Source organism: Wyeomyia smithii, chromosome 3, assembly GCF_029784165.1.
Source record: "Wyeomyia smithii strain HCP4-BCI-WySm-NY-G18 chromosome 3, ASM2978416v1, whole genome shotgun sequence".
Classification (NCBI taxonomy): Eukaryota; Metazoa; Arthropoda; class Insecta; order Diptera; family Culicidae; genus Wyeomyia; species Wyeomyia smithii.
The window spans coordinates 243,756,078-244,874,970 of NC_073696.1; the positions used below are offsets into that span (position 1 = coordinate 243,756,078).

Genomic DNA, 1,118,893 nt, shown 5'->3' on the forward strand with positions numbered 1-1,118,893 from the left:
AGTGGGGTGATGAACAATGTGACAGAAAAGGATGTATCCTGGTGGATCTAATAAACAGCTACAACTTCCTGATTTTCAACGACGGGTCGTGCACTTACATTCCAGTTCACTTGGGCAGAAGAACTGCCGCAATAGACATATCTTTGTGCTCACCAGAGTTATACGGAAATGTACAATGGAACGTTCTTAATTTCGGAATAGGGAGCCAGCATTTGGGAATTCAAATGAAACTAGAGGAAACATCGAAGCAACGAACTCGACGCTGGATCTACAGTAAAAAACAAGTCAACGAACACTTGGCAAAGCTGGAGGAGACACAGGTAGGAAACCTAAGTGAACTCATATCACAAGTCAGGAGAGCCTGTAAAGAAAGCGGAAAACGTGACAACTATACCCCGAAATATTGGTGGTCTACTGAGGTAGAAGAGGCCTGGAAACAGAAATGCGAAGCAAGAGCTAAGTTTAATAGAGTGTCTAGCATCGAAAACTTAATACAGTTCAAAAAAGAATCTGCGATTTTTCTACGTCTGAAGAAAAAAGAAAAAGAACGAAAACTAGAGGAGTTCGTACATCAAATTAATCCACATACTAGCTCACACGAGTTGTGGCAATTAGTAGGTAGACTTACTGGCAAAAGATTCAACAAAAAGGAGAATAATGTACTGTTAGATGATGTAGAAATGGCCGAGAGTTTTTTGGACACACACTTTGGGCCAAGTACTGTAACCAATGAAACGACATCTGAAAGAATGATTGCTGGATATGAGATTTTGGACAAAGCCAAATAGATTGAGATACTAGCTTCAAAAAAAGTAGATCAACACCAGGACATGACAGAATTAGTTACGAGATGCTCCGACAGCTAAAACCGGCCGTGGTCAACAACTTACTAGTCGATCTGAACAATCAATGGATGCGTGGCTTTCCGGACGAAAAACTTAAATACATGAAAGTGGTAGCAATACCAAAAGCAGGAAAAGATCGGACGCAAATAGCAGGAAAACGACCTATATCACTGGTACCAACATGTACAAAAGTGGTAAACACAGCGGTACTCGAAAAACTAAAATAACACCTAGAGAACGACAGTATTCTCCCAGAAAAGTCGTTCGGATTTAGGTCAGGGTTGTCCACCAATACATGTGTCTCATATTTGGTGAACAAGATCAAAACTAACAAGAGAGAAGGAAAGCTAACCGCAGCTATATTTATAGATTTAAGTAACGCCTTCAGTAATGTGAAAGTACCGATTTTGGAAAACATAATGAGGAACAAAAACGTTCCGCCGGAAATAATTGCTTGGATAGGAGCATTTCTAAAAAATCGCAAGGTGATTTTCGAAACGAATGATAGAACACTAACAAGAACAGTAAGCACCGGGCTACCAGAGTCTATGGTATATAGAGTCGCGCGAAGAGAAAATCTATCGTTTCGGCAACACAGTTTTTTTTTGCCGTTTGTTGCCAAGAACTATACAGTTCTGTTATTCACCATGCATAAGCGAATATCATTTTTTGAAATTCTTCACAAGGTGCACAGTTTTGAAAGATTACACCGGTGATGTTTTGTTAAATTTAAGTGAACCAGTGTACAGGTTTAATGTTGGATTAAAATGTGTAAGTAAAACTTCGGAAAAACACATATTCTTTATTACGCTCAATTACAACACTTTTCATCCACTCCTAACATTATCACCTTGTTTATTTACATTGCTCGATTGGTACCCTCGTTTGACACTGATTTGGTTCCTCTGGTTTCATCTTTGCGGGACTCTTAAACATAGACTCTGCGGGCTACCACAAGGGGATGTAATGTCTCCAACTCTTTTTAACATCTACACCCTTGAACTACACGATATACAAATAGATGGGGTAGAACTAGTCCAGTTCGCCGATGATTTCGGTGTTATTGTGACGGGCAAAAACCTATAAGAACTCAAAGAGAAAGGGCAAACATTTTTAGAAGAGTTTGAACAACTAGGACTGGAAATCAACCCGCTAAAAACTAATTTCTGCTATTCCAGCTGAGTGATAAACTTCTGGAATTTACCATTGGAGGAGTTTTGATAGAAACGGTAAGATCGCATAAATACCTTGGAGTCACAATGGATAGAACTTTATCCTTTGGTGGGCACATCAGGGAACTCAGAGGCAAACTTAACGATCGGCTGAATATGATTAAAGTGATAAGCGCACTCAAAAGCGGAGGTCACCCGCAGGCAATGCTAAGCATACACAAGGCTCTGATACGAGGTACCATCGAATATGTTTCAACTATTCACAATAATGCTTCTAAAACGAACCAGAACATTCTAACAGTAATAATAAATCAAAGCCTGAGAAAGGCGACAGGTTGTACCAAAACAACACCACTTAATACCTTGTTGGCAATTGCTGGTCTAGAGCCATTGTCTATAAGACAGGAGTTCATAACTGGCAAAGAAATTGCACGGAATATAGCACAACAAACGGCGGTTGGGAAACAGCTGACCGAAGCTTACAGCAACTGCGCAGAAGAATCTAAATATTCGTATATGGAGAAGGTTTTTAGAAATCACTTCCAATTATTTGATAATATCGAACCAATTTCCAAAAATTGTAATACGAAACTCAACGTTCAGATCAACAGTTCACTGGATGGGTTGCTAACATCCAAAGAAAACACGCCCAAGGTGAAAATAAAACAGCTTGTTTTGTTTGCCATCAACCATACGTATAAAGGTAAAGGACGAATATATACGGACGCCTCCAAAAAAGACACCAACTGTGGAATAGGGATATATGTGTAAAGCACGGGAAGAAGGTACTCCTTTCACTTAGCCAACGAAGTAAGCATTACCGGAGCGGAAATAATAGCTATCAGAACAGCATTGATTGTGGTTCAAGAGGAGCAGTTGGAAGATCAAGTCATTTTCACAGACTCACAATCGGCCTGCGAGATACTAAATAACGCCAAAGAACACTCGAAAAGAAAGCAAACACTCAACGACATACTAAAGCTAGCAGCACACTGGAGGGTATCCTTTCAGTGGATACCAAGCCATGTGGGCGAAAAAGGTAACGAAGTAGCAGATGCTCTGGCTAACATCGGATTGCACAGAAAAAAAGCGAAGAAATAGAAAACATGATTTCATATAAGGATGCGTACTGGATTTTAAAAAATCGAAAACTGCTACAAGCAAATAAGTGGTATAAAGATTACGCGGTAGAAAAAGGAAAAACCTTCTATGAAATTCAAAGTGAATTCTTAGAAAAACCATGGTTCACCAATCTGGAGCTTAACGGACAACAAGTTAGACAGCTGAATCGACTCATGGCTGGCCATGACTGGTCAAAATTCTGGTTATCAAAAATGAAACTGGTAGAGTGCCCGAATTGCGACCTATGCGGTGAAGTGGAGACCGCAGAACATCTAATTTTCAGATGCAAAATATATAAGAGCATACGAAACAAGTACGAAGCTGCCAAAAAATACTCCAACCTAGTAGAATTATTTAAATCTGAAAAACTAGAAGAATACAAAAAGATCTGTGCATTTATTAAAGAAACAAAGTTAGACATATGAAAAGCTGCAAAAATAGTTACGTGATATTCCAACGATTCACAAAAGTGATAACAGGGCATATAGTCGCTGCAACTGGCCCTCCACCCATCGAGCTGACAGTGACGCAGGGATACCAAATGTGCAGATTTGTCTGCAAAACGCAGATTTTTGGAGTCCGTGTGCAGATTTTTGTTGATTTGCAGATATTTGCAGTTTTTCCACGGTTTCTGCAGATTTTTGTCAGAGTCTCCTTATATTTGCGCAGATTTTCTTAAAATGTTTGCAGATTTTTACAGACTTTTGCCTGCGCGAGCGAATTTTTTTCGAGATTTTTAGGAGATTTCGAGCACATCTTTCCGGTTTTTCGAGCAGTTGCAGACATTTTTCAAAAACATCTGGCATCTCTGCAGTGATGGCTTAGGCTCGAAAACAGAAGAAAGAAAGATGCTCGACTGGCTTCTTGTGTTTTCATGTTATTTTCCATTGTTAATTTAAAGCTCGCAGCTTAAAAACATGTTAATATGTGGTTTTTAAAAAGTCTCAACAGTGGTGAGTTAAAAAATTAAACATACATTCATTGTGATTACATTTAATTCAAAAAAAAAAATGGTCAATATCACTTCCAGCTACCGTTTATTATATTCGGCCGGAAAAGGCCAAACACGTCGTAAGCCGTTCAGTAGGTGAACTGATTATTCGTGACGATCCCTCGATCAGTCGCAATCATGCGTTTCTTTATCCGGAACCAAACTCGCTTAAGATCATCGACGCCGGTTCCCGGTATGGAACATTTCTCAACGAACAAATCGAATCGAGCCGGGAACCCATTACCAAAGATGTTCCGATCAAGCTGAAGCTGGGCGATCGGATTCGTTTTGGCAAGTGCAAAAGTAGTTGGTGCGTATGTCGGGTCGATTTTAACTGCATCACTTCAACGATTAGCGTGACGGAACCATTGCAAGAGGCGCTCCAAAAACTGGGCGGACGTGTTGATGGTAACTTTCAGCCCGGTATGACGCGGTTTCTGATAATGAATTCGATAACCACTACCACTAAACTGCTGCTGTGTCTGATCGAACAAATTCCGGTGGTTCGTCCGGAATACTTTCAGGAATGTGTTAAGGCAGTAGAGGACAACTTACCGTTGCCGGATGTTGATTGTTTTATTCCGGAGTTTACCGAATCGTACGTGCGTAGCGATGGCATCAATTTTAAAGCAACTCTGGCGAGAAAAACGTTATTCAAAGATAAAGTGTTTGTATTTCTTAAGGTGAAGCATATGAGTCAATACGAAAAAATAATTACATCTGCGGGAGGAAGTTGTATTTGCGCTCAAAAACGCAAGATTGCCAAGTCTTTTTTCATCGAGCCTCACGTAATCGTGATGCAAAACATGACGGATTCGCTCTCGCAAGGCTCTTCCCAGGCTGTTCATGGTTTGCAACAGCTTGTTACAGACGCTGGTCGTAGAATGATTCCAGAAGCGGATATTGGTCTGGCTATTCTATACTGTTCCTTGGAAAAATATTGTAATCCATTATACAAGTTTTCTAATTTGCTGGATCTGGAAACGGTGCGTTTTAGCCAAGGAGCAGTATTGGCGAAAAATAGTGAAGAATTATCGAAAGAAAACTGCACGAAACAAATTATCTCAATTCCAGAAACGGAATCCCGAGATAGTACCGAAAGTTTCGATATTCACGGAAGTTCGAGTGTAAACTCGTTGGTATTAAAAGCTTCCGATGCTACTTCGGAGTTTGTCAAACCTGCCGCAGCTGCAACGAAGGCAGTGCGTGGCAAACGCAAACGAGAACGAGAAAATGAAATGCCTCCAGCTGAAGTAAAAAATAATCCTACAAAAGTGAGCTCTACCGAAAGTCAAGAATTGGTTATACCCGAAACACCTTCGGAACAGCAATCGTCTTCACAGTCATCACAGTTGTCGGGATTTCTGTCGGTGCATCACGATGAGCCTGTGTCTTCGACCCAAACAGAGCCAATCAATCGACAACAAAAGAAACGATTGTTGAACCTTGATGATAACGACGACGACTTGTTCAATTTTGGCGATAGTCATTTACCAAAACGAGCGAAACGCCAAACTGCGCTAGCAGAATCTTTCAGCGGTTCGCAGTCACAGAAAAGAACCCGTTCCAAGGACCAAGACAGTGACGATGATTTATTCTCCTTTGGAGCTGGTCGATCGAAGCGTGTAAAGAATAGCTCAACTAGCGAATCTGCTGCAGTTTCATCGGAAAGCTCAACACCGGTTCCGAAGAGTACGACAACTACCAACTCCTCTTCGATTTCTTCGTACAAGCAGTTTATCAAGCCAATAAAAGTTCCAGTTGATAATTGGCTGTCATCTACGTTCTGTGGACTGAATGTCAAATCACAGGATAACGGTTCCGATATGTTGAACGGATCTGAGGAACATTCAACCGAGAAGATAAAGACCGACCCAGACGAGCCAGATGAAAAGACGCGAGTCTGGATCGATGGCATGGAGGCGATGTTTCAGGTGCGCGTTAAATGTATGAACCTGACATCGCATCGGCCTGCACCGCAACTGAACGAGGACAGTTTTTCATCGTCACGAAATGGCCTCTCCGGGTCAACAGTCAACCGTGGCTTCAAAGCATTCGTAAAGGTAAGTCAAAGGTATTTACAGTAACACCATCCCAAAAATCAATTCACACTGTCTTATAAAACTGTCCTTAGACTCGGTTTCGATTATTCTCTTCTAGAAACACAACTACAAACCGCAGCAAACGATAGTCAAAACTAAACCAGTTTGCGTGTTGGATAACACCCAAGACGATCACTTTTAGGATGGGAAATTTCGTTAACTACGAAACAAACCAATGCTGAAGATTTTCGAATAAAAAGCAACCTTTAAACATGTATAAACGTTCCTTATTTTTTACCATAAACAAGTGGTTTTAATTCTTCCTTAAACATAGTCACATAATCCTTCGTTGACATTCTACTGATTTCCCGTTTCATTTTGGTGGCGAAACTATTGAAAGTCTGTGCCTTAGCTTTTCGAGTTAGCGCAAGTGGCAGGTTTTCTTTGCGATTGAGTTTCTCTTGGTCCAGGAATTGTTTGCAATCAAATTTCGACTTAAGTTGCGTCACGGCACTCCAGTCGGGCTTCGTTTCTTTCTTAGGCTTCTTGGGTTGACGCTGCACGGTTTCTCCGGTGTCGGATTTGAGTCGATCCATTAGCAAAGTTTTTGGAATTGATCGGTTAACCGTAGATTCTTTTGTGTTTGCTTTTTTGCTTACTTGATCATCCACTTTTTGATTGGATGATAAATCTTCAGTTTCGCCTGTCAATAAAACAAACAGATCCATGTCCGGTTGTAAACTTAACATATCTATTTCACATTCTTTCGCAAGAACCTCCTCGGTCCAATCATCTCCCAGCCATAAGGCAAATTTTTCGGGAAGCAAAACACCGCTTTCCGAAGGCCATTCTTTGCCGTCATCCACGAGCAGCGATCTCATCGGAACTAACTCGTCGTAGAAATGTGCGATCCGCTGGCATATGTCCCTAGACTTAAACCAAATCTCCGCCAGCAGACAGAGGAACATCGAGCTCAGATTGAAAAAGTTTCCGGTTGAAATGTATCTGATGTAATAGCGCGCGGCTTCTTTGGCTACAACTATGATACGGCAGAACAATTTACCCAATCCTTGCATTCGTATTAGCAGATACTCCAAAACGGCCCTATTCGGCAACTCTACCGTTTTGTCCAGATAGCTGCTTGGCAGCGTCGACATAATGTTAGTGAGCATTCGCACGATATCTATACTGCGTACGCGAAGCAGAGCTTGATTCAACTTTCTCAGCAGTCGAAAGCCATGCATATTGTAGAAACGATTTCGCCATCGAGTGATGAAGCGCGACAGATACGCACCGGCCTTCTCGAAAGATTGTTGCGACTGGAAGTACTGGAGGGCGGATGAAACACATGATGTTAAAGCTAGGATTTCTGTTGAAGGAAGCATCTTTATTTATTATTGTCATAAAACTGCCTTTGTGATCGAAACCTACCTTCTTTTCGTTTCTTAGTTTTACACTTGAAGGTGACCATTACTGGCGGAGCTAAGTCTCGTTTGTTCCAGAGTTCCATGTTGAAAACTGTAGATTGGCTAAAAAACTAACAGCTGCGATTTGCTAGGCGTGAAGGTTTGTTGAAGAATGAGGAATCAAAACAAAAACGAAAGCGCACGTGTTATTAAAGCGGCGGGCAACGAGAGGCTGTACACGCAAAATTAAAGTTACTCAACAATTTTCTCTTGAACCTCTTTGTTATACAGTTGCTTATTCTTTACTCGTTATTAATTCAAATTTAAATTCGAAGTTTTTTGCTTCGCTAGTGAAAAACAATTGCTTTACATACAGAACAACAACTGATGACTTGAACCCAAACAAATGACATCGTAGCAAGTTGACATTTTTTGTACAATTTAAAGCATAGTTTACAGTCCCAAGCGAAGTGAAAAATTTGACAAGTGAAAAAGCGTAAATTTTCGCAAGCGAAATCTGTCGTGAAAACCCGTTTGTTAGGGATACCATCTGGTCAGAGGTACAAATCAGGACATCTATTTTTTTGGCACAAATTTGATCCAAATTATTTTTATTCTGGTTTAAACTAGTGGTATGTGATTTGTACTTCAAAATGCTATTCGGTTGTTATTTTTTTAACATATATCTCGAACGATACAATTTTATCAAGCAACTTTGAAGTTTAAGGAATTTGTTTTCGCCAAAGAATTCAGCACACGTAAACTGTTTAAAATTAAATATAGAAATTGTCAAATGTTTAACACTATTCACTTTACTCAGGCTTAACCAAAGAAATAATTTACGCAGTGAGCGTTGTGTGGTCAGGTATCGAGATTTATCTGAATTATCCACATTATTGAACATGTATCAAGATAGACAGGTTTAATGTCTAATCTCCCTGATATTTCAAAAATAATGCAGATTTTTCCTGATTTTGGGACCGATTACAGGAAACAAGGCGAGCAATTTGCCTCGCCTAGAGTCACTGACGAGCAAAATGTTGTATTAAATAGGAAACGCGAGTGAAACTTGGCTGGTGACAGCTGAGTGGAGCAGTTTTGCAGACGAGCTACTCCTCCGAGATCCAGCCGACTCACCATCTGTTATATCTAAATTGGTTAGGCGAGTAACTCGCTGCTCACTTCGTTGACTGTAATAGAGGCCCCTTTATTTCCTTTAGCCCACAAAACGGTCATCACTTCAAATTTTACAATTTTGCCTCATAAAATGCTACTTCAAGAATTTTATCGGAGAAAAATGTCCTTTTGTTTCTATTTTTACCAGCGACTACAATACTAAATACAATCTCCTACAATTTTTAATATCAGGTAACATTCACGTTTCTGTCAAAAACTTACCGACTTGTGCCTTGCAATATGAGCCTGGTGATTGAAGGTAATTGCCTGTCTTATAAAAATCAGGACAAATGCTACAATATCAAAAATAAATCAGGACGTCCAAATATGATCTCAAAATCAGGACATGTCCTGCTAAATCAGGACGGATGGTATCCCCACCGTTTGTGGAACATGCAGGTATTTCACCAGCCTGCAGTTTACAGTTTAAGTGAAGCGAAATTCACGAGTCTACACTCCGAGCGAAGTGAAAATTGACTGCAACTGACAGAATATAAACGCACTTAAAATTTTTGGCTTGCTGCTGCTTTTTTCACTAGCGTTTGCATGCGTGGAAAAAGTAAACCCAAGTGAAAAAGATAAGATCCAAAACCTTCGATTTCGCTGGATCGAATTTGTTTACAATTCCAAGCGAAGTGAAATTTTTGCAAGTTGCATTTTTCACGGACGTGAAAAAAAGAACATTTTGTGTGAGATTTTCACTTCACTTGGAACTCTAAATAGGGCTTAACATAAGATAATCCACGAGACAGTTATTTCAGTCTGTTTTCAACTTTTGACAGCTATATGCTTGTTCGATCGGTAGCAACTTGGATGCAATTCGGATTGAAAAGCGTGAAAAACGAGTGTAATCCGATCGGTAGTTCTAGTATCGCGAGTGCCAATTCTGCATACAACCATAAGAAAATACTTTTGATATTATTATCGACATTAACAGAGTTCGTTTTTTGGTTATGTTTTGGCTTTTCAGCTTGAAAATCAACAACAATAATAAACGTACAAGCGTTGAAACGTCAAAATCGTGATTAGAAGGTGGTTATTTATTAAGGCTAGAAAACAGACAGACGTTCAAGCAAGAACAACATTGATCGAAAATTTTTGGTAAATTTTCAGTGAGAAATGCGTTATCAATCATTTGGTGACCTTTTGACGTAGAACTACGTCTCTCAGGAAGTTCGGCTACATACTGGGCTACATAGGGATGTAAAATGAAAATCTGAAACCGGAAAAAGTGAAAAGTATGTCCAATTTCAAATGCTAATAAATCGCTTAGTTTTCGATGGATTTGCATGTTCTTGCAGCAATAGATTGGAAGATTCTCTATGATTCTTTCAAAATGCAGAAAATTTTAATTTTATTATTCAAACTGTTGTACTATTGAAAATTGTCAAGCCTTGTCAAAACGAAAAATTCTACCTCTGATTGGTCGTTATATGATTGCTTCCCAAGCACGGTCGACAGAATCATAGACCTTGCAATTTGAAATGTGCTATTTGACCTATATAAGAAGCCGCTCATGATCCTGTGAAGCACAGTCAACCAAACAAATGAATTGACGATTTAACTTTTTCTCGTTCTGCGCTAAAACCAATTTAATTCGCATGCACATGCACACTAGGGTGTCCCAAAAATCGATGTTGAAAAAGTCAAGGTGCTCGGCCCTTGGCGTTTTTACATGTGATGGAAAACTATGCATTTTGTCAAAAATGCCACTTAAGCTCAATATCTCCATTGCACAGTGTGTAATTTTACCGTTTGTGCGTAAAATTTCCTAAATAGTGACTCAAATGTTGAATATAGCTATGTTCGGAGAAGTTTCAGGATATTCAAAAATGCATCTTTTAATGTAGAAAGATGGGTCAATCCACTACTGAGTGCGATGAAAAAATTACTTTTTAATCAGAATGAGATAGACGCAAGGTGTCTTCAACAGAGTTTTAGGTTATCTTAAAACAAGAAACTTTACCGAAGACATCATGTTTCTATCTCTTACATATTACGAGCAACATTGAGTTTTCTATTAATAGGCACTAAAAATCGCAATTTTCGTTTTAACTTTTTTCGCGGATTTTTCCGAATTTTTAAACCTTCTACTAGGTTATCAGCAATCTAAATACGCATTTGTTTTCTGAACATTGTTATTTTGTATCTCCCAAAATAAAACAGTTATTTAACATATTTGTTAAAATGCATGGTTTTCCATCATATACAAAAATGCCAATATCTCAGCTCCCCAATAAGATATCAAGTATCGTTTTACATGTAAATTTTCGTTGTAAATCCCACTTAACAATGAAAATTCCAGTTCTTGATCAAAAATTTTTTTCATTTGTGTTTTGAAGGGTTTTATCTGAAAATTATTAGAAAAATTAATTTTTCTGTGATGTTTAATGGGCTCTTAGAGTCAAAAAACCAGGGCTATGCTATAAACGTCAAATCCGATATAAAAGTCGCGTTACCAAATTTTATAGCGGTACCACTGACAGTGTGGTACCACTGACGTTGCGGTTCCACTGACACAGCAAGAAACAACAAGATTTGCCAGTAATGACAATCATCATTGTGATAATTTTGGTTACACCATTTACACGGTAATATATCTTCATGTTAGAACTGCACTGTGGTCGAGAATAATCATGGTTTTTAAGTAGTTTACTGAACAAATGACGCCATATTGCATTAAGATTTTATTTACGGGATACTCATTAAACGTCAGACCCCTGCAAAAAACTAAATGCAATGCTGAACTGAACCATGCAAAATATTCAAAAACAACCCCACAAAAATAAAAAAATATATGAAAAAATTTAGGAATCGAACAGAATTGAAAAAAGTGCAAAAGAGTGGGTTTGTAGCTTGAAAAAGTCATGTTTTCATAAATCACGTTTGGGCAACCTGAAAACAATTTTTTAGAAAGTCGAAATTTTCTACAAAAATGCTATAATAACATTATATTTCAATTTAGGGCTGAGCACCTTGACTTTTTCAACATCGATTTTTTTGGGACACCCTAATGACTGTAACACTCTGACTGTTGAAACTTGTTTGCGCCGCAAAGTGTTTGTTCTTTTCCTGATCAGTGGGATCGTATTTATATGTGCAAACTGAAATTCGGTAGTGCTTTAACTTCTCATTTGCACAGAATTTAAAAAATATTTAATACAAATAACATATCAAAAAACCTTATGTAGTTCTACGTCCACCCTGCGGTCTTGGTTTTGCATACAACCCTTGTGATTTATGCAACACGATTGAAATTTATTGACGGGTCTCAGTAATTTTTGCCGAGAACGGCACCACTGAGTTTTCGGTTAAAAAAAGATGACAGCTGTCACATTTTTTCGTAAATCTCGGTTCACCTTACTGAAAGTTCGGCACAAAATATCCGTAATCTCGGTAGTGAAAGCTCGGTAAAGTTTCATGCCGAAATCACAGTTAGGTGAAAACGAGATTTACCAGAAAATGTGACAGCTGTCATCACTCACTGATGCGAGTAAAACTTGGCTGTATCCATCTATCCAGTTGAGTCAAGCACTTTTGCAGTCGAGCTGTTCGTCAAAAAAACAGTCGACTCGCCATCTCTAATACCAAAATTAGTATGGCTTATGAATTTTTGTTCGCCTCGTCTTCTGTATTGGGTCCCTTAGTGTTAAGGCCCAAACACAATGGATACGTTTGCGTTGCGTCGGCGTTAAATCGACAGAAACTGTTATCAGCGAGTCGAAAATACCAAAAATGTATGCTGAGGACTTTCATCAAAATGTTCATTTACCAGGGAATTAAATCAATTTTTCCCAAGTGCCTCGAGTTATAACAAATTGAAACATAAATACCAGAAAAAAAATAGTTGAAGAGGTTGTTTATAAGACACGAACGGATTTTTTTTGCAATAGGTTTGGAAATACACTCGATTGGGGTTAATCAATTTAATGGTGTGAAGCGGTATATTTTTTCGCATATTTTTTTCGTATATTATTTTTGCTTCAAAAATGAACGAAATCCGTTGAAAACTGGTTGAGTTTAAAACATTGGAAAGTGGACCATTTTCGTTACGCTGTCGATGTTTTTGGTTTTACAATTTGTACCCCTATATATGTTGCCGTAAGACATAATTCTACGTCAAAAGCGCACTAATCGATGTGCTTAAGTTAACTCTGTTGAAAGAGAAATGAAAAATGGAAAGATATTGTATTAATTAATTCATAAATGCTTCATGATCGCGTGCGATATCCGCTCTGACATAATAAATCTCATTGGACCGATAGAGCTCTCATAAAGGCAATAAAATAACATGTATCGTGTCATGTTGCGGCTTTAAAGCAGACAATGTTCCCGTCCCCGTATCGAATGGAAGCAGATTGTTGCCTGTTTGATATTGCCAATGGTAGATATGAATATGAAGGTCGAAGTTTTGCTGTGATGTCAAACTATAACCGTCTTCTTCAAGACGTTACATTCTTGTTAATGAAGTGTTGTGAATTCTTTAAAACGGACTCAGCACCGTGAGCAGAACGTGTCGAACTTTTCTGTTTGAAATCGGATTTGTTTCGTTTATAGCGCCGATTATGCACAGTATCAACGAATCGTAATAAACATCACACTGCTGTACATTAGCAGCAGCATCAAACCTAAGTTGCATTTTAATAATAACCATTCATTATGCTCTTTTAAATACATGCAATTGCAATTTTCATTAAATTATTGCATAAATGCTTCATAATCAGATCTCGTGCGATATCCGCTCTGACATATTTTTTTCGAACGTTGGAGAATGATATAACTGGAAATGAAGGCGTGACTTCATTATTTCCAGTTATATCTTCCGCACTGGCATAATAAATAAGTCACCCCTTATCTCCAGTTATACCATTCTCCAACGTTCGAAAAAATTTATTTCGTATGTCGCAATACTAATGTACGAAAAATGAATCTTATTTATTCTGGTTTAGAGCTATCTTCTGAATAGCCCCACCTTAATTTCAAGTTCCCACAATTTGTCTCAGTTTCGTAATACGGATGCACAAAAAATGATTTCTTGTGGACATTCTTTCGAGCCGGACCGATAGAGCTCTCAAAATAACATTGTTTCGTGTCGTGTTGCGGCTTGAAAGGAGACAATGTTCCCGTTCCCGTGTCGAATGGAAGCAGGTTGTTGCGTGATTGGTATTGCCGATGGTAGACATGAGTATGAAGGTCAAACTATAACCGTTTTGTTTTAAGACGCAATAGCGTAAGTGTTGTATTTCTGTTGTCTGCTGCCATCTAGCACGAAAACAAGTATAAATTACAACCGGCCCTTCTCAGGGTCACCAACACGTTTTCGAGGCAATGTTGAATTTTTCTTGCCTTGCAAATGCTGAAATTTTCAGTTTTACGTTTGTTACATATCGTCAGTTGAATTCAAAACTGGCACAACTCAAAATTTTGCAGTTTTGAGTTATTGATGGCAAACGATGCCAAATACTATAAAGTTTCATCTCACAAAGACCCGTTTCAAAATTCACAATATTTCCAGAAATATAAGTAGATGTGCCTTTATTGCACAAATCTAAAATATCGCTAAAAAGACAGAAAAATGAGGTTACAATTATTATAACTTGCTTATTGCATGCACCTGATAGACCCAAACAAGTTCAGCAAATATGGGAAATCTTAAAATTGGATTTTTTCACGAAAATGAAAAAAGAAATTTTTGACGCAAATTTTCAAGCGCGTTTTTCTCGAAACTATGAATTTTGAGTTGTGCCAGTATTGAACTCAACTGACGATAGATGAAAAAATCTTAACTACTTCAATCCCATAATTGTGGATCACCGAAAGGTGCTATTATATTTCACAACAGTAACAACACTGGCAAGTTTGTTTGATTATCATCATTTCGGATAACTATTCGCCGATGATTCTAGTACTCCCGTTTTCTCTAGTAGAATTTCCTACCATTTCCAATAATTCTACATTTGGACGGGTGCTTGCAAAAATTATGGAAATCGGTTCCAGTGCGTCTTGAACTGTCCTACAGGTCAGACGTTTTTTCGGTTGCTTGTGGACTGGTCTTTGACTGCCTATAGCTTCAAAGTTTGTGTTTTGTCAGTGTGTCTTTTAAAGACTACCTGAAAGTTATTTCCCATCAGTCTTTCTCAAGACTACCTACTTTTGAATTTAACATTTGTTTTAACTTTTTTCGTATCACCTGAGGAGGAAAGAGAGGCATCTCTTTCTGACACTTCGAGTGTCTGTAGTGACAATCCTTTTGATATTTTGCCTGAGCAAGAAGCTGGTGAAATGGAAGTTGTTAATAATGAAACTATACAAAATATAAAATCTTTAAAAAAGGAGAAAGTTCCACCTATTGTGGTAACTATTTCTTCTGAATTTAATATATTCAAAAAGGAACTTTCAACGTTTGTTTCTGACGTTAAAGTTACCTATCAAATTGGCCGTAGAGGTGAATGCCGCTTATTAGCCGACTCAGTAAAGGGTCGTGATCGTCTTGTTCAGTATTTAACTGACAAGATGTACAAATTTTTTACATATGACACCAAGAACGCCAAGCCGTTCAAGGTTGTCTTGAAAGGTCTCACCAACGATCAAACCGTTGATGAGATCAAACTTACTTTAACAGAATTACTTGGCATAGCCCCTACCCAAGTAATTCTAATGAAACAAAAATCACGAGGCGAAAACAGTCAGAGAACTGGAATTTCCCTTGTTAATTATTTAATTCATTTTAACCGCAATGAGGTTAACAACTTAAAATTTTTTGAAAAAGCACATGCATTGTATAATGTGCGTGTAAAGTGGGAAATTTATAGGAAGTATGGCGGAGGTGAAAAGCATATCACCCAATGCCGTACTTGCCAACGTTATGGCCATGGTTCCAAATTCTGTAACATGGACCAAAAATGTCTTAATTGTGGAGACTCTTCTCACAAAAAGGACACATGTCCTGTGAAAGAGAGTAAAAATTTTCGCTGTGCGAATTGTAACGGCAACCATATGTCAAATTTTTATCAATGCCCAGTCCGGTTAGCAATTGTTAAGGCAAGGCAAGGTAAACAAAATTCAATTTCACAATTAAAACCAACTTCAAAACAAAATTCTCCAAGCGTACCAGTGACGCATAGTTTACCTACTCCTTTGCATACCCGTTTAACTTATGCACAGGTTACAGGTAGTTCGAACATTATACCGCCTATTTTTGGTAGTTCGAAAATGACCGTTAATATGGGTAAGCAAAACACGCTAGAAAATAATTGTACACCTATCACTCCAGCTAATATTGCTACCGAAAATATTTTTTCTAATGTCAACTGCCTGGGGCCTATTACGGCAGGTAAACTTTCTTTTTTGCAACAGGCAATGTTCGATCTTATGAACGCCATGTTGCAGGCAAAATCAATGTTTGAAGCCATTCAAATAGGCACAAATTTTACTATTAAAATTGTTTCTAATTTAAAATTTAGCAATGATTTTAAATAAAACAATTAAAATATTAAATTGGAATGCTCGCTCATTGAAGGCCAATGAGAATGAGCTTTTTAATTTTTTAACAGTAAATAATGTGCATATTGCAATTATTACTGAAACATTTTTGAAACCTAACATAAAATTAAAATATGATCCCAATTACGTGGTTCATAGATATGATAGGATTCAGGGTTCCGGCGGTGGAGTTGCAATTTTTATTCATCGCCGAATCAAACATCGTGCTCTTCCCCATCTTGAGACGAAAGTTATTGAAACTTTGGGAATTGAAGTTCAAACTGAACTTGGGATTTTATTTATTGCCGCAGCATATTTACCATTTCAATGCACACGCGAGCTCAAAAATTATTTTAAAGGTGATTTACAAAAACTCACCAGAAATCGTTCGAAATTTTTCATAATCGGCGATTTTAACGCTAAACATCGTTCATGGAATAATTCTCAAAGTAATTCCAATGGAAAAAATTTTATTCAATGATTGTTCTTCAGGATACTATTCTATTTTGTCTCCGAATAGTCCTACATGCTTTTCTTCTGTAAGAAACCCTTCAACAATTGATTTGGTGCTAACAGATCAAAGTCATGTGTGTAGTGATTTGATCACACATGCTGACTTTGATTCTGACCATCTTCCAATAACTTTTTCTTTATCACATGAATCAGTTTTAAACCCTATGAGCTCTGTTTTTAATTATAACAAGGCTAATTGGGAAAGATACAAAACTCATATTGAGAGAAATTTCAATAATGAGCTTGATTTGCAAAACGAAGTGAATATTGATTCCGCTTTGGAAGCATTAAAATGTGCAATTGTTGATGCCAGGAATTATTCTGTTCCAAAGGCTCAAGTGAAATTTGATTCATCAATAATTGACGAAAATCTTCAACTTCTAATTCGTTTGAAAAATGTCCGCAGACGTCAATATCAACGTTCTCGCGACCCTGTTTTTAAAACTATTTATAAAGATTTACAGAAAGAGATTAAACATAGATTTACTCTTCTAAGAAATCAAAATTTTGAGACTAAAGTTGAAAAATTGAAACCATATTCAAAACCATTTTGGAAGCTGTCGAAGATTCTTAAGAAACCTTCAAAGCCTATTCCAGTTTTAAAAGATGGTGAACGTTTTCTTGTATCCAATGAACAAAAGGCTCAAAGACTTGCTCAGCAGTTTGAGAGTGTTCATAACTCAAATTTGAATTTTGTGAGTCCAATTGAAAATGAAGTCACACGTCAATTTGATTTAATTTCTTCCCAGAATTTTTTACCTGCAGAAATAATTGAAACTAACTTGAATGAGATTAAATCAATTATTAAAAATTTCAAAAATATGAAAGCACCTGGTGACGATGGAATCTTTAATATACTAATCAAACATCTCCCTGAGAGCACAATGGAATTTTTAGTGAAAATTTTCAATTGCTGCTTCAAAATTGCATATTTTCCCAAATTATGGAAAAATGCAAAAATTACTCCAATTTTAAAGCCGGATAAGAATCCAGCTGAAGTTTCAAGTTACCGACCAATCAGTTTGCTTTCTTCAATAAGTAAACTGTTTGAGAGAATTATTCTTAACAGAATGATGTCACACATCAACGAAAATTCAATTTTTGCAAATGAACAGTTTGGATTTCGCCATGGGCATTCCACTACTCATCAATTGCTCAGAGTTACTAATAGGATACGAGCTAACAAATCTGAAGGTTATTCCACTGGAGCTGCTCTTTTAGACATAGAAAAAGCATTCGACAGTGTTTGGCATAAAGGTTTGATTGCGAAATTGCAAACTTTTAATTTTCCGATTTTCCTTATCAAAATTTTAAAAAATTATCTTACTGATCGAACTCTGCAGGTTGTCTATCAGAATTCAAAATCTGATAGATTTCCTGTCAGAGCAGGTGTACCTCAAGGTTCAGTCTTGGGGCCAGTCCTGTACAACATATTCACTTCAGATCTTCCTGATTTGCCTCCAGGATGCACAAAGTCATTGTTCTGCGATGACACAAGCATTTCCGTAAAAGGAAAAAGCCTTCGTGTCATATGCAGTCGATTGCAGAAAAGTTTAGATATTTTTTCTTCCTACTTGCAAAAGTGGAAAATCTCTCCCAATGCTTCTAAAACTCAAATGATAATTTTTCCGCATAAGCCTAGGGCGTCTTTCCTCAAGCCAAACAATAATCACGTTGTCAAGATGAATGGGGTTATTTTAAGTTGGTCCGACAAGGTTAAGTACTTGGGACTAATTTATGATAAAAAACTTATTTTCAAAGAGCACATTGAGAGTATACAAGCCAAGTGCATCAAATATACGAGATGTTTATATCCTCTCATTAACAGGAATTCTAAACTTTGTTTAAAGAACAAACTTTTGATTTACAAAAAAATTTTTAGACCAGCAATGCTTTATGCTGTACCGATCTGGTCAAGTTGCTGTTCAACAAGGAAGAAAACGCTCCAAAGGATTCAGAATAAAATTCTGAAAATGATTTTGAAGCGTCCTCCTTGGTTTGGTACACTCGAATTACATAGACTTACTGGTGTTGAACCATTAGAAGCTATGTCAAATAAAATTATTAACAATTTTCGACAAAAATCGTTGCAATCCTCAATTGCTACGATAAGCTCTCTTTATAGCCAATAAGTTAGCAATTAAGTTAGTTGTAAGTTTACTTCCCCTCTTCTGACAAGTAGGTTTAAATCCCTACGAATGATAAGTCCTTATTGCGAAAGCAAACAAATCCTAACAATTAAAATTTCAAATTTCTAACAGTGTTGAGAAATCACCATTTGTGATTGGACACACATACTCATTATTTACTAATATTTATCATAAATACTTAAGCTACTAACAAATCCCCCCTTAAAAAAAAAAAAAAAAAAAAAAAAATGGAAATCGGTTGGAAACTGACTGAATTTAAAACGTTTGAAAGTGGGCAATTTTTGTAACGCTCTCGATGTTTTCGGTTTTTGAAACTGGTTCCCTGTATTGAAATCGGACCCCTGTATATGTTGCCGGAAGACGTAAATCTACGTGAAAAATCGTAAGGGTTGTGTGCAGAGTTGAAAGCAAGGTTGATATAGAACTACTTATTAAAATTAGAACCAGTAGAGCAAAAAGTTTAATCTTCAATCATTCATTTCTAACAGTTATCGTGACCGAAGTTTTTACAAAGGAGTCACCTGAGGTACAGTTATTTCAATGTTGATAAACTTTTTAAAAAATCAAATGTAGCGAGACACGCAATAATTATCTATTACGGTCATATCTCCTAAACAATTGATCGAGAACAGCTATGACAAATCTCGTACGACAACGAATTCCCGGATAAACTTACGCGATTAATCAAGGCCACCATGGCACAACCCAACAATTTATTTTGTTAGATAGCTGCTTGCTAAGCTTCTGTTCAACCGAAATCCGCCTAATAGCAGTCTCTGTTGTGAATCACAGTTTTTTTAATCGACTGGACATATTCGGATTGTTTCAGACCACCAAACTCAGGCACCCGGTTCAATTCTCTGGATTTTAAGCCATTATCCATCTAGTTCTCTTCTTCGAATAAATGTACAAACAACGCTACCCTCTCTTCATTATCTAATTGCTCCTAACTGTTACGAAGATGCGCTCAGAGCCTTAATCCTGCTTTAATCAAATACATACTTAGTACACAACTGGTTCAACATTGCTAGTTTTCCAACGAATAAAACCTTTCCTTTGAATTGCTTTTGCCCGGCAAAATAGATTTAATGTCTACTTCGCTACCGTGTAGACACCGCTTTTCGGTTCCTGTCTTCCTCTCTTCTCCTTCTCCTGCTGCTTACAAATCAATCAATAATGTATACGTATAGGCTTACTTTCGGTTTAAAATACGAAGATTTCACGCCCAAACCTCAAATCACTACAACTTAACTACTAACACAAATGGAACCGAAGAAAAGCTGCGACGGCGAATTCTCCTATTCCAGCTATGCATGCGCGGTTGAACATCTTCTAAAGTCGGATGGTCATGCTCTCTAAAAAGGTAAATTTTGCAAGATGCACTATTTATTGCAGGAACATCGAAAAGGAGTGTTCTTTATTCTCGTGTTTATCGGTTTGCTGTTCGCTTAAATGAGGGGATTTTTTTCCTGTCTAACGTTTTTGTCTTCTTTAAGTGGCAATCTTAATGGTGTATCAGGTTTATTAAAAAGTTTTAATGTGTTTTTGTTTTATCTCTTGAGATTATATAGAGTAAAAAGTTGGTTATGTTTTACGTTTTTCGGTCGCATTTCTCTACGTGGGTAGCTTAAATGTGGAAAGTTAGTTTCTTCGTTTTTTCTTTCTTGTTTTATAATGATAGTGTGTGGTTTTGCGATCTTCACAGAGGAAATCTATCAGTCTTTGCATACGTTTTTTTTTTTCTTACACTGTAGTCGAAATAGGTCAATTTAATTCGTAAATAACAACATCTACTTTCTCTCGATTTTATGGTGATACTTTTGGGTTTTTGTTTTACATCGGGGGATGGGATTGTTCAACGACTAACGATCACGCTCGAAATTTCTGATGTTTTTTTTTGTCTATCTTTTACTATCGTAGTAAAAATTGGGACTATTTAGTATGCCATTTTCTTGTGGTCGGAAAAATTTTACGCTTCGCGGGAAAGTCTTAACAGTAACGAACGAACAGTGATTTGCTAGCGTGATATTTTATGCCACACTCGATAGTGTGAAACGCGAATTACCAGCGCATGTACATAATAATGAATTGAATTATGGAGATCGTCTTTGACTACGTAGCTTGCACTCGGTTGTTACCGTAGCGTGTTTCGAGTAACGTCTAAAGTGCCGTCCGTTCGTCGTAAATTACGACAGCGTCCTGATCGGCCATCGGAAGTGAGGAAAGATTTTGAGAACGCGACCGGCAGAGTGCAATAATGGCCGCTTCGTCGTTACGCATCCGGTTACGACGCTTTTTGCTGAAATTCACCTGAAAAACAAAGAAATTTTCAGTGATATTTGGTGATAACAACTTATGCACAGCTATTGATAAATCGCTTTTGATGACAGAGTTGACAATTATCCTACCAACCTGTATTCAAAAGATCATCATTACGATACAGAGTTTTTGGTAAAGTTTCATTGTGTACATAAATGTTTTACTGTCTAGCTTTTCCAAGCAATGCACACTGGGAAAAAATGGACCCATATTCCCACTAATTAGAAGCCGCTGGGCTGGAAACCTGAAATGTAGCATTTCTTATGTAAAATTGGTCAACAAATCGATTGGTGATATTTTCATTCTGTGCAGGGCACGGGAAAGGGTCTATATTTCCAAAAATACACAAAAATAGGGTGAAAATCGTGTTTCTTCCACGTTCGTAAATACTTGTTGATCTAAGTTTTTGGACGAGAAGCTTTCTAATTTTTCAGTTTTTTCGTTTCTTTAATTTTTCAGACGACAGACCAAGGTACTTCTTTTAATTCGGCAGGTATCAGAAGCGTATCTAAAAGACATTGTTCCGTTAGAAACTCTTCCCAGCTCATCTTCGTTCATGCTTGCTCTATCGGGTTTCCTTTTGTAGTTCCGAACCATTTTTAGGACTGAGAATCAGTCTCAATCGAAATTTGTCAATAAACAACAATCAAACACAAATTAAGTAAGTGTCCGAATGTGCCCCATGAACGATGTCCGAATGTGCCCCACCACCATCCAAAGACAAATCTTAATTTTATCTAATAAATAAGATCTTTGTTTCCCCGTTGTTATCACGTTTTTTCATTGCATATTAGTTACGAACTAAGGTGGTATACTTAAATTTTTAAATCGTTCACAAAGAAATTATAGAAACACTTACAACTTTAAGCTCAAACGGTTGAAAACATGAATGAAAAAGGCACTGTGTTGTTTTCGTAAGTAATAAACAACCAAGAGCTATCAAACTACATGGTAGATGTTGGTGGAAGGACTGCCAACTCACTTATATTTTTAGTTTAGTTGAAAATTGCACCATTTGTTTTTTTAAGCTCTGTCCGAAACTGCCCCTCTTTCCCCTACACAGCATGCACTGCATACCAGATCAATGCTTGAACACAGTGGAGCAGAAAATCGTGAATCTTACTACACTAAATGAAGGTGCAACGAATTACTTTTAAAGTTACGTAGCAGTTAAACTAAAAGAGTTAGATGCTTGGTGAATAACTTATAGAGACTTCAATGTTTAATTTATTTAACGACAAAACCCAAATGAATGAGTTTAGTTTTCACAATTGTTTTTTTTTTCTTTTTCTAAATGCTTCTTATTCTCTCTAATTCGGCGTTTTTGAGATACTGTTGATTACAAATTTTTTTTCAGCTTTCCAACGAAACTAACAGAATTGAGCTAACTATCACACTTCTTGTGCTAGACCTCATTAAAGGCAAATATAACCGAAAACTTTTTGTTTTCATCAAATAGGTTCATTCCGCGTCGAACACTCGACAGAAACGGACGTGCAAAGTGATTACAATCCGGTCCGTGTGTACGAATAGCCAAACAAAAGAGTGTATTATTCAAGGCCATCAGTTGACAGTCGAGTCCGTGTCGCTGTGCTGAGTGATCTCACACCCGGCTCACTGCTGGTGGCTGTATTGGTGCTGCTGTCCTGGTGCTGCTGGCTGCTTTGGGTGCAGCTTCGAACGATCGGACAACCACTGCTGGAAGGAAGAAGTAAAGAGGTACGTGTTCTTGTCGGCGCTAGTTCGCTAGTGCGCTACATTTAGCGCGATGGATATAGATCCCTCGCCTCCCGTGCCACCATCCCCGAACCCCCCTGACCCTGACCCTTCTGTTACCCCCTCCCCTGTTCATTCTCCAGTCCCCCCTCGCCCCAGGCTTTACCCGGACGGATCTCAACAGGGCAGCTATACTGTTTATTTTCGTCCAAAGGCAGGAGTGAATTCAAAGCGTTTAAACATACTGCAAATTTCAAAAGACCTGACGAAGGGGTACAAGGCCGTGACCGAAATTTCCAAGGTCCGACCTAACAAGCTCCGTGTCGTGGTCAGTGATCTGGCACAGGCCAATGCTATCGCTTGCTCTGAGCTCTTCACACGCGAGTATCGCGTCTACATACCCGCACGAGACGTGGAGATCGACGGTGTCATAACCGATTCGAGTCTGTCTGTCGAGTGTATCCTAAAAAGCGCAACCGGTTGCTTCAAAAATACCGAAACACAGGCGAAGATTTTGGATTGTAAGCAATTGCGGTCCATGTCTCTCGTCGGCGGTAAAAAAGTTTACACTCCGTCAGACTCGTTTCGCGTTACGTTTGCCGGATCTGCACTCCCTAGCCACGTCTTGATCGACCGGGTTCGTCTGCCTGTGCGATTGTATGTACCCCGTGTTATGAATTGCAACAATTGCAAGCAGTTAGGCCACACAGCCGCCTACTGCTGCAATAAGGCACGATGTAGCAAGTGTGGGGAGACTCATGCGGACAATTCTTGCAGTGTAAATGCTGAAAAATGTATTCACTGCGGGGAAAATCAGCATGAGCTCTCCACATGCCCGGTGTACATGCAGCGCAGAGATAAAATCAAGCGGTCACTTAAGGAGCGTTCAAAGCGTTCTTACGCTGAGATGCTGAAGAAGACCGTTACCACTTCTACCATAACATCGAACCCCTTTGATCTGTTGCCCTCCGATGAAACCGATTCTGACGATTCATCAGCGGGAACATCTTATGCCAATCCTGGGGAGTCTAGGAAGAGGAAAAATGTTTCTTCTCCTAAACTTCCCCGTAAAGGTCCTAAGATTTCCCAAAGTGTAATGAAAAGTACGAACAAACCAAACAGTGCTGCGGAAAAACCGAAGCAAACTCCTCCTGGGCTTGCAAATGTAAAGTTCCAGAAGGAGTTCCCAGCACTGCCAGGAACATCTAAAACCCCAGTTGTTCCTTTTGCACATCCAGTTGATGAAACAAACTCTGGATTAGTGAAATTTTCTGACATTGTGGACTGGATTTTTGAAAATTTCAATGTACCCGATCCAATTAAAATTTTTCTTACAGCATTCCTCCCAACAGTTAGATCATTTTTGAAGCAGTTGACTGCCCAATGGCCCCTCCTTGCAGCGATTGTATCCTTCGATGCCTAATTCAACTGCGTATATGAAGGATTCTATCTCTGTCTTACAGTGGAATTGTAGAAGTATTTTACCAAAAATTGATTCGTTTAAAGTTTTGATAAATAAAAACAAATGCGATGCATTTTCCCTTTGTGAAACTTCGCTTACTTCAAATATTGATCTCAACTTCCATGATTTTAATATTATTCGCCTTGATCGAGACACCCCATATGGAAGAGTACTTTTAGGGATTAAAAAGTGCTATTCTTTCTATCGTATTAACCTCCCCTCGATTCCAGGCATCGAAGTTGTCGCATGTCAAATGACAATACAAGATAAAGAGCTTTGTATTGCCTCAATATATATTCCTCCCAGAGCACAGGTTGGGCAACGGCTGCTCTTTGATTTAATAGAACTTCTTCCCTCGCCACGTTTGATTTTGGGAGACTTCAACTCTCATGGCGTGGCTTGGGGTTCCCCATACAATGATAACCGCTCCTCTTTAATCTATAACCTTTGCGATGACTTCGACATGACTATTTTAAACAACGGTGAAATGACACGTATCCCGAAACCTCCAGCGCGCCCAAGCGCTTTGGATCTATCCTTATGTTCGACGTCGCTACGGTTGGATTGCACATGGAAGGTAATCCTCGATCCTCACGGTAGCGACCATTTGCCTATTCTTATTACAATTAATAACGGGTCAACTCGCATGCGACCAATTGACATTCCGTATGACCTCACACGGAATGTCGATTGGAAGTTATACGAGGAAATGATTTCAAAAGCGGTCGAGTCGATTCAACATCATCCACCACTTGAAGAATACAACCTCCTCGCGGGTTTGATTCTCGACGCCGCGTTGCAAGCCCAAACGAAGAAATATCCCGGCGTAACGATCAAAGAACGGCCTCCCACTCCGTGGTGGGACCAAGAGTGCTCCGATGTCTACACGCAAAGATCCGACGCGTTTAAGGCCTACCAGAAGGGAGGTATACCTGGCGACTATTTACGGTATTCGGAGCTTAATACCAAGCTTAAAAGTTTGGCTAAAGCAAAGAAACGCGGATATTGGCGTCGGTTCGTGAACGAGACGTCGAGGGAGACATCGATGAGCACTCTTTGGAACACAGCCCGAAGAATGCGGAATCGCGTAACGGTCAACGAAAGCGAGGAGTCTTCAAGTCGGTGGATATTTGATTTTGCCAGGAAAGTATGTCCGGACTCTGTTCCTGAGCAAAACTTTGTTCGCGATACGTCTCCGGGTCACGACGCGATAGAATCACCTTTTATGGCAGAATTTTCAGTTGCCCTCCTGTCCTGTAACAATAAGGCGCCTGGGTTAGATAGAATCAAATTCAACTTGTTGAATAATCTACCCGGCAATGCCAAGAGGCGCTTGTTGAACTTGTTCAATAAGTTCCTGGAGCAAAACATTGTAGCGCAGGATTGGAGGCAAGTTCAGGTGATCGCGATCCAAAAACCAGGGAAACCAGCTTCTGATCACAACTCTTATAGGCCGATTGCAATGCTATCCTGTATCCGGAAATTGATGGAAAAAATGATACTCCGTCGTTTAGACCATTGGGTCGAATCAAATGGTCTACTATCAGATACTCAATTTGGCTTCCGCCGTGCCAAAGGGACGAATGATTGTCTTGCATTGCTTTCAACAGATATTCAGCTGGCGTATGCTCGCAATGAACAAATGGCGTCTGCGTTCTTGGACATTAAGGGGGCTTTTGATTCCGTTTCTGTTGACATTCTTTCGGGTAAACTTCACCGACAAGGATTTTCTCCAATTTTGAACAATTTTTTGCACAATTTGTTGTCCGAAAAGCACATGCATTTTACGCACGGCGATTTGGCAACTTTTCGCATTAGCTACATGGGTCTTCCCCAGGGCTCATGTTTAAGCCCCCTTCTTTACAACTTTTATGTAAATGACATCGACGAATGTCTGGCAAATTCATGCACGATAAGACAACTTGCAGACGACAGTGTAATCTCTGTTACAGGAGCCAAAGCTGCCGATTTGCAAGGTCCATTGCAAGATACCTTGGACAATTTGTCTGCTTGGGCTTTACAGCTAGGTATCGAATTCTCTCCGGAGAAGACATGAACCTGCTCAGCTTCAAACACAATTAATGGGTAAAACGATTTCTCAGGTTTTGGTACACAAATATCTTGGTGTCTGGTTCGACTCTAAAGGCACCTGGGGTTGTCACGTGAGGTATCTGATGAAAAAATGTCAACAAAGAGTGAATTTTCTTCGTACAATAACCGGACAATGGTGGGGAGCCCATCCAGGAGACCTTTTAAGGCTTTACCAAACAACGATATTGTCTGTTATTGAATACGGGTGTTTCTGCTTCCGCTCCGCAGCAAACACACATCTGATCAAACTGGAGCGAATACAATATCGTTGTTTGCGTATCGCCTTAGGTTGCATGCAGTCGACCCATACGATGAGTTTGGAGGTCTTAGCTGGAGTACTACCATTGAAAAACCGCTTCTGGAGCCTGTCTTCTCGTATTCTAATCAAATGTGAGGTCTTGAACCGTCCCGTGATTGAAAATTTTGAAAGGTTAATCGAACTTAATTCTCAAACCCGTTTTATGACATTGTATTTCAATCACATGTCCCAAAATATTAACCCTTCTTCGAATATTCCAAATCGTGTCGACTTATTAAATACTTCTGATTCTACGGTGTTTTTCGATACATCCATGATAGAAGAAACTCGTGGAATCCCGGATCATTTACGCGTGCAGCAGATCCCTAAAAAATTTTCCAATAAATATCGAAACATCAACTGCGACAATATGTACTACACTGACGGATCACTTCTTGATGGGTCCACTGGCTTCGGTATCTTCAATAACAATTTAACCGTCTCCCATAAGCTCGATAATCCTGCTTCTGTTTACGTCGCAGAATTAGCTGAAATTCAGTACACCCTAGGGATTATCGAAAAAATGCCCACGGACCATTATTTCATCTTTACGGACAGTCTCAGTTCCATTGAGGCTCTCCGATCGATGAAAGATGTTAAGCACTCTCCGTATTTCCTGGGGAAAATACGGGAACATCTGAGTGCTTTATCCGAAAAATCTACTCAGATAACCTTAGCGTGGGTCCCTTCTCACTGCTCGATACCGGGTAATGAGAAAGCGGACTCTTTGGCTAAGGTGGGCGCAACAAACGGTGATATTTATGAAAGACCAATTGCCTTTAATGAATTTTTCGCATTTGTACGTCAGAATACGATCATCAGTTGGCAAAATTCTTGGACCAAGGGGGAACTGGGAAGGTGGTTACATTCCATAATCCCCAAGGTATCGACGAACCCGTGGTTCAAGGGGTTGGATGTAGGTCGGGATTTCATTTGCGTGATGTCCCGGCTTATGTCCAATCACTATAGATTTGACGCGCATCTCCGTCGTGTTGGGCTCGGGGAGAGTGGTATCTGTGCCTGTGGTGAAGGTTATCACGACATAGAGCACGTTGTTTGGTCATGCCCTGTACACCGTGACGCCAGGTCTAGATTAATAGCTTCCCTGCAGGCCGAAGGTAGGCAGCCGGCTGTTCCTGTTCGTGATGTCTTGGCGAGCCGTGACCTATCCTACATGTCCCTTATATACGTTTTCCTGAAATCCATCCACGCCCCAGTTTAGTCCTATCCCCTTCCGCCTACATCCAACCAAACGACAAGAACACGTTAAGACCCCGGATCCGGAAACAGCAATCAGACCCGCACGATACTCTCAAGGCCCGATGGAAACAACCCAATATGCCAGTCCGTAATATCTTGGCCCAGCAGCGGAACAAAATTAATATGCTGCTTACCTATGGCAATGAAAACCATCAAACAGCAAACCTGTGCTTTTAATAGTTTCAGCTCGTAGTCGGCAGCGAGGATAAAAAATTTGCTTTTAGTTATTAAGATACTTTAGAAAGTAAGCTACCAGATATAATTGGCGCCGTTAAACATTGAATTGTATTTGTGCCGTGTCAAATAAACTATAGATGAAGAAAAAAAAAATCAAATAGGTTCCTCTTTCACCACTTAAAAGATTTTAAGTGAGCACTCTAACACCCATCTTGGTGAACTTAAAAAAACATAGTTATTCGTCTTCTCCTTGTGAATGATCGTAATCATCGCCTCCATCTTGGTGAACTTAAAAAAACGTAGTTATTCGTCTTCTTCTTGTGAATGATCATAAATTATTTCTAGATTCTTTTAAAGAACACTTGATGCGGGGACTGTTGTGAGACAATACAATCGAACGTTAGTTTGAGGGTATATGTGATTTTAATAAATTGAACTAAAGTTTTCTTTGTTACTTGATAGGGGTAATTTCTAAAATTCCATATTTTTTTAAAACAGTTGGGGGACGTGGGGTGCGAATTGGGGAAGGTCATGTAGAGATGTTACGGTAAAAAAAATAGTCAAACAAAAATGTGTGTAAATTTGCGATCTTTTTTAAATGAAATCATGTTTCTTTGTCAATTTCAGTTCGTACAGAATACAGGAAAAATATTGACTAAAGCTTCCTTTCTAGCAAATGCGAATTATAAACACTATATATATAGACCTGCGGAGTGGAAGGCAGCAACCCTAGCAACGCTGATTTTCTATATTTTTGTTGTTTGTTTGATACACATTTTTCATTATGTTCATTTTGGCCCGCTCGTTTGACAGTTGTTTTGGCTCGCTGCTATTCAGTCCGCAGGTCTATATATATAGTGTCTATAATGCGAATTGCCGGACGTTTCTTTTGACTCCTTCCATCAAGTTTTGTACAGCCTACTTGGTCACGTTGTTCGCCGCAAAACGTCAGTTAGCCTTGAACTGCATCGCGTTGATAATTGTCTTTCGTGTCTTCTTGAGGTTCCAGCGGCAATTGTGCCGAGCATTTTCTATAGGGCGGAGCTTAGGTGTGTTGGGAGAGTTACTGTCCTTTGGCCCCACCTGGACATTGTTCGTGATACACTACTTATTCAATTTACACAATTTGGACTCACCAGTTTTTAGCCCGGCTCGTTTTTTAGCTCTATTCACAGTTGTAGACGACACTCCTAACTTGTTTGCGACATCTCGGATGGAAAAGTTGGAGTTCGCTTGAAACTGCTGGCCACTCTCTGGTCGTTTTTGCGGCCTTCGGATTTCGATTCCCCCCGATCTTGTCTTCCTGGCAGTCGACAAACGTTCTACAAACATTCTTATTACGCTGGTTATGGTTGATTTGGCCACATTCAACAATGTTGCCAACTTATCGTGCGAGTAGTTCGTTTTGAGCCATTTTCACAACTGAAGAGCAAATGTCAAAATCAAGCATAGACCATTTTACGAACTGACAGGTGTCACGGATCCTGCTGATGTTGATGATGCTTTTACGTGCGTTATGTCAGCGGTTCCGTGCTTCCTGTCAAAATTTCTTTCATGAATTCAGTTCAGAAACGTCTTGTAAAATGGTCTATAAGGCATGATACACATCTTTAAAATGAGGGGTGTTCAGATTATTTTTTGTTACACGATAAAAAGGCAGATTCAAGTTAACCCTTTCTGAATTTCAATTTTCAATTGCAGTAACGGAGTGGAAAACATTAAAACGTTAGCAAAAACCGTTTCGTAAAATCACCGTTTTGATCTCAGTTTTTGTCCGATTTAAGATCTGTTTCAAAATGGGTAAGAATATGCTAATATGTGGACAAACTCTTAGAGTTTTGATATTTGGCTTTAAAACAAAATGGCGTCGAAAAAACATTGAAGTTTCCGCCCACAACATTGAATTCTCAAAAAATTCAAAATGGCGCCATTGTTGCCCCTTAAGGTGAAATGGGTTCAAACTCGGGGAAATTTTTTTTGCATCAAAACACATCAAAAAATAATATATAGAAGCCAAGGCAAAAAAAGTCATTTTTTGCACTGTGTAATCATCGCAATCATGATTATTTTTCGCAAAAAATTGGTCCAAACGGGTTGAAACTTGTCTGATAAATGAAGCAAGTCCCTAAATCATGGGTTTTCCTTTTCTCTGGTTCCTATTCAACTGCTTGTGTTACGCTGTCCTTCAGTAGCAACGTTCGTAAGCATGCACAGCAGATGATTTGAGTTAGATTATGTGATTTTAGTTGTAATTGTAATGCTTTTATGGTTCCATTATGTTGCGTTTATTATGCAGCGACTTCTCGCGACAATTGAAATATCCAGTTTTTCATCAGTATTATTCAGCGCAATCCATCTTTCCACGAGTGGTAATGGCGGACAGTGCACGCAGCTCATTTTGACTTCTTCTGGAGGTCAGTTAGTTTCCGATCGCAGCAACGGAGTAGAAAATATAAAAACGTCGTTACGTGGCATAGCAACTTCAATAAACAATGGGCGTTCGGTATTCAAATTTCATCGTGCGCATGCGCGGATTAAAATGAACAAAACTGTCTATTAAAGTTTCTATGCTAAGTTGCGACGTTTTTATGTTTTCCACTCCATTACTGCAATTGAAAATTGAATTTCAAAAATTGGTCAACTTCAATCTGCCTTTTTTTATCGTGTAACAAAAAAACTGAACATTCCTTATTTTATGTTGTTTTCGTTTTCGCGGTGTAGCTACACTCAAACGACACTTTTGACACCGTAAATGTTTTATTTGATTTTATCTGACTACACTTTTTCTGTCCCTGGCGACACCCGAAAAAAGCAGAGTGTACTGTAGGAAGTTACCAACACATTCACACGTATGTGTCAAAACTGGTTTGTTTTGGTTCTCGTTCCACGTGGTAAAGTGTCAGGTTTTTTTTTTTCAGCACATTTGCGAGATGGACATATGAAATGGAAACGAGACAAAATGACGAATGCGATAATAACCAAAACAAAACGAATTGACAGCTATCCCATTATTACGCATACCAATGCAACGACACAGAAAATGTTTTATTTGAAGCTGCAAAGTATAATCCGGAAAAAGTTTAGCTACACCGCGAAAACGAGAACGACATTAAAGATGTGTATCATGGCTTATGCTTGATTTTGACATTTTCTCTTCAGTTGTTAAAACGGCGTCAGACCAAGAGAAGCAACATATCCCGAAAATTCAAACTACTCGCACGTCAAGTTGCCAACATTGTTGAATGTGGCCAAATCAACTGTAACCAGCGTAATAAAAATGTTTGGAGAACGTTTGTCGACTGCCAGGAAGACAAGATCGGGGGGAATCGGAATCCGAAGGCCGCAAAAACGACCAGAGAGTGGCCAGCAGTTTCAAGCGAAATCCAACCACTGCAACATAAAAATCTCGCTTCAGTTATGAAACAGAACCATCCAAAAACCATGCCAAAATCGTTTTCGTAGAATCTCCGTTTTGAGCTGTTTTATCCGATTTAAGATCTGTTTTTTTGAAGATGGGTAAGTAGATGCTAATATGTGGACAAACTCTTAGAATTTTTATATTTGGTTTTGTTTTAAAGCGCGTTTTAGAAGGCGTCGAAAAAACATAGAAAATTTCCGATTTTTTTCAAAAATTCTAAATGATGCCATTGAGGTGAAACGTTTGCTTACGGGAAAACCTATTTAAATCTCTGAAAAATTTATCTTTGCTAGGAGCACCAAAATTTAGAAAAAATCGTAAAAAAGCTATAAATTGTTTCTAATTTTAGATCTACGGTAAAACCTGTGTTAACCAGTGTATTCAGCAGTTGCACTGATGTCTACTAGAGATGGTCGGGTTTGATGTTTTTCAAACCCGTACCCGACCCGAACCCGAATTTTTTTTTCGGTCGAAACCCGAGCCCGACCCGAACCCGAAACTTTTTTTTTCGTTCAAACCCGAACCCGACCCGAACCCGAATTTGTGAAACCCGAACCCGTGATTTCATAGGTTTTATAGTCGGGTTTCGGGTTTTCATACCCAAACCCGACCTGAACCCGACATTTTCAAACCCGAACGCGACCCGAACCCGAAAATATTTTTTTCACAAAACCCGAACCCGACCCGTACCCGACATTTTCAAATATTTTCAAACCCGAACCCGATCCGAACCCGTCGGGTACGGGTCGGGCTCGGGTTTCGGGTTTGAAAACCCGAAACCCGACCATCTCTAATGTCTACCTTTATTCCCCGAGAGGGTTAAAAGCTGGAAACAGTAAAATAATATAAACAATCCGATCTACCTAGATGCGAAGTTTCATTCACAATAACGATGTCGACGGTTCATGAAGATCGCTTTTTGGACTTAGATTTTTTTTTTGATGGAGCCTAAACTAGATTATGTTTTCTAACACTTGTTGGAGTTGGAATCGAGCTACTGCAATGAAAATGTGTTCATTATTGCTGGTTTTTCATGCGCTTTCTGATGGAATAGGTCACAATTTTATAAATAACTTTCCTGAACCGTCAAAATAAGTGAGGTTGGGTCGTCTCATGCAATGATCTATTAACGTTTTCGTTCTGTAATATAATTTATAATTTGGGAATCGACCGTAATGTTGATATCGGGGGATTTCGGCTAAGCAGTCTTTTCATTTGGAACAAATTATTTGATTCTGCCCAACGTTTCAACACCGGTTGGTGTCTTCATCAGGAAAAGAATGATGGGGTTCCACGTCCTATGGCTTTTTAAAACTTATCACTGTGTGTTTAGTGCAGTTGTGTGGTGGTGACATTGATAGTTTTAGCTAAAGCTATTCTGTTTTGATATTTAAAAATCTGTGGTTGTTCTAACTGGCTACGTTCACTTTTGGCTATTGGGATTTAATGATTTTTAAATATCAAAACAGAATAGTATTAGCCAAAACTATCAATGTCACCACCACACAACTGAACCAAACACACAGTTATAAGCTTTAAAAAGCCATAGAACGAGGAACCTTATCATTCTTTCCCTGATGAAGACACCACCCGGTGTTGAAACGTTGGACAGTTTTATATATAACAAACTTTTAGCTCAAGCACACAGATACTTAAAAAAACAACAGTGTCCTGACAGCAAGACACTTTGAAGTCATATTAAACTACTGAATATATTGAAAATTCACTTGGACACCAACAAATTGAAACATAACAAATTAGAACATATTTATGTTTGTTAAGCAGGTATTAGACGACGCAAATATTTGCTATTTTTGGTACGATTTTTATTTGCACAAAATAAAATCTGTATTAAAAAATAACAAATATTTGCTTCGTCTAATACTTGCTTTAGTTTGAAAATATCAATATTCAATACCAGGGCTTACCAAACATAAAAGTTCACCCGGCGCCAACATTTGAAAACATACTCTCCCACTATTATGTTGATAGTACTGTTAATTTCATGTGACGTGACACATTTCACATCGTAAAATTCAAGTATCTGAATTACGTTTAAAACATAAAAAAGAGGATTTTTCGATTTTTACAATGTCTGATTAAACTTTGTATACGAAAATGTTCAGAATGTTACAAAAGGTCGTTTGAGGAGATCCTAACAGAATAGAAAAAGGCTCTGAAGCCTATTTAGAAAAAAAAAACTGTTTGGCATGCTTCGAAAGCAAGTACATTGCATCCAGTACTTCAGAAGCGATCAAATTGATTAAGAAGGTCAAATAAATATTTATCATCGTTTGACAACAGTTTTTATCTTAATAGTAATGTTTATAAAGAGGAAGAAGACTATCGGTAGCTACATGGCTACCTTAGGGGACTTGTGATGGAAATAGTGTAAGTGGTCAGTAGGTTTTTTGCTAAAGGGAATTTGCAGTTGCTCGATATCTGCTCGCAGTCAGCCTCAATCTCGAAAATTACTTAAAACTTCGCTAATCTCCTCTTACAGGAAAGTTCCTTTTGATGGATGCATTTTTCCCTCCAACAGGGAACCATCACTCACCTTTGCATACAGTTCCTCCAAGTCGTCCGCATTAGACAGCGGTCGCTGTTTGTTTTTGCCCCACGATGGCAACGATCGGGTCCGGTACGAGGTGCTACCGACCGCATCGTCATCATTGTCGTGGCGTCCGCTCCCACCGCCCGTGCCACTTCTTCCGACACCGGTACCGCCATCGTTGATTACTGTTATGAAATGTTATGGTTATGTTATGGTAGAATAAAAATAAAGGAATCAAATCATTTATAACGCAAGGATAAAACATTGGCGGGTCGCATTATTATTCATTAGTAATTATTGTGTAACGGGTCGGTCGGTCAGTCGGTACGTACCCCCACTAGATGCATATAGTGGATTAATGGCCCACATGGATTTGTGATGCACCAATTGGTTCGGCTGGTGATGATGCTGTTGGTGATAGTGATGCTGTTGCTGCTGCATTTGATGCTCTCTGGTAATGATTAAAAATAGGATAGGATAATTTCGCTTAATAATTTCGATGTTATAAATAATAATTAATAACTGTTTATTTCCAACATACCTCTGTTGCTGCTGCTGCTGTTGAAGGGCTTGCTGTTGAGCAGGATGCATATATTGAGTCATTTGTGAATGCTGATGTTGCATTTGCTGTTGCTGTTGCTGCTGCTGTTGATGTTGCTGCTGTTGTTGATTGTAATACTGCTGATAGGTTTGTTGTTGAGGCTGCTGATATTGAATACACTGTTGCTGTTGTTGTTGCTGTTGTTGCAGGTGTGCATAATGTGCATGATATTGTTGCTGTTGTTGTTGTTGCCGCTGCTGCTGTTGCTGTTGATGATGGATGCATTGATGATGATGTTGAAACTGCTGTTGCTGTTGATGGTACTGATGGGCGTACTGAGGTGAGCTGCTGTATTTGCTGTGATGTCCGGCTGTTGATGGGTTGGAGCCGCCCTTAACGCCACCGGCTGGATGACATGGAATTCCGCTAGATGAGGCCTGGCAACCTTGCGAGTTCGTGTGACTGGTTTCGCTGCTACTGCTGGTCGGGGGAGGAGGCGCACTGTACTGTGGTGGACATATTCCAATGGATAAGGGCATTACTAGCTGGTTGGAGTCACTGGTTTGCGATTTCGGCACAACTGAATTGTGAGAAACTGCAGAAAGTAGAAAAAAAAATTAAGATTCTCATACAGTTTCAACTAAATCATGTAACAATTTACCACTGCTTCCGGTGTAATAGGTGGATCCGAGCAGTTTTCGTGTTCGCGGCTGAAGCCAACAGCAGAAAAAGAGTGTCGCTAGGATCACGATCAGTATCACAATGGTCCCGATCAGGATAGCCCAGATCAGCGTCGGTAAGCCCCAGATTGACTTCGCCGCCGTGGCCTCAATCGGATACATCCGGGCGGTTAGCGTCACCGACTGCTGGTAGAGACCATTGGTACTGTTGAATAGCAACACGTCCTCTGGCCCTGAATTGGGGTAGAGATAAAAATATAATAATATTAGAAGTTTTAAGGTGCAATAATCAAGTGGATAGGTTGTTTGCGACTGTGGGGTAAAAATCTAAACGATTTAAAAATATTGCCTTCTACGCTTCAAACGTTATGTTCAAGTATGGCTATTTAAAATGAGCAGAGGTAGCCCTGAAAGACATGTTTCTGACTCATAGTTTTAAAGACGCTCCGATGTTTCGTATATTTGATGATATAGCCCATATGGAATAACAAATAGCCCTTTGGTAACACGTTTGCCAACAATTACTCAGTATAAATTTATATTGAACGTCACAGAAAAAAGTGTATCGAGCCATAATGGTACTGAAAAATAAATAGGAAAGAGACTCCCACCCTGAATTCACAGCTGAATAATGACACCAAATTTTCATTAAACAATAATAGGTATCCATTGACGTCATTTTCCGTCATTCTTAATCCGAATCTGCTCATGTATTAACGAGTTTCAGAGCTGGAAATCGCCGTCCACGTATAGAGTTAAATTTCAATTGAATGTTAGTTTCAAAAATATGAATATAATCGCGAGATGCGCTGCAATGAGTTTTCACTGAGAATGTAGGAAACGAGTTTCAAGAAACTAGTTTCCATTCCATTTACCAAGATCACCCTAGAGAACATCGGTTGAAAACTGAATTCGTACCACCCACTCGCAGAATTACCACCCAACTGCGAGATTCCTGTTGCCCGATGTTTACATTGTGATTCCTTTGGATAGGGAATTCTCTGCAATTGTATCTACTGTTTGATTTCTGATGAAATGATTCTTTTTTTTCTCTACTAAAAAGTAATTTATGAAGGGTGTGTATTCCAGTAAGAATATTAGGTAAAACATTGTAGCTCGGAGCGTTCGTTTGTGGAGAAAAACTATCTAGAAAATAAATGAAAATCCCGGTAACCAACTTATAATATAACGTTTTTTGAACACGGTTGTCACACTCTTCACGGCCAAGTTGAACTGCACTTATATTCTCCAAGTCTAGGAAACGACTGTAATCTAAAATAAAAGAATAGTGGATGATTTGGGGACCATCCAATAATAATTACACGGAAAATTTGTAAAAAAATAACCCCCCCTCCCGCTTGCCATAACATCCTTGACCCCTCTCCTTAAATATGTCACGTTTTCGTCAATTGCTTGGTTATAATTGACTAAAAATAAAAAATATGTAAAAGATGCAATTTTATTTTAATTTAGAACAATTTTACTGAGCGAAAAAACGTTATAGAAGAATACTGGAAAAACAGTTCAATCCTTAGTCCCAAAAGGAAAAGCATCCATGTATAGTTCCTCTCCTTCAGTCCACTCGCAATCCAAATATTCTCCGCATGTTAGAAAAGTCCTGCATTCTTGTTCACATTTTGCCACAATTTTTGTAGGGCTGAAGCCCACGATCTCCCAAAGGACTTTAAAAGGTTATCAGATTTGCAAATCGGCCACTTATTTGAAATTGGTACCACACCGATATAATGCGAAGGAAGAAAAACGGCACGTTTCGACAGTTTCTTCTTCTTCGGGCGCCAGCGATCAATATTTGAAACATCAAAATGGCGAATTTTGTAAATTCGAATATTGGAAGAGATTGCGGCTTTTGTAAGTAAGGACGAAAAAGCGAGAATGGTAATCAATCAATTAGTCAATTAGATGCAGTTAGATAATCGGGTAAGTTTTTTTTAGTTTTCAACGTATCAATTAATTCATATTCAGGAAAACACACATAATCTACAGCCTACTCTCATGGTCTAGGTTATGAAAAGTTACTAGACCCTCTAAAGTATGCTGATAGCGTGCATTTGCAAAGCAATGCAGAACCACTTCAAGTGGTAATTGTAGATGGGGGTAAAAAGTGATCAAAACATGACCACGTGGTTTAGGAATGGCCGCGGCCCCATTATGATTTTGTTGTATTTTGATGCAAAAACTATTTTCCCTGAGATTGAAGACATTTCACTTTAAGAGCCCATTTAATCCATTAATACGGCGCCAGTAATCGAAAATTTTCAATGTTTTTTTGACGCCATTTCGTTTTAAAGGCAAACGTTGAGAATCCGAGTGAATTTATGAGGAGATTTTACATTCTGTAGACAGTGTTTTGTGTTTTGGGGAGAGAGAGCTTCTCTGTAAACAATCCTCAATGAGTCGTAAACCAGGACTGCTCAACGTACGGCCCGCGGGCCACATCCGCCCTCGGCTTCTTTTCTCGCGGCCCGCATTAAGTTTTGAAAGACGTTTCACATTTGGCCCACATGTTGATGTATTCGGATTGGAATTTGTTATGATACAAAACATCTTTGTATAATTTAAACTTATTTAACGAATAATGACATCCTGTTTTTAGTGTGTTGAAACTTTCAATCCGTATCGACATTTCAAAAATGAAGAACGACTTCAAAAGAATGGAGACAGTAAAAAAATAGTTGTCGTTCATCTTTATCAGACGAGAATTTAGTATCATGTTTGCGGATTTCGGTATCAGATTTTCAAAATCAATATGGCACGTGTTTTGGAAAAAAGGGGTTTCAAGTTTCTCATTGATTCTCAAAGCTCATGTAATTTTAAAATCTTACAACAATTAGTAGTCTACTCTTTAATTCAAACTGTTCACAGAGTCTCATAAAATACTACGTGCAGTCATTGTAACACATTAGGCATGTATACCTTAATTTCGTAATTTGAAACATCGGCAGCTTGGAACACACAACTTTGATGATGAAACCACATTGATAAATTGACTTCCTTCAAAAATGGCTCGTAGGATAATTGCGATTATTGACTAATCAAATTTCAAAGGCTAATACATTTCAAATGAATCAACTTTATCGCAAACGCGATGATACTATCTAATAGCTGAAACGAGATTTTTATGTTTTGGTTGGCCTCGGCCAACGAAGCGACCCGCTCCACAGTGGGGAATCGCTGGCCATCAGCCAAAAAACTTTTTTTTCGTTAGCTGTTTCATAATATTTTTCCTTTATTGCTATAACATTCAAGTGTCTAAATCCAAAATGAGGGCGCAATATCATGAAATCTGAATTTTTTATGACTTTTCAAAGCTTGGCATACTGACGTTTTTTGATCAAAAGACCGCGAAAGACCACGCACGGGGGTGGAGGGGGTAACGAAATGACCACGTGGTCTTTTTTCCTGATAGTTTATTGCTGCCACACCAAGTCAAGATGAAGCTTTTGCATTTTAGAAATTAAAGTATGTACTGAAAGTTTTATAATAAAATTGTAAAAAATAAGCGAATTTTTGGCACATGACAAATGAAAAAACCATGTGGTTAAAGTCGCTAGGAGTGGGGGGGGGGGGGGGGGAATTGGCCCAAAGACCACGAAAGACCACGAGAGGTGCGAGGGGTATAAAAAGTGATGAAAATATGACCACGTGGTTTAGGAACGGCCCCTTATTGTATCTTTGAGTATCGCTTACATTCAGCTGGCCTAACAAGCCAGTCGTCATAGGTTCGAGTCTCATTCCGCGTCGAACACCCGATAGAAACGGACGTGCAAAGTGGTCGTTCTATTACAATCCGGTCCGTATGTACGAATAGCCAAACAAAAGAGTGTATTATTCGCGCTAAAGGCCAACTAGATTGTGAGTTGTGTCGATACGTTCTGTACCCGGCTACCAGCTGCAGTTTTGATCTGTGCATCGTGAATAGATCTTTTTAATCCAAGCCCATCAGTTGACAGTCGAGTCCGTGTCGCTGTGCTGAGTGATCTCACACCCGGCTCACTGCTGGTGGCTGTATTGGTGCTGCTGTACTGGTGCTGCTGGCTGCTTTGGGTGCAGCTTCGAACGATCGGACAACCACTGCTGGAAGGAAGAAGTAAAGAGGTACGTGTTCTTGTCGGCGCTAGTGCGCTAGTGCGCTACATTTAGCGCAATGGATATAGATCCCTCGCCTCCCGTGCCACCATCCCCGAACCCCCCTGACCCTGACCCTTCTGTTACCCCCTCCCCTGTTCATTCTCCAGTCCCCCCTCGCCCCAGGCTTTACCCGGACGGATCTCAACAGGGCAGCTATACTGTTTATTTTCGTCCAAAGGCAGGAGTGAATTCAAAGCGATTAAACATACTGCAAATTTCAAAAGACCTGACGAAGGGGTACAAGGCCGTGACCGAAATTTCCAAGGTCCGACCTAACAAGCTCCGTGTCGTGGTCACTGATCTGGCACAGGCCAATGCTATCGCTTGCTCTGAGCTCTTCACACGCGAGTATCGCGTCTACATACCCGCACGAGACGTGGAGATCGACGGTGTCATAACCGATTCGAGTCTGTCTGTCGAGTGTATCCTAAAAAGCGCAACCGGTTGCTTCAAAAATACCGAAACACAGGCGAAGATTTTGGATTGTAAGCAATTGCGGTCCATGTCTCTCGTCGGCGGTAAAAAAGTTTACACTCCGTCAGACTCGTTTCGCGTTACGTTTGCCGGATCTGCACTCCCTAGCCACGTCTCGATCGACCGGGTTCGTCTGCCTGTGCGATTGTATGTACCCCGTGTTATGAATTGCACCAATTGCAAGCAGTTAGGCCACACAGCCGCCTACTGCTGCAATAAGGCACGATGTAGCAAGTGTGGGGAGACTCATGCGGAAGATTCTTGCAGTGTTAATGCTGAAAAATGTATTCACTGCGGGGAAAATCAGCATGAGCTCTCCACATGCCCGGTGTACATGCAGCGCAGAGATAAAATCAAGCGGTCACTTAAGGAGCGTTCAAAGCGTTCTTACGCTGAGATGCTGAAGAAGACCGTGACCACTTCTACCATAACATCGAACCCCTTTGATCTGTTGCCCTCTGATGAAACCGATTCTGACGATTCATCAGCGGGAACATCTTATGCCAATCCTGGGGAGTCTAGGAAGAGGAAAAATGTTTCTTCTCCTAAACTTCCCCGTAAAGGTCCTAAGATTTCCCAAAGTGTAATGAAAAGTACGAACAAACCAAACAGTGCTGCGGAAAAACCGAAGCAAACTCCTCCTGGGCTTGCAAATTTAAAGTCCCAGAAGGAGTTCCCAGCACTGCCAGGAACATCTAAAACCCCAGTTGTTCCTTTTGCACATCCAGTTGATGAAACAAACTCTGGATTAGTGAAATTTTCTGACATTGTGGACTGGATTTTTGAAAATTTCAATGTACCCGATCCAATTAAAATTTTTCTTACAGCATTCCTCCCAACAGTTAGATCATTTTTGAAGCAGTTGACTGCCCAATGGCCCCTCCTTGCAGCGATTGTATCCTTCGATGCCTAATTCAACTGCGTATATGAAGGATTCTATCTCTGTCTTACAGTGGAATTGTAGAAGTATTTTACCAAAAATTGATTCGTTTAAAGTTTTGATAAATAAAAACAAATGCGATGCATTTTCCCTTTGTGAAACTTGGCTTACTTCAAATATTGATCTCAACTTCCATGATTTTAATATTATTCGCCTTGATCGAGACACCCCATATGGAGAAGTACTTTTAGGGATTAAAAAGTGCTATTCTTTCTATCGTATTAACCTCCCCTCGATTCCAGGCATCGAAGTTGTCGCATGTCAAATGACAATACAAGGTAAAGAGCTTTGTATTGCCTCAATATATATTCCTCCCAGAGCACAGGTTGGGCAACGGTTGCTCTTTGATTTAATAGAACTTCTTCCCTCGCCACGTTTGATTTTGGGAGACTTCAACTCTCATGGCGTGGCTTGGGGTTCCCCATACAATGATAACCGCTCCTCTTTAATCTATAACTTTGCGATGACTTCGACATGACTATTTTAAACAACGGCGAAATGACACGTATCCCGAAACCTCCAGCGCGCCCAAGCGCTTTGGATCTATCCTTATGTTCGACGTCGCTACGGTTGAATTGCACATGGAAGGTAATCCTTGATCCTCACGGTAGCGACCATTTGCCTATTCTTATTTCAATTAATAACGGGTCAACTCGCATGCGACCAATTGACATTCCGTATGACCTCACACGGAATGTCGATTGGAAGTTATACGAGGAAATGATTTCAAAAGCGGTCGAGTCGATTCAACATCATCCACCACTTGAAGAATACAACCTCCTCGCGGGCTTGATTCTCGACTCCGCGTTGCAAGCCCAAACGAAGAAATATCCCGGCGTAACGATCAAAGAACGGCCTCCCACTCCGTGGTGGGACCAAGAGTGCTCCGATGTCTACACGCAAAGATCCGACGTGTATCTGACCTTCCGGGATACAGACGATGCCGACGACTTTAAACGTTATTCGGAGCTTGATACCAAGTTTAAAAGCTTGACTAAGGCAAAGAAACGCGGATATTGGCGTCGGTTCGTAAACGAGACGTCGAGGGAGACATCAATGAGCACTCTTTGGAACACAGCCCGAAGAATGCGGAATCGCGTAACGGTCAACGAAAGCGAGGAGTCTTCAAGTAGGTGGATATTTGATTTTGCCAGGAAAGTATGTCCGGACTCTGTTCCTGAGCAAAACATTGTTCGCGATGCGTCTCCGGGCCACGACGCGATTGAATCACCTTTTACGATGGCAGAATTTTCAGTTGCCCTCCTGTCCTGTAACAATAACGCGCCTGGGTTAGATAGAATCAAATTCAACTTGTTGAAGAATCTACCCGGCAATGCCAAGAGGCGCTTGTTGAACTTGTTCAATAAGTTCCTGGAGAAAAATATTGTACCGCAGGATTGGAGGCAAGTGAAGGTGATCGCCATCCAAAAACCAGGGAAACCAGCTTCTGATCACAACTCTTATAGGCCGATTGCAATGCTATCCTGTATCCGGAAATTGATGGAAAAAATGATACTCCGTCGTTTAGACCATTGGGTCGAATCAAATGGTCTACTATCAGATACTCAATTTGGCTTCCGCCGTGCCAAAGGGACGAATGATTGTCTTGCGTTGCTTTCAACAGATATTCAGCTGGCGTATGCTCGCAAAGAACAAATGGCGTCTGCGTTCTTGGACATTAAGGGGGCTTTTGATTCCGTTTCTATTGACATTCTTTCGGGTAAACTTCACCGACAAGGATTTTCTCCAATTTTGAACAATTTTTTGCACAATTTTTGGTCCGAAAACCACATGCATTTTACGCACGGCGATTTGGCAACTTTTCGCATTAGCTACATGGGTCTTCCCCAGGGCTCATGTTTAAGCCCCCTTCTTTACAACTTTTATGTAAATGACATCGACGAATGTCTGGCAAACTCATGCACGATAAGACAACTTGCAGACGACAGTGTAATCTCTGTTACAGGAGCCAAAGCTGCCGATTTGCAAGGACCATTGCAAGATACCTTGGACAATTTGTCTGCTTGGGCTTTACAGCTAGGTATCGAATTCTCTCCGGAGAAGACATGAACCTGCTCAGCTTCAAACACAATTAATGGGTAAAACGATTTCTCAGGTTTTGGTACACAAATATCTTGGTGTCTGGTTCGACTCTAAAGGCACCTGGGGTTGTCACGTGAGGTATCTGATGAAAAAATGTCAACAAAGAGTGAATTTTCTTCGTACAATAACCGGACAATGGTGGGGAGCCCACCCAGGAGACCTTATAAGGCTTTACCAAACAACGATATTGTCTGTTATTGAATACGGGTGTTTCTGCTTCCGCTCCGCAGCAAACACACATTTGATCAAACTGGAGCGAATACAATATCGTTGTTTGCGTATCGCCTTGGGTTGCATGCAGTCGACCCATACGATGAGTTTGGAGGTCTTAGCTGGAGTACTACCATTGAAAAACCGCTTCTGGAGACTGTCTTCTCGTATTCTTATCAAATGTGAGGTCTTGAACCGTCCCGTGATTGAAAATTTTGAAAGGTTAATCGAACTTAATTCTCAAACCCGTTTTATGACATTGTATTTCAATCACATGTCCCAAAATATTAACCCTTCATCGAATATTCCAAATCGTGTCGACTTATCAAATACTTCTTATTCTACTGTGTTTTTCGATACATCCATGATAGAAGAAACTCGTGGAATCCCGGATCATTTACGCGTGCAGCAGATCCCCAAAATTTTTTCCAATAAATATCGAAACATCAACTGCGACAATATGTACTACACTGACGGATCACTTCTTGATGGGTCCACTGGCTTCGGTATCTTCAATAACAATTTAACCGTCTCCCATAAGCTCGATAATCCTGCTTCTGTTTACGTCGCAGAATTAGCTGCAATTCAGTACACCCTAGGGATTATCGAAAAAATGCCCACGGACCATTATTTCATCTTTACGGACAGTCTCAGTTCCATTGAGGCTCTCCGATCGATGAAAGATGTTAAGCACTCTCCGTATTTCCTGGGGAAAATACGGGAACATCTGAGTGCTTTATCCGAAAAATCTACTCAGATTACCTTAGCGTGGGTCCCTTCTCACTGCTCGATACCGGGTAATGAGAAAGCGGACTTTTTGGCTAAGGTGGGCGCAACAAACGGTGATATTTATGAAAGACCAATTGCCTTTAATGAATTTTTCGCATTTGTACGTCAGAATACGATCATCAGTTGGCAAACTTCTTGGACCAAGGGGGAACTGGGAAGGTGGTTACATTCCATAATCCCCAAGGTATCGACGAACCCGTGGTTCAAGGGGTTGGATGTAGGTCGGGATTTCATTTGCGTGATGTCCCGGCTTATGTCCAATCACTATAGATTTGACGCGCATCTCCGTCGTGTTGGGCTCGGGGAGAGTGGTATCTGTGCCTGTGGTGAAGGTTATCACGACATAGAGCACGTTGTTTGGTCATGCCCTGTACACCGTGACGCCAGGTCTAGATTAGTAGCTTCCCTGCAGGCCGAAGGTAGGCAGCCGGCTGTTCCTGTTCGTGATGTCTTGGCGAGCCGTGACCTATCCTACATGTCCCTTATATACGTTTTCCTGAAATCCATCCACGCCCCAGTTTAGTTCTATCCCCTTCCGCCTACATCCAACCAAACGACAAGAACACGTTAAGACCCCGGATCCGGAAACAGCAACTAGACCCGCACGATACTCTCAGGCCCCGAGGGAGACAACCCAATATGCCAGTCCGTAATATCTTGGCCCAGCAGCGGAACATATTCAATATGCTGCTTACCTATGGCGATGGAAAACCATCAAACAACAAATCAGTGCTTTTCATGCAAAACATTCTAGCTTAAGTTAGATTTAGTTTCAGCTCGTAGTCGGCAGCGAGGATAAGAAATTTGCTTTTAGTTATTAAGATACTTTATAAAGCAAGCTACCAGATATAATTGGCGCCGTTAAACATTGAATTGTATTTGTGCCGTGTCAAATAAACTATAGATGAGGAAAAAAAATAGGTTCGAGTCTCGACTCGGGAGAGATTGTTAGTGCCAGTAGGATCGTAGCGCTAGCTCCGAAATTGTCCTGTACATTAACCAGTAGGCTGTGAAGTCTGTGTATAATAAACAGAAGGTCATGTTCCGAATCGGAATGTAGCACCAAGGCTTTGCTCAAGTCGAGATAAACATATTTCAGTATTACAAGGGAGTTGGGGCAAAATTGACATGTTGTTCACATTTTACGTGGATCAGATTCTTACCAATCGATTTCTGAGACTTTTCCTCAATGCAAGACATAATTTGATTACTACACTTAGATATTAGAGGACCCATTGATGTTTTACATACTTTATATTATTTTGTTTTGTGAAATTTATTAAAACTATCTCAAACTGTTTTCGTAGAATCGCCGTTTTCAGGTCAGTTTTTTGTCCGAAACAAGATCTGGTTTTTAAAAGATGGGTAAGAAAATGCTATTTATAATGTGGACAAACTCTTGATTTTTGCGTTACGTAATTTTCGGATGTCGCCTCAGGTCATTTATTTTATCTTTAGCAATAAAGTGACTGTACAATAGGGTGTCACAAAAAAAATCGATGTTAAAAAAGTCAAGGTGCTCAGCCCTAAATTGAAAGATAATGTTATTTATAGCATTTTTGTAGTAAATTTCGACTTTCTAAAAAAATTGTTTTCAGGTTGCCCAAACGTGATTTATGAAAAAATGACATTTTTCAGCTACAAACCCACTCTTTTGCACTTTTTTTCAATTCTGTTAGATTCCACTGAGTGTACAAGCACAGACAAACAAACATGCAACTCAATAACGATTTCATCGTCCAGAAAAATAACGATTATTTTGAAATTTTGTTTAGCCAGTAATGCCGCTGGTTTCGCTATAAGTAAGCGTGTACGCTCATGCGCAAAGGCAAAAACCGTTGGTAATCCCGTTGATGTCGCTACAAGTAAAGGTAAAAACCGCTTTTAGGAAAATTTGTTAGTAGGCAGTAAGCCCACATGGTGGCACATAAGAGTAACGTTTTCGAAGAGGTTGGTACAAAAGTGAATAAATGATGCAATTATTATTTTAAATTTTAAGTTGAACTCTGTGGTATAGGTATGTGTCTTTTATATTTTTTTTCGAGTACAAATGTGATGTCACACGCAACACAACAGGAAAAAATATACACCGTAAAAATTTCGTTTTAAATAACGTACTGCCACTTCCTGGCAGTCCACGTTTTGGCTCCTTGAGTAAGCGGTCGAATTTTTATCACATTTTTGTACTACTATTATTTTTTCATTTCATTAAGAAAAGTTACGAAAAACTTTTGATTGATTATTGAGTCAATTGCGAAATTGCACTTTGACAGTCTTTTCGTTGACCTGTTTGCGTTTTGGACATCATTCGATTCTTTTCGTCAATACCAAAGCAAAGATAGCTTGAAAAACAATCGTTTTTGGCCTAATTTTTGCTATCCGTACTCCACCGCCGTTCAAAGTTTAAGTGGAACATTGACGCCATCAATTTCGCGTGTTTCAAAGCATATTAATACTAGTGATGTCATTGTTGTAGGTGTGTAAGATGCGTCTTTGTATACACAATTGTCGAGGGTTTGAAACATGTTGTCGTGTACTGTACGATAACAAAGGGGATAGATAATTTTGCACATCAACAGTGCTTCCAGAATCTGCCGCAAAATATTTTCCAACTCTAAATCTGATTATCATATATATCTGAAACGTGATCTTTTTGTGCTATATTAGTTTTTGCGATCCAAGAAACATCGAAATATGGTTTCGCATATCATGATCTCTAATAAATAAAGAATATAGCGTGTTTTGCCGTGCCCGGGTTCTGTGGTTAGCGATGTCGGTCGGCTAGCTCTCCCACACACGGTTGTGATGTTGTGTTCAATTTCATCCCAAGTCCTTATAGTGCCCAAGACTTTGAACAATGCCACTAAGATGGTCCTCCTGCAACAAATTGGGGTTGGTCGCTGGCCTGCATCGTCGAAAACAACAGCAACGAACGCAATAACGGTAATTACGGACCGGAACGGAGAATGTGGAGTGACGGATTGACGGATGATCGTAAGGTGATCGAAAGGTGGAAGCAGCACTACGATGAACACCTAAACGGCGTGCAAGAAGCAGACCACAACAGAAGCGAAGGAGACGTGGTCGGTGCAACGAACAACGAAGATGTGCCACCCCCAACAATGAGTGAAATTAAGGATGTGATCCAGCAGCTCGAGAACAATAATTCTACCGGAAAAGACGGCATCGGAGCGGACTTTATAACAATCGACTCCGACAAATTGGCCAGCTCAATGCATCGGCTGATCGTCAAAATCTGGGAGACAGAACAGCTACCGGAGAAGTGGAAAGAAGAGGTCATCTGCCTTATCTGCGAGAAGGGCGACAAACAAAACTGCGTGAACTATCGAGCGATCACAGTCCTGAATGCTGTGTTTTCCCAGGTCATTTTCCAATGCCTGTCACCATTAGCCAGCAGATTTGTAGGAAGTTCATGGAAAGATGGTCTACGAGACCAAATCTTTACTCTGCGGCAGATCCTCCAAAAGTGCCACGAGTTTAGAGTAGGGATGTAACGGATATCCGCACCCGCATCCGCAAATGCGGAACATCCGCATGAAAATTGACATCCGCATCAACATCTGCATCCGTAATCACATATCCGCATCCGCATCCGCATCCGCATAATACCATGCGGATATTGAAAAAAAAATATCGCTTCATAAAATATTGCAGAAAATTTTTCCTTGGTGTATTTACTGCTCGCCCAAATAACTTTTGCACTGGTGAGGGGCATGGTTATATGAAAAAAGCAAAATATAACACAAGGGATGCTACGGATACCCGCATCCGCATCCGCAAATGCGGAACATCCGCATCCGCATCCGCATGAAAATTAACATCCGCATCAACATCTGCATCCGTAATCACATATCCGCATCCGCATCCGCATCTGCAGATGTCTGATGAATCACATCCGTAACATCCCTGGTTTAGAGTCCCTACACACCATCTTTTTGTCGCATACGACACAATAAACCAACAAGAGCTATGGAAAATTCTTGACGAAAACGGTTTTCCAGGGAAGCTGACAAGACTGATATGGAGTGTTGTGTGAGGATTTCGGAACGTCGGACTTCTTCGAGTCTCACAGTGGGCTTCGACAAGGTGACGGTCTTTCCTGCCTAATGTTTAACGTTGCGCGGGATGATGTTATGAGACGGGTGGGGTTTCATATGTAGGGCACGATTTTCAATCAGGTCAATTTGGGACTCTGAAAAATTGGCAACACAAATGTTACCAGATATATTTTTCTTTTGATATAATATATGCAAACTTCACACTGACGTAAGCAGAGTTGTCAAAAGGGTGGGTAATTTATTACGAAATTTGCATTATAGCGTCCGCCATTATTGCACGTAAAAAGCTGGATACCCGACTGAACCGAGAAGCAGATAGGATCGGATTGAAGATTAATACGTCTAAAACGAAGTATACGTTTGTGAGCAGGTCTGAGCAGGACAGGACACGACTAGTCAATACCGTAACAATCGACGGGGATGAGTTCGAGGTAGTCGACGAGTTTGTGTACCTCGCCTCTCTGGTAACTGAGAACCACGATACGTGCCGGGAAATTGAGAAGCGTATTATCGGAGAAAGTCGTGCCTACTATGGGCTCCATAAACACTACGGTCGCAAAACCTGAGTCTCGAAGTGTATTCTGTACAAAACGCTAATAAGACCAGTCATTCTCTACAGGCATGAGACATGGACAATGTTCTAGGGGGATTTACGAGCGCTCGGAGTTTTTGAGCGTCGGGTGTTAATAACCTTCTTGGGCGGTGTGCTGTGCAGGAGAAGGTAGTCTGGAGTCGTAGGATGAACCACGAGCTTGTGCGCCTCCTCGACGAACTCAGTATTCGTAAAGTGGCTAAAGCTGGAAAAATACGCTGGGCAGATTATATAGCTAGAATATCGAATAACTACCCTGCAAAACTGGTGCTTCAGATCCGGTAGAAAAAAGAACAAGAGGGACGCAAATAGCGGGATAGATTAAAAAAAAAATAAAAATTTGCGGAACTACGTTATGCAGGCCATGTTTTAGAACGTACGGATATTTAACTAAGAGAAAGAGAAATCAGATTTAACCACGAAAAAATGACCTTCAAACTTGTATTACTCAGCAACTAAAGAACTTCATGATTTGAAATTACTATTCAAATCATATTGCAACATCGGAATTTTATTAGTCTTTCAAATGTTGATATTTAAAAACGAACAATAAATTTCAAGGATTTTTTGTATTGAAAAAAAAATTTAGTATCAATTTTCCAACTATCTAAAATCAAATTTGAAATAATTCAACAGATGGATGTAGAAAGTTAATAAGCATTTTGATTAGAACTATTTATTCAGATCTTTTAAAATCATTTGCATACAATTATTTTAAAAAATATTAGAATTGATTTTTTTTCAAACTTCAGATATGTGAAAAACAAATGAAAATTAAAATTATAATTGAGTATTTGTTTATTATTTATTTTGGTCAAAACAAAATTCAGACAGTTTACAGGATGATATTTGACGAAAATATAAAAAAAAATTTTTTTTTGAAGAACAAAATTGTTTTTTACAGTTTTGCCGGATACACTATACAGATCAAATAGTTTCAAATTGTTTTGGCATTGAGAATTATTTTTATCATCAATTTACAATTACATTTGTATTTTTTTGGGTCAAATTGGTTTATTTAATCAGTATTTTCGGCATAGCTGTAGATATTAATTACTTCTGAAAAAATACATTTTTTTAGATTTTTTTTTCAATTTGTTCTCATTTTCGACATTTTAGAAGTTTGATAATTTTCACAATTTTTGTCATTTTTGATATTATAATTATTTTTCACATTTAAAAGACTTAGCTTAGAGCTTTAGATTTACACTAACTTCATGAAAAATCTTTTACATGGGATGGCTTTATGTCGATCCTCAATTGACGATCCGTATTCAACCCAACTAATAGATAATTGCAACTATTTACGCCTCTCAGCGATGACTCGAAGCCGTATTCTTGTGGACGATCAATGCCACCATAATTAGTGATGATCACGGTCGATCCATTTGCTAGCGACAATTTTTTTTTAGTTCGCTTCCACTATACCTGACAACTCGCAATTACCTGGCAGTACGACGAATTCTTCTGCTGCCTCCGTGCCATCCATAACTGCAGGCGTTACCACAATCGGCGCTTGGCTGGGTGACGCAATTGCCACCGTAGATGAGGTGACATTCAGCACGTCTAGCAACAACCCCGGCGGGGATGACGGTAACAGCAGTGGGGTCAGGGGTGAACTGGGAAGTTTATCGAGCGTGTTCAATGCGTTCGCACTGGTCACATAGCCGGAGGACGTCATGATTTTCGACCGGCTGCCACGTGGTCGGCGCCGTAAACAACCCTGGCAAATAAATTGGCGCCGGTCGCCTCCCCCCGCCCGATCGACACACAAATAAATGCACACTTGTTGCTCTAAAGTGATTATCGCATACACACACACGCGCGCGCGGGCAATATTTACTTGTAGAAATGATTTATCCTATTTCTGTTTCACATTTTCACTGATTTCGCACTGGCGGGTGGGTGGCAAAGTACCGAACGTAACGTCCGATTAGTTCTGGTATTATTAGATTACTGAAGCGGAGAATGTTTCCTGCGTTGAATATTATAGATTCACATACGTCAGTCAAGTGGGGCGGTTGCCTTGCTGGAGGCGGCGCGTTGGCTGAAGTGTGACTTTCGGCGAAACGGTTTAACGTGTGATAAAATATAATGTGTCTCCATCGAAACTGTTATTTTCGTCTACATTTAGTATCATTTTCCAACCGTAAATATAGCTTAAGTTGAATTATGTTATGTTGATATGCAAGCCAGGTTTTCTTTTTTTAACTTGGTAAGCCTTGTAAGTGTGAAGTAGGTCCCAAATTATTCAAAACCAATCAGCCAACAACAGCACAAAAATGTCGAAAATACCATGTTGTACCCACGCGTTATCGTTGTTATTTTCGAGCTATTAGTAATCGGATTAGTGCAATCATTCCGCCTGACCGACCGAGAACGGCACCTATTCACCGGGAGCCTTAGCAGCAAGAATCCCACTCATTGCTTGTATGCTAATGTTCGCCATACCCATAACCGTGCATCAAGTGTTTTCCCGAATTGGGGAACCACCCTCTGCCCAGTCCACTCAAACCCCGAACTATGATAGCGTGCACAAATAGTGATTTCATTTTCATTTTCCTGTTGTAGTTCCGCACCGGCGCACAGTGGGACCGATTCGAGAAAAGGAGTACATCAGTCCATAAAGTTTAACGAAAGCTGTTAGCCTTTTTTTCCACTGTGCGACTCGGCGTGACGAATAAAACACCGACTGGCAGGACAGGATGAAAGAACCAAGCGCATACTACCAAAGCAATCATGCGATTGTACCGAAGGGGTGCGATGGGACGTGACTACAGCATATTCTGTATTTGCCGCCAACTGTGGCCAACAGGTTGTTGTCACCCGAAGCACAATATATGTATTTATGGTGCCGTTCGATGGCACTCGATCGATGACCAAATTCGATAAACGCAGTTCAGCTAAATTAAGGCTTCTTATATGGTGTCTCCGATGGGGGAGCCGATTTCAATGTCAACCGAGTACCAAACAGTTCCGCTTACTATCGAACTGGATTTGTTCATCAAACATTTGCCTAATCCCAGCTTGACACACGTAACAGGGTTTAACTTTTTCTTTAATTATATATTCAACCATAAATAAATTTCCAGTACCAAATGTTTATCGATCTTATAACGAAACGGAGAGCCTGTAGTAGGTTTTTGTATGCCTATCAATTTATCAATCCAAATACTCGACCAAAAACGACTGGAAACTTTGATTCCAAGTATGAAAAAGAGCTTAAAAAACAAAAGTTAACAGATTGAGAGCAGCAACTCCCCGATAAGCCCCCCAAACCGAGAAACGTTACTGTGGGTGGGTGAAAAACAAAACAGTCGTACCAATCGCCCCGAAGAAAGTCCCTTCGTGGCTGGGGTTGTTGTGAAAGGAAATCCGAACTCTGTAGAGATTTGTTCGAACAAGAACGGATTTAATGAATCAGGTGAATTGTTACCACTGCTGTGCCGGATGCGGCCGCTTTGGTTTTATCTGTAAACCGCCGCCTAGTTTCCACAGTTTAAGGTATTGAACTAGCAAAAAGTTCAACAATCTTCAGGTTGACTTTACGTGCGAGTTTTTTTTCTGTTAATAGTGCTTGTTTCCCGGTAGTCCGTGTGTGCGTAGAGAAAAGTTATGCTTCTTTTCTCTTTCGACGAAAAGATACATTGTATACAGAAATATTACTGGGTTCGTGCTTTGTTGCAAATACAAAAGGTGCCCTAGTATTTTTCCTACCAGCGACACAAATGTTCTATTATTGTCGTGCCCAATGCTGGGGTTTAACTATTCTTTCTGTTGAATCTTTTAGCCCACTTGGAGTGATAAGACTTGTCAATACTAATCACATTTTTATTTCTCGGGAACAATTTTTGAACACAATTTTTTGGGATTTGATGTAATAACCCAAGGTTTAATAAAAAAATCATAGAATGCGGCTCTAAAAATTAAAGATGAAGCGGTAAAAATATACTTTGAACCGGTATCCATTAAACAAAACTTACGCATTTTTTATACAAAGCAAGAAAATAGGTGGTAAGCATTAGGTACGGTAACTTTTTGAATGAAATCGATGATTATGGAGTGCTTTCAGGCCCTCAGTCATGTTTGGAGGCCATAAGTTGCTGTCCGACCAAAAGACTGGAACAGAATACTCGACGCCATTTTCTCAGCCCATTCTTAAATTCAGGAGGGCATCTTAAGGTTTTTGGAACAACGTTCAGAGACGACATATTAATACTCGACGTCATTTATTTTAATCCAGAATTGTGACTTCCGGATTATGAAATTGTTTGAATACTCTCCAACATTGATATTTCCAGAACCGACATTACGCCAAAAAACCGAAAATTGATGTTTGACGTTATTGGAAATGTTTGGTTTCTGCAAAACTTTGTAAAACTTTGAAGAGATATTTATAGATCCAGAGCTTTGTCTATAAACTGAAAATTGATGATTCCCGATTTCTAGGAAGTTATGAAAAGCTGAAAAAATATTCAAATATTTCCCGTTTACAGTATTTCCAGAATCGGTATGAAGCCTTGAAATATATATTTGACACCAAGAATTGATGTCTGATGCCATTTCGAACCCCAAGATGATAATTTTAAATTTCTAGAAAGCGAAAAATAACGGTACTTTCGTGAGCAGAGTATGATTTGCAGTAACGGATCTGCAGATGTCTTATATTACAATATCTGCATTTACAAATAAGGATGTAAATTATCACTCAAGCTCATTTTTTCGCAGGCCAAGAGCACATAAACACAATTTTGAACGATTCTGTATGACAAACTTGAAGTCCACAAGTAGTACCACAACTTTGTCGAATAGAAATTTGCTTGTACTTAAACACCGGAGCTGTGAGAGTACATTCTTTTACCGCGATAATTATCACGATCAGAACGTGACAAAGTCATTTTCAATTGACAATTATCAGGTTATAGTGACGCTTTGACCTGTCGCTTTCAATTGAAAAGCTTATGTATCATTTCCGAGCACTTTAATTTCAATTGAAAGCGGACTCTCACATGACGATTCTCAATTGGGAATGACAATGAGCGCTGATGGAGACAGGAGGCTTCCATACAGTACTTCACGCATATATAGGAAAGAGGGAGGCAATATTGATCGGAACTTGCGTGACGTATTTATTGGATGCCATTACCGTTCTAACTACGGCTTGCGGTGTTGAAAATATATCACCAAACGACGCGATGCGGTGCTAATTTCAATTGAGACGCTGAAGGAAAGGATAGAGTCTCTCTCTCCGTCACTCTCTCTGTCAATTGAAATAGTCATCAGTTTCATTTGAAATGATCCGATGAACAACGGACGGGAAAGAGAGAAAGAAATGATTAGATGACTGTAGCCGAAAGGAATCAAGTAAAAATGAAACTGTTCGAATCGAAATGACAGCGCGAGATATTCAGTTTCATTGTTTTGTTTCGAAAATGTAGAGCCCTGATCACGATCACGGTAATTATCGCGATAATTTTCTTAAACGTGCCTTCACGGCTCCGTTGTTTGAGTACAAGTAATACTCTCATTGACAAAGTTGTAGTACTACTTGAGGACTTTAAGTTTGTCATACAAAGTTGTTCAAAAATATCAAAAAAATGAGCGAGCTATTGGTTGGCAAAAAATGAGCGTGAGTGATAATTTACATCCTTGTTTGCAGATGTATAAAAAATTAAATCCATAACATTCCTGAGGGTGGAGAATGATGTTTCAGAGATTGTAGTGTAGGAGTAATGAAGGCACATTCCAGCCACAATTTATCATATACGATTACATTTTAATTAAATTGTCTTCTGTTTTGAAATTTTTAACTATCATTGCTTGAAATAATCGACGGAAAATATATTCTAACATTTGAAGCAAAAGCAAACAAGCCCATGCTAATTATAACCGCTTCCCGAGGATTCATAGGGTTTCGTCGATGAGATGATCGATGGATGCTTAATCAAAACATCAAGAAACCATCAGAAATTGCTTTGCCAGCGAAACCCGATTATTTCGGTATATTCCCAAATGTATCGCAGCAAGCCTTTGATTTTCGCTGTCAAATGTTTTATTGGGCATCACAGGGAAGTTTAACACTAACTGTTTATATCGACGGTGTGAACATGTGGTCGGTGTTAAGTCAGACCGGACCAAGTCGCAAAATTGGAAAAAAAACGAGGTTAATGATAGCATTTAATCAAGATTTACTTAAGCTACATCACACAACAACCAGAGTTGATTTATTTTTCAAATAGCGAAACTTATGGCATATTTTTTTCTGAATGATCAAAGAAAAGCAATCATAGTGTGCAGTCAGAACAAACCAAGTGTTAAACAGGTATTAGACGAAGCGAATATTTGCTATTTTTCAATACAGATTTTATTTTGTGCAAATAAAAATCGTACCAAAAAGAGCAAATATTTGCGTCGTCTAATACCTGCTTTAGGTTATTGGCAAATACAACCCAATCACATGTTGGTTAAAATCAGCAAGTAGATAAATATTCTAGCGATTTTTCGGATTTCTCTTTATTAGAGGATACTTTCTTCATCAATCATCGGAGTCATGTATCTTTTACACACAGCAATGTACTTGAATGTATTTTTTTGACGAATTTTGCTATCGCTACGCTGACCATATATCACGCTTTATAGTATTCAGACAGAGTGGACCATGTGCCAAGCAGAAAAAAGTCGTAATTACCGGAATTATTTGCATTGGTTTGAAGTCAGCATAAGTCGATTTCAAAGCTGCCAGGTACCTTATAAAAAAATTCCAGAGCCCGTTAGCCAGTAAAAGAAAAAAGTGTAAATGGCCCACTATGATTGAACATATAACTAGAAAATGTTAGTCTTTAGTGTAAGTAACTCAAAAATTTTCATTTATGAAAACAAGTTCCGATTGAAATAGTGATTCTGACCTCAAGAATAATGATTCTACCAAGGAATCATATCCTAATAATGTTGATAAAAATGATAATAAAGTGAGATAGGATGATTGCGAAAACATTCATTGAGTTTGTTCAATTACATTTTAAGTATTATATTGTATTATTTTTAGTGCTGAAGAAGCGAAAAAAAAAATTTAAAACTTTTGACTTTTTGAATATATTTCAATTGATCAGTCACAATGAACCAACTCATTACATATCATTCTTTTGTTCTTCATAATTTCGCTGTTTTTCTTAATTGACACTTTACATGATACATTTACATGATCACTGTATTAGTAGCGAAAAATAGGTAAAAAACCGTGTTTTTGGGTTGTGACTCAGATCTCCATCAACGAGTAAATGCCATTTGAAATGGTACTTCGCAGATGGCAGGAATGGATTTCAGTTGAAAAATCTTAAAATCTACCGAACCGAACATGGTTATTTTCATACTGCCTTAGGAGTTCTACCTCATTCCAGTGGTGTAAGCTGACTTTGATTAGTTTGTTACTCCGCTGAGTATTTTTTTCAAATAGGTTGAATACTGGTTTAAAGCTTGATCGAAAACAACCCAACAAACGTGACGTCAAAACCATACAACGGTTCGAACGGTTCACATGAGCAAAAGTGCTCATGCACCATCAATTATAGTAACCTATAAGTCAGCAGAAAAAAAAGCTCTATCAGTCAAACTCTAGCTGTGATGGCAAAAACAGCGGAACTACTGCGTTCGGGAGTGTTCGCGTTCAAAGAACGGTACCTCGCCGCGTCGAAAACGGACATTGTGCGGTACTTTGTGGACGCCGTATACGCCCGTTCCGGCATTTACAACACCTTGGCACTGTTGGACAACAATCAGAGCATCGAAAGAAAGCCCGGTTTCGAACGGTTGACGGCCCTGAGCGACGAGAAGCTCCAAAGGATACTGAAAAGAAGGACCGAGGTAAAAGTGACTACATTGCTGCGTCCGCGCGCCGGAAGGTCGGTGCAACCGGCCAAACAGTGAAAGAGTACTTGGTGAATGGGACATATATCTCAGGGAGCGGCAGTCCCGTCCACTGGTCTCGGAGCTGCAGACAATGACGCATCGGCAGCGGCTGAATGAGATGGTCTAGTAGGTGATGGATTACGGGACCTATCTCACCCTGGATGGTAACGACTGGCAGGGCACTTCGTATTTTACTTCCCCCACGAAGGAAGTGAGCTCCTAGGTGGAGTTCAATTCACCCATCAAGTTCCCCAAGGAGTTGCCGAGAATGGGATTTCGAAGCCGCTCTTTTTTCGCACGGAAGTGCGAATCGTTGCATCGTTCATCAAGAAATACGGAAGTTGCATCGTTCATCAAGAAATACCATAAAAGTGGAAGACGTGGTGTTCTGACCAGATTTGGTGTCGGCCTAGTAGTCGAGGCGATCGTTGGAGAGATGAAGTGGCTGAATATCGATGTGGTACCCAATCAGTGTTGCCGCTAGGTTTAAAATGAAACCTGGCAAAACGAGAATAAAAAGTCTGGCAAAAATCTCAAACTCATTTTGGGATGAAATAACGAAAAAAATCTGAAGTGATGACCTATTTTTTTGCACTCACCGGGTAGGCAAAGGCCGGTCGCGACCCATTTCGGCATGATAACCTTTTCGCGAGACGACGCGAATGAAATCTGGTGAAAATCTGGCTCGTTGTCAAATATCTGGCAGATTCTAAGGTTTATTTGTTTTTTTTTTTATTCTCGCTTATTTTCCGTCGGTCTAGTTCCGCCACTGTTGTGCCAATCACCGACGCCCAGGGAGGTGACTCCACCCCCAGGACCCTAACTCACGACCCGTTTATTAACGGACCGGCGCCAACGGCTTTACTTCCTCATGCGATGGAAGGCGTGCTCCCAGAGATTTTTCGCCTCAGAAAATCTCCCGGTGTGGGCTAGGATTGAATCTAGACCAGCAGGGTTGGTTGTGAGTGGATCACGCCTCCTCCCAGGCGTCGAGCGTGGTTGGCGGAGACGTTACCAACCACGCTAGGCCCCCGCCCAGGTTTATTTGTTTGTCAGGCGCGCAATCAGGTTTCTGGCAAAATCCAGATTTATCTGGTATACTGGCAACGTTGTACCCAATAGAGATGGTCGGGTTTGAAGTTTTTAAAATCCGTACCCGACCCGGATCCGAACTCGACCCAAACTCGAAAATTTTATTTTTGTGAAACCCGAGACCGAGAGTTTTTTTGGGATCGATTTTTTATACCAATTTAAGCCTGCCTTAGAGCTTACTAGAATTCACAGCAACGGCTTAATGCTATAATCTCTTTTTTCCAGTTTAAGCTCTAGGGCTGACCTGCGTTTTCCAGTGAAATTATACAAATGAAAATTTAAATAGCGCAGTTAAAGATCCAAGTACAATGGATACGTTTGCATTCATTTTACATTGTAAAATTAACGTTAAATGAAAGACGAACTGACAAATTGCCGCAAACGCAGCCGCAACGTATCAATTGTGCTTGGGCCTTAAGATTCGAAAATAATAAAATATTTCGGGGTGCTAACTGTTGATTTTCTGGTTGAGTTTTTTTTTTTTTTGAATAATATCCTAACAGTTATCTACAGATCGAACTTCATTTTATCAATGCTGTCAAAATAGTCTTCTCCTGCCTGCAGCGAGTATGAAAATTCAAAAATAATAAATAATTTCGGGGTGCTAACTGTTGATTTTCTGGTTGAGTTTTTTTTTTTTGAATAATATCCTAACAGTTATCTACAGATCGAACTTCATTTTATCAATGCTGTCAAAATAGTCTTCTCCTGCCTGCAGCGAGTATGAAAATTCAAAAATAATAAATACAAAACTTTCCAGTTTAAACTGATACATAAAATTGAAGTTTTAGACTTTGAATAAAATCCATTGTTTTAAAAATACCTACATTAAAACATAAGGAACTCTCTCTGTGCAGAACAATATGAAAACAATTTTAAAATATTTGGTGTCACGAAGAATTTTGTAATGAAGTAGAATTACATTTTTTCACACGTCACATGGCAAGAGCCCATGAAATAGAGTCATTGACAATATACAGTCATACCTCGATATAAGGCAACTTTATTTTTATTTTCGTTACGTTATATCGAGTTACGTTATATCGAAGCAAAAACTTTTGTTTTTAAATTATGCAAGAATGTTAATGGTTACTCAAAGATGCGCGAAAACCTATAACCTATCAGTATTTTAAAATCTTTTTTATGCCCATTCAGAAATGTTTTCAGAAGCAAAACAAAATATTTATTTCAATTGATACAAGAGGTTACTCAAAGATTCGTGAAAACCTATTGCCCATCACCTATCAGTATTTTTAAACAATTCTCATGCCCATTTAGGACAATTTTCAACAAGCAAAAAAAATTTGTTTAACTGATGCAAGACTGTTGGTGGTTACTCACAGATGCGCGAAAACCTATTTCCTTTCACCTATCAGTATTTTGAAACCTTTCTTATGCCCATTTAGAGAAAATTTCAACAAGCATACAAAAATTTTTTTAATTGATGCAAGACTTTGAATTGTTACTGAAGGATGCGTGAAAACCTATTTCCCATCACCTATTAGTATTTTCAAACCTTCCTTATGCCCATTTTGGACAATTTTCACATTGGTTTCATTGGTTTTAAAACTTACTACAAACATATTTTTGAAGCAATTTATAGCCCAAAAACAGTTGCTGTATCATTTATTTTCGAGTTCAATACATTTTAAAAAGTTACGTTATATCGAGGTAAAAGTTACGTTATTTCGAGTTACATTATATCGAGGTTGCCTTATATCGAGGAATGACTGTACTCACACTTAGGCAACATTGCAGATATAAATAGTTACAAATAATTCTTTGACAAAGGATTAAGGGGTTAAATACCTTTTTAATCGAGAAAAATAAGAAAAGGTTAGTTTGTTTATATGTGAGCAGCAATTTTGTTTATAACATTGGCGTTATAATTTTCTGATCATGCAAAGACTCGGCAGGTCTACTAAAAGCATTTAATCCATATTATTACATTAGTTTTATTTTTATTGCAAACGGAAACTGTTTCGCCCGAAAAATCTAGTTTTTGATGTCTGAAAATTGTATTTTTTTTGCGAAGTAAAACTTTGTGTATCAAAAAATGATCGTGCAAGGACTGGCAACGTTAATCACGAACATTCAAAACGTTAACACGGCAAAGTCTTTTTTTCCAAAATACCATTCTGATATAGTCGTTTCCAGGGCCAGGGCGTCTAAATGGCGACAATTTAGGTTGTTTTTATTTTATTGATAAACATCAAAGCTTTTTCGGTGATTAGCGGTATTCTAGATATAAGTAAAACATTTGATAATTAGAGTTTTTGTTTCCGTCTTTGGAATTGTTGATGTTGATTAAAATTTCAAAAGTTTGAAGCCCGTTTTCTTCGACTGATTAAAACAGACGGCACTGATTAGGCCACATGATTTGTCGACTGTTGATGTAATAAGGAAAGTTTATTATCTTCAGAGCTACTAATAACAAGATTCACTTTTTTGTACAAGTTGTCCATGGTAATGTAATGCGGTTTCTATCAACTTCGATATAACATAACTTTTTTAGCCCCTAAAATTATAGTTCAGCAATCGTTTTTGGGGAGTAATATGTTCTGAAAAAATGTTTTAGGAAGTTTTAAAACCAATAAGTACCGTAAACTGTGGTAACATTGATCTTTTTTTTAATGTTTTGTGACTGGTTATGTTTGTCCACGAAAATCGGCTTAAAGGGGCATAAAAAAAGGTTTAAATATTTTGCTAGGTGATAGAAAGTAAAATTGAGCAACCATCAACAACTTTACATCATTGAACAAAAATTATGCTTTAATTTAATGTAACTAGCTATAACGTAACACAAAAAAAGTTGCCTTATATCGAGGTATGACTGAATTCACTTTCACATAACTGCAAAAGTGCCAAGAGTAAACTCTCATATATGGAAATCTTGTGGCAGAGACAAAATCACATTTTGAAATCGATATTCTTTTGTTGTCGTCACAGTTAACACACTTTTAAGAACCTGAAAATTGAATTGCTTGTGATTGTTTCACATGAATTCGTTATTTCGTTATTCGTTGTTTCACATGTTCGTTAAAATTGTAATCAATTTCAAAGTCTAAATAATAAAGTGTTTCACTACTCGGCAAACGAGAAAATGGAAGACTTTCAGAGAAATAAACCCCTACCGAACTTTTCCGTTAAAAAAAAAAAAAAAAAAAAAAAAAAACAGTTGTATTGAAACCGATCAAAATGAGCAATCAGCTCTTCGATTTTATTAAAAGTCACTTAGGAACTTGAACCAATTAATGTCAAATCTGCTTATGACCTGATTAACCTGAGCCAGGGAAACTAAACGAAGCTTAAAATTCATCTCTAAATTTAAAACGCTGTCCTAATTTGAGGGCTCAATGCAAACGCGTCAACAATATTAGACAAACAGCGACAGCTGAGTGTAGTTGCAATTTAGTGAATTTAATTCTCACTCTTTATTAAAAAACGCACAAAACTCGTACGTGTACTTATACTGCTCGTCTACGTATCATTCGGGCACTCGCTAGACATACAGAAAAAAAGCACAACACATAAAATGGGACGAATTGTTTCCCTTTGAATGTAGATTTTTTGCAGTCACTGAAACCTTTTATTCGTGTTGTAATGCGTTTTAAAATGTAAAATAAATCCGTACAAGGATTGCGTGTAGGAAACTCCACTTTCAAGTAGAAAACATCATTCGAAATACCATTTATTAAAATCACCATCAAGATGTGGAGTCTAAAGCTTTGAAACATTGTGCACTTTACTTTGATGATGACGGTGGCGTTCAGAGAGCGATTCATCAGTACTCAATTGCTCATAGAATTTGTTAAAAAACTCCGTTTTTTACGCGAAGCAAATAGAGCAACGTGTATTTAATTTTTAACCCGTATAATGAGCTCAGGTGATTGCATCCCAACCACCGGTATTAGCCTGCGTCTAAGACACACATGCTAATTAACAATTAGAATGATAACAGGCAATCGTGTTCCACTAAGCCATCACCGATCAATACATTTACGAGCGCACAGATCGAGTCGGGCTTAGTATGCTAAGCTAACAAAACCTTAGCTCCCCGCTCGGGGCTGCCGTGCATGTATTCAACTCTTCCAGGCAAGCTGTAAGCAAACACGATGACGAAGCACTCGTAAAATATTCTGTCACAAAGCAAAACAATACGGCTTTGAGGATGGCTATTCGAACGAACGAATTGTTTGCTTCTGCCTCACAAGCACGGCACAGCAACGGCGGCGCTCAAGTAACAACAATTCCAGAGATGTGCCCATCGGCGGCAGTGTCCGCACTCGGACCGAACTCGGCACTAGGTTAAGCGGCGATATAGTGACGCGAGCTCCCAAATGGTTATTCATTATAAATGACCATGCAGCATCAAACCGCATCACCGCATCACTAGGATACTGATGCACCTTTCGTGACACAATAATCGCCGAGAAATAATTACTCCAAAGAGTTACAAACACACTTCAGCCGCCAGCGGCGCCGTTGACGCATAGCACTAAATTTCCATCGCGAAAACGCGTACTTATTCTCACGCAAATCTATCTATAAGAGCGATTAACTTTCCGCTACGAAGCACAAAATCTGGATCACTTCGCACTAGTCACCGAAAACAAAATAAATACCACTAGTCCAAGTCCTTCCGTGCGGTTCGAAGTAGCACACCGCCAAATTGTACGATTAGTATCCTATCAGTCACCGGCTCTGAGGACCGCACTAGTCGAGACCGTTTGCTAAACTGAGAGTTCCGTCAGCCAGCAACGTTCACGTTCAGTTTACCTTTTTGCCCACTCGCCGCCACGCCACTCTGTTGCTCGTCGAATATGTTTCCTTCGGTCGGTCGGTTGCATTCGTATAGGCAGGCACACACGATGAGCGAAATGATTCATTTCGCCTCACAGTCACACTGACTGTTCACACAGCAGAACGTTCTTGCTGCTAGGTCACAGCCGTGCGCGGGGGGTGGTTTTTGATGACACAGGTTGAAAAAAATTTAAGCAGAAGATAATTAAAAAATATGTATAATCCAATACGGGTAGACCATTGTACCATTTTTTATCAGAGCTGAAGGCGAAAATTTTTCTGTCAGAAATTTAATAAATTTATGAAAAAGCTGTGAAATTATGAAGCAGTTGCGTTGCCAAAAAAGAGATAGTTGTTGTTTTAATAAGTTTATTAGGATTTCTAGTTTGCTGCAAGAGGTAGAAAAATTTAAAGTTTAAAGAGTGCTTCAAACATGAATCAAACCATCCTTTATCGAAAGCTTACAATCTAAAACGTCAAAAATATCAGAAAGTTTCAAAGAATATAAAGATAAACTGGAAATGAAGTTGAGAGGCCTTTCAAAAACTCCATGAAGACACTTCGTATAACAATAATAAAAAAGTTCGCTCGGAAGTACTTTCTATGGTTTCCCGATAACCGGAAATTACTATCTCGAACTTCAAAATACCGAATGGAGTCGATTTCTGGCCTCTAGATATCACCCCGGTTCTGATGATATTCAGCCTTGGTTCCAGCTCGGCATTTCGTTGGATGCTTGGCGAAATGCAAGTATGCAAGAATTGCAAGAATTTGGACAATTTTCATGACGCGTCGTTATTTTCGGTATTTCAATTTTCTACCCTATTCCAGAGTTAAGACGTAGCACTACGTCAAAAAATGGCTGATTCGATTTTGGAAAATTTTTGGTTCCGATAATGATTCACACTGTTTCGATTATGATACAAATTCTGTGATCAGATAAACCGAAATATTTGAATGCATTCACGTCGGATTTACTATAAATTATTGTTATAACTAGACTGATGGATGGTGAAATCGTGACATGAAAATCAATGTACCATGTAAATAGTCTAAACTATTCTAATCATGATACATTACCTTGCTACGAAGACTGTACACATACGTACGGGCCAACAGAAAGACGCAAATAACGACACTCGTACTGCGATAGTAAAGTATAATTTTTACAGAATTTACCCCAGTGGCAGATGGAAAAAATCGGGAGTCAAAAAATTTCGCCCTTTTCACCAAACGGAATTTTGACCGCTGAGAATGCTTAACAGTAAGGTTATCTGCCGTCAATCAGAGCCTGTTCTGTACTGCTCATTATAAAATAAGGTTAAAAAGTGATATTTGGTTTAAATACAGTATTCAAATCAAGTAAACTTTGTTGTCACTTTTCGTTCATGATATTTTTTTAACTGCGTCAGAAAATTTCATTGCCTGATTCAGTGCCTGAATATCACAAGGGATCAGAAAATAAAAGAAGTTCTTTTTCAACTGCGCACCACGCTATGAAGAAAAAAAATATTACCCTGCATAAAAAAAAAAAAAAAAACAGATAACACAACAATTTTTTCAATTCTCCAAGGCCTTTAGAGACAGAAATTCAAAATAAAAATAGTAAGGCACTACCACAAAAAAAAACAAAATAATGGTCGCAGTGGTCCAAATCTTACAAAAAGGCGCTTCCTTAATGGTTGGTTTCCATCTAGAAATATCAGAACATCGCATTAAAAGACACAATAATCCAGAAACCGAATATAGGGGGAAATTTGAATCTACAGCAATAGTAATTTGATAGTTATATTCTAGAAAAAAAATTTCTTCTAGAATGTTGTATCGATAGAACGCTTATTTTTATGTTACTAAAAATTGGGGTGACCAGAATTTTCGATATAAACAAAACTCTAACTCTTTGTAGATAGAGAAAAAAGTTGTCCTACAATGTTTAAGCAACTTTCATGTTATTTTCAAGCAACTTCGTGAAAAATATTTTTTAATCTTTGAAATTAATACTGGTAAACACAAGTTTTGCACTCGAGTTTAAACTAGAAAAAACGAAAGATTATAGCTTTTCAACAACTCCTGTAAATGCCCCTTGCAATGATAACTTTTTCAGAGACTTAAATGAGTTTTCAGAGGTACTAAAATCACATGAATGGTGGGCTTCGTTGAAACGTTAGATTTCGATCTCTAACTGGTCGTTTAACGCTTGCTTTCCCTAACACGTATGACAAAATAAGATACAAAGTTACCGGATATGCACTCTTCGAGCTAAAAGAGCGGGCTGCTGCTCAAACCAATCATTTTACTAACGGATGATGGGAAGGACGGTCCCAACTTTTTTGTGAGATTTGGACCACTGCGACCATTTTTTTTTTGTGGTAGCGCCTCACTATTTTTGTTTTGAATTTCTGTCTTTGCCGAGTCTGTTTCCGGTCAAACAAATCATTATACTAATTATACAGATGGTTGGATACAGACGGTCATTTCCTTCAGTGAACCTGTTTCATTTTGATAACCAAACAAGCTTTCTGGATCCTGGCAATCATAATCTGCTGGCCTTGTCTAGTTTTAAGGGCGAAAACAGCTTTTCACTGTGTTGTAAGAGTGCTGTTGGCGCCGCAACGTCGAACCACCCTACAACCTTCGATTGAACTTCTGTTATTTTTTGACGTAGAACTACGTCTCTCAGGAAGTTCGGCTACATAGGGATGTAAAATGGAAATCGAAAACCGGACAATGTGAAAAATATGTCCAATTTCAAGTGCTAATAAGTCGGTTGGTTTTCGATGGATTACCATCGTTCTTGTAGCTTCTCCTGTAGATTCCTCCCAAATGCACAAAATTTTAATTTTATTAATCGAGCTATTGTAATATTGAAAATTGTCAAAACGAAAAATTCGACCTCTTATTGGTTGTTATATGATTGCTTCCCAAGCATGGTCGATAGAATTATAGACCTAGTAATTTGCAATGGACTATTTGGCCTATATAAGTGCCTGTTTCAGCCGAAACTGCTCATATTAGTTCTAGACAGGGACAATAGTAGTCCTCCCTTAGCAGCAGCAGCAGCAGTGCAGCGGATACCAATGGCAGCGGATAGCGGCCAGAGCTGTGGCATGGTAACGGATAGCGGCCGCAGCGGGTCTCAGCAACGATAGTAACAGGGCAAGCTGATGCAGCGGGACACTTCACCGCTGACTCTGTGCATAGTGGGCACTAGTAAATGCACCCATTGAAAAGTTACCTCATTTTGACAACATACCAACATTCTGTAATGCTGGTGTTCAAAATACATGAGCCGTCTAGTTTTGAGTGTTAGAACAGCTTTCCACTGTGTTATCTATCAAAAGGAATACCTTATTCGCATTGTCAGTGATAATGCAAAGATGTGGTTAGCATCTTATCCGAAATAGAATTACACAGCAAATTGTCCTTTTCAGGGTAGAAAAGGTCTAATTGAAGAATTAAAATTTTCTCTCAAATTCATTTGCACCTGTAAATACTGGAATAGTTGTAAATTTGACTTCATCTCCATGTCTTAAAACGTACCGAATTATTTTTTACTTCAGTAATAAGCACAACAGCCGAACAGCTATTATTATCTGCATTGAATTTAACATTTTTACGAAAAATAAATTAAGAAATTTAAAACTATTTTCGTAAAAATGCTATATCTCGAGATTGGCTCATATTACCTCGGGGTGATAAGTGTTTCTTACATAAAAATTTTCGAGAAATACGATGAAACCATAAAATTTAGAAAAAAAATCTGCATTTGCCGAAAAAGGCAAATTTAGTTTCAAAATATGAAAAAAAATCCATCTGGATCCATCTGGCAACACTCCGGTCAAAAATAATATTTTTTATGGATTCCTTGGTTTATTTTCTTCAAAATTCACCTATTACTATTTTTCGGGTGCCTTACGTCTTAAAATTGTAAAAAAAATAATTACGAAATTTACAACTATTTTCGTAAAAATGCTATATCTCGAGATTAGTTGATAGTTGTTTCTTACGTAAAATTTTCCAAGAACACGATGAAATTATCAAATTCAAAATAAAAATAGCTGCATTTGCCAAAAATTTTGTAAATTTAGTTTTCAAATACAAAAATAATTTATCTGGCAACACTTCCGGTCAAAAGTTATATTTTTTTCTGGTTTCCTTGGTTTATTTGCTTCAAAAATAATCCATCAGTATTTTTCGCACTTTTTACGTCTTTGAATTGTAAGAAAAAGAAAAATAGATTTTCAACAAAAATTGCGTGACTTTGCAATAAAGAGGGGGGTCCTACAGAGCTGGGGGAATTCCAATTGACACCAACATTGGGATTTCTCCAAAGAGACAGAAGATGAATAATTCCCCCACCTTTGAGCAAAATCTGTGATGGTCGTGTCCAAGTTTGTGCTTTTTCGTGGTCACTTCGTATGGAATGACCCATATATCGAATAACCTGTTTTTTTCTGGCCGCCCTGTTTCGGAGCTGGCCACTTTAACAAGCCAACAGCAAAAACACGGGGGTCTGATTATTTTCGGTGAATTGAATCAATCCTGCAATTTTAAGCACAAATTGGAACACAAAAAAATACAACCACTTATTCCGCGGTTAGTCTATAAGAAATGACGTGGTTCAGATCTACGATGAGATAAAGATGATGAGACGACATGAAGGAGGCTGAGACGGTTACAGTCGACAGGAACCTCAGTATATCGAAAAGAAGAAGGAGCTAATTGCTGTGGATTTGGACGGTCGAGTGTCAATGGTCAAAAGAGGTTGCAAGCAGTAATCAAGAAAGGTATGATCAGTTCTGAACAAAAAAATTTGACAACGAAAAAATTACAAAGAAGGCGAATCAAAGCAGGTCCAGGCAAACACACGTGACTATAAGGCAAAAGAGATTGCGCTATAACCATTCCATAAGCGTGAAATGAATTGCGCCAGAGATATATTAGGATACTGAACAGAACTATTAACTGTATCAGCAATAGAGGAAAATGAAAACTTTAATGGTAAGTAAAGCTTCAAAGAAACGCGCAAAATGAATTAAAGGCGCGCAAACATCAACGCGGCTAATTGGAAACCCTGTATAATCGATCAAGGGTGGTGACCCGATTATCTACCGAAACCACTGGCATTTACAGTACTCTTTGCAAAGATAGTCTATGTAACACGCGTTGTTACAGAACAGTTGACATTACCTACTCCATGACATCTCTATCACCAGAAAAGCGCAAAAATAGACCATCGCACGGTTAGTTCACGCACCTGAGTTTGACAGCTACTGCTAACTTCGTTTACCCTTGGATGATGCAGTTTTGTGTTCAATTATAGCAGGTCATTTCAATTGTGACCAAAATTCCCTTTAAATGCTGTGCGTGAGGTGCCAGTATACTAAGAACAATTATAAATTGAGCAGCATTTCCGCTACGCACACGATTGCTCCATCAGAAAAAAGCACAAAATCCAAGATGTAAATAAAGTTACCACTAGCTGTCAGAAAAGTGAGGTTATAGAAATTCGGTGAGATAGTCTATTGAAGGCTACTTGATGACAACTGTTAAACAGCGCATACACAAATATGTTGTTATGCGCAGTGCAACTAGATTGACAATCGTTTTTATCAGTGGCAGTTTTTATTGATTTTAAATTGATGATAGAAAATAGTAGTAGTAGTACACTTATTTTCTAACATGTTTTGTGGGTTACTTGGGTAACTAGAAGCGCAGTAGTACTTGAATCAAAATCAAATACTGTAATACTATCCACATCAGCTAAGGAGGACTTCACATGGCCTGACACGCTCCACCCGTTAGATTTTTTCGTCACTCGACTCACAACGTTTGAAGCATCAAAAATCGGCATTAATAGGGCACTCACTGCTAAAAAACTTCCTAAACCTCGCATTGATTGGGCTATTGTGTGAATTTGCAGAGCTCTGATTACACAGTTATGAGCTCAGAGTGTCATGATAAGAATGACACCCGGAAAATAAGCATTTTAAAAAGTCGAATATTTTGTAACTCTTTTTTAGGGTACTCATGTTAAAAAAGCAATGTAAATGTTTTTAATTATCTTTGGGGCTTACATCAGAAATGTATCGTGCTTAACATTTAGACAATCTGGACTCATCTACAATCCCAAATAACGTTGCTAACACTCCTTGGCAAAATGTTTAAAGAAAGATTTTTTCAGGATGGTTTAGGGAATTACACTCAGAACATTTAGGACTCATCAAATTATTGTTGAAGCAATAAAAAATTTTTTTTAGCACTTAACCCTCCTCCCCAGGCAACTCCTGCGCTACGACTATGGTTAGCACCGCTCGGTGGTTCGGTGAAGCGACCATTTCTAACTCACTGCCAGCGCAACGGCCAGCAACCAAGCACTTGTAGCGATTTACGAGATACTCCATACTGGGCCGCGGTACGGCAAAGGAATCCTTTGCAAGTACACACTGCGCGCTGCCACTATGTGACTTGTTCTACCTCTTCAGTGGGCAGCCAGCCGGGTACAGACTCGGGTATTTACGTATTACACATGGTCGAAGGAATTGCATGAATAGCCGCCCGTCTACAGCAGGAGACTTACAATACTCGCAACCGGAAACAGTGCAATGCACCGTGGGTTTACGTTAGGGGGTTTTGGTTTCGATTTGTGCACCTGCTGGGGTTAAGATACTTTTCCAATTTACATAGACGTAACGTAATAATAAGCTGGTAATAATTATAAGATGGTTGAAAGTAACTCAGCACAAAAAGCGTCTGATGGAGTAGTCTTATTGAACTATCCTCAACATTTACCTAGGAACTTGCTTAGTGCTTTATACAAATTCAAAGAATTCAGTCTTGCATGAATTCATAAAATCACAAAAAATATATTACCACATTATTTGCTCTCAGATTAATTCAAAGATAATTATAAGTATTTTATTAGTACAGCTCTATTTGATAATGCAAAAAAAAACTGACTAAATTCAAGTGGTTCTGAATTTGTGATCCTTAAAGCCATCATTCTAAACAGACAGTTGCAAATGACAGAAAGCAAAATATTGCTTCTATCTAGTCAAAATTCTCCAGAATGTAACAAGCGATAAAGACTTAGAGAGACAGAGAGAAATTGTCTGAATTGATTGTTTAGCTTTTGACGAAACGGAAAATTGCTAACTTCTTTATTCAAGTGGAAAAGTCTGTACAAATTCTGTTACAGAGAAATGGTGACAGTGAGCAGTAAAAAGCACAATCCGCACAGTTACCCAATTAAATTGTCTATCGCGATGGAATAATGGGAATTCGAGGACGCGAAATTTCAAACAGTTACCTACTTCCAAAAATTTGTTGGGAAACTCAAACATGGATTGATTCAAAAGGCACCAACTGAGTGTTATCGCTAGCACCATTTCAATTATCCCACATACGTGAATTTGAATACTTTCCTCCAACGAGTGGCATTCGAGTTGAAAATGCATTGAAATTTAAATAATTACATAAATGGCAAAAATGTTCATTCTGATTATGAGAAATTTTAATTGAAATTATATAGAAAGTTTAACGAATTTCCCTACCGACAGACTCAACTTGCTCTTGTTGCAAATTATGTGTATAGGTATATAAAAACAAACATTTTAATGCCAACGAACAAACTGCCAGTGCTGGTGTAGGAAGCGAAGAAAAATTCCACTTTCGCTTAGAATCGTCCACTTTCGCTTGGCTTCCCATAAACGCCCGCTCGCTTGATGCGCAAGTCATGTCTCAATCTAGATTCCGGAGTAGGTACCTACATATTTGCCTGCCTGTGCGCTATCTAGGAACGTTTGTAAGTTGTGATTTTTGCTTCACACCCCGTTTCAGCTTCAGTTTAGAGTGAAAATTAGGTCTCTCTCACCTGCTGTGGCAGCAACCTTTCACACCTGCTTCCAACGCGGCCGCGGAGCTGCAAATTTACGCAAGAATTGTAGAACAAATTAACCCGGATTCTGAGGATTCGCCCATTCGTGACCGAATTACCTGTTCACGTTTCGTGTGGAAAGGCTATTTGTTTAAAAGCCTCTAGGGTGATGAGAGGAATGATAAAACTATATTTGTGGTCAGTCAGTAAAAGTCAGATCAGATTGCAATGAGACTGCCAGCTGATTGGAGACCGCACTAAGGAAACCAGCCCCAGAGTTTGGTTTCTCCCGTTGCGTTGGTGGCTTGCTCATCTTGGCAGATTGTGGCAGCTAAGGATAATGATAGTTGGGTTCTCCTGTTGCGACACAGAGTTACGAACGTTTGCCTGCTGCAGCGCACATGGAAGACATGTCGACAATGATGACAATACCTACAGAAAAAAAAACCTGAACCTAGCAGAGCAGGTTGAATTCAGACTAATGGTTCCGTTGTTTAGGTCAGTGGGTAGTAGGTAACTCTGATATTCTCGACTGAAACAGGGTTGGGAGGAGAGCGAGGGACCAGAAAGTTTGCATATGTATAGCTAAAATGAGGATTACTGTACTTGAAAACAATGGAAACGGGACCGTGCCACTGAAAATGAACGAGTAGAAATTATTTTTCCTTGACTAGCACTTTTGTGGAAGTTGGCATGTCCGCTAAGGATAGTTGGAAAAACCTCAATAGAACATATAATCAATTCAATGGATAACTTGTTATTTAAACCAAATAAACAAAATGAATAACATGCACTATTTACAAAGAACAAAATCATTTATTGGCAACGCGCTCTCAGAAATTAAAGCTGATCACGATTACAGTTACAGTTTCAGTTGTTGTAGGTTGCAAGTCGTGCATGCTTTCTTTCCTTCATTCATCGTATCGTTTAGATCCTAGATCCGCTCTACCAATCTAATAGTTAATTTTAAATTGAACACCGCGACCGCAATTTCCCCCCATCCTTAATCATTATCAATGTATGCGTCAAAATCAGTTCGCTAGCGGTAATGTTTATTCAACTGGGTTCTATTTAATGATGAAAATGATACCGGAAAGGGTATGTTATTGTTCCAGCCCGAAAGCAATTGAGTCAGCAGTGAATCAAACTAAGTATAGGTAAGGTTCGAAAACAGCAAACATTGAATCGGTAACGAAACCTCGCAGAGTGAGTACACCCGCTGGCAGTGGAAACGCACGGTACTTCACACAGTGAGCCCCGTTGGCACAAAGGATATTGTTTCCTGCGCGATCTGGTATTTGTTGTTTCAGCAAACATACGCACACTTTAATTAATGGCTTGCGGCATTGCTATCGTTACACCTAGCAACTAGCAGGAATAACACCAAACTGCATGTTCTAGTTTTTGCCTCTGCATTTTCAACACACGCTATCAGGTCAAAGCTGCTCCTCTTCTGGCTGACCGGTTGCACCCCGTGACGCAGGATCGCGGGAAGATATTTCTTCTAAAAAGACAACAACAGAAGCAACAGTATGCGAGAAATTTTGACAATCTTTCTCACGTAGTCGTAGTCAGTTTTGAAATAATTCCTTACTTCGGGTGTTAATATTTTTTAACAGTTATGTATTACTAAGAATTCCATTTTACCATATCCTATAAAACGAAAACGGTAGCCTTGCTCAACTGGAACTTTACAGGTGTACCTCGGGTATATTATTTGCATGCAGCATTTCCGGCAGGTATTTTATCATTTTTGGTTTGTTCTACTACTTCCATCTGCGCTCCTGCATGACCCGCATGAGAGTAAATTTTCTTTATATTTCTGACAAACTACTAAATCCTTTGTTACAAACCAGTATGTATGGTACAAACCATTATGTATTAAACCAGTATGTCTACTAATAATACATTAGATACATTAGAAAACGTTTACTAGAGGGCGTATACATGTTATAATTAAATTGCAATGAGTTTCATCAAGGTGACACCAATAACTGAGGTCTAGAGTCACAATTGAATCCAACCTACAATTACGACAAAAATAGATCACATATTTTCCTGTCAAAAGATAGGTAACCACAAGCCACACTTCCGTGTTCTGACGTTAGTTTTAATCAAAAGGGGAAGTTTGCTGGTGGAAACCCCGTTTGGGAAACGTGTCACCATTGTCAACCGATTTCGAAACGGAGGTACAGTGAGCGTGTATACACTTACAGATAAGTCATTCCTTCCTTGCCTGAGCCACCTGATCAATATTTTATTAGATAATATCTTGCTGGCGTGATGAGCGGACGTTATGCCGGGAGTGCACTTTGGCTGGCGAAGTTTTCGGGGAATAATTTTTGCTAGTGGCTTGTGTCCCTATTGGGATCATCAGGTTTTTTTTTTCAATTGGCTGCAAACTTTCTTTCCCGCTAATAAAGTACGTTCGTGACATGATCGCAAAGTAGGTTTTTTAATTTATCAGTATTCAACTCTTTTTCAATTAATTGATTTAGCATTCGTTTGTATGATGGTTTGTTACCCCTTCTTCCTCTATAAGTGTGATGGGGTTTTATAGAAATAAAATTTCTAAAATTTTTTGGAAAATAGCCAAATATCACCGAAAGAGAAACTCACTGACTGTCCAGAATCGAGTGCACGTGCAATCCGGGTGGCAAAAAAATGTCGACGTTTTGAATTTTATCTTATCATTCAAAACTAAATTCTTGGCAATTGATAAATTGTATGAATAATCACGAAGTTCACCTATATAACGGTTCATGCTTAGAATCCTCAACCAACCAAATTTATGTAATAGGTTTTGACTGGTCGTAAAACATCTAAAAACCAGCGTGTAATACAAGCAACGACACGATAAGGCAGCGGTAAGGGCTAGGATGCTCTCATTCCGATAAAATCAATCATATCGACCGATTTGACTTTTGAGTTCAAATGTATCCAATATCCGATTAACCATGCATTTGCAATGATTTTGGAACTACATTTTTGTAATCTTTGTAAATAAAATGTTGAATTCCCATGCCTTTATTTGAACAATTATTTGAACAAGGAAAAAAGGAGGAGGTTGTCTACTATTGCTTGCTCAAATCAAGAAACGCTTCATTCAATCAACGCTGGGAGCCAATTGTACGAGAATAATACTTCAGAGTAACACAGTGCAGTTTCGATTTTATCACGGCCACAAAAACACTTTCAGATAAATCTAGCAAGGCTGTAGTTTCGAGGAAATGGTGGCAGGTATTTTTTTTTTGAATAGCATTAAAATCTAACAAATAATACTGATTTTTATCATGTCAAAAAGTCCAGAGTTTTGCTGGATTAACGGGAAGATGTTTTTTGACCGTGATAAAATCGAAACAGCACTGTACTGCACTACTTGGTTTATCCTTAATTACTTGTTTAGTTGCCCTAAGAAGGGTAGTTTAAAATGTGATATGCTGCTGATCGCATCCTTCGTGCTGCCCCGGTAAAGAGAGAATAAGGCGCTTTGACAACACACCTGAAAAATATCGCGCTGTTTCTGAGGTATGTGACCAACCAGCAAGTGATTTGTTTGAGCCGAAACTAAATTCGGAAAGCCAGCTGATACTGCCACAACGCGCTGCTACTACTGTCGCAATCCACTACGCTACTGCTAATATGGGACCGTACATCCGACCCACCATCTACCAAAAGAATTCATGTGCAGACTCTTTCATAGCCCAAAGAGTGCATTCCCGGCTATTTAGGTATACTATTCTGTCAACTTTTTTTAGGGAAAGCCAGCAAGCGACCAATCAAAGGACGTAGTTTTCGTTTCAACAAGTCTTAACAATTTTCAATAGTACAATGGATCGCATAATTAGACAACATTTTTCTGCATTCGGGCGAATGCGACTTATAAGCTTTTAAAAAGGTGAGCATTTCCCGCGGAGACCGGCCCACTATTTACATGATGGTATTGAAAACGATTCAAGTAATGTTTTTTTTGTTGAACAAGTAAAGAAACTGCATTTGGTTGATCAAATTGTTGAGCTGAAAAATTCCGTTGGAAAATGGATTGCCTCATCAGCATCTTCGACGGTATCAATTAACTTACAATAAACTCAAATTACACTGAAATCACATAATCAATAGCCTAAGCTCACCTCTGATAGTTAAAATTATTGTTTGCTTTGTCTTCTCGTTTTACTTTTTTTGTGTAAACAATATCAACATCATCCTATAACAGCGGTTCTCAACCTTTTTTTGTCCGCGTACCCCTTGGCAATATTTTTCGTATCGATTGTACCCCCTAGCTTGGAATGTTTTCGCAAAGTGGAAAAGAGTAGTGGTAGATCATATTGTGGAAGTCTAGTTAAGGTTTCAAATTGAACTATGGTCAAACAATGATTCCTACAGTCTTGTTTTAAGAGCAAGATTGAACAACAAAGTATTATAAAGAAGAAATTCTTTGTCCGCCATTACTGATTTTTCTTCCGCGTACCCCCTGAAGGCTTTCAAGTACCCCCAGGGGTACGCGTACCCCAGGTTGAGAACCGCTGTCCTATAACATCAGTCTTCATGAACATCACTGCTCATAATCGCATATTTGTAACATTTGCAAAATTGGTTGTTCGAGCAAATGACACTTTTATATTTTGACCTCAAATGCTTTGTTCCCAATATATTGTTGCAAATAAACAATTCAACTCAACTTAGTATCATGAAGAAAGCACTACTTTACACTACGTATGCATTGAACATTACTTTTGAAGTCAAATTGGATGAAATTTTTGCAATGATACTTTTATGCCGTCACTTTCAAGCTACTTTTGGAATACACTGAATTCTATTTTTACACGACTTTTTTTACGTAATTTTATTTTACGCGATTTTTTTTGCGTGATTTTCTCGAAATTACGCGATTTTTTTTACGCGATTTTCTTGAAATTACGCGATGTGTGACATGGAAAACATTGTTTATGAGCCAATATGTTACACACACACAAACATACACATACATAGACATACATACACACATACACACACACACTTACCACATAGCGAACGATTTTGTAACGACGCGATATTGTTTTACGCGATTTGCTCCAAGTTACGCGATTTGTTCGAAATTACGCGATTTTTTTTACGCGATTCTTTTTTTGCGCGCACGTATCAATCGCGTAAAAAGAGAATCCAGTGTATATCACAGTGGAAATGAAGTTTTTCTTGTAATGAACGACCATGAGCGGAACATTAGAAACAGATCACCGTTAGTTGGTTACCGGACCAGAATAACTTCCGAGTTCAAAAGGATGCAGATGTGGATTTGGAAGGAAGCTTTTTTGACAAAAAAAAGTTGAAAAAGTTAAAAGTGTAACAATTATGCGGTTGTTTACGCTATGTGACAAAATATATATTGATATCGAAAATATACATATTGCAGAGCATAAATTCGTTTTTCATGAAATTCTGATACCGGAAGTTGCCATATTGAATTTAAAAAACTCGCCATCTTGGATTGAAAATGGCATCATGTTTCGGTCTGTGGACATCAACTTCCGGCCTCCAAATATGACCAAGAACCCGAAAATCATCAAATTTCAATGAAAGGTTTCCATTATGTATGAAAATTTATTAGTTTTGACCCCCTCCTTCTTAAAGGGTGACCCCTCCCCCTATCCAATATTTTTATGACCACTTCCTTTGTACAAAGAGCACGTATGCCAAGTTTGGTTGAAATCGGTTCAGGCCTTCGAGAGTTATGGTGGAACATACATACATACATACATACTAGGGTGGGGAAAAGTGATCGATTTTCCAGAACCAAGTTTGTTTGGTTCCTTTTGGGGTCCCAAACAACCCTAAACTTACCGGAAGTCGATTGGTTTTGTCTCCGCTTGGCGCATTGCATTTCAAATTTGTATGAAAATTTATATGGAAAAACCAACTTTTTTGCATTCACCTTTCTAGAAAGCTCAATAATGATCAAAAAATGCACTACATTATGTAAAAGTATAGTATTTTAGATACAGAAAATCTTGTTTTCTGCCAACATTACCAATGACCGGCATCAGTAGGATTCCCATCAGAAGTAACCTGTCGTAACGAATTTAAACACTCAGCTGGATCAAACAAACAAATTTAGGTCAATATTCTAGGTGTTGGTAGAATCAACAACGTGTTTAAGAGGTTACTTCTGATGGAAATCTGACTGACGCCGGTACACTGGCAGTGTTGGCAGAAAAAATGATTTGCAACATAAATTTCGACATACTCAACTTTAAACAGCTCCTGTATTTTTTTGGGACACCCTAGCTCTTTGATGTCTTCGGCCAAGTTGTTAGGCTTAAAAAAACCAACCATTTGAAGTCATGAAACCTGAACTCTTTAGAATGGAAAATGCAAAAAAGTTGGTTTTTCCATACAAATCTCCATATGAATTTGGAATGCAATGCGCCAAGCGGAGACAAAACGAATCGACTTCCGATAAATTTAGGATTGTTAGAGGCCCCAAAAAGAACAAAAAAACCTAAATAAATCCACCTAGCGGTCAGACCCAGCCTTTCTCATTCAAACTTATTATTTGTAAAAATAGATTAACATGAACGCTTCAATCCAATAAATGTGTATTCACTTCTTGGGTTCTAAAATAATGATGTTGTACTAGAAGTACAAAATATGAAATTTGACGTAATGTAAATGCTCAAGAAACAGCGAAATAAACGAAATGACTTTTAATTTCGAACAATTCAGTCACGAGCGATACCGGGAACATTCAAATGGTACGATACCACATTTGAATTATATTGTGGCCACATATATTGATCAAAGCAGGTATAGTTTAAAATAGTCTTTGAATTTCTTTTCTTTCCATAACTTTTGAACCACATATCAAATTGTTATGAAGTTTGTTATTTGTAAGTTTGAGAGATGACTCGTTCGTATGACACTAGTTATGTTCAAATAAGTCGTATAATCTTTGAGATAATAGAATTTCTTTTTTTTATCAACAATTCAATACATAACGGTTGCTTAGTTCGATTATATTCAAATGAAATGGGAACGTATAGGGCAGCCAATCATAATTCATCAATTAACCCTTAACTTTCTTAGATAATGAAGTTTCGTGATTTTCACAATTCGGTACATTATAGACGAAGTTACAGTTCGATTACAGTAAAATTCAGTAGGGTGTTATGAGTCAGCTAGACCTTTCATTTGACACTTGTTTCGTGAAAATCGGTTCAGCCATCTCTGAGAAAAGTGAATGAGTTTATGTATTCTTCGGAATATGTTTCTTTTCATAGCTAGATTTCACATTTTTAAACATAACAGCAAAGTAATAGTCCGATTGCAAAAAAATCAATAGGGTCTTATGGGGTAACTAGACCTTTCATATGACACTGGTTTTGTGGAAATCGGTCCAGCCATCTCTGAGAAACATAAGTGAATTTAAACAGTCTACAGAACACGTTTCTTTTCATAACTTTTGAACCACATGTTCAATCTATATAAAATTCAAAAGTTAAGGGTTTTTTATTGAAATCGGTTGTGTGGTTTCTGAGATATTGATGTTTCGTGATTTTTACATTTTTAAACATAACCTCTAAAATAAAAGTCCAATTACAATGAAATTTAATAGGGTCTCATGGGGCAACCAGAACTTTCATTTGCATATAATTTCATTAAAATCGGTCCTGCCATCTCTGAGAAAATAAAAATCTGCACATACACACACAAACACACACACACACACACACACACACATACACACACACATACATACATACAGAAAATGCTCAGCTCGTGATTGCTAGTGATTGCTATACCTTTCTAGGAGAAAGGCAAAAAGTTTAAAAAAATTATTAATTAGGAGTAAAATATTCGTGCTGAAGTAATAGCGAAATAAAAGAAATGACCGTGAATTTCGTACACTTCAATCACGAGCAATACCGGGAACGTACGAATAGCAAAATACCAAATTTAAATTTTGTTGAGGCCATATGTTTTGATCAATGCAGTTACAATTGCAAATAGTCTTTGAATTTCGTTTCTTTTCATAACTTGTGAATCACATATCAAATTGCTATGAAATCCCTTACTTGTGAGTTTGAGAGACAACCCGTTCAAATGACACTAGATATGTTCAAATAAGTCGTGTGATCTTTGAGATAATAGACTTTCGTTGTTTTTATAATTTAATACATAACGGTTGGAATAAAAATATGATTATAGTCAAATAAAACGGGAACCTATAGGAAAGCCAAACTTTTCATTTGACACTAAGATTGTTGAATTTAGTCAAGCCATTTTTCGGAAAACGAGTGAATTTGAAAAGTCACCGGAACATGTTTCTTTTCACAATTTTTGAACCACGTGTTTAAACACTACAAAATTCATCAATTAACCTTTAACTAGCCCGTTCATTTGATACCAATATTGTTCAAATCGGTTGTGTACTCTCTGAGATAAAAAAGGTTCGTGATTTTCATATTTTGATACATTACAGACAAAGTAACAGACCGATTACATTGAAATTCAATAGGGTGTTATGAGGTAGCTAGACCTTTCATTTGACACTAATTTCGTGGAAATCGGTTCAGCCATCTCTGAGAAAAGTGAGTGAGTTTGAGTAGTCTTCGGAATATGTTCCTTTTCATAACTGGATTTCACATTTTTAAACATAACAGGCAAAGTAATAGTCCGATTGCAAAACAAATCAATAGGGTCTTATGGGGCAACTAGACCATCCATTTGACACTGATTTTGTGAAAATCGGTCCAGCCATCTCTGAGAAACATGAGTGAGATTAAACACGCTCCAGAACACGTTTCTTTAAATAACTTCTGAACCGCTCGTTCAATCCTCATGAAACTCAAAAGTCAAGAGTTTTTTAAGTAGCTCGTTCATTCAAAACTAGTTTTGTTAAAATCGGTTGAGTAGTTTCTGAGATAATGATGTTTCGTGATTTTCACATTTTTGAACATAACCTCTAAACTAAAAATCCGATTGCAATGAAATTCAATTGGGTCTTATGGGGCAACTAGACCTCTCATTTTCAATTAATTTCATGAAGATTGGTCCAGCCATCTCTGAGAAAATCGAGTGAGATTGGGAGAGCGTTACACACACACACATAAGCACACACACACACACACATACAGAAAATGCTCAGCTCGTCAAACTAAGTCGATTGATATATGAGATTCGACACTTTGGAGCACTTTTATACCTTTGGTTTTTCCAGTGATTGCTATACCTTTCTAGGAGAAAGGCAAAACTTGGTTCTGGCCTTCTGCTATCAAGTTTCGTTTTTTCCATATAACGATTCCCCACCCTAATAAATATATATGTCTCTGTGTCTACATGCAAAAGACCTTTTTATCTCCTTTCTAATGGTGGGTTGATTGGAAATATTCTGAGAAGAATATAATGTGTTACAGCATTTTCAGCGAGGTAAGATTCAACGAAAAACCAAATGGTCAAGTCGAACATGTTTTGGTAATTTTAATATAATTTTTATTTTAGACAACATACATCTCTAATTTTAACATATTTTATGTAAAAAAGCACGATCTTTCGAATGGAATAATACAATTTGAGGTAGGTGGGTGGGCAGCTATGCGAAAATCAATTTTTCTGGAAGAAAACAATATGGCGGCTAAATCCAATATGGCAACTACCCACTTTGATGTTTGCAAAAGAAGGCCCCATCTTTTTCCTTTCTCTTGATATGTTAGTTTAGGTAATTTCATAGAGAAGTTCAAGAGTTAGAGCAATTTTGGTGAACCAAGGTTTGAAGAAAGCCAAAAAATTTTAAAAAATAATGATTTCCTGTTGACGGGGGAACTATCAATTTGATCAACTAAATGCAGTTCTTTTACTTGTTCAGCAGGCTTCCATAAAAACATTACTTGAATCGTTTTCGATACCATCATGAAAATAGTGAGCCCGTCTCAGCGGGAATTGCTCAGTTACTAATCACGCTCTTTTACTTTGAAGTATTATACAGTCAGGTTTTTTTAACGCGGTTTTTTTTATACGCGGATTTTTTTTTACGAGGTTTTCTTGCACGGATTTTTGAATTAACGCGTTTTTTTCTTACGCGGATTTTTTAATTACCGCGGTTTTTTACGCGATACCGCGCTAATTAAAAAAAAAATCGCGTGGGTTTGGAACCAAAAACGTCTAAGTGTTTATTTGGTTAAAGACTAAGTCAAAGAAAAAACTCTCCGCCCACCGAAAAATCCGGAATGACCGTCAAAGAGGAAAATTTTAAATATTGGTTCTAGAGGATCTCGGGTTTTTTCTAAAGCCCTTTTTGCTGGTTTCCTTTTCGCGGATTTTTTGACTAACGCGGTTTTTAACGCGGATTTTTTAATTAACGCGGATTTTTGAATTAACGCGTTTTTTTACGCGGATTTTCAAATTAACGCGGTTTTTTTCACGAGGTACGTACTGCCGGTAACCGCAAGTCAGTCCCATCTGTAATTTTGTCGATTTTGAGTTGGCATCGGATTTTGGCCTATCTTTGAGTGTATTTCTAGATGTACCGATAAAAAATAGTGGTTTGTTCAACAAAAGTGAAAATCAATACCAAGTCGAACTGTCCCATTATGAAAAGTAACCGCCAGTCAGTCCCAGAGGTAAAATAACCGAAAGTCAGTCCAATTAAAAAAAAAAACATGCATAATACGTACAATCAAATGGATGGGGAGTGGAGGAGAGAAGTTTGATAAGACCGTTTATTAAAAAATTGAGTTATCTAGTAACAGTTATCAATTTTTTAGTTTGAATTGGTGATGAATTTCTATGCAGCAATTTCTTGCTAATACGAGTTCATGTCCATTTTTTCATGGTTCGCTTCTTCGTGAATCTATCAGGAAAATCTTCAGTACTGAAAAAACTTCCATCAGAATCCAGGGAATCGTTCCAAGATATCTCCAAAGGCGATTCTCGAACCTCAAACGGACATCGGTTCCGTACATCTCGAGATTTTCCAACGCCAACATTTTTTAACTGTTCTCTTGGACATACACTTCCTAACTGCGAAGGATTGATGGCTTTTCACGGCAACGAATAACAACACGTCAACACGCACTATAGCATCAACATGGCAATGTGACTGACTTGCGGTTACTTTTCTCTTCGGCGTAGAATGTAACGGCAAGTCAGTCACACTCAATGTTTTTATCATGAAATCAATAATTTAAGTGATTTTTACAACCTAATTAGTGCAGGCTAGTATGCAAACTATATTTTAGCATGAATATTGTTAAAATAATTCATCTCGAATCAGTTGGGGCTAATGCGGTCTCGATCAACTAGATTAGTTGAGAGAATTCGTTATTGATATTGTTTTTGGCACATTTTGTATGTGTAAGATAAGTACAACGATACACCGTACCCCAGTGCTGAGTCGAGAAAACTTCCAGCTCAAAAAGATCCTCGACTCGATTGGGAATCGAACCCGATATCACAACCGTGTGGGAGAGCTAGCCGACCGACATCGCTAACCACAGAGCCACGGGGGCCACTATGAATCAGTGATAACTGAGCGTAAATAAAATATCTTTCGAAGCTGTTTTCTCGATTTTATATTTTTACAGATGGGACTGACTTGCGGTTACCAGCAGCGTATCCCCCGTGTAAAAAAACCCGACTATATTAATATATTTTTGATGTTTCACATATGTTTAGTTTCAGAATCTCCATACGTTCTAGCAGCATTGTAAAATGATATTCACATTAACGTTTCGGTAACATGTCGAGTGCCAACGACACGTCAGTATGCCGAAATTTGGTCTTAATTGTCTATCCGAGCGCAGTAGGCTGCGATTTCGAATGTAACGCAGCCTTCTAAGCGGATGGACTAACAGAAGAGACTGGTATATAAGTGAGTGGAGAACCTGTTAACAAGCTTTGCAACCATAACTTCAAAAACAGATTTGTGGTCTTGAGAAAGGCCGATTGTAATTGGTACTTGGCAGGAGGGACGAAACGAATCACTTTGAGCTAATATATTTCGTGATAACTTCAGCTTCGACCCAGCGTACTTAGCTGCTCTGCTGCTAGTCCGTGCCTCATTTGTCCTGCTAACAGCAATAGTACTGGAGGCTCAGCTGCTCTGCCGCTTGTCTGTGCTCCGCTTGTATGCCAGAGTTGCCGTTTCGAAATCTGTGTTTTGACGACAAAAATCTGTGAAAATCTGTGACCAGAGAAAAAAAATCCGTGATCATATCTGGGATATGATCATTTGATTAAAAACAAAACGAGATTGATTGAATTGCTTCATATTAACAATAAATTTTCCTCCACTCGATTCAATTAACTCAGGGGCCTGAAGACAAGTGATTCTATCGTAAGGGGCCATTCACATACCAGGTGGACAGATTTCCAACGACTTTGACCCCCCCCCCTCCCCCTCCGTGGACAACGGCTCATATAAATTCTAAAAAAACTGCATGGACCGTGGACATTAGCCAACCCCCCCCCCCAAAGCTGTCCACGTGGTATGTGGATGGCCACTAACACAATATGGCGTCTTTTGTTTACATTAATTAGGGGAGATTGACCCTCTATTGGGGTGTTGGAAATTCTAGAATATTATTAAATTGAATTAACTTTAAATTAACCCTCTAGTGCCCAAATTATTTTTAGACGGACTTCGAAAAAATCACTATGAAGCTTTATAAACATTTTTTAAGTTCTTATTGAAGCTTTTTAGAGGATCAACTGAAGGCCGTCTAGAGACGGCACTGGGCACTAGAGGGTTAAGATTTGGATACGGTAATAAAAAAATTATTACCGGTATTCGAACCGGTGATGTCTTCGTCGTCGAGCACATCCAACTCGGTGATGCCTGCAATCATCAAAGTGGGAACTGCACTTGGCAATAACTTACGCTTGCCGTTCATTAAATAAAAATCTTGTTCGCAGAAGTGGTGAGAACAAATCCTTGTGCTTGTTTTGCTACCAGCAGCAGGCAGATTTGACAGTCCGGAAATGGAAAGAATTCGACACCAACGACGGTTTCTTTTGTGATCAGAAGGCTTACATGTGATACAAGCTGTACTATTCACCTGTGTGTTCAAACTTCACCTTTACTCCATGCAAAATGCACACACAGGACGGAATAATGCACTTCTTCTTTCACAACATCACACGATAAGCGTTACAGTAACGGTATATTCGATAAAAAATCGCAACAAGATTAGCGAAAGAACCCGAAACATAAATAAACAAACTCGGAAATATGAAAATGTAACCACGGTTATTAGTCTCACCTACTCGTGATTGCGCGTGGAAATAAACGTCAAGGAACCATTATTGGTTGGTTCAGCATGGCGGCGGTTCGTGTTACGCTTACGTGGCTATGATTTAGTCAGAAGAAACTCATCCATACGTTGGATACGGTAAACGTCAAAATATCGTAAATTCAATCATAATGAGGTGGTTCAATCAGGTCACCTCTCTGCACACTTCATTGAGTTAACTAAGCAGTATATAGCGCAAAAAAACTAGCATTCCTAGATGAAATCGATAAAAAGGCAAATGTCGGAATAGTAAACGTATTCGAAATCTGCGAAAAGAATAACTCCGGATAGTCGAACTATTTTCTACGGATGATTATTCGAGCTTCCGGAAAATCGTTATTTCGAATTAATGAGTTTTTTTTTTTATTCTCGCTTATTTTCCGTCGGTCTAGTTCCGCCACTGTTGTGGCCAATCACCGACGCCCAGGGAGGCGACTCCACACCCAGGACCCTAACTCACGACCCGTTTATTAACGGACCGGCGCCAACGGCTTTACTTCCTCATGCGATGGAAGGCGTGATCCCAGAGATTTTTCGCCTCAGAAAATCTCCCGGTGTCGGCTAGGATTGAATCTAGACCAGTTGGGTTGGTTGTGAGTGGATCACGCCACCTCACAACCATCGACATCAAAGTCGGCGGTGGGATTCGAACCCAGGCGTCGATCGTGGTTGGCGGAGACGTTACCAACCACACTAGGCCCCCGCTCAATTAATGAGTTCGATTTGTAGTAAAAGTATAGGTAGGGTAATCGCTCCATTATTCATCTCAACTTCTAGATGCATCTATATTCATCTTATTTCTCTCGTTTGTCCAATTTACCGTCAAATTTCTACAAATTTTTGAAAGTAAATCTATTTGCTTTGCTTTTGTCTAGTGGTTGAAAGTTTTACGTTGAAAATATGGTAAAATTTGACGATAAATTGATCAAAAAGGCGTGATGAGACGAATATAGGTACTGAGATGAATATAGGAGCGATTACCCTAATTTGTTATTTCCGGCATTTATGGGAAAAATCTGTGAAAATCTGTGATTTTCCAAAAATATCTGTCATCTGTGATCACAGATTCTGTGATTTGAAAAAGGAAAAAAATCTGTGATTTTACAGAAAAATCTGTGAAAATGGCAACTCTGCTTGTATTCTCCATCCTAATCAGGGATGCCACATATAAAAAATTTTCTGTATTTTACAGACTTTTTAACTGAAAGAGCAATACGAATCTGTGTTACAGAATATTGCCAGAAATACAGAATTTACAGATTTTTTTGCTGTCCGTTGACTTGCGGCCTCGTATGCAGCTTCAAATCCAGATTGATAACATAATATTTAATGTTTTTTTTTTCTTCATCTATAATTTATTTGACACGGCACAAATACAATTTAATGTTTAACGGCGTCAATTATATCTGGTAGCTTACTTTCTCAAGTATCTTAATAACTAAAAGCAAATTTTTTATCCTCGCTGCCGAAATATTTAATGTTGTACATATTTCTTTTATTTCACAGTGCGTAACCATTATCACCGATCATAGCGTAGAAAGTCAACTTTACCATTGCTGTTTATCAACAATTCCGAAAACGGAACATTTCTAGCGGAAAGGCAGCTGTTTTCAGTTTCCTTTTTTCGAATACAGCTCAGACTCGATTATCCGTAGGCTCCGTAGCCGTTAAGTTACAGAGTCTGCTTTGGTAAGCGAGTGGTCGCAGGTTCGAATCTTAGTAGAATCAGGCCATTTTGGTTGTTAAAGGACTTTAGCATGGGTTTATTGTCAGGCTCCCCACCACGTACCCTTCCTTCAATCTGAATTCTACTGTTCTCCTGTTGCCACTCCTTCTAACAAAAATGAGTCCCTATTATAATAAAACTGGTGTGAGTAACGTTTGAAAGTTCTCTCCAGGTAATTGTAATTAGGTGATATTGTTAGGATGAAGGCTCGGTATAGTAGAGCAGTAAGCTTGAAACGGAAAGGTAAAACTTACAGACAAGCACGGATATGAATGATAAGCGTATCCACTTACTTCAATAGTGATTTTGCCATTAAATATGAAGTGCGGAGTACGGAAAGCACCTGGGCGATATCACAATATATCTAATCTCTGGTCGTAGTGATGAGTCCACACAGGAGAAAAAAATTTCAAAAAGGTCAGATTTATAACAAATCTTGATGTTTTATTACGAACTTTTTGTATCAACTTGTGTTCTAAACTTGGTTTCGTTAATAAATAAAATATCAAAATTCCCATCAAAATTACTTACTGATTATTAAAAATTATAGCAAGTTTCGTAAGGTCTTTGGCAGAAAAAGATCAGAATGAGTTGGAATGTACAATATTTTGTTATTTGAATAACAAATTTTGTTCTGAATATGATTTAAAAACGCACTTTGAATATTCATAACAGAATAACAGAATTTGATATAATTCTGTGCTTTTTATCATTCTGGCATATCAAGAATATTACAGGATTTGTTATTTTTATCAAGCTCAGATATATTTGTGTTACCTGTTTGTAATAATTGTTTGATCGGGAAGCACGTGGCATTGAGCGCTGGTTTGGCTAAATTGATTTGGCAAGCCGGTCTTCAACGTTATCTTGGTATTGAGATTACGCGATCGGTGACGATCTATGAGGACCGTGGTTGCATGGGAATGGCCTAGAGTATGAACGAACAAAACATATTGAAGCAGTTGGTGGACGAAGGTGCTGAACGTTGAATGATTCGAAAATCCACGATAAGTAGTTGGGCGTTAACTTGGAAGTACATATTTTTTCTTCCAAGTTCAAATCCAATATTATCCTACAATTTTGTATTTACTCGGGAAGAAAGTTTTTTTAATCTGGTAAATATAGACGGTGGGGAGTCAATTCGTAGCCTAATTCGTCTTGATGAGAAAGTTTTTTTTCTTCGTTGTATTGCGGAAGTCTGCAAGACCCGATGCGAGTCACTATTTCACAGAGAAGGTAACAAAGTAATCGAAATTTTGATAAGTACTGCCCACGAATCAGAACATGCGCGAAATGATAGCGGAATTGAAATCTAAATGTATCATTATCACAATTAGAAATCACATATCGAAGATTAGGAAAATGACAGGATTTCAGTTTTTAAATTTTCAGGAAACATTGATTTAATGAATAAAAGGAAGAACGATCCGTCAACGATATCATCAATCCATCAAAGATTTAACTTGTGATTAAATAGAAAACAGATTGCAAAACATTTAAATATTCTTTCGTTGAAAAGCAATATAAAACTCCAAAAACTAAGAAGGACTAGTACTTTCAAACCATAACATATTATCGCCAGAAAGTTGACCGGGATTTGTTCCAATTTAGTCCAGAAACCCTTATAATTAATTGAATAATTAAAATTTAACTTTTCATAATTATGTACCTACTTTCTGCAACCTCAGATTCGGTGTTGTGAAAGCATTCACAGATTAGAAGAAGCCCACAAGCTTGTTTTTGCATCACACCCGCGAAAACTCTTAAAGCTGGCGAAAATAAAAGCCTGCGAAAAGTGCTTTTTCCCCTGGAGCGGAGACGGTCCCGAAAAGGCACACAAACATGTCAACGGTGCAGAACATGTGTCCCGCTTATGACTGGAAAGATTTCAGCGAAGATGCCGTCAGAAGTTTACCCAAGCCAGAAAAAAAAACCCGCTCGAGTTAAGGATGCACCAGCGATGCGACCAAGACGGGTGGAAACGAAAGCGCAAACTGACGGCTGTGTGAGACTCAAAACAATGCACGGTTATGAATTATGAGCGCTTTCGGTCGCGTTTCTAGTTTACTCGGACGGTTTTGACTTTGTGGCTTTGTTTAATTTTTACTTTTGTTTCGTGTTTCTGGTGAAGTAATCAAGATAAGGACATTCCCCGTACCGTTGAGTGATTGTTGGTCAGTTATGTTATCTTTTCGGGCTCTTTTTTTAGTGGCAATAATCGATATGGAACTCGCAGTCTTACTAGAGTACTACTTAAATTTACGTAACGATTTGGGAAGTATACTCTTATACATTACGAAATGCCGCTGTTACGACTCCCCATTGGTTTTTGTGACATATTTTATGGCTATTTCTCCTTCTTAAATGCCTTGTAAAACGCACATCATCGTCTGCTTCCGAGTGTTTGTTTAACTCCTATTTCGATGTGGCCTTGCAGGAAGCTATTCACCCAAGTTCCAATATGTACCGATCAGGAATTCCCTCCCCCGGTGGGCAGAGTTAAGCTCTCTCTCTCTCTGTGTCTCTCTGTCAACTGGATAGGCAATAATTTCGACTTAAACCCGAACGTTGACTTGTTCGGTTTCGCCTGTTCGAAATCGTCGGTTGAGGACGGTGTAGCGTACAGGTGTGGAAAGGACAGTCAAATTATTAAGGATTTGCCTCGTTTAAATCCCGAAAGACAACATTAGCTGAAGCGCGCATATGGTTGTATCATTAGGTACCGGTTCCATATGCTTTGAGTGCTTTTTGGATGCTTCTGGGGATTTCACTGTGATAAAGCAGACGGTGATTGCCTAAAAATCGATCGGAAGTGGGAATCGGGCTTTTGGCTGTGTAAATTGTGATTCGTCGAACGATTACTTCCTTTTCATCAGTTAATGATGTGTGGTGCTACTACAAAGCACCTTTCAGAAATGGTTTTGATTATTTCTCTTTGTATATTGAATTACCATAGTTTGATAGCTATTAGTAAATTTGAATTTTATATTCTGCTGACCCACATGCTATTTTTCGATGTGGTTTCAAATTTCCTTAAACTTGTAATCTTCTTTGTGGATAAGTTTTGTGCAATTTGACGTCAAAATTGCGTGTCAAAATGCAATAAATTTCGTGTTCCGGTTAACACAAAGCTCGCCAACCACTGTCGAAAGTACAACTTGTTGCTTCCATTAACAGCAGTGTGGCTGATAATGACTATAAAACGTATTATTTAAAATTCATGAAGACGTTGATGTAATAAAATGCTGAATCTGAGAGAGAGAGTATGATATTTCGAAGCAGGAAACGAAAGATACAACAAAAAACTCAATACAGAAAACGTCCTGAAAAAAAATGGAAGAAGTTGTTTATAAGACATGTCCGCAAGGTTAACGTAAAGTTACCTCAGCCTGTCTTATGCCAATGTATTTCTAGCAACACTCGATTTAGGGTTAATCAATTAGCAGCACAAAATTTCAATCATACGCACTTTGATGAACGCATAGCTAATTTCTCAATTGCTGTAATAATGAAAGAAATCTGTTGGAAACTGACTGAGTTTTGAGCATTTGAGAGTGGACTATTTTTGTGTTGGTCTAGATGTTTTCGGTTTTTCAATATGTTGCCGTAAGACGTGAATTTACGTCAAAAATTTGAGATAGTTGAGCTGATAACCAACCAGTTACAGACGGAAATTTTCTAAAAATCAGAAGGTTGGAATAAAGAAATTGAGCCGGAAAAATTAGAACAAAATTGCGTAAAGTTGGGGTTTAGCTTGTTGACTGCATTTACTCGTCCCAACAGGTTAGCTAATCTTTGCTTTGACGAGCCTAGACCTGGCTCTGTGTCTACGTCTGGGGGGAATTATCTTGGTCCTTGATGTTCCCCAAAAAACATATTAGAGCTTCTTATGTTTATTATGTACATAAACGACATGCGACGGAAGTTACGGATTTGTGATAATAATGAATCTTCGCACCGATGACACTGTTTCATTTACTGCAAAAAATGTAGCAGAAGCAGTTTCACATTTGAATGCAGATTTACGTTCTCTAAACTGATGGTAACAAAATAAGCAATTGAAATAGAATATTGATTAAACTCAATTTATGATTTTTTTTTGCGCACCGTTGTAAATGACAATGTCTTTGTTGCTATTGATGATGAAGCGACTGGTTGCGACAAAACAGAGGTGATAAAAAAAAATGATTGACAATTCGACAGAAATAATAACGAAACCGTTAAATAGGTTGTAATTTCTTATTAGTTATAACCCTGCATCACTTCATCGAAATTAATGTCTTTCGGCGTTTGATCTTGTCACTCGAGGGGTATTGTCAATACCCCTCCATGTTGTAGCTGATTATAATCCATTTACCATTTTTCCACAAGTTTAAGGTAAACGACATAGCCGGGTTTGGACGGGTTGTCTGTCGCACGCACTCAGACCTAGTCAGACATCGAACGAGGCACCTTCCGAGTCTTGGCAGGGGGGGTCTGTTAATTATTATATACACACACACAGAGCCCAGCATTACTTTGGCTGCGTTATCCCCTGCGTTGTCCTGTGCTACCCCGTTAAAACATCAGGAGCAAATTGGTGGCAATAAAAGTAAAGTTTTTGTTTTGATGTTACTCTTTCTTGGAGCCGTTGTTTAGCTAATCGATATGGGTGATGTATATAAAGGGAGGCAGCACTTCTACGAAAGCGTTAATTCTTGCTGAAACGTCTTGCTTGGGGTACGTCTGGTAATTTTAAGAAACCAGAAGAAAAAGCCTCCCATCAGTCAACCACACATTGTTTGGCTTGTTTTGAAAGTGAAATCAATCACACCAATCTCACCACAGTGAAGTGAAAACCCCGAATTTTACTTTGATCCAGTTAGAGTAGGCGTGTTTTAGTGAATTGTTTTGTGTTTTCGCCACCAAAAAAAAATAACAAAATGTCCACCGATGAGCAGGATTTGGCCGCATTGCAGCTGCCGGACGACACCGGATTAACTAAGTCGCAGAAGGTGGCCGTAGTGGCAGCTTGGAGCATTGTGAAAAAGGATATGATAACACATGGGCGGAACATATTTATACGGTAAGAGATTGTGATCAAATACTTCTAGCTGGCCACTAAAGCACGCTTCTTTCGGTTCTAGTTTCTTCGAAGAAAATCCCAAGTATGTGACGTATTTTGATTTCTCGCAGGATACTGAAGCGACGGAGCTGAAGGACAACAAATCCTTGCATGCGCACGCTCTGAACGTAATGCAACTGATCGGTAAATCAATTTAAACAGAAGAAAGAACTTACTTTACTACCGGTTAACTTTCCTAGGAGCATTGATCGACTATGGGTTAGATAATCCAGTGATGCTGAAATGCAGCTTGGCTAAAATGTCGCGGAATCATAAAATGCGCGGCATTTTGAAAAAAGACGTTGTGGTATTTAATAACCTTCTTTTCTGTGTAACAAAATTAACAATTTATAATTTTGATTGATTTGTCTCAACAGATTGTCTGCGAAGTTATTAAAAACTACTGCCTGGAAGCGTTGGAAAGTCACCGCTCGAAAACTTTAGATGAAGGATTGACCGCTTTCCTGGAGAGTATTGTGAATGCTTTCGATTGAACATCCCAGCATAATTATTGTTTAAATATAAGGTGTTTGACTAATATAAAGATCCTTGTAATAGCAGTCTATGTTGTATTAGTATATATTGCATAGCCACGCACACAGGGTTTAAACCCCTCGTAAAGGCGGAACAAACTAAGCAGGGGCGAAATAAATTTTACAATGCAATGTCTTGAATTAAGGCAATGCCAGTAAATTTATAACAGTGCTTTCGAGTAAAAAATTAGGTTAACACAGTGTTAGTCATTAGTAATATAGTGAATAACAAAACTGTTAAAGTCGAAAATTGAAACAAAAACGTAACAATTCAATTTTTAAAACAATATCAGGGAACCTAAACCAGATAATTATTAATTTTAAATTGAGGCTTTGGAATACAGTCATACTTCGATATGAGACAACTTAATTTTTGTTTTCGTTACGTTATATCGAAGTGAAAATTTTTTTTTTCAATTTATGCAAGAATATTAATGGCTACTCAAAGATGCGCGAAAACCTATTTTCCATAACCTATCAGTATTTTTAAACTTTTTTTATGCCCATTTAGAAATATTTCCAGAAGCAAAAAAAATATTTTTTTCAATTGATACAAGAGGTTACTCAAAGATGCATGAAAACCTATTTCCCATCACCTATCAGTATTTTTTGAACTTTTCTTATGCCCATTTAGAGAAAATTTCAACAAGCAAGATTTTTTTTTCCAATTGATGCAAGACTGTGAATTGCTACTGAAGGATACGTCAAAACCTATTTCCCATTACCTGTTAGCATTTGAAGAATGCTGTAACTGGAGTTTTTCCCATAATATCTCGACATAATAGGTGTTTTACCTTTGTTATACTATTACCTTTGTTATACTAAACAAAGGTTATAAAATCGGTCCAAAAACGCAAAATAGATCCAAGATCCGGAGGGCCGAATCGTATATACCATTCGACTCAGCTCGCTACACCTTTTTACAGTACGCATATTCCGATTTTGATGTTCGCATGCTCAAATGAAAGCCCCGGAGCTCTAGCACTAAGTGCGATTTTTTATTGGTTGCTTGTACTGTAGAGTTTTGACCAAAGTATATTTTAGACATGGGATATTTTACTTTCTGGATAATTTATCTCTCTCTCCATGCTTTTCCTTCTTCTCTATCCCTCTTTTTTCGTATCGCTATTTATTTCTCAAAGGAAAGCAACAATCATCGAAAACTTTGCATAATTTTTACACTTTTCGTAGTGCGTCTTAACTGGTGTAAATAAATTAATTTCAGAGCAAATTGCAATGCCTACTTAGCTTCTTTTATTGCTTGCGAAGCTTCCGTCCACACTTTCTTTAAAATATATAATCAATTGTACGTTGAACCCAGATTTGCGAAAAATAAGAAGCTTTTACAGTTTTCGGGGAGCATTGAAGCAAAACCTGACCCCACAGTGTGCGAATGTAACACAATTAGCGATGCAGACCCGAATAAAGTAAGATAACAGCCCTCAGGGCATCTGAATAACAAATCATGGCATTTTTGGATTCATTTTGCTGTTCTCTGTTATCTAAATATAGAATATCATGTTATGGGCGTCATTCTGGTTGAAGAAACACTCATATTGGGTGGTATTTTGTCATATTCGGCTGTTTTCCAGACACCGGAAGTCGCCATTTTACAATTCGAAATGTTGTATGAGGTCGACAGGTCGATTTGTGGCTTCAGTGCATCATAAAAATTCTGTAAATACGCATATTTGGTGGTATCTGGTCATATGCCGCTGTTTTTCGGAAACCGGAAGTCGCCATCTTGAATTTCAAAATGGCATTTGAAGACAATTGCTGGCCCCTGTGCGTCATTCTGGTTGAAGAAACACCCATATTGGGTGTTATTTGGTCATTTTCGGCTGTTTTCCAGACACCGGAAGTCGCCATCTTACAATTCGAAATGTTGTCTGAGGCCGATTTATGGCTTCAGTGCATCATAACAATTCTGGAAATACCCATATTGGGTGGTATTTGGTCATTTGCCGCTGTTTTTCAGAAACCGGAAGTGGCCATCTTAGATTTCGAAATGGTATTTGGAGATATGTCAGAAGAAGGAAGGGTGTCGAAACATTATGGACATGTTTGTTACAGCTAAAAACATTCACTCGCCAAATTTGGTTACATTTGCTTGATTGGTTCTCTAGCTATGGGGAATTTGAGTTTCATTTGTATGGGACCCCTCCCTTATAGAAGAGGGAAGGGTGTCAAACCATTATGGATATATTTTTTACCCCAAACACATTCACCTGCCAAATTTGGTTCCATTTAGTTGGTTAGTTCTCGAGATAAGCAGAAATTTGTGTTTCATTTGTATGGAACCCCTCTCTCACAGAAGAGGAAGGGGAGTCAAACCATTATGGACATATTTGTTACCTCTTAAAACATTAACATACCAAATTTGGTTGTATTTGGTTTATTGGTTCTCGAGCTGTGCGAAATTCGTGTTTCATTTGTATGGGACCCCATAGTTCGTCAACCAGTCGACCAAGCTGACCGCTCAGGTCAGGTCGCAACCAAGCGACAGCGGTCGACTGAGACAGCGTCGCCAAACACAAGCGCTAAGGGCCCGAGCAGCAAAAAGCCCCGGGACTTGGCTTGCGCGGAGCTCCCTGCACCGCGACAAACGTCAGGGGTAACATATAGGGAGATGCTGGAGGCCACGAGCCTGTCTATCACAACGATAGACTATCCAGCCTCCCTACTTACCCCTGAACAGTTAAAAACTGTTCGAGATGCCATTCTGGACTGCATTGCGGACCAGGAGTCACCGGCCATCAGGCCCAAGTTTAGGAGCTGCCGCCTAAAAAACGGTACCCTACAACTTGACTGTGCCGACAACGACACAGTTAGATGGCTGGAGACCACGGCGTCTTCTCTCATACCGTGGGAGGGAGCACACCTTAGTGTCTTTCGCACGAAGGACCTGCCGAAGGCCCTAAAATTTGTAGGGTACTTCCAGGACAGTGTGGACACCACAAATGAGAGAATTCTCCGTCTTCTCCAAAATCAGAACGACGGTTTCTCCACACGTGCATGGCGAGTATGTCATCGCAACGTTACTGGAAAGACTGTCGAATTGATGGTGGAGCTGGACCAACAGTCTGCTAACCTCATAGCGGCACAGAGCTTCCTGCTGAACTACAAGTACGGCAAAGCACGCATGCGGCAGGTTGGCAGAAAGTCCTCAAACACAGGCGCGAAAGGTTCTGGTGCGAAGGCAGGAACGGTACGTTCGGAGACTCCCTCAGGGAGTGTACCGCTACCACCTGCTCGACGCACTCCCGCGATAGCGAAGAAGGTTCCGCCCAAAAATTCGAAAGAGGAGTAAGCGTGAGCATCTGAACAGTCGCGACCCTCAGAGCCAAATTCCGCCGCCTAAACGTGAGAGTAGCACTTCTGCCGCCTACTGTCTGCTGCAACGGGAGCCTGTTGCTGCGAATCTGCAGACTACCCATCCCAGCGTCACCGCTGATGGCAACCGTCCGCCAATCGGATCTCAACTAGATCCGACGAAGGACGCGCTGCCAACAAAATGAGCAGCATACGCTGCGTTCAGGTGAACCTCCATCACGCAAAGGGCGCCTCTGGTGTTCTTTGCCGGAGGTTCACCAAGGATCAGCTATCCGTGGCGCTGATCCAGGAACCGTGGGTCCACGACACCAGGATCCTTGGCTTAGCCAACACAAACAGTAAGCTGGTCTATTGTAATCAACAGTCAAATCCCAGGACTGCAATTCTGCTGAACAGAAACATTAAATTTGTTCCCATTACAGAGTTCATCCAACGGGATTTGGTTGCCATTGCGGTGGAAGTCCCGACAACCAACGGCACTCAAGAAGTGGTTGTTGCCTCCGCTTACTTCCCGGGGGACGAGGACGATATACCGCCATCCGAAGTCGCAGCACTTGTGCGATACTGCCGAAACATCAACAAGCCACTCATCGTCGGCTGCGATGCCAACGCGCATCACACAGTCTGGGGCAGCTCGGATGTCAACACTCGAGGTGAGTACCTACTTGAATACCTCACTTCTAACAATGTTAATGTATGCAATGTGGAAAACGAGCCAACTTTCAGTAATGCTATTAGACAAGAGGTCCTAGATCTCACTCTATGTAGCGCCTCGATAACGGAGAAAGTCAAGAACTGGCATGTCTCTGATGAACCCAGTTTATCAGACCATAGACACATCAGATTTGACGTCGAGGCTACTCCTCTGAGAAGAGAACATTTCAGGAATCCTAAGAAAACCAACTGGAACTCTTTTAAGGAACATTTGGTCAATTCGAGAACATCCTGCCACCAAAATATTCGAACTCCAGGTGAACTGGACATCGCAGCAAGTGACCTACAGCACAGGATCACGGAAGCTTTTATGTCAAACTGTCCGTTAACAAATCGAACAGTCTGCCGTGATGTGCCCTGGTGGAATGAAACTCTCAGCAACCTTCGTCGGGAAGCTAGACGCTTGTTTAACAGGGCTAAAATCACGTCCAACTGGGAAGCCTATAGAGCATCCCTTACAAAATACAACGCTGAGCTACGCAAAGCCAAAAGGAGGTCTAGAATTCGATTCTGTGAAGACATTCAGACTCTACCTGAGCCAACGCGACTGCAAAAAGCGATGTCCAAAGTACACACGAATGGTCTTGGGCAGTTGAAAAAGGAAGATGATAGTCTGACTGTCACCACCAAGGAAACGCTGGATGTTCTTATGAACATTCACTTTCCTGGATCGACAGCAATCTCCGGTTCGAACGTCGAAGAGTTTCAGAGCCTCGAATCCAGACGCATAACGTCACGTGACTCCGCAGCGCTCGCTCGTAGAATTTTCACGGAGACTTCTATCAACTGGGCACTAAGCTCTTTTGAGCCTATGAAGTCACCAGGACCGGATGGCATTCTACCAATCTTTCTACGAAAATCGGACGGAGTCGTTATATCCGAACTCATCAGCCTCTTTCGAGCCAGCTTTACTATGGGACATATCCCGGTCAACTGGCGGAACGTTAAGGTGGTGTTTATACCAAAGCCGGGCAAAAAAGACAAAACATTGCCCAAAGCTTTCAGACCTATAAGTCTGACGTCAACTCTTCTCAAGTTGATGGAGAAAATTACGGACAACTACATCCGCAGTGAGTTTCTGAAGGAGTTACCCTTACATAAGCATCAATATGCTTATCAACAGGGTAAATCTACTGAAACCGCTTTGCATTGCCTAGTGACGAAGATCGAGAAGTCCTTGAAATATAAAGAGACAGCGGTCTGCGCTTTTCTTGATATTGAGGGAGCTTTCGATAACACGTCCTTTGCATCAATTTACACGGCTCTACAAAATAAAAGAGTCGACGATACTACAATGAGCTGGATCCAAGCAATGCTTTCGAGCAGGAAGATCACAGCTGCATTGGGGGATACGTCTGTCACAGTAGGGGCAGTGAAAGGGTGTCCTCAAGGAGGAGTTCTCTCTCCTCTGCTATGGTCACTGGTGGTAGACGTTCTCCTAACCAAGCTATCACAGCTGGGCTCGAAGTCATTGGATATGCTGATGATATAGTCCTTATTGTTCGGGGAAAATGTGATGCAACTCTATCTAGTCGCATGCAAACGGCACTTAACACCACCTCTCAGTGGTGCTCAGGAGAAGGGCTGAACATTAACCCCGCTAAAACGGTCATTATACCATTTACCAAGCGAAGAATGCACACAATCATTCCTCCGCTACTGAATGGGGTAAGACTATGTTTCAGTAATGAGACCAAATATCTTGGAATCATTCTGGATAAGAAGCTGAACTGGACTGCTCACCTAGACTACGCTATCAAGAAGGCAACTTCAGCTATCTGGACTTGCAGTACACTGTTTGGCAAGACCTGGGGGCTAAAACCACAATTAGCGCTCTGGTCTTACATCACCATTGCTCGGCCACGTATAACCTACGCAGCCCTCGCATGGTGGCCTAAAGTAAATGAAAAGACAGCTCAGGCGAAACTTACCAAATTCCAACGATTGGCCTGTCTCTCAGTTACCAGTGCCCTGCGCACAACACCGACAGCAGCCTTGGAGGCCTTGCTTTGCTTACTTCCTCTACATCTCCATGTGAAGAAGGAAGCAGAGCTTGGCGCACTAAGGCTGCAAAGAAATACAACGATGCTCGAAGGTGACCTAACGGGTCACCTAAGCATCCTAAAGGAGTTTAAGCTGACACCTTTAGTAACAACAGTCTCGGACTGGATGGAAGCGAAGCCAAACATGGACGTTCCATATATAGTGATCGACACAGATCGCTCCATGTGGAACAATGGAGGGCCGAGTCTTCCAACCGTCTTTCAGGCGGAGGTATACGCAATATATATCTGTGCTATAACATGTCTACATCGCGAATATAGACATGCGAAAATCGGAATCTTTTCGGACAGTCAGGCGGCACTAAAGGCATTAAAGTCTGCTACATGTGTCTCCAGACTAGTCTGGGAGTGCATCGCAACACTCAGGGAACTCTCCCGCCTCAACAAAGTTATGCTACTTTGGGTACCCGGTCACTGCGGAATCGAGGGAAATGAACATGCCGACAGCCTCGCAAGACAAGGATCTGCTCAGCAATTCATTGGACCGGAACCGTTTTTGGGTACTTCCACATCCGCCATTAAAGGCGAACTAAGTACATGGGAAAAGCTAAAGATAGCATCTCAATGGCAACATGCGCAGGGTTGCAGGCAAGCTAAACAGTTTATCTACCCTAACCCTACGGTTACCAAACGGCTACTTAGTTTAACTCGTAGTGAACTACGCATCATCACGGGACTTCTCACTGGACACTGTCCTGCTCTTTATCATTTAAAGAAAATCGGCAAAGTCCTAACCGACTATTGTCGCTTTTGCAACGCTGAACCTGAGAGCTCAGCGCATTTGCTTTGCTTTTGCGGGGCTCTTGCTTCATCGAGGTTTAACTTCTTTGGAAGTTACCTCTCAACTCCATACCAGGTATGGAGCACCAATCCCAAAACGGTCACAGGTTTCATCAACCATGTAGTTCCGGATTGGGGCACAGGCTTACAACCAACTAGCTCAACTCCATCAATGAGTTCGAGCATCTTGTAATCTGTGTAAAGCAATCGGGACCAGCCACAAAAGACAAACATTCCTGTCGCAGTGGCGCTTTCTACCCAATGCCCTTCAGGCATACAAAAAAAAATGGGACCCCTCCCTTGTAGAAGAGGGAGGGGTGTCAAACTATTATGGATATATTTGTTATCCCTAAAAACATTCACCAACCAAATTTGGTTCTATTAGTTCTCGAGATGTGGAGAAATTTGTGTTTCATTTGTATGGAACCCCTCCCTCCCAGAAGAGGGGGGGTGTCGAACCAATATGTACATATCTGTTACTCCTAAAAACATCCACATATCAAATTTGGTTCCATTTGCTTGGTTAGTTTGTGAGATGTGCAGAAATTTGTATTTCGTTTGTATGGGAGGGGTCTTCCAGAAGAGGGAGGGGTCTCAAACCATCATGGGACCTTTCTCGGCCCCTAAAACCCCTACATACAAATTTTCACGTCGATCGGTTCGGTAGTTTTCGAGCCTATATGGACAGACAGACAGACAGACCGGACTGCATTTTCTGCTATTGCCTATAATCGCATACCAGTCCCACGTGCATTCTTGTCGTTCTTATGGAGAAGTTAGGTAAATGTCTATCTCATTATATCATGTCGAAAATATGGGAATAAACCATGCTCAACAGTTGAAATAACATAAGCACGAAAAATACCTTTACGTGCTGTTTTCTCAACTTGATGAAAATGAAGATGGTACTGATATGCGATTATAGGCAGCCTAATAAGTATACAATTATAGTTAGTATAACAAAGGTTTCTGCACCACTAGGTGGATTAATTTAGGTTTTTTGTGTAAAATTTTCTCAGCAATTGTCAAATTTGAAATCAATTTATATTTATTGGACAAAAAATGCAATTTGATTTTTCAACTGTAAAAATAACATATTAGGCAACGCTACCAGTCAAAATTGTTATTTTTTGGATTTCTTGAATAATTTTCTTCAAATCGCATTATTCAGTCCATAAGCAAGCCAGTTGCAGATATATTAGCAGAATAATAATAAGAAATTCTATAACTAGAGTTTTGTTCCTAATACCGCGGGGTGACAAGTGTTTTTTATGTAAAATTTTTTCAGGAACACGATGGGATTATTTGATTTGAAATCAAAATATACTCATTTGCCAAAAAATACATTATAATTTTTCATATTAAAAAACAATACGGCAACACTGTCGCTCAAAATATATATTTTTTGAATCCTCACTTACCTTACCAATCAGACGAGAGCCGTGGTGGCTCGTGATGTATCAAGAATTTGTCGCCATGTTGCTCGGTTTTGGGCTGTGTTTCTCCTTCGACCTGATCGAGCCATCGTGCACGCTGCGCCCCTCTATTTCTGGTGCCGGTAGGGTTGCTGAAGAGAAGTGATTCCACAGGGTTGTCGTCCGGCATCCTTACGACGTGACCGGCCCACCGCAACCTATTAACTTTCGCCAGGTGTGCAATGGGATTCTCTCCAAGCGGCGCGTGCAGTTTGTGGTTCATGCGCCGTCTCCGTTCTCCGTCGTCCGTCTGTACTCCACCGTAGATAGTCCGTAGCACCTTCCGTTGGGGTTTTGTACAGTGTGAACTTTGTGCGTCGTCGCACTCGATTCGATCGAAGTGTCTTCCGAAGTGAAAAGTAGGCACGATTTCCTGCCTGGATGCGTCTCTGGATCTCTTTGCTGGTGTTATTGTCAGCGGTCACCAGTGACCCCAAATACACGAACTCATCGACCACCTCAAGCTCATCACCGTCTACAAAGACTTGAGTTGGGAGGCTGATGTTGTTTTCCTTGGAGCCTCTCGCTCGCATGTATTTTGTTTTTGACGCATTTATCCGCAGTCCGATCCGTCCAGCTTCGGCTTTCAGTCGGGTGTAAGTTTCCTCCGCCGTCGCAAAGTTACGTGATATGATGTCGAAGTCATCCGCGAAGCCCAGAAGCTGAACAGACCTTGTGAAAATTGTGCCCCTCTGGTCGATGCTCGCCCTCCGGATCACACCCTCAAGGGCGATGTTAAACAGCAAACAGGAAAGTCCATCACCTTGTCTCAACCCTCTGCGCGATTCAAAGGGACTCGAGAGTATCCCCGAAACACGCACGTAGCACATCACTTGCGCCATGGTGGCTCTGATCAATCGAGTCAGTTTATCCGAAAATCCGTTGTCAGGCATGATCTGCCATAGCTGTTCTCGATCGACTGAATCATAGGCCACCGTGAAGTCAATGAAGATGTGATGTGTGGGCACGTTGTACTCGCGACATTTCTGTAAGATCTGCCGGATTGAGAAGATCTGGTCCGTGGTGGCACGGGCTCCCATGAAACCCGCTTGGTACTGACCCACGAACCTCCTGGTTAAAGGTGATAGACGATGGAACAGGATCTGTGAGAGTATTTTGTAGGCGGCATTGATAAGTGAGATATCACGGTAGTTGCGGCACTCCAGCTTGTCCCCCTTCTTGTAGATGGGACAGACGACTCCCTCCATCCACTCGTCTGGCAGTTTTTCCTTCTCCCGAATCCTGGAAATGACCCAGTGCAGCGCTCTAGCCAGCGCCTCTCTTCCATGTTTCAAGAGCTCGCTCGGCAGTCCGTCTTTGCCTGCGGCTTTATTGTTTTTCAGCTTCCCGATCTCACAAAGAACTTCATGAATATCGGGGGCTGGTACTCGGTCATCCGCTGCTGATGCTCCTAGGTCAGTTCCTGCTCCGCTTCTTTTTTGCTGTTTCGCCTTTCAGGTGTCCATCGAAGTACTCCTTCCACCTGTCGACCACCTCGCTGGCATCCGTGAGAAGGTTCCCATCCGCGTCGTTGCACATGTCGGCTTGCGGCACATGGCCTCTGCGGGACTGGTTTACCTTCTCATAGAATTTCCGCGTTTTACTGGCACGGTACAGCTGCTCCACCTCCTCATGTTCACGATCCTCTTGCTGGCGCTTCTTCCGTCTGAGAATCGTGGTCCTGTCGTTCCGTGCCCGTTTGTAATTGGCCTTGTTCTCTCTCGTTGACCTGCCCAGATATATCGCCCAAGTCCGGTTCTTCTCATTCACCGCTGCCTCGCACTCCCCGTCATACCAGTCGTTTCTGCTACTCGGTGCTTTCACTCCTAGTGTCACTATAGCTGTGCGAATGCTGCACCAGCCGTCTTCGAGAGGCAATGCGCCCAGCCTCTCCGCCGTGGGTAGCACCGCTTCAAGCTGTTGCGCGTATTCCTCCGCAGCCTGGACGTTCCGGAGCTGCTTAATGTTGAGCCGCGGGGTTCGACGATGTCGGGCGTGGTATAGGGTTGACAGTTTTGAGCGCAATGATACCGCAACTAGGTAGTGGTCCGAGCCAATATGCGCACCGCGATAGGTACGTACGTTTGTAATGTCTGAGAAGAACCGGCCGTCGATGAGAACATGGTCGATTTGATTTGCTATACGTTGGTCAGGTGATCTCCAGGTGGTTTTGTGGATGTCCTTACGGGTAAAGAAGGTACTTCGGACTGTCAGTCCTCGGGAAGCTGCGAAGTTGACGCATCTCTGGCCGTTGTCGTTCGTCACGGTGTGCAGGCTATGCGGGCCGATCACCGGGTTGTACATTTTTCCCTACCGATCTGCGCGTTCATGTCCCCGATGACGATCTTGATGTCTCTACGCGAGCAGCTATCGTATAGTTTCTCCAACTGTGCGTAGAACTCTTCTACATCGGGTCTTCCTTCGTGAGGGCAGTGCACATTGAGGATAGTGTAGTTGTAGAACCGGCCTTTTATTCGCAACAAACACAACCTGTCGCTGATCGCCTGCCATTTGATCACACGACTATGCATCCTGCCCAGCACTATAAAACCGGTACCCAGCTCATTGGTTGTCCCGCCGCTCTGGTAGTACTGTGCCCTGCGGCCACAAATCCTTCGTACCTTTTCTCCTTTCCGGCAAAGCTCCTGGAACGCAACGATGTCGGAGTGGCGGGGTTCTAGCTGATCCAGCAGAATCCGGTCGCCACCCGGGGCGTTCAGCGATCTACAGTTTCATGTACCGAGCTTCCAATCGTCGTCCTTATTTCGTCGTCTAGGTCGTTGCCAATTGTTCCGGTCCGTATTCAATTCTTGATTGTTCGTAGTATTTTAATGTTTCGGCATGCTGCCTTACTAGGGCTGCGGATGCCTAGTCTCGCGACGGGGCTGCCGTCTTGGGTGTAGCTGGCGAGACGCCGCATTTTATAATTCAGTCGTCCGCTCCGGATCAGACGCTGTTTGAGCCGCCCCTAACATGGGAACAGACGCTCGGACAAGCTGCCCTCCTAGGAGAGCAGCTCCCCCTTCCCTGTCAGCATACGACCAAGTTCCCACCGGTTCACCGATTTTCCTATGGTTGCTCGCATCCCAGTCGGTACCACGTGGAGGTAGGGATAGGAGTTATAGGATAGGAGGAGTGAGATGAGACCCCATTGATCTGTTTTGCAATCGGATTTTTGCTTTGCCTGTTATGTTCAAAAATGTAAAATCCAGCTTTGAAAAGAAACATATTCCGAAGACTACCTAAACTCACCCACTTCTCTGAGAGATAGGTGAAACCGATTTCCACAAAATTAGTGTAGTGAGCTTGCGCAGGCGACGATTTCGAATATCATGCTGCCTTCCATAGCGGACAGAGTTATAGAGTAAACAGCACCTTCCACAGCACTTGATTCTGGATCTCCCTTTTGAATGAGGAGCAAAGTCGACATACAGGCATGTGTTTTATTAAAACTAAAATCAAACGTTCTTTCTTTTTCTAGATCCAACTGTTTGGTGGTGATATTGAGCTTGAGCTTAATGACCCCAAATTTCGTAGTTGCTCCTCCGAGATGGATATGAAGGAAGCAAGTGTTACAATCGTTGTTGCCAGAGACCGAGTTTACCTCTGCATTTCTAACGACCGTGACGGGAAGGACAGTACTTTATCACCATGGTAAATGACGTATTTTAGACTATTACTCTTCTCTAACTCTACTGTTTTTTTTTACCGAATCTCGTTAGTTACTCCTGCAATTAAGACTGTCTAGAGAGGTGTATTTTTATTCATGTGTGTGGACTCGGTAACCTTGATGCCACGAGCCACCCTCCTACTGTCTGGCAGTGATATTATGAAAAGGAGACAGATGCAGCTTTTATTTCTGGAATCATCTTACTTTTGGGATCTAGAAGATGTAAACTCTACCGATCTTCCAAAAACCCTTTACACTGAGTACTTGCAGTATTGGCAAGAGCCTGCTTCTGCTCAAATCAATTAGTTTACTAGTGTATGGCCACTAGCACTGTTCTAATTGAGTAGCAGCGAGTGGTAGCAATAGCGTTAGCTGCAGCAACTACTTAAGATAGCGGATATATCCGATCACTGTTGGAAGAGATTGATTTACTGCGAACTGGATCGACCAGCAGCAGGAGCAGAGCTGCAGAGGCGGCGATTTCGAATAACATGCTACCTTCCAGAGCGCTAGATTTTGGATCTCCCTTATGAATGGGGAGCGAAATCGACACACGGGCATGTCCCCAGTTTTTTTTTAAACTAAAATCAAACGTCCGTTCTCAAATTAGTTTTATTTAAGAGTACTAAAATAAGTTTTATTTACGAGCCGAAGAAGAATTGATTGTGCACTTCGAAAGGCAGTGTTACCGATCACAGTTCTTTTAAAAATTTACTCTTGAATTCAAAATTTACTGAGTCAAACACGCTGTAAAATCTATATCGAAATGAGAAAAAAGTTTATGTACGATAAGGTGTAGTACACGAATTACGTAATCATCCCTCCTATGTTACAAAAAGTAACGTTAGAACCCAAATAATATTCCAGGCTTTAAAGTATATTACGAGTACAAAATATGTTTTAGGAGAGTCTCCAAAAAGATAATGAAACATAAATTGTCACTAATTTGGATAGGACTCCTTAACAAATCCTTTAAAATACGTTCAGGAGGATTCAAATAGTCTTTCTCTGTCGGAAACTTTAATTGGTTATTGTGAAAGTTTGCCAAATCAGTTTTATAATCTGAAGATAAGTGCTAACAAAGGCAGCATAAGCTGCTAAAAATTGGTTCCTTATTCCATAATGCAAAAAAACATACCATAACTGTGCAAAATATGGTTGAAAATTAAAAAAATAAAACTAAGACGTTAGCAGAACCATATAAACGAAACCCCTCCGCACTCCTACCTCACGTCACGAAAATCCAGTTCACGACTGATATGTTCTTATAGGTGAGATGTAGAAGAAGTGAAAAGCAGGGAAAAATAATCAACAAAAGCAATTTCAGCACAGCCGCAAATATTACTATACACCGTTGTAGAATAAAGTTAATTAAATCAATGCAAAGCAATAAAACGCGGCTGCATATCATAACTCCAGCCTTCGTGTTTCAACAACAACATCGCTGCTAGGACGATCACAGTGAAGATAACCTCTTTTCGCCATTTCGCTGACCTACAAATAACAAACGAAGTGCAGCGAAGGAAGGATCTGCTGCTGCTAGTGTGATTGTGTGCCCCCTGCAAGTGCGAGTGGGTGACAAAGCAACAGCCAGGAGCGGTGTGACCCACACTCGACCAGCAAAACCCGCTTCGAAAGCGCGAAAATCGATTTTTTATCATTTTGCATCTTTTTTGCGCGTCTGGCACTAAACCTGCTACCCCCGCTCGTCCATCACCCCAGCGGCGGTTCTAGTTGGAAAAGGCATTCTTGGGGCAGAGCTCAAGCGGAAAAGGCCGCTGCGGTTGGATGACAAACGACGTCGCGGAAATTCCAAACAAAGAAGTCCTACAACTGGGTAGTTCGAGGAACAAATTGCTGATTGTGCGTTCCTTTTTACTTTTTTTTCGTACATCCCACACAGTCGGAAAGTCATTGGCTTGGACCTGCTGATAATGGGGACAATAGTGGCGGATACTTACATTACTGGTTGCAGTTGAATTCTTACATAATCTTGCAAACGAGAAAATATCAATCAACAAACACAATGCCTGGCGAATGCAAAACTATGTGGCTCTATGCTGCTGAGGTCAGCTTATCCTGGTTTTCGCACTCCACTGAGAAAACACGGCACGGTCCTGCACCTTTTCACTCGGATCGTGTGCCAATTGGCAGCTTCACTACACTGCACTGGGAAAATAACCGTCCATTTACAGACACGTAGGGGAAGACGAAATTTCCGCTTCTCGTTAACAAAATTTCAATTAACTACAGAAACCGAAAAAATCAGAGCTGAATTTTCAAACCAAACTGCACAATCTATTTTCAAGTACCTGTGCCTCTCCGTACCCCGACGCGATAGTGGGAAAGGTTCGCACAAACAACAACACAGGATGTGCGCTCTCTTGGTCTCTTTTTCCATTCGCTCTCTGTTAGTTGGGAAAACCTGTAAGCTCTCGCGAACTTGGGGGTGACAGCTTTTCCAGTGCTCATTTTACCCACACACACTAGCTGTGTAGAATCCTACCACCACATAGTTGTCACATTTGCCAACAGGCTGTGGGATGGTTCAATGAATTCTTTAGCTGTCTCTTATAGGAAAGAAATTCTTCGTTCAAAACCTCAATGAACAACACTAACGGCCGATTCGTGCAAAAATCTCACCTCTCTCAACTTGATTAGAAAATCTTTGTGTATAGGTGCGCGTGTCGGAAAAGCTGTTTTCACTTTTTCGCCGCCGAGAATCCTTCGGGCCGCTTTTCTGCCAGCATTGATTGTTGGCGGAGGGGGAGATTTCCCTATATGCCTACCGACTTCTCCACCGTTTGTTTCGTTTGCCGCTCGGGTCAAAGTGATTACATTGCCGGCTGGACAGACGGAAATCAATCTGGAAAGCAAAACTGTCGTCTTTCAACGTGAACTAGAAGACTGCCAATGAAAATTGTATTCGTCTACATATGGCATATGGAGGCAGACATATCGTTGTATAAAAGGAATGACATTACGTTTTGTGCTAGGCCGGGTCGAGTTTCCTTAGTTCAACTGTACGGTTTTTGCCGCTCACAACATGTGACAGCATAGAAAACAGCCAACTGAATTTCTATACATATATAAGGTACTTTTAACTAACTAAGGTTAGGATTCAACTAAAAAACAATTTAGTAGAATGGATCGAAATAGCTTTGCTATTGTTAAAATGTTCTTCTAACTTGTGACTTGATAATTGGTACATTTTTTCAGTTGAATTGGAACTTGAACAAGTTGAGCAAAATTCAGCCAATTGCAAACTTGCTTTGTTTAACTCACTTTTGGTAGCCTACTGGTACACTATCCATAAATAATGCGTGCATTTACTTTTGGCAGCCAGAAGGTTATGATGCTGTTTTGGAGTCTGAAAATAATTAGTCGTTCTCAAGACTATTAAATTTGTAGTTTGAATAAGTTAAATGATTTTGCTCATACGAATGCTGCATTTCCAAACGACGATCATAGTTTGTTAGTTCGTTGAGCAATAGAATAATGCGTCATGATTAGACCGCGTACGGTATTCTAATATAAGTATCATTGGGCCGTTGGGGAGCTCCGTAGCCGCAAGGTTACAGAGTCCGCTCTGGTAAGCGGGTGGTCGTGGGTTCGAATCTTAGTAAAATCAAGCCATTTGGTTGTCAAAGGACTTTAAAAATGGGTTTATTCTCAGGCTCCCCACCACGTACCCTTCCTTCAATCTGGATTCTACAGTACCCTTGTTGACTCTCCTTCTAACAAAAATAAGTCCCTATCCTAATGAAACTGGTGTGAGTAACATATGAAAGTTCTCTCCAGGGAATTGTAACTAGGCGATATTGTTAGGATGGACTGAGGCTCGGTATAGTAGAGCAGTAAGGTTGAAACGGAAAGCACTGATATGAATGATAAGCATATCACTTACTTCAATAGTGTTACTGATAATAATATGAAGTGCGGAGTACAGAAAACATCTGGGCAATATCACAATAGATCTAAGCACTGGTAGCAGTGATGAGTCCACACAGAAAAAAATAAATGATTAGGCCGTTCGATGTCGAAGGTTTTCTTAACTATGGGTTTTTTTTCAGGTTCCCCACCCATTTCCACTGTGAAAATGTCTGGGAAACACAGTTAAATGAACACCTATTGGCAGAAATACCTATCTAGGCTCGATAAAGAATTACTGCATTTCGTAGAGGAAAGTGTAAAAAAAGCAAAGCAAAGCCTTGTTGCTACATTCCGATTCGGAACTCGACCTTCTGTCTATTATACATAGACTTCGCGGCCAACTGTTTAGTGTACAGGACAATTGCGGGGCTATTGCTACAATCCTACTGACACTAACAGTTGCTCCTGAGCCGAGACTCGAATCAACGACGACTGGCTTGTTAGGCCAGCATCGTACCTCGAGACCATCTGGGATATCATGGGAGAAAAGTGTAAAAAGTATAAAAAGAAATCCCAGGAGGGTTGTGTGCAAAGCCACGACCGCAAGGTTGAAGTAGAATACTTTTACAAGAGAGATAACCCGGCTGCTTGCGTGTCAGTCATTTCGAAATCGGATTTGTTTCGTATATACCGCTTGTTAGGCACAGTATCAACAAATCGTAATAATACATTGATTTGTATTGTGCCGTGTCAAATAAATGTTGTGTGAAAAACAAATCGTAATAAACATCACACTACTGTGCATTTGCAGCAGCATCAAACCTCAGTTGCAGTTTTATAATAACCATTCATTATGCTCTTCCAAAAACATTTAGTAGCCTTGAAAAAGGCCGATTGCTGCAATTGCAGTTTTCATCAATTATTGCATAAATGCTTCATGGTCAGTAATACCCGCTGCAACTATCACGCTATTTGTAGTCATGCCACAGTTGTGGCCGCTATACGCTGCATTGGTAACGCTGCCCCTGAATCAGCTGGCCCAGCTGCTTTCGATGTTGACACTCTCGCTGCAACTGCTACGTTAACCGTAGCCATGCCACAGTTGTGGCCGCTACACGCTGCCATTGGTATCCGCTGTCCCTGCATCAGCTGGCCCAGCTGCTATCGATGCTGAGATCCGCTGCAACTGGTGCACTACCTATTGCTACGCCACAGCTGTGGCCGCTATCCGCTATCGCTGGTATCCACTGTTCTGCTACTGCTGCTGCTAAGGGATGATTGCTGTTGTCGCTGTCTAGAACTATTATGAGCGGCTTCGGCTGAAACAGGCTCTTATAAAGGCCAAATAGCATATTTTCAATTGCAAGGTATATCGTCAGTTGAATTCAATACTGGCACAACTCAAAATTCATAGTTTCGAGGAAAACGCGTTTGAAAATTTGCGTCAAAAATTTCTGTTTTTATTTTTGTGGAAAATTTCAATTTTAAGACTTCCCATTTTTATTGAACTTGTTTGGGTCTATCATGTGCATGTAATGAACAAGTTATAATAATTGTAACCTCATTTTGCTGTCTTTTTAGGTATATTTTAGATTTGTGCAATAAAGGCACATCTACTTATATTTCTGGTAATATTGTGAATTTTGAAACGAGTCTTTGTGAGATAAAACTTTATAGTATTTGGCATCGTTTGCCAAATCAGAAGTCGAATTTTTCGTTTTGACAAGGCTTGACTATTTTCAATAGTACAATAGTTTGAATAATAAAATTACAATTATCTTCATTTGGGAAGAATCTTAGAAGATTTTCCAATCTATTGCTGCAAGAACGAAGGAAATCTATCGAATACTAGCCGATTTATTAGCATTTGAAATTGGACATATTTTTCACTTTTTTCGGTTATAGATTTTCATTTCACATCCCTATGTAGCCGAACTTCCTGAGAGAAGTAATCTACTTCAAAACCGCGCTGCTCCTGAGACGTGGTGACCAACCACAGGGCTAGTGCTGCTGCTAAGGAAGGACGACTGCTGTTGTCGCTGTCTGATGCTACGCTATGCATAGCCATGCCACAGTTGTGGCCGCTATACGCTGGCCTAACTGCTGAGCAACTGCAACGCTATCCGTAGCCATGCCACAGTTGTGGCCGCCATTGGTATCCGCTGTACCTGCATCTGCTGGCCCTGCTGCTATCGATGGTGAGATCCGCTGAAACTGCTACGCTTATACACAGCCATGCCACAGTTGTGGCCGCTATCCGCTATCGATGGTACCCACTGCTCGCTCCCGCTGCTGCTAAGGGAGGACTGCTGTCGTCACTGTTCAGAACTATTATGAGCGGCTCCGGCTGAAACAGGCTTTTATATAGGGATGAAAATAGGAATGTATTATTTTTCGTAAGTGGTGGAATGACATAACTTGAAAAATATGTGTGACTTCATTCCGGCTCAGAGCGATCATTTGATAAGCTCCACCTCTTTTTTAAGTTTCTAAAGTTTTTCCTCAGTTTCGTAGCACGGATGCACAAAAATGATTTCTTGTCGAGCCGGACCGATAGCACTCTCATTGAAGCAACAAAATAACATGTTTTGTGTCGTGTTGCGCAGCTTCGTTGAAGAAAATGTTCCCGTCCCCGTGTCGCATGTAAGCAGATTATTGCGTTCAGTAGACAGTAGATAGTGTATCCAGCGAATAAACACCGATGGTGCTCTCACACACGCAACGGTTTTAACCCGTATCTTATTGCGGTTTGTAACATCAAGCGATTTCGTTTGCTCGCTGTTGCGTGTTGCATCAAGTTGCAACTTGGCAGCTGGGAGTCGACGAAATTCTGTTTATGCTGATTGATTGAATCGACTTCATATTAGCTCTGCATAGTCGAACTAACTGCTTTTGTGGATGCATTCTAACAGGGCAATTTATTATACAATGTCGGTTATGCTGATCGCAGCCTTTGCGCTGCCCCTACAGTGGGGAGTTTACTAAATAAAGTAAAAATTAGACAACTACAACAAAATTTGATTGCATCCCGCACAGAATGTCTGCTTGTGTTGATGCCAGAAAATTATTAACCTTCAATTATTTTTTTAATTGCCTTGAAAAAAGCATGTTGCGGTTCAAAATCGGTTTCTAATTACAACCTTTGAGCTGCCCTAACATTGGTGGAATTAAGATACACGGACAACATGCACTGTGGAAGCTATTTCACATTCAGTAAATTAGACGGGTGCGACAAATTTAAATTGCTAGGATGCAACACAGAATACTTGCTTGCGTTGACAAAAATTATTAACTTTCAATGACTTGTTTATTTGCCTTCAAAAAGGCATTTTGATTTCCGAAACTGGATTTCCTGATGGCAATCATCATGCTGCCCCAACACGGGGGGAATAATGGCTGTCTGGCGACACACGCTGAGAAAAACCGCGCTGCTCCTGAGACGTGGTGACCAACCACAGGGCTAGTGCTGCTGCTAAGGGAGGACGACTGCTGTTGTCGCTGTCTGGAACTATTATGAGCGGCTTCGGCTGAAACAGGCTCTTATATAGGCCAAATAGAATGTTTTGAATTGCAAGGTATATGATCCTGTCGACCGTGCTTGGGAAGCAAGCATATAACGACCAATCAGAGGTCGAATTTTTCGTTTTGACAAGGCTTGACTATCTTCAATAGTACAATAGTGTGAATAATAAAATTTCAATTATCATATTTTGGGAAGAATCTTAGAAGATTTTCCAATCTATTGCTGCAAGAACGAAGGAAATCCATCGAATACTAACCGATTTATTAGCATTTGAAATTGGACATATTTTTCACTTTTTTCGGTTTTAGATTTTCATTTCACATCCCTATGTAGCCGAACTTCCTGGGAGAAGTATTCTACTTCAAAATCTGTCACTACCACGGTGATAGATAACACTAACCTTCCCTTTCCGTCACAGTCGTTGGAGATGCAGAGATAAACTCGGTTTCCGATAATAACGATTGTTACACATCTCTTGTTTCTTTTTCTAACTGACTGATGCCGTTATCGATCTATACAAAAGCAGAACCAGAAACTACTGAATTGTTGTACATTGAAGATGCCGAATTAATCTCAAATAGCCATCTGCGTGGTTCTTTGTGAAATTTTACTAACTCAAATCCGTCGCGAAGGTATAATTACGAAATATGAGGTCGTTAAGCTCAAGCTTAAGCTTAACTATCTCATTCCATTAGTTTCGTGTCATAACATAGTGAAATTTCTTTCACAATGTAACTAGATTGATTGGAATCTCTCATTTTCCTGTTGGCAGTCGTGAGATGCTGAGATGCAGACAGTCAAAGCGAAGAGCTCGCAATGCTGCTTTGGATTCTACATTCAAACCGTGTTTGTCAAGATCATTAATTTGTTGAATGAAGTTGATTGCAAATTGAGCATCCTTAAGCTGACCAACTTCTAAATGAAAAAAAACCGGACCCTTTTGTCAATACTCAACTTCATTGGGGACCCGAAAAAAAACTTAAAAAAACCTTTAAAGTTGCTGGAATTGCCACCACAGACTAACAGACACAACACTGTGAACAAATTTTCAATAAAATCATCGTTCGGCTTATATCGGTACTCTACGTTAGTAACACTAGCACTAGCCACCATCAGCAGCCGTGTTCGCGCTCCGTCTTGAGTTTCGACATCAGCGCTAGCGTACGTGCATGTGTCAAATTGGAAATCACAGGATATGTATCAGATTACATAGCAGCGCTCCAGACAGTGTTGTCGCGCGATGACTGTTATGCGATTGAAAATTTGAAATGATCGTTTTTTGTGGCGATGAAGCTAGGTTCCAGTGTTACGTCTGTTAGAGACCGTCCAATGATGTCACGCATTTAGGAGGAGGGGGAGGGGGCTGTTTCGAATATTGTGGCGTTTTGTGATAGAGGAGGAGGGGGGTTAACTTGAGTGTGACATTACATTTCAACTAAAAAAGAAAAGAAGACACATAGCTATACCACAGAGCTCACCCCAAAACTTGATATGATCTTGGATCATTCATTAATAATTATACAATCACTTTTTTTGCTTAAGATTTACCTGAGATAAAATGAATGACGAAATTTCTTTTTGCCTTTCTCCTAGAAAGGTACAGCAATCACTGAAAAAACCAAAGGTATAAAAGTGCTCCAAAGGGTCGAATCTCGTATATCAATCGACTTAGTTTTTTAGGTTTAAAAAGTACAATGTTCGTTAGTTATACCCTACCGTGTTTTTCTATGATTGAAAGTGCGTGAGTCATTTTTTCCAAATTTTGCGTGACATTTTTAATGGATGGTCTCTTAGTCCATAGGCGTAGCCAGAGAGGGACAGGGGGGCCGCTGCCCCCCCCCCCTAATTGTTGACATTGATGCAGAATTTTATTTCCAATAACTCTAATAGCACAAAACGACATCTTTAGCCCATAGAAACATCGGTGTAAAGCAGCGGTTCTCAACCTTTTTTAGTCCGCGTACCCCTTGGCGATATTTTTCATATCGATTGTACCCCCTGGCTTGAAATATTCTCGGAGAGTGGGAAAGTGTATTGTTAGATCATGCCGTGGTAGTCTAGTTCAGGTTTAAAATTCAACTATCGTCGTTTGTTTGATGCTACAGTCATGTTCTAAGAGCAAGATTGAACAACAAATGAAGTATTACAAAAAAATTGCTTTATCCGCCATTGCTGGTTTTTCTTTCGCGTACCTCCAGGGGTACGCGTACCCTAGGTTGAGAACCGCTGGTGTAAAATACGAGCCAGATTAAAAATAATTGATTGAAATGCTTACCCTATGTTGCGTGGAATTGCACAGGTTTTTCAGTTGATCCACCAAGGACATTGCAGCGGCAAAAATACCGGGCAAATCCGCCTGAATCAACTAGCTTGGAGCATTGGAATCGAGCTGTGACAATTCCTGTGTAACCTCACTGGAAACACGGTTTGGTGAAGATAGTGCACCTGCCTACGCGTTGTCCTTACTACATCCCGCTAACGTAATACGCATGTCGTTCGTAGAGTTCAAGCGCAAAACCGAAAGTTTCGTAATTTTTTACGAAGTTGACAATTTTGTTGGAGAGGTGGAAGTTTGGTATCAACGTTGCAGCAGCATGAGAGCAGACCGTAAGAACTTGGAAGAGCTGGATCTTATAGATCTGCTAGCCGAGAGCCCGTTCAGCACATTACGTCGGGTGAAAACCTGGCTGAGGTCAACAATGGTTGAACAGCGGTTGAGTGCTCTCTGCTTGCTAAGCGTTCATCGGCAGATGGTTAACAACAATCGTGAAAAGACACATGAACCGCTTCCGGAACTTTGACGTTTGATGCCCGAAGATTTAATTGAGAATCTTGACTGTGTCTTCAAACTTCACGTCCTTGGGAAGCTTTGCCTGGATGTAGTTGAGATAGCGGCTGTGCGAATGGGTGTCCAGAATCCGGAGAAGTAGACGTACCTTCGCCGCATCATTCAGCTGGCCTGCATAGTTCTCGAAGAGGTCCTGGTAGCTGTTAAACCAACGTCCGATCGTAACTCCGTTTTCTTAGTCGAAGACAAACTCGGTGATATTCGATGAGAGGGACTCCAAAATCTGCTCCAGGGTTTGATAAAGAGGCTGCTGCTGCTGGGTCGCCATCTGCTGTAAAAGTTAGGCCATCTTGAGAATCATATCTTAAATTCCCGGTTGCGGCTGCTGATCAACTTTATCTTCTGCCATGTTCGTGAATTCTTGAGATCCTCGTCGCCAAAATGGTATGTCCAAAGGTTTAAATGAACTTAAGAGTTTTTATTAAAGTACATCTATTTCTATTCGAGGTTGGACAAAGAATAATCAAATTTTCCATTCTGATGTCAAGGACAACTTTTTACTGGTTGCCTTTATGTAACAATCAGTAAACACAAGTATTTATTTCTATTTTTCAAAATACTATTATTTTACTTCTAAAATTTTAAAGAACTTAACTCCCCCCATGTCTTAGTCTGTGGTTATACCATAAATTAATTATGTTTTTCACTGTACTCAGTAAAAATACCATGTTCTGTTGGTTAAAATAAAAAACATTGTCTATCCACTGTTCTCACCGTAACGTACTTCGTACTTTTTTTGGGGTAGTCAGTTAATAAATCCCGGGCTTGTGTCAAACGTCACATCTTTAATTAAAATAAATTTTTTAAACACCTTCGGAAAAATAATCCGTACGGTTGATCAGCTTAAGCATCCTCAACGAAATATAGCCAACCTCAACCGGAATCAGATTTAAATTGCAATGAAAACGGTCCCTTTCAGGGCAACTGTAGATATCACAGTTCGATGAATAACAATTTGCATAGTCCTAAGTCAATAACGTGTTTCAAATATAATCCTCTCCTGTTTTCTCTAGACATATAAAAATGCAGTCCTGCCTATCTGTCAATCTATTCCATATATACCGGAAACTACTGAACTGATCGACGTGAAAATTTGTATGTAAGGGGTTTTGAGACCGGGAAAGGTTCCTATGATAATTTGAGGCCCCTCCCTCCTTTGAAAGAGAGAGGTCCCATACAAGTGAAACATAAATTTCTACATAACACAAGAACTAATCAAGCAAATTTGGTTGACACCCTTCTTTCTCCTTCTTCTGGAATACAGGGTTCCTATACAAATGAAGCACTTGGGAACTAATCAAGTAGATGGAACCAAATTTGACATGTGGAAGTATTTGAGGGCAAGCAACGTTTCTATGAAGGACACCCCTCCACAGTCTGGAAGTGTAGGGTGATCTCACATGCAAATAGAACAGATATTCCAACCATTTTTTTCTGGAAACAGCCTAAAACGATCGACACAGCAACCAAATATAGACTACAGACACTATTTTTGAACTCAAGATGGAAACAGCCGAAAATGGCCGTATACTACCCAATATAGGAATTTCTGGGACCAGAATAATGCCCAGGTGCCAAAAACGGACTCCACATGTCATTTTGAAATCCTAGATGATTTAAATTCCACCCAATATGGGTATTTCCGGAATCGGGATGATGTACATGTGTGTGTGGGAACCTATTTCTAGATCCCACTATCTAGCAGTGGATCTAGAAGGTGTTAACTCTACCGACCTTCCAAAGACCCTTTACAGAATAACTGAATACTTGCAGTACATTCCGGAGTCTTTTTCCATTCGGTAATCCTCAAAATAATATTAGATTCTTATAGATTCATTTATTATTTCCAGACTTTCAATTCATTTGATTCATCTATATCAAAAAAATTGACCCGTATTAAATGATCAAATTATGTTTTATTTATTGAATAGAAGAGTTGCAATACGAAAATAAAGCCATGAATAAATAAATAAATTAACAAATCTTACCATATACATGTGTATCAAAATATAATTTAAATTCTGCTGACCATCTCGCCAAACTAGTCATAATCAGTTACGATCCCAATCAATAAAAATGTCCATACGAAACATTTGCTCAAAAGCTAGAAAAATAGAAAAAGGTAACAGCGCAATACGTTTTTGTTCTCTAGCTTGTAATGCACTTATTTAAGCAATAATTCAGATCTAAAGCTCGTCAATGCATGCTTAAATGTTAAGTTAACAACTACCACAAATATGGTTAAGTTACAATAATATATGATTTTGCCAAAAATACATGAACATTGGCTCAACCTTACCCCTTCTATGGGGTGACATTGTGCCAAAAGCAAAAAGGTTAGTTTAATACCGGAAAAACGAACAGTGGTGTATCTACGAACAATACACATGAATAACATTATAAAATAGTAAGAGTATAGGGTCGACCATAAACCACGTGTACTATTAAGAGGCTCAAGGGGTCGACTAGAAACTACGTTTCATACAAATTTAAAAAAAGGTAAGACTAAAACAATCCGAAGGGCAGGGAGATATCTGGAATAACCAGTAATGAGAACGTGGTTGATAGACAGCCTCTATACACATAGTGGCGTTTCCAGGTTTCTCAGAAAGGAAAAACATTGGGGTATGAAGCCTCAGAAAACTGTTTTTTTTTTTTCAATTATGATGTGTCATTCACCATTGTATATTCCATTAGAGATACCAAAGCCACTCGAGACGTACCCACAACCTTCCATTCTTCTTCTGAAAGTCATCAGTTTATATAGGATAGGTGTACCTTTTTTGTTACATTCCATAAGCAATGACAGTCATTGTAATTTTCCATCTAAAAACTTTTTTGTTTCAAAGGGGGGGTTTGTTAGTAGCTTAAGTATTTATGATTAATATTAGTAAATTATGAGTGTGTGTCCAATCACAAATGGTGACTTCTCAACACTGTTAGAAAAATTGTGATTTTAATTGTTAGAATTTGTTTGCCTTCGCAATTAGGACTTATCGTTCGTAGGGATCTAAACCTACTTGTCAAAAAAGGGGAAGTAAACTTACAACTAACTTAATTGCTAACTTATTGGCTATAAAGAGAGCTTATCGTAGCAATTGAGGATTGCAACGATTTTTGTCGAAAATTGTTAAGTCTATGTAATTCGAGTGTACTAAACCAAGGAAGACGTTTCAAAATCATTTTCAGAATTTAATTCTGAGTCCTTTGAAGCGTTTTCTTCCTTGTTAAACAACAACTTGACCAGATCGGTACAGCATAAAACGTTGCTGGTCTAAAAATTTGTTTGTAAATCAAAAGTTTATTATAAACATCTCGTATATTTGATGCACTTTGCTTGTATACTCTCAATGTGCTCTTTGAAAATAATTTTTTTTATCGTAAATTAGTCCCAAATACTTAACCTTGTCAGATCAACTTAAAATAACCCCATTCATCTTGACAACGTGATTATTGTTTGACTTGAGAAAAGAAACCCTATTTTAATGGGGCAAAATTATCAAATGAGTTTTAGAAGCATTGGGCGAGATTTTCAACTTTTGCAAGTAGGAAGAAAAAATAGCTAAACGTTTCGACTGCACATGACACGAAGACTTTTTCCGTTTACGGAAAAGCTTGTGTCATCGCAGAACAACGACTTTGTGCATCCTGGAGATAAATCAGAAAGATCTAAAGTAGGTATGTTGTACAGGACTGGACCCAAGACTGAACCTTGAGGCACACCTGCTCTGACAGGAAATCTATCAGATTTTGAATTTTGGTAGACAACCTGTAGAGTTCGATCAGTTAGATTTTGGTTTCAAAATTTTGATTATAAAAATTGGAAAATTAAAAGTTGACAATTTTGCAATCCAACCTTTATGCCAAACACTGTCGAATGCTCTTTCTATGTCTAAAAAGCAGCTCCAGTGGAATAACCTTCTGATTTGTTAGCTCGTATTATATTAGTAACTCTGAGCAATTGATGAGTCCATAGCGAATTCCAAACTGTTCATTTGCAAAAATTGAATTTTCGTTGATGTGTGACATCATTCTGTTAAGAATTATTCTCTCAGACAGTTATTTATTGAAGAAAGCAAACTGAATGGTCGATAACTTGAAACCTCAGCTGGATTCTTATCCGGCTTTGAAATTGGAGTAATTTTTACATTTTTCTATAATTTGGGAAAATATGCAATTTTGAAGCAGCAATTGAAAATTTTTTACTAAAGATTCTATTGTGCTTTCAGGAAGATGTTTGATACATATGTTAAAGATTCCATCGTCACCTAGTATCACCTGAAGAAAAAAATTATGATTTTGGTGATTTTTCGAATATCTCAAGGTCAAACTTCAATCGCTTTACGCCACTCCATTTTAAGACCGATCGAGCAAAAATTTTGCACAGGGTGTTTTGTCAGGTCGGTGAACACTTTGTGTAGGGGTTTTTTCAATTTTCTGGTTCTTTTTTCCCATTTAAGTGATTGACACCCTAATATTGATATTACATGGTTATAACATGCGCATTAACTTGGTTCCAGCATATGGCTACTACGTTGATTGCGCGGAACGCATTGAATGTTTTGAAATATCATTCGGAAAATTGGTTCAATTGGTTAACACTAATGCTCACCCTAACTTTGCAATTGCATCTAAAGCATTTTTTCTCAGCTTTTCAATGCTTGTCTCAGATCGAAAATCAGTAGTTGTGAACAGGGTCACAATCGCATTTTTTTATATAATCCATATATATAATATATATAATTTTATATATAATTCGAGATGGCGGCCAAAATTTGATCACCCCATATGAAAGCCCTTTCATTTTTCTTCACAAAAAAGTGCTACTTGTAGTAGGTTCTATAACGACCTTCAGAGATATAGCTTGATGTTTTATCAAGAATTACTAAAATTTCAACTTTCCTATAAGCTATTTGAGCCCTCAAAGAACAAGGGATCCACAAACTTGATTAAACGAGAATGGTATTATCAATTTTTCTCTATTTCTAACAACTATGTGCATTTACATAAAATTCGAAAGACCTCTTGCACCTAGTGGCTTGGTTTCAGTGAGAACTGCTCATGACGTGTACACCACAAATTACCATTGCGATAATAACTTGACGCAGTTATAAAGAAAAAATGAAAATTGATGCTGTATGTATAATGGAAATCGGAGGTGGAATTAGAGGTGAAAATAAACAGCTCCGTAAAAAAAACATTAGGTTTTAATTTTTTTTCAACCTGAAAAAAAAACTCTGGCACTTTTTATTCCATAAATGGATAGACAGCATTACCACAAAACTGCATAATTCTTTCACTTTGGAAGTTAGTACCTATGTAGAAGTGAATAGAACACAGATTCTCTAAAACTTTCCGCAGATTTCTCGTGGTTCACGCAGTTTGTATTAATATTTCCAGCAGAGTTGATGAAATGTATAATATATCAGTTTTCGATGGATGCCAAATAACTGTTTCAAAGTTTCTGACATCAAATGCATTTTTGGTCAATTGTCAGGTATTTGTTTTTTCTTTTGTTTCTATTTCTCTACATCTCTTTTTTCTTCGATCTTTTAAGAGTTTTCTGTGTTTGTTTTTTGACTTCACTGCTTGGTTTTATTAATTGTGTTTCTTTGGCATTACTTTCTGCTAATTTTGATTTTTTCATCTTCTCTGAATTTTTCTGTTAGTACCTTTTTTTTGTTTTAGAGTATATTTCAAATTTTTCTTTCTGTGCTTTTTTTTTTGATTTCTCAGTTTCTTTTGTTGTTTATTCTTTTTCTGTACACTTTACTCTTCTTCTAAAAGAAAGAAAAAGGAATAATTTTATTTTCGATACACGTTGTTATTAGAAAACGAAGAAGCTTCGGTGGCATCCAAAGTGGGTATCCGGAATCCGAGGAACAGTAAAATTATCATTTTTGTATCGAGGTAATGGATAACTGATAATTTCTTTTTGATATTTCAAACTGGGTTATGTAATTACAAGCAAATTTTCAAAAGTCTCAAAAGTGGAAAATGTAATACCGGTGTTTTATTTCAAGTATTTCCGTTCTTTGAAGTTCTATCATTTCCCGTAGCACAAAAAAGCCATCCTATTTCACTAGGTTTATCTATATGCGAATAATATTAAACTTTATTTTCATCTTCTTATATCAACATACTTTTCTTGTAATGAATCGATTTTTCGTAAAATCTATTTGCACCATTTTTTTAATTTCTTTACTTTAATTTATAGTTAATATATATTAAAATATATTTATCATTTAATAAGTTACTGAGTCCTACAATTTGCTTAAAACTTCATAGTACTGTTTTTTTTTTCTGAAATTAGAAAATTCCTAAGTCTCAAGCTTTCTACAGGGTCGCAGAAAGCAAATCCTACCAGTAAAGTTAATAAAAATAATAAATGTGATGAGGACAGGAATACCGTAAATGTTTGATTTTGCGTGTTTTTTCTGTTGTTTGTTTCTCGGTTTTTGCTTTGATCTGCAGTTGTTTCTTTTTTTACATCGGTGTGTCAAGCATTTCGATGATGAAATTATCCAAATGCTTGTCGCTGAGCAACCGTATAAAGTTAAGATGATCGAGACACTTGAGGCTGATTGAGCGCAAGGCCGGCAGCCTGAGGAGCAGTTGCGCGAATCGCCCATCCTCCGCGGGATGTTGCTGTTTGCAGTACTCATCCAGACAGGAGTAGATTTTTTCCCGCATCTGGTCGATCTCTTTCTGGCTCTTCAGTCCCCGAATGTCTGTTACGAGGCAGTCGTTACAAGATTAGATGCTAGTTGTAAGTTAAGACAAACCTAGCAAAAAGGATACTTACCGGGATTGAAGAGAATGATAGCCTTCAGAACTCCCAGTTCGGCTCGAGTAACGTCAAGTCTTTTCATTTTAATGCCGAGCTCACAGAGAATCCGGTCGAACAGTGTATCAACCCCAGCCTGCAGGGCACTGTTTCGGTGCAGTGTAAAGCCCGGTCCCAAGCACAGCTGCTGCGGTTGCCGTATCATGACCCGGGTTCCATCGGGCGAGCGTTCCGTTTCAATGTACTAAAATTGTAGAATTGTTTACTTTAGAGTAAATCGTGTAGTTTTGACTAATGTGTATCATAGTTTACCTCCATACTCCGCCAGGCTACCGAAGCGATGAGCATTTCGTTCCAGCCACATCGCAACAGCATCACCTGGTCGTCCCGATGCAGGTTGGTGAAGTTGGGCATCCGCCGGGCGTAGTCTATTAATTGGTAGATCTGTTTGTTCACCATCTGGCAGAGGTGAGAGACGGGTATCTAAAAGAAATTGAAGTTCAAAACGGATTGTTAACGATATTCAGTTTTTCCTTAAATTGCGAATAAAATATTTGAATTAAAAATTATAAATGGATGATAGTGGATAACCCTGCTTCTTTTTTTGTCGGTTTGAAAATGCTTGACTGATTGATTGACTTTTGCTTCCGATAAACTTACAAAAACAAGAGGGAATAATTATCCCAGATTTATTTTTCCCGCAGGTTTTTTCCGAGCCCTAGACACCTTGTATCTTCTGATAACATCAACCTATTTTAATATATCGTAAAGCAAAATGACGAAACGTTTAACTCAGCGTTATGGACTGCATCCTGCTGATCTAAAAACAGGGGTCCATAGCAACGTACATCTTTATTTTTATTTTATTTTTAGACATTAAACTCTGCTCTTTGGCTTTTAAGTGGTTTGAACCAGGAGTATTTTTTTCGATAGATCTACAGCTATAAGTTAAACGTATGTATTCATCAAGATTTTGTTAGCCTTCAGCCTATAAAATGCAATTAAACAGATTAAACTAGGCGACTGCAAACAAAAAAAAGGTTGTCGAAAGCAGAAGAACCTGCTGAATCGGCGAAAATTCTTATACAACGGACTAAACAGATTGAATGAGAAATTCTAGGTCGTGGAGGCATTGCCATTTGAAGCATAGTGAAACTGGTGAACCGAATACGCACTAGGAGGCCGTTTTAGCAACTTGCATATATAAAAGCTTTGGAAATATGCTGTCGGTTCGAAAAAGTCAGCTAATTCTGGGATTTTATTCCGATCTATTTATACATTGAATAAATATAAATATCTAAGCTTAGCGTTAGGAATAGATGTTTTTTTAAGGATGATTAGGTAGACGTTTTTTTAAGGATGATTAGGTAGACGCTTATTATAGAACTTATGAATAGGTAAAGACATATCGAGAACGTTGAACGTCGTTCAAGTTTTCGTTATATTAACAATTTAACGATAAGATTTTAATCAGATCCATGAAAGCGTTACTGATTGTATAAATATTCCGAATTCATGGCTAGGCAAAGTTAAGGTCGACAGTTGCAACATTCGATTTCTCTGAGCAACACTAAACAGATTAAATAAAGTCGTATAATCATTTTACAATTAACGAGCTGAGATCTTATTCAGCACGATTAGCTTCAGAGATGCACTAAGATTGAAGTTGCGTTTATCTCAAATGATTCAGTTTATTAAAAATGTTGCTCGTGCTTTTGCAGCCGTCGAGTGTTCGGAGATTGGAAACTACGTACCTTACAATTCATGATTCTTAAGAGTATGTTTCCACTCAGACTCAAATAAGCCACTGCAGCAGTCTAATGATGTTTTATTCATGTTCGCGAAAATTTATTCCACCCCATCCGGCGCTGACGCAAATTATCACTTACCTTGAATTCTGGCGGTATCATCGAATTGGACCCGACCCGCAGGTATGGAATCGCGTTGTCACCACTCTTCTGTTCGCTCAGTAACTCAGCCTCGTGGATTCGTTCGATCGTAACGTCACGCACCGAACTGGTCGAGTTGATTTCTTCGTTCTAAAACAACAAGCAAACAATTAGTTGTACGGAGATACCCAGTAGGAAAAAGTCAATTATACCTTTATGGAAAACTTGGAACTTCGCTGCCGCTCCTCCTGGACGGCTTCCCGTTTCATACCGCAGGCCAGGCACTTCTGGTAGCGACAGTACTGGCAGCGGTTTCTTTGGCGTTTGTCTATCGTGCAGTTCTTGTCCTCCCGGCAGGCATAGGAAAGATCTTTCCGCACCGTCCGTTTGAAAAATCCTTTGCATCCTTCACAGCTGCAGGGGGCAGAGAGAAGTGGAAGAAACGGATCAAGTCGCCGTTTAAATAATGCAGGAAAACGATCGAATGGGTGCAGCAGAAGACTCACACTGCCGTTGCAGCGACAAGGCGAGAAATATGCTAATGAATGATGATTAATTTCTATAAATTTTCAATGCAAATCGTGCATAATTCACCTAGCGCAACGATTAAGTGGAATGATTTTAAATGTCAAGCTGGGCCATGCTGAGTGTGGTAATTAATGACGGCTAGCTCATTGCGCTTTGTGATAGTTTCGAGATAGGCGTCCAATAATGATAAAACTTTATGAGCCATTCAGAAATTCTTCGCTCGTCAAAGAGTAAAGTTCAGCACGGAAACACGACAAACTGTTTTCCACGTTGCTGTACTAGCGTCACCTTAAATTATTTACAGAGTAAATTTTGCAGTAAACGAAAAATTTCGTTCGAGCTAAATAAAAAGCCACAGCCATTAAATTAATCGATAAATGCTTCACACGAGTTCTAGACCGGGCGCTGATCATCGTAAGTCAGTTCAAATCAATCCAGCATCAGGCTAAAGCGTGAAGATCAAATGTCGAGGTCAGTGGAATAATTTTAACGTTTTCTTCCCTGGAAGCCTGCGGTGTTACCGCATGACATCTCGCTATCGTCAACCGAAACCACACGTCGCCGAAAGGGGTCGGCCCGGCAAAATCACAGTTTGCATCTAATTATATAGCTTCGGCCAGCGAGCAAAACTAACCTATAAACTCCGTAATGCTTTCCGCTGGCCCGGTCGCCGCAAATCGAACACAGATGCTTGGAGCCACTGAGCGGATGATTTGGTGGATAGTGCTGTGTGGATCCACCGCCACCTCCGCCGCCATTTCCCCCACCGCCGGAGTTCTGCTGCTGCGCTTGACTGTTGAGACTGTTCTGACTGTTGATATTTTGCTGATGCTGGGGCGTCAGGACCGCTGCGACCTGCTGGTTGAATGCACCGGGACTCGCTGGGCCGCAATTGTTGCCGGGCGAGAACGGTCCCACGCTTCCGTTCAGCAGCGAGATGTCCGGCTTGAGATCCGGTTTCATGTCCTGCGGAGAGAGCGGTCCCATGTGGCCAACGAGGGCTGCATCGAATCCTGCATAGAAAAAAAAGAAGAACTCAGTGAATAATTAGGTTGTGACATGTTAGGGGCTATTATGTGGAAGCTACATATATTTTTTGTTCGAACTTTTGCTTCACTCAAGGATTACCCAATCTAAAAGAAACAAAATATTTGAGTGAGTTATCTAATCATTTGATAAAAATTGGAACATCTTTGGCATTCCCAAAAAAATCAAATCTCTGCATTCTAACTTAAAAAACGACCGTGCGTCTGCTTTTACCTTGAATTCAATGGAGGGACTTTATTCATAACACTGGTAAACAGGTTTCGCCCTGGAACTCAAACTAAAAAAATTAAAGTTAATGGGTTTTCAAGCATGCCTCTAATAATTTTGGTGCCCCTAGAACAAACAACCTTTCAGAGACTTAAATGTGTTTTCTCGTTAACATAACGTTGAAACGACGAACCCGGCGAGCATTTACTATGCGACACTCTGACGCACTTTTTGCATACACTAGGGGCTCCAAAACTCACATAAATAGTTTAAAAGCTATAATCTTTCTAGGGCAACTACCGTGACGTCGGGTTATTCAGCGCAGCACATTTTTTTGTGCAGTCATCTTGAAACAACTGTTTTCCAAGAGCAAATTTTACTAAAACATACCTAATTTTTGTACTAGCAAAGCAGGCTATGCTATGCACGTGGTAAAGCACACAAATAAATTGTATTTTAGTCAAATTTACTGTTGAAAAACAGTTTTTAAGATGAGTGCGCGGAAAAATTTTCTGCGCGGAGTTACCTGCAGTCACGGTACATTGAGCTTTAGGGCCGCATATTTTTTCTCTTCTGTCGATCAGTGTAATGGTTAAATTATTGAACATGTTCGATTCGTAATTCACTTTGTCCCTACAAATTAAAAAACTGATATAAACGAGAAAAACAGAAATTGAAAATTAATTATAACTTGTATTATTATTGTTTTTTATTTCAAAGACTAGAACAAGTCTCAATGATAACTATTAATCCGTGCTAGCAATTGAATCAATTTAGACACGAGAATGAAGTTTGAAAAGTTAATCTAGGTAATTGTTATTTTTAAACGTTGTGATGATTTTTATTCTGATGCGATTTTTTGGGATGTGATTCTGCCAGAATACTTTATTTTGGTGACAGCGGCGGGATTAGCTCGTTCAGAAGAACATCGGAGTACTATTTAGTACTTGTGAACTTGTGAACTGTGTACAAGAATCACATATTTATTCTATTGTTCAGAAAATTCAAATTGTACATAGGTGGTATTTCTACTAAGCAATTTTGCAACACCTGAGGAAGCGTTCCAAAAGAGTCCGCTCCCTGGTGCAACTCTAGTAACGCTAAACAGACTCAACAATCGCTTGCTTGATGGGAATCGAATTTAATCCCCCAATTCTGTAGTACTAACTGGAGTGTCGCTGAGTCGGTGGCCTTTTATTAGATAAGTACCACATCATAAATATCCTTTCTAATATCCCCAACCTACGGTTAAGATATGCGTAGCTAGCAATATATCTGTCAGGCCTACTTCAGCTTAGAGCAAATGCTACTCCCTAACATTGTTCCTCAAACAATCTGCAAAGCAAGTTTTCAGTGTGTTTTCAATGTTTACAAAATTTGTTCGTACCGTTCTTCTCTTATTATTTCATAATTTCGTTTCATTTTTTTTCGTATTATCTTTTCGTCTGAGTTTACACTTTGAGAATTTAATTCAGTTTCTGCGTATTTGCATGTTCTCTGCAATTTCTAGCTTATCATTTTCTCAACATTATTTAATTTTATTAAATTTAATTCTCTATATTAAGCAATTTTGACCAAAACTTATCATTACGTGAAAACTTCACCATATTTTAAATTTTGTTATATTTTTTTTGGTTTTTTATTTTATATATTTTTCTGCAAGTTTTGGACTATACTTCGATTTATTTACATGTTTGTTTCTGTTTCCGTCGCACGTTATTTTTTCGTAAAAGTCAGACATGCCATAATTCATATTTTTCTTTTTTTTCTAATTGATTTATTATGCATTTGATGTTCACCTGTCTGCCATTTTTTTTTTTCAGACCTAAATATTTTTTTATTATTTAGATTTTTTATACAGAAGCTTGGATGTAAGTTTAAAAAACAACGCATTTGTTTCACAAAATTCAGCAATTTACACAATTTCAACATTTTCTAAAGTGGAACATTCTTTCATGTTATGGTAAAATTCTAGAGAAATTCGTCTTAATCTTATTTCTCGTCAACAGCATAAGTCGACGAAAGCGAAAATCCTTACACCAGAACTCAAACTGACAAAAAGAAAGATTATAGCTTTAAAATCGTTTCTGTAAATCGTTTCTGATGGGTTCGTCGTTTTTCCGTATGTCTATGGCGAGATTTCTTTGAAGCTTCTTTCATTTTATTCCAGTATAAGCTCAAGGGTAAAACATGTGTTAAGCAGTGCATTGTGTTTTATTTTACTGATTTCGTACTCTAAATTGATAAATAACGCCCTCAATTTGATTTTAGTGATACACTTTACTTGAAAAAGTTTTTATGTATTTTTTGCGCTTCTTTTATAATTGACGATTTAGTGATTATTTCACCTTAAAGTAATATGAAGAATTCAATTTTTAGGACAGTGTCTTTGAAAAAGTTGTAACGGATACTTTTGCTAACAACCTTGTCGAAGATGTCTAATTTAAATCTTTTAAATTCAAAAAGATATAAATTAGAATTCACTCCACTTCTTTCCATTGTTTTCTATATACTTTACATATTTCACAAAGTTGGTAGCCATATAGAAATATACATTTTTGCTGAACATTATTATTTTTTGCGTGTCTTCTCACACTAATGAGTAATTTCTAGTTCTAATTGACTCTTGGAAAACCGACGATCACATTGCTCCCACAGACCATTATCATAAAAAATGCACCAATAGGTCTGAGTACCCCATTCGATTTGTTATCTCGTACAAAATCATTGTTCAAAATTTCGGAATCATCGTACGGTACATTTTTGAGTAATGGCTTTTTGAAAGTTGTGGAGTACAAAAAGTTGTAGAGCATGTTTTTCAGCCACCATTTCATGGAATAACTTCCAAAATGTCTTCTATACTTCTCAAGTATTTTATTTCATGATGCTAACAATCGGTAGCACCATATATTTCACAATTAAACAGCAAATGGTAATTTAGAGAGTATCCCGGTCAGTCAAAAATATCAGGATTATAACAAATCTTGATATTTTGTTACTTTTTGTGTCAACTTGTGTTCTGAGCTTAGTCTCGTTAATAGTTTTTCCTATCAAAATTACTTACTGATTATTACGAATTATAGCGAGTTTTGTAAGGTTTTTGGCAGAAAAAGATCAGAATTAATTAGAATGTACTATATTTTGTCAATTGAATAACAAATTTTGTTAAAAATATGCTTTAAAAACACATTTTTGAACATTGAAGTGTATGATAACAGAATTTGATATAATTCTGTACTTTTTATCAATCTGGCATATCAAGAATATTACAGGCTTTGTTATTTCTATCAAGTTCAGATATATTTGTGTTTGTAATAATCGTTTGATCGGGATTAACGAGTAAGTAACCTAAATCAATTACTATCATGTAGCAAAACGGAATTAGAAGACAGCGGTTTGGCCGCTCACATCACTCATTCTCAGTACGTGTTGCGTTATAGTGGAGATATGAGTGCGTGAGAATATTGAAGAGAGAGAATAGGAGAGAACTACGTAAAAGGAGTGTGTGAAAGAGAAGTGTTTTCTTGCTATTTATAGCGATACCGCTTACCGTGCAACGCGCGTGGTTTTTGAATAAACTATTGCGTAGTTCAGTAAATGGTCAACTTGAAATATTCAGTTTGTTGTTTATCGCATGAGCAGGGTGCCAATCGGAATCGACTTTTCGAATTTCGTTTAGCGGTAGGTATCAAAAGTTTTGTCTACCCGAAAATAAGTCCCTACAAAAATTCCAACTCAATCGTGCGACATGAAGGCCCAGAAGAAAATTTCATTCCCACAGGCAGACTGACATTTGAAGCAGCCTTCTGTTGCGTAGTCTAAAAAAGGATGTTGTTTCTTCGCCGGGTTAAACTGCTGGTACTAGACACCTTGTTTCCCGTGGGAGAAACAACGACGTCCGCATTGCGAAATAAGCAAGCGACAAAAAGAGTAGCGATAAAATTTTCTTTCTTGGTAACGAAGCCAAGATTAAAAACCTGAATTAATCCACCTAGCGGTCAGACCCAGCCTTTCTCAAACTTTTTTTTGTAAAAATAGATTTACATGAACGCTTCAATCCAATAAATGTATATTCACTCTTTAGGTTCTAAAATATTGATGTTGTAATCTATACATCTAAAAATGTAGTCCGGTCTGTCTGTCTGTTTGATCCATATAGGCTCAAAAACTACTGAACCGATCGACGTGAAAATTTGTATGCAGGGGTTTTTGGTACCGATAAAGGTTCCTTTGATAGTTTGAGACCCCTCCCTCTTCTGGAAAGGAGGGGTCCAATACAAACGAAACATACATTTCTGCACAACTCAACAACAAACCAAGCAAATGAAACCGAATTTGGTATGTGGATGTTTTAAAGGATAATAAATATGTCCATAGTGGTTCGACGACCCTCCCTCTTATGAAAGCACATCTTTCTGCACAAATTTTCAACTAAATGGAACCTTATTTGGCAGGTGAATGTTTTTAGTGGTAACAAAAAGGTTCCATAATCGACCTTAGGCAACATTTTGGATTGTAAGATGGCAACTTCCGGCTTCTGTAAAACAGCCCAAAATGGACGATTTCCACCCAATATAATAATATCCGGATAGAGAAAGATACACAGGAGCTAAATTCGACCACAGATACCATTTTGAATTCTAAGATGGCGACTTCCGGTTTCGGAAAAACAGCGGCAAACGACCAAACCCAATATGGGACCAAACCCAATATGGGTATTTTCGGAATCGTAATAATGTACTGGAGCCACAAATCGACTTCAGACACCATTATGAATTGTAGGATGGCAACTTGTGGTTTATGGAAAACAGCCAACTATGGCCGATTTCCGTCTAACATGAGTATCTCCGGATCTAGAATTATACGCAGCAGCTGAAATCGACCACAGACCCCATTTTGGATTCTAGGTTGGCGACTCCCGGTTCCTGGAAAACAGCGGAAAATTATCGAATTACACGAATTTCTTCAACCAGAATGACGCTCAGCGACCAGAAATTATTTTAAATGCCATTTTGAAATCCAAGGCACCATTTTGAATCGCTAAATTGCAACTTCTAGGAAACAGTCGAAAATGACCGAATAATACTCAATATGGATATTTCCGTAATCGAGATGATGCATAGAAACCAAACATTGACCCTAGACACCATTTTGAATTTAAAGACGACCACTTTTACTTTCTGGAAAACAACCAAAATAACTAAATACCTCCCAATGTGAGTATTTCCGGTGTCAGATACGTACCAGAAAATCTGCTGAAAATTGCCGAATACCACCCAACATAATTATATTCAGAATTAAAGCGATGTACAGAAGCCAAAAGTCGAGGTTAGTGTCATTTCGATAAAACCAATCATTTCAAACGATTTGTCTTTTGACTTTGATCATATCCAATGGCCGATTCGTCGTGCATTTGCAGACTTTAAATACATCGCAAGGAATCAATGAATTTGGAACGTTTAAATAGTACGATACCACATTAGAATTATGCTGAGGCCACATATATCGATCAAAGCAGGTATAGTTTTAAATAGTCTTGGAATTTATTTTCTTTCCATAACTTTTGAGCCACAAATCAAATTGTTATAAAATTTGTTATTTGTAAGTTTGAGAGATGACTCGTTCGTATGACACTAGTTAAGTTCAAAAGTCATGTGATCTTTGAGATAATAGACTTTCGTTGTTTTATTAACAATTTAATACATAACGCTTGCTTAAGTTTGATTATCATGAAATGAAATGAGAACGTATAGGGCAGCCAAATTGTGAAAGCACGTGTTCAATCATGATGCATCAGTTAACCCTTAAATAGCCCGCTCATCTGATAATAATATTGATCAAATCGGTTGTGTAGTTTCTGAGATAATGAAGTTCCATGATTTTCACATTTCGGTACATTACAGACGAAGTTACAGTTCGATTACAGTAAAATTCAATAGGGTGTTATGCGGCAGCCAGACTTTTCATTTGACCCTTATTTTGTGGAAATCGGATCAGCCATCTCTGAGAAAAGTGAGTGAGTCCAAGTAGTCTCCGGAATATGTTCCTTTTCATAGCTGGATTTCACATTTTTGAACATTACAGGCAAAGTGATAGTCCGATTGCAAAACAAATCAATAGGGTCTTAAAGGGCAACTAGACCTTCCATTTGACACCGATTTTATGAAAATCGGTCCAGCCATCTCTGAGAAACATGAGTGAGATTAAACAGTCTTCAGAACACGTTTCTTTTCATAACTTCTGAACCACATGTCCAATCTTTATAAAATTCAAAAGTTGAAGGTATTTCAGGTAGCCCGTTTATTTGAAACCAATTTTGTTCAAATCCGTTTGTGTAGTTTTTGAGATAATGATGTTTCATGACTTTTACATTTTGATACATAACCTCTAAACTAAAAATCCGATTACAATGAAATTTAATAGAATCTTATGGGACAACGAGACCTTTCATTTGCAATTAATTTCATGAAAATCGGTACAGCCATCTCTGAGAAAAGTGAGTGAGAATAAAAATCTGCACATACACACACACATACAAACAGAAAATGCTCAGCTCGTCGAGCTGAGTCAAGTGATATATGCCATTCGGCCCTTTGGAGCACTTTTATACTTTCGGTTTTGCAAGTGATTGCTATACCTTTCAAGGAGAAAGGCAAAAAGCTAGAGAATGATAGGAAGAAAAGCTGAAAATAGCATTGTTATTGACTTAAACCTAATGAGTAGAATTTGTTTTATGGAATCAATCTAGCAACCGACTTGATTCCGGGCGATCGTTATTTTCTCCGCACGTACGAGAACTTATGTATGAAAAGTCTCTGGAGAAAATCTTGAAGATTTCATTCCGACTTTCGGAATTCGGGATTCAACGGCGTCAGAGTTTCACTTTTTGAACGATGAAGAGGAGGCACGCAATTTCCGATATCGATTTTATTTATGCCAAATTACTTGGAAATGCAGGAATCGTCGAGACTTTGTGCAGTCTCTAGAAATTTTCTTTGAAGAATCGACTTATTAGAAATTATTAGAAACTTTTCAAATTGAAAGATTCTCCCAGGAATTTTTTTTAAGTTTTTTTTTTTTGAGACAACACCAGACCTCAAAGTTGTGTGCATTTCTGAGACACTTGGTTTGAAAAAACCATTTTTGGCAATTTCTTATCGACAATTTCTGTGTATTTTTTCATAGATCAAAAAAGTGAAACTTTGTCGCTTTGAGGCTCCACAACCCGAAGTGCGATTTACCTGAAATTTAGCATGACGACTTTTTTCGAGAAGACGCAGCTTTTGAACCATACTTTCAACCGGAATCCGAAGGTTAAATTTTTCCAATCCATTTTATTGACATCCTAATAAACAGTAATACACTCTTATGCCTAAAAAAATTGATTTCCTCACTGCTACAGCATTTAATATAGGTAATATTAGTGAATCTTAAAACTATCAGGTGCACAACCAAGTTCTCGAAATTTTGCAATAGAGGACACCGTCAGTGCCTGGTCGATTTTGACATATCTTAAAAATGGTTCACTATAGAAAGCGGATCAGAGCGGATCAGAGTAAGATGAACTATTTCATTTAAACAGCTCTTTCCGTTCTACATATTTTTTTCGATTAGTGTTAGCAGAAGTGGAACGAAAAGAGCGAAAGTACTGGTTCACTGATCTTCTGAATCTATATAGATGCAGGCAACCCACTCGCACGTTGATCAGAAGAGTCAGTTCATTGAAAGAATCGCTTGATCGCTCTCAAAAGAACTGGTTTTTCCAATAAACTGGCCCTTTTGATTAGCTTGCAGGCAATCCGCTCGGCGTTAGCCAGCCCGTGTGCCTGTGTGTGAGCTGTGGCAAGCTAATTTTTGCATGCTCTCGCGAATGGTAGGTGGATTATTCATGGCAAAGCAGACTGCCGGTGGCGGCTGGTTGCTGGGAGTTCTATTGCAGTTTTGCGCTCGGTATAAGGGGTGAAGAGCTTTCACATGGTTCTTGCTTGCGGTGCCTGATTATCAAAATTAACCATCATCTTTTTGCTTGAAATAAGTGGGTGAGTTAGTCTGAGTTTTTAAAAAAGAGCGGTATATTACTCACTCACTTTGAAGAACCAGCTCTTTAGATCACTTCGTGAGCGGATTGCCCACCTCTAGTGAAGAACCAACCACCTCTATCGAGTAACCCAAGCGATTGCATGCTTTGGGAATGATTTACAAACAAGACTTGGGTTCCTTGGGATTCATCATTTCGTCAGTGAACAACTGCTTCAGCGGCAAAAAAGAATGTTTTTCTTCAGCGCATCATGATGAGTCATGAAAAATGTATTCTTTAGATTAACCCAAAGAGTAATGTCATGAGGACTGCCCGATTGAATATTCAGTTTGCGAAGGTTATGCTGTGTATTATAAGCTTTTGAAACCGATCGCAATCATCACTGGGGAACGGTATCGACTTCAGTTGATGCGATCAAGCCGAGCACTGCGCGAAAAATGACCACAATATGAGCAGATGCAAGAAAAGGTGATTCTACTGCATGACAACGCTTCGTCACATGATGCCAAAGTCGTTAAACCTCAAATAGAAACGCTCAAATGGGAAGTCCTACTTCATCCGCCGTTTATCATAACGGTATTCGAGCTCTGCCAGGAATATGGGACAAAGTTTGAAAGATTTATAGAAAACTGTTCTGATTTGAAAGGTAAACTTTTAATAACTTTAAAAAGTAAACTTGTAATACCATCACCCCTTCTATAACATTGACTAAAAATTACACAACAGGTACGCTAGTGAATTCCCCGCTGCCATTCAGTGCAATCCGTATAATAGTTTCCTGTTAGCTACAGCTGAGCCAAATTTACAAATTCTCTCACCGAGCAAAACCGACCGCAAGAACCAGCCTCCGGCGATCGCTGCTGTTGTGTCATGCTGGAAGTGGCCAATTGAATACAAATAAATTTAATTAAATCGCATATACGATTAGTGTCATTATCCGCTGCTGATTCAATTTTGCCAATATAATTGTTTTGTTTCCAGCTCCAACAGTCGCCGGTCGGTCGGTCGGTCGTACGGCCTGCCTGCCGGTCACCAGTTCACTGCCATGTGTTGATTGCTACAGTGGGTGGGCCTATTCTCGGTCAAAGCACGGCACCTCGCGTGTAGATTAAACCGTTCGCCACTACGTAGGGTACTGTAGCTTCGCCCCGTACTGCGACGTTCGTTTATCGTGATATTTCGCTTTTATCGTGATATTTCATCTCAGCGGGTTTGGTAGTGAAACTTCGCCGCCTCTATCGGAAGTAAATTTGCATTACAAATGAGACATCAATAAATTATTTTTGATCTAGGGAGAAACAAAAGAAAACAACCCGAAAGAAATCCTCTTAATCCAACTTCACACGCGATGACAGAATCTCGTAATACTGGCGGATGAAAGGCTTAATTCCATAGCGAGCGGTAGCTGACGTGTTAGGGTGACGTCTGCTAATGATAGAGTCTGTCAGTTCGTAGATGCCAAGGCGCCCGTCGGATGGCAGCAGAGAGCACAACCCACGGATATATAGTTCAAGGTAGCGCCGAAATTCATAGAGCCTATTTAAATTGCAAATCTGTGGCGGAGCCGCATGTTCAGAATTGTAAAATTGGATAAATTGTTTACGCATCGCATTCGCCAAACCGGCATGTTTGAATTTCAATTATATATTCGGTAACGTAGCTTTAAAAGGTGGGTTTTCGGCGAGCTTTCAAGGTCGACGGTAGTGATCGAGAAATTAAGTTCGTTTTCACTTTGGTCCGTTTCGATGCCATTCAGAAGCGCTATTTTTGTGGATGATCCGATAACATAGTCCTTTAATGGGTGTCAAATTTCAAATTATTTTCTCATACTGGGGAAACTGGACATAAAAAGCGACACACAACGCTGATGTCATACGAGCATTTTGAGCAACCCATCATAATTTGAAAAATAGTGGATGCATTTCGCATTCAAACATAACAAAATAATTAAGACTAAAGCCGTTGCAGAGTGCAATCGCCTCCGGACACACTGTCAGGTTTCAGTGATTTCACGTAATCACAATAGACGAAGGAGCTCTAATTTCCAGCAACTGGAAACGCCATATCACACAATGTAATCCAATGTACAAAGCCAAGCAAACAACATTCCATTGGTGAAAAGAAGAGGCACAGAAAGAAAAAATATATATAAATGAAAGACCTTCACGAGCTGGCAAACATCTTCCACAACAAAATAGCATTGTTTGTGCAAAGGAGGGCTGCATCCAGCGCAATGGATAAAAAGTGAAAACTGCAGTCAGAAAAGAAAAAAACATAATCAGACTGTTTGCGCGAGTGGCAGCTACGGATACCTACACCGTTGTATCGATGCAGAAAATATAAACATGTGCAGTATCGTTGGTTGGTAAGTAGCTATCCTACAACCGCCGGCAGCAGCAAGTGAATCAGAACTTCAGATCGTATAACGGGCATATTGCTGTTGCTGAAGGTGATGGCAATTGAAAAATCCTTGATATTGGTCATGGCTATGGGAGTGGTAGAGCAGCGGAGGGCAGCAAGTACCACCCACTCTCGGTGTATGTGCTTTTACAGGAAGAATAGTGTTGTCTTGCCCTAGGCTGAACAACACCGCACCCGGTACGTGCATGTAGTGCTCCGGAGCGACGACGCTGCTGGTGTGCCGATGCCGACAGTGATGTGATTCGAAATGCTAAGGTTAACCATATGATTGGTCCTGCCTTGCGCTGCGGATTATTTTCCAAACATAACTCCACTTTAAGATGATCGTCAGGCGTCACTGTATATGCGCATTGCAAGCGTTGAAAGCAGATCGAAAGAGAAAAGCCGAATGCACGGAATGACGTGTCAACGCGAGCAAACATGCGGCAGATTAATTGCGGCACAGTGCACGCGTCATTGCTTATTATCTTTATGCGTCATGCTGCATTGCGGCTAGGTTTAGGAAGAGATGCCGGCTTGCAGAACATGGTAAAGGTAGTAACCAAATAACTTACACGAACGTTTGCGTTTTCACTTGTATGGAGTTTTCTGCACAACCATAAAGTCATTGTACCGAGAGTAGCTTGACGATGATTGTGCAGAAAAATTAGTCGAAATAAATAAACACACGAAGGCTTTAAATTTTAAATTTTAGTGCAACGTAAGAACTCGCGAATAAATTTTAAACGGGACACAAACACTTATGGTTCTTACAATGTAAATTTTTTTTTTTACCTTTTTACCGACCGGTTTCGGGTAAGCTGTTACCCATCTACGGGGCGATGTCCAACTCAATTTATTTACACAATGGCTTGTCTCATAATGGCTTGGGATATCACCATGAGTAACGTGAGATCGCACCCTGAGTAACAATCCATAATTAATTGTACTTTTTCTTCACTGATTATTATAGTTTAACAAAATTGCTAATAACACTCGGAATACTACCACGAAAAAAAAAACACTGCATGAGACGTTCGATACCCTAGTATATTTGACCGTAGGAATCTTCGTCAGAATAAAGTTCTGATACTAGACAACTTGTTACCCGTGGGAGAAACAACGACGCATGGCAGCGATGAACAGGCAACAAAAAAGACTAGCAATAAAGTTTTCGCTTTCTTGGTAACTATAATAGGTGACAAAAACTGACAAATGTTTGTTCGTAAATGTCCGGTTTCATAATATAGAAAAAAGTTTTTCTGTTTGTCTCTGTTTGCGTATTTGAAATGTGCATTAGTTTTTTTTTTGTTATACAATGCCTTTTCGATTTTATCGCAGTCAAAAAAGCATATTCCGGTGAATCTAGCGACATTGTAGATTCGACGAAACAATGGAGGTTAGTATTTTTTCTTGAATAGCATAAAAATCTAACGAAAAATACTGTTTTTTATCATTTCACCGAGTCTAAGTTTCGCTTGATTCAAGGGAGGATGTTTTTTTACCGTGATAAAATCGAAACAGCGCTCTAGTTGTATTGAATTCAAAATCATGATCATAAGAATATGTTACTCTATCAGCTAATCACGACCTGACCGAGTGAGAAAGTCGCAATCAAGTTAAATTTGTTGAATCAAAAATAGATTGGTTCACGTGATAGAATTCCATTCACATCGCATTATTTTGCTTACCATGCCTGTTGAACCGTGGTGTTTTTTTATTCACTCGGAAAATTCCAGCACATTTTTAATTAAATGACAAAATGTTGTGCAATCAAGTCATTCTCGTAAGGCGTCTCATTCATAGCGTAGCAAAAAAATAAGACAATTCAGCAAAAATTAGTATACTGCCAGTGGTGTACCAATTGAGTAGCGTCATAATAATGGATACGGTTTACGTTGTCATCAAAATTCCACCATTGCTTCACCTTTTCTGCAAAACGACACTTTCCGTGACCTAGAATCCACAGCTAATCCTGAGGGGTGAAAAAATTTCAAACCACTAAAATAGATTCAAACGACGCTTTTGACAAACCCCAACTATTATGCCATTCCCGGCGCTGTAATCGTAAAATCTGCAACGCAATACTCATCCGTGCTGGGAGGAAAAAGGTGGGGCAAATCAGCCACCCACAAACTTCAAAACCATCTTCTTACATGTAAATGCAAATGGTACACCAACCAGTTGCGTCAATTCTACCGCTCTGCTACCATATTGTTTGCGCTTGGTATATAAAGCATGCATGAATAGGTGGAGGCCACAGGAGTCCTTGGGAAAATTGGCGTGCAGGCGCTGCTCAATCGAGAAAAAATTGACTAAGGTCATGAAGGTTACGCGGGATCGATAAAAGAGTACTATATACAGCAACACCACCACGACATGCAGACCGAACCGTCGCTCTCTGTGTATTTGTGCGCTTCGGTTTGCATCCTTGTGGCTGTAAGATTTTCACATGCGAAAGTGGTGCGGCAGCCGAAGAAAGTTCTTTCTCCGTCCGGTTTGTTTCTCGCGCCTGCTCGATTCTCCGCGGGGTTATGTATAAGCTGTAGGTATGTCAGTTTCGTTCGCCAAACGAACGCACATTTGACATACTGAAAAAGCTGGAAACGGGGAGAATGAGGATGATGTTGCTGCTGCTGTTGCTGTTAGGTGCACGCAAAATCCTTCGTTGAGTGTGCAGTTAACATTATTTGGTTGGCCAAATTACTGTTGTGATGGCATTATCATCGTGAGTTTTATTTTGCCAGATGAACGTGCATCTAACCTAAATAATTAGTATACTCCAGTTTTGTTACATATGTTATGTAAAGTGTTTTGTTTTTCATTCACTTCTATGTTCTAAAAAATTAACATTTATAAATAAACAAACTTTTCTCGATAAACCAAATCCCTAAAATAAACAATAAAACAAACCAGATAATCAACTGTATTGTAATTCATATTCATCATGATAACAATGAAAATGATGTTCAGCTGTCCCATTTTTTTGTCCAAGAATGTCAAATTTACGAAAAAACAGCAGTTCAATTTATTAATATATTTCTTTCTTTTTGAGTGCTTTGAGTACAAAACCTATTGCAATTTCGCAGTGATGATGATTATTTTCGGTATTGAGCCTAATCTTGATATATTTAGTGGCCTTGAAAATTAAAAATGTTTCTGCAGCCGAAACGGTTCGAATGATTGGCATAGTGTCTTCGACAAACTTGAAGATAAAAATTTTGTCCTTCGAGATAAATATGCCCCCTGAAAAAAAATTTTTTTTTTCAAAATATATTTTTTCACTAGATTTCACCATGATAGATCGGTTGCATTGTTTAGGTAATCTTTTGTAGTTTAAAAAATAGATTTTTTTAAAAAGAGCTTTTTCAGATAATTTATTTTAAATTTTTCTTTTAACTTTTTTCCAAAAAATAAATTTTTTGTATATTTTTTTTTTTTTTTTTTTTGAAAGACAACTTTACTATCTACAATTTCGCCGAAGACGTCACACCGATCAAACAAACCGTTTTGGCCCTAAAAATATCTGTAGTACCTTTCCAAAACAGCATTTTCTTAATAGCTTCTCGAAAATGAGTCGTGTTCCAAAAAATTAAACCAATAGCACAAAATGGCATATTTGCCTATAAAAACGACTATGCAAAATTTCAGCCAAATCAAAAATGGTCGATTAAATTGGTTGCCCGTTTTTTGTGGAATTACTCATTTGTGATTTCCAGCAACTTTTAAGTTTCTGAGTTTCGATACATTGAATAAAATCCAATGTAAAAAACATACACCCTTCCAGAAAATTTCGCAAAAGGTTCCGAAGTTGGGAGAGACAATCAAAAGGGAATACAGCTCCTAACATATCTCCAACACAAAAGACTCCAGAATCCACTCTAAAATTACCTCTAACCAAACAAAATTGGAGACTAAACAGAAAATTATCAAATTCAAGCAAAACAAAAAATCTGAAAAGATACACCTTCCTAAGGGGCCATCCACATACCACTTGGACAGATTTTTAACGATTATGACCCCCCCCCTGGACAAATGCCCATATAAATTTTTTTTTTTTTTTGTAAGGACCGTGGACATTCCACAACCCCCCCCCTCCTCCCTTAAGGTATGTGGATAGCCCCTAATATAGATGATATAGATGTAAACCGCTCAAAGGAACCAAATCAAGAGGCCAAAACCAAAAAACATTCAAAAGTTAGCTCGATGATAATATGACTGCATGCTCCGTATAATTGTTTTTTACAAATTAAAAAAGATTAAAAAAAACAAAGACACCAAATTAACCTCAAAATGCATAAAAATGCTTTAAGAAAGAAACTGACCGACAACATTTTAAACAGAAAGTAGAAAAAATATAATTTCAACAGCTCAACAAGTTCTCGAATTCGAAAAGTAAAGCATAAATTTACCTTACGTCAGAAAAAAGCCGAAAGCTTCTATCAAATACTATACTACCTTGTACACTGCCCTAGGGGTTGTATGACATGGTGACGTAGGATAAATATAAATATTGATTTTAACTCTCGTTTAACATATTTCATTATGCCGGTTATACACCGTGTATCTCACACAGGGATAAGGGCTCCACTTGCTATCGTGTTAAGAAAAAGAATGAAGTTGATTTTTCTACACGCAGTCTTTTGTATCGAATTGAGCATAGATTTTTGCATTGAAGACGTGACCACGCAGTTTCGAGAAAGAGAAACGAAACAAAACACCTTTGATACTACTGAGTGATTTTCATAAGCACCAAAGAAAGTTTGTGCTTTCCCGATGCGAAAATTACTCTGGTTCTTAGATAAACTATTTTGCGTTATTATTATTTGACCGATAACGGTGTTCGAGTGGGCACAAAGGCACAATTGAACCGGAAAATCACTCAATTTAGCAGTGAAATTTCTTGAAATGGGGGTTATATCTTGCGATGAATTGTTGATAGGCAACACTACCAGTTATCTTTGATGCCCAAGTCGTTACTGTAAAAATGATTATTGAGAAATACATGAAAATTTCACACTAGTAGTAGTTGTGAAAATTCTCATCACTCTTATCTTGAAGCATTTATAGTTCTAAAAAGAACGCTTCCATAATCTTTAGCTATAAATGTGTGCTACAAATGCTAATTGAGTATTTTGCTTGGCCGCGCATAATAAAATTTGCTCTCTCGTATGTACTCGTATTCAGCTCTCGCTTCCTAATGTCGCGTACCTCTAACAACTATACTCCACTCGCTAATGTGTGACAAACTAGAATGAGGCTGAATTTTCTACACGCAGTCTTTTGTAAAGAGTTGAGCGTAGGTTTTTGCCATGAAGGCGTGGCCACGCAGTCTTGAGAAAGAGAAACGAAAAAAAAAACTTTGTTGAGTCAAATTATGTAGGCAGTGGAATTTTTCCGTCCATGTTATTGTTATCCGTGCTCGGGAAGCAAGACAATAGCGAGGAAAATGTATGGGAAAACTTGACCTCAGAACTTTCTACCTTTTTTCACCATTAAGCAGTAAAGCAACAATGTTTAACATTATATATGAAATCTGACGAACATTTGCCAGTTTCATTTTCAGTTTTACAAAATGTAATCTCGTATAGAAAACAAAGACGTAGTCCTACGTCAAAATTTTATTTCATTTTAATTGAACCTAAAAAGTACAAAATACAAAAGTTTATGCTGAACAAACATATCTAAAATGCAGAATCGAAATCGAAAGTTTATTTAACTTCAATTTGAATAACGTTCGCGCCTCGCGGCAGCGAGGATAAAAAATTTGCTTTTAGTTTTTAAGATACTTTAGAGAGTAAGTCACCAGGTATAATTGGCTCCGTGAACATTAAATTGTATTTGTGCCATGTCAAATAAATGATATGTGAAGAAAAAAGAGCATTTGAAGAAAGCCCGATTCCGGACGGCTGACGACCCTGAGTGAAAAGAAACTCCAAAAGATACTGAAGGGGAAGACCGAAGGAAAAATGGCTACATCGTTGCGTGCACTTGGTCGGGAGGTCGGTGCAACCGGCCAAATAGTGAAAAAGCACCTGGAGTCCGGGAGCGGCAGTCTCGTCCACTGGTCTCTGGCTGCAATCAATGAAATACCTGGGTAGAGGCTGATTAAGATGGTCAAGTCAAGTTTCCCGGCGAATCGCGACGTGGCGGTGGTGATGGACGACGAGACCTATTTTACCCTGGATGGTAACGACTGGCAGGGAACATCGTATTTTACTTGCCCCAGGAAGGAAATGAACTCCGAGATAAAGTTCAATTTACCCACCAAGTTCCCAAAGGAGTTGCTACTGTGGCTACTGTGGATGTCAAAGCTGCTCTTTTTTCGCTCCGGACTGGCCGTGAACGGGAAAATTTGTAGTACGAAGTGCCTGCCAGAAGTTGCGTCGTTCACAAGAAATACCGTAAGGGTGAAGAAGTGGTGTTCTGGATAGATCTGGTGTCGGCTCACTACTCGGAGCGATCGTTGGAGGAGATGGAGCGGCTAAATGTCGATGTGGTACCCAAGTTAGCGAACCCGCCCAACGTCCCCAAGTTGCGGCTCATCGAGGATTTCTGGGCAAACCTAAAGCGTAACGGGCCATCCACATACCACGTGAACAGCTTTGGGGGGGGGGGGGGTTTGGCTAATATCCACGGTCCATACAATTTTTTTAGAATTTATATGGACAGTTGTCCATGGAGGGGGAAAATCGTTAAAAATCTGTCCACGTGGTATGTGGATGGCCCCTAAGATCTATTCCAACAATTTTGTAGCGAAAATTAAGAAGGAATGATGAATAAAACGAAGAAAGAACTCAAAAACATGCATATTTTCGTCCGCCATGGTTAATGTTCCGGTTAACTGCCGGAAGGCCGCACGCAAGAGCGTAGAATTTTTCGAGCAAGCTAACATAATTACCTTCCATGTAAAATTTATCAAACTCAATTATCTGTCTTAGTTATTTTTTAACCACCATCCGAAAAATGTCCATATTTTTAACGCATACGTTACGTTGAGGGGGAAAAACAAAAAATCTTAAAACGCATTCAAAAGTACAATTAGTCGAAAATAAAAACAAATTTTGAATTTTCCTCGAACCAATTCGAATCTTTTATAAATAAAAAAAAATAAATTTAGTCCGGAAAATGAAAACTACTCCTAAAGTAAAAAACAGTTTGGAGCCAAAAACGAAAACAATAACAAAATAATTAAGTTTACCTGTAATTCAAAAATAGAAGTCGATTGTCCGTTTTTATACATACATACACGCATTTTGACTTCTAACTCAAAAAAAAAATGCAATTACACCGAATTCAGTTGGAAGCCTTTACGAGAATATAAGTTGATATCAAGTTCAATTGAAAATGACCAAAAAACAGAACAAACAAAACTGTCATCATTCAGTCTAAAAGTACTGCTAAAAGAAAAAATAAACCAAAGTAGAAATAGACTACCGAAAGGTTCAAAAACAGAAGTAACCGAACAAAGCGATAAAAATTGTTCTATAGTGGGCAAAAGTAAATTAATGATTGATTTTTAATAATCCTTAAAAAATTCTCAAAAAGGGAATCCCTTTTTGATAAAAGAAAGTGAAATTTGAGAATTTTGAAGAAAGGGGCAGATAGAGATATGAGTGCGGCAGAACATAGAAGAGAGATAACAGGAAAGACGTAAAACGTAAAAGATAAACTGTTTTCTTGCTATCATTAGCGATGCCTCGCTTACCGTGAAACGCACGTGCTTTTTAAATAAACCGTTGCATAGTTTAGTAAATGGTTAATTCGAGAACAACACTCGAACTGTTGTTTATCACAAAACATAAACAGTAACGGTGCCAATAGAAATCGACTTTTTAAATTTCCTTTAGCGGTAGGGCTCAGAAGTTTTGTATTTTCGAAAATAGTCCCCACGCAAAATTTCAGCATGAACGTGCAGCAGCCCAGAACCAGGTATTGTCAGAAAATTGCATTCTCACAGACAGACAGACATTCGATGCAACTTTCCCGTTAATAAGTCTGGAATGCTTATTACGGGCGTCACTTCACGGTGAAATCAGAGTGAAGTGAATACAACCCTATTACGTGACTCACATAAATGAGAAACACGTCGCAAAGTGGCATCTGCCATGAAACTTGGGTTATTATGAGTGTCATACCACTGAAGTGAAAACGGAAAACGAAACCAAAAGGGACGTTTCGCGTGAAATTCTTTCAAAGTGAAATTCACGAAGATAGGAAAAGTTAAAAAAGAGGTTGATTTGTGATCTAATGATAATACAGGTAATATTGACGATGACGATGCCAATGAAAATCGATTTTTCGAATTTCTAAAAAAGTCCCAATGCAAAATTTCAGCTCAATCCAACTAAAGTAAGTAATAGCTCAAAGGGGTCAAAGTTTCACTTTTTCGACTGATTACGAAAAGCACACGTAATTAATATTTCAAGCAATTGTCTATACCGGTTTTTTATGCCAAATATCTTAGAAAAGCATAAAACGTCGAAATCTAGTGACTTTCGGATAATTTCAAGCTGGGAAACTTAAGTGGAGTGACTCCCGTAATAAGTACCAGTATATTTTCACAAAATTCTTTCACCGGAACAAAGTGCTGATACTAGACACCTTGTTGCCTGTGGGAAGAACAACAACTTCCGCACGACTGCGAAACAAGTAGACAGCAACAAAAAAAAGAAGCGATAAAGTTTTCTTTTCTTGATGACCATAGGAGACAGGGACAAAACCAATAATTAAAAAGCTAGAAAAGGAAATAAAAAAATAAGGAAAAGACATTTTTTGAACTGACTCTCTTGGAGTTTTCGAACTGAAAAACTTTTCCTGAAAATTGTTTTTTTTCATTTTTTTTTCTCGAGACAACATCAAAACCCGAAATTTTATGCACTTTTAAGAGTTGAAAAATCGATTTCGACAGTTTTATGAACCACTGTCTGTGCATCTAGATATAATTGGCTCGGTAAAATATTATTTTGTATAGTGCCATGTTAAAAAAATGTTGTTGGACTTTTTTTAGAGCTGTTGAGCTCTACGAAACGCGAAGGTAAACTTTTTTTTCATACATTTCATACATTGACATCATCTTGAACAAGTCCTAGAAAGTCATTTTTTCTTAAAAAAAAACATTTCTTTTAAGATAACCAGATCTCAACGTTTCATGCATACACGATTTTTTTTGCATTTTCGATATCTAAAACTTCATTAACTACCTGTGCTTTTTTCATCGGCCAAAAAAGTAACACTTTGGCCGCTTTGAGGCCCGACTTTTCAAAGTTCGATTGAGCTGGGACTTTTTTCGAGAAGACGAATCTTTTAGCCCTATCGTTAAATAAAATTCGATGTTAATTTTTTTCCATGCATTCCACTGACACCCTAATAAACATTAACACAATTAAAACAAATTGGAAATCAAAAGCTCTGAGGGAGAAGGGTTGAATACCTTCCCTTGGCCATGTCACTGTAACATCTATATTAACAAGTCCACTGAATTTAGCTGAAGTGCTTCTAAAAACTAGAAAAACCAGAAGCAAAATTATGGAAAATGCACCCCGAAATAACTGAAAGCACTTGAAACATTTATATTCTTATATATTTTCTAACAGATTTCCATTTTCTTAGAAAAAATATTGTACTCACGTGGTCATGAGCGCCTCCCTCTTCATGTAGACGAGCGAGGATATTTGCGTTCCTTCTATTCCCTCAAGTCTGTAAGTTATGGCAATTCGAAGCAATTTTCGATCGAAATATGTTTTTGGGATTTTTTATTTGAATAAATTTCAGTGGCGAACCAGCCTACACTGTTTCCAAAGCTGCAAAAACGTGATCTAAATTATTTTGACCCTAAAACATTGATTTTAGAGCCGTAACGTCTTCAGCAAAGTTGTTCCATGAATTATTCTCCATGTTATAGAAGTTGCAATTCCATGATTAATTTACTTAACAGTAAGAAACGAGTTTTACTTTTCTCATTTTGGAATATAAAAATCCACTTTGTTCAGCAAAGTTGGAGTAAATTTTAAAAGAAACAACCTTATCGAAAACATCATACTTCTATCTATTTATTTAAATGGACTTTTGTGGAGTTCTCTATAGGTTGCTATTGAAATTTTTTTTTGCTATTTAACTTTTTATAGTGATTTTCTACAATTTTCAAATGTTCTACAAAATTATTTGCTACAAAGAAACAAACAATATCTCCGAAGAAAGTTTATTTTCATCTCACATATATTTTTGATTGTTGACGATTTATACTAGAATAATGCGCTTATGTACACTAATTACTCTTAATTTAAAAAGTAATGATTTTGGAGTAATAGCTTCAGAAAAGTTATTCTCATAATTATTCTCCATTTTGCAGAAGTTAGAATTTTGTGATTAATCTACCTAAAAGTGAGAAATTTTCTCATTTTTACATATAGTAATCCACTTTGCTTAGTAAAGTTTTAGCACATTTCGTGAGAAACAACTTTGTCGAAGACACTATACTTGTATCTGGTCATTTAAATGAACTATTGTGAAGGTTTCTCTAGAATGCCCCTTGAATTCATTTTTTAAATATAACTATTTATAGTGATTTTTTTAAGTTTTTAAATGTTCTACAATGTTGTTAACTACAATAAAACACACAAGTTCACCGAAGCAAGTTTATTTTTATCTCTCAAGTTGATTTAGTTTTTAATGATTTTTATAAAAATAATGCACTTATTTACTTACAAATATCTCTGCACATGAGACAGCGAGAGACAAATGCCTTTATCTGGACTGAATGACGATTTACTCATACTTAAATATAGAAAAGGTTTAGGCAGATATTTGCAGATTTTAAAGATATCGGTTAGTAAATTAGTGCATTGTTTCAATAAAAATCGTTAATAACCGATGAAATATGAGAGATGAAAATAAACTTTATTGGATGAAATTGTGTGTTTTGTGATAGTAAACAACAATGTAGAACATTGGAAAATTGTAGAAAATCACCACTAAATGTTATATTAAAAAAATTATTTTTAGTGCCCATCTGTAGAAACCTCGACAAAAGTCCATTTAAAAAGGCAGATGGAAGTATGATACCTTTGAAAAAGTTGTTGTATATAAAATGTGCAACAACTTTACCAAACAGAGTGAATTTTTGAATGCAAAAATTAAAAAGTTAAAATTCGCTTCTCACTGTTAGGTGGACTAATCACAAAATTGCAACTTCTATACAATGGAGAATAATTAATGGATTAACTTTCCTATGGCTCTATGGCTCTAAAATCTAGTTTTTTAGGTTAAATTAATTTCGATCACGTTTATGCAGGTTTGGAAACAGAGTGCAGCCTGTGGATAAAAACCACTTCGATAAAAAAAAATAAAGAAATAAATAAATAAATCAATGTAAACTTTGTCTAAACTCTGTGTCGAAACTCTGGGTTGGAACGGTGACTTCGATTCGACTAGCTCTGATTGATAAACACAAAGCATGTAAGTCTCAGTTTAGACAATTTACAGAAAGCAAGCAAAAATCACCAGCTGCCGCTTTTCCCCCTAGACATCAGGGCAGTTGAATCATACACAAACTCACGATAAAAACGTGAGTAGACAAACCAAAGCAGATGTTACATGCAATTGGCGTTCAATTCACACTTCTTTTTTTCTGTTGAAACCATCTTCCAGACGCACCATGGGTAGTGCAAAACAAAAATAATAAAGCAGGAAAATAAACTGCGCTTTGTACATGCTACTGCACCCGAGTAAATATAAATATTATACGTAACTTGTTGTACGTTCAATACAAGATACCAGCTGTCTAGTAACAACAACGGTGCATCGGATGCCCCAGGATCAGACAACCGTCTGCCGATATGCAGTAAAAGCCGAATTTGTTTCCTGCCCTGAGATCACACGTCTCCAGACGGTTCGCGCACTGCAGCCAGTGCAAGTAATCCTACTGCTGTACTCACGGCTATTACCTTCCGATTCGATCGGCAGACAAGCATCCCCGCCCCTTTCAGGTTTCCTCAAACTCGATCGCACCGAGCTCCAGACTACGTGGATCCGGATGATTGAACAGTTTGATAAAATATACTCCTGCAAGGATTTTTGGTTTCCCACCCTAGCCCCAAGCGAAATTATTGGCACTCACTTCAAAAGCCCCTGCTGAGAACTTTGCAGTTCCTCCCTCCCAATGCAGATGAGACAGTCAGACAGCGAGATAATCTAACGCGAAAGTTTCAAGGCCACAGCCTTTTCGACTAACAAAACAAAACATTACATTCACAATATGCTAATGGTCATCATGAGAGGATGCTAGCTCTAAGTGGCCGCCTGCTGCTGCATTTGCGGTTTGAAACTTTTGCAACAGTCCACTGCTTGCAGCTCTGCACCACTCAGTTCGTGTTTCTTCTCCCTTAGAATATGTGAAAGAAAAACTACACTTTGATGCAGTGTCTTTTTTTAGCGAATCTTCCATCTTCTCCTGTCCTCTCTGTCACAATAGAGGATAATTTTTGTTTATGAATATGCACCAAACGAGATCGGTTTCGTATTTCTACCCACGGTACAACTGCCGCCGCCGCCACCGCCGCCGACGTTTGATGAAACACGGCGGACACAGTTTTGAGAAATTCGCCACTCGGTACCTAGGTATCCTCTTACGTGTTGCACCGTCTCGTCGCGTTGCCGTTGCGTCGCCGCTGCGCTGGCTGGATGCAGCTCGGGCGTGTGAAATATGACTTCGGAAGGCGACGTCGTTTTTCGTTTCATCGCCGCTGCACACCGGGGAAGAATGAAAAGGGCATTGGCCACGAAGATGATATTCACAACACAACACAACAAGACGGTCTTTGAAATATGATAGCCACGACACGTTTACTGATTTTGCTGGAATCAGCTGAGCTCCCGTGCAGGGCGCGTTTTTCCGTGAAAGCAGCCGTTTGAGCTGGTTTGTGCACATTTGTAGGCATACTGCTGGCTACATTGTCCGTTTTTATTACGAACTGTCGGAAAAAGTATTGGCCAATCTCAGTTTGTAATTGAAATGAAATAACGAACATTTTGAACAAAGAAATAATAATTTTTTTCACTTCGATTACTTATGATATGAAGATTTTAATAGATTTTCTTTTCTTGAATCTGCATTTTTTATATATCATTACCTGTTCATTTTTTTATGATTTGTTTGAAATCATGACTCAGTTTTTTTAAGAAACTTTATTGGCCGTGAGCACTCATACCAATTTTGCACAATGTTGAAATTATTTTTATAAACTCTCTAATATTTTGTTTGTACTCTGAAAAACTTCACAGTCTGTTGATTATTGACAGTTGTCTGTAGTTATTCTTCCAAATTTCAAATATAATATCAAATTTCGTCAAGATAGTACCCTATCAATACGATTAATTTTTTAATCTCTAGCGCACCAAAAACTCGGCAAATGGCCGAGTTGAGTGCCTCAGAAATATCTAATAATCTATTAGCGCTTTTGAAAACCCGTTTCTAAAAATGTCTAAAAATCAATCAGCCTGCAGAACAACTTAATCGTACTACCAGAAATCGCTCACCGAAATTACTTGCCAGCCCGGCCAGGGGCAGCGTCCGATCCCATCGTCCCTGCGCCTGAATGATCGCCGCCACCGACAGCATTGGTTTCTCCTTTTTCAGCATCGTTTCGGAATCTCGGAATTTCAGCGCAACGATAGCGGACAGACAGCGCCCTATAGCGCAAAAGTCGTGTTTTCACACAACCGCACACTACCACTGCTCCGAGGTCTTTTGCGATGATTCAGCAGCATTCAAAGACGAACGCGATCTATGACGTCGTTTTGATGCTCGTTTTTCTTTTTCAGCCTACAAATTTCTGGTTTCCAGGAATTGTTTACGCGCGTGTGTGTGGATGACTTTGCACAAGTTTGTTCACTCAATTAACACATTTACTCATACCGAACGAGAGCACGTTGACGCTCCGTGGTTGACCTTTTTCATTGGTTGCCAGTTAGAAGCCATTATCACATCTTCTTCAGTTTCTACAAAGTGGATCGTCCATGAAAACTACAGCTGGAATCGATTACTGTTCTTTTTTCTCTCGTTTCCTCAAGCAATTATTTTAAGCACCCACTTGACTGTGAAGTAGTTCTTAACTAAAACCAACCGAAACGGATGAATAGAGGTTCTGCTGATGTGCCCTTCGTTCTGTTATCAAAAGTACCCACTCGGGAAGCAACCGGTTCCCAGACCGCAGCTACACATTCGCATTCGGGTGCGATCCAGCCACAACAGACTAAACTAACGTTCAATTGCATAAAATTGCATGATTTATTATCATCGCACCCGGTCTGTCTGCCCAGTGCGATGGTAACCGAATAAGTAAACCGATAGCGCAATGAGCAGAGAGTCGAACAAAGACAAAGTCACTGGGAGTCGGACGGGTGCACCATGCACTGATTGCAGGATGCAAGCGTGGAGGAAGCAGACAACCTTCGGGAGAACGTTCCAACCGCGCAAAGTGCATTTTCACAGCACAGCACACACACACGCTCAACACACATACGCAACCGCTAGTATAGCAGGACCCCGACGGGAATTGGGTTAACTGACGGTGTGACCCTGAGACACACCGCAGATGGCGATGACGATGATGCCGCCGATGGCGACGGTAGTGCCATGAAGGGTGCTCTACTGATGAACTAATTAGTATTACATAGACAATGCACGGCTCTAGTGATGAGTAGAGGAGCGGTTCGCTTCTACCAACGCTACAAAGCCGAGACCCAATTAACATTGTTTGATTAGCCTAGAAAGTCAATTTCTTATCACTACGGAAGTGCGCTGGAAAGCTGGGAACAAAGCCTGTTAATATGAGTTTTTTTACGTTGTCTGATAGTGTCGTAGGTAAATAGGGGGCCTCGGTAGCACGCGACTGAGGGTGTTTCCCGGAATGTGGTGCAATCACGGTGAGTACGTTGCTCTCGTTCAAGGTTAAACGAAACTGGTGCGAGCGGTTTAACGAGTGGCACTTACGTGAATCTAACCGGTGTGGTTTGGATTATTGACAAACAAGGAGACAACAACAGTGGCGCTTGTTGCACTTTGCTGCTATTATTTAAATAACTTCTGTACACCCAACGCAAACGGGGAATATTTTATTACTTTTGGGCAATTTTTTATTACTTTTTGTGTCTTATGAGTGCGCATTATACACAAAAAGTAACAAACAAAAAGTAATAAAAATTATGACGGCCACACGCTTTTAGGTGTTTCTGCAGGAGAACATACAGCCAAGCACCGCAATGCATGTGTTGGCAAGACTTCACTCGCTGCATTGGTAATGATGCAACGATCTGGTTCATTTTTGTCTCCCTTCATCCACACATAATCAGAATCTCAACCGTCAACCTCAAATGTCCAATTAGAAACACTTTTGTTTCGTCCCCCAGTGTTTACTTGAAATGGAAATATGTAATACTGTCTGACCAGAGTTGCCGAAGTTGCGAATATTGTTCTGGATGGGCACGAGTTTTGTAAATTCAAACAGGTCCAAATGAGTTTCCATGAACCAATGATTATGTGCTGTAAATAGCTTGCAAGAAAGCGAATGTTTTTATTTTTCTCTAACGCAGTTTACAGATCGTGATGTCTTTTTAAGGCGCAGTTCAAGTCTTTGAAATCATCAACGTTTGCATACTCTATGACGGGTAAAATGTTGCTTGGCAGCTCTTGTCATATTTTTTCGCTACTCCGTATGCATACAACGAGCGATCTAATACACGCCCACCGGATGAATTGGAGATTGAAAAAACTTGTAACATGTGCAACTAATGCGACGGTGTGTGATTTTTTTTGACTTGAGGTGGAAAGGGAGCATTTTTCGACAGAAAAAACGTTGCATGTGGTTGAAACGACCATTATTAGATAGTCGTACTCTCATAACACGTGCTAAATATATGACAGTATGTGTTGTTACTTAACTGGGGAAGAATTTTATTGCTTTTTAAGTAATGGATTTGTTACCTAAAAGGTAATTTTGCGCTATTGCTTTTAAATTAATAAGGAAAAGTTTTGCGTGTACCTCAATACAAACAATGTAACAAGCTGTTTTGTTTTGTTTCAACTACAAAAGAGAACTTTTCAGAGTTTGATCAAAATTTAAAAAAAAAACAAATCCCTAAAATAAAGAGTGGAATTTGATTTTTTTATTCTTACATTTATAATTTATTAATTTATTAACATTAATTTATTTATTCAGTGACATAATTTTTAGGATAGATTTTTTGACCTGAAAAACTAAACATGTTCGTACGCAAACTATGAAAATTATCGTCTCCTTGTTCGTTATGAGTACAGCACATCAAAAAAAAAACGTAACGTTGAACAAGCAAATGAAGAAAAGCTGCAATGTAAATTTTGAATTGCAATTTTCCGGGCTCCAGAAGCGTAACACGGTTCGGAAAGCTCAACTCGACCCGGCCCGAAATATGATTAAAATTAGAGATGCACCGGATAATAGTGCTGGGAAAAAGTTATTTTTGAAAATAAGCGAAAATTCGGATGATCGAATAATGATTTGAACTCGATCTTGTCTAGGGTAATTCACTTTAATTCAAGATTTGGGTTTCAATTTTTCTCATTTAAAATCATCATGTTCTGTTGAATATTTGGCCGTCTGTTAGGCCGAATATTCGGCTGAACAGACGGTCGAATATTCAACGAAACATGATAATAAACGGAGAAATATTAAAAACCAAATTATTCTTGACTTACAGTGGCTTACCCTCGACAAGCTCAAGTTAAAACCATTATTCTGTAAACTAAAAATTCGGTTCTTCCCACAAAAAAACTTTTTCCCAGCCCTATTATTCGGTGCAACGCTAATTAAAATAATAAAACCATGATTCGGAGTTGCCAATCCACTTCAAAATATGCCACATGAATTGAAATAATGTACTTTTGTAATAATGAAAATAAAAGAAGGTGCGAAGTAAATCTATTAATTTAATTTTATCAGTCTATTGAAAAAAATATTACCAATATATTGAGTGCTGCTTTCGAAATTTTCACGTTGGAGTCGCGGGTTAAGGCTAGTGTAACATACAATACAGCACATAATAGATGACCATGAACTCCTAATTGATTGAAATTTCAGTTAACTGAAAGCGATGCGAATCTGACGCCAAGAACGCTGAAAATGAAGTTGACATCCCTGCCCGGTCAGTCTGCTTACGTGGAGGGCAGATTGGTCGTTTCTTCTCACTGCGGAGACGACTGCTCTTAACCCATTCCCGGCGAGGAGAAATCAGTTTTTACCAAAATAAAAATAATTTCAACTTCTTATTACTAATCAACTGTATGCACAATTGACACAAACTGTATTGCATATTAAAGATCAATCTGTTCTCCAACGATACTGAATAGTTTCATCGTGCAAATTTTCAAGTATTATCGTTTACTTAAATCGAGGTTTGAATGTCAGGTGATGTCATTAGGCATCACCCGCCGGAAATGGGTTAAGCTGGTGAGTAAATCGACGTACTTGCTCAAAAAAAAAAACAAAAAAAAAAGAAAAAAAACGGCGAAGAAACTGTGACCAAGAACGGCTGAGAAAAAGTTTAGTGTCTTTATTTTCGCGTTTTCCCGATTTTGTTTTGTACATAAGCCGGCATTTATCGTTTTAATTGGAATTATTGCCTATCTTGACTGTCCGGATAGCGGAGCGCACTGTGCGAGGCTCACAATCCTTTTCCAAGATCCAAGCTCTTAGTAGGACCGACATTTAGATCATGAAGCAGGATCATCGTTCTTGCTGTGCTGTTTCTTCGGTTAAATTCGGCTGTGCGACGTGGGTCTCGGTGCTATCAATAGATAAGTACAGTTTCTGTTGTTCCCCTATAGAAGTGCTAGTGATTTTTCAAACTCTGGAGAACGACGATGAACGAGATTACACCTGTCCAAATCTAACAACAAGCCGTCCATCTGTCTAATATTCCTAGTCAATTTGAGAATAGCTCAAACAGTACAGCATGGTTTGATAGATATTATCATCCCGTTGAATTTGATATGTTAATTAATTAAATAATTAATAATAATTAACATTTTTATCATTACATATCTTGAAAATCCTTATTGAATTTGATTACTTCAGGGAATAAATTTTATTATTAACTAACTTTTAAATAAATATTGTTATGTCATTTAATTTCATATATTTCTCCGATTTTGAATGCCAAAAAGTTAGACAGATTGGATATTAATAGAAGACCTAACATAATAAACTCGACCGTTACTGTTAGGATAACCCGCGAGATTAGGATATATCCAAACGCATTGCTAACCACGGTTATTCCTGATCAGACTATTAGGCTTTGTAACTATGGTAACTTGAGTTTCTCTCAAGTGAACACCACGAATTTGTAAGTGGTCGAACGGCCTTGGTATAAATCAGAACACATCTTGTAGCATAGTATTCATTAGATCACTGAAATATATCACTCACTGGGCGTTTGTTTGTTGGTTGGAATTAGTCTAAAATCGGGAAGTTGAGCAGTCTTGTGCTCTAGTGAATTAAACCACATACACTCGCACTTGGTCCCTACAACATTACTAATGTCTGCTAGTTTAAACCGATGCCAAATATGAACAAACCAAATGTGCAGCTCTAATCAGCCGACTGAACGGAGAATAAACAGGTAATAGTCTAATAGCGACGAGTATAGAGTACATGTATGATCGCATCACTTATCAAGGTGACTCCTGATCCAATTTATCCTTCCCAATTAACAAAACCTCCTTCCTGTGATCTTTGTGGAGATCCAGAGGTTAACACGGTCTCTGAATAGCAAAGCCTACATCCTTTCCCTCTTCCCACCTGATTGCAAGGACGTGGCCGGCGTCATTATTGAACCTTCAAAGTATTGAGTCACTAAAACTTGTACAATGAGAATGGTCAGTCACTCCCAGCACCATTCAGTTGATTCACTGTGCAATTTTACTGATTCGGATCAATCACGGAGTGCAACCATTGATATGTACAGTCAGTCAAGTTAAGCTAAGCTAAGATATTTCGCCGCTTAAAAAAGCGGCGAAATATCTATCCTGAGTAATTTTAAAATGGGAGAGCTTTCTCACACGAAAGGATATTACGCACAATAACTACACAACAGAGCTCACTGCAGTGCTTTAAAGTGAGTCTCTTGGGCATATATTGAATGAGAGAAGCATCTGGGTAGGAATGTAGATTGCCTTTTTGTTGAGTTCGCTCTGTATCTCGAAACTGAGAAAAAATACTACCAGGCGCCGCTCCGCTTCACATTTTTCTCCGAGAAAACTCAAGTTGTCTCTGCTGTAGTATCTCAGCAGTGCACACAACTTTTATAAAAACGAATTTCGCGCAACTCGACTAGACTTTTGCGAAATTTCGAGGTTTCCAAAACTGATCCAATTTTTTCTTGAAATGATTGATATTTAAACGGGAAAAAGATATTTAGAGTTTACTTAAGTGAAAAATATTCAAGAAAATTCCGGAAATTAGGAAAAATATAGTAAAGTCCTAAAACTTTGAAGTAACACCGGACCTAAATTAGAGTACACTAAAGTCGCTTTTTACGCGAGGGATACATGCCGCGTAAAAAACCGCGTAAAAAACCGCGTAAATTTCAGAATCCGCGTAAAAAAACCGCGTAAATTCCGGAATCCGCGTAAAAAGAAACCCGCGTAAAAAAAACCGCGTAAAAAGCGACCTTGGTGTATTAGAGTTAGACTCGCGACTGCTGCTTCAAAAGGGCCTATTCAAAATGGTGACTCATAGATAAAAATATAGATATCAGAAAAACGTCTTGTTTGATTGAAATGGTGTTTTCAGCAACGTTGAAGATAATAAATTGCCGTTAGTAGAAAAAAATTATACAGATAAAAAAAATTTTTTCTATGCCAAATCTACCAAATTGTCACAAAAGAATAAATTTCTCAAAGAGTACCTTTTTTTAAATTTTAACATAAATTTTCGAAGTAGCGTGGACTGTCTCAGACGCAAGACTAATAGCGAAACCTGTCTCCGCGCAATCTGTCAGCTTCCGGTTCCGGGACAGATAGTAGTACACAGTGTCTCTGGTAGAAGAAACTTATCATTCGAAAGTTCAAGGTGTCCCCTTTAATATGCTACTAAAATTGAAATGTTCTATCGGCGGGTCCAGAACAATTTTTTTTCAGATATTTTTTGTAATTGAAAAGCTGGTAGAATGGGAACTATGTATACTTATCAAGGGATTTAGGTGCTGGGGGCCCGATCAGATAGTGTTGAAACCTTCAAGTTTTGTTTTTTTCATATAATGAAACAATATTTGGCATGATCTTAGATTTTTCGAAAAGGGTAAAGTGGGGGTAAAAAAGACTTGAAAATTTTGAGTCCAAAAACTGCTGAAAAGACAAAAAAAGCTATAACTTTTTGTCCGCTTAATCGATTTGCCTGAAAATTGATATGGTAATTCTATCTTATAAAAATATACAATGTCGGTTATTGAAAGTTGCTGTCGAGGTTACATAATTAAATATTTACATTTTTCTTCAAAAAACATGGTGATTTTTGGATTTTTTTTCTTTTGTCATCAGAACTAGGTTTTATTTAAACAATACGTTTATAAATCAACGTCTATAAATCAACTCAAGAGCTTTTATTGGACGTATTAAGAAAGTGCACCGTTAAAAAAAAAATCGATTTTTTCATAATATGGTTTAGGCCTGTTGCACAAAGAGCACAACTCTATTTTGTACCTACATTTTAAATGCTGGCTATAGCAGGCTATAGCTTTATAACATCCCAGCTGGTTTTGAGGTACGATGCTTGTCTTACAAGTCAGTCCTCGTTTGTTCCAATTTCGGTTGGACAATTTTCGGGTTCGGGTTTGATCGGAATAAAAGTTTCGGGTTCGGGTTTCAACCGAAAACAAATTCGGGTACGGGTCGGGTACGGGTTTGAAAAAAGCCAAACCCGACCATCTCTAGTAGCCAGTACTTCAAACATTCCTAATGGTACAATAAGCATACCGAATTGCAGAAAAATCGATGCATTTTACTCAAAGTTACAGTAACATTCCGATTTTAGCAGCACCTAGACATTAGAGTTTGGAATGCCATTCCACCAGACCCGGATTGAAGGGGGGCAAATGCCCCTGGCCTTTCGACACGAGGGGCCTCCCTGGTCTTAGGCCAGACGTAAATACAGGTTGGAGACCTTTTTTTGTTTTGCTCGTCACCTTCCAGCGAAGCGTTAAATCATTTCAATTTTTTTTTTTGAGAAAAGAGGCCCTCAACACCTGAATCCCGCACTGCATTTCACCCCACTAACTCCTTTCCCAAAAAACTTATATGTACAAATTATTTCATGGATGAACAAACCCTGGAAATTTGAGCAAGATTGGGGGACATCGATACAAAACGGAATTGCGCTCCTGGCACAAAGGGTTTAAATAATGATTAAAAACATGTATGAATAATGAATATTTCTCAGTCGTTACTAAAACGGCGCATTTTCTAATAACATCAAATGAAAGCTCTTGAGTTACTCTATAAAACGTATAGCTTAGATACAGGGTCCAGTTTTGTTGACAAGCAAAAAAGAGCTGTAATAATCACCATTTTTTGAAGAAAATGCAAATATCCACGACAGCAACTCTAAACATATCTCTCTGAAACATATTATTTATTTCCATTTCACTAGCTTTTTAATTACAAATATATGTTCGAAAACAAATTGTTCTAGACCCCCCGATAGAACATTTAAATTTTGGTAGGATATTGAAGGGGACAGCTCAAGCTTTCGAATGACGAGTATTAGAGCGATACTAATTTTTTTTGGATAAGTTCTTCAACCAGAGACACCGTGTACATATTGTCATCTTCAATGTGTAAAAAAATAGATTTTTGAAAAAGGCACTTTTTGAGATATTGAATTTTTTGTGACAATTTGGAAAATTTGGAAAATCTTTACAGTAAATATATTTTTTCTAGAACTGCAATTTTATTACCTACAACTTTGCTGGAGACACCATTTCAAACAAACAAGACGTTTTTCTGATATAGAAATTTTTATCTATCAGCCGCCCTCTTGAAGCAGCAGTTGCGAATCAACATGATCAACGGATATCATAAAATGACCTTATCATCAAAGAAGAACAACTGTGAAAAGTTTCAGCGAAATCGGAAATGGTCGATCAGAATCAATGTTCAAAGTAGCATGGAATGACTCAGTTGTTAATATTTTATCAAAAAATGTGTGCTCAATTTCGTTTAATTTCGAGAAACTCGAGATTTCACGAAATTTTGCACACCCTTAGGGAAGACCCTTTTACAATGCAATCAAACTTTCAGGTGTGTAGATTAAGATTAAGGGGGGGGGGGGGCTGAAGTTTTAACCCTTTTTATAAATCGATATACAGTAAAGTATTTTTTACACGATGGATAGGCACCGTGCAGTAAAAACGTGTAAAAAAATCGCGTTATTTGAAGAACGGCGTTTTTTCGTAATTTGGTAAAAAATGTTTTTTGAAGGTGTCTCTTTTGAAATGGTCAAACGAGTTTTGGGCAGCTGAATTGTCTATCTGTTTTGTTCAATGTAGGTTCTCAAATTAATTTTTTTCAATATTTGCATATTAAAATTTACACAATTGCTTGAAAGTTATCTCTTAAGAAGTTATTTGTATCTCTCATCACGAAAATGAAGGTTCAAATAGCTCAGACGTTTTCAAATGTTAGTCTAGATAAATTTTCGAAAAAAATGTGAAGTTTCTCATAGTGAGTTTTTCTATTTTACAGGATCAGTGCAAATCTACACAGGAGTGAAGAAACAGCATCGCCATATACGACGCAAGTAAGATAGAGATGCCAGATAATTGTTGACGACAAGGGCGACTCGTCCATAGGTGCAACCTGTGCATTGCACACGGGGACGCCAGGCAAAAATATATTTCAAACGCAAACTTTTATTTGTATACGGTTGATTTTTAGTTTCACTTTTAAATAGTAACAAAAAAACCTAAATTAATCCACCTAGCGGTCAGACCCAGCCTTTCTCATTCAAACTTTTATTTGTTAAAATAGATTTACATGAACGCTTCAATACAATAAATGTATATTCACTCTTAAGGTTCTAAAACAGGGGGACGGGACACGAGGCATATGGACGCTAGGCATATGGATGTTAGGCATAGTATGCTAGGCATACAGACGCGAGCCATAATGGATGTGAGGCATAATGGATACGAGGCATACTGCCAAAAGGCATAACGGACGCGAGGCCGAATGGACGCGAGGCCGAATGGACGCAAGGCCGAATGGACGCGAGGCCGAATGCGATGTTGTACGATCGCATGAGATCCAATAATGTAGTTCAGGTGTTATTATATTCCTAAAGAGTTTAAGTTGGGTATAATACCTTTCTTGAAATCATGCGGCGAAGACGCATAATCGAGGGCAAGGAAACGAGGCGGCACTAAGCCGCCGTGGTTTCCGCAGTCCGAGCCGGCCGCCGACCCGCCGTCGGAAGCGGCGGCCTCTTGCACCCAAACGACTGATCTACTGGTTTGCTAGGTCTACTCAAACAGAGTTTTTTTCCCTTAGTTAAGTCCGAACGAGCGGTAGCGAGTAAGGACAGCATTCGCTCGAACAGCGAGTCGACCGAAGGCCACGAGTGTATTGCTTTCCAAATGACACTTTGAAGCGAAATACATGCTGTGTAGATGATGACGAAAATAACATATTCCACATCACTTCCCCCTGGCCTTGTATCCATTCGGCCTTGTATCCATTCGGCCTCGCGTCCATTCGGCCTCGCGTCCATTCGGCCTTGCGTCCATTCGGCCTCGCGTCCATTCGGCCTCGCGTCCATTCGGCCTCGCGTCCATTCGGCCTCGCGTCCATTCGGCCTCGCGTCCATTCGGCCTCGCGTCCATTCGGCCTCGCGTCCATTCGGCCTCGCGTCCATTCGGCCTCGCGTCCATTCGGCCTCGCGTCCATATGCCTCGTGTCCGTATGCCTGCCGTCCATTATGCCTAGCGTACTATGCCTCGCGTCTGTATGCCTAACGGGGTGTCATCCTAAAACAGGACTGTCCAACGTACGGCCCGCGGGCCATATCCGGCCCTCGGCTTCTTTTCTCGCGGCCCGCGTTATGTTTTGAAACACGTTTCACATTTGGCCCAGCTGTTGATGTATTCGGGTTGGAATTTGTTATGATACAAAACATCTTTAAACATAATAATTAACATAACATAACATAATTTAAACTTATTTGACGAGTAATGACGTCCTGTTTTTAGTTTGTTGAAACTTTCAATCCGTATCGACATTTCAGAAATGAAGAACGAGTTGAAAAAATAGAGGCAGTAAAAACATAGTTGTCGTTCGTCTTTATCAGACGAGAATTTAGTATCATGTTTGCGGATTTCGGTATCAAATTTTGATATCAATGTGCCATATTGATTCTAAAAAAAAGCCAATAATTTTAAATTCCTCATTGATTCTCGAAACTCATTCAATTTTAAAATCTTACAATAAATTACATAAATCCTGTTTTACCATGAGAAAAATTTCAAAAAGTCATTGTTTGTTTTCCATATTTGTGGCTTGGCTTGTAAGTTTACTTCTATCATGATACGCTTCAACTGATATCACCTTTGACTTTTCAATCTAAAACGGACTGCTTTTAAATCAAATTTAAAGTTACCAGTATGATATTTTAACACATATTTGTACAAAATCTAAAAACTAGCTGATATTTGAAAGTTTTCAACCCGACAGCTGTTGTGGATTGTGAAATTTGGCCCGCGTATCAAAAAGGTTGGCCTGTTCTAAAATATTAATGCTGTAATTTATACATATAAAAATGCAGTCCGGTCTGTCCGTCTGTCTGTCTGATCCATATAGGCTCGAAAACTACCAAACCGATCGACGTTAAAATTTGTATGTAGGGTTTTTGGTACCGATAAAGGTTCATATGATAGTTTGAAACCCCTCCCTCTTCTGGAAGGGAGGGGTCCCATACAAATGAAACACAAATTTCTGCACATCTCGAGAGCTAAACATCTAAATGGAACCATATTTGGCAGGTGAATGTTTTTAGTGGTAACAAATTTGTTCCATAATCGACCTCAGGCAACATTTTGGATTGTAAGATGGCAACTTCCGGTTTCTGGAAAACAACCAAAATGGCCGATTTCCACCCAATATAATAATATCCGGATCTAGAATGATACTCAGGAGCTAAAATCGATCGGAATTGTCGTCAAATGTCATTATGAAATCCAAATTGGCGACTTCCGGTTTCGGAAAAACAGCGGCAAACGAGCAAATACCACCCAATATGGGTATTTCCGGAACCGTAATGATGCACTGGAGCCACAAATCGACTTCAGACAACATTTTGAATTGTAAGATGGCAACTTCCGGTTTCTGGAAAACGGTCTGAAATGGACGATTCCCATTAAATATGAGTATCTCCGGAACCAGGAAGATGAACAGAAGATGAAAATTCTGCCTAACATGAGTATCTCCGAATAGAATGATACACAGCAGCTGAAATCGACCACAGACCCCATTTTGGATTCTAGGTTGGCGACTTCCGCTTTCTGGGAAACAGACGAAAATGATCGAATAACACCCAAAATGCCAGAAATTATCTTAAATACCATTTTGAAATCCAAGATGGCGACTACCGGTTTGGGAAAAACAGCCTAAAATAAACAAATACTATCCAATATGAGTATCTCTGGAACCAGAAGGATGCATGTAGCTAACAATTGACCTCAGGCACCATTTTAAATTGCTCAATTGCAACTTCTAGGAAACAGTCGAAAATGACCGTATAATGCTCAATATGGATATTTCCGTAATCGAGATAATGCATAAACACCAAACATTGACCTTGGACACCATTTTGAATTTAAAGACGACCACATTGAGTTTCTGCAAAACAACCAAAATAACTAAATACCTCCCAATATGGGTATTTCAGGTGTCAGATTGATGCTAGAAAATCTGCTGAAAATGACCGAATACCACCCAATATGAATATATTCAGAATTAAGGCGATGTACAGAAGCCAAAAGTCGAGAATGTTGTCATTTCGATAAAACCAATCATTTCAAACGATTTGTCTTTTGACTTTGATCATATCCTATGGCCGATTCGTCGTGCATTTGCAGACTTTAAACACATCGTAAGGAATCAATGAATTTGAAAAGTTCAAATAGTACGACACCACATTTAAATTATGTTGAGGCCACATATATCGATCAAAGCAGGTACAGTTTTGAATAGTTTTTGCATTTCTTTTCTTTCCATAACTTTTGAGCCACATATCAAATTGTTATGAAGTTTGTTATTTGTAAGTTTGAGAGATGACTCGTTCGTATGACACTAGTTATGTTCAAATAAGTCATGTAATCTTTGAGATAATAGACTTTCGTTGTTTTATCAACAATTTAGTACATAACGATGGCTTAAGTTCGATTAAAATCAAATAAAATGTGAACGTATAGGGCAGCCAAAATTTGAAACCACGTGTTCAATCATGATGCATCAGTTAACCCTTAACTGGCCCGCTCATCTGATAATAATATTGATCAAATCGATTTTGTAGTTTCTGAGAAAATGAAGTTTCGGGATTTTCACACTTCGGTACATTACAGACGAAGTTACAGTCCGATTGCATTAAAAAATAGGGTGTTATGAGGCAGCTAGACTTTTTATTTGTCAATAATTTTGTCTCTGAGAAAAGTGAGTGAGTCCAAGTAGTCTTCGGAATATGTTCCTTTTCATAGCTGGATTTCACATTTTTGAACATAACAGGAAAAGTAATAGTCCGGTTGCAAAACAAATCAATAGGGTCTTATGGGGTAACTAGACCTTGCATTTGACACTAATTTTATGAAAATCGGTCCAGCCATCTCTGAGAAACATGAGTGAGATTAAACAGTCTTCAGAACACGTTTCTTTTCATAACGTTTGAAACACAAGTTCAATCTTCATAAAATTCAGAAGTTAAGGGTTTTTCGGGAAGCCCGTTCATTTGAAATTTTGTTCAAATCGGTTGTGTGGTTTGTGAGATCATGATGTTTTATGATTTTCACATTCTGATACATAACCTCTAAACTAAAAATCCGATTACAATTAAATTTAATAGGGTCTTATGGGGCAACTAGACCTATCATTTGCAATTAATTTCAAGAAAATCGGTCCAGCCATCTCTGAGAAAAGTGAGTGAGAATAAAAATCTGCACATACACACACACATACACACACATACACACACGTGTATACACACACATACATACAGAAAATGCTCAGCTCGTCGAGCTGAGTCGAGTGATATTTGCCATTCGGCCCTTTGGAGCACTTTTATACTTTCGGTTTTGCAAGTGATTGCTATACCTTTCTAGGAGAAAGGCAAAAATGATTTGCGGGATTACGCGGACATGAGTGTGATTACTTCTCCAAACTGCGATTCTCAGAATTTGTAGTTGAACAGGCTGGTTCGAAAGCCACGAGTCGCCTCTGGTTGACGAAATAAGCACGTGTGGTGGTGGGATGAAACTGACAAATATTGCGGTGCGCTTCGGGTAGTTTGGTTAGTTTCAATAAAGAAATTCGCTATTAGTTCAGTAAGGACAACACGCCGAAACACTTTTATTAAATTCTGAGAAGGGCTGCAAGCAGTCGGGTTGGCGCGAAATCCAAAAAATCTTTAGAAAAAAATTAGAAACCAAATCAGGAAACATTGACAATAAACCTATTTTTTGGTCATAGAAAGTTTTCTTTGAAAAAAAAAAAAAGGTTTATTTTACGCGGATTTCCCAGGAAACTAATAGTTTTAAGGTAAGGAGTCCGTTTTGGCCATGAGCTCAAATCCCGATAAATCAAAAACCTTTACGCATGAGTTTATTATCAAGTTCCCATCATCTCCCTACTTTGATCCTTCTCTAACGCTGAATTCAAAAAAAGTTAGATCTCACCGACCCGATAACTTGAATAAATACCACACCTCTTCAGGCAATTATAATGGCTGATAATTGGCAGGAGTAACTAACAAGGCTCGATGAAGGGAGCAGTAAGCGTAGAGTATGAAAATCCGTCACTTATCACGGTGACGAAAAGTTCCTTTCCGCCACAGTCGTTAGAGACGCAGAGAAGGATTCGGTCTCTGAAAACAACGATAGTAAAACTTTTTTCCTTTCTTCCCTAACCGACCGGAAGGACGTAGCCGGTGCCGTTATCAATTTTTATAAGAAAGCAGAAGCTACCGAACTTTTGTGCATTGAAGATGGTAAATTAATCCCAAATCTACGTGTTAAAATCCATCCAGTAAAATTAGGTACGCTTGCAGCGCCGACGCCGTTTACTGGCGGATAGACGAATTAGGCAATAAAGCCGCCCGTGAAAAATGGGCCGATTCGAATTTGTCTACGATTGATTGACGAATATTTGCGAAGACTTTGAATAAGAATGGATGTGGGAGAGTTGACCATTCAAAATATTCATGCAGATGGGTTCAGAAAATTCATGGAGGTTATACATATCTGAATATTCTCTAATATATTTCTTTGAACTACATTACTCTATTGTGTTAAAAACGAGATGTTTTGCATATTACGATTTTACTAACACAGTAGGCGGATCACATGATCTGGAGGAAAGATACTAGTCCCAAGTTTTTTCTTGTGACAACAAATGATGTGTTTGTTAAATTATTATCGTATTTTTCCTTTTATAGATTTCCTGCGATAGCCATCCTACGATGGGTACAATCCTATATGGTATGTTATGCTTATAACGACGGAATCCAAATTCTAAGAAAGTTTGTAAGCCAAACGTTGCACGTTTGAGGTAAACTCTGAAGAACAGCAGAATACATAATAAGTTAAATGCACATTAGCTCGAATTAGATTCAATACAATGTACGATTTAGTCAGATGAAATTAATCAATCCAATCATGATTGTTCAACATTTAGCATCAGAATAACGGATCAGGATATTTATCAGATTTAATCAGAAGTAGGCGAAAGTCGAAAAGATAATGTCAGACAATTGCACTCGTCACCCTAGCTAATAGCTGGATTTCTAGAAAAGCTACATTGAACGGTAAATATTTGCAAAGTGACATCAGTTTGGTTTCATCTGCGGCGCAGAATTAATCCTCCGGAATAGCGCATCGCTGTCACCCAGTATCACTGGATGATACCGTACACACATGTGACAGTCCACGTAACGACCGGCGGCTGGGGCACCTAATTTGTATGCAAGGCATTTGTGATTCGGTTTTCCATTGCGATTACCGCTGCCGTACCGCCCCGTTGACGGGAACAACGCGAATCATCAACAAGTAAAAGAAGGAGAAGAAAAAAAAACAACCAACAAAAGAAGGCAAAACTGCAACTGAAATGAACCAAAACTGGGCAATAAAAATAAAATTAAAAAAAAAACCAGCAATAAAACATGCAGAATTGCCAGTGTGAATAAAGAGAATGTGACACATTTACCCGACAAAACACGCACACCGAAGGAGACGAATGCGCCGACACGACGAGAATAAGTGCACGCGAATGAAACTAGAATAAGGTGTAGTAAAATCCTGCGCGCTCGGCGACGACGTTGACCGTTCATCAAACAAACCACTGCAGCAGTCCCCGTCCAGTGGTGCGAAAAAAAAAGTGCTGATGTTTGAATTTTGCGTTTGCGGTGTCACTGCTGCTCCGTTTTGTATGCGAAATTCCGTGGAATTGATAGAAATCAGAACACAAAAGGAGGTCTCTACACTAGCGGCATCAGCAAACAGAATGGACATTTAGGCACCACAAGCAAGCGCATTTAGTCGCCACGATCGGGATGATGCGCGCGTGCGCCTCTGTGTTTGAATATGACACGATCCGAAATTTGATGCTAAATAAAGACGAGATCCCGCTTCGCGAGTCGGCTGATCTGCTGCATAACTGGAAGAGTAGATTGCCAGAGTCACGTGAGCTTGTTCGATCTTTTTCCGATGTGTCTAGCTGATGACAAATTGCGCAGGTATGCAAAATAAGTATTAGAGAATTTGGTTAAATAAAATAAATAAATGAATCAGGTCATTCCTGAATACCTGTGCATTTGATCAAGGATTTCAAAATTTACAGTTTATTTTGCACTCGATAAGCTCATCAGTCAATAAAAACTAAAGCGTACCCGGGTGGAAAATATCCCACAGCTATCACGTACAGTTCACCGGTTCGGCCAAGGACGCGCGTAGTGAATGTCGCTTCGGAATGAATAATTAAGTATATTTTATTATTCTGTATTGGATGCCGCAAACCCGGTACAATACACTTTTAATCCGGAGTAGGATTTAACGCGTGACTGACATGTCCTGGAAGCGAGCGACTGGAAAGTGACGACAATCGACGGTGTGTGAAAATGTCAACCCCAGAGATTCAACAGATTTACGACCTAATAACTAACTATTCACCCAAGCTCGAACGGAACCGACCGCGGACGTCAATTCGCACTAGATGTGAAGATACTTTGCAAACCATTCAAGCATCCCATATTGTTGGCAAGTCCTCTAAAACACGCGGAAAGTCTCTAAACAGTAGGTAGTATATCACCCTCACACGTTCGGGTTCGTCTTTAAACTATGTGCAGTGGCGGGGTTTACCACCTTTAGCAGTGTTGTTTTTATTACTATTTTCTTACGTTTCGCGATTCACCTTCTCGCCATCGATCGCCAGCGAGCGAGCGATCGGTGTTTAAGTGACCTTGAAAATCGCAAGCTCTCGTGGTTTTGTTGTTTTATTTCTTTTTACACCGTGCCACAGCCACACAGAGTCGAGTGCCATGGTACAAAATTCGGGTTTTCACTGGCGGATGACTCCAGTGTCATCGATAATTGTGAGTGTTCAGTGTTTGAGAAAACTATCTGATGATTCAATTTTATTGAAAATCAATTAGTATATCATTCCGAGGGGACTATTTTAATGCACTAATTTACTAACAGATATCTACAATAGTTGCAGACAGAACCATACATACACAGCAAACAGCAAACTCCACAGAAGTCCATTCGAATAGGCAAATAGAAGAATGGTGTCTTCGGTAAAGTAGTTTCTTACAAAATGTGCCACAACTTTGCGGAGCAGAGTAAATTTTCAAATAAATTCGTTTCTCACTTTTGGGTGGATTGATTACAGAATAGAAACTTTCACAAAATGCAGAATAGCAACTTTGCTGAAGACACTACGGTTCTAAAATCTTTTTCTTTTGGGTCAAAATAGTTTCGATCACGTTTTTGCAGCTTTGAAAAAGGTATAACTTTTTCCCGTTGCAGACTGTGTTATTAAGGATGAGCGAGTGGCACATTAGCCCAAAATATCACGTTTTTTGTGTATATGATATACAGGTCGGACTCGATTAGCCGGAACATCGAAAAAAACTCATTCCTTTTAATCGAATCACAGAAAAAGTATTGAAATTTGCGATTACCAAAATATTCTTCTTGTATGATGCAGTTGCGTAACTAGAAATTATTTCTGAGGCGAAAAGGAATAAATCATGGGAAGCAAAAAAAATTTTGAACATTGATTATTTTCACTTAATTCGAACATGTCGAAAACATGCCGGAAATGACATAAATGATAACAAATATGCCAGAAAGGATGGTAAAGGCCAAATTTCGGAATAAAATATAAACGAAAACCAAAAAAAAATAAATTCTAGATTTCGAATTTCGGATAATCGAGTCTCCGGATAATCGAGTCCGACCTGTATATTCTGATTTCGATCTGTGCTATTGTATTTTTTGTACAAATCTTACGTAATGCATTTCACACAACTGTTGTGCGAAATCAGAACAAAATTTGTACGAAATGAAGTGACACATCGATTGATTAAGGCTTGAAATTTTGCGTGTATGTTAAAGTACAATATTTTCCTGAACTATCACAGAAATTTAAGCAATAAGGTAAAAGTTAAAGCGCTTTAAAGTGCGCCTCGTTACCGACTATGTGAATTAGTTTATAATCTTTAATGTTCAACAATTCAGTAGCTTCCGCATTCTATAGACCGATAACGGCTCCGGTTACGTTCTTACGGTCGTTACCGTAAGAAAGGGGGGTTTTAAAGGAGGAGGTGTAACAGTCGTTGTTTTCGAAGACCAAGTTTACCTCTGCATCTCCACGACTGTGACGGAAAGGAAAGATCGTGTCACCGTTCTAAGTGACGCAGTCGGACAGTGTTGCGCGTGAAGTTAGCTCATTATGAAGACGAACGATGGGTATCTTTCCTGTCAAATGTCGCAAATCTATGTGAGCGGCGCTAGCGAAAACCATCCACCACCTGAATAAACGTGAAATTTATCGACCTGACCAAACCTACTCATGAATAGAAATATTTCTGTTATGTCACCTTGATAAGCGACGAAATCGAAAAATGTTGAACGCGAGTCTCGCAGTATTTGCCATGAGTACAATTAGCCAAAAACTTGAGCGTTTTGCCTCGAATTTTATATTATTTTTCGAATATTTGTTACAGATTATTGGTTTCAGATGAAAACCCGGTCTCATACTCTACGAAAATCAGGATTTGTATGTATATTTACGCTTTTATACATGGAGTATACACATATTTTTTTAAAGATGGTCAGAAGTAATCATTAGCCGAGATTTCAAACCCTCCGTATTTGAGGATTGAAAGAAAAATTTCATGGATGTACATCTCAAGAATTGTTGGCGCTATTGGAGCAAAATTAGCGGAAATATGAAACTTTAAGCTGATACCCATGCTAAAGTATCGTCTCAAAACTTCAAAGCAGTTTACTCCACTTGATGCTTTAATGACTGTGATGACTATAATTTGGAAAATATTCCATCGATCTATTCACTTAAGCTTGGCACACTCTTTCTTTGGACATTTCCAGAAAGTATGCCGTAATTTTTTTTATTAGGTTATTTTTTATTTGATTTGATTTGATAAAAAAAAACAATAAAAAAAATAAGACAGCGTTATTCAGAAAAGCCTGATTTATTGATCAAATTGAAACAGGTTTTCTATCATTTAAAGAGCATTTCAATAATTTTGACCACTGAACAAGAACTTTTTGGCTGAAAATGTTGCTCAAGAACATTACTAAGTTAACTTTTTCTTGAGGTAATGTAATAATTTTTTCTAATACTGGTCGGACTCGATTATCCGGAGACTCGGATTATCCGGGGGCTCGATTATCCGGAGAAAATGGTTCGATTATCCGGAGTTTTATTTTGTTTTTGTATTTCTATGACATACTTTTGTCTTCTTGGGAGGTTCGGGGTTGTTCAAATTGGTAACGGTACAAGCCCCGTTCTGTTTAGGCAGTTCGTTTTTGACAGTTTTCTCGTCGTTACTTCAACCAATTCTTACTCATTAACCTCCAAAAGTGAGGTATTATGGTTTTTTGTTTCCGATGAGGACAACCGCTATAAGTCAACCGGTTTCAGATTTATGGCGGGAACATCCTGTAATGTAATGGCCATGATCAATGCAGTACTTAGAACCGCAAGCAGGCCTGTCCCGGATGTGTTCCAGATACTCCCGGATTATTGAACCAAAACTCATCAAGCGAAATCAATAACGACTTGAAATACGCAAAGTAGGCCATTAGTGACCATATCGAGCGTCAATATAGATCATTGCACGGACAGACCTAACCTCACTTTTTTAACAGTTCAGGAAGCTTTTTTGCAGGGTGCAAGAATTTGAAGCAATAATAATATCATAATAGCATCGTGCAATGGTCTAAACACTAATAATATAGTTAACCGAATAAAGCATGGAAAGAGGTAGCACGATCCATTCATCTCATTAGGATTGACTTTGTTTATTGAATTTGTGGGCTTAATTTCGTTTTTACATCTTCGGGATAATCAATATAACATAATTTTTTATTACGTATATGTATATGCATAACAAACGCCAACAAGCAGTATAAAGACAATTTTGAATTTTGTCCGTCGGCAAATGTGTTGTGTACAATATATTATAATAGAAAACTCACTGTTCTAGATGAGAGATATTAAAAATTAAAAAACAAAAAATGGCCGGAGCGAAATGTTTTCAAAACAGGGTAAGTTCCTCCTGCACATCGGGTTTACAATCAGGAAAAACGGAATGGTGAGATGCAATCAGTGAATACTTGTAAATTTTACTTTATAAATTTACCCGCTACTTGAAAAAAGCGACTTGAGAAGAAAAGATAATAACGAAATCCTAAATTCGTCTAAAAACGTATAAATCCGTGAATTAGGTACAAAAGTTTCGCACATCGAGTATCTTTTGCGTCGGCATTCCGGCTACAATTATTTTCTTATTTAGTAAGCAAATTTTTTTTATGTTTTTAGGTCCAATGACATGAAAATTAATTCAACTGTACATTAATGATCTATGAAAGGTCTTTGTTTCGCCATTTTAACGACAACTAAAGTATTCAATATATTCTTATAAACAAACACTATGCACATTTTTCAACACAATTCATACTCAGTTCTAGTTTTTGTTTTCAGATCTAGAAGGTATTTATTCCTAAAACACATATATGACAAACGAGGAATTATTAATTCGAATTCTATTTTCCCTAATATTGCATACAAATAAAAAACACAATTTCTGCATAGATGAAAATCACAGCCTTTTCCTGAATGTGGCTTTTGAAACCAAGCGTATAATTCTCGCAATATTCGGGTAAACCATACGAAATTTAAAATCTAAACCTTTTTGACCACTGTTGTTCTGTGGTAAAAATAGAATTATTCCTATTCAGTTTAGTTATTCAGTGGATCGGAAATCAGATTACCAATTCAATTCTTCAAGAGCAACTCAAGAAATATTTCCAGTTAGGAAAAAATAAAATGTTGGATAACATCAATCAAATTGAATGTAAGATATTTTTGGAAAATCATCCATTCACTATTGCTCAAAGTAATGATATCAACATTACACTGATTACTATAATCATCAAGTCCAGTTCTATTCCCTAAGAACAACACTTCCGTAAAATGTTTCCAACCCAGTGTAAGTAAATCGCGATCCACAAATGTCGCGAAAGATCACAGAAATCACAGAAATCACCACACCAGCAGAACCATTCACGACCAAACGGCAAATGCACACACAACAAAGGCGAACACGAATGGCCCCGAATTGTGCTCGCGGCCTACCAGATGAAAGGGAAACTCAGTGTAGTACACACAACAGGCAGGCCAGTCTAAAACGGCAACGCCGATATCATCGCACTCCGAAAACTGCACTATTTTCCCCTCGCACATCTGATCTGTTTTCTTCTGCTTCTTTTTGTTGCGTCTTCTCACCAAATGCAGCCCGCACCGTGCGATAGTGAAACTAGTTTCAAACCGAGATTTCAATTTTCCATTTTTCCTCGCGGCATTCCTGCCTCCTTCGCGGTAAACGGATCTACACTTCTTCTTTCTTCGCCCTTGTGATCAAGACCGTTCCGAGATTCCGCGTGATTCTGCACCCTAGGCTCGCACCGATTTTAGGCGCGCGCTAGAAAGCCTCAAACGTTCCGTTCCTGTCGGTCGTGTGGGACACGGATTTGACTGATCCATCCGCGATCGATCGCCTAAAGAACTTGAAACGCGCGCGCGGGCGTTTTGCCGAGCACTCGCGAACACGTCGACCGTTTAGCGAACCGGCTGGAAGTGAACTGTGAAGCCTGAAGTCGAGCAAAGCTGACTTTGAGCAAGGTAGACCAGAATTGCAAATTGCTTCTCCTGTCTCTGCTGCTCGCGCCCGTCAACACCGGTGCCGCCGGATCGACGGGCTGTTGCTGCTGCTGCTGCTGATGCTATTGTTGTTGCTATTGCACCCAAACACTCAAAGTGGTTTGTGCTGACTGTCGCCGCGTGCGCTTCGGCACAGTGAAGCCGTTTTCTCTCTGTCTCACGGCCCGCTGCGCTACCGATGGAGAAAAACTAACCATATATGAAGTCTATACTGAAGAGAAAGAGACTGTCGGTATCACATACGGATCTACGACCACCACTACAAGCACAGTGCAGGCGATTATGTGCAGTTTTACATATGTGGTACATTAGTAACAGTACTACTAACACACAAAAAAAACGTTTCAAATATAGTGTACTGGTGCTGCCATGCCATCAGTCAGCGGGAGAGATCCACCGGCAAGCACTTACCGGTTAGTACCACAAATAACAACGCTTTGAAAAGTGCAAAGTATCATCATAAAGCAACACTAACCTAAAATAGGATCTGGTACTCTACAACAGACCGCCGCTCGCTGCTCTTCGAATCACTCAGCTGGAGCGATTCTGTTGCACTGGAACTTGCTGCACTCTATATGTGGTGGTATTTTGCGCGCTTGCTGGCGTAAATAAATTTACATTTTTCGATTTACCATACGACAGGACAAAAGCGAGAGAGACCGAATCATTTACTTGCTAATGCGAGAGAAGCTCGTTTTAAGTGAATTGTATATAAATACGAGAGGTATCCGTATCTATCTATATTAATTTCACTTGTACTTTTATTTTGTCGCTCGTCGACTAATAGATTTTTTATCGTCAACGTGGGAGCTTATGTTCTTTTGTTGTTGTTAGCTGTGCTGCCCAGGATAAGAGGGGTGATACTTTGCACGGATGCGTTTGCTTACTTTTTTTCTCTCGAGGTACAATAGAAGTTGCTCTTTGGTGATGCATTGCTGAATAAATACACTGAGTTACGTTCGAATAAGTATTTATGGATACTTAATCGAAAGTTATTTGATATGTATTTAATACGCAAACCAATGTTAATAAATAGATTTCAAAAAAAGTTAAAAAATTAAGCTATGGAATATAAATAAACGAAACGAGGATCCATACTCACAATTACATAATTTCATTGGCTTTCGTTTACTAACCTGAAAAGAAAAAAAAAACAAATGCATTACTAATGCGCGTTCAAATTAATACTTGAAATTAAATTTTAAAAATTCATCTTCTGGCTGATTTGCGAATCAGTGTAGCAAACATTAAACATTTTTTGGCTGATATTTTTTGGTATCATCAGGTAATATTATCTCCCTCAATCGTGCTGACCGATTTTGTATCGCTTTAGCAAATTTGAAAAATGGGTAGTGTGAAAATTTTGAAGTAGAATACTTCTCTCAGGAAGTTCGGCTACATAGGGATGTGAAATGAAAATCTAAAACCGAAAAAAGTGAAAAATATGTCCAATTTCAAATGCTAACAAATCGGTTAGTATTCGATGGATTTCCTTCGTTCTGGCAGAAATAGATTGGAAAATCTTCTAAGATTCTTCCTAAAAGAAGATGATTGTAATTTTATAATTCCGCTGTTGTACTATTGAAAATAGTCAAGCCTTGTCAAAACGAAAAATTCGACCTCTGATTGGTCGTTATATGATTGCTTCCCAAGCACGGTCGACAGAATCATATACCTTGCAATTTATAACATGCTATTTGGCCTATATAAGAGCCTGTTTCAGCCGAAGCCACTCATAATAGTTCTAGACAGCGACAACAGCAGTCGTCCTCCCTTAGCAGCAGCACTAGCAGTGCAGTGGATACCAGCGATGGCGGAAAGCGGCCACAGTTGTGACGTAGCAATGGATAGCGCTCTAGTTGCATAATGTTTTCCGGAAAGGCCCCGGGTAAAATGGCGATTTTTGCATTTTACCCGGAGTTATTTAATCCGAACAATTTTCTGATGGTCTCAATACAGCTCAAATCTTCCAGAAAGGCCGTCAATGGTACTATGATTTATGTTCGTTTTGGAATGGTTGTTTAAGTACATTTATATGAGAAATCCTCCATAAAACTTTAAAAGGGCGTAACTCAAAAATTAGTCCAACGATGATTTTCAAATTTGCCCAGAAGTGCAGGACAGTAACACAGTTTTTTCAAACGTGCTCGCAAAGAAAAGATAAAATTCGACAAGATTACCTCGATCAACCTCTCTTACCGATTGTTCTCTTTCTTTATTGTTTATTTTCTCTTTCACCTCTTTTCATAACGTTCTCTGTAATTCTTCTTTATTCTTTTTCTTTCTAACCATTCTTATTTATTCTCAATATAGTGTTCTTTTGTCCTGAGCATTTATTTATTCCTATCCACTTTTCGATTACCTTTTTGTCTTTCTTGTTTCCCTTCTCTCTACTTTTTTTATTTCTTTACTTTCTCCTTTATTTTATGTGCAGTTTTCTCTTTCTAACTTTTTTCTGCTTCTCTCTTTTAAATTCACTTTTCTTTCATTCTGTGTTCACACTTTAACTCTCCTCTTTTTTCTTTCTTCTTTGTCACACTCCTGTCTTGCTTTTGCAGAGTTTTTTTTTGCTTTTCATTGTATTCGTCTCTCCTCTCTTTCTCTTCTGACTCCCCCTCTCTCTCTGTTTCCCTCTCTCTCTCTCTCTATCTCTCTCTTCTCTCTCTCGTCTTTCTCTCTCTTTCTCGTCTTTCTCTCTCTTTCTCGTCTTTATCTCTCTTTCTCGTCTTTATCTCTCTTTCTTGTCTTTCTCTCTCTTTCTCGCCCTTTTCTCTCTATCTCTCTCTCTCTCTTTCCATCCTTTATCATTTTTGCTTTTATTTTCATTCTAGATTATGAAAGCGAATAGGAATGAAAAAAATATAATGAAAAAGAAAGAGATTCTACTACTTCATGCTATTTTTATTCAATCATTTTTTTCCGTCTTTCTTTTTCATTCTTAATCTCTTTTTTAACCTTAATTCCATACTTTAATCAGTTTTTTTTGTTATCTTTCTCTTTTCCATTATCTATTTCTTTTCAATTGCTCTTCTAAATTGCTCTGTTTTCCGTTTTGTGTTTTCCAATCTCGCTCTCCCTTTCCTTTCTCTCTCTCTCTCTCTCCTTTCTTTCTCTTCTTTTTCTCTCTCTTTTATTTTTCTCTTTCCTTTCTCTCTTGCCACTCTCACTGTCCTCTCTTTTTCTTCTATTTATTTTGCTCTTTCTCTCTCTCTTTCCATCTCTTTCTGTCCTTTTTTGTTCCTTCTCTTTTCTCTCTTTTTCTATTCCTTTTTTTCTCTTTCTCTCTCCTTCTTTATTCCTTTTTTTTCTCCTCTTCTTTCACTCCCTCTTTTTATATTTCTTTTCTAAATTTCTCTACATTTCCCCTTTAGCTCTCTTCCCTTTCCCCTCTCTGTCTTATTTTCTCTTTCTCTTTTACTTTCTCTCTCTCTCTCTCTCTCTTTTCTTCCCTTTTTCTTTCGCTTATTCTCTCTTTTTTTTCTCTCTCTTCCCTTTTTCTCTAGGTTTTTTCTCTATTTATTTTCCTTTTTTTCTTCTCCTCTTTTTCATTTCTTTTCTTTTGTTTTTATCTTTTTCTTTTTTTTTTCTTTTTTTCTTTCTTCCTGTTTCTTCATTTTATTTTTACTTTCGTTTCCATTCTCTCTGCTGCGTCATTCTTCTTCGTTTTACATCCCTCTTTCCTATTCATTCTATTTTTCAATTCATGTTTTTTTACATTCCCTTTTTCTTTTCACTTTCTTACTCAGCCTTCCTGTTTTTTATAATCTTACTCTTCTTTTTTCTGTTCCATGTTTATTTTTCAATCTCCCTCTTTCTCTCTCTCTCTCTCTCTCTCTCTCTCTCGCTTTCTTTTCGTCTTTTTTCTTAGACATTTTTTCGTTTCTTAGTCAATTTTTCTCTCGTGTTCATTCTCACTCTCCTAAATTCTTTCTAACTCACTCTTTTAATTTTCAATCAAATTTCAAATTTCACCTTATTTTAATTTATTTTTGTTACGCACGATTTCTTTATCTATCGTCGCAAACTCTTTAACTATTGATGTCAGTTTTCTATTTTTTAACTTTTTTGCCTTTTTATTATTTATCCTATTCTTTTTTTCCATTCTTACTTTTTTTAATAATATGATAATAACAACGTCTAAAACAGTGTTTAAATGTAAAACATGATCCAAAGTAAATTCAATGACCTGGAAAAAAATCCAACTATAACATCAAACAAGCGATCGATCCCGAATTTTACTTTTTTAAACAACGAGCAGAGTCGAGCAGAATCGATAAAAATTAAGCCAACCAATTTTGCTATAAAAATATTTTAAAAAAAGTTTCTCATTAAAAAATTCAAAATTAAAAAGCGATTATCATAATTTATAAATGATACAACCTGTTGATGGTGTGGCATATTCTGAATGACAATTACAAAAAAAATTCGAAAAAGCCACCAGAATAATGAACAATTTTCCAAAAAAAAATATTTTTCACGTACATAGATATTTATATTTTTCTAGTGTTATTATTTTTCAATTCCAAATTACTTCTTTTTATGATCGTGCGTTCTAAGGACATGCTACTTTATTATTGTAGGTTGTGGTCACATTGATACGAGAAACTGGAATATATTTATTAGGTATACTTTAAAATTTACTTGTCTTTCGATCAAAATTATTTAAAATAATAAGAAACTCATTAAACTCTGCATTTTCTCGAAATAACTTCAATGCCTTTTGCTTCTATTTGCGCAGTAGATTTCAATACTAAATTAGTTAGTGTAGACAAAATATTGTTGACTTTATCGCAATAAGCAAACAATGTTTAATAAGAAAAAAGTTCAATCCCAAAAGGAGAATTTCTTTTTCAATTTGAATCTAATTTCACTCTACTATGGCAAACCAATCAATGTTCGTTCAATTGCAACCACACCGCGTCAGTGTCAATAACCACCGGCCAGCCAACAACCGGACCTACCTTTAGCGGGAGGTCATTCTCCGAACACCGATTGTGCTAATTGGAAAACCTTCGCACCTCATATAACATCGACCAAGGGACGCTACCTGAGGGTGGATGGGGTAGCAGGACAGACTGCATATAACAGATTCCAAAACAAACAGTCGATTGCATGCCATTCTATCGAAGACCGTGATCGGGATCAATCGCTAGGACATCGGAGTCCGCATAGCGGGAGTAAGCGGGGGAGAAGAGCACACTGCCATTAAAATCAACCGCACTCGCTTACGTCACCTAACCGAGGCGACAAACAAACACAACCAGCTGAAGGTCTATCGCTGACGGGTTGCATTTTCATTGGACCACACCGCCGACAAGTGCCATGACCTAGCGTAAGCCGTTTTTCGGTACAGTGAAAGCAGCTGATGACGGTGAGGAAGCGTGAGAAGCGCACCGAAGGATCTGCCCGAAGACGGACCGGACAGCTTGTTTGCCCAATTTGAAAGAATTTATTGCATCACATCGTCTGACGCGAGGCTGCCATCTCGCTTTCTCTTTCGTTACGTACCGTGGGTGGATGTGACTTTGTTCAGAGTGACGATTTTGACATTGGAGATTGAATCCTTCAACAGATGGTTGAGAATTTGATATTTACAAAAAGAATCCAAATAATCCAAACTTAACGGTTCTTCCATATCCACTTTCCGCACATTAGACACCCTGTTCTGGGGAGCACTTTCAATATGTAGCTCAGGAGTGGCTGTAAATATCAGAAGAAAAACAAGATTATATTGCTAGCTGGATGTAGGTTTCGCCGTCATTCATGCACACCCGTCGCCTCCAAAGATCACAAGGATCTGTACTGGCTGCGGAATAGCTACGAGGTAAATAGAAATTGAATAAATTTTTGATGTTGTGTGTACATATTAACGGCGTAAGCGCCACAGATGAGGGAACTCATGCTGGAAGTGGCATACATAGCGGAGCGAAACGCTGACGGGGCCCGAGCGGGCACGGTGAGGCTTACCGGCAGGACATTTGCCCCGTTTTTGTACCGTAACCGAGGGGTAGCTGAACGCACCGAGAGGTTCTTGCGCTATTGTGCCCAAAAAGCGCCCGGTTCTACGAACTCTCCTTTCAATGCCAACGACTTTCGTCCATCGAGGCACTGGCAATCGGGAGGAGGAGGACATGATGGGCTTCGGTACCGAGTTATATGTTCATCTCACTTTCCTGCGACGGAGTAGGATCTAAGGAGAAGCATTATATTGTGTGAGAATAGAAATAAATAGACATCGGAGCGATAGACATAAATCAGGCAAAGTTTCAACGCTGACTGCACATCCTTCGGAGCAGAGCACGAACCAGGACCTAGTCAATAAAAAACTCATTGAGGAAAATTACTCGCAACTACAAGTGGGCGATGAAGAGCGCAGCAATGAAGTTCCAGTGGGTTTTATGTTCACTTTATTATATCTGTACACATCGAGATTGAGTCACTGATGAGTAGCAAAAAGTTGCACAAACAAGTGAAGTTACACCTTTATTTAATCGCGGATTATGAACTTTTAAAAAGTGCAAACGGCGACAGCCGTCATAGTTTATGTAGAATGAATTATTGAATTTGAATTAATATATTGACGGATACCAGACAACTTTGGTTGTCCCATTAGCTAAAGGGCATTCCGTTCGAAGATAGTTTACATATTCATCTTAACCCATTAACACAGCAGACTGCATTCTCAGATGCTGAAAAAAAACAGATTATTGAATGCTCAACCAACACTCCAGACAGAGGCTTCGTTTTCGTATTTTCTATTTTTTAGAAAAAAGTTAAAAGTCATCGCGGGTAAGCCGCAATCGACATATTCTAAATGGAAATCGAGGTTGGTGGATTTTTTGTTCAGAGATATTCAAATTTCCAGCAACCCCAACTTTCTGCTCTAAAAACCACCTTCTTTCAAAGTTGATAGCAATGCATTTATGGATTATCTCAAAATTTTCAGAATATTTTTTCACAAATTTTGGATTTAATTCAAAATGGCTGATTCTGAGTTTCGGACACGCCAATTCTTTAGAATTATTTTCTAACATTATCCTAAGAAATTTTCTTAAGCAATTCTGATTTAAGTTACGGTGGTTTCACTAGTCTAGTTCTGCCTCTGTTGTGTCACTCACCGACCACCGGAACTCACATTTCCACTAAATAACCGCCGCTGGGCTAACAACCTGAAATAAAGCATTTCTTATGTAAAATTAGTCAACAAATCGATTGGTGATGGTTTCATTTTGGGCAGGTCACAGGAAATGGTCTTTTTTGCCCCTTTTCACCCTATTTTTGCGTAGTTTTGGAAATATACACACTAAAGTCTGAAAAGAATTTTCAGCAAAAAATAATACCTACTAAAAAAAATCAGTAAAAATATTCTTGCTGATTATCAGCATTCAGAATTCTGTTTGCCGGAAATCAGCAAATTGCTGGTAATTGCTGAATTTCTGGCAACTCCATCCGTCAAACTGTCAGAATAATCGCCATTTTGTGCGTAAAAAGTTAACAAAACTATAGAGAAATAAAAATGAGCTTATAAGCGTATGTACCATGGATGCGGAATTTGAAAAAGCATTGCATGCGCTTAAGTAGAATAATTGTGATATAAAGAAAATGTGTGATAAGTTAATTTTCAGTCTTTTCTAGGAATTTGGGAATATGGGCAATATAGGTTATGATTATGTCGATGGGCTACAAAGCCATTTAAAAGTTCATACTGATAATTCAGATTTAAAGTCAGATAACTTTAAAATAAATATTCGCAATGTAAAACATTTGTTTTAATAAAATAACAAAAAACAAAAGAACATTCTGTGTGTTGTCTAACTTTCGCTGAGATACATCAGCAAATTCATGTCAAATGCTCAAATGCTGAACAGGCAGCAATCTATTCAAACAATTGATTTTCAGCAAAATGGTGTCAAAAATTTAACGTTTCGATTTGCTGATCGTTTCAGCGAGAAGGTTTACTAATATCATAGCTGATTTTCCAACATGTAGAATATCAGCAAAATTTTGCTGGTTTCCAGCAATAAAAATTTAGTGTGTAGACCCTTTCCCGTTCCCTGCACAGAATGAAAATATCACCAATTGATTTATTGACCAATTTTACATAAGAAATGCTATATTTAAAAATAAAGATTTTACTTTTTACTTGAAAAAAAAATTACCAAATAGTGACCAAAAAGGCACCAAAAGTTGGTCAAAAAGATACTAAATAAGTTACGAAATAATAGAAAACGAAACGAAACGAACGAAACGGAATGAAATTTTGATTTTGAATTTGCAGTCTTATTTTAGTATGATTAAACTTCCAGTATAAAACTATTATTTCACTAGGAGCCTGAAGAAAACTAATCTACAATAAACTACCGTGAAACAAATATCAATTCCATCTTTGCTTCATTTTAAATGCATATGCGCAATTCGAAAAAATAACGGGTATCCATTTTAATCGACCACTTTTGATCTGGCATTTTGTGCTGAAAAACTTTTTTGAGCAAAAGAATAAAATAAAAGTTATCATAAAAAGTTTTTTCTTTAATTTTATTTTTTTCATAAAAACCACATAAGAGAGAAAAAAGTTCAAGCTTTGCAAAAAATTTGAAGAATTTGAAGCCAGAACGGTTTGTTTGATTAGTCCAATATCTTCGGCAAAATTATAGACAATAATTCAGTAGTAGACAGTAATTCTGTTCTCCAGAATCAATATACACCGTTAAAAAAATCTCATAAAAAAAAAAAACAAAAATATATTTGGGAAATTTTGAACAAGCCCGCTTTCTAAAAATCTGATTTTTTTTTCTCTACGAAAGCTACACACTATTAGCAGTGATAGTTGACTGGCCTTGAAGAAATAAAAAACATGTCACACACAACATTTTTTTTTACAATGTACCATATTTTTTTTCGGAAAGGCAAAATTATCATCTTCAACTTTGCCGGAGACACTATAGCAATAAAACGAACCATTTTGGCTCTTAAAAGTTTAACTCCCGACTACCTAATAATGATAATAATATTTTGAAGCCAGAACGGTTTGTTCGTTCGGTATAGTGTATTTGGGAAAGTTGTAGATAGTAACTTAGACATAGATAGACAATTTTTTTTTTCTTCCAAGCTCAGATAACTATCATTGGTTAGCTTACAGTGTGTAGTTTTGGTAAAAAAAAAACAAAGTCTTAAAATAGGACTTTTTTAGATTTTTAATTTATAATTATATTTTGGTGTTTTTTCCTGTAAATTTTTTGTCTTGCGCCATATTTTTTTATGGAAAGACAAAATTACTATTTACAACTTTGCCGAAAATATTATACAGGTCGGACTCGAATCCGAAATATCAAAAAAAAAATTCATTCCGGATAATCGAGTCTTCCGGAAAATCGAATCACAGAAAAAATATTCAAATTTGCGATTTACGAACATAAAATAAATATTTGATTTTTTTTATTTTACTTGTATGTTGCATAACCAGAAATTCTTTCTGAGGCGAAAAGGGGTAAATTCTTAAGAAGCAAAAAAAAAAATTGTGCATTGAATATTTTTATCCAATTCGACCATGTCCCAAACATGCCGGAAGTGACATAAATGGTAACAAATATGCCAAAAGGGATGGCAAAAGGTGAAATATAGGAACAAAAATTAAAAACGAACAGCAAAAAATAAAATTCCGGATAATCGAGTTTCTGGATAATCGAGTCCGACCTGTACTAATCTGGTTAAACAAAATATTTTGGTTCATTTTTACGTAAAATAATAAATATCATATTCTTTCAGTAATAATACCGCCAGCATATTTCGATTATGAAATTTGCGTTTTCTGGATTTACGGTCCAAGCTGGCTTTCTTTTGAAATTTGAGGAATTGCTTAACCAACTTTTGTTTTATGTAGCGACAATTTTGTAGTTGCACCGGTAACGTCATCAGTGACTTCTGTGGAAGAATGTTCTTGACCGTGAATTTATTCGAAAATTCTGATTGTGATAACATCCATACACGCAATAAAATTAACAATACTTTCTGAAACATAATATTTCTGTCCTTTGGTAAGCTTCGAGTTTTGAAAGTTTGCTTATTTTTTAAAGGCATTTTTGTTGTTTAAACGTGTAAGTAAAATTTGCAAATAAACTTTTTTCGGAATACCTCCTACGTAAGTATTACTCGGGTATCAAAAAAAATCATTTGGTAACAATTTCGAACTAAATACTTCATCACGGTTGAATGTTGATTTTCGTTTCACAAAATAGTAAGGAATAAAATTGTAAAATTATTGCAACTCTGCGTGTATATATTAACTTAAAAATCTAAAGAAACTGACTCGAAAAATCTGTGTTTTACAGACAAATTTACACATTTAATATTCTTGATGCTACTGAAAACTTAGTTCGAGTCATGTTCGGGTTACAGTAGGAAAATAGTTGTACGCTATCAAAAAGCGACGAATGTGAATTTCATCTGTTTCGATCGATTTTTAGTGTAGTACTCGTTTCTCCCTCCCAGGTCTTGGTTTGTACTGTGATCAGGGATGCCGCATGTACAGAAATATCTGTGTTATACCGAATTTTAGATTCCAGGTTGCTACGATGTGCACAGTAAACTCGTCGTTTATTTTAAACTCTACCAGACATGCATTTTTAACCATTCTCCGTGTTGTTCTAGTAGGGTAAATCAACATATAGTGGACCCCTTCCCTATAGTGGACCACTACCACCCTCCAGATTAATTCATTTTATGTGAAAACTCGAGTGATTTTCAGAAAACTTTCATTGGGAAACGTCTTGTTCAACCAGTCTGCATCACCATCATAGGCTTATAAAATAAAGGGGTCCACTATAGGTTAATTTACCCTATTCTTCTTGTTGTTTTGATCTGGTTCATTATAAAGTTATTATGAATTATTCAAAAAAATATTATTTAATTTTTAATAATCTCTCGAAAACAAAATAAAAATTTTCAGCGGTTTATATGAATCATACGTATGCATACAAAATGAATAATTGAAATCCCTGATCAATTTTAATATGAGGTAACTAACACGATAAATGGAACCCAACATATTTTGCTGCGTAATAAAAATGGTCAAATTTGTCAACATCAGACGAGCGGACGTTCTCAGTGACACTGGATTCTAGAAGAAACCAATACATCGCCTGGAACTCTGGGTTCATTACCTTTCGTTCACATGAACACTCGGTTCTAGTCTAGCTCCGGCCATCATCTCGAGAAACTACATATGACAATCAGTGAAAAAAACGTGCGAGGTAACCAGGTATTTTGGATAAAAAAATAAAATTAAATAAAAACAGGTACCAGCAATATCGGGGTATTTTTCTTTCAAGTACGGGTCGGATACGGGTAGTTGGAAAAAAAAAATTCGGGTTCGGGTCGGGTACGGGCTTGAAAATTCTCGATGAGTCGGGTACGGGTAAAAAATTTCCCATACCCGACCATCTCTAGTGAGTAGCAATATCAACAATGGAAAAATATATGAAACCGCTTTTAGTATAATATCAGCCTAAGGTCGATGACATAGTAAACGCGAATAGCGCCATGAAGTGTTTTGCCTTACCGTAGGTTAATGTGCAGTCCTAAGTAGAGTTGTACATTTAACCACAGCAAAGCGATGCGCTTCGCGATGCTATTCGCATTTACTATGTAACAATTTCTAAAAATAAATCAGGTGTTCGAAGACAATATCTTTATAAATAAATTTGATTATTTATATGACATTTTCAAAACCACACAAGAAAAATAAATTGGACTAATTCACCAGAGATAAATGCAAAAATGTGTTTTATTTTGCACATTTCAGGCTACGGCCGCTGGGTAGGGGGAGGGTGTTTGTATGGAATAGCTTGCATGTATAGTTAATATTCAAACCCATGAGACACCATTGGTCGTGATTCAAAAAAAAAACAGAAAATAACATCTTAAGTCCATAAGAACATCTGTCCAAAGTTTAAGCCAAATCAAAAATGACAAATAAAAAGTTATATCAAATTGGCACTTATTTGTATGGAATTGCTTATATTAGACTGATGTGTTCAGAGACATTAAAATTTTTTTGAGAATAAATCAGCTTAAAAGGAAATAATAACAATAAAAAAGGAGTTATTTATCATCTGAGTCTCCAAGGTGCGGTGTCATTTGGTCTTAATCGTGTACTACAAATTCTTAAATGAAGCACACTGTTTTTAAAATGTAAACATGAGCATATTAAAAAACGGAAAAAAATCAAATCATGATTTGATTTTAACTCAAAATGTTTTTAGTGACCGAGTCAAAAAATTACTTTGCCCTGGAAATGTCACAACATTTTTTTCTTGAAGGGTATTTATATTTTTGAAAGGTTTTTATTTTTAACAACACCCAGCACAGGAAAAGTGCAACGTACTTGAACGCAACTCGAAAGTTCCAGTTAAAAAGTACTCGATCGGATATAAAACTAAATAGTTAGAGGTCCCGCATTAGCCTTTTATGCTTAATAGAATTCATTTTAGTGCTGAAGAGCCGTTAAAACGAGAATCGCGTCTCGGTTAAAAATATTTCCCTTATTGTTTTTCAGTTTCCCCTGATATTCCCTTTCCGAAAAATGAATTCCCTGACATTCCCTGCTGTTCCAGGTTTTCCAGGTTTTCACCACCCTGACTGTGGGTATTATCGAAGCTTTTTGTCCACATGAATGATACAGTCTGTTGGAGACTCAACATGTATATGGTTTTTCAACCAAAAATGCAAAGATGCCCTGATTCTTTTACCTCATTGTATGATACCGAAGAAAATCTAAAATGTGTGTTAAGTCTGTTGCGTTCATCAAATCTCCTTAATCCTTTATTTTTGAATAACGCTAGCTGAAGCAAGGAATTTTAGTACTCTGTAAACCCAACAAATGTGACAACCTATTACAATTGAATTTAATAGCTCATTTTAACTCTTCGTAGCCTCTCTCGACAAAATAAATTTGAGATTGATTTAAAAAACATAAAGTGATTTAAAATCACGCCCACCTTTGACTTATTTTAACTTTAGATTCATAAACAGGAATTTTAAAATGGGCACTTTTAAGAAATAAAAGATTTTTACGATTTGATTTGACGATTTGACAAAAAAATCATTTAACGATTGAAATCATCCCAAATTTAAGGTGTTCCTGATAATTGAAGGAAATACAAACTCGGAAAGTATATAGTGTATGGTTTTGAAGATCAATTTTAATCAAGAGATTTACCAAATGTTAAAACTTATGTGGCCTTGAAGGCATATTCGACATTGCGTTGCTCTACTTTTTTCATAGTAAAAAAAATGAAAAAATGCGATAAGACCGCAGATAATGGAACTATTTCAACCGCAGTGTCACTTAATACCTCAGCTTCTAAATGATGCGGTCAAGCTCAACTAGCTAACCATCCAAAAGAAAAAAAAACTAACCGACAATTCTCCAACACCTGACGAATCCGGTGCAGGACTACCGTGAACGGTGTCGTGATAGTTGTACGAAAGCTAACTGCAACAGGATTTCAAGGTCAACCGGCTGACGATTGTAAATTTCCTTTCGACATACGACGAGAGCACACCGTGCCCACCCTTCACCGCATCCGCGTCTCCGGCGAAGGAGATTGATCTTAACCGAGCGGCGGCATTCTGCGTAACAACAGCAGGAAAACAGGAAAAATGGACCAAAGCGGGTAGGTCAGCGGCTGGGACGACTTGCTAAAGCATCAGCACAGTTGCATCTTCTTGTAGTACAACAGTGTGTCTCGAGTTACAAACCAATCCAGAACGGGTTCCGCTGGTTTCTGTGCGCTGGCAGTATTCTTTTCCGCATCTTCTCATACTACCAGCAAACCCGTTCGCACACTGGACTGGGTCATGTATTGAAATTTGCTATGAGCTGGATTTACATTTGCTTTAAAAGTGCTGCAAACTTCAAGTCAAACCTGAAAGTGCGCTTTCGGAATGTGTTCTATTTCTAGCTAGAAGTGAAAAATTATCCATCACATCACAGAACCCGTCAAAAGGCTTGCGTAATTTTCAGGTTCGAACCGATTATTTTCCGCTGTCTAGATCCACGGACTTTCCTTTTTACCATCGAAACAGACGAGAACAGCAATTTTTAAAATAAGGTAGAATATCAGAGGCTATTTAATTCAATTTTATAATTAAATGGTACGCGCTTTCAAGCGGTAAACTTCTTACGTGCCAGCGTAGACAACTTCAATTGGTCCACAACTGGTTAGAACAAGCTTGGCATTAGTAATTTGCATTTCAATCCGCTGCATAAATTTGCAACCTCACCTATCGGAGTGCTGCCTTTTCATCGAGGCGCAACAATTAGTGAAGCGGAGAAAATCATCTTCAAAGAGCAGATTGACCTTTCCTGCGAATGTAAATTAGCTTGAATCGTGATAAATAGTCGGGAAGTGTTTTCACCTGCACCGCCGTTCTAATCTCTCGTCGCGCGGCCGCAGTTCTTTTCGAGGTTCGTGCGATTGCTGCTCACTTGGTATAGTGGCTCTGGTGCACTTTTAGAATTTCAGCTGTCACGCTATCCGGGAGAATGCTTGGCGGTGTACGGTTGAAGCAAGCGAAAGCAGCTGTTAGATTCCTGTCCATGCACTCGGTGGAACTTGCCCTGCACTTGGATTTGACAGTCGACGCTTCGTTTTTACGCTGTTATCATGCCCCAAAAGCGGCCATTAGTGGCGTTGGTAGTATGCAATGAAACATTGACATGCGATGCAATGGAATTCGAAGCGTTTTTATCGATTTTTTTATCGGTGGTCGGGAGGAAAATAATGAGCTAAACCAGCAACTGGAGCTAGTTAGAAGTGAAATTTAAAGAATTCATGAAGAATGTCACTTTTTGCTGTATAAATTGAAATGATGACAAGTATTATTTAGTTATTATTTTAGAAAGCAGATTGTTTATATTATATTAGATGCACATAGGGGAACTGCTCCATTATTCATCTCAGCCCATATATTCATCTCATACAACATGAAAACACAATTGAAAACAGGAAAAAAAACATATTTTCTAACTAAACCAATCTGCTAATCCATGAAATGGATTCTTCTTAGTTCACTTTAGATTTCTCATAAAGTACAATCCTCAAAAACTCACTTAAAAGCTCTAAATTTGATATTATAGTCGGGTATCTGCACTCGAAAACTCATTTATTTCAATCACCTTCCTCAGAAAACGAAATCTGCGCATTGTTTTATACGGCTACAACGGGACTCGTTGAGCAGCCAACCAAAGTTTCTTTCATCACTAGGGGAGCACTTTTTATTTTCATCACTAAACAAAATCACTCACTACACTAAGAATACTTTGATCTTTGAAATATTCACCTAAAATTTCCTAAAACAAGCTTGAATAAGCAGAAATATATGAGATGAATTTCTACAATTCCTAAATTTCAACTGTATGTATTTTCATCTGTTTTCACTGCGTTGAAGCAAATCAAAAGTTGCCAAATCAATTTCTGTTAATATGAAAAAAATCATACTGAAAATGTTGAATCATTCCGACATAATTTACATAAAACTGCAGCACTGTAGTGGTTACCTAGGTTACCAATTTTGCACATAAACAACTACAGCGGATATCTAGGTAACCTTCTACGACGGGCTGCGGCTATGTGATGAATATAGGAGCGTCGTGAATTCAACAAAAAAAAAAAAAAAATTCAGGATGAATCTAGCTAAGTCTACTAAATATACAATGCTGAACGATTCCATAAGAGCACGTAAGCGTATTTTGTTTATTTGTTCAATTATTTTGTGAAAATTTGATGTTTAATCCGTGCATTCTTCGTGAATATCGGCTTAATGAGATGAAAAATGGAGCAGTTCCCCTCTAGTGCCCAGTGCCACCTTTAGACGGTCTTCAGTGAAACCTCCAAAAAGCTTCAATCAATACTTGAAAAATGTTTTTGAAGTTCCATAATGATTTTTTCAAAGTCCGTCTGAAAATTTACTTGGGCACTAGAAGTTAATCTATTTACAAATCGGAATTAACAAAATTAATTCAAGGAAACATAATTTTGTCCTTCAATCAACTATAATTATCGTATTTCTAACTGAACAACCCATCTCATTTTGAAGGGCATACTTGATAAAGGAATTTTTAAAAATATGTTATTTTTTAAATTTGAGTACACTCAATTTATTTAAAAACATGACAAAAACTTCAATAACTTTATATATTACGCATATAAAAGCACGCAGATTTATTTTTCTGGTATTTTTACTTGTAACTAGAAATGATTACCTTCCATTTGATCCAAAAAGATTGCAGATCGATCAACTGGTTCAAAAGTTATGGTTTTTTTTAAATTAAATACAATTAACACAGGCTCATTTCAAGATGGCTTGACAAAGTATTTTTTTTAATTGTTCTAGCACCAATATTTAGTGGTTAATTTGTGGTTTCTAAATCCAATTTGTGGTAACTTGTGGTTGAGTAATTTCTGAGAAATTTTCAGAAAACTGAGTCAAGCCATCTCTGAAAATGATTTCGCATCAAATGAATCGGACAACGATGATATATACATCAATCGAAAGCTCTTAATTTGTGGTTCACGAAAATGTAGTTTTTGTAGGCATACTTCATAATAAAATAATTAAAAAACTATTATTTAAATTTTTGAACATTGTTTACCTCTTGTTGTCAACACCGACCGTACGCGGCGCTGGTAGACCATCAAGATGATTTTTTCTCAGAAAGCTGTCGTGTAGCGATGAGTATGGTGAAACTAGAGATACTCAGGGGGAGAGATATGCGGTGAGCCAAACGAACCGTCAAAATCGGAGCCAAACGAACAAGAAAGGTAACACCTCATTGAGAGGTATTGCAATCAGGTACAAAAAAGAACGTGTTCATTTCTATAAGGTTTTTTGTTCTATTGCCAATGAATGAGTGATTTTTACCCGGAGTTCAACAAACCTTGTGTATAGGTAAGTGGTCCCCGTGGTTCTGTGGTTAGCGATGTCGGTCGGCTAGCTCTCCCACACGGTTGTGATATCGGGTTCGATTCCCGATCGAGTCGAGGATCTTTTCGAGCTGGAAATTTTCTCGACTCAGCACTGGGGCACGGTGTATCGTTGTACTTATCCTACACATGCAAAATGTGCCAAAAACAATATCGATAACGAATTCTCTCGACTAATCTAGTTGATCGAGACCGCTATTAGCCCCAAGGCTAAGCGTGCGATATTGTGTGTGTTGTGTATAGGTAACAAAATAAGTGAAGGTGTATAAAATTAAACATAAGCATAAAATATATCACCTTAACAGTTTTTGCGAAGCACTTCACTATTCTCAAGTACTTTCACCGTCACCACCGATTATACAAGTCGAATGTTAGTCAACATTGCGCTTTGAGAAGAGATCTGGCACCTCTGACATATGAGAACCAGTTGCCGAATTGGCGATTTTTTTCACCGCGAATCTCTTCCTCTGAATATTTCTAGGTTAAACAGTATGTAAACACCAGGGATACTATATGTGCAGATTTGCTGCGAAATGCAAATGTTGATCAATTAGCAGATATTTGTAGGTGACAAGCCTCCGTGTGTTTTACTTAAACTTCCTCAAAATAAGTGAAGTTTTACGTAGACATGCGAGCGTAATTTTCTCGATCTTCGGTCGAATCATTTCCGGAAATGTAGTTTTGCCGTTTACCGATTGTTTGAAAAAAAACCTAAATTAATACACCTAGGGGTGTGATCTGGTCTCTCTCATACAAAATCTATTATATGTTAAAATCTATTAGCACATACGTGTTAACTCTTGGAATAAATTACAGCCTGATAATAATAAAGAACAATTTTTTGTTTCGATAAATATAATAATATTTTGGTAACCAACTACGCAACTGTATTCGACTGTTGGGTATTTTAGAAACCGGAATGATGCCTGAAGATCGGGAATGGGCCTTAGAACTGTAGGGAACGGTTGAAACGCATGGTAAATGCCCAAAGGTGTGAGTCCTGACTAGAATTAAAATTCGATATTTTCTCGTCTCAGGAATATGCTACTACAACTACCCCCTGAATAATAAAACAAAAAAGCTTTCAACGGAGCGACAACTGTATGTCGTATACAGTAAGGTCGCTTTTTACGCGGGTTGCTTTCCTCCATTACTCAAAAACGGTACAAGATATCGACCTCATTTCAATCACGTTTTCCGTTTTAGGCCACGAGTGATCATATACCAGTTTTTAAAAAAAATCACAATTTTTGGTGTAAATACTCAAAATTTAAGATATTGAATTTTGGTCTCTAGATTGGCCACTATCATATTCAAACGAGGTTTTAACGTTTTAGGACGGTTTTCTTTGTAATATTTGCAACTCAAAAAAGTCGTTTTTTACGCGGACCCATACAAATTTGGAACGCATCCCCCGCGTAAAAAACGACCTTAGTGTATATGAACGACTGTCGATATGTTCTAGATAACCCACTAGCACTAACATCGGCAGGTGCCAGTACTATGCTCATCCAACGCCGCGTACGGTCGGTGTTGACAACAAGAGGTAAACAATGTTCAGAAATTTAAATAATAGTTTTTTAATTATTTTAATATGAACTATGCCTACAAAAACTACATTTTCGTGAACCACAAATTAAGAGCTTTCGATTGATGTATATATCATCGTTGTCCGATTCATTTGAAGCGAAATCATTTTCAGAGATGGCTTGACTCAGTTTTCTGAAAATTTCTCAGAACTTACTCAACCACAAATTACCACAAATTGGATTTCGAAACCACAAATTAACCACTTAATATTGGTGCTAAAAGAATTAAAAAAAAATACTTTGTCAAGCCATCTTGAAATGAGCTTAACACAGTCGTTTTTTTATGGTCACCCTATTTTGAAGTTGGTCCCCTAAAGTGCTTCAATTGTGCTCAAAATCTCAGGGATGAATCTATGTTGAAAATAATTAAACCCGTATTATTTCGTTGAGTTTTTAGGGGGACTAGCTCCGAAATAGGGTGACCATAAAGAACGGCTATACTCGATGTATTTTATTTCAAAAAATTCATAACTTTTGAACCAGTTGATCAATTTTTGATCTTTTCGAATCAAATTAAAGATGATTACTTCTAAGAAAAAATACCGTGCGTGCTTTTCTATGCGTAATATATAAAATTATTGAAATTTGTGTCATGTTTTTAAATTGAATTTACTCAAATTTAAAATTTAAATATATTTTTAAAAATTCCTACATTTATAGAGTCAAGTACGCCCTAGAGATTTATAGAGTCAAGTATGCCCTAGAGGTAAGACCAAGAGATATTTTTTATGTTTGCCCCAAAAAGAATGACAAACAAATGAAAAACGCATGTTTTTTTATGAAAAACATTAATAACTTTGAGTGGAATTGAGATATTCACGATATCAGAATTGCAAATTTTTTCTCTTAAAAAGCTCTCAAAGTCGTTCAAGGTGTTTTAAGGTGAAACTTGAAATAAAGAAGTTAGAGTACGAAATGTGTTTTTTCAATATAAATAGGTTGTTTTCAAAGATAGAGAAAAACTTTTTTTTACAAAGTTACTTGAAATTATTGGAGCTATAACAGGTTTTTCTTCTATCTACAAAGATAAAAAAGTTAGATACTTGATTGCACCGAAAATTTTGATCACCCTAGTTTTTAATAATTTTTTAATGAGCGCTTTATCATATGTAACAACTTTATAGAAGAAAGTTTTTCTCTAAAACATTGCTATAGAGCGCTAGACCCATATTTCCCCCTAAATTTGGTTTCTGGACCATTGTGCATTGGTATATGCTTTGGCCGGATAAAGCATTATTGCATTAAGCCAAAAAACTCGAACGTCTCTGAACAAGCACTGACCTCATTTGTACCCACAATACGCAATCAAATGATTTTACGAATGTTAATACCATTTCCAGCCTGGATGCGTTGCTAGATGTCTTTGCTGGTGTTATTGTCGGGGGACACCGGCGACCGCAAATACCCGAGCTCGTCGACCACCTCACCAAGTTCTTCGCCGTCTGCAGAGCCTTGAGTTGGGAGGCTGATGTTGTTTCCCTTGAAGCCTCTCGCTCGCATGAACTTCTTTTCCGACACGTTAATTCGCAGTCCGAATCATCTGGCTTTGGCTATCAGTTGGGGGTAGGTCTCCTCCGCCGTCGCAAAGTTACGTTTTATTATGTCAAGATTAGCCGCGCAGCCCAGAACCGACCTTGTGAAAATCGTGTCAATTTTCACCCCCCCCCCCCCCCCCAACACTCAGAAAGCAAGAAAGTCCATCACCTTGTCTTAACCCTCTGCGTGATTCAAAGGGATTCGAGAGTATCCCCGAAACACGCACGTAGCACATCACTTCGCCATGGTGGCGTTCATCAATCGCGGCAGTTTAGTCGGGAATCCGCTGTCGTGCACAGGCTTCGGAAAAAGACTGCGGTGTGACACTTTACTAACGACCGTTCTCTCTTTCTACTCTAACAGCCTCATGAATAAGCTATTTATGAGAGCTCACATACAGCTAAAGCTTACGCAGGCAACGAAGCTGTCTTTTGTTCATTTTGAGGATGTCCCGTTGGTTCGGCCTGCGCTGTTTACAGCCTACTGATGGGCTGCGGCTGTCATCCAAGATATTGAACTCACACTCCTTCGTTTCTTCTTTTTCTTAGACCGATGCCATGACGAACATGAAGCAAACCATTTCATATATTTTCCCATTGTTGATATTATTCCTCATACGAGAAAAAAAGTGTTCGCTTGCATTATAGCATCATTCACCTGACCACCTGACAGCCCGCTCGGCTTTGTGCCGAAGGATTTCGCGCTGTAAAGGCTGTCATTTGTGACAACTTGAAAGAACAAACAGACACAAGCATATAAAAAATGACAGCCGGTTTGGCATAGCATATGCATTGGCTTGCCAGATCTACGGATTTATCCGTAATCTACAGATTTGTTTCACTTCTACGGATGTACAAATATATGGGAAATCCGTAGGAAAGTGGGAGAAATCAGGGGAAATTCGTAGAAATCCATAAAAACCGTAGAATTTACGGATTTTGTTGAAATAGTTCTGGTTGAAACAGTGGCTGGCGAACTGTTTACCGAACGTATGGGAAGCAGCGAAAGCTGTAAAGTACAATGAGAGCCGGATTAGTTTGAAAAAAATCTCTTTGAAGGGAGTGTTAGTATCAGCTGGTGGTTGTAACTAAATTCATCTTAGGTTTCAACGTTTAATTATCAGACAAACTGTTCGATTTTTGATCGAAGGTAACCTTTGACGCTGTTTTTGAAACTTTTGGATATTTCGCTCCGCTTTTATGGTTGCTGGCAAGGCATTGTATTTTATATTACCGTAGTAACAAAAGGACTGCTTCATCAGCTCAGAATTCGGCCTTCTAAACACTGAATTGGTTTGATTTCTCGTTTCATACCGGTGGGATGGATGTTCAAGCCGCAAGTTATGGTGTGCGATTGGGTTGTGCAATAAATTCTGCATCTGCACAACACACTGAAGTTCTCGCAGTGCGGCAACTGGTAGAATGGAATGGTCTGCTTCGCAATATAGTCTTACAGTGGAAAAGAGCCGGGGTTTCTTGTAGACTGCTTTGAGGCAACGATTTTGTAGTCGTTGGAGTGACTTAAGCTTCGTATTGCTGGCCACCTCCCACACAGAAATGAGATACTGCAGTTTGGAATGCACGAACGCGTGGTACAAAGAAAGCATCTGTTTGCGTGGCAAGAATTTTGAAGTTTTCCATAAGAGTTCACAGATAGAGCTTAGATCGGATAAGGCATGAATGTGGTCGCTCCATCTCCAAGAAGGATCCAGGATAAGCCCTAAGTATTTGAATTTGAATACTCTTTCGATCCCGGTGGAACCAATCTGAAGTTGAGCACTCACAGATGTTGAACGAACTGAGTGGAAGATCATGTATTTGGTCTTGTCCAAGTTAAGAGACAGAAGGTTTTCGCAGAAATATTCTTAAAGTATTGCCATATAATCAGACATTCGCCAAGTTATGTCGTTTAAATTTGCTCCAGGATACGAGAGAGAAGTGTCATCAGCGAACAGGCGAGGCTTTCCATTCAGCCTGAGATTGGCTATGTCATTTATGTATATCAGGAATAACAGTGGGCCAAGGTTGCTTCCTTGTGGGACACCTACTCTTAACTGGCGATAGGTACTTTTTGCTCCGTTAGCTTCGACGTACTGGGTCCGGTTCGAGAGATAATTCCTTAGCAGTTGATTAGGAATTCCTCTAATCCCATAGTATTCCAGTTTCTGAAGTAAAATTTCGTGATCAATGGTATCGAACGCCTTCTTTAGATCCAAAAATAGAACGCCCATCAGCCTCCCCGTATCTAAAGATTCAACAATGCCATCAACAAGCTCACAGGTTGCAATTTGAGTACTGGACCCGGCACGAAACCCATATTGACAGTTATACAGAAGTTTGTGCTGCTGGAGAAAGTTCACGATTCTCTTGACTAGCATTCGCTCCAAGATCTTGTTGATCACAGATAGAACGGAGATCGGTCTGTAGTTGCTCACGTCTATTTTACATCCTCTTTTGTAGATCAGAACTAAACGCGCGGTTTTGAGGAATTCTGGATAAATACCTGATTCGATGTTGTCATTGAATACTTCTTTCAGCAGTTCCGAAAAAAATACGTGATGCGTTTTGAGGAGTGATACCTGCCTCACTTCCGTCTGGTCCGCTGCTTTTTGATCCATTTAAGTCTTTAATCATTAAAATTACTTCTTGCTTAATGGTAGGTGCTATAAATAACGAATTGCTTTGGTAGTTCAGAGAGCCAAAGCGATTGAAGTCTCGATTGCTGTGTATGGTTGCGGCAAGCTGGGGTCCGATTGAGCTGAAGAATTTGTTAAAGGTATCAGCAACCAATGGTCCATGAGATGAGATACTGCCATCCACTTCGAGTTTGATCTGGTTCGTTCCAACATTTTGACGACCCATCATTGAGGTTCTTCCACATTCACTTCTGGCCTTTCGTCTCAGAAAGCCTACTGTAGTACTCTTTTTTAGCTCGATCCTTCTCATGCTGAACTTTTTTACAGATGTGAGTAAGCAATTCCTTCAAATGAGTATCGCTTGGTCTTCTCCGGCTTCTTATAAGAACGTTTTCCTTAATACGCAAAAGTTTCCACAAATCAAAGGAAATCTATGAACAGAACCCTTTGACCTTAGCTTCTAATGAAACTTTCCTAGTAAAGTGTGGCTTTAGCTGGTTATACACATCCAGTACAAGTTGCAAACGGTTTGCTGGTGGTCCGTCGGGAATATTGGTTACGGCAACTCTGAAAGCTTCATCTAATTTGTTATGCCTGATGATCGTCTTCCCAAGCATCCGTTTCTCCACAGGTTTACTAAACATTAACGTCGATAAGACTAAGCTGTGATCACTAATATCTGTGTCAATAGTTTCATTTATAACACTGCATCGCAGGGTATCTGAGCAGATGACGTGATCCAACAGGTTGCCACTGGCAGGCCGAGTCGGAAATGTTTTAGTACCTAACAGAGAAATTGTAGCTATTTAGAAAATTCAGATAATCCATCGTAGCTGGACTTCCTGACAGATTTACAGGAATATTGACATCTCCCACTATTACGCTAGGGATACCCGGTTGTGTTGATACTGCAATTGCATCCAATTTTTCTATAAAAGACAGATAGTTGAATGAAGGTGGTCTATACACAGCATGTACATGAAGCGGCAGTTGCTCTTGTTTTATCCGAATGTGTATGTGATGAAATCCATCATCATGAATACTCTGGATTTCATCGAATTCGACATCTTGTCTTACATAAACAGCCAATCCACCTCCTTGCACATCGGATCGACAGGAAAAAAACACTGCGGTAACGTGGAATATTGTAAAAGAGTTTCCTACTTTCTTTAATCCATGTTCCTCCTATGACAAGTACATCAATGTGACCAGCGTATAACTCCAGGATTTCTTTTAATTTATCAAATTTGTCTGGATTGTTCATGCCGCGAATGTTGAACTGAAAAATTTTAAATGAGAAACGACATTGATTTTGAGTCATACTTTTATTCAGATCACATACAGACATATATTTAAAGTTTTTAATTTGATTATTAGGAGCTTGGTTCATTATATAGAGTACATTATTACAGATGCATTGCGGTAACTAATTTCTATACACATTTTGCTTTTTAGCTTGGGGTTTTACGGGTGAGGAAATCGAATCGGCACTGGAAGAGGACATGTTAAGGGCGTTTTTGCGCGGTTTTCGCCAAATCCTGCAACTGCACACGACTACGAATGGATTCGATTTTCGCTCCATCATTACGCTTGAGTAGAATGCAACCGTTCCTTCCAGGCCATACGTATTTTATCCCTAGATCCTGCTGTATCTTCTTCACTCACTTCTTCACATCTAGCAATCCTCTTCCAAAAGCCGTCAGCTCGTCTCTGTGATTTTGTTCATCGATTCGCCGAACGGTGGATCTACCTTGGATACTAACAGCAGACCATGTTTGCGTTTACATTAAAAAAGAAGTTCTTTAATTTCACTTGTCCTGAAAGTGGCTAGAAGCGGTGACGGTGGTACAGAAGGGCCAGAATTTCTAACAGTGATTCGACCAGCAACTATATCGTCTTCAGTAGAAATTGGGCATTCAACAGCTACTCCAACTTTACATACCAGGCTTTTCACGTCCTCTTTCTCCACTGTAGGAAGGCCAAGAATGACCACATTTTTCGATAACGACTCACGGCGTATTTTATCCAACTCCATCTCAAGATCATCTACTTTCACAGTTAGTTGTTGGTGTTGGCGGTAGTTTTCTCCAATCTCGTTCCGAATACTTTTATTATCCGCCGCTAAATTTGATTGCTTCGCTTGGAGAGTTACGAAATCAGCATGAAGATTATCGAACTTTCCAGCCAGAAATGATTGCGACTCCTCAATGTTTCTGTTGGTTTTAACAATTGCCTGCACCTGACTCCGCGTTTCCTCAAGGATGGCTCGGGTTTGTGTTGACTCCAATTTCACTTCGCGTATTGAAGCAGTTAGAATTCTAAGCTCCTTAATGAATTCATCGTATCCGTTTTGTTTACTGGTGGTCTTCGCATGTATCTCGGCACACACAGCGGTACAGAAGAGGGGTTTTTTCTTCGCTTTATTCACAGCATTTCCAACGATCTTAAGACACTTAAAGTGCGCATCTGATGATGAACTTCATGAACATCGGGGGTTGGTACTCGGTCATCTGCTTTTACTTATTGTATCGCCATTCAGGTGTCTATTGAAGTACTCCTTCCACCTGTCAACTACCTCACTGGTATCCATGCGAGGATTCTCATCCGTCGTTGCAGAACTTCCGCGTATCGCTAGCACGGGACAGCTGCTAGAGTTTGTCATGCCCAGGATTCTTCTTAAACCTGAGAATTGCGGTTATGGTGTTCCGTGCCCGTTTGATCTTGGCCTTCTCGTTCACCACTGCCTCGCACTCCCCGTCATACTAATCTGCCAGTTTCTGCCTATTATCGTCGTTGCGGTCTCCCTGGTAACTATGCGAATCCTACACCAGCCCTTCTCAAGAGGCGGTGCGCCGTCAAGCCGTAATACCACTTCGAGTTTTTTGTGCGTATTTCTCCGCAGCCAAGGAGTCCCGACGTTGTTGTAATGTCTGAGAAGAACCGAAATTAAACTGAAGAAGAAGAAATTATACTGGAGTACTGTGAAATCGAAGTAAATGAGAAGTCTGACTCACTAGCCAGGCAAGGGTCATCCACTAACTTTGTTGGTCCAGCGTTTTAAAAGCTCGGTGAACTCGGCGAATGGGAGAAAGCAACCATTAAAGCAAACTGGGTTCGCTTAAGCGGGTTACGACAACCAAAAAAACAATCTTGATGATGATAAATGTAACCTTTGTGGCATCGAAAATGAAACATCGAAATACCTACTCTGGGAATGTTGAGTATTAATACAACGCAGATTGCGTATCTTTGTTAAAGGACACGTAGAACTCGCCGATATTTGGAGGGAAAGTCCCGGGGATGTAATATACTTCATGCGGAGTGCGTCACCTAACTGGGATAAATGAGCAATGTAGCAGGGACATTAACTCGCTGAATAGTGATGAACCTGCTCTTACGCACTAAGAGTAAGTTGGGGCATACCACAATAGATCAAATAATGGTCGCAGTGGTTCAGTCTCCTACAAGAGAAAAAAGTGAGAACATGGTTAATCTGGTTTACTGTACGTTGGTCAGGTGATCTCCAAGTGATTTTGTGGAAATCTTTGTGGGGAAAGAAGATACTTCGGATTGCTAGTCGTCGGGGAGCTGCAAAGTTAACGCATCGCTTGTCGAAGGCATGTAACTTTTTGCAACAAAATATGCCATTTGAACTAGCTTTAACTCAGAAAACATCCTTTTTATCCTGAGAATGATGCGCTTTTTTATGGGCGTATAGTGTTTTCATCGAGTATCTATCAAAATATCTGATATTTTACCCGATCAGTGTAAATAGCTCATTCCTCACTCAAAAGGTTTCTATGTAATATAATCGCTAATTTTCGTATGAAAAATGGCTTGTACACAAAGATCAAACTCGGTCATTGTCAAGGTGCTCCATGATAAGGACATGGACAGGGTAGTTTTTCACAATTATGGATAACTTCGATTGAAATGTGATTTTGTCAAAGTTAGACACCTTATCAATCTCTTCTGAGAGAGATAGCACTATTCTATCAAATTTCCTATCTTTTAACGTTATTGAACCTAAGCATCCACCAAAGAATGGTGGGGATGTGAAAATTTTTCGCTGACATGTTTTGCAAAAATTAAGATTTTTTTCCTGTGTGGACTCATCACTACGACCAGAGATTAGATCTATTGTGATATTGCCCAAATGTTTTCTATACTCCGCACTTCATATTATTGGCAGTATCACTATTGAAGTAAGTGGATACGCTTATCATTCATATCCGTGCTTGTGTGTAAGTTTTAGCTTTTCGTTTCAAGCTTACTACTCTACTATACCGAGCCTCTGTCCATCCTAACAATATCGCCTAGTTACAATTCCCTGGAGAGAACTTTTATACGTTACTCACACCAGTTTTATTATGATAGGGACTTATTTTTGTTTGAAGTTTGAAGAGTCAGCAGAGGTACTATAAAATTCAGATTGAAGGAAGGGTACTTGGTGGGAAGCCTGAGAATAAACCTATGCTAAAGTCCATTGACAACAAATGACTAAGATTCGAACCCACGACCACCCGCTTACCAAGGCGGACGCTGTAACCTTGCGGCTACGGAGCTCCCAAGAAAAAAGAATTGCGTTTACACTAGCGCCGCATAGCAAGGGAATTCCACACTGAACTATCTACCGTTCAGAAGCTCTTGACTTTCTAAGCAAGTTTGTTGAAGACCGAAACTTTCTAGATGGTAGGAATTACGAGATATCTGCCTATTGGTGATGGTGGTGATTGGTGATGTTAAAATGATATTTTAACAGAGAATAGCAACAGTTTTTACCATTATTGCTAAAATAAATTTTGAAACTGAACTCTTTATGCTATTTTTTACTAAAGAAAAACATTCTTCGCAGAGTTTATTTTCTTCCAGAACTGCTACCTTTCCAATCAAGCCAATGTTTGGCAACACATTTTATTTCATGTATTAGTGGCATTTCGAAAAACTCTTTTATTGGGATCCAAAAAAATCACGAAGAATAAGATTGGGGATTACCAAAAAAACAAGTTAATAGAATTCAAAAAGTTACCAATACCAAATGTAAATCTTTAGAAACGTTCACTAGCAAATCAGTGAGCACGGTGGTAATATTCTGTTAAACAAAAATTATATAAACCTGCATTAATTCATCCGCCACCCCGTATTTTTTCATCCAAGTTCCGATGGCTGTTAGTTATCATGGAAGTGTAACGTCGCACAATTGAACAAGACAAACACCGGTACCAAACCGTGAGGGCATCATTTACATTCGCAGTGCCACGCAAGCCCCGCCGCGTCCGAACGCAACCAGATTTGTGTTTAACCTTGAAAAAATCCAGTTTCCTACGCTGCTGCTGCTTTTGCTGCTGAGAGAAGAGCATCGCGCAAAGAAATGCTGCCCGCGTGCATCCGCAGTAAGTCGACTATTCGCACACTATCGCAGCTGGGCTCTTGCTTGACTCAGGTCCAATTATAATTCGGTTCGTGATGGTGTTGTAGTAGTACCGGCACTAGAAGCTAGTGTCGAAAGGAACGCTGAAAAGAAAATCACAGGCCGTAAAGAACCCCCCAACCTAAACACAGAGAAGCTGAAGCACTATCCTGCTTCGCCGATCCGAGGCGCGGTAGGGAAGACAGGGAGGCCTGAATCCGCATATGGAATTGCCCGGTGTTTATAATATGGTATCTCTCACTTATACCAGTTTCCTCCCGGTTTGTTGATTGTTGACGAACACTGTTGAGAAACGGGCACAGCCAACATTTGGTGGAAACTTCGAAGCTGTGCTTTTATTCATGAGGTCTCTTTGGCGAAACCTCACTGTATTCTTGTTCAATGCGTTCCTTTTGTGTGGAATGAGCCGAAACAATATTATTACTGCTGGCAATCTTCGTACGGCTCCGGGGTTGCTCCAAACGAACTGGAGCTGCTCCACCTTTTCTCTTAGCCTCACCACGCCCGCCCAGCACAGGTAAACTCCGGTTCGTGTTATTATTATTGCTTCCTCATTCCTGATAAATTCTCTTTTATTGCGTTCGGTTCTGCGCGATTCAATTGACGCATCAGCATACCATGATCCTCCTAACCGGAACTGCTAGGTGCGTCGATAATGATTGGAGTTTTTTCCCTTCTTCTAATTTGGCGCATTATTTTGAAATTCATTTTCGCTAACTGTAAACTGAGTTGAAGGTATGATGGAAACTTGGTAATATTTTTGAGTGCTGCGTATGCAAAGCACGTAACCTAGGACAAAATGCCATTCAAAGTTAAATATAAAAGCTTCTTGGGACCCTAACTTGATGCATTGAGCCGAGAACAGTCCCGTAATCAGAGGTGATTATGAGGGGCCTTGTCATAGTAAAACAATTGCAGCACGACCAGCTTGATAAAATGTATTTAAGAAACATAACATTCAATTTTCATTTTGTCTTTTCATTACAGCCTCCTCCCCCTGTGCCACACGCATGACCCACCGGAACGCCCTCAACCTTGCACGTAGCAGCCGGGCACCGTACGTGTGACTGCATTTGCATTAGTGTAAGTGCCTCCAAGTTCACCACGGAGGGAGTCCACTTTCTTTCGTGCTGCTGGCACATGACTGACAGTGAATCATTGATAAAGAGTGACGGCGAGCGTAGCAAAAATGGGTCAAGGATTCGTGCAATCGCAGCAGAGAGATGCCAATTACAACGATTGCTGTTACGAAACCGTTCCAACAGCAGCAGTGGTGTCTTTTTCAGGCTTTCGGACGTAATTGACCCAACCCCTTTTTCCGCAGTTACCTCGTACATTAAGGTACCAATGCAATCGAATGTGAGGCGATTTCACACGGTTGACGTCAACGGTAACAGATTCGAGCAAATTAGGCTAAGTGAGAGAAACATGACGTTTGTTGTGCACAGGAAACTTTCCCACTAATTACCTGTCGAATTGTAGCTTTTCCGATAATTTCGCGGCATGTTTTGCGCGTTTATCGTGTTTCGAGACACTTTCGGTTTTCGAAACAGCTTAAAGAAATTGAAAACAATAACAAAAACAAAATGATTTGGCCCGTTTGACATGATGCTGCAGCAGGTTGCCCTAGCTTTCCTGCTGGCAATTCCTGATGATATAGGATTAACATGTTTTGGATTTGGTCCAAACATGTTTTTGTTGGATTAGTTTCTACCAATCAATTTCAATTATAATACGTATTTGTCGAAATTGTCAATTGCTACCGTTCACAGGTTCTAACTTAAAAAGGTAGATACTAGAGTTAAACGGTCCTATTTTGACAAAAGTGGGAAAGTTCTTTATAATCACAATAAAATAAATACGTTCTAGAAAAATTGGAAAAAAATCTCCCAGAGAAAAGTACCAAAATTAAAAACGACATAAAAATAAGACCAATTCTTATTTTCTTAAGCAAACTTTTCTTTTAGCTTCAACGAATAATATTTGATAGTATAGGTACTTATTCATTCGGATAACTCACTCAACAAGGCTTCAACATGTGCTGAGAGAAAAAATTTCTGCATTTTGACCCACAAATCCTTTTTGTTTTTCAATGTTACATGATGCACGGACTGTTTTTTAATGACCCGGAATAATGCAAAAGACTAGACGGACTATTGTTGGGTTGGAACAGACGCGTTTGCTCGTGATATAACAATTAGAGACATACTTGAAATAGAACTATTTTGTTCTGTGGTTGAATCGATTATTCTAATCGATGAAAATTATATCCTAACTTGGTTTCTAATGTAAATACATAGTTACAATGAGCAATAGATTCAAAAATAACTATCGTAGCGATGTTTTGTATCATCATCTCCATCACTCTCCCTCACCACAAGCTCGTAATTCTTTATTCTTTATTTGTTAAAAATTCATCTGACGGAAATAGTCCTAATGAATGTACACTTGTCAATTTAACTAAAAACTACGACGAACTCTAATTGCGAAATTGTGTGATGGTGTGCCAAAATCAAAAAGGTCTTCCACTCCAGTAGAGCGAAGAGGACGCAGTGAAGACCGTAAATTCAATTTGGAAAGGATTTTGGTGAATCGATTCTAGAGTTTAGAACGGTTGCTACGAACACCGCTTGTTGAGCTTCTCTGCGCCCCGTTGCAATGTGTCAATCCCAAGTAGACGACAACGGTCAGGATATGGAGGCAGGTTAATCGGATCACGCCACGGAAGATTTCTTAACGTAACTCGCACGAATCTTTTCTGCACTCGCTCAAGTCGCAAATTCCAGACTAGTTGTTGAGGACACTAAACCAAGCTAGCATTTTCGAGGAGTGGCCGAAAGACAGCACAATACAACGCCATCATGCAATGGGGGTCCCTGAAGTCGCGAGCAATTTTCGAAACGAAACCAAGTTGTCTTGTGGCTTTAGCGATTATGTTAGTGCGACGCAGATTAAATGTAAGATTCGTATCCATCACAACTCCAAGGTCACTAACGTTGTCAATAGCCTGGGACACGATTATAAGGGAAAAAAGCGATGGTGCTATTTTTTCGCTCCCATGCACTTTCCGTGTTCCTTATGGGTCCTGTAACAATCGTGTAATTTTTTAGAACGATCGGTGGAACTATATTTTTGCGCCCGGTTAAAAGTTTTCATACGATTTTATATGGGAAAATTCACTTTTTAAAACTTATTCTCTAGAGATGTCCAGTTTGCTCCCAAAAATATATCGATACATGATCCAAGATAAATTTTACACGATATCATGTCTTATCACATGATTGAATTTGCAACAGCAGCATGATGCAGTAGTATTGCTAGTAAAATTCAATAGTGAGCCGTTCGTCAGATATTCAATCAGTTTGGGGTGAATAGCTTTCTCTACAAGCATCGTAGCGCCTTACGGTCTTCAGAAGAGTTTTTCCCAGGAAAATTTTCTACAAATATCATGTATCGATATATTTTTAGGAGCCAACTGGACAACTCTAGAGAATAAGTTTTGAACAAGTGGATTTTCCCATTTAAAATCGTATGGAAACTTTAAAAATCGGGCGCAAAAATTTAGTTCCACCAATCTATCTGAAAAGTTACACGGTTGTTATAGGACCCATAAGGAACACGAAAAGTGCATGGTAACTTGAATTTATTTTTTGTCCCACCCTAGTGGTCAACTCTTCTTAGATTTTGATTATCAATTTGATAGTTGTATACAATTGGATTCATTTAGCGGTGAAAGGTCATCACTTGACACTTACTAATACTAATTGTCAGCCAGTTTTTGCGGCACCAATAAACAAACTTGTCCAAAAGCCATTGTAGCCGCCGACAGTCGTTGATGGAGCGTATTATCAAATACAGCTTAATATCGTCTGTGTATACTAGTGTACAACCAACATCCAATAGTAAGGAAACGTCATTGAAGAACAGCGAAAACAGCAATGGACCTAAGTTGCTACCTTGTGTAACGCCGGAGCGGAGGTGTTTGAAAACTGTGACGAAAAAAAAAACAATATCGCACGCTTAGCCTTGGAGCTAATAGAGGTATCGATCAGCTAGATTAGCTGAGAGAGTTTGTTATCAATATTGTTTTCGACACATTTTGCATGTGTAGGATAAGTACAACGATACACCGTGCCCCAGTGCTGAGTCGAGAAAATTTCCAGCTCGAAAAGATCCTCGACTCGATCGGGGATCGAGCCCGATATCACAACCGCGTGGGAGAGCTAGCCGACCGACATCGCTAAACACAGAGCCACGGGGACCACTGTCAAGCAATTTCGTACTTACTGAGCGACCAGGCATAAAACCGTGTTTGTCACTAGAAATGTAACTCCTTGTGCGTAAGAGCATAAACGTACTCACGATTATTTCGAACAATTTAGATGCAGCAGAAAGACTAGTGATGCCACGGTAGTTCCTAGTAGGGGTTTCGCCAGTAGATCAGCTTGCATTTCTTCTGAAGGACAAAATGTAACAGCAACTCTCTCTGAAGTAACCAAATCCTTTACAAAATGATATTTTGTGTCAATATGCTTTGACCTTTTTGTTTCAGCATCTTGTTTCAACTGTTTAAATAGTAACTGGTTCATTAATGTCTTCTCCAAGATCGGTCATAAATTTGATCAACCATAGCAACTCCTGGATGATAGTAAAAAAAAATCAGCTTCTGTTGAAGAAAGAGCTAAACACGATTGCTTGCGAGCACATCTCCTCCTGAACGAAAAACATATCCAGAATTTCAAAGAAATGGCTTCTACTGAATCAGCACATGTTGGTTGACTAACACGACGACTGAAAATTGATGCAGTAATAGAAATACCCGGTCAAGGTTGCGAAATATTTTTTAAAATCCAATTCCCTGATTTTCCCTTAAATATAAAGTTAATTTCCCCAAAAAAGTACAACGTAAATGAACGCAACTCTGAAATCCCATCGGAAAAAGTATTTAATTGGATATGAAACCGAACCGCAGAGGTCCCGAATAAGCCTTTAATGCTACAAAAATCGGTTTTTGCGCCAAAGAGTCGTTTCAGTTTTCCCTGATATTCCCTGATTTCCAGGTTTTCGCCTGCCGATCTCGAACTTTGATACTCCTCCACTGTCTGCAGTATCTCTACCTCCTCCTTTTGCTATAGATAGCCAAGATCCATTGGTATACGGGATCGTTTGGCATGTTCCAATCCAAAACGTTTAGCTAATTTGTGTGTATAAAATTTCTGATTATGACTGTAGCCTTGAACATTCTTCTTCACTTGAATTCATAGGAAATGTTGATAACATTGCCAAGTTCAGCCATTTTCTTCCCCAGGTCATGCAATATATGGCCTTCTTTTTCTTCTGGGTAAACAATTAGCATATGGTCAGTGTTAAGTCAGACCGGACCAAGTGACATTTTGATCATTTCGAGAAAAACGAGTTTGAAGTTTACTACCCTGTGAATTTTGAAGATTTCCATATTTCCGCGTAATTTTGGTATTATGAGCTAGAGTTACTCTTAGACTGTATATTGTAAAATGACAATTAAGAAAAACAGCGTTATGAATTCGACAATGACCGGTAACATGACTAACTAGCTGAAGTTGGTCCACTCTGACTGAACAAAAGAATGATATGTAATGAGTTGGTTCATTGGGACTGATCAATTGAAAAAATATTTATAGCCAATCAATCGAACAGTTAACAAGTTTTAAAATTTCATGTTTTGCTTCTTCAGCACCAAAAATAATAAAAGTTACATAAAATGTAATTGAACAAACTCACTGAATGTTTTCGCAACCATCCTCTCTCACTTTATTATCTTTTTTATCAAACTTTTTAGGATATGATTCCTTGGTAGAATCATTATTCTTGAGGTCAGAATCACTATTAGGGTTGGGAACATATTCTAAGCAGCTTTAGGAACCGCCTGTGTATTCAGACAAAACACTCGAAATGTGTTGGGTGAAATTCAAATAGTAGTATATTAATCTGTTCTTTACCTTTTCCTCTGTCAGAATCTGTTTTCAGATTGTAAAACTAAGTTAGCAAACTTTAACAATAATCAATTAAAGTTACCAATCGAGGGACACTATTCCAATCACCCCGAACCTATTTTAAGCAGTTTCCATTTGTTTTGCAGGCGTTTTTTCAGCAACCGAAGTGGCTCCTGAATGGCTGCAATATAGGTCGATTTGATTCGAATGTTAATTTCTGGGTGATTTCTTTGTGATTAACGGTATTTCTTATATTCGTAGGACAGCTAGACAATCAAAGTTTTCGTTTCCATCATTGAAATTGTCGATAATGATCAAAAAGCAGGAGTTTGAGGCCTGTTTTCTGCGACTGATTAAAATAGGCGCTACTGTTTAAGCCGTTCCTTACCCTATAATCGGAATTTGTTTTCAAAAATGAAAATTGTTGTGTTACTCACACTAAAGACACTAAGCATTTTCTAGTTATATGTTCAATCATAGTGGACCATTTACACTTTTTTCTTTTACTGGTAAAGTATACTCGTTTGGCTAAGGGGCCATCCACATACCACGTGGACAGCTTTGGGGGGGGGGGGGGTGGCTAATGTCCACGGTCCATACAATTTTTTTAGAATTTATATGGGCAGTTGTCCACGGAGGGGGAGGGGGGGGGGTCAAAATCGTTAAAAATCTGTCCACGTGGTATGTGGATGGCCCCTAACGGGCTCTGGAGCTTTTTTATAAGGTGCCAGGCAGCTTTGAAATCAACTTATGCTGACTTCAAACCAATGCAAATAATTCCAGTAATTACAACTTCTTTGTGCTTGGCACATGGTCCACTTTGTCTGAATACTATAAAGCGTGGTATATGGTCAGCGTAGCTATAGCAAAATTCGTCAAAAAATACATTCAAGTACGTTTCTGTGTGTAAAGCTTCCTCTATCCTCTAATAAATAATCTTAAAAATCGCTTGAATATTCGTCTATTTGCTGATTTTTACCAACATGTGACTGGGTTGTAGTTGCCAATAACCTAACATTTGGTTCGTTCTGACTGCACACTATGATTGCTTTTCTTTGATCATTCAGAAAAAAATGCCATAAGTTTTGCTATTTGAGAGATAAATCAACTCTGGTTGATGTGTGATGTAGCCTAAGTGAATCTTGATTCAATGCTATTATTAACTCGTTTTTTCCAATTTTGCGACTTGGTCCGGTCTGACATAACACCGACCATATCTTCAACGTATAAAAGTATAGACACGGATCTGCTTTACCTTGTTGGAATCCCATGCTTCTAAGCACACTATCAATTTTCCGATTCCACATTCTAGCTGACTGTTCTAATTCATACAAGCTTTTCTTTAACAGGCACACGTTGTTTTCCTTAGCTGCAAAAACTCCTTCCGGTTACTTCGTGAATATTGTTTCATTCAAATCACCATGAATATATGCAGTTTTGATGTCAACATGTTTCACGTTCAATTACTTCCGTGCAGTATTCGAAATCTCTGTTGTTTTGCGACTGGAACAAATATTTCATCATAATCTGTCCCATAAACTTGAGTGCAACTAAACGTGCTTTATATCTGGTAACTTAACCTTTCATATCTTGCTTTTTTTTTTGAAAATCCATCGACAACCTACAGCTCGTTTTCCAGGTGGTTACACAGTTTGTATCCAAGTTTGATTTTATTCGTGAGATTTTAGTTCGTCCGCTATAGCTTCTCTCCAAAAAACACTTTCCGGACCGATTAACACTTCCTCAAAAAATTGTGGTTTATCATCCATAAGCTTTGCTAACGCACTTGTTTCCAGAAAACGTTTTGGCAATATACCTTTCGTAATACTCGTTGATCGTCGAACAGAACCAAGCTCATTTTGGTCAAAACGTTCTATGCTATCTTCAATGACATTTACATTATCTGATTCAACAGCACTTTCAAACTCACTTCCGGATTGGTCTTCTTTAACAGCATCACGTTTTCGAATTCTGGACTATTACAATTCAGCGGATACTCAACCATGCTATCTTGGTTTTCCTTGATGTCTTAAATTTTTCTGGGTTGCATAAAAACCACATCTCGGGTTAATGATGTTTTTTTCAATTCTGATCGATGAAACGAAATCCTTTATGCTGGTCAAAGTATCTCAAAAAAATCATTTTCTTTGCCTTTACGTCTAGTTTATCACGTTTCTCCTTTGGTGTGAATACAAACGCTTGTGATCCGAACGCGTGTAGATCCTCCATGTGGGGTTTGATACCGTTCCAAATTTCAAAGAGTGTTTTCTTTACTGCTCACGTTGGCAAAATATTTTGTGAATGTTTGGCTGTATTTACATATTCAGTAGCGTTTGTGCATTCCAGCGTCGATTAACATGTATCGTGCCATTTCCACAAGTGATCGATTTTTTCTCTCGGCGACACCATTTTGTTGCAGACTGTATGTTACAGAAAACTGTTGCTTAATACCCTTAATCTGGTTGCAAAAACGGTCCAATTCACTGCTTTGGTGTTCTGCTTTTTTATCCGACCTTATTGATTTTGGAATTTTTCCCTTGGAGATTTTCATGAAATCCACAAAATTCTTGATGCACTCTGTTGTTTTGGACTTTCAAGGTAGAAAGTAAACCCACGAGTAATGACTACAGTCGTCAATTATTGTGAGAAAAATATCTAGCTTCTCCTGGGGATACCGTTTTCATTAGTCCGCAAAGATCACTATGTACAAGATCCAGTATGTCTTTTGATTGCTTTTCCGCTTTCTTGGGAAATGGTTACCTTGCCATCTTCCCTTGTATACAATATTCACACTTTACACGTATCCCGCAATCTCGTATCTTAATGCCATTCGCCAGATTTTTACGTCCTAATGCACGAATAGTTCCTGAATTTCGGTGGCCAAGTTTTCTATGCCACTCATTCAAACAAACAGGATTATGATTACTATCCAATACTGCGAACTAAATTTCTGTTTTTAACAACGGCTTTTACCCGTTAACATTCAAGTTCATCAAGCAGACAATGTAAGCAGCAGGGAACAGCGAAAAATAAGCGAACTGGAAATATGATACAGATTTGAAAAAATATACCGTATCCCGACGACAATAGAATAAGTCGGCAGTGGAATGTAATACGCATATAGATTGTGTAATATTACCACCGTCCCCCGTAGTTTATTTGGTCAAAACACCATGCCGGAGACAGGGAGATTGCGGGTTCAAGTCTCTTCGGGATGCGGTATATTTTTCCGAATCTGCATCATATTTCCAGTTCGCTTATTTTTCGCTTTTCCCTGCTGCATACATAGTCTGCTTATCCAATACTGCTTGCGCCTTCTCAACGCTCTTCAGATTGTAAAGCCCTTTGAAGAAAATAGCCTGTACAACTGTTTTCTGTTCACATACGATGCTGCATCCTCTGTGATCGAAAAATCTTCTCTACAGCACTTTTGACAGTATTATTCTGTTGACAGCATCATTTTCTCCGATACAACTAATACTACGTGATCCGAATTCAGCTACCTTAACTTTTCTGCCTTCTGCCAAAAAAACGAATGACGGAGTGTCAGCATCCGGGTCCAGTATTTCTTTGAAAAATCCTTTATTTGCACTCATATGTGAGCTAGCACCAGAATCAAGTGGGCTTCTGAACCTTCCACTGCTACTTTGGCTTTCGCACCTGTTCTGGGCCTCAGCGAATTTCTTCTATCAGCTTCCACGACTCAGGAAGACTTTTCAGTACAAGAATAACCTGCAACATCCGGTTTAATTCCACTCCTGACAATGTAAGTCTATCGAACATGTCCTCCATATTATAAAGTGGTCGTCTTCTTCGTCTCCTTCTTCAAATTTCCGGTCAACAATACTTGTGAGTAGGCTCACCTGGGATTCTAACGACGATTTTTCATGGTGGTTTTTCAACAGCTCCCATGCTTGTTTCGCCGTCTCTGCATTCCGAATTATGTTGATCTGATTCGCTTCAATCAGCAATCCGATTGTCGCTTCTACTCGCTGGTCTTCTTCTTGCCAATTTCTGAGCTTAGTTTGAGATCATTTTGAATTTTAGCTTTTTCAGATCTTTAGAAGCGCTTTTCGACGATTCTGAGCTCAATTTGAGATCATTTTCTATTTTGGCTTCATTGGCCTGTAGAAGCGATTTCGACGATTCTGAGTTTAATTTGGAGTCACTTTCTATTTTGACTTTTTTGGCGATTCTGAGTTCAACTCACGATCACTTTCTATTTTTTATTTTGATGGAATGCAGCACCTTTTATGTTGTAGTTAACGTTACCAAAATCTTCAACAAATTCTCCTATTGAACAAATCTACTTATTGGCAGTGTATATCTTGGAGTAGACTTTGTCTCCATCTTGAAACGAACGGGATAACTGTTCCATGTTTCCTGTAATTGCTCATTTTGTTGCTAATTTACGGTAGCTCAAGACTGTGCTCATCTTTTGACCGAATCTTTCTGCTCGGTCGTTAAGGGCTATTCCCACTGCTTCCGTTCCGGGACCGGGCCGTGGCTGTTCCGTGTGTCGTCCGGGCTCGTTTGAGATTGATTGCATGCGTTCTTATGAACGCATTCACACCGACGCGCCGTGCCCAGACCGGGGCAGCGTTGAGTTGCCGTCGTGCTGCCGCAGTGCGAGAGAAAAATTATCGCTGCCGACGATACTTTGTGTTGGCCGGAGAGTGCACGGAAGGCACTCGGGTGGATGCGTGTATGTTGTAGTGACATATTTCGCGCGGAGTGAGCTGCGGTATGAAAAAAAGAGAAAGACGTTCTTTCACATACACACATCAACATTTCTCAGCCAGAGCGCAGCGCAGGCACGGTTCAAGCACGGCGCAGTGTGAATGCATGAAAAGTCCCGGACGAGCCCGGTCCCGGTCCGGTCCCGGAACGGAAGCAGTGGGAATAGCCCTTTAGACTGTGGATGATACGGCGCTGATCATGCTACCTACAGAACGCGTCAAAGTGATTCAAGGTGAACAATAACTGCTGGAGTGGTAGGAGATTGAACGGCCATTTTGAATGCGTATCGACAACAACCAGGAAATATTGGTCGAAGAACGGTCCAGCGAAATCAATATGAATTCGATCCCACGGTTTGATTGCTTGCGTTTCTTGACAAAATCTTCAATAGTGTTCGATTTTTGGCCAGAATACGTAACTGCGAGTGACATCTTGCATTCTCTCTATTCAGGGATGACCTCTATGCACCAAAATACAATGGCGACAGTTAGTCAGAATCACCAACCGATTCGACATCATCAGACATTCTCTCACGACAGCAAGGTCTTCACGGTAAGGATAGAATAACCGTACTGAATAGTCTTCCATGCTGCTTGTGGAGGCAGGCTATCCTTTCTAGTTGTACTGGCTGTAGAACTGGGCGCTTGAGCGAAGCTTTCTGAACCATGTTGAAAATGACTGGATTGACAGCTTCATTCATCGGAACTCCGTTGTCTCCCTCAGAAATGATGCAATCCTTATCCGGTTTCGTATGACTGTCGATCAAGCGTGATAGTACATCCGCATAACCAAACTGGGTAGTGCAAATGTATTCGATTTCAAAGTCGTATCACAGGAGAGCTAGCGCCTAGATCAAATTGGGATGTATACGGTGAAATATATTTTTTCGAGCCAAAAATTCTAATCCAGAGTTGGTTGTCGGTTTGCAGCGTGAATTTCCTTTGCGATTCCAAACGCCAGCGCCAAACCAATTGCAGCTTGAGTCAGTAAATGGGAAGCATGAGCTATTGCCTTCATGGAATCATCAGGAAACCGATGTAAAGCGACTGCACCAATACCGGCCTTCGATGCTTCTGCCGCGATGATGATTTCCAGATTCGGGTTATAGTGCGTGAGCAGCAAGTCTGACTGTAACTGTTGGCTGGTTGAGGACCAATGAAAATAGCGCATCTAGTGAATGTCGAAGCTGATTCATTTGCAGTGCATAAAAAGCAAAACAAAGCCTTGGCGCTATATTCCGTATTGGAACTCGATCTTCTGTTTCACTATACACAGACTTCGCAGCCGACTGTTAAGTGTACAGGACAATTGCGGGGCTAGCGCTACGATCCTACTGACACTAACAGTCTCTCCCGAGCCGGGACTCGAACCTACGAAGCTTGTTAGGCTAGCATCGTACCCCGAGACCAGCTGGAAGTGTCGGAGCGTACTTTAAGTAAAAATTGACAGCACCCAGATAGGAACGAAGGCAGATGACATCGGTTGGTGCTGGCATCTTAGAAATTGCTCCAACTTTTGCTGGATCTGGGCGCATGCCACTGTCGTCGACGGTATGCCCAGATATTTGATGTGCCGTTGGAGAATGCTGCATTTCTCTTCTCGAAGATAGAATCTGGACTCTGTTAGCCTCTTGGAAAGTGCCGTAAGACGTCGATGATGCTCCAACTCGACTTGCTGAATACTATGTCATCTAAAAACGGTTCTACGCCGTCGAAGTCAGCTATCATGTCGTTCATCAGCTGTTGAAAATTTCCATTAGCAGACTTTACACTTGGTGCCAATCTGTTGAAGCGGCAGAGCCTTCGATGGGCCTTGATTGTTAACAGCTGCTTCGACTCTTCATCTACTTCAACTTAAAGGTACGCATCTAAGTCAATGATGCTGAAGAACAGGCAATCGTTGAGCTTGGTGAGAATGTCATCCGGAACTGGTATAGGCTAGTTGTTTGGCTCCATAGCAGCGTCCTGTTTCCTGTTTATTTTGTATAAAGCCATTTTTAGCGAAAGCCGTCTGAATAAAACAGGACGACGAGAAAAATTTAAAAATTAAATTCACTGATTTTTCCTTAGACATAACAATAATTTCCCTGATATTTTCAGCACTCAACACAAACAAGCGTAACATAGATGAACGCACCTCTAAAATTCCAGTAAAAAAGCATTCGATCGGATATGAAATTAAACATAAGTTGCCTCGTATTAGCCTCTTATGCTAGAAAAAATGGATTAAGCAACGTAGCCGTTGTAAAAACAATCGCGTCTCAGTTAAAAAATTTTCGCTGATTGTTTTTCAGTTATCCCTAATATTTCCTGATGAAAAAAATAATTTACACATGTATTTAATATGATTTAAAATACCTTTAAAGCGTATCTTGACTTTTGTCCCAAATAAATAAAGCACAACTTTAAAGTTTTTGGTAGTTGCTGGAAACTGAAGCTTATATAATACTTCTATTGCATTAATTAACCATAACAAGTTTTGTTTCAACTAAATCAATAAATGAAAAGTTTCCAAACTTGCAATCTGCAGTGTATCACAATTGCCTTCCCGGCTAAAGCTTCAAAAGGCTTCTGTTATTATTACAGCGTCAGCCTTGATTTTGCAAAGCTTGTCTGCAGTAGAAACTGAAGCGTTCAATATTACCGCATTTGCCTTATCGTACTCAACACGCAAGAACAAACAGTATCGATAATCTGCTAAACTGTTCAATGAGGTCAACCCGGTTTTCTTCGCAGCGGCAGCAGCAGAAACAGTCTTACGTCCTCCATACGATGCACGACGTAAACGATGATAGTAAACTCCGAAAATTGGTGTCATCCGCTCACCGCCAGTGTGCTAAAGGCCAACGATGGATTGGTTGTCCGGTCCTTTAAAAATAGAATCATGCTCCTACGAAGGGGACCTACCTCGATCGCCGGTATCCATCGTGTCGAGGCACGGGTTGCGCAAAACCGCTGCTGGCCCTGCTCCAACTGGAATATCAATTTCGGTGCGGTTGCTAGCTGGCTCCTATATAACCCACCAGCGAAAACTAACGGGAAACAAACTCTTTATCGAACTGGTTACCACTCGCACTTATGACCGATTATTAGCTCTTATCACAGTAAAGACACTTTCCGTACACTTTCGCCAGGTAAACAATTCGAATCACCAGATTAGTAAATAGTAGCTAGATTCACAATCGGACTGCAAACGGAGAAGAAAATTTGACACCACGACCTCGTTTTCCTTTGCGTGGTTCTCGCTCGGCTCGTGCAGCACTATTCAGCATAAATAGCCACCAGAGAAAGAGCGAAATCGAACATGGCGGCGTCCGGATTTTTATGCTCACAAGACGGGATTTGACGTTCCGTGGCACCGACGGCTGTCAAAATTGCAACACATCCAGCAGCACAACCAGTGAGTGAGCAAGCAAATGTCTGGCTGCCTAGAGAGCGTCGTCGACGATTTGGGTCGATGAACTGCTCCTGACTTGAAGCAGGAAATGATAATCCTCGCGTTTGGTTGTTCCCACTGGAGCAACAAATAATTCAATGCTTACAATTTGCTACGCGGACGTTTGGCTGTACAAGGCACGCAAAATTAAGCAATTCAGCCACTTTTTTCTAGAAGAATACTTTCACACAAAATTGAACCATTCACAACACAACACAGAACCGAACGAACTGTTGTGTTTCTTTCGTGCACCGACAGGGCAAACCGAGAGCCGGTAGCAAATTCAAGTCTAAGAGTGCTCGACTAGAAAGTGCTCGATTGTTAATAATGAAACACCACGGCGTAATTATTTTGCGCAACCGGAAGAAAAAGGGCTACAAGGTATTTTTATTTAAATTGTGAATGTGACAAGGTGCTTCAAGTTATTCTTCTTTTCATTTGAAACTGCCCTCATGCAACATTTTAACTTTCGGCACGATGCTTGCCAGTGTTTCCAAAAATATTTAATAAAAATAATATCAATATCTTGGGTTTTTCATTTTCTGGTTTTCAATTATTATTAATTCATTCGATAATGGTTGCTCATTGGATTGAATTGGGTTGTTTAACTATATTAGTTTTCTATTCAGATCTGAAAGATCTGCATTTTCTAGGTAAAACGTGATTTAAAATTCTATCGTTTTTCTTCGCTTTTTTAATTACGATTTAAAACTGCTCGAAATCTGCGGAAATCGCTACAATGACAGTTCGCCCACATACTTAGACTTAGCAATACTCAGAGGGAGAGATATGCGAAGAAAGTGTTGTGAGCCAAACGAACATGTCAAAATTCGAGCCAAACGAACAAGACAGGTAACACCACATACATAAGAGTATGTATAAGTATGTGGTAACACATTGAAAGGTATTGCAATAAGGTTCAATGAAGAATATATTTATTTTTACACGTTTTTCATGTTTTATTGCTAAAACGTGAATTGAGAATGCTCCAAAGTGCCTTCATCACAGTGATTTTTACCTGGTGGTTCACAAACCCTTTGTATAATCTACAGATTAATGATGAAAGTATAGAAAATCAAACATAAACATAAAATTTAACACCTTCACGGTTTCAGTGATGCACTTTATTATTCCCCAGGACTTCCACCGTCACCATCAGTTATACGACCGAATAAAAAAGTTAGTGAACATTGCGCTGTGAGAAGAGATCTGATACCTCTGATGTGTGAAACCTAGTTGCCAAATCAGCGGTTTTTTCATCGCTTATCTCTCCCTCTGAGGGTCTCTACCAGGGGGAATCTATCTGTCAAATATCGTGTAACCGTGACCAGCATATTTGGCAACAAGGCGTCTTGTTGTTTGGGTTTTTGTCGTTTTGATTGGAGTAAAATTCAGTAGAATTGTAACGTTCTTTTTAAACAAAACTCTAGAAATCGCGGAAAACTTTTATTAATACTGCCTTGCGTAGTGAAATTTGGTGGCAGCAGCCTGCAATTAGCTGAAAATCATGAACTTTCCTCGCCACACAGGAAATCTTTTAAACGTCATGGACCAACAAACTTCATGGACCAGAGTTGATCTGCGATAACGCACATATATATGAATTTTGACAGCAGTAAATCCCCCCTGGTCTCTACTTAGACTAGAGTGCCTACACATACATAAGACATACGTAACACTGGCGTTTTTTTCTGGTACACGTTGCCCCATAGTACTCCGTACCTCGCCCTGTCAAACTGCTCGATATATAATGAACCAAATGAATTTATCTTTTTCTCGGCCTTATCGAGCCCCAAAGAAAATCCCATAAGGAACTGTCAAAAAGTTATTTACAAAATCAATGCAGCATTTTTCGAGTTGGAACGAGACAAATGCAGGGCTGCGCAGGTACACTGCCTTCAAAAACAGCTCAAACAGAGGTTTTTTTACAGGGGTTGGTACTTTCGAGTAGTTCATTTTGTACCAACTTTTTTGGAAGATTTCTTCCTGAGTGTTACGTATGTCTTATGTATGTGGTGCCTATATAAAACTAGAGTTTCGCCATGTCATCCAAAGTAACGCTGGTAACACTGAACATCCTTTCTCTTTTCATCACACGTGTTTAATAGGTTGCTTGCACAATTGGAATGACACTGACACTGGCGATTTTTTTTTGGTACTCTTTGCCCCACATCACCCGGTACCAACACCAGTTTGAACTGCTCGACGAAAATGAACGGAATGAATTTTCTTCATAGCGGCTCTACTCGAGCCCTCAACAAAATCCCTTACGAAACTGTCAAAAAGTTGTTTACAAAATCAATGCTGCATGTTTCGAGTGGGAACGAGACAAATGCAGGGCTGCGCAGGTACACAATCTCCATGAACTACTCAAACAGAGGTTTTTTTTACAGAGGTTGGTACTTTCGAGTAGTTCATTTTGTACCAACCTTTTTGGAAGATTTCTTCCTAAGTGTTACGTATGTCTTATGTATCTGGTAATGATAAAATGGGTTTTTTAGCTATTTACGTATTTCTGATATTTTCGAATTTTGTAACATCTTTAAAAACCCGAAGGACAACGAAATAAAATTTTTGAAAATCAAGTTTTGCTTAGATAATGCAGTTCTATCAGATGATACTAAAGAGTGATACCACATACATAAGACATACGTAACACTCAGGAATAAATCTTCCAAAAAAGTTGGTACAAAATGAACTACTCGAAAGTACCAACCCCTGTAAAAAAACCTCTGTTTGAGTTGTTTTTGAAGGCAGTGTACCTGCGCAGCCCTGCATTTGTCCCGTTCCTACTCGAAAAATGCTGCATTGATTTTGTAAATAACTTTTTGACAGTTCCTTATGGGATTTTCTTTGGGGTTCGATAAGGCCGAGAAAGGATAAATTCATTTGGTTCATTATATATCGAGCAGTTTGACAGGGCGAGGTACGGAGTACTATGGGGCAACGTGCACCAGAAAAAAACGCCAGTGTTACGTATGTCTTATGTATGTGCAGCTACCCAATTAACATTGTTTGGTATACTTATCTCGATTTGCTTACATTTGTTATTTACAACCTTTAGACATGTTGCTCGTGAATAGATTCAAAAATATGAGTTGGTTTTGTTCTGATTCATTTCCTGTATTTTCCACGTTTTCGCTTCGTTTTTCGTTAGAGTACAGTGAATGAATTTATGCTACCTGTCCTGTTGCTGCTGTCGTCTGTTTTTTTTCTTATCAGAAAGCATAAACGTCAAAGTATGTGTTTGTGTACAGGAATTCTTTTGAACGATTTCTTATAAATTATCTATAGTTATTTGATTCCACCTGAATTGACGTGAAAATCCACCTTCAGTTAAACATTTGTTTTTGCTAACACTATGACTACAAATGCATGTGAATTTCATCGTGAAGTTTGTGCAACTAATTAAATTAATCGATTATGTAAGCTGATAGCGCTGTACACGGCTATACACAAAAGATAAAGGACAGCTGGCCGCACCCGGGCTACACAGGTATTTACCTTAAACAAAAAAAAATATATGTGAATTATTATGGGGAACTTTTCTGTCATTACTTAGCCCACCAAACGAAAAATGTTGCCGCGAATTTGCATCAAGTTCAAATTGAAATATATTGTCTCGGTGGCACTGGCGGTTCTAATGCTGGAGTACTTTGGTGCGTTCACCCACATGTTCGAGGCTGATTTTGAACGAACCTTCAGCTACCCTATGGAGGGTGACATTCTGTCCAATGTGTACCAACTGCGGCATCGGCAGCGCCCAGCCGTGGACCCAATCAATACATATAACTATAGCTTCATCAGCGATTGCCAGCACAAGTGCAAGGAGGACGATCGGATGATTGCTCCGCGGTTGGTGCTAATTATTAAATCCGCTATGGAAAATTTTGACCGCCGGGTGGCAATCCGTAAGAGCTGGGGATGGGAGAAGCGTTTCTCGGATGTGAAGATTAGGACAGTTTTTCTGCTGGGGCGTCCGGCGGAACCTAATCGGCAACTGCAATCGTTGATTGATTTGGAGTACGCAAACTACCGAGATCTGGTACAGGCGGATTTCGTCGATGCTTATTTCAATAATACTATTAAAACAATGATGGGCTTCCGATGGGCTGTTGCCCACTGTCCCCGTGCCAAGTTCTACATGTTCGCCGATGATGATTTTTATATTTCAACGAAAAATTTGCTCAAATACGTCCGGAATCCGGTCAACTATCCGGAGTATCTGGAGGAAACGGATGAGGCCCTGCGCAAATTGGCACGCCGTTTGAGTCAAACAACGAGTAACAACAACAGTTCACAAATACAGGAAGCAGCAGGAAATTCTTCGGAAAAAGTACCGCCGCATGGACGACGCTCGAAGCGACAGATTTTGAACATGGACATGGAACTACCCAATGATGTCAAATTGTTTTCGGGTTTTGTGTTCCGATCGGCGCCTCATCGGCATCGCAGCAGTAAGTGGTACGTGTCCCTAAAAGAGTATCCGTGGGATATGTGGCCTACATACGTGACTGCTGGAGCGTTTCTCTTGTCCCATGAAGCGCTGTTTGAGATGTATTATGTCAGCATGTACACGAGGCACTTTAGGTATGATTTATCTGCGTCTGTATGTAACGAACGTAAAATTTCCACCTCTTCTCCAAACAGATTCGACGATATCTATTTGGGAATCGTGGCTCTCAAGGCCGGAATAGAACCGTTACACTCGGAGGAGTTCTATTTCCACAAGGCACCTTTCTTGGGTCCACAAAGTTATAAGTATGTTCTGGCCAGCCACGGATACGACGATCCGGAGGAGTTGGTGAAAATTTGGAACGAAGTCCGGGCAGCCGGTTATGCCTGAACGAAATTACATATACCAAATCAATGAGCTGTGAATCACAACCCCACAAGTGGTAGCAAATTGACACTAACCGTACGAACCGCGACAGTCGCGTTACCCCTGTTACAGGCAGAGTCCAACGAACATCAGATCAATTTTGCATTGATATAAAACTTTTTTGATAGCGTTTTCTTTGCATTTATGATAGTATAACTGCATCGTAGAGTTCATCATAGAAGTCAAATTCTGTTGTGATTAGATCTTCGAAAGTCGGCTAAAGACTTTAATTAGACTGATGCGTGATAAGCGGATAAAACAACGGAGACATTTATAAAGTTCCACTAGAATAGTAGATCTTATGTAAATTTACCAAAAACTACCTAAAAGTTACATTTATTCGTGCCTATTTTTTCACTTATCAGGTAGTTTACTTACAATTAATTTATCAGACCATAAAACGAATCATTTCAAACGTAAAGCAAAACAATCAGTGTTCTTTCTTCTGCTCACTTTTAGCATCGGCTTGCACTGACATCAGCAAAACGGACATCGTGTCCACTATTTTGTTGTATCCGCTCTCGGCTTCGCCTAGTTTACTTTCCTGTTCGTGTAGTTCCTGTCGGTTAGTTTCCAGCTGCTGATCGAGGACGACTAGCTGCTTTCGGAGCCGCTCTATTTCTTTCTCCAGCGTTTTTCGTTCCTGCATTTGAAGCGCTATCTTGTCCGTCAGCTTCTGGCGCTTCTCGCGCAGACAACCGATCCATTTTACCATTTCCTGGTTTTGGGTTTGCAATCGTGCAGCCGCCTCGAACATGCTGGCAGGTTATTCCGTTATTTGTATAAAAATAAAAGTGGAATTACCAAATTCACTGAATGTTGTTAACGATCAGGCAAAATTTTTGTTCATTTGTAATAAAAATTAGGCGCATAAACAAAACACAGTTAATTTCGACACTGAAAAAACTGCGCACGCTCGATCCAAGTGTTTCATCAATTGAATATGAAAATGACTCCGCATTGTTCTTTGAAGAATTTTTTTATCGAATTCAATCATTTTTCACTTTCGTTTCAAGTTGTCGCACACATCAACTTACATCCATGAGCCGCACTTCATTTACGTATGATTCCAGCATCCCTTTCAAGTGAATTGCACTTGAATCTGCCCCACTGTTCCATCACAGTCATTATCATGTGCGAAACACTTTCGGTTGATTTGTTTTGTTTTTATGTGTCAAATGAAGTGCCGTTTGTGCTGAAAAGTAGAAAAATGGCGACAGATGAAAGGTCAGCGATTGTCATACAGCTTAGAAGCTCGACGATTTTCCGGACTAAATTTGTAAATGTTTGCAAGGTAAGTTATTTATGTCACGTAAAAGAATCCAATTCTAATCTTATTTCGTTCTTCTAGCACAAGATCACAGAGATTCTGATGAAAGCATCTTTACGCTAGAGGCAAGTATTTGTTTACTTGAACATTAATTAATACAATTGAATTTATTAAATTTTTTGTTTGCTTTACAGGCTTCTTCAACAGAGAAGTAAAGTTTATATTTGATGATGAATTATTATAGATTAAATTAAATTTTAAGTTTTATAAATAAAACAAAGGTTGTATTATATGCAAAAATTTCCATGTAAAAGTGTTTTCATTTTGAAACCGAATAAAAATCATTCGAAGCTCGGTAAACATTCATTTGAGATTCAAAATCCAAACACTTTATGTCTATATGTCATAACACGAGAATTGAAAGTGTTTTCCTTTTGGAAATGAGGTGTTGCACAATAAATAATTCTAGTGTTTCGCATATGAATTCTATGTGTTTTGACCAGTAGGGCGAAATCAAGTGCAAAACACTTTATAATGTCGTGTCGATTTCTTTGAGAGTAACACGAGAATTGAAAGTGTTTTCCTTTTGGAAATGAGGTGTTGCACAATAAATAATTCTAAAGTGTTTCGCATATGAATTCTATGTGTTTTGACCAGTAGGGCGAAATCAAGTGCAAAACACTTTATAATGTCGTGTCGATTTCTTTGAGAGTAAATCTAGGGATGGGAAACCTATCGATAATTATCGATAATATCGATAGTTGCCGGCTATCGATAGAATCGTTAAGCTTTCAGCGTTATCGATAGTTATTGATAATTCTCTCGCGGTGGCATCAGCTAGCTAGGCATCTCTATTTTATTTGCTTTGCTCCGTTAGGAGCTAACATCACTGCGGATCCGCAATTTGCGGGCCCCATTGACAGATGCTATGTTATGCGTATGAAAAGTTGCGGTGATATGCTATATCGTTTACACACACGCTGAGATGTTAGTCCTCGAAACATGGCGGGATGCCAGCTAGCTGGGTGGCATGCATACTCCACAATGATGCCAGAACTGAAAACAATAAATTGACCTTGCTAGTGTTGAAAGACACTTTGATGCTTGTTCGCTCTCACACGAAATCCTCTTTAAAATTGTTAGAAAATTGGAAGATAATCATTTTCGCTTACTTTAACTCATACGGACAACGGCGAAATTTCGCATAAGTGTGAACGATGTGTGCGAATAAACTATCAAATATTGTTCCTGTCCACAACGGAAGCAACATTTTGTTGTTTTTCTGCATCTGCTTCTAGCTGTCAAACTATCGATAATTATCGGTAGTTATCGATAGAATTGGGAAATTATCGATAATTATCGATAGCGGTTTTAGTCGATATTTCTCATCCCTAAGTAAATCGACGAAAGGGTCAATTTTCTGTACCCCTTTGGCATCACGCCATGTTTCAAGGGCTAATATCTCAACATATGTAAAAACGAGATAGCATATCACCGCTTCTTTTTATACATCTTCATCTTACTGATGACAGCGGGCACAAATTAATTTGAGCCCAGGACATGAGTTCATTGTCATTCACTGTTACTCGGTATAGGGATGCCAATGGCTCGATTTTCTGTAACCGTTTACCTTTCTCTGAGAAAAGTTCAGCATTTACTATGAAAATCATGAAAATCGAAACTCTTAATGAAACCCAACGACTGACATTAAATTCACTTTTTTCAGAGATTACAGAATCGATTCTAATGTCAAATGCAAAGTCTAGGTTTTCCATAAATCCAATTCATACAGCGGTTAGTCAGAATAAAAACTTTGAATTACTGTAACTTTGCCAAACATTGCTCGATTTCAATAATTTGTCCTCCACATTTGTGGCCAGAAAATGAGATTTTTAAAGTTTCCCAACTAATGGTGTTCCAATTGGCTTTAGCTATATCAGTTTTCATCTGTAAGAGTTGCATTTTCTAAGCAAAACTGATTTTCAAAAATTTTCTATCGCTGTTCTTCAATTTTTAAATCACGAATTAAAACTGCTCGAATTCGCTACAATGACAGTGCCCACACATACATAAGACATACGTAACACTGGCGTTTTTTTTTCTGGTACACGTTGCCCCATAGTACTCCGCACCTCGCCCTGTCAAACTTCTCGATAAATAATGAACCAAATGAATTTTCTTTTTCTCGGCCTTATCCAGCCCTAAAGAAAATCCCATAAGTAACTGTCAAAAAGTTATTTACAGAATCAATGCAGCATTTTTCGAGTAGGAACGGGACAAATGCAGGGCTGCGCAGGTACACTGCTTCCAAAAACAACTCAAACTGTGATTTTATTCAGGGTGTGGTACCATTCGAGTAGTTCATTTTGTACCAACTTTCTTTCTTTCTGAGTGTTACGTATGTCTTATGTACAGTCGTCGTTCGCTAACTGCAACATGTTTACATTGCAGTTATCGAATGCCGTTCGATAACTGCCAGGGGGGATCTATCTGTCAAAAATCGTGTAACCAACATATTCGGCAACATGGTGTTTGTTTTGGTTTTTGTTCCTTTTGGTCATGAAGTTGATCGATGTGAAATATTATAGAATTGGAATGTTTTTCATCAAAACTCGAGAAACCGCGGAAAACTTTCATGAATGTTGTTTAGCTATTCACATTTTTCCCCCATTATTGTTCATAGTTACAAACATCATGGACCAACAAACGTCATGGACCAGAGTTGATCTGCGATAACACACACATACATGAAATTTGACAGCAGTGAATCCCCTCTGATAACTGCAACCTTTGACACATGCCAAAATTTAGAGGGGGGTCCGTCACTACCATTTCTGTTTTGATGATGTCGAAATGTATTTTGAAGTAGAATACTTCTCTCAGGAAGTTCGGCTACATAGGGATGTGAAATGAAAATCTAAAACCGAAAAAAGTGAAAAATATGTCCAATTTCAAATGCTAATAAATCGGTTAGAATTCGATGGATTTCCTTCGTTCTTGCAGCAATAGATTGGAAAATCTTCTAAGATTCTTCCCAAAATAAGATAATTGTAATTTTATTATTCACACTATTGTAACATTGAAAATAGTCAAGCCTTGTCAAAACGAAAAATTCGACCTCTGATTGGTCGTTATATGCTTGCTTCCCAAGCACGGTCGACAGAATCATATACCTTGCAATTGAAAACATGCTATTTGGCCTATATGAGAGCCTGTTTCAGCCGGAGCCGCTCATAATAGTTCTAGACAGCGACAACAGCAGTCGTCCTTCCTTAGCAGCAGCACTAGCCCTGTGGTTGGTCACCACGTCTCAGGAGCAGCGCGGTTTTTCTCAGCGTGTGCCGCCAGACAGCCATTATTCCCCCCGTGTTGGGGCAGCATGATAATTGCCATCAGGAAATCCAATTTCGGAAATCAAAATGCCTTTTTTAAGGCAAATAAACAAGTCATTGAAAGTTAATAATTTTTGTCAACGTAAGCAAGCATTCTGTGTTGCATCCTAGCAATTCAAATTTGTCGCACCCGTCTAATTTACTGAATGTAAAATAGCTTCCACAGTGCATGTTGTCCGTGTATCTTTTTGTGGCGCAAGCACTAAATTAAAGTTCGGAAGTCGGACTTCCGACTTCCGAACTTTCTTCCGACTTTACAAACACATAGAATAAATGCGTGTTCACGGTGTTCACACAACATGAACTGTGGGAATGATTTCAATGTATTTGTTTTTGTAAGCCGTAGTGACAGCGCAGTGGCGGCTGAGATGGTTGCAGTGTTGCGAGAACAACAAAAATAAACATCGGAAGTGAGCCTGACTGCCAGATCATCAGCGACGATTTGATCATTTTTATTTAAATGCACAATATTTCCACCAATGTTAGGGCAGCTCAAAGGTTGTAATTAGCAACCGATTTTGAGCCGCAAAATGCTTTTTTCAAGGCAAATAAAAGAATAATTGAAGGTTGATAATTTTCTGGCATCAACACAAGCAAACATTCTGTGCGGGATGCAATCAAATTCTGTTGTAGTTGTCTAATTTTCACTTTATTCAGTGAACCCCCCACTGTAGGGGCAGCGCAAAGGCGCGATCAGCATAACCGACATTGAATATTTAACTGCCCTGTTAGTACGCATTCACAAAAGCAGTTAGTTCAACTATGCAGAGCTAATATGAAGTCGATTCAATCAATCAGTATAAACAGAATTTCGTCGTCTCCCAGCTGCCAAGTTGCAACATGATGCAATACGCAACAGCGAGCAAACGAAATCGCTTGATGTTACAAACCGCAATAAGATACGGGTTAAAACCGTTGCGTGTGTGACTGACACGCAAGCAGCCGAGTTATCTTTCTTGTGAAAGTATTCTACTTCAACCTTGCGGTCGTGGCTTTGCATACAACCTTCTTGTGATTTTTGTAATGGAATAGTGGCAAATAATAGCAGAAAACTAAAATAGGCAAGCTTTTTGATTAATCAATTTGATAGCCATATTTCCGTATCATAATTTATTGCGTTTTAGTAACTACTTTACATAACCAATATGTAGGCGAAGATAAAGTTCATCACTACAGTAGATCATTTTACGAGACGTTTCGAGGCGAATGACCAACATATGGTTAAAACCTCGTTAATTTAATAAATAAATAAATTAATAAATTACGAGACGTTTCTGAACTCAATTCACGAATGGAATTTTGACAGAAAGCTCGGAACCGGTGACATAACGCAAGTAAATGCAACATCAATGTCAGCAGGATCCGTGACACCTGTCAGTTCCTAAAATGTTCTATTTAATGCTAGGCCACAAAATATTGTTTGTGATCTACTATGCACTGCCTCACTGAGTAGGGAAAGCTAGCCAAACAATGCGCAAGGATTTTTTTTTCTCTTATAATAATTATCTATAATCTCCCATTTAGAATGAGGAGACAACAAGTAAACGAAATCGAAAAAAATCGAGAAAAATGAAAAAGTCCTTTTGAAATGTTACTAGAGATTCAACAATTTTTATTTTCGAATGCATTTATTATTCCCCCGCGAGATTTGTCACTTCAATGTCAAATATGACTTTGACTTCAGATTTGACGGATTGCGGTCCGATAACTGCAAAGTTGTTGCAGTTATCGGTCTTGCAGTTAAAAAGCGTTGCAGTTAAAAGACTTGCAGTTATCGAACGGCGACTGTACCTTAAGCAAATAATAAAGTTTATATGAAAAAGGCTAAATCACACTATTAGGTATTGTATTTTCTTATTGGAATGGAATAGAAATGTCACAATGTTACAGACGGTGTTATGAACAGATACGCAAAGAGTGAGGTCGAAAACTTCAAGTGAACCGTCAAATCGAGGCTCCAAGTGTGCAATGTAAACAACTCATGCGTGTTCCTTTTCGTACAGAATATGTGTTGCGATCAGTTTAAATTCTGTGAATCACGTGCAATTATGGTTCCAACGAAAAATGTGTTCGTCATGCTCATGTTATGAGTGATGCATTGGAAATTATTAAAATTGTATAAACAAGCACTGAAACTCAGTAATATATCCTTACAAAGTTTCGAAATTTCATTACACTTTCTAGTTCGTATGAAAAGTCATGCGAAAATAAATGTGGTTGCCAGAATTCGGGTTATTCGCGTTGAAAAAGATTTTTAAGGCTGTTCGCACCTACGTGAAAACTCATATGTAATTGTCAAAATGTGCGTGATGACAAAAGCAAAAATATTTCCTTCCTTCTTTTTCGCATGCAAAAACCAAACAAATATCAGCAACACCGTCAACGCGAATTGTTTAAAATAAAATATTAGCAAAGGGTTGCCATATTTACTGCTTTTCTCTTTGCGTATCTCTTTATAACACAGTCTCTAACAATATGGATCATAAACAAACAGCAGGGCTGCCATGTATGAGGGATTTAAAGCAATATCTTCTTGATTCTTTGAGTTGCTGTATTAATTTCAGGCCTTAGACGCGCCTATGCTTTTGCACTGGGTTGTATGTGACTTTTTTTGTGGCTCCATTTCCATTTCGAACCCACTGTGGTTCCAATATTTTGCTTGTTATATTTCGGTCATAGAAAAATGGCGTCTTTTCATAGGCCTGATTAATTTGTTTCCCTTTCCAAAATTAAGTTATAAAGTATTATATAATATATATAAATTCTCAGTTCAGATATAGTAATCCTTTGCTTTTTCAAAATACTTGGATGACAATCCAATTTATGGACGTAGCTGGATTCTTAATTTTTTTTGCAACACTGCTTAACACATTTCACGGCTGCTTCAGTATTTTTGTGCCGCTAATATCCCATGCAGAGGAATCTAGTTTAAAATGAGGTAAATTTCATTATTTTGTCCTACCAAACTGTAAGTTAAGTTGTGTACGGTGATTTCAATAAACGCAGGATCAGCGTGGATGGTTTGCTGGTGTACTTCCCGTACGAGTACATCTACCCGGAGCAGTATGCGTACATGTTGGAGCTGAAGCGGACTTTCGATGCCAAAGGCCACTGTCTGCTGGAGATGCCTTCGGGGACCGGTAAGACCACTACGCTGCTATCGCTAATCGTGGCCTACATCATGGAATATCCACATATCGTGCGAAAGTTGATTTACTGCTCGCGTACCGTGCCGGAGATTGAGAAGGTCATCGCCGAGTTGAAACACCTGATGAACTATTACGAAAAGCAAACGGGAGAGATGCCCAACATTACGGGGTTGGTGTTAAGTTCACGGAAAAACATGTGTATCCATTCGGAGGTCAGCCGCGAGCGGGACGGTAAGATCGTCGACGCCAAATGCTACGGCCTGACGGCTAGCTATGTGCGGGACAGGGCCGCCTCGGACGACTCGGTGAGTGTGTGCCAGTACTTTGAGGGCTTCCAGGCGGAAGGGAAGGAGACGACTTTACCCCCGGGTATTTATTCAATCGATGACCTCAAGGATTTTGGTCGGCAGCGCAACTGGTGTCCGTATTTTATGTCTCGCTTCGCGGTAGGATGCTTTCAAGTTTATTCTTGGTGTTGTTACAACACTGTTAACTTTCTTTTAGATCAATCAAGCTCAGGTAGTTGTCTACAGTTATCATTACCTGTTGGATCCCAAGATTGCTGAAGTTGTTTCGAAGGAGCTTGCGAGAGAATCGGTCGTGGTGTGTGATGAAGCTCATAATATCGGTAGCTATGCGAAGCTTGAGTTAAAGCACATCTCTCTAATTTTTTTAAAATCTTTTAGACAACGTATGCGTAGATTCTATGAGTGTAAAAATAAATCGACGTTTGATCGAGAAAAGTACCACAGGTGTTCACACGTTGGAGAAATACGTTGCAGAGTAAGAGTTTTGATGATGTTTATAACGCTATCTGATAGTTTCCTATCCACAGAATAAAGGATGATGATCGGCATCGGCTGAATGAGGAATATCTACGCTTAGTTCAAGGTTTAAAAGATGCTTCGTATGCACGGGAAACGGATATGGTGTTAGCTAATCCGGTCTTACCATCGGAGATACTGAAAGAGGTAGTGCCGGGAAATATCCGAAATGCGGATCATTTTCTGAGCTTTCTGAAGCGTTTCATTGAATACATCAAATCTCGGCTCCGAGTGCAACATGTCGTGCAGGAGAGTCCCGCTGGCTTTCTAAAAGATATCCAGCAGAAGGTTTGCATCGAACGAAAACCACTGCGCTTTTGCGCCGAACGTCTTTCGTCGTTGCTGCGAACACTCGAAATCACCGATCTGACCGAATTCGGAGCGCTGACCGTTATAACGTCGTTCGCAACACTGGTGTCGTCTTACACGAAGGGTTTTACGATTATCATCGAACCGTTCGACGACAAAACGCCAACGGTTTCGAATCCCATTCTGCATTTAAGCTGTATGGACTCATCGATTGCGATGAAACCGATTTTCCAACGTTTTCAGAGTGTGGTTATTACATCCGGTACACTTTCACCAATGGATATGTATCCGAAAATTTTGGATTTTGAACCGGTGGTTATGAGTTCCTTTACGATGACACTGGCCAGACCGTGTTTACTACCGATGGTATGTATATAAAGAGTTTTTTCGGTCATCAGATGTCAGTGCTAAAATTTATTTGTAGATCGTGTCGCGTGGCAATGATCAGGTGGCCATTTCATCAAAATTCGAAACACGCGAAGATACAGCCGTCACCCGCAACTATGGGCAGTTGTTGGTGGAGACAGCTAAAACCGTTCCGGATGGCATCGTGTGCTTTTTCACGTCCTATCTCTATCTGGAGTCGGTGGTTGCTTCCTGGTACGATCAGGGTATTATCGACACTCTGCTGCGGTACAAGTTACTCTTTATAGAGACGCAAGACAGCGCAGAAACGTCGTACGCACTGATGAACTACGTTAAGGCATGCGAATGTGGTCGAGGTGCGGTGCTGCTCGCGGTAGCGCGCGGGCGCGTTTCCGAGGGTGTAGATTTTGATCATCACCTGGGTAGAGCAGTGTTGATGTTCGGTATTCCGTACGTTTACACCCAGTCCCGGATACTGAAGGCACGATTAGACTACTTGCGTGATCAGTTCCAGATAAGGGAGAACGATTTCCTCACCTTCGATGCGCTACGGCATGCGGCCCAGTGTGTTGGCCGTGCCATCCGGTAAGTAGACACTGCTGTTCACTGTTTTTTCTTCCTTCTACTAAAAGTGTTTTTTTTTATAATTTGCAGTGGTAAAACCGATTACGGTATTATGATTTTCGCGGACAAACGTTTCTCCCGACAGGACAAGCGAGGTAAATTGCCCAAATGGATCCAGGAGCATCTAACGGATAACTACTGTAATCTGAGCACCGAGGAAGCAATGCAGGTTCGCTGAGATCTAGTAATTATTATTAAGGGATACTCACTAATATTTTCCGTTTAAAACTAGTTGGCAAAGCGGTGGCTCCGTCAAATGGCACAACCCTTCACCCGGGAAGACCAGTTGGGTGTTTCACTGCTTACGCTGGAGCAGCTGCAGTCTACCGAGAAGGAAAAACTGGAAAAACAGGCTCAGGGCAAGAAGTAATTCACAATCGCATTAAGAATTAAATAAACTTTGACTTTCTGTCCAGTTTACAATTGGTTTATTATTCTCGCTAGTCTTACTGATTTCTATGTCACATTCAGATTTGTCGGAGAAGTAAATATCAGCGTCTGACGCACTATTCTTTACATATTGAAGTGTTCTTATAGCGGTTGCGTTTCGTTTGTAGTAAAATCTGTGATTTTTTTGGTAAATATTTTAAAATAGTTTTTTGTCTCTTCTACTGGTATATTTGTGTTTGGTTTCAATTAATTTGCCAGACTAAATTAATCTTAAGAAATCAGCACGTTTGCATTCGATAAATACTGCCTATTTAAGTTTTGTGGAAATTTATGTTTCAAACTGAAGTAAAAAAAAACTAAATTCCGGAATAACACAAATATGTAATCTAAAAATATCATTAGCTTGAAGAATCAGTCTCGAACTTTTCTAAGGGGTGTTTTTTGCCTGTTGTCACCATCTGCTCTACTGTGATTGCCTAAAAAGAACACAATTGCTGAAAAAATAATTTCCCTCAAACAATTCTATTACCTCTAATTAATTTGAGCTTTTCTTCTTCCTACTTTATGAGATCAATCGAAACCAGCACTAAACAGGCAGCGGTCCAGCTAAGGATCAACAACAGCCAGACGTTACCCTTGAATGGGCTTCGGAATTCGTTAACGATACCCCGGCCTATCATACTTTCGCAGGTTCGTCGCGCATGGTAAACCAAAAACGCCGGTATCACGTACTGAATGCCCGTTCCGGCATAGCATCCGGTGAAGCCAACAAGCGAGATGACACTCTCGGTGAAGAAGCACACCACAACCGACGGCACGATTGCAAGCAGAGGAAAGAAAACTCGTCGCAGGAAGAAGTTGTACGAATCCAACTGATTCGTATCCAGAAACAGCGTCTGCAGGTTGCTGCGCAAAGTGATGGCAATAATCGGGAAGCTTGTGGACAGAGTAAACACGGGGAACAGTGCCAGAAAGTATTCGATGGCTTTCAGGAAGGTGCTGTCCTGGTCCGAATTTGGGACAAAGTTCAGTGTATACAAATCCTTGATGTCACTGAAGGCGAAAATTCCCGTCAAAGCTAGTGATAAATAAAACGCACAAATCAAAAAATAATCCATTGAGATCAGCGTTTTGACACGTTGTTTGTTGGAGATTGGAGTCAGCAGACTGGGCAGTGAATGGTGGCACATAAAGGAATAGATACAGGTGCCTATTAGATAGGGAATCCCGTTGATATCGGCTTTTGGTGGTGTGATTGGAACATCGGGCTTTTGCACAAATAATCGATGAACAGCAATGCTGATCATTACGGAAAATGCAAGCCACCGAAATAGAACAGTAACCAGCTGAAGATATTTTGTTTTCTGAACATTGAAAAACACGAAAGGTCCTAAAACACCAACGAAAACAACCAAGCAAAGCCGGTAGATATCGAATCGAGACAGTACACTATCTTCCCAGCATCGTATTGTAATGTCGTCATTATCTGTCGCATTCGTCGAGTGATTGTGTGAACTAAAAAGAGGAACCAATTAATTCAAACGTTCTTTCGCTTGGATCAGGTTATCATCTTACCAGATCACGTCCCTTAAACTTTTCGAAACAGCAGCTGCATAGATGCTCAAATCCCCGTACAGATAAACCGCCAAGCAAAAGTAGAACAAAAACCGTCCAATCCTCCCAAAAAACAAGTTGGCCATCTCACCCAGTTCAATCTTGGACGAGAGGCTATAGTATTGATTTCGGCAGTACATAATATTCAGCGGAGTCTGCTCGATGCTGGCATCCGTCAGCTGATCGTCCCCATCGACGGTCGCTATTAGTGGTTCAGTGATCATCTCCACGTTGCTGTCCTCGTCGTGTTCAACGACACGATCCCGCTTGATGAACTGTAGCCGTTTCCAGTTCTGAATGGCACTCGCGCAGGCCATCGTTTCGATAACGAACGTTACGGTTACGTAGCTTGCAAATGCCAAAACTACAATCAGAACTGACCCCAGAAGCCATCCTGCGTGACTGAACGCCGACGGAAGCGTTAGCGCTCCCGTTCCAACGATTAGGTTAAAGATAAAAACAAACCCGATCTGCAAGGAAAGTCAGCACAGAATGAATCACCATTTGGATATTGTTTCGCAAGTGGTTCTTTGTTTAATGAGTAGACCCATAACTTACCCATGTTGGATATTCTTCTTGTGCGTTTCTCGTAGGCATATCACATAAATTTTTAAGTTACCGGAACATTAGTTTTTCTCGATAAATTCACGGAAAAAAGTATTACTAATGAAAGCTCTAATTTCTGTTCAATGTCACGCAGTAATCAATTAAAGAAAAAGCATAACAAAAGCATATGTGGGTGGTTTGTTCCGTTTTTGTTCGACTATCAACAGTAAAGTATAGAAAAAAAACGATACCGCAAAGAACTTTGTTGTCTATTTTTACACGTCAACGATTGTCGGAGTTCGTGAAAAATAATAATTTACACTCTTATTTATTAACTCACTTTACTTCGAAATGCAGTTTAAAATAAAAAAAATGTTTTTAATATTTTGATGTTAACCAGAGAAATAAAGGGGTAAAGTTAAGAATTTGAATCCTCCAAGCAATTTTCAGGCAAATAATGTAAATGAAGCTAAAACAATAGGCAAAATCATAAATTGTAAGCATGTTTTATATATTTGGCACATTGAGCGGATGTTCTAGAAAACGTAGAAGTGGTTTAATATTATCTGCAGAAATTACTCAGATTTTTTTGAGCTGTCCGCTGTCTTGCCAATCATTCTTCTTCATTCTTTTTTCAATTGTCTACATCACGAAAAACATTATCGTATATAAGTCTTTTTTACGGATTTAAAAACTTACGCGATTTCGGACTTTGCGCGAATTTTTCAGAAAAGTCGTATGTTTGTCTGTGGTTTGAGTATTATGGCTGCTAATATTTTAGTGAATATGTAGTGAAAAATGCAGATTTAAATGAAACTTGTTCCAAAACACCAGACGTTTCATGCATACATTTAGTATCAAACAAGTTTTCTGATATCGACGATTGGGTCTATACCGGTTTTTATATATCATTTGAAAAAGCCGCGTTTTCTGAGCAAAACGTGATTTTCAAAAAATGTTTATCGTTTTCCTCCGATTTTTAAATGAAGAATAAAAAAAAACGCTCGAAAGGTCTTAGATGACGTTTCGCCCATGTACACGCTCGTAAATAATAACTCATGAACTGAACAACTCTGACTCAGTTTAGAACGATGTTCGTAGACGTCAAAAAATAAGTTGAAGTCCTTTTTGATTTTGAGTAACTTTGACTCACTTTTTGGGTTCCCTTCATATAACTTCTTTCTTTCTGAGTAACGTCGCATATAACGACGTCCATTTTGAAAGATGATTACGATGTGCTTCAGTTTGTGACATATGTTTTTTAATTGTGTGCGCCTCAGAAGGCATTATAACTGTCTACTTTTATTACAAGGTAATTATTGATGGACATGTGGTGTCGTTTATTGGCCGTGGCGGATTTCTAGCCAGTAACGAAACTGAACTGTACCCAAAAAATGAGTAATGTCGTACTCCAATTTTGAGTAATAATGACTCATTTTGAAGACGCCTAGTGTTACTCAGTTCTGAGTATTTGTTGAGTTACTCAATTTAAGAGTTTTTCCACTTTTTACGAAAATGCGTCAAATGTTACGCATTTTAGAGTTATTATTTACGAGCGTGTACGGTATATGAGAAAACTGTCATTTAAGGCATTTCGAGCAGATTTTTATCCTTTACTTAAAAATCAAAGAAAAATAATAATTTTTTTTTTAAAATCACGTTTTGCTCAGAAAATTGCACTCTTCCAGCTAATATATAAAAATCAGAAAACCGTTTAAAACTACACCTGTGCATTTTTTCATCGGTCAAAAAGTTGTAAATTTGATCGCTTTGAGACCACATCCCTGTCACGAACGTCATTTCCATACATTTTGCTTGAAGCAGAGATGCCAGATGAAAAATGTCTGCAACTGCTCGAAAAACCGGAAAAATGTGCTCGAAATCTGAAAAAATGTATCCGTCTTCCGAAAAAATTTTACTCGCGCAAGCAAAAGTCTGTAAAAATCTTCACACATTTTAAGAAAATCTGCGCAAATATAAGGAGACTCTGACAAAAATCTGCAGAAACCGTGGAAAAACTGCAAATATCTGCAAATCAATAAATATATGCACACCGACTCCAAAAATCTGCGTTTTACAAACAAATCTGCACATTTGGTATCCCTGGCTTGAAGCCGTTTTCCTCTGGCTCGATTATGCGTCAAAAGGCTGTCAATGCTTGCGAAACTAGGGAACCTGTATATTAGAGAAATGACAAGACACTCACTGTTAAGGCATCTGTCAACATCAAAACGGATAACGGCAATACAAAATTATACAGCTCGCCCGTTTTGATGTTGACAGTTACCTTAACGGTGAGTGTCTCGGCGTCTCTCTGGTGTATAGGCTGACTATGCGAAACAGCCGATAAAGCTCCGTCCATGCGGGATCATCTGTTGCTGCAAGTGGTGTGTAGAAATGCAAATAGCGAAAAACGTTTATTCTGCTTAGAACTTTGTACGCATTTTGTGCATTTTGTTTCAACACGTTACGGATAACCCTACATTCGATATAGTTAAAAGCACACAAAACATTCGTGCAGTAACACATGCGGCACAATGAACGGAGCTTGAGACCATATTTTTAACACTAGCGCCATCATCATCGGTGGCGGCTTCAGAAAATAGTTGCCATGGCATGGGTCTGTTTGAGACACGTGTTCTCGAAGTACGATTGAGCTGAAATTTCACATTGCGACTTTTTTTGAGAAGACGAAACTTTTCCTCGCGTCAGTAAATACCTATGTTAAGCATAGTTCACAGTTTCAAGCGAAGTGAAAAGTTTAACAAGTAAAATAGCGTTAATTTTCGCTAGCAAAATCTGTCGTGAAAACATTGTTGTGGAACACAGAGGTATTTCACCAGCCTGCAGTTGATGCAAAGTTCATGCAAAGCGAAATTCACAAGTTTACACTTCGAGCGAAGTGAAAATTGGCCGGTGCTGACAGAATAAGAACGCGCTGCAATGTCAAGTTTTCGCTAGCTGCTTCTTTTTCACCGAGTGTGTGGATGCGTGAAAAAATCAGCCCAAGTGAAAAAGATGTGATCCACATCCTTCAATTTCGCTGGATTGAATTTGTTCACAGTTCTAAGCGCAGTGAAATGTCGACAATTGGGTTGTTCAGCTATTCACGGATGTCTAATTTTTATATATCAACTAAAAAGTGTAATTTTCTGAGCAAAACGTGATTTAAAAAAAAATTATCATTGTCCTTCGATTTTTAAATGATTAAAAAAACACTCTAAATCGCTAAATGACAGTTTACCCACATACATAAGACATACGTAACACTCAGGAAGAAATCTTACAAAAAAGTTGGTACAAAATGAACTACTCGAAAGTACCAACCCCTGTAAAAAAAACCTCTGTTTGAGTTGTTTTTGAAGGCAGTGTACCTGCGCAGCCCTGCATTTGTCTCGTTCCTACTCGAAAAATGCTGCATTGATTTTGTAAATAACTTTTTGACAGTTCCTTATGGGATTTTCTTTGGGGCTCGATAAGGCCGAGAAAAAGATAAATTCATTTGGTTCATTATATATCGAGCAGTTTGACAGGGCGAGGTACGGAGTACTATGGGGCAACGTGTACCAGAAAAAAAACGCCAGTGTTACGTATGTCTTATGTATGTGGTTTACCCATATACCAACTGTCATTGTAGCGATTTCGAGCACATTTCGAGCAGTTTTAATTCGTGATTTAAAAATTGAAGAACGATAGAAAATTTTTGAAAATCACTGCAGCTAACTAGTTATACTATTCTGTTGACCTTTTTAAGGAAAGGTGGCGAGTGACCAATCAGAGGACGTAATTTTCGTTTAAACAAGGCTTGACAATTATCAATAGTACAATAGTTTGCATAATTAATCAACAATTTTCTACATTTGGGTGGATGCGTGTATAATTTTCCAAACAATTGCTGCAAAAATGAAGGAAATCGGTTGAAAAAAACCGATTTATAAGCATTTAAAAATGGACATATTTCGTCCCCTTTTCATTAATAGTTTTCCTATTTACATCCCTATGTGGTAGGCTAAAGAAAAACGTAGTTCTACGTCAAAAGAATTTGAATGAAGTGCCAAGTGTTTGGTTGTAAAAACTACTGTGGTTCCGGCCTGGGCATTGAAATTTATCGATTTCACACTGTTATCGACAGTGGCTAAGAATATGCGTGGAATCTGAAAAATATATTCCAAATTTGACAATCTCACGGAATAGTCGAATATTCAGTGTAGGTATTTCTTTCCATTATTATGTTGTTTATTCAGTTGTTCGTTGTAACGTGAAATCAAGGTTTTCTTCACAAACAAACAACTTACCCTTGCTTTTGCATCAGGAATTGAGTTTTTTTGCCGAGTATTTTCCATTGTGTTCTTTTATTTTGTTTCGATTAAAGTCCGGAAAAGTGAGAAAAACAAGAAAAAAAAGTTTGACAGTAGAAGTATGATGATATAAATATAGACGAAATTGGGTTGTATCACATACATAAGACATACGTAACACTCAGGAAGAAATCTTCCATAAAAGTTGGTACAAAATGAACTACTCGAAAGTACCAACCTCTGTCTCGTTCCCACTCGAAAAATGCAGCATTGATTTTGTAAACAACTTTTTGACAGTTTCGTAAGGGATTTTGTTGAGGGCTCGAGTAGAGCCGCTATGAAGAAAATTCATTCCGTTCATTTTCGTCGAGCAGTTCATACTGGTGTTGGTACCGGGTGATGTGGGGCAAAGAGTACCAAAAAAATCGCCAGTGTTACGTATGTCTAAGTATGTGGTTGTATTGTTTTATATGTTGTTTGTAATCTGATTTTCAATGTAGTTTTTTTTTATTAAAAATATCAAATAAATAAATTTTTCTGGTTGAGTGGATTTTGCGTAGGGCAGACAAAAATAATGTTCAACCGGGGGTTTGTTTTATAGCAAAGAAGAACAGAAAGAAGCCACTTAGCCAATCTCTCTTAGAATTGATGCTTCCTGTAGAAATTTCATTCATGAATTGAGTTTTGTAACGTTTCGTAAAATGGTCCATTGCTTCCAGTTGCCGGGCACACCTTCACTCTTACACATGGACCCAATATCGGTATCAACTCCGACACATCTACTTTGATGCTTCACTCCCTGTTCGGTTGTCAATGATGACAAGACTGATGAACTATGCACTTCTTTGCGTTGTACACAAAGCACCGCTATATGTTTACATGGTTTGGTAATTGCCGTTAAAAACACAAGCACGTGAAAGTGGCTAGCTGCTGGCTGGCAAGGTTGGCGAGCAGCAGTTGCCATAGTAACCATAATAATCAGTCGATCGGTGTTGATTAGGAAAAAAAAACTTTCTACTTCGATTGAAATAGTGAGTGAAAATGGATGAAAATGAGTGGAAAATGTTGGTTGTGACTTTCTGTAATAACGTGCAAAATCCCGAACGGATGGTCCGTCAACGTTCCCTGAAGGAGCTACTCGAGTTAATCCATCGGGAGCTGTTACCCTCGCAAGCTCCAGCAGTATTCGAAGGTGTATATCTCCACGTTTTACGATGCTATGCAGATCGTTTCGAAATGATTCGAAACCTCGCGATAACCTTGATCGGGGAGCTGATGGACAAACTACCGACCAATGACTTTTATTTAAGTTATATCGTACCAGCAATTGCCCGTCGCCTTGGTCAGTCGGAAATCATCGAAGAGAGTGAGGAAGTTCGATTGCTGCTGTTGGAACAATTGCAAGCTCTCGTCAGGAAGTATGCAGATCCGGATGGTAGCAGTGGAGATCCGCTGCTGAAATCATATGATAATATAGTTGACATTCTTATCAAAACTCTGAGGGATCCATATCCTGCTGCCCAGAAGCAGAGTTGCGAGGTAATAAAACTGCTGGCCGATTCGACACCGAGTTTGCATTACCGAGCGGAAGCCCTGGTTGGTCCGGCTAGCAGCATTCTCAAACATCGACATTTCGCAAATCGTGTTGCCTCGATTGAAGCATTAGGCATTTTGGCACTGAACATTCATTCCAACGGGGATTGCGTAACGAAGATAATAGTTGACATTTCACCGTTGCTGATGGATAGCGTTCCGATAGTACGGATGGCATGTGGTCGAGTGGGCTGCATGATGCTGCTAAAGCTGCGAGATCGATATTCGTTGTTTCATAGGATCTTACCTTTAGTTTTAAATTGGTAAGAGTCAAATTATTCATATCTGCTAGGTTTGGATTCAATTTTCAATTTTATTTTAGTTTGACGGATGACACTGCAGAAGTTCGCGAGGATGTTTTAGCCCGATGGAAAGAAGCAGGAGAATTATACTATAAAGAAAACGAAAGTGAACTTTCGAAAATGAAGTTAATTGATAAGATGCCTTCCAATTATCCAGAGGGGAAATATGAGAGACCTTCGCTTCCTTGTAGAGCAATTGTACAAAGAAGTCTTAGAATAGTCAATCTTGTTCTCTATGAAATGGAAGAATGGAAAGAGGACATAAGGTTGCACGCAACCAAACTACTAAAGTTAATAATCCTTCATGCTGAAAAAGCGTTCTCGACTATGTTTATGGAAGTGAATCCCGTACTTTGTAAAGCTTGCATGGATATGGATAAGCAGGTGGCAGAAGAAGCTCTGGAGGTCGCCAGGTTGTGCGGAATTCTTCTAGACTACGATACATGGAGTAAGCATGCCCTCTCTGAATTTCAAAAGTTTCCTACTTTGGGTCATCTGAAATGTCTGAGTGCAATGTATCAGTCATCTGGAGTAGAAAGACTCAAAGATCTGCAAAAAAATGTACTTATTCTAACTGATCCGGAAATTTGCCATCAAACAAAACTTGTTTATCAATTGGAACTTCTCAACTTCTGTAATACACTATCTGAGGATTACCATCGTGTGTACACTGCCAACGAGATTGACGGCCTAGCGAATGAGGCAGACCGAAAACAGGCGGAAAAACTGTTATATACAATTGTGATAAAAGTGGCTGCATTTTCCTTCGAAGACGCAGAGCTGGCTCGAGAACGTGCCTTAGAAATCCTGTCCAAATTGCATTCCGGCGAAATCGAACAGCTGCACGATCGTCATTTGACGGATGTTTGCGACTCCTTGGAGAATTTGGAATCATCAAATTCTGATGCTGCCGAAAGTATTATGCTGCTGGCTGGACTGCTGTCTGTGTGTGGCTTCCGACTGGCATATCACGGCGCTCTCAAGACGGCCCTCGCAACTGCACTCAAGCACGCGATTCCGCAAGGGAAAATCAAACTTTTCAGTTCGATATCTATCGTGAGTGAAATGCTTCCTGTCTTTTATTCACTGTTTCCCGCAAAACACGTTCGTTGAGTCACGAGTGATGCGATATCAATCGCGCGGGCATGTTCTCTTGTAAGATAAAACAAAAAGATAAATTGTGCTCTTTTTTCGTTCTTCTTCCCTTTGCATGTTGACTGGTAACCACTGGGACTGGGATTGGCAGGCGATGCTTCGGTGGAATAAAACAATGATGGCTTCCGTTGAGGAGCAGAAGCTGCTGTTGCAAGGTTTTACTGAAGGTCGGTTTCACGGAAATATGGAATCAAAATGTTCCTACATTTTGTGGTATTCTTTTTTCTTGTCAGATATTATTGCACCGCATTTGGTGTGGGCCGCCGGAAGAAGTGCAGAGTCTATTCGTTCGATGGCAACAGCTTGCCTATGTTCTATATCACAGGGCGCCGATAGTTCGATTGTGAGTACACTTTTCTAATGAATTATTTATTTGCTGCTGTAGGAATCGAGTTAGTTAGGTAAGATCACATGTAGAAATTGTAAAAGAAATTTCATAACTTTGTCTGGTCCACGTTGCTGTTTGAGAGCGAACAATTGTTTTTGTTTAATTTTGTGTTTTAACATCTCTGAAATTGTTAGAAATGTTAATATTTGTGTCATTTTCAACAATTTTTAACGTTTTCAACATTCTTCGCGTTTTAAATCTTTCAACCGTTTTCCTAGAACCAACTTTACTATGTTTACACGCAGGAAAAAAATTAAAATTCCTGACCTATGTCTCAGTGGAACAAAATTAGAACTTTCTCAAGAAGTCGACTAATAACTTTAGACAGCAAATTAAATTGGAGTTCACATATGGCAAAAGTTATAAGTTAGGCTACAAGTGGATCAGTAAAAAAACTATGGTAACGGTGGGATTGAAGCCAAAATGATCTATTGGGTCTATATAATGTCTCGTATGTTCAGAAGGAGCTGGAAAAGTTGCAAAGACTTGCAACAATTTTCATTGCGGGAGCAATTCGAAGTACCCACCCCTTCAAAGTCATTAGTTGCTATGTGAAGCTTACTTCCATTGCATTTTTTTACAATTGGAAGCGGAAAAACGCACTAAGGCTACAAAGAACAAAACAATTTTTTGAAGGAGACCTTAGAGGACACCGTTTAACAATTTTAAAACTATACTTAACAACTTCAAAATCAATAAGCTGTTAACTCAAGAAGACTGGATGGACAGGTAGTACAACTTCAAACGACTATTCCAAGTGGCTGAGCCAAGTCGCACTGAATGGAAATCAGAAAGGGCCTAGCATCCAACCAGGCTCAATAGTTTTCTACACGGATGGCTCCAGGTAAACAACAGGGTGGTGAGTCACCACTGGTGACAGACCCTGGAGTCAATCTATCAATACCGATGGGAGTGTGACCAACGGTATTATAAGCGAAGATACAAGCAATTATAGAACGCGCTACAATTTGTTCGCGACGCAACTATGGACATGCAAATATAAGCATTTTTTCGGATAGTCAAGCTGCACTAAAAGCACTGAAATCCGTTTCCTGTTCTCCGATTTTGCTTTGGTATTGCATTTAACTGCAGCAGGTGGCTAGAAATAGTGAAGTGATCTTATTCTGGGTACGCGGGCAATGCTTAAAAATAATTAATTTTTAATTTTTTTCCAAAAAATAAACAGTTATTTTTTTGAGTGTATATTTTTTTGGAAAGACAAAATTATTTTCTACAACTTTGCCCAAGACGTCACACCGATCAAACAACTCGTTTTGGCCCTAAACATATTTGTAATCATCAATACCTTCCCAAAATAGCATTTTTCAATAGCTTTAAAAAAATGTGTCGTGTTCAAAAAAATTAAACCAATAGCACAAAATGGCATCTTTTGCCTATAGAAACGTCTATGCAAAGTTTCAGCCAAATCAAAGTGTCAATTTAAAAAATATATTGAAACTGGGACATTTTTTGTGGAACTGCTCTGTTTCATCATCTAACCGACCAAATTGACCAAATTGAAAACATAACCTGAAAGGTTTTTCTATAAGTGACCTAAAAAAAAAGCTTCTGTTACGTTTCTGTTTTGTACTCGGAAAATGCTTTAAGTCTTATTTCAAAAGCATGGTCCGAAGATGTTACGCCGAACACCATTGGAAACTACTTCCGAATGGTAATGAGCGACCTTCTGGGAAAAAATCGATTCGCCTCAATCGATTAATCGAGATCCAAAAAAAAAAATAGTTCGCAAAAAAATCGAGCTTGAAAAATCGATTTAACAAAAAATCGATTTTTGTTCGGCACAAACTTTTTAAGCCGTTTCTTTGCTATATTTATGGAGATTTTGTTTGGTTGCGTTTGCGTTCCCCTTTATAAAACCTCCTCTCCTTATTTGTAAAAACCTCAGACAGCCAGTTTTCGCAAGCCTCTTTTGAGGCCAACTTAGTATCACCAAGAGCGTTTTGCATGGACCGGAAGAGATGGTAATGACTCGATGCCAGGTCCGGACTATACGGTGGGTACGGTATGACATCCCACCGAGCTCCCGTAGCTTCTGGCGGGTCATCGAAGATGTGTGAGGCCGAGCGTTGTCCTGGTGGGAAACAACACCATTCCTTTTGACCAATTCTGGCCGCTTATGGTCAATCGCCTGCTTCAAACGGTCGAGCTGCTCACAATAGAGGACTTAATTAAGGGTCTGGCCATAGTTGAGCAGCTCATAGCGAATGATTCCCTTCCAACCCCACAAAACAATAGCAAAATCTTCCTGGCCGTCATTCCGGATTTGTCAATCCGGTTTATTGGTCTATACCCAGTTCCTGGCCAATCGAGCGAATGCTCACATGCCGGTCTACTTGGATGATTTCCACGATTGTATGGATTTCTATGACGATTGGCCTACCAGTACGTTATCTTCGACAGCCACTACACCAGAACGAAATCAATCAAACCAACGCTGTGCTGTGCGAATGGTTACAATATAGGGCCCATAAACTTCACAAATTTTTTTGGCCGCCTTCTTTGCATTTTTACCTCTCAGTTAGTAACAACGTAAAACATGACGAATTTTTTACTTGGTGGACTCCATCTTTGGCGCGCTATAACTTGAGACTGCGACGTACGATTACAACACTGTTGAAACGTCACTTGTAGCACAGATTGTCGTCCCTAAATAACCGTATAGTATGACCCGACGCGATAAGTATAACACAAGATATGTTTAAGTGTTGCCATCTATTGACAAAATACGACATTTCTTTATCCCCAACCCAATACTAACGATACGGCTTTTTTAGTTTCTAGCCATCTTCTTTTACCGCGTGCACCCTTCTGGCGGTTTTTTTATCGGTGAGTGAGCCAACTTCAACAAGACAAATAGATATAGAAAGAAGTTTAATTTCTACTAAATTGTACTCAATTAAATATTTTTTAGAAGGTTGCCTTTTCGCGTATTAAAGAAAATTCGCTGTATTAGAATGAAAGGTATTTACAATGGTCCAGAAACCAAATTTAGGGGGAAATTTAGGTCTAGAGCTCTATAGTAACATTTTAGAGAAAAACTTTCTTCTACAAAGTTGTTACATATGATAAAGCGCTTATTGAAAAATTATCAAAAATTAGGGTAACCAACATTTTCGATGCAATCAAGTATCTAACTTTTTTATCTTCGTAGATAGAAGAAAAATTTGTTCTACAATATTATAGCTCCATTAATTTTAAGTAACTTTGTAAAACAAAGTTTTTCTCTATCTTTGAAAACAACCGATTTATATTGAAAAAAAAAACACATTGTGCACTCTAACTTTTTTAGTTCAAGTTTGATCTCAAAACTGTCTTTGAACGACTTTTAGAGCTTTTCAAGAGAAACAATTTGCAATGCTGACATTGTAAACATCTCAATTTTACTCAAAGTTATTGATATTTTTCATCAAAAAACATGCGTTTTTCATTTGTATGTCATTTTTTTTGGGGCAAACATAAAAAAAAATCTCTTGGTCTCATTTTGAAGGGCATATTTGACTCTATAAATGGAGGAATTTTTAAAAATATGTTATTTTTTAAATTTGAATAAATTCAATTAAAAAAAAAGACAAAAATTTCAATAATTTTATACATTATGCATATAAAACACCCAGATTTATTTTTTGGTATTTTTTCTCATAACTAGGAATAATTGCCTTGAATTTGATCCAAAAAGATTGAAAACCGATCAACTGGTTCAAAAGTTATGAATTTATTAAAAGTAAATTACATCGAACACAGTCGTTTTTTTATGGTTACCCTATTTCGAAGTTGGTCACGCAAAGTGCTTCAATTGTGCTCAGAATCGCAGGGATGCATCTGTGTTGAAAATAATCAAAACCGTATTGTTTCGTTGGGTTGTTAAGGGGACTAGCTCCGGAATAGGGTGACCATAAAAAACGGCTATATTCGATGTATTTTATTTCAAAAAATTCATAACTTTTGAACCAGTTGATCAATTTTTGATCTTTTCGAATCAAATTAAAGATGATTACTTCTAAGAAAAGTAAGAAAAAATACCGTGCGTGCTTTTCTATACGTAATATATAAAATTATTGAAATTTGTGTCATGTTTTTAAATTGAATTTACTCAAATTTAAAATTTAAATATATTTTCAAAAATTTCTTCATTTATAGAGTCAAGTACGCCCTAGAGATTTATAGAGTCAAGTATGCCCTAGAGGTAAGACCAAGAGATATTTTTTATGTTTGCCCCAAAAAGAATGACAAACAAATGAAAAACGCATGTTTTTTTATGGAAAACATTAATAACTTTGAATGGAATTGAGATATTCACGATATCAGAATTGCAAATTGTTTCTCTTAAAAAGCTCTCAAAGTGGTTCAAAGACAGTTTTAAGGTGAAACTTGAAATAAAGAAGTTAGAGTGCAAAATGTGTTTTGAAGTAGAATACTTCTCTCAGGAAGTTCGGCTACATAGGGATGTGAAATGAAAATCTAAAACCGAAAAAAGTGAAAATATGTCCAATTTCAAATGCTAATAAATCGGTTAGTATTCGATGGATTTCCTTCGTTCTTGCAGCAATAGATTGGGAAATCTTCTAAGATTCTTCCCAAAATAAGATAATTGTAATTTTATTATTCATACTTAAAATATTCAAGCCTTGTCAAAACGAAAAATTCGACCTCTGATTGGTCGTTATATGCTTGCTTCCCAAGCACGGTCGACAGGATCATATACCTTGCAATTGAAAACATGCTATTTGGCCTATATAAGAGCCTGTTTCAGCCGGAGCCGCTCATAATAGTTCTAGACAGCGACAACAGCAGTCGTCCTTCCTTTGCAGCAGCACTAGCCCTGTGGTTGGTCACCACGTCTCAGGAGCAGCGCGGTTTTTCTCAGCGTGTGTCGCCAGACAGCCATTATTCCCCCCGTGTTGGGGCAGCATGAAGATTGCCATCAGGAAATCCAATTTTGGGAATCAAAATGCCTTTTTGAAGGCAAATAAACAAGTCATTGGAAGTTAATAATTTTTGTCAACGCAAGCAAGTATTCTGTGTTGCATCCTAGCAATTTAAATTTGTCGCACCCGTCTAATTTACTGAATGTGAAATAGCTTCCACAGTGCATGTTGTCCGTGTATCTTAATTCCCCCAATGTTAGGGCAGCTCAAAGGTTGTAATTAGCAACCGATTTTGAACCGCAACATGCTTTTTTGAAGGCAAATAAAAAAATAATTGAAGGTTAATAATTTTCTGGCATCAACACAAGCAGACATTCTGTGCGGGATGCAATCAAATTCTGTTGTAGTTGTCTAATTTTCACTTTATTTAGTAAACCCCCCACTGTAGGGGCAGCGCAAAGGCTGCGATCAGCATAACCGACATTGAATAATAAACTGCCTTGTTAGTACGCATTCACAAAAGCAGTTAGTTCGACTATGCAGAGCTAATATGAAGTCGATTCAATCAATCAGCATAAACAGAATTTCGTCGTTTCCCAGCTGCCAAGTTGCAACATGATGCAACACGCAACAGCGAGCAAACGAAATCGCTTGATGTTACAAACCGCAATAAGATACGGGTTAAAACCGTTGCGTGTGTGAGAGCACCATCGGTGTTTATTCGCTGGATACACTATCTACTGTCTACTGAACGCAGTAATCTGCTTACATGCGACATGGGGACGGGAACATTTTCTTCAACCAAGCTGCGCAACACGACACAAAACATGTTAATTTGTTGCTTCAATGAGAGTGCTATCGGTCCGGCTCGACAGAATGTTCACAAGAAATCATTTTTGTGCATCCGTGCTACGAAACTGAGGAAAAACTTTAGAAACTGAAAAAAGAGGTGGAGCTTATCAAATGATCGCTCTGAACCAGAATGAAGTCACACATATTTTTCAAGTTATATCATTCCACCACGTACGTAAAATAATTCATTCCTATTTTCATCCCTATATAAGAGCTTGTTTTAGTCGAAGCCGCTCATAGTAGTTCTGAACAGCGACGACAGCAGTCCTCCCTTAGCAGCAGCGCGAGCGAGCGGTGGGTACCATCGATAGCGGATAGCGGCCACAACTGTGGCGTGGCTGCGAATAAGTGTAGCAGTTTCAGCGGATCTCACCATCGATAGCAGCACGGCCAGCAGATGCAGGTACAGCGGATACCAATGGCGGCCACAACTGTGGCATGGCTACGGAGAGCGTTGCAGGTGCTCAGCAGTGGGCCAGCGTATAGCGGCCTCAACTGTGGCATGGCTATGCATGGCGTCGCTGTTGCAGCGGGTATATCAGCATCGATAGTAGCAGGGTCAGCTAATGCAACGACACTCCCTTCACTAAAATGCTGTTTCAGTGTGGTAGCGGGAAGCATCAGCAGCAGGCTTGCATGAAGTGAATACATCAGCCAGCAACTTTCTCTAAGGTCTCTGCCATAGTAGACGCGAAAAGCGGCGCGAACCGATTCGCTCGGCCGTAGGTTGATGTACAGCTCTACTGATGGCTGTACATTAACCTACAGCTGAGCGAATCGGTTCGCGTCGCTTTTCGCGTCTATTATGGCAGAGGCCTAATGGGAAAGTTGTATCAGTTTGTTCAGAAGAATATTATTGTCGGTAATATTACAGAGATGCGATTGCGTAAATCCGATTTTGAATTGAACAATTGTTCTTTTGAGAACAAATAACACACTTATTTGAAGAGTTAATAGCTTTTGGTACCAACAGCAGTATAGTGACAGCCTCAGCGGTAGATGCAGATGCAGCCGGTACTTCCCTGAGGCCGATGTAAAGCTAAATGGGAGCAGCACGGCGAAACAGTTCGGGTTATGCTTAGACGCGCGTCTTTTTTCGTTGTTGATATTCCCCACATGAAACGACGCGCTTTCGTATGATAGCGGTGGTATTAGCGGTAGATGCATTTGCCAACACTTCCTCCAGTAAAGCCGTGTCTAGTTTTCAATGTGAATGAAAAGGGGGGATTTGTTAGTAGCTTAAGTATTTATGATAAATATTAGTAAATAATGAGTATGTGTGTCCAATCACAAATGGTGACTTCTCAACACTGTTAGAAATTTGTAATTTTAATTGTTAGGATTTGTTTGCTTTCGCAATTAGGACTTATCATTCGTAGGGATTTAAACCTACTTGTCAGAAAATGGGAAGTAAACTTACAACTAACTTAATTGCTAACTTATTGGCTATAAAGAGAGCTTATCGTAGCAATTGAGGATTGCAACGATTTTTGTCGAAAATTGTTAATAATTTTATTTGACATAGCTTCTAATGGTTCAACACCAGTAAGTCTATGTAATTCGAGTGTACCAAACCAAGGAGGACGCTTCAAAATCATTTTCAGAATTTTATTCTGAATCCTTTGGAGCGTTTTCTTCCTTGTTGAACAGCAACTTGACCAGATCGGTACAGCATAAAGCATTGCTGGTCTAAAAATTTGTTTGTAAATCGAAAGTTTGTTCTTTAAACAAAGTTTAGAATTCCTGTTAATGAGAGGATATAAACATCTCGTATATTTGATGCACTTGGCTTGTATACTCTCAATGTGCTCTTTGAAAATAAGTTTTTTATCATAAATTAGTCCCAAGTACTTAACCTTGTCGGACCAACTTAAAATAACCCCATGCATCTTGACAACGTGATTATTGTTTGGCTTGAGGAAAGAAGCCCTAGGCTTATGCGGAAAAATTATCATTTGAGTTTTAGAAGCATTGGGAGAGATTTTCCACTTTTGCAAGTAGGAAGAAAAAATATCTAAACTTTTCTGCAATCGACTGCATATGACACGAAGACTTTTTCCTTTTACGGAAATGCTTGTGTCATCGCAGAACAATGACTTTGTGCATCCTGGAGGCAAATCAGGAAGATCTGAAGTGAATATGTTGTACAGGACTGGACCCAAGACTGAACCTTGAGGTACACCTGCTCTGACAGGAAATCTATCAGATTTTGAATTCTGATAGACAACCTGCAGAGTTCGATCAGTGAGATAATTTTTTAAAATTTTGATTAGGAAAATTGGAAAATTAAAAGTTTGCAATTTCGCAATCAAACCTTTATGCCAAACACTGTCGAATGCTTTTTCTATGTCTAAAAGAGCAGCTCCAGTGGAATAACCTTCAGATTTGTTAGCTCGTATCATATTAGTAACTCTGAGCAATTGATGAGTTGTGGAATGCCCATGGCGAAATCCAAACTGTTCATTTGCAAAAATTGAATTTTCGTTGATGTGTGACATCATTCTGTTAAGAATAATTCTCTCAAACAGTTTACTTATTGAAGAAAGCAAACTGATTGGTCGATAACTTGAAACTTCAGCTGGGTTCTTATCCGGTTTTAAAATGGGAGTAATTTTTGCATTTTTCCATAATTTGGGAAAATATGCAATTTTGAAGCAGCAATTGAAAATTTTCACTAAAAATTCCATTGTGCTCTCAGGGAGATGTTTGATTAGTATATTAAAGATTCCATCGTCACCAGGTGCTTTCATATTTTTGAAATTTTCAATAATTGATTTAATCTCATTCAAGTTAGTTTCAATTATTTCTGCAGGTAAAAAATTCTGGGAAGAAATTAAATCAAATTGACGTGTGACTTCATTTTCAATTGGACTCACAAAATTCAAATTTGAGTTATGAACACTCTCAAACTGCTGAGCAAGTCTTTGAGCCTTTTGTTCATTGGATACAAGAAAACGTTCACCATCTTTTAAAACTGGAATAGGCTTTGAAGGTTTCTTAAGAATCTTCGACAGCTTCCAAAATGGTTTTGAATATGGTTTCAATTTTTCAACTTTAGTCTCAAAATTTTGATTTCTCAGAAGAGTAAATCTATGTTTAATCTCTTTCTGTAAATCTTTATAAATAGTTTTAAAAACAGGGTCACGAGAACGTTGATATTGACGTCTGCGGACATTTTTCAAACGAATTAGAAGTTGAAGATTTTCGTCAATTATTGGTGAATCAAATTTCATTTGAGCCTTTGGAACAGAATAATTCCTGGCATCAACAATTGCACATTTTAATGCTTCCAAAGCGGAATCAATATTCACTTCGTTTTGCAAATCAAGCTCATTATTGAAATTTCTCTCAATATGAGTTTTGTATCTTTCCCAATTAGCCTTGTTATAATTAAAAACAGAGCTCATAGGGTTTAAAACTGATTCATGTGATAAAGAAAAAGTTATTGGAAGATGGTCAGAATCAAAGTCAGCATGTGTGATCAAATCACTACATACATGACTTTGATCTGTTAGCACCAAATCAATTGTTGAAGGGTTTCTTACAGAAGAAAAGCATGTAGGACTATTCGGAGACAAAATAGAATAGTATCCTGAAGAACAATCATTGAATAAAATTTTGCCATTGGAATTACTTTGAGAATTATTCCATGAACGATGTTTAGCGTTAAAATCGCCGATTATGAAAAATTTCGAACGATTTCTGGTGAGTTTTTGTAGATCACCTTTAAAATAATTTTTGAGCTCGCGTGTGCATTGAAATGGTAAATATGCTGCGGCAATAAATAAAATCCCAAGTTCAGTTTGAACTTCAATTCCCAAAGTTTCAATAACTTTTGTTTCAAGATGGGGAAGAGCACGATGTTTGATTCGGCGATGAATAACAATTGCAACTCCACCGCCGGAACCCTGAATCCTATCATATCTATGAACCACGTAATTGGGATCATATTTTAATTTTATGTTAGGTTTCAAAAATGTTTCAGTAATAATTGCAATATGCACATTATTTACTGTTAAAAAATTAAAAAGCTCATTCTCATTGGCCTTCAATGAGCGAGCATTCCAATTTAATATTTTAATTGTCTTATTTAAAATCATTGCTAAATTTTAAATTAGAAACAATTTTAATAGTAAAATTTGTGCCTATTTGAATGGTTTCAAACATAGATTTTGCCTGCAACATGGCGTTCATAAGATCGAACATTGCCTGTTGCAAAAAACAAAGTTTACCTGCCGTAATAGGCCCCAGGCAGTTGACATTAGAAAAAATATTTTCGGCAGCAATATTAGCTGGAGTAATAGGTGTACAATTATTTTCTAGCGTGTTTTGTTTACCCATATTAACGGTCATTTTCGAACTACCAACACTAGGCGGTATAATGTTCGAACTACCTGTAACCTGTGCATAAGTTAAACGGGTATGCAAAGGAGTAGGTAAACTATGCGTCACTGGTACGCTTGGAGAATTTTGTTTTGAAGTTGGTTTTAATTGAGAAATTGAATTTTGTTTACCTTGCCTTGCCTTAACAATTGCTAAACGGACTGGGCATTGATAAAAATTTGACATATGGTTGCCGTTACAATTCGCACAGCGAAAATTTTTACTCTCTCTCACAGGACATGTGTCCTTTTTGTGAGAAGAGTCTCCACAATTAAGACATTTTTGGTCCATGTTACAGAATTTGGAACCATGGCCATAACGTTGGCAAGTACGGCATTGGGTGATATGCTTTTCACCTCCGCCATACTTCCTATAAATTTCCCATTTTACACGCACATTATGCAAAGCATGTGCTTTTTCAAAAAATTTTAAGTTGTTAACCTCATTGCGGTTAAAATGAATTAAATAATTAACAAGGGAAATTCCAGTTCTCTGACTGTTTTCGCCTCGTGATTTTTGTTTCATTAGAATTACTTGGGTAGGGGCTATGCCAAGTAATTCTGTTAAAGTAAGTTTGATCTCATCAACGGTTTGATCGTTGGTGAGACCTTTCAAGACAACCTTGAACGGCTTGGCGTTCTTGGTGTCATATGTAAAAAATTTGTACATCTTGTCAGTTAAATACTGAACAAGACGATCACGACCCTTTACTGAGTCGGCTAATAAGCGGCATTCACCTCTACGGCCAATTTGATAGGTAACTTTAACGTCAGAAACAAACGTTGAAAGTTCCTTTTTGAATATATTAAATTCAGAAGAAATAGTTACCACAATAGGTGGAACTTTCTCCTTTTTTAAAGATTTTATATTTTGTATAGTTTCATTATTGGTAACTTCCATTTCACCAGCTTCTTGCTCAGGCAAAATATCAAAAGGATTGTCACTACAGACACTCGAAGTGTCAGAAAGAGATGCCTCTCTTTTCCTCCCCGCAGCGATGCGAGGTTTCTTTTTCCGTCCAGCCATTTCAGGTGATACGAAAAAAGTTAAAACAAATGTTAAATTCAAAAGTAAGTAGTCTTGAGAAAGACTGATGGGAAATAACTTTCAGGTAGTCTTTAAAAGACACACTGACAAAACACAAACTTTGAAGCTATAGGCAGTAAAGACCAGTCCACAAGCAACCGAAAAAACGTCTGATCTGTAGGACAGTTCAAGACGCACTGGATAGTTTTCAATGTGAAAACACCTTTCTCATTGTGTTGACCGTGCGCCTTAGTCCTCACTATCAAGGTAACACAGAGATGTAAGATAAACACTACATCCTATGATAAATTGAACAATTGTCCTTATAAGGACAACAAATGAATTAATGAAGATTTAATTTTGAATTAGAATACTTCTCTCAGGAAGTTCGGCTACATAGGGATGTAAAATGAAAATCTAAAACTGAAAAAAGTGAGAAAAATTTCAAATGCTAATAAATCGGTTAGTTTTCGATGGATTTCCTTCGTTTTTGCAGCAATCGATTAGAAAATCTTCTAAGATTCCTACCAAATGCATGAAATTGCAATTTTATCATTCGAACTATTGTACTATTGAAAACTCTTAAGCCTTGTCAAAACACAAAATTCGACCTCTGATTGGTCGTTATACCGCGCTTTCCCAAGCACGGTCAGCAGAGTTATGGACCTAGTAAATTGGGAATGCATCATTTGGCCTATATAAGAGCTTCATCAGATAATAAACAAACATTTCATCGGATATTAAATTGAACAACTGAAATTGGAAGAACACAAATGATTATTTGAAGAGTTAATATTTTCTCGTTTTGCGCTATAATTCAAAGTTAATTATCTTCATCTACATGCATACTCTGACTATTATCACGTGTTTGCGTCGCTTAGTGTTTGGCTACGGTCATGCAGAACGCAAATAACGGCGCGATGCGATTCGGCAAGACGAAATCTGTTGAAATGTATAGCTCTACTTCGCCTTAAAAAGAGCTGTACATTTCACCACGGTAAGGCGAATCGCATCGCGCCGGCATTCGCGTTTTGCATAACCGTAGCCTTTGTTCCGTTCCCGTTTAATGATGTCGTATTAAATGTGCATATTACAATTCGGCAGCACTTCAACTTCTCATTTGCACAAAATTTAAAAATATCCAATGAACTTCATTCAAAATATCAGACAAAAAGAAATTACAATACTGCCAATGAACGGTTAACATTTATTTACTAGAAAAAATGACTGACACGCAAGCAGCCAGGTTATCTTTCTTGTAAAAGTATTCTACTTCAACCTTGCGGTCGTGGCTTTGCATACAACCTTCTTGTGATTTTTTTTCAATATAAATAGATTGTTTTCAAAGATAGAGAAAAACTTTTTTTTGCAAAGTTACTTAACATTATTGGAGCTATAACAGGTTTTTCTTCTATCTACAAAGATAAAAAAGTTAGATACTTGATTGCACCGAAAATTTTGATCACCCTAGTTTTTAATATTTTTTTAGAGTGGCAGAAAGGAGAATTCAGGGCTTTAAGTGCTGCCTGACTATCACAGAAAATGCATCTCTGTGGGTTAGTTAGGGTTTGCTGCTTGAACAAATTTGAGCAGCCCAGAACGAATTAAATGAGTTTATGAATATGAGAAGCAATTTGGGGGCCGAAAGTCCGGAAGTCCAAGATTCATACAAATTGTTTATGAACGACTGTCCATGGAAGGGAGTCATAAATCTCTAAAAAAATAGTCCATGTGGAATATGGCTTATCCAATAGTCCAAAGTTTCAAGTTACGTGACGTCTTGGGCTGTTGTTAATAAGAAATCATGCAATAGACTGTTGAGATTATTGAGACTCAATGCTGCTTTTAAGGAGAAAAAAAAAGGTAGAATAATTATGAAAATCGTTGTATTATGAATATTTGTTTGTTTCTTAAGAACTAATCTGGGAAGGTCTTTGATGTCAAAGAAAGAATTGTGTTATATTAATCATATATTTCAATAAATCTATGTTAGTTGCTGGAGAATGTTAAAAGGTTTGCTATGTTTGTTGCTAGTTAAATATTATAAGCTTCCCAATTTGAGTTGACCTTTTAAACTGTTTAAATTTATTGATTATATAGATTTTGAAAAATGTCGAAATTTAATATATTTAAAAAATATCAACTTTCCGTAAAAATGTAATTTTTTATTTCTTCATCCAGGACTTTTTATCAAAAGCTTCGTTATAACTTTAAGTTAAACAAATAAATTGAAAGAAAAACCCCTCTTTTGTAAATTGAAATTAAGTGTTCATTTTCTTTTTTTTGTCAAAATGAAATATTTTTTACGGTGTACAATTTTTTAGAAAGCACTTTTAATTCTCTATCACTTATTCTAAGAAATTTTTTTTGTACAACAAAAAAAAAACTCAGCTTACTGAGCAAAGTTGCAAAGTTCGTGCAAAGCTTTATTAAAATCAGAAATGGTCTCTCAAATTTTTTCGTATTTCCAGATCATTCGGTGTTATTTTGCTTTTCTATATTTTTGATATTTTCGTCAAGTTTGACATTATTGATATTTTTGACGTTATTAATATGTTCGACATGTCTGATATTTTCAACTTTTTAACAATTTTTGTTAATATTATTTTTTTTATTATTTATGTCGAGTAATAATAGATATTTTGATTTATTTTACAATTGTTAGGCAATAGGGCAGATTTTTTTTCTTTTACCAAGGAGACAAGGAGACAAAAAAAAAAACTAGAATAACGGAGACTCGTTTCCGGATATGATGATGATGATGATGGTGCTTTACATCCGTTTTTCGTGCTTCGTATATTGTTCTGTTTCGTAGAAGCTATAATCGTTTCTGATACGGTGGGAATTGTTTCTGTTGGTTAAACAATTTTCTGTACATCGTTAGGATGTTGATTAAAATTGCAACTGCTTGCGGTGTTGTCTGTGGTAGTTTCAAGTGGATGATATAGAAATAATCAATCTTTTCGTGTAAACGTTGCGGGAATTCGTTATTCTCACAATGCTTTTTTCAACGTTCCATGTATGTAGATCTGTTTAATTGATATATTGATAAGTTGTTATAAAATTTACAAGATCATAAACCTGGAATCATTTCATGTATTGTCTTTATGCTACTACAATTTGTGCCTTGAGTGATTTGAAATGGTATTTTTCTTTTCATTTACAGTTTGCAACCATACTGCCGAGTCAACTGCCAATCCTGGTTGGCCTAATCGAGGATAACAGCATTTCGACACGTGCCTACTCCTTAAGAACATTGCTCGCGATGGGGCCGCTAGAGGGGGATAATTTAAAATTAATCGCTTTTGCCATTGTCGCCCGGTTGGACGATCCGAGCGGGGATGTGCGTGAACTGGCTGCCAAATGTTTGGGCTGTTTGCAGCTGGCCGTGGGAGCCGACAACGAGGACGACAGCTCGGAGCGGGAGCGCTTCGAGGGAACCATCCTGAGGCCAATCCTATCGACTATGTTCTTGCATTTGGAAAATCCGGAACTAAAACTGAGGAAAGCCATTCTAGGTAAGCAATCATGTGAAAACAATCCCATTGTGTAGTTTCGCCTAATGATTGATGTGCATCAGACAGCATGGCTGAAAAACTTGATTGCGATTATACTCAAAAGCTGTTTTTTGCATTTCCTCTCAGTTGTTTTTGATCTTTCCTTTGTGAATCGACAACAGTGCAATAGTGAAAAAAATCCCTCCACATTTGTAGCTGAGCGAAGTTTAATTTTGCAAAGTTCTCTACACAGTACCAAAACTGCATTACCCGAATCCCCATATGTAGTAATGTTTCCATACAATTAGTAGTGCAATCCTTCTGAAGCAATAGTTCCGTCAGAGAATCCCTGTAGGAAGATTTCTAAATCGTTTTTTTTTGTTTCGTTCTCCCACAATGTACTCAACAGATTCGCTAGCACGTTTACTCATTCATCATCGCGCACTAATCAAAGGCCTGGCTAATGAAGTTGCTCCCGGATGCCCATACAAGAAGGATCTGGATAATATCCTCGCTCATCAATAAACGCCTCGGCCGGTCGGCGGTAGTCGGCGCGGTGTCTATTGCTTTTGGAAAAGCTAGAGCATCAACATCATCATTATCATCATCATCACCGGCAATCGTGGTACGTAGCGTGGAGAATCGTGCACTGGTCGAATACAAAGTGGCGACCGACAGCCATCAGGATAATTGATTCAAATCTTATTTGAGTAGAGTGAATACGTAGTATTGCGCCGTTTTTGGTAGATGATCGCTGTAAAGGGATTCGTGTTTTTGCGAGCGTGTGTTTGATTTCAGGCAGTTTTAGTTTTTTGCAGCGTTTTTTTCTGTTGATCACCGTCAAAGACGAAGACCGATGAAGCGGTCGGGACGATATCAAAGATTTGGATTGCAAGAGCATTGGCTGGAAAATTGGTCTGCGATTGGTTGAGATTTCCGGCGCTTTTTTTGATGCACTTTCTATGCACCCATCAGAAACGAACCGATTTGATGCCTCGACGATTCCTTTCGCCTCGTAATTGCAATTATGAATTTTCTTTCTTTTATCTCCGCCGTTCGCTGGCTGCCCGGTCGGAATCGAAACTGCGGCTGCTATCCATTCGATGCACTCCCGCTGGTTTCCTATCCATTTTCGCCTTTGGGTGGCTTCGAATCGCGCTTTGTTCCCGTGTTAATTTCAGCTATGTAATGCATCAATAAATATAATTTATTATTGGCCCATCTTCAATTTATCCATCTGGGTGAGCTTTTCGCGATTTTCCCCGCTATCAAGCTTGCTTTCCTTTGATCAATCAATTTTTTTTTCTGGATAGATTGTGGAAGTCCGTTTCGATAGATTTTTTTTCCATTTTCAGTGATGTCGCATAATTTCATACTCTTTGTGTGCGCTTTTTTTTCGCTCTCTCTCTATTATCTCTGCACACAATGTAGGAAGGAAAAAAGCCAAAAAGCTTTTAGCGATTTTTTATGCTGCTCATTCCTTCCTTTTGTGATGTGATGGAATTGTGTTTGGTGCGTGCAGGCGGATGTGATTTTTGCATTGATATCGCCGCCGTTTTGCAACATGTTGTCCGTCCGCCCCGAGAGAGTGTCGGCCTAATTGAGTTATCTATCAATTGTGTTCTCCTTCATTATGGAGTGAAACAGTGTGCCTTTAGGAGCTGTACCCGGATCCCGAACCAATCCAGATTCAATTTTTCTTGCGCTGGTTTAGTGATAGTTATTTTTGGTTTTTTGTTTTTTTTCTGTTTTAGCTTTGGTGGGGTAAAATATGTGATAGATAATGTATAACGTAATAAATCGAACGAGAAGTGAATTGAAGCTGTTCGTTATCATTATAGTGTTGAAGAATACCCTGTTGTGAACTTGTTGACTTTTCTGCAATTAGTTTTTCATTGATTCTTTTCAATCTTTCCTACGTTCTTTATAATAAATTATGTATCTTAAAACTAATGAAGTTGATTATAATTCTCTTCTTGATGCTCTGGGTGAAATTATTGGTGCTCATGCGAAATTCGTCAAGCACAATATCGGAAAGTGCAGATGAACTTCATTCGGGTGTTGTAGAAAATAGATGGATTTATGGGAAACCTGAGCTTAAGTTACTACACAGATTCTGTCAAGATTCGAACCTACGATTACACGCTTTCAAAGTGGATTTTCTAATCTTGTAACTATGAAGCCCTTTAAGTCCTATGTCACACAACATCGATTACAAAAAAAAAAAGAAAAAAAAACCTTTCGACACATTTTGTAAGGTATTACCCTTCCTTAAAATAAAACATCAGTTTTGGAAGAAAAGGCAAAACCATTATATTGATCATTAAGAGTATTTCAGCTTATAAGTCAAATCGACTAAAAAACCAATTCTCCGAATAAGTGGATCGTGCAGGGGCCGCAAAAGGGGGCGGTAATTGTATAACAAACGATAATATTGAAACTGATAAAGAAAGTTAACAATGACCAAAGTAACCATGAAAACAATATTCCCTATCCGGTTAGCATCCGAGCGCAGGGCGCTTGGTAGCCGCATCCGATAGCTATATATGAAGCAAGGGGAAACAGCAACGCTGCTTGCCGTCCTTGTGTGGAAGCATATTGCGGATCCGGTGCTTTCGGGCGTGGAGATGCAGCGGGTGCTCTAAATTGATTCGATTCAAAGTTTCATCACCGGAACTCAATAGCGCACTATGCTTGTGCCAAGTGCAGAAAGTTGATACCTATTGCCGAACTGGGTCATATCTATCGCTCTGACCGAACGCTTTTGTGTACCTCAATGATGAAGTTGCTAATGATATGATGCAATTTGAGATGTATTTTGTGTGCATAATGTCGAAAAATAGTGAGGGAAGCTCGTTCCAGTCCAGCCTGGAAAAGGCCGAGGTTGAATGATGTGTACTTTGGATGCCGGAGCATCGATCCACTTTTGCGTTTCGGAGGAGGGTACATATAATACTCCTATTGGTCTGAGTAAAGCTGGTCGTCACAGCCGCGCATCCATCATCGTTAACTTTGTCAATGTCGTCCGTGGTGTCATTATCGGACATCGGGGGGGCAGCCGTCCGGTCCGAGTGCAGTCGCTTTCCCTCGAATATGGTGTGACCGTTGTTAGCCACACAGTCGATACAAAAGGGTAATTATATGCAGCAGAGGCAGCGTGTTCTTGCAGCTAAAGTGCACGGTCACCTCCGGGATGGACGTCACAAGTTGAATCTAATTGATTTAGTTTAATTAGTTAACAGTATTCGAACCGGAGAGTACAAATTTCGTCCAGTTTCGTACCCCGAGGAACGAACGAACGCTAGCTGGGAGGCTGCCTCTGCTGTTGCTTCAACTGCTCAGGATCGTAGCCAGTTTTGAACATGAGCACGGATATTGAAAAAAAAAAAAAAACAAATAAAGGTATTACACTGAGTCAGCCACTTTCAATTTTACAATTAATTACACCGAAAAATGTTTTTTTTGTTAGGGAATTAGAATTACGTTATTTTCATAAAAATAGTACATGTTTCGGTTATTACAAAAGTTCACATCAATGGACATGATGTGAACTTTTGTAATAACCGAAACATGTACTATTTTTATGAAAATAAAAACGAAATTCACTATTTCTTAGTACTTCATAGCAATTGCACTATCTACTAAAAAGTAGTAGTTAACTTGTATACCCACGGATTCTGACCCGTGCACACTGTTTCCAAAGCTGCAAGAACGTGATCGAAATTATTTTGACCCAAAAAAATAGATCTTAGAGCCATAGTGCCTTCAGGAAAGTTGATTCATTAATTATTCTCCATTTTATAGAAGTTGAAATTTCGTGATTAATCCACTCAACAGTGAGAAGCGAATATTACTTTTTTCATTTTCGCATATAAAAATTCACTTTGTTCGGCAAAATTGTTGCCCATTTTATAAGCAACAACTTTGTCAAAGGTATCATACTTCTATCTGCCATTTTAATTGGACTTTTGTGAAGTTTTCTACAAATTACCACTAAAAATCATTTTTTTAAATATAACATTTAGTGGTGATTTTCTACAATTTTTTATGGTTCTACATTGTTGTTTGCTATCACAAAACAAACAATTTCATCGAAGAAAGTTTATTTTTATCTTTCATATTTCATTGGTTATTGACGATTTTTATTGAAACAATGCACTAATTTACTAACAGATATCTTCTAATTAAATTTGAATAAAACATCATTTAGTCCAGATATAGGCATTTGTCTCTTGCTGTCTCTTGTGCAGATATTTGTAAATAAATAGGTGCATTATTTCAGTAAAAATCTTTAATAACTAAAGAAACTTAAGTGATACAAATAAGCTTTCTTCGGTGAACTTGTGTGTTTTACAATATTTAACAACATTGTAGAACATCGAAAAATTTTAGAAAATCACTATAAAAAGTTATATTAAAAAAGTATTTTGAAGGGAATTTCAGATAAAACTTCACAATAGTTCATTTAAATTAGCAGATACAAGTATAGTGTCTTCGACGCAGTTGTTTCTTATAAAATGTGCTAAAACTTTACTCAGCAAAGTGGATTTTTATATGCAAAAATGGGAGAAAAAAATCATTTCTCGCTTTTAGGTAGATTAATCACAAAACTCTTACTTCTACAAATTAAGAGTAATTAATAGAACAACTTTACTAAAGACCCTATGTATCCAAAATCATTATTTTTTGAGTTAAGAGTAATGAGTGTAAATTAGCGCATTACTCTAGAAAAATCGTCAACAATCAAAAATATATGTGAGATAAAAATAATCTTTCTTTGGAGATATTGTTTGTTTCGTTGTAGCAAACAATTTTGTAGAACATGCAAAAATTATAGAAAATCACTATAAAAAGTTAAATAGCAAAAAAAGATTTTTAGTTGTAATCTACAGAAAACTCCACAAAAGTCCATTCAAATAGATAGATAGAAATATGATGACTTGCAAAAGGTTGGTCCTTTTGAAACTTGCTACAACTTTGCTGAACAAAGAGAATTTTTATATTCCAAAATGAGAAATGTAAAATTCGTTTCTCAGTGTTGAGTGGATCAATCATGGTATTGCAACTTCTATAACATGGAGAATAATCAATGGAACAACTTTGCTGAAGATGTCACGGCCTTAAAATCAATGTTTTGGAAACAGTGTGCCGTGGCGAAGTCTCGATTAGCATTGGTTTGTGTATAAATTTATTTTTAGGATGATTTTTGAGTACCTTGCGCGATGTTTACAAACTTAAATAATGATGTTGAGCTGTGCAACACACTAAGAAAATTTCGGATGTCGTAGAGGTTTGAGGGTTACAGATGCACCTTACTTGAAGCTCAAATTATTTTTGTAAAATGAATAATTGTTTTTTAGCATATAACATACGAATATTTTACGATTTATTAAATTTTTAGCGAAATTAATTGGCGTAGAGGTTATTAGTAGGCCATGCACAATTTCACTGCCATCGATGAGATTCGCCATACTGTGGTGTCAGAAAATGAGAAGCAATTACCGTGCTGGATCGAAACCCGTACAGTATCGAAATCCGTACACCTTGACGTTTTTCTTCAATTTTAAGCATTATAAAAATAAAAATTCATATGATAGTTACATGTACATGTCCGTTGAGCTGTTGGCCTTCTGTTAAATTAAACTATGCGTCAGTAGGCCATGAAATAAAAATAATAAAAATAAAAAATCAATCGTGTATCGGTTTCAGTTGTCATTCCGTTCTATCGTTAGACAATTTACTAAGAAAACGTTCTTCAGATTAAAACGTTTTTCAAGTGGGATATACGTGTTTTACTCTATGAGTCTTCTTGAAATTGATGGAAAAGGTAAGTCTTCGTCATTTTCGAGCTGTATATTGTCTGGTGAATAGTGTAAATTGTACTTATTCAACAAAAACTGTGCCGTACGGATTTTGATTCTTGTTAATTGCTTGAATCGAAATCCGTACAGCGTGTGTATCATGCATACGCAACAAGTATAAATATACGGCAAACAATTTCGAAGGAGCTGTGACTGAGGTGCGCTAGGGAAAGTCGTACCGGAAAGCATCGAAAGGTTCCGGCGTTCCGGTTGCTACAATAAGGGGTGCCGCAACGAAACGCTACGAAAAATTGCACTATTTCAGCTGATATAAAAAATTAAGAAAACCGTGTGAAACTTTAGGAACAAATTGATCCTCAAAATATATTTATTCGTAAATTTAAAGATAAATTATAAATAAAAGATGTTCATTTATGTACTTCTATATCTATACGGATTTTGATTTATTTCTGTATGGACTCTAATCCAATCTATATCGCATGTGTGCGGATTTCGATTCAAAAGTGTACGGGTTTTGATTCAGACAAAAAAAACTGTGTACGGATTTCGATTCAAAACATGTTCTATTAAAACATGATACTTTCGAGTTTCAGAGTGATTTTAATCATTTTGCTTGAAAATAGTGATAAAATATAAGTAGACTTATGAGTAAACATGTCAGTTTAAAGCAATATGTGATTTCTTGATTTTATACTGAGCGTCGAAGATTATCATGTGCTTAGGTGTACGGATTTCGGTCCAGCACGGTAGCATCAGTTTTTTTTCTGTTCTGTTTGCCAGTACCGGTCAAAACATAAAAATCTTGCTCCAGCTATGAGACAGAATTATCGCGTCTTCGATAAAGTTAGATGCGACCCCCTCCTCGCATAAGGGGGAGGATCACGTAAAGACAAATTGTTATTGTATCTTTGAGTATCGCTTACATAATTGATATAACATTAGACAGATTCCAAATAAATTAATCTAACGTCTAAATAAACCTATTTTAATATTGTAAGGGAATTGGGGCAAAATTGACATGTTGCTGACATTTTACGTGGATCAGACACTTACCAATCGATTCCTGAGACTTTTCACTCAATAGAAAACAGATTTTAACTGCCACTTTCAGATATTAGCACATTACCATAATGCTCTGCTCATATATACTCGATATTATTTACTTCTGTGAAATATACTGAAACTATGCCAACACCGTTGTCGTAGAATCACCGTTTTGAGTCCAGTTTTTGTCCGATTCAAGAACTGTTTTTTTAAGATGGAAAAGAAAATGCTAATATATAGACAAACTCTTAGAACTTCGATATTTGGCTTTGAAACCAAATGGCGTCGAAAAAACATCGAACATTTTCGATTTCCTAAAAATCAAAAATGGCGCCACTGTTGCCCTTTAAGGTGAGATGTGTTGAAACTCGGGGGAATTTGTTTTTGATTCAAAATGAAAAAAGTCACACATAGAAGCCAAAGCACAAAAATTGTTGCACTCTGTTATTCTCAAATGAAAGGTCTAGTTGCTTTATTGCACCCTATTAAATTTTATTGTAATCGGATTTTTAATTTGCATGTTTTCTATCAAAATGGGAAAATCACGAAAGTTCATTGTCTCAGAAACTACACAACCGATTTGAACAAAATTCTTTATGTTTTTCACTCCGTTACTGCTTTCTATTTATTTTTTTACTGCAATTGAAAATTACCCGACCTACAGAATACGTCAAAATGGGCTGCGTGCACTATTCGCCATTGCCCAAGGGGATGACATCATGCTATCTCTTTCTTGAGAGTGAAGAGTTATTTCTGCAACCATTTCAAGTTGGATGGATTTTGAAGTAGAATACTTCTCTCAGGAAGTTCGGCTACATAGGGATGTGAAATGAAAATCTAAAACCGAAAAAAGTGAAAAATATGTCCAATTTCGAATGCTAATAAATCGGTTAGTATTCGATGGATTTCCTTCGTTCTTGCAGCAATAGATTGGAAAATCTTCTAAGATTCTTCCCAAAATAAGATAATTGTAATTTTATTATTCACACTATTGTACTATTGAAAATAGTCAAGCCTTGTCAAAACGAAAAATTCGACCTCTGATTGGTTGTTATATGCTTGCTTCCCAAGCACGGTCGACAGGATCATATACCTTGCAATTGAAAACATGCTATTTGGCCTATATAAGAGCCTGTTTCAGCCGGAGCCGCTCATAATAGTTCTAGACAGCGACAACAGCAGTCGTCCTTTCTTAGCAGCAGCACTAGCCCTGTGGTTGGTCACCACGTCTCAGGAGCAGCGCGGTTTTTCTCAGCGTGTGTACAGCGACAACAGCAGTCGTCCTTCCTTAGCAGCAGCACTAGCCCTGTGGTTGGTCACCACGTCTCAGGAGCAGCGCGGTTTTTCTCAGCGTGTGTCGCCAGACAGCCATTATTCCCCCCGTGTTGGGGCAGCATGAAGATTGCCATCAGGAAATCCAATTTTGGAAATCAAAATGCCTTTTTGAAGGCAAATAAACAAGTCATTGAAAGTTAATAATTTTTGACAACGCAAGCAAGCATTCTGGGTTGCATCCTAACAATTTGAATTTGTCGCACCCGTCTAATTTACTGAATGTGAAATAGCTTCCACAGTGCATGTTGTCCGTGTATCTTAATTCCCCCAATGTTAGGGCAGCTTAAAGGTTGTAATTAGCAACCGATTTTGAACCGCAACATACTTTTTTCAAGGCAAATAAAAAAATAATTGAAGGTTGATAATTTTCTGGCATCAACACAAGCAGACATTCTGTGCGGGATGCAATCAAATTCTGTTGTAGTTGTCTAATTTTTACTTTTACTTTATTTAGTAAACCCCCCACTGTAGGGGCAGCGCAAAGGCTGCGATCAGCATAACCGACATTGAATAATAAACTGCCCTGTTAGTACGCATTCACAAAAGCAGTTAGTTCGACTATGCAGAGCTAATATGAAGTCGATTCAATCAATCAGCATAAACATAATTTCGTCGTCTCCCAGCTGCCAAGTTGCAACATGATGCAACACGCAACAGCGAGCAAACGAAATCGCTTGATGTTACAAACCGCAATAAGATACGGGTTAAAACCGTTGCGTGTGTGAGAGCACCATCGGTGTTTATTCGCTGGATACACTATCTACTGTCTACTGAACGCAATAATCTGCTTACATGCGACATGGGGACGGGAACATTTTCTTCAACTAAGCTGCACAACACGACACAAAACATGTTATTTTGTTGCTTCAATGAGAGTGCTATCGGTCCGGCTCGACAAGAAATCATTTTTGTGCATCCGTGCTACGAAACTGAGGAAAAACTTTAGAAACTGAAAAAAGAGGTGGAGCTTATCAAATGATCGCTCTGAACCAGAATGAAGTCACACATATTTTTCAAGTTATATCATTCCAACACGTACGTAAAATAATTCATTCCTATTTTCATCCCTATATAAGAGCCTGTTCTAGTCGAAGCCGCTCATAGTAGATCTGAACAGCGACGACAGCAGTCCTCCCTTAGCAGCAGCGGGAGCGAGCAGTGGGTACCATCGATAGCGGATAGCGGCCACAACTGTGGCATGGCTGCGAATAAGCGTAGCAGTTTCAGCGGATCTCACCATCGATAGCAGCAGGGCCAGCAGATGCAGGTACAGCGGATACCAATGGCGGCCACAACTGTGGCATGGCTACGGATAGCGTTGCAGTTGCTCAGCAGTTGGGCCAGCGTATAGCGGCCACAACTGTGGCATGGCTATGCATAGCGTAGCTGTTGCAGCGGGTATATCAGCTTCGATAGTAGCAGGGTCAGCTGATGCAACGACACTCCCTTCACTAAAATGCTGTTTCAGTGTGGTAGCGGGAAGCATCAGCAGCAGGCTTGCATGAAGTGAATACATCAGCCAGCAACTTCCTTTAAGGCCTCTGCCATAGTAGACGCGAAAAGCGGCGCGAACCGATTCGCTCGGTTGTAGGTTGATGTACAGCTCTACTGATGGCTGTACATTAACCTACAGCTGAGCGAATCGGTTCGTGTCGCTTTTCGCGTCTATTATGGCAGAGGCCTAATGGAAAAGTTGTATCAGTTTGTTCAGAAGAATATTATTGTCGGTGATATTACAGAGATGCGATTGCGTAAATCCGATTTTGAATTGAACAATTGTTCTTTTGAGAACAAATAACACACTTATTTGAAGAGTTAATAGCTTTTGGTACCAATAGCAGTATAGTGACAGCCTCAGCGGTAGATGCAGATGTAGCCGGTACTTCCCTGAGGCCGATGTAAAGGTAAATGGGAGCAGCACGACGAAACAGTTCGGGTTATGCTTAGACGCGCGTCATTTTTCGTTGTTGATATTCCCCACATGAAACGACGCGCTTTCGTATGATAGCGGTGGTATTAGTGGTAGATGCATTTGCCAACACTTCCTCCAGTAAAGCCGTGTCTAGTTTTCAATGTGAAAACACCTTTCTCATTGTGTTGACCGTGCGCCTTAGTCCTCACTATCAAGGTAACACAGAGATGTGAGATAAACACTACATCCTATGATAAATTGAACAATTGTTCTTATAAGGACAACAAATGAATTAATGAAGATTTAATTTTGAATTAGAATACTTCTCTCAGGAAGTTCGGCTACATAGGGATGTAAAATGTTAATCTAAAACTGAAAAAAGTGAGAAAAATTCCAAATGCTAATAAATCGGTTAGTTTTCGATGGATTTCCTTCGTTTTTGCAGCAATCGATTAGAAAATCTTCTAAGATTCCTACCAAATGCATGAAATTGCAATTTTATCATTCGAACTATTGTACTATTGAAAACTCTTAAGCCTTGTCAAAACACAAAATTCGACCTCTGATTGGTCGTTATACCGCGCTTTCCCAAGCACGGTCGGCAGAGTTATGGACCTAGTAAATTGGGAATGCATCATTTGGCCTATATAAGAGCTTCATCAGATAATAAACAAACATTTCAATGGATATTAAATTGAACAACTGAAATTTGAAGAACACAAATGATTATTTGAAGAGTTAATATTTTCTCGTTTTGCGCTATAATCCAAAGTTAATTATCTTCATCTACATGCATACTCTGACTATTATTACGTGTTTGCGTCGCTTAGTGTTTGGCTACGGTCATGCAGAACGCAAATAACGGCGCGATGCGATTCGGCAAGACGAAATCTGTTGAAATGTATAGCTCTACTTCGCCTCAAAAAGAGCTGTACATTTCACCACGGTAAGGCGAATCGCATCGCGCCGGCATTCGCGTTCTGCATAACCGTAGCCTTTGTTCCGTTCCCGTTTAATGATGTCGTATTAAATGTGCATATTACAATTCGGCAGCACTTCAACTTCTCATTTGCACAAAATTTAAAAATATCCAATGAACTTCATTCAAAATATCAGACAAAAAGAAATTACAATACTGCCAATGAACGGTCAACGTTTATTTACTAGAAAAAATGACTGACACGCAAGCAGCCAGGTTATCTTTCTTGTAAAAGTATTCTACTTCAACCTTGCGGTCGTGGCTTTGCATACAACCTTCTTGTGATTTTTTATTACGCTCTAACGGCAGATTTGGAAATTGACCTATTGGGGGCCGTTCAATAATTACGTAAGCATATTTTTCCACTTCTCGATACCCCCTCCCCCCTTGTAAGACATCGTAAGATTTTTTGATACCCCCCCACCCCCATAATAAGATCTTACTATATATACTATATATAGATTTTTATTATAGTTTCATCATTCTGAAGCAAGCACAAAACTTCGTTTCCTCTTCTGTCCTTAATTCGAGTTAATCGTCTTTCCGTAATTTTCTTTGTATGAATTTTACCGTCCACACTTTCATGGACATGATTTTTTGAACTGCTCCATTAACAATGTTTTTCTTACGTAAGATATTCAATTCACCCCCTTCCTCCCCTGTAAGATAGCGTAAGAAAATTGACACCCTCCTCCCCTCATATTTGCTTACGTAATTATTGAACGGCCCCCTTGGGACGGGGTGACTCTGTCACTTTTTTTTTTGAAATTGATACAGAGAATATCACAGGGAATTATTGGTGTCTATTTTTGTCGTCTGTGCTAGGAATACTCGCAAATGATTGGATCATTGTTCGCGTAAATTTGTTCTTGAAACTTTTTTTTCAATTTTCAGCGCTAAGCAATGGAATATTAGTATTAACAAGCGTATTACAAAATTGTCCAACATTGTATCTATCCAGCAACATATTGGTTATTGTTATCCTTCATGTTGTTACGCTGTTATTATCGTTTAAAATCTGACGCAACAATTGCCAGTTGAATTTCTCTTTTTTACAGAATGCATCTCAGTATAGAAAACAAAGACTTAGTCCCACGTCGAAAAAATTAAAATGAATTTGAAAACATTAAAAAAAACAAAAATAAGTAAAATCAATTAAAAAAAATCTAGTTTACGTCTAGGGTTTAAAGTAAACAAATAAATATTCACTGATCAAAATATTTCTTTTCGTTTGACTGCATTTGCAAAAAAAATCACAGGAGGGTTGTGTGCAAAGCCACGACCGCAAGGATGAAGTAGAATACTTTTACAAGAAACCCGGCTGCTTGCGTGTCAGTCATTTTTTAATTTGTTTTTCAATTCAATATCGGATAAGATACCGATCAAATCTTGGCGTTATCACTGACAGTGCGAATAAAGTATTTCCTGTGATAAAATAAACAGTGAAAAGCTGATTTAACACTCTAAACTAGACGGCTCACGTGTTGTCAAAATGAGTCAACTTTTCATTGAATGCCCACCACGCACAGAGAGTGCATTTCACTAAAGTGCCTCACTGCATCAGCCGCCATCGATGCTGAGATCCGCTGCAACTAGTTCGCTATCCATAGCCATGCCACAGTTGTGGCCGCTATACGCTGCTATTGGTATCCACTGTCCCTGCATCAGCTGGCCCAGCTGCTATCGTTGCTGGAATCCGCTGCAACTAGTGCGCTATCCATTGCTACGCCACAGCTGTGGTCGCTTTCCGCCATCGCTGGTATCCACTGCACTGCTAGTGCTGCTGCTAAGGGAGGACGAGTGCTGTTTTCGCTGTCTAGAACTATTATGAGCGGCTTCGGCTGAAACAGGCTCTTATATAGGCCAAATAGCATATTTTCAATTGCAAGGTATATGATTCTGTCGACCGTGCTTGGGACGCAATCATATAACGACCAATCAGAGGTCGAATTTTTCGTTTTGACAAGGCTTGACTATTTTCAATAGTACAATAGTGTGAATAATAAAATTACAATTATCTTCAATTGGGAAGAATCTTAGAAGATTTTTCAATCTATTGCTGCAAGAACGAAGGAAATCCATCGAATACTAACCGATTTATTAGCATTTGAAATTGGACATATTTTTCACTTTTTTCGGTTTCAGATTTTTATTTCACATCCCTATGTAGCCTTCCTATGTAGAACTTCCTGAAAGAAGTATTCTACTTCAAAAATAACTACTCGACATAATTATTTTTTTTATGAAAAATGTCTTTCCTAACTTTCCTCATAGGTTTCTTAAAACGATCTTGTATATAAATATGCAATTCCCCAACGCAGTTGCTTTCATTGATATTATTCCCTTCCTTTCTGAGGTGCATCTGTGCACCATTCAATATGGGTTTTCTAAAACCGGAATGTTACCCAGAGACCAGTGTCCGATCTCAAATACCATTCTAAATCCAGATGACTAATTCTGGTTGCTTGAATACATCCTAAAGTAGTCAGTTATTGCCTAATCTCAGCATTTCGATGGCGATATTCTGTTTCTTAACAATAGCCAAAAGACTAAATATCATCCGATATGAGTATTTGTGAAAGAGTATGATACCAAGAGGCCGAAAATCAACTTCAGGCACCTTTTTAAATTTTTAAGCGCAGTATGCAGTTCAAAAAAGAATTCATTTTCCTATCTCAATCCCATGTAAAATTCAGGCACTGAATCAGGCAATGAAATTTCTTCTGGTAGCTAGTACGCAGCTAAAAAGAAATCATAAACCGAAATGGAAAACAAAGTTCACTTGCTGTGAACACTGCTGTGAAGCAAAATGTCACTTTTTCTTGCACGGAATAATTAGCACTGACATTATTCAGGTACTGAAAGTGTCAGGCAGTTGGTTGGTCGTCTCACACCCAGCGATGCCAGATTGGAACACATTAGCCTACATTCAAAATATTTTTCACGTTATAGTTACCGGAAAAGTTACGTGAATATTTTCCACTATCGTTTTCTAGTAGATTCTACGTGATTGTCATTTGAGTTCATGAAATCAAAAGAAATAATTATCGGTTTCCGTTAGACTCTACTAGAAATTTGGGAAATAAATATTGAAATTCAGTCCGCGCCCAAATTTGAAATCATCATGACCTGGTGAGATGAATTATCCTTTGAAACTTTCAGTAGGTCCATGCATTTCATGTGAGTTTCACGTAGAACTCATCTACTGGTAAACGACGAATTTGCATACCTGATTTATTACGCAACATATTTTGATAATTTCTAAGACCCGTTTCCTACCTCATAAAAATTAGAGAAATAAATGAAAATTGTACATTTCGTAAAACGTAATTGCTGTCAGACACTCAGGTATGCAAATTCGTGAATGAATAAAACAACAAAAAAACTGATAAATATTACGACATTCCCGGGGATTGTTATTATCCGCTGCAGCTGTTTTCGTTCAGGTAACTCTTCTACCTTTGAACTGAATCTGTGTGAAACCTTTAAGCTCAAGTCTCGAGTTTAGTAGGATTTTTCCAAAATTCACTTATTTGCAAGCCATCCAGAAAATCTGTTTTATGTTCAGAGTCAGACAACAGCTTCGCCATTTTAATTTCTGGTTCTTTTCGCACTGAGAATTCACGTGATACATCCTGTTTGACGTTGTCAAGTTCACGTAGATGCATGTATGCATGGGATTTTCACGTAGATGATATGTTTGTCACATAAATCATGCAAAATGACAGGAAATGAACAAGTATAGGAACTTTCACGTAACAATCACGTGAAAAATATTTTCAGTGTACGATGAAGACATCCATTTTTGTGACGACAACGTGAAGACATTGGAGAAAACATGTGAAGACATTAAAAAATATGTGAACGAACCGAATTTTGCATTAGTGCATTAGTGGTGACCTGTATTTTTTTTGCTCGACAGTTTTCGATTTGCCGGAAAGTTTTTTCAGCGTTCGGGCTTCGGGTAGAAAGACATTTTTTCGCGGACCATGCTTTTGAAAAAATTACCTGGCATCTCTGCTCCCACATCAGATCGCGGTAAACAAGTGTGTTCGAGTGTTCTAGAAAAAAAGGAAAAATCATGCGCTCACTCACGTCAGATATCGTTACTGTGAAGCATTCTCAGCTGTCAAAATTCCGTTTGGTAAAAAGGGCAAAATTTCGTGAACCTCTTTTCTTTTCAACTGCGTACCACGCTTTAGATAGTAGCTTCCGGTTTCTGGAAGACATCCTTAAATTGCCAAATACAATCCAATAAAGGTATACTCACTTTTTTAATTCTAGATATTGATGTTGTGTTTGAAGTAAAAATTAAAGTATAAAATGTGCAATTTGACGCAATATTTGTGCTGAAGAAAAAACGAAACAAATTGACACCTAATTTCGAATACTTTAATCACGAGCGATACCGAGTACGTTCAAATAATACAAAATAAAATCTGAAATATGTTGAGGCCATATATTTCGATCAACTAATTTCGCTTCTTTCTTTAACTTTTGGACCACATATCAATTTGTTATGAAACTTGTTGCTTGCAAGTTTTAGAGACGACCCGTAGTTATGTTCAAGCTAGTCGTGCAATCTTTGGGTTAATAAACTTTCGTTGATTTTACAATTTAATACACAACGGTTCAAATAAAAGTTCGATTACACAGTGGAACATTTTATTTGCCTTTTTTATGTATTCTGACGCAAAAATAAATTTCCCCAAGTTTGAACACATTTCACCTTAAGGGGCAACAGTGGCGCCATTTGAAGTGAAGTTGAGTAGGAACTTTGGAGGTGGAAGTCTCATGATGTGGGATGCGTTTTCAAGTAAAGGGAAGACTCCTATCACCACTATTTCGACAAGGATGAACTCCGACAGTTTATTTAGAGCTCCTGGACAGTGTTTTGGTGCCTTTTACGGAAGATATCATGGACGAAAATTTCATCTTCCAGCAGGATAATGCTGCCATTCACGTAAGTAAAAAATCATTGTCATAGTTTTTCGAAAGAAACATTCAGGTTATGGACTGGCCATCCTGATAAAGCGAGTCTACAGTGGTGGGCGGCAGTTTGGAACGGTTCGTGAGTTGGAGAGGTGTGTAAGGGACGAGTGGAATAAAATTCCATAAGAAATGTTGAATAATTCGATTGACTCGATGCCAAACCGTATTTATAAAACTATTTTAAAGAATGGTAAACCAATCAAACATTAAATGCTGTCATTTTTATGTAGAAATCGTTCTTTGACAATAAAACTGATGTGCACTTATAAGAATTTCTGCTTTATAAAAATGTTTTTTTTTTATTTCAAGGAACTGTTGAGAATAGAATTGGGACTCTTCTTGGTAAGGTAAACTTGATTTTCAAAGCTAATTTAAATCCCATGAAAATATTTTGAAAATATGTATCCAGTTGACTTAACAACCAAATTATAAATATATTAGGGCATCTTCAGCGGTGGTCCAAATCGTTGTTTTGTTCTATTTTTTTGGAACAAACTCAAATTCACTGCTGCACCGGGGGTGTAAATTTTGTTTTATACCAGATCTAAATTAAAAAAAAATTTGAAACTGGTATACGTTTTGGTCTATTTTTGTCACTTTTTGGAACAAGAAATAGATCGTTCTAAAACCCTTTGTACGCTGCCAATAGGTGGGTAAAATGTCATATTTTCAATTGAATACCTCATTTTTGGCTATTTCCATATAAGCGTTTTGCGAGTGTTGGGGAATAAACAAAACAAAGATTTTTAATGACAACTCACAATTCGTTTTTGTGGCTTTTCTGAAGCAGAATATGAACAGGTTTGTCGTTTTTGACATCAAGGAAACCGACCAGCAAAAGGGGGAATTCTGAAAGACCATAACCGTCGCCCTAATTGTATTGGGACTAGAGGAGAACTTAAGAGGCCAGAAAAATGTTCCTAGAAGACACGGAACTGAAAACGTTCAAAATGCTGGGGTGACATTGCGCATTTTGTTTCGAGCAACTCGAACAAAACTAAATGATCGCTGGGGAGCGTTATGTTTCGTTTTTCGTATTTTTCGACTTTGCGGGTTAGATGAGCCGCAGGACAAATGACAACGACTGCTCCTTTTAAGCTTGAAGCATAACTGGCAGTATGTGACCTACGCGATCAAATATTTTACGCTATTCTCCGAAACCCTATTTGTAGCAGAAATATTAGATCATACCAATCCATCCTGAGAAATGTCATTGACGCTCGGGTCAAACCGTCAAATCCACAAAGTCTTGTGGATATTAAGTGTCTTTCCAAAGTAATCGTTTAATGTGCGTAAAAATTATCGAATTTCCGTTTGTTAAATATTGAGTGTTTTTTATTATAACAAGTCTCATTAACTGATAGCATGGGGTATTGAATTGTTGACAGTGTGACAGATGTCAGCGGTTTAAAACAACAAGACATACAACACCGGTGCGGAGAACGAAAAGTTGGTCTATATTAGCTGGTTCTATTTAGGTTTCGTTGGTGTAAATCTAGTATAAAGTTGTTTCAAAAATAGACCACCGCTGAAGATGCCCTTAACAACCAAATTATAAATATTGTTTTGTTCTATTTTTTTGGAACAAACTCAAATTCACTGCTGCACCGGTGGTGTAAATTTTGTTTTATACCAGATATAAATTGAAAAAATTTGAAACTGGTATACGTTTTGGTCTATTTTTGTCACTTTTTGGAACAAGAAATAGATCGTTCTAAAACCCTTTGTACGCTGCCAATAGGTGGGTAAAATGTCATATTTCAATTGAACACCTCATTTTTGGCTATTTCCATATAAGCGTTTGCGAGTGTTGGGGAATAAACAAAACAAAGATTTTTTATGACAACTCACAATTCGTTTTTGTGGCTTTTCTGAAGCAGAATATGAACAGGTCGTTTTTGACATCAAGGAAACCGACCAGCAAAAGGGGGAATTCTGAAAGACCATAACCGTCGCCCTAATTGTATTGGGACTAGAGGAGAACTTAAGAGGCCAGAAAAATGTTCCTAAAAGACACGGAACTGAAAACGTTAAAAATGCTGGGGTGACATTGTGCATTTCGTTTCGAGCAACTCGAACAAAACTAAATGATCGCTGGGGAGCGTTATGTTTCGTTTTTCGTATTTTTCGACTTTGCGGGTTAGATGAGCCGCAGGACAAATGACAATGACTGCTCCTTTTAAGCTTGAAGCATAACTGGCAGTATGTGACCTACACGATCAAATATTTTACGCTATTCTCCGAAACCCTATTTGTAGCAGAAATATTAGATCATACCAATCCATCCCGAGAAATGTCATTGACGCTCGGGTCAAACCGTCAAATCCATAAAGTCTTGTGGATATAAAGTGTCTTGCCAAAGTAATCGTTTAATGTGCGTTAGAATTATCGAATTTCCGTTTGTTAAATATTGAGTGTTTTATATTATAACAAGTCTCATTAACTGATAGCATGGGGTATTGAATTGTTAACAGTGTGACAGATGTCAGCGGTTTAAAACAACAAGATATACAACACCGGTGCGGAGAACGAAAAGTTGGTCTATATTAGCTGGTTCTATTTAGGTTTCGCTGGTGTAAATCTAGTATGAAGTTGTTTCAAAAATAGACCACCGCTGAAGATGCCCTCATATTATTATATTATAGGAATTTGTCGCACTGTGTACTTGGTTTATGATTTACGAGCTTTCGAAGGTTTGTGGGGATGGGGCAAACAGAAAAATTTAAAAACGGATACAATTCCAGTAATTTTTTCTCCACACAATTTCTAAATTTTGAATTCGACACCCTAAACTTTTTCAACGGGACAACGAAAACATTTTCATCAAGGGAAGAGTGACAAAAAAGTTTCATTGTTATTTCAGAAATATGTATACCCCTCAAGGGCCTGCAAATATCGTTGAAATATAGAATGGGTATACTGCCCTTCCAAGCATAGTTGTCCCAGGGTGCATAAGGTTTGTGTAGAACATGGGACTACTATGATTGGAACGGTAGTATACTAAGGTAAGAACGATTTCATGATGACGACTCGTCAATCAGTTTGTACGCTTATTTTCACTTTTGATGCAGTTTAAGAGTTCTGCATAAAATACAGGCAGAACTATTTTCAATAAAAATTTTGATAAAAAATGTGTGGCAGCATTTTTTTAATGTACTGATTTAAAGGGTTATATACCTTTTTGCTCGAGAAAAAAGAGCATAGTTTGGAATTTAGGCATTAAAAGCGTGTAGCACCTTTTCTATTGTATACACGTAGCAATTTTCTGAAAGTTTGGTTATTCAACAGCAATGAAACACGTTTGTTCATAAGAAATGCTAACTATTTGGCGAGTGATGGCCGTTTCCCCGAAACGCTTTTTTTGCAGAGAATTAAGCAAAGGTAAGCTTCGTGTATCAAAAATCGATCGTTAAACGACCGGGGAATTCAATAACGAAAATTAAAAAAAAAAAAGATGATGAAAATCAGTTCAGTAGTTTCGCCGCAATCGTAAACACGACAAAGCCATTTTTTGAGAAACACCATTCCGAGATAAACGCGTAAGTTTCAAGTTTAGCCTATGCGGCCGTGGCGAGGCGCGCTGCAAATCGCTCTAACTTTCTCCCTTTTGCTCAGATCTTAATGAAAATTTGTAGAAATGCTCTCAAGATGTTGTACTTTAAGATAATGCAATAAAAAGAATTCGATTTTTTGAAAACTAAAAAGCTATATAACCCTTTGAATATATACTAAAGTCGCTTTTACGCGGGGTATACGTGCCGCGTATAAAACCGCGTAAATTCCGGAATCCGTGAAAAAAAACCGCGCAAATTCCGGAATCCGCGTAAAAAAACCCGCTTAAACTCTGCAATCCGAGTGAAGTGAAACCAAAATCCACACAAAAAAAAATACCGCGTAAATTCCGGAATCTGCGTAAAAAAACCGCGTAAATTCCGGATTCCGCATAAAAAAGGTCGCGTAAAAAGCGACCTTTGTGTATTTTGAAATTTTTAGTCGAGTTGAAAGAGTTCTGTTTCTATAGACAATTTTTTATATTTTTTTAAATTAAAATGCGAAATAATTTCCATTTTTATTATATTCTATGTTGCAGTATCATGCCAACCTTCGTACCGTGTGTTGTGCTGTATCAATGTTGTGTGAACAAAAATGTATAGAGATAAGTGACTTTTCACCCTCGCACACCATCAAACAGGTACTTGTAAAGTTGCTTTGGTTTCTTCACAACTATAAATATCGCTTCTCGTTGCTCCGACTTTTTAATACTTTTTGTCATATTTATCGTTTACGTCCAGCAGCTTCTCTCGTTTCCTGGTCAAGGATAAAAAATATATTCAAAACCGAGTCTAAAACATACAATAAATAAGTGTTCAACTTAACATTTGCCCAGCTGCTCAAAACGTAGCCTTACAAACAGAACAGCGATAGTTTCATGTTTTACTTAACTTTCGGCACTAACAAATTCGTACGTAAATAGCTCTACACCGTCAGAGTCAAGGAATAAAGAAGTCACGCGCATTTCATTGCCTGCATTGCACCCGAAGTTGAAGCTTTCACTAAGAAAACGTTTTGAGACCTAAGGATTGGTTTGAACCGATAGAAATAATTGGCGCGTTTTCTAGCCGCGACTTCAGGTCACACAACAGTGTAACGCCTGATACATGCGGTGTTGAAATAAATCCTTCCACTGTGCATTGTGATTGAAAAGTTCTAAATGATACTACCTTAGATAGCACCCGTCCGAATAGTGGAACAAATGATTTAGTAAGGGTGTAAATTCTTTGAAAATCGTCATCATATGACCAAAGGTCGCATGAGTCGTTCAAAGACTCTTGTGAAAGCCTTTGAAGTCATGCAAAATTTTTGAAAAATTCGTTGCAAATCGTCATCATATGACCAAAGGTCGCATGAGTCGTGTAAGATTTTAGTGGAATTCTTTAAAAATCGTCATCATATGACCAAAGGTCGCATGAGTCGTACAAACTTGTTTTAAAAGTTCGTTGAAAATCGTCATCATATGACCAATGGTCGCATGAGTAGTAGAGAACTTTTGTAGAATTCTTTGAAAGTCGTCATCATATGACCAAAGGTCGCATGAGTCATGCAAGATTTTCATATAATTTTTTGAAAATCGTCATCATATGACCAAAGGTCGCATGAATCGTATAAGTTTTTGTAGAATTTGTTGAAAATCGTCATCATATGACCAATGGTCGCATGGGCGTATAGAATTTTTGTAGAATTCTCTGAAAATCGTCATCGTATGACCAAAGGTCGCATGACTCGTACAAGATTTTTGTAAAATTCGTTGGAAACTGTCATCATGTGACCAAAGGTCGCATGAGTCATGCAAGTATTTTGTTAAATTCGAAACTAAAACTAGCCAAGTTAGCATTTTACCGTCCATCCTTGGCTACGGCTATGCTCAGTTCCCGTTGGTAGCCTTGTATCCTCCTGCTCGGCTGTTAGCGGAACGTTGAGAACAGTGTATGCTCCAAGTTTAATTATAAGCGTAATTGTGACCTTAACATCTGTTGCTGTAATTGGGTGGACATCGTCGTTGCGAGGATGACGATCGTATATCATCAAACAAAAATGTCTCGTTGATTTATTGGTAATGCGTTACAAAAGAATAGCCTAGCACTTACAATTTTCCTAGGAATTTTATAGGAATTATTTCAACTGTGAGAGCTTGAATATGTGCGATGGAAACAGAAAAATAAGCCACCTTGAAACAAATTTAAAACATTTCCCGCCTCTGAGGACAATTGAACAACTATTATTCATGTCTGCATGCGTTAAAGTTAAAATATCTATCCACGAAACTGGTGTGTAATACTACGTATAATACTGTATAATCCTTGGCGACAAACTAAGTCAAGATGATTATCAAGCACTAAGCTATCATGAAGCAGCTCGGGCGTGGTGAGAATGCATTACCTTGTGTCACTAATAGAGTGGAGATGGGTAATACTGTGTTCTAGGATAAAAGTTTTAAACTTCAATGTAAATTCATTATGCTGAAGCGCTTGCATCGGACTAATTGCTTCGTGCTGCTGTTGCTGGTGAAGCTAATGGCATTGCTTTTGGTTCACAAAAATTAAGTTGCGCTCAAGGAAATGCCGGAGCTGTCAAGGAAGCTTTTCTTGGGTTGAATAGAGACGCTTCAGCGCAAATCGGAGGGATATTAGTGTTGATTTCATTTTCAGCCAGCTTTGAGTGAATGCGAAATCAGTTGAACGATTTTGCTGCGAAATGATTAATCCACAATCTGGGCCGTCGCAAGCATTCTAACGAAATGAGAAAAGTTAAGGTTTAGTACGCTGTTCTTATTTTTTTATTGAATCTAATACAATTTTTTTCTAATTAGCATGGAACAAAGTTAACATTGAGAGACAAATTTACACAGTCTAATTTTGTCTTTAAAAATCTTGAGCAGATAAAATATTCCATAACAGAAAAACGGTTTGTTTGAATGAAATAGTGTCTTCGACAAAATTGTAGGTAGAAAAAATACGGTTCTAGTAAAAATGTATACACTGTAGAAAGTTTTTTCTGTGTCAAACTTTACAAGTTGTCACAAACTATTAAATATCTCAAAAAGTACCTTTTCAAAAAAAGTATTTTTTTCATACAATGACGATAACAATGTTTACTACAATCTGTCAAACTTTGATAGTGGTAAAATAAGAAAACAAAAAGTCAAAATTTTCGAAAATAAAACCAAATGTGAAACGAAATATTTTTTTTTTTATTTATTTATTTATTATTCATTTTTTATGGAATGCCTCTGTGGTAAAAAATACATACAGTTTCAAAACAAAATAGAAGCATACATCAAACAAAACCCGGCGATAATACACGCGACCTGCAAAATCGAATTTTCTAAATCACAGCCGATTAAGCAGTAAAACATGCTTACATATGAGCTTTATTTCAATCAGTTCCAATAAATCGCCAGCTGAAGCACGTATAAATATGTAATATTGACACACCGACAGAGTCCAAGGTAGACCCAAACGCAACATGCACAGCCATATGGGCACCCGAGGCGGTAAATTGTTACGACCGTTCAAATGGAACCGAAGTGCCATCAACCAAACATCCCAGAGCTACCATAAAACCTCGGGCATTGCCATCAACACCGTCGTAGCAACGCACATAAAATGCCTATTTTGGAGCGCCGTAATGTTGCTTCCGAGAGTCAATCTTGTAACACATAAATCGCCAATATCGTTCGTTTTTCAAAAGTGTATGTGTGTGCGAATTTTGCTGCATTACATGAGGGATTTAACGGAAAAATCGTAATTTTAAGCAAACCCCTTCGATCGGGTGTACGCGACCGCCACCACCACTACCACCTAATCGCTAATCGAATTCAATTCTATTCCACTGCCGGAAACGGGAAAGCCTCTCTAACGCCACTCCACTAATCCTGTTTGACATGATGTGACCAGATTGCAGCGTTAGTCGTCCTTCTTGCCATACCGGTCCTGGCTCGGTTTGCCATAAAGTGCCAATATAAATTCCAATTATTTTTTATTTGCCATTCAATACATTCGCAGTTAGCCTCGACATTTCGACATAAATAAGGAGATATTTATTGTCTACGCCAATAGTCATGGCTTGTGGGACCTCCAGGAGCGCATTTCAGGCCGATCTCTAGTGTATTTACTTTTAGAATTTATTGTAACATTTATTTTCAATACTGTATTTTGTGAATAAACTATCAACTTAGTTAAAAGTTAACTGGATTTGAACCCCAAAAACTTCCCCGTTCACATTGCACTGTCTAGAGAAAAATATACTAAAACCAAACTTTCGATCACCTAAACTGCCGTTCAAAACATAGGAGTTGTTCCAGCGTGCATCAAATTTGTGTAGAACGTGGGACTACTATAATTTGAACGGTAGTAAACCTCTTCAAACTCCAAGCCTAAAAAGAGTGATGCCTGCATGCGTTCCGCCGGATGCAGACACAGTGCGCTCTTTCGTTATCAATTTAGATGTAATTTATCATTTTCAGCAGGCAGGTTTTCCCAACTTTGAACATACACGTCCTTTCGGAAGGAATTAATTTATACATGGTATAAGCCGGGACCCGGGAATGGTGAGTGAGAAAATTAGTGCAAATGGACAGACACTATCAGAAACAGAAGCCAGTCTGCAGCAGCACAATCGCCGTCTATCTGTGCTGAATGGTACCGAAAGAAAATGGAGAAAACAAAAAAAAAACTTTCATAATTATTCGGCGAGTAAAATACCATAAGCCAGTCGGAGAAAAGCTATAAGAATCAGCCTGGAGGAGATGAGCGCTAAGCCGTGGCAAAGGTACGGCAGCGGATGCGGTTCTGCAGGGGTATCACGAAGAGCAAAAAAAAAATCTCATTTTCTCTGATTTTTCCTTCATCCATCCGGGCTGTTCGGTTTGTGTGTTTTATGTGATATCCGACTTTGGCGCTGCCACGCCGGCTGTCGTAAAGCGCCAGAAACAGAACCATTGGCATCAGCATTCTTCTCTCTTCATCAGCAGCGCACCATTCATCATCGATATCGTTATCATCGTCGCCTAGGGAACCTGGAAGGCGAGTGTGATTGTAATCTGAATTTCAATAAAACTTAAAACGTTTTGCCAAGCTCTAAACTGAAGAAACGCTGCGAGCTTGTCGCGAGGGAATGGGACTTCGCAGGCTAGCTTGTCGCGATGTGTCGGAGATCATTTGACACGGATAGAAGAGAGGGTGAGAAAAACTGCTCGAAATACCTCAAATGTCAATTCTCCCATATACCGTACGTTTGCGAAATGTCATTTAAGACATTGAAAGCAGTTTTCTATTCTTCATTTTAAAATCGAAGGAAAACGATAAACATTTTTTTTAAAAATCACGTTTTGCTCAGAAAACGCGGCATTTTCAAATGATATATAAAAACTGATATCCAGCTTGCTTTTTACGCGCCATAATGGCGGAAGCTAAAATGCAAAGTTCGTATTAAATCATCCGCTCTTTTGACAACTCTGCTCATGTCAATTTGAAGTCTCCACGTATTTTATCAAAAGAGAAATAAATCTGGCAACATTTGTGTTACCAATTCCTCAGAAATCCCCAAAACTGACGTAAGCAGAGAGGTTCGCATATTACGAACACGCATCATAGCGACCGCCATTATGGTGCGAGAAAAGCTGGATAGCTTTAGGACCCAAAAGTCAGATAGTTGAGGGTTGCATGAACTAGACAATTTCTCTCGACAAAATTCAACCAAAGTAAAAAAAATCGTTCAAAATGAGTCCGTTTCGTTCCGGAGTCAAAGTAAAAGTACTGAACAATCTTCAACATTTCTGAACATTCGGCATCATCCAGAAAAATCAGGACAAATGCTAAAATATGAAAAATAAATCAGGACGCTCTAAACATATCTCAAATTCAGGACATGTCCTGCTAGGGATGGTATCCCTAGCTGAATTGCAGTTGAACAAGAAAAAAGCACAGTTGCATACAATTGCCTTACCGATGGCTTTCTTTTCAGTACACATTCTTCATGAAAGAAATTACCTAAAAAGCTTTAATTTTTAGTTTCAAAGCGCTTCGATGCTTAATATATGTTACCACATGAATTTTCTTCACTTGAAATGGTGGGAAAAAAACCCAAATTAATCCACCTAGCAGTGAAAGCCAGCCTTTCTCATTCGAGCTTATTATTTGTTGATATAGATCTACACGAACATTTAAATTTTCAGTAAAAATACACCTAAATAATATTTGCTGGATTTGTTTTTTACTCTAAATAACAAATTTTTGACCAACAGTGCCAACAGTGAAATATGTTTCAAATATATGACGCCAATATTTTTTTTGATCATGGTATAATCGAAACAACTTTTGAACCACGTGTTCAATCATTATAATTTATCAGTTAACCCTAGGGCTAGGTTCATCTGATATCAATATTGTTCAAATCGGTTGTGTAGCTTCTGAGATAATGAAGTTTCGTGATTTTCACATTTTGATACATTACCGCTCATAGCAAGTCCGTCCCATTTGCGTTTTCGTGCTGATGAGAAAACAGCAATTAAAAATCGTAACGTCTTAGGATAAATTTTGCACTCCTATGCTTTTTTAATTAAGACTGTCAACAGAATTTGTTACTGCAATGGCAAACAAATACTTTTGGGTCAAAAAACGTGCATAAACATCAAATCTTGATTAAATTATGTTGAAAATTATAAGCTGGGACTCATATGCGATTACTTTTACGATACCTAGCCAGAATGATAGCAAATCAGTCACATAGCCACCTGCGACCGGTGAGAAAAAACAAACTACTGCAAATCGATTTCAATGCTAGGCTTGCCTTTGGAACAAATCCGTCGCTAGTCGAACTACAAATGGCCTTCTCTTGTGCTTCTACAGATTGAATGATTTTGTACCGTAGCGAGAACCACACTGTGATTGAATAACTGCGCCATCCACTTGTTTCGCTATCTGTACCAAAGTATTCGATTCGCGGTCTTCAAAACGAAACTCACCGTTTCTCAATATGTGTTGAATAATTGTTACCCACGGCCCACATTGATAAAATACGAAGAGTAGTATTTATTTAAGCATGCTTTGACTTACCTTACCTGAATTAGTAACATATCTAATGATGATGACCAAATGAAATTCTCTTCACCGTTAACCCTGGAAAAATAGTTTGCGCCAATTTGACTCCTCGCTTATAGTGACACTGCCCTCTTCTTTTTGAAATAGTGCGAATCCGTGCTCGTTTTTCAAAAAACTGAACTATGGTATTTATTATACATGGATGTGTTAGCACCGTAACGATCACTTATTAATAAATTTCAAACTTGCATTTTAAATGATTTTAAATTCATGCATCAATTTAACGCCAGTATAAGATTATCTTTGCAGGGTTAATGAAAAACTTCTCCTCTAAGAAAACATTGTAGTATCTGCGAGACAAAAACAGTCGCGGTTGTAAACAGGCGCTACTGAACGCAATCATTTCAGTTGTAAACGACGAGAAAAAGTAGTTTTAGAATAATTTTCGAGTAAAATAGTTTCAACTCTTGAAATAATAATAACGAATATTTCCGAACAACTGCCAAGCAATAAGGTTGGAATTTTTGTCCTATCCTCAAATACACAAACACATGTGAATAGCTTTGTTTTATTGCAATTTACTAGTACAAAGTATTGGCACAACAAATAGCGATTTCAAAAGTTTTTAAAAATCAATTTTCGCTAATAAAAAGCGCATCTTTTATTTTTTCCGTTTTAAATGCTTAAGTATAGTAAAATTCAATCAAAACACTCATCATATATCACTAGGTCAACTGGTACATCAGATGCTAAACCTTAAGACCATAAACTATTGTAAAAATCATATATTTCATAATTATTATTGGCTGTGGGACCCACTCTCAATGATTTTTTTCTATGGGACCGACTTGCGATCATTTTTGCTATGGGACAAACTGACTTGCTATTTTTTTCATAGTTTCTCAGAACAAAGTATTCAAAATCATGTGTTTTTTCAAAAGTACATATAAAAAGATGATGATTCCATCAATAAAGTCAAAATTGATAAAAATGCAATTGGGACGGACTTGTCATGAGCGGCAGTACAGATGAAGTAACAGTCCGATTACAATGAAATTCAATAGGGTGTTATGATGCAGCTGGACGTTTCATTTGACACAGATGTTGTGGAAATCGGTTTAGCCATCTCTGAGAAAAGTGAGTGAGTATGTAGTATTCGGAATATGTTTCTTTTCTAAGCTGGTTTTCACATTTTTAAACATAACAGGCAAAGTAATAGTCCGATTGCAAAACAAATCAATAGGGTCTTATGGGACAACTAGACCTTCCATATGACACTGATTTTATGGAAATCGGTCCAGTTATCTCTGAGAAACATGAGTGAGATAAAAAAAAGTCTCCAGAACGCGTTTCTTCCCATAACTTTTGAACCACATGTCAAATCTTTATAAAATTCGAAAGGTAAGGGTTTTTTAGGTAGCCCGTTCATCTGAAACTAATTTTGCTAAAATCGGTTGTGTATTTTCTGAGATAATGAACCTTCGTGATTCTCACAGTTTGTTGAATAACATACAAACTAAAAATCCGATTACAATAAAATTTAATAGGGTCTTATGGGGCAACTAGACCTTTCACTTGCAATAAACTCCATGTAAATTGGTCCAGCCATCTCTGAGAAAATCGAGTGAGATTGAAAAGTTGCACATACACACACATACACACACACATGCACACACACACACGTACACACATACAGAAAATGTTCAGCTCGTCGAATTGAATCGAGTGATATATGCCATTCGGGCCTTTAGAGCATTTTTATTTCTTCGGTTTTGCCAGTGATTGCTATACCTTTCTAGGAGAAAGGCAAAAATACACAGAAAGATAATGGCTGATGAGTATTATTTCTAAAAGTGTTGCACATCTCATACTGGCTTGAAATTTGACATCGAACAGGCTTTGTGCATGTGGTACACTTCAAAAATAGGGTCGTGAAAATGTGTTCAGCGAGTGTTTGGCGATGGTTCACCGCGAAAGAGTCGAATTTTTGCATCGGACCTCGACCAATGCAAAATATTTCTCATTCGATACAGAAAAGTAACCGATATAACGAGGATAGTTTCGTTCGCTGGTATAGATGACATCAGCTTGTTGGGATGTGCGTGACGTAATTTTCAATAATTATCTTAAAAGTGGTAAAACGTATTATTTTCTGTTTTCAAACTTGAAACAATGGGAACCTAGTAAAAAAATTGCTAACAATGAACAGATAGAGCCTGCTAATAATGACTATTTTGTGGAGCTCGAAGATTTCCACTATAAACATATCATTGAAGCTCAAATGATACTATGTAGAGACATAAATACATTGCTTGCATAATTTACTTTCATTTTGTGGCGACAGCCCGAATGTCGATCTAATACCGAACCCAGAATATGTCGCCATGTCACTCGGTCTTCACCGACAGCGTACATCCAATGAGTGGCGAGTCTACCCTGAAGTCGACGGCAGGAATCCCGCTAAATGTAGGCTTTGCTGGTCTTTCATCCGGCATTCTAGAAACATCCTCTGCCCACTGGAGCCTCCCTTGTTATATTAGCTTCATTTTCCAATTTGCCGCCAAAGATTGAACGCAGGATCATACTCTCTAAAACACCAATAGGACTACCGGGAAAATTGGTGTCTTAAAAAGTGCAAGTTTTGTACAGGTTCGCAGGCTGCGGGACCTTAACTGGTAATGCAATATGTGGAAGGCCTTGTTTGTCGCCGATATCCACTTTTAATAATTTATCCACGTCAAAAAGACCGTCGACTACCTCAAATGATTCCTCATCTGTTACCACCACAGCACTAACATCCGCCAGGCTGCCACCATGTACTTCGTTTAGCAGAGCTTATGACAAGCCTTATTTTTGCAGCTTGAACCACTTGAGAGGTTCAATGGCCTTTTCCACCGCCCACGGTTAAAACCAATGGTGTAAATATCGTCCGCAAAACCTAGGAGCATGTGAGAAAGATGGTACGTATCAGTATTCAGTTTTGTTGGAAAACCCTGTTCGAGCATTATCCGCCATGAATCATTTCTCTTAACTGAATCGGATGCTGCCCGGAAATCTATGAACAGATGGTGATTCTGCAAGTTTAATTCTGGAAGTCAATCGAAGATTTGTCGCAGGATAAACATTTGGTCTGTAGTTGAGCATCCCCCAGGAACCACATTGGTATTAGCCAACAAACGTTGGCAACAGTTTCAGTCTGTGGAACGGGAAGAGTTATGCCACGGTAGTTACTACAGCTCAGACAATGGCCTATTTTGTGGATCGGGCATATGACACCTTTCAACCAGCTTTCAACACTCTCAGCAAGATCCGATGGATCCGATACAGCTGTTCGCTCCCGACTTTGAAGAGTTCTGCAGGAATGCCGGCCTTTGCAGTTTCTCAGCACTTTGCCTGCTTTCTTTATCTTGTCGGTGGATGGTGAATCCAGAGTTTGTCCGTCACATTCAACATTCATTCTGCTCTTATTGACGTTTCTTTTTTCCTTACCGTTAAACACATGACAGGGGCAGACATGTTTCGGTTCATGATTCTGTTAATCTTTTTGTAAAAGCTCCTCGTATCGTGCCTGGAGAAGCTGCCCTTTGCTTCCGCAAGAACACGCTCCCAATGCTGACGTTTCTTCCGTTGATGTAGGCACTTTTCAACGGCTTTAGCTCTGACGAGTCACAGCCATAGCCAACATGTGACTTTTGGCGCGATTCTTCTCATCCGTCGCTTGCTGGCACTCAGCGTCAAACCACTTATTGGCAGTGGTGGGCACCGCTAACAGAAAATTCAGCGGCGATAAACGCTAAGCCGCTAACCGGAAAATTTAGCTCTATAATCGCTAAACGCTAAACCCACATTAGCAAAACTTTCGCTAATTGCTAATCGCTAACTTATTAATATGTATTAATATTATATTGTATTAATAGTCATATCGCTATATTTATTTCTCTTGTTTTGTAAGATTTGGACCACTTTGATCTTTTGTGGTAGAACAAAAGAAAACAATTACTTTTTAGAGCTATTTACAATAAGAGGTTCACAAAACGGTGTTCATACTTGATTTTGTAAAAACAAGGAGTAACAAAAGTATTCGGCTTGCAATAACAATAGATACTTTTAGGAATGTTTTCATAAAAATGCAATTCTTATCTGGATCGAAAAAGTAGAATCAAAGTTATTATAATTTCAAGCGCATTGCAATTTACAAAAGTTCTTGGTGTGCCGAAAATTCAATCTAGACCTTGAGCTTGTTCTTAAAAATGCTCCTGTGGCTTAGACGTTAAAAGGAACTCCATTCTAGGTTAAAAAGACTGACTGCGAAAGTGTAAAGTATGTTCATTTTTCGAAGCAAGCGTACGCCATCAGCAATTCACAGTTTTTCTGAATAGTTCTATTGTCGCTTCTCTACAAAATTTAGCGAATTAGCGATTAGCGTTTCGAAGGCCAAAATTTTAGCGCTAACCAGCTCAAAAGGTTGAGAACCGCTGTTCTATATTATTATCTGAATTGTTCGTAGTAATGCATCTTCGGTATACTTCCTTTGCTGCGATACCTAGTCTCGTGACGGGTGCGTCGTCTAAGATGTAGCTGATGAGGTACCGCACTTCATGATTAAGCCGTCCGCTCCGGGTCGGAAGCTGTTGTACGTCGCCGCTAACATTAGCATATAACCAAAATTTCCACTGGGTGTTGGTTATCCGGTCTCCGCTAAGTTTTCTCCTAGCCGTGTTGACACCTCGTGAAGACTGGAATATAATTTCTATTATCATTTGTTTTAAGAACCTTTCAAATAATCGTCATTCGGGTTCGTAGAGTGTGATAGGGGTTACTGAATAGAGGTAGATGACAACAATAGGGCCTAAAGTGACACGAGTCCAGCCCAAGCTTAGGAAAAAGACTGGAGAGCGACACTATACTGACGACTTTTCTCTCTTTCCACTCTAACAGTCTAATGAATAAGCTTTTCGTGAGAGCTCCCATACAGCTACAACTTACACAAGGCAACGAAACTGTCTTGTGTTGCATACGATGGCTCGTTCTTGCGCATGTATTTTGTTCGTTCGGACATGACAGCCTGGTTTGATCATTTTGGAGACCACGTTATGGCTCGAAGTCGGTTATTTGTGGCTTCTACACAGTTTCACCTCACTAACTTACCCTACCAAACAGACGAGAGCCGTGGTGGCTCGTGCTGTATCAAGAAGTTGTCGTCATGTTGCTCGGTTTTGGGCTGCGTTTCGCCAGTTCCCTAGGTGATTTCACAGGGTTGTCGTCCGACATCCTTACGACGTGGCCGGCCCACCACAACCTATTAACTTTCGCCAGGTGTGCAATGGGGTTCTCTTTAATTAGCGCGTGCAGCTCGTGGTACTTGCGCCGTCGCCATTCTCCGGACGTTAAGGTCCTCCGTGAGGAGCGTTGTTGTATCGGTTTCGTAGAGGACTACTGGTCTTATCAGGGTTTTCTACAGCGTCAACTTATTGCGTTGTCGCACTCGACTCGATCGAAGTGTCCTCCGAAGTAGAAATTAGGCATGATTTCCAGCCTGGATGCCTCTCTTGAACTCTTTGCTGATGTTATTGTCGGCGGTCAACAGTAGGGGAAAGTAGGTAAAGACGGACACTGCGGGTAAGATGGACACTTTTAATATTTCACAAACTAGAATGTATTATGATATTTGAGTGATGCGAATACCTTCTTTATAGTGTGTTAATGCTTTTGAGTTGCATTATCGGTTTTCAGCAAGCAAACTGTCAAATTTTGTAAGTAAAACAATGAATATTTTCGTGAACGCGCAATTTGATGTAATTTTTGTTCCACGGAAATTAGTGAAAAACTCGTGAAACTTACGTGTTTTCATTTGTTCACAATTGTAAAGTGATTAATTAGTCTTTCCTCGGTTTTCTAGTGAAAATCCAGCAGATTCTCGATGTTCCGATGAAGAGCTACGATCGTTTGAAAAATTTACAACCAGGTCGGGCAAGACGGACACATTAAGGTAGGGAAAGATGGACACACGGATTTTCCAAGAATTTTCACATGTAGCATCCGTTGTGTACTAAAGATATTCACAAAGTACACCCGCGAGAGAAGCCAGCAGATATTAATCACTTAGCAGTTAGAACAGGCCATATAGGCAGAGAATTTTCGCCTCCATCGAAACCCATCCTCTTATACTGTTCACGTGATGTATAGATGGACTCTAATAACGTAGAGTAATGTATGGCCATCACTTAACACATAAATCAAAAGAATACTTAACGTACTACATCTTTTTTGTGAGTGTCCACCTTTACCTTCGTAGTGTCCATCTTACCCACCCCAAGTGTCCGTCTTTCCCAACCTTGTCAAAAAACAGCAATTTGTAGTCTTTTTTTTAAAGACCCAAAACACATAAAACTTGGAGGAAGTTCACTAATATCAAAAATGATTATGAAAACAAATGACCTTAAGTTTCAATTTGTATGACTACTGCGATCTAAATAGCAATACCTAAGTAATTATTTAGAATAACCCTTAGGGTGTCCGTCTTTACCTACTTTCCCCTAATCCCAAATACACGAACTAGTCGGCCACCTCAACTTCATCGCCATTTACAGAGACTTGAATTGGGATTTGAGACTTATGTTTTTCTCCTTGGAGCCTCTCACTCGCATGTATTTCGTTTTCGACGCATTTATTCGCAGTCCGATTCGTCCGGCTTCGGCTTTCAGTCGGGCGTAAGTTTCCTCCGCCGTCGCAAAGTTACGTGTTATGATGTCAAAGTCATCCGCAAAACTCAGAAGCTGAACAGACCTTGTAAAAATCGTGCCCCTCGTGTCGATACCCGCCCTTCGGATCCCACCCTCAAGGGCTAAACAGCAAGGGTTAAACAGCTAACAGGAAAATCCATCATTTTGTCTTAACCCTCTGCGCGATTCAAAAAAGCTCGAGAGTATCCCGGAAACACGCACGTAGCACATCACTTGCGCACATGATGGCCTTGATTAGTCGAGTCAGTTAATCTGGGAATCCGTTGTCGTGCATGATCTGCCATTGCTGTTTTACACAGTTTTACCCTAAAAAGTAAACCAGATCTGACATAGGAGTACTAATGTAAAAACATTAGAAAAAATGTCAAACCAAATTATTGTTACCACGATTAGCTCACTTTATAGTCAGTAAGATAGGTGTAAGTTAAGTTTTCAGTTTATTTTAATTTATTTTTGTTTTGCTTGCCTCCAGGTTTACAATTTTAACTTCATATATAACTTTAGATATCTTAGAAAAAAGTTGAAGAGGTTGTTTATAAGACACGACCGCAGAGGTAACGTAGAATACGACAGCCTGTCTTATGCCAATGTATTTCTTGGAATAGGTTTGGGAATACACTGAATTGGGGTTAATTCTTCAGATAAACTTTGAGGTTGTGTTTGTCAATGCCATTTATTGATAAGTGAATATTTTTTCAACGTGGCAAATTTTTTATTTAGTTTTGAATGATTCACAGTGATAATCAAATTCTACATGAGGTAATTCGTTAGCAATTACACTACCCGTCATAAGTTTGGAATCGCTTTACTGAGTATTGCAACACCCAGTTTGAATATTGCAAAGCCTCCCAAAAAGTTCAGCATCACCTGGAATAGGCAGATATCTCGTGTTTTTGCAACCTAGAAAGTTGCGGTTTTTAGCAAACTTGTTCCGAAGGTCAAAGGCTACTGTATGGTGGCCAATTCAGTAAAATTTTACCGCTATGTGGTGCTAGTGGGCACACAATGAGTCGTATTTTGAACTTAACTAATCTCACGATTCCGACCTGTCAGAAAGTTGCGGTGTTCAGCAAACTTGTTCAGAAGGCTAAAGGCTTCTACATGGTGGACAATTTAATACTGAATTACCCCGCTATGCGGCGCTAGGGTGCATGAAGTTTTTCATATTTAGACTTCAACTTATCGCATGATGATCACTACCCACAAAGTTGCGGTGTTCGGCTTGTGCCACCAGTTCTGGTCAAGCATATTACAGTTACAGTTACAGAAATTTGCCCATTTTGAGTGATGCTAAACTTTCCGGGGTGTTGCAACATTCAAACTGGGTGTTGCAACTCTCAGTAAAGCGATTCCAAACTTATGACGGGCAGTGTATATATGAAAATTTCAACCGCTATACTGCTAGCCACGCACGCTATATAGCAAGCCACGCACTCGAGCCACACGCTCTATAGACATGCACAGACACGCTAGACATTCACACGCTATATAGCAAACCACGCACGCTATATAGCAAGCCACACGCGCTATAAACATGCACACACGCGCTACAGGCATGCATACACGCCATAAACATACACAAACGCTTCAAAGCAAGCCACACACCTTATATATTAGGGACACACGCTTCAAATATTCACACACGTTATGTGCATACACCCTGTATATACATACGCTGGATGATGGTGGCTTTTCAATCCATCTGGCGGTGCGAGTCTCTTTCAGTTTCGGGTTGTTTTTTGCCCAACGATATCTGAATCGGATTACCGCTGGTGGGATCCAACTCAGATCGAAGGGGAGCCGAACTGAAAGAGGTAAGAACTGCAGCTAACCACTACCACCGCCGCTGTTGCCCGCTTCTGATCCACTTCGCCTACTGCCATCGGTGTTGATGTTCTTATATATTAGGGACACATGCTTCAAATATTCACACACGTTATGTGCATACACCCTGTATATACATACGCTGGATGATTGTGCGAGTCTCTTTCAGTTTAGGGTTGTATTTGCCCAACGATATCTGAATCGGATTACCGCTGGTGGGGTCCAATTCAGATCGAAGGGGCCGATCTGAAAGAGGTAGGACTGCAGCTAACCACTACCACCGCCGCTGTTGCTCGCTGCTGATCCACGCTGCCTTCGCCTACTGCCATCGGTGTTGTTGTCCGATGCTGCTGCCTGCTGCTAGTAAACTGATTTGCTTGAGGAGAAACAGTCTCTTAAATAGCCCAAAGAGTGCATTCTCGGCTAACTAGGTACTCCATTCTGTCGTCCTATTTAGGGAAAGGCAGCAAGCGACCAATCAAAAATCAACATTTGCGTTTCGACATTGTTCAACAATTTTCAATATTACAATAGTTTGAACAATCAGATTACAATTTTCTGCATTTGGGCGGGTGCTTAAATGATTTTCCAATCGATTGCTGCAAAAATGACAGAAATCGGTTGGAAACTGACTGGGTTTAAAACGTTTGAAATTGGACAATTTTTGTGACGCTCTCGATGTTTTCGGTTTTGAAATTGGATCCCTGTATTGAAATTGGGTCCCTGTAATTGTTGCCGTAAGACGTATTCTACGTCAAAAAATTCAACTCTTTTTCGTATATTTAGTTCTTCTTTCTCGAACAATTTCATGATTTTTGTAGGAAATAATCTAAACTGATGTCTTGGAAGAAAGCCAATTATAAGTCATTGAAGTTGGGGAGCTCTGTAGCCGCAAAGTTACAGAGTCCGCTTTGATAAGCGAGTGGTCGTGGGTTCGAATCTTAGTAGAATCAGGCCAATCGGTTGTCAAAGGACTTTAACATGGGTTTATTCTCAGGCTCTCCACTACACACCCTTCTTTCAAGCTGAATTATAGTACCCTTGCTGACTTTTATCCTTACGAAAAAGTCCCTCTTATAATAAAACTGTTCTGAGTAACGTATAATAGTTCTCTTCAGGGAATTGTAATTTTGGCGCGGTCTTGGCTGGAGGAACGAGGATTCGATAAGACTTCTTCCTCTTGACAAAATAAGTCCTTCTTATAATAAAACTGATCTCAAGAATATTTATCCTCTACAGGGAATTGTAATTGGCGATATTGGCACGAGGAACGAGGTTTCGATAAGACTCCTTCCTCTTGACATAATAAGTCCCTCTTCGAATAAACCTGGCCAGAGAGGAACGTTAGGTGTAGCCTCAGGTCAGGAAATTGTAATTTGGCGATATTGGTAGGGTAGAAAGAGGCTCGGTATAGTAGAGCAGTAAGCTTGAAACGAAAGGGTAAACTTTCACACACAAGCACGTATATAAAAAAATGAAAAAGCGTATTATTCACTTCAAAGGGGAGCTCCGTAGCCGCAAGGTTACAGAGTCCGCTTGGGTGAGCCGGTTGCCGTGGGTTCGAATCTTAGTAGAATCAGGCCATTTTGGTTGCCAGAGGACTTTAGCATGGGTTTATTCTCAGGCTTCCCACCAAGTACTTTTCCTTTAATCTGAATTCTACAGTATCTCTGTTGACTCTCCTTTTAACAAAAATAAGTCCCTGTTATAATAAAACTGGCGTGAGTAATGTATGAAAGTTCTCTCCAGGGAATTGTAATTAGGCGATATTGTTAGGAGGGACAGAGGCTCGGTAAAGTAGAGTAGTAAGCTTGAATCGGAAAGGTAAAACTTATACACAAGCACGGATATGAATGATAAGCGTATCACTTACTTCAACAGTGATACTGCCAATTATAGGAAGTGCGGAGTACAGAAAACACCTGGGCAATATCACAATAGATCTAATCTCTGGTCGTAGTGATGAGTCCACACAGAAAAAAAAGTCATTGAAGTTTCGCTTGCGAAAGAAAAAAAAATTAACTTCGAGGTGATGGTACCAAAATGTAATAAATTTTAAAGCAGCTGAAAATAAGAGTTGGGATGTTTTTTTTAAATACGCTAATAGCTAATCCGCTAACTGAAAAATTTAGCTCGATAATCGCTAAACGCTAAACGCTAAATCCATATTAGCGGAACTTTCGCTAATCGCTAATCGCTAACTTAATAATACGTAGATTGTCATATAGTTATGTTTATTGCTGATAAAAACAAACGAAAATGCTTACTTTTGAGTGATATTTACAATAAGAGGTTCAAAATACAAGAAACGGTGTTCGTACTTGAGAATTTTATGAAAACAAGGATCAACAAAAGTGGTTCTGCCTTTATGTGAAATGAATATTATTTATTTATTTAAATCAAAAAAGTAGAACCGAAGTTGTCATAATTTCAGGTGTATTGCAATTGCAGCGTGTTCTTTAGAATTTTCCTTTGACTTGTGCGATAATTGAAAGCCCATTCTAGGGTAAAAAGACTGACATGCACTTGTGTCGTGAAGAGAGGAATTCTAGACAAATAAGTCAATTGAATGTTGTGTATTTGAAACATATGTTCCAAAAGTAACTTTCACAGTAAAGTATGTCCATCATTCGGAGCAATTTATGTACGCCATCAGCGACTAACCGTTTTTGTAAATAGTTTGTCGCTTCACTACAAAATTAGTGAATTAGCGATTAGCGCTTCGAAGGCCAAAATTTTAGCGACGCTAACAGTTCGCTAACCAGCTCAGAAATTAGCGAAATCGCTAAATCGCTAACCAAATTTTAGCGTCGCTAATAAGCGATTAGCGAATTAGCGGAACGGTGCCCACCACTGACGATTACATTATTTGTAGGGTGGTCGGTATTACCGACTTTTTGAAAAACCGGTATTTCGGTATTCATAAAAATTAAAACCGGTAAAACCGGTGAAAAATCGGTATTTTTTTCGGATTAATACAAACCAGGGGTGACTCGTGGACTTTGAACCAACTTTTCCCACTACAAAATTCTCAAAATCATAGTTTGGGGAAGCAATGATGATTGTCCGCGAAAAAACGCAAGTCATTCTCTCTGTACTATTTAAAAATAAAACTGAAAAATAAAGATACAGTGCTTTTTCGCTTTTATCAACAGTCGTTTTTATCACTACTCGCCAAATTCGCGCTCGATTTTCTCACGTTTTTTTTTTCGTTTTTATCACGCTTTTTAAAAACAAATTTCAAATCAAGAATAATGTACTTCCAGTTGCAAAATTTCATTTGTGCCTTGTGTCCTTGTATGTGTATAGTTTTATGAACTGAATCTATTTGATCAATTTTCTGAGGCAACCAAGTGTCATATCTGTGACAAATAATTTGTGTCATAATTTTGAGAAAAATGAACCGTGAAATACGTATTTCATTGACTTGCAGAAAGCAGATCTGTGAACAAGTTAAAAATCCCTACAGTTTGGTCCTCATAGAGCTTGGTTTTAAAAATTATTAAATCTAGCGGTTCCACAATTTCACATAAACAAGCATTAGACTCTGCTAGCTATGCTAAAGAATGAGCAGTACAAGTTATATTGATATTGCATGTATAACAGCCCTGAGAAAGTCCGCGAAAATTCAATGGAGAAAAATATCAAAGAATAACCTTTTCTTGTTTATTCATTAGTATCTTGAACTTATATTCCATTCAACTATTCAAGTGCATCATTTTACTCAAAATATCATAAATTTCAATTAAATCCAACACAAAAAAAAATTTTTTATCATTTCGCTAAATTCACGGTTAATTTTTTTTGACCGTGATAAAATCGAAAAAGCACTGTATAGGGCGTCGAACGTCTCCGGTAGTTTTTTTTTCGGCCGGTTTTCTGCCGCAGTCTTATGCAAAAAAACCTGCCGAAGTAAACCACTGCCGAAGACGTTACCTACTCAAATTTGAATTTGAAGTTTATTTTTTGCTTAGCGTCTCAGGTTGCATCTATGTGTGGACGTGTTGCTGCATAATCTTGTTTTTGCATTTTTGAGTACCTATGCTTTATTACGGTTCAGTTTTTTTTGTAAGATTTTGACCTCTGCGACCATTGTTTTGATCTCTTGTGGTATATGTTCCACATACAACACTGGATAAATATAACTGTGTTTGAAAAACTTTAATGAATGAATCTAGTGATATGATTATGGAGAACATAATTCCAAAACTCATGTTAACATAATGAAAACATGCAGATTTTACTTGAATTTTCTATTACATCGCAAAACTTAATTTCAAATTAGTGAATAACTTTAGTTGAGAAGAGAGAATGAAAAAGAAATAAAAAAAATGACGATCAGATCAGAATTTACTTTTTACGAATCCGAAGGAATCGAAGGTTGATACTTATTTATTTTGTTCGATGCTCTTTAAACAGTTCGTCCAAATTGTTTGTTATCATAATTGTTTTATTAATTTTAGCTCCTGATGGGAAACGAAAAGTGTGGCATATGATGGCATATGAACAAGTTTGTAACTGAAATAGAAATAAATATTTGAAATGAGGGGTTGGTCAAAAATCTATAAAAATATCAAAAATTGTAGAAAAAGCAGAAATTTTAACACGAGCAAACCCGGGAACATTCAGCTAGTTACTAATAAAAGCCCGCTGCGGTATGGGTGACGAAGCTTCAAAGAAACAGTAATTTTTAGGATGAAATATTGGCTGATTATTTCATCCTGTAAACACTTTGTATCAACAAAAAATAAATTCTTAATCCAAATTTATATGTATGCATTATTTCTTTAGTTTTACTTTTGAAAGGCACAAAATGAATAATGACTTGCGTTTTTTCGCTGACATGATTGTGATTACTGACTAGTTTGATTTTCATAATTTGTAGTTGAACTGGTAGGTTCAAAACCCACGAGTTGCCTCTGTGAGTAGGAGTGTGTGAAGAGATTAGCTGTTCTACTTAAAAAATAAATGTTTAGCTTTATTGATATGAAGCTTTTGACATATTATCGATACACATAAACACATCTTCTGAATCCATGCAATACAAGCAAAAAGATAACAAAAATTGATAAATAGGTAAGGGTAAATCAATATTCAATGTTGCTTCTGTCTAAATGTATTTATTATATACATCGTCATGTGATTTTTAACGCCTACCTCAGTGGGTAGCATTCATTAGCCTTACAATGATTTATAAGTATTGTGACAAGTTTTTTTTTATTTAAAGAAAAATACCGAAAATATCGGTTTTTTCGCTTTTCACATACCGGTATTTCGGTTTTGAAAAAAATATCGGTTTTACCGGTTTTACCGGTTTTTGTTTTACCGGTAAAACACCCTAATTATTTGTTACAGAAGCTTCAACGAGTAACTAGTCTCATTTTAAAATACATAGGCGAGTCGAGTCGGTAAATAAATACCAAACTAAAATACATTGCAGATTGTTTCGTATTTACATATCCGTCTTCTAAAAGACAATTCCTAAACGTCAGATAAAAACGATTTGGTTTCTGCTAATGAATTTTCACAAAGACGAACCTGTAAGTTTGGATATGAACGAACTTTGAAAAACTATTTCTCACTTTTACCGGTTGAAATCTGCACCATCAAAGTGGTAGGAACATTCTGCTATCTTTTCACTCTTCAGTCTTCGCCCATTCGCGTCATCCATCGCTCGGCTCATATCGACAGACACGGAAGGATATTCCCACGCTCTGTAAGCTCGCGGGTGCAATCGTCGGCCGGGCCGTATTTTCCCTGCCAAACCGCACAAAGTGGATAAGTCAATAGTAGCGAGCGAGAAAAGTAATCATCGACAGAAATTTTCCATTATTAAAATCAACAAAGAAAATTAACGAAATTGATTTTATTCAAAATAAAATATATTTTTTATTACATTTAAACTGGTGATGTCGACCGCCAAGGATGGTGAAAATTCCATTTGGGACTGTTGCGAGCGCATCGGTCGGACGTCATTCATGTAGCGCAGCAGTGCCATGCCGTGTCGAACCGCGGTGTACATAAGGAGGAAATTTACCTTTTGAGGAAATGAGCACAGGAGATGATGAATTTTGGTTGGCACGGAATTTTCCGCTGCAAGAAGGCACGATTTTTTGGCTTCTTTCATTTTGGTTGACTTTACGTCGAGTTGAAAGCTCTACAATGAGCGATTTTGTTGCTGTATTTTTTTTGGAATATTGTTTTTCGTTCGTTTCTGAAACAAATTTTCGGATTTAGTGTCATTGAAATGAACAATAACATTTATGAAATAATGACGAACCGCAATCAAGGTTATGGCATCTGCATTTTGGGATGTACACGGATTAAAATTTCTACGAAAGGGAAAGCAGTCAACAAGATGAAATGAAATCAAAAGATGTCGAAGAAAAAAATGTGACAAAAATTCATCAGGACAGTTCCAAAACGTAATGAAAAAAAAAGGCTCAATTGCATGAATTGTGATTCGATTTGCTTTCCCATCATCAAATAATATTCTCTTATTTTTGGCTTCAGGGAATTTGACCTGTTGATTGATTTTTCATGAGTGACGAACCCGCTAACTAATTTCCTACTCACAAAACAACAATGTAAGCCAAATTTGACCCTCTTTCTTCTTTGTTAACGGAGACTTTAAATTTTATAATTCATTCGTCTCCAGTTGACCCTCAACCTACAATCTCTTTGAGAGAATCGTTGTGCAACTTACAGACAAAGGTTTTCCCTTCCGAAGTTGACTGCAATCTAGAGTCAAGGCTCTCTCTCTCTGGACCATTTACTTACATTATTTTACTAGAAAATTTTCAAACACAATGTGATTGATTCGATCTGCAAAACTTTGCTAGGATAGAACAGTAAATATACATATGTCTGCCAGAGTTTGCTCGTCTGCAAAGTTCATGCAGTAACGATTTCTTGTTAAGATCCCGTGCACGAAAAACAAAAAAACTTCTCATCCATCTTCGTTCACCATCAGAAGATTCTCAAACAGTGAGCTTCACAATTTTGACAAACATATCTCAAGTTATATTAAATTTCCTCAACAGTTCTTCATATTAATTGAGCTCTACTAGGTTATTGTAGTTGCGATTGGAAATAGAATGATTCTTCGACATCTTCCCAATATCTTTCGTGTCCGATTGTCTAGGGCCACCGCACCCATCGATGTCCCGGTGCCATCGGGCGTATTATAGGGAACGATGGCATGCAAATAGCACATCCACCTCACCGCAAACCGGCAGCTCTACACAGTGACTGAGCTGCGAGTGATAGTATAATGTAGCTTTTATCGTTTGTCTTTTCGACTTCGCCCTCCGCGCTTCTGGGTTCGTCCTTGTGGTGGCACCCGACCGAAGGGCTTCTAAATTGCATCTGAAAGCTTTATACTTTATGATAATCAAACAAACAAATACACTTACAGGCAGCATTAGCCCATCGGAGGGTAAGTGGGTACTTCATCCGCAGTTTCAAGTGGTGAATTTACGCTCGCTTCTTTACGATTCATTCATTCAATTTTTGGTGTGCTAAAACGGCGGATATTAGTTTGGCTTCTTCGGAGATGTTTGAACATCCGGCGGGAATTGCTTGTTTGTTTATGTAACTGGGCTACTGTAGATGAAGAGGTTGAAATATGAATAAGGGTAATAAAAATCAGTGGGAGAAAAATCTGGGTGAAATATGTTGCATAAGTTAAAACAATGTAAACTCTGTTTTTTTTGAAAGGGTACACAAGTTTTCAACCTGCTAGGCGTACGACTATGCCTACGAAAAAAATCGGGTTCATATTTCTAAGCTTATAAGCTTGTATATGGTGATGATGATGGTGGCACCCCCAAAAAAGGACGAAAAAAATGCTTTTGATCACAGAGTTGGAGAATAACTTCGCAGCTAGCGTAAAAGTGACTGGAAACGAATCTAATTAAATTAAATTAAATGGCAAAGCGAATGTCAGGAAATGTGACCATACTTGGGTGATATTGTGATATCTCGCTGCATAGCGCTCACAGTCAGGAATTTGAACAACTCATCAAACGTAAACAAAATTATTTAAAAAAAAAACTGAAGTAAACACAGCGCTAATATTACCCAATTTATCGCTATGAAACATAAAACTTGGCTTAATTTGGGCGACTTTGACAAAATTTTCAATTCGCTCAAACAGATGAAAGAAAGATAGTTTGAATTGCAAACAGACGTAAGTTTTCAATATTGAACAGCCAGAAATTGAAATAAATATTAAAACTTTCAGAATACAAATAAATGAATATAGGATCAGCTCCATCAACAGCCAAAAATTTTAAATACAGCAACTAAAGCACTGCTAACACTTGGAATAAAAACGGAAATTTGAAAAAAAAAATATATTTTAGCAATTTAAAAAATATTTTAGATTTGCGCAAACTCGATTGGGAACATTCAGTCGAAAATTATATAAATAGGTGAAGTTTCATAACGCAGTTGATCTTGTAGATATTTTTTCCTTCGCTTCTGAAGTGTATTCGACTTTAGAATGGCCAATTAGGGTATCGAACGTTTTCGTCAGTGGTTTTCTTCGGCCCCCTTTTGCATAAGATTGCTGCAGAAAAAGCCGAAGAAAACGAACTTTCGGACGACATTACGAAGCAGAGCTGCGGAAAGTCAATATCATACTACTGACAATACGCCAAAATGATGCAACACCAGAATCAGCCAACTACGATGCATGGTTCATTACAAAAGAGTTTGCGATGTTACAATGATTCTCTTAGCGTCAACTCTCACTCTCATTTTTTTCTTGGCATCTTTCTCGATCATTCGGGTATGGCTGTACTGAGATTGAACTAGCAGAAATATCAAGTTCATTTTGACAGCATGATGTTATGAGGATAGCAAACATAAAATCAATGATTTTCCTTCAATTGATATGTATGATATTGATATATGGTCGGCGTGCGATCAGACCGAACTAAGCGCCGTTTTCTCAGATTGAGTTATTGACACCCAGTGGATATGAGAAGTAATAATCTATCTATTATGAAGTAACGAATCGTTTGAGCATTTGATAATGATATTATAACAAAAAATTCTCTGTAACAGCTTGTACACAGCAATTGCGGCGGTAAATGTTTTTCAACGCTTGGTTCGGTTTGGCTGCACGCCGACTAGAAGCATTGTCAATAAACAACTATTACTTCGTTTTGTAACTGAGCGTATTTTAGATTGGTACATTTTGAATCTGTTTATCATTTATTTTTATTCTTAGTAGAGAATATGCTTCTTCATAACACCAATTGTAATAAAAAGAATTCTATTAATATTTTTCAAATGATCTCATATCTGAAAAATAATATTGCCTTTTTATTTGTTTTTTGACAGTATGAGTTTATTAATTTAATTCTTGAATATTGTGCTTGTTGTAGGTTAAACAAAAGACAGTGTCAGTTTGCGGCAAACAATGAATCGCGGTTGGCAAAACAGGAAACTTTTAAAAATGTATGGGTATGTATATTTATATACAGATCCTGTTAAATTTTGGCACGGTTCAACTTTGAAACTGTTCAATTTCGGTTCGGAACGGTTTTGCTTCTCCTAGTTTTCATTCATATTTTCTTTTAACGAAGAGGATGGCCGGAGTTAATCGACTGGTTTCGGATATTTGGCCGGAATATGTTTCAGTAACATGGTAACGATGATTAAAGCAGTGCTTAGAAGTGCTTAAAATCCCACCATGCCTCTCATTGAAAAATGTAAAAATGCGGACCTGTTCCGGTTGTGTTCCGAATACTCGGGGTTGTTGTGCCAGCCCACCAAGCGACACCTATAACCACTGGTTTGAAATTATAAACCTAGTTCATTGTGGCCATATCTTGAGTTGGGATCTCACGGACCGCAAAGCAGATCAAATTTAAAAAATCCTGATAGCAACAAACTTCAAGCTGGCACTGACATAATCACGCTACTAAAACGATTTTTGATATTCCAAAAATCACCTTGATTTGCATTGCAGTGATATTTCCCAGTGAACTCTGTATATTCACAACGATTGACAATGCGAACCCGAAAATGGCAACAAAAGAGACAAGATATTGAATCACTTGTCGGATCTCCACGCTTACTGTGATGGTTGCTGGCTATTCATGACAGAAAGAAACGAGTGCGATGATATTTTCTCCCTCGTCATAGTCAGCATGTTGCTTGGATTAATCGCAGCTCTGTTACGAAGATGTTGCAGTTCCGCCATGGATTCGGCGGTAAAGCCCTTAACACAATGGGTACGTTGCGGCTGCGTTTGCGGCAATTTGACAGTTAGCCCATACATTTTCTGTCAAATTAACGACAACGCTACGCAAACGAATCCGTAGTTCATGTTAACAAATCGGAAATATATACAAAACCTTCAAGCTCTTCTCAATGTTTGCCAACACCCATTTTTAACAATAAACCTAACATGTTTATATTGTTTTTCATTTGAAAAAAATTAGGACCACATGGTTAACTCTATGAACAACCTTCTTCAATTCCCCTACCTGGTCTTTTGACAAACTCTGGCGTCTCCCACCAAACGACGCAATAGTTCACGAAAGTCCCCAAATAATGCAAGTTCAAAGACCATAATAGAAATCATCGCTTGTAGAGTGGAATGTTAAACTCGATTCAACAAGGGTCAATGATGCTGATTTGACAAATAAGCATTTCGTACCGTACCCAGTTTACTCACTTTTGTGAGGTAGCAACGTAAATAACAAAATCTTCAACATCAATTTACAATAACTTTGTTTCAACGAATCACTGAAGGTTTTGACTCCTAGGATGAAATGGAATTAATTACCATGTCAGAAAAGGTAGTAATCAATCAGCAATACATCCCACCTTGCTGGTGTCGTATAAATAGAAAGCGTCTCGCCTTTGCTCAAGCGACAATAGCAGGATATGAAATCTTCTTTGATGTACCTAAACCACAACACAACTGCCACTCAACAAAGTAGGGAAATAGATCACCCAGTCCTATTAGTTTCGTTGCTATTGACAGTTGACAACATAGTAAATATGTTTTCTGTTTTCTATTGCTCTGCCCCCCTCTATATAGGTACATACGTAATTAATTTGTTCAACAATATTGTTCGTAACAATATTGTTCGGAGAATTTATTACCTCCTACTGCGATGATAAAAGTTAGTCTTCTGTAGGCCGTAAGCCAGTCAACAGTACTTTTATTGTCCTCCGTATATTTTTCTAACATTCTTATGATCTTTCTTCGACTAACAGGATTAAAGTCCCATTAGTTTGAGTTGTACTCATCTTCATACAGCATCCAGAATTCATTTTGGATGGATCAATCGACGAGAGGTTGGATGATCAAGTTTCACACACTCGTTGTGCATGTTTTTGCGTAGGCACTTGACAACCTTTTGCTAATTAAACAACCAGTCACAGTTGGAGAGAAAATCCATGCCACAATTTGGACTGATAGCATTCCATCATACGTAAATTCATCAGATAGAGAAAAATCCGTTAAAAAACTCAGACACCACACTCGAAAACAAAATCCTTTTCAAGTGTCCACCACTTGCGGGGGGCGGCACGATGGGAAACACGCTGCGATGACATGCCGCAACGTTAAGTGTGAGTGACTCATGGCTTTGTGGCAACCCCGTTTGGCGCGCTAGAGGCAAAACTGGCCGGTGGTTTCCAGCAGAAACCAACAAGGGGTCTCGGATCACAGAGCACCACCGAATGTGCGCCGGGTCGGTAGGTGGGCTGGGCTCCGTTCGGCTGGAAGCAGTAACATTCACCACACGGACACGAGGCAGTGCATTCGGGAAGTGCCACCAAAAAGGGCGAACGAATTTATTCAAATTGAAAAACGGTAATTTGATTTTCCACTTGCTTTTCTCACCCTTCATTGCGCTGAAGTTTTGCGCACAATGGCTTGCAAGTGATGGTTAAGAGCGGTCGGTGCAAATTAGTACTTACTGGACCATGGAGGAAAAATACTAATCGTAGACCAGGCATGCTGAAGCATTCAATTATCAAAATCTTTAAACTTAAAGAACAACGTTGTCAAGTGAAAATAAAATGGATATTTTCCCAATGTGTTTCTTCATCAAATGTCATATCAAAGGTGAATGTTTTTTTGTCGATTCAATTATAGTACGAGTGGAATTGATATGAGAGATGGATTAATTTGTTTGTTGTGTCAGTTTTTTGCAACATATTAACTTTCATAAACGATATAAAGGTAGATTAAAAATTTAGAAATTTTTTTTCTTAGACGAAAATATATTATTTTTTACATCTCTCAGTAAGCTTTTAAATTATTAAAATGCTCATAATAATTCTTATTTGCCTATCATGGCAATTCACTCCTTACTATAAATTTTTAAATTTTGTTTTCCCTCTATTCTCATTTTTTTTGTCCCAAGAATTAATTTTTCATTTTTGAAATGAAAACATAAATGCACAAACAAGTTTATGTTGTATAATGTTTTATTTATTTATATAAAAAAACCTAATTTATAATGACGTTTGCGACAAAAAACTAGACTTTTTCCAGATGGTGATAAAAAAGTAACTAAGGCATATATTTGAGTTTGATAAATTTCACATGGAAGATAACTATGTTAGCTTACTTGCGCAAAAAATCTACGCCCTTGTGAGCGACCTTCCAGCAGTTAACTGAAACATTCGCCATGACGGACGAAAACATGCATGTAGAGTTGTTTTAGAGTTCTTTCTTCGTTTCATTTATCAATTCCTCCTCAGTTTTCGCGACAAAATTGTTGGAGTAGAGCTTACGCTCCAGGTTTGCCCAGAAATCCTCGATGGGACGCAACTTGGGTACTTTGGACGGGTTTACCAACTTGGATACCCTATCATCTCCTCCAACGATCGCTTCGAGTAATGGATCGACGCCAGATCCGACCAAAACAAAGCGTCTTCAGCCTTATGGTATTTATTGATAAACGACGCAACTTTCGGCAGGCGCTTCGTATTATAAATTTCCCCGTTCACGGCCAGTCCGGAGAAGGCGGCTTTGACATCTCCTATTTGCTAATCGTCAGCCACAGCAGCACCATATTGGGGACCTTGGTGTGCGAAATGAACTTCACCTCGGTGCTCACTTCCTTCGTGGGGGAAGTAAAATACGAAGTGCCCTGCCAGTTGTTACCATCCAAGGTGAGACAGGCTTCATCGTCCAAAATCACCGCCATGTCGCGATTTGCCGGGAAAATCGACTTGACCATGTTATTCAGGCGCTGTCGCTATGTAAGTTCATGCAAATCCGAGACCAGCCGACAGGACTGCCGCTTACTGATATGTATGTCCATGTCCGGTTGCACTGACCTCGGTCTCCTTCTTCAGCACCCTTTGAGCTTCTTGTTCTTTTTTTTCGATGGTGTGATCCTTGTCCAATAGTGCCAAGATGTTGTAGATGCCGGAACGGGCGTATCCGGTGTCCACGAACTACCGCACGATGTCCGTTTTCTACGTGACGGGGTACCCTTCTTGGAACGCACACACTTCTGAGCAAAGTAGCTTAAAGTCAGTGAGTGTGAAGGTAAAAATAAAAAAAAGCATCCAAGTATCTACATCAATTTCTGTTGCCAATCCCGAATACCTACGAGAAAGCAAACGCACTTTTGTAAACGCGGTTCTTGGAAAGATGGCAAAATAGACGTACACAAACTGACAAGAATCCATGCATTCATAGCTAGAAAACTCATAAAATTGCGAATATGCATATTGTCCAACAGAACAGAATTCTAAGTTTATTTATGAAATGCCAAAACAATCGCAATCAAAATTTAATTGTTATGGTCTTTTGTCACGCTAACCGACAAGGTTTCAACATGAATATATAAAAATGTTTATATGTATCAATATTTGTCGATAAGCTAGGAAAAACATAAACAAGAGCACATAACTGGGTAAAAATGTCCGTAACCGTCCGGTCAGGACTCACTAATGAAGGCGATAAGATACAATCAGATATTTGTCGCGCGCCTATGATAATTTTTCAGCTATATTGTAAAAGTGCTAATTCTACGGTCAACTGACAACGTTGGGTATATCGTCAGTTGAACTCAATACTGGCACAACTCAAAATTTATAGTTTCGAGAAAAACGCGTTTAAAAATTTGCGTCGAAAATTGCTTTTTTCATTTTCGTGAAAAATTCGAATTGGAAAACTTTCCCTCTTTATTGAACTTGTTTGGGTCTATTATGTGCATGAAATAAGCAAGTAATGAGAGTTGTAACCTCATCTTTTCGTGCTTCTAGGGATATCTTAGATTTGTGCAATAGAGGCACATCTACTTATGTTTCTGGAATTATTGTGAATTTTGAAACGGGTCTTTGTGAGATGAAACTTTATAGTATTTGGCATCGTTTGCTGCCAAAATTTTGAGTTGTGCCAGTATTGATTTCAACTGACGATATGAAGTATATAACACACTCCAATCTATTCGCTAAACACACATTCTCCTACCGATGTCCTCCCATTGTGCACACGAGACAGTGGTCCAGCGAGAGAATCTTGAAATTGGCCTCTCCAAACCCAAAAAACAAAATTTCGCTCGTTCGACCACTTCCGTTCAAATCGAAAGAAAGAAAAGGAGTGTGTGGGTATTACCACAGTCACAATCATACTTCGACTCCATTTTAAACCCCACTTCGTACCTTATGTAAAATATCATCAACACAAATACCAACACTTATCTCCTGTGGACCATGGTATTATTGCGAGCAGCGTCGCATGGACAACAACAGGAAACACACAAAGCTCAATGAAAGAAAAAACAAACACAAGCTCAATCCATGTCAACCTGCACAGTGGTCTAAACTCGAAAAATCGTGATCGTTTTAGATTTGACTGTGGAATATTGATTTTATGTACCCAGTGTCTCCAGCAAGTTTATTCCATATAACAAGGCCTTTCTTTTGGCGTTTTCGGTTTTTTTGGTCAATCCCCCTAGTAGTTGGATATAAAAACAATTTTTTGTAATTTTCAAAATACCAGATTGCTTTCTTCAGCAAAGTTGTAGGAAAATCTATAAGAAAAAGAATTGCTGAACACTGTAATCTTCTATCTGTACATCCGATATGACGCAATAGAGTTTTACACGGAACACTCCTCAAAATTAGTTTCTCGTCCATAACTTTTTCTGTAATCGTCGAAACAGTGAAAGACATTTTAAGATTTTGTTCATTCTGCTAAATTTCGCATTTTTGTAGAATATATTGGTTTGATATTTTTATTTGTTATAAAGATATTTCTATTTTTCTTTTGCTGAAAATAGCCATATTTTGAGTCCATATTTCTCCGAAGATTGCAGATTATTTGCTTGCATTTATAATGCGGTATTTTTTCCACAGGACTTGATTTAAATGTACTGAAGCGTTGTGGAGCCATCCTTCAAGCTGTTGCTTCTGGTAGAAAGTTGAACATAGAAAAATTCGAAAGATATTGCATCGACACGGCGCCAAAATTACTGGAGTTATATCCATGGTACTATCTACCTACGTCAGTACACAAAATACTAATTCACGGTGCACAGACTGCTGACCTCTTTTTGGTTCTGATAGGACAGCTCTCGGAAGAAGCACAGAAAGCATTGAACAAAATTATACGGGAAACACGTGAACATCAAAATATAGCTATTTTCAGCAGAATAACTAGAAATATCTTTACAACAAATGAAAATATCAAACCAATACATTCTACAAAAATGTAAAGTTTAGCAAAATGAACAAAATTTTAGAACATCTTGAAATGTTTCGACGATTACAGAAAAAGTTATGGACGAAAAATTAATTTTGAGGAGTGTTCCTCGTAAAGCTCTATTTCGTCATATCAGACGTACAAATAGAAGATTACAGTGTTCAGAAATTCTTTTTCTTATAGATTTTCCTACAACTTTGCTGAAAAAAGCAATCTGGTATTTTGAAAATTATAAAAAATAGTTTTTATATCTAACTAAACCGAAAACGCCAAAAGAAAGGCCTTGTTATATGGAATAAACTTGCTGAAGACACTGGGTACATAAAATCAATATTTCACAGTCAAATCTAAAACGATCACGATTTTTCGAGCATAGACCACTGCACAGTGGTCCAACGAAGCAAACAGTGGAACTTAATTCCATAGCGCCTTTCACCTTCATTTTAGCTTGAAAGTGTCTTCGGAAAAATTGTTTGCATTAATAACCCACATAATCGCAAATTTAGGTTCCATTTGTCCCAATTCACCCATATAAGTGTACGGCGAGCATATGTTACAGTAGAATTTCATATATCAAAAATACTAACTTTTTTGTGTTAAGAGATAGAGGAATGATTTATTCGGCAATGTTTTAGAACGTGAAAAAATATGGAACTTTTCTGAACTAATGAAAATCCTATCTTTTTTCAGTACAGAGTTACAAAGTATTTTCTGTGAAAGTTACTTAAGAGTTAATTTTTTGCACTTAACTTTTGTTAGTTACATTTTATAAGAAAACGTTATACTAGAGAAGCATTTGGACATACAAAACACACGTTTTTGTTGAAGGCCACACATCTCCAGGACTTTTCCTCACAAAGTTATAGCATGTTTAAGCTTATTTTTTCGATAACTTTAAGAACGTATAAAGTGAAAAGGGGCAAGCAGAATCATGATGTCAATACTTTTTCTCGAAGTTTAGCTCGAGTGCTCAAAACTGTTATAAGTTCCATCCATCCCAATCCACCTAATCTTTATTTTATACGTTGTTAAAGTTATCAAAAAAACATGTTGAAATGTGCTACAACTTTGTAGGGATAAGTTCTGGAGATGTGTGGCCTTCAACAAAAACGTGTGTTTTGTATGCCCAAATGCTTCTTTAAAACAACGTTTTCTTGTAAAATGTAACTTACAAAAGTTAAGTACAAAAAACTAACTTTTAAGTAACTTTTATAAAATATACTCTGTAACTCTGTACCCAATGAAGATAGGAATTTTATTTGTTCAGCAAAGTTTCATATTTTTCCATGCTCTAAAATTTTGCCAAATAAACTATTCCTCTATCTCTTAACACAAAAAAGTTAGTATTTTTGATATATGAAAACCTACTGTAACATATGCTATGGGTGAATTGGGACAAATGGAACCTAAAGGAGTTTATAGCACTTCAGCTTAGATTTAAGGAAAATTATTGTCATCATGATTCTACTTGTCCCTTTTGTAACCTATACGTTCTTGAAATTATCGAAAAAATAAGCTAAAATATGATATAACTTTATGAGGAAAAGTCCTGGAGATATATAATCTTTGATGAAAATGTGTGTTTTGTGTGCCCTAACAATTCCTCCGAACAACACTTTCGTGTAAAATGCAACTAACAAAATTAAGTAGAAAAAACTAGATTTTAAGTTAGTCCCATGTAATACACTTTGTAATTTTGTACCGAAAAAAGATAGGATTTTCATTTGTTCAATAAAGTTTCATATTTTTGAATTTCATACAACTTTGCTGAATAAACTATTTTTCTATCTCTTAACACAAAAAAGTTAAGTTTTTTATTTTTAGTATAGTAAACTTTTCATATTTTTTGACAATTTGCGATTATGCTGGTTATCCATACAAACAATTGTTCCGAAGACACTTTTGAGCTATAATGAATGTGAAAGGCGCTATGGAATTAAGTTCCACTTTTTGCCTTATTGGACCACTGTGCACTGTGCCATGGTATCGTAATCCTATCACCTATAGTTTGACAACACCGTTATGACGAACCCCTCGATGCTGAGCCCCATATAAAAATGGCCGCAATCGTACCTCACCGCTAGCCGTCTAACTGTAGATATTGCTAATCCTCTTATTTTGACGCTACATCTGGAACAGGCTTGTTAACGATAGATTATCGTCGATAATCGTCATCGCCGATACCGATAACATCTGCTATCGTTATCGACGATGACGATTGCGTCTTCAAACATTAACGTTATCGCCATAACGATATTTACCTGACGTTATCAGCTCACTAACGTCTATCAGAGCAAGTGCACTAGTGCTTATATTTTGGTTGCTAAAGCTGGCTTGATAATCAACAAAATAACCGCACCTAGCGTTGCTATTTACTTTTGGAAAATAACAACTCAAGGAAGGAAAAATTCTCGAGTAACAACGAATTCATAAGTTTGGCAATGCAATAGCAACGAACCCATCCGTTGCTATTGGACCAAATGCAGCTTTGTTTGTGTTGCTATCCAAGACAGCAGCCAAAGTGAAAACAAACTGCGAATTCGTTTTTCAGACGTTATTGATTCGATACCGTCCAGTAGCTATCGTCCTTGGAAATGACGATAATGTCTGAAGACGTTAGCGTCATCGTCGATAACGATAGCAGACAGTTATCGGCGTTTACTATAAGTTATCGATTAACAACCTTGGTCTGGAATACCACAGGGAAGTCACTTAGGACCGCACATCTTTCTACTCTATCTTATTGACGTGATTAAAGGAGCACGGTTATCTTACGCTGATGACCTCAAACTCTATCTTCAAGTTCACACAATTGAAGACTGTCACTTCCTCCAACGTCAGTTAGATATTTTTGGCGATTGGTGCCATCAGAACCGTATGGACGTTAATCCATCTCAATGCTTGATTATATCATTTCCGCGGAAAAAACAGACCTTACATTACAAATCCGCTTTGCTAGGAACTGAAATCGAGAGCGTAAACCAAGTTAAAGACTTAGGGGTAATTTTGGATTCCCAGCTCACATTCAAGCGATGTGATCGGTTACCGTCGACGAAGCTTCTAGAGTTCTGGGATTCATCTTTAGGATCGCTAAAGAATTTACGGACATTTGCTGTCTCAAATCGTTGTATTGGTACGTCACAACCCAAAAGCATGTGGTTTATGTTTTTTTTTTGGCTATCTTCTTCCTCATTTATATATACATCATCGGCTCAATATTAGAGTACTACTCGGTTGTCTGGACCCCTCATCACAACAATGCAATGGCGTGGAAAGAATAGAATCAGTTCAACGGCGCTTTTTGAGATTTACTCATCGTAAACTGCCAAGGACGGATCGCTTCCGTCTACCAAGCTATGAAAGTCGCTGTTTACCAATACGTTTGGAGCCTCTGTCTGTCCGTAGAGACACGGCCAGGGCATTGTTTACAACAGACCTTTTGCAAGGCCGCATAGACTGCCCCGTTTTACTTTTTAGGATGTTATATCAGATTTCAAACGGTAATATCTATTTTACCACATGATGGATCGCCATCATCTATAATGCATTAGATGGATGGAATGTGCAACAATTTTGTGATATGTTTTTTACTTCACTGCTCAGCGACGTCAACCGGGTACTTACCGTGACACCCTCTATTTTTGTATCAGTGAAAAAGTAGACAGAACGTCTTCATCCCACCAGGTCAAGTTGTTTGTATCTGTAGAAACCAGAAACCTTCCATGAATTGGAGTTGTTTGCAGAATTATGTTCAAAGCTTGGGATGCGGTGTCAAAGTATTAATTTTGATCTCAATCCATTATAAATATTGGGAGTGGTTATTTTTTTCCACAATTCTGGTTCTCTTACAGTAAAAATAAAAAAGGAGGAAACAAGCTTCCAGTGCTCAATTCACTTTATTTCGTGCTTCGTTTAACCTGTTGTGCTCGACGATGCAATCGGCGAAATTAAAAAAGTTCCACAATCTAGGGACTAACCGGGCGCATAAATCACAAAAGCATCAGTCACATACATTGCGATAATGAACCATAGCGAAGACCGAGTGCCACTAAACAATAAAATAAAATAAAAAATCTTCGCAATACACTTTATCGTCACTCGAGAGCAGAGTCGCAGGTCTTTGTCGGAATGTCAGGCTATCAATGGCAAAAGGCACTGGCAAATATTCACAATCGCTGGCTGCTGCTGCGCTGGTAGAAATAGTGCGATCATATTATTTTCAAAATGTCATGTGTCGCAACGGATTGAATAGGGTTGAAGGATAGAGGGGAAGGTGTAGCAGCGCTCTCATTAATTTCCCCAGCCAGGAACTAAAAGTCCCTCCCAGAACATGGCACGGAATTGGCATGAACTATAGCCGCAGCATTTGAACTCGAACAATAAAAGATGCGTGCAAATGATGAAGTGCGGTACGCTTTATTCAGCCCGAAAATAGCTCGGAGCTTGCCCGAGCAGAGAAAATCAAAATAGTGACGCTGTGTGCTGTTTTTTGGAGGTTCTGTCAAATGCATTCGTTTGCATTCGCAGTGGTAAACAAAACGATAACAATAGAAGCATCAAAAAGAAAAATCAAATATGTTGTTTTTGTTAAACGGAAGATTATATGCATCGTGCGTTATCAAGTTATTCAAATAAATGATGTCAAATCGAAATGTCATACACAATGTTGCAGCTGTGCATTAGTGGAAAGCAAATTTTCCACATTGCTTGGTTCACTATTTTTTGTTTCTACATTACACGCCAAGAATATGCCATTTGACAACGGCGCAGCTATGCACGAACCACGAAATTGATGGTTTCCTTCAGTGCACCAAAAACTGGATGGAAGGACAAAAAAACTAGCGAACAGAAAATAAGAACAACGAACATATAAAACAATTCACCACCAATTTTTCCTCGGTTAACTCGACGCCGGCCGGAGCCACTTGTGTTGTTCATAATGGAGTGTTCGAGGATGTGCTTGTATGTGTGTGTACGTGCGCGTGTCTGATGGGTGTATCGGCACACACTTCAGTAGGATCCCGGAGGTGAACTCTAGCATTTCCCTACCCTTCCCATACGCAGGGGGTGCCAAACAAAGAGCACATCCATCATTGCAAAATTAATAAAACACAAAAGAATGCAGCAGCCATTTAAAGTGGTGCATGGAAAAATAAAATCTAGCAATTGATTGCAACGTTTTCCAGATTGGTGCACTCTAGAGGGTAGCAATGAGCAGAACAACAAAAAAATCACCCGTCTAGGCAGCCGCTTCGATCTCATGGCGTTTGTCGTTGATGCATGTGCGAAAGTCTGCACGAGAGATGCGTAATCAGAGAGGCAAGCTTTTTATTAACAATCGACAATAAATCAGCGGGACGCAGAAAGGCGAAAGCCGCACGGTGTGAGTGAATTTTAACAATAAATTCGAACGCTATATTATTATGTGCCAAGTGAAACACTTAACGAACTAATTGGCATAGGATATACGGAAAAAATATACCATCAAATTGTGATTGGAATAAATTGAGAAAGCATTCATGTGATCTCAAGATGATTGGCAATCGGGATTTTGGATGCGAACTCCACCTGCAACATACATTGATGGAAAGAGTAATGTAAAAAAATATTGTGTTTAATTAACCCACTCTTTCGTTTATTTTCTCGATTTTTTATACCTAATCTGTTCGATTTCGAATTGCAACAATTCCACAATTGCGATTCTCCCATGTATGATTTTAAGAGTATAATTTTTTTTTGCATATTATATGCCCGAAATAATTAGGAGGGATTGGGTTCCTGAAAAAAATATCAAAAATTGGAAAAAATTTAAAAAATATCTAAACATGTAAAAAATAAAAAATGTTATTTTCTGTTTTCTTCCACCAACGATAGCTTTGCGCCAGTTGATGCTGTACTGTAGCATACAATCTACGATCACTCACATCAGCGGTGAGTACCGATTTGTTTATTTGCACTCCAACTGAGAGGGGAATTGGCCGCTAACAAGCATACTTCCATTGCGCTTGCCCAGAGCACAGGAACCGGTTGTGGAAAACCTCAGTAACGCTGGCCAGTTCGAGTGTTTGCATGAAGAATAGTGCGTCATTTGGAAACAGCTGTTTCACGAGACGATAGCGTAAAGTATAGAAGCAACATATGTACCTACATATGGCATCCTGTTTAGTTGGGTGTGCTAAAGTAATAACATAAGCTTTGGATTATCATTATTATCAAATTCTAGGTTTTAATATCCACTCCTTTCTGTAGCAGCTTGCAATAAAAGCTGTTTGACAAAAGCTATTTTAAACCTTTCGGATAGAATAGCGCGCAGTGAAGTGACTAATGCAGCCACTCCTTATTTTTATTTACACTGCTTCAACACCATTATCATTTAGTTTTGCACCAGATTTAACGCTCAGTAAAAGCATGTATAGTTCGGAAGAGACGACGTTAATTGGAACTTTTTCATATCATGTACTGCTGAAGTGTGCATGTAAAGCGCTTATTGTATTCCTGTACTTAATAGGATACAAGGAGGTATGCCATGTGCCGCTTTTGTTTTCAAGCAAGGGACGCGAACCCTTCCCCCCATAACTTTCAACTTGACGCGTCAATCGGGATGAATTAGATGCATTGTGAAAAGTAATGAAAATGGAACTTTAAGGTGCAGAGAAATAGAAGAACATGGCTATTGTTCGATAGAAATCTTTTCTTGTGGCCAAGGATTTAAAAAATTGCATCGCATCACAATCTAGTGGGGAATCATTTCTGAAGGTGTTGTCCATAAACTTTCGATCCCAGCGAATCATCGTTATGGAGAATTACACATTCCTACGCATGCAAGAGACAAACTGGAGCAAATAAATATATTTTGATGATTTAAATGATTGTACTCACGTGATCGCAAAGATTTTTTGTTTTTACTAACCTGATGTAGCCTGATGATTCCTGTTGCTTTGAAGTATCACATATTGGATCAAAATGCCTCAGTTTCTGTAAGCTTTGGCGAAACCCATTTGTTTCGATGAGTTATAAGGTAAATGTAATCTCACGCAGGCATTTCAATGGTACAATCTTACTGTTTCCTAGGGATATGTTTTCTGTTGCTGTTTGTTCGTGATACCTATCCGCGCTAGTAGTCCGGTGGTTACATCAAAAACGAATTGGCAACAGAGCATCACAGATGGAAACAAAAAATGTACTCCGTGTGTCGATTCGGCGTCAGTTGGAGGATGTCTTCGGGATTGCAAATGTTGAGAAGAAGCTATTTTACCTTTGTTATACTAAACAAAGGTTATAAAATCGGTCAAAAAACGCAAAATAGATCCAAGGCCCGGGGGGGCGAACCGTATATACTATTCGACTCAGCTCGACGAACTGAGCAATGTCTGTTCGTGTGTATGTGTGTGTATGTATGTTGTCTGTATGTATGTGCCGCAAAATACTAACGCACCTTTTTTATAGAACGCAATATCCGATTTTGATGATCTTATACGCAAACGAAAGCTACTGTGGTCCCCCAGAGTGCTACCGAATGGATTTTTGATTAGTGGCTTAGATTTCGATATATTGATCAAAGAGTATTTTTTACATAAGATATTCAACTTTTAAGGCAAAATGAATGGCATGGAGAGCCATGTGTTATACACCAATCGACTCAAATCGACGAACTGAACAATTTCTGTATGTATGTGTATGTGAGCTTGTATGTATGTATGTGTAAATATGTTGTTTATATGTATAGTATACCAGAATCGAAACAAAACCACTACCATCATGTCGCTCCGCGCATGCACAAAACGAGGGCACACGAAGAAGACATGCTCAGCAGTCTCTTCCACATCCGCGCACTCGGGACACATGGGGGACCCCGCATGCCCGAATCTGTGTAGATACTGCCTGAAGCAACCATGACCTGACAGAATCTGTGTCAAGTGGAAGTGAACTTCTCCATGGCGCCTCCCGACCCATCCGGATACGTCCGGAATCGATGCGTCCATCTACCCTTTACGGAACTGGACCATTCCTGCTGCCATCTGATCATCGAGAATGACCTTCTGGTGCCTCGTATACCCCTTGTGTCACGTTGATCGAAGCATTCTACGTCCTCCTTAATGGCTATGCTGATAGGCATCATGCCGGACAGGACGCAGATTGCGTCGTATGACACTGTACGGTACGCGCTCACAACCCTCAGGCACATGAGCCTGTAGGTACTTTCCAGTTTACGACGATGACTGTTGGTACCTAACGCTTTGGACCACGCTGGCCCACCATACCTAAGTATGGACGAAACCACGCTGGCAAGAAGTTTACGCTTGCTGCCATATACCGCTGAGCTATTCGACATCATTCGAGATAGTCCTGCAGCGGCCGTTGAAGCCCTCTTACAGGCATAGTCGACGTGACTCATAAATGTGAGCTTATCGTCAACCATAACCCCTAAGAGCTTCAAGGAACGCCTTGAGGTAATGGTGCAGTCACCGACTCTGACCACCGCCTGTTGCTCTAATTTGCAGTTGTTCACAACCGTAACCTCCGTTTTATGGTGCGCTAACTCCAGTTTCCTAGAGTGCATCCAGTCTTCGACCTTGCGTATGCAGTGCGCGGCCGTCAACTCGACCTCTTCGATCGACTCGCCGTAGACCTCTAGCGTGATGTCGTCTGCGAAACCGACGATCACAACCCCTACAGGGAACTTTAGTTTCAACACCCCGTCATACATGACATTCCACAACACCGGGCCCAGGATGGAGCCTTGCGGTACCCCTGCGGTGATTGGGACGCACTTCTGACCCTCCTCCGTGTTGTAAACTAGTACCCGATTCTGGAAATAATTTTCCAAAATCATGTACAACGACACCGGTACGTGGATGCTCCTAAGCGCAAGCGCTATGGAGTCCCAACTGGCGCTATTGAATGCATTCTTCACGTCAAGCGTGACGATTGCGCAATAGCGAATGCCCCAACTCTTACGCTGGAGTGCTACCTCTGCCGTCTTGGTGACAGAGAGAATAGCATCCAGCGTGGATCTACCTTTCCGGAAGCCGAACTGGTTACTTGCCAGACCGTTTACACCCTCTGTGTACTTCACCAGTCTGTTGAGGATAATCCTCTCAAGCACCTTGCCCGTAGTGTCCAGCAGACAGATAGGTCTGTATGCCGATGGGTCCCCTGGCGGTTTCCCAGCCTTCGGCAACAGCACCAATCTCTGTCGCTTCCACCTGTCCGGAAAGAGGCAGTCATCCAGGCACTTCTGCATGACTGCTCGAAATAGATCGGGGGCCACTTTCATGGCCGTCCTGATGGCCAAGTTCGGGATTCCATCCGGTCCCGGTGCCTTCCTCACCTTTAGGGAGTTGGCGATCACGATGAGTTCCTCATTCGTAACCCTTACCTCCTCCACAACCTCGGCACGGCTGCCGTCTCTCACGGATTGGATGCCCGGCAGGTTGGCCGACCATCCCTGGTCTGTGTCTGAGATACTGGAACGTCGGACGTGAGACTCAGCAACCGGAGGCCAAGGATTTGGCTCGTGTCGTGGAAAGAGTCCCTCGATGATACGCTCCAGCATCGCTGGTGATCGCTCTGCAGGCGCCAACACGCCTTTGGTCTTCGCCATTACGACTCTGTAGGCGTTGCCTCACGGATTCGTATTGGCACTCGCGCATAGCCTATCGAAGCAGGCCCTTTTGCTCGCCTTTATCGCACTTTTAAGCGCCGATCTTGCAGATCCGAATACTACACGGCGCTCTACCCTCTGTGCATCGGTACGTGCACGTTGCAACATCCGTCTTGCACGGAGGCACGCGCTACGGAGGTCCGCTATCGCGTCGGTCCACCAGTATACCGGTGACTTACCATTCCTAGGTCGGCGGGTCCAGGCATGGTGGCGTCGCACGCCCGCGATAAGGTGGCAACTAATTGGTCAGCACTCGGGCGGAGCCAACTGCCCCCCTCGCGCTCTCTTCTCATTGCTTCTGCAAATACCTCGGCATCGAAATGCGATGTCTTCCACCCGCGGACGGTCGGAGTATTGGCTCTTATGGACTACGCTATAGCAGACCGACTGGTGGTCACTAGTAGCCATCGTCTACCCTCCAGTTCACGATCAGTCCTCGGCTGGAGAACGTCACGTCGATGATCGACTCCGCACCATTTCTGCTGAATGTACACTTGGTTCCAACGTTGGCCAGATCTAGGTTGAGCTTTGCCAAAGCTTCCAACAAGATCTGACCCCTCCGGTTCGTGCGGCGGCTTTCCCACTCAACAGCCCAAGCGTTGAAGTCGCCCGCCTCTACTAAGGGTGCTAGTCCCGTCAGCTCCATAGATAACAAATCGACCATCTGGGTGAACCTTTCGATAGACCAACGCGGCGGAGCATAACAACTGCAGTAGAACACTTCGTCCACCTTGGCAACCGCGTATCCTTCATTTGAGGTTGACACAACCTCCTGAACCGGGAACTTGCTGGTCGTGCATATGGCCGCCGTACTGGACTTATCTGCAACCCAATTACCGTTTCCGGGAGGAATGCAGTAGGGGTCCGATTCGATTGCGATGTCCGACCGCGACTCAGACGCTGCTTGGTATAGCAGCTGCTGTGCCGCATAGCAATGGTTCAGGTTCAATTGAGTCACCCTCACGCCCGTGGTTTCGTGACCGCCTTACCGGCTGGGCACCGTGGGCCTCCCATATAGTGCTTGGCGTCCGTTTTCCAGTACATACCAAGCACTTGGGAGGCTCCCCGCAGTCTTTAGCTTTATGGCCAGCACCACCACAACGCCTACATAACTGGCTCCTATAGGGCCCCTTGCAGGTCCAGGACTTGTGTCCTCCCTCGAAACACCTGAAGCAAACGTCCGGCTGCTGGAGTATGCTCAGGGGACATACTGACCAACCTTAAGTTTGGCTGTCTTCAGGGCCAGAGTTGCATCGGCCGATGCAAGCCGGAAAGTGGCCACCTGGGTCCCCGCTGGACCCTTTCGGAGGCGAATTACCTCAGTGGCTACTTCCACTCCGCACTTCTCCTTGAGGGCCTGTGCAATATCGCACCTCTCGGTGATTTCATCCAGGTTTTTGAGCTGGAGAGTCACCTCTAAGGTGAGTGCCCGAATTTGCACATCTTTCCCGAGGACCTGCTTGGCTACCGTCTTGTAGGCAGCGCCCTTGTTTTTAGCATCCTTACGGAGCTCAAGGATCATCTCGCCGGTGCGAGAACGACGGATGGTCCGCACATCCGCTCCCAGATCCTTGAGCTGGGTTTCGCCTCTCATTTTCTTCAAGACTTCGGAGGACTTGGACCCCTCCGTCTTGAGTATGAGGGCGTCGCCCCTGCTTCGCGCCTTCTTTCCCGTTTTTGGACGATTTGTCGCCTTCTTGTCGTTGCGCTTGCTGTCTTTTTGGCGCTTCCTTCCTCCCACGGTAACCCAAGGGTTTCCCGTAGTAGTCCCGCATGTAGAGAGCCTGCTTCAGGTACTTCGTCGTGTTGGTGCGACTTTTCGCAAACTCGATTATGGCATCGAGCTGCTCCGACAGCGCTACTACCTTCGGTAGCGTGTCTCGCTGTCTTCCGACCGCCTTTATCAACAGTGGACCAGCCACTGCGATGTCTTGCGTCGATCCGGTAGGCGTACTGCCTTTGCCGTCTTCGCAGGCGTCCTTTACTGCATCCATCTCCGCCTTTCTCGGCGGAGACCTCTGGATGCCTCCTCGTGCAAACGGGTTTTTCAACCCATCTGCGCCCATTTGTTGATTATTTTGAGTTGAATCCATTTTTGTTTAGTGGGTCCCCCTTCCAGCCGCTATCCTTATCCATACTGGAGTGGTCGCCTATCTGGTCCCATTGTAGTCTATGCCGAAGCAGTGAGGCCATGGCTAGGGGCGGCTGCCATAGCGCCTTATGAGCAACTATGACACCCCCGACCGGCGCAAGTCAGGAAAGGACATCTGATCCCACTCCTACCCGGTTCCCACCGGGCAATGAATTTGGAACGTACTGGAAGGCCTGCCAGGCTTTACGGGACGGAGACCCCTGCACCGGTTGTTGTCTCGCCGTTTCAAGCCGTTGTCACACGACCTTACAAAGGGAGCTCGGCGCAGGTGCCAGCCCAGAATCGTAGTACGAAAACAAAATCCGACTCTTATCATATGACGTTGCGACCAGTTGCCGTAATTGGGAACTTACTGGCATCAATCCCAATGGGCGAATTAGTGCATTTGGGCACTATTCGCTCCGTCAGAGCTGCTTCCGGATAATGTGGCTTTTGCGAGAATTCGGCGGCCCAATGCCTGAGTCTCACCACAACCTAGGCTAGTTCTCGCTGATGGTCCGGGACTTGCAGTTGCTTGCAGTGAGCACTTCCGTGGCCTACGGTAATCGCCAAATACCGACCCGTGGTACAGCTCTGCCAAATATATATATATATATATATATATATATATATATATATATATATATATATATATATATATATATATATATATTTATTTGTACATATATATATATATATATATATATATATATATATATATATATATATATATATATATATATATATATATATATATATATGTGTTCGTTGAACCCAGATTTGCGATGAATGCGAATCTTCTACAGCTTTCGGGAGCCAAACATTGTATCAAAATATGATCTCACAATGTTCAAATGTTTGTAACACAATTAGCAATGCAGATATTTTAAAAAGTTTAACCAAAGATGTATAGACCTATTTACGTACGAACATGTTAGTGCCACCCGTTTGCAATGCTACATTTTGAACAGCTGGAAAACTTTTCAGTTGAACACTTATTCTATGTTTTAAATTCAGTTCTAAATATATTTTTCACTCGTGACCAGGAATCTACAGTTGATGGTGAACGTAATTGGCAAAATAAGGAAAAGGGTTGAGAAATTGTGAACATCGAGATGCGATGATTTACAGTTTGGATGAAACTGAAACAACTTTACATGGCTATACACGTTTACTAAAGTGCGCAGCTGAAAAAGCACTTAACTTTATGATATGATACACTTCTCATTATCGCAGCAAGTTTTATAAAGTCTTTATTTCGGATTTTAACATACAGCCTAGAACTTTGAAAAGAATAATGTTCTCGACTACACTCTGAAAATCCACAGTTAACAAATGTCGTGAAAAACGATCATTTTCAGATAATGCATTTGAGATAGAATTAAATTGACAACTTTCATTAATAATTTTTCTCCTGTATAATTCTGAACTATAATTTTTCGAGAACAGGTTTGTAGATTTTTTCTCAATTTGTAAAAAATATAAGATGCTGATTTATAATTCTAGATCCTGCGATTTCTAAAAATAAAGCAAAAGTGATATTCAAACCTGGATTATTGAATTATAATTATAATTATAATTATAATTATAATTATAATTATAATTATAATTATAATCATTTCCTCACGTTCAATTATTTCAAGAAAAAATTTGAGTTGCTTCTAGCTAGCTTTTAAAAATTGGTTTGTGATCGATAAAATAACACTCATATACTCCAGTTACAACATCCATAATATTTGTAAAACCCACGTCAAAGCTTTAATTCAATTATTGTATTTGGTTTACCCTCTGAAAACTATCTTTTAAATTCGTTTCATTCATTATTGGAGTTAGACTTACGTTGATATACGATTCGTGGTTTACTGGTCTAATAAGTATAAAGTAATAGGTAGTTAGTATAACAAAGGTTTCTGCACCACTAGGTGGATAAATTCAGGTTTTTATACAGACTTCGTGTCCGCACAACACAAACAGCATAACAGCCCGAATCGACTGGAGACATTTTCCCTCCCTTTTTTCATTTCCCTATAATGGATGTCGTGTGACGGCTGTTGAAAAAGGCTGTGGGAAGAAGAAGCGTAAGGACTGCTCGACAGCCTTCGTGCAAACAAAAGTAAACTCGGCAATAGAGCGGCTGTGCACTGAAGGATGTGTGGCATACAGAATGTTATATCCAATTATACATGCTATCGTCGACATTGGAATAGGGTGAACAGCAAAGAAAAAAAAAACATTTTTGTATGGGGAACTAGACGGAAACGTTATAGTCGCAATTAATTTAATCTGTCGGCTGTCTTTATTTTGCCAATACCATTACTGTCATAGACGGACGCTTTCGGATGTCATCAAAAACTGTCATCGCTTAGTACATTTTTTCCCCTGATCTAACGTTTATTTAGATTCATAATTTTGTAGCAGTGTCGCTCTTTTTTAAACAATCGAATAATTCTATTGAATGCAAGTGTGTTGGGATAAAACGGATATTTGAACTGTTCAATCTCCTTAATTAGTTTTCGGGAACAATCAGGAATAAGAACAACCAGCAGAGTTTCTATGGAGAACTTGCACGCAAGCGAAAAAGACTGAATGCAGCATAGAGAATCGAAGAAGACATTTGCAACAATTAATGTGGTTGAGTGAAAGTGTTCATTGCTTATGGCCAACAATTTCAAACAATTGTCCTTCCCCTAAGAAGTCAAATAAATCACAAATAGTTGAAGAGGTTGTTTATAAGACACTAAAGCAAGGTTAAAGTTGATTTATGACAGCCTTATGTCAATGTATTTCTTGCAATACACTCGGTTGAGGTTAATCAACTCTCTTTTTAATCAAATAATTGTTCACCTCGAAGCGAAGCGATATTCGATTGACTTGAAGTCTTTCAAAACTAATGTTAAAGCTTACTGGAACACAGTTGTAGGTAGAGTACCCCTTCACCGTCAAAACAAAACAGCGTAGAGGAAACTGTATGTTGCTCGATGAATTTCAAATTTTAATTGAAGGCTGAAACTCATTTTACTTACCCTACTTTAGTAGGGTGGCATGCCAAAAAAAATCGAGGATGGAGTAAAACAGCAGAATGAAAGATTTCAAATGCTTAAATATTTATTTCAACTGACCGGTCATCTCGATGGATAGAGAACAAATTACTCTATTTATGAGACCATTTTTTGAAACATTAGGTGGTTAATGTGCGTTGTATTTTCGGCTGAACAGTAGACCGACTTATTCTATTCCGGTTTGTAGTTTGCAGCTTATAAATATCAACTTGATTCACAAAAAGATTTGGTCTAGCTGATTGTTTGTGGAATTGTCTGTCTGTGACTTTCATATATCTTGTTTCTTCCTTGTAAAGACAACCTTTTAACCGTTACGGGGAATTTTGGTGTCCCACAGGCAGCCTACGGAAAAGTACTGCTTTTTTCCTACTGTCGCGTTAAACAAGTATTAACTGCTGGTGACAAAACTCTACATCCATCAAAGTTAGCTGTTACGAAACGGTGCAAAGCATATTGGCATAGGAGAAGCTGATAAACATACTGACACTGTTCAACGCCTCCTTATTCGATATTTAATTATAAGCGTTTCTGTACACCGATCGTTGTAAACCCTTTGCTACTGTTACGCTCTGAATTCTGTATGTCTTCTTCCATAATCAGTATGTAGCGGTAACAGCCGTTTTGCTATGATAACATCCTTCGATTTGTCGATAGACGACTGTCATGAGCGGCTGTTATGAACTGTCATGTGTTCAATTTATATCGATTGAATAGGTGAAAATTGTGGATTCTTGATCATAAAACAAGCTGACAAATCCTCTAAACCAAGGTATAAGGAAATTATCGTAATTATTGTTGTTTCATTTTCATTTTCTCGCCGTTTCAAATTGTAATTGGAAGCTACGGTGGCCACTTTACAAGGATATCTTGCCCAGAGATTGTCAAGAGTAGATAGCGGGAAGACTTGCATTGACTTGCAAAATATGAAATATACTAATGAGTTGAAATATTTATCAAACATCACTTACACTTCAGCTAACATAATATAGAAATCACCCAAAAAAGCTAGTACATTTCTTCATCGTAACCACAAAAAAAAAAACATGAAGTTGTTCCATAACATTTCAATGATTTATTTATTTTGTTTGTTGCAATTCACAGCATCCGATCGAGTTCACGGATTCTTGTGACAATATCAACGAATTAGTGCTTTTCAAATTTATAAGTTGTACAGAATTGCTCTCAACCCAAAAGCCTTAAAATCTTCCTAGACAAAAAAAATTAAAAATGACCGCCAAAAACTTTTACTAAGCTGTTACGCTAAATTTCTAAATTATGAGAATCTAGAAAATTAGGGTTGTAGGAATTGGAAACGAATCGTCCAAATAGGTTGCTGTTTTTCGTTCACGTTTTGGTTTATGCCGTTTCCAGGTTGCAGGTTGAAAATAATTTCGTTGGTGTGGAGAAAATTCGCTTCCCCCCGAAACCCCGGAGACTACCTTCCAGACTCGGAAACTTCAGGGGAAACCCGGAGAAATGGCGCACCTCGAATTCTTCTATATGCTCTTGCGAATAAACACACAGCCGCTTGCAATTGATTCATTTTACCCATCGCTAGCATAAGCTTTTACAACGCTTAATGATAACGACCGGCATGCTATGATGAAAAGAAAAATCATTGACAAATTCGCTGTATTACGATGCATGTATCTAAGTTCAAATGAAATACTACAAAAAGGCATGCTTTGCATCGCGCACAGGCAAGAAGCATAACAGCAGTATAATCACTGAAGTCCATGGCGAACGCAACGGCAACGCTGCAAGTCTCACAATTTTGTTTCCATGGACTGTTACGTTTTTGCTGGTGTTACTACTGTTGCTCAGGAAGAAGCCCTCCTGTCGTCTAACGGCTGTTGTAGTACTGTACATTTTCTAAGGCTGCCCACAGGTATGCATCATAGAGCCCAAACCGAACAAAAATAACCCCAAAATTCACAAAAACGGAAAAAATATATAATCTTACATATTTTTTCAGTTTAAGCTCTAGAGAAAAACCAAGACAAGATTGCGCAAAAGAGAGATGAAAGAGAATTACTATTAAAATTTACCGCTTCACATTGATTAACCCCAATCACGTGTACACGCAAAAGTTGAACTGTGTGTAACCACATCAATAATGTGTCTTTTCAGAGCATGTTTGTACTGTTTCGGAACTAGTATAACGAATGTGTGTTGTTCAAAATGCATTCTTCCACCGCGCATATCCACCGCGTGCGAGGCCTACCACGGAGCCGACGGCCTCTTCCTGGTTTTTTGCTGAAAATAGTTTTGGCGGCTCTATCGTCAAGCATTCCGGCAGCTACATGTCCAGCCCACTGACGCCTGCCCCGCTGTATTACCTTCACTATATCAGCATGTTTTTATACCTGGTACAACTCGTGATTCATGCGTCTGCGCCACACTCCATCTTCCAGTTTACCGCCAAGCATCGATCGCAGAGCTTTACGCTCCTTCAGCGTCCATGCTTCATGTCCGTAAAGGGCCACCGGGAGTATCAGCGTCCTATACAGCGCTAGTTTTGTGCGAGTTTGCAAACTACGGGACCTTAGCTTGTTACGTAGTCCGTAGAGGGCCCTGTTCGCAGCTGCAACTCGTTGTTTCACTTCACGGCTCATATCGTTGCCACATGTCACAAGTGTACCAATGTCTTTTAATACGAATTCGTTAACCACTTCAAATCGTTCCCCTTCTATCTCCACCTCAGGACCACCACCACGGGGACTCCCACGCTCTCTGCCAGCTACCATGTACTTCGTTTTGGCAGAGTTAATGACAAGCCTCAATCCCGCTGCTTCCCTCTTAAAAGGTACGAAGGCCTCCTCCACGGCCTTACGGTTGATACCGATGATATCGATGTCGTACGCAAAACCAAGAGCATGTGTGATTTCGTGATGATCGTACCGTTTCTTTCCACGTTTGCTCTTCGTACTGCACCCTCAAGAGCGATGTTGAACAGTAAGTTGGAGAGCGCATCCCCCTGCTTCAGTCCATCCAACGTTACGAATGCGGCTGATGTTTCGCCAGCTATCCGCACGCACGATTTTGATCCCTCCAGCGTCATACTACTCAGCTTAACTAGTTTCGTAGGGAAACCGTGTTCCAGCATGGTCTTCCCCCCCCCCCCTTACTTTTTACTGAGTCGTATGCCGCCCTGAAGTCCACAAACAGATGGTGAGTCGGTAAGTTGTACTCTCGGAACTTATCGAGGATCTGTTGCAGGGTGAAGATTTGATCCGTCGGATTGAATTCGTTGTTCGTGGTTGAAGAAAGGTTTCGGTATGTTTCCTTACCAGGGTCGCGATACATACATCCTGCTGATGGGGCTGCCATCTTAGGTGTAGCTGGCGAGATACAGCATTCCATAATTCAGCCGCCCGCTCCGGGTCAGACGCTGTTGTACGCCGCCCCTAAAGCCGCGTACGACCCCCTTCTCAGTCAGCATACGACCATAGTTTCCACCGGGTTATGGTTACCCGATCTCCGCTAAGGTTACTCGTATCCCGGTCGGCACCACGTGGAGGTTGGGATAGGAGTTGCTGGACAGAGGTCAATGGCCGCATTAGGGTCTCAAGTTACACGTGTCCAGCCATTTGCCAACCGATTTGTACTGGTATTGGTAATATTATGATTTTTACTGGTATTGGTAATATTTTTCAGAATGCTGCTATCGTTAAAGCAGTGCAAGCAGTAATCAATACTGATGATCTTGGTACTGACTAGGTTAATGCAAATATGAACTGATCAATTCACTATCAGAATAGACGTAAATTTTTGACGTGGTTTTAATTTCACTATAAAAATTCGCAAATTGTGTTCTTCGTGGTACATTTTCTTTATTACGAGTAGTGCAATGGTGTTTAATTGTTACATGCTTGAAGTGTTGTCATTAGAGTGTTTCAGGAATAAAAAAATGCCATCCCAGATCGATCTGGCTTAATAGTAGAAACGGGCATTCGTGGTAGCATCAGAGCCCCACGTTTGGTAGTATTTCTAGATCGGAGTCGAAATGCTCAAATATATTTCCTAATTCTTATTCCTTTTAGAGAGCGAGTAATGGCGCTATAACCGTAAGCTAAAAATGCTAGGACTAAAGTTAGTACTCAAGTTCCAACCGTAACAGTTGAAGCGAGTAGAGGCGCTATATCCTTGGTTTCTAAACCCGGACATGAGGAGGAAAAACCTATGTTCAATCCCAGGCGATTGGTCAACAAAGGAGTGTACTTTCTTAGCTTTGTCACTCCTAACGAATTATACTACTTCTTACATACGGATCGGTTGGTACGGATTGTCCCCGTTCTTAGATTATATTGCATTAAGGTAGATCTGCCTAATATAGACCACTTCCTTTAGTGACCACCTGAACTTCTTACACCAAATGACACATTATAAATATACTTATTTTGATTTGTGCTTTGACAATTTCAATAACGTTCTTCATTATAAATGTTGCAACAGACGTTTACTATAATATTCTTCATTAAAGCTGCAAAAAATGTCTTTTAATAACAGCTACCTGATTTGCCATGGTGCGTTAACGTTTTCATAGGAAATGGCTTTACCAAAAACTGTACTAACATCACACTTTTCGAGCGAAAATAATCAGATTTTCGATGAACGAGTAGGATAATAGTGTCTTTAAAAGATAAGCAATAAATTTTGCTAGAAAAACCCTTAAAGTATTGAAAAAAATAGTGGCCCAATTAAGGGTGGAAATAATACTGTTTTCCTTATTCCGGCATGCTTCATTGCGAACAAGAGCTATCATCGAAATAACGCCGCGAATCATAGTTACCATAGTTACCATAAATATGTTATGATGGTGTTATTGTACAAAATTGTTGCTAAACTGGGAAAAACGCCGGGAATCGGCAAAAAATATACTGAAGCAACTATTACTTAGTTTTTTAAAGCAATAAAAAGTGATATTTTGACTAGAGAATGTTCCACGATCCACCGTAACGTTCCGTGCAAGCAGCAAGTGGTCAGGAAAACCACGAAGAGGTAAACCAACTGCATTGACTGCCGCGGAAGAGGATTCAATTGTTCGCTGGATAACTTGGATGGCACATAAAGGATTCCCTATTACGAAAGAACGGCTGCAGTCTACAGTTGATCCAGATCCAGAACTCTCAGTGCGTAAACCAGAGTTAGTTTCATCAGCGGCAGCTACGGTTGAAGAGATGTAGGTATTATTTAGACCTGGCCCGAATTAGGAAATTGTTGTGGTCAAAATAAGGAAATGGTGGCTCATTAAAGGAAACTGAAACGATGATTTATTTCTTAAATTATAAGAAAATAGAGGTATTATCTTGTTGTTTTTCATGCAGAAAAGATGATAAACATGTTACTTCATGTTTATACATTTACACTTTTTCTTGCAAAATTTGCAGTTACGCTACTAAGTGGTCCATTAAAGGCAGTTATACCCTATATTGCGCTACACAGTAGGCCTGGCCGTTGACAAGAAAAATGTATGGAAACCATTTTTTTAAATGGTGTATAACATTTTCCAGGATCCTTTCAAGTACTGGCTGTGTTAGTGTAGACTAGACTAGACTAGACTAGACTAGATATGAACTGATCAATTCACCATCATGAATCCGGTCATTCAAGAACATCATCGAATCAGTAACAATTAAAAAGACACTGGATTTGTTTAAAACAATAATATGCAAAAAACAGCAATATGCGTTTTACTTCAAATGAGCCTGATATCGAAAAGCGATACCTTGCAGCATCAATACATTTTTCCGCGATGATATCGGAGCATCAGCACGTGCTTTCGATACCAGTATCGATTTAATCGTATCGATGCTTAGTGATATCACAACGTCCCTTCCTAAGGAGAAGACTGAAGCAAAAAGCAAGCGGGGTGGCGTATGTGATAAAATATGAGAAATCAAAAAAGAGAACGGACTGCCCTGCAAACTGTTTGTAGAAATACAGACGAAAGTTGTGGGTGGAGTAAATTAGTTTTTCGTCAATTATCGTATCGTATCGTGAAAATGAAATTTGGCATCAAAACCAAATTTTTCGATATCGACAATTTCGTGTACCTACCGGTGGTATTCTTCATTAGTCGTAATAGTGAAACTCTAGCCGCTTTGAGGCACGTGTTCCCGAAGTGCGATTAAGCTGAAATTTTGGATAAGTACCCTTTTCGAGAAGACGTAACTATTGAGCCCTACTTCTCAGCGAACGTCTAGTTTTTCCCATACTTTCCATTGGCACTAAGCCCAACATTTTTCAAAATCCCAGAAAGTCGATTTTTTCGAAAAAAAAAGGAAATTACATTAGATCTCGACGTGCCATGCACGCCCCGAAATCATTATTTGAAGTTGTAAAACAGCATAGATGGGACTGAATACTGGGTTAAAAAGGAAAATTGTTCCAAGAATAACTCTTTTTTATCAAGCAGCAACGTTTTGATGAGTGACAGGAAAATAGTAACTACTTTAATATAATAATTTTGAGGGACTAAAAAGTGCCGGTGGTGTATCACAATCAGACTTCCTGAAATCTCGCTCGCACAAAGAAGAGACAGTGTGTTTTGCGCTACAAGTCTCGTTTCTCATTCAGTCGCTTCGTGCTGTGTGCAGCGTGCGAGCGAGAAAACTTACCATTCGTACGAGCCACGTCTCGTCGCATGGGAATTTTTATTGCGACGTACACGAAGATATCTCGTCTCTCAACTTAACGAGTGCGGTGCATGGGCGTCGCGTACTTGAGACAACTTGCGTGCAAATTCTCGTGAGCTCGTCTCGCGAGCTTGCCTCGCATGTTGCTTTGCGCTAATGGTGCGAGAAGGAATTTGATTTTGCGCAGAAGGAAACAGGCAGGGGATTTTATGTTTTTTTCATTCACCGTGTTATAGCAGCATGCATCAAAACACCGTTAGAATTATCAATGATATAACCTAGTTCATTTATTTATCAATTCAAAATTCTATGATTAATTCATCCGACTTTTGTTAACATGAATTAAGAACGTTTTGTTACTATACTTATTATGCTAACGGTACGAAAATGCACCGGATGCAGAGTGTTACGTTGGTTAACAGAAGTGTTCCTTTCGTCGGTTTAGATGTCATTGACTATCTTATGATAGAACTCTGTTTTGTAGTTCTAAGGATAAAAAATGTGGTTTGAAATTACAACATAAGTTTTTCGGAAGTTAAAAATAGTAAAACCATTGAAATTGTTTATATTTTCTAGTACATGTTGATGTTGGATAGAATTTACGAATTGAGTACACTAAAGTCGCTTTTTATGTGGGGGATACATGCCGCGTAAAAAACCGCGTAAATTCCGGAATCCGCGTAAAAAAAACCGCGTAAATTCTGCAATCCGAGTGAAGAGGAACCGAAATCCGCAAGAAAAAAAAAATACCGCGTAAATTCCGGAATCCACGTAAAAAAACCGCGTAAAAGCGACCTTAGTGTATAGATATTGCAAATCAGGTTCTGAAGGTTCGTGATAATCTGATCGTAGTAATATAGTTTTGTGAATTCTTCCGATTAATACACCTTCAGAAGGGTCTGACGGCATATATCGTATGTAGGTACGGTAGGCAGCCTATACACCAGAGAAGCGAACCTATACATTAGAGAAATGACAAGACACTCACCGTTAAGACAACTGTCAACATCAAAACGGGCGAGCTGTATAAATTTGCATTGCCGTTATCCGTTTTGATGTTGACAGTTGCCTTAACGGTGAGTGTCTTGTCATTTCTCTAATGTATAGGTTCGCTACACCAGAGAGACGCAGAGACACCCACCGTTAAGGCAACTGTCAACATCAAAACGGATAACGGCAATGCAAAATTATACAGCTCGCCCGTTTTGATGTTGACAGTTTCCTCAACGGTGAGTGCTTCGTCATTTCTCTAATATACAGTTTCACTAAGGTACAGTACGGGCGTCTCGCTCAGTTCGTAAAGCGATAAGACAACGTGTGGTGCGCCGCAGTCTCTTACCGGAGAAAAAAAGAAAAGAAACCTCTCGTCGTTTCAGCGCTTGTACAGGAAGTCTGTGCACACGAGAAAGTCTCACGAGCTGTACCGCACGAGCTGTATCAAGTATGTACAGTACGGGCGTCTCGCTCAGTTCGTAGTGCGATGAAACATCGCCTTGCGCATCGCAATCCGAACCGAAAGAGAAGCGAAAGAGCAACCTGCAAATTGCATGTGACGTGTCTCGTCTCGTCGCACATGCATGGAAATTCTACGAGCGAGAGAAAGATTTCTCTCGTCGCTTGAAAAATAAGCGCGTGCACGGGAAGTCTATTCACAATAGTGATACCGTCATTACTGATTGTCATTTGCCAATGTAACAGGTAATAGATCTAAAATCGAGAGCTGTGGAAGGTGATCTCCACTGTTTTTTTTCTACTGGTCTGTCAGGTATGGAAGACTGCAATGGATTGAGCGGATGTTGCAGCAAAAGCCATACATACATACAATATTATATTTGAAATCACTGCCTGCTGCGCTGCGACTTGCCGCAGCTTTGCTTACTGCTGATTGATTCACTTACCAGCAAATCATCCTCTTACAACAGTGATCTGGTAGACGAGGAAGACTATTTTTCCTGTATGGTCTCATCATTGCGACCACAAACATTGATCTTTTGTGACAATGCCTGAGTGTTTGCTGTATTTTGCACCTTTAGCAAAGCAAAGCAAAGTAAAGCCTTGGTGCTACATTCCGATTCGGAACTCGACCTTCTGTTTATTATACACAGACTTTGCAGCCACCTGTTAAGTATACAAGACAATTGCGGGGTTAGCGCTACGATCCTACTGACACTAGCAGTCGAGTTTCAAACCTACGATGACTGGCTTGTTAGGCCAGCATTGTACCTCGAGACCTGCTTGGAGGACTCCGCACCTTTATTGAGAGTAAGTGACATGATTACTATAATTCGTGCTTGTGTGTATGCTTTTTCACCCTTCCTTTTCATACTAACTACTTCGAGCCACGCTATATCCGGCTAAAACTATCGCTAATTACAATTTCTTGGAGCAGTCTCAACTGAATGTCCCTCTGGCTAGTTTTATTGTAAGACGGACCCATTTTTGTCAAGAGGTATTTGTCGAGGATTGCTGAACTCAACGTTAAGAAAGGGTTGGTGAAGACTAAATTTGTGCATGCCAGCTTTTATACGTGACTACCGAGAGTTACTCTGGGGCCTTTTGACGCACTTTTGCGCACACTAGGGGCACCAAAATTCACAAGAATGGTTAAAAAGTTATAATCTTTCTGAAGAAACTATTTTGAGCTTTAGGGCAACCTTTTTTATTCCTTTTGTCGATCAGTGTTATCATTGATGACACTTTTTCAGCATGACCGTAAATTGAATCTTACGACATTAACACAACGATTCCATTCAAAAAAGACCTATCCAAAATGTTTGCTCCGTTCATACTGAAAATCATTGACAGTTGTGACATTTTCTGTCATATGGTTATCCAAAAAATCGTAAAAAATAATAATGTTAGAGTTGTTTAACCGATTTCAAATATTTTGGCATAAAATTGAAGGTAAAATCAAACTGTACTTTAAACGACGAGAAAAATGTGAAAACTATGATATGAACCGTTTTTGCTGTTTGAGATCTAGGAAAAATCTTATCGTTTGTATTTTTTTGATTTCCCAGGAAATTTTTCATACAACTTCAAGTATTCATGGTTTATTTTGGAGAGATTTTTGATTATTTGTTGTGTCCCTTAATCACCATGCGTCTCCATTGAAAAACGATGCTACCCACGGCGGAGGAGCTTGGAAATATCAGGAACGATATACCTGGGCAACTCGACGATAAGGATCAAAACCAAGTACAAACAGGTACAGATCTACATGACCACGATTCTTAGATAAAAGAAGCGCCAGCAAGAAGATCATGAACATGAGAAGCTCTAACAGACGCCCCGTGCCAGAGATACGCGGAAGATCTATTAAAAAGGTGAACCAGTCCCACCGAGGCAATGTACCGCAAGCCGACATGTGCAACGAACTGTGAAGCTTCTAATGAATGCCAGCGAGGTGATCGACAGGTTGAAGCGATGGACACCTAAATGACGATACAGTAATTAGTAGCGGAACAGGCATTGACCGAGGAGTACCAACAGCAGATGATGGAGTAGCAGTCTCCAGTATTCGTGAAGTTCGTTGTGAACCGCCTTGTGCTAGTGCTAGCTAGTGCCAAGCTGGCTTTATGGGAGCTCGCACCACAAGGTACCAGATCTTTTTTCAATCCGACAGCTCTTACAGAAATGTCGCGAATACAATGTGCTAACACATCACATCTTCATTGACTTTACGGCAGCCTACGATACAGTCGATCGAGAACGTCTATGAGAGATCATCTCTGACACATAGGGGAACTGCTCCATTATTTCTCTCATACAACATGAAAACACAATTGAAAACAGGAAAAAAACGCATATTTTCTTCTCAAACCAATCTGCTAATCCATGGAATGGATGCTTCTTAGTTCACTTTAGAATTCCCACAAAGTATAATCCTCAAAAGCTCACTTAAAAGCACTAAATTTGATATTATAGTCGAACATCTTCACTCGAAAACTCATTTAATTCAATCACCTACCTCAGGAAACAAAATCCGCGCATTGTTCTATACGGCTACAACGGGACTCGTTCAGCAGCCAACCCATTTTTTTTTATCACTAGCGGACCACTTTTTATTTTAATAACTAAATCACTCACTACACTAAGAATACTTTGATCTTTGAAATGTTCACCTCAAATTTCCTAAAACAGCAGAAATATATGAGACGAATTTCTAAATTTCAAATGTATGTATTTTCATCTGTTTTCACTGCGTTGAAGAAAATCAAGAGTTGCCAAATCAATTCCTGTTAATACGAAAAAATCATACTGAAAATATTGAATTATTCCGACATGATTGACATAAACCGACAGCACCGTAGTGGTTACCTAGGTTACCAATTTTGCAAGTTAACAACTACAGCGGATATCTAGGTAACCTACTACGACGGGCTACGGCTATGTTCATTCATGATAATTTGATTCATTCATGATTAACAGTGTGATGAACATGGGGGCGTCGTGAGATGAATAATTGAGCAGTGATTCAAGTTTTGAGATGGATAAGGAAGCGTTTTGAAAAATGGTTTGTTTTACAAATTTCAGGATAAATCTAGCTAAGTTTAATTAAATATACAACTGAACGATTTCATAAAAGTACGTAAGGGTATTTAGTTTATTTGTTCAATGATTTCGTGAAAGTTTGGTGTTTAATCCGTGCATTCTTATCGGTTATATCGGTAATATCGGTTTAATGAGATGAATAATGGAGCAGTTCCCCTATTTTTTGTAAAAAAGTGTGCAAGAAGTTTTAAAATAGATGGCTAGAGTGCGCTTATTTCTCAAAATGTTTGAGGGCCCTGTTTTCCAATGCAAAAAGAGCTCCATTTCATTAAGTTTTAGACATTACATTCCATTAAGGTTTAGAGGTGGCGTGAAGGAAAACGCGTCTGATCTATTTATTTGAGCGTCTATGTGAAACGCTCCAGCCGGGAATAGTAAAAATATTCAGAGGAAGAGATGAGCGGTGTGAATATCATGATCCAAACAAGCATTGACGGGTATTGTAATCAAGTACCTAGGGTTAAAAAAAAATGTTTTCATTTTGATGCGATTTTTTTCTATTGCTGAATAATGATTAAGGGTGCTTCATGGTTAACAAAATAATGCCAGATTTTTGTTGTTGATATGTACCACAGACAGGTCTATCAGAACGAGCGTTTTCTGAAGCCCCCGATGATAATACAGACAGACTGTACGCCAACTCGATTATGGGACAGGAAGGAACCTCCCAGAACTTGATAAAACTTGTGTATGCATCTTTCCATTCTTTGCTTCTCCAGCCTAACCTTCGAAAAAGTTTGATGTTTTTAAACCTGTTTGAATCAATATCTCTAAAAAAGGCACAAGCTAGAGATAATTTGTCAAGGTTTTATGCAAGTTGCTTGAATTTTCATTAATATTATTGAACAAATTAAATATGAAATCCTACACGGGAATTTTGAATACATGAATTGAGGTCACAACAGGCGGTTATTTAAAATCTCTTTAAACTCTGTTTTTCATAGACAATATAGTTGCCTAAGCTCTTCAGAACATTGCAAAATAAGCACCATTGAGGAAAAATATTTTTCTTACAAAAACTGTCAAGTCCAACAATGATAGGCGTATTAGCTTCTAAACGACCATGCGTCTTCACTACATTATTACATGAAATTCACTCTCTACAATCTACTTCACTAAGCCAAAGGAAAACCAGAAAATCGGCCAGAAAATCATCAAAGCACCAACAAATGTTCAGCATCAAACCTTTCCTAATATTGGAGAACCTATAGAGAACAAAACGTAATCTAGAGCATTCCTCAACGGTATGCTCGGTATTAGGATATAAAATAAAGAAAAAAGACCGCGAGTGGGATGGGAAGTTGCAGCCGAGTTATACACATTTTATTTGCGGTGGATCTCTCCCTAGCAGAATTCAAGAAGTAGAGTCGGAGGAATCTTGTTATCCTTATAATCATGTTATCTTTATTAGGTTAAAAGAACTAATCATTATAGACTAATTAACAGAACTAATTATTCCAGAAGAATTAGGAGAAGAAAAGTGGTTTGGAGAAAAAAATCGCTGTTAGAATTCGGATCTAATTTTCTCAGGCGCTTGTTTTGTTACTTTGACTGGATACCTAGCAGAGCAGTAAAAATACTTTCCTCCATTGACGTGTAATAGAAGATACACGAATCTCGGCCGGGTTAGGGACACCTAGTAGCGCTGATACGTTCACTAACGGGTCGTGTATTATTAGAGTTTTAGTTCAATTCACCTTTCTGAGTGTATTCTCCGTGAGACTCATACGCGAATGTGATGTTAAAATCAAAACGTAATATAAATTATCTTCATATTAATTTTTGCCCCAGTTTTTTATTAGATCGAAATAAAATAGAATATCAGGAAGCAATATCGATCTAGTTGGTTGATATTATTTTATTTTAACGGCGCTTAACAGAGGATCAAACTGAACGCACATTGTGGCTGTGGCATTGTGGCATTGTGGCACATTGCCGAAGCGAGACAAGACTTACGATTTGATTATATTTAATTAATTTTGTTCAGCTGAATTGTTAACGTAAGGTTAAACGTACATAAACTTTCTACCATATTTAAAAGCAAAATTATCGCTCAGAAAATTATTTACCTTAGCTGAATCCGAACAAAACGTTCATTTGCTTGCACCCTCCCCCACCGACACTATCCGGCTCTTTTGTTAGACCACGATACACCATTGTGAGCATGTGAGCGTTCACAGTGCGTACTCAAACGCCATCACACCCTGCACTGCTGGGCGAGGCAATCTCTTGGCCTGTCACGAGTCAACAATACACAGTGCCATGCTCGATTGGTCTTCAATTGACCGGAAGTTATGCTTCCGGGTGTGATGTGTTAAGTCCTGGTAGTACCCACTGTAGTGAATGGGTAGAGTCGGACCGGGACGACAAGTTGGCTACACACACGGCAGCGCCATCCAATGCATTGCGCGCGGCATCAACTGCACGCTTTCGCACGTCCGCTTCCGGAATGTTGTTCCCGGGGTTGAGCCGTATATGCAGACACACATCGGCACGAGCGTCCTTGCCTCGAACAGCAACAATGAAGCCGCCCTGGGGTCACTGCTTACAGAAGGATGCCGTTACCCTCATGCTCTGTTTGCAGATTCGTAAAAGGTTTAAGGCGCGAAAAATCGAATTTCACGATATAGCGGGCACATCGGACCTAATGATGGTACTGCTGGCTGACGACGGACAGACGCCTCTCGTTTTTATCGGCCAACCCACTCTAAAACATATTAGCCCGTACGGGGAATCAATTTCCAAACAAAACAATTTGATTGGCTAATAAATTAAGCTTTTACTTGTCAACATTACCCCCGAATGTTGCAACGGGGTCATCAATTGGGGGCACTCTGTTTGCGAACGAAATGGCGATGATGGGGCACAGATCGTTGGGGAGGAGCGCGGGGCAGTGCTGTTGAACATTGATGCCTTGTCATCATGACGACAAGCGTCAGTCATAACGAGGCGTGCACTCGTAAAAGTGAATGCTAATGGAAATCAATATGAAACGATGGCGCTGGAATCTGCCAGTCGTTTCACAGTGTTTCGGGCGGTACGGGAGGCAGATCTATTGGTGCCAATTATTTTGGCAGTATGGTGTTTTTTCGATTTTGTCTAATATTAGAACATTCGAATTAATGAATAATTGACATTAGCATTCGAAAAACAAACATGGGTTCGCATTCTCTTGATATGAACTGTGTTTATTTCATTTGATTTTATAGATGTTTTGGGGAAAATACTATACTTTTTTGATGAAGCTATTCGCTATGAAAGTGAAAATTCGCACGAATTATTTTGGTTAAGAAATAGAGAATAATACTATTCAAATGCCTTATATGTTCGTATAATACTTGCAGTTCCTTTTTGAAGATAATCGATGAAAACTATCCCGCGTACATCCTAGAAAACTGATGTCATACCTATAGCACATGTATATAAAATAAAGCTGATAAAATAAATAGCGTTTATATTGGTGTACGCGGTACTAGTAAAGACAGAATTACGTGTTCCGAAATCCATAGCATGCGAAAGAAAAGTAATACGATTTGAGGCCATTTCTGAGCAAATTTTGTCTATGGCGTATTTGTAAAGCGGTAGGCTGATGTAAGGAAAAATACTCTGTACTTTTGAGTTATTAACATCACTGTTGCTGAAGCAACAATCAAAACCAAATGGAGCTAAAGGAATTTCAGTAAGAAACTAAAATGAGAGTAAAGCAACTAAGAAAAGGCAAAGAACTTACAAAAAAATTTAAAAAAGTTGACCAATTTTTCTACTTTGAAAAACAAATTTCGGCAACAGGACACGTTTGTTCGTTGGTGTTCGCTGCAACGTTTTGACATAAACTTTGACAGTGAAGCAACAGATCACTCAATGAGGTTTTTTCTATTGTTGCAAAGAAAAGTTCTCACGTCGCCGGACTTAACCAGCAAGTTTTTATGCAGAGGATACAACTAAGGACGTTGTTTTTTTTTGTTTTTCGATTTTGCATTAACAATTCGATGATGTATGTAATGTTTCTGTCTTGTAACCGGGAGTACAAAATAAAAAAAATTATGTGTTATTATACTACCTATTTTGCCTATCTTCCTTAGTTTTGGCAAGGAATTTTCGATATAAATGCCGCAACGATGAAGTCAAATCTTTCTGGCATAGGCATTCTTCGGAACTGGGTAAAAATGAATATCCGGTGGATGTTTGTTTACCCGTTTGCAGCATGCTACAGCACCGGCTATTATTCGACTTTAAAAACTTTTCTATCAGCGAAGTTTGTTGAGTTAACGTAAACATAAGCAATTTCGACAACGTACACATAAACAAAAACATTCATTGTTAACATTGCGTTGGTGTTCCTTCGAATAATACTAATATTAATTTAAAAAATCAACTGATTCCTGAGATATAGAAGTTGGCTATTTTTGGCTGTTTTTAGGACACCGGAAGACTCCGCTAGAAATTTCAAATGGCATCTAGAGTGAAGCTCCGCTTTCTGGGCATCATCTCGATTCCGAAGAAACATAACGTTTGCATTGAAAAAATGGACAATCATTGTCGGTTTTTCACGGGTTTACCTTTACACGTACTAAGAAACTACCCATGCAGCATCAATCATAGTAACCCATGAGTCGGCTGAAAAGTTGAAGAGGTTTTTTATAAGACACGATCGCAGAGTTAACGTAGAATATGACAGCTTGTCATAAGTCAATGTATTTTTTGCAATAGGTTTGGGAATACACTAAGGTCGCTTTTTACGCGGTTTCTTTTTACGCGGCTTTTTACGCGGATTCCGGAATTTACGCGGTTTTTTTACGCGGATTCCGGAATTCACGCGGTTTTTTTTACGCGTTTTCCGGGATATACGCGGTTTTTTTACGCGGATTACGGAATTTACGCGGTGTTTTTTTTACGCGGCACGTATCCCCCGCGTAAAAAGCGACTTTAGTGTACACTCAATGGAGCTAATCAATTTAATGGTCTCTCTGCTCCAGATGACGCTTGCCTCTACAGTCGGCACCGGTAACGACAATGAACAACAGCAAAAGCTATGTGCAGTTTCACTGATATTGAATTGTTTTGAGGCTGTCTTTTGTATCAAGTTGCACTGAGTTCAATTTAGGCAGTGGCTACGAAGAGGTTTACGGTACCGTAGATAATTTTTCAACTGATTGATGCAAATAATAAAATTTGAGCGAAAAATTATGTGATTCAGGCTCACTGTCACGAACATTCTTCAAATAAATGTTAAGATACACTAAACTTTTAGGCTTAGCTGGAGTCCAAAGAGGCTAATGATGTCTGTCAATGTCATTTATTGGCAACTGAATATGATTTTTCAATATGGAAATTTTTTTTAATTAGTTCTGAATGATTTTCTGTGATATTTAAAATCAACAAGAGGTGATTTATTTGCAACTATATACACTCAAAATATTTTTCACATTATTGTTACATGAAATTTCCTGTACTTCTTCATTTTATGTCATTTTGCATGATTTATGTGACAAACATAACATCTACGGGAAAATCACATGCATACTATGTTTTATCACGTAGCATCTACGTCAACTTTGCAACATCAAATAGAAGGAAGTACCGCGTGCACTCTACGTGCGAAAATACACAGAAATCAATATGGCGAAGCTGTTGTGTAATTCAGTCTCTGAACACAAAAAGGAATTTCTCGATGACTTGCCAATAGGTGAGCTTAGAATAACCATAAGAATCCGACATCGAGTTTTGAGCTTACAGATTTCACACAGATTCAGTTAAAATAACGAGGAATTACCTGAATATAAACAGTTGCAGCTAACAGTAATTATCGCCGGCAAATGTCGCAATATCATTTTGTCATTTTGCATGTCGTTTAATTCATTTATGAATTGGCGATTTTGCTTCCCCGTGCGACTTATCACGCAACATGTTTGGATAATTTCTGAAAACTATTTGCAGTCCATCAAGAATTTGGGAAACCACAATTGAAAATTAAATGTTGCATAAAAGCTAGTAGCTATCAGACAATCAAATGCTGTTCCCTTTACCGGTAGTTGAATTCTACGTGAAACTCACATAAATCATCTTACTAGTTCATGATTAACTCAAAAGACAATCACGTAAAATCTACGTGAAAATGACAGTGGAAAATATTCACATAACTTTTCCGGTAATTACAACGTGAAATATATTTTGAGTGTATGATAATTTTAATCGCTATACTGCTAGCCACACACGCTATATAGCTAGCCAAGCATGCTGAAGATATGCACACACGCTATATAGCTAGCCAAACACGCTATAGACCCGCTATAGCTAGCCACACACGCTATAGCAGCACACGTAATAGAGCTAACCACACACATTATATAGCAAGCCACGCACGTTATATAGCGACCCACGCACGCTATATAGCAAGCCACACACGCTATATACATGCACAGACATGCTATAGACATGCACACGTAAGCCACGCACGCTATATAGCAAGTCACACACACTAGAGACAAGCACAGACACGCTATAGGCATGCACAAACAGGTTATAGACATGCACGCGCTATATAGCTAGCCACGCACGCTATATAGCAAGCCACGCACGCTATAGACATGCACAGACACGCTATAACCATGCACACGAAAGCCACGCACGCTATAAACATGCGCGCTATATAGCTAGCCACGCATGCTAGCGCTATGGATATTCACACACGTTATATATGTGCACACACCCTATATATACATATACGCTGGATGATGATGGCTTCTCAAACCACCTGGCGGTGTGAATCTCATTCAGTTTCTAGCTGTATTCACCCAACAATATCTGAATTGGATTTCCGCTGGTGGGGTCCAACTCAGATCGTAGGGGAGCCGAACTGAAAAAGGTAGGAACTGCAGCTAACCACTACCGCCGCCGCTGTTGCCCGCTGCTGCTCCACGCCGCCTTTTCCCACTGCCATCGCTGCTATTGTCCGCCGCTGCTGCCCGCTAGGGTTGCTGATATTTTATCGATATTTGATATCACCGATATTTTTCCGTCGCAATATCGATACGTTTGACCGATACTGTTGCGCTTAATATTATCAATATTCCGATATTGCGACTCGATATTGCTGTCTGATATTCTCGGTTGCCATCAGGGAAGTGCTGCCCTCGAAATTTTGTCTACCAATCCAATAAATTTAATAATAATACCAATAAAATCATCATTTTCATTGACAGCATGTATAGAGCGAATTTCTGGAACGCGTGAAACTTCTCGGGGCAATAACCACCACATTAAACCGATCAAATGCGGTGCCTTGGTGTTGCATTGGGATAACAGAATCAATGAACTTCAGTAGAAGAATCGTTATTACATAAGCGGTAACAGAAATGTTCAGGTAGGATGCTTCAATAACTGGCTGGTGATTAGTCAATGGATCAGTGACGATTAGGAGACGCGGCTCACGAAACGTCGGTTCAGTCTGATTGGAAAATGCACCTGGCGTAAAGTGATCTACAATTGGCCGCTATCCTAACGGACGAGATGGAATAGCAAACGCTTCACCGGAATATACAATACTAAGGCTTGAAACATGCTGAACGCCAACGCTATCGATCGGACGAGATTCTTGCCGTAGATCAACGAACAGCTCTACTCAAGGCTGTTCATTAATCCACGGCAAGAATCTCGCCCGATCGCTCACGTTGGCGTTCAGCATGTTTCAGGCCTAACTGAAAGCTAAGCAAAAGAAATTATAGGCAAATATCGATTAAATATCGATACCGGCTAACAATATCGACCTGCTGATAAAAATCGATGTTGTTTTGAATATCGATAAAGCAAATATCGATATTCTAACGAGTGCATTCCCGGCTAACTAGGTTCTCCATTCTTTCGTCCTTTTATGTTGCCGTAAGACGTATTATACGTCAAAAAATCAGCCGAACTCTAGCCATGATGGCGAAAACAGTGAAGCTACTCCGTTCAAGAGTGTGCGCTTTCAAAGATTTGCACCCCGCCACGTCGAAAACGGACATCGTGCGGCACTTTGTGAACCGTTGATACGTCCGTTCCAGCATCTACAACATCTTGGCACTATTGGACAATCAAAGCATCAAAAAAAGTCCGATTCCGGACGGCCGACGACCATGAGCTTGTCGCTCCAAAGGGTGCTAAAGATGAAGGCCGAAGAAAAAGTGGCTACACCGCTGCGTGGGCTTTCCCGGGTGGTCGGTGCAACCGACCAAACAGTGAAAAAGTACCTGGAGAACATGGACATACATGTCAGGAAGTGGCAGTTCTGTTCGCTGGTCTCGGAGTTGCAGGCAATGACGCAGCGGCAGCGGCTGAATAAGCTTGTCAAGTCGTTTTCTAAAATAACGACGTGGCGGTGGTGATGAACGGCGAGACCTATCTCATCCTGGATGGCGACGATTGGCAGGGCGCTTCGTATTTCACTTCCCCCACGAAGAAAGTATGCTCCTAGGTGAAGTTTATTTCCCAAACGAACTTCCCCAAGAAAGTACTGTTGTGGTTGACAATCAGCAAGAAGGGGATGTCAAAGCTTCTTTTGCTCCAGACTGGCCGTGAACGGGGAAATTAATAGTACGAAGTGCCATCCGGAAGTTGGGTGTTTCTGCCAGAAATACTATAATGACACAGTGTTTTAGCTGGATCTGGAGTCTGCCCACTACAGGGCGAATGTACCGGTTAACTATCGGAAGGCCGCTCGCAAGAGCGTAGAATTTTTTTTTGCAAGTAAGCTAATATACCTTCCATGGAAAATTTATCAAAACTCAATTGTTTGTCTCAGTTTTTGTTATCTCCATCCGAGAAATAGTCATTCTGAACACAACAATATCGCACGCTTAGCCTTGGGGCTAATAGCGGTCTCGATCAACTAGTTTAGTTGAGAGAATTCGTTATCGATATTGTTTTTTTGGCACATTTTGCATGTGTAGGATAAGTACAACGTTACACCGTGCCCCAGTGCTGAGTCGAGAAAATTTACAGCTCGAAAAGATCCTCGACTCGATCGGGAATTGAACCCGATATCACAACCGTGTGGGAGAGCTAGCCGACCGACATCGCTAATCACAGAGCCACGGGGATCACAAAAGTCATTCTGAAAGCAAACGTTATATTAATTGATATTTGGCCATTTTAGACAGCTTTCGAAAAAACGGAAATCGCAATTAAAAGTTTAAAATGGCGGCTAGATTTGATTTCCGGTCTCTAGATATTACCTCGGTTACCAAAATATCGTTGTATTTAGTCATTTTTGGCTGTTTCCCGGAAACCGGAGCACAGTGCGGAAAAGGCAATTTGACGAACTTAATTTATTTGTGCTTAACCGGTTGATGTAAGCCAAAGACAATGTTCAAAAGAATTGTTCACAAAAATATAACGGAGATGTTGATAAGAAAATTGGCCTGGCCTACTATCATAGAAATAAAAAATCTAACTTCTGATACAGCCAAGATACATGAAAAGTGTCTTTAGCAAAGTTGTAGAACTTTTTAAAATGTGAAACTTTGTAGGAGATAGTAAATTTCTAACAAAAACAATATCGCACGCTAGCCTGCGGTCTCGATCAACTAGATTAGTTGAGAGAATTCGTTATCGATATTGTTTTCGGCACATTTTGCATGTTGTAGGATAAGTACAACGATACACCGTGCCCCAGTGCTGAGTCGAGAAAATTTCCAGCTCGACAAGTTCCTCGACCTTATCGGGAATCGAACCCGATATCACAACCGTGTGGGAGAGCTAGCCGACCGACATCGCTAACCACAGAACCACGGGGACCACTAATAAATTTCTATGACATCTATTATTATTGAGATACATTTTCGCTGTCAAATTTAGTTTTTCTAGCATAACTTTTTTAATACTTTTTTTCATGAACATAATGTTCTTGAAGAATATGACTAACATAAGAATACAGGTTTCTTTCGAAGACAGCAACAGTAGCAACAATCGCTCTATACTAAGTTAGAGCGTTTTTTCAATTAATTATTTCGCAGACTTAAATGCATATAGGAGAGAAAGAGGCAAACCGGAGCACATTATCGAATACTTTTTTAGAATCTATAAGCTATAAGCTAGTTAAACTTTGATACCTGACAATCCATAAATGAATGAGTAGAGTGATGTTTGATGTATGTTCATTTCTGGGATTTTCTATACAAAAACTCACCAACTACCTGATTAATGAACGATGATTTGTGAATTTATGAAACAGATAACTCGCAATACTTTCAAAATTTGTGAAGATACTGTTTGGAGGAGGTAATATTCAAACAGGGAGATGTGAGTAGCTGTACACGGTAAGAGTGGAAAACCCATTAATGGATAATTTTGTACACATTTTTTACTGTCATATGCGGCTGTCAAAAAATGAGTTGATTCAAAAATGTGAGATGGGTAAAATTGTACGCATTAGAACGACATATTATTAGAAAAAAGGATCATTGATTTACCCATTAAAGCGTGGTACGCAGTTGAAAAGAAAAGAGGTTCACGAAATTTTGCTCTTTTTACCAAACGGAATTTTGACAGCTGAGAATGCTTCACAGTAACGATACCGGACGTCAGTGAGCGCATGATTTTTGCTTTTTTTATCGTGAAGCACTTGAATCAAACACTTTTATCAAACACGATCTGATGTGAGACGACCAACTAACTACCTGACTCTTTCAGTACCATTATTCCGCGTGACAAGTGACATTTCACTTCACAGCAGTGTTCACACCAAGTGAATTTCGGTTTATGATTTCTTTTTAGCTGCGTACTGTCCATGAGAAAAAAATTTGATTGCCTGATACAGTGCCTGAATTTTACATGGGATTGAGATAGGAAAATGCATTTCTTTTTGAACTGCTTAATGCGCTTAATGGCTGAAAAAATACTTGAAGTGTCTTTTATTAGTTTTTTCTTAGATTGTGCTGTCAATTTGTTAGCACGCGTAACTTTTACGATCTGTTTTGTTCACTATTGGTCAATAACTGCCATAAGAGAATTTAAAAAAAAAACTCGAAGCTGCGTTGTTTGAAAAGTTGCAAGGTAAACAGTATGTAATATTTAGTATTGAATTTTACAATGTGAGAGTTTCTTATATTAGATCTAGAAAGCCCACTATCTGGCTGCAATGCCATTGTTGCAGAGAATTGCGATTCTAACAATTGATGATAGTAGATAAAAAGCTCCTGTATTCGTAAATAAGAGTCAAACCGCAAAAGAAGCATCAAGAATTTTCAAAAGATGCTAAGTTTATATTAGATTTCAATTACAGCCTCTGCCGAAAGGCGAAGCTCTAGGTCAAAAAAATCTGTGCCTAGGTGACCCTAGGTGTGCCTAAAGTCATTGATCATAGATTGGAATGACGATTTGCTTTCACTATGAATCTTTTAAATTACGAAACTCTGAACTCTTCCATTCACAGAGAGACAAAAAATGCAACGTAAATCGTACAGCACGACAGCTGTCAGTGTTAGCACAACACAAAGCCGGTGTAAACTAATGCCTTGTTCAGACTACGTCGCACCTGATATCGCTAGATGATATCGGATATCACTTCGGGTGTTCACAGTTTAATATTTGCTTTGGTTATTGAAAAGAGAAGAAAACAAAAACAGGTCAAAGCAAAAACAAGACAACACAACAAGAGCAATGCAATTAGGATAGAGATGTCAGCTAGTTGGGTCGCACTAACGCGAACTCTCATATGCAATTCTCAAAATGGGCGGGATGACAAAATCAAAAATATTTCCTTCCTTTTTTGTAGTGTTGCGTCTAATGTGCCGTGTTGCCAACTGCTGCAAATCTGGTTTTTATTGGATTTCGAACATTATATCCGCGACATCATGTAGCCGATGTGATATCCGATGACAGCTCGATTGTACGGGATATCAGGCGATATGGATGGTGATATGGACTCGATAGCACAAATCGCCTGATATCAGGGCATATGTGGTGTAGTGCAGCTAGCTGGCATCACGCCATGTTTCGAGGACTAACATCTCAGCGTGTGTGTATACGAGATGGCATATCACCGCAACTTTTCATACGCATAACATAGCATCTGTCAATGGGGCCCGCAAATTGCGGATCCGCAGTGATGTTAGCTCCTAACGGAGCAAAGCAAATAAGATAGAGATGTCAGCTAGCTGGTGTAGTGTGAACGGGGTATAAAGGTCGTACACGACTGTATGGCTTGATGCTGCCTGTGTGGTTTCAGTTTGCGCACCACGAGGGTTCTTCAGTATACGGCAGCGAAGGTTGTACACATCCGTATGGGTCGGCAGAGAGCACACACTTGAAAAAAATAATGACAACTGTCACATTTTTTCGTAAATCTTGGTTCAACAAACTGAAATTTCGGCTCAAAATATCTGAAATCTGAGAAATTTAGTTAGGTTGAACCGAGATTTACGTAAAAAATGTGACAGATGCCATTAATCTTTTCAACCGAGAACACAATAGTGCCGTTCTCGGCAATAAATTACCGAGACCGACAAAAAAAATTATGCTTTTGCTGGACAATGACTATACACTTGAAACCTTTCCGTCTATCTTTTTGATGTCTTCCTAAGAGAAATTAGTATGACGTATGGAAAAAGTACAGAAACCTTGGACCGCTGTGATCCATTTTTCCAATCAAAATAATAGAAATTTACTGTTTTTGTGTTAATTCACGTTTAAAGGTTATATACATATGTGCCAGATATTATACACATAAAAATTTAAATTTGGGTCTACAAGTTACTGAACTAGTTTTGAGTTTGTTACACAAAACGAGGATTAAAATTATTCAACACACACCCAAAGCACGAACCAAGGTCAAACAGTTGCCATCTGCTGCGTTGAGTATGCGATATGTGTGTGTTGTGTTTTTCGCGTTCCGCCATAGGGAAAGCAAACAAGAAACGCCCGGAAGATGGTTTCCCTTCCTTCTCCACTCCCCAGTCGTCACCAGTCATCGGCGTGGAAAATGCAACATCTCATGCTGCAAGCAGTCTCTAGCGAACGAAATTGCTCCAATTGCTTGTTCAATTCTCTAACAGTAAGCACATTTGTTTTTACTTCCACTCATTTGGACTTCACCCTTTCCAGTTTACATTTCTCGCAATAACACGGTATAAATATGAAAACGCGGGTGGAAAACTTAGAACAAACACGACTTTCAGCTCTGGCGGGAATTTAAATTCGACCCACACGCTGCTGGTTGCTAGTGTTTACACGAATTCGGGAACGCAGCCACATTGTTAGCAGCCCGAGTCTCCGAATCTCGTAAGGATCTGTACCGGTAAAGTGCACAGGGTGTACGGAATGGGAAAACGGCACCCGGCACGCACGTGGTACGGAGAAAAGAAGTTTAATACGCGCTTAATGTGCCCTTCGAGACAGGACTTTCTTGTTTCACTCGTACGATGATGACGATAATAACCCGGGCGGAGGGTTTCCTTTTGCGCGACATTCACCGAAATGTTACCGTGTAAGCTTCGTCTCCGGGGGCAGGCTCTAGGTACGGAGGCCTTCTACGGACGCGATGTACCGTGTTGGAGGTGAGACAACGGCAGAACGGTGCGGTACTCAGCGTGTGATTTGCGGAACCAGTGCTAAATGATTGATTTTGATTAGAGAAGTATAGTGCCAGTGAACTTTAGAGGCTTCCGTGAGCCAATTACCATAGGGACAAATTTGAAACCGCCGCGTGCCAATTATTGCGCGCGGGGAATTTTCACGCTTTTGTTTACGGTTGCTACGAGCTGCGGAGTTTGGGGGTCACTGGGAGGAAAATAGGCCAACGATGTTTGGCTGAAAAGTTGAATTGAAAGTGGCAATCAAAGTTTTCAAATTTCGAGATTCATGGGCTGGTCCCCGGTAGAGTCGATAAGTGTCAAGGTTTAGGGAACGTTCCAATTGAACGCACAAACATATTCGAGGGAACTACAGTCTACGAACAACACTTTACAGAAGTAAGACGTCAAAAAATGCTGTTACTCCGGTTCGATTTTTCTATTATTCCGATGTTAAAATGTTTAAGCAAAAGCTATACGGACAATTTTCTGATACAATGATGAAGGCGAACTCGCATTTCTAGCTGATTGTTACTGGACATAAATGGGGATGAAAAACATCACCATGGGCAAAGAAAAACACAATCTTCGCCGCGCGTTGGCCGGCCCGGGTAGAAGTGGATATTTTGATTAAAGAAATAAATGCTTTTATTTCTCATACAAGCTCCGTCCGTCCCAGCTGATTCGTACGACTCGCTGCGGATTGAAACTGCCCCATGTGTGGGCGGCAACAGCTTGCGGAAGTCGTTCAGGATGTCATTGGAAATCAGAAACGATTCTATTTAAGAACAAAAAATCAATGATTGAGAAGTATTGATTGTTCGTGGTCATTTTCGTGGAAAAGGAACCATGCTTGTACTACAGACTTTGATGAATAAATACACAAAAGAATATAGCCCAAAAGATAATTAGCCTTACCAAACAATGTACTCGGGATATAATTCCTAATTAGGCGTTAATCAAATTCCAAATCAACGTTCTACCCGAGGGAGTCCATTTCCAGCATATGAGATACGAACGAGCTCCTGCTTGTCCTCTTCTTTACCACCCACGCGCGCGCCTGTTTTACCGGCGAGTTTCAACAATTCATCGCACATAAGCGTTCCTACTGGAGTAGGTACGTATCCAAGCGACAAGGACTATGATTCGGTTAGTCTGTCTGTAGTGATGCTGTGCTATGTGTGGTGACGAGGCATCAATTTTATGCTGATTCGTAATGAAATTATCATACCACTAATACGCTGTGGCGACGAATAAGGCAGGCTGCCGGTCGCCTAGAAGAAGATGATCGTTGTTCAAACAACGTCGTAATTTCGACAAATATTCGTCATCTCCCTCGGTTCCAGCTCTAGTGAAATTGACAATTTGTGAGGCGGTCGTTGTAGTATGCTTCAAGTCGAATTGTTAGTTTTGTCAGAATGTGTTTTTTTTTGTTCACACAACATTTATTTGACACGGCACAATACAAATTAATGTTTTACGGAGCCAATTAAATCTAATGCATTATGGTCTAAAATATCCTATAAGCTAAAGGCAAATTCTTTACCCTCGCTGCCGACTACGAGCTGAAACTAAATCTAATACTAAAACTAACATGGTTTTTTTTTTGTTTCGCTGTTAAATTGGCACCTTGATGCTCTTCAAGTAGCTATAAACATGTAGCATGTATGGCAAGTTTCGCTGAGCGAGAATATCACGAACTGGCACATAGGGCTGTATTCCTCGGGCCCTGAGGGTATCCAAAAGTAGAGATCTGGCGCCGCAGAATTCAGCACACACCCAAACCACGTGTTCAATGTTTTGATACCCCAATCCACAAACGCAATGATTACTGCTCGCCAGCCCAATACGCATGAGATGTGCATCTAGCCCGTAGTGGTTGGACATAATCCGAGACATCATGCGAATGAAATCTCGTCTTACATCCAACCCACGAAACCAAGGTTTGGTGGAAACCTTGGAGATGATGCTGTGTAGCCACCTCCCCAGTTCTCCCTTATCCCACGAGGCCTGCCAGTTGATAAGTGTATTCTGTCAGAATGTGTTGTAATTGTTTCAAATTTGTTCGAACTTCAAAGACTCATCCTAATTTGAACCAAAATTGCCTTTCTACTTTTATAATGTTACGAAAGTTAAGAAATAATTAAACTTTTTATAGTAAGAAATAAACCTTAGATCCCAAATTTTTAATTGCCAGGGATCATAGATTTTTCATTCAAGCTTCGCTTTGAAAATTGTTTAGCCACAAGTTATTTTGTTTGACTTAAATGTTTGTGATTTTCTTATATCGAATGTCGTTTCACTTAAACAAAATTCTCAGAAAAAACGAACAAGACCCGGTAACTTTTAAAATGAACATTTTAAAAAAAGTTCCGCTCCCCTTTTTAACGCCAGAAATATTTGCTCAGTCCATCCCAAACATGTGTACATACATCATTAGATTTCCAGGAATGCAACATTGATACAACAACAAATCTTCCACCAAGTGAAACTTTCCCGCCAGAAACATCTAATCTAAATCATTTTACCCGGCCCCGGCCTGCATTTGTATAGTGGAACCGCGATTCCAAGAAACGCTCGTACCATCCGTAAATCTCACGGTGATAATTTATTCATATCTGATTCGTCCTTTTACAGCTCGTTCCGCTCGCGCGCTCTCTGCAGAATAGTGCCAAAACTGCTGCCCGGACCGTGTAGAAGAAAGCGGTGGCTGTGCTGTGGGGCCCCGGACTGAACGGGGATGAAAGGGCTGTAAAACAAGCGCCAAAGAAAGTATGTTTTCTTTATTGCATGAATCCCCCGTTTCCCCATTATGAATATGAGTTTTGTAAAATTTCCCTCGTTTACGATTTCAACCGAATTGGCGACACAAGAAGACACACGTGGTGGGTCCGGATGCGAGTGTATTCGTAGGTACCACTCTGGAGCGATAAACAGCGAATTCCGAGCGAAAGGGACCAGTTTTCCACAATCAAGTGGACGGTAACTGTGCTGTTGGGGAGCGGTGAAGAAGCTTCCTAAATACCGATGAAAACTAAATTAAACAACAGCCGGGATCTTCCATGGTTTGTATCGCAAGCTAAATATCCACGTATAATCGCACAGTAAAAGCCGAAGGCGACCCCAACCCATATTCAAGTGGCAAGATAGCGAATCCTTTCGGCCGGGGAAGTTCGCTTGCGGAAATGTTGTATTGTTGGCAGGATTGTTTATTTTAACTATTAAAATTATGCTAAATAAACAGTGTCTGACGTTGGCTGGACGAAAATTGTTTTGCATCGGCTGGCCGTTACGCCATCGCAGGTCTGATGAACAACTGTTTGATTAGTTTTTTTTTCTTTCTCTCTTTCTCTTTCTGTCTGTGTGTAAACATCGTGGAAGTTTTTAATTAGTGGAAACTTTCGACCCGAGAAGTCTCGGTCAACGTTCGGCAGCATTTAATTAACAGAATGAATAACAACCGGAGAATATTAGCATAAAGCTCCAATCATGTGTGCATTTGAATTAATTCGTTTTGGCGTGAAAATGTGTTTGCGGTTTGCTGGCTGAAATAGAAATGAATTAACTTCTGACCGGTACATCATTCAGAGGTTCCAGAAGTTCGAGAAAACAGATGAACGTCTGTTCATCTGTTCAGTCCGATGGAACAGACAGACAGACTGTTCGAACAGTTACTCAGTGTTGAGTCTCTTCAGGCGTCTGACTAGGTTTTGTACATGAACTTGGCTTTCATGTATCAGCCGAGCCTGTAGTTTGGTACTGGTCAGAAGTAACTTTTTCTCATTCTGTCTTTAAACAGGATTTACAGTTTATCAAGAATACTGCGTCATCTCAAAAGGTTTTATTGGTAAAATGCTGACTTATGGCCTGAATTTCCGTGAAGATTTTCACTAAAATGCAAATATTTGCAGTTTTCCCACATTTTGTGCTAATTTATACCCGAATCACTTTTTATTTGCGCAAAATCTGAAAAAAGTGTGCCGTTTTCTGCAACTTTTCACCTGATTTTTCCCTGATTTTTTGACCTTTTCACCTGGGTTTGAAAACCCGAAACCCGACCAGTTCTAGTAAGATGGCGACTTCCGGTGACTGGAAAACAGCCGAAAATGATCAAATACCACCCAATCTGGGTGTTTCTTTAACAAGAATGACGCCAGAAATTGTCTCCAGATGCTATTTTTAATTTCCAAGATGGCGACTTCCGGTTTCTGAAAAACAGCGGAATATGACCAAATACCACCTAATAAGGGTATTTCCGGAATCGCAATGATGCACTGAAGTCACAAATCGACCTAAGAAAACATTTTGATTTGTAAATTGGCAAATTTCGGTTTCTAGAAAAAGCCAAAAATGGCCGATTTCCATCCAATATGAGTTTCTCAGCAACCAGAATGATGCACTGAAGCTAAAAATCGATCACAGACACCATTTTGAATTGTAAGATGGCGACTTCAGGTCTGAAAAACAGTCAAAAATGGCCGTTTTCCATCCAATATCGACCACAGACACCATTTTGAATTCTAAGATGGTGACTCCCGGTTTCTGGGAATCAGCCAAATATGACCAAATAACACCGAACATGGGTGTTTCTTAAACCAGAATGACGCTCAGGGGCCAGAAATTATCTCAAAATGTCATTTAAAAATTCAAGATGGTGACTTCCGGTTTCTGAAAAATAGCCTAAAGTGACCAAATACCACTTAATATGAGTGTTTCTTTAACCAGAATGATGCAAGGTGCTAAAAATTGGCCTCAGACACCATTTTGAATGGTAAGATGGCAACTTCTGGGAAATAACCGAAAATAACCGAATTCTACTACATATGGATATTTTCGTAATCGAAACGATGAATAGAAGCCAAGCATTGACCTGGACACCATTTTGAATTCGAAAATGATCACTTTCAGTTGCTGGGAAACAACGAAAATAACTGAATACCACGTAATCTGAGTACCGTGCTTTTTCGATTTTATCACGGTCAAAAAAAACTTTTACCGTGAATATAGGCTAAGGTTTAGCGCTTGAGTTATTTATCCAATCGTTTGGTTGTCAAAGAATGAACTGTATATTTTTCATCAAGCATTCCAATGAACGTATGGTTTTTGCTGGAGAACCATGGACAAATTAAGAAAAACGTGTATTTTCCTAAATAATTATAATTTTTCGAGCTTAAATTAAAAATAACTCGAAAACCAATGCCTTTAGAATGTTTACTACCAAGAGCATTTTGATTTAAAATGACTCTCTGCATCTTTTAAAATCATCAGAATACAAATATTTTGAAAAACGTTTGAATTAGAATTTTTATAAAAAAATTAATCTACCATAAAAAAATATTTTTCATTTCTCCATCCTGGACTTTTTTTTAAAAGTTGTTTTTTAATTCCCTACAACTCTTTCTCAGACAGTTTTTCTATACAACCAACGGTTTCTGGGCTACAATGCTTCGAATTAAACCTATACCAAAAGGCATACGCCCTTTTAGAATGTAACTCATGGGTGTAAAAAATCTCTCCACCTGTGAAAAATGCTCAGTTTGCTAAGCCAAATACGTGTGCAAAGTTTCGTTCAAATCAAAAATGGTCGATTAAATTTTCGCGTATTTCCAGGCGATTTGAAATGATTCTGCTCAGTTGCGTCGTAAATTGCGATGTCGTTTCTTTATTCCTCGGCAGATTTGCCCGAACACAGTGGAATACAGAAATTCGCTATTAGTTTGGATTCCGCCGTGTGCGCTTGGTGTTGCTACTTAGTCATTTTTCTCTCATTGCACCACCATCCCAGTTGCCAATACATCCTTTATTCTTGCAGTAATAAATTGAAAAATTATTGTTGAAACGAAGTTTTTTACCTCTAATTGGTCGCTAAATGCTTGCTTCCCCACACACGGTCGACAGACTATTATACCTATGCTTCTTTGGGTTATATAAGAGTCTGGTTCTGCTAAAAAAATCATTTAACTGTCGGATGGTGCGACCGTTTGACGTACTTCAGCAGAAGTGGTAGCAACAGCGGCAGCGGCATTTCCACCTGTGAAGCTCCGCCTTGTTTTAACAACAACGCTTTGGTTTATTTTCAATCTAATTTAGTTGTAAATGTGCTAACTTTTTTGCTTTGGTGATTTAAGCGTTTTTACGAAAGCTCTCACTTTATCAAAGCCTGCATATCAAAAATTTAACCAACGACGCTTAACCATGAATTTAGAATTAAAATACTGCATAGTTTATTTTTAATTTACAAGTGAATATGAACTATCACTATGTAATCAATATTTACTAGATTTCCGTTTATTATTTGAAATATCACATATACTGTAAAATATGTTGTATTTTTTCAGTAAAATAATATATAACCATCTCCTAACATGATGTAGAAATAGTAAGCTTAAAGTAAGAACAATAAAAATAATGACACCCACAGTATCCAGCTTTTTACGCACCACCTTGAAGGCACCTTGAAGGCACTGCTTAAAAGCACATGTATCAACCACTCAAAAACACTAAAACAATGCTGATGCCTGTCACTGTAAAATTGAAATTGTTTTGAATTCGTAACATTTATTTGTAAGTCTGTAAGTTATTATTTTGAGCTGGTTAATATACGGTATGCACCTTTAATGCATCTGTCCGTTTACAACCGCCTCTCACGTCACTGAATACTATCGCCATCGCCATCACGCAATAGACAAAAAAAACTGATTTTAAGGAGGGGTGCTCAACAAAAAACTCTATTTGGTCGTGTCCAACGTACAGATAAGATTTCGCAGTATTCAGCAATTGTTTTTCTTTTAAAATTTTCTACAACATTGCTGAAGGAAGCAATCTGGTATATTAAAAATTAGAAAAAATATTTTTTTTATCTAACTGTCAGGTGGATTGATAGAAAAACTAAAAACGCCAAAAGTATGTCCTTGTTCTATGAAATAGCTTTGCTGAAGACATTGAGTACATAAAATCAACTTTTCACTGTCAAATCTAGAACGATCACGATTTTTCTAGTTTAGACCACTGTGCATAAATCTTTCCACCAATTGTCAGTGTCTTGAAATAAAAACTTTGGAATGTGTAGAAACTATTTTGGAAGTTATTTCATAAAATGGTAGTAGAAATACGTGCTTTACAATAAGTATTTCGTCGTTTTTATATCATTTTTTTGTACTTTACGACCTTCAAAAGGTGAGTGAAAATGTACCGTACGATGATTTTGGAATTTTGACCAGAGATTCTGGACGTCATAACGAATTGAATGGTGTACTTAGATTCTTTGGTGCATTTATTTTTATAATAACGGTCTGTGGGAGCACCGTGCGCCGTGGTTGTAACTGAGGCTTATTTCTTAATTGCACGGACGGAAACTGGATCAATGAAACTGCTTTCGCTACTTAAAAAATATACTATAATATTCAACCGATATGACAATGATCAAGTTTAAACATATTTTACAATAATATCATCATCAAATCGAGTGACAGATGCGCAAATTGAACTGTCATTGAGCTGGCGCCTCTCTCTTAGGTACCAACTGTCAGCGGATTTCGAGCAATTTTTATTCTTCATTTAAAAATCGAATTGTTGCCTCTTGTATAAATTATTGGGGAGGGTAGGGGGGTTGCTTTGCCCGCCTAAAGTTGGCGCCTATGCATATTTCCCAATGAGCATAAAAGAGAAGTAAGGAGGAAACTTACTAAAGCCTGTAGTACACTCTTTGACCGAGCGTCAAATATTTGTCACTTTTTGACAGATAAAAATTTGGTCAAAGATAATTATTTTTTACTCTCCAATTTTAACATGGGGCAAACACGGGCAAACAACAACCATGATGTCAAATGAATTTGACCATGATGTCAGAAGGTCAAATATTTGACCATTAGACAAAGAGTGTACTACAGGCTTAACACTTGCACGCGCCCATCCGCTCGCCCCCTCTGCCCATTGTTGATGCCAAATAGTGACGTAGCTATTTGGGTTTCCCATTGAATTCGTCTAGTTGTTTACATTTGAAGCATTTACTAATACTAGAAAAAATCACTCTCCTCTTCACCTCTCTTTTATGCTCATTGCATATTTCCCAATGTCTTCACAAACAAGGATGTCTTTGAGCAGGTTAAATGTCTTCAAATTGAAGACATGTCTTCCAATCTGGTATTGTTAGTTAAGGTACCAAGCCTATGGTAAATGTTGGATTGTGCTTCAAAATAGTGATTGAATTTAACAAAATTGCAGTAAAGTATAGGCCCACAACAGGAAAAATGAGTCGAAATTAGCGTGACGTGATTGTGCTTTCACGGGAACACTACGTAGAGCCGGCAAAAATAGTAGGTAGAGAAAATATCTAGATTAAATAATACATGTTCGCTGAATAAACCTGCTGATGTTTGCTAATTTTGGTAAAATATTTTGCAGATAGTGTGGAATGATCTTGAATTTCAAGAAAAAAAAACATGATAAATACGCCGTGTGTGTATTTGGGTCTTTACTTTCTCATAAAATTGTTTTCATTTTGCTAAAAGCGCGAGAAGTGATAATGTTTGTTATTGCGACTTTTACGCCAAATTGGACTACCCCGAAATACACGATTATCACAGTCGAATCTCGTACACGATTTCGGAGTTTTGGTGATAGCGATATCGAAATGCTGGACAGAAATATTTTATTATATAGACAAAGATACTCTATCATGACTGCTACCTTGGTAGGTTAATAAGAAATCACTCCAGCAATGGTCAGTGCTTGATACCTATATACAGTCGTCGTTCGCTAACTGCAACATGTTTACATTGCAGTTATCGCAGAAGGGAATCTATCTGTCAAATATCGTGTAACCGTGACCAGCATATTTGGCAACAAGGCGTCCGGTTGTTTTGGTTTTTGTCGTTTTGGTTGGAGTAAAATTCAGTAGAATTGTAACGTTCTTTTTTACCTAAACTCTAGAAATCGCGGAAAACTTTTATTCATACTGCGTTGCGTAGTGAAATTTGGTGGCAGCAGCCTGCAATTAGCTGAAAATCATGAACTTTCCTCGCCACACAGGAAATCTTTTAAACGTCATGGACCAACAAACTTCATGGACCAGAGTTGATCTGCGATAACGCACACATATATGAATTTTGACAGCAGTAAATCCCCCCTGAGTTATCGAATGCCGTTCGATAACTGCAACACTTGACACATGCCAAAATTTAGAGGGGGGTCCGTCAATACCATTTTTGTTTTCAATGATGTCGAAATGTATTTTTTTAATGAAGTACAGTCGCCGTTCGATAACTGCAAGTCTTTTAACTGCAACGCTTTTTAACTGCAAGACCGATAACTGCAACAACTTTGCAGTTATCGGACCGCAATCCGTCAAATCTGAAGTCAAAGTCGTATTTGACATTGAAGTGACAAATCTCGCGGGGGGATTCTAAATGCATTCGAAAATAAAAATTGTTGAATTTCTAGAAACATTTCAAAAGGACTGTTCATTTTTCTCGATTTTTTTTCGATTCCGTTTACTTGTTGTCTCTTCATTCTAGATGGGAGATTATAGATCTCCACTATTAATCAATGAAGCCAAATCACCATGTTATGTGGTTCACTTTCCGTAATTATTATAAGAGAAAAAAAAATTCCTTGTGCATTGTTTGGCTAGCTTTCACGTCACGAATCCTGCTGACATTGATGTTGCTTTTACTTGCGTTATGTCAGCGGTTCCGAGCTTTCTGTCAAAATTTCATTCATGAATTGAGTTCAGAAACGTCTCGTAAAATGGTCTTCTGTAGTGATAAACTTTATCTTCGCCTACATATTGGTTATGTAAAGTAGTTACGAAAACGCAATAAATTATGATGCGGAAATACGACTATCAAATTGATTAATCAAAAAACTTACCTATTTTAGTTTTTGGTGATTTGGCTTCATTGATTAATAGTGGAGATCTATAATCTCCCATCTAGAATGAAGAGACAACAAGTAAACGGAATCGAAAAAAATCGAGAGAAATGAAAAGTCCTTTTGAAATGTTTCTAGAAATTCAACAATTTTTATTTTCGAATGCATTTAGAATCCCCCCGCGAGATTTGTCACTTCAATGTCAAATATGACTTTGACTTCAGATTTGACGGATTGCGGTCCGATAACTGCAAAGTTGTTGCAGTTATCGGTCTTGCAGTTAAAAAGCGTTGCAGTTAAAAGACTTGCACTTATCGAACGGCGACTGTATATTAATCTAGTATAGTTGAAACAGTGAGGTCTAGTATCGATACAATGACAATAGAGCTTTCTAAGCCAGATCTTACCAATACAGGCTTATTCGAGTATCCTTTAAAAATCGATTTGTTTTCAACCAAAAAATCAGCTGATATTCAATTTCGAAAAATATTGCACTCATGAATCCTAGTTTATTAGTGTTACCTGTTTTAACAATCTTTGTTTTAGTGGTAAAAAAGATGAAATAAAACTAAAAATCGGTTTACAACTTGAATACAAGTTCGGGCCAGGAGGAATTTTTTTGTTACCACCAGCGTGTTGATTATTTGCTACCAAAAATAAACCTTGTATTGTTGAAATCGACCACTAACACTAGCGCAGATAGAAAGGTCTATTGAGAAAGTATCGATACTCAGTATCACCCAATCAATCATGTAACACTTAGTTTTGTTTTGATAATTCAACCTAATTTTCAACTAAAGCTACTCAAAAATATATACTTCTCGCGTAATTTTTCAAAAGGACCTAAGTAACAATGACAGATCCTCTTCTTTCCCACTTTGTTTCGTTAATTACGTCGTCATTATACATATTTTCCAAGGTTTCCTTCCCTTAATCGAGAGATTATAATTCTGTCTTGCTTACTATGCATTGAGTGTTATGAAATATGGAAAATATAACATAGTTATTGATCAAAGAGAAAGTAAACAAAGAGAGTCTCTCAATGTTAGATAGGTCCTTTTGAAAAATTACGCGAGACTTAATGTTGCAAATGAACAACAAAACCAACAATGAACCCAAAAAAACTGCCACTGCGCTACTGAGGTGTCAATTTGATAGAGCGAAATAAGAAGTTGGGCAATGAATGATTATCACAGAAGTCTGAATGCGAAATAGTCATGCAAGGGGCAATATAATTTCATATTGCACCTGAAACAAATCTAATTTGTACACATTTGGCATGCCCATGCAGAAAGTAACCTCGGCTACCTTTACTTTGAACTGTTAGTGCTGAGCTGTCAGTTTCGCCGCATGCAGCCAGAGCTGCCAAGTATACAGATTTTTCTGTATTATACAGATTTTTTGACCACGATACAGAAATAATACAGAATACAGAATTCATACAGAATTTTGATTTTCTATGCAGATTTGTACAGAATTTAAGCAATTGAAACTTTTTTAGTTTTGGTGTGAAACTGTGATGTTTCACAAAATGTTCGTACTAAAGCACTGGTAGCTCTACCTCACAAATATTTCATCCGAACATCAGTTTTCAGTTTTTCAAATGCGTTTCCCGCATAACCGCCAAACTGGCCGATTCGGTTTTCACAAGCAATTCCCAATGGAAATTTGTATAGGTGCGAGTAGGCTTTAAAATCTGTTTCTTCGTCCAACGTGGAATATTTGCGCCTGATTGTAATTATGTTGTATTTGCGTTGACGATGACCAACGCTGTTCTTTTGTTCTTTTATTACTTCTGTTCGTTTTCTGCTGGGCGTCGGGCATTCAACTAAGCGGGAACTTGCTTTTCTTTGATTTTTTCTGGCCATCCGTCATTTGGCTAGGCGGAATTCGAGACTACTTGGGAAAAAACACGGTTATAGACCTGAGTTTTCTTCCAGAAATTTTTCCCAACCTTTTAAGGGTTTTAGGCGGGATTTAAGGTCGGATTCCAAGCCTAACTTCCACAACCCCAAGCACTTGTAGGCACCTAAGAGGTAGGCACACGAATAAAATACAGAAAAATACAATTTTTTTTTTCGAGTGCATACAGAGTTTTAAAAATAAAATCTGGCAGCTCTGCATGCAGCAAGGCATGCAATTTTCCTTCCACCTTTCTTTTCAACGTGAACAATTGTGACGAAATGTGCTGATGAAATTGTTTCATTCTTTTCGGTATAATTCAAGTAATTGTTCATACGCAAGGTGGTCGAATTTGTGGTGATTTAGTGCTGGAGTAAGCGTTCAACTGGACTGCGGTGTCAAATTGAATCGATTGAAATGGACACTGTGAGTATGAGTGATTTGCATCGGCTGCCGGAGACTATCAATTTCCCGGCAGAAGAGGAAAAAGTTTTACGCTACTGGCGGGATGAAAAGGTTTTTGAAACGTGCTTAAAACAATCCCAGGGAAAACCACGGTACAGCGCGTGTGGACAATCTTACTGATAAGGATTTAATCAGACAATGCATTTCTAGATATACGTTTTACGATGGACCCCCTTTTGCCACCGGCTTGCCCCACTATGGGCATATTCTGGCGGGTACGGTTAAAGACATTGTGACTCGGTACGCCCACCAGCAGGGATACCATGTGGAACGACGGTTTGGCTGGGATTGTCACGGTCTGCCGGTGGAGTACGAAATCGATAAGGCGCTGAATATCCGCGGGCCGGACGATGTGGCTAAAATGGGAATTAAGGCGTACAACACCGAGTGCCGCAAGATTGTCATGCGGTACGCTAAGGAATGGGAAGAGATTGTCGGTCGAATGGGTCGCTGGATTGACTTTAAGCATGACTACAAGACACTGTATCCGTGGTACATGGAGTCTATTTGGTGGGTGTTTAAGCAGCTTTATGTAAAAGGAATGGTCTACCAGGGGGTAAAGGTGATGCCTTACTCGACGGCTTGCACAACTGCGTTGTCTAATTTCGAGTCTGGACAGAACTACAAGGAGGTTACGGATCCGGCCGTGTTTGTTACGTTTCCGATAGTGGGTGATAAAGATGGGGTAAGAGTTTTTGATAAGCATGAGCGTTCATGAGATTATGTAGTTTATTTACCCGTAGGCTGCCCTTGTTGGTTGGACAACGACACCCTGGACTTTGCCTTCTAATATGTCCTGCTGCGTTAATCCAGATTTGATCTACGCTAGAGTGAAAGATGTTAAGACTGGTAAAATATACGTGCTGATGGAGTGTCGAGTCGAAACTCTTTTTAAAGGACCGGAATGTTATGAGGTGCTGGAACGTTTTCCAGGAAACAAACTGGTTGGTTTGAAGTACGAACCGTTGTTCGATTATTTCCGGAAATATGAAACAGTTGCGTTCCGAGTGCTGGTGGATGGCTATGTTACGGAAGATTCTGGTACTGGCGTGGTTCATCAGGCGCCTTACTTTGGTGAAGATGATTTCCGAGTATGTCTGGCTAATGGAGTCATTACGCGGGATCAGGAAATTGTTTGCCCGGTAGATCCAAGCGGTAGATTTGTGGATCCTGTTAAGGATTTTGAAGGACAGTACGTTAAGGATGCGGATAAGAATATCATCAAAATGTTGAAAGAGAAAGGTCGGCTGCTTTTGGCTACACAAACAAAGCACAATTATCCGTTCTGTTGGCGATCAGATACACCTTTAATTTATAAGGCCGTCCCGTCTTGGTTTGTTCGGGTGGAACACATGACAAAGCAGTTGGTCAGTTGCAGTTCTCAGACATATTGGGTACCGGAGTACGTCAAGGAAAAACGTTTTGGAAACTGGCTGCGTGATGCCCGGGATTGGGCTATCAGCAGAAATCGCTATTGGGGAACTCCCATTCCTTTGTGGATGTCTCCCGATGGGAAAGAAATTGTTTGCATTGGCAGTATCGAAGAACTGGAGAAATATTCCGGAGTGAAGGTGGACGATTTGCACCGGGAGACTATTGATCCCATTGAGATTCCATCCGCCGTTCCGGGGAATCCACCGCTCAGACGTATTCCAGAGGTATTTGATTGCTGGTTTGAGTCCGGATCTATGCCTTTCGCCCAGAACCATTATCCGTTCGAGAATGCTTCTGATTTCTTAACCAACAACTTTCCGGCCGATTTCATCGCCGAAGGAATCGATCAGACTCGGGGCTGGTTTTACACTCTTTTGGTCATTTCGACGGCGTTGTTTAATAAACCACCGTTCAAGAATTTAAACTGTACCGGACTCGTGCTGGCTGCCGATGGGCAGAAGATGAGCAAACGCAAGAAGAATTATCCGGATCCGATGGAGGTAGTGAATAAGTACGGGGCGGATGCACTTCGGCTGTATTTGATCAACTCACCGGTCGTTCGCGCTGAAAATCTCAGGTACATTCCAAAGCTTTTTACGTTACAAAATGTGAAAATAAATTCGATTTTCTTTTTGTAGATTCAAAGAGGAGGGTGTTAAAGACATCATCAAGGATGTGTTCTTACCGTGGTTCAACGCATTCCGCTTCCTGCTGCAGAACATCGACCGGTTCGAGAAGGAGGAGAAGCAGGTTTATCGCTACGATGCGATGCGTCATGCCGAAAAGCGTTCCAACAATGTGATGGACGTTTGGATTATTTCGTTCAAAGAATCATTGCTTCAATTTTTCGCCAAGGAAATGAAAGCCTATCATCTGTATACTGTTGTTCCTCGGTTGACCAAATTTATCGATCAGCTAACCAATTGGTATGTACGCATGAACCGGAAACGCATCAAGGGGGAGTTCGGGGCCGAGGATTGCTATCACGCGTTGGATACGCTGTACGATGTTTTGCTAGCGATGGTAAAGATGATGGCTCCGTTCACTCCCTATTTGACTGAATTCATGTTTCAACGGCTACGATTGTTGAATAAGGATCCCGTCGAAGGAAGCGTGCATTACCAGATGATGCCTACCGCCGTAAATAAATACATAAACTTACCGATCGAGAGAGCAGTGTCTCGGATGCAAGCGGTTGTTGAACTGGGAAGAATTATGCGCGATCGAAGAACCGTTCCGATCAAGTACCCTCTGACGGAGGTTATCATTATTCACCAAACAGCGGAGTACTTAGATGATGTAAAGTCCTTGGAATATTTCATTCTGGATGAGTTGAACGTGCGAAAGATTACATACAGTTCGGATAAACAGAAATATGGTGTGAAGCTAAGAGCTGAGCCTGACCATAAATCGTTAGGAATTCGGCTAAAGAATGATTTTAAGCAGGTTCTGCTCGCAATTAAGGCACTAACGGATGAACAGATCAGCGAACAGCTTAAGGTTGGCTATTTTACCGTGCTTGGACATCGCATTGAATTGGAAGAACTTAGATTGATGTATCAGTTTGATGAATCGCAAGCTGGAGGTCATAACTACGAAGCGCACAGCGATAACGATGTTTTGGTTTTATTGGATATGACTCCCAATGAAGAACTCATGAAGGAAGGAGTCGCTCGGGAAATCATCAATCGCATTCAAAAATTAAAGAAAAAAGCCAAACTTATTCCGACCGATCCGGTTTTGATCTACTACACTGTCAGTAAAGAAGGCGAGATAAAGAGCGTTGCTGAAAGCCATCAAGAATATATTGTGAATACTGTTAAATCTCCGTTTGTGCCGTACGGACCGGAAGCCAGCTCGAAAGAAGTTTTAATAGAAGAATGTCAAGGACTCAAAGGAGTTCAGCTAAATATAGTAATCTGTTCACCTAAGGAACGTCCGGTACCAGTCAGTCCTTGGGTAAATCTAGTACTGGATGAAAACATAGTGCCACGGTATCAACAAAAACTGTCCAGATCGGCTACGGTTCTGCTGGTGGATGCTAAGGGCAACCAACTAACCTTCGACCAGTTAAACGCCGAAATTCATTGCTTATTTGGATTGAATGACCAGTCCTACAATATACTGACATCGGAGGGACAAACGCTGACTTCGGTGGATAACAAATTGAACCAGCAGACGTTATATATTACTCGCGGCTCGGCTATACCTCAGGGCTGGAAACCGGCAAAGGTACCGTGCTGTGCATTTCGAAACGTGGACTACAAGGACAAGCAAACAACGGTGCTTGAGGAAAACCCCGCTGGAGTGAAACTAAACACCGAACAGGTGTTGAAGGAAGTATTTACTAATTGAATATCGACGCGAGCGGACTTGCAGGTCAATGGACGATCTTTTTTTTTGCTAGATTTAAGTCGTTATGAATCAAAATAGCACACATTTAATTACATCCCTATCTTTCCTAAGCATTATTGTGCGATTGTTTTCTGTTATTGATCCGAAATTCAAAGGTCATCTGCAATTCATCTACTCCCAGGTTTCGTTTTCCAGCAAAAGTAAAAATAGGAGATGATCCCAAAATAAGCTCAGAATCGCTGAAAAGTGCCTCTGAAGGCCCGAAAAAGCCAGAATAGAAAATGATCCCAAATTAAGCCAATAACCGATGAAAAATGCTCAGGAGGCCATTAAAAGCCAAAATAGAAAATGATCCCAAATTAAGCTCGGAATCGACGAAGAGTGCTTCAAAAGGCCAGAAAAAGCAAAACTAGAAAGTGATCCCAAACTGAGCTCAGAATCGTCGAAAAGTGCTTCTAAAAGCCAGAAAAAGCCAAAATAGAAAATGATCCCAAATTGAGCTTAGAATCGTCGAAAAGTGCTTCTAAATGCCAGAAAAAGCCAAAATAGAAAATGATCCCAAATTGAGCTCAGAATCGCCGAAAAGTACTTCTAAAGGCCAGAAAAAGTCAAAATGGAAAATGATCCCAAATTGAGCTTAGTATCGTCGAAAAGTGCTTCTAAATGTCAGAAAAAGCCAATGTAGAAAATGATCCCAAATTGAGCTTAGGATCGTCGAAAAGTGCTTCTAAAGGCCAGGAAAAGCAAAAATAGAATAGAAAAATAGAATAGAAAAATAGAAATCTCAAATTGCGCTCAGAATCGCCTAAAAGTGCTTCTAAAAGCCAGAAAAAGCAAAAATAGAAAATGATCCCAAATTGAGCTCAAAATTGCCGAAAAGTGCTTCTTAAAGTTAGAAAAAGGCAAAATAGAAAATGATCTCAAATTGAGCTCAAAATTGCCGAAAAGTGCTTCTAAAGGCCAGAAAAAGCCAAAATAGAAAATGATCTCAAATTGAGCTCAAAATTGCCAAAAAGTGCTTCTAAAGGCCAGAAAAAGCCAAAATAGAAAATGATCCCAAATTGAGCTCAAATCGCTAAAAAGTGCTTCTAAAGGCCAGAAAAAGCCAAAATAGAAAATGATCCCAAATTGAGCTCAAAATTGCCGAAAAGTGCTTCTAAAGGCCAGAAAAAGCCAAAATAGAAAATGATCTCAAATTGAGCTCAAAATTGCCAAAAAGTGCTTCTAAAGGCCAGAAAAAGCCAAAATAGAAAATGATCCCAAATTGAGCTCAAATCGCTAAAAAGTGCTTCTAAAGGCCAGAAAAAGCCAAAATAGAAAATGATCCCAAATTGAGCTCAGAATTGCCGAAAAGTGCTTCTGAAGGCAAAAAAAGCCAGAATGAAAATGATTTCAAATTGAGCTCAGAATCGTTGAAAAGTGCTTCTATAGGCCAGTGAAAGCCAAAATAGAAAATGATCCCAAATTGAGCTCAGAATTGCCGGAAAGTGCTCCTGAACGCCAGAAAAAGCCAAAATAGAAAATGATCCCAAATTGAGCTCAGAATTGCCGAAAAGTGTTTCTGAAGGCCAGAAAAAGCCAAAATAGAAAATGATCCCAAATTGAGCTCAGAATTGCCGAAAAGTGCTTCTAAAGGCCAGAAAAAGCCATAATAGAAAATTATCCCAAATTGAGCTCAGAATCGCTGAAAAGTGCTTCTTAAGGCCAGAAAAAGCCAAAATAGAAAATGATCCCAAATTGAGCTCAGAATTGCCGAAAAGTGCTCCTGAAGGCCAAAAAAGCCAGAATAGAAAACGATCCCAAATTGAGCTCAGAATCGTTGAAAAGTGCTTCTATAGGCCAGTGAGAGCCAAAATAGAAAATGATCCCAAATTGAGCTCAGAATCGCTGAAAAGTGGTTCTAAAGGCCAGAAAAAGCCAAAATAGAAAATGATCCCAAATTGAGCTCAGAATTGCCGAAAAGTGCTTCTGAAGGCCAAAAAAGCCAGAATAGAAAATGATCCCAAATTTAGCTCAGAATCGTTGAAAAGTGCTTTTAAGAGCTAGAAAAAGCCAAAATAGAAAATGATACCAAATTTAGCTCAGAATCGCTGAAAAGTGCTTCTAAAGGCCAGAAAAAGCCAGAATAGAAAATGATCCTAAATTGAGCTCAGAATCGCTGAAAAGTATTTTTAAAGGCTAGAAAAAGCCAAATAGAAAATGATCCCAAATTGAGCTCAGAATCGCTGAAAAGTGCTTCTAAAGGCTAGAAAAAGCCAAAATAGAAAATGATCCCAAATTGAGCTCAAAATCGCTGAAAAGTGCTTCTGAAAGCCAGGAAAAACCAAAATAGAAACTGTTTCCATATTGGACCCTAAAGTTTTACTCGGTTTTCTGATTTTTATGTATCAACCGGAAGAGTGTAATTTTCTGAGCAAAACGTGATTTTCAAAAACTGTTTATCGTTGTCCTTCGATTTTTAAATGAAGAATAAAAAACATGACAGTTTGCACATATACATTCCGACATTCCGAGCGGTTTTTTATTCTTCATTTAAAAATCGAAGGATAATCATAAACATTTTTTATAAATTACATTTTTGCTCAGAACACTCAAAAATTAAATGATATTTAAAAACTTGTATAGCTTCAGGACCCAATTGAGTTTAGAACCGTCGAAAAGTTTAAATGAAAAAATCGAAAATGTGTCAACCAGCTGCCAATGAAAGCTTTAGAATTTCATTTGTGAAATGTTTAAAAATTTATTTCTGTGCGATAAAAGATTTCATATCATGTTAAATTATGTGTAGGTTATATTAAGCTCGTTGATATCCAGAGCTTAATTACGGAGTACTGCGGGCTTCCGTTTGGGATGTCTATGGAGAAGCACAATGCCACTCTCTCCTGCCAATCTATAAGTTCTTGGGTTAATCCGAGAACTACAGGAAATAAATTTTTTAGATAATCTCTGACAAAAAAAAAATATTTCATTGTTCAACTTACCGATCCGCGGTGCGCACCTGCAGCGAAGAAGTCACCACCTGCAAATGGCGTGGAAGTTTTCCGAAAACGCTAGGCAAATTGATACGCTGTGGTTGTTTGGCAAAGTTCAGGACCACAACTACGAATCCAACGTTCTTCAGGTTCCGTTGGTATGCCACCAGCTGTTTGTTGACTAGACGCATATCGAAATCACCGAGAGAAAGAATTGGACCCTTGCGGAACTTGGTGAGTTGTTTGAATATTTTCAGATGACTCTTTCTGGCGCGACTTTGCTGATAAACGTTAAGATGTCGGTAGTTGTCAGACGCTGGCAGCCAAGTTTGATTCGCCAGAGAGAATCCGGCATTTCGCTTGCTGTTCCACTGCATAGGAGTACGAACGGGATCCCGGGAGTACTGCGTGAAGGTTTCCGGTGATGTTCGGCATCCAGCCGGGTCAATCGTTTTTTCCCAAGGAATATACTGATCCAGCATACCGATCTCCTCACCGTAATAGGTAACGGCAATATCTGGCAGAGTCTGCAGTGCTATATTGTACAAATCGATTTTGTTTTTCCCGAGACGAGTCCCGATACGGGGGTTGTCATGATTTCCGAGAACCCAATTCGAACGTCTACCAGCCGGTAATGCGTTCAGCCAAATGTTCACGGCCCTAGCGAAATCGGCTGCAGTGCTATTTTTGTTAAGGATACTCATCAGTTGGAAGTTGAACGGAATGTTTGACCCATTAACGGTGCTGTTCCCAAATAATTCGACAACTTTATCAACAGTTGAGTAACCTTCGGTCATCATGATGCGTGTATTGTTGTCCCTGACACTGTATTCATCGAGCACGGCACGCCATTGGTAGGCCATGTCAAATGTTTCCGGTTGATCGAAAGTTTGAGTATGAACTAGATAGGCAGGGTTTTCTGGGTCATCTGTAGCCCTGCTTAGCGGTTCATCCCGATAGCGACCGCTAACTTCAGCACTTTCGAACAGGTAGGGAACAGCATCAATTCTGAAACCTCCAACTCCTCTGTCCAGCCAGAAACGGAGAACATTTTTCATTTCTTCTACCACCGCTGGATTGCGGTAGTTCAAATCGGGTTGTTCCTTCAAGAACTGGTGCAGGTAGAATTCTTTACGAATGTCGTTCCATTCCCAGGCGGAGCCACGAAACACGCTAATCCAGTTTGAAGGCGGAACGCGAGTACCGTTCGGTCCCTCTACACCCGGGTGCCAGACGTAGTAATTCGTGTACGGTTCAACCCGGTGTACCGACAGATTGAAGAACTCGTGCTTGTCACTGGTGTGGTTCGGTACGAAATCGAGAATCAGACGCAGGCCGAGCTCTTTGGTTTTGTTCACCAGCCGTCCGAAGGCACTCAAATCGCCATACTCTGGTTGTATCCTGTAGAAGCTAGAGATATCGTATCCGAAGTCTCGCATCGGGGATTCGAAGATCGGCGAAAGCCAAACGCCGTCCATTCCAAGTTCCTTGAGGTAAGCGAGATTCTGGGTGATACCTGTGTAATGACGAACGACAATTTGTGGTTCATTTAGTGGGGGGCAAATTTTACCACTACTTACCGTCGAGATCTCCAATGCCATCGCCGTCAGAATCCTTGAACGAACGAGGGTATATTTGGTAGAAGTTACCATGTTCCCACCAATCGAGGGTGGCACCGGATCCGACCAGTGCCATTGCCAATAAAAGGCCCAACGTTTTCATATTATCTTTCTACTTTCAACTAGCAGTTGAATGATGATGGCTGTACAACTTTTCCCGTGTTTTATAGTATCAGAAAGTTTTAATTTGAAATTATAATTTGCTCCTAATGTTGATAGTTGGCAAATAAAGTGTTTCGTTTGAATAATTTAACGTGACAGATTGCAACGTGAACGGATACCAGCAAGGAATTTTTATTCATAACGCTTTCGAAATATTGGCAAACAGTTGAGCAGAATTGGGGGCAGGAAGATTGATGGAAACATTTGTTGATACAAATACTTGTTGTTTAGCTTAGCTAAAAGCGATTGCTGGCGAGTAAATAAACAACTGAATTTTGAATTAGCATCTGTTGCAACCAATTTGCCGATGCAACATTCGTTTTCGTATGATGAAATATGAATTCATCTATTCATACATTCTGTTGTTATTTGTAGTAGAATAATATTAATTTTAAAATCCGGCAGTGAAAATGATTCTTATCACCATTACTTCTTATATCACTTGACGACATCAGCTAACCGTTGTTGAGGAGGGAAAACAAGAGTCCAGAGGAATGATAAAGTGCATCGCAAAACTTTAAACACTTCCACCACGATTTTTTTTTTATTTACACATGAGAAGGTACATGAATTCCCGAATTAACATAATTGGAACAAGGCAATTCTGGAGTATTCCAATATTTCTTATTTAGTAATAGAAGAAGAAAAATGAAATTTTCCACGCGCCTAATAAACAAACCATCTGGATCAGAACGCTGTCTAATTTATTTATTTATTTATTTACAGATTACCAACAGCCATCTGGAACCCCTGTGTGCAGCTATGAAGACCTCCGTGATGCTCTCGAGGGTGCTTGACTTCGTCTTGCCCATTTTTCTGTATTTGAAATGTTTGAAATTATACATTTTTAATTGATGCTACATACATCCAAAGACTAATCTTGCGATATGTTTATAGTCTACGAATGACGAATCAGTTACTGGATACGTCCAAACACAAAAGACGAATCGTTTGCAAGATTGGTTTTATCGGAATGATGACATTCTTCAAAAGGCATACATCATGTTGTTTCTGGAAATACCCATATTGGGTGGTATTCGGGTATTTTTTCATTTCGAATATATTCATATTGGGTGGTATTTAGTTATTTTAAGTTGTTTCCCAGAAACCGGAAGTTGCCACTTCAGAGTTCAAAATGGTGTCCACAATCGATTCTTGGCTTCTTTGCATCATCCCGATCACGGAAATACCCATAATGGGTGCTATTCGATCATTTTCGGCTGTTTTGCAGAAACCAGAAGTCGCCATGATGGATTTCAAAATGGCATGTGGAGTCCATTTCTGGCATCTTCTGACTCCGGAAATACCGATATTGGGTGGTATTGGGCCATTTTCAACCGTTTTTCAAAAACCAGAAGTTTCCAGCTTGGATTCAAACATAGCGTCTGTAGCCGATATTTGACTGCTGTACATCATTCCGATTATTTTACACTGTTTTCCGGAAAAATTGGTTGGAATATCTGTTTCATTTGCATGGGTGACCCCTCTCGAACTATAGCGGAGTGTCGAGCCGTCATAGGAATATTTTTGCCCTTAAAAATTTCCACATGTCAAATTTGATTCCATTTGCTTCATTAGTTCCCAAGTTATGCAGCAATTTGTGTTTGATTTGTACAGGAGCCCTCTTTTCCAGAAGAGAGAGGGGTGTCAAGCCTTCATGAGATCGTTTTTTGCCCCTAAAACCTCCATATGATCAATTTGACTCTATTGGCTCGATCATTTCTCGAGTTATTTTTCCGTGTTGGGTATTTTATCACTGCGACCAATTTTTTGATCTTTTGTGACATATGCCCTTTTTTAATTTTGCTAAGTCAGGATAACGTACCACTATTGGAAGTGGCCGTCATGATATGACCAATAGCATTAGCCCAGTCTGGTATTACACTTCGCATGAAGCGAATAACCGTACTGGGAGTTGTTCTCCAGATTTCAGAGGGTTCTAATAGCCCCCTATTGAAGAACTTATGTCTTTTATTAATATTTGCCGGACATCGGCATAACAGGTGTTCCGAGTCTTCTTTTTCCATGCCACATAAGCGACACGTATCATCTTGAAGTTTTTTCATAAGCTTCAAGTGATAACGGCTCGGACAACGCCCTGTTATTAGACCAGTATATGTGCTTAGATCTTTCTTTGAAAGCTCCAGTATTTTGAGAGTCATAGGACCGTTCGGTGTTATAAACCTCTTTGACTGCCTACCAATGAAAGTATTTGTCCAGTTGGACTCCACCTTCGAAATTGCCCATGCTTTCAGCTCCATTTTAGGTGAAGAAGCGGATAAGCCACAGAAAGGTTCTGGTCCTGTGAACTGATGAGACGATCCAAGTCTTGCAAGTTCATCGGCTTTTTCGTTCCCATCGATTCCACGGTGACCAAGAACCCAATATAAATTTACTTAATTATTGCATTTGCAACCCAGTGTTTGAAGTGATTGAGAACACTCCCAAACAAGTTTTGATGTGCATGTTGCAGACTTCAGAGCATTTAAAGCTGCTTGACTGTCGGACATGATGCAAATGTTTGAGTGTCTGTATTTCCTGCGTAGGCATATAACAGAACATTCTAGTATAGCTTGGACTTCGGCTTGGAAAACGCTTGGCCATCGACCCAGCGGAATTGATAGATCTACTCCTGGGCCTGTTACTCCTGCTCCCACTCGATCGTTCATTTTTGAACCATCTGTGTAAAAAACAATTGATCCCGGACGGATATCAGGACCCCCACGTTGCCAAACATCGCGCTCAGGTTTAACTATTTGATATCTTCTTTCAAAGTTGTATCGTTTCTCCATCCAGTCTCCATTGTTGGTTACTAGGGGATTGATACGAGTAGTTTTTAGAATATTTAGATGACCTGTTAGGTCACCTTCAAAGAGTTTTAAGAGTCTTTTAATCCTTAAAGCACTCTTCTCTGCTTCTAATTGTGTAAACTGATGCAGTGGAAGCATAAAGAGTAAAGCTTCCAATGCCTTGGTTGGTGTACTTCTCCTTGCACCCGTTATTGAGAGAGTAGCTAGCCGTTGAAGTTTTTCCAACTTATCTTGAGCACCTCTTTCTTTTGTTTTTGGCCACCAGACCAGTGAAGCGTAGGTAATTCTGGGTCTCACAATAGCCGAATAAATCCAATGGATCATTATCGGTTTTAGTCCCCATTGTTTACCAAAAGTTTTATTACATATCCATAGAGTATTTGTGGCTTTGCTTATTACTTGCTCTAGATGAGTATTCCAGTTAAGTTTTTTGTCAAGGAGTACCCCAAGATATTTGACGTTGTCTGAGAGTTTCAAGAGCTCACCTTTCAAGCTTATATTATTTAGCATAACTTTTCTCCTTCGAGTAAATGGAACGATAGTAGTTTTTGAAGGATTAACATTTAGACCTTCCCTATCGCACCACGAGGAAACAATGTTTAGGGCAGTTTGCATTCGGTTAGCGATGATATCGTCATGCTTGCCACGAACAATTATGACTATATCATCAGCGAACCCAACTATTTCAAACTCTTCATCTTATTTTTTCCATCATTTTGAGAAGGACTGACGATAAGCTTATAGGCCTGAAGGATTTTGGTGATGTTTTGTTCCTTTTATTGACCTTGGGGATAAAAATAACCCGAACTTGTCGCCACGCTTTCGGAATATAGCCTAGAATTAGGCTTGACTTGAAGAGTAGTGTTAGAATAGGTAATAAAACTACTTTACCCCTCTGTAGTAGTACTGGATAAATCCTCACCCAATTTCTCGAGTTGTGCAGAGAGTTTTGAATGGACCCCTCCCTTCCAGAAGAGGGAGGGTCGTAAAATTACCACAGATATATTTTTTGCTCTCCAAAACCTCAACTTTCCAAATTAGGTTCCATATGTTTGATTAGCTCTCGAGTTATGCAGATATTTGTGTTTCGTTTCTATGAGACTCCTTTCTTCCAGACTACATTTATATATGTTCACAGGGTGGAAAAAAATTATCCGTGTTCAATGTTTTAGTCATAACTTTATTTTTTTTCAATAATAAACAACAACATGTTTATACAAAATGTAGATACATTAGCATGGTTTGTAATATTTACATCACGGACTCGAAATTTCCACCCTTGGTTTCAACGTACACCTTCAATCGTTCAGGGAATTTATTTGTATTTGTATTTGAATAATCCATCTGACAATAAATAGTCTTAATGAATAAATAAACTAGCTAATCACATTTCTAAGTCTATTCACAAAATATCGGGTTGGTTCGTCAAATTCAAAGTGCTCTTTAACATCAGTAAAGCTACGAACACACGCTGTGAACGGTTCATTATTTCCAAACAAGGTACGGTGATAAATTGGTTGCAAAAACGTCGTGTTTCGAAGAGATCTGTTTGGGATACGAAAGTTCAACATTTGGAGTAGTCCAGGAGCATCAATTTCGCCATTTAAGAGCTTAGCGATAAACAATGATTGCTGTAACTTCCTTCGACGTACAAGAGTATCTAATCCCAGTAGCCGGCACCTATCATAATATGAAGGTAAACTGTCGGGGTTACGCCAGGGTAAGTTCCTTAGGGCCAAGCGAATAAACCGTTTTTGAGCCCGTTCAATCCTAAGTCTTCAAGTAATCTGGTAAGGATGCCATATGATGACTACATATTCTAAAATTGGACGTACAAGTGCGCAGTACAAAGAGCAGTAACTTTCGATATCAATCCAGAACGGTGCAGATCAGAGGTCATTTTTGAGTCCAATAAAATTCCCAAATCAGTCACTTTACTAACTCTAGTAAGGGGGGTAAGGGGAGCTCCGTAGCTGCAAGGTTACAGAGTCCGCTTTGGTAAGCAGGTGGTCGTGGGTTCGAAACTTAGTAGAATCAGGCCATTTGGTTGTCAAAAGACTTTAGCATGGGTTTATTCTCAGGCTCCCCACCACGTACCCTTCCTTCAATCTGAATTCTACAGTACCCTTGTTGACTCTCCTTCTAACAAAAATAAGTCCCTATTATAATAAAACTGGTGTGAGTAACATATGAAAGTTCTCTACAGGGAATTGTAAATAGGCGATATTGTTAGGATGGACAGAGGCTCGGTATAGTAGAGCAGTAAGCTTGGAACGGAAAGGTACATCTTACACACAAGCACGAAATGAAAAGCGTATCACTTACTTCAATAGTGATACTGCCAATAATATGAAGTCCGGAGTACAGAAAACACCTGGGCAATATCACAACAGATCTAAGCTTTGGTCGCAGTGCTGAGTCCATACAGAAAAAAAACTCTAGTAAGTAATTTGCCGTCAATATGGTAATCGAACACTGTTGGTTGTAATTTACGATGAAATGAGATAACCTGGCATTTTTCATCACTAATAATCAGTTTGTTTCTGTGGCACCAGTCAGCAAACAAACTTAAACAGGTTTGTAAACTCCAACAATCCTCCTGCGTTTGTACTATAGCATACAACTTTAGGTCGTCAGCATACACGTTTGTCCAGTATCAAAGCAGCGTCATTGAAATACAAAATAAATAGAAGCGGTCCGAGATTGCTGCCTTGTGGGACACCAGACTTATTTGAAAAAGGCCGTGATACACAACCATCAATCATCACTCGAAGCTCACGATCAGTTAGATAGGATTCCAACCAGGTCACCAGTTGAGTAGAAATCCCAAGCCGAGACATCTTGTGTAACAATATGAGAACACCGAAAAAAAATGCTCGGCGAACAGCTGGCAAGAATCAACAATAGCGTCTGATGTAGTCTCATTCAGATAGACATTTTTTGGTATCGCAGAACAATTCATTTGTACCCGTAATACGTACGATTTGTAGAGACAGGAATTCAAAAACCTATATGCCTTACTAGCTTGCTGAAACCTAGTTTGGTTACCAGAAGTTCTACGTCGTCGTAGGCTCCGTTGACAAGCGTTGCGCACACGTTTCAATTCTCGTAAGCGATAAGTGCTCCAGGCGGGTGAAACAGGGGGTCGAATCCGCGGAACATTCGCAACTAGTCAATTGCTCAAAATATAACAAAACGTTTTTACCATTTCGTCAACATCGTTCGTAAAAATCGTACTCCAGTCAACCGTAGTCAAATACTGCGAAAGGGCCTCGAAATCGATCATACGAAAGTTCAAAGGCCGTTCATTTCGCCTATCAGCTGATCCTTCACACACAACTTGCACGGGAAGCGACATTTCAAGCGGGGGGTGGTGCGAGTCAACGGGTAGAAACGTAGTCGAGCAGATATGCACAGCAGCCTCACATTTTGGCGAACAAAAAACTAAGTCAAGTATCCGATTGAGAGCGTTGCATATAAGGTTCCTTTGGTGAAGGCACAAATAATTCATACCATCCAAAAGAGTGCTGCTAGCCGCCGGTAACTGAGAAGAATCGCATTCAATACTATTATCTATCGAATTCCATCGCATACGTGCTTGGTTAAAATCTCCGCATACCAAGGCAGCGTCATTAGGAAGACATTTCTCGCTCAGCTCATTCATCGACAAAATATGATCGTTGATTACTCTTACGTCGTGGCTTTTGTCCGGTGGGATGTAGATAGCACACATATAAATTTTTTTCCCTTTGATAGTCGCAGAAACACATATTTGTTCCAGACTTTGACCATACGATAATTGCACCACACGACTGGCATATCGTTGCGAAACAGCGATCAAAACGCCACCAAAACGAACTTTGTTGCTGTTATCTGGACTCCGATCACAACGAAATACATTGAAGCCTGCACCAAATAGTTGCTGCGAAGTAATACAGTTGTCAAGTCTTGTCTCGGTCATGATGATCACGTCATAGTTGCAGTCGGTTGCTGCTAGAAGCAGGTCGTTAATTTTGGTCCTCAAGCCACGTACATTTCTGTAGAAGGTCCAGATGTACTCGTCCGCACAATCGCCGTTGCGCTGCAAGGTACAGTCATTGAGAGCGGGGGGAATTAAAAATTGATAAAATACTCGCCTTTGGCAGGAACCAGATGGTTCCTGCCGTCCATATTACATCGCATTTCAATTGAATCGTCGTTGTTGAGGTATACGGCAGGGGTTTCAGTACAGATTACTCCCTGGTCGCAATGTAAAGCGGCCGTGTCAGGTTTTTTGGCTGTTCCAAAAATTCTCTAAATATTAAACCAGTTGGCCAAATCTCCGCATTAAGAGCATGTTTTTTCAACGAAGGGTCGAGACCAATTTTAAAGGACAGGAAAGTCATTTGAGAGACATCCTTCCCTTTCGGCACAAGACGAATCACGTTTATAGGATCATTTGTTTCTAAACAACAAGAAACGATTTTTTCCACATCATTATCAGTGATCAATGATTGGAAACCAGACAGATAAAACCAGAATACTGGTTTCGGAGCGGCAGGCGTGATGAAAGGAACAGAAAGATTTTCAAAATCAATCGACTTTGTACCTTTGTTTGAAGCTGGACAAGTGGTTTGGTCTAAATTACCACGACGACGTTTTGCATTCAAACGTGGCCAAACTGGTGTTCCACACTCAGTTGACACAGCAGACAGCATAGGCGAAGCAGCAGAGCGTTTGTTTTGTGTCGATGTAGAAGAAATATTGTCTACTCTTTTGCTCAACACCTCAACCAAGCCGGATAATTGTTGTAATTGCGAGGCAAGGCAGTCAGTGCTCTTTGGATGGGAAGAATCCAAACCGGCCAAGTAGGCACGGATGCTTCTTCCGTTTAGCAAACTTCTACATTCAGGGCAGATAAATAGAACTTTTCCAAGACCAAAAATATCCCTGCACGCTCGAAGGTTGATGCCACAACATTTCTGGCTGATGTGGAACAATGTTTCGCAAAAACCGCAACGCAAAGGCTCCAAATCATTTATCTCCAATTCACAGGCACCGCCCTGTTTTTTACTCTCCATTGCTAACGTTTGGAATCTCTTTCGTAGCGTTGGATGTGCTAATAGTTTCAGCCTACACTGAAAAAACTGCGCACGCTTCACCCAAGTGTTTCATCAAATGGATATGAAAATGACTCTGCATTGTTATTTGAAGAATTTTTTGACGTAGGACTACGTCTAACCGCACTATATCGAGATACATTCCGCGAAAACTAAGGCCAAGATGTAACGTCGGAATGAAAGATTTCAAACGGTTATACTGATGTAACCACATGATGAATCACAATAATCAATATGTCGTTGAATTGATAAAATAATGAACAATTTCGTGATTCTTCAATTTTCATTATCACTTCATTGTTAAATAGTGAAAATTGAATAAAAGTTTCGAGGTCGAATTTTCACCAACAATTTACCAATCATATGCGAGCACGCCTGGCACAGACTTCATGAACAGGCACCAACTGCCTGCTGTGATATCCTGTATAGCAGTGGCAAAAAAAAAAAAATTGACAGAATCTCCCCGTCCCAATAGGTCAACTAATGTTAGCTTCCATGAGCCTAGACTATTTTGATGTCTTGAAGGTGAAGCTTTTTCGGAAAGTTCGTAACCACCTCCACTATCAGACAGTATTACGTTCTGCTGTTAACAAATATGTTAATGTTAATAAAACTGATGTCTTGAAGGAGAATATGATGGCAGATGGCAGAGCGCGGGTCACTCGTCATCTATCAGTGCAAAAAAACTCGATATTCATTTTTGTGCAGTCAAGCCAAGTGAAAACTACATTACCGCTGTTGACGCACAGTGGGGCGTGGAACACAATCGAATTGCCGTTTGAATTGTCTTCTTCTTCTTCTTCTTGTTTCGTATAGCAGCAAATATCAGAATTCAATCTGATTTTTCGGGTGCCGCAAAAACGCTGCGCCGCCGGGGACAACAAAATGCGTTGTTTATTTTTGAACTCTACACTCTGCTTTTTTCAGATTTATTTAAATATCTGAATATAGGGTATTTAAAAGACAATAGAAAACCAAAATGCTCCGTACAGATCTTTGAATTGGTAGTTAAACGAGTTGTACTAATGGTTATATTTTACTAGCTAAATGAATTTAGTCCAATATGACAATACTAGTTGCATCGCGCGGTGGCGGTATAGAGGAAAACCGAATTCATTTCATCTTGATATTAGAGCTCCGACATTAGTATTTGTATTTTTCAATTGAAAATTTTTTTGAATTAGCATTTGCAAGAAAATATTACTTTCCATAACCTTACTTGTAATTGAACAACGCTATGCAAACATTAATTGCTTAGGCTAATATTGTGCATCACTCTAGCCCAGTTTATTTTCGAAGATAACAGACACATAACTTTCAAATATGGTATCTTCGTTGTTCTTTGGTATTTTGAAACTGATCAATTTTTTTCTGATTGATTCTGTGTACTTATAAAATGTTTAAATTGATCTGAATTGAATGTTAACATGTTCATAAAATTCTATGTCAAATTCGAATTTTCTGTGAATATACATTTTCTACTAAAACTGTGATTCGTTATCGATATTTTTTCCACGAGCTTGTAACTGCAAGAAAAAAATGTGACATCTTTGCCGCTTTGTGATCGGTGAGTGAGCCAACTTCAACAAGACAAAGAGATATAGAAGGAAGCTTAATTTCTACTAAATCGTACTCAATTCATTATTTTATAGAAGGTTGCCGTTTCGCGGATTAAAGAAAATTCGCTGTATTAGAATGAAAGTTATTCATCAATGGTCCAGAAACCAAATTTAGGGGGAAATGTGGGTCTAGAGCTTTATAGCAATATTTTAGAGAAATACTTTCTTCTACAAAGTTATAATAATGAAGCGCTTATTGAAAAAGTATCAAAAATAAGGGTGACCAAAATTTTCGATGGTATCAAGTATCTGACTTTTTTATTTTTGTAGATAGAAAACCTTGTTCTACAATTTTTTAACTCCAATAATTTTAAGCAACTTTGTAAAAAAAAGTTTTTCTCTGAAACATTGCTATAGAGCTCTAGACCCAAATTGCCCCCTGATTTTGGTTTACTGGACCATTGTGGATGTTAAAGTGAATATTTTTTCTTCTAAGATAGAGTGCTGAGCAAGATCGCGCCAAATGACCTATGGTCGAATATCGACCATTTTTGATTCGAATGAAACTTTGCACACGTATTTGGCCTAGCAAACTGAGCATTTTTCACAGATGGAGAGATTTTTTACACCCATGAGTTACATTCTAAAAGGGCGTATGCCTTTTGGCATAAGTTTTATTCGAAGCATTGTAGCCCAGAAACCGTTGGTTGTATAGAAAAACTGTCTGAAAATGAGTTGTAGGGAATTGAAAATGCACGATAAAGAAAATATACACTGTACAAAAAAATTTGTTTGACAAAAAAAAATTAAAAATAAACATTAAATTTCAATGAAAAAAAAAGAGTTGAATTTTTTTTTATTTTTTTTTTAAGAAACTTGACGCAACTTTTAAAAAAGTCCAGTATGGAGTGATGAAAAATAATTTTTATATAGTAGATTAATTTTTTTATAAAAATTCTAATTTAAACATGTTTCAAAATATTTGTATTCTGATGATTTTAAAAGATGCAGAAAGTCATTCTGAATCAAAAAGCTCTTGGTAGTAAACATTCTAAAGGCATCAGTTTTCGAGTTATTTTAAATTTAAGCGCGAAAAATTATAATTATTTAGGAAAATACACGTTTTTCTTAATTTGTCCAGCAAAAACCATATGTTCATTGGAATGCTTGATAAAAAGTATACAATTCATTCTTTGACAACAAAACGATCGGATTTATAATAAAGCGCTGTACCTTAGCCTACCTACACGTTCTCCCTTGCCGAATGTTTTATAAAAAATATGTTTGTCGTGCAACACTACCTACTTGTTCACTAATAATAACTGTTTGTAAAGTACGCAACCAATAACTACTGGGTACCTGTTTCAACTGGGCTACTGCTGGGCTACTACTGGGCTATCTGTTTTCGTATATAAATACGTTTGCACTACTCCAAATGTGTTAGTAACAGTTTGCATTTTGTGAAGATGAATAAAGTGAAAATGGAATACACCAAGCCCAAATGCTGTAAACCCTTTCCTGATCAACGGTGCTCATCAAGCTTACGCAAATTAAACGAAAACGTTATTGCAAAATTAAAAATATTGAACAGTCAAGCTCATTTTAATACGTCTTTATCAATTTGTGATTCGTGTAGTTATTGGAATGATAGTCAAGCCACCATTCATCCCTTCGTTGTTTACTATTCAGAATCTGGAACACTTAAGAATATCAGCTTCATCATAATATCGGAAGTACTCCATCATGATACTGTTGCAGTTCAGGTGTTTATTGCCAAATGAGTTTTTTGAAAACAACAATAGAGTTGAAAAAAGCGATATTAATGTCTGATGGAGCTGCCTCACAATATAGAAATAGAAAAAACTGTGCAAGTCTTTGCAAGTTCAAAATAAAATATAACGTCGATGCAGAGTGGCATTTTTTTGCGACTTCTCATGGTAAAGGCCCATGCGATGCAATTGGTGGCATATTAAAACGAATGGCAGGAAATGCAAGTTTAGCTAAAGAACATGAACATCCCATTACAAGCGCAAAAGAATTGTATGATTGGTCTAATCAGAAAAGTAATAAAAATTCATCAAAAATGTCATTTAGTTGGGTATCATATGAAGAATATGAACAAGGAGTAACAGAATGGAGCAATATTTTCAAAAAATCTATAATAATAGCTGCCACACAAAAGTATTACTCTTTCGTTCCAATTTCAGAAAATAAGATACAAACGAAGCTGTTTTCAAAAGATGACCAATCATTTACTTATGATGTATATAAAATATAAGGTGAAACTAGTTCTGTAAAGTATCTATGTCATAAAAAAATATGTTCCCAAGATAATAAAACTCGAAAATAAATATTTGATTCTTATATATATTTATATCACTCAGAACATTTAACTCTTTTCTTGAGAACCGTTCGCCCAATCGTTTTGTTGTCAAAGAATGAATTGTATATTTTTGATCAAGCATTCCAATGAACGTATGGTTTTTGCTGGAGAAGCATGGGCAAATTGAGAAAAACGCGTATTTTCCTAAATAATTATAATTTTTCGAGCTTAAATTAAAAATAACTCGAAAACCAATGCCTTTAGAATGGTTACTACTAAGAGCTTTTTGATGCATTGCATCTTTTGAAATCATCAGAATACGAATATTTTGAAGAATGTTTGAATTAGAATTTTCATAAAAAATGATTCTACCATAAAATATTATTATTTACTGTTTCAAAGGAGTTCGCCTGGCGCGTTGGTATTAGTGCGATGCATTCGATTTTGTTTGTTAGCTGTAAGAATTTCTTGTCACCTGTGAGAACTGTTATCTAAAAGAAAGGATAAAAAACTACCGTCTGCCGGGGTGAGATTAAGCCACGGGGGTGAGATTGAGCCAAAACAGGAAATGTTTGTATGTTAAATTACTCAAATTCAATACTTTATGGAACGTGACATATTTATTCACAACTTCAAATGGAATATAGATAATATCAGTGAATTGTTTCACTTAAATCATGTTTCAAAAAAACATGCGCAAATAACGTTACCAAAAAATAGTCCATGCAAACCAACCCGATCAAGAAATTACATCAAGTTACTGCTCAGATGGTACGTTAGGATGTCGTCTCCAACGTGTTGAGGAAAGATTATGCATTGAACCCGTGTTGACTCAGAAAATAATGTTTTTCCAAAATGTACACTTTTCGAGCCCTTTTGGGGTGAGATTGTGCCAAGCTATAATGAACGGTACAGTGTGCGGAATTCACATTCACGACAAAATTATATCAGTATACACCAAAACACTTGCATTGTTTACATAGGGTATGTTGTCTAGCTATGGTATTATTTGAAACAATGACTAAATGCTTGAGAACCGTAAGCTAACAACTGTTAAATGGAAATTTACAATGACTGAAATTACTTATGGAATGTAACAAAATTTTGTACACCTATTCTATATAAACTGATGACTTTTAAAACAAGGAAGGAAGTCTTCTCAGGCTTTATGTCCTAACGTTTTCCCTTTCTAAGCTACCTGGAGACGCCACTATGTGTTTATAGACTGTCTATGAGCCACGTTCTCATAACTGGTTACTCAATATATTGATTTGATCCAGTCATACATTTTTCTATAATTCATATGAAACGTAATTTTTGGTCAACCCCCTACAGCCCCTTAATAGTCCACGTTGTTTATGGTCGTCCCTATACTTACTGTTTTATCATATTATTCATGTCAATTATTCGTAGATACACTACTGTTCATCAAACAGGTATTAAATTCAAAATTTTTTTTTGGCACAAAAGTTCATTCAATTTTAGCAAAATTATAGTTTATTGTAACTTGACCATATTTGCGGCAGTCGTTAACTTAACATTTGACATTGACGTGCATTGACGTGATTTGGATCAAACTCATTACCTAAATGTGTGCATTACAAGCTAAGGAACAAAAACGTGTCCTTTTTGGCACAATCTCACCTCGGCAGACGGTAATTAAGATTTCATGAATATTTGTTTACTGTTGTCTTTTTCAACACGTATTTTTATAACTTTTTATTGGAAAATTTGTGACTTTTGCCCAAATTTACATTTTATCCTTACGGATTGAGTTCGATATAATAAATTTTCATTAATGGGGTCATAACCTCATAGGGTTATGATTAAAATTAATCCTGGATGAAATTTCTATTTCAATAAAAATAAATAAAAAATCTGCTATCGCTTTTTTCACTAAAGGGACAATTTGCGCAGTTTTGCGGTACAGCGGGCAGTACGCATTCGAAAGCTTTATTTTTCACCTAAATTTTGAATGTAGTCACAACCGTGGCAATCTGCGGCAACTAAACTTTTAAGCTACTTTTCCACAAAAAAACACGCTTTTTTTCAGTGTCAGGCCTACTATGACCAAATTTTACAATTTCTAATGAAAGAGATTTATTTTGCACAATATTTACAAAAACTTTTCCTTTTACGTCAAAACAATCCAAGCCTTCATTAAAGCTACAGAGCGTTGCAAAGTAATTTACTTTTTTTCAGAAAAATGTCAAAAAACGTCAGTACGCCAAGCTTTGAAAAGTCATAAAAAAATCAGATTTCATGGTATTGCGCCCAAATTTTGGATTTAGACACTTGAATGTTATAGCAATAAAGGAATTTTTTTTTTGGCTGATGGCCAGCAATTCCCCACTGTGCACTATAGTCCATACGGCTAAAATCTGAAGACTACGGTAGGCTGGGCATGTAGTAAGGATGTCGGACGAAAGCCCAGTCGAAATAATTGCGCAACGATATATTTATATGATTTTGTTGCAGCACCCGTTCATTCGACTGTAGCCTTCCATAGTGGACAGACTAGCAGAAGAAACTTACATACTGCACTGGTTTTTGGGGGTCACCTTCCACAGCGTTAGATATTGGATTTCCGTCTGTGTGGGAAGCACAGTCATACAGACATGTCTGTAGTACTGTTGATTTTGTTCGGATTTGGTTCGTTCGTTTCGCTTCCAGCCGTTTGGGCACTGCCAACAGTTAATTTGTGTGTGTTCGCTAGTTATATGTATTGTTCTGCTTGCTTGCCTGCAGTGAGCGAAGAAATAAAAAGAGAATTTAAATGACTATATTGAACTCGAATGTAACGGGATGATTATCCCGTGTCTTCGGAACACAGCGATCCGCAATGACGGGAATTTAAAGAAATTTTCTAGTGATAATATTCAGTTCCACCTACTCTTATTCACAACTTCGAATAAACTATTTCGGAGCGCTAAGAAGTACCAATGGTGTTGTCACCAGGGTTCTACATTTTCGAAATAAAACAATGAAACTGAATATTTCGCGCTGTCATTTCGTTTCAAACCGTTTCATTTTCACTTGATTCCTTTCGGCTACTGTCAATCCCTTCTTTCTCTCTTTCTCGTCTATTGTTCATCGGATCATTTCAAATGAAATTGATGACTACTTCAATTGACGGAGAGAGTGACGGAGAGAGAGACTCTTTACTTTCCTTCAGCGTCTCAATTGAAACTCCCTCTTCCCTATACAAGCGTGGATTACTGTATGGAAACACCCTGTCTCTAACAGCGCTCATTGTCATTTTCAATTGAGAATCCTCATGTGCGAGTGACGCTGATAATCTTCGCTTTCAATTGAAAAGCATTTGCATCATTTTCAAGCAGTTGTCAAAATCAAAGCAAGAGCTTTCGAGTAGTTTTCATGTGACTCACGAAATGCTTGAGAATGATACAAAAGCTTTTCAATTGGAAGCGACGGGTCAAAGTGTCACTATAACGTGATAATTGTCAATTGACTAAAATATGATCGCATTTAGTGGAGAGCAACTATATTTCAAGAACTTCTAGCACCACTTTTAATCGCGGCCACATATTTTATAATTTGCAAAGTAAGAAAATTCAGCATTGCTTCAAGAACGTGTCTGTGGCTCTGAAAAGGGCCGATTGTAATTCTTTTTTTTTTTTTGCAGGTAGAATGTAACAATTTGCTTCGAGCCAGTATATTTTCCAACAGCTTTAGTTTAGCTTGAGTTGCGGACCTGGCGGCAAGTTGCCCTGGTAACAACAAACGTACGAAAGTCTGAACTTGGCTACATTACTGCTTCTCTTCGGGTTCATCTGCATACTTAGAAACAGTGTGCAGCGCAATCCGTCCTCTTTTAAGAATTCCTTTATTCTATCACCTAGGCCGCGCTGGCTGCTTGTTGCGTTAGTCCTCTTCGTAGGTATTTAAGACAATCACACAGGTTTTTTTTTGCGTAGCAGATTCGGACATCGTCGATAGTATCTTGCTGCAGTTGGAGTTCACGGGCAACGCAGCTAGAAGCAATAAATGTGTCTCGTTTTATCGTGTCATCTGTAATTCGCAAAGTTGAGGAGTTGAACCAGCTTTCATCCCAGTCACTTTTGTCCAGGAAGTTCAACATAAAGCTGTTTTCCTCCCTAAGAAAACGAAAAAGAAAACATAATTCGACTTTCCCACGAAGAAGTGATACTCTACCTGCAACTGTGTTCCAGCAACCTTCAACATTGTTTTCGAAACACTTTAAGTTAATTGTACAACGCTTTTCTTCAAGGTTACCTATTTTTCAATGAAAAAGAGAGTCTAAAGGGACTCATTAAATTCACCGCTTCTTTCAGTAAACCTGATTAACGTCAATCAAATGTATTTCCAATCGTATTGCAGGAAATATATTGACATAAGATGGGCCTTGTGGTCGTTTCTTATAAACAACCTATTTAATTATTTTGTTCAAGAAGATTCAAACCCGTTCGGGGACAATTTATCATTGCGTTTATTTTCAATCTTTTCTTACCTTCAGATACTTTTTTAGAATTTTTGGAGTAGAATACTTCTCTCAGGAAGTTCGGCTACATAGGGATGTGAAATGAAAATCTAAAACCGAAAAAGTGAAAAATATGTCCAATTTCAAATGCTAATAAATCGGTTAGTATTCGATGGATTTCCTTCCTTCTTGCAGCAATAGATTGGAAAATCTTCTAAGATTCTTCCCAAAATAATATGATTGTAATTTTATTATTCACACTATTGTACTATTGAAAATAGTCAAGCCTTTTCAAAACGAAAAATTCGACCTCTGATTGGTCGTTACATGATTGCTTCCCAAGCACGGTCGACAGAATCATATACCTTGCAATTAAAAACATGCTATTTGGCCTATATAAGAGCCTGTTTCAGCCGAAGCCGCTCGTAATAGTTCTAGACAGCGACAACAGCAGTCGTCGATCCTTAGCAGCAGCACTAGCCCTGTGGTTGGTCACCACGTCTCAGGAGCAGCGCGGTCCTTCTCAGCGTGTGTCGCCAGACTGCCATTATTCCCCCCGTGTTGGGGCAGAAGGAAGATTGCCATCAGGAAATCCAATTTTGAAAATCAAAATGCCTGCTTCAAGGTAAATAAACAAGTTATTGAAAGTTAATAATTTTTGACAACGCAAGCAAGCATTCTGTGTTGGATACTAGCAATTTCAATCTGTCGCACCCGTCTAATTTACTGAATGTGAAATAGCTTCCACAGTGCATGTTGTCCGTGATTCTTAATTCCCCCAATGTTAGGGCAGCTCAAAGGTTGTAATTAGCAACCGATTTTGAACCGCAACATGCTTTTTTGAAGGCAAATAAAAAAATAATTGAAGGTTAATAATTTTCTGGCATCAACACAAGCAGACATTCTGTGCGGGATGCAATCAAATTCTGTTGTAGTTGTCTAATTTTTACTTTATTGGGTTAACCCCCCACTGTAGGGGCAGCGCAAAGGCTGTGATCAGCATAACCGACTTTGAATAACAAACTGCCCTGTTAGAACGCATTCACAAAGACAGTTAGTTCGACTATGCAGAGCTAATATAAAGTCGATTCAATCAATCAGCATGAACAGAATTTCGTCGTCTCCCAGCTGCCAAGCTGCAACATGATGCAACACGTAACAGCGAGCAAACGAAATCGCTTGATGTTACAAACCGCAATAAGATACGGGTTAAAACCGTTGCATGTGTGAGAGCATCATCGGTGTTTATTCGCTGGGTACAAAAATCAAACGCGAATTGTGGAATACTTCGTCTAAAGAACATTAGGAAATGGTAAAATTGAACTGAAAGGCGTGGCCTATTACGTAGCACCCTTCGGCTATAAAAAAGAGTTTCTGGGAAAACTAGCTACATTAGTGCTGGGACTATCCGGATTAAAATATCCGGATATCCGACCTCGGATATCGGACAAATATCCAAAATCCGGATCAATCGGATATCCGGACATTATCCGACAGGATATCCGGATTTTCGGATAGTCGGATATCCGGATATCCGGATATTGTATCCGAACATAGTTTAATGAGAATTATGTAATAAATACTTACGAGGGGATGGGGGATTGTGGAAAAAGCCATTTTTCGCGTTACATTTCATTCGAATGGGCCCAAAAGCTAGAAAAAAATCCGGATATCCGGATAGTATATCCGGATATCCGACTATTCGATTATCCGTATCCGGATATCCGGACATCCGAATAGTATTCGTTTACACATTCGTGATCCGAACTTCGGATAACCGGATCACGAATATATCCGGTTAAAAGTCCCAGAACTAAGCTACATTCAGTAGTCGGAAGGTGAACTGGATGGACCGTCCACTGCCAATGAGCGGTCAACATTTATTTGCTAGGAAGAATGACTGACACGCAAGCAGCCGGGTTATCTTTCTTGTAAAAGTATTCTACTTTATCCTTACGGTCGTGGCTTTGCACACAACCCTTCTGTGATTTTTTTATTTTTCCCCTAACGTATTGTTAGTCACTTAAAGTTACATTCAGGATTATTTTCTTCTCAACTTATACTGGTTTTTAGGGAGACGTTTTAAAGTTTTTTTTGGGTTAATTTGGGATTAAGTTTTGTTAATAGCATTCGGCCTTTTTTTTAATTCAAACCTAATTTTTAAGATTTTCCTGTTTTCCTGAGAACTTGTTAACCTGTAATTTGATTTTTTTACTTTCTCAGCGCGTGTTCATTCATTTTAAGTTAAATTTGGTTTATATGTTTCCATTTTCTAATCTTTTTGCCTTTCTCCTAGAAAGGTATAGCAATCACTGGAAAAACCAAAGGTATAAAAGTGGTCCCAATGGCCGAATGTCATATACCACTCGACCCCTTTCGACGTACTGAGCATTTTCTGTATGTATGTATGTATGTGTGTATGTGTGTGTGTGTGTGTGTGTGTGTGTGTGTGTGTGTGTGTGTGTGTGTGTGTGTGTGTGTGTGTGTGTGTATGTATGTGCAACTTTTTTTTCTCAGTCACTTTTCTCAGAGATGGCTGGACCGATTTTCATGAAATTAATTGCAAATGAGAGGTCTAGTTGCGCCATAGGTTGCTATTGAATTTCATTGTAATCGGATTTTTAGTTTAGAGGTTATGTATCAAAATGTAAAAATCACGAAACATCAATATCTCAGAAACCACACAACCGATTTCAATGAAACTGGTTTCAAATGATCGGGCTGTCTCCAGAATCCTTAACTTTCAAATTTCGTTATGGTTGAGCATATGGTTCAAAAGTTATGTAAAGAAAAGTTATCCTAAGGTTGTTTAAACTCACTCATTTTTCTCAGAGATAGTTGAACCGATTTTCACAAAATTAGTGTCAAATGAAAGGTCTAGTTGCCCCATAGGTTGCTATTGAATTTTATTGCAACCGGATAGTAACTTTGTCCGTTGTTCATAAAAATGTGAAATCACATAATGAAAGTAAACATATTGACTTTCTCCTAACGATCACTGGAAACTTTTTTCTCACTCACTTTTCTCAGCGATGGCTGAACCGATTTCAATGAAATTAATTGCAAATGAAAGGTCTAGTTGCCCTATAAGATCGATATAAGATTGAATTTTATTGTAATCAGATTTCTAGTTTAGAGGTTATGTATCAAAATGTAAAAATCACGAAACATCAATATCTCAGAAACTGCACAACCGATTTGAACAAAATTGGTTTCAAATGAACGGGCTACCTAAAAACCCTTAACTTTTGAATTTTGTGGTTCAGAAGGTATGGAAAGAAACGTGTTCTGGATACTATTTAATCTCACTCATGTTTCTCAGAGATGGCTGGACAGATTTGCATAAAATCAGTGTCATATGGAAGGTCTTGTTGCCCCATAAGACCCTAATGATTTTTTTTTGCAAACGGATTATTACTTTGCCTGTTATGTTTAAAAATGTGAAATCTAGCTATTGAAAGAAACATATTCCGAAGACTACCTGGACTCACTCACTTTTCTCAGAGATGGTTGACCCGATTCCCACAGAATTAGTATCAAATGAAAGGTCTAGCTGCCTCAAACACCCTATTGTATTTTGCTGTAATCGGATTGTAACTTCGTCTGTAATGTATCGAAATGTGAAAATCACGAAACTTCATAATCTTAGAAACTACACAACCGATTTGAACAATAGTGATATCAGATGAACGGGCTAGTTAAGGGTTAACTGATGAATTATGATTGAACACGTGGTTTCAAAGTTTGGCTGCTTTATACGTTCCCTTTTCATTTGATTATAATCGAACTTAAGCAACCGTTATGTATTAAATTGTTAATAAAACAACGAAAGTCTATTATCTCAAAGATTACATGAATTATTGGAACATAACTTGTGTCATACGAACGAGTCATCTCTCAAACTTACAAATGATAAACTTCATAACAATTTGATATGTGGTTCAGAAGTTATGAAAAGTAAAGAAATTAAGAGACTATTCAAAACTATACCTGCTATGATCAATATATGTGACCTCAACATAATTTAAATATGTTATCGTTCAATTTAAACGTTTCTGATATTGCTGATGATTGAATTTAATTCAAATTTCAAATTTTATACTTTAGTTACAACATCAATATTTTAGTACCCAAAGAGTGAATATTCCTTTATTGGATTGCAGCGTTCATGTAAATCTATTTTTACAAATAATAAGTTTAAATGAGAAAGGCTGGGTCTGACCGCTAGGTGGATTAATTAAGGTTTTTCACTGTGCTTCAAAGCACAGATTTTATCTCTTCAGTTTCAACAGAAGCATTTAGTAAATTGAATGCTTTTTGTTTTTGATTTCTTGTATAGTTTATTCGACATTTCTGTATTTTAGAAACTCTTTTCAAGAGTTTTGAAATAATTGATGGTTATTTACAGTTTGGCAATAAATTTTGTTTCGCTAGAAGTCATTTTAGAGTTGATTTTGGAGTCTATTGTGTTGTTTTTCTGGCGTTTGAAAATGTTTTCAGTCATTCAGAGCATGATTCGTGATTATATTTCTTTCGGTTTTCTCTGACTATAAAGGCGTTTGCGAGTATTTGGATTTCTTTGCTGGTTTGAAGAGAAGATAATAATTTGTTTGCATAAATAATTTTTTTGCAAACATTTTTAACAGAAAATTACAGCACCACAAAAATTATTTTTGTTTCTAGTCTCTTTCAACTTAGGAACCATTCACAGCAATATTTGAAATCAATTTCTGCTTCACCTTTTCCTTTTTTTGGGTTCTTGGTGCTGATTAACCTGATACAAACTGGAACATGATACCTTGTTGTAAATAAAATCTATTTTTGGTATCATGTTTATTTTATTCGAAAATAATTTTCAAAACGTCTATGGAAAATCGAGAGTAATAATGTTTGAAATAACAGGCATTTCACACTATTTTTTTTGTTTAACAAAACATATTTCTATCAAACTTTCGATACTTTGAACGAGTTTATGTGAAAAAAAAAACTCAAAACAAAATCTAGAAACTGTTATTTAATACAGAAACAACAGCTTTTGTTTTTGAATTATATTTCCTCATGAAGAAAAAATTCAGTCAGATAATGCTGTCATAAATATATCAAGGATCAAGCACCAACTCCAGCAGAAGTAGAAAAAGATTCGCAAGCACATTTCACGCGACTGTACAGTCTGCCTGTCCGATTCTACGACCAAATTTAAATTACCTAAATGGGTGGTGAATATTACGATGCAGTACAAATAGCCGCGTTACAACATTACAACACCGGATCCGCAAAAGTATAGCGCCCAGTCGAAATGTTCTAATTGCGTAATGCTCGAACGTGATAAATCAACTATTTCTGCAACACTAAATTTTCGAATTTGAGATAGTCGCTCGTAAATTGCGTCAATACTGCAACATTACATATTACATCCTGTAATATACACAGAGACGCGTTTCCACTTAGGCGTATTCCATCCGTTTCATTGTGGAACAACTGAGATAAACGTGAAAAATTATTCCATATCCAGTAACAAATGAGTGAAATATGTCCGTTCTAGATGTGGCTGGGGCGAAATGAAAAAAATAAACAACAGGAAAATACGCGGATATATCAAATTAACAGTCAAGCGTCGGCAATAAATAGAGTAATTTTTTGGTCCCTGAGCGTTCATTTTATTGTTGCTGGTGGAACGGGGCGGCCGGATTGGAAAGGGAAGAATCGGGGCCGTACCGCTGGAGCAGACTGAAAACGGAAAGTGCTGAACAGATACAGATGATGATGATGATGATACTACAAATAAGTACCCGACCCAGCAGTGACCGCTCTCTTGCCGCACACCGCCAGCTATGCTACTAATAATCGTAATGACGATGAATAAATTCATTAATTATACTTTTTCCTCTGGCCTTCCGGTTGGTGTTGGATCTGGCGACAGAACCGCCGAGGGGAAGAAGATAGTAGCTACATATTTTCGTATCATTAGTCAGAAGCGCTAATGAACCAAACTAGACGAGAGCCAACCGCGCGGTTCAACCGGGCAAAGCGATTCAATTACCACTCGACTCCGTTGCATAGTTTTAGTTCAGTCGGATAGCCTTTCAACTCGCTAGCGCTACAATCAATGGAACACTTTTTTTTTTGTTTCGCCGTCCTCGATTGTCATGTGGGTGCGATGCGTTAAAGAAAGCAATGAACGTCAAGATAGGATTAATAAACGCTATATTTAAATGCATAATAACAAATTCAACGCGTTTGACTGGGTCAACCATTCCCAAGATTTTGCAACTATTGAGTTTGCTATGAACACGTTCGAACAATTATGCTTTTTGCTTTTTTATTGTTTTGGCTGAATATTAAATTGGACATGTTTTTGTGGAGTTCTCCAGGAGAAGATTCTAATCTACCTTTGCATTTGATTCGAGACACCTTTTCTCAAAAATTTACATATATGTATACAATTTACCCCAACTTAGGGTATTATCAAGCTTTGACAATTGATGTTTGCAAACTTACACTTTATAGATGTTGGTTTTCAGTTAGATTTTTTATAAAATATTGTCCAAATATATTCGTAATGCTATGTAAAATCTATTCTGAATCACAAAGAATCCTAAAACCATGCAGAGATTTGTGTAAATTAGTAGTAATACGAACTATTTTGAGGGCTTCAACAGAAAATTATTTCTCATAGCTCATCACTAAGCACAAAAAAAAAAAACAAAAAAATCGTGACAGCAATGCATATATTACCGTCATGAGGTTTGTTTACAATATGTTTTGGTTACCAATACAAATTTTGTTGGTGCGAGAAACAGTTATTTTACTTCTGGGAAAAGTTTTTTAGTATTTAAATAAACAACGAGACAACCTTCTATATGCTTTCTTAATTTTATTTTTTTGTGTGACATTTTTTTTTTCCTGTGTGGACTCATTACTGCGACCAGAGCTTAGATCTATTGTGATATTGCCCAGGTGTTTTCTGTACTCCGCACTTCATATTATTGGCAGTATCACTATAGAAGTAAGTGATAAGCTAGGAAGAGCTTCGTAGCCGCAAGGTTACAGAGTCCGCTTTAATAAGCGAGTGGTCGTGGGTTCGAATCTTAGTAGAATCAGGCCATTTGGTTGTCAAAGGACTTTAACATGGGTTCATTCTCAGGCTCCCCACTACATACCCTTCCTTCAAGCTGAATTCTATAGTACCCTTGCAGACTTTCATCCTAACGAAAAAGCCCCTTCTATAATAAAACTGTTCTGAGTAACGTATAATAGTTCTCTTCAGAGAATTGTAATTATGACGCGGTCTTGGTTGGAGAAACGAGGTTTCGATAAGACTCCTTCCTCTTGACAAAAATATAAGTCCTTCTTGTAATAAACCTGAACAGAGGTGAAGCATTGAGCGCCTCTTCAGGGAATTGTGATTGTGACGCGGTGTTTGGTAGGAGGAACGAGGTTCGATAAGACTCCTTCCTCTTGACAAAATAAGTCCTTCTTATAATAAAACTGATCTCAGAAATATTTACCCTCTACAGGGAATTGTAATTGGCGACATTTGCACGAGGAACGAGGTTTCGATAAGACTCCTTCCTCTTGACATAACAAGTCCCTCTAAGAATAAACCTGGCCAGAGAGGAACGTTAGGTGTAGCCTCAGATCAGGGAATTGTAATTTGGCGATATTGGTAGGATAGAAAAGAGGCTCGGTATAGTAGAGCAGTAAGCTTGAAATGAAAGGGTAAACTCTCACACACAAGCACGGATATAAATGAAAAAGAGTATCATTCACTTCAATATTGATACTGCCAATAATATGAAGTGCGGAGTACAGAAAACACCTGGGCAATATCACAATAGATCAAAACGTCTCTGGTCGCAGTGATGAGTCCACACAGAGGAAAAAAAAGTGATAAGCTAATCATTCATATCCGTGCTTGTGTGTAAGTTTTACCTTTCCGTTTCAAGCTTACTACTCTACTATACCGAGCCTCTGTCCCTCCCAACTATATCGCCTAATTACAATTCCCTGGAGAGAACTTTCATACGTTACTCACACCAGTTTTATTATAACAGGGACTTGATTTGGTTAGAAGGAGAGTCAACAGAGGTACTGTATAATTCAGATTGAAGGAAAGGTACTTGGTGGGAAGCCTGAGAATAAACCGATGCTATAGTCCTTTGGCAACCAAATGGCCTGATTCTACTAAGATTCGAACCCACGACCACCCGCTTACCAAGGCGGACTCTCTAACCTTGTGGCTACGGAGCTCCCCTTGTGTGAAATATTCTTTTATTGAAATTTCGACAAATGAAGCAGCGGCCTCCGTGATTAAAAATCTGGCCCTGATCTGAACACAAATATTTTTGACAGGTTCTTGGCAGTTCAGTCTAAAATATTGAAGCCGAAAATTGCAAATCCATCCCTTGTCAAAATTTACTTGTACTCGTAGTCGGGAAGGTTAGTGAAAAAATACTTCAATTGAAAATAAAAAGTGAAGATTTTTGATTGAGATACGAACGTATTTTCGACGCAGGACTACCCGTATTGTTATATAACAATTTTATTTTTTTTTATTTAGTAATATTTTGCATCCATTCGTATAAAATAAACTTGTGCAAAAAAGGTTGCGTGAAGGATATTAAAAATATTCGAGAAAATGTTGTGTGTTCCATTTTTTGCTGAGACTAGAGTAGAAGCACCGGTTTTGGCCATGATAGAATAAAATTGATAATTGTGCAAAAGTATCTTAGATTACTCTTATTTGGAAATCTGCTTTTGAAACTACTGTTGATATTTGACTGAATTATCACGAATTGTAGCAAATAAATATGCGTATTTTACTTTTAATAAAGGAACTATTTATACTTTCCCCCATTTTTCTATACAGTCTAATGTTTATTCAATTTGCAAGCTATTTTTCATGCAGCATAACTTTATTTAAGTTTGTCCATTTCTATTACAAATTTAGTTATCAGTATCAGGCACAACTTACTACAGCACTTGGATAGAAAAATAGACATTTTGGTATGATATTTCTCAATCTGCAATATCAAAGTTACCAACAGCTTGCAAAAACGTTTACTGATCCATTCTTGGCCACATATCAACGCAATGTCGTGATTAAGAATCCTGAAATTGGTCATATGTTAACAAAACCATGGTAACGTATTAACATTTATGCAACACATGAAATGTACGGAATTTTTCGGGCTGTTATTACTCATTCAAAAAAAAAAAAACCGTTCTCTATTTGTTAAGATTATTCAAAATTATAACTTCCGTTGTAGGGTAATCGCTCCATTATTCATCTCAACAGCTATTCATCTTTTCCCTCATTTGTCCAATTTCCCGTCAATTTTCTACAATTTTTTTAAAGTTAATCTATTTGCTTCTCAATTTTGGCAAGTGGTTGAAAGTTGGTGTTCTTAAATATTCTTCTTAATTTGGTTAGTTCTATAACGAGGACTTTCTGCTGATATAGTATATCTAGATGGTAAAGTCAAATTATAAAATGAATTCGTGTGACTTAAAATTTGGCGCGAGTTGACCAAAGAAGGAGTCCCAAGTTGCCAAATTTTTTTCTATTTAAGCAAAAAAAATATTAATTTAAATTTCATAAAAAAATTATGAAATAGAATAAAGAATAGGAGCCTAGAGATTTTTTTTGGTTGGAAAATATGCAAACAAAATAAAATAATTTAATTATTTAAACTCTATGTTAGTGCAGACTATAGGCGAATGCATCCGCGTTGAACTGATTCATTTACATATTTTTCGTAGGAAGAAGGACAAATATTGTAGTGTACTATTTAAAGTTTGCTTCTAGTCTTCACAACAGCATTTTTACGAGTGCTCCGCTCTATTCGTCTACATTCACATGCAAAAATGGTTTTGGGTTTCTCACTCCCTTCTTCATATAGTTAACGGAATGTCATTACGTTACGCTACGAAGCAGATAAACTGATAATCCGATAATGGACGAGATCTCTCCTGTGTAATATCATTTCAGTTCTACTATTGTGCCTGGTTTAAACATGACGCGTTCATGCGTTGAGAGCTTGTTGTTGGGATTTAGCTTTTCGATGTGCATCTCCAATAACCCCTGCATGCTGATCAGTACCGACGCCTGCCGGTCCAGAACGTAGATCAAAGGAAGGAAGGAAAGGGGTGTTAGTTCGATACTTGTTGTCACAAGCACCACGGGTATAGGAATTTTTTGTTAGTTGTTTGTCGCGTTTCTTCTCTACATACGATAAAACTCTTGGCGGTATTTATGGGCCCTCGTCCACTAAGATATTTTTCGCGAACCTATCTTCTATGTATCTAAGACGTTTTGTTTCATTGATTTTAGGAGTACGACGGGAATAGCGAGCTTTGTACTAATAGAGGAACTGACCGACCCTTCCAATTTTGAACCCGACGTGCACGCACTTTCCCGAGGTTAGTGGTGCGATCTTCGATATATGAACTCACGAAAGCGCGCCAGGTGCCAACATGTTTGAAACCTCATCATATTTGCAGTGACGGGATACAAGCGAATCGTGGAGGTTAAGTAATTTCGGTTACCTTACGTACCGTACGACTCTACGCGTTTCTGCTCATGAACAATGAGTAGCTTTATTTCGTAAGACGTTAAACTTTATTCGGAAACTGTAAGCCGACCGCAATTTTAGAGGATATAAGATCTACAACGCGTTTTCCTCTTGTAATATAATTTGGAATGAGCTAAGTATCCTAATGAATTCAAAAACTGGCAAATTTACATGCATCCAAAGCCCTTAAAATTCAAAAACAAAAAATTGCATCCGACAAGATTTAAACATTATTGAATAAAAAAAAAATTCAAGTGTATCAACATTTGTTCAAAAGCTAGGAAAATCATAAAAATAATAGGGTTAAATATGGTTAAATGACCGTAACCGATTTGCACTTCGCTGCACGCAAAGCTCAGCGGAAGATAAAAAAAAACACACACTAACCCAATCGATGTCAGTGGAGAGGACGTGTTGAACCTCATTCCTTCTTTACGGTTTCCACTCTCTTTTCACTAACACTACCGTTCACTTGGTAAAAATCAAAACGTACACGAATGGCGAACTATATCTTCTGTGCCAATTTACACTGCATAACCACTTCCATTTTTGATCTACTAATTTTCACTCCACTCTAACTAATTTGTATCTTACACACGCGACACCCGATATACTTGAAAATTTACAACTTTTCATGACCTCTAGTGCGAAAATACACGTGAATTTTATTAGAAATTTACGGACCGACTCAATGTACGTTTGTTTTATTGGCCATGTTGCCAGTCCTCGAGGGTTTTTTCAGAAAATTTTCTATATCAAAAATAAACTATACACAAAAAAGATTTTTGCAGTCCAACATTCGAATTCTGTAGGAGGGGTCAAACAACAATCTTTTCAACTTTTCAGGACAATATTTTTTTTAAACTTTTTATAATAGCGTATTCTACGCTGCTGAGTAGAAAATTTTGAAAACTTTCTTTTTTGAGAAAATGGCGCACTTTTGATTATTTTCCGTGACAGGTTATTCGACTTGAATAATATGTTACACTTGCGCACTTAACTTTGTTGGCCAACGGATCGCTTACCGGTCTTAAGCCGAACAAATTAGAGGTGTCCAGCATTTTCTGCCTTGGGCAGCCGTTTCCCAGTTACCTTGTACATCAGCAGATTGTGCATCTTCTCCCACCGAGCACATCCTACCGAGTGCGAGGCCTAACACGGAGTCGAAGGCCTTTTCCTGGTTCTCTACTAAAGATTGTTTAGGCGGCTCTCTCGTCAGGCATTCTGACTACATGTCCAGCCCACTAAGCCTTGCCACGCTGTATTACCTTCACTATATCACCATGATTATATACCTTGTACAACTCGTAATTCATGCGTGTGTTCCACACTCCATCTTCAAATTTACTAGAGATGCACCGAATAGTACTATTCGGCCTTTGGCGAATATTCAGCCGAATATTCGGCCGTACATTCGGCTGAACACAACGTTGATCGTATGATCACAAAATAACGAAATGGTTATTGTTTGAAGTTTAATTTGTTTCTTTCACTTTGCAACTGTTCATGTTTAAAAAATCATTAAAAATTGTCCGAACTATTACACAAGAAATAATTAATTTTGCGCCTATGGAATGAGGTACGCTTATCCGTGGTGCATCTACTCTTGTTCTTATTTGAGTTGTCGTTTAAAAACCATGTTTTCGAGGATTATGGTTAACACAATTTAAAAGTTTGTGTTACACCTATTTTTAGAATTGCATTGCATGCAATTCCATAAAATGCGAAAAATGAACGTGAACTGAGGATGTGACTTTAGCTTAAAGAAAATATACCTCATCCAGACGAGTCATGAACTGGAGTGGAGTGTGGAAATTGCGGTTCGTGTTCCGTCTCAATAAGATATTTTCCTTTCTAAGCCTAAGTTACATCCTCAGTTTTCGTTTACCCCCGTTCATAAAACTTTGCACTGTACTTTTATAATATTTCCTGATAATCATTGGCCACTATTCGGCTTATTCGGCCTATTCGGCCGAATAATAAACCTACTATTCGGCGAACCGAATATTCGGCAGAATCCTATTTTTGCTGATATTCGGCCCGAATATTCGGCTGGCCGAATATTCGGTGCACCTCTACAATTTACCGCCAAGTATCTATTGCAGAACTTAACGATAAAAAACTCCAAGCATTCGTTGATCAGTTTCATGTCTGTAAAGGGCCACCGGGAGGACCAGCGTCCTATAAAGCGCAAGTTTTGTGCGAATTTGTAAACTAACGTTGGTGATGATTAAACTCTTAAAATTTTGCTTTGTTACTTTAAAAGCAATAACTAAAAATTATGCTTTCGGTAACAAATTCGTTACTTGCAAAGCATTAATTTTTAATAACTCAAAATATACAGGAAATAAAAATAAACATTCTTTAGTGAAATCATGAATTTTGTTTTAGCAAACAACATTGTAAAGCTTTGGAGAATTGTGAAATACCTACCCAAAATACCTACCCAAAAAAAAAAAAAAAAAACAAACCAATAGCATAAAAGGACACCTTTTGCCTATAAAAACGTCTATCACTTATCACTTTGAATGCCACACAGTAGTCTCTCGATTTTATCATCCCCCAGCATCAGTGGGTTGATGAAATCGATTGAATCCCCGTGTTGCTGGGGGAAGATTCAGAGAATTCAAAGTGATAATTTAAGACAACTTCTGTAATAAATAAAACGGAAAACAAACGGGTAGAGATAAGGAAAGTGATAGAATCGGATTTTTTTATTACCATTTTTCATTGAAGATGTTAAACCAATAACTTAATAACATCGTGACATCCGTAATTTAAATAAATACAAAGCAACGTTCTGGGTGATCTCAAAAAACAAACTTTGCAGGAGACATTATGTTTCTATTTGTTACGTATTACGAGCGTATGAAAAGGTACTTAAAATCACAATTTTGCGAATTTTTAAACTTTCAGACTATTATAGACAAAAGTTTGTACCTTCAATTGAATGTCTAAAGATGGTTAAGCAGGAAGTACACCCGAAAACATCAAAATATGTTTAATAACTATTTTATTTTAAGAGAAAAGAGATAATGCTGATGATGGTTGATAGTTTTGTGAAAAGGTGAAAAATCGGGAAATAAAGTTAAAACAAAATTTGTGATGTGATTTGGTGCTTTATACTAGATAACTTTAAGTGGCTCGTAATATGTAAGGGATAGAAACACGATGTCTTCGGCAGAATTGCATATGGGTCATTCCATAGTGTACATGCGATTTTAATTACGAAATTTAAAACTATTTTCGTAAAAATGCTATATCTCGAGATTGGCTCATATTACTACGGGGCGATAAGTGTTTCTTACGTAAAATTTTACACGGAACACGATGAAGTTATCAAATTCAAAATAACAATGGCTGCATTTGCCGAAAATGTAAATTTACCTTTAAAATACAAAAATAATTTATCTGGCAACACTCCCGGTCAAAAGTTATATTTTTCCTTGGTTTATTCTGTACAAGAATCATCTATCAGTATTTTTCGGACATCTTACGTCTAGGAATTGTAAGAAAAAGAATAAACAGATTTTTAACGAAAATTGTGTGACTTTGCAATAAAGAGGGGGTCCTACAGAGCACACACTGTTTCCAAAGCTGCAAAAACGTAATCGAAATTGTTTTGACTCAAAAAACTTGATTTTAGAGCCACAGTGCCTGATTAATCCACTTAACAGTGAAAAGCGAATTTCACATTTTTAATTTTTGCCTATAAAACTTAATCGCGTTCGGTAAAGTTGTGGCACATTTCATAAGAAACAACTTTGTCAAAGTTACCATACTTCTATCTGTCTATTTAAATGGGCTTATGAGGAGTTTTCTACAAATTGCCACTAAAAATCAGTTTTTTCAACATAACTTTTAGTAGTGATTTTCTACAAATTTTCAATGTTCTATAATGTTGTTTGCTATAACAAAACAAACAATGTCTGCGAAGAAAGTTTATTTTTATCTCACATATTTCTTTGGTTATTGGAGGTTTTTATTTAAATAATACATTAATTTACTAACAGATATCTTCAAAATCTGCAAATATCTGCAGACTAAACCATTTCTATATAAAAGTATAACTAAAACATCATTCAATCCAGATATAGGCATTTGCCTCTCGCTGTCTCCTGTGTTTATATTTGTAAGTAAATTGGTGCACTATTTTAATAGAAATCTTTAATAACTGGATAAGTATAAGAGATTATTGTACTGAAAAACATTGTAGAACATGGAAAAATTTTAGAAAATCACTATAAAAAGTTATATCAAAAAAATGATGAAATGATGAAAAATGTTTCAATTGACAGATATGGTGTTTTCGACAAAGTTGTTTCTTATTAAATATGCTAAAACTTTACTCAGAAAAGTGGATTTTTATATGCAAAAATGAGAAAAATAAAATTCGTTTCTCTCTTTTGGGTAGATTAATCACACAATTCTAACTTTCATAATATGAAGAATAATTAACAAACAACTTTGCTAAAGACACTATGGCTCCAAAATTTTTTTTTAGTAGAAAGTAATTAGTGTGAATAAGTGCATTATTTAGGTAGAAATCTTTAATAACTACAAAAATATGTAAGATAAACATGAACTTCCTTTAAAGAAATTGTTTGTTTTGTTATAGGAAACAATATTATAGAACATTGAAAAATAATAGAAAATCAGTAATAAAAGTTATATCGAAAGAACTGATTTTTAGTGGCAATCTGAAGAAAACTCCACATAAGTCTATTAAAATCAGCAAATATACGCAAAAGTTGGATGGTGCGAAACCAGTACAAAATTGTGCGTTTTTAGCGCAATTGTTGATGTAATTCGGAACCAGTACAATGATTGCGTGTTGGGCATAACGCAATTAATGCTCTAGCGTTTCTCCAATGTATTTGGCAGCTCCAAACTACTACACCTAAACAGTTTCAACTGGTATCAAGCAAAGCGAGCGAGAAGCGAAACCATCCTCCTCCTTTCTGCTTGAGGACGAGACATATGATATGCTTGAGGACGAGACATATGCTACGCTTCAAGTCTTTTGCACACACGCTTTCGAGATACTTTTCCTTCTTTATGCATTCCTCTGAATAGCAGCAAGCACGTACCGACAGTATGAGTGAGACTAACAACACTGGTATCAAGTATGTACAGCATACAGTATGTACAGCTCATTTCGTGAAGCAACGAGATATCGCCTTGCGCATCGCAATCCGAACCGAAAGGTAAGCGAAAGAGCAACCTGCAAATTGTATGTGATGTGTCTAGTCTCGTCGCACCTACATGGAAATTTTACGAGCGAGAGAGAAATTTCTCTCGTTATAGCAGTCACTAATACACTCGACGTGAGAAATAAAGTGTCGGTTTATGATACATATTCTGATTTCATTCTATGTCAATGTATTCGCGGTACAACTGTTGCGTTATGCGTTTAACACATTTATTGTGCGATTTCTGTGCAACATTTGTGGGAATCGGGAAGACACAATGATTGTAAAAGACTTCAACTTTTGCGTGAGAAGTATGGTTTTCACTGTTGAATGGATTGATCACTAAACTGGCTAAATTGGGATTTTCCCAAAGAGACAGTAGATGAATAATTCCCCCAACTTTGAGCGAAATCTGTGATGGTCGTGTCCAAGTTTGTGCTCTTTCGTGGTCACTTCGTATGGAGTGACCCATATGGACTAAATTTGGGTTTGGTTGTGGATTATTTTGAATAGGATGATTAGACAATTTCCCAGATCTCCCAGATGGTCTTGAGGTACGATGCTGGCCCAACAAGCCAGTCGTCGTGGGTTCGAGTCTCAGCTCGGGAGAGACTCTTAGTGTCAGTAGGATCGTAGCGCTAGCCCCGCAATTGTCCTGTACACTAAGCAGTCGGCTGCGAAGTCTGTGTATAACAAACAGAAGGTCATGTTCCGAATCGGAATGTAGCACCAAGTCTTTGCTTTGCTTTGATTAGACAGTTTGGATTGGATTAGGAGAGAAAGAGATTTGAATTGGATTGAAACTGCATTAGAATTGGATGCGGACTGTATATGGATTTTTTGATTTGGACTCAATTTGGATAGAATTTAGGTGAGACTGAATTTGGTGTGAATAAATATTAAGTTTGGATTAGGTTTAGACTGAATTTTGATAGGACTCAACATGGATTTGGAGTGAATTTGAAATGGAATTCGATTGGATTTGGATAAGATTTGAATTGGATTTAGATGCAATTTGAATTTGACCTTAATTTTGATTGGAATGATTGAATTGAATGATTGGATTGAACTTTTCAAAAGTTTAAGATTGGATTTGGTGCGAGTGTGTGAGTGTGATTTGGATTGGATGTGTGTTGGATTCGTGTTCGATTGGAGTAGAGTTGGGTTTTGAATTGCAGTAGATTGGATGTGATTTGTCTTTTGTATTGAGTTATGATTCGATTTGGGTTCAATAGGATTTAAATTGAATTTGTATTGGGTTAATATTTCGTGCGAATTATATTTAGAGTTGGATTGCATTTAATTTGTAATGGATTCGGCTGAATTGAACTTGGGTTAGATTTGGATCAAATTTGGAGTGGAATTGAATTTTATTAGGATTTAATTCAAAGTGGTTTTAATTTTTTTTGTATGCCTGAAGGGAATTGAACTCATAGATGGAGTTAAGCTAGATGGTTGTAAGTCTGTGCTCTAATTCGGAACTACATGGTTGATGGTTTTAAATTGGATTATTAGAAGTTTTTAGGAGGAATTTCTACCCTCCAAGCTGGTCTCGAGGTATGTTGCTGGCCTAACAAGTCAGTCGTCATAAATTCGAGTCTCGGCTCGGAAGAGACAGTTAGTGGCAGTAGGATCGTAACGTTAGCCCCGCAATTGTCCTGTACACTCAACAGGATGCGAAAAATGAACAAGGGCTGAGAGTGTGACTTAGACATAGTACAAAGTCATTCACATACATTGCCTACTTCACAACATCATGGGTCATGGGTCATAAGACAAAAAATATTATCAGTTCATAAAGATTTCGATGTATGTATTTACGAGATTTGTGAGCTAGAAATTATATAAGGTTAAGTTTAAGTAAGCCTGGTATTTAGGTTTTTTTTCTGTTCTGTGCTGGCACATTATTCTTACTTCGTACATATTAAGTAGTGGTACAATTAGGCATAAAAACCCGTATTTATTTTTATTATATTTTATTATATCTTATTTTATCATATTTTATTTTATCTTATGCAGAAACGTGCCGAAGCTGTTCGCTACCCTACTTGAGGGTAGTCTATGCTTGAATGTCTAATTCACAATCTATGTTTCAATACCAAAACTGTGTACAAGTCGTTGCGCTAACGGCACTCGTCGTCAATAAAACATTGAAACACAACAAAACGGTTTCCCCTCCTGCGAACTAACGGAATGAGACCGCTGCAGGTTTCCCGACTGAGTCCCACCCAGCGGAGGGGAAAACTCACCCACAGCCGTGGTGCGTCGTAGAACCGTTTGGTTTACAACGTCGCCAACCGGTTCACGGCGGGATGCTGTGGAATGCCGAATCTCTTATCAGCTAGCCCTTACAATTCTCTCTTTCTTCCATTCTACTACGGCACAACTTTTATACTGATAGCGCTCTTTTGCTCCAAACTTTCCGCCATTTCTCTTGCTTCCCACCAGAGCGAGAATCACCCGAGAGCATACCCGCAAAGGATCATCAGGATAATGCTTTGTTTATTTTCCTCGTTTATTTACCGTGTCGAGTCTGCTGCTGCTGAGACTGCTGACTGTCTGCCTGTAAGCAAAAGAATGACTTTTCCTCGCTGCTCGGTTGTGCGTTCTCTCTCTCTCTCTTTCGCTGTCTTTCTCTCACAATGTTTCCTCACTTCTGACTTCCGACCGAGCCACAGCAGGAAGACGGTGGAGAACGCTGGATGCTGTTTATCTCAATCTCTGGTGGCGTTTCGTGCCATGCTGTGCCGGAGTTGGTTTGCTGGTTGATGATGCTGGCGACTGCTGATGGCTAAGCTTCGGATGCGAGAGAGCGCCCTTGCGATCGGGGCGGGCGAAAAAGAGCGTGTGACATCCCGACAGGGAAAGCGCTTTTCGGCGATACATTACATCACACATTTCTGCACAAATCTGCACCAAATTAGTGAGAGTTTTACTTTTAAACCGTGCGGTCACGTTCCGGAGCGGATGTCGAACTCGAGCGCGGTTGACTGCGTTTACTGGTGGATTGCGGATGATTGAACCATTATTGACCGAATTGGTCGGGAACGGGGCGTTGATTGCATCTGGCTCGTAGCCAAGCAGAGCTGCGTCCTAGAGACCTTTGATCTTCGAGCGTGTTTCCAATTACTGGGCACGAGGAAGAAGCAGAAGCGAAAAGTGTTTCCAATATCGAGCGAAAAGGATTTCACGCCCAGCCGCACAAAAATAATAAGGATTACTGTCTTCACGGTGGTCGGATTTGGTAAAGTGAGAAAAGCGTAATGAAAGTGCTTTCTACGACCACACGTAGCGGAGGTCGAATGCGTGGGATCGGTAGATAAAATCTTTCAGCTGGCTCGAGGCAGCATCCTGTCGTGGTGGTTTCCGGCCGTGTTTGTCCGGCAGGTTGGGCGAGCAAATGTTCCGGTAGCAAGCAGAGGACAACAGACAAGCGTTTTGTCCCAGGGGGTACGATAGTCGTAGGTTCTAAGCGTGTCCGGGAAATCGATTACGTCTTGCGGTGCGTTTGACCATCCTTTTTCTGCTCGCGTCCAGTGGAAGTGTTGTCGAGTTTTCGTCTAGTGAGTGGCTTGCAGCGTTTAGTGGAGGAGGTGAACTCTGTTTTTGCCCCCGTCCCCTCTCAGCCAAAACATGGCTTGATTACACTTGATAACGGTGGCTTGCTCTGCGGTTTTCGTTTCACTTTTGTTCTGCCAACACGCGCATTTCAACGGAATACATAAAGTAGATAGACTATTCGCCACCATCTCCGCGGTCGGTTTCCTGCGGTCTGATATGAAACTCTGTAGAAGCAAGAGCATGGTGGGGGAATTGGGAAAACCAATGCAATCTCGCTAGCCAGCGCGCGACTGCTGTGGGTATGAAGTGATAAATTAATTAATTTTCTCTTCTCCGGAAGCAATCGGGAAAAATCATTGCGGTTCGCCTGGGCAGTGCGACGATGCCGACGAAATCCTCTTAGACAAGAAGAATACAAAAGTTTTCTCGTTGTGTGTTTGCCCCTCCGGTGGATTGCCGTGTGAGAAGAATGTGTAATTAGAAAGCAGAAGTTGGTAGCTAGAGTAAAAGTTACGGGTGGCGTAGCGTCCGGCGATCAGCGAGGGTAAAGGTTTCGCACCCTGGGTGTTCTAAGTGTAGAAAGTTTAAAGTGATTTTCTTTAGCCAAACAATTTGCCAGGGCAGTGCCGAATGTGCTGGAAAGGAGTCGGACGAGGCGACCGGTTACACCTGGCAATGGCCGCGCTGCTGCGATTGCTGCTGATCCTGCAAGGATTACTGCTGACGCCAATTGATGCCTCGATCATCGTCAAGGATAGTGAATATGAAAACAGTAAGCTCACCCCAATTTCCTAGCCTGTCGAATGACTATTCATCAGCTTGCTTATTGCATCCAAATTGGAGCTGAAGGACGTAAGGATCAGTGTCACAAGATTTTCGGAGGGGATTTGAATTTATAATGATGCTGTTCATTCAACCGCTCGGGCCCGGTATCCCTTTGGGATACCGGATGAAAGGATTGCTCGCTTTTTGACAAGTTATGGCACGACAATGGGTTATCTTTTCGGGCCTACATAACATGGTGTGGTCTCGCCGGTAGCACTGGGACTCCGAGGCCCGGTCGAACGATGGGAGATGCGATGAAAGGTCCTTTAAATATGCATGAACGGTTGAGGGTTTTCATGCCCAGTTGAAGCTGGCAGTTGGAATTGAACGGGGCGTGTCGTTGATATGCGGATTTCCGCTTAAATACGTTTGCGTTTAGTTTTCATTTTTTTTTGCAACTGAGGTTGTTGTCGTATGCCTAGCCAGGGTATTGCAAACGGATTTCTCCGAAGGTGTGTTTGTGTGATGGTGATTGAGTTACTGCTAAAGTCGTTGAGGCCGTTATTTCAATCATCGGATATCTAACGAGGGGAAAATGATTTAATTGATTCAGTTTGAAAACGCTGCTGGCTGTACACTTACTCCATCATCTATTCAGCTCATATAGAGAAGTCAAAGCAATGGGGTTGAGTTTCGTGTTTGAGAAGGGATTAAATTCCTAATTTACTCTATATCTGTAAGGTAGCTTGAAGTTAAAGCTATTTTGTTTTTTGAAATCTTCAGATTTTTAGGGAAATAAATAAAATATATTTTTCCATTAAAGACAGCTCTACATCGTTCAATTGTAAAGCTTGTGGAGAATTAACTAGTTAACTAAGATTTCAAGTCATAATTGTGCGCAAGGGAGGGAAAATGGAAGAGTTAACTCGCAAAAGTAATAATTTCAAAAATTTGGAATTCACTAAATATTTCGGGTTTGGCTACAGTTAGAGCTACTGGTTGTTTGATTTGGAATCATTTCGTATTTTTAGACGAAGAGGCGAACCAGTCCGAAGACTGCAAGTCTCTATAGTATAGAAATATTTCAAACTACTTGGTCTTTAGAAGTTTTTTAATGATTTTGGGATTTATTTGAGATAATTTTGTACTTTGACCTTTTGTCCATTCCAAGTATTTTTTATTGTAGAAGCTTCTGAGCACTGCTACCATTGGTTAGATATATTGTGATGTAATTCTAAGCATAATTTGAGATTTTTTTTGTTTAGAATTTTTAACTTTAAAGGTGTTTTACAGTGATATTGGTTTAAAATTGAGATATTTTTTTCCATTTTTTCTGGTAAAAGCGCTTAGATCATTTAGTCTGAATTTTTTAAGGCGGTTTTTGGTGATTCCAAGATGAAACTTAACTCATTTGGCCTTCTAAGCGTTACTAGCAGCTTTGAAAATGGGACTCCAGCTTTTAACATTGATTCCAGAATTGAACATTGATTTTTGAAACCGGTTTTTAACCTCGAGCTCCGGTTTTGGATTCAAAGCTCATCATTCAGATTGAGGAGCTTTGGATTGGAATTCTGATTTTAAACTTGATCTTCTGATTTGGAGTCCAGATTAAGAATCCTAATATTAAATTTCTATTTTATATTCTGGACTTAGATTCTGAATTTGAGCTCCATTTCTGACTTTGGATTAAAGATTCGATTTGAAACCTAATGGTAAATATTGGATTCAATTGCATATTCGGCATACGAACTTTGGATTTTCGACATTTATTTTTATCCCGAATTTCAAACCTATAGGACTTGCGGTTGCATTATGTGAATTGAACCTTGATATTAAATTTGGATTTTCTTCCAAAGTTTCTAACTTTTGTGTTAAAATTATTAATGGACATATAGATACGCATTTTTTCCACAAATTTAAAAAAAAAACTCTTTCTTAGACCACAATTTCTTGGGAACGATTTTCATAGAAATTTGATAGAAATAAAATAATAGCGTTCTTCATTTTTTTTTTTGAAACGCGTTTGAATGATTACTTTTTCGTGCATACATTTTTATTATGATGAAAAAATTGGTTTAAATTTGAGATATTTTTTTACATTTTTTCTTGTAGCAGCGCTTATATCATTTAGTCTGATTTTTTCGAGGCGTTTTTGGTGATTCTAAGTTGAACCTTAATGCATTTGGTCATCTAAGCGTTTCCAGCAACTTTGAAAATGGGACTCCAGCTTTTAACATTGATTCCAGAATTGAACCTTCATTTTTGAAACCGGTTTTCGACTTCGAGTTCCGGTTTTGGATTTAAAGCTTCAAAAGCTTCGGATTTGAATTCTGTTTCTTTGAATTTGGAGTTCAGATTCAGAACCTTATATTAAAATTCTATTTTCTATGCTGCATTTAGAAACTGGATTTGAGTTCCATATTTTGAGTTTGGATTTAAGGTTCGATTTGAACTCTGAAGTTAAATATTGGATTTCAATTGCATGTTCGGCATACGAACTTTGGATTTTTGACATTCATTTTAATCCCGAATTTCTAACCTAGGATTCGAGCTTGCAATATGCAAATTGAACCTTGATATTTGATTAGGATTTTCTTCCAAAATTTTTAGCTTTAATGGATGGAAGTATACATTTTTTTCACAAATTTGAAAAAGTTTACTTTTTCTTAAAGCACAATTTCTTGGGAACAATTTTCATAAAAATTTATTAGAAATAAAACTACAGCGTTTTTCATATTTTTTTCAAACGCGTTTGAATAATTACGTTTTTCGTGCATACATTTTTATTATGATGAAAAAATGTTCAATACAATGTTTAGTGCTGAAAGAATTTAATTTTTGCCAAAAAGGTTCCCGTACGCAGAAAAATTAAATCTAAAGTAATTACTTTTTTAGATGGCTTCTAATGCAGTTTCACAAGCCACTGAAAAGGTGTTTCGAAGCAAAGGCCATAACCTGTCCAATAATAAATATTTCTTATAAGCAAATATAATAAGAAATATTCATTATTTTTGAAAACCTAGTACTAAATCACTACACATCTATAACAAAATCCAAACCGAGTTCGAACCAAAAAGAATAAAATCCATGATTTTTTTTCAGGCTGGCCATGCGATGTGTTTCATATCGTATCTGAATAAAAATCGATGTCATTTTCAGTTTTGACCTTTCCTACCTTCCTGATTGATCAAGTGAAAGTTTTTTTCCCTTGTAGAAGACTGAACCACTGCGACTATTTTTTGATCTATTGTGGTATGCTTCAACTTACTCTAAGTGCGTACGAGCTGGTTCATCACTGTTTGGCGAGTTGATGTCCTTGCTACATTGCACATTTATCCCAGTTGAGCCACGCACTTCGTATGATGTTTATTACCTTACTGGGACTTTCCCTCCAAATTTCGGTAGGTTCTATGTGTCCCTTAGTGAAGATACGCAATCTGCGTTGTATTAATACTCGACATTCGCAGAGTAGATGTTCTGATGTTTCGCTTTCGATGCCACAAAGGCGACATTCAACATCATCAAGTTTGTCTATCTTCTTGAGATGATACTTACTCGAAGAGTGCCCTGTAATTAGACCTGTGAATGTCCTCAGGTCTTTCTTTTTTATTCTGAGCAGCACGAGGCTCTTCTCGTGATTTGGCTTTATGAATTGTTTCGATTGTCGTAATCCGCTTATGACATCCCAGTTTGCTTTGATGGTCGCTTTCTTCCATTCACCGAGTTCAGCTTTTAGAGTGCCCGGGAGTTTCCACAAAAAGGTTCTGGGCCAACAAAGTTAGTGGATGACCCTTGTCTGGCTAGTAAGTCAGCCTTCTCGTTTCCGTCGATTCCACAATGACCAGGAACCCAGTATAAGTTAACCTGGTTTTTCATAGCTAACTGTCGGAGCGACAGGGTGCATTCCCACACTAGTTAAGAGTGGCAGAAAGGAGAATTCAGGGCTTCAAATGCTGACTGATTATCACAGAAAATGCAAATATTGCGTGTCGATAATTTCTTTCCAGACACGTATTCGTGCATTCTATTATCGCGTATATTTCCGCCAGTTTCCCATGGGAAAAAATTATTATTTCCTGGTCCTGTGAATCCCGCATCCGCGGAACCATTCATTTTAGAACCGTCTGTGTAGAAGCAAAGTGAGCCGTTCCGAATTGCGGGTCCACCTTGTTGCCAACTTTCTCGTTGTATCTTTAATGTTCTGTAGGGAATTACGAAATTTGGTTTCCTCTCCACCCAATCCTCCTTACTTTTTATAGGATTATTCATTTGGAAATCTTCCAGTATTCTTAGGTGTCCTGTTAGATCTTCTTCTTTTAAGTTGTTCTGTCGATTTAGCCTTAGAGCAGGGAGGGAAAGTTAGTTTAAGTGGACGATTTACAATTACCTTTCTCTGGCCTTTCGAATAATTTTCAGCGATTATTTTAACGCTGGTGTACCGCGAGGAAGTATCTTGGGCCCAATTTTTTAGAATATATTTTTAATTCTGATCTTCGTGATTTACCATTGAGATGTGAGCAATCTCTGTTTTATGACAATATTAGCATTTATGTAAAAAGAAGTCGGCTGCAAAAAAGTTTAGAAATATTTTCTTCATATTTGTAAAACTGGAAGATTTCTTTTAATGTTGACACAGAGAATTGTAAATATATTGAAAATATACTAATATAATGGTGATTTTTTAAATTAAACTGTTTTTCATAAATGTTACAGCTTGTGTTCTTGTATGTTTTTCTTAGACCGAGAAGGAAATATAATTTTCTTTTTTGAGGAGGAGTTGAGATTTTGTGACTAAATGCTACGAAGAGGAAGGAGGGGGTTGTAGAAATTCTGCGAAAATGCAAAGTAATTTAAGTCATTGCCTTTTTCGTTGGTATTTGCAAGACAAAATTGAAAACTTTTTACAGGTAATTTATTTTTTACGGAGTTCATGATTTACGCGATATTTCAAGTAAATTTCGGGATTTCCGTGTAGAGTTTTTGGCGTTTTTCAAAAACTTGATTTTGAACACAAAATCATCAATTTTCAATAATCCATGTCTTCTCGAAAAAAGTCCCCAGGCAAAATTTCAGCTCTATCGATTCGAGCAGTCGTGTTTCAAAGCGGTCAAAATTTCACTTTTTCGACCGATAAAAATGTTCGATATTGAAATTTTTGCTTCGATGTCAAATATAATGTCACATGGAATAATTATTTTTAATCAACTCTTTTGGTCTTTGAAAATTTCATAAAATGAATATCTGGGAAAAATTGGATCTCGAAAAAAATCCTCATGTAAAATTTGAACTCAATCGGAATTCTACTTTCTGGGATTTAGAAAATTGTTTAGTAGAGATTACCAGCACAAAAATTGATGGCATAAATGAGCTCAAGTAATGTGAGAATTCGGCAATTTTTTATGTGTGGTTAAGTCTATATTTTCTTTACTGGGATGCATTCTGTAAAATTGGAAATGAAACTAGCAATGTTCCGTCACATTTTAAACGAAAGTAACAATTTAAACAAAATTGTCTGTTGAATGTCAAGTCTGAGACACGAGAGAAGAACAGAAATAACAGATGCTTCGACTGATCCTGTAGCCGTCCGTGGGCAGTGTTAAAGCTGCTGAAAATGCATAAACAATTTGTTGTTGGAAAGATAAAATATTGAACAATTGTGTAATACGCCAGTCATCATTATTATTTCATTGTTCAGCGGTAGAAAAATTGACAAAAGTTTCAAGGATAAATTTACGCGAACAATGAACCAATCACATGAAAGCGTGCCTAGCACAGACGACATGAATAGACACCAACCATTTACTGTAACATTCTCTATATCAGTATCAAAATGAAAAATGATAGAGCCTTTCCGTCCCAACAGGTGCTTGCTTGCTTTCACGCACCTAAACTAATTTGAAGGCTCGTAGGTAAAGGCTTTCCAAAAAGTTGCATTGTTTAGGTAATCTTTTGTAGTTTTTATATAAAAAAATAGATTTTTAAAAAATGAGCTTTTTAGATAATCAATTTTAAATTTTTATTTTAACTTTTTTTCACAAAAAACATAATTTTTTTTAGAGTGTATGTTTTTCTAGGAAAGACAAAATTATTATCTACAACTTTGCCGAAGACGTCATAACGATCAAACAAACAGTTCTAGTCTTAAAAACATTTTTTTTTTAAGGGGGGATTTGTTAGTAGCTTAAGTATTTATGATAAATATTAGTAAATAATGAGTATGTGTGTCCAATCACAAATGGTGACTTCTCAACACTGTTAGAAATTTGTAATTTTAATTGTTAGGATTTGTTTGCTTTCGCAATTAGGACTTATCATTCGTAGGGATTTAAACCTACTTGTCAAGAAAGGGAAGTAAACTTACAACTAACTTAATTGCTAACTTATTGGCTATAAAGAGAGCTTATCGTAGCAATTGAGGATTGCAACGATTTTTGTCGAAAATTGTTAATAATTTTATTTGACATAGCTTCTAATGGTTCAACACCAGTAAGTCTATGTAATTCGAGTGTACCAAACCAAGGAGGACGCTTCGAAATCATTTTCAGAATTTTATTCTGAATCCTTTGGAGCGTTTTCTTCCTTGTTGAACAGCAACTTGACCAGATCGGTACAGCATAAAGCATTGCTGGTCTAAAAATTTGTTTGTAAATCAAAAGTTTGTTCTTTAAACAAAGTTTAGAATTCCTGTTAATGAGAGGATATAAACATCTCGTATATTTGATGCACTTGGCTTGTATACTCTCAATGTGCTCTTTGAAAATAAGTTTTTTATCATAAATTAGTCCCAAGTACTTAACCTTGTCGGATCAACTTAAAATAACCCCATTCATCTTGACAACGTGATTATTGTTTGGCTTGAGGAAAGAAGCCCTAGGCTTATGCGGAAAAATTATCATTTGAGTTTTAGAAGCATTGGGAGAGATTTTCCACTTTTGCAAGTAGGAAGAAAAAATATCTAAACTTTTCTGCAATCGACTGCATATGACACGAAGACTTTTTCCTTTTACGGAAATGCTTGTGTCATCGCAGAACAATGACTTTGTGCATCCTGGAGGCAAATCAGGAAGATCTGAAGTGAATATGTTGTACAGGACTGGACCCAAGACTGAACCTTGAGGTACACCTGCTCTGACAGGAAATCTATCAGATTTTGAATTCTGATAGACAACCTGCAGAGTTCGATCAGTAAGATGATTTTTTAAAATTTTGATTAGGAAAATTGGAAAATCAAAAGTTTGCAATTTCGCAATCAAACCTTTATGCCAAACACTGTCAAATGCTTTTTCTATGTCTAAAAGAGCAGCTCCAGTGGAATAACCTTCAGATTTGTTAGCTCGTATCATATTAGTAACTCTGAGCAATTGATGAGTTGTGGAATGCCCATGGCGAAATCCAAACTGTTCATCTGCAAAAATTGAATTTTCGTTGATGTGTGACATCATTCTGTTAAGAATAATTCTCTCAAACAGTTTACTTATTGAAGAAAGCAAACTGATTGGTCGATAACTTGAAACCTTGGCTGGGTTCTTATCCGGTTTTGATATGGGAGTAATTTTTGCATTTTTCCATAATTTGGGAAAATATGCAATTTTGAAGCAGCAATTGAAAATTTTCACTAAAAAATCCATTGTGCTCTCAGGGAGATGTTTGATTAGTATATTAAAGATTCCATCGTCACCAGGTGCTTCCATATTTTTGAAATTTTTAATAATTGATTTAATCTCATTCAAGTTAGTTTCAATTATTTCTGCAGGTAAAAAATTCTGGGAAGAAATTAAATCAAATTGACGTGTGACTTCATTTTCAATTGGACTCACAAAATTCAAATTTGAGTTATGAACACTCTCAAACTGCTGAGCAAGTCTTTGAGCCTTTTGTTCATTGGATACAAGAAAACGTTCACCATCTTTTAAAACTGGAATAGGCTTTGAAGGTTTCTTAAGAATCTTCGACAGCTTCCAAAATGGTTTTGAATATGGTTTCAATTTTTCAACTTTAGTCTCAAAATTTTGATTTCTCAGAAGAGTAAATCTATGCTTAATCTCTTTCTGTAAATCTTTATAAATAGTTTTAAAAACAGGGTCACGAGAACGTTGATATTGACGTCTGCGGACATTTTTCAAACGAATTAGAAGTTGAAGATTTTCGTCAATTATTGATGAATCAAATTTCACTTGAGCCTTTGGAACAGAATAATTCCTGGCATCAACAATTGCACATTTTAATGCTTCCAAAGCGGAATCAATATTCACTTCGTTTTGCAAATCAAGCTCATTATTGAAATTTCTCTCAATATGAGTTTTGTATCTTTCCCAATTAGCCTTGTTATAATTAAAAACAGAGCTCATAGGGTTTAAAACTGATTCATGGGATAAAGAAAAAGTTATTGGAAGATGGTCAGAATCAAAGTCAGCATGTGTGATCAAATCACTACATACATGACTTTGATCTGTTAGCACCAAATCAATTGTTGAAGGGTTTCTTACAGAAGAAAAGCATGTAGGACTATTCGGAGACAAAATAGAATAGTATCCTGACGAACAATCATTGAATAAAATTTTGCCATTGGAATTACTTTGAGAATTATTCCATGAACGATGTTTAGCGTTAAAATCGCCGATTATGAAAAATTTCGAACGATTTCTGGTGAGTTTTTGTAAATCACCTTTAAAATAATTTTTGTGCTCGCGTGTGCATTGAAATGGTAAATATGCTGCGGCAATAAATAAAATCCCAAGTTCAGTTTGAACTTCAATTCCCAAAGTTTCAATAACTTTCGTCTCAAGATGGGGAAGAGCACGATGTTTGATTCGGCGATGAATAACAATTGCAACTCCACCGCCGGAACCCTGAATCCTATCATATCTATGAACCACGTAATTGGGATCATATTTTAATTTTATGTTAGGTTTCAAAAATGTTTCAGTACTAATTGCAATATGCACATTATTTACTGTTAAAAAATTAAAAAGCTCATTCTCATGGGCCTTCAATGAGCGAGCATTCCAATTTAATATTTTAATTGTTTTATTTAAAATCATTGCTAAATTTTAAATTAGAAACAGTTTTAATAGTAAAATTTGTGCCTATTTGAATGGTTTCAAACATTGATTTTGCCTGCAACATGGCGTTCATAAGATCGAACATTGCCTGTTGCAAAAAAGAAAGTTTACGTGCCGTAATAGGCCCCAGGCAGTTGACATTAGAAAAAATATTTTCGGCAGCAATATTAGCTGGAGTAACAGGTGTACAATTATTTTCTAGCGTGTTTGGATTACCCATATTAACGGTCATTTTCGAACTACCAACACTAGGCGGTATAATGTTTGAACTACCTGTAACCTGTGCATAAGTTAAACGGGTATGCAAAGGAGTAGGTAAACTATGCGTCACTGGTACGCTTGGAGAATTTTGTTTTGAAGTTGGTTTTAATTGAGAAATTGAATTTTGTTTACCTTGCCTTGCCTTAACAATTGCTAAACGGACTGGACATTGATAAAAATTTGACATATGGTTGCCGTTACAATTCGCACAGCGAAAATTTTTACTCTCTTTCACAGGACATGTGTCCTTTTTGTGAGAAGAGTCTCCACAGTTAAGACATTTTTGGTCCATGTTACAGAATTTGGAACCATGGCCATAACGTTGGCAAGTACGGCATTGGGTGATATGCTTTTCACCTCCGCCATACTTCCTATAAATTTCCCACTTTACACGCACATTATACAAAGCATGTGCCTTTTCAAAAAATTTCAAGTTGTTAACCTCATTGCGGTTAAAATGAATTAAATAATTAACAAGGGAAATTCCAGTTCTCTGACTGTTATCGCCTCGTGATTTTTGTTTCATTAGAATTACTTGGGTAGGGGCTATGTCAAGTAATTCTGTTAAAGTAAGTTTGATCTCATCAACGGTTTGATCGTTGGTGAAACCTTTCAATACGACCTTGAACGGCTTGGCGTTCTTGGTGTCATATGTAAAAAATTTGTGCATCTTGTCAGTTAAATACTGAACAAGACGATCACGACCCTTTACTGAGTCGGCTAATAAGCGGCATTCACCTCTACGGCCAATTTGATAGGTAACTTTAGCGTCAGAAACAAACGTTGAAAGTTCCTTTTTGAATATATTAAATTCAGAAGAAATAGTTACCACAATAGGTGGAACTTTCTCCTTTTTTAAAGATTTTATATTTTGTATAGTTTCATTATTAATAACTTCCATTTCACCAGCTTCTTGCTCAGGCAAAATATCAAAAGGATTGTCACTACAGACACTCGATGTGCCAGAAAGAGATGCCTCTCTTTTCCTCCCCGCAGCGATGCGAGGTTTCTTTTTCCGTCCAGCCATTTCAGGTGATACGAAAAAAGTTAAAACAAATGTTAAATTCAAAAGTAGGTAGTCTTGAGAAAGACTGATGTGAAATAACTTCCAGGTAATCTTTAAAAGACACACTGACAAAACACAAACTTTGAAGCTATAGGCAGTCAAAGACCAGTCCACAAGCAACCGAAAAAACGTCTGATCTGTAGGACAGTTCAAGACGCACTGTCTTAAAAACATTTGTAATTATCAATACCTTCCCGAAATAGCATTTTTCAGTAGCTTCTCAAAAATGAGTCGAGTTTCATAAAATTAAAGAAAAAGCACAAAATGGCATCTCTTACCTATAGAAACATCTATGCAAAGTTTCAGCCTTATCAAAAATGGTCGATTAAATTGGCTGCCCGTTTTTTTGTGGAGTTGCTCAAATCGTTAACCTGCTGTTAGGACCCAACGAAAACCGATGTCTTGGAAGAAAACACCGTAAAGTACAGGTAGAGCAGAGCGCCGCTGGTCTTTTATTGCAGTGTTACACGATTTCTATTCATGTGCAATCAAGCAAAAACTGCAATGCTGCTGCTGGTGGAGATAAACAGTTTATCTTACGAATTTGGTTACCATAAAAACCAAAAAAATATTCGATAAGAATTAGGTATTTTTGCAACGGTTATGAGTAATTTTAAAATAATTTTTTTTCGATGTTCACTGAATAATCGTGGCCAGCAAACTTTCGTAAGAGTGAATGTCTAAAAATACACATTTCTGGGAGAGTAAGAGCTGGCGAATGCTTGTGATTTTTTTGTTCATTTCCAAGATTTATTCATAAATTTTTCTTACATTACAACATTGTTAGATAACACAGGAGGGATCATGTAAAGACAAATTTTTATTGCATCTTTGAGTATCGCCTACACTCTTGATATTACATTAAACAGAATAAGTTAATCTAACGTCGAGAAGAACCTATTTTAGTATTGTAGGGGAATTAGGGCAAAATTGATATGTTGCTGACATTTTACGTGGATCAGACAACCTACCAATCAATTTTTGAGACTATTTTACTCAATAAAAGACAAAAATTGATTGCCCTTTTTAGATATCAGCGCATTACCATTAAAGCTCAGACATACTCGATAGGGTTTGCAATATTCCCGGAAATTGATTTCCCGGGAAACGGGAATAAAAAATCTCATTTCCCGGGAACCGGGAATGGAAGAAAATTCTTAGCAAAAATGATATTTCAATAAAAGTTGAATCATAAAAAGTCTCTGAAAATCGTTTAAAATTTCATTATCAATTCGAATGAAAAGCGAATTACAAAACAAAACTTTTTCTAGTTTATATCAGAGCCTCTTCGCTAATTTTCATCAAATATATTTACTGTTCCATTACACGATGCGAATTATTTTTAAAAAATAAACTGCATAATCAATCTAGTTTTCATTGGCGTAACAAACCCTTTTGTAATTGGTATCACCATTGATTAGAGAGTAGGAATTCATGTAAGAGTTTTGATTGTTCAACTAGAACGTTATTTAGCCTCTCGGTAGTTTTCTTTGAAAGACCGAGACAAACGGGAAGGAAATGATAGAATAATTAACAATCTGTTCTATATGACTCTAAATAAGTTAGTTTCAGAGCATTTGAATGTATACGTGATTAATCTCAAAGATGATTTTTCGTGTAAAATCGCGGCCACGACCCAAATTACGCTGACTGAGTTATTATTAAATTTTTTTTTCTGGTCGCATTGATTCACGACCGTCATTTCAAAGAAATATTTACTTCGTATAATGCCCCTTTTAAAGCTGCTATACACATTAACGACCTTAGTTCCGTGTTTTGATAGTATATAAAATTTTATTGCAAAATTGTATGGAAAATTATATTGAATCTTGCGAAATTTTTTGAGGAGCTCGGGAATCCCGGGATCCCGGGAATCATTATTTATGTTCCCGGGAACCGGGAATCCCGGGAAAAAGTAATTCCCGGCAAATCGTTCCCGGGATTGCAAACCCTAATACTCGATATTATTTTGCTTTTTGAAGTATACTAAAACCATGCCAAATTCGTTTTCGTAGAATCACCGTTTTGAGCTTAGTTTTGGTCCTATTTGTGATCTGTTTTATTAAAAGATGGATAAAAAGATGCTTATATGTGGAGAAACTCTCGGAATTTTGATATTTGGTCTTGAAAAGATGGCGTCGAAAAAACATCGAAAATCTCCGATTTCTCAAAAATTCAAAATGGCGCCATTGTTGCCCCTTAAGTTGAAATATAAACTTGGTTTGTATCAAAATACTCAATAAAATTATGTTTAGAAACCAAGGCAGAAAAAAAGTCAATTTTTGTTAGACTGTGTATTTATTTTTATTTTTAAACTAACAAATAATATACGTATATGAGCTGTCTTCGTAATGCAGTGAATGTGATTGTTGGCAAATGACAAAAAATATGAGTTGGATGGATGGATTGCAGAGTTTTGGTTTTTGAAGGAAAGAATCGATTTTGATTTATGTAGACGCATTAGGGGAAATTACTGGTGCTCATTCAACAGTAACAATATGCTTGTGTCGTGTCAAATTAATTTGAACAAAAACTCGCCAAGTGTAAACAAAATTCCTCCGAGCGTTGTTAAATACATTTCTAAAATAAAATTTAAAAGGAGGCTGAGAATAAATTTATGTAAGTCACTGAACAAACGAATTGATCCTGTCTGCGTACTCTGTAATCTTTGTAACTAAAAATTCTTCTAATTACAAGGTAAAGTCCCACGTCACCATTTCATACAAACTCTAGGCCAGTATACCTTGTAGTATTTTTTGTTTGTTTTCGCTCATATAAACCCTTCGTATAAAATATCGATGATTCCCAAATTGCTTTTTATATTCAGTAACTTTTATATGGGTCATTCCATACGAAGTGTACATGCCACTTGGACACGACCATCACAGATTTTGCCCAAAGTTGAGGGAATTGTTCATCTACTGTCTCTTTGAAAAAATCTCTTTGAAATGTAAGAAAAATTTTTTCTTACAATTCATAGACGTAAGATGTCCGAAAAATACTGAGTGATGAATTTTGAAGAAAATAAACCAAGGAGTCCAGAAAAAATATCGTTTTTTACCGGAAGTGTTGCCAGATAGATTATTTTTGTGTTTTAAAATTAAATTTGCATTTTATTTCAAATTTGATGGTTTCATCGTATTTCTCGGAAAGTTTTACGTAAGAAACACTTACCACTCCGAGATAATATGAGCCGATCTTGAGATATAACATTTTTACGAAAAGTTAATAACGAAATTCAGAACTATTTCCGTAAAAATCCTATATCTCGAGATTGGTCAGCATTTTGTTTGTTGATGTGTGATGTTACTTATAACAATTGAAATTCTATGATAAGTACCGTTGGTACAAGCACATGAAAAGACTTGCTGAACGTACGAAATAGTTAATAATTACATTTTGAATAACGATACACATAAATACCAGCATTATATGTTTCTGGGTTTCAACCGTTTTATGGTCAGTGGTATTTTTTTGAATAAGCTAAGAGTAGTCATGGAATTTATGCTTTTGGTTGTGGATTAGAGGGAAATAAAAAAGCCAATTATCGCACACGGTTATTTATAGATTTTCGCACATTGGACATTAGTACTTTATTTGACGAGCGTTTTTTGTGCATTGTTCAGTCTGTTTCCCAACTAATTAAATTTGAAATCGATTCTTATCTACCAGATAATGTTTTGTGTTTAATATGCCGTTTGATTAAATGAATAATACATATTACTCATATGTTAAACGAATGAAGTGAATTATTTTTGATCAATTGAATTTTTAATGAGACGAGTAAAAAAACCAAGAAATTAAGTTCACTAATTTAAAAAAAAAACTTTATTACGAGATTAACAACCTCTGAAGACCATTTTCATTTCATTATAGTTTTTTGCTTGTTTTTAATCTAATTAAAAAATTGAAGTTTTAATCTATAGGTTGGGTTCTGATGTACAAACAGAATTTCAGTAAGATAAAAATGCCTTATCATTGTGAAGACATAGGAAAACTTTGAAAATACAACGGACGCTAACCGAGAAACGAAAAAAGTAGGGATCAGAAAAAAACCTGAGAAGGAGGCTACATAGAAAATGTAAAAGCTCATTTGTGCACTAACGATCTAAAAAATGACAGTTCGATTGATTCACAAAAATACAATTTAATGTTATAATGTGTTGCATATGAAAAAAGGAAGTACAAATTACAAAACCCAAGTAAGAGATTAAAAGTATTTAAGAAATCATAAGGATGTAATCCAAAGAGGTCTTGAGTTCTTTATAAGCATTTTGCTTCTAGAACATATGCGTTGTGGAACTAAATCATTAACGAGGGTGACCAAAGTATTTATATTCAATGTTTTGATAATAATTTTGATAATCATGTTGTAAAGATCAATAGATGTTCACTCAGAAAATTCAGAATCCATAATCACTCCTAAACCTCTTATTTGATTACACTTTTCTACAGTATCTTGCTTTTTTGGATACTATAGAATTTCCATTCTTTTTTTCAATGTTAAAATCATAAAGACTTTTTGGAACAAATTGAAGGAAACGTCAATAACTAACCGAAATCGTTAAAAGTCTGATTTGATTCCTATTTCCAACTTCCATTCCATGTCATCAGCAACCCTTAAAACGATCCAACAAAATGGTAACATTATTCACGAATAAAATGAAAAACAAAGGACCTAAATGACAGCCTTGCGGAACTGCAGTTGTCAATATATTGGTATAGAGAGGTGTCCCCTAAACCTCACCTTCTGTCTGTAGGGAGTTACGCAGCGTACCCGTCGTGGATTTAAATCTTAGTCGAATCAGGTTACTTAATCATGGCTATCTTGTTCTCAGGTTCTCCTCACTTACACAGTATATCGCTCATTCTCAATAGTGGTATCGCTAAATAATAGAAGTGCAGAATATAACAGATACCTGTGAAATATCACAACAGATCAACGATTTTGGTTTCAGTGTTATGTCTATTTGGAAAAAAACGGTCTGTGTTCTATTTCAATCAATTTGAGTAGTTCTATCTCAGATCCTAGCTTTTTAAGGTGGTAGTGTGTAGAAGCCACCACGTGGTCACCACGTGGTCGACTACGAATTTTCAGCACCACAAGACTCGGGAACAGTTAATGTGTTATCTATGAAAACACTATCGTATGTTCTCATCACCATAACAAACATGATGGTATTTTTTTTCACAAGTGATGCATTAACTATTACCGAGTGGTAACCATTTGAAAATTCGGAGTCGACCACGCTATGGCTTGAAGTCGGCCATTTAAGGCTTCAACACACTTCCACCTTAAGGCCAAACAGTATTGAAGCCACAAATGGCCGATTTCGAGCCACCACTTCGAATTTTTAACAGGCTCAAAACTCGGTAACAGTTAATGCGTCACCTGCGAAAACGCTATTTTATGTTTGCTGCAGTGAAGCAAACACAAAATAGCGGTTTCACAGGGAATGCCTCATCTATTTCCGCGTCTCGAAGCCGGCCGTTTGTGGCTTCAATAGTTACAGTTTCACCTTAACCGTTCAATTTCGTAATTTTTGGGCTGTTATCTGAAGTAAAAATCGGAATAAGAAATATTTTTTTTTCAGACTGATGGGAACTGTTTGGACTAAAGATGGAAAAAAAAAATTTCATCGTGCAAGGGTTAGATTCCGTTTGGATCTTTTAAGGCTTCCAGTTTTTCCACTGCTGGGAGGATTTCTTGAACAGTATTTGTTTTACAGATACTTAAAAGAAATAGACAGTCTTGCTTTAAGTCTTCACAATGTAGGTGAAATGCGATGTTACTAACATCTGTGTTTTTATTCACTAGTTTGACAAACTGTATGAGAACAAATATAATATTATTTTCTATTTTTGTATATTTCGTACGTACGTAAATATTACGATGTAAAGCTCCAAAATATACCAAACGTAACGGAGCAAGCAACGCCAATAAAGCGAAACTCCAGCAGATGTCTGTTATCTCAGAAAGGTGCTAAGGTCCTTACGAATATGCTGATGAAGCAACCTGTTGGCCAAAAAAAAGAGATGGTTGATTGGATATTGTACACTACTTTCGCGCTCTCTCTCTTGTTACGTGCTGGTTGAAGGAGATAAGAAATTCAATTTATAAGAATGAGAGTTGTTGAATAAAGTTAAGTCATATTTCATTTCATTTTTGAATTCGCAATCATTGAGGTGTTACTTCACAGCCAGCTTGAGAGTGACCATTGGATTGTTCGAATTTTTCCACTCTTGTAGCTAAGAACTGTTCTTGCGAAGAGTTTTGAATTGTTTGATATACGCGTTTGTTAGCCTAATAGCTGGAGCCTGTAATATTTATGAGCTGAAAAAACCGAATCAATGAGTGTCCTAAGCTTGGGGCAACACTTATATTATATATTTTATAACATGTTTGTATTCATTATATTCAAATTCTTTACAAACCTGTATAAACTCTTTTGAGTTTTTTTTTGCATGAGTTGTGACATGAAAACCGTGTTCTTTCAGTTTCTTTCCAGTTTTTTGTGCATTGAAAGCCAAAATTTCTGTTTTTATAGAAATAATATATGATTCAGCCAAATGTCAGTCGATTTACATAAAGCTATTTCTATTCTATTCGCAATTGAATGTAGTTTTCAAAATACTAGTGTGTTTGTTGTACTTTTCTTTCGAAAATTTCAAGTGAAATTGATAAATTGCGTGAAAAAGTATAAAAAATAGATTTAAGCTCAAATTATTATTATACATATTCAGGTGAGGTTAGTGCAAACCTGTATATATTTTGAAAACTATATTCTTCCCCTTTCCAAAACGACTAAAATATTCGAACCTGGTAAAGAAATGATTCAGTTAAAAAATATTGCATGCGCTAAGGTTCAAAAAACGATATTTTGACCATAACATCAAATTTTAGATGCGTGATTTTTAGAAATGTTTATCGTTGTCTTTCGATGTTTAAACGAAAATCTGCTCGAAATCTGTTGGATGACAGTTGGCACACTGGCGAACTGTCATTCAATGAATTTCGAGTAATTTTTCATTCTTCGTTTAAAAATCGAAGGACAATGGCAAACATTTTTTTTAATGTTTTGCTTAGAAAACGCATGAATAAATGATATTAAATCTGGTATAACTTCACAACCCAACTGAAAATCATTTGTTTCCTTTTCGGGTAGTTGCGAGCAGCGTTGTTAGTCTCCCTCATAAACAACATGCAACACCTCAAGTGAGGTACTCGTAGCTGCTGATATCACACACTGGAGTATTCTCCATTCCAGCTATTTCTCGTTCTTTCTCGCTGTCTTCTTTGCCCGCATTAGCTCCCGAGATCCGCGCCTACTCTTTTACTCGCATATAGTCCCCTTCTCGCGAGCATAACCAGCCGAGTACAATTGTTTCAAGATGCATTACGATAGTTGCGGAGGAACAAAAAAATCGAATAAGGTAACGAACTACTTCGGTAGCGGTTTTCTTCGGCTGATTTTGCATTAGACTGCGATAAAAAACTTACTTAAGCAGTCCGATACCCTACACGTTCCAGTATGCGATACTTTACAGATTCTTCCCCTACGTTCGACTGTCGGTGCACGATGCAAAACCGGGTAGATGAAGAAAGCATTTACGTTTTCGAGCACAGTTTTTTAACCACTCCTCCTAGTCGAGCAATTTTAGTCGAGTACTTCTACTCGCTAGCAGGAACTCGCGTACTCTTTTTCAGTCGCTGAGTAGCAATACAAAAGAGTTTTTGCGTGTCGGTGCGTGCTTGCTGCTACTTAAGGGAATGCATGATTTTGACTGTTGAAAAGCTCGAATAATATATTCCCCATTCAAAGCGAAGATTGACAGCGTGACTCTTGCCTGACGATTTTTAATTGAAAATGACTGGGCGCTGAAGGAGACAGGGATTTAAAAATCAGGACAGTTTTTTTTCGGCACAAATTTGTTCCAGGTTATTTCTATACTTTGAGATATTAATAAATATAGCATGCGTTATACTAGTTTATTTATTCAACGCATTTCTGAAAAAAATAGGAGGGGGGGGGTAGGTTCGAATTTCGGTCAGCAGCTTCGTCTACTCGAAAAAAGTTCTCATAAAAACTTTCAAATCAATCGGACTCCGATATCGAATTATTTTAAGCCAAGTGTCTTAGAAATGCATGAATCTTCGCGGTCTGGTGTTGTCTCGAAAAAAATTTCTCAAAAAAAAAAAACTTTCTAGGAAAGTCTTTCAGCTCGAAAATCCTAAGACATTTTAACTTTAAGACATTTGGGATAAAAATCGATACCGGAAATTTCACCTTTTTTAAAGAAGTGAAACTTTGACAATTTTGAGGCACGACTCTCGGAATACTAATTCAAAAACTATGTTAATGTACAAGACTTTTGCCAGAGACTTGTAATACAAAAGTCCCCGCTCGTGCAGAGAAAATAACGATCGCTCGGAATCAAGTTCGCTGTTAGATGGATTTTATTAATCAAAATTTTAGTTGAACTTCCTCAAACTTCGGAGAGACACTATTTTCTATCCAATTTTTCTCACTGTCATTCTCTAGCTTTTTATTTATTGGCTTTGTTTTTGTAACTTAGTGGTCCTCGTGGTTCTGTGGTAGGCGATGTCGGTCGGCTAGCTCTCCCACACGGTTGTGATATCGGGTTCGATTCCCGATCAGGTCGAGGATCTTTTCGAGCTGGAAATTTTCTCGACTCAGCACTGGGGCACGGTGTATCGTTGTGCTTATCCTACAACATGCAAAATGTGCCGAAAACAATATCGATAACGAATTCTCTCAACTAATCTAGTTGATCGAGACCGCATTAGCCCCCCAGGCTAGCGTGCGGTATTGTTGTTTGTCACTTAGTGTTACCAAAAAAGGAAACTTTATTGCTACTGCGGCCGTATTTGTTTCTACCACGTGAAAAAAAGGTGTCAGCAGTTTATTCTGGCGCGAGAATATCGAGAAAATTTTCGAGAAAACCGCGTAAGTTCCGGAATCCGCGTAAAAAAATCGCGTAAACTCCGGAATCCACGTAAAAAAAACAGCGTTAATTCTGCATTCCGAGTGAAGGGAATCCGAAATCCGCGCAAAAAAAAAAAACGCGTAAATTCCGGAATCCGCGTAAAAACGCGTAAATTACGGAATCCGCGTAAAAAACCGCGTAAATTACGGAATCCGCGTAAAAAGAACCGCGTAAAATGACCCGCATAAAAACCGCGTAAAAAGCGACTTTAGTGTATACCATTTCAGACTACGCAATTCGAAAGTCTACTGTTGTTGTCTGCCTGTTATAGGAATGGAATTTTGTGTTCTGGGAAAAGACTGCTGCACGGTTGAGCTAGAATTTTCATTCACTTTCTTTTCGAGGAGACAAAACTTTTGATACTTACCGCTCAACCAAATTTATAAAGTCGATTTCTATTGGCACCCTATTGCTTATGTTATGCGATAAACAACAATTCGATTGTTGTTCTCGAATTGACCATTCACTGAGTTACACAATGATTTAATTGAACAGCACCCGCGTTGTACGGTAAGCGGTATCGCTAAAGATAGCAAGAAAACATTTCATATTTTACGATGTTCTCTCCTATTCTTTCTCTTTAATATTCTTCCGCGTTATATTTCTATTACATCGCAACCCGTATCGAGAGTGAGTGATGTGAGCGCGCCAAACCAAACGTTTTGCTGCTGTTACTTATTGCTACATAGGGGGAAGGGAGTTCGAAACCTAGATTTCGAGTGGATTCGAGTTCGCTGTTTTGTGGAGAGCTTGCTAGTCAAGAGGCGGTTATTCAGGTTTGGATCCCAAACTGTTTTTTTTTCACATATGTGAAAAAAGGCAATGTCCCTAAAGTCACCCACTGTTTAAATTTTTCTTTCGTCTCATAATTTACTAGGTGTATTGTTTTAGGATAGGAGGGGTAAATTTGACCTGACAAATTACCCAGACTAACTTTTGAGTATCAATAATTAGTGAGTTTATACATCAGCCTAACACTAACTTAAGTTTTTATTAGAGGGTGGTAAAGATAACAACAGTATAGTATTAGCGGTGGATGTCTATGGCTGCTTCTTCCTCTGGGATGATACATTTATTAAATATTGGAAGTATACTGCAGTTGCACTGTTGCACGAGAAAAGTATAAATATTTGTCACCATTTTGTTCATTTTAATTTTTTTATTTTTCATTTATAAATCGAAGGAAAACAATAAAGGTTTTTTTTTTAAAATCACGTTTTGCTCAAAAAAACGCTTTTTCATATGATATATAAAAACTGGTATAACTTTAGGACCCGATTATATCAAGCTTTCACGTTTCAAAACTAGAGCGAATGGCTGGATCCTAAAAAATACAAAACTGTTGAAATCCGCAACAAAAAAATTGCTGTAAATCAACAAAATTATTAGTTGAAATGTGTGTCACTCCAAGAAAATCCAAGATAAACCAACTCTCATAAATGAAGTTGTAATATTGGCGCTAGTATGAAGTTACCCTGGAAGAAAGTTTCAGATTTCAACATAATGACGATGCTCCCGGGACTTCCCCGTAAATCCAGCTGGGGGAAAAACATACTAGCATAATTTGCTATTTGAGCTCTCTCAACTTGTGTACTCATTCATCATTGCGATGTTTCGCTTGAATAAATTCACACAAATAGTTCCCCAGACGGGAGGCAGGAAGATGTTACCAGCTGAAGGTGAAGTCATTAAACCAACACTTTGCCATCCAATGAATCTAATTAAGGCAGACTAATTGTATTGACTTTAGATTCAATCCGTTCGAATCAAGCCTAACAAAACAATCGGTCCATTGAAGCCAGCACATAACATAATTGATACTGTCCCACAAAAGGTTACGGAGGCAAATCCCGCTTAAACCGTGTAAACATTGAGATCCCTTTTTTTCTCTTCTTTGATACTGCGGAAAAGCACATCCTAGCTAGAACCCCTTTTCCCTTCTCCGTCCTCTTGGACGGCTCGGAACCAGGACCCGTGTCACATTAGCTAATTTGACCACACTCGGGGTTGTCTAGTGCGATACTGTGCGCACTGTCTCTGCTTTCAAGCGCGTTGCTGAAAGGGAAGTATTCGCACGCATTAAAATTAAATGAGCCTCCAGTTTAAAAGCTTTTTAACCGTGGCCGCCACCGCTCGGTTCATATATAGGATAGGCTAAACACAAAAGTTCTGAAGAATTTAAAATACTTTACGGTACCGGGTTTGCTGCTTCTAGGGCTGTGTTTACAATGGCTCAGCAAACCACTTGACGAGAAGTACGTGCGGTTAGGTTTGCTGGCAGTGGAAAGTGCATAACTACATATATACAAAGTGGGTACCGCAAAGCAATGGGGTTCTCTGTTTCGAGTTGGAAAATTCACTAAACCAGCCCGGGGTGTGTCTCTCGACGCGCGTTTGTGGTGTGTTGGGCACGTGTATGTGTGTGTCTGTTTGTGTATTTGTGCTTGTATTGGCATGTGCAATCCTGGTAACCAGCCAGGCTGGAATCCAGCAGACCATGAATTATACTTACTCCAGGGTGCAGCAGACCTTGCGGTTGACGGTCGAGATGACAAAGAGTGAGTTCTGAAGTGTAACTTACAAGGACATTTATTATACGACTGATAGCAATTGGCTGGGCTGCATTGCATGACCGAGAAAAGTTGTTGGCTAACTTTTTTATTGCAACTTACTTGTTCCGATCGTTTTATTGTTTGAGGGTTGTTGTGGCTGTTGCTGCAGGGGAATCTTCCCCGGGTATAGCCGAGCGCTGGATTTTCGATTGTTAGAGAAGGCGAGTTGACCCAAATGAATTTTTAAATATCTCGAATAAGCTGATAAATGCATATAAATTGTTTTATGACACTTTTACGTTTACGATACTGCATCGGTTGATTAGAAAAATAATATTTTGTTCTATTTACCATGATTACCGATTTCTCATATATTCAGTGGTATTTAGCAAAAAAAACCAAGAAAGTGTATTGTTTTTACTAGCACTTCAGCAGTGATTAAAATTCCTAGCGTTTTGAACCTTAAGAACCACTCCTGTGTGCACGGATATGTATCACCAGAGCTTCACATTTTCACAGAATTTTGTACATTAGATTTAGATTGGGCAAGTTGCTATTCAATTGTAATTGGTTTCATGCACGAACTCAAATTATTGAGTGGAAAAAATAGAGCTAAAATTTTCGACTCATCTTTTCCTTTATAATTTTGCAACTGTTTTTCCTCTTAACCGCACACGTCCAGTGTGGATGAAAAGTCCTGTTTTGCACTTTGTCGTCAAATTAAACACGTTACCTAAATGCGCGGAAATAAAGCTGAATACGTTCGTTTTACTTCTCGCTCACGTTCTCTTCTGCTGGGTGTGATTGTTAGAAAGCATTCCGCTGTCAGCCACCGCCTCGACGGATCCCTTCGAGCGGAAGGAGTAAAAAGCCATTCTCCTTCCGGTGCTAATGTACGCATGCAAACAAAAACCCTGTGCGCACTAATCCCTTAGTTCCTAGGAAAGCGGTTTCACTATTTGCGCTAGTGGTAAGCGCCCTTATTGCAGATTGTACGAGGCGCTAGAGGCAAGGATGCTGGCGCCGTTCTATTGTTTGGTAGCCACTAGATGTAAAACACCAAAATTTATATGCATAAATTTCCAACTCTGCTGTCGTCGTCTTTCTTTCGAAAAATGAAAGCTTAGACCCGCCGCCGGGTGCCGGCGACTTGCTGTCGTTTCGCATTGGCTGTGTGGCGCTCCCCACATTGTGCTATTTATTCAGAGCCATACTACAGAGAAACATTTCCACATACGCTGCCGGCTTCACGAACTCAAACTTCACCGCCATACATCACGTTCATTACAGCAGTAACGGTTTCCACCCTCCGGATTTTATTTGCTAATCTGAGGATGAAATTATCAAACATTAGTAGTGCCGCCTGGGTGTGACGACGACGGCGGCGGCGGCGGCAGCATGGCCGTTGGCGGGAAGCGCATCGCCGCTTCGGCTGGGCGGTTTGACAGTATTTGCAGTGGCACTTGTCCTCAAACCAGTTGGTAACCAGTCGGAAAGTACCGGGATTCGACAAGATATGTTTACCTATCCTCGGTTTGGCCGGAATGCGGTGCTGGATGGCACTGAAGGTCATCCGAGCGGCTTTTGATTTGTGGACTTTAGGAAACATGGTAATGCAGCGTGGAAATTAGCTTTTGATGAAAGTTGATTGAACTAATCAACATTATTATTAATTTCGAGGAAAATTATCGAGCGTTTGAGGGACAATTGCTGAATCAATTGATTGTCTTCAATTCAGCAAGGTTGAATTTATTAATTTATGTTCGTTTCTGTTTATAAGGTAAAAATTATTTAGAGGTCCACTATTTTCATCCAGACCTCCCAGCTGGTCTCGAAGTACGACGCTATTTTAATAAAGCAGTCGTAGTAGGTTCGAGTACCGGCTGGAGAGAATACTGTTAGTGTCGGTACGATCTAGCCCCGCAATTGTCCTATACATTAAACAGTTAGCAAGGGGCTAGTGTGTAGGGATACCATCTGGTCGAAGGTAGAAATCAGGACATTCTTTTTCGGCACAAATTTGATCTAAGCCTAAGATCTCCTAGCATGTCACGAGGTACGATACTGGCCTAACAAGCAGGTTGTCAAAGCTTCAAAACCCAACCTGGAACAGACTGTTAGTATTAATAGAATCACAGCGTTAGCCCTGCAAATGTCCTGCATACTAATAGTTAAAGATTTGAAAAGGCAGATGAATGAACAGTATAATTGTTAGAGAGGCACACTGTCGCAGTGGAAAATATGACATCGGGAGGGTCAATTTCATTGAAACCGCGGGGCATATGAGAGTTTCGCGGGACGTATTTTGTTAAAATGCGGGTCTGTCTCGTCATTTCACAATTACTAGATGTTTGACGATTTTAAAACCTAGAAGATTTCTCTCGTCACTTCGCTGAGATTGTATCCCGAAATCGTAAGAGATACGCTACGAAATTGACTATTTCTAGTAAATCAGGACAAATGGTAGAATATAAAAAATAAATCAGGACGCTCAAATAGAATCACAAAATCAGGACATGTCCTACTAAATCAGGACGGATGGTATCTCTACTCGTGTGGTTGTCAAACTCCATACATTTTCCATCTACCACTCATTGATTCTTGTACCCACATTTTGGTTGGTTTGCCCTAAAACAAATGAAATAGAGTCCCATAATTGTAGGTCCCATTACTGTCGGTAGATTTATTCTCGAATAAATATCGTTTTAGATGGAAAAACAAGAACTCAACGATTGTTTTCAGTACAATGTTCACTTTTAATGAATAATATAGGTTTTGTAAGCATTTGAAATGAAATTTTGACGCCGTGATCAGTTTATGATTGGTAGGCAAAATGTTGACGTTTATAGTCCCCTGTTAGTTAGCTACGAAGTCTGACTCAAATAAACAGTACAGCACGAGCCACCTCGGCTCTTATAGGCGATTAAGATGACTGTTCGACTGACAGCTGGCGCTGCAGTAAAAATGATGATGATGATTTGTAGGCAGTATTTTAGCTATCAAGGTTCAATTTGCAGTGAGTCATCACGAGTTTACGTAGCGGAAAACTTTAAATATTAAGTTTTTTTTCTCTAAACGGTAGATTTAAACTAAGAAAATGCAATTCCAACACGCTATGCACCTACCAACTCCTGTAAAATCATAACCTCAAATTAGAAACGAAACCATATCTCGTATATTTGCAAATTTCATATGTATTTTCTTGACAGTAATCAGTCTACTTGATGCTGCATAAAATTTTCAACCAGCTGCTTTGTTATTGACGTCCAGAACATCCATTTTACGCAAATATCGCATGGAAAACAGTTTCTGTGTATATCAGCCTTGGCTAAAAATTATGTTTATCATCATTTTCCTAGCTCTGAAGTTCAAATTTAGAAGTCGTTTTTAGTTTTGTGTTAAATCGTCAATTCTAGATAAGATAAAGAAGTCTATTTTCTTCAGTCGTACAAAACGGCCCCCACACTCATAAATTTTGATCAATATCCCAATTTTGAGGTAACATAATGAAAATTTAGTTAATTTTTGTTAATTCAATTCAAAATAATTAAAGTTGTGCAAATTTCGCATAATTTCTAATATTTATTTTTCAACCTTCCCCTTTTTTCACATTTATTCGTTTCATTTTAATGTAAGATTCGCAAATTCTGTATCAGCATTTTATTTAACTTATTGTAGACTCTTCATTTCGGCGATTGTTATAACGGATTTTATGCAATTCACCGAATGAATTGCGTTATGTTATGTATGTTTTAGGTTTTCTTTGTAAAATTTGAACTTAAATTTTCGAAATTTTTTGTTTGTTTCTTTTTTTTGTTTTTTGGGTCTTTGCCTACTTTGGCTTTCGCCTCTGTCTGTTTCTTCTGTACATACATTTTAATGCTATTGTTCAATGTGTTTTTAACAAGGATGTATTACAATAATTCGCATCGATGAACAATGTAACGAGTGAATGTTTTTGTTTTCTTCTTTGCAGTTTATTTTTGTTGTTTTTCGTATATTATTACCAGTCATATAAAATTTCCATTGATTAAAATGCAACATTCGTTATGATGGTTTTATTTGATTTATTGTTCTAACTTCTACTTAATCATGAGTTTTCGCTGTTCAGTGATACCTTTTTCAACTTTCTTGTAAATGTTGACTAACTTTGACTAACGTCTATACCGAAGTTAGGCACCTGAATTTGAAAATCTAGTAATTCAACCAGGGAAAAACCAGGGAAAGTGGTCAGGTTTTGAGCGCTTATTTTGCAGTCATCTATAATCAGGTTTTCGAGGGCATCAGTCGATCAGAAATTCTTTTACGGTTAAATTTATGTAACAAAAACAAACTATTGTTTGAGATACACTATTGAAAAATTGGTAATTAATATCGATTGTCTAAATCATACCGCGCAGCCAATCACTACCTCTCTTTCCAAGCACAGTCGACACTAACGGATACAATCGATCTGACTTTGTTGTTATTGTTGTTGTCACTTTCTGTTTCCGCTGTTTATTTGCGTTCCTTGTCAATCCATTCTCTACTTAGCCCCTCCTTCTTTCTAACTAACTGACGAAGCCTTGGTACAAAACGTACCGTTCGAACATTTCACCCCATCAGTTTCATTACTGAACTGTACCGATTACATACGGACGCTAGGTGTTAGCAGCTGATAGGAGGTAAGACAAAAGAGTACCGGTCATCTCGTGCCGGTTTCACCCGTAATGCTGGTGGCTGTTAGTAATACATGGCTACTGCAAAATACTAAAATGGCTGGAATTCTGGACGGACTAACCAGAAAACAATAATATAATCGGCAACTGGCACCTTTTGGTGCCTCTAAATTGTGTAATAGAAGCGGCTCATTGAATTTTCTGTTCTACAAAATGCTGCTGCTAGCGGAAAAAACCTTGCAAATATGCATCTTTTTGTTGGTGTTAATTTAACAACAGCGGCCGACGCAGCTTTCAAGAAACATTTTTTCCTTGCCATTTCATCATCTATGTAGCCCCTCCTTCTTTCTAACTGACGAAGCCTTGATATAAAATGTACCGTTCGAGCATTTCACCCCATCAGTTTCATTATTAAACCGTACCGGTTACATACGGACGCTAGGTGTCAGCAGCTGAAAGGTGGAAAAACAAAATAGTACCGGTCATCTCGTGCGGTTTCACCCGTAATGCTGGTGATAGTTAGTAGTACATGGCTACTGCAAAATACTAAAATGACTGGATGTCTGGACGTACTAACCAGTAAACAAGAATAATCGGCAACTGGTACCTTTTGGTGCCTCGAAGTTTTGTAAAAGAAGCGTTGCAATTTTCTCTACTATTTGTTTTCTATGTAATATAAGAATACAGTAGTCAACGTCATGCGGTCGTGTCTTGAATACCACCCTCCTACTATTTTCCATTTTGTCATTTTTGTTTTTTAACTCTATCAGCGTTTTATTCCTAATTAAATTTAGATTGAGATTTATTTTCTAGTTATTCATTACTTCATTTATGTTTTGACAATTTCTGATTTTATTTCTGCAATCGATATTGTTATTTGTGAAGAAAGCGATATATAGAGATAATCTCTTTGCAGTTTTGTTATAATCATGCACACCAATTTCGTACACCTCTTTGCTTAATTTAACTACCGTTTTTGCCTCTCTGTTTTCTGTTTTTGACTTCTCACAATACGTTCCAGGTGGCTGGTTTCTGTTGTTGGGCTTTCGGTTTCTTCATTTTGAATTTAAACTTCTGAATATCTTGGTTTCGTCTGACGTAGGATTACGTCTTTGTTTTCTATACCAGATTACATTTTGTAAAATTGAAAGTGAAACTGGCAAATGTTGCGTCAGATTTCAAACGATTATAGCAAGCGAACGACTCAATGCATTCAGTCATTTATGTGTCGGTGGATAGATAAAATGTGTGACAATTGTTCGATATTATGTTTAACATTGTTGCTTTACTGCTTAATGGTGAAAAAAGGTGAAAAGTCCCAAGGTCAAACTTACATTTCTTCGCTATTGCCTCGCTTCCCGAGCACGAATAACAATAACATGGACGGAATGAATTCCACTGCCTACATTTTCTGACTCAACATAGTGTTTTGTTTCGTTTATCTTTCTCGAGACTGCCTGGCCACTCCTTCATGGCAAAAATCTACGCTCAACTCGATACAAAAAATTGCGTGTGTAGAAAATTCAGCTTCAGTCTAGTTTGTCACTCGGAGCGAGTGAGGTATAGCTGTTAGAGGTACGTGACATTAGGAAACGAGAGCTGTATACGAGTCAACTTCCAGGCACTGCGGAACACTCTACCCTTATTTTGCATACGGCAGCAACAGCCACCATCGTATGCTGCAGGATCACAGCAAGATATAACCCTCATTTCAAGAATTTTCACTGCTAAATTGAGTGATTCTTCGGTGCAATTGTTCCTTTGTGCCCATTCGAACACCGTTATCGGTCGAATATTAATAACTTATTTAGTTAATCTAAGAACCAGAATAATTTTCGCATCGTGAAAGCAAAAAATTTCTTTTGGTGCCTATGAAAATCACTCAGTAGTATCGAAGGTATTTTGTTTCGTTTCTCTTTCTCGTAACTGCGTGGCCACGCTTTCAATGCAAAAATCTACGCTCAACTCGATACAAAAGACATGTAGTAAATTCCACTCCACTCTTTCTCCTAACACGACAGCAAGTGGAGCCCTTATACCTGTGTGAGATACACGGTGTATCACAGGCGTAGTAAAATATGTTAAACGAGAGTTAAAATCAATATTTATATTTGTCCTACGTCAACAATTCATACAACCCCTAGGGCTGTATACCTTGTAGTATTTTGGGTTTATTTTGTATGTGGACTCTGGGTTTTGGTTCTTGCGTACCTTTTGGCTTCTGGCCTCTGATTTAATACTTTTATCTTTTGGGTCGTGGGAGTTCCGCAGCCGCAAGGTTACAGAGTCCGCTTGGACAAGGTGGCCGTGGGTTCGGATCTTAGTAGAATCAGGCCATTTGGTTATCAAAGGACTTTTAACAAGGGTTTATTCTCAGTTTTCTCACCCTTCTTTCAAGATGAAGTCTACAGTACCCCTGTTAAGTCTCCTCCTAACAAAACTAAGTACCTATTATAAGGAAACTGGTATAACGTATGATGGTAGAAGAGTACCTGCTTGAATACCTAACGACTAACAACGTTAATGTATGCAATGTAGGTAACGAACCAACTTTTAGTAATGCTATTAGACAAGAGGTCTTAGATCCAACCTGCTAAACCTAGTTTATCTGACCATAGACATATCAGATTTGACATCAAGGCTACTCCTCTCAGAGAAGAACACTTTAGAAATCCTAAAGAAACCAATTGGAACTTTTCCAAGGAACATCTGGTTAGCTCAAGGACATCCTGCCACATAAATATTCGAACTCCAGTTGAACTGGATATCGCAGCGAGTGACCTACAGCATAGGATCACGGAAGTTTTAAATTCAAACTGTCAAACTGTCCTGAGTCCGATTCTGTGAGGACATTCGGACTCTGCCTGAGGCTACGCGACTGCAAAAAGCGATGCCCAAAGATCACAGGAATGGTCTCGGGCAATTAAAAAGGGAAGACGAAAGTACGACTGTCACTACCAAAGAAACACTAGATGTTCTTATGAACATTCCCTTTCCCGCCTCGACAGTGACCAGCGGGTCGAACGTTGATGAGCAATAAAGCCTAGGTTCAAGACGCCTAACGTCACGTGACTCCGCAGTGTTTGCTCGTCGACTGTTCACGGAGACTCCTATCAACTGGGCACTAAGCTCTCTTGAGCCTATGGAGTCACCAGTACCGGATGGCATTCTAACAATCTTCTTCGCTCGGTGCGGTTATTTTGCTGGTTGTCAAGCGAGCTTTAGCAACCGGAATATAGATCAATCAAAGAAATAGTTATCGGTTTCCGTTATACTCTACTAAATTTTTTGGAAATAAATATTGAAATTCAGTCCGCAAATATATATTTCGACTGTGACGTACAGTCTTCCTCAGTGCTTATGTGGACTGGTCACCAGTCCACATAAGCACTGAGGAAGACTGTACGTCACAGTCGAAATATATATTTGCGGACTGAATTTCAATATTTATTTCCAAAAAATTTAGTAGAGTATAACGGAAACCGATAACTATTTCTTTGATTGATCTCAATCACTCTGCTAAGACGCTCGTTATAGATTTTCTAGATTTGAACCGGAATATAGTCACTGGTGCAATTGCTCTGACATAAGAAAAGACGTTAGTGAGCTGATAACGTCAGGTAAATATCGTTATCGTCGATAACGTTAATGTTTCAAGACGCAATCGTCATCGTCAATAACGATAGCAGACGTTATCAGTATCGGCGATGACGATTATCGACAATAATCTATCGTATTAACAAACCTGGTCGAGAAGACACTAAAATATAAAGAAACAGCGATCGGCGCTTTTCTTGATATTGAGGGAGCTTACGATAACACACGGCTCTACAAAATAAAGCAGTCGATAATACTACAATGAGCTGGATTCAAGCAATGCTTTCAAACAGGAAGATCGTAGCTGCATTGGGAGATACGTCTGTGACAATCAGACTTCCCGTGCACGCGCTTTTTTTTCAAGCGACGAGAGAAATCTTTCTCTCGCTCGTAGAATTTCCATGCATGTGCGACGAGACGAGACACGTCACATGCAATTTGCAGGTTGCTCTTTCGGTTCTCTTTCGGTTCGGATTGCGATGCACAAGGCGATGTTTCATCGCACTACGAACTGAGCGAGACGCCCGTACTGTACCTACTTGATACAGCTCGTGCGCTGCAGCTCGTGAGACTTTCTCGTGTACACAGACTTCCTGTACACGCGCTGAAACGACGAGAGGTTTCTTTTCTTTTTTTTTCTTCGGTAAGAGACTGCGGCGCACCACACGTTGTCTTATCGCTTTACGAACTGAGCGAGACGCCCGTACTGTACCTTAGTGAAACTGTATATTAGAGAAATGACAAAGCACTCACCGTTGAGGAAACTGTCAACATCAAAACGGGCGAGCTGTATAATTTTGCATTGCCGTTATCCGTTTTGATGTTGACAGTTGCCTTAACGGTGAGTGTCTCTGCGTCTCTCTGGTGTATAGGCTGCCTACCGTACCTACATACGATATATGCCGTCAGACTCTTCTGAAGGTGTATTAATCGGAAGAATTCACAAAACTATATTACTACGATCGGATTATCGCGAACCTTCAGAACCTGATTTGCAATATCTATACACTAAGGTCGCTTTTACGCGGTTTTTTTACGTGGATTCCGGAATTTACGCGGTATTTTTTTTTCTTGCGGATTTCGGTTCCTTTTCACTCGGATTGCAGAACTTTCGCGGGTTTTTTTTTACGCGGATTCCGGAATTTACGCGGTTTTTACGCGGCATGTATCTCCCGCATAAAAAGCGACTTTAGTGTACTCAATTCGAAAATTCTATCCAACATCAACATGTACTAGAAAATATAAACAATTTCAATGGTTTTACTATTTTTAACTCCCGAAAAACTTATGTTGTAATTTCAAACCACATTTTTTATCCTTAGAACTACAAAACAGAGTTCTATCATAAGATAGTCAATGACATCTAAACCGACGAAAGGAACACTTCTGTTAACCAACGTAACACTCTGCATCCGGTGCATTTTCGTACCGTTAGCATAATAAGTATAGTAACAAAACGTTCTTAATTCATGTTAACAAAAGTCGGATGAATTAATCATAGAATTTTGAATTGATAAATAAATGAACTAGGTTATATCATTGATAATTCTAACGGTGTTTTGATGCATGCTGCTATAACACCGTAAATGAAAAAAACATAAAATCCCCTGCCTGTTTCCTTCTGCGCAAAATCAATTTCCTTCTCGCACCATTAGCGCAAAGCAACATGCGTGGCAAGCTCGCGAGACGAGCTCACGAGAATTTGCACGCAAGCTGTCTCAAGTACGCGACGCCCATGGATGCATGCACCGCACTCGTGAGGTTGAGAGACGAGATATCTTCGTGTACGTCGCAATAAAAATTCCCATGCGACGAGACATGGCTCGTACGAATGGTAAGTTTTCTCTCTCGCACGCTGCACACAGCACGAAGCGACTGAATGAGAAACGAGACTTGTAGCGCAAAGCACACTGTCTCTTCTTTGTGCGAGCGAGATTTCAGGAAGTCTGGTCACAACTAAGGCAGTGAAAGGGTGTCCTCAGGGAGGAGTTCTCTCTCTACTGCTATGGTAACTAGTGGTAGACGCTCTTCTCACTAAGCTATCGCAGCTAGACTACGAAGTCATTGATTATGCCGATGACGTAGTCCTTATTGTTATGGGCAAAAGTGATGCAACTCTTTTTAGTCGAATACGAACGGCTCTTAACACCACCTCTCAGTGGTGCTTTGAAGAAGGGTTGAACATTAACCCCACTAAAACAGTAATTACAGCCTTTACATTAAATCACTCCTACACTACTGAATGCGGTAAGACTGATTTTCAGCAATGAGACCAAATACATTGGAATCATTCTGGATTAAAAGCTGAATTGGACTGCACAACTAGATTACGTCATCAAGAAGGCACCTTCAGCGATCCGGGTTTGCAGTATACTGTTCGGCAAGCCCTGAGGACCCACAATTAGCACTCTGGTCTTACATCACCATTGCTCGACCACGTATAGTTGTTACAAGATTAGTCACATTTTTCTTATGCACAGTGGCCAATGTGTGCAAGCGTGCAGGGTTGTTTTTGTTTCCCTCCGATTGTGTCGCATCTAATTTTGCCTTTTGCTATTTTTTACAGTACAAGCCAAACTCAAATGCCAGTGTTCCTGGATGACGTTAGACTTATGGAAGCTTATCAAAATTAAGAAAAAGTAAAGCAAAGCCTTGGTGTTACATTCCAATTCGGAACTTGACCTTCTGTCTTTTTATACACAGACTTCGTAGCCAACTGTTTAGTGTACAGGACAATTGCGGGGCTAGCGCTACGATCCTACTGACACCGACAGTTTCTCCCGAGTCGAGACTCGAACCTATGACGACTGGCTTGTTAGGCCTGCGTCGTACCTCGAGACCAACTGGGAGAAATTAAAGAGAACATGTTGGAAAAAATGAGACAAAACGAATGGCGATACATTTCTCTAAGGTACTGAATAAGAAAAAAGCACAATGTAAAAGAAAATAATAGATTCTCGAAGTGGCAATTTATGACTGATGAACGAAAAATAGTATGTTCGTTGATTAAAAAAAGCCTGTAACAGATTTCCTCAACCAATAACCGTCAGAGTACCGCAAGGAAGTAGTTTAGGGTCCGTACTCCCTAGTAACAATATTGGTTTAATTTAGTTTTATAGCACTTAATACAGCCAAAACAGCGCTGAAAAACTTTGATAAAACAAGTGGCTGTTCTTGCTTTTCATAAACGATATTTGTCAATTGAATCCAAAAAAAAAAATTAAAATTGCAATTTATAATCATATTATAGAGAGTTAAACAGTTCACATTTTAGGGATTAACACTTGATAGTACAATGAGACGGTCTGCACCAGACATCTCAAAAGAACAACCTTTTTTACTGTTTTCTCAGAATTTCTTCTCTGTTGCTGTTTATTCGTGATACCTACCCACGTTAGCAGTCGGATAATCACATCGAGAACATATATCTGCGCGCTCTCTCTCGCACTCTCTTTCTTTCTCTCCTTTTTGAAATTTTTGTTTTGTTTCAAACTGGCGTCGAAATAAGAAGCCTTGTGCAAATGCATTGTAAAGTTCTAACTGAACTACACACACATTTAAGCAAAAAAGTTCATGGTAAACCACAAAAAAAGATAACTTGGTGATTTCTGGCTTCTGGTTTTCAGTTATGGTTGATTGTAGAAGAAATCTATAATTTCCTGGCTGCTAGTTGATGGTTCCTGAGCCTCTTATGGCAATCTGCTGGTTCTGGTTTTTTGGCTTAAGACTTCTGATTTCAAGCTTTCAGTTTCTTGCTGATAGCTTCTGCTTTCTGTCTTCTGATTTCTAATTTCTTGTTAATGCCTTCGACCTTATAATTTTTTCATTTTAGTTTTTGACTTAACTCTAAGTTGTTGGTTTACGGTCTCCTTCCATGTTTGTAAATTTTAGCTAAGCTTTGGCTTCTGCTTCTGTATTTTGGTTTTTGGGTCCGGATTCTGTCTCTGCTTCCACTTTTCAGCTATATAAATTCTGGTTACTGGCTTTCAACTTTTAATCTTCGTCTTCAAACATCAATCTTTCAGGTTCAGGTAGTTGAATTACCTTTAGTTTGGCTCACATTTTGCATACTAGTTTAATGTAAATATCAGTAACACTATGGACTATTAGTAACTGTTGAAAACACAGTTCAATGGAAACATAGATTTAATGGTTTAGTCATCTTATTATTCAGTGACTTCACTAACTATTCAACGATTTAATGATTTAATGATCTAATCATAAGACTCACGTGAGCTCTTTTCGGCATTTTGCATTCGAGTATCATTGAAAATGCAACAATTTACCCTTCGCTGCCAATAACTTCAGCAGCAGTACAGTGGGCATGCATATGTATCATACTCTTTCCCCTAATTCCCACTGAGCCACAGTTTCCACCCCCTCCCACAAGGATATCGAAGCAGTGCAATCGAATTGGGAATTATACTCGATTATCTGCTCTGTTGACAGCATCGTACACTGCTGCAGCAGTCAGTTATAACATCGATTTCACCTGTGCATAAGAAATAAGATTGGGTTCACCGTAATCGGTGCTGCTCTCCGGTCGTCGGAACAGCAAACTCCTGCACACTTCCGGCAAGACGACGGTTTGGCTCTTTGATCTGCGTCCTCAAATATTGGTTGTGAATTTTGCATCATAGCGCAGGCAGGATGCACCTTCGGTGTGGTGCATGAATATTTTAGGAAAATTGAATCGGTTTCAGTCGGCAAGCAAACGGAAAGCTTGTACCTGGAGACTCGAGGTCGAGCTTGTGCTTTTCTAAGCAATTGAGGGGATCAGAACATGTCACACCATTATTGTGGAGTCATTTTTCGTTGCAATAATCGTCACTCAGTGGAAAGTTTAATCCGTTCTGACGGTGGAGATATCGGATGCTCTCAATTGAAATCATCAAGATTAATGTTTACGAAGGTCAGCAAAAAATCGACTGTTTAAGTTTTTTTAAGGGGGAGAAAATGAAATATGTTATATTTATAGCCGGTATGCTGTTTATTTTCATTATTTTGTGTTACCAGAGGGTACGAAAAGGACCGGGTTTGTTTCTTTTTTATTAGCATTACAACCCGTTTATGTGCTGATATTAACACTCCCGACATCCCGACGATGCTGAGTCAACAAAAACCCGCTTTCACACAGTAAAAATCTTGCCAGTCAAGATAAAACAAATCCCTCTTGGTAGACTAGACCAGAGGTTGAGCTTCCAGTCAGGTGTATTGTTCCGAGATGAAAATGTAGTCGTAAGAGGTGAGAATTGTTGCCACAACGGAGGATGCAACCCGGGCAGCAGCCTTGCGGTGTGTTTATTCATCATTATCACCCGGAAGGCGGATCCTCAGATCAACTCCTTAGGGTCTAGTTAACATTGTCGGCCATCATAAGCGCTATGTTAAGGTCATTTTTGGCCTTCTTACTTTCCTCAGGTTAGCCAATTTTCGCACGAATTTGAACGTTGGGAAATATAATCTTCCACATTTCCGGAAATCCAGCCTCCAGGAAGCTATTAACTATTAGGCGAAAAATGGGGGATGAAAAAAACTTCCGGTCGACGGTACGCTCTGGTTGGTTTGGATTTTCCTGTTCTGTTCGGTCAATTGCGGTCGCTCGTTTTCCGTCGGTGGGCGTACAATTCAAACCAGAAAAGTCTGCGACTGATTGCGAGCGGAAAATGCTGGATGTTTTGAATAATTCATTCACACTTTTCCACTGTAATCTGGTGTCCTTTCTTTATTGTCCTGTATTTATGTGCGAAAGCTGAGATTATTTTCCGCTGTGACGGATGCGAACGGTGACTGGCTGGTGGCGTGGTAGCGATGTTGTCTCGAGGGGGAACTGAAATTGTGTTTTTTTTTGGAAAATAATCGATATCAACCATTTTTTAAGCAGCGTCACATGTTTTTGTACCATGTGAAGTTAAAAAAAAGATTTAGTATGGAAATGATATCAAAACGTTTTTGGAACCTCAAATAGAAAGATCTAAGTACGCTCTTGTATCCGTCAAAACAGTAAACAGCAGTAAAATCCGTAGAAAAAGAAACCTATTTTCACTGAACCGACGTTGATGTGCCTGGATATCCCAACTGCTGTATTTTCACTTACATTGCACAAAAACACATACACGAACACACACAGCTACTCGTCCCCTTCATACCTGGCTCTGACAGTAAGCCAACGCATTTGTCGTGTGCATCCTTAGTTCCGCTACGAATGGACACCTCCTCGTAAGTTTTCAGCTGGCAGGAATAGGAACACCGAGTGAGTGAGCGCCAGAGGATGCTCGGTGCGGTGCTGTAAAACATTGCGACAGCAGCCTTCAACCAACCGGAAGATTTCTCCTTACGAAACTTTTGCTCGTTTGCCTTGCTGAAGACGATGACGTTCGCTGTTGGCCAGACGCGCAGCGTTTGACGCTAGTGTGAAACTATTTCCTTTTGCTTCCCCCTTTTCCCATTCCTCTTGCAACCAGGACTCACCGCTTGTTATCTTGGCATGGTGATTTAGATAAATAAACAAAATTAAAGTTTTGCATAAATTAGCCTTCGTTTGCAAGTTGTGGCTTAGTTGCACTAGGAGTTTGCCCATGGATTGAGTAGAGTTTAATTTTCTAATTTATTTTCGGTTTTCTCGAATCTTCTGCATGATTCGAATGTTTAACTGTTGGATTAGTTGTGCAGCTTGGAAGGAAACCAAGTGCATAAGCAAAATTCTATTTCTCCCAATTTTGTGTAATATTGGAATTTTTCATCCTTAGTCCAGTCATCAGTACTCTGACAAACCTCATATTGCAGATCGCATTATATTTTTTCAAGTTGCTGTAATTAATTTTGACTATAAAGCAAACCATGCTATTTTGACATAGAACTACATCTTTCAGGTAGCTCTGCTACCTCGAGATGTGAAATGAGAATCTAAAAACGGAATAGGTAGGGGAAAAAATATGTCCAATTTCAAATGCTTTCTAGTCGGTTAGTTTTGAGCCGATTTTTTTCGTTCTTACAGCAATCGATTGGAAAATCAAATATGCATCCGCCCTATTTTTATATTTATTGTAGTAGTATCAAAAATTGTCACGCCTTGTTGAAATGCAGACTTCGGCCTCTGACTGGTCGCCTAATGATTGCTTTTCCTAACACGGTCGACAGAATTTTTACCTAGTGAACCGGTAATGCACTCTGTCGGCTATCTAAAAGCCAGGTTCTGCTCAAACCAATAATTTTACTAGTAAATGGTGGGAAGGACTTCTCCAACTTTGTAACAGCGAGTAGCAGCAGCGTCAGTTTTATGTGTGCAAAATGAAATCCGGTAGTACTACAACTCCAAATTTTTAAAATACTAAATACACTTCATTTGAAATATTGGAATGCCTTAACAAAGACAGTAGTAAATTCGACAAGGCAGCAATTCGAATATCATTCTTATGTCTGTCAGCAACACGCAACAATCTAATCAAATGTTGCGTAACTGAGAGTGTGCTGCATCTTTTGCTATTTACTTCTAACGGACAGGATCAGAAAAAAAGAAAACACTTGTCGTTCCAAGCCGCAAAACAAAATTGAGTGAAGACAGAACCTAACAAAAGAGGGGAGCTAGTTACAAAACGGAGGTTGCATCTCACAACATCAACATGGCCTGCATAAGCGTCTACTTTTACTCAAACAAATCATTTTACTTTTGGATGGGGCGTGCATCAGACATAATTCAGCATCAGTGAGTAGCAGTAACGGGTAACAGTAGTGGAAGTCAGCAGAGGCATTAGTGGCGGCAACGGCATTTCCTCCGCTGAAACTTTGACTTGTTTTGGCAGCACCACAAGCATTCTGATTGCGGGAAATCATAAAATGCCGGCAGTGTTAAGTTTTTAGTCTAAAAACAGCTTTCTCTTAAGAGTGCAAATTCCAACTGTCGGGGTAGTGATCAGCATCATATCCGATTTTAAATTGAACAACAACTGTTCTTTTGAGAACAAAACGATGGAATTAAAAATTAAACTTTTCTGCATGCAATCTGAATGTTAAGAATTGTTTGCGCCGCATAGTCATTGTTCCGTGATGGTTCTGTGATATTGTATTTATATGCGTGAACTAAAATACGGTACAAAATTTCAAAAACATTCAATACACTTCATCCAAAATGTCAATCGAGAAGAATAACTATATTGCCAATGCACGGTCAACGTTCTTTTGCTGAAAAAATCCCTCATCTCAAAACAGGTTTGTTGTACCTTACGGTCGTGGCTTTGCATAGAACCCTTCTGTTATTTTTTTATGTTCTATTTTAAGCAGTAAATGTAGGCATAATAATCAAAACAATAAATTAAATGGAAATAGGGCAGTAGAAACTACTAATAAAAAATGTGCGAATGAAAATTTGCGAGAATCATTCTTTTATTTCGTGTTGGCAGCCGAAAAGTGAAAACGGCCAAAATGAAAAACATAAAACATTTGATTTTTTTCGGAAAAAATGAATCATTTTTAGTCAAAAAAAATTCTGCACTCACGGCAGACATTCACAGTTTCACGCAAGTTACAGATTGTGAGTGATGCTGCTTTGGAGTCTACAATTAAACCGTCTTTCCTAAAACCATTAATTTTTTTGATTTTTTTTAACCAAATCTGCATTGACAGCAAAATACAGGGTATCGAACGTCTTCGTCAGTGGTTTTCTTCGGCCCCCTTTTGCATAAGATTGCTGCTGAAAAACTGCCGAAGAAAACCACTGACGAAGACGTTCGATACCCTAGCTTTTTTGAGTCGTACACGAATTTAAATTTCTGTTGTAATTTTTTCACTCTTATTCACATTTAAACGGTCCTTTTCAGGGCATTGCAAATATAACTGATGAGATTGATGAATATCAAATCCCAAAATACTGCATCGATGATTCGGTTGAGTCTCAGATACGGTCTTCTTGTTTTGATAACCCACAGATAAAACTTAGTCTTTAGCTCACTTATATCATTACCTTTTGCGCTCGAACAAACTACAAACCCAGAAGAATAATTTCTAACGTGAGTGTTTTATTAAGTCCTATTCTATAATTATGTTTCAAATATTCAATAATTTCGATGAATTTTACCTGCTTACGTTTGAACAAATATTGTAAAATAAGAACTTTTTAACACTTCTGTATCATCATGGAGACGTACGAAATGACGCTATACATTTATCAATAGTCTTAAAAATTATTAATCCACAAGTAAAATTTGCAACCGAATTATGAATAGTCAAACTGCGAAATAGAAATCAACATGATAAAAAATAGGGACAATTTGAAGGAGCTGCGTAGCCGCAAGGTTATAGAGTCCGCTATGTCAAGCGAAGCTTTGTGGGTTCGAATCTTAAGGGAATCAAGCCATTCGATGTCAAAACTGGACTTTAAGCACAGACTAACAGACATAACACGTTGAACAAATTTTCAATAAAATCATCGTTCGGATGATTCCAGTACTTTACGTTTGTAACACTAGCACCATCTGCTGTCGTGTTCGCGCTACGTAATGTATTTCGACATCAGCGCTAGCGTTACTGCATGTGTCAAATGGGGAACTACAAAATATGTATGAGATTGCATGACAGCGCCCCACACGACGTTTTCGCGCGATGACTGTTATTCGATTGAAAATTTGAAATGAACGTTTTTTGTGGCGATGGAGCCAGGTTCCAGTGTTACGTCTGTTAGTCTGTGCTTTAAGTATGGGTTCATTCTCAGGCTCCCCACTTTACGCTGAAATCTATAACACCTTTGCGTGATTTTTTCTCAACAAAAACATAAGTCCCTCTTATTAATTAAACTGACCAGAAGCAAATATCTTAAAATGACAATATAGTTCACTCTCGAATTTCCCATATATTTCCGTGAAGACAGACAGGGAACACCCCCTCTTGTGGTGAGAAAGGTAACTAAACTCATTGCACAGTGGTACAGTAAGGCAATTCAGGCGGACATGAGCTTTTCGTTGCGATTTTGGTTTGCAGTTTAAAGCCATAGTTTTTGTAAAAAGTTGTTTCTTATAAATAGTCCTCTATTTATGTGCAAATAAAACTTAGGGTGGTCCTAAAATCAACGAAATAAAAACAAACTAACTTGTTTTTATTTGCATAAATAATTGTAAACATTCTTTGGCAAACTTGTAGATCAACTAATTCTAAGTAACTTTGTAAAAAAAACTTTTTTGTAGACATTAAATTTGGTTTCCAAAAACAGTCTTTTCGCTCTATTTTTTCAATTCAAATTAATAAACAAAATTTTCTTCGGTAACTTTAATCAAAAATGCGCCAATTTTGACGAAAAAACATTGTCGATATATTGTACAGATGAAAAGTTTTCACTATTTCTATTTTAAAAATAGGCCCTTTTAAAAAACTGATGTCTCCGTTCAGGGCAAATAAAATAATATAAATAGGTATCATTTGAAAGAACAAATATTTTATAAATATTTTGAAGAAATACCAAAAGTTGCTTAAAATTAGTTGATCTACAACTGTGCCGATGAATGCATACATTTATTTCTGCAAATAAAAAAGTTAGTTTTTTTATTTAGTCGATTTCAGGACCACCCTAATTTTAATTTGCACATAAAAAATAGACTAAATATAAGAAACAAGTTCTTAGAAAAAAAATTTACTCTAACACCACAAAATCGCATCGAAAAACTTATGTCCGCCTACATTGCCTCACTGTACCACTGTGCATTGTTGTTGAATTTCTGTGAGCGTGTGACCGACAATTTTACACACGAAACTGAATTTACTGAAATTTAAATTTAGTTGACTCAATTTCATACTTTCACAGAAAATACCTCAAATCATGTGAAAAAAATTACTTGTTGCAGATTTCGTACGTATATTGTTTGTTTGTAAAAAAAAAGCTGCAGATTTCGTGCGTATATTGTTTGTATGTAAAACTAACGCCATTCCAGGTAAATATTGATAATATAATAGATGTAGCTTATCGAGGCACGAAGAAGAAATATTCAAATAATCAGGCCACGACGTGTAAATGGTAAACTAATCCCAAGTTGCTGTATACGTGGTTCCCTGTGTAACTTCACTAGCTCAGATCCATCACGGGAAGCAACTACGAAATGTGCGGCCGTCAAGCTCAAGCTCAATAATCAGGCCACAAATGAATGTTTCAATTACCTCGTGGAAAAGATAAAAGGAGAAACCGCACAATGGTTGTCAATAGTCGTATATGGTTGTTGTGCAACTTTTAGCTTAGATAACACTTGAATGTTCTATCAATTTAACAATTTAAGTATGGATACATGTAATGTTGTAATTGGTTTAAAAGCTTTATTTTATTATATATAAAAGATATTTAACAAAACAAACATAATTAGTGCTAACAACTGTTATGCAAGAACTATTATTCAATGTTTAGTTTTCTTCATTTTGAAAGTATTTTTTTGTTTTTTTCATCCCTCCGAATTTTTTGCTCTCGAGTTCTAATCTTCGTATTCATCACTTGGAGCTTTGCTTTAACCAGCATATTTATGTATTTACTAGCTGACCCGGCAAACTTCGTCCCGCCTATTTTTGTGTTCAATTTAATAATTTTCAACATTCCAAATTCATTGATTTCTTGCTATTTGTTTATATCGTTTGAAATTATTGGTTTTATCGGAATGACAGGATACTCGACTTTTGTCTTTAGTACATCACCTCTATTCCGGAAACACTCATATTGGGTGGTATTCAGTTATTTTCGTTGTTTCCCAGAAACTGAAAGTGGTCATCTTCGAATTCAAAATGGTGTCCAGGGTCAATGCTCGGCTTCGTTACATCATTTCGATTACGGACATATCCATATGTAGTAGTATTCGGTTATTTCCCAGAAGTTGCCATTTCACAATTCAAACTGGTGTCTGAGTTAAATTTTTAGCTTCTTGTATCATTCTGGATCCGGTGATTCTCATATTGGGTGGTATTTGGTCAATTCAGGCTATTTTTCAGAAACCGTAAGTCGCCATCTTGGATTTTAAAATGGCATTTGGAGACAATTTCTGGCCTCTGAGCGTCATTCTGGTTAAAGAAACAACCATATTTGGTGGTATTTGGTAATTTTCGGCAGTTTTCCAGTCATCGGAAGTCGCCATTTTACAACTCAAAATGTTGTGGGAGGTCGACAAACGTACAAACCGTGGAACACCACCCATGGATTGCCTCATACATAGGCGAACTTTATTATTATAAAATATTCGGCCGAATCCACTTCACAATAATATGTGCATTTTTTTCAGTGTACCCATTAGGGTAATATTATTGTCGCATGTCGTGTAGAACAAAATCAGAAGTGGCGCACCTAGCGGTCGAAAAGGTGACTAACGCTTCTATCATTTTCAATTTGTCTTCATAATTTCACCTAAGTGAACTATATTGGTATTGAAGATATTTGCCAGAAGGGCGCACTACGAAACTTCTCCAGGGAATTATAATTGGTGATATTTGACAAGAGGAACGAGCATCGGTATAGTAGAACAGTAAGCAGGTAAAAGGAAGAGTATCACATTACACACAAGCATTGATAAACAATAATAATAAGCATGCCACCTCTCAATAGCGGTATTGCTAATAATATAAGTGCGGGTTACAGCAGATACCCGGGCATATCTCACAATAGATCTACGATTCTGGTCGCAGTGAGGAAGTCCATACAGAAGGAAGAAGGGACAATAAACAATAAAATATAGTTTGCCGCGTTTATTCACAGTTGTACGAATTCGTACGTAAGAGTCTTTCAACTTTATTTGAAAAATTTAAGTGTTTTAAAAAAGACGGTTTATTGGTAGTGCAACTTCCACGTAACATACTTACTCACTTACTTCAGCAGCCTAGAGCTGTGGTGGCTCGTGCCGTATCAAGAATGTTCCTCCAGTCTTCTCGGTTATGAGCTACTCGTCGCCAATTTACTAGGCTTCCCCATAACGTTTGCGGTAACAAAATGGACAAATATTGGCGATTTTTCATGAGTTTACCTTTAATCCCACTGACGAAACTACTCATGTATCATCAATCATAGAAACCCATGAGTTAGCAAAAACAAAATTGACAGCTCTACCAGTCAAACTTCAACTGTGATGGTGGAAAAAGTGAAGCTACTCCGTTCAGAAGTGTGCGCGTTCAAAGAACGGTAACCCACCGCGTCAAAAACGGACATTGTGTGGCATTTTGTGGATGCCGGGTATGCCCGTTCCGGCATCTACAACATCTTGACACTATTGGACAACGATCAGAGCATCGAAGGAAAGTGATCAGAACCTTCAAAGGATCCTGAAGAGGAAGACCGAGGGAAAAGTGGCTTAATCGCTGCGTGCACTTGGCCGGGAGGCCGGGGGAAAAAGTATCTGGAGAACATGGACATGCATGTCAGGAAGCGGCAGTCCCGTCCACTGGTCTCGGAGCTGCAGACAATGACGCAGAGACAGTGGTTGAATAAGATGGTCAAGTCGATTTTCCCGTCGCGGAATCGCGGCAGTGGTGATGGACGACGAGACCTATCTCACCCTGGATGGCAACGGCTGGCAGGGCGCTTCGTATTTCACTTCTCCCACGAAGGAAGTGAGCTCCGAGGTGAAATTTATTTCACACACCAAGTTCTCCGAGAAGGTGCTGCTGTGGCTGACAATCAGCGAGAAGGGGTTGTCAAAGCCGCTCTTCTTTCGCTCCGGGTTGGCCGTGAACGGGGAAATTTATACTATGAAGTGCCTGCCAGAAGTTGCGTCGTTTATCAAGAAATACCATAAGGGCGAAGACACAGTGTTCTGACCAGATCTGGCGTCGGCCCACTACTCGAAGCGATCTTTGGAGGAGATGGAGCGGCTGAATATCGATGTGGTACCGAAGTCGGCGAATCCGCCCAACGTTTCCCAACTGCTTCCCATCGATAATTTCTGGGTAAACTTGAAGCGCATAATCTATTCCAACAATTTTGTCGCGAAAACGGAGGAGGAATAAATAAAAAAACGAAGAAAGAGCTTGAAAACATGCCAACACGCATGTTTTCGTCCGCCATGGCGAATGTTCCGGTTAACTTCCGCACGTAAGGACGTAGAATTCTTTTTGCAAATAAGATAATATAATTACCATTAATAGGAAATTTATCCAACTCAATTATCTGTCTTACTTTTTTTTCATCAACTTCTGAAAAAAAAAAACCATTTTTTTACCGCAAACGTTATTGTGTCGACTCGGGATGGCGACTATCTTTTCACTTGTCGAGATGACGTTGACGGCCCCATCAAGCTCCTGGATGTAGCGCTCATGAGCCATGAATATCTCCATGAGGGTACGGTTGCCCGCTGTACGCAGGTTATACAACTTGCACCGGATGGAGAAACGCGCAAGTCGCTCATGACAGAGATAGACGGAATATTAGAACGTGTGTCATGACATCGTTATCTAACGACAGCCGAAATACGTTGACGACCTTGTCATCTTCTTTAAACCGCAGTTGATACTTGGCCGCATTGAGGGCAGCCTGCTCTCGTGTGGCGCCTCCACGCGTATCGTCGCAGTCCTCTATTGACAAGATCCTCTCCAGGAGGTGTAGTAGGCCCCGCTGCTTTAGGAAGTGGGTTACCCGCACCTTCTAGAAGAGATTATCGTTCCCGACCGCTCCCTTGTCCAGATTTTCATTTACCTTCAGTACCTTTTTGTGCCTTAAGGTGAAGACCTGTTTCTAGGTCCCCACCAAGACCAATAAAAAACACAAGTTCAAGTAGTGCAAGTACTGCCTCGATCTGCACACAGTGATGCATATTATCTCCTGAGTAACAAAAAAGACTATGTGCCCCGAACTTTACGAAACTATGTTCCTGGGCCCATAACCTATTGAGTCAACATCTGTGATGTATATGAGACTAATATGACACATTTTTCGTTCTATCTTCATCTGTATAACTCATGAGTTGAACAGATTGCGAGTAAACCTAAATCTTCTCTCAATCTGTAATGGAATACTGGCTTGATGCATCCGATTTTGGGAGAGAACAGTGCACAGTGGTCCAATAAGGCAAAAAGTGGAATTTAATTCCATAGCGCCTTTTACCTTCATCCTAGCCTAAAAGTGTCTTCGGACAATTGTTTGTATGAATGGCCCGCATGATCGCAAATTGTCGAGAAAAATGAAAAGTTTACTATACTAAAAATAAAAAAATTAACTTTTTTGTGTTAAAGGATAGAAGAATAGTTTATTCAGAAAAGTTGTAGAAGATTCAAAAATATGAAACTTTGTTGAACAGATAAAAATCCTATCTTCTTTCGATACAAAGTTGTAAAGTAAACTACATGGAACTTACTCAAAAGTTAGTTTTTTGTACTTATCTTTTGGTAGTTGCATTTTACACGAAAGTATTGTTAGGAGGAATTGTTAGGGCATACAAAACACACATTTTTGTCAAAGGTTATATATCTCCAGGACTTTTCCTTATAAAGTTATATCATATTTTAACTTATTTTTTCGATAACTTAAACAACGTATAGGGTTAAAAGGGGCAAGTGGAGTCATGATGTAAATACTTTTCCTTGAAGTTAGGCTGAAGTACTATAAACTCCTGTAGGTTACATTTGTCCCAATCCACCCATATGAGAGTACGGCGAGCATATGTTACAGTAGGTTTTCATATATCCAAAATACTAACTTTTTTGTGTCAAGAGATAGAGGAATAGTTTATTCGGCAAAGTTTTAGAACGTGCCAAAATATGAAACTTTGCTGAACAAATAAAATTACTATCTTCATTGGATACAGAGTTACAGCGTATACTCTATGAAAGTTACTTAAAAGTTAGTTTTTTGTACTTAACTTTTCTTATTCTATATTAGCCATTTACGGAGCAAGCTGGACTTTGCGAGCGTTGTTTGGCGCCCCCAATATGTAACACATATTCAACGAATTGAAGGAATTCAAAAAAAGTTCGTGCGTTTTGCCTTACGGAACCTTAGATGCAATGGTGATCAACTACCTGCCTATCAAGACTTGTGTGCATTAGTTAATATTGACACAGTACATTGCCGACATAGGAATGCTGACATAGTATTTTTCACCAATGTATTAGCAGGAAGGACTGATAGTCGAACCCTTTCAGCCCGATTACATCGTTATAGCAATACGGTTGCGCTAAGGAATCCAAGAGTGTTTAACCCTCCGCAACGAGCTCGGAATTATTCACAACATGAGCCTACATGCCGTTTCATGAGATCATTTAATGAACTACAGCATATTGTTAACATCGACATGTCGCCTGCAATCTTAAAAAGCAGACTAAGTTTATATTTAAGAGGACAACTTCATGAGTGTTAATTGATTGTATTTTTGTCTTTAATTTAATGTATTTTAATATTAGGTGTGGATAACGGGCCTAAAGCCTATATATATTCCATAAGAAATAAATAAATAAATGACTGTAATATAGTAATTTTCGAAGTTTTCTTGAGTTTTTTTAAAAGAGTTTTTTGGGGGTAAAATGGACACGTGTGGGTAAAATGAGCATAGAGAGGTGGTAATATAAACACCTTCGACGTGAACGTTAATTATCGCTTTACTGCTAGCAAAATGTTGTTCGATTACAGCTGACACAGTTATGCATTCACCTACATTTTCACCAGTTGTCGTAGAATTGATAACAATATATGATCTTATCCGCAAGAAACTGGTGGAAGCTTGTTTCATGGACATGCCGCATTCAACGGCACGCTTAGCCGCTGCCATCTATCAATCGGCCCAGGTTAAATTTTGCGTTTTCCGATACAAACACAAAGCATCTATAATTTTAAATGGAAATTTGTACATTTTTTCTACCATCACTATGGGCTGTCCATTTCACCCGCACAGTACGTGTTATTAAAAATACTCTAAAATATTGGAAAAATCATTCAAACAATTACTAATCTTCAATCATTTCTGGTCGTTATTAGTCTGAGTACAGATATATGCACAGAAGTCCTTACGAAAAACTGTTCAACACTAAAAAAAGGTTATTTCATGTGAGCCAAAATAACATCACTACCACGAATGTGCACGTGTCTTTTGTTTTTGTTGATTAGTTTGTCTTAAACAGCTTCTGGTGCATCTAAGACAAGGTGCTAATAGAGTTTGTACTGTTGTTTTCAACGTTATAGTCAAGATTTAAGCAGGTGTCCATTTTATCACCCCTGTTCATTTTACCCACAATTCCCCTACAATTTGTCATTCTATTGTTGAATCTTTCCAGCTTTGTTGGGGCGGTTCATCATTATTAGGGTGGTGCAAAAATTGATATTTACTACTAAACCCTTCTGTACCATCATGGAGACGCAACAAGTGGGGCTATACTTTTTTTCACCAACTTGAAAATTATGAATCCACAAATAAAATTTCCAACCGAATCATAAATAGTGTGGAACAAAAATCAACACGATTAAAAGAACAGTCAGTTAACAATAATATATAGTTTACCGCGTTTATTTAAAATTTTACGAATTCGTACAAAAAAAAGTTTATTTGACATTAAAAAACGGTTCATGAGTAGTGCTGCAGTTCATACAATATAGGGCTGCCTGGCTAAAACTTTGCACATATGTTCCTATAGTTTAAAGTGGTCATTTTGTGCTACTAATTTTTTTTTTGATTTACGATTAATTTCAAAATGGTCCTATATCGTACAGAAATAACGTAACATCAACATGGTTGCAATTCAACACAACTTTTCGTTAGTTTATTACCACGAAAACTATACCCACGGGGCCATTCTCAAAGTACATAAGGGTTTAGGGAGAGAAAAGAGTTGTCAAAATTTAATATGCATGATTATGTAAAGGGGGGAAGGTGTACTCGACAAAATCTCACGTTAAATGTAAAAGTTAAAAAAAAACCTTTGAAATTTGTTTATAAGTATCTCGTTGAGATTTGAATTGTAAGCAGATCTTCATAACGCCTGGCGTCTTGAAATACTGAATAAATTTTTAACAGAAATAACACTATGTGAATTAATTTCTGTAAGCACTGTTATGAATTTTGCAATGTTAGGTCACACTCCCGAACTTTTTTTTCCTCCCGTCTTTTCGATATGATTGCTATTTTTTAGGACCAATTTTTAATCTCCCATCTTAATCATATATTGACAGTGTACCGAGTAAACACCGGTACTCTAACAGATGACTTGTTTACGAGTTTCGTCGTCGGAGCAGACTGGTGTAGGAATCACAAGCTCATCTGCCCTTGCTACCAGAGCATGGATGTAAAATTACTGAACGGAATCTATTAGCCTGCGGCGGACATACGCGCGGGTACTCTGTTCTGGCTGTTGGTTATTGAATATTTGCTTCCATGCTTATGACGAGACGGCTCCACGGCTTGATCCCAGTTTCGCCTGCCCGTTCACAACAAAGGTACAGCCGGCGCCATCGGGGGTAGGTAAATTTAATAATGCACATTTAATGGTTTCCGAAAAACCCGACTATGTATGCCTTGGAATGCCGACGAAGTTTCTACTGTCCGGCTGAAAAGTTTCCAGCTCGCTGCTAAACAGGGGTCAGCTGGATTAGTTGGATTCGTTTGACCTTTTCCGAGAGAGAGAGAGAGATAGAGAGTAAAAAAGGTATAGGCAAATATGTTTGCTGTTGCGTTGTTTGGCCGTATGAAATTATGATGAACTGTTGTGAGCTTAGCAGTTTTAACTGTTTCCCACTCAGACCTGGGAAAAGTTTTAAGGATGTGTTGGCATGTGAGCTGCGTTATTGGTAAAATTATCCAGGAAGTGAGATTGTTTGAATATAACTTTTCGTTCCGGTAGTTATTGCTCCATAGCGGAAACTTCCGAATGAGTTTACTTATTAAAAAAGAAAGTGATTTAGTTGTTTCGTTAAAATAGCAACTAGTTTGTCGTTGTTGTCGTTGCAAATCGTCTACGTTTGTTAGTTTTAGTGAAACAAATAATCACTGAAAACATATATAGGCAGATTTTTTTTAAACTGATGTAAAGCTTCGAATTCGTTTTGCTATTTCAAACATCGAAACGCGCAACCACAGCATCACAAAAAATTACAGCCATCAAAACCCCGCCAGCGTACAACCAGATTGATTACAATTCTAGATAGAGTAGAGAAGATAAATTAGGTACACTTCCGTATTTACCACCATAGGCGAACCAAAGCCCGAAAGTCGCTGCATAAAGTTTTTTCATTTTCTTTCTGCAACGACGACAAAAATCGGGGCACCCGAGTCGCGCGAAGCATAAAAATTGTAATCCAAAAAACACAAACCTTCCATCACCGGTTTTCCACCTTTTTCCAAACCTCTCCCACCCCCTCCCCAAAAGTTGTAACCTATTTGCATCAATACCCTCGCTGCGTCGGGCCGCTCACGAGAACCTAACTGCCGTGACAACTGCGACGTAAAAATAAGGAGCATAAAATGTTCGCACTACGCGTATCGAATCCGAGAAACTGGTGGTTGGGCCGAATTCCACCACACCCGGGCGCACAGACCTCGGTAGGTGGGAGACGGAAAAAGATTCTTAGCTATCGCAACGATCCAGGCCGGTATGAGAATGCAGATCATAGTCTGGTGCGCTACAATTGAACTGGAAGATGGCTATGCAGCGCCAGCACCCGTGTAGATACGCAACAGACAACATCCGCTTTGTTAACGGCAAGGACGACGACGACGGTGTCGGAAACGGCTGCGACCGGATGCTCGTAACACTGCTGCCTAGCGTCGTCGTCGGCGTTATGACGGTCGGTAGTCTATCCTGTTGCCATCGCAGGAATGCTGAAAACAGCAGCAGGTGCTCACACAGCTTCAACCGGAGGAAGATTACTCGTTGTCTAGCCGGTTGATTGGCTCGCGCTGGGGCGTCGGAAAAATCGATAAATTTCCACACAAATTCGTCTGCTCGTTACTTATGTTGACAATGAATGAATGTGAAGTGTTGAATGAAAGCGGCTTCACGTTTATTTTTTCTCTGTGCTCTTCTTTTCGAGGGCCGTTCATTACGTGCTTCCGCGTGAACACAAGGACAGTGCCGCCTTTCCGGTGGGAAAATTGGCCTTGGTAGAAAGACAGAGAAAACAAGAGCGAGATAGATTTATTTCGCGAAATGAATTGGAGGCAAAAAGTATGAGCTCTGCGTTTGCAGCGGATCAATCCTGAATATGACGGATGATTCCAATTTGTTATTGTCTTAACACCTAATGGATGATACTGGTTTTATCTTTGCACGTGTGCGTGACTTTTGTTTCGCTTCCGGTTCACTTTTGACGATACGGTGGCTGAGTGGGAACGCGACCCGAAACGAATTGAGGTCGACGAGCTGGCGGAGAAAAATGTCAGAACATCTGTTGGTATTATGCTTCGGAGTGTATTTATTTGTTACGCTTAATCAGCTCGTGGAAGAAGTGAATTTAAAACCTGAAAACCTTTTTATGAGCTTTTGGCACGGATGAATGTGCAGTTATTTTAACCATATTTTTTCGGTTTAGGCGTTTTTTTACAAGGACTGATTATTTGGATAGAGAGGTTTGTGACAATGCTTTTGCAGCGAACGGTTTTCACTATTGTGAGGTAAAGTTGGAGAGAGTTTGAGTCGTATGACTTACCAAAAATATTTATTCTTCCTGATATTTTCGTATGGTAGTAAATTCAGCTACATATTTGATACCAAAATGAATTTGTATTTCATGTTTGTTTCGTTTAACTGGTAAACTATAATTAATCGGCCAATCAATTATGACTATCTTGTTTAATTTCAACTTCCAATTGTTTTAATTTCAACTCCCAATTCACTGCAACATCATGTAAATAAGGGTTTTTCCATTTAATTTAACATCCTGGTTACGGAAAGTCTGTTCGCAGCTCGTGCTCGTAGCACAATTCCTTCAAAGTATCCGTCGAGCAGAATGAGCAGCAGCGTTATCTTGGTGAAAGAGCGCTGTTTTTTTGGAGGCCGCTTGGACTCAATTCTTGAGTTCAATCGATCCGTAATGCACAATAATATTGTTTATGGATTGTTTTTACCATGTTCAAGGTGATCGGAGAATATTATGTCTTGCAAACAGACTTCCCGTGCACGCGCTTTTTTTTCAGGCGACGAGAGAAATCTTTCTCTCGCTCGTAGAATTTCCATGCATGTGCGACGAGACGAGACACGTCACATGCAATTTGCAGGTTGCTCTTTCGCTTCTCTTTCGGTTCGGATTGCGATGCGCAAGGCGATGTTTCATCGCACTACGAACTGAGCGAGACGCCCGTACTGTACATACTTGATACAGCTCGTGCGCTACAGCTCGTGAGACTTTCTCGTGTACACAGACTTCCTGTACACGCGCTGAAACGACGAGAGGTTTCTTTTCTTTTTTTTTCATCGGTAAGAGACTGCGGCGCACCACACGTTGTCTTATCGCTTTACGAACTGAGCGAGACGCCCGTACTGTACCTTAGTGAAACTGTATATTAGAGAAATGACAAAGCACTCACCGTTGAGGAAACTGTCAACATCAAAACGGGCGAGCTGTATAATTTTGCATTGCCGTTATCCGTTTTGATGTTGACAGTTGCCTTAACGGTGAGTGTCTCTGCGTCTCTCTGGTGTATAGGCTGCCTACCGTACCTACATACGATATATGCCGTCAGACCCTTCTGAAGGTGTATTAATCGGAAGAATTCATTAAACTATATTACTACGATCAGATTATCACGAACCTTCAGAACCTGATTTGCAATAGCTATACACTAAGGTCGCTTTTACGCGGTTTTTTTTACGTGGATTCCGGAATTTACGCGGTATTTTTTTTCTTGCGGATTTCGGTTCCTCTTCACTCGGATTGCAGAATTTACGCGGGTTTTTTTTACGCGGATTCCGGAATTTACGCGGTTTTTTACGCGGCATGTATCCCCCGCATAAAAAGCGACTTTAGTGTACTCAATTCGAAAATTCTATCCAACATCAACATGTACTAGAAAATATGAACAATTTCAATGGTTTTACTATTTTTAACTCCCGAAAAACTTATGTTGTAATTTCAAACCACATTTTTTATCCTTAGAACTACAAAACAGAGTTCTATCATAATATAGTCAATGACATCTAAACCGACGAAAGGAACACTTCTGTTAACCAACGTAACACTCTGCATCCGGTGCATTTTCGTACCGTTAGCATAATAAGTATAGTAACAAAACGTTCTTATTTCATGTTAACAAAAGTCGGATGAATTAATCATAGAATTTTGAATTGATAAATGAATGAACTAGGTTATATCATTGATAATTCTAACGGTGTTTTGATGCATGCTGCTATAACACCGTAAATGAAAAAAACATAAAATGCCCTGCCTGTTTCCTTCTGCGCAAAATCAATTTCCTTCTCGCACCATTAGCACAAAGCAACATGCGAGGCAAGCTCGCGAGACGAGCTCACGAGAATTTGCACGCAAGCTGTCTCAAGTACGCGACGCCCATGCACCGCACTCGTTAAGTTGAGAGATGAGATATCTTCGTGTACGTCGCAATAAAAATTCCCATGCGACGAGACATGGCTCGTACGAATGGTAAGTTTTCTCGCTCGCACGCTGCACACAGCACGAAGCGACTGAATGAGAAACGAGACTTGTAGCGCAAAGCACACTGTCTCTTCTTTGTGCGAGCGAGATTTCAGGAAGTCTGCTTGCAAATCCCAAAAAGTTTTGTTGTATTTCTTGACGCTTTGGACGAATCTCAGCTCTCTGTTGACCACCACACAGCGTTTTCTTGTGTAAATATCATGAATGATATGACAAGCGCATTTCTTTCGTTTTTTAACATATTTTTCGGGTTGACAGCCTTTCTGAGCGTGGGTTGTAGAAGTACTGTCATGACGGAATTGAGCGAATCAACACTTTGCGATTGCATTAGCTGGAGCAGATGTTCCGCAACACTCATCAAGTCATTGCTTCACTTGAAAAGCATTTTTTCAGATCAGAAAGTAAACCCGAGAAAGAATTAATGAAAGTTAGCATTCTTGTTGATGATTATTTTGACTGGTATAAAATCCACCATAAATTTTGACAAAAATTGACGGAATCCTTGTGTTAATATTCCTATTGAATGCAAACTCGGCACAATTTTACCAAACACATGATTTGCCTATAATTTTCTGCAAATTTTTCCATAAACAAATGATATAGGATTATGGATTTTTGCGGAAAATTGCTTCTATAATTGTTTCTATAATAAAGTAGTATATATACCATCGTTCAAAGATCTTTTGCAGTTGTCCATTTCTTATAATTTTTATATTCTTTCCATTATTTTCCGAACATTCTCGAATTGGAAATACCTTCGCAAAAGAAAATATGACAAACATATAAATACAACTCAGAAAAAAATTATTTGAAGAAGTAGTGTTTGAGACATGACCATAAGGTTAAGTGTTAACATAGAATTTCGACAGCCTGTCTATGTATTTCTTCCTATAGGTTTGGGAACACACTCGATTGGGATTAATCCCTCTGATGATGTGAAGCGGAAAATAGTATAGAGCACCGCTTCACTGTGAAAAATAAAGTACTTCTTCACCGTAAATAGAAGGAGGGTGGTATTGAAGACATGGCCGCTTAGTTGACGTAGGTCTACGATAGTTTTATACTTCATCAGAAAAATTATCAGACGGGCACAGAACAGATATGCAGCTAAAGAACCGGTATTGACATCTTGCGGTGGAAGGGACACATTTTACACTCGAAAACATTACACTTGTACCATTCATACCTGCTTGTGGTGAAGAATTATTTCGGTCTCTCTTGTACTCATACAAAACCAAAAAGCTAAAAGACTGTGCGAGCTCTCTCCGCTCTTTCGTCGAGAGAGTTCCCTGTCCCTTCCGGTACTGGTATAACGAGAGTGATGTTTCATGATAATCGTACAGTACCACTCGCATACGTGCAAGATTTTGTATGTACATATTTTTTTCAATGATTTCCTTTGTTGCCCGAGTTGGAAACCGAATATCTTGACTATCGACAATCGACTTTTTACAAGGCACCTAATGTCGCAAGTAGTACCGGGTATAGCGCGACTGATACGCTCTACTCGCGACGTTAGCTTAGGAATAAGCGGCATAAAAAAAAATATTGTCGAGAAATTTAGTGTCCAGTTCTAACGAAAATATTCAAGTAGCAAAATGAAATGGTTAAAATGGTTTCAATAGTCACAGGGTGTACTATCCAAGATAATTTGTTAAGCAAAGTTTGAGAAATTTTTTGTTTGATTTTTTCTATTGATATTGATTGTGAATTTCCTCTTAAAAGATCTCCCTGAATGAGGTAATGAAGAAAAAAGAAAAGGAAAGAAAAAGCAGTTCAAACTATTGGGACCAAACAATGCACTGTAAAATCAATGCAGGATAGAACAGCGAAAAAGGAATGCGAAAGCACCGATTTGCTGAATCGTTTTGTTCGAAGTTCTGTTCTGTGAGACGGGGTTATAGTGATGTTTTTTTCACAATCTTATAAATATGTTCATGAAATAAATTTTTTAAAACTATATTTATTAGGTTACTACTCATATTGACGCTTTCAATTGGTAGATATTTAAATTTGAACAGCTTCTGATCGTAGCATGTACTGATAAGCCAAATATTTAAGCCTTCTTCTTGGTATTCTTGGGTAATGTGACAAATTGAATACGTGGCACTTTGGGCTGGCGAATCGAACAGATAGGAATTAAGCTAGATTAGATGCAGTAATTTCACAAATTTGAAAAACGAGATTATGTGAAATATAACTCTTTTTACAACTATATGCAACGATTTGCCGAGTGGCAGAAAAATATTAACTACTTGAATTAAATGACTGCTGGTCATTTAATTCAAGTAGTAAAAAAAAATTGCCGCTGGTGTGCAACACAAACGATTGTTTAATTTCTCGTCTCTAGAATGTAACCTGGAACGATTCTCGTTCTCTTGTCAATGAATTTCGTCTATCGGGAGAGTTGGAGTTCGGCACGAGATGAACGTGAGATTATCTTTTCCTTCTTAGACCATACCATCCGTAGTTTGCCGTCTTTGGAATGGAAAAAAAGCAAAGCCTTGGTGCTACATTCCGATTCGAAACTTGACCTTCTGTTTATTTATACACAGACTCCGCAGCAAATATCTCCCAGATGGTCTCGAGGTACGATACTTGCCTAACAAGCAAGTCGTCGTAGGTTCGAGTCTGTTAGTGTCAGTAGGAACGTAGCGCTAGCCCCGCAATTGTCCTGTACACTAAACAGTCGACTGCGAAGTCTGTGTATAAATAAACAGAAGGTCAAGTTCCGAATCCGGAATGTAGCACCAAGGCTTGGCTTGGCTTGGCTTCGCAGCCAACTGTTTAGTGTACAGGACAATTGCGGGGCTAGCGCTACGATCCTACTGACACTAACAGTGTCTCCCGAGACGAGACTCGATTCGAACCTTTGGAATGGAAATGAAAGTGAAATTTCTGTTTGCTATCTTTTATACCAGTCTTTTTTAGGAAACTTCAAGTGAAGGAGGAGCCTCGTAGACCAGGATGTGATATAACAAATTTGCGACAAGTTCAAAAGTAGTCAAATTATTTGTATTCCTTAGTGTCGGATGTGCTGGGAAAGACCGTGATTGGTTGTTTATTTCGATTTGGATTGAGACTGGAAATTTTTTGCCTGATATTTACACATGTTTCCAGCTCCGATTGGTCAATATATGTGTCAACATGGCTTTAGACTTATCAATAATCACAAAATCTAATATTTCTGCATTTTACAGGGCACATATTTGAGATTTTTAAATTTATTGCTGAAAGAATGTAGAAAATCCATCAAAAACTGTCTGAGATATAAGCATTTGAAAGTCGATATTTTCGGTTTATCAGACGTAGTTCTACGCCAAAATAATAATTCAAACTCTTAACTCTTTGTTTCAACTCAAAATTCTTCATATCGAATACTGTATCAAATATTCAAAACTGATTGTAACTCACACTTATCATGATCATAGGGTTTCCGATAATTCTAGAATCAGGACAAAGTCCAGCATGCACAAACGACAAAAGTGACGGCGGCAAGTTGACCATTTTAAACGATCTGTAACCTCAAATAAAATGCTTCGAATTAAGAATGAAATTCACTTGAAACTAGAATATGATTTGGATTGGAATTTGGCAGAAATCGGATTTGGATTGGATATGGATTTTGTTTGGAATGGATTTGAATAGGATTTGGATAGGATTTGGAACGGATTTTATTTGGATTTTGATTGGATTTTGATTGGATTTGGATTGGATTTGGATTGGATTTGGATTAGATTCGGATTGGATTTGGATTGGGTTTGGACTTAGAGTGGATTTGGACTTAGAGTGGATTTGGACTTAGAGTGGATTTGGACTTAGAGTGGATTCGGATTATACTTGGATTTGATTTGGATTGAATTTTGATTGGATTTGGTTGGATTTGGATTTGGAATATATTTGGGTTAAGATTAAACTTAGATTGGGTTTGTATTTAAATTGGATTGGATTTGGATTTGAGTTTGTTTAGATTGGGTTCGGAGTAGATTTGGATTTGATTTGGATTGGATTTGGATTAGATTTGGACTAGATTTGGATCGAATTTGGATTGGATTTGGATTGGATTTGGATAGGATTTGGATTGGATTTGGATTGGATTTGAATTGGATTTGGATTGGATTTGGATTGGATTTGGATTGGATTTGGATTGGATTTGGATTGGATTTGGATTGGATTTGGATTGGATTTGGATTGGATTTGGATTGGATTTGGATTGGATTGGATTTGGATTGGATTTGGATTGGATTTGGATTGGATTTGGATTGGATTTGGATTGCATTTGGATTGGATTTGGATTGCATTTGGATTGGATTTGGATTGTATTTAGATTGGATTTGGATTGGATTTAAATTGGATTTGGATGGATTTTTGATTAGATCTGGATTTGAGTTGGATTTAAATTGGATTTGGAGTAAATTTTATTTGATTTCGATTTGGATTGGCCTTAGATTGGTTTTGGATAAGATTTGGATAGGATTTGGACTTAGAGTGGATTTGGATTATACTTGGATTTGATTTGGATTGAAATTTGATCTGATTTGGAATGGATTTGGATCGAATGTAAATTTAGATTGGATTTGTATTGAATTTGAATGGGATTTAGATTGAACTTAGATTGGGTTTGGATTGAAATTGCATTGGATTTGGATTGGATTTGGATTTGAATTGGTTTAGATTGGATTTAAAGTAGATTTGGATAGGATTTGGATGAATTTGGATTGAATTTGGAATGGATTTGGATTGAATTTGGATTGATTTTGGATTGGATTTGGATTGGATTGGACTAGATTTGGACTAGATTTGGATTGGATCTGGATTTGAGTGGGACTTAAATTGGATTTGGTGTAAATTTGAATTAGATTTTATTTGGATTTGGAATGGCTTTATATTGGTTTTGGATGAGATTTGGATGGATTTGGATTTGATTTGGACTTAAAGTGGTTTTGGTTTATATTTGGATTTGACTTGAATTGAATTTTGATTGGGTTTCGATGGATTTGGATTGGATTTGGATTGAATTTGGAATGGATTTGGATCGAATGTAAATTTAGATTGGATTTGTATTGAATTTGAATCGGATTTAGATGGAACTTAGATTGGGTTTGGATTGGATTTGGATTGCTTTCGGATTGGATCTGGATTTGAGTTGGATTTAAGGGGTTATATACCTTTTTAGTTTTCAAAAAACCGAGAGAAATTTTATTGTATTATCTTCAAATACAACATCTTGAGAACATTTTCACAAATTTTCATAAAGATCTGAGCAATAGGGAGATAGTTAGAGCGATTTGCAGCGCGCCTCGACACGGCCGCATAAGCTAAACTTGAAACTTTACACGCGATTATCTCGGAATAGTGTTTTCCGAAAAATGACTTTGCCGTGATTCTGATTGTGGAAAAACTACTGAACTGATTTCCTTCATCTTTTTTTTTTAATTTTCGTTATTAAATTCGCCGGTCCTTGAACGATCGCTTTTTGAAACATACAGTTACATTATGCCGCAAAAAAATTTTTAATGCAATTTGGTGCTCAAAACGTGCATTTTTTGGGAAAAACGTTCCCATTTGCACTGAAAACAAAATTCTCATAAATGCGATCGTTCAAGGACCAGGCACACTTCTAAACTATTGAAATAATATGAGTTTTTAAATTTCGGTTGACACGCTGAGTCTCTATCAGGATCACCGCAAGCCTCTGCAAAAAATAGCGTTTCGGGGAAACGGCCATTACTCCAGTAATAATTGGTATATCTCAAAATCAAACATATTTTTTTGTTGTTGATAAACTGTACTTTCAGAAAAATACCCCTTTGATGCAATGAAAATGGTGCTGTGCACTTAAATATAGTTTCAAACTTCCCTCATTTTTCTCGACCAAAAAGGTATATAACCCCTTAATTTGGATTTGGAGTAAATTTGAATTTGATTTTATTTGGATATGGATTGGCTTTAAATTAGCTTTGGATGAGATTTGGGTGGATTTATATTATACTTGGATTCGATTTGAATTGAAATTTTATTGGATTTGGAATGGATTTGGATTGAATTCAAATTCAGATTGGATTTGTATTGAATTTGAAGAGGATTTAGATTGAACTTAGATATGGTTTGGATTGAAATTGCATTGGATTTGGATTGGATTTGAAGTAGATTTGGATTTGATTTGGATTGGATTTGGATAGGATTTAGATGAATTTGGATTGAATTTGGATTGGATTTGGATTGAATTTGGATTGAATTTGTATTGAATTTGGATTGAATTTGGATTGGATTTGGATTGAATTTGGACTAGATTTGGATTGGATTTAGATCGAACTTAGCTTGAATTTGGATTAAATTGGAATTGAATTTGGGTTGTAATTGGATTGGACTTGGATTGGATTTGAATTGGATTTGGATTGCTTTCGGATTGGATCTGGATTTGAATTGGTTTAGATTGGGTTTGAAGTAGATTTGGATTTGATTTGGATTGGATTTGGATAGGATTTAGATGAATTTGGATTGAATTTAGATTGGATTTGGATTGAATTTGGATTGAATTTGTATTGAATTTGGATTGAATTTGGATTGGATTTGGATTGAATTTGGACTAGATTTGGATTGGATTTAGATCGAACTTAGCTTGAATTTGGATTAAATTGGAATTGAATTTGGATTGTAATTGGATTGGACTTGGATTGGATTTGAATTGGATTTGGATTACTTTCGGATTGGATCTGGATTTGAGTTGGATTTAATTTTGATTTGGAATAAATTAGAATTAGATTTTATTTGGAATTGGATTGGCCTTTGATTGGTTTTGTATAAGACATGGATGGATTTGGAGTGGATTTGGACTTGAAGTGGATTTGGATTATATTTAGATTTGACTTGAATTGAATTTCGATTGGATTTGGATGGATTTGGATTGGATTTGAATTGAATTTGGAATGGATTTGGATCGAATGTAAATTTAGATTGGATTTGTATTGAATTTGAATCGGATTTAAATTGAACTTAGATTGGGTTTGGATTGGATTTGTATTGGATTTGGATTTGATTTGGTTTAGATTGGGTTTGGAGTAGATTTGGATTTGATTTTAATTGGATTTGGATGAATTTGGATTGAATTTGGATTGGATATCAATTGGATTTGATTGAATATAAATTAGATTTTGATTTTATTTGGATTCCGATTGGATTTGGAGTAGACTTTGTTTGGATTTGGATCAGTTTGGATTGAATTTGGATTTGATCCCAATTTGATTTAGTTAGAATATATTTTGGATTTTGATTTTATTTGGATTTAGATTGGATTTGGATTGGATTTGAATTGGATTTGGATTGGATTTGGATTGGATTTGGATTGGATTTGGATTGGATTTGGATTGGATTTGGATTAGAGTTAGATTGGATTAGGATTTGGTGTGAATTTGGATTGGATTTGAATTGGATTTGGATTGGATTTGGATTAGAGTTAGATTGGATTTGGATTTGGAGTGAATTTGGATTAGATTTGGATTGATTTTGTGTTCGATATAGATTGGGTTTCGATTGTACTTTGTTTGGATTTTTATTGTATTTTAATTGGTTTTGGGATGTTCTGAATCGGATTTGGATCGGATTTGGTTTGGATCTGGATAGTTTTGGATTGTATTTAAATTAGTTTCATTGCGATTTGAGTTGTATTCCTTTTAGATTTGAAAGGGGGTTTGATTTTGATTCGAAATTTATTTGAAATGAACTTGTTTTAAATTTGGATTGGATTCTGTTCAAGAGAAGCATAAACATTGGCCTATTTTATATAGGCTCTTCGAAGGCAAACAGTAAAACATCAGCAATAATAACGTTGCCAGAATTCGAGTGACAGTAAAATCCGTTGCAAGTCGATCATTTATTTAGTTGTAAAATTGTTCAGTGGAGTACTTATTTCAAGGAACTTGTCAATGTCAACAAACAATAATCCCAGTTGTAGTGCCACTAGCTTTCAATGGGTTCACGTTTGTTTCCTTTTTTTGAATTTTTCCACCATGATCCGACTGTTGGTATCTTCACACAATATCGAAACTAGGGTATCCATATACATGAAACGAAAGCTTCGAAGGAAGTCGAGTAGATAATTTGGTGCTTGTGGTTTGAGTTACGTTTAGTTTAAAATTGTAGCCAAACTTTTTCGAACCTCAAAAGCATTACCGGGGAATGGGGTTAAATTGACCAGTGGGGTGAAGTTGATCAACTGAAAGTTAACCCTTGCATGCCCGGTGCAATTTTACATTTTTTTCGAAAAACTCGGTAAAACTTCAATAAAATTTCTTTAAACAAGTTTCAGAATTACAAGTTTTAATTCCTGAGCTAGTTTCTGACATTTTGCAATAAACCGAATTGAAATCGGTCTAACGATGTTCAAATGAAAGAAAATTTAGTAAACTGCATCTCGTGAACCGAAATGACGAAATATTGTTATTTTTGTTCCCAAACTATCTGTGATTGATATATTTTAATGCAGAAATTATCATTTATCATGAACATATCACATAATGTTACATTTCCAATTGAATGTATAGATTTCAAGGTTGATAAATTTCACCCCAATTTATCTCATAGTACATTGTAGAATTCTCGAATACATTTCATAAAGTAAACGATAGAAATTTCACCAATAGCCATAAAGGCTTTCTGAGCACATACCAGCACTTGTTTCAAATTTATACTATTTCGGGAAAAATGTACATGTGGCGGGTTAGTTGGAAAATATTATAAAATTTGATCAATATCACCCCGTTACATCTCAACAGCTATCCTTACCTATATTCATCCTATTTCTCTCATTTGTCCAATTTACCGTCAAATTTCTACAAACTTTTGGAAGTAAATCTATTTGCTTCTCGATTTTGTCAAATGGTTGAAAGTTTTACGTTGAAAACATGGTAAAATTTGCCGATAAATTGATCAAAAAGGCGTGATGACTATTATAGGAGGCGTGAGACTATTATAGGAGCGTTTACCATATATCTAAATAACGAGGGTTACCATCTAGTTTCTAAGAACAAATCTAAAAACGAATTATGTTGTTCTCAAAACTGCAACCTGATTTCTTCTTAAGAATCTCATGAATAAAAAAGCGTTCCTTCTTCAGAATAATTAATTAAACATTACCCGAACAACAAACTAAATTAAATATTCAAAACCAAATAATTTACATAATCATAGAACAAATTTTCCCCTACCAGAGAAAATATAATACCTGCGCTGATCAAATAAGATGTTTTCCCCCAACCTAATCCAATTATAGTTGAGCAACTTTAATCCCACCAAAAAGTGAACAATTACTGAGAGCAGCCCCGTCAATCGATTTTTACAGAATTCACCGTGACCGCTACCGAAGGCTTCGTTTTGCGACCCCTGCCAAACTCGATTCCTGTCCGTAAGCGCTGCACGAAAACCCGAGCCCGGTGTCTGCCTGCGGACAGCCTCAGCATACAAATCGCTTCATTCATCATGTAATACGCGTATACATATTTTTATGATGGAAATCGCGTTGCCGGTGCTGCGCCGTCGCTCGATGCCTTACGTTCGGTCTCGCGCCGCGTCATTCGCCGACAATGATGATTTATGTAATTTGTGTCTTCAATTTGCAAATGACTCACTCCACTTAGTCAAGCTGAGACCGCTAGCGGAGGCGGTCGGGGGTATGGGTAATTAGAGCCGCAGCACAAAACGGTCGGACAGTCGAAATTGATGACGGATGAAATGCATACTACCATACTCCGCGCCACTGATAAACTTTCCGGGGTCACAGTGGCATGCGGGAGAGGCGGTTGGGTTAGAAGCCGAAGGAATGAGAAACATGATGCTAGTCATTAGGCTCAAGTGGACTGAAGAACCAATTGTTACACCCGGTGGGTTCGTGTTTTAGTGGATGTTTAGGTCCAGCAGCTGTGTGCAGAGAGGGCGTGTGTAGTACATAATGAACAGCTTTTGAGGGGTTTCTCTGTTGATCTTGTTGATTATTACAAGCACTATAAAAATCGCTGGAGGTGATGCTTTTTATGTATTCTGACACGGACAGTAGACGACAGTTGTCCGTTAGTGTAGCGAAAGATTTATTTTCTTGAATAACTATTAATTTTTAATCTACTGACACCACTTTCTCAAAGTCTATTCAAATATAACTGCAGGTGAATTAATAATACTTTATTTAAGAACATCGTTCAACGATTCTCACAACAATTTCCCGGAGAAATTTTTATTTATTGCTTCAACAGACGAATTTTACCTTCCCCGCAGAGCTGTCCTTGTTTGTCCCGGCGAGGACCTTTATGTTATGAGCCATTAAATGCCATATTTACAACTCAACATGCTCGTTTCGGTGGGATGATTCATTGTTCGATATTCATAGGGAGTGTTAAAAATTTCATTCCACCTCGTATCACTAGCTTCTCGGTTTTACTGTCGGAACAAAATTTGCAAACTGGGAGCCATCAATTAAATTGTTCTGCTTACTTCGACTACTGCAACGGTTTCGAATAATCCTAATACAAATTTTATCTGAATCTATATCTTGTAATCTCGTCCAAAGAATGCAGTGGAATACTATAGAAAGGTAAATCTTGATTTCTACCAATCTGTAATAAAGGAATGCAAAATAACATCCCCTACCGACAACCCATACTTCCCTATGTAGATAAAGATCTCAGATCTTCATTATCCCCCGGGAAATTTTCAACGCTCACGTAACCGCCGACAAAATATTATGACCAAATCACTGCTTATGGATGAAGGAATTACTTCAAAATTAAAATTACATCAATCAAAGCAGCTTCACGGGATCACACCGCAGTCATACCGATTCTTCCCGGCGTTTGATTAACTCTCCGCGGATGTGGGTGGTAGAATGAGTCGGGCTATAAAGCGCGTTCCAGTCACCCCGAAACGTGCTGTTTATGATGATGACTCTCTCAGTACGCCCTCCGTTATTCCTAAATCCCACTTCACATCATTCCGGCACCGGCAGATGGCTGATGAGACAAGCACCGACTGCTGGCACCTACGGTGCTTGAATGCCATCCGAGCCACTTCATATTTTTTTTACTCCTTTCGAACATAAAAGTCGCTACACGATTGTCATCAGTTAAAAAGCGACAGGAAAAAGTGGAACCTGAAGCCTGGAGTCATCCCGCACGCTCCGCTCTGACTGGCATGGGACCAGCTGCGACGGATGTTTGGATGTATGTAGAAAGGTATCCAGAGACAAAAGTACAACTGCTGCTACAAAGAAGAGCAAGAAAAACGTCCCTTCAAATAAAGTGACACGCAGAATACGTGATGCTCTTGCGGGCTCTCAAGAACTTCGTGCGCGCCACTCCCAGCCCTGTACGTACTTCAACCGAGTTTCGGATGAAAATCATATCATGGCCGCACTTGCTCACGTCGTAGAAGCCGCTTTCCTGTCTGTCAGCTCTTTCGTTCTGTATATATTTTTTTTAATTACTGCAGCGGATGTCGTGTCGGGTAGGCCTAATGAGCGACTGGAACGATGGGGGGTACTATGTAGGACCGGTAGCATTAACATAGGGACGGCGGATAGGAAGACGGTTCGCTCGAACGTGGTTTGTGTTACATACGAAGAAGCTCTAAGACACAGACCGGTGCTGGAGCGCAGTTCGATCGAATGTTGGGATTAGTTTTTCCGATTATCGCTCAGATGGAATCGGTTAATTTTGGCCCTTTAGGCTGTTTAATTATTCTTTCGTATCTTAATTGCGTACTCAGCCTCCGGGGTTGTCGCTGTGTTTGTTTATTAAGATCATGTTATGTCATGCGAACGCTTTTGTGTGCTGTGTCACTTCTTTGCGGCTGAAGATTTTCGTGGTGTTACACCTAATTTGTTTTTGTTTTGTTTTTGGTTCTTAGTAATTGTAATTAGGACTTACGGTACTACTTGTCAAGAATACTATTATTATTTGAAAAAAATTTCCACGGTACTCCACAGTTTCTGTAGAAAATCTGAAAACCTACAATAAGATATAGAGAAAGTGAGAAACTGAGAAAATTAAGCAAAGAATCTGGGTATCTGAAAGACTGAGAACATACGACTTTTTTTTTTGTTAGGGAATTAGGATTACGTTGTCCATTGATGTGAACTTTTGTAATATATCCCAGTCAATTGCTATACGTGTCCCTATGCAAAATACAATGACCACTACTGTTGTGAGTGATCAGATACCTGCACCGACACGCTCCCAGTCAGGTAAAATATGGTTTATGAAGCCAATCACCTTTCCAGGATTCAAAGACCAAATCTCTTTGGGCTGTAAGAAGCCACTGCCAAGAAGCCTTGATCTGCGTTTAAATAATGCACCACAACTGCAAAGCAGATGTTCCGATGTCTCGCGTTCCGTATTACAAAAGCGACAGATATCATCCTGAACCCGGCCAATGTTCTTTAAATGATATCTACTCGGACCCACTTTGCGACATATGTACAAAGAGCTCTTTTGTAGAGCTCTAGGAGCTTTTTTGAATGGTTTTCGTTTGGTGTTATAAATCTTTTAGATTGGGAACACTTTTTGACATCCAACCAATTGGTTGTCACTTTTTGTTTCTCCCAGCGTTTAAGCTCCATTTTCACTGCACAGTTTGATATACCACAGAAAGGTTCTGGGCCGCTAAACTGTGAGTTAGATCCTTGTTTTGCAAGTTCGTCTGCCCTTTCATTCCCACCAATGCCACAATGTCCTGGAACCCAATACAAATTTACTGAGTTTGTTTGACACAGCTGTCGCAATGTGAGAATACATTCCCAGACAATCTTGGATGTGCATTTATAAGCATCAAGTGCTTTCAGCGCTGCTTGACTGTCAGAGAAAATACAAATATTTGCATGTTTGTATTTTCTAGTCAGACAAACATACGCACATTCAAGGATTGCAAAAATCTCTGCTTGAAACACTGTTGGCCAGTGTCCCATTGCCACTGAAATATTAATTCCAGGGCCAAAGATTCCTGCACCAGTTTCTGTACCTATTTTTGAGCCATCTGTGAAAAATATCGTTGAACCGGGACGGACATCAGGAACTCCGACTTCCCAGTCTGTACGCGACGTTTCGCATACCTTGTAGGGAATATCATGGTTATCCTGAGGTGCCATCCAGTCTCCATTCATACTCATCACTGGCCCTCTTTTGAAAAAGTCCAGTATAGTCAGGTGCCCACAAGATCACCTGACAAGATAGTTTTTGTTCGTTTGAGCCTCAATGCACTCTTTTCTGCTTCTAGTTGCACGTATTCGTACAATGGCAACAGATGAAGAATTGCATCCAGAGCTTTTGATGGGGTGCTGCTCATTGCTCCTGTTATAGCAATGCACGCAAGTCGTTGAACTTTATCTAGCTTTGTTCTGGCGGTGGATTCTTTGGTTTTCAGCCACCATACTAACGAAGCGTAGGTCACCATTTTTGGTCTCAAGCCCCACTTTCTTCCAACGGTTTTGGAGCACAACCATAACGCACTGACCGCCTTGTTTATTGCATAGTCAAGATGTGCATTCCAGTTTAGCTTGGTATCAAGGATAACACCTAAGTATTTAACCTGTTCACTGAATGAAATTTCTACTCCTCCAAGCTTTAGAGTTTTTAGATTGAATTTCCTCTTTCTAGTGAAAGGTACGATTACAGCTTTTGACGGATTAATGCTGAGACCCTTCTTTATACACCAAGACTGGGTATACTCCAGAGCTTCCTGCATTCTTTCCGAAACTATGTTGTCAAACTTTCCTCTTACCAAGATGACTATGTCATCTGCAAAGCCCACAACTTCGAAACCTTTTGCTTTTGAGAAGATCGGCCACCACTAAAGACCACATAAGTGGCGAAAGAACTCCTCCTTGCGGACATCCTTTCGTCGCCTTTATTGTGATAGACGAACCTCCCAACTCAGAAGTGATTTCTCTTTTTGCAAGCATGGTATGAATCCAGTCAACAATACTCGTGTGAAATCCTTTTTTCCTCATTGCACTAGACATTGAAGAATAGGACGCACAGAGCAATTTTTATAGCTGAAAGTGACTTTTCAATTTTCGAATGACTTTAAGTCATTCGATAATAATATCGAAGTTTGTTAGAACACAGTTGTAGGTAGAATGCCAACCTCATTGTCCAAACAAAATTGAAAATATATGGTTGTCCTCAAAAGTACGGTTGGTTTTCGTTTCTACAAAGCTTAGACTTAATCGAATAATGTCTTCTTTCTGTGGGATCACAACAGCTTCACTATTTGTCAGAACACGTCCCTGGATAATACCAACCATTACCCAGCTGACAAGGAACTCGACCATCTGGGTATTGAAGCCCAGCACGAGATGAACACGCTTTGTCTTTTCCTTGAATTTTCCACGACGAGACATTCTAACTTGCGAGTGAGTCATCATCATAAATCTGAATTCTATTGAACAGAATAGCGAAGTCGATTATGATTACAGCCTTATCTGATTACCTTGAATACCTTAAGAGGATTTAAGCAACAACCAGGCGGCGCACGTAGGTGATGGAATGCAGGAATGTAAAAAAAAAAGGATGGACTGCGTTGCACTCTTGTACACACCGTTTGTAGTTTTGTACGCAAAATATATGAGGTTTTCGTCTAGGAAGACAAACAGCAATGCAGTCAAGTCCAGACTTTCGTACGTTTGCTGTTACCAGGAGAGATAGCCAAACACGTTGTGTCTGAAGGAACTGAAGCTGTTACGAAACAGAATAGCTCCAGATAAATTGCTTCATTCCTCCAGCCAAAAAACCAATCGACCCTTGTCATGGCCACGAACACGTTCTATGCAAAATTTTCATACCATGTAAATTTTGAAATGCTCAGTTCTACATTTACACCAAGCGAGTAGAAAGTGACGTTAACAATCCATAATAAATAATTGGAAGAAATGTTCAGCAGTGCTACAGTCATGTCTGTACGACGATGCTTCCCACACAGACGGAAGATTCCAAATTTAGACAATGAAGACAGAATTTCTGCATGCTAGCTTTTTTAGGTGACTACTGAGAGTTATACATCCGGTGGGCTTTCCGTTATGCATTCCGACGTGTAGAACAACAATAACAACAACAAATCGTTTACAAATTCAAATCGTTTAAATACTTAGGTGTCGACTGTGCAGGGGAAGAGAGGTAGTGATATGTTGTTTAGGTTGTTTAGACGGGAACTCACAGTTTTGTCTGATATTTGGTTCTGATTGGTCGAAATTTACTTTTAGGAATAGTTATAGTTAGCGTAACATAATTACAGTTTTCCGCATTTTGGTGGACGCATACTTAATTCTCTACTCTATTACTGTGGGAATTGAGGGAATCCGTTAGAAACTGATTGAGTTTTAAATGTATAATTTCGTTACGCTCTCTTCAGTTTTTCAATTGGAACCCTTGTGTTGCCACAAGACGTAAATTAACGTCAAAAAGAAAATAAACTTCGAATATAAATTGAAAGCTGTAGAAATAAAAATAAATAAACCGTGAAACGGGGGAAATCAAATAGGAAAAAGAATAGAGAAATGGAACATTGAAAAAAATAAGATCTTGAAACAGAGAAAATATGATTCTCAAAAATCGATATAATAAAAATTTGAAAAAGTGCGAAGCTTACGTCTAGAAAAAGGACACATAAAAAATGAAGAAGCCAAGTAAATTCATAAGGAAGAGAAACAAAAAATTGAAACTGCAAAATTCAAAAACTATTATAAGAGAGAGGAAAACTGATTGATTGAGGTGATGAACAACAATAAAATAATATCTGAGATACTGGAACGATGAAAGATGAGAAAATTAGCAATTCGTAAAACGAAAACTAAAAAACTAGCAAAAAATCACAAAATGGTAAAACCGAGAACAAATATTAATAAATAAAGGCAGACATTTGGGGAATGAAAAAGTAAGTAAATGGGATAATGACAAAATTTTGTTAAGAAAATCTCTAATTAATAAACATACACTACTGAAAGAATGAGAAACTGGAAAACCAGAAAACTAAAAAATGCAAAGAAAAAGATTGATGAATTGAGATATTTGGAAAATGGAAAATTATAAATAAGAGTTAAACAAACCGAGAATCCAGCGATAATAAATTGTAAGAAACTGGGAAAATTGAAAAATAAGAAACTAAAATGGGGAAACTGGAAGAAAAAAAAATGAAAATAGATTCTGAGAAATAAAAGAACTGAAAATCAATAACGCATGCGTTAAGAAATGGACTTTTTTCGAATGGCGGTACAAAAACAACTAAGACAGATAATTGAGTTTGATAAATTTTCCATGGAAGGTAATTATGTTAGCTATACTCGCAAAAAAAATCTTCGCCCTTGCGTGCTGCCTTCCGGTAGTTAACCGGAACATTCGCCATGGCGGGCGAAAACATGCGTGTAGGCATGTTTTTAAGCTCTTTCTTCGTTTTTTTTTTATTAATTCCTCCTCCGTTTTCGCGACAAAATTGTTGGAATGGATTTTGCATTTCAAGTTTGCCCAGAAATTCTCGATGGGACGCAGCTGGGGGACGTTGGGCGGATTCTCCGACTTCGGTACCACATCGATATTCAGCCGCTCCATCTCCTCCAAAGATCGCTTCGAGTAGTGGGCCGACGCCAGATCTGGCCAAAACACTGTGTCTTCGCCCTTATGGTATATCTTGATGAACGACGCAACTTCTGGCAGGCACTTCGTACTGTAAATTTCCTCGTTCACGGCCAGCCCGGAGCGAAAGAAGAGCAGCTTTGACATTCCTTTCTCGCAGATTGTCAGCCACAGCTGACGGGGAACATAGTGTGTGAAATAAACTTCCCATCTGTACCTACTGCCTTTGTAGGTGAAGTAAAATATGAATTGCCCTGCCAGTCGTTGCCATCCAGGGTGCGATAGGTTTCATCACCATCACCACTTCAAGCGCTGTCGCTGCATCATTGCCTGCTGCTCCGAGACTAGTGGACAGGATTGCCGCTTCCTGACATGTATGTCCATGTTCGCCAGGTCCTGTTTCACTGTTTGGTCGGTTGCACCAACCTTCCGGCAGAGCACACGCAGCGTTGTAGCCACTTTTCCCTCGGTATTCCTCTTCAGCATCCTTCAAAGCTTCTTGGCTTTTTTTTTAATGCTCTGATTGTTGTCCGAAAGTGGCAAGATGTTTTAGATACAGGAACGGGCATATCCAGTGTCCACGAACTGCCGCGCGGTGTCCATTTCCGACGCTACGTGGTACCGTTCATTGACCGCGCACACCTCTGACGGAGAAACTTCACTGTTTCCACCATCAGGTTAGAGCTGGAGTTATCCTTTTTTTGTTGACTCAGGGGTCAATATAACTGGTACTGCTTGCGTAGTTTCGTCAGTACGTGTAATGGTAAACTGATGAAAAATCGGCAACTTTTGTCTGTTTGTTTTTAGCGCGAACGTTAATATGAAATCAAGGAAAACAGCAAAATTCAAAATCTGAAGGAAGTAAAAAGAATTTTAACAGCTGAATAAAATTGGAGAAAAGAAATCAGAAATATAAGCTACAAAACTGAAAAACCAGAGAAACTGAGATATTGAGCAACACAGATATTGAGATACTGCGCAATATAAAAATTTAGAACGAAAGTACCTCAGTAGAAGAATGATAAAATGAGCAACAGAGATAAAATGAAGAGATACAAAATGAGTAAACTTAAAATTGTGAGTTAACCGTTATGTGAAAATGAGATAAATAGTGACGAGGAAACGAGAAAAAAGTTGAAAAAAATGTAAAACTAAGAAAATGAGAAAATAAATAATTGAAAAAGTGAGAAAAATACTACAAGGTATACAGCCCTAGGGTTGTATGAAATGGTGACGTGGGACTAAACACTGTAATTAGGGGAGTTTTTTTTACAAAATATACAGGGCCTGTTACAAAATATACAGGGCCTGGACCTTTTGCTTGACAATTTTTTTCATATACCTACAACTACATCCGCTGTATTACGAAGACTGCTAATATACATACGTTTATTATGGCAAAGCTCTGAATAATAATATATCTTCTAACAATTTTGAAATGTAAAAAGAGGTTCTAATGAAAAAAATGGAATTTACTCTTTCGATACTATCCGGTCACGATTATTTAGTGAATATCGAAGATAAAATTAAATAGATATCCGTTGCAAAAGTTTACTATTCTTGTTGAATAATTTATGGTAATCATATTTATGAGATTACTTTCAATCACCATCAACAGCATTGCAGTTTTTCCTCGATTGCACACGAATAGAAATGTACGATCAAAAGTGTACCACTGCAATACGAATAGTACCGCTGCAGTATGAATTGAAGTGTACCACTGAAATGTACGAATAGAAGAGTACCGCTGCAATCATAGACGACGAGAGACGGTTCTTTACTCCACTGGTACTAGTACTGCTTTTACCGGCATGTTTTCTTTTAAGACATCAGTTTTTATTAGGTTTTGAAAGCAGGTTTAGAAATTGTTCAAGAATGGGGATTGTTTCAAACCTTTCGGAAAACTTTTACCTTCGAGACATCACTTTAGTCTATGTTCATGAAAGCTAAAATAAATCGACCTATTGGGACGGGGAGACTCTGTCAATTTTTATATCGATATTGATACAGAGAATATCACGGGGAACGGATGGTGTCCATTCACGTCGTCTGTGCTAGGAATGCTCGCATGTAATTGGTACATTGTTTGCGTAAGTTTCCCTGTAACTTTTTATCAATTTTCACCGTTGAGCAGTGAAATAATAATGATAACTTGCGTGTTATAAAATTGTTACACATTTTATCTATCCAACAACATATTGGTTATTGTTATCCATCATGTGGTTATGCTGTTATTAACGTTTGAAATCTGACGCAACTTTTACCAGTTTCATTTCCAATTTTACAGAATGCATCCCAGTATAGTAAACAAGGACGTAGTCCCACGTCAATAGAAGAAAGATAGAATTTGGGGAAATAACAAAATGTGAAAATAATGATATAAAATAAGTAAATGAGACGATAGAAATTCAAGAAATGCTAAAAAATTGTGAAAATAATGAATTAAAAAAATGCGAAAAGGAGTGTATGAAAACATGGTAAACTAGAACAATCAGAAATCGTGTAAATGAGAAGTGGGAGAATTGAAAAGTAAAAACAACAAACTAAAATGGAAATACAGTCAAACCTGTTTTTGTGCGAGGGATAGGAACCGCACAAAATAAATCTCATAAAAAAACTTATTTGAAACTTCACGTGCAGCTACAAAACAATATTTCCACAGCATTATTTAAAAGGAACTTTTTTTATGCGGTGGGTAGGACCGGGAAAATCCAGTTAAAAATAACTCGAAATTTGTTGATTCTGATTTAGAATACCTATGAAAACAATTTTGAAACATCGGATTGATAAACGAAACTTTTTGAAACATACTAATCCTTTCAACCGCTTTTCTTCGTAGGCAAGCAATTCGTGACTTTTTCTACGTAAAACTGGCTCAAATAGTAATTTTTGGACGCAACACTTCTGTAATGCGTTAGAATTCATTCCGAGAATCGGAAAAATTAAATGGCTGAAAATGTTGTCGGAAGCGGTCCTTTTTCATATACCGCACAAAAAATTCGCACAAAAAAAAATAATTGCATAAAAAAGTCGCACAAAATAAATTTCGCACAAAAAAGAGTCGCACAAAAACAAAACCAAACAAAAGTATAACAGAACGGTGGTATGAGTATTTTCTTTTAGTAAGAGATAAAGGAAAACTTCTAATAACCTAAGAAACTGAAGCAAAGTAATAACTGAAACTGCAAAATTTAAAAACTTATGTAAAAGAGAAGATAAATATGCGGTAGAGATATTGAGAAACAATTAAATCACAGCTGAGATACTAAGAAACATAAAAAATGAACAAATAAATAAATAAAAATATGGTTTCAGTATTTTGCTCAAATTCTTATTTACATATTTGCTTTTTTTCATGACATACATTTGTACATACTTATAAGTTGAGAAAATAAGAAAATAGAAGTTAAAGTAATAAAACAATCAGAAAATATGAAAGTGAGTATAAAAAAACTTTAAAAAAAGAGAAACTGTTTAACTGAGAGAATGAAGAAATAGAAAATTGGGAAAAAATGAAAAAGTGATAAAGAGGAAGTAGGAAAATACGTAAATGTGAAAATGAGGAAATGTAAAAAAGAATATGAGAACGTGAGAAATTGAAAAACCTAAATTAATCCACCCATCGGTCGGACCCAGCCTTTCTCATTCAAACTTATTATATGTAAAAATAGATTTACATGAACGCTTCAATCCAATAAATGTGTATTCACTTTTTGGGTTCTAAAATAATGATGTTGTAATATAAGTATAAAATTTGAAATTTGACGTAATGTAAATGATCAATAAATAGCGAAATAAAAGTAATGAGCGATACCGGGAACATTCAAATACGATAGCAGGTACGATAGCACATTTAAATTATATTGTGGCCATATATATTGATCAAAGCAGGTATAGTTTTAAATAGCCTTTGAATTTTTTTTTCTTTCCATAACTTTTGAACCACATATCAAATTGTTATGAAGTTTGTTATTTGTAAGTTTGAGAGATGACTCGTTCGTATGACACTAGTAATGTTCAAATAAGTCTTGTAATCTTTGAGATAATAGAATTTCGTTGTTTTTTTAACAACTTAATACATAACGGTTGCTTAGTTCGATTATAATCAAATGAAATGGGAACGTATAGGGCAGCCAAACTTTGAAACCACGTGTTAAATCATAATTCATCAGTTAACCCTTAACTAGCCTGTTCATCTGATAATACAATTGATCAAATCGGTTGTGTAGTTTCTGAGATAATGAAGTTTCGTGATTTTTACAATTCGGTACATTACAGACGAAATTACAGTTCGATTACAGTAAAATTCAATAGGGTGTTATGAGTCAGCTAGACCTATCATTTGACACTTGTTTCGTGAAAATCGGTTCAGCCATCTGTGAGAAAAGTGAGTGAGTTTATGTATTGTTCGGAATATGTTTCTTTTCATAGCTAGATTTCACATTTTTACCACATGTTCAATGATTGATTGTTCAATGTTCAATGTTCAATTGTTCAATGACCACATTGTTCAATGATGACCACATGATTGAACCACATGTTCAATCTATATAAAATTCAAAAGTTAAGGGTTTTTAAAATAGCCCGTTCATTTGATACCAATTTTATTGTAATCGGTTGTGTGGTTTCTGAGATATTGATGTTTCGTGATTTTTACATTTTTAAACAAAACCTCTAAAATAAAAATCCAATTACAATGGCAACTAGAACTTTCATTTGCATATAATTTCATTGAAGTCGGTCCAGCCATCTCTGAGAAAAGTGAGTGAAAATAAAAATCTGCACATACACACACACATACACACACACACACACATACAGAAAATGCTCAGCTCGTCGAACTGAGTCGAGTGATATATGCCATTCGGACCTTTGGAGTACTTTCATATCTTCGGTTTTGCAAGTGTTTGCTATATCTTTCTAAGAGAAAGGCAAAAAGTTAAAAAAATTATTAATTAGGAGTAAAATATCCGTGCTGAAGAAATAGCGAAATAGAAGAAATGACTTTGAATTTCGTACACTTCAACCACGAGCAGTACCGGGAACGTACGAATAGCACAATACCAAATTTAAATTTTGTTGAGGCCATATGTTTTGATCAAAGTAGTTACAGTTTTAAATAGTCTTTGAATTTCGTTTCTTTTCATTACTATTGAACCACATATCAAATTGCTATGAAATTTCTTACTTGTGAGTTTGAGAGACATCCTGTTCAAATGACGCTAGATACATATGTTCAAATAAGTCGTGTGATCTTTGAGATAATAGACTTCCGTTGTTTTTATAATTTAATACATCACGGTTGGAATAAAAATACGATTATAGTCAAATAAAATGGGAACCTACTGGAAAGCCAAACTTTTCATTTGACACTCAGATTGTTGAATTTAGTCCAGCCATTTTCGGGAAAACGAGTGAATTTGAAAAGTCACCGGAACATGTTTCTTTTCACAATTTTTGAACCACGTGTTTGATCACTTTAAAATTCATCAATTAACCTTTAACTAGCCCGTTCATTTGATACCAATATTGTTCAAATCGGTTGTGTACTTTCTGAGATAATGAAGTTTCGTTATTTTCACATTCTGGTACTTTACAGACGAAGTCACAGTCCGATTACATTAAAATTCAATAGGGTGTTATGAAGCAGCTAGACCTTTCATTTGACACTAATTTCGTGGAAATCGGTTCAGCCATCTCTGAGAAAAGTGAGTGAGTTTGAGTAGTCTTCGGAATATGTTCCTTTTCATAGCTGGATTTCACATTTTTAAACATAACAGGCAAAGTAATAGTCCGATTGCAAAACAAATCAATAGGGTCTTATGGGGTAACTAGACCTTCCATTTGACACTGATTTTATGAAAATCGGTCCAGCCATCTCTGAGAAACATGAGTGAGATTAAACACTCTCCAGAACACGTTTCTTTAAATAACTTCTGAACCGCACGTTCAATCTTCATGAACCTCATAAGTTAAAGGTTTTTTAAGTAGCTCGTTCATTTAAAATCAATTTTGTTAAAATCGGTTGAGTAGTTTCTGAGATAATGATGTTTCGTGATTTTCACATTTTTGAACATAACCTCTAAACTAAAAATACGATTGCAATGAAATCCAATAGGGTCTTATGGGACAACTAGACCTCTCATTTGCAATTAATTTCATGAAGATCGGTCCAGCCATCTCTGAGAAAATCGAGTGAGATTGGGAGAGCGTAACACACACACACACATACATACACACACACATACGCACACACACACATACAGAAAATGCTCAGCTCGTCGAACTAGATCGATTGATATACGAGATTCGACACTTTGGAGCACTTTTATACCTTTGGATTTTCCAGTGATTGCTATACCTTTCTAGGAGGAAGGCAAAAAGGAATTCGGAAAGTTGAATAAAATGAATGAGTAGGAAAATAAGAAATTCAAACTACAATATCCAAAGGTAGGTTCAAAGGTTCAAAGGTTCAAAAAAGAGGTATAATAGGGGGAGTTGGAGATATTGAGCAACGATTGAGTGACATCTGAGATATCGCGAAATATAGATACTGAGAAAATTAGTACCTAAATAAGAAAATAAAAAATGAGCAACAGATAGTAAAAGATAGTGAGTTTGACGTTGTGAGAAAATGAGAAAATGAATATTGAGAAAATGAATCAACGAGAAAGGTAGAAAAAGTGACGAAACTAAAAAGTAAGAACATAGAAAAAGAAAATGTGATAACAAAACATTTGGAAAATACAAAAATGAGAAATTGGTGATTCAAAATGTGAAAATCAAAAAGTAAGAAATTTAGAAAACGCTTGAATGGAAATAAAAAAAAATGAAAGAAAACTACTGAAAACTGGGAAAATTTGAAGAGAGTTGGAAATTAGGAAAAAGATAGATTAAAAAAAAGAAATCAGAAGTATAGCCGAAAACTTTATTCGTTAGCCAGAATAACTCAAATACTGAGATGATGAGAAATTTAGGTCAAAAAACTAAAAAATATGTATTTAAAAATGGAAAGAAACGCATTTAAAATATACCGAGGAGTCAAGTAGCTGATCAACTAAAATATTTAAAGTAAAATAACACAAAAAGTATGGAAACCTAGAACTGAGACTGTAAAATTTAAAACCGATGTAATTGAGAGGAAAACTGTGCGGATGAGATAATGAGCAGCAATAAAATGTCATATGAGACATATGTTTTCATAAGTAAAATAATGAAGCAATGTGAGCAGAAAATAAAAAAAAAAATAAAAAAGTGAGGCAAAAAATGAATTGGATAGTGAGAAAACTGAATCGTTAGAAAGAGAAGAAGTGATAACAAAAAAATAAGGAAAATTAGGAAATGAGGAAAAATCAGAACATTAGAACGGGAGAAATTCAGAAAACGCTATAAGAAGCAACTGCAAAAATGATAAATTCGAAATATGCTAAAATGAGAGTATGGAAACATGGTAAACTAGAAAAATCAAGGAAACAAGAATTGGGAAAATAAAAAGTAGAAGAATTAACAACAAAACAACAATTCACAAACAAATGAAATGCGGAAAACATGATAAGTAACCGAACGAAGATATAGGAAAACGATGGAATGAGTATGTTGTTTCAGTAAGAAAAAAATGAGAAACTGTTAAATCAAGAACCAAGAAAATTAGAACAGTGTTAGAAACAAGGCAATTGGAAGAGCCAGAGCGGGTCAAATGTTGGGAGGAGGAGAAATTGTAAAGCCGACAAATTAAAAAACGAGCAATATTGAAAAATAAAAAAAAAAAAACATTTACAGAACAACTCAGATAGTATAACTCAAAGAATGACACTGAAACTGCAGATTCAAAAACTAATGTAATACAGAGGAAAACTGTGAGTTTGAGTTAATTAGAAAATGAAAAAAAAAAAAACAAGAAACCAGGAAAATACGAAAATGTGAAAATGAGAAAATGCAAAAATGCGAAAGTAACAAATTCGAAAAATGCTTTCCAGGGACATGAAAACATAGTAAGTTGGAAGAATCAGGAATCGAGGAAACGAGAATAACAAAAATGAAAAACGAAGAGTTGAAAAGAAGAAATAACAAGTCAAAACGAAACACTGATAAGTAATCAAAAAAATACTTAAGAAAACGCTTGAATAAGTGTTCACTTCTCGTGTAAAGTAAAGTAAATCATTCAGTTGGTCTCAAGGTACGATACTGGCCTAGCAAACCAGTTGTTGTACGTTCGAGTCACGGCTCGGGAGACTGTTAGTTTCAATAGGATCGTAGCGCTAGCTCCGCAATTGTCGTGTCCATTAAACAGAAGGTCAAGTTCTGAATCGGGATGTAGCACTAAGGCTTTGCTTTGAGAAGTAAAGTAGAAACTGTTGAATTGAGATGCTAGCAAACTGAGGAAATTAGGAGAAAGTTAGAAATTAGAATAATGTAGAAGTGGAAGAGGGAAACTGAAAAACTAAAAAATGTCTTTTTTCCCTAAAGAAACACTACCGTCTAGGAGATTTTCTTTCACTACGAATGAAATTGCTCTCACACTGAGTAAAGCTTAAAGAGAGCCGCAAATTGTGTGTATCTGAGGAGCTTGCAAAAAACACCGCGGTGGAATCTGAAATATCTCTCCAGAGAGATAACAAACTGGTGTGAGCTTTCTCACATGAAAGGACATTACGCTCAATAACTACACAACAGAGTTCACTGAAGTGCATTTACTGTGTGTCTCATAAGCAGATATTAAATAAGGAGAGCATCCAGGAAGAAAAGCAAATTGCGTTGTGTGCTTTGCATCTCGAAACTAAAAACAAATAAATCCAGCCGCTCGTCACGCATTTTTGCGTGCTATCACCTCAGCAGTGCATACTGCGGCGTACTTTTGTGTAATCTTCGGTCAGCTGTGGTGTAATTAGCAAATGTGTTAGTTTTTCTGCGAGCAACAGAAACACGGCACAAACGTGGAAGAAAAGTTTAGTGCAAAATATTGCTACACGCAGCGCTCATGTTAGATAAAAAGTGAACGGTGAATATTCACTCTGCGCTTCTCTTATGTTGATAAGAATACGAAGCCTGCTGAGGAGTCAAGAACCTGAGCAACCAAAATAGTATAAAGCTGAGAAAAAAAATCAACAAACAGAAAAAATAAAAAAAAAATTCAGAAAATTAGGAACAAGAGAAACTCGAAATTGCGTTGCTAACTATAAGGATACAGATAACTGATAAAATGAGATACAAGAAAACGGGGATACCACGAAACTAAATATCCAGAATATGTAAAAGCAAAGCAAAGCCTTGGTGCTACATTCCGATTCGGAACTCGACCTTCTATTTACTATACACAGACTTCGCAGCCAACTGTTAAGTGTACAGGACAATTGCGGGGCCAGCGCTACGATCCTACTAACACTAAGAGTCTCTCTCGAGCCAAGACTCGAACCTACGACAACTGGCATGTTAGGCCAGCATCGTATCTCGAGACCAGCTGGGGTACAGAAAATGTAAATCAGCAGGTCGCTACAAGCAGAATAAATTCAAATATAAAAAAAAAATACTGAAAATAGAAAACTTTATTACTGGTAGATGCAAAAAAGAGCAAATTGAGATTTTGAGCAACAAAAATGACAAATTGAGATAAAATAAACATTGAAAAAGGGAGTAGATGATAGGATGACAAAATGAGAAAAAAGAGAAAATGAGTAAACAAGAAATTGAGAATACGAAAATATTAGGAAGTGATAAAATGAAGGGATGAAAAAATGGGAGGATGACAAAGGGAAAGAATGAGACAATTAAAAAGTAAATGAAAAAGTCAAAGTTCGAAAATAAAAATATTAGAACGTACGAAATTCCGAAAACACCAAACTGGAGAAATGAGTTTATGAGAAATTGAAAAAAAAAAGAACACGAAGAAATAGAAATAGAAGAAGTAATATTTTAAGAACATACCAAATAGAAAGATGTCTTAACGATAAAATGAGTGATTGGTGAGAATTGAATGACAAACTGGTGAACTGAGACATTTGAAAACTGACTATATAAGGAAATACGAAACTGGAGAACTAAGATACCGAAGGCTGAAAAATAATAGTAATTATAATTTTAGAAAGATAAGAAAATTTGGTTATCAGGTTGTAATGAGATACTGAAAGTATGCGAAACCGAGAAAATATTTTAATGAAACGTATACAATCTGAAAACACAAAACCTAACTTGCAAATACAAATGGCCAGAGAAATTATAATTTCCTCACTTGAAAAACTTGGAAACTGAGAATTTTCGAAAAGGTAGATTGAGAAAACGCAAAACTGAGGTTGGATACCGTAACACTCAGGAATGTAGAATAATAAAATTAGGCAGCTTAGAAGTTGAAAAACTGAGATTCTGGAAAACAACAACTAAAAGAACCCACAGGCTGTTAATCAGAATGTAGCAAATAAGAGCCTGAAAATGCAAAATTAAGAGACTATTTTATTGAGCCGCTGCTGAAACGAAATGCTGAGAAACCAAGAATGAAGAAACTGAAAAGTTAAGAATTTGCAAAACTGAACTGAAAACAATGAATGACATCTTTTAATTTGGGAAGACTGGAAGTAATAATTAGCTTACTGTTTCTTTCTCATAATTATAACCAATTATTAAAAAATAACCAACAACTTGTTTACTCCTTCCAAGTTTGGGAACAAAGCACGTTTTTGCCGGTACACCAGCAGTGTCGATAACATCGAACCGTTATTGAAGCTATCGGAAATGGCTTTGCTACGAGCAGGTCATAACGAACGTCAATAAGCCCCCAGACACTCGCCGCTGGCTGCCTTCTCGCTCTCCTCGGTCGATGAGCAGGAAAATAGGATAAAGAGCTAACTTTGTCACCCCGAAGAAAGCACCACATCTTGCGATTGTCGAGCTGTTCGAGTTTGTCCGCCCGTAGAGTCCCAGTGGCCCCTCTGTGGAGCCAGCCGGAAAAGACCCTCGTTACACATTGTCCCCAACTGTTACAAGTGCAGGGTAGCAAAAAAAAGTTTTCTGTGCCCGTTTCCTCGAGTGCCGTAGTCAGTTTGTTTTTATCGCGTGCCAGCGAAAAAATAAGTAAGGCAGGCAGAAGTTTTCCTTACACCTTTTTCCGAGAAAGCAGCCCTAGAGAGTGCGCTGCTTCACTTCGGTCGCTACCTGAAAAATGAAACAATTATTATGGTGAGCTTTTTGCTTCCTTTTGCGAAGTAACGACCATCAGGTTGTCCGAGAGTGCGGCAGCGGATTTCGAAGACGGTGGGGACTAAAAATGGTCATTGTGTGGATGAAAATATCAAACACCAATAAGCGAATGGGAATAGGCAGAAAAAAAAGAATATTGAAAACAGACCAGCTGTTGTAAGTCTCGACCACTGTTCAGAGGCCGAGCTCCGCTGGAAGGGCACTATTCTCCCGGTCGGATTCCGTACAATGCTTCCAGAACTGAGCGTCGTTCGGCAAAGAGGATGCCTTGATCAAGCGGAAAAGGTAGGCAAGACAAATGGAGGAAAGAACTTTTTTCCAACAAGCCAACGTCATCGTTTTATTACCTCCCACTTCCCTTCCCATTAACCTCGCATTCACCTTCCGAGTTCTTTCCGGTCCGCCGTTGCTGGTTTGGAAAAAGTCTATAATTGAAACGTTTTGCGAGTGGATTCAAGATTAATAATTGGATTATGCGACTGGAAAATGGAGTGGAAGAAAGTTTCCGTGCGAAAGTGGACAAGTGTGAGCCTCTCGTACCGCCAAAGTCGCAAATGGAGAGCTTGTGCTTGGAGCAATTCAACCTATTTTGCGATCTCATGGTTTCCGGAACGGCGGCGGAAGGACGCCTCACCGATCGGAAGTAAATTATTGACTCTCAGACTTCTGGTGGATTATTATAATTTGCTGAAAGTTTTTCCGCGTGATGCACTTCAGACGAGTGTTCTCTGCAGTAACTTGGGCCTTTGGGCTGACGAGAGCCGCCTGTCGAACTTTGGAGCAAAATTGATGGCGGTACGGTTTACTGTCCACCGTGACATCGGGAAGCCAGCGAGGAAACTTTTCCTCTTCTCCGTTCAATATGTTTTTTCTTCGAATTATTTGTTTTCCCTCGCCGAGAAGTATCGAGGAAGTGTTTCGGAAAGATTGAATCTCTGGGATAAAGCAAATTTCTTTCCCATTGTAGCAAACAACTTGCTGCCTTCTTTGTGTGTTTGCCTTCGCTTTTTTGTGTTCGATTGTTTGTACCTCTTTCCCCCTTCCGCTTTCGGTTGATTGCTTGTGCCCAAAACTAGTCAGTGTACAAAGAGCGAAAGCTTGAGAAAAAGAAAAAAAAAGAAACTCTGCAAGGAATAACGTTAAACTTTCCTATTAGGTTGTCGTAAGGATCTTCAGCGACGAAAAATCCAAATCGACAAGAACATAAACGACGACAGCTGAGAGCGGGTGCGGTGAAAAACTTATGGCCACCGGAATTGTAGCCGGGAGCAGCTTATGTGGTAAAGAATTGAGCTGAAGCGGGGATGGAGGGGTAAGGTTACTTACTATTTTATTTCTGCTGCTCGGAGTACGATATAATCAGGTTTCTGTTGTGGCTTAAGTGTGGGTGTCCGCGTGGGAAGATGTCAAGTTTGCATCAGTTGAGAGGAAAAACATGACCAAACTGAAGTAGATCACGGGGAAAAACGAGCATTCTGACGAGGGCGCAGAACGCTGCAGAGTGAGAGGAATTAAGAAAGTTTCCTTTTCCCAGTGTATCGGTTTTTCCCTCACTGAAGTTCATTGTTGTGCTTTTTTTTCTGCTGGATTTCGAATCCACAGCTGAGACGGATTTGAGCAGCTTATTTCTTGCGAGTAGGAAACTGTAACTGACTGAACTGGACCCGGAAAATCGTGTGTGAGCGGCTGAGCTGGGATGGTTGTGGCTTGTTCGGTTTGAGTGCCTTGCGAGTAACTTTTAGGACTGTTTTAAATCAAAGTTTTTCCGATGTTGCTTTATTTTTCTATGTTATTTAGCACAGGAGTTTCGTGAACTGAATTTTGCCCCTTTGCCATTTAACGAAATGGAAGTGAGCAGCCTGAGTTATTTTGGACGTAGGAAAAAAAATTGTTTATGACTTGAAGTGAAGAAATGGTTTTCTTAGGAGTGTTATATTTTTACTGGGAAGGTATTTTTAGCTAAAATCTTTGGTGATCACGAGTCACTCTCTTGTTTTGGGAGCTAAACGCGCTTCTTTGGAGATGTATAGTATTGGTTGGAAGTCTGAAGAATATTTGCAATTCTTCTGCCAGCCTAGAGCCTTTGCTTTTAACTACGCAACACATGACTGAATGTTCCTGTTTAGTTGTAATTGCATGCCAAAATTTTTAAGCCTTGATAATCCAGCAGGTTAACCGGAGCTTTGGACAGACAAACACTAGAAGTCTACTTTAAAATTACACACACTAATAAAATATTTGTAGTTGCCTTTAGAAGTATTTTATGGCAATTTAGAGATTCGTAATCAGTTTTGAAGATTTTTGAGTTGAATTTGAATCTAATTGCCCGTCTTCTAGAGTTGTTATTGCACACACTAGATATAACTTGCGATTAAATTCAACTCTTTCTGTCCTATCAAAGTGACAATGTTAAACTTTGGGCTAGATTCTGTTAGTTCTGTGACACCCTGAATAATCGGGTCTTGATGTTTCCGAGCTTCGGTTGAATTACTTTCTATTTTGTACTTTAATGGCTTTCCTGTGCGGTTTCAGCAATTGCGCTCACTCTGAGGCCATTTTCCGGAGTATTTTAAAGCCTCGAATTTTTTACCATAGTAGACCATAATTGACCATGACCATGACCATGACCATAATAGAATCAATTCTCACTTAGATTTACTTCTTTTTTCCTTTTTATTACCGTAGATATATTTTTAGATATTCTTTAAGAGCATTCTTTTTAAGATTTTCAGTTTATTTTAATCTTTCCTTTCAGCCGTTAGAAATGTGTAGCCACTATGTCTATTATAGATTTTTAATGCTAACTTTGGAATTTAGATGGGTTTACACGCAACGTGTATCTCTCACGCAAAAAGTGATTCTATTACACTGGTCAATGCAGGTGTGGTATTAAAACTCAAATTGCAAAAAAAATGAAAGATTACAGTTTTTAAACCTTTCCTGTGAATTTTGGTGCCCTTAGCGACCAACATTTTTTACAGAGATTTAAATGAGTTTTCTCGTAAACATAACGTTGAAGCGACGAGTATCTACTATGCGACACTTCGACGTAAGTTGGCGCACTTCTACACTGGCTAGAAGCACCAAATTTCACAGAGATGGTTAAAAAGCTATAATTGGCATTTTTTCACATTCGTCGACCAGACTTTGGAATCCTCGTCTTTTCAGGTTGAGGAGGCCTGCGTTTTTGTTTTTATGTTCTTGAAGCAACTTCTTAAACTTGAATTGAGTTCAATTTTCATCTACTTCAATTCAATGAAGTTATTTTCGGCGATTTTAAACTACAAGTTTTATTGCTTTTATTCTATTCTTTAGAAACGGCCTTGTTAGTCTTTAGATGCTGCTTTTGGCTAAAAAAATAAAAAAATGATCACCAAAAATTTATTTTAAGTTGGGTATTTTGAAACTCTCAGACAATAAATGAATACATATTACATATTATAACATATTATAACATATTATAACATGTTTTTGAAAAGTTGGTTTATTCCACCTCTTCTCTTAGGCTAAATGATCATACCTTGGACTTCACTTCACCACTCACATCCTGTATAACACTTGCACCATCCTTTTTACACACCTTCATCCACTCTTTCTTTTAATTTCGGTCGTTGATAAAGACCTTCCTTGGTATTCTGCGAAATTTTCGAATTTGATTCCTTCGGCGCAAGAACAATATGGTTGGTTTCGTACCACTCCATCACCTGTTTCGCGTAATGGCATGATGTCAGATTCGGCCTAACAGGGCGTCTCCGTCGTTCAACCGGAGAAATAGCAGCGGGAGCTTTTGTTTTTGGCATTCTTCTTTATATATATATGGCCGTTAATGGCGCCGGTTGTTATGTACGACTGACTAAAGTTGCCGCACCTAAATTCTTGACAAGCTGTCGATATTCTCCGAACAAACTTTTTGGGAGCGTCCAACGAAAAAGTCCAGGCCGAGAAAATATGAAGTCCGCTTTGTTGTTTGCTAGACAACCTAGATGGAAGAATTGACCTTCTTAGCCTCAGATCGAAAGGTTCGGCTTGAAATAATCAGCGTCGGTCATTTTCGCCGTTCTTACATTACCAACCCACCGCTGTGTCGTCTGGTTCTCCTTGAACGATTTTATCACGTAGGACACAATCGATTAACCGACTTCTAACTATTTCACGACCCACCAGAGGGACTAACCTGGATTTTTCACGACCGAACTCATTATATTTTCTTACTTTGAAGTCATTTCGGTAACCACTTGACAGATTATGACGAAATTTGGTACACTCTAAACTGCCCATAAAAGCATAAGAGTCCCATATGGAGATGCTCACAATTGAGAAAATTGCAACTGAAGTTCTAATCTTGAATTTGATGCAAATACCTATGATTTGACAAAAAGTATGTTTTATTCGACTGTATGTTTATGAGGCGGAACATTATATATTTCCATGAGTTCTAAGAACTTTTGCATAAATTCCAGGGTTGGAAATAAATGATGGGACTCGTTTACTTTTATCTTCTCTCTATATAAAGAATAAAAGCATATCTCTCCACGCATTCTGAGACGCCCAAGGCATTTATCAAAATTCTTTATTTTGTATGTCATGTGAACAGTTTATTCAATCCAATTTTTTTTTAAAATGGCCATATTGGATCATATGAATTGCAATATGATGATTTGGTTTTAACAGATTGCAACATGGACCGGTGCATGTTACTTACCAAAAAGCAACTAAAACTGATAGATGAAACCTCGTTCGACATAGAGTCTACAATCATCATAATTATCAAACAGTTCACGAGAAATCGATACAGACCGTAAGGCCACACTACTGAACACTTGAATTCCACTCATTCCAGATGCTTGAAGGATATACTTAAGATGGGACTCGTATGCCTTTACTTTCAATATGGGACAGACAAGGTTTGGTATTTTTCCAGTATTTTTCAGAACAAACTTCCAAATTTTTTTAAGGCATACGAAAATTTGAATAAAATTAGATACATTGACAGTATAAACTAAAATTTTCCTAAAAGTCATATGTGACTCTTATGCTTTTATGGGCAGTAAACTAGTTCATCAATTTTAATGTTATAAAAAGTCATAAATAAAAAAATGTTGCATTTTTGGAGTACAATTTCTATTTTCAGCTCAAATTCGGCTCATTTTTTGCTACTAACAGGATGATGTTTAGAAGCCAGAATCCGAGTTCAGAAACCATTATAAACTCCCACATGGTGACTTCCGGTTTGTAGAAACAGCTTTAAATGGCTAAAAACCATCCAATATGGTTTTTTCCGATACCAACAAGCCAAAAATCGACCTCTGATAGTGTTTCGTAATCCAAGATGCTGACTTGTTGTGTTTGAAAACCAACGCGGAGTTGTTGAAAAGTATGTATTTTCGGAACCGAGATGATATCTAACTGTCGACGGCTTTTTAAAATCCAAAATGGCCATCAGTCAATCAGCCCTAAATGGCTAAATACCATCGTATATCAATATTTCGAGCTTCGAGATGATGCTCTGATCCCAAAATTAAATCTGAGTCGCCATTTTGAAATCTAAAGGTGTGACTTTTAGTTTCTGGAAAACATTGTGATATGGTTATTGGATCCCACCGCTGTCACCAGGATGTAGTGGGTACCGTATCCACTGCCAGGTTTAGTTTCAACTTTGCAACCATACTCCGCCGAAATCTAATTTTGGTTTCCCGGAAGCTACTGAAAGCACCATAATGTAGCGTCTCCCAACTGCTAATTGGCATAGTTTACGGTTAGAACTAGGGCGGTATCTAATCGCCTTCGATCTTCTATCTTTTGTTCTTGATTGATGAAAGCATCCATGGCAAATGCATTCGCTCTAGTTAGTCTTACGACGGTCTACGAAATTCTCGCGCCGTAATACTAATGCCCCCGTAATACTAATAACAAAATAACGCGACTTCACAAATTCCGTATGAACGGTCTTTCGGCCGGAATTCGATGCGAAATGCTTGGTGAGTTGAGGTTAAATTCATTAATTATAATGGACTTACATAGGACCCATACTTAAAAGCGCCAGGCACTCCTGGGGGATAGATTCAGAGGTAGTTTCCAAAATAGTCCTACCGTTGACGGTAGACTTCTACCTGCTCGTGAGCAACTGAACTTTTTGATGAAGGTGAAATGTATCACTTGGTAGTGTCTTACCAAAAACAACCTTTGTTAATCAGAATGAACTGATCTATTTCTGCACTTTGGATGTGTGATATCAAGCCCTTTACAATCTGAATGTTTGTTTCTATGATGTATCGAGGAATGTTTGTTCTAATGTAGGTCAAGTTGTAACGTAAAATGTTCAATATATTGTAGGCCCTGATGATGGTCCCATAGAAGGACCGAAACGTCGGTGATGAGCGAATACCAATCAACGAATTTCTTCAGACTGCAAGCCGAAATACCAAAATCACTTGTATTAAATATCAATCCCAGTATAAAATAACTTCAGTTGCAATAACAATGGCGGAATTGCGACAAACATCATTTTTCGTGCAGATTGGTCAGAATTATGGACAGGAAACCCTATAAATATTTAAAGTTTAAGCTTTGAATTGGTTCCGCCACATATAGTACATTCCTTAATATGTGTAGACGATCTGTAGACTACCATATACCCGACACCTGACATCCCAAATCGCAAGGTTTCAGAAATCTCTACTGAACACAGAGATTCAGGATGCTTTTTACAACGTCAAGACGATACAGCAGAGTATGTCTTGTCTACGAAATCGGATCGTTAAAACCACGAACCCGGACTTGTATCGACAGTATCTAAGAAGTCAGTAATTTGCATTTCAAAAGCACCTCAGTTAAAATACCGAGCAAACAAACCAGAAATTACGTCGATTGCTTTCGAGAACGGCAGATGATCATCGTTCGTACGAGCCTACTGTCAATGAAACCACTATTTGAACACTACTACATAATGAACTTAAATTCTAACTGCAGTACAATCGGCTAGAGACAAAATCCTCTCGCAACTCTACTACCAACCTTCTCTTTCTATCTAATGGCATTCTTCTAACGGTACCGTTCCTTTAGAACAAATGTCTACTTTGTTCAATTAATTAAGAGAGCGACTATTCTGCTCTCTTCGAGTTCCCCGAGCCACTCGAATACGAAGGTTCTGTGAGATTCCGTGCTACGTATCTTAACATTTTGTTTTATTTTGTTTCAACTTACAAGAAAGCGCAACTTAGCTTTACCCAGTTCAGCACAGCAAAAAGTTGTGTACACTGAGGTCTTTTTACGTGAGGGATGCGTTCCAAATTTGTATAGAACCGCCGTAAAAAACCTAAATGCGATATTTCGTTTTTTTTATGTATTTACACTAAAATTGTGATTTATTTTTGAAAACGGATATACGATTACTTTTGTTTGCAAACGCAAGTCGTGATTAAAATGAGGTTGATATCATGTATCATATTGGAGTAATGGATAAAAGCGACCCGCGAAAAATAGGACCTTACTATGCTAATACCATATAACTCTGTTAAAGACCAGCTCGTTTCTGGGTTTTTACTACGTCAAACTAAGTAATGGAGCCCTGTAAATACCGTTACATCCGCCCCACTTCAGTAAAATGCTAGTCTTCTTGAAGAGAAAGACTTACATCAGTTTCTCATACAGGGCTCCAAAATATAACAAGGTGATTTGATAAATTTTTAAGACATTGCACCATGGCCCAGAATCCAAATTTTGGGCGAAATTTAGGTCTAGAGCTCTATAGCAACATTTTAGAGAAAACTTTTTTCTACAAAGTTGTTACATATGATAAAGCGCTTATTGAAAAATTATCAAAAATTAGGGTGACTAACATTTTCAATGCAAGAGTATCTAACTTTTTTATCTTCGTAGATAGAAGAAAAATTTGTTTTACAATGTTATAGCTCCATTAATTTTAAGTAACTTCGTAAAAAAAAGTTTTTCTCTATCTTTGAAAACAACTGATTTATTTTGAAAAAACACATTTTGCGCTTTAATTTTTTTATTTCAAGATTCATCTTTTTTTTTTTTTTTTAAGGGGGGATTTGTTAGTAGCTTAAGTATTTATGATAAATATTAGTAAATAATGAGTATGTGTGTCCAATCACAAATGGTGACTTCTCAACACTGTTAGAAATTTGTAATTTTAATTGTTAGGATTTGTTTGCTTTCGCAATTAGGACTTATCATTCGTAGGGATTTAAACCTACTTGTCAGAAAAGGGGAAGTAAACTTACAACTAACTTAATTGCTAACTTATTGGCTATAAAGAGAGCTTATCGTAGCAATTGAGGATTGCAACGATTTTTGTCGGAAATTGTTAATAATTTTATTTGACATAGCTTCTAATGGTTCAACACCAGTAAGTCTATGTAATTCGAGTGTACCAAACCAAGGAGGACGCTTCAAAATCATTTTCAGAATTTTATTCTGAATCCTTTGGAGCGTTTTCTTCCTTGTTGAACAGCAACTTGACCAGATCGGTACAGCATAAAGCATTGCTGGTCTAAAAATTTGTTTGTAAATCAAAAGTTTGTTCTTTAAACAAAGTTTAGAATTCCTGTTAATGAGAGGATATAAACATCTCGTATATTTGATGCACTTGGCTTGTATACTCTCAATGTGCTCTTTGAAAATAAGTTTTTTTATCATAAATTAGTCCCAAGTACTTAACCTTGTCGGACCAACTTAAAATAACCCCATTCATCTTGACAACGTGATTATTGTTTGGCTTGAGGAAAGAAGCCCTAGGCTTATGCGGAAAAATTATCATTTGAGTTTTAGAAGCATTGGGAGAGATTTTCCACTTTTGCAAGTAGGAAGAAAAAATATCTAAACTTTTCTGCAATCGACTGCATATGACACGAAGACTTTTTCCTTTTACGGAAATGCTTGTGTCATCGCAGAACAATGACTTTGTGCATCCTGGAGGCAAATCAGGAAGATCTGAAGTGAATATGTTGTACAGGACTGGACCCAAGACTGAACCTTGAGGCACACCTGCTCTGACAGGAAATCTATCAGATTTTGAATTCTGATAGACAACCTGCAGAGTTCGATCAGTAAGATAATTTTTTAAAATTTTGATTAGGAAAATTGGAAAATTAAAAGTTTGCAATTTCGCAATCAAACCTTTATGCCAAACACTGTCGAATGCTTTTTCTATGTCTAAAAGAGCAGCTCCAGTGGAATAACCTTCAGATTTGTTAGCTCGTATCATATTAGTAACTCTGAGCAATTGATGAGTTGTGGAATGCCCATGGCGAAATCCAAACTGTTCATTTGCAAAAATTGAATTTTCGTTGATGTGTGACATCATTCTGTTAAGAATAACTCTCTCAAACAGTTTACTTATTGAAGAAAGCAAACTGATTGGTCGATAACTTGAAACTTCAGCTGGGTTCTTATCCGGTTTTAAAATGGGAGTAATTTTTGCATTTTTCCATAATTTGGGAAAATATGCAATTTTGAAGCAGCAATTGAAAATTTTCACTAAAAAATCCATTGTGCTCTCAGGGAGATGTTTGATTAGTATATTAAAGATTCCATCGTCACCAGGTGCTTTCATATTTTTGAAATTTTTAATAATTGATTTAATCTCATTCAAGTTAGTTTCAATTATTTCTGCAGGTAAAAAATTCTGGGAAGAAATTAAATCAAATTGACGTGTGACTTCATTTTCAATTGGACTCACAAAATTCAAATTTGAGTTATGAACACTCTCAAACTGCTGAGCAAGTCTTTGAGCCTTTTGTTCATTGGATACAAGAAAACGTTCACCATCTTTTAAAACTGGAATAGGCTTTGAAGGTTTCTTAAGAATCTTCGACAGCTTCCAAAATGGTTTTGAATATGGTTTCAATTTTTCAACTTTAGTCTCAAAATTTTGATTTCTCAGAAGAGTAAATCTATGTTTAATCTCTTTCTGTAAATCTTTATAAATAGTTTTAAAAACAGGGTCACGAGAACGTTGATATTGACGTCTGCGGACATTTTTCAAACGAATTAGAAGTTGAAGATTTTCGTCAATTATTGGTGAATCAAATTTCACTTGAGCCTTTGGAACAGAATAATTCCTGGCATCAACAATTGCACATTTTAATGCTTCCAAAGCGGAATCAATATTCACTTCGTTTTGCAAATCAAGCTCATTATTGAAATTTCTCTCAATATAATTTTTGTATCTTTCCCAATTAGCTTTGTTATAATTAAAAACAGAGCTCATAGGGTTTAAAACTGATTCATGTGATAAAGAAAAAGTTATTGGAAGATGGTCAGAATCAAAGTCAGCATGTGTGATCAAATCACTACATACATGACTTTGATCTGTCAGCACCAAATCAATTGTTGAAGGGTTTCTTACAGAAGAAGAGCATGTAGGACTATTCGGAGACAAAATAGAATAGTATCCTGAAGAACAATCATTGAATAAAATTTTGCCATTGGAATTACTTTGAGAATTATTCCATGAACGATGTTTAGCGTTAAAACGCCGATTATGAAAAATTTCGAACGATTTCTGGTGAGTTTTTGTAAATCACCTTTAAAATAATTTTTGAGCTCGCGTGTGCATTGAAATGGTAAATATGCTGCGGCAATAAATAAAATCCCAAGTTCAGTTTGAACTTCAATTCCCAAAGTTTCAATAACTTTAGTCTCAAGATGGGGAAGAGCACGATGTTTGATTCGGCGATGAATAACAATTGCAACTCCACCGCCGGAACCCTGAATCCTATCATATCTATGAACCACGTAATTGGGATCATATTTTAATTTTATGTTAGGTTTCAAAAATGTTTCAGTAATAATTGCAATATGCACATTATTTACTGTTAAAAAATTAAAAAGCTCATTCTCATTGGCCTTCAATGAGCGAGCATTCCAATTTAATATTTTAATTGTTTTATTTAAAATCATTGCTAAATTTTAAATTAGAAACAATTTTAATAGTAAAATTTGTGCCTATTTGAATGGCTTCAAACATTGATTTTGCCTGCAACATGGCGTTCATAAGATCGAACATTGCCTGTTGCAAAAAAGAAAGTTTACCTGCCGTAATAGGCCCCAGGCAGTTGACATTAGAAAAAATATTTTCGGTAGCAATATTAGCTGGAGTGATAGGTGTACAATTATTTTCTAGCGTGTTTTGCTTACCCATATTAACGGTCATTTTCGAACTACCAACACTAGGCGGTATAATGTTCGAACTACCTGTAACCTGTGCATAAGTTAAACGGGTATGCAAAGGAGTAGGTAAACTATGCGTCACTGGTACGCTTGGAGAATTTTGTTTTGAAGTTGGTTTTAATTGAGAAATTGAATTTTGTTTACCTTGCCTTGCCTTAACAATTGCTAAACGGACTGGGCATTGATAAAAATTTGACATATGGTTGCCGTTACAATTCGCACAGCGAAAATTTTTACTCTCTTTCACAGGACATGTGTCCTTTTTGTGAGAAGAGTCTCCACAATTAAGACATTTTTGGTCCATGTTACAGAATTTGGAACCATGGCCATAACGTTGGCAAGTACGGCATTGGGTGATATGCTTTTCACCTCCGCCATACTTCCTATAAGTTTCCCACTTTACACGCACATTATACAAAGCATGTGCTTTTTCAAAAAATTTTAAGTTGTTAACCTCATTGCGGTTAAAATGAATTAAATAATTAACAAGGGAAATTCCAGTTCTCTGACTGTTTTCGCCTCGTGATTTTTGTTTCATTAGAATTACTTGGGTAGGGGCTATGCCAAGTAATTCTGTTAAAGTAAGTTTGATCTCATCAACGGTTTGATCGTTGGTGAGACCTTTCAAGACAACCTTGAACGGCTTGGCGTTCTTGGTGTCATATGTAAAAAATTTGTAAATCTTGTCAGTTAAATACCGAACAAGACGATCACGACCCTTTACTGAGTCGGCTAATAAGCGGCATTCACCTCTACGGCCAATTTGATAGGTAACTTTAACGTCAGAAACAAACGTTGAAAGTTCCTTTTTGAATATATTAAATTCAGAAGAAATAGTTACCACAATAGGTGGAACTTTCTCCTTTTTTAAAGATTTTATATTTTGTATAGTTTCATTATTGGTAACTTCCATTTCACCAGCTTCTTGCTCAGGCAAAATATCAAAAGGATTGTCACTACAGACACTCGATGTGTCAGAAAGAGATGCCTCTCTTTTCCTCCCCGCAGCGATGCGAGGTTTCTTTTTCCGTCCAGCCATTTCAGGTGATACGAAAAAAGTTAAAACAAATGTTAAATTCAAAAGTAGGTAGTCTTGAGAAAGACTGATGGGAAATTCAAGATTCATCTCAAAAATGTCTTTGAACGGCTTTTAGAGCTTTTTAGAAGAAAGAATTTGCAATATCTCAATTTAACTCAAAATCAAAATCAAATCTACTATCAAAAAATATGCGTTTTTCATTTGTATGTCATTCTTTTTGGGGCAAACATAAAAAATATCTCTTGGTTTCATTTTGAAGGGCATACTTGACTCTATAAATGGAGGAATTTTTAAAAATATGTAATTTTTTAAATTTGAGTAAATTCAATTTCAGTAAATTCAAATTTATTATTTGGTATTTTTTCTTATAACTAGACGTAATTACCTTTAATTTGACCCAAAAGGATCGAAAATCGATCAACTGGCTCAAAAGTTATGATTTTCTTCAAATAAAATACATCGAATATACCCAGACAACCAATTTACGCGTATAATGCAAACAGTCATCGCATTGTACGTGCATTTAAACGTGATCGTTACATCGCACAAGATGCTGCTAATGTTGCTTATACGCGCAAAAGTGGAGGCGATATGCGTGCATTTCCAAAATATCAAAAAACTTTCACGATGAAAAAAGTTCATATATGCGACTTTAACTGTTAAAGCTTGATAACTTATACGAGCTGTTCCATTATCTAATGTCACTCTACCACCTCATATTTGCGATTTGAAACGAAACTATAAGCGATATATGAATATACACTACGGGTTCTTTTATTACTTTATGCGACTTCACAAGTCAACATTAGCAAATTATTTCAGATATTTATGCGATGTTCGCTATGCATTCCTTCGCATTTGTTTATTAAAACGTGCGATTAAATCACTTTCAAATAAAAAAAAAATACAGCGAACAGAGTAGCAATTATTATGCATTATTTATCCCTTGCTATTCACATTACAAGGAATAGCAAATTACAAATGTCAGTGTTTAATTTTTACAATTATTTTATTTTTCCTTTGGGCACACACGCTGTAATATTTGGGTATCCATCCGGACTCGAACCTCGGACTCTTAGATTGTCAAGCATCATTCTTTCCTCTTCTCCGTGGTGTCGCTGTCGGAAATCTCTGAGTTTTGGTAATAACTTTCTAGTTTCATCGTATAAATGACCAAAAGACATCGTAAAGCATGAATCTAATAAGATCTCGTATTGCGAGTTAGTTTGTAAATTTCTGCGGGAACGTTCGTTGTTTACTTTTCGGTTGAATTGTCATGGCCGCTCGATGAGCTGTGTCATTTGTTTAAACAAAATTGAGTGATTTTACCGCCTTCAACAACAATTAAAGGCAAGTTTCCAACAAAGATATTATGCTAAGTAGTGCATCATTGATCCGAGTTGTCCGCAGATGTTTTCTGTGGCTAATTTTTTGAAGAGCAGCAGCGGCGGGAAGTGACTAAATTTATACATATGTGATACGCTGTAATGCGGATGGTTTTTCGATTTTCGCGCATATTCGTCAGTGTGTGGATTTACTGCGAGTTTAACCAAGCATTGGAAAAGTTAATTGGTTTTTGAATCCGGGTTTATTACCTATTTGTCGTAAAGATTCCGCAAAACAACGTTATATGCGATGAAACATTCACATTTCTCATACAAGCTAATGATCTATCATAATATCTTGTGCGATGTAAGCTGTGCAAACATTAGCGGCATCTAGTTATCATAAATTCAGTTGTTTACGGTGTTACAAAATGATGCCTTTTGCGACTAAACATGAGACTTTTGGTTTTCGCTTATATTCATCACTTCGTGGAATTAATAAAAGTTTGAATATACATTATATGAGTATATCTGTATTGCTGTGTGAGTATGTTACACTCATCGCAAGAAGTTCGCAAAATAACACCATATGCGATGAAACACTTGGTTGCTCAATTAGCTATACGATAGTGATGTACCATAGAACTTTATACGAGGTAACCCGTGCAATCATATGCGATTTTTAGTTTTATAGGCTTGTTTTCATGAATTTAGTCATTAACGGTGATACAAAATGATAGCTTTTGCGACTAAATTTATATGCAATACGACGTGATACTGGAGATTTTTGCTTTATACGTATAATCATCACTTTGTGAGTTTACTACGAGTTTGGACAGGCATGATATGAGTTTATGTGTATTACTATGCGAGTATGTTACACTCGTCGCAAGAAGTTCGCAAAATAACACCATATGCGATTAAACACATACGTTGTTCATACAGCAATACGATACTGATGTGCCATAGAACTTTATACGAGGTAATCCGTGCAATCTTATGCGACTTCTGGTTGTCTGGGTAGCCGCCTTTATTAACGGACCGGCGCCAACGGCTTTACTTCCTCATGCGATGGAAGGCGTGATCCCAGAGATTTTTCGCCTCAGAAAATCTCCCGGTGTCGGCTAGGATTGAATCTAGACCAGTTGGGTTGGTTGTGAGTGGATCACGCCACCTCACAACCATCGACACCTATGTCGTGGGATTCGAACCCAGGCGTCGAGCGTGGTTGGCGGAGACGTTACCAACCACACTAGGCCCCCGCTCTACGCGGTTCATTTTTATGCGTTTTACTAAACGCGATTTTTTTACAATAACGCGGATTATTCTTATGTGATTTAGAAGACTATTTGTACGCGGTATCAAATAAGTTTAGTATAAGTACATCTAATCTAACCTTTGAAAAGCGATATGATCAACCGCGTAAGAAAAGACCCCAGTGTAATAGAGTCAGCTGCCTTGATGCCCTTGACCGGATCTGAACATCCCTCCTTGGAGTACTGCACTCAACCTCTTTTGACCGTCGACACCCGACAACTCTCCGCAATATCCTCCTTCTTTGTAATATACTTTGACTCTATGGTGTAACCCTCCCAGCTTTTTTTAGTCGCCGCGTTGATGTATTCCGGATAGCGCCGTTTCTTAAAGTTGACTCTACTGAGTTTTTTCCTTTGATTATATCGGAGGCTGTCGATAATCTAATGTTTACGTCAATCAACTACTCAAGGAATTTGCTTTCCAATTATTCTTTTCTTGATTTCGATCAGATTTACAAAAGAAATCTCTTTCTCAACACCCGTGAGGAGTATAAACTTTATTTTTCGACGTTATTGGCAATTTTTTTTATTTAAACATATTTTTTCCCCAATGCGACTTTAACTTGATTCACAATTATTCTATCCGATATAAAAAAACTTTAGGCCACTTCACTATAATTTGCAAAAATATCATTTGCAATGTGGAAAATCTTAAGTTATACTGCTGGTCCGTGTTTTTGCCCTACATACATACGTATGTTATTTTACTTACGTATGTATTTTACTTACACATCTTTTGGACTGCAGTTGCCTACATAAGGTGGAATATTATGTGAGCAATTCTCGCTGAGATCGGCCCACTATTTACATGATGGCATTGGAAACGATTCAAGTTTCTTTTCTTAAATCCCATGTTGAATTAGTAAAAAAACTGCATCTGTTTGATTAAATTGATGAGCCCCTCGTTAACTGGAAATCGATATTGTTTGGGGACTTTTCGTTTTTCGTCAAAGCTCGGCTCACCAAAATTGCTCTAGCTCTTGAAATACTCTGTAGAATTACTAACTACAAACTACAAACTAACATATCATTGAAAAGGGGAATATCGAATTGAGTGGTGGCCATATTAAATTAAGCCGCCATATTGTTTTTCTTTCAATAAAATTGATTTTTAATTAGGTGCTCACCCACTTCCATTCGAAAGATTATGCTTTTTAGAGATGTATGTTACCTAAAACAAAAGTTATATAAAAAATTACCAAAACATGTTCGATTCGACCGTTTGGGTTTTCGCTGAATATTACATCACTAAAGTTGCAGTGAAGTGAAATAAAAAAATTAAAGTCTGGGTTCGCACCTATTCATAAATCAGTTTTTCGAAAAAAAATCGATATAGCAAATAAATTAATATGACGACCACCCACTACGAGACTTGCAAAAGAAGGCCCTATCTTCTCCCTTTTGAATGATATGTTGGTTCGAGTATTTCTATAGAGAATTTCAAGAGCTACAGCAATTTTGGTGAGCAAAGTATTGACGAAACACGAAAACTCAAAATTAAGTATTGATTTCCAGTTAACGAGGGGTTCATCAATTCAATCAACCAAACGAGTGTTTTGAGCCTGATTTGAAAATTTTTGTTCTTTTCACATATGGTGACTCCGGAGATGAGCAATTGTCGTTTGGAGCGGCCTGTTATTTACATGGAGTTGTTAAAAACAATTCAAGTTATGTTTGTTTGAAAGCTCATGTTGATTAAGTGAAGAAAATGCTTTTGGGTAATCAAGTAGAGGAACCTCTCGTTAACTGGGAATTTCGTTTTTTTGGGGACCTTTCGTTTTTTGTTAAACACTTACTGACCAAAATTGCTCTAACTCTTGAATTTCTTTATAGGATTAGCTAAACCAACACACCATTGTTAAGAGTAAAGGTTGAGCCTTCTTTTGCAAACATCAAAGTTAATAGTCGCTATAATAAATTTGGCCGTCATATTGGATAAAAAAAAATCGAACAAGTTCCCGTTCACCTACCTTAAAAACTCTCACGACTTTCGAAAGCCAATTATTGTTTACATGGAATGTGTTAAAATCAGATATGTATGTCGTCTAAAATCACTTTAGAAATATCGATGCTTCTGACCTACTTTGATATCATTTTCTGCTTTGGTATTCGGTACTTCTGAATAACTTTGAAAAAAATTCTTCTTCAAGTTTCTTATGTTTACCTTGTGAATTAAGCAGGTGAAAGAAATATGATATGACAAGAGTCTTCATCAAAAACTTTATGATATGGTAGTTCAATAGTTGCAAAAAACGAAAGAAGTTGTGGGAAAAATGAGATATTAGTTCGGACTAAAACTTGATCAATTTTTGCCATATTTTTGTTCAATTTAGCGAGTAACAAAACCTTTCTTTAGTTTTACCACTCAAATTTTTTCTGCTTCTTCTTGTTCATAGTATTTTTTTATCTAATGTTTTCCAAAAGGTTCAATATTTTCATAGTATAACTTTTATTCTACATATCATTTTCGGGCAGAGTTGCTCGAATGCATACACAGTTTCTCTTAAAAGTTCAACGATTTGGTTAAAAATTATATTAATTGATACAGAAAGCTACACGTTTTGATTCAAAAGAAAAAATCCTCATTTTTCAGAAATTAGATTTGCACTTGCCTTCCAATTTATACGAGAGTCAAAATTTTGGTTCAAGTGTTGATAACCATTCAAGAAATTTCAAATAGTATTTACTTGCAACAAACAACGTTGCAATGTTCCAATTTCTCGCTGTAAACTTGACATGCCAACATTTACAGCAAATGTTGCCAGCAGCTAAATACCCCGCAACCGCCCTTCGAGGCTAGAACCGGGTTCTGGCGGACACGAAACCTAATTAAAATCCACATACGCCTTGCAACAACAATTAACATGCCGACGAGGTTCTACTGCTCGGAATCGAATCGCAAATTCGGGTTGAATTTCAAGCGCATAGACAATAACAACAGCAGCGGCCACAGGAAAACAGATCCAAAAATTTGCATTTGGTCTTCGTGTCCGGTGAGCGGTCGTTCGACCGAAATATCCTGCGAAACGGTACAAGCCGGGACTGTGGCTGGCTGGCATGCTGGCTGTTTGCCATGTGTATGTGTGCATTTGCGCAACTAAACACGCATACATATTCATAGCCAAGTCGCTAAGAAGAAATGGGTTTCGAACAACGAAATTTCATCCACACTACCGTTGCAGTATGTGATCCTTTGGGTTGACTCGGTTGGAATCCGTTTTTTTTTGCGTCGAACTGAACTCGCCCATAAACAAGTGAACGTACATAAAATATGCTTATACTTGCCAGCGCAATGCATCCGTTCATCTGTTCACTGTTTTCCTTTGGCGAACAAGCAAGACTCCCTGCGTCTCAGAGCCTATTCTCAAAAGGGATCTTTACCGGGCAACACCTCGTGTGTGTGTGTTTTCCTAGTAGAACACACTTCCCTGTACAAGCGATCCGTTTACCGCATTCAACTGAACTTCGAGAAATATGCTCCGAGGGGTACTGCTTCCTATTGTTCTACTCGAATTTTGTGGACATATATATGAAAACATGCATAAATGCTTCGAAAAGTTTTCATCCGGAAATTGCTGACTTTCGGGTCCCCAGCGTGTTGCTGGTTGGCTTGCTATTTGTCTATAGTACAAGGCTCCTTCTTTGGTTCTTCTGTTCAGCGCAAGGAAAGCACGATTTTGCAGTAGAAATAATGATTTTAGTGCTGTTATTACTGGTTTCGAGATGGAACAAACAGACAGAGTCTTCCGTTGCGTGGTTCGAAGATTTCTAGCTCTGCTTGGCTTGCACCGGACGCGGTGGGTTCGAGGTTCATATTTTTATTATTCAATAACAGTTTGATAAAAAAAAAACATATTTGTAGTTTAAATCACAAAACTCTAACTAATATTTTTCGTTTTTTTTCCCTTCCAGGTACGTATTGTCACTTTCAGTCGTCATAAAACCCACTGCGGTGTGAAAACTGTGAAGGTGGTCTAGCTGCTGATCGTCACAGTCAGGATATGTAGATTTCTCCACTTACCGGTAGAACCTCTACCGGAGACTCAAACTCATCCGTGGCTGTCGACGGGTTAAAGGGAAGACGCATTAATACATACTGAATTTTCCGTCTATTTTTTTTGGCTGAAACGACTTTAGAGCGACCGAATTTCGGAAGCAAGGATCGCTGCTCGAGGGCAGAACACATCAACAGCCAGCAACAGTGGTGACAAAAGCCAACAAACTTCCCGTATTTAATGTATGTAGACTTGTAGAGGTACTTGATATACGACGGTGAACGGGAAGTCAGTGTGCGAAGGTTATAAATATTTTATGATAAATCTAAATCCGCAACAGCAAGTGTGTTGTCTTCAGCTTTTTTTTTTCGAAAGCTGGTTCGCTTTTGAAAGGGTTTTTTTATTGCATTTTTGCTCAGCTTGCATTTGGATATTGAAGAAGGAAATAACATCGAATAGACTTCCCAAGCGACTATAGCAAGAACACGATTTGTGGGGAAAAAGACGATGCACAATGTGCTGATCCTTGATTGCTGAAAATTAATGGAGCTCAATTGATCACTGTCTTGCAGAAAGACCAAACTGACGTCGCACAGTATTTGTGAGAAATCGCTGTATATTCGCTAGAAGCAATTGCATGTCTTTTAAAAGGTTCTGGAGAATTTCTCTGTGATCAACTCGGCTTCGAAAGAGGGCACTTCTATGCGATGTTGCGATTTCAACACTTGAATTATCAAGTCTACCAAAATAGAAAGTACACTAAATCTAAAATCTTACTCTACAACATAAAATTTGATACCCAAATTCAAAATGCTAATTTTAAATTGCAAAATACAAAACTGAATTAGAAAATCAAAAAACAGATTGAGCTCATAATCTTTGAAATGCGCATTTGAACGACAGAAACTGAACCCAGAATCTCTGAAAAACGTGTCTAGTAGCCAGAAAAGAACACACTAAAAATCACCCGAAAACGCTTCTCAAAGCCAGACAAAGTCGAACTAGAAAATGATTTTGCGTTGAACTTGAAAAACGCTTCTAAAACCAAAGAAGGACAAAACAGTAAAGAAACCCGCACAGGGTTAGAAAGGTTAAACAGGCAATTATCACAAATCGTGTCAAGAATTGCCAAAAAATCTTAAATGTTAAAATAAAAACTAACCCTAAATTGAGTTCAGAAAATGGTTATACGCTGGAAAAACTTTAAATTCTTATTCCTCATACGAGTTAGAATTGAAATCCCAAATCGAGATATGGAGGCCGAAATAAGCCTAAATAAAACCATCAAATTTGCTCATAGTTGTCAACGTTAGAAGAGTATAAAATAAAAAAAAACGAAAGGATTGTGTATTGTTAACGTCTGGAATTAGTAATACTGATGGGATTATTCTGTATTTTTTTGTTTTTTCAAAAGATATTATACGACAACCTCAGTAAATTGCCCCACGTTTCGACCGTTTCTGGCGGTTTTTTTCAAGGGCAATTTAGATATGTCGTATTTGCCTGGATGGTTGTTAAAGTTAAAAGTAAATCAAAGCATACCTTGGTGCTACATTTCGTATCAGAACTCGACCTTCTGTTTTTTTTTTACATAGACTTCGCAGCCAACTGTTTTAGTGTACAGGACAAGAGACACTAACAGTCTCTCCTGAACCGGGACTCGAACATACGACCACTGGCTTGTTAGGCCAGCATCGTACCTCGAGACCAGCTGAGAGATAAAAAGTTGTTAAAGTTAGTAACAACGATTTGAGAAAGTCTAGTTATCGCAATCTTTGCGTCTTTCATTCAAAGAATTCGCGATGACTACCGAATGCAATAATGCAAGTATGGTAACTAACAGCTTTATGTAGTTGTATATCAATTTGCGGTCGTCACTTTGCACAAAACCCTATTTACTAAAGGAAGTACGCTGCACCTACCTAACGCTGCCATCACCACTACCGCTTCTGACACTCGAATATGTTACCTTCTCAATTAAGTATTTATTTTGTGCTCAATAGGAAAATTTGTTATATAATTTGAAATCGGATATGATGCTGATCGCATTCTTGTGCTATCCCCGAGAGTGGAAATAAGGCATTCTTTTGGTAACACAGTGGAAAGCTATTTTCACACTGAAAAATCTACGGCCGATAGGATTGGGATGGAACCCAAAAAACGTTTGTGTGTTTCCAAAATACGCTAGAGCTTTTCACTGGAGGATGTGTTGGCCAATGCACCTACCGCTGATGCTGCCGCTACCGTACAAAGGCAACTTTTTACTAGAGGAAAGAATAGTACCGCTGACACTGCTGGAACGCGCTGCTGCTGCTGCCGCTACTTAGTTAGGAACATTATAGTTGCCATCTATTAGTAAAATGATTGATTTGAGCAAAGACAGGCTCTCATTTAGCCTAGAGTAGCATTGGCCGATACCGTATCGATACTGTCGGTATCAATACCCGGAGGCTTGCATAGCGTTATTTTTTATCGATATAAGTGACATCGATATCAAGCTGGATCGATACTTTCGTGTCGATATTTTTTTGATACTCAAGGGAAATTATAAAATCGGAAAATATACGGATTACGTTGAAGTAGAAATATAAGTGCTGGAGAATATTAAATAAAGAGAATAGGAGAACGTGAAAGATATAGTGTTTTCTTGTTATTTTTAGTGATACCGCTTACCGTGCAACGCACGTGCTGTTCGAGCGGGGGCCTAGTGTGGTTGGTAACGTCTCCGCCAACCACGCTCGACGCCTGGGTTCGAATCCCACCGCCGATATAGGTGTCGATGGTTGTGAGGTGGCGTGATCCACTCGCAACCAACCCAACTGGTCTAGATTCAATCCTAGCCGACACCGGGAGATTTTCTGAGGCGAAAAATCTCTGGGATCACGCCTTCCATCGCATGAGGAAGTAAAGCCGTTGGCGCCGGTTCGTTAATAAACGGGTCGTGAGTTAGGGTCCTGGGTGTGGAGTCGTCTCCCTGGGCGTCGGTGATTGGCCACAACAGTGGCGGAACTAGACCGACGGAAAATAAGCGAGAATAAAAAAAAAACGCACGTGCTGTTCAAATGAATCGTTCAATCAATGGTCAATTCGAAAACAACATTCGAATAGTCGTTTATCACATGACATAAACAGTAGGGTGCCGATGGAAATCGAGTTTTCGAATATCGTTGGCGGAAGGTATCAAAAGTTTTGTCTTCTCGAAAAAATTCCAGCTCAATCGAGCAGCAGCCTATCCCTCAAAGCCAGATATAGACACAAAATCTCATTTCCACAGACAGTCAGATATTTGAAGCAGCCTTCTGTTGCGTAGTTAAAAAAAAATATTTTCTCGATCTTCCTTCTTCGAAAAAAATGCTGATAATAGACACGTTGTTTCTCGAGGGAGAAACAACGACATTCGCGATAAAAGTTTCTTTGTTGGTAACCATAGGTTACAGAAACAAAACCAAGAATAAAAAAGCTAGAGAATAACAGGGAGAAAAATCGATAAAGAAAATTGTTTGACTTCGTGGTTTAAAAAGATTAGGTTCTAGCAAAATTTGTTGTGTTCTGGCAGAAGCCTTTTTTTAAAAAACAGTAGATCTTGAAATTTTATCTTTTCTAATACCTTTAGATTAAAATTAAAATTGATCTCGACAATTTAAAATCGCCAATTTCTGTGCGTTTTTTCATCGGTCAAAAAAGTAAAACTTTGACCGTTTCACAGCCAGACCTTCTCTGGACTTTACTCTTTTTTCCCGCAGGAATAAGTTTTGACTACGCCACTTTATCACACAAAAGAAAATAGTTAGTTATGGGAAAGTTATCGATATTTATCGTGATTATCGACGATTGCTGCATATCGATAATATCGGTTAATTTCAGCGCTGACGATAATTATCGATAAGTCGCAAACGGCAGTTCAGGTGGCACAAAGTATGCGACCCCTCCAAAGTTCTCGATAATCTGTCGATAATATCGATAAAAGCTTGGAAACTATAGATGTTATAGTTAACGATTTTGCTTGATATTTCCCATCACTGAAATAGTTATTTGACGTTTCTTTAATGCAAATTTTAATATTTTTCTGTGAATTCGAGTTTTCGAGAATTTGTCTTTCCGTTCGTTTCATACACACCAAGTTTTTGCTTGTTACTCTGAAATAAATAACGAAAAATTCTGCATTTGGCAACGTATTTGTTACTTGAAAAGCAATAAAATTCTTCTCCGGTCGAGTAACAACACATACTGTCATATATTTTGCACATATTACGAGAGAACGACTATGATCTCCAGTCAAGAATCAACACATACTGTCGCATACTTTGCATATGTTACTGCTAGCTGCTTGCATCTTCAAATCATCCGATGTGCGTACAGAGTAGAGAGGGTAGAAAAGAAATATGACAAGAGATGCCAGGTAGCAGTTTCTTCTCCGTCATACAGTATGCTTACGTTGTGTTGCGGGCTTGAAACGCCACACTCTCAAATTCGCGGTCCCGTTCCTCGTATCTTCCAGAAAGTGCCTTAAGCTGGACCAATTCTGAACGACCAGACTGCTGTCCAGCTTACAGAAACCAGAACAGAATGTGGGGACGGTATTCCCAAGCCATCCACTTGGAGTAACAACCAAAACACTACAAGACGAACGCGGAACGTGAGATACCTTACTACCTAATTTATATCACACATCACTTCAACAACAGGGAAACGCACTATATTACTTTAACATTTATATATACACAAATGCTTTAACTAACTAATTTGGCCATCTATCTTATATTACTACCCTATATTGTGCGGGGTTGGAGAACTAATGGCTACGGCATAAAACGTTTCTAAGGGTGCGAGTCTTGGCTTAATCCGGCGCAGGGATATTATATTTGTACTCACGCGTCCGGTGGCTACTCAACCTTTCCTTTTCGTACTTATTGGCGATTTGGATCAATTCAGGAACTTCGGAATTCACCGCACCATCCAGGTACGGCAGGTTGTCGAATCAGCAATGGCGAAAACTATTGAACAGCATGCGCCGATCAGTCTAATGAGCGGATTCGATTCGTCCGGCAAAATCACACGGCGGCTGGCGGGACGGGGCCTTGTCCTGGCTGACGCACAGTGGTCGGAGGCCGGAAAAACTTCGATTTTTCATATCAATATTTTTGACGTTTTGCATTTCTACGAAGATTCTCAAACTGTAAATGACCTTTACCCAAAGTTTTATGACAATCGGTTGAGATATCGATTTTTAATCGCACTTTGAATGTTGATGTATCAGGTAATTTCGATGATTTTCATGTTTGAAATCACAATTTTAAGCTTAACTTCAAGCACCTGTAACCCCCTCAGTCTTGATCCGATTTTGATTCAACAAGTTGAATTTTGAAGAGGAACTCATGTACTTTTTGATTGATTTTCAAGACTTGCCCAAAATAAAACCAATTCCTCAATCTAGGTGTAAAACATTGCAGGGAAGCCAAAAAACATGTATTTCTAATTTATTTCTATCGCACAATTTTGTGAAATAGTTCGAAACGATCGGATAAGCAACAGCCTACTGAAAATATATTGTACTTTTCAGTTTTTTGGGTCCCGTTTTGCACATCGTTGCTCATTGGGAGGAATTTTGAAAATAAAACTATGGAGACGTATGGTGGTCAGTTGTAAAATATTCTGTTTCGTATATTTAAACAACATGATTGACTGGGAAGTATACATGAAGTTTTTACCAGTAATCTCAAGCATTTTTATAGAAACTTGTAAACCGTTTTCAGTACTTCAAGATGTATATATTAATATTTCCAATTACGTTAAAATAAACTACCATACGATCTCATAATTTTCCTTGAAAGACCTCAAACTTGTCACAGAAAGATCTTAAATTGGTCAAACGGCTTGAAAGCTGAAAAAAAAAATTCAAAATTCAATAAATTGAATCATGACGATTCTTGCACCACCCTAATTCTAAAAGGAGTACCCTAAGAACCAAACAAAACAAATGCAATTTTAAAATTTTTTGATGAAGAACATGTTTGGGAACCACCCCAATATTCATCTTAGCACCTATATTCTTCCCGTCGCTTTTATTTCGCTCTACTCATCGCTCTTAACTTTCGACTACTCGACTGAATCAAGAGGTAAAATAAAACTACTTTTACTTTAGAAACCTAAATTAATCCACTTAGCGATCAGACCCAGTCTTTCTCAATCCAACTTAATATTTTTTAAAATATATTTACATGAACGCTTAAATCCAATTAAGGTACATGCACTCTTTGGGTTCCAAAATATTGATGTTGTAATTGAAATATAAAATATGAAATTTAACGTAATGTTAGTGCTTAAGAAATAGGGAAATAAAAGAAATGACTCTCAATTTTGAACAATTTAATCATGAGCGATAACGGGAACGTTCAAATAGTACGATACCACATTTAAATTATGTCGAGGTTGAGTTATGTTATGAGATCAGAGCAGGTATAGTTTTAAATAGTCTTTGAAATGTTTTCCTTTCCATAACTTTTGAACCACACATTTAATTATTATGAAGTTTGTTATTTGTAAGTTTGAGAGATGACTCGTTTGTTTGACACTAGCTATGTTCAAATAAGTCAAGTAATCTTTGAGATAATAGGCTTTAGTTGTTTTAAAAATTCAATACATAACGGTTGCTTAAGTTCGATTATAATCAAATGAAATGGGAACGTATAGGGCAGCCAAACTTTGAAACCAAGAGTCCAATTTTAATTCATCAGTTAACGCTTAGCTAGCCCGTCATTTGATATAAAAATTGTTCGAATCGGTTGTGTAGTTTCTGAGATAATGAATGTTATTTTCACATTTTGATACATTACAGACAAAGTTACAGCCCGATTACAATTATATTCAATAGGGTGTCATGAAGCAACTAGACCTTCTATTTGACACTAATTTTGTGAGAATCGGTTCAGCCATCTCTGAGAAAAGTGAGTGTGTTCAAGCATTCTTCGGAATATGTTTCTTTCCATAGCTAGATTTCACATTTTTAAACATAACAGGCAAAGTGAGCGTCCGATTGCAAAACAAATCAATAGGGTTCTATGAGGTAACTAGACCTTCCGTTTGACACTGATTCTATGAAAATCGGTTCAGCCACCTCTGAGAAACATGAGTGAGATTAAACAGTCTCCAGAACGAAGTTTCTTTCCATAACTTTTGAACCACATGTTCAATCTTTATAAGATTCAAAAGTTAAGGGTTCATTTAAAATTAATTTTTTTCAAATCGGTTGCGTTGCTTCTGAGATAATAATGTTTTGTGATTTATACATTTTGATACATACCCTCTAAACTAAAAATCCGATTACAATGAAATTTGCTAGGGTTTTATGGGGCAATTAGACCTTTCATTTGCAATGAATTTCATGAGAATCGGTCCAGCCATCTCTGAGAAAAGTGAGTGAGAGTTAAAATCTGCTCATACACACACACACGCACACACACATACAGAAAATGCTCAGCTCGTTGAACTGAGTCGAGTGATATACACTACCCGTCATAAGTTTGGAATCGCTTTACTGAGTATTGCAACACCCAGTTTGAATATTGCAACACTTCCCGAAAAGTTTAGCATCACCTGGGATAGGCGGATATCTCGTGTTTTTGACAACCTAGAAAGTTGCGGTTTTCAGCAAACTTGTTCAGAAGGTCAAAGGCTACTGTATGGTGGCCAATTCAGTGTGAAATTTTACCGCTATGTGGCTATGTGGCTAGTGGGCACACAATTTATTGTATTTGAAATTAAACTAATCTCTCGATTCCGACCTGCTAGAAAGTTACGGTGTTCAGCAAACTTGTTCAGGATGATAAAGGCTTCTACATGGTAGATAATTTAGTACTGAATTACCCCACTATGCGGCGTTATGGTACATGTAGTTCTTCGTATTCAAACTTCAACTTATCGCGCGAATATTACTACCCAGAAAATTGCGGTCTTCGGCTAGTGCCACCAGTTGTGGTCAAACGCGTCGAAACACAATATAACGCCGCATGTGTGTTCCGAACTATTCCATTAAGGCTATTTTCATTACAATTCAGTGTCAACACAAATCAAAAACACCCAGTGTCCTAATTGAAATACGACTTCGACGACTTCGACAACTTCGACAACCTCCAATGCTCATTTGGTGGAGCTTACACGCGCTTTCTCGAACGCATAATGTACTGAAGTCAGAACCACTCGGCTCGCATGTGAGCCGACGGCGCACAGTGTGTCCAAATCGAGAAACGGACGGCAAAACTATTTTTCCAAGTCTTATGTTATCCATATATTCTAGAAAGTTGCTTCGTTTACTGCTGTCCTTAATATGCTTTAATGGAATCAGTTACAAAATTCGCTGTATAGAGGGCGCCATACCTAACTTTTAAACGTGACTTGCTAGACGAATAGTTTCTTCTGCAAAGTTGTGTAGAATTTTATTACAAAACTGTTTGCTGCATACCTCAAACCTCTAGAAATTGAGATTTCAGAGCTACAAGACGTTTTCTAAAAAGGCTTTTTAAAAGCAGTTTTTCATCCATATGTTGAACTTTAAGGCCTAAAACATGACTGTATAAAATTGAGAGTGACGTGGTGAATCAAGATGAACAATTTCTAGTGATATATTGGTTATTATATACAGTATTCATGAATAAAAACTGGAAAAAAGTGTTTTCAAAGGCTTTTTTTATTTGAGTTGAAACTCGAAAAAGCGCAAACGAGTCCAAGCTTCTATGAAGCCATTCGATAGAGTACCTTTCTGACTAACAGAAAAACACAAAACTACAGTGGGTTATTTGCAGTATTGAATATATGGCCAACTGAAGTTACCGATTTTTACATGCATTTATGCGCTCTTTATAGCACAAAGGCCGGCGCGTACACTACGTTTCCGTTTCTATGCCCAACGAACAGACACCACAATGGGGCTAAATCTAGAAACGGACGGAAATAGGAAATTTTGAAGTCCAATGTTATCAGTATCTTCTAGAAAGTTGTCTCGTTTACTATTGTCCTTTATATGCTTCAATGCAACCTGCTTCAATTTTCACCACATAGAGGGCGCCACACCTAACTTTTGAACGTGATTTGCTAGACGAATAGTTCCTTCTGCAAAGTTGTGCAGAATTTTATTACAAAACTGTTTGCCAAGTAACTTGAATCTTGGCTTGGCTTGGATTTGTTTGCGCCTTTTTCGGGTTTCAACTCAAATAAAAAAAGCCTTTAGAAACACTTTTTACCCGTTTTTATTCATGAATACTGTATATAATAACCAATATATCACTAGAAACTGTTTATCTTGATTAACCACGTCACTCTCGATTTTATACAGTCATGTTTTAGGCTTAGAGTTGAACATATAGATGAAAATCTCAATTTCTAGAGGTTTGAGGTATGCAGCAAACAGTTTTGTAATAAAATTCTACATAACTTCGCAGAAGAAACTATTCGTCTAGCAAGTCACGTTTAAAAGTTAGGTATGGCGCCCTCTATATGGCGAACTGATTCCATTCAAGCATATGAAGGACAGCAGTAAACGAGACAACTTTCTAGAATATATGGATAACATAAGACTTGAAAAAAAAGTTTTGCCGTCCGTTTCTCGATTTGGACACACTGTGCGGCGTTGCGTGTTCTGTCTCCAGCTTGCAGCGAAAAGTAATACGAAATGCCCCCTGTGGTAGTCAAATCCTTCAATATCGGATTAGAGGTAAGTCTATTGCAACTCTTTGCAGCCGTGGTAATCAATTTAGTCGCGATATCGTCAATTTTCCGCATAGTAAAACGGGTTGTGTATGCTGCAAACTGTCAACATACCAAAACAGTCCCATGCTATATGTTATCACCTCCACAAATAAAAGCACTACTTCAGAATAAACTAATTGCAAAACAGCTGTGCGGCGTGTAACGGAACTTACTCGCTCGGTTCAATACTTTCAAATAATTGTTTGTTTATGTTATACAGTGTCGTATGGAAGAGTTTGTACCGGTTCGATGATACAAAACTCGTTGCTATCTAGAAAACTCACATTCATATCTTTGGCAGCTCTGGTCACATGGTGTTAGATGGTGAGTGGTGTTTTTGATTAGACATTTCAGGTTGACCGGTGAGAATCTGCTAGTGTGTGAATGAAGAGGACAGAAATGAACTTGATCGTTGCATCGAGTGAAGTCTCGCTAACACATGCATTGCGATTCCTGGCCGTAAGTTCCTTCGCAGAAACACGTCATATATTTTGTTACTTTGTGTCTAATGCGCGGTCATAAATTACAAAAAGTAATAAAATGTAGCTCAAAAGTAACAAAATCTTTTCCGTTTGTTTTGGGTGTACCGTTCTCACTAAATGTATGAATTCGCATTATACATAAAAAATGTTTAAATAACTTAGTTATCAATCCCAGAGAAAGTTAACAAAGAGAGTCACTCAATGTTACTTAGATCCTTTTGAAAAGTTATACGATAGTTGTGTTTTGTTTTTGATGCGCGAAAAAGCAATTTCGGGAAGTAGTAGTCAAGCGGTTTTTGACCAGTGACCGCTCTTGCACAATATTCAAACATTTGAAATCGTGTGGGTTTTTTTCTGTATGGACTTCCTCACTGCGACCAGAATTGTTGATCAATTGTGAGATATGCCCGGGTGTCCCGCACTTCTATTATTAGCAATACCGCTATTGAGAAGTGGCTTTTTTATTTTATTTTTTTTTATCAGTGCTTGTGTGTAATGTGCTACCCTTCCTTTTACACACTAATGGTTCTCCTATATCGAGCCTCGTTCCTTCTACCAAATATCACCGATTAAAATTCCCTGGAGAAGTTTCGTCGTGCGTCCTTCTGGCCAGTTTTATTGATAAGCGGGATTTATTAATTTGGTTTAGAGGAAGTCACGCAAAGGTATTGTAGATTACAGCGTGAAGGAAGGGTAACTGGTTGGGAGCCTGAGAATAAACTCATGCTTAAGGTCATTTTTAATATCGAATGGCCTGATTCTACTAAGATTCGAACCCACGACCATCCGCTTGTCAAAGCGGACTCTGTAAGCTTACGGCCACGCAGCTCCCCCGTATGTGGTTAAGCAATATCTTGTTTATAAAACCATTAAAAGACACCGGAATACAAGCTTTTTGGAGGACCGTAGAAGATCCGATCGCCCACGATCTGCAAGAAAACCGCAAATCGTTAAAGTTCTAAAGGAGTCCGTTTCGTTCCGGAGAAGTTCCGTCGAAAAAGGCAACGTTCAGTTCGAAAACTTGCCATCAACCTGAATATATCTTTTGGATCTGGCCTGTAAGGCCTATAAGAATTGTAAAGCTCACAGGGTTTTCGAGTTCACTCAGAAAAGGAGGCTCTAAAAATGCACGGAATATTTCGGTGTCGCAAAGAAATGTTCTTTGATTCCAGAGTGCAGACTCAGTGATAAGTTGGGGGGTACAGTTTGCATGTAACAAAAGCGTCTAAGTCAATGCAGTTTATTATAAAACTGAAGTTTTGGAAAAAATTGTTGCCCGAGTTTTCGAAATATCTTCGATGATGACCACTATGGGTTCCAGTGAGACCAAAAAACCCCAAAAAAATGCAGATTAGAAAAATAGGGTGAATTAAAAGTGATTGAATGGTTTTATAATGGCATCACATATTTCCTATTTGCCATTGACGTGAAACTTTGAGTCCAGTTCGACACATTCGAGCGCGGGGATTGAACTCCCACGGAGGTTCGTCATGTGACCACAAGAGTGAGCAAAAGAGGAAGAAAATTAAAAACAGAAGAATTTAATCTTCAACGATAACATCCAAAGCAAATAAACAGCTGGAAATGAGCCGTCCGTTTCGTTTCTCGTTTCCAGTTTAGGTATCCTGTTTGTGCTGCCGCTCTAGGACCAGCAGTCACACGACGACGACGATGTAAGAAAATTGCTTGTGTACTTGTATGAAGCTGAAGTTCTCGAGCTCGTTTTCAAAAATCCTCTAATTAATTTCGGCTTCCTTCATTATATCCGTGCACTCCTTGTCGAGCAGCGCAAGTTCTACGAAACGATGTTTTCGTTTTGTGAAACCCTGCCGAAGCGGGGTACGTTATCTTTTCTAAGAAGATATAGAAGTCCAGGATAGGGCGAAACGACACGACTCTGCTCGTTTTCAACATTAAATGGCCTATTTTTTCTCCTGTTGTGCCATTCCTGTGGCTCAATTTTTTGGCTCACCAAGTGCGGCCAGCTTTGGCAGCTGGAAGTTAAGATCTACACTCTTCACCTAGTGGGTATGAGCATCGGGTGAAAACTTTTACAATTTTAATCTTGCTTATGTTAGGGATTATTGCCATCGCTGCTGGCAAGAGAATAACTGCGTGCTGTTAGGTCGGTACAAGTACTTGGAAATGATAATTAAATTTAGACTTACTGTTGGAATGGGAATATGGTAGGCTAGGCTAGGAAGCTAAACTCGTTAGTCTAATGGCAGTATTCATGATGTTTGTAACCGTGTAGTTTCCAACGTTGAAAAATCGAAATACGAGACAAAAACAGCGGAGTGAAATATGAGAATGTTGATCTTGCGAGCAGTCAACAAAATTGTTTTTTTTTTTAAATCTTGTCCCACTGATTAATCAATCAGCATAAACAACGGATTGTTACTGATGACTTCGGTATCCACCCACTCATCAATCCGGCTACCGTAAAGCAAAAGTTTTCATTTGGTCATGCAGTGTCACTCCAACACCGGAACATTGTCCAGGATTGAAATGCACCAAGCGCATCCGGTCCGAGGGCTGGTCGGGTCATCAGCTGGTGCGTCGACGGGTCCGATCCGCCGATGGGCGCCGACATTGCGGTTGTTTGTTATTCCGGGCGGATGCAGTAAAACTTAATGCCCTCCGTATTTGCATAAAAGCTTTTCGAAAACAAACAATCAACAAACCAAGCAACGCCACCGTGGGACTTTTATACCCCCGCTGCTTTTCCGCCAATAATAGTGGAAACGAAAATACCGCACCGGCAGGCGCGAGAAGCGGACGAAATTGCTGCTCAAAGTAGCAACCGCGTTGTCGCTGGTATGAGGGACACAAAACTCGGGCCAGATCGAGGTTCACATTCCTGCTTATTCTGGCATTACTGGCAGATTTAGTCGGGGTGCTGCTTTTTTGGCCCAGATTTCCACCCGATTCCAATGACGCTTTTTGCGCCACTCACGATTTTTTTCCATCCTATTTGGGAGCTCTCTCGATTGTTTCCAACGTTTTTCCGGTTTGTTGTTACGAGTGTGCTGGTGTGTGTGTGTGAATGTACGAGCTAGATTTTTTGCCACTCTGTCTCGTATTTAAAATTGCTTCTCTATTCAAAAAGAGCTTGATTTGATTCAACAATACGAACCGAAAAATAATATTCCCGCTCGTTTTTGTGTCAAGTGGAGAAGACGATTGCTCGCGCGCCGGATTTACTGCTCGGGATGAGAGGCAGTAGAGTGGAAGATGGAATAATAGGATAAATATTTTTGTCTATGCATGGATGCTGCGGGCGAGTTAAGCTGAGGCTCCTGCGGGCACAAAGCTGAGTACAGCCGTTTTGAAGTGAAAACGAAACGGATCGGGTGGGGCTTTCGATACTTCCCCTGCCACTGTTGCGAGCTGGAGACGATTTTTCTCGTATTCGATCGGGGTTGTTCAGTTTATTTATGAAACTTGTGAAGCTTCTTCAAAGCGTCCACACTCTTTTTGTAGTCCTCTTTGCCCCCCAACAACTTTGGAATGTAAACGAGGCATTGCTGCGTCAGAACGGGATGGTATGATCAACGTGTCCCAAAGCTGCTCGAAAAACTGTGCTGCGATGAATACGAGATATACTTTTAGCAATATTATCACGTTTGTTACTTTGATGTGGAATCAGATTTTACAAGAAGACTAACGAAATGGGATAAGAACTAGTTCGCGACTGAAAGTAAATTTTTCTTTAAAGAGCAAAAATGGCAAAAACTGGTTTCGGCTGAATATTTTTGTAAATTGAAATACATTAGGAGACTATTAAAATCCTCCCAGGTTGGTTCGATTTATTGGCTACCTTCATTTAATTCCGTTCCGCCATTCGTTCCAGATTCAAACTGGTTCACGTACATCACGTACGTGAAAGCCTGGCCACGGCGCGACTTATTCTCAAAAGGCCGTAAGCCGACCGGCGCTCAGACACTCAAACGGCCCGCAATCTGACTCTCAAATTATACGCCTATATGCAGCATGAGCAGGAGCAGAAAGGACGTGACGAGCGGCACAAATTTCATTTATTCTGGGGATCTTTATTTAAAAGTGATTGGATATGAAATCCAATGTATTCCATTTGTTTTCTGGAGTTCCGCACACAAACTGGGACGGAGTTGAATATTTATACGTGGCTTAGAGACGGCTAAGTTGAATGGGATAAATGAATCGGTTCCTCGTTTTGGTCGAGGCCAAAACGAAAAGTGGCTCCACGGTTAGCGGAATGTGAGCTTCCTTCAACAGTCAGTTTCCGTTCAGTCGGGTGTCTCTTTTATCGTAAATTCAACATCGATAACCGAGCGAATAGAGGCTGAATATTGCTTCCACGTATGAGTTCATTGCTCATTGATGGAATTAGGATTCCATTCGGAAAATCCAACAAAAACTGCGTTCATGTGCTCGAAATTGTTTAGATCAATCTGCTTTCTGTGCATCAAAAATTCATGTTGGTTTGTTGGGTTGGCTCAGTGTCCGGAGAATTTTGTGAACAAACCTAGTCAAGCAACAATGGAGGCGGCAGGTTGCATGATTGATTGTTGCAACCAAAAAACCCAACTGAAAGCTTGTTCATTTCAACGCCTCTGGCAAGCGAGCAATCACAAAATGATTCATCAATTTTCCAGAAAATTTTTCACCCAAAAACTCGTCCGAACGCTTCAGGACAAGTAACCATGTTTATGATCTTTTTGCTTAGGACTCGCTCATCGGCCCATCTCGAAACAATAGCGCACCAAAATGGAGATATTGTTTGCAGAGCGAATAAATATCCACGAGGGTTTGCGTTCCGAAGTAATTGGCCTCCGCAGGGGGTTTTGGTTGCAACCGAAAGAGAGAGAGAGACAGAGGGAGTAACACCATCACCACTCAGCCAGTAGGTGAACTTGACAGTGATTGAATGCACACATGATGTATGTTTATGCGCGAGCTGTACCGAAGCTGTCTGCTATCAACACATGGCCAGGGCAACGAAAAGGCACATCGCTTACAATGCAGCAAGTAAATTTATGGTCCACCTATGGCCTGAGCTTCACAACCCAGCGGATGTGTTGTTTCGTTGATAAGAGCTGGAACAGCGAGACCAATCCCACGTTACCGACAAAATGGAATTCACATTATTTGAAACGGGAAACGTTCGGGGGCTAATTTTCGTTACCTTTCACAGATTTTTATCATGCCACGAGTATTATGAATTTTTCTGATTTTAAAAGCTGTTTAACAACTGGTTGTCCATTTTTCATATTCAAAAGAAAGAAAATATTTTAATTCATGAATCGCAACAAGTTACAAGTTGCTAAATTTTTGGTGTATTTTTGAATTTTAGAAGTTGTGGAAAAAAATTATTAAGTGTTGAGAAGGAACAAATTGAAGATCATGATGGAACAAACAAACTAACCTTAAGGCAAGATTTTTATTTTACCTCGAGAAGAAATAGACTTGACGGAATTGAAGCAGAAAACACGAAAAATAATCCCGGATTTTCGTGGTAAACATTTTGAGACCAGCATGGGCTACAAAGCTTACTTCAGATTTGGTTGCGATGTGTCAACGGGATATTTGGAAGTCAAAAAGTAGGAAAAATTAAGAAGAATACAACGTTGTTGACTGAACAAAGATCAGCTTAGGAAGAGTATAATATTGATAATTTCACAAACACATGATTTGTTGTCACAAGAAAGAAACTTGGAAGTAGTATCGTGTTTCCAGATAATGTGATCTTCAAATAAGGCCTTCCCTTGACTACATTCTTGCAATCGCCAGCGAAAGTGTTGTTGCAATATAAGTTCCACATTTACTTGAGAAGTTGTAGAGAACCCATACTACCTTCATGGAGGGATGACACCTCGTTTAGCATACAGACGCGAGGCATAGTACTCTAGGCATAGAGGACGGTAGGCATTCGGACGCGAAGTCGAATGGACGTGAGGCCGAATTGCCGCAAGGCCGAATGAACACAAGCCGAATTATCATCATCATCATCACAGCCCTCTTTCAATAACCTGTATTTCGTTTCAAAATGTCATTTAGAAGGCAATGCAGTCGCGGCTTTCGGCCGACTCGCTGTTTGAGCGAATGCTGTTCTTACTCGCTACCGCTCGTTCGGACCTAACTGAGGGAGAGAAACACTATTTGAGTAGACCTAGCAAATCAGTAGATCAGTCGTTTGTGTTCAAGAGGCCGCCGCTTCCGACGGCAGGTCGGCGGCCGTCTCGAACTGCAGAAACCACGGCGGCTTAGTGCCGCCTCGGTTCCTCGCTTTCGATTATGTGTCTTCGCCGCATGATTTAAAAAGAAAATATTACGCTCATCCTACACTTTATAGGAATATATTTGCACTCGAACTGTATATACAGAGTAAATAATAAAGGGTGAGCGGGGGCCTAGTGTGGTTGGTAACGTCTCCGCCAACCACGCTCGACGCCTGGGTTCGAATCCCACCGCCGACATAGGTGTCGATGGTTGTGAGGTGGCGTGATCCACTCACAACCAACCCAACTGGTCTAGATTCAATCCTAGCCGACATCGGGAGATTTTCTGAGGCGAAAAATCTCTGGGATCACGCCTTCCATCGCATGAGGAAGTAAAGCCGTTGGCGCCGGTCCGTTAATAAACGGGTCGTGAGTTAGGGTCCTGGGTGTGGAGTCGCCTCCCTGGGCGTCGGTGATTGGCCACAACAGTGGCGGAACTAGACCGACGGAAAATAAGCGAGAATAAAAAAAAAAATAATAATAAAGGGTGATTTTTTAAGAATTTGGTTTTTCTTTTAAAAAAACGCATAAAAATTACAAAACTGTATGAAATCTTTATTTGAGCCGATAAATTGGTTCATGCCATTTACTTTTCAATGATAATTTCATTCAAATGTTGGCCACGGCTACGTTTTAAATGGTCCTTATGACAAATCCAATTTTGGGTCACTTTTTCGAGCATTTCGGCTGGTATCTCGCGAATAACGCGTGTAATGTTGTCTTCCAAGGCTGGAATTGTTGTTGGCTTATCCGCATAGACGAGAGAATTAACGTAGCCCCACAAACAATAATCTAGCGGTGTTAAATCGCATGTTCTAGGCGGCCAATTCACCGGTCCATTTCTTGAGATGAATTGCTCACCGAACTCATTCCGCAATAAGTCCATTGATTCGCGCGATGTGTGGCACGTTGCCGCATCTTGCTGAAACCACATGTCAACAAGACCCAGCTCTTCCATTTCCGGCAAAAAAATCAGGAATCATCGCGTGATAGTGAGCGTCATTGACCGTAAAGTTCCGATTTTGATCATCTTTGAAGAAGTACGGACCAATGATGCCTCCAGCGTGTAAACCGCACCAAACCGTGCATTTTTCTGGGTGCATTGGCGATTCTTGTATTGCCTCTGGTTGCTCTTCGATCGAAATGCGGCAATTTTGCTAATTAACATACCCATTTAACCAGAAAAGAGTTTCGTCACTGATCACAAATTTTCGGAAAAAAGTGGATTTTCGGCAAGTTGTTTACCAAAAATTTGACGCTGCGGCAAGTCTTTCGACTTCAATTCTTGTACGAGCTGTATTTTGTAAGGCTTTACACCAAGATCCTTTCGTAAGATCTTCCATGTAGTCGAATAACACTAGCCCAATTGCTGCGAACGGCGTCGAATTGACATTTCACGGTCTTTCACTACACTGGCTGATACGGCAGCAATATTTTCTTCTGTACGCACTCTATGTATACGTATTGGTGGGTTTATGTCCAACAGAGTAAAACTGGTTTGAAATTTCGTCACAATAGCTTAAATAGCTTGCTCAGTAGGTCGATTATGACGACCTTAACATGGTCGTAATGCGTGAAAAACATTTTGCACAGAGGACGAATTTTGGTGATAAAATTTGATTATTTGTATGCGTTGTTCATGGTGAAATGGCAAACCAAACTGAGTACATTAGACTTTGACAGCTGTTAGAATTCCTGCGTGAACTGTCAAATCTGAATACACGAAAAACCAAATAGCAAAAAATCACCCTTTATCTTAGTTTAATATATAATTCACTGAATGGCGCTTTTTGTTAATCATCAAACGTGCGACATATTTTAATTTTCAATTGACATTCTGATTTATTTATTTATTTATTTGATATATTCACCAACAGGCAAGCAGGTGCCCAAATGGTGTAACTTAAAGCATTTGAACTAGTCATATCTTGAAAAAAATAAACGATATCGCCGACGAAGAAGCGTTCGAGGTAAATTAAAGTCGAACAGAGCAGATACTCTGTTGAACTACCTTTGGAGACCAACCATTGCGCCATAAATGCCGTAGTTAGTTCGTTGAGCTGGCAGTTGTAGCATCGAATGATTTAAGGCAGTAGATATTCGTGAAGTCTTCAGCGATCCAGAAGATGAATCCCAGAACTCTAGAGGCTTTGTCGACAGTGAACGAAATGTGAGGCTTGAAAGTGAGCTGGGAATCCAAAATTACCCCCAAGTCTTTAACTTGGTTTACGCGCTCGATCTCAGTTCCTAGCAAAGCGTATTTGTAATGTATAGTCTGTTTTTTTTTCGCGAAAATGATATAATCGAGCACTTGGATTGATTAACGTCCATACGGTTCAGATGGCACCAATCGGCAAAAACATCTAGCTGACGTTGAAGAAAGTGACAGTCTTCAATTGTGTGAACTTGAAGAAAGAGTTCGAGGTCATCCGCGTAAGACAACCGTGGTCCTTTAATAACTAGGTTCACGTCATTAAAATAGAGCAGGAAGATTAGCGGTCCTAAGTGACTCCCCTGCGGTATTCCAGACGTAGCGTCAAAATAAGAGGATTGGCAATCCCTAAAAGCAACGGTTAGACGGCGACCGGTAAGGTACGATTGAAACCATAGTAAAAGATTCCCCTTGATTCCAAGATTGTCAAGTTTTGCAACGGCTATGCGATGATTCAGTTTATCGAAGGCAGCTGTCAAGTCAGTGTAAATGATATCCGTCTGAGCACGTTTCACCATACTGTCACTGATGTACGAGGTAAGGCAAAGTAAATTAGTGGCGGTGGAGCGACCGGCTGTGAAGCCATGATGGTCAGTGCTTATGAAAGTTTTGCAGTGAGCGAGCAAAGGCTCCATGATGACAAGCTCGAACAGTTTGGCAACAGCACAGAGCGATGTGATGCCACGAGAATTGCTCACATCGTTTTTGTTTCCCTTCTTGTGTACTGGAAATTCGTATTCGACCTTGCGTCCATTCAGCTTCGCGTCCATTCGGCCTCGCGTACGTTATGCCTTGTGGCAGTATACCTCGTATCCATTATGCCTCGCGTCTGTATGCCTAGCATACTATGCCCAACATCTATATGCCTAGCGTCCATATGCCTCGTTTCCCGTCCCCCATGGATATTACAGGATTAAGGGTATTCTATTAGTAGGAAAGATTATATACAAAGGATCTCTATTTTTACACAATAGAGTAATAATATTCAAAGAAGTATATTCTCTATTCTAGAATATTTAGATATACCTCCATAGACCTTTCTTTCTCCACTAGTATATGTGAGCGTTTTCACAAACACATGCAGGTTTTTGGTTGCAAATAATAAACCGGACCGGTTTTTGAAAAATGGTACGAAAACGAATTTACATTTTCGCTGTAGGGTAGGGAACGGCTTAAGCAGCAGCGCCTATTTAATCAATCGAAGAAAACAGGCCTCAAACTCCTGCATTTTGATCAATATCGACAATTTCAATGATGGAAACGAAAACTTAGATTGTGTAGCTGTCTTAGGGGCCATCCACATACCACGTAGTCAGATTGTTAACGATTTTGACCCCCCCCCTCCCCCTCCGTGGACAACTGTCCATATAAATTCTGAAAAAAATTGTATGGACCGTGGACATTAGCCAACACCCCCCCCCCTCCCCCAAAGCTGTCTACTGGTATGTGGATGGCCCCTTACGAATATAAGAAATGCTGTTAATCACAAAGAAATCACACAGAAATCACCATTCGGAACAAATTGACCTATATTGCAGCCATTCAGGAGCCACTTCGGGTGCTGAAAAATAAAACGCCTGCAAAACAGATGGAAACTGCTTAAAATAGGTTCGGTGTGATTGGAATTGTGTCCCCCGATTGGTAACTTTGATTGATGATTGTTAAAGTTTGATAACCTAGTTTTACAATCTAAAAACAAGTTCTGACAGAGAAAACGATAGAGAACAGATTGATATACTACTGTTTGAGTTTCACTCAACACATTTCGAGTATTTCGTCTGAATACACAGGCGGTTCCTAAAGCTGCTTAGAATATGTTCCCTACCCCTTTTTGCGCTAACTTATAACTTCAATTTTAGGATTGTGAAACTGCAGTACAAAGGTATCGCGAAAAAGTGAAAATATGTTATGGTTATGTCTAAGTGTCTGCCGCAAATTCTGTGATGAGCAGCAGAAAAAGTTTTTCACCGACGTGCTTCAATCCAAATCGCAAGCCGCTTTTCGGCTAAATTATATGTCTTAACGCTTGCATAGACGTAACACGAACTAATAACACACTTTAGAACCATTTTCAAAAACAAATAAAATTTTTCGTTTGAACTGCTCACTGCTGATTTTTTGGTTGGCCTGTATTGGTGAGATCTGGAGTAGAAAGCTCTACGCTCATTTTGAATGGCCTACTCTCACCCATCAATCCATACTCTCAGCTCCCACATTGATTGCGAATGCAGAATGAAAGCTTCTTAAATTCAAACGCTACCAAATTTTCGTCAACAAAGCGCTCACAAATTAGAATCTGCTTATCTTTTTGAATGGCAGCTTTATAGGCTAATTCGTCTACCCGCCAGCGATCGACTGCGGCGCTGTGAGTGCGTCTAATCTCACTTCTAGGTCGGTAGTTTTTGTACCTGGTCAAAACCAAACAAAAGTCACCGAAATCAAAACTATACTTATTCTGCCCAAAGTGGTCCGTTGATTCTTTTCTCCGCTATTCTAGATAACAGGGGGCCCGAACTTCGCGTTATCGCTAATTACCCAGCTATTATTTCGCGGGAAACAACCTTTATTACTGAAATTCAGCATGGAGGCAGGACGCGCTCATCATTTAGTCGGTTTTATTGCCAGCCCTCGAAAAAATATTATTATGGTCAAATTAATAAGATAACGAATTGAGTCTAAATTGTTAAAAAGTAGGAGAACTGCTGCATTATTCATTTCAGCCCATATATTCATCTCATACACAAATGAAAACCAGGAAAAAACGCACATTTTCTAACTGAACTATTCTGCTAATCTATGGAATGGATTCTTAGTTCACTTTACATTTCTCATAAAGTAGGATTTTCAAAAACCCAGTTAAAAGCTCTAAATTTGATATTACAGTCGGGCATCCTCACTCTAAAACACATTAAATTCAATCACCTACCTCGGAAAACAAAATCCGCGTATCGGTCTATACGGCTACAACGGTACTCGTTCAGCAGCCAACCAAAGTTTTTTCATCACTAGCGGACCACTTTTTACTTTAATCACTAAACAAAATCACTCACTACACTAAGAATACTCCAATCTTTGAAATGTTCACCTCAAATTTCCAGAAACAAGCCTTAATTAGCAGAAATATATGACATGAATTCCTGCAATTCCTAAATTTCAACTGTACTGTTATGCATGTTGTGTAGGGTATCGAACGTCTTCGTCAGTAGTTTTCTTCGGCCCCCTTTTGCATAAGATTGCTGCAGAAAAACTGCCGAAGAAAACCACTGACGAAGATGTTCGATACCCTATTTCATCTCTTTTCACTGCGCTGAAGAAAATCAAAAGTTGCCAAATCAGTTTCTGGTAATACGAAAAAATCATACTGAAAATGTTAAATTATTCCGACATAATTGACATAAATTGACAGCACTGCACACTGCAGTGGTTACCTAGGTTACCAATTTTGCACGTAAACAACTACGGCGGATATCCAGGTAACCTACTATGACGGGCTGCGGCTACGTTCATTCATGATTAACAGTGTGATGAATATAGAGGCGTCGTTAGATAAATAATTGAGCAGTGATTCAAGTTTTGAGATGGATATGGAAGCGTTGTGAAAAATGGTTTGTTTAAATTCAGGATAAATCTAGCTAAGTTTACTAACTATACAATGTTGAACGATATCATACGGCTTAATGAGATGAATAATGGAACAGTTCCCCTATTCAATTTGGCGTGGACTTAAAATAAAGGGTACGGTGTAAATCGGGCATATTTTGGATTGAAAAATTAAACCATGTTTCTTTGTCAAGTTGAATTCATACAAAATAGAGAAAAACAATTGACTCAAGACTCCTTTTTAGTGAATGCAAATTGCCGGACCTTTCTCTTGACTTCTTCCATCAGGTTTTGTATAGCCTTGCTGGTCACTTTGTTCGCCGCAGAACGCCAGTTAGCCTTGAACTGCGTCTCGCTGAAAACTGTCATTCGTGTTTTCTTCCGATTGATCATAACCCAGTATTTTTCCACATGGCGGAGCTTTACTGTGTTGGGAGGGTTCATGTCTTTTAGCACACACCTGGACGTTGTTCGCGGCATACCACTCCATGGACTTTTTTCCCGCAATGGCAAGATGCCAAATCCGGCCAACATAGAACGGAATAACTATGTTGCTTGAGGAAAGGCAACAGTCGTTTTTTTCAAGCACATGAATTTCCTGGTAACGAAACCTCCCGTGATGAAAATGTTGCTCTTCAATCCACAGGAACAGATAACCTGCCACACGAGATATTTTTTGCAAACTTCGACAGCTTAATGTGTTGAAAAAGCTCTGCCACCTTAACTCATCCAGTTGAGCTGTTTGAAGTCTGCCTTGTCGTAAATTTCAACAACCTGTACCACCCACTTCAACTTCGTCAGCATCTTCACGTGCACCTTTCGCGATCGTTGGTCGACTTATTTTGCTTATCATCAAGATTTGGAGTCAACATCTTTTTGTAAGTCGACAGTCAAGGTCGCTTTTTAGCTTGATTCACAGTTGTAGAAGACACTCCCAGCTTGCTTGCGACATCTCGGACGGTTGGGTTGGTATTTCGTTGCTGGCCACTCTTTCCGTTGTTTTTGCGGTTTTCGGATTTCGATTTCTCCCCGATCCTGTCTTCCTGGCAGTCGACAAACGTTCTCCAAACACTTACGTTAGTGACGGTTGATTTGGACACATTCAACAATTCTGTCAACTTGGCGTGCGAGTAGTTCGGATTTTCATCAACCAGAGAAAATCACCGGAAAACGTTTCATAAGAGAATAAAACTAGAACTGATCCCAGCTTCAACCGAAAACTTGTGTGGGAAGTAAAACAAAAATAACAAATAATTATAAGCTTATTGTGCTGTTTATTGCCAACCAATCTTGTGAAAATTGCGAAAAAGAACTATGTTGTATCACCATTTTTAGAAATTCTTGAACCGGCGTAGGTTAGGGTGACAGCAAAAAAGGTCATGTCAAATTTCGAAAACCCACCATGTTCATTTTGTTCATTGACCCCAAAAAATGGCCTGTATAAAATTTCTGCTCAATCGTGTATGATTAACGGGTTCCTCAATGTATTCGAAGTAGTGTTTTATTGACCCTCGAATATCTGCTAGGAAGGAGTGCATGAAATTAGGAAAATCGAAATTTTCTTTTCCCTAAGCATATAACATGCACATAAAAGTTTTTATAACCTAAGCCTTCCTGTATGGCTGAGAAGGTGAAAAATTCGGGAAAAATGTAATTTAATATACGTAGTAAAAATTGAATCGATATGGGTCGTTTCATCTCAAGGGTGCAAAAAAAGTACAAACGTTTACGTAAAGCAACTATGCACAAATTCCTTTGGTGCCGAATGGAACACTCCTCGCTGCATGGAACCTTTCCAGTTTTTAATTACAATGCCGTTTCTCGCCGAAATCACTTATTTTTTTTGAATTATGGTTAGGATTATTTAAATTATGGTTAGGATTATTTGCGCGAAAAAGACGTATTGTGAGTGAGACTCGAGTTACAGCATTTTAGAGAAATAATGTCATTTTTTTCTAGTTTCAATTTTTTTTTTAGTTCTATTTCAAGCAGTAAATGTGGAGTTGACGATTGAAAAATGTACTAACTGGGGAAATAGTTAATTAGTAATAACAGTTATTTAGTAATTAGTAATTTACGAAAAATATAGTCCAGCAGGTGGGAGTTTTTCAATAACTAGGCATTTTAAAAATTTCAAGTTTAGTAAAGAAAAGCAATGTATGCAATTTCACGAGAAGAATAAAAATGCACTAAGAACCAGAACTGAAGGTATGATTTAGGGTGGAACGGTATTGAAACCACAAATGGTCGATTTCGAAGGAAAAATTGTGACAATTTATGCATTAATTTTATATTCAAAATATTGTAATTTAAAATTTAGTCTAACGTACATTTTTTTTACTTTTTTGATTTGTTTCAACTTTGTAACAATGAAAGAAAATTCACCCCAACTTTTGATGAGCAATGTATTTTGGGAGTGTAAATAGATTTTAATCTCAAGAAGCTTAACACTTAATATTCTTTTCCCTTTTTCAAGTGATATTACTATATCCTACTGCAGTCTTGTCCACTTACTCATCTTTGTGCATTTTCCAACGCATAAATTGCATCACATCAGTTTTTTAGTAGGCATTGTGATGAGCAAGAAAAAAAGCACAACCTTATTGAGCGATGCCTTTGCGCGTAGGGAGTGTGGAATATAACTTCACACATGAGTAGGCGAGCCAAAGCTGCGTGCTGTTGAGTAAATTTACTGTGTCTGGGCTAAACTTATCATAGACCTGCACCGTGATAGTAAAAAAACTCAGTGAGCATAACACAGTGAGTATAGCACAGAGCCCTACGTATACGCTACAGAACAGGTTATTAAGGAAACAGTCAGAAAAATTTCCCCAGCTAGAATTTTCATCATAGTGCCTTTCTCAATGAGTAATATATGTGTATGAAAGTCTCTCTGCGGGAGCTTTATGCGCTTACTCTTTACAATACAAGCTTTCTGATGTTGCGTATTTTGCTTCCTTCACACAGTGTGCATTTGCTTTTAGCGCGCGAAAAAAATAATCAACTCATCCGTTTTTTTAACATGCTTCAGTGTTCTGTGCAAATTATATGAGCCTCTTTGTTACACACGATGAGTATGCCAAGACTGTCCTACTGTTTATAAAAGATTTTTTCGTAGTCTTGTTCTTGCAAATATTTGAATTGGGAATAATTAGTAATAGTCATTTATTGCTTTTATTGAATAGATATTTTTAGTACTATATCAAGAAAATTGATATTTTTTTCTTTCAAATAAAACATTTATTTGCTACATTGTTTCAAACGCTTTACGCACCGGTGCCTAATTACGCTAAAAAATATTCTACATTGCCTATCCAAACAAAAATGCAGTTTTATATTTTTTGCATATGATAATTAATTGTGAATGTTGCGTGAAGTCCATTTTTGCATTTTAAATATCGTAACTACTACTATCAAAATAAACTACTACTATCAAAATAAATAACTACTACTATCAAAATAAAAATTTAATAGATCAGTGAGGAAAAAAAGGTATGAAATTGTTGCAGTTTTGACAATCGCAGGTGGAAGTTTTGGAAAAAATAATTGAAATCTAGCATGAAAAAAATGAATAAAAAGAAGGAAATTCGCCTAGCGAAACAATGTAATATTTTATTAAAAGATATTTTCAATTGTAAAATTGAAAAATAATTCGTATAGCAACCTTTTGAGAAACTCACCTGATTCCAATCTAAAGTAAGATACGTTTTTCCTATGCGAATAGCCTTACATCATACGAAAAAGGGTTGCCTATTGAAATTGTAGCATTGGTTATTTTATTTTTTCAACTCTTTGCCACTGTATCAAGTCAGACTAAAAATTGCAGCGATCCAATTATCGAGCCCCAGCTGAAGTACCTCTGCGTTGACCCAGAACCCTCGTCCACTCGAATGAGTTTCCAATGAATGTAAGAAATTTCCTTTGTTGACCAAAAATTTCAATCACTCGACTTCGTGTACGCCCGGCAATCACGACTTTCCCTCCCGCCGCAGCTAGGACTGCGTAATGGCATGCAGCAAATCGTTTCGTCCAGTATTGGAACGGGGGAAAAAAAGTTCTCCATTTCACGGAATCAAAACGCAAAAATTATTCAACAGCAAAATTGGAAATCGGCCAATCTAAGCGAGCGGCCTCTGCCGGGAACTCTCGGGGTTTGTTTGATTTCCACCCTCATCCGAGAAATGTTTATCGCGCGATACGCCACATCCGGTACCGTCCCAGAAGCAATTTCAATTTATTTCTGCGTTTGATTTTTATAGCTGGCACGAGAAGTTCTTTAGCGAGTAAGCGCGACTGTGCCGAGGCGGACTAGGAGCCCATTTCAATCGAATTCATGGGAATATAACAAGGAAAATTACAATTTACTCCTCTCAGAATTTCGGTCCGTCCGGGAGGGGCATCGCTATATAGAAAAGGATTAGTAAAGAGTCCTACACGCTGGCACGCAACATTCAACCGCAACACCAGAGTGACAGCTTGAGGCGACAACGATGATGACGGCCACGGCTGGCGGGCTGAACTGGACGGTCACAAGAATAAGACCGAATCGAATAGCCCGAGAAAACAACAATGGCTCTCCTATCGCGCTGGAAAATTTTCAATTTTCCTTCCAATTTACTTCACTTCAATGGCAGTTTTTACGTCCTTTTATGGTGGTTCTTCGAAGTTATTTTTTATAGTGAACCATTCGATTGTATTGAATTGAATTACCCTTGTTGGCTATGAGTTGATGCTGGGCGCCAATGTGCGCAGGGTTCAGCTTTAGATTCAACGAAAGAAAAAAAATTAAAAACGTAATCCATTACTAGGACACAGGTAGTTCCGAAAAGCTGCTCGAAATTGCCACGCTCAAAGGGGGTAATTTGAAATGTTCAAAGCCTCCCGCCGGGATCCCAATACATGAATAAATCATTTCCATTCGATTCGAAACACATGCACTGCTGCTGAATCCCTATTTCTCGCAATGCACTAACTGACTGATCCGTCATATCGGCACCAAATCCGTGTGTAGAGGTGTGTAGAGGTGTGTAGAGGTGTGTAGAGGCGCGTGTGGGTGTTTGTGTGTGCATGTGCGCTGCATATTGCAGCTTGGCATCGACCGGCAGCTGTAGTGGCAGGCAGGGATTCCGGGGATTTCCGTTGATGCAAATTTGATCACATGTAGTCGGTTGTAAAACCTTTGCCAATACGAGCTCGTGTACATTCCAGCGTTTGCCTACCCCGTCCAATTAGGCACTCTGTGTGAATCCACAATGACGGACTGTAACGGCAGCTCGACAGGAAATGTGACACTCTTTCCACCGGCAGCCCGGCTGCAGTGTCGAGTGTCGAGCCCTGCCAACTATGGGCATGTAATCCCTTCTGACATTGCGAGCTCTGTCCAGGCAGGCTCTCGGAGAGAAAGGATGAGATCTAAAAAAAAAAAAAAAAAAAAACACAGAGCTGGAATGGAATTTATCACCGGAACGGAACATGATCATTTCGGTTATGCAGTCCCTGCTGGGCGAGTCGGACCAAATCCGTGCACCAATTACGGATTGGCTTCTTTAATTTGGGCAAACGTTGATTTTTTTTTCTTCCGTTGCTACGAATAGCGAGCAGCTGTATGTGTGTGAGAGAAACAAAACAAGAAGTTGTTTTCGCCCGGTGGTTTGTACAACTGCGCGAGGGTCTATTTTGTCCAAAACAATTACTACACCCGCAATCAACCCAATTGTGCGCAGAATCAAACAAAAAATAATTAAAATAATAACACTCAAGGGTAGTAAAGTGCAGGAAGAAACGCTGTAACAATATTGTTGTTTTGTTGCTTTTACAGGGTATTCAATTGAGAACAGTAAAATCGCAATAATAAAATGAGATGAGACAGTCACCAAATAAATACTGATTGTAAAGTACATGAATCTACATTTTTTTATTTGCATGTAATGACGTAGAACTACGACTAACCGTAAAGGTGCAAATTTGTATTACGCGTGTATCAAAACGTTTTCTATGTAAGGTTTTATTCATCTATAGGTATGCAAAAAATCGACACACATGTCCATGGTTTATGCATCAATCGATGCCTGTATTTTATACGATTTGCTATTAGTATCAACAGTACGTCATAACATGTCACGATAATAATAATTTTTAGAAAGCAATAAAAAAGTGCAAATTTGTTCATTAATCGAAGGTCATAAACTCAGATGGAAATTTCATAATGCGATGCTCAACTCGAAACACCGAAGCAAGCTGTTCCTGCGATTGGCATGAATCCTCATCAAACGAATCCTCCAGACTGAGTGATTCTTCCAAGTTTCTTTACGTTTGACGTGGGACTACGTCTTTGTTTACTATACTGGGATGCATTCTGCACAATTGGAAATGAAACTGGCAAATGTTGCATCAGATTTCAAACGTTAATAACAGCATAACCACATAAAGGATAACAATAACCAATATGTTGTTGGATAGATAAAATGGAGAACAATTTTGTAATATGCCAGTCATCAAGCTAATTTCATTGCTAAGCGGTTTGAATGATAAAAGTTTCAATGACAAATTTACGCGAATAATGAACCAATTATATGCGAGCATTCCTAGCACCGACGACGTGAATGGACACCATCCGTTCCCTGTGATATATTCTCTGTATCAATATCGAAATAAAAATTGACAGAATCTCCCCGTCCCAATAGGTCAATTTATTTAGACTAATATGATGTCTCGAAGGTAAAAGTTTTCCGAAAAGCTTGAAACAATCCCCATTCTTGAACAATTCGAGGAAACACCTGCAATGCTGCAATCGAGGAAAACCTGCAATGCTGCTGTTGATGGTGATTGAAAGTTCATCTCATAAATATGATTATCATAAATTACTCAACAAGAATTGTAAATTTTTGCAACGGATATTTATTTAATTTTATCTTCGATATTCACTGAATAATCGTGACTGGATGGTATCGAAAGAGTAAATTCCGAAATATACACATTTATAGAAGAGTAAGAGCCTGCGAACGCTCGTGACTTTTTGGTTTATTTACTAAGATTCATTCAGAATCTCTTTTTACATTTTTAAATTGCTAGATGATATATTATTATTTTAAGCTTTACCATAATTAACGTATATTAGCTGTCTTCGTAATACAGCGAATGTAGTTGTAGGCAAATGAAAAAAATTGTCAAGCAAAAAATAAAAATGGAACTGTTGATTGCTACAATTTTTTGCTGGAGCTTTTAATAATTTTGTTAGACATGTCTTCTTATGTTTGCCAATCAATGAACCTTTGTAAGGGCTACCATATTATTTTGAAAGTAAGATCCATATTAAAGATTTGATTTTATCAGAGCTAAAAAAGACAAAACCATTCATTATCATAACGTAAATATTATTAAATTTGATTTCTGAGGATATAGAGTTAATTTTGACTTTGACGCATTACGAACAATTCTTGGCGCTTCTTCAACAAGCACGATATGCTTATGTCTTATCAAATACATGTTGTTTGCACAAAAATATACTACAGGTATAATATCGCCAAATTTAAACGATATTCTTTCGAGTGTTGTTGAATATATCGAAAATTGATTTCCAGGGGAGGCTGAAAATAAAAATACGTACAGTCGCTGAGCAAACACATTGATTCTGTCAGCAGACTCTGTATATTTTGTAACAAATAAACCCTTAATTACAATGTTTAGTCCCACGTCACCATTTCATACAACCATAGGGCTGTATACCTTGTAGTATTTTTCCAACGGAGCGGCAATGTATGCTCCTTAATAGAGACAAAACAAATTGTCGAAACCCACATTTTTCTGTTTGACCCTTAGGATGACACTTTTTGTCATACAGTTGCCAAAAAACCGCCTCTATTCAAAATCTTCAATTTAAAAAAAAAAATTTATCTTTTGGACCTTTCAATAAAAAATATAAAGCTGCACTTCAAATAACAACAACCATGCGAAAATTATAAATAAATCCGGTTCTTTACCATTTTGTTTTGATACCCAGATGATAACGTAATGTCTCTCACACAGTCCAACCCTTAAAACATTGTTTATGATCTTTCATTTGAAATTTTTGTTATTGAATAGTTTTAGGCCCAATTTTTTTGTTTGGCCCTTAGGGTGACACTTTCTGTTACAGGGTTGTCCAAGGAGCGATTTTTTCGAAATTTCTACTGTCAAAAAATTGTAACTGTTGAGCCGCGTAAACGATGTTAAATCTCTTGACATCAAATTGAAGGCAATCGATGTACATTTTAAGAAAAAACATCACTTTGAAAAACAATAACCATGCAAAAAAATTAATGCACACCGTTTTCTGCCATGTTGGAGGATTCAAGACCTAAGAGACCCTTTCGTTTGATTTTTTTTGTATTCTTTAGAAAATATTACATAAAATATCAAATTCTCACGGGCATTTTTTCGTAGTTTGGGGATAGATTTTCTTAAATTTCTAACGTCCACTACAACCAACATGTGTCTTCATTGGAAAAACCTACTTCAATGCAACCTTTCCTACTGCAATGCAATGTGAACCTTTCAAACGGTAAAACCTTTCAAAACGGTAAAACGGTTTTGATGGAGGAGGGCAGTTATGATGTTTTACGTAATTGGTGGATAATCTTATAAGTAAATTTACAATTTTTTTTTTCGATATGTTATTATTAATTTGAAATGAACATTACTAAGACTATTTCTGCGTAAATTTGGGAACTAACTAAATTTTTACAAGAGTTTTAAAAATTACGTGCTTACTTAGCTTTATTAATTGCAAAATTACGGAATTTATCAAGATTTTTCCACTTGAATTTTGGAGTTAAGTAGACTTTTGATTGAACAAAGTTTAACTTTTAGCTTTTTTTTGCGAGATTTTTTTACGCTAAAGTTGCTATTCACGCAGTTTTACTAATCTTTTTTACGATAATTTAAAATGTACGTACTTTTCGGAATTTATACACACTTTGATATGAGCGAGTTTTTCAATTTTCGATATTTTTCCACGCGGGTTTTTCAGCAAAGTCGCAGTATATTTTTGATGATTGCTTTTCCAAATCATATAAAAGGGTCAAAATTCAAAAATAACACCACCGCGGGTGGTTTCGAAATTTCGTCAAAAATACTTGTGATTTTTTTCAGATTTTTCAGTGCCCCAGAACACAGATTTTTAACATATTGTTTTAAATAGTTACTAGTGAAAAAATATTTTTTTCTTCAAAAAAATATTTTCGTAAACTAAAACTTAGAATGCATCTGCTGTGAAAATTTCATCAAATTCGATGTAATATTTTCAAAGCTATGTCTATTCAAACACAAATTCGACCTAAATTTCAAATGACAATAACAACTTGAAAACTTAGTCAAATTCAATTAGAATTGGAGAACCAACCTCCCGAGTGAAACACTTGAAGTTTTTAATACTTATTTGAAAAAATTAAACATCGCGATTTTTAGTGATCCGTTTCACGGATACTGACCCAAAACTTATAAAACTTCTTACACGTGTAGTTTTTATGCGAGTTGTGCAGTTATCGCGATTATTTTCTACGCACCACATGCATATCCCTCGCGTATCACACACGCTCATTTTTTGTTACTCTAAAGTGAGTTAGATATCACCTACTTTTGAAAAAAGTGGAGGTACCCTAATTAGGGTACTTTTACGGTTACTCACTTCTGAGTAAGGGCGTCATACGTCAAAAACTGAGTGGAATCTACTCTTTTCATGCAAACCAGAAATTAACGAAAATGAGTACAAGTTACCCAGTTTGCCTAAATACGGAAATTTATTGATTTCTGGTTTTTGTAAATCTGACTAAATAAATAAAATAAAATCAGAACAATCAAAAACACAGAGTTATTTTTCATCGAAACATTAGAAAATTTACTAAATCATTCCCGTGTCTTCATTGAATGCGGCACCCAACCGGATGACAGTTGCCCGTGAACTGTGATTTACATTTTTGTGCCGGAAAATCCGTCATCATTCGTCACCTAATACTGCGAATGATTTAAATTGCATCGATTGTTGAGCACTGTACATCAATACAAATGTTTCCGTTTGTTATCACGAATAAAAGTCCGGCTTCAAACGGCATCGTAGAACATACAACATGCGGTTGTTCATTTTGAAGAGATCTTTTAGGTGTTTTCAAATCCTCTGCAATACTGATGTTGGGCTGAAATTATTAATTGATTAAGAAATTATTGATTTGATGACAGATCAGATACTTACTGCTAGCCAACGAATAAAAAGAGACACCAATTGTTCTTCGGAAACCGATAATATTGCTGTTGAAAACTTTTGACATATACATATACTCAGGGTGAGTAAACATCATGGATAATAACTCAAAACTGAGTAAACATGGTAATTATGAAAATTTGGGTTCATGTTACTCAATTGTCCAGTACTCGATTACTCACTTTTTGACATTTTGCATAAGAATACCAAACTGAGTAGATCCTAATCAGATTAGAGTTAAAATAAAGCAGCGTGTAGGTTTGTCGTTGTGTTCGGCCCACAAATTCAATTGCCTTGTTTTGGTTAGGCATGTTTTGAAATTCATGTAATATAATAAAAATGCGACTTGATTTTGAAAAAAAAGTCACCTGCAAATCGTTCAAAGTATTGTGTATCGCTTGTTACAACTTTGTATGTTAGTCAGGGCCGGATTTAAGAGCTGGGGGGCCCGGGCAGATATTTCTGTGGGGCCCCTTTCTCTAAGAAATTAAGAGGTAAGAAAATTTCAAATTGTGAAATGACTTTAAACGATGACGAGCAAGAAAGAGGTCTTCACTCTGTTTTCACGTCTGCCCCAGGACTAGGGGAATTCCTACATCCGGGAGGCCCGGGGCATTCCCCCTCTTTGCCCCCCCTCAAATCCGGGCCTGATGTTAGTTTAAACGACTTGGGCAGTATGAGGCCTAGTGTTGTCATGTAGTAGACTCACCTTTCTATGCCTTATATTTGGGCCATTATTCATTCAGTGCTTAGCTTAATCGCATCAATTATACTCGATACCGTTCCCCAGGGTAAGTTGTTGAGTTGTACAACTTACCGACTCACCATCTGTTTGTGGACTTCAGGGCGGCATACGACTCAGTGAAAAGAAACGAGCTGTGGCAGATCATGCTGGAAAATAATAAAGCTGAGTCGTATGACACTGGAGGGATCAAAATCGTGCGTGCGGATAGCTGGCGAGACATCAGCCGCGTTCGTAACGTTGGATGGACTGAAGGAGGGGGATGCGCTCTCCAACCTACTGTTTAACATCGCTCTTGAGGGTGCAGTACGAAGAGCAAACGTGGAAAGAAACGGCACGATCATCACGAAATCTCACATGCTTCTTGGTTTTGCGGACGACATCGATATCATCGGTATCAACCGTAAGGCCGTGGAGGAGGCCTTCGTATCTTTTAAGAGAGAAGCAGTGAGATTGGGACTTGTCATTAACTCTGCCAAAACGAAGTACATGGTAGCTGGCAGAGAGCATGGGAGTCCCCGTGGTGTTGGTGCTGAGGTGGAGATAGATGGGGAACGATTTGAAGTGGTTGACGAATTCGTTTATCTTGGCGCGCTTGTGACATGTGACAACGATATGAGCCGTGAAGTGAAACGACGAGTTGCAGCTGCGAACAGGGCCTTCTACGGACTACGTAACCAGCTAAGGTCCCGTAGTTTGCAAACTCGCACAAAACTAGCGCTGTATAGAACGCTGATGCTCCCGGTGGCCCTTTACGGACATGAAGCATGGACGCTGAAGGAAGCTGATCGACGAGTGCTCGGAGTTTTCGAGCGTAAAGTTCTGCGATCGATACTCGGCGATAAACTGGAAGATGGAGTGTGGCGCAGACGCATGATTCACGAGTTGTACCAGGTATACAAACATGCAGTGAAGGTAATACAGCGGGGCAGGCTTCAGTGGGCTGGACATGTAGCCAGGACGCCTGACGAGAGAGCCGCCAAAACTATCCTCAGTAGAGAACCAGGAAGAGGCCGTCGACTCCGTGGCACGCGGTGGATGTGCGCGGTGGAAGAAGATGCACGATCTGCTGGTGTACAGGGAGACTGGAGAACGGCTGCCCAAGACAGAAGAAGCTGGACATCTCTAATTCGTTCGGCCCTAGACCGGTGAACGGTCCGTTAGCCAACAAAGTAAAGTAAGTAAGTAAAGTAAGTACCGTTCCCCAGGGATTGTTCCGTTCGGTTTCAACAGTCTAAAATAAAAAAAATACCGCCTTAGATCTGGCCGACAACATAGAGCATGACCGGGCGGTTCCCATGACTTTCTTTTTTTTTGAGATGCTCTTATGAACCATTTTTCATCACCCTTTATGATATGATGAAGAAAACTCTACCTTTTTTGTTACTGGATTAGTTGCTTACAGGCGACAAAACGACACTCAACAGTTCTTGGCTTCAAATTATGAGAAACCTAATTATTCCCAATCGCTGTGAAAATGCACAGCGGGTATCTCATAATGCCGAAGCAAGCTGTTTCCGCGTTTCCAATTCAGCGTCTTCGAAAGTTGTGGCCTTCCTTTACACGAACAGTCGTAAATATCAAAATTACCGTCTTTAAAACGAGGGAACCAATCATGGAACGCTCTCGATGCACTCCAGCCGCCGTTTTCCTAGAATTAAAAATGCAAAGTAACACTTCTGGTAAATGATAATTCTTTGGCACAAAAACAAATATTTTCACCCAACTAAAAGTATATGACGCCACAATTGGGTCGCTAACGAGTCAAAGCGGTTTGTTCGCCATGTATCTCAGTCTGCTTCATCACGGTTCAGATATATCAAACCAGCTGCTGGCGCCGTCTATTGGCGAATAGCGAGAACCTAATATTTATACACATCAATTCCACGCGAAAAAGTCATACCCGATTTTTTTTTACTTTGATTATACTCAAAATCGGTACAGTTGTTCGGGATCGATAAATTTTGGATCCATATTTTTTTAGCCCTTGGACTGGCACTTTTTGTTAGAAGGTTGCCTAAAAAATTGACAGTTTTTCAAAATTTTGGGCTTCCAAAGTTTGTTACTTATTTAAAAGACCGATAGCGAAAAAATGACAAACTTTACTACTTACTTTACTTTTAAGGCGACAGACCGATTTTCGATCCAGTGCCAGAAAACGTCGCCATGTCCCTTAGTCTTGGGCTGCTATTCTCCCATCGCCCCTAACACCTATTTCGCGAGCATCCTCGACGACAGCACACATCCAACGAGTACGGGGTCTACCCCGAAGTCGACGACCTCTATCGGGATTTCAGCTAAATATAGCCTTCGATGGACGCTCATCCGGAATTCTCGCTACATGCCCAGCCCACTGAAGCCTTTCGTGTTTTATTCGCTTGACTATATCCGCCGATTTGTATGCCTGGTACACTTCATGGTTCATGCGTCTGCGCCAAACACCATTTCCTAGTTTGCCGCCAAGTATTGAACGCAAAATCCTACGCTCAAAACCACCAAGAGCTCGCCGATCAGACTTTTTCAGCGTCCATGGTTCATGGCCGTAGAGAGCCACCGGAAGAATCAGTGTTTTATAGAGTGCAAGTTTTGTACGGATTTGCAGACTGCAGGACCTTAGCTGGTTACGTAATCCGTAAAAGGCCCTGTTTGCAGCTGCTATCCGCCTCTTTATCTCACGGCTAACCTCGTTGTCACATGTCACTAATGTTCCCAGGATTAACTTTACTTTAAATAACAATTATCATGCAAATCTATACCTATAAAAATGCAGTCCGGTCTGTCTGTCTGTCTGTCTGTCTGTCTGTCTGTCTGTCTGTCTGTCTGATCCATATAGGCTCGGAAACTACCGAACCTATCGACGTGAAAATTTGTATGTAGGGGTTTTAGGGGCCGAGAAAGGTTCCTATGATGGTTTGAGACCCCTCCCTCTTCTGGAAAGGAGGGGTCCCATACAAACGAAATACAAATTTCTGCACATCTCAAAAACTAACCAAGTAAATGGAACCAAATTTGGCATGTGGATGTTTTTAGGAGTAACAAATATGTCCTATTGGTTCGACACCCCTCCCTCTTCTGGAAGGGAGGGGTTCCATACAAATGAAACACAAATTCCTCCACATCTCGAGAACTAACCAAGCAAATAGAACCAAATTTGGTAGGTGGATGTTTTTAGGGGTAACAAATATATCCATAATGGTTTGACATCCCTCCCCCTTCTACAAGGGAGGGGTCCCATACAAATGAAACACGAATTTCGCACAGCTCAGGAACCAATCAACCAAATACAACCAAATTTGGTATGTGAATATTTTTGAAGGTAACATGTATGTCCATAATGGTTTGACTCCCCTCCCTCTTCTGTGAGGGAGGGGTTCCATACAAATGGAACAAAAATTTCTGCTTATCTCGAGAACTAACCAACTAAATGGAACCAAATTTGGCATGTGAATATTTTTAGGAGTAACAAATATATCCATAAGGGTTTGACACCCCTCCCTCTTCTATAAGGAAGGGGTGCCATACAAATGAAACTCAAATTTCGCACAGCTCGAGAACCAATCAAGCAAATTTAACCAAATTTGGCAAGTGAATGTTTTTAGGTGTAACAAACATGTCCATAATGTTTCGACACCCTTCCTTCTTCTGGCATATCTCCAAATACCATTTCGAAATCTAAGATGGCGACTTCCGGTTTCTGAAAAACAGCGGCAAATGACCAAATACCACCCAATATGGGTATTTCCGGAATTGTTATGATCAAGGTTGTTAAACGATACATTGTCGTCGATAATCGTCATCGCCGTTACCGATAACGTATGGTATCGTTATTGACGATGACGATACCGTCTTCAAACATTAACGATATCGGCGATAACGATAGTCACTAGACGTTATCAGCTCACTAACGCCTTATGCCAGTTTTGTCTGTTGTGGTAGTGAATGGTGTACGACTTGATCAAAAAGCAGGCACGGGGTGAGGAAACGTTTTTCTAAATAAATTTCTCAGTTTTGATTGCTTTAGCTTATGAGGCGCTTTTTAAAGCACAAATTCGAATAGTAAGGTATGTGACATTCTCATATTTGCATTTAAAATGCATATAAATGATATCTATCTTCTATCTATCTATCTATATCTATCTATCTATCTATCTATTCTATTCTATTCTATATTTATATAAAAGAGAAGTTTTGTATGTATGTATGTATGTATGTATGTTCCACCATAACTCTCGAAGACCTGAACCGATTTCAACCAAACTGGGCATACGTGTTCTTTGTACAAAGGAAGTGGTCATAGGAATATTAGATAGGGGGAGGGGTCACCCCTTAAGAAGGAGGGGGTCAAAAGTAATAAATTTTCATACATAATGGAAACCTTCCATTGAAATTTGATGATTTTCGGGTTCTTGGTCATATTTGGAGGCCAGAAGTTGATTTCCAGAGACCGAAACATGATGCCATTTTCAATCCAAGATGGCGACTTCAGGTTTCTGGGAAGTCAATCAAAACTGTGGAAACACTCACAAACCCCCCAATGTTGGTATTTTCGGAGCAAAAATGACTTTTAAGAACCGGTTATCGGTGCCTGACGATACTTTGAAACTTGGGTTGCCGACTTCCGGTTTCTGGAAATCTGCGAAAATTAATAATTGAATTATATACTTCGCAATATGGGTATTTTCGGAATCGGAATGACGTCGTTATATGAAAATCGATCATATATTTCCAAATATTGGCCTTTTTTGAAACGTAGGGACGTCTGTTTGCAGCCAAAAATAGGCTTTCGTGCCAATGTTTCTAGAAAAGTGTTTCAAAACATCCAACCTGCTTTGATCCGTTTTTGGAACGATTTCTTGACATATTTCTTGCATAATTTGATAACGGAGAATCCAATCTAGCGTTTTGGTTGAAAAATATGTTTGGAAAAGTTGCTGAAGCTCAACTGTTACCGAATAGAAATTTAGTTAAGAGCATCGATCATAAGATAAGAGCTCCTAAAATCCAGCTATTTATTTAAAAAAAATATTTTGTATGTATGTATGTTTAACCAAACTTGGCATACGTGTTCTTTGTACAGAGGAAGTGGTCATAGAATATAGAATTGGGAAGAGTAAGGAGCAACCTTCAAACAAGAAGGGGGTCTCAATTGGTCAGAAAATCTATTTTTCGTGCATTATGAGAACTTTCTGAATGAATACGGTAGTTTTTGGGCCTTTGTTCATGTCTGGAGACCGGAAATTGATTTCCAGAGACCGGAACAAGATGTCGAAAAGAGAAAGGGGCAGCAATCAAGGAGGGAGGGGGTCTTATTTTATAAGAAAACCAGGTCTTTTAGTGACCTTTGGGAATTTTTTGAAAAGACACGATAACTTTTATGCCCTCGGTCGGTCATGGCCAGAACTTTCGGTTTCTGGGAAGCTGTATACAACTGTAGAAAACGTTTACAAACCTCCAAACATTGGTATTTCCGGAACTAGGATAACCTTTAGAAAGCAGAAATAAAAGTCCAATGACATTTTTTAAATTCAATATGGCAACTTCCGGTTTCAGAATTTTGTGAAAAACGAACATATGCTCTGCATTATGTATATTTTCGATATCAAGATGACGTCCAGAATCCAAATTTTCATGTCCGGCGCAAATTTTTAAATCGTGCATGGCGGATTACATTTCCTGGAAAGGTTACTAGAATACAGAAGAAGGCATGGACGTAATATTTAAACGTTGTTTTGAAATCAATTCCGCGATTTCTGCTTTCTGTCAAGCTGTGTAAAACTGAGTAAAATGGTTAAATAATGTCAATATTTCTAGACAGAGAACTATGTTAAGACAATGACATCGGGCGTTCAACGCTATTTTCAAATTCGAGAAGAAAAATATTCAAATACTCCCTGATATTAGGTTCATAGGTCAGAGCTGACTCCCCAAAACCGAAAATTGGTCTCCGAACGTTTGGTATGGTGAGGGTTGTTTTTCTGCATTGGAATTTATTTAAAACTTGAGGAAAATGTGGAGATTGTCCCCGTATCTCCAAATTGTTAATTTATTCATGAAGACTGATGTTCATTAAGACTGATGTGATAGGATGATGTTGATATTGCTTACACAAAAAAAGTAAAACGAGAAGACATAGCAAGCAATAATTTAAGCTATCAGAGGTGAGCTTATGCTATTGATTATGTAATTTCAGTGTAATTTGAGTTTATTGTAAGTTAATTGATACCGTCGAAGATGCTGATGAGGCAATCCATTTTCCAACGGAATTTTTGAACTCACTCGAGCCAACTTGGATGCCTCCGCATCGATTCATATACAATCTTATGCAAAAAGGGGCCGAAGAAAACCACTGACGAAGACGTTCGATTATATGGAAATATAGAAAATTATAGAAAAAGCAGAAATTTTTACACGAGCAAGGCCGGGTACATTCAGCTAGTATCTAATAAAGCAAATGATGGTATTGCAGTGGATGGTAATAAACAAACGTTATTGATTCGATACCGTCCAGTAACTATCGTCATTGACAATGACGATAATGTCTGAAGACGTGAGCGTCATCGTCGATAACAATAACAGACGGTATCGTTGTCGGCGTTTACGATAAATTATCGATTAACAACCTAGGTTATGATGCACTGAAGCCACAAATCGACCTCAGAAAACATTTCGAATTGTAAGATGGCGATTTCCGGTGTCTGAAAAATAGCCGAAAATGACCAAATACCACCTAATATGGGTGTTACTTGAACCAGAATGACGCACAGAGGCCAGAAATTGTCTCCAAATGCCATTTTGAAATTCAAGATGGCGACTTCCGGTTTCCGAAAAACAGCGGCAAATGATCAATTACCACCCAATATAGGTATTACCGGAATTGTTATGACGCACTGAAGTCACAAATCGAACTCAGACAACATTTCAAATTTTAAGATGGCGACTTCGGTTGTCTGAAAAACAGCCGAAAATGACCAAATAACACCCAATAAGGGTATTTCCGGAATTGTTATGATAAATTGAAGCCACAAATCGACCTCAGAAAACATTTCGAATTGTGAGATGGCGACTTCCGGTGTCTGGAAAACAGCCGAAAATGACCAAATAACACCCAATATGGGTGTTTCTTCAACCAGAATGACGCACGGAGCCCAGAAATTGTCTCAAAATGCCATTTTGAAATCCAAGATGGCGACTTCCGATTTCCGAAAAACATCGGCATAAGGCCAGATCCCACCCAATATGGATATTTTCGAAATTGTTATGATGCACTGAAGTCACAAATCGACCTATCGACCTCAGACAACATTTTGAATTTTAATATAGCGACTTCCGGTGTCTGGAAAACAGCCGAAAATGACCAAATACCACCCAATATGGGTGTTTCTTCAACCAGATACACGCACAGAGGCCAGAAGTTGTCTCCCAATGCCATTTCATTTTGAAATTCAAGATGGCGTCTTCCGGTGTCTGAAAAACAGCGGAAAATGATCAAATACCACCCAATATGGGTATTTCCGGGATAGTTATGATGCACTGAAGCCATAAATCGACTTCAAACAACATTTTGAATCATAAGATGGCGACTTCCGGTGTCTGGAAAACAGCCAAAAATGACAAAACACCACCCAATATGAGTGTTTCTTCAACCAGATTGTCTCCAAATGCCATTTTAATATCCAAGATGGCGACTTACGGTTTCTGAAAAATAGCCTGAAGTGACCAAATACCACCCAAAATGTGTATCACCTGATTCAGAATGATGCAAGTAGCTAGAAATTGACCTCAGACACGAGTTTGAATTGTAAAATGGCAACTTCTGGGAAACAGCCGAAAATAACCGCATACTACTACTTATGGATATTTCCGTAATCGAAATGATGTATAGAAGTCAAGCATTGACCCTGGACACCATTTTGAATTCGAAGATGACCACTTTCAGTTTCTAAAAAACAACGAAAATAACTGAAATGCATTCAATATATTTCCGGAATACAGGTGATGTACAAAAGCCAAAAGTCGAGGATGTTGTCATTCCGATAAAACCAATCATTTCAAATGATATAAACAAATCGCAAGGAATCAATGAATTTGAAATGTTTAAAATTATTAAATTGAACACTAAAATAGGCGAGACGAAGTTTTCCGGGTCAGCTAGTATTATGATAAAATCCGTTTCTTACCTTTTTGGAGGTTTTGATACCCAGAAAAATAACTCAACTCGAAGATATATATTTTTTATTTCGGCGATAGATTTTTTATTAAGCTTCAATATCCACTATAATCACCATGCGTCTCCATGGGAGAAACCTACTTCCAGGCTTGTTATTCTCCTTAACATGTGGAAAGAGCAAAGTTAAAATTTAGCGCACACTTTTTCTCCAGCATGTGCACCAGGGCTGCTTGTAGCATTTTTGCACTACACTTCTCACTTTTGTTTTGTTCTGTGCTTCTGCTGCTCGCAGAAAAAAACACTTGCAGCTCACACCACAGCTGAGCGAAACAAAAGTGGTGAATCACTCTTGTGAGAATACAGAGAAGTACACCGCGGTGCCAACAGCAGAGATAATACAACTGAGACAATTTGATTTTTTTTGTAGAAGAATGTGATGCGAAGGGTGTGCGTGAGGCTTTTTTGAGATACACAGCAATCTCGACGAAAACCGCAATCTACCTCTTTACCAAGTTGCTCCTCTCATCTGATATTTCAGACACCACCGCGTTGATTTTTTGAAGCACAAACACACTCGATCCGCTACTGTGTTCAAGCAAGTGCGTCGATTTTTTCACCAATGTGAGAGCAGTAGTTATCCCACTGAACGATTTTCTACTAGGCTCCAGTGATTCTCTTAGGAGAAACGATAAGTAAGATACTGTAGTATTAATATTAAAATATCAAACAATAGGGCTCCCTGGGTCTTGGACCTTCAAAAATGGCAACATACGGTTTGTATTCGTTTTATTGCATTTTGCAATGGAGACGCATGGTGTTTATGGCTGACATTAAACATTAAAAACATCGTATTCCCACTAAATAAATATTTCCGGGAAAGTTCGACATTTTGCGTAAAATTGTTTGGGGAATTATTTTTATTATATAGGGTATCGAACGTCTTCGTCAGTGGTTTTCTTCGGTAGTTTTTCTGCAGCAATCATATGCGAAAGGGGGCCGAAGAAAACCACCGTCTAACTGATTTTTCTAGCAAGCCCTATTAGTCCCATATAACTCGTTGTTAGCCAGCATTTCTTTGCAACTAAGGGCTTTTGAGTTACAATGCTTTGAAAAAAGTGTCTAAAGCGAGTCTAAAGAAACTTTTCACCAATGGAAGAGGCTCAGCGGAATTCAAATAATACAATTAAAACAGCAACAGTGCTAGAGCCGATTACACAATGCTCAGTTTTACGTTGCCGAATGAACTCGGTAAAATTTTCCTAGGAACGCCTAAATGGCAAATTCAACTCTACCGTTATATTCCCCAGTTAGATTGCATTTATTTTCACAACAAAGTTTCATTTTCAGTGACACAGTGAGAACATAGTGTACCAACAAAGCGAGAAGCTAGGCTCAGATACGCTAATCGAATGGCACTCCGTGTACGTTAATGGAAACCGATTCGGACAACTGACTTTGTCAGTCATCTCCTGGTATAACGGCAACAACAACAACGCTAAAGGTAACGACAGCACGGCAGTCGAACGCATGGACGGACCGTGCGTAATTACGAACACGTTACTGGTTTTACAGCCAACCATTAGACGGAGAGAGAGAACACCCTGTCGTGCCGGCTCGAATGTCGATAAGAACCGCCGCCACGACTCTTGTCCCGGCTGGATGCTGGAAACCGTTTTGCCATTATCAGAGAAAGCAAACGGTTTCAGCTGTGTTGTCTAGGGTGGTCTAGTGACGTACCATATGATTTTCAGTATTTACTATTTTTAAAATGATTATTAAATTCTTACAATTTGGTATGAATAGTTTAGTATACAGTACCTACAATGCCTAATCAGCCTAACTGTTGATTGAAGCCACCGAATGGAAAGTCACGGCTGCGAACGACTGCCTTACCCCGCCCCTGCTAATGATTATTCACCTCTGCGAGGGAGGGTTTGAGGCTCGTGGAAAACACCGATTGGAATATTCTACCACCCAGCTTAGGGGAGTAAAGTAAAAAGTACACACAGCGCCATTCGAATGTTTGCAGGTGAAAGGGTTATTCCGTAAAACGATATGATTATTATTCCGCTTTCAAAGCACGTTTCACCGAGATGTGCTGTTATTAATACGTTAATTAAATTTTGCTTTGCTGTAATGGGGCTGTGTGCACACACGAGTCGAGCGATGTGTATTCAGATGTTGGTGAAAGGCCTTTAGATGTTGGTTTTTGATTCACAGTTTCTCGGAAATGTGTATCGAGCGTAGGTGCGGGGAGAGCGGGGCTCATCAAAACGCACCCCAAGCCGAGATCAATCAAGGGATCGGCTTATGTGGAGAGGTAAATTGAAGCCAGGCTGTGAGGTAATTTTTAGGAGGGCATAATTTTATTACACTTAATATGTTAATCATAACGAATTCTATTACTCGACTAGCAAGTGATGTATTCCGCATGTGGGAATTGTCACCGAACGAAACTAAAATAAATGACAACTGTGCAACTTGTTTTTCATTTGTCTTCTAACAAAGAGGGGTTTCAACATTGATAAAAGATGAACAGCCTCTGATGTTCAATTTATTAGTACAATAAACCTTTCATCGTTCCGTTCGCCCTTACCGAACCGAGAGCGACTTCGCAATCAAATCGCAAAGCTCACCTCTGGTGCCGCCATTTGAAAAGGTAAAATTCAATTAAAGTTGCCGTAATTGAAAGGAAAAGCTCGAAATGAAATTTTATTATATCAACTTTGTACCCTCCGGTGGGCTGTCGGTGCTGAGTTTTCATTTACAGCGGGTGCTGTACTGCGGGTGCGGTCTGGAACTAGAAGGAGAAAAAAAGTTACTCCTATTGGATACGAAACAAAATGCGATTGTTGCTGCCGAAACAAAGCAGCGGTAATTGTGTTACGTAACGTGTTTCAGTGCTACAGCTAAGGAATTGAATGTTTGACTACTAAGAAGTCTATCTGTTTTATTCGTCTTTCTAGATACTGTCTAACAAAATGCCTTTGAAGGATTTAACGGCATTTCACCCTGCGCTGTATGATTTGCTTGATGGATTTAAATGATTTCCCTGATTTTGTTCGTTGTTTAAAAATTAATAATTCTTGAATAAAATAAATAATATAAAAAAGGAACCTAAATGGTTCACAAATGTAATAAATCGCAGGAAACAAAATGTGAGAGATTACTTTACAGAGTGTTTCGAAACAAACTCGAAAATCTAAATACAGGTTGGACTCGATTATATTTAGTCTTCTATTTTTGTTCAATGTGTCAAACACAAAAAAACGAAACGAAAAAATATTTGCGAGTTGTAGTTTCCTTGGTCAGCTCAAAAGTGCTTAAACTCTTTAAAGACTCAGGTGAAATATTCCAATAAGCAAACATAAAAGCTATTAACCCGGCGGGCAAATTACTCTGCGGCCTTTTGACGCACTTTCAAGCATGCTATGGACTCCAAAATTTACAAAAATGGCCAAAAAACTATAATCTTCATATTATTCCAGCTTGATCTCAAGGGTTTACTCACAGGTTTTACTGTGTTGTGAATCAATAATTTTTTTAACTCAATAAAACTTGTTGTTTTTGTACAAATAAGAAGATTTTTATTTTTGACTATCCCTCGTTAAGTCAGAGAACACATCTCTTACAAAATGTTTGTTTTATCTATAATATTAAGTTTTCAATTTATCGAAATTTTTTCGCACCAACATTGATGTTAACCTAATAAAAAATTAGAAAACTCGAGAAAAAGTCAATCGATATCATCTTAAACATAACTTTTTTTTATATTAACGACTGGTAATGGTTCTTCTTTCTTTAGGATTTCTCGTTTCCAATCCAATTGCCTGACGTTTCGGCCGTTTTGGTGGCATTTTTCAAGGAACAAGTTAGTTGTATCGTATTTGTCTTAAAGACAAATTTTCGTGTATTTCATTCAAAAGAGCTGAGGAACCCAAAAGACAGAACAACCCTTGCCCTAACTAAGCGTTGAAATATTCATATTTGGGTCCAGACAAATATAAAGTAACATAAAATTGTGGATTTTTGAAAAATTCACACCCTTTTGTCTAGCATGTACATTCCTATACTCAATAGACGGGAAATAATTTATACCACCCCCGCTTGCGTTACGTAATATTTGAGCGGACTTTCATGATTAATTAGGAAACGTCCATTAATTACGTAGATCAAAAATAAATATTTTTTACCCCCTCTCCCCTCTTTTATAGATTTTTCATGCATTATCATTTTTTTTATGTTTTTTCATGAATCAATTAGGGAAAGTCCATTTAATCCGTAGCAATAAAATAATATTTTTTGGTCCCCAAGAGTCACGTAGTTTATGGACTTTCCCTGACGTCATTTCTGTTTTAGATTAGTCATATTTGAAATTGAAAAAAAAGTGCTACTGTATATAATCGACACATAGTGTATACACAGTCGAATCATTGAAAAAATTTTTGTAACATAGATTTCATTATGCTATAGAGTGCTGAAAAATATGAAAAATTTAAAACATATCAAAAACGTTAGAAATGTAATATATGTAAAAAATGTAAGATATGTAAAAAATGTAAGATATGTAAAAAATGTAAAATATATAAAAAATGTACAAAAAAGTAAAAACTATACAAAATGTAAACAAATGCAAAAAATGTCGAAAATGTCAAAATGCGAAAAAAGTGTTAAAATGTAAAAAATTTAAAAAATGTAAAAAATGTAAAAATGTAACAATGTAAAACATTTAAAACATGTAAAAAATGTAAATATAAAAAAAATGTAAGAAATGAAAAAAATGTAAAATACGTAAAAATTGTAAAAGAGTGAAAAATGTAAAAATGTAAAATAAGTAAAAAATGTAAAAATATAAAAAATTTAATATAGGGTGTCGAACATCTTCGTCAGTGGTTTTCTTCGGCAGTTTTTCTGCAGCAATCATATGCAAAAGGGGGCCGAAGAAAACCACTGACAAAGACGTTCGATACCCTTTGTAAAAAATGTAGAAAATGTAAAAAGTGTAAAAAATGTAAATATGTAAAAAATATGAAAATGTAATAAATGTAAAAAATGTAAAATATGTAATATAAGTAAAAAATGTAAAAATGTAAAAAACGTAAACAATATAAAACATGTGAAAAATGTAAAAATGTGAAAAATGTGTGAAATGTAACAAATTTAAGAAAATAAAAATGTGAAAAATGTAAAAAATATATAAAATGTAAAAAAGTTCAGAAAAATTTAAAAAATTAAAAAAAATTAAAAGATGTAAAAAATGTAACAAATGTAAATGTAAAATTTGCGAAAAATATAAAAAATTTAAAAATCGAAAATATGTAAAAAATGTCTAAAATGTAAAAAAATTAAATATAAGTAAAAGATGAAAAAAATGTAAAAAATGCAAAATTGTAAAAATGTTAATTGTGTAAAAAATGTAACGAAAGAAAAAACTGTATGAAATGTAAAAATTTAACAAATGTAAAAATGTAAAAAATTTATAAAATGTAAAATATGTAGAAAATGTAAAAAATGCAAAAAATGTAGAAAAATGTGAAATATAAAAAAAAATTTAAAAAGGTAAACAATTTAACGAATGTAAAACATGTAAAAAATGTCGAAAATGTTAAAAAAAGGAAATGTAAAAAATGTAGAAAAATGTATGAAAATGTAAAAAATGTAAGAGATGTAAAAAATGTAAAAGATATAAAAGATGTAAATGTAAAAAATGTAAATGTAAAAAATGTAAAATATGTAAAATAAGTAAAAAAATATATGTGAAAAATGTAAAAAATGTAAAATAATGCAGAATTAAAAAATGTAAAAGATGTAAAATATGGAAAACTTTGAATGATAGATATGTAAAATATGTGAAAAATGTAAAAAAATTAAAAATTGAAAAAATGTAAAAAAAGGACCATGTAAAAAATTGAAAAAAATGTAAGAGATGCAAAAAATGTAAAAATGTAAAATGTGTAAAAAATGTAACAAAAGTAAAAACTGTATAAAATGTTAAAAATGTAACAAATGTAAAAATGTGAAAAAAGTAAAAAATGTATAAAATGCGAAAAAATGTATAAAAATATGTTATTTACCATGTTATGTAAAAAAAATAAAAAAGTTAAAAATGTAAAAATGTAAATTATGTAAAAAATGTAAAAAAAATATTTTTTACATTTTTTACATGTTTCACATTTTTTACTGTGTTAATTTTTTTACATAACATGGTATATGACATACTTACATTTTTTACATTTTTTCACATTTTTTAAATTTTTTAAAATTTAAAAAATATAGAAAAATGTGGGAAAATGTAAAAAATGTAAGAGATGTGAAAAATGTAAATGTAAAATATGTAAAAAATGTAGAATATGTAAAACTGTAAAAAAAATAATAAGGAAAAATATGTAAGAAATGCAAAATATGTAAAATGTGTAAAAAAAATAAAAATGTGGAAATGTGAAATATGTAAAAAATGTAAAAATAAGCAGAAAAATGTAAAAAATGTAAACAATGTAAAAAATGTAACAAATGTAAAAAATATAAAAAATGCAAAAAAATGTAAATAATGTAATAAATAAAAATATTTAAAACATGTAAAAAAATTAAATATGTAAAAAATGTAAATATATGTAAAAATGAAGAAAAATGTAAAAAATTAAAAGAAAAATGTAAAAGATGTGAAAAATGTAACGAATGTAAATGTAAGATATGTAAAATATGTGAAAAATTTACAAAATGTAAAAAATGTAAAAATGTAACAAATGTGAAAAATGTCGGAAATGTAAAAAAATTAAAAAATGTAAAAGATGCAAAAAATGTAAAAAATATAAAATATGTAAAAATGTACAAATGGAAAAATGTACAAATGGAAAAATGTAAAATGTGTAAAAAATGTAACAAAAGTAAAAACTGTATAAATGGAGAGGTTTCAAGATTTTTAAAAATACATCTTTTGATGCAGGAAGATGAGTGATCAATCCACATTAAAGTGAGATAGAAAATTTATTTTTTTGACGTGGGACTACGTCTTTGTTTACTATACTGGGATGCATTTTGTAAAATTAGAAATGAAACTGGCAAATGTTGCGTCAGATTTCAAACGTTAATAACAGCACAACCACATGATGGATAACAATAACCAATATGTTGTTGGATAGATAAAATGTATAACAATTTTTCAGTATGCTAGTTATCACTTTAATTTCATTGCTAAGCGGTAAAATTGATAAAAACTTTCAATAACAAATTTGCGCGAATAATGAACCAATTACATGCGAGCATTCCTAGCACGGACGACGTGAGTGGACACCATCCGTTCCCTGTGATATTCTCTGTATCAATATCGAAATTAAAATTGACAGGGTCTCCCCGTCCCAATAGGTCAATTTATTTTTGCTTCCATGAGCTTAGACTAATATGATGTCTCGAAGGTAAAAGTTTTCCTAAAAGTTTGAAACAATACCCATCCTTGAACAATTCCTAAACCTGCGCTGTAGGTTTCGAAGAACCTAATAAAAATTGATGTCTTGAAAGAAAACATGCCGGTAAAAGCAACAGTACCAGTGGAGTAAAGAACCGCAGGTCTCTCGTCGTCTATGATTGCAGTGGTACTCTTCTATTCGTACTGCAGCGGTACTATTCGTATTGCAGTGGTACACTTTTGTTCGTATATTCTATTCGTGCGCAGTTGAGGAAAAACTGCAATGCTGCTGTTGTTGGTGATTGAAAGTTTATCTCATAAATATGATTACCATAATTTACTCAACAAGAATTGTAAATTTTTGCAACGGATATTTATTTAATTTTATCTTCGATATTCACTAAATAATCGTGATTGGATAATATCGAAAGAGTAAATTCCTAAATATATTCATTTATAAAAGAGTAAGAGCCTGCGAATGCTTGTGATTTTATTGTTTATTTACTAAGATTGATACAGAATCTCTTTTTATATTTCAAAATTGTTAGATGATATATTATTATTCTAGGCTTTACCATAATAAACGTATATTAGCTGTCTTCGTAATACAGCGAATGTAGTTGTAGGCAAATGAAAAAAATTGTCAAGCAAAAAAAATGTAATTGTGGATTGCTTCGATTTTTTGCTGAAACTTGTTAATGGTTTTGTTTAAAATATCTTCTTATGTTTGCCAATCAATGAACCTTTGTTAGGGCTTCCATATTATTTTGAAAGTAAGATCCATATTATAGATTTGATTTAATCAGAGTTAAATAAGACAAATCCATTCATTATGATAACGTCAGTATTATTGGATTTGGTTTTTGAGGTTTTAGAGTTAATTCTGACTTTGACGCATTATGAGAAATTCTTGGTGCTTCTTCAACAAGCACGATATGCTTGTGCCTTGTCAAATACATGTTGTTTGCACGAAAAAATACTACAGGCATAATATCGTCAGATATAAACGATATTCTTTCGATTGTTGTTGAATATATATCAAAAATTGATTTCCAGGGGAGGCTGAAAATAGAAATACGTACAGTCGCTGAGCAAACACATTGATTCTGTCTGCAGACTCTGTATATTTTGAAACAAAAAATCCCCTAATGTCCACGGTCCATACAATTTTTTTAGAATTTATATGGGCAGTTGTCCACGGAGGGGGAGGGGGGGTCAAAATCGTTAAAAATCTGTCCACGTGGTATGTGGATGGCCCCTAATTACAGTGTTTAGTCCCACGTCACCATTTCATACAACCCTAGGGCTGTATACCTTGTAGTATTATCAGATTGAGATAGACGCATGGTGTCTTCGGCAAAATTTTAGGTGATCATAAAAAAATGAACTTTGTCGAAGACATCATGTTTCTATTTCTTATATATTACGAGCAACATAAAGTTTTCTATGAAGAGGTACTGAAAATCACAATTTTCATTATAACTTTTTTCTCAGATTTTTTCGAATTTCCAAACCTTCTACAAAGTTATCAGTCATTCTAATATCCATGTTTATGCTGAACATTGTTATTTTTTATCTTCTAAAATAAAAAAGTTATTTGACATATTTCGATATTTTTAGGGATACTTTCACTTTAACCATCTCAAAACTACGTAATTTTACGCACGTGGCAGTTGAATACGATGAAATAACTATCTTCAGACTTTCAATTAAAGGTACACACTTTGGTATGTAAGAGTATGTAAGCAGCTTTTTCGCCTGTTTTTCAAAGCTATTTGGTACCGATTCTTGTATACAAAAATTTAAAAATAAAACAGTTTTGAGTTTCGAAAGTGCCCCTTAACGATCTTGAGTCAAACATGGATGCATGTTTTGATAAGGTTACAAAAAATGGAGAAAATGTTAGAAATAAATTGACTTAATCGTATGAAACTGCCGCGTGCGTAAAATTGCGTAATTTTGAGATGGTTAAGGTGAAAGTATTCCCAAAAATTTAGAGATATGTCAAATAACTTTTTTACTTTAGGAGATAAAAAATAACAATGTTCAGCATAAACATGCATATTGGGATGACCGATAACTTTGTAGGAGGTTTGGAAATTCAGAAAAATCTGAGAAAAAAGTTATAACGAAAATTTGAGATTCTCTTCATAGAAAACTTAATGTTGCTCATGATATATGAGAGATAGAAACATGACGTTCTCGGCAAAGTTTATTGTTTCGAAATCACCTAAAATTTTGCCGAAGACATCATGCGTCTAGCTCAATCAAATAAAAAAATAAATTTTCTATCTCACTTTTAGGTGAATTGATCATTCATCTTCCTACATCAAAGGATGTATTTTTGAAAATCTTGAAACTTCTCCGAACATACATAATGGCTATAATCAACATTTGAAACGCTATTTATCTAATCGCACGAAAACGGCAAAATAAAACACTGTGCCTTGGTGCTACATTCCGATTCGGAACTCGACCTCCTGTTTATTTATTCACAGACGCAGCCGACTGTTTAGTGTACAGGACAATTGCGGGGCTAGCGCTACGATCCTACTGACACTAACAGTCTCTCCCGAGCAGAGACTCGAATCTTCGACGACTGGCTGGTTAGGCCAGCATCGTACCTCGAGACCAGCTGGGAGATATGTAAAAAATGTACTCACCTCACCAAACAGTCCCAAGCCGTGGTGTGGCCTTTGCTGTACGTAAGAGTCGTCTCCATTCCACTCGGTTCATGGCTGCAGTTCGCCTGCTCTGCAGTCTCCGTAGGGTCCGCAGGTCGTCTTCCACCTGATCGATCCACCTTGCCCGCTGTGCACCTCTCCGTCTCGTCCCTGACGGATTGGTTTCAAGAACCATCTTTACCGGGCTGTCGTGTGACATCCTTACAACATGCCCAGCCCACCGCAGCCTGCCTATCTTAGCGGTGTGGACGATAGATGTCTCCCCAAGCAGCTCCTGCAGTTCGTGGTTCATTCGCCTTCTCCACACTCCGTTTTCCATCTGCAGTCCACCGAAAATGGTACGCAGCACCTTCCGCTCGAACACCGCAAGGGCGCGTTGGTCCTCCACAAGCATAGTACATGTCTCATGCCCGTAGAGGACTACCGGTCTGATCAGCGTCTTGTAGATGGTTAACTTGGTGCGGCGGCGAATTCTACTCGATCGAAGCGTCCTCCGGAGACCAAAGTATGCACGATTTCCTGCCATAATGCGCCGTTGAATTTCTCTGCTGGTATCGTTGTCGGCAGTTACCAGTGAGCCTAGGTACACAAACTCATCGACCACCTCGCTTTTATCACCACCAATTTGAACTCGAGGTGGGAGGTTACTGATACTGTTACTGTCTTCACGTGAACCCCTTTCTTTCATGTACTTCGTCCAATCCGTTTGGCTTCAGCCTTTAGTCCGATGTACGTATCCGCCATCTTCACAAAGGTTCGAGCCACAATGTCAATATCGTCGGCGAAACCAAACAGTTGAACCGACTTTTGGAAAATCGTGCCACTCGTGTTAATCCCCGCTCTTCTAATGACACCTTCCAGGGCAATGTTGAACAGTAGGCACGAGAGACCATCACTTTGCCTCAGCCCTCTTCGGGTTTCGAAGGGGCTCGAGAGTGCCCCCGAAACACGAACTACACACATCACTCGATCCATCGTCGCTTTGACCAACCGCGTCAGTTTGTCCGGAAAACCGTAGTCGTGCATAATTTGCCATAGCTTGTCCCGATCGATTGTGTCGTACGCCGATTTGAAATCGATGAACAAATGATGTGTGGGCACGTTATATTCGCGGCATTTCTGCATAACCTGCCGAACCGCGAATATCTGATCCGTGGTGGCGCGGGCACCCATAAATCCCGCCTGGTAATGCCCCACGAACTGCTTCGCAAATGGCGATAGTCGACGGCAAAGTATTTGGGAGAGTACCTTGTAGGCGGCGTTCAACAGAGTGATTGCCCGGTAATTGCAGCACTCCAGTTTGTCGCCCATTTTGTAGATGGGACACACAATACCCTCCATCCACTCCTCCGGTACTCGTTCTTCCTCCCAAACCTTGACAATGACCCAGTGCACGGCTCTAGCCAGTGTTTCTCCACCGTATTTCAATAGCTCGCTGGGAAGTTGGTCCACTCCAGCAGCTTTGTTGTTTTCCAGCCGACCAATCTCCTCCTCCACCTCCAGAAGATTGGGGGCTGGAATTCTGATGTCTTCTGCTCGTGCACCAAGATCAGTTGCCGTCCTCGCGCTCTACTGCATCGCCATTTAGATGCTCGTCGAAGTGCTGCCTCCACCTTTCGATCACCTCACACTCGTCAGTAAGGAGGTTGCCGTCCAAGCTCCTGCACATATCGGCTCGCGGCACGAAGCCTTTACGGGAGCTGTTCAGCTTCTCGTAGAACTTCCGAGTGTCATTAGCTTGGTACAGCTCTTCCATCGCTACGCGATCTCGGTCCTTTTGCTGGCGCTTCTTCCTTCGGAGGACTGAGTTTTGGCTGTTCCGTGCCTGTCGGTATCGTTCCACGTTCGCTCTCGTGCGGTGTTGCAGCATTCTCGCCCGTGCTGAATTCTTCTCCTCGACTAACCGTTTGCATTCGCCGTCAAACCAGTCATTTCTATGATTCGGGGTCCTTGTACCTAGCAGCGCTACAGCAGTGCTACCTATGGCGGATCGGATGCTCCTCCAGCCATCTTCAAGGGTAGCTGCGCCAAGCTGCTCTGTCTGTTGGTCGGGTGATCTCCAGGTGGATTTGTGGATATCTTTGCGGGGGAAGAAGGTACTTCGGACTACCATACCACAGGAGGCCGCAAAGTTTACGCACCGATGGCCGTTATCATTAGACACGGCATGAAGGCTATCTGGTCCGATTACCGGTCTGTACATTGCCTCCCGGCCTACCTTAGCATTCATGTCCCCAATAACGATTTTCACGTCCCGTCGCGGGCAGCAATCGTAGACCTGCTCCAGCTGCGCGTAGAACGCTTCCTTCTCGTCGTCGGGTCTTCCTTCATGTGGGCAGTGCACGTTGATGATGCTGTAATTGAAGAACCGGCCCTTTATCCTCAACTTGCACATCCTTGCGTTGATCGGCTGCCACCCCATCACGCGTTGGCGCATCTTACCCAGTACTATGAAGCCCGTTCCCAGCTCGCTGGTTGTGCCACAGCTTTGGTAGAAAGTAGCCGCCTGGTGCCCGCTTCTCCATACCCTCTGTCCTGTCCAACAAAGTTCCTGCAGCGCTACGACTTCGAAGTTGCGTGGATGTAGTTCGTCATAGATTATCCTGTCGCATCGTGGAAAGCAGAGCGATTTGCAGTTCCATGTCCCAAGTTTTTGTAAGTTTTTGTAAAAAATGTATAAAATGTAAAATATGTAAAATATGTAAAAAATGTAAAAAATTTAGAAACTGTAAAAAATGTAAAAATGTAAAAAATGTGAAAAATGTGAAAAATGTAAAAAATATAGAATATGTAAAATTTCTAGAATAATCTTTACTGTTTGTTTATCTTGCAAAAACAACTTAAAAATTTGATGTCAGAAAACCTTATTTTGGTAAAACTGCCTATCTTGCTCTGGATAACCGATATATATTTCTAAATTTGATAGAAAAAAAATGTACATACACATACATTTTTTTGAACATTTTTTCATAAATTGCAACGAAATTGTGATGAACAAAACAAATCAAAATTCTTCAGATGTAAGATTATTTTAAGTTGCAAAGTTGTTGAAATTATCAATCCAACAAAGTTGGAGAAATTGTGAAAAGAATTTCACGTAATACGATACGAAACAGCGTGAAACTCCTCCATGAATTCGGTTTGAAGCGCGAAGAAACCCTGGCATTTAGATGGACTCTCTACCCTCAATCAATCGTCATCGTCGTTGGTCGTCCTTTAAAATTTTCTCGATGGCTTCATTTGGCCGCAGTTTTTCCTTTTCGATTTCAGCACAGCACAGTCAGTCATCCAGAGCAGCTAGCGGTTTGACGGTTGATGTGTCATTCGCAATCGATGGTGCGCATCGGCGCCCATCAGAGCTAAGCCCCTCTCCATTGATGTGATGCTTGACGGTCGGACGGGGCGGGGGTAGACTTGCGCGGATCAAATCGAGTTACGAAGGAATAAATTGAAATTAAATAAACGATTATCTGTCGCTCGCTAGGGCGGCTACACTGCTTGGAAGCGAGCACAGAAGGCATGTTCCGATCCGGGAGCAATGATAGTGGGCATCCGAAGCTGGCAAATTGGTCTGTGATCTTGAATTTAATAAAAGTAAGCGAATTTGTGGATCGAATGGCTAGCGAGGGTAAGAGCACAGCCATGCCGGATTTCCTCGCTTCAATTTGCTATTTTATTTCTCCGACTGTGGCTTATCGAATTAAGACAGAAATTGAATTTGGGTCGATAAAACGAAAAATGTTTGCTTAGTACAAATTGAGCCACTTACAGTTTCTTAACTCAGTTACGTTTTCTGCTATTTCACACTCGATTTTATTGTTTCCTTTGATCGTTTTAAATTTCCAATTTTTATTTTCATTATATTTCGCCCTCATTAATCTTTATAGTTTCTCGAAGTGAACTTCTTTCCTTGAAGGCTTCATCGTTCCGCTCCAGCCATCGTCGACTACAAAACAGATAAATTATCTCCTCCCTCCATCACCGGCACCGGAACCCGAACGAACGCTAATGCAAAAATATTGGACCAGTTCCACATTGCAATTCAAACAAACTCAATTTCAAGAGCGCCAGCTGAGAAACTCCCAGCGGGACCAGCTTTCCCGTACCGCGTCGCGACATGCAGCAGCTCTCCGCTCTATTGGTTTGTCAATATTGAATACTTTTTCACGACCCCAGAACAGGCGGCGGTGGTGGTGGCAGCGACAGCGGCAGTGGTTTGATTTTCACTCACACCGCAATCGCTATCGCATTTTCCATCCATCCCAGTACTAACATATCCTTCGCCAGAGTGCAACTCCCCCGATAAGCAACGGGCGGGGATGTTGCCTTCGGTTTAATCTCGCTGTGACATTACTTATTTAGACTTGGATCCCCGGCTGGTCTGGGTTCCTATGCTTTGGTTTTATGTGTTTTACGGTCGCTTGTTCGGACTCGCTGCTTCGCCACCCCCACGGGACAACCATGAGAGCTGGCTCTTCTCAACGTCACTGCAATGATCGAATTGTACACTTCAGTTGTGGCTTATTACTTTTCGCTATATATTATTGCGATCGGCAAACTTGAAAACCCGTTCGCCATAAATCTATATATTAGTTAGAAAAGAATTATTGTGAAATCACATGATTAACTTACTGCTCCCGGGAGATTATGATCTGTGGAGCAGGTTCTGCCGCACTGATTGTTGAATAGCACAAAATTTTACTTACTTCAGCTGGAATTGAGAATCCAGTTCCGATTCCTGCTGCTGCTACTAAACATAAGCAAACGAGTAAATTCGCAGAAAAGCTGACTCCCACAGGAATATCGTCCTTCAGGATGGAAAACATACTGACCTACATACATGGTGCTTGGGACAGGGATCAGAAGAGCAGGAAAGCAGAGTAGAGTGATCTCGATTATCCCTCAGAGTTGGTGATTTTTCACAATTTCCTTCGTCCCTCGGGTACATCGAGTAGGGAGGTTGCGCGAATGCATTACGGATGGAACTGCTACACCGTCCTATCGAATGGCCAATCATGAGAGCTATAAATTCCACGCATTACGGGTCTGGGTGAACGGAAAGATACGTTTATTAGACATGTTTTCTATTAGGTTTTCTGTAGTCTAACGGGGGGCAGAGGATAATGCATGTGCGGTCATTATTGAAAAGTAATTTTCTCTTGATGTTCCGCTATATTGGTTTAAATTTTTTCACATTTTTGTCACAACTCAAGAAATTATTTACGAATTAACTTCTAGAAATGTTCTCAACTGGTGTTGTAAGCATGACGTATTTGTCGCTAGCAAGTTTGAAACTTGGGTAACGAATGTGTTTCAGCTAAAGCGCAGATCAAGCCTGCAAATAAACTTTTTTCGATGTTTTTGATATAAACTGTGCTTATCTAGCCATGGGAGCGCGCAATGACATGTCGGGTCTTATTGATTGATTTGGAGAAAAAGTCATTATCTTCGCTAAAAGTTCTCAGAAGGCAACCACTACTGTCATAGACAAACAATTCTTCAAACGATATTAATGTTACAAACATTAATTAGCTAAAAGAAGCGAACACTCTACTAAGTAACCATTTGAGTTTCAGCAGTCTTCATGTCCCTTTTCCACTCCTAATCAAACTATCATCAGAATCGTCAATCGTTAGTCGAAAGTTCAACAAAATGTTGACGTTAGTAGAAAAAATTGAGAAATTTTTCAAGCTCAAACTGGCTTTTTGTTGCAGTCCAATGATACATGTGAGCCATTCAGGTATTTATCGGGTTATAATGTTTCATTTGAACTAAAAACCTTTCCCTAGAAAAGTATTCGGTACAAATGGTGTTAGAATTTTATCGGCACCACCCTTTTCAACCTCTTAGGAATGGTACACAAAATACGTAGCTAAAAATCTAGATTTTAGACCTTCTTTTCTGTCTATGTAACAACAAGTAATGTCCAATATGGCTCCTTCCCTAAAATTACGCAAAGCTTAACAATCTGCTCTCATAAAATTTTCAATTTTAAAAAAATATCACAGTTACGTAACTGTCTCAACTAAAGGGGTTTTCAATAGGAGCACTACGATAAGAGACCGATAGGGACATATTTTTCCCCCTGTCTTGACATTTCTCTTCACTTCAGTAAGGTTTGTCATTTCATTATGGAAAGATACACGATCAAACAACGAATCGAGATTATCAGAAGTTACTATCGAAATTCGGAGTCAGTGGCATGCGTGCCCGTGGTGGCCATGCAAAACAAATCGAGTTATACGAAATAATGTTTTTTTTTATTTGAAAAAAACTTTTGTCGCGCTCTTATTAAAAACGCTTAATCTCCCCTCAACAATAAGTGACGCAAACTCAACTCCCTTGATGCTTTCTCCTCTGTCATGTGTTACGTAATTTGTATACGACGTTTAAGACATAATTTAACAGCTGTAAGGTATCAAACTGCATATGAATACACAGAGCTTTTTGAATTTTATCACGGTCAAAAAATTTCACCATGAATTTCGAGAAAGTGTAAGATTGGCGAAAGGATAAAAATAGTTTTTTTTTTGTCGAATACAACTTCAATTAACCACATTGTGAGTAAAATGGACTACATATTAATTTAAAAATTAGTTTTTAAAATGTTCCTTCATAGCATTTTAGTGAATTTTCTCATGGCAAGTTTACATGCAATGTAAATTTGATTTTATACTGCTTGTTCTAGCAAAATTAAGAGAGACTAATGCTTACTTGCGTGAAACTGTGGAACCACTAGATTTTATTATTTTCAAATGGACTTTCTATGAACACCAAACTGCTCGGCAATTTGAGTTTTGAATATGTCTTCTTCATCAATTGTACGCCGTAAGAAATATGCTCTTTATGTTTTATTTTTCACCATATTATGACACAGATAAGTTGTCACAGCTACAATTGGTTGGATAGGAAAACGAGCAGATAAATTGAGTTCATAAAATTAAACAAATGCCCTAAGGGCTTAAGGCTCATGCGAGAATTTTGTTTTTGGTGCACTTTCTGCAACTGAAACGTCATTGTTCTTAATTAAAAATTCGTTTGGCGAAGCGTAATAAAATCTAAATAGATAGCGTAAGAAAATCGAGTGTAAATTTGGCGAGTAGTGGTAAAAACGAATGTTGATAGAATCAAAATGCACGATACTGAATATTCGAATATCGATTTTCTCTCTAAAGGTATAATCTTGGATTTGGAAATTCTAATATTGTAAACTGCCGGTACCCGGATAACTGTCCCATAATGAAAAACAACATGTTGAGAAAACGGCGATTTTTTTTTTATTTCTCTTTATAAGGAGATTTTCAGCCTGCGGCTGGTTCATCTCCGTAAACGGCGGTTTTATATCATTTGTAAATTTTCTGATTCCCAGCAATTGCATCCAAAACCTATAACCAGAACAGTCTCATTGCACCACAATTTTAACGATGAGAACAAAAAACCATGGGTGGAATTGGTTTCACGTTATTTAACTTGAAAAATAACCAATATGGGACAAAATATGCGAGTACATTTCAATAGTACTCGCATATTTTGTCCCATCACATGTAAATTCAACCGGCAACCGGTAGTATCACTGGCAACGTAGATTGTACTCAGGAAAACAACCTGATATGCCAAAAATTTTCCGATGTACACTAATCTGTAGCAAAATTATATGTTTGCAGTTTGTACCCTATTCAGTGGGGCTGTAATGCGAGTACCTTCAATATGGGACAAACACAACTTGGTATTTTTTCCATGTTTTCCATACAAAAGTATCAATTTCAGATTTCTTTTCGGAAAATATGATAACAAGTCGATTCCCGATGATAACTCAAAAGTGACAAAAGTCAATATGGGACAGTTATGCGGAGACCGGCAGTATAGCCTTTGAAATTTTTCAGTCGTGTGCAGTTTTACAGGAAATTTTGGAAATCAAAATGGTATTGGAAACCGATTTTCAGCTTCTGGACATAGTCCTTCTGAAAATTTAAATATTGGGAAATTAGTTGTACACAGCTGGGTTTTGAAATGGTGTCAGATTAGAATTTTGAGAGCCTCAATTTTTCTCAACTTCATCCAGTCTTGGCTTCCAGACATGACTGACTGAATTTTCCAGCGCTTTAATGTGATTAAAAATTAGGGTGACCAAAATTTTCTGTGGAATCAGAAATCTAACTTTCTTGTCTCTGCAGACAGAAATAAAAATTGTTGTACAATGTTAATTATGAGCAACTCTGTAATTTTTTATATTTTTGAAAATAACCTACTTAGATTGAAAACACCTCTCCTACTCTAACTTTTTATTTCAATTTGCATCTCAAAACTGTTTCCGGACGTGTTTTATATCTTTTAAAGACAATCATACAGTAACGCTGAAATCGCAACTATCTTAATCTTATTCAAAGTTTTGATGTTTTTCATAAAAAAAACACGCCCTTAACATTGTTATCAATCTTTTTAGGACGAATATAACGAATATCTATTGGTGGTTAAGTCTTTTTATGAAAAAATGTCAAAAATATGTTTCTTTGTATATATCAGTAAATTAAATTTTAAAACATGTGTGTAGGTATACCTGTATTCTGGGTATAACCTACCAGGACTTTCTCCAGAAAACCCTGTACGCGCAATTGGCGCGGAATTAATACACACAGATTAACGTGGACTAACTGACTTTATTTTCGTACATCACTACTAGAATATACCCTACCGGTAACTCAGAGAGAGAGACTTTCTCCACTCTCTGTTTACCCTACTAATCTCTAAACCTAATTTAGTACTGCTAAAGTACAGGCGGCGTTTTGTTCATAACACAAAACTTGTTTATTTTGGTTGAGTTTGTTTGCCGGTGGCACAGCAGAAGGCTGCGCGAAGTTCTTTGCCACCTGTGGCATAATCTGTTGATACATAGAGTGTTGACAGAGCCGTTCGCGGTCCTCTGTCAAGGGAACCAAATGTTTCGCCTGACTAAAGCATAGCAGAAGGCTATGCCCTCCTAGGAACAACATTTAACTTTAATTATAAGGCTCGTGACGGAGCATTGGGTTCTTCGCAGGATGTGACGTCACACATGTATTTATAACTTCAACATTCAAACGTACACAAGCCGTATTTGTCTGCAAGTTGGTAACTGCTGAATTTGATGCTCCTGACATTTTAGAAGAAATCGGGTTCTATGCACCATCCAGAACGCTACGACCCAGAGCTATGCTACAGGTTCCAATCAACACAGTACGCTGCAAACTCTCCAATCACATCTATGATTCGCCAATTCAACGAGTTCAGCGGTTGGTAACATTGTCCGTTATTCATAAAAATGTGAAATCTCGTTAAAAGCAAAGCTTGTACCAAAGCTTACTTGAACTCACTCACTTTTCTCAGAGATGGTAAGACCGATTTTCACGAAATCAGTTGCAAATGAAAGGTCTAATGGCTTTATAACACTCTGTTGAATTTCATTGTAATCGGATTTTTAGTTCAGGCACCGTGCTTCAAAATGTGAATATCATTAAACTTCATTTTCTCAGAAACTACACAACCAAGTTAAACAAAACTGATGTCAAATGAACGAGCTGTCTCGAAAATCCTTACCTATTGATTAAACATGTGGTTCAAAAGTTTTTAAATGAAACGTGTTCCGCAATGAGTGAGGTTTAACACTCATTTTTTCAAATTAGCTATTGTGCCCTATTGTATTTTATTGTAATTGGACTATAACTTTGTCCATTATGTATAAATGAAGAAATACGAGAATTTGGAAAGAAACATATTCCAAAGACTGCTTAAGCTCACTCAATTTTTTCAGAATGGTTGGATCGATTTCCCCAGAATTAGTCTTAAAAATACTTAAATTATTACTTTATATATAATATCAATATTTTAGAACCCAAAGGTTGGGTATACCTTTATTGGATTGTATTTTACAATTTGAGGATGTTTTCTAAAACCAGAAGCTGCAATATCGGGTTTTAAAGTGAAGTATAGAGTTCACTCCGGCCTCCGAGCATTATCCCGGTTCCTGAAAAACATTGGATAATGATTGTCCCTTTTAATTTATTTTCCATAAATCAAAAGCTACTACAATTTTAAAATGGCGTCCCAAGTTGATTTCTTGCCTCTAGGTATAACACTATCGCAATACTCATAATGGATGATACTTCGTCACTCTAAGCTGTTTCCCAGAAACTGAAAGCCGGCATCTTCGCCATCGAAATACCCAGATTAGGCAGAATTTGGCCATTTTAGGATGTATCCCGGTAACCAGGAGTAGTCATCTGTATTTTTCGTGTGATGTATTTGAAACATATCTATTTCATGGTACTTGCATGTGTATGTGTTATTGTTTGCTCATATGTGTGTTAATGTTATGTTTTAAATGATCGGTATTGTTGTGCTGTTGGCTACCAGAAATTCGTTATTTAAATTGGAAAATAAATCCTGTAAAAATTTTCAAGGTGTATTTCTTTTCTAAAAATTTGAAGTGTTCGTGTAAATCTATTTTAACAAATAATAAGTTCAAATAAGAAAGGCTGAGTCTCACCGGTAGGTGTATTAATTTGATTTTTTTGTATTAGTCACAAACATTTATAAATTCCGATTTATGCTTATTTATTTTTCTAACGGATGGTCCACTATAGGATAATAATGAAAAGGGGTTCACCATAGGATAATTACATAACCCTAAATTGAGTGAATCCGACCGATGGTCCACTAAAAGGCGTAGTAGTTTTATCGTACATGTTTTGAACAAGTTTTTACAAACAACGTATTTGCCTGAGGCAGGATTGCCTTGGATAGACCACTTCTTCTAGTGGACCACCCGTCAGATCAACTCAATTTAACGTTTATAAATTCCGATTAAGGGTAAAACTAGCTTGAACAAACCTCATCCTTTAAAGGGACCACTCGTCAGATCAACTCAGTTTATGTGAAAACTCGAGAGATTTCCAGAAAACTTCTATTTGGAAAGAACTTATCCAGCTAATCTGCATCAGAATCACGAAAAACACTTGCAAATTTCAATTAATATCAAGGAAGTTGTCCTACCCTAGGCTTCGGAATGTGATATGTAAGTAGGATTTTTTACCTTACAAATGCCGGTCTCAATATCAAATTGGTGGTAGCCAACTTGTTCAAAGACGCGGTTTATTGATTAAATTCAAGATGATGACAATTTAAAGATGGTGGCCAAGATTTTGAACATTTGTATAAAATTCCCAGATGTTTCCTGTATAATTGCAGAGCCCCTCTAGGAATAACACGAGTGAAACATACGCATTCCTGTTCGTGTAGCCAAACTGACCACCCAGAATCACTTTCAAATTAAGATTAACTATTAATATAGAATCCCCTCTGAGGTTGGTCCTGAGGTACGATGCTGGCCTAACAAGCCAGTCGTCGTAGGTTCGAGTCTCGGCTCGGGAGAGACTGTTAGTGTTAGTAGGATCGCAGCGCTAGCCACGCAATTGTCCTGTACACTTAACAGTTGGCTGCGAAGTCTATGTATAATAAACAGAAGGTCGAGTTCCAAATCTGAACGTAGCACCGAGGCTTTGCTTTGCTCTTAATATAGAATAACTTACGACCTAGCTCTAGAGTGAACCCGTGACACTACCTCAGCCAGGCTTCGGAAAAAGACTATGGTAGGACACTATACTAACGACTATTCTCTCTTTTTTCTCTATCAGCCTTATGAATAAACTTATCATGAGAGCTCACATACAGCTAAAGCTCAAACAAGGAAACCCTTCGTTGCCTTGTGTTACACACGACAGCTCATTCTTGCGCATGTTTATTGCTCGTTCGTCCTTTTGATCGGCCTGGGGCTGACATAAACTCACACTACTTCGTTTCTCCATTTTGCCTTTCTCCTAGAAAGGTATAGCAATCACTTGCAAAACCGTAAATATAAAAGTGCTCCAAAGGACCGAATGGCATATATCACTCGACTCAGCTCGACGAACTGAGCATTTTCTGTATGTGTGTGTGTGTGTGTGTGTGTGTGTATGTATGTATGTGTGTGTGTGTGTGTGTGTGTGTGTGTGTGTGTGTGTGTGTGTGTGTGTGTGTGTGTGTGTTTGTGCAGATTTTTATCCTCACTCACATTTCTCAGAGATGGCTGGACCGATTTTCATGAAATTAATTGCAAATGAAAGGTCTACTTGCCCCATAAGACCCTGTTCCATTTCATTGTAATCGGATTTTTAGTTTCGAGGTTATGTATCAAATAGTAAAAATCATAAAACATCATTATCTCAAAAACTACACAACCGATTTGAACAAAATTGGTCTCAAAAGAACCGGCTACTTGGAAAACGCTTAAGTTTTGAATTTTGTAAATATTTAACATGTTGTTCAAAAGTTATGAAAAGAAACGTGTTCTGAAGACTGTTTAATCTCACTCATGTTTCTCAAAGATGGCTGAACTGATTTCCATAAAATTAGTGTCAAATGGAAGGTCTAGTTGCCCCATAAGACCTTATTGATTTGTTTTGCAATCGGACTATTAGTTTGCCTGTTATGTTTAAAAATGTGAAATCCAGCTATGCAAAGGAACATATTCCGATGACTGCTTGGACTCACTCACTTATCTCAGAGATGGCTAACCCGATTTCCACAAAATTAGTGTCGAATGAATAGTCTAGCTGCCTCAGAAGACCCTATTGAATTTTACTGTAATCGAACTGTAACTTCATCTGTAATGTACCGAATTGTGAAAATCACAAAACTTCGTTATCTCAGAAAGTACACAACCGATTTGATCAATATTGATCAGTTAAGGGTTAACTGATGAATTATGATTGAACACGTGGTTCCAAAGTTTGGCTGCCCTACACGTTCCCATTTCTTTTGATTATAATCGAACTTACTGTTATGTATTAAATTGTTAACGATACAACGAAAGTCTATTATCTCAAAGAGTACATGACTCATTTGAACATTACTAGTGTCATACGAACGAGTCATCTCTCAAACTCACAAATAACAAACTTCATAACAATTTGATATGTGGCTCAAAAGTTATGGAAAGAAAAGAAACTCAAAGACTATTTCAAACTATACCTACTTTGATCGAATATGTGGCCTTAACATAATTCAAATGTGATATCGTACTATTTGAACGTTTCAAATTCATTGATTCCTTGCGATGTGTTTAAAGTCTGCAAATGCTTAACCAATCGGCCATAGGATATGATCAAAGTCAAGTAACAACTCGTTTGAAATGATTGGTTTTAATCAAAATGACAACATCCTCGACTGTTGGCTTGTGTACATCGCTTTAACTCTAAATATATTTATATTGAGTGGTATTCGGTCATTCTCAGCAGATTTTCTGGCATCAATCTGACACCGGAAATACCCATATTGGGAGGTATTTAGTTATTTAGGTTGTTTTCCAAAAATTAAAGTGGTCGTCTTTAAATTCAAAATGGTGTCCAGGGTCAATGTTTGGTTTCTATGCATCATCACGTTTACGGAAATATCCATATTGAGTATTATTCGGTCATTCCCCACTGTTGCCTAGAAGTTGCCATTTAGCAATTCAAAATGGTGCCTGAGGACAATTGTTAGCTCCTTGCATCATTCTGGTTCCAGAGATACTCATATTGGATAGTATTTTAGGCTGTTTTTCACAAACCGGTAGTCGCCATCTTGTATTTCAAAATGATATTTAGGATATTGGTTAAAGAAAAACTCATATTGGGTGATATTTGGTCACTTTGGACTGTTTTTCAGAAGCCGAAAGTCGTCATTTTGGACTTTAAAATTGCCTGTGAAATCAATTTCTGTCATCTGGGCGTAATTCTGGTTCCGAAAACATTCATATTGAATGGTATTTGGTCATTTCCGGCTGTTTGCCCGACACCGGAAGTCACCATCTTGAAATTCAAGACTTTGTCTGTGATCAATTTTTAGCTTCTGTGCATCTTTCTGGTTCTAGAAATACTCATATTTAATGGGAATCGTCCATTTCAGGCTGTTTTCCAGAAACCGGAAGTTGCCATCTTACAATTCAAAATGTTGTCTGAAGTCGATTTGTGGCTCCAGTGCATCATTACGGTTCCGGAAATACCCATATTGGGTAGTATTTGGTCGTTTGCGCTATTTTTCCGACACCGGAAGTCGCCATTTTGGATTTCATAATGGCATTTGGAGACAATTTCTGGGTTTTGAACGGCATACTGGTTAAAGAAAAACTCATATTGGGTGGTATTTGGTCATTTTCAGCTGTTTTCAGAAACCGGAAGTCGCCATCTTAGAATTTAAAATGCTATCTGTGGTCGATTTTAGCACCTGTGTATTATTCTAGATCCGGATATTATTATATTGGGTGGAAATCGGCCATTTTTGGCTGTTTTACAGAAACCGGAAGTTGCCATCTTACAATCCAAAATGTTGTCTGAGGTCGATTATGGAACATATTTGTTACCACTAAAAACATTCACCTGCCAAATTCTGTTCCATTTGGTTGATTAGTTCTCGAGATGTGCACAAATTTGTGTTTCATCTAACTATTATGGACATATTAGTTACCCCTTAAAACATCCACATGCCAAATCCGGTTTCATTTGCTTGGTTTGTTCTTGAGTTGTGCAGAAATTTATGTTTCATTTGTATAGGACCCTCCCTTCCAGAAGAGGGAGGGGTCTCAAACTATCATAGGAACCTCTATCGGCACCAAAAACCCCTACATACAAATTTTCACTTCGATTGGCTCGGTAGTTTTCGAGCTTATATGGATCAGACATATATATACATATATGTATAGGTTACAACATCAATATTTTAGAACCTAAAGAGTGAATATACATTTATTGGATTGAAGCGTTCATGTAAATCTGTTTTTACAAATAAAAAATTGAATGAGAAAGGATGGTTCTGACCGCTAGGTGGATAATTTAGATTTTATAGTTCGGTTTTATAATGAATATGGAGCAAACCGTTTAATATGTGTTCTCATTGTTGATATTATTCCACACGTAAAAAAACGTGTTTCGCACCATCTCGCTTCCATGGCTGAGAGCTCAATCGATCCGGTTCCACTGTTTACTAGTCAACGAACGAAATGAAGTTCATTTGTCATACATTCGTAGTACATACACAATAAAATCTTATGGGTTTTGCGAAACTGGGGAATTGATATCAGGCTTCTTCCGTTCTCTTGATTTTTGCCCAAATTTCCTTTTCTACCTGCCAAACCCCTTGGAGAACTAGACCTTCTCTCACACAGAGTGAGTAATTATCCACATTTAGGCGTAGAGTATTTCAGTCGCAGAGTTCCTTTTCTCTCTTTATCATCACGTGTTAGGGGTAAACATTTGTTTGCTCTCTCAGTTTAAGAGGGAGTAGTTTTTGTTAGCTTCTCCTTTACTAGAAGAGAAGTTGGCCAAATATCAAAACATTTAGGTTCACATTGAAGCCACATCCTAACCGTTTTCGAATTTAATATTATAGAAAGATTCACAACTCACCATGGGTGCATATTCTGCAGAAAGTTCGATTTTATACTGTTTTTGCCGCACCCCAAAGCGATGAGAACGGTAACGCAATGCTCAGTTGGTCGCCGAGCAATTTATTTCATTTTTCTTGCGTGCGCGTAGGAGCAATTTACAAGAGTTTCACTGGATTTTTGCTCTGTCAAATTAGGAGCGTTTTTTCGTCAGAGAAACTATTACTCTGCGCTCTCTCTACAGCACATGGTGTGATGCACATTGAATGTAAGCTCACAGTTGTTAAGGGGGAAGAAAACTCTTTCTCTTTAAGATGAAGATGAGCAAAACAAAGCCTGAATGATATAACTTGAAAAAGGCGGAGCCTTTCGCAACATGGATCGAAAATTGACATCGCGAAATAGAATCGAGCCGCTGCTTATAATTTTTAATTCATTTTTTACTACATTAAGACATTAGAGTTCTAGATTTGTTTGGTATAAGTAACTGAGGTCCTGAGGTTCTCAGCTACTCTACTGGCCTTCCTCGGCCCATCCCATTTTTAGAACCTTAATTAATCCACTAAGTCCAGTTTAACCTATTCTCTGAGTGGCGGCTACATCGCACAAACAACCATAAACAAATTCAGTTACTCATCCACGCTCACGCGGCGACGAATTACACGGTGCATCGCGTCGTTTTGTTTTGTTTATCACACTGATCAATACAAGTGCACTCTGAAAGCTCAATCTGAAAAAATGAATGATTATAGCTTTCAACCATTCCTGTGAATTTCGGTGTCCCTAGCCATTATCGTTTTATCAGAGACTTAAAGGAGTTTCCTCGTAAACATAACGTTAAAGCGACGAACCCGGTGAGCAATTTATATACGACAGTCACGTAAGTTGACGCGTTTTGGTAAAGGCTAGGGGCACCAAAATTCATAGGAATGGGTTTTTTCCCCGGTAATTAATACGATGAGCCAGGCTCAAATTAAACTTGGACCTGAATCCCAGAAAATTCTCTGCTCCATATTCAGTAAATTGAAGGTAGCATAGGCAATAAACATTTTCCAACTAAAAGGAACCTTAGGAAAGGATAAATAGAGTCAATCATGCTTCAGAACAGCAAGCAACTCTTTATTCCAATCATTATGGAGATTTTTAAGGTGAGCCTAATACTAAATTATATAACTGCTAGTTGGAGACTAGCTAGAGTTATTTTCATACCAAAATCCGAACGGGATAAGATACTTCCGAGAGCCTTCAAGCCACCTAGTTCAATGCTTATTTTTATAAAAATTACTGTTTGATCATCATATAAAAACAGTTTACATGAGAGTCCATCCCTTAGGTAAACTTCAATTTGCGTATGAAAATCACAAATTAATCAATGAAAAATCGAAAGATCTAGTCAGGCCAAATAAATCTCCCTAGCCGCTTTTCTTGTCATTAACGAGGCATTTGATAATGCATCTCACTACCTGATACAAATCGTCATAGAAAAATACGGCATAAACAGTAACACAATGAAGTGGATTAATGTCATGCTGGTTAAACTAAAACTCGATGGTAAATCTTAAGAAAAAAAACCGCTAAAGGATGCCTCCAAGGTGGGATTTTATCACTCTTGCTATGCTCTTGCTATGGTCATTAGCTGTAGACGACCCTATTCAAGGACCCAAAAAAAACTGAATCATCTACTCCACATCAACTGTAGAATACAAAGATTGGCCGTGCATCCGCGGGAAGAACTTCGACGAAAATCTTGGATGCAATACTTCACTTACTTTCACTCCATCAGGAGGTTCAACTGGAGACAGAAAAAAGCGCTCTTAGGTCGAATCGGCAGGCGAATCTGAGAAAAGGAGATCTAACTAGTGTGGCAATGCACATTATCGCTCCGACCAGGTCAATAACACTGGCTTTCTGGTATAACTATGTAATCGAAGGAAACAAGAAGGCAGCACACACTGGCTAGGAAAGGGTTAACCACTAGCTACGTTGGTCCAGAGCCTTTTTGTGGAATCTCACGGAGCGCTATAAAAGCTGAACTCGAATACCTACTCTGCAAATGATTTTTTTAGGCAAATATAGATTAGATATTTGAGACATAGATTTATACAACACTTCCCATTCAATGCTATCAGATGCCTGACGTTACTCCCGCCCCGACGTAAAATCACAAAGCAACGGCGACTAAACCAGTAATCCGAATGCACACCATTACCATTTTGCAAACAGTTCTCGAAAAATAGAGTTGTCAATAAACGTTAAAATGTCCATTCCCATTGTGCTTTATCTCTTCCCGCCAAAATGCCCTCCGGAATAGGGCGATTCCATTCACAAGCAGAAATACTTGCAATTTTGCACTCTATAGAACTCTCGGAGAATTTCAATCCGCAGGCAACGAGAGAAAAAAAATCACACCCGATTCTACGATCCAACCCTTCTACCAACCATTAAGACTCGAGGGTCAAAGCATTGGCCGTTTGTCGAATTATTATGCCTAGGAGTCACATTGCATTGCGGTCGGTTGGCCGTTTCGCAGTGGTGTTAATATGCTTCGAATGAGGGGCGGTTGGTTTTTTTTCCTTTTCCTTCTTCTGCTTTAGAGCATAATAATAACCATTCCACTCACGTCCGAACCGAACGGCAAAATGGGTGCTTTGAAAATTTTGTATATTTTGCCAACCTCTGCCTGCATCGGTCACCCTGGCTGGATGTCCATCAGCCGCCATCGGTCAACTTCGTACTTTCGGAGCGAAATGACAACCGAAGCTGCCATGGATGTGGATGTAATGTCGACGTGAGCTTTCGCCTTCGAAAGTGGCTGCGAAATTGTTCTTTGTCTGCGCGTCTGCTCGAGACGTCCAAGTCGATTCACTTACACAAAGAAATAAAAAAATAAATTTAGCTGAATAGTACAAACTTCCGAAGAATCTTTATTATTTTTACCTAACTGCCTGTTTTGTTTGTAATAAACATAAACTGCTCTGATCAAAAGGTTATTCTCCCGAAAAGTTAGTACTTGATCACCACTACACTTCCAAATATGACTGCAGTAATAAAAGTATGATGAACATTCCATTACAGTGGGTAGCACTTTTTCACCATCGGTCGTTCCTGCTGCTGTTCCGCGTTACAAAACGGGGACTCTGATGACGAGGACCATTTTCCCGATGACGATGGCGCTAAACGGCCACTTAGACCGGGGCGCCTGACCGTTGGCCAAAAAGTGTCCCCATCTCCACTCTCTCCCGGTACGGCCTTCGCAGGGACCAACCGGTCAAGCACCAAACCTGACTTGCTAGCTTTCGGCTTCAGGCTTTCCCGTGACCTGGATGAAATGAAACCCGGCTTTGATGGACAGCAAGTTCTGAACACAAGTTTGACATGGCCGGTTTCATTCACGAGTCAAGTTAACACAGCGCCTTCGGGGTTGCTGCCGACGGAGGAGTTTTTTTTTCATTCTCCAACTGCTCTAGTTTCGATTCTTTGGGTTTTATTATTTTCGTACTCCATTCCGGTTGGCTTGATTATGAACCAGATACCGAGATGATTGCGGCGATGATGATGATGATGATGAAAATTTTACTGCTGCTCGTTCCGAGCAAAAAAAGCCGGTTGAATAGATGAAACAGTCCGGGTCCAGAACGGTGAAACAAATTGCTGGGCGATCTCTGCAGGCCTCGTGGCGAATGGTTGGAGATTTTAAGGTGAAAGATTTTTGGGCAGTGCAGCGAAAAAGGCCACGCTCATAATGAATTTTTTTTTCATGGTTTATTTTATTGATTAAGCACTGCAACTCGAGCCAAACTCGAATGCTGTTAGTCGGGGTAAAATTCACGCACAACATAACTCGCAATTCAAAGGATGTAAAATCAAATACATAAGATAAAAAATAAATAAGTTCACCGAAGCTAACTAAAAAAATCCGATCTCATTCAAATGTGGTAAAATTTTATTGCTCTACTGTTCATAAATAAAATTATTCCGATTTCCAACATTTCAGTGCTGTTCGTTGCACATTAAAAATCCGTTAAGTTTAATTAGTAAATTGAAAATATATCAAACTGAAAATGGGAAATGATACTTATCAATTTTTAATGGTTTTTAATAGCGTTGAATGAATGAAGTATGGTTACTACTTTTTGCGTTTCTGCATCGGAATGCGCAATATGTAATCAGGAAAAAAAGAATTGGTATCAGCTATAACCATTTGCAACTCAACGTGGTAAACCTATAACCGTTTTGTCATGGATTATTGTAATAAAATCACTTATCTGTCCCAGTTATAATTGAAAGCTAAAACATAAAACTGTGTTGACTAAAAAGTGTAATTTCACGAAAAACAGTCATACTTTTCATCCGCTGTTTTTAATATGACTGAATCTAAAAAAAAAGTAATTATCTGAAAAAGTTCGTTTTTTGTATATCTGATTTTTTTAAGGAAACCACCAAAGGTTAAATAAACATTGATTATTATTAGGCCGACAGTATGCTGAAAGCGAAGTGTTTTCACATATTATCCATTGTTGATATAATTCCTCATGCGAGAAAAGACGCGTTTCTCCCGCTTCGATTTCAGTATAATATCAGCCTCATCCTTTGCAGCATTTTCCATCAATTCCAACATTTTTGAAGCAAGGTACATTATTACAGCCGCCAACCCGACAGGTACTCCAGCACTAACGCACATTATTTCCATTACACAGTAGACGATGGATTAGAGCTACGGGGAATTAAAGCCTAGCACGAGATGAACGGGACTTTGTCTTTCCCTTCACTTTGCCTCCTTTGTCATGACCAACGACCAAAGCAACTTGCGAATTCGATTGAATGGAACGTGACGATGAACAAAGCTGCTACCTGTATGATGAAAAAATCCATGTGATTGTCCTAAATACCTACGGACATGCTTGTCTTTTCTAGAGTGCAGGAGAACATCTTGCACTGCGAAAACAACTGCTCTCACACTATAGAGCAAATCAACGCTCATGCTAGAAGAGAGCGACAAACGATTTTTATCTTCTGAGCTTCCTGAAAGCACTGCGGTGATATCTGAAATCTCTCTCTTGCGAGACAATGAACTATGGTGTACTTTCTCACACGCGTGGACATCACGCACAATAATTACACTGCAGAGCTATCTGCGTGCGTTTCACAGTTGGTTTCTTAAGCATGGCAGAAGAAGAAAAGAGATTGGGAGAAAAAAAATAGACTGCGTTGCTCGTGCCGCTCGTGCCGGTTCTGGTGGAATTCGTTTTCGCAGTGTAGCTACACGAGGACTACACTTTTGCCCGGCAGGTTTTTTTCCAACCTTCCGGGCTACTCGCCAGTGGACACTGTTGTGTACTTCTGTGTTTTCTCTGTAACGTGATTCACCCCTCTTGGTTCTATCAGATGTGGGGTGAGCTTGAAGTGTGTTTGTCTCTCTGAGACACTTTGGGGTGGAGAAAGAAGCAGTGTGGTGAAAGCATTTGCTACACGCAGGCACATACTGGAAGGGAAGTGCGCGAAGATTTTTTTTCTCCTCTCCTTTTTCATACTGAGAAGAATGACAAGCATGCCTACGGAGAGGACTAACGCAAAAACCAGGCGGCGCGGCGTAGGTGATAAAATGAGGGAATTCGAAAGAGAGGAAAGAATACGCACAGATGAACGCAGTGCGCGAAGTACATAAGTTTTTAATCAACGGATATACACGTCAACAAACATATGGTTAAAATTGCACCAAAGACAAGAGGCATAGCAGCCAAGACTTCCGTACGAAATACACCAGATTGAGTTAATTGTTTTATTCTTTCTGCGAAGTTCAAATTCGACTCTTTTCAGGGCTACAAACACGTTCTTGAAGCAATGTTGATTTTTTTACATTGTAAATTTTGAAATGTTTGACCGCAGTTCTACCTTTATCTTAAGCGATTATCGGACTCGTTGGAATTATGTAAATTAGAAATCTGCCATTGGGCCATGCAACGTCACAACTCTGGAAAATCGTTCGATAATTAAGCTAGAAAAAGATGCTGCCAGAAATTACAAGAAAACGAGAATCATTTCGCGACATATGAAAATGGTAAATCGCAATGACAAGAAAATTAATAGACTTGCCGGGTGCCACAATAACGACAATACTAAAGGCTTTTCTTAGCACCCTGAAATATTTTATTTGAAGTTGTAAAACAGCTTGAGGGAACCTAAATTCTGCTGGGTGACTGGTGAATCCCGCTTATGAAATTTTGCATGCTTATTATTTTATCCTTGTGTAACGATTTTTACCTTTCCTTTTACACGCTTACTGCTCTACTATACCGAACTACGTTCCTCCTGCCAAATATCGCAAATTAATATTATCAAACCCCTTCATGAAACTTTTCGGCGAGTGGCAGAGGAATAACTACCTGAATATGATAATTTCGAGGCGTTAAAAAGTTGTCACGTATGTGTCACAATAGTGACATCGGCAAATTTGTCTTATTTATCGTCATAGCGAACTGCCATTTGCCGATGTCCCGAGGTGATTCTTGTTCTCTTTATATTTCTTCACACAATTCACTATATATGACAACTTCCGTGGTGCTCTCGATGTTCTAATTATTATTTTGCAACTGTATCTCAGAACATTTGACTTTGCTACTCTTTCTGCTCTTGATTCGCATGTTATTTCTTATTTTGAAAAGAAGATTGCTATAGAAAAAATTAGCAACGTTTTGGTGAGTGGCGAAAAACTACTTCACTACTTAAATAATTTCGAGGCGCTTGAAAGTGACCTGTAAATTTGTTCAACTTGCCGATGTCATAGCAGGATTTTAGTTTGGGGTATCTGGCAGCATTTCCCGCCATTTTCAGCACTCCTTCAGCTAGTAAGTATTTATTACAGCCGCCAGATAGATGGATGCTCCAGGGGGGTGCACCAATGCAATCAGCATGACCTACCGGAAATTGAAACCCGGCATGAGATAAACGGGACAACACCTGTAGGCATGTCTATGAGTTCTCTCTTCGTTTTATTTATCAATTTGTCCTTACTTTTCGCAACAAAATTGTTGGAGAAGATTTACGCTTCAGGTTTACCAAGAGATTCTCGGTGGGATGAAGCTAGGTCACGTTGGGCGGGTTCGCCGACTTGGGTACATACAGCCGCTCCATCTCCTACAATAATTGCTTCGAGTAGTGGGCTGATGCCAGCCAGGAACGAAAGAAGAGCGACTTTTTTGGAGAACTTGGTGTGTGGAATGCTTTTGACCTGGGAGCTCACTTACTTCGTGGTGAGAGTAAAATTCGGAGTGCTCTGCCAGTCGTTGCCACCCAGGGTGAGATAGGTTTCATCGTTCATTACCACTGTTACGTTGCGATTCGCCGGAATAATCGATTTGACCATCTTATTCAGTCGCTATCGCTGCGTTTACCTGCAGCTCCGAGACCAGTAGACGGCACTTCCTGACGTGTATGTTCATGTTCGCCAAGTACTTTTTCACTGTTTGGTCGGTTGCACCGGCCTCCGATGTAGCCACTTTTCTCTCTGTCTTCCTCTTCAGCATCCTTTGAAGCTTCTTGTTATCCAGGGACGTCGGCCGTCCGGAACCGGGCTTTCTTTCGATGCTCTGATTGTTGTTCAATAGTGCCAAGATGTTCTAGGTGTCGGAACGGGCGTATCCACAAAATGCCGCACGGAACGCGCACACTTCTGAACAGAATAGATTCACTGTTTTCGCCATCACAATTAGAGTTTGGCTGATAGAGCTGTAATTTTTTTTTTCTGTTGACTCATGGCTTACTATGATTGATGCTGCATGAGTAGTTTTGTTAGTGTGTGTTGAAGCAAATCCATGAAAAATAGGCATTTTTTGTTAATTTTCTTAATGCAAGAGTTATCAGGCTTTGGATAGAAACTCTGAGTTGGAACGGAGCGATAAAAACGAGCAAATGGTGTAGAAATTAAACTATTCTTGACTATAGGTGTGCCACCATACTGACATTGCTAAGTTTGTTAGTAATAACGCCATTGCGGATTACCATTTGCCGATAACACGGGATGACTCTGGGTATTTCATTATTTCTTCACACTCTGCAAGCAAGCAAACAACATGTACAGTGACATGCGTGACATTTAAAACATCATATATTTCCATTACATCTAAGCTGATAGTCTAATATTGTCAAATAAGACCCACGCGAACAAAGTCCAATGTTGTCCGAAACATAAGACCGAACCTCCAAATTACGTGGAGATAAAGCGCGCACAATTTGTGCCGTGTCAAATAAATGATTTGTGAAGAAAAAAAAAAAAGCGCGCACAAATTATTGGCTTTGTTGCAAGTTTCTCTCCCCCGACCATGTTCATTTTGTATATTGGCCCAGAAAAATTGTTTGTGCAAAATTTCAGCTCAATCGCACTGGATTCAGGGGTGCTTCAAAGCACTTAAAGTTGTGATTTTCGACCCTTGAAAGTCTACCAAGGGGAGAGTTCATAAAATTAGGAAAATCGAAACTCTTTTTTTGATGCTAAATAACTTATAAATGCATAAAAAACGGCTCTGGTCATTTTCACAACTGGCATCTGGTCATTTCCACAACTTGTTCCAAATAAGATGTTGATGATTTTAATGTTCATTGGGTTACTTCAACCTGATTTTTATTAGGGTGTCTCATTTATTTTTACTCGGATTGTTCCCAAAAAAAAATTAAAATGAAATTTATTGTTATTGAATAAAAAAAACAATCACAGTAGGAAACTTTTGTCATCAACGTTGCATTAATCGACTAGCAATATTTTTTTAAATGGGAAATTACAAAGAATTTTGTACAAAATTTTTCAGCGCTTGTAACGAACAGTTAGGAAGTTAGGCATCTCTTCTCCTTTAAATATCATAAAATTTCATGGTTTTCGCAGTTGTCACAACCCTTTCGGAAAATAGGTGGTCCATCTTTGTGGTAGATCAAGTATGAGATGTCGAGTAGGTAAAAATAAATGAACTTTTTTGTACGAAACTACTTCAAAATAAATTTTAATTGTGTTTGGAACCACCCTAGTGAAAAATAAATGAACCACCCTAATCAGAGTCAATTTTGAGATACCTAGTGAACACTGAAATAATTTATATTTGGTTTGGGGCGAGTTGTGAGTCATTTTAGAAGTCAGATCTTAAATATTTCAGAATAAGCCTTCGGTTGCACAGCAAACGGCTAAGTCCCAGAAGGTAAACCAAAAGAGCGAATGAGCTGTTAAAAAAACTAGTTCATTTTTCCCACCTCTCCAATAAAGACTAAATTTCTGTATGCTACCTTTAATACGTGACTACTGAGAGTTATACTCTCGGTGGGTGTGTTAGTGTGCACTCGAGCGAGCGAGCATGTCTCGAAGAGTCTCAAGCGGCTCTATTCCTAACAGGGCACATCGATGTTCATAGGGTGGTAGGTCGTTTCATATGGTAACCAAACAACCGATGCGCATTCGAGTATTGATCGAACTAGGGAGCAATAAAGGGCACATAAGCTGGTTGGATTACTGAATTCTGACTTTGTCGATGATAAAATAATGTAGCTTAAATGAGATTTGGTAGTCCAGCAACACACCAAGATCTATGATTTCATCACATCGTTCAAGCACCTGATCAACTATAACGTATTTGTGAAGAATTGGCCTTTTAATCGCCGATTTGAGATTACGCAACATTTCGACAAGCTTAATTTCAGAAAGTTTGACTAGCATAATGAACGATTCAGTAGCTCTTGGAGTTCCTTGCAATCGGCTTCATTTCGTATAATAAGGGAGATTTTGAAGTCGACAGCACAAATTAGTATTTCACCATTCACACGAAGTATCGACATCATTGAAAAATAACACCCCAAATTGCTTCCTTGAGGCACACCAGAGGATGGGATAAAACTGTCTGATACTGTTGATCCGACTTTCACGTAAAGTTGTCTGTTGCTCATGTAAGAACGAAGCCAATGGCAAAATGTTTCGGAAAATCCTAGACGGTGTAGTTTAGCAAGAAGGAGGTCATGCCTTACGGTGTCAAACGCGGTGTTGGTGTATATGGTGTGAATCTGAGCTCCACCGTCCATTCCGCCGATACAAAATGATGTTAATTCACACAGGTTGGTGTCCACAGAACGCTTGGGATAGAATCCAACGAAACAATAATTTCTAACTTGAACAAGTAATAATAAAATATTATATTCAGAATAACTTGTGGAATAAATACCACGTTGGTTTTTTTTAACCAATACCCACTGGCTTGTTCCATGGTCTTTTGAAAAGAACCCCTCTTCCCCCTTCTGGTCCCCACTCAATGACCGCGTGGTTTAGGAACGGCTCATTTGGAATGATTTTCAATTTGATTTTTTGTTATGTAGAAAAAATGACAAAATGATAACGAAAACAAATGTTTACATGAACTCTTTATTATGAAATTTTTAGTAGATGTTTACTGAGTGCTCCTCCTATCATCTTCTACCACAAGCACCCAGAATATTTTCGGATATACTAATAAACTTCTTCAACCATTAATTGACCACTAACGATGGGTTTATTTTCCCGCTCCCATGCACTTTTCGTGTTCCTTATGGGTCCTACAACAACGGTGTAAATTTTCAGATCGATCGGTGAAACTATATATTTGCGTCCAATTTTTAAAGTTTACATACGATTTTATATGGGAAAATTCACTTTTTCATAACTTAGTCTCTAGAGATGTCTAGTTGGCCCCTAAAAATATATCGATTCATGATATTTGTAGTAAATTTTCCTGGGAAAAACTATTCTGAAGGCTGTAAGGCGCTACGACGTTTGTGAAAAAAGTTATTTTCCTCAAACTGATTGAATATCTGACGAACGGCTCACCGTGGAATTTTTCTAGCAATACTGCTGCAGCATGCTTCTGTTGCAAATTCAACCATGTGATAGAAATGATATCGCGTAAATACTATCTTGGAGGCTTCTCCGCAGATACTATTTAGCAAAAATCACAATTTCAAACTTAATTCCACGCGAATTTTTTTCTCATTCTTAAATAAGTTTGCAAAAGCAGCATGCTGTAGCAGTGTTGCTGGTAAAATTCAATGGTGAGCCGTTCGTCAGACATTCAATCAGTTTGGGGTGAATAACTTTTTCTACAAGCATCGCTACGCCTTACTATCTTCAAAAGAGTTTTTCCTAAGAAAATTTCCTACAAATATCATGTGTCAATATATTTTTAAGAGCCAACTAGACATCTCTAGACAATAAGTTTTGAAAAAGCGGATTTTCCCATATAAAAACGTATGGAATCTTCAAAAATCGGGCGCAAATATATAGTTTCACCGATCGATCTTAAAATTTAAACAGTTGTTATAGGACCCATAAGGAACACGAAAAGTGTATGGGAGCTTACATTTATTTTTTGTCCCACCCTATTGACCATGGATAGCCATTGTTTTCTTGTAAATACAATAATAATTTTTAACATGGTGGCGATGATAAAATATGAAAGTCAGAAAAACCAAGGACCCAATGGTTTGCTCTTCAATTCCCCACCTTCCTGCGTGGTTTTTCGGTCAACGTCCTCCGTTCGATGACCATGTGGTTTATGAGCAGCCCCTGTACATCCATTGATAGGAATAATGTTGCTTGTATATGTGATGATTTCTTAATGCAGCAATTTGTGTATGTCACTTTAACTTCCATTCAGTCTATATTTCGCAAAAACCACTAATTATGTAACCATTGATGAAGAGACTCCCCTAAACAAAATTCCAAATCAAAGTATACAGGTCCTTCTCAACCAATTGTGTCGCCTATATTTTCTACTCTTGTTCAAGCACGCTCAGGAAATTCTCACGCCTCCGTCTATCTAGTTTCATCGGTAAATTCACACAGTTCGAAAATGTCCGCTAATACGGGTGAATCGAGTATCTTGAACTCAAGTGAATTAAGGATAAAAAAACAAAAAGAATAGGCGTAAGAAAATATTTGGAATTTATTGATTTCCTGTATCGTTGAGTTTATTTTTTGTAAAATAGGCGTTTTTTAATACAAGGATTAGTACATTTTGTACCTAGCTAATTTTCATCAACACTTTCGAACGCACAAGGTCATATTCGCACGCAACCAAAAACGGAAATGAGCTTACCACTTTTCGAAGCGATAACATTTATCATAGTTTTAAATGTGTTCGACAAGCCCCCAGCTTGCGATGTTTTTCCCCGGCTGAACCTGCCCCGTTGACGGGTATAAATTCTCTTCCGAACGGTTATCGACAACCGACCCCGCATGGGAACGTCATTAATTATTCACCGGAACCGAAAGTGGCCGGTTACAGCCCTTTCGAATCACTCGGGCTCGACCAGCAGCTTGTAGTGACACGGCAGCTCTTAGTGATAAATTCACACCGAAAATCGGTCCCGAACGGGTCAACAAAGTTTTCCTTCCGTCATAAAGTGTCCAACTGGATTCAGCCGCCAAAGTAACATTTCCACTTGGATTATTTATGCCTATCGTGGTCACTTGGCCAGAAGCTGCAGCCATCAGGCTAAAACTATTCTCTACCCCAGGGCTCCGAATGTGCTGACTTTAGTTCAAGACAAAGAAGCGTAAAAATTGTATATGACTGTACGCAATTTCCAACGCATCAGGCGAGGAGCAATCCAGGCTTTGGACATTTGTCGAAAATCCTAGAGCACAGGAGAATTATTTTACCAGAGGGAAAAAAGGGAAACATAAAATCTGTAACGAAAGTACCAACCGAACCGAAGCCTCTTCTAAGGAGGACGATCAATTTTGGGATTTTCATTGAATCAAGGGGACCATCGCAGAAGCAAAAAAGACAACCATGCGTATCGGCCGGTTAGCATCGACAGCTGTGGCCAGGTTTTGCCGGTTACTCTATCAAAACCCGTCGATACTGCAGGGTTAGTAGTTGCATCGAGGACAAAAAAAATGTCCGCAGTGAGGCATTTGCGGAAACCTTCATTGAACTGATGGCCATATTTTTCAAGTGAAAGCACATTATGCATAGAGATAGACAAGCGCATTTTTTTGTCCAGAACTCGAGGATACACTAACCCTGTTTGGAGTACTTGTGCTTCATTGCAGACCGACCGACATTTTGCGTGTCAGTGTCTCGAGTGCCGTTGGCTGTTCTCGGATGAAGGCGGATCACATAATGAGATTTGTACTATGCGGCAGCTTCACTCGGACGCGACCGGACGACAGATTGCAGTGACTGTGGGCAGAGATGTTGACATTTTTGCTACGTTTGAAGGGAACCTCCTAATTCGATTATTATTTTCCTTTCAGTTCATCCTGATGTTAGAATTTAGTTGAATAAAGAAGGAAAACGTCTGAATAATCTAATATTTTTGTTCCAATCTCTCGCTGGATAACGAAGAATTTGCAACGAAATTCTCCATCGGTGGCCCACTGTGCTCGATCGAAATCCAATACATTGTCAATGAAGCATAAATCGAAATTGATAGTAGTTTCGCTCCTTTCGTTTTGGCCCGAATCTCTCCGGTATCGTCATCGCTTTGCTAGGAAGTGAAATTACACTCATGGATCCAAAAGAAACAATCCTATTCCAATTTCCTTTCTCAGGGGAAAAACCCCGAGAGCAGGACGACCGGCACTGGCACACATTCGTAAACCACCCGGGGGAATAAACGGGGCGAGGGTCACATTTCTCATCCCACTTTACGACTGCAACTTTTCACCGAATAGTTGACCGGCGTCGAACACAGTCCAACAACCAGCACATTGTTTCCGGCTTCGGTCTTGCGGAACATAACACGTGCTACTATACGTTTACGTGGATTCTGCGAAGCCATATTTCTCGAATAGGAAACCTAAGACCGCAGCTATCGAGTACGACGGGGACCGATGGAGATTACCGAGGCCGCGGGGAACAGGGGTCCGAACCGACAGATTCGGAACTGATACGGAATGCGGCGCTTACTATTGCGGAGCACCAAAAGCATTTGACCGGAAGAGAAAAAGCCGGCACTGAGTAAGCAGATGCAGAAATTTTCGAAATTCCAGGCACCGCCAGTAGTAATAGGAATGCGAAACTAACTGCAGGTGTTTCCAGGCTACGTCTGGTGGACCGTGGCGGAAGGAAGTTAATGGTAAAGTTTGAGCAAAATTATGTTCTTAGGAGGTCACACAGGTTGCATTTGTTCTGGGGAATCCACCACGAGGTAATAAATAAAGGGTTGCACTTGCTAGTTAGCTAGTTACTATCTATTAGAAAGGACAAATGGTTTTGAATATGTTCAGTGGTTCAAAGAGAACGAGAAAATGTTTCCATTAATCACAAGTTAGAATTGCCGATTATGCATTGTCATGTTTGGCAGGCCATAACTCAAATGCCAAAAACTAACGCCATTTTTCATGGTTTATTGATATTTTTCGGAAATGAAAAGGGTGCATTCTATAGTATGCTATTGAACATGTAGGATACCTACCCTGTTTTTCAACTATCTAAACGGCAGCCTCTTAAAAGTTAATATTCTCAACAAAAGTGACATGAATAACCAAATGGATAAAAACATCAATATCAAAAAAGTTTTTATAAACAGAAAAATCCCTTTGTGATTTTAGCGTTTAAAGAACAATTTTGCTTGCTGAAATGATAAAAAAAGAATGACAACAGTTATAAAACTAAAATTATTGACAAATACGACATATGTGAAAAACATAACAATATAGGAACTAGAAGACAAAAATGAAACAAATGAAAAACATTGCCAAATAAGGTAATAATGTCAAATATTAGAAAAAGATATAAAGATGAAAAAGAAAATGAGAAGAAGGGAAAAACTACAAAAATGTCAATAGTAAAAATGACGAAAATGAAAAAAAAACAGCAATGACGGAAATAACCATAATGATAAAAGAGAATACAAACATAGAAGTGACAAACATGACATGAATGACAGAGCTGATTTGAATGTCAAAAACTATTAGACTGAAAAAAGTTCTAAAATTGACTCAATAGCCAAAAATGCCAAAAGTGCTATGAAAGACAAAGGTGTCAAATTTACAAATGTGGTGAAAAAATAGCAAAAATAGTAAAAATGACACATTCAAAATAAGTTAACACGTCTCCATTATTAGAAATAGAAATTCCAGTGAACACACTAAATCAAGGTTGGTTAATCAGCTGGTTGTAAACCTATCACGTCTTCAAACGAGCTTATATGTCTTCCAAATCTCGTCAAACACCTGGCATTCTTAGAGTACAACAGCAGAAAGGATAAAAATGACATTAGCGACATATAAACAAAACTAACAAAACTGGCAAATAATGATATAAATGGCATGAATAAAAGAAAAGACATGAATGACAAAATTAATGGAGATAATGACAATGACAAAAATGACATTAATGATGAACATTTAAAGCTATTAAAACTGCAAAACATTGTGAATAATGATATAAATAATAACAATGACAAAAATGATAAAAATAATAGAAATGAGAAAATTGTAGAAATAACTGGAATTACAGAAAATGTTAAGAGTTAAAAAGAGGCAAAAATAACAAGAGGTTACAGATATATGTGATTTCTTAAAAATTTTCAATTTTGACCCATTTTCTAACTGTCGTTTTGATTTGATTGAAATTCTGTACAGTAGTTCTTATGGACTAAAGATGTAATTTTGTGTTATCGGTAATTTTTTTTTTTGAGTTATAACAAAAATAAATAAAATTAATTATATCAATAAGTTCATTTTTCAAATGTTTTACTTATTAAATAAAAACAACCGCCAACCACGCTCGACGCCTGGGTTCGAATCCCACCGCCGACATAGGTGTCGATGGTTGTGAGGTGGCGTGATCCACTCACAACCAACCCAACTGGTCTAGATTCAATCCTAGCCGACACCGGGAGATTTTCTAAGGCGAAAAATCTCTGGGATCATGCCTTCCATCGCATGAGGAAGTAAAGCCGTTGGCACCGGTCCGTTGATAAACGGGTCGTGAGTTAGGGTCCTGATTGGCCACGGTGATTGGCCACAACAGTGGCGGAGCTAGACCGACGGAAAATAAGCGAGAAAAAAAAAACAAATAAATAAACAATGTTTTATTTTTTAAATTTTTTCAAAAGTGTATATTTTAAATTATCTACATCTTGCTGAAGACATTATACTGATCAAACAAATTGTTTAGGTACTAGAAATATTTTTATCAATGATAGACACTCGGCGCGGGAAATTGTCCCGAAGTTTGATTTATGTCAGGGACCATCTACATACAACGTGGACAGATTTTTAACGATTTTGAACCCCCCCCCCCCTATCCACCTCCGTGGACAAGTGCCCGTATGAATTCTAAAAATTTTGTATGGACCGTGGACATTACATTGTTCACGTGGTATGTGGATGGCCCTTTTGCACAAAATCCGGGACAACAAGTTTTGGGACGGCTGCCCTACACGAAGAATCTCAATCGTAATCTTCAAGTTCACACAAATGGAGACTTTCGCTTCTTCCAATATCAGCTAGATAGTTGTCATCGGAACTGTGAGGATATTAATCCCAAACAGACTGTACATTTCAAATACGCGTGGGCCAATTTCAAGACTTGAGAGTAATTCTGGATTCCTAGCTCTCTAGAGTTCTCGGATTTATCTTCAGGACCGCTAGAGAATTTATCCGTTCACAGTCTTAAACCGTTGTATCGCGCAATGTCTTGCTCTATATCAGAGTACTGCTTGGTTGTCTGGACCCCTCATTACAACAATTGTATGGAAAGAGAAAGGTCAATTCAACGCACGCTTTCTGAGATTTACTCTCGATGGACGGATCGCTTCCATCTACCAAGCTATGAAAGTCGCTGCTTGATAATACGCATGGAGCCTCTGTCCACCCGTTTACCACAGACCTTTTTCAAGCCGCATCGACTGCCCCGCTCTTTGGATCAAGTGAAAGCTCCAAGGGCGTTCAGGTTCTCCGCGAGAAGCGTTGTTGTCTTGATTCCGTAGAGAACCACCGGTCTGATTAGGGTTTTGTGCACCGTCAATCTCATGTGTCGTTTCACCCGGTTCAAACGAAGCGTATTCCTAAATGAAAAGTAGGCACGATTTCCAGCCTGGATGCGCCTATGGATCTCTTTGCTGGTGTGTCTGTCGGTGATGACCAGAGACCCCAAATACACGAACTCATCGACCACCTCAAGCTCATCACCGCCGACAGAGACTTGAGATGTGGGGTCGTTACCGTTCTCCTTGGAGCTTCTCGCTAGCATGTATTTAGTTATCAATGCAATTATCAGCAGCCTGGCTTCGGCTTTAAGTCTGGCGAGAAATTTCTCCGCCGTCTGAAAGGCTACGTGCTATTATCAAAATCATCCGTGAAACCTAAAAGTTGGACCGACCTTGTGATTCACCTCAGGCCTCAACATCGTCGAATGAAGCACCAAAAGGAGAACACGCAACCCCTTCGTCTCACTCGCTGCTACTGAAACTTCGCAAACTCAGTTCGGCTGGTGCTTCCCGAAGAGAAGATGAACTCTCTTCATATTCCACATGACTGTTGCATGTGTAATCTTTTGCAGTGGCGTAGCTATGGTTTGGTGGGCCTGGTGCGGTAACAAAACTGTGGGCCCCCAAGAAAATGACTGTGCAGTTTTTTCGTTCATGAAAGGAATTGAAACAAACAACAAATTTAGGCCTTTATACTTATTTATTCCGTTTTCCGCAAAATCGAAAATAAGGTTAATTTAGATACTCACTTTCCGGGCCTTTTTATTGGCAAAATCAGAAATTATATAGACACGCGCGAAGGCGGATTTTTTGCCTCGCTCTGTTTCATGTTAGAAACGCAGCAACAGAGATAAGGGAACTGTTCCATTATTCATCTCAGCCCATAATTATAAAACGAAAACTCAATTGAAAACTAGAAAAAACGCATATTTTCTAACTAAACCAATCAACTAATCCATGGAATAGATTCTTATTAGTTTACTTTAGATATCTCATGAAATAGAATCTTCAAAAACTTACCTAAAATCTCTGAATTTGTTACTATGGTCGGGCATCTACACTAAAAAACTCATTCATTTCGATCATCTAACCAAGAAAACGAAATCTACTCTATACGGCTACAACGGGATTCATTCAGCAGCCAAGCGAAGTTTTTTTCGTCATTTGCGGACTACATTTTGTATTAATTACTAAACAAAATCACTCACTACACTAAGAATACTTTAATCTTCAAAATGTTAACCTTAAATTTCCAAAAACAAGCTTTAAATTTGAATAATTCCGATATAATTGACATAAATCGACAGCACTGCAGTGGATACCTAGACTACCAATTTACGCGTAAACAACTACAGCGGATACCTAGGTAACCTACTACGACGGTATGCGGCTACGTTCATTGAGTGATTAACTGTGTGATGAATATGGGGGCGTCGTGAGATGAATAATTAAGCAGTGGTTGTGGGTTATGAAAAATGATTTGTTTTGCAAAATTAAGGATGAAACTAGATAGGTTTACAAAATTTCCATTGATAGGCGATCCTATTGAAGCATGTAATCATGTTCTGTTTATTTGTTCAATGATTTCGTGTAAATCTGGTGTTTACTCCGTGAATTCTTCGTGAACGTCGGCCTAATGAGATGAATAATTAAACAAATACCCTAGACAGTTTTTCAGCATCGCGAAAAATCGCTCCTTTGTTACGTCTTTCCACGTTGCATCGAATGTTTTCTTTGATCGGAAAACATTCAATTTCGGCGTCAATCGAATCACAAATCTTGTTAAAAATGAACATTGGTATCACCTTTACTCTGTCCGTGTGGATCATGAGGGCAGAGTGGCAAGCACAAATACATGAGGTTGAGTTCAGATGGACATGTTGACCGGTTCGGTGTTCGCATGATTTTGGGGCCCCTTTGAGTGTGGGCCTGGTGCGGACCGCACCAACCGCACCCCCCTAGCTACGCTACTGATCTTTTGCGTTCTGCTTTGCCTTCCGTCTTTCGGATGAAGTTAAAAACAACTTCAACTGACGAAAATATTGCTTAAAATGAATTTCTACAATCGTCGTCGTCGTCGTCGTCGTTTTCATTATCGAATTGAAGCGACTATAGTCAGCTTCAATGAAATCGTCACTTGGATGGATGAGCGTAAATTACTTCGGACAAACAGAGCGTTGATGCTGCTGTTGCGTCTTAGGCCGTGGACATACAGGCGCGGCTTGCGTTGCAAAGACGGTTCGCCTTGTCGTGGGTTAATGTACAGCGCTAAGTAGAGCTGTACATTAACCAGCGATAGGGCGAGTCGCCTTCACGCCAGTATGTCCATGACATTAGACATATAGGAGCAGGAATAAAGGCTAGGAAAATTAAACTTTAAAGCTGATTTATGCGATTTGTAACATATTACATATGATTTGAATGTAACCGGGACGGGACGCAATGTAAATAACACGTGCAATGAGACATGTAATATGTAACGTGTAACATATAATGTACACTAAGGTCGCTTTTTACGCGGCTTTTTTACGCGGATTTTTTTACGCGGATTTCGGAATTTACGCGGTTTTTTTTACGCGGATTCCGGAATTTACGCGGTTTTTTTTACGCGGATTCTGGAATTTACGCGGGTTTTTTTACGCGGATTCCGGAATTTACGCGGTATTTTTTTTGTCCGGATTTCGGTTCCCCTTCACTCGGAATGCAAAATTAACGATGGTTTTTTTACGCGGATTCCGGAATTTACGCGGTTTTTTTTACGCGGATTCCGGAATTAACGCGGTTTTTTTACGCGGATTCCGGAATTTACGCGGTTTTTTTACGCGGCTTCCTGAATTTACGCGGTTTTTTTACGCGGATTCCGGAATTTAGGCGGTTTTTTTACGCGGCACGTATCCCCCGCGTAAAAAGCGGCTTTAGTGTATAATGTGTAACATGTAGCGTGTAACATGTTCCACGCAACAATTTGCAAAGCCTGCAACCAAATACATCAATCACAGATTAAAGATAGTTTCATTCAAATGTTGGCCACGGCTACGTTTTAAATGGTCCATACGAAAAGTCCAATTTTGGGTTACTTTTTCGAGCATTTCGGCTGGTATCTCACGAATAACGCGTGTAATGTTGTCTTCCAAGGCTGGAATTGTTGTTGACTTATCCGCATAGCCGAGAGACTTAACGTAGCCCCATAAAAAATAATCTAGCGGTGTTAAATCGCATGATCTAGGCGGCCAATTCACCGGTCCATTTCGTGAGATGAATTGCTCACCGAACTCATTCCGCAATATGTCTATTGATTCGCGCGATGTGTGGCACGTTGCTCCGTCTTGCTGAAACCACATGTCCCAGCTCTTCCATTTCCGGCAAAAAAAAATCAGAAATCATCGCACGATAGCGAGCGCCATTGACCGTAACGTTGCGATTTTGATCATCTTTGAAGAAGTACGGACCAATGATGGCTCCAGCGTGTAAACCGCACCAAACCGTGCATTTTTCTGGGTGCATTGGCGATTCTTGTTTTACCTCTGGTTGCTCTTCGATCCAAATGCGGCAATTTTGCTTATTAAGGTGAAACCTCATTGAATCCAAAAATAGCTGACTTCGAGTCACCACTTCGAATTTTCAAAAGCACAAGACTCGGAAATACTCCTTGCGTTCCCTATTAAAATTATATTTTATGTTTGCTTCACCACAGCAAACATAAAATAGCATTTTCACAGGGAACGCATTAACTATTTCCGAGTCTTGTGTTTTCGAAAATTCGAAGTGGTGACTCGAAGTCGGTCATTTTTGGATTCAATGAGGTTTCACCTTAACATACCCATTTAACCAGAAATGAGCTTCGTCACTGAACACACTTTATCGGTAGAAAAGTGGATTTTCGGCAAGTTGTTCTAAGGCCCATTCACCAAAAATTCGACGCTGCGGCAAGTCGTTTGGCTTCAATTCTTATACGAGCTGTATTTTGTAAGGTTTTACACCAAGATCCTTTCGTAAAATCTTCCATGTAGTCGAATAACACAAGCCCAATTGCTGCGAACGGCGTCGAATTGACATTTTACGGTCTTCCACTACACTGGCTGATACGGTAGCAATATTTTCTTCTGTACGCACTCTATGTATACGTGTTGGTGGGTTTATGTCCAACAGAGTAAAACTGGTTTGAAATTTCGTCACAATAGCTTGAATAGCTTGCTCAGTAAGTTGATTATGACGACCGTAAAATGGTCGTAATGCGCGAAAAACATTTTTCACACAGGACGAATTTTTGTAATAAAATTCGATTGTTTGTAAGCATTGTTCAGGCGTAAGTTTGTTCATGGTGAAATGGCAAACCAATTTGAGTACATTAGACATTGACAGCTGTCAGAATTCCCGCGTGAACTGTCAAATCTGAATACACGAAAAAACAAATGGCAAAAAAATCACCCTTTATTACGACATACGAAATAAAATTTTTCGAACGTTGTAGAATGGTATAACTGGAAACAACTGAGTCACACCTATTTTTCTAGTTATCCCATTCCACAACGCTCGAAAAATTTGTTATGTCAGAGCGGATATCGTGCGCTATCTGACCATGAAGCATTTATGCGATAATTGAATGAAAATTGCATTAGCAGCAATCGGCCTTTTGTATTTGGAAGAGCATAATGAATGGTTATTAATAAACTGCAACTGAGGTTTGATGCTGCTGCAAATGCACAGCAGTGTGATGTTTATTACGATTTGTTGATGCTGTGCATAACAAGCGGTATATACGAAACAAATCCGATTTCAAACAGAAAAGTTCGGCACGTTCTGCTCACGATGCTGAATCTGTTTTATAAATTTCACAACACTTCACTAACAAGGATGTTACGTCTTGAAGAAAACGGTTATAGTTTGACATCACAGCAGAATTTCGACCTTCATACTCATGTAATAATATACGAAAAGTATACGGCAAAATATACCGCTTCACACCATTAAATTGATTAACCCTAATTGAGTGTTTTTCCAAAGCGATTGCAAAAAAATTATTGACAAAAGACAGGCTGTCGTAATTCTACGTTAACCTTGCGGTCGTATCTCATAAACAACCTCTTCAGCTTTTTTAGCCAGCAGTGAAACTATACCGATTATTTAAATCATAGTATTCAAATACATATGAACATACATTAGCACATGACACATTCTACCGTGACGTTACAATGTTTTCACTAATCTGTTGACATAATTTTCACTCTAACTTGAAAGGCTTTACAATTGATAAGGTTTGATTATTCGATAACATATTTTTCAAGCAGATAATAAAAGCTGTTTGGGGGTTGTGCTAATTACTGAAGGAAAAGATGACTCAGTACGTTCTGAGACAAGCAGATGAGGTCAAATTTATAACTGTTCCAAATTTGAAGATGTAAATTAATTTAAGAGTAAATGTTAAATCAGGTATTTATTTTATCCCGAAAAGGACAATTCGCAGTTTAATTCAATATTGGATAATATGCCGATCATTTCTAGATGCCGATTATTACTCAAAACTAGACGGCTCATGTACTTTGAACGCCAGCTTTCCAGAAAATTGGTGTGTGGTCAAAATGAAGAAACTTTTCATTGGATGCATGCACTAGTCCTCGCTTTCGCACAGAGACAGCATACCACTAAAGGAAGTACCCCACTGCATCAGCTGGCCCAGCTACTATCGAAGCTGAGATGCGCTGAAACTGCTGCACTATCCGTTGTCATGCCACAGCTGTAGCCACTATCCGCTGATGTTGGTATCCGCTGCACTCCTGCTGCTGCTGAGGAATTACTGCTGTTGTCGCTGTATGGAAATAATATGACCAATTTTGGCAGAAACAGGCTTTTATACAGGCCAAATAGCATATTTTAAATTACGAGGTCTATAATTTTGTCGACCGTGTTTGGGAAGCAATCATATAATGACCAATCAGAAGTCGAATTTTTCGTTTTGACAAGGCTTGACAATTTTCAATAGTACAACAGTTTGAATAATCAAATGACAATTTTCTGTATTTAGGAAAAATTTTAAAAGATTTTCCAATCTATTGCTGTAAGAACGAAGGAAATCCATCGAAAACTAACCGATTTATTAGCATTTGAAATTTGACATATTTTTCACTCTTCCCGGTTTTAGATTTTCATTTTACATCCCTATGTAGCCAAGTATGTAATTGAGCTTCCTGAGAGACGTAGTTCTACGTGAACAACCCAAATTAATCCACCTAGCAGTGAAACCCAGCCTTTCTCATTCGAACCTAATTTTTGAATAATAATTTACACGAACACTTCAATTTCAGAAAAAATACATCTTGATAACATTTGCTGGATTTGCTTTTACTTTAAACAATAAATTTTTGCCAGCCAAGTTTAAGTAGTCTTCGGAATAAGTTTCTTTTCAGAGCTGGATTTCACATTTTCAAACATAACAGACAAAGTAAAAGTCCGATTGCAAAAATAAATCAACTAGACTAGGGCAACTAGAACTTTCATATGACACCTTGATATTTTTTTGGAAATCAGTACAGCCATTTCTGAGAAACATGAGGGAGATTAAATAGTCTTCAGGACACGTTTCTGTCCATAACTTTTGAACCACATGTCCAATTTTATAAAATTCAAAAATTGAGGATTTTTTGGGTAGCCCGTTCATTTGAAACCAATTTTGTTGAAATCGGTTGTGAAGTTTCTAAGATAGTGAACTTTCACATTTTGATGAATAACAAACAAACTACACAAATCCGATTACAATATAATTTAATAGGGTTTTATGGGGCAACTAGACCTTTTATTTGAGGATAATCTTATGAAAATCGGTTCAGTCATCTCTGAGAAAAACGAGTGAGACACACACGCACTTTTATACCTTTGGTTTTGGCAGTGATTGCTATACCTTTCTAAAAGAAAGGCAAAAAGATGAAGAAAATCGGTGATTGTCAAACTGAATAAGTTTCCTCGAATACCTGACCAAGAAAAACTAGTCTTTTGATCCGGAAGAGCAGGTGGACAAATCACGGGTTGGATGGCCCCCACTGGCATAATCTCACCCCGGCTGACGGTATTATATTATCTGGATTTGCATCCTCGTACGATAACGAATTATAATCAGCAAATAACCGGGCTTTACCGTGTAGAATAATTTCAGGGAAACCATTGACGTAGAGGAGGAATAATTGTGGCTCAAGATTGCTACCTTGCGGAACAACAACCGTCACTGGGTGAAATGAGCTGTTTATCCCGTTTAAGATTTATTCTTGACTTTCTACAGTAGCTCTAAGCGCTCGCCTGTACAGTATTTTTTTCATGAATTTTCTCTTAAAAACCCAATATAGATCCATCACTTAACGTAACCGATCCTTGGCAGATACGTATGTAAGTTCCCGAACTGCAATTTTGAAGGCTTCAGTGAAGTTTGTGGATATTAACAATTGTCTTCTCCGGCATGCGTTTCTGTATTGTTCACTCTAGCTGAAAGTCGATAAAATTGGACAGTGATGTGGTGGTTTCGTTAACTACTATACGGTGAATTGAATCGGGACAAGCCTTTATTCCAAGTGTCGTCGATGTGGTCTCCCTGATGACCGTACGAATTCTGCACCAACCGTCCTGGAGAGGCGAACTCCTTGGGTATCACTCCCCGTATTGTTTCTGGTACTTATTTATTCTGGAAAAAATTAAAGATTAAAGCTTCTTAACTGTTCCTAATAATTTTGCTGCCTCTAGTCGCCTCGGAAGCGCGTCAAGTCTTCAGTGACTTCAATTTTCAATAAAGTTCCCTAAGAAGAACACGGAGACGCGGCGAACGCTTTGAGAAAATATTTTGGGGCCTTATGACACACTTCCGAGGCGGCTAGAGGCATTTAGGTTCACAGAAACTGTTTAAAAGGATTATCCTTAGTTTTTCTACAGTTTGAGATTTGGGGTAAATAATCAAACGTTTCAAATACAGAATAGACATTTTTGCGCGAACACATTTTTGAAAGAAGATGAAACTTATTATGTTATGAAGATGCGTAAATCGTAAGCGGTCTGACCATGGCGCATTCTTTGCAATAACTGAATTAAATTTGCTATTCCATTAACCAGACTTTTTGAAGGCTCTCACATGTATTTGGAAGAGCTTAGCTTTTATACGTTTTTTTCCGCGTAAAAAACGGCGTTTATTCGAAAATCCGCTTATATTAAAAAATCCGCGTTTAATAAAAAATATGAGCGAAAAAAACTTTATGAAAAAATCCGCAAAAAAAACCTGACTGTAAATACTATTTATCAAATTGCAACTTTGATGAAAAGCTGCTACAGATGCACAATAGTGTGATGTTCACCACACTTCGATAATAATGCACCTAAACAGCAAAACTAATCCAATTTGAAGAGTTTGGCATGTTATGCTAAGAATGCTGCATTTTTTTTTTCAGGAAATTCATCAAATTTCATTGGAATGATAGAGCGTTTTGAAAAAAAATGGTTATAGCTCGACTCAACAGTAGCATTTCGAACTCCATTTTTATGTTTAGTACCAATCAACGTCAGCATGAACACAATTTTGTTCTCTCCCAGCCGCACAGGTACAATATGTAACACGCACCTGCGTAACAAACTGTCGCGGTGCTGAGAGTGTGGCCTTACATTCCTTGCGAAACTGATGGAATGAGATAACGTGAAAGAAAGGCGGAGCCTCCTACAATAAGGCACTCGAATAAACAACGCGAACAGAAAGCGAGCTTGTGATTTCTGCTTTTCAAATTGATTTTTTGGCTAATATTTTCATTGATTTGCACTAAAAATTATACCGAAAGTTTGAGGAAAGCTCCATGATATACCAAGTAATATTCATAGTGGTTTATTTAACCTTGGACAAAACAGAGTAATGGATAACGACACGTATCATTTAACCATAAGATGTTGAGCTGCAATACACTATTAAACTGAATGAATAGATTTCACGAATTTATACGCCTATAAGTCAAAAGCAATATTAATGTTTTTTTTTGTTTTTCCTTTCAGGTACGTATACAAAAACTTCACACGATTGATATATTGTTATGTAAGTAGAAAATCACCGCGGTAATGCTTTTAATTCTGAACAAATTGCCGATCGAAGCAATAATGTTCCAAATTATACTATCGGTAATTAAAAAATCAACGAAAATTGGCAGCAATCAGGGAAAATTGATGATTGCAATCGTCCGTTTCGTCCTGCCGTGTCCCACCGAACATACGACGCTCTTCATAAACGGAGTTTTCCCCCCAAGTAAATTCATTAGGCCAAACGTCATTCACAGAGTGGCGGGTCTTCCTTTTTTGCGACTGACAAGCCGGTGTGCATGTTACAAACACACGAACCTTATGCTGTATGTATACGTAGTATTTTTTTTTCAACCATTTTATACAGGAACCTTCCCGTCTGTTCCGCCATTATTGGTGACCAATGGTGCGTGAATGCGCTCGCTGTTTCACGCGTTTATCTAATTCAGTATTTATAACCGAAAAACAAAACTCTCTCGAAATGGCGGCTTTTTTACGCTATCTCTCGCTTTCGCTGGAAACCGTGTTTCACGAAGTGAAAATTGGTCAGCCGGAATTGAACCAATAACTGTTGAATGAATTGCATAACGTCGGACTTTGATTGCGTTTTTGCTACGTGGTGGGGGCGCTATCGAGCGCAGCCGCTTGACACGCTGATAAATTGTGATAATTTTTTCCATGAATACCTCAAATAATGAAAGCAGTCGCTTGAGGGAGACATGGATTACAACTTTTTTTTTTGATGTGACAAAATGTCCACTTTTCGGATTTAAATGAAACCACATCATTTCAAAAGGATGCAGTTTTTATTATTTGTTATTGTTTTCTTAACAACAATCTTTCATTGATTGATCTGTCGTATTATTATTGTTTTCGTTCAGATTTTCTTCTCCAAACACATGCCTTGCTGGAACCCGTGATTTGCTTCCGAACTTTTCTAATATTTTACGAACAGATATGATCCGGCCTTCGTTTTCGCCGAGTGCCAGCGGCGTTACAACAAAGCAACAGTCGAGTGTTTTGTTGTTGCTATTCCTGCCCACAGAGACTCGAGAGTTTAGTGTCTGCACTCGCTAGACCGGTAACGCTGGAAGCGAGCTCAAATTTGCATAAAACCATTTTGAATATCATTTCCATTCACTCGTTTTAACGCCGAGAACAAGACCAAGCATCCGCAAAGTGTCACTTGTCGTCCTTTCCGTCTTATGAACTCTTCGCATTTCCCTAATTCACCGAAAATTTCTACAACATTAACCACCCACAATTAACAGATTAGCTCAAAAGACGTTCCGCCCGCCCGATGCTCCGAAGTCTTCCCGGCAGTTGGCGGGCCCACCGGAAGTGTAAATGGGCACCGAAAAGTGTATTCGGGAACCATTACCGCGGCGCCTCATCCATCGGGCGCTCTCGAGCGTGAAGGATTGTGCGTCCTATTTGTGCTCCCCGTGGAGTCCGTTCGCTTTTCATCTTTTCCCAGTCGTGAAACTCTCAGATCAAGAAAGAAAAACTTTTGGCCCTATGCGCGAAAATAATGCCCAACCGAGCGAACAGGCTAACCGGATGGTCAGGAAAAGGGGGGGGGGGGTAACAGAGGACGGATGGCGGCAAGGCGAGCGATATCTTCGTCACTTTGAAGGTCTTCGGTTGGAAAGCGCGCGCTCGAGCCTCGTTAATGTAAATACCGACCAATGTAAATTATCTCCTCATTTCGCACGCTTGGGGCTTTTCGTGAAAGATAATATTTTTCGTGTGAATAATTTATCGCCGGGGCCCGGCTCGAGCGTTTCTTCCCCTGTGCCTTCTTCCGCTGACTGTTTCTCAACCGGGCTACGGACACCGGTTTCGAGGTATGCGTAGTCCTGCTGCAGTATTACTTCAGACGCAAATGCGTATTTTCACCTCGGATGGTACTTTACGGGGAATTGATAATGGATGAGTTGCAGTTGAACAGTGAGATAAGTGGAAAAAATGATAATAATTGATTCAAACCAAAATTTTGTAATTCTCACTGTGGTTAATTTGTTTTTTCTGAAGGTTAAAAAATACGAGCTTCAAATTATTCATTACCTTATCGATTTTGCCCCCAGTGAAATACTTTCTCCACACTGTGTAAAAGCAAGGAACAAGAGGATTCAAAACTTTCACGGGATCCAAAATTTTACCTCGCTTTAGCTGCCATTAAAAAAACAATAATTTCTTCCTGTCTCCTTCTACGGTGGCCGCATGATACCGGCCGTCTTGCGATCGCATTCATTTCCGCTGGCCATATTTTCATTGGCACACGCGCCATTTATTTGGCGACCTTTTCAGTTAACTTTAGGGCCAAAAAGAAAACAACCCAGCGGCAGTCGTAATGGGGAACACAGTACGTGAAAACTACTCTTGAGTAGTTCAGTAGAGTTTACTACACTTGGAAAATTTTGGGAAATCTTCTCATCTCTAGCTTAAGGGATTAAATTTACAATAACAAATAAAATGTTCAAAACAATTCCCCTTTGAAACAACATTTCCTTCGGCAACGTGGCATTGTGCTGTTGTCTATCATCGGATTCAATGAGAACAACCTAAAAATAACAGCAGCCCAAAATGCAAATAAATAAAGTTGATGTTTGTTTTTTCCTGGGACTTTCCACCGCTCTGAGGCCTCGCGAGACTTTATTGGCAGCCGAACTGCTGCACACAACAACGCAGACCTCGATCCTAATAGACTGTTTGCTGGGTTTGCTCAGTTGGTGTTTGTCACGACGGCATATCCTGTTGGCATCGGAATATGGGACCATATGCGGTACTGGAGCTGAACGAGCGAGCAGCTTGCACTAGGCAGTCGATTTCCTGCCGGATGTATGTAGAATAGTGTTTTTTTTTCGCAAACATACAAACTAATCGCCGTCTGGGCTGCTACTGTATTCAATAGTGTGTGAGTATGAATTCAGGTATTGTTTTTTTTTAGGTTGGTCATTGAAGTTACATGATTGAAACATGATTTCTTAAAAATACCGTTTATGGTATTGTAGCAAGGATAAATTATTTTAACAGTTTCAAGAAACATAACTTGGAAAATATCGAATATAACAGTTTTATTTTGAATCTTTGTTCAACGATGTTTGGGACTAATGAATCCACACATCACAGAGATTTTTTTTCCAACTTTAAAAATAATGTACCATGCCATGATAATCTGGTGTTCCGATTACATACATTGCACACTGGGAGAAATCTAACAGAACCAAATTATAAGCGTATTTACAGTTCAACCAATCGGTGCTGACAGTTCAACCAATGGTGCTGAAGAAAATCCACTGCAAAACAAATGCACTGCTAAAATTTGGTTCGGGATGATCGAAAAAGTGTCCCTCTATTGGTAACTTCAATTCATTTTTCTCTAAGTTTCCGAAATCAGTTTCATAATCTGAAAACAATTACGGACAGAAAAAGAAAGTGGACAAGTTTATGTGCCTTTGTTTATATTATACGTTGCACATTTTGATTATTTTGTCTAGTAACACACAGGAGGGTCATAAGCTGCTTAATATAACCTATACCCTATGTGCCGTTGAAAAAAATAACATAATTGCATTTTGGGATGATGACTGTCCGTACGCTATTTATGTTTTGAATTTGATTACTTGATGTTTTAGAGCACTACACCCTCCCCCTTTGAAAGAATAATGTAATAGAATGGAATTATTTGGAAGTATTGTCTTCCTCCAGTCATTATTTATGTATTATAATTCTGAAATTTTCTGGCTGTCTAACTAATTTTTGAACAGTTTTTTATTGCTAGTATTAGCCAATTTGTTACTCTCTGGACCGGAAACTCCGATAACTGCTCTCCTTCATCTCCTTTTTTCGAATGGTTGGTAACTCTGGATTGGAGCATTGCTAAATTGACTACAACGCATTCAAAAATCATATTGAAGGTTACTGAAGCAAGCAAGCGATAATTTGTAGCAACTATCTCCTTTTCAATAGTTCTTTGATCGACAGACGATAAGGTTACGATAGACTATCTCATATCAATATGTTTATGTGAATAACTTATATCCAACAATGACTAGATAACTCTCCGGAAATAATGCGTGGGTTTTACACAAAAACACAATGACGTATACATATTGAGTGGTATTTGGTCATTTTATGTTATTTTTCAGAAACCGGAAGTGACTATCTTGAATTTCAAAATTGTCTCTGAGATTTTTTGGCGTTACATCATTGCATCATCCCAATTACGGAAAAACCCATATTAAGTGGTATTTTGTTATTTCATGCTGTTTTCCGGAAACTGGAGGTCATCATTCTTAGTTTTAAAATGGCGTCTTGGTACTGTGTATCGTCTTGATTCCGAAAATACCCATATTAGGTGGTAATCGGTCATTTTTGCCTGTTTTCTGGAAACCAGATGTCACTATCTTGAGTTTGAAACTGACGTGACGTCTTAGTCGATTTTCGGCCTCCGTGCATCAAATTGATTCGTAAACTACCCATATTTATTATTTTATCAAAAATGGCAAAATGGCATAAATGTCAAAAATGTCAAAAATGTCAAAAATGTCAAAAATGTCAAAAATGTCAAATATGTCAAAAATGTCAAAAATGTCAAAAATGTCAAAAATGTCAAAAATGTCAAAATGCCAGAAATTTCAAAATGGCAAAAATGTCAAAAATGTCAATATGTCAAAATGGTAAAAATGTGAAAAATGCCAAAAATGTCACCAATTTTTAAAGCAGTGCTTTTTGTTTGTAGCAGCTTAAAACTAAATTCATATTTATTCAGGGCCGGATTTAGGCGCTGGTGGGCCCGGGACGAATTTGTTTGTGAGGCCCTCTTTTTTTGAAACATTTAGAAACAACATTCTGGAAGGCGACGAGCAAAAAAAAAGGTCGCTTCAGGACTAGAGGGGGCCCTTGAATCTGGAGGCCCGGGGCATTTGCCCCCTTTGCTCCCCCTCAAATCCGAGCCTGTATTTATTAATATTTTTCGCATTTTCAGGATTTTTTACATTACACATACCCCCTCTTCGTAACTCTGGTGGGGATGTCTCCGATCAAGATTTACGATCCTAGACTTCCAGCACTGCGAGCTTCACCACTGGCCGCCTGCACTCACCCTTGGCAGTCCTGACTATCGCCTGCCTGATCCTTCTATCCGTGCCGTGGATGGTTTCGACGACGATGCCACGTACCCAGTTCTTCCGTATGGTATCATCAGCTACGTAGACTAGGTCCCCACGGCTTACGGTGACTCCGACTGTCTCTTCGTCCTATGGTTGATGGACGGCAGGTACTCGTTAACCCACCGTTTCCACAGCGCGTCCACTAGTGATTGCGACCGCTTGTAACGATCACGTAGAGATTCTGCTTCGTTTGTTGGTTGAACGGCATGTTCCACCTGTGTGCCGACGCCCCGAATGAAGTGTTTCGGCGTCGGGGCTTCATCCACTCCTGGCTCCAATGAAACGTACGCGAGAGGGCGCGAGTTGATCAAATGCTACACTTCCGCGAGTGTAGTCAACAGAATTTCATCGGTCAGCTTTCGCCCACCGTTGAGAACGTTCAGTGCAGTCTTGAGAGAGCAAACCAACCCCGCCCATGTGAGGTGCACTTGGCGGGTAGAAGTTCCACCGAGTTCTAGCATCAGTGAAGTCGTCTTCAAGATCCGTCGCTATCTGCTTCATGACCTCTTTGCTGGCTACTTGGAAGTTCGTTCCGTTATCAGAGTAGAACTCCAAAGGCTTGCCTCTACGACACACGAAACGTCAGATAGCCATAAGACACGATTGTGTCGTCAAGCTGTGAGCAACTTCGAGGTGGATAGCCCTAGTTGACATGCAGGTAAACAAACAGATGTATCGCTTCTCCGATCTGCGTCCGACGGTTGCCGTAAACGGTCCACAATAATCTACACCGGTGTGGCTGAACGGTGCCAAATTCGGCGTGACACGTGACTTAAGGAGCGGAGCCATGCGTGGGTTCTGCGGCTGGCACTTCTTCACTTTACACCAGACGCATGCCTTCCTGATCTGCTTCATCCTCGTCCGCCTACTTGGAATGTAGAATCGCTGTCGCAGTTCATTGACGGCAGTTTCTACGTTCCCGTGAGCAAGTTGCTGGTGATAGTGCTCGAGTAGCATGTCGGTGACCGGATGTTTCTTCGGCAGAATAATCGGAAACCTAAGCTCAAATGGTAGAGACGATTCTCGCACCGTTATACCCTCCATTCGCAAGACCTCTTGCTCGTCTAGGAATGGACTCAGGCTGTAGATGGAACTGCACTTCTCTATTGGTCGCCAGCTGCCGCTTGGGAGCTCCAGATTCTTCTTCAACGCTTTGACCTCGTCCATAAAGGCCTCCGTCTGCGTTAATCTCCATAGGTACGTCTCGGCATTTAGATACTCCTCTCATTTCAATGGCGTCGTCGATGCTGGTTTGCTTTTCTTCACAAGCTTCTTCATCTTGTCGGTTGTCGGTAACGCTTCGATGCTCAATCCGTCTCGCTTTCTTCTTCAGTTTGTCTCAAATCGGAATACGCATGCTACCGTCCGGACTAGCACCGTCCATCTCGAAAAGCGATGTACATCCACCATCGGGTCTGTTACTGCAATATCGTGGAACAAAAGACAAGCCCGAATTTTTTCTGCAACGTGCGGCGTGATTCTGTCCTGCTTCGGCCACTTGTCCTCCGATTGGTAGAGGGAATCTGGACCGCGAAACCACGGTCCATCAGAACACAAGCTATGCTTTTTCGCCCACTTCGTCATCGCGTCAGCTATATTGACCATCGTTGGAACCCAGCTTTGTGAGGTTGCGGATTTCGCCGATCCGGTGAGCCACGAACTGTTTATACCGGCGATGGTCTGAATGGATCCACGACAGCACTGCCTTTGAGTCGCTCCAGATGCATCGCTGCTTTACCTCCAGAGAATGCATTCCGACGATAGAATTGGCGAGCTTAGCTCCTCCCTCGGCCGCTTGCAGCTCCAGGCGAGGAAGATGCTTCAACGGTGCCACTTTTGATCGCGCCATCACCAAAAAGCAGACTGGACCGCTAGGCGTCTCGATCCGGAAGTACGCCGCAGCACCGTAGGCGTTCTCGCTTGCGTCAACAAAGACATGCAGTTGTATGTTGCTGTATTCTGTTTGACCGACCTGCCCACCTTGAAAATACCAGCGAGGAATCCGAACTTTCTCTGCTTCGCGTAGCCTGGCGATTCCACCCACTTCGCCATAAGTCTTGGATCAAAAGTTCCCCAAAGAACGTGAAGTAGGACAGCAATCCTAACGGGTCGAAGAAGCTCATGACGCAGCTCATGACTACTCTCTTCGTCGGTAGTCGCTCACCGGAAAGATACGGTGCAAGCTCGTCCTTCAGCTTTGTAGAGAACGAGAATTCATCGCTGGCCGGATTCCACACGATTCCCAGAACTCGCTCGAAATCTGCTTCTTTATCTTCGCAGAATCGCACGCAATGACTAGTTTTCTGCCAGCCCATAGCTTCAACAAATGTTTCTGAGTTGGACACTCAGCTCCGCAGCTCAAATCCACCCTTAGAATGCACATATCGCACGTCTTGCGCCCGCTTCACTGCTTCTTCAACGGTTTCGGCGCTGTCGAATTAGTCGTCGACGTAGTGGCTTTCTACGATCGCCTCTGCTGCTTCCGGGAACTGTTTTGAGAACTCTTTTGCGTTCCGGTTTTTAACGAATTACGCCAGCGACGGCGAGCAGGTGGCATCGAATATCACTACGTCCATGACATACACCACCGGTGCCGACGAGGAATCATTTCGGAACAAAAACGCAGCACCCGCATATCAGCTGTCCGCATCAACATTTGATGGTATAGCTCCCTGATATCTGCGCCGTAACCGATTCTCTGTTCACGGAACTTGCAGAGTATCGCAGGGAGTGCGGAAGTTTCGGATTCAGCGAGACTCTTTCAACTTCTGCTCTTGCGTCCCACACCAAACGATATTTATTTTTCCTCGGGTTGTAGACAACGTTCAGGGGAATGTACCACACATTACTGCTGCCGAACTCCGCTAACTCCGACGGTGTGGCTACGTGTGCATATCGCTTCACCAGATAGTCGGCAATCATGTTGCGAACCTTGTCGTACAGTTCAGGATCTATCTGCATTTTTCTCTCCATACACTGCAGACGTTTCACTGCCATTGGATAGTTGTCAGGAAAACTGGGGTCGTCCTCTGCCCATAGCAGGCCTGTCTCAAAACGATCTCCCACTCTCACAGTCGTCTTCTCCATAATCTCCCTAACCCTTCTGTCTTTCTCTGATTCAGGTAGCAACGCGGTCGAAATCCCAGATTCCATTGTGTAGTTGCTCCTAAGAAAGTCGTGGAGCTCCTGATTCGACAACACACTGCACGAATGGTGCCCGATGGTTGCACTGTCCAATACTCCGGTGCCCGTTGGACCATAGACGGTCCGGCCAAGCTTCGATCTGATCGCTATTGGCTCGTCCGGTCGACCTATGCGGATCTTCGATAAAAGCATGTTGAGAAGCGCTTCTGGACGACCAAACAGCATTCGCAAGGTTTCGATAATCTTCGGGACTGCCTTCGGGAGTAGAAGTCTGCTTCGAACCGCCTCCAGTGCCTCCTCTCCAAACGCACTAAGTTCTTCACGTTTGAGAAACCACACGCTTTGGTCAACGTCGGAACTGGTTTCTTCTTCTTCTTCCTCAGAGCATTCCGAGCTTTCGTCCTCGCAGTCAGAACTATCGTCCTCTTCTTTGTTTTTGGAACTTTCTTTTCCACTGTTCTCTTTCGGAGACTCTTCTTCTATTTCTTTTTCACTCTCCGATACCTTTTCATTCGGCTTACCGACCGTCTTCTTATTTTTCTTCTTTTTCGGGATCTCGGTTCGGGATGCCTGAACGGCGTCTCGTTCTTGCTGTGCTCTTCTGTGAAACTGTCCAACAGACTTACTCTTCCTGTCGTCTTTGTCGACGGTTTTCCGGCCTCTTTTGGGGTTGAGTGCTTATGTAAGGATTCTTGAAATTCAGCAGGTATCAGTTCAGTCTTGCCCAGCATTCCTTTCTTCGACCTTTCCTTCTCGAACAGGCACTCGGCTTAGGATATTCTCCCAAAGTTAGGTAGCTGTTAGCTGACATGTGAAATAAATTTACTGAGCCGAGTGCCTGTTAATGAGAAAAAGTTTCCCGAGCCAGAAAAGTCTGTATGATCAGTTTGGTGTCTTCGGCAAAGTTGTTGATAATAATTTTTTTTCCATAGAAATAAAATATGTAAAAATTCAAACGTATATTATATTATTTTTAATCTCTACGATCCAAATTATCAATGTTTAGCTAACATTTATAATTCTCGTGAAAAAAAAATTAAATTTATCTAAAAGTGAGACTTCTGAGATATTTTTTTCATTTATCTCCCTGAAGAACGAAGATGCAATCTACGTTTTTGCAGAAGACATTACGCCTATCAAACAAACCGTTGCGCCTTTTTGTTTTCATTATACAAGGCTCCAAATTTTTTCTCATTTCTCCATGATCTCTTGTCAAAAAAAGCGCTCATTTTTTAAATTTAATTGATTCTTAGTTTTATAACTTTTTTTAATGTTAGGGTGTTTTTTCCAGAGAAAGAAAATTATTGTTTGCTGGAGATGTCATACATTTTTGACATGTTTGACATTTTTGAAGTTTTTTACATATCTTACATTTTTGACATTATTAATATTTTTGACGGAAAAGATTTTACACAGCAAGCACCTGGAGTTTCAACAGGAGATGTTCGAGATGCGCCAGCAACTGGAAAAGGAAAAGCGGGAAATGGAACTGGAGTTTGAAAAGGCGCAAATGGAAAAGATAATCGCCGAAGAGGGAGTTCATCAGAAGAAACTCGGGAAACTGCGGACAGAACTGGAGGAGAAGCTGAAACAGCTAAAATTAAAAGGGAACAAAGATAGGTATCGTTAATGAAAATGGTCACGATGGAATTGATGATGCGGATAAAAATAGTAAAAAGGAAAAATCAAAGGAGAAAAGGCAGAAGAAAGTCAAGTCGGAAACATCGAAACCAGGAAAAAATACTACAAGGTATACAGCCCTAGGGTTGTATTAAATGGTGACGTGGAACTAAACACTGTAATTAGAAGGATTTTTAGTTACAAAGGTTACAGAATCTCCAGACTGCAGCAATTCGTTTGTTCTGTGGTTTAAGTATTTTTTTATACGCAGCCTCAGCATAAATTCTCTTTTTAGAAATATATTCAACAACACTCGAAAAAACTTCGATTACACTTAACGATATTCCAACAATACCTACGTTATCATAATACATGATTTTGTCCTATTTAACTCTGATCAAATTAGATTTATTACATAAATCTTATTATGGAAATAATTTCGAAGCCGTAACATAGGTTCACTTATAGGAAAACATAAGAAGATATGTTAAACAATATTATCAACAAGTTCCAACGAAAAATCATAACAATCGACAATTACAAGGAACTTAAAGTTCGAAATGATTAATTTCTGTTTATCGTTCAACAAGCTCTTTCATTTGCCAACAATTACATTCGCTGTATTACGAAAACAGCTAATATACGTGAGAATATTATTTGTTGAGTTGAAAAAAAAAATATATATCACCTAACAATGTTGAAATGTGTAATGAAGATTTTGAATGGATCCTAGTGAATCGACAAAATATTCAGAAATATTCGCTGGCTCTTAAGCTTCTATAAGTTTGTATTTTCAGAAATCTATTCTTTTGATCACGATCGTTAAGTGAATATCGAAGATAAAATGCAAAAAAAAATCTTATTACCGTTATTTTTTTAAGGTAACCATATTCATGAGATAAACTTTTAATCACTATCAATGCAGCAGCATTGCAGTTTTTCCTAGAATTCACGGAAATAGAAGTCGTGTACCACTGCAGACGACGAGAAACCAGCGGCGCTCTGCTCCACATAATATGTACATTATACTGTACGGTATTGTTGCTTTTACCAGCATGATTTCTTTCAAGACATCAGTTTTTATTATGCTCTAACAGCAGGTTTAGAAATTGTTCAAATAAAAGGAATATTAAGAATAGGTTATGTATCAATTTAATTCTACTACAAAACTCGAATACCGTCCGCAGATACGTATTTCGGCTGCTACATGCACTGATGATGTGCTTATGTGGACTGTTAAGCACAGCAGTTTTGTAGTAGAATTAAATGGAAACATAACCTGTTCTTAATATTCAATTCCATTCTACTAAGACGCTCAAAAAGAAATTTTTTTTTCAAATAAAAGGCTTATTTCAAAACTTTTTGAAAGATCTTAACCTTCGAGACTTCAGATTAGTCTAAGTTCATGGAAGCAAACTTAATTTGACCTGTTGGGACGGGGAGACTCTGTCAATTTTTTTTTATGTTGAAACAAAGAATATCACAGGGAATGGTTGGTGTCCATTTACATCGTCTGTGCTAGAGTTGCTCGCGTGTGATTGGTTCATTATTCGTGTAAATCTCCTTGTAACTTTTTATCAATTTTCACCGTTGAGGAGCAGTGAAATAATAATGATGACTTGCGTATTATAAAATTGTTACACGTTTAATCTATCCAATACATATATATATATATATATATATATATATATATATATATATATATATATATATATATATATATATATATATATATATATATATATATATATATTTATATATCTATATATTTATATTTATATATATATATATATATATATATATATATATATATATATATATATATATATATATATATATATATATATATATATATATATATATATATATATATATATATATATATATATATACATATATATATATATAGTTATGCTGTTATTATCGTTTGAAATCTGACGTAGAATTTGCAAGTTTCGTTCCCTATTTTACAGAATGCATCCCAGTATAGAAAACAAAGACGTAGTTCCACGTCAAAAGTTCGAGAAGGAAAAGCCGAAGAAGGGAATGCTGGGCAAGACGGAACTGATACCTGCTGAATTTCGAGAATCCTTACATAAGCACTCAACCCCTAAAGAGGCCGGAAAACCGTCGACAAAAACGACAGGAAGGGTTCGTCTGTTGGACAGTTTCACGGAAGAGCACAGCAAGAACGAGACGCCGTTCAGGCATCCCGATCCGAGATCCCGAAAAAGAAGAAGAAAAATAAGAAGACGGCCAGTAAGCCGAATGAAAAGGTATCGGAGAGTGAAAAAGAAATAGAAGAAGAGTCTCCGGAAGAGAGCAGTGAAAAAGAAAATTCCGAAAACAAAGAAAAGGACGATAGATCTGACTGCGAGGACGAAAGTTCGGAATGCTCTGAGGAAGAATTAACCAGTTCCCGTGAAAAACACCATTAGAAACCGACAAAATACCAGCTATCGTCGCGACAGTTTCTGTCTCGGAAGCTGCCAACTTTTTTCGGTAAGTTGGAAGAATGGCCACTCTTCATAAGCAGCTATGAGACGTTAACCAAAGCGTGTGGTTTCTCAAACGTGGAGAACTTAGTGCGTTTGGAGAGGAGGCACTGGAGGCGATTCGAAGCAGACTTCTACTCCCGAAGGCAGTCCCGAAGATTATCGAAACCTTGCGAATGCTGTTTGGTCGTCCAGAAGCGCTTCTCAACATGCTTTTATCGAAGATCCGCATAGGTCGACCGGACGAGCCAATAGCGATCAGATCGAAGCTTGGCTGGACCGTCTATGGTCCAACGGGCACCGGAGTATTGGACAGTGCAACCATCGGGCACCATTCGTGCAGTGTGTTGTCGAATCAGGAGCTCCACGACCTTCTTAGGAGCAACTATACAATGGAATCTGGGATTTCGACCGCGTTGCTACCTGAATCAGAGAAAGACAGAAGGGTTAGGGAGATTATGGAGAAGACGACTGTGAGAGTGGGAGATCGTTTTGAGACAGGCCTGCTATGGGCAGAGGACGACCCCAGTTTTCCTGACAACTATCCAATGGCTGAGCCTAATGCCTAGTAATAATAAAAACCGCAAAACCGTTTTTTGATCGGTATAGTGCCTTTAGCAAAGTTGTTTATAATATTATAATAACTAATTTTGTCCTTCAAAAAAAAAAAAAAAAAAAAAAAAAAGAGCGCTGCACAGAAATACTGGAATTGGAAAAGGAAGAATAAAATTTATAATATCGTTTAGAACTCTTTTTTTTTCTTGACAAAATTTTTATCATTAACTTCACCGAACTCATCAAACCCAGAAAACAAACTACTCTGACTCTAGAAACATTTCAAATGATCTCAGAAACTTTTGTTATTATCTGAAAAAAGATTAGTACCCTTTTTACATAATAACTTCTCAAAAATTAGTCGTGAATCGTGAATAAGCCCATGGGAATATTTTTGCAAAGTTTTTGCCAAATCAAAAATGACACATAAGAAAAAGTATATTGAAATTGGGACATAATGTCGTAAATATAATAAATGTCCAAAGTGTCAAAAATGTTAAAATTGTTGAAATAGCAAAGAAATAATAATGAAAATAAATAATAAATAACATCATAAGTGTTATCAATTTAAAAAATGTCAAAACTGGTCCAACTGTCAAAAATGTTCGAAATGTTCACAATTTCATAAAATTGTAAAAACTTTGAAGAGGGCAATTTGGAACCAAAAAAAAAAAATTTTATTTGTGACATATTTTCGGTGCTGATTTTGAAATATAAAACACACCTGCGTTGAATTTTTAATTTATTTTTGCAGCTTTTTTTATACAAAATTCATCGAAAATATTTTCAGAAATTCACTCATATTACTTTTTATCGGGATTTAATGCTTTGAAATATTTGATTGAAGTAGTTAAACAGCGATGGTAATTGAAAGTCTTCGAAACCTTAGCCAGCTCAGCCATTTAGGAGAGTCTCTAAGAAATTGTATTCCTTCTGATAAAAATGATTCCGCAGTTGCCCTAATCTAGAAGAATATGGTTTATACGAAATGAAAAGATTTCTTCAAGCAGAGCCTTACAGCCTACGTAAGATGATGATGCAAATCTCATGGAGGATTTGGCTCTAAATCTGTCACTAGCAGCACTACTGCCCACGGGACGTAACTGTGAAGTGACACAAATCTGCTCCGTAGGAGCGTAGGAAGCGAGTGAAAATAAGTATTTACTTTCCAACAATGGTGCGATAGCTTTCTTTTTCAATTGTTGGTGCCAGCAGCATATTAAATTCTCAAAACAGTTCGTTTTCTCTAACCCTGTTACGAATGTTCCTGTTCATCGCTATTGTTGTTTCCTCTTCGAATTGCAACATTAAATTCAATATTGCAGTATTTTCGAAAACAATTTTTTGCCTCCGCCGGAGCCTTTTTTCCACTCATTTAACACAAAAATGAAGCTTCTCTTTTCAACCTCCAGATGAAGGCACGTAAAATGATTCCAGACAGTTTTGAAAGTTGAGTGAACCATTTTTCATTCCACTCACCAATATCTTGAATTAGCGATCATGCCTCACTTGCCATTGAATTCAACGCCTAGAGCAAACAAACAAACGAGCAGAAAAACAGAAAACATTCCTATTCAAATCATTTACCCAAGCGGACGTTAGCTTCCGGTTCGTTGACCGTGGATTCCTTTTCAAAAAAAAAAAAAAAAAAAAAAACGAGAAACAGGGTCGGTCGGTCTGTTACCTGCAATCCATGCGTGAAAACAATATGCGGGCCATTAGGTCAATCTATTCCAAAGTCAGGATTTGTATTCTTCTTCTTCTCCGGCCTGGAACGGTACGATTGCCGGGGCAGGCTCGGGCCGGTCGGTGCACTGAAACGGAAAAACTAATAATCCTACCAATAGACATGTGTGATTGCGACGGGCACGGACCGGAGCGAGCGAGTGCCTAGCCCGAACCTCTGGGTTGTATGCAGATAGTGGCGCGTTAACCCTGCCGGAAGGAGAGCAACGCAACGGTTTCTTCTCCGTCGAGTCAGATATACAGATGAGGAAGCCCCACGTGGGAGCTTATATGAATGTGCGATGCAAGACTCATTATCCTCCCCGGAGTGGCGTATTTTTCCTGGCTCTTTGCTAGCAATCAAAGCTACTGTTAAGCTGGATTCATTCCCGTGCCAAGAAAAGGTTCTATGGCAACAGCACACCCTCATTAACGTTTTGATGGCTTCCCATTCAGCGGAGGGGTAAATAAAACATGCGATGAAATATACGTTCTAGCAGGGCGAAGGCGGCAAAAGCCGTGAAGAAAAAAATGGCAAAATATTATGCGGAATGGTGAGTTTCTCCGGTTCTTTGTTCGGTTTCCGGATGTGCTGGATGGGCATACGGGTGTCGTTGGTGTGAGAATTGATTATTGTGCAATTCAAAGTTCAAACGATGCATCGTTACTGGCCGAAAGCACGAACGAAAAGTGTGGCCTTTCGATGAATCATTCAAATAAATGGCTCACTTTATCACAATAGGACAGCTGTGCCTAGTTGGAATCGGCTCTTGTTTCAATCTTGAGGAAGATGAAAAGTGCTACTAAAACAACATCCCGCAGAAAATTGAGCTATTTACACTTCGAATCACTACCACGACTCCATCTGGTGCGCTTGAAATTGGGAGCAGAACTTCCCATGACGGTTCTGTCGATTCTAGTCGGTTTTGCAAGAAGGTCTATCCATTTTATGGGAAATTGAATGCAAATTTAGGGATGCCCCATCGCTGGCGGTGTCGGTGTTTACATAACGTTTCGCACTGCAGGCTTTAAAATGGTAAACAGACGGTCGTACGTTGCTACCTGTTGGAGCTGGGAAGGTTGCGAAAAGCTAGATTTGAGTGAACGAAAAAAAAAAAGAATCCCTTTGCTTGCATGCCATTTGATACTGTGTCGTGTGGTTACTGAAAGGGATAGATTTCACACGGAAGCTTATTTTAACAAGCACCAGATGCTGATGGAAAGCGCCAGAGCATTATGGAGCAGCATAATGTGGGTTGCCGGCATGAGAACCCGGCAGCGGCGGTAAAACTTTTGAGAGTCCTGATTGAAAAAGGGTTGCAATTTTGCACCTAACCGAACCCTTTTAGCCGTGCCGTGCGTTACCATCGCCACCGTGTGTAGCCTTCTACAACCGCTCTTTTTTTCCCAAGCACCATATGCTTCGCTTTCGCCCGGCAAAATCCGATTCACGAATCCGCACCGACTGTGTGCATGAAAATTTAATAAGCTCGGGTCAATGATTGTTTACCGTTGTAAGCTAACTTTCAGGGGTCACCCAGGGAGAGAGAAAAAAATAATGATATAGAGATTGATAATTCATTCAGCAACTTTGAATGCGGCTGCAGATAGTGACAACTGAGAGCACTTTTGTTTTTCATGCGTTATTCATGCGTGCCAGTCGACTTTTTTGGTAGCTTCAGCATTTTGTGTAACTTGATACGATGACGTATGCATTTTTCATGTTTGGAACAACCTGAATATACAATCACTTCCTTTTTTTAATAATTCGCTATTTAAACGACGTAAAGTTATCTTTTGGGAGAAATTACAACGATAAAGTAACTGATGACTAGGTACCTTCATCAGTTGATATATGTGAGTCACCATGTGACTCCATCATGTGAGATGGAAAAAGTTTTATTTTGGTTCGTTTCAAATCACGTGACCGTTAAAATGATGAAGCAAAAACAGGATTGCCAATTGGTTACGAAACATCACGAGGGGGCGTAGAGTGGCTGAAAAGTGAATCATGCGGTCTTCACTCATTATCGTTTTACGTTCCATTATTACCATCAAATCCCATCTCAGCAAAGTCAATGTTTATTATATTTTTTTTTCTGAAAAATAAAGCTAACATCACAGAACGGAAGGTCATCTGTGATACGGAAACTGCTGAGTGCTCAGTGAATTTTGCAGCGCTCCCTAGGGGTGGAAAGAACGCTTTTTACACGGAAAATAAACAGAATTTATACTACTTTTATCGAAATCAATCAAACACACTGGTATAAATCTGTCGGCGAAAACACTACAGGCACAGAACAGATATACAACTTCGAACAAAACTCTGCAGCAAATCGGTGCCCAAGCTTTCGCACTCATTTTTTGCTGTTCCATCCTACATTGATTTTACAGTGCATCGTTCGAACAGTTCGCTCCAATAGTTTGAACATGTACCAAAAAACTATTTTTTTTTGCTTTAATGACCAGGCAAAAAGGTGATCTTGAACAGTTGAATCTATCAAAATCAAGTTAAGACAGGATCGCATTCAAGAGATCTTAAAAGTGGACATTCAGTAACAATTAACAATCAACGTCAATGAAACAAATTAAACTAAAAATCTGTCAACCATTCAAACATTGTCTAACAAATTTTCTTGGATCGTACACCTCACGACTGCTCAAACTATTTTAACCTGTTAGTTGAATGTTTTCGTTGGACTTGGAAACCGAATTTCTCGATCAACGACAATATTTATTTCTCGTACCGTTTTTTATACCTAACATTGCTAGAAATGCATATCAGACGCGCTGTACAAGCACTGCTTACTTCATTAGGTACAATGTAAAAATTGATTGTCGTTAGTCAAGATATTCAGTTTTCAACTTGGGCAACAATGAAATTCATTAAAAATATATCTACATAAAAACCGTTGCACGTATGCGGGTGGTACTGTACGTTTATCATGGAAAGGCACCCTCGCTATACCAGTACCGGGGAGAACAAAGGATTCTCTCGATGAAAAAGCGGCGAGAGCTCATACAGTCCTTTTGTTGAATGAATGGAATATAAGCGTAATGAAATTTCGAGTGTAAAATGCATGCTCTCCACCGCTAGATGTCGATACTTAAAATAAAGAGATTTTGCCTCGTTTTTGGTTCTTCAGTTGAACAGATGTGCTACAGGTTAACCCTGCTAAGCATCTGTAAGAAGTAAAACACATTATTTCTAGGGGCTTGACAACTTTATTTCATGAAAAATATTTCGTTAATATTACACGATATTGGTTGATATATATTAATATCTATCTTTTATTTATAACATTAACTTCCCAACCATAGCGTATAGGACATGGTGAAACGGTTTGATTAACAAGTAAGCACGAGCGGGGAAGCGTTTATCGTTTTGTACGGTTGGAGACGAAGCATCACCAAGCGATAGCAAATATTTTTTCTCCTTGTTAATAGATTCTTGCTAACTATGCAAATGAAAATCGCAAATTCATGTGTTCCAAGTTGTGAGTTGCCTCTAAAATGAATGAATATCAGTAGCAAGGTATGTAGCTTTACCGGATTGAATGCATCGAAATAGTATATTATAAGATGCGATGAATTTTGGTCATCGGTTGTTTTAATAAACAATTTTAGTTTTTGGCATTTTTTGTGCAAATTAGCAGGTTGTACTTTTGACATACCGTTTTACTATGTTTCTATACACCAACATCACAACGACGACAATATGACTTCAAAGAGCTTTGATGTAACTAGAGGAGTGTCTGAAAATGCAACGATGAACACTTAGTAACAATGAATAAATTGAAATTTTGCTCGTTGCACTAAATTCGTAGTGAAAGACTTTCACTCGTTGGGTTGAGCTATCCAGGTTGCAAGATGACACCGGTTGTTTCTTTTTGTTAGGGTTACTAATCACCTATTGGGTTACGCAGTGTCTTGCCCCTAGCATCCTTCAAAAACAGCTGGCTCAGATACCGGCGTAGATAATTGTAGAACTGTTCCTTTATTGTTTTCCAGTAATCTAATACTTTTAACTGTGAAAATAATCAGATTATTAACACTTAACCTTATTCTGCTTATTTTTATTTAAATGGCATGTCGCATGTCGCATCAATTAGTAGAAAATCTATATTCTCCAGAATGGACTAGAGTCAATCGGCAAAACAAGTAATATAATCTCATAAGAGGATGAAACTAGTTTATGAATTTCATTTCCGAATAAAGATGTGATTCGTTTATTATAAATATTCGGAAAGTTTGCGTTAAAATATCCATCTGTGCCATGATTTTTGAAAACTCAAAGTACTTTCTTGAGTTGAAAAAAAAAAAAAAACTCACGAGCTGCATTTTATATTTTACAAATTTTCAAAAATAACCGTCGATAACACATGATACAATTGTAAATGGAAAAATTGCAACATTAACGGTTTAAAACGTACGATTTATCAATAACATTGATTGTTGTTCGTGTTTCAAATCAACATTTGTCGCTTACAATACCTTCGTTACACTATTGTAATATGACAAACTCCACAAATGTGAAAAATTGCGAATTTTTCCCAAAACGTTTTTGCATCGAACGTAATAGATTGTATTAAACGGGTTAAACTGTTGAAATAACCATCACATCAAAACATCGAATAAATTATGCCACATTATACCACTGGCAATGCGGCATAAACGTACACGACAAATATTTATTGTCCGTGAGCACAGAAAATTCAATTGTCATTTTCCAGTCCTTTTTGTGTGCACTTTCTGTTCGATCATATACCTGAAGTTGACCTTCCGTTCTGTGCTAACATGTTTGAATTCTCATGAAAAGAGTGTATTCGCGAAAATTGAGAAGCCTCAAAGACTTTTGTGGTTTGTTTTCAATTAGCTAACATAAACAAATTTATGAAGCGATGCTAAGTGTGGAAAATCAGTGAGATTTGCCAGGCCGATGATATAAAAACACTGGTCAACACAGGTGTGACTTTAAAGCTCCAACTGAAAAAAATAAAAGATTATAGCTTTTCAATCATTCCTGTGAGTTATTCCTTTTTTATTTATTAATAAAGCTAACTGAATGGACAACTTCCTTCAGTCTGGCCGGATTTAATTCCGTTTGATAGCATGCAGTTTTGCTTGCTTTAAAACATCGGAAATTCGGTTTAAACTAATTTTCCAAAACCAAAGGCCACATTTTTTGCAGAATTCGTAATCATTATAGTGAATTATTTTGCGTTAAAAATAATTCAAGCCATCATTGGGTTACTAAAGTTTTATTCTGATAACTTCGCAGAATAAAAGCTTGATAAATGAAATAAATAAAATTATCAACTTGGGAGATAAAAAATATCACGGAAAACATATTTTTTGCTCTACACATATCACTAACTTTGGAAAACAATCAGATTCGTACATTCACATTCCATTTGAATGGATTCTTTTCAAATTGACTCAAAGCGCTGTTCTTTGAAAAAATTAAAACAAGCCAAAAACAGTGAATGCCGTTGTATGAACGCTCTACTCGACGCAATTTAACACAATGCAGCAAAGCGTCAACTGAGCCGGTTTGATTATTTTTGCATCAAATCGTGCCACACCATTTGACAATGTCCCGCCCGTGTCGGTTATGGCCAATCTGAAATTTGATCGTGCACCCCATTGACATTAATTCGGCTACAATCATCGAACACACAAGTATCCCGAAAAAAAAATCGGAACAACGAAATTAAATTTTTCACATCCATTCACTCGATGAAAAGAGGTTTTTCGTGAAAATACATTCGCCTGGTTATCATACTTTCGCTATACGGGGTCCGGTTAGTTGTGCTTTTATATTTCAGTCGGTACTTCCTCCACTCAGCTTGCCATCCGAGCTCCATTCGTCCCGTTTCGAAAGGGTGACACTTCCGCCGATCGCCGTATTGAGTGCAATTGGCGTAATATCAGCCGCACCCCGTACCCACCCGTACTAGCGTAGGAAAATGCACCAAAATCAACAAATGTTCCGTATCGATGATGTACATTAATGCACACACCAAGAGTGCAGCCATCTTTCGTTACCGCCAGCGCCCAGCGCTGCTGCATGCGCTGAAATGTTGACGCCGATGACAGCCCGATGGGGACGAGTAATATAAAAATTTAAATGCATTATTCATGGAATAATAATAAAATAAAATAAACTTCAGCTGCAGGCGCTGCCGGAATGGGAGTAGCATGGGGTCAGGCATTCCATTCTTCTGCAATCGTGAGCAGCCTTTCATCAGCGGACGCCACCTGCTTGCGTTCTGAATCCCCGGCTAAAGGTGAGATTGCATTGCTATCGGAACACGTTGCATTATACAGCATCCATGTATTGAATGTTTCCCAGATGCAGGCACACAGCTGGATCACGGATTTTTTTCCCCTGTCCGCCAGCGGCGGCTTGACTCCACTCCCACGGGAAGTGTGATTGAGTTGTCATTTTTGTTAGCGAGTGGCAAATGTTGCATGCGCTGACACGGATCGTGTGCGTGTAAATCCGAACACCGGCGCTGTGTGAGTTTGTTATTAACTCCGAGCAAACGGGATTGACTCGCGGGATACGGTGCGAATTGGTGGAAAAGCTAATTGATTTGGCTGAACGATTCGCCGTACATCGGCAGTCAGTGAGTTGGGATAAACAGAAATTCAATATTTGGAGATTATTATGTTACACGGTGTATCAGTGAAATGTTTATTTTACTTTTCTCCGAAAAACGTGATAATTTACGTTACTGGAGAAAAATGGAAAAAGTTTGAGCTTTGTATGTTTATATTTGTTCGCCGAGGTGGGGTTAACTAAGAGCAAAGTTAATGAGTAGATCTAGAATCCAGAAAATCTTGCATTAAATCATGAAATCAGCTCAAGATTCTAATCAATACTGGAACAAGAACGACAACATGTTCTACACTGATGTACTCTTTTTTCTCAACGTATAATAATAACAGCAAGTGTGTCTCGCGTAATTCGGCCTCTTTTTATGTCGTAGAATTAGCTGCGAATCAGCATACCCTAAAGATTATCGAAAAAATATCAACTGACCATTTATCTTTATAGACAGTCTCAGATTTATTAAGGAGCGCGAACGATGAAAAATGTTAAGATGAATGTGGGAACATCTGAGTTCTTTATCCGAAAAACCGCATCCGTTGATGACCAAAAGCTTATATTGAAAAATATGGACAAATTTTTCGTTCAAACTTGAAAACACAAATCGTTTGAAATTATTGGTTTTATAGGAATGAGAACATCCTCGTTCTAGGATTTGCTTTAAATTAAAGTTCCTTATCATACATTGGTTTTTAGATGCTTTACGTCAAACCTTGTCTCATTACATATTTTGGTTGATTTATGTTTTAAAGTTGGTTACTTCTTCGTGATGATTTTCAGAATCTACTGATTTATTCTGAAGTACATTATGTTGATTTTCAAGAGTTTCGGCTTAAAAGTTAGAATTCAAATCGTCATTTTTCGCCACCAAGATTCCAAGTGCATTCAATCAACACATTAGTACCTAATGAGTTTTTTTTCGTCAATTTTAAGCGGCATAAACGAAAATATCAATTGGTACTTCTTAATTGCAAATAATTGATAACAATCGTTTTATCTAAAACAAATGAAATGATTCTCTTTAAATAGTATGGTGACCCTGAATAGATTCAAGTTTACATCTTGGGTCAACTTTTGGCTTCTGTATAGCACCTGTTCGCCAATCATATCATCGACCTAGTGCCGGCGTGTATCGGTGTACTAATAATTTGCTTCTTTTAAGAAATTGCGAAATTATTGTTTTGTGTTCTCAAGCTCGGATATTTGATTTGGAAGTGAACATCAGAGGAGACAGGCTCGTTGTTGCCTGCTCCGTTGTTAAATCGGCCGATTTTATAAAAACAAACAGACGCGCATTGTTTTAGTCTGCTTTAACATTCCAATGTTAGCTACACAGGTTGTGTAGCGCGTGTTTCTTTGGTTTGATTCTGTGCTGTGAAAACAATCGCCAGCAAGGAAACAGCTGGAGCAAGTTCCCCGCACCGCTGGATGCCGGCATCAAAACTTGCAGCACCAACCATCAGCTGCTGAGACAATAAGATGATGATAAGTATCGAAAGATACATCTTCACAGAGTAGAGCGCCTGTTTAAGGTAGTTCAAGTTTAGGCAGTTTTATTTTTCTCGTCCAACGTGGGCAAAGAAAAAACGGACTCCGGAGATAGATCTCGATCGATTCGCCGTCCAATCCAGGTGGGTACAAGGTGCCGCGGGTCGGAAAAGCTGCTCCACAAGAGCTGATCCATCGGCAAAGTTATACTCGAAAGGATATCCGGGCCCCTGGGTTGTCTTTTTCCGACTCAAAGCAAAGGCATTGAATACAATACAAATTTAAAGGAATCTGGCATGATTTTCAGTCGTGACCGAAATCATCAAAGTTCGCCCCAACAAACTGTGTGTTTAGTGTCAAGTCTCAAAAAAGCAAATGAGATTGTTGTTTGTGGGCTTTACTTACTTTACTTACTTTACTTATATTTCCATGGCCGCCGGTAGGGAGGCACAAAGGGATGAAGCTAGACTTCTCCATTGTCGACAATCGCGTGCCATGACTTTCCCTTGTTGCCATGACAGATTCTCGTCAGCAGTCTGGATGTCGCTGGAAACGTATCGCCGCCATGAGCCTTTTGGTCTGCCTCTCCTGCGATATCTCTTTGGGTTCCAGTCGAGAGATTCCTTGCAGATTTCGCCCGCTCCTTTGCTCAAGGTGTGGCCGATCCATCCTTACTTTCGTTCCCGTATCTCTGTTGTAATCGACCGTTGGCGACATCGATGGTGGTGTTCCGAATTGGATATCCAGTTGTGAGACCACCAGGCAACGATTGACGAAAACCTGCAGTTTTTGCGTTACATGAATAGGATGAATGTGAAAGGCGCTATGGAATAAGGTTCCACTTCTTGCCTTATTGGACCACTGTGCAGTCTGACTGTAGAGGATCTACGGAAGGCTGGTATCAACCGTTTTAAGGATTCCAGCCTTCAGCCGGTAAACATACTTGATTGCGAGCAATTGCACTCAGTATCGCTCGACAAGGGTGTAGGGTAAATATGTATGAAACGCCCCCCCGGGGCATAACGCCCCAGTTCATTTATTCGGAAACACACAAAAAATAAGACATGAGACTATTGGGAATCTGTAGCGGGACATAGGACCAACCTTCTGTGCAAGTTTGATATTTGTCACTAGCAGCGAAAAATAAACAAAAATCAATTTTGATTTGAGCTGCTTCAGATGTAATTTCTTACAGCGTTTCCGTAACGTTTTTTCACTAATGTATAAAGATTATTACCTGGTTTTTGTACTTATATATCTCAAATGAACCTCTAAGCAGCTGTATCTACTGAAGAAACGATTGAAATTGTATCATTTGCTTAAATATTCAATGCTTTCTGCTACCCTGCACCTCCCGGGCAATATGCCCCACTGCTAGCCCGGCTGGTTTGTTCATTGCTTTAGCGTTTGCTTCTGAGACTTCAAGCGTTGTTTCACTTCGCATGCTGAGCTGGCATATGAAGCTACTGCATGGGGCATATTATACTGCATCTGGGGCGTTTTGCCCCGGTAGATTGGAAAGCTTGCAATTTAGTCATATTTTTTAAAAAAATTATGGCGTTTTTTTGTAACAGTAATTACAAAACAAAATAATAGTAGTGCATTACCAACTAAATAGTGTATCCAACTGCATGAGAGATTTGTTGTTTGGGATAAACATAGCTACAATATTGACGATGTTCCTTAGGGGGGTCGTATTATACCTGTTTACCCTAAAAAGTTACACCCAATCAAATTCTTTTAGCGTGACCTTCGCCGGGACTTCCGAGCTATGTGCTAGCAGAAAAGGTGCGTCTACTCGTGCGCCTGTTTTTTATACAGTTAAAATGTTTTTGAAGCAGTTGACTGTTAAATTGGCTCTCCTTGCAGCGATCGTATCCTTCGATGGGTAATATTCATCCTCAAAAGAACAATCTGTTGTTAAACTTAACCCGTCAGTGCCCAAGCCAGACTTGAGACGGGGTTCAATAAAATCACTATAAAAAATCATTATAAAATATCAAATTAATTCATAAAAAATGTTCATGCAGAAGGGATTGGGCATTAGGGGGTAAATTAAACAACAAATTGTCCTTCTGAGGATAAATTAAATACTTCATTAGAAAAATAATTATTTTATCCTTCATTCATTTTACTTCATTCATAATTTAATAGTGGTAGTAGCAGCGGCAGACTTTCAGTGTCGGTTTTCGGTTTGAATCAATTTATTGTTGTATGATAAAATGGACAGTCTTTTCGGTGAAAATGGCCGTCCGTCGAACGCCTTCTCGAAGTCCACGAAAACCAGCAAGAGAGATTCCTGAAAATAATACGGAGCGTTGCGATGTTCCGAGCTTGCTGTCGACGGAGAGTAGCGTCAATTTTCTCCTGGATCCTATTCAGGATCACCTTGCAAAGTACTATAAGAGGTATGCACAGTAATAGTGGTAATAGCAGCGGCAGACTTTCCGTCGGATTTAGGTTTGAATAAATTTATTGTTGAATGATGGAATGGACAGTCTCTTCGGTGAACACTGCCTGCCGTCTAAACAACCTTATGTAGTTCAATGTCAATCGGTCGTGGCTTTGCATGAAACTCTTCTGTTTTTATCTTTTTTCTAGCCTTTAGAAAGTACTTCTCTGTTTCTGAGTTGATTCGAGTACGTTTTACGCATTCAGAAGAATTTTATAAACCTTCTGAAAAATTTTGAACCTAATTTAAGATCAAATTTATCTTCATTTTCAGAAGCATTTTCTTGTGTTTGAGAAGCGACTTTTAGCAGTATTGAGCGTAATTCGAATCATTTTTATTTGTCTTTTCTAGTTTTTGGAAGCGTTTTTAAGAAATTTTGGGTTTAATGTGGGGTCAAATTCTATTTTGCTTTATCTGGTCTTTAAAAGTATTTTTCAGTGATTCTGCGTTTTATTTTGGATCAAATTCATTTTCACGCTTCCTTTCGGAATAATTTATCAGCAATTTTGAGCTCAATTCGGTATCAATTATTGTACACCTTCTCCGAACCTCAAATACATTTTTCAGCAATACAATTTCCATTATCATTCAGCTTAAGATTGCTGGAAAAAAAATTCAATGGCTGGAATAGCAAAGTAGAAAATTATCTTAAAACGTTGAAAATAACTTTTGAACCAGAAAATAAGCAATTTTTTTTAGCAAAACAAAAATAGGGACAGTCAGCAAATGAATACAAACAATTAGTTTAATCGAACAGAGTTTGAATTTGGTAAAAAATAATGTCTTCGATATTATTTGTCCGGTTTAACATCAAATTTTACTATTTTTCTTCAAAGTAAAACTTGCGACCATTCGACTGAACTGAGAGGTAACATTAAAATTATTTTTACTTTGGAAATATGGTAAAAATTGATGATAAATTAGACTAATGAGAGAAATGTGGTGAATATAGGTGTTGAGATGAATATAGATGCGGTTCTTCAATAGTGTTAAGTTGAATATTGGCAAAACTATACCAGTATTAAGTCTAAACCTTATTCTTGCGATGATGTATACAGTGCTTTTTTGCATAAATAGGATTGGTAAGCGCAGGTAGCAATCATTCAAATTATAATATATATTTTATCATGTTAACGATATAGGACTCACATGATGTTTTCCACATATGACACATTCTGCCAGCTGGAAAGAGTCCAGCATGGTTATTACCATTTTCCGATTGGCACAGAATTCAGTCCATCACCAAACAAATTGAATTTGTTTCATCTAATTTTGGTTTCCGAAAGAAGAAGAAGAAGAAAAAGAAAAACATTATACCGACAATCTGTCGGGACTGTCCGACAGCTGCTAGTGATGTTCTGTCATTCTCTATCCCACTGACAAACAAACGGCAGCCAGGCAGGGAAAAGCTGTCAACGTGATCATAATCGTTATTTTTCTTACTATCGTTCCGAAAGGATGACGGCGGAACCCCTTCGGTCTGTTGTCGGATGAAAAAAAAAATCTTTCACACAGCAAATTTTTACGCCGTTCGTTTGGCAGTTTCCTTACATTTATTTATCTCTCTCCGTACCTTACTACCATTCCGAGCGCTCATGTGAGTGTGCTTTGTGCCTTTTGTACGTGTGTACCTCAATCATTATCAGCAGGTACCTATACAATCTGCGAAAGTTCTTCCTAATGGCTGTCATTTGCGTTCTCCGGCACACCCAGCGGCACTTCGCTGGGTTTCACGTAGAGTCGACCCAAAGATGGTTGCGAGGGTTGGTTGGCTTCGCCGGGAAAAAGTGTTTTGCTTCGTTTTGTTAATTCTTCCTTTTTCGTGAAGGGTTGCTGTCGAAAAGACTGTTTGTCGCAGGTTGGCAGGTCCCCCAAGAAGTACGGAATGGTGTAAGCTCTCACCTTCGGTCCTCTAAAATGGTCCTGAAAGAGAATTTTCGAGCACGAAGCAACAAACGTACTTTGAAATTCCATGTCATCATTTCGTGTTTCGTCTATATGGGGAGCTTTAGCTGGAAGTTGTGTTTTGCAGATTATGTACAGAGGGATTGGTGTAAGTTGCACTAATGGGGCTGCTTTATTTCGACTGTAAAATCCTCGAAGCTCGTTTCATGTTTCTATTTATATTCAGGATACGAAAGAAAAAAATCACCAGCAACATAAGCAAATATCAAATTACACTGTTCCTCAGTGGTGATTATCCGATCGTCAATCTATTCATTCGATGCGAAGTTTCGTTTTCACTTCTGACGTTGATCTAACAATAAAAGAAGACATACATGTTGTATGAAAGACACTCTTTCAAGCCTGAGAAAGAAGAGTCTTTTCTCTGATACGGAAAATGTCCTCTGAGCAGGAGTAGGGGACAGGCACTATGGAACGGGTTGCAGTAGTTCCCACGCACAAGTGATGGAGGGGTGCGGTGGAAAGTGAGCAGATTGGCCTCGTTCGATATACTCGTATGCAATAGTTCTTTTTGGCTTTACCAGCAAAAGCTGTTTATGTCTTGACGGCTGGGTAAGCCCTTCTTCTTTCTCTCGGCGCTGAAGCCTTTTCCTTTAACAACAGAAACCATAAACAAAAATATAGACATAGAGGAAAACAAATGTATCTTGTTCGGCTACTTTGAGGGCAAATCGGACAACCGATGCTCCCAAGTTCCGGGGGGATGCTTTTAACTTAATTATAGATATTTGCAGTTAATACCCTCCCATTTTGTGAACATTTTTCTCTGCGTGTATACACCGTTGTTTGAGGTTAGCTATGCGGACGGAAAAGCCTGTTTGCAGTGTCAGATGGTTGCGGATGCGGCTGCGGTGGTTGAAGACGCTTAAGTACAACATAACGATGGAAAGTCGACAGCCCGTTGTCGGAGCGACTGACTGACAAGCAGTTGAAGGTTGCACAAACAGCCTACGCCGCGGCGGCTGTCAGATCCATCCGGGGAAGAAAGCGGAAGCTGTCTGTCTGGTAGGCAGCGCAGCTTTCGTTCGTTCGTTCGTTCTTGTTGGTTAATCATCGTACTGTTATTTTCGGGTCTGTGTGGTAAACGAATCGACTGGTGTGTTGTGGAGCGCAAGATAGTGCCAGCCGGGGAAAGGGAGTCAAAAGGCCTAGCGGGTTCAGAAAGAGCTTTGACGGAATTAATGTGGAATGAAATACAAATGCGCAATGATGATGACACCGGGGTGAAGTCTTTCGCAGAATATTTGCGACAATTTTACGTATTTAATCACCCGTTAAATTGGCGACATTCTGCGTCGTGCAAATGTTGATGGAAAACTGGATTATATTGCGGTGGGAGAATTCTTTGAATTGCGCTATTCGGCCGGAATAATTAAGCTTATTACAAGTTAAGGATTGGATGTTGAAATTAACGTTGCATATGATAATTCACATTAATGAATCGGAAATTATACATTGAGTTGACTGAATATAACCAGGATGCTATACGAAGGTTTAGGACCTGTACGAAGGTTTTAGATGGACGATTTAAGAATGAGATATTCATATTAAAATAAGATTTCGCGTCAGGAAAGAATCCTGAACCCGCCAAGAAACTAAACATCGAACAACATTCCAAATCGTACGGAATATTCTGATAAAATTTGTTCTAAATAGAATTTTTCCATTGCGTGAAGTTCTGGCGAAATTGGGGGACTTGAAAATACATCGCTGGCTTCGTACCACTTCATTACCGGTTTTGTGTTATGGCGCGATGCCAGATCCGGCCGAATCAGAGTATCACCTTCGTGAGATTTTACGTTTGGCCGTTGATTGGTCTCAAATATATTAAATACCAATATAGTTCACTTACGTGAAATTATGAAGACAAATTGAAAATGACAGAAGCGTTAGTCACCTTTTCGACCGCTAGGTGCGCCACTTCTGATTTTGTTCTACACGACATGCGAAATAGAGTAACTTTTGACACTAATATTACCCTAATGGGTACACTGAAAAAAATTCACATTTTATTGTGAAGTGGACTCGGCCGAATATTTTATAATAATAAAGTTCGCCTATGCATAAGGCAATCCATGGGTGGTGTTCCACGGTTTGTACGTTTGTCGACCTCCGACAATATTTTGAGTTGTAAAATGGCGACTTCCGGTAACTAAGAAACTGCCGAAAATGACCAAATACCACCTAATATGGGTGTTTTTTTTAACCAGAATGACGCTCAAAGGCCAGAAATTGTCTCGAAATGCCAGTTTGAAATCCAAGAAGGCGACTTCCGGTTTTTGAAAAATCAGACAAAATTTTGAATTGTAAGATGGCGACTTCCGGTGATTGGAAAAAAGAGGAAAATGACCAAATACCACCAATATGGATGTTTCTTTAACTAGAATGACGCTCAGAGGCCAGAAGTTGTCTCCTAATGCCATTTCATTTTGAAATTCAAGATGGCGACTTCCGGTTTCCGAGAAACAGCGAGATATTACCAAATACCATCCAATATGGGTATTTCCGAAATCGTGATGATGCACTGAAACCACAAATCGACCTCAGACAACATTTTGAATAGTTAAATGGCGACTTTTGGTGACTGGAAAACTGCCGAAAATGACCCAAAAACAACCAAATATGGGTGTTTCTTTAACCAGAATGATGCTCAGAGGCCAGAAATTGTCTCCAAATGCCATTTTGAAATCCAATATGGCGACTTCCGGTTCCTAAACAACAGTGGCAAAAGACCAAATAACACTCATGATGGGTATTTCCGCGATTGTTATGATGCACTGAAGCTACAAATCGACCCCAGATAACATTATGAATTGTAAAATGACGACTTCGGTGAATGGAAAACTGCCGAAAATAACCAAATAACACCCAATATGGGTATTTCTTCAACCGGCCGATTTCCATCCAATATGAGATGTTTCGATACCAGAATGATACACAGGAGCTAGAATCGACCACAGACAACATTTTGAATTCTAAGATGGTGACTTTCGGTTCTGTAGAACAGCCGAAAATGACTAAATAACACCTATTATTGGTGTTTCTTAAACCAGAATGACGTTCAGGGGCCAGAAAGTGTCTCCAAAAAAAAAAAAAAAATAGCCTAAAGGGACCAAATACCACCCAATATGAGTGTTTCTTTAACCAGAATGATGCATGGAGCTAAAAATTGACCTCAGACACCATTTTGAATTGTAAGATGGCAACTTCTGAGAAACAGCCGAATACTACTGCATATGAATATTTCCGTAATCGAAATAATGTATAGAAGCCAAGCATTGACCCTGGACACCATATTGAATTCGAAGATGACCACTTTCAGTTTCTGGAAAACAACGAAAATAACTGAATACCACCCAATATTAGTGTTTTCGGAATAGAGGTGATGTACTAAAGGCAAAAGTCGAGGATGTTGTCATTCCGATAAAACCAATAATTTCAAACGTTAAAAACAAATCGCAAGAAATCAATGAATTTGGAATGTTGAAAATTATTGAATTAAACACAAAAATAGGCGGGACGAAGTTTGCTGGGTCAGCTAGTAAATACATAAATATGCTGGTTAAAGCAAATCTGCAAGTGATGAATACGAAGATTAGAACTCGAGAGCAAAAAATTCGGAGGAATAAAAAAAAACAAAAAATACTTTCAAAACGAAGAAAACTAAACATTAAATAATAGTTCTTGCATAACAGTTGTTATCACTAATTATGTTTGTTTTGTTGAATATCTTTTATATTTAATATAATAAAGCTTTTAAACCAATTACAACATGATATGTATTCATACTTAAATTGTTAAATTGATAGAACATTCAATGTTATCTTAGCAAAAAGTTGCACAACAACCATATACGACTATTGACAACCATTGTGCGGTTTCTCCTTTTATCTTTTTCCAGAGGTAATTGAAATATTCATTTAATTGTACACTTCGTGGCCTGATTATTGAGCTTGAGCTTGACGGCCGCACATTTCGAAGTTGCTTCCCGTGATGGATCTGAGCTAGTGAAGTTACACAGGGAACCACGTATATAGCAACTTGGGATTAGTTTACCATTTACAGGTCGTGGCCTGATTATTTGAATATTTCTACTTCGTGCCTCGATAAGCTACATCTATTATATTATCAATATTTAACTCCCGGAATGGCGTTAGTTTTACATACAAACAATATACGCACGAAATCTGCAACATATTTTTTTCTGTGAAAGTATGAAATTGAGTCAACTAAATCTAAAATTGAGTAAATTCAGTTTCGTGTGTGACAATGTCATACGCTCACAGAAATTCAACAACAATGCACAGTGGTACAGTAAGGCAATGTAGGCGGACACGAGTTTTTCGATGCGATTTTGTGGTTTTAGAGTAAAATTTTTTTCTAAGAACTTGTTTCTTATATTTAGTCTATTTTTTATGTGCAAATGAAAATTAGGGTGGTCCTGAAATCGACTAAATGAAAAAACTAACTTTTTATTTGCATGAATAAATGTATACATTCATCGGCACAGTTGTAGATCAACTAATTTTAAGCAACGTTCGGTATTTCTTCACAATATTTATGCAATATTTGTTCTATCAAATGATACCAAATAATATTATTTATGTTTGCCCTAAACGGAGACATCAATATATCAAAAGGGCCTATTTTTAAAATAGAAATAGTGAAAACCCTTCATCTGTATAATATATCGACAATGTTTTTTCGTCAAAATTGGCGTATTTTTGATTAAAGTTACCGAAGAAAACTTCGTTTTTAAATTTGAATTGAAAAAATAGAGCGAAAAGACTGTTTTTGGAAACCAAATTTCATGTCTACAAAAAAGTTTTTTTACAAAGTTACTTAGAATTAGTTGGTCTACAAGTTTGTCAAAGAATGTTTTATTTCGTTGATTTTAGGACCACCCTAATTTTCATTCGCACATGAATAGAGGACTATGTATAAGAAACAACTTTGTACAAAAACTATGGCTTTAAACCGCAAACCAAAATCGCAACGAAAAGCCTATGTCCGCCTAAATTGCCTTACTGTACCACTGTAAAATGAGTTTAGTTACCTTTTTCACCACAAGAGGGGGTGTTTCCTGTCTGTCTTCACGGGAATATATGGGAAATTTGAGAGTGAACTATATTGTTATTTTAAGATATTTGTTGGTCTTTATGTACGGATTGATGGATTTTCCGCAACCACAGTTCGCCTGCCACATCAAATACTTCTTGCAAATTTGTCGACCATCTTCTTCCGGAACTTCAGGCGGCGATTTGCTTAGCGTCCACTTTAATGTACATCTCGTCGTCCATTACGATACATTTCGGCGCCGTATTTTGTTTATTGGTTCGGTAAGGCACTTTTTTTACCTTGAAGTCATGAAGTGCGGTTCGCTTCGTCCCGAATCGGAAGGTTCGAATTATGCTTGAATCTACAGCAAATACGGCTTAGAATAATAGGGAATAAAATTATTAAAATCAACAGCGTTTCGGAATTCTATTTATAAATACATATAAGATAAGACATCTGACAAATAAACAAAATTGGTTTCGTGTAAGAAAATCACCATGTTTCGGGGAATTTTAAATTTTTCAAAAACGTGTTGTAAGTCGCTCTAGGAAACGAGTGAGATCTTCGGAAATGTTATTCAAGAACACAGTATTTCTTTTGATGCGTCTAAGCTCTTTAGTGACTTCGGGACTTCGTGTTAAAAAAGTCGATGGAGTTTTTTTGAATGTATGCAAAAAACCGTTGTGGTCTTCTTCAAAAAATGTGGCTGCTTGGGTTTCTGGGTGAATTTCAACAAACATTTCCATTAAAATGTGGATTTCCAACGCGGCGAAAAATTGTTGCTCTTCAGAGTCGTGTTAAGGTGGTTAAAATATCTAAGTCTTGTTTTTTTTTCTAAGTTCTATGTCCTCGGTGAGTTTGCAAATAAGTATGAGAGTTGAACTATTTTGGATTGAGCACTTCCTTTAGTGGACCACCTTGATGAAAACCTGTTGATTCTATTGATATAAATGGAATTTAGGTAAAACTATTTCGGATGGACCACGTCCTGTAGTGGACCACCGTTCAGATTCACTCATTCTATGTGAAAACTAGGTGAATTTTCAGAAAACTTCCATCGGGAAACATCCTATCCAGAATCACGATAAACACTTGTAAATTCCAATTTATATCAAGAGATATTGAGTTAATCTGACGGGTGGTACAGGTAACCCCTTTTTCGTATAGTGGACCCCTTTCCACTATACATTTGGTGGACTCGGGTCCACTGTAGAGAATCTGAGCACTCCACTGATACCTGAGAGGCTAAGGAACCCTCTTATAAAAAAACCACGGGTAAGATGACTAGGGCGGGCGAGATAGACCTCATTCGCTCATTTCTAAATGAAACTATTGATGGGGTAAATTAACCTGTAATGGTTCATTTTCTCTTAAACATAACATGTTAATGTTTAATGAAGGGTCTTTTTTTACTCTTAAACTCTCCCGAAAACAGTTTTGCTCTAAAATGTAACGTGAGAAAATGACTTTTTGCCAGCTTTTTTCATCTCTGGACCACAGTGACCGTCAGAATAACTCCATTTCTCCTAACATAAATCGGAATTCATAAACGTTTCTGATACACTTTGGCTGCATAAAATGTTTCTCATTAGAAGTTTTCTGAAAATTCCTCGATTTTTAGCATAGATTTATTTGATCTGGAGAGTGGTCCACTATAGAAAAGGGCCCGTCTTAGGTTAATTTACCCTATATGCCAATTGAATTATAATAATTCAGAGGATAGGATAGGATTACTATGGGTGGACCACTTCCTTCAGTGGACCACCATGGCGTAAAACTGTTTATCATTTTTATATAAATTGAAATTCACAAACGTTTCTCGTAATTCTGATGCAGATTAGCAGGATAAGATGTTTCCTGACCGAAGTTTTCTGAAGATCCCTCGAGTTTTCGCATCAATTGAGGTGATCTGGCGAGTGGTCAACTATAAGAAATCATAGAAAACGGAAGAATTGTTCGCCTCTTGAGCAAAATGGTCAGTAGCTGCTACGGCGAAATTTCAGTCTCAGAAAGCGATGATATGACTAGGGTAAATCAACCTATAGTGGACCTCTTTTTTACTATCTTATAGTGGACCAACCGTCAAATTAGCTCCTTTTTTCTTAACATGAATTGGGATTAATAAATGTTCGTAACACGGATTGGCTGAATAAAATGTTTCCTGATGGAGATTTTCTTAAAATCTCTCATTTTTTGGCATGAATTCAGTTAATCAGGCGGGTGGTCCACTGTAGGAAAGGAGTCCACTATAGGTTAATTCATCCTATTTATTATTCATTTTCATTCATGCTCTGCAATTGAAATTGAAATCAAACTTAGTTTTTAGATCAACTCAATTTCTCTTGACATAAATCGGAATTTATAAATTTTTCTTGTAGTTCTGATGCAGATTGGCTGGATAAGCTGTTTCCCGATACGATCACCTCTCATCTCTCGAATTTTCACATGAATTGAGCTAATCTGGTGAGTGGTCCACTATTAGTTAATTTAACTTATGTGTCACTAATTTTGAATAGAAATCGTCGAAAGAAACACTTCTGCAAAAATTCAGGGTAGAACTGTCTTGGATGGACCACCTACTTCACTGAACCTCCTTGATGAAAAATTGTTTATTCTCTAAATAGAAATTGGAATTTACAAATGTTTCTCGTGATTCTTATGCAGTTTTGCTGGATCAAATGTCCCGCGTTCGAACACAGTTTGCTACCAGAACTGCCGGCTCTTTTCACATGCTTACTTACTTATTTACTTTACTTTGTTTTACTGGTCTAAGGCCGAACAAATTAGAGATGTTCAGATTCTTCTGGGCAGCCGTTCTCCAGTCATCTTCTTCCACCGTGCACATACACCGAGTACGAGGCCTACCATGGAGTCGACGGCCTCTTCCTGGTTCTCTGCTGAATACAGTTTTGATGGCTCTTGGCATTCTATTTACATGTCCAGCCCACAGAATATTGCCCCGCTGTTTTACCTTTCCTATATCAGTATGTTTGGATACCTGATACAACTCGTGATGCACGCGCCTGCGCCACTCTCCATCTTTCAATTAATCCAATTCCAAATCCAATTAATTGCCAAATATCGCTCGCAGAACTTTGCGCTCAAAAACTCCGAGCACTCGTCGATTAGCTTTCTTCAGCGTCCATACTTCCTGTCCGTAAAGGGCAACCGGGAGGATCAACGTCCTATAGAGCGTTAGTTTGTGCGAGTTTGCAAACTACGAGACCTTAACTGGTTACGCAGTCCGTAAAAGACTCCGTTCGCAGCTTTGTTTTGGCAGAGTTAATGACAGACCCCAATTTTGTTGCTTTCCTCTTAATAGGCCCGAAGGCCTCCTTCACGGCCTTACGGTCGATACCGATGTTATCAATATCGTCCGCAAAACCAAGGAGAATGTGAGATTTTGTGATGATCGTACAGTTTCTTGCCCGTTTGCTCTTCGTACTGCACATTCAAGAGCGATGTTGAACAGTAAGTTAGAGAGCGCATCCCCCTTGTTCTGTCCTTCTAACGCTACGAAAGCGACTGGTGTCTCGCCAGCTATCTGCACGCATGATTTTGATCCTTTCAGCGTTATACGACTCATCCTAATTAGTTTCGTCGGGAAACCGTGCTCCAGCATGATCTGGCATAGCTCGCTTCTTTTTACTGAGTCTTATGTCGCCTTGAAACCCACAAACATATGGTGAGTCAGCAAGTTATACTCCCGGAACTTATCGAAGATCTGGGTGGGTGAAAATTTGATTTGTCGTGGAACGCCTCTGTCGAAAACCAACCTGGCATTTGCTGACGAAGGATTTCGTTAACGGTCTCAATCTGTAGAACAGGATACGAAAAAGCACTTTTTATGCGGAGTTGAGCAACGTAATGCCTTGAAAGTTGCAACAATCTAGTTGATGGCCCTTCTTGTAGATTTGGCATATGAGACCTTCCAGCAAGTCGTTTGGCATTTGATTATCAACCCAGATCTTCAGTATGATCTATAGTACAGCCACTCCCTTCCCCCTTTTAGAAGACCGGCCGAGATACCATCCATCCCAGCAGCCTTGCCGTTTTTCATCTCTCTAATTGCTTTTTTAACCTCCTCCTGTGTTGGTGGTTCCACAGCTTGTTCGTCGCACATGATCTTCATCTTGTTCCTGTTATGCTCCTTTTGCTTTTCGCCGTTCAATAGCACCTGAAAGTGTTTCTTCCACTGGGCTGCAACCGTTGGTTTATCCGTAAGCAATTTGCCGTCCTTGTCTTTACACATCTCCGGCACAAGGAAACTCCTGCTTCTGACTCTGTTGACTGTACTTTAGCAGCTTCGCACGTCGTATCTAGCAAAGTAGACTTCTGCGCTGGCGAGCAGCTGCTTCTCGTGCTCTATTTTCGGCAGCTCTTGTCTCCCTGTGTGTACGCTGTCTCCCACGAGTCGTATCTACCACCTCTTTCGCAGTCGTTTCAATGGCACCGTCAATACTACCCTACATCCCATTTGTGTCTTTCACACGTTCCTTCTGCTGTTCTGAGATCCGTTGATCCAGCCCTCTGGCGTATTCTTCAGTCACGTTAACAGCTTTCAACCGCTGTATATTGAAACGCGAGATTTCAGCGCGTTCGACAACCGTGCGTGGATTTTACAAACGACGAGATAATAATCAGAGTCTATGTTTGGTCTCCAAAAGACCTAACATCAGTAACATCCGTAATTTTATTACAAAAGTTCACATCAATGGACAACGTAATTGTAATTCCCTAACAAATAACAAAAAAAAAAAAAAAAAAAAAACATACGAAAAATGTCGACCGTCAATCAATACGTCATCGATCTGGGAGCAGGCTACTCCATTTTGAAGCCTCCAGGCGTGTTTCTGAATACAGTCATATCTCGATATAAGGCAAACTCGATTTCACGTAACTCGATATAACATGACTTTTACCTCGATATAACGTAACTTACTAATAGGTGATGGGTAGGGACAGTGGTAAATCGCGATTTCGCGGAAGCCGCGAATTCCGCGAAATCCAGCATCGGCCGCGAAATTACCAAAAATCCGCGGAAATGCCGCGGAAACCAGCAACACGGACAAATCTAAAGATTATTGGGCACCTCGATGGCAACGGGAGGCCTTTTTTTACGCAACCAAGAAGATGGAATAGGACTACTGCTCTCTTACAACGAAATTTTGTCAGCCTGGGTTGAATTGTTTTCGAACGGTTCGGTTACTAGATCCTCTTCGAGCAAAGATTTTGGTAATTGAAGACCAGCATGATTGAATTCCAGAGTGTGCAAAACCGAAGTTGAAAGATGTACCTACTTAGTTCAAGTAGCAAACATTTTTGCATATTTAAAAATACGCAACATTGAGATTGATATTATAATTTTGGTAAGTATTCGAAACGCGGACGGTTTCTCAAGGTTTTCCGGTTGGCAAATTAATATCTATAAATTCCCAGAAACTCGATAGATGCGGAATGCAGCGTGAGTCAGAATAGCATAAATAATAATACGTGACAGCCGACACCAAAACATGATTGAAGACAACTTGACAGTAGTCCGTTCTTCCGTGTATTAAATTGACTAAAACAGTTTTTTTTATTGTTTTTACCCAAAAAAGCACTTCATTTGGCGTTTTCTAAAAAAAATTTGCCGCGAAATTACCGCGAATTCTATATATTTTCTATTTCACCACCCGCGAATTTTCAACTTTTTTGCTGTGAATTACCACTGTCTCTAGTGATCGGTAATAGGTTTTCACGCATCCTTCAGTAACAATTCACAGTCTTACATCAGTTAAAAAAAATTGTTTTGGTTGTTGAAATTTTCTCTAAATGGACATAAGACGTGGACCATCAACAGTATTGCATGAATTAAATTTTTTTTTTGCTTAGTGAAAATTGTCCTATATGGGCATAAGAATGGTTTAAAAATACTGGAATAGGTGTTCACGTATCTTTGAGTAACCATTAAAATTCTTGCATAAATTAAAAAATTTTTTTAGCTTCGATATAACGTAACTCGATATAACGTAACTCGATATAACGTAACGGAAATAAAAATAAAGTTGCTTTATAACTAGGCATTACTGTATTCAAACGTGAAAAATAGGAGCTACATATGGCATATCTCTGGCTATTGTGATGTAGAGCATAAACTTCGATTCAAACCTATGCCTGAACTTGTACATCACTTTTGGAGCAGCAGTGGATATGTCTTTAGTGTAGAGTCGGTCGTTTGGACTTCGATAGAGGAAAGTACCTTAACATCTAGAATGGAGGACTTTTCGCCGTACTTCAAAGTCATCCAGGGGCTTTAAAGGGATTTAACGGTTTGGATTTGCTTGTCAGTGTACTCTGGGGATCAGGTTTTCATTCTACACACTATTCCCTCCTTCTATAAAATATTGCAGATGTATGACTTTAAACAACGGAACATTCTTACTACTTTCCGCCTACTTACCATATTCTTGTTGTTGTCCAATGTTTTGTAGGTAGCAAAGCGATTTCTTATCTATCTCCGTTGGACGGGCGCTACCCTATCTTACGAATTACTGCCATGGAAGCCGGTACACGGTATACGGTGGATATGGGTACATTTTCTCTCTCAAAATGGTTCACTGTGTACTTTTTTCACGATCACGTTTTCACGTGGATGGCGAGAATCTAGCTAGAAGTATTCCTAAGAACAATTTGAATCTTTTGAGCGCTGTTACCACTTGGTAATTAATCCATATTTCTAAAGTCTTGATGATGAAGAAGTCACTTTTCTTATAAAGGAGCTCAACACTAAAAAAAGTTGTGGACCTGATAATCTTCCAGCTATTATCATACAAATTAATTTTCATGAGTTATCGAAAATTTTCTCTGAACTCTTCAATAAAATGCTAAGAAATGGGGACTATCCCGACTGTCTGAAAATATCGAAAGTCGTTCCTGTGTTCAAATCCGGCGACGCAACTGATCAATGTAACTACCGACCTATTTTCACATTGTCAATAGTAAGCAAAATCTTTGAAAGATGTTAGTCGACAGATTAGTTTTTTTTAATAAATTCAATAACCTGCATAAGTTCAGGAAAGGATGTGGCACCTCTACTGCAAAAACTGAGTTGGTTTTCTGTTAGAAAAAATAGATAATAAGTGTATTGTTGGGGGTCTTTTTATTGATTTGAAAAAGGCCTTCGACACTTTAAATCATAATATTCTTTTTTTTTAAATAGAATTTTATGGAATACGTGGATTAGCTAATGATATCATTAGAGGTGCACCGAATAATAGGGTTGGGAAAAAGTTATTTTTGAAAATTACCGAATATTCGGATTGTCGAATAATGATTTAAACTAGACCTTGTCTCAGGTAATCCACTTTAATTCATGAGTAATTTGGTTTTTGATTTTTCTCATTTAATCATTATGCTTTGTTGAATATTCGGCCGTATGATGAGATGAAAAAAATTAAAAACCAAATTATTCTTGACTTAAGTGGACTTACCCTAGACAAGCTCAAGTTAAAACCATTTTTCTGTAAACTGAAAATTCGGTACTTTCCACAAAAAAACTCTTTCCCAGCCCTATTATTCGGTGCAACGCAAGATATCATACGCAGCTACTTAAGTGGAAACAACAGTTTGTGGCAATAAAAGATGCGCAGAGTACTCTCCGTTCCGCGAATGTGGGAGTTCCTCAAGGGAGCAATATTGGCCCTCTGCTGTTCCTTCTTTACATAAATGACATAGGTAATTTTCCTCTCAAAGGAATATCAAGATTGTTTACGGATGATACTGCACTATTTTACTCTAATCATACTATGTCATCTGTGATCTCCAGCATAAATGGTGAATTGCAAGTCCTAGTAACATTGAAACCAATTTGGTCATTGGGATCCGAGTTTATTGAAAAAGTATCTAATTTTGATTACTTAAGCCTGGAAGGCTATTGAATATGTCCAAAGTAGAGTCTCATTCTTATGTGAAATCATGTATCGTGTTAGTAATTTGGTTCCTAGAAATGCCCTATTAACTTTTTATCAAGGTTGTGTACATTCTCATTTCCAGTATTTGAACATTGTACGGGGCCATGCTTGCGAGACTAAACTAAGAAAGTTTCAAGTATTGCAAAAAAGGCGTCTAAAAATAATTCATAACTTGCCGCTACCATATCCCACTCTACAATTATATATGGATGCTTCACACAACATTCTTTCTATACAAGGATTACGCACGTTGCAGTCCTGCTTGTACGTATATGACGTAATCAAAAATTAAAATATGCTTCACAATCTCATTTTGCCAACCACAAACCACCAGCATCACACCGGGTATGCGAACAACCTTATACGTTCGAGAACTTTCACAAATCTTGGTTAAATGTGGACTTTCTTTCCAGTCCATCTGTGTACAACATCCTTCCGGAATATTTGAAAAATATCAACAATCGACTGCTATTCAAAACCAAATCAAAAATTGTAGTAATCTCTAATGTAGCCTGAATAGGCAATCATTATAAAATTAACTGAATTATTCTTATTGCATTACAAGGAGCCCTTCGAAGGAACACGTCGTTCAGCTGGCCAATTCCTACTTTTTACATAATAACTCATCACACACACCTGAACATGAACACTGAATTTAACCGTTTCTATTTTTCTCTTTTTTGTTTTCTTTTTCTATCAGTCATATGTAAGGAGTCTATACCAGGGGGCTCTCTGTGTGAGCTTTTTGGTAAAAGGGTGTGATGCAGGGCCTCCAAACTCCTTCATTCAACTTTTCAAGAAACTGTAGTCGTCATTTTGGATTCAAAAATGGCGTCAGATACCGATATTTGATCAGGTAACGTCATTACGATTCCAAAATATCCATTTTGCAGGAAACAAGATCGGTTTTCTAATAAATTTTCAGCAACCGCGAGTCACTGCGTTGAATTTCCAAATATCGCAGGCAGTGTTGCCAACACTATCATGTGTAAATCCTTAGGTTCTCTGAATTTCTACAGGTTAATCCATACTCTGTATATCCCTAGAAGTTAAACAAGTCCGCAAATCTACGGAGAAATCCGTATATCTGGCAATTCTGGGCGTAGGAGACCAGCCCATTCTGGTTTCGAAAATATAAATATTGGAAGGTTTTAGATTGTTTTCTACAAGCTCACATAGTTTCCCAGAAACCAAAAGTCGTCATTTTAGATTTAAAATTGGCATCGAGCATCATGTTCCAATCTCAACAGAAAATCCCGACCAGACATGGCCAAGGCCAATACTCTTTGAATTGATTCATCGAGTTCACATGATGCAAGAGAAATTTGGATTTCCTTGTCCTCAATGACCATACCTCCTATGACTACCTCCATTGTATATAGAATACGTATGTCAAGTTTAGTGGAAATCGGTTCGGGAATTACAGAGTTACTTACTCTGGTTTTACTCTGGTAGAGACAGCTTTTGCTCTAGAGCTCGAATTGAAAAAAAATGAAAGATTATAGCTTTTAACAATTCCTGTGAATTCGAGTGCCTCTCTCTCCGTATTGAGAAATACTTAGATAGTTGCGACATCAAGCAATATACAATTTTCACAATGTAGAATGTCTGAAAAATCTTGAACATTACAAAGTAGCTCCAGTAATTGTTTTTGATTCGGTCTACAAATCTGCGTATAATAACATTTTCAAACAGTATCAATATCTACTGCATACCAACAAATTAAACTTTCGCCAGAGATGCTAGATATTTTAAAAAAATAGATGGATTGATAGAAAATACATGGAAAATTGAAACACTTTTCAGATAACATTTTGCTTTCTGTCGGTTAGAATTGATTGATTGGCATTCATTATTTATCGATATTTCAAGTTCAGCCAGTGTGAAGTTCTCTGAAATAGTGCGAAGCTCAAATAGCTATCCCAAAACCAAGAGATATCTGTGGCTTCGCAATTTTGCTTGGTCTGAGAAAAGTCAACCCGCAAAAACCGGCAGCTTCCGCTCTGTGCAAAGATCACCGCAATCTAGCCATTCGCAGATTTACAACTGCTGATTGTGCGCCTCAGGAATCCCTGCTACCCGGACGAACTTTCAATTTGATGCTTGAGCGCTCAATCATCAGCTGGCGACAACGACGCTGATGACGCTAAGCTCTCCGGCAATCTCGTCCTGATTATTACGTTAAGCCCCTGTGCGACTTGCTGTGTAAGGCAATATATATCCATACCACAGTCTCCAACGGCATGCTAGAAGCTAGAAGAGCTTCCTGACTATCGCTGAAATGAGCCGTCCCACGGCGCTGGCACAAAGCTGATAGATGTTGCTAAACACAAACACTACTCATTGGCGCATACACACATGACCCCCGTCCCTTCATCCGGAAGATTGTGGTTCGAACGTGGGTGGAATTAATTTTACATACATTATCCCTCCCCGAGGATCCATCGTTCAAGAGTATCCTTGGCCATTTTTCGCCAAATATCCTATTGAGTTCAAGGGAGAGAGTGAGAGAAAAAAAAAAACAACAGAAAAAAAGACTCCATCGGAAAACAAAGCAACTTTTCTTTCCCGGGGCATTTATTCAAACAGCCAGGGGTATTTGTCACCCCAGGTCCAACCCGATTATATACTGCGGAAGTGGGTTAAGTGGTGTTTGGCTTCCCCCCTCCGCTCCGATGCACCTCGTGCCCCGTGACAGATCGGGAAAAGTAACTAACGACGTGAAATATACCCGACTAGCCTAGCTTGAACGTACGAGACGTCAACAATCAAGCAGCCAGGGATGAGAAGAGCAGGAACGGTAGAAAAATAGCGTCAAGCCTCTACTGCTAGCTGTACATTAAAGTAAACAGCACACAAAAAAACTTTTAAAAGGCTATCAATGGTGTGTTCTTTTCTAAAAAAAAAATCCAAAAGGCTAACTTTTGATAAGCTAGGCATAGCTGAGCGAAGTTTTCATCGTTCTCGGTGCCTATCGCACATTTAGGCTATACACCATCGTGTCGTGTCGTGACTGGTTTGGAAGTGCTTGTTGCGGGAAACGGGAAAATACATGAATCGCTTTTGTGGGCAGGGGATTTCGGATGTTTTTTCGATTACAGTAAACTATCGTCCATAGATGAAATAGATCGTTCTATCAGGAAACTTTATCATTTTTCCCCTTGCTTTTCATGCTGCGCGCAGCTCGATGGAAAGGTAAGTGGGGCTATACTATCGATTGTGTATGTGTGTTTTCGGCTGGCAGAAATCTGGTGTACTGTTGAAATCTATGATATCACGTTTTTTTTAACATTTTTATTCTCAAACACCGTAAATTTTTTATTGATGTTATTTTAGTTGATTAGAAAACACCTTTAATGTTTACCTCTTACCCTTAAATTAAGTTTTATAATATATACATTATATTATGTAGGTACGTGTTGAGACCCCCTCGAGTGTACTATGACCATGTGATATACTCTACATTTTTCTTTTATTCAGTCCTATGAAATAAATAAACAATGCTAAAAGTCCCTCTTACGATTCTTTTGTTGCTTTGAAACTTTCTCATTTTTATTGCTATTAAATTCATGTAATTAAGCTGACGACCCATTTTTACAGTATAAGTAGAAGGATTCTCTATGTAATTTTAAACCGATGAACTCGTTACGAGTAATAATAGTGTATATAATTTAGCAACCCAAAGGCTTCGGGTCTCCAATTACGTATATCATTAGAATTTTCTGATACAATCAAAGCTTCGATAAAGCCCAGCAACATTGACATTCGAACGGGCTATTTATTAGTCCATTATTTGTTAGTGCACTACATACATCTTTTTTTCTTTTTCGAGCAAAACCATTCCACTCCGCTGACTTATTCCTGTACCAATAACCGTATCTATTAGATCTAAATTATTGACACTATCAAACGGAAACAATGTACCTCTCCAGCAACTCGAAACGACCGAACCCATCCCCGGCACTGGAACGTGCCAGTGGGAAATCAAATTCAATTTTCCAGATTGCACAAAGTATCGAAACAATCATATCAGGTCACACGTGTGTATGTGTCTGTCCAAATCATGGTAAATCGATACGCTCGTCAGCACTCCGGCCGCCAGGCTGCTCCGATGGATGTTCCCTGCTAGGAGGAGGACGTTTCGCCTTGGTATCCCGTTTCAGCATCATCTCCTCCATTGGACTCAGTTAGTAGTCACTGATTGAGTTCCACCACAGATTTCCCGACAAGAGATCCCCGGAAAGAGCGGTACTTTAGCAGCGTCGAAAATGTGCGAAAAAAGCTGTGCAACAGCAGTGGAAGGATGTTTTCCCCCTATTACACAGCTGCCAATTTAATCCAGTTTTCTCTCCGTTCCTCGCGGTTGCCTAACTTTCCCCTCCAATTACTTTGTCTCAGATGTGGGCCTCTACGTCGGGCCTAGCCGGGCAATATTTGCTTGGATTGGAAATGAGTTTGTTTGTCCATGCAACTGATGGACAATACACGCTCGCGCTTCTCTTCCGTGGTAGTGAACGGATGTCTTGAAATAATGATTATTATGGTGTTGTTGTTGTTGGTTTTGTTCGATCCATTCTCGTTGCTGATCACACGCACACACGTGACACATTTAGCGAGCTTTGATTTTCTACGTGAAAACGATGCCGCCGATGGTCTATGGGTATTACTTTACACTCAGATGGTAGAGGTAGTATGAATATAAAAAATTGGCACGAAGCTCTGCAATAAAAGCGAACCTGTGATGCATAGAGAATTGTGCTACAGTTGACCGGATAGGCATACTTGTCTTTAACGGAATTGAAATCGCTTCACGCAATAATTTACCATGTAAAAGGTTCTTCCGAAGCTGGAATCATAACATCAACGAACCGATTTTTCACCATCAAAGAGATGATTGTTGAATTCCGCCCCCTCCTAGAATGAGGCTAAAAAAATGACGCCGAGCTTAGCCATCCGTTAAAAATTCGGATCTAATAAATCATTCCGTTTGTTTTTTCGTTATTCCCACCCAAATCAAAGCCAACTCGTGGCAACATAAAAATCAGAACTAGGAGGCAGAGTGTGACAGGCAGGTTTCGCCGAAAATACCGAGTTAAAATATGACTCTACCAGTCCCACATTTCAGATACATCAATCCGATATGACCTAACTTTTCGCCGGTCGCTCTAATATTGCCGTCATAAATTTCGCCATTACGGACCACCCATCAGCCACCTCACCCACCCAAGAAGTAAGTGCAGGACGATTGCGACAACACAGAGGGTTCATCTTCCCCATTCCAGGCTGCTTTGATTTTTGTTTTCCTTTTTTTTTCGTCCTACTGTTGTGGTTGTTGTTATTATTGCTACCAGACTGCTCGCTGCTCGAAGGTTGTTATCATCTGCGGTAAAATATTTCACGGCCGCAGTAATTTTTTACGCCACAAATCTCCCTAATCAAAATTACCCACCAGTGGTGGCAGAGGACACGACCAGCAGTCGGTTGTCGTATAGGTCGTGTGGTGTATAATTTATGCTGGCGAAATTGTAGGCAGCATCTTCGGGCGGTTCGCTGGATTTTCATTTCCAGTGGATAAATTAGCTCTGATTTAGGTGGGTATTAGCATCCACATCCACGACGGTGTGTGAAAAATAAGCCACACAGCAGCGGAGCTAATAGAAATTTACGTCAGTCTGTACGAGAAACATATGCAAATACGTATACATGATGTAATAAGCATCATATAATAAGCATGAATATGAGCAATGGCGAGCGCAGCTAACGTAGTTGTGTCGTATTCTAGTCAGTAATTCTTATATTGTTTCGTGTTTCAATTTGCAGAACGGATTAAAAATGTAATGAGTTCCCCTAATATTTTGAAAAATCGGACAAAATTTTCAATATCTTGCTTCGCGTGAGCATGGTTATTGTTTAATACCGCTGATACAGACTTATAAATGAGAATGTTACAACCCTTTTAACCAAATTGAAGAAATAATTATTGCTCTGTCTCAGAGAAAACCTTTCTGAGAATATTCTTCCTAATTGGGAGAAAGTTAAAACATTTTGAAGCGCGTCTTGTTGCGAGCTCGCAATCGTGTTTTTTAGTAGACCATATCGCTACGCTCCGTATCATCTTGGAGCAGATCAACGAATTTCAGGACTCTCTTCTGCTGGTGTTCGTTGAATTCGTAAAAGCGTTTGACCGTCTCAACCACGAGAACATCTGGAGCGCCCCAAGCCGTATGGGAGTTCCAGATGAGCTAGTCCATCTCATCGAATTGTTCTCGTGCAAGGTTTTGCACGAAAGTGTTTTGTCTGACCGTCTCAGGGTTACAGCTAGCATGGGACAAGGATGCGCACTATCAGCGCTTCTATTTCTAGTCGTCATGGATGAAGTTCCTGCTAAAGCTATTGACAGTAGACCAAAACGAGGATTGCCCTGGAGTCCTCTTACAATGGAGCACCTAGATGACCTTGACCTGGCAAGCTCGATGACCTCTGCGAAAGCTCCATGGCAGCAGATCTTACAATCAATGTCGCAAAGACCACGTCAATCAAAATCAATATTGTCAATCCCTCCAGTTTACAGTAGCGGGAAAAGAGGTAGAAGAGGTAGAAACATTTCAGTATCTTGGTAGTCAGACTACGCCAGATGGTGGAACCAAGACGGATATAGCCACACAGATAAGGAAAGCTCAGGGTGCCTTTGCAGGTTTGCGGAGCATTTGGCGCTCTAATCAAATCACTCTTAATACGAAAATCCGAATCATCAACTCGGATGAATTCGAATATCCAATACGAAGCTCCACCGTCGATGCCATCAACGACCGATAGCAACAGAGATTCAGGAACGTAGATGGGGTTGGAATGGGCACATATAGAGAAAACGAGTGAACGAAATTTGCAGAGAGGCCCTCGATTGGAACCCCCAAGGACAACGAAGACCTAGTGGCTCATGGCGGCGCAGCCTGGCCAGTGACATCCAGACTGTTGATGAGGCTCTCTCCCGGCGCCGAGTAAAAGGTGACCGTCGGCAGTGGAGAATCTTTACGTCATCCCTTTGCCAGACACGGAGCAATAAGTAAGTAAGTAAGTAAGTAAGTAAGTAAGTAAGTTAGTAAGTAAGTAAGTAAGTAAGTAAGTAAGTAAGTAAGTAAGTAAGTAAGTAAGTAAGTAAGTAAGTAACTAAGTAGGTAAGTAAGTAAGTAAGTAAGTAAGTAAGTAAGTAAGTAAGTAAGTAAGTAAGTAAGTAAGTAAGTAAGTAAGTAAGTAAGTAAGTAAGTAAGTAAGTAAGTAAGTAAGTAAGTAAGTAAGTGAGTAAGTAAGTGAGTAAGTAAGTAAGTACAGGTCGGACTCGATTATCCGGAGACTCGATTATCCGGGGGCTCGATTAACCGGGGCTCGATTATCCGGACAAAATGGTTCGATTATCCGGAGTATTTTTTCTTTTTTGTATTTCTACAACGTACTTTTGTCTTCCGGGTCATTGGGAGGTTCGGAGATGTTCATAATTGTAACGGTACAACCCCCGTTCTGTTTAGGCAGTTCGTTTTTGACAGCTTTCTCGTCGTTCCTTCAACCATTTCTTACTCAACAACATCCAAAAGAAAGGTATTATGGTTTTTTGTTGCCTATGAGAACAACCGCTATTGGTAAACCGGTTTCGGATTTATGGCCGGAACATATTCTTGTAATAGAATGGCCATGATCAGTGCAGTACTTAGAACCACGAGCAGGCCTGTTCCAGTTGTGTTCCGGATACTCTCGGATTATTGAACCAAAACTCATCAAGCGAAATCAATAACGACTTGAAATCCGCAAAGTAGCCCATTAGTGGCCATATCGAGCGTCTAGATCGTTAAAGGTCACTCAAGAAATAGAAAAGAACAAGAGTGTTGTTTTATTTCGTTTTTACATCTTCGAGATAATCAATATAACATAATTTATTATGACGTATATTTGTATAGCAAACGCCGAAAAATAATCTAAGGACAAGTTTTAATTTTTTTCGTCGGCACATGTATTGTGTACAATATATTATAATAGAAAACTCGCTGTTCCAGATGAAAAATATTAAGAATTTTAATTAAAAAAAAATGGCTCGATTATCCGGAAGGTTCGATTATCCGGTGCGAAATGTTTCCCAAAACTCCGGATAATCGAGTCCGACCTGTATATGTTATCAGGGCTAAGTCTGCTTGACCGCAGATGTTTGTGAAGCCGGCTGGTATAATTGTACGAAGTTACCAGAGAGCCAAATTAGATAAATTAGTCGGCTGCCTCGAGCTTATCACCCCGATCATTACACCACTTCCTAAGCGGGCCCTGTCGTGCTCGATTCTTCAAGCATGTAAATCGTTTGCACAAGATGTACAGCATGTACATCGTTTTGGACGTATTAATCTTAATCTCAACCTTTTTCTGCTTCGCGTTTTCTTCTGTTGCACTGCTTCACCACAATCCTAAATGTTCTGTCGATAATGTTCACGTCATCGGTAAAGCAGATAATTTGGCGGGATCGGTTTTGAATTGTGGTTCGCTGTTAATCGCAGCGTATCGCATAACACTTTTAGCGCAGAGGTTATCAGATCGTGCTTCACGAAGCGAGTGTTCTGTAGCGTTTTAACCGAAAATTAAACGTGCTGGGAACCCCTGATCTAGCCCAATGTTGAATAGCAAGCAAGAGAGACCACAGTACACTTGACACACTTCGACTCGCGGCACAGAGGCTATGCGGGGTGCGTGGAGTTTCTGGTAGAACTTTCATGTCTCAGTTGTTCTAGTTTCTCGACGTCCTCCTTTTCCTGTCGGCGCTTCCCGTCCCAGAAGTTCTAACTTTACGGTCTCCTCTTCTGTATGTATCGCTCCATCTTCTAACGGGTATCTCGACTCAACCTCCCTTCCCGCGCAGCTGCCTTCGTCAAACCAATCATCTAATTGGTTTCGTTCCCAGAACATTTCTCTCTAATTTGCTGATGGCAGTGTATTAGCAACTACTTGAGTGCTTCTGATGAAATCAAGAGTTTGGCAGGTTCATTTTTCGAGTCTCCAATCGTTGGATCGTTTTCATCGTCTGGATTCCTAACATTAAGAACATACGCTGTTTCGAACCGCTTCTAACATGTGAGTCAAGCGGTCAGACTGGCTTCCAAAAGAGATTTCCTTTTCTGGTAGCATACGACCAAAGGTCTTACCAAGATGCAAAATGATAGCACATAACATTCTTTCCTTACCCTACCAATCAGCTCCAAATCGAAGTGTTCCTTGCTGTTCGAAGCAGTTGGTCGATGGCTGCAGCTCGCCAGCCATATTATTTGCGCAGACCCCGCATGTTGTCTTCCACTTGATCGACGCTGCATAATGTAAATAGTACGAAAAATTAGTAAGCTCACGCAAATGATTCGTACACAGAACGCTGCATAATGTAAATAGTACGAAAAATTAATAAGCTTACGCAAATAATTCGTACAAAGAACGCTGCATAATGTAAATAGTACGAAAAATTTGTAAATTCTCGCAAATAATTCGTACAAAGTACGCTGCATAATGTAAATAGTACGAAAAATTAGTAAGCTTACGCAATAATGTATACATTATACAAAATCAAAAATAAAAGAGAGAAAGAGAGCTTGATTGATCCATCACCGGTTTGCAATAACGGGATTCTAGTTCTATCGATTGCGAGTGAGCGACGACGCGCGCCTTCCAACTTAACCCCAGAGACGTACAAATGTTCACGAAAGTTATTTCAATACGAAACCTGAGCGAAGGGTGTATATTTATCGCGGCGGTTCTATCGATGCGAGAGAGTGATGTTGTTCCAGAAGCGTATAATTGTTCTCTACCTCATCGTGGGAAAGCAACGGATTCGGACCAAGTGAAGAGGAGTGGAACTCACGACCATCTGCTTATCAAAGCGGACTCTGTAACCATGTGGCTACCAGCTCTGTTTATACGAAATTAAAAAATAACAGAACACCTTCTAGTAATTACTCGTTGTTATCCACGTTCATACGAAAGTACTTTCGTGAATTGGACAAATTATGCGTAAGTTGCAGTTCTATTCGTTAACTTGCAATACGAATCTATACATATAAAAATGCAGCTCCGTCTGTCTGTCTGTTCCATATAGGCTTGGAAACTACCGAACCGATCGGCGTGAAATTTTGTATATAGGGTTTTAAGGGCCGAGAAAGGTGACTAAGATAGTTCGAGACCCCTCCCTCTTCTGGAAGGGAGGGGTCCCATACAAATGAAACACAAATTCATGCACATCTCGAAAACTAACCAAGCAAATGGAACCAATTTTGGCAGGTAGATGTTTTTAGGGGTAACAAAATCATCCATAATGGTTTAACATCCCTCCCTTATCTGGAAGGGAGGGGTTCAATACAACTGGAACACAAATTCATGCACATCTCGAAAACTAACCAAGTAAATGGAACCAAATTGGGCAGGTGGATATTTTTAGGGTTATCAAATATATCCATGACAGTTTGACGCCCCTCCCTCTTTTAAAAGGGAGGGGTCTCATACAAAAGAAACACAAATTTCGCACAGCTCGAGAACCAATCCACCAAATAGAACCAAATTTGGCATGTAAATGTTTTCAGAGGTAACAAATATGTCCATAATGGTTCGACACCCCTCCCTCTTATGTGAGGGAGGGGTTCCAAACAAATGAAACAAAAATTTCTGCACTTCTCGAGAACTAACCAACTACCAACTAAATGGAGCCAAATTCGGCAGGTGAATATTTTTAGGTGTAACAAAGATGTTTATAATGTTTCGACACCCCTCCTTCTTCTGAAAGGAGGGGTTCCACACTAATTTCTGCACATCTTGAGAAATAATCAAGCAAATGGAACCAAATTTGATATGTTGAAGTTTCTGAGAGCAAGAAAAATTTTTGACTGTGTCTGGAGTTATTGTTAAATTTGAGATGTAAACATCCGGTTTCTATCCGGAAAATGTCTCCAAATATCATTTTAAAATCCAAGATGGCGACTTCCGGTTTCTGGAAAACAGCGGGATATGACCAAATACCACCCAATATGGGTATTTCCGAAATCGTGATGATGCACTGAAACCACAACTCGACCTCCGACAACATTTTGAGTTGTAAAATGGCGACTACCGGTGACTGGGAAACTACCGAAAATGACCAAACACCACCTCATATAGGGGTTTTTTTAACCAGAATGACGCTCAGAGGCCAGAAATTGTCTCCAAATGCCATTTTGAAATCCAAGATGGCGACTTCCGGTTTCTGAAAAACAGCGAGATATGACCAAATACCACTCATTTTTGGTATTTTCGGAATCGTGATGATGCATTGAAACCACAAATCGACCTCAGACAACATTTTGACTTGTTAAATGGCAACTTTTGGTGACTGGAAAACTGCCGAAAATTACCCAAAAATAACCATATATGGGTGTTTCTTTAACCAGAATGATGCTCAGAGGCCAGAAATTGTCACGAAATGTAGTTTTGAAATACAAGATGGCGACTTCCGGTTTCTGGGAAATAGCCGAAAATGACCAAATACCACCCAATACGAGTGTTTATTTAACCAGAATGACGCTCAGAGACTAGAAATTGTCTCTAAATGCCATTTTGAAATCCAATATGGCGACTTACGGTTCCTAAACAACAGTGGCAAATGACTAAATATCACTCAATATGGGTATTCCCGGGATGCTATGATGCACTGAAGCCACAAATCGACCTCAGACAACATTATGAATTGTAAGATGACGACTTCCGGTGAATGGGAAACTGGCGAAAATGACCAAATACCACCCAATATGGGTGATTCTTCAACCAGAATGACGCTCAGAGGCCAGAAATCGTCTCCAAATACCATTTTGAAATCCAAGATGGCGACTTCCGCTTTCTGAAAAACAGCCAAAAACGGCCGATTTTCATCCAATATGCGATGCTTCGATACCAGAATGATACACAGGAGCTAGAATCTACCACAGACACCATTTTGTATTCTAAGATGGTGACTTCCGGTTTCTTGAAAACAGCCGAAAATGACTAAATAACACCTATTAGGGGTATTTCTTTAATCAGAATGATGCATGAAGCTAAAAATTGACCTCAGACACCATTTTGAATTGTAAGATGGCTACTTCTGGGAAACTGCCGAATACTACTACATATGAATATTTTCGTAATCGAAATAATGTATAGAAGCCAAGCAACGACCCTGGACACCATCTTGAATTCGAAAATGATCACTTTCAGTTTCTGAAAAACAACGAAAATAACTGAATACCACCCAATGTGAGTATTTCCGGAATAGAGGTTATGTTCTATAGGCAAAAGACGAGGATGTTGTCATTCCGATAAAACCAATGATTTCAAACGATCGCAAGAAATCAATGAATTTGGAATGTTGAATATTATTAAATTAAACACAAAAATAGGCGGGACGAAGTTTGCCGGGTCAGCTAGTGTTCTATAAAATCAACAAAAGTGCTGTACACTCTACGAAATCCATGTTTACGAAATACTAACGAGAAAATATTTGCAGTGTGGTATATATTAATTGAGTACCGTAAACTGGGGTGACTTTAATCACTTTTTTGATTGTATCATAAATATTTTCAGAATGTACTGAAAACGATACTGTTTAATATTTTTAAAATAAGTACTGGCATGCCTTGAGAAAGATTCAGTCACTACTTCAAAAGATTAGCAACAATTTTGCTGTTTTTAAATATGCTCTAAAAATTTTACACCAATCAACATTCCGGGGTGACTTTGATCACTTCATTATTTTGATGAATTTGGAGTAACGCTTTGCTACTTTCGTTCAATTAAACAGCCTAAAACGACTTAAACGAGTTCATGAATATGGAAAGCAATTTGGGGGCCATTAACATTCTACGTGAACAGTTCATGTTGGCGAATGTCCAAGATTCATAAAAAAATTTTAGAATATATATGAACAGTGGTGGGCACCGCTAACCGAAAATTTAGCGACGCTAATCGCTAAGTCGCTAACCGGAAAATTAAGCTCGATAATCGCTAAACGCTGAACCCACATTAGCGGAACTTTCACTAATCGCTAACCGCTAACTTTTTATTATGTAAATAATCATATCGCTATATTTATTGCTCGTGTTTTGTAAGATTTGGACTACTCTGATCTGTTTCGGTTAAACAAACGAAAACAATTACTTACAAGAATAACAAAAGTTATTTAGCTTGCGTTGAAAATAGATACTCTTAGGAATGTTTTCATAAAAATTCAATTATTATCTGAATCGAAAAAGTAGAACCAGAGTTGTCATAATTTCAAGCGCATTGCAATTTACCAAAGTTCTTGGTGTGGCGAAAATTAAATCTAGACCTTGTGCTTGTTCTTCAAAATGCTCCTGTGACTTGTACGATAACTGGAACTCCATTCTAGGGTAAAAAATGGACGAAAGTAACTTTCGCAGTAAAGTATGTTCATCTTTCGAAGCAATTTAAGAAGCCATCAGCAATTCACAGTAAAATTCTAAATATTTCTATTGTCGCTTCTCTACAAAATTTGGCGAATTAGCGATTAGCGTTTCGAAGGCCAAAATTTTAGCGACGCTAACAGCTTCGCTAACCAGCTCGGAAATTAGCGAAAGCGCTAAATCGCTAACTGAATTTTAGCGTCGCTAATTAGCGAATTAGCGAATTAGCGGAATGGTGCCCACCACTGTATATGAATGATTATCCACTGAGAGGGAAGATGGTCTAAAAACATCAGAAATCAGTTCACGTGAAGTCCAATTGTCCAAATTTGCATGTTACTGCACGTCTTGGGTTTTTGTTAAGAAGAAATATGTAATACGCTGTGGAGATTATTTTGACTCAACATTGCCTTCGAGGAAAAACTTGCAAAAATAACAATGAAATGCATTGTTATAATATTTATTCATCTTCGGAACTAATCTGGGAACAAAATAAAAAAACGTTACGTATTGCAACTTGTTGTTTTGAATCTGCTTGAACCGATTGTTTGTATGCAACAAAAATCGCCAAAAATACACTTTATTTTTAATTAATACTTTAGCATGAGAAACACTGTTCAAATAGCAGGAAATTCATGAATAGTAGCAACGCAGCCATATACCCACACAATCAGTGAAGATTACGACAAATCCCAAGCACTACGAGCGCTTTTTTACCACATTTTCAAAAAAGAGGTAAGTCACCCCGGTGATCAAAGTCACCCCAGTTTACGGTATTAAATATGAAGGTACTTTCGTCAGAACTGTCAAAATGGTTGCAGATCTCTATTCGTCTACGTAACGAAAGGTTCAAGAAATGAACACGATCAATCGTACAAACAAACGCAGCATAATGTAAATAGTACGAAAAATTAGTAAGCTTACGCAATAACATGTACATTATACGAAATCAAAAATAACAGAACACAAAAATTTCGTTCAAGTAAATACTAGTGCTTCCTTTTTTTGTTCATTGTTATCCACGTTCGTATGAAAGTACATTCGTGAATTTATTATGCGTAAAGTTGCAATTCTATTCGATAACTTGCAGTACGAATGTTCAATACATCCAGCAAAAGTGCTGTACAATCTACGAATTTCATGTTAACGAAACGTGCGTAAAAAAAAACTAAAATTTTCAGCAAAGTATACACAGTGAGACATGAAGATTTTTTTCAGAGAACAACACAAAACATAAAAATGTAATTTGAGTATCTCAATAAACTCATTTCTTATGAATTTGATTTTTTTATATAAAAATTACACATGAGCTAACCAAATAATGTTAACTGAACTTGAAGGAAGAAAACATGAAAAAAAAATGTCAAAAAATTAAATTTTCAACCAATAAACTTGACTTTGATGTTTTTTTTAACAACGTGTATTTATTTCGGGAAGAACAAAATTACTATCCATAACTTTTCCGAAGACACTTCACCGATCAAACAAATCGTTTTGATGTATTATTGATTTTGGATGAGAAAAAAATACTGTAGTAATCACCTTCTAGAAAAACCTTAAAAATCAGAGAATTTCATTTTGCAAATTAACCAATTCAGTTCATATTATGTTAAAGTCAATAGAAGTGAAAATTAAGTAAACAAAGTAATTTACATAATCATTTAGCTGTGGTGAATTCACTGCTTTCCTAAGATCCAACAGATAGAATCTCGACGAGAAATATTTCGAAAGCTTTGAACTGTTTTTGCCTTTCTCCTAGAAAGGTATAGCAATCACTTGCAAAACCGAAAGTATAAAAGTGCTCCAAAGGGCCGAATGGCATATATCACTCGACTCAGCTCGACGAACTGAGCATTTTCTGTATGTATGTGTGTGTGTGTGTATGTGTGTGTATGTGCAGATTTTATTCTCACTCACTTTTCTCAGAGATGGCTGAACCGATTTTCATGAAATTAATTGCAAATGAAAGGTCTTAATGTCCCATAAGACTCTATTGAATTTTATTGTAATCGGATTTTTAGTTTAGAGGTTATGTATCAAAATGTAAAAATCATGAAACATCATTATCTCGAAAACTACACAACCGATTTGAACAAAATTGATTTTAAATTAATTGGCTACCTTAAAAACCCTTTATTTTTGAATTTTATAAAGATTGAACTTCGGGTTCAGAAGTTATGAAAAGAAACGTGTTCTGAAGACTGTTTAATCTCACTCATGTTTCTCGGAGATGGCTGAACCGATTTTCATAAAATTAGTATCAAATGGAAGGTCTAATTGCCCCATAAGACCCTATTGATTTGTTTTGCAATCGGACTCTTAGTTTGCCTGTTATGTTTAAAAATGTAAAATTCAGCTATGAAAAGTAATATATTCCGAAGACTACTTGGACTCACTCACTTTTCTCAAAGATGGCTGACCCGATTTCCACAAAATTAGTGTCAATTAACAAGTCTAGCTACCTCATAACACCCTATTGAATTTTACTGTAATCGAACTGTAACTTCGTCTGTAATGTACCGAAATGTGAAAATCACGAAACTTCATTATCTCAGAAACTACACAACCAATTTGATCAATATTATTATCAGATGAGTGGGCTGGTTAAGGGTTAACTGATGAATTATGATTAAACACGTGGTTTGATTATAATCGAACCTAAGCAACCGTTATGTATTAAATAGTTAATAAAACAACGAAAGTCTATTATACCAAAGATTACATGACTTATTTGAACATAACTAGTGTCATACGAACGAGTCATCTCTCAAACTTACAAATAACAAACTTCATAACAATTTGATATGTGGCTCAAAAGTTATAGAAAGAAAAGAAATTCAAAAACTATTTAAAACTATACTTGCTTTGATCGATATGTGTGGCCCTCACATAATTTAGATGTGGTATCGTACTATTTGAACGTTTCAAATTCATTGATTCCTTGCGATGTGTTTAAAGCCTGCAAATGCACGACGAATCGGCCATGGGGTATGATCAAAGTCAAATAACAAATCGTTTAAAATTATTGGTTTTATCGAAATGACAACATCCTCGACTTTTGGCTTCTGTACATCGCCTTAATTCTGAATATATTTATTTTGGGTGGTATTCGGCCATTTTCAGCAGATTTTCTGGCATCAATCTCGGAAATACCCATATTGGGAGTTATTTAGTTATTTTGGTTGTTTTCCAGATACTAAAAGTGGTCGTCTTTAAATTCAAAATGGTGTCCATATTGAGTATTATCCGGTCATTTTCGACTGTTTCCTAGAAGTTGACATTTAGCAATTCAAAATGGTGCCTGAGGTAAATTGTTAGCTCATTGCATCATTCTGGTTCCAGCGATACACAGATTGAATGGTATTTGGCTATTTTTGGCTGTTTTCCATAAACCGGAAGTCGCCATCTTGGATTTCAAAATGGTATGTGAGATAATTTCTAGCCTCTGAGCGTCATTCTGGTTGGAGGAACACCCATATTGGATGTTATTCTATCATTTTCGGCTGTTTCCCATTAACCGGAAGTCGCCAAATCAAATTCCAAAATTGGGTCTGTGGTCGATTACAGCTGCTGTGTATTATTCTAGATCCAGAGATACTCATGTTAGACGGAAATCGGCAATTTTTGGCTATTTTTCAGAAACCGGAAGTCGCCATTTTGGATTTCATAACGGCATTTGGAGACAATTTCTGGATTTTGAACGTCATACTGGTAAAAGAAAAACTCATATTGGGTGGTATTTGGTCATTTTCGGCTGTTTTCAGAAACCGGAAGTCGCCATCTTAGAATTCAAAACGCTATCTGTGGTCGAGTTTAGCTCCTGTGTATCATTCTAGATCCGGATATTATTATATTGGGTGGAAATCGGCCATTTTCGGCTGTTTTCCAGAAACCGGAAGTTGCCATCTTACAATCCAAAATGTTGCCTGAGGTCGATTATGGAACAAATTTGTTACCACCAGACTTGTCCACTTACTCATCTTTGTGCATTTATCAGCACATAAATTGCATCACATCAGTTTTTTAGTAGGCATTGTGATGAGCAAGAAAAAAAGCACAACCTTATTGAGCGATGCCTTTGCGCGTAAGGAGTGTGGAATATAACTACACACATGAGTAGGCGAGCTAAAGCTGCGTGCTGTTGAGTAATTTTACTGTGTCTGAGCTAAATTTATCATAGACCTGCACCGTGGTAGTAAAAAAACGCAGTGAGCATAACACAGTGAGTATAGCGCAGAGCCCTACGTAAACGCTACAGAACAGGTTGATAAGGAAACAGTCAGAAAAGTGTTCCCAGCTAGAATTTTCATCATAGTGCCCTTATCATTGAGTAATAAACGTGCGCTATCTATATTTTATCAGTTGCGATCGAGAAAGTCTCTCTGCGGGAGCTTTATGCGCTTACTCTTTACAATACAAGCTTTCTGATGTTGCGTATTTTGCTTCCTTCACACAGAGTGCATTTGCTTTTAGTGCGCGAAAAAAATAATCAAATCATCCGTTTTTTTTTAATATGCTTCAGTGTTCTGTGCAAATTATATGAGCCTCTTTGTGACACACGATGAGTATGCCAAGACTGGTTTCCACTAAAAACAATCACCTGCCAAATATGGTTCCATTTAGTTGATTAGTTCGTAAGATGTGCAGAAATTCGTGCAGAAACATGTGCTTCCAGGAGAGGGAGGGGCGTCGAACCATTATGGACATATTTGTTACCTCTAAAAACATTCACATACAAATTTGGTTGTATTTTCTTGATTGGTTCACGAGCTGTGCAAAATTTGTGTTTCATTTGTATGGGACCCCTCCCTTCCAAAAGAGAGAGGGGTGTTAAAACATTATGGACATATTTTTTACCACTAAAAACATTTCCCTGCCAAATTTGGTTCCATTTATATGGAAACCCTCCCTTTCAGAAAACATCATCAATGTTTTTGAACCTAAAGAGTGAATATACATATATTGGATTGAAGCATTCATGTAAATCTATTTTTACAAATAAAAGAGTGAATGAGAAAGGCTGGGTCTGACCGCTAGGTGGATTAATTTAGGTTTTGTTTTGAAAGTTGTTGTTATTTTTCCAAACTTTTAAGCCTTACGTAAGATTTTCTTGATTCGATTTCTTCTTCTTCGTGAGTTTTTGCAAGAAATTTTGATTCTCCTTCTATCCTACTGCACTATTACGTTTTTTTGCGGATGATCCCTAAACTTATTTTCAACATTATCAAATTATTCACATCCCAAATCTGTTTTGAATTTCACTACTTGTGCTTTTTATTTTTCTTCAAATTATCAGCATTCTGTTTTTGACGTGGGACTACGTCTTACTCAATAGGATGGCATGCTGTGAAAGTTAAAAAAAAGTGCCCTCTTTACATGCATATTATGTTACAGAATAAGGTACACTGAGGCAAGTCGAAATGCGGGGTGAGATTAAAAAAAAACCCTCGCTTCGGTGGTTGATGATGTATTGCTATATTTTTTTTTCAACAGTTTATATCACTAAATGTATCTTTAAACTGTCAAAACCAAGAAATTGAAGTTACTTTGCACAAGCTGTGCCTTCGTTAACTTTCTGCTCTTCGTAAATTTCTTGCAAACATTTTGCAAAGAAGATTGAAATTTGTTGAAGAAAGCAATTTTCATAAATTTCTATCACAAACCTGGTTTTGTGTTGATTAAGTGAAAAATTTGAAAAAAGGCACAGTAAGTCTCTATTTCGGCAAATATTTCGAGCATTTCAGCTTGCCCCTTACATTTTCACCTCTGGGGCAAGTTGAGAGGAAGATTCAAAACGACTATTTTTACATCGGAATATGTTATTGTCATTTAGAATTGATCATGGTCCGAATGTACGTCAGAAAAACAAATAAATAACCCGTCACAAGCCAAGATTTTTGGGCACTGAGTAATATACACATCTCACGTGTGTCGTTTTTGCAAGAGCAGGGCCCTTGCTATATGAATTTTTGAGCACAGCTTTGACACAGATAAACAAACGTTTCACTCGACGACGATTTTTTTGTCCAGAAAAATAACGATTATTTTGAAATTTTGTTTAGTAGTGTCACTAGTGTTGCTATAAGCAAGCGTTCACGCTCTTTATCAAACCCAAAACCGTCAGTAATACCGCTGATGTCGCTAAAAGCAAAAAAAAAACATTTAAAAAATATTAGTTAGTAGACAGTAAGCTCAAATGGTGGCGCATAAATGTAACCTTTCAAACAAGGGTGAAGACTTTCAGGATTTTTCATCGTAGATGCACGTTTGTTTGTTGTTTGGCTGATACAAATTTTTAATAGTTTTTATGTCCACGGTTATCAAAGTTAGCTAAGGGGAGGGCAAAAAATGAATAACACTGAGAAGGAAAAAGAAGGTCCCCGTGGTTCTGTAGTTAGCGATGTCAGTCGGCTAGCTCTTCCACACGGTTGTGATATCGGGTTCGATTCCCCATCAGGTCGAGGAACTTTTCGAGCTGGAAATTTTCTCGACTCAGCACTGGGGCACGGTGTATCGTTGTACTTATCCTACAACATGCAAAATGTGCCGAAAACAATATCAATAACGAATTCTCTCAACTAATCTAGTTGATCGAGACCGCATTAGCCCCCAGGCTAAGCGTGCGATATTGTGTATATTGAGATAAAAAAAAAAGAATAGCTTTCATAAAAACATGTGCGCAATTTACGACGTTTGTAACTTGCATGCAAAAGTGTGTTGAATAATATCACATTATTATCATTATTAATCATTTGGTTTGCCTTTTGATGACACTTTCACTGTCACTAGACTTGTTTGTTGCTAAATTAATCATATACGCTGTCGAAAAATCAATAATATTATCAAAACGGCTTGAACTTTTTATTTCTTCCCCTTCTAATTTTCAACGTTTTTGAAGGGGGGGGGGGGAAGACATAAAATGAAAATGAAATTTGTATCGGACTTGATAAAAAAAAATAATGAAATTTAACGATTCCACAGTTTTACATGAACAAGCATAACACTTTTTTAAATATGCTAAAAAATGTGCAGAACAAAATCAAATTGGCCCTTTTTTTAAATTAGCACTGACTTGGCTCTTTTTTTAAATTACATACTTTGCTCAGCTACGTGATGTGACGTTAAGACGTTTGCTCTTATATACAATAACAATTTACGAGAAATGAATATCTAATTTTACCCGAAAATTTCCCCCATTTAATAAGCTTACTTACGAAGTTAGTCAAATCGTCTACATTATTTATAAATTTACTCAATAATGGTGAACGACGCTACGCTCAAAACATGAACCGGAACAAAATATTTTTTTTCAGAAATCATGGCACTCCGCATTTTAGAGGACATCGCGTGCTCTTTTGTTTCAACACTTATGACTCTTTTTCACGATTTCTACCCCAACACGAGTGAGTAAAGTTCAATCTTTTTGTGAGTAAGTGTTCTCCAACCACAGTACTTATTATCAGCACAGAAGTTCAAATTGATAGTTGACAGGTTGATAATTCTCATTGCACTAGAGCGTCATAAAAGAATAAGCAACAGCACTAGAATCTCTTTCCCTAACAAGCAGTGCTTCGTTAAAAACGTACTAACAATGATTAAAATCCAATTCAAATTTCTTGATTGGAGTGTTGCATTAAAATAATAAAACAGGATAATTGTTGCTCAGCACCGAGAGCCTTTGAACTACAAAATAACACCGCATCAGGAAAGACTCAACAGTCGTTTGCTCTACTATCAAGGAACCAATTGCAGCTCGAGTGGCTTCGTATATGCACAAATTCCAAAGCCAGCAAACATCGGATCCCGGAGAGAAGACAACCGGACTGAAGAGGCGAGAAACTTAGGTGCGACCTCAGTTTGCATTCGGTCCGGTTGATACTAGCTCGAGCCGTTTCCAGGGAAGCTACCTCAGGGGCCAGATGGTGGCAATCATCGGGTTAACTCAGTCGGAACTTGCTATTAAGCACTTCCGTCGTCAAACGGAACTCGTGGCAGGAGTCAATTGGGATGGATTACTAGGCTACATCCTATACTGGGGTACGATTGGATCTGAGACATGCTTCCGGAGAAGAAGTACCTTTCAATTGAGATTCGAAATTAATTACATACCACGGTAGGCAAGTTCGGCTTATTGATGATCCTCAATTGAGGGCAGTAAAGGTTTAATCGAGGAGGCGAATAACATGGATTGAATTGATTGCCTATCGATTCAGTTAAGGTTGGGTTTTCCATGAGTCAATTTTGTAATTTCAATTTAATACTCTTTCCAGGGTATTAAAGTTCACTCCACGAATCAGCCGTCAAACGGTGATATATTATATCTAAACTATCCACGAAACATTTTATTATCGTGTTCAGTTCAGTAAGGTCTCCGCTCCGGTCTGCATCATCGTTTACGGTCAGATCCCGTTTCGGTCGGCGGGCACTCTCGTCGAGCTGTGCGATCAAATTTTAATGCATATCATGTAATGTTAATGTACTGTTTCGTGACCGCTTTGCAACCATGCAACCGAGCCATCATTTATCAACTACACCTACCTATTTATAAAGCTGGCTGGTGTTGCTGTTGCAGTGCCGTGCAGTGTAGAGCGCGCAACCGGCAGACAAGAAACAGTTTCCCAAATCGTTAAGCACACGAGATGCGATTGGCGTGCCGCCCCCACTTGGAGCCTCCCTCGTTGGGTGGTGTGATTCTGTTGTCGAATTTTGCAGCTGTCGTTGATGACGATGATGGCGATGATAATGTTGACGCTGATGATGATTTTGATACTGGCAGATGATTATGGTTCCGGTTAGTTCCGGTCGTTCACTGAGCGTTTGCAGGGGCCACCATTTTTCGCGGAAAGATTTCTGAAAAGGTATTTATCATTTTAATAGGAGTTTTGTGACAATAAACTTTTAAATCTGTTTTAGTGCAGTTCAGAGGTCTTGTTGAAAAGTTAAGCATTAAATCACTGGCAGAGAAAAAACTAATTGACAGTGAAAAGTGCTTCCGGAGTCAAACCACATCACACAAAAAACGGCATTATCTCTGGGAGACCTCGTGCAGCATGCAACTAACCGGGCGATAAAAGCATTTCACACGGAAGCATGCAACCGGTAAAGTTACGCCACTACCGCTTCCGGAGTTGGAGCTGACATGAACCAGATATGCATGAACATAAATAAGCATACACGTACACATACATACACACTGAAATTATTATACGAGAGCATATCATGCGGGGAAGCGAAGAACCTGATTGAGTCACCCGGTTTCAGATGCGGTGACGCCTGCCCTCGCACGAGGAAAGGTAAATTTCGTAAACAGACTCCACCAGCTTCACCAGGTTTGATAGACCCGGAGCCGGTATGAAATTGAGTGCTCAATTTCTACGGCTCAATTACGGGCGAAATGTCATGCTGAAATTTCCAACGTTTCTACTTGGTTAGGAATGCAGAACCGGGAGGCGCTCTTACATCTACCGGGGCAATAATGTTACCTGAAGCTGGAAGTGATAGGCAATTGGGGCCGCTGGAGATTGTTGATTGATTCACCTTACATACGATTTGGGATTTGTTGCTGATGAGAAGCTGACTAGTATGTGGTGTTGATGTTAGCTGTAATCTTTGCCATTATATTAAGATGAAGGTCATTATTAGAAAATGGTCCTATTCTGCAGGTAGTAAGTATTCTTACTATACCTTAGGGTTTCTAAGGTATCCGCAGTGAATTTAATTTGCATGCAAAGTTTTTGCATAAAACTATACGTTATTACGAAGACCTTTCTTAAGTCTTCTGTAGAAGCATAAAATGAAAATCCAACATCGTAACATGAAACGGGATTTGACCAATTTCAAGTGCTTTAAACTCGGTCAGTTTTCAACGGATTTCTTCCGTTTTCACAGTAATCGGTTAGAAAATTCGCTACGCGCTTACCCAAATATCGAAAACAGTAATTTTGGAAGTCAGCTATGATACAAAAATAAGTGTATATTGTTTTAATATACAATATTCCTTTGTATGAAAATTCGTATATTTCAAATAACTTTGTTATTTCTGGAGATAGTGTTATCAGCAAAATTATGAGCCCATGATAATCCCACAATTTTGCAGAGAGAATGAAAATTGTGAAAAATTATAAGAAAAAGTTATAATACAAAATGGTAATTTTAGTACTTGACGTCATCTAGAGTATGACAACAATAGGTTACTTTTTTTTACCCTTCGTGTTCTTTTTCATTATTGATTTCAAATTTCCCTGGCAGAGTTTATGTATTTGCTGAGTTAATGAGAGTTAATGAATTACTCTGACAAGGATATTTGAACTAAATTTTTTCTTTAGAACTCAAATTTAACTGGAACTAAACTGAAATTGAAATGAAACTGAAGTGAAGCTGATCAGACAATAAATGAAAAATGGGTTGAAGTCAAACTGGAACTGATCTTAAGCTTAGCTGATACTGGACTGAAATTGAGATCATACTGAACTGAAACGGAACTAAGATCGAACTAGAACTGAATTGAGATTGAACTGAAATTGAGCTTACACTGAAGTAAAGCTGAAGTGCATCTTAAGAAAAGTCGAACTAAAACTGAATTTGAACTGAACTGAAACGGAATTGAAGTTAAACTAAAACCTAACTAAAACTGAATTAAAGCTGCATTGAACCTAAAAAAAAATTAACTAAAACTGAACTGGGACTCAACTGAAACTGAAATGAGACTAAACTGATGCTGACCAGAATTAAACGAAAAAAAAAAAACTAAAACTGCATTGAAATTAAACTGAAGCTGAACGGAAATTAACTTAAACTGAGATTGAAACGAAACGAAATATGAGTTCAAATTGAACCAAAACCGAGCTAAAACCAAATTTAAACTGGACCGAAACTGAGATTGAACTGAATTTAATTTGAACTGAACTGAAACTGAACTGAGATTGAACTGAAATTGAGCTGACACTGAACTGAAACATAACTGAACTAGAACTGAAACTGAACCAAAACCTTACAGAAACTGAACGGAAACTTAAATGAAACGCAACTGAACATGAACAGAGATTGAACTGGAATTGAACTGACACTGAACTGAAACTGAACTAAAACTGAACTGAAATTGAACTGAAAGTGAACCTAAAAAAACTCAAACCAAACTCAAACTGAACTGAAACTGAACTTTGAACTAAAATTGAATTGAACCGAGACTTAACTGAAGCTGAACTGAAATCGAGCTGAAATTAAACTGAAACTGAACTGAAACTTAAATGAACCTGAACAGAAACCTAAATGAAACTCAACAGAACTGAGATATAACTGAAATTGAGCTGACACTGAACTGAAATTTTACTGAACTTTAACTGAAAATGAACTGAAACTGAACTAAAACGGAAACAAAACCGAACTGAAGCTGAACTGAAACTGTCCTGAAATTTAACTAAAACTGCACTACAACCGAACTGAAGCTAAACTAAAACTAAACTGAAACGAAACTGAAACCGAGCTGAGATTTAACTGAAATTGAACTGATACTGAACTGAAACTTAACTAAACTTTAACTGTACCTTAACTAAAACTAAACTGAAACCGAACTGAAGCGGAACTGAGGCTAAACTGAAACTGAACTTAAAATAAACTGAAACTGAACTAAAATTGAACTGAACCAAAACTTAACTGAAGCTGAACCGAAACCGAACTGAAGCTTAACTGAAACTGAACTAAAATGAACTGTAATGGAACTGAAACTGAACTGAGACTGAAGGAAAACTGAACACAAATTCAACTAAAACTAACCGGAAATTGAACTGAAACCAAGCTGAAACTTAACTCCTGCTAAAGTAAAACTTAATTTGAACTAAAACTAAACCAAAACTTAACTGAAACTAAACTATTACTGGATTGAACCTGAAGCTGAAACAAAACTAAAACGAAACTGAACTGAAACTGCGCCGAAGCTTGGCTTTAACTGAACTAAAATTGAGTTGAAACTGAACTGAAACTGAAATAAACTAAAACTAAATCAAAACTCAGCTGAAATTGATCTGAAACGTAACTGAAGCTAACCTGGACGTAAACTGAAACTCAACTGAAACTCAACTGAAACTTAACGGAAACTGATCTGAAACTGAACTAAAAGAGATCGGAAGTTGAACTGAAACTGAATTGAAACTGAACTGGAACTGAACTGAAACTGCTTTAACTGAAAATGAACTGAAACTGAACTAAAACGGAAATAAAACCGAACTAAAGCTGAACTGAAACTGTCTCGAAATTTAACTGGAACTGCACTACAACCGAACTGAAGCTAAACTTAATCTAAACTGAAACGAAACTGAAACCGAGCAGAGATTGAACTGAAAATTAACTGATACTGAACTTGAACTGTACCTTAACTAAAACTGAACTGAAACTGAACTGAAGCGAAACTGAGACTAAGCTGAAACTGAACTTTGAATAAACTGAAACTGAACTAAAATTGAACTGAACCGAAAATTAACTGAAGCTGAACTGAAACCGAACTGAAGCTTAACGGAAACTGAACTAAAAATGATGGAACCAAAACTGAACTGAAACCGAAGTAAACCCAAATAAGACTAAACTGAAACTGAACTGGGATTGAACTGAAATTGAGCTGAAACTTATCTGGAACTTCACTGAGCCTGAACTGTAACCGACCTAAAAGTTATCTAAAGTTGAACCGAAACTAAACAGAAACTATATCGAAACCGAACTAAAGCTGAACTGAAACTAAACTGAAACTGAACTAAAACTGAACTGAAATGGAACTGAAACTGAACTGAGACTGAAGGAAAACTGAACAAAAATTGAACTGAAACTAACCGGAAATTGAACTGAAACCAAGCTGAAACTTAATTCCTGCCAAAGTAAAACTTAATTTGAACTAAAACTAAACCAGAACTAAACTGCAACCAAACTATTACTGGGTGAACCTGAAGCTGAAATAAAACTTAAACGTAACTGAACTGAAACTGCGCCGAAGCTTGGCTTTAACTGAGCTAAAACTGAGTTATAACTGAACTGAAACTTAAATAAACTGAAACTGAATTAAAACTAAGCTGAAATTGAACTGAAATGTAACTGAAGCTAACATGAACCTTAACTGAAACTGAACTGAAACTCAACTGAAACTTAACGGAAACTGAGCTGAAACTGAACCGATACTAAACTTAAACAGAACCGAAACAGAACTGAAACTGAACTGAAACTGAACTAAAACTGAACTGAAATTGAACTGGAACTGAACTGAAACTGAACTGAAATTGAACGGAAACATAGCTGAAACTGAACTAAAACTGAACTGAAGCTGAACTGCAACTAAATTGAAACTGAACAGGAACTGAACTGAAGCTGAACTAAAACTGAACTGAGACTGAGCTGAAACTTAACTGAAACTGAACTGAAACTTAACTGAAACTGAACTGAAACTGAATTGAAACTGAACTGAAAATGAACTGAAACTGAGCTGAAATTGAACTCCTGCCAAAGTAAAACTTAATTTGAACTAAAACTAAACCAAAACTAAACTGTTACTGGATTGAACATGCAGCTGAAATAAAACTAAAACGAAACTGAACTGAAACTGCGCCGAGCTTGGCTTTAACTGAACTAAAATTGAGTTTTAACTAAACTGAAACTGAAATAAACTGAAACTGAATTAAAACTAAGCTGAAATTGAACTGAAACGTAACTGAAGCTAACCTGAACCTGAACTAAAACTGAACGAAAACTGAGCTGAGACTGAACTAAAACTGAACTGAAGCTGAACTGAAAGTGAATTGAAACTGAACTGAAACTGAACTCAAACTGAACTGAAACTGAAGTAAAACTAAACTGAAACTGACAGAAATAAACTCTCACCGGGCAGTGTGTGCAGTTGAATGAATGAATGAATCTGAGCTGAAACTGAACTAAAATTGAATTGAATTCGTACTTAAACTGAACTAAAACTTAACTGAAACTGAACCGAAACTTCACCGAAACAGAGCCTAACAAAAACTGAAACCTAACCAAAACCGCACTAAAACCACTTGAACTGAAACTGAACTGAAACCGAACTAAAACTAAACTGAAACTGAACTGAAACTGAACTGAAACTGTACTGAACTTGAACTGAAACTGAGTTGAAACTGATCTAAAACTAAACTGAAACCGAACTGAAGCTAAACTAAAACTAAACTGAAAATGAACTGAAACTGAACTGAGATTGATTAGAAACTTAAATGAAACTTAACTAAAACTGAAAAGAAGCTGACTAGAAACTAAACGAAAACTGAACTATAGCAGGAATGAAACTGAACCTCAATTTAACCGAAACTAATCTGAAACTGAGCGGAAACTGATTTGAAGCTGAGATGAAACTGGTCTAAAGTTGAACTAAAACTGAGCCAAAACTGAACTTAAACTAACCTGTTACTGAATTGAAACTGAACCGAAACTGAGTAGAAGCTGAACTGATACTGAAGTAAAACTAAATCTGAACCAAAAATTAACTAAACCCAAACTGTTACTGTATTGAAACTTAACTGGAGCTGAAATAATACTGAACTAAAATTAAATTGATATTGACCTGAAATTGAACTGTGGCTGCACCGAAACTTGGCTTGACCTAAACTGAAATTGAGTTAAAATAGTAATAGTAAAATAAACATGAACTTAGTTGAAACTAAGCTGAAACTGAACTTAAGCTGGAGTGAAACTAACCTTAAGTTTAACTGAAACTGAAATTTAACCAAAATTGAGCTAAACTGAGCATGACCAGGATTGTAACTGACCTGAATCAGAGCTAAATCTGCACTAAAGTTGAGCTGATACTTACTATTACGTAAACAGAATTCAACTGACAATTAGAATGATTTTTTTAGTAAAAACTAGCAATAAATTTGCTAAAGAGATTGATAAAATTACAGCCGCTCCCTTACAATACAACAAAATCGTGCCAAATAGCCAGGAAATTCGCAAAAATTTAATTTCAACGAAACTTTGCACAAGTATTTGGCTTAGCAAACTGAGTTTTTTTACCAGATGGAGAAATGTTTTATACCCATGAGTCATTTTCCAAAATGGCTTATGTGTTTTGGCATGGGCTTTCATTTTAAAACATTCAAAGCATTGTATTTCAGAAACAGTCTGTTGTATAGATAAACTGTCTGAGAATGGGTTGAAGAGAATCAATTCCGGGCTGAAAAACTTCAGCGCTTTTGCATGAAAGTGAAAAATAGCCACCATAAACCTCAGTGCTTTTTTCTACCATCACAAGGCAATTTTTGGCTTTCACCCAATGTTCATTCTTTCTTTCTTCGTATTTCAGTATTCTCTCTTCCTCCGTATTTCAGTAAAATGAAAGCCAAGTCATCCGTTAGGCGCAATGGAAGCGTGTTCGTTTAATATTCACTGTTTTAAATTTTCTGAAAATTTATTATTCTTAGTTTCATTGTGTGAATTGTAACGTTGTAAACTCGGTTTGTGTACCGTACAGTAGCATAACGCGACTAGTGATGGATAAGAGAAATGCTGCTACGAAAGAAATTTTAGCGTTCAATTATAATGACGACCGCTTGACGCTTGATAACGTCATATTCGTTTTACCAAAGGAGCGGGGAATATCATATGGTTGGATTTTCAGGAGATTTTATTGCGTGACCGTGAAGGTTGTGAGTCAATTATTTCATCGGAGTGTGACAGCTCGTTTCAAGGATGAAATTCTAGTGTTTTTTAAAGGACTCTGCGTTCAGTGGAAGTAGTAAATTGAAAATGATTGACTGTAATTTCCACATGATTCCGGTAGTGCAAATGATTTTTATAAGCCTTGTGCCTAATGAAAAAAATTTACACCTTAGAAAAAAATTTAACTAGAAAAAAGTAAAAATAACCTCTAAATTTCAATTTAAAACAAGACAGGCTTCAGTTTTTTTTTAAATTTTTTATAAACCTTGAACTCAGATTGAAACGATCCAGTGTTTCCATTTCCATAAATTCTGAATAATTCATCCATTCATCCGATCGTATGTTTCAATAAAATTATGGTTGTTGCTGATGAACTACATCACTACTCACAAAACAGCGTAGTTTCCCACAAAAAATGAAAGCCCGTCGTAGTAGGTTACCTAGATATCCGCTGTAGTTGTTTACGTGCAAAATTGGTAACCTAGGTAACCACTACAGTGCTGTAGATTTATGTCAATTATGTCGGAATAATTCAACATTTTCAGTATGATTTTTTCGTATTAACAGGAACTGATTTGGCAACATTTGATTTTCTTCAACGCAGAGAAAACAGATGAAAATACATACAGTTGAAATTTAGGAATTGTATAAAAATTCATCTCATATATTTCTGCTAATTCAAGCTTGTTTTTGGAAATTTGAGGTGATTATTCCAAAGATTAAAGTATTCTTAGTGTAGTGAGTGATTTTGTTCAGTGATTAACATAAAATGTAGTCCGCTAGTGATGAAAAAAACTTTGGTTGGCTGCTGAACGCGGATGTAGTTTTCTGAGGTAGGTGAATGAATTAAATGGGTTTTCGAGTGCAGATGCTCGACTATAATATCAAAGTTAGAGCTTTTAAGTGAGTTTTTGATGATTCTACTTTATGAAAAATTTAAAGTGAACTAAGAAGAACCCATGGGTTAGCAGATTGGTTTTAGTAAGAAAATATGCGTTTTTTTCCTGTTTCCAATTGTGTTTTCATGTTGTATGAGATGAATATATGGGCTGAGATGAATAATGGAGCAGTTCCTGTATTAGGATGAAATTTTGATAAACAGTTCACATTTGGATCCAACTTTAGTCGAAAAAATATTGCCAAATCATGCTCAGCCTGGGTGTTACATTTTGCTATCGAAACTTGACTTTTTGTTTGTTTTACACAGATTTCGCATTTGATGTACAGCAAATTTGCGCGGCTGGTTCTACGACGAGGCTGATGCTAATAGTCTTTCTCGGACCGGGATTTGAACATTCGATAATTGGTATGTTGGGCCAGCATCGTCCCTCGAGTCCAGCTGGACGGCTGTCATATCATAGCTTAAAATGAACTACAATTTATTAGTTCGAAATGAGTCGTGATATAACAAAGCGTTGACGAATATTATTTTTAGTATAACAATTAGTAAACATGATAAGAATTTGATTGATTTTCATTTTAATCAGTTGTTTTCAATCATATTATTTATCTCCACTTTGTTCTAGAACATTACGAAAAAAGGACCGAAATAATAATATTTCATTTCTACGGATGGAGTTTTGTAGCATATGTTTAGGTGTTTTTTTTCAGGTTCATAACCAAGCTGGACTATAAATACATTCTTTGCAAACAAAACTAACCTCTAAAGTACGCTTTTTTAGCCTACTGAACGGGACTATATTTCATTGTATTTGCAAAAACGAAAACCACGCAAACGGGAATCAAATCGTTTGGAAGTTTCAGCTAGAAAGAGGCAAAGAACTGGACATTCGCAGCAGCAGATTTGCCTCGTTCTGCGCATCCTAGGAAGCTTGCCCGTTTATATCACGCTTCAAAAAACTCCTTCGTCGTAGTCGTCGCCGTCGGCTGCCGACCGGGCGCAAGGAACCGAAATGAGCAAACTGGCTTCAAGGCGGGAAAAGTTTTCTCTACTTTTTAATTATTCCATTCGGTTGCGACCTCTCTCGGTTCCGTTCTGTTTCGTTGTTCTATCACGACGGTACGTATACCCGTGCCATTAGATGATACTGGCCGGTTGCAGTTTCCGTCGCCATCTGATAATGAAAATGTCTTCCGCTTCGGCAAAAGTTCTGCAGCATTTTGCCGTGTTTTCCGCGCGTCACCGTAAAATTACTCGACCGTGCCCTTGCCTTCCCGTTGTCCCTCCTGCCGTCAACCTTACGGTATCGGTGGAATCCAACACAGAACAATGTTTCATCCTAATGAAAGTCCATAATGGCGGCATAACTTCATGATGGTATACACCTTGACCGGGTCGGCTGTGTAATGGAATAATGATACACTTTAGTGGAAAGAACAATGGCTTGCTTCCAGGGTTATTAAGGCTGGCCGGATATCATGTTGAAAAAATAATGCGAAATATATTCATGATGCATAAGCGTCATAATATATTACTCTTTCCTTCCATTACCGGGTGGAAAGTTTCAAACCTTGTAACGTATCAGTTCACAGCACACTGAGCGAAACATCAGATCTTCGAGAAGATGAGACCTGAATATGTAGCAAGCTTCACGACACAGTTGTCCAGTTGTGCTTCCCTTCAATTATGTAACATCCGTAGAAACAGGAAACCGCTCCTACCGCGACCGCAATAATTCTATTTGGCGAACCGTGAAAAGTTAGTGGCTTTCAATCCAAAGCCGTCTTTGACCCCTTCGATGGAAGTCTGCTCTGCTCGGCGCTAATCTCCAACCGACACATGTCCGTAATTATGTTTCGAACTAGAGCGCCTAAATCGGTCTGAGGCCGCGTGATGCCACTCTTCAAAGGCTGTTTGTCTGCACTTGCTCGCCGGCTGCCTGGCAAACGTTATTAGTGTCTAGTCTACTGCCAGCTCAAACACGAAGCCACATCACGTAGGAGACGACAAAGCAGGCTCTCGGTGACATCTGGAGTGGCCCAAGGCGAGGATCAATTTATCAATTATTGAAATTTGTCATCTAATTGTCGGTTTATTGCTTTGTGATACTCGGAGCTTGCTTGTGCTGCTGCTATGGTTGGAAATTTCTCTCTCTCTGTGTCGCTCTATGTCTCCGAGCATTGTCGTTGAAATGTCCTAATGCAGAGAAGATGACGGCTTAAGCCCTTGTAGGTTTTATCGGAAAGCAGAAGGTTCCATTTGCGTAAGCCTGCCGACAATTTACGCACCAGCTACGAGCTCCGATAGACGCTGGTAGATCGTAGCAAAAGTACCTAGGCCTTGGCAATATTGGAGAATGTTTACCATACGGTGTGCTAGCATCGTTATACCAAACATTCTGCTCTGTGTGTTTCCAGGCAGGTAGGTGCCTTCGACTTGAGGGAAATGTGGTTGGCAATAAAACCAATAAATTTAAGCTTCTGTTATCCTAGTCGAGTAACGCGTAACCATTAGGCTTTGGATTCTTGCTTTGTAAGTAATACTGTTGTGAAAAAGTTTACTTCCAATTATGTAATAGATATCTTGTAAAATTAATGTAAAATTTTTCGGCATTCTGGAAAACATCAAAACAGCCATTTTATGTCGTTTTGTTTTAAATAGACGTTTTGACAGATAAGATATCGCTAATTGAGCCATTTCAATATTGACAATTTTTTATTCGAATGAAACTTTGTGCACGTATTTGACTAAGAAAACTGAGTACTTTACACGTGTGAAAAAATAGTAGAGTAATTTGCTAAGACAGTGTATGTATTTTAGCATACACATTATTTCAAGTTAGCACAAACGCTTTGTTGCATTGAAAAACTTTTTTAAAACGAGTTTTTGGGGAATTGATGATGCTTTGCAATAAAAGCAATGAGAAAAGAAATTGTTAAAAGTGGTTGAAGAGGTTGTTCATAAGTCACGACCGTAAGGATAGAATTACGACAGCCTGCCCTATGTCAATATATTTGTTGCAATAGGTTTGGGAATACGGTCGATGTGAGAATCTAGCGCTGTGGAAGGTGCTATTTATACTATTGGTCCATCCGCTATAAAAAGCAGCGAGATATTCGAAATTGCTGCTTGCTGTAGTTCTAGAGAAACATTTCAAAAGGTCCTATCTGCTTTGATCGATTTTTTAACGATCACTTTCATGTAATCACCACAACTTTTTAAACATCTTTTATGACACGCTATTTGCACAAGTTGATAGCGGAGGGATCACTCTAGCCTTCTGAACGATAACCACGCTTGGGAGAGTTACTAAAGCTGAACCATTACCAAAATGAAAAGACGCTCCGGGAAAACGATGAAAGCAGGTAGGACCTTTTGAAAAGTTTATTTAGAGTTCTGCTCGATATCTTCGATCTAGTTCGCAGTAAATCAACCACTTGCATCAGGTATCGGACATACCACTGCTACTATACGCTTCCGCTACTGCTACTGCTGCTACCCGCTGCTAGTTAGTCAGGACCGTCCTGGTGGACATTCACTAGTAAACTGACTGGTTTGAACATAATCAAGCTCTTAAAAAGTCCAGTTAACTAGTTTTAATATTCTGAACTACTTTCAATAGTACAGTTTTTTGTAACTGGAGCATGACAATTTTCGAAGCTTGATTATGCGTTCTAGTGTCGTATGGGAGCAGACAAAAAAAAATACCGCACTCAGTTAAACAACCTTTGTTTACGCTGCTGTAGGATTTATGTGTGGCCAAAATATGACAGTTTTCCGCTGAGGAAAATGCCGGACAATATAGCTACCGCTTATGCTGCCGTTATCTAACAAAGGCAGCTTTTTACAAGAGAAGTAGTGCCGCTGCACCTACCACTGACGCTGATACCACTACCGCTGCTTATACTGTCGCTGAAGCCATCGCTGTTATTTTGTTAGGGCCGTGCTAGTTGCCATCAGGGAACTGATTGGTTTGAACAGAACCAGCATTTGTGCGAGTGCATTAAAGATTTTAGAATCGATTTCTCTAAAAATGAAAAAAATGACTGAGTTTTAAACATTTTAAAGTGGACAATCCGGTTTCCGGTTCTAAATTTGTACCTTTTTGTAGGTTGTCGTAGGATGTATTTCTACGTCAATAATAAAACATAGTGGTTAGTTAATTATTGACGTAGAGTTACGTCTTACGGCAACATTTACCTACAAAAGTACAAATTAAAAAACCGAGAGCGTCACGGAAATTGAAATATTTTTTGTCAAAAATGTCAAAAAGTCAGAAATGTCAAAAATGTCAAAAATGTCAAAAATGTCAAAAATATCAAAAATGTCGAAAATGTCAAAAAAGTCAAAAAACTCAAAAGCGTCAAAAATGTTAAAAATGTATACAATATCAAAAATGTCATCAATGTCATAAATGTCATAAATGTCATAAATGTCATAAATGTCATATATGTCATAAATGTCATAAATGTCATAAATGTCATAAATGTCATAAATGTCATAAATGTCATAAATGTCATAAATGTCATAAATGTCATAAATGTCATAAATGTCATAAATGTCATAAATGTCATAAATGTCATAAATGTCATAAATGTCATAAATGTCATAAATGTCATAAATGTCATAAATGTCATAAATGTCATAAATGTCATAAATGTCATAAATGTCATAAATGTCATAAATGTCATAAATGTCATAAATGTCATAAATGTCATAAATGTCATATATGTCATATATGTCATAAATGTCATAAATGTCATTAATGTCATTAATGTTATTAATGTCATTAATGTCATTAATGTCATAAATGTCATAAATGTCATTAATGTCATTAATGTCATTAATGTCATTAATGTCATTAATGTTATTAATGTCATTAATGTCATTAATGTCATTAATGTCATTAATGTCATTAATGTCATTAATGTCATTAATGTCATTAATGTCATTAATGTCATTAATGTCATTAATGTCATTAATGTCATTAATGTCATTAATGTCATGAATGTCATGAATGTCATGAATGTCATGAATGTCATGAATGTCATGAATGTCATGAATGTCATGAATGTCAAAAATGTCAAAAATTTCAAAAATTTCAAAAATGTCAAAAATTTCAAAAATTTCAAAAATTTCAAAAATGTCAAAATGTCAAAAATGTCAAAAATGTCAAAAATGTCGAAAATGTCAAAATGTCAAAAATGTCAAAAATGTCAAAAATGTCAAAATGTCAAAAATGTCAAAAATGTCAAAAATGTCAAAAATGTCAAAAATGTCAAAAATGTCAAAAATGTCAAAAATGTCAAAAATGTCAAAAATGTCAAAAATGTCATAAATGTTAAAAATGTCAAAAATGTCAAAAATGTCAAAAATGTCAAAAATGTCAAAAATGTCAAAAATGACGAAAATGTCAAAAATGTCAAAAATGACATAAATGTTAAATATGTCGAAAATGTCAAAAATGTCATAAATGTCATAAATGTCAAAAATTTCAAAAATGTCAAAAACCACAAAAATGTCAATGATTTCAACAATGCTAATATTTACAAACGATAAGAAATACAAACGGATACAAACGTAAAAAATCTCGTCTGGCTCGAAGTCGTCGCTGTCTATAGACAATGATAGAATACTGTGTATTAAATGGTGAAGGGAGCAAATGCGTATGCTATCAAGTAGCTGCTACTTTTTATCCGTGGGGTAAAATCAATTGAAATTTTGAGTAGCGATAACTTAGCATGTTTTTTTGACACAATGTGAGTCAGGCAATAGTGAGCAGAATTTTGTCGAAAAAACTGCGCATTCTCGATAAAGTTTTGCACGAGTACTTCAGTGATAAAAATCTACATGGTGTTCAAAAAGTTCGAATACATTTTAATATTGTGTTATAAAAATGGTAATACAAGTTATTCATTCCTGAATTAATTTTCATTGAAGCAGTGTTTATTGAGAACCTTTACGACATATTAGTTGGAAGCACATCCTCTTTTTGCTGTATGACGAGCTTTCAACGTTTCTTAAAAAAGTAGGAGGTTGTATCCAAGACACGACCGCATAACTACGTCATAACTACGTACACTATTAACAAATTCATTGAGTGTTTCATTGCCCTAGTAACACAACTGGTTTTACCAAAGTTTCATAGCCCTTTTTTGCCTGTATTGAGCGCTATAAAACTGTGATAAAACCAATATTTTTACTTGGGTAATGAGTTATAATGTCTACTAATGAAGGGTTGTGAATTTCGTGAACCGGATTCAGCAGTTAGCAGAACGTGCCGAGTTAAAAACCATACACACCACACACAGTGTGGTCCCCTTGGCTCTGTGGCTAGCGGTGTCGGTCGGCTAGCTCTCCTACACGGTTGTGATATCGGGTTCGATTCCCGATCGAGTCGAGGATCTTTTCGAGCTGGAAATTTTCTCGACTGAGCACTGGGGCACGGTGTATCGTTGTACTTATCCTACACATGCAAAAGGTGCCAAAAACAATATCGATAACGAATTCTTTCAACTAAAATCGAGTTGATCGAGACCGCTATTAGCCCCCAGGCTAAGCGTACGATATTGTTGCTGTTACACACACACACACACACACACACACACACACACACACACACATGCAAATCATACCATATCATAGACACACACACATCATACCATATCATACAGACGCATACACATCATATCATATCATAGAGACACACACACATCATATCATATCATACACACACACACATCATACTATATCATCATACCATACACACATCATACCATATCATACACACACAGCAAGCAAGCGACCAATCAGAGAACGTTATTTTTATTTCAACAAGGCTTGACAATTTTCAATAGTGCAATAGTTCGTAGATTCAAGCAAAATTTTCTCTGCATTTGGGCAGATGCGTGTATAATTTTCCAATCGATTGCTGCAAGAATGAAGAAAATCGGTTGAAAACCAACCGACCTATAAGCATTTGGAAAGGGACAAATTTTGTCCCAGTTTTTCAGTTTGCATCCCTGTGTGGTATGCTAAAGTAAAACGTAGTTTTACGTCAAAAAATTGCACGCGTCACGCAAGTGGTTCGTTGGGATTTCGTCCCAGTTCTTGGGAATAAGTTTTTTTTAAATTGGTCCATGGTGCTCACTTCATGTTCGCTCTGCTTGGCTAGCAATCACGACTAAACATAAAAGTCCAGGGGATTAAGATCCGGAGAGCTGGGAGGCCATAAAGTTTCATCGAGATAATCAGTCAAATTCTCCCGGCACCACGCATGGACGATATTCGTTCTTTCCGTAGAGGTCCCGAAGTGCAGGGGCCCCCACCTTATCCAGAACTTCGGCCTTAGAGCACGCGTTGATTGTGCGGCTGTTGCTAGACAAGAAGTTTCTCATCAGACTTACGTACTGCGAGCAATAATACTGCGACGTCGCAGTACTCTTTCATCGTGTGCGGTAAATAAACAACAAATGTCAGCAAGTCGACACAATGTGCGTCGGTTAGCCTTTATATAAGGCTAAAGCTGACACCAATACCATGCACACGGTGCGCACTTGCACAACGATGAAAGGTTGTATTCGACTGAAACTCTGTATCGCATGGTGACATTGGGGAAAAAATTGAAATCGTGAATTCCACATTTTTTGTAATCAGGTTATCATAAACGGGCCGCATACTGGTGACAAGAATCCCAAGCGCGTAGATGGGGCCTTTCACCGGAAACCGATTGTATCCAGTCGAGATGTGGCAAAACAAACTACATTTGAGCTCGTGCAGGATGCCAAAACTCGAGCTGGATTACGTGGGTTCAAATTTCGAAAGGTCACGAACTGTAACGAGAAGCGAAATACGGTTGCAAAAAGCCGTTCTCGGAGGCTACGACGATAAGCTCACTATACCACAATGTTGCGTACTGGACGACAAGACTTATGTTGAGGCGGACATCAAAAAGATTTCAAGAAACCTGTATTTTTCTGTCAAGGATAAGTTTGATGTTCCAGAGAACCTCTAAACACAGAAGATGTTCGCCTAAAAGTTCTTGGTTTGGCAAGCGATTCGTTTCTGTGGAAAGTGAAGTACCTATTTCGTTACCTCAAGCAGCAAGAGTAGACAAGTATATTTGAAAGAGTGACTCCCAAACCAGCTTCTTCCTCTACTAAAAGCTCACAACGGCTCAATGATTTTCTGGCCACATTTTATATCATGCTAATATACAAAGGACGTGCTGGAGTGGTATAAGGCGAATTATATCTATTTCGTGCCGAAAGTTTTCAAGCCCCAAATACAACGGAGCTTTACCCAATCGAGAAATATTGGGCTGTTATGAAGAAGCATTTAGGTGGACTCCAAGGTCATGCAAAACCTTAAGGCCCTGATTAAAGCGAGCATTTGAATGTTAAGGTAAAACTAATTTAAATGGTGTTTTCTTATTGCAACTTGAAATTTGGATAACAATCGGGTATAAACATGAAATTACCTGTGTGTACAAATTTCAAATTTACCGGTTGCTCATCCGAGGGACTTCGTAACGATGATGCCGCACCTCTGCACACATGCCATATAGCTCTTTCAAGACTATGTTAAACAGCAAGCTCGACAGCCTGTCGTCTTGCTTCAGAATATCCAACGTCACAAACGCGTCCGAAAATTCGTCCGCTTTTTTGACGCAATCAAGAATCTCTTGATCAGTTGCGTTGAAAACCATATTTAAGCATAATCTGTTACAACTCGTTGCATTTCACTAAATCGTACACCTCATTGAAGTCTACAAAAAAAAAAAAACAGATAATTTGTCTGAAAGTTGTATTCTCGAAATCTGTTGAGGATCTGTCTCAAGGTGAACGTCCGATCCGTTGTAGATTGTCTTACTCAAAAATTGCACAGATGTTCGCCAAAAAAAGTTTTTTAAACGGTTTCAGCCTACGAAACAGGATACGAGAAAAAATGTTGCCACTGTTGAGTCTGTGTCCCTTTTTATGTATTGTAGGATGAAAGTTAAAATATTGGAAAATAATAAGTGATTCCTCTTTTATACCCTCAGGAAGTAAATTTAAAAACATTTCTAAAAGCCATGTGAGAGTAGTGTAACCAACAGTTTGGTAACAATTTTACCTGGTAAACCTTTATTTACCTCTAGAAATTGTGCCACTCTGGGCAGCAATAATTTCGATATTAATCAAACGAAACACAAAAACCATTCACTACTCGCGAAACAGTTCACCAGCAGGAAGCATCCGGTTTTGCGAATTCCGACGTCCACAACTAACCAACGAACATTATTATTATTATTATTATTATCGTAGTTCAATTGAAGTCAATTGTTTCCACAGCTTGAGTGTGGCGCGCTCATTGCTAACTAGCAAATACTTTCCAGCGGTGCAATAATTTCGGCGCCGGCAGTAATAATTGCGCCAAAATCTAAAATCCAGAAGCGGTGCACTTGTCGGAGTTAAAACAAATCGACTGCAGCTGGCTTGGAACGCTGACCTGCCCCCGATCCCGAAGCATTTAAGTGCATTCGGCGCACCACTAGTACATTTGTTTGATTTTGCTAGTGCCGAAAGTGTACGCCCAAAACTCTCGACACAACCCGCAGGACAAACTATCTACCAGTCCAGCCGATCGAACCGTACAAAAGGACTGCATATGCTTGGGTATCTGTAGATTGTGTTCATGAGCCCGTGGACGGACCAATTTTCAACTGCCTCTTGTGAGGGCGTATGTCCATGCCAGTGTGGGTATGAAATGTGATTCCCCGGTTTGGCCTGTGACTGGTCTGGGGTTGGTTTCGGGGTGAACGGATTGGGATCTCGATAATGTAAATTTAAATATTCATGCATCGTTTCAAAGGCCAAAGGCCCAACCGTTGGCCTATCGATATCCTGCATCGCAACCTGGAGAGAACTGAATCAGTGTGTGTGTGTTTGTATATGTGTTAGTGCTTATGCTGCAACCAAAATCACACGCGGTTTGGGTTTATCTTTTATCAGATGGTGAATAAATTATTGGATTACCGACAGACATTTCAATATATCGGAATGAAATGATGACTATTCATCGAGTTCGAGCTGCGTTGGCCCGACAACCGAATCGGCTGGCTATGTGTGGATCGAATACTAAATCTAACACGTAATCTTCGTAGCTGCCGTAGATGAGAAGATGGGGGAGATTTTCCAATAATAATTTCTCCACCAAGATCGCTAAGTCGTTCGTTTGATGTCGAACCGAAAGGTGAGATTCATTTGAAAGAATCAGAAATCAGCACAAAACGACTGAAAGTGATACAGCTCTCTGCCTGGCAGGAGCATTTTCTTGGCACGGTTGCGAAATATGATATCTATTTGAAAAGCTACACGCTCGTGAAGCTCGGCACGGATTATAAACTCAATCAAATTTTGATTCCTAAACCTTTGATGCGCTTTCCACTGGGTAAGGTATTGGTAACCAGAAGCAGCAATCTGCAATAAAGGAGATGAGACCGCTTTAACGAACCTTGCCAGCTGAACTGAACTGAAATTGGGAACACAATGATGTGACATGTAGCAATTTGGAAACTGAAGTATTATTCAGTCCGACGTGGCGGTAATCGCTTGTTGGAACTAACTAACTTAACAGCCAGTGGATTGGTGTATCAATCGCTTTTGAGCGACTGTTTTGACATTGTTGACACTTTTTTGTTTACGCTAAAAACGTCCCCACCCTCCGTAATTTCATTTATCCATATCTTATTGAACTTTGCCTTGATATTCTACAGTCCACACTATACAAAATTCTAATTAAGCTCTAAATCATTAACACTATTCTAATCCCTGTTTATCGCTTATCTCTTTGCAGGTGAGTTGTCATTGTCATTGCGTAAGCTGTTGAAGCCAATCCTGAAAATGGAGTGCTAAGGTCATGCGGAGGCCTGACTTCGAAGCCTAACTCTTGATGGAGTAATAATTTCGATAAGGCAACGCGACGATCAAATAAAACATCAAAGCTCATATATCTTTTTGTTCCGTTCTACTGAATAATTCAAATTCGATGTCGACACTCAGCAATTTATCCTAGTTTCATTCCGTCCCCTGCCAGGCGATATTTAGAAGTTTATGACGCCATCCCGTATCCACGATTAACAAATTCGATTCAATCAATGAACCATAATCTGGCATGTGCATCCCCAGACAAACAAGAAGCTAATAAAACTTTATTACTGTTTCATTTAGTATGCCAATAAATTGCCAGCAAAACACAAGAGCCCCCCACTCTCTCGCTGGGAGTGGTATCCAAATTACAAATATTAGACTCGTAAATACCACCATAGGGCAATTTGAAAACGAATCCTATTTGCTTTGCAAACTGGCTGTCCAAATTCGAACCTATTTACGACCATTCCCAGCATATCAAATCGCAATAACTGCAAACGCCAGCGAATTATGCTCCGCATCGATAACAGCACCGGCCGTCGTTCGTCGCAACTCATCGGCGTTCTTTCCGCGTCCACCGGTGTTCCATATCGAGGCCTAGAGCAAGAACACTGCTGCTTCTGCTCGTCCCATATTTATCATTTCCACTTGTGTACATGTTTGATTGAAAATTTATGACACGAACCCGGGGCGGGTTTTGCTGCCCGTTGGCTGCTGCCGAACGTCGCCCTGAAACGACTGTCAAAACGACGGTGTCGTCGTCGTCGTCGTCGTCGTCGTCGCCGTCGTTGAGGGGAAGGTAGCTCGCGCTCAGACACATTAAGGACTACATATACATACCACCGTTCGAGCAGAGGGAGGATTCTGGTGGGCCGGAAATGCCGAAGACAACGACAACAAGTTATTTCGCCGACATCAGCCTTTATTATATGGCACTGCCGGTGCCATCCGCCCACACACACAAACTCCCATCCCTCAAACAAGCAGAGAAGATGAAAAAGAAGAACAGCAACAAAAAAACAACAAGTTTCTCCGATGTTGATCATGTTATTGCTTCTGTTGTTGTAATCGTTATCGTACGTATCGACATGAGTTTGCTTCAAGATGTTACCTTGTCGTATCGTTAAATCAAATCCGGGAAGTCGCGGCAACTGTGGGTTCGCTCCAGGAAGGAGGAGGTTGACTGGTTGAAAAACGGGCGAATGAAAGAGAGAGTGAGAGAAAAAAAAAGAATTTCACCATGTGGACATTTTTTTTTGTTGTTTCGTGGAAAAATTGACCTGATGTTTGCCTGCCTAGTACAGTAGTAGGTATCCATAGCGTTAGCCTATTGTCTTGTGATCGACATTTTTTTTTTTTGTTGTTTCGTGGAAAAATTGACCTGATGTTTGCCTGCCTAGTACAGTAGTAGGTATCCATAGCGTTAGCCTATTGTCTTGTGATCGAGAATGATGGACGCACGGGCGGACAAAATGAACAATTAAATTTCGTTTTTGCCGCACTTTACAATCGTTAAGCGTTTTTTTTTTTTGAGAGCCGTTATTGGTGTCTGTATTTTTTCTCTCGTTAAACAGCAAGCAGAAACAAGAAATTGTTTGATTTTATAAGGGGGTTGAGGTTGCTGACAGCTTTGGTTCTCTGTTTAGTTAAAAAAATGTAATAAATTTTGATCTCCCGGCATATGTTTTGTTGTTGTCACCACTGGCGTGAGTGGTTTATGATTAGAGTGTTTTGCTTTTGATTATTTGGGTCGCCATATTGTACACCAACTATATAGTAAAAATTATATACATCACAACTTTTTAGGTTGTAAGGGGATCACGTTATTCTTTGTAATGTTTCATCACTTATTCGTAGGCTGACCAGAAGTACCATTTTAAACGGAACATTACCATTGTTTCTCAAGAGTTTTAACCCTTTTTCTTAGCAAAGTTTTGCATTAAAATTTTTCGAAATGAAAAATTAGTTTCTGACATATGGCTGGAGAGAACATTCTCTATTGAGGATTGACGAGAATTCGCTTTTGAACACACTGTAGAGTGTTCATTGAACGCTAAGTATTGTACATAACAGGGCGATTTCATCAAAGCAATGAATAATTATTGACATGCTTTGCTGCCGGTAACCGCAAGTCAGTCCCATTTGTAATTTTGTCAATTTTGAGTTAGCATCGTATTTTGGCCAAACTTTGAGTATATTTCCAGATGTACCGATAAAATATAGTGGTTTGTTCAACAAAAGTGAAAATCAATACCAAGTCGAATTGTCACATTAGGCAAAGTAACCGCAAGTCAGTTCCAGAAGAAAAATAACCGAAAGTCAGTCCCGATTTACAAAAAAAAAAACATGCATAATACAACAGTAAAATGAATGGGGAGTGAAAAAGTGTTCGATACGACCGTTTAGATGAAAATAAGTTATCTAGTAATCAATTATTGGGATTAGTTTTTAGTTTGAATTGGTGATGAATTTATGTGGAGCAATTTTCTGCTCATACGAATCCAAGTCCTTGGTTCGCTTCTTCGTGGATCTATCCGCAGAATCTTGAGTATCGTAAAAACTTCCATCAGAATCCAGGGAATCGTTCCAAGAAATGTCCAAAGGTGATGTTCGAACCTCAAATGGAGTTGGATCATCTTGACATTTGTTGTCGGATGAACCAACTGCAGTACCGGCTTCAGTTTCTTTATCCGAGTCCTCATCGGATTAGCTTTCATCGGTTTCGTACATCATGAGATATTCCAACGTCGACATTTTTTAAAAGGTTCTCATGGACATACACTTCCTAACAGCGAAGGATTGACAGTTTTCCACGGCAACGAATAACAACACGTCAACACGCACTATAGTTTCAACATGGCAATGTGACTGACTTGCGGTTACTTTTCTCTTCGGTGTAGAATGTAACGGCAAGTCAGTCACACTCAAGGTTTTTATCATAAATTCAATTATATCAATGGTTTTTGCAACGTAATTAGTGCGGGCTAGTATGCAAACTATATTTTAGCATGAATATTGTCAAAATAATTCATCTTAAATAAGCGATAACTGAGCGTAAATGAAATATCTTTCGAAGCTGTTTTCTCGTTTTAATATTTTTACAGATGGGACTGACTTGCTGTTACCGGCAGTTTGGTTAGTAAAAATTTTTAATCGAAATTTAGCTTGTTACGCTTTAATTGGCTGCCCTCCCATTTCTCAAACACTTTTGACTACCTTGAATGTGTAAAGAACCTGTATGTCGAGTTTGGTGATTATCGGTCAAGGCGTTTCAGAGATATGCTGCCGGAGCCCGGATAACTGTCCCATAATGAAAAACAACATGTTGAGAAAACAGCGGTTTAAAATAACCCGTGAATTTTCGAATTTCCAGCAATTACATCCAGAAGCAATGACCATAACATTTTCATGGCACCAAAAGTTTATCGTTGAGAACAAAAAACCGTGGATGGAATTGGTTTTACGTTATATAACTTGAAAAAAAGACAAAATAGGACAAAATATGCGGGTACATTTCAAAAGTACTCGCATATTTTGTCCAATCACATATAAATTCAACCAGCAACCGGCAGTATCATTGGCAACGTAGATTGTACTACAGAAAAACAACATTAGTCTGAGTAATTAAGTGACATACTCCTATATGCCTAAAATAATCCGATATACACTAATCTGGAGCAAAATTATATGTTTGCAGTTTGTACCACTTTGCAGTGGGACTGTATTGCGGGTATTTTCAATATGGGACAAAAACAACTTGGTATTTTTTTCATGTTTTTCCATACAGAAGTATCAATTTTGATTTTTGCCTTTCTCTTAGAAAGGTATAGCAATCACTGGAAAAACCATAAGTATAAAAGTGCTCCAAAGGGTCGAATCTCGTATATCAATCGACTTAGTTTGACGAGCTGAGCATTTTATGTATGTGTGTGTGTGTGCGTATGTGTGTGTGTGTGTGTGTATGTTAGGGTGGGGAAAAATGATCGATTTTCCAGAACCAAGTTTTTTTGATTCCTTTTGGGATCCCAAACAACCCTAAACTTACCTGAAGTCGATTGGTCTTATCTCCGCTTGGCGCATTACATTTCAAATTTGTATGAAAATTTATATGGAAAAACCTACTTTTTTGAATTTACCTTTCTAGAGAGCTCAATAATGCTCTAATAATGCATTACATTATGTTAAAGTATAGTATTTTAGATGCCTAACAACTTTGTAGAAGACACGAAAGAGCTAGGATGTCCCTAAGAAGAGCTATTGCTGTTCAAAGTAGAGTATGTCGATTTAAATGCAGAAAATCTTCTTTTCTGCCAACATTACCAATGTACCGGCGTCAGTAGGATTCCCATCAGAAGTAACCTGTCGTAACGAGTTTATACACTCAGCTAGATCAAGTAAACAAATTTAGGTCAATATTCTAGGCGTAAATAGAATCTACAACGTGTTTCAGAGGTAACTTCTGGTGGAAATCTGACTGACGCCGGTACGCTGGCAGTGTTGGCAGAAAAAATGGTTTGCAACATAAATTTCGACATACTCAACTTTGAACTGCTCTAGTATTTTTTTGGCTCACTGTAGCTCTTTAGTGTCTTCGGCCAAGTTGTTAGGCATCAAAAATCTACCGTTTGAAGTCATGAAACCTAAAGGTTGAGCCATTTTGAGCTCTTTAGAATGAAAAATGCAAAAAAGTTGTTTTTTTCGTACAAATCTCCATATAAATTTAAGATGCAATGCGCCAAACGGAGAACCAATCGACTTGCAATAAATTCAGGATTGTTTGGGGTCCCAAACAGAACAAAAAAAACTTGGTTCTGGCTTTGTGCTATCAAATTTCGTTTTTTCCATATAACGATTCCCCACTCTAGTGTATGTGTGTGTGTGTAACGCTCTCCCAATCTCACTCGATTTTCTCAGAGATGGCTGGACCGATCTTCATGAAATTAATTGCAAATGAGAGGTCTAGTTGCCCCATAAGACCCTATTGAATTTCATTGCAATCGGATTTTTAGTTTAGAGGTTATGTTTAAAGATGTGAAAATCACGAAACATCATTATCTCAAAAACTACTTAACCGATTTTAACAAAATTGGTTTTAAATTAACAAGCTACTTAAAAAACACTTAAGTTTCATGAGTTTCATGAAGATTGAACGTGTGGTTCAGAAGTTATTCAAAGAAACGTGTTCTGGAGAGTGTTTAATCTCACTCATGTTTCTCAGAGATGGCTGAACCGATTTCCACAAAATCAGTGTCATTTGAAAGGTCTAATTACCTCATAAGACTCTATTGATTTATTTTCAATTGGACTATTACTCTGTCTGTTATGTTTAAAAATGTGAAATCCAGCTATGAAAAGAAACATATTCCGAAGACTACTTAAACTCACTCACTTTTCTCAGAGATTTTCCTCGAAATTAGTGTCAAATGAAAGGTCTAGCAGCCCCATAACACCCTATTGAATTACAATGTAATCAGTCTGTTACTTTGTCTGCAATGTATCAAAATATGAAAATCACGAAACTTCATTATCTCATAAAGTACACAACCGATTTGAACAATATTGGTATCAAACGAACGGGCTAGTTAAAGGTTAATTGATGAGTTTTATAGCGATTAAACACGTGGTTCAAAAATTGTGAAAAGAAACATGTTCCGGTGACTTTTCAAATTCACTCGTTTTCCCAAAAATGGCTGGACTAAATTCAACAATCTCTGTTGTCAAATGAAAAGTTTGGCTTTCCTATAGGTTCCCATTTTATTTGACTAAAATCGTATTTTTATTCCAACCGTTATGTATTAAATTATAAAAACAACGAAAGTCTATTATCTCAAAGATCACACGACTTATTTGAACATATCTAGTGTCTTAAAATGACACTACGGGTTGTCTCTCAAACTCACAAGTAAGAAATTCCATAGCAATTCGATAGGTGGTTCAAAAGTTATGAGAAGAAACGAAATTCAAAGACTTCGCAAAACTGTAACTACTTTGATCAAAACATATGGCCTCAACAATATTTAAATTTGGTATTGTGCTATTCGTACGTTGCTCGTGAATGAAGTGTACGAAATTCAAAGTCATTTTTTTTTATTTCGCTTTTTCTTCAGCACGAATATTTTACTCCTAATCAATAATTTGTTTAACTTTGTGCCTTTCTCCTAGAAAGGTATAGCAATCACTTGCAAAACCGAAGATATGAAAGTGCTCCCAAGGGCCGAATGGCATATATCACTCGACTCAGTTCGACGAGCTGAGCATTTTATGTATGTGTGTGTGTGTGTGTGTGTGAGAGAGAGAGAGAGTGTGTGTGTGCGTGTGTGTGTGTGTGTGGTTGTGTGTGTATGTGCAGATTTTTATTTTCACTCACTTTTCTCAGAGATGGCTGAACCGATTTTAATGAAATTATATGCAAATGAAAGTTCTAGTTGCCCCATAAGACCCTATTAAATTTAATTGTAATTGGATTTTTATTTTAGAGGTTATGTTTAAAAATGTAAAAGTCAGTGGTTCAAAAGTTATGAAAAGAAACGTCTTCTGAAGACTGTTTAATTTCACTCATGTTTCTCAGAGATGGCAGAACCAATTTCCACAAAATCAGTGTCATTTGAAAGGTCTAATTACCTCATAAGACCCTATTGATTTATTAACAATTGGACTATTACTCTGTCTGTTATGTTTAAAAATGTGAAATCCAGCTTTGAAAAGAAACATATTCCGAAGACTACATAAACTCACTCACTTTTCTCAGATATGGCTGAACCGATTTTCACGAAATTAGTGTCAAATGAAAGGTCTAGCTGCCTCATAACACCTTATTGAATTTCAATATAATCGGTCTGTTAATTTGTCTGTAATGTACCGAATTGTGAAAATCACGAAACTTCATTATCTCAGAAACTACACAATCAATTTGATCAATATTGTTATCAGATGAGCAGGCTAGTTAAGGGTTAACTGATGAATTATGATTGAACACGTGGTTTCAAAGTTTGGCTGCCCTATACGTTCCCATTTCATTTGATTATAATCGAACTAAGCAACCGTTAAGTATTAAATTGTTAATAAAACAACGAAATTCTACTATCTCAAAGATTACACGACTTATTTGAACATAAATAGTGTCATACGAACGAGTCATCTCTCAAGCTTACAAATAAACTTCATAACAATTTGATATAAGTTTGAATGAGAAAGGCTGGGTCTGACCGCTAGGTGGATTAATTTAGGTTTTGACTTATGATCAGCTTTTTACTCGATTTACTCCTATGTGCGCTGCTTTGAAATCAATGAACAGGTGGCGAGTCTGCCTAATCCTGGAATTTGTCCAGGAACGTCCGCATTGTAAACATCTGATCCGTCGTTGATCGGCCCTCATGAAAATCAACCAGGTATTCGATGACGAAGGACTCCTCAAACGGTCTCAGTCTATTGAACAGGATTCGCAACATTATTTTGTACGCTGAGTTCAAAAGGGTGATCCTTCTGTAGTTGGCGTGGTTTAGTCTGTCCCCTTTCTTGTAGACTGTTATTCTTTCTCCTGCCACATTCTTAGAAGAACGTGGTGGATCAATTGATGTAGCTGCTCACTATCGTGTTTGAAAAGTTCGACCGGGATCTCGTCTTTCCCAGCAGCTTTACTATTCTTCAGCTCTCTCAGAGCCTTCTTAACCTCATTCAGTGTTGGCGGTTCCACAGCTTTACCGTCGTCATCTACGTTTATCCTGCTTCTCGATACGCCTTTATTATCACCGTTCAACAAATTTTGGAAGTGCTAGGGTAGGGAACATATTCTAAGCAGCTTTAGGAACCGCCTGTGTATTCAGACGAAATACTCGAAATGCGTTGGGTGAAACTCAAACAGTAGTATATCAATCTGTTCACTTTCGTTTTCTCTGTCAGAACTTGTTTTCAGATTGTAAAACTAAGTTAGCAAACTTTAACAATCATCAATCAAAGTTACCAATCGAGGGACACTATTCCAATCACCCCGAACCTATTTTAAGCAGTTTCCATATGTTTGCAGGCGTTTTTTTTCAGCACCCGAAGTGGCTCCTGAATGGCTGCAATATAGGTCGATTTGTTTCAGTTGCAATTGTTCACAGATTTCTTTGTTTTTAACGGTACTTCTTATATTCGTAAGACAGCTAGACAATCAAAGTTTTCGTTTCCATCATTGAAATTGTTGATATTGATCAAAATGCAGGAGTTTGAGGCCTGTTTTCTTCGACTGATTAAAATAGGCGCTGCTGCTTAAGCCGTTCCCGACCCTACTTCCACCTGGCTGCCACCATTGTTTTTCTGTCAGCAAATTCCCCTCTCGGTCATTGCACATGGCGGGCCGGTGACAGTAAAGCCTGTATCAGACTAACCGTTGCAGCGGTCAACCGCTACCGTTCCGTTCTTTTTCGACCAATCAGAACACAGCGGTCGACCGTCGCTTGTTGTTGTTGCAAAAAATAGAATCTTTTCTATTTTTGCCGTCGACCGTTCCCAACGGTTGCCGGCTGCTGTCATCGACATGGCGAAGGCAAGCGATTCTCTTCACACCTACACAAGATCACATATAGAGACTTGACAAATGAAAATGTGTGCTTCTCTTTTTGGCACACATGACAGCCAGTCAAAACATTGATAGCACCGGCAACGCTAGTTGGCGATGCCAATTTTCGACCAACGAACACTGGCAAAAATGAATCCAAATTCCCACTAATTAAAAGCCGCTTGGCTGGATACCTTAAATATAGCATTTCTTATGTAAAAATGGCCAATAAATCGATAGGTGATATTTTCAATCTGTGCAGGGCACGGGAGAGGCAAAGTAGAGAGGAAAGAACAAAGTAGAGAGGTGTCGAATCATCAAAGAAACGTTTCTTGTACTCTAAAATCCCCACATTCCAAATTTGGTTTCATTTAATTGATTAGTTCTTGAGTTATGCAGAAATTTATGTTTCATTTGTATGGAAACCCCTCCCATCCAGAGGTGGGACGGGTGTCGTACTACCTTAAAAATATTTCCTGCTTCTGAAAACTTCAACTTGCTCAATTTGGTTCCGTTTGCTTGATTGTTTCTCGAAGTATGCAGGAATTCGTGTTTCATTTGTGTAACCGAACCACCATAGAAATATTTAATGCTACCGATAACATTGCCGTGTCAAATTTGGCTGCATTTGCTCAATTAGGCAGCCAGGCATGGGGAAAACACAACACTCAAAAGCGCTGGTGGCCCATCTGCTAACAAACACACCAGCCATTCGTTAACACGCGAACCGAGGGTTTTTGACTTCGGCACATGAGGCTTGCAGTTTTGGGGAGCAAGCATTACTCGTCACGAAAAGATCGTAATAGTATAATAATGGATAGCTTGATGGTAGCTATCGCATACAACCACCTGCAATTTTTTTTTTCATATCTACTTTTGGTAAAATGCAGCATTTGAGAAAACACGTGTAAGCAAGTGGGCTCATGAGGGCTCACGAAGTCGAGAACACTCGGGCCTGTGTTTGCCGAATCGTCCGAAGAGCTGTTTTGATTAGAACACTGTAAAAAATGCATGCAGGCACTGTGACATGGTTTACATTGGACAAACTAAACGTAACCTAGGGATACGTTTCAAAGAACATTTCGCAGAAGTGACAAAAGCAAGTAAAGTTTCAAAAAATGCCCCATCACACCTTTTCAAATCAAAAGTGGCTGAACATATGTTAAACGAGGAACATCCACTAACTTCGGATAACATTCACCTCCTCCGCCCCGTTAATAATTTATGGAAATTAGACGTATCTGAAAGTTTAGAAATTTATAAACAACACTCATGCACACTTCTCGACAAAGACGCAGGTAATCACCCCTCATGGCTATTCAATCTGCTCCCCAAAAACCCCAGACATGGTACGGTAAACTATCGACCGCATAATCCCCTACCTAACTCCATTTAAGAGTGCTAAATTTCCATTTTTACCTACTACAAATAAAAAACAGGATTTACGCTTTGCTCTTTACCAGTCCACATAAGCACTGAGGAAGACTGTAAGTCACAGTCGAAATATATATTTGCGGACTGAATTTCAATATTTATTTCCAAAAAATTTAGTAGAGTATAACGGAAACCGATAACTATTCCTTTGATTTCTCAATCACTCTGCTAAGACGCTCGGTATAGATTTTCTAAATTAGAACACTGTAGGTTTTTCGTTTTGTATAAGCATTGAGGGCAAAGAAAATACCCTCCGTGGCATCGCTCAAAACACACATGCGGTGGTGTGGTGGGTTTGGACATGCCTGATGGCAGCTATTCCTTCGAGAGGCGAGTGGTCTCAAACCAGCATCATAACCTTCCTTGACCTCAGAAATCCTAACATGCTTAATTTCACGCCGATCCGCTTATCCGTTCTTAAGTTAAATCGTGATTGGCGGAATCCAACTATTTTTTATAATATAGATGAAATATGCAAAGTTACTTAGTTTAGCAGACGTACGCCTCAGTCGAGTTGGCGCGAAATACTTCACAAATATCTTCTCAAATATCAATATGCAACACGCAATAACGAGTGCGGCACCTTCTACAATCCGCTTTCATCCGACGCAGAATAGTTTTGTCTCCCAGCCGCACAGGTACAATATGCAATACGCAATAGTTTAATAAAATTTTACGTAGCCAAGAGTGCTGCACCTTCTACCACTCGCTTCCATTCGACGCCAAAAGAAGAAATCGTTTGTTGTTCCAACCCGCACGACGATACGGATTATATTATTTAAATGAAATTCAATTTTTGGCCAATATTAAATGAAATTCAATTTTTGTACATTCATATTACCTGTGAATTAAACAGTCTTGGCGTCTTATGAAACCGGGGAGAAGACTAAACTTTAAAAGAGATGGAGCCACTCCCAACATGTGTCTTAAATAAACAACAAGAACAGAAAGCGAGCTCGCGATTGGTTAATCGCTGCTTTTCCAATTATTTTTTTCTTCTTCGAATGTTCGTATCCTGTTATTATTATTCTTTGTGTATGGCAGTCGAAACCAATTTCCAACGTCGGGGATGTAGCTCAAACGGCAGAGTGTTCGAGCTAATTGACGTTCTGAGATTTTTTTTTATCGAATAACCACATTTAATCAGGCTTCATCAGGGGTGTTTTAATCAAATTGCAACTGTGGTCAGAATCCGCTACAGATAGGTAATTTAATAGTACTGTTCAAAACCAGCAGTGTATATATTCGTTCGTTTCAGGGAATTCATTACGCTTCATTCAGAATGTTGTAAAGCCTTAAAGAAATTAGTTATTTGGACTGTATAGCAGTATTTCAAACTCCATTGTCATGTCTTTCTCCTGTCAGCATGAATAGAATTTTGTTATCCCCCAGTCGCACAGCTGAGATATACAACATAAAACAATATCGCACGCTTAGCCTTGGGGCTAATAGCGGTCTCGACCAACTAGATTATAGTTGAGAGAATTCGTTATCGATATTGTTTTTGGCACATTTTGCATGTGTAGGATAAGTACAACGATACACCGTGCCCCAGTGCTGAATCGAGAAAATTTCCAGCTCGAAAAGTTCCTTGACTCGATCGGGAATCGAACCCGATATCACAACCGTGTGGGAGAGTTAGCCGACCGACATCGCTAACCACAGAGCCACGGGGACCACAATATATAACATACAACAACGTAATAAACTGTTGCGTGGCTGAGAGTTCTATTAGCCCAATCCCACTGGTTACTATTACGGAAAGAAGATTACACTGGTCGACAAAAAGAGAAAGAGTGCATTCCATAAGCTCAAACCGGAAAAATGAAAGATCATAGCTATTCAACCTTTCCCCCCGCAAGTTGACGCATTTTAATAATGGCTAGCGGCACCACAGCTAGCCATTATTAAAATGCGTCAACTTGCGTGAGAGTTCGCAAAGTAATTGCTCACCAGGTTTGTCGCTTCAACGTTATGTTTAAGAGCACACTTATTTACGTCCCTGACAAAAAGTTAGTGGCTAGGGACACCAAGATTCACAGGAATGGTTGAATAACTATAATCTTTCATTTTTTTCGGTTTGAGCTTTTGGAGTGCACCTGTGTTGACCAGTGTATTTTCAGTGAAACCGTGCAACATGCAACATACAATATGTTTGTGTCTCGCGAAACTGCGTTAATGACATAACTTGTAAAAAAGGCGGTGCCTTTTATAATATGGTTTCGAAATAATATTCACGAACAACAAGCTAGTTAGTGATTGTTTAGCCGTTGCTTTATTGATTCAGTTTAAGTTCTTTTTTCCCTGGTTTGCGATTTGAAAGATAATCTTATCATCACATCGAAAGCTCGAGGGAGGCTTCACCCGATGATAAAGACTATTGATGATGAGTGAATGTAACAATGCATGCATGATGCATAAACTAACCACAAGTTTTGAACAACCTTCATCTGTCTTTCGAACAAGCCATTGGCTTTAAATTTGGTTTTTTTTTTATTACATATAGTAAACTTTTCACAACTTTTGATTTTTTTTTTTTTTTTTTAAGGGGGGATTTGTTAGTAGCTTAAGTATTTATAATAAATATTAGTAAATAATGAGTATGTGTGTCCAATCACAAATGGTGACTTCTCAACACTGTTAGAAATTTGTAATTTTAATTGTTAGGATTTGTTTGCTCTCGCAATTAGGACTTATCATTCGTAGGGATTTAAACCTACTTGTCAGAAAAGGGGAAGTAAACTTACAACTTACTTAATTGCTAACTTATTGGCTATAAAGAGAGCTTATCGTAGCAATTGAGGATTGCAACGATTTTTGTCGAAAATTGTTAATAATTTTATTTGACATAGCTTCGAATGGTTCAACACCAGTAAGTCTATGTAATTCGAGTGTACCAAACCAAGGAGGACGCTTCAAAATCATTTTCAGAATTTTATTCTGAATCCTTTGGAGCGTTTTCTTCCTTGTTGAACAGCAACTTGACCAGATCGGTACAGCATAAAGCATTGCTGGTCTAAAAATTTGTTTGTAAGTCAAAAGTTTGTTCTTTAAACAAAGTTTAGAATTCCTGTTAATGAGAGGATATAAACATCTCGTATATTTGATGCACTTGGCTTGTATACTCTCAATGTGCTCTTTGAAAATAAGTTTTTTATCATAAATTAGTCCCAAGTACTTAACCTTGTCGGACCAACTTAAAATAACCCCATTCATCTTGACAACGTGATTATTGTTTGGCTTGAGGAAAGAAGCCCTAGGCTTATGCGGAAAAATTATCATTTGAGTTTTAGAAGCATTGGGAGAGATTTTCCACTTTTGCAAGTAGGAAGAAAAAATATCTAAACTTTTCTGCAATCGACTGCATATGACACGAAGACTTTTTCCTTTTACGGAAATGCTTGTGTCATCGCAGAACAATGACTTTGTGCATCCTGGAGGCAAATCAGGAAGATCTGAAGTGAATATGTTGTACAGGACTGGACCCAAGACTGAACCTTGAGGTACACCTGCTCTGACAGGAAATCTATCAGATTTTGAATTCTGATAGACAACCTGCAGAGTTCGATCAGTAAGATAATTTTTTAAAATTTTGATTAGGAAAATTGGAAAATTTAAAGTTTGCAATTTCGCAATCAAACCTTTATGCCAAACACTTTCGAATGCTTTTTCTATGTCTAAAAAAGCAGCTCCAGTGGAATAACCTTCAGATTTGTTAGCTCGTATCATATTAGTAACTCTGAGCAATTGATGAGTTGTGGAATGCCCATGGCGAAATCCAAACTGTTCATTTGCAAAAATTGAATTTTCGTTGATGTGTGACATCATTCTGTTAAGAATAATTCTCTCAAACAGTTTACTTATTGAAGAAAGCAAACTGATTGGTCGATAACTTGAAACTTCAGCTGGGTTCTTATCCGGTTTTAAAATGGGAGTAATTTTTGCATTTTTCCATAATTTGGGAAAATACGCAATTTTGAAGCAGCAATTGAAAATTTTCACTAAAAATTCCATTGTGCTCTCAGGGAGATGTTTGATTAGTATATTAAAGATTCCATCGTCATCAGGTGCTTTCATATTTTTAAAATTTTTAATAATTGATTTAATCTCATTCAAGTTAGTTTCAATTATTTCTGCAGGTAAAAAATTCTGGGAAGAAATTAAATCAAATTGACGTGTGACTTCATTTTCAATTGGACTCACAAAATTCAAATTTGAGTTATGAACACTCTCAAACTGCTGAGCAAGTCTTTGAGCCTTTTGTTCATTAGATACAAGAAAACGTTCACCATCTTTTAAAACTGGAATAGGCTTTGAAGGTTTCTTAAGAATCTTCGACAGCTTCCAAAATGGTTTTGAATATGGTTTCAATTTTTCAACTTTAGTCTCAAAATTTTGATTTCTCAGAAGAGTAAATCTATGTTTAATCTCTTTCTGTAAATCTTTATAAATAGTTTTGAAAACAGGGTCACGAGAACGTTGATATTGACGTCTGCGGACATTTTTCAAACGAATTAGAAGTTGAAGATTTTCGTCAATTATTGATGAATCAAATTTCACTTGAGCCTTTGGAACAGAATAATTCCTGGCATCGACAATTGCACATTTTAATGCTTCCAAAGCGGAATCAATATTCACTTCGTTTTGCAAATCAAGCTCATTATTGAAATTTCTCTCAATATGAGTTTTGTATCTTTCCCAATTAGCCTTGTTATAATTAAAAACAGAGCTCATAGGGTTTAAAACTGATTCATGTGATAAAGAAAAAGTTATTGGAAGAAGGTCAGAATCAGAGTCAGCATGTGTGATCAAATCACTACATACATGACTTTGATCTGTTAGCACCAAATCAATTGTTGAAGGGTTTCTTACAGAAGAAAAGCATGTAGAACTATTCGGAGACAAAATAGAATAGTATCCTGAAGAACAATCATTGAATAAAATTTTGCCATTGGAATTACTTTGAGAATTATTCCATGAACGATGTTTAGCGTTAAAATCGCCGATTATGAAAAATTTCGAACGATTTCTGGTGAGTTTTTGTAAATCACCTTTAAAATAATTTTTGTGCTCGCGTGTGCATTGAAATGGTAAATATGCTGCGGCAATGAATAAAATCCCAAGTTCAGTTTGAACTTCAATTCCCAAAGTTTCAATAACTTTCGTCTCAAGATGGGGAAGAGCACGATGTTTGATTCGGCGATGAATAACAATTGCAACTCCACCGCCGGAACCCTGAATCCTATCATATCTATGAACCACGTAATTGGGATCATATTTTAATTTTATGTTAGGTTTCAAAAATGTTTCAGTAATAATTGCAATATGCACATTATTTACTGTTAAAAAATTAAAAAGCTCATTCTCATTGGCCTTCAATGAGCGAGCATTCCAATTTAATATTTTAATTGTTTTATTTAAAATCATTGCTAAATTTTAAATTAGAAACAATTTAAATAGTAAAATTTGTGCCTATTTGAATGGCTTCAAACATTGATTTTGCCTGCAACATGGCGTTCATAAGATCGAATTTAAATTTCGTTTATTGGCAGTAATATAGTATGGTTAGTTCTATTTCAAAAGAGAAGCACCATCCGAAAAAACTCATATTGGAAGAAATTTCAGTCACTATCGGCTGTTTTCCAGACACTGGAAGTCACTTTCTTGGATTTCAAAATGGCGCTCGGTGTTGATTTCCGGTCTTTGGGCATCATCCCAGTTTCGGTAATACTCATTTTGAGAGGTATTTCGGATAGCATTTTAAGTTGTCTTTCTCAAGTCAGAAGTCGCCATCCTTATTTCAGAATGTCCACCGCGAGCGGCATAGTCCCGGTTTTGAAAATACGCATATTAAAATTGTGCTTGGCGTCATGGAATTCATATCAATATACAAGATTTTTTCAATTTTCCGTTGTTCTTAGAGATCTTGAAAAACATGCAAGCAATTCGCAGAATGCGTTGCAGAAAGACAACATTAATCACCTGTGAGGAAAGTGTTTGTTCATACCGCACGATTTAAAGCTGCAGAGTTGACTTGCAACAGTCACGTAGAAGTTTGTTGACTTTGGTACTGTGAGTGAACGCATCACTAGCAGTAGACTGTTGCAAAGTGAATCTTTCCAAGGAAACAAGAACTGCAACGTAAGCAGACATAAGTTTAAAAATCTTACATTAAGCTACCAGAGTATATCGTTACCACTTGGATTAACGGAGAATTGTCCTATTTTTTCCGGTACTAAAACTCTTTTACTAATGGTAATTTCTCGAATTAAACCGACAAGACTCACGATGTTTGTGGTGTTTTGAGAAACCATCAGAGATTACTACAGCCAATGCAAAAGGAAATACCACACGTCCAATGGCGGAAGAATTTTCCTCGCCAGTTTCGCAAATATACAGCCGTGCGTCTTACGGAGTGGAACCGTAAGCCTATAATGCGTTCTCGGAAACCATAGATGGCTGCAGAGTACGCTATTTTCACCGAAACCGCAAGCCGTTCTTCGTCACCTGGATCCTATCATCCATAGATCGCTAGCACTGCCTGCTCTACCGAATATTTTTTTCTTTGACGATGGTGAGGACAAAGCTGTTACCGTACCACACCAGCACCGGTGAATTCTTCGTCCATGAGCGCTTGCTAGCTTGCAAGGCAAGTCCTGCGACGGAAATCCAATAAATCACTTACTAGGCGACAGTTCCGGTAGAAGAAAAATCTGATTTCATTCACAGCTTCCTAAAACCAAGAAGGTTGCTCTGTGTGGGGAAGTGTAAATGACAGCTGCTGTTTGTTTGTGTGTGTATGTGGTAAGCACCGTAATGCTTTGTTAATTCTTTTCTCTTTTTTTCCTCGTTTGCCCAAATAAAAGCCTTGTTTAATGTGACAACGCTTTCAATTTTTCCATACCCAAAAACCATGGTAAGTTTGTATGTCAATGTCATTTTCTGCATAGCGGACGTTCTTCCGTCGACAGAATCAACCACCGCCGCCAACACGTGTTCCGACTTGAATGAACATTCCTCCGAAATTGGCTGCCTGTTATGGAATGGCTGCCGAACGTCAAGAAGTGCCTTCTGCACTGGTCGAATGCAGGTCAAAAAAAATCCGGCGAACTCACATCCCCCCTCCCCACGCATACCCAATGCCAAGGAATCTAAGTGGCATTTTTCAATAAGTTTCCGATCGTCGGCTGAAGCATAATGCACATGTGGTTTGCTAGAAGCAGAGTAGCGAGGATGTTTCGGGAAGCGTGTGCTGACAAGGCATTTCTGCTTGGTAGGGTTTCGGCCATGCCAACCAACTTTTTTTTCCTGCACTCTCTACCGGCTCTTTTAGTGAAATGGCAGTTTTGGCGCTTCTGGTCAGATCGGTTTTTTCTTGGCTACGCCACTTCACTAGGAATCGAAGCTTTTTTTTTATATATATTTCATTTATTTTTTCCTCCACTACTGTATGTGTGTACTATCCGGTTCATTCCGAGATGTCAGCAGCTTTCCTGTGTCGATTGCCACAGACCGATAGGGCACGGTCAGGAAGTGATTATGATGATTTTGATATCAGCAGGAAACGATTGTGGCGGCCTGTGCGGTTCAGTATTATTGGAAACAGGGATGACGGTGTGTTCGAGAGGTAACATTTGCTGAGCAAGCAATTGAAAATTAGCAAATTATCTGCATTGGTTTGTTCCAGTCACAAGGCAAAGTCTTGGTGCTACATTCCGATTAGGAACTCAAGGACTTCGCAGCCAACTGTTGAGTGTACAGGACAATATTGGACTAGCGCTACGTGCTGACACTAACTAACGAGCCAAAACTCGAACCCACGACGACTGGCTTGTTAGACCAGCATCGTACCTCGAGACCAACTGGAAGATAAACCAGTCACATCGGAGGTGAATGTGAAATTAATGGTGGTTAAGTAAAGTAATAGACGATAGGTGTTGAAACAGACTGATATTTATTTATTTATTTATTTATTTAACACTCAACATTCATCTGACAATGATTAGTCTTAATGAATAATTACTATTTACAATTTTACTATTTTTATTGCAAAGTATACTTGTAGAGTAAGGCATTATCCTTCTTCAATCCTACAATTGGATTGAATGTAACCACATCTTAAATATTGCTTAATTATTTTGAACTCATTAACTTAAGATCCAATGATTTTTACTTTAACATTTTAATTCCTTTCTTCTAGCCAATCTATACACCTGCGCATGAACCTCTCTCGTAAATTAATATTTTTAATGTCGGCTGGGAGCTGGTTCCATAAAGTAACTTTAATTAAAATAAATTAAAAGTACAGTTATTCGGTAACATCTAAAATTCGCTGACGAAAGGCGTTGATCGGCAAATTGAAGTCGAAAAGTTGGTAGAATTCATTGAAGCGGTGGCATACGGCACGAAGAATACTTGGGCAATCGATGTGGCCAGTCAGTAACTTCGCTATAAAGACGGCCTGAGCGGTTTTCGTCGATGTTCCAATGGTTGGATGCCAAGAAGTCGGCAACGATTTTCATTCGGTGGTAAGCTCAGTGGATCCCGCCATGGGAGAAAGCGAAGCATAGCGGATGAATTTCTTCTGTACCATTTCTATTCTGTGTGCCCAATTTGCGTGGAAAGGACTCCATACTATAGAACTGGCCTCTAGAATCGATCTCACGAAGGAACAGTAAAGTGATTTGAGGCATAACGGATCACGAAATTCATTGGCAATCTTGAATATAAATCCTAACTGCCGATTAGCCTTAGCAATAATGCTGTCGTAATGAATCTTGAAGGTCAATTCACTATCCAAAATGACACCTAGATCTTTTATACATCCTACACGGAGAAGACGGTGGTTTGCTATGGTATATTCATACACGATTTGCGAACGTTTTTTACTAAAAGAAATTGAGTTGCACTTTTCTATACTTAACGTTAAGCAGTTCGTTTCGCACCAATTCGTAAACGTATCCAAATGTTCCTCAAGCTCCATGCAATCGCGTAAACATTTTATTTCTTTGAACAGTTTGGTATCATCAGCATAAAACAGCCGACAGTTAGGAGGCAACTGTAGAGCAGCATCGTTGATGAAGATTATGAAAAGTAGCGGGCCCAAATTGCTGCCTTGTGGAACACTTGACATATTGGAAAAGCAGTCCGAGACGGCTGATCCTACTTTTACACAAACTTTACGATCAGTCAAGTATGATTTGAACCAGCTTACGGATTCTGAAGTCATACCAAGCCTTTGCATTTTATCTAGCAGTATCCCATGGTCCACTCTATCGAACGCAGCTTTCAAGTCTAAGTAAATAGCATCGGCTTGGAAGCCACAGTCCATGGTCTGTACACATCGTGAGACGAACTGCATTAAATTTGTGGTTACTGATCTTTTTGGAAAAAACCCGTGCTGCTCGGTGTCAATATAATGTTTACAGCTAGCAAACACAGCGTCGTTCACAATTATTTCAAACAGCTTGGAGCAAGCACACAAGGATGTGATCCCTCGATAGTTGGTAACGTTGCGCTTATCACCTTTTTTGTGAACAGGAAAAAGATACGAGAATTTCCAGCGGTCAGGGAATTTACATTGTTGCACAGATGAATTGAAAAGCTTAACGATTGGCGAGCAGAGGACTTCTCCACATTGCTTAAGAACCGCGGAAGGAATACCATCTGGTCCAACGATATAGGAAGCTTTAAGCTTACTAAGACCGGCGGCAACAATATCTGGCGTTATGAGCGGTAGTCTAAATGAGAAAACATCACGGGGAGCTGCATTGCTGGCATTGTTGACTTGTTCAGGAGAGGCAACAAAATCATTGAAAATCTGCTGAAACTGCTCGGCAAATAGATCACATTTCTCGCGCTTATTGTTAGCAACGCAATCACCCAGAAACATGGAAGATGGTAATCCGTGTTCCTTGCGCTTAGTATTCACAAACGACCAGAATTGTTTTGGATGTGTTCGAAGGTTATTCTGAATGCGTTTAACGTACCGATTGTATAAAAACCGGTTGTAGTTGCGATACTGGCGGCTGGCAATGTTCAACTTATTTTTGTAGAATGATGAGCGATGAGAGCAATATTGCCGAAGCGCAGCAGATCGAAAGCGATTAAGCGTACGGAGCCGTAGATTCGACCAAGCTGGTTTTCGAGGTGGTTCACAGAATGGCACTGTCTGGATAAAAACGCTATCAATTGCATTGTTGAAAGAATTCACCGCATCGTCGATACCAGAAGACCGTTCCAATTAGCGAACCTATACATTAGAGAAATGACAAGACACTCACCGTTAAGGCAACTGTCAACATCAAAACGAATAACGGCAATGCAAAATAATACAGCTCGCCCGTTTTGATGTTGACAGTTGCCTTAACGGTGAGTGTCTTGTCATTTCTCTAATGTATAGGTTCGCTAGTTCCAATAGAGCATCCCAGTCGACTTCCGAGAGCGCTGCGCAAAGTGCGGTATAGTCAGCACGACGAAAATTTAGACGCCTGCTTTCTGATGGTTTTTGAATAAAATCGTTTAAATACTGACGGTTGATATCAGGCGCAGTTTTAGTTTAAAATAGTTTATTTGACACGGCACGATAGGATATCAGGCACAACAAATTAATAATTTAGAGAAGGTAGTCGGTAATACGCCAACCGAAACTTTTCCGCGCTGTCCATCGCTAAGCTAGATTATCACTAGATTATGACGATCGGGCGATCTTGAACCTGGTGCTACTTCCACTTCTAGTTTAAAATAACTTCTAAGTTTTTAGTTTCTTCTAGTTTAAAAGTAAACAGTCAACCCTTATTTTTATGAATAATATTTAGGGTTCATTAAAAATTTGTTTTGATCGAATTTTTTTTTATTCATAGTGTATATTTTTTTGTGAAGTACTATTAGCTTTCTCAAATTCATTCTTATACAGTTTTTTGGTACAACCAATGCACACTGTTTCCAAAGCTGCAAAAACGTGGTCGAAATTATTTTGACCCAAAAAAACTAGATTTAAGAGCAAAAGTGCCTCCAGAAATGTTGATCCATTAATTATTCTCCATTTAATAGAAGTTGCAATTTTGTGATTAATCCACTGAACAGCGAGAAGCGAATTTTACTTTTTTCATTTTTGCATATAAAAATTCACTTCTTTCGGCAAAGTTGTTGCACATTTTATAAAAAACAACTTTCTCAAAGGTGCAATACTTCTATCTGCCTTTTTAAATGGACTTTTGTGGAGGTTTCAACAGATAGCCACTAAAAATCTTTTTTTAATATAACTTTTAGTGGTGATTTCCTACAATGTTTCAATGTTTTACATTGTTGTTTACTATCACAAAATACACAATTTCATCCAAGAAAGGTTATTTTTTTTCTCATATTTCATCGGTTATTGACGATTTTCATTGAAACAATGCACTAATTCACTAACAGATATTTTCAAAATCTGCAAATATCTGCAGACTAAACGTTTTCTATATTTAACCCTCTATGCCCAAGTTAATTTCTAGACACACTTTTTAAGTATTTATTGAAGCTTTTCAGAACCTCGACTGAAGTCCGCCAAATGGCGGTATTGGGCACTAGTGGGTTAAGTATAAGTAAAACGTCATTTAGTCCATATATAGGCTTTTGTCTCTCGCTGTCTCCTGTGCAGATATTTGTAAATAAATAAGTGCATTATTTTATTATTAATCTTTAATAAATAAATAAACTTGAGAGATAAAATTAAATTTTTTTAAGTAAACTTGTGTGTTTTATTGTAGTTAACAACATTGTAGAACACTGAAAATTTTTGGAAAATCACTATAAAAAGTTATATTAAAAAAATAATTTTAAGGGGCATTCTAGAGAAAATTTCACAATAGCTCATTTAAATTAGCAGATACAAGTATAGTGTCTTCGTCAAAGTTTTTTCTTACAAAATGTGCTAAAACTTTACTCATCAAAGGGGATTCTCATATGCAAAAATGATAAAAATAAAACTCATTTCTCACTTTTAGGTAGAATAATCACAAAATTCTACCTCCTACAAAATGTAAAATAATTAATAGAACAACTTTACTGAAGACACCATTACTCCAAAATCATTATTTTTTGAGTTGAGAGTAATTAGTGTAAATTAGCGCATTATTCTAGTAAAAATCGTCAACAACCAAAAATCTATGTGAGGTAAAAATAAACTTTCCTCGGAGATATTGTTTGTTTTTTTATAGCAAACAATTTTGTAGAACATTCAAAAAGTGTAAAAAATCCCTATAAAATGTTAAATAGCAAAAAAGATTTTTAATTGCAATCTATAGAAAACTCCACAAGAGTCCATTTGAATAAATAGATAGTAGTATGATGTCTTCAACAAAGTTGTTTCTTTTAAAATTTTCTACAACTTTGCTGAACAAAGTGAATTTTTATATTCCAAAATGAGAAGAGTAAAACTCGTTTCTCAATGTTGATTGGATTAATCGTGGAATTGCAACTTCTATAACATGGAGTATAATTAATGGAACAACTTTGCTGAAGACGTTACGGCTCTAAAATCAATGTTTTTAGGTCAAAATAATTTCGATCACGTTTTTGGAAACGTTTGGAAACAGTGTGCAATGGTCCAAAAAAATACTTCATCGGTGCAAATACTCAGTTCGCTTTACCATAGCTCATTTGGCATGGTAACGCTCTATATTCCATCAAGTTCAAGTTCTTACTTCTGGCTATAGTACAACTAAGAGCAATTTGTATCTTACTCAATCCAAATCTCACTGAATCAAATTTCAATAAATTCCTGCTTCAGCAGATCAAAATAAAATTCTTGCACATGCAAATATCAATCAACTTACCAACTTCTCGTCCTCCTGCAGTTCGATCTACCCAACCCACTCTAGCCCTAACGGCCATCACTTCAACGACGACAGTTGAGGGTAAAAATCGAATCGCAATATGACTGGTAGCGAAGCGGTTAACAATAGACACTTTTAGCTGATTGTCCGCCCTTAAGAGTCCCTTCAACCCATGCTTTCAAGTGGAAACCTTTCCAGCTCGAAGCGACACCAAAAACTACGCTCTATGATACGTTTTCGTATTTTTTTTTTGTTATATTCGATAGAGATGATAGCGAAAAAAGTGCTTTCACCCCGATTCATGGTACCACATTTTGGGGGGCCGCTGCCGTTGGCGCTCGCGACGGCAGCATTTCGGCCAGAATTATGAATCAGCACTTAGGATAATTGAATTTGGGAATTAGATATTCCATTTACTCTGCGAATCTTTTTTGACGTAGGACTACGTCTAACCGCACTATATTGAGATACATTCTGCGGAAACTGAAACCAAGATGTAACGTTGGAATGAAAGATTTTAAACGGTAATACTGATGTAACCACAGGACGGATCACAATAATAAATATGTCTTTGGATTGATAAAATGATGGACAATTTTTTGATTTTTCAGTTATTTTTATCACTTCATTGTTAAACAGTGAAAATTCCATAAAAGTTTAAGGGTCGAGTTTTCACGAACAATGTACCAATCACATGCAAGCACGCCTGGCACAGACTTCATGAATAGACACCAACTTCCTGCTGTGTTTTCTGCATAGCAGTGACAAAAAAAATTTGACAGAATCTCCCCGTCCCAATAGGTCAACTAATGTTTGCTTCCATGAGCCTAGACTATTTTGATGTCTTGAAGGTGAAGCTTTTTCGGAAAGTTCTTAACCACCTCCACTATCAGACAGTTTTACGTTCTGCTGTTAGAATGTTTTTAAAACTGATGTCTTGAAGGAAAACATGGTGGCACAGGTACCATGGTGGCAGTGCTGCACCGATCAATGTATGAATAGAGCGCTGGTCACACGTCATCCAGCAGTGCAGAAGAACTCGATATTCATAAGTGTGCAGCCAAGCCAAAAGACTACATTGCCGCTGTCGACGCACAGTGAGGCGTGTTGGGTTAACGCGTAGGTGTCGTTTTGCGATCTGGAACACAATCGAATTGCCGTTTGAATTGTCTTCTTCTTCTTCTTGTTTCTTATGGTAGCAAATATCAGTATTCAATTATTCGGTCGCCGCAAAAACGCTGCGCCACCGGGGATAACAAAATTTTGTACGGATCGGTAGAGGTAGAGCATCCAAATTTGGTCCATTGTACAGATAAAATGCGTTGTTCATTTTTTAACTCTACACTCTGCTTTTTTTCTAAGATTTATTAAAATAACTAAATATAGAGTATTTAACAGACAATAGAGAACCAAAATGCTTCATACAGATCTTGAAAAGGTATTTAAATGAGCTGTACTGATGAATTATATTCTGTTAGCAAAATGAATTTAGTTCAATATAATAATCCTAGTTGCATCCCGATTTGGCGGTATAGAGGAAAACCAAATTCATTTCATCTTGATATTAGAGTTCCCACATTTGTATATGTATTTTTCGATTAATTTTTTTTTCTACATTAGCATCTTCAAGATAATATTACTTTCCATAACCTTACTTGTAATTGAACAACACTATGCAAACATTAATTGCTGAGGCTAATGTTGTTTATCCTTCTAGCCCGGTTTATTTTTGAAGATAACAGACATATGACTTTCAAATATGGCATGTTCGTTGTTTTGTGGTATTTTGAAACTGATTCTTTTTTTTCTGATTCTGTTTACTGGTAAAATGTTTAAGTTTACCTGAATTGAATGTTAACATGTTTATAAAATTCTAGGTCAATTTGTAATTTTCAGTGAATACAGTCATACCTCGATATAAGGCAACCTCGATATAACGTAACTCGATATAACGTAACTTTTACCTCGATATAACGTAACTTTGAAAATGTTTTGAAATTGAAAATAAATGATGCAGCAACTGTTTTCGGGGTATGAATTGCTTCAAAAAAATGTTTGCAGTAAGTTTTAAAATTAATGAAACTAATGCGAAAATTGTCCTAAATGGGCATAAGAAAGGTTTAAAAATACTAATAAGTGATGGAAAGTAGGTTTTCACGCATCCTTCAGTAACAATTCACAGTCTTGCATCAATTAGAAAAAAAATTTTTTTTGCTTGTTGAAATTTTCTCTAAATGGGCATAAGAAAGGTTTAAAAATACTGATAGGTAATGAGAAATAGGTTTTCGCACATCTTTGAGTAACCGTCAACAGTCTTGCATCAATTAAAAAAAATTTTTTTTTGCTCGTTGAAAATTGTCCTAATGGGCATAAGAATGGTTTAAAAATACTGATAGGTGATAAGAAATAGGTTTTCACGCATCTTTGAGTAACCTGTGGGCATAAGAAAGGTTTAAAATTACTGATAGGTGATGGAAAATGGGTTTACGCGCATATTTGAGTAACCAATAACATTCTTGCATAAATTAAAAAAAATTTTTTTTTGCTTCGATATAACGTAACTCGATATAACGTAACGAAAATAAAAATAAAGTTGCCTTATATCGAGGTATGACTGTATACAGTTTCCTCTAAAAACTGTAATTCTTTATCGTTATTTCTCCCACGAACTTGTAACTTCAGAAATTTATTTATGTGACATCTTTGCCACTTGTCGATTTGTGAGTGAGCCATTTTTCACAAGACAAATAAATATAGAAGGAAGTTTAATTTCTAGTAAGTCGTATTCAATTTGCCATTTCGCGTTTTGAAGAAAATTGATTATATTAATTGATAATACGGTCATTTCGCAGGAAACGTTTCAACGATTCCATCCGCTTCGGCAACATAAAGAACCAAAATACCTTTCATTTGGAGGATGTTGAGCTTGAATTGGTTAAAAAATCAAGAAAACTAAAATATGTGATTAAACATAATCGCTCGTTTTTGGCACATGTGTGCCAAAATCGAACCGTGCCAAAAGTAAAACAATCTCAAATCAAACAGAGCCTCAAAAGAAAATATAAAACTATTGTAGTCCTACGTCAACTATGCGGTCGTGTCTTGGATACCACCCTCCTACTTTTTTTGCCGCTTTTCGCCCTCCCACTTCGATACAAATCGCACAATTCACTTTGATTCAGAGGCGGCCATTAGTCGGAAAGTCCTCTGCACTGTTTCATTTTGGGAAATATTTTTTTGTCCTTGCACGAGACTGACTGTTTATTTCTGCTACCAACAACGCCGTACTGCGTGCGTAGTGAGCTTGCTATCATTGTGGTGGCGGTTCTTTTGTTGCCAAATGGGGAAAATTCACAACGTCCCCAGCTTCAGCTCTGACACGGTTGTTCCTTCTCTTTCTCTCTCTCTTTCACCGACTGGCGTGAGTTTTCCTAGTGAAACTTTTTCACACACTAAGATACTGTGGCTGGTTGAACTTTGACGTACTAGTTTTGCTTTCTTTTGTTCGAAATGGATTGCCGCAGTCAAATCGACTGACTTTTGGGACTGGGTTAGCTTGTTAGTCAAATTTTGTGGATGTGTTCGAGGAGGTTTTCATGACGAAATCCGGCGGATTTGTTCGAGACTCGTTTTGCGGGGGCAAATCCTTTGCAAATTGCACTTGGTTTTAGTAGTTTGCCAGGATTTGCTGATACACGCCGCGGTGATGATTGCTCCGGAGGCTAAGCAGCGCAGAGAGAAAGTTTAGACGGAACAATTGAATGGGATAAAAATAAGAAACTTTACCATTCCGAAGACGAAACCAGCGAATGTCGTTGGCGGGTTTGAATTTTAATGTCCCTGCACACCGAATGGTTTTTTCAATACGGTTTCAGTTCCGAAAAGTTAGACAGGATTAAATTGAGAATATTCTCTGCTGTCACAATCGCTTGATTCGCAAGCCCCTAGCCTAGCCGGGTGTGGCAGACCGGCCACTCACCGGGACTGCGGGACTGAAAACGCAGCACTTGGCTAGAGGCCTAACCGCATAAACTCTGCTACAATATGATTCTTATATTTGTCGAGCTTGAACTTTATCGCCCTTTGAGCTAGTTGTTTTATTGCTTTCTAAACAGGGTGCTTAACGGCCATGTCTGACGAAGCCGCGCAGTGTTGTGGGTCGGAGCCCAGCAAAACGACCAAACAGGACGATGATGACCCGGCGAGTCGGGCCGCTGGGAAGAGAACGTCACAAATTATATACGCGATGACGGCTTGCGAACATGACACCACGACCCTAAAACCTCTTTTTCTGAAAGGAACCATAAAAGTTGGATTTGGCCGCTGGGCTCGAAAGCACTTTTACGGATCCGAGGAAATGCGGCTGTGTAGGAAATCGCTTAAGCTTCCGTTCACTCACTGGCTCAGGGGAGAGGGCAGAGAGAGAGAGAAGAAACGAAGACAGCGATGTTTGAGCTGGAATTAGTGACAAAGGCACAGAATCCATAAATAACCGGTATGGTTTTGTATCTGCCGTACGTTCAGGCTGGCATTGGAGCTATATTTTGCTTCGAGGTAATCACGATGCTCACAAGTTGATTGCTGTGGAATTACCAACTAGTCGCAAATTCCAGTAATGCCAGTTTAGGATCCTTCATTTTCTTGATAGCACTAGTAAATCTGAAAATATCTTTCAGACTATCAAAGATAAAGTCTGTCGTCAGAGTTGTGCACGATTTCGCTTCCCGGGCAAACCGTCTAAGTTTTAGTGTTCTAGCCTGCAACCATAATAAAAGAAGAAGTAAAATGAGAACTTTGAATCCAACCTATAATATATTTACTTCAAATCGAATTCAACTAATTTTTATTTAAGGTATAGTTTGTTGTTTATTCTTTAATATTTTCAGTTCAAATTAAAAAAAAACCTTCTAGCGGATGCATTTACGAATTACGAAGGAAATCATCATAAACTTTTTAATTCGAAATAATCGTTTGAATTATTAAATATCATTGAAACAGAATTCTTTTAGAAAATGCTTATCGTTAGGTCCAATAAGGCAGAAAGTGGAACTTAATTCCATAGCGCCTTTCACCTTCATCCTAGCTTAATAAAGTTTTCGGAACAATTGTTTGTATGAATGATCCGCAAAATCACAAACTGTCAAAAAGTATGAAAAGTTTACTATACCAGAAATAAAAAAATAATTTTTGTGTTAAGAGATAGAAAAATAGTTTATTTAACAAAGTTGTAGAAGATCCAAAAACATGAAACTTTGTTGAACAAATGAAAATCCTATCTTATTTCGGTACAAAGTTATAAAGTATAATAAATGGAACTTACTTAAAACTTAGTTTTTTGTACTTAACTTTTGTTAGTTGTCTTTTACACGAAAGTATTGTTCGGAAGAATTATTAAGATACACAAAACACACATTTTTGCCAAAAGTCATATATCTCCAGGACTTTTCCTTACAAAGTTATATCATATTTTAGCTTATTTTTACGATAACTTTAAGAACGTATAGGTTAAAAAGGGGCAAGTGGAATCATGATGTCAATACTTTTTCTTGAAGTTAAGCTGAAGTAATATGAACTCCCTAAGGTTCCATTTGTTCCAATCCACCCATATTAGAGTACGGCGTGCATATGTTTCAGTTGGTTTTCATATATCAAATATACTAACTTTTTTGTGTTAAGAGATAGAGGAATGGTTTATTCGGCAAAGTTTTAGAACGTGCAAAAATATGAATCTTTGCTGAACAAATAAAATTCTTATCTTCATTGGATACAGAGTTACAGCGTATATTCTATGAAAGTTACTTTAAAGTTAGTTTTATGTTATATACTGTATAACTTTATAACTTTGAATTGAGTTCCACTTTTTGCCTTATTGGATCACTGTGCATTGATTTCACATTCTGCAAGGCAAATCAATTTAGCGGGGGCCTAGTGTGGTTGGTAACGTCTCCGCCAACCACGCTCGACGCTTGGGTTCGAATCCCACCGCCGACATAGGTGTCGATGGTTGTGAGGTGGCGTGATCCACTCACAACCAACCCAACTGATCTAGATTCAATCCTAGCCGACACCGGGAGATTTTCTGAGGCGAAAAATCTCTGGGATCACGCCTTCCATCGCATGAGGAAGTAAAGCCGTTGGCGCCGGTCCGTTAATAAACGGGTCGTGAGTTAGGGTCCTGGGTGTGGAGTCGCCTCCCTGGGCATCGGTGATTGTCCACAACAGTGGCTGAACTAGACCGACGGAAAATAAGCGAGAATAAAAAAAAAAGGCAAATCAATTTGTTCATTTAATTTTCATGTGACCTTCTTTGAGTTATCTGAGGCAATGGATAAGTGTTTTGTTTAAGTAATTTTAAACTATTTGAATTTCAACCAGCTTGTTGAGTATTTTATATTTTAAATAAAAAGTGATTTATTATCATATGGATACTTGGTTGTGATGACCAGTACAGTGTTACTCGCAAATAAACCGACGTCGTAAAACTGAAAATAATATAACAATAATTTAGAGTAATAAAAATATGGAACCCAAATCACTTCCCTGCGGTACACCGAATGTTTTGGCAGAATAATCGGTCTCAGAATCATTGAACCATCTCCTCAATGTCTTATGCACAAGTTGCTATTGTTGGTATGCTGTCCCTACCAAATTGAAGAGCTCCAAAGTTTGTTTATAATTTGTTTCAAAAGCTTGTTTAGATAAAATAAACACCGCAAAAATTATCTTATCAGATTGTAGTGCGTTGCAATATATTCAAAAGAGTTTTATTGCAGAATAATCCTAACACCGAGAAAGTATGAAGAATTCGAATCTAACATGAACAAACCGAAAAAGGAATAAAAAAAGAAACAGAAGGAAAATGAAATCGATCATGGATTCAAAAGACTAGAAAAGGCAGAAACTTACTCCAAATTTAAACTAACACCACTGAAGTGCACTTTTAAAGGTTTCAAGGTAAAAAATAGATATTAAAATATTTCAAGAATCGAAGGAAGGTTATTTTAACAACTAAAAAAGCAAAAAAAATTATTTGGATCCAATATTTCTAGGGAAAACCAACAATCCCAACTATTATTTATATAGTTCCATTTCGAAGAAAAACTTTTTGAGAATATTTTCCCATGTTTTCATTGAGAATTGAGGACTTTAGGTTCAGAGTTCTGAACTTGGAAAAATGTTCTCAGAAAATAGATTTCGCCTTGATTACGATTGGCAGGCAACTGAAGCTTGAGTCATTTGATATCTAGACACAAAAAGAAAACGAATCCATCTTGGAATCATGTCGATGAAATAAAATTGTAAAATACTCAAATTTTATCACACGGTAAAACTGAGTGAAAATTATTTCGAGTTAATTTTGATGGAAACTTGAACCTTTCTTCGATTGTCACACCCCATATTTTGGACACATTATTGACATACTTGAGCGGCCATTTTTTCACTATCTCTACATCTCCGTCCCATACCGAGTCATCTCTCCACTTGTGAGTTTGACAATAGGGAATTTAGGGTAATGTATTGATAGGAAATATAAATAAAAATATTCCACTGATTTTCTAAATTTTAACAGGAGAACTATTAAATAAATTGTTTTCGAAATTTAACAACCACAAGTGATCTTAAGACAAAGGCGCCGACAAAAAATCATAACACAGGGATGCCAGCTTATTTTTCAAATGTCTTCACACTGCACGAAAACATGTCTTCACACATAAGAAATCTGTAAACACGACCTCCATTGAAAGTAGGCAAAAATCACAGCGAACATCTTCAATCATCAACCGACTATCAGGCTCCCACTTCTTCACACGAGCTCTAATATTTTCGAAATTAATATCGAATTTCTTTATTCCACCAGCTCACCTCGTTTTGACCTGGAAGCGCACTAACTGCTGTCAAAACCCTTCTTTATTCGCTCGATATTGACCCAGTTTTGACCTGGCGTGCCGCCCGAAGCGCACTGTAAAATTTGTCAGCTTCAACCCACCACCACACGTGCTAAGTTCGTAAACAATTATCTGGCATCTCTTTCTTACTTGTGTCTTAAATCGCGATGACGTTTCATTATTCCTCGGCAGTTTTGCCCGCACACAGTGGAATAAAGAAATTTGCTATAAGGAATGTCTTCATGTTTCAACCTCCCAGATGGTCTCGAGGTACGATGCTGGCCTAACAAGCCAGTCGTCGTAGGTTCGAGTCTCGGCTCGGGGGAGACTGTTGGTGTCAGTAGGATCGTAGCGCTAGCCCCGCAATTGTCGTCCTGTACACTAAACAGTCGGCTGAGAAGTCTGTGTATAAATAAACATAAGGTCAAGTTCCGAATCCGGAATGTAGCACCAAGGCTGGGTATGTTTTAAGTAAAATTTACTGTTGAAAAACAGTTTTTAAAGATGAGAGCGCAGAAATATGTGCTGCGCGGAATTACTCGCAGGCACGGCAAGCACAAAAAAAAAACAGTAGAACACGTCACCAAGTGTAAATGAAGCTCTTTCGAGTGTAATTAAATATATTTCTGGAAAAATGAAGGGGAGGCTGAGAATTGAAATACGTAAATCACTGAACTAACGAATTTATTGTGTCTCTAATTAGGGCTGTATACCTTGTAGTATTTTCCTCTATGTGGACTCTCCACTGCGACCAGACACATATGATTTATTGTGATGTTGCACAGGTTTTTACTGTACCTCGCACTTCAAATTGTTGGCAGTATTACTATTGGAGTAAATGATACCCTTTTTTCATTTATATCCGTGCTTATGTGTGAAGTTTCACCCTTCCGTTTCCAGTTTACTGCTCTACTTTACCGAGCCTTTTTTCCATCCTACCAATATCACCAAATTACAATTCCCTGGAAAGGAACATCACCTATCGTTTCTTTTTGGCCAAGATTATTTTAAGAGAAACTTGTTATGTCAAGAGGAAGAATTCTTACCGAAAGCTTGTTCCCCATTCCATTATTGACAGTTACAAATATCTGGAGAGGATAAACATTCAGCTGGTCAGTTTTTATATAAGAAGGACTTATTTCGTCAATGTGAAGCAGTCTTATCGAATCCTCGTTCATCCTGTCAACACCGCGTTACGATCACAACTCCCTGAAGAGACTCGGAATGCTAAACCTTTGGTCAGTTTTATTGTGAGCAGGACTTTATATTTTGTCAAGAGAAAGGAGGAGTCGTTCCGAAACCTCTTCTCATCAAAACCTCATTTTTCCAGTCAATATCACGCCATAATTACAATTTCCTGAAGACAACTATTATACATTACTCAGTGTTGAGAAGTTTCCATTTGTAATTAGCACCTGAACTTATTGTGTAACCTTGCGGTTATGAGCTCTCTTTGTTACTAATAAAGTAATGGCAATCATCCCTATTCAATTAATAACACTTATTTGCATATGTTGAAAGATCACGATTATCTAATAATTGCCGTTACGATTACTCGCAAAATTTTTATTTGTCACTTTTAAACGAACATCGGGAAATTCTCCTTCTTGTAACAAATTTGTTACCTAAAAAGCAATAATATTCAACTCTACTGGGCTTGTCTTTTATCTTCAGAGAAACACTACCGCGTAGGAGATTATTGTTAACTGCGAAAACAACTGCTCTCACACTGGTGAGCAAAACGATGCACTTGCTTGCAGAGAGCAGCGAATCGTGTGTATCTGAAGAGCATGCAAAAAACATCGTGGTGGAATCTAAAGTTCTCTCACGAACAGACATTAACTCAACACAACAACAGAGTTCTCTTCAGTGCTTTTGCTGTGTGTCTCTTGAGCATATATTAAATAAGGAAAGCATTCAAATAGAATAGCAAATTACGCTGTTTGCTTTTTATCTCAAAACTGAAAACAAAAAATAAATGCAATCTCCCGTCACGCATGTTTGCTCTTCGAATGCTATAGAATTTATCTCTGCAGTGTACAACGCGGCGTACTTCTCAGAAGAGGAAAAATAGTGTAGTGCAAATAATTGCTACACGTAGCGCTCATGCTGGACAAGAGATAAACGGTGAATATTCACTCTGCTTTTCTCACATATTGAGGAGAATACCAAGCATGATCTTCACTCAAGTAAATACACATACTGTCGTATATTTTTGCAAAAGTAACTAGTTTCTTTCATCTTCAATGCATCTGGTTTACGTGTATTAGAATGTTCCCGCCACAAAAGACAATCAGCATGAATGTCGCAGTGGCATATCAGAACCCAATGCCCTTTAGGCATACAAGAGAAAAATAACTAGTTTGTTCGTCAAACTCATATGGAGTAGGGAAAAAATATAAGGGCTGCCAGGTATACTATTTTTCTCCGTCTTTTAGGCTTTTTAGGAAATAGTGGAATCGTAAAAGAGTAAAATAGCAAAAATTGAAATATTAGAATAGTAAAATAATAAAATAGTAAAATAGTAAAATTGTAAAATAGTAAAAAAATAAAAAAGTAGAATAGTAAAATAGTAAAATAATGAAATAGTAAAATAGTAAAAAAGTAAAATAGTAAAATAGTAATAAAGTTAAATAGTAAAATAGTAAAATAGTAAAAGAGTAAAATAGTAAAATAGTAAAATAGTAAAATAGTAAAATAGTAAAATAGTAAAATAGTAAAATAGTAAAATAGTCAAATGGTAAAATAGTCAAATAGTAAAATAGTAACATAGTAAAATAGTAAAATAGTAAAATAGTAAAATAGTAAAATAGTAAAATAGTAAAATAGTAAAATAGTAAAACAGTAAAATAGTAAAATAGTAAAATAGTAATATAGTAAAATGGTAAAATAGTAAAATAGTAAAATAGTAAAATAGTAAAATAGTAAAATAGTAAAATAGTAAAATAGTAAAATAGTAAAATAGTAAAATAGTAAACTAGTAAAATAGTAAAATAGTAAAATAGTAAAATAGTAAAATAGTAAAATAGTAAAATAGTAAAATAGTAAAATAGTGAAATAGTAAAATAGTAAAATAGTTAAATAGTAAAATAGTAAAATAGTCAAATAGTAAAATAGTAAAATAGTAAAATAGTAAAATAGTAAAATAGTAAAATAGTAAAATAGTAAAATAGTAAAATAGTAAAATAGTAAAATAGTAAAATAGTAAAATAGTAAAATAGTAAAATAGTAAAATAGTAAAATAGTAAAATAGTAAAATAGTAAAATAGTAAAATAGTAAAATAGTAAAATAGTAAAATAGTAAAATAGTAAAATAGTAAAATAGTGAAATAGTAAAATAGTAAAATAGTTAAATAGTAAAATAGTAAAATAGTGAAATAGTAAAATAGTAAAATAGTTAAATAGTAAAATAGTAAAATAGTCAAATAGTAAAATAGTAAAATAGTAAAATAGTAAAATAGTAAAATAGTAAAATAGTAAAATAGTAAAATAGTAAAATAGTAAAATAGTAAAATAGTAAAATATGCTATTTTGGGAGGATTTTGCTAGATAGGTGCACTGTTTGCAACAGGTGTGCTGTTTTTGTTAGATAGGTGCACTGTGGTCCAGAAATGAAAAAAGGTGGTCAAAAGTCATTTTCCCATAAACATTACATTTTAGAGCAATACTGTCTTCGGGAAAGTTTTAAAGTAAAAAAAAAACCTTCTTTGGACATTGACAGATCCGTAATAAATCCCCCTACAAGTTAGATAAAAAGAATGTTTTCTCTCAATATCAATATTTTTTATCACCGTCTTCGGCAAAGTTTTCCAAAATAAAATAACAAAAAACTTTACTGAAGACACTAAGTGCCTATTTCTCAACCTCACTGAGCTATCTGATTATTAAAAATAAAGAGCTCTTTTAGATAATTAGTTTATAATATTTCTTTTTAATTTTCTCAAAAATTAACATTAAGTAAGAGCAATAAGTGTTGTTGTTTGGTCCCGTTCACGTGTCCGTTCTATCAGTGTTGTATGTTGATTTCATCCCAAATCGTCTCAAGGATTGGCAGCACCCTCTCCGAATTGGTTGAATTTTTTTGGGTGTGGAGACATTACCTAATTAAGCATTTCTGCACACTTATTTTTTCCAAAATTAGTCTAGACTGTCTTCTAAAAATTTTTTGTAAATCAATATAATTCATAAGCGGTAAATTCTACAAAAAAGTGTTTTATAAGTAATATTTAGGAAATTGTCTGAATTTTCATAAATAAATATGGAAAAAAATATATAAGTCCTACACTGAAAAATAGATGAAATTTAAACACAAAACATCGATTTAAAAGAAATGATCATCTCCGAATTGGCTAAAAAATTTTTTGGTAAAAGACAACATTGTTCGCTACATTTCGTTCATGCATCGCAACTTGAGCATATTAAAGGACAATAAGTTATTCTCAAAAATAAAAAAAAAAATGCTAACTAAAACCAACGTATATTATTTTTTCAGTGTAAAACAACCTGATAGAATGAAATACTTGTCATGTTTTGATTATTTTAGTTTTAAACAATTTAAAACAAGTAAAACTCAATGCCTAATTTCAATATATTATGTGTATGCATGTACCTAAAGCTCATTGTATTAGAGATGTGAATGCTTCTCACATCTTACGAACCTACCTGATAAATTTACCTATGAAAATGGTGTTAATGTGGAAGAAAAAATCAATTTTTTTATTTTCAAATGTTTTATTTTCAAACATAATCACTTAGCATCTATTTCTTACCACTACTGAATACAGTTTATAGTTTTGGGTCATCTTCTGAACTAGATATCTTTTAACTGCTATTTGATTATTACTTAAAGGTACAAAACTATGAATTTTCTGTGTTCCAGGTACAGTTTTAATTGACTGAATAGTTCTTCTAGTTCCTCTGACATTTTTGTGTACTGTTCTTTGCATATGTAGCAGAAATTTAATTTAGTTATACATTTGTCTGTTTGTTGAACTGCCCAGTCGTAAAGTCCTCTTGGAGTTTTAATAGTATTTCCGTAATCTCGGGCAAGACTTACTCTCTTTGCCATTCGTTTGAGAGTACCTCCGATTGCGTCACATGGACCTTTCCCATGTTATGTTGCGAAAAAGTGCCACTCTACTTCTAATTTAGGCCTCTATTTGAAATCACACAGGCTCGCAAATTTTTTTTGTTTTTATAATGAGCAGATGCTCCATCTGACATAAAAATAATTTTTGATTGTTTTTGCTTTTAAGGCACTTTTTGTAGCACAAAAAAGCAAGGCATTGAATAGCAAGGTATGTGACATTGTCATATTTGCATTTAAAATGCATCTAAATGATATATCTAATGATGCAAAAATTGGTCTTGCAGTGGTTGTTAATAAACAAACGTTATCGATTCGATACCATCCAGCAGTTATCGTCTTTGACAATGACGATAATGTTTGAAGACTTAAGCGTCATCGGCGATAACGATAACAGACGGTATCGTTATCGGCGTTTTCGATAGGTTATCGATTAACAACCTTGATTTCAACTCTACGGTCTCAAAATTATGACTTATAATTTTTTCCTTCAGCTCTATGCCTTGAAATTATTGTCTTAAGAAGTTATATACCTTTTTGCCTCGTGAAAAAAGAGCAAAGTTTAGAATTTTTTTAAACGTATAGCACCTTTATTTTTGCCTAATAGTAGTAATTTTCTGAGAGTTCATCATTCAACATACATATTCAACAGAGAGAGTTCAACATTCAACATTCATATTCAACAACAACAAACCACGTTTGTTCATAGGAAATACCAATTTTTTGGGCAGTAATGGCCGTTTTCCCGAAATTTTTTTTTAAAGAGGTTTGCGGTGTTTACGATAGCGACGCAGCAGATCAACAGAAATAAAAAAACTCATGATATTACATTAGTTTAGAAGTATGCCGAACAAAAAGTGTTTTTAAAGCTGAAAATTGCAATAAAATGGTTTTTTCGGCAAAGGTAAACTTCGTGTATCAAAAACCGATCGTTCAGCGACCGGGGAAATCAATAACGAACAGTTAAGTAGTTTCACCGCAATCGTGAACACCGCAAAGTCATTTTTTGAGAAACATCATTCCTAGATAAACGCGTATAAAGTTTCAAATGTATGTATGCTTATGAGGCCGTAATGAGGCGCGCAATATTTTTTTTTTCGGTTTTTTGAAAGCTTAAAAGGTATATAACCCCTTAAATTGATGGCGTAAAGTTTATTATTTTGAAGCCACGGCCAACTTATTTTATTGCACACACATTTTTACTCAATTCTTGGATTTAAAATTGAATAATTTCAATAAGTACGAATTATACAAAATCTACCAATTACGCCAGTTATTCAATGGTAATGATAGATATCATGTTTAATTTCTGCATCAATTCATCTACCTCATCATTATTCAAAACTTACCGGACGCAATTTAGTCACATTGCAAGCCCCGTTTTATCGCTGACACTCCATTCAAGCAGGCTTGCGCCCTTCCATCCCGCGGTTGGTCACCGTTCTAATTAACCTCCGGTATCTAATTTCCTGCAGAACACCTCAGCCCCCGTCTCCTTCATCTGGAGAGCATCTTCTCAACCCCTTCCGCTCTCCCCAGGCCAACCTTAATCAAATGAAGATCATCGCTTCGGCTCTTTCGGTTCGAAAATCCCATTTCCACCCGAGCGCCGAGCGCAACGGAAATCTCCCGCGGCGATTCTCATCCATTGCTGAAAGATAATTGAAACCGATAGCGTTTTCCAGGATATTGTTTGTTATTATCTCATCCCGGGGATCACGTCACATTCGACTTCCGCCCTACAGAAGGTAGTTCCCCAGGTGGAGGGGGGACGGGGGAGGACGAGTTCATGCTTCCACTTTGGTTCCTGCTGCGGGTGTCGGAGCTGGAGATAAAAATTGAATAAACATTACGAACACGTGGCAGAACACAATCTTCGTGCCGGAACCTGGAACGCGCTTTTCCGGTGAAACATTCTCTAATTCTTCGGTGGAAAGTCGCAGGTCGCGGAAGAGTGAAAACGTGTAAAGCAAGGACATGCCCGAAGTAAAATGTCGAAATTTACGAACAATAGCCTTAAGCCTGTATCAGACTAACCGTTGTAGCGGTTGACCGTTACCGTTCCGTTCCTTTTCGACCAATCAGAGCACAGCGGTCGACCGTCGCTTGTTGTTGTTGTAAAAAATAGAATTATTTTAATTTTTGCCGCCAACCGTTCCCAACGGTTGGCGACTGCTGTCATTGTCATGGCGAAGGCAAACGTGCCTCTTCACACCTATACAAATTCACATTTAGAGACATGTCAAATAAAAATGTGTGCTTCTCTTTTTGGCACACACGACAGCCAGTCAAAACATTGCTAGCACCGGCAACGCTGGTTGGCGATGTCAATTTTCGACCAACGCACACTGGCAAAAATGAACCCAAATTCCCAATAATTAAAAGCCGTTGGACTGGATACCTTAAATATAGCATTTTTTATGTAAAATAGGCAAATAAATCGATAGGTGATATTTTCAATCTGTGCAGGGCACGGGGAAGAGTCTATATTTCCAAAAATACTCAAAACTAGGGTGAAAAGAGGCGAAAAAGACTATTTCCCGTGCCCTGTCCAAAATGAAACCATCGCCAATCAATTTGTTGACCAATTTTACATAAGAAATGCTATATTTAAGATATCCAGCCCAGTGGCTTTTAATGAGTGGAAATTTGGGTTCATTTTTGCCAGTGTGCGTTGGTTGAAATTTGACATCGCCAACCAGTGTTGCCGGTGCTAGCAATGTTTTGACTGGCTGTCGTGTGTGCCAAAAAGAGAAGCACACATTTTTATTTGACATGTCTCTAAATGTGAATTTGTATAGGTGTGAAGAGGCACGTTTGCCTTCGCCATGACAATGACAGCAGTCGCCAACCGTTGGGAACGGTTGGCGGCAAAAATAGAAGTAATTCTATTTTTTGCAACAACAACAAGCGACGGTCGACCGCTGTGTTCTGATTGGTCGAAAAAGAACGGAACGGTAGCGGTTGACCGCTGCAACGGTTAGTCTGATACAGGCTTTACGCTACTGCTATCGGGTAGGAGGGGAAGATATATACACCGAGAAGCGATCGTCATTCATCAAGGATTCCCCTATGGCAGCATCGCTGCGGGAAAGGGGAGCTGCAGTGGGGAAGGAAACTCGCTCGTTTACCGCATCCATTGATGGAATCAAGATCTGACGCAAAATTTTCGAGCTATCTTACACCAACGGCTTCGTGCACGTTATTTCGGTGCGAATCGAAGTCGCACTGGTTGTTCCGGTCCCGGAAGTTCCTGCTGGCGGCACTGTGGTAAATAATGACGACATACGGCAAGGATTGTTTTGGCTGGTTGAACATGTGCTGATGCTTCTGCTGCTGTTGTGGTTGTTGTTGCTGTTAGGGCTAAGGAAGCGGTACTAATCTGATTAGACGAATTGCTAATTCTGGAACATCGTACGAGTTGGTTAATGTTCGACTCGAATTGAGGAACGGTCTTATCATCATTAGATTACGTTGCTTAAGTATGCGTGAATGGTGATTTGTTGTCGACTGTTAGACGTTAGACGGAAAGTTGCAGATATATGTTTTCAATTTCACACTCACTGCGTTGACGACGTTGAGCTGTTGTTATTCAATTTTGAATGGTTTGGATCATTAACAATATTGTTTTATTTGAAACTAAACATAATCTAGAATTTTAAATATATTTTCAAGTAAGTTCGTTAAGGCTCTAAATGCTTAGTTATTTTTCGATTATTGATGATTTACCTGAAATTTATCCTTGTTTGCTTACGGAGGGATTCAAACCACCAAAACCTCTCTCAAGGTTATAGTCAAAACAAATGTAATAATGAGTTGCATTAGTAGTTTAAAAAAAAAAAATTATGTTTTACAGATATTTTCGTTGATTTTCATCATGCTACTTTTACGTTGGGAAATGAAATTTGGAAAGACTCCCTTCCCGAGAAACTATCACTAACTCTTTTTACAGTTTCCATTTGTTTCGTTTGGTGGAAACTGGCGTGATCTCTTTCGACCGGGCACATTCAGTCCGGTTGCCCTCCTCTATTGCCGTTTATTGCAAATTGGCCAAATTTGAGCCAATTTAAGCGCCCCCTTTTGAAAGTAAATTCCAACAACAATGTTCATCCCTTTCCCCCGATGCTGGGCGGGGCGCTGCTGTGCGAGTGCTTCGCAAGTGCCGGTAGAGCAGCTCAACAGACAAAGAAGCACCATCCAAAAAGTAGGAATAATTCAAATTAAATTCTTCAGAAAAGTTTATAATAATGTTAATTAAGCGAAAAGCGCTCCAGAAAAGGCGAAACACGCTGAAGTTTTGTGCAGTTCGTTCGGGTTTTGGTCCTCCCTCTTCGGTGTGATGCCCCGCCTTCTGTAACACCTCCTCCGGCCTGTTGTTTAGGCATTGCTAGGTTACGCTAAATTTGAAAGTTTGAAACAAAAATGTTTGAAAAAGAAAAAAAAAATCACCATTGCGTAGGTCCATCTTTTCTCAAGTTTTGCTCCGGAAGACAAAGAGTTTTGCTTCCGGAGCGACTCTCGCCTGAAGGAAAAGCCATTGCAGGTTTTTTCTTCTATGAACAAACGAACCTTCAGTGGTAAAATTGATTTTCTTCGCCTCCGTCGGAAAACAAGACACTCACTCGGCTGTATGAGAAGTTTGCCCCTCCCTCCATTGCGGGGGATCATGATGATAGCCATCAGAGACTGCACCGAAATTTATTCATCGATGCACCCAGGCTTACAAGTTTATTTTGGGTTGAATTTTCCGACGGCGAAATGCTACTGATTGTGTTCTAGCATTTCAAATTGTAATGCAGCACATCGGCCCAAAGTAAAAGACTGTGCGGGGTTATTTTGGAAAAAGCTGCCGCGTGTTGGCAATCGATTTTGCTGACCTTGAAATGGCGAACTACGGTAGGAGGGGGGGGGGATGCTGAAAGCTTCGCAGTTCCGAGCTGATCGCCGGGTGCTTTGATGTCGAACACAAAAGTTCCGAACTGAAAGCTGCCGCTGCTGCTGATGTGGCTGATTTGGCAGAGTTTTTCGAATTGATGCCGAAGGGATGAGATTGTGCTAACCGCTTTTGGCGATTGCACAATTGGCGCACATTTGGGATGAGCTGAGAGGAAACTATGTATAAAGCAGAGGCGAACAGGGTAGCAGAGGGCTGATTCTACAAAGAAGAGTTATGCATTATGAATGAGTTGATGTTGATTTTTGCTCGGGACCAAACCGCACTGGTATATGCACTGGTGAATATGTTGTTTTATCTATTTGTTTTTCCTTCAGAATACGAAATGTTTTGGTAAAATTTCCTCCGTGGCAAGAAACTTTAAAAACGTAATTGAAACGAATGTTTCACTTTGAAGTGCCCTTTTCTCTGTATTGTATACTATTAACTAAACTTCTACGTTCCATCGAGGCCCTCGATTAACACTTCAAGTGCATAGTTATTGTCGTAATATGTTCGATTTATCATTCAAGAGGTGTTTTAGCAAAATTTAAAAAGCGCATGGACGGTTTGCGATTTCCGATGAGTCAACATGAATAATTCTATGAAGCAATAATAATTATGTTAAATTAGTAAAAAAGTCGTTGATGCTTACATAGGCAAAAATTGAAGTGTCTGAGGATTTTCTTCATGTTATATGCAGAATGGCGAAAAGGGTAGCAAAAACTCGTTTCACAAAATCTCTTGTCACGAGTTCGTTGACACTTGATTGTTCAAAGCAAATATTCATCATACATTTTTTAATCCCACGAATTGACAGCAAAATTCGAGACACAGATTATAACTGTATTCAAGTTTCATACTATTCTGTAGCGAAAGTTTTCGCTTAACCCCACTGCAAGCCTTAACGATGACGTCAAAGCAAAGTTCATCCCAGCGCCAGCGACAGAAGGCAACGAGCGCCAGTCCGTGTGTGCGTGCGTTGGTTTCAAAATGACGCCGCCGGGACAAATGGACGCGTGAGTAAATTTCGGGTGCATTTTTCCGACACGAGTGCTAAATTATGAATGGGCCAAATGGATAGAATTTATGTGCCGGAAACTTCCACTCCTGTCACTATTGGTGCGATAGTAGTTCGCACCGATAGGCGCGCTGTGATGCTATTTTGCTACTGGTCGCAATCCGAAACGTTTGTGATACCAACGGACTCCGGAATTTTAGAGATACGTGATAAAATACGTCGCATGTTTGTTATGACGGCAGCAATGATGACGATGATGTGCCAAACTTCGGTGCTGGTAGCCACCGTGTGTTAATTTTCGCTACACAGTTTGGATACCGGAGGAAAAGAGATGCATATGATTTGTTACATCGTCCCAACCAATTGAGCCTCAAAAAGTATTAAGGGTACAATCAGGTAAAACGTTTTAAATAAGCTAGGTATCAATCGAAGATTTGAAGAGAATCGAGATCCAACGCCTTCTCATTTTTTTCAGTGGAGATATTACTTACTTTACTTTGTTGGGGAACGGACCGTTCACCGGTCTAGGGCCGAACTTATTAGAGATGTCCAGCTTCTTCTGTCTTGAGCAACCGTTCTCCAGTCTCCTCGTACACCAGCAGATCGTGCATCTTCTTCCACCGCGCACATCTACCGCGTCCGAGGCCTACCACGGAGTCGACGGTCTCATCCTGGTTCTCTACTAAAGATAGTTTTGGCGGCTCTCTTGTCAGGCATGCTGGTTACATGTCCAGCCCACTGAAACCTGTCCCGCTGTATAACCTTCAGCATGTTAGTATACCTGATACAATTCGTGATTCATTCGTCTGCGCAACACACTATCTTCCAATTTACCGCCAAGTATCGACCGCAGAACTTTGCGCTTAGAAACTCCGAGCACTTGTCGATCAGCTTCCTTCAGCGTCCATGCTTCATGTCCGTAAAAAGCCACCGGGAGTATCAGTGTCCTATACAGCGCTAGTTTTGTGCAAATTTGCAAACTACAGGACCTTAGCTGGTTACGTAGTCCGTAGAAGGCCCTGTTTGCAGCTGCAACTCGTCGTTTCACTTCACGGCTCTTATTGTTGTCACATGTCACAAGCGTAGCAAGATAAACGAATTCGTCAACCACTTCAAATCGTTTCCCATCTATCTCCACCTCAGCACCAACACCACGGGAACTCCCACGCTCCCTACTACTATGTTTTGGTAGAGTTAATGACGAATCTCATTCTCGAAGCTTCCCTCTTGAAAGGCTCGACGGCCTCCTCCACGGCCCTACGGTCGATACCGATGATATCGATGTCATCCGCAAAATCACAGAGCATGTGAGATTTCGTGATGACGTACTGTTTCATTGCACTTTTGCTCTTCGTACTGCACCTTCAAGCCCGATGTTGAACAGTAAGTTAGAGAGCGCATCCCTTCGATTTAGTCCATCTAACGTTATGAACGTTAGATCATCCGCACGCATGATTTCGATCTTTCCAGCGTCATACGAATCAGCCTAATTAGTTTCGTCGGGAAACCGTGTTCCAGCATGATCTGCCACAGCTTGTTTCTTTTCACTAATTCATATGCCGCCCTGAAATCTATAAACAGATGGTGGGTCTGCAGGTTATACCGTCGGTCGGTTTATCAGCAAGCAGGTTGCCGTCCTTGTCCTTACACATGACCGGCACAGGGAAATTCCTGCTTCTAACTCTGTGGACTGTTCTATAGAAGCTCCGCACGTCGTTTCTAGCATAGCTGTCCTCTGCGCTGGCGAGCATCTGCTCCTAGCAATCGCGCTTCTTCCGACGGTGGGTTCTATTTTCGGCAGCTCTTGCCTCCCTGTATCTTTCTCTGCTCTGTCGCGTAGCCGCAGTGAGCATGCGGTTCCTGGCACGGTTTTTCTCATCTTACGCTTTCTGGTACTCGGCATCGAATTAGACATTAGGCTGTCTTCCACGCGTCGTACCTACCACCTCTCTCGCAGTCGTTTCCACGACGCCGCGGATAATACTCCACAGTCCATTTATGTTTTTCGTTTCTTCCTCCTGCTGTCCTGCGATCCGTTGATCCAGCTTTCTGGCGTATTCTGCTGCCATGCGTTTCAACACTCAGTTTTCAACCACTGACTGTTGAAACGCGCCGTCCTCTCTGCGCCAGATTTCAGCACATTCGACAACCGTGCGCGGATCCTACAAAAGACAAGATAATGGTCAGAGTCAATGTTTGATCTCCGAAAAGACCCAACATCAGTACCGACCGTCAATCAGTACGTGATCGATCTGGGAGCAGGCTTCTCAATTTGGATGCCTCCAGGTGTGTTTCCCAATATTTAAACGTGAAAAATAGAAGCTACATAAGGTCATTTCTCTGGTCGCGGCAAAGTTTATCAACCTCAGGCCGTTTTTATTGACTTCTGCATCTCCACAAATGCTATGTCTTCCAATGACCGGACGAAAGAATTCCTTCCTCCCAACCTGTGCGTTTGCGTCTCCGATGACGACTTTTACGTCGTGTTTTGGACACTCGTCATAAATTCACTCAAGCTTGTCATAAAATTCATCTTTGACTTCATGGAATTTGTCGTTTGCCGGTGCGTAGGTGTTGATTAAACTGTAGTTTAAGAATTTGCCCTTAATGCTCATCTATATCATACGGTCATCTACGGGCCTCCACCGGATGACTATTGTTTTCTGATTTCCCAGCACTACGAAACCGACGCCCCGTTCCGCAACTTTGCCGCCGCTGTAGTAGATGTGGTACTCGAAGGAAGTGCGTGCAATAGAATCTACTGCACGGAATTCCCTTTCTCCGGAGTTTGACCACCGAACCTCCTGAATCGCTGCGGTTTCGACTCCCTGCCGCTGTAGTTCTCGAGCAAGCAAGCCAGCTCGCGCCGGTTCATTTATTGTATTCGAATTTGAATTATAGGCTGAGAGCCCGTTACCCATTTTCAATAATAAGTTTTACATTGCACTTATACAGGTTAGTTACATTCAAAAATATAAATACACATAATATTGGTAAATTACTAGTCAAACAATGAAAACAACACTTTAAAGTATAAACTAAGCCTATGTCTTTTTCAACGCTGAGGTACTCATGTCAATACTGATGATCTGCTGCAGTGTGTTGAAGGTATTCATAAATCGAGTAGTTGGCTCGTTCTGCGAATTATTCCTGGATCGGAAAGGAGGGTTGAACATTCTACGTTGTCGAAGCGTGACTTGACTGTTGATAAAAGTTGATCTTTCAGCAAGAAGTTGGCTGTCAGTGCGTCCGGATAAAATGTTCGTAAAAAATACGATGTCGTTAATCTTGTGTCGTGAGTTTATCGTGTCAAGGTTCACTAGAGAGCACAAATCCTGATAGGGAGGTAGTTCTTTTCCATTCCACCAAAGATTCCTAAGAGCAAACTTAACGATTTTTTTCTGGACTGCTTCGATTCGCTGTATGTGAGTGATATCCCTTTCCGACCGAGCCCACACAATTGTGTAGGTAAAAAATGACGGATAACAAAACCTACATCGAAGCAATTCCTACATAAAAACACTTCCTTGCTCCGGTTTTTTATTTTTCGTAGCAGCTGCGATGTTGACTCTAGCTTTGTGAGAAATAAAACAATGAATAGGACGTTTGGAAAGCGAGAGAGAAGGTTTTGTTTAAATCACCTTCTACCTACGCTAATCTATGGACCCGGTCGGAAAGGGATATAGTAAGGCCAACAAATGACACTTGCGAAATCGAGTTTGCTTCTAACAAGTCCTTTGTAGATTGCGTTTTAAGCTATCTTCGATTACTTTGTCAATGTGTTTCGTGAAAGACAGTGTACAGTCGAAGGGTACACCTAAATCGCGAACATATTCAGCAAGTGGTACAACATTACCTGAATAACCATAATTGTCGAATACGGGGTGAGCTTTCCTAGTAAATGTCAGTACTGAACATTTGTTCGCGTTCACATGTAGTCCGAACTATCACCGAATCTTCCGAAAATTTCTAAATCACTCTGCAATCTTTGGTAGTCGTCACTAAGTTTAATGGGTAGAAACAATTTCACATCATCTGCGTAGATCAAAACGATTGCATGGCAGATCACATCAGGTAGTTCATTCATCAAAAGCACAAACAGCAATGGGCCTAGATGACTGCCTTGTGGTACTCCTAAGTGGACAATGAATGAATTCGATTTACTTCTCCGAATCTTCACAAACTGCACTCAACGTTCAAGATACGACTTGAGCCAATTGTAGAGCGTGCCACGAATCCCTGCATCTATTACTGCCCTTAATATACTATCAATGCTAACAGCGTCGAAGGCTTTGCTCATGTCTGTATAGATATACAGAGTGACAAAAAAGTCCGGTCACACAGGAAAATCTCAATATTCCGAAGAATAAGAAGAAAATCTGAATCTGGCTTTCATAGCTTTATTCAGTAACTCATAAACAGACTTGGTTTTCTCCTCCGGGCGACCGAAGAGCAAGGTGTAATTTTCACTTTCACTACGCGGGAATCTAAGAACTCCGCGCGCGTGATTCATTTACACTACACCTGATAAGCAGCTGCTCACTCCTATTCATTCTGCACGGGAAAAACGAATCAGTTACACCTCAGTAAATGAGAAAGCCGAAGCTCTACACCTAAAACCGAAGTTTTGCTCCGCAAAGCCGAACGATTGCACGCGGCGTCCGTCATATCATTGCCATGGCTAGTGTGATTGATTTTCAAAGCCGAGGTAATTTTTTCCAGCGTTCAAAGAGAAGAACAAATGATTATCTCAAGCATTTTTTCTGCCGACAGTGCAAAATGATTCCGGAGATTTCCAGACCAAAGCGCATCGGGCATAACATGTTGAGCGCAAATGCAACTGATGTAAGACAATAAATGTATATATGACAATTCTTTGCCAGTTCTTACAACCCGTGACTTGTCAGCCATCTCTTCCGGGTCAGAAGACTAGTTTTTATTAGTTAAGTATTAGAGGAAACTTATTCAAGAAAGTTTGGTCTTGTGATCGCCATGAGATGGCTGACAAACAATAATTTGTATGGCACAATCTCACCCTCACTAGCACAATCTTGCCGCGGCTTACGAAAGTCCTCAATCAGCATCATTCATGTTTCTTTGATCCAGGATACCACAAACTGGAACATAGGTTTGTATTCCTCGGACCCTGAGGGTATCCGAAAATAACGATCTGGCGCCACGCAGTTCAGTGCTACCAAAACCGCGTGCTCATTGTAATGAAGGTTCAATCCACAAACGCAATAAATACTATCCATGAGCCCAATTCGCAGTGGATGTGCGTCTAACCCGCAGTGGAAGGACGAGGTCTGCTAGTTTTAAGACGTATTCTGACGAGAAAATTGCAAAAACTCATTGTAAGTAATTGATCTATCATAAATATCACCGTTTGTTGCGCCCACCTAAGCCAAAGTGTCCACCTTCTTATTGCCTTGAATGGAACAATGAAAAGGGATCCACATGAAAGTAATCTGAGAAGATTTTTCGGATAAAACATTCTGATGTTCCGTACGAAAAAGTTCACTGCAATTTTCATCGACGAAGAGCCTAAATAGAACTGAGACTGTCCGTGAAGATGAAATAATGGTCCGTGGACATTTTTTGCGACGTAAATTATCTGTAACACTTTTGTTTTTTAGTCATTATCGCACAAAAATCAAGTAAACAACATGTGTGACTGTACCTTTTTTTACAATATAAAAGAAACAAAGCGTAGATTGTTAGTTTTCCCGTTTGGTTCTATTCATCTACACGGTGCACCCGCCGTTTACTCGAGAAATAACATGCGCGCACAACCAAACTAATGCGTGCTCACGGCGTGCGAAGAAAATTCTTTTTGCGCGAATCGAGTAGTCTGCTCCTCGTGCGAGTCGACGGGTACACCTGGTGCAGAGAAATGCCAAGTCTGCTCATAAAGATACTTCACAGACGATATCTCGGAATTACACCACCTTTCTCTAATCGAACCAGCTTCAGACGTCTTGGAAAGTCGTCGCAAGCGGCGCGTACGTGCTCCATCGGCATCTCGTCCCAGATTTTCGTGATAACTCGCTTGAATTGCTCCAAAATTGTTATTTTATAGTCGTTCAGCTTTGACATCATGTATCCCCACACGAAATAATCCAGTGGATTCAGATCCGGAGACGACGGAGACAATTCATTCTTCGAAATGAAATCGGTCAAGTTTTCCTCACATCACGCCTGAACAACCTTTGCGGTGTGGGATGGGGCGCCATCTTGCTGGAAGCAGTAGTAATCGTCTTCAAACAATAGTTTAGCTTGAGGCAGAACATTTTTATTCAAAACCGTGTCCAGGTAGTACGCTGCGTTGGTTTTGACCCCTTTATCGATAAAAATAAGAGGCAGTTTACCTCTCTTGCAAATGGCTCCCCAAACCATCACTGACGTCTTATTTCGGAACCGGGAAACGTTCAGCTTGTCCGCAGGAGCTTGCTGGAGGCTTACACTCCAAACTCGATCATTTTGGCGATTGACTGTTTGCTCCAAAACGAACAGCTTCTCGTCCGAAAAAATTATCTCGTCATCTGCGCGCCAACCGAGCAACTCCCGCGACCGTTGGTACCTCTTGTCCTTCGTAGCTTTCGTAACCCCATTTTTTTGGTAACCCCTGTTTTTGTACGGTGTAAATTTTAAATTTTTGCGCAGAAGCAGGCGGATTGATTCTCGGTTCATTTTAAGGTTCCTGGCCAGCTTCCGTGCAGATTGGGCGGAATTCCGGCGAATTCGGTCTCGTATAATCTTTTTCAGCCTTGGAGTTCTCACAGACCTTGGTCGTCCAGATCGTGCCTTGTCCTCAGTGCCTCCGGTCTCTAGGTACCGATTTATGGTCCGGTACACGAATTTCCGGTTGATTCCGAGCGGTTTTAGGTGTTTGAATATGTGTCCGGGTTTGTACCCTTTTACATATTCAGCGATAACAGCTGCTCTTAACTCTACCATGGCTCACAACTCAATGTAAACAAACTGCACAGAAACGAAACTCTGCCACTTTGGGCAGCAAAGTTAACCTATTCATTTGACATACAAATGGCACCAGAGAGATGCAACGTGTAGGCTACAGGCGACCCCGAAAAAGTTTGACCGGATTTTTTTGTCACCGTGTAATCAACTTGAAACCCACTTGATTGATTCAGCTCACATTATTGCTAAAACGGTTGAACAATAATAACAAAAATTTATTGTTGTGAAAAACTCTTGTAATAAAATTATTTAAAAAAAAGGTTTTACTCAAACCAACTTCTAATATTTGAGCTTGGAAGTGCAAAACAATGGATTTTAAAAAGATCATCGAAGCCCATATAATAATCATTTTGGTTTCCAACATTTGGTTTTACGTTCTCATTATTGAATACGAAGACGAATTGAATTTGAATCGAAAATACCGTACAAAGCAATGAAAGTAGAGATATGAACTTTGAAGAGCATGGATATCTTGCACCATGATGTAGGGGAACTGCTCCATTATTCATCTCAATCAGCCGATATTCACGAAGAATGCACGGATTAAAAGCCGAATTTTCACGGAATCATAGAACAAACAAACTAAATATGCTCACGTGCTCTTATGGAATAGTTTAGCATTGTATATTTAGTAATATTAGCTAGATTTATCCTGAGTTTTGTAAAACAAGCCATTTTTCCCAACGCTTCAATATCCATCTCAACACTTGAATCACTGCTCAATTATTCATTTCACGACACCCCCATATTCATCACACTGTTAATCATGAATGAATCACATTATTATGAATGAACGTAGCCACAGTCCGTCGTAGTAGGTTACCTAGATATCCGCTGTAGTTGTTTACGTGCAAAATTGGTAAACTAGGTAACCACTACAGTGCTGTAGATTTATGTCAATTATGTCGGAATGATTCCACATTTTCAGTATGATTTTTTGTTATTAACAGAAACTGATTTGGCAACTTTCGATTTTCTTCAACGCAGTGAAAACAGATGAAAATACAAACAGATGAAATTTAGGAATTGTAGAAATTCATCTCATATATTTCTGCTAATTCAAGCTTGATTTTTGAAATTTGACGTGATTATTTCAAAGATTAAAGTATTCTTAGTGTAGTGAGTGATTTGTTTAGTGATTAAAATAAAAAATGGTTTGCTAGTGATAAAAAAACATTGGTTGGCTGCTGAACGAGCCCCGTTGTAGCCGTATAGAACAATGCGCGGATTTAGTTTTTTGAGGTAGGTGATTGTATTAAATGGGTTTTCGAATGCAGATGCTCGACTATAATATCAAAGTTAGAGTCAAGTGAGTTTTTGAGGATTCTACTTTATGAGAAATCTAAAGTGAACTAAGAAGAATCCGTTCCATGGATTAGCAGATTGGTTTAGTTAGAAAATATGCGTTTTTTCCTGTTTTCATGTTGTATGAGATGAATATATGGGCTGAGATGAATAATGGAGCAGTTCCCCTAATACATCCATGATTTGTAGATAACACTAATCGATAAGAGCGAAAAAATGCTTTAAAGTCCAAACTAAAAAAAAAATAGTAAAAATAATATACTGTGAATTTTGGGGCCCCTTGCAAGTTTGGAAGTGCGTTTAAAGGCCGCAGAGTAATTACTCATCGGGTTCGTCGCTTATCCGTTTGCTCACGAGAAACTTCATAGTAGCACTTTAAACATGGCTAGGTGCACCAAAATTCACAGGAACGGTTTAAAAGCTATGATCTTTCATTTTTCCCACTATGAGCTCAAAGGAATTTGCTGTCAACATAAGTTTGCCCTTGAGCTTCAACCGAAAAATAAAAATTCACAGGAATGATATGAACGGTGTAATCTTCCATCATTTATCAGTTTGAGCTCTAGGGCAAAACCTGCGGTGAACAGTGTAATTTGATTGAGATTTCCGATGGATTTTCGACTGATATATTGATTAGGTAGTAGAGTTAATTTCATTAATTTTTTCAATTCAAAAGAAAATATCTGATAGTAATTTTATGATCATGACTTTATGATCAATTACGATGATTTTGTGACGTTATCGACATGAAATTTCAATAGTTTTTTTAAAATAATTTTGAGCTGGTCTCATAATCCTTTTTGAGTAATTAGGTATGATATTATTTCTTGAGATTTTTATGATATAATCATTACGAGTAGATCCAATAGAACAATAGAACGGATTCTTAAATCTGATTTTGATTGAGGACCAAACGTAACATAGTGTGGTCATCAAGGTTCAGCACTTTATTAGAGACTTTCAAACTTTTATTAGTGAATTGTTTTTGAGTATGACACATTAGTTTGGCACTGTTTTCCTGACAAAATTTCGAGATGAATTTCGAAATCTTTTTCGCGTTTGGTGAGACTGGAATATGTGGCAAATTTGTGTGGAACGGCTATCACGGTATTGTTATTTGCGCTAAATTTCGCTGAGCAAAAAAAGTCAAATGAAATAATATATTCTCAGAAAACTAAGCTGTATAGTCGAAATTCACCTGGAATATTTGAATCCAGAATTGGTGATCGTATAAGAGTTGGCACAAATTTGAAGGTTGTAGGTAGTCAGTAAATTATTTTCCCGAGTCTAGTTGCTACAAGGTACATTAATAACCATGTACCCCCTTTTAAATTAATTTAGATGGAGGCGCCTCGTTAACTACAATGTTGATGATAAAGCGACAAGGTTTTTAAATGAAATTGTGCTCAGGAAAGAGTACGAATTAAATAAGAAAGAAAAGTGTAAAATTCACAAACGACTGTTGTACAGCAATTAAATGCTGGAATTTGGTTTTACTCTCTTAAAAACAAATTTCACAATAAATGAAAACAATTTCAGGACGTGTCATTATCCTTCTACTAACCAATCACAAACGAATTAAAGTAAACAGTACTTTTAATATCTTTAAAAATTTTTGTAGTCTCATCATCACTTGATAACAAAAAATAAGCGCTCCAATAAATCGCCATCGGAAGACGACAGTTTTTATGCCTTTCCGTTGCAATCAGAAGCCCGTTCTTCCTCCCACGCTTTGCCTCGGGCTAGTTTCAAAACAAGTTTCCATTCGATAGTGCAGTTCACTCCACACTACCCTGCAGTACAGTGCACCCTTTGTTCATCACCCGGCGAAGCTATGTTTGAGTGTTTGCGCGTCCAACCGGAACGCGGATGTTTGCTTTTGTTAGAAATTTCCTGTTCGGTGTTTTTCCACTAACGACGGCAAACATTGACGACGACGGCGATGACGGTGACGGCGAACAACAACGACGGAATGCTGGCACATGACGCAGCGTTCAGGGTTCTGCGTCATCGTTGTTGCAGAGTCGATGACTTTGATTTCTAAAGCGGGTGTAGTCCTGCTGCCTGCTGTGCGGCAGATGCTTCCCAGCTGGTTAATTCCTCACGAACCGTGTTGAATATGTATGCACTGGCCGGGATGGCCAACAGCAGATGGAGTCCATATTTCAAATAAAATTTTCCCAGTTGGAAGTTATTGAAATGTTTGGGATAGCTTACGTCGCTTTTAGATGAGACCTTCCGAATTTGATGATTAATGCACCTAATTGAATGCGATCAATTTGTAAGAGAAAAAGTTTGGTAATCACTAAAATACTTGTCGAATAGATGTCTGAAGTATTCGATAAATTAGATTTTGGAATCGTTTTGCCTCATTGCAACATAAGCTTCTTAATAGATATTATAATTCGCTTGTACCGAAGTCAAAATAAGTCAAGCTGATCGTTCATTTCGTTTGCAGGGATTTATTGGCTTGCGTGTCATGTTTGTTAGTTGAACTCTCAATTTCGTATCTCAACAAAATGAAAATGCCTTCGCAAACCAAAATAAAATAGAGAAGAAAAAACTTGTCAAAAGGATTCCTTGCCACTACATGAACTCTCTACATTCTTTGAAGGGAAACAAGTTGCATCTTCGATCCGGCTTCACAGCTCTGATGTTGTGCGCATAGACCACTTCACAAATCACCGATGATAGGCCGGATGCAGAAGGATTTACTCCTCCCGTCCATTTCGAAGCTTTGAGTCATGCTCGAACAATGACACAAACTTGCTCATACACAAGCACACACAGCCAGACTATCGAAGCTGGCCGACTGCCCGGCTCGGTTGGCTCCGGTCGGTGGCGGAAGGAAGCTAAAAATACTTTCAGAACTTCCTACAATGCCGAGGCGCTACATGATCAACAATTTTCCAGCTGAATAAACCCTGGAGTGGCGGGCGGGGTTGGTGGTTGGTATGGAACAACTATGAAGCTTACGGAAATCAACCTCGCAGTTGCACGATTGAAAAATCGCAATGGAGTGTACACTGAAGAACGAGTTTTGATTGAAAAAGTTTTGGCGCTAAAAATAAACTGTAATGTAGAATAAACAAGGCTTGCCGTTTAGCGATACGCAGCAGGATGGAGGTCCAAAATTTTTTCTCCGAATTCGGTGCTTTGAGCTGGTATTTCTTACGAAGAACATTTCGTACTGTGTACTCCCTAATCTTCATTTGGCTCTCAGGCCGGCCTCTTCCTTGTGGTTGCTGCACACTAGTGAACCAGTGATGTGTATGATGGTGTTTTGTATGTCCAACCAGGCGTGCTTCCGGTCTTGTTACTTGGCCGACGATTCAGAATGGGCTGCCCTGGATTGCCCGGGGAAATGCATCGAGATGGGGAAAAGTTTGCGAAGAGATTCCTTTGAGTGATAGAGACATCAATAGTGGAAGTGTTCAGCAGCTCTGATGCGCACGAAAATGTTTCCATTATGGCTGGTGCTTGCATTAAGCGAAAGTTGATTTACCGAGCAAAACGTTCAATCAAAGCGATGGCTTCTAAAATATAATAAACCTATGTTTCGATCCGAGGATGGGCTTGTGTCTGAAATATTTGCTACAGGTACCGGGGGTAGTATTAAGATTAACTTTCATAATTCCAAATATTTCTGCCATTTTGCTGCCCTAATTGGATTACCCTTCCCGCCTGCAACTGGACCTACGGTAGAGGTAAAATTCTACTCAGTCAAAAAGCGTCCGAACCCAGGACCGAGTGGCGGGGCTGCAAAAAATCTCATCAAGATAATCCTATACACAATCCCGCAGAAGTCAGCGGCCAAAGGTTTTATGAACCTCTTCCGTCTTTTTTTTTTCTTTATCCCTCCGCTAGTTCTAGTAAATGTCGTGTAAAGCAATAAAATTCAATTTTATTTTAATAAGCATCCCATCGTCATTTTCATCGCTGTCGGCCTCGCCATCGCCGTCGTCGTCGTCGTCGTTCTTGTTTGCTCTTTGGCTTGAACCTGGGCAACCTTTTTTATAACCAATCAAAGTTGCTTATAGAAAAACGAAAAAAAGTAAAACGAATCCAAAAGCGACCGATTTCGCTTATGCTGTGGAATTTTGTCTGCCAGAGGTTAACGATAGCTCCGGTCCGCTTGTTTACCTATATCCACCTGCTATAAGCCCGAACTGAAACTGAACAGTGGGCGATCCTTCCCCCTGTCGCCGCCAGTTCGATGGAACGAAAAAAGGAGCTAGTTTTTGAATCCGCTTCGAATGCTCTGCTTCAGCCGCCGCTCGCCACTGGGACGTGAATAACCACAAATAGAAACGAAATGGAAATCTACTCACTCCTCGTTACGTTATCGGAGCTGGAGGGTTGCCATATTGCGGTTCTTTGAATTTCGAAGTTTATTCACTTCCAGCCCCACAGTAGATGGGCCGATTCGACAGGAGACGCCATGTCTTGTTCGAGAGGGAGCGGTCAGTCCGGTTGGGCTGCATTTACACACTTGCATTCTGTTTGCCAGCGTAGTTTGAATGGTAAATTTCAATTATGTATGCGGCATGGTTTACTTGAGTAAACTTTGGAACAGGCAGACCGGGCTAATCCATTAGTAGTTTCATTAGTACTTTCTGCTTTTCGTAAGCAAGTTAGTGAAAAGTTTTCTTGGCTTGATTAACAGAGGGCATCGAACTGAAAACAACTCTAGCTTCAAATTTGTTCAATGAAGGATTGTAAATATTGCCACCCAAGAGGTTTGGCGTCCTATACATTTATATGTTAACTATATGAAGAATTTCAATTTACGTGAAAATCAAATGAACTTTTTTCGGTAGATTGGTTGTATTTGCGGATACGCAAACTACCATAAGAACACCACGTCGTTTAATTTGTTGATTTTTCTATTTTCTCAAAAGAGCGAAAGTAATGGATTTGGTCAAAGTACGATAGTTAGTGTCAGTAGGATCGTAGTGCTAGCCCCGCAGTTGTCCTCTACATTAAAAAGTCGATTGCGAAGTCTGTGTGTAACAAACAGAAAAGGTCGAGATCCGAAACGAAATGTAGCACCAAGCTTTCGTTTTTAACCCGTAAAGACCCGAGACGGAACTTATTTTTTGAAAATGATCGTTCTCAGCACTGGCGCGGTCGATTTGAGAAAACTTGGAATATTATTCAAGGGGAATAGTTGCATTAAGTTTTGGTATAGGTACCACCGCATGGGACCCCTACCCATTTCCGTGAGATGCAAATATGTCTGTGTTTTTTGCTACTTTTTCAAACAGATTGAGCAAATGATGAGAATTAACATAGGTTTCAATTGTTCCATGTATCAAAACATGTCAGGTAGATGAAATATGGCAAAAAAGAGTGAATTTAGAAGTTTCCAGAATATTTCAGTACAAAATCACAAAGCCACGTATTTTTAAAAAAAAATCAAAAAACATTGTCGTCCTTTCATTTTTTAGCTCTACATTTTTTAGAATAAGGTTTCCTGAATCCATACATGATGAAATATTTATTCTAGCATGCATAAATTTTGAGAAAATCAATTTTTCATAAAAACTCGTACTTTATCAAATTCAAACTCATTTTTCTTGAAATATGTGCATGCTAAAATAAATATTTCATCGTGTAGGAATTCAGGAAACCATATTCTAAAAATGTAGAACTAAAAACTTGAAGGAGGACAATGTTTTTTAAAATATTTAAAAATACATAGTTTTGTGATTTTGTACTGAAATATTCTGAAAACTTCCAAATTCATTCTTATTTGTCATATTTCATCTACCTGACATGATTTGATAAATGAAACAATTGATACCTATGAAATTCTCATCATTTGCTCAATCTGTTTGAAAAAAGTAGCAAAAAAACACAGACATATTTGCATCTCACGGGAATGGGGAGAGGTCCAGAGGAGTGGAACCTATACCAAAACTTAATGCAACTATTCCCCTTGAATAATATTCCAAGTTTTCTCAAATCGACCGCGCCAGTGCCGAGAACGATCATTTTCAAAAAATAAGTTCCGTCTCGGGTCTTTACGGGATAATGATCAAATATTATTAACCAAAATGTATAGTTAAAAACGATGTAGATTTTGAAATTTTCAATTTAAACTTAAGGTGTTAACAATTCGGTCTCTAATAAAGTATAGCTTGTGATACATAGACTAGCAAAAACTACAACATAAATCAATATAAATGATCCTGGAATAGAATGACGTTAATGCGTTATAAACAATAATTTATTTAAATACAATAATCAATTAAACACTTTTTGCGCAGTTGTTATCGCTGACATAAAGTTTTTGGCGAGTGACAGAAAAATATATTAACTTCTTCAAAGATGAGTACTGAAAAATGCTTTGGTTTTTCTCACAAAAGTGAGAAGTTAGTTTGGTTTAGTATCTTTTTTGGATTGCCATTTACTATTGACACAAGATGATTCTAGTTCTCTTGTTATTCTCTACATACCCTGCACATGGACAAAAAAGATCATCGCCTGGACTGTAGCAATTATCGGGGCATAACTCTTCTCAATACCGTGTACAAAATTCTCTCCCGCATCCTGTTCCACAGACTGAGGCCGTTGCAGGAGACCTTTGTTGGCGAGTACCAATGCGGTTTTCGAGGGGGACGCTCCACGACGGACCAAATGTTTACCTTGCGACAAATCCTCGATAAATTTCGAAAGTTTAACTTGCAGACACACTATCTGTTCATACACTTCAAGGCAGCGTACGATTCAGTTAAGAGAAATGTGGTATGGCAGATTATGATCGAACATGGCTTCCCATCAATGCTGATTAGGCAGATACGTGCCACCCTTGAAGGTTCTACATCAAACGTCAGGATAGCCGGTAGGATATCGGACTCGTTCGTGACGTTAGATGGTTTGAAGCAGGGTGACGGGCTGTCGAACTAATTGTTCAACATCGCATTGGAAAGTGCTATACGGAGGGCTGGTGTGCAGAGAAGCGGCACCATCATTACGAAGTCGCACATGCTTCTCGGTTTTGCGGACGATATCGACATCATTGGTACCAACCGTAGAGCTGTGGAAGAGGCCTTCGGACCTCTCAGGAGGGAAGCTGCGAGATTAGGGCTTGTCAGAAACTCTGCCAAAACGAAATACATGGTGGCTGGCAGAGTGCGTGGTAGTCCGTCGGAGGTTGGTGCTGCCGTGGTGCTAGATGGGGAAACATTTGAAGTAGTCGACGAATTTATTTACCTGGGAACATTAGTGACATGTGACTACGAGGATAGCCGTGAGATAAAGAGGCGGATAGCAACCGCAAACAAGGCCTTTTACGGACTACGTAACCAGCTAAGGTCCCGCATTCTGCAAATCCGTACAAAACTTGCACTCTATAAAACACTGATTCTGCCGGTGGCCCTTCCGGCCATGAATCATGGACGCTGAAAGAGGCTAATCGGCGAGCTCTTGGTGTTTTTTAACGTGAATTTTGCGTTCAATCCTAGGTGGCAAACTAGATAATGGTGTTTGGCGCAGACGCATGAACCATGAAGTGTACCAGGCATACAAATCGGCGGATATAGTCAAGCGGATAAAACACGGCAGGCTTCAGTGGGCTGGGCATGTAGCGAGAATGAAGAGCGTCAAGCGAAGGCTATATTTAGCAGGAATCCCGATAGAGGTCGCCGACTTCGGGGTAGACCCCGCACTAGTTGGATGTGGTCTGTCGACGAGGATACACGCGAAATAGGTGTTATGGGCGATTGGAGGATAGCAGCCCAAGACCGAGGGACATAGCGACGCATTCTGGATTCGGCACTGGATCGATAATCGGTCTGTCGCCTTAAAAGTAAGTAAAGTAAGTTAGTGCACATGCAAGCAAACAAGACATCACGGTCATTAACAAACACTACCCGCAAACTCATAGCTATGAGCAGTGGCTAGATGGTTGAAAAAAAAAAACAAAATAAAAACGACGCAAAATTTTTAACAGGTCCGGAGATGTTCAGCAATGCTGTGCAGTTCGCCGGTTAGTCCGTCTGCTTTGGAACGCTGTGATCGAAAGCGTGGCCTGCTCACCCTTCCTGCGCTAAAATTAGCTGCTGCTCTGCCGATTGCGAGCGACTTTCCAATAAGAGCTAACCGTCCCCTCGCAGCAGTAATAAATTTTTGATCTGTTGATGCTAAAGGCGCCTAACGATGAATTCATCGTTAAAAATTTTGGTATGATTTACCTCCGAAAAGAAAAATGAAAGTGAAAAAAGCTCTTGGACGCGTTGGAAACATTGTAACACTTGAAGTATTTGAAATTGTGTGTAACAATGAAATAATTCAGAATGTTGTTAAATGATTCAAAAGACAGAGTTGTACTAGTAAATGGACATGTTTCGTTTTGATCGGATCTTTGCTCAAATGATTTGTTTATAGTGTGAATAAAGTATGTTCGGAGCAAAATTTCACTAGAACATAACTTGGTTGATAGTTATTTTACATTGATATGAATCCAAAAGAATATATAAATACTTTTATTTTATTTTTCTCTAAACATGATGTGACTTTGAGCGTGTGAATTTGCAAGCTAACAGGTAATCGCTCCTATATTCATCCCAGTACCTATATTCATCTCATCACGCCTTTTCGATCAATTTAACGTCAAACTTTACCATATAATAAAACGTAAAACTTTCAACAACTTGCCTAATCGAGAAGCAAATAGATTTACTTTCAAAATTTGTAGAATTTTGACGGTAAATTCGACAAATGAGAGAAATAAGATGAATATAGGTGCACCTGGCTGTTGAAATGAATAATGGAGCGATTACCCTATATCTGTTCCATTGCTGTTTAGTTACAATTTTCGGGTGTCCAAATTATTGTGGTTTCGGAGTTACAGTTCGTAATGTTCGATACCATAACAGAGAATTTTTTTTTTTGTGAATTTGGCGAATCCTTGATTTTTTTTGTTTACTTTGCATAAATGTTTTGTTGTTTTATGAATAAATGAGAAAAATTTAATTTTCGACCAGCCCCCCTTAAAGTCATGGAGTATTTTACTTTTTGGATAATTTTTCTCTCTATCCTATTTTTTATATCACTCTCCCTTATTTTCAACTGCTATTCATTTCTCAAAAGGAACTAAGAGTGAAAGACAACACTGTGCATAATTTGCATACTCTGTGTAGTTCGTAAATTGATTGAAAAACATGAATCTTTTATTTTCAATTGTTTTTTACTAAATTAGATTTTACCATACAGCCTAGGTCTTCAAAAAGAGTTACGAGTACACTTTTAACACCTTCATTTAAAAAAATGAATTTGAAATAGAATTAAATTAACAACATTCAACAGCATTTTGAATTGACATTTCAACAGCAGTTATAAGAATTTCAATAAAATCTTTTACCACTTGATCCTGACTGATTTTATCAAAATTTTTGTTGATTTCTTGAAATATTCATACGTATAATTCAAGCAACTTTAATATGATAACAAAGCATTTAACGCGTTTCTGTGTAATTCTGAACTATAATTCCTTGAGTGTAAGTTTGAAGAACTTTGCTGCAATTCGTAGAAAATATTCGATGCTAATCCATGATCTATAATCATTATGTTCTTTTCTGGGTCTTGCAATTTTTGAAAACGAAGCCGTTGTGTTATTTGAAGTTGGATTATGGGGAATTTTTCAATAGTATAGTGGATTATGGGGAATTATATCAATAGTATGAATTGACAAAAATATTTGCTGTTCTGGAATGAAAACTGCATCATTGTTATCTTTACTGTTTTTTGTTATCATTACTGTTCGATTATGTCAAAAATTCAGTATTTTGTTTACCCTTTGGAAAACCATGTCTTCAATTTAATTTTAAACAATTTGGTTTACTGGCATTAAAAATTTATGTGTAGTAATAGTTAGTATAACGAAGGTTTCTGCACTGCTAGGTGGATTAATTCTGGTGTTTTTATATAATTGAAGTCAACTGTAAAAAAAAATGATCATTGCCCATTGATCCTTATTGCCTTTCTCCTAGAAAGGTATAGCAATCACTGGAAAAACCAAAGGTATGAAAGTGGTCCCAATGGCCGAATGTGATATACCACTCGACCCCTTTCGACGAACTGAGCATTTTCTGTATGTATGTATGTATGTATGTGTGTATGTGTGTATGTGTGTGTGTATGTGCAACTTTTTTTTTGTCACTCACTTTTCTCAGAGCCGGCTGGACCGATTTTGATAAAATTAATTGCAAATGAAAGGTCTAGTTGCGCCATAGGTTGCTATTGAATTTCATTGTAATCGGATTTTTAGTTTAGAGGTTGTGTATCAAAAGTAAAAATCACGAAACATCAATATCTCAGAAACCACATAACCGATTTCAATAAAACTGGTTTCAAATGATCGGGCTGCCTCCAGAACCCTTAACTTTCAAATTTCGTTATGATTGAACATATGGTTCAAAAGTTATGTAAAGAAAAGTTTACCTAAGGTTGTTTAAACTCACTCATTTTTCTCAGAGATGGCTGAACCGATTTTCACAAAATTAGTGTCAAATGTAAGGTCTAGTTGCCCCATAGGTTGCTATTTAATTTAATTGCAATCGGATTGTAACTTTGACCGTTGTTCATAAAAATGTGAAATCACATAATGAAAGTAAACATATTGACTTTCTCCTAACGATCACTGGCTAATTAAAAGGTAGAAAAGTGATCCAAATGGCCGAATGTCATATACTACTCGACTCAGTACGACGAATCGAGCATTTTCTGCATGTATGCATGTATATGTTTGTGTGTCGGTGTGTACGTGTGTATGTGCACCTTTTTTTCGTATGTGAACTCACTTTTCTCAGAAATGGTCTGACCGATTCTTTCTATCTTGGTGTCAAATGAAGGGTCTATTCGCCGTTTTGGTTGCTATTGAATTTCATTGTAATCAAACTTTTAGTTTTGGCGCTGCGTCAGAATGTGAAAATCGCTCTTATATCTCAGAAGCTATGAACATAGTTTAATTCAAATTATTGGGCTTTTAAACCCTTAAACAATGAATTACATGATGTTTAAACATGTGGTTTGAAAGTTATAGAAAGAAACGTAATCCGCAGACTGTTTAAAACTATAGCTCCAATCAAAATATGTGGCCTCAACATCATTTAAATTTGATATTGTACTATTTCAATGTTTGCGGCCTTGCTCGGGATTGAAGTTGAAATTAAAAGTCATTTCTATCATTTCACTTTTTTCCTTTCTCCTATTGCCTTTCTCCTAAAAAGGTATAGCAATCACTGCAAAAACTACAGGTATAAAAGTGCTCAAAAGGGCCGGATGTCGTTTATCACTCGACTCAGTTCGAAGAGCTGAGCATTTGATGTTTATATATATATATATATATATATATATATATATATATATATATATATATATATATATATATATATATATATTTATATATATATATATATATATATATATATATATATATATATATATATATATATATATATATATATATATATGTGTGTGTGTGTATGTGTGTGTGTGTGTGTGTGTGTGTGTCTGTTTGTATAACGCTCTCCCAATCTCACTCGATTTTCTCAGAAATGGCTGAACCGATTTCAATGAAATCAATTGCAAATGAAAGGTCTAGTTGCCCTATAAGACCCTATAAAATTATATTGTAATATGATTTCTAGTTTATAGGTTATGTATCAAAATGTAAAAATCATGAAACATCAATATCTCAGAAACTACACAACCGATTTGAATAAAATTGGTTTCAAATGAACGGGCTACCTAAAAACCCTCAACTTTTTAATTTTATGAAGATTGAACATATGGTTCAGAAGTTACAGAAAGAAACGTGTTCTGAAGACTGTTTAATCTAACTCATGTTTCTCAGAGATGGCTGGACCGATTTTCATAAAATCAATGTCATATGGAAGGTCTTGTTGCCCCATAGGACACTAATGATTTTTTTTTTGCAAACGGATTATTACTTTGCCTGTTATGTTTAAAAATGTGAAATCCAGCTATGAAAAGAAATATATTCCGAAAACTACTTGGACTCACTCACTTTTCTCAGAGATAGTTGAACCGATTTCCACAGAATTAGTATCAAATGAAAGGACTAGCTGCCTCATAACACTCCATTGAATTTTGCTGTAATCGAGCTGTAACTTCGTCTGTAATGTATCGAAATGTGAAAATCACGAAAATTCATTATCTTAGAAACTACACAACCGATTTGAACAATATAGATATCATATGAACGGGCAAGTTAAGGGTTAACTGATGAATTATGATTAAACACGTTGTTTCAAAGTTTGGCAGCCCTATACGTTTCCTTTTGATTTGATTGTAATCAAACTTGAGCAACCGTTATATTTAAATTTGTAAAACAACGAAAGTCTATTATCTCAAGTATTAAACGACTTATTTGAACATAATTAGTGTCATACAAAGGAGTCATCTCTCACAATTACAAGTAACAAACTTCATAACAATTTGATATGCTGTTCAAAAGTTTTGGAAAGTAAAGAAATTCAAAGACTATTCAACACTTTACCTGCTTTGATCAATATAGGGGTACTGGGGGTAAGCCCGGCACTGAGGGTAAGACCGTCACCACTAGGATTTTACTAGAAAACGCTAAATAACTGTGTTTTGGAATATGTCAAGTGTTGGTATTTAATATTTTAGACATTTTAAGACACATCGAAGCCACCTTGAAACGTCAAACGTCAAAATAATAGACAAAACATACGCTACTGCAGCTGATGTGTAAACAAATGTAATTTTTCGTGAGTGGAACTTAAGCTTCTATTCATTTGAAAAGACTAAAATAATTTTTCGTTGCTCTACAATTTATTGCCTGGATTGTTAGCAATCACAGGAATTCGATCTGAGGTAAATTGAAGCGATAAATTTGTAGAAATACTCGTTTTAAAAAAATGTATGCTGTCGGGGTAACACCGTCACCCAGTGAGTGGGGTAAGCCCGACATGGTCTGAGACTAGTTGGATGTTACTAACACATATTTCTCAACTATTACCGATGTCTCGCTGATAAATAAATTAATTAATCGACTTAGAACCATGCGCTCAAGCTCTTCTGTGATTTATTATTGATTCCAAGGGTTATTAGAGCTGTCAAATGTACTGAATCAAGTCTCAAAACTGACGGCTTTTCCGGTGGTATTTGAAATATGCTCCGGTGTGGTCAATGTGTTCCTGGCTTCAATGAAACTAGTTAATAATATGATTTAACGTGCCACATGATAAGCTTGCCGAGTATCAATTTCTTTCATTGTTTATACATAATGTTCACCGGAACTTGTTCCGGCAATCTACCCAGAACCAGTTAACTGACAACAACCAAATTCAACAGTAACATACAGAAATGTAAGATCTCTCATTCGGCGGTTTCCGAATTCAAATTGGTTCAGTTAATTCGAGTTAATTCATGAACAAACTTAGTTGCCGGTGTTACCCCCAAGGGGTGCCGGTTTCACCCGCACTGATTGCTAAACGTCGTTTTTATCTTAGTTTCAAAACATCACTACTCCTTGTAAAATAACAGTTTGAACATACTGAAAACCTTCATATCTTGTAGAAAACAATCTGGGCAATGATTCTGTGAAAGAAATATAACAATATTCGCCATCAAGTGCTACTAAAGAATCATTTTCCTTAGGGGGCCGGGCTTACCCCCAGTACCCCTATACGGCCTCAACTTGATTTAAATGTGGTATCGTACTATTTGAACGTTCCCGGTATCGCTCGTGATTAAATTGTTCGAAATTAAGTGTCATTTCTTTTATTTCGCTATTTCTTAAGCACTAACATTACGTCAAATTTCATATTTTATACTTCAATTAGTCACATATAGCCTTATTAAGAAATATCTGCGGCAAATTTCTTTGGAAGGGTCAGTTTTCTAAAGTTGAGCGCAAAGAGTTGTATTTGCCAGTATGCAAAGGAGGTCTCTCTCTTGTCGATATAGAATCAAAATCAAAAGCACTTTTCATAAAAAATGTTCTTGTATCGAAAATCAAGCCATTATCGATGAATTCATGCTTCATCAAGAAAATAATGCGAGTCTCACAAAAAATACGCGTGACTGGATTCAAACGGCACAAAGCCTTCGGAATTTAAATTACACCGCATGCCAACAGTTTTACGACTATCTGATTGATTTGCAGAACAATACGATCAAGCAACAAGTTACTGGACCAAATATGCTCTGGGAAAATATTTTTGAGAATACCAGTCGTAGTTTTTTGTCATCTGATGCTAAGACAACGTTGTTTTTAGTAACAAGAGATATTATTCCATCCAAGGTGAAGCTCTTCAATCATCGCGTAAGAGGAGTTGATTCTTCTACGTGCAATTATTGCAGAAGAATTGATACAGTGGAACATAGGATTAAAATGTGCTTAGCTTCGAATTTAATTTGGGGATGGCTGAATGGAATAATTAAAAACAAATTCAAAATCAATATAAATGACGCTCAAGAACTGCTGTTCTGCGGCATAAGCAAGAGAAATTTCAAGTATAAGGCTGCATTATGGCTAATGGTAGAAACTATGTCGTATTGTCTGGTCAAGAATGATACGGGAAATATAAAAGAGTTGCAAAGTAGAATCCGTGAAACGCGTTGGAATAAACGAAAAATATTTGCAATTGAATTTAAACACTTTTTGAACATATTTTAAAACAAAAACTGTTATTTGTAACGAAGTTGAATGGAAAATGTATACTATAGTTAAGTGTGATTTGTAGAATATATGTTATATTGTTCAAATAAATAATAAAAAAAAAATTACAACATCAATATTTTTGAACCCAAAGAGTGAATATACCTTTATTGGATTTAAGCATTCATGTAAATCTATTTTTACAAACAATAAGTTTGAATGAGAAAGGCTGAGTCTGACCGCTAGTCGGATTAATTTAGGTTTTCCTAATCCATCACCTTCTTGCCAAGTTTTTCGGTGAAAATGGCTTTCTCCGTTTCGGGGATATCCTTATTTTTGCTTACAGTGAAATATTGTGGCCCAGGAAGGTTTTTATAGTCCAATTTCACATATGTTTCATCGTCCATGATGATGCAACCAGAATTTTTGCAATATTCTGAATCATACAGTTTCTGGGCTCTTGGTTTGACAGAAGCGGTTTGATTTGGATTCCTTTTAGGTATTCAAAAACTAAACCGTTTTTTGATGTTATGACGTACAGAAATGTGTAAACAAAAGGACGCAGCCAGTAGAATTCGAAACATTTCAATCGATTCAAAATGACCGTTGACATTAGGTGTGCTTATAATTTCGGGAACAGACTATAGTTCTTCAAAGTTTTCCTCATAGGTTGCAACATTTTGTGAGACAGCCCTCCTTTCCCTTCCCCCAAGCGGTAGGTATTTTGTGGACATTTCGTTACAAAATTTCAGTCGGTTTCGCGCTACTAGGGAACGAAATGAAATGTGTCATTAGATGGAGGCCCATTTTTTTTTCTGTGTGGACTCATCACTGCGACCAGAGCTTAGATCGATTGTGATATTGTTCAGGTTTTTTTCTGTACTACGCACTTCATATTATTAGCAGTAACACTATTGAAGTAAGTGATACGCTTGTCATTCATATCAGTGCTTATGTGCAATTACTTTTCCGTTTCAAGCTTACTGCTCTACTATACCGAGCCTCTGTCCATCCTTACAATATGTTACTCACACCAGTTTTGTTATACTAGGGACTTATTTTTGTTAGGAGGAGAGTCAACAGGGGTACTGTAGAATCCAGATTGAAGGAAGGGTACGTGGTGGGGAGCCTGAGAATAAACCCATGCTAAAAGTCTTTTGACAACCAAATGGCCAGATTCTACTAAGATTCGAACCCACGACCACTCGCTTACCAAAGCGGATTCTGTAACCTTGCGGCTACGGAGGCCCATATATGACCGTCTATTTTATCGCTAACCGTCTGCTCTCGCTTATTTTCCGTCGGTCTAGTTCCGCCACTGTTGTTGTGTCAATCACCGACGCTCGGGGAGGCGACTTCACCCAGGACCCTAACTTACGGCCCGTTGATTAACGGAACGGCGCCAACAGCTTAGCTTCCTCGTGCAATGAAAGGCGGGATCCCAGAGATTTTTCGCCTCTTAAATCTCCCGGTGTCGCCTAGGATTAAATTTAGACCAGTAGGGTTGGTTGCGAGTGGATCACGCCACCCCACAACTAACAACACCTATGTCGGCGTTGGGATTCAAACCCAGGCCACCAGCGTGGTTGGCTGAGATGTTACCAACTACGACCAGACTTCACCAGGCACGACACGAGGAGCTTCTATGAAGCGATTAACGAAGTTAAGGACAGGACGGTGCCAGTTCCTGCCATGTGTAGTGACAGGAAGGGTAGCCTGATTACCGTTCAGTCGCAGGTGGCCAGGAGTTGGAAACAACTTTTCGAGGTCTTGGCGAACGGTTAGACAGGTAGGAGAGTTGGCGAAAGGGAACAGGAGACAAAATTGGGAGAGGTGGATAAGCTGTGGATCTGCCAACCTTGGACGAGATGAAAAAGGCTTGCAGAGAGCTGAAGAACCACAAATCCACTGGGAAGGACTTATCGGGCAATTTTTTATCCCCACGAAATACGCGCTCTGCGGGACGCTGATCATCCCGTTGGCGCTCTATAGATATTAATCGTGAACGTGGAAGGAGGCTGATCGGCAAGCGATTGACGTCTTCAACCGTAGAATCCTGCGATCAATAGTCGGTCAAGCTGAGGAAACACGGCTGGCCACCATGCTTGGTATACTCCTCAATATGTGAGAACAGTAGAGTGAGTTTTCACCGTTCACTTCTTGTCCAGTATGAGAGCTGCGCATAGCAATTTTCTGCACTACAGTTTTTTCTATTTTGTGCTGTGTCTCTGTTCCTCGTAGAACAACCAACACACTTGCTGCTTACATCACAGCTAAGCGCTGTTTTTTTTTTGCGAGCTCCTCTGATACACTCGATTCGCTGCTCTCTTCAAGCAAGTGCGTCGCTTTGCTCATCAGTGTGACAGTAGTTGTTTGCGCAGTGAAAGATAATTTTCTACACGGTAGTGTCTCTTAAAGTCGTGCGCGAGCGGTAGTATAATGTGGTTCAGCAGATTATCCTGAAGTCATGGTCTGAGGAAAAACTTTTTATGAACTGGTTGGAAAGATATCTATAAGCCCTATCTATCAAAAGAGACACAGACTCGAGTATAGCCACTATCGAGGCATGACCTTCCTCAATTCCGCATATAAAATTCACTACCGCATTCTGTCTCATAGACTAAGGCCGTCGCAGGATGCCTATGTTGGTGAATACCAGTACAGTTTTCGAGCGGGACGATTTGTAACGGACCAGATGTTCACCTTGAGACAGATCCTCGACACGTTTTGAGAACATAGCTTGCAGATTAACTGTTTATAGACTTCAAGGAGGCGTTCCTCTCAGTGAAACGCAGCCAGTTGTGGAAATTTATGCTTGACGGGCTCTCGAACTTGCAGTTCAACATAGCCTTGGAAGTTGCTGTACGAATGGCAGGTATACAGAGGAGCGGTATTATTACCATGAAGTCGTACATGCTTGCTTGGTGTTAATCGTAAAGCTGTGGAAGAGACCTTCACGACTCTCAGGATAGAAGTTGCAAGAATTTAATTTACCATGAACACTGCTAAACCGAAATACATGGTGGATGGCATAAAGCGTCCTACGGGCGTTGGATTGCGTAGCCAGCTTAGATCCCGCCGCCTACAGATCCCCACGAAATACGCGCTCTGAGGGACGCTGATCCTCCCGGTGGCGCTCTATAGATATTAATCGTAAACGTGGAAGGAGGCTGATCGGCAAGCGCTTGACGTCTTCAACCGTAGAATCCTGCCATCAATAGTCGGTCAAGCTAATGAAACACGGCTGGCCACCATGCTTGGTATACTCCTCAATATGTGAGAACAGTAGAGTGAGTATTCACCGTTCTCTTCTTGTCCAGTATGAGAGCTGCGCATTGCAATTTTCTGCACTACAGTTTTTTCTATTTTGTGCTGTGTCTCTGTTCCTCGTAGAACAACCAACACACTTGCTGCTTACATCACAGCTAAGCGCTGTTTTATTTTTGCGAGCTCCTCTGATACACTCGATTCACTGCTCTCTTCAAGCAAGTGCGTTGCTAAGCTCATCAGTGTGACAGTAGTTGTTTGTGCAGTGAAAGATAATTTCCTACACGGTAGTGTTTCTCCGAGGAGAAAAGACAAGCCTGCTGGCCACGTAGCACGTATGGCGGATGAGCGACCGGCAAAGATCCGCGTATAGAGGCCTTGGTATTTTCTGTCGACGAGGATGCCCGAACAGCGCACAGTGGGGCGACTCCATACAAAGGCTGGCCAAGCAAAAAAAGTGTCGATAAATGCGACAAAAACTTGGTATTTACATAATTTTGGGGCGCTGAACACGAATTTGGCATCCATTTTTTGTTTGGGGCCGTCCATAAAACACGAAATCCAATTTTTAATATATTTTTGGCTATTTTTTCCTTTTTTATAGAATTTTATGATCATTGACTACAAGTAGTGCCACCGGGCGAAAAAAAAACGTAATTTATGGATGACCCCTCGAACTAAACAAATTTTGCCGAAATATAGATATATTTTTTTAATAAACTAAAACAACATAAGTAATACAAACCAATTACAAATTGGAAAAATCATCATCAGCACCACCATCTTCCGCTGTGATCGCTTAAATCTCGTGTTGAATTGTTTCCAGAAAATTTGAAGTTCATTATACTGATCAGCAGTAAAAATGTCTTTCGCTGCAATTTTCATTTCTTCTAGTAATTTTCGATGTTTCATTGTTTCATATATATGTTATCTTCTTAATCCCGTTTCTATGGTTGAAAGAGGACATTTAAATACATGTATAACATGAATTGACAACTTACTAGACATTGAATTAGGTGGAGCCGCTGAAGTTAAAAACTCCATAATTAAATTCTACGAATTTATGAATTTGAAAACCAAGACACAGGAACGACACAACGTTCTAAAGAATACGAAAAGATGCGGAGGGAGACGACTGTTCTATGTTTTTTTTTTTCTCATAAAGCAAAATGTGTGCTTTACTTTTGTATGCAAACCAGTGCGAAGCAAAAGCAATCTTCAAACGGGATACTGTTAGCCGGAGTTTGATGGTATGAATTTGCTGCTAGTACATGACATTTCAATCAGTTTAGCGAATTTCATGATCATAAATTGAAACGAGCTGAATGTTTTTAATATTGTTTCAAATTTGCAGAAAGTTATAAAGTTTGACATAATCAATATTACATAAAGATTTGTTTACTGGTTTCTTGTTTAACGTTTATTTTATAACTATTTATTGATAAATTTTGTGATTTTTGTTTAAATTTATATTTTATCTTTACGGATTGAGTACGGTATCATAAATTTTCATTAATGGGGTATCATGGTTATGATTAAAATTAATCCTGGATGAAATTTCAACTTCAAAAATAAAACCTAAAAAAATCTGCTATCGCTTTTTTCACTAAAGTGACAATTTGCGCAGTTTTGCGCAGCAACGGATAGTATGCATTTGAAAGCTTACGTTTTTACCTAAATTTTGAATGTAGTCACAACCGTGGCGAACTGCGGCAACTAAACTTTTAAGCTACTTTTTACAAAAAATCACGTTTTTTTTTAATTTTTTCTAGTGTCAGGCCTACTATGACCAAATTTTACAATATCTAATGAAAAGGGTTTGTTTTGCACAATATTTACAACAACTTTTCCTTTGACGTTAAAAAAATCCAAGCTATCCTTTAAGCTACAGAGCGTTTCAAAGTAATGTACTTTTTTTCAAAAAATAGACAAAAAACGTCAGTTCGCCAAGCTTCGAAGAGTCATAAAAAATCAGATTTCATGATATTGCGCCCGAATTTTGGATTTAGACACTTGAATGTTATAGCAATAAAGGAAAAATATTATGAAACAGCTAACGAAAAATTTTTTTTTGGCTGATGCCCAGCGATTCCCCACTGTGCGGCGGGGTGATCTGAACGCAAACAATTTTAAACTTAGTCACAATTTGTTTATTTGTTCATTTGCGTACAAAATTTATCTGACTGGTAGTCTTGAGGAACTAAACTTATCCAAGCTAGCTTAAAGATTACCAAACTCAAAATATTGCGACCGAAGTTCTTACGATGTGAATGACTTGTCAATAGACGACCATCAACGTAAGGTTTTTGGAGATGCGTGAAAATTACACACCGGAAGGAGTTCAGGTGAATATACCTCAATATTCAACAACTTTGCTGCAAACAATACCTGTTGTGTTTCGTGAAAGCTTTCCAGGGTAATTGGATTGCGCAAACAGCAACGGCCTGAATATGGGAGCAGATTATCAGGTTGTCGCCAAAGCAGGTTTCGATGAGCCGTACGCTGGTGTGGCATCCAAACAAGGTTTGTGTTTTCGAAGATAGGATAGACAAGAGTGCGATACAATGATTCGAATGATTCGAACGTCCGATTTTTGAGTCCAGCAGCAGTGTCATTCAAAAATAAAATAAACAGCAGTGGTCACAAACTGCTGCCTTGAGGTACACCAGATTTATTAGTGAATATAGGCGATATATGTGATCATAATTTTACTCGCATTACTCTATCGCTCGAATATGAGTACAGACATTTTTCGAATTGTTGTGAGACATTCATTTGTAAGATCTTGTCCAGAAACATTCGGTGATTTATACGGTCAAAAGCAGCTTTCAAAACAGTAGGTATCACGTCCACCTGCGCTTCTGTCTAGAGCTACGCAGTATAGTTGCATCCACGACTATTTCAAAACGTTTAGAACCAGCAGACAAACTAGTGTGACGTCACACCCCGCGAAGATTACTCAATGTTCCGTCACGATGCATCAGAATTCAGGCTAAAACCATAGTTTGCTGCCGAGCTTATTCAATACTGTAGAGAATCAACACAATTTTAACATGAACTAGAGCATTAGCTTGCCGCAGAGTTCACTTCATTCATAGCATTCTAGAGCATTCCTATTATCAATCGTTGGCCGAACAGAACAACGATTGATAATAGGAATGCTCTAGAATGCTATGAAGGCATTTTTATTATGCAACCAAACAGATAAATGATAAAAACAGCCTTATTATGAATCGTTTTAAAACAATAACCAAGCGTCCAGGTTATAAGTCGTCGAACGATCGGTGCCTTACGAAATGTAAATATCCTAACGATCATGCCCCACAATGTTTAGCTTTTCAATTAAACTCTAATCAAAACAGAAGCCGGAGGCGCAGCGTAACTCACGGTTGCACTCAGGCGCTCACGATTGCGCGCGGTTCTGAGTAAATGCGCGCTCTCGCACGTGCTCCGATGCACGCGCTCTAATGTTCTCAGCAAATAGTCGAAAGTATGTACTAAAAATAAGTTCGAAATAGAGACAGGCCAAGAAATACTGTAGGCCTAAATAAGATAGATAGATAAACGGTAGTACGAGAGCCTCACGCTCTGAGTAACCCGTAGTTTAATATTTAAGCAAAATTGTCAATAAAATCAATCATTTCCATCATCCAGAAAAGGTGATTCCGTGCACTAAGTGCACGTACAGGACGTCACATGTTTCTTTTATAAGTTTTATAAGTGATCACAAGTCCTAGTGGGGAATACCCCTACACTAGTGATGCTGCGGTATTTTTTGACGTTGCTGCAATCACTACTTTTGTAAACTGGAAACATAACGAATTTTTTCCAAATTTCCGGAAATTTTCCTGACGTTTTTATTCTTCATTTTTAACTATGGTTTTATGTTAGTGCAACATTCTAGTAATATATGAGTATATTCGTGCAAGTTTCAGATGTCTCTGTAGTAAGAGGAAACGAAAACAAGGGTCAGCTCGTAAAAAAAAACAAAATGATTGAAATTGGCGCTTGAAATTTTTGTCTTTGTCACACAAAATAATTGAAACTTCTAATGGATTCATTGATAAAGGTTTGTATTTCAAACCCTAATATTAGGTAATATTTGGACATTTCAGGCTGTTTTCCAGAATTCAAAACAGCGTCTAGAGTTGATTTCCAGTCTCTGGGCATCATTTCAATTCCAGAAATGCCCATATCGGGTGGTATTTGGCCATTTTATCAGTATTGCAGAGCCCAAAAGCTGTTTTGGAATTCGAAACGACGTCTGTATGATATGCTTTTGTTTTAGCTCTGATTGGACGAAATCTGTGTTCAACAATGTTTAATATTTTCCAGTAGTGCAGTGGCTAGCATTATTAAAACCACAATTTTTCACGATTTGGTAGGCGCATAGCTTATTTTGTCATCTTCGAGGTCAAAAGCTAGTTGTTTTGGTGGTCCAAAGCCATTTGCAAATAATCAACCGTGATGATTTCCCACTCTCGCTGACCAATTTTCTCTTAAGTGATGATTTACGTCACTAATTTCTTGCGGAAAAAAGCCATTGTGTAAGCAAAAAATATTTGAATGTACAAGTCAGACAAATCCAGTTCACCATTCGTGAACACCGATTCCTCTTCTATGATCAATGATAAAGAGAAATTTTAATTCATAACCATAACTCGAAGTGCATAATTTGCACCCGTCCTTTCTTCAGCAGCCGCCGTGAATATCCATCCTCGTTAGCGATTGAAAAAGGACAAATTCGAACTTCACTGCTGGCATTTCTAGACAATTCTTCCAAATTAAAACGAAACCGCACCCAACCAGGTGGAAAATAGAGCTTTCGATAAACGAAGTGATTTCTCCTCGCAATTTACCCCGCGTACCGTACAACATCCAACAGCCGGCTGAGTAAATTACAAATCAAACGATGAGAAAGCTGCAAAAAAATTAACATTTCAACTGCACTGCCTGAAGTTTGCCTCATTAACACCGAACCAGTACTTAAACAATTCTCAAGAAACTCCCACCCGTATTGGGTTCCCACTCCTCGAAGCGCCACATTCAGAATCGCACAAAAGTAGCTCACCATCCGTGTCAGACTAGTACCGTATTTCTAGTCAACCAGCGTTTTTTTTTTGTCGTACGTTTCGCCTCCCCAACAAATCCTCTCCATTGAAATGGAAAATCGACCTGCACTCGCCTTATTTGCCACCACACCGGAATGATTCTTTTCATTTGACGTTTTGTCTGCCGTGGTTCGCCCGACCGCCACCAGGTGAAAATATCTTTCTCTCTTATCAGCTTCACACCTGATGGCATTGCCACCGACGGCAGTGCGCACCGTTTTGCGGTGCCGCAGCAAAGTATCTAACTGTGTCGATGCAGCCTGGAGCCGGCTTTCCCACCGAGAGCCAAACGGCAAACTGCCAATGAGTAATGGGGGAAAGCAACCCTGCTGTATAACTTGATTTATGGATAACCCGCAGAATTTTCCTATCGGTCCGTTCTTCTCCCAATCCCGTCCCAATCACTAGTTAACCTTTAACCGTAATACTATTCTGTGCTGTCTATTTGTGATAGTAGCGAAAGCTCATGGATATGGTCAGGACAAGATTTTAGATGCCGGTTTGTTTTAATAACTCACGTAAACTCACCCTTGCCACGCTCGTGTTTTATAGTTGGAAGCAAAGTTTTTCACACAAGAAGACGAGAGAAAAACTACATTTCGGAGACGGAATGTATTTCGAAAGACAGTGGCATGGTTATTGGAGAAATTAAATAAAATTTATCGTCCAAATGAGATTTTCTGCGTTATCCTTCTGCTGCCCATTTTCGAGATTCTCCTCGCCGAGAGAACCTATCGAACACAAGCTGAATCGAAGCGATAAATTAAATTTAATTCCTTATTTTCTTTGTCTTGTTTCTTCCCGCAGCTCCACTGCACGTGGCCGAGGCGGTACAGGGTATGATGGGAAAGCTTGAGTGCAACATCACGTCCCCGATCGCCGGCGACCGGGCGATTTTGGTCATCTGGTACAAGGGCGGTCAGACGATTCCATTGTACACGTAAGTATTGTTATTTTGTGTTCTTGTTGCTTTGGTTTCGCACAGTTGCCGTGGCGCACTTCCACTCGAATGCAACACTGATAGGCGAGGGAACAGGCGAAAATTGTTGTGCTTAACAGGCCCTAATTGGGAGCTGTCAGCTGGGGTTGACACGAGGACAATTCATGCTACGTGTCAATTGCACAACAGGGTGGCTGCTAAATTCCATAATATCAGACATCTAAGGCCGTTTACATGCTTGATTGCGAATTTGCAATGCGAGAAGTGAGCTTGTAGATCAGATGAAGTCATCGCCGTATTCTACCAGTTGATTTGCCAGACTGAAACTCTTCCCCGAAATGTAAACACATTTGCTCTGCGAAGAAAAAGCCAGTTCGCAAAGCTGCCTTGCTGAAAGCCTGAGCTGATTTGTTGTTTTTTTTTTCTTCCGTCATGCCCGGGAGTTTTGTGAAAACAAACAAAAGCACAGCAAACTCAGCTGAAAAAAAAAATCGTACATTTCTTCAAAGCACGAAAACAACTCCAGGCTGTTCACCGAATGCGAAGTTGAAAGAATTACCATCCACATATTAAAGCTGAACCATATGTTTTGAACAACAACTTTTTAGTGGTAAACTTTAAGCGTATGCTATGGGTTGCTCTATAATTTCGCTACCCAGAATTTAAGGTATGGCTGAGATGAGGACAACCACTTTGATTGCTTCCCGATGCCGCAAACATAAACAGCTTACAGCTACCATGCGGTAAACGTCGTTTCGCTTCGGTGTTGGCATCAGGACTTATTGTCTAACTGGATAGCCGGAAGCATTTTCGTTCAGCGGCAGGCAGCGATGCTTTGCTTCTCACGCAATTTGCCTGACCTGCTGTGGCCATAGGCGTGGGCAATTGAGCGGTCAATTTTACTACCATCGTGAGGCCAAATATTCTTCGGAGGAATTTAACTATGTAAAACGTTTCCGTTTCGATTCTAGGGCGTTTTTTGAGGTCGTTCTCTATGTGAAAATAGTTTTTACGTTATAGTTGGACTTTTAAATGTATGTTTCCGCATTTTTTAATATTTTAAACTAAATATGCTGTCGCCTTGAAATGAGGACTAAAACAATTTTCGTACTTTATTTTCAGCTTTTTTTCTTTTTTTGGTTTTGGCTACCGTTACTATTACTTACTTACCTCACTTACTTTTCTTGAAACCGGTTTTAGGTTAAATTTCAAATTTTAACATGTTATTTATAGCAAATAAATTTATCAAAAATATTGAAGTAACTAAACTTGAATACTACTCAATCCTAAATTCTGAATTTAAAGTCCCAGATTCCTAATCCCAAATAGAATTAACAATGTAAAAACCTACTAGCAAAAATTAATTTGCATAATAACATTAAAAAAATCAACTACGTAAACACGAAACTGAAAAGTAGCACTTTCTCGTTACGAATGCCTTTTAATGGACGAGTAGATGTAAACTCATCCGAAATTTGTAACCTTTTTGCGAAATTCTTTCAAGAAGTTTAAACTACAATCTCTCACCATGTATTTGTACATTGTACATCCCACGTTCTAAAGTATCTTCCTTAAGAACTTTTTATTACTTTTACTTTGGTGCCCCCATTTCAAGATCAGGAATTGCCATTTTTTAATGCATTAAAAATATTTTAAAACACTTGAAAAATTTCAGCAGGTAATAAACCATGACACTATAAAAGTCGCTCAACAAGTTTGAATCTTTCGGAATTTATAACATTTAGCCCTAACGTACGTTGAAGCTCTATACGCTTACTTCAGTAACGCGTTTGACTGAGTCGTTATACCATTATTACTCTTAAAGCTGTCAACTTCTGTGTTGTCTCCGGTCATGTCTAACAAATCACAAACAAAGAGTACACATTCCAAACGAACTCTTTAACCCATTTCAGTCTCCTTCGGTGTGCCCCAGAGTTCACATTTGGATCCATTTCTATCCATTCTGTATGTAAATGACAATTCGTCAGTTGAATTCAATACTGGCACAACTCAAAATTCATAGTTTCGAGAAAAACGCGTTTGAAAATTTGCGCCGAAAATTTCTCTTTTCATTTTCGTGAAAAATTCCAATTTTAATTGAACTTGTTCGGGTCTATCATGTGCATGTAATAAGCAAGTGATAAGAGTTGGAACCTCATTTTTCCGTCTTTTTAGGGATATTTTAGCTTTGTGCAATAAAGGCACATCTACTTATATTTCTAGAAATATTGTGAATTTTGAAACGGGTCTTTGTGAGATGAAACTTTATAGTATTTGGCATCGTTTGCCATCAATAACTCAAAACTGCAAAATTTTGAGTTGTGCCAGTATTGAATTCAACTGACGAATTGCTTTATCTATACCCATAAAAATGCAGTCCGGTCTGTCTGTCTGTCTGTCGGTCTGTCTGTCTGATCCATATCGGCTCGGAAACTACCGAACCGATCGACGTGAAAATTTGTATGTAGGGGTTTTAGGGGCCGAGAAAAGTTTTCATGGTAGTTTGAGACCCCTCCCTCTTCTGGAAGAGAGGGCCACCATACAAATGACACACATATTTCTGCACATCTCAAAAACTAACCAAGCAAATGAAACCAAATTTGGCATGTGGATGTTTTTAGGAGTGACAAATATGTCCATTTTAGTTCGACACCCCTCCCTCTTCTGGAAGGGAGGGGTTCCATACAAATGAAACTCAAATTTCTGCATATCTAGAGAACTAACTAAGTAAATAGAACCAAATTGGGTAGGAGGATGTTTTTATGGGTAACAAAAATATCGATAATGATTTGACACCCCTCCTTCTTCAACAAGGAAGGGGTCCCATACAAATGAAACACGAATTTCGCACAGCTCGAGAACCAATCAACCAAATACAATCAAATTTGGTATGTGGATGTTTTTAGGAGTAACAAATATGTCCATATTGGTTCGAAACCCCTCCCTTTTCTGGAAGGGAGGGGTTCCATACAAATGAAACACAAATTTCTGCACATATAGAGAACTAACCAAGTAAATAGAAACAAATTTGGTAGGTGGATGTTTTTAAGGGTAACAAATATATCCATAATGGTTTGACACCCCTCCCTCTTCTATGAGGGAGGGGTCCTATACAAATGATACTCAAATTTCGCACAGCTCGAGAACCAATCAAGCAAATATAACCAAATTTGGCAAGTGAATGTTTGTAGATGTAACAAACATGTCCATAATGTTTCGACACCCTTCCTTCTTCTGGCATGTCTCCAAATGCCATTTTTAAATCCGAGATGGCGACTTCTTGGTGTCTGAAAAACAGCCGAAAATGACCATATACAACCCAATATGAGTGTTTCTTCAACCAAAATGACGCTCAGAGGCCAAAAACTGTCTCCTAATGCCATTTTGAAATCCAAGATGTCGACTTCCGGTTTCTGAAAATCAGCGGCAAAAGACCAAATAAGGGTATTTCTGGAATTGTTATAATGCACTGAAGCCACAAATCGACCTTAGACAACATTTTGAATTGTAAGATGGCGACTTCTGGTGTCTGGAAACAGCCGAAAATGACCAAATACCATCCAATATGAGTGTTTCTTCAACCAGAATGACGCTCAGAGGCCAAAAACTGTCCTCTAATGCCATTTTGAAATCCAATATGGCGACTTCTGGTTTCTGAAAATCAGCGGCAAATGCCCAAATACCACCCAATATGGGTATTTCCGGGATTTTTATGATGCACTGAAGCCACAAATCGACCTCAGACAACATTTTAAATTGTAAGATGATGACTTCCGGTGTCTAGAAAACAGCCGAAAATGACAGAATACCACTCAATATGAGTGAAACACAGCGTCACTTCAACCAGATAAACGCTTAGAGGCCAAAAATTGTCTCCTAATGCCACTGTGAAATCCAAGATGGCGACTTCCGGTTTCTGAACAATAGCCTGAAGTGACCAAATATCACCCAATATGTGTATCACCGGATCCAGAATGATGCAAGTAGCTAAATATTGACCTCAGACATCAGTTTGAATTGTTTAATGGCAACTTCCGGGAAACAGCCGAAAATAATCGAATACTACTACATATGGATACTTCCGTAATCGAAATGATATATAGAAGCTAAGCATTGATTCTGGACACCATTTTGAATTCGAAAATGACCACTTTCAGTTTCTAAAAAAAAACGAAAATAACTGAAATGCATTCAATATATTTCCGGAATAGAAGTGATATACAAAAGCCAAAAGTCGAGGATGTTGTCATTCCGATAAAACCAATCATTTCAAATGATATAAACAAATCGCAAGGAATCAATGAATTTGAAATATTCAAAATTATTAAATTGAACACTAAAATAGGCGAGACAACGTTTGCCGGGTCAGCTAGTGCTTAGTAAAATTAAAAATTATATTAATTTACGCTGATGACATGAAACTCTTCGTGGAATTCAGCAAATTTAGCAATGTCTAAAATATCAAGAGATTGTGTATAAGACACGACCGCAAGGTTAACGTAAAATTACGACAGCATGCCACATGCATTTTTTGCAATATGTTAGAAAATACACAATTCTGAGCCTATAAATCTCTTCCAACTTCCTCTAATGCTAAGATTACGATAAACTATCTTGTCTCATCATGTTAAAGTCTGTAACTTTTGGTCAACACTAGACAAATAAACTCTCTGGATATATTGGGTGGCTCTTAAGAGATTCAAAATGGTAACGGAGGTCTCTCAATATCATCTCGCTTCCGGAAAACTCATGGATGATATTCGGCTGTTTTAGGCTGTTTTCCCAAAATCGGAAGCGACCACCCAAGATTTCAAAAGTATTTAGTCATTTTTGGCCATTTCCAGAATCCGGAAGTAACCATTTTAAACATCAAAATGCCATTTGGTGTCGATTTACGGCCTTTGGATTTCATCTCGGTTTCGGAAATATTCATATCGGATGGAATTTGGCCTTGTTTCCTATCCTTATCTGCTTATCCAGAGAAGAATCGCATAAACCTAAAAGGACAGTTCTTTTGTTTCGCGATGTATCGAAAAAGAGATAGTTCTTTATTGAAAATAATGGGGTTTTCTAAAAGATGATTCTTGCTGCATTATATTGGTTATTTGTTGCATAAGCTGATTCAATTAATAAGTTGGAAAGAGATTCCACATTGGTGTGACAATTATTTTATCGGTAACAGTATGCTTGTTTGATTATTATCGCATTGATCAGCGCGTTTGTTTTCGTTCGACGAGGTAAAGACGATCGATGCCCATGTAGTGCTTAATTGCTTGTTGTGCGTTTTCTGGATATGGTGTGTTGGAGTCGTACAGGGGAGTACGTGATTTTGGGTACAGTTCTATTGATTCATGGAAGTTATATGATAAGCATTTGTAATTGAAGCATTTGAAATTTTTTTACAATCCCAGGATATTGCCGAAAGACGTAAATATACGTCAAAATGTAACACAACATCAATCATTCTAAGAATGGAAACATAACTTATTGTAACATTTCTAGAAAATCAAATTCCACAAAAATACCAGATGGTAGTGAAACTTTAGAGTAATCCTAGACAGCAAGCCTACTTTAGCAGAACAAAATAACTCCATCGCAAGTGAAGCGAATAGTGTGCTGAATTGGACTAAATCTCCTCTGCCATCGTATGAAGCACGTTGTATGCCCATATATCTGCGAACACTTAATCAACACCGCGAATTTGCAATGCTATTATTCATCAAGGACATTATTTCCAACCGTATAGACTGAGATGCATTACTATCTCAACCCAGCGTTTATTCGCTCTCGCGTCATCTCAGAACAAGAAAACTATTTTTAAGAAAAACAGTGTGGAATATATTATACAAAAATCAAACTCCACAAATCGTATGATGCGTCAGTATGCGAAGCCACTGGCATAATAATTTCGGAAGAATAAATTAATTTCAAGTAGTATCTGTAATGAAATATTGTATGTGGTTTATATTTGCTTAATGAAATAAATAAATAGATCCTAAATCCCAAATCCCCCCAAAAATCAAATCCTAAATCAGAATTCCTAATGATCCTAAATCCTAAACCTTCATTCTGAATCTTGTACTCTGAATCATAAATTCTGTATCCTAAGCCCTAGATCCTAAATCCATAATCCTAAATTCTGTATCTTTAATTCGAAATCCCATATCCGAAATTTCAAATACTAAATCACAATTCCTGAATCCAAAATCCTGTATCCTGTATTCTTAATCGTAAATTCTAAATTCTAAATCTTAGAGTAGTGAAGCGTAGCGTAGCGTAAGCACGGCATATTGAGTAAATTTCAGACTGATGACTATCACTTTCACTCAGATTACATGAGGAACAATGATCACTGCTGCGACCAATAAGCTCAAAAACTTCTTTGCCCCTGGTCTGAAGGGATTCCAGCTGTTATGTTCCGTAGATGTGCTCCATTAGTTTTCCCACTCTGCCTAATTTTTAATAGTTTATTTGAACAGTGTAAATTTCAGAAAATCTGGAGGCAATCGTTTTTGATTCCGGTGTTGAAAGTAAAGATAAAAGTAATATTCAGTACTACCAAAGAGTTACAAATCAATCGGCTGCATCGTAATTGTTCGAAATTATTGTTAATCGAAGTCTTCCTGCTGGAATGAAGTGTTTCTTTTCTACAGATCAGCGTGGTTTTATGCCATGACGTTCGGTTACTACGATTTTGTTGGAATTCACGCATAATGGTTTCACGCCACCACTGGAAATGAAATGCCGAATGGACGTGGTTTACACGGATTCAAAAACCGCATTTGACAGAATCAATCATCGTATATTATTGCGCAAAATAAACCTGCTTGGTTCTTCTGACAGCTTAGTTGCTTTGTGTGAAATTGAGAGCGTATATCCCAGCTCAGTTTATCAACTTGGGTGGTGTACCTCAAGGAAATAACTTGGGACCGCTGCTATTTACAATATTTTCAAATGACGTCGGTATTTTGCTTGGTGATGGATGTAAACTTGTATACGTGGATGACCTAAAACTATATTTCGTCGTGAAATGCATAGAAGATTGTCATCGTTTTCAGCTGCTACTGTACAGTACATGTTTGTAGAATGGGCCCTTCGTGACAAACTGTAACGACATTTCTTCAGATCTCGCAGCCCATAATATTCAACTAGCACATCGATAGGGTGGGACCTCAACAGGGTTGAAGAAATGAATCACACAGTTGTGATTCTGGTTAAAAAAGACTCTCCTTTGCCACTTCATGAACTAATTACAATTTTTGTCTTATGACTTACATTTAAAATTTTAGTAAAGTAGGCAATGTATGTAATTTTTAGAGGATGCAAAAAAATGGAAAGAGGGTGTGACTAAGGCAGAAAAAACATTCTTATTCAGATCCCGCCTGAATAAGAAAAGTTTTTACCTAAGTCTAAATCACACCAAGTGACAAAACGTCGTTTGAATTTCAGTATCAATTCGCATAAAAACGATTCTTGAAATAAAACAAAATTAAAATAAAACAAAACGAAGAAAATTCAAGTTTACATCAGAAATTTGCGATCGATTTTAGTTGCACATATTTGCAGAAGAGGAGGTTTCAGCGTTTTCATGTCGTCAAACAATCGCTTCCGATCCACTGGCATTTTTCCGTTAAATTAGCTTTAATTTGCTCAGCATTCTGTTTGTTTAAACGGTAGCAAAGCCTCATCGCTCATTTTTTCATCAAATATATTTGCTATTCCATTACACGATGCGAGATATGTTTAAAGAATAACCTGCGTAGCAACACTTGTTTCCAATGGTCTAACAATATTTCAAATCTAAATAGAGTTGGTATTACCATTGATTAGAAAGTAGGATTCCGTGTGAAATTTGATTGATTGACTGGAACGCCATTCAGCAGTTTTCTGTAAATGAACGAGACTAACCGAAAGGAAGCGATAGAATACTGAATAATCGACTAGCAAGGAATGACAATAGACAAAGCAAATATTTGTCTAATTTTTTCGTTTACTGAATAAGACAGCAAATATGTTTGACAAGTATTTGAAGCAAATAATTTGATATTTATTGCACGACAAGCAAATATTGACCGTCATTTCAAGCAAATATTCGCTTCGTGTAATGCTCGCTTTAATTCTGCTTTACATTTCGACGACGTCAGTTTCGAGCTTCAATAGTGGATTTAGCTTTTTGCACTATTGTATATGCGAAATTTTTAGAGGAACTTGGGAATCCCGGGATATCGGGAATTGAATTTCTGTTCGCAGGATCCGGAAATCCCGGGACATTTTTCGAGAAATCGTTCCGCGGGATTGCAAACCTTATTATAAATCTTCACACCCTAGCTCGACGACGGAAGATACAGCTCTGAGCTGTAAGCTTCTGATAAACGAAGTTGGTAGTCTCAGACTGCTATCAGTACTTGATTTTCGTGTCTTATCGCGTGTACTAAGAACTTCTTCTCTTCTCCGTTTCATTGAACAGCGTTGGCATTTAATGATATATCTTCGATGATGCTTGCCTTTTTTATTACTGAGGATTGCTACGTATTTGGTGAACGTTTCAGTTTTGCCTTTATCCTAGAAAGGTTTATCTTTTAACCTTCATTGCATCCTAAAAAAAACTTACGTTGTTTACCCTGGTGTGTGGTTTTCCACACATACAACATTTGAATTTGTTTTGGACAAGAAACAACTTAATTTTGTCCAAACTTATTTTTTTCATCGAGTGCATACATACCTGAAGCTATAGGTACCAAATAATGCTGTTTCGAAATCGAATAAGGTATGTATGTGTGCGGAAGTATGTGTATGTGTGAATATTTTCATTCTTACGACCATCATATCTCGATTTTCTCAGCATCGGCTATACCAATTCAATTGTTCTTAGTCGCGTTTGAAAGAGCTAAAAGTCTAGTTATTTGACGGAAAATATCGTTTTGATCCGAGGGTTCATTCAGAAATGACGTAACGAAATGTGGTCAGCTTATATAGGAACTGAAAAACTAACCGATTTTTTCTTTCAGCGGTTTGACTGATTTGAGTCCTTTTGGTGCTAGTTGCGTTTGTTAGGATTTGGAGGGTAGATTTTTATTCAAAGATATACTTGAAATTTAATGATAATTTCCAAAGCTACGTTGAAAAAAAAAAAAAACAAAACTTGTGGAAACGCCTAGTGCATTGCAATATCTTGGAGGTAACCAATTGAAGAATATTATGCGTAGTGTACAAAAACAATCTTGAAAAATACATTTGGATTATCTCAGCAATGGATGTATTGATTTGATTTCCTTGGCTGCAATTTGAAGCGCTTGAAGGCCATTAGGTCTCCATCGGACATTTGTTTGATCCGATGGTTCATGCAAAAGTTACAAAACAAAACGTGTTTACATGATATGAGACCAATTAAACATGCTATGATAGGTTTGGTTTGACCAAATGAAGCAAATGTTCGTAAGAATATTCTGAAATCTATGCTAAGCAAAGTAAACAAAGCCTTGGTGCTACGTTCCAATTCGTTCATTATACACAGATTTCGCAGTCAAATGTTTAGTGTAAAGGACAATTGCAGGGTTTGCGCTACGATCCTACTAACACTAACAGTTTCTCCCGAGCCGAGATTCGAACCCACGACGACTGGCTTGTTAGACCATCTCGGGAGATCCATTCTAAATTTATTTCAATATACCTAAAAGTGCGAGTATACTTGTCTTGCAGTAGACATAAATCTATGTAAATGTTGAACACTGCTCAACCAGGCTGTGCAAACACTAAATAGGTACTTTTAGAATTAGCGTATTCGTAACCCATTTGTGTGAAAATTCTCACACTGGGATGAAACAAATAAACACATACTTTTACACATGTCCCACGTAGCTTTTTGATTGATTTGATTTTGATGCGAATTACAAGAATGCACCTTCATACATTTCTAAAATCAGTCAAACCGATGAAAAAAATCAATTAGTTTATCAGTTCCCATGTAAATTGATCACCTTTTGTTACGTCATTTTTGAATGAACCTTCGGATCAAAACGATATTTTCCATCAACTAACTAGACTTTTAGCTCTTTCAAACGCGACTAAGAACAATCGAATCGGTTCAGCCGTTGCTGAGAAAATCGAGATACATTGGTCGTAAGAATGAAAATAAACACACATACACATACTTCCGCACACATACACACCTTATTCGATTTTTGAAACAGGATTAATTGGTACCCATAGCTTCAGGTAAGTATGCACTCAATGAAAAAAATATGTTTGGGGCAAAGTTAAGTTGTTTCTTGTCCAAAATAAATTCGAATGTTGTATGTGTGGAAATCCACACACCAGGGTAAACAACGTAAGTTTTTAAATATCTCATCAACCAAAAATATTTTTCCCTTGGAGAAAATGTATTTTGTGTAAGATTGATGATTTAGGAATTGTCAAGAAATTTCATCAAAATCGATCGAGAAGTTTCCGAAAAAAAAATCGAAACAAAATTCATTTGTGTGGTTTTCCACACAAGGGTTCAATGAAGGTTAAAGTAGAATAGCGAGATCTGTTTCCTAAAGTCCTAAATTTCAAATATTGAATTCCTTATTTCGAATCCTCAAATCTCAATCCTAAATTCTCATTTCTTAATCCAGAATCTTATATGCTAAATCATATATTCTGAAAATCCTTAATCATAAGTTCTACATCGCGGATCCCAAATCCTAATCCCAAAATCCAAAAACCCGAATTTTATATTCCAAATCATAAATCCCAAATGCTAAACACCTAATTTTTAGGCATAAATTTGAAGTCCGTAATCAGGAGTCCTACATCCTAAATTCAGAATCTACAATATTAGACTCTAAATCCTAAATCCTCAATCTTTCTTGAGCAAAATCATTTCAAAACGCCTGGAAATACGTGAAAACTTATTCGACCATTTTTGATTTGAATGAAACTTTGCACTCGTATTTGGCTTAGCAAACTGAGCATTTTTCACAGATGGAGAGATTTTTTACACCCATGAGTTACATTCTAAAAGGGCGTATGCCTTTTGGCATAGGTTTTATTCGAAGCATTGTAGCCCAGAAACCGTTGGTTGTATAGAAAAACTGTCTAAATTAAAAATAAACATTATTTTCAAATTTAAAAAAAAAGTTGAATTTTTTTTATATATTTTTTAAAGAAACTTGACGTTAATACGCAACTTTTAAAAAAAGTCCAGGATGGAGAAATGAAAAATAATTTTTTTATGGTAGATTAATTTATTTATGAATATTCTAATTCAAACATTTTTTAAAATATTTGTATTCTGATGATTTTAAAAGATGCAGAGTCATTTCGAATCAAAAAGCACTTGATAGTAAACATTCTAAAGGCATTGGTTTACGAGTTATTTCTAATTAAAGCTCGAAGAATTATAATTATTTAGGAAGATACACGTTTTTCCTAATTTGTCCATGGTTCTCCAGCGAAAACCATACGTTCATTGGAATGCTTGATCAAAAATACACAATTCATTCTTTGACAACAAAACGATTGGGCGAACGGTTCTAAAGAAAAGAGTTGAATGTTCTAAGTGATATAAATATAGATAAGAATCAAATATTTACTTTCGAGTTTTATTATCTTAGGAACATATTTTTGCCTTTCTCCTAGAAAGGTATAGCAATCACTGGAAAAACCAAAGGTATAAAAGTGGTCCCAATGGCCGAATGTCATATACCACTCGACCCCTTTCGACGAACTGAACATTTTCTGTATGTATGTATGTATGTGTGTATGTGTGTGTGTGTGTGTGTGTGTATATATGTGCAACTTTTTTTTCTCACTCACTTTTCTTAGAGATGGCTGGACCGATTTTCATAAAATTAATTGCAAATGAAAGGTCTAGTTGCGTCATAGGTTGCTATTGAATTTCATTGCAATCGGATTGTAACTTTGTCCGTTGTTCATGAAAATGTGAAATCACATAATGAAAGTTAACATATTGACTTCCTCCTAACGATCACTGGCTAATTAAAAGGTATAAAAGAGATCCAAATGGCCGAATGTCATATACTACTCGACTCAGTTAGACGAATCGAGCATTTTCTGCATATAAGCATGTATAGGTGTATATGTTTGTGTGTGGGTGTGTACGTGTGTATGTGCACCTTTTTTTCGCACTCACTATTCTCAGAGATGGTCTGACCAAACAGATTTCAATGAAATTAATTGTAAATGAAAGGTCTAGTTGCCCTATAAGACCCTATTGAATTTTATTGTAATCTGATTTCTAGTTTAGAGGTTATGTATCAAAGTGTAAAAATCATGAAACATCAATATCTCAGAAACCACACATCTGATTTGATTCAAATTAGTTTCAATTGAACGGGCTGCCATGAAAACCCTTAACTTTTGAATTTTATGAAGATTGAACATGTGGTTCAGGAGTTATGGAAAGAAACGTGTTCTGGAGACTATTTAATCTCACTCATGTTTCTCAAAGATGGCTGGCCCGATTTTTATAAAATTAGTGTCATATGAAAGGTCTTGTTGCCCCATAAGTTCCTAATGATTTTTTTTTCAAACGGATTTTTACTTTGCTTGTTATGTTCAAAAATGTGAAATCCAGCTATGAAAAAAAAACATATTCCAAGACAACTTACTTGGACTCTCTCATATTTCTCAGAGATGGTTGACCCGATTTCCACAGAATTAGTATCAAATGAAAGGTCTACCTACCTCTTAACTCCCTATTGAATTTTGCAGTAATCGGACTGTAACTTCGTCTGTAATGTATCGAAATGTGAAAATCACGAAACTTCATTATCTTAGAAACTACACAACCGATTTGAACAATATTGATATCAGATGAACGGGCTAGTTAAGGGTTAACTGATGAATTATGATTGAACACGTGGTTTCAAAGTTTGGCTGCCCCATACGTTACCTTTTCATTTAATTGTAATCAAGCTTAAGCAAGCGTTATGTTTTAATTTGTAAAACAACGAAAGTCTATTATCTCAAGTACTACACGACTTATTTGAACATAACTAGTGTCATACAAATGAGTCATCTCTCAAACTTACAAATAACAAACTTCATAACAATTTGATATGCTGTTTAAAAGTTTTAGAAAGAAAAGAAATTCAAAGACTATTCAACACTTTACCTGCTTCGATCAATATATATGGCCTCAACATGATTTAAATGTGGTATCGTACTATCTGAACGTTCACGGCATCGCTCGTGATTAAATTGTTCGAAATTAAGAGTCATTGCTTTTATTTCGCTATTTCTTAAGTACTAACATTACGTCAAATTTCATATTTTATACTTTAATTACAACATCAATATTTTAGAACCCAAAGAGTGGATAAACATTTATTGGATTTAAGCATTTATGTAAATCTATTTTTTCAAATAATAAGTTTGAATGAGAAAGGCTGAGTCTGACCGCTAGGTGGATTAATTTAGGTTTTATGACATAGATACTTTACAGAACTAGTTTCACCTTATATTTTATATACATCATAAGTAAATAATTCGTCATCTTTTGAAAACAGCTTCGTTTGTATCTTATTTTCTGAAATCGGAACAAAAGAGTAATACTTTTGTGTGGCAGCTATTGTTGTAAATTTTTTGAAAATATTGCTCCATTCTGTTACTCCTTGTTCATATTATTCATATGATACCCAACTAAATGACATTTTTGATGAATTCTATTACTTTTCTGATTAGACCAATCATACAATTCTTTTGCGCTTGTAATGGGATGTTCATGTTATTTAGCTAAACTTGCATTTTCTGCCATTCGTTTTAATATGCCACCAATTGCATCGCACGGGCCTTTACCATAAGAAGTCGCAAAAAAATGTCACTCTGCATCAACGTTATATTTTGTTTTGAACTTGCAAAGACTTGCAAAGTTTTTTCTATTTTTATATTGTGAGGCAGCTCCATCAGACATTGATATCGCTTTTTTCAACTCTATTGTTGTTTTCAAAAATCTCATTAATTTGGCAATGAACACCAGAACCGCAACAGTATCATGATGGAGTACTTCCGATATTATGATGAAGCTGATATTCTCAAGTGTTCCAGATTCTGAATAGTAAACAACGAAGGGATGAATGGTGGCTTGACTATCATTCCAATAACAACACGAATCACAAATTGATTAAGACGTATTAAAACGAGCTTGACTGTTCAATATTTTTAATTTTGCAATAACGTTTGCGTTTAATTTGCGTAAGCTTGATGAGCACCGATGATCAGTGAGGGGCTTACAGCATTTGGTCTTGGTGTATTCCATTTTCACTTTATTAATCTTCACAAAATGCAAACTGTTACTAACACATCTGGAGTAGTGCAATCGTATTTGTAAGCGAAAACAGATATTATAGGTAACCCAGTAGTTATTGGTTGTGTACTTTACAAACAGTTATAATTAGTAAACAAGTAGGTAGTGTTGCACGACAAATATATTTATTTATAAAACATTCGGCAAGGGGGAACGTGTAGGTAGGATAAGGTACAGCGCTTGAGTTATATACCCAATCGTTTTGTTGTCAAAGAATTAATTGTATATTTTTGATCAAGCATTCCAATGAACGTATGGTTTTTGCTGGAGAACCCCGGACAAATTAAAGAAAAACGTGTATTTTCCTAAATATTAATAATTTTTCGAGCTTAAATTAAAAAAAAAACTCGAAAACCGATGCCTTTAGAATGTTTACTACCAAGAGCTTTTTGATTCAAAATGACTCTCTGCATCTTTTAAAATCATCAGAAAACAAATATTTTGAAAAATGTTTAAATTAGAATTTTTATAAAAAAATAATCTACCATAAAAAAATTATTTTTCATTTCTCCATCCTGGACTTTTTTTAAAAAAAATGCGTATTAACGTCAAGTTTCTTAAAAAAAAATAAAAAAAAGATTCAACTCTTTTTTTTTTAAATTGAAATTTAATGTTTATTTTAATTTTTTTTTGGTCAAACAATTTTTTTTGTACAGTGTTTTTTATGGTGCATTTTTAATTCCTTACAACTCATTCTCAGGCAGTTTTTCTGTACAACCAACGGTTTCTGGGTTACAATGCTTTGAATAAAACCCATGCCAAAAGGCATACGCCCTTTTAGAATGTAACTCATGGGTGTAAAAAATCTCTCCATTTGTGAAAAATGCTCAGTTTGCTAAGCCAAATGCGTGTGCAAAGTTTCATTCAAATCAAAAATGGTCGATATTCGACCATAGGTCATTTGGTGCGATTTTGCTCATATCCTGAGTCCTAAACCCTTATCCCAAATTCCTGAACCCTAAATCCTAAATAATGAAACCCGCATTCAAGTCCCTAATCACGAATCTCAATTCATAAACCCTCAGTAACCAATTCTGAATTATCATCCCTAAAGTTTAATCCTTTTTTCTAAATCTCAATTCTAAATCAGGAATCGTATATCTTTAATGTTTAATACTAAGTCCCTTTATACTTGATCCTGAATTTCATAAACATAATTTTGAATCCTAAATTACGATTTCTATACCCTTTATCACAAATCCTTAATACTAGATCCTAAATCCTATATTTTAAATGCAAAGGTATAAATTTTAAAGCGTCTCAAATTCTAAATTCTAATTTTTTTATTCTGGATGCTCAATTTTTAATTCCTAATCCTAAATTCTAATTCCGAAGTTAAAATCCTTGATCACTTGAATCCCAAATTCTTAATCCAAAATTATAAATTCTGAATCGTAAATCCCAAGCCACATATCTTGAATCCAAAATGTTAAATCCATATCTCCATCAAATTCTCGAAATTTAAAGTTCTAAATTCTTAATCCAGAACTTCAAATCCCGCATTTCAAGTTCCAAATTTCAAATCCTAAATATTAAATTCATTTGACTTAAAACCCAATCCTATATCCAAAATATTACATTCAAAATCACGAACCCCCGAATCCTATACCAGAAACTTTAAATTCTAAATCACGAATCCCTAACCCTTAATTCAAAATCCTAAATATTGATACAAAATCCCGAACCCCAAATCCAAATTTCTAAAGGCTAAATCCCAAATCCAAAACCCCTAATCTCAATTTCCAATGCTAAAAATCGTGAATGTGAAAACCAAATCCTAAATCCAAAATCCAGCATCTCAAATTCCACTATATTCTAAATCCCTCTATCCGGAATTCGAATTTTAGGATTTCAATTCGTAAAGTTCAATTCCGTAGCGTAATACAGGTATACCTCGATTTTACGCACATTCTCATTTTTGAAATGTGCGTAAAATCGAATTGTGCATAAAATCGAATCAACATTTTTAATTTTTTTTTTATAGCCCAAAATCAACTTCCGTGATCGGAAATATGCAAGAAAACATGTAGGGGTCATCCGATTAGTATGTAACGTTCCAAAGGAGATGTTAAAAATCCCGACAACTCATAGAAACAAAATTTAGGGTCAAAAAAGAGAATGACATAGGAGCGGGGTCGAAGAAGGTAATTATTTACGTTACGTAAATAATAGACGTTCTCTAATGTGCTGTGGGAAAATCTCCCAGAACATATGCAAAATGCTTGTAAGGAATTACTTAAAACAATGAAATGGGCGTGTGTGTGTGTGAGTATATATGTGTATGTGTGTTTGCGTGTGCACGTGTGTATGCGTGTGTATGTGCGTATATGTGTGTGGATGTGCGTATATGTGTGTGGATGTGTGTATGTATGTGCGTATATGTGTTCGCGTATACGTGTAAGTATAAGTGTGTATGTGTGAGCGTGTTTTTTTTTTTTTTTTTTTTTTAAAGGTGGCGGGGAAATCTGCAAACAGACACCTGAGAAGAGAACTCAGGGTGTGGGGATGAGACTAGGGGAGAGATGCTGGGGTAGTTACACTCGCCCAGACACCCACTGATCCCTGTCCCGACCCACTAAAACCCCTCCAGTCTCCAGCCCTGGTATTCCCGGAACGACGGTTAAGTATTACGTCGGGGAGTGGCTTTTGTGCGTGATCCACCCTCTTTACTCTTATAACCTTCTAGCTAACTACCTGGAGACTGGTAATTAGCTACCACTGGCGTGTTGGTGGTTGACCCGCCACACACGTTGCAGCTCCAGAACAATCTGAGAGGCGGCCGCACAGACCGCGTTCCAGATGTCCGGGTCGTCGCACATCCTCCGGACTAGATTGTCCGGAGTAGTGCCAGGCCCGCTCACAGCCATCATGTTGCTCCTCGCTCTTGCGAAACGGGGGCATACGAAGAAGACATGCTCAGCAGTCTCCTCCTCCTCCACGCACTCGGGACACATGGGGGACACCGCGTGTCCGAACCTGTGCAGATATTGCCTGAAACAACCATGGCCTGACAGGATTTGTGTCAGGTGGAAGTTCACTTCACCATGTCGTCTCCCGACCCAGCCGGATATCTCCGGTATGAGTCGGTGCGTCCATCTGCCCTTTGTGGAGTTGGACCATTCCCGCTGCCAGCGGAGCATCGAGAATGACCTTCTGGTACCTCGTATGCCCCTTGTGTCACGTTGGTCGAAACACTCTCTGTCCTCCTTGATGGCGATGCTGATAGGCATCATGCCGGACAAGACACAGATTGCATCGTATGACACCGTACGATACGCACTCGCAACTCTCAGGCACATGAGCCTGTAGGTACTTTCCAGTTTACCACGGTAACTGTTAGTACCTAGCGCTCTGGACCACACTGGCCCACCATACCTAAGTATGGACGAAACCACGCTGGCAAGAAGTCTTCGCTTGCTGCCATAAACCGCTGAGCTATTGGACATCATACGAGATAGTGCTGCAATAGCCGATGAGGCCCTCTTACAGGCATAGTCGACGTGACTCCCGAACGTGAGCTTGTCGTCCACCATAACCCCCAAGAGCTTCAGGGATCGCTTCGAGGTGATGGTGCAGTCTCCGACTCTGACCACCGCCTGTTGCTCCGATTTACGGTTGTTCACAACCGTGACCTCCGTCTTATGATGCGCGAGCTCCAGATTCCTGGAGCGCATCCAGTCCTCGACCTTGCGTATACAGTGCGCGGCCGTCAACTCGACCTCCTCGATAGACTCGCCGTAAACCTCCAGCGTTATGTCGTCTGCAAAGCCGACGATCACAACCCCTACAGGGAACTTGAGTTTCAACACTCCGTCATACATGACATTCCACAACACCGGGCCCAGGATAGAACCTTGCGGAACTCCTGCGGTAATTGGGACGCACTTCTGACCCTCCTCCGTGTCGTAAACAAGTACTCGATTCTGGAAATAATTTTCCAGAATCTTGTACAGCGACACCGGTACATGGATGCTCCTGAGCGCGAGCGCTATGGAGTCCCAACTGGCACTATTGAACGCATTCTTCACGTCGAGCGTGACGATTGCGCAGTAGCGTATTCCCCTTCTCTTGCGCTGGATTGCTACCTCCGCCGTCTTGATGACGGAAGAGATTGCGTCCAGCGTGGACCTGCCCTTCCGGAAGCCGAACTGGTTACTTGCCAGACCGTGTACACCCTCCGTGTACCTCACCAGTCTGTTGAGGATGATCCTCTCAAGCACCTTGCCCGCGGTGTCCAGCAGGCAGATAGGCCTATATGCCGATGGGTCCCCTGGCGGTTTCCCAGCCTTCGGCAATAAGACCAGTCTCTGCCGCTTCCACCTGTCCGGAAAGAGACAGTCATCCAGGCACCTCTGCATGACTGCCCTGAACAGCCCGGGGGCCGTTTTTATCGCCAGCCTGATCGCCAGGTTAGGGATACCATCCGGTCCCGGTGCCTTGCTCACCTTTAGGGATTTGGCGATCACGATGAGTTCCTCATTCGTAACCCTTGCCTCCTCCCCTGCCTCGACACGGCTGTCGTCGCTCACGGATTGGATGCTCGGCAGGTTGGCCGACCATCTCTGGTCTATGTCTGAGATACTGGAACGTCGGACGTGAGACTCGACTGCCGGAGGCCAAGGACTTGGCTCGTGGCGTGGAAAGAGTCCCTCGATGATACGCTCCAGCATCGCTGGTGATCGCTCTGCAGGCGCCAGCGCGCCTTTAGTCTTGGCCATTACGATCCTGTAGGCGTCACCCCACGGATTTGTATTGGCACTCGCACATAGCCTATCGAAGCAGGCCCTCTTGCTGGCCTTTATCGCACTCTTTAGCATCGATCTTGCCGAACTGAATGCTGCGCGGCGCTCTGTCCTCTCTTCTTCGTTTCGCGCACGCTGCATCCTCCGTCTTGCACGGAGGCACGCACTGCGAAGGTCGGCTATCGCGTCCGTCCACCAGTAAACCGGTGGCTTTCCATTCCTAGGTTGGCGAGTCCTAGGCATGGTGGCGTCGCACGCCCGCGATAGCATAGCAACTAGTTGGTCAGCAGTCGGGCGGAGCCAACTGCCCCCCTCGCGCTCCCTTCTCATTGCCTCTTCGAATACCTCGGCATCAAAGTGCGATGTCTTCCACCCGCGAACGGTCGGAGTGTTGGCTCTACCCGTCGCTTGCCGCCTCTCGTTGTTGTCTACACTATAACAGACCGCCTGGTGGTCGCTATTAGTGTAGCCATCGTCTACCCTCCAGTTCTTGATCAGTCCTGGGCTGGAGAACGTCACGTCGATGATCGACTCCGCACCATTTCTGCTAAATGTACTTTTGTTCCCAACGTTGGCCAGATCTAGGTTGAGCTTTGCAAAAGCCCCCAACAGGATCTGGCCCCTCTGGTTCGTGAAGCGACTTCCCCACTCAACAGCCCAAGCGTTGAAGTCGCCCGCCACCACCAACGGCGTTAGGCCCGTTAGCTCCATGGATAGGAGGTCGACCATCTGGGTGAACCTTTCGGTAGACCAACGTGGCGGAGCATAGCAACTGCAGTAGAACACTCCGTTTACCTTAGCAACTACGTACCCTTCTTGTGAGCGTGTGCACGCGTGCATGTGTGTATGTTTGTGTGTGTGTGTAAAGAAATTTTTTGTTTATTTTTACCCACATACTAATGCTAAGGAGGCATTGAAACCAGCTCCTTTTTCTTGTAACAGTACACGTTTTATATAAAAGTTTTAGTAAATTACACCAAAAGAGATTGTGTGCGTACGACGTCAAAAATTTTACGCGTTAGACACGTATGCAACCTTGAAAAAGTTCGCTGTTTCGCAATAGAGGTCTGGTTGTTACTGTCCCGGTTTTCGGCAGTTTTCCCAGTCTATATGGACGGCCCCTTATTCGTGAACCATGTCTAATATATAACCTTTCATTACGCATAATTTAATGAACAAAACATACGAATTTAAAATGTGTTTGAATAAAGTGTGCGTAAAATCGAGGTAAAATGTGCGTAAAATCAAAGTACTCTTTTCGGGTTTCAATTGATTTTTTTCGGTGAGATTTATTAAAACAAAACAACTAAATAGTTTACGTTTCAGCTTACTAATTTTTCAGCCATCCTCAGAACTTTAATTATACGGGAAAAAAAAAATACAAATTAAAATAATGTCACATATTCTTCGAAATATCACAATTGTTACAAGACTTACAAACTATTTTTTCGTGTGCATCACCGTGTGGATCCCTCTAACTTCTATCCATTCTCATTTTGCGCGCGTTGTCGATCAGCAGGTTGATTTTTGTTCTCGTACACCTCTCTGAGTTTTTTAACCATGCCAATGTATGTATTGGAGAACCCCAGTGCATCGCGTTGTAGATTCACTGATCTGCTCCCGCTCAGCTTAATGTGGAGAGCCTCCGCCGATATAAATAATAATAAATCTCACCGAAAAAAATCAATTGAAACCCGAAAAGATTAAAGTTACGGTGATTCGAACCCGGAGAACAAAATCAAAGTACGTAAAATCTAGGGTGCGTATAATCGAGGGTGTGTATAATCGAGGTAAAACTGTATCTTGAATTTAATATCCATTCTTCAAAATTTTTTTTTTTATCAAGATTTATTTTTTTAAATCTCAAAACTTGAGATTGAAAATTAAATTTTCGCAATTCGGAATTGGTATTTTGATATATATACAATATTTAAAATCAACACCGGACATTCATATTTATAAATAAAAAATTTGAAACTGATATTTTTTTTATTTGTCTTAGAAATATGTAAATAAATAATAGATGTTAGATAGAGATGATTACATTGAATAGACTACAACTTATAACAAAACTTATCGTTTATGATACCAAATATACAAAATAAAGTAAATTAACTGATAGTGGACTCCTTTTCTATAGTGGACCATTCGTCTGATTAAATCAACTTCTTACCTTACCTTACCGCAGCACCTTAACTCGACTTCTGCTAATATTGAAATTTTGGTATATATGATAACCATATAAATGTGTAAATATACCCTACAATTGGAAACGGAGTTTTAATGCTCACATCGGTACACATAGAATAGAACAACCATTCACCTTACTGGACCACTCTGACGAAAAACTGTTTATTAACTTGATATCAATTGAGAATCATAAATGTTACTTGGGATTCTGATGTAGATTACCTGGATAGACTGTTTCCCCATGGAGGTTTTGTGGAAATCCAACGAGTTTTCGCATAATTTTAAATATCCTGACCGGTAGTCTACTAAAGGGCAAGATCCATTCAAGGTAGTTTTACCCTATAAGTAAAACCTGTAATCATAAATCAAAAATCCAAAATACGTCAGTCGAAAATTCGTAATAATCCAATTGAAATCAGGGAGAAATCTAGATTTTTTATATGCAGATTACGAATTTCAGGATGAAGCTCCAAAGTTCTAAACTCAAATTAGAGAATTAGAATAGAGCACCAAAAATTTTCAATTTGTGATTCAATTTCCTACTTTCAAATCTAAAACTTGCTATTCAGGATCTCGAAATCAATTCTACGATCCGATGTTAGATATCCAAATCTGAGACATATTTACAGTAATCAACAGATTCATTAACCTTTAACACCAAAATCAGAAATTTTAGAGTCTTAACATTAAGACGGGAACAAATATAGAACACAAAATCCAAGCAGAAATATAAAAACAATAGATTAGTTTCTTCAAATTATGTATCATAAAATTCCTATTTAAAATCCAAGATTCGTCAATCAAAATCTGTGATAAAAATTAAGGAAATCAAATAGCTGATCCGAATTTCTGAAGCCAGATATTCGAGCTTTGAAACCAAAATTTAAAGTACTAATCTCCGAACCGAAATCAAAAATTTAATATCTCAATTTTCAAACTCAAAATCGAAATTATATTGACCAGAATTGCAAATGCACATTTAGTATTATGGCTCGTTAAACGAATGCATAGTAATAAATTCTAAATTAGCAAACACTGAACACGAAATTCAACTTTCTCTATACTGGAATGTAAAGCTAGAAAGTTGGCAAACAAAAATTTGAATACAGAGATCTGAGCGAAAGATTTGTTATCTAAAGTCAAATTCGACTATCAAAAAAATGATATTTTTTAAATATTATTCTCTAAATCTCGATGAATAATGCAATGCAGAATTCAATTGAACATGTGTTTGTGTGTTTTCTCCATTTTCTCCAAGTTGATTTTTTTCCATTCCCAAGCAATAGGAAGTAGATATAATTTACAAACAGCGCAGGATATGTCCAACCCCACACGGCACCCGTCATCCGACCTGGTCTCGCACAGGGAGGAAGTAGGTATGGATTCGCTCGATAAACAATCTAGTAAACACGATAAAAATACTTCAAGCGTAATGTACTTGCATTCATAACGGAAACCCCCGGAGAATCCCAGAGAGGGAGTTTCTGCAGGATTGCGACTGGAACTGATGAAAAAAAAAAAAAGAACCATCCTTCTATGCCACGCGCGCCTTGCCATCGCTTCTTGCCCCGCAAAAAATTCTTTGCAGCAATTCAGCTTCGGACGAAACCTTTCCCTCCCAGCAGGCAGACCCGCGGCACTGACTGCACATAAATCATTTCTTCATCCGGCCGTGGCACAATCAACCGAAGCTCACACCCAGGTAGGGACGAACGAGACGAGCCCGAAGAAGGCACTGTAGTCCCACGAACGGCAACAATCAACAATTGTTTACCCGTGCAATGAAACAAGAGAGCACCTCCAACACCGGACTCTGCAATCTGGGTCGACCGGAAATTAAGCAAGGTATCCCCCTTCCCCCACGCTTCCTCGCCGCTGCAGTGGCTGACCGTCCGAAACGGTTGACTAATAAAAACAACAATAGCGGCAATTGTGAAGAAGTGACGACAGTGGAGGAAATTGCACAAGATTGTGATGCTTTCGATGAAATTTATCCGTCCTGTGCTGTGCAGAACCCAAATAGCTTAGTCCTTCGCTGCTGTGTGAAAAGCCAGGCAAGATCTGTCGTCGGACAGCACGGAGAGGAATGATGGCCATCATTTACCATTAAGGAACCGTGTAGCGTTGTACGGTTGACTGTTTATATGGGTGCGTGTGTGTGTGTGTCTGTGTATAAATGCGACAGTGTTTGGATTGGCTATCCATGTCTCATTACTCGTACCACTACTTCTACTGTTGCCACAAGAACTGTCAACTTCCGTCGCGACGCCGCGACTGCGACGAAGAAGATGAAGAAAGACGATTGATGGCATTTTCATCCAGTAAACATTTTCCTCTCCCTACTGCTGTGGAAAGCATGAGGTGGTTGCAACCGAGCAGCCAGCGTCTGATTGATCGACGGAACTATTTCAATGCTTGTGGCTGGACTGAAATTGGAACTGCTCTCGGGCAGCGGCGGGACAGTGCGACTCTAGATGAAGCCTGACAGCATTCCGCTGTCAGACGTTCGTTCGGTTGTTCGATTTATTGATTCTGCTTTAATTAAAGTTCCATTTGTGTTTATTTACTGTACGCTTTTCACATTGATAATTGCACCATGCATAAATTTCAGCCAACGGGAACGGGAACAGGAATGCTGTTTTTATTGTGATGTACATCTTTTTGATATAACGCATTATCTTATGATTCACGCTTTGTTACCCTTAGTGTCAATGTAAGATTTGTTTTCTTTAAGGTAATTTTCTATTTATTTGGGGCTGATGTCCACAGATAAAAGCGTTCCGATGGTGGCTTCCATTCTAACTGCAATTTAAATTTTAGTTGTGCAATCTAGGTGTTTGACAAGAGTCTTTACTTTAGTTTTCACTTATTTTCCGTCGATCTAGTTCCGTTACTGTTACGACCCCAATCACCGATGGGAAGCGACTCCTCCCAGGGCCCTAACTTACGTCCCGTTAATTAACGGACCGGGACCAGCGGCTTTACTTCATCATCCGGTGGAAGGCGTGATACCAGAGATATTTCGTCTTAGAAAACCTCCAGGTGTCGGTTAAGATTGAATCTATACTAGTTAACTAGGATTGAAGTGTCTAGAGTTGTGAGTGGATAAGCCACCCCAGAACCATCGACACCTATGTCGGCGTTGGAATTCAAAACCAGGCCACTAGCGTGATTGGCAGAGATATTACCAACTGCGATGACCGGACACTCAGTCAAACAACTGTGGTAGTTGTTTGACTGAATGTTCGGTCATCGTGAGACCATATTGGAAATTTCTGCAAAGTAACTCTGCTACGATTTTAGTTACAAATTCTGCATGCTGCGAAGTGTCGATTAGGAATATTTGCTAATAGTACATACTGCTAGATAGCTTGGTTTCTCGGAACTGGGAAGAAAAGGCAATTTTGAGTTTGAGCGAATCATGATCATACAAGTATTGCACATAATGATCATTGTCTGTTTTTGGTTTAATTATTTTGGTTCAACTATTTTGATAGTTTGCACCTTGCTCCAATTCAAATATTGGCAATTGGTCTTTCAAGGCTATTTAAAAATCAAACCATTTTTCGTTGTATTGAAATGTGCAGAACTGCTGATCAGCCAGACCATGTCTCTTCGAACGGAACAAGTATGAGTCGGACGGTGCAATATCTGCAAAATATGGTGGGTGAAGCAGCGCTTTCAATTTGAGCATTTTCTAGTTGAGTTCTAACGCCTTCGGCGGAATGAGGCTGGACGTTGTCATGCAGTAGAATAACTTTTTCATGCCTCTGCACGTACTGTGGGCGATTTACGCTCAGCAACAGCAGTAAGCTGTTACTAAAGCAGTAAAAACGAGCTCGAAATTTTTCGGCAAAAAAATTTTTTTTAAAGCTGTGTTTTTTTAGTAAAGTTATTCTGTTATTTATTTTTCATTTTAAAGACATTTCCATTTTGTGATAAATCCACCTAAAAGCGAGAAACGCGATATATTTTTCATAGTTTGGCAAACAAAAATTCATTTTGTACGGCACAATTGTAACACATTTTATATGAAACAACATTGTCGTAGACACCATACTTTTATCTGTCTATTCAAACGGACTTTTGAGAAGTTTTTTACAGAACTTTCCGATATAACTTTTTATAGTGGTTTTCTACAATTTTTTTACGCTCTGCAATATTGTTACTATAACAAAAGATACAATTTTATCGTAGAAAGTTTACTTTTATATCGTATATTCATTAGTCATTAAAATTTTTTGTTGTGGTAATTGTGCCACATTCGTGTCCGTTTTTGTATGCAAAAATAGCAGAAGTAAAATTCGTTTTTAACTCTCAGCTGGATTATTCAAAAAAACTGCAACTTCCATAAAATAAAAAATAACTTGCTGAGAACATTAGGGTTATAAAATCCATTTTGTGGTCAAAATAATTTCCATCACGTTTTTGCAGCTTTGGCAACAGTGTGCAGCGCTTGCATCAATTGAAATCAATATCGGTCGCCATTGAGAGTTTCATTCGGTATCAACAGTTCATAATAAATAACACCGACCTGCTTCCACCAAATACACAGTATAACTTTCGCAGCGTGTATATTCGGCCAAGCTGACGACGTAAAAGTATGACCAGGCAGTCCCCATGACTTTTTTTAAGGGTTGCTGTAATGAATCCATTTGCTCATAGCACCGAAGCAAGCTGTTTCTGCGTTTGTCATGAATGGCAACTCTTCGGCACGTTGTTTCACATAGAGCAGCATTTCCGTGAACTTTTTCAACTTCTGATGCGCTGCAGTCGCCGTTTGCTTTGAATGAAGTTAGAAAAGTAACACTTTCCGTGAATGACAATTATTTGGCACAAAATCATATATTTTCATACAACTCAAAGCATAAGACGCTATAATAATATTACTAAAGTGTCAAGGTGGTTTGTTTAGAATATATCTTAGCTTGGTTAATTATGTTTCAGGTACGTCAAAATCCACCAGCTCTTACTGCTGGTGCCATCTATTGCCACATAGTGATAACTTTGTTGTGCACCTAATAATAGTGTAGAGCATGCTTTTAACTCAAAAAATATCTACAGAATTGTTGTTTTTGACGTAGGACTACGTCTTTGTTTTCTACAAGGTGTTCAACAAGTTCGAATACAACCTTTCATTGTTGTTTAGATACGCACTATGGCACCATGGTCTGCGTATTGGGACCTCTATAAGAAAAATCATTAATATCGGCTAAGCATGGTATCGGGAGAATTTGACTGATTTTATAGATAAGAATATGGCCTCCAAGCTCCCCGAACCATCATACCCCTGGAGTTTAGTTACGGCCATGCTAGCTAAGCAGAGCGAACATAAAGCACTATGGACCAATTCAAGAAGCTCACTTCCAAGATTTGGGACGTCTAAAGCCTGTATCAGACTAACCGTTGTAGCGGTTGACCGCTACCGTTCCGTTCCTTCTCGACCAATCAGAGCACAGCGGTCGACCGTCGCTTGTTGTTGTTGTAAAAAATAGAATTATTTCTATTTTTGCCGCCAATCGTTCCCAGCGGTTGGCGACTGCTGTCATTGACATGGCGAAGGCAAACGTGCCTCTTCACACCTACACGAAGTCACATATAGAGACTTATCGAATAAAAATGTGTGCTTCTCTTTTTGGCACACACGGCAGCCAGTCAAAACATTAAGAGCACCGGCAACGCTGCTTGGTGATATCAAATTTCGACCAACGGGAACGGGAAGGAAAAAAAGAAGTTTTGTTTTGATCGTGCGCTAGGAACTTGTTTTTATTAAACCTGTGTTTCGTTTGTTAGAAATAGTTCCAGTGCACTCAGCGGTCAGACTCAGCTTTTTTGCTGCTGCGTTTGCGGGTTTTTGTCGTGTTCGCGTAGTGTTTGTTTTGTGATGCTGTTTCACTTGCACGTAGGAAATCCAGCGATCAAATTGGACACAAAATCCAGTCGTCCTCTGGAAGGTATCGACGATGTTCGAGGATGAATCCGGGATCGAAGCACGGCATCGGCGCTGGTATCGGCTGCATGGTCATGTCCTTCGCTATTGGACCTATCCTGATGATGAAAAATGCAAGCCTCCGATCGGGAGCATGAATTTGCAGAAGTGCTGCACCCAGACTGGTATGCTCTCGATTGAACAAATTATTATTACAATTTCGACGTCCAGCACCGCCGGATGATGTTGAATCGCTGGTGCTAGCAAAGCAAGGCAATACTGCTACTCAGCGGTAGGTTTTCGTGGATATATGGCTTTCACCGGATACTAATACGTCGTCCTATATTTTTACAGGAACTTGCTGTCAGCTGATTGTTGCGACGAGTGGTGTGCTAATTTCAATATAAGCACTTGGCTTCAAGCCTGGGGACAGACCGACAGCAGAAGTACGAGTTTCTAAATACGTTCAATCTGCTTAATATCGGTTTTCTGTACAGTTGCGATTGTTAGTTGTATTATCAGTTAGTTAGTGAGTTAGTAGTAGTATTATTAGTTAGTGAGTTAGTAGTAGTATTATTAGTTAGTTATTTATTAAAATTATGAATTCGAATGTCCCAAGCAGATGAAGATTAGTGTCTTTAATTAACAAATACTATCCAATATGAGTATCTCTGAAACCAGAATGATGCAAGGAGCTAACAATAGACCTCAGGCACCATTTTGATTTGCTAAATGGCATTTAATAGGCAACAGGCGGAAATGACCGAATAATTCTCAATATGGATATTTCCGTAAACGTGATGATGCATAGAAACCAAACATTGACCCTGGACACTATTTTGAATTTAAAGACGACCACTCTTAGTTTCTGGAAAACAACCAAAAATACCTCCCAATATGGGTATTTCCGGTGTCAGATTGATGCCAAAAAGTCTGCTGATAATGACAGAATACCACCCAATATGAATATATTCAGAATTAAGGCGATGTACAGAAGCCAAAAGACGAGGATGTTGTCATTTCGATAAAACCAATAATTTCAAACGATTTGTTATTTGACTTTGATCATATCCTATGGCCGATTCGTCGTGCATTTGCAGACTTCAAACAAACCGCAAGGAATCAATGAACTTGGAACGTTCAAATAGTACGACACCACATTTAAATTATGTTGAGGCCACATATATCGATCAAAGCAGGTATAGTTTTAAATAGTCTATGAATTTCTCTTCTTTCTATAACTTTTGAGCCACATATCAAATTGTTATGAAGTTTGTTATTTGTAAGTTTGAGAGATGACTCGTTCGTATGATACTAGTTATGTTTAAATAAGTCATGTAATCTTTGAGATAATAGACTTTCGTTGTTTTATTAATCATTTAATACATAACGGTTGCTAAAGTTCGATTATAATCAAATGAAATGGGAACGTGTAGGGCAGCCAAACTTTGAAACCACGTGTTCAATCAAAATTCATCAGTTAACCCTTAACTAGCCCGCTTATCTGAGAATAATAATCAAATTGTAATCAACGGTTACAACCGTCTTCTCAAAAGCCAAAAAAAAATGTACAAGACAAATGTATGACAAAATTCGATGCTATTTTGGAACGTACCCTATGTTTGTTGATCCAACCCACCGCGTGAGATGTCGCGCTCGTTAGTCAGGCTCGTTTCCAAATCTAGAAAGTTTGGGTAATACAAGTGAATTGGTCTGGGTGGCGGGTAAAAGTTGGATCAGCAAACATAGATGTGGGAGTGATTCAAAATCAATCGTAAAAAATAAACCTAAAATTAAAACTATTAGAAAAATCAATTTTTCAAACAGGGCAACGCACCGACAACACAGTTTGCAATGTATAAACTTATTCTTAATTATCAAGTTGATGGAAAGATTTGTCTATATTAAAAGAGAGCGCTTGCATGCTCCACTGTAATTTCCTTTCCATCAACTACCAGCAGTAAGTCGCGCAAAATCACTCCCAAAATCCTAATGATTCATATTAGAGTAACGATCACTAACGGTCAATTCGAACTAAAAGGAGTCAGCTGTAAAATCTGCCATATGGGTCGAGTGACTCCAAAACGCAAGCGGAGCACAATAGGGACCCAAACTGCGGCAGCATGCATCCGGAGACAACCACACAGGCAAGAGCGAGACTATAAAAGGGAGTTGGGGCGATATGGGAACTCTCTTCTACGATAGACACTAGTGTGAGTCGGGACGTGATAACGCGACGCGGTCAATCAGAGAAATTGACAAAACGTTACGATCGGGCAAGAGTGAAGTGAAGTGGTTAGCATCGCGGAGTGGTGAACTTCGGTTCCTAGTTCGCCGGTGGAAGATCGGAATATTCAAGTTATAGATCGACTGTCCTGGCATCCGCCCGATCCTTGTTAGTGCGGTGCCCACTTCCCCCAAAAAAACCCACTCCAAAAGGACAATTGTGCACAATAGGTAAAGCTAGTGTCACGTGTCGCGAAGTTATAGACCGTCCATCAACACACGGTCCGCGCCCCGACTAAAACCCACCACCACGTTAGTGGGTTATCAAGACATCTCTGTGTTGCGGAGAGTAATTCCCCAGCCTGCCGAGAGGGACGGTATTTACGGGATAGCACGAGTTGACATAACCCCTATCGTTCGTCACTCAAGGTACGTTCACCCGTTTTCTTCTCCGAGTGGCTCTTCGCTCAGCTACGCACCTCGCTGGTCAGCAGACGTTCCCGGTTCATCGCAGGCGCCCAACCGACCGACGGCCGCAACGAGAACGCATGCCAACGTAAATATTTGTAAAACCTTTTTTCATTTAAAATAGAGTTAAGAGCAAAAAAATCCTTTTAATTAAACCTTCTTTTAATATATATAATATTTTTCTTCAAATTTTATTGCGTTTCTAACTAATTGCGAGAAAGGCCGAATTGTGAGACTTTTGAGAAGCGGGTAAGTGCCAATTTTTCGTTCCTTCCGCCTCGTAGCCCTGAGAGTAGCTAGCCGTATCAGTGGTGTAATAATAAGATTTAAGAGAAACGAAGAGATATGTTTCAAGTGACGCGCAGCGTAAAATAATAATGAAAAAAAAATATTCTCTCGAAATTTTTTTTCTCATTGTGAAGGGGAAGATCGATAAATTGGCATTCTATCGCGATCATATTCAGTCCACTTCGGATATTTGCATGAAGAAATCTGATTCATTATTGCTGTGTTCATGATTAAAAGGCATGTGTTAAAAAAAATTATGGATCTGCGATTGATAGAGAATACATCTGATTTGATAACGAAAGTTTTGTCTCCCTTATAAAAGGATCGTAGTCGAACGTAGGCAATCATCTTTTTCTCAGAATTAAGCAGTGCATATCATCTGATTGGGTTGTAATGGATTCTTATAACTCATTTCCCAATTCACGGAATCGCCAAGAAGCTTTTGTAGAGTGGTATTATGATTTACGTCCAGATTTATTGACTGATGAGGAATTAAGTTTCGAATTAAAGGTACGCGAAATTGTATTAGAAGGAGAGCGATCGAAGTTACTACGTTGCTTAAGGGCTAAACTAAAGAAGGAAAAGTCAGGGGAGGAAACTCCGATCAAATCGTGGAGAGAGGATATTAATTTACAAATTGAACTATGCAAGACAAAGCTTGATGAGATAGAGGCCGTGTTGCGTGAAAAAAAAAAGATGATAGTAGATGCAAAGATCGACTGCTGCATTTGGGGGGAAGAATTCTATTGATGTTGAATCAAGTAGAAGGAAATTTAAAAGATGATATCGAGACGATGTTTGTGATTGTGGTCGATCATCTGTATTATTATTTTTACAAAAGAGTTAATTTTGAATCGGAAGAGTCGGACGAAAACGAAAATGAAGATGAAGAACAACTTAGCCCGTTGCAGTCCCAAGTAGTTACTTTGGAAGAAATTTTAGACACAGTGCCTCAAGATTTGATCAAAATTGAAATTGATCGTTCGGTTTTGCTTGACGAGATAGGTAGACGTAAGCGAGCTGAAGAAGCGGAAAACTATTATAAACTCCAACTGATAAACCTTCAAGAGAAATTCAAATCTTCGCGGTGGCAAGGTGAGGACCGTTCGGTTCAGACCGAGTGGCAAAGTTCGGCGGTTCCGACTTCATCCAGTTTTGCCCAGCTGGAATCGTACCATTTTCCTGGTAGTAGTGAGAGCTTGCCAAACCATAGACCTACTCGGGCCCCGAGCACGAGCCAGTGCTATTTCAGTGGTACTCAGTACTCGAGCAGTCTAAATCACAGCTCAAGAATACCTCCTACACCTTTACACCAAAACCCGGTGCTGCGGTGATCCCCACGTCCGCTAGTATTTTAACAAGATGGCAACCGTCGTATTCGATCAGTAATCAATTTCTACCACCCTCCACTCCGATACCATCTACTTCAATACAACCCTCATTGTATACTGGCAACCCAGTGATAATGGGGGCCAATACCTCTGCTTGGACGGGCCCGCCGAAAACGGAGAGCACCCCTGGGCATAGTAGCCACCGTTTCCGTTTCGAACATGCACAAGTTCCGAACCAAACGTGGAACGCCCCGATGTTCGCTGGTTCCTACCCGTCAAACGGGCAACCAAACAATTGTGCTCACACCGGTTTCGATTCATTCGGTATCCCACCCTCAAGCATAAATCAAGGTTGTTATCCGTCCTATAATAATAGTCACAGAACGCTGCCGGTTTCTCGGTGGAATATCGATAAGTACCAAGGAGACGATCAAGGGTTATATCTGAACGAATTTTTATTTAAAGTCCAAAGTTCGGCCATTTCTGAAAAAGTGTCAGATACTGAATTGTTCGATTCGGCATTGCACCTTTTTGGAGGTCCAGCTTTAAGCTGGTATCATTACATGCGATCAATAGGTCGCCTGTATAATTGGGATCATTTAGTATATGAACTAAGAAATGCTTTTGTCCACCCGGACCTAGATCATGTAATCAGAGAGAAAACTACTTCGCGGAAGCAACAACGAAATGAATCCTTTCAATCATATTATTATGAAATGGAAAAGTTGTTTCGAGCAATGATGTGGCCGCTATCGGAAGATGAGAAAATGAAAGTAGTGCATAAAAATATGCGAACGGATAATCGTAAAGCGTTAACCTTTATTCCCATTTATGATTTACCCTCTTTAATTGCCGCGGGGCGAAAACTTGATACTCATAACTTTTCCTTACTTAATAGTGTATTCGGGACGGAAAAATCAGTTCACTTGCTAACCGAGCAAAATGAAAAGAAAAATGATATCAAAAAAATCGCCAACCGCGCAGATGGAAATCAGAATGCTAATCGTGCATCTAAAACTAATACCAATAACAAAGTGAGCGGAGATCAAGAACGAAATAACCGGAACGTACCCTCTTTTACGGGCGGTTCGTTCAAGTCCTCGAGACCACCCAGTGCTACTGGTTCTGGTAGACAACAGTTGCTTTACTTAGGTCAATTAGTGGCAGCCCACCGACCTCCCTGTCTATCAGTTTGCTATAACTGTAGGAAGCCCAATCATCAACATAAACAATGTCAGGAGCCCTTAAGAGTTTTTTGCCTTATTTGTGGATTCAAAGGCTTTGAAACCTTGAACTGCCCGTATTGCAAAAAAAAACGGGATTCAGGTGGATGAAAGTCGCCCTCCACCGAACCTCCCTCCGCGCACGTTGATTTTTCTAGTATAGAAGAGGAGCTACAGTTGATCGGACATCCAGCGGATGAACTTATTTATAGTCCAGTCGAGGAAGTTAATCAACTTACTGTAGCTACGAAAAACGATAGCCGCCCTTATATTGAAGTCAAACTGGACGGAATTTTATCTAAAGCTCTTCTAGATAGTGGTAGTCAGTCCACCATGATTAACGCTTCAATGTACGCAAGAAAAAACCCCATAAGATGCACGATTTAAAACGCCCGATAGTATTAAAAACCGCCGGGGGCGACACGTTAGACATATTAGGAGAAATAAACATATTATTTAGTTTTGAAAATCGTTCTAAAATAATACCTACTTTAGTGGTACCACGGCTTACGGTTAATTGTTTGTGTGGGATGGATTTTTGGCAAAAATTCAATATTGTGCCAACTATTCATTATACTGCCTACACCGATGAATTAGATCCTATGCCGCCACCACTTCAATCGACTCTCACTTTTTCCGAAGCGAAGAGGATCGACGAAGTTAAGGCAATGTTCAAAATCGCTATGCCAGGAGAAATTTCAACCACCCCCTTGATCACCCACTGTATAGAATTAAAAGAAGAATGGAAAGATAAACCAGCCATTCGCCAATTTCCGTACGTCATGTCTCCTAAAGTTCAGTCGTTAGTGGCTGACGAGTTGGAGAGAATATTGATGCTAGGAATAATTGAAAGAACCCATTCTGATTGGGCACTGAATGTTGTCCCTATCATCAAGCCAACAGGTAAAGTGCGCTTGTGTTTAGACGCTCGAGAAATCAACGAGCGGACCGTGCGTGATTCATACCCCTTACCTCACCCCGCCCGAATACTTGGTTCAGTTCACCAAGCTTCCTTTTGGCTTGATCAACAGCCCAGCTACGCTGTCAAGGTTGATGAATCGAGTGCTGGGGTTTGGTGAACTGGAACCGAATGTCTTCGTTTATTTAGATGACATTGTTGTAGTAAGTGAAACCTTCGATGAACACGTACGATTGCTGTCGGAAATCGCGCGCCGATTGCATGGTGCCAACTTGGCAATCAACTTAGAAAAGTCACAATTTGGGGTATCGGAGCTTTCTTTTCTGGGATACCTCCTTTCCACGGATGGTCTTAGACCAAACCCGGAGAAAATACGACCCATAGTCGATTACGAATGCCCAACTTCAATCACCAAGCTTAGGCGATTTTTGGGTATGGGGAACTATTATCGCCGATTTATTCCCACCTTCAGTGAAATAGTTGCCCCCTTGACAGAATTGCTTAAAACTAAAAGCAAGGTCGTCCAGTGGAATGAGGCGGCGGAAAAGGCGTTTGAGACTATTAAAAAAAGTCTTATAATGGCCCCCATTCTTAGCAGTCCAGATTTCGGAAGCGAATTCCAGATACAGACGGATGCTTCAGATGTGGCGGTGGCCGGTGTCCTGACACAAATTCAGGATGGGCAGGAACGAGTCATTTCTTATTTTTCGAAAAAACTCTCTACCCCTCAACGAAATTACCACCCAGCCGAGAAAGAGGCTCTCGCAGCACTGCTATCTATAGAAGCGTTTCGCGGTTACGTGGAAGGCAGCCACTTTACCCTTGTGAGTGATTCATCGGCTCTCATCCATATACTTACCACTTCCTGGAAGGTGGGGTCCCGTTGCAGCCGGTGGAGTTTGACCTTACAACAATTTGACATGACATTGGTACATCGAAAGGGGAAAGAAAATGTCGTGGCGGATGCTTTGTCGAGAAGTGTTGCAACTCTTGATAACGAATCCGAATCAGAGCGGTATAAATCCCTCAAACAGAAAATAACGGCTAACCCCGATGATCACGTAGATTTTAAGATAGAAAATGATCAATTATATAAATTCGTCGCTGGCAAAGAATCCGCTTTTGATGCTAGATACCAGTGGAAGCTTGTACCTTCCCCGGGAAGTCAATCGGAAATTTTGAGAGATTGTCACGATGAACAAATGCATTTGGAATATGATAAAACGTTGCACAGAATAAGGCAACGTTATTTTTGGCCAAATATGGCAGCACAAATTAAACGATACGTGAATAATTGTAGAACATGCAAGGAGGTTAAACCAGCGTACGTCCCGGTAGTCCCACCGATGGGCGACCGCAAAATAGCCCATCACCCATGGCAAATCATTTCTGTCGATTTTGTTGGTCCGTTGCCTCGCAGTAAAAAAGGAAACCAACACATACTTGTAGTGGCTGACCTGTTCAGTAAATGGGTTCTCTTGCATCCGGTGAAACGCAACGAGAGCAGCAGTCTCTGTGCTACTCTCACCAATCTTTGGTTTTTTCGCAATTCAACACCTGAAATTATCATCACAGACAACGCTAGTTGTTTCACCTCCCGCGAATTTAAGAATTTAGTTGATAAATTCGGGCTGACTCACTGGCTCAACTCTCGCTACCATTCGCAAGCTAACCCAGTTGAGAGGGTGAATCGGACCGTAAATGCCGCCATCCGAACCTATGTTAAGCAAGACCAACGATTGTGGGACACGAAAATAACGGAGATTGAAACCGTCTTGAACTCAAGTGTCCATAATTCAACTGGTCTCACACCCTATTTTGTTACACACGGTCATGAAATTTTTGCCAAAGGATCCGATTATCGCTTGTACCTCAATAGGGCAGAAAAATCTCCGGATGAAATAGATAAGATTAGAAGAGATTTGTTTGGTAACATACATGGTGTAGTTAGAAAAAAACTAGAAGCCGCTAAGGATCTTTGTACAAAACAATATAATTTAAGGCATCGCCGGTTTGCCAAAGCTTTCGCACCCGGTCAGTTAATATATCGCCGAAACATGCGACAATCGAGTGCCGCAGATAATTACAATGCTAAATATGGTGCCCAGTATTTACCCTGCAGGGTAAAAGCTGAAATTGGTAGCTCTTCCTACGACTTAGAAGACCTGCATGGCAAATCGCTTGGGATTTGGCCCGCAGCTCATCTCAAGCCTGGTTAGTTCTTTCACCCACTGTTTTTTATTTACAAACCCAGATATCGAAAATATATTTTTCCTTTAAACATGCGAAGCGCAACGATATTATTGGTTTTCTTACGAGCAGGCGAACGGAGCTATTGTCCTTCATGCCCTCAAGAAAGCTTGATGTTTACTGGATGTGTGGTTAGACGAGACCGAGTGCGCACACATCAGAAGACCGATGCGAAGATCAATATAAATTTAATTGTGTTTTTTTTTTCGATCGTGCCGGACGCGGACAGAAATCGGATGATGTAATCGAGTTAGAGAATTGGTAGTAGTAAGTCTATCCAATCGTAAGAGCACTTCATAGGAGTGAATTTGAATAGTATGCATGGTTGGTGTGAATGCTTATCGTGTGAGAGATGGTAAATTCAGAGGCCTCATTTGTAGAGTGTATGATAAGAGAGAGTGAGAACCAAGTACTCAGCGATAGATATTAGAGAGTTATGATAAGACAGGCAATGCGATTTAATAGGGTAACTTGATAATCATGATAATTGCTTTATATTCGACTAAAATGCCAAAAGGTTTGAGAAAACTACTTATTCTTCGAGAAAATATCTCAGAATAATTTTCTATTTTTTTAGATACCAAAAAAAGGGTAACCCATACCCACTAATTATTTGCATAACAATTAGGAATCAGATGATAAGATGTAAATTATGAGGTGTTTGATAAAAACAAAACAGAAAAAAAATTACTTCGAATTTTTTTTTCTCCCAGTAAGGGAAGTATTGTAACCAACGGTTACAACCGTCTTCTCAAAAGCAAAAAAAAATGTACAAGACAAATGTATGACAAAATTCGATGCTATTTTGGAACGTACCCTATGTTTGTTGATCCAGCCCACCGCGTGAGATGTCGCGCTCGTTAGTCAGGCTCGTTTCCAAATCTAGAAAGTTTGGGTAATACAAGTGAATTGGTCTGGGTGGCGGGTAAAAGTTGGATCAGCAAACATAGATGTGGGAGTGATTCAAAATCAATCGTAAAAAAATAAACCTAAAATTAAAACTATTAGAGAAATCAATTTTTCAAACAGGGCAACGCACCGACAACACAGTTTGCATTGTATAAACTAATTCTTAATTATCAAGTTGATGGAAAGATTTGTCTATATTAAAAGAGAGCGCTTGCATGCTCCACTGTAATTTCCTTTCCATCAACTACCAGCAGTAAGTCGCGCAAAATCACTCCCAAAATCCTAAAGATTCATATTAGAGTAACGATCACTAACGGTCAAATCGAACTAAAAGGAGTCAGCTGTAAAATCTGCCATATGGGTCGAGTGACTCCAAAACGCAAGCGGAGCACAATAGGGACCCAAACTGCGGCAGCATGCATCTGGAGACAACCACACAGGCGATAGCGAGAATATAAAAGGGAGTTGGGGCGATAAAGGAACTCTCTTCTACGATAGACACTAGTGTGAGTCGGGACGTGATAACGCGACGCGGTCAATCAGAGAAATTGACAAAACGTTACGATCGGGCAAGAGTGAAGTGAAGTGGTTAGCATCGCGGAGTGGTGAACTTCGGTTCCTAGTTCGCCGGTGGAAGATCGGAATATTCAAGTTATAGATCGACTGTCCTGGCATCCGCCCGATCCTTGTTAGTGCGGTGCCCACTTCCCCCAAAAAAACCCACTCCAAAAGGACAATTGTGCACAATAGGTAAAGCTAGTGTCACGTGTCGCGAAGTTATAGACCGTCCATCAACACACGGTCCGCGCCCCGACTAAAACCCACCACCACGTTAGTGGGTTATCAAGACATCTCTGTGTTGCGGAGAGTAATTCCCCAGCCTGCCGAGAGGGACGGTATTTACGGGATAGCACGAGTTGACATAACCCCTATCGTTCGTCACTCAAGGTACGTTCACCCGTTTTCTTCTCCGAGTGGCTCTTCGCTCAGCTACGCACCTCGCTGGTCAGCAGACGTTCCCGGTTCATCGCAGGCGCCCAACCGACCGACGGCCGCAACGAGAACGCATGCCAACGTAAATATTTGTAAAACCTTTTTTCATTTAAAATAGAGTTAAGAGCAAAAAAATCCTTTTAATTAAACCTTCTTTTAATATATATAATATTTTTCTTTGAATTCTATTGCGTTTCTAACTAATTGCGAGAAAGGCCGAATTGTGAGACTTTTGAGAAGCGGGTAAGTGCCAATTTATCGTTCCTTCCGCCTCGTAGCCCTGAGAGTAGCTAGCCGTATCAGTGGTGTAATAATTAGATTTAAGAGAAACGAAGAGATATGTTTCAAAATCGGTTGTGTAGTTTCTGAGATAATGAAGTATCGTGATTTTCACAAGTCGGCACATTACAAATGAAGTTACAGTTCGATTACAGTAAAATTCAATGGGGTCTTCTGAGGCAGCTAGACCATTCATTTGACACTAATCTTGTGAAAATCGGGTCGGCTATCTCTGAAAAAAGTGAGTGATTCCAAGTAGTCTGCGGAATATGTTCCTTTTAATAGCTGGATTTCACATTTTTAAACATAACAGTCAAAGTAATAGTCCGATTGCAAAACAAATCAATGAGGTCTTATGGGGCAATTAGACCTTCCATTTGACACTGATTTTATGAAAATCGGTACAGCCATCTCTGATAAACATGAGTGAGATTAAACAGTCTTCAGAACACGTTTCTTTTCATAACTTTTGAACCACAAGTTCAATATTTATGAAATTCCAAACTTAAAGGTTTTCTGGGTTGCCCGTTCTTTTGAGAGCAATTATGTTCAAATCGGTTGTGTAGTTTCTGAGATATTGATGTTTCATGATTTTCACATTTTTAAACATAACCTCTTAACTAAAAATCCGATTACAAAAAAATTCAATAGGGTCTTATGGGGCAACAAGACCTTTCATTTGCAATAAATTTCATGAAAATCGGTCCAGCCATCTCTGAGAAAAGTGAGTGAGGATAAAAATCTGCACATACACACACACACACACACACACATACACACATACAGAAAATGCCCAGCTCGTCGAGCTGAGTCGAGTGATATATGCCATTCGGCCCTTTGGAGCACTTTTATACTTTCGGTTTTGCAAGTGATTGCTATACCTTTCTAGGAGAAAGGCAAAACATTTTTACTGTCTTCACGATTTGTTTGTTTGGCATAGTGCCTTCGGCAAAATTGTAGATAATAATTTTTTCCTTCAAAAAAAAAAATAAATTAATAAATTAATAAACACTGTAGACAAAGTTGAAAAGAAATTATTGAATTTCTTGGAAAATCCTTAATTTAATTTTTTTTTACCGTGTCTACCATGATATTCAATTTTTAATTGTTTTTCTCTCCTTCTTTTTCTCAGGAAGAATTTTTTTCTTACGGTGTATATTCTTTCTGCACAGTAATAAAACCTTCATGTAAAATATCTTCTCATTCAAATTTCAGTTTGCTTCTGATGTAAACCACGAGTTGTTTGAAAATTATGTGCAATATCATTTAAATTTGCGTGGAACTTAATGGAATTTTCCGTCATAAGCGATGGAGGCAATTCTTGATATGCGATTCGACATAAATACTTTACGTCAAATCTCATATAAAGCATTGCCTCCATCGCTTATGATAGAAAATTCCATAATATTCCACGCAAATATAAATGATATTGAACATAATTTTCAATCAGAAGGTTTACATCAGAAGGAACTGAAATTTAAATGAGAAAATATTTCACGTGACATGTGAAATTCAGAATTTTTTACTGTGTGTAACGAAAAAAATACTATCTACAACCCTGCTGAAAACATAATATAAATATAAACACATTTTTTTTGGATCAAATTAAAAAACCGTTTTTTTAACATATCATTTTTTTGTTTCTCGTTTTTATTATCAAATTTTGACAGATTGTAGTGAACAATGTTATGTTCGATAGGTAAAAAAAATAAGTTTCTAAATACGGTACTTTTTGAGGTATTAGTTATTTTGTGACAATTTTGCAAAATTTTTGACAGAAATTTTCTTTACAGTGTTTATATTCCTAAATCCGCATTCTTATTTCCTATGATTTTGCCAGAGACACTTTTTCGCTTTTTTGCTATAAAATATTATATTCGTCATGCCCTCTTTTTGGATCTAGGTCCTTTTGAAACAACAGTCGTGGGTCAACAAAAACAACTGATATTATAGAGCGACCTCTTTATCAAAAAGGAACAACTGTGAAAAGTTTCAGTGAAATCGGAAATGACAGGTTAAAAAAAATATTTATTTTTATTCATTTTCTATGGAATGCCTCTATTTCCATAGATTTGATGATGTCATTTTGTGGAGTCGCATGGTCCTTTAAAAGCAAACATGCTTAACATTGTTGGGCATGAAAAAAATTTTGCTAGAAATTTTTGTTCGTTAATAGTGCCTATATTGCAATGTTTGGAGGAGTTTTAGGCATCTTAAGTGTCTATTTAAAATCTCGAGTTTTTTGTTTATTTCTGCTCGTTACTTTTTTTCGAAAAGTTTAGAGTGCATTTTTATTGGTGGTCGCATTCAAAAGTAGTTATGAAGATGAAGAATTCAAGCGTGCTGCTTCGATTATTTACGTTTGGCAAAAGTGAGGCTAATGAAATAAGTAGCAAATTCTACGATTATATGAGATTACACTACAGAGCATTGAAAATATTCTCACTGTAATTAATTTACTTTTCACAACACATTATACCTGAAATAATCTTCAATTTTTAAAACATTATTCACTGAACGAAACGTATAACTAAACAACTTCTCAGTTTTTGCATCAAGTCATGCAAATTTTGCATTATGTGTTCAGGCCGTATGAAGAAGGCAACGAACACCAGCTAATGGATGGTGCTGCCAGAAACATTTCTTATATCTGTTGACCAGCCATTCTCCTCTGCAGCATAGAAGACACCTTCCTCTCTTTTGGTTGTTATTGAGCCTAAATTGGTTAGAGGAAAACTCGAGAAAACTAAAAATATGATTTGAAGAAACCGCTCCAAAATTGAGGAGATCTGTATCTGATTTCTGTTTTTATTTCATGTGAAATTTATGATTTCTAATTTCTAAATTACCAAATTTCTAAAATTATTATACAGTAAGGTCTTTTTTTACGCAGGTTGCTTTTCTCAATTACTCAAAAACGGTACAAGATATCGACCTCATTTCAATCACGTTTTTCGTTTCAGGCCTCGAGGTACCATATGTCAGTCTCCAAAAAAAAAAAACACAATTTTTGCTGTAAATATTGACTATTTAAAATATTGAATTTTGGTCTCTAGAATGACCACTATCATATTCAAACGAGTTTTAAACATTTTAAAACGGTTTTCTTCGTTATATTTGCAATTCAAAAAAGTCTTTTTTTAACGCGATCCCATACAAATTTGGAAGGCATTCCTCGTGTAAAAGATGACCATACTGTAATGTGTAATTTTGCTCGTTTAGATGTTTGTTTTCGCGTCTATTTCCTTCTAAGAAACAAACGTTTGTCGAGCATCCACTTTGTTGCCGACAGTGTTTATACCGTTTATGTTTTAATTTCGGCTCCTTTCAAAGTGTAGCTCCTCAGAGTACAACGTAGGCAACAATGAAAAAACAAAAAACTTAATTAAAATATAAAAGTTCACGGAACTGCATCCTGATCACAACAGGAAAACTTAAGTACTCACATTAGTGACGCAACTTGAGTAAAGCAGGAAATAAGTTTTGCATCGTGTATTTTTCCAATGCCACAAACCATAAAACAACTCAAAGCAAAGTTTTGCGCTCCGGCAGCGATCATTCAGCCTGCACTCAGCCAGCAGCCAGCAATGCATTTTTTTATATGTATATGAATGTGCATCGGAAACGGTGCTCCTTTATTACTTGATGTGATTGCATTATAAATTCCTTTTTTCCGTTCGCTTAGTTCAGTTTTAAGAAAACGCACTCGTTGTGTGTATGTAGGATGTACATTCTTGGAAACGAACGAAGGCTGCTGGCAGCATAGCGCAAAGCCCCGTAAGCTGTTGTATCGTGATGCCGAGGCTTCTTCGGTTCCAGCCAGCTTCTACTGCTGGCTGTCGGAATACATTTCGTGTTTCATTTTCCGCAAACGGGCGCCTTGGCGTATCGGCCTTGTGCCACCGCAAAGTCACTTTCATTATTTTCAATTTGCGTTTTGATTAGCTTTTAATGAGAAAGTAATTCAAAATGAGCACAGCGTCTTGCGTTTTCCCATGGCGGCGGCAGAGTGGTGGTGGTGTACGATGTACAAGCGAAGGGCGAAGCGAGTCGTCAGGATTACTACGGTTGCCGGGTGGTGCCTTTGAGAGTAAATGAGAACGAAACGGCGAGAAAATGACTTCATTATTGGATGAGATGAGACTTGTTTTGTCGGATTTTGTTTAATTTTTATTCTGCTTTGTTCGAGGAAACTGTAATGACATTTACTGAATTGATGTTTTGTTTCTCAATTCCCGTTTCAGATTTGACGCCCGTGATACCCGGGAGGGATCGCACCGTAGTTCCAATTCGTCCTTCGATGGTCGTGCGAGCTTCTACCCGAATCGAAGTCCGGCGACGTTGGAGATCCGGCAAACCAAAAGCTCTGATAGTGGCGTCTATCGGTGCCGGGTGGACTTCCACAAGAGTCCTACCCGGAATACACGGGTGCAGCTTTCCGTGATAAGTAAGTGCTTACACTTCGGTTGGCATCAATTTCCCCCCCGTTCGGAGGGGAGATGTATGGCGAAGATTTTCATAGTGGCATTAACATATGTTTCCGCTTCCGAGCGGAAATTTGCCGTCCACCGACCGTAAATCATCGTGAAACATTGCCCTCGGGGTGCAGTTTTATTCGTTTAAAAAATCCGATTCATTTTTCTCTGATGTTTTTTTATTCTCTGTGCCACGTCCAGCAGTGTAGAATTCTTGAGGCGATAAGTCCGGACCATGATTTTACAGATATTGGAGCTTTCTGTTCTTTGGCTTTCCCGTCTCTACTGGCTTCGGATCTTTGCAGATTTGTAGCAGGAGTTTTCCTGTGCTGTTTTATGATTTAATTGATAATGCTCACTGCAGTGTACGAAGCTGCTGATGCAAGCAAAATTTTCATTTGCAATGACCATATTTTGCAAATCCTTACAGGAAAATTTTCCATTCCATTGCGTAGAATCCGTATCGAACTGCTTCTGCAGCTCTGAATTGTTGCTATATTGCAAGCAGGCAACATGCTTTCATCAGTTTCAAGCATGTCTGAACATACTTCGTTAGGGTTAGGAAATAATATTTTATGATAAGTTATGTGTTCGATTCGGTATGGAATCTGACTCGCAGTTTGTTTCGCCAGCTACATACCTAATGGCCTTAACTATTTCGAATAACTAAATTTTACGCTATTTTTCTAAACCAATATGCAACACAACAACCTTATACCTGAGCGTGAAGGTAGGAGAACTCATTCCGTAAAAGTTTGGGGTTCTTCTCGGAAACCTCAGTTGCTGGGGAAGCACTTTTAATAAACCGGCATCGGTGGCCCGTACCAGCTGCCAGTAACTATAGTAACCATATCTCCTGGAAGCCGCAGCAAACCGGCAGAAGTTTATTCTAGAATTGAGGTATCAGTGAAAAATAAACTTTTAATTGCAGCTTTGTTGGGTTTTAGCAACAGTAACCAGGGCTAGCTTCTGCGGTTTACCTTTCGGTTCGAGACCGAGCTTAGTTCCCAAAGCTTGGAGTGCAATTTTGTGCAGTGTTTGACCAGAGAAATTTAATACCTCGTTTCGTGTTTAAATACATTGACGTATTCATTGGAAAAGTCATAAACCATAGCGTATCGCAAATTATTTTCATATAAATTATCTGAAAACTAAAAACTGTGGTACCAGCATGAGATACAGTCGCTGTTTAGAGGTTGACCAAACAATGTGTCAAAATGTGCCGTTGTGCTAGATTACCGAGAGAGACAGAGAGAGACCCGTTGCAAAGCTGGCGTCAATGAAAGGACCTCCCCCCTTCGCTTCTTGGCACCACCCCACGGCTTTGAGCTGCTTGGTTGCGGTGCAGTGCACAATTTTGCAAACACAACTCATTGGCGACTGGGTCGTGATACCCGTAATGGTGTAAATTTATTGCAGTCAGACGTCACGGGATGTGGTTCCGTTTGCCTCCTGGCCTCTTGATGCTCTTCCCCCAGCGAAGTCGGGACACACACAGAGGGTCAACAGAAGTCGACAAATCGCAAAAAAAAGGAATGCACCAGCAAACTGGCAGAACTCCAGCCGGTCGGGGTGCCACGGCAGGGCGGAATACTACTACGGTTTCTGTCAGCAACTGGTATTTCAATTGCTTTGCATTTCTCCTCCCGGGCAAACCCGGCTTCCTTTCACGGGACTGCACCCCTAGTCAGCACATCATCCGAGCCACTAGCCGGCTGTGACAAATGGCCCAGCTTGTTTTGGGTTGTGCTGAGGTCCCAACAGTTCAGCGAAATGTGTGAATAAAATTTATTGTGATGGGCTTAGTGAGTATTTCCGGACGAAACTGGAATCTACCGTCGAATGGTTCGGTCAGCACTAATGCACTCGGAGGTAGCTTTCTCGTTGCAAATCCAACAATACCAAGTGCACAAGGCTATCTCTGCGTATCTCAGTGTCAGGATCGTACGTAGTAAATAAAATTACAGTGCGCGTCTGGGCATCGAGCAAAATGGGTCTCGATCTTCTTTGAAATACAGTTGAAAACGACACACTTTAAAAATACTTTGAGACATAGTTTGTAACATTTCTGTCAAAAATTCTATGAAAAATTGGGGAATGTAACTATCAAATTTAGTAATCGACATCAGTTCTGTTCGATTCAGCATAGCGCTCATAAAAGTTATGAAGCAAAAATAATAAAAGTTATTTTAAACGCAGGACATACACAGAAATAATAGTAAGGTTTCGAGAAACATATGAAAAATGCCCGATATGCTGTGTTGAAATAAAATAGATGAACTAATATGAGACTACTTCACGACATGTCAATTGCAGTTGTAGTGCTGCTTTCTACAGCTAAAAACACGAATTGTAAAAAAAAATATTAACGCTATACCATTACCACAAAAGGTGAATTAAAAAAATATTAGAAATTAAAAATGGTGTAACAAGTAATGTAAGGTGTTATTTATACAGTATAAATTATTAAAATAATATTGGAACTTATTTCATTTACGATTTTATAATGCTGTTCACTCAGCATTATGATAAAATGTTTTCCAGGTGAAAACATAATCATGACCGTGTATAAATAAAATGAACTATAAAATGCAACATGGAATAGGCATATCTTGGTTGTTAATCTTTTGATGCAGCAACTTTGTATTTATTATGAAACATGTAAAAAGTATAATAAAGAACCTGCAGAAAAATATAACGAAATATATAAATAATCTTTCAAAATTCTAAACATATAAAATTGTAATCCAGTCTGTCTGTCTGTCTGTCTGATCCATGAAGGCTCTGAAACTACTGCACCGATCGGCGTGAAATTTTGTATATAGAAGTTGTAGGGGCCGGGTAGAGTTACTAAGATAGTTTGAGACCCCTACCTCTTCTGGAATCTTTCAAAATTCTAAACATATAAAATTGCAATCCAGTCTGTCTGTCTGTCTGTCTGATCCATGAAGGCTCTGAAACTACTGCACCGATCGGCGTGAAATTTTGTATATAGAAGTTGTAGGGGCCGGGTAGAGTTACTAAGATAGTTTGAGACCCCTACCTCTTCTGGAAGGGAGGCCTCCCATTCAAATGAATCACAAATTTCCGTACATCTCGAAAACTAACCAAGTAAATGGAACTAAATTCGGCATGTGAATGTTTCTGGAAGTAACAAATATATCCTCAATAGTTTGACACCCTTCTCTCGTCTGAAAGGAAGCGGTTTCCCACAAAACAAAAAAAAATCTGCACATCTAGAGAGGTCATCAAATAAATTGAACCAAATTTGATATTTTGAGTTTTTTGAGAGCAAGAAGAATTTTATTGGTGGTTTGACACCCCTTTCTCTTCTAGCAGAGAGGGCTTATACAAATGAAACTCAAATTAATACTGATTACAAAAACTGATTAAGTTAATGGAACCAAATATGGCATGTGGAGGTTTTTGGGAGCAAAAAATATTTTAATGATGGTTCGACACCCCTCCTACTTCTAAATGGGAGGGATCTTATACAAATCAAAACAAATTGCTATGGTGATTTGATACTCCTCCGTACTCTGGAGTGGTACTGGAACAAATTAAACAGATATTTCAACCAGGTTTTCCGGGAAACAGCCTAAAATGCTCGGGTTGATACACAGGAGCCAAAACTCGACTCGAGATGTCATTTTTAAATTTAAGATGGAAACTTCCAGTTTCTAATATGGGTCTTGCCGGTAATAGAATGACACTCAGAGACCAGGAAATGTTTCCAAATGCCATTTTGAACACCAAGATGACGATTTCCTGTTCCTCTGCATCATGAAGACATCATTAACCCCCCAGAAGATCAAAGGTCAATCCTGACGATATTTTCCTGGATTCTTCACAATAATTTTCTTTCATATCACATCAGCCCACTGATCGGTAAAACGAACAGTGAAAAACTCGGTTGTGGAAAATTGGTAAATATTTTCTCCTTTTTGCTTTTCTCGTAGAAAGGTGTGTGTGTATGTGTGTGTGTGTTTTTGTGTATGTGTGTGTGTAACGCTCTCCCAATCTCACTGGATTTTCTCAGAGATGGCTGGACCGATTTCAATGAAATTAATTGCAAATGAAAGGTCTATTTGCCCCATAAGACCCATTGTAATCGGATTTTTAGTTTAGAGGTTATGTATCAAAATGTGAAAATCATGAAACATCAATATCTCAGAAACTACGCAACCGATTTGAACAAAATTAATTTCAAATGAACTGGCTACCTAAAAAACCCTTAACTTTTGCATTTTATGGAGATTGAACATGTCGTTCAAAAGTTATGGAAAGAAACGTGTTCTCGAGACTATTTAATCTCACTCAAGTTTTTGGTATCACTCAAGTTTTTGGTATCAAATGGAAGGTCTAGTTGTTCCATAAGACCCTATTGATTTTTTTTTTGCAATCGGACAATAACTTTGCTGTTATGTTTAAAAATGTGAAATCCAGCTATGAAAAGTAAAATATTCACAAGACTACATAAACTCACTCAATTTTCCCTGAGATGGCTGAACCGATTTTCACTAAATTGGTGTCAAATGAGAGGTCCAGCTGCCTCATAACACCCTATTGAATTTAACTGTAGTCGGACTGTACCTTCGTCTGTAATGTGTCAAAATGTGAAAATCACGAAACTTCATTATCTCAGAAACTACACAACCGATTTGAACAATATTGATATCAGTTAAACGGCCTAGTTAAGGGTTAACTGATGAATTATGATTGAACACGTGGTTTCATAATTCGGCTGCTCTATACGTTCCCATTTCATTCGATTATAATCGGACTTAAGCAACCGTTATATATTAAATTGTTAACACAACGAGTCTATTATCTCAAAGACACGACTTATTTAACATAACTAGCGTCATACGAACGAGTTATCTCTTAAACTTACAAATAACTAACTTCATAACAACTTGATATGTGGTTTAAAAGTTATGGAACGAACAGAAATTCAAAGACTATTTAAAACTATACCTGCTTTGATCAATATACGTGGCCTCAACATAATTTAAATGTGGTTTCGTACTATTTGAACGTTCCCGGTATCGCTCGTGATGAAATTGTTCGAAATTAGAAGTCATTTCTTTCATTCCGCTATTTCTTAAGCACTAACATCACGTTAAATTTCATATTTAATACTTCAATCACAACATCAATATTTTAGAACCCAAAGAGTGAATATACATTTATTGGATTGAAGCGTCCATGTAAATCTATTTTTACAAATAATAAGTTTGAATGAGAAAGGCTGGGTCTGACCGCTATGTGGATTAATTTAGGTTTTTTTATTAATTTGATTTGATGATTTGATTTGATATGTGTCGTGAAAATCGCGTTGGAGAAAAATCTGGTTCTAGATCCGGGCCGTAATAAGTTAAGAACGTCTCAGAAATGTTTCAAAAATATGTCAAAAATGTTCTAGAAAGGGTTTAAAAAATACCTCAAGGATTCGAAGATGTTCTAGTAATGTTTCAAAAATATATAAAAAATATTTAAAAATATGTCTCGAAAATGTATCATAAATGTAAAAGAAATGTCCCGAAAATGCTTTAAAAACATCTAAAATAGTTTCAAAAATATTCCAGAAATGTTTGAAAAATAACTCCAAAAAATAAAAAATAATTTCCGGAATTTACGCGGTATTTTTTTTGCGCGGATTTCAGTTTTTCTTCACTCGGATTGCAGAATTAACGCAGGTTTTTTTATGCGGATTCCGGAATTTACGCGGTTTTTTTCACCGCGGCACGTTTCCCCCGCGTAAAAAGCGACTTGAGTGTATCTGAAAAATAATTCAGTAATGTTTGAAAACGTGGCAAAAATCTCCCAAAATGGCTTGAACCTCTTTAAATAATTTTCATTCAATCACCAAAACTTTCCAAAAATATGTCAACTTCGAAATAAACTAAATGAATCATGATATGACAAAGCCATGATATGTCAATAGTGGTTGTCGTATCAGCTGAATATATGAGCTAAGAAAAAAAAACCTCAACACAAACAGCGTGATTATCAACCTGCATCTAACGCGCGTTAGAAATCGCAACGTCAGGTATACAGCAAATTGTCGAAAAAAATCGTAAAAGTGACGTTGACCATAGTATTTATAAGAAGTTATAAGATATAAGAAGTTAAACACATTTGAAATAGGGATTTGAACCATGCTTCTATAAATAATAAAATGTACTGAACAGCTTTTGGCGAGTACTGCATATTTGATTTTTACCTATTCAACCTATTGGAAAACTGATTAAATGAATTCATGTCACAATGTCATCTCACGGCAGACTACCACAAAGTACCTACTCCTGTCGTTTACTGAAGCAAAGCGCGCGCCACCCTTGAAATATCTATGCTACCCGATGCTTCTGCAAAATAACATTGCAGCACTTGCCCAGATGAGGTCGCACACTTCTATAACCACTATGTCAATACGTCCATGCACCCTTTGTGGAATTGGACCGAATCCGCTACCATCCGATCATCGTGAATGAAGTATGCCCCTTGTGTCACGTTGATCGAAGCACTCTACATCCTTCCTATGGTGATGCTGATAAACATCAACGATACGCACTTGCAACCGTCAGAGCCTATAGGTACTTTCCAATTTACCACGATAACTATCAGTACCTAGCGTTTTGGACCACGCTGGCTTACCATACCTACGTAAGGACGAAACCACGCTGCCAAGAAGTTTCCGCTTGCTGGCGTACACACTCAAGATAGTGCTGTAACAGCTCTTGAACTCCTCTTATAGACATAGTTGACGCGGCTCTTGAAATTAAGCTTGTCGTCGAACATAACCTCCAAGATTTTCAAAGATCACTTTGAGATAATTGCAGTCTCCGACTATGGCCACCGCTTTTTTTTCTTCATCTATAGTTTATTTGACACGGCACAAATACAATTCAATGTTTAACGGCGCCAATTATATCTGGTTGCTTACTTTCTAAAGTATCTTAATAACTAAAAGCAAATTTTTTATCCTCGCTGCCGACTACGAGCTGAAACTAAATCTAACTTAAAGCTAGAATATTTTGCATTAAAAGCACAGGTTTGCTGTTTGATGGTTTTCATTGCCATAGGTAAGCAGCATATTAAATTTGTTCCGCTGCTGGGCCAAGATATTACGGACTGGCATATTGGGTTGCTTCCAACGGGCCTTGAGAGTATCGTGCGGGTCTGATTGCTGTTTCCGGATCCGGGGTCTTGACGTGTTCTTGTCGTTTGGTTGGATGTAGGCGGAAGGGGATAGGACTAAACTGGGGCGTGGATGGATTTCAGGAAAACGTATATAAGGGACATGTAGGATAGGTCACGGCTCGCTAAGACATCACGAACAGGAACAGCCGGCTGCCTACTTTCGGCCTGCAGGGAAGCTATTAATTTAGACCTGGCGTCACGGTGTACAGGGCATGACCAAACAACGTGCTCTATGTCGTGATAACCTTCACCACAGGCACAGATACCACTCTCCCCGAGCCCAACACGACGGAGATGCGCGTCAAATCTATAGTGATTGGACATAAGCCGGGACATCACGCAAATGAAATTCCGACCTACATCCAACCCCTTGAACCACGGGTTCGTCGATACCTTGGGGATTATGGAATGTAACCACCTTCCCAGTTCCCCCTTGGTCCAAGAATTTTGCCAACTGATGATCGTATTCTGACGTACAAATGCGAAAAATTCATTAAAGGCAATTGGTCTTTCATAAATATCACCGTTTGTTGCGCCCACCTTAGCCAAAGAGTCCGCTTTCTCATTACCCGGTATCGAGCAGTGAGAAGGGACCCACGCTAAGGTAATCTGAGTAGATTTTTCGGATAAAGCACTCAGATGTTCCCGTATTTTCCCCAGGAAATACGGAGAGTGCTTAACATCGTTCATCGATCGGAGAGCCTCAATGGAACTGAGACTGTCCGTAAAGATGAAATAATGGTCCGTGGGCATTTTTTCGATAATCCCTAGGGTGTACTGAATTGCAGCTAATTCTGCGACGTAAACAGAAGCAGGATTATCGAGCTTATGGGAGACGGTTAAATTGTTATTGAAGATACCGAAGCCAGTGGACCCATCAAGAAGTGATCCGTCAGTGTAGTACATATTGTCGCAGTTGATGTTTCGATATTTATTGGAAAAAATTTTAGGGATCTGCTGCACGCGTAAATGATCCGGGATTCCACGAGTTTCTTCTATCATGGATGTATCGAAAAACACAGTAGAATCAGAAGTATTTGATAAGTCGACACGATTTGGAATATTCGAAGAAGGGTTAATATTTTGGGACATGTGATTGAAATACAATGTCATAAAACGGGTTTGAGAATGAAGTTCGATTAACCTTTCTAAATTTTCAATCACGGGACGGTTCAAGACCTCACATTTGATTAGAATACGAGAAGACAGGCTCCAGAAGCGGTTTTTCAATGGTAGTACTCCAGCTAAGATCTCCAAACTCATCGTATGGGTCGATCGCATGCAACCCAAGGCGATACGCAAACAACGATATTGTATTCGCTCCAGTTTGATCAAATGTGTGTTTGCTGCGGAGCGGAAGCAGAAACACCCGTACTCATTAACAGACAGTATCGTTGTTTGGTAAAGCCTTATAAGGTCTCCTGGGTGGGCACCCCACCATTGTCCGGTTATTTTACGAAGAAAATTCACTCTTTGTTGACATTTTTTCATCAGATACCTCACGTGACAACCCCAGGTGCCTTTAGAGTCGAACCAGACACCAAGATATTTGTGTACCAAAACCTGAGAAATCGTTTTACCCATTAATTGTGTTTGAGGCTGAGCAGGTTCATGCTTCCTAGAAAAAACTACTATCTCAGTCTTCTCCGGAGAGAATTCGATACCTAGCTGTAAAGCCCAAGCAGACAAATTGTCCAAGGTATCTTGCAATGGTCCTTGCAAATCGGCAGCTTTGGCTCCTGTAACAGAGATTACACTGTCGTCTGCAAGTTGTCTTATCGTGCATGAATTTGCCAGACATTCGTCGATGTCATTTACATAAAAGTTGTAAAGAAGGGGGCTTAAACATGAGCCCTGGGGAAGACCCATGTTATGCGAAAAGTTGCCAAATCGCCGTGCGTAAAATGCATGTGCTTTTCGGACAACGAATTGTGCAAAAAATTGTTCAAAAGTGGAGAAAATCCTTGTCGGTGAAGTTTACCCGAAAGAATGTCAATAGAAACGGAATCAAAAGCCCCCTTAATGTCCAAGAACGCAGACGCCATTTGTTCTTTGCGAGCATACGCCAGCTGAATATCTGTTGAAAGCAGCGCAAGACAATCATTCGTCCCTTTGGCACGGCGGAAGCCAAATTGATTATCCGATAGTAGGCCATTTGATTCGACCCAATGGTCTAAACGACGGAGTATCATTTTTTCCATCAATTTCCGGATACAGGATAGCATTGCAATCGGCCTATAAGAGTTGTGATCAGAAGCTGGTTTCCCTGGTTTTTGGATGGCGATCACCTTCACTTGCCTCCAATCCTGCGGTACAATGTTTTGCTCCAGGAACTTATTGAACAAGTTCAACAAGCGCCTCTTGGCATTGCCGGGTAGATTCTTCAACAAGTTGAATTTGATTCTATCTAACCCAGGCACGTTATTGTTACAGGAAGGAGGGCAACTGAAAATTCTGCCATCGTAAAAGGTGATTCTATCGCGTCGTGGCCTGGAGACGCATCACGAACAATATTTTGCTCAGGAACAGAGTCCGGACATACTTTCCTGGTAAAATCAAATATCCACCTACTTGAAGACTCCTCGCTTCCGTTGACCGTTACGCGATTCCGCATTCTTCGGGCTGTGTTCCAAAGAGTGCTCATCGATGTCTCCCTCGACGTCTCGTTCACGAACCGACGCCAATATCCGCGTTTCTTTGCTTTAGCCAGGCTTTTAAGCTTGGTATTAAGCTCCGAATACCGTATAAAGTCGTCGGGTATACCTCCCTTCGACGCCAAAAACGCGTCGGATCTTTGCGTGTAGACATCGGAGCACTCTTTGTCCCACCACGGAGTTGGAGGCCGCTCTTTGATCGTTACGCCGGGATATTTCTTCGATTGGGCTTGCAACGCGGCGTCGAGGATTGAGCCCGCGAGGAGGTTGTATTCTTCAAGTGGTGGCTGATGTTGAATCGACTCGACAGCTTTTAAAATCATTTCCTCGTATAACTTCCAATCGACATTCCGTGTGAGGTCATACGGAATGTCAATTGGTCGCATGCGAGTTGACCCGTTTGTAATTGAAATAAGAATAGGCAGATGGTCGCTACCGTGAGGATCGAGGATTACCTTTCATGTGCAATCCAACCGTAGCGACGTCGAACATAAGGATAGATCCAAAGCGCTTGGGCGCGCTGGAGGTTTCGGGATACGTGTCATTTCACCGTTGTTTAAAGTAGTCATGTCGAAGTCATCGCAAAGGTTATAGTTTAAAGAGGAGCGGTTATCATTGTAAGGGGAACCCCAAGCCACACCATGAGAGTTGAAGTCTCCCAAAATCAAACGTGGCGAGGGAAGAAGTTCTATTAAATCAAAGAGCAGCCGTTGCCCAACCTGTGCTCTGGGAGGAATATATATTGAGGCAATACAAAGCTCTTTACCTTGTATTGTCATTTGACATGCGACAACTTCGATGCCTGGAATCGAGGGGAGGTTAATACGATAGAAAGAATAGCACTTTTTAATCCCTAAAAGTACTCCTCCATATGGGGTGTCTCGATCAAGGCGAATAATATTTAAATCATGGAAGTAGAGATCAATATTTGAAGTAAGCCAAGTTTCACAAAGGGAAAATGCATCGCATTTGTTTTTATTTATCAAAACTTTAAACGAATCGATTTTTGGTAAAATACTTCTACAATTCCACTGTAAGACAGAGATAGAATCCTTCATATACGCAGTTGAATTAGGCATCGAAGGATACAATCGCTGCAAGGAGGGGCCATTGGGCAGTCAACTGCTTCAAGATGATCTAACTGTTGGGAGGAATGCTGTAAGAAAATTTTTAATTGGATCGGGTACATTGAAATTTTCAAAAATCTAGTCCACAATGTCAGAAAATTTCACTAATCCAGAGTTTGTTTCATCAACTGGATGTGCAAAAGGAACAACTGCGGTTTTAGATGTTCCTGGCAGTGCTGGGAACTCCTTCTGGGACTTTAAATTTGCAAGCCCAGAAGGAGTTTGCTTCGGTTTTTCCGCAGCACTGTTTGGTTTGTTCGTACTTTTCATTACACTTTGGGAAATCTTAGGACCTTTACGGGGCAGTTTAGGAGAAGAAACATTTTTCCTCTTCCTAGACTCCCCAGGATTGGCATAAGATGTTCCCGCTGATGAATCGTCAGAATCGGTTTCATCAGAGGACAACAGATCAAAGGGGTTCGATGTTATGGTAGACGTGGTCACGGTCTACTTCAGCATCTCAGCATAAGAACGCTTTGAAGGCTCCTTAAGTGACCGCTTGATTTTATCTCTGCGCTGCATGTACACCGGGCATGTGGAGAGCTCATGCTGGTTTTCCCACAGTGATATGGCCACCGCTTGTTGTTCTGCTTTACGGTTGTTCACAACCGTGACCTCAGTCTTATGGTGTGCAAACCAAGTTTCCTGGAGTGCAACCAGTCTTCAATCTTACGCTTGCACTGCGCGGCCTTCTGCTCGACTTCTTCGATCGGCTCGCCGTAGACCTCCAGCGTTATGTCGTCTGTAAAGACGAAGATCACAACCCCTACAGGAAACTCTAGCTTCAACACTTCATCGTACATGATATTCCACAACACCAGGCCGGAATGGAACCATGCGGTATTCCTATGGTAATTGCGATGTACTTCTGACCCTCCCCCGTGTTGTGAGCTATTGCTCGATTCCGGAAGTAATTTTCCAAAGTCTTGTACAGCGACACCTTCATGGATACGTGAGCGCTATGGAGTCCCAGCTGGCGCCATTGAACACATTCTTCACGTCATGCGTGATGATTGCGCAATAGCGAATGCCTATCCTTTTGCGCTGGAATACCACCTCCACCATTTTAGCGACGAAGATAATGGCATCCAGCGTGGACCTATCTTGCAGGAAGCCGAACTAGTTACATGCCAGACCGTTTACACCCTCTGCCCTCTCAAGCACCCTACCGACAGTTGTTGCCTTCAGCAATAAGACTAGTGTCTGTCGCTTTCACAGGCAGTCATCCATGCACTCCTGCATGACTAGCCGAGACAACCCGAAGGCCAGGCTAGGGATTCCATCCAGTCTAAGGCACGGGGACTTTCGTTTTTAAAGAGTTGGTGATCATAACGAGTTCCACATTCGTAGCCTATTCCCCCTCCTCAACCTCAACACGGCTGTCGGTGCTCACGGATTGGATGTCCGGCAGATTAGCCTACCATCCCTGGTCTGTGTCTGAGATGCTGTAACGTCGGATGTGAAAAAGTCCCACGAAGATACGCTCCAGCATCGCTGGTGATCGCTCTGTTGGCACCAACAGGCCGCTGGTCTTGGTCATTACGACCCTGTAGGCGTTACCCTACGGATTCGTTTTGCCACTCGCGCATATCCTATCAAAACAGGTCCTCTTACTCGCCTTAATTCTTGCAGACCCGAATGCTGCACGACGCTCTACTCTAAGTTCCTCGGTTCGCGCGCATAACATCCGCTTTCCGCTACTGCTATTGCGACTTTCCCACTCAACAGCCCAATCGGTGAAGTCACCCGTCACCACCAACGGCGTAAGGCCCATCGGTTCCATGGTTACGAGGACGACCAACTGCAATAGAACACTCCGTTCACCTTGGCAACAGCATATCCTTCGTTTGAGGTTGACACAGCCTCCTGAACCGGTAACCCGCTCGTCGTCCATATGGCCGCCACACTGGATTCGCGACCCTGTTACCGTTTCCAGGAGGGATACAGTAGTGGTACGATGCGACAACGACTCAGAGGATGCTTGGTATAGCAACTTCTGTCACCTGTGTCACCTCTACGTCCGTAGCTTAATAGCCGGTTTACCGACCTCGGGTCTCCCATAAAGTGCTTGGCGTTCCGTTTTCCGGAACATGCCAGGCACTCGGGAGGCTCCTCGCAGTCTTTTGCCTAATGGCCTGCGCCACCACAACGCCTACACAATTGGCTCCTGTTGCGACCCTTACAAGCCCAGGACTTATACCCTCGCAAAGCACCTGAAGTAAACGTCCGGTTTTTGAAATATGCCCAGGGGACATACTGACCAAAGAACCTTAAGTTTGGCTGTCTTCAGGGCCAAGTTCGCTTCTGCCAATGCTAGTCTAGGTCTGCTAGGGAACCACCTCGGTCCCCACTGGGCCCTTTCGGATACGGATTGACTTAGTGGCCACTTCCACCTCGCACTTCTCCTTAAGGGTTTGTGCAACGTCGCACCCCTCGGTGGTATCGCTGGGGAGTCACCTTTAAAGTGAGTGCCCGAACCTATTTCTAGAACCTGCTCAGCTACCTGTCCTTTGTTCTTGACGTCCTTTCGGAGCTTAAGTATAGTAAATGCGAGATCGACGAGTGTTCTACACATCTGCCCCCAAAATCCTTGAGCTGGGTCTCGCCCCTCATTTTCTTCAAGGCTTCTGAGTACTACGACCGGTCCAGTTTGAGGGCATCCTTGCTTGGTCGTTTGACCACTTCGCCATCTTAGCGCGTCGCAACTTCTTGTCGTTTCCTACCTACCTCTATAAGCCGAGGGTTCTCCATAGCCTCCACCTCGGCCGGTTTTTCGGCGGACCTTAAACCATCCGAGCGCCAAGAATAATCCTTATATTAAGGTGCCGCTAGACAGACGCTAGTAATAGTTTGTATGTCATAGTTGATCGTATGAAGTATTTCGTCATTACAGAATAGTATTAGACAGCCTGATAAGTACCTGAAAAACGGAACATGGAGACGTTTTTTGGCCAAAGTCAGTTTTATTTTTCAACATACTCTCTATTTAGGCCGATACAGCGAGTCCAACTATTTTCTAACTGTTTGATACCGTTTCGCTCGGAACGTCTCCAAAATACGCCTCAGTTTCAGCTATGCACACAGGCACAAGTAAAAGTCGCTGGAGGGCAGGTCTGGTTAAAACGGTGGCTGAGGATCCAATTCGAAATCGATTCCATGCAATTTTGCTTGTGTAATTAAACATGTATGAACAGGCGAATTATCGTGATGATAAAGTGGTTTTTTCTTCTTCTAATGCGGTTGTTTTTCCGCGATTTTGATTTTCTATCAGTCCAATAATAATGAATAGTATTCTCCGGCTATGGTTCTACCTTTTTCAAGATAGTCCACGTACATTAAGCCATGTGCGTCTCAAAATACAGATGCTATAACTTTTCCGACCCATTGTTGCGCTTGTGGTCGCTTCGGAGCACTTTGGCCCGGTAAAACCGACTGTTTTGCCTGTTGCGTTGTGTAGGCATGGATTTCATTCATGGTTATGAATCGGCGCAAAACTCGGTCGCCTTACGCGAAAATAGTGCCAAATTCTGCTGGGAACTCGTCCCAGGAATTCGTTTTTGGTCTACTGTAAGCAAACGCGGAACCCATCGCGCACAGAGCTTCTTAATGCCCGAACAAAATACACGATACTGCCTATGCGTCCCGATGGCATGCTCAATGCATTAGCTACCTCTCTCAATCCAGATCATTCAGCATCATAACATGGATTATTTCGACGTTTTGTGGAGAAGTGATATCTTTCGGGCGCCCAGATCGTTCAGCATCAACTGTGCTCGTACGGTTGCAATGAAACTCGGTATGAATCATTCCAATCGAGAGTGCAGAGTCCGGGTAATACTTATCCAGCTTGGTCTCGGATATCGTTTTCTTGCGTAGATACTAGTGTTAGATCAAAACATTAAATTCAGTTTATTTTTCATTTTAAAAAACTCGGAGGTTAGTCGTTTCTCAGTGCTGTAACTTGTAAACGCGTAAACATTGATAGCTGAAGTTTCGACAGCTGTATAAAAATGGTTCAAAATGGTGAATATACTAATACTAATGTATATACCAATGCCATCTCTTAGATTTTTCAGGTACTTAAGGCAGTCTTGTTTACCGCGTACGTTGAGAGAATGCCGTGACGGCATAGTAAAGTTGTTTGCGGCACGCGGGTCAGAAGTATTTTCTCATGGGAAACTTTTTGTCTTGCAGCAGACGCACAATGTCCAAAATTATCAGCAGTGTGTGTCGACAATGACCAGTATTCCTCCCTCTCATATAAACATCCTGCGGTTCCAGTGGGAAGCTCCCTCTTGTGTTTTTTTTTTGGAAAAATAATTGGAAAATCAACGCCGCGTAACTACTATCTTCGGCACCTCCACGGGAAGGACCATTACGTCCTTCAACAGGACGATGCACCGGTTCACACAGCGAATATCGTTAAAGCGTGTCGACGGGAGAATTTAATACATTTTCTCGGTAAGACTTTGTGGCCTCTAGCTCCCCGGACATTAATCCCCTGGACTTTTATGTCGTACATGCTGGCCAAGCAGAGCGAACATAAAGTGAGCACTATGGACCAAGAAGATGAAGATTTTTTTAAACTTGTCATACAGCACAAAAAGGGTTTGTTCTCTGCTAATATGTTGTATAGGTTGGATGATAATCGGAGCGTACTGAAAATAATTAAAACTAAATCGTACACAAACAGTTTAAAAACCAGATGCATTCAAAACACTATGAAAAGCATTTCAAAATCAGAAATTGAATTAAAATTTTTATGATTTCTAAAACAGGCAAAAGCTGATTAATAAGTTGTATCAAATAATTGCAACGATAAAAAAAAAAACTATATTAAAAGCTGCTAGTTATGAAATTTACAGGGGTTTACATGGTACATTTTGAATCAAAACAGAATTTAAAATTCTACCTACTTGCATTTATGAAACATATTTAATTCCATATAAATAGCACTTTATTTATGCAACAACCTACATCATAGCTTAAGTAAAAATTACTCCGGAACCGTATCTTCCATTTGTTTTTCTTATTATAAACTGCATTTTATTTCCTGATAAAATTTCAAGTTGAAAATACGTGACTGTTATGACACAAACTACGATTCCAGATTGGTAAATCCTTTTTCCAGCATTTGATATGAGAAAAATAATGACGATAGATTCAAGCAGTGACAGTGGAATTGATTTGCTCTCAAACTACAACCTTCACAGAAACAAATGACCAAAATACACAAGAAAATACAATACACTACTTAAACAGTTCTAGTGTCATTTATTAATCATCGTACAAAAGTGAACCCCAGCAATCGAACTCAGACGGTGAGTGAACGAAATCAACACATTACGCAAACTTTGCTATCCAAATAAAGTCCATCCATCACGGAGCGTACGGACCGAGCGGGACTCGGTTGATTACCACATCGCAATATTTGCGCACTCTGTCACATTAAAATGGCGCTGCATTTATAAATTATTCTTTTAGTTTATTTGCACGCTGAGTCCGTTCGCAGTACCACCGGTATGAATAAACATGATGGCAACGTGAAAATTTCCCAAAACTCGAACCTGCCGGAGAAATACTACTCCCTCAGTGTATTCTGCTCAGCTGCATCGGCAGAAAACGGAATAAAAACCTAAATAAAATGAAACCCTCAAAATATGTCCCCAAAAATAACAGTCACTAGTTCCCGGTGAGCCTCGTTTCCACCGCAGAGGAGAGTGTTCCTTAATTTAAAACAGCCACCGTCGATTGCGCAATCGAACACTGGTTAGTTTGTGCTCGAGAACAGGCAGTGCTCAAACTCGAAAGCGAAACAGAAAGCACCCCAACGAATGGCCCGCCAATAGGCCACACACCCGATGTCACACAGAGCCTGCAGCCAAAATACCAGTCGACCTAAACCGGAACGGGGCCCAGCATCGTCGGAATGTTATTTGTTCCAGCTCGGTACCACCGACTCCAACTCCCCGGAGGGGCTAAAACTCCGTCGCAGGAATTTCATTTGTTCGCTCGTTTTTGGCCATGTTTAAATACCGGAAACAAACACAAATAATTGTTTCCAGATCCACGAGTCTCGGATCCACTCCGTACCACACTGGCAGTCGGCTCCCGGCCTAAGAGAAGGACACATACTTGAGACAAGGGTTTTTTTTGCTGCTGTGAGTGTGTGCTGCTCTGAATTTTGGTTATGGCCGTCGACTTTAGAGCCGGTGCCATGCGGGTGAAGAACCGTTCTGGAAACGAGAATTGTGTACAAAAGCTTTTGGTGACATGATAAATGAATTTTTGCGTCCAGAAATGGATGCTGCTGCCGTCGCTGCTCGGGGGACACTTTATTCCGTAGACGGTCGAGCCGAGCGTGACGCTGAACATAGACGGGTTGAAATTCGCAGGGGGTTTGGAGCAAATTGGTGATTTTTCTACATAGGAGATACAGCAATTTTGTTTGTTTATTGAGTTTTCGGTTGAATCGAATTCGTGTGCTAGACTTCGAATATGGAAAATATGTTATAGCTACACACTCACATTAGTTTTCTTCTTGTTCTTCCAGTTCCACCGGAAAAACTGCAAATCGTGGACTCTGGAGGTCACAGCATACCGCACTACATCCTGGGACCGTACAACGAAGGAGCCTCGGTGAACTTTACCTGCGTGGCAAGTGGCGGTAAGTGATGGTGATGTTTTTTGGTCCATTGCCTACGGAGAGGGAAAAGGTTCTTCTAAATTGCTGGTTGACTGATTGTAATAGATCGTCGACGTTGTTTTGTCAAAGTCTTACAGGTGTGGGGAAGGGCGAAGGCAGACATGGTGCTGCTGGTGCACAACTTAATCCTTCCAGCGAACGAACGACGGTTCCCTTGATTCCGGGTTGGATTGGTAATCGCTGAAATGGAATCTGTAAGGTGTGAAAGATGGGCCGCTCTCTAGTGCGAAACCGGTACCAAATGAATTACCTTTTCGATAAGGCAGTGGAAAGAGAAGTTTCAGCTTAAAACCGAGTGGAAAGTGAAAGGAAGCTTTTGAGTGAATTGTGCCTACTTCGAATAATTGGTACACCCAACGCAAACGGGGAACATTTTATTACTTTAGGGCAATTTTTCATTACTTATTGTGTCTTATGACTGCGCATTATACACAAATAGTAATAACCGAAAAGTAACAAAAATTATGACGGGCACACGCTTGTATGTGTTTCTGCAGGAGAACATACAGCCAAGCACCGCAGTGCATGTGTTAGCAAGACTTCACTCGCTGCATTTGTATTGATGCAACGATCAGATTCATTTTTGCTTCCCTTCATCCACACATAATGGGAATCTCACCCGTCAACCTCAAATGTCTAATTAGAAACACTTTCGTTTCGTCCCCCAGTGTTTACATGAAATGAAAATATGTTATACTGTCTGAACAGAGTTGCCGAAGTTGCGAATATTGTTCTGCATGGGCACGAGTTTTGTATTTTCAAACAGGTGCAAATGAGTTTCCATGAACCAATGAGTATGTGTTTTGGATAGCTTGCAAGAAAGCGAATGTTTTTGTTTTTCTCTAACGCAGTTTACAGATCGTGATGTCATTTTAAGACGCATTTCAAGTCTTTGAAATCATCAACGTTTGCACACTCTATGACGGGGAAAATGCTGCTTGGCAGCTCTTGTCATATTCTTCCTCTACTCCGTATGCATACAACGAGCGAACTAATACACGCTCACCGGATGAATTGGAGATTGAAGAAACTTGTAACATGTGCAACATATACGACAGTGTGTGATTTTTTTTTTCACTTGAGATGGAAAGGGAGCAGTTTTTGACAGAAAAAAATCTTGCATGTGGTTGAACGACCATTATTAGATGGTCGTACTCCCGTAACACGTGCTAAATATATGACAGTATGTGTTGTTACTTGACTGGGGAAGAATTTTATTGCCTTTTTAGTAATAGGTTTGTTACCTTAAAGGCAATTTTGCGCTATTGCTTCTAAGGTAATAAGGAAAAGTTTTGCGTGTAACAATTGAAATATTTAAATATGGAGTTAGGAGCTGTACTTGAACAGGTACTTGAAAAGTGTAAATATAAATGCTTGAGTTTTTGATAAAACAGATTTTTCGATTGTCGTTGAATGAACTGTCAAGAACAGGAGTTGAAAAATGTGCTAAAAATTGTACAGCTCAACAGCAGAACGGTAAAATTTTTCCTCGGATCGAAAGTACTCCAAAACATCTTATTGTCCCACCTACTTTCGCGGTCTAATCATGACTTTTCGACCTGCTGATTATCTAATATTTCGTAATTGGAAGCCACCTCCCAAATTGCTACAACTAGAAAATTAATTCCTGTTCACATTCATCCACCGGCGACGGGTACTAAAATGGCATCAACAAAGTGCTTATACAATTTATCGCTTAATTGAAGTCCCGAGAAGGTGCTTCGAGCACGATTTCGCCGTTTCAGGCCGCAGCAAAGCCCTCCACCCACTTTTCCTTTCTTGCAAACACAGAACACAATAACTTTTCCTCTTTTGTCTTTAATTTTTCCCGTGACGGTTTCCCGTAGCCGGGAGAACAACGAAAGCCAACTTTGTGTGTGGCAATTTCCACAAGCACTCGGGCGGGCGAATACACTGACTGGGGGTCTAAAAACAGGATAATCCATCCCTGGGGGCCTGAGTAGCGCTAGAATGGAGGGTGCTTTCGGATACCTACACGTGTCGTGTTTGGGTATACTTTTCTGCTTGTTAGAGAGATGGAGAACGGAAAACAAGCGGGTGTCTAAAATCGATTAAGGAAAATCTTAATTATATTTGCTAAATGGATCGGAAAAATCCTCGCCGCGAAACGGGAGCGAGCTTTCGAATGTTTGCATAAAGTGAATTAATTAATGATACAGAAAATTCAATTCTGAGGAATCGCAGCGTGGTTGGTGGTTGGAGATTTGAAATCGGATTGATGTTTTATTAAAAAAAATTATCATGATTCCTGAGTATTTAATATATGTGCATATATTTGCTAGCCACAGTTATCAACTGATCGAATAAACTCTATATTTATAAGCATGATTTATTTGCCTGTTTTTGTTTACATCCACGGAAATTTGTCAATAAAATTTATCAATAATAGACAACTATGTCGATTGCGCCACTGTTCCAGATTTATTCCACCGTAATCTATTCCGATTATACTATGTTTAGATTGTTGGCGAACAGAACCAATATTTGTATGGATATTTGCTGCTCTTTATTGCTGTTGTCTACATTAAATTTGACATTATCGTTGATAAACTAAAATTGAATTGAAAACACATATTCAAATCCACATGGGCGCTGTTCTGCCATATATAAATACAATCACACACCTACACAAGTGCATAATCCATCAATTGGCTTTCACTAAAGCCGGCTAATCAAAGACAATTAAAAATTGAGCCTCCCGTACCATAAATCACTACATATTTGTTTCGGTGCTTGGCAATTACACGCGGTGGAAGCAACAAATAGTATACATTTTTTTTACAGCTGTTGAATTACAATCATAACTTCATTATGCAGAATCGGGTGATATCAATATCAATTTGTCAGCGGGATTATGTTTGTACACGTGTTGCTCGGTACGACAGTTCATTTTTGTGACAGATTTGACTTTGGCGTTGATTCTAGTGAGGTGGTTTAATAACTATTTTTAATCGGTTTTGAAATTTTATTTTTCAAATTTGCATAGATGTTTTTTTACAGACTGTCTCTGCACAATAAGGTACAAATGTTGTTTTTTTAGTAATTTTGATGATTCCATCCCGCTACCGAATCCATTTTCTACTCTTTTGGTTTTCCGGAACAACAATATACTGAGTTTCTATGGCGAACTTGCATACAAGTGAGAACGATAGCAAGCAACGTTTTGAATCGAAGAACACATTTTTCATCCAGATTTGAACCAATTAAAGCTGAAGTAGGCATGACAGTCATCATTGCTGACCATCCCCATCTTCACTATAGCTTGAGAATATTATTATCTATCTATCATCTATCTAAAACTGGTTATGTTCTATGTATCCAAAGCCTCTAGAATACATGAACCAAAACACAACACAATATTAAACTTGTTGTCAAGACACTGAACTTATCATAATACAGCTATTGTGAATTCATGTCACGTTGACACGTGATTTAGTCATAATTTTTAAAATGTGTTCATACATAACACTTAACCAAAAGCTAGACTGCGAATCAAAAATCCGTCCATCCTAAAATTTGACAATACTAATGGAATCTGTATTTTGTTAACTCAAAACAAAGAGTTTCTAGTTTTAATTTATTCTTTTGTCAATCTCAACAAGACCCAAAACAAAATTCGTGAATACATGGATATTTGGATACGTTAATTAAAAAATCCAGAAGTTCATAAAACCAAAACTACGAAGTTGCAAATTGGTGAATCTGAAGTCAATTGACTTGTGATTGAATACAGAAACCCGAACGATCCGGATAGTAACGGATGAACTATTGTTGAAACGAAAAAAAAAGTTCAAGAAATTATTTATGAGACACGACCATAAATTACGGTAGAATTAAGCCCGTCCTATGTAAATGTATTTGTTGCAAAAGGTTTGGGATTACACTCGATGGGGGTTAAGGGGTTATATACGAGAAAAATCGAGTAAAATGAGAGAAGTTTGAATCTATTTTTGTGCATAGCACCATTTTCATTGCATCAAAGGGATATTTTTCTGAAAGTACAGTTTATCAACAACAAAAAAATACGTTTGATTTCGAGATATTCCAATTGTTACTGGAGAAATGGCCGTTTCTCCGAAACGCTTTTTATGCAGAGGCTTGCGGTGATCCTGATAGAGACTCAGCGGGTCAACCGAAATCAAAAAACTCATATTATTTCATTAGTTTAGTAGTGTGCCGGGTCCTTGAACGATCGCTTTTATGAGTATTTTGTTTTCCCAAAAAAATGCACGTTTTGAGCGCTAGAAATTGCATTAAAATTTTGTTTGCGGCAAAATGTAACTGCATGTTTCAAAAAGCGATCGTTCAAGGTATGTAGCAGATCATATGGAAAGTAAAACGCTTTGATAACAAAACCAAAAAATCGAAAATGGTAAACGATAAAACGCAACACGTATCCAACAAGTACCGAATAAACCGAAATATCTTGTTCGCAAATCGCAACAGCGCCTTAGACGGTTAAAACCCAGGTCCTGGTTGCTAGTACTTCCTGTTTTTTCCCCAAAGAACCACCATTAAACTGCCCTTAAACCGGTCGAGTTCATTAAACGCCCGGCCCCAACAGTGCGCTTTGCCTCCCCTCCCTCTATCGTGATTGCATCTAGTCGGATCATAAAGCTCATCTGCAGCATCCCAACACGCCCCAAACAGGCGTCCGGGTGGGCATCATTTACAGATAATTAAATTTGGTTAAAATAAATAAAACCCTCTCAGGCGGATGCATACAGCAGCGGGCAGTGAAAAACTACACGCTACGTTGAATTCAATTAAAAGGGTAAAATGAGCTCCGGTCAGGATCTGGATTGGTTGAAAAATAAAGAAAAAATAAAACGAACCAGGATTGCAATGCCACTTGCCCTTTTTTAATGATCAGTCAGTTTGTTTAACGTTACATTGATGCGGGTTTTTTTTTTGTCTGCTATTGCTGCTACGTTCGCGCCCCGGAGGGCTTCAACGAGAATTTAATGCAGCGGGATAGCAAATAAAGCAGTTTTGTTGCCGGTTGGCGCATTTTCAGGCCCTGGTGGAATGAGAGAGGGGCCATTAATATTGACAGCGGTGTGCATTATTGAAATTAACTTATAGTATCAAAATATGGGTGTGCTTTACCGCCTAGAGTTGAGTATTTGTTTATTAATATTAAGGGGGCAGATTCTGTGAAAATGAAATTGAAACCGATTGGAAATTATGCAGAAAATGAAAAAAAAATATAACTGGATTCAATGCAAATAATCAATGTGTTGCCGGAGGGATAAAATGTACAGTAATTGAATTGAAACAAAAAATCGTAAGATGATAATGAAAACTACGAAAATACATCAAATTTATTTCAATCGGAAATTTACAAAAAAAAGAATTTCGTCGCTAATACGAAGTATTCAAAAATGAGAAGACCATAAGTTTAATTCAATTTTTCCTTCTCTCTTTCCAGGCCGTCCAACGCCAACCGTCAACTGGTGGTATGACAACGAAATCGTGAATCACTCGTCTACGATTCTGTCGGAACGACGGGTGAAAAACACGTTGATCCTGAACCGGCTGGAGCGCAAACATCTGAAGGCCATCTTCACTTGCACGGCGTCCAACAATAATGTCACCAATCCTATCTCGGCCTCCGTCACGCTGGACATGAACCGTAAGTGTCACGTTTTTGACCCTGCATCAACGGGGAGATAGAGCGCTCGAAAGCTGGCCAGGAAGACGTTTAATCCCTCGCAAAGACACTTTTGTTTTAGTGCAGCAGGCCCGGAATTATTTATAGCGCAGAAAATTGTCTCAATTATTAGCTTTTACGGCTTTCCCTGGTTTCCATCGTGACTCGTCTGTTATGTGTTGGTGGGTGTTTCCATCGTCACCAGCATCGTGTGGAATGTGATGCCATTGTTTCGAAGCTCAGCTGCTTGCAAAATCTCATTTTTCAACAATGGGAAAACATCCAACGAGGATTGCATTGTAATAATTAAATTCGGTTATCGCGTCTGCCCAACGAATCAAGCCATCTTTCAACGAGAATCAATTTACGCTGAACAAAGTAATTATACCTTTGCAGTCAGTTTGGTCTACATTCCGGGTGATGGCCTTCAACTGTGTGTGTGTAGTGAAAAACCTGTACCAAAGTAGTTTGCTGCAGAATCTATCCGCTTTGTCCGCTTTGTCGGTCGTCTTTTTCCTGCAGACGCGCGTCAATCACAATGAACGGCAGGCACGAGGGAACAATCAAAATCTAATTAGCCCATTAAAGTAAAAGCTCTTCGAAACCGTCATCAGCCGAACTGGCATTCTTTTGGTCGCGCTTCGGCCAAAGGCGCGACGCGAACGTCCAGAGCAACGCCCGGTCTGGGTTTGGGTAAAATCGATTTCGCCAATTAAGATCAAAATCGAATTTCATCCGAACTGGTGGTTCAAATTTTCTAAAATCAACCAAATCGACACGGCGACCGTCAACAATGAGGGGGGAAACTCGAATCTCAATTCCTCCCCGGACATCAGGGGTTACGCGTCTTCTGATTGCGCTCCTTTGTTCCGCACTTTTCCATCTGACGTTAATTGTAGTCCTTCTCTCTCTCTCTCCAACACGACGTACACAATTAACCAGGCGTCCTAATTACACTTCATAAAAATTACGACGTAGCGCTCGAAAAGATGACGGCGCACGTTTCTTACCGGCTAGCCGTGCCTCTAGAGGTATGGCACGGGAAATAAGTACGAAAAAAAAAACTGCCATCTTTTAGCGCTGATTCATGCCTATGACAGCTCTTTATTGGCTTTTTACTGCCCTCGGTTGGCGCGGACGGTAAAGTTTGCCCTGGTTGTCTGTGATAACTTCCAGAAGACAAATCCATCAACCCGAGCGCAATAATGGGCGCAAATAATTACCGCAATTATCCGGTCGGATTTGGATCGTCAATCGCAGATGTTGGATGTATGTTTGAAAATCTTAATTTTTCACGGTATCACATCATATCTTAGAATTAGTTGGTGTTGAAAAGAGCTTCAGCTAAGCCGTTTTACCAAATTTTTTTTTGACCTATAAGAACAAGAATAAAGAGCACAAGGTTGTTTTCTAACTCTAAATTTATTTTATTGAGTTTACCAATTGACCTGAATATTTCATCTGTTGATGAGAGATATACGGTTTTGCGGTTTGGTTTTCAGAGATATACGGAATGTTTATCTCAATTACCAAATTCCATTATAACTTGGTCGTAGGGTGTGGGACTAGTTCGTCAGGGGTTGTCTTCGTCATAATTTTTGCTTCATCCTTATGAGAAATATATGACGAAGAAAACCCCTGCCGAAGTAATCCCACACCAAATATGTAAAACCATGGTTTGAGGAATTTTTAACAACGTTTGCAATTCGAGGCACTGTTATTTGTTGATCAATTCGCTAACTGTAAGTATTCTTCAAACTTTATTTTTGTATAATATTGATTGCAAAACTTTTTTCTTCGGTCGTTAGGTATTTTGTTTTCACTGACAAATTTGATACCTCATGACTTTCAATCGCTTCCTCCTATCGCCCTACTTTGAATCTCACACTAAATTTAAAAGAAAAGCCACACACTTATATGAATACCTCTACAGGCAGTTTTAATTGCCAATACTTGGCGGGAAAACTAACAAATGATTGACGCTCAGATTATGATAGACTATTTTGTATCAAAATGTTTATGTTAATAACTTTCGTCGAACAGAAATCTGTTTTTCAGCAATCTGAAATCACTTACTCGCATATAAATACGGCGCCTGGATTTCAATATTGCGACTGTATTTTATTTCCAGCCTCACTGCATCATCTCGATTCCGAAATTACGACTTTTGGTTGTTTCCAGAAATCGGAAGTTGCCGCATCAGGCTAATGGTGTCTTGGGTTGTTTTCTGGCTTCTGGGCATTATTCCGATTACGAAAATAGCTATATTCAGTGATCTTTTATCGTTTCCTGAAACCGTAGGTATATTGGATTTTGAAATGGAGTCTGGAGTTGATTTCTAATCTGTGAGCATTGTCGTGATTACATCTGATTGATTATCTTGATATTAAGTTGTATTCGGTCATTCCAGGCATCTGGAATCTATTTCCGGTATCTGGGCATAATTTTGTTTACGGAAATAAACATATTGGTCATTTCTGGCTGTTTTTCAGAAACTTTACGGTGTTTCATTATGTCTAAACATATTCTTGCGGAAGAATTGATACAGTGGAACATAGAATTGAAATGTGCTTAGATTCGAATATAATATGGGGATGCCTAAATGAAATAATTAAAAAAGAATCAAAATTAATGTAAATGACGCTTAAGAACTGCTGACCTGCGGCATAAGCAACAGAATTCCAAGTATGAGGCTGCATTATGACGAATGATCCAAACTATGTCGCATTGTCTGAGCAAGTATGACACGGAAAATATAAAAGAGTTGCAAAGTAGAATCCGTATACCTGACGTTCCGCTTAATCAATGGCAGGTGTTAGCATTGGAGAAGTTCGAAACGCGCTTTGGAAGTGTGGTGAAGATTGCAAGCTTTCAGGACAAGCCGAAATCTGGGCGGAAATCAGGTCTGGTAGACAGAACCCAGGACCGGAAAGTCTTGCTGGCGTACACCAGCAAGAAGAGTGCTTCAGTTTGCGATGTGGCCAAAAATGTACGGCTGATCCTGGCGCTACCAGCTGCTGCTACTACCACGATCTGCTACACTACGACTAGTTAGGTATACTAATTTGTCGACCTTATCAGGATAAGCCAGTGAGCGACCAATCAGAGGACGTAATTTTCATTTCATTAAGGCTTGAAAATTTTCAATAGAACAACAGTTTGTATATAGCGGGGGCCTAGCGTAGTGGGTCACATACCCACCAACCACGCTGGTGGCCTAAGTTCGAATCCCAACACCGACATAGGTGTCGATGGATGTGGGATGGCGTGATCCACTCACAATCAACCCAACTGGTCTGGATTTAATCCTAGCCGATACCGGGGAATTTTCTGAGGCAAAAAATCTCTGAGATCACGCCTTCCATCGCATGAGAAAGTAAAGCCGTTGGCGCCGCACAGTGGCATGAAATCAAAAATAGTAGGACATTGGTGTTTGGGATGAAACGCATGGTTTAAGCGTTTCGATCTCTTCTAGAAAGTTTCTCAGTTTTATGAGTACTTTATTCGGGTGGTAATTTTTTTTGTATAAGGGGGGCGTACACCAAAATAAAAAAATTAACTCTTTTATTTATAGATAAACTTGGTAATTTTTTTTCGACACATTGTAGAACTAGCTTTTTGTGCAAGTTTGTAGATTGGAAAATTGTATCTCCTAACCTGACAAAGTTATAAGGTACAAAAGTGAAGCACCTCCTTGAAATGTGTTTTTGGGTGATAACGCTCTTATCTTAATTTTGCCATTATTTAAGTGTTCTACGAACTTCAAACTAAGAATAATCGTCACATTTTTTTAGAAAAAAGTGTATCGCTACCCGACCAGAAGGGCAAAACAAAATTGTAACAAAAACTGTTAGTGTGTTATGAGAAAAACCTTTCAGGTTGTGTTTTCAATTCGATCCCGTTAGGTGTTAAAATAACAGAAATTGTAACAAAAATGATTCCACTAGTATCAAACCCATATCAAGTTTTGTTACTAACGTATCAGCTTTTTATCAAAATAAGATAGCATATAGAACAGTACAATAACAACCATAGTTAGAAATAACAGGTTTTGATAGAGATGAAAAATCTGTTGGACTTGTTTCAGAACAACTTCATTTCAGAATTTGTTATCATAACTCATTCAGATTCAATTTAGTTATCAAAAGCATACGGGAAAATACAAAATCGTATCAAAATTTGTTATTTGTATCTTGTGTTGATAGAATTTTGTATTTTTTTAGTTATGCTCTTCTGATCGGGTATCTCTTAATTTAGAGGAGTTATGTATGTTTTTGTAATTTTTTTAATGACATAATTTTTAAGAGAACTTAACTTGTGGAAAGGTAGATATTGGCAGCTAATTTCAGTTTCATTTTATTCGGAGACTTATTTCCTCCAATTGTGTATATATATAGTACAGGAATCGAAGGGGATTCATAGTAATTTTTCGGAAATTAATTTGCAACTTTTCTGGAATTTAATCATTTTTTAATCAACTTTTTTTTTAATCGGACAATTGGTGCCCGTAAATGAGTAAGCCATGGACGTTTGGTGATTTGACAGGTGCTCGGAAATATAAGCGAAGTGTTGAAATGTGCAACGTCTGGTTTGAATCAGATTCGCGAGTGCGAAAGGGAAATGTTATGAAATATGTACAGAATAAAATAGATGGAGAAAAAATGGATTCAAAGCAAAAACAGCTTATTGAACAACATCCATCAAAAATGGCTGTTTCACAAGCGGACTTATGCTATGTTCGTAGGTCGTAATAAACCTTGGCTTGCAGAAAAAGTATTTTCTAAAACACTTTCTCCTCGGAAAAAAGCTTTTGATAGACTGACTGATCGGAGCAAGAAAATGCGGGTTGCTGATCTCAGACAGGGAAGGACTGCTGCTGAGCTTTCATTTGCTGCTCAAATGAATGCGGCTTCTAGCGGAAGCCATGCAATCTTCTCCACATTGTACTCGCGAATCTGACTTAAAGCAGACGTCAAACAACACGAATTTTTTAAAGTTTCACATTTCAACACTTTGCTTATATTTCCGAGCACCTGTCTAATCACCAAACGTCCATGGTTTACTCATTTACGGGCACTGATTGTCCAATTAAAAAAAAAGTTGATTGAAAAATGATTAAATTCCAGAAAAGCTTCAACTTAATTTCCGAAAATTACTATGAATCTCGTTCGATTCCAGTACTATATATATACACAATTGGAGGAAATAAGTATCCAAATGAAATGAAACTAAAAGAAGCTGCCAATATTTGCCTTTCCGCAAGTTATGTTCTCCAGCATTGTGTCATCAAATTGCAAAACCAGACATCACTCCTCCAAATTAGGAGATAGCGATACACTTTCGTCTGAAAAAATATGACAATCAATCTTAGTTTCAAGTTTGTAGAACACTGAAACAATGGTAAAATTAAGATAAGAGCGCTATCACCCAAAAACACATTTTCAGGGGGTGCTTCACTTTCGTACCTTATAACTTTGTCAGATTAAGAAATAGAATTTTCCAATCTTCCAAAAACTTGTTGAAAATAGCTAGTTCTACAATGTGTCGGAAGAAAGTTACCAAGTTCAACAAGAAGTAAAAATATTATTTTTTTAATTTTGCTGTAAGCCAAGCCCCCCTTGAACAAAAAAATTTACCACCCAAATAAAGTACTCATAAAACTGAGCAACTGGGATTGGCACAACAACAGTGGCGGAACCAGTCCTACGGAAAATAAGAAAAAATTAAAAAAAACCGTTCATATAATCACAGATTTTTTTTCACACTTGGGCAGATACGTGTATGAATATACAATCGACTGCTGCAAGAAAGAAGGAAATCGGTTGAAAACAAACCCAAATATAAACATCTGAAAAGGGGTATAATTTCATCCCCTTTCCGTTAATAGATTTACAATTTCCTCCTTTATGTGGTAGGCTAAGGAAAAACGTAGCTCTACGTCAAAAAAGCAATAATTTGTACTTTGGTTGATGTCATCTAACGCGGACATGCTTTAGCATGCCGGAAGGGACAGGAATGATACAGGATAGCAAAAGTTAGATTTACTTAGGGACCATCCACATTCCACGTTGACGGATTTTTAACGATTTCAACCCCTCCCCCCTTTCCCTCCGTGAACAACTGGCCACATAAATTCTAAAAAGTTTGTATGGAGCGTGGACATTACACATATCCCATTATACAAAGTTGTTCACGTGGTATGTGGATGGCCTCTTACTTACTTTACTTTTAAGGCGACAAATTGTTGAGATCCTTTGCCGAATCCATAATACGTCTCCACAAAACTCGATCTCGAGCTGCTTCTCTCTAGTCTCCCCTTCTCTGCTAAATATAATCTTTGCCGTTTGCTCATCCTCCATCCGTGCTACGTAGCCAGCCTACTGTAACTTGCCGTGTTTCATCAGCTTGACAATATCAGCGTGTTTGTATACTTCGTACAGCTCGTGATTTATGCGCCTGCGCCACACCCCATTCTCTAGTTTGCCTCCGAGTATTGATCGCAGGATTCTACGCTCGAAGACCCCGAGCACTCGTCGATCGGCCTCCTTTCACGTCCACGATTTATGGCGCTCTACACCACCGGGAGGATCAGAGTCCTATAGAGCGCAAATTTCGTACGGATCTGTAGGCTACGGGACCTAAGCTGGCTACGCAATCCGTAATAAGCCCTATTCGCTGCCGCAATCCGTCTTTTCACCTCGCGGCTTACCTCGTTGTCACATGTCACGAGAGTACCAAGATAAACAAATTCGTCGACCACTTCGAAAGTATCCCCAACCATCTCCACCGCAGCACTAACACCCGCAGAACTACCACGCTCTCTGCTATTTATAATCAGTCCAATTATCGCAGCTCCCCTTTTGAGAGCCGTAAAAGCCTCCTAAACTGCTCTACGGTTAACGCCAATTATATCAATGTAGTCTGCGAAGCCCAGAAGCATGTGAGACATGGTGCAGCTCCTTTGCACGCCTGCCCTTCGTATTGCGCCTTCCAAAGCTGTGTTGAACAGCAGGTTCGAGAGCCCCCCACCTTGCTTCAGACCATCTAACGTCACAAACGCGTCCGAAAATTCGCCCGCCGTCCTGATGCTCAATGTGAAACCGTCAAGCGTCGCACGTTACAGTTTAATTAGTTTTGTTGGGAAACCATGTTCTAGCATTATTTGCCACAGCTCGTTGCGTTTTACTGTGTCGTACGCCACCTTAAAGTCAATAAACAGATGAAGCGTCTGCAAGTTGTGTTCGCGAAACTTGTCGAGGATCGAGAATCTGAGAAACTCGACAACCGCATTGTGGTATTCTCAAACAAAGGCTTCTTGCATCGGCCTCAGTCGCTGGAACAGGATATGTGAGAGTTTTGTAAGCGGAACTTAGGAGGGTTATGCCTCGACAATTACTACAGTCGAGACTATGTCCCTTCTTGTAGATAGGGCATATGAGTCCTTTCAAGCAGTTCGCAGGTAGTTGTTTCTCAGACCATACCCTTAGGATAATCTGGTGAATTGCACTACACAGGCGCTCGCTCCAAACTATGATAAGTTCGGCCGGTAAGCCGTCCTTCCTAGCGGCTTTGTTGTTCTTTAGCTCTTTGTAAGCATTCTTCACCTCGTTCAATGTTGGTAGGTCCACATCTTGTCCGTTCTCACTGATTTTATCCTGTTCCCCTTAACGACTTTTCTACCTTCCTCACCGTTCAATACCACTTCAAAATGTTGCTTGCAACGCCTGGCCACCTGCGATTTATCAGGTTCCCCTCCCTGTCATTGAACATGGCAGGTACTGGCACGATCCGGTTCCTGATTCCGTTGATCGTTCGTGCTTGGTGAAGCAATTCTCCACCTCCGCGAGGACGCGATCGTAGTGCTTGCGTTTCTTACGGCGGTGAAGCCTTTTTTCGGCAGCACTTGCCTTCCGCTATTTCTCCCGCATCTGACGCGTCACACGATTAGCTGCTATTAACGTGTTGGCGTAGGCTCGGTTCTTCTCTGCCGTCACCTTTAGACATTCAGCATCGAACTACTAGATTTAGAAATAAAAATTAAAAAGAAAGAGAGAGAGAGATAAAGAGAGAGAAAAAGAGAAAGAGATAGAGATAGAATGAGAGAGAGAGAAAGAGAGAGATAGAATGAGAGAGAGAGAAAGAGAGAGATAGATAGATAGATATATAAATAGAGAGAAGAGAGAGAAAGAGAGATAGCGAAGGAGATAGAGATAGAGGGAGAGGGGGAGGGAGAGGGAGATAACGAGAGAAAAAGAGAGAAAAAAAGAGAGCGAGATAAAAAGAGAGAGCGAGAGAGAGAGAGGGAGAAATAGCGAGAGAAAAAGAGAGAGAAAAAGAGAGAGAAAAAGAGAGTGCGAGAGAGAAGGAGGGAGCGAAAGAGAGAGAAAGATAGAGAAAGAAGGACAGAGAGAGAGAATGATAGAGAAAACTGTTACTTTGAGGAGCTTCGTAGCCGCAAGGTTACAGAGTCCGCTTTGGTAAGCGGGTGGTCGTGGGTTCGAATCTCAGTAGAAGCAGGCCATTTGGTGGTTGCCAAAGGACTTTAGCATGGGTTTATTCTCAGGCTTCCCACCAAGTACCTTTCCTTCAATCTGAATTCTACACTACCTATGTTGACTCTCCTTCTAACAAAAATAAGTCCCTGTTATAATAAAGCTGGTGTGAGTAACGTATGAAAGTTCTCTCCAGGGAATTGTAAATAGGCGATATTGTTAGAAGGGACAGAGGCTCGGTATAGTAGAGTAGTAAGCTTGAAACGGAAAGGTAAAACTTACACACAAGCAAGTATATGAACGATAAGCGTATCACTCACTTCAGTAGTGATACTGCCAATAATATGAATTGCGAAGTACAGAAAATACATGGGCAATATCACAATAGATCTAACCTGTGGTCGCAGTGATGAGCCCACACAGGAAAAAAATGGTGTTACCTTTTCGGGTTCGTTTGGCTCACAGCATTATCACCGCTTATTTCATCATCTGAGTATATTTTGTCTAGACCAATAGCCAGCAAAAATGCTGTTGGGGCCACGCACAAGTGTATGTGGAAAATTTCAAATAGATGAGTGACTTTTCATGTGTGCACACTAGAAAACGTATTAGACCTGTGCGCCAGCCATACCATCGGCGGCGGCGGCGGCGTGCATCGGTGTACCACTTATTGCCATCTTTGAAATATTGCGTATAATGTGTAGAAATGACCGCTTTTTATATTCAATTGTCCAAATAAAGTGGACGGCTATCAGAGCTGACAGGATGTCAGAATAAATTGTTGGAAATAAATTTAACAAACTTTTGTTTTTTTGAAGCAGAATATTTCTCTCAGGAAGTTCGGCTACATAGGGATGTGAAATGAAAATCTAAAACCGAAAAAAGTGAAAAATATGTCTAATTTCAAATGCTAATAAATCAGTTAGTATCCGATGGATTTCCTTCGTTCTTGCAGCAATAGATTGGAAAATCTTCTAAGATTCTTACCAAAATAAGATAATTGTAATTTTATTATTCACACTATTGTATTATTGAAAATAGTCAAGCCTTGTCAAAACGAAAAATTCGACCTCTGATTGGTCGTTATATGATTGCTTCCCAAGCACGGTCGACAGAATCATATACCTTGCAATTGAAAACATGCTATTTGGCCTATATAAAAGCCTGTTTCAGCCGAAGCCGCTCATAATAGTTCTAGACAGCAACAACAGCAGTCGTCCTTCCCTAGCTGTGGTTGGTTACCACGTCTCAGGAGCAGCGCGGTTCTTCTCAGCGTGTGTCGCCAGACTGCCATTATTCCCCCCGTGTTGGGGCAGCACGAAGATTGCCATCAGGAAATCCAATTTTGGAAATCAAAATGCCTTTTTCAAGGCAAATAAACAAGTCATTGAAATTAATTTTTTTTGAATTAATAATTTTTGACAACGCAAGCAAGCATTCTGTGTTGGATCCTAGCAATTTAAATATGTCGCACCCGTCGAATTTACTGAATGTGAAATAGCTTCCACAGTGCATGTTGTCCGTGTATCTTAATTCCCCCACTGTTAGGGCAGCTCAAAGGTTGTGATCAGCAACCGATTTTGAACCGCAAAATGCCTTTTTCAAGGCAAATAAACAAATAATTGAAGGTTAATAGATTTCTCGCATCAACACAAGCAGACATTCTGTGCGGTATGCAATCAAATTCTGTTGTAGTTGTCTAATTTTTATTTTGTTCAGTAAACCCCCCACTGTAGGGGCAGCGCAAAGACTGCGATCAGCATAACCGACTTTGAATAACAAACTGACCTGTTAGAACGTATTCACAAAAGCAGTTAGTTCGACTATGCAGAGCTATTATGAAGTCGATTCAATCAATCAGCATGAACAGAATTTCGTCGTCTCCCAGCTGCCAAGTTGCAACTTGATGCAACACGCAACAGCGAGCAATCGTAATCGCTTGATGTTACAAACCGCAATAAGATACGGGTTAAAACCGTTGCGTGTGTGAGAGCACCATCGGTGTTTATTCGCTGGATACAAAAACCATATGCGAATTGTGGAATAATTTGTCTGAAGAACATTAGGGAATGGAACAACTGAACTGAAAGGCGTGGCCTATTTAGTAGCGCCCTTCGGCTATAAAAGAGTGTTTCTGAGAAAACTAGCTACATTCATTAGTCGGAAGGTGAGCTGGATGGACCGTCCGGGTTGCGCCTGTGGCTGCCTTCAAATTAACCCTCTAGTGTCCAATGCCGCCATTTGGCGGGCTTCAGTCGAAGTTCCGAAAAGCTTCAATAAATACTTGAAAAGTGTTTATAATGGTTTATAGTGATTTTAACGAAGTCCGTTTAGAAATTAATTTGGGCACTAGAGGGTTACACAAATCACTTGCCCTGTGGTTGGTCACCACGTCTCAGGCCTCTGCCTGAGAACGACACCAACGCGAGCGATCGGGCGAGATTTTTGCCATACATCAGCCGGCACTTCCTCTAATGGAAAAGTTGGATCATTTTGTTCAGAAGAATATTACTGTCGGTAATATTAAAGAGATGCGATTGCATTATATCCGATATGGAATTGAATAATTGTTCTTTTGAGGACAAATAAAACACTTAATTTGAAGAGTTAATAGTTTTGGGTACCAGTAGCAGTATGGTAATAGCCTCAGCGGTAGGTGCAGCCGGTACTTCCGTGAGGCGGATGTTATAAGGAAGTAGGGGTAAGCGGGGTAAGGCCGCCCCCTTAAGCAATTTTGTTTACAGAAAAAAAGTTACGGCTGCAATTTCATTTTTTCATCGCTAAGAGGCTCTCCTATTCAATACCCGCATTTAAAAAATTAGAACTGAAATATTTTCGTTTATTTTCCAGCTTTTTTTTCGAAAAATGCATTGAAAATTTGCAGATCTGTTTCATGTGGGGTAAGCCCGCCCGCCAGCGGGGTAAAATCGTCCACAATTTTTTGACGATAACAAATATTTTTAAAGCCAAAACGGTTAATTTTATCGGTATAGTGTCTTTAGCAAAGTTGTAGATGGTATTTTTTTCTTTTTTAAAAAATAATATGCACTGTAAAAAAACTAAAAAAGTTCAAATCAATGTTCAGATACCTTCTTGTGGTTTTCACAATAAACAGATTTTTCAGAAATGTGGTTTTTCAAAATATTCAATTTATAATATATCTGCCTTTAACCTAAAAACAAATACTCATTAAACCTGTCTGGGATTTTTTCGAAGAATTATTACATATGGAGTAATAATAATAATTATGAATTTTTTTACTCATATTTGGAATTTTTTTGATGTTTTTTTATTTTTGTAGAACATAATTGCTATCTGAAACTTTACAAACGACTCTATACTAATCCAACAAATCGGCCAAATAAAATCTTTACAATATTTTAACTATTAATTTATTTTTACTCCACGATCCATCAACCATCAAAGTTTAGCTAACCTTTTGTAGATTTTTCAGGCAAAAATATGATTAGAATTGAATTTTATTTTTCATTTTGTTTTTTTATCATTTCTTTAAAAAAATTTTTACAGTGTAGATTTTTTTCGGAAGGGCAAAAATAATATTTTCAACTTTGCCAAAGACATCATACCGATCAAACTAACCGTCCTGGCGATAACATTATTTTTGCTCATTAATACAATTTTTACACAAGTTTACTTCTTTTAAAAATTAGTCTTGTTAAAAAAATATTACTAGAAAAGTCGATTAACATCGTTGTCTCATATGGCTTGAAATCGTTTTACTGATCCTGTCAATATTCCCTTTGTAGTATCGCGGCATTCGGGTCTTGAAGTAAAACAACAAACAGTTGTATACGTGGCGGTTCTACCCCGTGTAAAGTGGGCGGCCTTACCCCCAGTGGAACATTTTCATATTTTACCGAAAAAGCAGTCAAAATTACAAGATTACTCACGGCTTTCAATATTTCCGAAAGAAGACAGATTGAGGCAACCGATTAAACGTATATTCACAAACAAAATAATAGATTTTTAGACAGAAAAGCCTTTAGTCCCGTTGCCGCAAAACACTAGCGCATTGACCGGTTGCCAGCTGAAATGTTGTTTTTTATTATTTCTGTGACCGTTCGCGCACTATCAAAGCAGAAGGCAGTGCAAAATGTTATGTTATTATATTGTAACATGTCTATTAAGGAAATTTTTCAATTATTATATAACTTGACAGTGAAATACGATGGGCGGTTTTACCCCGCTGGGCGGTCTTACCCTGTTTACCCCTAAATGGAAGCGGCACGGCGAAACAGTTCGGGTGTGCTTAGACGCGCGTCATTTTGCGTTGTTGATATTATTCCCCACATGAAACGACGCGCTTTCGTACGATAGCGGCGGTACTAGCGGTAGATGCATTTGCCAACACTTACTCCAGTAAAGCCGTGTCTAATTTTCAATGTGAAAACACCTTTCTATTGTGTTGGCCGTGCGCATTAGGCCTTTGCCAGGCTAAACGCGAAAAGCAGCGTGAACCGTTTTGCCCGGCCGTAGGTTAATGTACAGCCATAAGTAGAGCTGTGTAAAAGTATTCTATTTCAACCTTGCGGTCGTGGCTTTGCACACAACCCTCTCGTGATTTTTTATCATCAGAACACCAACATTATTAAAATAATAAAATTCAACAAAATGTCTAGAAACTACGATTGGGGATAAAAGTAATGGAACGTATTTTTCCTGCTTTCTCAACACTTAAAATGTTCATTTCCTTGGGGGAAAAAACATGTCTGTCGTCGCAATCAGTAATCGGCAATCAATAATCAGTAATATAAATTTTAACATAGTAGAAAATCAAACATAGAAAAATTTTCTGATGGTTTTTCTACACCTGATATTTTGTTATTTTATTAAATAACTGGCGCTTTGATTGCAAATATTTCTATTCAATATGAAGTTGCTTTAAATGCAAAATACGTGATCGTTAGCCTTTTGAGTGTAAAAATGACAATTAAATGCTATTTTTTGTTACAGGGATAGAGTTATGTTGTTCAACGATGGTAACATTTGTAATAAAAAAACGTTGAAAATATGTTAGAGGACTGTTCGACAGAATGATAAATTTCTCAAATATGGAAGAACGATTAGAACAGATCAGAAAAAGTCACTTGGTATTGCCTGTGCATAAAATTACTTGTATGGTAGATTTTCAAGAGATTGAACCGAAGTGTCTTCAGCCAATTTTGTCCACATAAGGTTGCTTAAAAATTTGCTAAAGACTTCACTTTGATTTGACAAGTGCCGAAAAAATGAAATTTTTATATCAATTTTAGATGAGTTAATCAAGAATCTGTTTACATCAACAGTTGTTCTATGAGATATACAAAGCTTTGTCGAACACACTATTGCATTTAAATGGCATTTTCTCGTTTTAAACAACTGTGTTCTTACGATAGAATATAACTGGAAAAAATTACATCGATCAGTGCATCGATGATAAGCAGATAGCATAGGGCATACATAGAAAATGGAGTAGGAGCAGCTATTTTGGATTTACCTTTTTCAGATTTTTGAGTTCTAATCCGAATAACTTAATGGAAGGGCGTGTTCTGACAAGCTTATTCTTGAAAAACCAAATCGCTATCGGTGACGTCAAAATTAAAGCTAAAGATGTTTGAATATTCTTGAAGAAAAAACCTCACCTTTCTCTTTTGATTATTCCGATTAGTGTTCACGTTCAGCCAGACCCGAAACGTACCATTGCAACCAAACAGTGATTGGTTGGTTTGCCTCAACGCTTATACACGTGGATTGGTCTATAGAGCACAAACACATTCAACTTCTTGATTTGAGATTTATTTCAACTAAGAGAATGCTGTTGGAGTCACGCACATGAAGAAGTGGTATACATCAATGAAATACAAAGTATTATACTGCCGCTATTCGCATAATAGTCCAATGTAAAATCTGCGAGTTCTATGTAAATTTTGCGAGAATGGGTCCATTTTGGCATGTTTTTCAAGAATAGCCATTTAAAAAAGAAGGTTTGATTCCCACAACCTCGATTTTAATGGCTATTCTTGTAGAGCATGCTAAAATGGACCCATTTCCGCAAAAAAACAAGAAAACACAGGACTGTTATGCGAATAGCGGCAGTATACTTGTGGACCCAATTTAATAAACATGCCTTAGAAAAGCTGTTTAGCCACGCACAAATGTTTTATTTATGTACTTGAAAGAAATACAAAAGCTAGCATATTTTCATTATTGGAATCTATGAACAATAAGAATGTTGTTGAGATCATTCACAAGTGTAATGTAGTTTGTCTAGTAAATGTCGAAAGGTCAAAACTTTTAGTAAAGCCGGCAAAGTATGTAATTTTGCGAAAAAATGAACAAGGACTGAGGGTGTGATTTAGACTCTCATCACGTCTGGACGACTGAAATTTTCTCTAAGTCTTCGCAAAGAATCTATCTGTCTTCTTCGAAAACGAGAGATACTGGAAAAAAAAAACAATCAAAATCCACTGCTGACGGTGGTGATAATTGTTCAATATTTACTGTATGCAAAGAGGATAAACGAATTCAGCACAGATTTCCCATATCTAGGTAATGCTCGCCCCAAACACCATCGAACAACAGCGTTCATTTTTTTCCCTCGTATGCAAGAAACAATATAAATGATAACAATACCGAAGCAATGCTTCCGCCGGGATTTCAGCGATAAAAGTTAGTTTGTTCAATTTATTAAAACAGCCACCATCCATTTGAAACTGATATTCCGGCGCCAAAGCCCGCCTCTTCCATATTGAATTAAAACAACCACCCTCGCCGACCGTTTTTGCCTTTCAATCAGGGTAAATGATTCCATTACGAACGGGAGCGAAGCCACACCAGATGCCTCCCAGTTGAGCCACATCTAATTGGATTGTGTGCCACTAGAGCAGCGAAAGTAGCAGTAGCAGCAGCAGCACAATCGCGGCCCCGTCAGTCAGTCATCATCGCCGTCGTTGTCGTTGTCGCGTGACCGGCGTTCTTCGTCACATCGAAACCACAGCCACGTATTGCTTGCTCGCTTACTTGCTTAAGGAAAAACCGCCTCCAGAACTGCGCGCTGTGCGCCAAGGTAAAGCTAGTAGAAATTGGCTTCGGTGAAAGCTAATGGCAACGACTCCATCGAATAGCGACCACCGTCTCCGAGTGCTATTTTAAATCACGACCCAGGCCCCAGCGGGCTTCCGCCGTTATAATGACGGCGGTGGCATAAACTTTTCGAATATGAAATGAACAATTTATTAATATTTAATAGCGTTAGCTGCGATGATGGGGTTGAATGTTGTTTTAATGGACCGATAAAGGTTTTAAAATGATTGTCTTAGTCGTGTTGTTTCGATGAAATTCCAAATAGAAGATTTATTGTTGGCATTTTCGTATTCAGAGTATCATTTAACTTTTGCTTGGATCCTGCCCGTTGGTATTTTGTCTATCATCATAGCCAAACTCTTCTTACAGTCATAATCATTAAAACCGTTTATGTATTTCGAAACACTTAGCACCAAAAACATGTTTCTGCGCTTTGCTTCTTTGCTCATCTTTACTAAGCGTGCAAATATGAACACCATGTGTCCCAATTTTGCTCACGGTTAAATTAATTTTAGGAGTTTGTGAGAAAAACAAACCTCCAACCGCAATAAAATTTACCAATTCTCGCTGAGCCCCGCAAATTAACCCCGGTTTCCTCAACAAAGTAACATCTTGATCTTTGTCATTTTTACTACCCAAGGTAAAAGAAGGCAGGCCAGGCGGAAAACAGGCCAATGAAAAACGTAAACAGAACAAAATCTGTTTGGTTTTACTTCAGTTCGGAAAGTCAATTTGCTGCCTTGCCTTCGAGAATGGCACTGCTTTGAGTAAAAAAAAAGCATCAAAAGTTGATTTATCAGCTAGCAAAGAGAAACAGAACAGCGCAGCAAATTTCGGCCCACAACTGACAGAAGGCAGAGTGGTTATCCGAAAACCTATCGGTTAGGACAAACAGTTGCTGAAATCAACTGCGGCTCCAGAGGGGCCGATTCAATTAAGGAAAACTTTATCTCAAAATCAATATTGTTACTATGTAAACTCCGGCAAGTCCATTTCGGCTGCTAACGCATAGAGAAACTTTCACAATGCTGAATTATTCGAAAGACGCTGCAGTATCGAAAGCACACATGTGTTCCGTTAGTAATTGATTAAAAATTTAACTCAATTAGTGCTCCAGTTTGTACAAACATTTACTTCGAAATCAACGCAGTGAAAAACAATTCTCAGCTAAATGCATTGATTGTTTCCTTCGATTTCTAGCTGTTGACCACCGGTGATTTATATGCGTGTTATTACAGCACACTACAGCTGAAAACATCGATGAAATATTAGTCAGTCCGATGCTAGTTCCCACGATGATAACCGATCCCCCTTGGTTTCATTTGCACTTCCACCGAGCACGGCAGGATAACCGAAATCAAACCCCACAGCAGGAGGCGGTCAGTCTAACCTGACTCGCAGGACAAATAGGAATGTACGCTCTGCTCGTGGGAACCGGATGCAAACCCGAGGAAGAGAAAAAACCACCATCAAATGAATGGCCAAGGATATTCATCCATTTTGGTTTGCTCTTTCAAATGCGCAGAGCGCAACCGAAGCGGTAAAAAGCGTCGAAAATTAAATTAGGAAGATTGAAACGGGAATCATGGGAACATTTTTGCTCCCGGGGCGATTCTACTAAATGGCCATTTCTCCTTCCTGCTCCGGTGATGTTTAGGAAATGAACCGAATGAAACTGCACGGTGCTGTGTAATCGGATCTTAAGCTGGGCGCAAGTGGCGTTCTTCAAATCATTATGCCCTTATACGTACGGAGGCCACCGCTCGGAATTGAGTTTTGATAGAGGTTAAAAGCTTTTTACTGTGGATTTCTCTTGCTCGCTCTCCGTCAACAACACCACGTTTTAGCCGCAACCTTTCAACCCCATGGTGGCTGCCATTGCTACTCGTGAGGCTCGTGAGGGTAGAAATAGCGGCACAGCTGAATCTAATTGTCAAAGGATGATGGGCGTTCGTCATCAACGCCATCACGGCTCGACAAAGTCGAAGCGAGAGATTCGCAGAGTTGCCTTTGAGCGGTTGCGGATAAATACCATTCGTGGGGGGTTGGTTTCACGATTGAAGTTTTGACTAATAGACGGATTTCTGGTATGGTATTTTTGAGAAAAATGGATAAAAAATTTCTATAAATATTCGTTTTAGTACACATCTTGGTTGACAGCCAAACCAGTGGACTTGAACCATGATTTAGAAGAACGAAGTCTTTTTTGGTTCAGTACTTTGGCGGGTCTTCAACTATACGTTCCTTGCGAATTATTGTGGAGGTATGCATGCAATCTAAACCGGAAACTTTTAAGCTTTCAAATGGTTTACAGTAAACTTTTTGATAAAATTTTTGGCAGTTCAGTTAGAACTGTATGATGCGCTTGCGCAATGTTTCTCGTCTTGAAACCATTTTGAACAAAACTTAAAAGTCACAACAAAAAACAAAAAATGGGTATGAATATGAGTTTCAAAAAAAATCCAAAATGTTAGTTGTCACCCATTAGTTTAGCATAGAAAAGAAGGCGTTTTAAATCAGGTTGAAAATATATGAAGATAAAAGAATATAGGTTATATACAACTAGTGCTGAACCAAATTTCTTCATCACGTTATTTTATTTGGGTTAATTGAGTACATCCAGTGCAGAGGAGAGAACCCTAACCTCGACGACAACGCAATTCTCGCCGCCGCTCGTAAGCTTAAGCACTCGAACTCTCCTGGGCCCGACGGAATCCCCGCTACATTATTAAAAAAATGTGTTGTACCCCTTCTTGTGCCTTTGTCGCATTTGTTTCGACTATTGCTTGCGACTGGCAAATTTCCTGTTGACTGGAGGCAGACATATAAGTTTCCCGCACACAAAAAGGTGACAGGTCAAACGTGGATAACTCTCTGCGCAGTATCCAAATTGTTGGAACTTGTTACCATAAAACCTATTTTCTCGAATTGTCAGTATGCCATATCAGATGACCAGCACGTTTTTTTCCCTAAACGCTTTACCGCTACGAAATTGCCTTTTTTTTTCATTTATTTATTTATTTGGAGCAAGGAAAAGCCCTCGGGAGTGGAGTTCTGTCATACTTCTTCTCCCAGAGGCATAAAACCCACTCTTCTATAAATATAGCGATATGACTATTTACATATTAAAGAGTTAGCAATTAGCGATTAGCGAAAGTTCCGCTAATGTGGGTTTAGCGTTTAGCGTTTAGCGATTTGGTTTTTAAATAGTTTATTTGACACGGCACGATACAATTTATGTTTAACTGAGCCAAGTACATTTTTTTTTGAATTCTAAATTGGCGGGAAAAGAGGGAGGCACATTTTTTATATCTCGCGGCCGACTACGAGCTAGTGGGGATTTAAGGTGAGAGGAGGGGTGTTACAATTTTGATTTTAACTATTTTATATTACAGAATGTATTCATTTGTACGTGGCTAACCAGTGATGTTCTATTTGAGCAGTTTTGGTCTGAGGTTTCTGCGTAAACATAGAGATGCCGAGTCTTCGTTTTTGTGTCTTCAGCCGGGTGTATCATTCTCTTTCAGTTTGTGACAGAAATTGTATTCTAGCAAATAGATAAAAGAAATCAAATTTTAATGCCAGCATTTTTTATAAACCCGTATAGCTGTGTCATGTACTGGAGATCACCGCTTCCCAGAATGTCTCTAACGGGTACGTTCGGTTGTTTTCCTCGGGCCCGAAGGGAATCTATAAGCTCAAACCTAACACCACAGTATTCGGTACACGACCAAACTACATGCTCGATGTCATGGTAGCCATCGCCACGAACGCAGTGATTACTGTCTACAAGCCCTATACGAAAAAGATGCGTGTTTAACGTATAGTGATTGGACATAAGTCTGGACATCACGCGAACGAAGTCCCGACCTACATCCAACCCCTAGCGTTTAGCGACTATCGAGCTAAATTTTCCGGTTAGCGACTTAGCGATTAGCGTCGCTAAATTTTCGGTTAGCGGTGCCCACCACTGAATATTGCATAATATGGATATCTGCATTTTCAAAATTTTTAAGGCTTTGTATGCATGAAACTTTGCCAATTTTTCTATTTAATAGGCAAAATTCGCATTGACAACTAAGAGGAAATCGGCGTGAAATGTCGTGTCCCCGAAAGGAAACAGAGCAGTCGTGCATAATGCATCGGTGTAAACCGCGTTTTCGGTTTGGGAGAGTTTTGCTCGTATTAACGTTTACGGAATGTAGTGATTTCGCGGGGTATACCCAGATAGTTTTTCATGTCTCACTGTGACCGTTTAGCCGAAGATTTCGTTCGGTCGACAAATATCGTGATTTACGAAAACGCGATGAATACCTTCAAAAGAATCGCGTCATTCCGAGTTGTGCTCTTGTCGTGTTCGGTCGCAATTTTATTTCGATCTCGATAGTGCCGACCAGTAAAGGGCTATTCCCACTGCTTCCGTTCCGGGGCCGGGCCGGATCCGGGCCGTGTCCGTGTCCCGTCCGGGACTTTAATGCATTCACACTGCGCCGTGTACGAACCGTGCCTGCGCTGCGCTCTGGCTGAGAAAACACAACACTTTTTTAACACAACACTTTTCCCGAACTATAATTCAACGTTTGACTGTGACGGCAATATGCATGAATGCAAATGCAAAGCAAAACCGAAAATATGTTACTACTACATACACGCATCTACCCGAATGCCTTCCGTGCACTCTCCCGGCAACACAAAGTATCGTCGGCAACGATAGTTTTTTTCTCGCACGGCGGCAGCACGACGGCAACTCAGCGCTGCTCCAGTCTGGGCACGTCGCGTCGGTGTGAATGCGTTCGTAAGAACGCATGCAATCAATCTCAAACGAGCCCGGATGACACACGGATCAGCCACGGCCCGGTCCCGGATCGGAAGCAGTGGGAATAGCCCTTAATTCGCCCACAAGGTCACCGTGCATTGTGCTCTGCTGCTCGTTGCCGTCGTCGCTGTTGAAGACAGCAAAAAGAAGAAGAAGTCAACAATAGCCCGTGCGTTGTGTCGCTGCCAGAAGAAATTCGGTAGCCGGCGCACGGCCGTTTGGCTGCATTGGTCGATCGGACAACCAAGGAAGGAAGCAGCAAGCAGAGATTGGCATCGCCCGTGCGCTGATTGTGAAGGAGTGCGGCTGCATAAGCTAAGTAGTTTTTTTTTTGGTTTTTTTCTACAATATTATTTACTGATTGGCATTTTGCGTGTGTGCCTCACGCGTCCAACATGGATGACGATGGTGGTATGACCGAAAGCAGGGATGAACACCCGCTCGTTCCACCGCCTAGCCCTCCCGGATACAAAGTTCCAAGGGTTAAAAATGGAGCCCCGCAGGAAGCTACCCATCGGCTTAAGCAGTATCCGGAGGGCAGAGCTGGTATTGGGGCTGTATTTTTCCGGCCGAAAGTGAAAGCATTGAACACAATGCAAATCTGTAAAGATCTGGCACGGTTTACAGCCGTGACTGAAATTACTAAAGTACGCCCGAATAAGCTGCGTGTTTTGGTGTCCGACCACAAGCAAGCAAACGAGGTTGCTGCTTGTGAGCTCTTCACGCGGGGGTACCACGTGTACATTCCAGCTCGCGTAGTTGAGATTGACGGTGTGGTCAGCGAATCGAGTCTGACTGTCGAGGACCTGTTGAAGGCTGGAAAAGGCCTTTTCAAGGATTCTAGCCTTGAACCTGCCAAGATACTTGAATGTAAGCAATTACATTCAGTATCGCTCGACAAGGGTGTAAAAACTTACACCCCTTCAGACTCTCGTGACTTTCGCCGGGTCTGCTCTGCCGAGCTATGTGCTCGTGGACAAAGTGCGTCTACCCGTGCGCTTGTTTGTACCGCGGGTAATGAATTGCCTCAAGTTCAAACAGTTGGGCCATACAACCTCCCACTGTGGCAATAAAGCACGTTGTGGCAAGTGCGGAGAGCAACATGCGGATGACGCCTGTAATAAGGGTTCTGAAAAGTGCCTCTATTGTGGGCAGACTCCGCATGAGCTGTCTGCATGTCCCGCGTACAAACAGCGCCAAGAGAAGATTAAGCGGTCTCTGAAAAAGCGCTCTAAGCGCACTTTCGCAGAAATGCTTAAAGAGGCCGCTGCCACCAAACTGGTTTCCCCGAATCTCTTCGAGGTCTTGTCATCCGATGAGTCTGATTCTGACGATTCAGTTGGGGAACCTTCTTTTGTTGAACCCGGGAAGTCTAGAAAGAGAAAAAAACCCCTCTTCTCCTAGACTTCCTAGGAAGGGGCAGAGAAGGTCTCCATCTGAAGTGGCTGATACTAAGAAACATAAAAGTGCTGTAGAAAAACCGAAGCAAACTCCTCCGGGATTGGCAAGATTGAATTCAAGTAAGGAGTTTCCGGCACTTCCAGGAACATCAAAAAACCCAACTGTTCCTTCTTTTTCGTCCAAGATTCAGCCAGAATCTGGACTGCTGAAGTTTTCAGATATTGTGGACTGGATTTTTGAAAATTTCAACATAACTGATCCTCTTAAAAGTCTTCTGCTGGCATTTCTACCAACAGTCAAAACGTTTTTGAAGCAGTTGACTGCTAAATGGCCCCTCCCTGCAGCGATCGTATCCTTCGTAGCTAATTCATCGGCTGAGATGAAGGATTCTATCTCTATTTTACAGTGGAATTGTAGAAGTATCATCCCCAAAATTGATTCATTTAAAGTGTTGATTAATAAGCATAAATGCGATGCATTTTCCCTCTGTGAAACTTGGCTCACTTCTAATGTAGATCTCAACTTCCATGATTTTAATATAATTCGCCTTGACTGAGACACCCCTTACGGAGGAGTACTTTTAGGGATTAAAAAGTGCTATTCTTTCTATCGTATTAACCTCCCCTCGATTCCAGGCATCGAAGTTGTCGCATGTCAAATGACAATACAAGGTAAAGAGCTTTGTATTGCCTCAATATATATTCCTCCCAGAGCACAGGTTGGGCAACGGCTGCTCTTTGATTTAATAGAACTTCTTCCCTCGCCACGTTTGATTTTGGGAGACTTCAACTCTCATGGTGTGGCTTGGGGTTCCCCGTCTAATGATAACCGTTTCTCTTTGATCTACAACCTCTGCGACGACTTCGACATGACAATATTAAACAACGGGGATATGACACGCGTTCCGAAACCTCCAGCGCGCCCCAGTGCTTTACATTTATCCTTATGTTATCCTTATGTTCAACATCGCTACGGTTGGATTGCATATGGAAGGTAGTCCTTGATCCGCACGGTAGCGATCATTTGCCTATCCAAATTTCAATTGATAATGGTTCAACTCGCACGCGATCAGTTGATATTCCGTATGACCTCACACGGAATATCGATTGGAAGTTATACGAGGAAATGATTTCAGAAGCTGTCGAGTCGATTCAACATCACCCACCACTTGAAGAATACAACCTCCTCGTGGGCTTGATTTTCGACGCCGCGTTGCAAGCCCAAACGAAGAAATATCCCGGCGTGACTATCAAAGAACGGCCTTCCACTCCGTGGTGGGACAAAGAGTGCTCCGATGACTACACGGAAAAATCCGACGCGTTTAAGGCCTTCTTTCGGGTGAAACGTGAACCCGCCTACTTTAAGCGGTATTTGGAGCTTGAAACCAAGTTTAAAAGCTTGGTCCGAGCAAAGAAACGCGGATATTGGCGTCGGTTCGTAAACGAAACGTCGAGGGAGACATCGATGAGCACTCTTTGGAACACAGCCCGAAGAATGCGAAATCGTATAACGGTCAACGAAAGCGAGAAGTCTTCAAGTCGGTGGATATTTGACTTTGCCAGGAAAGTATGTCCGGACTCTGTTCCTGTGCAAAACATTGTTCGCGATACGTCTCCGGGCCACGACGCGATAGAATCACCATTTACGATGGCAGAATTTTCAGTTGCCCTCCTGTCCTGTAACAATAACGCGCCTGGGTTAGATAGAATCAAATTCAACTTGTTGAAGAATCTACCCGGCACTGCCAAGAGGCGCTTGTTGAACTTGTTCAATAAGTTCCTGGAGCAAAATATTGTACCGCAGGATTGAAGGCAAGTGAAGGTGATCGCCATCCAAAACCGGGAAAACCAGCTTCTGATCATAACTCTCATAGGCCGATTGCAATGCTATTCTGTATCCGGAAGTTGATGGAGAAAATGATACTCCGTCGTTTAGACCATTGGGTCGAATCAAATGGCCTACTATCGGATACTCAATTTGGCTTCCGCCGTGCCAAAGGCACGAATGATTGTCTTGCGTTGCTTTCTACAGATATTCATCTAGCCTATGCTCGCAAAGAACAAATGGCATCTGTGTTCTTGGACATTAAGGGGGCTTTTGATTCCGTTTCTATTGACATTCTTTCGGGTAAACCTCACCAACAAGGATTTTCTCCAATTTTAAACAATTTTTTGCACAATTTGTTGTCCGAAAAGCGCATGCATTTTACGCACGGCGATTTGGCAACGTTTCGCATTAGCTACATGGGTCTTTCCCAGGGCTCATGTTTAAGCCCCCTTCTTTACAACTTTTATGTAAATGACATCGACGAATGTCTGGCAAATTCATGCACGATAAGACAACTTGCCGACGACAGTGTAATCTCTGTTACAGGAGCCAAAGCTGCCGATTTGCAAGGACCATTGCAAGATACCTTGGACAATTTGTCTGCTTGGGCTTTACAGCTGGGTATCAAATTCTCTCCGGAGAAGACTGAGATAGTAGTTTTTTTTAGGAAGCGCGAGCCTGCTCAGCTCCACTTACAGTTAATGGGTGAAGCGATTTCTTAGGTTTTGGTATCTAAATATCTTGGTGTCTGGTTCGATTCAAAAGGCACCTGAGGATGTCACGTTCGGTATTTGATGAAAAAATGTCAACAGAGAGTAAATTTTCTCCGGACAATTACTGGATCATGGTGGGGCACCCACCCAGGAGACCTTATAAGGCTTTTCCTAACAACGGTATTGTCGGTGATTGAGTACGGGTGTTTCTGCTTCCGCTCCGCTGCAAATACCCATTTAATCAAGCTGGAACGATTGCAGTATCGTTGTTTGCGTTAGGTTGCATTGCCTTAGGTTGCATGCATTCGACCCAAACGATGAGTTTGGAAGTTTTGGTGGGCGCCCTCCCATTAAAAGACCGCTTTTGGGATCTGACTACTCGTATTCACATCAAATGTGAGGTTTTGAACCCCTTGGTAATTGAAAATTTCGATAGGCTAGTTGAACTTAATTCTCAAACCCGTTTCATGACTGTGTATTTCAATCACATGTCTCAAAGTATAAATCCTTCCTCATACACCTCCAATCGTGTCAACTTGTTAGATACTTCTGTTCCTACTGTGTTTTTCGATACATCCATGATGAAAGAAACTCGTGGAATCCCGGATCATTTACGCGTGCAGCAGATCCCTAAAATATTTTATAACAAATTTAAAAACATCAACTGCGACAATGCGTTTTATACTGATGGATCACTTCTCAACGGGTCCACTGGCTTCGGTATCTTCAACAATAATTTTACCGCCTCCTACAAGCTCGATAATCCTGCTTCTGTTTACGTCGCAGAATTGGCTGCAATTCAGTATACCTTAGGGATTATTGAAAAAATGCTCGCGGACCATTACTTCATCTTTACGGACAGTCTCAGTTCTATTGAGGCTCTCCGATCGATGAAAGTAGTAAGGCACTCTCCGTATTTCCTGGGGAAAATACGGGAACATCTGAGTGCTTTATCCGAAAAATCTTCTCAGATTACCTTAGTGTGGGTCCCTTCTCATTGTTCCATTCCGGGCAATGAGAAAGCGGACCCTTTGGCTAAGGTGGGTGCAACAAACGGTGATATTTACAACAGACCTATTGCCTACAATGAATTTTTAAAATTTTCACGTCAGAATACACTTGTCAACTGGCAGGCCTCGTGGGATAAGGGAGAACTGGGGAGGTGGCTACACAGCATCATCCCCAAGGTTTCCACCAAACCTTGGTTTCGGGGGTTGGATGTAGGACGAGATTTCATTCGCATGATGTCTCGGATTATGTACAACCACTACGGGTTAGACGCACATCTCCTGCGTATTGGGCTGGCGAGCAGTAATCATTGCGTTTGTGGATTGGGGTACCAAGACATTGAAGACGTGGTTTGGGTGTGTGCTGAATTCCGCGGCGCCAGATCTGTACTTTTGGATACCCTCAGGGCCCGAGGAATACAGCCCTATGTGTGCCAGTTCGTGATATCCTCGCTCAGCGCAACTTGCCATACATGCTACGTGTTTATAGCTTCTTGAAAAGCATCAAAGTGCCAATTTAACAGCGAAACGAATCTCGGATAAAAAAAAAACATGTTAGTTTTAGTATTAGATTTAGTATCAGCTCGTAGTCGGCAGCGAGGATGAAAAATTTGTCTTTAGCTTATAAGATATTTTGGACCATAAGGCATTAGATTAAGTTGGTTCCGTAAAACATTAATTTGTATTGTGCCGTGTCAAATAAATGTTGTGGAAAAAAAAACAAAGAATCGCGTCGGTCTACGTGCATTTGCTTTCTCGATACTACGATAGTATGTTTGCTTTCTCGGGATTGACAACTAGCTGATTGATACGAGTAGCAAAGGCTACTTCGCGCGCGTCGTACGGAGAGGATCGCGGTGTTCGGCAAGAAAGATATCCATGGTTCGTTTTCATAATAAGCGCGCAACATTGTTATATTACATTTTTCAGGTGTTTTCTTTTTTTCGCGAGATCGTATCGTTTATTTTTAGAACAAACGAAGTGTATACGAGAGACGTCATTAGTCGATTTGTATGGTAGAATTGTCCGGTTGACCAAAACCCTAGAGACTCCTCGTCTATACCTTCCATGTGATCGTATGATCTACAGATATATCAACAACGAGCAATAGTTTTCGGTATAAAGAGGATCATCTACGAGAAGATATCCGATCGTTTGAGTTGTTTCAAATTGGTGAAAGTTCCAGTATCCTTGCGTACAATTTGTTGTTGCGGTGTTACATGATCAAACTGAATAAGTTCGAATCCCATTATGAATATCGTGGCGGATGTAATGAACATATAGGCGCGAAATTTTGTTCTCAAGAACGCGACACTCAAAATCAGCGAATCGTTTACCAAAACGAACCCTGCTGTATACCTTACCCTTTCTCCAAAATCTCAGTGATTTCTCGTGGAAGTGCAGAGGTGTTCTCGGCTTCCAATAAAGCGAGTATCACGTCAACATTTTCCTATACAAACTCCTTCTTTGACCTGCATTCGGACGCGGCCGGCGCTGGTATTGCCTAACATAAAGATTAAGGTAACCAGTTTTTAAACATTGAGGATGTATGTTGGTCCCAAGCATCATCTGTTGGTTCTCTGTGTAATTACAGCTGATCTGGCAATAACAGAGTAGCAACCGCAGGCTACTGCTCATGCTCATGCTCATGCTCAGAGGCATAAAACCCACTCTTCTTTTCTATATACATAACCGATCAAATGCACATCCAGTGAGAACATTGTCTCTTTGAAGGAGGCGCGATGTATCTAAGGCGGTAGCCATAAATTACGTAACGCTCAAAGGGTGAAGGGGGGTATCCTTGAGCGTTACGATTTGTTACACAGGGATGGGGGGGAGGTAAGTTCAGCGTTACGTAACGAAAAATCTCTGGAGAGACTCTCCAAAAACGAGCATTTTTATCCAGGAAATCCTTCTGCAGCGTTACGTAATTTTTATGAAGGGGTAGATGTTGGCGTTACGTTTTGTTACATATTGCTCCAAAAATCGGGTTTTTTGCGTTACTTAGTTTATGGATGTCGCCTAATGCAAATGAAAATAACTACTCTCCAATATATTTGCACTTCTCTGCGAATCAATTTAGCGGTTGAGTTGTATGGACGTCAGTGTGGATGGAAATTGCTTCTGTCCGGCCCGGTTTGAAAGGTGGTGGCTAGGCTATGATGCAGCACAGGTCAATTTAGAACTGAATGATAGCTTACTTGTTTTACCAGCTATGTGTTCGAAAGCTTCATCCAACGGTCACATACAGACGCGATCTATACTGATCTCTCAGCTGCTTTCGACAAGGCTAACCACCACATTTCTGTTGCAAAGCTGGACCGCTATGGCTTTGGCGGCGCTCTAGTAGACTGGATGGAATCTTATCTAACAGGTTGAATAATTAGCGTTAAGATTGAAGACGAGCTTTCTATTAATTTTCATGCAACATCTGGTGTCGCTCAAGGCAGTCACCTGGGATCGTTGGTGTTTCTACTTTATTTTACCGACGTTAATTATTCGTTACGAGGCCCGCTCAGAAAAAGTTGACTTTTTCGAAATTTGAAAAAAAGAAATTTGAATGTATAGGGAAGCTTATGATAAAATTTCCAAGATGGAGAAATGAAAAATATTTTTTGTGGAAGGTTAGGTTTAAAAAAAATACTTCGACATTTTTCAATTTATTTGTAATCCAATGATTTTTTACAATTGAAATAGTCATCTCAAATCGAAAAAACTATAATAAATAACATCGTGAATGAATCCGTTTTTAAGTTATTTTGAATTTAAGTTTAGAAACTTAATATTAAATACTCTTGCCGGTATTCTACTACTTTCCTTGTGAATTATTGTTTCGGATACGCAGTCAAAAATTTCCACTCCTAAAATGGTTTACCGCGAACTTTTTATTAAAATTTTGTTTAGTTCAGCTAGAATTGTTCAAGGTTGTTGCTCAGTGCTACTTGTTTCGACGCCATTTTACTTATTTATTCATTTATAAAGAACGTTCCATCATCTCGTGATGTAATATATTATCATTCTCTGTCTTGTCTCTTTTTTTGTTTCAAAGGGGTTTTAATCAAGATATTAGCTGATTTCGCAATGCGGGAAATGTATGCAGTTTGCGAGGAGACGAAAATGAACGGGAATAGAAGGTGTGACTTTTGGGCTGAGGAAAAAATTTTTCTAAGCCTAAAAGTCACACCTTCTATTTCCGTTCATGTTCGCATCCTCACAAACTGCATACATTGCCCGCTTTACTAAACTTAAAATGTAAGTCATATGACAAAAAATGAAATTAGTTCGTAAAGTGATTTCGCAATGTTTATTTCAAACCAATGTTGTAAGAGGATCAACCATTTTTCAACTTATGTCATTCTTCCTGTTTCGCAAACGCAAAAATACAGTAAGGTCGCTTTTTACGCGGTTTTTTTTACGCGGGTTGCTTTCCTCCATTACTCAAAAACGGTACAAGATATCGACCTCATTTCAATCACGTTTTCCGTTTTAGGTAGGCCATGAGTGATCATATATCAGTTTTCAAAAAAATTCACAATTTGTGGTGTAAATACTCAAAATTTTAAATATTGAATTTTGGTCTCTAGATTGGCCACTATCATATTCAAACGAGGTTTTAACGTTTTAGGACGGTTTTCTTTGTTATATTTGCAACTCAAAAAAGTCGTTTTTTACGTGGGCCCATACAAATTTGGAACGCATCCCCCACGTAAAAAACAACCTTAGTGTATTTCATTTCGTATATAGTATGAATGGTACGCGTCGGTAAGCAGTAGAACTGGACCCATGGAAGAACATGCTGTATCGTGAGAAAAAATAGACTTGTTTTTGTGTCGGCTATAAGCACATCTGTTGTTCTTCGAGTTTGATTCACTGTGAAGTCTAGCTATAATCATCTTTCTTGAATCTTTTCATTATCTTGTAAGAAGTGCAATGAATTTTTCAAAAAAAAAAGCCTGCATTTATTCATTACAATTTTCATCCTCAAGAACATCGAAAATGGTCCTTATCAAAACCACCACGATTATAACTGAAGAGTTTGATGAATAATAATCTACGTTGACCTATGTCAACCATGCGGTCGTGTCTTGGATCCCACCCACTTCTTCTCTAAAAGTCAAGTTGAGGCATATGGACCGACAAATCATTCTCTCGTTCGTAACAAAATTTGTTATTTAAAAAAAACAATAACATTTTTTCTCCGGTGAAGTAATATTAACATATATTTTTCACATATTAGAGCTGCCAATATTTTGATGTAGAGTTACGTCTTACGGTAAAATATGCAGGGGTACAAATTAATAAATCAAAAACATATACAGCGTAACAAAAATTACCTGCTATCAAATGATTGAAATTCTGTCAGTTTCTAACGGATGTCCTTTAATCTTATAGTACTCGATTGGAAAATTGATAATGCGTCCAACAAAATGCAGAAAATTGTGGTTTCGTGATGCTAAATATTGTTCTATTGAAAAATGTTGAGTTTTGTGGAACGTATGTCTAGACCAATCAGAGCTGAAACAAATTCCTTTTCCACAGTACAGCCGACGATCAAATATACAAACGATTTGACTTTATAACCGATTTTTTGTTGTTATTGTTATACTCGCTCTAGTCCACAAAGACACGCCTACCGGAAGTGTAATTCTCAGTAGTTACGTGTAGAAGCTAGCATGTAGACATGTAGTCTTCATTGTGTAGCCGAAAACTGTAGCAACAGCACGTTTGATTCTTATTGTAAACTGGTTCGACCCGCAGCCGGCATGCACCAAACAGCAGTTTATAATAGCGCAGCAAGGCTGAGTCATCAGTAAATTGCTATCCAAAATTAATCCATTGGATCTCTTCAAAATCAATCAAAATAAAAAAAAAAAGTCAGTATCAATAAAAATAAAAAAATTAGTTTCAGTTATTTAAAAAATCTATTACTGAGGAATTAAGTGCCAGTTGGCGAGACCGCAACTAGGTCTTGTTTCGAAGTTCTCCGATCGGACTGAAACTTCCAGGGTATGTTTATCTATACAATAGAACAATGTTTTGCATAATGTCAGATTTTTTGAAAAGGGGTAAGTGGGGTAAAAAAGCACGTCAAAAATTGATGTCCAAAAATTGCTAAAAACTTAAAATTGATATAAGTTTGTGAAAACTGAATCGATTTTCATGAAAATTGGCATGTTTATTCTATTATTCTATTTTAAGAGCCTGTTTACCCCATTAACCCCTTTTCCAAAAACCTCAAATTCTTCAAACTATTGCATTAGTCCAAAAACAAACATAACCTGAAAACTATAGCTCAATGGAAGAAAAATGACGCGAAACGGAATTTCACTTCTCGCACAATGGGTTAGAAATGATGGTCAATGACATGTTATAGAAAAATTGGATTTTCTCAGGCATCTTTATAACGGCGCATTTTTCAAATATATCTAATGAAAGCTCTTAAATTGCACTACAAAACGTATTATTTGGATTTAAATCCTAGATCTGTTGGCAAAAGAAAAACTGCTGTGAAAATCACCTTATTTTTTTAGAAAAATGCGAATATCTCATCATGTATTCTCAATAGCAACTTCCAATGACTTTCATTTTGTTTCCTTTATAAAGTAGAATAAACATGCCAATTTTCATGAAAATCGATTCAATTTTCACAAAGTTATATCAATTTTAAGTTTTTAGCATTTTTTGGTCATCAATTTTTGACGTGCTTTTCTACCCAACTTACCCCTTTTCGAAAAATCATTATGCAACATTATCATTGTATTATTATATGCATAAACAAACCCTGAAAGTTTCAGTCCGATCGGAGAACCTCGATACAACCTCCCTTGTAAAGGTGGTTGCGGTTCTCGCGAACTGGCTCTTAAATATTACTGAAATTTACCGCTTCACACCGTGTAATCGATTTATTTTTTCAACATTTATTTGATACGGCGCGATACAAAAAAATGTTTTAGTAGTCAGTTATATTTAGTAACGACTTCGACATTATACAGACTGTCGTAATTCTACGTTTAACTTGCGGTCGTGTCTTATAAACAACCTCTTCAGCTATCCTCCAGCTATCCTTATCCTTCATACAGTATGCAAACGTTGATGATATCAAAGACTTATTATGCTTTTTCACACTTCATCTCCAAATGGTTAGAGCGCTAGTTACACTACTATCGTCACTATCTACAGTACTGATAACACCATTACTATTACAGTCAACCACCAACACAATCACGGGCTTTGATGACGAACATTTTGTTGCTTTTTTGTCTGATGCACGGTTATTAGACATAAAAAGTTATGAAATACTGCTCAAAATAACAAAATCTTCTCCGTTTGTTTGGGTTTAAGAAGTCATATAATCTTGAAAAACAAATTTATTTAAATTATTAGTGGAAAATGCAATTTAATTGGTGCAAGTAGGTGAATTGTACGGAGTACAAGTTGACCTATTTCCAGTATGCATGTAAATACAAACGAAAACCTGATATGAAAAGAGGAAAAAATAACAATAGATTTATTTACATAGGCAAACTAATTTCTATGGATATACGTAAAAATTCTACAAATTCATGCAAAATCAAATTATTAAGGAGTTATATCTACCGAATGCTAAAAAAAAACAAGGCTTTTTCCATGAAATTTTGCCTTTCTCCTAGAAAGGTATAGCAATCACTTGCAAAACCGAAAGTATAAAAGTGCTCCAAAGGGTCGAATGGCATATATCACTCGACTCAGCTCGACGAACTGAGCATTTTCTGTATGTGTGTGTATGTGTGTGTGTATGTGTGTGTGTATGTGCAGGTTTTTATTCTCACTCACTTTTCTCAGAGATGGCTGAACCGATTTTCATGAAATTAATTGCAAATGAAAGGTCTTGTTGCCCCATAAGACACTTTCAAATTTCATTGTAATCGGATTCTTAGTTTAGAGGTTATGTATCAAAATGTAAAAATAATAAAACATTATTATCTCGAAAACTATACAACCGATTTGAACAAAATTGGTTTCGAATGAACCTAAACCTAAACAACCCTTAACTTTTGATTTTTATGAAGATTGAACTTGTGGTTCAAAAGCTATGTAAAGAAACGTGTTCTGAAGACTTATTCTCACTCATGTTTCTCAGAGATGGCTGGACCGATTTTCATAAAATCAGTGTCAAATGGAAGGTCTAGTTGCTCCAAAAGACCCCATTGAATTTAATTGTAATTTGATTTCTAGTTTAGAGGTTATGTATCAAAATGTAAAAATCACGAAACATCAATATATCAGAAACTATACAACCGATTTGTACATAATTAGTTTCAAATGAACGGGCTACCTAAACAACCCTTAACTTTTGCATTTTATGGAGATTCAGCATGTGGTTCAGAGGATATGGAAAGAAACGTGTTCTGGAGACTATTTAATCTCACTCATGTTTCTCAGAGATGGCTGGACCGATTTTCATAAAACCAATAGTAAAATGGAAGGTCTTGTTGCCCCATAAGACCCTATTGATTTATTTTGCAATCGGATTATTACTTTGCCTGTAATGTTTAAAAATGTGAAATCCAGCTATGAAAAGATACATATTTCGAAGACTACTTGGACTCACTCACTTTTCTCAGAGATGGCTGACCCGATTTCCACAGAATTAGTATCAAATGAAAGGTCTAGCTGCCTCATAACACCCCTTTGAGCTTTGCTGTAATCGGACTGTAACTTCGTCTGTAATGTATCGAAATGTGAAAATCACGAAACTTCATTATCTTAGAAACTACACAACCGATTTGAACAATATTGATATCTGATGAACGGGCTAGTTAAGGGTTAACTGATGAATTATGATTGAACACGTGGTTTCAAAGTTCGGCTGCCCTATACGTTACCTTCTCATTTGATTGTAATCAAACGTAAGCAACCGTTGTGTTTTAATTTGGAAAACAACGAAAATCTATTATCTCAAGTATTGCACGACTTATTTGAACATTACTAGTGTCATACAAACGAGTCATTTCTCAAACTTACAAATAACAACTTCATAACAATTTGCTATGTTGTTCAAAAGTTTTGGTAAGAAAAGAAATTCGAAGACTATTCAAAACAATACCTGGTTCGATCGATATATGTGGCTTCAACATAATTTGAATGTAGTATCGTACTATCTGAACGTTCCCGGTATCGCTCGTGATTAAATTGTTCGAAATTGAGAGTCATTTCTTTTATTTCGCTATTTCTCAAGCACTAACATTACGTCAAATTTCATATTTTATACTTCAATTACAACATCAATATTTTAGAACACAAAAAGTGAATATACCTTTATTGGATTCAAGCATTCATGTAAATCTATTTTTATAAATAATAAATTTGAATGAGAGAGGCTGAGTCTGACCGTTAGGTGGATTAATTTAGGTTTTTTTCTATATTGATTGATTATTATTGTCATTTGAATCGTTTTCGTACATGTAGAAACACATGCCGTGAAATATTTATGGTAAAACCGGCCACGAATGTTACCGTTATTACCGCTCGCCGCCGTAATTCTGTAGAAGATGACTATTTAATCAAAATTTAATTCCTCTGAACTAAGGTGATGATTGAATAAATGCCATGATTTGTCATTTTATATTAATTATATGACTTTATCTATCATTCAAATTTCAAAACTACTCTGTGGTATTGGTGATGATGTAGAATAAAATGCTGATTTGGGACTAAATTTCATAATGCTTTTTTTTCATTTAAGGCGACATGTTGTTTTCGGAAAACCCTCGAACGCTCCCTAAATCCCTCATCATAACTGATTCTCTTAATTTGATCAGAACATAGCGTATATTAAACCCAACACGCCTATCACGGTTTTCATCCGTCTAAAATACGATTATCAGGTTTTATTTTAGCCACCATTATAGTCTGCAGGTTTTTAGTTTTATTTGGCCATCAGAGGGACTATCATACAACTTAATGCATATGACGGTTGGCATAGGATGGCTATAAAGAAAACTTGCGGATCATATTTTGTGGCTATCAAATAGAACCAAATTATAATAAAAGACTTTAATGTGAGTTAACTTAAAACGAAAACAAAACAGTCTTAAGTCTTTGAAGCATTTCGATTGTTACTTGGGATTGATTCTGTCTGCAGACTCTGTATATTTTCTAACAAAAAATCCCCTCATTACACTGTTCAGTCCCACGTCACCATTTTATACAACCCTAGGGCTGTTAACCTTGTAGTATTTTAACCAAAAATGCATTTCAAATTAACTCATTCAGATATATTATGCTGCCGAAAAAAACTTTCGCGTAAAATATCTACGGCGATAGCGATATATTTTACCACTTTCTCCCGTTATTGATAATTGTCCACCTTCGATAAACTCTATTTTCGCCGCACTAGAGGTTGCAAATAACGTAGGCTTTTTAAATACTTAAGAATTAATACTATATCAAAATTTAGCTCCAAACATATGCTAGGTTTTCTTCAGTTCAATTCAGTTAAGTTTGTTTTTGAAAATTTGAAAAATTTTCCTTCGATATCAGCGAAAAAGATCGCAATATTAAAATTGAAAAGACCGCCTTTCGTGGTGAGCATAACTCCGCTCTATCTGTAGCAATCATCCCCGAAGGGGCTCAATTTTAATTGTGGAAATTCAGTCGCAACCGACCGACCTCCCGGATACGATTGCCGCTGAATTCTAATTGAATTCTTCCCATTCTGGGGGCTATTTCACCACCACAGTCGTTCATATCCGTTTACCCTGTTTGGCTATTTTTTATTGCCGAAGTCAATCACCACAAACCACAGGGTTCGGCATTGCGTCCCGTGCAGCCGGCTCAAAAGTGGTCTAAATAGCTTGCCTCCGGCGAAAAATCAATATTATCGTTCGACAAAGCAAAAGAAGGAGGAAGCCAATATCGGCAAACAGCTTCCGAACTGAGCTATTGCTTGCCAGTTCCAATATCATTATCGTTATCAGATTCCGTCTTCAGCCAACCGCTGCCGGGCTGTGCGTGCCGTTCTGCGGTGAAAAAAGTGCTGGTCCTTTGGAAAATATTTTCCTCTCCCCAGAACTCGCCCCTAACGTCATTGTCGTCGTCACCGTCGTTGTCGTCCTTGTTCTCATCGTCAGACCGGAAAGATAGGCAACAGTGATGGAACTTTTCAATTACTGTCGCCCAAATCCACGATATCATGGTTCAAAATGGTAAAATGCTGTTACAGTTCAGCTCTCCGCTTTTCCTCTCCCCACCACTCGAATGCTGAATTATCACATTTTAGTGGATTAGGCGGAAAACGTCTGCAAACCAGCCGGAGTGGGTAGTCCTCGAGTGTAATGAACATCGACGCACCGAGTGCCGGCATGCGACAGATCCATCGAGGCAAGACTGGTGGGTCATCATGGTGAACTTGAACAATTTGGAAAGTGTGTAAGGAAAATCCACTCCATTAGATAATCTCAACAGGATTTGTCCGAATGACTCTGCAACTTCTTCCATTTCCTGTTACCCCTCGTTACGTTTTGAAGAGAATGAGAGCGTTCCACTTCACTCCCGTACCGCAATAATAATAATAACCCACGGACGAAAAGAAAGCATCATCAAATTATCATTCATCTCGGACTATTTCCGTTAACTTTTCTTTTCTTTTCCGTTTTCTTGTTCTTCCAGTGCGACCCCTGCTGGTACGGCTGCAGGGCAAAAATCGGCCACTGTCCGCGAACCACACGTACGATTTGCAGTGTGAGGTGCACGGATCGCGACCCGCACCGACCATCACCTGGTGGAAGGGAAGTACACAAATGCGGGGTCATCACGAAACGGTAAGTCATACAGGAGATGATTGGTTGGGCGGGGGGAGGGGGGGGGGGGGTAGATATTGGGATTTGTAAACAATATATTCCGGATCTTGTGACCGTTTCCGTATCGGTTTGCCGCATGAGTTCACGAGTCTAAGAGAGAAATGACAGATGCTTGAAGTGCGTATTGTGAAATTTGATAAGTTAAGTAGATAGAATTGAAAAGTGAAGTAGATTGAAAGTGTAATATAAAAGTTTTAATATCATTTTCTCCAAATATTATACACAGGGTTGGTTTTTTTGCTCGCTAGTTATCAATATATCAAAAGCGTATATATGAAAATCGATTGTTTTGACGTAGGACTACGTCATTGTTTACTATACTAGATTACATTTTGTAAAATTGAAAATGAAACTAGCAAATGATCCGTCAGATTTCAAATGATTATAGTAAGCGAACGACTTAATGCATCTTAGTCATAAATGTGTCAGTGGATAGTTAAAATGTGTGACAATTGTTTGATATAATGTTTAACATTGTTGCTTTGCTGCTTCATGGTGGAAAAAGGTGGAAAGTACCAAGCTCAAGCTTTCCCATACATTTTCCTTGCTAATGCCTTGTTTCCCGAGCACGGATAACAATAACATGGATGGAATAAATTCCACTGCCCACATAATTTTACTCAACAAAGTGTTTTGTTTCGTCTCTCTTTCTCGAGTCTGCGAGGGCACGCCTTCAATGTAAAAATCTACGCTCAATTCGATACAAAAGACTGCGTGTTGGAAATTCAGCTTCATTCTAGTTTGTCACACAACAGCGAGTGGAGATCAGGCTTCTGAATACTCCTCTTCGTTGGAATGTGTAGATGTAAAATATTGCTCTTGATTCCAGTAGGCAGTAAACACGTGTTGCATATGCATGCAACTCATAGTTTTGCTTAATTTGATACAGCTCTTCAGAAAAAACTAATCAAAGGTAGCTATTTTCACAACCACGAACTTTCATAAACGCAATGCAAAAAAGAGCACTGTGATTCATGGTGCAGAGAAAAAACGATAACTTACACATCTCCGATTGAGTGAGCACAGATTTTAGCTGCTCAGTTCTCGACGGAGTAAAAATTAAAAATCTAATTGTGATTCCGAACGAATCCTTTACAGAATGAAATTGCTCTCGGGTGTTGTAGGATCTCGTTGGCTTTATCTAAATAATGCAGCAGGCTACTAGTGAAGATTGATATTATAGCGTTTCGCGTTGACGGTGTTAAAAGGGATTTCAAAGGCTGTTCGCATCCACGCGAACTTACATATGTAGTCATCAATATGTGCGCATATTTCCTTCTTCCTTGTTCGCTTGGCAAAACTGAACAAATATGTATCAGAAACGCCGTCAACGCGAAATTACAAAATCAGATTACATTGCATCATGGTTAGCACAGTAGCTGTCAGAGCAAAAAATGACACTACACACTTGTGAGCCTATCCAGCCGATCGGCACAAATTGTTATCAGATGTTACTCTGATCGATTCTTTCTACCTCCGTTTAAAAAGAGCATACATATATATATATATATATATATATATATATATATATATATATATATATATATATATATATATATATATATATATATATATATATATATATATATGTATATATATATATATATATATATATATATATATATATATATATATATATATATATATATATATATATATATATATATATATATATATATATATATATATATATATATATATATATATATATATATATATATATATATGTATATATATATATATATATATATATATATATATATATATATATATATATATATATATATATATATATATATATATATATATATATATATATATATATATATATATATATATATATATATATATATATATATATATATATATATATGTAATAGCGAACCTAGTATTAATCCTGCGAAACAGCACAGTAGGACATTGAGCACCAAACGGTTTTCCCCAACGAACGATTGCGACATTTTCATCAGCTAACTTGATCGCTCTGGCATACTATTTCTTCAGGCGAAAATGATAAAAGAGTTGGTGTATTCGAAAGCCTGAGTATAGCTGTTAGAGGTACGCGACATTAGAAAACGAGAGTTGCATACGAGTGCATACGAGAGAGCAAATTTTATTATGCGCGGACAAGCAAAATACTCAATGCTACCGGTGGTGCGTTCATTAGCATTCTGTAGTACACATTTCTAGCTGAAGATCATGGAATCGGTTCTTTTCAGAACTATAAATGCTGTAGGATAAGAGTTATGAGAATTTTCACAACCACTACTAGTGTGAAATATTCATGTATTTCTCAATAATCATTTTTGCAATAACGACCAGGGCATCAAAGATAAATGGTAGTGTTGCCTATTAGCAGTTTATCTCGGCAAGATTTAACCCTCATTTCAAGAAATTTCACTGCTAAATTTAGTGATTTTTCGGTTCAATGTTCCTTTGTGCCCACTCGAACACCGTTATCGGTCAAATATTAATAACGCAAATTAGTTAATCTAAGAATCAGAGTAATTTTCGCATCGGGGAAGGACAAATTTTCTTTTGGTTCTTGTGAAAATCACTCAGTAGTATCAAAGGTGTTTTGTTTCGTTTCTCTTTCTCAAAACTGCGTGCCTGGACGAACACATAAGATTCGCATGGATTCCCTAGGATTCCTCACATTGGAATCGTGAAGCGTCCTCGATAAGGAATCTAAAATAGAATCCTCGAGAATGCCCAGTCTTTAGGGCTAGGATTCCTGAATGAGAATCGTGTAATGAGAATCCGTCGGGTTCCCTAGGATTCCTCACATGGAAATCGTGAAGCATCCTTGATGAGAAATTCTGAAAAAGGAATCCTCAGGAATGCCCTGTCTATAGGGCTAGGATTCTTGAAGAAGAATCGTGTTAGGAGAATTTTTAGGATACGACACCTTTCACTTCAACCGTTATTCAGTAACTTATCTACTTTCAAATCAGCGTTAGCAGTGCCCCGAAAAAATTCTCTTCTGGGAAATTATATGTATATTTGAACAGAATCTTACAATTGATGGTTCAAAGTTATTTACTTTACTCCCACAGGCCATTTGCCAGCTTTTGAGTGTTTAAGTAATAGGGCTTTGAAATGGTCCTTTCGGAATAGATTCCAGAGGGGCTTCTATTGCCGAAAATAACCATTAAATAAAATAAGGTTGAATACCATCCAAGGCGAGTATTTTCAGGACCGGGATGATGCGCCGAGACCGGAAAACGACCTAAGACGCCATTTTGACTTCCGGTGTCTGAAAAATAACAAAATCTGGCCGAATACCTCCCAAAATTAGTAATTCCGGATGCGTAATGAGGCCCAGTGACCGGAAATCAACTCCAGACGCCATTTTGATTTCAATATAGTGACTTCCGGTTTCTGGAAAAGGCATAGAATGGCCGAATATCACCCGATATGGGTATTTCCGAAATCGAGATGATACCCAGAGACCGGAAAACGACTCAGATGCCATTTTTTATTCCGATTCCGGAAATACCTATATTGGGAGGTATTTGGCCAGATATTTATATTGCCCAGAGTCTGGAAGTCACCTTTTCAGAATTTAAAATGGCGTCTGAGGTTGTTTTTCGGTCTAGGGGCATCATCCCGGTTTCGAATATACCAATGTTGGATGGTATTTAACCTTGTTTTATTTAATTGTTTCTATGGCCACTAGGAGCCACTGCGGAATCTATTCCGCAGTAAAAGTAATTTTATGTATCTTGAACCAATTATTGTTAGATTTTATCCAAATATTCATGAAATTCCTCAATTTTCGGAAAAATGGATTTCCGGGAATGAGATAATTCTTGGGCACCGCTGACGCTAATTTGAAAGTAGATGGGTTACTGGATCTTTTGGTGCTATCGAAATCAAATGAAAAACACAACAGATATAAGAATTTCGAGCACAAAACGGTTAAAGTCAAAGGTTTCGTATCCGAAGAATTCTCATAACACGATTTTCACTCAAGAATCCCAGTCCCATATACAAGGCATTCTTGAGGATTCTTTCGTCTGGATTCCTTATTGCGGACGCTTTACGATTCCAAAGTGAGGAATCCTAGGGAATCTATGCGAAACCTATGGGTGCGACTAACGTATATATGAGTTTATTCTAACCGGAACGTCAGTCATGTCGAACAGTCTGTCCTCGTTAGAGTCAGTTGTTCAAATTTGTATGTCTGTTCGCATATTCAGAAAAGTTTGTTCACATTCTAATAGGTTGAAACAATTTCGGCTTGATGCTAGAAGGACGCAAGGTCCATGTACAGTCGCAGTGTTCAGTTTACTTTGGTAATAGCTATATATATTTGATTTCTAGTCTTTCTGAATCATATCATTTGTGGTTCATATCAAAGGAAGCCAGAAAAGGGGAATCTAGTTTGGCTGATATATAATAAATTTTACATTGAGCGTCTTAGTAGAATAGAATTAGATATTGAGAATATGCAATGTTTCCATTTAATTCTACTAGTACTACAAAAAATCGAATACCGTTGAAATCGTCCGCTGATACATATTTCGGTTATTACTCATAACCATCATCAGTGCCTATGTGGACTGCTAAAAAAGAATCTTTTCAAGAGAGAAATTTTCATTTGTTAACCATCAGTTACACGATTGTTTGGTCAACATCAATTCCAGACATAGGTTTTGTATACTTCTAAAGTAGCATTACCAAGTTACAGGATTAAATTAGGAAGTAGAACACACTAAGAAAGAAATAACTTTCTCAGAAAAACAAATTTGATCCAAAACGGCATCAAGTTTACCGTCTTAACTTAACTACTTAATCGGGAAAACGGGAAAAAATCGGGAATTGAATTACATCGGGAAAAAGTCGGGAATTTTTTTATTCGATCGGGATTCTGTTACCAAGATTTTTTCAAAGTATTGTGTATGATGCAATTACAAATGATGGAGAAGTTGGAAGGACTGCAAGTTGGTCCTTTGAAAGTCACATTTTTCTTCAGCAGTCAATTTTTTAACCAAAAAGTCTCTAAACTTACTTTTTTTGACCTGCTGACCAGCTGATTACTCATATCAGTCCTGCTTTTCAAATGAAATAAATGTTGACCACAAATGTCTTAGAATAGCATAAAACTTCGAAATCTGTTGTTATCTAAAAAAATTGAATGGCCTCTGTGGGACTTCTCAAGATGGTAAAGCGAATTAAAACCGGGGTCGAAAACCGGAGTTTGGGAATGGAAGTTACCAGTTTATCGAGAAAACGTTTTTAGTGAGAGAATCAATCATAACTTCTCATATGTACAATAGAAACTGTTTCATTTTCTAAGAGCAATGCAGAATAAGTTTCACTGTACAATCTTACTAACATCACTAGTTATTAGTAGTTATTTGAATAAACAAATTTAGGATAAAATAAGTGGCACACAGTTCTGATTCTCCACTTCTTCAAATAGATTTTTATTTCAGCTAGTCTTTTTGAAAATATATTTGGCGAACTCTAGCGAAACTAACTACCATTTCCGCTTAGAAACTCAATGCTGGTGAAATTTTGGGTTGGGGACGCTATGGGGAGCAGTTAATTGAAAAAACATTACATACTTGCCCCAGAATAGAGCGAACATTATTCTGGAATTTTTTGAACAACTCATTTTTTTACATATTTCAAATTCGTATTTTTCTGTAAATTACACAATTTGACTGTAAAAAAAACTCTTTTTGATGTAAATATAATCAGAAATGTTCTCAGAAAACAATGTAATTGTTTGCGAGGTTTTTCAAGAAAACATTTTATTTATTTTTTTTGTTACTGCATACGACTCTTTACATGCTTTTTGTTTTGCAACTGATCTTAGGATAGGATGCTGGCCTAACTAGTCAGTCGTCGTAGGTTCGTGTCTCGGCTCGAGAGAGACTGTTATTGTTTGCAGGATCGTAGCGCTAGCCCTGCAATCGCCCCGTGCACTAAACAGCTGGCTGCTAAATCTGTGGCCAATAAACAAAAATACTTTGATATTCTAAAAGCCAAAATAATTAGGTTGATTGGTGTAATGTTTCCGGCAAAGCTGTAGATGGTAGTTCTATTTAAAAAATTGATTGAAGATCTCAAAAAGCTAAGTTGCCAAATGTTACAACGTTGATTATTTGAACACGGAAGAAGTTAATATTTCTGAAGTTTTTTTTTCGAAACCAGAACGATTTGTTTGATCGGTGCGGTGTTTTCGGCAAATTCTTGGCAGTAGTTGAGTATTAACAATATTCAAAATTAATCATTTCAAAGAGCTGATTTTTGAAAAAAAATATATTTTTATAAGCTGCATAATGTAAACTGAACATTGATGATCATGGAGAAATAAAAACTAAAAATTCTTTAGAAAAAATCCTAATAAAAAGGATTTGGGAAAATTTCAAGAAACATTTTTTTCTTGAAGTTTAAAAGAAATTAAAAATAAATTTGTTTCCTTTTCAACGGTTTCTGCAAGACATGTTCGTGCAGTAAAAGACTTTTAATTTGAAACATAATAATTTAAGATCTTTTGTCTGTAATTTTTTTAAATTTCAAAATCACTTACTCACAACTTCAATACAGGGATCCAATTTCAAAACCGAAAACATCGCGAGCGTCACGAAAATTGTCCAATTTCAAACGTTTTAAACTCAGTCAGTTTCCAACCGATTTCTGTCATTTTTGCAGCAATCGATTGGAAAACCATTTGAGCACTCGTTCAAATGCAGCAAATTGTAATCCGATTGTTCAAACTATTGTACTATTGAAAATTGTTGAACATTGTCGAATTACAAATGTCGACTTTTGATTGGTCGCTTGCTGCCTTTCCCTAAAAAGGACGACAGAATGGAGTACCTAGTTAGCCGGGAATGCACTCTTTGGGCTATTTAAGAGCTTGTTTCTCCTCAAGCAAATCAGTTTACTAGCAGCAGACATCAACACCGATGGCAGTAGGCGAAGGCAGCGTGGATCAGCAGCGGGCAACAGCGGCGGTGGTAGTGGTTAGCTGCAGTTCCTATCTCTTTCAGTTCGGCTTCCCTTCGATCTGAGTTGGACCCCACCAGCGGTAATTCAATTCTGATATCGTTGGGTGAATACAACCCGAAATTGAAACAGACTCGCCCCGCCAGGTGGTTTGAGGAGCCACCATCATTCAACGTATGTATATATAGGGTGTGTGCTATATCTAGATAAACATTTTAAAAGGTCCTATCTGCTTTAATCGTTTCTCCGGAGCGTCTTTTTGTTTTGGTAATGGTTCAGCTTTAGTAACTTTCCCGAGCGTGGTTTCCGTTCATAAGGCTAGGGTGATCCCTCCACTATCAATTCGTGCGAATAACGTGGCATAAAAAGTGTTTAGTAAGTTGTAGTGATGAATGAAAGTGATCGATCAAAAAGTCGATCAAAGCAGATAGGAACTTTCAAAATGTTTCTCTAGATATAGCGTTTGTGGCTAGCGTGCGTGGTTTACTATGTAGCGTGTGTGGCTTGCTATATAGCGTGCGTGGCTAGCAGTATAGTGTGTGTGTATGTTTATAACGTGTATGCATGTCTGTAGCGCGTGTGTGCATGCTTATAGCGTATGTGGCACGCTATATAGGTGCGTGGTTTGCTATATAGCGTGTGCATGTCTAGCGTGTGTGGCTTGCTATATAGCGTAAGTGGCTAGTAGTATAGCGATCAAAATTTTTATATACAACTGCAAATAAATTACCTCATGTTGAATTTAATTATCACTGTAAATCATTCAGAACGAAATAGAAAATTTGCCATGTTGAAAAAAATTATTCAGTTGTAAATAAATGGCATTAACCAACACAATTAACCTTTTTTGACTTCAACTAAGCCTCAAAGTTACCTGAAGAATTTTTGAGCTAGTGAGCCTGAATCACAAAATTTTTCGCTCAAGTCTTACTATTTGCAGCAATCAATTGTAAAATTATCTAAAAAGCAAAACGTTGGTGCTACATTCCGATTCGGAATATGACCTTCTGTTTACTATACACAGACTTCACAGCCAACTGTTGAGTGTACAGGACAATTGCGGGGCTAGCGCTACGATCCTACTGACACTAACAGTCTCGTCTCTCCCGAGCCGAGACTCGAACCTACGACAACTGGCTTGTTAGGCCAGCAGCGTACCTCGAGACCAGCTGGGGAGGCTCGTAAAATTATCTACGCTATCGTAAAATGCAGAAAATTGTTATTTGAACTGTTATACTACAGATGGAGAATGCACTATTTGCCCTCGTATATAGCCTCTTCGTAGCCACTGCCTAAATTAAGATATCTTTGTGCAACTTGATACGAAAGACAGCCTCAAAACAATTCAATTTCATTCTTATTTTGGATACGACAGCAAGTGAAACCGCATAGCTGCACATAGCTTCTACTGTTGTTCATTGTCGTTACCGGTGTCGCCTATAGAGGTAAACGTCATCTGGAGAAAAGAGACCCAATTAATTAACCCCAATTGAGTGTATTCCCAACTTATTCCAAGACATACATTGACATAAGACAGGCTGTCGTATTCTACGTTAACTCTGCGGTCGTGTCTTATAAACAACCTCTTCAACTTTTTTTATCAGCTTGACCATTTTGAGTGCTGAATGCAAACAAGTTGAAGATGTTGGCAGATGTCCAGAGAGATGCAACTTTGATGGACTAGCCAATCAAAATGCTGAAAAAGTTGTGAATTCACTTTCGAAAAGTTTTGAATCTATGTAACGCGTGACAAACGAAATACAGTTAAATCGCAGTGTTTTTCCTGAACGTAAAATAACATTATCTTTAATTTGAGAAAAAAAAACGCAAATCCATCCAAATCCAATATTTTTTTTACTTTTAGGTTAAGTAGTTTTATGTTCACCCTTAACTTCCCATGACTTTTTCCAATGATTTGAACAACGGGAAAAAATTGTACGCAAAGTGTTTTGTTTGTTGTTGTTCCCCTAACGGTGTTTATATCATATTTTAAGAAGACAGACAGCACAAAATAGCTAACTCGATTATTGATTGCTTAATGGAAGGTTTGCAAATTTGAGAAAATCGTAAAAATTATATTTACCCTGTGGAAAGGCAAAAGATGCATTTTATGTAACTAATCAACTGTTTGTGTAGAATGTCCCTAGCAAATTCGGTAAAACTGATATGCGCTATTACTTCCAATTTAAGGTTCAACCGTCGATAGAACATAACCTAGTTACCGTTTTTGACAATCGGGAATTTCTTGCAATCATGCGGGAAAAAGTCGGGAAAAATGCGGGAACTCGAAAATGTAGAATAAGTGGCCACCCTGTTGGTTAGATTCTTCAATTTCATCTGAAAAAGAGATAGACACATTACGACACGTTTTCCTCAGTCTTATGCTATACACTGAGTTTTTTACGCTGGGAATACGTACCTCGTGAAAAGCCACGTTGAATACGCGGAAATCAAATCTGCGTTGAAAAACAGCGGTAATTCGAAATCCCGCGTAAGTAACATGGTTGATCCGAAAATGCGCTTAAAAATAAGCGTTCATTCAAAATACTGCGTAAAAAATATTCTCGTAAAAAACCGCGTAAAAACATTCTGCCTGGATCGCAGAGACGATTCCTTTCACGATTCTGTCGCCGAGTCGCCGAGATTCCTAAATTTGGATTCTTGAGGTTTTCCATAAGCGATTCGAACAGATTCTGTCCATATCGCAGAAACGATTCCTTTCACGATTCGTTTAGATTTTTGAGGATTCTTGAAAAGGTTTCCCGTATGCGATTCGAATAGATTCTGTAGGTATCGCAGAGACGATTTTTCTCACGATTCCTTCACCGAGTTATAGGAATCCTGGGAACTCTTAGCTAAGGATTCTCAGCGTGTTAGTTAGGGTGGCCACGCCTTCAATGCAAAAATCTACGCTCAATTCTATACAAAAGACTTCGTGTAGAAAATTCAATTTCATTCTTTCTCTTAACACGATAGCAAGTGGAGCCCTTATCCTTGTGTGAGATACACGGTGTATAGCAGGCGTAGTGAAATATGTTAAACGAGAGTTAAAATCAATGTTTATGTTTGTCCTTCGTCACCATTTCATACAACCCCTAAAGCTGTATACCTTGTAGAATTTCTTCCTGGAATCATATTGCAGAACATTTTCTAACCGATTAACCTTCAACGCATCCTCAAAAAAACTTACGTCAGCTTATCAGTTTCCATATAAATTGATCACATTTTGTTACGTCATTTTCGAATAAACCTCCGGATCAAAACTATATTTTCCATCAAGAAACTAGACCATAAGCTCTTTCAAACGCGACTAACGCGACAATCGAATCGGTTCAGCCGATGCTGAGAAAATCTAGATATATTGGTCGTAAAAATGAAAATAAACACACTTACACTAGACTGGGACACGGTTATATGGGAAAAAAGCGATGGTGTTATTTTTTCGCTCCCATGCACTTTTCGTGTTCCTTATGGGTCCCATAACAGCTGTGTAACTTTTCAGATCGATCGGTGAAACGCCCGATTTGCGCCCGATTTTTAAAGTTTCCATACGATTTTGTATGGGAAAATCCACTTTTTCAAAACTTGTTCTCTAGAAATTCCCAGTTGGCTCCTAAAAATATATCGACACATGATATTTGTAGGAAATTTTCCTGGGAAAAATTCTTCTAAAGACCGCAAGGCGCTACCTTGCTTGTGAAAAAAGGTATTCACCCCAGACTGATTGAATATCTGACGAACGGCTAACCATTGAATTTTACTAGCAATACTGCTGCTGCATGCTGCTGTTGCAAATTCAACCATGTGATAAGGAATGATAGCACCCAAATTTATCTTGGAGGCTTCCCCGAAGATACTCTGAGCAAAAATCACACTTTGAAAATTAATTCCACGCGAAATTATTTCTCATACTTAAGCAAGTCTGCAATAGCAGCATGCTGTAGCAGTGTTGCTGGAAAATTGAAATGGTGAGCCGTCCGTCAGACATTCAATCAGTTTGGGGTGAATAGCTGTTTCTACAAGCATCGTAGCTCCTTACGGTCTTCAGAAGAGTTTTTTCCAGGAAAATTTCCTACAAATATCATGTGACGATATATTTTTAGGAGCTAACTGGAAATTTCTAGAGAACAAGTTTTGAATAAGTGGATTTTCCCATATAAAATCGTATGGAAACTTTAAAATTCGGGCGCAAATTGGGCGTTTTACCGATCGATCTGAAAAGTTACACAGTTGTTATAGGACCCATAAGGAACACGAAAAGTGCATGGGAGCTAACATCTGTTATTTGTCCCACCCTATTACACATACTCCCGCACACATACATACCTTATACGATTTTCGAAAAAAAAAAACAAACAAAATTCATTTGTGTTGTTTGCCACTGAATGGTAGGATGAAGGTTAAAAAAGATAGTAACACAATGCGTGATGCTTTTGTAATGTTAAAAACGAACCAGATAAAGCTTGACTATCTACTAATTAGAGCTGATTGAAATGACTTCGCTGCGTTGAATGCTGTTGTCAGGCAAAGGCATGTTTATTTAACTAGAGAATCATGATACATTTATTTAGCCAGTCATTTGTGTTTATTCAATTTATCCAATTCATTTTTATTAAAGGCACCGTTACATTTGAAGTACATTTATGAACCGCAATAACAAAAAAACCATAGGTCACATCCAATTCAAAGCCCATAAAACATCAAAACCGGCTTATGCCATTATCATCACCACATCAAAAGTGAACATTCACATACCTGGGATAATTATCCAATATTTTTGTTTTGTGATACGTGGACGCTGTTTTTCTAGTAGTTACAGCTGGACACCTGCTGCGGACGGTGGTGTCATTGCACCAGACCGGATTAAAACATCGAGACCATTCGGTATAAAGTCAGCAATCATTAAAAATCGAACCAATTAATTAGCATAAACAGGCAAAATATGAAACCATCGCGCCGAAAACCCGTCGAAACGGCGAGACACTCGAGTGGCATTAGCTGCCGAGTAACGCCGTCTGAGAGTGAGACTAAAGTTATGGGGAGGGGGAGGACGAAGCGAGCCATTATCGGATTTTTCACCCCGTGTCTGTTTACGCCTGGTAGCACGATGATTTGTGGACTCCATAAAGTATAATCCGGCAGCACTTCATCACGGCCATTCATCTCGAAAATAGAAATTATGGCCGCCAGTAATAAACAATAATCCCACTCAATTTTGCTCTGCTGCTACCGGCTGCTAAGCCACACCGGTCGCGGGGTGAACGTCATTATTTTTCCCTAATACCAAGTACAGTAAGTTTCCTAAAGAGGGGGTACTTTTGTTCCCATTAGCGCACAGCTTTTTTCTCCCTTTTTTGTGTTTTCTCTCGGCGCGTATTTGTGCTGCACTTACCAAACTCGGGAAGAGCCTAATCTCTTTTCACCGGGGTGCCAAGCGAGCCAAGCCAACGTACTGTTGTCCTTAATGTTGTACACATGGAGGACTTGTGCCGGTGTCTGAAAGTCGCAAGAGGTTGCCCAAGTGTTAAGAGTTATTCGCTCAGCTCTTACCTTTTGATACAAAGCAGATTAATTCGAAAATTACAACTTTCGCAAACTGGAAACCGTTGAGAGCCGATTCTCAGTAGAGGACAAAAGCTTCCAAACGTTCCGTGTGTTGAACCAGTTTAATCAGTTTTCCGGCGAATTTCGAAACCGAGGTGTAAAGCAAACCCACCCCGTTGCTTTTGAATAAAATTAATTTACGGCTTTCTATAATATGTTAATATTTGATTTGGCTTAATTCATCGCTGAAAGGCTTTCCCCCATGCAGCGTGAAGCCAACATGCAAATAACGTTGACATCCCACCTAATTGACTGCTTATTCAATTTTAAAACTTAATTTTCCCGCAAGCCAAACATTTTGCCCAAATCTCTTCAACGCACCTGGTAGCAATGATTATTGTATTGCAAATCATCCAACTGCACCAAATTTTGGCAGCAAACAGTCCTTCACGAGTTCAGCTCGGTTGGAAACTTCAAACCGCGACACCTGCGAACCCAGGTACAAATGCATAGATGATGAAAATAATAACCAATTTTCAATTTAGTCTCGCGGTGCGGTTGAACAACGGTAAATCAGATCCGATTGAATGTCTCCCCCACCCCTTTAACCAGACGGAAACCTGCCCGCCCTGTTACACAAACGGCCATTTTGTTCGTGTACAACGAATCAATGTGAGAATATAGCTGACACCACCGTGTTCGTGTTGAGTATATATGCGAGCGATCGTTTCGTGTAACGTTTGGCCACTGAAATCGACTGAGCCAGGCTTCCTGTTTCCATACCTTTCAGCTACCTTGAAACTAAAATTTAGGTAACAACCATCTGGATTTTCCTCTCTTTAAAAAAGATATACAGGAGAGTCGTCGGGTATGGTTGTGGGATGGAAAATTGAACACTTATTTTACTACGGGTGAATGACTGGCTCTTGATAAAACAATCTAGTTCGACAGTGTTGCAATAAACATTTGATTCTTTTCTGCTTCAGTTGATTGAAACAAATGTCATACGATGCCACTTCATGAGCGAAAAAAATCAGACATTTGCCGAGACAGTTAATTCCCTCTCCAAAATTGCATTCACTATCGCTCTCCAAGCTGATGATTGACTGTTAGAAGATATGTGTAAACACGAGAGAGAAGAATCGTGAGATGATAATCATTGGAAGTGAGAGACAATTGCGATGACTTGAACAATGCATCATCGATTCTTTATGGGTAGAAAGTGTTGACACTTTAAAAGAATTTATTTTCCAACACACTATATTTATCATGAATCAAAAGATAAATTTATAAATCAATGTGCTTTCTCATCGTTGTTTCTGACTATATGATAATATGATTATTTTGCTTTACTGCCAGATATCAGCAGATATGCACCCGCTTGTGACAGGGTTAGGATCGTTGTATGGATAATATTTAGTAGTTGGAGAGAAAACTTCCCCTTGATATGAACTGTAAACAAAAAATAAACCAAAAATCACATAATACAAAACACAAAACTCCACCAACCTGTTCGAACCGCTAAAGTAGCCCATTTTGTAGCCAGAAGGCCAAATACCAGTGTAGCGGCTTGACGTGCAATCTTTGGGTTTTGGTTCAGCGTAAAAGTTGTGTGTGAAGGCACTGATGTAAAAGTAAGGACACAAACCGTGCGAACCCTTTGGGAACGGTCCCGCTGCAATCTGGCTTTTGCCGCATTCTCCCATGTCCCAATCTACGTGACAATTTCGCTTACTCGTTCCGTAGTTCGAACTGGTATGAATGCACTGAACTCTTTTGGCAGCCTGTGTCGGATCCATCGAGGACCGTTGGCTGTTACCGTCAAAACCTGGACCAGCTGGTTCACATGCTGCAAGAAAAACATAGCGAATAAGATTTACAAGGAAATGTTAAACCAAAAACATTTTGCACTCACCATCAATGCGGCCAAGTTTGTTGGCCCCATAATTTATTCCAGATTGTATCGCCACCTGCGAACCGAAACTAAACCCAAAAACGAAACCGTCGGCCGGATCGAACCCGAAGGCCTCCAACCGACGATAATGATTGGTTAAATTGTTGGCCAATTCTTCGAAGTGGGGCACAAGGTCACCGAAATAGTCCATCTGATTGCCAGTTTCACCGTAGCTCATAAACATGATACACCCGCCCCGGTAGGCTGTCATGTTTGGCATCATTTCGTTCACCCATTCGGTGTTAATACCTTCCCGCCAGCCGTGCACAACAACAGTGAACTCTTCCGTAGGATTACAGCCATTACTAGCGAAGTCACTGTTATTGTTTGACAGTTCTACCAAACGCTCCAATTGTCTGAAAGGGAAAGAGTTTAAAATTCACCTTATATGAAAAACTTATATTATTCATTACTTGTTATAAATATAAAACTTCACGGTTCCAGTTATAACGTTGGCACCAGTTGCCGTTCTTAATCGAATAAGCAATAGCAACAGAAGAGGAGAAAATTTCAACATGATTATACCTTCAAATGGTGACTAAACGCTACACCACGATCACACTGCATATTTATATTCCCTCCAGCAACGCCTCTAAAGCCTCTGAAAGGTGTATTGATATCATTTGAATCAACAGCGGAAGAATCCTTGAGAATTCGGTCATGGAAAGTCAAATGAAGTGCAGATAATGAATTGCAACCTTTATTAAGCTCAATTCGAGCGTTGATCGATTTTTTTTTCTAAGCACATGTTTGAACAATTGATAACCGTAGACGAACGCGCCTTCAAACGTTTCTATGTTTGCCTAGAACCAAGAGTTCTCGCGTCGATATGATTAGAAACAAATATTCCTTTTCACTCTACCCATGCTAAAGTGGGAATCGATTAGGTAAACGAGAAGATAATTTGTCTCATTAGAGTCTTAGACAATATTTACTCTGCTAGACCAGCCAACAAGAAATTTCACGCAAATGAATATCCAGGTCAACAACATTTCAGAACACCTTGAGCGTAGTAAATGAACCTTTTGAATGAAAAAAGTAATTATTGTGTTCGTTATAATTTTAAAACACTAGAACCCAATAAAATAATAATAAAAAGTGATGGATGTAGGTAGCAGAGGTTAACACAAATGCTTCCAATATCAAAAATTAATCAACAAAAATGAAAACAAAAAAAATAACCATCAACCGGGGTGAGATTGGGTCATCAAACCCGTCACTTGTCAGCCATCTCTTCCGGGTCAGAAGACTAGTCTTTCTTGGTTGAGTATTTGAAGAAACTTTTTCAAGAATGTTTGGTCTTGTGATCTCCATGAGTTGACTTACAAACAATGGGTTTGTATGGCACAATCTCACCCCGACTTACGGTACCAAAATAACATAAATTAAAAATTATGATTAAAATGACAAAATTGTCAAAAATGACCATTTTGAAAGAAAGGAAAAGTTTGACAAAATTGACAGATCAACAATAACATAATTAGTTAATAAGACAAAAAAGTAGGAGGATAGTATCCAAGACACGTGCGCATACTAGACGAAGTGAAGGCCTTTTTTTGCTCGTCACCTTCCAGCGGTAGTGAAGAGTGAAGGCGTGGCACAATTTTTCGTCAACAAAAAGGGTCCCACGAAAAAATCTGCCCCGGGCCCCCCAACGCCCAAATCCGGCTCTGATTTCGAGACTACAGGCTCTGTTTGATTTGAGCACGCCAAAAACAAGTGATTATGTTTAATCATATTTTTAGTTTTTTTTTGTTTTTTTTTTTTATCAATATAAACTCAACATACTCCAAAAGAAAGGTATTTTGGTTCTTCAGTTTACCGAAGCGGATGACCGGAAGATGCTTTCGGAGATATGACCGGAACATTTGTGGTATCATGATCAAGGCTTTACTGAGAACCGTACCTCTAATGACTCGGGAGGTCATATCAAGTATCTAGGTCGTCATAGGCCACATGCGGACCTGTCTCCGTTGAGTTTCAAATACTTCCAGATTATTGAGGCTTAATCCATCAAGCGACACCTCTAACTAAAGATGGGCGAACGGCTCACGAGCCGTTCATATGAACCGGTTCTTAGTAAAGAGTAAAAGAAAGAACGGCTCACGAAAAAGAACCACGGTTTTTTGAGCACACCAGAACTGATGGTTCACGCGAACCCGAAGTTTACCGAGAAAACACGAACTGTCAACGCTCGTGAATCATAGTTCATGAGCCGTTCATATGAATTGGTTCGGAACGGCGAGTGAGAGGTTCAGAACGGCTCTTGCAAATGAGCCGCTTAGCCCACCCCTACCTCTAACGACTTGGAACTACTAAGTTCCAGGCTAAGGTCCTGATAAGGTCGTCATGAGCCACCTAAAAAGTAAAATCAAGTCATGAAAAGTCATTTTTGGCATGGTTTGATTTTGGCAACAGAAAAAATTTTTGACGTGGTGCCAAAATCGAACGGGGTTTGTATTTTGATTATTAATTTTTACTCTATTCTATTTCATCCTAATACAGTAAATCTTCTTTAATACGCGAAAAGGCAACATTTGGTATAGATCTTAGCTGAGCACGATTTAGAAGAAAGTCAACTTCCTTCTATATTTAATTGTCCAGTGAAAGATGGCACACACACCGATTCCAAAGCAGCATCATTGCTAGTTTTAACTGTGTATCTCAAAATCTCACAACTGCTAAACAAATATGTCATAGGGTAACGATCCCTGTTTACAGCCCAAAGAGATTTGCTCTTTGAATCCTGGGAGGGTTATTGGCTTCGTGAACCTTTACCTGGCTGGGAGCGTGTCGGTGCAGGTACCTGGTCATGGTATTTTGCAAGGGGACACGTATAGCAGTTGACTGGGTTATATTACAAAAGTTCACATCAATGGACAACGTAATTCTAATTCCCTAACAAAAAAAAAACGACCCCATAATTCGCCCACTTAATCCGAGTACCCAAAATTCGCCTACCTGTTTTTTTATTGTTCGCAATATAGTGACAACTCTTAGAACCGTGTTTAAACATAAAAATGAAATAGCTGAGATTGAAACAATTTGTTGATTAGTGGGTGAGCGAATTATGGGGTCAGGGCGAATTATGGGGTCCTTACCCTATAGAATTTTTTTCCTGCATTTACAAACTCGTGGGAAAAGTAATGATATAGACCTACAGGTTTTAGTCGAAAATGTGAAAGCAACGCAAAACTTTGCTGCTACATCCCGATTCGGAACACGACCTTCCTATACACAGACTTCGCAGTCGACTGTTTAGTGTACAGGAACAATTGTGGGCCTAGCACTACGATCCTGATGACACAATGGCGCTGATCCCATTGCCTCCGGGCCGGGTCCGGGACGGGTCTGGGCCGTGTCCGTGTTCTCTCCAGGATTTTTATGCATTCACTTTGCTCCGTGTTTCAACCGTGCCTGCGCCGTACTCTAGCTAAGAATTGTTGAGGATCAAAACATCAAAATTTTAGACACTTCGAGGCACCCCTAAATCATATCCGATTGAGCAGAAATTTTGCACAGATTATATTTTTAGGTCAATAAACAAAATGTACATAGACGGGAACATGACCGCTGCCACCCTAATCCATAGCATATTTTCGATCGAAAGACAAGGCTGAGCACTTAGGCACAATTAGTGACATCTTGTTAATCTTGCACCAATCATCGAACACCTTCAATTCAAACTGCAGAATCTAGGTATCTGAAGAATTACCGACGTAGAACTACGTCTTACTTTCGAGAATGGAGTGAAACGAAAGATCTCAAATGCTTATAAATTTGATATCATTAAACGGATTTTGATCATTGATATCTCGTTAAATACTTCTGTAGTTAATAAGATAATTTCTTGAAACACTTTTTTCTTGTTAAGCGGTTTAATTCATAGCAAGTTTGTTAATAATTTAACCAATCGCGTACCTGCGATCGGGGCGCTACATTTTTGAAACTTAACAATGATAATAATTATTTCCTGCAGTCATTTCGATTCGAGTAGCTTCATTTTCATCTGATTTTTTGGTTGAATTTCCATAAAATGTGTAGTTTGTTCGAAAGATAGCTATTGTATTTCGAAATAATGCCCCCCCCTTTAAGAAACAAGACCTCCCTCCTCCCCTCCGCCATCTTTTGAAGCTCCTAACGTCTAGTTTCAAGTATTCCTGAGCCCTACGCTTCGTAATACAGGTCGGACTCGATTATCCGGAAACTCGATTATCTGGAATTTTAGACTCGATTATCCGGAATTTCATTTTTTTTGGTGTCCGTTTTCAATTTTTATTCCGAAATTTTGCCTTTACCATCCCTTCTGGAATATTCGTTACCATTTAAGTCACTTCCGGCATGTTTGGGACATGTTCGAATTGTGTGAAAATAATCAATGTCCAATTTATTTTTTTTGCTTCTTAAGATTTTACCCCCTTTCGCCTCATAAGTAATTTCTGGTTACGCCATGCCACTGCATCATACAAGTAAAATAAAGAAAAGATATATTTATTTTATGTTCGTTAATCGCAAAATTTCAGTATTTTTTGTGTGATTCGATTATCCGGAAAACTCGATTATCCGGAATGAAAATAATTTTGATATTCCGGATAATCGAGTCCGACCTATAATGATATATAATTAACTAATTGTGGATATTACTCTGGCGGGACAGTTACGCGTGGAACGCGTTTTTTGAAACATTTTTAGAACAAAAAAAATATTGTTGAAGGTTTTTCCTAGAAACTTATGTCAAAAAACAACGTTTAGTGATGAAAAGTAAAATGACCAAAATTTAACATGGGACAATTATGCGTGCAACGGCAGCAAACAGGCGAAAGAATACTCCGCAAACTTCATAGCCTGTTAACTGTATGCGAGTTTATCGTCGCTTGTTCATACGCTTTTTCGATTCTCTCATCGGCTTCAATCGGTAATTCATTATCCTCTCCCGATCCGATCGAGCCGTGAAACAAAAATCTTTGTTTTCAAGCATTCTGTGAGTGAGAGTGTCACGATAATCGTAAAATTGTATCGCAAACCAAAAACTCAGATAGGGAAAAATCTGCAACCCGTTGAACAACCTAAAGGCAGTAAAAAACATGGATACCAGATTTACAGATTTGTCTATGAAATGCAGATTTTCAGAGTTCGTGGGCGATTTTATTTTTTCAATTTGCAAACATTCATTGTTACTTTTTGCTTAGCTTGCAAACTTTTTTTTCGAATCCATTTACATTTACGCGTTTTTTTTTTAAATGTGTGCAGATGTTTGCTTGTTTAAACCAAACTTTTCGACGTCGACCAACATACATCAGTGAACAAACCTTCGATGGAAATAGAACCGACGAACAAAGGTATATTGAGTTGACAATGACATAAGCAAGCAACATTTTGCCAAACGATGAAAAACCTATTTTACTGTCAACACTTGCGACTCAGTAAAAAAGGAAGATATTTGTTCAAGCGATCGCAATCTTTTCTCTCTTCCCATAATTATTGTTTGCGATTCTTCTCCTTTGTTTTGACACTTCGATTCTATCAGCAAGGATTGAATTATAGTTTTGTAGAGCTGTTGGAAATTCAATCTCTGAGAGAGAATAAATTATCTCAGCGAATCTCCGATTTGGTTCACTCGGACTAGCATATCGTACAATAATTGTTACAATCGACTGAGAGATGAAATTGACTCACACGTTGAAAAAGATCGAATGTTTATCGCCGATCACCATCATTGGATGCAACCAAAACATAAAACTTCCAATGTCGCCCACGCGGCTATAACAACCTATTAACAACAGCTATGAACATGTGTCATGGCTAGTTGGCCCAGGTTTATTGCAGTCATCAAAACTTCGTATGCGCTCCATCTTAGAACCAGATGTTTTCAACAGGCCGATTTGCTTGCCATAGAATCGCGTCGGAATTTTAACTGGAATATATTCTTTAAATTAAGCGTGAAGCAATAAATTGTATCATGGGTTCATTTCAAATCGTATTCGCGCATGTAAAAACACATGCCGTGAAATATTCATGGTGAAACCGACCACGAATTTTATCGTAATTACTGCGCGCCGCCGTAATTCTATATAAAATGAATGTTTAATCCAAATTCAATTCCTCTGAACTAGAATGATGATTAAATAAATGCCAAGATTTATCATATTTTGTTAAATGTATGACTTCATCTATCATTCGAATTTCAAAACTGCTCTATGACACAGTAAATAAAAAAATAAAATAAATGTTAACTTGAAACAAAAACAAAACAATCCAAAGTCTTTGAGGCATTTTGATTGTTACTTGGGATGTATTTGATTGCCATTGCTGTAACAATTTCTGCTGATGGTCTTGATTAAAAAAGCATAAAAGTGCGATATTTCATCTAAGGTATTATCATTTTCAATTGCTGTTTTCTCTTCAGCACAAAAACGCAAAAGGGACGGACTCGCCATGAGCGGCAGTGAGTAATATGAGAGATAAAAATGAACTTTCTTTGGCAAACTTGTGTGTTTTAATATAGTAAACAACACTGTAGAATATTGAAAAATTGTAGAAAATCACAATAAAAAGATACATCGAAAAATAATGCATGATCAAAAATATACAATTCATTCTTTGACAACAAAACGATTGGGCGAACGGTTCTCAAGAAAAGAGTTAAATGTTCTAAGTGATATAAATATATATAGGCATCAAATATCTATTTTCGAATTTTATTATCTTAGGAACATATTTTTCTATGACATAGATACTTTACAGAACTATTTTCACCTTATATTTTATATACATCATAAGTAAATGATTCGTCATCTTTTGAAAACAGCTTCGTTTGTATCGTATTTTCTGAAATCGGAACAAAAGAGTAATACTTTTGTGTGGCAGCTAATATTATTAATTTTTGAAAATATTACTCCATTCTGTTACTCCTTGTTCATATTCTTCATAAGATACCCAACTAAATGATATTTTCGATGAATTTTTATTACTTTTCTGATTAGACCAATCATACAATTCTTTTGCGCTTGTAATGGGATGTTCATGTTCTTTAGCTAAACTTAAAATATCTCAAATACCAATATAGTTCACTTACGTGAAATTATGAAGACAAATTGAAAATGACAGAAGCGTTAGTCACCTTTTCGACCGCTAGGTGCGCCATTTCTGATTTTGTTCTTCACGACATGCGAAATAGAGTAACTTTTGACAATAATATTACCCTAATGGGTACACTGAAAAAAATGCTCATATTATTGTGAAGTGGACTCGGCCGAATATTTTATAATAGTAAACTTCGTCAATGTATGAGGCAATCCATGGGTGGTGTTTCACGGTTTGTACGTTTGTCGACCTCCGACAATATTTTGAGTTGTAAAATAGTGACTTCCGGTGACTGGAAAACTGCCGAAAATGACCAAATACCACCTAATATGGGTGTTTTTTTTTAACCGGAATGACGCTCAGAGGCCAGAAATTGTCTCCAAATGCCAGTTTGAAACCCAAGATGGCGACTTCCGGTTTCTTAAAAACAGCGGCGAATGACCAAATATGGGTATTTCCGCGATTGTTATGATGCACTGAAGCCACAAATCGACCTCAGACAACATTTTGAATTGTAAGATGGCGACTTACAGTGATTGGAAAAGAGACGAAAATGACCAAATACCACCTAATATGGATGTTTCTTTAATTAGAATGACGCTCAGAGGCCAGAAATGTCTCTGAATACCATTTTGAAATTCAAGATGGCGACTTCCGATTTCTGATTAACAGCGAGATATGACCAAATACCACCCAATATGGGTATTTCCGAAATCGTGATGATGCACTGAAACCACAAATCGACCTCAGACAACATTATGAATTGTAAAATGATGTCTTCCGGTGAATGGGAAACTGCCGATTAAACGATGATTGCTTCATATTCGTTTCGTTTCCATCACTGCTTGGGATTAGTTTACATTTACACGTCGTGGCCTGATTATTTGAATATTTCTTCTTCGTGCCTCTATAAGCTACATCTATTATATTATCAATATTTAACTCCCGGGATGGCGTTAGTTTTACATACAAACAATATACGCACGAAATCTACTACATATTTTTTTCTGTGAAAGTATGAAATTGAGTCAACTAAATCTAAAATTGAGTTAACTCAGTTTCGTGTGTGAGAATGTCACACGCTCACAGAAATTCAACAACAATGCACAGTGGTACAGTAAGGCAATGTGGGCGGACATGAGATTTTCGATGCGATTTTGTGGTTTTAGAGTAAAATTTTTGTTTCTTATATTCAGTCTATTTTTTATGTGCAAATGAAAATTAGGGTGTTCCTAAAATCGACTAAATAAAAAACTAACTTCTTATATTTGCAGAAATAAATGTATACATTCATCGGCACAGTTGTAGATCAACTAATTTTAGGCAACTTTCGGTATTTCTTCACAATATTTATACAATATTTGTTCTTTCAAATGATACCAAAAAATATTATTTATGTTTGCCCTAAACGGAGACATTAATATTTTAAAAGGGCCTATTTTTAAAATAGAAATAGTGAAAACTCTTCATCTGTACAATATATCGACAATGTTTTTTCGTCAAAATTGGCGTATTTTTGATTAAAGTTACCGAAGAAAACTTTGTTTTTAAATTTGAATTGAAAAAACAGAGCGAAAAGACTGTTTTTGGAAACCAAATTTAATGTCTACAAAAAAGTTACTTAGAATTAGTTGATCTACAAGTTTGCCAAAGAATGTTTACAATTATTTTTGCAAATAAAAACAAGTTAGTTTGTTTTTGTTTCGTTGATTTTAGGACCACCCTAGTTTTCATTTGCACATAAATAGAGGACTATGAATAAAAAACAACTTTTTACAAAAACTATGGCTTTAAACCGCTTTAAACCAAAATCGCAACGAAAAGCTTATGCCCGCCTCAATTGCCTTACTGTACCACTGTGCAATGAGTTTAGTTACCTTTTTCACCACAAGAGGGGGTGTTCCCTGTCTGTCTTCACGGAAATATATGGGAAATTCGAGAGTGAACTATATTGTTATTTTAAGATATTTGTAAACTTGCATTTCCTGCCATTCGTTCTAATATGCCACCAATTGCATCGCATGGGCCTTTAACATGAGAAGTCGCAAAAAATGCCACTCTGCATCGACGTTATATTTTGTTTTGAACTTGCAAAGACTTGCAAAGTTTTTTCTATTTTTATATTGTGAGGCAGCTCCATCAGACATCAATATCGCTTTTTTCAACTCTATTGTTGTTTTCAAAAAACTTATTAATTTGGCAATGAACACCTGAACGGCAACAGTATCATGATGGAGTACTTCCGATATTATGATGAAGCTGATATTCTTAAGTGTTCCAGATTCTGAATAGTAAACAACGAAGGGAATTCCAATAACTACACGAAGCACAAATTGATAAAGACGAATTAAAATGAGCTTGATTGTTCAATATTTTTAATTTAGCAATAACGTTCTCGTTTAATTTGCGTAAGCTTGATGAGCACCGATGATCAGGAAAGGGTTTACAGCATTTGGGCTTGGTGTATCCCATTTTCACTTTATTCATCTTCACAAAATGCAAACTGTTACTAACACTTCTGGAGAAGTGCAGTCGTATTTGTAAGCGAAAACAGATATTATAGGTAACCCAGTAGTTATTGGTTGCGTACTTTAAAAACAGTGATTATTAGTAAACAAGTAGGTAGTGTCGCACGACAAACATATTTTTTTATAAAACATTCGGCAAGGGGGAACGTTTACCTACACCTAAGGTTTAGCGCTTGAGTTATTTATCCAATCGTTTTGTTGTCAAAGAATGAATTGTATATTTTTGATCAAGCATTCCATTGAACGTATGGTTTTTGCTGAAGAACCATGAACAAACTAAGAAAAACGTGTATTTTCCGAAATATTAATAATTTTTCGAGCTTAAATTACAAATAACTCGAAAACCGATGCCTTTATAATGTCTGCTACCAAGAGCTTTTTGATTCAAAATGACTTTCTGCATCTTTTGAAATCATCAGAGTACAAATATTTTGAAAAATGTTTGAATTAGAATTCTCATAAAAAAATTAATCTACCATAAAAAAATTATTTTTCATTTCTCTATCCTGGCCTTTTTTTTTTTTTTAAATGCGTATTAACGTCAAGTTTCTTAAAAAAAAAAATAAAACAAAAATCAATTTTTTTTTAAATTGAAATTTAATGTTCATTTTCAATTTTTTTGGTCAAAAAAATTTTTTTTGTACGGTGTGTATTTTTTTATGGTGCATTTTTAATTCCCTTCAACTCATTCTCAGACAGTTTTTCTATACAACCAACTGTTTCTGGGCTACAATGCTTCGAAAAAAACCTATGCCAAAAGGCATACGCCCTTTTAGAATGTAACTCATGGGTGTAGAAAATCTCTCCATCTGTGAAAAATGCTCAGTTCGCTAAGCCAAATACGTGTGCAAAGTTTCATTCAAATCAAAAATGGTCGATATTCGACCATAGGTCATTTGGCGCGATCTTGCTCCTTACAGTCATTTTCAGAAGCTTGGACTTACCGTCTGCTCTTATATTTAAAATCTGTACTCGATGAATCCGTTGAAATCGTTAACTCCATTGAATCGAAAGCCATAAAGTCTCGGTTACTCACGGTGCTGTGTGAATAAATGGGTAGTAACTACACTCTCTTCTGCACACTGAGGCTAGAGGACTGTCATGCGGAAAAGTGTTAAGCATTAAACTTTCGGTACGCATCAAGAAAAAAAATATATTGAGCATCCCGACGAGTTGAAACCGTTGTTTCGGCAGTACTGTCCGAAGCCCATCAACGAAAATAACTGGATTGCTGATCCTTCCGCTTCTGAAAACTCGGATACTGCCGAATTGCGTTGTAAGATGAGTAGTGGTTAATCGAGCTGTCGTGCAATAGCACACTGTACCGAGATTTTTAGGAAAAGTCGTTTTGTTCTGTTTGAATTTAAAATGTTCTATAAGCTATTTTCACAAATTACTATATAATTTTTTTTTTCAAATCAACAAAAAATATATAGGGGGCTAAATTAATTAAGAAAATAACACGCGAAAAAAAAAAGTTGAGAACCGCTACCCTAACCAATTGCATGAAATACCTTGACACAAAACAGCCTCTCGTAATTCTCCGTTAACCATGTGGAATACACAACCTCTTTAACTTATTAATCTGCTGTATAGTATATAACCTCTTTAACTTTTTATTTTGCTGTTTCGTTTTTGAACAGCAGTAAAAGGAATGGCCCAACGTGACTGCCTTGAGATACGCCGAATGTAACGTAGAAGGGAAGCGATGTGAATTCACCAAGAAATATTTGTGATGTTAATTCCTTGTTTTTTTTTTGTGCGGGCATACTAAAAATTATTTAATTTGTTGTGGGCCCTATACTATGATAAAATTGAGAACAACTCTATGTAATAATTTGATGAAGAAATATATCACATGCAAATGGTTGTTCCGTCTTGCTGGTCAATAATAGCAGACATTCACCAGCCTGTAACTGGATTTGGATCATTGTAGGGGTAATATTTGGTCGTTGGAGAGAAAACTTCCCCTTGATATGAGCTGTAAACAAGAAAAATTATAAAATCTAAATTATAAAATAGTACAGAACGTCAAACTCCACTAACCAGTTTGAACCGCTTAAATAGCCCATTTGGTAAAAAGCAGGCCACATACCAGTGTATCGGCTTGAAGTGCAGTCGTCGGGCTTGGGTTCAGCGTAAAAACTATGTGTAAAGGCACTGATGTAAAAATACGGACACAAACCATGTGATCCCTTTGGAAATGGCCCCGCTGCAATCTGGCTCTTGCCACATTGTCCCATATTCCAGTCTACGTTACAATTTCGCTTGCTGGTTACGTAATCCGAGCTTGTGTGTATGCACTGAACTTTCGTGGCTGCCAGTGTTGGATCCGCCGAAGAATATTGGTTATTGTCATCGAAACCGGGGCCTGCTGCGGCCAAGTTTGTTGGTTCCATAGTTTCTTCCGGATTCTAACGCCAGCTGCGAACCGAAACTAAACCCAAACACAAAACCGTCGGCCGGATCGAACCCGAAGGCTTCCAGCCGACGGTAATGATTGGTTAAATTGTTAGCCAATTCTTCGAAATGAGGCAAAATGTCACCGATTGTCAAAATGTCCATCTGATTGCCCGTTTCTCCGTAGCTCATAAACATGATACACCCGCCCCGGTAGGCTGTCATGTTTGGCATCATTTCATTCACCCACTCGGTGTCGATTCCTTCCCGCCAGCCGTGCACAATGACAGTAAACTGTTCCGTAGAATTACAGCCATTACTAGCGAAGTCGCTGTTGTTGCTCGAGAGTTCTACCAAACGTTCCAATTGTCTGGAAAGAGAATGAGTTCGAAATTCATTTCATATGAAAAAGTTACATTATTCAATACTTGTTGAAAATATAAAACTTCACGGTTCCAGTGATAACGTTGGCACTAGTTGCCGTTTTCAATCTAATAAGTAGTAGTAGCAGAAGTGGGAAGAATTTCTACATGATTAAATCTTCAGACAGCAACTAACTGCGTCTCTACGACTACATTGCATATTTATATTAGCTATAATAACGCCAAACTTTTCAAAGGTGCGTTGAAATCATTTGAATCAACAAAGGGACAATCCTTCAGAACTCAGCCGTGAATAGGCGAATGAAGTGAAACAATGAATCATAACCTTTATTAGGCATCATTCGCTAATATAACGGGATCGGTTTTATTTTAAGCACATGTTTGAACAGTTGATTGTCGTAGACCGTTTCTATGTTTTCCGAGAATCCGAAGATCTCGCGGCGCCATAATTTAAAATAAATATTGCTCATCACTCTATCTATCTAAAAGTGGGAATCGATTAGATGAAAAGATCTGGACAATATTTACTCTACACAACCAATCAGAACCAGTTTCACGCCAATGAATATCCAGACCAACAACGTTTTAAAACACCTTAAGCTAAAGCGAACAATCGTTTTCATAGAGAATCATTATCGTTACAATATAGGAATTATACATTTAAAGTTGTCGGAATAGGTTCAAAAAAATTTATCAAATGTTACAGCTAGACGAATGAATTCGAGATAGACTTAGTATTGACAAAAAAAATTATAAAAATATAAAATTTAACAAAAAGAACAAAAATATTGTGGTAATATTTTAAAGCACACACTTTTATGATTTATTACATTTTTGTTCGCTCATAAAGAAATATATTTATTATTTAATTGGAAAGATTTTTGGGAGGTCTCATATGACCAAATTGGTTGCGGCTTGCAATACGGCAATTCAAGAGTACATCGAAACGCGCGCATTAAAGAGTAACCCAAACCCCCATCATCTACACTCAATTTTCATTAAGTAAATTGATATAGTAAACAGCAAACCAAGAAATAATTAAAAGTGATTGCATTCATCAATCGTCGGTTACGCTTTGTCTGAAACAGCTTTTTTTCATAATTCACTATGCACAAATTGAAAAAAAATCACTGAAACATTTTTACCGACCCATATTGCTGCGGTCCAAGAGCGAATCTTCCCGCGTCCCCACCACCCTGACACTTCAAACGCAATTGAACCCCGGCTAGAGCCAGAGTCTGACACCGCCGACCGCGAACTGTTAACGCACGAGTTATTCCCAATCCATCGTCGGGTAGAAATGATTTTCCACGTGGCAACGACCGCACCCCGAAATGACCGATGTTCGGAGTAACCGCCGCATATGGGACGCTTTTCCCGTTTTTCCCGTTTCCCTTGCGTGGGTGCGTGTGTACGTGCAAACGAAAAGCTCGCGGTGATGCGGCGAATAATTATGTGAGCAATAATTATTCTGCTCGCCAAAATGGGGGCGAACCTGCGAATACCGCCTGGAAAACATTTTCGGTACGGGAACAAAATGATTATTATTATGATTATTTTTATCGCTATTATTATCATTATTATTATAGTGGATGTTCGCATTCCAGGTCAGGGTGGCGCTGGCCGTTAATTTCGGCTCTCGTTTTCCCCTTTGCTTGAGCGCAAGCGCAATGTTTCAACATTAAATCTCATCGCTTATGAACATCTGCTTGCTCGCATCAGATGACATGTCGATTGGGCGCCGTGATCCGGGTTCGGAAATGAGCCTGTCATGCCAAGTCGTTTGTGATCGTATGCAGATCAATTTCAACAGTTCATGGAGTCCACGCTGATGATAATTATAAACTTCCAGACATGCCATCAGCCAGCAGTGGGAGTTTCTGTCCCCGAGCTGATTAATGTGAATGTGCCATTGTTCGTTCGACCATTTTGGCTATTTCGAATGTCTGACGAGACACAAGGAAATCAGCGGCCTAATCAAGCTGCCACTCGTCATCACTTGGCGCCCATGATTGCGATCGTGGGTAATTCCAAACCGGAGTCTGTCGCCGGCCAAGAAAACAACTATTTTCAAGCAATTTATTTCAATTTTATGACATAGTCACGATGGGTTTACTATACAGTGTACCAAGTTGGTATATTTTTCACGGTACGGAACCCTCGACGCTCGGTAAACATCGTCATCCGGAGCGCGGCACTGCCACGAAGTTCGGCTTCCCACAGTCAGTAATAAATTTATGGTAGTTGTTATTATTATTGGATGGAATTTGCATACAAATTGCATGTTTTATCGGGTTAGTAGAAGGCGCCCTAAAACGTAGGTTCGGTGCCAAAATGTTGCGCTACTCGTCCCGGTCTCAGGATGTCAGGTGAACCGAAGCACCGGACGGAGAGCATCCGGAGACAGACAACCCTCTTTACTCCTCTGCTGTTGCGTGTCTATAAGAAGCGAAGCGAGAAGAAAAGCGGCCGCAACACGGAGGTTGTTGGCTGGTGAAAAATGAGGTACCGTGAGATTTTCTTTTGATTGGTTGAAACGATTTGGGAGAAATATTTCCAAAACCAGACTGAATATTTATCACATAAGAATCTTCATCGAGCCACAGAAAACAAGCCAACTACGGAGATATAACTCAAAGCATGGTTGAGTGATGCAAGGTAATGATAAATTTTGTACTGTGAAACTGGAACGATGTTCTTGGTACATAAATTGTAAACCTGTTGGGAAATTATTCGCTACTCAAATGTTAATTATATAACGCTACTTTTATTTATTTATTTTTAACTAATATGTTGGTAACTTTATTCTTATTTTTTATGTTTCAGTGTAATTTTTCAGAATAGTTTCATCGTAAACTATGGCTGCCTTTAAGTTTCGGTTTCCGTTCATCATCTGTTTTTCGCCGATTTATTTTATTAGTTTTGCAGAATGGTATTTTTAGACCAGAAACTTTGATGATTACTTTGATGATGATAATTCTGGTAATAACAATTGTTCTCTTTAACTGAATATTTTTTCAGTTATTTAAATGACAAAAAATCCCTAAATGTTAATCATTTCTTGGTTTTTCTTCCTCACCATTTTGAAATCTCTGTTATAATTTTGTTCGTTTTTTTACAACAACAGCATGTTGAAAAATGATTCACAAATAGTATTACAAATTTTCAAATAAATTTACAATATGGAACCAGGAAAAATATATAAACGGAAAAAACATGAGCTACACCAGCTAGCAAAAACTTAAAAACTGCTCTTTAAAACTGCTTGGTGTTTTGTAGGTCTGATTCACAACGAAAAACTGAAAAAAATCGTTATTTTGAGATCATCATACTGGCTGATTTTTGCTGTAAGTCAAATTCTTGGAATTATTTCGATAGACTTTTACGTTGAAGTAACTAAACACAATAGTGCAAATAAACTCAGAAAACCGCATTGTAAAATAACCGAACCAGAATCAGCCGCATTCCTGAAATTCACGTCTTTTTCACTCACGTCAATTTATTTAGTTCGATATCCGCAAATAAAAACAACTGCTCACAAAAATGCTACGTTTAATTATATTCAATCCTAAATTCATATGTAAACCAAATTTTAAAATTAGACTAAAAAAAACTACCCGAAAATGGAAAAGGGTAAAATTACAGTTTTTCTACAGAAAACAAATCGAAAAAAAAAATTTCAGTGTTTTTTTTAACCGCAATTTAATTACCTATATATCTGCCAAAAACATCATCTCAATCAAGCAAGCCGTTTTTATTATATAGGAATTTGTATCCATCGGTCACCACTTTGGATATGCCCTTTTGAAGCAGCAGTCGCGGGTCTACATGAGGAACTGATGTCGTAAAGTGATATTTTTTATCAAAAAGGAGCAACTGTGAAAAAATCAGCAAAATCGAAAATGACATGCTAAAAAAATATTTTTTTATTCATTGTCCATGGAATGCTTCTTTAACATGCCGTAACCCACCAATAAATGCTGCTAAACGATTTTTTTGAAAATTTACTTATAGGTGTAAAACGACGATCACTGTTTAGATGTTATAGTTTTTGAAATACTAGTATTATCGTTTAACAGTTTAGGTAATGAAATCACCATTTCCTCTAAATCCGCTAGAAATGGTCTTACGTGAAATGTTCCATGGAACACAATTAAATTATCAAATGCAAAATTTAAACGGCTGTATTTGTCTAAAAACATAAATTTAGTTTCAATATACAAAAATAATCTATCTGGCAGCACTTTTGGTCAACAATTATGTTTTGTCTAGATTTCTTGGTTATTTTTTTTTTAATCATCTATCAGCACTTTTCCGACATTTTTCGTCTATGAATTTGAAAGAAATTTCGAAAAAAAAATATGTTTTTTTTTTTTTTTCTTCACATAACATTTATTTGACACGGCACAAATACAATTTAATGTTTAACGGCGCCAATTATATCTGATGACTTAAAAACTAAAGCAAATTTTTTTTATCCTCGCTGCCGACTACGAGCTGAAATTAAGTCTAACTTAAAACTAGCATGGGATTTCCAATCAGTGTTTTGTTGTTCAATGGTCGTCTGATAATCGTCGAATGGCATGTATGGATTCGTTCTGCTGAGCCACGATGTCGTGAGTTGGGACAGAGGCTCGTAGTCCTTGGGTCCTGGTTCTGTTGTGCGGGGTCTGGTTGCTGGTTTTGTGCTTAAGGTTCAAACGTGTTCTTGTCGTTTTGTTGGGTGTAGACGGAGGGGAACGGGACTAGACTGGGGCGTGGATGGATTTCAGGAAAACGTATATAAGGGACATGTAGGATAGGTCACGGCTCGCCAAGACATCACGAACAGGAACAGCCGGCTGTCTACCCTCGGCCTGCAGGGAAGCTATTAATTTAGACCTGGCGTCACGGTGTACAGGGCATGACCAAACCACATGCTCTATGTCGTGATAACCTTCACCACAGGCACAGATACCACTTTCCCCGAGCCCAACACGACGGAGGAGCGCGTCAAATCTATAGTGATTGGACATAAGCCGGGACATCACGCAAATGAAATCCCGACCTACATCCAACCCCTTGAACCACGGGTTCGTCGATACTTTGGGGATTATGGAATGTAACCACCTTCCCAATTCCCCTCTGGTCCAAGCATTTTGCCAACTGATGATCGTATTCTGACGTACAAGTGCGAAAAATTCATTAAAGGCAATTGGTCTTTCATAAATATCACCGTTTGTTGCGCCCACCTTAGCCAAAGAGTCCGCTTTCTCATTACCCGGTATCGAGCAGTGAGAAGGGACCCACGCTAAGGTAATCTGAGTAGATTTTTCGGATAAAGCACTCAGATGTTCCCGTATTTTCCCCAGGAAATACGGAGAGTGCTTAACATCTTTCATCGATCGGAGAGCCTCAATGGAACTGAGACTGTCCGTAAAGATGAAATAATGGTCCGTGGGCATTTTTTCGATAATCCCTAGGGTGTACTGAATTGCAGCTAATTCTGCGACGTAAACAGAAGCAGGATTATCGAGCTTATGGGAGACGGTTAAATTGTTATTGAAGATACCGAAGCCAGTGGACCCATCAAGAAGTGATCCGTCAGTGTAGTACATATTGTCGCAGTTGATGTTTCGATATTTATTGGAAAAAATTTTAGGGATCTGCTGCACGCGTAAATGATCCGGGATTCCACGAGTTTCTTCTATCATGGATGTATCGAAAAACACAGTAGAATCAGAAGTATTTGATAAGTCGACACGATTTGGAATATTCGAAGAAGGGTTAATATTTTGGGACATGTGATTGAAATACAATGTCATAAAACGGGTTTGAGAATGAAGTTCGATTAACCTTTCAAAATTTTCAATCACGGGACGGTTCAAGACCTCACATTTGATTAGAATACGAGAAGACAGGCTCCAGAAGCGGTTTTTCAATGGTAGTACTCCAGCTAAAACCTCCAAACTCATCGTATGGGTCGACTGCATGCAACCTAAGGCGATACGCAAACAACGATATTGTATTCGCTCCAGTTTGATCAAATGTGTGTTTGCTGCGGAGCGCAAGCAGAAACACCCGTATTCAATAACAGACAATATCGTTGTTTGGTAAAGCCTTATAAGGTCTCCTGGATGGGCTCCCCACCATTGTCCGGTTATTGTACGAAGAAAATTCACTCTTTGTTGACATTTTTTCATCAGATACCTCACGTGACAACCCCAGGTGCCTTTAGAGTCGAACCAGACACCAAGATATTTGTGTACCAAAACCTGAGAAATCGTTTTACCCATTAATTGTGTTTGAAGCTGAGCAGGTTCATGCTTCCTAGAAAAAACTACTATCTCAGTCTTCTCCGGAGAGAATTCGATACCTAGCTGTAAAGCCCAAGCAGACAAATTGTCCAAGGTATCTTGCAATGGTCCTTGCAAATCGGCAGCTTTGGCTCCTGTAACAGAGATTACACTGTCGTCTGCAAGTTGTCTTATCGTGCATGAATTTGCCAGACATTCGTCGATGTCATTTACATAAAAGTTGTAAAGAAGGGGGCTTAAACATGAGCCCTGGGGAAGACCCATGTAGCTAATGCGAAAAGTTGCCAAATCGCCATGCGTAAAATGCATGCGCTTTTCGGACAACAAATTGTGCAAAAAATTGTTCAAAATTGGAGAAAATCCTTGTCGGTGAAGTTTACCCGAAAGAATGTCAATAGAAACGGAATCAAAAGCCCCCTTAATGTCCAAGAACGCAGACGCCATTTGTTCTTTACGAGCATACGCCAGCTGAATATCTGTTGAAAGCAACGCAAGACAATCATTCGTCCCTTTGGCACGGCGGAAGCCAAATTGAGTTTCTGATAGTAGACCATTTGATTCGACCCAGTGGTCTAAACGACGGAGTATCATTTTTTCCATCAATTTCCGGATACAGGATAGCATTGCAATCGGCCTATAAGAGTTGTGATTAGAAGCTGGTTTTCCTGGTTTTTGGATGGCGATCACCTTCACTTGCCTCCAATCCTGCGGTACAATGTTTTGCTCCAGGAACTTATTGAACAAGTTCAACAAGCGCCTCTTGGCATTGCCGGGTAGATTCTTCAACAAGTTGAATTTGATTCTATCTAATCCAGGCGCGTTATTGTTACAGGACAGGAGGGCAACTGAAAGTTCTGCCATCGTAAAAGGTGATTCTATCGCGTCGTGGCCCGGAGACGCATCGCGAACAATATTTTGCTCAGGAACAGAGTCCGGACATACTTTCCTGGCAAAATCAAATATCCACCTACTTGAAGACTCCTCGCTTTCGTTGACCGTTACGCGATTCCGCATTCTTCGGGCTGTGTTCCAAAGAGTGCTCATCGATGTCTCCCTCGACGTCTCGTTCACGAACCGACGCCAATATCCACGTTTCTTTGCTTTAGCCAAGCTTTTAAGCTTGGTATCAAGCTCCGAATACCGTAAATAGTCGCCAGGTATACCTCCCGTCTGGTAGGCCTTAAACGCGTCGGATCTTTGCGTGTAGACATCGGAGCACTCTTGGTCCCACCACGGAGTGGGAGGCCGTTCTTTGATCGTTACGCCGGGATATTTCTTCGTTTGGGCTTGCAACGCGGCGTCGAGAATCAAGCCCGCGAGGAGGTTGTATTCTTCAAGTGGTGAATGATGTTGAATCGACTCGACCGCTTTTGAAATCATTTCCTCGTATAACTTCCAATCGACATTTCGTGTGAGGTCATACGGAATGTCAATTGGTCGCATGCGAGTTGACCCGTTAGTAATTGAAATAAGAATAGGCAGATGGTCGCTACCGTGAGGATCGAGGATTACCTTCCATGTGCAATCCAACCGTAGCGACGTCGAACATAAGGATAGATCCAAAGCGCTTGGGCGCGCTGGAGGTTTCGGGATACGTGTCATTTCACCGTTGTTTAAAATAGTCATGTCGAAGTCATCGCAAAGGTTATAGATTAAAGAGGAGCGGTTATCATTGTATGGGGAACCCCAGGCCACGCCATGAGAGTTGAAGTCTCCCAAAATCAAACGTGGCGAGGGAAGAAGTTCTATTAAATCAAAGAGCAGCCGTTGCCCAACCTGTGCTCTGGGGGGAATATATATTGAGGCAATACAAAGCTCTTTACCTTGTATTGTCATTTGACATGCGACAACTTCGATGCCTGGAATCGAGGGGAGGTTAATACGATAGAAAGAATAGCACTTTTTAATCCCTAAAAGTACTCCTCCATATGGGGTGTCTCGATCAAGGCGAATAATATTAAAATCATGGAAGTTGAGATCAATATTTGAAGTAAGCCAAGTTTCACAAAGGGAAAATGCATCGCATTTGTTTTTATTTATCAAAACTTTAAACGAATCAATTTTTGGTAAAATACTTCTACAATTCCACTGTAAGACAGAGATAGAATCCTTCATATACGCAGTTGAATTAGGCATCGAAGGATACAATCGCTGCAAGGAGAGGCCATTGGGCAGTCAACTGCTTCAAAAATGATCTAACTGTTGGGAGGAATGCTGTAAGAAAAATTTTAATTGGATCGGGTACATTGAAAGTTTCAAAAATCCAGTCCACAATGTCAGAAAATTTCACTAATCCAGAGTTTGTTTCATCAACTGGGAGTGTAAAAGGAGCAACTGGGGTTTTAGATGTTCCTGGCAGTGCTGGGAACTCCTTCTGGGACTTTAAATTTGCCAGCCCAGGAGGAGTTTGCTTCGGTTTTTCCGCAGCACTGTTTGGTTTGTTTGTAACCTTCATTTCACTTTGAGAAATCTTAGGACCTTTTCTGGGAAGTTTAGGAGAGGAAACACTTTTCCTCTTTCTAGACTCCCCAGGATTGGCGTAAGATGCTCCCGCTGGTGAATCGTCAGAATCGGTTTCCTCAGAGGGCAACAGATCGAAGGGGTTCGAAGTAACGGGAGAAGTGGTAACGGTCTTTTTCAGCATGTCAGCGTAGGAACGCTTTGAACGCTCTTTGAGAGACCGTTTTATTTTATCCCTGCGCTGCATGTACACCGCACATGTCGAGAGCTCATGCAGATTTTCTCCGCAGTGAATACACTTTTCAGCGTTAACACTGCAAGAATCTTCCGCATGAGACTCCCCACACTTGCCACAACGTGCCTTATTGCAGCAGTAGGCGGCTGTATGGCCTAACTGCTTGCAATTCAGGCAGTTCATGACGCGGGGCACGTAGAGCCTCACAGGGAGACGAACCCGGTGGATCGAGACGTGGCTTGGTAGTGCAGACCCGGCGAACGTAACTCGAAACGAGTCTGACGGAGTGTATACTGTTTTGCCACCGATGATCGATGCTGACCGCAATTGCTTGCAGTCGAGCACCTTTACTTCGGGACACGTTTTGTTCTTAAAGCACCCTTTGGCACTTTGCAGTATACACTCGACGGACAGACTCGAATCGGTTATGACACCGTCGATCTCCACGTCTCGTGCGGGTATGTAAACGCGATACTCGCGTGTGAAGAGCTCAGAGCAAGCTATATCGTTGGCCTCTTTCAGGTTACCGACCACGACACGGAGCTTGTTAGGCCGGACCTTGGAAATTTCGGTCACGCCCTTGTACTCCTTCGTCAGGTCTTTAGAAATCTGCAAGAGGTTCAACTTTTTCGATTTCGGTCCTGCCTTTGGCCGAAAATAAACAGTATAGCTGCCCTGGGCTCCGTCTGGGTAAAGCCTGGGGCGAGGGGGGACTGAAGAATGAACAGGGGAGGGGGTAACAGAAGGGTCAGGGTCAGAGGGGTTCGGGGATGGTGGCGCGGGAGGCGAGGGATCTACATCCATCGCGCTATGTTTAGCGCACTAGCGCTGACAAGAACACGTACCTTTTTATTTCTCCCTTCCAGTAAGGTTGGTTGTCCGATCGTTCGAAGTAGCAGCCGTTACAGCCAGCAGCACCAATACAGCAGCACCAAACAGCCACCAGCAGCGAGCCAGGTGTGAGATCACTCCACACAGCGATACGACTCGCTGACACTGATGGCTTCTTCTTTTTCCTCGTTTGTGTCTCGTCCACTGCTGTAGCACAATCCAGCCAGCAGCCAAATCGGCTTACGCACCAGCTGGCAGTCACGATGCGAAACAGTTGCACAAAGGAACGACCTTGAACCCGGATTTATTTCACTCGACCAGGCAAACAATGCCAACACTTGTTCACACGTCTTTTGTTTTATACTCTATCGGACCGATCACCAAACACGTCCAGTAATGATGCGTGTTCGGCACAGAATGAAAAAAATATGTTATTCTACAACAAAGAGCTCTGTGGGAACAGAACGGGGAGTATTCAAATCGACACCAAAACTGGGATTTATTCGAAGTGAATCTAGATGAATAATTCGCTCATCATTGAGCCAAATCCGTGATGTATTATGCCAAGTTTGTGCTTTTTCATGGTCACTTCATATGCAATGACGCTGCTGTAAAGTTAAGACGTTCTAAGTTTTATTGAAAGAAATGAACTGAAGGAAGGGTTTTGAAGGAAGTGTATTAAATATATATAAAATTTTGTGTAAATAAGGAATTAAAGTGCTACTGAATTTTAATTCACACATATACACTACACTATGCGGCGCGAACAAGTTTTAGCAGTCAGAGATCATACAGATTGAAACAACATTTCACTTTCAATTCTGGCGCAAAACAAGAAAATATTAAGTCATTCGTTTGTTTTGTCCTGAAAAGGACAATTCAATTTAAAATCTCTGTGATACACCGACGATGGGACTAAGGCACTCTGACAGCAAAGTGTAAAGCTGTTCACACTGTCCATCAGACAGCCGGCAGATCTTGATTGTCCGGATCTATAACGCTTGTGTTGTTATCAGCGTTGTCACTAAGTTTTAAATAAAATCAGGCAAAACGAAAATAAGAGGTCTGGCACTTATTTTTAGATAAAATTACTGGCAGAATTGAAAGTGATGACCTTATTTTTGCTCTCGCCGGGTGTAGGTAGGTAAAGGCCAGCCACGGCCCGTCTTCTAGTAATGACCTATTTGTGAGACGACGCTGTTGAAACCTGGCAAATATCTGGCTCGATTTTAAAAATCTGGCAGATTCTGAGGATTATCTATTTGTCTGACGCGCAAACAGAAATATGGCAAAATTCAGATTTATCTGGCATACTGGCAACGTTGGTTGTTACTGTTATAGTTCGGCAGGGAATTTTCGGGAACTATTTAAAGGGAAAAACATTTACTCTTGTTTGTGGATGAACTCGTATTGAGAGAACATTTTTTGACGTGGGACTACGTCTTTGTTTACTATACTGGGATACATTCTGTAAAGTTGGAAATGAAACTGGCAAATGTTGCGTCAGATTTCAAACGTAAATAACAGCATAACCACATGATGGATAACAATAACCAGTATGTTGTTGGATAGATAGAATGTAGAACAATTATGTAATATGCTAGTTATCACTCTAATTTCATTGCTTAGCGGTAAAATTGATAAAAGTTTCAATAACAAATTTACGCGAATAATGAACCAATTACATGCGAGCCTTACTAGCACAGACAACGTGAATGGACATCATCCGTTCCCTGTGATATTCTCTGTATCAATATCGAAATAAAAATTGAGGGAGTCTCTCTGTCCCAATAGGTAAATTTGTTTTTGCTTCCATGAGCTTAGACTAATATGATGTCTCGAAGGTGAAAGTTTTCCAAAAAGTTTAAAACGATCCCCATCCTTGAACAATTTCTATACCTGCTTTCAGAAACTAATGAAAACTGATGTCTCGAAAGAAAACATGCCGGTAAAAGCAACAGTACCAGTGGAGTAAAGAATGATTGCAGCGGTACTCTTCTATTCGTATATTTCAGCGGTACACTTCTATTCGTGCTGCAGCGGTGCTATTCGTATTGCAGTGGTACACTTTTGTTCGTATTTTTCTGTACGTGTGCAATCGAGGAAAAACTGCAATGCTGCTGCTGATGGTGATTGAAAGTTTATCTCATAAATATGATTACCATAAATTACTCAACAAGAATCGTAAATTTTTGCAACCGATATTTATTTAAATTTATCTCCGATATTCACTAAATAATCGTGACCGAATAGTATATCGAAAGAGTAAATTCCTAAATATATACATTTATAGAAGAGTAAGAGCCAACGAATGCTTGTGAATTTTTCGTCTATTTACTAATAATTTTGTTTAAAATATTTTCTTATGTTTACCAATTAATGAACCTTTGTAAGGGCTTCCATATTATTTTGAAAGTAAGATCCATATTATAGATTTGGTTCAATCAGAGTTTAATAAGACAAAACTATTCATTATGATAACGTAAGTATTATTGGATATGATCTTTGAGGATATAGAGTTGATTCTGACTTTGACGCATTACGAGAAATTCTTGGTGTTTCTTCAACAAGCACGATATGCACGTGCCTTGTCAAATACATGTTGTTTGCACAAAAAAATACTATAGGCATTATATCGTCAGATATAAACGATATTCTTTCGAGTGTTGTTGAATATATTTCAAAAATTGATTTCCAGAGCAGACACATTGATTCTGTGTGCAGACTATGTATATTTTGTAACAAAAAATCCCCTAATTACAATGTTTGGTCCCACGTCACCATTTCATGCAACCCTAGAGCTGTATACCTTGTAGTTTTTATTTGGTTGCTATGCAAAATACAGAACCCATTGTTAAAAAAAAGATTGCATGATGTTGCTCTTCATCAAGGCGAAGCACAGTGGGGCTACTTCATACAAATGCCAAGAAAAATATGTTCTACTATTTCTGTTTTACATTGCTTCTATTTTATCGCTTTCTTATTTTTCTTTACTTTCACTTTCACCTTTACCTTTATTCTTGTGTTCATTTTCAATGAAATTCAAATATTTTCAGAGAAAGATTTCAAGTTGCAGTTTCCAAAGTCAAAATGAAAATTCATTATTTGGTCTGTAGAAATTAGCAGGCGATTTATTATGTTATTTATTATTTTGTGTTTACATGGTATAATAAAACATGCTTTTGGTGCTCAGTGCTAGTGGACTAAAACATAAATAATGATAAGTTTTTAATACTGCGTTTATAATCGGTATATAGATGAGTTACACTTGGAAATATAAAAAAAGTGTGGTTAATTATCAAGAAACATGTCATAGACTATAGCACGTTATTGGCTGCTAGAGTGATAGCTTGGATATGATGAGGATATGAGAAGATCTTTAAGGAAGAAAGTAGGTTACTAAGTTTGAAGAAGAAGACAGAAGCAGACCAAAATATAGAGCGGGTTACTTCTCAAAAAAAAAAAACACAAATAACGGGTGAGAACTAAAAATTTGGAATTTTTTTCTACAGCTGTCAAAAAAAGGTAGAAGAATCATTACATGGTTTATTTCTCATGGATATACATTTATTATGAACAAAAAAAACATTGGGCATTTGAGAAAGGTCCGTTACCGGCCTCCCGACAAAGTTTTCTGATGATGCCGAAACTAGAGCGGTGTACGGTCTTCAAGTCAGCTTTTTGATTCTGCCGATCAACTGTTCACAATTCGTTGAACTCCAGTTATTTTTGCACCGAAGAAACTTAAAATCTCAAAGAAATCTTCGATTGGACGACACTGAGGTGGGTTCGTTGGGTTGCGTATTTGGGGGTACAATGGAGTCGAGGAGTTGTTCAGAAACGTTTGTATTTTTTCGACGTACTGAGATGATATTTTCTCTGACCAAAACACATACTTCTCATCTTTATGGGAATGGAATCATATTGTTGTTCAAATATTCGTTTTGGTATACATTTTGATTGATAGCTAATCCACTAGGGTTAACAAAAAGAAAAAAGTTCTTTTCTGTCCACTACTCTGACCGGTCTTCCACCACCTTCCTGGCGGATTATAGTTGAGGTAGGCAGGAAACCATACACTATAGACACCGGAAGATTCTCGCTTTCAAAATGGTTTACCGTGAACTTTTTACTAAAATTGTTGTGTAGTTTATAACGATTGTTGTCGAGTAAAAGAGATCCAAAAAATTCCAGATTTTTAGTTGTCACCCGTTATGAGCGAACAGCGAAAACGTCCGGACAATGCCACAAAAGATAAAAAAAACTGGTGGTCGCAGTGGGGTCCATACAAAAAAACCTGTTGAATACAAAAATTACGTATTTTTTTTATTTCACCCATTTGTTTGAGTATTAACATAAGATCACACCTTTTTCAATGATAAGGATTTGTTTTAAACTGTTTTAAAGACAACTTTTTATTAGGCGTCATCGAGATTCAAGCTACCCTTGAGGCTATAGCAGATTTCGTAACATTGCATTTTTTTTTTCAAGAGAAACCCTGAAAAACGCAGACTGTTGCTACCACTACCGCTGATGGTTCCCACTACTGCCACCGGCTGCCAGATATACCAGAACTATTTCGTGTAATTTCGTAGATTTTAGGGATTTATCCATATGCTGTACATCCTTAAAGATAAAACAAATTTGTAGATCTACGGATGAATTCGTAGATTTAGCAAGCCTGCCTGTGAATTAAATGGTGAATTAAATGGTTAGTGAATTAAATGGTCGATTCATTCGATTATTTGGTTCGTTTTATTTTCATTAAAGGTGGAAGTGTGTTGAAGCCGTAAATGGCCGACTTTGAGCCACGTGGTCGACTTGGAATTTTCAAATACTTACCACTTGGTAATAGGTAATGCGTCACTTGTGAAAACATATCATCATGTTTGTTATGGTGATGAAAACATAAGATAGTGTTTTCATAGATAACGCATTAACTATTCCCGAGTCTTGTGGCACTGAAAATTCGTAGTCGACCACGTTGTAACCACGTGGTAGCTTCTACACACTACCACCTTAATATTCTCTATTGACTTGCTGTATTGTTCTTCATTGTTTTTTGTTGTCTGATTTCGTACATTTTGGCGGTATCATCGGTGAATACCTCCATTGGGCAGTTCGGATATGTCTGAATTGAACAGGTTTTACAAAAAAGGTCCGATGATGCTACCCTGTAGAACACCAGCCTGCCATTTGTGCAGCGTGATGTAGTTTTGGACTTTTTTCACCAAAAAGACGGGACAGTTGTAACGCAGAAGTTTGTAGATCAGACCATCGTACCACACCTTACTTACCCCACCTAACAGTCCTAAACCGTGGTGTGGCTTGTGACCAAACTCTTTGACGGTCACAATAAAATCCTTTGGTCGCTGAGCCAGCTTGATCTTTACTCCTATTTGGATTGTATTTTTTTGTGTTAGCAAACCGCAGTGCCAGGTCTACAATTTGTGTTTGACGATGCCTGTTGTTTGTTTACATGTTTAAATAATTGTCAGTAAATGTCTAAGCAAAAATTACGCATTTACATACTCCAATATTATGTTTGAGTTTTGTTTAATTTTTGTTTAATAGCCTCGTTTGGTGCCATTTTGCTTAGTTTTTGTTTATAAATTATTTCTATTTTTTGTTCATATGAATTATTTATTTAAACTACTTTGTTGTATTTTGCATGTATATAAAATTTAAATTTTAGAGAAAACAAGTCGTAGATTAGGTAAAATCAATAAATTGTTCTAAAAAAATCAAATAATGATAAATAAAACCCTGGCACCAAACTAAACGATAAGTTTATAAAAGCTTCGAGTCGTCGGGTACAAACAACGGGGTGGTGCGCTACGCGGCAGGGAGGGTCTACGATGGAAAGCGGACAGGTTGTAAATAAAAAGGTCGGATAGCAAATATGCGGGAGAATTTTTGATTATAACCCGGAGGAGTGTAGTCGCGCGTTAAATATCCAGTTTCGAAGTTCTGGCGGAATAACGCCCTAAGTGAGACCTTTTGTGGCCAAATTGGAAGGCCATTTTGTACGTGAAGTTTTGGCGCGTCGTTGAAAACCGCGGCCGTGTTGAAAGGCGAGTTAAAGCCAGTTGAAGCCATCCAGATAGTGCAACAGTGACACCCTCCGGGTTACCCGCCAGCCGATTATCCAGCGATCAGCAAGCCGGTGCTACGCTTGTGACGCCCTATTGGTGACCACCGACGCCGCTGCGTCCGATACTACAACCCCCAGCTGGCCAGAAGACCGGATCCGACCAAAGAATCCACCGCATCTCTAAGGCAACGAAGCAGCCACCCGATCAGCATCTACACCCCCACCGAGCGGAGTGCCCGACGGACGTCTCATCGTGAAAAAAAAATATTCGCAAGTAAAATTACTCCTACTAACCTTTCCTTCCCGCGAAAAGTAATTATAATAAAAAAATTGTATGGTCTCGTAATTTTCAAGCTGTTCTTTGTTAAAATAATTGAGAGTCCTTTTGACTTGTTTCCGCTCAGTGTAAAATCTGTGAATATCGCTCAGTGACCAACGGTTGAGGTGGGTTGAAAGTCCGCCCAATTGAGTTTTCTACAGGAGACCAAAGTAACGACCATAAGCTGGGAAGTAAAATGCAACTAGAAGCAAGTGATTTGTAACAGGCTTTCGCTGTACGTAAGAGTTGTCTCCATTTCACTCGATCCATGGCTGCAGTTCGCCAGTCTGCGTAGGGTTCGTAGGTCGTGTTGCACCTGATCGATCCACCTTGCCCGCTGTGCACCTCTCCTACTCGTCCTTGACGGATTGGTCATCCTTACGACATTTTCAGCTCACCGCAACCTGCCTATCTTAGTGGTGTGGACGATAGATTGCTCCCAAGCTGCTTCCGCTTGAAGACCGCAAGGGTACGTTGGCCTACAGCAAGCATCGTCCATGTCTCATAGCTGTAGAGGACTACTGGCCTGATCAGTGTCCTGTGTAGGGTCAACTTGGTGCGACGCGACGGCGAATTCTACTAGATCGGAGCCTCTTCCGGAGAATTTCCCAGCTGGTATCGTTGTACTAGTGACCCCAGGTACACAATGTCGATTTCAACACCACCGATTTGAACTCGGGGTGCGAGGTTATCACTGTATTTTCGTGAACTCCTTCCTTTCATGTACTTCGTCTTCAATGAATTGATGACCAGTTCAATCCGTTTGGCTGCGGCCTTTAGTCCGATGTACATATCCACCAGCTTCACAAAGGTCCGAGCTACAGTTTTTTCGGAAGTTCGTATTCGTGCCTCATTTGTCATAGCTAATCTCGGTCGATTGTGTCGTATACCGATTTGAAATCGATGAATAGATGATGTGTGGACACATGGTATTCGTAGCATTTTGGCACCCATGAATACCGCCTGGTAGTGCCCCTCGAACTGCTTCGTAAATGGTGATAGTCGACGGCAGAGTATTTGGGAGAGTACTTTGTAGGCGGTGTTCAGCAAAGAGATCCAGACCGGGTCCAGTCCAGACGGACGATTTTAGCCAGCTGTAAAGCGGAGAATTGATACCTAGGGTTGGGAGTACGTTGGTATTATCTTCTTAGCGAGTTCCGCAAAGAAATATTGCGTTGATTTGCGAAAACTTACATGTTCTTAATACGGATGGAATGCAGCGGTACTCTGCTTTATGGATGTCGTCTACTATGGACTGTAACAGAGTACGATTGATGTCAGGAAAATGACAAGTCTACACCACCGAGGGAGGTGAAAGTTGGCAGGTCCGAATGAGCGGAATAATAATATCCAGTTTTAGAATCTTCAACGACGACGTTACCGTTCGGGTTGCACCTGGAGTTCCATTGAGTATAGATTGCTACTTTCCGGGGGCATGCTGGAAAGCTGAGTACAACTATGAAATCCTGGAGAGTTCTGGTTGGTAGTTCCACCACTTGGAGTAAGTGGAAACAGTATCGTACCTGAAGGCGCTGCCGGGGTTTGTGCAAAGTTTGGTTGTACACTTTTTCTATTCGACGGTCGCTGGAGATTCGGAAATTTACTTCAAATTTTGACAAACTCTGCTCGCTTTGGACATGAACGACAGTTCGTTGGATGTTTTTTGCCACAATTGAGACATTTGAGCTATTAGGTCTTCGATCTGGCTCATTTCATGCAAATTTTCCTGCATATGGCATCACCCGCCGGGATTGGGTTGATCAAAAATAATTCGAACAACTTGAATTATATTTATTTCATCAAATTCATAACAAAATTAATTACTTGATAAAATTACTCGCGATCATCTTCTTTTTCTTCATCTTGTTGCCAAATCATATAGAATTGATGGTGGATTGGAAGAACGTACTTCAGTAGATTATAATATCTACATATTTCGTTTTTTGAAATTCCATGCCAGTTATGTATATGTTCAGTCAGAACGGACCATGTGATTTTTTTTTCATTTACTGGTAAAGTATACTTATTATGTTAACGGGCTTAGGGGCTTTTCGATAAGTTACATGGTAGCTTTAAAATCAACTAATGCTGACTTTACACTAATGCCGAAAATTCCCGTAATAACCACGTTTTTGTTTTTGACACATGGTCCAATCTGTCTGCACACTATGAGGCATGTTATCTGGTCAGTTAAGTGATACGCACCAAACACCGAAAAACACATTGAAATAGACGGCAAAATGTGAAACTAACGAGATTCCGACGATAGATAAAAGGAAGAGTCCTCTGATACAGATAAATCTGTAAAATCTGCCATTTTTCTTGCTTGCATCAACGCGTGAACGATTTGCAATCGCATAAGCGCGAACACTTGGTTCATTCTGACTGGTTACTAAGGGAACTGCTCCATTATTCATCTCAGCCCATATATTCATCTCATACAACATGAAAACATAGTTGAAAACAGGAAAAAAACGCATATTTTTTAACTAAATCGATCTGATAATCCATGGAATGGATTCTTCTTAGTTCACTTAAGATTTCTCATAAAGTAGAATCCTCAAAAACTCACTTAAAAGCTCTAAATTTGATATTATAGTCAGACATCTGCCCACGAAAACTCATTAAATTCAATCACCTACCTCAGAAAACAAAATCCGCGCATTGTTCTGTACGGCTACAACGGGACTCGTTCAGCAGCCAACCAAAGTTTTTCTCATCACTAGCGGACCATTTTTTATTTGAATCACAAAACAAAATCACTCACTACACTAAGAATACTTTAATCTTTGAATCGTTCACTTCAAATTTGCAAAAACAAGCTTGAATTAGCAGAAATATATGAGATGAATTTCTACAATTCCTAAATTTCAACTGGATGTATTTTCATCTGCTTTCACTGCCTTGAAGAAAATCAAAAGTTGCCAATTCGGTTACTGTTAATACGTACAAATCATACTGAAAATGTTGAATTATTCCGACATAATGGACATAAATGGACAGCACTGCCGTGGTTACCTAGGTTACCATATTTCCACGTAAACAACTACAGCGGATATCTTGGTAACCTACTACTACAGGCTGCGACTACGTTCATTCGGGATAATGTGATTCATTCATGATTAACAGTGCACTGCAGTGTGATGAATATGGGGGCGTCGTGAGATGAATAATTGAGCATTGATTTAAGTTTTGAGATGGATATGGAAGCGTTGTGCAAAATGGTTTGTTTTACAAAATTCAGGATAAATCTAGCTAAGTTTACTAAATATACAATACTGAACGATTCTATAAGAGCACGTAACCGTATTTTATTCATTTGTTCAATGATTTCATTAAAATTTGTTGTTTAATCCGTGCATTCTTCGTGAATATCGGCTTAATGAGATGAATAATGGAGCAGTTCCCCTATGATCACTTCTCTTTGGTCATTCAGAAAAAATTATGCCGTTATTGCTGTTGTTTCTAAGATAAATGAAATCTGACTTATGTGTAATGTAGCGAAAGAAAATCTTGGTCCAATGCTATCACTAACTCGTTTTTTTTTTCATTTTTGTAACTTGGTCCGGTCTGACCTAACACCGACCAAATCGAAACTGTAGGGCAATGTCGGTAAATTGATACTCAAGCAACGATGTTCAGATTTTATTGGAAGGGGAGAGGTATTCCAAAATATTTAAGTAGACATCAAAACATGCGATAAATTGCGTATAAGCATAAATTTTATACCGACGCCATCAGCATTTAACAACCTCATTTTGTTGTAATGATGTTTCTATTTTTTCTGACATTGACACAACTGATGCGAGTAGCTGCCAAAATATAAATAATTCTTATTTAAACAAAAACTCAAAATCGAACAACTGCAAAACAAGTGTCAAAGCATATAAAAAATACACTTCATTACAGGCTCACACAACCCCACGTGATATTATTGGCAGTTACAGTAGAGCAAAGCCGAAACGTGCCACTGTTTGAGCTATTAAAAGTCTAACCCAAATGTAAACGAATGGTGAATCTCCCGGCAAAAACCTTGCCCACCCATATCTATAATCACTTAACCAGAACAGTTCACGTTGCGGGATGTGCGATGAATTTCAAATCCGTCGCTTGTGCAGTGCCAAAGCATACCGCCGACGCCGCTTCCACCACCGTCGGTCAGAGTCTCATCTTCGTCCTGCTGCACTCAGTGATGCGGAAAAAGAACCGCCCGAAACCTTTTGCGACCCGACTTTCCTATGCGGATGGCGTGTGCGTTTATCTGCTTTCGGTTTGTCGCCGGTTTTCCGCACAGTCTTAGCGTAGTACTCAGTCCCACCAGCAGCAGCCAGCCGAACCGAGCTGGCATTTGATGGCTTGTGGACCGGAACGTGTCTTATCGAAATTGGATCCTGGTTTGCAGAGGTTTCCACCGGGCGCGCACCTTGGCACGGATTGGTCTTATTTGGGACCGGCTGCGGGAGGGGTTGGTTGGAAGCCAATGTAAACATCTCGGAGAGCTTTTAGTGTGAAATATTGCTAAATCAGCTTTTCGGAGATTTGTGGTCGTTTGTCATTTGCTTTTTTGAGGGAATAAAAGAAAGACAAAAAGGCAACCGATAAAAGTAACACCAAGCGTGCGAAACAAAATGACATGGGAAAATATTTGAAACTAAACCTGCTTGAAGGTTTCCAGAATTATCGAATTTACGTTCTCTTAAGTGTGTGTATGTGTTTTTATTTCTTGCAGACTGACCCAGAAGGAAATATTACGGTGTCCATTCTGACGTTTCGACCTACCATCAACGACAAAGGAAAGTACCTGTCCTGTCGGGCGGAGATGGCCGTAATTCCGGATGCAGGAAAAGAGGACGGCTGGAAACTAGACATCTACCGTAAGTGTTGAAATTATATTCTTATGAGAATGAAACTTCTTCAAAATCAGGTCAAGTGAAAAATCGATAAGGAGATAACAATTGTTCTAGTCGAGTCTCATCTGCGCAGCCATCAACAGCTGATAATTCCGTTCTAATTAGCAGTAAAAACTAATTATTTTTGTTTGAAAAGCTCGAGAGGACAATATTATTTAGCTTTTATTTTCTGCACTAGTCTCGTAAATCGCTATCTCCCGGCTTCAAATGGATTTTATTTTAATAAAGTTGCTTCTGCAGATTGTCAATAACATTATTCCAGAATGGTGGATTTTATTTCATTCCATCATTGCATCGTTGCAGTCTCCCCGATGCACAGTTCTGCATCTTCTGTGTTCAATAATCATTTACCGAGTGGTTGATTATCGACTCGTCTCAAATTGGATTATTTTTATTACATACCTCGAAAGTTCTAGCAAACAGTCAGTCAAGCTGCACATATAAAACATAAAAAAGTTGCCACATAAAATTACGTTTGTTCAAACGACCACCGAAAATCATTGATTAGTGCAGTCCCAATCAAACCGTATCTTCTCCTCTTTTGTGGTTCATGGAAAGCTTTCAATAATAATTATCCGCTATATTCCGTGCATGAGAATTTTATTACAAGCCAAAAACCTAGTGAAAGGTACATAAGCAAACGGACTGGAAGTGTGTAGATGCAGGGAAAGAGATAGTGCCTCAACTTTCAAAAATGAGTCCATTAGTTACCGACCGGGTCGGAAAGTTAATGGTGTTTGACGTGGTTCGCGCGGAAACTGTCGGAACTCGTTTCGGTTGTGGGCTGGCGGTTCGATTTCTCCATGGAAACTGGGGCCGGAATTGGCGTTTAATTTTACGCCGAAGTGGTTTGTTGTAATATGTCAACCGAAGTTTGTCGCTGCGGTTAGGTCGTTTTTTTTTCGGGATAATGAATATTGATAGAAGTGGAATATTCTGATGAGTAGTTGCAGAAAGTTTATTGTTACATGTTTTGCGCAAAGCGAACATTCACAGTTCCAGATTTTAGTAATCAGTTAACTTTTTTAATCAATAAATTTATTGAATTATTCTCACAATTTCATACTGCCTCCTTAACCCCTTTAGCTATAGATCATAGAGTGGAACTCAACAAATATTTAGTTACCAGGGATCCCAAGTGTACGACTCCACCTACCACTTCTAGTTTATTGCCGTCCATGATCATCCTAGTCTTCACTTTCATACTTGCGTAGATTACCTCCGCCGCGGCAACTTTTCTTGTAATAACGTAGAAGTCGTCTGTGAAGCCTTTCACTCCCTGAAGAGTAATGTTGACCAAAGCCCATCTTCCTATTTCAACCCTCTGTTCGCTTCGAAAGGAATCGTGAGTGTCCCTGAAACGCACACGTAACACATCACTCGGTCCAAGGTAGCTTTGATAAGTCGTATCAGTTTATCCATAAAACAATAGTTGAGCATTATTTGCCTTTGCCATACGCTGTCTTAAAGTCCACAAAAACGTGACGAGCTGGCCCGTTGCACCCTCAACGTTTCTTGAAAATCTGCCGGAGAGTGAAGATTTGATCCGTAGTAGCGCCCTACGAATCCTTCGCTAAAGAAGGAAAATTGCGAAGATGGATTTGGGAGAGAATTTTTTGCGTATAACCGTGGGGTTATGACTGCATTATAGATGGATATAATGAATATACAACCCCTTCCATCCATTCCATCAGTAGTCACTCTTCCTCTCAAATCCTTGAAAAAAAAAAACGGTAGAGTGCCGTTACTAGTGCTTTTTTACCATGTTAATATAGTTCTGTCATCAGTCTTTCCTTTTCTGTGGTTCAATTGTTCTTTAGTGACCGAATTACACGTTTGATCTCCGAAATATCGAGAGCTGAGGCACTGCCATCTATGATAGGCACTCCAAGGTTAACTCTTCTTTCGGCTCCTTCCACGTCCCTACACATACGTTGATTCGGTGTGTAGTCTTGGTTTACCTTCTCATGAAATTGTGCGTGTCATCAGCCCGAAACAGTTGCTCCAGTTCTTCACGATCTCTTCCCTCCTGCTGGCGCTGGGTCTTTTTTCTCAGTATCGTAATCAGTTTATTTCGAACTCATCGGTATTCGGTCGCGTTTTCTCTTGTGGTAAAACTTAGATAGTTTTTCCAAGATTCTTGCTTGTTTTTTGACCGGTGGTCAAGCGATCCCCTTGGCGGATTTCTTTACGAAGGAAAAAGGAACTTTTATTCACCTGAGCTCAAGAAGCTCGTAACGCTTGTCGTTCGTATCAGTGTGTAGGATGTGAGGCCCTATCACCGGTAGTGCTGGGAGTTTTAACCGGATATATTCGTGATCTGGTTATCCGAAGCTCGGATCACGGATGTGTAAACGAATACTATTCGGATGTCCGGATATCCGGATACGGATAATCGAATAGTCGGATAATCGGATATACTATCCGAATATTCGGATTTTTTTCTAGCTTTCAGGCCCGTTTGAATGAAATGTAACGCGAAAAATGGCTTTTCCCACAATCCCCCATCCCCTCGTAAGTATTTATTTACAGAATTCTCATTAAACTATGTTCGGATACAATATCCGGATATCCGACTATCCGAAAATCCGGATATCCTGTCGGATAATATCCGGATATCCGATAATCCGGATTTTGGATATTTGTCCAATATCCGAGGTCGGATTCCGGATATTTTAATCCGGATAGTCCCAGCACTAACACCGGTCTATACAATCTACCGACCAGGACGTTCATATCGCAAACGATAGTCCTGATGTCCCGGGTGAACAGCTGTCGTACGTTGCCTCCAACTGCGCATAGAATGATTCCTTCGCGTCGTCAGGTCTACCTTCGTGCGGGCAGTGAACGTTAATGGTACTGTACGACCTTCAACTTTCAACTAACACTTTTTCTCGTTGATTACCTTCGAATTGAGCAGACGATTCTGGGTTCTACCCATCACCCCATTTGAAGGCAGCCATCCAGGAGGAGGCTCCTTTGTTGACTAAGTCTATTGTTGCCAGTCCGCCAATTAATTACTTGGCTTGCCGCACATTAGAGGGCAGATATTCAAAAGATTATCTTCCCAAAAGGCGACAGTTGTAGGCATTGTTGGATATTCGGCATGTACAATGGCTCTTCGAGAGAATGGGAAAAGCCCGCGTCTGCTGTTGAAAATCCGAATTTTCACTGTTTAGTAGACTTTTTGCAGCGGCGTATTTGGGATCCTGAATCGATATCCGTCAACGATCATAGAACTGGAAGCCAGACTTCTCCAAATACCAACCAGACTTCTAATTATTATAGAGATCCCAATTCCCAATTTCGGCTCTCGGCCAATGCGTCGACCGCTACGGCGTCCATAAGTGTCCAGTGTGAAACAGACAACAATATTTCACAAGGTGCGCAAAATCCGTCAGTTAGCGTAAGCAGTAAATGGGCAGGAAGCGGCTATACCACAATTGCCTGAAGGGTAACCATTTGATCGCAAGCAGTCCATGTGAGCTTAACTTCAGGAAGTGTAACCAGCTTCATCATTTTCTTTTTAGTGCTAGTATTCGATATTCCGGTATCTCGCTAACACAACCCTACTCGTTTGAATTCATAATCCGGCTCAGCTTCTTCAAGCAATTCCGTGGAGGAAACGTCTGTTCCTATAACGGAGATAATACTCGCCTTTGGGAGAGTCTGCTGACTTAGCGCCAACAAAATCCCAACAATCGTCGTGTAACGTAAAGGTGCCGCCACACGGACGCTAATTCCCTTAGTTTCTAAGTCATAGTTGATTTTCATAAGCACTTTTTTTCATCATAACGTGGGATTTTACTGTCAAAAGCTATAATATAGAAACCCTGAACTACTCCGGCATGCCCGAATAGTTCATAGTCTACTATTCAGTGATGAAAAAATGCTTATTATAATCAACTAAGGCTTAGAAACTAAGGGAATTAGCGTCCGTGTGGCGGCACCTTAACTGTCGTTTTGATCATAACTCTGGAGGAAATCATCGCTCTGTTTTGGAAAGACAAAGGATCTAGCCACCGTTGATAAATATTCATTCAAAGAGCGACGAAGCGAGTCACTCCGACAGTCACGAGATACCATGAAGGATGGTACATGGTTCATCGACCTCGCAAGTCAGATTACGCCATCACGCAGGAGAATCTGGAGCAATCGCGCGACGGGAGCCAAAACGACTTTAACGGTCTATATGCCTTGTTGCGAGAAGGTATGGAGAGCGAGACAATTGCATCAACCTACGCTGCAGAAGAAATAACTTGGCAGCTAATACCACCAAAAACATCACTTCTCGGTGGTCTCTGTGAGTCGGCCGTGAAAGTGGCCAAGAAGCATGAGTATCGCAAGCTCGGTTCATCACGTGTATTGTTAGCAGATTTATCCAATTTTTTGGCCCAAATCGAATCTCTGATGAATTCTCATCCACTGCTTTCGATGTCAGACGACTCGACCGATTCGGCAGCACTTATACTCGCTCACTTCCTAATTATTTCCCGTATGATGGCCCTGCCCGACCAAGATAAGCAACATATATATAGACCGTTCCGATAATTATAAATACACTTACGATCAACCGTCATTTCAAATAACGTGCAGTATTCAACCAAACGTTGGCTGCGTCCTGTTGTTTACATCCAAAAGAAACAAATGCTGTCATTTTTTCAAACATTTAGTGCGAAATTTTGAAAATGCGTGGCCTTTCTCCCGAGCAAAGAAAGCGAATTGTGCACAAATGGGGCACCGTGAGTGGTCTTTATATAAGAAAATTTGCCAGAGAAGAAGGTATAAGTGCCGGAGCAGTTCAAACCGCATTGCGGAAGTATTGTGAAGAGTGCATATTTACTGATGCCCCAAGACGTGGTAGAAAACCCGGGCCTGTTGATCCCAAAATGGACAAAAAGGTTAAGGAATACTACAAGCGGCATCCTTCAGTATCAGTACGAGATGTGGCGAGAAAGCTTGGAACCTCGGCGAGTAACGTTATGCGTGCCAAGGGAAGAATGGGTCTGCAGACCCGTCGGAAGCAGAAGCAGCCAAAACGAAATCCAAAACAAGCTGAATCTGTGAAACCGAGAGCTCGGAAGCTTTATGACAAACTTCTGACCAAAAAAATGGGGTGTGTTATCATGGATGACGAAACCTACATAAAACTGGACTATAAGACTCTGCCAGGACCGCAATTTTATACATCACCGAAGGGAAAGGATGTCCCTGGACCAGTGAAAGCCATTTACACCGAAAAATTTTGCAAGAAGGTAATGGTTTGGCAGGCCATTTGTGAATGTGGGAAAATATCTCGTCCATTCATTACGAATGACACAATAAATGGTAAAATTTACGTGAAAGAGTGTTTGCAGAAAAGGTTGTTACCCATGGTTAGGCAGCATAACAATCCTCCAATCTTTTGGCCCGATCTTGCTTCCTGCCATTACTCTAAGGATGCACTAGGGTGGTATAAAACAAATAATGTCACATGTGTCCCAAAGGAGATGAATCCTCCAAACTGCCCTGAAATTCGCCCTATTGAAACTTTTTGGGCTTTGACCAAGGCAAAACTGAGGAAATATGTCAAACCAGCGGACAATGTTGAAAAATTTAAAAAAGATTGGCTTAAAGTGGTAAAAATGGTCGGAGAACACACTGTGCGAAAGCTTATGAGAGTAGTGTAAAGAGAAAAGTTAGAGAACTCGCGTATCCTATTTATCTACTTATTATCTATATTTCAGAATCAAATGACCTGAAAAATCCTGTATTTTTTGTTTTATTCAAGAAAGAAGATGTATTTATAATTTTCGGAACTGTCTGTATTCAGCTGGATCACTTTCAAAAATTGCATTTGCATGTGTTAAAGTTTTACCGTCACTGCAGCGCAGAATATCCGCAAAATGTTACCACACTGAACTTCAGAACCTAACGTTCATAGGTGTCACCTTTAGAAAGGTGACATCTGCGAAAATAATGATCCATTGTCATACATGTCATCCTTAAGAGGTGTCATACATGAAAAGTGTAAACATTTTCTCCTATTGGTTGCAAGATTATTTAACTGAGACCTAGGGAGTGACACCCAAAATTTTCCACTCCGGGTGTCACCCAGTCACACTTCGCCACTGCCCCTACAGCATTCCTCCCGGAAACGACAACGACGATGAGTAGGTTCTCGGTTCAGGAGGTTGTGTCAACCCTAAAAGAACTCATTCATCTCTCGACTTTGATTGGAATCAAATGTCCCCCTCAAACGTCCCTCTATCTGTTTTTCTTGAAGTACCCCTCTGCTCAGACAGCTTAAACGTGATCGTAATGCAGCACAACGAATTTTGCGTTGTCATAGAATGCATAGCACTGAACATGAACTTATGTTTGCTAGTTCGGCTTATTGTAGGTTGAATAGAACTTTATACAAATTTCACGCATAGAGAGTTCAAAATAATTTAAGAAAAGACTTGAGCATTTCAACCAACGTGATTCTGGATGGTGAGCAATCAACTACCCCCGATGAAGCGTGTGAAATGATTTTTTTTTTCCTGTACGGACTTCCTCACTGCGACCAGAATCGTAGATCTATTGTGAGATATACCCGGGTGTCTGCTGTATCCCGCACTTCTGTTAATAGCAATACCGCTATTCAGAAGTGGCATGCTTATTATTATTGTTCATCAGTGCTTGTGTGTAATGTGATACTCTTCCTTACACGCTTACTGTTCTACTATACCGATACTCGTTCCTCTTGCCAAATATCACCAATTGTAATTCCCTGAAGAAGTTCCGTCGTGCGTCCTTCTGGCCAGTTTTAATGATAAGAGGGACTTATTTGTTGTTAAGAGGAAGTCACGCAAAGGTATTGTAGATTTCAGTGTAAAGGAAGGGTAACTGGTTGAACTCGTATTTGCAGCTTATAACTTGGTTGAACTCGTATTTGACTGGAAGAACCCTTCGGGTGCGACTCAGCTCATGTGTCTCTTCAGCTTTCATCAGTACTTCCGGGGTACCACAAGGAATCAACCTGGGCCCACTTCTATTCACGCTATTCTTCACACCGTTAAAGCTTTGTTGGGAGTTAGATGCCAGCTCATTTGTGCTGATAACCTTAAACTGTATGTTATAGTTACCTAGATCCTGGATAACCATCCTCTTCAGGTTTTGCTGAATGCTCTTGTTAACTGGGGCCATCGTAATAAAATTATTATTGTTCCAACGTGTACAGTGAAGACCGCTTTATAAAACCAACTCTATATAATTACTTTATTGATTGTGTGACTGATCTTGGTGTTCTACTTGACTCAAAACTGGACTTCAATCTTCACTACTCCTCGATAGTATCTAGAGCAAACTAGCAACTAAGATTTATCTCCAAGATAGCTCGTGATTTTTACGACCTACAATGTTTGAAAGCATTGTATTGCCCACTAGTGAGACCTATCCTAGAACATGTTTCTATCGTTTGGTCGCCATATGATCTTATTTGGAAATATCGGATCGAGTGTGTCCAAAAGAAATTCGTTAGGATATTTACAGTGTTGACCTTGAACACGTTAAAAGACAGAAGGAAACTACAACAACAGGTATTCGTAGCGAAGCTTTTAAGCGGTGAAGTGGACTGTCTTCAGTTACATTCCACGAAGCACGTTACGGCACTCATCCCCGTTACAGCCTAGCTTTCATGGAAGCCTATATGGATACCAAGAACCCATGACGACGGTTATTCGTGAATTTTTTGCAGTGGAGTCTGTGTTTGAGTTTGGAGAGTCGTCGAACCACTTTAGAAATCGATTAAAGAGAATATGAATGATTTTGAATGTATGTATGTAGTTGATCTTTTATGTATACTAGTCTAAGTTTTATTCATTAGGATAAACACATGTCGGATGAATTAGATACAATATACAATACACAATATACAACCGATACCGCGATGCAGAATACCGCGGATTGCAGAAGCTGGGGGAGCCGGGGCAAATTTGTTTGTGAGGCCCAAGAAAAAGGTCACCCTAGGACTAGGGGGCTTCTTCAATCGGGAGGCCCGGGGCATTTGCCCCCTTTGTCCCCCCCCTCAAATCCGGGCCTGATATACAATATACAATATACAACATACATTATACAACATACAGTATACAGTATACAATATACAATATACAATATACAATATACAATATACAATATACAATATACGATATACAATATACAATATACAATATACAATGTACAATATACAATAAACAACAGAAGAAGGGTAGCCGGTTGCCAAGGTGAATAGAGTGTTCTGCCGCAGTTGTTTGCTTTGCCTCGTTGGTTAACCGAAACGTTCACCCAGATGGTCGACCTAGGGAACTGACGGGCCTAATGCCGTTGGTGGTGGCGGGCAGCTTCAACGCTTGGGCTATTGAGTGGGGAGGCGCTCTACAAACGAGAGGGGTTAGATCCTGTTGGAATCTTTGGCAAACCTCATATTAGATCTGGTCAACGTTGGAACCAAATGTACAAACAGCAGAAATGGTGCGGAGTCGATCATCGACGTGACGTTCTCCAGTCCAGGACCGATCACGAACTGGAGGGTGTCGACGATGGCTACACCAACAGTGACCGCCAGTCGGTTTGCTATAGTTTAGACTACAACGTGAAGTGGCAAGCGACGGATAGAGGCAACATTCCGGTCGTCCGCAAGTGGAAGACATCGCATTCCGCCGAGGTATTCAAAGAAGCAATGAGAACGGAACACGAGAGGGGCAATTCGGCGCTGAAGAGTGTGATAAAGACAAGTAAGAGGGCCTGTTTCGATAGGCTTTGCGCGAGTGCCAATGTGAATCCTTACGGTGACGCCTATAAGGTCGTGTTGGCCAATACCAAAGACGTGTTGACCAACAATACCAAAGACGTGATCGCCTGCAGAGCGAGCATCAGCGATGCTGGAGCATATCATCGAGTGACTCTTTCCACGCTACGATCCAAGTCCTTGGCATTTGGCTCACTTCCAACGTTCCAGTATCTCAGACATAGACCCGGGATGATTGGCCAACCTGCCAGACATCCAATCCTTGAGCGATGACAGCCGTTTCGAGGTTGTGATGGATGCAAGGGTTATAAATGAGGGACTCATCGTGATCGCCAACTCTCTAAAGGTGAACAAGGTACCGGTACCGGATGGCATCCCTAATCTGGCGATCAAAATGACGATAAAAGCAGTCCGCGGGCTGTCTCTTCCCGGATAGGTGGAAGCGACAGAGATTGGTCGTACTACCAAAGTCTGGGAAACCGCCAGAGGACCCATCGGTATATAGACTCATCTGTCTATTAGACACCGCGGGTAAGATTCTTGAGAGGATTATTCTCAACAGACTGGTGAAGTACACGTAGGGTGTAATCGGTCTGGCAAGTAACCTGTTCACGCTAGATGCTGTTCTGTCCGTCACCAAGATGGCGGAGGAAGCACTCCAGCGTAAGAAAAGGAACGTTCGCTATTGCGCAATCGTCACGTTCGACGTGAAGAATGCGTTCAATAGCGAAAGGTGGGACTACATAGTGCTTGCGCTCAGGATCGAATGAACCCCAGTAAACTGGAGCTAGTGCACCGTAAGACGGAGGTCACGGTTATGGATAATCGCAAATCGGAGCAAGACAGCACTATTACTTCAAAGCGATCTTTCATGTACTTGGGGGTTATGATCGACGGCAAACTAAAATTTGGGAGCCACGTATACTATGGCTGTAGGGGGGCCTCATTGCAGTACTATCTCGTATGATATCCAATAGCGCAGCGGTGTATGGCAGTAAGCGGAAATTTCTTGCAAGCGTAGTTTCGTCCATACTTGGGTTTGGTGGGCTACTGTGATCCAGAGCTCTAGGCGTTAACAGTTGCAGTAGTAAACTTGAAAAAAACCTACCCATGTTTCTGGGGGCTGCGAGTGCGTATCGTACAGTTTCGTACGACGCAATCTGTGTATTGTCCGAAAAGATGTCTATTAGCATCGCGAGGAGGCAGGACAGAGAATGCTTCGACTAACATTTCATAAGGGGCGTACGTGAAACCAGAAGATCATCGTCGATGTCCTGATGACAGCTGGAGTTATCCAATTACATGAATAGTAGATGGGCGCACCGACGAATGACCATGGCGAAGTTGTCAGGTCACGGTTGCTTCAGGTAATTTCTGCATAGGTTCGGACATGCGAGGTCCCCAATGTATTCCGAGTGCGTGGATGCGGAAGAGATTGCTGAGCACGTCTTCTTCGTATACCAAAGTTAAGGAGCGACATGATGGCAGTGAGCGGACCAGGCACTACTCCGGACAACCTATCCAAGTAACACACGTTGTTATAGAGCTGTTGAGATAACTGCTCTAATACAACCTGCAGTTATAAATTTCAGTTGACATAACCTTTTCCATGACATCTCTATTACCAGAAAAGCGCAAAAATTAAAGGCTACTAGAACAAGTACTGGTACTTTATAAAGTATTATAAAACTTCATGAAAGCAAGCCAACTTGTTTGACCGGAGCTGTAAAATACATCTCGAGTACCAATATGGTAGAAATACGTTGAAAATAGGTTTTTTTTTTTTTTAAGGGGGGATTTGTTAGTAGCTTAAGTATTTATGATAAAGATTAGTTAATAATGAGTATGTGTGTCCAATCACAAATGGTGACTTCTCAACACTGTTAGAAATTTGTAATTTTAATTGTTAGGATTTGTTTGCTTTCGCAATTAGGACTTATCATTCGTAGGGATTTAAACCTACTTGTCAGAAAAGGGGAAGTAAACTTACAACTAACTTAATTGCTAACTTATTGGCTATAAAGAGAGCTTATCGTAGCAATTGAGGATTGCAACGATTTTTGTCGAAAATTGTTAATAATTTTATTTGACATAGCTTCTAATGGTTCAACACCAGTAAGTCTATGTAATTCGAGTGTACCAAACCAAGGAGGACGCTTCAAAATCATTTTCAGAATTTTATTCTGAATCCTTTGGAGCGTTTTCTTCCTTGTTGAACAGCAACTTGACCAGATCGGTACAGCATAAAGCATTGCTGGTCTAAAAATTTGTTTGTAAATCAAAAGTTTGTTCTTTAAACAAAGTTTAGAATTCCTGTTAATGAGAGGATATAAACATCTCGTATATTTGATGCACTTGGCTTGTATACTCTCAATGTGCTCTTTGAAAATAAGTTTTTTATCATAAATTAGTCCCAAGTACTTAACCTTGTCGGACCAACTTAAAATAACCCCATTCATCTTGACAACGTGATTATTGTTTGGCTTGAGGAAAGAAGCCCTAGGCTTATGTGGAAAAATTATCATTTGAGTTTTAGAAGCATTGGGAGAGATTTTCCACTTTTGCAAGTAGGAAGAAAAAATATCTAAACTTTTCTGCAATCGACTGCATATGACACGAAGACTTTCTCCTTTAACAGAAATGCTTGTGTCATCGCAGAACAATGACTTTGTGCATCCTGGAGGCAAATCAGGAAGATCTGAAGTGAACATGTTGTACAGGACTGGACCCAAGACTGAACCTTGAGGTACACCTGCTCTGACAGGAAATCTATCAGATTTTGAATTCTGATAGACAACCTGCAGAGTTCGATCAGTATAATAATTTTTTAAAATTTTGATTAGGAAAATTGGAAAATTAAAAGTTTGCAATTTCGCAATCAAACCTTTATGCCAAACACTGTCGAATGCTTTTTCTATGTCTAAAAGAGCAGCTCCAGTGGAATAACCTTCAGATTTGTTAGCTCGTATCATATTAGTAACTCTGAGCAATTGATGAGTAGTGGAATGCCCATGGCGAAATCCAAACTGTTCATTTGCAAAAATTGAATTTTCGTTGATGTGTGACATCATTCTGTTAAGAATAATTCTCTCAAACAGTTTACTTATTGAAGAAAGCAAACTGATTGGTCGGTAACTTGAAACTTCAGCTGGATTCTTATCCGGCTTTAAAATTGGAGTAATTTTTGCATTTTTCCATAATTTGGGAAAATATGCAATTTTGAAGCAGCAATTGAAAATTTTCACTAAAAATTCCATTGTGCTCTCAGGGAGATGTTTGATTAGTATATTAAAGATTCCATCGTCACCAGGTGCTTCATATTTTTGAAATTTTTAATAATTGATTTAATCTCATTCAAGTTAGTTTCAATTATTTCTGCAGGTAAAAAATTCTGGGAAGAAATTAAATCAAATTGACGTGTGACTTCATTTTCAATTGGACTCACAAAATTCAAATTTGAGTTATGAACACTCTCAAACTGCTGAGCAAGTCTTTGAGCCTTTTGTTCATTGGATACAAGAAAACGTTCACCATCTTTTAAAACTGGAATAGGCTTTGAAGGTTTCTTAAGAATCTTCGACAGCTTCCAAAATGGTTTTGAATATGGTTTCAATTTTTCAACTTTAGTCTCAAAATTTTGATTTCTCAGAAGAGTAAATCTATGTTAAATCTCTTTCTGTAAATCTTTATAAATAGTTTTAAGAACAGGGTCACGAGAACGTTGATATTGACGTCTGCGGACATTTCTCAAACGAATTAGAAGTTGAAGATTTTCGTCAATTATTGATGAATCAAATTTCACTTGAGCCTTTGGAACAGAATAATTCCTGGCATCAACAATTGCACATTTTAATGCCTCCAAAGCGGAATCAATATTCACTTCGTTTTGCAAATCAAGCTCATTATTGAAATTTCTCTCAATATGAGTTTTGTATCTTTCCCAATTAGCCTTGTTATAATTAAAAACAGAGCTCATAGGGTTTAAAACTGATTCATGTGATAAAGAAAAAGTTATTGGAAGATGGTCAGAATCAAAGTCAGCATGTGTGATCAATTCACTACATACATGACTTTGATCTGTTAGCACCAAATCAATTGTTGAAGGGTTTCTTACAGAAGAAAAGCATGTAGGACTATTCGGAGACAAAATAGAAAAGTATCCTGAAGAACAATCATTGAATAAAATTTTGCCATTGGAATTACTTTGAGAATTATTCCATGAACGATGTTTAGCGTTAAAATCGCCGATTATGAAAAATTTCGAACGATTTCTGGTGAGTTTTTGTAAATCACCTTTAAAATAATTTTTGAGCTCGCGTGTGCATTGAAATGGTAAATATGCTGCGGCAATAAATAAAATCCCAAGTTCAGTTTGAACTTCAATTCCCAAAGTTTCAATAACTTTCGTCTCAAGATGGGGAAGAGCACGATGTTTGATTCGGCGATGAATAACAATTGCAACTCCACCGCCGGAACCCTGAATCCTATCATATCTATGAACCACGTAATTGGGATCATATTTTAAATTTATGTTAGGTTTCAAAAATGTTTCAGTAATAATTGCAATATGCACATTATTTACTGTTAAAAAATTAAAAAGCTCATTCTCATTGGCCTTCAATGAGCGAGCATTCCAATTTAATATTTTAATTGTTTTATTTAAAATCATTGCTAAATTTTAAATTAGAAACAATTTTAATAGTAAAATTTGTGCCTATTTGAATGGCTTCAAACATTGATTTTGCCTGCAACATGGCGTTCAGAAGATCGAACGTTGCCTGTTGCAAAAAAGAAAGTTTACCTGCCGTAATAGGCCCCAGGCAGTTGACATTAGAAAAAATATTTTCACCAGCAATATTAGCTGGAGTAATAGGTGTACAATTATTTTCTAGCGTGTTTTGCTTACCCATATTAACGGTCATTTTCGAACTACCAACACTAGGCGGTATAATGTTCGAACTACCTGTAATCTGTGCATATGTTAAACGGGTATGCAAAGGAGTAGGTAAACTATGCGTCACTGGTACGCTTGGAGAATTTTGTTTTGAAGTTGGTTTTAATTGAGAAATTGAATTTTGTTTACCTTGCCTTGCCTTAACAATTGCTAAACGGACTGAGCATTGATAAAAATTTGACATATGGTTGCCGTTACAATTCGCACAGCGAAAATTTTTACTCTCTTTCACAGGACATGTGTCCTTTTTGTGAGAAGAGTCTCCACAATTAAGACATTTTTGGTCCATGTTACAGAATTTGGAACCATGGCCATAACGTTGGCAAGTACGGCATTGGGTGATATGCTTTTCACCTCCGCCATACTTCCTATAAATTTCCCACTTTACACGCACATTATACAAAGCATGTGCTTTTTCAAAAAAATTTAAGTTGTTAACCTCATTGCGGTTAAAATGAATTAAATAATTAACAAGGGAAATTCCAGTTCTCTGACTGTTTTCGCCTCGTGATTTTTGTTTCATTAGAATTACTTGGGTAGGGGCTATGCCAAGTAATTCTGTTAAAGTAAGTTTGATCTCATCAACGGTTTGATCGTTGGTGAGACCTTTCAAGACAACCTTGAACGGCTTGGCGTTCTTGGTGTCATATGTAAAAAATTTGTACATCTTGTCAGTTAAATACTGAACAAGACGATCACGACCCTTTACTGAGTCGGCTAATAAGCGGCATTCACCTCTACGGCCAATTTGATAGGTAACTTTAACGTCAGAAACAAACGTTGAAAGTTCCTTTTTGAATATATTAAATTCAGAAGAAATAGTTACCACAATAGGTGGAACTTTCTCCTTTTTTAAAGATTTTATATTTTGTATAGTTTCATTATTGGTAACTTCCATTTCACCAGCTTCTTGCTCAGGCAAAATATGAAAAGGATTGTCACTACAGACACTCGAAGTGTCAGAAAGAGATGCCTCTCTTTTCCTCCCCGCAGCGATGCGAGGTTTCTTTTTCCGTCCAGCCATTTCAGGTGATACGAAAAAAGTTGAAACAAATGTTAAATTCAAAAATAGGTAGTCTTGAGAAAGACTGATGGGAAATAACTTTCAGGTAGTCTTTAAAAGACACACTGACAAAACACAAACTTTGAAGCTATAGGCAGTCAAAGACCAGTCCACAAGCAACCGAAAAAACGTCTGATCTGTAGGACAGTTCAAGACGCACTGATTGAAAATAGGTTATTTTTAAGTTGTAATTGCTAACTAATCAAAACATCGTTGACGCAAGCATAAAACTTTAAAATAAAAATATCGCAGAACGACACTGATTTATATCAGGAACAATAATGAAAAAAATTAGTGATTATGGCGTTTCGAATAATCAAATAAAAAAAAAAATAATAAATCAACCATTTGATACTCTTAATACAAAGTTTTACGTGCGCGTCAAATTTCATGGTGAAACATTACGTTTTACTTCTGAAAAAATTATGCGCCATTCATTGGATATTGTTTTCTATTTGTCAATCAGTGGAACATAGATTATGCATTACAGAATGTTCACTGATTTATTTCATTGCGAAGAGTCAGTTTACCCCACCCCCGCATGAGCTTAGTTCGTAAACAACTATCTGGCATCTCTTTCTTACATGCGTAGTAAACCGCAATGTTCTTTTTTTTCCTTGGGTAGATCTGCACTGACCCAGTGTAATGAAGAAATTCGCGCATTCGTGGGTCAGAACTCGCCATAACAAAGCGCATGCGGAAATGCGTTGCTATGGCAATATTTACCCAGCGCATGCGCAAATGTATTGTTACGCGCAGTGCAACCAGTTCGATGATCGTTTTTGTCAGTGGCACTTTTAATCAATTATAAATTGATGATGAAAAGCAATGTTCAACCTTTTAAAATGAATTGTTTCTGTCCCTTGAATATTAATATTGTTTTCGCGTTATGTAGACATAAAATAATTCATAACTAGAAAACGTTGTTAGATATACGGTAACAACAATTAGAGTGATGTTGCTTGCACTGTAAGTGTTTTATTTACCTTTTCATGGCGCATTTTGACCCACCTCAAATAGGTTTATTAAAATCGTTTAAATAATTCTATTAACAATTTGATCAAGTAGTTTCACGTTGGTTTTCGAATACCAATGATAGGAAAAGTACTTTACAGGTACGTAGTATTGTTATTAGGCGTATAATATTGAACGCGCGCGGCTGCCCCGGCTGGGCATTTCATACACAGTTTTTCTAATACATAGTGAAAACATCTGGAGGACAACTTTAAGACAAGTATCATTTGTGTCATAGTTGTTGTTTGTTTAACTCATGTTATTGGAAAACATCTCCAAAACCAGGAAAAAATGAGTTTGTGTTCGAAATGTGGTTGAATTACTGATGAAAAACATCTCGCAAATGTTGTATTTTAAGTTGCTTTCTGTACTGTTTTGATAACATCATTAACACAAGTTACAGATAAGCAGCAGCAGTTTATATTCGATAATATATTAAACACACTTATGCTATGAAATAACATCTCGAGAACAACACAAGTTTTGAATTGCGCTTATAGTATTCTTATATGACTACTGTCATTGTGAATTATTTTCTAACATGTTTTGTGTGTTACTTGGGTAGTCCGGAGGATGCTTGACGACACGGACACCTGGAGCGCGGTTTGGCAAGCCGCCTCTAAAGTTACCCTGGAGCTGCAATGTGTGTGGCGGGTCAACCATCAACACGCCAGTGGTCGTTCCGGGTAGATAGGGTTCCGGGTAGACGAGAGTAGTCTCACGATGCACCGCTCGTGGAATCATTACTCGCCCAATTGCCAAAAAGGGAACTTAAAGTGAGACTAAAAGTGAAAACCGTTATGTAAAAACAGATTTATTGTATAAATAGTTAAATGCTAATTGTGATGCGAATTTGTAAATTGTTGCTGCAAATCTAAATTGTTATTTCAAGATGGCGGCGATGTAACCACATAAATTAAACTAGCATTTTCGGCTTACGTGTCTACAGCGCACGGTTGTGGCAGGAAAGACAAATAGAGGAGACCTGTCAGGACCACGAAAATCAGTTTTATTATACCTTTAAAGTTTTGCAAGTTAAACCTAAAGTAGAGTGAAGAAATTAAGAAATTTTACTTACCGAAAAATGTTGTAATTACCTGTATAGAAGAAGAATCAGTGAATAATAACTTGTACGTGTACCGGAGAAAAGTCCTATTTAGAAGAGATGACCTGTCAAGAAAAATGTTAACTTATTAAACTTAAAAATTTGCCCGTTATCATCGCACGGAAAATTAGAGTCGATAGGCGCTATTCGGAACGGGGATCAAACACTAAATTTTTAATTTATTTTTATCAAACGCTAGTTCGTTTGTTTTTTTTTTTGTTCTGTTTAAATCTATTTTTCTTGGTTTTGTTGTTTTTTGCCAATTGGTAGTTTTTTAATATTCTGCTTTTTCTTATTTATTTTTTTGCGTTTATTCGCATTGCTCTATTCTTTAATTTTTACATAATTTGTCAAATTGTATTCAAGGTCTAATAAAATTTTCGCTTTTCAAGTTTTTCGTCTTCAAAAGAGTTATACCCAACAATCCAGGCTTTTCTTAATTATTATGCAGTTTTCTATTTCGTTAAAATTCTTTCAATTATGTACACTGGTCGACAAGAGCGATAAAAAATGCTGCCCAAAATAGTTGCTCAAGGAAAATTATACCTATTTAACCATTCCTGTGACATTTGGTGTCTCTAGCCAGTGTAAAAATGTATCAACTCCTTTCAAAGTGTCGCGTAGTAATTGCTCGCCGGCTGGGACACTAAATTTCACAGAAATGGTTAAAAAGTTACAATCTTACATTTTTTCCAGTTGAGCTTTAGGATCACACCTGTGTTAACCAGTGTTATTCTTCAACCCATTCTTCGTATTCCAGTTTGTCAGTTTCCGACAAAACCAGTCTTTCTTACTGTTAGCTTGTCGGCAATTTCGACTTTCTGTCGTTAGGGTTCGCTCAGTTTCAGCAGCAAAAATTAGTATTTTTCATTCAAACTGAAAGTAAATATATCCCGGCGAAACATCTTCGTGGAAGAATTTACACAACGTCCAACTAGAGCAGGTTACTGCACCAGGCAACGACCCGGCGAAAGAGAAGCAAATGATATAATGAAAAAGAAAAAAATGCATATACAACGTAAACAAATTGCACCAGCGACATTTTCGTCTCATTTCCCGTTTATGTTCTTCACTGTTTTCCGCAGATGTCCCGGTGGTGACGCTTGAGTACGGAACCAACTACAACTACACTTCCTCGATCCGGGAGGGTGCGGATGTCTACTTCGAGTGCAACATCAAGTCCAACCCGTGGGTGTACAAAGTAATTTGGCGACATCAAGTGAGTACAAAAAACGTTCATCCATACATACATGCATGCATACACCCTTAGGTGCGCGTTTGGAGCCGTATTTTCGCTGAATGTAGTACCAACGTTGCAAACCGGTGCCGAAGCTTTGTTATTTTGTGCAGTATAGTACAGCTTTTATTATTATAAACACTTGCCATTCACTTTTATTTCACCCGCCCGGGAAGTAAAGGTCTTGAGTCTGCATCACACAAAAAAGGAGGAAATTAATCCCTACAGCTTTTTCAATGTAGCTCGGGATAGAACGATGATGGTGGCGGCGTTCGGACGGCCATTTCCGGATGAAACTAAACAGACAGAAGGTTACGAGCAGGATATCCGGTAGGGTCAGTTCACAATCGGATACCCCCCGGGACTAGGGACTTTTCCTACGATTGCTACCGGTCTACAAAAAAAAAGGAATCAGCAGGCTTTATATCATCAGGCTTATCTGATATCGTTACGGTTTATTACGAGCTTTTTCCGGGTTTTTTTCTGCTGATACCGGATGTGTTGGTCTTGTCGCGCCTGAAGCCGGCCGGGTTATGCTTCCTGCACTGGTAAACTATGAAGTGCGGGTGGTTAAGGAAAATAGCCCTCATCAGAAAGGAATAAAGTGGGCTGCGTAATACTAATTATACAATTTTTTTATAATGTGGGTAATGTGTGCCTGTGGTTAATTACTGTTGCTCCTAGGAGCTGGTTTTGGGATTCCATGGAATTAGATATCTGTAGGTAGTTAATCAGCAATAATCCATTCTTATTTGAAGAGTTTTTGTCTCTTGACTACTAATATGTATTTATTCCTCTTCTTTCCACCTAATTTGCTCAGCGATTTAAAAAAACGACGCTATTTTTATCATATCTTGTGTTATCAAAATGATTCTCGTTATCTGTTTCAAATATTCCCAGCCGGTGGTGGTGCCCGTCAAAGATACTAGATTAAGAGCGTTTCCGAAATTAAATGCCTGAGCAAAGATTGGCGTAATTATCTCATTCTAACGTTCCTTCTCCTACGGTAACCTTTCCTGGGAACTACAACAAACACGTATTAAAAAATGTTTTTTTTGCCCTGCTCCATAATATCTTGCACACGGCCGAGACTGCCACCGGGGGTTTTCCATAACCCAAAAAAAAAACCGTTTACTGTTTTGCTCATTCAAACTGCAGCTACACCATCAGAAAAAGGAATCAGAGGTTCGGCTTGTGGTTTGCCTCCTAGTAGATTTGCGGGCTCGGTTTGTAACTTCAGTTTGCTGTTTTGCTCGCACCATTGGTTATACCTTTGACTCATTCTATTCTTGTTTTTTGTATCTTTTTCCTGTTTCTTTCTCGGATTTCACTTGCCACCTTACAGGGCAGGGAACTGCTGAACAACCCATCGGAGGGGATTATCGTATCAAACCAGAGCTTGGTGCTGCAGAACGTGAGCCGCTCCCGGGCTGGCCTGTACACCTGCGTCGGCAGCAATCGGGAAGGCGATGGCGAGAGCAATCCGGTTCATCTGGATATCAAGTGTAAGTTTACTTTGCTTGTTTCGGTGTGGTTTTAGTGAAGTGCTAAAGATGTGTCGAAATCAAATGTTTATTTTTTGCCCGGTGAATCGTGCATCGCATTTATTCTACGTTGCCAGCAATATAAAAACGATGCTGTTGTGTTGTTTGTGTACGTTTAATTCCGTTTTTTGTCAAATAATCAACACCGATTAAACGATAAACAACGGCATGCAAACAACGGTAATTTCGCCTTTTAGTTGAAATGCAACCTCATCAATTGACATGTGAATTCTAATGTAAATATCTCCTTGAATAACACCAAAAATTAGATAAACAAAGTATGTTCGGACAGAAACTCCTGCCTCAGCTGGGAATCACTGTCAATTGTGAGTGACCAGCTGAGGCCCAAGCGACGCTGGTTTGCGCGCGCTTTCAAGCTTTGTTCTGGCTCGACAATGCTGCCGTCCGAGAGGCAGCCTATAAATGCGCTCTCCACAGCAGCGCTAGGGTTAATTGTAGTCAGTCGATAATCGTACGGTGGCAGCGCACGGTATAGAATAAATGTAGTTAAGTAGAGACTAGAAGAAGGCAGCGCACGGTATAGAATAAATGTAGTTAAGTAAAGACTTGACTAAAGAGTTAAGTATAGAATAAATGTAGTTAGGTAAAGACTTGCGTTTGCGTTCGTCGGGAAAAGAAAACTTCTCCATGGGCCGTAATTGCCACAACGTAGGGCCGTGCGCGATCAAAGTATTATGCAAAAAGTTCAGGTTAAACTGAAAGCGAACCTAGCGCCAAAGCTTTACTGTGAGTAAATGAACTTTAAAGTTTAACCACCAAAAAATCTCAGGTAAGGTGAGTCCTAATCACGGAATAACAAAGTTGTTTTAGCTCAGCTTGCTACTCCGTGATTGATCCGAATCATCAAAATTGCACAGTAAATAAGCTGAATGGGGCTGGGAGTGATCGACCATTCCCATTATACAAGCTTTAGTGACTCAATACTTTTGCAATGATCAATAACGGCACCGGCCACGTCCTTACAATCGGGTGGAAAGAGGGATGAGATAAGTAAGCATTAGCTTTGCTGTTTGGAGACCTTGTATACCACTGAATTTTCACAAATACCACAGGAATGAGATTGTTTGTTTGTTAGTGGAGAAACGTAACCGTAACCGTGCGCCTCCTTTCACTGTTAAACCGGTGGAGATCCTGAGTTAATTATTCGACAGCCTTCTAGGTAACAAGCTTAGGAAGGAATTTGGATCTAGAGCTCGAAAGTAATATTCTAAAGAAAAACTTTCTTCAACAAAGTTGTTAGAGTCAAGCAAATTATTCAATTTTTAACGTTTTCTTTACTTGATACAGCTGCTTATAGATGCACTTGACATATATAAGTGCAAATACTAGGTAATAACCTTTATAAATTACTGAAAAGAACCATACGGAAGCGCTGGAAGAAATTAAATCTGATGCAAGCCAAAGCCAAAATTGCACAGAAGGTTGATCCCATGAATTGCTAGGGATTCCTAATAGTCTCATTTCTTACTTTTTGCGTAATTCCGAATAAATGAACTAAATTCATACCCTACGCTACTCACACACACACACGCAGCTCACACACGCACGCACACTGCTCACACACACACGCACACTGCTCTCACACACACGCTATTCATACACACACACGCTATATACATTATACAATATACACACGCGCGCGCTGTAAACCACACACTATACCTACACTAATTACTATCGGCAGCATCCAAACGACTACCAAGTCTTTCAATGGTCCCTTCCAACGGCTTCCAATGGTCTCCAGTGCCGATCACGTTCAGCTTCGGGCTGTACTCCAACAACGATATCTGAATTAGATTACCACTGCACATAAGACGGTCTCCATATAGAGAAGTGGCCAAAATTACCAAAATGCGAATCATTTTTGAGCACATGATTTTATAGTTTTTAATTTATATTTCCATAGTTTCTCAATGAAATCTTTATATACGAAACGGTTCAAGTTGAAAAACGCCTCCAAGGTTACCTCTTTCAAAAATGAAATAAAATAGTTTTTCTGAACATTTTGAAATATATAAACTCCTTATGGTATGTTTGCATACAATTAAGAGCTTATTATATCAGCTTCCTAAAACAGGAAGATTATTTGATTTTAACCCTGCAGAGTCTGCCGCAGGCCAAGTAGAAAATATTCGGAATCCTAATTTTGATCTTCAAAAACATCATGAGAGCTCTATTTGTGCCTTTCAAGAATCAAGAGTTTGCGGAAAATTTGCGTTTTTGTAAAAAAAAAAGATGATTAAAAGTTTTTAATTTTTTCAACATATTTTGAATTTTTGAACGATTTATCGACGAAATTGTTCGTATATCACTCCAATTTGGTCCTGAATACATTGAAAATACGTTAAATTAGTAAAATTATTCGTTTGTATACACTGACGAGTTTTGAAAAATATTTTGATATACCTCATTTCACGTAGTTTATGGACAGCTCCTTGTCACTACAATACCCTATATGAAAAAATCATCAACAATAGAAAACCAACAATTTGACAACAAATTTGGCCGTAATTCTTCTTTTCACGACCATTGTGCACTGGTGGGGTCTAACTCAGATCGAAGGGAGGCCGAACTTTTCGCTTTGACCGTCGACCAGGGAATGAGCTTCTCTGATTGATTTCTTTTTGAAGAGACTTTAACCCCAAACGGTCATTCGTCCCTGATGAGCTTCTCTCGATGCTGAATGTTCTTTTATTGCGTCACTCAGTATGAAAACTTAGGTCATTGGATGAAGAACGTAGAAGCATTTCTTTCCACGTCGCTTACATCGGGTGATGAATGTGATGCCAATAGGCTGGCATGGGGACGGGACACGAGGCATATGGACGCTAGGCATATGGATGTTAGGCATAGTATTTTAGGCATACAGACGCGAGGCATAATGGATGTGAGGCATTATGGATACGAGGCATACTGCCACAAGGCATAACGGACGCGAGGCCGAATGGACGCGAGGCCGAATGGACGCGAGGCCGAATGGACGCGAGGCCGAATGGACGCGAGGCCGAATGGACGCGAGGCCGAATGGACGCGAGGCCGAATGGACGCGAGGCCGAATGGACGCGAGGCCGAATGGACGCGAGGCCGAATGGACGCGAGGCCGAATGGACGCAAGGCCAAATGGACGCGACGCCGAATGGACGCGAGGCCGAATGCGATGTTGTACGATCGCATGAGATCCAATTATGTAGTTCAGGTGTAAATATATTCCTAAAGAGTTTAAGTTGGGTATAATACTTTTCTTAAAATCATGCGGCGAAGACGCATAATCGAGGGCAAGGAAACGAGGCGGCACTAAGCCGCCGTGGTTTCCGCAGTCCGAGCCGGCCGCCAACCCGCCGTCGGAAGCGGCGGCCTCTCGCACCCAAACGACTGATCTACTGGTTTGCTAGGTCTACTCAAACAGAGTTTTCTTCCCTTAGTTAAGTCCGAACGAGCGGTAGCGAGTAAGAACAGCATTCGGTCGAACAGCGAGTCGGCCGAAGGCCGCGAGTGTATTGCTTTCCAAATGACACTTTAAATCGAAATACATGTTATTGAAAGAGGGCTGTGATGATAATAACGATAATAATATATTTCGCATCACTTCCCCTTAGCCTTGTGTCCATTCAGCCTTGTATCCATTCGGCCTCGCATCCATTTGGCCTCGCGTCCATTCGGCCTCGCGTCCATTCGGCCTCGCGTACATTCGGCCTCGTGTCCATTCGGCCTCGCGTCCATATGCCTCGTGTACGTATGCCTGCCGTCCATTATGCCTAGCGTACTATGCCTCGCGTCCGTATGCCTCGCGTCTGTATGCTTAACGGGGTGTCATCGGCTGGCATTGCTAGCCAATGAATTAATGCGTGAACCTATTTCGTCTATGTTTTTGAAGTCTGCGTTAGGGAAATAAGCCAATCGTATGGAAAACGTGTGTGGATTTTTGACCTTGATACTTTTCCGCAATTTTCATAGAGTAATAAAAAAATTGTAGGTAAACTTCCCGATCAAAAAGACAAAACAAAAATGTAACACAGGCTGTTAGTTTGTAATATGATAAACCTTTCAGGTTGTGTTTCAATTTTGATCCCGTTAGGTGTTAAAATAACAGAAATCATAGCAAAAAATATTCTACTAATATCAAACCTATATCAAACTTTGTTACTAGCGTATCAGCTTTCTAACAAAATTGGATAGCACATAGAACAGTATTATAACAACCATTGTTATAAACAACAGGTTTTGATAGAGACGAAAAAATTGTTAGATTTGTTTCAGAACAACTCCATTTTATGATTTGTTATTATAACTCATTCAGATTCAATTTTGTTATCAAAAGCAAATGGGGAAGTACAAAATCGTATCAAAATATGTTATTTGTATCTCCCGTTGATAGAGTTTTGTAATTTTATTTATGCTCTTCTGATCGGGTTATCATGCTATACAAAAACACGTAAAAAAAGGGTTTTGCTATGAAAACTTTTATTTTATACCACTATATATTAGGGTGGGACCAAAAATAAATTCTAGCTCCCATGCACTTTTCGTGTTCCTTATGGGTTCTATAACAACCGTGTAACTTTTCAGATCGATCGGTTGAATTATATTTTTGCGCCCGATTTTTCAAGTTTCCATACGATTTTATATTGGAAAATCCACTTTTTCAAAACTTATTCCCTAGAGATGTCCACTTCGCACCTAAAATTATATCGATACATGATAATTATAGGAAATTTTCCTGGGGAAAAATGTTTTAAAGGCCGTAAGACGCTACGCTGCTTGTAGAAAAAGTTATTCACCTCAAACAGATTGTATGCTTAACGAATGGCTCACCATTGAATTTTACTAGCAATACTGCTGCAGCATGCTGCTGTTGCAAATTCAATCATGTGATAAGAAATGATTTTGTGTAAATTTTATCTTGGAGGCTTCTCCGAAGCTACTATAAGCAAAAATTCCACTTGCAAGCTTACTTCCACGCGAAATTATTTCTCATCCTTAAGCAAGTTTGCAAGAGCAGCATGCTGTAGCAGTGTTGCTAGAAAAATTCAATGGTGAGCCGTTCGTCAGACATTCAATCAGTTTGGGGTGAATAACTTTTTGTACAAGCATCGTAGCGTCGTACAGTCTTCAGAAGAGTTTTTCCAAGGAATATTTCCTACAAATATCATGTGTCGATATATTTTTGGGAGCCAACTGAACAACTCTAGAGAATAAGTTCTGAAGAAGTGAAAATTCTCATATAAAATTGTCTGGAAACTTTGAAAATCGGGTGCAAAAATATAGCGAAAAAATAACACCATCGCTTTTTCCAATCTACTATTCATATGATATTCTCACCGAACATTGAAAACAACATCAGTCTTTTAATTTTATGTGTTACAGTAGACTTTATTTCATAATAACTAGGTTTCTATCAATTTTACCTTGCAAAAAAAGTCACTTGTATCTAGTAATTTCCGATTTTCGACCGTTTTCTATCACAACCCACGGCAATACTACCACCAATTGAATTGTCTAAGTGCTTTACACACACGGCAGTTTAAATTTCTTGCAGAAATTCACAAAGCTTGTAAAAAATAAGCAAAAAATTGATTGTAAGTACAATTATGTCATGTTGATCAACAGCGGATTTATGTTGAAAAAAAAAGAAGAACATAGCAAACCTAATTATTGTGAAATAAAGTCTGAAGTAACATATGAAAAATAAAGATCTGCTGTTGTTTTAAAAGTTTGGTGAAATTATCAAATGTATTATAGTGGTAGAAAATAAAAATTTTAACAGCAAAAACATTTTTTAAAAAACATTGTTCACAATAGCTTACTGATCTGATATTCAAGACACGACCGCATGACGTTGACTACCGTATTATTATATTTCATTAAAACAAATTGTAGACGGAATTGCAACGTTTCTATTACAAAACTTCGAGGCACCAAACGGTGCCAGTGGCCTATTATTCTTGTTTACTGGTTAGTCCGTCCATAATACCAGCCATTTTAGTATTTTGCAGTAGCCATGTACTTTTAACAGCCACCAGCATTACGGGTGAAACCGGTACGAGATGACCGGTACTATTTTGTCTTTCCTTCTTTCAGCTACTAACACCTAGCGTCCTTATGTAATCGGTACGGTTTAGTAATGAAATGAAATGTTCGAACGGTACCATTTATTTCAAACTACGTCAGTTAGTTAGAAAGAAGGAGGGGCTAAGTAGAAAATGGAATGACAAGGAACGTAAATAAGCATCGGAAACAGAAAGTGACATCAACAATAACAACAAAGTCAGATCGATTGTATCCGTTAGTGTGCTTGGGAAAAGAGGTAGTGATTGGCTGCGCGGTATGATTTAGACAATCGATATTAATTACCAATTTTTCAATAGTGTATCTCAAACAATAGTTTGTTTTTGTTACATAAATTTAACCGTAAAACAATTTCTGATCGATTGATGCCAAAACCTCGAAAACCTGAATATAAATGACTGAAAAATAAGCGCTCAAAACTTGACCATTTTTCCCTGGTTTTCCCTGGTTTAATTACTAGATTTTCAAATTCAGGCGCCCAACTTCAATATAGACGTTAGTCAACGTCAAAAGGTACCTAATGTCTAGAAGCGTGCGTGTCCACAAAGTTTTTGTTATATTAATGTGAAAAACTTCTCCGAAGACGGTGATCAAAAATATAGATTTTTCGAGAAAATATTTTTTTATCTCACATGTAGAGTGATTCATCACGGATCTGTTAATGTCCAAAAGAGGGTCTTTTTTTTCACTCTAAAACTTTCCCTAATACACCATGGTTCTAAAATGTAACGTTCGCGATAAATTGGCTTTTGGCCAGTTTTTTCATTTCTGGACCACAGTGCGCCTACTTTCACTGTTGAAGCAATGGAGACACCAAGTACATCGTTCTAGGGAACGAGCTTAGGGAAAAAGTTTCGATCTAGAGCTCGATAGTAATATTCTAGAGAAAAACTTTCTTCTACAAAGTTGTTACATAGGATGAGGCGGATATTTTCAAGTTATAACAATTCAGGGTGACCGAAATTTTCTATCAAATCAGATAGGGTCGGTGTGCGACCGGACCGAACCTAGCGCCAAAAGCATTATTTCGAGTAATCGGCGTTCAAAGTTTAACCTTACCGTGTGTGTTCTGCAGGCTGCTATAGTAAAGTTCTGTTTTAATATACTTATGATCTGTCCAAATTTCGTTTTTTCATGAATTACAGCTTATTAATTTTCGCATCCACTGGTGTTAAGAACTCAATTAAAAAAAAAATGGCGCTTGGTTCGGTCCGGTCGCACGCCGACCATATTAACTTTCGTATCTTTGTTGTACCTTCATATCTTTGTAGATAGAATTGATGATTGTATCACAATGTTACTCTTCCGTTAATTCAATGCAACTTTGTAAAAAAAAATTAAACCGGCAGAAACTGTTTCATTGTCACCTTATTATGATTTACACATTATAAAGAATCTCTTAGTCGGTTGTTTTAAAAGATAGAAAAACCTTTTTTTACAAAGTTGCCTTTAATTAACGGAACAGCAACATTGTAGAACAATCTTCATTTTTATCATCTACAAAGATTTAAAGGTTAGATATCTAGTGACAGAAAATTTTGTCACTCTAATGTGTGATAAAATAAAAATAACCGCCGCATCATATGTAACAACTTTGTAGAAGAAATTTTTTTACTAGGATATAACCATCGAGCTCTAGATCCAAATTTCCCCCTAAGCTCATGCCCCAAAACGATGTATATGGCGCCTCCATCGATTCCACAGTGAAAGGAGGCGCACTATTAACGTTCGCATTGGAGTGTGTGGGAAGCCTTTGTCGCGTAACTGAAATGGTTGACAATTTTAAAGAATTTAAATACCAGAGGTCATTTTCTAAATTTTCAATAGCCATGGTATTTTCTTAACTCAGTTGTAACCTTATTTATATGATTGGAATCATTTAAATTTGTAAATAATACAAAAAATAATAATTCTACCTGGTGCATGAAACAAAGTGTCCTATATTTGTAATAATGTTACATTTCGCGGATAACAATTGGCCTGTGGCCAGCCCATATTTTGGCTATTTTTGTTGCTTTTGTATGTTAATGCATCAAGACAGAATAAAATAACTTATTTCCAAGCTTTTACAACAACAAAATAATCAAGATTTCTTGACACTGGCTGTTTACAACACAAAGAAATCTCAACCCAACGGTAATATGTTACTAAAATGAAACCTTCACTCTCTGTCTCTATGAACGTCAAATTCGTTGTTTTATCGCTTACAACGCTAGTGTCAACATCGCAGCTGTTACGAAAAATAGAAAAACCGGTACAAAAAATGTATTTATAAAGGAATTACACCGATTTAGGATTTCTTTTACGTCATATGCATCACCCAATCGTGCTTGTAGGGATATAATTAAAATTCATATATAAATACTGTCAATATAAGTACTGTTTACAACCTAAGGTTCCTCCAGACATAAAGATTTGGGTTGTTTTCAACCCACTTAAAATTATAGTTTAACTTAGCTTATAAGTGAAAAATCATTTAGGCAATCCTAGTCGGAACAAAGCGCACTACACGTCTCAACTACTTCAGCACAATTGTTTAATTCCCAGGAAACAGTTTTACACAGTTTTGTTCGAATAAAGGAGGCTCCAACTCAGCTGTTATTCTTACAATACCACTCGATCAACGAAATCAACGCTCGGTTTACGACACACCTTAAACAAGATGGTACTCCACCCCCCCCCCAACCCCGGTCTGGGTCAGTGAAATCCTTGCCCACAGTCGACAACAACAACAGAACACTTCAAAACTTTTCCAATTCCAGCCATACGATAACGTTTAAATCGTGTAAAAAATTCACTGCGCCGACACCGGAACGACTCTGCGCTGCGATCCATCAGAACGTTCACCACACGCCTGGCAATGCTTTATCCGTGAAGGTGATGTCTTTGGTTTCTTTTTCATAGCTCCAAACTGCTTCCTGTACAGAAGGAAAACTTTCTGACCCTGACATTATTTTACTTTTAATTAGCCGAACTTTTGATCGCCGTCGCAGCAGCAGCAGCAGCAGCAGCTTCAGTAGCGTTAGTCTACCAAAAGACGCAGACGGCAAAAGTATAGAAAGTTATTTGTCCATAAAGTGTCGCAGTCAGGCACTCGTAAATTTCGGCAAGCCGGTAGTCCCTGTCCCTCGAGTACGGTGAGGAATCTTTAGCGAGATTTTACTGGTTCGGGTCCTGTGCAGCACTTTTTTCCGAGCACGACAAAAACAATCACTGCTGCGTTATCGCTGACAGGCCGTCGACTCCAACTTTTCCTGTTTTGCGGTGCTTTGATTGAGGGGAAGGAGGGCTTCACGATTTTGCTCTGTTTTGTTTTGTTTTGGTTAGTATGAAGCACTGTGGAAAAATCTACACTCCGTTTTGGAGAAATTATTAGTTGGAGGCTGCTGACAGATGCCTTCGATTTTTCATCGTGTGTCGATCGATTTATTTCCAATTCCTAGGAGGCGTTATTGGTTACGGGTTTGCCGATTGTTGTTAGTTTTCTTTTTTACGATTTCTCTCTTCTCCTTAGCATCGTCGGCAAAGTTTACTCCCATGGGAGTGAGCGACCGACCGACCGTCGAAGAGGAATACCAGTTGAAGAAAAACTCCGGAAAAATGTCATGTGAAAGTTGGCTTTTACCATTTCCGGTTTTCTCCCGTTTTTTTTTCTGCTTCGCTGCCGCACGAACAATCAACGAGTGGTGATAATATTCATGGGATGTGGCATTATTTTGCTGTTTTTGGCAACTTGACAGGTCGCGGATCGGTTGTGTTTGTGTCTCTGTCGTCTCTTTCCGACAGTGCTCAAGCCGGTCGTATTCTCTCGGCTGCGAAAAAGAATTTTAATTTACATGCTTATTGGCTCACTCGATTATCGCGGATTGAAAACGATTCACTGGTTGGTTGAGGGGATGAGGATTTCGTCGCGAGTGCTTTCAAATTCCCGTTGTGTTGCGGATTCGGAATCACTGTGCGCATAAAATGGCAATAAGTAATGAGAAGTGCATTGATCATATTGTTTCTTTTCTTTTTGTTTGTTGCAGTTGCCCCTGTCTGCCGGCCGGGTCTGGTTACGACCTACAACGTGGGTCGGTACGAACAGGCGAAGATATCCTGCGAACTGGAAGCTAACCCGACGGATGTGGCCTTCGTGTGGAAACACAACACTTCGGTGTCCGAGACGTTGGACATTCCGTCCACCCACGTCAGCAGCGAACAGGCAAAGAGCATCTTCCGGTTTAAGCCGATCAGTGAAAGTGTAAGTATCGGCATTATTTTTAATCAAAAATAGGTACATTACACTGGTAAACTTCTATATTTTTCAATAGTTTGAATCATACATTTTTCTACGTTTAGAAGCGTATAGAAAAGGCCTGAGAGTTTCTAAGTATGACTTAGACTCACGCTAAGTGCATGTTAAGATATTTACCATTTAATTATTGGGAATGGCATTTTCCTTATTTTTTTATACCTGATATCGTTTTTCGTTAAATTCCTAATTTTCAGTCGAAATTTTTGTAAACGAGAAGCATTCTTAAGCACTTTTTTACGATAAATCCTTTGGGTTTGGGTAATAAGAACCTTTGGGCAACCTCGCTCACCCCGTCCGTGACCCCTTGAATTACCAACGGCATTCAGGAGCGACCCCTAATCGATGTCGACCCTCGATTCACAACCCTTTCCGCATGACAACTGTCGCAGCGATCCGTGCCGTCATCATCGGGATAGCTTAATTCACACTTTTCAACTCTTGCACTCTATTCGCGCACCAATTGATCATCCAGCCGTATCAACCGTCGGTCGGGTCTAGCCACCCGGAGTCAAGCAAGGAATCCGTTCCAGTCTATGAGCTTGATTTACATCGAAATCCCCACTTCCAGCAGATTGCCTAATATGTCAGTCAGCCGGGATTGAGTCTTCTTTAGCCCAGGACGGGAAAATCTGGGAAACTTGGCTGCTGGTATGCGATGCGCTTGGTCTGAGGCGAATAATTATCCTCTATTTTGTGAGCGGCAGCAATGAGATCATTTTCATCATCATCATCATTACCAGCACCATCACCGTCGTCATCATTGTCGTCGTGGGAATCCTTCGCCAGGCAACGATATGTATCAGTCTCTTTCCCCACATTAGCAACGTTTGTGGACCGGATAGTGGGAAACCGCGGTGGAAGCTAGCATCACATCAAACGTGATTCTATCCATCAAAGGTGGTAACGCTTGGGCTCGCCAGGAGCTGGCCCGGTTTTTTACGACACTGCGAAGAATCGGTGTCATCATCGTCATCGCCAACAGCTGCGCAGATGTTGCGGAATAGTCGTAATGAAGTTATCGTCACCTGGCGTAACTTCAGGTAGGGGATCATAGAACGTTGTATGTTACTAATCCCTCAAGTTTGCTGTTTGCCACGATTCTGGCCCAAAGCCCAAAGCTGCCTCTAGTCGTTCCGAAAATTTCCCCATCTGACGATCTATTACAATAATGGCAATCCTTACGAGAAAGAGAGAAAGAGCAGCGCACATTTCAACCCGGAGCAGTTGTGGCACCGGTGACACATCGCGACAGGAAGACGGTAGGTGACGCGAGCCCTCGCACTGTTGTCAGCCTCCTGTAGTGTCGTGTCCCGATGACGAAAACGGACGTTGCTGGGCGAACGCGCGGCTCTTACCATCAGCATTTATTTATTCATGACATTTTATACGAAACATATCCAGAAGAATCCTTCAGGTCCGTCCGGTGCAGAGGAGGCCCCATCTGGGTCGGGACGACACTTGTAGGTGCCGTGACGTAGCGGTGTCATCCTACCTTACCGCACTCATTATTCATGGGGATTCAAATGACGCTACACAAACGCAGCGTGTGTCATGAGCAGACGATGGAGGCGACGCAGGCAGGACAACTTTGTGGCCGAGAAACGATGAGATTGTCGTCCGTTTTCTGTTTGTACCGGATGTTTACAGTGGCAGTTGAAAAAAAAGCTTTTGCATTAACATATTTCGTTGAAAGTTTAATTGAAAAAACCTACTGTACTTGCCTTTCGCATGTGGGTTTTTATCGCATTTTATCATTATATTGCAACTACATTAAATTATGTTGTCTACGTCTATCAAAATATATAATCGAAAAAAAACAGATTTTTAACAGAAATAATTTACTCATCTACAAATATTCTGAATTCAATTGGAGGCATTGAAAATCGGCCAAGTACTTGTCGCGAAAGTTGATAGATTCTTACTGATATAAAACACATTTTGTGTTTCGCCTACAAGCCAGATTGTGTGCTCGTTCTAGTGCAATGGAATGCACGCAAAAATAGACAAACGCAAACATGAATACTCACAGAAAAGTGAGCAGAAAGTATTTCATCAATTAGAAGGTCTACCAGGTGCCAGCTAAAAATGACTAGAAGCTAATTAAATAACAGTTTTCGTTCGCTAATTGGGCCAACATTCCAACTGTAACCAGAAACTGGGGCAGATTCCAAAGCAATGGCATTTCGAGTGATGAATTTTAAAGTGTAATAAACCTGTTCTGTATTAAAGTGCCTGTAACTATATATAGAGTGGCGACACTGTAAAAATTGGAATAAAAATTTTCTGTCAGGGTCATTCCAATAAATACGTTACGCAAGTTCCGATCAATATTTCCTCCTTATATATGCGTGAAGTACTGTATGAAAGCCTTCTGTCTCAGTCAGCGCTCATTGTCATTTTCAATTGAGAATCGTCATGTGAGAGTGATGGTGATTATCTCCGCTTTCAATTGAAAAGCGTTTGTATCAATTTCAAGCCGTTCAGTTGTCAGAATCACAGCAAGAGCTTACGACTGGGTGTCATGTGACTCACGAAGTGCTCGAAAATGATACAAAAGCTTTTCAATTGAAAGCGACGGGTCAAAGCGTCACTATAACCTGATAATTGTCAATTGAAAATGACTTTGTCAGGCTCTGGTTAGTGTTACCAGTATTACCAGCGTTATTTTGAATGACCCGGCGCCACTCTAGTTATACTTATAGGCACTCTACGCTGTATGTAACAAGTAAAAATCTGCATAAATATGTAAAAAAGCGAAGCTTAGGCTTACATTTTCTGATGGTTACCCATTGTTGAAATGGTCGATTCAGCGTTGGGATAGAACATTTTCTCATGTCGCTTCTATATAATGCGTTTCATATAAATTTTTGCTGTGAAAATTGTGTGATTCCACCTGTTATGAACATAAATGATTGAAAAATATTTTCCATTTCTCTCAAAAAATAACACATCAAGTTAATAAACAAATGAATTATTGTCTTATTACTACAATCTTTCATTCATATACCTCTGATTTGTTGAGGCAGTAATATGCAAAAACCCAGTTTTGACGTTTATCTATAGAATATTGAACGATGACGTCATCTGACAGCCCGGAAGGTAAATTCTCGATAGAGCCGGAAAGATGCTTTTGCTCTAACGCTTTTTATTATTAGTCGATTCTCATATGCAATCTCATAGAATAGGCCACAGTCTTCGTTAAAACAAAAAAATCGATTTATTGTTCAAAATTTTTACACCTCGTAAACAAATCTTCAGGAACTGTCAAAAAAGTGTGATTATCGTCGCTCTTCTTGTCCAGCATGAATGTTGCGTACCGCACTTTTTCCTTCTGCTTTATGATGTGTTTCTGCTGCTCGAAGAAAAATTAATACGCTTGCTGCTTGCCCCACAGCTGAGCAAAACAAGAGTGACTAATGAGATAAATTCGATAACATTCGAGGAGCACACATGCATAACGGGCGGCTGGATTTTTTTGACGTAGGATTACGTCTTACGGGAACATATACAGGGGTCCAATTTCAAAAACCGAAAACATCGAGAGCGTCACGAAAATTGTCAAATTTTAAACGTTTCAGTCAGTTTTCAGCCGATTTCTATCATTTTTTGCAGCAATCGATAGGAAAATCAAATGTTCACCCGTCCAAATGCAGAAAATTGTAACCTGATTGTTCGAACTATTGTACTATTGCAAATTGTCAAGCTTCGTCGAAACGCAAATGTCGACCTCTGATTGGCCGCTTAATGCTTCTTTCCCTAACAAGGTTTACAGAATATCCCTAGTTGACTAGGAATGTGCGCTTTGTGTTTGATGTAAAATTCATTCCATGACTGTAGCGATACCACACGGACGTTGAATGCTAATCATGGCGAAGAAATAAAAGACAGAGTGTCCACAAGAAATAATTTTTTGTGCATTCGTTTTACGAAGCTGGGACAAACTGTAGGAACTTGAAATTAAGGCAGGGCTATTCATTAGATTGCTCTAAACCAGAATAAAATGAGATTCTTTTATTTGAAGTTTTTGTCACCGTATAATTTTATTCTCTTTGGATGGTTGATCTTTCTCGGTGAAATTTCACATTTTTCACCGAGAAAGATCAACCATCCAAAGAGAATAAAGTGAAATTCATTATGTCAGAGCGGATATCGCACGCGATCATGAAGCATTTATGAATTAATTTATACAGTTTCTTTTCATTTTTCATTCAACAGAGTCAACTTAAGCACATCGATTAGTGCGCTTTTGACGTAGAATTACGTCTTACGGCAACATATATAGGGGTACAAATTGTAAATCCGGAAACATCAAGAGCGTCACGAAAATTGTCCACTTTCAAATGTTTTAAACTCAGTCAGTTTCCAACGGATTTCGTTTATTTTTAAAACAAAAATTATTTACGAAAAAATATACCGCTTCGCACCATCAAACTGATTAACCCCAATCAAGTGTAATTCCAAATCTATTGCAAAAAATTTATTGACATAAGACAGGCTGCCGCAATACTGCGTTAACCTTGCGATCGTGTCTCATGAACAACTATCTTTAAGTTTTGAGATGCATAGCAAACAACGCAATTTACTTTCCTACCTAGATGCTCTCCTCATTTGATATATGCTTAGGAGACACACAGTAAAAGCACTGCAATTAGTTCTATAGGGTGAAAAATCCTAGTTGAGATGGCATTGCCAATTAAAAATTAAAAAAAAGAGGCCAGATTGTACGAACCATATACAAAAAGCTATCCAAATTTCTCGTTCTCAAGATATTGGTTATATAATTGAAGCCGCGTTTCTTGCCAGTTGTTGAAAAAGACCAACGTGTCTAACTTTCTCGGCATCGACTGTTAGGCAGTATTTTTTGGGATTTGCAAGGCATGATGTTTAGTTTAGACTGAATAGATGGTTACTACTTCTTGACTGATCAGATTCAGTAAAACTGCACAATACAATCAGTTTTTTTTTAGGTGGATTTTTTTACGAGGCTCAGAAGCGGATTTTCGAATTATTTTATAAGCTGTTTTGTACGCGGATTTTCGAATTAACTCAGTGTTTTTTTTTTTTGCGCGATACCACGCCAATTCAAAATTTTTTCCGTGGCGTTTCGAATAAACGCGGGTTGGGAACCAAAAACGTCTAAATGCTTATTAAATAAAAGACTTAATCGAAAAAACCCTCTACCTCCGAAAGATTTGAAATGACCGTCAAAAGGACAATTTTAAATACTAGTCGTAGAGCGTCTCGGACTTTATCTAAAGCCTTCCTTGATGACTAACTTTGCAAGAATTTTTGAATTACCGCGGCTTAGTTTACGCCCCCTGACTGTAATTTAATTAAATGAGAGTGGCCGATTATTTTCATTGCTCAAGTTCTAGTGACTCAATACTTTGAAGGACCAACTACGGCACCGGCCAAGTCCTTGCAAACAGGTAGGAAGAGGAAAGAGATGCTAGTGTGACCTCTGCATCTCTACAAAGATCACATGAAAGGGATTTTTTTTAGTATGGGAGGGTACATTAGATCTGGGTTCACCTAAATAAATGATGCGATCATACATATAATTCATTCCCGTCTCTATTCAGCTATTCTCGGTTCAATCTCTGTTACATCAACTGATTCGAGAAGCACAAATAGTTTATTTATATTTCGTACCGGTTTACACCAACAGACAGTAGGAGCGCTGTTGAGGCCGCGCACAAATGTTTGTGTGATTTATTTCATAGAGCACAAAATATTTAACTACCTGATATGAGACCAATTATAACCAATCTATCTGAAAAAAAAATGCAGTCCTTTCTGTCTGTTTGATCCATATAGTCTTGGAAACCGACCGAGAAAGATGACTAAGATAGTTCGAGACCACTCCCTCTTCTGGAAGCAAATAAGACACAAATTTCTGCATATCTCAAAGACTAATCAAGTAAATGGAATATAATTTCACAGTTGAATGTTTTTGGGGGTAAAAAATATGTCCATAATAGTTCGACACCCCTCCTTCTTCTGGAAGGGAGGGGTTCCATACAAATGAAACGCAAATTTCTGCACATCTCAAGAACTAACCAAGTAAAAGGAACCAAATTTGGCAGGTGAATGTTTTTAGCGGTAACAAACATGTCCATAACAGTTTGACACCCCTCACTGGAAATGAAACACAAAGTTCTGCACATCTTGAGAAGAAATAAAGTTAATAGAACCAAATTTGGCATATAGAGTTTTTTGGAAGCAAAACATATTTTCATGGTGGTTTGACACCCCTCAAATATCTATGGTGGTTTGACACTCTCCCGTACTCTGAAAAGGGAGAGAGGTCTCCCATACAATCCCATACAAATCAAACAAATATTTCTACCAGGTCTTCCGGAAAACCGCCTTAAATGATCGGGTCGATGCACATGAGCCAAAATTCGACTCAAGGAGCCATTTTTAATTTTAAGAAGGAAACTTCCGGTTTTTAATATAGGTGTTTCCGGATCCAAAATGACGCCCAGAGGCCAGAAAATGTCTCCATATGCCATTTTGATATCCAAGATGGCGACTTCCGGCTTCTGAAAACAACAAAAAGTGACCAAATACCATTTGGTATTTCCGAAATGGTAATGATGCAATAAAGCCACAAATCGTCCTCAGACAACATTTTGAATTTTTGATGACAACTACCGGTTTCTTGAAAACAGCCAAAAATGGCCGATTTCTACTCAATATGATTATATGCGGAAACAGAATGATACACGGGAGCTAAAATCGACAACAGACACCATTTTGAACCATTTTGAATTCTAAGATGGTGACTTCAGGTTCTTAGGAAACAGCCGAAATGACCAAATACCACCCAATTTTGATGTTTTTTAACCAGAATGACGCCCAGAGGCCAGAAATTGTCGCCAAATGCCATTTTGAAATCCAAAAATTGGTTTCTGGAGAACAGCCTTAAGTGACAAATGAATTTGAAATTCCTAAAATTATTTAATTAAACACAAATATAGGCGGGACGAAGTTTGCCGGGTCAGCTAGTAGACAATAAAAATAACAATGTGACCACACACAGGTGTATGTGGTATATCTTAGTGAAATGCAGAATATTATACACGACGTCGATCCGAGTTAAACCAACTCACCATAGAAAGGCTGCTGGGGCCGCGCACAAATATATATGGTTCACTTGAAAGAAACACAAAAGTGATTATATTTTCTTCGTTTAGATAAACCAACGAACAACTAAGCAATAGCTGGAATGTACGTAACCAGATCATTTATGAACGAAATTAGCGCGTTTACTGATTAAATTTAGAACCAGTACAACAAATGTGTGCTGGGCTTATCGTTCTAGCGCATTTTGAATGTATTTAGTACTCCCAAATCACTATATTTCAAAAGTGTTGGTATCGTGATGATGATTTGTTCTGGTATTGGTAATGTTCTATAGAAGGCTACTATCGTTGAAGCAGTGCAACCAACAACAAACACTGATGATTTTGGTCATGAATGAATTGATGAAAATATTAACTGATTGCTTCCCCTTCGTGAATTCGGTCATTTAAAAACATCATCGAATCAATAGCAAACAAAAAGATATTGGGTTTGTTCGAAACAATTTGAATTTAACTACGATTCTGGTTTTATTTATATGCATTCGATTCCATGTTACTGGCACCAGCGTCAGTGAATCCTGTTGCAACAAGACTCGCTATTGGCTGTTTCGTTTGCTGACAGTGATTAGGGATGCACTAGTCTTTGATACGCACTGGATCGCGAAAGTAAGCAGCGGTTTTTTGAGCGCCCCATAACAGATCGTTAGCCCGAAGCTGAAGTTTACCTAAACGTCCTGATTTTGTGTGTATGATACATATTCTGATTCCGATCTCTGTTCATGTATTCATTGAACAACTGATGCGTTATGCAATTCACACATTTTTTGTGCGAAATCAGAGCAATCATTGTGCGTTTGAAAGGACCATTATTGCGTGAACGAAGCAAAAACACTATTTGAAATGCAAATAAAAGGATCTAAACGTAACGGTATCATGTAAAATCAAAACGAAATATTTGCCAGCGATTAATATTTGGGTAGAACGGAAAAAATAGTTAAAAATAATCTTAAATATGAATTGATCAAAGTGAGCTACGATGTGATAAAAGAAATGATTGATCAACTATCTCAATAGAAATAGCACCAATATTTTTCTTAGTCAATGCTGCGAAAGCAAAGAAAAAGTACCAACGAAGCTCAAACTTGGAATCGGTTCGAAGTCAGGATAATTATTCATTTAGTGTCACTCTGAAAATCATCCGATACCCCGCGTTTTGCGACACTCCTTTTTTGCTGCAAGAGAACGCATTTCTTGTTCAATACCTCTTTATCAGATTTTATAGTCGTGGAACGTCCCAAAAAAATGAAAAAGCGATTTTTAAAAAAGCAAATATAATATTATTTCAATTTTCATCAAACAAACATATTTATTTAACAATCTCTGTCAACTTTATAACCCATTTTTCCGAGCAGTAGTGTTGCCAGATTTCTTTCTTTCAATCAGTTTCCAAAAATCTAATACCGTAAATGAAATTTTTTTAATTCTTCTTACTTTATTTCTTTTATTGTACTTTCGCCACTATTCTGTTTAATACAATTTCATTCTACGCACACTGCACAGTGGTACAGAACGACAATTTAGGCGGAAATGGAGTTTTCGATACATTTTTGTGATTTTAGAGCCATATTTTATATGGCGAAGTTGCTTATTATAATTTGGTCTACATTTAAACTGAGGTGAAAATTAGGGTGGTCCTAGAACCAACGGAATAAACCAACTAAAATTTTTATTTGTGGAAAAATAAAATTTTATTTCAAGTAAAGTTGTAGATCACTTGATTTTAAGCAGCTTTGTTTCTTGTAGCTCTTAAATTGACTGAAATAAAGCAATTTTGCCTAGGGTGGCTCTTAAAAAACGGTTTTTTCGCTCTACTTTGTTTAATTCAATATTCTCAGTAAAATTATGTTCAGACGACTTTTAGAGCTTTGAAAGACGCAACTTTTGGTGGCTATACTTTAACGATATCTTTTATGGGTGAAAAGCTATTAAGCTTTTGATTTTTAAAATACGCTCTTTTCAACTGTTGATATCTCTGAATGGGGCAGATGAAAAAAATATCTTCTGGTTTCATTTGAAAGAGCAACTTTTGTACTTTATCATAAAAAATTGGAGATAGGTTATTTCTTAAAATCGAATAAAATAAGTTTGAATATGATCATTTTCAATCGAAAAAGTAAGGTTTTTACAGCCTAGTTTTTTTATTTGATAAAACTGATGTACATATTCTTCGGTAAAATTGAAGATAAGCTAATTTTCGAAACTTTTTACGTAGAATTATGTCTCATTTGATTTTCAATAAAATTTGTATACGTATCTTCAATTAAAAAAATTTCAAAATATTAAAATTTATATACGACACAATCTTTAAAATAACTTTCGGCAGTTACAAAACGATGAAATTGCTGTAAGCAATGCAAAAAAATACTTTTCTCTTCCGTTTATGCATAATTGGCAAAATTTCATGTTCGTTATTTTGAAAAGAAAGTTTTAATGTTCAATCAATTTTCGTGCTTCTGTTGGTAGATGTGACAAACTTTCGCACTGGGCAGTACGTCGGTTGTTTAGCGAAATGACGGGATCGGATGTTAGCAGAAGCCTCTTGAAAACGTCTTCAATGTTCGCGATGCGGCTGAATTTTCTTGAGTGGTGTTCTCGAAACTATCTGATGCACTTGTTGTGGGTCTCCTGGGCTTCTTCACTCAACATTCCCAGTGGCAATACAGCGGTTCTCATTATATTACTACTGTGTAATGAAAGTTTATGCACTGTAGGAGAAAGTACATACCAATCATATAATTCACAATAAATTTCGTGAGTTTCCCTGGCAAAAGCTTTGAAAGCCTCAATGTCGATTTCTCTGTTGCTATTGACTACTGTGAGAAGGATCCCAAATCCGAACAGAATATTTTTATTTAGTCCTGTTATTTCAGCAACTGCGTCAACCTCGCTAAAAAAGCGACGGGCAGTGTTGCCGTCGTTCGAGTTACCTCCCCCCGGAAGCGGTTCGTTTAGCCTCAGCCCTAACTGCTCTTTAAGAGCCAGTCGGATAGAAGCCTGACGGTCTTTCAGTATGGTATTACTCTTGCTGACACGCCATGAAGGCTTTGGCAGTGTCAAACGATAGCTGATATTTAATAAAAGATCCATAGTTCGAATTCGAGCGTGGAGTGCTGAAAAGACATACTTCAATACATCGGTAACGTTGAAAGCTTGAGCACCAACAGCGTTGTTCAACAACTTTCCTGATCGTAGGCAAATGTAACACTGCTGTGAGTGAGTTCCTGCCACGTCATTGACCACCTTCGTATCAACCATTGATAAAACGAGCTTTGCTGCAATTTTCAAATCCACTCCTTTAACACTGACTTTTGTCGGTACCAGCTTTTGAATTTCTGCTTTCATTTTACTCACTTCGGCCCTCGTTAACTACGCATTTTCTTTGGAAAATATTAGTTTAATTGGACGATAGAGCGATACTGAAGAAGGTATGTCGTTGTTCCAGATGATTTCCTTTTTTCCATTTTCAAACTGTCGTCGAATGATTCCGATCGGAACCAAGGACATCGCAAATATATAAGCATCACTGTATTCCTTAAGCTCATTATCGTTATCCTCATCAAAAAACACCTGCTTGAATCTTTATATAGAAATAGGAAAAAATTAAAATGCATTTGATTCTACTATTTCCGATTTACTATGTACCTTGGATGGTTGGAACTCCCATCACAACCCCATTCAAAAATCACTTGTACCCAATCTTCCTGCAGAATGTCTATATTGAGGAACTTGATAAGGCGAAGCACTGTATGGTCTATTAAAGACTGTAGAGATATTTCCGCACATGACGGTTTGATAGTGATACCTTCAAATGTTTTGAATTATACAAAATATTATAAATATTTTAAAAGCTTCTGGCATCTAGGTTCTCAATAAAGATCAGAAAAATCCACGACATTTCAACAACAGCAACAACAACAACAACAACACAGCAGCAAGCAACAACAATATAAAGCATTTTAGGCTGGTCAAGGGACTTTACTTTCTAATAAAAAGTAAGAAAAACATTGCATATAAAATTTATATACATATGTTTGAAACCCCGGTCTAAAATATTCAAAAAGCACACACGAAAAATTAAGATAATTGCATGTGTGTGCGAGCAAAGAATTTGTACGAGGAAATACCTTCGACTACCTTTTTGCAAAAAAGTCAATTTAAAGTTTAGCATAAAAGACCTCATGTCATTCTGCGATTTGAATACCAATACAAAAACTCAAGCAAAGTATTCGAAACCTCAAATCGCGCAGCAGTCACGGACCACAAAAGGTAGTCGAATATATTCCATACACTAATTCCTTCAATTACAAAGCTCTACATCCGATAAGGATTCTTTTCCTCATAATTATTCAATTTCAAATGACCGAGCTATACATTCGCAGCAATGTTTACATGATTTTGCGTACACGAAAATTAACAGCTCGATCACTTCAACTATTTTGTACCCGAAGCGATTGGTGGAACCGTCACCGATCTTCATTCTTCCTCGGAGAGATTTGAAAGAAGAAGCTCGAAGTATTACACAGCTGGCAGAGAGAAACACAGTGAATACTGTCTCGCCAGTAATGGAAAACTGATGACCTGTTATGTCAACTATTGTTTTTAGTTTCGTTATAAAACACTACCGGACTACTATCTCATGTTAGAGAGATGTGTACTTTTTGAGTGTCAACACCCGAACTGGAGGGCTAAACCATTTCATCAGATATGGAAACAGACTACCCAGTGCCGCGAACTATTTACATCGAATTTATACCTCAAGTGATTTGTTTTAGTTCTATCGATGTATGACGCAGATTTCTGCAAAAAAAAAATATTAAAGAATTTAATGTAAACAAATATTAAATACAAACACTCGTCAATGTTTCGAACTAAAAATTAAATTGTCGTTGGTTTTTTGTTGTAAGTTGTCTAACGTCGTTTAACATTCTACATCAGTCTTTTTTTACGTTTTTGGAAGGCACCTAGTGGATTTGTTAAATCTGGAATATAAAAATAGAACAATTTTTTTTTTGCAAACACGAATGAAATTTGTAAATCATCATGATGTTGTTTTAGCCCATATGTCATTTATCATCAAAAGCAAGCACCAAAAAGTACCATCCAAATGAATTAAGATCTAAATTAGTACACAAGTTACCACTCATGTGCCGTCAACCAAGTTGAACTCAAACCGGCCGGCAAAATTCGCTGCAAAGTAAACAAACATATTTGTAAAAAAAAACATCTCTATCCAACCATTTTCAGTTGCGGTAATGTTTTCAGTTTCACTCGAACATTGCACTAGTATTTGGCGATACCGATTCGATGCAGTAGCAGCCCGCGGTTCACAAGAAACATCGCGATATTTTTATTGGCCAACGGAATCTCCGTTCGACACATAGTTGGCGCTACAAAAAAAATTATGTTTCGAAAACGTTCGATAGCCGTTTTTTTCTCTTAAGTAACGCTAATGTTATGCCATACAATGTGGCATGTAGTTAACTATACACTGGATTTTTTTTACGCGATTGTCTTTACGTTATTTTATTTCACACGATTTTTTTACACGTAGCGGATAATTTTATCAAAACGACGTGATCTTTTTTCAAACGAATTGTTGAAAATTACGCGACTTTTTTACGGGATTCTTTTTTTTTTTTCGAGCACGCATCAATCGCGTAAAAAAAGAATTCAGTGTATACACACCGTTTAGCATGGCGAAATTTGATCCAAACAAAAACCAAATTTAAATTCTTCTATACTTATTTTGTTAGTGGGCAAGAAAACAACTTGACATTTTACCGCAATCAAGAGTTGTTTTACTTAAACCACAGACCAACAAACATAACACTTCGAACAAATGTTCAATAAAATCATCGTCCGGATGATTCTAGTACTTTACGTTAGTAACACTAGCACCATCTGCTGCCGTGTTCGCACTGCGTCATGTATTTCGACATCAGCGCTAGCGTTACTGCATGTGTCAAATGAGGAACCACAAAATGTGTGTGAAATTGCATGACAGCGCCCCAGACGGCGTTTTCGCGCGATGACTGTTATTCGATTGGAAATTCGAAATGATCGTTTTTCTGTGGCGATGGAGCTAGGTTCCAGTGTTACGTCTGTTAGTCTGTGCTTAAACCTTTCAAAATATTTTCCACACATGATTTTGATAAGATAGTAGGGGTCTTCACATCGAGCTCGTATACGAATACCCAGCCGTAAACTGTGTATCTTCCATTACTCGTCAATGGAGGTGAGTATTTTTACGGCTGGGTATTTGTTTACGAGCTCGACATGAATACCCATAGCATAACAGTTTGATTCAAGAATACCCAAGAATATTCATCGTTTATGTTAGAATAAATTTTGTTCACCAAAAACTGTCAAAATGGTAAAACTAGGTTGAATTTTCGACGGAAATTCGGAACTTGAAAATTCACGTCAACTTAACAGCACAGACTAACAGACGTAACACTGGAACCTAGCTCCAACTCCACAAAAAACGTTCATTTCAAATTTTCAATCGAATAACAGTCGTCGCGCGAAAACGTCGTCTGGGGCGCTGTCATGCAATCTCATACAAATTTTGTAGTTTCTCATTTGACACATGCAGTAACGTTGGCGCTGATGTCGAAATAAATGACGCAGCTCGAACACGACAGTAGATGGTGCTAGTGTTACTAACGTAAAGTACTGGAATCATCCAAACGATGATTTTATTGAAAATTTATTCGACATGTTATGTCTGTTAGTCTGTGTTAACAGCATTCCTTATTTCGAAAGCAGCGCCAGCAGTTTTGCATGTGTGAACCTTCTTCGGAATTCGAGAGAAATTTGGATTTTTAAGTTGAGCGAGTCCTTAGTCAAACTTCCTGTGTTGAATTTTTTGTTGAAAAGTAAAGTGGGGAAAATATACGAGCTTTATATATTTCAGCTAATATATGAAAGCTCATATATATGCCTGATGTCGATGGAATTCTCCAAAGTTCTTACATTATTTTTCCGAAGTAAGACCAAATTGAAAAAAAAATGTTTGTTGAGAAACACCATTCCTCTGTTCTACCAAATACAGGCGTTCAAGCAAGAACAACATTGATCGAAAATTCCGTGAAAACTGTTAAAGGGAAAAACATTATAATTCACATGTACATTAGCACCGCATGGTGACTTTATTGCCACAATAATTATTTCGTAGGTATACGAGACTGGCGTCACTGGTAGCGCTATCTGGTTAAGTATTGCTAGGACTAAAAACCTTAGGGGCCATCCACATACCACGTGGACAACTTTGGGGGGCAGGGGGGATTGACTAAAGTCCACGGTCCATACAATTTTTCTAGAATTTATATGGGCAGTTGTCCACGGAGGGGGAGGGGGGGGGGGTCAAAATCGTTAAAAATCTGTCCACGTGGTAGGTGGATGGCCCCTTACACAAGTTTGGAACTCAGCTTGGATGTCTGTCTGCGTTTACCTTGTATGTGTTTGTTTGCACAAAAATATGACTTCTAAGGTGATTTCCATTTGAAAAGAACGATTTTTTGAATCGACTAGAATATAGAGCATAGGCGTATACTGTAAAAAAACTGGTATTTTATTGATTACCATGAATCTGTTACCGCATGGATATAGGCTAACCAAACTGTTATGTAACAAAATTATTAGTTGGATAAGCTAGTTGGGGTTTTCTTTTTTTTTTAAATAAAAATGCGTATCTACTTTAAAAAGCTTATAAATGGCTTTGCGGGTAGCTTCCAATACCGAAGCAAGATGTTCCTGCGTTCGGTATGAATTCCCAAAGAGCAATTCCTCCAATTTTCCAAATCAGCGTCTTCGAAAGTTTTTGGTCTTCTTTCGCGCAGACCAACTAAAGCGATGGAACCAATCACGGCACGTTGTTTTACTTAGAGCAGCAATTTCGTGTTCTATTTTTTAACTCTCGATGTGCTTCAACTGACGTTTTCTTCGATTGAAATGAGAAAACGCTGTCGTATTTACCAATTGGATAACTATCTTGTTTGGCCAATAAAACCTTGCTGTAGCTAGGATACAAATGAACGCCCCTATTCAAAGTAGTCATCCGAATGTCATGGTACTGCCTTTTGGAAAATTGTTTCTGCAAATACACGCTATGGCTTCTTCCGCGGTATATTCTTCAATCTGTGGTACGTTTTCGAAAGACTCTGTTGCTGATTCCGGAGATCGTACGAGACTTTCAATTCTCTTTCCAACCGAACGAAATCCACAACGGCTAACACATAGAGCAGAGGCCATACCCAGCTCCTCCGGTGAATGATTGTTAGTTAAATCATGCAAACGGGTTTGTTTGCTTCTTCGGCCCAACTCGGAAAATGGCTTCAAAGTAGGTTTTTCCACAACAGTTTGCTTAATTTTGAACACCACATTTCCACTGAGCCACGTTGAATATACGGTGAGAAAACGATTCTTCGAACGATTACATTATTTCCACAATTTCCAGAACATTAAACTAAAAAGTCTTTATTTTTTACGTGAGGCGGCATTATCCGTATCGACACTGGGAAACCGTTGACTAACGAAATCAATCAAATCACTAAGTTATTTTCCTTCAATAAGAAGGTTCGCTAAATCGCTTCGTGGAACTTCCATCTTGAAAAGTCGTATTGCAATGATTGTTCCTCAGAAACAAGCAGGTTCACAGGCAACACACGTTGTTAAGGAAAAACACAATTTGCGCATGCGCAAATGTGTTGCTACGCCTGCGTGAATGTGTACTGTGGTGTTAGGTTGTACTAGTAGTGAACGCGAGTATGAGAACGTTGTCTGAAAGTAAACATGTTGCTATTTCAGGATTTTTAATGAAAACCAAGTATATCCTGCACTGTATTGACGGAAATTCACCAACACATCTTTACTTCAAAATGTACATCTTCAGAAGTTTTGAAAACAATATAAAGAGAATTTTGCCGAAAAATTAGACGCGAGTTTAAGCGTAAAATACTAGTTACATGAAAAATCGTTAATTTATCAGATATGGTAATGCTACTATCTATCAGTCAGTTCAAGAGATACAATTTTTTTTATTGCAAAGATATCTTAAATTGATTCACTTTCAACTTTACCGAAGCATATGTACATCAGTTTTATCAAATAAAAATGCTAGGCTGTAAAAACCTTACTTTTTCGATTGAAAATGATCATATTCAAACTTATTTTATTCGATTTTAAGAAATAACTTATCTCCAATTTTTTATGATAAAGCACAAAAGTTGCTCTTTAAAATGAAACCAGAAGATATTTTTTTCATCTGCCCCATTCAGAGATATAGACGGTTGAAAAGGGCGTATTGTAAAAATTAAAAGCTTAATAGCTTTTCACCCATAAAAGATATTGTTAAAGTATAGCCACCAAAAGTTGCGTCTTTTAAAGCTCTAAAAGTCGTCCGAACATAATTTTACTGAGAATATTGAATTAAACAAAGTAGAGCGAAAAAACCGTTTTTTAAGAGCCACCCTAGGCAAAATTGCTCTAATTCAGTCAATTTAAGAGTCTTCAACAAAGCTGCTTAAAATCAAGTGATCTTCAACTTTACTGAAAATAAAATTACATTTTCCACAAATAAAAATTATAGTTGGTTTATTTCGTTGGTTCTAGGACCACCCTAATTTTCACCTCAGTTTAAATGTAGACCAAATTATAATAAGCAACTTCGCCATATAAAGTATGGCTCTAAAATCACAAAAATGTATCGAAAACTTCATTTCCGCCTAAATTGTCGTTCTGTACCACAGTGCACTGTTCCCAAAACTGTCGAAATGTGATCAAAATTCTTTTGACCCAAAAAAAAAACTTTGTGCTGCAGTTTCTTCAGCTAAGTTATTTTTTATGTTCTAAGAAGTTGAAATTTTGTGAGTAATCCACCTAAGACTAATTTCACTTTATTCAGCTTCATATATGAAAATCTGCTTTGTTCGACAAAATTGTAGCCAACCTTTCTCTTCCTTTTTGCTTAAGAATGAGATATATGCTACTCACCTCGAGTCGTTTTCATACACGCGTTCGAGATACTCTCTACTTAGCGATTGTAAAACGGTACACGAGTTTCTACTTGTGAGGAGTCCTCGACTACGCGCTCGACGGAAGTAATGCGTAGAGTCTGTAAAGCATCGCATACTGGAACGTGAAGAGTATCGAACTGCTTTGGTTAGTTTTTTACAGGAGTCTAATGCAAAACCAGCCAAAAAAAAACACTGCCAAAGTAGTTCGATACCCTATTCGAAATATTTTTTTGTACCTCCGCAATCAACGCAATGCAATAAGCAATTGTTTCCGGCTGGTCATACTCGCGAGTAGGAAGAAGACGCGAGTACCCGAACAGCAGAAAATATCATTATAATATCACAACCAGATATTGAAAATACACTTCATTTTGATCTTGATATGGTTTACATAGTTGGTAAAATAACAAAAAATAATACCAAAAAATTGTTCTTCCAAGACTATATGAATAACAAAGCTTGATATTTCAATAACAAACTAATAATTTGCATTAAAAATCACTAAAATGACCGATTCAGATATTTTCAACTTATTGAACACTGAATGCGTAACTGATATTTTATAAATGATCAGTAACAAACAATCTTCGTTTAAAAACTTTCTTTTAATGTGATATTTCAAAATCAACTCAAATATCTCATTGAAGGCATAGCGAGATGTGATATCAAAATTTTATGATATTTTCAAGTGCAAGTTTGAAACGTGAATATCTTTCGAATAACACGATAAGTCCTCATAGCTAAACATGTTATTGATGAGTTATGATTTTGTTATGCTCTCCTGCCCGGGTAGGAGCGTTCGTCTGAAAAAAAAACATGTGTGAATCAACACCTATTGTTGAGGAGCGAAAAAGAATGAGAAATATCTTGAATGTGGAATACTCCTGTGTGAGGTATTGGTAGCAATGAGAAGCTCACTTGAGGTGTTGCATGCTGTTTATAAGCGAGATTAACAACATAGATTGCAATAAATTATTTAATAAAAAATTTTGTCCAAAATAGCATACTCCAATCTGCCTACTTTTTTATATTCAAATAAATATTTGTGGAGTTACATAATATAATTATTATTATAACCTAAATAGAGACCCCCCCCCCTTTGTCCACAGAACTTCCATATCATGAGTAATAGTAGGCACTCTTGCTTGTGTGTTATGCATGTGAGGTCATTTAGTAAATAGAATGTGTAAGATCAATCAAAGAAATAGTTATCGGTTTCCGTTATACTCTACTAAATTTTTTGGAAATAAATATTGAAATTCAGTCCGCAAATATATATTTCGACTGTGACGTACAGTCTTCCTCAGTGCTTATATGGACTGGTAAGCACATAAGCACTGAGGAAGACTGTACGTCACAGTCGAAATATATATTTGCGGACTGAATTTCAATATTTATTTCCAAAAAATTTAGTAGAGTATAACGGAAACCGATAACTATTTCTTTGATTGATCTCAATCACTCTGCTAAGACACTCGTTATAGATTTTCTAGATTTGAGAATGTGTAAGGTTTCTAAATATCTGAAGATAGATTTCAAGGCGTCGAACAACTCAATTAAGCGAAATAACCTGTGTCAGATAATATTTGAGTACAGGCGGAGCATATAGGCTGATTCCAATGACATCTTTTACGGATTCGGATCATGGATACTGGAAGGAGCTTAAGGACAAGTACTACCAATACGCGGAGTGTGGTGCAAACCTATGAATCACGAGTTGTATCGAGTATACGAATATAAGGGAACCTTCACTAGGTTTACATAACGTGGCAGATTTCAACGGGCTGTACATGTAACTAGAATGCCAAACGAAGATATGCTTAGTATCAGAAAAACAGCAAGAGGATATCTTTTCCGGATAAGGCCACGCACCCGGTGGAGGAAGACAGGACGATACACGAGTACATTTGCTCACTTGGAATCTTAAAAAATGACGTCAGGATGTTCTCAGTGCGTGTTAAGTGATTTTTAGCATCAACGTGTGTAGGGGGGTCATTAGTTTTTAAAGATGTGATTTCAGAAGATGCTATCAACCACTGGTAATCCACCTAGCAGTTCTTGAGTCTAACCAGGAAGGTAAACTTCATCGATTCTAATACTGTACAAAAGATTAGACAATAAATGGAACTACAACAGAACTGGATGCTGGATGAAAACAGCAAAAAAAATCACTTGAGGACTGTTAACGTATATAGGTACAAAATAGATATGTATATAGGTCATTGTTGTGTATTTTATTAATACCTAAAGGATAATTCCTGGCAGCTTCAATTGATGATTTAACTTATGGCCTCTGCAGAGATTCATTTTCTCTTGCGCCAGACCTCATTGAAACTCATAACTGTTAGCTGGATTATAGCAATCTGCTTCTCTTTAATAAACCGGAAAACCGACGTCAAAAGTAGTTATAAAAAAATCAGATTTCATTAATCACAATACTTGTTAGTTTCATGTACAGTGGATCTGAAAAATATTTGCGATGATGCACGTCTCAGGTCAGAATGAAAATTTTAAGCAAACCCTAACTGGTTTTCTTGTACCAGGTTTTAACATTGTTTTTTTTTCTAAAAAAAAATGCAACTTGACGAATACTTTGGGGACCCACTGAACGCTAAATTATTTATTGGCCTTAATTCGTCTGTTCACGGTTAAACCCGCTCTCTTCTTGAAAACAAATTTATTCAAATGAACCACATAACAGCACGCTTACGTTTCAACCTGAACTTTCTAAAACCCAATGTCGAGGGATTAAGACAATTCTTCTCTGACAGTTGAATTATGTTACTTTCATTACGGTTTCAGTTTCTTTCTTCTCGCGCTGCTTTTGTTTCAATTACACGACCCATTCTTTATCCACGCAAATTAAAATCTAATCGTTTCTGGCGATCTTGGCAAGCGGCAACGAAGTACCCCAGACTGCTGCAGCAGATGCAGCTTTCTTCAAACCTGTGCGAGTGGAATGACACTCTCCGAGGCAAAGGTAGAAATTTCAGCCAGCAGCCCGGGTACTCTGGGTGGCAAACCCTTGACGACTTCTCGGCCTGTACAAACAGATTCTGCAGCAGCAAGACTGTAAACAAGAAATTATGATAATTGAAAACATAATAGCTGTTTGCTTTTTCTTCCGCCGGCATGGCTCGGCTCGTTCACTCTGGGAAAGGTGTTCTTTCTTACGCTGTTCAGAAATTTTTATGCATACTACGAAGGATTTCACCCCTTTTGCCACCCGCCGTAGCAGCAGCAGCCAGCAAAGGTGAAACCCGGAGGCGATGATGTCCTTATCTTGGATCGTTGCGTCGTCTTGCCGGGCGGCCTGCTCGCGCGCTCTAGGAGGCGAAACTTCGTTAGACCATCAACCTGACGGAACGTGTGCGGATAAGCTTGTGGAAAAGTACACATTAAACCGCACACAATCCCGGGTTCATCCGCCATCTCAGCTTTCAGTTGACAGGTGCCCGCATATCTCAGGTCGGGTGTGCCGTCTAGGTTCGTGTTTTGAAAGTAAGGAAACAACCACTAGTAGTGGGATAATGAAAAATAAAAATAAAAGCGAAGAAAAAAAAAGATTTTTTTTTCTGCCGTCCATTCTTCCGTCCTAGCGAAAAAGGTGATGCCCTGACGGAACGGTCGGTTTTTACCGGGCTCCGGCACAAACCGCAACAAAATGAGCTCTTAAAAGTGGATCCTTTTTTGCCACTAATGGCGAAACCAGGCGCCGCTGATGAGAAAGTGAGAAGTGGAGAGAAAAAAAATAAAAGACTATAGCAATCTCACGGGCCCCTCTGCGGTAATCTGATCTTGGCTGACAGTTTATCCCTTTTTGGATTTTTTTTTCGTTCTCTTTGAGGAGTGTGAAATATTTTAAGTGGGGTCGTAAATTGAACCGTACTGCAGATTAAGGATGTTGGGATAATAGTGCAGCTCTTAAGCCAGTGCGGTGTTGTGAATTAGGGCGAGGTTACTGATGGAAATACTTGCCGACGGCTGTTTTACTAAAAGTCATGCCGAAAATCTGCATTCATTTATATTATTATTTTAATGAACGGGACTTTCGTAGACTATGCTATGCTTATAAAACACTGAACAGTTTGGCTTTAACTTTTTTCCTATATCGAATTCGTTTTTATGATGCTGCTAACACGGATTATGTAGCTGAAAAAGGAACAAAAAAAAACAGTGAAACAAATTGATTTTCTTCACAGCAGTTAGCCATATGTCTAAAAGCCTACAAAGGTTCTTCAGTGAAAAAAAAATTCTCCAGATACATTAGAAAAAATAACAGGAGGGTTGTGTGCAAAGCCACGACCGCAAGGTTGAAGTAGAATACTTTTACAAGAAAGATAACCCGGCTGCTTGCGTGTCAGTCATTTTTTCTAGTAAATAAACGTTGACTAATCAGATCAATCGAATTTTACGCTTCAACAAGGATTGACCATTTTCAATAATATAGTAATTTGCTTGCCATGATTGAGGCTTGACAATTTTTAAATTTTGAGATGAATTTCGTTCGGATGTTGTGCTCATGACTGAAGGAAAAGATAATTCAGTACGTTCTGAGACACGGAAATAAACTAAAATTTATAACTTTTACAAATTTAAAAATGTAAATTCACTCAAGAGAAAATATTAACGCTTTAATCATCAGGTTTATATTTCATCCTGAAAAGGACAATTTGTTGTTCAATTTAGTTTCGGATAAGATGCCGATTACATCTTCGCGTTATCACTGACAGTGCGAATAAAGTATTCCTTGTGATAAAATAAACAGTGAAATGCTGGTTCAACACTCAAAACTAGACGGCTCACGTGTTGTCAAAAAGAGTCAACTTTTCATTGAATGCATTTACTAGTGCCCACTATCGCACAGACTGCATGACTAAAGTGCCTCACTGCATCAGCCACTATCGATGCTGAGATCCGCTGCAACAAGTTCGCTATCCGCTATATGCTGCCATTGGTATCCACTGTCCCTGCATCAGCTGGTCCAGCTGCTATCATTGCTGGAATCCGCTGCAACTAGTGCGCTACCCATTGCTACGCCACAGCTGTGGCCGCTTTCCGCCATCGCTGGTATCCACTGCACTGCTAGTGCTGCTGCTAAGGGAGGACGACTGCTGTTGTCGCTGTCTAGAACTATTATTAGCTTCGGCTTCGGCTGAAACAGGCTCTTATATAGGCCAAATAGCATGTTTTCAATTGCAAGGTATATAATTCTGTCGACCGTGCTTGGGAAGCAATCATATAACGACCAATCAGAGGTCGAATTTTTCGTTTTGACGATGCTTGACTATTTTCAATAGTACAATAGTGTGAATAATAAAATTACAATTATATTCTTCTGGCAAGAATCTTAGAAGATTTTCCAATCTATTGCTGTAAGAACGAAGGAAATCCATCGAATACCAGCCGATTTATAAGCATTTGAAATTGGACATATTTCTCACTATTTTCGGTTTTAGATTTTCATTTCACATCCCTATGTAGCCGAACTTCCTGAGAGAAGTATTCTACTTCAAAAAAATCCACAAATTACCGAAAATATTCGCTTCTAATTAAAATCTTTAATGATCTCGATTCATAACTGGCGAATAATGGTTATACCTATTTATAGACAATTAAAAATTAATTGGTTAAAAACTGAAATTTCGAGACCGTTTAATTTCGATTCAGAAAATACTAAACTTTTCACGTTGGCCCCTAGTGTATGCACAATTGCATCAAAAGTCCCCACCAAGTTCACACCAACTTACCACGATAGGGAACCTTTCATTGTCAAATCAATGGAGACGCCAAGTTAACCTTTCTGCAGCGTTCTTTCCAGGAAACCAATTGAGAGGGAAATTGGAATCTAGAGCTCAACAGCAGTACCCAAGCATGGAAATTTTCACTCACTAGCAATATTTCACGCAAATGTGTTCTTTGATTCATCAACTATCGTCAATTAAATCCACTCGCGTACAAGTTTTCCAGAGAAGCGTGCTGATTGTTTTTCGCTTCTAAGTGTTCTGAATACCATAGCAGGAGACTGAATGATTCAAACACGATAACATTTATTGTATCCAAGTTCACTTGCATTCAACAGTATCGCGAGAATCTTTGAGAGATTATCGCCAGTGATACAAAATCATGAATCCAAATGAACGTTAGATTGCGTTCAACGGTTTTTTTACCGGAGCAAGTAGGTATCATCGATACCTAGAGAAAAAAATACAAAAAAAATGTTATAGGCATATTTTCAACTTTTTTGTCCCAGCTTCAATACACCGAAGCCAACGTTACTTTAAAGTTTACCTGTAATCACAATTTACGGCCAAACATTTGAATCGTACGCTGCTTTTTTTTTATCTTCCGCAGGACTATGGTACTCTCCTGTGCTGGGGAAGCAACGAAATCGGAATCCAAGCCGAACCGTGCGTGTTTAATCTGATACCGGCAGGTACGTGGTTCTAAACCGCTAACAAATTCAAACTGAATCACATAACTTGTTCTCTGCTTCTGCAGGTAAACCGGATCCGCTGTCCAACTGCACTATTCTGAATCAGACGTTCGACATGCTTCAGATCGAATGTCTGGAAGGGTTCGACGGAGGTTTGCATCAGGAGTTCCTGGCGGAAATGTACGTCATCGGGAACCGGCAGCTGATTGGATCAATCAAGAGCAGGTAATGATGTGCCCTTACCACTAAAAATTATTCTATCTATCCAACCGACACACACCGTTTGAACTTTCGATTCGTTTTTCAACAAGGGTGCCCATCTTTGACCTGAAAGGACTGGAACCAGGCGTCGGATATAACATATTCTTGTCGGCCAGAAACTCCAAAGGTGCCAGCGAACCAACCTATCTGCAGGCCTTTACTTTGAAGAACCCGGAGAAACAAACCGGTTAGTTAAAACTTTTTCCACAAGTATAAGCTTTCAGTACAGCACAGCCTCTGACCAGCGGGCAAACGCTTGATATTTTCCCCCTTCTGAAGTTGATCGAATTGGGACTAATAATCAAAACTTTTAATTGCTTCGCCAGCACTTTGCTTGCTTGCCATGTTACTGCGGCTGCTGTCTACACTGAAGCCAACAGGTTAACACCCTGGACCTACCCTTCTAACCGCTTACTTCCTCCCATAATATACAGATTTGTCCCTAGTGTACGCACCGACGCTGCACCAGATTAAGCCATTCATCGGAACGCTGCTCGGAGTGGTAGCGGCCATCATCTCCATCGCATCCATCATCGTGTGCGTCACTCGGTTGCGCGGTTCGGCCGGTAGAGACCGCGACTGTAGCAACATGTCGACAAACGACGCGTCCGGCATCAGCCAATCCCTGCCAACGGAAGGCGAACTGGCCCGGGAACAGCAGTGCAATGGCAGTATAGATAGCATCGAGAAGAACCCGGACATCATCCCGCAAGGTAGGTTCCGTGGCGTAATTCATTGATAGAAAAAAATCTAAGTCTATTCAGTTACCGTTCTGTCGGTTAACTACTAATTAGAGAGAAAATTTGCTGCTTTCTCCACTGTAAATTATTTTAAACCATGTCATCTGGAAGCACTTTTGCATTCACCGTTTCCCTAACGAATACTAGCCAGTTGCCATAAGTTTCAGTCTATCTACATCCCGCAGGGAAACTTCCGCACCTGCTGGAAGAAGACGAGAAAGCTTTCGAGTGGTTAAACAGTAGTGCCCACCCTCGGTTGTACGCGACCGCGGCACTTGCCGAGCAGCAGCACCAACAAGTGGGCGGTCTAATCGGACCGCCGGGGGCTCCCGCGGTCGGAGCCTACGACAGTCGAACGTTTTACGCGACGATGCGCGACGGAGCCTGTATGCAGCAGAACGTCTATCCTAGTGCCGCGATGCTGGCCGATAATCAGAACTACATTCCGGTGCACAGCAGCATGATTCCCACGCCGGTGATCGGTGGCTATAGTAACGACAGTCACAAGGTGAGTTTGTCCGGACCCGAAATTCGAATTTCGTTGACCTAATGATTCTACTCTGACTGTCGCTGACTTTCACCAAAAACAGCATGATCTGACGTACGCCGACCTCACGACCATGGCTGGGGGAGGAGGCGGTGGCATACCGATGCAACCCCACAAGCAGCAGATGTACGTGAGTGCGACTCTCGGAAGACCCCGGCAGACGGACATCAAACGAAGCGAACCAACAATCTATGCACAGGTAATTTTACCGTGCTGTATTGCAGGCTGAAAGCACAAATCGTGAAGAGATGAATTTATTACTACGTTAAGTAGATTTCAGTAACGTAGTTAATTATACTCGGTCTTGGTACTAATCAGACAGTTTTGGGGGCAAACAAACGCCCGACCGGGGGGTTTTGCTGCCAATTTGTTTGGCAAACAGTAACACGATAATTTTGATTTTGGGGATATTCACCTTTGTGGGGATTGAACTTTTAAGATTTCTGAATTTAAAAAACTAGATTTTTTGTTTCGCGAAAGTACAATAACACAGACTAGAACTCCTAAAAATTGGGAGAATTCTTTGGAAAATAACGAAAACAGTCATGAAACTAATATAACTCATTAAATTAGTCGAACTACAAACCAGACAAGTGAAACAGAAATGGTAAAAATAACATATGAAACAAAACATTACAATAATTAGTGAGATATAAATATTTTACAAAACTAAATAAAAAACAACAAAAATCGAAACCAATAAACCGATGAATAAAATGTTCAAAATGTACAAATCTCCAAAATGTATAAACGCTAAATTTGACAAAAATGATAAAAAAACTCAATGAAAAAATGTCAATTTGCAAACTCATCATATAAGTAAAAAAATGTTGATAATGTTGAAAATGTAGCAACTGTCAGAAACGTCCAAGAGATAAAAATAATGTCAGAAACGTCAAAACTGCAATTAATTTGAAAAATGTCAACGCTATTGAAAATAATATGAATTATCACAAATAACGAAAATCTGATTAAAAATGCAAAATAGAAATAACAAGACTTAATTTAATTTAATTTAATAATGTCAAAAATGTCAAAAATGTCAAAAATGTCAAAAATGTCAAAAATGTCAAAAATGTCAAAAATGTCAAAAATGTCAAAAATGTCAAAAATGTCAAAAATGTCAAAAATGTCAAAAATGTCAAAAATGTCAGATATGTCAAAAATGTCAAAAATGTCAAAAATGTCAAAAATGTCAAAAATGTCAAAAACGTCAAAAATGTCTAAAATGTCAAAAATGACAAAAATGTCAAAAAATTCAAAAAATGTCAGATATGTTGAAACATGTCAAAAATGTTAAAAATATCTAAAATGTCCACAATGTCGAATATGTCAAAAATTTCAAAAATGCCAAATATGTCGAAAAGATGTCAAAGATGTCAAAAACGTCAAAAATATCATATATGTCTAAAAATCAAAAATGTCTGTCTATCTGTCTGTCTGTCTGTCTGTCTGTCTGTCTGTCTGTCTGTCTGTCTGTCTGTCTGTCTGTCTGTCTGTCTGTCTGTCTGTCTGTCTGTCTGTCTGTCTGTCTGTCTGTCTGTCTGTCTGTCTGTCTGTCTGTCTGTCTGTCTGTCTGTCTGTCTGTCTGTCTGTCTGTCTGTCTGTCTGTCTGTCTGTCTGTCTGTCTGTCTGTCTGTCTGTCTGTCTGTCTGTCTGTCTGTCTGTCTGTCTGTCTGTCTGTCTGTCTGTCTGTCTGTCTGTCTGTCTGTCTGTCTGTCTGTCTGTCTGTCTGTCTGTCTGTCTGTCTGTCTGTCTGTCTGTCTGTCTGTCTGTCTGTCTGTCTGTCTGTCTGTCTGTCTGTCTGTCTGTCTGTCTGTCTGTCTGTCTGTCTGTCTGTCTGTCTGTCTGTCTGTCTGTCTGTCTGTCTGTCTGTCTGTCTGTCTGTCTGTCTGTCTGTCTGTCTGTCTGTCTGTCTGTCTGTCTGTCTGTCTGTCTGTCTGTCTGTCTGTCTGTCTGTCTGTCTGTCTGTCTGTCTGTCTGTCTGTCTGTCTGTCTGTCTGTCTGTCTGTCTGTCTGTCTGTCTGTCTGTCTGTCTGTCTGTCTGTCTGTCTGTCTGTCTGTCTGTCTGTCTGTCTGTCTGTCTGTCTGTCTGTCTGTCTGTCTGTCTGTCTGTCTGTCTGTCTGTCTGTCTGTCTGTCTGTCTGTCTGTCTGTCTGTCTGTCTGTCTGTCTGTCTGTCTGTCTGTCTGTCTGTCTGTCTGTCTGTCTGTCTGTCTGTCTGTCTGTCTGTCTGTCTGTCTGTCTGTCTGTCTGTCTGTCTGTCTGTCTGTCTGTCTGTCTGTCTGTCTGTCTGTCTGTCTGTCTGTCTGTCTGTCTGTCTGTCTGTCTGTCTGTCTGTCTGTCTGTCTGTCTGTCTGTCTGTCTGTCTGTCTGTCTGTCTGTCTGTCTGTCTGTCTGTCTGTCTGTCTGTCTGTCTGTCTGTCTGTCTGTCTGTCTGTCTGTCTGTCTGTCTGTCTGTCTGTCTGTCTGTCTGTCTGTCTGTCTGTCTGTCTGTCTGTCTGTCTGTCTGTCTGTCTGTCTGTCTGTCTGTCTGTCTGTCTGTCTGTCTGTCTGTCTGTCTGTCTGTCTGTCTGTCTGTCTGTCTGTCTGTCTGTCTGTCTGTCTGTCTGTCTGTCTGTCTGTCTGTCTGTCTGTCTGTCTGTCTGTCTGTCTGTCTGTCTGTCCGTCTGTCTGTCTGTCTGTCTGTCTGTCTGTCTGTCTGTCTGTCTGTCTGTCCGTCTGTCTGTCTGTCTGTCTGTCTGTCTGTCTGTCTGTCTGTCTAATTTGTGTCTGTCTAATTTGTGTCTGTCTAATTTGTGTCTGTCTAATTTGTATCTGTATAATTTGTGTCTGTCTAATTTGTGTCTGTCTAATTTGTGTCTGTCTCAGTGCTGATAAAAGTCATTTTCCCCAGCAAAATTCTTCAAAAATTACAGCCAATCATTTTCAATTTTCACTTCCAATGATCGCAGCACTCTTTCAGATACACTAGATTTTCGTCCTTGTAACGTGCTGTTATACTCAGATGAAATAGATCGCCCACATCGTTCACGATTACGGAATAAAATTTGACGACAAATCCAACCAAATGATCTTCACTTCAAAGCGAAAAAGAAAAACAAATAGTCCACTCAACCAAATTAACCTCACCGAAACACTTTTTCACTGTCACTGACCGATGCCTTGACAATCTTCGTTAACTGATAAACTGATTTTGTTGACTTGCTTTCATCGCATGAAATGTAATGAGGTGTTTTGTCAGTTCACTTCCATGCAAGATGCGGGAAGGGAGAACTCTGAAAGGATTGTAAAAAAATAACGTTAATGAATGCTTTTTTTCACTTTCACTCACTGGTCTGTCTAATTTGTGTCTGTCTAATTTGTGTCTGTCTAATTTGTGTCTGTCTAATTTGTGTCTTTCTAATTTGTGTCTGTCTAATTTGTGTCTGTCTAATTTGTGTCAGTCTAATTTGTTTCTGTCTAATTTGTGGATGGGTTGCAGCCATTTTTATAACATTTTTACGAAAATAGTTTTAGTTTACCTAATTTGCTTTCCTTGTAATGTATAGACGTAAAAATTACTATTAACTTTTAAAAAAAAAAGAAAATCTTAAAAAACATTTTTTTTAACCGGAAGTGTTGCCAGATAGAATATTTTGATGTGTAAAATGTAAAGTTGCATTTTTCGGCAAATAAAGCTATTATTCTAATTTGCTAGTTTCATCGTATTCCTCGAAACATTTTACGTATTTTAACTCCGATATAATATGATATAACTTTTTCACAAAATTATTTTTAAATTTTCCAATATTTATTATTACGTCGGGGTGATAAGTGTTTTTCACGTAAAATATTCTAAAATATTATATAATAAAATGCAAATCTAGTTTTAAATTACAAAATAATCTATCTGGCAACACTTTCGGTAAAAAATAATATAGTTTTTGGATTTTTAGGTTTTTTTTTCCAAAAATCATTTACCAGCATTTTTCGGACGTTTCACGTACATACGTATATGAACTGTAAGAAAAATTATTCAAGAAATTCAAAACGGTTTTCAATAAAATGTTATAATATAGTATGGGTCTGATTGCTTCAGAGCGGGAGTGTTTTTGACGAAGAATTCTCCGAGGAACACAATGACACTATCAAATTTAAAACAAATTTGGTTGCATTTGCCGAAAATGCCAATTTAATTTAAAAATACAAAAATAATCTATCTGGCAACACTTCCGGTCCAGAAATTATTTTTTCTGCATTTCTTGGTTTATTTCCTTCAAAATCACCTATCAGTATTTTTCGGGCGTCTTACGTCTATAGCGTCAAAAAGAGAACAAATAGATAGTACCAAAAAATGCGTTATTTTGCAAAAAAGAGGGGGTTGCCATAAAACAGAGGGTACTTCAATCGACACCAAAATGTCTTAATCTTTCGAAAGTGACACTAAACAAACGATTTTCCCAACTTAAGACACAATCTGTTATGGACGTGTCCAAGTTTTTGCTCTTTCGTGGTCACTACATGTGGAATAACTCATCTGTGTTTCATGTAAAGAAAAATTCAGTATTATTTCTCAATTCATAAGATAACTTTTGAATTGCTAATTGAATATGATGTTATGTGCACATCATATTCATTTATATTTTAGTGGAAATGGTAGGGAACACTTAAAAAAAAAACTATATAAAAAAAAAGAGCTAAATCATATTCACTTATTTACTCAAAATGACGTCAAATAAATAATATTGAGATTTCGTAGTACCATTTCAATAGTCGGGATGGAAATCGATATGAATAGCTTACTTAAATTTTTATTCTACATGTGTCAAAAATGTGAAAAAATAGTGTCAAGAATTTAAATGGATATTGACTGGTTCTGGAAGCTTGAAGAATGCTGTGATTTAAATTTCTTGGTAATTAAAAAATATGCATGGCATATTTTTGATAATTAAATTTTTGGCACAACACTCATATCCTTCACTACTTTTTGGCTTGACCAAAACAAAACACTGATCATCTGGAACTAACCATCGTATCGTATCAGTGGTTTGGCAATGCAATTCCATTCTCGTTCACAAGGTGAACGACCGCTCTATTTCCGCACCACTTGCATTCCATGAATCTACGAACCATGAATGTCGACGATAAAAGTAAAAGCAATGATACCATTTCCCAAAAAATAACCATTCTGCTCGGTCAGTGGGTTCACGAATGATTGGACAAATTTCTCATTATCTGATTTCCTGGTGGACCTTTCTGGCAGCTGAATTTAAGCTGCGTGTAGCATAGAACAGAATTCGAAAATTAAACACACAATCATAACGGTTCATGCTGATGGTGCGGGAGCGTGTGATACATTTGGCGGAAATGGCAAAACTTTCAAGCCCATTGCGACGTTCAGACGATTCATGACTCCCAAGGGTGAAGAAGGGACCCAACCACCGCCACCTCGGTGTCGGGTGCCAAAAATTCCAATCATAACATAACTGCAGAGATATGTTCGCGATTCAACGAATGCCAGATCCCGGTGTCATACCGAAATGGCCGAGCTATTTATTTGGGCTCTACGATAGTTGATTATTTTAGTTGTTTATTAGCGTGCCGTACTGTTGTGGAAGTGGGCGAACTGCCCGGTCGCTGTAAACCATCGGAAGGTTAAATATATTTATCAGCTAACGCTTATCTTAAATTCCTTGTTTATATTTAATGATATTCAACTTTTATTGGTATTGCTTAAATTTTCTCGAAGAACTGTTTTGGTTTAATAGAATGTCTTCCACCAACTTGTTAGTATTTTAATGAAATTTTCATATTCATCTGTCTTTGCATGTACCGCTTGCCTGAATCGACCGCGGAATCGTACTCAACGGCTCTTTTTATGGAAAACACTAAAAATAAAATACCCGTCTCGTTCCGGAAATAACATAAAACCGGCCCTTCATGGGAAACTGACGGCATAAATTGCACCCTGGGCTGACGGTACATCACATTACGCCCCCGCATAACAAAACAAAAAATAATCCGGGGAAATAAACCGTCGGAAACAACAATACGCACGCCGCAATAAAATGAAATACAATTTAGATTGATTTGGCACACCATCCATCAGTACATTCAACAAATTTGGTTTATACAAATACCCGAGCTGGTATTCCCATTTCGCACACCGGCCATCAACAGCAGCAAGCCCAGCACCACCACCAGCAGCAGCACCAACAGCAACATCATCAGCCAGCGACGTCCCTGGGGATAATGGTGCCCGTTCCCACCTCGGCAGCGGCGGCAGTGGCAGCCGGACTCACCGAGCGCTTTCCTCCGCCGCCACTTTTCGCTGGCCACGTGCCCGTCAGCAGTCCGTCACTCTGTTCAAACGAAGCGGTAAGTTGGTAGGGTTATGTGGCACGAATTGGAACAGTCCTGCGAATGTGTTGTGATTGATCCAGACTTTTAAGGCATGGAAAAGCTGTCTGTTCGAATATTGAAGTATTTTGTCGAAAAGTGTCTCTATAACATTAAAAGTTCATTTACTTCACAATTTTGTTTATTGTGAATGACTGTTTTGTGTCATGATTGGAGATATTTACTTCGAATACTTCACCGATTCACCTCTTCTTGTGTGCTCCTGTATTGGTGAAAGTTGTTATACCCTGAGAGGTTTAATTACACTGAATTCTGTTCTCACGTGACATTTTTTTACGTGAATTTATTTTACACAATTTTTTGTACTCGATTTTCTCTAAATTACGCAATCTTTTTTGACGCGATTCTCTTCAAATTACGTGATTTGTGACATGGGAAACATTTGTATATGAGCCAAGATACAACACACACATACATACACACAAATGGACACATACACAAACATATACAAACACGCATACATACACACATACACACCACATGGCGAAAGATTTTGTCAAAACGACGCGAACTTTTTTTTACACGATTTGTTCAAAAGTACGCGATTTTTTTTACGCGATTCTTTTTTGCGAGGACGTATCTATCGCGTGAAAAAAGAATCAAGTGTACTCAATTTATGGTTTTCGAATGGAATGTATGTTTAATAAAACAATAATTTGTTTCGAGATAATGGAAATTATTTGATATAACGTTTTAAAAACGACGATTTTTGTCAATAAAAACAAAAGGAAAAAAAAAACAATCTTGAACATGAAAGATTTAATTTATGCTATTTGTATGCATTATAATACGTAAAATTTTATATTCTGAAATAATTTTCAACCCGTCTACTAATGAATCATCTGTTTCGGTCTGTTGCGGCTTAGCGTACAAATATTTTGAACATGACTTCACAAAAAAAGCTCAAAAAACCATAAGATACAGATCCTTTTCCCTTGTATCTAAAACTTATTGAAAAATGTATTGAATGCTTATAATTTGAACTCATGACTTAACGACGCTGAAGAGAACATATTTAAAATTTGGTCAGAAGGTGTCAAAAAGACTCTGGAAAATCGGAATGAAATCAAAAGCGTCAATTTACTCAAAACATTCGCCTTTCAGCATTTGAATTGACTTTGAAATCACTGTTTGTCTCTTATGTGGTTTTGGTGAGCTTCCGAAGTTTAATTATCAGATCAAGTATCAGATAGGTAGTTTAAAAAGCCATGGTATACAAGGGTATGAGTCCATCTTATTTAAAGGATATATGCCTGCATGATGCCTGACATTGCTTCCATTTTTTGGTGAACATTCAAGATTAATTAGAACAGTTTTTTAAATAAGAATGATAATATTTGTGTCATTTTCTGACCCCCACGTCAAACACAAAACTCGCTTTCACAGGTGACACATTAACTGTTACCGAATCTTGTACCTTTGAAAATTCGACGAGGTGGCTTGAAATCGGCCATTTTTGGCTTCAAAGCCGTTTTACCTTAAGTGCGCAACTAAATTTTCGCTGTGCAACTTTATTTTGAAAAAATAATTATCTGCCTATAAATCTGCCCATGACTAGCTACAACTTCGTTCCATCATTCAGACAGAGCTCGAATACCGTTGCAATAAATGAAGTAAAACTTTCCGTTTAAGTTTTTCTTTGTAAGTTTTAGCGACTCTGGTAATGTGAAGCCGAGTACAGTAGAATAACTCAGCTCCGAATGTGGCCGTTTTTCGCGCAGTGCTCAATTCAAGTCAATACCGTTCCTAAGTAATGGTTTCGTTCGGTTTTTGCCACTGGAGCAGTTGTTCACAAGCAAAAACAACGCCGAACATCCCTTACCTTCAAGTTATAATGCAGTCGCTTGAAGATGGCTTGGAGGGTAACTTCTAATACCGGAGCAAGCTGTTCCTGCGTTTAACATGGATTTTCATTGAACAATTCCTGCAGTTGGGTTTTTAACCTTGCTTCACACGGACAGTTGCCAACATCGAAATTACCGCTCTTAAAGCCAGGCAACCAATCACAGCACAGGCGTAACCATGGGGGGGGAGGAGTCTGTACTCCCTTTCGGGATTTTTAAACTTAGAGCAGAACTTCATTTTTGTCCCATGCAAAACTTGAGCTCAACTCAACTTTGGAAAATGGAGCTTCGAGGTGGTCGAAATTTGTCAAAGTTTGGCCGATTAAAAAAAGTGTAATTTTTGAAACCTAACTGCATGAAACATCGATTAAACTTTCTGTGATTTTAAAAATTTTCAAACGGAGTCGATGTATGGGAAAATCGGATTTCAAACGTTTTAAAACTTTTTGAAAAAGTAATATGAAAAAAAAAATTTTTTTTCACGTAATTGATCCACATGGCTTTCTGAAACCGAGCAAGCCATATGTATGTATGCTCGAATCTCGACTGAAATAGTCACTGAGATAAGAATTTTTTAAGCGTTGGCCACGAAAACTTTGTCGAATAATTTTTCACAAAACTTCGCCTTTTACAGCAAAAATATTTTCGTCTTCACTCTACTTCGTACCTTTCTCTGAATGATTCTGTTTAAACAGTGATATGAATCCATAGAGTCATTCAATAGACTTCAGTACTGTTATAGGAGAGTTTAATTTATTAACAATTTGGTTAAAATCTTTGCGCAATATGGGTCTTCCAAATGACAACTGTTTAAACTGAAATGGAAAAATAATAAATTATAAATATGTTCCTACTTCTGTACAATACTGGTCGATAAAAGCGAAAAACAAAGTTGCCCTGGAAATATTATAGCTCTTTAACTGTACTGGTCAATTTTGGTACCCCTAGGAAATGCAGATAAACGTCAAAAGGCCGCAAAGTAATTGCTCGCCTGGTTCGTCGCTTCTACGTTTGCTTACAGAAAAACTCATTGAAGTCTCTGAAACCAAAATTTACAGGAATTGTTAAAAAGCGATACACTTTCCAGTTAGAGCTTCTGGGCGAGTGTTCACCACTCCGTGTGTTGTACTTGTATGTTGCACTTCTTTTTTCGGCTTTTGTGATGTATGTTAACACTTTTCAGCTCTCTGTCTCCGGTTTACGTTTTTACAACAAATTGTTTTCTAAGAAAGTGATTTTTTTCGCTTCTCCGAAAAAATTCAGAGCATAAGCTCTGAATGCATTACTATGCTCAGAGAGATTTTACTGTAGGGAAAACCTTCTGCAATATTTTTCAAGCAATCAAATTTTATATTATAACTGAAAGGCTACAGAAAAAATATCTAGTAGAGTCTGCCATACAAATATATTTATTACTATAAATCTCTGCTCGGTATGTTATGCAAATCACCAGTAAAATCGACACGTAAAAAATAGCATTCGAAATCATTAAAGGTGCGTTATCCCTCATGGTGCACCGATTCAAAATCATCATCAGTGGCAGCACACAAGACTACCCAATTTACTATAACTTTTTTATTATTTAAAAAAAAAATTGGTAAAAATAAATCACAAAATACTAGTACACTAAAGTAGATTTTCATGCGTTACGTGGATTTCATGCGTTACGTGAACTTCGGAATCGACAAGTCTTTTCTTTTGCGTAGATTTCGGAATTTACGCTGTTTTTATTTCACTCCTTTTTATGCATTACGTATCCCCCGCGTAATAAGCGACCTTAGCGTATTGATAATTTTTCTATTATAATTTTCTTTTTGCTTCTATAATTTTTAGGAGCTTGCTTAGCCCCCTAATGCAAATCATGGCTACGCCCATGAATCACGACTTGCTGTTTCACGTAAATTAGCATTTCTGTTATCTTGCTTTAACTCTCGATGCACTTCAGCCGCCCTTTCTCAGAATGAAATGAGAAAAATAACACTTTCCGCAAATGACGATGATTCGGCGCAAGATCAAACATTTTCTCTAACCTAAAAGTATATGACGTCACAATAAAATCACTAACGATTTATCATGTTTGAGTTAATCTATTACTTATTCATTCACTTCATTCACTTATTCATTAAACATTTTCATTATATTCTCTGATGTTCGCTGACATTATACGTCAGAGGAAAAGTTGTGGAATATCAATTCTGAGAAGGAAAAATCCTGGAAAAAAGTAAAAGAACACGTTCACTTTCAACAATTTCGTATTAGCGTCTGTACGCCGCGGCTGTCGGATATACATTAAGTTTTCTATTGTGAGTAATGCAGTTTCTCTGTCACTCATACGCCCGTGAGACGAATATTTTGGCGCGCAACTCCGACAGTTCAATCAGTACTAGTAATAAATGTGCACCGTCCGTAAAGAAAACTACTATAGTTTAGAAAATCCTGCAAAAATGTTTTTACTACAATTATTTTGCTACCGCATGTTGATTGGATAGGTAGATTAAAAATTATTACAATTCGACAAAATCCTCAATACTTCAGAAAAGATAAGTTTATTGAAAATTTTATTTCTATTACCTAGAAATATTTTCTTGACAACCAAAGAAATAACCAGAGGTGTGCAAACCTTCCCAGTGGAGCCTTAAATCATGGGAAGACAATTGTTGAAGCTCTAAATTTGAAACTTCATTACAAACTACAAGGAAAGGCCATAGACACACAAACAGAAATGGAAGACCGAAAAAAGCATGTCGTCAAAAACCTGAAACAATACAGAAATATTTCTAATTATTCTTGCGACCTGGGGGCTAGTCACGTATATTTTCCTGAAAAATATTTAGATAATTTCATATAATATTGGTTGATATGTTTTAATATTTATCGTTTACCTGTCACATTGACATCACACCGACGTCAAGAAGTTTTGAGGCAGATAGAGGGGTTCCAAAAAATGAAACAATAATACTCTTAGATGTGTGAAAATATCTGCTTGTGTGTCAAACAATCGTCATTCACGAGAAGCTTTTCTCATTTCATTCCAAGAAAACGGGAGCTGAAGCACATCAAGAGTAAAAAAGTTCACGAAAACACTGCTCTAAGTAAAACAATGTGCCATGATTGGTTCCGTCACTTTAAAGACGATAATTTCGATGCTGACGACTGTACGCATAGAGAAAGACAAAAAACTGAATCCAGAATCCATGCCAAACGCAGGAACAGCTTGTTTCGTTATGCAAAAATACCCACCAAGCCATTTCCTAGCAACTGCATGCTTTGAGATGCATGCTTTGAGATGCAACTGCACGATTTAAAATTAAAAAATATGGGGAAAAAAGCGTCGTTCTTTTGCTTATGAATAACAGCCCCAGCGGCAAAAAGAAACGATATTTCTGTCCCAGCGTGAAGGGTGATGAACATGGATTCATAACAACAACTAAAAAAGAGAAGAAGTTCATAACGACTGCCCGGTCATGCTTCTACATCGTTGACTCGGCCGAATATACAAGCTGCAAACATCACACTGTTCAAATTGGAGGGTAAATACGATGTTATTTATTATGAGATTTTGTAACTGATCGAAACTACTGCACGACAACGCTCGGCGTCATGCTGCCATAGTAGTCGGAATAAAAAGCCCGCCATATTTACCAAACATTGCGCCGTTCGAACAGTCGTTGGATGATTTTTTCCAACGCTAGAATAGGTGATAGAAATTATTTTGCATTCGTAAAAAAATCCATTGGAAGTAAAAAAAACACCCAATGGATTAGTAGAGGCAAAATTCGACCTGCTTTTTGATACAAGAAAATTAATTGCTCAATCTTTCCAAACACCACTCGGAAACAAAAAATTTCAAAAAAAATGTTTTCCAAAGTGATTTACCATAATATCAAATACTTTCGAAACATTTATGTAGAAAACAGCTATCAAAATATTCTTAATTTAGATGAAACCCCCAAAAAATACGGCTAGCTAACAGCAAGGAACGTTGAAAATTATCTTTGGCGAAATTTCTAACTGAACATAATACTTTGGTTAGATTGATGGAGATGGAATATTTTTTTGAAAAGAGACAGGAAATGATTTTCAATTCAGTTGCCAAATTTATTTTAAAACCGCTGGACGCCTAGAATTACAAAAACCGTCAGGGATGGTAAACTTGACTCGTATCGCATTTTTTTTGTGTTTTTGACGTATAACTACGTCTCTTAGGAAATTCGGTTACATAAGGGTGCAAAAATGTAAATCTTAAAACAGAAAGAGGACGAATTCTGTGCTTATTCTTGCAACAATCGATTGGAAAATTTTACACACATTTGCACAAATGCAGAAAATTGTTGTTTGATTATGCGAACTATTGTACATTGTGCTTTCGAAAATTGTCTGGCCTTGTTGAAACGAAAATTACGTCCCCTGATTGGTCGCTTGCTGGCTTTTATTAAAAAGGTCGACAAAACAGTATTCCTAGTTGAATGAGAATGCACCCTTCGGGCTATAAAAGAACCTGGTAATGGTGGGATGGTCGGACGGTCCTGTCTCAGCAGTAGTGCAGTGGGTTGCGGCAGTATCAGCTGGCTTTCCGAGTTTGCTTTCGACTTAAACACTTTTCGGTCGGTAACACATTCCAACAGCAGTGCGGTTTTTTCAATTTGTGTTGTCAGACTGTCTTCTTCCTCACTATCGGGGCAACACAATGGTTTTGATTAGCGTCATATTCAATTTTTACAATAAACTGTTCTTTTCAAGGCAACTAAACCAGTGATTCAAAATTAATCGTTTTTTTTTTTTTTCGAAAGCTCTGCGCTAAACCTTGAAATAAAATGCTGTTTTATCCTGTTCAGTCAGTAATATCGTATTTTTATACGTGAATTAAAAGCCTATGGCACTCTTTCTACTCGTTTGCACAAAATGTCGAATGTATAGCATCGTTGCTTGTTAATTTCTCGAATTTTCATTCGTTGTTGTGTTGCCGTCTATCAACCCCAGTTGCCATTTGCAATCTTTTCAGGGCCACCACAATATTTCCAGAAATTTACACTTAGAAACAGTGCAAGATAAAAGTTATTACAATTAGAAAATACTTATCGTAATCATTTGCAACAGTGCAAGTGTTTCAACAAACAGCTCTATGCAGTCCTACGTCAACCTTGCGGTCGTGGCTTTGCACAAAACTATTTTTATTAGATAAGAGAAATTGAGTTTTGAAAAGACAAACAAATCATTTCAAAATCGATTAATCGAACCGATTAATGTGTTGAGAAACGCTTGCGAAACTCTTAACAGCAGAATCCCAATTAGGTCTAAAAGACGTAAAAAGTCCAAATTATGTGGGGCTAAAATTGTGAAAAACTACATCCAACTGCAAGATTGAGTTAAAATATATATTGACCTAATTCCTGATTAAGCCTAAGTTTGAAATTTAACCTTGTTGAGGACAAAACAAATCAAAATAACAATAAAATTGCATGAAGCCTTAAAAGTAAAGAGGTCCAACCATGGATTTATCGTATCTTATATATTGAATCTATTATTATACCTGTAGTACAAAAAGGTATTTTTTCGCTGGATGTATAATTTTATGCCTACAAAAAATATTGATAATGACATGAATTTTTATACATCTTTAAACTAGCCACATTTGGCCCAACCATGATCCAGAACCCTATAGTTTCTCATTGTCTGGGGGCCGCTTTGATCACCAAACTTTACCCAATCCCGCCACGTGTATGTTTGCTTATATAAGGACACATTCCCCCACTTCCTCAAATGCCTCCTCAATCATTTCCCGTTGCATTTTCGCGGTTTACGCTGGCCATCACTTTGTTTGATTGCTTTTCAAATATTCATCAAATTCGAATTTTGGCGAATCCATCGAACCACGCGCTGCACGGGGATTAATTTGGTGACAACTGCCGATAAAATGCACGCAGGTGACGGTCCGATTATGTTGTGCGTGCAATCAACTCAGGTGGGATTCCGAAATTTTAGTTTCAAGTTTGCAACGAGACATCATTGATTTCGAGATTCGATAAAATTGAAATAACTTTTTTAGCAAGGTCACAAATTATTTTGTCCAACAACAAAGAAATCCAGTTATGTCTTTACTTTTCGAAAGAGAGCAAAGAACGACCGGGCACTGAACGCTCATAAAAAAGCAGAACAGTTTGATTCCGCTGCATGAATCGACGATTCCACCATTAGTGAGTGATTGATCACGGGAATCTTTAGCTTTCAGCAACCCTCCGCCCACACAATCACACACGGACGCAACCCTCGATACAAATCATACGGTGGTAATTTATCAAACTCATCACTTTATTCAACGGTTCGGCACGAGCTCCGGTGGTTTTGGCGGGAGAATAATGTAAAATTACAATCAATTTCATTTCCTAATGGCTTTCCCTCGTCCCGGGCAACGGACTGACAACGACGACATTGACGACGACGCACGGTGCGGTGGATTGCCCTTCCAAGGAAGAGATTGATCTACCGTCTGCTGTTGTTTTGTGGTCTCGGTGTGCGGTGTGCAGTTGCCCTCCACAAAACGGAGGGTTGCCTCCCCCACTACCGGACGCATCCGTAATTTTAAACAGCCCACTCAGACTTTGCAAAGCCCTCAAGGTCGTCAACGTCGCCGTCGAACGAAGACGGTTTGATTGATTGATCGGTTTTTTTTACTTCGTCGGGCCCATTGTTGTGAAAGGCAGACCACATCGGAACAATTCCAAAACCCCCCTTTGCTCGATTTGGATGAAAAAATAGAATGGAAAATCATTGCTCTATTTGTGGGCAGAGCCTGGCTCTTGATTCCCAGCAGGAAGCGCTGAATAGGAATACCGATGATTTATTGATTACTAATTTTAGCTCCAACAGGAGCAAACCTTTTAGGGGAAATGAATTCTGGAATTCTGGAATGATTTAGTGATGGTTTAAAAATTATTAATTCAAACTAGTTCACAGTGAGTAAGCGCAAAATTTGACTTTAGGACGTTGCCGTTACTTAATGTAATTTTGTTTGACTAACACTTCTGAGTCAGGCCAGTGAAATCTTTTTTTTTTCTATCACAAAAGCTGCAAACTCGTAGAAATAGTGAAACATACATTCTCGAATTATTTTTTCACGTTACAATCATTTTGTTTTAAAACAGGTTTTTGTATTTTAATATAAAAATTAATTGACAGTTTTGGTTTCTTTTTTTGTTTACCCATTTTATTAGTTTGTACTTCCACCACCACCACCGCCGCCACCTCCACTGCCAATTTCTGAAGATGATCCCAGACCTGGTCCCAGTGGCGTCTCTCCTGTCAAAAGCCAAAAAAGCCAAAACGGTCGTCAGTCGGTTGACAATTGACGATAAAACTGCGAATCGAATGCACACACCCAAAAGCATAACCAGATACCCGTCGTTCTTTTTACCCATTCCAGCCCTCCAGCTTGCTGCAAACCGTACCGGAGCTGCAACCCCTCTGCAGCACCCCGGACTCGGCAGCATCGTCCGGCCCGTCCTCGGCCGCTAGCGACCGAATGCTGCACAACGCGACCCGGTTCTGATAGGAAGTTCGCGCTCAGGTAGGATACAATATTTAAACAACTCGTAACATACTCACACACACAGACAGAAAAACTGCCCAAAACCACTTGCGGTGGCTACCGAGTTACCGATCTGTGAATCAACGAACAGTCGAAAAGTTCAGCTGTCAGTCTGTATTGGAACTAATTGGATGAGGAACATAACCGGTGACTTGAACCTATTTACTCTACAACCTACGAATTCGATCTTCATAATTCAGCAGAAATCTTCTACTAATCAAAACCATCACCTAATAATCGCAAGAAAGTTTAGTAAAGCAAACAAAAAAAATCTATCATCGGTGAATAGTAAAAGCTTGTTTTGTACATACGGTATTACATGAGAAATGAATGCATTGGGCAGAGAGTTTAGTAACAAAGTTATAGCAAAAGCAGATGACAGATGAAATAAGTTTTTTATATATATACATTTAAAGTCATGAGACTACAGCTAATCAACACTTAATTCGGCTACTCTAAAAGAATAAAAGACACAAAAAAAACAACAACAAACAAGGAACTATTCAATTTTCAATCAAAATAAGAACAAAGTTTAACATAAACGAACATTCATGTCAAATAGCTGTACATAGTTAAGGAAACCATTTTTACATAAACTGAAGAACACTTAAAGAGAAAGAAAAAAAGAAACCCTAAAAACTCGATGTAAGCAAAACCAAATTTCACAACCGATAAAACCGTAACCGATGTATCAAAGTATGTTAACATAAACACGAAAAAAAAACAATCAGCTTCAATGCGGTTGTCTAGAGACGAAAAGACAACCCAAAACTACCACCATTAGCTGTGGGAGTTTACGTTTGTCCCATATTTTGACGCGTTCGACCAACCATCGAACGTAAGGGACAAAATACCGTCAACTAGTGTATGCCAAAACAAAAAATCAATGGGAAGTACGTTTAAATTTGTATAAAAAAAGAAAAATGAAACCTTATAAAACTCATGTCCTTTCAAAGTGTTAGCAAAACATAATACGAATCGTCGATCTAGTTTCGCGAAAAAAAGTTCACGAAACATGGAATAGGTTACACACTAGGGGTTACACTCTGGTAGTCCGTGGAAAGCTGGAGGAAAAGAAAAAAGAGAGAGAGAAAGAAAATTCTAATGTTTGTTATGAATGATTCGTTGGAAGTTATTGTAAATTATCCGGAATAGGTCAAATGAAGACGGGGCGAAATGGCGAATAAATAAAAATAAATGCAGGGATTATTTATCGAAGCAAGGTTTTGCTGTTCTGAGCTCTAAGGCAGTCCGAATCGATCCACTGGAGGTAAGAAAAGTACACATAAGACGGACATTCTCGGTAGAGATGACCCTAAGGTAGGTATGATTCCAAATGAGCAATTGCAGCAATGTTTTTTCCTTCCGGCATTAGTCTTTCCAGCACTAGTTTGATTTAGAAATCGGTCTCATTTGACGTTGGACTAACGCCTCTGTCGAAGGCGCCTTTGTTTGAAAATCTAGTATTTCAACCAGGGTAAAGTGGCCAGGTTTTGAGCGCTTTATCAGTTTATCAGTTATTTCTTTTCAGAATATCGAGGTTGGGGATCAACCGATCAGAAATTCTGTTTCGGTTAAATTTACGTAATGTTTCCTTCCGGACTATTCCCGCCGGATGGTGAAACTCTGGATCGTAGAAAATAACGCCAAACCGCTTAACAGAAAACACCTTTATTGGGCTACAGATAAAGTACAACTAACTCTTTTATTCCTCTCAGTCAACTCTACAAATTGCCACTAACAACAAAATTAGTTTAATTCTATCCTCCGTTTTCTATCGGCTGTTGCATGATTAAATGAGTTCCTTCACTGGGTGGCTTATCGGATGCACTTAGTTCTGGTAGGCAGAGGACGTCCATAAACACGTAACAAAAACAACCTATTATTTGATATACACTAAAGAAAAATTGGTAAATCACATCGAATGAAGACTATAAATGGGTTCAATGATGGCAATTTCAGTCACGGGTTTCTTTAAAACACGTTTTATTATGTTTCAAGGAAAAAAACGTTGGCTTTGACATAATTAAACGTGTTTTAAAGAAACCCGTGACCGAAATTGCCATCACTGAACCCATTAACTATTTATTGGTCAAACACCGCTTAACATAAAACAGCAATGGCGTCGAACGTAAACCTTACCACTTCGTTCTACAACAGTTTACCACCATCACACCGAAAACTGTACAAAAGCTACGCCCAGACAGTTAACAAGCTGAGCGCCCAATGCATAAGGAAAGATTTTCTCCGACGATGTAAAAAGTTTGGCTTACACCCCACACACATACAAAACACCTTCCGCTGCATAAACGGATTATTGGAGGATGCCAGTCCATACAGAGGGAAGCTGGAGAAGGCGATGGACCGTTTCAAACGCACGATCCTGAACGTCGAAATCAGCGATAGTTTTCACAAAATCAAAACGCTAGAGAAAACGAAAGCTACCCTCACGAGCAAAATCACGCAAGTATCCCCCTCTAACACATACACACATTTCTTCGAGCGCCAGGAAACATTCTTTCAAAGAAAATGTCGATCGTTGCAGATAACGACAAGCCGCAAATTTCAACGTCTCTACAAAAGAGTTGAAATTGAAAAAGCAAACAAACTCAAAGTGAACGATTCTTGGGTTAAAAACATCACAGATGTTGTTATTCCCCAAGAAACGATGGTTCTTTTGGGCTATGGTCCCAAGTTCGCCTTGCCGTTGGAAAATAATCAAGAAATTCCATATTTCAAGATTATCGCGGACTTGGAATCAATTCTACAGTCCGAAAGAGATGAGAGTTTGCAAATGGTTTGTCGCAATCAGTACATCAACATAATTCAAAATCATATGAACAGGCTAACGAACGGTGGTCATACATCACCACCAGACACTATCAATCGTTTTTTGATCGAAGCATTTCACGTCAGCAAAAAGTTCATCCGAGAAAATCCAGACTTATGTGTTGTAACCGCCGATAAGGGTAATAAAACAGTTATAATGAAGAGAGAAGATTATGAGTCAAAAATGAGAGCCCTTATTGACGACATCGACACGTACGAAAGGATCGACGCGGATTGGACAAGCAAAATTCAAACGAAAAATAACACGCTGGTGAAATCACTATTCGACCAAAAAATGATTGATCAACCCACCAAGAATCGGCTAACTACATACAACGCGACTTGCCCTAAAATTTATGGACTACCTAAGATTCATAAAGACGGCAATCCACTGAGGGTCATACTGTCATGCATAAACTGCCCAACATATGATCTCTCAAAATACCTTGCTAGCATTCTGCATCATTCGATAGACCACGAGAAATATAACGTACGCAACTCATATGAGTTCTGTACGTTTATTAACAACGTCACACTTCCCCCCAACTATGTAATGGTATCGTTTGATGTGGTAAGCCTGTTCACTTGCATACCGAGAGACTTGGTGGTACAAGCGGTGAGAAATAACTGGAACTTGATCGAGAAAAATACGACGATCAAAGATCAAAATGTTTTTATCAAGCTCATTGAGTTTAACATCTCGTCCAGTTATTTCACCTTCCGTGGGGCCTATTACCGGCAAAAGGAGGGGACAGCCATGGGGAATCCTTTGTCACCTGCTTTAGCTGATCTTGTAATGACTACATTACTTGATGATGTGCTTGCGAAGATCGATGTACACATTCCATGTATTAAAAAAAATACGTCGACGATTTGTTCACCGCTCTCCCAGCTGACAAGATTGAATATGTGAGGAACGCTCTCAACGGGTTCGACTCACATATTCAATTCACATATGAGGTAGAAAATAACAACCGTTTACCGTATTTAGATATGGTTCTTATTAGAACCAACGAACAAAATATCGTGACCGAGTGGTATAAGAAACCTGTCGCTTCCGGGAGAATTCTTAATTTTCTCTCGATGCACCCGCTGGCACAGAAATTGAATACGGCAACCGGTTTTATTGGGAGAGTGTTTCGAGTATCGACGAACAAATCGCTCACGGAAAATAAGCAGATAGTACGCGAGCACTTGCTTACCAACAACTATCCGAGCTCACTGATAAATCAGTTAATCAACAGATTTATCAACCAAAGCACGAATAACGTTGTTGAGGAAGTAAACTCGGAACCAAAAGTATATCGATCTTTGCACCATGTTGACGGCCTCACACCCGCACTTGCACGCAGCATTAAAAAGAACCATGAAAATATCAGTCTGAGTTTCAAATGCGTCAAAACCAACAGACTACTTTTCACGAAACTCAAAGACTCTTCTTCGCATCTTTCAAAAAGAAACGTTATATACCGTATCCCGTGTGCAGACTGCGATAGCTCATACATTGGTATGACTACACAGCAACTGAAGAACCGTCTTGCCGCGCACCGCTCTCTCATGAAACGCTACGAACAGTATAGAGATTCTAGCACTGAGAGGGACGGAAGGGAAGATGAGTTTAAAAAGACGGCGTTGATGAAGCATGCGATAGAAGAGAATCACAGTTTCAATATAGCCAACACTAGAATTTTAACTTCGGATGACAGGATTCAAGCATTACAGGTGTTAGAAATGTGTTACATCGCATGTGACAGATCCGCAATAAATTATAGAACGGACACGAACAACTTAAGCATCTTCCCTGCAGGCCGAGGGTAGACAGCCGGCTGTTCCTGTTCGTGATGTCTTGGCGAGCCGTGACCTATCCTACATGTCCCTTATATACGTTTTCCTGAAATCCATCCACGCCCCAGTCTAGTCCCGTTCCCCTCCGTCTACACCCAACAAAACGACAAGAACACGTTTGAACCTTAAGCACAAAACCAGCAACCAGACCCCGCACAATAGAACCAGGACCCAAGGACTACGAGCCTCTGTCCCAACTCACGACATCGTGGCTCAGCAGAACGAATCCATACATGCCATTCGACGATTATCAGACGACCATTGAACAACAAAACACTGATTGGAAATCCCATGCTAGTTTTAAGTTAGACTTAATTTCAGCTCGTAGTCGGCAGCGAGGATAAAAAATTTGCTTTAGTTTTTAAGTCATCAGATATAATTGGCGCCGTTAAACATTAAATTGTATTTGTGCCGTGTCAAATAAATGTTATGTGAAGAAAAAAAAAAAAACTTAAGCATCGCTTACTCCGGCACGCTGCGATCTCTCACATGTTGATGCAGACTACTACAGTCTCTAGCACTCTCTATCTCTGTCTTGCAACATTATTTCTCCCCGTTTTGACGCAACATTTCCCGACGGCTTTAATCGTGTGTGATGTGTGTTGGAAGATACTGTGTAAGTGTAGCTCATCCGTTTGCGTTTTTTTTAAATTTTGAAAAGTCACAAACCAATTAATATTTTGTATATTTCATATCCATAGTGTAGTGCAGTTAACCTAAAGCAATTTTACACCAATGCACCATATTTTGACGAGAACTTGTTTGTTTTATTTGTAAGTTGTGTATGTAATAACTTAATTCGTGTGACTAATTTATGTAAATTGTAAACTGTTGATCGTAGTTGCCCTGAGGACGAGGAAATATATCCTTGAAACGTTGGCTTTGACATAATAAAACGTGTTTTAAAGAAACCCGTGACCGAAATTGCCATCATTGAACCCATTAACTATTTATTGGTCAAACACCGCTTAACAGAAGACTATAAATATATAAAAATTTCAAAAATGTCCGCACTCAACGTGCGTTATTCTCCTTTCTTAGCTTAGCTTAGCTTGACTGATCTTCACAAAGGTCACAGGAAGGAGGTTTTTGTTAGTAGAGAAGGGCTCGTTGGATCAGGATTCACTTTGATAAGTGATCAATCATACATGTAACTCCTACCTGTCTCTATTTAGCTATTTTCGGTTTATTCTATATAGACCAAGAGACAATGCTGCGCGCGAAGTTAGCTCTTTACGAAGGCGAAAGAAACATCGGAAATATTTAGGAGCGGCGCTCGCGTAAACCACCCGAAGAATCCAAATTTTTAAACATTTGTTTGTGTCCAATCCCGTATACTCTCAAGAAAGCGAATGCACTTCGGAAGACGCGATTCTTTGATAGGTATACTTTACGTAGTTATTAGATCAATCACGATATTTATCAACCGAACTCGATTTGCGACACGCTTATATAAAAGCAACGGGCAGGTAATCTTCGGTTGAACGGTCATGCCAAGACTGAGCTTATACTCTGCGGCGGTGAGAATGGTTTGTGTAATTATGTTTCCGTGACAGAAGATGGAATCGAATGATTCGCGCGAGGCTCGCGTATTACGCGATTCTATGCGTATGATGGGCGCGAAACTCATTAACTATACGAAGCATCAACGTATTAAAATAAATGTATATTACCAAACTCAAATACCTGCAAGAAAACAAGCGCACTTCAGTAGAGGTATACATTGCGAATGATTTCAATAATTTGTTGAACGATGCTATATTCACTGGACGAAACCTGAATCGCAACGTGCTGGAATAGAACCAACGGGTGGGCAGTCTTCGAATAAATTATTCGGAAGTCACAAATCACCGAAAATACCGGGCCGAAGACATGTTTACACCGGAGCATTATGAACGGGAATAGAGATATTCCCTTTTAGCGACGCAGACGCGCAGGGACACGGAGTTTCGCGCTGATTATTTCTTACTTACTTTACTTTACTTTTAAGGCGACAGACCGATTATCGATCCAGTGCCGAATCCAGAATACGTCGCCATGTCCCTCGGTCTTAGGCTGCTATCCTCCAATCGCCCCTAACACCTATTTCGCGTGCATCCTCGTCGACAGCACACATCCAACGAGTGCGGGTCTACCTCGAAGTCGACGACCTCTATCGGGATTCCTGCTAAATATAGCCTTCGCTTGACGCTCATCCGGCATTCTCGCTGCATGCCCAGCCCACTGAAGCCTGCCGTGTTTTATCCGCTTGACTATATCCGCCGATTTGTATGCCTGGTACACTTCATGGTTCATGCGTCAGCGCCAAACACCATTTTCTAGTTTGCCGCCAAGGATTGAACGAAAAATCCTACGCTCAAAAACACCAAGAGCTCGCCGATCAGCCTCTTTCAGCGTCCATGATTCATGGCCGTAGTGAGCCACCGGAGGAATCAGTGTTTTATAGAGTGCAAGTTTAGTACGGATTTGCAGACTGCGGGACCTTAGCTGGTTACGTAGTCCGTAAAAGGCCCTGTTTGCAGCTGCTATCCACCTCTTTATCTCACGACTAACCTCGTTATCACATGTCACTAATGTTCCCAGGTAAATAAATTCGTCGACTTCTTCAAATGTTTCCCCATCTAGCACCACCGCAGCACCAACATCCGACGGACTACCACGCACTTTGCCAGCCATCATGTATTTCGTTTTGGCAGAGTTTATGACGAGCCCTAATCTCGCAGCTTCCCTCCTGAGAGGTCCGAAGGCCTCTTCCACAGCTCTACGGTTGATACCAATAATGTCGATATCGTCCGCAAAACCGAGAAGCATGTGCGACTTCGTAATGATGGTGCCGCTTCTCTGCACACCAGCCCTCCGTATAGCACTTTCCAATGCGATGTTGAACAATTAGTTCGACAGCCCGTCACCCTGCTTCGAACCATCTAACGTCACGAACGAGTCCGATATCTCACCGGCTATCCTGACGCTTGATGTAGAACCTTCAAGGGTGGCACGAATCAGCCTAATCAGCTTTGTTGGGAAGCCATGTTCAATCATAATCTGCCATAACTCATTTCTCTTGACTGAATCTTACGCTGCCCTGAAGTCTATGAACAGATGGTGCGTCTGCAAGTTGTATTCTCGAAATTTATCGAGGATTTGTCGCAAGGTAAACATTTGGTCCGTCGTGGAGCGTCCCCCTCGAAAACCGCATTGGTACTCGCCAACAAAGGTCTCCTGCAACGGCCTCAGTCTGTGGAACAGAATGCGGGAGAGAATTTTGTACACGGTATTGAGAAAAGTTATGCCCGGATAATTGCTACAGTCCAGGCGATGGCCTTTTTTGTAGATCGGGCATATGGGACCCTCCAACCAGTCCGAGGACAATTCTTCAGCAGTCCACACTCTTAGCATGATCCGATGGATTGCTGTTCGCTCCCGACTTTGAAGAGTTCGTTGGGAATGCCGTCCTTCCCAGCTGCCTTGCAGTTTCTCAGCTCTTTCACTGCTTTCTTCACCTCGTCCATGGATGGTGGATCCACAGCTTGACCATCATTCTCATTAGTCATCCTGCTCCTTTCGACTCCACTGTTTCCCTCACCGTTCAACAGCACACTGAAGTGTTCCTTCCAACGCCTGGCCACCTCTGTTTTATCGGTTATCAGGTTCCCCTCCCTATCGTTGCACATGACAGGGGCTGACACGTTTCGATTCCTGATTCCGTTGACCTTCTTGTAGAAGCTCCTCGCATCGTGCCTGGACAAGCAACCTTCCGCCTCCGCAAGAATACGCTCCCAATGCTGTCGTTTCTTCCGGCGATGGAGTCTCTTTTCAGCGGCTCTTGCATCTCGATATCTACCCATGCTCTGACGAGTCAGAGCCGTGGCCAACATGTGACCCCTGGCGCGGTTCTTCTCTTCCGTCACTCGCTGGCACTCAGCGTCAAACCACTCATTGGGCGCAGCTGCCGCAGTTGTACCTAACACTTCTCGCGCTGTAGTGCTGATCGAACTGTGGATGTGCCTCCACTGTTCATTCAGGTTCCCTTCAAATCTTTCCTCAATCCGTTCATCAACTTTCTGCGAGTACTCTGCAGCCACTCCTTCAGTTGATAGCCGCTGGATGTTCAACTGCATCCTCCTCGTTGCCTTGGATTTCAACACGTTGGACAGCCGGGCGCGGATTTTGGCTACTACGAGATAGTGATCCGAGTCAACGTTCGGTCCTCTGAACGACCTCACGTCTGTAACGTCTGAAAAGTGCCGTCCATCAATCAAAACGTGGTCAATTTGAGAGCAAAGCTCTCCATTCGGGTGCATCCAGGGGTGCTTACGTATGTTCCGGCGTGCAAAATAAGTGCTACATATAGCCATCCCCCTACCTGCAGCGAAATTAACAAGCCTCAGGCCATTGTCATTCGTAGTAGAGTGGAAGCTTTCCCTACTTATTTCTTAGTTCTCGAATAACTAAGCTAAGATACCTACTGAGTATAAAAACTGGCAAAGTTCCATGCATTCAAAACTCGAAAATTTACAAAAATGCAAACATGCATATCGAACAAGACAGAGCTCTAAGTTGGTTTACAAAATGCCAAAATAATCGCAATCAAGAGTTAGTTACTATGCCGACCGACAAGATTTCAACGTGATTAAATATAATAAATAAAATTGTTTCAACATTTATTCAAATACTCGAAAAATCATTAAACAAGTACATAAAAAAAAGCAAAATGTTCGTAACCGTCTGGTCATAACACGAACGATAAATTTCAAAATTGTAATGCTTCCGATTCCATCAAAGCCAGCGTGTTTAGTAATTGAAAAACATCCCACCTATCGGGGCAATTGGGGCAACTGTGGGAAAAACAAAAATCAATTCTTGAAAACTCGCTTGGGAGCAATAAAATTTATTTTAAAGCAAAAGAAGTTATAAAAAAGTTATAAGCATAATACTACTGCGCATAGTGAGTCCGACCCATTTGAACCCCCATCAAAACTAAAACATTAGGCGGAAGTGGTAGTTAAATATGTTTAGTTTCATAACAATCAATGAATTCAAAAAATTTGTTCTGAAAAACTTCGGGGAAGCATTCAAACATATTGTCCCATATCGTAATGAGCAATGGTATTAAATTATACATTAAAATAATTTTTTCTCGGTTTGCTCAAAATACTAAGGGGCCATCCACATACCATGTGGACAGCTTTGGGGGGGGGGGAGGTTGGCTTATGTCCACGGTCCATACAATTTTTTTAGAATTTTTATGGAAAGTTGTCCACGGAGGGGGAGGGGGGGTCAAAATCTCTAAAAATCTGTCCACGTGGTATGTGGATGGCCCCTAACGGGACCGACCCGCCATGCGCGGTAAAACAGCTCAAAACATATATCACAAACAGCAATTTAAAGTACACTAAAGTCGCTTTTTACGCGAGAGATACGAGCCGCGTAAAAAAATAAACCGTAAATCGCCTTAATTTCGAAATCCGCGTAAAAAAACCGCGTAAATTCTGGAATCCGCGTAAAAAAAACCTGCGTTAATTTTGCAATCCGAGTGAAGATAAACCGAACTCCGAGCAAAAAAAAAAATACCGCGTAAATTCCGGAATCCACGTAAAAAAAAACGCGTAAATTCCGGAATCCGCGTGAATAAAAACCGCGTAAAAAAGCCACGCAAAAAAACGCGTAAAAAACCGCGTAAAAGCGACCTTAGTGTAAATGGTGTTATTCAATACAATCACAGAACGGAAGGTCAACTTCAGGTATATGATCGAACAGAAAGTGCACACAAAAAGGACTGGAAAATGACAATTGAATTTTCTGTGCTCTCGGGCAATAAATATTTGTCGTGTACGTTTATGCCGCTTTGCCAGTGGTATAATGTGGCATAATTTATTCGATGTTTTGATGTGACGGTTATTTCAACAGTTTAACTCGTTTAATACAATCTATTACGTTCGATGCATAAACGTTTTGGGAAAAATTCGCAATTATTCGCATTTGTGGAGTTTGTCATATTACAATAGTGTAACGAAGGTATTGTAATCGACAAATGTTGATTTGAAACACGAACAACAATCAATGTTATTGATAAATCGTACGTTTCAAACCGTTGATGTTGCAATTTTTCTATTTACAATTGTATCATGTGTTATCGACGATTATTTTTGAAAATTTGTAAAATATAAAATGCAGCTCGTGAGTTTTTTTTTTCAACTCAAGAAAGTACTTTGAGTTTTTAAAAATCATTGCACAGATGGATTTTTTAACGCAAACTTTCCGAATATTTATAATAAACGAATCACATCTTTATTCGGAAATGAAATTCATAAACTAGTTTCATCCTCTTATTAGATTATATTACATGTTTTGCCGATTGACTCTAGTCCATTCTGGAGAATATAGATTTTCTACTCATTGATGCGACATGCGACATGCCATTTAAATAAAAATAACCAGAATAAGGTTAAGTGTTTATAATCTGATTATTTTCACAGTTAAAAGTATTAGATTACTGAAAAACAATAAAGGAACAGTTCTACAATTATCTATGCCGGTATCTGAGCCAGCTGTTTTTGAAGGATGCTAGGGGCAAGACACTGCGTAACCCAATAGGTGGATAGCTCAACCCAACGAGTGAAAGTCTTTCACTACGAATTTAGTGCAACGAGCAAAATTTCAATGTATTCATTGTTACTAAGTGTTTATCGTTGCATTTTCGGACACTCCTCTAGTTACATCAAAACTCTTAGAAGTCATATAATCGTCGTTGTGATAATGGTGTATAAACATAGTAAAACGGTATGTCAAAAGTACAACCTGCTATATTGCAAAAAAAAAATGCCAAAAACTAAAATTGTTTATTAAAACAACCGATGACCAAAATTCATCGCATCTTATAATATACTATATTTCGATGCATTCAAATTATAAATCCGGTAAAGCTACATACCTTGCTACTGATATTCATTCATTTTAGAAGCAATTCACAACTTGGAACACATGAATTTGCGATTTTCATTTGCTTAGTTAGTAAGAATCTATTAACAAGTAGAAAAAGTTATTTGCTGTCGCTTGGTGATGCTTCGTCTCCAACCGTACAAAACGAAAAACGCTTCCCCGCTCGTGCCTACTTGTTAATCAAACCGTTTCACCAAGTCCTATACGCTATGGTTGGGAAGTTAATGTGATAAATAAAAGATAGATATTAATATATATCAACCAATATCGTGTAATATTACCGAAATATTTTTCATGAAATAAAGTTGTCAAGCCCCTAGAAATAATGTTTTTTCCTTCTTACAGATGCTTAGCAGGGTTAACCTGTAGTGTTTTCGCCGAAAGATTTATACCAGTGTGTTTGATTGATTTCGATAAAAGTAGTATAAATTCTGTTTATTTTCCGTGTAAAAAGCGTTCTTTCCACCCCTAGGGAGCGCTGCAAAATTCACTGAGCACTTAGCAGTTTTCGTATCACAGATGACCTTCCGTTCTGTGATACAATCCTACAAAATGTCAAAAGTGTTATTTTGTGTTGCGTCCTGCGCCTAAAACACGAATTGAAACAAAATCTTAACTCAAAAAACTCACTTGTCGATTACTGGAAACAAATACGCAGCGCATGATTGAAAACGAAAAAAAGGAGCACCCGGCAACCCAGCTTGGTAGCTTGGCAATAAAATATGTTCTAAATGCCTGAAAAAACTTCGTACGCCAAACAGATCATTCACACATTCTCACATTCATACTCTTGCGAAAAGGGCAAAGGGAAACCCGCTATCAGCTACCACACAAAACCGAGTGCCTATGCATTTTTAAAAAAATATGAGACACAAAACTTATACTCTTCTGTATCATTCTGTGATGGCGCTTTGGTAGTGATGGTACGCACACCGAGCAGCACCAAGCTACACCATAGCACAACGCTATCCAACTGCCATCCTCTTCGCACACATCACCACGCAATCTTTTGTACGTGCTGCACGTAACGTGCATAACACACCGCTAGCCAGTGCAATACACCGAGTTAGCACTAACACTTGCACAACTTTTCTAGCTTGGCAATTTGACAATTTTTTTTAACGTGGATAAATTGGTCATTCCAACGCAAGAAACACTCGCATTTTCACTGATACTTCATTATTACCGCGCAACAAAAACATCACTGATAACTTTTCTTCACTTTCCAGCAAACCTGCCTGCATAAATTGCTTGAAATTCAATAATTTAACGGAGAGGTTTCAGAGCACGTACCACCAATCAGCCGTGCTGCCATGCTCGTCTTAACGTGCGTCATTCTCCTTTCTAACAAAATGTCAAAAAAGGTCAAATGTTGTGGTGGCGGTACTCGTTTGACATGTTTATTTAAGAATGTATTGAGACAGCGAGCCTCGGTAGCGTCAGACAAAAAAGAAGACGTTTATTGCAGTGAAAACTGGTTCCACCGCGACTATTTTAAAGCCTGATCGATTGTCTGAATCATACCGGGTAACCAATCACTACCTTTCTTCCCAAGCACAGCCGACACTATCGGATACAACCGATATGACTTTATAAACGTTTTATTGTTGTTGTTTTTATTTCACTCGAGGTTTTTTTTTTGTTCACATAACACAATACAAATTTTACGGAGCCAATTAAATCTAATGCCTTATGGTCTAGAATATCTTATAATCTAAAGGCAAATTCTTTACCCTCGCTGCCGACTACGAGCTGAAACTAAATCTAATACTAAAACTAACCTGGTTTTTTTTTGTTTCGCTGTTAAATTGGCACCTTGATGCTCTTCAAGTAGCTATAAACATGTAGCATGTATGGCAAGTTTCGCTGAGCGAGAATATCACGAACTGGCACATAGGGCTGTATTCCTCGGGCCCTGAGGGTATCCAAAAGTAGAGATCTGGCGCCGCAGAATTCAGCACACACCCAAACCACGTGTTCAATGTCTTGATACCCCAATCCACAAACGCAATGATTACTGCTCGCCAGCCCAATACGCAAGAGATGTGCGTCTAGCCTGTAGTGGTTGGACATAATCCGAGACATCATGCGAATGAAATATCGTCCTACATCCAACCCCCGAAACCAAGGTTTGGTGGAAACCTTGGGGATGATGCTGTGTAGCCACCTCCCCAGCTCTCCCTTATCCCACGAGGCCTGCCAGTTGACAAGTGTATTCTGACGTGAAAATTTTAAAAATTCATTGTAGGCAATAGGTCTGTTGTAAATATCACCGTTTGTTACACCCACCTTAGCCAAAGTGTCCGCTTTCTCATTGCCCGGAATGGAACAATGAGAAGGGACCCACACTAAGGTAATCTGAGAAGATTTTTCGGATAAAGCACTCAGATGTTCCCGTATTTTCCCCAGGAAATACGGAGAGTGCCTTACATCCTTCATCGATCGGAGAGCCTCAATAGAACTGAGACTGTCCGTAGAGATGAAGTAATGGTCCGTGGGCATTGTTTCAATAATCCCTAAGGTATACTGAATTGCAGCCAATTTTGCGACGTAAACAGAAGCAGGATTATCGAGCTTGTAGGAGGCGGTAAAATTATTATTGAAGATACCGAAGCCAGTGGACCCGTTGAGAAGTGATCCATCAGTATAAAACGCATTGTCGCAGTTTTTTGTTTTTTCTCGCTTATTTTCCGTCGGTCTAGTTCCGCCACTGTTGTGGCCAATCACCGACGCCCAGGGAGGCGACTCCACACCCAGGACCCTAACTCACGACCCGTTCATTAACGGACCGGCGCCAACGGCTTTACTTCCTCATGCGATGGAAGGCGTGATCCCAGAGATTTTTCGCCTCCGAAAATTTCCCGGTGTCGGCTAGGATTGAATCTAGACCAGTTGGGTTGGTTGTGAGTGGATCACGCCATCTCACAACCATCGACACCTATGTCGGCGGTTAGATTCGAACCCAGGCGTCGAGCGTGGTTGGCGGAGACGTTACCAACCACACTAGGCCCCCGCATTGTCGCAGTTGATGTTTTTATATTTGTTATAAAATATTTTAGGGATCTGCTGCACGCGTAAATGATCCGGGATTCCACGAGTTTCTTACATCATGGATGTATCGAAAAACACAGTAGAAACAGAAGTATCTAATAAGTTGACACGATTGGAGGTGTATGAGGAAGGATTTATACTTTGAGACATGGGATTGAAATACACAGTCATGAAACGGGTTTGAGAATTAAGTTCAACTAGCCTATCGAAATTTTCAATTACCAAGGGGTTCAAAACCTCACATTTGATGAGAATACGAGTAGTCAGATCCCAAAAGCGGTCTTTTAATGAGAGAACGCCCGCCAAAACTTCCAAACTCATCGTATGGGTCGAATGCATGCAACCTAAGGCAATACGCAAACAACGATACTGCAATCGTTCCAGCTTGATTAAATGGGTATTTGCAGCGGAGCGGAAGCAGAAACACCCGTACTCAAGCACCGACAATAACGTTGATTGGTAAAGCCTTATGAGGTCTCCTGGGTGGGCGCCCCACCATGATCCAGTAATTGTCCGGAGAAAATTCACTCTTTGTTGACATTTTTTCATCAAATCATTCACATAAAAATTGTAGAGAAGGGGGCTTAAGCATAAGCCCTGGGGAAGACCCATGTAGCTAATACGAAAAATTGCCAAATCGCCATGCGTAAAATGCATGTGCTTTTCGGACAACAAATTGTGCAAAAAATTGTTCAAAATTGGTTAAAATCCTTGTCGGTGAAGTTTGCCCGAAAGAATGTCAATAGAAACGGAATCAAAAGCCCCCTTAATGTCCAAGAACACAGATGCCATTTGTTCTTTGCGAGCATAGGCTAGCTGAATATCTGTAGAAAGCAACGCAAGACAGTCATTCGTTCCTTTGGCACGGCGGAAGCCAAATTGAGTATCTGATAGTACACCGTTTGATTCGACCCAATGGTCTTAACGACGGAGTATCATTTTCTCCATTAATTTCCGGATACAGGATAGCATTGCAATCGGCCTATAAGAGTTGTGATCAGAAGCTGGTTTCCCTGGTTTTTGGATGGCGATCACCTTCACTTGCCTCCAATCCTGCGGTACAATGTTTTGCTCCAGGAACTTATTGAACAAGTTCAACAAGCGCCTCTTGGCATTGCCGGGTAGATTCTTCAACAAGTTGAATTTGATTCTATCTAACCTAGGCGCGTTATTGTTACAGGACAGGAGGGCAACTGAAAATTCTGCCATCGTAAAAGGTGATTATATCGCATCGTGGCCCGGAGACGTATCGCGAACAAAGTTTTGCGCAGGAACAGAGTCCGGACATACTTTCCTGGCAAAATCCAATATCCACCGACTTGAAGACTCCTCGCTTTCGTTGACCGTTATACGATTTCGCATTCTTCGGGCTGTGTTCCAAAGAGTGCTCATCGATGTCTCCCTCAACGTTTCGTTTACGAACCGGCGCAAATCTCCACGTTTCTTTGCTCGGACCAAGCTTTTGAACTTGGTCTCAAGCTCCAAATACCGCTTAAAGTCGTCGGGTTGACCTTTCACCCAAAAGAAGGCCTTAAACGCGTCGGATTTTTCCGTGTAGACATCGGAGCACTCTTTGTCCCACCACGGAGTGGGAGGCCGTTCTTTGATCGTCACGTCAGGATATTTCTGCGTTTGGGCTTGCAACGCGGCGTCGAGAATCAAGCCCGCGAGGAGGTTGTATTCTTCAAGTGGTGGGTGATGTTGAATCGACTCGACAGCTTCTGATATCATTTCCTCGTATAATTTCCAATCGATATTCCCTGTGAGGTCATACGGAATATCAACTGATCGCGTGCGAGTTGAACCATTATCAATTGAAATTTGAATAGGCAAATGATCGCTACCTTGGGGATCAAGGACTACCTTCCATATGCAATCCAACCGTAGCGATGTTGAACATAAAGATAAATCTAAAGCACTGGGGCGCGCTGGAGGTTTCGGAACGCGTGTCATATCCCCGTTGTTTAATATTGTCATGTCGAAGTCGTCGCAGAGGATATAGATCAAAGAGGAACGGTTATCATTAGAAGGGGAACCCCAAGCCACGCCGTGAGAGTTAAAATCTCCCAAAATCAAACGTGGCGAGGGAAGAAGTTCTATTAAATCAAAGAGCAGCCGTTTCCCAACCTGTGCTCTGGGAGGAATATATATTGAGGCAATACAAAGCTTTTTACCTTGTATTGTCATTTGACATGCGACAGCTTCGACGCCTGGGACCGTGGGGAGGTTAATACGATAGAAGGAATAGCACTTCCTAATCCCTAGAAGTACTCCTCCGTAAGGGGTGTCTCGGTCGAGGCGAATTATATTAAAATCATGGAAGCTAAGATCTACATTTGAAGTGAGCCAAGTTTCACAGAGGGAAAATGCATCGCACTTATGCTTATTAATCAAAACTTTAAATGAATCAATTTTGGGGATGATACTTCTACAATTCCACTGTAAAATAGAGATAGAATCCTTCATCTCAGCCGATGAATTAGCCATCGAAGGATATGATCGCTGCAAGGAGGGGCCATTTAGCAGTCAACTGCTTCAAAAACGTTTTAACTGTTGGTAGAAATGCCAGCAGAAGACTTTTAAGAGAATCAGTTATGTTGAAATTTTCAAAAATCCAGTCCACAATATCTGAAAACTTCAGCAGTCCAGATTCTGGCTGAATCTTGGACGAAAAAGAAGGAACAGTTGGGTTTTTTGATGTTCCTGGCAGTGCCGGAAACTCCTTACTTGAATTCAGTTTTGCCAATCCCGGAGGAGTTTGCTTCGGATTTTCTACAGCACTTTTTTGTTTCTTAGTATCAGTCACTTCAGATGGAGACCTTCTCTGTCCTTTCCTAGGAAGCCTAGGAGAAGAAAGGTTTTTCCTCTTCCTAGATTTCCCGGGTTCAACAAAAGAAGATTCCCCAACTGAATCGTCAGAATCAGACTCATCGGATGGCAAGACCTCGAAGAGATTCGGGGAAACCAGTTTGGTAGCAGCGGCCTCGTTGAGCATTTCTGCGAAAGTGCGCTTAGAGCGCTCTTTCAGAGACCGCTTGATCTTGTCTTGGCGCTGTTTGTATGCGGGACATGCAGACAGCTCATGCGGAGTCTGCCCACAATGAAGGCACTTTTCAGCACCCCTATTACAGGCGTCATCCGCATGTTGCTCTCCGCGCTTGCCACAACGTGCTTTATTGCCACAGTGGGAGGCCGTATGGCCCAACTGTTTTCACTTGAGGCAATTCATTACCCGCGGTACAAACAAGCGCACGGGCAGACGCACCTTGTCCACGAGCACATAGCTCGGCAGAGCAGACCCGGCGAAAGTCACGCGAAAAGAGTCTGAAGGGGTGTAAGTTTTTACACCCTTGTCGAGCGATACTGAATGTAATTTCTTACATTCAAGTATCTTGGCAGGTTCAAGGCTAGAATCCTTGAAAAGGCCTTTTCCAGCCTTCAACAGGTCCGCGACAGTCAGACTCGATTCGCTGACCACACCGTCAATCTCAACTACGCGAGCTGGAATGTACACGTGGTACTCCCGCGTGAAGAGCTCACAAGCAGCAATCTCGTTTGCTTGCTTGAGGTCGGACACCAAAACACGCAGCTTATTCGGGCGTACTTTGGTAATTTCTGTCACGGCTGTAAACCGTGCCAGATCTTTATATATTTGCATTGTGTTCAATGCTTTCACTTTCGGCCGGAAAAATACAGCCCCAATACCAACTTTGCCCTCCGGATACTGCTTAAGCCGATGGGTAGCTTCCTGCGGGGTTCCATTCTTAACCCTTGGAACTTTGTATCCGGGAGGGCTAGGCGGTAGAACGAGCGGGTTTTCATCCCCGCGTTCGTCGTCCATGTTGGACGCGAAAGCCACACACGCAAAATGCCAATCAACAAATAATATTGTAGAAAAAAACCAAGAAAAAAAACTACTTATCTTCTGCAGCCGCTCTTCACCGCAATCAGCGCACGGGCGATGCCAATCTCCAGTCCTTCACACAAGAGTCCGGTAGCAAAAGCTGCAGCTGCTCCAGCCACACAGCAGCACCAGTACAGCCAAACAGCAGTACGCTGGGTACTGAATCTCTCGCAGTAGCGACACAACGTACAGTCTGTGGCGTACGGTAGCAATAAGCGATGATACGTTCCTTTGTCTTCAATAGACGACGGCAACGGGCAGCAGTGCACACGCAATACAATGCACGGTGACCTGGCGATTAACTGGTCGGCACTATCGAGATCGAAATGAAATGGCGACCGAACACGACGAGAGCACAACTCGGAATGATCACTCGAGGTTGCTTTCTTTTCCTAACTCCTTTCTACTTTCCCTGCCATTCCCTATTCTTCTACGCTCCACCCTCTTTCCAAATAACTGACGAAACTTTGATATAAAAGGTACCATTCTAACATTTCACCCCATCATTTTCGTTTCAGAACTGTATCGGTATCTAGCTACGAACGATGTTTTTTCTGAAGTTACAGCAATAGAATAAAAGATATTTATAACGCTTAAACGTCTCAGCATTTTGAAATCCACTGTTAGATAAAATTTCAGAAAATACTAGAGTTAAAACAAAGTCTACTATTTGTTTCAACGGGATAAAAAATACCGTAGTAAAACGTCATTTGGTCGTGTCTTGGAAACCTCTCTTTAACTTCTTGATTTCCTGGGCTTTTTGAAATTTGGAACGAATTTTATTGTTTCAGTTTAGTTTAATTGTTCGACGATTTTTCAATTTACTATAAGGAGAATTGAATTAATTCGACATTTCGAATTCTTTTAATTCAATCGCCTACAGATTTTACAAATATTAGAGATTGAGGACTTCAACAACTTAGATATTTTTTGTTACTAACTTAACTCGATAAATTCAAAATTTAGTGATTATATAAATTTGAAAAAAAACTTTTGCGTTACATTTATTGAATAAACTTATTTACATGACGGGCGAGAAGGGCTGTATATAAAAATCCCTATCGTCATTTTTGAAAGAACCACTTTTTTTATAAACAAACAAATTTGCACATCTGGTATCACTGGCGAGAGCAGCTGATGGTAAAAATAAAAATCTAACGATGCTGCGAGTATCGTTCAGAATGTATCGATACCGGTACTCATCTCTTGCGGTGAGTATCGATGCCAAAATACTCGATGCCGCGACCCCTGGTATCGATGCTAGTATCGCCCATCCCTACTGGTTTCCATCCAACGTAGCCTTTATCAGTCGGAACAACTTCCCGGGAAAGCTGTTCTCGTCCATGTTCTTTCACAGTTCTTTCCAGTCAATTGTATCATATGCAACTTTAAAATCGATGAATAGATGGTTCATAGGGACTCTCGCAAAGTAAAGATCTTGCTCGTTGTTGACCGGCCTTCTACGAAAGCAGCTTGGTAACTTCTCACGGATCAATTTACTAGTGGCACAGACGTTGAAAGATGACTTGGTAAAATAATTTTTTCACGGCATTCAGAATGGTAATCGCACGATAATTCTCACAGTTTAACTTGTCGCCTTTTTTAGATAGGGTATATAACCTCATCCTTTCACTTCTCCGGCAGCTGTTCGGTATCCCAAATCTTAGCAATCAGTCGATGCAGGCACTCGGCCAACTCATCCCGACCCATCTCGATAAGCTCCGCTCCGACACCATCTTTGCCAGCCGATTTGTTATTCTTCAGCCATTGGGAGTGGTACGTCTCCGTGCTCTGCTGCAACGGCAATGTTACTTCCCCAGACCGGCTTCTTATTGTACGCCATTCAAGGGTTCAGCGAAGTGCTGCTTCCCCCTTTCGGTCACCTCACGATCATCCACCAGAATACTCATTTCCTTATTTCGGCACATTGCGAATCGCGGTACAAATGACGTGCGGGATGCGTAGGGTTTCTGGTAAAACTATCGCGTCTCATAAGAGTGATTTAGCTGTTCTAGTACCTTGAGATCCTCTTCTTCCTGGCAGCGCTTCTTCTCCAAGAATAGTTGGTTTTGCTGTCTCCTCTTTTGTCTATATCGCTCCAGGTTCTGATGGGTAGCTCGACGCAACGTAAGTATCCGCACAGCGTTATTCTCGTCCAACACCTTTCGATACTCATCGTCTAACCTCTCATTCCGTCGGCTCTGTTTCACATGCCCGAGGACGTTCTCCGCTACGCTGTTGATAGCTGTTTTCACAGTTCCCCAACAGTCCTCGGAAGGGGTTTCCACCTCTTATTCGGCAGCGATGATTCGAACGAATGCGCGTAGTTTTCAGCAACGTCGATTTGTCTCAGCGGCACTAGATTGTACCGTGGCGGGCGCCAGCATCGAGTGTTATTCACAATGGAGAGTTTTGGGTGCATCTTCACTATCACTAGGTAGTGGTCCGAATCGATGTTGGTACCTCGGTAGGTTCTGACGTCGGTGATGTCCGAGAAGTGCCAACCATCTATCGATACGGGGTTGATTTGCGATTCTGTCTGATTTGGTAACCTCCAGGTGCACAGTGGTTCCGTTTTCTAAGAAGGGCGGTCATAAATATTGTTTTTCTATGTTTTGAGTTCAAAACGTCAATCTTAGTGTATTTTTCGATGCTAAATTCGAAAATCACATCTATTTTGTAGTATTTTCTATAGATTCGTGGTCAAGGGTCATCTAAAATTACTATTACGCGATGTGCTATTATACCTAATAGCATACTTCTTACAGCTGTTTAAAAGTGAAAACTATGCGCACTTCCAAGTCCCACAGTAAACAATTCCTTCGTAATACAACACAATAATTGATGCCATTGTTAGCTTCAGACTACAAAGGATGCTGAGAGGTGAAGAAACACCAAAATAATGAAATTTGATTTTTGGCTTTATGACCTATGGGGGAACCACTGTGAGGTGTACCGATGAGGGAGGTTGTGTTGGTAGAAGATACTACGTACGGCCATATTCTTAAAGTCAGCTGGTACACGCTGAACTTTCCAATTACCATAATAATATAATATAATTCATCTTTATCATCATTGGTACCTCCCACTAACATTGAAGAACTGTTGTTTGATCCCATTACCCAATCACCCGCTTCTACATCTCGACTATCACGATAAACAGAGATAGTATGACCGTTCCGGAACGTGTACGAACCATAGAATCTTCCCAACACACCTCCTACAGCGCTACGATGTCGACCTTGTGGTTCTGCAATTCATCGGCAAGTACTCAATGAAATTGAGAGATCGACAGTTCCGTGTCCCGAGGTTCCAATCGCTAGTCCGTTTTCGTCCCCCGAAACTATGCCGATTATTCCGGTTTGAATTATTTCTTTCTTCGTTCGTGGCTAGACGGTTTTTCCTGATGCAAGCTCGCAAGGCCCGCTACCGATCCTACTGTCTCGCAGGAGGATCAACGTGGTACCGCTGTTTTATATCTAGAATACCACCAGGACTTTAGTATCATTTGGTGCACTAATAAGACGGTAGTTCAGCCGTTTCAAACATGGAGAACAGACGGAGCCCCCTTACCTGTCAATATAATGTGTAAGGTATTGTTTCTTCAAACAGTAGTATGAGGCACTCATTTCTAATCAGTTTAATCAATGATTTTCTATGTGATACTGCAACTATTGATGCTACCATAACAATTGCATCATCTACCCTGACGGCTTAGTATTGAAATCGGTACAGTTTTTGGTTAGTAGAACTTTCGCGTTCACTAATTGAAGAATCAATCTTTCATAGAGATTTTAAATTTGCGATTGCTGTATAAAGATCTTTAGATTCAAAGGAATTTTAAATACCTAATGCACTTGTTTCATTTAAAAGAATACTGTATCTCGAATTTTGTCCATTTATAGGTCGATTTTTCAAATTTGAGTCTTTTGAGGTTTTGTCGAGCTGATTGGAAGCTACGAATTAACAGACTTATGATCTCCAAGATTTTGAAACGTTTAAACATTTGGAATTTCGTTTCAACGTTGCTCCGATTTTGATGTAGGACTACGTATAACTTGATGCTGGCAAGCTGTGGAAATTTTTTTCTTGATCGAAAGGTTGTCCCGAATTTGTGCTTGACACATTTCCTTTGAAAATAAAATTTTTGAAACGTTGAGTAATCAATCTCCCTCGGTTTAGTTTGTAGCATTCAACCAATCACCAGCTCATATCTATAACTTAGAAGAGGATTGTATAATCTAGAATCATACGTGCCCCGTGCATTTTAAACACAAATTTCATTAATAATGAGTGAAGTTTTTCTCAAATTTTGAGTACAATAATTAGCATTTCAAACCATTAAAAAAATAAAAATTAATTGATAATCTGGTGAATTGCACTGCACAACCGCTTTGAAAAGTTCGGCCGTCTTTCACAGCGACTTTGTGGTTCTTCACCTCGTCCAATGTTGGTGGGTCCACAGCTTGTCCGTCCTCCCCAATTTCTATCCTGTTCTTCTTGACTTTCCTCACCGTTCAACACCACTTCAAAATGTTGCTTCCAACGCCTGGCCACCTGCAATTTATCGGTAATCAGGTTCCCCTCCCTGTCATTGCACATGGCAGGTACTGGCACGATCCGCTTCTTGATTCCGTTGATCAATCTATAGAAGCTCCTCGTGTCGTGCCTGGTGAAGCGAATCTCCGCCTCCACGAGGACGCCGCGACTAACTATTCAAAAGCTTTCTTTCTGTTCGCGATGTTTATTTTAGGCCCATTATTATTTTACTTCCTTAGTTCTTCCAAGCGTTATATCCCCAGTAGAGACGCCCCTTTCGCGGCAATGAGAACTAACGAGACAGAGGAGTTTATTTTGAGTTTCCTTAGAGAGGCGGCTCGGTCAAACCTGTACTTCGGATGTGGGAAATCAATGCCTTGGGGATACTTTAGGAGAGAGCTCCAATAAGTTCGGTTAGAACTCTCGTAATCATTTCGTGAATTGTTACGTAGTTCCGGCAACGATGGTTTCTAGGACCATTACTTATCGGAGGGAACCTCAGCATTTCTCGATTACTTGTTATTAGAGTACTTTCTCATCTATTACGCCATGGTGTGACTAGAAAGGTTTTTTAAACACGTGAAATGGTTCCAAGTTGGGAAATTTTTAAATGAAGTTTCTTTTCCCAGAGTAGTCAGTGTAACTAAGAAAGAGTGCTGATTTCCGTTGTAAGAAAAGAGAATTGGCTTCAAGTCTGAAGCGTTCTAAGATAGTCGACGCAGGAAATTGTCCCAGTGATTATAAACGGCCAATAGACTCTGCTTAGCCAAACCGATAGCGTTGTTTTGTTGGTTCATCAACCCTGTTAGATTTCTGTAAGGTTTTTGATGAACCATGAAGGTCGTTTCCGGTAAGGTTGAGCCGGAATCTTGGAACAAACAAAGCCCACCCGAAATCAGGAGGGTCTCATTAGCTGGGCAAGAACATCCACGGTGGCATTCTCTCTCTCAAAAGAGAAAGTGGCGCATTGAAACCAACCGCAAATTTCTAAGTTAGGCTCCGGTCCTTACCGTCCCGTGTTGAAACGTTATATCGTGTTGTGGTTTGGAAGAGATACAATGGAATTCTTCTCGTGTCGCACGGAAGCAGATAGCAAGAATGCCGAACCTTCAGCCACGCAACAGTTTATTACACTCTTGCGTGTTGCATATTGCAGCTGTGCGGCTGGGGGACGACAAATTATTTTCCTGTTGTCTGGTGGCAGACTTGGAAATGGAGTTCTAAATGCTGTTAAGTCGACTCGAGTGATGGTCACATCAAGATACTGTATATCAGTAGCGGATTTGTGTAACAGTTGCTATTTTAAAAAAAAAAAAACATTCACTAACGTCTGTCAAGTAAAGGATAAATGAATCTATATCTGACTACTCGTCAGATAAACTTAATTTTTCTTAACATAAATCGAAATTTATAAGGGTTTCTTGAGATTCTGATGGAAGTTTTTTGAAAATCCCTCGAGTTTTCGCATTAATTGAGTTAGCCTGACGAGTTGTCCACTATAAGAAAGGGTTCCACTTTAGTTTAATTTACCTTATGTAATAACCTCGAAAACGGTTAAATAAGGCAATTGCAAATTTCATTTATGGTAAATTAGCCTATGGTAGACCTCTTTCCTATAGTGGACCAATTGTCAGATTAATTCATTTTCTCTTAACATAGATCGGAATTACCAATATTTTTTCTTTGATTTGTCTGGTTTTTGATTTTGAGGTATTTTCTCGCTACCCGATGTTTGGAGCCACGTAGTAAGTGGCTTATTCTTTTTTTATAAGTCAGGGTAATTTACCCTGTGGTGGACTACTTCACTATAGTAGACCACTTGCCAGATTAACTCAACTTATGCGAAAACTAGAGGGATTTTTGCATTAGAACAAAAAAAACATTTATAAATTCCGATTTATGTAAAGAGAAATTGAGTTAATCTGACGAGTGGTCCACTACAGGAACCGTAGCGATGGATCACTTAGCATCCAAGCACTAGGGCTTGGATGAACGACTTGCAAGATCTCTCGTGCCAGATTTTCTCGTTTGGAGACTGTCATTACCACTTTCATCCGCAAAAACTTATTTTCAAAGAGCACATTGAGAGTATACAAACCAAGTGCATCCAATATACGAGATATTTTTGTCCTCTCATTAACAGGGATTCTAAACTTTGTTTGAAAAACAAACTTTTGATTTACACACAAATTTTTAGACCAGCTGGTGTTGAACTTACTGGTGTTGAACCATTAGAAGCTTTGTCAAATAAAATTATTAACAATTTTCTACAAAAATCGTTGCAATCCTCAATTGCTACGATAAGCTCTCTCTATAGCCAATAATTTAGCATTTAAGTTAGTTCTAAGTTTACTTCCCTTTCTAGACAAGTAGGTTTAAATCCCTACGAATGATAAGTCCTAAATGCGATAACAATTTTTCTAATAGTGTTGAGAAGTCACCATTTGTGATTGGACACACATACTCATTATTTACTAATATTTATCATAAATACTTAAACTGCTAACAAGCCCCCTTATTAAAAAAAGACATTTTCATTAGCAAGAACAATTAAAACGGTCCTTATTTGGACCACGAGAAATCGAAGAGTTTGATGAATAGTTTTCTACGTAGTCCTACGTCCTATCAAGACTTTTGATTATTCAGATTTACGGATGAGATATGGGGAATAACAAATTAATGGATTTATTTTAAACAGTTTATTGTTTCTTGGCAATTCCAATTTAAAGATAATAGAATTTTTTAATGTTTTTACTTCCTAATTTTTTTTTATTAAAGTTAATGTACATAACTAATTTTTATTGAAGTAACTCTCGTATATCCAATGCTTAAAACTGTTAATTTTTTGATTATAATTGCCTTCACTAGCCCTAACTTTTTTCTCTCTCATGCTTAGGGTGTTCCTCGGTCTTCTTGAACAATTTTGTCGAATAGAAACAAAAACGTTTAAGTTTGAATAACATTTTAGCATTGAACGATTTTTCTCAGTCATAGTGGGTGTATTATTATCATTAATTATAATCTTTGTAAAACCAAACTCTTTTGCAAGTTTTCTTTCGATTTTTGAGTTACGTACAACTGCAAATACAAAGCCTCCCATTAACAGGTCTTCATCTATCACATTTCAGTGAACCAATGCATTTGGCGTCAGTACCGTGTGCTATTTTCATCACGACAACCCAAAAATAGCTAGACCCGGCGGCTGTCTCTAAATCGAATCTCCGGCAGTTCTTGCATCACTCGGTTCGATTGACGTTCTGATTCCCCTTTAAGCTACATTCTTTCGTGCAGCGCATTCGGAGCGAAGGAATCAACGGGCCTGTTCCGGTGTCGGCACTTAAGCTGCACCATTCGAGTTCCGTAGCCGTAAGCTATTCAGTACCAAGCCAGGACAACTTGCTGCCGCTGCCGGTCTGCGAACTCTCGTCGAAATTAAGTTAGCTAGAAGTTAGAGAGACGGAGATTTCAAAAGAAAGATTTCCTTTACCGCCGCCGGGAGCACCCTCACCGACCCAACCGCTATCAAATTAGCCCCCAGGGGGAAGGAAGGCTGCTGAACTGCAAGTGCTGAGCCGAGAATGATGTTAGCTTTTAGCAAGAAGCTGATAGTGTTGTTGTTATTGGTGCTGCTGATGCTGATGCTGACTCACTTTTTGCGTAAAAGCTGGTCTAAAAGCTTTTCACACAGAACCACGCTCTCTAGCTGTCTTCGGGGTGGGAGGGAATTCGATTGAATAGTTTTAGAATTAATGCGATCTTTGCCGGGCGGACAGTGTAGAGTACGGAAAAGTTCAACGAGCTTGAATCCTGAAACAAATGGATCAGTGTTCAATACTGGAAACGATTGCAATCATTGATAATGGTTCAAGCAAGTGGGGAAAATGCCGAGAATGCAGAACTTGCTCGATAGTAATCTGATTTCTTATGCACTACTGCCTTTCGTGTATATGTATGTTCATGTTTGTAAGATATCGAATGATTGTTCAGCTCCATGTTTGAGGAAATTTCACTCAAATTTGGTTTTTTATTCATATTTTATAATTACTGAATCCCTGTGATTGAATTCATATACTTTGTTATTGTTAAGCTTTTGAAACCAATTAACCCCAAAACAAATTGTAATATAATTATCTGCAGCGCTGCTATCAATTCAGTTATTCTTATATCTTTGGAAAGGGTTAGAACCCCATTCCCCTTGCATACTCCATTGTTCAGCTTTATGGTATAATTCATAGTTGAACTATGAATGAGCTGTACTTCAAAGTAATTGCAATATTCTGTCAACATTACTTCAAACTCTAACAAGTAGAGTTTTCCAGCATCTAAAATATGCTCCCGCAACTCGTTTCAAATTTATTCAAATTTTACTGAGTGGTAAATTCTGTTTTCCCCTTAGTGCTTACCATACCACAACGTATCATCGACAAGCGCGGCGCGGCGCGGAAGCTAACGCACACATGTAAAGGGAAAACTAGGGCCAGTTCCGGTTCGCGTGCCTGTTCAATATGCGGCAAGGCGGGATGCCCATCGCTGTGCGTCCAAATAAGTGTAGATTTATTTCTACCCGAAGCTACAGGCGATTCAAGCAGAATCGTAGCACGGTGGCCGGAAGCTGGACAAAAGATTTTTTTTGTGTAACTTTAATTCGAGTTTCTAAAAGTACTTCTAATACTACTTAGACATGAGATTAAACGGATTTTTACTAACAAATCTTGCCAGTTTTCTAAATAAATGCTTACTCACATTCGCTTTGCAAGCTAATAATCAACCGTGTTTCACAAAGTGATTTTCATAAAAAATGCTTACTTCTTTTCAAATACTTTGGTCTTGTTTTGTAGCTTTTTGTCTCGTTGAACAAATGTTAATAAAACCTCACTTGGATTTGGATAGAATCAATAATTCACTGAATATGTTACACAGACAGTACTCCCACAAGAACTTTTCTCTTGTTCTCCGAATGTCCTGAATTCGACGAGGTTTTTGCAATCTTTATATACATCGAATTTCAAATGCGTACAATTTGTATTTCCTATACATTTTTCCTAAGAAAAACTTCTATTGCCATACAAAAATAGAGCTGAGAAATTTGTGTTGTATGTTTTCAATCATTTCCAGCCAGATATTTTATAAGTTATTTCACAGTTCACGTTTTTGTATGACATTTGAATTGTTCAAAAATTCAACAAATTTAGGTAAGCGAACAATTTTTATGGACATCGTAATTTTTTATATGTTACCATAACTTTTTCTGCCCCTTTTTAACTCAATACTCAATACCAAATATACTTTAAACTTGGGTTTTATCCAACTTTGGCTTAGAGAGCCACCACTGTTCGCGGGAGCAAGTAAACATGCCAGTGAGCACAAGCAGCTCATCGCTTTTTCAAAATATGACTTGCACTCCAGGCTTGCACGCCACTTCTTTCCTCATCCGATACTCGTACGCCTGTGAACTGTGCCAGTCAATGCATGCTTCCGATGTGAGCCACTCCAGAGCAGCACCCACGCTGACGGCTGGGACAGATAAAATACTTACCTCATATGTAATATTTCATATCCTGCTTCCGGAGGATGGCTAGAATCAAAAAACGGTAGCGTGCTCAGGCTACTGGCTCACCTTTAGCAAAATAAAACTCTCCCCATCAAAGCAACGCCACCGCCCTGAAGCAAGGTCGCAAAACAGGAACAGTGTCGGAGTTATGGAGATTGCATTTTAACGCGCTCCCCCCGGAAGTGGCCACGAAAGTGTTGCGCGGCATGTGGCAAGTCGGAAAACGAGAGCTTATGTATGTATGATCTCTCGCGGGTGTAAGCTTCTCACGGCGGGGATCTCCATGCATCGCCGGTGTGACGAAGCTCCGTGACAGGGATCGTGATCGTCAGCAAAACGACGACGACGACGACGACGCCGAAAAGAGTTAAGTGCACCGTCGGGAATCCGTTCGTGACCTGGAAGATGATGATGTTGATAATAATGATGATGATGATGGTGAATAGTGGCGCTGTTGTTCGTCAGAGTAGTCGTTCTTGTTTCGTCCAATGTGCCACGGAACCGAAGCATAAACCGCTTCCGTATTAGCTCTCCGTTCGTTAGAAGATTGAGGATTCCAGACGAAAATGATTTTCCGACAACGACGGCAATAGTTGTGCACTTTCGGGGAACGTGATAATAGAAATGAGGATGACGTTGTTGCGCGGGGTACGGCACGGTTTGGCGTCTGAAGTAGCTTTACAGTTGTTACGGGAATAAAGTTCATTACATCTAGTGGAGACAAACCGAGCAGAGCTGCACTTCTGTCTACTGTAATAACAAGTGTGATTTGGCAAAATAACGCATGAAGCTGCACATTGAACTATAGAACCAAAGTTTTTATTTTACTTTTGGTTTGACTTTTTCCGTGATTTTTATGTACTTAAAAAAAATACTTACATCACCAAAATGTACTGTTTTATAAGAAAAATATGCACGCAAAAGTTCAAAATGCTTTTACAAGTACCTCATTCACTCTATTAATTTTTTTCAGTTCCTGTGCATAAAAAATGGCTCACCAACAATAAAGAATCGACAGATTCTATTCGGAAACTCAACATTTCTTACTGCAAGCATGGTATGGAGAGAGAGAACATCACTGGAAAATGTGTAACGAGCTAAAAGGAAACTATGTTGAGAAAAAAATATAGCTGGTCAAATTTTTAGTGTTCTATTTGTTTAGTAAAACATCTCCATCGAAATAATAAGAGTTATAGGTTAGCGTACGTAGGGTCAAGCGACCTCACGGTAATAGATTAATTTAAATAATTATTTAAGCCTCGGTTAACGGCAAGAACAGGGGTGCCGTTACGAATTAACAGAAGCGGAAGGCCTTCGACTCAACTTTCCGAAATTATCGGACAAAACAATTGCTATGTATTCAAAGTGGGAGCAAAAATACTACAAAATAATTTCATCATCATTCATCGGATTTACAAGCAACCTAGTCGACTCAAAAAGTCGCAGGTGGGTGCCTATTCAATGATCTTCCTTATCATTGATCTCTGCCACAAAAAAAATTACTCGTCATTCTGGACTGTCTTTGTTCGTTTCGTGTTTTCGCCCGCGTAAATCAAACAATTTTGTTCATTCTTCAGCTTGTACTTTTTCTCGGATTTACATTCCTATCCGATTTACAACTTTGTATGTATATCTTCTTCAGCAGCTGGATTCACTTGAGGAAAAACATTTTTCTGTATAAAAGCTATATTTTTATGATGGTCTTGTCCAAAATCAGATCAGCTCGTTTCTCGAGCTCTAAATACCGATTGAAGTCGTCGGGTTTGCCTTCCTCCCGAAAGGCCTCAAACGCGTCGGATTTTGCCACGTAGACATCAAAACACCTTTTGTCCCACCACGGAGTAAAAACCGTCTTCTAATCTCTCCGCCAGAATATCGTTCGTTTGGGCTTGCAGTGCGGTGTCGAGAATTAGGCCCGCGAAAAGGTTATATTCCTCGAGGGGTGGAAGATCTGGAATCTATTCGACAGCTTATGAGATTTTTTCCTCGTATAACTTCCAATCACTTTACGGGTGAGGTCATACGGAATACTAACCGGTTGAGCGCGATTTGATCTATTAGCAACTTATAATTGAGAAATATTCGTTTTCACGGGGATCCAGGATAACCTCCCATGTGCAATCCAACCGTAGTAATATCGGGCATAAGGATAAATCAAAGCGCTTTTGTGCACTGGAGGTTTAGGTACATCGAATTCATCGCATAGGTTATAGATCAAAAAGGAGCGATTATCATTAGAAGAGGAACCCCAAGCCACGCCTTGAGGGTTCAATTTTTTTTTAAAGAGCAGCCGTTGCCCACCCTGTATTCTAGGGGAATATATATTGAGGCAATACAAAGCTCTTTACCTTATATTGTCATTTGATGAGCGAAAACTGCAATAACTGGAATCGAGGGGTTGAAACGATAGAAAAATGCTCATATTTATTTGCCTACTTGACATCTTAAACATGATGTACAAACTACGAAAACCATGAAATTTTATGATATTTAAAGGAAAATAGAAACCTAAACTCTTAAACCCGTCACGCGCTGTTATATTTTGTACAAAACTCTCTGTAATTTCATTTTAATTGTTTTTGGAACCACCCTAGTAAAAAAAATTAATAAACCATCCTAAGAAAAATCAAGTTTAAAATACCTAATGAACATTGAAATAATCTACATCTGGTTAGGAATGAGCTGTGAAAATGATGAGAAGTCAGTTATAGAATATTCCTTATGAAACCTACGGTTGTCCAGAAAACGGCTAATTGTTTTTTTTTTTTTTTTTTGTACAAAATGTACATGGTCGGTATTTGCAAATGCAATTGCTTGCAATCAAGTATCTTTACCGGCTGACGGCTGGATTCCTTGAAATGGTTACAGCCTTCAGCAGCACGGTCGGACTCGAGTCGGTGACCACACCGTCGATCTCCACTTCACGAGCTGGAATCATTGAACGGTATTCAAAACTTTTGCTTTGGGCCGAAAGAAGACAACCCAGGGACCCAGATATCCATCCCGGTACAGTTTTGCCCGATGGATCAGGTCTTGTGGGGCAGCTTTACCGACCTGTGGCACCTTGTACTCGTCTATATTGGACGGCGAATCGATAGAGATTCCGCCTTCAGAATTGCACGAGTCTGTTACTTCGTCGTCCATAAAGGAGCGATTATCATTAGAAGAGGAACCCCAAGCCACGCCTTGAGGGTTCAATTTTTTTTTAAAGAGCAGCCGTTGCCCACCCTGTATTCTAGGGGAATATATATTGAGGCAATACAAAGCTCTTTACCTTATATTGTCATTTGAAACTTTTGCTTTGGGCCGAAAGAAGACAACCCAGGGACCCAGATATCCATCCCGGTACAGTTTTGCCCGATGGATCAGGTCTTGTGGGGCAGCTTTACCGACCTGCGGCACCTTGTACTCGTCTATATTGGACGGCGAATCGATAGAGATTCCGCCTTCAGAATTGCACGAGTCTGTTACTTCGTCGTCCATAATGGACGAGAGAATTGAAACCGCACGCCAAAATATACAACCGACACCGTAGAATAAAACAAACTAAAAAACTATTTTTATTAGCCGCTCTGCTCTTCGAAGATATATCTTTTGGTGATTATCCGCAGCCTATTGTCCCAGCAGCTGCTTTTCCGGGCAGCTAACGATGATGCCGACACCCGGCGGTGCGTTGTGCACAAACCGTGTAGCTACCAATAGATCTAACGTTGAAGCGACTCAAACAATGCGCGTCTGATTGCTTTGATAAAATCGGACAGCTAAACAGCGCCACAGGCAACAACGAGCCTGCCTTCTCTGAGGTTTACTTCCAACTGAAAATCTGTATGCTTTTGTTTTAAAGTGACATTTTCTGAAATTGAATCGTCCAAAAAATCGTGAACCGTTGGACCGATTTTCAATGTTATTCTTGTCGTCAAATTTATAGTGCCAAACGCCTCCATTAAAAGAGACTGCTCTAACCCTTCAATGGCGACGCTTGGTTATTGTCATGAGAGTAAGGAGATGCTTGTTGTATCTCAAAAATTAAGAATAAAAGTTATCTCCAAAACTGAGCGCTTTCGTCAAAATTTGCTTCTGTGTGAAAAATAAAACTGAGAAAACCAATAATCTGGTCGCCTAAGTCTCGAACCCAAGGACAAAATATAATTTGTGTCTTTTTTTTTGGCACAGTTTTTGGTGAGAAAAAAAAGTAAGAATCGATCAAATGGTTAAAAAAAGCAAATTTTTGAAAGTTAAAAAAAAAGTAATTTCTCAATTTCAGACAGTCTTACCCTAACGGCCGAACAAGAAATAATACGGGTCTAAAATTGTTCGATAGATAAACAACATTTGCGATTTTGAGCATGATCAGAGCAACAAAAAAATCGGATTGGACTTTTTTGCATAGAACTGCTGATAAAATTGGTCGAGAAGCGGAAAAAAATACTCACGCGCCTAAACTGGAAAAAAATGAAAATAACAGCTTTGGTGCGTTAAAAAGCCGCAAAGTAATTGATCGTCGGGTTTGGTGCTACATTTGCCTATGAGAAAATAACGAAGAAACAGCAAAGTCCAAGATAAAAGTTTAGATGAGTAACTGTGTTCAAACTGAAAAGTGTGATCCAATTTTGGTCAAGCATTATTGGAAGAAGTAAAACATTTTGTTTTTTCAAATTATCAGTCAAATTTTAAAATGTCTTCACATGAAACATTCCATGAAATAGATAGTGAATTAAAAAACGAAAGGCTTGAAAAAAATCATTAAATGAACCGTAAAGAAACTCCGCTAGATTTTTCAGGTACTAGCATTAGTTTTAGATTTGAAAAATCATTCAATTGTGACAAAACGTATAACTACAACGTATAACTTACGAAAAAAACCTATTTCTGCTCAAATCAACCATCAGAAAAGAAAAAAAAATCTTGGATGCCTTTCAATGTTCATTTAGGTACAAAAAATAAACGGTATAAGTGAGGAATAACGACAGTTTAAAAAAAAAGTATTCAAATTTCTTTCATGATATCTAAAATGGTTTATCAAAAGTTATTATATTTTTTAGTGCAGGCATGTCTAAGTCACAGCGCTCTAATGCACGGTAGGCCCATACGCTTGCAAACATACCACAGCGGGCATCTAAAACTTTCTAAAACCTCCATATTTTCCGGGAAATTGCAGCAATCGATTGGAAAAGCTTTTTTGTATTGTATACCCAAATACAGAAAACTGTAATTTGATTATTCCAACTATTGTACAATCGGAAATTGTCAAGTATTATTGAAACGGTCGCTTAATTCTTGCTTTCTCAAGTACGGTTGACAGTTTACTAGTGGATGGCCACTAGGACATTCCTAACTAAGCAGTAGCGGATAGCAGCGTGCACCAGCAGTGACAGCTGAAGCGGGTATCAGCAGGGATAGTGTGATCAATATCAGAGTTAGGTGCAGTGGCACTGCTTCTTCTAGCTAACAGCTGTCTTTGTGCGGTGGCGGCATCATCGGCGGTAGGTGCATGGGCCAGCCCTTCCTTCAGAAAAAAATGTTGGCAGCAATCAAAATCTGTCGGCCTTGACGGTTTTAGTTTTGAAACATCTTTCCACTGTGTTATCGGAAATTAAACAACAAATTGTCCTTTTGAGGATGTTGCCCTAAAGCTCAAAATAGTTGTTCTAAGAAGATTAGCGCTTTCTTACCATTCCTGTAAGTTTTGGAGCCTCTAGTGTATGCAAGAGCGCGTCAAAGTGCAGCAGAGTAATTGCTTATGAAAAAACTCATTCAATCATTCATTTAGTTATTTCCCAGGAACAGTATTTCAAGAGAGCTATTTCATTAGTGTTGGATAAAAGTTATTATGATTGTTCACTCTCGAATACAACAATGCAAAAAATATAACAAGCAACTGCATGTAGTTCTACCAAAGTCCAAATATTTTTAAAAATCTGCAGATAATTAATTTAATGGAATCTGCATGTTTTTGCAAAAATCTGTGTTCTGTATACGCATGAAAATATATTCAACCGTTTATATTTAAAATATAGGTGGCATCCCTGAGTAGAACAATGCCGGTTGGTTGTGTTTGCGTTGACGATGTTGCTGATATTTGTTTGGTTTTTGCATGCAAAAAAAGAAGGAAGGAAATAATTTTGCTTTTATCATCACGTACATTTGGACAATATCAGAGTTCGTATAGTTACGAACAGCCTTTAAAATCTCTTTTAACAGCATAATCAAAATTCCCTCGATGGCGAAGTTTAAGACACACACGCGATGTTGTGCCGTATTTCGACATGCCTAATTTGCAGTACGACTTGAACTGCCGTGCAGAACGGTCGCATTTTACCAACAGCTTGGTAAAATGCGATTCAAAAAAAAAGAATTTTTTGTTTTGAATAGCGAAGTATTGAATTTGTTTTTAACGTTTAATGAGTGATCAATGTGTAAATTTGTGTTGACAAAACTTGTGTAAAGTGAAAGTGAAGTGAATTTTGTCCTGAAATGCCAGGGCGAACCAAAAGAGCTCGCTTTGATGCGGCTACGAGGAAACGTGAGGCTTCTCCTCCGAGTGTTTCAGAAAGCAATAAATATGAAATTCTTTCTTCTATAGGTGATCAAGAATTTGAAGCTTCTCGTTCTGAGCAAAATGCCGATACGAAGAATGCTAAAGTTCCACCTATTGTGGTAATAGTTGCAAATTTTAAAGCTTTTCGTTCAGAACTTTCATTATTTCTTTCTGATGTGAATATTAATTTTCAAATTGGCCGCCGAAGCGAAATTCGTATTTTGCCCGAATCTTTTGAAGGTCATAAACATCTATAACAGTATTTGACTGAAAAGATGTACAAATCGTATACCTATGATGCCAAAAACGAGAGACCTTTTAAGGCTGTTTTGAAAGGTCCAAACTGTTGATGAAATTAGATTGTTTGACAGAATTACTTGGTAAACACAAATCAAATTTTCATTCGTTGTTTTGCTTTCGTCTTGATTAGACGCAAATTGCTTATCTCCGTTTGATTCGCAAAATAACAACACACGAGTTATCGTACGGGTGTTTTTTTTTTCGATTAGTTCTTGTGTGCGATAACAATAGCCTGCAATATATCGGCAGATACATTTTCTGCACACTGGTAGGGGCAGGCTACCCCGCCAGTGATCTGATACGCAGCTGCTATATCAGCAAGAATAATTCTCCCGCACCGCTGTTACCTCGCTAGCAGCACGGACCATCATACGATCGAGCGAGTGGAAGTCAACTACAAGTGGCATCTACAAGGTCAAGTGTAAGATTCGGCCACTGTGTCACAACACGAAGCTGGATCGTCATTGTTTGTTCTGCGGAGACACTCGATTAATCCAACTATCAGCCGTTAGGTCGTGACTTGGACGTTCGGTGAAGTATTCACTTTAGAATTTTTATCATTATTATTAATATTATTATTATTATTGTTATTATTATTATTATTGTTATAATTATTAATATTATTATTACTATTATTACTATTGTTATTAGTATTACAGTCAAACCTCCATGAGTCGATGTTCTATGAGTCGATATTTTCCTATACTCGATGATATTTTCAGTCCCTTCGATTTCCCATACAAACTCAATCCCAGTAGTCGATATTTCTATTACTCGATGCCTCCTTCACTCGATGGTCCCGCATGGTAACTTTGCTAGTTGTTTGGTTTCTATGAGCCGATGTTGTTTTCCAATTCCAAGTTCTTCTGACGTAAAAGACTAAATGACATCTCAATTCGCGCTGGGGATGAAGAAAACTTAGAAATGAAGAAATAATGTGCTGACTGTTGTCCAAATATGATAGGCTAGACCGGATTTTTATTGAATTTTGTTAGCGAAACTAGACGAAACAACAAACTCAACAGCAATAATACCGGAAGCTTGACAGTTAGCAAATCATCTTGATTCTTAGTATCTAGCTGAATTTTTGATCCAGACAAAAAATCATTTAAAAGCAGAGGCGAACCAGCTGAAAACCTCTCAAATAAAGACATATCATTAGATGCTCACATTTATTTTACAAATCTGCAAATTTTGACACACGATATCAAGAGATGCTAGATTTATAGTGTAAAAACCAACGGACATATAAAAATGCCCTCATTTCCTATAATTATTTTTAACTCTTGCTATCAAAAGACAAGTTACTTTTACAACGTGAATTTTTCTCCAGAACTGCAGTTTAACTATCTATAACATTGTCGAATACAGTATATAAAAAAAATATCATTATTTAATACATTATATTTGACATATTATGCCATTTTTGAATTATTTTCCTAGAATTGTGATTTTAAATGAACAACCAATATCATAAAATAAAATCTTCATCAATATCAAACAAATTGGCAGCTATATCGGAAACAATCGGTCCGGATCGATTCGCGAAGCAACATGAATTGACTCTAGACACCTGTTGCTAATAAAATTGATTAATATCTTGAGTTTACAATAACAAAAAATAGTGCACACTACTCCATACAATCTATTGTATGAATAATTGACGTCTTTAAAAATTTATTCTATGAGTCGATATTTCCTTGAGTCGATGGTCCCTTCGATATCGACTCCTGGAGGTTTCACTGTAGTATTACTGCCTTTTTTTTTATTTTGATCCATAGTAGTTTGAAAAATTGTTTTTAAAATTTAATATCAACTACTTGATCCCCCCCCCCCCCCACATTGGAATATTTATCGTTTGTGTGCGGTAGAGCGTAACGCTCTCGCAAAATGGACGACACGCAGGTGCAACTATTCCTGGATGTGGAAACAAATGGGGAAGAGATTGAGATCTCCCCCATCAATTCCCCTCTACCTTCCCCGCTACCTAGCCCCGTACCAAGGGTACCGGCAACACGGGTGAAGGCTTACCTAGATGCTTCGAATGGTCCGTTCGTAGTTTACTTTAGGCCCATAAAGAAGCCTCGGCCGTAACCGAGATTACGAAGGTGAGGCCGAACAAACTGCGAGTTGTCGTGAGTAGCTTGAAGCAAGCAAACGAAATTGCTAGCTACGAGCTCTTTACAAGGGAGTACCGCGTGTACATCCCTGCCAAGGACGTGGAGATCGACGGTGTGGTTACCGAAGGAAGCCTCACGGTCGATGACATTTCGCGTCACGGGGTTGGCTGCTTCAAGAACCCCCTGATTCAAGATGTAAAGATACTGGATGTCAAGCAATTACATTCAGTATCCATCGAAGAAGGGAAGAAGAAATTCCTCCCTTCGGATTCCTTCCGTGTAACATTCGCCGGATCCGCACTGCCGAACTACATCTCTTTGGACAGGGTTCGTCTGCCTGTACGCCTGTTTGTACCGCAGGTCATGCATTGCCAAAACTGCAAGCAGTTAGGTCATACAGCCACCTACTGCTGCAACAAGGCACGCTGCAGCAAGTGCGGAGGCAATCATGCTGAGACCGCTTGCAGTGAGGATACTGAAAAGTGTCTTTACTGCGAGGGAACTCGGCATGACCTTTGGCGTGTCCCGCGTACAAACATTGCGAGGAAAAAATTAAGCGTTCCCTTAAGGAACGATCAAAGCGTTCTTTTGCAGAAATGCTTAAGAGTGCTGAGCCACCCTCGACAGGAAACATCTTTTCCTTTTTGCCAACCGATGAGGGTACATCTGACGATCCCGTCGAAGGGTGTTATTATGCCTTGCCAGAGAGATCTAGGAAGAGGAGAATGCTCAACTCTCCTAATCTTTCTCGCAAAGGTCGTAAGATAACCCCTAGCGGGATGACCAATAAGACAACACAGAAAGGAAGCGGTGAAGAAAAACCGAAGCAAGTACCTCCCGGTTTTAATTTCAAATAAAACCAGGAGTACCCACCGCTTCCTGGGGCACCAAAAACCCCTCGTGCACCCATTTCTCGATCAGAAGACATAAAAGAAACAGGGTTCATAAAATTCTCTGATATTGTGGACTGGATATTTAAAACATTCAACATACCAGATCCCCTTCAAAACATTCTTCTTGCTCTTCTCCCTACAGTGAAAACCTATTTGAAGCAACTCACTGCAACTTGGCCCCTCATTTCAGCTATCGTATCTTTCGATGACTAATACGTCGAAAGAGGTTAGGAATTTTGTCTCTGTGTTACAGTGGAACTGCAGAAGTATCATCCCCAAATTCGATTTATTTTCACATTTGATAAACACATACAATTGTGATGCGTTCGCGCTTTGTGAAACTTTTCTCAATTCAAATGACCAACTTAATTTCCACGATTTCAACATCATTCGTCGAGATCGAGACTCACACGGTGGAGAGGTACTTTTAGGGATCAAAAAGTGCTATTCTTTTTTCAGAATCGACCTCCCCTCGATCTCGAATATTGAAGTTGTTGCCATTCAAACGAATATGAATGGAAAAGACCTTTGCCTTGTTTCGTTATATATTCCCCCATCCGCGCGGATTGAACAGGAGCAACTCATTGATATAGCAAAATGGCTTCCCGCACCTTTTTTGATTTTGGGAGATTTTAACTCTCACTGTTCGCTATGGGGGTCGCTGTATGACGACAACCGATCTTCTTTAATCTGTAACTTGATCGACGACTTCAATATGACAGTTTAGAATACTGGGGAAGCGACACGCGTACCTAATCCTCCAGCACGTGAAAGCGTGCTTGACCTATCCCTCTGCTCGACGTCACTAGCGTTAGATTGCCAGTGGAAAGTAATTAACGATCCCCACGGTAGTGATCATCTTCCAATCGTTATATCAATTGCTAATGGTTCAACTTCCCCGAACCCAATCAATATTTCCTACGACCTTACACGTAATATTGATTGGAAGTGTTATGAGTCTATTATAGCGCAATCTATCGAGACTCACGAGGAACTTCCTCCGGAGGAAGAATACGCGTTCTTAGCTGGCTTGATAATCGACGCCGCGACACAAGCTCAGACGAAACCGATATCCGGGGTAACGATTAGACAGCGCCCTCCCAACAAATGGTGGGACAAAGAGTGCTTTGAGCTGTATGTGCGAAGGTCCGCGGCGTATAAGGACTACCGGGAGTACGGCACTGTCAACCTGCTTCGAAAGTATGAGGCACTGGGCAGGCAGATGAAGAGCTTAGTAAAGGCGAAAAAACGCAGGTTCTGGCGGCGGTTCGTAAACGCGTTGTCGAGGGAAACAGCGATGAGCACTCTTTGGGATACTGCCAGGCGCATGCGGAACCGTGACGTTTCGAATGAAAGTGAGGAGTATTCAGATCGCTGAATACTCGATTTTGCCAAAAAGTTCTGTCCGGACTCTGTACCGGAACAGAAAACCTTTCGCGACGCGTTATTAGTAACTACGGAAGAGCCTCCATTTTCGATGTTGGAATTTTCAATGGCTCTCCTGTCGTGCAACAATATGGCTCCAGGGTTAGATACAATAAAATTCAACCTGTTGAAGAATCTACCCGACTCTGCAAAAAGACGCTTGTTGAATTTGTTCAACAAGTTTCTTGAGCTAAATATTGTTCCGCATGACTGGAGGGAGGTAAAAGTCATTGCTATTCGGAAACCCGGGAAACCTGCCTCTGATCACAATTCATATTGGCCGACTGCGATGCTCTCTTGCCTCCGGAAATTAATGGAGAAATTGATCCTCTTACGGTTAGACAAATGGGTCGAAACAAACGGGTTACTTTCAGATACCGTAAACTGGGGTGACTTTGATCACGGGGTGACTTTGATCACTGTACCTCTTTTTTGAAAATGTGGTAAAAAAGCGCTCGTAGTGCTTGGGACTTGTCGTAATCTTCACTGAATGCGTGGATATATGTTCGCATTGCTACTATTCATGCATTTCAAGCAGATTCAAAACAACAAGTTGCAATACGTAAAGTTTTTTTATTTTGTTCCCAGATTAGTTCTTAAGATGAACAAATATTATAACAATACATTTTATTGTTATTTTTGCAAGTTTTTCCTCAAAGACAATGTTGAGTCCCAATATTCTCCACAGCGTATTACATATTTCTTCTTAACAAAAACCCAAGACGTGAAGTAACATGCAAATTTGGCCACTTTCATAAGTCATATTCCTCGTGGACTAGTTTTTGATGATTTTAGACCACCTTCTCTCTCAATGGATAACAATTCATATATATTCTAACAATTTTGTATGAATCTTGTACATTCGCCATTATAAATTGTTCACGAAGAATGTGACTGGCCCCCAAATTGCTTTCCATATTTATAAACTCGTTTAATCTAAGTCGTTTAAGGCTGTTCAATTTAGTGAAAGTAGCAAAGTGTTACACAAAATTCATCAAAATAATGAAGTGATCAAAGTCACCCCGGAATGATGATTGGTGTAAAATTTTTAGAGCATATTTAAAAACAACAAAAATGTTGCTCAACTTTTGAAGTAGTGACTGAATCTTTTTTAATGCATGCCAGTACTTATTTTAAAAACACCATTGCAAGATACCTTGGACAATTTGTCTGAATGGGCTCTTAAGCTGGGTATCGAATTCTCTCCGGAGAAAACTGAGCTGGTCGTTTTTTCTAGGAAGCATAATCCAGCTCAGCTGCAGCTCCTACTAACGGGTAAAACGATCTCTCAGGTTTTAGTCGCTAAATATCTCGGAGTCTGGTTCGACTATAAATGCACCTGGGCTTGTCATATTAGGTATCTGACACAAAAATGCCAACAGAGGATTAATTTTCTTCGTACGATTACCGGAACCTGGTGGGGAGCCTACCCAGGAGACCTTCTAAGGCTTTACCAAACAACGATATTGTCTGTAATTGAGTACGGGTGTTTCTGCTTCCGCTCCGCAGCAAACACACATTTGATCAAACTGGGACGAATACAATATCCTTGTTTGCGTATTGCCTTAGGTTGCATGCAGTCGACCCATACGATGAGTCTTGAAGTGCTAGCGGGTATTCTTCCGTTGAAACATCGTTTTTGGAATCTCTCTTACCGGTTGCTAATTCGATGCACAGTTATGAACCCATTAGTAATTGAGAATTTCGAGAGGTTGGTCGACCTTCAATCTCAATCCAGGTTTATGACTTTATATTTTGACTATATGGCTCAAGATATTAATCCTTATTCATACGATTCCTCCAATGTCGCACTTTTAGTTACTTCTAATAATGCTATATTCTTCGACACCACCATGAAACAAGACATTTCTGGTATCCCGGATCAATTGCGACCCCAAGAGATCCCTAAAAAATTTTCCAATAAGTTTAAACATGTTAGTTATGATAAAAGGTTTTACACTGACGGATCTAATCTAGATGAGTCCACTGGCTTCGGTGTTTTCCACGAAAATTTTACCGCCTCCTACAAACTCGATGCTCCTGCTTCCGTGTACGTCGCAGAACTTGCTGCCATTCAGTACTCTCTTGGAATCATCGAAACCCTGCCCATAGACCACTACTTCATCTTCACAGACAGTCTCAGTGCCATTGAGGCTCTGCGATCGATGAAGACTGTGAAGCACACCCCGTATTTCCTGGGGAAAATATGGCGGTTTTTAAGTGCTTTAACAGATAAAAATTACCGGGTTGCCTTAGCGTGGGTCCCTTCTCATTGTTCCATTCCGGCCAATGAAAAGGCTGACGCTTTAGCTAAGGTGGGTGCTATTGATGGCTATATTCATGTATGACCAATTGCTTATGATGAATTTTATATCATTTTGCGTCAGAGAACACTCAACAGTTGGCAATCATTATGGAACTCAGATGAACTGGGACGGTGGCTACATTCCATTTTTCCTAAGGTATCGACGAAAGCATGGTTCAAGGGGTTGGATGTAGGTCGGGACTTCATTCGCGTGATGTCCAGACTTATGTCCAATCACTATACGTTAAACACGCATCTCTTTCGTATAGGGCTTGTAGACAGTAATCACTGCGTTTGTGGCGATGGCTACCATGACATCGAGCATGTTGTTTGGTCGTGTACCGAATACTGTGGTGTTAGGTCTGAGCTTATAGATTCCCTTCGGGCCCGAGGAAAACAACCGAACGTACCCGTTAGAGACATTCTGGGAAGCGGTGATCTCCAGTACATGACACAGCTATACGGGTTTATAAAAAATGCTGGCATTAAAATTTGATTTCTTTTATCTATTTTCTAGAATACAATTTCTTCACAAACTGAAAAAGAATGATACACCCGGCTGGAGACACTAAAACGAAGACTCGGCATCTCTATGTTTACGCAGACACCTCAGACCAAAACTGCTCAAATAGAACATCACTGGTTAGCCACGTACAAATGAATACATTCTGTAATATAAAATAGTTAAAAACAAAATTGTAACACCCCTCCTCTCACCTTAAATCCCCACTAGCTCGTAGTCGGCCGCGAGAATAAAAAAAGGCCTCCCTCTTTTCCCTGCTAATTTAGAATTTAAAAAAAATGTACTTGGCTCTGTTAAGCATAAATTATATCGTGCCGTGTCAAATAAACTATTTAAAAAAAAAAACAAATCAAATTTGTTTGACTGTCCTGTTAGGTCAAAAATTATTTAATTTTGAATACCAGACAGCGTAGGTATTCAAAACAACCTGCTGTCAAAAATATTCGTTAATATAAAACTTTCAATAATGTTCAGGCCACACCATTTCGTATGCTTCAGGTAAAATTTCGAGTTCCAACAGCAATAAGCCTTTCGTGTTTGGTGCTGAAAAGTCAGCCAGTGTGGATTTAGGTAGTCCAACTCCCGAAAAGATTGATTACCTACAACAATCTATGCTGCAGTTAATGTCCGCTCTGTTGAACTGTAACTCGATGTACGACGCTGCTCAAGTAGGTATAAAATTTTCAACTGATATTGTTATGAAATTGAAATTCAACAATGACTTTAAATAATGCTGTAAATTTTCTAAATTGGAATGCTCGCTCTTTAAAAGCCAAAGAAGATGATTTTTTTTATTTTTTTTTAACAGTCCATGATGTGCAAATAGCAATTGTGACTGAAACGCTTTTAAAGCCTAACTTTAAACTAAAAAGAAACCCAAACTATATAGTTCACAGGTTCGATGGAATTGAGGTTGCCGGAGGTGGAGTTGCAATAGTTATCCACCGTCGAATAAAACATCCTGTTGTGCTCCATCTTGAAACGAAGGTTATTGAATGTTTGGGATTTGAAATCGAAACAGATATTGGTATTTTATTTATAGCCGCAGTGTATTTACCTTTTCAATGCACTGGTGAGCAGAAAAATCATTTCTAGGGAGATTTACAAAAACTCACGATAAATAAATCTAAGTCTTTTATTATCGGTGACTTTACTGCAAATCATCGAGCGTGGAATAATGCACAAAGCAGTTCCAATAGAAAAATATTGTTTAACGATTGACATGTTTTTCGTCTGTTAGGAATCCATCCACAAATGATTTGGTATTAACAAATCAAAGTCATTCATGCAGTAATTTGTTACCTCATGCTGATTTTTAATCTGATCGTCTTCCTATAACTTTTTCCATAAGCCGTAGAACTGTTCTAAATTCCACTGGGTCTGTGTTTAATTATCACAAGGCCAATAGGGATCGATATCGTACCACGTTCGAAGAAAGCTTGAATTGTGATATTGTTTTACAAAACAGTGCTGAGATTGAGCATTGAATGATTCGTGCAGTTTATCACTCAATGCCCGAAACTTATCAGTTCCTAAGGCTAGAGTGAAATTCAACACACCTATTATTGACAATGAGCTTCAACTTCTTATACGTTTGAAAAACATACGGAAACGTCAATATCAAAGAACTCGTGATCCTGCTTTGCAAGTTATTTTTAAACATTTACAAACGGAAATCAAACATATTTTCACTTTCTTGCGAAATGAAAATTTCATGAGAGAAGTTGAACAACTAAAATAAATGAACAAAAAGCTCAAAAACTTGCTCAGCAGTTCGTGAGTGTTCATAATTTCAATTTGAACGTAATGAGTCCTATTGAAAATGAAGTATCATAAAATATGATCAGATCACCACTCAAGACTTTCTTCCTGAAGAGGTACTGGAGACAAACTTGAATGAAATACGGACTATTATCAAGAACTTTAAAAACATTAAGGCATCAGGAGATGATGGTTTTTTTATATCCTCCTCAAAAGACTTCCCGAAAGCTTTTTAAATTTCATGGTGAAAATTTTTAACAGATGCTTTGAATTAGCATATTTTCCCTCAAAGTGGAAAAATGCCAAAGTCACTCCAATTTTAAAACCTGAAAAAATTCCAGCTGAAACATCAAGTTATCGTCCAATTAGTTTACTCTCTTCTATAAGCAAACATTTTGAAAGAATGATTCTCAATAGAATGATGATAAAAATTCAATTTTTTCAAATGAGCAGTTTGGATTTCGTCATGGGCATTCAACTACTCATCAGTTACTTAGAGTAACTAATATGATTCGTACCAATAAATCTGAAGGTTATTCCACTGGTGCTGCTCTTCTAGACATAGAAAAGGCATTCGACAGTGTTGCATAAAGGTTTGATAGCTAAAATGTCCAATTTCCGTTTTCCACTTTACATCACAAAATGATAGGAAGTTACTTGACAGGCTGCACTCTTCAGGTTAACTATTTGAATAGTAAAACTGATAGATTGCCTGTTGCAGCTCAAGGAAGTATCTTGGGCCCAGTCTAATATAATATTTTTATTTCTGATCTTCCTGATTTACCACCAGGATGTGAGAAATCTCTGTTTTGTGACGATACAAGCTTTTCCATAAAAGGAAAAGCCTTCGTGTCATATGCAGTAGGCTTCAAGAAAGTCTAGATATTTGCAGAAATGGAAGATTTCCCCTAATGCATCAAATACAATTAAATATTTTTCCATAAACCAAGAGTTTCTTTTTTCAAACCCACCAATAATCCTGTTGTTAAGATGAACGGTGCAATCTTAAATTGGTCCGACCAAGTTAAATATTTAGGGCTAATTTATGATAAAAATCATACTTCAAGGAGCACATTGGAAATATACAAACAAAGTTCAATAAATATATAAAATGTTTGTATCCTCTTATCAACAGGAATTCTAGACTTTGTCTCAAGAATAAACTGTTAATTTACAAACAAATATTTAGACCTCATCTGGACAAGTTGTTGTACAACCAGAAAGAAGATGCTTCAAAGGATTCAGAGCAAACTTCTGAAAATGATATTGAAGCGTCCTCGCTGGTTCAGCACGAATGAACTACACAGGCTTACTAATGTGGAAACATTAGAAAACATGTCTAACCAAATTACCAATAAGTTCCGACTAAAATCGTTGCAATCCTCAATTACAACGACTAGCTTTATAGTCAGTAAGATAAGTGTAAGAATAGGCTAAGGTTTAATTTTAATTTAATTGATTTTTTGACAAGTAGGTTTACAATTTTCCTACAATTACATTCACTTAACTGCGAAAGCAGTTACAATTTTTTAATGAAATAAAAATTAAAATATATGTAATAGTGTTGATATATCACCGTTTGTGGCAAAACACACAATATAAATTCCTAAGAAATATTAGTATATAATTAAGTCATCACAAAACATTTCCTTCTAATAAAAAAGGCATGCCTTATTTAGAAAGCATTGAGAATCTCAAAGCGGTTCAAATAAGTAGCAAATGGCTATCTACGATCACGTCAGAGAGCTACGTACGTAACCTCGGCCGACCAGCATGCGGTTGGTAATTTAGCACACTGTCGGAGTTCAACGATTAGGGCGAGCCGAATCTCAGAATCGATAAGATCGTCAGTGGCTACATCATTTTAGTTTTCATATATTTTTAACAAATCCATGCATCAATGTTGATCAAAAATATGGTTAAGAATGTTAGAAGCAGATCAATTCTCAAAAGAAGTCCCAATTTTAATATATGTTTCTAATTGTCATTTTTTTAAATGGCTGAAATCACTATTGCATTGCTATTATTCTTATTCTTCTCGTATCCCTAGACCAGCTGCAAATCCATCGTGATAAATCGATCGAGTATCACAGCTATTTAAATCTAGTGAGTTCACAAGTTGTTGTTTGCGGCTTGCACTGCTCCATGAGTAGCACTTAGCAGTCACTAATACACTCGTCGTGAGAAATAAAGTGTCGGTATATGATACATATTCTGATTTCATTCTATGTCAATGAATTCGCAGTACAACTGTTGCGCTATGCGTTTCACACATTTATTGTGCGATTTCTGTGCAACATTTGTGCGAATCGGGAAGATACAATGATTGTACAAGACTTCAACTTTTGCGTGTGAGAACTTAGGGTAACGGGGGTATTTTGGCCAGCTTTGGGAAGTGTTCGCACAGTTCATTAAAAACAAACACAATTTTTCAACATAAATACCTACTCTAATATACCATTGTTTAAAGCTAAGTGTCTATTTTAATATACACCATTCAACAATGCAATATATTAAAAAATGTCCTAGAGATATCAATATTTCTACGAAGTACTAAAAACATATTTTGGTCCACCAAATTTTTACTTTGGCCCACCTTTATATCTAGAGACGTGTATGGAAATAGTTCGACCTAATTGTATGTGAGATCATCATCGGTATTTTTAGAGCAAAAATAATGGGTTTGAGGAGAACATCCTTCTGCTGTGAATGTTTGTAAATTTTAGGCATTTAAAAATGAAATGATTTGGCTTATAGTGGTTTGACAGGCATTCTCATCCAATTTCATATCGTTAAATGTGATAAATTAAGAAGTAATCACCTGTAAATTGTCACAAGCTGCATCTATGTTCACGTGCAACGGCCGAACGGTAAACAAAGAGATGTCAAAACTTGACATGGCCAAAATATGTTCGCTTCAGAAAGAGGGAAACATATTTCGGCCATGCGTTTAACCACTTTTTCAACTTTTGAAGTAGAATACTTCTCTCAGGAAGTTCGGCTACATAGGGATGTGAAATGAAAATCTAAAACCGAAAAAAGTGAAAAATATGTCCAATTTCAAATGCTAATATATCGGTTATTATTCGATGGATTTCCTTCGTTCTTGCAGCAATAGATTGGAAAATCTTCTAAGATTCTTCCCAAAATAAGATAATTGTGATTTTATTATTCACACTATTGTACTATTGAAAATAGTCAAGCCTTGTCAAAACGAAAAATTCGACCTCTGATTGGTCGTTATATGCTTGCTTCCCAAGCACGGTCGACAGGATTATATACCTTGCAATTGAAAACATGCTATTCGGCCTATATAAGAGCCTGTTTCAGCCGAAGCCGCTCATAATAGTTCTAGACAACGAAAACAGCGTCCTTCCTTAGCAGCAGAACTAGCCCTGTAGTTGGTCACCATGTCTCAGGAGCAGCGCGGTTTTTCTCAGCGTGTGTCGCCAGACTGCCATTATTCCCCCCGTGTTGGGGCAGCATGAAGATTGCCATCAGGAAATCCAATTTCGGAAATCAAAATGCCTTTTTGAAGGCAAATAAACAAGTCATTGAAAGTTAATAGTTTTTGTCAACGCAAGCAAGCACTCTGTGTTGCATCCTAGCAATTTAAATCTGTCGCACCCGTCTAATTTACTGAATGTGAAATAGCTTCCACAGTGCATATTGTCCGTGTATCTTAATTCCCCCAATGTTAGGGCAGCTCAAAGGTTGTAATTAGCAACCGATTTTGAACAGCAAAATGCTTTTTTCAAGGCAAATAAAAAATAATTGAAGGTTAATAATTTTCTGGCATCAACACAAGCAGACATTCTGTGCGGGATGCAATCAAATTCGGTTGTAGTTGTCCAATTTTTACTTTATTTAGTAATCCCCCCACTGTAGGGGCAGCGCAAAGGCTGCGATCAGCATGACCAACTTTGAATAACAAACGGTTAACGTTTATTCACTAAAAACTCATCCAATTCAAAACAGGTTTTTTTTTTTTATTCTCGCTTATTTTCCGTCGGTCTAGTTTCGCCACTGTTGTGGCCAATAACCGACGCCCAGGGAGGTGACTCAACACCCAGGACCCTAACTCACGACCCGTTTATTAACGGACCGGCGCCAACGGCTTTACTTCCTCATGCGGTGGAAGGCGTGATCCCAGAGATTTTTCGCCTCAGAAAATCTCCCGGTGTCGGCTAGGATTGAATCTAGACCAGTTGGGTTGGTTGTGAGTGGATCACGCCATCTCACAACCATCGACACCTATGTCGGCGGTGGGATTCGAACCCAGGCGTCGAGCGTGGTTGGCGGAGACGTTACCAACCACACTAGGCCCCCGCTCAAAAAAACAGGTTTTTGTCTGAGTACAATAATTTGCACAAAAAGACATTAAAAATTTTACCGCATTATTAGACGCGTTTCTCCAATCATGCCTCGTGAACGTGAAGGTTCCCTATCACAGACATAGATTTCGTGCTCCAGCACGTTACAACACGTGGAAACTGTCTTTTTTCTAGTCCTGCCCATAATTCAAAAATTGGCTAATATGCCATTTTTACCAAAATCGAGAAAACAGTTTCTCGTGACGGTACACACCCTAAACAAGGTCCCTACGGAAGCCGATTGTCAAAAAATGCATTTGGGAAGGCAGCAAACGTGAAACAATTTTGGCTAATATCCAGAATAATTCTCGCGTAATTTTTCAAAGGGACCTAAGTAACAATGACAGATTCTCTCCTCTATCACTTTGTTTCGTTAATTACGTCGTCATTATATAGATTTTTTAAGCCTTCTTTCCCTTAATCGAGAGATAGTAATACTGTTTTGCTTACTATGCATTGAGTGTTATGAAATTTGGAAAAAATAACATAATTATCGATCAAAGATAAAGTAAACAAAGAGAGTCTCTCAATGTTAGATAGGTCGCTTTGAAAAATTACGCGAGAATTGAGAATTTGGCTAATATCCAATACTTTACGAACTAATTTCATTTTTTGTCATATGACTTACATTTTAAGTTTAATTGTATTACTAATATCCAATATCCAATTTGAACCTGTGGCATGTTCACGAACCAGTGTATTATCAATGAACTGTGTTTCTTCTAACTTTCGGAAGTGTGTTGTAGCTTGGTGGTTACTGGCGACAGGTGAGCGATCGTAAGGCCATTGCATCAAATTTTACTTTTTCACGAAGAATACTTGGTGCTACAAGAATTTATTTGTTGTACTGCGAAACCCAATGATCAAATCGTGTGACTGTTTCCTTCTGTCATAAACCTTTACATTTAAAAAAGTGATATTTAGCTCTTTGATTAGGAGTATTATTAATAAAGAGAAGATTCAGGTTTCATTTTGGATTTGATGAGAAAAAATAGGAAAGTGGATTGTTAGATTACCATGAATAATAATATTTTCGTTGTATTATTATATTGCCGCACGTAACAATTGTCTCATCGTCCTTTTCATCCTCACTTGTGCTTCCGTGTTGTTTTATTGAATTTAAAACCATTTGCATCACCAACGAGTACGATATAATTCACATCGTATGGATATTAACCGAATTGCACACCGTTTTGTCAACTGACCTTTCGTTTATAATTGAAAAAACGGCTACTGTGTTAAAAATACGTGGCGGATGGAATTTTTCTACAGATTTCTCTGTTTCAACTCAACGGCAAGGGTCCAGCATATATGAAGGGTGACATACTCAATAAAAAAGTTGTCATGAGCAGTCAAAATATGTTGTACCGATAAAAAACTTTCAAAGGCGTTTTTCTCGATTTGATGCCTACGACACATTAGCCAGTTTTTGAATTATGGGCACTAGTGCAACATTTCTTGGAAGTGTTTTATTATTCTCGGGTAAGAGACTACGAGTACATTTATTGCATTTATTGAGAAATCCATCGGAAGTGTATTCAGTGCTATGTCTAAATATATGAACGCCAAATACAAGAGTGATGTTCGGAAACGCGCGAAGGACCAGCATGGGGGAAGTGCATCGAGAAAACCAAGTACCATTATGGAGGTCAATTTAAAAGCAGCCAGAGGTAACACGTGTCCAACCTCTGGTTGGGACGCTGGAGAAGGGCCTTCTACTAGAAGTAGGAGAAATCGAACCATTTTTAGGACAACCAAACAAATGAATTGATGATTTAATATTTTCTTGTTCTGAGCTTTAACCAAAAGTTAATAATCTTAATTTGAATTCACATGTACATATATTCTGACTGTTAAAACTTGTTTGCGCCGCGCTCCTGTTCAGTGAGGTCGTATTTATATGTGCAAACTGAAATTGAGTAGTACTTCAACTTCGTTTGCACAGAATTTTCAATACTGCCAATGAGCGGTCAACATTTATTTACTAGGAAAAATGACTGACACGCAAGCAGCCTAGTTATCTTTCTTGTAAAAGTATTCTACTTCAACCTTGCGGTCGTGGCTTTGCACACAACCTTCCTGTGATTTTTTCCAACATGTTAGAGTATACCAACTGTTTCTATGATATTTTATTGATGTTACTACAACAACGAATTGTTTCATAAGCATACATATTTGATACAATAGCTTCCGGACGTTGACTTGTATATTACCACTTCTTCTTGACTTTGGGTTGACTCAGCCATGACTCTGAATATGTATGAACTAATTCCAAAATAACACTACCTAGAACCAGTTTTTCGCCGAAAATTATAGTGTAGTATGATTCTTAGGTGTGTTATTCAATGTTGCATGCATAGTTTTCTGATATTCATTGAAATTATCAGATAAAATGCGTAAAATGTTAACGGGTGGGCCAATATACGCATGTGGGCCAAAATACCCCCGTTACCCTATATACCTTGTAATTTAGTATAGCAACAAGAGAACTGGATATGCTCAGTAGGGCTACGCCAGTCTAAACGCTTTATAAAACCAAGCGTCAAGAATAGCCAGCAATTGCTTAGTTTAAAAAAAAAGGGACTAAGAACAATTACCGGACTGTTTACAGGACTGTTTACAGGACGCTGTCCAAGTAAGCATCACCTGAAACAAATTGGTCAGTCAGATGACGAAATTTGTCGTCTCTGCGGGTTCGAATGTGAAACCAGAACATTTGCTCTGCCACTGCAGTGCACTAATACAGTGCAGAATAGGAGCCTTTGGAAAAGCAACTTTGGAGCCTTTTGAGGTCTGGTCTGCGAATCTTAATGAGGTAATACATTTCATACGAAATTAAGTGCCTAATTGGGAGAAAGGGTGCGATATGACAACGACGATCACTTTCATCAATAGTGATATGCCTGCCACGAGTACCTAGACTAAAGAAGAGTATACCACAAAAGATCAAAATAATGGTCGCAGTGGTTCAAATCTTACAAAAAAAAAATTGTATAGCAAGCATTTCAAATATTTACAATGGTGCAAATCGGAGTTGCGCGTCTCGCGCAAATCACTTGCCCTGTGGTTGGTCACCACGTCTCAGGCCTCTGCCTGAGAACGAACGCCAACGCGAGCGATCGGGAGAGATTTTTGCCGTACATCAGCCGGCACTTCCTCTAATGGAAAAGTTGGATCATTTTGTTCAGAAGAATATTACTCTCGGTAATATTACAAAGATGCGATTGCATTTTATCCGATATGGGATTGAACAATTGTTATTTTGAGGACAAATAAAACACTTAATTTGAGTATGGTAACAGCCTCAGCGGTAGGTGCAGTCGGTACTTCCATGAGGCGGATGTTATAAGGAAGCAAATGGAAGCGGTACGGCAGCGGCACGGGAAACAGTTCGGGTGTGCTCAGACGAGCGTCATTTTTCGTTGTTGATATTATTCCCCACATGAAACGAAGCGCTTTCGTACGATAGCGGCGGTATTAGCGGTAGATGCATTTGCCAACACTTACTCCAGTCTCGCACAGCAGGGTCAAAAGATGGTCAAAAACATGTTACGAGAGACAAAATTTTCTCGGTCGTTACTAAATTGACGATTTTTTTGAATACGTCAAATGAAAGTTCTTGAGTTGCTCTATAAAACGTATTGTTGTTATTCAGGACCCAATTTTGTTGACAAGAGAGAATAAGCTCTCAAAATCACCATCTCTAATAAGAAAAAAAAATTCTTATTATGTAACCTTTACAGCGGCATTCAATAATCGACATTTTATACTTTTTACAGTATATAAATACCATATCAATTTTCAGAGAATTTTCTTTCTGCAGAATTTAGACTCGAAATTTTCGAGAGATTTTTTCACCTCACCTAACCCTTGTTAAATTCAGAGCTTATGCAAAACCTTGCGCTATTAAATCACCCTGAATATATCAGTACGACAGAATCTAATCTAATAACTATCTTATCTAATATCTATTCATAATCCTGAAACTTATTATTCTTAGTAGCTTTCTAATTACAAAACTATGTTTGAAAAAAAGTTGTTCTAGACCATATTAAAGGGGACATCTTAAGCTTTCTAAGCTCCTTCTTCCAGAAACACCGTGGTGTACATCATTATGCGAACAGTAGCTGGTGAACCAAGCCATCGAAACATTTAAATAAATCTTTGGAAACCAAGAAATTGGGTCAATTAAAAAATGAAAATTGAATATTCATGCAAGTAACCATTAAATATTCAATTTTTCTGGGCTTATCTGCTATGGCACGCCTCATACAACTAACTTCAATCCACTACACATTTTTCAGTCTCGCGTCACAAATAAAATAGAGCGTCACAGAACTAAACATTCACGTCAAATGCAGATTAATTAAAAGCGCACTTAATTATTCAAACATGTCAACCGTTGCCGGTCGAAACTGATTTGTTGTTTACGCTGTGGCCCCACACTATTCACTGACACGTGCCACCGACCGCCCTCTCTCCGCACAGCAAACGCCAACGCTGCACTGCATTGCCGAAACAATCGAATTATTGTTCTGGCGCGTGGTTGACGCTGGCAGTCATGCGATTAAGATGTCGCCGGTAATTAGGATGCAAAAAAAAACGCCACCAAATAGAGCGGAACGTCGGAACGTCCACTGGAGCGGATAACGTTTCGCCCATGATAAACAAACAGCTTGTCGAAACTGCCGCCAGATAGTGTCACTCATTTGGCCGATTCGAGCGACCACCCAAAAAAAGAAATGAACAGATATGCATAATTAATTTAGGGATTTTTACCGTCGGAATTTATCACCGATTGAACCCCATATGACAAAGTGAACGCCAGTCTGAGTGGGGTCGATTTGTCGGGCACGCTTAAAATTCAAAAACGATGAAGATGATAACGATGGAAATGGACGCCAAAGGCGACAAACTTCTATCCGTCCCCAAAATCTCATGATTGGTGGTTGACTCCGGGGCTCGGTTCACCATATGAGCAAAAGGGGATTCGAAATTAATACTTTTGTATTGACTCTCGTCCCAGACAGGGGTAAGCGTCGCCGAACGGGGGTCAGGTTCAGGACGGAGCTTAATAGAGGTTGAGCAGTTCCATCCTTTCATTATCGGAGAATGCTCCCTCCGGGTGCCGGCTTCAAAGTTTGTACGTACAATGTGTGGTGCTGTTTGTTCGCTCGCTCGTTCGTTCGTGAGGTGCTTTGGGCCCTGCGGAGAAGATCTGGCGCCCGGCACTTTTATCAGAGCGTTTTCGAAAGCGCACGGTTTAACGAGGGATGAAAAGTGATGGTCCCCGCAACGGAGCTATCTGAATCGCTAATGACGGTAGATTTTATCCGTTGCTTCTAGATGCAGCTTTCACAATCGAGGTGCTCTTCTTGCTCTTTTTTCGTTGCCATTTCAGGAAGCACAGCAACATGACGTTGCTTGGTTAGCTGAAATGGTAACAAAACTAAGAAACATAGTATTTCCATCTGAATGTTTTGGGTAGTGGGTAAATTTGACGCGATTGAGTGGAAAATTGATTAACCAGCAGGGAAATGCCAACAACGACAGTCACATGTTTATATGTCACATCAGAAAAGCATCACCCAGTCTGGCAACGACTTTTAGACGGCCTGAGTTTGGGAGAGGCTAGAAACACCAAAGTAATCCTTTCAGTAGGGATCTGCACTGGATCCGAAGAGTGGTGACTAATCAAAATGTTAGCAATCTTGTATCTTTTCGTTGAATTGCCTTCCCTCGAGGGGCGGTTCCTCCCCGAAAAAAAGGATGCGTTCCAAAGTGCTGCTAGTAGGTAATCTGGTTTCCGTTCGTCATGTTTACAACGCAGCTTACAATTACGGTCGTGTTTGGGCATTCCTTCAAAAAGGTCGAAATGATTATACGGAAATTTTGGTCGGAATATTTTGATGAAATGCCTGCGTGTTGTTTGACTGCTACGAAAATGAAAACAACTGGAGCATTGTTGGATGACTGCAGTATCGGCGCTAGATTCTTAAACTATTGAAAAGGGTACCCCCTCTATGTATGCACAAGGATAAACCTGTGAAATGAAAATCTAAAACCGAAAAAGTGAAAAATATGTCCAATTTCAAATGCCAATAAATCGGTTAGCATTCGATGGATTTCTTTCGTTCTTGTAGCAATAGATTGGAAAACCTTCTAAGATTCTTCCCAAAAAAGATAATTGTAGTTTTATTATTCGCACTATTGTACTATTGAAAATAGTCAAGCCTTGTCAAAACGAAAAACTCAACCTCTGATTGGTCGTTATATGATTGCTTCCCAAGCACGGTCGACAGAATCATATACCTTGCAATTGAAAACATGATATTTGGCCTCTATAAGAACCTGTTTCAGCCGGAGCCGCTCATAATAGTTCTAGACAGCGACAACAGCAGTCGTCCTTTCTTAGCAGCAGCACTAGCCCTGTGGTTGGTCACCACGTCTCAGGAGCAGCGCGGTTTTTTTCAGCGTGTGTCGCCAGATGTAAACACCTTAAATAAAACAACCACGCTGTTTGGTGTTTCGACTTCGAATGCTCTTTATTTTACTCTTTTGGTTACAGGTTGGTTCTTGGCTTACACTGCTTAATTCTAGTACTGCTTAATTCTAGTGGGGGAAAACATACCACTCAAATAACTATCATCGAATCGCGGGCTAGCTTGATGCCACCGACACGATTGGTAAACAAAATATATAATATACAAACACACACGCTTGTGGTATTTGTTTACTATTTAGCCATGTGCGCTTAGCCATATGCGCTCGTCGCGCTAGGCTTGGGATAGGTCCAGGCACAGTGCGAAGCAATGTAATTTGACTCTCGCACTGTGTCATGAGAAAAACGCTAGCCGGGTTTATGCACTGGGACAAGTGCATTGGCTCGGTTATGCAACTTTCAACTGTTGGACATGTTCGCTTGACTTATGGGAATGTTAAGGATTGGTTAATCGTTTTGGGACTCGTGGGAAATCTTGAGTGGTTTGGTAATTAATTTATTTGAAAGGTTTGCGTGTGGGAAACAAAGTAAGACTTTGCTTTGGTTTTTTTTTTTTTTTGGGAACCAGGGAGAAAAAGGTTCTTTTAGATTTTGTTACTCATTTATGATCTTGGGAAAAGTTATTAGGGATTTGTGGAAAGAATGTTGAAAAAGGTTCTTGGGAAAAGTTATTAGGGATTTGTGGAAAGAATGTTGAAAAAGGTTCTTGAATATATGACACAGACTGCCATTATTCCCCCCGTGTTGAGGCAGCATGAAGATTGCCATCAGGAAATCCAATTTTGAAAATCAAAATGCCTATTTCAAGGCAAATAAACAAGCAAGCATTCTGTGTTGAATCCCAGCAATTTAAATCTGTCGCGCCCGTCTAATTCACTGAATGTGAAATAGCTTCCACAGTGCATGTTGTCCGTGTATCTCAATTCCCCCACTGTTAAGGCAGCTCGAAGGTTGCGATCAGCAACCGATTTTGAACCGCAAAATGCCTATTTGCAAGGCAAATAAAAAATAATTGAAGGTTAATAATTTTCTGGCATCAGCAGACATTCTGTGCGGGATGGAATCAAATTTCGTTGTAGTTGTCTAATTTTTACTTTCACTTTATTTAGTAAACCCCCCACGGTAGGGGCAGCGCAAAGGCTGCGATCAGCATTACCGACTTTGAACAATAAACTGCCCTGGTAGGACGCTTTCACAAAAGCAGTTAGTTCGACTATGCAGAGCTAATATGAAGTCGATTCAATCAATCAGCATGAACAGAATTTCGTCGTCTCCCAGCTGCCAAGTTGCAACATGATGCAACACGCAACAGCGAGCAAACGAAATCGCTTGATGTTACAAACCGCAATAAGATACGGGTTAAAACCGTTGCGTGTGTGAGAGCACCATCGGTGTTTATTCGCTGGATACAAAAATCATATGCGAATTGTCGAATAATTTTTCTGAAGAACATTAGGGAATGGAACAACTGAACTGAAAGGTGTGGCCTATTTCGTAGTGCCCTTCGGCCATGAAAGAGTGTTTCTGGGAAAACTAGCTACATTCATTAGTCGGAAGGTAAGCTGGATGGACCGTCCGGGTTGTGCCTGTGCCTGCCTTCGAATTAAACAAATCACTTGCCCTGTGGTTGGTCACCACGTCTCAGGCCTCTGCCTGAGAACGAACGCCAACGCGAGCGATCGGGAGAGATTTTGCCGTACATCAGCCGGCACTTCCTCTAATGGAAAAGTTGGATCATTTTGTTCAGAAGAATATTACTCTCGGTAATATTACAAAGATGCGATTGCATTTTATCCGATATGGGATTGAACAATTGTTATTTTGAGGACAAATAAAACACTTAATTTGAGTATGGTAACAGCCTCAGCGGTAGGTGCAGTCGGTACTTCCATGAGGCGGATGTTATAAGGAAGCAAATGGAAGCGGTACGGCAGCGGCACGGGAAACAGTTCGGGTGTGCTCAGACGAGCGTCATTTTTCGTTGTTGATATTATTCCCCACATGAAACGAAGCGCTTTCGTACGATAGCGGCGGTATTAGCGGTAGATGCATTTGCCAACACTTACTCCAGTAAAGCCGTGTCTAATTTTCAATGTGAAAACACCTTTCTATTGTGTTGGCTGTGCGCATTAGGCCTCTGCCGGGCTAAACGCGAAAAGCGGCGTGTACCGATTCGCCCGGCCGTAGGTTAATGTACAGCCGTAAGTAGAGCTGTGTAAAAGTATTCTACTTCAACCTTGCGGTCGTGGCTTTGCACACAACCCTCCTGTGATTTTTATAGCATATTTTTGAACAAAATTTGTTATTCAATTGCCAAATATTGTAAATTCTAACTAATTCTGATCTTTTTCTGCCAAAAATCTTACAAAACTTGCTACAATTTGTAATAATTAGTAAGTAATTTTAATAGGAATTTTGATGTTTTAATTATTAACGAGACCAAGTTTAGAACACAAGTTTATAAGAATTCGTAACAAAATATCAAGATTTGTTATGATTCTGATATTTTTGACTGATCGTGTAAATACCTGGCTATCGGATGGGAAGAAATGTAGGAACGTTAGTTCAACATCCACCTCAGAAAGTGCAGGGAACCCATACTATCAATATAGATGTTTCAGAATTAGAGGTAGTGTGTTAGTAAGAAAGCTAATAACAAAAATTCTATTCGTAAAAATTTTGTGAATCAAATGAAACTAAAACTAAAATCCTAAATTAATCCACCTAGCGGTCAGACCCAGCCTTTCTCATTCAAACTTTTATTTGTAAAAATAGATTCACATGAACGCTTCAATCCAATAAATGTATATTCACTCTTCAGGTTCTAAAATTTTGATGTTGTAATCTATACATATAATAATGCAGTCCGGTTTGTCTGTCTGTCTGATCCATATAGGCTCGAAAACAAGGTTGTAAATCGATAATTTATTGTAAACGATGATAACGATACCTGTTATCGTTATCGACGATGACGCTTACGTCTTCAGACATTATTGTCATTGTCAATGACGATAGCTACTGGACGGTATCGAATCAATAACGTTTGTTTATTACTAACCACTGCAATACCATCTTTTGCTTCATTAGATATATCATATAGATGCATTTTCAATGCAAATATGACAATGCTACATACCTTTCTATTCGAATTTATGCTTAAAAAAGCGCCTCAAAAGTTAAAATAATCAAAACTGAGACATTTATTTTCCTGATGAGACGCGAAACATAAACAAATATGGAAAAGTTTCTTCCTGTTGCCTAGTGATGTTTCGTCTCCAACCCTCCGAAGTGAAAAAAACGTTTCCTCACCGATAACGTCTAGTGACTATCGTCATCGCCGATATTGTTAATGTTTGAAGACGCTATCGTCATCGTCAATAACGATACCATACGTTAGCGGAAACGGCGATGACGATTATCGACGATAATCTATCGTATTAACAATCTTGCTCGAAAACTACCGAATCGATAGACGTGAAAATTTGTATGTAGGGTTTTTTGGTGCCGATAAAGTTTGAGACCCCTCCCTCTTATGGAGAGGAGGGGTCCCATACAAATGAAACATATATTTCTACACAACTCAAGAACAAACCAAGCAAATGAAACCGAATTTGGCATGTGGATTTTTAAGGGGTAACAAATATGTCCATACCTTTGCGATGACTTCGACATGACTATTTTAAACAACGGTGAAATGACACGTATCCCGAAACCTCCAGCGCGCCCAAGCGCTTTGGATCTATCCTTATGTTCGACGTCGCTACGGTTGGATTGCACATGGAAGGTAATCCTTGATCCTCACGGTAGCGACCATTTGCCTATTCTTATTTCAATTAATAACGGGTCAACTCGCATGCGACCAATTGACATTCCGTATGACCTCACACGGAATGTCGATTGGAAGTTATAAAAGCGGTCGAGTCGATTCAACATCATCCACCACTTGAAGAATACAACCTCCTCGCGGGCTTGATTCTCGACGCCCCGTTGCAAGCCCAAACGAAGAAATATCCCGGCGTAACGATCAAAGAACGGCCTCCCACTCCGTGGTGGGACTAAGAGTGCTCCGATGTCTACACGCAAAGATCCGACGCGTATCTGACCTTCCGGGATACAGACGATGCCGACGACTTTAAACGTTATTCGGAGCTTGATACCAAGTTTAAAAGCTTGACTAAGGCAAAGAAACGCGGATATTGGCGTCGGTTCGTAAACGAGACGTCAAGGGAGACATCAATGAGCACTCTTTGGAACACAGCCCGAAGAATGCGGAATCGCGTAACGGTCAACCAAAGCGAGGAGTCTTCAAGTAGGTGGATATTTGATTTTGCCAGGAAAGTATGTCCGGACTCTGTTCCTGAGCAAAACATTGTTCGTGATGCGTCTCCGGGCCACGACGCGATTGAATCACCTTTTACGATGGCAGAATTTTCAGTTGCCCTCCTGTCCTGTAACAATAACGCGCCTGGGTTAGATAGAATCAAATTCAACTTGTTGAAGAATCTACCCGGCAATGCCAAGAGGCGCTTGTTGAACTTGTTCAATAAGTTCCTGGAGCAAAACATTGTACCGCAGGATTGGAGGCAAGTGAAGGTGATCGCCATCCAAAAACCAGGGAAACCAGCATCTGATCACAACTCTTATAGGCCGATTGCAATGCTATCCTGTATCCGGAAATTGATGGAAAAAATGATACTCCGTCGTTTAGACCATTGGGTCGAATCAAATGGTCTACTATCAGATACTCAATTTGGCTTCCGCCGTGCCAAAGGGACGAATGATTGTCTTGCGTTGCTTTCAACAGATATTCAGCTGGCGTATGCTCGCAAAGAACAAATGGCGTCTGCGTTCTTGGACATTAAGGGGGCTTTTGATTCTGTTTCTATCGACATTCTTTCGGGTAAACTTCACCGACAAGGATTTTCTCCAATTTTGAACAATTTTTTGCACAATTTGTTGTCCGAAAAGCACATGCATTTTACGCACGGCGATTTGGCAACTTTTCGCATTAGCTACATGGGTCTTCCCCAGGGCTCATGTTTAAGCCCCCTTCTTTACAACTTTTATGTAAATGACATCGACGAATGTCTGGCAAACTCATGCACGATAAGACAACTTGCAGACGACAGTGTAATCTCTGTTACAGGAGCCAAAGCTGCCGATTTGCAAGGACCATTGCAAGATACCTTGGACAATTTGTCTGCTTGGGCTTTACAGCTAGGTATCGAATTCTCTCCGGAGAAGACTGAGATAGTAGTTTTTTCTAGGAAGCATGAACCTGCTCAGCTTCAAACACAATTAATGGGTAAAACGATTTCTCAGGTTTTGGTACACAAATATCTTGGTGTCTGGTTCGACTCTAAAGGCACCTGGGGTTGTCACGTGAGGTATCTGATGAAAAAATGTCAACAAAGAGTGAATTTTCTTCGTACAATAACCGGACAATGGTGGGGAGCCCATCCAGGAGACCTTATAAGGCTTTACCAAACAACGATATTGTCTGTTATTGAATACGGGTGTTTCTGCTTCCGCTCCGCAGCAAACACACATTTGATCAAACTGGAGCGAATACAATATCGTTGTTTGCGTATCGCCTTAGGTTGCATGCAGTCGACCCATACGATGAGTTTGGAGGTCTTAGCTGGAGTACTACCATTGAAAAACCGCTTCTGGAGCCTGTCTTCTCGTATTCTTATCAAATGTGAGGTCTTGAACCGTCCCGTGATTGAAAATTTTGAAAGGTTAATCGAACTTAATTCTCAAACCCGTTTTATAACATTGTATTTCAATCACATGTCACAAATTATTAACCCTTCTTCGAATATTCCAAATCGTGTCGACTTATCAAATACTTCTGATTCTACTGTGTTTTTCGATACATCCATGATAGAAGAAACTCGTGGAATCCCGGATCATTTACGCGTGCAGCAGATCCCCAAAATTTTTTCCAATAAATATCGAAACATCAACTGCGACAATATGTACTACACTGACGGATCACTTCTTGATGGGTCCACTGGCTTCGGTATCTTCAATAACAATTTAACCGTCTCCCATAAGCTCGATAATCCTGCTTCTGTTTACGTCGCAGAATTAGCTGCAATTCAGTACACCCTAGGGATTATCGAAAAAATGCCCACGGACCATTATTTCATCTTTACGGACAGTCTCAGTTCCATTGAGGCTCTCCGATCGATGAAAGATGTTAAGCGCTCTCCGTATTTCCTGGGGAAAATACGGGAACATCTGAGTGCTTTATCCGAAAAATCTACTCAGATTACCTTAGCGTGGGTCCCTTCTCACTGCTCGATACCGGGTAATGAGAAAGCGGACTTTTTGGCTAAGGTGGGCGCAACAAACGGTGATATTTATGAAAGACCAATTGCCTTTAATGAATTTTTCGCATTTGTACGTCAGAATACGATCATCAGTTGGCAAAATTCTTGGACCAAGGGGGAACTGGGAAGGTGGTTACATTCCATAATCCCCAAGGTATCGACGAACCCGTGGTTCAAGGGGTTGGATGTAGGTCGGGATTTCATTTGCGTGATGTCCCGGCTTATGTCCAATCACTATAGATTTGACGCGCATCTCCGTCGTGTTGGGCTCGGGGAGAGTGGTATCTGTGCCTGTGGTGAAGGTTATCACGACATAGAGCACGTTGTTTGGTCATGCCCTGTATACCGTGACGCCAGGACTAGATTAATAGCTTCCCTGCAGGCCGAAGGTAGGCAGTCGGCTGTTCCTGTTCGTGATGTCTTGGCAAGCCGTGACCTATCCTACATGTCCCTTATATACGTTTTCCTGAAATCCATCCACGCCCCAGTTTAGTCCTATCCCCTTCCGCCTACATCCAACCAAACGACAAGAACACGTTAAGACCCCGGATCCGGAAACAGCAACTAGACCCGCACGATACTCTTAGGCCCCGAGGGAGACAACCCAATATGCCAGTCCGTAATATCTTGGCCCAGCAGCGGAACATATTCAATATGCTGCTTACCTATGGCGATGGAAAACCATCAAACAACAAATAAGTGCTTTTCATGCAAAACATTCTAGCTTAAGTTAGATTTAGTTTCAGCTCGTAGTCGGCAGCGAGGATAAAAAATTTGCTCTTAGTTATTAAGATACTTTAGAAAGTAAGCTACCAGATATATATAATTGGCGCCGTTGAACATTGAATTGTATTTGTGCCGTGTCAAATAAACTATAGATGAGGAAAAAAAAATATGTCCATAATAGTTGGATGAAACACGAATTTCTGCACATCTCGCGAACTAATCAACTAAATGGAACCATATTTGGCAGGTGAATATTTTTAGTGATAACAAATATGTTCCACAATCGACCTCAGGCAACATTTGGGATTGTAAGATGGCAATTTCTGGTTTCTGGAAAACAGCCTGAAATGGACGATTCCCATTAAATATGAAAATCTCTGAAACCAGAAACATGCAGAAGATAAAAATTGATCACAGATACAGTCTTGAATTTTAAGATGGTGACCTCCGGTGTCTGGTAAATAGCCGGAAATGACAAAATACCATTCAATATTAATGTTTTCGGAACCAGAATTACGCCCAGATGACAGAAATTGATTTCACAGGCAATTTTAAAGTCCAAAATGACAACTTTCGGCTTCTGAAAAACAGCCCAAAGTGACCAAATTTGTTATTTGACTTTGATCATATCCTATGGCCAATTTGTCGTGCATTTGCAGTTTTTAAACACTTCGCAAGAAATTAATGAATTTGGAACGTTCAATTAGTACGGTACAACATTTAAATTATGTTGATGCCACATATATCGATCAAAGCAGGTAAAGTTTTAAATAGTCTCCGAATTTCTTTTCTTTCCATAACTTTTGAGCCACACATCAAATTGCTATGAAGTTTGTTATTTGTGAGTTTGAGACAGTTCGTATGACACTAATCATCTTTGAGATAATAGACTTTCGTTGTTTTGTTAACAATTTAATACATAACGGTTGCTTAAGTTTGATTATAATCAAATGAAATGGGAACGTGTAGGACAGCCAAACTTTGAAACCACGTGTTCAATCATAATTCTTCAGTTAACCCTCAACTAGCCCGCTCATCTGATAATACTATTGATCTAATTGGTTGTGTAGTTTCTAAGATAATGAAGTGTCGTGATTTTCACATTTCGGTTCATAACAGATGAAGTTACAGTTCGATTACAGTAAAATTCAATAGTGTGTCATGGGGCAGCTAGACCTTTCATTTGACACTTATTTTGTGGAAATCGGGTCATCCACATCTGAGAAAAAAAAAACGTGAGTCCAAGTAGTCTTCGGAATATGTTCCTTTTCATAGCTGGATTTCACATTTTCAAACATAACAGTCAAAGTAATAGTCCGATTGCAAAACAAATCAATTGGGTCTTATGGGGCAACTAGACCTTCCATTTGAAACTGATCTTATGAAAATCGGTTCAGCTATCTCTGATAAACATGAGTGAGATTAAACAGTCTTCAGAACACGTTTCTTTCCATAAATTCTAAACCACAAGTTCAATCTTCATAAAATTCAAAACTTAAGGGTATTTTAGGTAGTTCGTTCTTTTGAGACCAATTTTGTTCAAATCGGTTGTGTAGTTTTTGAGATAATGATGTTTCATGATTTTTACATTTTGATACATAACCTCTAAATTAAAAATCCGATTACAATAAAATTCAATAGGGTCTTATGGGACAACAAGACCTTTCATTTGCAATTAATTTCATGAAAATCGGACCAGCCATCTCTGAGAAAAGTGAGTGAGAATACAAATCTGCACATACACACACACACACACACATACACACACACAGAAAATGCTCAACTCGTCGTGCTGAGTCGAGTGATATATGCCATTCGGCACTTTGGAGCACTTTTATACTTTCGGTTTTGCAAGTGATTGCTATACCTTTCTAGGAGAAAGGCAAAAGTGTTTGGTAAGGCCTTGTTTAAATGTAATTTTTTTTTAAGCTCTATATCATCAGCATAAATTAATCCAACATATCTTTTTTGTTACTACCAATATCGAATTTACACACAACAATCACTCCAAAGTTACAGTAGCACCAGAAGTTTATATTTTTCGTAGAACAATTTGTGATTTATTTCTGCGCTCTAAGCAATATCAAGGTTATGACCATTATAGATAGTAAAGAGACATGATGTAACGGTATATCGAAAGCACAGAAGAATAGGGTAACGGGGGTATTTTGGCCCACATACATATTTTAGCCCGCCCGGTAACTTTTTACGCATTTTATCTGATAGATTCAATGAATATTAGAAAACTACGCATGCAACATTGAATAACACACCTAAGAATCATACTACACTATAATTTTCGGCGAAACACTGGCTCTAGGTAGTGTTATTTTGGAATTAGTTCATTCATATTCAAAATCATGGCTGAGTCAACCCAAAGTCAAGAGGAAGTGGTAATATACAAGTCAACGTCCGGGAGCTATTGTCACAAATATGTATGCTTTTGAAACAATTCGTTGTTGTAGAAACATCAACAAAATGTCATAGAAACAGTTTGTATACTCTAACATGTTGGAAAAAGTTGAAAAAGTGGGTAAACGCATGGCCGTAATATGTAGCCTCTTTCTGAAGCAAACATATTTTGGCCATGCCAAGTTTTAACATCTCTTCGATTACCGTTCGGCCGATGCACGTGAACAAAGACGCAGCTTGTGACAATTTACAGGTAATTACTTCTTAATTTATCACATTTAACGATATGAAATTTGATGAAAATGCCTGTCAAACCGCTATAAGCCAAATCATTTCATTTTTAAATGCCTAAAATTTACAAAAATTCACAGTAGCAGGATGTTCTCCTCAAACCCACTATTTTTACTCTAAAAATGCCGATGATGATCTTAAATATAATTAGTTCAAACTTTTCCCATTCACTTCTGTAGATATAAAGGTGGGCCAAAGTAAAAATTTGGTGGACCAAAATATGTTTTTAGTACTTCGTAGAAATTTTGATATTTCTAGGATATTTTTCAATATATTGCATTGTTGAACGGTGTATATTAAAATAGACACTTAGCTTTTAACAATGGTATAATAGAGTAGGTATTAATGTTGAAAAATTGTGTTTTAATGAACTGTGCGAACACTTCCCAAAGCTGGCCAACATACCCCCGTTACCCTCTCATCGTAAAAATCCCGTTTGTGAAAAGTTTCTCATAATATTGGGTTGGGGAAAAGAAATGTTGTATTTTGTCAATAGATGCCAACACTTAAACATATCTTGTGTTATACTTAGTTATAGCGCTCCAAAGATGGAGTCCACCAAGCAAGAAATCCGTCATGTTTTACGTTTTGACGTAGAACTACGTTTTTCTTTAACCTACCACATAGGGATGTAAATAGGAAAACTATTAACGAAAAGGGGACGAAAAATGTCCCTTTTTGAATGCTTATAAAACAGTTTGTTTTCAACCGATTTCCTTGATTCTTGCAGCAATTGATTGGAAAATTATACACGCATCCACCCAAATGTAGAAAAGTGTTGATTGATTATGCGAACTATTGTACTATTGAAAATTGTCAAGCCTTGTTTGTAACGAAAATTACGTCCTCTGATTGGTCGCTTGCTGGTCGACAGATAGTATAACTAGTTATCCGCATCGTAGCGAATTGCGGAAGTAGAAGCAGCGGATTGCGCCAGTAAACAAATCGCATCACGTATCTAAGCAACAGCGAGGTAACACCAAACGTCTCGATATGCCAGTTAAGGGCTTCGGCCTTCTTCCCGCAATAAGTTTTTGCTTTATTTTGGCAACAACTCATTCTGTGCTGAAGCCAAGAAATCACAATCTGTGGCGGCCGTCTTATTTACTGAATGCGTCTTATTTACTGAATGCTTTTACAGATTTTGAACAGCAAAATGCCTTTCTCAAGGTAAATAAACAAGTAATTGAAGGCAAATATTTTTTTGGCAATAATCACAAGCATTCTGTGTTGGATCCTAGTAATCAAATTCTGTGGAGATAAAAAAATTTACTTTATTTATTTACCTAATTCCCCCACTGTTGGGGGGGCTTCGAGTGGTGGCCTCCGTGACCTGGACTTTGGAAGTTCCTCGAGTTGGAAAATCGAGTCAAGTCCAAAACCGATTCTTTTAAAACTACAGTTAAACTGACCAAGTAGTAGCTCAGTGTTGAATTTTATACGGGGATTCGACTGTGCACTAAATTTGATTTTGTTTCGGCCTAGCAGTAAATAATAAAAAATAGTAAACAGTAAATAATAATAAAAAACAGCGCTGATCTCTATGGGGTCATCGCCAAAGTTTCGATCCGGTAGGTTGGGATCTTCATCAGGGTCTATTTCAAAAATTTATTCCATTACATAAAAACATAGAAAATCGGACATAAATTACATTGCAGTTACAGAAGATATCCTACGTGTCAGGTTCGAAAGGGAGAAATTGCACTGCATCTGAAACATTTGTTCCAGCACTATCTTCACTTTTTATCAACTCTAACACATCACTTAATTGATTAACTGAGCGACTGCTATTTGGGTTCAACTCTTTTTCGAAAAAGATGATGTACGCTGAGGGGATTGTGTTTGTGTTTGTGTTTGGGGTTGTTATTTGGAGTTGTGTGTATGGTTCTACTTTGTGACGCATTCCTCATCTCTCTTTGATCTCTGATCGGGAGTAGGACATTTGCGTACGCACAGCTTAGGTTGCCGGTGTCAGTCCGATGGTTGACCGTATTGGTCGTAGTTGCGATGTGGCACATCACCAGCACTTGCAGATCTTATGATTTGTATGGACTGGCGTGTTAAGGTCGAATCGGTGGTTGTACTGGATGCAGTGATCGATCATTGCTGTCTTTTCCCGGAGTTGTTGGATTTGGTGGTCTTCGTTTTGGTGGCCATTGGACAGCAGTTTGTCCAGTGTATTTACATGTGACTGGTGCCCGTACATACGACGACGAAGTTTGTTTAACGTCATACCAATGTACTTGCCTTGGCAGTCTCGGCGAGCAATCTGATACATAACGTTACTCTTATTTTTGTACGGTACATGGTTTTTAGTTGTGTGACATAAGTGTCCCACATTTGGTTACTGTAAGAGATGCAGTGCAATTTTTTCCTTTCAAACCTGACTTCCACACGTAGAATATTTTCTGTAACTGTACAAGCTGATTAGTAATTTATGTCCGTTTTTCTATGTTTTTTTATGTGATGGAATAAATTTTTAAAATAGGTCCTGATGAAGTTCCCAACCTACCGGGTCGAAACGTTGGCCATGACCCCATAGAAATCAGCGCTGTTTTTATTGAGACTGCTAAGCCGAAACAAAAACTAAATCAGAAGCTCAGTGTTTCTACAAAAACTTCCATAAAATTTCAATTGCTGTGAAAATTGTCATAAGCATTACTCCATTTGTTTCGCACTATTTCTGTTTCAAACACACTATATAAGATTTATTGCGCATTCAGTATTCATTACCTATAAAGCTATAAATTACGCTTCTAGAAAAAGCTTTTCATAATATATCAGTGCTATTCCTAGCTCACTGCACGATAATAACAACGAACTAAATTACAACCAAATTCACACTCGCGCTTTCCGCCACAATACCGCAGTACAGCAACAACCAACAACAACAGCAGTTTTTCTATTCAAGCTAAAACCTGGAACCGAGCGACCAACAACCGACTACTGGTGACACTGTCTCAGGCTGTGTGTGTAAGCGCTTGGTTCAGCGCGTGTTGTTATGGCGGGAATTTGTCATCCAGCAGCAGCAGCAGCAGCAGCCGCACCAAGCTACTGATCCATTGTTTAGCGCATCCAAATTGCATTTGGACAGGTAGGGCTCTGTTCATCTCCCCGCCCTTCCTCACTGTGTTATTGGTTCGCCGCGGGGACGTAGCTCAAATAAATTGGTAATGAACTAATTCCATTTTACGTTGAAAATCCAAACTTGGACATGGAGAGTGTTGCTAAATGGAACGTGTGCTTTTGGTTTTCGTTGGAAAATCGTGATTCACATTTTTAGTCGCAGATGGAGCAACTTTGTTCGCTGGGGGTGAATTATTCAAATTGTTGTTTACCGGTTCGAACAAGCACGGAAAGCTGCGTGAGAGATTTTTGTGCTTCTGTTTTTTTTAGTTTTCCTATCGCTTCTGGGCGCACCGACAGTGAGCAAGGGAACCACGCAGCAAACATTCTTCATCCGGATTCTTGCCATTGCAAAGACTTCTCAATTAGCACCGGGAATGATTCCATTATCAGCACTAATCAATTTGTTCGCATCAAATATTCATAGCATGCGCCGTTCGTGAGGAATCTTTCGCTTCCAGCATTTCAAAAATCACGTCTAAAGCAGCCGGTTTTTTGGAGCGAATGCTGCCAATAGCAAGCGCAGATATCTTGGCTCAAATATGTATGCACTTTGCTATTATGCTGCTATCTGCGCTATTTCCGGTTCCTGCTTTGAAGCTCTATCACCTCGATCGAATTTTAGTTCCATACACACATCTTCATGGGCCGAGGGAAACCGAGGCTCAGCTTCTGGGATGCACATTCGAACACGTCCTCTCGTGCGGCGTACAGGCAGCCGCTCCAGAGCCACAGTCAAGTGCAGGAAGTGCATCGAAAGTCATAAATCACTTCCATAATTCATATCGTTATCAATCGGAGGAAGCGGCCAGATCTCAGCTTGTATCAGAGGCCTGCCCTGCTGTGAGGGACTAGGGGTGAAATGAAGCTCTGCTGTTTTTGTTCTCTTCTGTAATCGAAGCTTCGTGTGATAAATTTTAAAATTCAGACAGTGACTCTACACTAAGGATGTGGGCCTCAGTAGGATATAAGCCAACTGCACACATGAAATCCGACACCAATATGGCTGCTGGGGCCTATCGTGCCTAATTTGTACGTTCGAAAAGGCAAAGATTGGAAGTTGCAATTAGGTGATTTGACGGTGGAAACGGAAATGTCAACTTCCCAGTACATTAGATGTTCACTCCGTGATACCAGCTAGAGGTAGCGTGTCATCACGGCCTCACGTGTCAGTCTGACAAATTAATTACCAATTTGCTGCAAGTGAGCAAATGCGATTTGATCTAGGTGCGCTGAGAGTTGCTGAGTGAATTCGAAAGAATAAAAACTAAAGTCGTATATTGGGCACAGCTTTCATTTTCATTTATTTTGATACCTAGTGTGAACAATTTTTTTCTCGTTTTTGCTCACCATCCCAGAGATATTTATGTGAAAAAAATCACAGGAGGGTTGTGTGCAAAGCCACGACCGCAAGGTTGAAGTAGAATATTTTTACACAGCTCTACTTACGGCTGTACATTAACCTACGGCCGGGCGAATCGGTACACGCCGCTTTTCGCGTTTAGCCCGGCAGAGGCCTAATGCGCACAGCCAACACAATAGAAAGGTGTTTTCACATTGAAAATTAGACACGGCTTTACTGGAGTAAGTGTTGGCAAATGCATCTACCGCTAATACCGCCGCTATCGTACGAAAGCGCATCTTTGTAATATTACCGAGAGTAATATTCTTCTGAACAAAATGATCCAACTTTTCCATTAGAGGAAGTGCCGGCTGATGTACGGCAAAAATCTCTCCCGATCGCTCGCGTTGGCGTTCGTTCTCAGGCAGAGGCCTGAGACGTGGTGACCAACCACAGGGCAAGTGATTTGTTTAATTCGAAGGCAGGCACAGGCTTAACCCGGACGGTCCATCCAGCTTACCTTCCGACTAATGAATGTAGCTAGTTTTCCCAGGAACACTCTTTCATGGCCGAAGGGCACTACGAAATAGGCCACACCTTTCAGTTCAGTTGTTCCATTCCCTAATGTTCTTCAGAAAAATTATTCGACAATTCGCATATGATTTTTGTATCCAGCGAATAAACACCGATGGTGCTCTCACACACGCGACGGTTTTAACCCGTATCTTATTGCGGTTTGTAACATCAAGCGATTTCGTTTGCTCGCTGTTGCGCGTTGCATCATGTTGCAACTTGGCAGCTGGGAGACGACGAAATTCTGTTCATGCTGATTGATTGAATCGACTTCATATTAGCTCTGCATAGTCGAACTAACTGCTTTTGTGAAAGCGTCCTAACAGGGCAGTTTATTGTTCAAAGTCGGTAATGCTGATCGCAGCCTTTGCGCTGCCCCTACCGTGGGGGGTTTACTAAATAAAGTGAAAGTAAAAATTAGACAACTACAACAAAATTTGATTCCATCCCGCACAGAATGTCTGCTTGTGCTGATGCCAGAAAATTATTAACCTTCAATTATTTGTTTATTTGCTTTGCAAATAGGCATTTTGCGGTTCAAAATCGGTTGCTGATCGCAACCTTCGAGCTGCCTTAACAGTGGGGGAATTGAGATACACGGACAACATGCACTGTGGAAGCTATTTCACATTCAGTGAATTAGACGGGCGCGACAGATTTAAATTGCTAGGATCCAACACAGAATGCTTGCTTGCGTTGTCAAAAAATTATTAACTTTCAATGACTTGTTTATTTGCCTTCAAAAAGGCGTTTTGATTTTCAAAATTGGATTTCCTGATGGCAATCTTCATGCTGCCTCAACACGGGGGGAATAATGGCAGTCTGGCGACACACGCTGAAAAGAACCGCGCTGCTCCTGAGACGTGGTGACCAACCACAGGGCTAGTGCTGCTGCTAAGAAAGGACGACTGCTGTTGTCGCTGTCTAGAACTATTATGAGCGGCTTCGGCTGAAACAGGTTCTTATATAAGCCAAATATCATGTTTTCAATTGCAAGGTATATGATTCTGTCGACCGTGCTTGGGAAGCAATCATATAACGACCAATCAGAGGTTGAATTTTTCGTTTTGACAAGGCTTGACTATTTTCAATAGTACAATAGTACGAATAATAAAACTACAATTATCTTTTTTTGGGAAGAATCTTAGAAGGTTTTCCAATCTATTGCTACAAGAACGAAGGAAATCCATCGAATGTTAACCGATTTATTGGCATTTGAAATTGGACATATTTTTCACTTTTTCGGTTTTAGATTTTCATTTCACATCCCTATGTAGCCGAACTTCCTGAGAGAAGTATTCTACTTCAAAACACACTTTTGAACATTCAAGTGTATGATAACAGAACTTGATATAATTCTGTACTTTTTGTCATTCGTGCATATCAAGAATATTACAGGCTTTGTTATTTCCATCAAGTTCAGATATATTTGTGTTACCCGTTTGTTATGATCGTTTGATCGAGTAATGAAAAGCTTAGTTGGCAGATCACATCATCTGAACAGAAAATACTAGTCCCAAGTTTCTTTTTACAGATGATGTTGCTTGTAGAATTATTATTAATATTATATTTTTTCTAAGCTGATCATTGGATTGGATATCCACCTACAATGTGTAGAATCCCATATGCTATGTTATGCTTTAGTATTTTGAATTAAAAATTATCACTAATCCTTGCTATTCTCGTTCACTGCGGTCTCCGTTCGTCTCACTTAAAACAAACTTATTAAGCCGTTATTAAAAAGATACCATTGGGCTGCAAGGAGGATAAATGTACATCCATTTTTTCTCGTTTCCTTTTTCCTGCCCGTGTGGCGTATCCTCCCAGCCCATGTGTGCCCCTCGAAACCGAACTAAAGCGCAGCAACAGCGAGATGTAAATCATCACGCGCGATATGCGACGCAGCCGGCTAGTGTGCAAGAAAGTGACAATCGACGGCGGCCAGCGAGCGGCGGGTGATGAGCGTCGTCCGCTGGTGGCCACACCGCCGGACCTCCGCTGCCGGTTCGTTTCCATTTCCAGTTTCACACAACGGCGATCGTGAAAATGTTCATTTAAAGCAAGTTTTTATATCTTGCTTGAGTCTGCCTGTCTGTTATTTTTTTTTTTTTTTTTTTGTTACTCGCTTCCGACACCAACGCTGCGCCTCGACACAAGGACCGTCGTTCCACACAATGACCGTGGCCAGTTTGACGAACCCGAGACCATTTTCGGGTGTTTCCGCTCCGTTCGCCTTAATTTGCATATTATTTGAATGTACAGCAAATTTTTCGACTGTTACATGTTTGTTAATGACTTTTTTCGCTGTTGCTACCGCGCTCGCGTTTCCGCCCATGGGCATGTTGGCCGTGTGTTTCCTAGTTACTCTAATTGGAAACGATTTTGAATGTTGTGAGTTTTGCTTTTTTAATGAATTTGAATCAAATGGCGGAGGAGGTAAGGGGGAAAGGTAGTTGGATGAGATATGCGGGTGTTGATTTATGACAGTTTGGAATGAGCTCTGTGAAGTTGAGCTAATGCTTCCGGTATGTAAGTTCGCGAAATTTTTAATGAAATAATTTGAAAATTTTCGTCCACCATTTTTCTATTGAGAATGAAGCACCCGGGAGGAGGACCCATTCATTAATTAAAGCATATTTGTTATTGATAGCGCCAGTGCCATCGCTTTGAAGTAGTCTAATTCTCTCCAATGCACCGAACGAACAAAGTTTGATTGTTTGCTCGATCAGAACCAGCAGCAGAAGCAGCGCACACACTGACGATATTTACGATTGGCAATTCAAATCCTGTTTGTCTCTTCACGTGCATACATTTTCCACTCAACCGGTAGAGCTGTGCTCTTGTGTGCTACGTTCCCACGGCGTTGTTTGTCCCAATAGACGAGAATCAGGTTTCTCCCGAAAGCCTGGCTAACTGCCGGTGAAAGGATGGGGGATTATCAGACCAGGCAAACAACACTCCTGCTCAGCGGTGCAACAACGTTTGCAGCCAGTTAGGATGAAGTCATGAAAGCAGTTCACCTGAACACAAATATCAATGCATTTACAGGACGCCGTGTGTTGGCACATTCGCAGGGTATCCAAGGTATGCCGGCCACGACAATGACTTGTTCCAAAATCACAGACAGATACACAACGCTCGGCAGGTCCGTTCTTTCGTCACTGCACTACCAGCAGTGATTGTTAAGCGTTCGAATGACTATCTCTGCTAGCCATGTCTGGGATGTGTGTGTGTATGCGCGTGGTTTTTGTTTATTCGGAAATCGTCGGACTGTTTCCGGAGACTTCCGGTGCGAAAAACGCATTGTTTTCAGCTGGTTGGTTTTTCGCGCCGACACACAAGCGGTGCCCAAATCGGGAGTGATTGCTGGTGAAAAGGACTGTGACACAGCCGGTGTGCAACAACAGCATTTCTCACGTTGTACTCAGGTGTGAAGCGTTTGACACTCGGGGCCGGTTGTGATAAGAGTATTGCTGTGAAGGGGTGGAAGATGTGGTTGTTTGTCCGTGAGGAGTTCCACTTTATTTTGTTATTCTGTCTAAAAAGCTTTTCCGCCAATTTATCTGCTGTACTTGCGGTTTTTTGGCTGAGGAAAGCTCGGATGTTTGATGCATGTAGAAAGTGGGATTTTCAGCTTTATTTCTACAAGTCTTAGCAAATGAAATTAGTTGCTATAAATTATAATAACAATCGTTTATTTGATTACTTCGAAGAAAATATTTTCCCGTTAGTTAAATTGAATAAAACAAGATGACGAATTAAGGGACATTGTGGGTTTGTGTCACACCACCACGTCTGGATGCGGTTTATTATTTGAAACTTAAATCATATTCCTCAGTTTCATTTTCGCATTTCAAACCCTAAAATGTAGTTGTAAGACAAAAAGTTGAAATAGGTTCGTAAAGTAATTGCTATAGAGTAGATATTCCATCAGATGTGGTATGGCTACGTTTAAACTTATTAGAATTGAGTGCATTATTTTCTTTACAAGAACAAATTTACTATCTACAACTTTACCGAAGAACTTTACCGATTAGACAAACCGTTTAGACCCTAAAAATATTTTTATCATTAACAGACACAACCCGAAAAATCCCACTATTAAAATTATAAATAAACATATTTCATGAAATCGCAGTTTCAGAATAAGGAAAGAAGTCTAGTCTGGTTTATAAAATATCAATACTGGGTGGTATTTGGCCATTTTGGGCTGTATTCTAGAAACCGAAAGCGGCCATCTGCCATGTCTGGGGTGAGATTCTGGCCTCTGGGCAACATCCCCTTTTCGAAAATGCCTATGGGGACAAGTTAAAGGAGGACACGATATTTTTTTTCAGCTGTTCTGATTTTATTGTCATTGTCAGCTATATTTATGATGAATTTGGCATGTTCGTTTTTTATGGAATGTTTCTTTAGACAAATTGCATGTTGAGAGCCTTTCAAGAATTTCCAGAATTTCAGGTGCAATAAAATAACGGCTTTTTACGTTTTACATCGCTAGCAGAGGTACTTTCGTTTTCTATTCCAGGCCAATTAGTTTCAACTCTTTGAAGCACTTTAAAATAAGCTTAAACTGGAATCTGATTTGTCTTTAATAATACACTAAGGTCGCCTTTAACGCGGCTTTTTTTACGCGGATTCCGGAATATACGCGGTTTTTTTACACGGATTCCGGAATTTACGCGTTTTTTTTACGCGGATTCTGGAATTTACGCGGTATTTTTTTTGCCCGGATTTCAGTTTCACTTCACTCGGAATGCAAAATTAACGTTGTATTTTTTTATGCGAATTCCGGAATTTACGCGGTATTTTTTACGCGGATTCCGAAATTTACGCGGTTTTTTTACGCGGATTCCGAAATTTACGCGGATTCCGGAATTTACGCGGTTTATTTCGCGGATTCCGGAATTTACGAGGTTTTTTTTACGCGGCACGTATCCTCCGCGTAAAAAGCGACTTTAGTGTACATCTATGGATCCACCTTCAACTTGAGTTTAGAATTGGATCGAAACAATAGTTAAAGACATATATAAAAAGAAATACGAGACCCCCGAACAGATATGTTCAAAGTTCATATCAGAAAATGATCATGATAGAAAAGCAGTGTTTTAGAAGCTGTTTGCAAAAATATGGAAAATATGGAACAGTATAAAAATGGACGCCTATTAGGTTTGCGAAAAAGGTTACGAATATTAAGATGGAATAATAGGAAAACAATTGCAAAACACTTTCTCTCAGTATTTTCAGTTTTCTCTCAGTATATTCTAAAATGAAAGTTCAAGGGAGAGAAACACGATAGAATAAACTATTAACTTACCCATTTTGTATGTAAAAATTAGTGCTGTGAGTTGTTTTGGGATTGTTTTTATATAGATAAGATGGTTGTGTAATAAATAATTATACAGAAAAAAAAAACTAAATTCGGAATCAATTTCCGCTCTCAATGAGAAGCATTCCTGCACCTTTTGGCTGACTTTAAATCAGTTCCTTTTTGTCCCTTCTCTCTTATTAAAATTACTTTATGATTTTGAACTAAATTAAAAATATTTTTTTTCATTTTTTTCTGGATTTCAGGAGCGTTTCCTTCCATTTTTAGTTAATTCGTAAGCCTAGTGAGCAGCCTGGAAATACGCGAAAATATAATCGACCATTTTTGATTTGAATGAAACTTTGCAACCGTATTTGGCTAAGCAAACTGAGCATTTTTCACAGATGGAGAGATTTTTTACACCCATGAGTTACATTCTAAAGAGCGTATGCCTTTTGGCATAGGTTTTATTCGAAGCATTGTAGCCCAGAAACCGTTGGTTGTATAGAAAAACTGTCTGAGAATGAGTTGTAAGGAATTAAAAATGCACCATAAAAAAAATATACACTGTACAAAAAAAATTTTTTTTGACCAAAAAAAATTGAAAGTAAACATTGAATTTCAATTTAAAAAAAAATAGTTAAATTTTTTTTATTTTTTTTTTAAAGAAACTTGACGTTAACACGCAACTTTTAAAGAAAAGTCCAGGATGGAGAAATGAAAAATGATTTTTTTATGGTAGAATAATTTTTTTATGAAAATTCTAATTCAAACATTTTTCAAAATATTTGTATTCTGATGATTTTAAAAGATGCAGAAAATCATTTTGAATCAAAAAGCACTTGGTAGTAAACATTCTAAAGGCATTGGTTTTCGAGTTATTTCTAATTTAAGCTCGAAAAATTATAATTATTTAGGAAAATATACGTTTTTCTTAATTTGTCCATGGTTCTCCAGCAAAAACCATACGTTTATTGGAATGCTTGATCAAAAATACACAATTCATTTTTTGACAACAAAACGACTGGGCGAACGGTTCTCAAGAAAAGTGTTAAATGTTTTAAGTGATATAAATATATATAAGAATCAAATATTTATTTTCGAGTTTTATTATCTTAGGGACATATTTTTTTATGACATAGATACTTTACAGAAGTAGTTTTACCTCATATTTTATATACATCATAAGTAAATGATTCGTCATCTTTTGAAAACAGCTTCGTTTGTATCTTATTTTCTAAAATCGGATCAAAAGAGTAATACTTTTGTGTGGCAGCTATTATTATAGATTTTTTGAAAATATTGCTTCATCTGTTCATATTCTTCATATGATACCCAACTAAATGACATTTTTGATGAATTTTTATTACTTTTCTAATAAGACCAATCATACAATTCTTTTGCGCTTGTAATGGGATGTTCATGTTCTTCAGCTAAACTTGCATTTCCTGCCATTCGTTTTAATATGCCACCAATTGCATCGCATGGGCCTTTAACATGAGAAGTCGCAAAAAAATGCCACTCTGCATCGACGTTATATTTTGTTTTGAACTTGCAAAGACTTGCAAAGTTTTTTCTATTTTTATATTGTGAGCCAGCTCCATCAGACATTAATCAACTCTATTGTTATTTTCAAAAAACTCATTAATTTGGCAATGAACACCTGAACCGCAACAGTATCATGATGGAGTACTTCCGATATTATGATGAAGCTGATATTCTTAAGTGTTCCAGGTTCTGAATAGTCAACAACGAAGGGATGAATGGTGGCTTGACTATCATTCCAATAACAACACGAATCACAAATCGATAAAGACGTATTAATATGAGCTTGACTGTTCAATATTTTTAATATTGCAATAACATTTTCGTTTAATTTGCGTAAGCTTGATGAGCACCGATGATCAGGAAAGGATTTACAGCATTTGGACTTGGTGTATTCCATTTTCACTTTATTCATCTTCACAAAATGCAAACTGTTACTAACACATCTGGAGTAGTGCAATCGTATTTATATACGAAAACAGATATTATAGGTAACCCAGTAGTTATTGGTTGCGTACTTTACAAACAGGTATTATTAGTAAACAAGTAGGTAGTGTTGCACGACAAACATATTTTTTTATAAAACATTCGGCAAGGGGGAACGTGTAGATATGCTAAGGTTTAGCGCTTGAGTTATTTATTCAATCGTTTTGTTGTCTAAGAATGAATTGTATATTTTTGATCAAGCATTCCAACGAACGTATGGTTTTTGCTGGAGAACCATGGACAAATTAAGAAAAACGTGTATTTTCCGAAATATTAATAATTTTTCGAGCTTAAATTTAAAATAACTCGAAAATCGATGCCTTTAGAATGTTTACTATCAAAAGCTTTTTGATTCAAAATGACTTTCTGCATCTTCTAAAATCATCAGAATACAAATATTTTGAAAAGTGTTTGAATTAGAATTTTTATAAAAAAAATTAATCTACCATAAAAAAATCATTTTTCATTTCTCCATCCTGGACTTTTTTTTAAAAGTTGCGTGTTAACGTCAAGTTTCTTTAAAAAAAAAAGTAAATTCAACTCTTTTTTTTTTTTAAATTGAAATTCAATGTTTATTTTTAATTTTTTTGGTCAAAAAAAATTTTTTTTGTACAGTGTATATTTTTAATGGTGCATTTTCAATTCCCTACAACTCATTCTCAGACAGTTTTCCTATACAACCAACGGTTTCTGGGCTACAATGCTTCGAATAAAACCTATGCCAAAAGGCATGGGTTTTTCATGGGTGTAAAAAATCTCTCCGTCTGTGAAAAATGCTCAGTTTGCTAAGCCAAATACGTGTGCAAAGTTTCATTCAAATAAAAAATGGTCGATATTCAACCATAGGTCATTTCGCGCGATCTTGCTCTAGTTTGCTTTATCGTTTTTTGAGGTATTTTAAACATAATTATCGACATTTTGTTTTCCTTTGTTTCTTCTCTACCTAAGTAGAATTTTATAGCCATTTTGGCTTATTTACGATCATATTTTATAATAATCTTTTCTGTCTAATTGAAGCGGATGAAACTATTATTTCCATTGCTGGCTTTTTAAACCTTCAGAAACGTTCTTCAACCATTTTGAACTGAATTCAAAATTCATCTTTTTATTCGGAAGAAGTATTCCCAGATGGTTCAAGCTACATTTAATAGAGTTTTAGGAATTTAAAAATTAAGCTTGATGTAATTTTCTCGAGACCCTTATATTTCTTCTGGTTTATAGTTACTTTTTTAAATTTTTAAATACTACTTTGAGATAAATTTTTAAGTTGTTTCTCTTGTTTTAGGAGCATTTTTTCGTCATGAGAAAGGGTGTTTCGGGGGTGAATCAACGAGAAATTTATCCGGAATGGCGGCGGACACTTCCCGGCACTGTAGTAATTTGACCGACCAAACGAAATGCGAAAAAAGCGAATATAAAAATGGTTTTCGGACCGATGACTAATAACTTTGTAGGAATGCGAAATTTGCTCTACGATGGTTCCATTTGTTCTGTCTTATACATTGTTAACAATGATTACCGTTCTCTTGTCTGCGTGTGTGCATTTTATAGCAAAAGTGAATCAAAGTAAGTAAATGTAGGTAAGTATAATTCTGGGATGATTTGTGTTGGATTTTATTTTAAAGTAAATTCTAATTTCTCTTTTCAGGCATTCAGAAGAGTTGCAGTTCTCAATAAAGGGTTATTGTTCAATCATTTCTGTTGTGGTCTTTCTACTGTTTTACGTTTTTCGCGCATTTTTTGCTAAATTTCAATCAATTCAATCATTTTTCATTTCTTCTTAATTATTGAGGCGTTTTTTTTGCCCATTCCGTTTTACCTTTTTCTGTTTTTTTTTGTTGCGTTTTTTCAGACTGACGTCTTTTGCTGACTTTTTTTTTGTTTAATCTCCAAATAAATCACAGAAATAAATATTTTTCCAATTTGAGATAAAATTCAAAATATTTTTCATTTTGAATGAGAAAGGCCAGATCACACCACCAGGTGGATTACTTCGTGTTGGTACAATAGAGAGGACAAGAAATAAATAGAGAGATGAGAGAAAAGAGAAGAGCGAAGAGAGAAGAGAGAAGAGAGAAGAGAGAAGAGAGAAGAGAGAAGAGAGAAGAGAGAAGAGAGAAGAGAGAAGAGAGAAGAGAGAAGAGAGAAGAGAGAAGAGAGAAGAGAGAAGAGCGAAGAGGAGAAGAGAGAAGAGAGAATAGAGAAGAGAGAAGAGAGAAGAGAGAAGAGAGAAGAGAGAAGAGAGAAGAGACAAGAGACAAGAGACAAGAGACAAGAGAGAAGAGAGAAGAGAGAAGAGAGAAGAGAGAAGAGAGAAGAGAGAAGAGAGAAGAGAGAAGAGAGAAGAGCGAAGAGAGAAGAGAGAAGAGAGAAGAGGGAAGAGAAAAGAGAGAAAAGAGAAAAGCGCAGCACAGTGGGACCGTTTTGTAATAAGACGGTCTAAAGCTTTTTTCTCACTTTTTTTAATTTCTAGGGGTTTGGTTTCTTCGTTAGAGTTGTTTAAAATACTGATTTGAATATCTGACATTTTCATTAAATTGCTTATTGAGCTGGTATTACACTTGGCAAAACTAACTTGTTTATTTTACGGGATATTCAATTTCTATCTTCGGCAAAATAGTAGAACTATCGATTTTAGAGATATAACTGTTATTTTTAAGACTACCTGAAAACTAGTTCGTTCACTTAAATTAGAGTAGTAGTTAATTCTGATCAGCTTGAAATTCTAGAAAGTTTTGGATAATAACAAAATACAGATTTTTCTAAAAAAAGTAGTTGATTCTGTTTAACCAACTCCGCGATTTAGGGTTAAATTATGTCAATTTTTAATATCAAATTATATGAAATTGTGAATGGTTGTATTACTCAATCTCATAAATTGAAGAACATTCAGAGACGTCAATATCAAAGAACTCGTGATCCTGCTTTGAAAGTTACTTTTAAAGATTTACAAACGGAAATCAAACATAGATTCACTCTCCTGCGAAATGAAAATTTCATGAGAGAAGTTGAACAACTAAAACCATATTCCAAACCTTTCTGGAAGCTCTCGAAGGTTCCTAAGAAACCTTCAAAGCCCATTCCAGTCCTCAAAGATGGTGACCACATATTTCTTACGAATGAACAAAAAGCTCAAAAACTTGCTCAGCAGTTCGAGAGTGTTCATAATTTCAATTTGAACGTAATGAGTCCTACTGAAAATGAAGTATCACAAAAGTATGATCAGATCACCACTCAAGAATTTCTTCCTGAAGAGGTACTAGAAACAAACTAGAATGAAATACGAACTATTATCAAGAACTTTAAAAACATGAAAGCATCGGAAGATGAGGAGATTTTTTATATCCTTCTCAAAAGACTTCCCGGAAGCTCTTTAAATTTCATGCTGAGGATTTTTAACATTTCTTTTGAATTAGCATATTTTCCCTCAAAATGGAAAAATGACAGTCACTTCAATTTCAAAACAAGAAAAAAAACCAGCTGAAGCATCAAGTTATCGTCCAATTAGGTTACTCTCTTCTATAAGCAAACTTTTTGAAACAATGATTCTTAATAGAATGATGACACACATCAACGAAAGTTCAATTTTTGCAAATGAGCAGATTGGATTTCACCATGGGCATTCGACTACTCATCAGTTACTTAGAGTAATTAATTATAAAGGTTTGATAGCTAAAATGTCCAATTTCCGTTTTCCTCTTTACATCACAAAAATGATACAAAGTTACTTGACAGACCGCACTCTTCAGGTTAACTATTTGAATAGTAAGTCTAATAAATTGCCTGTTAGAGCTGGTGTACCTCAAGGAAGTATCTTGGGCCCAATCTAATATAATATTTCTACTTCTGATCTTCCTGATTTACCACCAGGACGTGAGAAATCTCTGTTTTGTGATGATACAAGCATTTCCGTAAAAGGAAAAAGCCGTGTCATATGCAGTAGGCTGCAGAAAAGTCTAGATATATTTTCTTCATATTTGCAGAAATGGAAAATTTCTCCTAATGCATCAAAAACACAATTAATTATTTTTCCCCAGTTTCTTTTCTCAAACCCACCAATAATCATGTTGTTAAGATGAACGGTGCAATCTTAAATTGGTCAGACCAAGTTAAATAATTAGGGCTAATTTATGATAAAAATCCTACCTTCAAGGAGCACATTGAGAATATCCAAACAAAGTGCAATAAATATATAAAATGTTTGTATCCTCTTATTAACAGAAATTCTAGACTTTGTCTCAAGAATAAACTGTTAATTTACAAACAAATAATTAGACCAGCAATGTTATATGCAGTTCCCTTCTGGACAAGTTGTTGTACAACCAAAAAGAAGATGTTTCAAAGGATTCAGAACAAACGAAATGAAAATGATATTGAAGCGTCCGCGCTGGTTTAGCACGAATTAACTACACAGGCTGACTATTGTGGAAACATTAGAAAATATGTCAAAACTAATTATCAACAAGTTCCGACAAAAATCATTGCAATCCTCAATTACAACGATTAGCTCACTTTATTGTCAGTAAGATAGGTGTAAGATAAGATTAAGGTTTAATTTTAAAATCCTTTTTTTTTTGACAAGTATGTTTACAATTTTCCTACAATTATATTCACTTAACTGCGGAAGCAATTACAATATTTTGATAAAAAAAGCTTAAAATATATGTAATAGTGTTGATATGTCACCGTTTGTGGCAGAACACACAATAAAAACTCTGAATAAATATTAGTAAATATTTAATTCATCACAAAACATCCCCCCTTAAAAAAAACTCCAACCACTCGTCGATCAGCTTTCTTCAGCGCCCATGCTTCTTGTCTGTAAAGGGCCACCGGGAGAATCAGCGTCCTATACAGCACCAGTTTTGTGCGAGTTTGCAAACTACGGGTCCTTGGCTGGTTACGTAGTCCATAGAAGGCCCTGTTCGCAGCTGCTACTCGTCGTTTCACTTCACGGCTCATATCGTTGTCACATGTCACAAGCGTACCAAGATAAACGAATTCGTCAACCACTTCAAATCGTTCCTCATCTATCTCCACCTCAGCATAAACAGCACGGGGACTCTCACGTGGAATGTTCTTATATTTATTCGTTTATAGGATGGTTTGACGATATTGTCAATATATTACTAAAACATTTCCACAATTTATTCTTGTGTCCCTTTGCTCATATTTTAATCATTTTTATTATTATTTTTATGGATTTAAATTCTCCACGTAATGTTTTCCTACCCGCAGGTTTTTTTACAGCATCTCAATTTTGTTCTTTAGTCTGACTTTAGCGTTTTATTGAATTTTAATAATTTTAGACAATATACAACGTCCTCTTCCTTAATTTATCAATTTAAGCATCACTCTAGAACTTCTATTGTAAATTTCTGTTTGTTACGCCGCGGTATTTTTTTCAGGTTTTGCTTTTCTTTTATTTTCAAAATGCTTCAAAAATCATCATCAAGAATATCGTGTTCAGCTCTTGTAGAAATTATATTGGCATCTTCCAATATGGACTAAATCCCAAGCGTTCTAACCTGTGAGAATTTACATCATTTTGTATTAGTTCTTTCTTGAGCAACAGACAGCTATACGTGAAAGTCGGATCAAAAGTATCTGATAGTTTTATCCAATCCACTGTTGTGCCTCAGGGAAGCAATTTGGACCCACTGCTGATTGTAATATTTTACAATGACGTGACGATACTTTTTGCGAATGGTGGAATAGGCTTATATGCTGACGATTTGAAAATCTGCTTTATAATATGGAATAAAACCGATTGCAAGAAACTCCAAAAGCTCCTAAATAGATATTGAGAAATATTAAAGTTTCCAAACCGTCGCCATCATGATTGTAAAGCCAACTCCATTCATTTAAACACGGTAAACACTTCTCATATTTACGCTGATATAGGGTTTCTATGTGGGTTGATGTTTTTCGGAACATGTAACCAAAATGTCTATCATCACAAACTAGAGTTGAATGCTCAGCAGCACTGCCACTCTAGCCGGCAACAAAAGTGCTACTACTGTTCGATTTCCATAGCGGGCAGAAGTTTGCTAGGTTAGTGTTAAATGGTACACTTCTATACTGCGTTAGACCTGGTCACCGCCGTCGTCCGTCCCCGCATCGGGGCCCGGACCGGAGTTCGCAGCAACGCAACAACTACGAGTTTCGCACGAAATATACTCTAGCTAGCTAGCAAGCTAGTTAGCTAAAGTCCACTGCACCCCAGGCCGGCACCAAACGTACGAACGGTCGAACGGACGGACGACAGACGGATGGACATCCAGCAGATGAATTATAAAGTGAAGTTAATTAGGAATGAAATATTTGCTATAATTAGTCCGATATGATGAAGTTCGTTTTCAACGGGAATTACTTTCCGTTCTGGCGAGAACGGTTCGAGCGGTCGGTGCATAAGCAGTTGCACGTGTATACGCAGGTGTTTACTGTTGGTGTTTTGTGAGCTGATTCCAACTAATTTGGATTACGAGTCGAAACTATGCTAGGAAGCGGCATAAAGTTAATAGAACGTTATTAAACAATTTATCGTTGAAAATATATAATCACTGAGCAGCTTAATTTTGTGGGTGTTATTGTATCTCACCGCCAAGAGATATTGGAGATCTTTAGAATAATCTCATAAATTCATACATTGTTTAATCACGACGCTTCATTGTCTAATTAGAAGAAAAAATTCATTATGTTTTTCTTTTCGTAACAAACGTTATCATTTCTCAATCTGTCTATCTATCAAAAATCATAACCGAATAAAACACGATTAAAACTTTTGATAAATCGAGTGTGTTTTAAAACCTGCACCACGGAGCTGTCGACCACATTATTACTGACTCGTATCACCATGAGTGGAATATTCAATCAAGATTCTCGAGTGCGACTGACTGCTCTAACCAGAGTGCAATGAGGGGTAAGTGTGAAAGTTTTGCATTAATTTACATTGCAGAACAATTATCTGTGACAGCAGCAGCAGAAGGAGTAATTCCACATGGGAATGGGAACGAAACCCATTCGGCTTATCACTGTTTGATGGTGGGAGCTGCTGCAGCTGCACGTATTTGACACGTAAACTTTATAGTAAAATTTCTTATCATCAGCATACCTCGTAAATGAACAAGCAGCAGTCGCTCTCCTCTCGTATCTATGGAAACGTGCTGCTGCTAGACGATGGCACGTGTTGAATATCGATGAGATTTGGATCATAACAGAGAGCGTCACCACAGCAGCAGCAGCAGCAAGTGATGGCAAGAAAAGGCGACAGACAGCCTTATGGGAATTCCTCACCAAGAGATACAGTGTTACTGAACTGAACACAGCCACCAGCAGGAGTGAAAATTTAAACAAGCTAATGCGCTTCATGCTTGCTTGTTTACCGTCGACTCTGGTATGGAATATCAATTAGAATCGTGTCGGAGTCTCCCAAGTTGGGAAACTTTTTCCATTCGTTCGTCCTAAACGAGCGATGTAATCATTTTCGAGTTTCAGATAAGCGTTTAAAAAGGTGCGCCGCTCTCAATCAGCATAAAATAATGTAATTTATCACAAATATCGGCTGTTGACTAATCCAATGTTTAACCACTTCGGTTCACCTTTTTGGTAGCATTTCACACTCACCTCGACTTACCAAAGCCCGCATCTGTACGCTAGTAAAATATTCAAATATCATTTGTCTCCAATAAGGGAAAAGCTACTTCAGGCAGGCATGCTCGCCCCTAGAGGAAACAAGAGCAATCGCTTAATGGAATCGTACAGCTCAACAAGCTTTATCTTTGAATTTTCATCCTACAATCATTAATTAGAGTAGAGCAAACAATGTTTCCGCCTTGCGTTTACATGTTTGCTCACTAAGTTGCAAAGCACCCGACTCGAGTCAGGCATAAGCCGAAAGCTAACAAACACAATAGAACGAGTGCGTCAGAAGTTAAGTGATATTACATGCTGCCTCCGAATAGAAACACCTCTTCAGTTGCATACTTCCCGACCTGACAGCTCCTGACAGTCTTTGCTGTTTTGCTTGAAAATCTCGAACGCATGGATGGAGTTAAGTTAACCTGTTTACAAACTACTGTCACAGGAAAATAAGCAATTCAAAACTAGTGACAGAAACGAATCTACAGGCTGAGTAAAACTAATGCCATCTCCTTATTTTCATGTTGCTCAAATCATTCGCTTCCTATTCTATAGGAACACACATGTCGGAGAAAATTAAAGCAAAAGCCTCTTCTAAAAGCATGCGAATTTGTCATCCAGAACGAGAAGCGCTGGGAATAAATAATCCTAGTGCAGTGTAAAATTTCAAATAATATGTTTCGGTACATCATCTGTTTACATTTTTTTTTCTTTTATCAAAATGTAGAGAATCTTCTTTCATGTTTCATATTCTTTCGTAGAAATGTATGGCGTGGTAAGGCAACGGATTACAGCTTTACCCGGAATTTTCTCCTCCACTTTTATGGCAAAACATCGTCATCATCAGGTATCACTTGGAACCACTCCGATTCGGTACACGACACGGGGCGGTTGTTTCCATTAATGTCGAGTTTCAAGCGAAGAATGTTTTCTATTTCATTACGCAGTTCAGAATGATACTGGCATGCAAATAAAGAACCCCATCATAATTGACGCTGCTATCCACCCACCCAATGCGCTACCGTAGGGTTGGTAATCTTTGAACAACTTTTTTAGTTTTTCGTTTTTCGAGTTTGGATTTGGAGTTGGCTTGAACTTAGACTCGGACTTGGGTTTGGATTTCAATTTGGATTTAGATTTAGATTTGTGGAAATTGTAACGAGAATCTGCCCTCCACTACCAATAAACCACAGAAACTTGTAGACAACGACTAGACTTGGAGTCAATGCATTATACATCAGGCAACGATGCTTCATCGATCACCGATTATTCGTTTCCGACTATTACCTGGCAGGTGGCCACTTTTGCTCGCAATGATGCCAAGAAGAAAAGGAAATGAAAAAAAAAATTGACGCAAATTTTCAAACATGTTTTTCTCAAAACAATGATTTTTGAGTTGTGTCAGTATTGAATTCAATTGGCGATATCATAACGACGACTTTAAATAGTGATATGTTATCCTGACTTGTTGTATTAAACTAATATTGCCTTTTTAGGGCAAATAAAAAAATTGGAAAAAATTGCTCACGGTAACTGAAAAAAGCCAACACGAAAAAAACTATAACATCATCTCGCTGCGCGATGTCCATTTCAGAACCACGTGGTAAGTGGCACTACATGTTTTTTCAGGTTACGACATTTCTCCACTTTCGCAAGACGCAATAAGATGTGATTTCGTATGCAATATGAATGTACCTAAAATGAATCTCAATTCATGTAGGCAATCAGTGGAACAAGACCGATGGAGCCTCAGCATCCTTCAGTGCAGTGAATGACCGTCGACGTGACCAAGATTCTAGAACTCGTCCTTATCAAGACCCCTACATACAGAACGGAAGAGTTTGATGGAAAACAATTCAAGTAGTCCTTTTCCAACCATGCGGTGGTATTGTAGTCACAACCCTCTAAATTTTTTTAATTGAAATATTTCATTTATGTTTTGACGTAGAATAACGTCTTACGCAACATAAATAGGGGTAAAATTTGGAAAAACCGAAAACATCGAGAGCGTCACATGTTAGTATTTTGTCCGGATCTGTCTCGCCTCGTTTGCTTTCAGTCATTTGGTCAATTGCTTGCACTGTGTGTGGAGCCGAGAATAACATAAGAATCATAATTATCCCGGTTTATCGATAAATGCCCATCTAAAATCAACCTTTGTTACGTCTATCTACGTTGCATCGAATATTTTCTGTGATCGGAAAACATTCAACTTAGGCGTCAGTCGAATCACGAATCATATAAAAAATGAACATCGGTATCTCGTTTACTCTGTCCGTGTGGATCACGAGGGCAGAGTGGCGAGCACAAATACATGAGGTTGAGTTCAGACGAGCATGTTGACCGGTTCGGTGTTCGCAAGATTTTGGGGCTCCTCTGAGTGGTGGGCCTGGTACGGACCGCACCAACCGCACTCCCCCCCCTAGCTACGCTACTGCTTAAGTGGTTGATTTATTGCTTCCTGCAGCTAAACACATGGATTTGAAGAAATTATTAACTCTCTACCGTTTCCACAAAAGATGACTTATAACAATATTAGAAATGTTAAACGTGTAACGAACAATATAAGGTGATATTTACACAACATAAATGGCAATACTGGAAAAAAATTTCAGCCTGCGTCATGCTGATATAAATTAGTGAAAATAAAATAAGCTATGAAATGCAAACATGGAGTAAGAAGATCTCGGTTTTTAACCTTCCACTTCGATTTTTTATCATAAAACATGTAAAAAATACAATTAAAGAAATACTGAATTAAATAGGAGGGTGATATCCAAGACACGACCGCAACACGTTGGACTACGGTATTTTTATATTCCATTAAAACAAAAAGCAGACGGAATTTTAACTCTAGTATTTTCGTAGATTTATCGGCTTAATCAGTCCGTGTATAGAAGCAAAAACGATTTTTTGTTTCTTAAGAAACAAATTAAGAATATTATTAGCGCTGTCACACGTTTGTAGAGACAAGTTATTTTTCTCTGTATGCGAGGAACAAAAACAAAACCGCGCATCGAGAAACAGAAACGAAAATTTAATGTATGCTCATTGAGAAAACTTTACTAATAATTTACGGTACTCTTTTTACCGATAATTTATGTAACTTTTCTGTTAGATTTGGACCACTGCGACCATTATTTTGATCGCTTGCCTGTTTTGATTTAAATGAAATTTCTAGCAATTAAGTGTTAATCATTCATCAGTTGCTGTTAAGTCGAATTTACAACCGTTTTGGTTGAGGCATTTTAATATTTTTAATGAAGTGTTAATGAATAAACGATATACTACAAGGTATAGAACCCTAGGATTGTATTAAATGGAAACGTGGATCTTAACACTGTAATTAGTAGGATTTTTAGTTACAAAGGTTACAGAATCTGCAGACAGCAACAATTCGCTTGTTCTGTGGTTTAAGTATTTTTTATACGCAACCTCCCCATAAATTTTATTTTTTGAAATATATTGAACAACACTCGAAAGAACTTCGACTACACTTAACGATATTGTGTAGTGTTTTTTGTGTGAACAATATTTATTTAACAAGGCACAAGCGTGTCGTTGTTATTGTAGAAGCACCAAGAATTTCTCGCAATGCGTCTGAATCAGAATTAACTCTATTTCCACATAAACCAAAATATCATAATACATTGTTTGTTTTATTTAACTCCGATCAAATTCTTCTTTAACTCCGACATAAATTTTGTTATGGAAATAATTTGTAACTCATAGGGAAGCATAAGAAGACATGTTGAACAAAATAATCAGAAAAGTTCCAGCGGAAAATCATAACAATCAACAATTACAAGGAAGTTAAAGTTTGAAATTAATTATTTCTGTTTTTAGTTTGACATTTTTTTTTTCATTTGCCAACAAATACATTCACTGTATTATGAAGACAGCTAATATACGTAAGAATATTATTTGTTAAGTTGAAAACAAAAATTTATCATCTAACAATTTTGAAATGTGAACACAGATCTATACATATAAAAATGCAGCTCTGTCTGTCTGTCTGTCTGTTTCATATAGGCTTAGAAACTACTGAACCGATCGGCGTGAAATTTTGTATATAGGGGTTTTAGGGGCCGAGACAGGTGAGTAAGGTAATTCGAGACCCCTCCCTCTTCTGGAATGGAGGGATCCCATACAAATGAAACACAAATTCATGCTCATCTCGAAAACAAACCAAGCAAATGGAACCAAATTTGGCAGGTGGATGTTTTTAGGGGTAACAAATATATCCATAATGGTTTGACACCCCTCCCTTTTCTGGAAGAGAGGGGTCCCATACAAATGAAACACAAATTTATGCACATTTCGAAAACAAACCAAGCAAATGGAACCAAATTTGACAGGTGGATGTTTTGAGGGGTAGCAAATATATCCATAATAGTTTGACACCCCTTCCTCTTCTGGAAGGGAGGGGTCCCATACAAATGAAACACAAATTCATGCACATCATCAAGAAATTGTCTCCAAATACAATTTTGAAATCCAAGATGGCGACTTCCGCTCTCTGAAAAACAGCCAAAAATGGCAGATTCCTATCCAATATGAGATGCTTCGATACCAGAATGATACACAGGAGCTAAAATCGACCACAGACACTTTTTTGAATTCTAAGATGATGACTTCCGGTTTCTGGAAAACAGCCGAATATCACTAAATAATACATATTATGGGTGTTTCTCGAACCAGTATGACGCTCAGGGGCCAGAAGTTGTCTTCAAATGCCATTTTAAAATCCAGGATGGTGACTTCCGGTTTCTGAAAAATAGCCTAAAGTGAGCAATTATCACCCAACATGAGCGTTTCTTTAACCAAAATGATGCATTATGCTAAAAATTGACCTCGGGCACCATTTTAAATTGTAAGATGGCAACTTATGGAAAACAGCCGAATACTACTACACATGTAAATTTCCGTAATCGAAATGATGTATAGAAGCCAAGCATTGGACCTGGACACCATCTTGAATTCAAAAATGACCACTTTCAGGTTTTTAAAAACAACGAAAATGAATGAATACCACCCAATATGAGTATTTCCGGAGAGGTGATGTACTAAAGGCAGAAAACGAGGATGTTGTCATTCCGATAAAATCAATAATTTCAAACGATATAAACAAATCGCAAGAAATCAATGAATTTGGAATGTTGAAAATTATTAAATTAAACACAAAAATAGGCGGGACGAAGTTTGCCGGGTCAGCTAGTTCTGAATAAATCCTAGTGAATCGACAAAATATTCAGAAGCATTCGCTGGCTCTAAAGCTTCTATAAATTTGTATCTTTAGAAATCAACTCTTCCGATCACGATCATTTAGTGAATATCGAAGATAAAATGCAAAAAGAAATCTTATGACCGCGTTGCAAAAATGCTCAATTCTTGTTGAGTAGTTTTTTTTTAACCATATTCATGAGATAAACATTTAATCACTATCAAAGCAGCAGCATTCCAGTTTTTGATTTCACGGAAATAGAAGTCGTGTACCACTGCAATCATAGACGACGAGAGACCAGCGGCGCTCCGCTCCACATAATATGTATAATTATACTGTACGGTATTGTTGCTTTTACCAGCATGTTTTCTTTCAAGACATCAGTTTTTATTATGCTCTGACAGCAGGTTTAGAAGTTGTTTAAGTAAAAGGCTTGTTTCAAAACTTCTCGAAAGATCTTCACCTTCAAGACTTCAAATTATTCTAAGCTCATGGAAGCAAACTTAAATTGACCAGTTGGGACGGGGAAGCTCTGTCATTTTTTTTTGTTTTTTGATGTTGAATCAGAAAATATCACAGGGAATGGTTGATGCCCATTCACATCGTCTGTGCTAGGAATGCTCGCGTGTGATTGGTTCATTGTCCGCATAAATTTTCTTGTAACTTTTTATTAATTTTCACCGTTGAGCAATGAGATATGAATGATAACTAGCATATTATAAAATTGTTACAGGTTTTATCTATCCAACAATATATTGGTTATTGTTATCCATCATGTGGTTATGCTGTTATTATCGTTTGAAATCTAACGTAACATTTGCCAGTTTCGTTTCCTATTTTACAGAATAAATCCCAGTATAGAAAACAAAGACGTAGTCCCACGTCAAAAATACTCAATCTTCGATAGATACCCGCTATAACTACCCACACACGTGCTATAGCAATCCATACATACGGACGAATGAAAAATTTAATTCGATAGTGTGCGCTTTTATAAGCGACCAATATTTGCCACCACCCGCTTTCTGCTGCTCCAGAAAGAATCGTCCGCTTTGCCGGTCAATGTACGAATGAGAAATTCAATTCGATGGCGTGCGTATGATATCGGTACAGTTTTGGAATGAAAATTACAACAAGAAGCCGTTTACAAAGTCAGGTCGGTTGTATCCGTTAGTGTCGGCTGTGCTTGGGAAGAGAGGAAGTGATTGGTTGCTCGGTATGATTGAGACAATCGATGTTATTAACCAATTTTTCCATAGTGTATCTCAAAAGATAAGTTGTTTTTTGTCACATAAATCGACCCGTAAAAGAATTTCTGATCGGTTGATGTCAAAACCTCGAGTTTCTGAAAAAGATGACTGATTCGTTTTCGTTTTCGGGCGCAGAAGGGGGCCGTAGGGCCAAGTCTCCAGAGATTAATCACTTTCCATGCTGTACCAGGAGAGATATGTAGATTTGGCATCGCAGAATAATAACCTCAGTGGTCTAATGAATCCTGCTTGAGACTGCCGGATAGTAAGATAAGTTGATGAATACGGATAGTAAGATAAGTTGTTGAATGGGATAGTCGAAGTAATAGTGATAACACTTGCAGATAGGGCAGGAAAGGAAGAAGTAGACATAGATTTCCGGATAAACTGACTCGATTGATCAAAGCCACCATGGCGCAAGTGATGTGCTACGTGCGTGTTTCGGGGATACTCTCGAGTCCCTTTGAATCGCGCAGAGGGTTGAGACGAGGTGATGGACTTTCCTGTTTGCTATTTAACATCGCCCTTGAGGGTGTGATCCGAAGGGCGGGCATCGACACGAGGGGCACAATTTTCACAAGGTCTGTTCAGCTTCTGGGCTTCGCGGATGACTTCGACATCATATCACGTAACTTTGCGACGGCGGAGGAAACTTACGCCCGACTGAAAGCCGAAGCTGGACGGATCGGATTGCGGATAAATGCGTCGAAAACAAAATACATGCGAGCGAGAGGCTCCAAGGAGAACAACATCAGCCTCCCAACTCAAGTCTCTGTAGACGGTGATGAGCTTGAGGTGGTCAATGAGTTCGTGTATTTGTGGTCACTGGTGACCGCTGACAATAACACCAGCAAAGAGATCCAGAGACGCATCCAGGCAGGAAATCGTGCCTACTTTTCACTTCGGAAGACACTTCGATCGAATCGAGTGCGACGGCGCACGAAGTTGACGCTGTGCAAAACCCTGATAAGACCGGTAGTCCTCTACGGGATCGAGACAACAACGCTTCTCGCGGAGGACCATGACGCTCTCGGAGTTTTCGAACGGAAGGTGCTGCGGACTATCTACGGTGGTGTACAGACGGACGACGGAGAATGGCGACGGTGCATGAACCACGAACTGCAGTCGCTGCTTGGAGAGAATCCCATTGCACACCTGGCGAAAGTCAATAGGTTGCGGTGGGCCGGTCACGTCGTAAGGATGCCGGACGACAACCCTGTGGAATCACTTCTCTTGGGCAACCCTACCGGCATCAGAAATAGAGGGGCGCAGCGTGCACGATGGCTCGACCAGATCGAAGGAGACTTGCGGGTGATGAGACGCCTGGGGAACTGGCGAAACACAGCCCAAAACCGAGCAACATGGCGACAAATACTTGATACAGCACGAGCCACCACGGCTCTCGTCTGATTGGTAAGGTAAGGTAAGTGGTCTAACAAAATCTTACAAATCTTACAAAAAAAAAAAGAACACATATACATCAGAACTCATATACATACACGAACACATAAGAGTAGGGTGTCGTTGCGTGCGAAAAACTAAACTTGATAGCAGAAGGCCAAAACTAAGCTCTCCTTGCTCCATCCCATCGCAAGTCGATCATATTTATTTATTCTTACGAAGTTCATGACACCAGTGCGTACTTGGAGCCGTGCAAGATAAATCTAACTTACTAGAACTGTTCAAATAAAATAACGCATTCGCAGCTGGTTGCCGGGTTTACTGCTTTTCTCTTTGCGCATCGCATCTTAAAACACAGACTCTTGTTTCTACTACTACGGCTACTACAACTGCACAGAATGGAGAAGTATGTGTTTGTCACTTTCTAGATGAGAACAGAGCTTGCACAATGTGGTCTGGTCCACGTGTGAAAAGAATTCACCAAAACTTTTAACAATTAATTTTGTCATGAATTCTACCCACATAGGAGACTGCCGAGATCAGAGTAGGAAGAACTAAAACATAGGTATCTGACTTTCATGATCTCCCTTAGCTCCCATCCGCCACCCGGAAGCACGCGCCCTAGGGCTGTCAAAGCTGAAACAACTTTGTGGCTCTATCTTGAATTTGGTTCTATAAAGCTATAAGAACCCAAGATTGGAGCTCAACCACCAAGCCCAGGGAAAAGAATGACTGATATATATGCGCTCAAAACCTGACCACTTTTTCCTGGTTGAATTACTAGATTTTCAAATTCAGACGCCTAACTTCGCTATACACGTTAGTCCAACGTCAAAAAATGTGACAAATTAATGACATATCAATAGTGGCTGTTGAACTGCAGAAAACATGAGCTGAAAACAATATCAACGAGCTACCACACAACTTCCGTTTCAGCCAAACAGACCATATGTGTTAGGGAAATGTCTCCATAAAGAAACACATTAAAACGCAGGAAGACCGAATCAAAATATCACTAGAAAAATCCCGATATTGCAATCCACTCCTACACTGTCAGTACGGCGGTATGATAGGGCGTTGAATGTTTTTTATTGAGAAGGGTTTTTGATGGTTCGAACTATTACGAAAAATTCCGAATAATCATATTAAATTCAGTTATTTTAGATTAGAACGATTGCATAATATGTCTGTCTTAACATAGGATTTTTTTACATATTAAAAATTACAGCAATTAAAAATGCATTGAATTTGGCTTTGGTTGTTCATATACGACCTGGTTCGTCGTCATTATTATCTAGTATCCAAACCAATTATATTCAAGTAAGACCAGTTTTGAAACATTTAGACATGAATATTATTCCATTCCTGTACTATTTTATCAATTGAAAGGTTAGTTAAAATAAATTTTAAACAAAAATATGACTGTATATTTTTGACTGTATGTTTATTTTCGAACCAGGATCATATAAATGGATCAAACCACAATCAGTATGGTTCGAACCTGGATCAATATTTCTCTTCATTAAATATCGGAAAGTAAATCATTCAGGCATTGAAATGCAGTTTTGAGTACTACAATATAATCGTTATAAGTGTGTTTTCACATTAGAAATCGATTTTGATACATAACTGCCATCATTCTGTGCCGAACACGCATCAGTACTGGACGTGTTTGGTGATCGGTCCGATAGAGTATAAAACAAAAGACGTGTGAACAAGTGTTGGCATTGTTTGCCTGGTCGAGTGAAATAAATCCGGGTTCAAGGTCGTTCCTTTGTGCAACTGTTTCGCATCGTGACTGCCAGCTGGTGCGTAAGCCGATTTGGCTGCTGGCTGGATTGTGCTACAGCAGTGGACGAGACACAAACGAGGAAAAAGAAGAAGCCATCAGTGTCAGCGAGTCGTATCGCTGTGTGGAGTGATCTCACACCTGGCTCGCTGCTGGTGGCTGTTTGGTGCTGCTGTATTGGTGCTGCTGGCTGTAACGGCTGCTACTTCGAACGATCGGACAACCAACCTTACTGGAAGGGAGAAATAAAAAGGTACGTGTTCTTGTCAGCGCTAGTGCGCTAAACATAGCGCGATGGATGTAGATCCCTCGCCTCCCGCGCCACCATCCCCGAACCCCTCTGACCCTGACCCTTCTGTTACCCCCTCCCCTGTTCATTCTTCAGTCCCCCCTCGCCCCAGGCTTTACCCAGACGGAGCCCAGGGCAGCTATACTGTTTATTTTCGGCCAAAGGCAGGACCGAAATCGAAAAAGTTGAACCTCTTGCAGATTTCTAAAGACCTGACGAAGGAGTACAAGGGCGTGACCGAAATTTCCAAGGTCCGGCCTAACAAGCTCCGTGTCGTGGTCGGTAACCTGAAAGAGGCCAACGATATAGCTTGCTCTGAGCTCTTCACACGCGAGTATCGCGTTTACATACCCGCACGAGACGTGGAGATCGACGGTGTCATAACCGATTCGAGTCTGTCCGTCGAGTGTATACTGCAAAGTGCCAAAGGGTGCTTTAAGAACAAAACGTGTCCCGAAGTAAAGGTGCTCGACTGCAAGCAATTGCGGTCAGCATCGATCATCGGTGGCAAAACAGTATACACTCCGTCAGACTCGTTTCGAGTTACGTTCGCCGGGTCTGCACTACCAAGCCACGTCTCGATCCACCGGGTTCGTCTCCCTGTGAGGCTCTACGTGCCCCGCGTCATGAACTGCCTGAATTGCAAGCAGTTAGGCCATACAGCCGCCTACTGCTGCAATAAGGCACGTTGTGGCAAGTGTGGGGAGTCTCATGCGGAAGATTCTTGCAGTGTTAACGCTGAAAAGTGTATTCACTGCGGAGAAAATCTGCATGAGCTCTCGACATGTGCGGTGTACATGCAGCGCAGGGATAAAATAAAACGGTCTCTCAAAGAGCGTTCAAAGCGTTCCTACGCTGACATGCTGAAGAAGACCGTTACCACTTCTCCCGTTACTTCGAACCCCTTCGATCTGTTGCCCTCTGAGGAAACCGATTCTGACGATTCACCAGCGGGAACATCTTACGCCAATCCTGGGGAGTCTAGAAAGAGGAAAAATATTTCCTCTCCTAAACTTCCCAGAAAAGGTCCTAAGATTTCTCAAAGTGAAATGAAAGTTACAAACAAACCAAACAGTGCTGCGGAAAAACCGAAGCAAACTCCTCCTGGGCTGGCAAATTTAAAGTCCCAGAAGGAGTTCCCAGCACTGCCAGGAACATCTAAAACCCCAGTTGCTCCTTTTACACTCCCAGTTGATGAAACAAACTCTGGATTAGTGAAATTTTCTGACATTGTGGACTGGATTTTTGAAACTTTCAATGTACCCGATCCAATTAAAATTTTTCTTACAGCATTCCTCCCAACAGTTAGATCATTTTTGAAGCAGTTGACTGCCCAATGGCCTCTCCTTGCAGCGATTGTATCCTTCGATGCCTAATTCAACTGCGTATATGAAGGATTCTATCTCTGTCTTACAGTGGAATTGTAGAAGTATTTTACCAAAAATTGATTCGTTTAAAGTTTTGATAAATAAAAACAAATGCGATGCATTTTCCCTTTGTGAAACTTGGCTTACTTCAAATATTGATCTCAACTTCCATGATTTTAATATTATTCGCCTTGATCGAGACACCCCATATGGAGGAGTACTTTTAGGGATTAAAAAGTGCTATTCTTTCTATCGTATTAACCTCCCCTCGATTCCAGGCATCGAAGTTGTCGCATGTCAAATGACAATACAAGGTAAAGAGCTTTGTATTGCCTCAATATATATTCCCCCCAGAGCACAGGTTGGGCAACGGCTGCTCTTTGATTTAATAGAACTTCTTCCCTCGCCACGTTTGATTTTGGGAGACTTCAACTCTCATGGCGTGGCTTGGGGTTCCCCATACAATGATAACCGCTCCTCTTTAATCTATAACTTTTGCGATGACTTCGACATGACTATTTTAAACAACGGTGAAATGACACGTATCCCGAAACCTCCAGCGCGCCCAAGCGCTTTGGATCTATCCTTATGTTCGACGTCGCTACGGTTGGATTGCACATGGAAGGTAATCCTCGATCCTCACGGTAGCGACCATCTGCCTATTCTTATTTCAATTACTAACGGGTCAACTCGCATGCGACCAATTGACATTCCGTATGACCTCACACGAAATGTCGATTGGAAGTTATACGAGGAAATGATTTCAAAAGCGGTCGAGTCGATTCAACATCATTCACCACTTGAAGAATACAACCTCCTCGCGGGCTTGATTCTCGACGCCGCGTTGCAAGCCCAAACGAAGAAATATCCCGGCGTAACGATCAAAGAACGGCCTCCCACTCCGTGGTGGGACCAAGAGTGCTCCGATGTCTACACGCAAAGATCCGACGCGTTTAAGGCCTACCAGACGGGAGGTATACCTGGCGACTATTTACGGTATTCGGAGCTTGATACCAAGCTTAAAAGCTTGGCTAAAGCAAAGAAACGTGGATATTGGCGTCGGTTCGTGAACGAGACGTCGAGGGAGACATCGATGAGCACTCTTTGGAACACAGCCCGAAGAATGCGGAATCGCGTAACGGTCAACGAAAGCGAGGAGTCTTCAAGTAGGTGGATATTTGATTTTGCCAGGAAAGTATGTCCGGACTCTGTTCCTGAGCAAAATATTGTTCGCGATGCGTCTCCGGGCCACGACGCGATAGAATCACCTTTTACGATGGCAGAACTTTCAGTTGCCCTCCTGTCCTGTAACAATAACGCGCCTGGATTAGATAGAATCAAATTCAACTTGTTGAAGAATCTACCCGGCAATGCCAAGAGGCGCTTGTTGAACTTGTTCAATAAGTTCCTGGAGCAAAACATTGTACCGCAGGATTGGAGGCAAGTGAAGGTGATCGCCATCCAAAAACCAGGGAAACCAGCTTCTAATCACAACTCTTATAGGCCGATTGCAATGCTATCCTGTATCCGGAAATTGATGGAAAAAATGATACTCCGTCGTTTAGACCACTGGGTCGAATCAAATGGTCTACTATCAGAAACTCAATTTGGCTTCCGCCGTGCCAAAGGGACGAATGATTGTCTTGCGTTGCTTTCAACAGATATTCAGCTGGCGTATGCTCGTAAAGAACAAATGGCGTCTGCGTTCTTGGACATTAAGGGGGCTTTTGATTCCGTTTCTATTGACATTCTTTCGGGTAAACTTCACCGACAAGGATTTTCTCCAATTTTGAACAATTTTTTGCACAATTTGTTGTCCGAAAAGCACATGCATTTTACGCATGGCGATTTGGCAACTTTTCGCATTAGCTACATGGGTCTTCCCCAGGGCTCATGTTTAAGCCCCCTTCTTTACAACTTTTATGTAAATGACATCGACGAATGTCTGGCAAATTCATGCACGATAAGACAACTTGCAGACGACAGTGTAATCTCTGTTACAGGAGCCAAAGCTGCCGATTTGCAAGGACCATTGCAAGATACCTTGGACAATTTGTCTGCTTGGGCTTTACAGCTAGGTATCGAATTCTCTCCGGAGAAGACTGAGATAGTAGTTTTTTCTAGGAAGCATGAACCTGCTCAGCTTCAAACACAATTAATGGGTAAAACGATTTCTCAGGTTTTGGTACACAAATATCTTGGTGTCTGGTTCGACTCTAAAGGCACCTGGGGTTGTCACGTGAGGTATCTGATGAAAAAATGTCAACAAAGAGTGAATTTTCTTCGTACAATAACCGGACAATGGTGGGGAGCCCATCCAGGAGACCTTATAAGGCTTTACCAAACAACGATATTGTCTGTTATTGAATACGGGTGTTTCTGCTTCCGCTCCGCAGCAAACACACATTTGATCAAACTGGAGCGAATACAATATCGTTGTTTGCGTATCGCCTTAGGTTGCATGCAGTCGACCCATACGATGAGTTTGGAGGTTTTAGCTGGAGTACTACCATTGAAAAACCGCTTCTGGAGCCTGTCTTCTCGTATTCTAATCAAATGTGAGGTCTTGAACCGTCCCGTGATTGAAAATTTTGAAAGGTTAATCGAACTTAATTCTCAAACCCGTTTTATGACATTGTATTTCAATCACATGTCCCAAAATATTAACCCTTCTTCGAATATTCCAAATCGTGTCGACTTATCAAATACTTCTGATTCTACTGTGTTTTTCGATACATCCATGATAGAAGAAACTCGTGGAATCCCGGATCATTTACGCGTGCAGCAGATCCCTAAAATTTTTTCCAATAAATATCGAAACATCAACTGCGACAATATGTACTACACTGACGGATCACTTCTTGATGGGTCCACTGGCTTCGGTATCTTCAATAACAATTTAACCGTCTCCCATAAGCTCGATAATCCTGCTTCTGTTTACGTCGCAGAATTAGCTGCAATTCAGTACACCCTAGGGATTATCGAAAAAATGCCCACGGACCATTATTTCATCTTTACGGACAGTCTCAGTTCCATTGAGGCTCTCCGATCGATGAAAGATGTTAAGCACTCTCCGTATTTCCTGGGGAAAATACGGGAACATCTGAGTGCTTTATCCGAAAAATCTACTCAGATTACCTTAGCGTGGGTCCCTTCTCACTGCTCGATACCGGGTAATGAGAAAGCGGACTCTTTGGCTAAGGTGGGCGCAACAAACGGTGATATTTATGAAAGACCAATTGCCTTTAATGAATTTTTCGCACTTGCACGTCAGAATACGATCATCAGTTGGCAAAATGCTTGGACCAGAGGGGAATTGGGAAGGTGGTTACATTCCATAATACCCAATGTATCGACGAACCCGTGGTTCAAGGGGTTGGATGTAGGTCGGGATTTCATTTGCGTGATGTCCCGGCTTATGTCCAATCACTATAGATTTGACGCGCTCCTCCGTCGTGTTGGGCTCGGGGAAAGTGGTATCTGTGCCTGTGGTGAAGGTTATCACGACATAGAGCATGTGGTTTGGTCATGCCCTGTACACCGTGACGCCAGGTCTAAATTAATAGCTTCCCTGCAGGCCGAGGGTAGACAGCCGGCTGTTCCTGTTCGTGATGTCTTGGCGAGCCGTGACCTATCCTACATGTCCCTTATATACGTTTTCCTGAAATCCATCCACGCCCCAGTCTAGTCCCGTTCCCCTCCGTCTACACCCAACAAAACGACAAGAACACGTTTGAACCTTAAGCACAAAACCAGCAACCAGACCCCGCACAATAGAACCAGGACCCAAGGACTACGAGCCTCTGTCCCAACTCACGACATCGTGGCTCAGCAGAACGAATCCATACATGCCATTCGACGATTATCAGTCGACCATTGAACAACAAAACACTGATTGGAAATCCCATGCTAGTTTTAAGTTAGACTTAATTTCAGCTCGTAGTCGGCAGCGAGGATAAAAAATTTGCTTTAGTTTTTAAGTCATCAGATATAATTGGCGCCGTTAAACATTAAATTGTATTTGTGCCGTGTCAAATAAATGTTATGTGAAGAAAAAAAAAAAAAAAAATAACTGCCATCATTTATTAGAAACGCTGAGATCAACCCAAGTGTATCATGAAAACCGCTGAAACTAGTTCGACCCAGGATCAAACACTTTACGTGGTCGAAATAAACGAAACTAAATAGACCATTCATATGGTCATATACCATATACGTATATCTTAAACTACCTAAATTTTGTGGGTGTTATGACTTCAGTTGTCCTGTGAACTTCTAACGTAATAACTGCAAACATCACTAAAAAGAGTTTCAGAAAAAAGGTCATGAGGATCATTTTTTAGTAAAAAATTTTCTGGTTGATATCAGAGCATAGTGACTTCAATGTAATAAAAATGCTACACCTTGAAATAACTCAAACTTTGTCATATTTTCCGAGCAAAATTTTCTCAGTACCCCTAATGGATCAAAAGTTACTCCCGCCAACGGTACACAGACACACATACGGAATCATTCCCGTTTGCCTCCCAAAAGAAAAAAAGGCTGACGAACATACCAGCTGGAACACGTACAAACAGGTTCTGTGTAACGCGCAAACAAGGTACGCTCACTTAATTAAATAATAAACTTTTAGCTAAATCTGTCGAAATGAAGTTATTCTCTAACATTCCAGCGCTCGGTCGTGTGCCTGCCGAGGGCGAAAGCAAAAAAAACCCCCGCTTCTCAGTTCATTTTGGCCAGCTAATGAGCATTCTATGGAGTGCACCGGCGTAAGCAATGGTCTTATATTGCGAATTTTTCATTTACTCCCAACAGTATGTTTGGGTGAAATTTAAACCCTGTTTCCTGTGCGGCATTCCCATGGGGAATCGTTTTACCCTCCTCCCCCACACGTATCACTGCTCATTTGCCATAATTAGGCAGTAAAACACGACGACAGCTTCACTTAAGTCGAATGAATAAACAGTGAAGTGATTTTACTGCTATTAAACTCCCATTTGGGTCGGCTTTGCATGAGAAAAACGTTACCCACTGCAACTAGCCCCGGAGGAATGAACTGTTGTGCCAAAGGAACAGCAGCAGCACAAACAAACAGGTCAGCGTTTTTTCCACTGCCCTCCCTCATGAATCGTTGTTATCGAAGCATTTAACAAGCGATAGTTGCGATTGTAAACATAGCGTGGTAAACGAAAATCGACAACGTAAATGAAAAAAAAAAGACTTGTAGGCACAGCGCGCAGCAACAGAACCGCACACCTACTTCAATGGTGTTGCCCGGTTCGCTGCGGTCACGGACGATTGGCCGTCCTCCAATAGAAAGGACGGTTCGTGTCACTGCTGCTGCCGGAATGTGGTTGTTATCGGTTTGTTCCCTTCTGCCTTTGCTCACGCTTCCTGATTGATTGCTTCCGATTGAATGGGTTTATTTTTGTAAAAGGGGATTTTAACAATTTTAATTACGCCAATGTAAAAAGGCGCGTTTTCGTCTTTTGTGGTTGCTTTTTTTTCACTGAGTGTGCAGTTTAATTCGAGATCTCCACCGGTCACCGAGTCAACCGACTAACGCCGAACATCACAGGAATTGAGGAGGATTATTTTAGATTTGATTTTTTGATTGGTGCCGCATTTGTTCTATGCAAATTGTAAATTAAACCGCTGCGTAAACATTCATTAATTTATGTCACACCGCACGATTTTCACGTTTTTAATAAGAGTTGTAATTGTTCGATTTCAACTTTAGGGTAATTACATTTTACATAAAAAAAATAAGGTAAACGAAAAATGGCACCCGCTGTTTTAAACCCTGGCAACGCGGCGTTGGAACTTGACCGGGGTTTCATTAATCAAACGCAACCCATAGAAGCTGGGTCAGCGAAAGATGACAGCCGCGGGACGCACCGTGGGTGGAGCAAAGCAACACCAAAACAGAGTGAAACCCGGTTTTCTGCATAAGTGGGTTTGATTGAAATTTACGGCTTTTATTGTTGTGGTTGTGTGTCTGTGTTGTGTTTTTTTCTCTTCCCTCTCACATTCATTTTTTTAATTCTGTTTTTCAAATACTGGTTCCCCGCAGCAACGCCTATCAACCTGCAATATCCATGGTGAGAAGCTGAAAAATGGCTTTTCACCCAAGCGCTCCCCGAGGTGATTAATTGTGTGCAGAACCGTGAAAGTGTTTTTCGAAAGCTGAACTACACAAGAGGATATTACACGTTCGCGTGGTAAATCTGCGGTTGAACTTTCGCTCACAATGTAGTTACAAAGTTTCCACTCCTCGGGGAGTTTGCACTGCTTGGGTTAGAGGCAGGTTCTAGTTTAATGCGCTCCATTGAGTGACAAAAACCGACACTCACCGCAATCTAGTGCGCGTATTCTAAACTGCTGCTGGTCCACAGCATGGATGGAATCCGCAGTAAAAGTTGTCCTATTCTCAAACCGAATTTCTAAGCAACTTTCAGGGAAATGGATGCTGCTCGGAAGACATCGTTCGAGGGAAAGCTTTCAGCCTGCTCAGTTTCTTCGTCCGCAGAATCGTTTTGTGTGTGTGTTTCTTCGGTCTGTTGTTTGTGGTGCGAAGAAAAGATGACGATATGTATAAGTATATCCATGCGCTGCACCCCAGAAACATGCAAAACATTTCAAACTGAGATAATGGAAACAAGCCCCAGAAACAATGTAAAACGTCTCGTTTCATGGATTTGCAAGTACACCAGAGCAAATGGCTACTTCGGGGGCAGTCACTAGCAGCGGAGAATTGAGCTTGTGCATAAGCATAATTCGAGAACCCACCCACCACCATGCGTCTCCATCCTAATTCATAGCTCATAATCATAATGGAGACGCATCATTATTTAACAGAACAAAAATTAGGCCATGCGTTAAGATCGAATTCTACCAGTCTACATGCGGCTTTACTTGGCAACTATCGTCAAAGATACAAGCGGATGAATACCGAGAATGCATCCCGGGGGGGCCAAAACTTCAACAAGCCTCACTTGCCGGCAAACACAGGACACAAATATTTGGCAACAAATAACATGCAAATACACCGTCAACATACACACAAGCCTCCCAGACTCTGGAACCGTCCTGGTGTACGGTAGCGTGAAGGAATATGATATGCAGCTGCTAAGGTCTGGTTGGTGTCCGTTGCGGAGAGAGAGAGGAATGAGTATGAATTCGGCTTGTCATACCGACTTTGCAACCGGACCGAACCGGTCTTGCGAGAGGCTAGGCAAACTTTATTGTTATAACCTAGGTGGCGCCGCCGGATGGCGACGGATGAGCAGCCCTTCGAAAGGCACTAACTTTTCGGATGTGCAAACTGAGTCAAGAAGAGACATACATTTTTATTTCTTCTTGTTGGAGGCACACAAAAAATGCTGCACGGTAGGTACGTTTCGTTGAAGGAGAGAGACAATTTTTCGAATAATATCCGTTTGATGGTGAAATGTGATATGATGGAAACACGATATAATTTAGTAATTTTAGTATCCTGCAATCATTTTAGGAATTCAACAACACATCGCTTTGTTCTTTGTCTTCAGAGTACCAAGCTGCAATAAACGTCCGTCCCTGGTCATTCATCATATCAATGTACCAGTGTTTGAGCATTCAATTGCTGGTGAGTTATTAAAAGAAAAGAGAATATCACAAGAGCTGCTTTGTTCTGTTCATGGTACAGTAAATGCTTGCAACTGATTTCTCGAAACTACGAGTGAAATTAAAAACATGGGATGAATACGAAATAAAATAGATAGTAAAATAATATCTTATTTCACTTGTCATTTTTAATTATCTTCCCAAATGCGTTATATAATAACTGAAATGATTTTGCAGCACACTAACCAGGTGAGATAACTATGCATTATCATTTCCACGTACAGCGATTCCGGTAAGAATACTAAAATCAACATTGATAGAAATGTCATTCCAGATTGCCTAGTTTAAATGAAGAAAAATAGTATTATCAGCATGTTTGAGTGCATGTTCCACCATAACTTTGAAATGCCTGAACATACGTGTTCCTCATACAAAAGAAGTGGTCATACACGTGTTGAAAGTGGAAAAGGGCAACCTATGAAAAGGGTGGGGTTTATCTGGTATGATAAGGCAGTCTAAATTTTTCGTGCATCGAAGTATTGAAGGCTTGAAATCAAAGACTATGGATATTCTCAGGTCCTCGGTATGAAGGTCACAGGATGGTAGCCAACTGGTTGGTGTTGCCTGGGCAATGTTGTCATCCGACACTAGCTAAGTGAGAAGGTGCGACGCGATCATTGGCGCGTAAACCATATTCCGGCGGTAGAGGAAATGCTTCGCCAACCTGAGCGTCTGTTCACCAAGATGGTGCGGCTCAAAACAGCGTCTGATCTCCATGTTAGGAGCGGCTGATCAACGTCCTGGTGGCAGCGTGGGACTCTAAACAGAGCTGACACGGTGGTCCCCCGGCGAGACAGGGGGTTGGGGAAGGCCCAACAAGCCGCCCCGGAAAACAACATGTTACAAACAACGTAAGAGATAATACGGATCGGAACAATCGGCATAGACCTAGGCAACGAAATAAGGACTACGATTGGAAACTTGGGACATGGAACTGCAAATCGCTCTGCTTTCCAGGATGCGACAGGATAATCTATGACGAGCTACATCCGCGCAACTTCGAAGTCGTAGCGCTGCAGGAACTTTGTTGGACAGGACAGAAGGTATGGAGAAGCGGGCACCGGGCGGCTACTTTCTACCAGAGCTGTGGTACAACCAGCAAGCTGGGAACCGGCTTCATAGTACTGGGTAAGATGCGCCAACGCGTGATGGGGTGGCAGCCGATCAACGCAAGGATGTGCAAGTTGAGGATAAAGGGCCGGTTCTTCAATTACAGCATCATCAACGTGCACTTCCCACATGAAGGAAGACCCGACGACGAGAAGGAAGCGTTCTACGCGCAGCTGGAGCAGGTCCACGATTGCTGCCCGCGACGGGACGTGAAAATCGTTATTGGGGACATGAATGCTAAGGTAGGCCGGGAGGCAATGTACAGACCGGTAATCGGACCAGATAGCCTGCATGCCGGCATTTTCGGCCACCCGTGGTATGGTAGTCCGAAGTACCTTCTTCCCCCGCAAAGATATCCACAAATCCACCTGGAGATCATCCGACCAACAGACAGAGAACCAAATCGACCACGTTCTAATCGACGGCAGGTTCTTCTCCGACATCATCAACGTTCGCACCTACCGCAGTGCGAATAAAGATTCGGACCACTACCTAGTAGCTGTGTGCATGCGCTCAAAACTATCGACGGTGTATAACACCCGCCGAAGTCGAACGCCGCGACCAAATATTGAGCAACTGCGGGACGCCGAGGCTGCACAGGAATACGCGCAGCAGCTGGAGGCAGTGCTACCCACGGAAGAGCAGCTTGGCGCAGCTACCCTTGAAGATGGCTGGAGGAGCATCCGATCCGCCATAGGTAGCACTGCTGTAGCGCTACTAGGTACAAGGGCCCCGAATCATAGAAATGACTGGTTTGACGGCAAACGGTTAGTCAAGGAGAAGAATGCAGCACGGGCGAGAATGCTGCAACACCGCACGAGAGCGAACGTGGAACGATACCGACAGCCACGGAACAGCCAAAACTCAGTCCTCCGAAAGAAGAAGCGCCAGCAAGAGGACCGAGATCGCGTAGCGATGGAAGAGCTGTACCAAGCTAACGACACTCGGAAGTTCTACGAGAAGCTGAACAGCTCCCGTAAAGGCTTCGTGCCGCAAGCCGATATGTGCAGGAGCTTGGACGGCAACCTCCTTACTGACGAGTGTGAGGTGATCGAAAGGTGGAGGCAGCACTTCGACGTGCATCTAAACGGCGATGCAGTAGAGCGTGAGGTTGGTATGGCAACTGATCTTGGTGCACGAGCAGAAGACATCAGAATTCCAGCCCCCGATCTTCTGGAGGTGGAGGAGGAGATTGGTCGGCTGAAAAACAACAAAGCTGCTGGAGTGGACCAACTTCCCAGCGAGCAATTGAAATACGGTGGAGAAACACTGGCTAGAGCCGTGCACTGGGTCATTGTCAAGGTTTGGGAGGAAGAACGAGTACCGGAGGAGTGGCTGGAGGGTCGGTTTTCCGGACAAACTGACGCGGTTGGTCAAAGCGACGATGGATCGAGTGATGTGTGTAGTTCGTGTTTCGGGGGCACTTTCGAGCCCCTTCGAAACCCGAAGAGGGCTGAGGCAAGGTGATGGTCTCTCGTGCCTACTGTTCAACATTGCCCTGGAAGGTGTCATTAGAAGAGCGGGGATTAACACGAGTGGCACGATTTTCCAAAAGTCGGTTCAACTGTTTGGTTTCGCCGACGATATTGACATTGTGGCTCGGACCTTTGTGAAGATGGCGGATGCGTACATCGGACTGAAGGCTGAAGCCAAACGGATTGGACTGGTCATCGATGCATCGAAGACGAAGTACATGAAAGGAAGGGGTTCACGTGAAGACAGTAACAGTATCAGTAACCTCCCACCTCGAGTTCAAATTGGTGGTGATAAAATCGAGGTGGTCGATGAGTTCGTGTACCTGGGCTCACTGGTAACTGCCGACAACGATATCAGCAGAGAAACTCTACGGCGTATTATGGCAGGAAATCGTGCATACTTTGGTCTCCGGAGGACGCTTCGATCGAGTAGAATTCGCCGCCGCACCAAGTTAACCATCTACAAGACGCTGATCAGACCGGTAGTCCTCTACGGGCATGAGACATGGACTATGCTTGTGGAGGACCAACGCGCCCTTGCGGTGTTCGAGCGGAAGGTACTGCGTACCATTTTCGGTGGACTGCAGATGGAAAACGGAGTGTGGAGAAGGCGAATGAACCACGAACTGCAGGAGCTGCTTGGGGATCCATCTATCGTCCACACCGCTAAGATAGGCAGGCTGCGGTGGGCTGGGCATGTTGTAAGGATGCCAGACGACAGCCCGGTAAAGATGGTTCTTGAAACCAATCCGTCAGGGACGGGGCAAGGTGGATCGATCAGGTGGAAGACGACCTGCGGACCCTACGCAGACTGCAGAGCTGGCGAATTGCAGCCATGGACCGAGTGGAATGGAGACGACTCTTACGTACAGCAAAGGCCACACCACGGCTTGGGACTGTTTGGTTAGGTAAGGTAAGTAAGGATGGTAGCCAGACACCGAAGTATGATTTCTAAATCCAAAGTGTAGTTCAAAAACCCGCAATATTGGTATTTCCGAAATCAGAATAACACTTAGCAACCGGAAAATGTTGTCCGACACCATTTCTAAATATTTTCGGGATTGCGATGACGTGTAGAAACTGAATACCAGCATTCAACGCCTTCAAATCCAAGATGGTGACTTCCAGATCGAGAATATTACTAAAATAGGCTGAGAAAACGATATCTGAAGCCATTTTGGCTTTTAATTGTTGGCTTCTGGCTTCTTTTGGTTTTGTCTTCGAATAAATCGCATGAAATACATTACCTCTTAATTTTATTTTTAAAAACATTCTTAGTCATAGTCATTCTTAGTCATAATGAACACCAACGTTGTTGAAGGCCCTTAAGCAAGAGTTAAGTGGATTGTGCCAGCCATACGCAGCTTTATGTTCAGCAACAGCAAAAAGACAAAATCTTCGTAGTTTTCGGGGTGGAATATAGAGTATCATTCTATGCTACTTCGCACATCGATCTTGATCGACCATTCTTAATTGCGCTGTAACTTTTCACAGTTGTTCCTTTTTGATAAAGAAGTCATTTTATGATATCAGTTCTTCATGTAGACCCGCGACCGCTGCTTCCAAAGGGCCTATTCAAATGGTGACTGATAGACACATATTTCTATATCAGAAAAACGGCTTTTTTGATTGAATATGCGTAGCTCACCGGCGAACCCGAAGTCCGATTAAGCTGAAGTTTAGTATGGGAACTTTTTTTCGAAGACGAAACTTTTGAGTACGATTTCTAAACGAAATTCGAAAAATCGATTTCTATTGCCAACCTAGTGTTCACTGAGACATATTGCGGCTATCTCCGAGAAGGAACCATTTTTAGTTTTGAAACAATACCCATTGAGTGACACTAAAAATTAATCCCAAAATTTTTTCAATCAGTGTGAAGTGCCGAAACCAAAAATAAATCTAATCGTTATACCAAATTGAACATACCGCGTAGAAAATGGAACAATTACACCGCATCAATACAGCCAACATTAGAAGAATCGCGCGAATGAATTACAAAAAAAAAAAACATAAACCAACATTAGCATACATATAAATGTCCTCGATTATTGCCCGCGTTTGTCAAATTCGATAATCGTTGCCCCAAGCAACACACAAAGAAAGGCACAATGTGTGGTGACGCACATATTTGCAAATGCACAAAGTGTACTCAGTCCTATTTTTTCGGTGCGAAAGAAATGCAGAAGAACGAATGGGGAGCAGAGAACATAAAAGAAATTTTGAGAGTGGCACACACGGTTCGATGGCAAATGTGTTGTGTATAAATTCGTGTTTTTTTTTTTTTTTTTTTTTTTTTTAAGGGGGGATTTGTATTTATGATAAATATTAGTAAATAATGAGTATGTGTGTCCAATCACAAATGGTGACTTCTCAACACTGTTAGAAATTTGTAATTTTAATTGTTAGGTTTTGTTTGCTTTCGTAATTAGGACTTATCATTCACTTATTATTCACTTATCGTAATTAGGACTTATCACCTACTTGTCAGAAAAGGGGAAGTAAACTTACAACTAACTTAATTGCTAACTTATTGGCTATAAAGAGAGCTTATCGTAGCAATTGAGGATTGCATCGATTTTTGTCGAAAATTGTTAATAATTTTATTTGACATAGCTTCTAATGGTTCAACACCAGTAAGTCTATGTAATTCGAGTGTACCAAACCAAGGAGGACGCTTCAAAATCATTTTCAGAATTTTATTCTGAATCCTTTGAAGCGTTTTCTTCCTTGTTGAACAGCAACTTGACCAGATCGGTACAGCATAAAGCATTGCTGGTCTAAAAATTTGTTTGTAAATCAAAAGTTTGTTCTTTAAACAAAGTTTAGAATTCCTGTTAATGAGAGGATATAAACATCTCGTATATTTGATGCACTTGGCTTGTATACTCTCAATGTGCTCTTTGAAAATAAGTTTTTTATCATAAATTAGTCCCAAGTACTAAACCTTGTCGGACTTAAAATAACCCCATTCATCTTGACAACGTGATTATTGTTTGGCTTGAGGAAAGAAGCCCTAGGCTTATGCGGAAAAATTATCATTTGAGTTTTAGAAGCATTGGGAGAGATTTTCCGCTTTTGCAAGTAGGAAGAAAAAATATCTAAACTTTTCTGCAATCGACTGCATATGACACGAAGACTTTTTCCTTTTACGGAAATGCTTGTGTCATCGCAGAACAATGACTTTGTGCATCCTGGAGGCAAATCAGGAAGATCTGAAGTGAATATATTGTACAGGACTGGACCCAAGACTGAACCTTGAGGTACACCTGCTCTGACAGGAAATCTATCAGATTTTGAATTCTGATAGACAACCTGCAGAGTTCGATCAGTAAGATAATTTTTTAAAATTTTGATTAGGAAAATTGGAAAATTAAAAGTTTGCAATTTCGCAATCAAACCTTTATGCCAAACACTGTCGAATGCTTTTTCTATGTCTAAAAGAGCAGCTCCAGTGGAATAACCTTCAGATTTGTTAGCTCGTATCATATTAGTAACTCTGAGCAATTGATGAGTTGTGGAATGCCCATGGCGAAATCCAAACTGTTCATTTGCAAAAATTGAATTTTCGTTGATGTGTGACATCATTCTATTAAGAATAATTCTCTCAAACAGTTTACTTATTGAAGAAAGCAAACTGATTGGTCGATAACTGGAAACTTCAGCTGGGTTCTTATCCGGTTTTAAAATTGGAGTAATTTTTGCATTTTTCCATAATTTGGGAAAATATGCAATTGAAGCAGCAATTGAAAATTTTCACTAAAAATTCCATTGTGCTCTCAGGGAGATGTTTGATTAGTATATTAAAGATTCCATCGTCACCAGGTGCTTTCATATTTTTGAAATTTTTAATAATTGATTTAATCTCATTCAAGTTAGTTTCAATTATTTCTGCAGGTAAAAAATTCTGGGAAGAAATTAAATCAAATTGACGTGTGACTTCATTTTCAATTGGACTCACAAAATTCAAATTTGAGTTATGAACACTCTCAAACTGCTGAGCAAGTCTTTGAGCCTTTTGTTCATTGGATACAAGAAAACGTTCACCATCTTTCAAAACTGGAATAGGCTTTGAAGGTTTCTTAAGAATCTTCGACAGCTTCCAAAATGGTTTTGAATATTCAATTTTTCAGCTTTAGTCTCAAAATTTTGATTTCTCAGAAGAGTAAATCTATGTTTAATCTCTTTCTGTAAATCTTTATAAATAGTTTTAAAAACAGGGTCACGAGAACGTTGATATTGACGTCTGCGGACATTTTTCAAACGAATTAGAAGTTGAAGATTTTCGTCAATTATTGGTGAATCAAATTTCACTTGAGCCTTTGGAACAGAATAATTCCTGGCATCAACAATTGCACATTTTAATGCGTCCAAAGCGGAATCAATATTCACTGCGTTTTGCAAATCAAGCTCATTATTGAAATTTCTCTCAATATGAGTTTTGTATCTTTCCCAATAAGCCTTGTTATAATTAAAAACAGAGCTCACAGGGTTTAAAACTGATTCATGTGATAAAGAAAAAGTTATTGGAAGATGATCAGAATCAAAGTCAGCATGTGTGATCAAATCACTACATACATGACTTTGATCTGTTAGCACCAAATCAATTGTTGAAGGGTTTCTTACAGAAGAAAAGCATGTAGGACTATTCGGAGACAAAATAGAATAGTATCCTGAAGAACAATCGTTGAATAAAATTTTGCCATTGGAATTACTTTGAGAATTATTCCATGAACGATGTTTAGCGTTAAAATCGCCGATTATGAAAAATTTCGAACGATTTCTGGTGAGTTTTTGTAAATCACCTTTAAAATAATTTTTGAGCTCGCGTGTGCATTGAAATGGTAAATATGCTGCGGCAATAAATAAAATCCCAAGTTCAGTTTGAACTTCAATTCCCAAAGTTTCAATAACTTTCGTCTCAAGATGGGGAAGAGCACGATGTTTGATTCGGCGATGAATAACAATTGCAACTCCACCGCCGGAACCCTGAATCCTATCATATCTATGAACCACGTAATTGGGATCATATTTTAATTTTATGTTAGGTTTCAAAAATGTTTCAGTAATAATTGCAATATGCACATTATTTACTGTTAAAAAATTAAAAAGCTCATTCTCATTGGCCTTCAATGAGCGAGCATTCCAATTTAATATTTTAATTGCTTTATTTAAAATCATTGCTAAATTTTAAATTAGAAACAATTTTAATTGTAAAATTTGTGCCTATTTGAATGGCTTCAAACATTGATTTTGCCTGCAACATGGCGTTCATAAGATCGAACATTGCCTGTTGCAAAAAAGAAAGTTTACCTGCCGTTATAGGCCCCAGGCAGTTGACATTAGAAGAAATATTTTTGGCAGCAATATTAGCTGGAGTAATAGGTGTACAATTATTTTCTAGTGTGTTTTGCTTACCCATATTAACGGTCATTTTCGAACTACCAACACTAGGCGGTATAATGTTCGAACTACCTGTAACCTGTGCATAAGTTAAACGGGTATGCAAAGGAGTAGGTAAACTATGCGTCACTGGTACGCTTGGAGAATTTTGTTTTGAAGTTGGTTTTAATTGAGAAATTGAATTTTGTTTACCTTGCCTTGCCTTAACAATTGCTAAACGGACTGGGCATTGATAAAAATTTGACATATGGTTGCCGTTACAATTCGCACAGCGAAAATTTTTACTCTCTTTCACAGGACATGTGTCCTTTTTGTGAGAAGAGTCTCCACAATTAAGACATTTTTGGTCCATGTTACAGAATTTGGAACCATGGCCATAACGTTGGCAAGTACGGCATTGGGTGATATGCTTTTCACCTCCGCCATACTTCCTATAAATTTCCCACTTTACACGCACATTATACAAAGCATGTGCTTTTTCAAAAAACTTTAAGTTGTTAACCTCATTGCGGTTAAAATGAATTAAATAATTAACAAGGGAAATTCCAGTTCTCTGGCTGTTTTCGCCTCGTGATTTTTGTTTCATTAGAATTACTTGGGTAGGGGCTATGCCAAGTAATTCTGTTAAAGTAAGTTTGATCTCATCAACGGTTTGATCGTTGGTGAGACCTTTCAAGACAACCTTGAACGGCTTGGTGTTCTTGGTGTCATATGTAAAAAATTTGTACATCTTGTCGGTTAAATACTGAACAAGACGATCTCGACCCTTTACTGAGTCGGCTAATAAGCGGCATTCACCTCTACGGCCAATTTGATAGGTAACTTTAACGTCAGAAACAAACGTTGAAAGTTCCTTTTTGAATATATTAAATTCAGAAGAAATAGTTACCACAATAGGTGGAACTTTCTCCTTTTTTAAAAATTTTATATTTTGTATAGTTTCATTATTAATAACTTCCATTTCACCAGCTTCTTGCTCAGGCAAAATATCAAAAGGATTGTCACTACAGACACTCGATGTGTCAGAAAGAGATGCCTCTCTTTTCCTCCCCGTAGCGATGCGAGGTTTCTTTTTCCGTCCAGCCATTTCAGGTGATACGAAAAAAGTTAAAACAAATGTTAAATTCAAAAGTAGGTAGTCTTGAGAAAGACTGATGGGAAATAACTTTCAGGTAATCTTTAAAAGACACACTGACAAAACACAAACTTTGAAGCTATAGGCAGTCAAAGACCAGTCCACAAGCAACCGAAAAAACGTCTGATCTGTAGGACAGTTCAAGACGCACTGTATAAATTCGTGTGGTTTTGTCTGCACTGAGGTGAATTCTAGTCCTGAGTCAATGCCCAAGTAACACACAAAACATGTTAGAAAATAATTCACAATGACAGTAGTCATATAAGAATACTATAAGCGCAATTCAAAACTTGTGTTGTTATATTCTTGTTCTCGAGATGTTATTTCATAGCATAAGTGTATTTAATACTTACTTACTAACTTACTTACTTAGATTGCCGTACGTCCTAAGACATGGCCTGCATAACGTGGTTCTGCCAATTCACTCGGTCCATGGCTGCCTGCCTCCAGTTCCGCGGGCACCCGGTACTTTGCAGATCATGCTCCATCTGGTCCACCCATCTCGCTCGTTGCGCCCCTCGCCTTCTCATTCCCGCCGGATTTGAAGCGAACACCAATTTTGCAGGGTAGCTATCCGGCATTCTAGCTACATGCCCTGCCCAGCGTATCCTTCCAGCTTTAGCCACTTTCTGAATACTGGGTTCACCGTAGAGGCGCGCAAGCTCGTGGTTCATCCTACGCCTCTACACTCCGTTCTCCTGCACACCGCCAAAGATGGTTCTTAGCACCCGACGTTCAAATACTCCGAGTGCTCGCAAGTCCTCCTCGAGCATTGTCCACGTCTCATGCCCGTAGAGAACGACCGGTCTTATTAGCGTTTTGTACAGGATACACTTGGTGCGAAGACTCAGATTTTGCGACCGTAGTTTTTCATGGAGCCCATAGTAGGCACAACTTCCACTGATAATACGTCTCCTTATCTCCCGGCTGGTATCGTTGTTCTCAGTTACCAGAGAGCCGAGGTACACAAACTCGTCGACCACCTCGAACTCATCCCCGTCGATTGTTACTGTATTTCCTAGGCGTGCCCTGTCGTGCTCGGACCCACCTGCAAGCATATACTTAGTTTTTGACGTATTAATCTTCAGTCCGATCCTATCTGCTTCACGTTTCAGTCAGGTATACTGGTCTACAACCGTCTCAAGTTTTCTGCCGACAATAACCACGTCATCCACAAAGCAAATAAATTGACCTGATCTGTTGAAAATCGAAAATCTGTTGAAAATCGTAACACCCTCTAGCGCGACGTTAAACAATAAGCAGGAGAAACCATCACCTTGTCGGAGCCCCCTGTGAGACTCGTATGGATCCGACGTTCCACCCGAAATTCTCACACAACACTTCACATCCTCCATCGTAGCCTTAATCAGTCTTGTCAGCTTCCCCGGGAAGCCGTTTTCGTCGAGAATTTTCCATAGCTCTTGTCGGTTTATTGTATCGTTTGCGGCTTTAAATTCGACGAAAAGATGGTGTGTAGGGACTCTAAACTCACGGCACTTTTGGAGGATCTGCCGCAGTGTAAAGATTTGGTCAGTCGTAGACCGTCCTTCCATGAAGCCGGCCTGGTAGCTTGACCTGAGAAAACACTTTGTAGGCGGCATTCAGGACTGTGATCGCTCGATAGTTCTCGCAGTCTAGTTTGTCGCCCTTTTTGTATATGGGGCAGATAACCCCTTTTTTCCACTCCTCCGGTAGCTGTTCTGTTTCCCAGATCTCGACGATCAGCCGATGCAGCGAGCTAGCCAGTTTGTCGGGGCCCATCTTAATAAGCTCAGCTCCGATGCCGTCTTTTCCGGCCGCTTTGTTGTTCTTGAGCTGCCGGATCGCATCCTTAACGTGGACCTTGTCGGAGGGACGTTCCAGGCGGTTGATGAACAGTTCACCGAACTGAAACGTGAAGCAGAAAAAGTTGGATTGAAAGTGAATACGTCAAAGATAGATCTGCTAGCAGGAGGAACCGAGCGCGATAGGGCTCGCATAGGCAGTAGTGTAATAATTGACGGAGACGAGTTCGAGGTGGTTGACGATCTTGTATACCTCAGATCTTTGGTGACGTCAGACAACGACTGCAGCAGAGAAATCCGCAGACGTATTGTAGCTGGAAATTATGCCTACTCCACAAGACTTTGAGGTCTGGTAAACTTCGCCCCCGTACCAAGTGCACCATGTACAAGACGTTTGTAAGACCAGTTGTCCTCTACGGGCACGAGACATAAGCAGGTATTAGACGAAGCAAATATTTGCTATTTTTGGTACGATTTTTATTTGCACAAAATTAAATCTGTAATGAAAAATATATGCTATAGACAATGCTCGAGGAGGACTTGCAAGCAATGGCCGTTTTCAAACGACGTGTGCTTAGGACTATCTTCGGTGGAGTATGTGAGGATGGTGTATGGGCGCGAAGGATTTACCACGTGCTGGCACAACTCTACGGTGAACAATCTACTGTTCTGAGAAGGTCGCTTAAGAGCCATTTCGCGAGAAACTCAACCACCTTTCTGAGGGACGTTGTTTTGATGTTGTCCGAATCGGCTAAAATTTTCAGCGTTTATTTGTCTATTTAGAGTAGGAAGTTTTGCAAAATTTATTTTGTTTTCATTGGGGTAAAATGGCCCTTAAAAATGATATGTTCAAAATCGTCCAAATCACAAAAAGTTCAATAACTTCTGCTAGACTTCAAAGATTCATCTAAAAATTTGAGCTGTCGTTCTACAGTAACAGTACTTCAAAACGCATAATCACAATATATGGCAAAAAGGTAACACGTTGATGAAAACGCATCTTCCTTATAAAAATTGTCAATTTCAGAGTCTTCCTGCTCTTCTCAACATCGCTAGAAGAAAAATCTGAATATAGTGTTCTGTAGAACAACTCAGTTTTGTCACTTCTGAGTAGAAGATACGCTTGATACCATGCTCCAATGATTTTGAGAAATCGAACATTTCGATGATAGTAAAGCTCTCCCTCCAGACGAACAGTTCTGCGAAAACCACTTCCAATTGTCCGTTACTCGTGACAAAACGGGCCGCTACGTCGTTAGTCTGCCACTCAATGAAGACAAAGTGGAGATGCTAGGAGATTTCAACCCCGCCGCTCTTCGAAGGTTTTAGCAAATGGAAAAACGATTCTTCACCGATGAATATCTTCGTAAAAACTATTCTGAGTTCATCGAGGAGTATGGGAGACTTGATCATATGGAGTTGAGTCCCGTCGCGTCACGTAGCCCACAATTCTTAATTACCCACCATGCCAAAAACACGAGTGGTATTCAACTGTGCCTGTCGTGGAGCTACTTTCTTGTCGCTGAATGATGCCCTCTACGTCGAACCAACAGTTCAGCCAGCTCTGTTTGCTACAATCATCAACTTCCGTCTGTCACGATTCGAAAAATCCGCCAATGCGGAAGAAATGTTTCGCCAGACGTGGGTCCACCCAGATGACCGAAAGTTCCAGCAAAATCTCTGACGCAACAATCCGTCAGAACCAATCCACACGTCTCAACTTAAAACCGTCACTTACGGTCTTGCAAGATCACTATTCCACACTGCTCTCGTTCTAAATCAAATAGCTACAGACGAAGAACACCGCTTTCCGCAGGTCGTGCCAATGATACGGAAAGGCACCTACGTAGACGACGTTTTCACCGGACATGATGATCATGACATGATGGTCGAAACTTGCAAGTACCTAAGGAAGATGATGGAATCATCCAACTGCAAGGCAGTCCTCAGTCACGTCCCAGAAGAGCTCTGGGTGACCGTGGCATAATTGGAACTCGATCGTTCACAAGCCGTCAAAACTTTGGAGTTGTTGTGATTCCTTCACCAGCATGACGTCTTCAAAATAAAGGTTCCTTCTCTCCCAGAGCTAGAGGTTGTTACAACTATACAACTATTCGACCCGCTTGAACTTCTAGGACCAGTGAAATTAGGATACGGAACGCCAATACTCAGTACACTGCTTCTGCGATGCCTCACAGAAGGGATTCGGATGCTGCGTAAGAATCGTATTAACAGAATGTGGTCAGCTTCATTCGCACCTGCTCACGCCGAAATCTCGCGTCGAACCTCTTCGTGAACAGTCAATTCCAGGCTTGGAGCCTCGCGCAACCTTTCTCGGAAGTCAACTGGTCCACTTGCTACTGACTGACACTAATATCACTGGACCGACTCTGCAATCGCACCTCACTGGATCAAATCCAGATCGAATTGCTGGAAAGTCATCGCAGTGGATGCAGGTACCGATCGATCTGAATCTTCTCGATCATATCTCCTGAGGACTACTTGCAATACAGATTCTTAACGATGAGCTGTAGTGACATGGGCCAGAGTATCTCACCTCTCACGTCGAGCAATCGCCAAACTGTCCGATTTTGATGCCGAATAAAACGGAACTAGAGGAGGAGATGCAAGACAACGGAATAATCTTTAGTGCGTTTTCGGAATTAATCGCACGTACTGCTTTTGGTTTTGAAACAACTGCAAGCTTCCTGAAGATCAACGTGTGTTGTCCCCGCTGTCGCCTGAAGAAGTTGGCGCTTAAATCATCGGCTCGCCTCGCTCAGCCCCAGGATTTCCCAACAGAAGTTCAACTTCACAGTCAAAAGCAGTCCGAGAACACAGTCAGGGTCACATCGAAATCGGCACTACAAAACCTGAACATATTCATGGACGATTTCCGACTACTTTGGATGGACGGAAGGTTAAAAAACTAAACGCATCGTTTGACACTCGCTTTTCGATTTTGCTTCCAGCCAAACATAGTCTGAGCATCGCCAGGTCAGTTCATCTACAAAAACTTTACGGTGTACCGTCGCTGATGCTCGCTACCATCCGTCAACGATTCTGGCCACTTCGGGGTCGTGACTTGGCTCCTTAAGTCCGGTACAATCCTACAACAGGAAACCATATTATGGCACCTTATCCGTCGTTTCACCTCAGAGCAGTTCGAGCTTTTACGTACTCGAGGATGGACTACTGTGGGCCGCTTCTCGTTCGTCCGTTAATTGGAAAAGGCTCATCTGCTAAGCTGTACGTCGTGTTGTTCGTCTGCATGGTGGGGAAGGGCGTGCATCTCGAGGTCATCGCTGACCTCTCGTCCACCGCGTCCATAAACGCTACACGATAAATGCTTCTACGTCACCAAACGCGATCGGGTTCTTAGGTTGCACTGCGACGATGCAACCGCTTTCGTCGGAGCAGATCGTGAGCTGCGGAAACAGTATCTACGGCAATTCCAATCAGCGGAACGGGGTCTCTACTGTGCGGACAACGGCATCACATTCCGGTTTATTCCAGCCCGCTCTCCACACTTCGGAGGCATCTGGGAAGCCAGAGTGAAATCGTTCAAGTACCATTATCGTCTAGTCATGGGCCAAAGCCTTTCACATTGGACCAGTTCCTAACGGTCGTTGCTCAATAGTCCTAAAGTCCCGTCCTTTTGTCCCCGCTTCTAATTCGCCTGACGATTTGTCCGTTCTGACCCCAGGGCACTTTCTCTCTGTAGAGCCTCTTGTCTCCATTCCTGAGTCTGATTTACTTCACCAGTCCCCTAATTGCATCACCCGTTTGCAGAACATGCAACGCTCGGTCCAAGATCTTTGGCGTTGTTGGTTGCGGAAGTACGTGAGTCAGCTGCACCAGCGTAGCAAGTGGAGGCGCCCGGCAGTGGACGCCGGCAAGGGACAATTGGTGCAGCTGTTGAAGCAAGATAACCATCCTCCGCCACAATGGCCTCTCGGGCGCCTCATCGAAACTTTTTCTTTTCCTTCCAATCGATTCTGACGACGAAGTAGATACATCAGCATCAACATCAACTAGCGACGTGGTTGTCGGTTGAAACAGACGGTTTCAACGGCAGCTGGCATGTTGCGAACGTTTTGTTTCTAAATACCTGAAAAAAGAAATTATAATTTACTATAATCCAAAAATTTAACAAAAATAACCCCAGAATTATACTTAACTACATTTACTTACTTTGATCCACTTTTGCTATAAAATACAAACACGCAGACAAGAGACAGAACGGAAATCATTGTTAACAATGTCTGAGACAGAACAAATAGAACCATCGTAGAGTAAAGCTCGCATTTCTACCGACTTAATAGTTATTCGGTTGTCTACGGTTTTTCGCTACAATGTTGTTCAATATTCGTTGATAAATTTCACACGTGATCGGAGTGATCGGTTGTCTTGGTGAAAGAGCACTTTTTTTATCCATTTGCGGCAGTTGATTTCAACATCCAATCAGGCCAATAATAAGCTTGCTGAATTTCTTTTTACGATTATTTAGCAGAGTTTTAGATTTTCCCTTCCCACCAGAAGAGGGAGGTCTCAAACTAGTATGACAACCATACTTGGCCTCAGAAATCCTAACATACAAATTTTCTGTTCTTCAGCTAATTCGTGATTGGCGGACTCCAACTTATTTTCAGAATAATACTCACGCTGCCAACGCCTCAGTCGAGTAAGCACGAAAAAACAAATATTATCTCAAGTTACAATATGCGATAAACAACAACTACTATCCGCTTCCATTCGACGCGAAAGGAGTTTTGTTTCCCGGCCGCACAGGTACAATATGCAACACTCAACAGTTTAATAAACATTATATGAGATTCATTCTTTGTTTGTACATTCTTATTACATGCGAATTAAAAACTCTTTGCGTCTTGTGAAACCGAGGAGAAGACTAAACTTTAAAAAAAGATGGAGTCACCCACAACATGTGTCTAAAATAATCCGAATCAAAACGCTGTTAATAGTTTCTCGATGTGCCAGCTAAGAGCGCTAAATAAATGCGGTGGACAAATGCTAACTGAAACAGACTTTAGTTATACATTTTTGTCGAAATCTTAAATTTCACGTTATTTCTTCGTGTTTGTTCAACGTACCCAATCAAGTTTTAATATTCTTTGGTTCTTATTAGAGCGATTTCACAAAAAAAAAAAACAAAATGGGCAACTATTTTTGATGTCATTTTACGCTGTATTTTTTTCGAATAAAGATTAATTTTTGAGAACGGTTTAGGCGACATCCATAAATTACGTAACGCAAAAATTTTTTTTTCGAACCCTCAACTTCCCATATGTAACGAAACGTAACGTCAACACCAACCCCCCCTAAAATTTTCAGAGATTTTTTGTTTCGTAACGCTGAACTTACCTCCCCCCCTTCCCTATATAGCAAATCGTAACGCTCAAGGATACTGCTCTATAAGTCACGTAATTTATGGAGGCCGCCTAATGCAAAAATGTTATTGATGATGTTTCGCATTGAAACATAATGTTTGATCAAAGTGACGTCTTCGGCATGGGTGTAGAAAAAAAAAAGAATAATTAATTAAGAAAGGATATTTTTCAAAAATCTTTCATTTTTTATAAAACTACGAAAAATTTTTTCATTATTAGTGGCTGTTCGATCAAGGAGAAATGAGAAAAAAAATTAAAATTTTCGCAAAAACATGAAACAGTTTAAACCGGTTTGTTTGATTGATATGATGTTAGTATTTACATGTCATATCCGATTTCGCTGAAATTTTTTACAGTTGTTCTTTTCTGACAATAAGGCTGTTCATAAATATTTAATTTGAAAAACTCAACTACTTTCTGGCAACATCCAAGCAACTCGCTGAGCAACAAAAACCTGTTATTCAATCAATAAATGTTTTACAATTTCCATTGCAAAACAAATGTCGCACTTTCGTCAAATGTTTTGTTATCTAACAACGATCAGAGTTCACCAGTTTTATTTGGCTTACAAACAAAAAGAAAACTCGACCTAGATTCTGTCAACATTTATCATACATCGCCCGGTTGCGGTGTCACCTTGGTTAGGCAAACATTGAAAAGTTTTTCCATCAAATCGAAACCGACGGAGACAACAACCAAAATGCAGGCAGAAAAAAAACAAGAAAAGTTATCGCTTAACCGTCACCACACTCGAAAAGAAATAAATAACTAACTGTAAGAGTCCTTTTTTCTTGTTTTTTTTTTTTATTTTCATTCTGCGCTGGAAGGCACAAAAGAATGGTCCTGTGTTTTCCTACAGGACACAAAGAATACCAAATCGAAAACGATCTTTACATCTTGGGCCCGCACGCGCTCACACACTCACACAGTGAACAAACCAAGTAGCAACAAAGCAACTTTTCGGCTAAACGGGGTGTCGAAAAACGGGAAATATTTCGGCGAGAAAAAGATGTTTCAAATTTATGGGAAATTTATGCACGATGGAGTGTGTTTGGTGGCTGGTTCGACTTGACGACGATCAACTCGGCGAGGGATGCGGAGGCTGTCGAAGCTGGAAAGGGTACCTACCTCGATTCATGTCCTCGACTGTACACCATACCATAAAGTTGAGTATTGTATATCCTTTGGCTTGCCGTGATAGCAGCGGCATTTTTTCCCGGAAAGTTTTTCCGTCTTCTTGGATCGTTCAGGAATGGTTTCAATTTTTTGCTCTCTCTCCCCCTGGTTGTATACGCAATCAAACAGCACTCAGTTTGACTGGGAAATGTATATCTGGGCATATGTCTGCTGTGTATATTCATGTTGTTATGCAAGTGACGTGAATAAAAGTTGCTTTTTGGTTCCGGCTGCTGTAATGGGCCCAGAGTGGAAGTTCCGTTTAAAAAGTCAATGCCACTTTGATACGGACCGACCGGCGAAGGTAGCAAAAAACTTATCGGTTTTGTGAAATGTCGGAACGATGTTCGGTTGCTTATGCAAAAGTATTTACTTTTCCTTTGCAGTCACAGAAAAGTAAATCAAACTCGTGCGCAATTTCTGATGGACAACTTTTGCATCTGCAAACGTACCAATGGACTTTCTTCCAATTTGAACAGGAGGAATAAATAAACCCTCCATCGATTACGACCGTCTAGAGCACTTCGATAAAACAAGGGTTAATTAGGTAAGTACCCCAAGTGTCACTATCCTAATCACTGAACACCTGCCCACCTCCGCAACACTGGCATCCCAAGTGATCCTGAAAAAATAAACTTCCGAAGGAAAAGAAAATAAAAACAAAGATTATACGAGGATTAGACGCAAGGCATGCCGGACGTTCGTGATCTGCGGAATATCTCGCTACTGTTTACATTCCGAGGCAAATAAACTCCGTTGTTGGTCGTCTGTCTATCGTTCCATTTGACCCTTCGGGTTCATTGGATGACCTTCGCCGAGTGAATGGCTAATTATAGGGCGGATAAAAAATGTCTTGAATGACACGTGCTTCCATTAACTGGGAAGGGGGAAACGTAATGGTGGGTTGTTGTTTTATACGCCGTTTTCTTTAGCTCTTTCAACATTTTGGGCAGTTTGGGTTTATTGTGTGGCTTACCTCAATCTAAAAAATTTATTCTCTCGGGAATGAGGTAATAGAAATAAGAAACAGCAGTAATTATTTACGTTGTTTCGTGTTAATCATAATGTATGCGAACTTTTAGAGCTGCGGCTTTTATTCTCTTAAGGATGTTATCGAAATGAGAGGCGAAATTATTTTGAAATTTTGAAATGTAAAACAAACATTTGTGATACTAGGCTGCCGCTATTCGCATAATAGTCCTATGGAAAATTTGAGTGTTTTCTCATTTTTTCCGATAATGGGTTCATTTTGGCATACTTTCCAAAAATAGCCATTGATAAAAGAAAGGTTTGATCCCCACAACCTCGATTTTATTGGCTATTCTTGAAGAGCATGCCAAAATGGACCCATGTCTGAAAAAAAAAAACAAGACAACATACAACTGCTACGCAAATAGCGGCAGTAGAGGATACATGAATTTTTCATAGGTTTTTGGGATAATTCTGAATCATGGTTAATTTTTTAAAGGGTATATGTTTTGGTTGGTGAAATGTTCGAGAAGTTATATCACAAAAAAATAATCAATTAAATTGTTTTCTATGGACGAGTTTTGAAAAAAATAATTCTAGACTTGGAAAAATATGAAATTTAATTCGTTTTCGTTGACAATTTGGACCTTATTTACAAAACAAAACATTTTTGGATTTTAATGTGGTTTAGAAATTTTCAAAACCTATTCCAATACAGTCGAATCGCATTATAGTGACATCTCAAGGGACGGTTGTAATGACCGTTGTAGAGAAATGTCGCAATAAGACTAAGAATTCGTATGCATGTTATACAGACGGAACCATAGAAACTGACGCAATAGGGAGATTTGTCATTAAAAAAAATATTATAGAGAGATCCAACTGTTTTATTTTTGAATATTCCATAGGAACAAATCTTTATGCCATTTTAAAACTCAAACTTTTTTACGTAAACTACACATTTTCACTGCATACAACGAGTTTTGATGCAATTTAAATCAGAAATAGTTTCAGTAAACACATTTCTAAGTGTAACCGTTTTAGAGATTTTTCGAGAAACAATTCTAAATCTAATAAATTTTCGAAACATAGAAATCTTTTTTTTTTACTACTCGTTTATAGACATTATTTCAGTAGAAATTAAAGTTTTTGTAACACAATTTTCTTAAAGATTTCACCTAGTAAAACATATACAGTGTCGTTTCGATTCTATCACGGTCAAAAAATTACTTTCCGGTGAATCAGGCGAGACGGAGGATTCGAGGTAATGATGAAGGTTAGTATTTTTGTTGAATAGCATTAAAATCTAGTAAAAAGTACTGATTTTTCACATTTCACTAAGTCCACAGTTTTGCTGAATTCACATGAAGATGTTTATTTGACCGTGATAGAATCGAAAAAGCACTGTATTCCCACTTTGAAACTAATCAACTAAATAAATTAAACTCAATAAACTAAATTAAAAATTTTTTTTTCGAAAACTGCAAAAGGTTAGCTCATCAAAAGGTAAGTTAGTTCAACTGCAAAAGGTTGTTCATGTGAAAATGAGAAAAAAGTTGAAATCAACAAGTTAAAATTTTATTCAAGCCCAAGTTGTTTGTTAGATTTACGTGATGTCTTCACCTATGTTGTAGATAGTATTTTTGTCGTTCCAGAGAAGAATTTACATAGCAGGGAAAAAAATCTTCTTGAAAAACATATCTTTAAGGAAAAAAAAACTGAAAATTTATTGTCTCATATAACTCACTTTTTAAAGATCAGAATTTACTTACAAAACCACAATGTAAGCTTAAGATTGATGCTTGATCAAAATTGAAAAAATTAAAAAAAATATAATTTTCTCAACTAAACAATTAGTCGAACTAAATTTCTATTTTTAACAACGGCTTTTATCCGTTAACACGCAAGTTCATTAAGCAGACCCGTCGGGATGCGGTGTATTTTTCCAAATCTGTATCAAATTTCCAGTTCGCTTATTTTTCGCTCTCCCTACTTCACATACTGTCTGCTTAATGAACTAAACAATTAGTTTTTAGTCGGGAGTGCGTAGTCTCCGGAAACTGGAAAAAAAATTCCCGTAAGCGAACTTATAAACGAAAAACCCTGCAAACAATGACCTAGAGCCTTCTGACTCATTTCTATCAATTCTAGGACAACTAAAATTAACAGGAATGATTTAAGAGCTACACAGTACCAAAAAATGAAATTTACAACTAATACAAATGAAAGCACATAACGGTTTATAGCACATAAAGTGAAAAACATATACAATTTTACACCGTTAATAATGCACAATACAGAATCGTTTAAAACCATGTAAATTTGTACGTTAATTGATATAAACTTATTGCTTCGAATATAAATATGTATGCAAATTCACAATATATTCATTTACTTCGCATGTGAATATAATACCACACGGAATATTACATGGTTTCCAATGCTCCATTTATGTGCATTTAAAGTAATGTAAATTTTTTTACTGTGTATGATCTCTTAATTTTTTTCCAATTTTAGCTTGTGGCAAAATTTGAAAAACGAATTTAATCAACCAACGCATCGTATTTTTTTTATGTGGCGTCTTGAAGGAGAACCTGTTGATAGCTATGACAACCGATCGTAAAGCTTTATACGTTTAGCGAAAAACGGTACAGCTTTATATCCCCCAAGAAAGGCTAAGTCCAAAGGTCGAAACGTCGGATATGAAACATTAGAGCGTGTTGATCCACCGTGAAGACTTGAAAAAGGCGTACAAATAGGGAAGTTTGCACGTAACAGAACGAATGAAAACTCTATTTTTCCTCTTTAAAACGACGTGCTGGTTGTAGAGGGCTCAATGACAAATTCGGGTTATTTTCGGCTGATTTACAGACACCGGAAGTCGCCATCTTAGAATTCAAAATAATGTCTGAGGTCGATTGGTGGCTTCAGTGCATCATTACGATTCCGGAAATTCCCATGTTAGGTAGCTTTTGGTTGCTTTCGGCTATTTTTCAGAAACCTGAAGTCGCCATCTTGGATTTCAGAATGGCATTTGGAGGATATTTTTTGCTTTGAGCGTCATTCTGGCTTTGGAAACGACCATGTTCAGCTGTTTCTGGAAACCGGAGGTTTCCATCGTAATCTAAAAAAATTGCGTCTGGAGTCGAATTTTGGCTTCTTTGGTGTAGTAGTTTCCGAGCCTATATGGATTAGACAGACAGACAGACAACAGACAGAACTGCATTTTTATATGTTTAGAAGATAGATTAACGAGGTTCAATGAGTTATAGTAAATCGGACATTGTGTAACGCTTGGCGCCTCCCCAGTTTAGTAGTACATATGGTACGGGTCATAGCTCACGGGACGCTTTCGGTTGCGCGAGAATTGACGAGATACAAACGATTGTCATTTCTGTTTCCGATTAGAGCGAAGATTGCTGTTCAAGAACGGTCTATCTGGTTGCATTGGCTCATTTACTGTAGTGGCCTCTGGATTCAGCTTGGCAATCGATTCGGTTTCGTCTGCAGACCTTTGGTTCAGGCCTAATGAGTGGGACTTGCGTATGCTGCGTCTCTTTTGCTGTTATGATTTCATACGACTCACAACGCCTACGCTCTTTGTTACTGTGCGATCGGATTAGCGTTTACTTCAACCAAACGTTGTAGATTACGTTCTCAATGCGTTCGAGAACCTGACCAGCTTCCTAGCTCCAATTGTTGTTGTTGTAGACCTTGGCCCAGATCCTTAGGGTTGTAGCTGATTCCTCTACTGCCATGCTTGCGATTGTACTTTGCTTGAAGTGATCTGCTTTGTGTAATGCAGTTTGCGGTTCGAGCAGATCGGGTGAAATCCGTATCGTTCTACCAAGCATTATCTCGGCAAGCGATTTTTCTTCGGTAGCGCCTCGGTAGATCGCAGAGCGCTAGCATAACAGGAACGTGTTGATTACTTCGGTGAGACTCTCTCTTCCCACCGAAATTATTTGAGAGTTCACTTAAACTTGTCAACAAACCTTTCTGTAAGTCCATTGGAAAAATAGTGTCTTCAGGTGTACTACACGGCAAAAAAAAATTTAAAATTACGTGTCACGTAAAATGTCTTCGCATTCAAATTTTAGTTGCTCCTGACGTAAACCACGATTTTGTTTGAAAATTATGTGCAATATCATTCAAATTTACGTGGAATTTAATGAAATTTTCTACATGCGATTCGATATGAAGACTTTATGTCGAATCGCATATAAAGAATTGCCTCCATCGCTTATGATATAAATTTCTATAATATTTCACGCAAATTTAAATGATATTGCACATAATTTTCAAACAAAATCGTGGTTTGCGTCAGATGCAAACTGAAATTTGATTGAGATGATATTTTACGTGACGAGTAAGATTCTGAATTTTTTACTGTGTATGCCTTAGATGTCGCAGAACCCTTAAAACTGCCCGCTGATGAACTGACGTCCATTGTCGCTAACCAGTGCTCCGCGTTTCCGAAGTGATCGAACATGCTTTCCAGGATTTCTATGGTAGCTGGCGATGTCGTTTCACGAGTTCGGACGACCTCAGGCAATTTCAAGTATGTATCGACCAGGATGAGATAGTACCAATCGTTAACAGGTCCAGCGTAGTCAATATGCAGCCTGTGCCAGGGGTTTTCGGGTACGGGCCCAAACTCCAAATTGGTTTTAGTGTTAGTTTTGGCAGTCCGAGCACACTCAGTAGCTTCGTGCAACCGCTCTTATTCGCTTGACAACTGTATGGCTCATATATAGCAACTGGAGGACCTTCTTCTAGTTCTTAGACAGAATGACCAGCCGCTCACCGTAGGCGAGGCAGGGAAATGACTGAAAGTCCATCTTTATGAGCGTAGAATTACTAGCATAAGTCGGTAACGTTGGTCTTCTTGGTCGGCCAGACTTACTGGACGTGTTGAAGAGCTTTTTGAAGAACAGGATTTGCTGTAGGTTTTGCCTGACTCGGCTTGAATATGAGCAGAAAGACTTCCAGCGTTTGATAGACGACATCCAAGAATGTAGTTTCCAGCTCGCTATCATGTACTCCTGATCCACCGAATGTGGGTGTTTGTCAACCTCGTCAGTAGATCAACGTGGCCGAAACTATCGGTCGACACATATTCGATGGAGAAGCCATATCGGAGAAGAGTCAGTGCCCAAAGTTGCAACCTATTAGCGTGATAAACGGGGATTCCCTTTTTAAATGACGGTTTGTGGTCTGTCTCCAACGTGAAGTGTCTTCCGAATAGCACTCGATGAAAGCGAGTCATAGCGAAGATCAAGGCCTACCCCTCCTTCCCTATCTGGCTGTAGGTCGTTTTGGCCAGAATATGGCTTCTCGAGGCGTGACAGATAGCTTTTACGGTGTCGTTGGAGAACCGGTATGCAATTCTGGCCCCGATACCGAGTCAGGATGCGTCGGCAGACCCCACGATGTCGAGCTTAGGAATGTAGTAGGTCAGCACCAGCGGAGACACTAGCAGATCTTTAAAGCGTTCGAAAGAGTCTTGACACGCCTTGTGCCATTCAGGAGGTAATTCATGGTTGAAGCCGCATTTCTTAATTCGCACGGTGAACCCGTGGCTCCGTGCATTCTTCTTCACACTGCCGAATAATGATTTTCTAGAGAAGCAGGCGCAGTGACCCTTTTTGTGCTCCCACTTTCCGCAATCTCGACATTGATGATCTAAAAAACGGGCAGTTCTTCGAAAAATGCATGCCTCCACACGACCTGCACAGCGGACGTCGTTAATCTGCTCTGGTTCCACTACCCGAAGCCTCCGATAAAAGTTGTGACAGCTTGACAGATTTTTTGATGCTGTGCTTCTCATCTCGTACTGTTGATGAAGATTTTTCTACCAGAACTGTGCCGTTCTTGATGTTCATCGGGGCTCTGCTGTACTCATTTTCGTTCAGCTTCTTGACCAGTTGCATCCGAACAACGAAGTCCTACGATGACTTGAGGCAACAGACAAAAACTAAGCATTTCATATGTTCCTTGGATAGATTGGCAGGTTAAAAGTCCACACAAGCACGGTTTACCTTGCAGAAGTATGACACGATGTCCTCCGTATCATCTTTGACGGTCGGTCGGTTTGACGCTGATGAAAGATCGAGATGGTAGATCCGAACATCGATTTCAGCTTCTTGGTAGTTTCGGTGAAGCTGAGCTCCTTGGCCAGCTTTGGGAGAATGAAGCTTGTGTGCCGCTGAGTCAATTTTCTTCATAAGGAGTCGGACATTGGCAAAGCTTACTAGCGTCTTCATCGAATAGGTAGCTCCTCGTAACGTTAATACCATTAATCGACCGTGCACCCTTATGCAGGCTTCTGAAAACGACTGCTTTCCGTGAAAGCAAATTCAAAACTTATTCGGCTATCATTGTATTGCACAGCTCTCCCTGCATATAAGGACGTTCGGTACACAGCTTGACAGCCACTGACTACAGCACACACATGCAATGCAAAACGGGCTATTATTTTCATCCTCTTTGTGTGGATTTGTGCAATGCGCAAGCAATGGTTCACCACTACACTCCTGAATCCAATCGGCAGTCGGCCATTTGCCTGGTTTGCGGACATTTGCCTGGTTTGCGTCGTCCAAAGCACCCAAAATTCAGTACTTTTCTGAATTTGCAGAGCATTATATTCCTTGGGTTACCTTGGGCATGGTAAAACAATCATTGATTAAATTATTTGTGCATTATTAGCTCGATTAGATATTGAAAATAACACGCCGCAAAAGACGAAGAAAAAAGTGCTGTTTCACCAAGACAACAATCCCGCTCACTTTGCTTGTAAGATTTCTGCTTAGCCGAAAGGTTACAGAGTCCGCTTTGTCAAGCGGATGGTCATGGATTCTAATCTTAGTAGAATAAGGCCTTCGATGTCTAAAAGGACTTATAGGCATGGGTTTATTCTCAGGCACCTCACCACTTATTCTTCCTATACGCTGGATTCTATAATACCTTTGCGTGACATCCTCTTAACAAAAAATCAATAAAACTGGCCAGAAGGATGCATGACGAAACTTCTCCAGGGAACTATAAGTGGCGATATTTGGTAGGAGGAAGGAGGCTCGGTAGAGTCGGTAGGTTGTAAAAAGTAAGGGTAAATTCATATAACACACAAGCACACATAAAACAAAAATAATAAGCATGCCACTTCTCAAAAGCGGTATTGCCAACAATAGATGTGCGGAATACAGCATACACCCGGGCACATCTCACAATAGATCAACGGTTCTGGTCGCAGTGAGAAAGCCCATACAGGAAAAAAAGACTCCTCATTCCTCGTCCTCCGTAATCGCCAGATTTAGCTCCGAGAGACTATTTTCTGACTGCTCAGTTGAAAGTGTGGCTCCCTGTCAAGGGATTCCACATCGAATGAAGAGGTAGAGTTGGAAATAAACGACTGGTTTGAAGGATTTGACGTACAGCACTACAAAACTGGTATCGAAATAAAAACCTGACATTAGAATCAAACTAGAATAAACAAGGTAAACAAACACAGAAAGTCATACGTGGAATTTGAAATAAGTATTGACTAAGTTTAAAATGAATGTAAGACACTCACGACTGAAATAAAAGTTGCAATAAAATCTTAGGTAAAGTAACAGAAAATAAAACTTGAAAGACAGAAATTCAGAATAAAAAACAATTATGTAGCAACAACAAAAAAACCAAAGTCGTTAAAAAAAATTGATAAACTGCGTATTTATAAAGTGAATTACATTGGGGCAATTCTCGCTAAAACCAGGCCACTAGTGACACAAGGTCTTTGAAACTTTATTTTTATTATTTTAGTTCGATTAAAAACAATAAAAAATTAATAACTGCACATAAATTTGTTCCATTTGGTGGACTTCTTTTTAAAAAAGTGAAAATCGAATATTTTGATCGAGCTATATTTAAAAATTTTGTATCAAACCCTCTAAAACCAGCATTTCATTATACAAAAAACATCTAAGGCTTTCATATGAAGTGTTCAAAAGTTTGGCCGCCATTTTGAATTTTAACATTAAAACGCGTCATTGAGGGTAGAAATACTATTTATAAAAGAATCAACGACAAAATTTCAAATCAGTTTCTCAAAGCATTTGATCCACCCCTTCTATAATCTAACATAAAGGAGAATTTGCGAAAAAAAATTGACGCGTATTTCAACATCTACCTCTGTTACGGTTTGGTGCTCCAGACTCCTCCAAACCCTTTGAATAAAAACTGACACACGCGGACCGACCCGACGGACAATATAATATTTACTGGACCTGCAGGAAAAGTTTAGCATACCCACAGTTTGCGTAAATTATGCTCTGTCGCATTAAATCCAGGTCAGCTTCCGATACGGATGTACAAGCGAGCGTATATTTTTCAAACCCGTACCGGCACAGTTTTTGCCTCCCATGAGAACAATCCTCCTCCTCCTTCCACAATTCATCGCACAGTACCGCATTCTTCACCGAGGCTTCACACGCCGGTTCTGTTCATGTGACGCAGCTCCGTAAACAATCGAATTTCCGAAAATCGCAAACATTTTTCTTTTCCTCTTTGCAGTACCTTGTTAATTCCAGCGGGGAGTCCCCGCAGTGAGGCTCGATGGTCAGTATGGTAGTTACGTTCGATTTATGGGCTGAAACCCCGGCACAGCAGCGGCGCAAGCACACGCACTTCGTTAGGCGTTTTCGCGCGATGGATCCTACGCATTGTGAACAGATTGCGGATTAAATTATCATACTGACGGCTTAAAATTATTATCCGACTGGTGGCGGATTTTAATCTGTTAATGTGCGAGTAAGACCGATGTTGTACTCCATGAGAAGGGTACTCATCGAAAATAAAACACCCACGAAAGCATTCCGGCCAGGCATCAGCGTCAGCTCAAGTAAAATGTTAATCAGATACGGCGTATGTTGTTATGTGTTAATGGACTCGATTACGATTGAATGAAGCAAATCATTCAAATGAGGTTTTTTCGCTGCTTGGGAGGATTGTTAACTTGAGCTGCTTTCTTCACGGTTCCTTTTTATACCCGGGCGAGACATTTGACGAGGGAAGGATTGGTTCGGAGTATTGAAGGATTTTTCTGCATAATCCAAAAGTATAATAATAGGAAGGAGTTACTATTGATGGGGAGGTACTTATATGGATTCACCAAGGTTGAGGGTGTAATCTTTACTATGACAGAAGGAAAGTGATGTAATGCTATTTACATATATTCTTGTTTCAGTAAAACTTGTAAATAATATTTGAACGAGATGCAAAATAGTTGGTTTCTGCAGTAAAGTTTTAATTATAATAATCGTTTTACAAAGTTGTTTTACATTTCATCCATCCAACCAAAAAAAAAAAATGTTTATTCATCAATGACTAATTCACAATATACAATATATAATTAGCATTAATCACCACGAGCCAATTTTTGTACGTCTGAACATTCACATTTTTTTGAAGTAGAATACTTCTCTCAGGAAGTTCGGCTACATAGGGATGTGAAATGAAAATCTAAAACCGAAAAAAGTGAAAAATTTGTCCAATTTCAAATGCTAATGAATCGGTTAGTATTCGATGGATTTCCTTCGTTTTTGTAGCAACAAGTTGGAAAATCTTCTAAGATTCTTCCCAAAAGAAGATAATTGTAATCTTATTATTCACACTATTATACTATTGAAAATAGTCAAGCCTTGTCAAAACGAAAAATTCGACCTCTGATTGGTCGTTATCTGATTGCTTCCCAAGCACGGTCGACAGGATCATATACCTTGCAATTGAAAACATGCTATTTGGCCTATATAAGAGCCTGTTACAGCCGAAGCCGCTCATAATAGTTCTAGACAGCGACAACAGCAGTCGTCCTTCCTTAGCAGCAGCAGCATTAGCCCTGTGGTTGTTCACCACGTCTCAGGAGCAGCGCGGTTCTTCTCAGCGTGTGTCGCCAGACTGCCATTATTCCCCCCGTGTTGGGGCAGCATGAAGATTGCCACAATTGTGTTGGATCCTAGCAATTTAACTCTGTCGCACCCGTCTAATTTACTGAATGTGAAATAGCTTCCACAGTGCATGTTGTCCGTGAACCTTAATTCCCCACTGTTAGGGCAGCGGTTGCAATCAGCAATCGATTTTGAACCGTAAAATGCCTTTTTCAAGGCAAATAAACAAATATTTGAAGGTTAATAATTTTCTGGCATCAACACAAGCAGACATTTTGTGCGGGATGCAATCAAATTCTGGTGTAGTTGTCTAATTTTTACTTTATTGAGTTAACTCCCCACTGTGGAGTCAGCGCAAAGGCTGTGATCAGCATAACCGATTTTGAATAACAAACTGCCCTGTTAGAACGCATTCACAAAAGCAGTTAGCTCGACTATGCAGAGCTAATATGAAGTCGATTCAATCAACCACCATGAACAGAATTTCGTCGTCTCCCAGCTGCCAAGTTGCAACATGATGCAGCACGCAACAGCGAGCAAACGAAATCGCTTGATGTTACAAGCCGCAATACGGTTAGAGCTAAAATCGTTGCGTGTGTGAGAGCACCATCGGTGTTTATTCGCTGGATACAAAAATCAAATGCGAATTGTGGAATAATTCGTCTGAAGATCATTAGAAAATGTTAAAACTGAACAGAAAGGCGTGGCCTATTTCGTAGCACCCTTCGGCTATAAAAGAGTGTTTCTGGGAAAACTAGCTACATCCATCAGTCGGATGGTGACGTCGGATGGACCGTCCACAACGTTGACATCAGTAGCAGCAGATATCAGCACTCAGGAGTAACAGAGGGTAGCAGCGGGTTGCGCTTGTGGCTGTCTTCTAATTAAACTAATCACTTGTTCTGTGGTTGGTCACCACGTCTCAGGCCTCTGCCAGGCTGAACGCCAACACGAGCGATCGGGCGAGATTTTTGCTGTACATCTGCCGGCACTTCCTCTAATGGAAAAGTTGGTTCATTTTGTTCAGAAGTATAATTCTACCGGTAATATTACAGAGATGCGATTGCATTATATCCGATATGGAATTGAACAATTGTTCTTTTGAGGACAAATAAAACACTTAATTCAAAGAGTGTATAGCTTTGGGTACCAGTAGCAGTATGGCAACAGCCTCAGCGGTAGGTGCAGCCGGTACTTCCCTGAGGCCGATGTTATAAGGAAGTAAATGAAGGCGGCACGGCGAAACAGTTCGGGTGTGCTCAGACGCGCGTCATTTTTCGTTGTTGATATTATTCCCCACATGAAACGACGCGCTTTCGTACGATAGCGGTGGTATTAGCGGTAGATGCATTTGCCAACACTTACTCCAGTAGCCGTGTCTAATTTTCAATGTGAAAACACCTTTCTATTGTGTTGGCCGTGCGCATTAGGCCTCTGCCAGGCTAAATGCGAAAAGCGGCGCGAACCGATTCGCCCGACCGTAGGTTAATGTACAGCCGTTAGTAGAGCTGTGTAAAAGTATTCTACTTCAACCTTGCGGTCGTGGCTTTGCACACAACCCTCCTGTGATTTTTTCTTCATCAGAACAATAACATTGACAGGTTTTTTTATTATCCTGTTGGCAAATCCAAATATTTAACATAGTGTTAAATAATTTGTCACATGTAAGCGCTGTTAAAAATCATGCAATGCTTTATCAATATAGCCGCATTTCGAGACAATGGAATATACATATAATTTAACAGGCTCTTGTTTAGCTTTTTTCCGAAAAAAAAACAAAAAAAAAATAAAAAAAATTAAAAAAAATAAAAATAATTTGTCAAATGTAAGCGCTGTTAAAATTCATGCAATGCTTTATCAATATAGCCGCATTTCGAGACAATGGAATGTACATATAATTTAACAGGCTCTTGTTTAGCTTTTTTCCGAAAAAAAAACCAAAAAAAAAAAAAAATTAAAAAAAAAAAAAATAATTTGTCAAATGTAAGCGCTGTTAAAAATCATGCAATGCTTTATCAATATAGCCGCATTTCGAGACAATGGAATGTACATATAATTTAACAGGCTCTTGTTTAGCTTTTTTCCGAACTCTCTCGTCCAAACCCTTTTGTTCATCTGTGAGGACTTGAGGAGGGCTGTTTGTATCTCTAAACCAAACCCGTGCGCCCAGTTATGTGAGACCTGAAAAGAGAGATAGAAACAGTCGACCCATATGCAAAGCAAACACCGCTTCGCGAAGAGCAACGTTCGCATTCATTTCAAACGACTGTTTACACAAATCTGACCTTCGGCTATACCAGGACCGAATCGAAAAAGAGAACACCGGGGGAGCGGCAGCCACCAAAAACACTGTATATTATTAGCGATAAATCCTTATTATTACATTCCTTAGCCCCGGTTGACGGTGCTCTGGGCTGGGGCAGGCGGCAGAGAACTTCCGCTTTCGACGGACTCGCGTAGATATCCTTCAGTATCCTTACGTGGCTGTAGAGTACCATCTAGCGCGCCGCAACAACACGAGAGTATGGAGATACGCATGATAAAATCTGCTAAGTTTTACGAGCTTCCAGCGAATAAATTATACTCCGAACGTGGAAAAACGGATGCCGAGTTACGAGCCAGATTACCCACTTCTTTAAGCCTCAAAGAGATTCAGTATTAAATGAAGCGGAGCACATAAATCACATTCAATTGTTCTTCTATATAAATGACATTAGATAAAAAGGCTGTTTAAAAGAGAGAAAAAAAATGATGACAGCATGAAGTCGCGCGTTTCAAAAGTGAGTTATGAAAGTACTTAACTATTAACAGTGACAACAAGCTAAAGCAGGGCACAGATGAAGAGTTGCAACTTTTGCCAACTTTCTGGACTATTTCTGGAAAGTTTATTTTAATCACATCACCTGCTTCCACATTGCCCGGTGGCAATCGGCTGACCTCCGCTGCCAGTTGTCAGTTGCACACAGTTCGGGCATAAAATATGCAAATTGGATCGCATCGCCTCGAGACGTCTTCCGTCAGCAATCGCAGGCTCTTTCATTATGCAATCCGGTGGAATCATGTCACCACGGAGACCCCGTCGATTCAGCACTCAATTGCACAGATACCCGAGAAAATACCTGAGGCCTATCGGGGCACTGAAGGCGATTTATTCGCCATTCGCCGGTTCCGTCATTTGAATCAACACTGATAACTTTTTGCATTTAATCCCCGGCTGCGGGCTTCCTTGCTCAACTGACGGGCCACCTGTCTGTTTGCAATCCGTCAGCTGGCTTGCCTGTGCAAATATTTATTTTGATGACCTGGGACTCAATTGCTGCCAGTGGGTTGTCGCAATCAGTGCTGAAATCCAGCAGAGCGGGTGTTATAAATATTAGTGTTGGACGATTGAATCAGTGCCCATCTTAGAGAAAAGCAACTAACAACATTCTGATGCCTTGTATTATTGAATAATCTCGATGTAGATTCAATTTCAACCGTTTGCTTTTTTGATTTGCTAGTTTGATGATTACCTCATCTTCAAACTACATTTGCTTATCCAAATTTTTAATCAAATTTTTCACAATCTATTCCATTTTAGGACAGGCTTGGGTTTCAGAGAAACGGAAATTAATTAAGCTCATTATATTGAGGTAAAATTCAGGTTTCTGAGAAGACTTCAATGGGCTTGAGGAGATTATTTGAGCAGTACATTACATATGATAATAAATTCATGATGCTCGCTGTTCAATGTGGATTTAAGATTTATTAGCTACAAAATTATTCGTGTGTAAGCAATTAAATATAGCTTTAACCGTTAATAAGATTTCCACTGTTGAATTGGTTGGTGCGTTAGGTGTATTTTCGGCTGGGCAGCTTCAAAAAGTAGAACGAACTTATTTTGTATTGTATAGTAATGAGTAATTAGTAACGAAACGTCGGACATTATAAAAAAAAAGGTCGCTCTGTTTTTTGAGAATGCTCAGCCGAAAATACACCCAACACACATATGGCATCAACCAATCCATAAGAATTGGTTTCATTTCAATCTTCTGCAATTTGAAGAGAATAAATGTCATAATGAAGTCGGTATATAAAACCATTGACCATTTGGAGTAAATATATGATGGGAATTCTAGCAGGTTGACGATTTAGTCTTCATATTTTTTCACAGCTGTCTACCGTATGCACGCTCCAACTGCACGTGAAAAGCATGGTCATCGTCCTAGGCGGAAACGTTTAAGATACTGACATTAAAGAAACGGTCGTTATTTGGCAACGCAACAGCTCTGCTCTGTTGCCGCTACTAAATGGTTTAAGATGGTGTACTACAATGTCGAACTTGCTCAATATTTTGATGCTCAAGAAAAAATTAAAATAAATGCTCGGAAAAAATGCTAGTACTGCAACAAATTGAGGGACTTGTAATTCCATGATCTCCATGATTCCAGGACCATCGTGACTACTAGATATGCTAGAACTATTTCGTGTAAATCTATGGACTCCTACGGATTTTGTTCTTTTTGGTAAAATTTCGAATAAAAACTAAAAGTTTGTGTAAACATCCAAATAACGGAGCTACACGATTTTATTATCACTAGCAACCATATTCTTTTAACAGGATCGAATTGCGGAAAAATTCTCTTTAAATTTAATAAATATATTAACCTAAGGATTGCAAACTGAAATCCGATGCGTATATCCATTGAAGTGAAACTAATCCTAATCCTAACTAGATCTATCCGTAGATCTTACTAGCCTGGTTACAGCAGTATTTAGAGTCCTACGCTTCTTGGTTTACAGACACTCGAATAGGCGAAAAGAAAATTTCTGCAGCAGATATATGAATACCAGCGTCGTACCCTCTTACTCAGCTATGAAAACAGGCTAAGCCAACCAGTTGTGTGTTGTGTCCATGTTTCAGCTAGCTGTCTATTGTGATCATATGACTCGTGGTGGCGCGAAATGGAAACATGTGAGGACCGGAGCTAGATCGGTTACTCCTTCCAGGTTAGGTTGTCAACTCACAGAACACTTCCAAATATCTATCACCCGTTCAACATTTTTCGCTTAACGAAAAAACGATATCAAAAATTTGTTTTGAGCTTCGACATTGTCGTCAAGGGTGTCCACCTAAAAATGAGAATGGTTCCAATACTATAAAAAAACATAACACTCTCAGAAAAATATCATTTTTGTTTTTTTTTTTTCTATTGTGAGATATGCCCGAGTGTCTGCTGTATCCCGCACTTCTATTATTAGCAATACCGCTATTGAGAAGTGGCATGCTTATTATTATTGTTTTATCAGTGCTTGTGTGTAATGTGATACTCTTCCTTTTACACGCATAACATTCTACTATACCGATGCTCGTTCCTCTTGCCAAATATCACCAATTATAATTCCCTGCAGAAGTTTCGTAGTGCGTCCTTCTGGCCAGAGGGACTTTATGTATTGTTAAGAGAAAGTTACGCAAAGGTGTCATAGATTTCAGCGTAAAGGAAGGGTAAGTGGTTGGGAGCCTGAGAATGAACCCATACTTAAAATCCAGTTTTAACATCGAATGGCCTGATTCTACTAGGATTCGAACCCACGACCATTCGCTTGACAAAGCGGACTCTGTAACCTTGCGGCTACGCAGCTCCCTATCATTTTTGGTTAAAGAATCCACATCCCTTCAAAAAGTTATCACACACTTCAGTCGAAGAGTTCAGTCGTGTTCAAAATGCCGTCTAAACAAGAGAAACTGCGCACCAGCATTGTACAATTCTTCCAAGCAAACGAAGATCGTGGAAAAAAGTACAGGGTGCGCCATAATTATTGCAACAAAAATGCGAAGTCGGTTTGCGGGTCGATATTCGTTGGGCCCAGAAAACGAATAACAATCAAAACTGGAACTTCATGCAAGACGGTGGCCCGGCTCACACAAAGAAGACCAAGTGCAAGTCTAACTTTCTCTCTGTCATCACCAAGGTTGAGTGGCCTCCAAACTCGCCAGATCTCTAGGTAATGAACTTCTTGATTTGGTAGATGTTTAAAGCAAAGGCCTGCTCACGAAAAGACACAAGTTTGGACGATTTGAAGAAGTCTTTGCTCAATTTGCTGGAAGGACATTCTTCGAAACGACATTCGGTCCACCAACCGTCGAGAGCTAAAGGAGGACACATTAAATGAGTTGTTGTCTTTTAAATTGTTTTTGCTCAATAAATATATTTTTATTTCAAGAGTATTCTCTAACTTACCGAAAACATGGTTAACGGTCCTTTGTTTCTTGTTGCAATAATTATGGCGCACCCTGCAGGTTTCGTTCGTTCGATGAATATTGTAATCAATTCAAAATGTAATTATTCAAAATAGATGTCAGGATTATACGGGATGTATACCTTTCTGAGAATCGCATCTTCTGAAGTGCGTTTGCTTTCTTGCAGGTATACGGGTTTGGTAATAGACATTGATTTGAATACGTAGATGCTTCGTACCGTAAAACGGAGTGAATAAAAACAGTAGGGCGAATAGAAGCAGAAATTCTATGCTAGAAAAATGTTATTACAAGTCTCTGATAACATTCAAAAATCATGTAAAAAATTTCATTTTGTAGTTCAATAGTAATGAGTCGTTTAAACCCATTTATGGGTTAGAAGCACTACTGTCAGTTTGCTAAAAAATTACAAAATGGAGGCTCAAGCTCCGAGCGTTTACGAGTGCCAAAAAACTTTGCCTATGGAAGCCATTTTGTTCCACTTTGAGCTTGCAACCTATTTTTACATTCCTTCATTCCATCACTTACACCGCATGTATGGAAATACGGGACAAAAATCAAAACAGCCGTTTTAGTAGTTTTTTATTCGATGTGGCACAAAAAAGGGTATTGGCACTGATGAGGGCTACTATGACGAACCTCGAATGCTTAATCGCAAAAATGTCTCAAACCCCAAATTCTTTGTACAGAAGCATGAAATGATGATTTTCCTGGAATATTATCAATTTCGAAATAAAATGCTTAAAAAGCATATTTAAACAATTTCTACGCGATGAAAAGGTAACTTTAACGCCACTACAATAAGGTTTTATGTTTATTTTCATTTAATTTCTCATTACTTAGGCTGATACAAATTTCGAATTCTTTTTATGTCCAAGGTTATCAAAGTTAGCAGAGGGGGTGGCAAAAAATAAATAACACCGAAACGAAAAAAAAAAGAAATATCTTTGATCAAAGTTTGTGTGCAAGTTATGACGTTTGTAACTTGCACTCAAATAAAAGTTGAAAAATAACACTTTATTATTATTATTTTTTATTTCGCTTGCCTTTCGACGACACTCTCGCTGTCACCTAACTTGTTTGTTGCTAAATTAAGCATTTATGCTGTCGGAAAACCAATGAAATGAACAAAACGGTTTGAGGTTTTTTTTCTTCCCCTTCCAATATCCAAGATTTTTGAAGGGGGGGGGGGGGGGGGTGACATAAAATGAAAACAAGATTTGTAACAGCCTTATGTTTATATACATTTTATCGTTAAAAACATCTACATATCATTATGCCGGAAATATTTTACACTGTTTCACCCATAAGTTACGTATAATGCAAAAAAATGAAGGACCTATGAACGATGCATTGCTCATCCTTAGTTGCAAAGGTATCACATAAACGTGAACTCTGGTTGAAAGAGCAAACTTGAGCAATGGCAACCACTTTCAGAGTTTCAAGGAAATTCCAAATAAAAAAGAGGAGGGAGGTATCCAAGACACGACCGCATGACGTTAGACTACGGTAATTTTATATTCCATTAAAACAAATAGTAGACGGGTTTGTAACTCTAGTATTTTCTGCAATTTTATCTAACAGTGCATTTCTAAATGTGGAGAAGTTAGAGCGTTATAAATAATAAGAGATATTTGAAGAATTGAACTTTTGTATTAGCGCTGTCACTTCAGAAAAACTTTAGCTCCAGCCTAGCATGGATTTCATGTATTTTAAGAATATACGTTTATTTAAAAAACTTAAAAAGCAAGAGCAAGAATCACAGGTTTTTTGCTTAGTTGTTTACAAGGTTTTGGCGAGTGACAGGAAAATATATTATCTTCTTTAATTATGATTTAGAGCATTTCTAAATGTTTTGTTATTTTTCACGATAGAAACAAGTTTTTTTCTCCGTGTGCTAGAAACAAAAATGAGAAAGCTTTACCGATAATATATGATACCCTTTTTACCGATAATTTATGGTACTTAAAGGAACCTGTTTTGATCTAAATGAAGTTTCTAGCAAAGAAGTGTTAATCATTTATCGGCAGTAATTTGGCTAAAGAAGTTTAAATCACTGCTGTAAAGTGGTATTTACATCTGTGTTCCCTCAAGCGTTTTACTAATTTCAATGAATGTCAATGAATAAACGAGAAAATACTAAATCTGCGATAACCACCCGCTATAGCTACCCACACACGTGCAATAGTAATCCAAACATACGAATGAATGAGGAATTTAATTCGATAACGTGCGCTTTTATAAGCGACTAATATTTGTCACCACTACCCACTTTCTGCTGCTCCAGAAAGAACCGTCCGCTTTGCCAGTCAATAAACAAATGAGATATTCAATTCGATAGCATGCGCTTTTATAAGCGACCCATTTTTGCCAATAACCGCTTTCTGCTACTCCTCGCTTCACCGGTCAACGCACGAATGAGCAATTCAACTCGTATGATACCGGCAGAGTTTTAGAATGTAAATGATGAGGTGAAATATTCGAACGGTACATTATATATCAAGGCTTCGTCAGTTATTTGGAAGAAGGAAAAATACCTATCTTGCGGCATATCAAAAAACTCGGACAGGAACGGCCATTAGTCGTCCAAGTGGCCAAATACCGATCGTTATTAGTGTTGTTTTGCAAACCTTAAAATTTAATATGTCGCAAGCAAGGTTTCGCTACCGTTTTCAATCTAGCCTGTGTCTCTGGAGGAGTACTTACCCCACGGTTTCCCGTCGATAAATCCGGAACAACAGAAAATTTCGAAATGTCCCCTTTTATCCCAAAAACTATACATTTGATAAATTTGGGAACTTTTGAAAAAGCTTCGATAAAATTCGGTTTAGATCTTGCGGAATGGCAAGTAAACAATTTTTTCATTTTTTTGGCCCCGGAAGGGTCAGGTACGCAAGTGTCAAAGCAGTAAGAATGAGTTTAGCCTCTAATTGAAATTTGAAATTTGACAAAATGTTTTCATCGAGCGTGATTCAGTTTTATCCATACTGTTTTGTTTTGTCGATGGAATGAATACTCTACCTAAAAGTGTATTCCAGGAACCTTCAACATAATTGTTGAATGACGTTAAGTCAATTATATAACGCTTCGCCTTAAGGTTACCAAGGATTAAAAAGAGAGTTGAAGGAGAATTATTACTGAAATTTACCTTTTCACACCATCGAATTAATTGACTTCAACCGAGTGTATTCCAAAACTCATGTATGCCACCAGTTGATTTCAGCACGAACAAAATTTTTCTCCAGTCGCACATCGGCAATATGCAATACGCAACAGTCGCACTCTTTGTATCTGCTGCCATCCAACTCGAGAACAATTTGATTGCCTTTTTTCCAAGCAGTGTTGCCATATTTCTAAACTGCAAAATGAAAATAATACAAAAAAGATTTCATTATCATTCTCTTCAAAGTGATATAGAGTGTCACCCGTTTCAATTCTTAGTAAAAAACATGTCAGTGAAATAAATGATATATTCTTAATTAATATCGATATTATCTCATCTGAGCCAATCCATTACATGAAGTCGATGAAGTAGATAAGTATCTATATCCTCAACCGCATAAACATTGGTTAAGTAACACAGTGTGTGCGAAATTACAGTAACGGTGCCAGTCAACATTATCACCGTCAACTGAGAACTCCATTGTTCCAGTTTAGCTTATAGTCAGCATGAATTAGATTTATTTTTCGTGAATTCGTATTGCAAAACTTAACATGAGTGAGATCTTGAAATAAAGGTAAGAAGATAACTCTAAAATAAACTTCAAGAACAGAATGAAATGGGATTTATTTTACTTACATTCGTATTCTTACATATGAAATAAAATCTTTGCGCAGGTCAGAAAATAAGAGAATGAGAAACAAAGCCAGAGTTTATTTTATAATGTCAGCGCGGATATCGTACGTGATCTGACCATGAAGCATTCACGCGATACCCGAATGAATTTACAATTGCAATAATCGGCCTTTTTTAGGGCTACTACACTGCCTATGATCGCATAATTGTAACATTTGCGAAATTGTTTGTTCGAGCAAACGACACTTTTATATTTTGACCTCGAAATGCACTGATTTCAATATATTCTTGCAAATAAGCAGTTCAACTAAACTTAGTATTATGAAGAAAGTTCTATTGAATAATAGTGTAGGGAACATATTCTAAGCAGCTTTAGAAATCGCCTGTGTATTGAGACGAAATATTCGAAATGTGTAGGGTGAAATTCAAACAGAAGTCTATCAATCTGTTCTCTATCTTTTTCTCTGTTCAAACTTTTTTTCAGATTGTAAAACTTAGTTAGCAAACTTTAACAATAATCAATTAAAGTTACCAATCGAGGGACACTATTCCACTCACCCCGAACCTATTTTAAGCAGTTTCCATCTGTTTTGCAGGCGTTTTATTTTAGCACCCGAAGTGGCTCCTGAATGGCTGCACTGCAACATAGGTCGATTTGTTTCAATTGGTGATTGTTCACAGATTGCTTTGTGATTAACGGTATTTCTTATATCCGTAAACCAGCTAAACAATCAAAGTTTTCGTTTCCATCATTGAAATTGTCGGTATTGATCAAAATTCAGGAGTTTGAGGCCTGTTTCCTTCGACTGATTAAAATAGGCGCTACTGCTTAAGCCGTTCCTTACCCTATGCATGCATTAAACATCACTTTGAATGTTAAATTTGTTGGAATTTTCACAACGATACTTTTATGCCGTCACTTTCAAGCTGCTTTTGGAATATATCCCAGCAGAAATAAAGTTTTTCTTGGATTCAACGTGCATGAGCTGAACATCAGAAACGGATCACCGGTGGTTGATTACAGGACCAGAATACATTCCCAGATCCAGTGGACTTAGATTGCCGCTTTTTGACAAAAAAGTTGAAAAAGTAAAGCAGTGTTACAATTGTACAGTTATTTACGCTATGTGACAAAACAGATGGTCTGGAGATACGATGCTAACAAGCCAGTCTCCGTAGGTTCGAGTCCCTGCTCGGGAGTGTCAGTGGAATCGTAGCGCTGGCCCCGAAATTGTCCTGTACACTAAACAGTCGGCTGTGAAGTCTATGTATAAATGAACAGAAGGTCAAGTTCAAAATCGGAATGTAGCTCCAAGACTTTGCTTTTTGACAAAAAAAAATTGGTATTTTCCACAACTGTTTTTTGCAGATGTGGAAAGCACATACTTTTTTAGGCACTTCCCCATAAAAATCACGAAACCCATGAAAAACGAATGTTACAGTTATGCGATCATAGGCAGTAACATGTAGTTGAAAGAGCGTAATAAATGGTTTTCATTGAAGCCGCTACAAATGCGCAGTATTGTGATGTTCACCTCAATTCGATATTCGATAAACAGAAAAGTTCGACACGCTAATAATGTACGACGCTGTTTTAGAAAATTCACAATTCTTTTTCAAAAAGGATATAATGTTTTAAAAAAGACGGTTATAGTTTGACGTTCCGTTAGAACGTTGGCATTAGAATTCTGAACTTCATATTCATATCTGCCACCAGCTAGCGCTAGTACGAACAGAAATTTTCTCCAGTCGCACATCGGCAATGTGCAATACGCAACAGTTACACTCTCGGTATCTGCTTCCATTAGACATGAGAACACTTTGATTGTTTTCCTTCCTAGCCCACCCGGTAGTTTTGTTAATTTCTAGTCGGATTGCTACATGCATGATGTGCGTATGATTCGCGTTCAGTTGTTATCTTGGCAGCATTTTTTATAAATTTCAGAACCTCATCAGCTACTAAGTATTTTATATCGGCTAGCAGATATACGAGCAGCATCAGAGCTTCAGAATGTTTAACACAATTTCTTTTCACCTTTCTTACAACAGGGCAAAGATGACTAGAACAAGATACAGTAACTGTTCGCTAACTGGGCTATAGCCCAGTTAAAAAGCAGATGAACGTCAAAAATCAGCGTTTGTCATATTGCTGTCAAAACGAGACAGGGGCACATGAATAGTAAATTGGAATTGATTTTTTCAGTTCAATGGATTTTGGTTGTCATCACATATGCGATCCACTAGATATCCATCTACTGGTTTCCAGGTCGAATAAATATTTAATGAAAAGAACATGTTTCCAGGCAACGGTTAGTGCGAATAAAGCACACGCAAGGCCAACAATTTATTTTTTCTCATTTTCTTTTCATCAATTGAGATTTTTAGTGTATTTGTTTAAAACATTTTCCAATTTTCGCTGAGAGAGTTTTGCCTAGCGCCATTACATCCGAATACCCCTCGATATTTCACGATATTTGAAATGTCAGCCCAGTTATCGAGCGACATTCGTTAACTGGGCTAGGCCCTCAGCCCAGTTAGCGAACAAACAGTGTACCTGACTTCCAGTTTTTTCATACATTTTGCCCATGACACCTTTACAACGATTGGTGCTGCCATCTGATAACCTCAATGCACATAAAACTGGTTATTGACAAAATTGATTTATCGTGCAATCCGCCAGATGAAAATAAAAACTAGAAAGCACTACCATATAAGGATATTGAAAATTAGATGACCACACCGTGAAACATCATTGAAAATCAGATGGCAGGACCATACAAGGACCAAAACTGCTAAAATGCGAATTTGATGTTCAGGAAGTCTTAAGTACATAATTTTGTAGTTTTTTAACTATATTTCCATAATTTCTTGACGAAATCTTAATACATAAAACAGTTCAAATTGAAAAACGTCTCCAAAATTACTTTTTTTCAATAATGAAAAAACAGTTTTTCTGAATATTACTTACTTTACTTTACTTTTACGGCGACAGACCGATTATCGATCCAGTACCGAATCCAGAATACGGCACCATGTCACTCGGTCTTGGGCTGTTATCCTGAAATCTCTCCTAACACCTATTTCGCGAGCAACCTTGTCGATAGGACACATTCAACGAGTGCGGGGCCTACTTCGAAGACGACGGCCTCTATAGGGATTTCTGCTAAATATAGTCTTCCCTGGTCGTTCTTCCGGCATTCTAGCTACATGTCCAGCCCACTGCAATCTGCCGTGTTTTGTGAAGAGACGTTAAACTAGTATAATAATTGATTTGGTTACACTGACGAGTTATTTCTGTTTATTGCAAAAATATATGATTTGCCTCAGTTTACGTAGTTTATAGACAGCCCATTGTCATTAAATCACTTTCTTCTGGATCTCAAACCACTTGAAACGAAAAAAAAACCATTTTCATCATAATTTTCTAATTATTTAAAAATAATTATTTAATAAATGTGTATCTGACCATGTTTGTAACCATTAAATTGTCTTGCCCAGATGTTGTTTATTTCTCTCAAGTCTATATCATATTGTTCGAATTCACTTCTATTTCGCTTTTCTAACTACGTTTGAAGATCATGATCGTTGACTGGTAAAGAGTTGTTATAAGGTGATATTGGATTTGAAATCGACGGTTGCAAGTCGTGATAAAACTCAAAATAGTTAATTTTTGATCACATGAATTGAAAACCCAACCTTTCTTATTCTTTATACTGTGTTATACTGATCATCAATTAGCACAAAAAGAGTGCAGTCATCTTTTCAATATTTTTGATCAATTGATTGATTTCAAATTAGGAAGATTTGTGTATTCAGAGGCCTGGTGTCAAATTGAAGTCAACTTTAACCTTCAATTTAAAATTTATTTATACTAAACTTGTAATACCTTAAATCATTTAAACCTTCAATCATTTGAAACATTTTTGACAAACTTTGGATAATGTTATTTAAGAAACATCGTTTTTCATAAAAAATGTGACCAACATAAGGCTACTTAATTTTTTTTAAGTGTGGCAATTCTCCTGCATTGAACCTGCTGTAAAATATAAATAAAGCTAATATGGAACAGCTCCTAGCTTTCCTAAATACCGCTGTTCTTGCTTAACAATTTGCTCAGCAGGTAATGACTAAAAAGTATATAATCTACAATTTCCAAAACCAATTAGCTAGCACAATGAAAGTCGGAGCTCGTACCCAATAATCGGCTCGGCTACAATTTTCTTCAACCAAATCCTTCATTCGAACAGCCACCGCCGCCAGTGTCGCCAGGAACAACTTCCGACCAGCTCGCAGCGTTTTTTGTGTGACCCGATTATTATATCGTACAGTTTCCAGTTTGGCTGCTTTTAAGGCACCACAATTGATCACCTCGAAGAAAGCACTCTCTCAGCCCCTACATTTATTCGATTATATTATTTATATGGTTTCGGGCCATATGTGCGATTACGGGATGAAATCGGAATACCCGTCCGGGTGGCTGCATTCATACATCATAAATGGGATTCCTGCTCGGTTTGGTTCCGGGGCAGGGAAGAATAAGTTTTTTTCTCCTATTTTTTTCCTTTGGCTGCCGGTCGCGGCAAACCGGTTTGGCTCCGGTCCAATCGGATCGGATCGATGGTGGCCCAGTGATTTAAATCACTCGAATCATAGACAGATATCTCGCGTGCTCGTTCCGTCTAGACGCGGTTTACCCTTTCAGCTCCGCTGTGAAATAAATTTTCTGTTGAAATTTATCACTTTGGGGATGCTTGTTGTAGCGATACTCTCTCCGAGCTTGTATTAAAAAATTGAATTTTGATAGAAAATATATATTTTTTTCGAAAAAAAACGGTCGTGAAGGGTAGTTTGAGTAGCCTGAAGGCAACGCGAGTTTTGCCTTCTAACTTTTTCTGTCCTCCACTCTTGGATGTTTCAAATTTGCATTTCAGTTCGGCTTCGAGTGGGGTCAGCACCGGATTACCGTTCATCTCAAGGGAGAATCCCTCCCGAACCTGGACAATAGCGACGTGTGTGCGGTTTGAAGCTCTTTGCTTGATTGAATGTACACCGAATGGGCAAACTGTTTGCTGCTTTACTGCTGCATGCGGTGAGTCGGTCGGTACGGAAGCTACGGTCGATTAGCTGGCAAACGTTTACGGCATCCACGAAATTAGGGATGGGACGGGGCGGAAACAAGCTTGTTATCGTCGTAAGTCGCACGAAAAATCCGAATCAATCAACCGATGCTTTCGGTGTGGTTATCCATAAATTATGCTACACTTGGATCGTTAGCAATAATACGATTCTCGGTTTTGTTTCTGTCGTACGATGGTTGGGATTCTGTTACATGTTTTTATTCCGGACGTGGACAAAATCAAACAAACAACTGTCTTTGTTCTTGTGTTATAACGAACAAGAAATTTTGGATTTTTTATTTTTCTGATTCTGCAATGAATTTTGCACTTTTCAGCTTATCAAGCGATGGAATGGATCAAACCTTTCACAACAAATTGACTGTATTTGGTCTAGACACTATTACTCGCGATAAACTTGAATCCCTCGTAAAACATTTCAAATTATTATCCCAATATCGACGAAGGAAAGAACTTCATCTTCCCCGCTGGCGCTGACGGGGCTGAGAGACAATCGTCTTATCGGGAAACTGAACATTTGTCACTCCCAGCTGTTACGAAATATAGTCACTAGAATACTACTTATCTGTTTTCACTCTTCCTCTATCGTGCTGATCGGAAAGCAGCCACATAAAAACGCCAAACCAATCGTCCGTAATCCCACGCTCTCGCTAATGGATTTGAGTGTTCTTCCCGCTGACTTGCTTGCCGCGTTCGCTCGTGTCAATCTCATTAGCGGAGACGTTGACTTCGAGTTGTCTCCGTTCCCGATCAGGCTACAGCGCCAGCTACTTTTTCCTCCCGAAAGCAAGAAAAAAAAATACAGAAGTTCAATCCATGGCGAAAGATTAAAATAATAAAAAGAAGGAAAACTGTCAAACCGGCGAGATGCTTCTGATAAGTTTTATAACTCAATCCATTTGCCATCCCCGGCTTCTGCCGCAAGCAAAGCGAACGATCCTCGATGCGATATTAATTATAACGGGAGCCCAATTGAAACGGTTCCGAACCGTATTGAAGCGCGGCAGAGGACACACACAGTAAAATAATAGAACGGAAAACTCGCGTCGAAACTGAAGAAATGATAGATCCAATAAGTACGGAGGAGAAATTTAATTTAAACTTGGATTGATGAGATGGAAGCTGGAAAGCCGAAGCGGGACCGTTGTGGATGAATTTTATCTCTTGCGTCCACACCGAGCAGTTGGGGGAAGCTAGAGAACGATGACTTTCTTTTTCCATTGAAAAACCAATTCCGCTCGAAGTTTCCTCGGTTGTGAAAAGAAAAGGTCGTGATAAAACTTAATTAGCAGCGGACGGATAATGGTTTACTAGTATTTCAATTCTGTCTATATTCGACTGGCATCGTAGTTTGGCTTCGGTTGCGTAATACAATAAGTAGCGGAACGAAAAATGAGGCACTTTTTACAGCAGAGTAACGCAATAAGCCAAGATAATGCGACTCTTCTTTACTTCTTGGAAATTAGTCCTGAAGAAATTTCTCTATTGAAGGAAATCTGAGCACAAACTGTATGAAAAAGGTTTTGAACAGGCGCGATTATTGGATATTTGAAAGAAATGACAACAAAGTCGATTATGAAAGGTGATTATTAATAAAATTGTAACAAGTAATAAAAATCTCTAAACAGGTCGAAAGCGCTATAAGTATCTAAAATGTGATAAGTTTAACACACAAGAAATAGTTTAATAATGTTAAAAATAATACGAAAGAAATTCGCTAGACAACATATTTTGAGCAAACCCTTGTTACTTCCGCCCCATCTCATATAGCCTACAAACCAATACGTTTCATCATAAATTTTGTACAACTTCAGCTAACACATTCCAATTTAAAAAACCATATTTGTTGAGGCATGCAGTGATTGTATTGGCTTACAGAGCCCGGTCCTTCGGGCTTTGGATGATCGAACCTCTACTCCGTTTCTGACGAACGGCACAGCAAAGCACAAATCCATTCCATGCTAGTTTGGGCCATCGATCTTCTCCGGCGGGTGTCTCGTTTCGAGAGGCCATAAAGTTTAGGGCTGGACGGCGAACAATGCAAACATGATATTATAATCAAGATGGACCATTTATGCCGCACAGCCAAGATGTGAACCTCCTCATCCCTGTGTATGCTAGGAGCTTGCAGCTCTGTGTCGGTTCTGTTGCGAATATGTGTGCGCTAATATGCTCATGCTGCTGGGTTTGGGTTCACTTGTGCTGTGAAACAGAGAAATTTAATCTAAGTAAGTAGTTTTTGTTGCTGCATAATAATATCCTACTCGAGAAATTCGACGATAACACTCTAGTGACTGCAAGAAGCTTCTTCTCCACTCTCCACAAAGCACCATCACTAGCGTTGTTTTCTAGATGAGAAATCTCCTCCTTTATGCTTATGCCTCTTGTCAGCATACAGAATTCAAATGTAAGAGTTTAGAGTAAATTAGCTCCTGTAACTGAAAGTAGTAGAAAAGACGATGACGGAAGCGGGCGGGAGTGGTTCAAAAGTGGCCATGTCAGCCTTTGTGCTGAACCTTCCGCATTACAATGGGTTATAATGCAAACTTTTGGCGGAGCACTTTCGAACAAACTCCGCTGCAGTGGATTTGGGGGCGAAAAATTCGCCGCGCGAAATTTTCTCACTCACGTCGCGCATCAATTGCCGCCATTGTTGAAGTCGTATGTTGTTTACATTGCAACCGATTGGTGCAAAAGCCGAATAACCTTAGACAATGGGTAAAGTTTCACCCGTAAATAGGTTACGCAGTGTGGTACCGCATAGACGCAAAACTCAACTGCTTTGTGACTTTATGTGGTAGCTTTTGCGTTTACAACTTTTATGTACACTTCAA

General features: G+C 38.8%; 15 protein-coding genes across 32 annotated transcripts; 8 read left to right on the plus strand and 7 right to left on the minus strand.

Annotated features, from left to right (window-relative positions):
- Window positions 1-3,958: 3,958 nt before the first annotated feature.
- On the plus strand, window positions 3,959-6,473 carry LOC129731652 (nibrin). Of its 2 annotated transcripts, none has more exons than XM_055691814.1 (3): window positions 3,959-4,092; window positions 4,170-6,193; window positions 6,291-6,473. In XM_055691814.1, the coding sequence occupies exons 1-3, from the start codon at window positions 4,065-4,067 to the stop codon at window positions 6,372-6,374; spliced, it is 2,136 nt and encodes a 711-aa protein (XP_055547789.1). In that variant the 5' UTR covers window positions 3,959-4,064; the 3' UTR covers window positions 6,375-6,473. The 2 variants fall into 2 exon arrangements, with proteins under 2 accessions (XP_055547789.1, XP_055547790.1); XM_055691815.1 differs by having other exon boundaries at window positions 6,265-6,468.
- On the minus strand, window positions 6,460-7,745 carry LOC129731653 (uncharacterized). The gene is made up of 2 exons (XM_055691816.1): window positions 7,604-7,745; window positions 6,460-7,541 (listed from the first exon to the last, which is right to left on the minus strand). Exons 1-2 carry the CDS (start codon window positions 7,680-7,682, stop codon window positions 6,460-6,462), a joined length of 1,161 nt encoding a protein of 386 aa, XP_055547791.1. The 5' UTR covers window positions 7,683-7,745.
- A 12,005-nt stretch (window positions 7,746-19,750) lies between these two features.
- LOC129729953 (G-box-binding factor-like) lies at window positions 19,751-62,493 on the minus strand. Of its 4 annotated transcripts, none has more exons than XM_055688882.1 (7): window positions 62,374-62,493; window positions 50,198-50,726; window positions 35,397-35,648; window positions 34,736-35,330; window positions 34,527-34,645; window positions 34,198-34,379; window positions 19,751-21,209 (listed from the first exon to the last, which is right to left on the minus strand). In XM_055688882.1, exons 2-7 carry the CDS (start codon window positions 50,430-50,432, stop codon window positions 21,060-21,062), a joined length of 1,533 nt encoding a protein of 510 aa, XP_055544857.1. In that variant the 5' UTR covers window positions 50,433-50,726; window positions 62,374-62,493; the 3' UTR covers window positions 19,751-21,059. The 4 variants fall into 4 exon arrangements, with proteins under 4 accessions (XP_055544857.1, XP_055544855.1, XP_055544856.1 ...); XM_055688880.1 differs by having other exon boundaries at window positions 62,274-62,410; XM_055688881.1 differs by lacking the exon at window positions 62,374-62,493 and adding an exon at window positions 62,214-62,356.
- A 27,645-nt stretch (window positions 62,494-90,138) lies between these two features.
- LOC129729955 (globin-1-like) lies at window positions 90,139-91,320 on the plus strand. The gene is made up of 4 exons (XM_055688884.1): window positions 90,139-90,501; window positions 90,563-90,684; window positions 90,741-90,847; window positions 90,918-91,320. Exons 1-4 carry the CDS (start codon window positions 90,359-90,361, stop codon window positions 91,032-91,034), a joined length of 489 nt encoding a protein of 162 aa, XP_055544859.1. The 5' UTR covers window positions 90,139-90,358; the 3' UTR covers window positions 91,035-91,320.
- Window positions 91,321-119,429: 28,109 nt separating this feature from the next.
- Window positions 119,430-212,559, minus strand: LOC129726475 (protein ultraspiracle). 12 transcript variants are annotated; one of them, XM_055683220.1, is made up of 8 exons: window positions 169,572-170,065; window positions 147,785-148,246; window positions 123,191-123,569; window positions 122,241-122,442; window positions 122,029-122,178; window positions 120,452-120,622; window positions 120,158-120,383; window positions 119,430-120,083 (listed from the first exon to the last, which is right to left on the minus strand). In XM_055683220.1, exons 2-8 carry the CDS (start codon window positions 147,885-147,887, stop codon window positions 119,839-119,841), a joined length of 1,476 nt encoding a protein of 491 aa, XP_055539195.1. In that variant the 5' UTR covers window positions 147,888-148,246; window positions 169,572-170,065; the 3' UTR covers window positions 119,430-119,838. The 12 variants fall into 12 exon arrangements, with proteins under 12 accessions (XP_055539195.1, XP_055539193.1, XP_055539194.1 ...); XM_055683218.1 differs by having other exon boundaries at window positions 147,785-148,271; XM_055683219.1 differs by having other exon boundaries at window positions 147,785-148,277.
- A 2,962-nt stretch (window positions 212,560-215,521) lies between these two features.
- Window positions 215,522-217,527, plus strand: LOC129727376 (beta-1,3-galactosyltransferase brn). The gene is made up of 3 exons (XM_055685177.1): window positions 215,522-215,825; window positions 215,892-216,919; window positions 216,980-217,527. Exons 2-3 carry the CDS (start codon window positions 215,907-215,909, stop codon window positions 217,173-217,175), a joined length of 1,209 nt encoding a protein of 402 aa, XP_055541152.1. The 5' UTR covers window positions 215,522-215,825; window positions 215,892-215,906; the 3' UTR covers window positions 217,176-217,527.
- Window positions 217,528-217,641: 114 nt separating this feature from the next.
- Window positions 217,642-217,968, minus strand: LOC129729165 (uncharacterized). The gene has a single exon (XM_055687649.1). It carries the CDS (start codon window positions 217,966-217,968, stop codon window positions 217,642-217,644), a length of 327 nt encoding a protein of 108 aa, XP_055543624.1.
- Window positions 217,969-224,545: 6,577 nt separating this feature from the next.
- On the plus strand, window positions 224,546-227,568 carry LOC129731142 (general transcription and DNA repair factor IIH helicase subunit XPD). The gene is made up of 8 exons (XM_055690923.1): window positions 224,546-224,811; window positions 224,880-225,468; window positions 225,527-225,650; window positions 225,709-225,805; window positions 225,858-226,521; window positions 226,580-227,106; window positions 227,176-227,314; window positions 227,378-227,568. The coding sequence occupies exons 1-8, from the start codon at window positions 224,807-224,809 to the stop codon at window positions 227,513-227,515; spliced, it is 2,283 nt and encodes a 760-aa protein (XP_055546898.1). The 5' UTR covers window positions 224,546-224,806; the 3' UTR covers window positions 227,516-227,568.
- LOC129731143 (transmembrane protein 104 homolog) lies at window positions 227,551-229,963 on the minus strand. Its single transcript, XM_055690924.1, has 4 exons — window positions 229,708-229,963; window positions 229,111-229,619; window positions 228,065-229,050; window positions 227,551-228,011 (listed from the first exon to the last, which is right to left on the minus strand). Exons 1-3 carry the CDS (start codon window positions 229,744-229,746, stop codon window positions 228,093-228,095), a joined length of 1,506 nt encoding a protein of 501 aa, XP_055546899.1. The 5' UTR covers window positions 229,747-229,963; the 3' UTR covers window positions 227,551-228,011; window positions 228,065-228,092.
- Window positions 229,964-234,834: 4,871 nt separating this feature from the next.
- On the plus strand, window positions 234,835-253,881 carry LOC129731473 (dynein axonemal assembly factor 5). The gene is made up of 6 exons (XM_055691487.1): window positions 234,835-235,849; window positions 235,909-236,944; window positions 237,135-237,210; window positions 237,277-237,386; window positions 251,745-252,096; window positions 252,485-253,881. Exons 1-6 carry the CDS (start codon window positions 235,035-235,037, stop codon window positions 252,598-252,600), a joined length of 2,505 nt encoding a protein of 834 aa, XP_055547462.1. The 5' UTR covers window positions 234,835-235,034; the 3' UTR covers window positions 252,601-253,881.
- Window positions 253,882-354,621: 100,740 nt separating this feature from the next.
- LOC129730943 (isoleucine--tRNA ligase, cytoplasmic) lies at window positions 354,622-358,756 on the plus strand. Its single transcript, XM_055690611.1, has 4 exons — window positions 354,622-354,943; window positions 355,002-355,536; window positions 355,595-356,862; window positions 356,924-358,756. The coding sequence occupies exons 1-4, from the start codon at window positions 354,804-354,806 to the stop codon at window positions 358,638-358,640; spliced, it is 3,660 nt and encodes a 1,219-aa protein (XP_055546586.1). The 5' UTR covers window positions 354,622-354,803; the 3' UTR covers window positions 358,641-358,756.
- Window positions 358,757-361,355: 2,599 nt separating this feature from the next.
- LOC129727795 (probable maltase) lies at window positions 361,356-363,369 on the minus strand. Its single transcript, XM_055685976.1, has 3 exons — window positions 363,193-363,369; window positions 361,622-363,128; window positions 361,356-361,557 (listed from the first exon to the last, which is right to left on the minus strand). The coding sequence occupies exons 1-3, from the start codon at window positions 363,332-363,334 to the stop codon at window positions 361,458-361,460; spliced, it is 1,749 nt and encodes a 582-aa protein (XP_055541951.1). The 5' UTR covers window positions 363,335-363,369; the 3' UTR covers window positions 361,356-361,457.
- Window positions 363,370-398,323: 34,954 nt separating this feature from the next.
- On the plus strand, window positions 398,324-969,554 carry LOC129726833 (nephrin). Of its 3 annotated transcripts, none has more exons than XM_055683973.1 (18): window positions 398,324-399,745; window positions 747,078-747,210; window positions 789,513-789,715; window positions 807,281-807,394; window positions 812,886-813,089; window positions 849,097-849,248; window positions 897,107-897,251; window positions 915,279-915,412; window positions 916,776-916,935; window positions 927,090-927,304; window positions 950,877-950,958; window positions 951,024-951,183; window positions 951,270-951,406; window positions 951,654-951,932; window positions 952,145-952,467; window positions 952,550-952,705; window positions 958,572-958,865; window positions 968,172-969,554. In XM_055683973.1, exons 1-18 carry the CDS (start codon window positions 399,604-399,606, stop codon window positions 968,295-968,297), a joined length of 3,159 nt encoding a protein of 1,052 aa, XP_055539948.1. In that variant the 5' UTR covers window positions 398,324-399,603; the 3' UTR covers window positions 968,298-969,554. The 3 variants fall into 3 exon arrangements, with proteins under 3 accessions (XP_055539948.1, XP_055539947.1, XP_055539949.1); XM_055683972.1 differs by lacking the exon at window positions 968,172-969,554 and adding an exon at window positions 967,963-968,158; XM_055683974.1 differs by lacking the exon at window positions 968,172-969,554 and adding an exon at window positions 967,963-968,158 and having other exon boundaries at window positions 952,172-952,467.
- LOC129726835 (lipase member H-like) lies at window positions 863,037-864,328 on the minus strand. The gene is made up of 4 exons (XM_055683975.1): window positions 864,162-864,328; window positions 863,710-864,104; window positions 863,304-863,643; window positions 863,037-863,246 (listed from the first exon to the last, which is right to left on the minus strand). The coding sequence occupies exons 1-4, from the start codon at window positions 864,263-864,265 to the stop codon at window positions 863,144-863,146; spliced, it is 942 nt and encodes a 313-aa protein (XP_055539950.1). The 5' UTR covers window positions 864,266-864,328; the 3' UTR covers window positions 863,037-863,143.
- A 901-nt stretch (window positions 969,555-970,455) lies between the features above and the next one.
- LOC129729166 (uncharacterized) lies at window positions 970,456-974,277 on the plus strand. The gene is made up of 2 exons (XM_055687650.1): window positions 970,456-972,013; window positions 974,210-974,277. The coding sequence occupies exons 1-2, from the start codon at window positions 970,456-970,458 to the stop codon at window positions 974,275-974,277; spliced, it is 1,626 nt and encodes a 541-aa protein (XP_055543625.1).
- Window positions 974,278-1,118,893: the final 144,616 nt, after the last annotated feature.

What these genes read in the sequence shown, in the direction of transcription:
- LOC129727376 (XM_055685177.1), top strand. Translation starts at nt 215,907, where the DNA reads ATGTTGCCGCGAATTTGCATCAAGTTCAAATTGAAATATATTGTCTCG. An exon ending in ATGTACACGAGGCACTTTAG is followed by an intron (nt 216,920 to 216,979) that starts GTATGATTTATC and finishes TTCTCCAAACAG; the next exon opens with ATTCGACGATATCTATTTGG.
- LOC129726833 (XM_055683972.1), top strand. Translation starts at nt 399,604, where the DNA reads ATGTGCTGGAAAGGAGTCGGACGAGGCGACCGGTTACACCTGGCAATG. An exon ending in GGATAGTGAATATGAAAACA is followed by an intron (nt 399,746 to 747,077) that starts GTAAGCTCACCC and finishes TTCTTCCCGCAG; the next exon opens with CTCCACTGCACGTGGCCGAG. An exon ending in TGCGGGGTCATCACGAAACG is followed by an intron (nt 849,249 to 897,106) that starts GTAAGTCATACA and finishes TATTTCTTGCAG; the next exon opens with ACTGACCCAGAAGGAAATAT.
- LOC129730943 (XM_055690611.1), top strand. Translation starts at nt 354,804, where the DNA reads ATGGACACTGTGAGTATGAGTGATTTGCATCGGCTGCCGGAGACTATC. An exon ending in TAGTGGGTGATAAAGATGGG is followed by an intron (nt 355,537 to 355,594) that starts GTAAGAGTTTTT and finishes ATTTACCCGTAG; the next exon opens with GCTGCCCTTGTTGGTTGGAC. An exon ending in GTTCGCGCTGAAAATCTCAG is followed by an intron (nt 356,863 to 356,923) that starts GTACATTCCAAA and finishes TTCTTTTTGTAG; the next exon opens with ATTCAAAGAGGAGGGTGTTA.
- LOC129726835 (XM_055683975.1), bottom strand. Translation starts at nt 864,265, where the DNA reads ATGTTGAAATTTTCTCCTCTTCTGTTGCTATTGCTTATTCGATTAAGA. An exon ending in CAAACTTGGCCGCATTGATG is followed by an intron (nt 863,644 to 863,709) that starts GTGAGTGCAAAA and finishes TTTTTCTTGCAG; the next exon opens with CATGTGAACCAGCTGGTCCA. An exon ending in TACTTTAGCGGTTCGAACAG is followed by an intron (nt 863,247 to 863,303) that starts GTTGGTGGAGTT and finishes TTTTGTTTACAG; the next exon opens with TTCATATCAAGGGGAAGTTT.
- LOC129731143 (XM_055690924.1), bottom strand. Translation starts at nt 229,746, where the DNA reads ATGCCTACGAGAAACGCACAAGAAGAATATCCAACATGG. An exon ending in AAGAAGAATATCCAACATGG is followed by an intron (nt 229,620 to 229,707) that starts GTAAGTTATGGG and finishes CTTTCCTTGCAG; the next exon opens with ATCGGGTTTGTTTTTATCTT. An exon ending in AGTTTAAGGGACGTGATCTG is followed by an intron (nt 229,051 to 229,110) that starts GTAAGATGATAA and finishes TCCTCTTTTTAG; the next exon opens with TTCACACAATCACTCGACGA.
- LOC129729955 (XM_055688884.1), top strand. Translation starts at nt 90,359, where the DNA reads ATGTCCACCGATGAGCAGGATTTGGCCGCATTGCAGCTGCCGGACGAC. An exon ending in GGGCGGAACATATTTATACG is followed by an intron (nt 90,502 to 90,562) that starts GTAAGAGATTGT and finishes TTTCGGTTCTAG; the next exon opens with TTTCTTCGAAGAAAATCCCA. An exon ending in GAACGTAATGCAACTGATCG is followed by an intron (nt 90,685 to 90,740) that starts GTAAATCAATTT and finishes TAACTTTCCTAG; the next exon opens with GAGCATTGATCGACTATGGG.
- LOC129729166 (XM_055687650.1), top strand. Translation starts at nt 970,456, where the DNA reads ATGGCGTCGAACGTAAACCTTACCACTTCGTTCTACAACAGTTTACCA. An exon ending in GATCGATGTACACATTCCAT is followed by an intron (nt 972,014 to 974,209) that starts GTATTAAAAAAA and finishes TATTCTATATAG; the next exon opens with ACCAAGAGACAATGCTGCGC.
- LOC129726475 (XM_055683220.1), bottom strand. Translation starts at nt 147,887, where the DNA reads ATGCTGAAAAAGGAGAAACCAATGCTGTCGGTGGCGGCGATCATTCAG. An exon ending in TGATACCGCCAGAATTCAAG is followed by an intron (nt 120,623 to 122,028) that starts GTAAGTGATAAT and finishes AATTTCTTTTAG; the next exon opens with ATACCCGTCTCTCACCTCTG. An exon ending in TATCATTCTCTTCAATCCCG is followed by an intron (nt 120,084 to 120,157) that starts GTAAGTATCCTT and finishes GCCTCGTAACAG; the next exon opens with ACATTCGGGGACTGAAGAGC.
- LOC129727795 (XM_055685976.1), bottom strand. Translation starts at nt 363,334, where the DNA reads ATGAAAACGTTGGGCCTTTTATTGGCAATGGCACTGGTCGGATCCGGT. An exon ending in TGGCATTGGAGATCTCGACG is followed by an intron (nt 363,129 to 363,192) that starts GTAAGTAGTGGT and finishes GTCATTACACAG; the next exon opens with GTATCACCCAGAATCTCGCT. An exon ending in CAGGTGCGCACCGCGGATCG is followed by an intron (nt 361,558 to 361,621) that starts GTAAGTTGAACA and finishes TATTTCCTGTAG; the next exon opens with TTCTCGGATTAACCCAAGAA.
- LOC129731652 (XM_055691814.1), top strand. Translation starts at nt 4,065, where the DNA reads ATGTGGTTTTTAAAAAGTCTCAACAGTG. An exon ending in TTTAAAAAGTCTCAACAGTG is followed by an intron (nt 4,093 to 4,169) that starts GTGAGTTAAAAA and finishes TATCACTTCCAG; the next exon opens with CTACCGTTTATTATATTCGG. An exon ending in GCTTCAAAGCATTCGTAAAG is followed by an intron (nt 6,194 to 6,290) that starts GTAAGTCAAAGG and finishes ATTCTCTTCTAG; the next exon opens with AAACACAACTACAAACCGCA.
- LOC129731653 (XM_055691816.1), bottom strand. Translation starts at nt 7,682, where the DNA reads ATGGAACTCTGGAACAAACGAGACTTAGCTCCGCCAGTAATGGTCACC. An exon ending in AACTAAGAAACGAAAAGAAG is followed by an intron (nt 7,542 to 7,603) that starts GTAGGTTTCGAT and finishes TTCCTTCAACAG; the next exon opens with AAATCCTAGCTTTAACATCA.
- LOC129731473 (XM_055691487.1), top strand. Translation starts at nt 235,035, where the DNA reads ATGGATGAAAATGAGTGGAAAATGTTGGTTGTGACTTTCTGTAATAAC. An exon ending in TTACCTTTAGTTTTAAATTG is followed by an intron (nt 235,850 to 235,908) that starts GTAAGAGTCAAA and finishes ATTTTATTTTAG; the next exon opens with TTTGACGGATGACACTGCAG. An exon ending in GTTGCAAGGTTTTACTGAAG is followed by an intron (nt 237,211 to 237,276) that starts GTCGGTTTCACG and finishes TTTTCTTGTCAG; the next exon opens with ATATTATTGCACCGCATTTG.
- LOC129731142 (XM_055690923.1), top strand. An exon ending in TTGGAGAAATACGTTGCAGA is followed by an intron (nt 225,806 to 225,857) that starts GTAAGAGTTTTG and finishes TCCTATCCACAG; the next exon opens with AATAAAGGATGATGATCGGC. An exon ending in GCACCGAGGAAGCAATGCAG is followed by an intron (nt 227,315 to 227,377) that starts GTTCGCTGAGAT and finishes GTTTAAAACTAG; the next exon opens with TTGGCAAAGCGGTGGCTCCG.
- LOC129729165 (XM_055687649.1), bottom strand. Translation starts at nt 217,968, where the DNA reads ATGTTCGAGGCGGCTGCACGATTGCAAACCCAAAACCAGGAAATGGTA.
- LOC129729953 (XM_055688882.1), bottom strand. Translation starts at nt 50,432, where the DNA reads ATGACGTCCTCCGGCTATGTGACCAGTGCGAACGCATTGAACACGCTC. An exon ending in CTATTACACCGGAAGCAGTG is followed by an intron (nt 35,331 to 35,396) that starts GTAAATTGTTAC and finishes TACTTTCTGCAG; the next exon opens with TTTCTCACAATTCAGTTGTG. An exon ending in CAGCAGCAGCAGCAACAGAG is followed by an intron (nt 34,646 to 34,735) that starts GTATGTTGGAAA and finishes AATCATTACCAG; the next exon opens with AGAGCATCAAATGCAGCAGC.